The sequence below is a fragment of the Heloderma suspectum genome, chromosome 7 (genome assembly GCF_057233095.1).
Source record: "Heloderma suspectum isolate Gila_16-S chromosome 7, 16-S_ref, whole genome shotgun sequence".
In the NCBI taxonomy this organism is placed as follows: domain Eukaryota; kingdom Metazoa; phylum Chordata; class Lepidosauria; order Squamata; family Helodermatidae; genus Heloderma; species Heloderma suspectum.
Window position 1 is genome coordinate 62,434,693 of NC_139464.1, and position 1,142,983 is coordinate 63,577,675.

The 1,142,983-nt window shown below is 42.7% G+C and overlaps 3 protein-coding genes and 1 non-coding gene across 11 annotated transcripts; 3 read left to right on the forward strand and 1 right to left on the reverse strand.

The window, feature by feature from the left end:
• The first annotated feature begins 16,426 nt into the window (after positions 1-16,426).
• Positions 16,427-164,020, forward strand: PPP1R12A (protein phosphatase 1 regulatory subunit 12A). Of its 6 annotated transcripts, none has more exons than XM_084810408.1 (25): positions 16,427-16,793; positions 54,190-54,320; positions 93,942-94,060; positions 106,977-107,136; positions 107,998-108,142; positions 113,180-113,254; positions 117,032-117,120; positions 117,284-117,441; positions 122,926-123,044; positions 127,547-127,663; positions 129,212-129,424; positions 130,801-131,018; positions 131,856-132,023; positions 132,439-132,615; positions 137,183-137,273; positions 139,559-139,756; positions 139,910-140,063; positions 141,560-141,678; positions 141,871-141,936; positions 142,925-142,941; positions 148,323-148,449; positions 149,904-150,008; positions 153,318-153,365; positions 155,151-155,201; positions 161,629-163,781. In XM_084810408.1, exons 1-25 carry the CDS (start codon positions 16,557-16,559, stop codon positions 161,713-161,715), a joined length of 3,189 nt encoding a protein of 1,062 aa, XP_084666534.1. In that variant the 5' UTR covers positions 16,427-16,556; the 3' UTR covers positions 161,716-163,781. The 6 variants fall into 6 exon arrangements, with proteins under 6 accessions (XP_084666534.1, XP_084666529.1, XP_084666528.1 ...); XM_084810403.1 differs by lacking the exon at positions 127,547-127,663 and adding an exon at positions 158,651-158,743; XM_084810402.1 differs by lacking the exon at positions 127,547-127,663 and having other exon boundaries at positions 161,629-164,020.
• Positions 164,021-186,623: 22,603 nt separating this feature from the next.
• On the forward strand, positions 186,624-270,892 carry PAWR (pro-apoptotic WT1 regulator). 2 transcript variants are annotated; one of them, XM_084810410.1, is made up of 7 exons: positions 186,624-186,829; positions 187,461-188,129; positions 239,278-239,406; positions 250,917-250,951; positions 263,303-263,453; positions 264,545-264,649; positions 269,333-270,892. In XM_084810410.1, the coding sequence occupies exons 2-7, from the start codon at positions 187,629-187,631 to the stop codon at positions 269,417-269,419; spliced, it is 1,008 nt and encodes a 335-aa protein (XP_084666536.1). In that variant the 5' UTR covers positions 186,624-186,829; positions 187,461-187,628; the 3' UTR covers positions 269,420-270,892. The 2 variants fall into 2 exon arrangements, with proteins under 2 accessions (XP_084666536.1, XP_084666535.1); XM_084810409.1 differs by lacking the exon at positions 186,624-186,829 and adding an exon at positions 186,959-187,128.
• Positions 270,893-348,515: 77,623 nt separating this feature from the next.
• On the reverse strand, positions 348,516-885,052 carry SYT1 (synaptotagmin 1). Of its 2 annotated transcripts, XM_084811795.1 has the most exons (11): positions 884,664-885,052; positions 756,423-756,523; positions 669,504-669,559; positions 551,347-551,544; positions 498,682-498,866; positions 485,117-485,239; positions 480,898-481,065; positions 475,093-475,260; positions 440,298-440,415; positions 353,816-353,949; positions 348,516-348,722 (listed from the first exon to the last, which is right to left on the reverse strand). In XM_084811795.1, exons 4-11 carry the CDS (start codon positions 551,525-551,527, stop codon positions 348,516-348,518), a joined length of 1,284 nt encoding a protein of 427 aa, XP_084667921.1. In that variant the 5' UTR covers positions 551,528-551,544; positions 669,504-669,559; positions 756,423-756,523; positions 884,664-885,052. The 2 variants fall into 2 exon arrangements, with proteins under 2 accessions (XP_084667921.1, XP_084667922.1); XM_084811796.1 differs by lacking the exon at positions 669,504-669,559 and having other exon boundaries at positions 884,664-885,037.
• On the forward strand, positions 783,961-784,032 carry TRNAG-UCC (transfer RNA glycine (anticodon UCC)). Its single transcript has one exon. It is a non-coding gene; the product is annotated as a tRNA-Gly (tRNA).
• Positions 885,053-1,142,983: the final 257,931 nt, after the last annotated feature.

Sequence of the window (1,142,983 nt, forward strand, 5' to 3'; positions counted from 1 at the left end):
CATGCTAATGCATAGCTGGAGCTGACCTTTCATAAAGATGGCTAACAAAACAGCATTCAGATCTCTGTACAGGTAGAGAGTCTATTTTATGTCCACATTACATAACGAAGAGTGCAGTTCTGGTAACTGAGAGCATATCCTGGAAGACACCTGCCCGCAGTGTCATCTCCTGAAACTCCATTCAGCCCATTTGCAGTAGATTAATATTTTAGCATTTTAAAAATCCTTTGGTTTCAGACAGGGGTGGGGAACCTGTGGCTATCCAGATATAGTTGGACTCCAACTCCCATTGGTCCCTGCCAACATAGGCAATGGTGAAGGATGATGGGAGTTGTCAAAAAAAAATCTGGAGGACACCAAGGTGGGGGAAGGCTGCCTTAAAGAAAGGACCATAGAGTAAGGCCTTATTAGAGTATCTTAAAGCCTTAGGTGGGATGGGCCTCATACAGGAGAAAGTGCTCCCTAAGATACTTGGCGCCCAAACCATATTTCCTTTTTATTAGGCAAATTGCTTCATTAAATCAGCCCCAGTGAACATGGCCAATGGTAAACATCTGGAGGGCCATAGGTTTCACATCTCTGGTTTAAGAGAAGAGTTAAGACACCTATAAATTCACCAATGCACCCAAAAGCATAGCGCATGGGTCCCCAAAGTTTTTGGGCCCATGGGCACATTTGGGAATTAGAGAAACTGCTGTGGGCACCACCACAAAATAGCTTCCATGGAGGACGTGGCTAGTCACATAATGGCTGCTGTGAGGCCTGGCTTGTCAAAAGAGGTTTGAGTGGAAAAATAGCGAGGCTAGAGGCTTGGAGGGAGGGTTAAATAGCAAGGGAGAAGGGAGAAAAAGAGCGGGGATAGGAGGGGGAGAAACAGTGAGGTAAAGAGGTGGAAGGGAGAGAAATAGGTAGGCTAGATGCAGGGAGTGGAGAGAAACAGCAAGATAAAGGGGTGAGTAGAAGAGAAAGAACAAGGCTGGGGCTAGGAGCACAGAGAAAGGAGAAGGCTGGGAAAGGGAAGGGAGAGAAATAGTGAGGAAACGGGGTTGGGTAGAGAGAAATAGCAAGGCTAGAGGCTGTGAGTGGGGAGAGAGAGAAAGAGCAAATAGAAAAGGTCTGCAGAGACAGAAGAAGATTGTGTGTGGCCAGGAAGCAATGCTTTCCTTCTGTTCCTGCCTGCTGAACAGCTGATCAGCAGAAGCTTCAGGAACAGGAAGGAACCTGGCACCCTAACGTTTTTCAAGTTTTTTTATAAGAATAATTTTTTGAAGGGGACAGGCTGGAGAGCCTCATGGGCACTATTGGAGGTCCCCACAGGCACCATGGCGCCCGTGGGCACTGCATTGGGGACACTTGGCATACAGATAGTAAGGGAAGGTGCCTGCCATGTATGCAATAAAGGTGTTCAATAGCCTCACATATTGTGCTTGCTTACAGCTTAGCTTCTGTGCACCCACATGCCTTCCCTTGGTCTTTTGGCCCCATTCCTCTTTATCTGAAGATTGGGGAAAAACTGAGGCTCAGGATGCTATCGGGATAGTAACCACCTGACCATAAACTGACCCCCTGCTTTCCCTATATGTTTCATTTAAATTAGGGGAAAATAGGCTTGGTAGAGCGAGAGTGTAGACATGGGTGGGGACCATGTTGCTCTCTTTTAACCTACAACTCCCATCAGCCCTAGACAGCATAGCCAATGGTGTGTGATGATGGGAGTTCCAGTTGAACAACATCTGGAGGGCCACATATTTCTCACTCCTGATGTAGAGACATGAAACTTGAGACAACCAGGCTGTGAAGGTTTGAGGCCTACAGAGGCAAAGGGAAAGTCAGGATTAGAGGTCTGGAGTTTTCTGCTGGGAGGGGGTAACCCCAAGAGGAGTAGTTTCATTTCTCCACTGAAGTTTAATTTCTTCAGATTTGAAGCAGTATTTTTGGTTTTGAGAAAGGAGGATCTATAAAGAGAGCAAGAGTGCCAGTAAGAGCAGAGACAGCCAGAGCCTGAAGTGAGAGCAGAGTCTGAAGAATGAGCAGGAAAAAGCAGCCTAGAAAAGTCTTAAGGACATCTAGGGTAAAGGAACTTGCGTTTTGCAACTTTTCTTTTAATGCCTTTTGTATCACTGAGCTCTGTTGTGTAAATATGTTTACTTGTAATTTGTTTGCTTTAAATCTATTAGTAAACTGTTGTGGCTAAACCCTGTGTCAGTCACCCCAAGTCTACAGCCTAAACCCATGTTACTGGGAAGGGGAAGTTTAAAAGAAGGAAGGTGGGACTCTTAAAGAGGCAAGAGATCTTTAAGGAGTTGCTCAGGGGGTCCAGGTTATAAGGGGAACTTTGACACAGGCATTTGGGCAAGTGTCTCTTCCACTGCGAGGTGACACACAAGTCAGCAAAAGAGGTGAGTAAGCTCTGCATTAATGAGTAACAGCTTAGCTCTGCATTGATTGCAGCTTTAGAATTTACAAGTCACTGTCTTGAGTTCTCAATATCTTTGGGCACTAATGCACAGTTGAGTCTTCCTCCTATTCAGATCTAAAACAAAACTGCCTTGACTTTAAGGTAGGAACTGAAGCAATGATCCTTACCTTAACATTTTTTGCAAGACATTTGTGCCAACACTGTGGCAACAGTCCTTCAATTAGTTACCTCAGGAGGACTACTCAGGAATCAATGGTTTGACAAATCTGAGTAGGGCTTGTTGGTAGTCTGATTCAAAGCTAGATAATTTATGAAACTGTTGCTATGATACGAGTTACAGTTTTGATGACTCATTTTTATGCAGCATCTACAAGGTGACTCCCACCTCAAGCAGCATGCTACAGTAGAAATATCTCAGTATCTCTAAAGCAGCCTTCCCCAACCTGGTGCCCTTTAGATGTGTTGGACCACAACTTCCATCATCCCCAGCCAACACGGTAATGCATCCCTGGCAAAGGAGACGTAGAGCAGACATGGGGAACATGTGGCCCTCCAGATGTTGTCTACCTTTAACTCTCGTCCCTCACCATTGGGCATGCTGGCTAGGGCTGATGGCAGTTGCAACCCAACAGCCTCTGGAGGACCACACATTCCTCACCCCTGATGTGGTCATGTTAGCTGGGTGTGATGGTAGTCGTAGTCCAACACTGCTGGAGGACCCCAGGTTGGGGAAAGATGCTCTAGAGTCAAGTTTACAGATTCATGGCTGCATTTTTTCAAAGTAAAAAATCAGTGAGACCACCAAGCCCATGACTGTTTTCTGGATTTGTATTTGAGGCAACCAAATGACAGAGCATAGATCCCTTGCTATTTTTCCGGAATGGGCAAATACAGTTAAATATATGCACTTTAGTTCTAATTAGGATTTGCTGAGCTGAAAGTCCCCATAAATATTTCATGCTATCTCTTGATTTAAAGAATCTTTCTCTTATCAGTAATTTGTCCTCCAGTTAAAGGTACATAGAACTGTAATGAAATAAACTTGATCTGTGATGGTGAGACTAACGTAACGGAGGAATGATAGTTTTTGAGAGTGATGGGTGGTAACAGGGGCTACACTGGGGGATGGCAGAGTTGCATATGACTTGTGGGCTATGTGTTGACCACCCCTGATGTATAAGATTGCAGTCAAAGGTTTTATCCAGAAAGGGGGAGGAGCAGGATAAACATATGCACAATAGAAGTTGAATCACAATGCCTATACACTGATTTGCAAGGCAAGATTACAGTATATCAGATTGCTAACTAGATGACCTGATAGAAGTAGCCATCCTAGGAAGATTGGTGAAGAAAACTTGCTTGTGCTTTTCTTCCAAGGGTACACCCTTTCTCCTCTCATGCTTCTAAGTGGTTGGGAAACATATTCCCTAAGAGCTGCTTCCTAATTGCTTGCATTCCCCCACTGTTAGACAGTCCAAAGTTGAAGCCGAAACTAAAGATGATCACAGGAGTGGGGGCAGCCAGCCCATGATGATGACTTGGTAATTTATTTATTATTTATTTATTATTAAATTTATTAATCGCCCATCTGGCTGGTCACCCAGCCACTCTGGGCGATGTACAACATACAATAAAACAGCTCAAAACAACAAAATTCTACCATAAAAACATTTTCTAAAATACCCTAACCCACCCCAAATGCCTGCCTGAACAACCACGTTTTTAATGCATGACGGAAGCTCATTAAAGAGGGGGCATGACGGAGTTCCCTAAGGAGGGAGTTCCACAGAGTGGGGGCCACCACAGAAAAGGCCCTCTCCCTCGTCCCCACCAGTCTAGCTGTCCTGGCTGATGGGACAGAGAGAAGGCCATCCGAGGCTGATCTTGTTAAGCGGCCTGTCTGGTGCTGCTGGAGGTGCTCCTTAAGATAGGCTGGGCCGGAACCATATAGGGTTTTAAAGGTCAAAATCAACACCTTGAATTTGGCCCGGAAAACAACTGGTAACCAGTGCAACTCCTTCAGCACTGGAGTGATGTGATCTCGCCGGCGGCTGCCTTTAATCAGGCGAGCCGCCGCGTTCTGTACCAGCTGCAGTTTCCGAACCGTCTTCAAGGGTAACCCCACGTAGAGCGCATTACAGTAGTCTAAACGAGAGGAGACCAGGGCATGTACTACCGATGGGAGCAGATGGTCGGGAAGGTAGGGGCGCAGCCGCCGTATCAGATGGAGTTGATACAGCGCTGTCCGGCTCACAGCTGACATCTGAGCCTCCATGGACAGCTGGGAGTCCAAAATGACCCCTAGGCTGTGGACCTGGTCTTTCAAGGGTAGCCGTACCCCATTCAACACCAGGCCAACATCCCCTAGCCTCCTCTTGTCTCCCACCAAAAGTACCTCGGTCTTGTCAGGGTTCAGCTTCAGCTTATTCCTCCCCATCCAGCCACTCACCGTAGCAAGACATTTGGACAGGGATTCTATGGCCAACCTTGGTGAAGATTTGAATGAGAGGTAGAGCTGTGTGTCATCCGCATATTGATGACACTGCACCCCAAACCTCCTGATGATAGCCCCCAGCAGCTTCACATAGATGTTAAATAGCATCGGGGAGAGGATGGAACCCTGTGGCACCCCACAAGTAAGTGGCCACGGGTCCGAAACCTCCTCTCCCAGTGCTACCCTCTGGTACCTGCCGGAGAGGAAGGACCGGAACCACCGCAATATGGTGTCTCCAATGCCCAGCCCCTCCAGGCGGTCCAGGAGGATACTGTGGTCAACGGTATCAAAAGCCGCTGAGAGGTCGAGGAGAACAAGGAAGGAGCATTCACCCCTTTCCAGAGCCCTCCTCATATCATCTACCAAGGCGACCAAGGCCGTTTCTGTCCCATGCCCAAGCCTGAAGCCCGACTGAAATGGGTCTAGATAATCAGTTTCTTCCAAGTGTGCCTTCAACTGCACCGCCACCACCCGCTCAATCACCTTGCCCCAAAATGGCAGATTTGAGACTGGGCGAAAGTTGTTCAGAATTTGAGGATCCAAGGAGGGCTTCTTTAAGAGCGGTCTTATCACTGCCTCCTTGAGGGCTGATGGCATCACTCCCTCCTCAAGGGAGGCGTTCACCACCGCCCTGATCCTCTCACCCAGTCTCTCTCTGCAGCCCATAATGAGCCAAGATGGGCAAGGATCAAGTAAGCACGTGGTTGGCCATACAGATGAAAGCACCTTGTCCACTTCATCAGGAGGAAGCTGGAACCGATCCCACAAAAGCGGTTTGCCACAGGCCGCCTCTTGCTCACTAACTGTATCCACAGCGTGCAGAGTAACACACCTAATCTGATCAATTTTATCTGCAAAGTGCCTTGCCAAGGCCTCACAGGAGGCCTTAGAATGCTCCAGTGGTTCCGGAGCCACAGGACTGACCAGGCTCCGGCCAACTTGTAACAGCCTCCTGGGACAGCACTCTGCAGATGAGATAAAGGCAGCATAATATTCCTTTTTTGCTGCCTTCACCCCCACGTGATAGGCTGAAGATACAGCTCTAGCCCGTGTCTGATCATCTTTGGAGCGAGACTTCCGTCACCGGCGCTCTAGCCGTCTCACCTTCTGTTTCAGAGCTCGTAACCGCGGATTGAACCATGGTGCAGTCCGAGCCCTGTTCAGGAGGAGAGGGCGTTTCGGAGCCACCTGATCTAAAATGCCCCAGTGATTGCGGCATTCCAGCCACCCACCAGGGTCTCGACCGAGTGGCGGTTGGCGTGCCTGAGAATCCCCAAGCGCGTTCAGGAATCCATTTGGATCCATAAGATGCCTGGGGCGGACCATAACTCTGCCAGGCTGCCACCTGGAACAAATCTTTCATTTGTCCAATTGATGAGCCAATTGTAATGCAAGGGGAAAGCAGAGAGGTGAGCAGAAAGTATGATGGTGGCAGTCATTAATGGCTATTTAAGTGTGGAAAGATGTGAATGCACAAAAAAGGAGAATGAAAAGGATATGTTTGTGATGTGGAAATCTGTATGATAGTGGTAAAGCAGAGGATGGTTATCAACCTCAAAGGGATAAAACAGGTTCCAAGTGAGTAGTCAGATCAATTGTTGTTGAAAATACAGATTTTAAATAGAGTTTTCATACATGTTTTCATAGTATAGGATAGCGAATGACTTTAGTGATGGGATGGGCAACTTGTGGCTCTCCAGATGTTTTGGCTGACAACCCCCATCATCTCTCACCACTGGCTGTTCTGGCTAGAGCTGATGGGAGTTGTAGGCCAACACATTTGGAGGGCCACAAGTTGCCTATTCCTGTTCTAGTATATACAGCCATCTAGCAAACAGGATAGCACTGCTTTTGGAGATTGTTGGTGTATCACCCAACAAGCACCCTGTTACTTAACAGTCTCTACCCTGACTGAGCTCACAAAAGTGTTCTTGAGATTGGTGTTGGAACCCTCCCCTCCCCCAGCTTTTGGACATGAGGGATTTCAACTTGCCAGGTCCAGCTCATGATAACCATAGGACTGACCCAGTGTGTGTCTGACTGTATACATTCAGATGTTCATATGGTTTTGATTTGGTGAGCTGGCTTGGGGAAAAGGTTATATGTGGGTGGAGAAGCCTTCTTTGTCATGGACAAATCATTATCTGGTGAGTGTGGTTGTAAGAGCTACTCAGAATCTCTCTAAAGGGGAAGCATAGGAACCCAGGAAGAGCCTTATATCATCTCAGACTATTTGTTCATGTAACCCAGTCCAGCAGCTCAGGAAGAGAATTTTTTCATCACCTGTTTTTTGATCCTTTTAAGTGCCAGGGATTGGATCTCAGACCTTCTGCATACTCTACCACTGAGCTATGGTCCCTTTGCCCAAAAGGTCCACCCTTGGAGACTGCTGATTCCAATTGATTTCCAGCTTTTGCTCAGGGAGGTTCTGGCTGACCTGGCAGGATCTCTGGTTAAGACTGATTTTTGGAATTCTCAGTCGGCCAGAGCTGCTGACATGATTGTTCCCAAGCATCCTCTCCTGCCGATTAGATCCAAGCAAGCTCCCTGGTTGTCTATGCAGCTGATGGAAATGAATACACAAAGAAAGACAACACATAGTTCAATCATACAGACAAATAGTTCAATCATACAAATGTCAGTGGTCTTTATTGAGCAACATAAGGATGGATGTGATCTCCGTATGGAAAAATCACCCACGTGTGAATGGTTGTCAACCCCTCCCCATTGTTCCTTGGACAACGGCCAGGCAGGCAGCAGGGTGGCAGGTGTAGAATACCTCTGTGGGGCTGGAGTGTGACATCGATTACCACACCTGTGACATAACTGTTTGGTGCTCTCTGCAGTTATGGAGAGAAAAAATGCTGTTAGCAGATTGCAATTCAGCAGCAGCAGTATGGACATACACATGACAGCATAGGATTGTGCCCTAAAATATGCCATTAAAATATGCCAGGTAAAGTCAGACCTGTTCATTTGTTCTCTGCCACTAGTATTGTTTCTAATGGCTGCCACAGGTGCAGTCTTTTGCTACTCCTGTTATAATTGTCCAATTGTATATAATTGTAATTTTTTGTTTAACAGCTGTTTTTATTATGTTGTATTGATATGCTGTTAATTACCCTGAATCCCATTTGGGGACAAAGGCCACACTTGGAATGAATGAATACCTTAACATGACAATTGTTCACAGCATTGGGATTTGTGCTATCTGCTTTTAAATGTGTGGGGACAGGATGACAAATGAAACCGAAAATGTAAGTCTCTATCAACAGATGTTTCCTAAATAATGGGCTCATTGAATTTGTTAAAACTAATTAAGCACACACTCCTTTACTAAGTGGTGGAGGAGGCTTGCGCAGTCAACCAAAACTGTTTAGTCCAAGCCCCTTTAGGCTATAGAAACATTCCTCTAAGCTCTTCAGGGCAAGGATTGCCTTTATTTGCATCCTGAACAGTACCAAGTATATTATTGGTTCTTAACACCCAGCTCTATCTCTCCTTTTCATCAAATCCAGGTGAGGCAGTGGCTGATCTGAATCAGTACCTGGGCATGGTAATGGACTGGATGAGGGCCAATAAACTGAGACTCAATCCAGACAAGATGGAGGTACTGTTAGTGGGTGGTTCATCTGCCTAAGTGATGTTCAATCTGTTCTGGGGGGGAGCTTGCACTCCACCTGAAGGATCTACCAACTGCATCCTTATCTGGACAGAGATAGACTAGCTACAGTTATCCATGCTCTGATAACCTCTTGTCTGGATTACTGCAATGCATTATACATGGGGCTGCCTTCAAAAATGGTCTGGAAACCTCAGCTGGTCCAAAACAGGGCACTGAGACTGTTAATGGGGACTGGCCAACATGATCATATTATGCCAGTACTTTTCCATCTGCACTGGCTGCCAGTCCATTTCCAAACCCATTTCAAAGTGCTGGCATTAACATTCAAAGCTCTAAAGGCTTGGGGCCAAGTTATCTGAAGAATTGTCCCCTCCCATATGTACCTGCCTGGACCCTAAGATCATCTTCTCCAGGAGCCCCTGCCAAAGGAAGTGAGGCAAGTGGCTACCAAGAACAGGGCCTTTTCTGCTGTGCCACCCCAGTTGTGGAATGAGCTTCTCAGAGAGGCCCACCTGGTGCCTATGTTGTGCTCTTTCTGGAACAAGATGAAGACTTTTTTATTTTCCCAGACATTTTAGTCTTCTAGCTGGGCTGTTTTAAATTTGTTACTGTATTTTAAATCTCTGCATTACTGCTAGGTTTTATTTTGGGTTGTACTTTCATACTGTAGTTTTACATTTTATATTGTGTTTTCTTGATGTATTTTGTGGTTTTAATTGTTGTGAACCACCCAGAGAACCTCAGCTATTGGCCAGTATAGAAATGTAATAAATAAAATAAAATTAACAAATAATAGAATCAGTATATGGCTTGAGTACACCAGCATATATTCTTCCCATGCAAAACAAATAAATAACAGAGTAAAACGACCCAATTATCACTGTTCAGAACAGTAGAATCTTTTTTAAAAGTAATACAGTTCAATGCAGTAATGCTGCTCTTTGCAACAGGTATAGTATTATTCTCATATTAATTACACAGTAATTTTCAGTCCCAAGATAAATCATGTGTTAAAACAGGATTAGGGGTAGTGAAGTCTTGTTCATCAAGGGAAAAGCAGACTAAACAGTTATAATTAATATTAAATACAGCTTCTAAAATTAGTATAATAATAGTTCAGAGCTCTCCAGCTTCTGAATTCTCATGCATTTTTAACTAACACATAGTGCAATCCTAACTGAAGGATTTGCTGGCTGGAGGGGATTAGGATAAACTGCCCCCATCGAGTAGAAAAAGCCATCTTCCAGGCTACACAAGGGCCCCCCAGGAGATCTCCTTCCACAGAGCAACCCAGCACTCAGATGGGCAATCTACTCCACTAGGGAGGATCTGCCAGTGGAGGGCCCAAAAGGGGGGCATGGCATAGGTGGAGAACACTTGCACCTCATCCAAGCCTCTTCCATTCCAAGGACAGGCCCACTTTGAAGATGAAATGGAACACCAGGTCAAGGGCTAGTATAATTAAACTCCATCCCATTGAGTTCAATGAGAAGGGGAAAAGAAACTCAGAAAAGATGCACCCCATCACTACCATTACCAGCTGTCACACCCACACAGGAGTGACTGAGCTCAGGATGTGGTGTGACTCAGTAATCACAGCTCACCACCAGTATATAAACCCAACATAGAGTGACCATAACTCAGATGACAGGTCACATGGCATGAGGCTATATCTCTCCGACCTCATTTCACATGCACTCAGCGCTCACAATGTAATAATACATTAATAAAATAAAAATAAAAGGGGAAATTCTGGTGATGGCAACCTATGGAGAAAGGACACTTCACACAACACAAGAAGCACTCCACACTCAACATCCAGGACTAGCCCCAAGAAACCCTCCACTCCCACTTCACTGCATAAGTAACATTGCCATAACACACTTTCTCCCACCCACAGTCAAGAGTAGCAGCAACACATGCACACGCACACACAGGTAAACACATTGTTGGGGGCCGGGACAGAGCATCCTTCCCAAATAAGGGGATTGGGGAGCACATGCTGGTCATGGCTGACTGCCGAAAACATTACTCTTTCCCCCTTTCATGTGTGTGTCCACAATGATGCTGTTGAACTGATGCTTCATTGTCCAAGGCACAGTGGTTTGACGACCATTCACATGTGGGTTTCCCCCCTTGTACAGAGATCACATCTATCCTTATGTCACTACCTCCCCACAGGGAGATAAGCAGTTCATAGCTCTGGGGTTCCCCTACCCACGGTTACAGCGAAAGGGTGGCAGCAATCTACTGATCTGATAGAAGTGTGCACAACTGGCCTGCAGTTTTGACAAGGCAAATCATAATGTCTACTGAGACGCCCCACTGAATTCAGTGAGGCTTACTCCCAAGGAGGTGTGCGTTTACTTATCCTATGTAAAGAAAATGAAGGATGAAACCCTCCTACATTTCAGAAAATTGTCACCAAAATTTTATTTATTACATTTCTATACCATCCAATTGCTAAAGCTCTCTGGGTGGTTCACAACAATTAAAACCATAAAATACTACATAACATACCTTATAAAAGTTTAAAACTATAGTATAAAAGTACATAGTATAAAATAATTCCTATCTATCTATCTATCTATCTATCTATCTATCTATCTAATCTATAGAGACAGGCTCTGCTATCAGGTTCCCAAACTAAAAACATACACAAGGGAAGAGGAGTGGAAGGAAAAGGTAGAGGAGGGAGAAAAGTACTTCAAGGGCAGACAAATAGCGTTTTGTAAGCAGGCATTTATATCTGGTTCACATCAGGCTGATTTTCCCTTGTGGGTGTTCTTGCATTGAATAGAAATTAGCGTATCTTATTCCTTTGGCTAATGGATGGGGTCAGAGTACTCTTTTCCTTTGCTTCTGCAGTTCTAGGGCTACAAGCAGTTGGAGCAGAGTGTTCTTTCTGACAGGGAGGGGAGAAGCAAGCTCCTTGCAGCTGCTCTTTCTTTGGCTGATGGGTAGGCCAGGTGGTCTCCCTGCTTTATTTGATGTTATTCCTGGGAAACAGCAGTGGCCCTAGGTCCCCTAGGACCTAGAAGTAGAGTGCACTTTTCTTTTGTTCCCATCACAGGGCCATACAACTGCACATACAACTTATTGTACCCTGCATATATGGTATTTTTTCTTTGCCCCAAACTACATGCTAAAAATGCAGCCTAGCAATTTAAAAAGGCTATATAGCTTCCTGTAATGAAGAATAACACAATTCTCTCACATTTTCATCCTCTGTTTCACAATAGTATTTTAAGGCAATTATTGACAGTGGAGTTATGGCTACAACTGATTAGATAAACCAACCCATGGCATGAAAGGAAACTCGATTTTATCACATAAAATCATGGCCACGTTACATTTCGTTATTACATATATCTAATATATGTTTGTATTATTAGTGTTTGGCTTATTTCAAACAAAATGAAATAAAGAATCCTCTTCTAAAGAATTGAATAAGTATATACCTCACTTGTTTGAGTTTGCTGAATATTGGCAGAGAGGAAAGGGGATGATTAATTGGACTCTTGGCTCTGCTCTGGCTAGGGATGGCGGAGAATTTCTCCACAAACCTCCGGGAGGCCGAATGCCAACGCATTCGGCCCCCTGAAATTGTTGGTGAAATTCTCTGCCGCCCCCCCCCCCTCGGGATGGGACTTACCTCATGCGAATGTCCCTCTCGGCGGCGGGTCCCGGTGGCGTTTCGGCGGGGGCAGCGGCCGGTCTTCTGACCGGCTGCTGCCATTGCAAAATAAAAAAGGGAAGTAAAAAAAAAACTAAACACAACCGTGATAGGCTATGTAACAATTTACGTAGCCTATCACGGCTAGATTTCCAAAGTCAGCCGTGATAGGCTACGTAAATCGTCACGTAGCCTATCACGGGTGACTTTGAAGAAAAAAAAAGCGCGTACGCAAATGGCGGCGCCCATGGGGCGCCGCCATTTGCGTTCCTTAGTTTGGCACGTCTAGTCTACGTAAAGATTTACGTAGACTACGGCGAAGTAAGGGCAACGCAAATAGCGTTCCCTTATTTTCGCCGTAGTCTACGTAAATCTTTACGTAGACTAGACATGCCAAACTAAGGAACGCAAATGGCGGCGCCCCATGGGCGCCGCCATTTGCGTACGTGCTTTTTTTTTCCTTCAAAGTCACCCGTGATAGGCTACGTAAATCGTCACGTAGCCTATCACGGCTGACTTTGGAAATCTAGCCGTGATAGGCTACGTAAATCGTTACGTAGCCTATCACGGGTGTGGTTTTTTTTTTTACTTTACTTTTTTTTTTCGCGGCCAGGTAGATGGGGCACTCCTCTCTGGCCTGAATTTCAGCGGCGAGGGATGGGGCGCCTCCCCCCCCCCGGCCTGAATTTCGGCCGGGCGAGGCAGGGCACCTCCCCCCCCTCGCCTGAACTTTGGGGGGAGAACCGAAGCGCCTCCCCCCCCACCGCGAAGCAAGCTGCGGGACCAGGTAAGTCCCTTTCGTCCATTCCTAGCTCTGGCCTGATTCAATTGATTTTAAGGATGCGAGAGTGACATTTAATCCCATAATTAGGGAGAAGCTCTGGTGTTGTATGCCAGTAGCTAGACCAAACCAAGGTACACAGCATTGTTTGTTTATATCATGTTTCTATCTCCACCCCCACTTTCTACAAAATGTTTCTATATGATGGTTAAAAAAGGTAAAGGTGTCCCCAACCAGTCGTGTCCGACTCTAGGGTGTGGTGCTCATCTCCATTTCTAAGCCGAAGAGCCAGCGCTGTCTGAAGACGCTTCCGTGGTCATGTGGCCAGCATGACTGAACACCGAGGTACACGGAACGCTGTTACCTTTCCCGCCGAAGCGGTACCTATTTAGCTACTTGCAATTTCTTGCTTTCGAACTGCTAGGTTGGCAGAAGCTGGGACTGAAGACGGGAGCTCACTCCGTCACGCAGCACTCGGGTCTCGAACTGCTGTCCTGCCAACCTTCCAGTCTGCAGTTCAGCGTCTTAACCACTAAACCACCGCGGCCCAAAATGATGGTTACCTAGGGTTATTTTTTTTTATCTTCATAGCGTAGGTTAGGCTGAGAGGCAGTGCTTTGTCTAAGGCCAAAATAAGCTTATGGCTGAGCAAGGACATGCATCTGGGTTGTTTTTGAAAGTACCACATCTGCTTTCAAAAACAAGACCTCCTATATTGTCCAGGAAGTGAATCTAGGCTTGATGTATCAGGCAAGAATTCTACCACTGAGCAATCAATGTGGCATCTGCGAAGATCAAACCTGTTCCTACAGAAAATTCAAATCTTGAAATTATTAATAGCAATTTGATACTCAATCTCCATGGGAACATACTTTTGTGATAAAACAGTATTTTTCCAAGGTATTTGCAGTGGTAGAACCCTCACTATGCAATTCCCTTGCCAGACAGGTGCTAGAATCTGTTTGTGAGTTCTTAGATGAGTATTTTTTTATTATTCCAATGAGAATTTCAAGTGGTCAGTTGAGAGCTTTTAACAGTTGAGGATTTTATTGGGGATCTCTATGGTTTACCACAGGGGTGGGGAACCTCACACCTGGGGTACTACTCTAGCCCTCTGGGGTTCCCCAGATGGCTACACTTCCTTCCCCTGCCCTCAGCCTTTGATCTTTTGGTAACTGACTTTTGTGCAGCCCCCCCTTCCTAAAAAAGTTCAAATGCCTGTCCTAGACTTAGTTACTGGCAGTAAGAGCTTTAAAGTACAAGATGTTATTATTTTTTGTATTCTTGGCTTCACCTCTTTTGCCTTCAGCCCCGTCCACCACTGGAATGCCCCCCCCCAGCTTCTCCAACAAGAGGTTCCCTGCTCCTGTTTACCACATTAAAAAGGTGAAAACATGTCAGATGTTTTCACACATTGTACCAACAAACCAATCTGGTCTTTATTTCCTCTGAAGTAAGTGCTCCTTGCTTTTAATTTGGTTTGCAGTCAGAACTGTCACTCAGTTAAGTAAATCTTAATTAAGGGTGCAATCCTATGCCTGTTCGGCAGAAATACGTCCTACAACTCCCAGCATCCCCCAGCCAGCCATGCTGGGTCAACTGATCATATAAGTTTCAGTTGATTAAATCTGTATAAATATGCATACATTTAAAAGAATTAAAGCTACTGCCTGCTTAATCAGAGTAATCTTGTTAGATTTGAACATTTTAATCAACTATCTATTCAAATCTATGTGAATATTTAATCATTGCAACTGTATTCTGAAAAAGTGCTGAAATGATAGTAGCCTTCCTCCTTGGAAGTAAAACCCAATGAACACTGAGATTCCAAAGTAAATGTGCAAGTTTTTGGACCCTCTCTCTGTGTAGGTGTGAATATTGGCAGTTTAGGACAGGGGTAAGCAGACTTCAGCCTTGGAGTTCCAGTAAAAAACAGTAGATCTCTCAAGATCAACCAACCGTAATCTGGTGCAAAATACATACAATTAGACTGAAAGAATCCTGAGCCAGGAAATTTGTTTTGAGTACCAGAACTGAAGGGAGTTCATAGTTCTTCCCCTCAAAATTCAGTTCCCAGTTATCCCAAGCTTTATTCATTTCAACAATATAATATAGGGTTGGTGGGAGTCATTTTGTTGGTGCTGTAAACAACTGGGAGTCAGAAATCCTTTCTGACATACTGCAAATCACCCAGATTATTTGGATCTACCTTCTGCCTACCCCTCACGTATGTCAGAAACCAGAAGTTTTTAAAGCTGCGGTGATACGCACATTTACATGGGAATATAAGCCGCATTAAACATAGCAAGGGTTCTGAGTAAACATTCAGCGTCTGACTGCATACTTCATGTTATATCCATGACCTAGTGCAGCCCAATCTTATGTACGTTCTATTGTGGTTGGTGAAGCGTACACCCAGGTACGTGCAAATAGGATTGCAGCTCAACCTTTGGCACAGATGGTCATAGTTATATATTTGTGTCTCAGAACAGGACATGGCCTGTTTGCTGATCAGTTGTTTTCTTCTGTTATGTTACCATTGTATGTTGTTTAAAAACTCGGTTACAATTTTATTATTATTATTATGGGCACATACAAGAGGGTCTTGTGGCACCTTAAAAGATTGATTTACTGCGGCAGTAAGGGATTTATTGCCCCTGCTGGGTTTTTAAGGCACCTCAAGACGGCCCTTTTGTTTTCGCCGCAGACGGCTATTCTTCGGGAATTTGTCACACAGGAAACAGCGAAACAAATGGAAGCAGCGTTGGCGAAGAGAGCCCGGGAGGTAAGCTAGTAGCAGCAGCGGCTCCATTTCGCCCTCTTCCATTTTCGGTGCTTCCTGCCTCTGCTCCTCCTCACGCCCGGCGGCCGGATTGGGCCCTCGCGGCGAACGGTCTAGGCTGAGAGAAAGAACCAGACGTACAGGGAAAGCCTTTCCGCGTTTACTCAGGAGTAAGACTCGCTCAAGTCGACGGAGCTTACTTCCGAGTGGGCGCGCGGAAGGTCTGCAGCCGCGCCTTGCCACCATACCCGTGCTTTACTCGGAAGGGAAGTCCCGCTCATTTCAGTGGGGCTTCCTCGCGGGTAAAGGCGCCCAGGATTCCAGCCGCGGTGTGCGCCACTGAGGAGCCAGTCGGCCGTCCTTCCATCGCCCAGCCCGTTCAGGGAGGCCCGCTGTCCGCGCGCCCTCTTCTTCCCGCGGCTAAGCCGACAAGCCGCCGCCGCACCGCCTCGCCAGTCCTCGCTCACAAGTAAACTTCGCTCGCCGCCGCCGCCGCCTCTCTCTTCAGAGCTCTCGCGAGAGTTCTGTCAAGGAAGCCGGGTTCTTCACTTTTCCCTCGCTTTTCCAGCGCCGGAGAGGCGCGCGGGGCTTCTAGGGCGGCGCTCTGGCCAGGAGGGGGCGGAGCGCGCGTTCGGCCGCGCGGTGTTCTGTGGGACGCAGGCGGTGCTCTGCTTCGCCGCCGCCGCCGCGCCGCCGCCGCCGCCGCCTCCTCCTGGGCGCGGAACGCCGCCGCTGAGGCGAGGGAGCGAGCGAGAGAAGCGACGAGAGCCGAGCAGGGCATGAAGATGGCGGACGCCAAGCAGAAACGGAACGAGCAGCTGAAGCGCTGGATCGGCTCCGAGACCGACCAGGAGCCGCCCGTGGTCAAGCGCAAGAAGACGAAGGTGAAGTTCGACGACGGCGCCGTCTTCCTGGCCGCTTGCTCGAGCGGCGACACTGAGGAGGTGCTGCGGCTGCTGGAGCGCGGCGCCGACATCAACTACGCCAATGTGGACGGACTCACCGCGCTGCACCAGGTCTGTGTCTGCCTGCGCGGCCGCCCGGGGCTGGGCCTACTTTGGCTTGGGCTGGGAAGGAGCCTCCGCCGCCCGAGGACGAGGCCGAGGCCTGCGGCCCCCTCCCCCCCGATAGCTGGAGGGGGAGGCCCCGGACCGAGCGCAAAACCTCTTTCCTCCGGGCACAACGACGAGGGCTGTGGCCCTCGGCAGTCGGGGACCCGTTTTGCCGCCTCGCTCCTCCCGGCCTTGAGAGGGCAACCAGGCCAGCTGCGCACATCCTCGTTTTTGCCGTAGGAATGTTGCGTTTCGCTGAAGAGGGTGCCCGCCCGCCCGCCAGCCAGCCAGCCAGCCAAGCTGGGCGTTTAGGCTGGGCCTTGCTTTGCCTTTTTCGCGGCAGGCGGTGGCAGTTGTGGGTCTCCTTTCCCTTCCCACTCTGGATTTGGCAGGGCTGAGATTCGAGGCTGGGGGGGGGGGCGGTTCTCTGGGAAGGGGGAACTTGAGAGAAGGCTCGTCTCCAGTTTATGGCCAGAATGGCGAGAGTAGGTTCCTCCGCTTCACGAAAGGGGTAATCTCGGGCAGTGATGGGGTAATAGTCCCAGGTTTAGGAAGTATTGGTTAATGAATACCTGCCGTTTCCTGTCCCCACGTTTCCCAAATATGTAGAAGTGTGAACGCTGTTGCCCCCTTTCCAAGCAACTCAAATCCCTCTCCTGTCGTCCCCATCCCCAATACTGTTCTTATGTTCTTAGTTGGTGTTTAGCGCTTTCTTGATGTCTGCTCTGAAATGTGGAATACCACCAAAGTTTATGCCATATTTTTGTTAGTCTTTAAGGTGCCACAAGACCTTTTGTTGGTTGCACTGGAACCCAGTACTTCTGTCCAGTATGTATGCTTCTTCTCTCAAATGTGGAAAGTTGTTGTAAAATTATTAGTGCAAATTACACTGCTTTTGTTTGCAAACTTTAGATGTATTCAACCTGGTTTTAGGGAACATAGAAGGTAAAGTGGTTGTGAAGTTTTCTCAAAATGGATGCTTTATGCATGTTAAAGTTTTATAGGAGTCTGATTGGAATCTCAAAATGTTAGCCAAATAAGGAAAGACTGTGGCAATCCAAAGATAATGTGGGTTTGCTAGGTTCTATTAAAAGGCTAGAAGCAATAACAACATTAAGCTCACTGAATATCAGAAAAGCAAGTATAATCACTTTGACAGCTTGATTTTTGTTTTGAACTGCAGATGTCCTGGTAGTTCCATAAAGAAATAGTAATTAAGATCTCTTGTTGCATGGGTAGAAATTCTCTTTGCAGTTATACGTACTAGTTAAGCATGTAGAACTTTACTAATCTATGAGATATAGATTTTAATTTAGTATATAAAAATTCCTGATGATGAAATAAATATGAGGAAAGCTTCTCTGTGTTGCTTCAAAATAGCTGAAGATGGCTTACACATTATGCATATTTTGCTTTTATTGTTGTGCAAGGTGTATAATCAGTCCTGTCTCTTGAATGAAACCTGTCATTCTTCTGTTGACATGGCATAGTCAGTTTAGAGAATACATAGATGTCCTGTTTACAAAATTAGTTATACTAAGAGAAGCCTTAAATATGCAGTCTTATGCATACTTTCTTGGGAATAATTCCCATTAAACACAGCGGGACTTTAGACTGAGTAGAAATGCACAGGTTTGTGTAAAGGTGGTATTATGTTCAAATGTGGCACCACACATTTCTGTAAAGACTTACTTGCTAACCTCAACTATGTTTCATCATTCTGGAGAAATGGTTTTATTGCTGGGATCAGTTTTTATTAGGTTGGATGTTAATCTGTTCACAAGTTCCAGAAGATCCAAAATTTATAGAACTTAAAAAGGTGATTCTGTCTTGCTAACTGTTGTTACAAGATCATGGGGGAAGATGCCTCTCTGGTCAGCATTGTCCGGGCATCTATGGCAGCAAAATTCAGCCATGTTAGATTGGTCATTGTTAAACCTCCCTTTCGGGATGACGCCTGTTAGTACGTTAGCATAAAATGTGTTGGTCTGTGATACCACTAAACATCTTGGTGACTCTTCTGCCAACATGTTGGTGGCTGGAAAGGAAGTTGGGTGGCGTATATTGCTTTTAAACAAGTTTATTTGAGAACCTTTGATTTTAGTGGAACTTTACAAGTATTCGTAAGACTTTAGCCTTTGGCTCGAAGTTATCATTTTTAAAACTCTGGAGTAGTTACATTGTAAGACCATCAAAGAATAGAGAGCTTGTTAGATAGGATTTGCTACACTATCTTTTGTGTGTATTTTTTGAGGTGTAATAGTGGACCATGAGAACTTCACACATAAGACTTTACTAAAACAGGCTGCAATCCTATACACAACACCTGGGAGAACGTACCATTGAATTCTGTGGAACTTACTTTGGGGTAGATATGCCTAGAGTTGCTCTGTGAGGTTTTCTTGCCCAAGGTAGGATTTTACTGTGGGAAAACTCAGGGTCCAGCTTTCAGTCCGGCAACTTCAGTACTGTATAAAATTACTGAAAATATTATCAATACGTGGTTTTCCCAGCTGCACATACATTATATCTACACAATATTTTTAAAGTCTGCAATCCTATGGTCCTTGGGAGGGTGTCCCAGGGGACATAGGATGTTTTGGATCTTCCCTTCCAAGGGCAAACCCCATCCCATCTGCTGTGGTAGAGGCAAAAAGGGAGAATTACCTGAGGGTGTCAGGGTAGTTGGGGAGAAGGCTTGGATCTGTAGGACCCAGAGCCTTCCCATTTTCTCAACATGCCCCAGAATTGGTGGAAATGTGCACCAGCCCTGAAGCCCTTCTAACTTGTGGGAGAAAAGTCATAAAATGCCATGTTTCTTTCTGTTCTGCCCTGGTGACCGGGGGGGGGGGGCATCTTTGGGTAGGATGGTTTGCCTGCTTTCGGCTCTCACCCCCATCCATTGGTAGGATTGCTGTATAGATTTTGAATACCGTGGGCTACGTAGAGCACACACTTGGTACACACTTAAAAATGTCAGTCAAATGCTGCTAAAAACTTCAGTGCTCTTAACAAAACCTGAAATGTTGTTGCTGCCACAGCTGGGTAAAACATGAATGGTGGCTTGACCAATTTCTATTGGTGCATATGTATGATCTGTCAAGATTGAGTTTTGCATTCACATCCTCAGCAACAGAAATTGGTACAATATTTTTCTTCCTCTGTGACAGCAAAGAGCTATAATTCCAAACAATTTTAAGCTTAAGTATGTGGCTTAGTGCTTTGAGTAAGAACAGCAGCACTGGTTTAATGAGGAATGATTTATCATTTATGGATTACTTCTTGGTTTTATTCTCTGTGGTGAAATCGAATGGCATACGACTGGATTTTCTCCTCACCCCCCTATGCCCTCCAAATCTCGTCCATAGGGTCCCTTAGCCCTCTAGAGCAGATTCTGTGGCTGTGCAAGTTCTGTTCTGCTGTGATCAAAGCAGTTATTCCACTGGGATAACCTGATTAGATTACTTATACTGATAACATGGTCTTGGTTAAAAGAGATACTTATGATTTGTATGCTTATGCAGAAAGTCAGAAGAAACTTTCCAGTGCTGCTGTCCCCTAGCTGATGCAAAAAGTGATCGGAGATAATTCCAGGTAGTTGTCAGTTAATGACAGTTACTCATATTTGTGAACACTGATGACTTTTGAAGTAGGAGGTTCTCCTGCATGAGCCATACTTGCATCTACTTGCCAGTCTTTCCTTGTCAGATAAAACAACTGGAAGATTGCTAATTGCTGTGGCACTTGTTTTGGGATACACTAGTAGTAAGGGTGCAATCCTATGGGTTGCGCTCTCGATGATTGTAAGCCCCGAACTCAGGGATTTAGAATCATCCTATGCAGAGCAAGAGGAGCGGCAGAGGTGATCTTTGCCTCCCTGTCCTCCTGCCCTGCATTTGTTGCTAGACAGGCTTTTTTGCCTGTCTAGCTGAGGCACTTCAGAGTGGGAGGAGAGGAGGCTGAAGAGACCTCAGGATAACTCGTATCCTGGCCTCTCCAGTCTCCTTCCCTTCCCACCCACTGAAGCGCCCCCTTCTCCAAGGTTGAGTTCCCACCCTTGGAGAGCAGCTGGTGTGGTTCTTTCTGTGCCAGCTGTGAGGGGGAAGGGGTTAGAGCTCCGATTCCCCGCTTCGGGGTCGGAGTGCAGTCTCTGTGGGAAATCTGAAATATTCTATGGCCCCTCCTCAGACATTGTCTTGCTCCCTAAGTAACTTTGTCTTTCTGCACAAGAAAGATATTTTTTTTCTTGATATCTCTTTGGAGGTACATACTGGAGACCCCCAAATCTGTATTTTAAAGTTCATCCCCATATGGATTTGAGGCACCAATATTGATTTTGATAGCATTTTATATTAATTTCACTTTCCATTTAACAACTATTTTAATGCATGTTAATGCATTTGTGTCTACAATGACACATAGGCTTAAAGCTGCAATTTTGTGCTCTCTATTTAGTCATAACACTGCATTTCTGGGGATCTCAAAACAGCTTACAAATATGAAAGTACAATTAAATTGAGAGCCGGTGTAGTGTAGTGGTGACAGTGATGAACTGGGAGCCGGGAGATCCGAGTTCTAGTCCCCACTTGGCCATGGAAGCTCACTGGGTGACTTTGGGCTAGTCACAGACTCTCAGCCCAACCTGCCTCACAGGGTTGTTGTTGTGAGAATAAAACGGAGAGGAGGAAGATAATGTAAGCCACCTTGGGTTCCTTGCAAGAGGAAAAAAGGTGGGATATAAATGCAATAAAACAAATAAATTAGAAATGCAAACTAATGCATCAAAATGACCAATACAACAACAACTGAGTACAGCAGAGAAATCAGCCAAACACAAGTAAAACAAGTTCTACATCCGTTGTGAAAGGTATAGAGAAGAGTACTGTCTCAGCTCAATGGTCAAAGTGTTCCAGGGCCTAGGGGCTTCAGGGGTAAAGTCCCTACTGCTTGCTGAATGCCATTTTAATCTGGTACAGAGAGCGTATATTGAGTAAGGCATGAATACCTGACTGCAACTGGAACATGGGCAAATATTCGGAGAGGTGGTATATGCGTTTTAGGGCTTTATATGTTAAAATGAATGCATTGGATTGTGCCTGGAAGCACAAAGGTAGCTGGTGCGGTTTGTGCAGTTCAGCTTATTAGTGGATATACCTTGCCCATCAAACAGCAATCAGCCACATTTTTGCACCAGCTGAAATTTCCAAGACATCTTCAAGGGCAACCCTTTGCAGTAGTCAGTAAGCTGGAAACTACAAAAGCATATCTCAGTGTGGTATGGTTAGCCTTGGCCAGGAAGGGTTGGCGCTTCTGCAGCAAGTGCAGCTGGCTGGTAAAAACACTTTACCAGTTGTCACTTGTTTCTCAAAAAGGCCTGTGTCCAGAAGCACCCCTAAGCTCGTAGATAAGTATGAAAATGGTTATGCATTCTATCACAACTTGAAAAAAACTCAACCAAATAATTTCCCTTTTTACACTACTGTGTCCTGCATGCTGCAAACAACGCACGAATTTGCTTTGTAAATATTATGTGGATATAATGTATTCATTGACAGTTCTATTTGCACAAGTTCTTCCTAATATAAAAGTGAATTTAAAATGATATAGAGGGTGTTAATTAGTTAGCAGACCAATTTTTTTCACAATAGTTTAGAAGGTAGGTAAGTGGTGATTTTTGAAGTGCAGAGATACCAATGCTTTATTCAACTGACCAGAGTACCTCATCAAGTAAAGCAAAATAATCCTGCTTTCAAGTGGTATTGATTTTAACCAATGGTCATAATTGTAAGTGTGGTGTGCTGTGTTGGGCTATAAGCATATATTTTCTTCCTTTACAAGAAATTCAACTTTTGCTATTGAGGCTTCATAAAACTCATAATGAAGCTTAAAAGCTTTGATGCTAAATGCAGCTAAGTATTAAGTATAAGCATTTTGTAGGTACCCTGTACATAAGTCAGCAAAGGATATACTGATATGCTATAGAATAAATTGATGATTCCAGTGACACACTGAGCTACCATTAGATTGGGATTTGTTTTTTTAGACAGTTGTTGTGTTGATCCAAGAGACTGAGATAGTTTATTGTGATAGCCTCTGGTGTAAAACATACGAAAACTGTGATGTGGGCAGAACTCATTAGGAATGTAGTCTAGAAAGGTAACCAGAGGACCGAATGAGGTTTGGCGATTGCTAAAAGTGTATGCTGTGTGCTTAATTTTTCACAACACATTGCCTCTCATTGTTCCATGATAAAACATAGCTTTTTAGTCCAAAGATAGGTAGTTACTGTCTTCAGTAGATCATGTTCTTTTTACAGGCCTGGGTACTGTGTAAGTCTTAGAATATAGACTGGATACATGTAAGAAGACCATTGAACTTAAGTATAATCTGAGTGGCTAGTGGAGATACAGCATAGATATACCTATATAATTAATTTATGACTTTAATACTTGCATACTTTACTCTTAACGTAGTAGTTGCACCATAAAAAGTCTAGGGAGAGATGAAGGGAGAGCCTTTCCATTAGCTTCCAAAATGTTCTGGTTCCCTTGAATTAATGCAAGTCACCAAAACATTTATTAGAACCTGTGGGCTGCATTAAATGTTGGTTATCCCCAAGTTTCAACAATTCCACTAGCCGTGGCAGGTGTGCTGCTGTTCTCTGGCAAGCATGATGAGCAACCAGCCTTGTATCCACTTTGAGGCTGCAAAGGAGTGATCCCTGCCCCCCTCCCTTGCTGCCTTTCATGCTCTTGAGTGTGTGTGTCATCTTTGAGCATCACTGCTTGACTGTACTCAGGGAGTATTCTAGCACCAGCCTCCAAGTCAGTTCACTCCCTGGCTTGCTGGCCTTTCCTGAGGGGGAGGAGAATGTGCACGCAGAGTGAACAGCAGGAGGGGTGGGGCTGGCAACTACATTTTCTTTTAGGGATTGTAGATTATCACTTATCCCTGTTGTCTTAAAATGCAAGTTGTATAGTGGGGTGGGTGGGGGGAAGAATAGGCCCAGGTATGTATGGTGATTTCTTGAAGGGTTGAATCTGCTGAAAAAGATATAAGTGTCAAGTGTTAAAAGAAAAAAGTACCCCAATAATTAAAAAGTGATGCCTGGTGATGTTTCTGACATGGAGATAGATGGGGTGGCTAGATGATAGGTATCTAGATGTTAGGGACTTCAACTCCCAGAAGCCTCTGTCAGGAATTTGTTGTTCAGTCGTTAAGTCGTGTCCAGCTCTTCGTGACCCCATGGACCATAGCACGCCAGGCCTTCCTGTCCTCCGCTCTCTCCTGGAGCGTGCTCAAGTTCATATTAATTGCATCGGTGATGCTATCTAACCATCTCATCCTCTGCCGTCCCCTTCTCCTTTTGCCTTCAATCTTCCCGGCATCAGGGTCTTTTCCAGGGAGTTTTCTCTTGGCATTAGGTGGCCAAAATATTTGAGCTTCAGCTTCAGTATCTGTCTTTCCAATGAGCAGTCAGGGTTGATTTCCTTTAGGATTGACTGATTTGACCTCCTTGCAGTCTAGGGGACTCATAAGAGTCTTCTCCAGCACCACAGTTCGAAAGCATCGATTCTTCGGCACTCAGCCTTCCTTATAGTCCAGCTCTCACAGCCATTCGTTACTACTGGGAAAACCATAGCTTTGATTATACGTCCCTTGTCGGCAAGGTGATGTCTCTGCTTCTTACTATGCTGTCTAGGTTTGCCATAGCTTTCCTCCCAAGGAGCAAGCGTCTTTTAATTTCATGGCTACAGTCACCGTCTGCGGTGATCTTGGAGCCCAAGAAAGTAAAATCTGTCACTGCTTCCATTTCTTCCCCTTCTATATGCCAGGAAGTGATGGGGCCAGATGCCATGATCTTCGTTTTTTTGAATGTTGAGTTTCAAACCAGCTTTTGCACTCTCCCCTTTCACCCTCAACAAGAGGCTCTTTAGATCCTCTTCACTTTCTGCCATTAGGGTGGTATCGTCTGCATATCTGAGGTTGTTGATAATTCTCCCGGCACTCTTAATTCCGATCTGTGATTCATCCAACCCAGCGTTTCTCATGATGTACTCTGCATATAAGTTAAATAAGCAGGGCGACAATATGCAGCCTTGTCGTACTCCTTTCCCAATTTTGAACCAATCGGTTGTTCCATGTCTGGTTCTTACTGTTGCTTCTTGACCCTCGTACAGGTTTCTCAGGAGACAGGTAAAGTGGTCTGGTACTCCCATCTCTTTAAGAACCTGAATTAAATTCGCTCATGCTTGTCCATTTTAGTTCACTGAGTTCCAAGATGTCGATGTTCAATCCCTGTCAGGAATGCTGGGAGTCAAAGTCCAAAACATCTGGAGATATCCTTTCAGGCCACCCCGGATCTAGATGATGAATGACCTAACTAGCATTCTACACACAGAACCGTGGAATGCTTTCCAGCAAGCTCTGGTTTAGACCAAGTTTGGAGAGGTACAAAGCAATGGAGAGGGAGACCTAAAATGCCTGTCAGAAGTTTCTTACCTGTGTTGGAAGTAAAAAGGCCAAGTCATGGAAGTTGGGAAATCAAAGAGGGCCAGAATTGGAAGAGTATATAGGATGTTCAGTAAAGAGTTAGGCAGTTGGATGTAGTAGTGTGAAATAGGGAATATGTATAGAACTGTGGATTGGGATAAGAGGCAAGGGGGTCTTTGTTACAATGTGAGACGTATTCAGCATTTTCTCGGCTATTCATTGCACTTTGCAATGTTTGTATATTCGGGGCAAGCAACTATTTTTGCTTTGTACTTTCGAAAACATTTCAACCTGTCAGTACCAGATCTTTAAAAATAATATTTGAACCAACAGTTTTCAGTTGACTTGGTTGTGCGTGCTGGAGGTTAACTGCATGTGTATGTTGCTATAACTCTACTGCTGGGTATCTTAAGAAAGCAATCCTATGGTCCCTGGGAGAGGGTCCCAGGGAACATAGGATTGTTCAGAGATGCTGCCATAGACACTGCTACGGCCTGGGGAGGGGGACTCTTGAGTTCTGATCCCCTTCTCCCACCCCCTTGCAGCTGCTGCAGCAAGAACCACACTGGCTGCTTCCCAAGGTCAGAAATGTGGCCTTGCGGGGAGGGAGAAGGGAGTGTTCTGGTGGGAGAAGAGAGGAGAGGCCGGGATACAATAAATCCTATGGCCTCTCTAGCCCCAGCCCAGTCTCCAGCAGCATGCCTTCTCTAGATGGGCTCAAAGGCCTGTCTAGAGAAAAAATGTATAAAAGGAGGATGGAGAGGTGAAAATAATCTCTATCGCTTCTCCCACTTTACTGGCAGCAGCCAGGCAAGGCATTGGATACTTGGGAGCCTCTGAGATTGGAGGCTTCCTTCTAAGGGGTGGTGTAATGACAACTTGAATGGAAGCATAGCATGGATAAATCCACAATTGGGTATATGTATTTTAAAATGTTAACATTTAAAACATAGGAACTTAACATATATACATCTTGTTTTAATTAGCATCTCTAACATTACAACATACCTTTCATTCTGATTTCTTGGTTGCTTTGGTAAGAAACCCAAAGCAGACTCCAACCAAAATGTGAGTCCAATAGATTTTAGTAGGTGATTTAAGAATCTGCTGAACTCTCCAGTTGAAGTCAGTGGACTTCTTAAGAACTGCAGTTCGACTGTGCCTAGTCAAGCTTCACGTTTTGCAGGTTGACAGTAGTATTTATGCCCATTATACTGGGCATAATATAATTGTTCTAGGGCTAGTTAAAGTTCTTGCTTGATAATTTTAAATTGCAGAACCCTAACCACCCTCATTATGATCTTGCTGGTCAGTCTCATCTTGGGCTAAGTGGCAGCTTATGGGGGTGTCTGCATAGTAAGCCAGAACATACTGGAAAAGAAAATAAGGAGAAAGTACAATTGAGAGAGAGAATGCAAGAATTTTGTATTCTAGGAAAGGCTTTAGAATGTAAATGCCTATCGCTTTGCATAGAAATTAGTAGATCCAGTATTATGGATTCATTCATGCTTAATTAATACTAACTAATAAAACAATTTAGTTTACCAACTAAACAGAATACATGGTTACTACACATATGGAGCTGTGTAAGAATGTTTTATGAAATGTAAAGTTTCAGACTGATGAGTACTAATTTAAAAGTTCACAATTCTCTTTGCATTGTTTACATAAAATGCCACGTCATTGCATGCAAATGCCTGAAATCCTTATTAGCATAGCTCTATTTATCTTTTCCTTTGTTGATCTTGCTTAACCATAAAAAGGCAAACTCTAGTAGAGCTGCAAAGCAGTATGGCTCCTAAGCAGACCATGTTCTGATGCTATCTGGTGGGTGGGGACATTCCAAGTTGTCATGTATTGCTAGATACATTCCTGAAATGACAGTCAGTGGAAACTGTGGCATAGAATAGAGGCTTTCCTCAGCTGTCACCTTCTTAATACTGTTAGTGTATTGTTAGAGCAATAAGGAAATATTTGTATCAAAATGTTACTTGTGAGTATCAAGAATGTGCTTATTGTACAATAATTTGATCACAGTAATATAGCTGTTCTGAGTATTGCCAGCAAATGTACTTTCTTGAGCTTTAAAAATTACACTGGGAAATATTGTGCATAAAATTCAAAGTTTTAGAATGTAAGCCTGTGTGAGAGAAGGGAAATAATAAGGCACAAGCGATACTGTCACATTTCATTAGGAAAAAATGTATTGATAAAAGGTTCACTACATTGGAAAACATCTTTTGTCCACGGTGTAGCACTTTGTCCTCCCACAGAGTGAGCATTTGCACTGCAGCACTGGCATATAATGGCATCCAACAGTGCAATCCTCTACATGTTACTCAGAAGTAAGTCTCATTGCGTTCAATGGGTCTTAGCCCAAGAAAATGTGTATAGGATTGCAGCCTATATCTACTAAGCAAGTACAAATGAACTTAGAGTACCCAAGGTGGCATTATGCACAAAGTAAATATAGTGCTGTACAGTTTTCCTGTATCTGTTTGCCCAAATGGTTGAAGTTGCTTGTATGAATGCTTTTAGATGGTTCTAATTATAGACGTTCAGTTAGCTATTCACCTGGGGCAAGTAACATTGCTTCTTGGTAAGTAGTTTACCAGATCCATTGCCACTGATACATAAATAAGTATGTATTGGTGGAAATGCTGTTTTTGGAATGGTACTGATCTAAGAGTATTCTAATACTTAATGAGGCTTTCAAAAAAACAGTAACCTTTAAATAGAAATAATCTCATTGCTACATCTTGTGCTGTACAATAATGTTTTGTGGTATGTTCTGAACAAATAGGAGAGAGTAGGATTAAAACAGTTTACAATGTCAGCCTGCAAAGGATGTGAGAGAAGGGAAGCAAGACACAAACTCACTTAACTGCCATATTTCATCTGAAACACTTGCAACAATATATGTTCACTAATTTCTATTATCATTCTCCATAGCATAGAACTATGCACTCTTCACAGTTTACCTATTTTGTCTAATCCTGTTGGTGTAGTGACTTGGCTTCTGTAAGAAGGACTCAAAATACTAAGTTAACTGACAATTTAAAGATAGAATTTTGAAGTTGGATTACTACTTGGAAGGAATTAGTGTGTTGTTTTGGCAGTTACTAGTGTCAGTAGTTCAGATACAAGAATGCAAATGACATTCTATCTGGGAATTGATAGGATGGGCTGCCATAGGAGTTGATAGTAAAGAAATGTTTTCATATTGCTATTTAGAACATATTATATAGAATTATAATTTGGTTAACATTTTTAGAATTGTTTGTCTTCCCAAGTCCATCTGAAAATACTTGAGATGTAAAGTTGAGGCAAACTCATATAGAATCTTTCTTGTTACAATAAAAAGCATTGTCATGTAAGTACATAGGTTATAGCAAACAATCCCTTTGAATATGAAAGTTTTGCTTTTTAGACCATACACGGTCTTCCCTTTAATTGGAAATATTAGTTGGGGCTATGTGGTCTCCATCCCTGAAGTCCCAGTATTAACTTGTGCATTTTTTATATACTGCTAATATACTAGGGCTGCAATCCTATATACACCTACCTGGGAGTAAGTCCCATTGAACTCATTGGGGTTTCCTTCTGAGTAGACATATGTATGATTCCTCTGGTCATTCTCCGGGCACTGTACTATTACTTTAATCAAGATTGAAAAGTGGAGCATTTATATTTTGTATCATCTGTATAGTAAGATTTTAATTCGGTTTAAATTAGGATTGCAATTAATTAATTGTTTCACGAGGGCTATTAGTTTTATGAGTTTAAATCTTGTGAAATGGTAAAATTAAGAGTTTGTATTTTTTAACAAAGGATGCTTGCATCAGCACACTTTTGTATGCAGTTCCTCTTCTAAACTGTCTAGCCAGAAACTTAAAACGCATCTTTAAATAGCCAAAGTGTATATGGAAAACTGGGAATTAATGCTAGACTGTATTGATACTTTTAGCAACAAGTATTTTGAGAATATTTTTTCAGGTTGAAATCCTGTACTTACTTTACCTGGGAGTAAGCCCCACTGAAATCAGTTGTACTTCTTCCTGAGTAGACATGTATAGGATTGCACTGTCAGTCTATCAGAAGATTTCTGTATGATAGGGTCTGTACTGTTCAGCTACGTGTAGCATGAGTTGTTAGCTCCAATCCTTAATATTTGAGTTGTTAATATTGGCTAGCCAAACAAGGTTGTTCTGAGCTTCTTGTTTTTGTTCTTTACCAGTAGTTGAGCAACCAGCACAATGTGGTTCAGTTAGCAGTTAAAATGTAACCGGAAATACTTGCCTCATTTTTGCTCTATAACATGTTAACTTCTATTCCTGTTCTCCTTTTTCTTAAGTATGTATGTTCCTAAATAGATCAGGATTGCATTGCCCCTCCTGTCACTAAAGATCAGAATTACAGAAGCTTTGTTCTAAACTTTGAAACTACTGTAGGTTCCTGGCAACCAAATTGAACATAAACAAATGAAATACCCCTTGAAAACAAAGAAGCCATGGACTTAAGTCTTTATAAAACACGATATATGGAATGCAAATGGACTCAGCATCTGCTGAGACTATTCAGGTGGCTTTGTGGGAGTGTGTTGAGCATAAGGAACTATAGTGGGGAAGGGGTTATTACATCGTAGCTCCCTGTCTTTAAGAGCAGGGATACAGGCTAAGATGCTGCAGTTATTGTGTGTTTCTTCCATCCAAACTCTGAGAATCATAAAATAGTAGGTTTGGAAGGGGCCTACAAGGCCATCGAGTCCAACCCCCTGCTCAGTGCAGGAATCCAAGTCAAAGCATCCCTGACAGATGGCTGTCCAGCCTCATCTTGACTGTCTCCAGTGTGGGAGAGCCCACTACCTTTCTAGGTAATTGGTTCCATTGTTGTATTGCTCTAACAGTCAGGAAGTTTTTCCTGATGTTCAGCCGGAATCTGGCTTCCTGTCACTTGAGCCCATTATTCCGTGTCCTGCACTCTGGGATGATCAAGAAGAGATCCTGGCCTTCCTTTCTGTGACAGCCTTTCAAGTACTTGAAGAGCGCTATCCTATCTCCCCTCAGTCTTCTCTTCTCAAAGCTAAACATGCCCAGTTCTTTCAGTATCTCCTCATAGGGTTTTGTTTCCAGTCCCTTCCTTGCCTTCCTCTGAACCCTCTCCAGTTTCTCTGCATCCTTCTTAAAGTGTGGTGCCCAGAACTGGACACAGTACTCCAGATGAGGCCTAACCAGTGCCGAGTAGAGGGGAACTAGTACTTCACATGATTTGGAAGCTATATTTCTATTAACGCAGCCGAAAAGAGCATTTGCCTTTTTTGCAGCCACATAACATTGTGGCTCATATTCAGCTTGTGATCTACAACAATTCCAAGATCCTTCTCGCTTGCAGTGTGGTTGAGCCACGTATCGCCCATCTTGTAACTGTGCATTTGGTTTCTTTTTCCTTGGTGCAGAACTTGGCATTTATCCCTATTAAATTTCATTTTGTTGTTTTCTGCCCAGCACTCCAGCCTATCGAAATCACTTTGAATTCTTTTTCTGTCTTCCAGGGTATTAGTGTCATCTACAAATTTGATCAGCATTCCCTGCACCTCCTCCTCCAAGTCATTAATAAAAATGTTGAAGAGAAGATTGGGTTTGACACAACATAATATTGAGACTAATTATCTCCCTAAAGTTATTGTTGTTGCCAGATGAGTAGCATACTCTTCATTTGAATATTGAATGCGGCTGCCATGTTCTTTGATCTTTGTTCTGTACAGTTACATGTCTTCTTTAAAACAATTAATACATTATTAGCTCCTGGAGGCTAATGGATTCTTATGGCTTCTAGAGGGATCTAGGGGAGTTTCCAGAAGTGTAGCTCCTGTCAAAGCCCTAATCACTGCCAAGGGGAAGAGAGCCCAAGTGGCCTCTCCCCCATGGCAGAGGAAAATTCGATCTTGGAAAATTGGTATACCTTAGAGCTGAGGGCCGTGAAGCAAGTGGGACAATGTCTAGAATGCAAGTGGAGAAAGATTTGTGTTGAATGTCAGTGAACACAGGTTAGAAATCATTATCAAGCCTATTCTGTGGCAGTGAGGATGCCACAGTGAGGATGAATCCTTTTCCATCTCCATTGCGTTTTCTTACTGTCGTCCAACAGCTGTTTCTAGTGATAAAAGGTTTATTACAATTTGTCCTTGAAAGGGAATTGGTCACACCCTTGATGACTTGCTGTGATAAAGTAGCAAGACAGTTCAAAGGTAAAATTGCCTGCATCCAACATGACTTGGACTCCATGGTTAGTGCAGTTCCATTAATGAAGGTAATCCAAAGCACCTAAGGAGGGGATAGCTGGTTGGGCCCAGGAGGTTATACATTCCTACTTGAGACAGGGAGCAGCTCCAGTCCTTTTGAAAGAAGCGGTTATCAGGCTGCTCCTGAAGAAACCTAACCTGGATCCAGAAGTAGAGGACAACTATATATAGGCTGATTGCTAACATCCTCTTTTTCAGCTCGAGTGATTGGTTGTTGATCAACTCCAGGCATTCTTGGAAGAAGTTCGTTTTCTAGATCCATTTGAATCTGGCTTTAGGCCTAGTTTTGAGACAAACTGTATTGGTCACCCTGTGGGAAGACCTTCACCAAGAGAGTCAGTGGAGTGCAACCCTGTTGGTTCTCTTGGATCTTTCAGCAGCTTTCAATACCATCAACCATGGTGTCCTTCTGGATTGGCTGTTGGAGTTGGCACTATTTTGCACTGGTTCCGTTCCTACTTGGATGTCCATTTCCAGAAGGTGGTGCTGGGGGATTACTGCTCTGTTCTGTGGCAATTATGTCATGGCTTCTGACATCAATTTTATCTCCTATGCTATTTAACATCTACATGAAATTGCTGTGGAGGTTATCCAGAGATGTGGACTTGTGTCATCTCCTTTTCATCTAATCCAAGTGAAGCAATGGATGTCCTGAATCAGTGCCTGAATGGGTAATGGATTGGATGATGTACTGATGGATGTACTGGTAGTGGGTGGTTCATGTGCCCAATTGAATGGTGTTCAATCTGTTTTGGAGAGGTTGTACCCCCTTGAAGGATCAGGTGTACAGTTTGGGGTTGTTCCTGAATCCGTCATTGTCACTTGATGCACAAATGGCCTCAGTGGCTGGGAGCTTTGTCAGCTGCACTGGCTTCCAGTCCCATTTACAGGCCCAATTCAAGGTTTTGACCTTTAAAGCCCTGAATGTCTTAGATCTAGAGTATCTAAAGGAACGTGTCCTCCCATATGTACCTGCTTGAAGCGTTAGGTCATCTTCAGAGATGATGAAGGTGCATCCATTGAAGGAAATTAGGTGGATGGCTATAAGAGAGACAGAGACTTCTCCATTGTGGCACTTGTTTATGGAATGCCTTTCCTAAGGAGGCTCACCCAGCACCTACACTGTTATCTTCTCAGTGTCAGATGAACTTTTTTTTTTTAACCATTTTAATGGAAGATGTTTCAGTTAAAAGTGTAAACTATATGCTATATTATGAATGACATTAGACTGCTCAGCCAACCAGTGCCATAGGCTTTGTAATTGCCACCACTATAAGCATTATAATATAGATGTTGGGTGGCCGTGTCTTACTCTTGAACTGAATTTAACTGAATTTAAGGGAGAAGGTATATAGCCCCCAAAGAAACACCTTTAAAATGACATTTGTTTCTGTTTGTCTTCAGGGATTGTTCATGCAATCTCATTTCCCAAGATTAAAGTCTCTTAACTTATAAATCATATGATTTGTATACATAATCAAATGATAAATCTAAGATCAAAACAAGTAGAAAGCCACAATTACTAATTGATTAATTTTTTATGTAGTCTTTTTGTGGTGGTGGATGTTGTGCAGCTGATTTCAGACAATGTTATGTTTATTTTCCAAGTTCTTGGAAGGTGTATATGATCACTGTCTTGCCAGTAGAGAGACTGTGCATGCTGTCCACCACGATGTGTAGGAAATGACTGTAATCTAAGCCAGAGAAGAGAGAGCCTCCTTCTCCTTTGACTTTTGAGCTGGAGACTGAAATGCAGTAGGAGTTCTTTTTGTAGGGAGTTCACATATCTAAGTAAGTTGAGGTCTGCTTGTATGTGAATTGTCTGAACACTTGAAATTAATTGTATTTATTATGAGGGATTATGTTTAGAAAGCCAAATAGCAATGACTAATGGAACACATTGACCCAGTTTTCACGATGAAGCAACTATGGGGACATGCAGTGACAGCCATAACTCTTTGGTGTATATCTACCATATGGTTACAAGTATGTTCTTCGGTCTCGCTTCACATTTCATGATGAGAAATGCTACCGTACCTGTGAAAAATGTATGTGCCAAATAAATGCTGAATCAGCCTTTGATTGTATGTAAATTTGAGACTAAAGCAAATTGGCCAAACCAGGGTTACAATTGATGCCTTAAATGCATTTCCTGTACTATAAAATAGTCAAGGAAAGAATCATAAACGGTTACAGATTGCGTGACAAAATAATGCTGAGTCTGTTACTTTTGTTACTGTAGTATAATTTACTAGGGAGCATGTAAAAGAGAACAAGTTGAATTTAGAAATGTCAAAGAAAAAAAGAGTAGACTGTCCAAAGAAATATTTTACAAATATCTGTTGGAATAGCTGTTAGACCAGAACCACTCATTACTTCTGCAGATATTGACACTGCCTATTGCATTTGTTCATCGATGTGGAAGCCTGAGAAAAAGTCCATACTTTCACATTTTTTTCTTCCAGGGATTTCCAGGTCTTTCTTGAGCCTTAGCAGCTCTGATAGTTGCAAGAATAGATTATGTCTAAATAGTGTGGAAGTAAAATGTGAATCAGTCAATCAGATTTTCCAAACATGAGTACAGCCATGTTTTACTTACATGTTTTGCATATTGTAGGAAAAAAAATGATTTCCCATAGCAGTTGCAACATGTACTGCTGTGTGTGTAACAGCTTTGAACATGACAGTACATATTATATTGTATTGTAAAGCTGTAGTTTGAATGGTGTTTATACATGTCATAAGAGGTGGAGGAAGCAATCCTATTGGGATAGCTGGCCACCTCTGAACTCGGAAGTGACCACTTATCCAATGCAGGGCGGTGGAGTGCGGAGGGGATCTTTTCCTCTGTTCTCTGGCTGCCTTCCACTTGTGACTAGATGGCCGATTTCGGTTGTCTAGCTGCAGGACTTCAGAGTGCGGACAACTTATAGGAAGTGTTGTACTGGTACTTCTGCCCCTCCCTGCCCCTGAGAATGCCCCCTTTGCCCCCCTCCACACTGCTATTCTGAGCGGGGAGCCTGGGGGTGATCTGCGCTGCCTACGAGGTGGCAGGGGGTGGGGGCGGGGAAGTGGTTTTCTGGGAACTGACCAATCCTATGGCTGTCTAGCCACTGTCTAGCGGCCATAGGATTGCACCCTTAGGTTTTTAATATTTGAAAGGTCAAACTAGGATGTATAACATAATTCAGCTGGGATCCAATCCATTATTTGAACAGGTTAGTCATGTCAATGGGATTTAAGTTCAACTGTCTTAGTCTTGATCCAATCCACTACTGTCAAATGTTCTCTTCTATATTGTGTATATTAAGATTTCTGCAGTTTTTCTTATTTGCACACTTATAGAAACTTTCACTTCTATCTTTCATGCAGTCACAGTATGGGCATGCAATTAAAATTGAAGTATAATCTACTGCAATATGATGCGTCTTGACATAAGTTTTTTAAAAAAAGAAATGGGGTGTTTTAAAGTTAGATCAACTCATTTTTATAGGTGGCAAAAAGTAAACAGTTCTGCTTTGTCCTCTTGTTACTTCAGCCCTGCAGCTTCGTTCAGAGTGCTATATGATGAAGGAGAAAATGTGAATTCAACTCCTGCTCCTAGAAGATTTTTTCCCTTCTCTTTTGCTTTAAGACTTGCCTAGTCAGTATTTTCCAACATTATTCACAACAGACTATTTTATGCTGATCTTTTACATTATTGGACTAATGGCTTCTTGAACACCATCATTGAAGGAAGACACTAAGAATAAATTCAAAGCAGCCAAACATTATTCTAATGTGCTAGTTAGCAAATTGAAGGTAGGTATCCTTGTAAATGTCCTTTTCTTTAGCCCCAATCCTGTCTGTCATTGATTTATCCTACATAATTTAAAAATATTATTTTAAATGAAAAAATGGAGTTGGAAAAACTTGCAACAGTGAGTGAAATTTGAACCCAAGCTCATAAAGCAACTCTCTGATTGCTGACTCAGTATTCATATATTTTTAATTTAAAAGATAATTTTATGAGCTGCCATTTAGAATAAGCTTCCAGGGCAGCATGCTATTTTTTTTTAAAGCAATACAATACAAAAATTCAATAACACAGGACCACCCGCAGCACCCATCAAGTAAAGCAGACAGAACCATAAAACAGCAATTAAAATCAAATACCCAGTATGCTGAAATGCTTGGGAAAATAGTCTTTGCCTGGTGTCAGAAAGACATTGGAGCTGGAGCCAGGCTAGATTTTCCAAATGTGAGGTACCACAACAAAGAAAGCCCTGTCTCTGGTCTCCACCTGCCTCCTTTGTGGCAGTGCGACCAAGAAGAGAGTCTCTGAGGATTGCATGTTTCAGGTAGGGTCATCTAATCCTGATAGGCAGTCCTACGTAATCAGGTCTGACAAGGCAGTCCCATGTAATCAGGTCCTATGCTGTTTAGGGCTTTATAGATGAACCTCCTACCCATCCATTTTATCTGTATTGAGCTTCAGATTATGGATCCTCATCCAATTCACTGCTTACCCTGAACACTGATCTAGCATCTCCTCCACCTCATCTAACTGATGAAAAGGAGTAGAGATGTGTATCATTGGCATACTGATGGCACTTCGCTCTGACTCTTAAATTACCTCACTCACTAGTTTCATGTGGACAGCAGAGGGGACTCTATAGCACAACAACCATGGGCTCAAGCAGAAATCCCTCCGCACCACTTGGAATCGGCCATTTAAGTAGGACAACTATAATATAACCCAACCAGAAGTTGTAACCAGAACCCAATCCAGAAGGATATGTTCTAGATTCTAGAACAGGGCTTTCTACTCTCAGGGCCCACTCGAGAAGGCTGTAAATCACTGAGACCCACCAGTCACAAAATGGCAGTGAGTGCAGGCAAAGCCAAAGTACAGAACAATGACAAGTGAAAGCAACATTAAATCTGATTAAGGAAAACCTGAGCATATTAAATGTATTCTTGAAAATAATATTGTTAGAAATTCATGATTTTAAAAGAAGGTTGCTGTACTAGTCTCACACTCTTCATGGTGTCCTCAAACTCAATGTGACACGCATAAAAAAATTAAAACCTTGGGACTTCAGTTTCTTGAATTGGTTGATTTTCTGTGGTTTCTAAGATTTAATTTTTCACTGAAGAGCGCAGAGCTACATCAAGAAGAGACAGGACTTCCTAGGATCCCGTTTACTATAGCCTGGGCAGAGGATGCCAGTGATTCCCAAATTGTTTCCTTTGCTGTAGTGTTCCTAGCACTGGCCCTAGTGAAGGACGCAGGAGAGGGATTGATTGAGCACTGAAGTCAACATGTTTTTTACTCTTAGGTTTGTGACTTGCAGTGCAATCCTATAAGTGTCAACTCAAAAGTAAATACCATTGAGTTCAATGGGAGTTATTCCCAGATAAGTGAATATAATAAGATTGTAGCCAAAATGTGTATAGAATATCTCTGACCACATGAATGTTTATTCACATCAGTGATATGCAAAAAAGCAAATTAGAGTGGGGAATTCTACATGGACTGCCCAAAGTCATGCAGATTACATGAATGTAATGTGATGTGCTCAGGCTGTTTTAGAGTATTTCTAGTTGTAAATCATGAAAATACCATCCGGTCTGGATATAATGTACTTAAATGCAAGGAAGAGCAGATAGCCTGTGCCAGCATCATTCACTGATTGATTCTTTTCCTGCACACTGCCTGATTTTTCTCCCAGGGCTCCTCAAGGCTCTGCTCTCTGGAACCCCAGGAGCCATGTTCTCAGGAGAGCAGTCCATGGAAGAAGATTAAGGGGGTGGCAATAAAAAAATCCACCTTCTCCTTGCAAGGAGTAGTGGTTGTTTCAGTAGGTGCTGCCTTGTACCTCATGCCCAGGCTAGGCTTGCTATAGAGGAGGACTAAAGGGTGTGGGGGAGGGACAAAATACTTTCCCTCCCCACCCTAGGACACAGCAAGAAGTGGCAGCGGTTGTACCTCATGCCTGTGTGTGTTCAGGGACCTCAGATAGGTTTTCCTTCCTCTCCTTATCCCATACTCCCCCATACTCCCCCTTACTCTTTGAGACCACTGCCACCGCTGAGTGGACATGCTACTTCCACTTCAATTCCCACACCACCTTTCTTATGCACACACATACTGCCCAGGTCTCTCCCCAACCACTGATGACTCAGCGCTCTGGAATACTAGGAGGGAAGGAACAGTTCCAAAGTGTCTGTGCTTCTCCACTGTTGGCTGGCTACCACTATTTCTGCCATTCTTGCCCCTCCAGAGTAATGTAGATGCTGGCTTCCCCATGCCTTTCCGTTTTGACTCTTCAACAACTTTCTGTGCTGCTTCAGCCTAGCTTTCACCTCACCATTTTCTGCTCCGGGGGTGGGGTTACATGTATAAGACAGCGGGGTGGGGAGGGGGCCCTGAGACTGGGCTGGAATGATACTGTGGGTTGTGACCCACACTTTGGGAAATGCTGCTGTAGGACGATGCCTGCCAGAGCATTCATAGCAATACTTCTTTTAGTCTGTTTTGTCCCTGGCCCATAACATACAGGTATTGGTAGGATTATTGTGATGCACGGCTTGGTCCAGAAGCTGTGGCTGGTGCAGAATACTGTGGTGAGGCTACTAACTGGGACCTCTTGAAGGTGTTGCTAACATATAAAGCCCTAAACAAATAGGCACCAGGTTACCTAGGGAGCCCCTCACCCTTTATGTCCTTGCCTGATCTCTGTGAGCATCAGAGGGAGCACTTCAGGAGATGCCACATGCTCCTGACATTCTCCTCAGAAGCACTTGCAGTATTTATTTATAGTTTATTTACAATATTTATATCATTGTAAATCAAAGACCACATCAAAGATTTTGGAGCAGTGAACAACAAGATAAAAGAATAAAAACCCCCAATGAAAAAAAAAACAAAAAAAAACAGATTCTGAACTTAATAAACCTCAGGTGGTCACTCAGGGAAGGCCTCTTGAAATAACTATGTCTTCAGGAGGCTCCGAAAGCAACACAAGTTGGCACCTGCCTGACCTCCAAAGGAAGGGAGTTCCACAGGAAGGGGGCCACCACGCCGAAGGCTTTTTTCCTGGTGGACTTCAACTAGGCCATAGGTCCATGTGGAACCACTAGGAGCAAGAAGTAGAGCATTTAATGTTGCAGCACCCAGAATACTTTACCAGTTGATATTAGACAATTGATATTAGTTCAGATATCTTCTTAAAACTCATCTTTTCACGCAGGCTTTCCCTGAAGTGTAACCCAGCCAGCTGTGGTTTGTAGCACACAGTCCAGTGTACAGTTTTATTGCTGATTAATTTGTATTGTGTTGTTTTTATTATTTTTATATAGATATAGTTGTTGTTGTTGTTTTGATGCCGTTGTTTTATGGCACTGCTTTGATACTTCTGTGGAAAGCGGTATATCAATTTGAGTAATAAAGAAGTCCTATATAAATGGTGTTTTTTTAATGCGGTCATGCTTTTCATGATTGTTATGTGTATAGCCAATTTGTAAGGGAGTGGAGCCTGTTCTCATTGTGTACCTATTGTTTCTCTTTGATTCCCAGTTTTACCTGTACGTAAAACCCCCATACCAGTTTATAAGTCTTGTTCCCTTCTTTTGATTGTCTGTTTGGGGAGGTTTTTTTTATCATGCTAGTGCTTGTCTGGCCTTTGACTATGTGGCTTTTGTCCTATGGTTTGTGTAGCATTGTCTTTTATTATTAACTTCTTTGTCTGCAGCCTTGCATGGTGCAAGGTCTAGCCCTGATGCATCCTACATTGTTGCCTCCTTATCCACCACCTTGTGAGCTGTTTAGTGCGTTGTGCAGCGCAGCCACCTTGCAGCTGCATGGCTCAAGCGTTTTGTGCTGTTGTGTAGTTGTGCTGGAGGAAGAAGCTGACCAATTGTGTTGTGTTAATGCAAGAGCATTTGGATGCTGTCCTCTTCTTTTTGTGGGGCCAGAGGATAAGCTGTTAAATGCTGAGCTGGCTGATACTGGACAATTCTGCAGTTATCAGCTTAGAAGTCTAGGCATTGTTAATAGTGGCCATGTTCCCTTTGATCATATGGGGGCATTACTTTAAGATCTGTTGAAACATACTGAATCTTTTAATTTTTTCTGAATATATTTTCTTATGAATCTCTGTTTGAGAACTCCTGCACAGTCACATTGGGGGGTGGGGGGCTGCATGTTCAGAGCATTCAGTCCATTGAGGCACTTCCTTTTCCTTCTTATATACAGTATGTATGTAAACAGAAAAATATATAGCACAAAGTGTAAGCCAGAGGTGCTGAACCTCAGGCCTGAGGCCCAAACCTGGCCCTCCAGGGATCCCCAAATGGCCATGTCCCCTCCCCCCTCCCCTGATTGTTGGGTGATTTCATGGCTTTTATGCAATTTCCCCCCCTATTCTTAAAGGTTGAAATGCTTCTCCTAGTTACTGGTAGAGGAGCTGTAAGCTAAAATATGCTGGCATTTTTTTTTTTCATATTTCTGGAATTTGGGGCCACACCACCTTATCCTTTTGACCTTGTATATCACTGGAATGTGGCCCCATTTGGCCCTTGGATTGAAAGAGCTTCTGCATCCCTGGTATAAGCACTGAACCTCTATTTTGAGGTCTAAGGATTAATTTGGATGTGGCATAATTGTGGGTCATTTAACGTACTGTGTTCTCTCCTGGGAACTAATATGAGAATCTGTATTGAGTTTGATTTCAGAACTGTGTCATTACCCTCAAATATCCAAAGGTTTTTGTGTTGACCTTTCTTTATCTTATAATTGAATTGGCTGCATATGCTTATATTCTACTCTGGAGATTGTTTAATGTCCACTTGACCTCCTTTTCCCCTCCTTGAAATGTACTGAGATGTTAAGGCATAGTTCTACTATATTATACATTGAGAGTAGAACATTGAAGACTTGTTGGTAAACAAGACACATTCGAAGTTGAATTGTAGGGTGGGAGTCTATCTCAGTGCTGACAGACATTAATTGACAACTGAGTCAAACGTGAATAAGCATGTTTTTCACGTTCAGCCAGGACAAAGTATTTAGCCAGCTCAGGAACTGTGCTTTCTACCTGGTTAATAGTGTCTTTCAGCATTAGCCAGCTTTATGTGCTAGCTTTGTTTTATACACCTGAAGAGTAGTTTCCAACTGTCTCCTATTTCTGAAGTGAGCAAAGTAAGAAGAACTGTTGTAAGTAGATCCATTTGGAGGGAGTTCTAAAGTACTCTTGTATTTATTTACAAAATGTATATACTGCTCTATATCTAACAAGAATTCTAACAAGATTCTCCCAATAAAGGAATGAAAAGCCAAGAAAAATCAGAATAAAAATATCTAAAATCAAATTATGCCAGTAAACCATAGCTAGTCAGTGAGTGAGTGAATGGTTGTCAGGAAGCATTTCTCTGTTCGTACATTAAAAAGCAGTATACAAGCTTTAACAATCAAGTCTGAATGGCAGAAATAATTCTAAACCTGACATCTAGGAAAAGAAATGGTTGACTTCTTGTTTGATATGGTGAGCACACAATTTACTTCTGTTCGTTACATTTTGTGTCCCATCCAACCTTCCTATCAGTGGCATTGTAGCATCATAACATCTGATTGATGTTAAATTATGTGAGGTGACTATCCATTGATCTTCATGCTATGTGAGAATTTGAACTAAGTTTCTGTGTGTTAGCTTAGTGCTCTAGCTACAAGAGTATACTGGCTCCCACAAATGACATTTATATAAGTTCACTTAAGACCTTTGGATCCAGCTGGCATATCCTTTCCAAGGCTCCTTATTCCCCACATATTACCATTTATGTATTTCTCTGTCTTGGTATTGCTGATTATTACCTACCATATAATTAGGTACCTTTAAAAGGTTTGGAACTTGCTAAACCTCAGACATAAGAACATTTGTCTTGGGATCTTATGTAATCATTTGTAATGAGTTCAGTGATGTCTGCTCTTGAGTTAATATGGATAGAATTTCAAACTTAATATTAACTGTGAAAAGGACTATAGCCATTATGTCTTACCAAAATGTAACAGATCTGAACCTTTGTTCTTGTAAAATATGCATGTTCTAATCATCAAATGTACCCAGTAACAACCAACCCATCCAAGGTAATGGGTGGTGGGAGGAATGGTCACATGCCATTTTGAGTAAAATGTAAGAGTGGTAAACTCTAATGTACAACTTTGGGCAGTATCCAGTTGAGGCCAGCCCCACCAATCTTTGTCCACAAGCAGCCCCTACTGCTTGCATGACGTGATACAGAGCTTCTGGGAGCAAGCTCCAAAATGAGCAGAAATGCTTGTTTCTGGAAAAAGGGGGTCACCAGAGCCCTGCCTCTTCCATAAACAAACATTTTTGCTCGTTTCAGGACTTGTCCCTGGAAGCACTGTGTCGCGTTGCACAAGCAGTAGGGTCACTTGTGGACCAGGATTAGCGGGGCTAACCATACATGGATCAGAGCTGGTGGGGCTTGCCATGTGCAGAAGGCCCCAATTGGATACTGTCCTTTATCTTTAACGTAGTTAATGTAATTTAGTGTTTTTGTTCTTGTACATACAGACGGATGAATTTTCTCCTTCCACTTCATTGCTGTGCTTAAATAAGCATTAGAAAATTCATAAAGTGCTGGCTGAACTCATGCTTGTCAGATGCCAAATTTTATTTATTTTTATTTATTTCTTGACTACTTTTCAGGGCAGGAGCCCTCACAAGGCGATGTACAACGGTAAAACTTACATAATAAAACAGCAACAAACTATTCTTTATCTGGAGGAGCAAGTTATCGCCGAAGATTTTTATTTAGTGCTTGCAATCTAAATAAATTCCTCAATGGAACTAAAAGCGTTTTTTTTCCCCCCAAAGTACATTTGCTAGTTCTACCTTGTGATGTAATCACGTAACTGTTTGCTATCTGTATGAGCTCTCCCTCAGCACCTGGCTACTCACATAGTTCTCATAAATCATCGATTGGTCCAGAACTACCAGTTGGCAGGTCAAATTCTAAAAGTATAAAACAAAATAGTTTTATACTTGCCTAAGAGTAATTTGCAAGTTTCATTTGCTGAGAGGGAGAAGGAATGTCTGATAAAGAGAAGAGGTTTAATGGAAAAATTACACACAGACAGGTTAATTGAATAGGGAGAGCATGAGCAGGTGCATAGTCCAGGATTTAAACAACCTTGTGCATGTGTGGATGTTGCTAAACCCCACATGAATCCTCCTGTGCTACATTTCACACAGCTGCAAAGAGTCCTCTAACTGTCAGGAGAAGCTTTGGGGACTGCAGAAGAAAGATACATGTGTGCAGAAACTCCCTGCTGCATGTGCAGTGTTCCACATGTGGCCAGTTGTATTCTAGTCAAGAGAGCCTGTGATTGGGTTTGCATGATCACCATAGCCGACCATGGCTTTTTTAAGCCATGGTGGGTTGCGGTGTGTGCCAGTGGCCATTTTGAATATTCCAGTCTTCTGGGGTCTTTTCACTGCTTGGTAGTATTTAGTATTTTTACTAAAACAATAAATTTGGGATAATTTCTACAAAAATTAGAACTGCAGTTCTTGAAATTCTAAGACAACAGATTCCGATTCCACATTATGTTGGGCAGTCGTGGAAAATGAAATGAAAAACATTTCAGTGCAAGTTTCACAGCGTAAAACTTTTTGACTAACTCCATTGGGGTTACATTACTGCCACTTTGCTGCTTGATCCACAAAATGGCAATGTAAACAGTTGCCTAGGAGTAACCAACCCATCATTTCTAGTGATAGGTAGTTGATTTATAGTCTGTCCTTCCCCCAGACAGAACTCTTAATAGTTGCTTAAGCCAATGGTGAGAGGGGGTACATAATGGACTACAGCCAGAGCTAGACTTAATAAATATATTGATTGTTTTGTTGGAACATGCTTGATAGCATAAGCGTTGTTATAATTATGTATAGTTAAACAGCTTTCTAAAGTTCAAGGGAACCATTGATACGTTAAGAATATATAGCATTATTTTGCTTAATTCCCTTTGTTTGGCAACTTTGTAAACACTCATATACATACCTATGTGCTGCTGACCAGAATTTCTTTACAAGTAGATCCTTAAAACATCCTGATTTAATGCAAGAGTACTCTCTTAATTTGCATCTGCTGGGATTGTACACTTAAGGATACTGGTCCAGTAAATGGATTAGCTCTGTTCTCTTTGCTCTGTGAGCCACCATGTATTGTATAATCAAGAGCTATGCTATATGTAGGTTCAGAGTTTGCACCATCCCCAACAATCAGATGTTGGGGGAGGGAGGGTTCTGTTAGAGATTGGGGGTGAAAGGCACAGTTACCTTGATTATGGCTGTCTTTCTTAACTACTTTACTGAATGATAGCAGTTAATTGCTCTTGTGTACCCAAAAGTCTGTCTCTGTTTACACAGAAACTTTACAATGGGTTGGTTCCAATAATGTCATTCCGTTCATGGAAAGAGAGTTGTAGTTATAGAAAGGGTACTTCTGTGAGTAAAGTAACAGCGTTGGATCCAACCCTCTGAGGGTTGGATTAATACATGAAATGCTCCTCTTTCATGGTATAATTCACACCTCCCAATCTAGATTGTAATCCTTCCCCCTCCCCCCGCAATGAATTGTCTTTGTTGTGGTCTATACTATGTTTGGCACACTGTGACCTCTACATAAATTATTACTCTGTTCATGTTTAAACTTTTACCAAGATGTTGATGCAGAAAAAGCCATACTAATTTTGGTGAGCCTCTGTAAAAGCTAGTGCTAATGCTTCCAGTGTAACTATTTGAGATTGACTGTAAGAAAGAGATTTCCTTTCCCAGGTGAAATGTCTGAAGGAAGGGAAGCCCTTTAAGCTGCAATCATGTCAAGGGATGAACCAGGTGAGAGAGGGAGGGGCTTGGAAGTATTATTAATCATAGAGAAGAAAGCCATCCTTCCTCCCTTCTAGGCAACATATGTCATCAGCCGCTTTGCAGTGGAAGAGTCACTCCCATCCCTCAGGCATTTGTCTACAGTTATTTTCCTTTTTGGTAACCTACCAAAACAAGTTTATAAAAGTGACTGTCAATTATCATGGGGAACATCTAAATCAGATTTTCATTAGAGGATGTGTTCTTCAGAAAAAAGCAATTTATTTCAACAAGCAGGTTTCTATGGTGAATTTTGCATTTTAGTATCTTCCTATGAAAAAAGGTCAGAATTTCTATAGCTTCCTTTTCTGTAAAGAAGGCGATGCAACCTCTTTTGGTTACACCCCAGACCAAGTTACACCCCAGACCAAGCCTGGCGGGCCGGATGTTATCTAGAGGGTGGGTCTCTAGATAACACTTCCAAGTCCCTCCCGTGATGCCATCGACAGTGTCCCCACCCACTTTTCTTCCTTGCTGTGTGCTTCTCTCTACATGGAAAATGACTTGACCGGCTCCTGCAGGCATTGGTCGAGTTGAGCGACTCCTTTCCACTCCACTTGCTCACCAAATGGTGTGCGAGCAGCATGGGAAGGGACTTGGCTGGGATTTGCAGGAGCTGGCTGTAAGCAGGCTGCAAACTTTCAAGTCCCAGCAAGTAGTTCAGGGAATCCCCAGCTTATCTCCAATCTCTGATTGGAGATGACATGGGAATTCCTCTTCCCCCCAGGGGGTGAGGCTTGGGGAGGGGAAGGGGCTTGGGGATGGCAGGGAGTGCTGCCTGTGGAGGGTGCTCAACCCTTCACTGACCAGATTAGGCCCGTGCGGTAGAGGTTGCCCCCTGCTTCTGTAAAGGCAGGGAAGTGGATAAAGAGTTCATTAGGGTGAGAAATACTCCTGAGTAACTTGAAAGTAAGCCGGTAGGCTTCCATTCTCATCTCACAGAGAAAGTTTTCCTCGAGTAGGATGTAAAATTAATTACAATTATAACAGCCCTTCTAGTCCAAAGGTCTGTCTGGTCTGTCTAGTCTATTATGCTTTTGCAGGAACATAGGAAGCTCCCTTCCTAGACCATTGGTTCATCTAGCCCTGTAATGTTGACTGCTTGGCAGTGGCTCTCCAGGGTTTCAGGCAGGAGTTTTTCCTGCCCTACCTCTAGATGCCAGGGATTGAAACTGGGACTTTCTGCATGCAAGGCATGTGCTCCACTACTGAGCTGCTGATTCTCCCCTAAGGAGAGTGCAGCCAGAAGCTTCCAGGAAACCCACAAGCAGGGTGTGAAAGCCAATGGTATTGAGACATACTGTCACTGAATCTGGAGGTTCCTTTTAGCTAATGTGACTAATAGCCACTGGCAGACCTATCCTTCATAGTTAGTAGAGCATCCCTTACTGCAGAGAAAGGGAGCACATTGCATTTAAATTAGTGTATCTGATAAAAGTGAAGTAGAAGTTATGACAGAAATGGCTAGTGCTCACTGGAAGCTGGCACCTTCCCTAGTTCTGAACCTAAGAAGTGTACTCTTTTCCATCCAACTGGAAATCCTCTAAATCCTTCTACGAATTACTTTTTAAAGTGGAGAAAGTCTAAATTGCTGTTATTATCTTTGAAAGGGAAAAATTCCTGTTCTACTAATACGTGGATACTTCAGGCTCATTTTTAGAAGCTTGTTTGGTTTTAGCATACATATAGTTAATGTATTTGAGCATTTTGCATGGGAATCCCAGAGCCTTATATGGTCAACTTACTTTGTGCTGCAGTGAACTGAAGGCACCCATCCAAAGGAAAAAAGAATCCAATTGTCTTTAACTGTCTAATGCCCTTTCCTTGGCCTCCTGCAGTAGCTCAGTAGGTAACATACTGAAATTTAAAATGCAGGCATATATACATAGCTTGTGGAAATTCCTTTGATAGCAGTTGACAACTTGATGTATACAAGGATCATAATATTACTTTAGTAAGGGATCATAACAGGTTATGGCTGCTTAATGTAAAGATCTGAAAAGTAGCCCCTAAATCACTTTGCATGGTGATCTGTAATATAATTCTGTAATATTGAACTTGATGGTCCTGTGCCTATCTGTTTAGCAGGGAAAGGGTTTCTACATATCTGGAGAACCCCCAGGGAAAGGGTTTCTACATATCTGGGGAACCCCCAGGGAAAGGGTTTCTACATATCTGGGGAACCCCCAGGTAGACAGAAATGTATTAGTTTGTACATTGAAAAAACAACTCCCAAAAAGTATGACACAGACTGAGCATGCTCATTGGCATCCAGGAGCCACAGAATATTCATGTCAGTTTTAAAGAAAAGAAAGAAATGGGTGAAGCAAGGAAATTGGCCTTTTTGAACTGCTAGCTGGTTATAGTATGCTGAAAGCGGGGAGCGGTTGCAGAGATACGCCAGTGTGTTAAACACCTTCCCTGAGCTATATGGGGAGGACTCAGGAGGGAGAAAAAGGGAGTATACTTTCTTTACCCCTCTGCAGAAACTGTCCCCTCCCCCTGCTATATAACACAAAGCACTTTAGCATGGCTGGCTGGGGAATGCTGGGAGTTGTAGGACTTTTTTCTGTCTAAACACGCATAGGATTGCACCCATAGTTCAGGGCAGGGTATGTGACAGCTAGTCTGGAATATGACTCTTTTATGTTAAATAGTGCACTGAGGGAAGGTTTCAATAAGGTGAGAAAGGGGAAATCATTTTTCCTTTTCCCCATCCTGAAACCTTCATGCAACGACAAGCTGTTGTTCCAGCTAGCTGGAGTCCTAAACAAGACCACTCTTGTTAATAGTGCACTGCAACATTTTGTTGGAGGTCCCCACTTTGAGTAAAAATACCAAACTGGTGTCTGCAAGGAGATAGCTGTGCTTAGTATAGTTTGTGACTAGGTAAGCCTGGGTTGTTTAGGACTGCTACTGACAGGTAGCCTACTGACTACCTGTCAGTAGGCTACCTGGCTCCTCTTGGGACAGATAGTTGTTATTTGTGTGTGCACACACTCGAGAAGTTAGTCTTTGTTATGTGTAAAATGTATCCAGTTTAAATTCATGAAGAATGTGATTCAGCTATAGAACTTTGGAAAACAGTGATTTTGGAGTGGTTATGTTTCTCTAGTGAAACCCATTCAGGGTTAATTTCATGGGTAAAATCAGCTCTGGATGTTGTGGTGGCAATACATTTGCTTCCTGGTTTTATCAGGAAATGGAGGGTGTGAGTGAAAGTTAAACATAAAATTATATATCTTCATAGCAATACTAGTACAGTCAGTTTCCAATTAGATCAGTAAGGATGGGATAATTTTTTCAGAGCTTTGAAACATCTGTTCAGAACTGGGAAATGGGTTGGTCCTTCCAACAACATCAAAATTTCCCGTGCTATTTTCTGAATCTCAACATTCTAAATAATCTCATGAGTACTTAATGCTTCATGACTACAACTTTGTGGTACTGCTGTTGGCTGATAACAAAAATCAACCCTAACACAGCATCTTAACTGTTTTAGGGCAGAGGGGGGGGGGGAGAAATGACAAATTAAAAATTAGGGCTAATACAAAAAGGTGTGTAGTGCAAATCATCAGAATTGAGAGACAATTTCTTGGGGACAGGGGTTGTTGCAAAATGATGTTTAATTGTTTGTGATCACCTCATCCAGATGAGCAATACAGGCAGTATTATCCTGACTATAAATGTGCTTAATTTGCCCATAGTGATGACAGCAGATAGCCAAATCTAGCTATTTACTATCATGGCATAATTTGGATTACTGCAATGCGTTATATGTGAGATTGCCATTGAAAATGGTCTGGAAACTTCAGCTGGGCCAAAACAGGGCAGCAAGATTATTAACAAGGATTGGCTGATGTGATCATATTACGCCAGTGCTTTGTGATCTTCACTGGCTTTCAGTCTTTTTCCAGGTTCAATTCAAAGTCCTGGTTTTAACATTTATACCTCGAGGAGAGCAGTCCTGTGGCCACTAGACAGCACCCGGGGGGCATAGGATTTTTTGTATTCCTGGATCTGAGGCTGGAGACAGCGCTCCCTGCCACTCCCACTCGCAGCAGTCCGAGCTCCCCTCCTTTCAACTGGCGCAGAGAGAACTGCATCAGCTGCCTCTATGAGCTCGCGCTCTATACAGAGGAGGGAAAAGGGGTGGTTCTGTTGGTGGGGAAGGGAGGAGGCCAGGGTGGCTGGCCTACGAAGAATCCTCCTGCCGCCTTGTCTTCCTTCCCTCCTACTCCGCAGAGCCCCAGCTACACAGGCGAAAACTCCTGTCTAGCTAAAACGCAGAGCAAGGGGAGCATGGAGGCAAAGACTGCTTCTGCCGTCCTCTCTATCAGCATAGGATTCCCATCAGCCTCTGAAATCAGAGGCTGACAGGAATCCTGATAAATGTGCCCTAAGTGGCTTGGGGCCAGTTTACCTGACGTCTGTTTTAGTCTGTTTCCACATATACCTGGCTGGAGCCTAAGATCCTCTTCAGAGGCTTTTCTCTGGATGCCCAACCAAATAAAGTGGGGTGGGTGGCTACTAAAGTGGGGCTCACCAGTTGCCTAAATTGTGGTCTTTATGGTGGCAGGTGAAGACCTTTTCATTCTCCCAGGCTTTTTAAATCCTTCAGTTTTTAAGAACTATTAAGGGCAGGCGGGGAGGAGATCTTTGCACCGTTGTTGTCCTCTACTGTTGGACATACTTTGGTTTTATTCTGTAGTTGTAAATATTTAAAGGTTTCTGTGTTATATTCTGTTACGTTTTTATATTATGTTTTTAATCTCTGTTCTTTGAACTGCTCAGAGAGCTTTGGATATTGGGCAGTATAGAAATGTAATAAATACATTTCCAGTACATCGTTGTGACTGGGATCATATGAGGAATGAAGTAAACAAAAAAAGGGTTGCCGTTTACTCCCCAGGCTGCCACTTTGCCTTCAACATCTAGTCACCAGTGTCTCACTAATACAGACATGATTCACTGAGGAGTTATATCCTGAAAATTGGAGCCAAGCCATTGGTTGCAACCAGTCCTCCATATCCACCATCACCACCACCATCACCACCCATCACCATTCCCAGAAATCATCATACCAGCGGCTTGTGTGAGTTGCTCCAAACAGCAAGAAACTTGGAGACAAGTTATTGTATGGCAGCGAGTTGCCTCTTAACACTCTTCTGTTACCCCTCAGTACCCCTGCACAAGGATGTGGAAGTAAGGCACATTATTCATTACAACAGCAATTCTGCTCCATGTTGCAGAAATGGCCAGTTGCTCTTTCCCTGCACCCTAGTGTGTGATACCCTTGTTCTCACAGGAAGTCACACTCTTTGCATCAGCTTCTGTTAGAATAAGTTTGCCAGCACCATTGTGTGAGAGAAGCACTAATTGTTTCATCACTGCTTCTCATGATCTGTGTCACAAAATAATCTAAAAACCAGACACTGAGAATTCTATCCTTGTCAGCCAATTTCTTAGAGCAGATTTTGGGGCTGCGGAGTAGGAGCTGACAGAAAATATAATAGGAAGAACTCAGGGCAAAAACTTTTCCTTTCTTGGGAGTAATCGTACTGAAGTATGCAGTTTATATATATCAGGGGTGCAAATGGTGCACCTTCAAGCCTTGTTTGGCAGCTCTAGACGCCCTGCATTTCCCACCAATAAAAAAAAGGGGGGGCGAACCACTCTAGGATCAGGCTCTATGATTCCTGCCATAGAAGCCTCTTTCTTAAGAGTGTCTGTGGAGCATCCTAGGAAGCAGTGCTTGAAGTTCATGTCAACTCCCTAGGACACTGGGAACACTCTAGGGATGAAATTTCTATGGCAGGAATGATAGAGCCCATTCTTAGCATGTTTTTTTCCCTCTCTTTTTTGGCAGGTTGGGGTGGCTGGGGAGGGGAGGGGGCTTCAACACCTTCCTGAAAGACCAAGATCTGTTGCTGCTGGTGTGAGGATGAATGCATGTGTGTACATACTTACGTATTGCCTCCACCATCCCAGCAAACATCTGATGTGCCCTCAGGGCTGAAAAGGTTGTATACTTCTAGTGAATATGATCTCTGGGTAAAGAACTTTGATCATAGTTCCATTTTTGATAGAATAACATCCCAGTCTCTCATTTTCTATGTCTTCTTGGCGGGGATGGGAACTAGATTTGGTTTTGTACCACAAAAAGTAAAAAGATTTAGTGGCAGCAGATCATTTGGAAAGGTTCTGAATATACGAAACTTGTCTGTGTGGGGTGGTTGGCAGCTGAAGCTTGACATTGCTTTGCAGCTCATACTGAAATTCTTCATCTAACCTCACTCACCTTGTGTCTTCATTGCAAAAAAAAACAGTGGAATGTTGACTGTCACTTTTTCCTAGTTGAACTATGCTGTTCTGTCAGTGAAGTTCACTTGAATGAAAAATGTCTATAAACACTCTAGCAAGATAGTCTGTACAGCTGCATAAATTCTGTATGTGCTATAAATTTGAAAGCTGGATACAGTTCTGCAATTTTAATCAGTATTACAAAAGAAAGAGTGTTTAAAGCACAGTCATTTGCTAAGTGTTTCATCATGTACAAATTCTAATTCATGGTGCCCAAAAAGATTGGCTGTGCCTTTGAAGACTGTATATAAATCTCACTTAATCTAAAATGAAATGGCTGTGTTTGCATGTAACACTAAACCACTGTTTAGTGCTACGTGGTAAACCTCTAAATCATCTGCGTCTTGCAGTCCCCCTACTCTGTCCTCCTGTGTGGTCAGCCGGAGGACTTCTGTCAAGTTTAGTTCCACTTTCAAAGCATCTCTTGGCTTAACATTACATTCAAACAAGTAATCCTTGTTAAAGCAGTGATTAGTTAAATGAGCTTTTGAACCCATGGTTTGAAGTTGGCCTGTTTAGAAATTGACTAAGGTTTGTTTCAAACCAGGATCCCAGGTTTGAATGTAATGCTAAGCTGAGATTCTTTAAAGGTAAACATTAACTTGGCAGAAGTCCTCTCTGCCACACAAGGGAGGGGAGAGCACGTTAACCCGATGCTTAACTCAGGCTTTTGAGACTCAGAGACATAATGCTAAATCATAGTTTAGTGCAGGGATAGGCAACCTGGTGCCCAGCCTACCAAGCTATAAATGACTATCTACTCCAATGGAGAAGGGAAATACTAGGTAACTTACATTTGGTGCTGGTCACATTCTCATGTTCTTAGTTTCTGTAAAACTTGAATAGAAACCAATATGCTTTTGTCCTACCAGCTCTACAAGCTCCATAATGTAGAATGGACTTTTCAACACTTGCGCCTTTTTATTCTTTCAGGAGTTCTTCCACATAATATTGCCACATAAACTGCAGTGACATTATTTTGATGGCGGGAATAAATGCCAGACTTACCACTGATAATCCTTGCTTGCTTTTTTGTTATAGTAACAAAATACTTACTACTTTAAAAAGCTGTTTTAAACCTTTGGTAATTCTGTTCCTATTGGTGCAATCTGTTGGTCAGTGATGGTGGCCTGATTTTCTACTTTGCTATAGTCTAAGATTTAGAAACATGTTAGATAGTTCTAATTACTATTGTAGATATTCAAAGGATGTTGCATCTAAAATTAAAAATCTTATAGTAGGAATCCTACAGAATATAAAGCTGTATCTGTTTTGTTTACTGATTTCTTTCTTTTTTAAACAATGATGCCCTAAAGAAATTAATATTAAGAGCCCATCAGTTGGGTGTATGAAATCAGTTTAAAATGCTAAGACATTCTAGTAGGAGAAAAAGTGGGTACATATTGAAAGAAAATGATGGATGAACATTTGGATTCCTTTTTGCCCCTGTTCTTTCCATATATGGCACAATAAACTGATCAAGTTCGGCCAAATATTTTTAGCCAGTTAGTCATATGTCTTATTGTACTGTACATATAATTTCTTGTTTATCTTAGCAACATTTTAAGTGTATGTTGCCAATATTTCTTATGTATACATTTTAAATTGCATTCAGGACTGTTGCACTGACATCTAGTTTCAGTTTGGATATTATGTGAAACTGCTTATGGTCCGGTGTGATGTCTGAATTGACAAATCATTGTTCCAGATTCTGATTTGCTAGTCAGTGACAAACAATGGTTTTCAAATGGGTTTGTATACTCTATAGTTTGTGCTGTGATTTGGCTTGACATGTGAATTGACAAACCATGGTTTGCCATAACTCCACTTTCAGAGGCTGTTACTGCACAGAGAAGGGAGTGAATTTACAAATGTATGAAGCTGAACAAATGAAAAATGAAAGCAGACAAGCAGTTCTGACTCATGATTTGCCTATAGTATATTTGGAAACTCAAAGCATGGCTTCAGTTCTATACTGTGGTTACTGCAAACTGTAGTTTGGCATAGTGTCCGAGCTGAGGCCTGTGGTTACACACAACGAGCCTGTGACTTAGCAGTGCTTTCTTAATTAAAAATCAATATAACTGCTAAAAAGTTCACCCTACTAGTAGCTTCAGTTCTGTTACTTTTAATTACTGGGATGTTTCTTAGTCAGAAGTTGAGACCATGTTTGCATGCAATGTGTTCTGTTCTGATGTGTCATGGCCTTTGAGTCAAGTGCCTGATTGGAATTCTGAAGGTGATTATGATCAGAGGGTAACAATTGTACACATAGAATTGTAGGATGCGTGTTTTACTTTTCACAAAAACAAGCATTCACGGCTGAAAGGATAAAAACAGTGTAATCCAGCTATATGCCCTGAGTGAAGGCATTGGATTTTGATAATCTAATGTTTTTAGTTCTGTGTTGGAGGAGGATGTTAAAAGCTTGCCTGTGTGACGTCTGTGGGTAAATATACCCCCATTCCACCCCTGAAACAATGTACAACATAAAACAAAACACCGAAAACCATCTACTAGATACACATATAATAAGAAACTACCAACTTGAAAAAGTATACTTGCAGGGTTTGCCGAATGTATCAGGATACCTGCATAAATGTGAGTTTTCAGAGATGGAATCTTGGTACTTTTAAGCAAGAATACCACAACTGATGTTAATTTCCAAGGACACAATTCAAATTAACCAGGTTTTCATGCTTACATAAGAAGAGCCATGCTGGGTCAGGCTCCATCTAGTCCAGCATTCTGTTTATACAGTGGCCAACCAGCCGCCCACAAGAAACCCAGAGGCAGGACATGAGTGCAACAGCATCCTCCCGACCATGTTCCCCAGCATATAGCCTTGAGGAATAGTAGCCACTGATAACTTGATCCTCCATGAATTTGTCCAATCCCCTTTTAAAGCTATCCAAAGTAGTGGCCATCACTACACCTTGTCCTTCCAAGGTTGGCAATGATCTGGCATAGAAACCACCAAACAACCATATGGAAGAAGAATATATGGAAGAAGAATTTCTTATAAATGGAGGACCAAAGGGCAAGTGACTAAATGGAACTGGAAATGGCAATTTTTATATTTATGTAGAACAAATAAAAGGGAACTATGGGCTAATTCATTCATCATCAGTAACGGTGAACGAGAACAGTACATGGCAGAGTCTGCTTATTGCTGTCTGTCTGTAGAATGTGTCTGTTTTGGTCTATTGTCATTGAGTTGCATTTAGCAAATTGGCTGCATAACTTTAACCCTTCTTTCTTCTGTTTATAGGCTTGCATAGATGATAACATAGATATGGTGAAATTTCTGGTGGAAAATGGAGCCAGTATTAATCAACCTGATAATGAAGGCTGGATACCTCTACATGCGGCTTCTTCCTGTGGATATCTTGATATAGCAGAGTAAGGATATTTTCCTATATTTACCATAACCTTTCTTAATATTCATAGATGTGTAATGCAGAAGGTACTAACAGGCAGTTGTTTAACACCAGGAGTACCTTCAGCAATTTCTTCTATTTTACAAATTATGAAAACTTGGCTTCTCTACAAGAGTAATGGAAATGCAACCTTCCTTTTCTTCCCTCAAACATAAAAAATATGTTGAAAGGTGTATTTGAAATTTGTGTCAGTCCACATTTGCAGAGATTAATAAACTTGTAAAATATTCTTGTATCAAGTTGATGTGTATAGTAGAAATGAGCTTTGGATCCTTTATTTTGAGCCATGTGGGTTTCATTCCTCTGTCAAATACTAGAACCTTTGTAGAGAGAAGCTAATTGCAATGAGAGTGAAAGAACAAGCACTTACTAGCTGAAGTTTGTGTCTTTATCTTGGGATGTTGATATACATTCTCTGAGAAGTTTACAAGTAGGGTGGCTGTGGTTTTTGAAGACAGCTTCCTGCAATCTTTAACGTTCCTATTTGATGATCTGGGTGCCCATACTAGGAGGAATTGTGGGTTTGAGAAGCCTAAATCTGACCAAGGCATATATTGACACCTCTTACATTGCATACAATAACCTAGGATCCTGTTTGCCCTTAAAAGGAAGCAATACTAGCAGTATTCCTTTTTGACTCTGCAGTATGTGTCAGAATACAGGTTGAGCCAGCATATCAGCTAGAATGACATTTTAGCAGTTGGAAATTTCAGTATTTTTTTCCTATGGCAGCTGGAACTGCGTCTTTTATAGGGGTACATGCATATATTTATTCTAAATTCTTTTCCTATCCCAATTGTTCTCCCTGTCATGTAGGTCAGTAATATTTATTGTCATCACAGTAGTAAGGGGCTAAGGCTGTAACAGTAACTTGCCTATGGCTTACATACTGTCCATCATGGTAGAATAAAAGTATATTGTATATAAGAAGTGCTGAAGCTGAATGTGTACTTCTTAGAATGTTTTTTAACACATTTGACTCCCTTGTTGGGAGTTGAAGTTGTTCACTGCTTTAACACTGCATTTGAGATGATATACACAACTATTGCTGTAATTGTGTGAAAGTATACTATTTTGTTACAACTTCGCTTATTTTTGTTGTGAATAGACTGCATAAGATTATTCTCTATATAAACTATAAGGGAAATTCCTTCTTGAGTCATGCATTCTGATTCAGTAGAAGACTTTTCTGCCCTTCTCTCCCAAAGGTTTCCTTTGAAGAATGGTGCTTGCTTGACACAATTTTAACAGGCCATACTTGAGAAGACCAGCAGAGTCTGAAAATAATATACATTTTTTAAATTGTGTGACCAGGAAATAATCGTCTACTCTTTTACCCCAGACATATGTATGCCATAAAATACACTTTTAGGTTTAAATGCAGAAAGCAGTTGTATGTCCGAAGGTCGGTAGCACCTCTTTGTGCCATTTTCCAAGAGTGAAGGTAATAGACCTTTCATCCAAACGCCTCCAAACGCCCTGGACCTTGCATATGTGAGTGGAGATTCACAACCCAACAACAAATCATGGGTTCTCTTCCTGGCTCATTTATGGTTAACAACCCATAGTTAAACCATAGTGCAGTGTTCACAGGTAAGAACAACCTATGATTCAACCCATACTATCGGTTGTTGTTACATGTGAGTGCAAGGCAAACTTGCTATGCAGACTCAATCTTCATGTCTGCAGAGTGGCATCCAAACATGTCTTAGTACAAGTACGTAAGCCAAATAGCCACCTCTTTTTGAGGCAATGTCAGATGCTCATAATTTGAGGATAAACTTGGATATTGATGGTAGAATAGATGTGGAAAAGCCTTGGGTTAAATCCTAATTTTGGAAGATAAGTTTATAGTTATACCTAATGCAGTAGGAAATTTCAGATTTCTGCTCAAACTAAATTCAAGGAAAGTGTTAATGCAGGCTTGCATATTGTAGTGTGAGACAGTAATCCTCATTTATATCATTTATCTTTCTGATAATAAACACGAAAGAACTCTCTCAAACACTCTTTAGGAGATTATGAACTTCATAAGAGTGCAACACATAGCCAGAGATATTATTTTTTTCCTTTAAGTAAAGTGCTAATTGTTTTCCATCTGGATTATTCAAAGGTCGTTTTTGTATGCACTTTATATAAAGCAGAAGCACATTTTGCTTGTTGCTTCAATTTGCTGAATTTTTATTCTTGATTCAGAGCCTCTTATTTCAAATTGTATTATATGCAAACAAAGCAGATTTCCCCCTATTTATTTAATCCTGCTGCCTTTTTAAACATGGGCATTTCTTCCTAATCATTCCTAATGCGTTTCTGGCTTTTATTTTAGTGCTTTGAGGGTTTTATGTTAGTGCTTTGTAGGGAGTTCTTTTGATTCTGAGCTTCTTTGATTTTATAATAATTCAGAACTTGTAATGCTGTTTTCCTAATATATATTGCACTTTTATCAGTAATTTTCTCCTTTGATTTTGTTTCCCCTGTTTCAATATTGTTGATTGGCAGTAGGTTGAGGACAAACAGAAGAAACACATAATTATTTTATTTAACTCACTGCCATAAGATGTGGTAATGCTCATTGGCTAGAAGGCTCTTAAACAATTAAACAAATACAGAAGGTAGCTATTTGTTTATTTAATTTATATATCTGCCTTTCCACCAAGAATGGCACTCAAGGTGGCTAACAATAGTAAATATGGATTAAAAACAAATCTTAATTAAAACATAAGAACAGACCCATTAAAACGTCAACTTACCTGCTGACTTGCCTGTTTCCCATGATAGCTACATTGCACCTTAGAGGCGATATGTTTCTGAATTCCAACAATTGGGAACAAACAGGGGAGGACTGTTGCTTCAGTGCCCTGCTTACCAAAGGTATCTGGATGGATCCCAGCATGCTAGACAAGATATATTCATGGAGTGAGTTCAAACAATCACAGGGGGAAAAGAAGCCATCATGGGCTCCCTGACTATTTTTAAGAAGTTCAGTTGTGAGACAAGTTTACAAAGGCCGTCACTTCTAATTAATACTTAGGTCACACCTAATGTTTCATTTCCTCTGTATTATCTAGTTCTCTCAAAATGAATAGTTTGTCACACCTTTGCTCTGGCTCACATAGTCCAAAATTAAATTAAATAAAAATTATGGTCTCTTAGCTCCAGCCTCCTGTAGTCACTGTGACACCCAAGGTTTCATTTGGACTATGTGGGTGGCCCTTCCCCATCCTAAAGCTGCTTTCTTATTTAAGATGGGTCTGGGGTTATCTGGGGAGAAGTCCGTTGCTTGCCCTGGTGGCAGTATTGTTCTCTTCTTTGTTGTGACTCACGTATATGTTTGGAGAATGGAGTTGGAGGGAAGGGCTTGCTTTCTGGATCCTCCAAGCTAGAGCCCAACTTGGAAATGGACTGTTGACTGCAAAAGAGCCTGGTAATACAAGCAACTGTTAGGCATAAATTAGGCTGTTAGCACACTGGGAGACAAAGAATCTTTGCAACCCCCATATGCAATGGGACAGGAGGAGAGAGAGGCTGTACCAGAAAATGTGAATGGCGTATAATATTTTAGCTTTCAATAAAAATATTTGCCAGGGTGGGGAAGATGAGACTTAAAATTTATAGAGAAAAAAATCCCCCAAAAGCTGTTAAATCACAAATTAAGGCTGCAATCCTAATCCAATTTACTAGAAGGTAAGCCCCATTTAATTTAGTGTACATTGTATTATGGACAACTATGTTTATCCATCTAGCCTGGTATTGTCTCTATCAGCCTTCTCCAATCTGGTACCGTCCAGTTGTGAAATCCTAAAACAGACCATGGGTTCTGGGTCGCTTGTTAACTACCCCAACCACCCACCCTAGTTGGGTTCGCAAACTATGCTCCCCTCTTCCCTCCACGGCTTGAATTTTCAAAACAGTGGCTGGTGCAGTGACTAGAAGCACTGTGAGGAAATTCGCCCATGGTGGCTTCTTGTTACGTGCGAACCAGGTCTATTTGTGAATAAGTCTTTATGCAGTATTAGCTTTTAGTTTGACTATGGATTATATATGTGTAAATCACTTTTCATAATTTTTAGCTCTGTAGTTTTAATTAGGTAGTTTCTTTTTTTAGATATAAGCAAAGTAACATTAAACCAGTGCACTGTGTTTGTATATATCTGTATTTTTATATTTTTGTGTGTGCTTGGCTCTGTAGACTGAAATAAACTGATTGATGGATATTAGTATTTTTCATTTTTCACCCTTTCAGATGTTTAGCTACCTTTTCCCAGTGTTTGCTTGTTGCTGTGGAAGCTCTTGATTGGGAAATTGCAGGGAAAGGGGCTGGGGGTAATACTCCTGAAAGTGGTCTTTTTATCTTCTAAAAGTCTGCCTCCTATCTTGAAGTTGGGAATACAGCTCAGTACAGTGCAGTGGCACTACAGATAAAGGCAGATCACAGGCAAGAACCCATTTGGCTGTTCTGGTTAAAATAGGCGCAGATAGTTTTGTACTGTTTAGTAGGTAAAATTTCTCAACTTCTAGATAGGTTTTTCTCTGGTTTTGGTATAACTACCTCCTTTGGTCTAGTTCCATCTTTATGGGGTGGTTCTCTGCTGTAGACCAAATAAAGGAAGTAAATGGTTTAGGGATCATGCTCTGTTTGAAATTTGTATACAATTCTGAAATGCATCCATCAGGGTCTGGCCAGATCAGGCATCTCTAGGAATGGGCGCAGTTGGCACACTAGCCTCAGCTATGCAAACTGAGGACAGGAGTACACCCAAACTGCAAGCCTGAGACTTCAGAGGGAGTATAACCTCCTCCAACACTTACTGAATCCCTATTCTCTGATCTTCCTTTTGACTGACCAAAAGCAGCTCTGTTTTGTCTGTATTAAGTTTCAATTTGTTCACCCTCTTCCAATCCATTACTGAGATCAGACACTGATTTAAAACCAGAACAGCTTCTTTGGATTTAGATGGAAAGGAGAGATACAGTTGGGTGTCATCAGCGTACTGGTGGCACTGAACCCCGTAACTCCGGACAATCTCTCCTAGTGGTTTCATGTATATGTTAAATAGCATGGGGATAAGAGATAAGATGGAATTCTGAGGGACACCACTGTCCAACAGCCATGGTATGGAACAGGAATCCCCCAGCACCATCTTCTGAGATCGCCTCTCCAATGAGCAGAGCCACAGCATTACAGTGCCTCTGGGTCCCATCTCAAACAGACGATTCAGAAGGATACCGTGCTTGTTCATATCAAAAACCACTGAGAGGTCCAGCAGAACCAACAGGGACATACTCTGCCCAGTTCCCATCATAGATAATCCACCAAGGCTAACCAAAACAGGCTCTCAGTGTCTTCCAGTCCTACCTCAGAAAGATACCATGGTCGATTGTATCAAAAGCCACCAAAAGTTCCAGCAGAACCAACATGGGTACATGTCTCCCCTGTCCAGTTCCTAGTGTAGATCGTCCGCCAACCTGACCAAAGCAGTCTCTGTCCCATAACCAGGCCTGAATCCAGATTGAAATGGATCTAGATAATTTGTCTCATCCAGAAATCCCTGGAGCTGAGAAGCCACCATACACTCCAGCACCTTCCCAAAAATGGGATATTGGAGACCGGCCAGAAATTATCCAATACAGTGGGCTTCTGTGATTTTTTTTCTTAAACAAAGGTCTTACCACCACTTCCTTTAGGCAAGACGGAATCACACCTTGCTGTAAAGAAGACATTCACAACTACCCTTACCCACTCAGATAGTTCCCATCTCCCCCCCTCCAGCTGCTTTTATAAGCCAGGAAGGGCAAGGGTCCAGCACACAAGTGATAAGCCTCACCTCCCTTTGACAGACTAGAAAAAGTAATAGTTGTTTGTCCTACTGTTGTGAACTTTGAATGATGTAAGATACTGAAATCTTCATCTGAGTTTACTGGAGTATAACTCAAGTATTATATAATTCAAGTAGTATAATATAATTCAAATACTATTCTCTCTGGCTAATGTATAAAAGTTAATCTGACCTTTTGACTAGGCTGGTCAGAACCTTGGTAAGAGTAGTTTAATAGGCATACGTCTAGGTTTGTTTAAAAAAAATCAAGCTATTGAAGTTGGGGAACATGGTGTAAGGTTAATTTAACTTCATTTGGATTTGTCCTCTGTTGAAAGAATACTTTATTATTCATTTCATACATCTTGCTTTGATTAATTAAATCCAGTTGTTCAATTTATTTTTCTTCTCTGAGAGAAAAAAATACTGTAACATAGCCTAAGATTTTACTTCTATCCCCTAAATGCTTCTAAGTTTTTTCCTTATCACTGTATGTACACGAACCTATGTTACAGATTAAATGGGCTTGGAACTTGAAGAAAGTTCCATCTAGATTGATCTCAGTGGAACCACAGGATTTTTTTAATTTTTTTTTTTTTTTACAAAGTACGCCACCAGTGGTACCTTACACTGCAGGGTATATCTTTAATATATAAAAATTATATATTTGTGTTCCGCTTCACCTGCTGACTTTTTCATATTATTTTTTCCTGCCCAGTTATTCAGTTTTTGAAGAAATTACAAGCTGTTTTTTACCGGTAGATCCTAAGGTGTTCTTATTATGTTAACTAAAGGACATGGTGCTGTAGTCTGATTTAGAATTGGTAATTAACTTATTGACAATAGCCAGCATATGTCAGTATAGCAAGCTACTGGAACATAAAAAATGCCCCTTTATTATTGATTTGCATTAGGAAATATTTCCTGAGGAATCACAGGGAAGTCAAAACTGAGGGTGTTACGAGCAAATGGATTTTATTTGTGACGCTTTGAAACAACCAATTCCAAGATGCTATACAAACATTTGTAATTATTTTTCCATTGTGAATTGTTATGATGAATGAATGGTTAATTTTGTATGAATTGTATTTTGTATGTTTGTACAGGGGTCTGTGCATTATGTCCTAGGCTTAGTAGCCAAAATGTTTTTCTACTAGCCAGCAAGAATACAGTGGAAGTGCCTCTGCACTCATGCAGTGTGCTTTTTGCTTTCCAACCAACATTTGGAAAGGGGCAGCCTGCCCCTCCCACAGAATTATAGAAGGGCTCATAGTGCAGATGGCATTGTTCTCCATGAGCTTGAGTCCCTTGCAGATCTTTCTTAAAATTAAACGTGGTCACCACTTCCCTAACAATCCCCAGCACAGAAGGCAACTGTTTTCAAAGACAGGGCTAAAAAGGCTAGGAGGCACTCTTCCTTTTCTTCCGAAGAAATGCACTATAGATTTTTCTTCCTTCCCTGCAGCAGCTCCCCCTCACAGCCCTGTTGTTGATGATGCTGATGATGATGACCAACCTCCAGAGGACAAAACAAAAGGAGCTGGCCTTTTTAATTCTCTTGTATACAAAGGGGGAATGAGAGCTGAGGCCTGGGGAATGGAGAGAGGCTGAGGGAAGTAGAAGTTAGATTTGTAATTGCTCTCTGCCTTCTCTCATCCAGTCAGTCTACAAAGCAAACCTTCCTTGTTTTTAGAAAATCTACCTGCATTTGGATTGAAGCTATGCAGGAGCTTGTTGACCAGAGAGGTATTTGGAAGAAATATATTTGCAATGGAAGCTGGGGTTTCAAAAGATGTTTAGTTGCTGCTGCAGAGTTCTAGGGGGAGGATAGTGCTGGGACAGGGGAGCAAAGGTGACAATGTGGGGGTAAGCAACTTTGCTTGTGGAGAGGCAGAAAACAAGCTGGGCAACACCGGAGATCAATTGAAAATGGTATGGCAATGTGCCCACTACCCCACATATCCTCATATCTTCTCCTACTTACTTTAAATATTTGTATGAAATAAGGCAGCTGTATCTTGTGGAGTCTGGTGATGACAGGTCTTCATCATACATTAGTATATTATTTAATAGTCACTTCCTTTTCTTGTACCTTCCCCTTAATGCTGTAGCAGCATGGTGTGGTCATTCACTTCTGTGTCTGAAAAGTTGCTTTATTATTTTAAGCATTTTTTATCCTGCTCTTCATCTGACAAGGTTTCCAGAATGGCTTACATAAAATTCATAAGAACAATATGTCAATAAATATCTAGACCCATTTCAGTGCGGTGTCCGGTCTGGTTTTGGCACCAAAAGTGCCTTTGCTTGCCTTGGCCTGCCTTGGCCTGTGCTGAAAAAGTTATGAAGAGAATGGCCCTTGTGACTCCAGTGACTCTCAATACCATCTCATTGATTTTTGATATCATGACCTCTCAGTGGCTTTTGATACTGTCAGCCATGGTAGTCTTCTAGACAAGCTGTCTTAGTTGGGAATTGGAGGCACCGTGTTACAGTAGCTCCACTCCTGCTTTGTATGCATGATTCCAGAAGATGGTGCTGGATGATTACTGCTTGAATCCATGGCATTAATGCTTCGGTGTCCTGCAAGGTTGCTTCTTGTTTTCCATGGTTTTTGACATCTACATTAACCTCTAAATGAGGTTATCAATATGTTCCCCATTTTTATCTGATTCAGGTGAGGGACTATTGAATCAGTGCTTGGATGCAGCAATGGATCTGACAAGAGCCAGTAAACTGATGCTCAGTCCTATGAAGATGGAGGTGCTACTGGTGGGTGGTTTGTCTGTCTGGCTTAGCAGTGTTCAACATGTTATGGATGGGGCTGCAGTCCACTAAAGGAACAGGTTTGTCATCTGGAATCACTGGTGGTATAGATTGGGGACCCCTTGTAAAATAAATAATAAATAAGGAAGATCCGTAAGGATTCATGCCTTGGATCCATGTTTTATGTTTTGGCGACTGGCAAGCATTGTATATGTGATTTTTGATGGTGCTGAGACACCAGCGTAAGGTTAAACTTGGTGGCTTGCTGGGGCAGGCGGGAATCTGTGTTAATATAAAGCATGGAAATTCAAGAGGATTTATTTTAATTCTACTCTGGATCTGACTTTTACCCAGACTGTATGCCATAGAAGAAAAAAAGTGTGTGTGTCTCCCCCCCCCCCCCAACACTTTGTTTTCCCTCCTAGCTGATTACCTAATTGGGCATCAGCACTTCTTTTGCCAGGCAGCTCCCATACAGGCGCTACTGCTGCCAGCTCCGGTGAAGATGTTTGGGATGGGGATGAAGATGGGAGAGCAGCAAGAGCCAAGTGGGTGCTGGACCATTGTTTTGTGGGCACTAGGGCAAGGTCTTGTACTAGTTATTCATCAGCTTCATTGACTCCTGGCTACTGGGGAAAGGACAGCTTGCTAGTGGTGGCTTGACTGTGGAACATTTTCCCCAGGAATGCTTGATTGGTGACTTTGATGTCACTTCAGCGCAAGCCAAAGTCCTTATTTTCCTAGGTATTTTAATTTAATCTGTTCTATCTCTGCTAATTTTATGCTGCACATATGTTTAAAATGTTTTTGTTGTACTTTTGATTTCTGTTTTGTAGGTCACCCTTGGAATTATTTGAAGGGTAGGGCAGAAATTCATTAAATAAGAGATAGAAAACACATCTAAAACACTATATAAAGGTGCTTTATGATGGTCATGATTCAGTTTTTAAAGATTATAAGCACAGGCTATAGGCGTTAAAATGTTAGTATTTAGATTTTATTTTAAACCACTTCTTTTTTTTTTTTAAGTAAGGCATTTAATAGAGCTGAAACTTTTAAAAGAATAATTGTTTGAAATTTCCTCACAGTAGAGTAGATAGATGTCATCACACGTATTTATGTTTGCTGTGAAAGGAGCAATCACTTCTTTCACTTACTTTTGAAAAATGGGTGAGGGGTCTAACCAGAAATGGGCTTTTGAGTTTTCTAAACCAATCTTGGGAAAGAGTGTAAGATGCTTGTCAACCCCTCCTCCCACCCCACCCCCAATTTGGCTAGAATGTCTGTAGGAAAGGGAGGGAACAGGCTAATGTATACTTTATACATACATCCTTTCAAGTGCTCCATCTCAATCAGTTTTATGACTTTTCTGTTTGTAACATATTAATTAGGAAGAATTTTAGGAGTAATGGGATTCCAGAGTCTTCTGCTATGGTGGCTTCTAATATGCTTAAAAACAAAAAGGCTTTATATTAAACCAGTTCTGCTTCTAGGCTAAAGTTGTGGCACTTGCCACAAAAGAAGATTGTGCAATTCAGCCTTGTATTTAAGTACTAGCTTGGTAGCCGTAGGCAATTAGGAACTGCATGTAAGTGAGTGTATGGAATTCCATGCAAGTTAGTGGGCTGATGGAGGAGGGATAGAGGACTCTGTCCATCTTCTGTACCCAGCTTAGAAACTGTGACCTACAAGAGAAGGAAAGCTACCTCCTCTGTAACCAGTAAGGAAATGCAGCTTTATGTCCCTCCTCTGCCAACAGGCCATTAACTTTCCTTTCTGTTTTTTTCAAGGCTAGTAACTTTTGTGAGTTCACTTTTATTTACAAGGCTGGTGTAGTTTCTTTATTTGTTTACCCACTTTGCCCCAGTAGCAGCTGATATTCTCTGGTCCTGATTTTGTCTGTTTAATACAATCAGTGGCTCATCCTAGGACACAGAATATTCATGACATGGCGTGCCTGCTTCCCTTCTTGTTCTGGGGCAAATATTAGTGTGTTTGCGTTTTGCTAACCAGGTGCTTCCTGGAAGCTCAAAAGCAGTGCATTAGAAGTAGTCAACCCCATTTCTTTGTTTTTTATCACTAGGATCTGTTACGCAGTGGTATATTGGCTCTGAACATAGCTATACATCGCTGTTACAACTACCAAGCCACTGACAGACTTTATCCTTCATGTGTCTATTTGTCTAAACTCTTTTTAAAGGTTGTCTCAAGATCCTGAGGCAATGGGCTAGTTTGCATGATTGAACAGCCCACCATGGCTTATTTAAGCCACGTTGGGCTGCAGTGCGTGTGCTGGCAGCCATTTTGAATATTGAATGCTCAGCTGCAGCTTGTTGTGTTGTGTGCACCCAGGGACCGTGGGGTATGCAAGTGTTAAACAACCTTCACATAACCCATGGTCTGTTGTTGGATTGTAAGAGGGTTGTTTAACCCTCACACAACCCACGGTCCCCAAGCTTGCATGACACAGCAAGTGGTGGCTGGGCATGAGCTGCAGCCCACTGTGGCTTAAACAACCCACATGGGCTGTTTGATCATGCAAACCAGGTCAGTGACCCAGTTCATACAGTTTGTGGCATGGTTAACAAGCCACAGTGGCTTGCTAACCCCGCTGCGTCTGCTGGTCTCATGCCAGCTGGATTTCCCAAATTACTCTAGCTAGTGCAGCATGCCATGTCATCTGAATCTGGGCAACATGGCTTGATTGAGGGGGAAGAAACCCCAAATAATCCATGTGCTGTTGTTGGATTATTTTCAGGTTGCTCCCCCTGCCACCGCCCCCAAACAAGCCATGCCACCCAACGCCAACAAGCCACACCAGTGAGGGTAGTTAGGAAAACCAGCCTGCACAAGACCAGCATGCACGGCAGGGGAAATAAGCCACGGTGTCTTATTTTCCTCACTGCTATCATGTGAATGGGCCACTGTCTCTGAAAAGTCTTAGTATCATATATAACAGAAACGTTTATTCTCAGTGTGATAGATTATTTATTGTCCCCACTTTGGGTATCTTTGAGAAAAACAACATAATACATAATTGTAGTCTTGTATTTGACCTGAACAAGTTGCTTATTTTTTTCTTTGGATGAACTCAACCTCTAGGGTGTTGAGAGAGGATTCCTTAATGGTAGAATCCCTGGGTTGTAAACACTCAGTGTATTAAAATCAGTCATTGATCATGCTTTGTTAAAAAATGAGTGTAGTTTCCACCATGTTCATAATTTATTTCCCTTATAGGTACCTTTTTCTGTAAATGGAAAGCCCCAATTTAAGATTGTCCGCTCCATATAATTTTCGTTGCCTTTCTCTGTGCTTTCTCCAGTTCTGATATTTGTTTGGAGGTATAGCAACCAGAACTGCACATACTATTCCAAATGTGGGTGCACCAATTTATACAATGCCAGCCATGTAAATAACCACTTGCCTAGATGCCTGTGGTAAGAATGGATTGTCAGCAGGTAGGTACACTTTACAACAATTGTTTCTGTTTTCTTTGATACGTGTAGACACTCAGTGTTTAAAAACCAAACCTCTTGTGGGCTTAGAATGCATTATGGTGAGAGTGGCTCAAGACCTAAACCATGGGTCTGCCCCAATTAGTATCTGGCCCTGATCATTTGGCATGGCACACTTTGGATCTGGTTTTCTGCGTAGGGAGGGATGACAGTGATCTGGGCGTACTGCTGGGACTCAGAGCCTCTACAGAGGTGGGCGGGGGGCGGGCAATTAAGATGGTCTACCCCAGGAGACTGATTGATCTGAATGATTTCTTTATGGCTCTTGAGGACTGTCACCTTGACAGGCAATTCTGTTGAAGCCCTGGTTGATCTCTGGAATGGAGAAATGGCCTGGGAGGTTGATGTGATTGCATATGACTATCCTCTATCCCATGGAGTGGAGCCAAATGAATTCCAGGGTACTGTGGGTTATGAAGTGGGTGGGTGGGGTGTTGACTAGAACAATGTTGGTGGAAAATTCAGAATGAGTCCAATGGAACAGGGGCTAGAGCTTATTTGAAAGCCTACTCTGTGGCAGTGAGGATGATGAAGAAATTGTACTTCCCTGCCACAATTATGTCTGCACAATGTCATCCAATTTTTAAGGTGGTCAAAGGCCTATTATGCTCTGGCCTGCAAGAAATGCCTGTTGTGACAATTTTGTGCAACACTTTGCAGATAAAATTGATCATATCCATGCCAACTTGGATGCCATACTTGATACATGTACAGTGGATGTTAACTTTGGCCCCTGCTTGTCTGGTTATAATGGATACATTCAAGTTGTACAATCCAAGGATGTGGAGACAATCCTTGGAGAGGTGAGCCCTATTGCTTGTGAACTGGGCCCTTGCCCTTCCTGGCTTTTTTTTTTTTTTTTTAAGGCTTCCTGGTTTATAATAGCAGGGTGACTGGCTGAGTGGGTATTGTGGTAAATGCCTCTTCATGGCAAGGTGATTCTGTCTTGCCTAAAAGAGGTGGTGGTAGGACCTTTGTTTTAAAAAAGAAACCTCTCTGGACCCCACTGTATTGGATAATTTTCATCCAGTCTTCTGTATTCCATTCTTCTCAGCTTCAGAGATTTCTGGATGAGGTGGATTATCTAGATCCATTTCAATCTGGCCTTAGACCTGGTTTTGGAAGAGAGACTGCTTTGGTTGCCTTGGTGGATTATCCATGCTGGGAACTGGACCGAGTATGTCCCTGTTGGTTTTGCGGGACCTCTCGGTGGTTTTTGGTATGAATAACCATGGTATCCTTCTGGATCATCTGTTTGACTAGGAGGCACTGTAATGCTGTGGCACTGTGCCTACTTGGAGGTACGATTTGAGAAGGTGGTGCAGGGGAATTCCTATTTGACAGCATGGCTGTTGGCCTGTGATGTCCTTCATAGTTCTAGCTTATTCTCCATACTATTTAACATTTACAAAAGCAGTGCCTAATAGAAGTAGCCAACCTATTTTGTTGTCTGGAGTTTTGGGGTTCAGTGCCATCAGTTTGCTGATGACACCCAACTGTATCTTTCCTTTCCACCTAAATCCAAGGAAGCTGTTCAAGTTTTGAATCAGTGTCTGATGTTGATAATAGATTGGATGAGAGCGAACAAGTTGAAGCTTAATTCAGACAAAAGAGAGATGCTCCTGGTTCGTTGAAAGGCACTTCAGAGAATAGGGACTCAACAAGTGTTGGATGCGGTTATACTTTCTCTCAAATCCCAGGCTTGTAATGTGGGTGTACTATTGGACTCGTCCCTGAACTGTGATGCCCAGGTTTCAGCAGTGGCCAGGAGTACATTTGTGCAGCTGGGTTGTCTGTTTGCATCAACTGCACACGTTCCTAGAGATGTCTGATCTGTCCATCGTCACGCATGGCTTAGTTACGTCCCGTTTGGATTATTATAACTTGTTCTGTGCTGGGTTGCCTTTGAAAACTATTTGGAAACTTCAGTGTGTGATTTCCTTGTTAGAACACTTTCACTGGCTACCATTCTGTTGCTGGGTACAATTCAGAGTTCTGGTTATGAGCTATAAACCCCTATATGTCTTGGAACTGGGTACCTGAAAGACTACCTTCTCCCATACAGGTCTGCCTGGATTTTAAGATCTTCAGGAGAGGCCCTTCTTTTGGTACTGCTGCTTCAGAGGAGCATTTGGTGGTGACATGAGAGAGGGCTTCTCAGGGGCCATCTTCATGGTCGATTTAGTGTGGAGTGGGAGCACTTTGAGGTTGTTCACGTCACATGACATCATCTCCAATCCATAGCCATCCAGCAGCTTCCATCTTGAAAAGCTGCATTTTCAGAAACTCTTTTTACTCTAGTTTTTTTTTTTTAAGTTAAAGTGGCTCCCAGGTGGTCCCGCTGCTGTGTGCCCTGTCCCCCTGCATGAAATCCTGGACATGCTGCTGTAACATGGTCTGGGGTGGGGCCACTTTCCCCCCATTCCCTCCCCCGCCCTTCACAGTAGGGGCTTTTATAGGCTTTATCCCACTTCCTGCTGTAGCCTCATCATCCATTCACAACAAGCAGCTTGCCTTTCTGGGGTAATCTGCAAGCCAGGGAGGGAAGGAGGGAGCAAGCAAGAGGCAGCAGGGATGGCGGGGTCAGAGAGCAAAATAGCAGCTCCACTCTCTGCTGTTTCTCATTCATAAATCGGGTGGGGAAGGAGGAAACTGCCTCCTCTCCCTCCTCCTACAGGGCGGCAAGTCCCATTAAAGTAATTTGCCATTCTGATGGGGAGGAATAGCGCTGTTGCGTTTTTATGCATTAGCAAGGCAGCCTAGTTAGTCCCATTGAGGTAAATTGCCATTCTGACTGGGAGGAATAGCGCTGTGGTGCTTTTATGCATGAGCAAGGTAGGCTAGTTAGTCCCATTGAAGACAATCGCCATTCTTATGGGGAGGCAGAACTTGCTCTCTGATTCATAAGAGCTGGGCAAGCTAGGGGTGGGCAACAAGCCTCCCTCCTTTGCTGAATGGCACTTCCTGGATTGTTGACATCCGGCTCTCCTCCAAGACTCTGCCCACCCAACCCCAAAGTTTCAAGCCCTGTATGACTGGAAAAGTGGTTCTTGGGTGCTGGATATTCTGATTTTCTTGCTTCGTGCATCCCTGATGGACCAAAGTTGATTTCATGAAAACCCAGTTAATACCCCAACGCACTTCTCATTTTGTTGTCATGTAGATCTGGTCTCGGTGGCTACTCCCAGGCTGTGGAACTCTGCGGAGGGAAGCTAGATTGGTTTCCTCTCGGCTGTCTTTCTGCCAGCAGGGAAACATTTTTTATTCAAGCAGGCCTCCGGCATGTAAGCAGGTCTGTTGGGTTGGGTGCTGTGTTTATTCTGTGATGGTTAGGTTTTTAATTGTGCGGGGAAGTGCTATGTTTTGGGGCTGGATTTAGGGCGCTTGTGAGTTTAGCTGTATATAGTTCATGCACAAATTCATATTAGATTTAATAAAAAATCACAGATAAACTTACCTTGGATTCTTTTATAGGACAGGATATATATGTTAGGAGGAGCATATATGTTTAGGCTTTGATATTCATTTGTCTATATAACATGAGATGAAATATTTAGCTCACATACACAAACATAAACAACAAGCAAGGACTCCTTTGCATTAATCCTCTTAATCATTACACATTCCATCAGTCCATCCATCTATCACTGGTGTGTGTCAAATAAATGAAAGACCCATACTTTGAGAAAAGCGTGAGAGGCGACACACATATTGTTGCCTCCCCTCAGGGCCCTACCTTAGAGGTAGGGAGTGCCAACAAGTTTTAAACAGCCCTTAGAAACACATGCTGCTCTCTCCCTTTTAGGAGAGTTTCAGGAGGAAGTACTCTGTCAGGCATTCTTAATTTCCTCCATTATGTCTCCCCCACCAAGTACTGGGCTGGTGGGGGTGGAGGATGCATTTCCAATACTGCTTTCTCTGTTCCATCCCATAACCTCCACCCCATACTAATCAGAACTGGGGAAAGGAGGCAGTGTGGTCCATTACACCAGCAGAATGGTGCAGGGCAGGATGAGTGTATAAAAGCAGACCTAGCCCCATTGATTGTTGTTGTTCAGTCGTTCAGTCGTGTCCGACTCTTCGTGACCCCATGGACCATAGCACGCCAGGCCTTCCTGTCCTGCGCTCTCTCCCGGAGCGTGCTCAAGTTCATATTCATTGCATCCGTGATGCTATCTAGCCATCTCATCCTCTGCCGTCCCCTTCTCCTTTTGCCTTCAGTCTTTCCAAGCATCAGGGTCTTTTTCAGGGAGTTTTCTCTTTGCATTAGGTGGCCAAAATATTGGAGCTTCAGCTTCATTATCTGTCCTTCCAATGAGCACTCAGGGTTGATTTCCTTTAGGATGGACTGATTTGACCTCCTTGCAGTCCAGGGGACTCGTAAGAGTCTTCTCCAGCACCACAGTTCGAAAGCATCAATTCTTCGGCGCTCAGCCTTCCTTATAGTCCAGCTCTCACAGCCATACATTACTACTGGGAAAACCATAGCTTTGATTAGACGGACCTTTGTCGGCAAGGTGATGTCTCTGCTTCTTACTATGCTGTCTAGGTTTGCCATAGCTTTCCTCCCAAGGAGCAAGCGTCTTTTAATTTCATGGCTACAGTCACCGTCTGCGGTGATCTTGGAGCCCAAGCAAGTAAAATCTGTCACTGCTTCCATTTCTTCCCCTTCTATATGCCAGGAAGTGATGGGGCCAGATGCCATGATCTTAGTTTTTTGAATGTTGAGTTTCAAACCAGCTTTTGCACTCTCCTCTTTCACCCTCAACAAGAGGCTCTTGAGATCCTCTTCACTTTCTGCCATTAGGGTGGTATCGTCTGCATATCGGAGGTTGTTGATAATTCTCCCAGCAATCTTAATTCCGACCTCTGATTCATCCAACCCGGCATTTCTCATGATGTACTCTGCATATAAGTTAAATAAGCAGGGTGACAATATGCAGCCTTGTCGTACTCCTTTCCCAATTTTGAACCAATCGGTTGTTCCATGTCTGGTTCTTACTGTTGCTTCTTGACCCTCGTACAGGTTTCTCAGGAGACAGGTAAGGTGGTCTGGTACTCCCATCTCTTTCAGAATTTGCCACAGTTTGTTGTGATCCACACAATCAAAGGCTTTAGCGTAGTCAATGAAGCAGAAATAGACGTTTTTCTGGAATTCTCTTGCTTTCTCCATGATGCAGCGAATGTTGGCGATTTGATCTCTAGTTCCTCTGCCTCTTCGAAACCCAGCTTGTACTTCCGGTAGTTCTCGGTTCGCATACTGCTGAAGCCTAGCTTGTAGGATTTTGAGCATCACCTTGCTGGCATGTGAAATGAGCGCAATTGTGCGGTAGTTTGAACACTCTTTGGCATTGCCCTTCTTTGGAATTGGAATGTAAACTGACCTTTTCCAGTCTTGTGGCCACTGCTGAGTGTTCCAGATTTGTTGGCATATTGAATGCAGCACTTTAACAGCATCATCTTTTAGGATTTTAAATAGCTCGGCTGGAATACTGTCATCTCCGCTAGCTTTGTTGTTAGTAATGCTTCCTAAGGCCCACTTGACTTCACTCTCTAGGATGTCCGGCTCAAGTTCAGTGACCGCACTATCATGGCTATCAGGGACATTCAGATCTTTCCTGTATAGTTCTTCTGTGTATTCTTGCCACCTCTTCTTAATCTCATCTGCTTCTGTTAGGTCCCTGCCTTCTTTGTCCTTTATCATGCCCGTCTTTGCACAAAACATTCCCTTGAGATCTCCAATTTTCTTGAAGAGATCTCTAGTCTTTCCCATTCTGTTGTTTTCCTCGATTTCTTTGCATTGTTCATTTAAGAAGGCCTTCTTGTCTCTCCTTGCTATTCTCTGGAACTCTGCATTCAGTTGGGTATATCTTCCCCTTTCTCCCTTGCTTTTCGCTTCCCTTCTTTCGTGAGCTACTTGTAAAGCCTCATCAGACAGCCACTTGGCTTTCTTGCATTTCTTTTTCTTTGGGATGGATTTCGTTGCTGCCTCCTGAACAATGTTACGGACCTCCGTCCATAGTTCCTCAGGCACTCTGTCTATCAGGTCTAATCCCTGAAATCTATTCCTCACCTCCACTGTATATTCATCAGGGATATGATTTAGGTCATACCTGAACGGTTTAGTTGTTTTCCCGACGTTCTTCAATTTAAGCTGAAATTTTGCAAGAAGCAGCTCATGATCTGAGCCACAGTCAGCTCCAGGTCTTGTTTTTACTGACTGTATGGAGCTTCTCCATCTTTGGCTGCAAAGGACATAATCAATCTGATTTCGATATTGACCATCTGGTGATGTCCATGTGTAGAGTCGCCTCTTGTGCTGTTGGAAAAGAGTGTTTGCTATGATCAGCATGTTCTCTTGGCAAAACTCTATTAGCTTTTGTCCTGCTTCATTTTGTACACCAAGGCCATGCCTGCCTGTTATCCCGGTGATTTCTTGACTTCCTACTTTAGCATTCCAATCCCCTATGATGAAGAGGACTTCTTTTTTTGGTGTTAGTTCTAGAAGGTGTTGTAGGTCTTCATAGAACCGATCAACCTCAGCTTCTTCGGCCTCAGTGGTTGGGGCATAGACTTGAATTACTGTGATGTTGAATGGTTTGCCTTGGATTCGTACTGAGATCATTCTATCATTTTTAAGATTGTACCCCAGTACTGCTTTTCCCACCCTTTTGTTGACTATGAGCGCTACTCCATTTCTTCTAAGGGATTCTTGCCCACAATAGTAGATATGATGGTCACCTGAATTAAATTCGCCCATGCCTGTCCATTTGAGTTCGCTGATTCCCAAGATGTCGATGTTCAATCTTGCCATCTCATGTTTGACCACCTCCAGCTTACCTTGATTCATTGATCTGACATTCCAGGTTCCTAAACAATATTGTTCTTTACAGCATCGGATTTTCTTTTCACCACCAGACACATCCACAGCTGAGTGTCCTTTCGGCTTTGGCCCAGCCGCTTCACTCTTTCTGGCGCTACTTGGAAATAACCTCTGCTCTTCCCCAGTAGCATATTGGACACCTTCCGACCTGAGGGGCTCATCTTCCGGCGTCATCTCTTTTAGCCTTGTGATACGTTCCATGGGGTTTTCTTGGCAGGAATACTGGAGTGGGTTGCCATTTCCTTCTCCAGTGGACCACATTTTGTCAGAACTCTCTGCCATGACCTGTCCGTCTTGGGTGGCCCTGCACGGCATAGCTTATGGCTTCACTGAGTTACGCAAGCCCCTTCGCCACAACAAGGCAGTGATCCATGAAGGGGTAGCCCCATTGATTGCTCAACCTATAACCAGCAGCCTCAGTGACTGATAATGTGGGAGAGGGGATTTGCGGGAGGAGATCCCCCACCCTCTCAACAAGCCTAGATATTGATCTATTGTCATTGGTGAAAACTGTTTCTCCAGTCTTGGCCCAGCCTTATAACAGGTGTGGGCAGACCTTAGGCTTGGTGGGAGAGTGGGGGGGACGGGACTACTTCATTTTTTTTGTTTTTGTTTACCTAGACCCCTGAGGTCCAGATGCAAAATGGTGACTTGAGGCAGAGCCAGTTGCCTATTGCATCCCAGCCATACACAGAGCCATACGCTGGGAAGACCTGCATATATAAATACAAATCAGATATACATCTGAATTACTACAGAGATCAAGGTCACTAATGGCCTAATTTAATGGCCTAGGCATTAAAGCTGTTCTGTTGTTTAACTTGTTATAAACTGCCATGTGCATTATGTTTACATTGGAAGAATGTGGTAAAATAAATTTTTAAAATGGTTGCCGCTGTTAAACAGTTGGAGGTCATAAGAAGAGCCCTGCTGGATTAGACCAAAGGCCTATCTAGTTCAGCATCCTGTTTCCCATAGTGAACAATCAGATGCCTCTTCGAAGCTTACAGGCAGGATGTGAGGGCGAAAGCGTTCTCCTTTTGTAGCTCCCCAGCAACTCATACTCAGAGGCATGTTGCCTCTGATTCAGGATACTATGTAGCCATCATGATTAGTAACCATCAATAGTTTTATCCTCCATGAATTTGTCTAATCCCCCTTTAAAGCTGTCTGAGTTGGTTGCTATCCTCACATCTTATTTTAGCAAATTCCATAGTTCAACTGTGTGCTGTGTGAAGAAATATTTCCTTTTAATCTGTCCTGATTCTCCCGCTGTTCAGTGTCATTAGATGGCCCTGGGTTCTAGTATTATGAGAGAGGGTGAAAAATATCTCCCTATCAACTTTCTCTACACTATGTATAATTTTGTACACCAGTATCATGTCTCCCCATACTCGTCTTTTTTCTAAGTTAAACAGTCCCAGATGTTGTAACCTTTCCTCATAGGGAAGTCGCTCCTGCCCCTTGATCATTTTATACACCTTTTCCAACTCAGCAATATTGTTCTGAGGTGCAGTGACCAGAACTGTACACAGAATTCCAAGTGTGGTTCCACCATAGACTTTTAATCACACTTGATCTTTTAATCACACTTTTAATCACGCAGATCATCCAGAGATTTATCAGTAGATCCCAGTCTACCATCTTCCACCCTACATATACTCACTACAATGGAAACGGGTAGTGAATAGAAAATGGGGAGAAATTATGGTGGATTAGAGACTGAGGTAAAGTAGGTGATGAAATAGCAGGGAAGGTTAATGGGAGAGAGAATGTTGGAGCTCTTCCCCAATCTCCAAATCTACCCAGTTTGTGAAATTCATGACTTCACTTTAACCAGTAACACATTAGTGTTGGCTGTTGACAACAGTAGTATGTAAATAGATTTGTACAGCCACTCAGAAAGCAGGCACTACTGTTTGTTTCTTTATATTTAGAATTTAGCATTGCTGTTCAGTTTGGCTCCAAGGGACATCTTTGAAAGTTATTATACCACTTTTCTTTTTAGAAGTCTTACTTGTTGTCATCTATAGTACAAGAAGCTCCATGTCAGGCTGGAGCTCTGGCTTCTGCTGCTGCAGGATCCAGCCACCAACCAACTTTTCAGATTTGCTGTGCTGTAAAAGATGGAGTTCTGGTCACTACAAAAGTTGGAGAAGGGCTAAAGGCAACTAGATGTGCAGATCTTCTCTCTAGCACACGGTAGTGAGTTTATAGGTGAGTTTATACCCCTGTCACTTTTAGGAGTTGCTCCTCCAGAAGATATGAAATGGCCACAAGGTGAAAGGCTGTGTATTTACATAATTTGGTATAATGTTCTATTTTAATTAGTTTGTATTGCACCTCTCCAAAATGTTTGAGTGTGCTTACAATAAAATAGCATAAAACTAAAGAAACAATAAGATAACTAAAAATAGCTGAACTTTTCCATTGAAACAACTGACTGAAATTCTGCAATCATATGGCCAACATTGAAAGCTTGTCCTTATTCAGCAAAAACATAACCCTACAATTTCATATTGGGAAATCAGAATTACAGTGTAACAATTCCAAAACTTGTGAGGAGCAAATTATGCAAATTTTGGCATCTTGTACTTTTACATTCCAACTACATAGGATTCTTTTGCAGAATATGGATACTTTATTCTGCTTTCCTTTAATCTCAGAAAGGCATATGGAATTAATTGGAACTTGTAGATGAGGAACGTTAGGTGTATGGGGATGGGACCCAGGATTGAGGGACCCAGGGGAGATATAGGAAATCATCCACCTTGAACCACAGTCTAATCACGCTATAGCAGATCTTACTTTTAAATCTTACAAAGATTTTTCCTTCATACTGACTTCTGAAATAAAATAACAATTCTTGGTGTTCCTAGGAAGACTATAAAATTTGTGTCAGCTGTACAGTTTTTTCAGTAGCTGTATAAAACATTCCACCCAAATTTTGTGAATATATAATTCAGCGTGGTGATTTCTAAATAGCTCACTGTAGCAAATATTTACACTGTAAATGTTCTTGAACTTGGAGTTCACATGAATGATTTTTAGATCATACCGATTTCATTCAATATTTAAGTGTTGTTTCAGTCTGTTTCCCGCCTCCCAGCTGAGCAGAGCAGAGCAGAGCAAGCTGCTCCAGCTGGTCCAGGGACTACAGAAGCAGGCAAGCTCCCAGAGAGCGAGCGAACAGAGCGAGCGAACAGGGGGAGCAAACAGGAGTTGGCCAGGGGAGTTGCAGTGGTTGAAGAGACAAAGGAGACAAAGGAGACAGAGGCTAAGAGGTAAGTGGGTTGCAGGAAGCCCAGGGCGCTGCCCTTTATCCTTCTGACTGGCTGTGAGCTCACCAGGAGCTTCTGAGAGCTCCAACTGAATTGGAGGGGTGTGGCCTGAGTACTCCCAGCAGCTGACTGGGCGGGAAGCTTCAGTCTGTTTCCCGCCTCCCAGCTGAGCAGAGCAGAGCAGAGCAAGCTGCTCCAGCTGGTCCAGGGACTACAGAAGCAGGCAAGCTCCCAGAGAGCGAGCGAACAGAGCGAGCGAACAGGGGGAGCAAACAGGAGTTGGCCAGGGGAGTTGCAGTGGTTGAAGAGACAAAGGAGACAAAGGAGACAGAGGCTAAGAGGTAAGTGGGTTGCAGGAAGCCCAGGGCGCTGCCCTTTATCCTTCTGACTGGCTGTGAGCTCACCAGGAGCTTCTGAGAGCTCCAACTGAATTGGAGGGGTGTGGCCTGAGTACTCCCAGCAGCTGACTGGGCGGGAAGCTTCAGTCTGTTTCCCGCCTCCCAGCTGAGCAGAGCAGAGCAGAGCAAGCTGCTCCAGCTGGTCCAGGGACTACAGAAGCAGGCAAGCTCCCAGAGAGCGAGCGAACAGAGCGAGCGAACAGGGGGAGCAAACAGGAGTTGGCCAGGGGAGTTGCAGTGGTTGAAGAGACAAAGGAGACAAAGGAGACAGAGGCTAAGAGGTAAGTGGGTTGCAGGAAGCCCAGGGCGCTGCCCTTTATCCTTCTGACTGGCTGTGAGCTCACCAGGAGCTTCTGAGAGCTCCAACTGAATTGGAGGGGTGTGGCCTGAGTACTCCCAGCAGCTGACTGGGCGGGAAGCTTCAGTCTGTTTCCCGCCTCCCAGCTGAGCAGAGCAGAGCAGAGCAAGCTGCTCCAGCTGGTCCAGGGACTACAGAAGCAGGCAAGCTCCCAGAGAGCGAGCGAACAGAGCGAGCGAACAGGGGGAGCAAACAGGAGTTGGCCAGGGGAGTTGCAGTGGTTGAAGAGACAAAGGAGACAAAGGAGACAGAGGCTAAGAGGTAAGTGGGTTGCAGGAAGCCCAGGGCGCTGCCCTTTATCCTTCTGACTGGCTGTGAGCTCACCAGGAGCTTCTGAGAGCTCCAACTGAATTGGAGGGGTGTGGCCTGAGTACTCCCAGCAGCTGACTGGGCGGGAAGCTTCAGTCTGTTTCCCGCCTCCCAGCTGAGCAGAGCAGAGCAGAGCAAGCTGCTCCAGCTGGTCCAGGGACTACAGAAGCAGGCAAGCTCCCAGAGAGCGAGCGAACAGAGCGAGCGAACAGGGGGAGCAAACAGGAGTTGGCCAGGGGAGTTGCAGTGGTTGAAGAGACAAAGGAGACAAAGGAGACAGAGGCTAAGAGGTAAGTGGGTTGCAGGAAGCCCAGGGCGCTGCCCTTTATCCTTCTGACTGGCTGTGAGCTCACCAGGAGCTTCTGAGAGCTCCAACTGAATTGGAGGGGTGTGGCCTGAGTACTCCCAGCAGCTGACTGGGCGGGAAGCTTCAGTCTGTTTCCCGCCTCCCAGCTGAGCAGAGCAGAGCAGAGCAAGCTGCTCCAGCTGGTCAAGGGACTACAGAAGCAGGCAAGCTCCCAGAGAGCGAGCGAACAGAGCGAGCGAACAGGGGGAGCAAACAGGAGTTGGCCAGGGGAGTTGCAGTGGTTGAAGAGACAAAGGAGACAAAGGAGACAGAGGCTAAGAGGTAAGTGGGTTGCAGGAAGCCCAGGGCGCTGCCCTTTATCCTTCTGACTGGCTGTGAGCTCACCAGGAGCTTCTGAGAGCTCCAACTGAATTGGAGGGGTGTGGCCTGAGTACTCCCAGCAGCTGACTGGGCGGGAAGCTTCAGTCTGTTTCCCGCCTCCCAGCTGAGCAGAGCAGAGCAGAGCAAGCTGCTCCAGCTGGTCCAGGGACTACAGAAGCAGGCAAGCTCCCAGAGAGCGAGCGAACAGAGCGAGCGAACAGGGGGAGCAAACAGGAGTTGGCCAGGGGAGTTCGGCAGGGGAGGTCAAGGGGGAGGCCCCTAACATTTTTTTTTATTTTTTTTTTACTAACTTTTTTTCATTTATTTGTCTTGTAACACACACTTCCACACCAGTGGGACTCTGCTTTTAACCTCTACTGAGTAGAGGAGCAGGCACAGGCTAGTCTAGAACAATCACAAAGCTAGACACAAAAAGGGAAAAGAGGCTATGGAAGGACAAGACTCTCCAGTGGTGGTGACCTGCAAGGTGTGTGCAATGTTTGTTTTCTTGCCTGAGAACAACATGGCCTACACCTGCAACAAGTGCAAGTTGATCACGCTGCTGGAGGAAAAAGTAAGTGGACTGGAGCGGCGACTGTCAACCCTCCGGGGAATAAGAGAACACGAAGAGTTCTTGGACAGAATGGGGGAACTACAGCAGCAAAGGGCAGACCAGAAGCTTGAAGAGCAACAGCAAGATGAGGCAGTGGGAAATGCTGAGGTGAAGAAAAATGGAGTAGAGGATACTCCTTGGAAAACGGTGACAGTTAGGAGAAGAAGAACTAGACGCCACTCTGCACCAGTGGAAGCGGTGGAGCTGTGGAACCGATTCCAGGTACTTGCAGATGAGACTGGAGGACAGCCTGCAGAGGAAGAATCACAGGGGAACCTGCATGAGAGTGAGCAAGAGGCTAAAGGTCAGTCAAACAGAGGCGATGAAACCCAGGCCTACAAGAAGAAGAAGAGAAGAGTGGTAGTAGTGGGAGACTCCTTGCTGCGTGGGATCGAGACCCAAGTATGTCGCGAAGACCCGTGGACTCGCCAGGTATGTTGTCTCCCGGGAGGACAGATTAGAGACGTGACTGAAAGGTTGCCTGCACTCATAAAGCCCACTGACAGGTATCCCTTTCTTCTCATCCATGTGGGAACAAATGATACCGCCAAGCGGAGCTACGAAGAGATCACGTCAGACTTTGAAGCTTTGGGAAGGAAACTCAAGAACTTTGGGGCCCAGATAGTTTTCTCATCCATCCTTCCAGTAGTTAGAAGAGGGATAGAAAGGGAACGAAAAATACTCCGGGTGAATGACTGGCTACGAAGGTGGTGCCGACGAGAGATATTTGGATTCTGGGACCACGGGCTATACTTCCTGGAAGATGGGCTGTTGGCTAGGGATGGGTTGCACCTCACAAAGGCTGGGAAGAATGTGTTTGGCCACAGCATGAAGAACTTCATCAGGAGGGCTTTAAACTGAATCCTACGGGGAAGGGAGATGTAATGTTGGGGGTAACAATGGACGTAGGCGCATGCACTGCAATGGAGAGAACAGCGCTGATAGCGCCCAATAATAGTCTTCAGACACATGTAGGAAGAAAGCCAGACTATGAAGCACATGGTCTTCGATGTCTATATACTAATGCCCAGAGTATGGGAAACAAACAGAACGAACTTGAACTCTTAATACAGGAGGGAAATTATGACTTGATAGGTATAACTGAGACTTGGTGGGATGACTCTCATGACTGGAATACAGCAGTTGAAGGATATAACTTGTTCAAAAAGAACAGGAGGAACAGAAAGGGAGGCGGGGTTGCACTGTATGTGAAAAATACATATCTCTGCACAGAAATACAGGAGGAGGAGCTTGGTAGCCCCATCGAGAGCATCTGGGTTGAAATAAATGGAGCAAAGAATAAAAGGAACCTGGTGGTCGGAGTCTATTACCGGCCACCCAATCAAGGAGAAGCCAAGGATGAAACTTTTGAAAAGCAAATAGCCAATGTTTTAAGGAAGCATGATGTAGTAGTAATGGGGGACTTCAATTTCCCCGATATTTGTTGGGAGACAAATTCTGCAAAACATGGCCCCTCCAGGAAATTCCTGACTTGTGTGGTGGATAACTTCCTCCTACAGAAAGTAGAGGAAGGAACTAGAGGATCGGCTATCCTTGACTTGATCCTAACCAACAGAGATGACTTAGTGGATAAAGTAGCAGTTACAGGAACTCTGGGGGAAAGCGACCATGTTGTACTTGAGTTCTTGGTTCTAAGGGAAGCAAAAGCCGAGTGTACTCAAACGCGTACCCTGGATTTTAGGAAAGCTGATTTTAATAAACTCAGAACAATGATCAGTAAGGTCCCATGGCAAGCAATGCTAGCGAGAAAAGGAGTCCAAGATGGGTGGGAACTTTTAAAAAAGGAAATTCTCAAGGCACAATCACAAACAATTCCAACAAGAAGAAAAGGTGGAAGACAACAGAAGAAGCCAATGTGGCTTCACAAAAAGCTTAGGGATGACCTGAAAACAAAAAAGGACACATATAGGAAGTGGAAAGAAGGCCAAGTAACAAAGGAAGAGTACAGGCAGGTAGCACAGAATTGCAGGGATGGCGTCAGGAAGGCTAAAGCGGAGAACGAGGTGAGGTTAGCGAGGGATGCTAAAAACAACAAAAAGGCTTTCTTCAGCTACGTGCATAGTAAAAGGCAGAGGAAAGAAATGGTTGTTCAGCTATTAAATAAGGATGGCAAAATGATAACAGAGGACAAAGAAAAGGCAGAGGTGCTCAATTCCTACTTTGGCTCAGTCTTCTCCCAAAAGAGGGTCTATGACCCCCCTGGCAAAGGCGAAGTACAGGCTGAAGGGGCAGGATTGCAGCTTGAGATCGACAGGCATATGGTCAAGGAACACCTCATTACTTTGAATGAGTTCAAATCTCCAGGGCCAGATGAACTGCATCCTAGAGTCATAAAGGAACTGGCAGAAGAGCTCTCAGAACCGCTGTCTATTCTCTTTGAGAAATCATGGAGGACCGGGGAAGTGCCAGATGACTGGAGGAGGGCTAACGTTGTCCCTATCTTCAAAAAGGGTAAAAAGGAGGAACCTGGGAACTACAGACCAGTCAGTCTGACATCAATCCCTGGGAAAATTCTGGAGCAGATCATAAAGCAATCCATCTGGAAGCACCTTGACAACAATGCAGTGATTACTCGAAGCCAACATGGATTTGTCAAAAACAAGTCCTGCCAGACAAATCTGATCTCATTTTTTGATCAAGTCACCTCCCTTGTAGACCGTGGGAATGCTGTAGACATCATATACCTCGACTTCAGCAAAGCTTTCGACAAAGTGCCCCATGATATCCTGATGAGCAAACTAGCTCGAAGTGGGCTAGATGAAACAACGATCCAGTGGATCCACAGTTGGCTACAGAATCGGACTCAAAGAGTGCTTATCAATGGGACCTTCTCAAGCTGGGGAGAGGTAACGAGTGGGGTACCGCAGGGCTCAGTCCTGGGCCCAGTGCTCTTCAATATTTTTATTAATGACTTGGAGGAGGAGGTGCAGGGAATGCTGATCAAATTTGCAGATGACACAAAATTGGGAGGGATAGCTAATACTTTGGAAGACAGAAACAAAATTCAAAGTGATCTGGATAGACTGGAGTGCTGGGCAGAAAACAACAGAATGGCATTTAATAGGGACAAATGCCAAGTTCTGCACCTAGGAAAAAGAAACCAAATGCACAGTTACAAGATGGGGGATACGTGGCTCAACCACACTACGAGCGAGAAGGATCTTGGAATTGTCGTCGATCACAAGCTGAATATGAGCCAACAATGTGATGTGGCTGCAAAAAAGGCAAATGCTATTTTGGGCTGCATTCATAGAAGCATCGCTTCCAAATCCCGGGAAGTACTAGTTCCCCTCTACTCAGCACTGGTTAGGCCTCATCTGGAGTACTGTGTCCAGTTCTGGGCACCACACTTTAAGAAGGATGCAGACAAGCTGGAGAGGGTTCAAAGGAGGGCAACAAAGATGATCAGGGGACTGGAAACAAAGCCCTATGAAGAGAGACTGAAAGAACTGGGCATGTTTAGCCTTGAGAAGAGAAGACTGAGGGGAGATATGATAGCGCTCTTCAAGTACTTGAAGGGTTGTCACAGAGAAGAAGGCCAGGATCTCTTCTTGATCATCCCAGAGTGCAGGACACGGAATAATGGGCTCAAGTTACAGGAAGCCAGATTCCGACTGAACATCAGGAAAAACTTCCTGAGTGTCAGAGCAATACGGCAATGGAACCAATTACCTGGGGAGGTGGTGGGCTCTCCCACACTGGAGGCCTTCAAGACGAGGCTGGACAGCCATTTGTCAGGGATGCTCTGACTTGGATTCCTGCATTGAGCAGGGGGTTGGACTCGATGGCCTTGTAGGCCCCTTCCAACCCTACTATTCTATGATTCTATTCTATGATTCCAAGTTTATAGAAACTAAATGTATACTAATAGCTGGCTTCTGTTGAAACTTGAAAGATGTCCACCCAGTTTGGTTTTTCACTCTGTTGTGGTTTTGCACTTGCCTCTGCTTAGTGGGAAATCAAGCAAGCATCATTGTGAGTGGTGTTGAGCCACTGAAAGCAAGTTTAAGGGCTCAGAATATCATTTAAATTTTAAAAAACGCACAGGAAAAGGATCCAGATCTTGCAAGCCACAGCCTTCCCAAATCACCTACCCTTTGTTTGCTGTCCTCTCCAAGGACCTTTTGAATAGAAGATCTCCCCCCAATAGGTCTCCCATTCACTATTGTTAAGAGTCCTCCTTCCTGAATAGGAATAAACATTCCCTGGGGGACCAACTGACCTACATTCCCAGTGACTGAAAGCCAGTGCTCATCAGGAATTCATACACAGCCTCCCTTGCTTTTCAAACGAGGCGCCCCATTCAGATTCACTGCAGCAGCAGTTGGGCCTATCTATATAAGGTGGAATGCTTCTGAGGGAGCCAGCTCTAGGAGTTTGAGGAGCCTTAGTGACGAAGAATCTCAGCCCCAGGGACAAAGCGTCAGCAAACAAGCGAGTTAAGCAACTGTGCGAGTTTAGCAACAGGGTGAGGAAGCCAGGGCGGTGAACTCTCCCCTCCTTACTCCGTACTTACAGAAAGTAACGGTAAATAAATAACTATAAATAATTTCCCCACCTTATAGACACATAGAATAGTAGGGTTGGAAGGGGCCTATAAGATCATTGAGTCCAACCCCCTGCTCAATATAGGACTATATTGGCTGTCCAGCCTTGTCTTGAATGCCTCCAGTGTGGGAGAGCCCATTACCTCCCTAGGGAATTGGTTCCATTGTCGTATTGCTCTAACAGTCAGGAAGTTTTTCCGGATGTTCAGCCGGAATCTGGCTTCCTGTAACCTGAGCCCATTATTCCGTGTCCTGCATTCTGGGATGATCAAGAAGAGATCCTGGCCTGTCTCTCTGTGACAGCCTTTCAAGTACTTGAAGAGCACTATCCTATCTCCCCTCAGTCTTCTCATCTCAGAGCTAAACATGCCCAGTTCTTTCAGTCTCTCCTCATAGGGCTTTGTTTCCAGTCCCCTGATCATCTTTGTTGCCCTCCTCTGAACCCTCTCCAGCTTGTCTGCATCCTTCTTAAAGTGCGGTGCCCAGAACTGGACACAGTACTCCAGATGAGGCCTAACTAGTGCTGAGTAGAGGGAAACTAGTACTTCCCAGGATTTTTTGCAGTCACATCCCATTGTTGGCTCATATTCAGCTTACAATCTACAACAATTCCAAGATCCTTCTCGCTTGTGGTGTTGTTGAACCATGTATCCCCCATCTTGTAACTGTGCATTTGGTTTCTTTTTCCTAAGTGCAGAACTTGGCATTTATCCCTATTAAATTGCATTCTGTTGTTTTCTGCCCAGCGCTCCAGCCTATCAAGATCACTTTGAATTTTGTTTCTGTCTTCCAGAGTATTAGCTATCCTGCCCAATTTGGTGTCATCTGCAAATTTGTAAGTGTTCCCTGCACCTCCTCCTCCAAGTCATTCATAAAAATGTTGAAGAGCACTGGGCCCAGGACTGAGCCCTGTGGTGCCCTGCTCGTTACCTCTCCCCAGTTAGAGAAGATCCCATTGATAAGCACTCCTTAAGTCTGATTCTGTAGCCAACTGTGGATCCACCTGATAGTTGTTTCATCTAGCCCACTTTGAGCTAGTTTGCTCATCAGGATATCATGGGGCACTTTGTCGAAAACTTTGCTGAAGTTGAGGTATATTATGTCCACAGCATTCCCAAAGTCCACAAGGGAGGTTACCTGATTTAAAAAAAAAATGAGATCAGATTTGTCTGGCAGGATTTGTTCTTGACAAATCTATGTTGGCTTTGAGTAATCACTGCATTGTTTTCAAGGTCCTTACAGATGGATTGCTATATAATCTGCTCCAAAATTTTCCCTGGGATTGATGTCAGACTGACTGGTCTGTAGTTCTCAGGTTCCTCCTTTTTGCCCTTTTTGAAGATAGGGACAACATTAGCCCTCCTCCAGTCATCTGGTACTTCACCCTTCCTCCAAGATTTCTCAAAGATAATGGACAGTAGTTCTGAGAGTTCTTCTGCCAGTTCCTTTATTACTCTAGGATGCAGTTCATCTGGCCCTGGAGATTTGAACTCATTCCAAGTAATTAGGTGTTCCTTGACCATATGCCTATCGATCTCAAGCTGCAATCCTGCCCCTTCAGCCTGTACTTTGCCTTTGCCAGGGGGCTCATAGACCCTCTTTTGGGAGAAGACTGAGCCAAAGTAGGAATTGAGCACTTCTGCCTTTTCTTTGTCATCTGTTATCATTTTGCCATCCTCATTTAATAGTTGAACCACCATTTCTTTCCTCTGTCTTTTACTTTGCATGTATCTGAAGAAAGCCTTTTTGTTGCTTTTAGCATCCCTCGTTAACCTCAGCTCGTTCTCAGCTTTAGCCTTCCTGGCGCCATCCCTGCAATTCTGTGCTACCTGCCTGTACTCTTCCTTTGTTACTTGGCCTTCCTTCCACTTCCTGTATGTGTGCTTTTTAGTTTTCAGGTCATCTCTAAGCTTTTTGTGAAGCCACATTGGCTTCTTCTGTTCCGCCTTTTTTTCTTGTTGGAATTGTTTGTAATTGTGCCTTGAGAATTTCCTTTTTTAAAAACTGCCACATATCTTGGACTCCTTTTCTCATTAGAGTTGCTTGCCATGGGACCTTACTGATCATTGTTCTGAGTTTTTTCAAATTACCTTTCCTAAAATCCAAGGTACGGGTTTGGCTACACTCAGCTTTTGCTTCCTTTAGAACCAAAAACTCAAGTGTAACATGGTCACTTTCCCCCAAGGGTTCCTGTAACTGCTACTTTATCCACTAAGTCATCTCTGTTGGTTAGGATCAAGTCAAGGATAGCCACTCCTCTAGTTCCTTCCTCTACTTTCGGTAGGAGGAAGTTATCTGCCACACAAGTCAGGAATTTCCTGGAGGGGCCATGTTTTGCAGAATTTGTCTCCCAACAAATATTTGGGAAATTGAAGTCCGCCATTACTACTACATCATGCTTCCTTGAGACACTGACAATTTGTTTTTCAAAATTTTCATCCTCATCTTCTCCGTGAATGGGTAGCTAGTAGTAGACCGCGACCACCATGTTCATTTTATTCTTTGCTGCATTTATTTTAACCCAGATGCTCTTGATGGGGCGACCAAGCTCATCCTCCTGTATTTCTGTGCAGAGATATGTATTTTTAACATATAGTGCATCCCCACCTCCCTTTCTGTTCCTCCTGTTCTTTTTGAACAAGTTATATCCTTCAATTGCTGTATTCCAGTCATGAGAGTCATCCCACCAAGTCTCAGTTATACCTATCAAGTCATAATTTCCCTCCTGTATTAAGAATTCAAGTTCGTTCTGTTTGTTTCCCATACTCTGGGCATTAGTATATAGATATCGAAGACAATGTGCTTTATAGTCTGGCTTTCTTCCTACATGTTTCTGAAGACTATTATTGGGTGCTATTATTGCTGTTCTCCCCATTGTGGTACATGAGCCTTAGTCTGTTGTTACCCCCAGCTTTATGCCTCCTTCCCCTGCAGGATTCAGTTTAAAGTCCTCCTGAAAAAGTTGTTCATTCTATGGCCAAACACATTCTTCCAAGTCTTTGTGAGATGCAGCCCATCCCTTGCCAACAGTCCATCTTCCAGGAAGTATAGCCCACAGTCCCAGAATCCAAATCTCTTACATTTGACTGCACCTTCATAGCCAGTCATTTACCCAGAGTATTTTTCTTTCCCTTTCTACCCCTCTTCTAACTACTGGAAGGATGGATGAGAAAACTATCTGGCCCCAAAGTTCTTGAGTTTACTTCCCAATGCTTCAAAGTTTGACGTGATTTCTTTGTAGCTCTGCTTGGCAGTATCAGGTGTTCCCACATGGATGAGAACTACTACTACCTTCTCTTAGTAAACAACTAAGTTTCCAGGGAAACCCCCCTCCAACAGTTATGAATGTAGAAAGCCAACAGTAGGGAGGGGGCTATATGGTGTATTGCACTGAGTGCCACATGTACGACTATCTACCTGCTGGACGGAAGTTGTGGGTGTGTGCTCGGTGTAATGAGCTCCTGGCTGTCAGGGAACAAGTACGTTTCCTTGAGGCCACGGTTGCTGACCTGGAGAAGCTAAGAGAGGCAGAGAGGGTTGGTGGATGAGACCTTCAGGGACCTATTAGGTGTGTCCCATTCCCAGGGTGACAGCTCCTCTGCTGTTATGGAGAATGCGGGTCTCGGGGAAGGAGAGCGTCATTCTGAGGAAGAGGGAAATGATCTTTTAAAAGGGACCCATTCCTCAGAAGATGAACAAATATCCTCTCACACTGAGGATGTTCCTCCGGGGGGGGGGGGGCTTGTGGTAGTGGGAGATTTGTTCATTAGACACATAGACAGCTGGGTTTGTGGTGGGCATGTAGACAGCATGGTGAATTGCCTGCCTGGTGCAAAGGTTGCGGATATCACGGGCCGACTAGATAGCCTAGTAGATAGTGCTCTGGTGGAGTCGGAGGTCATGGTCTATGTTGGTACCAACGATGTGGGGAAATGTTGTGAGGTCCTGAAAGCCAAATTTAGGTTGCCAGGTAGGAGGTTGAAATCAAGGACCACCGAGGTGGCTTTCTCGGAAATGCTACCTGTTCCATATGCAGAGCCAGCTAGACAGGTGAAGCTGAGGAGTCTGAATGTGTGGATGAGACGGTGGTGCTGGGAGGAGGGGTTCAGATTTATTAGGCACTGGGGAACGTTTTGGGACAAGCCGGCCCTGTAGAAGGGGGATGGGCTCCACTTTAACCAAAATGGAACCAGGCTGCTAGTGCTACACACAAAAAGGGTGGCACAGCAGCTTTTAAACTAAACCCTGGGGAAAAGCTGACAGGAGCTGGGAAGCATCCAGTTTGGGTTAAATCATCCCAAAGGGATGAAGATGAAAATGTTTTTGGATTGCCCAAATGTAGACGGGGAGGAAATAGGCCAGGAGCACATGGGAGAACATAATAGCCAATCAAAGGGGCCAACGTCCCATAGCAAAAGATGCACACGCCAGAGGCATCTGGGGAAGAATACCGTGTATAGGTGTTTCTGTGCAAATGCTAGAAGCCTCTGAGCCAAAATGGGAGAGTTGGAGTGCTTGATTTTAAAGGAAAACCTGGATATAGTGGGCATTACAGAAACCTGGTGGAGCGAAGAGAACCAGTGGGATATGGTTATCTCTGGATATAAACTCTATAGGAAGGACCGGTAAGGGCATACTGGGGGAGGTGTTGCCTTTTACATCAAAGAGGGCATAGTGTCGAGCAGACTAGAACACTAAAAGGGATAGGCTCTTCAACAGAAGCTGTGCGGGTGACAATACCAGGCTCCAAAATATTTTAGTGTTAGCAACATGCTATCATCTCCCAGGTCAGAATGCTCAGAGTGAGCTTGAGTTGGAAAACGAAATCAGGGAGGCCTCCAAACAAGGAAGTGTTGTAATAATGGTCGACTTGAATTACCCCCAGATTGATTAGATAAATGCTTGTTGCAGCCACAAGAAAGAGGTTAAATTTCTAGATGCCCTAAGTGATTGTGCCCTAGTACAGGTGGTCATGGAACCGACCAGAGGGGAGGCGACCTTGGATTTAATCCTAAATGGTGTCACCCAGGACCAAGTTTGAGATGTAAATGTTGTTGAACCATTTGGAAACAGTGATCACAGTGCTATCAGATTTAATATATATTTGAGTGTAAAATTTCCCAGGAAGTCCAACACAGTCACATTTGACTTCAAAAGAGGAAACTTCTCTAAAATGAGGGAACTAGTGAAAAGGAAGTTAAACGGGGGAGTCAAGGGGATTAAATCCTTTCAGAATGCTTGGAGATTACTCAAAACCACAATAATAGAAGCCCAGCTAAAATGTATACCAAGGTTAGGAAAGGTAGCTCCAAGTCCAAGAGGTCATTGGCATGGTTAATGAGGAGTGTTAAGAGAGCTATTAGAGAAAAGAGAGCTTCTTTCAGAAAATGGAAGTCTTGCCCAAGTGAGGAAAACAAAAGGGAGCACAAGCTTGCACAAAGATGATGGAAGCAGACACTAAGAGATGCAAAAACGCATTTTGAAGAGCACATCGCTAGCAACATCAAGGCCAAAAATAAAGAATTCTTTAAATATAGCAGAAGCAGAAAACCAGCTAGGGAGGCAGTTGGGCCATTGGATGATAATGGAGTTAAACGAGCACTGAAGGAGGGCAAGGAGATTGCAGAGAAGCTGAATGAATTCTTTTCCTCCGTCTTTACTGCAGAAGATATAGGACAGATACCTGTGCCTGAACTGAGGTTTTCAGGAAGGGAGTCTGAGGAACTGAGGCAAATAGTGGTGCCTTTGAACTGCCTTTGAACTCAGCCTTTGAACTGAGGCAGAAAGGAAGTTCTCAACCTTATTGCTAAATTGAAAGCAAGTAAACAGTTCTCAAAGAACTCAAATATGAAATGGCTGTAACCAAAATATGCAACATGTCCCTGAGATCAGCCTCTATACCAGAGGACTGGAAGATGTCCAGTGCAACACCAATTTTCAAAAAGGGATCCTGGGGGATCTGGGAAATTACAGGCTGGTTAGCTTAACATCTGTTCTGGGTAAATCGGTTGAAGGCATTATTAAAGATAAAATTAATAAACATATAGAAGGACAAGCCCTGCTGAAAAAGAATCAACATGGCTTCCGCAAAGGGAAGTCCCTGTCTCACTAACCTTTTAGAGTTCTTTGAGAGTGTCAATAAACATGTAGACAAGGGTGATCCAGTAGACATTGTTTACTTGGACTTCCAAAAGGCTTTTGACATAGTCCCTCCCCAAAGACTCCTGAAAAAACTTGGCAGTCATGGAATAAGAGGACAGGTCCTCTTATGGATCAGTAACTGGTTAAAGAACAAAAAGCAGAGAATAGGAATAAATGGTAAAATTTTCCAATGTAGGGTAGTAAATAATGAGGTCCCACAAGGATCTGTATTAGGACCATTGCTTTTCAACCTGTTCATAAATGATCTGGAATTAGGAGTGAGCAGTGAAGTGGCCAAGTTTGCGGATGACACCAAATTATTTAGGGTGGTTAAAACAAAAAGTGATTGTGAAGAGCTCCAAAAGGATCTCTCCAAACTGGGAGAATGGGCATCTAAATGGCAAACGTGGTTCAGTGTAACCAAGTGTAAAGTGATGCAAATTGGGGCAAAAAATCCCAACTCCAAGTATAGCCTGATGGGATCTGAGCTAGCAGTGACTGACCAGGAAAGAGATTTTGGGGTTGTGGTGGACAGCTCAGTGAAGATGTCACCGCGGTGTGCAGCTGCTGCAAAAAAAGGCCAACTCCATGTTAGGCATAATGCGAAAAGGGATTGAGAATAAAACTGCCAATATTTTTACTGCCCCTGTACAAATCCATGGTGCAACTACATTTGGAATACTGTGTACACCACACCTAAAAAAAAGATATTGTAGAGCTGGAAAAAGTGCAGAAAAGGGCAACTAAAATGATCAAGGGGCTGGAGCATCTCCCCTATTGGAGAAGGTTACAACAACTGGGATTGTTTAACTTGGAAAAAAGGAGCGTGATGGGAGACATGATAGAGGTGTACAGAGTTATGCATGGAGTGGAGAATGTGGATAGGGAGACATTATTCTCCCTCTCACAAAATACTAGACCCCGGGGTCATCCTATATAGCTGATTGGTGAGAGATTCAGGACAGATAAAAAGAAGGACTTCTTCACACAGTGCATAGTTAAACTATGGAATTTGCTACCACAGGAAGTAGTGATGGCTACCAATTTGGATGGCTTTAAAAGGGGGTTAGACAAATTCCTGGAGGAAAAGGCTATCAATGGCTACTAGTCTTGATGGATATGTGCTACCTTTAGTACCAGAGGTTATGAGCCTATGTACACCAGTTGCTGTGGAACATGGGTGGGAGGGTGCTGTTGCACTCATGCCCTGCTTGTGGGTTCCTGGCCAACAGCTGGTTGGCCACTGTGTGAACAGAATGCTGGACGAGATGGACCCTTGGTCTGATCCAGCATGCCTGTTCTTATGTGAGGAGAGGCTTATCCAACCTTGGTGGTTGGTTGAGGCATATATACTCCATTGCTGTAGCGAAGAAGTGTTAAATCCTAAGTATCTTCCCAGGTACGTAGCAATTTGTACTAGGATGTGTGTGTCTTTGGTTCTTTTATAGTTAGTTATAGTTTGTAACAAAGTTCTGATAAGACTTGGAGACACTGCTTTACAATTTTTCAATAAAGAGCTGGTCCCTATCTTAGAAGAATTCTATATTTAATTCACCTGTATTTTATTTATTTTGAAGGTTTATATCCCACCTTTCAATCAAACTTTGCAGATTGTAATAAAACAAGCACATGCACACACTACCCAGTGGCTTTTGGGGTATAATGAGCAAATACCTTGTTCTGTCATCGAACAGTTCCTATTCCATTGACCTTGTTCACACAACGCGACAGCGCACCATGGCTTAATTTACCCATGGGGCTGTCGTGTTGTGCCAGGCACCCATGGGTGCCATTTTTGCATGGCACCCACAAGTGTGTGGCTTGTTGTGTTATCCAAACCCAGGCAGTGGGGGTTGTTTGGGGGTTAGACAGCCTCAAATCACCCATGACTTATTTTAGGGTTATTGGAGAGTTGTCTAGCCCCTGCCACCTAGGTTCCCATGACACTACAAGCCACGGCAACCTGGGCACCCAGCGTGATGCAACAGCCCATGTAAATTAAGCCATGGTGGGCTATCATGTCATGTGAACCAAGTCACTTATCTTTTATTAGGGAGGTGTCCTTGGTTCATAGCTGTATCATCATATTAGGTCCTTAATTGCTCATCCACAAAATTCCAGCAGTGCTCTTGGAACTGTGTCTTATAACGCCAATACATGTTGTGTGCTGCTTACTCAATTTAGGCTTATTTCCCTCTTCAGGCTAGGCTTACAGTAAGATCTTCAAATTAAGTAATGCTTTGGTTTATTATAACACTCGATGCAAAATAAACCAGTTTAATCTGGTCAGGTCTAATAAATGGTTCAATCTATTGAATTTATATGCAACTCCTGTCTGGGTGTTGTAGCCCTACCCACTTCTGTTGTGTTAAAAGTTCCCACATAGTCAATGTGCTAATGTCTCCAGGACAGTTGGGAAGCCTTATGTCACATGTGTGTAGTTCTTCAAAACTGGTCTGCTCCTGGACAGGGAAGAGTGATTTGAAATACAGAATTGCTCAGGTTATCTTCTATTGCATGGATTATCGTCTATTACATGTGTTATTCAACAAGTAGGTCCCTCAAACAAAATGTTCCAGCCCGTAACAGGAGTGCTCTCATTCAGGGCTTCATCTAGCCATGTACAGAAACCTTGTAGCATCAGTTGGGTCTTTGAGTCATAGTGATATATAAGAATTGGGGTTGGCTGTCAGCCCCGACTCAGAACACTCAGAATGCTAAATAACATGGGATGGGATGTTTTTTAACCTCATAATATTCATCCTCTTTCTGATGCTTACCTACAAGATAATATAAGCTGTTAGGAGCTCAAGCAGGTCAGTCTCCTACATCCTTCCCTCTCTTCCTTGTTCTTTTTTTACTTGACGCAATCAATGTTCTGTGGTACAGCTGTCTTTAACTGTTTATGCAATTTCTGGGCACTCAGTCACCCAAGTTTTCTATTAAACGGAACAAGTGGGACCTGGAACAAAATGCTGCTGTTTTTAGTTACATACAAAAAATGGATTGTATTGGGAAAGACTGCTTGTATATATAGGGAGAAATGTGTACAAAACGAGAAGCTGGGATAGGGAGAAATGTGTACAAAATGAGAAGCTGGGAGAAACCAAAATTGACAACTTCATCCTTCCTAAATTGTTACCTTGTTGGTTTGTTCAATATAAATATGTCCAAATGATAGTCTGAGAGATTAATAGAAAAGTATTCCCAGGGTGCTCTACAGGATATGTTATCATATGGATGTAGCAGACTGGCAAGTATCTAGAGTACTTCATTCACTGTGACAGAAGTGAAATACCCTGTGATTGGGGTCATATGGTAGCAGAGTAACTACTATTTGGTTTTGGGCATCATGTAACAAGGTCTACAAGACGTTTTCAACCCTGCCCACATATAACTTTTAAAATCCTAACAAACCTCCATTGATAAGATAAAGATTCTGGAAGTAGATATCCAAAAGGTCTTTTGTTGTTCCTAAAGCTTGAATCTATAGCAGGCTGTCAGACTTGGTTTGTACATGTCTTCTGCTATTATGTTGCTCACTAGGAGAAATAAGCAATCTGTTACTTCCTTGTCATTCTGACTGAACTCCTCCTGCCCTCAGCCAGTCTTATTTTCAGTTACTTTCTTGATCAAAGGAAAAAGGGGGAAGCATTATGAAAATCTTATACTTTGTAGTATCAAAAGACATCATCTTCGTATTAACCAAGAATAGTAGAGGATGATGAATGCTGCATCCGTAGACTTAAGAGGCGAGATGCTGGTGGGGAGGGGGGGCAATTGGTAGGATATAAAGCGAAACTAGGCAAAACCTTTCCTTTTGTTAAAGGCTTCAGTTTTTTTATTGCATTTGTACAAGTAATCTGCATGGCAAATAATTTGTACAGTGATCAATCTTTGTGTCAACGTTGTCAGCATTGTAAAAGGACTTCGTTGATTTCATTGCTGTCTGGGTGTTGTATCTGTTTTGGTATTTACTAGTATCAAACTTAACATGTTCTACTGAAGTGATACAAAAAGTGATTCAAAACCTGATGTTGGGCAATTTACTTATTTTTAAACTTAATATGTATGGATGACAGTAGATAAGGAAAAGTGTTTTTTTCCAGCAGAGAATGTCTTTGAGTTGGAGCTGTCAAGACCATCCCTTTCATGTTAGAATGTGTGCACACCTTTAGTTTATATTAACATGATGTCTTCACTGAAATATATTCAGTACTTGTATCAAATGTGTGGTGCCTTATTAATCCTAATATTTCTTCTCTGAACAGATATTTAATTAGTCAAGGAGCACATGTAGGAGCAGTAAATAGTGAAGGAGACACTCCATTAGATATTGCTGAGGAAGAGGCAATGGAAGAATTACTTCAAAATGAAGTCAATCGACAAGGTAATTTTCAACATTTAATGCATCAAAATGGAGTGCATAAAAATAATCAATTTGTATTAAATCTAAAATGTTGCTATCACCTTAAGAAACTCTGAAAAATTCTATGCAACTACCACTAATTCTGTACCCAAATTTAAGAAACCCTGTTTGTGCAAGAAAATTTACAATACAAACAGTTATGTACAGGGAGATTTATATATCTGGAAAACTGAAAGGTATTTTTACCAACGTATGTGTTGACTCGGTGTATTTATAAGGCTTGTCACTTATTTAAGTATGCTCATTAATCTCGAGTTTACATCTTAAAAATAGCTGAATCATGTGAAAATGTGTTTATAGTTTTCAAATGAGAATGTTCTTAAAAATGAGCATGTTGCAAAGTATGAGCTCAACAAAATAAGGATATTGTTAATAACATCCTTTTTTTACAGAGACTTCAAAGAAAGTCATGCTTTTGTTTATTTGTTTAAAATATTTTTAACCCAACTTTAGGGTGTGCTGACCTCATAAGGCATCTTCACAATATTACAAAAAGATGAACATACAAATTTCAGTTAAGCACATGCACACAGCCCAGTAGCAGCAGCAGCTAATGATTTTTAAGCCAAATGCAGGCTGGAATAAATGTGTCTTTTTTTTTTAAAGGAGTTTTTTAAAGCCAGCAGTGATGCAGCCATACATATCACCTTGGGGAGGGAGTTCCAAAGGTGCGGGGCCATGTGACAAACTGATATGTCCACATCTCCACCCTATGAGGTAGGACAGGTAGCAAGACACCTCTTTGTCTCTTTCATCAGAGGTAGCGCCGCCACCACTCCCATGTCCTTTTAATATCTGCCACTGGAGAAGACGGCTTATGGAGCTTATATATGGAGGAGGACAGGCCCCCTTTCCAGAGCTTCCTTTAAACTCCTTAATAACCTGGTTAGCATGTTTGCCAAGCATGGGTAGGCCAGCTTCCAAGCCAGGCAAGACAACAAATCAACTCTGGTTTCCAACTCAATATATGTATTACTGAACAAAGCAGAGAGAGATTGAGAAATAGTCAGTTGCTTTAGAAAATAAAATACAACATCAAACTAACCCACTAAACCTAACTTATGAAGACCCTAAGAGTAACTCACCAAAGCAGTTTATAGTGAAGATGGGGTATTCCCTGGGGCCTCCAGAGTTCGGAATAATTTTTCCTTGACTCTTTGCTCACCAGCTCAAAATACAAAGAGAGATTCCACAGTGCAGATATGGGGCTGGGCAGCTCCCAGAGAGGGAAAATTCAAACTGACCAATCATTAGTCTGGGGGAACCTGATCATGCATCCTCCAGGTGATCTCTGCAGTGCATCATTAACATAAGCTGAGTCATGAAAGAATGTTTAGACATGTAAATTGTGGGGTCTATCACACTCTGGCCAGGTTTTTGTTCAGGGGCCTCTCCAGGGAGAATTAAGTGTGTGTGTGGGGGGGGGTTGGTTCCTCACAGGCCATTACTGAGAAAGGTCTTTCCCTGTCTACACCAGCCTAATGACTCTTGCTGGGCCAGAGAGTAGGTCCTCTGATGTTGATCTTAATGTTTGGGCAGGCTCACACAGATGTAGGCAATCCTTCAGATAATGTGGTCCCAAACCATTTAGGGGTTTAAAGTCCAAAACTAGCACTTTGAATTGGGCCCGGAAACTAACAGGCAGCCAGTGTAAACTATACAGAATAGGAGTAATATGAACTGAATGCCTAGCTCCCCAAGTATTCCAGCTGCTGCATTCTGTACCAGTTGCAATTTCTGAATTGTTTCAAGGGCAGCCCCACATAGAATGCATTACTATCAAAAATGGATGTAACGAAGGCATGCATCACTATGACTAGGTCAACTGCCCTTAGCCAGGACTGCAGCTACCAAACCAGCCTAGCTGGTAAAAAGCATTCCTTGCAGCTGACCTCAACTGCACTTCCATAGACAGTGCTAAGTTCAGGAACACTTCCAGATGGAGTACTTGGCCCTTCAGGAAGAGTGTGACCCCATCCAGAGTCAGATATAAATCCCCATCCAGATTAGCGGATTTAATATTTTGCGTGCAAGGAACCTTTGGGTCATAATGTAAGTGACCACACTGAGGCCAGTGAAGATTACTTGGTTTACATTTATCTCAGTTTTACCAAATATGTATGCCTGAGTGAACAGCATTCCCATGGCAAACTGTCCCTGCCAGAGCAATAGAACAGTGTGCACAGCTGCACTGTTGCTGTGTTCAGTTTGTCACCTACAGTCATGTGAAAAAGAAAGTACACCCTCTTTGAATTCTACGGTTTTATGTATCAGGACATAATAAAAACCATCTGGTCCTTAGCAGGTCTTAAAATTAGGTAATACAACATCAGATGAACAACAACACATGACATATTACACCGTGTCAGTATTTATTTTACAGAAATAAAGCCAAAATGGAGAAGCCATGTGTGAAAAACTTAAGTACACCTTATGATTCATTAGCTTGTAGAACCACCTTTAGCAGCAATAACTTGAAGTAATCGTTTTCTGTATGACTTTATCAGTCTCTCACATCGTTGTGGCGGAATTTTGGCCCACTCTTTACAACATTGCTTCAGTTCATTGAGGTTTGCGGGCATCTGTTTATGCACAGCTCTCTTAAGGTCCCGCCACAGCATTTCAATCGGGTTGAGGACTTTGACTGGGCCATTGCAACACTTGATTCTTTTCTTTTTCAGCCATTCTGTTGTAGATTTGCTGGTGTGTTTGGGATCATTGTCCTGTTGCATGACCCAGTTTCGGCCAAGCTTTAGCTGTTGGACAGATGGGCTCACATTTGACTCTAGAATACTTTGGTATACATAGGAGGTCATGGTTGACTCAATGACTGCAAGGTGCCCAGGTCCTGTCGCTGCCGAACAAGCCCAAATCATCACCCCTCCACCACTGTGCTTGACAGTGGGTATGAGATGTTTGTGCTGATATGCTATGTTTGGTTTTCGCCAAACGTGGTGCTGTGCATTATGGCCAAACATCTCCACTTGGGTCTCGTCTGTCCAAAGGACATTGTTCTAGACGCCTTGTGATTTGTTCAGATGCAACTTTGCAAACCTAAGCCATGCTGCCATGTTCTTTTTAGAGAGAAGAGGCTTTCTCTTGGCAACCCTTCCAAACAAACCATACATGTTCAATCTTTTTCTAATTGTACTGTCATTAACTTTAACATTTAACTTGCTAACTGAGGCCTGTACAGTCTGAGATGTAACTCTTGGATGTGTTGCAATTTCTCTGAGCATTGCATGGCCTGTCCGTGGGGTGAATTTGCTGGGACATCCACTCCTGGGAAGATTGGCAACTGTCTTGAATGTTTTGCACTTGTGAATAATCTTCCTCACTGTAGAATGATGGACTTTAAATTGTTTGGAAATGGCCTTATAACCCTTCCCAGATTGATGGGCAGCAACAATTGCTTCTCTAAGATCATTGCTGATGTCTTTACTCTTTGGCATTGTGTTAACACACACCTGAATGCTCGAGACCAGCAAACTCTCCTGAGACTTTGGCTTTTATAGAGGTGGTCACACTTGCTGATGATCAATTAATCAAGGGCATTTGATTAGCAGCACCTGGCTGCTACTTAGCTTCTTCATACCTATGGAATCAGTGAGGGTATACTTAGTTTTTCACACATGGCTTCTCCATTTTGGCTTTATTTCTGTAAAATAAATAATGACACGGTGTAATATGTCATGTGTTGTTCATCTGAGGTTGTATTTACCTAATTTTAAGACCTGCTAAGGACCAGATGATTTTTATTATGTCCTGATAACGTAAAATCATAGAACTCAAAGAGGGTGTACTTTCTTTATCACATGACTGTATATCATGTGCTAAATGTGCATATCTTTGATTCAGTATGATCAAGCACTGCAGCAGTCTTCAGAGTAGTTAAAACCACTAGTAAGATGTATAGGAAAACATTTCATTTATTAAATATCATTGCTATAAAGAAATAGCATTATCAGTGTCTTTAAGATGCAAGTAACAAACTGGAAGTGGTATGAATTGTGATTGTATAGTTGCTAGAATCTTAAGCAAAAACAGTGCTAATCTTCATATGAACATGGAAGGGATTCTTAGTCTTTATCCTTTTGTGAACAAAACATTTGTACATGTGTTACGTATGCAGCACTTTCCAGATTATAATACTATAGGATTTATATTATAACTTTTGCCTATGTAGATTTTTTCCCCTTTCTAAGGTCATAACAGTTATGGACTTGTATGATTTTAACTCAACAGGAGGAATAAAATTAATGAAGGAGGGTAATGTAAGGATTTAGGGCAATGGTTTTGATAAGGCCTAGGTTGTTGGCCATTTGCATTTAAATGGAGAAAGAGCTATTAACCCAGTTTACATGTCATAACAACCCATAGGCCTGGTTGCATGATTACTGCGGCTCAAACAAGCCACAGTGCTTGTTTAAACCACGGCATGTGCCGGGCACCATTTGCCTAATTACCCGCCCAGGCATGGCTTGTCATGTTGTCTGAACCTGGGCAGCATGGCTTGTTTGAGGGGAGAAATAACCCTCACATAATCCATAGCCTGTTGTTTGGTTATTTGAGGGTTGGTTCCCCCTCAAACAAGCCATGCTGCTGCCCAGGTTTGGATGACACAACAACCCACGCCTGGGCAGGTAATTAGGCAAAAGTCACCTGGCATGCACTGGCATGCGTCATGGCTAAAACAAGCCACAGTGTTTGCACAAACTGGGCCATAGTTAACAAACCTTGGGTTGTTGAGAAGGCTAGGAGGAGCGAGCGTGTGTACTAGTGCCTGCTTACTCCCACTGGGCTAAACAACCCAGAGATGCTGTGTCCATGGATTGTTTATCATGATGCCCAACCTGGAACTTGGGGAACAAACAACCCAGGGTTTGAACCAATGTGGGATGAGTCTAGAGACATTCTGTTTTTCAACCAAATGTGTGTTTGTGGGAGGGGGTAAGGACTGTAACCAGTGGCAGAGCACTTTGCATGCAGAAGGTCCCATGTTCAGTTTGTGCTGTCTCCAGGTAGGGCTGGGAAGAGACCCCTATCTGAGATCCTGGAGAACTGTTGCCAGTCAGTGACCAGGTACAGACGACACGCTGCAGCTTCTCATGAGTTATTTAACTCACAACAAGCTGCATTGCCCACAGGCGCCATGCTGAATATAAAACAGACTATGGGTTATAACCCACGGTGGGCTGTTGTGTTGTGTGAACAGCCAGATAGTGAAGTAGACAATGCTTAGCTAGAACATGCCTGAGAGGAGTAGCGCTGCCATTTGAAAGTTCTGGCACGGTGCCATTGTAAAGCTGTGATAGTGCAATGTCTCATTGTTCACCTCCATTCTAATTATATCTATTGCTAAAGGTTTTATTTGCTCATTTTCATGGCATCATGGAAAGAATTCATTGGTGGGTTGCTCTCTACTCTCAGTTCTGAAGCTAGCATTACTTGTGCTCTTACTTCTTATCCAAATCAAGTTTATTAGGCAACTAATTACAGATTATAGTAACAACAACAAAATTACAACCAAGCAGATCAAACATTTATAATACATCAGTCATAAATAAGAGGCAAAGTCCTTAAGGCAAAAGATTAGCCTCATAGGCTTGCCTGAATTGAGAGGGTTTTGCAGCAAACCTGCCTGTGTTAAACACAGACTTCATGGTGCTAGACAACATATATTTACAGTCAGGGCCAGAAATATTGGAATAAAGATAACTGTTTTGGCAGTTGGCCTCTGTACACCACCACATTGAAGTTGAAAGGAAACACACCCAGATGGGAGTGAAGTCAGGACTTTCAGCTGTAATGCAAGGGGTGTGACAAAAGTGGGGCACTAACCATTCAGGAAGTACAGCCCGTGGCATACACACACACCCATCGTTGGTGGCTCATAAGTAAGGGAACAAACTAACATCATTTCAAATTTAAGGATCGCCTTTAATACCTGGATGAAATCCTTTGCAGTCAATGACTGCCTGAAGTCTGGAACCCATGGACATGACCAAATGCTGAGTTTCCTCCCTCGAGATGCTTTGCCAGGCCTTCACTGCAGCTGTCTTCAGCTGCTGCTTGTTTGTGGGTCTTTCTGCCTTCAGTCTTGTCTTCAGGAAGTGAAAAGCATGCTCTATTGGGTTGAGATCAGGTGACTGACTTGGCCATTGAAGAACATCCCACTTCTTTGCCTGGAGAAACTCTTGGGTAGCTTTTGCTGTATGTTTTGGGTCATTATCCATCTGCAATATGAAGCGGCGTCCTATCAGTTTGGCAGCATTCGGCTGAATCTGAGCAGAAAGTATAGCCCTCTACACTTCAGAATTCATCCTGCTGCTTTGATCAGCAGTCAGGTCATCAATAAACACCAGTGACCTGGTTCCATTGGCAGCCATACATGCCCATGCCATAACACTGCCTCCACCATGTTTGACAGATGATGTGGTATGCTTTGGATCATGAGCTATTTCTTTCCTTCTTCATACTTTTCTCTTCCCATCATTCTGGCACAAGTTAATCTTGGTTTCATCAGCCCAAAGAATCTTATTCCAGAACTGGGCAGGCTTTTTTGGGTGTTTGCTGGCAAAGGCTAATCTGGCCTTTTGGTTCTTGAGCGTTACCAGTGGTTTGCACCTTGTTGTGAAGCCTCTGTATTTACATTCATAAAGCCATCTCTTGACTGTAGATATTGACAATGACATACCTACCTCCACAAGAGCATTCTTGACCTCGCTAGATGTTGCGAAAGGGTTCCTCTTCACCATGAGCAGAATTCTGCGGTCATCCACTTTAGTTATCTTCCATGGTCTTCCAGGCCTTTTGCTGCTGCTGAGCTTGCCAGTTAATTCCTTCTTTTTCAGGATGTTCCAAACTGTTGTATTGGCCATTCCCAATGTTTTTGCTATCTCTCTGATGGGTTTATTTTGTTTCCTCAGCCTAATGATGGCCTCCTTCACTCGCATGGACACCTCTTTGGACCTCATGTTGGGGGTTCCAGTGAACAGCTACCAAATGCAAATGTAACACTCAGAACCACCTCCAGGCCTTTTATCTGCTTGATTGGTCATGGGGTACCCAGGAAACAGGCCACACCTGGCCATGCATCTGCTTGTCAGCCATTCATTCCATTACTTATGAGCCACCAACGATGGGTGTGTGTGTATGCCACTAACTGTCCTTCCTGAATGGTTAGTTCCCCACTTTTGTCAACCCCCTTGAATTACAGCTGAGAGTCCTGACTTTGCTCCCATCTGGGTGTGTTTCCTTTCAACTTCAATGTGGTGGTGTACAGAGGTCAACTGCCAAAACAGTTATCCTTGTTCCAATATTTCTGGCCCTGACTGTAATTTTATCCATGTCAGTATAAGTGGCTATCGACTCTAAGCTTTTCTTCCAATGCTTTCCTCTTGGAATTCCATATAACTTACAGTATAACATATAATGTATAGTATCCTCAACTATCTGGCATCTACAGATACAAAAGCATTGTTCTCTGGAAATTTTCTTGTACCTCCCTTCCAAAAAAATCATTGTCTGAGAGTGCAAGGCTATAAAAGCCTTGCAGAAGAAAGGTGAAGTTAGCTCAGACAAATATTTCTCTTCCCCATGCTGGATTTTTAGAAAAGGAAAGCTGTTAGAAAATCTAGATGCCCCAATTGCTTCATTATCCAGTCTAGCAAATAATTCATGTAACTGTGCTTTAATGATTACCCAGCTAGACCATTTATCAGCAACAGTAATTGCTGCGGGATCAAAACCAAATTTTCTCAGAATTAATTTGCAGCTGTTCATCGAAGTGTTTTGGGGAACTACACTTATCTGTTCCGCTATGCAATATTTGACCAGTATGTGTACTGAATACTTCAATTTTTAAAAAGATAGTCCTTAAAACAATGTATAAAATGGACTTTATGCCCTCTTGTACTTCATATGTCTTTATCCGGGGTACAGGAAATTCCCCGAGGAGCTTCTTTTGCTGTTGAATTTATGTGTCCCAAATTGGTTTTCCAGGTTTGGATGCAATTTACCACTGCCGACACTGCATTCTCCCTGCCGCCCCCCCAACGTTTGACTGTTATCCACCATATGATAAATCTTTTCTCTTGTCATGAACCATTTCTCTCATCTGGTCCAGGAAAACATTCCTGTGATCTGGTGTGATATGAAGTCACAGCAACTGATCTGAGGTGGAATCTTGGGGTCTAGGTTAGGGATGGGCAACTTCTGGCCCTCTGGATGTTTTGACCTACAACTGCTATTAGCTCTCCCGAGCATAGCCAGTGGTGAGGGATGATGGGAGTTGTAGGCCAAAACATCTGGAGGTCCACAAGTTGCCTATCCCTGCTCTAGACTTTTATTTTTGGGAAGGGGGCCTAATTCAGTGGTGGAGCAATTGATTTTCATGGAGGGGCCCCCAGATTCAATTTCTAGTGTGTCCAGTGAAAAGGACCTCAGGCAGCAAGGACTGGGAAAAACGTCTACCTGAGACTTTGGAGAGCCATTGTCAATCAGAGTAGGTAATGCTGTGCTAGATGTACTAATGACATGATTTGATATAAAGTGGTTCCATTTTTATATTTATTGATGGGGGGATATGTTTGGGATGGGGGAGGAATATGTTTTGTTCGCATTTTAATGCGACCTATCTAATTTGCACTTTCTGAACTAACACATGCTGAAATGCAGCTTTTGGGGGGCATTTGCACCTCTCTGAATTTTGCAATGTAGTTCTCCAGTAAAACACGCATACAAAAAATTGTTAGGGAAAGGTATGTAGAAAAAATGCATATATAAGTGAAAATAACATGCACAAAGCATTATATTAGGGAAGGTGGCTTGCAAAAATGGGTGTATTAGGAAAAATAGATGCAAAAATGTACCTGAATTTTTGTGGAGGCTAAAGAAGACCCCTGATTCTGTATAAGGCAGCTTCATATGAATGTTAGGAGTCAGGCCTAAATGTAGTTTGTCAGTACAGAAAATGAACTGTTGGTGTATCTAATCTATGACATGTGGAAGAGGAGTATTTTTTTAAGATGCTAACAGCTGAGTCCTATGCATATTTAGCTGGAAGTGAGTTGCACTATGTCCAGTTGGGCTTACTGCTAAAAAGGTGTGCATAGGATTGCAGACTAAGTGTTTGTGCAGGTTCTATTTAAAGGCATTTTATAGTCAGAATTTGAACCACTGTTTTATAAATGCCGGTGTGCTTTTGTATCCTTATAGAACTTCTGCCCAATTTGATTCGGACTGGTAACAAAAGCATTCTTTACCACTTCCTCAGAGATTAGGCACAGTGTTTTGATTTTGGGGGAATGGGGGTTTGGCCAGATTTGGAAAACGAGACGCTTTATCTGATGCAGTGACCTCAGTGACACACTAGATATGACACCGTTCACACAATTAGCAATTGCACAAATGGCTTTTAAAAAGTAATTTGCAAGTGCAAGGACCTTGCTCTTGGTGAAGGAGGCTTTAATCCTTTGCCTCCTGCTGTAGTTCCAGTCTGGATCACGGCCTCTGTGCCCATTATGTTCATGGGGGGGGGGGGCGGTGGAGGGGCACCTATGCGAACTTTTCCACCCCATGTGAGCTTTTCCATCCCATGCAAATTTCAGGTGCAGGGTCCCTGATTTAAATGGGGACAACATCAGGGGCAAAGGGTTAAAGCCCTCTTTATCCCCCTTGGGAGGGTCCCAATCCAAATCTCTACACCCTGCAATTGCAATTTACTTTAAAGAAGCCATTCACACAATTGCTAATTTTGCGAGTGGTGTCACATCTAATTTGGCCTTCAGTGAAGGGGTGGGAACTGGGACAGGAGGGGTAGAGATGGGCTTGTGGAAAGAACTACAACTCTCCATCCTTCCCCAGAGTGTCAAATATGATGGGAATTCAGTTAGTATGTAATAACTTAAGTAATAATGTGATAAAGCATGCCAGCTACATACAAATTGGGTTTGTTAATGGTGTAAATATTACTAGTTTTACCAGTAAGTATTTTATACTTTAATATGACATCCTTAGAGCCATGTCACTCTTTTGGGGGCTCATTCATTCATTCTAAGATGCCATGTATAATAGAATTATATAGAGAGAATGTCATGGTGGGAATAGGGGAAAATTTTGAATTAAAGTCTTCGAGATCATAAGTGATAGGTGGTGAGACTAAAGATTTACATGTAAGTTAAATGTCACTGTGAATGTCTATTGTATATTGGTGTCAGGGTGGACACTGAGCCCATAGAATCCCAGAGTAGTTCTGATTCGGAGGAAGAGCAGTCGCTCCTGGGAGAGGAGCGCGCCCCTTTTTCCCAGGGCCCGCAGCTGGCAGAGATTCCTCCCACCAACATTCCTAGATTAGAAAGCAGTCCAGGGAGTGACCCAGCAGAGATAGCAGACTGGGTGGATGCACGGCGCAGACGCAGAGAGCGGCGCCAAATGGAGGGCGCGGAAAGGAGGCGTAGCACCCGGTTGGCGTTCAAAGAACGGTTGCGCCCAGAGGATCCAAGGGAAAAGGGGAGGGATTCTCCCTAGTCCTTATATTCAGGGGTCTGCCAGTAATTGCCTTTCAGACGGGGACCAACTGTTCCAACTTAGTGCATAGGGATGCTGCTGCTACCTGTAGAGTTGTTAAGTTGTAAAAGAAGAATAAAGCTTTGAAAAGAATCCCTTTGTCTGTGTCTGGACTTGGCTACTGGATTAGACTGAGAGAGCCCTCCAAGGAGCCCTTGACAATTGGCACTTTAAAAGGCCAGTGACCACACGTCTTAAGATTTTGCTCTTCCAAACCCCCTCCCCCCAAGGGGGACTCTGTCTTCCAATCCCTCCTCCCCTTCTCCGCTCCCTTATAGCCACTGCAGAAAGAACCACAGTGGCTGCTTCCTGAGGTTGCAAATGCAACTTCAGGGAAAGGAAAAAGTGGGTGTTCTAGTGGGAGGGGAGAGAAGAGGCCTGTCTAGAGAAAAGAAGCCCATATAGAGAAAAAAAGTCACAACAAGGAGGACAGAGAGGCAAAAATCTCCTCTGTTGTTCTTTCTGCTCTGCTGGGTGTCTGCCTGCAGAGCATAGGAAATTTGGAGCACTCTGACATTGGAGTGCTGCTTCAGAAAGCATAGGGTTACTCTGCCCATTTGCTCAGTGCCCAGTGCAAGCCTTGTGACACAAGTATAAATGTTGGTAGGCCAACAAATTCTGAGAATTAGAATTTTAAATTGCTTGCTGAGTATAATGCTTTAGAGTTAACTAAATCTTTTCTACTGATTAATTTGTGAAGAAGGTAGCCAGTTAGGCTTATATGTGTTCTTCGAAGAACTGCCTCAGTATAAAATAAAAACATTTGTTATGGTACCTGGGAGAGAGATTAAAAGGCTTTTTGGAAGGAGTAATATAAACATTGAACTAAAGATACAATGTTGCCATCTGTGGACCATTTGTAGAAAGTACTTCCTGTATTAAAAGTTTTGTTCTTAAACTTATTTTTTAAAAGAGAATTCTCAGCAATGTTCAATGGATTGATTTTACTTTTGGAGTTAACTTACATCAGTATCTGTGGCATTAAGACCATAAGAGGAACTGTGCTGCATCAGTCCAAAGGCCTATCTAGTCTGCTGTCTAGGGGAAGCCCATGAACAGGACATGCACACTAGCACCCTCCTACATGAATTCCCTTGCAACTGGTATTGAGAGGCATATTGCATTTGTTACTGGAGGTAATATATAGCCATTGTGACTATTAAGCCTTGATAGCCTTGTTTAATTTTGGGTTTGGCATTCATTTTAGGGTATAGCTTGGAATTTGCTTTACCTTTTTAACCTACCTTTCCTTTGTATCCTAAGACTGCCTACTGCCCTGTTTTAAGTTAGCTTGGCCGTGGTATTTTTTCTCTACAGCGAAGGTTGGGCAATAGGCAGTTTTGAACATAAATGGCATGTTGACCTTCCATTAGCTATATTACAGTTGGAGTATGTAGGAACATAGGAAGCTGCCTTATACTGAGTCAGACCATTGGTCTATCTAGCCCAGTATTGTTGACACTGACTGGCAGCAGCTCTCAAGGGTTTCAGGCAGGATTCTTTCGTTGCCCTACCTGGAGAAGCCGGGGATCAAATCTGGGGCCTTCTGCATGCCAAGCATGTGCTGTATCACACTGAGCCCTTCCCAAATATAGTCCATTAATATAGTTAATGGACACCACACCGCCACCCGCCTGCCCACTCACTGTAGGTGAAAGCAGCTAATTCAGGGCTTGATACTAATTTTGTATGCCAGAGGTTTGATGAAAAGTAGATTTGGAAAAGAAAATGCTCTGTGGTAGGGGGAAGGCTGCCAGTACTAGGATATCAACACTTCACTTCAGAAGCAAAGAATTCAGAATGGCTGCTGAAACCATGGGGACTGGAGAACAGAGAAATACATACGTTGGTCTTCTAAGACTTTATGATGGGGCAGGGAAGTGTGGTGTCTGGAAACCAGATCCATAGAAACTGGTATCAAAACTATTCCTGCTTTACTTCTGGCTCTGCAAGTCCTACTCTGGTTGCTAGCCCGCACCAGCCTTGCTACCTGCTTCTCTCTTCATCTGACTGCCTTTGGAGAACGTGACCTCAGGTTGTGTCTTTGACCTGAAGCGTTGCCTTGCCCTTCAGTCATATGTCTTGGCCCAACCATCTTGTTGGACATGACCCAATCCTACAGGATCTTCTTTCTCTATTGAGATGCCGTGTCCCTAGGAGAATGCTGCCTGTCCAGTGCATGGCACAGGCTGGCGTTGCCCTTAGCCTGCCACCTCATATACATTTCGCTTACATGTTAACGAACTTCATGCATATTGAATAATAAATTATCTAAACATTTTAAAATGAGATATATCTTTTCCTTTAGGGGTCGATGTAGAGGCAGCTAGGAAAGAAGAAGAACGGATAATGCTTAGAGATGCAAGACAGTGGCTTAACAGTGGTCATATAAATGATGTTCGGCATGCAAAATCTGGTGGTACAGCACTTCATGTAGCTGCTGCTAAAGGGTATACAGAAGTCTTAAAGTAAGTTTAGTTTCTGATGCAGATTTAAAATGTGCTGTTAGAGCTTTCTGTAGTCTACAGCTCTTTGACTTAAATATTTAACTGTGGGAGTTTGTCTGTGTGAGGCTATCTTAAAAGTTTATAACCTTTTAGTCAATATAGAAATGTTAAGGACATATTGAATCAGTGCTAAAAAAGAACAAATGTATGTTCATTCCAAAAGTCTCAAACTGTTAGTGCAATCTGCTGAAAGTCAGGCACTGTGTATTCAGAGGTGAAATGAATTCATATAAATGCTTATAGTGTGTCTCACTCCTCCATCTCATAGCCAGAAGCTCTGCTACCTTTCTATATGCTTGTTGACAGTCTGGAACCTTATTTGAAAGTACATAGTAAATTCTTCATCATTTTTTATAATATTCAACAATGTAAATGCCATAATCCATGTGAGAAAATATGCCCTTAACATGCTTATTTCTGTGCAAGGCTCAAGGAATGTGGGCAAAACATTCATTCATTCATTCATTTATTACATTTCTATACCGCCCCATAGCTCTCTGGGCAGTTTACAAAAGTTAAAACATTAAAATACAATATACAAAGTTTAAAAACCATTTACATAAAAACATGGACAGTATATACAAACAACATATAATTAAAAACAACTTTGAACTAAAAACAATTTTTTTAAAAAAATTCAACAATAAAACACAGCTTAAAACATGACTGCTTAAAAACAGTATACAAAAGTCAGCAAAAGGAACAGGAGCATTAAAAAGGGAAGGCCTGCCGGAATAATAGCGTCTTTAATGCTTTTCAGTTTAATAGCACTTTATTTTTAATTTGCTTTTACTGTTCTTAATCTAACATCATTTTTTCCAGACTTTTAATACAGGCTGGCTACGATGTAAATATTAAAGATTATGATGGCTGGACACCGCTTCATGCAGCTGCTCATTGGGGTAAAGAAGAAGCATGTCGAATATTAGTGGAAAACTTGTGTGATATGGAAGCTGTCAACAAAGTGGTAGGACATCTGTGTAATTCTTGTCAAAATTCAAACTTCTATGTGTATTGACTAGAAGAAGTAGGATAAGAAATGTATTACATTTGCCACTGCTACATAGGCACTTTCTGTAAATCGTATCAGAACCAACATGTATATATGCTTAGATATAAGTAAAGCAGGACTCAAATAATCCCCTTCCCCAACTTGGTGTCCTCCAGATGTTTTGGACTACATCTCCCAGCATTTCTGATGATTGGCCATGCTTGCTAAGGCTGATGTGACATGAAGGCCAAAACATCTGGGCACCAGGTTGGGGAAGGCTGTTGTAGCACATGTCATTTGAGTGGAGAGTCTGCTTAGCCCTTCTTTCTCAATCAGCCTTTCTTACTACGTTGGTTGCAAATTTCCCCATGTAACTTGGTTTTGCACCTTTCCACCTCCCTGTATGTTTCTGGAGAAGCTATAGCAGCTTTCTACTGCATTTGGGAATTGGAGGCACTGCACTGCTCTGGTTCCTCTCCTACTTGAATGGCCGATTCCAGAATGTGGTGCTGGAGGATTATTGCCCTATGCCTTGGCAAGTATGCCATGGGGCTCACAGGGCTCTGTTTTGTCCCCTATGCTGTTCAACATCTACATGAACCTGCTGGGGGAGGTTATCTGGAGGTGTAGGCTGAGCTGCCATCAATATGCAGATGACACCCAGCTCTACCTCTTTTTCATCAAACCCAGGTGAGGCAGTGGCTGTTCTGAATCAGTGCCTGGGCACAGTAATGGACTGGATGAGGGCCAGTAAACTGAAACTAAATCCAGACAAGACAGGTACTGTTAGTGGGTGGTTTGTCTGCCCAGCTAGGTGATGTTCAACCTGTTCTGGAGTGGGTTGCCTTCCCCCTAAAGGATCAGATTCGTAGTTTAGGGGTGCTGTTGGACCTAGAACTGTCACTTGAGGCACAGGTGAACTCAGTGGCACAGAGCATTTTTTTATCTGCTTAGGCTGTTATACCAACTACTCCTTTATCTGGACACCCTAGCCACAGTTATCCGTGCTCTGATAACCGTTCGTCTGGATTACTCCAATGCGTTATACGTGGGGCTGCCTTGAAAACGGTCCAGAAACTACAGCTAGTCCAAAATAAGGCAGCAAGATTGTTAACAGGGACTGGCCAACGAGATCACATTATGCCAGTACTTTTCCAGCTGCACTGGCTGCCAGTCCATTTCCTAGCCTGATTCAGGGTCCTGGTATTAACCTTCAAAGCCCTTAATGGCTCGGGGCCAGGTTATCTGAAGGATTGCCTCCTCCCATATGTGTCAACCCGGACCCTAAGATCATCCTCAGCAGTCTTTCTCTGTGAGCCCCTGCCAAAGGAAGTGAGGCAGGTGGCTACAAGGAAGAGGGCCTTTTCTGCTGTGGCCCCCCGGCAGTGGAATAAGCTCCCTGGAGGGGTTCACCTGCCACCTATGTTGCCTTCCAGCACCAGGTGAAGACCTTTTTATTCTCCCAGGCATTTTAGAATTTTAGCTTCCTAGTCTTTTAGCTTTGGTGTTTTAAATCTCTATTTTAAATATCTGCATTGCTGCTAGGTTTTATTCTGGTTGTACTTTTATATTGTAGTTTTAAGCTTTGATATTTTATATTGTTTTATGCTGCATTTTGAGGTTTAATTTTTGTGAACCGCCCAGAGAGCTTCGACTATTGGGCGGTATAGAAATGAAAAAATAAATAAAATAAATATACACACTGACCGGGTTTGGATGACACGCTGTGGCTCGCATAACCCTAAAACAGTCCTGCATGGTGGGCTGTTGTGTCGTGCGAACAGCCCCACTGCATGTGAAGTAGCTCTTAGTATTCCTGCATAATAGCTGATTGTATTATATCGTGAGAACATAGTGTGATTGAAAACAGTCAGTTGACTGTCTCTTGACCATAGCATTTGATTATGGCCAGATTTCTCAGATATTTCAAACAAGCCACAAACCAGCCTTCCCCAACCTGGTGCCCTCCATATGTGTTGGACTGTAGCTCCCATCATTCCTAGCCAGCATGGCCAATGGCTGAGAATGATGGAAATTTCAGTCCAACACATATTGAGGGCACCATATTTGAGAAGCCTGCGATATCCCTAGCATCTCTTCCAATTAATAGCTTGCCTCTTCAGATGATTTGATAGTGACCTGGTTTTCACAATTCAAACAGCCCACCATGGGTTGTTTAAGCCACAGTGGGCTATGGCACATGGTGGCATGTGCAGGATGAGATTTGTATATTCAGCGCCTGACTGTGGCGGGGAACATGGGTTATGTGAGGATTAAACAACCCTTGTATAACCCAGCAACAGACCATGGGTTATATGAGGATTGTTTAACCCTCATAACCCATGGTCCCCAGGTTTGCACAGCACAAAAAGCCACAGCAGGTGTTGAATATTCAGAATAGCCACCCGGATGTGCCATAGCCCCATTGTGCAAACTGGCCCATTGTCTACTTACAAGGGAAGGCCAGTGTGAGTACACATAATTACATTTTAAAAATTCCCTAATAAAAGGCAAGTAATCAGTTTATTAAACACAGCTACTAAAGCATAGAAACACAAGGCATGGTTCATGGTTCTCAGAACACAACAGCTCATGGGCTAAACAGCCTATAGGCTGTCGAGCATGAGCAGGAGAGGCAGCACACCTGCCATTTCTGTGTTCCCTTAGCAACCCATGATCAGCTCCGGCATAGGCTGCTTAGTGTGTTATCCAAACCCAGAGCAATGGATTATTTAGGGGCTTAACAACCCAGTGATTATCCCAACAGGAAGCCATGGGGTTTATTCAGCACTTGGTAATTCAACCAAATGCATATCATTTAATTATTTTTGTTTGAGTTGATATCAGCAAAGTTCTCTTCACACACATAATCTAATGATACAGCCAGAGATTAACATGTATTTGTAAATTGCGTTCTAACTGACAAGACCAAATACAAATAAAGACCATATAATAATACGTATGAGATAAAACATTCGAGATGAAAGACATAGGGCTAGTTTTAACAAACATGCCTAATGAAAAATGGGAAGTTGTAAAAATGGTCCAGTATAAGAGCTTGTGTAAACATTTCTACTAATGGTAGTGAAAGATACAATATCGCTGGAGATGTATCGGTAATTTATCTGTAAATTTGGCAGATGTTAGTAAATTGTACAGTATTAAAATAAAACCTTAGGCATAGTAACGTGATGTACAAAGGGGGGAGAACAATATCTTACTCCCCAAGAGTTAGAGTGGGGTGGGATGGACAAAGGAAGTGTGTACCATCTAGCTAATACACTTAGAGCTATTTCCAGTACAAAACATGCTGTTTAATATTTGTGTCTTAAAGATGCATGCAAATTCAAAAATGCACACTACAGTATTTTCTCTTCAGGCTCACAATATGAGAAACAAGCAGTAGCCAGATATAGGTATCACTGAGAAAAGGTACAGCAGGAAAAACTTCAAAAGTCAGCAAGCCAACATGCATCTCAGCAATGAATCATACACTTACAAAACATCTTCCCTTCCTCACAATATTAAATATAAACTGAACTTGGAGGATAAACAGTGCAGATTTTGCTTGACTTGCAGTGTGTAAGTATTAGAGAATATCTTTCTAAGAAAAGTAGCGGATGTTCTGAAGAACCTTTCTAGCATGAATATGAAGTTACCCAAGAAAACTCTTAGTGCAGTATTCAATGATGTCATTGTGTTAATGCAAATTACATTGCACTAGCGTGAGGGACCTCTAGCACTATGCCAACAGCATTAGCTTGTGCAATGGGATTCCCTGGAAAATTGGTTGTGCCCTCATCCCTCATGCTAGCACAACGTAATTTGCATTAGCACAATTACATTGTTGGATACTGCCCATAATATGTTTGACGTCTTTCTTTTCTCATTTGGATCTTTTCTACAAATCTAAATGTGAACACAATGTTTTTAAAAGCATTGTGTTCCTCTGTTTTAACTTCCTGAGTGTGTACCAGAATATCCATAGACACACATGTAGGGTGAGCTTTCCTGTCTCCAGCAAAATCATAAATATGTTTCATATATGTGTTGTATTACACTTGTCCAAATGTTAACATGGAATAACTAATTTATCAAGTATATGGAAGCAGGTGCTTTCATTTTTGTTTCTCCCCAACTGCAGTACAGAAGGATCCACACCCAACCAGACAATGTTAAGGACTCCATAGAATCATAGAGTTGGAGTGGCCCTTGTAGGTCATCAAATTTAACCCCATACTAGATGCAGGAAATCCAGAGCTAGAGCTTTCCCAACAGATGGCTCTGCAGTCTTTGCTTGAAAATCTCCAGTGACGGAAAGGCCTCCACCCTGTAGTAGTTGGTTCCATTGTCAAACTTCTATTACTGTCAAGACGTTTCTTCTAATGTTCAGCTAAAATCTACCCTTCTGTAACTTAAGCCCATTAGAGGTAGTTCTGCCCTCTGTGGCAGCAGTGAACAAATATTTGCCCTCTTCTATATGACAGTCCTTCGGGTGACTGAAGAGTGCTATCATGTCACCTGTCAGCCTTCTCTCTTCCAAGGTACCATACTCTGTTCCATAACCTAACCTCATATCACTGACCATCTTGTTGCTCTCCTCTGAACCCATATCAGTTTGTTTACATCCTTAAAATGCAGTGCCTAGGACTGGACAGAGTATTGCAGATGAGGTCTGAATGGTGCAAAATAAAGTGAAACTATTATTTCCCATGACATGGAAACTGGTCAGCTACAGGACCACTATAAAAGGAAGTGTTTTGATTCTTGCTGAAAGTATGATGACCTTGAAACTGACTGTATTTGGTGGCCTTTAGGAACTGTACTCCAGTTAACATTATTTAGTAATTTCAGAAGAATAAAATCGCTGAGTAGTGGGACCACTGATGATCTAAATGCCTGCAGAGTGCTTCTGCCTGTTAAATAGGATCCTTGATGGTATAATACCCTGTATGGTTTGTATGACGAGTTTAATTGCATCATAATTTGATGTGTTGCTTATTTGTCCTGCAGGGTCAGACAGCATTTGATGTAGCAGATGAAGATATTTTAGGGTATTTAGAAGAGCTACAAAAGAAACAAAATATGGTAAGCTTTTTCAATATTGCAAGAACAAAAAAAATATTGGTGGTTAACGGTGATGCTCCTTTAAACTAAGTCATACTATTAGTCCATCTAGCCCAGTATTGTCTGCTTCAACTGCAAATAGCTATCCAGGGTTTCAGGCTGAGGTTCTTTAATGAGAGATGTCAGGATTGAATACAGGATCTTTTGCATGCAAAGCATGTGTTCCACCAGTAAGCCTGCTCTTTATTTTATGCACACTTACCTTTTGGAATAAGTACTTGGTTGTTGGTGTTTTTAGCTGAACAGCGCCCCAGTAAGGGCTCCTTTCCTCCTTACCCAATACATCTCCACCACCCCTTTCATGTAAAGTAGTAACCAATGTCCTGCGCATAAGGGCTCTAATGACTTGCATAAATACAAAAAAATTAAATAAACTGTAAGGATCTCTAATATCAAAATTCAAGAGCTGGCTTACTTCAGAAGGAAAGTCCTGCAGAAGCTCTTAATTACATTATGCTTGAATGGGCACCTCTAATATGAATGTGCTCTAGTGAGTGGATATTGAGTGAGTGGAAGGTTGGATCAGGATGTGCTTGGGCACAGGAGCACCACTTTTACTCTGACTATGGACAAAGGAAGTTATGGCATGGGGACGGAGGCAGAAGAGGATTGGTAATTGGAAAAGGAGGGTTTATGGATACTTGCATATCACACCTTCTTCTCAGATACCTGGTTGCTCATCTACCACGTCTTCCTGTCTGGTGGTACCGTTGATGCCAGGTTGATTCATAATAAGGTTGAATTAATCCATGATCTGATCACAGATGAGCGGGCTGACCTGGTGTGTATTACTGAGACCTGGGTGGGTGAGCTGAATGGGGTTGATCTGACTCAGTTTGGGTATTCAGAGCAGCACCAACCTGGACTGGATGGCTGAGGTGAAGGAGTTGCTGTGGGCTATAGAAGTTTCATCTTGCTCTCCAGGAAACCTCTTCACTTTGGGACAGCTGAGGGCCCGCACCTGGTGTTGGGCCAGAGACACAGATAGGATTTCTGTTGGTGTCCTCTCCATACTGCTGCACAACAGCAATCCTGCCTGAGCTGCCTGAGGTGGTTTCAGGTGTGGTGTTGGTGACCCACCCTCCTAGACCATTGTTCTGTGGGATTTCAGTATCCATACTGGAGCTGACTTAAGCAGTCTGGTTCAGGACTTGATGGCCTTACCACACAGAATGGTGTATCCTTGATTCAGTATTTTCCCCTGAATGTGAGAGGGTTGATTTGATGGTAGTGGGTTTTAAAATAGCCCCATTGTCATGGTCAGACTGTTTCCTGGTGTAGTTTGGTCTTGTGGCATCAGTCCCCCTCTGCAGAGGTGGAGGACCTATGAAAATGGTCCACCCCCAGAGATGTATGGAATTTGGGGATTCCTGAATGCTCTGCAGGAGTCTCTGATAGCTAGAGCTGAGTATCCTGTCGAGGTCCTGGTCTCGCTATGGAATAGCGAGGTAAGGTGGGCCATTAACATGATCACTTCTAGGCGCCCTCTCTGTTGTGGAGACTAAGTGGCTCCATGGTTTTCTGCAGAGCTTCAGGTGATGAGACAGGTTGGAAGAAGGCTAGAACATTTTTGGTGTAGGACTTGCTGAGAAGCACATAATGCCTACTACATGGCAGTGAAGTCTTAGCTACCATTTCTGGACAGGGATAATTTGGCCACAGCGATCCATGCATTGGTAACCTCAGGATTGGACTACTGTAGTGTGCTTTATGTGGGGTTGCCCTTGAGATTGGTTTGGAAGCTGCAACTAGTGCAGAATGTTGTAGCTAGATTGCTCAGTAGAGCTTCCTACCATGAATGTATCACACCAGTGCTCAAAGCTCTGCACTGGCTGCCAATTAGCAACGTGAGCTGTGTTAAAATGTTATTGGTTTATAAGGCTGTAAGCAGCGCAGGACCAGATTATCTGAGAGACCATATTCTCCTGTATAGGCTGCTGCAGTCTTTATGTTCAGAGAGGGAGGCCTTGCTTACCATACCACAGCCTACTGATGCTCACTTGGTAGTGTCCTGCATATGGAATGATCTTCCCACTGAGATCAGGCAGGCTGCTGGTGTGGAGTGCTTCCTGCAAGAACTAAAAACATAGCTCTTTGCCTGGGCATTTTCCTGACCATGCCAGCTACCCTGTCATAGCCTTCCCTGGGGATTGCTCCTTGTCAGATGAAGAGTCCCCAGGGAATGACATACCCTGGTTATTTTAATGTGATATTTATTGTTTGTTACTGTTTTGCTGTTTTATTTTTTTTGTTTTATTGCATTTTTATCATGATTTTTTAAAAAATAAACTACTTCGGGTTCTTAAAATAAATGAAAAGCAGTATAGAAATACTCTGAAATGAACAAATGAATACATAAATCAATTTGCTTCTGAACAGTAAGGCTAATGGTGATTCATTGTGCACCAGCATCCCTCATGGGGACTGAAAGTGCCATTGACTACTAGCTATGGCTGAAACATGGGTTTCTGGTCTACCTAGGCTCCCATTCATGAAAATGATGAGTGCCTCTGAATGTTCTTGCAGATTTTTTTTTTTTTAATATAGAATCAGTGAATGTTCACAGGCCATGTCCTGGAAACCTTTTATGCCAATCCATATTCTCTCAAAAGCATTAATTACGTGAGGATGTTTTATATGTTCTCCATTCCTTTGCAATGTGTTTGTCTTTGTATTAATTTAATGTTGATGGCAAATATAAAACAGTAAATTGGAAATCTTGTTAAAAAGGAATTTTATGCAATGCGTTTAGCTTCCTACAATATCAAATGATCTAGGTGTTTTTATATTGGTGTTACAATTAGAAGGGTAATCAGCAGGTGTCTCTCCATTGACTATAACAGGGAAATCAACAAACACCTATATCCATTTTATTTTTTGGCAGAATTGGATGAATTTACAGACATAGTGCTCTTCAGAGGGGAATGAAACATGCTGAAAACAGACAAATGGGTGCAGGGGTGTTTTTTTAAGTTTTGGGGGGCCAAGGAGCCTTTAAAACAGGGTGGGGAAAATGTGGTCCTCCAGATGTTGTTAAACTCCAACTCCCATTAGCCCTAACCAGCATAGCCAGCAAGATCTCATGGGCCATATTTCCCATCCCTGCTTTAAAGATCGAGGTTTTTTAAAAAAGGAATGCCCTATACCCACTCTGTGATTTTGTGAGCAATTTGTTACATTTTTGGTGTGTGTGTGTGACTGTATAAGATCTTTATTTACGTGTGTTTGTGAGAAAGTTGTACTTGGTGCATCCTTCCCAAAAGCATGGTGATTGGAGAGCCCTGGTAAAGCCATTCCCTAATTAGAAGCTAGAGCTGTCAATCATAAAACTACATCTATTCCTCTCCCTCCCTCTACTGGCATTTTCCATTTAACTTCAGTTTTGTATGAGGTTAAAAAATCAAATTGGAGCTTTTGAGTCTTGTTAATTTAGAATTGTTCAAAAATGGAAACACCTTCTAATTGATCATCTTTAAAAATAATTAAGTTGAAAATTTAAAGGAACTTGTTCATTACATAGTCATGTAATATTTGGACAACTTTTCAGTAGCAAGGGTCCTAATCTTATTTATTTATTTCATTTATTTCATTTCTATACCACCAAATAGCCAAAGCTGTCGGGGCCGTTCACATCTTTGAATGTTTTGTAATGATATTCTAACTTCTGGTGATTTAAAAGATGTGTGTGTTAGTACCTGCCATCATAGAAATCTAATTGGGTCTTCTTATGTCTTAAAGCTGCATAGTGAAAAAAAGGAAAAGAAATCGCCCTTAATTGAATCTACAGCTAATATGGACAATAATCAGTCTCAAAAACCATTTAAAAAGTAAGTAGATGAGTTAAAATGGAATGTATGTGGGGAAAAATTTGAAGATGGTAAAGAGTTGAATTGGAAGGTGCTTAGGTAGGAGTGTTGTTGTTGTTTCCAGGTTGTTGCTAAAGTTAGTAATGAATTAAATATTTCTCATTTCAAAACAATGTTGTTCCAGTAAAGAGACTTTGATCATTGAGCAAGACAAGAATGCATCAAACATAGAGTCTCTAGAACAAGAAAAAGCTGATGAAGAGGAGGAAGGAAAGAAAGATGAGTCCAGTTGCTCTAGTGAAGAAGATGAGGAAGAAGACTCAGAATCTGAAGCAGAAACAGGTAATGCGGAACAAGCATTTTGCTTTACAGTTGCATTTGAATTCACCTTATTTTAATTAACTATTAGATTTAACTGTCATTTCTTCCTCATTTGCTTATACTTTGTCAGTAGATAATACTTCATAGTTGTGAATTTGTGGGCATGTGGGAAACTGTGTTTGTATTAGCAACCATTTAAATACACTAGTTGAATTAGTCAACAGCGTAACGGACTATAATAGTAAGCTGGCTTGGGGACTCCACACACAAAAGCAGTAGTGGTTATTGACCATTGACTAACAGGTGCCGGTTATTCTTTAGAGAGAGATAGTGCCGCATCTCATCAACGGTTGTTTCTCCCCGCAAATGCAGTCCATATCCTCTGGACAAATACAAAGAGCAATTGTGCTGGATGTGCCTGATCTCATCTGAACTTGGAAGCTAAGCAGGGTCAGCCCTGGTTAGTACTTGGATGGGAGACTGTGTGGGAATCAGGCTTCCTGCATTGAGCAGGGGGTTGGACTCAATGGTCTTGTAGGCCCCTTCCAACCCTATGATTCTATGGATTTTGTTAACCAAAATGGTAGCAGAGTTAGTCCCTGACAGTAATAGATCCAAAGTAGGTAAGGTGATACCTGCTGGTGAGAAAAACAAGGTGTTGTATTATTACACAGAATTGTCCGGAAGAATGAGAAAGCAGCAAATCTGAATTATAGCAAGAGTCAAATTATTTATGAGTAAAGGTGCATGTTGTTCAGTTGTGTCCGACTCTTCGTGACCCCATGGACCATAGCACGCCAGGCCTTCCTGTCCTGCGCTCTCTCCCGGAGTGTGCTCAAGTTCATATTCATTGCATCGGTGATGCTATCTAGCCATCTCATCCTCTGCCGTCCCCTTCTCCTTTTGCCTTCAATCCTTCCCAGCATCAGGGTCTTTTCCAGTGACTTTTCTCTTTGCATTAGGTGGCCAAAATATTTGAGCTTCAGTATCTGTCCTTCCAATGAGCACTCAGGGTTGATTTCCTTTAGGATGGACTGATTTGACCTCCTTGCAGTCCAGGGGACTTGTAAGAGTCTTCTCCAGCACCACAGTTCGAAAGCATCAATTCTTCGGCGCTCAGCCTTCCTTATAGTCCAGCTCTCACAGCCATACGTTACTACTGGGCAAACCATAGCTTTGATTAGACGGACCTTTGTCAGCAAGGTGATGTCTCTGCTTCTTACTATGCTGTCTAGGTTTGCCATAGCTTTCCTCCCAAGGAGCAAGCGTCTTTTAATTTCATGGCTACAGTCACCGTCTGTGGTGATCTTGGAGCCCAAGCAAGTAAAATCTGTCACTGCTTCCATTTTTCCCCTTCTATATGCCAGGAAGTGATGGGGCCAGATGCCATGATCTTTGTTTTTTGAATGTTGAGTTTCAAACCAGCTTTTGCACTCTCCTCTTTCACCCTCAACAAGAGGCTCTTCAGATCCTCTTCGCTTTCTGCCATTAGGGTGGTATCGTTTGCATATTGAAGGTTGTTGATAATTCTCCCGGCAATCTTAATTCCGACCTGTGATTCATCCAACCCAGCGTTTCTCATGATGTACTCTGCATATAAGTTAAATAAGCAGGGTGACAATATGCAGCCTTGTCGTACTCCTTTCCCAATTTTGAACCAATCAGTTGTTCCATGTCTGGTTCTTACTGTTGCTTCTTGACCCTTGTACAGGTTTCTCAGGAGACAGGTAAGGTGGACTGGTACTCCCATCACTTTAAGAATTTGCCACAGTTTGTTGTGATCCACACAATCAAAGGCTTTAGCGTAGTCAAAGGTGCATACATTATCCTAAACAGGCTTTTTTGGTGGCAGGTTGCATCAGGTTTGGAGAAATATGTTGCCAAAGTTTGCTTAGAATTGCAACCATAATCACTTAAGGGCAAAGGTAGTGTGAAGGGTAAATTAATAGTGAGCTGTGGTGGTGTGGCTGAGAAGCTCTTCTTGCTAGCAGTACTGAGCAAGTTGATGGGGGACAGTGAAAGTGTGCTTGGAAGTGCCCTCTAGTTTCTGCCAGCTAAAGTCGTCAGTGGAAAAGAGTTAGCTCCCTTCTTTTGGAGGTTAATACAACTGGAGAGGATTACTTGTTTTCTTTCGTTAGGAGGACAGAATTATCATGTTCATGAATGCAGAAAATGCAGGACATAGCATCTTAAAAGGAACTGTACACAAACCATATGCATTAAACTCACTAGAAGATGTACATAATACATTCATACATGGTGCATCTATTAGAATCCATATATAATACATCTGTATGTGTGAATCAGCTCTAAAAGCCTTCATATTCTTCACTGCACTACAACAGTGCAATTACAACCTTGCAGACTTCTAGAAACCTCTCTCTTCCTTCCCTCTCTCCCATAGTCTTACAGACTTAAGGTTAATTTTAAAATAATGAATCAGAAGGATCTACCCTTATCTCACATAATAGCATACTCTACGCTTGGAGGGTCACATTTTAATATCTCTACATGTCTTCCATTAGCAGCTTAAAGTTTCAGACTCCTCACTCCAGCATTTCTTATTTGACTCTCATTACTGTGTTTTCTTTGTTGCTACTATGCAGTCTTGTGCCAGGAAAATATGACTGTGACACAAGAATTAATTTATGTAAACTTGGAGGTTTTTAAATATCAACAAGGCTTTCATCATACTTTATTTGGCATGCTAGAGAACTTAGGCTTTTCCCTGGAGCTGAATCTCTGTGTTCCAAATTTGTACTTCCCCCTTTTTTCCCATTATTCATTTTAAGGTGGATTTACAATTAAATGTTTTGGTACTTGAAAGATTCTAGCTGAATTAGATCCCTGTTTTGATGTATCTTTTGTGTTGTATGCATTTACATTTCAAATTTAAAGGTTTGAGAAATGTTGGGCTTCTAAAAGAGCTTACATTTCTTCTCTTTATACACGTGAAGTAATGCTAAGAACTAAAACAAATCACTGTTCAGTTCCTTTGTCGGTGCCGTTATAAAAACTAAAAATATTTGTAATAAAATTAGTATGGAGAACAGAGAGGGATTTCCCTGCCCTGATCCAATGTGTGTGAAGTAGCGCACATGTGTTGATGTGTGCAGATGGCAGGCTAGATTGTGTCTATAATACTTAAAATTATTACAACTATAGCATCTCACCTATATTTACCTACCTGGACCCTAAGAGCATCATCGGAAGCCTTCCCCTGCGTGCTTCTGCGAAATAAGGCAGGGCAGTTCTCTACAAGATGGGCCTTTTCAGTGTTGGTGCTCCATCTGTGGAATGCCCTTCCCAGAGAGGCTCACCTGGCATCTATATTATGGTCTCTTTGGAGCCAGGTGAAGATCTTTTTTATTTTCCCAAGCATTTTAGGAACTGTTTTTGTGCTTTTAGATCTTTTCACTGTTTTACTCTTGCTGCTGGCTTTATTTTTGGCTTTATTATGTGTTTCAGTGACCTGATTCATATGACACACCAGGCTCACTGTGGGTTATACAATCCATGATGAGCTGCAGTGTGTGCAGCCGCCATTATGAACATGCAATCCCCAATGGGGTTGCAGAGTGTCATCTGAACCTGGACACCGTGGGTTATTTGAGGGTTAAACAACCCATGTTTAATCCTTAGTTAGTAGTAGGGTTATTTGAGGGTTGTTTAACTGTCAAATAACCCATGGTGGCCGGGTTCAGATGACATGCCGCAACCCCATGAAGGTTTGCATATTCATAATGGCGGTTGCACATGCCCAGCATGCATTGCAGCTCGTGTATTAAGTAAGCCATGGTGAATCTAGTGTATTGTGAGAACCAGCTGGTATTTATCCCTATTGCTGGTTTTATCTTAGTTTTATCATGTGCTGTTTCATCATCATTGTTTTATTATCTTGTATTTTTTAAATTTTATCTGTACACTGCCTAGAGAACTTAGATTATTAGGCAGTCTGAAAATAAAATAAATATTTTTTTTCATTGCTGCATCTTTAATATGGTAGCCCCTTAAATGATGCTAATGAAAGTATTGCTGGGTTCAGACATAATGGGAAATCATGGTTCCTCACTCTGAGAACAAGTCATGGGGAGTCTTGGGCTCTTGTGCACCCCCTCTTGTTTTGTCCCTGCAAGGAGGAGATTGAAAGTTTCTGCTTTCAGTGTTAAACTAACCACAGCTCACTGTCACATCTGAACTTGGAGAACTGTGTAGATAGCACATGACACTTTCAGACTGCATGCTTTCTTCAGTTGAACTTTTATTTTATATTTTTGGTGATCTTCTTAGCGCTGTGTGCAAAGTATGATTCATGCCTTCACAAACTAAGTCTTTCAGCTGGCTAAAATTTTTAAGAATCTTTTTATTGCTAGCAGTGTTCAACACTTTCGTGTCAACCCATTACATCAAGGATAGGGAACTTGTAAGTTGAGGCCGGCATTCCCTTGTGTAAAAGTGTCAGGGGCTGCATACTGGTGGTAGATGTGGCTGGAGCTGGTTGTAGGCAGGGCTTGTAGCCAGCAGTGGGCAAGGACAAATCCAAAAGTAGGAAGGGACATCCCTTTTCTGTCCCTCCTACTCTCTTTTCTTTCTCCCCCCCCCTCTGAAATATACCCTCATTCACACACATCCATCCACAACCTCATCAGGATTGTGGGGGGATCTCTACCTCCCTCAGTGTGGCTCAGCTGATTATAAGGGGAGCAGCTGAGCACTGGTGAAGAGGGAGCTGCAGAGTCACGCCGCAGGACTCCGTAGCTACCCCCTTACCTGCTGATCCAAGTGTTCTCTGACTGTCAGCTAAGCAGAGCCAGGAGGGGAGATTACAGGGGAGGAGAGTCATAAACTTTCCCTGTTCCCCATAGGTTACAGCTGAGCAGTACAAAGAGAAAAAGAGGGATAGGGCTGAGGAGAGGGGGTAGGGCCTGGGAAGAGAGGCTGGCTGGCTGGTGAGGCCCCGCAGGCTGCCAGAAGCCCATCCCTTGTTCTTTTAAGTCCATTAGGATATGCTATTATCATGTTCTCACAACTTTGTCTGCAACCATAATAACTAGAAACTTAAAATAACATTGGAGCTGAGGATCTGGGTATTCAAGTAAGTGCCTTTTGATACTTTTTTATGGAATTCCTTCTTAAAATAGAACACCATTTCCTAAAATGTTGTGCTGTACATTAAATGTACATAGATCCACACCTGTACCCTATTCTGTAATGCATACTACTAGTGCTCTATAAATATGCTGTCATATAGTATGGAATAGAATCTTTATTTGCTTGCTGCATCTTCTAGGCATAATTTAAATGCAATAAAACACTCTGAAAATATAGCAGGGATGTGGTACTGGGCGCTTACTTCACAATTGAACAAACACACCTTTTGGGTGCTTTATGATACAATCTGTGCCTGTAAATCCTATTGTGTAAAATGGGCCTCTCTGTAATCTAGAAAGTGTTAGCTGACTTTTAGTTGTGAATTCCTTTAAACTCTAAATGTTTCATTTACAGAAAAGAACAAGTCTGCAGCAAATAATTCAAATACCACCAATGTGCAAACTGCCCCCATAGCTGTGACAACACCATCAGTTACTACTGGTCAAGTGACACCTACATCCCCTATTAAGAAGGTAAAGCAGAGTTTGATTCAGTTTTTAGTAGTTAAATGCATGCGTGTTAATTGTACATACTTTGTAATATATTAAAAACAATGCCTTGATTAGTCAAGGTAAATTTTGTGCCTGAAATTATTTTAGAATCTTTTGAATTCTTTTTGAACTGGTTAAATGATTCTATAGTGCATTTGTAGAAGGCCTTGAATTCTCTTGAGAGGGAAGTTGCTCTGATCAGAGTTTTGGTTGTAATATGCCAAATATTATTGGGTCAGCCAGCATTTCAGTCTGGAACATATGGATTTAAGTCTTTTAGAGAGCAATCCTATGCCCCCTAGACAGCATCTGGGACAGCATAGGAGTGTTCAGTTTCTGGGATCCAAGGTCAGAAATAGGGCTGGGATCCCAGACCCCCCCCCCCCCAGTCATTGTGGTTCTGGCTATGTCTCCAGAGCACAGAGATGTGAAGAGAGAACAGGGAGGGGAGGAGACTGGGAAAGCAGTGTTACCCAGCTTCCTATGCTTGCCCTAGCCTCCTTCCCTCCTGCTCAGAAGTGCCGTGGTTAGATGGGTGAAATCGCCCATCTAGCAAAAATGCAGGGCAGCCAGAGCATGGAGGCAAGGATCGCCTCTGTGCTGCAGCTGCCCTGCATTGGATACTCAACAGCCTCCGACTTTGGCTGCTGACTATCTCCATGGGATTGCGCCCTTACTGTGTCAAGTCACTATTTCAGTCTGGTTTCCCATCTGTAAAATAAGAATACAGTGTATGTATTCTAAAATAGAACCAAGATGTAAGAATGTGCAGATGCCAGGTTGAAACGTGTTGTTTTGGGGTGTCTGAGGATGAACTCTGTGCGAAACGTGTTGGTCTTAGGAACAACATTTTGTTGTGCACCTGAAAGTTTCCTCCCTTCCTTTTCCTGTGATTGGTGCCTTCTCATTTTTCTTTCCTGTGTTCTAAATGTGGCTGTTAAGAAAACTGATGTCTTTGTTTTCAGTTGTACAAAATAATGTTGCATCTATTAGGCTTAGTAGGGAAAATGTTTAATAGCAAGCATACTGTTCATGTAGGATAATCAGAATTGGTCACTCTTTTCCAAATAACATAAGGTAGAAATTTACTGAAGAACAAGCAAATTCAGATACAATCTTGTGGCTGCTAGACAGCGGCTAGATGGCCATAGGATTGGTCGGTTTCTGGGAACCGGCCTTGGAGCTCATGCTCCGAGATCGGTTCCCAGAGAATCATCCCCCCACCACCTCATAGGCAGCATGGATCGTTCCTGGGCTCTTTGCTCGTAAGAGCAGCATGGAGTGGGGCAAAAGGGGGTATTCCCAGTGGCGGGGAGTGCAGAAGTGCCGGTATGATGCTTCCACCCTGCACTCCGATGACCTGTGGTTAGACAGCTGAAATCGGCCGTCTAGTCATGAATGCACAACGGCTGGAGCATGGAGCAGAGGATCCCCTCCATGCTTCTCCCACCCTGCATTGGATAGGCAGTCACCTCTGAGTTTGGAGGTGGCCACCTCTCCACATAGGATTTCTCCCTCCATCACTTAGTTCCTAATGTGTACTAAGGCAGAGAGTTATCATGTCAATGTTGCAGCACTGCTCACTTTGTTTAATTTGACAAACTGCCAGTAAGTACCAGTACTTGTTATGCCATCCTGACAGAAGTATTCTATTATTTTGGTAGTAGTATGTAATGTTTGTGGGCATTTAAATGGCATTTTAAATTTTTGGAGCCCTTTACAATTTCTGTTGTGCATTGCCCACAGTTTTCACTACTCATTAATGGTCGCTAGGGAAATGACTATTTCACTAGAAAACATAGTTAGTTTGTAGTTGTCCTTTATCCAAACCCTGCAGTACTTCTCTCCTAAACGTATCCTTCAGAACAAATACTAGAAGCTGATATAAATTAATGCCCAAAATACCAAAATGTATTGTTGGGAAACTGCAAATATGGATTTGAGCTTTTTTTTTTTTTTTAAATTCATGAAATGAATGTCTATATAAACTATCTTGGTCATTGCCTTAATACAGAGAGATGGTAAACCCAATCTCTAAAATGGTATCTTCCAAAAGAGCCTTGTAATCTGACACTTGCCTGCTTGCCTTTGTCAAGGAAAGTTTGCAGCCAGGCACATCCCTTCAGCTGCAAGGATAGATCTGTGTGTGCAGCCATCATACGCATAGTACCCTCCTTTGTTATTAATGGAAGTATTCTTAAGATGTAATGTAGAGCTGACATTCTGCTGCTTCTGAGACTAGAAAAGGAAGATGAGTACTCTGTGAACACCCTTTATAACATAAAGGAGTGTTTGAGCTGGTTCGCATGACGTATCAGCCCACTGTGTCTTAATTTACCCTTGGGGACTGTTGCATTGTGCTGGGTGCCCACAGGTGCCATTTTTGCATGGTGCCCACAGGTGTCCAGCTTGTCATGGCTTGTTGTGTTGTGAAAACCCAAGCAGCAGGGGTTGTTTGAGGGTTGTCTAACCTTCAAACAACCCCTGCTGCTTGGATTCACATGAAATGGCAAGCCGAGGGCCCACAGGCACCATGCAAAAATGGTGCTCACAGGCGTCTGCTATGATGTGACAGCCCCTGCTGGTAAATTATGCCATGGTAGGCTGTCATGTCATACAAGCCAGGTCTCTGTTTCTCTTTCCCCAGAGTGAGCCATACAGTTGGTTGTTGGCAGCAATCGGTGGGTGGGGGAGCAGTGATGATTGGGGGGATGTGGTGACAGGGGGCAGGATGTTTTTTTCACCCACCTCAGATAGGCAGAGAGTTTGTGCCACCACTGTATGAGCCCATTGAAGGGAAGGGAAGTAACATCTAGCCTCGGCTTGATCTGTTTTCTCACTCCCTTTTATTTCAGTTTCATTATTCCTTATTTGTGTTTTAGTCCATCAGCATTAGGGGGGAAACATTTTCAATTCTAACATTTCTCAGACACACACACACACACACACACACACACACACACGGGTGGGGGGGGGGAGAGAGAGAATGAGAATCTAGGTCCACTGTTTACCCCAGCCTTGTTTTTAGTCTGGGTTCTCTGCTTGCTCTTATTGATTAGCGTAACTGAACTAACATTCTCCTACATAGTGGCTCTGCTTCTTTTTGAATTTGAGCTAATCTGTCACAAACAATAGTAAAACTTTAAAGCAGGGGTCCCCAACACAGCACCCATGGGGACCTACAGCAGCACCCCTGAAACTCTCCAGTTACTGACCCCTTCAAACATTTATTTTTAATAAAATCTTGAAAAACATTAGGGCGCCAGGTTTTCCATCCTATTCTTGAACCTGCTGCTGATCAGCTGTTTGATGGGCAGGAAGAAAAGGAAAGAGTTGCTTCCTGGGCCTGCCCAGTCTTCTGCCCACACAGACCTTTCCCCTTTGCTCTGTCCCCTCTCCCAGCCTCTAGCCTCGCTATTTCTCTCTTTTTCCCATCTTTAGCTGCCTTCTTTCTCTCCCTTCCTAGCCTCTAGCCTTTGTTCTTTCTCCCCCTGTTTACCTCACTGTTTTCTCCCGCCTCCTAGCCTCTAGCTTTGCTCTCCCTCCCCAGCCCCTTCTTTCATTCTTCACACAAACACACACACACACACACACACACACACACACAGAGCACCTTCCCAAGTGTAAAGCCTCATTAGCAGATCATTCTCTTATTGGCATGAGAGTGAATATAAATGTGATTTATGACAGAGGTTATTGCCATTTGCAGAAAACTATTATTTAGTCTTGAGGACCTAGCCACAACTTTTTTTAGAAGCCTCAAAGGAAATCACATAGGAACATGTGAACACAGTTGTGAGATGCGCAGCTGATTCTGCCTCTTGTCTTACAAAGTACCCATTTGGAGAGAGGTAACAAGATAGGCAGACTCTGAACAGAGTGGTGTCATCCTATTAAAACACAAGTACTAATGTTCATGTTTGTTAAACTACAAGCTATGAGTCAGGCTGTGGCCTCCCATTGTTTCCATATTCAGTTTAGGCAATGGTCCATGCTCCTGTAGACTTGGTAAACTCAGGTTCTGATGCCTGACATATGTGTGAAAGAGAAACTGAGTGCCAATCTGTCAGACTCTTCCCCCCACCTTTTCTTTCTGCTTTCCCATTCCTCCACATGCTCTTTTTCCCTCCTGTGTCTCCCCCCCTCCTTTGTTTCCTGCCTCCTGTGTGTGGCTGTGTTGCCCCGTGGGGGGTGGGAGAGAGAGCTGAGCTGAACTTCCTGCTCCTTCTCCCAAAGACATGACCCTCACCCCACCCCACCCCACCCAGATAACACTCCTCTAAATGTTCAGATCTCCACTTATATATGTTTATAATTCTGTGAATATTTGCTTTTTGTGGAATAAACATAAGACTGAAACAGAGCCTGTTGCTTTTACTATGAAAAGTAAATAGGGATTCAAATATGTAGACCCCCCCCCCCGACCACCACATTTCTTTAAATCTTTATATTTCTTTTATATGTCTTGTCCCAATTGGCTTTAGTATGACTTTCTTCCTACTATCATGCCTGTGGCGGACTCTGTAGATCCTGCATCATGGAGGCAGGGCTTACGTAAAACTGGCATTGTTCTTGTGCCCAGTAAAGGTGAAAAGTCTCTGGTGAGGGCTTTGTGTGCATTTTTCCAGGTTGCTAAATAACAAGTGTTAATTCCAGAGTTGACACTACAATTGCATGATTTTAAACAGTGTGTCGTCTTTGCATCCCATTAGTGTGTAGTTTATAGTGCAACATTTAAAGCTAACCTTTGAGAAGTTGGGTTTTTTTTTTACCAGTTTTTTTTTAATGAGATTGTTAACTTGCTCAGGAAATCGTGTGAGATTTTACTTCCTACTCCGCAGTCATGCAAAGTATATGTACAGGAAATTAATTTTAAAATATCTCATGAAGCATGGAATTAAAAATGCTGAGAGTCAGAATGTGTCTTACGTATAGTCCCACATTCTGCTGTGAGCAAGCACAATGTGGAAATTCTTGCGCTTTGACAGTGATTGCTTGCGCCCATCCTCTTGGCAGCCTTGTTTGCCCCTCTATGTGCATGACCTGAGGTTGGATGAATGTCTTTGCCATGAAGTGCAACAGCAAGCTTTGTGCTACCTCAGATGCCTTGACAGTATACTACAGTATTACCCCATAATTTTGGTCCAAAGAAAACCACAGCTATCTGGGTTGGGTTATCCATATATTTTATTTCTAGTAACTTTTTCATTGCCTATGATCTGCTGGGGAGAAACACTGCCCTTTCTGTGTTCAGTCTGGAGGTAGAGTGTGTATACTTTTAAGTATACCTTTGTAGGGATAATATCCATTCCATTAATAGAAACACTGTTTCATGTTTTCCCCTTTGGGGAAGGCTGTAGCAAGGGCATTGGCATGGTTTAACAGGGATTTGTTAAGGAAGCTTGCCAGAATTGAGATTCTTGGGTCAGAGTATAACTCTGAAAAAGAGCATTAGCCACTGCTGAACAGGCCATATGGCAGCTAAGCAGGAAAACTGGAGGTGACTTATTGCAGTAGCTGTGTGAATTTTCAAGTGATCTGTGTGGAAGCAAAATTCATGTAGCTTTGAAACATGCTTCACAAGCGATGAGCAAGCTGTGCTGGCTCTGAAGTTAAATCAAGTAAGAAGAGGTCACATCTGATGACTGGCAGTGAAAACACCAAAGGTGGCTTTATATCTGGGGCGACAGAAGGGATGGCACAGTGCAAAGACCCATTGCTGTTTGAATCTAGAGTTCATGATGGATAAATCAATATTAGACAAAGTAGTTTACAAGCCTTTCATATGTGGGACTTCACAAAGACCACGAAGGAGAAAACAGGGTTGCTTATCTGTAACTGCTGTTCTCCAAGTGTCCTCTGTGCAGTTGCACATCCTGCCCTCCTGCCCTAACACATACATTCACCATGTCCTAATAATTATTTGATTTGCCACCAGTGGTGGTCATAAGGGAACTGAGCAGGAAGACAGTTGTTCTGGTCCCCTGGTTTATGCGTACATCTCGTTGAGAAGGGCATAGGCATACTCCATGTCCTGTCGAGGTTCTAGAATTTCTCGTATTGTGGCCTGTGCATGTGCACTCCCAAATGACTGCACAGAGGACACTTGGAGAACAAGACTTACAGAAAAGCAACCATATGTTTTACAGTTCCCTACTTCAACTAAGGTTTCTCCCAAAGAAGAAGAGAGAAAAGATGAGTCTCCTGCTTCTTGGAGATTAGGTCTTCGAAAGACTGGCAGTTATGGGGCACTGGCAGAGATTACAGCTAGCAAAGAAACTCAGAAAGAAAAGGATTCAACAGGAGTTATGCGTTCAGCTTCAAGCCCTAGATTGTCCTCTTCATTAGACAACAAAGACAAGGTAACCTTTTTTTTTTTTCAAAACACACAACATAATTAACCAATGGCTCATGGTGGGTTCAGAACAGGGCTGTGTGCATTTTTTAAAAAAGAAAGACCAGAGTCTGAAGATGCAGAACTCCTTAACAAATTCTCGGTTCCACAGATCATGGAATAAAATCTCTATACATGAAAGCTGTGAAAGATGAAAATATGTGCCTAATGCCTGGTGAGGTCTCAGAGGCCCAAGTGGTTGGTAGATAGAGCATTGTGAGAGGTTTCCAGAAGTCAAGGCTTCAGTGCTCTCCATGTGTGTATTTCTATCTAGTGCCTTGAGACAGTTTCTTGGGGAAAGACTGCTTTCAAGAATGGTTCAGTATTTTTTCCATTCTTCAAATAGGAGAATCTTACCTGTCTGGTTGCTAGATATACAAGCCTTTTGCTACTTTCTTGCATAGTAGTAAAGCAGTGTCTTTCACTTTCAATAAACTTCAGTGATGGGGAAGATACAGCACATGCTTATTTCCCTAACACCTTGCGTAGGAAGCATAATTCTGTATGATTACCAGGCATGTTCATCAGTCTCTGTAATTTAGTTCAGGTTTGGTAACTAATTATTTGTTTTCTCGAATACCAGCATTGTTGTTTGCATTTCTTTGCAGTGAAATCTGCAGAGCATCGGCGACGAACAGACTTCAAAAGCTTTATCCCTGGATGATGCTATTTTTAAACATTAACTAGAAAGTCTAAAATGGGTGCTATTGCATTCATGTCCTGCCTGTGGGCTTCCCATAAACATCTGGCTATTGTGGGAACAGAATGCTGGACTAGGTGGAGCTGTGGTCTGATCCAGGATGACTCTCGTTATGTGTGGGCAACCTGCGGTCCTAGGGACACAGACTAATTTCATGCATCCTTCAGCCTGATTTTAAAAACCCTCTGCAAACTATCAGTTCAGATCTTTGGCAACAAGAATCTGATCCTTTTCTGGCAGCCTGGTTGACAGAGAGGAAGAGGAGAAAGCAAAGGTGTGGCAGAAAGAGAGAAAGGGTGTCCTTGCCCACTTTTGACTCTGGCCCCACCTACTGCCAGCATGCACCCCCTAATAGGTTATCCCCAAGGGAATGTGGCCCTCGACAAAAAACATTGCCTACTCCTAGTTTAAAACAAAAGCAAAAAGGCCGAAAAACATTAAAATTGCTCAGTTTCAGCAATGTACTTGTTCTAATACTGTTCTTTTAAATTCATTAAAGCAAATTGTAAGATTTAACATGGAATATATCTATCTGGATTAGAATCGGGATCATGTATGGCACTTAGGTAGAATTAGTTTTTTTAAATGTACTGTTATATTCACCGTGCTAAAATCCAACCTGAAAAAAATGCTTTCTTTTGCAGGAGAAAGATACAAAAGCAACCAGACTTGCATATGTTGCACCTACAATACCAAGACGGCTGGCCAGTACATCTGATATTGAAGAGAAAGAAAACAGGGATACATCTGCTAGTTTAATACGTGGTAGTGGTTCTTATACAAGAAGAAAATGGGAAGAAGATGCAAAGAAAAATATTTCAAATGAAGGATCTTCCCCACTAAACACAAGCTATCAGAGAAGGTAAATAAATGAACCTGTGATTTGAGAACAGTGTATGTCAGAGGTCCCTAACTTTTTCAGGCTGGTGGGTACATATGGAATTTTGAGAGGGGATCATGTGTTATTTCACAAAATGGCACACACACAAAACACATGCCACACATAAAAAACTCCAGGTAAAACACACACATGACGTGCACATGCACAACCCAGGCAAAACACACCACACCAAACCGAAACACAGGCAAAACACACACTACACATGCAACAAACCCAGGGAAGAACAGACATATACCAAAATAAACAAAATAAGATAACCTACATCCCACAGTGGCAAAACACACACACAGCGCAGGCACCCTTTTAGTTCTCCCATAACACTTGCTACCACCTTTTAGCATGCTTACCTTTTCTTGCTTCTGTGTGGCTAAGCACACTTCAAAATGAAACGCTGGGCTACAGCCACTCCACATTTTTATTTTTTAAGAATACTTCTGAAGCCCAGACACATTCTTTATTCTTGGAAATAAAGATGACACTGGAGCCAGTACTTCACTTTGCAGCATGCCTGCCTCCCAGTGAAACAATTTTAGAAATTAAATGAAAAAATAATCAGGAGGGGCAGGGAGCCTAGTGTATAGCTCACACGCACACACAACACACACCTGTTGTCTGAGCATCAGGTTTTAAGGCTTTATAGTTATTTGTGGAAAGGCAAAACTAAAGATTCAGTTGCTGTAGTGATGGTAGTTTTTCTATGTAATATCTGAAGTGGATGAAAATTGAGAAATAGCCACCATTCCTTTAATTACTTCACAAATATGGTGTTTCTTTTTATAAATTCACATGACTTTTCAGTGGTTCCTTTGGTAGAAGACAAGATGACTTGATTAGTTCTAGTATGCCAAGTATTACATCAGTAGCAACAGTTACCTCCCCAGCTGGTCTTCAGAAAAGCCTGCTTTCTAGCACAAGCACTGCCGCAAAGGTTACAACAGGTTCAGCAACAGCAGGCGTTCAAAGCAGGTAAGAGCATCACTGTGCTTTGTCTTAAGTTCATTGTGTGCTTTATGTCTGTGCATGCATTTTTGTGTAGAAGTTCCTGGGCTCTGGATTTTTTTCATTTTTCCTATTACATATGGTCAATATGCAACTCGCCTCAAAATGAAGATGACTTGCATTATAAAGTAACAGCTGTGCATGGCAGTAAAACCAGTACTTGGGAACAGAGTGAAAATACAGTCTAAGCTTGGTAAGCTGATAACTTCTAATAAAGCTCACCTGGAGCCATTTTGATACTTCCATAATAAAGACCTTCTCAAATTTGTGTATTTTTAAAAAAAGAAAAAATCCATCCCTTTGTATCACACCGTTTTAGTAAAGTGCTTTCATTGTTAGCTGTTTCCTTTTCTCTTTTTGTGTTGCTGCTATGATGCTATAGTACCTCAAATCGTTTATGGGCTGAGGATAGTACTGAGAGAGACAAAGACAATGTTCCCACAGCAGTGACCGTTCCTGTTGCACCATCAGTTGTAAATACTGCGACTACTACCACAGCCTTGACTACAACTACTTCTGGCACTGTGTCCTCAACTTCAGAGGTCAGGGAGAGACGCAGGTGTGTAAAAATTCTGAGAATAATACTTCTCTTGTGCAGAGCGATCCATTAGTGTAAGATGAACAAATGCCTACTCAGTAAATATGCATCGATACAACTGTAAACATATTAAAGCTTTTCTCACCTACAATATATGTGATGGGAAACTTGTAGGATCATGTGAAATGCCATTTTCCCACATTAGGTCCTTTCTATACACTGGTTCCCATGATTCCTCCCATTTTTAAAATTAAGGTAATGGGTGGTGTACATGTTTAGTATTTCCACATTCATAGGCTCTTCATTATCTGCCTATCATTGAGGAGAGTTCTTCATTTTCATGAATTGTGAGAAGAATTTATTTGCTTTTTAGAGTGGAAGAAATGTTTCCAAACAGATAGGCTTCTGGTAATCATGGAAACATGATATAACTTTAAAATTAAAACAAACCCAACAAACATAAAGGTGATAAGTTATGCAGTAAATATTTGAGAGCACCTTTTCTTCTACCTTGCTGTATATGTTCTGTTTTCCTGTGGGACCTTGTTGTTTGGACCACAATTCCTTTTTGTGTTCTTTCGTCCCAAGTGACTTTGTGTGTTAAGCAAAATGCCATGGTTTGAACTTGCTATGTCTCTCACCTCTCAATTAGAAATATAAACATCATTGTTTTTAAAGATTCAGATGGTCAAATAGCCACTTTCTGTATGCCTATTAAAATACCAGGCTTTGTTTATGTGATTTGTTTCAAAGGTTTTTTAGTTCATTGATAAAGCCATGAAAAGTGTAGCACAAGTAAATAGGCATCTAAAACTTTAAGACAAAGACTGTGAAGATACATTTAAAACTTACATCTAATGAAATATCAGGTAGATGGAGAAAGTGATGTGAGCTCATAATAACCCATTAGCAAATAGACTTCCAAACAGAGAGTAAAGAATTCTATTTAGGGGAATAGTCACAGCAAGCCAAGGACCCTACCATTTTTAGGGACTGCTTAGGCTTGCCAAAAGATGCATCCCTGGCTGCTTACCTCACCCCCAAAAGATCCTAGGGAGAGAAGGGGACATGTGGTTTTGATGGGAAGAAGAGGAGTAGCAAGATTCTGAATTTAAAATAAATCTATCTGTGAATTTTCACAGGCTTCCAGTTAGGTATTTTGCATACACATATAAATCACCTTTTCTTACTTTTTCATCCATCTGAAGTTGTAGGTTGTTGACTCTGTAAGGTCATGCCTCAAACCTGTTTTTATGATGTGACAGGACTGTGTGTATGTGCGTGTGTACACTGGAACGGCCTTAAATGCTCTGAGACTAGGGTATTAATTCCATTTTAAACATCAGTTTATTGTGGAATGTACTACATCAGTGTTCCACAATATGGATAGCATGCTTTGCTTATGCCTTGAAATATAGGAAGTAAGGTAGGATATAATGCAATAAGAATTCTTTGAAAGGCCTTTTCAATACAACTTAGTCTGCAAGGCAATACAACAATAACTTTCATTCAGGAAATAGTAGTTGAAACTGGGGCATTATATAATATATATAAGTGTATCAAATGACTCAATTTTATTATAAGCTTTGTATTTAAAAAAATATGCTTGAAAAGCCTGAGAGGAGCTGAAAAAGCAAGTACGTTCAAAATTCAGGCATCTGGCTTGTTCAGTCTCACCAGCTGTCAAGGTGTTGCATGTATGTTGCACAGGTTGAAATAATGTGTTTAGATTTATGTTCATGGTTTAAATTACCTTCATTTTTAAATTGTGTTGTCTGAAATGTGTCTCATAAGACTGATTACTTGATAGAACATTCATATAGAATGGCACCATCTGATTCTATAGTCATTTAGTTTCCATGTGTGCATTAAGAGTTCAGTGTGTGATCACATGAATTCGTTAGCTGCCTAGACATAACATACAGTGACTGCCTGCTACTAAAATATTTTAAGATATCCGCTAATTGAAGCATGGCTGACAATGAATTAGGGTAGCTGGTCATAGGAAAGCTCCCAGAAATTCACATGCCACAAGCTTTTCTGAATGAAAGGAATACTGGCTGTATTAGAATGATCAAATCCTGGCTTAATCTTGTGTATACCTGAGTGCCATGCACCTGCACGCAGCCTTTTTGCTGCCATTTTGGTATTTCCTTTGTTCAGTGAAATAAACCAAGAAGACGCAGCATAGCTGGTCGTGACTGTAAATTGGTAACTAACAGTTTCCAAAAAATCCAGGATACAGAAACCCAGCTTTAAACCATGGCTTAAAATTGGTTTCGGAATCCTGGCTTGTTTGGAAATCATTAACCATAGTTCCCAGTTTGCATGTAATGGAAAGCTGCGGTTGAACTCCAACTTACTGGCTGCTTTACTCAATTATTTGAAGGGGCTTCATGCGGGTGCATGTAGCTCATGCATATCCTGACTTATTAACCAGGATTTGCTTGTCTGAAGTGGGCCACTGTATTCATATCCACCAAGGGGTTTTCTCCTTAAACTAGAGATGAATTTGAGAGTGGTTTCTTTGAGTAATTGGAGAAATGTTTGTGTGTGTGCGTGCGCGCGCACACACACACACAAGTCTCTTCTTAGTGATCTGACAGACTTTAAAACATCATCGTTGTATGGTGCAGTGTCATTTAGCTCTGTTCATAAACCCAGAATTCTATCAATCTACTGTGCAAAATATTCTTTGGGCCTTGGATTTTAGCCACAAAGCTCCCACAATGGTGCTGTACATGGGAAATGGTTCATGTCTGCCTGGTGTTATAACACAGGTAGCTGCTGTTGTGCCAGTTCTTGAGCTGGAGCTCATCTCCCCAATCGTATGAGCTGCTGCATTAGCAAAGCACCTCAAGGCTCATATCCCAAAGTTGTTGTTTAAATGTCCATTGTAGTATATGGATGTTTGTTGAATTTTTGGACTAATTTGATCCTGGGCTACTGAAAAATAAATCAGTTTGATTCAGAATAGACTGAAATAAAAAACAGTGAAATATTGACTGAGTTCAGATGCCACACCACAGCTCGTCGTGGGTTATTTAACTTACAATGAGCTACAACACCTGCATCTGCCAGGTTGAATATGCAATGCCTGCTTGGGGGATGTCATGTTGTGTGAACCCGGCGAGCATGAGTTATGTGAGGGTTAAATAATCCTCACATAAACAGACCATGGGTTATGTGAGGGTTGTTTAACTCTCACATAACCTACGCTCACCAGGTTTGCACAACACAACCACTTCTGAGTGGGGCTTGCATATTCAAAATGATGGCCACACTTGCCACAGCCTCACCATGGGTTAAATAACCCATGGTGGACTGTTCTGTCATGCGAACAGCCCCAATGTATTTTTATTTTTATTTATTTATATACATATATGTATGTATGTATGTATGTGTGTATATTCATGCCCAATATTTAACTGATAATACTAGTTTTCCTATCAAAGTGAGTACAATAGCTCACTTTGGGGCATATTTTATGGTGTTGTATTGATCATACCAATTGTCTGCTTTTTTAATAGCTGTGTTTTTCTTATATGGTACGTTTGTCCAAAGAGGTCATACATTAACCCAGTTCAGATGCAACAGGAAACATGGCTTCCCATTACAAAAATCCATGGCAGCGAGGCTCAGGCTCTCATACTCTTCCTCTGTCCCTTTCCTCCTTCAAATATGAGGATAAGAGATTTGAAATTTCAGTTTTGAATAAACCAGTTTTCCATTAGTTAGTTCAAACAACTTGGAACCTAAAACCACAGTTTGATCCATGTTTGTTAACTAAACATCATTTCCTGAGTTCAAACTACAACCTTTTAAAAACTGAACGTGGAAGTTTTCAAAACCTTCTTCTCACATGCAAAGGATGGAAAAGGTGCATGCCAGCCTGGCTTAAAGCTTTCTGTGGCACATTCTTGTAATGGGAAACCATGCTTTCCCATTATATCTGAACCCAGCCATTGCATTGGAAGTCATGGCTGATTGAGTGTTGACAAATTTGATAGAACTAAATCATTTTTAAAACATTAGTTTTGCAAATCAGTAGCACTTCACGTTTGCTAGTAAGGAATGGTTGTCCTCATCAGCAACTAGTTTATGTGGTGTACCACTTTGAGGAAATGATAAGAGTTCCAGGTCAGAACTTTTTTTCCTTTCTTCGCCCCACCCCATTGCCAGTCATCACAAACTCCATAAACACCGTCTTGTCTCTGAGTTAGAAACCCTTGTGGGACCCCAGAGTGGGATGGGTTTGATTCTGGTGTTGCCGTTGCTGATTCCTAAGTTAGAGTGTTGAGTTGACAGTATTGTATTATTAGACATGATGAGCCTGCATATGCTCAGTACTGCCTTATAGCAAAACGTGGGCATTGGCCTTATTGCCATATAGGAATTACATCATTGGTGTAAAAAGAACTGTCATAGCTTTTCCTGTCATGAACCTGTTTTGAAACTTTGGTCAGTTGCTTCCTCATGTATTTGTGACTTAGCTGGAAGGCTTCACTTGCTGCTGCTTCTGTTGCTTTATTCTCCAAAAGTTCAATTACTTTACAGTTATTACTAGCTAGGAAATCTTTAACCGTAGGTCATACCTCACTCCAGTTCGGGATGAAGAATCTGAATCCCAAAGAAAAGCTAGATCAAGGCAAGCAAGACAGTCCAGAAGATCTACACAGGTACAGTGGTCTTATATGCTACATTTAGGGAGCGTATTGTAATCCAGCTGGTTGTATGATACATATGAATTCACTAGTTTTCATAGAGCAAAAGCGATGCTTCATACTTTGATAAATAAAAGTATACAAGCATATATTCTAAATATATGGAACAAGTGACAGGTCTCCACCAATGTGCTATTTAATGTACCACTGGTAAGTGCATTTTTTATTTTGGTGAGGTTTTCCCACCCTTCTCCTGAGCCATGTTAATTTTATTGGCCACTTCTGAACATCTCACTAAGCCACCCTTTCCATGGGGGTGGAGATTTGAAGGCCATATTTCCTTGGAGGTAATATGCTGGGGACGGTGTTCTCCTTTTTATGTCCATGTTGGTTTCCGCCAAATCTTCTCTTCCTCTGGCTACCCCCATTCTCCCCCCCCATGAAATTAGGTAAAGGGCTACATGCAAAGAAAATGAGCCACAGCAATCATTGGGCTCACATACTTTCTTCCTCCTCCTCTCCTCCTGCACAGCTGAGAGGAGGCGCTCAGAAGCCTTTCTTTTGCTCTTATTTAAGCACATTTTCCCATGTAGTCTGGATTTGAAACTCTCACATAACATTGCCATGGTTAATTTCAAAACAGCTTCAGAAACCATGGTTTGAAGTTGGATTTGTGAAACTGACCATAGGTAATGTTAATCACATTTGTTGCTCAACACAGCATGACAAACAACTGTTAACCAAAAGAAAAAGCTTATGAAATCCTCCTCTTGCACACACATAAGCTCAAGGCTTGCCGCTGCTTGTTCCTGCTCTTGCATGTCATACTAAACTGTGGTTTAGCATGATGTGCAGGCGCAGTCATTGTGTCTCAAAAGTTTATAGTTTCTTGTGGGGGCAGGTTGGCTTTACTTTAAGGACTTTCAGGGTAACCACAGTTTGATCCACTGATACGTACTTCACCAGTGTTGTCCCCAGAGAGCACTTGAACAGCAGTCTAAACTCAAAACTTTTAAAAACAGTATGCAGACTGAGTTCCTATGGCTTACAGTTATTTCTTGAATTAACTTTGCTGCTGCAGGGTTTCGTTATAGTTTCTGCCCTTCCATCTTCATTAGATTTTAATTTAAGCCAGTTCATGTATATACTTGTATGATTTGGAATACAACCACAATCTTAGTTTCTAAGCACACGAATCACAATCTTAGCGGATCACTACCCCCAAGATAGGATATTCTATACGTGGGTGGGCAACTTCTGGAGGTACAGGAGCCATTTTCGATCCCTGGTACAGGTTGTAGTCTGGGGAGTGCCCCCCCCACTCACACACAGAGAGACACGAAGTTGCCGGTTTGCTGCCAGAATTTGGCAGGAAACTGCTTTGTAGTGCTACAGAGCATTACAATGGTTGAAGCTTGTTTGTAATCAAAATTTAACCTTTCAGTGCTCCATTGCAGCTGCAGAGCGCCCTAAGGGCCAAATTTAACTTGTAAACAAGCTAAATTTGGCTGGTTGGGTACTACAGACACCATCCCCCCCCCCAGATTTTTAAAAAAAGTTTGGGGTGGGGGCAGTGAGGAGAGGGCAGGAGACACATGCAGCCCATGGGCCAAGTGTTGCCCACTCCTACCGCGTACCTAAAGAATCCCTACCTCCTGGCCAGTCTTTCTCTTGAAACCTCTACTTTCCTCTGGCTTAAATACACTGTGCATTATCTTGTTCTTGGTGGACAAGATAAATTGTCCTGCTAAAAGAACATTTTCCTGAGGGGCACAGTGGCCAAACTTCACCTAAAATTAATCATGAAGCCCTATGGAAATCAGTGCATTAATCATGACTAATTCAAGTCTCGTTGCTTTCAATAACACTAGGACACAGCTACGTTAAGCTTCATTGAAGTCCTCTTGTGTTGTACTGAAGTTTAAATACCTGTGTACAAAATGTATTAACAGCGCGAAATTGAGAAGGAATGGCATACATGTAATAATTTTATATCATGTTAAATACACAAATAAGGGTATAATCCATTCCCAGTTGCCATAAATGAGATACAGCTATTTTTACCTATGTGCATTCTTAACTGGTGTACTTCATAGATAACTTTTGAACTCACATATCTGTACCTGAATGCAGAACAGTATGCAGAGCTTCCTGGACTGCTGTTAAGTATTAGCTAAACCTATTTAAACCCCTTTAAAGACTGTAGGTTTAATGCATATTGTTTGAATAACAACAGATGTCAAATTGGATAATGGAGGCTTGATAAATCATCTGTTTTGGTGGGTGGGTTTCTTCTACAGGGTGTAACACTGACTGATCTTCAAGAAGCTGAAAAAACTATTGGTAGAAGTCGCGCTACACGAACCAGAGAACAAGAGAATGAAGAAAAAGAAAAGGAGGAAAAAGAAAAACAAGACAAAGAAAAACAGGAGGAAAAGAAGGAATCTGAAACTAAAGATGATGATTATAGGCAAAGATATGCACGAACAATAGAAGAGGTATTTCATGTTTTTGTTTTATGGCATAGGTGTAAATATGTGTTGTGTTGGTTCTGAAATTGTAGGAGATGGCTTCCTTGATTAAAATGATTGAAAATATATTTATGCTTACCAATATTTCAAGATTGATAAGGACTTTTCCTTGTTGACTAGCCGTATCATCGCTATAGAACTACATCTTCAACTACTTCATCAACTTCTTCAGTTGCCACCTCTTCTAATTCTTCAGGCCAACTAAACAGACCAAACAACATTATAGGTATAACCTCTGCTTACTCCAGAAGTGGAGCAAAGGAAAATGAGAGAGGTAAGGTTTGTTTGATTCCTTTCTCTTTCTTTGCTTTCATTGCCAATGAACAATTGCCCCTTCACGGAATGTGATAGATCTTATGAGTAACTGGTAAAACCATTAGAAATCCTCTTGCAGCATCACCACCTAGGATTAATATTTTGTCATTTCTTTAAGGATTGTCTTCTTTAGGGCGCAATCCTAAATAGATAGGCGGCCGCCTCCAACCTTGGAGGCAACTGCCTATCCAAAGCAAGGCAGGAGAGGCACAGGGGGATCGTTCTGTCTGTGCCTCTCCTGCCTTGCTCTTTTTTGCTAGACAGCCGTTTTCGGCTGTCTAGCAGCGGGGGCGCTGGCCAGGAGAGGAAACTGCTGTACGACACATAGGATGTATTGTACGTGCAGCTCTGCTCTCCTCACCCTGGAATGCCCCGAGCCCCACCCCCTTTCAGTCACTCCATGCTCGTCTTCCAGGCGTGGAGGACAGGGCTTCTCCGCGCTGCCTCAGAGGCAGCGCTGATGAGGGGGAAGGTCGGATTTCCGGGAACTGACTTCAGAGCGTGGGATCCGAGGTCGGTTCCTGGAATAGAGCATATCCTATGGCCCACTAGACAGTGTCTAGCGGCCATAAGATTGCTCTCTTAATTACCTTACTTGATCATGGGTTTCCACAGAACCATAGGCACTAAATTTTAGTTTTAAATTGTGACGGGATCCAAAAATTGTTTTAAAGTGTGACTGAGTATTGTCACCTAAACATAGATTCATTTTTTAGCCCTGAAGATATTGCAGCACTGAAATAAACAAGTACCTGGATGTTTGTAATTTCTTATGTTAATTCAAGGATACACACACTGATAAAGTGCATGATAGCAAAGGAATATCATATGCTTGTGCAGCCCTGCTTAATAATTCTTGTACATGTTAATAAAACATTTTAGAGCTGAACAAACAATTTGAAAGTTAAGATTTGATCTTACCGACATGTTACATTAAATATAATTTTACAGAAATGGATCCTTACCATGGTTTTAAAATTGTGTTATTTAATTCAATGCATTGCCATACAAAGAAAAAATAACTAGTTTAAATACAAATCCCTCTCCAAAAGGGCCTTTTGCACGTTGAATTCTTGATGCTTCTGGCTAAACAAATACTTATCTAAAATAAGTGTGTTCTGTATGCTTTGATGAATATGTATTTGTAAATGTTGTAATGTATGCAGATTTGTTAGGCTTTGATTCTTAAGGCTAAAGTCCATGTAGTACTATATCGAAATATTCTAGTTTGACTGATGTAGAGCTAGAAATGATGAAATGATGTAGAAAGAGAATGATGGCACTGTAGAATTAAATCGTATTCTCAAAGAATTATTCTGTATTCTCAAAGTACTTTAGGATTCTGTTCCATAAAATTGGATGCTGAGTATCTTGCTTCAGGAACCAGTAGAAAAGGTTGTGTGTTATATATCAGAATTCTTTCTAAACTTTATTAAAACATTACTACTTAAATAGAAACAGGGAAGAAAGAAGAAGAAAAGGAAGAAGATAAATCACAGACAAAATCAATAAGGGAAAGACGACGGCCAAGAGAAAAACGAAGATCTACAGGAGTTTCTTTTTGGACACAAGATGTAAGTGAGAACCTGTTAAAACAGTCCATAGATGTGTATTTAGAAACACTTGAGGGAGGATTTAGTCAACCAGTGTGTTCTAGTGAGTAATGCTTAAGCAACGCTATTAATTGGACAAGTTGTGAATCTGCTTGTAGTTTTCATATTGCAATATATAAATGCAAACTAATTTTAAATGGGTTTTCCCCTCAGAGTGATGAAAACGAACAGGAACACCTGTCCGATTCAGAAGAGGGAACAAATAAAAAGGAAGCACAGGTAATAGTTCAGTTCTGGTTTTGTTACACGAAATGCATTATGCTATGCATTTACTTAAGCTTCTGTGAAGGAAAATTGTGTCCTCTGGTGTACAGGCTTGGAGTAAAAATGTTCTTATGAGCAGAGAGTGGATGACATTATTTGACCTTCCTATAATTATACACAATTTCATCAATCTGCCCCATTCGATCCTATCTCATTGCACAGAGTGTTGTTCCATGTACCTTCACTGTTTTTCTTAAATTCTCTTGTTTCTCGCTTGTTGAATAAGAAGAAAGCTTGCATTACATATAGAACAATAAGTATTTATTTAGTTAAATGATAACTTTGGAATTCGAGTGCATATTTTACAAAAGGCAAGCTTCTACTGATCCATATTGCAGGTACTAACTGCATCCTGTTTATCTTTTTATCATCACTCTGTTATTGATAGTGCATTCACTGCAGTCAACTGTATTTTGTTGTGGTAATGTCACCATGAAGCTATTCCTATCATGTCTGTTTCATGTGAACATTTCATTTGGATCAGCTGTCATTTGTCATAAGACATGTATTTGCCATGTCTTATGAATACTTTGCAAATCGTGGCTGGATACAAAGAATAGAGCAGCTAATTCTAGGTGCCCGAGGAGGCTTTCGGCTTGTGTGTGTCAAGCAGCAGCCGCCAACCACAAGCTACTCTTGAAATGGAAGGACCTTTAAAAGGGACTTTGGCTTGCAGGCAAGTATCTGCTGTTCAGAGAGACAAGTTAAAAGTCCTTCTAGGCATCCCTAAGCCCTTGGTGTATACTTAAATTAGCTGTTTAGATCCTGGACTATGCTTTGATCGGGTATATTCTATTATACATTTTGTTCTTACTATTAAATAGTGTATGTTGATTAGATCCTATAAGATGCTTTTCAACCACTCTCATTCTTTGCATTGTGAATAATTTCCTTGATGAATAAGACAATCTTCTAAAATTGCTCTATTTTTTTTATCTTTCAGAGTGATAGCCTTTCAAGGTATGTGTACTCCTTATGTTTATATCTCATTATGATGTGCAATATAAAATCTTTGTGTAATATACCTAATGATGTGAAAGATTAAGTATACTTTTAGGGGAGAAATACATTTTGCAAATGATGCCGTATGGCAAAAACCTCACCCTGAACTCAGTTCTTCGTAGATATTGCAACTGTAGAATATTACATGTAATTTAAACAAGAGAGTGGCAGTGCTATTATGCTGTCATGGACCATCTTCATTTTAGCATCACAGTTTCCTGGTGATTATAAAATGAATGTTCCATTAGTACCAAACAATATTGTTTACTGATTACACATGTGATGGCCATTGTGTTGTTCATCCCACCCAAATCGAGGAGAGTTCAGTTTTTGAGTTTCCTAATGGAAGGGAATTCTCCAATTGCCTGATATTGGGAGTAATTGGTCTGAGGCTATATATCCCTAATTCACATTTAAATATCTTCAAACTGGAGAGAAGTAGAAGAATTAAAAAAAATTATATTTGCTCTGTGTCAATATAGCTAAACTGTTAATATAAACATAGTGACTTCATTTAGATGTCATGGACCATATACTATGGTGGGACGTGGGAGAGGGCCTTCTCTGCTGTGGCACCCTGGTTGTGGAATGCCCTCCCCTTGGAGGCCCGAGTGGCACATACATTGGTACGTTGATCTGGGTGTCTGCAACTGATTGTTCCATCGTTGGGGCATCCTTGCTCTGGAGCTGTTTGCGTCAGAGAGGAAAATGGTGTGCCGCAGCTTCTGCAGCCGATCAGGCAGGGGTGTGCGGTCTCTGGGAGATGCCTGGGATTGGGACGGATGCTTCCTCTATGTGTTCCCACCATATCGTCTTCTCAACCGAGTGATAGCGAAGATAGAGAATGATGGCATGGAGGGCATCTTGATTGCACCGTGGTGGCCCAGGCAGCCTTGGTTTGCCAAGCTTCTGCACCGGTCCAGAGGGGACTGTCTTCGCCTTCCATTCACACCAACGCTGTTGTCCAGGAATGGAAGCATGGTGAGGCAGCCAGATCTACCCATGTCTCACAGTGTGGAGGATCTGACGGTAGATCCAATGAACTTATCTAATTCACTCTGAGATGTTCTTGAGACAGCGAGGAAGCCTGCAACCAGAAATTTGTATCCTAGCAAGTGGACACGCTTTACAGCTTTTGCTAGGGACAATGGATTCAACCTGGTCCATTGCTCTATTTGGGATGTTTTACAGTTTTTGTTGTCACTTCATCAACAAGGACTTAAGTGTTCTTCCCCTCGAGTTTACATAGCAGCCATTTTGGCTTCCTGTCCTGGTTCTGACGGATCTTCAATTTTCTCACATCCTCTTGTCTGTCAGTTTTTAAGAGGAGTTAAGAATCTGGCCCCTCTGGTGAAACCTCTAGTGCCGGCATGGAGTGCACTTACCAGAAAACCATTTGAGCCCCTTGCTGTAGTGGATTTTCGTCTTCTCTCTCTGAAAGTAGTGTTCTTAGTGGCCATTACTTTGGCACGATGCTCTGGAGAGTTATGTGCCCTTCGAGTGGATACTTCCTACTTATGCTTTCATAGGCACAAAGTAGTACTTTGTCCTGATACTGCTTTCTTGCTTATGGTTGTTTCTAGTTTTCATTTGGGTCAGGATATAGTTCTTCCTGCCTTTTTCGCCTTATCCTTGGCTCCAATTGAGAAGACGCTACACACCTTGGATGTTTGCAGGACTTTGGCATTCTACAAAGTGAGAACGGAGTCATTTTGTCGATCCCAGCATTTGTTTGTCTGTTGTGGAAGATCTAAGAAAGGAGTCCCCATCTCCTGCTAGCGCTTAGCATCTTGAGTAGGTCAAGCAATTCAACTGGCTTATGAATTGGAGTCTTTGGACTTGCCTGGACCGATCACAGTGCGCTCAACTAGAGCGGTAGCAGCATTAGTGGCACTTGACAGAGAGGTGTCAATACCAGACATCTGTCAGGCTGCAACCTGGTCTACCCTTTCCACGTTTATCAAGCATTGCCATCTCCACATTCAAGCTCACAGAGACTGCTCTTTTAGAAACATGGTGCTGTCAGAGGTTCTTCGATGAGGAGACCGACTGACCTCCTGGTACGTAAGCTTGTTATTTGCCCATATGTGTGACGCACAGAGACCACAAAGAAGGAAGTCAGGTTGCTTACCTGTAACTGGAGTTTTTTGAATGGTCATCTGTGCATTCACAGAACCCATCCACCATCCCTGCTTCAGTGTCAGTGTCATGTTGGTGCTGATACCAGAGTTCCTTGGTGCTAGAGGGCCACAATTGGTGGTCTCCCTTGGAAAAGAGGGATTGAGCGGGAACCCATTGGAGTATGTGCAATTGGATGGTGGCGGAAGTGTTCCTGCCAACTGGGTTCTTGCTCAGCTATAGAAGTTTCCCAAATCGAGGCTCCATGCAGGCACAGAGCCCATATGTGTCAATGCACAGATGACCACTAGTTCCTCTGCCTCTTCGAAACCCCGCTTGTACTTCCAGTAGTTCTCGGTTCACATACTGCTGAAGCCTAGCTTGTAGGATTTTGAGCATAACCTTGCTGGCATGTGAAATGAGCGCAATTGTACGGTAGTTTGAACACTCTTTGGCTTTGCCCTTCTTTGGGATTGGAATGTAAACTGACCTTTTCCAGTCTTGTGGCCACTGCTGAGTGTTCCAAATTTGTTGGCATATTGAGTGCAGCACTTTAACAGCATCATATTTTAGGATTTTAAAAAGCTCAGCTGGAATACTGTCATCTCTGCTAGCTTTGTTGTTAGTAATGCTTCCTAAGGCCCACTTGACTTCACTCTCTAGGATGTCTGGCTCAAGTTCAGTGACCGCACTATCATGGCTATCAGGGACATTCAGATCTTTCCTGTATAGTTCTTCTGTGTATTCTTTCCACCTCTTCTTAATCTCATCTGCTTCTGTTAGGTCCCTGCCTTCTTTGTCCTTTATCATGCCCGTCTTTGCACAAAATGTTCCCTTGAGATCTCCGATTTTCTTGAAAAGATCTCTAGTCTTTCCCATTCTTTTGTTTTCCTCGATTTCTTTGCATTGTTCATTTAAGAAGGCCTCGTCTCTCCTTGCTATTCTCTGGAACTCTGCATTCAGTTGGATGTATCTTCCCCTTTCTCCCTTGCTTTTTGCTTCCCTTCTTTCGTCAGCTACTTGTAAAGTCTTTCTTGCATTTCTTTTTCTTTGGGATGGATTTAGTTGCTGCCTGAACAATGTTACAATATGATTTAGGTCATACCCGTATGGTTTAGTGGTTTTCCCTATGTTCTTCAATTTAAGCCAAAATGTTGCAGCAAGAAGCTCATGATCTGAGCCACAGTCAGCTCCAGGTCTTGTTTTTACTGACTGTATAGAGCTTCTCCATCTTTGGCTGCAAAGTACATAATCAGTCTGATTTTGATATTAACCATCTGCTGATGTCCATGTGCAGAGCCGCCTCTTGTGCTGTTGGAAAAGAGTGTTTGCTATGATCAGCGTGTTCTCTTGGCAAAACTCTATTAGCCTTTGTCCTGCTTCATTTTGTACACCAAGACCATGCTTGCCTGTTATCCCTATGATTTCTTGACTTCCTACTTTAGCATTCCAATCCCCTATGATGAAAAGGACATCTTTTTTTGGTGTTAGTTTTAGAAGGTGTTGTAGGTCTTCATAGAACTGATCAACCTCAGCTTCTTCAGCCTCAGTGGTTGGGGCATAGACTTGAATTATTGTGATGTTGAATGGTTTGCCTTGGATTCGTACTGAGATCATTCTATCGTTTTTGAGATTGTACCCCAGTACTGCTTTTCCCACCCTTTCATTGACTATGGGCGCTACTCCATTTCTTCTAAGGGATTCTTGCCCACAGTAGTAGATATAATGGTCACCTGAATGAAATTCGCCCATGCCTGTCCATTTTAGTTCGCTGATTCCCAAGATGTCGATGTTCAATCTTGCCATCTCATGTTTGACCACCTCCAGCTTACCTTGATTCATTGATCTGACATTCCAGGTTCCTAAACGATATTGTTCTTTACAGCATCGGGTTTTCTTTTCACCACCAGACACATCCACAGCTGAGTGTCCTTTTGGCTTTGGCTCAGCCGCTTCACTCTTTCTGGCGCTACTTGGAATACCCTCTGCTCTTCCCCAGTAGTATATTGGACACCTTCTGACCTGAGGGGCTCATCTTCCGGCGTCATCTCTTTTAGCCTTGTGATACGTTCCATGGGGTTTTCTTGGCAAGAATACTGGAGTGGGTTGCCATTTCCTTCTCCAGTGGACCACATTTTGTCAGAACTCTCTGCCATGACCTGTCCGTCTTGGGTGGCCCTGCACGGCTTCGCTTATGGCTTCACTGAGTTACGCAAGCCCCTTCGCCACAACAAGGCAGTGACCTATGAAGGGGAGTACTTATATAACAGTTAGTATAATAAAATCTCTAAGTGGTTCACATACACTCTTCTGCCACGCACATGAGATGTGTGCACATGAGACTTAGGTGTGAAACCCAACTGCGGAACACTTATGGATCGTAGGATTGGAAACCTTATTAAGATGTGAGTCTTGAGGGATTTTAGTTGAAGTTGATGGCGGCTGGGGTGTAGTGGGTGCAAAGGCCATGGAAAAGAGCAGGATGGTGTGGGAAAATAGTAATGAAACATCACTGTTTATGAAATCATGCTTCACACACATTTTTAGGACTGAAAGAAAAATGGATTTTCTTTTTCAGGCAAAGTAGCTGTAAGTGTTTTCAGGAGGTGGGAGTAAAAGAAAGAACATTTGAAACATTTCCTTCTTGGGCATTTGCTGGTCAAAATACCCCCCACCCCCGCTTTTTCTCTCTGAGAGATATGGGACTTTTGGTATTGGTGGGAACAGTACATTGGGATGTGAGTGGCAGTTTTGAGTGGAGAAAGCTGGGAAGGAAAGGGTTAAATAAGCTCTCTCTCTCCCCTTCCAAGTCCTGCACAACTTGAAGTTCCTTCTGCTATTTTACCTGGAAAAAGTGAGGTGAAAGATGTGAGGAAAAGGGGGACACTTCTCAACAGAATGTTGGTAGAGGAAGATGTTCTGCACGATCAAGAGCAATCTAAAGCGATCTAAATCTTACGCTGCGCTGCCTTATTAGGATTGCCATCTGATGGCAACAGGGTAGCATGCCGTGTGTTGATTTGCTTGCAGTAGAACAAGGCAAAGTAGTTTAGGATATCATTTCAGTAGTGAGACAAGTGAGAAAAAACAGTGTAAACTATGATTTGCATGTGTGTTTGGAAAAACATAGTTTAGGTCTAAATTAGTAACCTCAAACCATGGTTTGGTTTGATGTCTGAATTGAACTGTGAAAACTTTGAACGTTTCCTTTTGTGTTAAAGGTATGACACGGGATCATCAGGAGATCGTTATGATTCAGTAATGGGACGGACTGGATACAGTTATTTGGAAGATCGCAAATCATATTCCAGCAAGCTAGAAAAAGAAGATACAACAGATTTTAAAAAGGTGTCTGACCTTAGTAGTGCATTGACAAGAGAACTTATATACATAAAATAATTCTGTATGGCTGTCTTAATTCAGTTTCACTTGACACACATAGTACTCTCCCAGAGTTATAAAGTAATTTGTGCAACATAGTGGGCAAGTTTGGAGGAAGTTTTCTGCTCTTGTCTTTGGCCCCTCCTCAGATATATATTCTGTAGATCCAGTCCAAGCTCTGTCCTTAATGGCTGATCCTGGTCCCTTCATGGAACTTACAGGGTTAGACACAAACACCTCCTATCTTTCTTCCATGAGCCAGGTATATTTTGCTCATGGTGTCTCCCAGCCCTGTGGCATTCTCTTAGCTAGGGTCCAGCTTTGCTGCTTCCTGCAACTGCCCTCCCATACTCACATGTGGACTGTCCTGTCATGTGCCATCCTCATACCTTAAATCTAAAATGCAAGTACTGTCCCTCTGTTTCACTAACGTCTCCTGTTGGTATGACCTCCCACAACAGCACACATCTGTTCTTGTCCTTACACCTTCTATTAGGTTTCCCTTTATCCCTTCTTTTCCTTAACTCTGCATTGACCCGGTCTGCACATCATGGCAACAATTCCTGGGTTGTTTAACCCAGGAATTGCGGGAACGAGCAGAGGATGCAAGCTGTTTCCACTTTTAATTACCTACCCAGGAACAAACCATGGGCAATTGTTGGGTTAACTCTGGATACCCATAGAACAACCCCATTTCCAGGTTCGCATGTCATGAAACAGCCCAGAAACGAGGTGTTCCTGGATTGTAGATGTAAAAGCAGAAACAGTGAGTATGTGGCTCACAAGCTCCACTCGTCCCAGGAATTCCTAGGTTAAACAACCCAGGAATTTCCAGCATGACATGTGATCTGGGTCATTGTCTCTTTCCAAGCCTTTCCCTCAGCTTCTTCACTGTGCATTTCTACTTCCCTCTCACAAGTGAGGATGCCATGTTATGGCAAGGTTCAGTGGGCTTTGTCCTTTACAGGAACTTATCATATACTATCATAATTCTCCATACCAAGTAGACTTTTGTCTCTGAATCAGTCCTTGCAAGCTGGTGTCCTTTGAATTGCCATTACTCTGAACTCCCTTGGTTACATCACCCTGCGCCACTGGCTTAGGTGGATTTAAAAGGGAAGATAGGTCTATCAGTGGCTATTAGTTATGATGGGTATGTGGAATCACCATGGTCAGAGACAATATGCCACTGAACAATAAGTTGCTGGGGAGCAAAAGGAGAAGATGGCTAATGCCTTCATACCCTGCTTCTGGAGACAGCTGGCTGGCCTTTTTGGGAGGCAGCATGCTTGACTAGATGGACCTTTGGTTTAGAGAGCTGCCCACATATTCTTCAATTACAGTTATCCCCTTTGTAAATATAATCACGATGCAAGTGTGAAGAAATGCATGATCATAAAAATGTATTGCATGTGTTTTAGCTTTATGAACAGATTGTAGCTGAAAATGAAAAACTGAAAGCACAGTTACATGATACCAACATGGAACTGACGGACCTTAAGCTACAGCTGGAAAAGGCAACTCAGGTTTGTATTTCCATAAGATGGACATCACCAAGGATCCAAGGATCAGTTTGGCATTTTCTTAGTGTGCATTCAAAATGGCACCTTTTAATTTAATATTTTAAACCTGTTTGTTATAAAGCTGGCATAAAAGTATTAGAAATATAAATCAATATTTGGCATGACAAATATTAGAAGGGTTCCAGTGAGCTTTACCACTGCTCTTAGAGCTGTAAGGAATCACACACCCACAATGTGGTGGCAAACTAGAAAAACGAAATGTGAAGTGTGGGATTTTTTCAATGAATAAACCATAGTTAGGATCCTAGTTCATTAGGAAAGGAAGAGAAAATAAAACTGCTAATATCATAATGCCCTTATACAAATCTATGCTGCAAGCACACCTGGAATACTATGTACACTTCTGGCCACTGCTCCTCAAAAAGGACATGTAGAGCTTGGAAAACGTGCAGAAAAGGGCAATGAAAATTATCAAGGGGCTGAAGCAATTCCCCTATGAGGAAAGCTTACAGTGTTTGAGGTTCTTAGCTTAGAAAAAGGGTGAGTGAAGGGGCGGGGGGACATGATGGAGTATAAAAATGCATAGTGTGGAGAAAAATATTATTGCTCATAACACTAGCACTCGGGGTTATCCAGTTACTCTGCATGGTGGGAAATCAGATAAAAGGGAGTATTTCTTCACACAGCACATAGTTAAACTGTGGAATTTGCCACCACGAGATGTAGCAACAGCCAAAACCCTGGATGGCTTTAAAAGGAGATCAGGGAGGATAAGGCTCTCAGTGGCTACCCATTACCTTAATTATCAGAGGCAGTAGGCTTGTGCATACAGTTGCTAGGAAACACAAACAAGGAGGGTGGTGTTGCCCTCCTGTCCTCCTTGTGGACTTCTCACGGGCATCTGGTTAACCACTGTGAGAGCAGAATGCTGGACTAGATAGGCGTTTGGTCTGATCTGGCACAACGCTTCTTATGATCTTATGACTAACCATTACAATGAACTGTGGTTAGTTAAAAAGGGAAGTGAACACTTCCAGTCTTCTTGCAACAGTGCTAGAAAAGAAGTGAGGGTGGAGCTGACAAGCCTCAGTTTGTTTACATAACTAACACTAAACCATTGTTTAGCATTATGTCCAAAAGAGGCCTTGAGGTTTCATATTTGTTTTGTTTAATTACTCCTTAAACAGACTACAAAATTATTATGATGGGAAGAGAGTGCCCATATATTGTAGAGATGCATTGGTGGCCTCTGCCTCCACCCCCATAGGGTGGAAACCATAGGGTCTTTCTCAGTGAACTCCAGGACATCTAATGATAGGGGCCATATTTTTGTTCCTACTAGTGTCCTGCAGTACAGCACTAATAAGATTGAGTGGCAGTCATTCACTTACATGAGAATGTAAGTCAGGTTGTATATTCAGGGACAAAAACATACTCGCTTTTGGTGGTGAATGTAAGAGAATTGCTGCTTGATAGGGGCTGATTCTCAGCTTGTGCAGCACAGCCGTGTGCTTTCTCTTCAGCAGCTGTGGCTGACATATGGTGGATGTGTGGCTGCAGCATCTAGTGAACTCACTATCTTGCAGACAAGTTTCAGAAGCAAGACGGTAAATGCTCAAAGTGGGTGTTCAGCTGCTGCTGACTCTACTAGCTGCTAATACAGGTGGGAGCAGCTTGAAAGCGCATATTCCCTATTAAGGGTATTAAGCCTGTTTTTAATATGTACTCTGAAATTCCAGGTACAATCTCAGATCTTTGATCTGATTGGTTAGAAGAACCACATGTTATGCTATAGAGTTCTTTGAAATTAATTATAAATATCCAAACGGTGGAGGCTAGTTAGGGAAGAAGACAATAACTTACACCAATACTTAAACAGATTGCCCTGGATTACTGTGTTTACTCATGAGAAACGCCGGGTTGGATGAATCACAGGTCGGAATTAAGATTGCCGGGAGAATTATCAACAACCTCCGATATGCAGACGATACCACCCTAATGGCAGAAGGCGAAGAGGATCTCAAGAGCCTCTTGTTGAGGGTGAAATTGGAGAGTGCAAAAGCTGGTTTGAAACTCAACATTAAAAAAACGAAGATCATGGCATCTGGCCCCATCACTTCCTGGCATGTAGAAGGGGAAGAAATGGAAGCAGTGACAGATTTTACTTGCTTGGGCTCCAAGATCACCGCAGACGGTGACTGTAGCCATGAAATTAAAAGACGCTTGCTCCTTGGGAGGAAAGCTATGGCAAACCTAGACAGCATAGTAAGAAGCAGAGACATCACCTTGCCGACAAAGGTCCGTCTAATCAAAGTTATGGTTTTCCCAGTAGTAACGTATGGCTGTGAGAGCTGGACTATAAGGAAGGCTGAGCGCCGAAGAATTGATGCTTTCGAACTGTGGTGCTGGAGAAGACTCTTACGAGTCCCCTGGACTGCAAGGAGGTCAAATCAGTCCATCCTAAAGGAAATCAACCCTGAGTGCTCATTGGAAGGACAGATACTGAAGCTGAAGCTCCAATATTTTGGCCACCTAATGCGACGAGAAAACTCTCTGGAACAGACCCTGATGCTGGGAAAGACTGAAGGCAAAAGGAGAAGGGGACGGCAGAGGATGAGATGGCTAGATAGCATCACGGATGCAATGAATATGAACTTGAGCACACTCCGGGAGAGAGCGCAGGACAGGAAGGCCTGGCGTGCTATGGTCCATGGGGTCACGAAGAGTCGGACACGACTGAACGACTGAACAACAACAACAACTGTGTTTACTGCAGATTTGTTTTGCTTACTGAGTTTTTGGACTTGTAGCTGTATTTTGACCTTGTAGCTATAGTTCATTGCTCTCTATTGTAAGAAATTCTGTTTAGTCTGAGTAAAGACCAGCAGCAATCATATAAGAAATGATGGCTTGTAATGAAGAGTAGCATTAACTAAGTTTCTGGCATCCACTACATAATTTTGTTATCTTTTACCTTTTTCCAAATAGAGCTTGTAGTCACCTATTGAGGTTGTACTCTTCATGCTTCTCAATCTGATAGGAAAGTGCCCATCAGCTTCAGTGGTTCAGAAGTCCTTTGGAATTCTTGCATGTTACAGGGGGGGAAATTATATTGGGTTGTACCAAATGCTAGTCCTACAGAGAGCAGACCCATTCAAATGGATGGGACTTCAATTAGACTAACATTGGGTACAACTCATTATTGGTAAGATTTTGGTAATACAGCAAAGCTTTTCTTATCTGCATCACTTTTTCCCCATTTCTTTATTTTTGTTGTGCATGACCCTGCATGTTATCACTTTTCTGTTTCAGAGGCAGGAAAGATTTGCTGACAGGTCTCTGCTAGAAATGGAAAAAAGGGTAAGTTTCTCCCTATGATGTTGATCATCTGATGCAGATATAATTTAGAGTCTTGTAAAATACTTTCAACTGGAAAACAGTATGGAAATAAGAGTATTAAGCAACCAAATATCTGAATGGGATGTCATACATGTCCTTGTGGTTTCACTTTAATGAGATTCATTCATTATTGACTAAGTCTAATATTTTTCTCATATTTCAGAATTCTAAAGTTTAAGATTTTGTGGATTAATTTGTGAAAAATACTTTGTGTCCCAAAAGTATCTCTTTACATTGCTATAGAATTATAAAGATCTTGAACATCTCTTGGCTTAGGAGTTGAAGTCTGCAAGAATTGTCAAGTATGTTTATACTGTACAGGTTGTGTAGGCAGCTGCTTATATTAGACAGAACTCAGTAGCCAGCTCAGTAGCGCTGTGGATGACAGTGACTAAGGGCCAGTTTTCGCACCCTGTAGACCCTATATAATCATTGCCAGGAGTATGCAGAACTACTGCCAAGCTCATAACTAGGAAGCACTCATGTGATATCTCAGTTGTTGTCTCAGTCAGCTGACAATGTGGCGACCGTGATTTATGCAATCGCAGTGGGTTGAATAAGAACAATACAACCTGTGCAAGTTACTCTTTGAACATTTCAAAGATGTATACCAGCCAAATGTGCAAGTGACAGTACAGCTCGTTGGCAGTTGCTTTTTTGCATATGAAACTAGTCTGGAGACTGCTTTTATGCTCTTATACTGTGCCTTTATGACATACCCAGCATAAGGGATGCAATGTGTATGTATCAATACAATAGTTACCATAATAAGTCTTGCCCCCAACATTTACCACTCTAAATTTGGTCTTTCAGCGTTTTTTTAGGGCCTATATCAGTTAACTCACTGTCGCTTAACGGAGCACTGCTACATGTGAATGTATTTTTTAAGAAATTCAAGTTCTTACCTGAGAGAAATAAATTGGAACCTAACCTTAGCAAATTATTACTGTACTAAATTGTTGAAGTTAATTGCTAAAAATGGGGAAAATATGCCTAGGAACTATGATTAAACTAAATTTAAATGGTTTGTATCTGAAAGGTGACCGACAAGAGTCAGTATCTACGGGGCGGTATGATCTAACCAGAGTTTTACACACCTCAGCTGATGCTGCTTGTTTTGCATAACACCATTGAATGCAGATGTTAATGTACACTTTGCAGTAATCTGCTTTTGTCTTTCACACTAAGAATACTTGAATGTCAAATTGCTGGATACAGCAGCTGCTTTTTAATGAAACTCACTGCATTGTCTTAACATCTAGCAAAACCCAAGCTGTAAAACCTTTGTATGATGACAGAATATGCAATGGGATACATGTGCAGTATTGGTATGTCTTCGGTGTAGTACAGAGTACAAACTAACATTTGCTTGTCTTATGATAGCTCATGCTTTGTGCTTCCTTTTTCTTAAGGCAAAATTTGTATCTTACCTGCATCTCATGTATGTTATGTTAAACTACCACAAAAACTAGTAAAGGAGTAATAGCCAGCTGATGTTACAAAAACTATTGCCTGTTCAGCTTTGTATAAAGAATGGATTGAATTGGTAGAATTTGACCCAAATTTAGTTCTGTTGTCTTGGTGTTTAAACGCAAAGATTTTCTTTACACATCACTGGCCCCGCAAGTTTTTTGTCCTCACTTGGTTGTTTTAATCTTGAAAATCTGAAATTGCACTACATTCACTATGATTAAAAGATACACCCAAATTGTACTACTTGTCATTAATGCAAATGCTTTTCTGTAGGAAAGAAGAGCTCTAGAAAGGCGAATATCTGAAATGGAAGAGGAACTCAAAGTAAGTGTGCATCAACTATACTGAACTTAAAACAGTGATATTGCTTATAGACTACAGTGTGCAAATAATTATATTTAAGTATTGGTTAGAAGTTCATCGAATTATTAAATACACTCTTCTGATGTATGAAGGCCTTTTTGGTTGGTCAGACATATAGTCACAGCTGACACCAATGTGGTCTAAAGGAATGTTGCTTTTGTTAAGGGCAGTAGTAGATTGTACCACACAGATTCATTTACAGTAGTGTGATTTGAAACTTTTTTGAGATTGACTCTTGCCCCAGGGCAGGGCTGGGCAGACCTTGAGTTTGTGGGATCCACTTTGTTTTTTACTAGAACCCCAAGGTCCACTAATGAGAGCCGGGTACAAAATGTGGTGGGGGGCACAGTGGAATCAATTATCTGTTACACCCCATGAGCCATGCTCATTCAAACACACACCTTCATTCGAGTTAGTAGAGATCAAGGATTCTATTCCTGAATTAAATGGCCAGTAGAGCGTCACAAAGACATGGTCAAAAGCAACCAAAGTAATAGTATTTTACAGGTAAGGAACACTGAGGCCAAAATATAAGCAATTAGTACAAGGCTAACCATAGCAGCTTTCAGTTTTACTTACTGTTAAATTGTTGGGAGTTGGAAACCCTTGCTGATCTCCTGCAGAACACTCAGATCCTGATCTACCTTCTGCCTGCCCATTCCCTAAGCCATTAGGTTGTTCCAGATGCTTTTGAGCCGTATAATTCTATCAGAAAAAAGTTCACCTTATATCTCTTGAATATAACTAGACCACCTTATCTAAATTAGTATATTTTCTAAAGTATAAAACATTCTTGTAGTTTAATAACAAATAAGTAATGATGTAATGTAAAAATACAGACTCTTCCACTAGGGAGAGAAAGTAATCATAATTGGGATAGCACTTCATTTGGGCTACAGTCAGGATGAAGTTGCTTGGATACCAAGGGGCAGAGCTACCCAACTTTCCAGACCAACTTTGGCTGGCTAGCAGCCAACTGGTTTTGTTGGAGCTTGTAGTCAAGATCACAAAAATAAAAAAATACCATTAGCTATTATGCCCTTGCCTGTTTCTTAGTTCCAAGAGGCCTACGGAAGAAATTTCTCAGGAAAAGGCAGCTGAGGGTGCAATCCTATTGAGCTAGGTGACCGCCTATCCTAAGCAGAGCAGGAGAAGCACAGAGGGGATCATGCCCTCCATGCTTCCCCTGCCCTGCTTTTTTGGCTAGACTCGGAGGCAGTGTGGAAGTGGGGGGAGGTCAGTTTTCCAGGAACTGACCTCGGAGTGTGGGCTCCAAGGTTGGTTCCCGGAAAATGGCACATTCTGTGGCCGTCTAGCCGCTGTCTAGCAGCCATAGGATTGCTCCCTGAATGTCCTGTATGTCATTATTCCTTCTCTATCTCTACCCTCTCTGCTGGCTGGGGAGCAAACTAGTCTGTCTGTCTGTCTGTCTGTCTCTCTCTCTCCCCCCCCCCCCCCCAGCAGCTGGGCAAGATGTTCTCTTCCTCTGTTTCTCTCACACACACCACATGTTGGGGAACAAAGTAGTCTTTGTCCTTGGCAGGGGAAGAGTATGCTGAAAAAGCAGCTAGTTGGACCAGTTTCTGTATCAATTCAGCAGCCATAAAATGACATCTTAGCAGCAATTTGAGCCCGTAGTGCCCAGACAGCAGTGAAGGTGTAATTCCCAAAAGGGTTCTGTGGGGTCTATTTTCTGCCTTTTTTTTTTAACTCAGCACTGTTATGTGCAATGTGGATTTTCCTGCTTGCTTTTTGCCTTCAATCCCTATCCCTCACAGAGACAGAGTAGGCAGTTTGTAGAAGGATGGCAGTTCTGTCTCTGAGAGCAAATCCCTCTTCTCCATGTGAGGTGCAGGGTTGGAGTCTGACAAGAAACAAATGGAAGCACTGAGGTCCAGCAGTTCAGGTATGGACTGCTTCCTCCTCTCTGAGCAAGCTGCCCCATCCTCCGTGATACAAGCGGTAGCAATGCTGCCCAGGGGCTGAGGCACACGTTGGAAACAGTCCCAACAGCTTCAGGGACGTTACTTCAATCATTCATTTGCAAGGGTTTCTGTCCAAGCTCAAGGGTAGTTCTGTCTCATTTCATTTCTTCACAAACATCCTTAATCCCTGAGATATGTTATTGCAGGGATGGGGAACCTCCTGAAGGCTAATAGAGAGTGGAATCCCCAATGGCGAAGCTGCCCCTGACCAAGGCACTGGCTGACAGAGCTCCAGCCAGTGCTTTGACCAGGGACCAGATGATGTCAGGGGATATGGCCCAGCTCTCTGATGTCATCCAGCCTATGCCCAATTCCAGTTCCCCTCCCCCATTATTGAAACATGGAAAAAGAAAAAAGCCCTTCATGTGTGTGTTTACTGTTCATGATTAATAATTGTTATCTCCAGGACAGTAGACAGAATGCCTCTGAATTCCAGTAGCTGGTGAACAGCAGCAGGAGAGGATTATTGCCTTCATAACCTGTTGAAGGGCTTCCCATAGGCTGCTGATTAACCCACTATGGGAAACAGGATTCTGGCGTATTTTTCCTATCTACTCCTATGCTCTTTTTTTAGCCATGTTAGCCTCAACTCACTAAAAAGCTGCTACTGTTGAACTCCCATACCTCTTTATGTGCCCCATCCATTCTTCTCATTTTATTTCTGCCACTGAATTTCTTCCTTTAAACTGAACATTCTTATTCCCACATCACTGTTGACATCTGAGGTACTTGGAGCAGAGGGCCCTCTGAGATCTTCACATGCAGAAAAGTGCATATCAGAGCGGGCATTTGGGCCCAGATTGTTTAGGAGTTTAAAGGCACGCCACCATTTTGAGTTGTATCTAGAAACTAACTAGATAGTAATGCAGCTCTTACGGAATTGGTATAATATATTTTATTTGTTTTTTGTGCTTGTTAATTATAAAGCAGCCGTGACCTGAGTCACCTGAAATTTCAAAATGGTTTTCCAAGACTGCTCCACATTCAGTACAGTAATATAATTAAGATGTTTTAGGGCATGTATGGCCAAGCCCTTTACCAAGAGGGTGCACAGCTGGTGCACTTCTGACAGTGGGTGTTACATGAGCATCAAGAAGCACCCTGGCACAGGGGAGTGTGAACCTGTTTCCAAATTAGGTAATTTCGAGTTGAAGTGCCAGGAGGAAAGACGTCCTTCCCCAGTTATACAGTACCATGAACATGAGATGTTAACATCTGTCTTCTTTGCTTTTATGTTAGGAACATAATTGTATGACCTATTACAGGAGTAACCCAGTTCGTTGTTGCATTAAAATTCTTTGGAAAGCTGTGTGCAGTCATTAGCTGCCCTTACATTATACTTTTGAATACATTGCCTACTTTCACACAGAATTACCTGCTGCTAAGAAAAGGATTATCTTTACATCTTTTTCTTTTTCCTTTTAGTTATCCTCACCTGTGATACCTTTTCAACATGCCACAATTGCATTTCTCTCATGTTGGTTCCTGTTTCTTTGATTCCTGCAGAAACCATACCAAGTAAAGCATGTTCAGACTTTGAGGCTTTTAAATGAGCAACTGCTGACTGAGAATAGGGCCTTGACCTGAGTGGTTACCAAGCTGTCAGGTGCTTGCAGGCATCTACATTATGTAAACTTGTAATTTTCCTTTTTTTCCTCTTCTGTAGCCAGGCAGGTGTTACAGTGTTATGGCCTGCATCTCTTACTATTAATGCTTGTGTGTCTGAAAACTGGCTTATTGCATGAAATATAGAAGTTTGGCTTATACACATAGTATTGAATATTCCTACCATATTGAAAACACTTTGATAGTTTGATAAAAACTTATTTTCTGAGTTGATTAGACTACAGCCAATATATCCCATGTTGGCAGATTACTTTCATGTTAAATCTGTGGATATCCACCGCCTACTGGTGCTAGGAATGACAACTTTAAAATGGTGTCTACCTCAAACCAGTAATGCTATTTTCCTTGGATATACATAAAATAAGAAATTCTAAAACTAAACACTTAGGTGAACAGTGTGCTTTGAATTGTCACTTCACTGCAAGCTTAAGTATTACATCTGAATGTAAACTTACTGATAAACATAAGACACATCTGTGCAAAGTAGGAACCTCTGGCACCAGCATTCAGTTTAAAGTAGGGAAAGGTCAGCAGTGTGTTAACTTTCTTGCAGATTACCATATCAAACTGTCAAAACAAAATGTTAACTACGTTGTGGCCCAGTATGAAGCAGTCCAAGCCAAAGCCCCAGTGAGTGGTTGGAAGTATGTCAAGTTGCACTTTTTAAAAGAAGAGCAATAATGGGAAATGCTTCAGTTCCTAAATTTTGCATTAACTGTATCTAAGGCCGTTTTCTGCAAATAGCAGAATTAATGTTTTTACTTGAGTCTAGATTTTTGCCAAACATGTAAGAAACACGTGCCTGATTAGAATTAAAATGACTTCTAGGGGACAGATTGTTTCAATACCAGAGACCTTTCATCCTTTGCATCAGTTATTTTACATATTTTTTCCAGGTTTTGATACTTGAATAATCTAGGGAAAGAGGTAAAGAATGCTAGTATGCAAAAGCAATAGCATTTCCATGTAGACAGTGGTGGAATGAACAGGCAGAGAGCAGCAATTGCATCTTAGTCCTAGTGACCAGGAAAGTAGCAAAATGTATAGCTGTCTTTGATAGTACTTGATTTTATTAGAGGTGGCGGGAATATCTGGCTGACAGCCTGGCAGTTACTAGTTGCATGAGTTGAAGGTGCTTAGTTAGGCAAAGACAGCTTTCAACCTTTGGGTGATTCTGGGCAGACACTGTTTGTTCATAGCCTGTACTCGCTGTTAGACCTGTCCTATTCTGTCAGGTCCAGGCATCTGCATCACCTTTTTCCAACCTTGTGCCCTTTTTGGTTCAGTAAAATTCTTTGGATAACTGTGGAGCAGAGAGGAATATAGTATTAGAGCTGCTGTATTTTTGTCTCCCTGTTTAAAACCCTGGCTTTGTTGCCTGTGAGCATTCATCCATCTTTGTTCTTTCCAAGAGTTGTTGACAAAGTATTTGGCTAACTTATAAAAACTATATTTAAAGTATTGTCTTAAAAAGGTTGCTAGAACTACTGTATAAGGAGGGTATCAATGAGATGTTGAAAAAAAATTGTGGTTCTTTTTATTCTGCATAATTACAACTGTACCTACCTCATTAGGAATTGGATATGATATTGAGATTCTCCCAGTCCATTGAGTTCAATAAGAGGCAGCAATGTCATTCGTTGGTGTTCTGAGTGCCTCTTGCTTCATTTTAAATACAGCGGGTTAGTACTTTTCAAAGAAACATGGCAGATTGCACAGAAAGACATTTTCTAAATTTTTCTAGTTTCTAAGGGGATTTTTTTTTGTTTTTCAGCTGCACAGTACGGTAAAAAGACCAGTGAAATGTTCAATAAGAATATTTTTTTAAAAAACTAGAAAATGGAATGTTTACCTGCTTCTGAGTAGATGTGTATTGGGACTTCATAAATCTATAGGAGGCAATGTGAGAGTTAAACCTATAGGAGGCAATGTGGTTATACCCCTTGGAACAAAGTAATGGCTATATAATTGGAAGAGACATATTTATTTTGTCAGTTAAGTGAACATTCAAGATCTGTTTATTTCAAACATCAGTAACAGGCATATCTTGTAACTTGTCTTATCTATATTTATGACGCTTTCTGTTTCGTGTGTGTTTGCTGGGTTTTGAAATGGAAAACACATCCGTTTTATTTCTAAGTTGAGGTGCCTAGAGCTCAAACCTGCCTGGAAACAAAGCCTGGTGCTTTATGAGTCTCCTCTCTTCCCCCACCCCTAGCTAGATGTTAGGAAGCTGGTGTAGTTCGTCGGTTGTGGGGAAATTATCTTCTACACATTTTCTGAGGCACTCTTTGTTATTACAACTTCATATATTGCAGGCTGAATCTTGACATTCAAAACTAGTTCCAGTGCCTCTGCGTGTACCCTACACTAAAAAATAATATTCTCCAAAAAAAAAGCTAAATCCTGCAAATTGAGGAAATATGCATGTTTATTTTGCATAAATAAGCAGCTATCAACCCCCTGAAACTCTTCCTCCTCCCACTAGCCCATGTGAGTGGCTTACTGTGTGTTTCAGTGGGACTGACTAAATCTGTTGGGAGTTTTATTTCATGCCCTATTCTTCAGTGTTGATTATTGGTATATGTTTATTATGAAAAAAATAATTAACTAGTGCAGATGGGCCTCAAGTTTTTAACTGTTAATCAGATATTCTTCTTACCAGATCATGTACTACTTTTAGGAAATGTGGGCTTTTTGTCTTTGAAGAGGATTTGTCTATAGTATTTTGTTCTTTGTCAAACATCACATACCTGTACTTTCTTTTTCTTCGATAGATGCTACCAGATCTGAAGGCAGATAACCAGAGGCTAAAAGATGAAAATGGGGCCTTGATCAGAGTTATCAGCAAGCTTTCCAAATAAAATCGTTTACTCCAGCTGCAAATCATGGGAGTGCACATAATTAGTAACTCCAGTGGACCATAGCATGGAAGTCACTGGGAAACCTGGGAAGATTTCTTGGGGACTGTCATTTTCAGATATTCTGCCAAATGCCCTCTTACCTGGGTGTGTGTTTTTTTTAAACCGAGATCATTGTTTCATGTGTTAAAGCAGCTGCTGAGAAGACATAATGACTGAGAAATCTTGTTTACAGCTACCACATATAAGGAAAGTGTTCAAGGCCAGATAAGCCTCAGATATTTAACCAGTAAGCCTTAGTTGTACATAAACACATGCATCAAAAAAGCTTTCTGCTATCACAGACAGTAACTTTATTTTGTTGTTGTGTCACAGTTCCTTTTTTTCTATTCCGCCATTTTTTTCTTTTCCATCTGAGTTTGGATTTGTGTGTTCCCTTCTAATTATTCATGTACCAGATTATTTCCTTGTACAGTATTTTCACAGCTTTACATTTACAGAGACCACACATCCTTTAAAAATACAACATGTAGCTAACTAAGCCTGTATTTTCCAGCCAGCCACCCCAAAACAGAGAGGTTTTGTGAAACCTTTGCTTTCACTGTTGTGCAATATGCATTTATTTCCTATAAAAGATGCTTTAAAAGTCAGTTGAAAGTAGATTATTTTAAAAGTCCTGTCTTCTGCCTTTATTGGTCACTTTTTAAAAGAAAAGAAAAAGGGTTGTAGTGCAAGATATAAGATCCTGTAACCTTCACATTCATTTTAGCAGGTACTGAGTGATGCTGTATATATTAATGTATATTGTTTGGATTTTTCAGACCCACATGACATGCTTGAATATATTTCCCTATTGCAATGTGTGTTACAGCAAATTAGGCTGCTCCAAAATAGTGTTTAACAAAGTCCATTAATTTTTATGGTTTAAATTTAGAAATTGTACTTTGTATGGAGCCACTCTTTACAAAAATGTCTAAACTATTAAAAAAAAACTTATTCTTTCCCTTCCATTTTTCATTTGAGTAGTGTTCACCCATAATAAAACTTAAGTATAACTTCTTCACTACATTTCACATAACTGTATTTGAGTGCTATCCAAAACTGTTGTGCTAGCCAAAGTAATCTTTAAGTCATTTGAAAGCCCTAACCTAACCTGTTACTCATATACATGCACTGCTATTGCCATGTGAAGAGGCATTTCAGTTGATACGACCATTATGTCAGACCATTTTATACATTTCAGTGGCCTTTTAAAAAGTACTTCAGTGAAGATAGCTTTTGTTAGAAAACAAACAGCTTTTATATTTTCACTAAAACCTACTAAATACAACCATCTTACTGGTCTACAGACTATTGCCTAAAAACCACTGAACAATTCAGCCATTAAAATAAATTGTACATTGTAAAGCTTGTAGTAGCTATTGTATTATTGATTATACTGTATACTATATTAAATGTGAATTTGTACCCCTTCATTTTAAAAGGTCATTCTGTTCTACTGCCTACTTCTTGGGGGTGGGATTCGCTTCATTTTGGGGTGGGGGAAGGAGAAGGATTAGTTGGGGGAAGGAGAAAATGAGTCTCCTTTGTGGGGTGGGGTAATAGATGGGGGAGGTTTTTTTGAAGATCTAAGGTTTTGCTCTTACTACCAAGCTCAGGATTCTTGATTCTAAAGGTACAAGGATAGTTCTGGGATATCTTGTTACAGTAGGTCTGTATGAGTCATACGTCTGAAGATGGACATCTTTCATGCTCTTAAGCTAATACAAACCAAGCAGAGAATTGATCCATCTGAGTGATTGCAACACACTGAGTAGTGTTGTGGAATGGTTAGGCATACTGTGGATTATATTTGGTAAAGTTTTGGATGCCTGTGAATGATAAAATGTGTATCTAATATTTTAGTGTTTTATATATAGGTTATTTATTCTTTAAAAACTGGCTACTGTGTTGCGTTGATTTTATTGGTAGTATTGAGCAGACCTTGCATCTGCATGAAACTACTTGCAAAACCCACTATTTTGCAAAAAAATGTATTTTGACATATACAAATAAAATGAATAAAACTATTTTAAATGTGTGAATTTTACTGAAAAGACATTTTAAACGTACGTTTGGTATTTAAATTCTCTGTGGGCATTTTTTTTCCATTGCTTCACTTGGATGCAAAGTACTTTTCAGAGATTGTAATCAAAATGTGTTTGTTTGCACATCTGTAAATGCAACAGAAAAAATGCCATATTTATGCAATCTGTAACAAATTGAAAAATGTTTATATATTTTACATAAACCTGTCTGCATGAAGAAACTACATGGGAACCAGTTTTTTATGTGTTGTCTTGCCATGGTAAAAATGTGTAAACTCAGATTATTGCTTAATTCCCTAGAATATTTTGTAGTTGAACATTCCAGCAGTTTTTATATAAATTCCTTTAACTACACTACAACCCTCCCACACCACAGCAGAATTATCGGTGTTTAATACAGATTTCCATCAAGTTCTCCACTGGAAACAAGCTTTTGTTCTCTTTGGATGCCGGAATATGAATGAACACTTAACTAGTTTTATGTCTGATTTAAATAAGAGGAACATAATTTGTGTATGGTGTCAGTTTATCCCAGGGTGGAGGACAGTTATCTTTTCCTGGAATTCAACAAAAATGAACATAAAAATAGCTGGGATGTTAGCCCAGAAGGACAAATACACATTACAATAATGGCAACATCCCAATATGATTGAGGCAGAATGGCTTGAAGGTCAAATTGCATTTCATAATCTGTGTTAAACTAGGTAGTGGGTTGGTAACCATAATTTCCCTGCAGTTGGGAAGAGAGGTTAGTTTTCTTACCATACCAACTGAAAGTGATACAGTATTCCAGTGGAGCAGAAGTGGATAAGAAGTCTCTCTCACACTGTGTGATGTGGGAATGTTGTGCTGGGCAGTATGCCTGCTGATTAAATGTAATGCTCAGAACATAAGGTCATAAACTTCACTTTTGAGGGAAGCTATTGCCCTTATGTAGAAAAAAACCCCCAGTTCATAGATGTGAGTACTGTGTAATTTAAAACCAATCTAGCAACACTTGTGTGGTATCCAATAAACAAATTATGCTTCTAAAACCAGCACACTAGAGCTACAGAAAAAGCCTTGTGTTTTCTCATTCCTAAGTAAAGCTTTTTACTGTCATTTTTCTCCTTTTAAAAATGATCTTTTAGTAAGGAAAAGTAAACCTTAAGTTTTCTCAACATATTGCTCTGTCATGAAGTAGTGAGCAAAACTCATTTTGTGGCTTTAGTACTCTTGAACTGTTTTTTCTGTGAAAATGTGAGGGGGGTGTATGTGTGTGTGTGTGTGTGTTTATCAGCCCTGCTGAGCTGAGACGAACAGGAGCATTAGGATAAAAAAGCATTAGATAAACTCCACAAGCAAAATATAAAGAGTGTGTAATGCTCACGGATTTAAAGGAATCCAAGTTACTTCAGTGACTGTTGAAAACTGAGTTGCTGCTAAACCTTTTAAATCAACTAATCTTAGTTGTGTCATCATCCCTGCATTTTAAGCTAGCGTTGATTAGATATAGAAGGCATGTATCCTTTAGAAAAATCAGGAACTTGGTACTTCTGCTTGCCACCTGTTGGATGGGTTTTCATGCTTCTGTTGTGTAGATAATTATAGGGGGAGAACGTTCTTACATTCCAGACCTTTTAAGCTGACATTCTTGTCTCCCAGTCTTGTTTATAAGGAATAGTTAACCAGGAAATGCTATCTATTGTACACAGCATTATATTCCTGCAACCCATAAACAAGGCTAGCGCAAATTTCCTTTTGCTTAAAGTCTAAAGACAGCTGAAGAAGCAGGGTAGGGAAAGCAGAAATAGAAAAGCTCCTTATAAGAAGCATTTCTTTTTTCAAAGTTCTTAATATAGCAACAGTCTATACGTCTCCCCCTCATTAATGTTCAAAATGTAAAAAATAGAAATATCTTGAAACCAGAACATCAAATTTTCCTGCGTAACTAATTATTTTTAATTGCTGACAATATAGTTATTCATAGTACCTTCCAATATCTTAAGTTTTTTTTTTAATACAGCAGATCACCTAATATAAATAGCATTTCCAATTAGCAGTGGTATTTTGAGATGGGTAATACTGCTTCTTGTACCCTTAAGCCTAAAATGGCACAAAATAGTTGAGGGATCATTATCAATTCAACTGTATCTGCCAAGATAATAATAAACAGTGATGCATGGCTTGCCAGTGACCAGTTAAGAGTATAGTTAGTCATAATCGTATTGTGCCTAATGTGTAACTTTGGGTGTAGCAACTCCTAGGGTTTTAAGAACTTAAGAGCCATGTTGGATCAGACCGTCCATCTAGTCCAACATTCTGTTCACACAGTGGCCAACCAGCTGTCGACCAGGAACCCACAAGCAGGACATGAGCACAACAGCACCCTCCTGCCCATGTTCCCCACCAACAGGTGTACATAGGCTCACAGCTTCTGATACTGGAGCCTGTGTACACCAGTTGCTGGGGAACATGGATGGGAGGGTGCTGTTGTGCTCATGTCCTGCTTGTGGGTTTTCCTTACCATTTACTCCGTGGCCATTCAAACTCATCCTGGGATTGCACCTACGCTCATATCCTGGGAAGAGTGATGAAGTAATGCTTCTGCCATGCCCCATAGGTAGTGAGTACAAACAGTGGGCTTCCTATTGGTCTAAGTCTTCAAGTAGCAGCTATGAGGCAAAGGATTGTGATTCCATCTTCTGCTATCCAACTTAAGCTACACTGAAATCAATTTGGAAAGAAATGGGCTTAGTCTAGTTTGAGGTTTGAACTGGATCAAGAATTAAGTTATGCCTATCTCAACTAAATGGTTCTATAAGCTCCCTTTACCCAAGGAAGACAGGGGACTCCTAGCCTGTATTCTAGCCACTCAAGAGCTAACAATATTGTCTGCTGTTCCATCTTCGTAGGAGGGCCAAGTGCTGCTTTTGTCCCATTCTGTGATATATTCTACAGAAGAGTTTAAGAACCTGGCTTTACTCTAGCCTTTTGCTATACTTCCTGTTTAAAAGAAATCAGCCCTTGGGTGACGCATTCCTTCAAGGTCAGGCTCTCCTTTTTCTTTTTAAAGAGATCATTCAAATTCTCATTCTCCCCACCCCCAAGCTCTTCCAAGTCTACATTTCTAAAATGTGGGCTATGCGGCATTCTGCCAAGTCACATGGCACTGGGTACCTTCTCTGTTCCAGCTGCTCAATCACATAAGAAAAAGCTGATGAATGCTTTTCTAAGCAAACAACTGCTGTGGTTGCGGCAGGAATGTTGTTTAGTTCTGAAAAAGAGTTGTTTACCATTAACTCTCTGGATTAACATTTTGCATGCTATGGATGAGTTTGATAACCCTGCCATTCATTACCTTTGTCTTCTGGTATACATCCTCTTCCTGTGTATTTTAAAAAGTAAATGAAATCTTAACTGCTGCTGGTAGTTCTTAAAAAGTGAATGTCCTCACCTTCAAATTGTAGCAGGGTTGAAACATTCATGTTACAAGAAATATTCTCAAAAGGCCTAGCATTAATTCCACTAAACTTGGGAAGTGATTCTAAATTCAGACAGCAGGTGGCATCCATGAGCTTTTTCTGGTCAAATAGTTTTGTATCATGAGCGCAAGGGCCTTTGTAAGTAAAACTTGGAAGCAAATACGTTTTCATATTGAAATATTTTATCTCGGGAACAGCTTGTCATTTTTATAGTACTTCAGGCTAAACTATTTTTAATTTAATTTATCCTTAACAGGTTATTAGGCTTTCAAATTAATTAAAATAATATGTAACAATAAATTATCATTGCCAAACATCAGATAGAAAAAGAATATTGTGCCACTACCCAATCCCCTCCTGTTCCTCCTCTGAAATTTGAAGTCTCAGTGCAAAGTTACTTGATTTATCCTGCAGTATTTCAGCCTACATATACATCCCACCTCAGTCCACCATATGTACGATGAAGCAGTCTGTTGCCTAGAGAGACTTGTGCCACAGAAAGCCAGTTACTTTGAACCATCAGGGCACTTTTTGCTATTATGGAATAATACAGCTACTTCGTACCCCATCTCCATTCATCTTAGGGCATAATTCCCTCTAACAAAAGCCCAGAAACTGTTTTTCCCTATCAATGGAAAATCAGTTTTATAGGCAGGCGAGCTAGCAGGCCTGAAGCTGACACACAGCAGGGGGAAGGGCCTGCTTGATTCTTTTCCTGTCCTTCTCCACTCTACATGGTCCCTAAGCCACTTCTCTCCCAGGACATGCATTTGGAACTGGAGGCTAAAGTGGGTAGAAAGCAGCTTCAGAAAATTTGGAGACATGTGTGAGAGAGGAATGGATTAACCACTCCCTCCCTCCTTCCTTTACTACTGCTTCTCAACTCTACATTCTCCTTCTGCAGCTTATTTTTCCCATGCATGCAAATTTTAGGTTCTGCCATTATTGTTGCTTTTCTCTCATTACAAATGGCTCCAGTTGGTCATGTCGATATACTACAGCTGCTTTCTGCCCCATCTCCATTCCCTGTCTCATCTAGGTTAATGTTTATGAACATAAGAAGAGCTGTGTTGGGCCCATGTAGTCCAGCATTCTGTTCACAAAGTGGCCAACCAGCTGCCCACAGGAAACCCCCAAAGCAGGACAGTAGCTCTGTCCCACCCATGTTTCCCCGCAACTGGTGTACATGGGTATAACTGCCTCTGATATTGGAGGTAGCATATAGCCATCAGGACTGGTAGCCATTGCTATCCTTTATTCCACCTGTTACTGGTGCCTCTCTGCAGTGTCTTTTCTCGACTTTTGTCATAACTGTTCATCTTCTTTTCCAGCTTATTTTTTGTATTACTTGACTGACTTGCCTCTCTCCCCATAATTAAATCTTGCCTTTGTTGCTTTGGCTTCTTTGCAATGATTTATGCCTTTCAACTCAAAAATCCTACACTGCTGTGGTGGCTTCACAGGTACTAGTTAATCTATTCCATGTCTCTCTTACCAACAAAGGGACCTATACCATGAACCATTATGCCAGCAAATAAGTATAATTTATTTATTTATTTATTTATTGCATTTATACCCCGCCTTTCTCCCTCTCGCAAGGAACTCAAGGCGGCTTACATTATCCTCCTCCTCACCGTTGTATCCTCACAACAACAACCCTGTGAGGTAGGTTGGGCTGAGAGTCTGTGACTGGCCCAAAGTCATCCAGTGAGCTTCCATGGCCAAGTGGGGACTAGAACCCGGATCTCCCGGCTCCCAGTCCGTCACTCTCACCACTACACCACACTGGCTCTCCAGTGTATAAAATCACATCCAAGGATTATTTATTTATTACATTTCTATCCCACCTTTCTTCCATCGGGAAACTCAAGGTGGCTACACGTGGTTCCCAGATGATGTCCCCTCCGAGCATTGGCCAGACACAAACCTGCTTAGTTTCAGCAAGTTGGCTGCCTCATGTGCCTTCAGACTATGCCCTGGGACCCAGATTTAAAACATTTGTATCCTGCCCTATATCATTAAGATCTCAATGGTGCAATGTTACATCAAGTGCTAAAGTGGAATAGAAATTATATCCAAGATTAGTAGACTTAAAAGCCTTTCAACTACCAGCGTTCATTTCAGCACAATCCTGCACAATATATTTATTTTTCATTTCTATACTGCCCAATAGCGGAAGCTCTCTGGGCAGTTCACAAAAATTATTTCAGTAAGCTGTTAAAGAGATTATGCATGCAGCAAAGCAAAATGGACCCTATTTACATAGGATGCTGCTGTAGCTGCTTCACCAGCAGTCATTCTGTTCACCTTTATAACTATTGGTATTTATAATATCAAAACATTGATCTCTTAAGATTTTCCTTTACCTAACAGCAGCTGATCAAAATTTTCCCCTTTATACATGCCATGCTGCTTTAGAGATTTACCATAATTGAACTTGGGCCAAGCTAGCCGATTAGGGAATTGCTTCCCTCTGTAGATATGGTAGGGACTGAACCTGGGACCTTCTACATGCAGAGCCTATATAGTGTATATTTGAGGTAACAGCAGATAAGTCCTGTTAAGAGATTCCGAACACATCCTTTGAAGAAACATTTCCCAGCTTGATTAAAACAATTTCCTTGGCAAAGCAATAATTAACCACATTAAACTACATTCCAAGATTGTTTTTTTTTTTTTAAATAATAACAACCAAGCAATGATATAGAAGTGTGAAAGGTGACATCACAACCAATCAGATGGGTAATTTGTTCACTAGAGAATGTTGCACATTACGCATGGAGACAGTTAATCATGATAATCAAGGAATTGCCGGCTATAAAAAAAGGAATGTTATGTCTTAATGCTTCCCCTCAAAAGGTTAAGTGAATCATTAATAAGAGGTAGCAATTTATTTAAATAAAATCCCAACAAAATGTATTCAAAAATGGATTGATCAGGCTGTGAGCATAACCTCTAAAAAATACCACACACACCCCACTTTTTTTAAGTCCATGATTTTATTAAAATGATTAATTTAAAATGACACCTGGATTCTTGGGAGTCTATCATTCTCCAAAATAAGTGTAGGAGTAAAAATGTAGGAATATGCACACCCACCTCTGTCCTGCTGGCACAGTTCCATGTTTGCTATTCTCTCCAGAGTTGAAAGCTCTGCCTATGTGCTGGCTTAACCTGTGAGCACCAAGGTGTAGTTTCCAGGGGTGGGGGGCTGAGATGGATATGCACTAGGTCAGCCTCCCCCAACCTGGTGTCCTCCAGATCTTTTAGACTACAACTCCCAGTATTCCTGGCCACTGGCCGAGCTGATGGGAATTGAAGTCCAACATGTGGAGGACACCAAGTTGGGGAAGGATGAGCTAGGTATTGCCTGTAGTTGAAAATAAACAACCACTGCCTTGTGGCCACTACTTTCAAAGTCCTGCTGGGGAAACCAGTCCTCTGTAAACTCCAGCTACACAGTAAACCAAATGTTGCATTTCCCACCTCACCAAAATTGCAGAAACTAAGTAATGTTTGGCTCATTGTGTGAACTGGAGTCTACAGAACACAGCTCCTTGTCTGATTAAAATGCCACAAGGGCCTTTTTAAGAAAATAAAGGGGGGAAATGAGCATGATCAGTGGACTTCGCCATAATGGGATATTTCTAAAGTATTCTGTACACAAAATCCTTTAGAACATAACTGCTAAAATTAAGGGTGTGTTTTTTTAAGTTTGACCCAAACTGGTTTCATTGTTAGCCAGTTCTTGCTTGAGTTGCCAGGTATTTCAAACATTACAAAATCTGGTTGAAACTAGATCTTAGGTTTGCTTGTAAATAATAGCTGAGTTCAAATGAACTCTTATTTTCCTGCTTGTAACACAATGCAAAAACAGGGTCTCGGCAACCCTACCAACTGATTAATACAAAAACAACCAAGTATGAAAACATCCAGAACAGCTGGATTGGGGGGAAAGAGGTAGAAGAATTAGTGTCTAGTAACTAGTAAAAACATGACTCAAATTGAAACTGACAATGAGCCAATAAATGTTAGATTGGATATTAATATCATGGGTATTTTTCCCTTTGAAGCTATAAGGTGGCAACAGCTGGAATGCTGGTGTCTAAGGCTGAGCCAACTAAACAAGTTAGAACACAGATAAATAATGGCTCACATGTTTGGTACAGATGCAAATGAATTCTTCTTGAAGGCACTGTCTTAAAAGAATGTTAAACTCTACAGCTGTTCAGTTCGAATGGCAGCTTGTTGGACTATACTAAGAATGATTGAGCAATAAGGAAGGCCATTAGATTCTGACATGCAACCCGATAAAAGCAATTAAGGCATCTGCATTCTATAACCCAAAACAAAATAGTAATCCTCTGCCAGATTAGAAATACATAGCCTTTACCATTTCATATGTGAAGTTCATGAATCTTTCCTAGTTGTTAAAAAAAAAAGTATTAATCTTACATTGTTTCCATTAACTTTGTACCAACAAACCATTGGCTTATCCTTTCTTGTTTATATATTTTGCATTTGGTCCTCCCTGTTTTATTTCTGTTATATCAGGCACCAGGAAGAGGCATGAGGCTTGACAAAGAGGAGAGTGAGAGAGCAGAGGGTGACTTTATAGTAAAAAAAAAAAAAAGATCTCCCCACCCCCGCCAGCAAGTCCTATACACACTTACCTGGAAGTAACTCAGTTACCCCATTGAGGACAGTGGGATTTACTTCTGAGTAAACATGCATAAGATTGTGCTGTAAGGTCTGCCTCCACCCCCACCCAAATGTCCCTAAATGAACAGTGATTGAAGATACATCTCCAAAATGCTATTGGGGAAATGCGAAATGTCCCAGCACATTATGAGGAATATCAGTAAATCAATGGGCTCTGCAAAGCAGCTCTAGAGGGCCACATGCAATCTCTATGTGCAAAGGCAGCTTGCCACTGAACAGCAGTGGCTAGGGAGCAACAGCAAGTGTGGGGGCTATTGCCTTCCTGCTTGCTTGTGGGCTTCCCAGAGGTATCTGGGTGGCCACTGTGAAAAACAAGGCGCGGTACAAGATGGACCTTTTGCAGCAGAGCTCTTATGTCAGCCTTGTCCAACCTGGCACCCTCCAGACTGCAACTCCCATGATTCCAATTCCCATGGGCCATGCTGGCTGGGAATGATGGGTGTTGCAGTCCAACACATCTGAAGGGTGGCAGGTTGGGGAAGGCTGTCTTATGTTCTTAAGGCTTTTCACCTGTCTTAACATGTTTGGATTGGACACGTTTTGAATTCCTTACAGTCATCACAATGCAGAAAAATTAGCATTTTTTCTGGATTCCCAGGGATTTGGAATTTCCATTTTGCTTTATTTATATTACATCTTATAAGTCACTTGTCTGCCCCAGAAAGGCCCTCAAGGCAGCAAATAACAAATACAAAAGAAAACGCACAAAGGTTTCCCTGTGCCTTGTTCTGTCTGAGGAATTTCTGCTCTTCAAACTACGACCACCACATTCCAAATCTCTCTTGTGGCAGATGGTTTAATAGATTTTTCCATTATATAGTTCTAGCCAGTCTTACCCCCAAGCAAGGTGTATGGCTTTTACACAGGGCGGGGGACAGGGAGGGGATAAGAAGAAAGACTTGGTGGATCAAGTTTTTTTGTCTGTGCAGAATTATAAGAAGCTCTGTACAAAGTTATCAGGGGGAACAAAATCATCACGGCACATAGCACAGAGTAAGCAGAGTCTAGAGGCCATTAGAAAGTTGATGCTGAAGCCAAGTTATTTGAAAATATATTCAGTCCTGTGCAGGGCTGTTGCCTAAAAGTGTGATTCTTTGAAGTTGCATGGCAAGCTGCTTGAAGGTGTTCTTTTAAAAAAAATCTTATAATTTGTTTTAATATACTTCTACATACTTAGCGAGTCCTTCAAGTAAGCAGAAGCCATTACCTTCTTTTTGGGTAAGCTCATTTCACCTCTAAACTGATCAGCACAGGAGCATCCAAGTTTGGGATTAGGGGGAATATTGCCTATTGTAATTAAAACCTTTAAAATCAATTATGAGGGGCCGCCTCCAAGGTTAACATTTCCAGCACAAAGGCTACAATAGTGTGGACAACAATCTATGAAGCGTGACATGAGTGTGTTTTGCATTACTGAATACACAGATCAGGCAGCTGCTGCACATACAGACCAACAGCGATATCTCCAAAAGCCATCTGCGTTGAAATTATGATAAAATGCAAATGTATAAAAGTGAAACAGATTGCTTACTTGGTTAAAAGGCAGATATTAAATCACCTAAACATCTTTTCATCAGTTAGCCGCACTATGTAAATTAATCAAGCTTGCAGGATTTAATTGGCTTTTAGAGAGACAGAGTGTTATGAAGAGCAGTGTCCCTAATGACTGCACAGTCCACTCTGCCCCTCCTTCCATCTGTGAGATTTCACCAGGCATTGCATGATACTTCAAGACGACAGTTCCAGTCTGAAGGGCTAGAAACTTGCTTTAAAAGAAAACAGGAAAATGAAACACCAACTGTGCAGTCCTACAGATGGCAGCTCCTCCAGCCCCCTGAAAATGCTACGCTGAGGGTGGGGTGACTTACTCAGAAGTAAGTCCAACTGAATTCAATAGGGTCCACCCCACCACCCCTACAAGGAGAATGTGTATAGAATTACAGCCTGAGTGGCCAATATTGATTTTGTGCTTGTGTGCAAGACTGCAGAATTACAAAATGCAATTCTCATAACCAACTCCTTTTTAAAGACTAAGAGACCCCCACTACCACCTTTCCTTCTCACTGCACCCTGGGTCAACATCATTTTTTTCCTCAGTTGGGAACTATTCAGATTTAAGCGAGTGCAACTGGGTTGGCCAAAGTGGACTTCTCCATCCCCTCCTCCGCACAGCAGCCCCTTCAGTTCCCTGAAAATGCTACAGAGAGGGTCAGGGGCCCCTGCTGAATGGGACAGGCTGTGATGGGGGAAGGGGGAAGGAGAGGGCTCCTCTAAAACTGGGTGAAGCACCTTCTGACTTGGGGGCATCCCTCTTCCCTGCTACACCACAGCCTGCCCCATTCAGCAAAGTCACCTCACCCTCAGTGTAGCATTTTCAGGGGGCTGGAGGAGCTGCCATGGGAAGGAGGGGCAGGGAAGTCGGCATCCAGTTGTATGCGCCTAAATCTGGATCCAACCCAGTAACTAGATATGCATGTAACTACTTTAAACACACCTATATTTGGCAGCAAAATTGGCTAAGGCCATTCCAAAAGTTGAAAGACAAAACATACTATAGGGTTCACTTGCAAAGTACAACACTCCCTCTGCATATGGGGTCCTTTTCCCATGCTTTTTCAATTTTATTTATTTATTTATTTATTTATTTAAAACATTTCTTGGCCGCCTTTCAGAGCAGGACCCTTCCCAAGGCAGCTTATAGCAATACAATATATAAAAACAGTCAAAATATTTAAAATGATAATACATAAACACAATAAAATAGCAATAAAAATAACAATCAAACCAGCAATAACACCAGTCATATCAAGAGAAGGCCATGGTAAAATACATTTTCAAGACCTTCTTAAAAGCCTGCAGTGATGGAGCATGGTGGACCTCCAATGGCAACTTGTTCCAAAGGTGTGGGGCCACTGCAGAGAAGGCCCTCTCACATGTGTTCACCTACCTAACTGCTCTGTGGGCAAATGAGAAGGGCTTCCCTTTCTCATCTTAAAGTGCGGGCAGGCTGATATGAAGCAGTCCTTCAAGTAACTTGATCCCAAACTGTTTAAGGCTTTAAAGGTCAAAACCAGAACTTTAAATAGGGCTTGGAAACACACTTGTAACCAGTGCAGCTGGTGCAGTATAGGGTTTATGTGATCAAATCACCTCACCTCCACCAATATTCGGGCGGCCACATAACTAAACATAAACATCAAACACAAGGTTAAAGTCTGCAGCTGAGCCAATATATCTATCCTGTTGCTATTGGCTATTCCATCGCCCCACTCTCCAGCCAGGCTATCCACAAGCTATTGATCTGCCTCCGAATGTGGATGAGAGGAAGAGGAGGCTATGTGTTGATTTCACTTGCAAGACAAACAAGAGTAGATCCCGCCACTGAAGTCAATGGTGCAAAGGGAGGTCAGGAAAAGCCCAGCCAACTGAAATGGGATTGCATTTCAACTTACCAGTTTTCTGCCTTGGAAGGAAATGGATATTATTTCAAACACTGAAACATACTACTATTTGTCAGTGTTGATGTGGGCCCTCCAGTGTGTGACACCTGGAGCAGTTCTCCCCCACCTGCCCACAAGGCCTTATACTGCCCCACAAAAAGAGAACAGTAGTTAACAAGAAGTATTTCAGCAATGATAAATCCCTTGCAGGGGAAATCAGTTGCCTAAATCTTCTACTAAAGTTAAGTCACACTTTTTCCAATAGGGCTTCCTTCCAGGTAAGCATCCAAAGGACTGCCACCACAGATTCTCTTTCCTAACTGCAGAAAAACAGAATGTTTCCAAGAGGAATTATAAATTAGGGGCTTTCGCTGCTGCTAGCTCAGCATTCAGACACAAATATGGGAAACAGAAATGGAACAAATGAGGTACCATATTGCACAGAGTTTTGTGTAATGTTCCCCTGTATGGGCTGTGCCTACAAATCCCCACATCTGCTGTGCCAGTCGGTATGAATCAGTAAATCTGAACCCATGGCCAAATGCCCTTGTGGACAGGCACTTGGATGCAACAAGTCTTAATTTGGGGGACAGGCTCTGTTTGTTATTCCAGTTTCAAATATATGACTTCACATGTAACATTTCTTACATTAAGAACTCCCACCCAAGGGGGAAAAAAACTGTGTCCACCATCATGTTTGAAAATATGGGCACTAACCAACAGTGTCATTCCACAAACTCAAATAGCACTAGTGGAGTTTTGCCAAATCTTTCCGTTGTGCGAGTGGTTATGCATTATGCTCGCACTACCAGTTGTGCCAATGTAATGAGCAATCGGTTGCACAACTGGTTGTGCAAGCATAATGCATAACCAGTTGTGCAAGTGTAATGTGCAACTGCGCTTGTGCAAACATAATTTTAGTTGGATTCTCCTCTGCGTCCCACAAGTGCGAGACATACACTACAGTGGGATGTGGGAGAGGCGTTTTTCTGCTGTGGCACCCCGGCTGTGGAATGCCCTCCTCTTGGAGGCCCGATTAGCACAGACATTGGTTTTATTTCAGTGCCAAGTTAAAACATGGGCTTTTTATCAAAGCCTTTGAGGGCTAAATGCACTCCCTAAGGTAGCACATTGTTTTAACTGTTTTATTGTTTTAGATTGTAAATTGGTATTAGCTTGCTTAATGGCCTTAGCTGTTTAAATTATTGTTTTATACTGTCTAAATTGATTTTTATCTGTATGCCGCCCTGAGATCCTGGTGATACAGGGCAGGATATAAATGTCTTAAATTAATAAATAATTAATTAAATAGTTCAGAACCTAGCTTCCGTGAGCACATCGTCATTTGCACTAGTGGAAATGACACAGTTGGATACTATGCAGAATGTTTATTTTGCCATCATTATTCATAATGACTTTCAAAACATGCCACTGGGGCAAAACAAGTATATTTCGGACATGACTTTTTCGTCCTGCACAAAGATCCTCTCTGTGCAGGAAAGTTGTCAACTGTGAACAAGCCATAAGTTAAGGAAACAGAAGTGCACTGGAAGCTCAAAGAAAAACCAATTGCTTACATATTTACAGAAATGAAACAAGGAAGGCTGATGGAAAAAGAATTCCAGTCTGTTCCAAGATGAGGGTGAACAAAACATGCAAACTGATACTTACATTTATTTAGGACTTTATCCCTGAAAGCTCCCAATAAGAGATACTACTATTAAGATGCAAACGTCTTAAGTCAGCATTTTTGCATTCAGCACTTAACCAGCCTCACCACAACATAACTTGAGTTAATCAATAACAGCCCATGAGGTCACTGAACAGTTTTGGAATTTAAAATATAGCTTCTAAAGGGTTGGGACATCTCTATGAACGATGATGAATGAAGCTATAGTTCAAAAGCAGTAGAAAAATCATGCAATCTGATCTTATGCCTATATACTGGTAAGAAAACATAACTGAATTGGCGAGATCCCAAGCAAGCGTGCACAGGATTGCAATCTTAAATGCATTATACTTAAAATTACTAAACTTCTGATGCCTTTGTAGAATCTTGTTTTGTGGTGATGGTTTTCTTTGGACTGAAGTGGGAGGAAGCAAGAGTCAGAGGAGTAACGCCAAGGTAAATTAAAATCTATGATTTATGTAAAAATGAAATGATTATTTGTGGGGTTTTAAAAAAAAACACCTTCCATTATGTCTTTTAAAAAGAAAAAGAACCTGGTTTAAACTGAGATCTGACTAATTCAAACCAACATTTTGAAGTCTATACTTAACCTTTTAAAAGTGAATGCATAACCTTCTTTCAAATACTTGAGTGAAAGGCTGCTTTTTTATATAAAAGAAAGAATATACTGGTAAATGGGGAAAACATTCACTTTTGAAGTTACACATTTAAAATATGTCACAATTTGTGAGATTGTGCTAAACTAAGAATATTTATGACTGTCAGCTAAACAGCATTCACATTAAGGGCACAATTAAGCAAAATTAAGTCCCACAACTTTCAAAGGGAGAGAGGCCTTGTTTCAAAGTTGGTGAAATACACCTTATAGAATCAGACACTCCGCTTTATAAACAAACTTTTAAGTTTTATTTAAACAAGAGGCTTTTCTACAGAGCTCTCTCAGGCTGTGGCTTCATTCTCCCCAGGCCAGGAGTAGTGGGTGTTACCCTTAACTACCTCCTGGTTCCTCTGAAGAAGTCTAATCTGTTCAGACCAAACCCAGTAGTTCCTTCATACTGTTACAGGCCTCTACTTTACGTTCCACTAAACATCAGTGGAAATTAAAATGCTTAATTGTGGCTGGATTTGGCCCTTACTTTCCAACACATGCACAAACACTACTCTGCCCAGTAATTACCAGTCCCTGTTTCTGGAAAATTTAATTATTGCCTAAGGTGACAATCCTATGGCCCCTGGGAGAGCGTCCCAGGTGCCATAGCGAAACATAGGATCTCACTCTCTGAGGATGGAGAGAGAGCTCCAACCTTAAGAAGGAGACCTGACCACAGATTCCCCTTCCTGCAGCACTCACTTGCCTGATGTTGGAAGAGGTGAAAAGGCAGTGGATCAGGGTTGATTGGGGATTGGGTTGCAATCCAAAAGGTGTGGGTTGATTGGGGATTGGCTTGGATCCACATGGACCAAAGCGCTCACAGTTCCTGAACACACTTCCAACACAGGGGCAAATGTATGCCAGCCTCAGGGTTGGCAACAATAATTAGGAAATTATTGTTTCTTTAATTGACAGAAGGGAGAAGAAAGCTACTCTTCCCTCACTTTCAACCTGCTGGCCACAGCCTGGCAGGACTTTAGATTTGTTTGTTTGTTTATTTATAATATTTCTATCTCGCCCTATATCATTAAGATCTCAGGGCGGCATGCAAATTAAATCAATGTAAACAATATAAAACAATAAATAATGTAAACACCTAAAAACATATTAAACTATTAAACAAGGTTAAACCAGTTAAAATATAAAACAATAAAACAGTTAAAGCAATGTGCAAGGGAATGCATTTAGCCCTCAAAAGCTTTGGTAAAAAGCCACGTTTTTACTTGGTGCCGAAATGAGAATAATATATGCGCCAATCGGGCTTCCAAGGGGCCTCCAATCGGGCATTCCACAACCAGGGTGCCACAGCAGAGAAGGCCCTTTCCCACATCCCACCATAATGTATGTCTCGTACTGGTGGGATGCAGAGGAGGGCCCCTCCAACAGGTCTCAGTTCTTGGTCAGGCATATATAGGGAGAGGCGCTCCCGCAAATATCGGGGTCCCAAGCCACTTAGGGCTTTAAATGTCACCACCAAAACCTTGAATTCTAACAGGAAGCATATTTGTAGCTAGTGCAATTCCTTTAAAACTGGTGTTATATGTTTTTTATGAGGTGTTCCAGTCAGCAGTCTAGCTGCTGCATTTTGCACTAGCTGCAACTTCTGAGTCGTCTTCAAGGGCAGCCCCACATAAAGTGCATTGCAGTAGTCTAATCGGGAAGTTTCCAGTGCATGTACTATTGTGGCTAGGTTATCCCTGTCTAGGATAGGCCATAGCTGGTGGATCAGCCAAAGTTGGCCCCAAGTACTCTGGGCCACAGAGTCCACTTGAGGCTCCAGTGACAGGGATGGATCTAGGTGTACTCCCAAGCTATGCACCTGCTCCTTCAGGGGGAGTGCAACCCCATCCAGGACAGGTCACTTACCCAATTCCCAGACTTGGGAACCACCAATCCACAAAGCTTCCATCTTGTCAGGATTCAGCTTCAGTTTATTGGCCCTCATCCAGCCCATTATAGCCTCCAGGCACTGGTCCAGCACCTTCACTACCTCAGCCAACTCCAACGACAAGGAGAAATAGAGCAGAGTATCACCAGTGTACTGGTGACACCCCAGCCCAAAACTCCTGATGACCTCTCCCAATGGCTTCATATAGATGTTGAACAGCATGGGGGATAGAATAGAACCCTGTGGCACTCCACAGCTTAAAAGCCATGGGGTAGAACAGGAATCCCCCAATACCACTCTCTGGAATCCTCCCTGCAGGTAGGAGCAGAACCACTGTAGCACAGTGCCCCCAACTCCCATCCTGCAGAGCCTATCCAGTAAGACACCATGAACAACGGTGTCAAAAGCTGCTGAGAGATCAAGGGAGATCAACAGGGTATCACTCCCCTGTCTTTCACCTGGAGTAGGTCGTCAGTCAGAGCAACCAAGGCCATTTCAGTGCTGTACCCTGGCCTGAAACCAGACTGAAATGGGTCCAGCTAATGCGGATAGATATGTCAGACGCTTCGCCCTCATAGTGTTCCATATCAGGAGGTAAGCTTGCCCTGTCTTGCACTCTGAATATAGGTACATATAGAGCCAAACAGAAATTCAATAATTTTACAATTATCTGTCGCCTCCAAGTAGGAAAGTTCTGTAGTGCAAAAGGTATGTGAATTAGATGTCCAAAGCTTTTGGATTATTCTCTTAGGCTTATAAAGCCTTTTTAGTAGCAAACCAATATGTTTTAATTATTATAGCAGCCATTTAATGTGCATGCTTGCTTAGGAATTATATTTTTTTTCTTGTTGATTTAAATCAATCCACCCTATTTTCCGCAGTGGGAATATCTAGCTAATCCTGAAATGGGGGCTACGTCTAAGCACATATGTGGTCATACCAATGCCATCCTCTAAAATTAGCTCACAAAAAAGGCTTCTGAAAATAAATGGACTCTGAAGAGCTAGCAAAACCCACAGGCTAATCATAAATCTGTCTCAAATTATGACACTAACATATAGTATATCGCTGTTATGTTTATCTTTCCATTTGATTTCCTTAGGAGAGTACTGTAAGTTTCCTCTCTAGAGAGCATGCAAAATCCCTGTGTGGAGTCAGTCAAATTCTTCTTCTTTAGCCAGTCTAATAGCACATTGTCGCACTGATATTAGACTATCCTCTATGCAGTAACCTTTGGGGACATTATTAAAATCAAGTAAGGCTCCTTCTTCACCTTGATTTCCACCTTGATTACTAGCTGACTGATTAAATTCAATGGAGAGTGCTGATCCATGCACACAAAGGAACGTACATGTAGATAAATACCTTCAGTTGAAATGTATGAGAAATTCATTCCAAGCAGCAAAGCTGTGTGATAGAGGTATACAAAATTATGCATGGTGTGGAGAATGTGGATAGGGAGACATTTTTCTCCCTCTCACATAATACTAGAACCTGGGGTCATCCCTTTAAGCTGATAGGTGGGAGTTTCAAGGCAGATAAAAGAAAGTATTTCTTCACACAGCACATAGTCAAACTATGATTTTGCTACCACAAGACGTAGTGATAGCCACCAATTTAGATGGCTTTAAAAGGGGGTTAGACAAATTCCTGGAGGAGAGGGCTATCAATGGCTACTAGTCCTGATGGCTGTATGCTACCTCCAGTATCAGAGGCAGTATGATATGTACACCAGTTGCTGGGGAACACGGGCAGGAGGGTGCTGTTGCACTGCTTCTGGGTTTCCATGGGCAGCTGGCTGGTCTCTGTGTGAACAGAATGCTGGACTAGATAGACCCTTGGTCTGATCCAGCATGGCTGTTCTTAAGTTCTTAACAGATCACCCTATCCGCTATCTATTTTCATGAACATGTCATAACTTATGCAGCTTATGTTACTTTCACATAAAAGAGAATTTGTACTTAGGTCTGCCCTACATATTACTATATATTTAACAGTGTATCAACCAATTAATGAATTGTACAGTTGATTAATCACCTGTCTTTTAACTAATGGACTACTTAATCGATTAAATTGAAATAAAATGTTCACACCATCAATTCCTCAATATAAGTGTATTCTGAGTAAGAAAGCTGACTATTAAACAAACCCTACAATCCATTAGAAGGAAACATACACACAACATTTTCAGTAGCACACTCCCACCCACCACCCACCCCCGATCAAGTATGCCCATCACTTACAAGCCCCAGTAATTAAAATATCCTCCCAAATGAATCTACTAAAGATTTACTTTAATGAACAGTTGTGATCTTGATATTCAGATGGTGGCCCTCAGTGGTAAGCAACAAGTCATCTTTGCAGTGTCCAAATTCCTGCACTCTGGATTCTGGAAAGAAACCAAGGTATTTCAGGAGTCTCTTTATTTATGAATAAAAGCCCAGCCATGGGGACCAAGCACTCACCAAAGACCCATTCAAATTCAGTGGAAGAATTGTAAATCTGAGCACAGGTCCCTGAAGTATCTCAACAAATATTAAAACCAAAATCTTTCATGCTTCTTTCACCCGTCTCCATTTCAGGTAAATGCCAGTGACTGGAATCCCAATTATCTCTGATGAACAGATGTCTGGCTGTTTTTCTGAAGTTCCAACTTGCCCACAGGCACAATCAAGGGGAAGGGCATGTAATTTGTCAATGTTATTCCCTGCCCTCAAACTCTTTGCTGCTCTTAATTTCAACTGTTTCACTTAACTGCAGTATGAAATCAATGTACTTTGGAAAAGAATAATTGAAGTTCTGTTGAAGGCTACAGGAACTGTTCCTGAATAAGGGATTCAAGAAAACCAGCCTCGGTAATATTTTACAGAAAGAACAAATAAGATTGTATCCAGACAAGTAATGCATACAGGAGACCAGACCAGAGATGGAGAACCACAGGCAGAGGGGCCAAATCCGACCCTCTGGGGTTCCCCAGATGGCCACATGCCCTGTCCTCTGACCACCCCCCTTGCCCACAGTCATTAATAATTTGGTGTTCCTGGCTTTTGTGCCCCTTTCCTTCCATTCTAAAAGGTTGTAATGCCTCTCCTAAAACTTAGTCTAGTGGCGATAGGATTGCTCTCTAAGGCTCTCTTCAAACCTGGCATTTTATCCCACTACAAACTGGTCCTTTTGATTTTGGATCCTTTCCAGGATTTAGGCTGGTCCTGTATAAATATCTCTCTTATAGTACTTCCCTCCACTGTATACCTTTTCATGGCTGGGTGGAGCTGCATGGAAAAATCAAGACAGAAGAGGGCTGCTGGCCCCTTGCCCCCTCCCCTCCTCTGATCATTGGTTCCTGTAACATTGATGGCTCCACCCTGTCCCTCCACTCCTCCACAGCAGGAGGGAAGCCCTTCTAGTGACTGGGATAGTGGGCTATGGGAGTTGGTCCCCTGCCCTGCTCCTTCCTCCCACTTTGTGGTGAGGGAGAGAGAGTCTTCTCCGTGGCTTACCCCAAAGTTGCTGGTGCTGCTGGTCCTTCTCTGCTAAATATGTCTCTGTGTGATGGAATTATATGCAGTACATTGCTTGCACTACTGAGTTTGAAGGGTATACCGATTTCCGGGTTCCCAACTACAGAAGTAAGAAATCCACAAATGGACTTGAATACAGTCAATGCACCAAGCCATCCCTAGCAGCCCCCACCCCTCAGGTGACTGCTTCACGGGGACACCTGCATTAGACCCTAGGGAGGGGCCATAGCTCAATGTGATGGAGCACCTGCTTTGCATGCAGAAGGTCCCAGGTGCGATCCAGGTGGGGTGAGGAAAGACTCCTTCCCGAAATGCTGGAAAGCGGCTGCCAGTCAGTCTCGGCAGTACTGGGCTAGATGGGCCAATGGTCAGACTCAATACAAGGCAGCTTCCTATGTTCCCATGACCTGGCTGGCTTCCCCTCTGCCCCCCGCTGTTGTTGCTCTCCCCCCTTATTCTGGCTTTTCAGTGACCCTGTAAGGTGGGCTAGGAGAAGAGATAGTGGCTGGCTCCCCCCCCCCGCCCCATGCAGTTGTTGCTCTCCCCCCTTATTCTGGCTTTCCAACAACCCTGTAAGATGGAATAGGAGAAGAGATAGTGGCTGGCTTTCTCCTCCCCACTCCCCCATCCCTGTGCTGTTGTTGCTGTTCCCCCTTATTCTGGCTTCCCAATGGCCCTGCAAGATGGGCTAGGAGAAGAGATAGTGGCTGGCTGGCTTCCCAATCACACAGATGTTTTCACAGGCATGAGTGCAAGTCCATTCAATGGCTGTATGAAAAAAGCCCATCAAACTGGTGAGCAAAAGGGAGAAGCAATCAGTGCAGTCAGTGGGAGGGGGAAGTTCCAAGTAAATGTATTGAAGGGGATGGGAGATCTTAAGATTGCTATTCTAAGAAGACTTACAATGCACTCCTATGCATGCCTACTCAGAAGCAAGCCGCACAAATTTCAATGGCACTCCCAGGAAAGGAAAGCCTTACAGCCAATGATGTAAGCACTGCTGTGTTCAGGGGGATCTGGGAGAAGCATTTGGGATGGTTAACCACTTTACAGTTTAAGTGCCTGCTCATAGTGGAATGGGAGAGAGGCAGAAACAGTCACTAGAAGCATGGTCAGTGACCTGCCCCCCCCCCAATTTGTTGTCATGACAATGTTATTCAACACCACCCAGCAACACCCTCTAGCACACACACCCCCAAAGAGGGACAAAGTGCTAAAGGGGAAATACGCAGGGGGGAAATGGCGATTTCAGTCACAAGCACAGAAAATGCCAGGTTCTCCCCGTTCTCAGATAACACAGGAGGAGGGAGGGGAAGTTGTGAGATAGAAGCAGGAAAGCAGCCATGTCATTTAAAGCTCTGGCGAAAACCAGTGATCAAAGAAGAATGATCCTGCTAAAAAACCAATGTGTGAAGGTGGCCTAAATGTGTTTTGCCTCAGGAAACAAAATGTCTTGGGCTGATCCTGTATGTGTATGTAAGTATTTATATTGTTATAGGTTCGGGGTTGGTCTAAATGACCTTTCAGGAATTCCTTACAGCCCAGTGCCTATAATTGCAAAGAGATTCAAGATCCCTTCTAACTATATAATCATCGGGTAAAATCCAACTAAGTCCTACTTAGAGTAGACCAGGGCTGCAGAACATCTGGCCCATGGAGCACCCCAATCTGGCCCATGCCACCTCTTGGGGTTCCTCTGCTGGGGGGGGGGGGAGAGGGCCGAAGGAATTCCCTTGGAGGAATCTCCAATCTGAGATGGCAACGGGATGCTGGGTGGCCTGGGCCTGACCTGCCCATGCCAGGGAGAATGACTGCTTTTCCCCACTCTCCCTGGCATGGGCAGGTCCCAGCACCCCACATTCATGTTGCTATCTCTGATCTGAGATTGGAGATCTCAGTGGGGATGTAGGGCAGCTTCGGGTTTCTCTGTGCTGGGAGGAGGCACAGTTGCACGACTCCTTCCAGTGCAAAAAAAGGGGGGTGACAGGATGGGGGCCATACCTTCTGGTGTCATCTGCCCTGTGCAGTGCAGGGATCAATTTGCCTCCACCCCAAAACAGTTCTGCACCTCCAGAGTAGATCCATTGAAATGAATGGGATTTCAGTTAGTCATTATTAGGTCCTATTAATTTCATTGGCCCTACTCTAAGTAGGACACGTGTTGGATTTTACTCCTTGACTATAAGATTTCTGTATGTAGAGCTTTCAGTCTAGGTGCCTTGGGGCAATACCTCTTAAGAGACTTGTTGATAGATGGCAACATTCTGGTGATTTGTTTCAATGGGAGCTAGGATCGCCCAAGAAGGCATGGATGATGGGTGAAGATGACCTTTCTTTCCCGCACTAGACAAGGGGAGGGGGCAAGTGAGGAGTGTGTGTAATAGAAAGTCAGTCTGTGGTGGAACTGGGTCTGAAAAGGAGGAAGAAAGGTGACGTTGCTCTTTGCGGGAAATCCTATAACACTGTGGGGTGCAGAAATCCATTGGATGCTCTGAACCCTCATCTTATTTATGTGTAAGCCTGTATATATGTGTAGATAAGCCATCTCTGAGGTATAAGGTTTAAGTTTCCAGTGATCTCCTTCAAAGGAAACTGGAACATAGGAAGCGACCTTATACTTATACCAGTCAAGCCACTGTTCCATCGACTGTCGACGCTGAATGACAGTGACTCTCCAGGGTTTCAGGCAGGCATTTTTTGAACCCTGCCTGGAGAAACCAGGGATTGAACCTGGGATCTTCTGCATGCAAAGCGCGTGCTCTTCCATCGAGCTATGGTCCCTCTGAATCTTGGGGGAAGCGCTAAAACTCCCGAAGCTTCTCACCGCTCAGAAGTGAGGTGCACATACCTAATAACATGATACGTCAACATTCTGATGATCATCCCTTATCCTTGATCTACTTTTAATGCTGATTGGAAGCCCTCTGGATAGGTATTATGTTACTTCAGTCTTTTGCAGCTCTTGTTCAAGCAAGCTTATGGGATAATGAATGTGTTGGTTCTTTAAGAGCCGTAGGATGAGGCTCTTTTTCATGTGTCACCTGTCACACGCCATAGGTGATTTGCTTAGCAAATGTTAAAACTGCGGCTGTATGGCGAGGCAGACGGTGCCAATTTCTTAGAACTGGGCTTTGCACCTGTATAAATATATTATTCTTTAACCCCGGCAACCAGAGTTGAATCAACCTCTGCTGGCAACAGTAGTGTTTGTACGCCTGCTGTATACTGCCGCTGGACTGGTTGCTTCAGGCCAAAGGAATTAGCCTGTTGTGCAGAAGACCAGGTAGGAGCGAGCTTCCTGTCACCTGGGCGGCCCCAGGAGACAACAGAGGAACGGTGGGAAGAACAAGCAGGCGCTGCCGCGATCAGGTTACGCCAGGGAACTCCGATGAGCTCCTTCCCCAGGCCCCCAGGGTTAGGGAGGATCCTCCACGCCCCTTCACCCATTGTACGGGCACCTCGGCAGTTTCCGCTCCCGCTTCGGCTCTTTTCGTCCGGTTACCCTCCGCCCTGTGGGAGAAAGTCGGAACGCTTCTGGAGCGCCGCCGATTCTTCCGGGAATCGCTCGGAGAGTTCCGCGCAGCGGCCCCGCCGCTCACCTGGAGAAGCCGCCACCTCCACCGGTCAGCTTCTCCCTCGGAAGCAAGGGGCAGGTAAGATCCGCGGGGCCGAGCGAGCGAGCGAGCGAGCTTCCATCGGAGGCAGAAACGCTTCCATTTTCTGGCAGCGCCCGTGGTTGAAGCAAATGCTGAGCTTCGTCCGGGCTTGCCGTGCAGACCGGGGAGGGGAGGGAAGGCGGCGGGGGGGGGGGGCGTTGAGAGAGAAGCGGCCGACTCGGTAGGGATAATTTGCGGCTCGTAGGAAGACAAACGACGTGCGGGAGGAGGGGACGGTTAGATCCAGACAGAGGCAATAAATGCCCTCCCGATTCCTTCGTGCCCTCGCAATCGGGGTGAGAAAGTGGGCAGCGAGGTAGACCTCCGGTCTGGTGGTGGCCACCCTCGATCCGGGCGAAAGGGAGCGTGCGTTTCTAGGCGAAGCGAAGTGTTTGCAAGATATGCGGCAGGGGGAGGGAGGGAGGATTGCAGTTATGCGAAGCTGGCTAGACCTTTAGAAGTGGCTCGAAAGCGGATCGGCTCCCGAATTGCGTGTAAGCGGGGCGGGGGACGGGGAGAGGCGAAGCTCAGCGGGGCGCTCGCCAGGAGGGACACGCCGGGGTTAGAAGAGAGCAGCTCCCTGGAGACGGGGATGCCTCCTCACGCGCTCCCCTTTTGTCTCCTGCAGGCTGCGGTGCGTCGCCCCTGCCCCCACCCCGGCGGCGCCTCTCCTTGGCCGGCCACTCGAGAGTGCCAGCCCGCCCGGTCCTTCAGCTTGGCCAGGCCCGCCGCCGCCCCGTCAGAAGCTGGTTGCAGGGTGCGACGTTCTCAGGCGCTCCCTCGCCTCGCTGGGAACATGGCCACCGGGGGCTACCGGGGCAGTGGCGCCAGCGCCGCCGCCGCCACCACCGACTTCTTGGAGGAGTGGAAAGCCAAGCGGGAGAAGATGCGGGCGAAGCAGGCACCGCCGGCGGGGGCGCTGGCGACGGCTCCAGGAGATTGCAAGCCCCCCGGGGCCGCCCCGGCCGCCGCCACTGGTACCGGCTGCAGCAGCAGCGGCACCTCCGAGCTTAACAACAACAACAACGGCGGCGGCGGCATGAATTGCATCCCCCTGGCCAGAAGCGCCCCAAAGGAGCCCCAGGCTCCGTGCCCCGCCGGAGCCAGAGCGGGAGGCGCGGAGCCCTCGGCGGGCAAACCCGGCGGCGCGCCGGCTCCCCCTGAGGAGGAGAAAGTGGCAGCCAAGGGCAAAGGCTCCTCCGGCCCCAGCGCCCGGAAAGGGAAAGGGCAGATCGAGAAGAGGAAGCTGAGGGAGAAGAGGCGCTCGACAGGTGTGGTGAACATCCCCGCCACCGAGGTGAGAGGACGCTGCGCGCGGGAAGGCCCGGCCCGGCCCGCGACCGGCGCTTGTGGGCTCTCCACGCCCCCTTCTCCTAGCTGCACCTGAGGCTCCGGCTGTGGCTCCGCCCCCCACGGTTGCTGGCTGCACAGCTCCGCCATTGGTGGCTTCGGCAGTTCAAACCGGGCGGCTGCTTCACCTGCAGATCGCTCCTCCGGGAAGGGGAAGGGAGGAGGGTGCCTGAGGCCGCGAGGCCACAAAGCCCGCTCTGTGCCACGGTAATTGGGCTGAGGGCTGTTGTGCTGCTCGGGAGCCAGTGGCGTGTGGACTGCAGCCTACGCCGTGTAAACAGATCGATGTGGCTTCAAATGTGTGTGGCCAGCAGAAGGCCGTGTGGGTTTCTTCTGGAAAACAAGCCTCCTTTGGAAGCATAGGAAGCTCATGACAGTTCAAAAGTAGAATATGGCATTCCTTTATAGTTTATATAAAGTGTACATTATGGAGTTGCAAGTAGGGTGGTAGCACTTATGCAGGTGTTTGTAGGAAGATGACTGTGATCCTAACCCTAACCAGTCTTAGGTCAGCAGTCGAGCACCGATCTCATCTGTTCTCAGAAGCTGAGTAGGGTCAGTTCTGGATAGTACTTGAATGGGAGACCGCCTGGGAATCAGGCTTCCTGCATTGAGCAGGGGGTTGGACTCGATGGTCGTGTAGGCCCCTTCCAACCCTGTGATTCTGTGACTTCAATGATTCTAGTTTCAGAAGCCTACGGATATAAGGACTGTAAAGTTTGGTAAGTAAAAATCATGGTAGTCTCTTTTACAGAATGGATTTATCTGTCCTTACGTATAGAATTAAGTTCCAGTGAAATTAAAGGGGCTTTAATTTCTGAGTAAGCATGAATGGGTTGGATCCAGTAGTAGTGTGAGCGGACGTCTACTCATGCAATGTGACTTCTGCTGCTGCAATGGGGTTTCCCCATCCTATCCTCCCTCTGAGCATTCCTCAGATCTGCTCTGAAGGGTCCTCCAACCCTTTGGAGCAATTTTGGGGGATGGCAGGGGGGAGGGGAAATCCATTGCGCTAGATGGCCAGCATTAGATCCAACCCATTGTAATTGTAGCCTGTCTCGTATGTTTGTTTCTTTTTTCTATATGACTTGTCCAAAATGAGAATACGAAGACAGGCCTAAGAAAAAATCCATGCAGTGAAAACACTATTAAACATAACTTCTCTACATTAAAGTAGTAATTAAGTAATACTTGCAAAGCAAGAAGTAAAAATATATGAATATTAGAGTGGATCTTAAAAAGGGAGAAGGGTTCCACTTCATTTCCTACTTGTGTGTCAGAGACTTTTCCCCTAACCATAAAAAAATACAGTCCAAAACTGTGAGGAAAGGAGACTAAGGTATTAGTTCAGGTGTAAATGTAATGTAATTCTAAAGTCAAAGCATTTTCTTTCACTTGAAAAAACACAGTGGGCTGAAGAAGGGAGAAAAGGATATTTTTGTTAGCCAATACAGCTGTCTTCTGTGGTTTTCTGCTAGCATAAAAATCTGGCATTAATTTAAAATGCTCTTAAAGGAATGCAAAAGCATGATAATAATATCTTCAGCCTTTTCAAGCTGGGTGGAGGAAGATTTAGAAAAATCTAGTACAGGTCTTCACAAGTCTTTTTCCTTCAGCATCCTAATAAAGGAAAACAATAAATACCACTAAGCTTAGCATGTGCTACCTCCAGTATCAGAGGCAGTATAGCTATGTACACCAGTTGCTGGGGAACATGGGTGGGAGGGTGATGTTGAACTCATGTCCTGCTTGTGTGTTTCCTGTGGGCAGCTGGTTGGCCAGTGCGTGAGCAGAATGCTGGACTAGAGGGGCCCTTGGTCTGATCCAATATGGTTCTTCTTACATTCATTTTATTTTCTTCTGGAGTATGAGGGATTTAAACACTCTTCCTCACCTGAAGTTGCCAGATACTTCCTTTTGTGGCTGCATGAGCATTTCACAGCTACCATTCTGCAATGTCAGGAAAATGTTCAGCCAAAGAACCTAGGAAGATGCCATATACTGTTTATCCATCTAGCCCAGTATTGTTTACTCCAGTCCTCCCACCCTGGTGCCCTCCAGATATTTTGGATTTCAACACCCATCAGCCCCAGCCAGCATGGCCAGTGGTCAGGAGGGCACCAGGTTGGGGAAGGCTGGGCTACTCTAACTGGCAGCTGCTCTCCAGGTTCTTGGATGAAGGTCATCCACATCACCTCCTGCTTGATAATTTTAACTGGGGTGAACCTTGTACCGTGTGCGTGCAAAAATAAAAAGTGCTCTACCACTGACTACGCTCTCTTCCTAAGTAGTTGCATGGAGGAACAGCAGCAGGAGTAGGTTCTTATTCCCTGTTGTAGATGCTGCTCCTGTCATCTTCAGAGCTTCCTGATCTAAGGTTTGCCTGTGCTAGCTGGAGTGTCTGGCAAGTCAGTGGGACTAGATTGCTTTGCATCCTGTAACATGCAGATATAGCTATCATGGGGATGAGCCCCAACCCTAAAGGTTCCACTCATTTTTTGGGTTGTTCTTGCACTTTTATGCTTGAGGCTTCTGCAAGAGACCTCAGGGGACACATAATTACATTGCCACATTGTTTGGCATATGTTTGGACTGACCTGAAACTCCTTAAATGTGTCTCCCCCCACCCCCCCTGTTTATTTTACCTTCTAGGCACCTCCTCCATTTGTTTGGAGCCTGAATGTGTACAGTGCCCTGTATGCACCAACATGCATTGTGCTGCTGCATGCAAAATACGTGGATCAGGACAAGTTGTTATCAAGGATGGTTTTAGCAGGAGGGCGACCTGCTTTCCCTTATCCCTGTCACCTCCGCTCTTGCCTGGCAGCAAGGCCTGCTTACCTGCTTTAGGTATTGTCCCTGGAGCAAAAGCTGCTCCTTCCTTCACCTGCTGCTTGCAGAGTTTCTACTCAGAGTATCAGGGCCAAAACAGACAGTACTTCAAATCTGTATCTAGTGGCTATCCCTTTAAAAGATTTTTACTCTATACTGCAGGTGTGGGCAATATGTGCTGAAATTTATGGTGGCAATAATAATAATAGTTTTCAAATTTTTGTATTCAAAAATTGAAAACATGCTAAATTTGTCCATTTTAACCCTCTGCGACAGGTTGCTGCCTTTTTTTTCTGCCTCCAAATTTAGTAGTGGGTTTGGGGGGTCAGAAGTGGCCTCTGGACCCTCCAGATCTGTCCACCCCTGCTATAGTAACTGCAGGGCCCCTGATCCGGATCTTAAAAGCCCCACTACACCTTCCCCCCCATTAGGATCCCAATCAGAATCAGGCCCTTACTTTAGAGTAAAAATGGGGGGAAAAGAGGTAACTGCTAGATATGGATTTAGGGAGCAATCTTATGGCCACTAGACAGCAGCTAGATGGCCATAAGATATGCCGTTTTCTGGGAACTTACCTCAGAGCCCGTGCTCCGAGGTTGGTTCCTGGAGAACTGACCTCCCCCCACTTCCTCGCTGCCTCAGAGGCAGTGCGGAACAGCCCCATCCTCCGCGCTCACAAGAGGAACATGGAGCGGCTGGAAAGGGGCGTGGCTGGGGGTGTTCTGGGGTGGGGAGAGCGTAGCTGCCTGTACGACACATCCAATGTGCCTCTCTCCGTGCTCCCATGGCTAGACAGCCGCAATCGGCTGTCTAGCAGAAAAAGCAGGGCAGGAGAAGCACGGAGGGAATTATCCCCTCCATGCTTCTCCTGCCCTGCTTTGCATAGGCGGTTGCCTCTGAGTTTGGAGGCGGCCGCCTATCTCGATAGGATTGTGTCCTTAAAGTACTGTCTGTTTTGGCCCTCAGATTCACAGAGAGGACCCCAACCTCTGCTCCCACCCCAGGATAAACAACAAGGGTCACTTTGGATGTAATGATCCTGGCTTAATAAAACATTTATGAAGTAGGGAATGAGTGTTGGGTTCATATCTGGGTTACTAAACCAACATTAAGTCTCAATTTTCAAGTCTTTGCATGTAATAGGTAATTGTAACCATGATCAAAGTGCCAAAGCTGGTGTGGAAAGGGTGGGCAAGGGATGAATATGTGGGCCCTCATTCCTGTCTTCATAAACCATGGTTTATAAAACTGAGATTGTTGCTTGAGGGAAGATTTCATAATGCGCCCAGGCCATGTCAGCTATGTCTGTGTGGCTGCAAGACAGTAGAAGATCGAATTCACCTTCTGTTAGAGTGTGCTAAATACGATGACTTGAGACTCAGATATATTTTTCCACTCCTGAAGAAGAAAAGGTTGGAAACATCAAGGGATAAGGTGCTTATGTTATTGATGGATCGGATTATTATGCTGCTTTTAGGATGGTTAAATATATTAATTCCGCTCTGAAAGTGAGACAACTGACTTTGAATTCAAACTCCCAAATAGTTCAATGTAAGACAAGCCAAGATGGTTTGGTCTTACGTTTTAAATATTAAATGTTAAGGGTTGTTGTTTTTCTGGATGTATCCAGTGGCTGTATTTTAGTCAGTTATGTTTTAGCTTTATGGACTGGTTCACTGTTTTGCAAATGACTGGTTGTCAACGCAGTAAAATTGAACTGAATGGATATAATGCAGTGGCCTAGAGTGACTAGGGAGGGGCAAAGTTGGATACAATTTTAAAAATTCTGCCCAGTTCTCAGATCTTCCAGCTGCTGGAACCCTGGCCTGGAAAGGACTGCTGAAGCAGCCAGAAGGGCCAGAGAGGCCCTTCTTTCAAGAGCACTATCTTCAGAGGTGTGTTTGGTGGCGACTTGAGAGAGGGCCTTTTCAGTGACAGCTCCCAGGCTGTGGAATGGCCTCCCAAGGGAGGCTTGTTCTCTCCCTCTCTGCTGTCCTTCCTCCGGCAAGACAAGACTGCTTTATTCAAGAAGCTGGAGGTGGATCTGTTGGATTAGGTGATTAATTTTTTTTTAATTCTGTAATTGTTATGTTTTTATTATATTTTAATGTATTGTTTATTGTTTTAGTAAGTTTTAATCATGCCTGTAAGCCACCCTGAGTGCCAGTTTTTGGTAGAAAGGTGGGATTCAAATCAGTCAATCAATAAAATGTTTGTTGTCGTTCAGTCGTGTCCGACTCTTCGTGACCCATGGACCATAGCATGCCAGGCCTTCCTGTCCTGCGCTCTCTCCCGGAGTGTGCTCAAGTCCATATTCATTGCATCGGTGATGCTATCTAGCCATCTCATCCTCTGCCATCCCCTTCTCCTTTTGCCTTCAATCTTTCCCAGCATCAGGGTCTTTTCCAGTGACTTTAGTCCCTCACAAAATGTGGCTTCCTCACTCAGCCTGCTGCTGCTGTGTCTTGTAGCTTCTGACTCCTGGTCTTAGATGCATAAGAATGAAGAAAAGCCATGCTGAATCCCATCAAGATCCATCTAGTCCAGAATTCTGTTTACACAGGGGCCAGCCAGCTGCATATGGGAAGAAGCCCACAATTAGGACATGAGTGCAATAGCACCCTCCCCTCATGCTCTTCATCAACTGGTATTCAGAGGCATACTGCCTCCAATATATCCAATACAATATATAGCCACCATGACTAGTAGCAATTGATAGCCTTTTCGTCCATGAATTTGTTTAATTCATGGAGGACAAGAAGGACTAGGGCAGCAAAGGTGTTTACAAGTCATCCCCATCCTCTGATGGTTTAATGGGGTGGGGATGCTACTCCTTGAGATTCACCAGCAGTGCCTGTTCTAGTGGTGGAGGGACAGTGTTGAGTACAACTCAGTAGAAGTATCATTCTATAAAGATGTAGCCAGTATAGAAATGGGAAGAAGCAGGGAGCAGCGACACATGGATGAAATATGCATTGAAAACTCCCTTGATTGATGATGGAGACCATGAAGTCTCGGGCTGCTAAGGGTTTCAGAAAGAAGATGGATTTGAAAGAGGAATTTGAAGGGAACAAGCTGTCACCAGGAAGGTATTCTAAGAGTGCAATCCTATGCATGTTTAGACAGAAAAAAGTCCTACAACTCCCAGCATCTCCCAGGCAGCGTATCTGGCTGGGGGATGCTGGGGAGTTGTAGGACTTATTTCTACCTAAATAGGATTGCAGCTTAAAAGGCAGTTCGAGATGGAGGGACCAGAAGTGAGAAATGGGCAGTCTTTTAAAAAAGGGCTGGAGACTTTAAGGTAGCTGGGCAGTGATGTGGGGATCCTGGGAAATGTTGAACTGGAAAATATTGCTATGTAAATCATTTGTATTGGAAAATTTTTGGATACCCTAGGGAGTCATCTAATTTGGCATGTTTATTTTACTTGTATTTAGTAAACAACAAAGCCAAAAAAGTACTCCATGTTAATTTTTTGTCCAATACACCACAAGTATTTGACCTGAAATATTTGAGAGGAAAAATTAAAGCACACCGAGGGATCAATCCTATGGCTGCTAGACAGCGGCTAGATGGCCATTGGATATGCCGTTTTCTGGGAACCGACCCTGGTGCCTGTGCTCTGAGGTCTGTTCCCAGAAAACTGACCTCCTCCCACTTCTGCGCTGCCTCGGAGGCAGCGCAGAACATCCCCATCCTCCACACTCGCAAGAGGAACATGGAGGGGCTGAAAAGGGGTGTTCACTCTTCCAGTGAGGTTGTTGGGGGACCTTCGGTTTCGCTGTCACTGCTTATGAGTCTCATTATTAGAGCATTGGCTATTGGGCAGTATATAGGGGTGTTGCTAGGCCTGGAGCCATTGGTGCCCAGTCCCAAATATATTTCCCAGAGCCCCAAGTGTCCACTGCTGTCTGTGGAAGATCCCCCCCCCCACCCCCTTAGCTTAATGCAGGGGACAATTTTCAAGAGGAATTGCAGCTGGGGAGGGAAGGGTTAACTTTCTCCTTCCATGTGCTACACTCCCCCCTCCCCAAGTATTTTCCCCGCATGGCAATTAAGAATAGAAAAAAGTTTTTTCCATTGGTTTGGGATGCTCTGTGTCAGCGTGCAAATTAACTGAAGAATTTATTAGAGATGATTTAGATGAGAAAGTTTAGATGGCTCGCTTTGCCTCCTGTGAAATTTAAATAAATTCTAGTAACTATTTCTATATTTGCATATGTAGATATAAATTAGCATATGCAGATTTGATGCAGATTTGTTTCCTATGGGCCTAGCCCCCAAATCTTTTAGGAGCCTAGCAACACCTCTGGTAATAAATAAATAAATCACACTGAGACATATATGTACTTCAGTGACGTATGTATTCTCTCATATATTTGCCTAGGGATAATCGCCTAAAAAACATTAACATTGAAATTGTCAAACCTGCCTAATATTAATTGTGACCTGCCCAGAGAGCCTTGGGCAGTATTAAAATGTAATACATACATACATACATACAATTGTATTTGAAATTACTATCCATCCATTGTTACTAATGAACTTGTGAAATGGAAAAATTTCCATGGGAAAATAAAGCCTGGAGAATTTTCCACCCCTATGTAACTGTAGCTGAGGATGGATAACTTGAATGCCTCTTGGGCATTTGGATACGGAAAACAAAGTTTAGAAAGGAAGTATAGGGCAAGGCTGAGGAGTTCTTTACAGTAAGGATATGGAGTTTGTGTTTCAGAAGAACATGAGAAGATAGCGGAGGGATTTGAGGAGAGTATCTTGTAGTCTGCATGATGAAGAGATGAATGATTTTGGCAGCACGTTCTGGAAAGATAAGGGGTGATGAGCTTGCTGGTCTACTTCAAAGGAAGAAGAGATGATAGCAGCAAGTTGCTGTTCTGTCTGCTGATGCCATCCTGTCAATTGAAGATTCTATATTTCTTAGTTGTATATGGTTGAATATGTGCTCTTTTTCAAATGGCATTAATACAAATTACAATATTTTCCATATCAAGTGAGTTTATCTGTGTTGTTGGATTTGTATCCTGTCCTTCCTCCAGGAAACTTATTGTCTCCCAACAATAAAGTGATTTAAATTAAGCTGAAAGTCTGTGAGTTGCCCGAGGGCAGCCAGGCAATATCTTTCACAGCTGAGTAAGGATTCCGAGCAGACTTCCCAGGCCATAACATAAGCACTGTTGCTTCTATTTCACCACATCACTTTTAGTTCTATACTAACTCATGCATATGCTTAAGAGATTTAACTAATTACCTCTGAGTACAGAGAGGATTTAAAAATGGATCTTGCAATTAATCTGTGTTTACCACTTGAATATTCATTCACAAGTAAACTAGATCAAGTGTGGTTTGGTGGACAGTGCTGGAACATGCAAAATCTAGTTTCAGATATCAGTAGGGGAAAGTATGCAACAGTGTGATTCTGCAAACTGAAATAGCACTAGTGGAGCTCTGCTGAATGTTTCTGTTGTGCATTACTCTTGTTCAATCTGTTGTGCAGCAGTTTGCAGAATGGCTTCCACAAGCCTTTGTGCATAATGTGCAACTGGTTGCACATTGGGGTGCGCAACCATAATGTGCAGCTGGTTGCACAAAAGGTTGTGCAAGCATAGTGTGCAACCATTTGCACAATGGGTTGTGCAACCGCGAGTGCAACCACACACAACAATAACTTTGGTTGGATTCTCCTCTTGCACATAGTTTGGAACCTAGTTTACACTAGTGCAACATCATTTATGCTTGCAGAATGACACAGTTGGATACTGCCCAGTGTCTGGTAATTTTTTCCGTCTATAGTATATAAGCAGTCACATCTTCTATCGGTAGAAGTATATAATATCTTTTCATATGAGCTCCTTTTCGACAATATTCACAGTCTTATAGCAATCATGGTATTGCGTTCTGCATGACCGTCACTGGTATTTCTAAGAGTAGGCTTGTAAATGAGAGCTAAACTCAGTTCAGCAGTTGATACTGGAAAACGTAATGAAATTAGTGTTTGATTTTAATTTTTAAAAGTTGGAATTAAGCCTTACACTGTAGTCTTACACATATTTACACATATTTACACAAGCCTTACACATATTTACCCAGAAGTAAGCTCCACTGTGTTCCATGGGGCTAACTCCCAGGTAAGTGTGCATAGGATTGAGTCCCAAACTTCTTGTGGGGTGGGGGGAATCTAGATTTTGTTCCACTTTAAAATGTGCTTGCTACTAACGGTATATCCAGTAGTTGCCTTTGGGATGCCATTTGTAACAAATTAATATTGTGGTATACATTTTTAATATTGATAGAAATTTTGCCCAGCTTCTAAGAAGTGGTTTATCCTAATTTTAGACAGGGAGCAGTATGCTGATTTAAGAAGTAGAGTTGCAAAGTAAGGAAAGTTTCTTGGTTACTTATTGTTATCCGCAGGTGTTTGTAATGAGGATTTCTTAATTATTTATGTTAAATTAATCTTTAGATAGATTAGAACTATCTTAATCAGATGTTCAAGTGGTTTCTTTGGAATTCTCTTGGACAATCCCTGTGCACATATATTTTCAGGAACCAAACCCCTAGGAACATAGGAAGCTAGTTTATACCGGGCCAGAATATTTGTCTTTGCCAGTGCTGTTTACTTGACTATTAGTGGCTTTCCAAGGTCTCAGACAAAAGTTTTTCACATCACCTGCTATCTGATCCTTTTTACTGGAGATGCCAGGGATTGAACCTGGGACCTTCTGCATGCAAAGCAGGTGCACTTACCTGTGGATTGTCCTGTCTAGGGGGATCGTGTTCAGTGAACTGAAATGAGTGATAAAAGGAATCTGTTATAGAAGGAATCTGAGCTATATGCAACTACAATTGCTAGAGGTTGGAGCATTTCTCCTATGAAAAAAGAGAAAAAAGAATTAATTTTAAATCTTAAATCAATGTGTTTTGCAACATGGTGGAATGTGTATCTATGCAAAGAGGGATACACAGTGGCCACAAAGAAAATCTTAAACCTAGTTTGCATGTAACACCAATTCATGGGTTGTTTAACTGGAGCGAGCGAGCAAGCAAGCGTACTGCTTCCCGCACACTTGCCATTTCCACTTTCATAAACAACCCAGGAACACCCCATTACTGGGTTGTTGGATGAGACATGCGAACCCAGAACTCTGGGTTATTGAGGGACAAACAACTCGAGGGTTTTAACTCAGCAGCAAACCATAGGTTACTACTGTGGTTTGTCACTCAACAACCCAGAATTCTGGGTTCAGATTCGCATCAAACAACCCAGGGATGTGGCATTCCTCGGTTGTTTATGAAAGCTGATGCAAAGCGGAAGTGGTGAGCCGGCAGGAGGCAGCTCACTCGCATACTGCCATGTGGCCCTGACTAACTATGGGTTGTTTAACCTGTAGTTAGTCATTATGTGTGAGCCAGCTTTACATTCTTGGGACTGGGTACAAAGTAGTTTGAAAAAAGCTTCTAAGCATGAACCTGAGCCCTGGGCTCATAAGAATTCATAAAAGAAATTACCAAGAGGTTTGCTTGATGGATCTCCATTCTGTTTGCTGCAAGGTTGGTCACTGGTCCACTTCGCATGCGACAACAAGCCAGGTATTTTTTAAACCCTGGGTCGTTTTGAAACAGTGAGCACGCTGGTGCACTCCTTGATAGCTCCTGCTGCAAGCAGGAATGGCTAAACAACTCAGGGATACCCTGTTCCAGAAGAATATATTTTGCTTATAAATGAACCAGAATTTCTCTTTTCATTTGAATATGGGAAAACTTTGATCAGTTTAAAATATGGCCTGGTTCACACAAAATGCTACGCCATGGTGTGGTTTGTTGCAATCTGGCTTGTCGTTGTGTGTGAACCCATCTCCGCAAACAAATCATGATTTGTTAATCAGCTACAAACCACAAATAGAAGTCATGGTTTGTTGTTGGCATATGAACTCTGGCTTGTTTAAACCATGGTTTGTCGTAATGTCTGAACCCAGAACTGTGGCTTATCCCTGTTTGTGTGCTATCTGCCCTGAAACAGAAACACCCACCAAGAGATGCCTGAAAATGAAACTGCTCTGAAGGCTACCAAAATGAGCAGGAGAGAAACAAACCAGAAATAGGGAAAACAGGCTGTATTTGTTCATCCACGAGACAATTCATGACTACAGCAATAAACCATGGTTAACTTAAACCATGGCTTAGCATTATGTATGAATGTAGCCTATATGTTTTATGCAAACAAGCCAGGGTCAAACTGTGATTACCCAATCTTAGTTTAAACAAACTAAATCCCCCGCCCCCCAGAAGTTCAGTTAAAATTCTGGTTACTTGAAGAGTGCACTTCTGATCCTTGTGGCTGCACTGGAACAGAGAGTGTATAAGCCTGAGGTTTGCTGCCGCTTGTGGACATAGCAAATCATGGTTTAGCATTACACCTAGGAATGGACAGACCCACCTCTGTCCACGCTTGCCCGTGCTCACCGCTGGATGGCCCGACGAATGCTGCAGGGCCACCCATCCCCTTAGCAAGCTGCCATTTCGCGTAAAAACAGCAGCTCGAGGTTTTCCAGAAATGTAATGTTGCATAAATGGCCCCTTTATGTGGTCTTGTAGTCTTGCGTAAATGACCGCCATTTTACGTAAGATTACATTTCCAGAAAACCCCGAGCTGCCATTTTAATGCAAAATTGCAGCTCGCTAAGGGGACAGGCAGCCACCAGCTGCTTGTGGACCATGTGGCTTTGGCGAACAGGTCCAGTAAGTGCTCAGCGGCTTGGCAAGTGGGGTCTGGGAGGCCAACTGGGGGGGGGGGTCCGTTGGACTCCACCCCCTCTCAGACTCCCGCAATATACCTAATTACACCCTTATGTTAGGGAAAGTGGTTAAGGAAAGCAGCAAATACTTTTATTGGAGGACTTTCCTTTCTGAATTCTTAAGTGAAATCGTAGCTTTTGGAGTCTGTATCTTCTTCATGCAGTATTGGTCCAGGGATCAGTGCTGTTATCAGAGGAATAATTCTTGTGGTAAACTAGATAAGTTGCATATGTAACTATTACTGTGTGGCTGATGGTGAAATCCTTGTTCTTTGCATCTCCATTATGGTTTTTAACCAGAGTTAATATCAGCTGTAGAACTGAGCCACATACACGCTCTCGGCAAAATAGAATGCCACTGGCATGCCAAGCCCATTCTGTCTGCTTTATGGTTGAGAATAGCAGTTGATGTTTGAGAAAGATGGTCCTTACTTTTGGTAAGGACCATCTTTTACTACCATCTTAACTCAGAGCGGGGGGGGAGGCCAGATGGCACATAGGAAGTGTCTTAATGGTGCTTCCGCCATCCCCTCCCCACCCTCAGGAACACCACCTTTTTAGCCACTCCACACTGCTCTTATGAGTGTGGAGCCAGGGAAGAACCATGCCGCCTACAAGATGGCAGGGAAGGAGAGTCGGGTTTCTGGGAGCTGACGTCGGAGTGCCGGCTCCAAGCTCGGTTCCCAGAAAACGAAAAATCCTATGGCCATCTAGACGCTGTCTAGCGGCCATAGGATTGTGCCCTAAAACATAAAAATCAGGAATAAAACCATATTAAAACATGCAAAAGCATGCAACCAAATAAAGGAAGGAGAAGACATCTGTGAACCTCTGTGGCAAAAAAATAGATTTTTAAAAAATTAAATCAGTTTGTAGGTGGTTACTGCTTTATAACCTTTACCATTAATGGGTAACATTTAGAATATAGGAAACCAATATGATTTACAGCACAATCCTATCTTTACTGAGGAGTAATCCCCCTGATTCTAATTAGACTTTATTCCGTAGTAAGTGTGCATAGGATTGCAGACCTAATCATTTATACTAAACAAAAGCAAGTTCTCATGTTAGAATGTAATGCTTTGTCAGTTGCAATTTTACGTTTCATGTATTCTTACATTTCATGTATTCTTACAGCTAAGCCGATTCTGAATGTTATCTATTAGCTACTAGCTTTTATTTATTACAATATTTTTACCCCACCTTTCTGTCCATGCAGATGCGCCAAGGTGACTAACAAAGTGGTTTGTATCCAAAGTTCATCGTACTTAAGGTTAGGCATGCTTAGTATAAATATTGTTCACACAGTTATTTGAAATTAAACTTATTTCCCATTTAAAAGCTTAACAGGCTATTTACAGTCAGGGCCAGAAATATTGGAACAAGGGTAACTGTTTTGGCAGTTGGCCCCTGTACACCACCACATTGAAGTTGAACGGAAACACATCCAGATGGGAGCGAAGTCAGGACTTTTAGCTGTAATTCAAGGGGTTTGACAAAAATGGGGCACTAACCATTCAGGAAGGACAGCCAGTGGCATACACACACCCCCATCGTTGGTGGCTCATAAGTAATGGAACGAATGGCTGACAAGCAGCTGCATGTCCAGGTGTGACCTGTTTCCTGGGTACCCCATGACCAATCAAGCAGATAAAAGGCCTGGAGGTGGTTCTGAGTGTTACATTTGCATTTGGTAGGTGTTCACTGGGACTCCCAACATGAGGTCCACAGAGGTGTCCATGCGAGTGAAGGAGGCCATCATTAGGCTGAGGAAACAAAATAAACCCATCAGAGAGACAGCAAAAACATTGGGAATGGCCAACACAACAGTTTGGAACATCCTGAAAAAGAAGGAATTAATTGGCAAGCTCAGCAACAGCAAAAGGCCTGGAAGACCACAGAAGACAACTAAAGTGGATGACTGCAGAATTCTGCTCATGGTGAAAAGGAACCTGTTCACAACATCTAGCCAGGTCAAGAACGCTCTTGAGGAGGTAGGCATGTCACTGTCAACATCTACAGTCAAGGGACGGCTTTATGAATGTAAATACAGAGGCTTCACAACAAGGTGCAAACCACTGGGAACGCTCAAGAACAGAAAGGCCAGATTAGCCTTCACCAGCAAACACCTAAAAAAGGCTGCCCAGTTCTGGAATAAGATTCTTTGGGCTGATGAAACCAAGATTAACTTGTACCAGAATGATGGGAAGAGAAAAGTATGGAGAAGGAAAGGAACAGCTCATGATCCAAAGCATACCACATCATCTGTCAAACATGGTGGAGGCAGTATTATGGCATGGGCATGTATGGCTGCCAATGGAACCAGGTCACTGGTGTTTATTGATGACCTGACTGCTAAAAAAAAGCAGCAAAAAATAAAAAAGCAGCAGGATGAATTCTGAAGTGTATAGGGCTATACTTTCTGCTCAGATTCAGCCAAATGCTGCCAAACCGATAGGACGCCGCTTCATATTGCAGTTGGATAATGACCTAAAACATATAGCTAAAGCTACCCCAGAGTTTCTCCAGGCAAAGAAGTGGGATGTTCTTCAATGGCCAAGTCAGTCACCTGATCTCAACCCAATAGAGCATGCTTTTCACTTACTGAAGACAAGACTGAAGGCAGAAAGACCCACAAACAAGGCCTGGCAAAGCATCTCGAGGGAGGAAACTCAGCATTTGGTCATGTCCATGGGTTCCAGACTTCAGGCTGTCATTGGCTGCAAAGGATTCTCATCCAGGTATTAAAGGTGATCCTTAAGTTTGAAATGATGTTGGTTTGTTCCATTACTTATGAGCCACCAATGATGGGGGGGGGGTATGCCACTGGCTGTCCTTCCTGAATGGTTAGTGCCCCGCTTTTGTCAACCCCCTTGAATTACAGCTGAAAGTCCTGACTTCGCTCCCATCTGGGTGTTTCCTTTCAACTTCAATGTGGTGGTGTACAGAGGCCAACTGCCAAAACAGTTATCCTTGTTCCAATATTTCTGGCCCTGACTGTATAGTGATAGGTAGCCTGGTCTGTCATTAACATGTTGATTTTCATTAGTGACTAAAATTTTATGCAGGTGATCAGACGGTGATCTAATTTGCAACATATTCCCAGCACGAGACTAGCCCTTTAATAATAATGCTTTTAAAACCCATTGAACATATTCAGGAACAAGCAAGTACTTTGGTGCCATAAGTGATTTGCCAAGACTTCAATTGTTTGTATCTTTGTTGCACTCATCAACATCCAAGAAACACTAATTAGCTAGAGCTAATACATTCCAAAAGGTCCTCTAGTCACCCACCACACAGCAGATGGCAGGGGATTCTGGAGAAGGTCCTCCAAAGATGACTGAGCGAGTGTTCAGATGCAAAAAGGTGGTCCCAAAGATATTCTGGCTCCAGACCGTTTTGGTCTTTAAAGGTCAAAACCAGCTCTTTGAACTGGGCCCAGAAACCAGTTGGGAACCAATGAAGCTGATACAAAATCAGATAGTCTCTAAGCCAGCCTTCCCCAGCTTGGTGCCTCCAGATGTGTTGGACTACAACTCCCATCAGCCCTTGGCCAGCATCTAGAGCGCCCCAGGTTGGGGAACGCTGCTTTAAGCATGAGTAAAGTTCATTTTTGGCCACCATGTAACTATAAGCAGATTTGCATAGCTCTCAGACTCCATATAAAAACAGTGGGCTGTCTAGCTCTGGCACCTTGGAGTGTGGAAAACAGTGGCCGAACAACACATAGGATGTATCATACTGGCATTTCCTATCTCCCCACCCCGGCCCACCGTCAGGAACACCCCGTTTTCACTGCCCCGTGCTGCTCTTACAAGTGTGGGGCTGATCTGTGCTGCCTACAAGGCAGCGCGGGTCGGTTCTCAGAGCACGGGCTCCGAGGTCAGTTCCTGGGAACCGACCTATCCTATGGCCGTCAAGCTGCTGACTAGCGGCCATAGGATTGTGCCCTAAATGTTTCTTCCAAAAGGAAGGCCTTCACCCTCTCCATAACCTAGTAGGACTGGGCATCTGTGAGCATCACTGAGAAGGAGCTATGATGACGTACAGCCAATGCTAGGATTGTAGGAGTTCAGCATCAACTTCCAGCTAGAAGACAGACAGCTTTGATTAAACAGGATTTCAAATAACGTTTCAGGCTTTGCTTCTGATGTGTGTGCATGCACATGTGGTTGGATGGTGGAGGAGTGGTTTGGTCTGTTTTTAGGCTCCGGTTCTCATCTCTGCAGACACATCTCAAATGCTCTAGTATTACCCATATGATCTGAGGAAAAAAATACAACATCCCCTTATTTGTTCACCCAGGCTTTTTATATATGCTAAGTGCTCCTTTATTTGGACTCTGATCTCTACTATTTTTATTTTAATTTGATGGGTGGTGGTTTAAAATTTTATTGTAGTTTGTTTAACAGTGCTATAAGTAACCCTGAAATCAATTGATGAAGCATGGCATGGACTTTTGAAATAAACAGTCAATCTCTAATACCTTGTTCTAATGTATTCCAGATTGACTTTTTAAGTCATCCCCTGAATGTGTACACATTGAGAAACTGAAGGTGTTGTCCAGGCAATTATTCTAAGACCAATCCAATGTAAAAGAAAGAAAAAGTTAATGTTCTTACTTTTATTATAAAACTGCCTTTTACAAAAGGCAGAATAGTGAGCTATAAATTTTCCATGGATTAGCCATTTCCATGTAACTTAAGTTAAGAACTTTTCTTCTTAATGAGGAAATAGATGTTGATTCTAATGCAAAAGCGTTTTTTTTCTTTAAAGAAACATATAGGTTGGAAAGAAAATTGAATGAATGAAATGGAATTTTATATCCATGACAAAGAGCTTCTCACCAAAGTTGACTCTTGCTTTTTAAATAAACACTGCTTATTTAAATAGCATATACTGCAACCTATATTTTAAAGTAAACTTGAAATTTGGAGTGTAGCAGTGAAGTGGCTTTCTATTTTGATGTATTTATCTTTCAAGCATGAAACCAAATAATGCTTTAAAAGAGTACTTAGAAGTTATTATTACAGTTGGGTCTGTTTATTTTAAACAAAAGCGTGTTCTAGCTGTAGTCACTTGTAAAGAATTTTGTTGTTCAGTCGTTAAGTCGTGTCCAACTCTTCGTGACCCCATGGACCATAGCACGCCAGGCCTTCCTGTCCTCTGCTCTCTCCCGGAGTGTGCTCAAGTTCATATTCATTGTATCGGTGATGCTGTCTAGCCATCTCATCCTCTGCCGTCCCCTTCTCTTTTTGCCTTCAATCTTTCCCAGCATCAGGGTCTTTTCCAGGGAGTTTTCTCTTCGCATTAGGTGGCCAAAATATTTGAGCTTAAGTTTCAGTATCTGTCCTTCCAATGAGCACTCAGGGTTGATTTCCTTTAGGATTGACTGATTTGACCTCCTTGCAGCCCAGGGGACTCCAGCACCACAGTTCGAAAGCATCACTTCTTCAGCGCTCATCCTTCCTTATAATCCAGCTCTCACAGCCATACGTTACTACTGGGAAATAGCTTTGATTATACGAATCTTTGTCGGCAAGGTGATGTCAGTGCTTCTTACTATGCTGTCTAGGTTTGCCATAGCTTTCCTCCCAAGGAGCAAGCGTCTTTTAATTTCATGGCTACAGTCACCGTCTGCGGTGATCTTGGAGCCCAAGAAAATAAAATCTGTCACTGCTTCCATTTCTTCCCCTTCTATATGCCAGGAAGTGATGGGGCCAGATGCCATGATTTTAGTTTTTTTAATGTTGAGTTTCAAACCAGCTTTTGCACTTTCCTCTTTCACCCTCAACAAGAGGCTCTTTAGATCCTCTTCGTTTTCTGCCATTAGGGTGGTATCATCTGCGTATCTTAGGTTATGGATAATTCTCCCGGCAATCTTAATTCCGACCTGTGATTCATCCAGCCTGGCGTTTCTCATGATGTACTCTGCATATAAGTTAAATAAGCAGGGCGACAATATGCAGCCTTGTCATACTCCTTTCCCAGTTTTGAACCAATCGGTTGTTCCATGTCTGGTTCTTACTGTTGCTTCTTGACCCTTGTACAGGTTTCTCAGGAGACAGGTAAGGTGGTCTGATACTCCCATCTCTTTAAGGATTTGCCAGAGTTTGTTGTGATCCACACAATCAAAGGCTTTAGCGTAGTCAATGAAGCAGAAATAGATATTTTTCTGGAATTCTCTTGCTTTCTCCATGATCCAGCGAATGTTGGCGATTTGATCCCTAGTTCCTCTGCCTCTTCGAAACCCAGCTTGTACTTCTGGTAGTTCTCAGTTCACATACTGCTGAAGACTAGCTTGTAGGATATTGAACATAACCTTGCTGACAACAAAGGTCCACATAGTTCAAGCAACGGTATTCCCCGTAGTAACGTATGGCTGCGAGAGCTGGACCATAAGGAAGGCTGAGCGAAGGAAGATAGATGCTTTTGAACTGTGGTGCTGGAGGAAAATTCTGAGAGTGCCTTGGACTGCAAGAAGATCAAACCAGTCCATACTCCAGGAAATAAAGCCAGACTGCTCACTTGAGGGAAGAATATTAAAGGCAAAACTGAAGTACTTTGGCCACATAATGAGAAGACAGGATACCCTGGAGAAGATGCTGATGCTAGGGAAAGTGGAAGGCAAAAGGAAGAGGGGCCGACCAAGGGCAAGGAGGATGGATGATATTCTGGAGGTGACGGACTCGACCTTGGGGGAGCTGGGGGCGACGACGGCCGACAGGAAGCTCTGGCGTGGGCTGGTCCATGAAGTCACGAAGAGTTGGAAGCGACTGACTGAATAAACAACAACAACTTGCTGGCATGTGAAATGAGCGCAATTGTACGGTAGTTGGAACACTCTTTGGCATTGCCCTTCTTTGGAACTGGAATGTAAACTGACCTTTTCCAGTCTTGTGGCCACTGTTGAGTGTTCCAAATTTGTTGGCATATTGAGTGCAGCACTTTAACAGCATCATCTTTTAGGATTTTACATAGCTCAGCTGGAATAGTGTCATCTCCGCTAGCTTTGTTGTTAGTAATGCTTCCTAAGGCCCACTTGACTTCACTCTAGGATGTCCGGCTCAAGTTCAGTGAGCACACTATCATGGCTATCAGGGACATTCAGATCTTTCCTGTATAGTTCTTCTGTGTATTCTTGCCACCTCTTCTTAATCTCATCTGCTTCTGTTAGGTCCCTGCCTTTTTTGTCCTTTATCATGCCCGTCTTTGCACAAAAGGTTCCCTTGATATCTCCGATTTTCTTGAAAAGATCTCTAGTCTTTCCCATTCTATTATTTTCCTCAATTTCTTTGCATTGTTCATTTAAGAAGGCCTTCTTGTCTCTCCTTGCTATTCTCTGGAACTTTGCATTCAGTTGGATATATCTTCCCCTTTCTCCCTTGCTTTTCGCTACCCTTCTTTCCTCAGGTACTTGTAAAGCCTCATCAGACAGCCATTTTGCTTTCTTGCATTCCTTTTTCTTTGGGATGGATTGAGTTGCTGCCTCCTGAACAATGTTACAGACCTCCGTCCATAGTTCCTCAGGCACTCTGTCTATCAGGTCTAATCCCTTAAATCTATTCCTCACCTCCATGGTATATTCATAAGGGATATAATTTAGGTCATACCTGAATGGTTTAGTGGTTTTCCCTACATTCTTCAGTTTAAGCTGAAATTTTGCAAGAAGCAGCTCATGATCTGAGCCACAGTCAGCTCCAGGTCTTGTTTTTACTGACTGTATAGAGCTTCTCCATCTTTGACTGCAAAGTACATAATTAATCTGATTTTGATATTGACCATCTGGTGATGTCCATGTGCAGAGTTGCCTCTTGTGCTGTTGGAAAAGCGTGTTCGCTATGATCAGCGTGTTCTCTTGGCAAAACTCTATTAGCCTTTGTCTTGCTTCATTTTGTACACCAAGGCCATGCTTGCCTGTTGTTCCGGTTATTTCTTGACTTCCTACTTTAGCATTCCAATCCTCTATGATGAAAAGGATATCTTTTTTTGGTGTTAGTTCTAGAAGGTGTTGTAGGTCTTCATAGAACCGATCAACCTCAGCTTCTTCGGCATCAGTGGTTGGGACATAGACTTGAATTACTGTGATGTTGAATGGTTTGCCTTGGATTCGTACTGAGATCATTCTATCGTTTTTGAGATTGTACCCCAGTACTGCTTTTCTCACCCTTTTATTGACTATGAGTGCTGCTCCATTTCTTCTAAGGGATTCTTGCCCACAGTAGTAGATATAATGGTCACCTGAATTAAATTCACCCATGCTTGTCCATTTTAGTTTGCTGATTCCCAAGATGTTGATGTTCCATCTTGCCATCTCATGTTTGACCACCTCCAGCTTACCTTGATTCATTGATCTTACATTCCAGGTTCCTAAACAATATTGTTCTTTACAGCATCGGATTTTCTTTTCACCACCAGACACATCCACAGCTGAGTGTCCTTTCGGCTTTGGCCCAGCCGCTTCACTCTTTCTGGCGCTACTTGGAAATACCCTCTGCTCTTCCCCAGTAGTATATTGGACACCTTCCGACCTGAGGGTCTCATATTCCAGCGTCATCTCTTTTAGCCTTGTGATACGTTCCATGGGGTTTTCTTGGCAAGAATAGTCCCTTCGCCACAACAAGGCAGTGACCAAATTACTTCGTCTGATGACTTTCTACACAGACTCCATGTAATGACGTTCTGTGGCCGGCATGTTCAACTTCCTGAAAGACAGCCTCATCTTTCTCACATTCTACAGAATACTATGACAATGGAAGAATTAATCAAGCCAACATCAACTGTACTAAATAGTAAACATTAAAGTGAAACGCAGGCAGGCTTCATATGTTTCCCTTTCTTTATTTCAAGTTGGGTTGTGCTGTACGAATGCTGCAGTGGACAACTTAATTGAGGTTCCTAACTTCCTCTCTAGATTTCTGGATCTTCAAGTACCAATTTTACTCTGTCCCGAAGACATGGTGTTTGCTGCGCAAGCAGTCATGGAATTAATATTAAGAAACTTGGCTTTTCTGTCCTGGCACTGGGGGCTTTAAGGTAGAATCTTTAAGAATAGAATTCAAGATGTAATTGAGCAATAGGATCCACCAGTGATTAGTGTAGGACTACATCTGGAAAGACCCAGGTCCAAACCCCCACACAGCCATGAAACTCACAGATTGACCTTGTGTCACCTCACATGATTTTAGGATAATATGGGATGAGGACCTGAGCTCTTTGGAGGAAGAAAGGTGGGATAAAGCTGTAGTTACAATAATAATATCATCATCAGCATCATCCTGTTCTAAATTTTAAAATATTTTTGAACTTAATTGTAATAAGTTGCTAAGGTATTTAAGATGCGTGTGTTCAAACCATGAAGAGAGAGTACCCAATGCAATAGCAAACAAGGAATGGCTGCTTTAAAAAGAGAGCCACTGAGGAGTGTGTGTGTGGGTGCAGGGCACTGGCCTTTTCTCCTCTCTGAGAATGAAAGATAAAACAACGTTACACCACTCCTTGCTCCTTAGCCCCCTTCCACGTCAGTGCCTATTCTAATCACTAGTAGAAGTAAGCCTACTCCCTCCCTCTAAATGGGCAGAGGACTCCCTCCATCTACAGGTTCCCTCATTAACCTAACGCTAGAGAGAGGTTTGGACAAATACTCTTCCCCACACACACACATTCCAGGAACACACAAGGAGGGCTGCAGGATTGTGCAGGCTAGCCATCAATCAACCCCCCCCCCCCATACATGTGGAGCCCTTTCTCATGTTTACACACACCAGTATATGTGGAGCCCTTTCTCATATACATAGACTAACTCTAGCACTGGTAGAGTTAGTCCACATGTCCCCAGAACCTCTCTCGGAAGCAAAATTTACAGGTTAAAAGCCTGTTGAATCAAAGAAGCTTTCGGTTAATATCTAAAAGACAGCAAAGAGGGAGCCTGATGAATCTCTATCAGTGCTACAGGGCCACTACAGAGAAGACCCTGTCTCTTGTGCTTACTTGCAAAACAGACCAGATAGATTGCCCAGAAAGTGCCTTCAAGGCAGATCTTAAAGTCCAGGTAGATTTGTATGGAAGCAGTCAATCCCTGAGGCAATCAATTCCAGGTCCATTTGGGGTATTGAAGGTTCAGACCAGCACTTTTTAAATTAAGACTAGAAAGAGGCAGGGAGCCAATGCAGCTGGTACAATACTGGATTGCGTTTCAACTTGTTCATCCCCATCTATTCTTGAATTGTTCATCAGATGCTAGTTCATCACTTCGGCTGCCTCTCTGGGATCACATCACCCTATCTATGCAATCTGCAGAAGCTCTCCTTTCGATGCACCCACTGTCTTGAGATAAGATGTGTGGTGTCCTGGCCGAGGCATTACTTGTTGGTGATGCCTCACTTATGGGGCTCCCTCTTGAAGGAGTCTCACCTGGCTCCTACTTGTATAATTTGTTCTGCACCAGATAATTTTTTTTACCTGCTTTCGTTTCCTGAGCTTTAAAAATATTTTAAGTTTTAGGTTGAAATGAACAGGTCTTAATTGCTGGTTTTTATGGTGGAGATTTATTGTACTGATTTTATTGTATTTATATTTTGTTTGCAAACTTCCCTGAGAACCATTTCAGTTGATGGACAGTGCAGAAATTTTATTTCCAAATAAAATAAAAGTAATTGTATTGTAATAAATGTTAATTAGGAGACAGACTCTTCATAAGGACTTAAGTAAAGTTCGTTTTTATGAACCACCCAGAGGGCTTCGGCTATAGGGTAGTATAGAAATATAATAAATTAAATTAAATAAATGAAGTGAGTTCTGATATGAGACTCATTGACTTGTTGAGCAAGTAGCCAATCACTTTTTCTCTTCTAATTTTAGCTTCTGACATATAGCTCTTTTACTGGAAAGCAGTTTACTGTCATGTATGCCTAAGGGTCCAGCCTTGAGCATAGCAAGTTGAAAAAATGCACAGCAGATTTCAGAATCTTAACAGAGGCCTAACACTGATACTGACTTCTTCTTTTTTTGAGATGGTCATCTAGTTAAAAACAAAAACAAAACTTGATCAATCTGCTAAGACTTTGACCAGTCTTGGAGTAAAATGTTGAGTCTAATTCAGTATAAATATGGAGTATGCTGACCTCAATGGAATGCAGCAGTTCCAGTTGGAATGTAATTTTTGCTGAAATACATAACTGCGTGTTGTAACAAACAACTGACCTCTGACTTGAATAAAAGCCACCACAATTCTTACACTTACACATCACAAGTCAGGCTAGTGATTTTGTTTCGTTTGTTTTTTCTTTACAGAGGATGGCACATTTTTTCTTGCTTTTGCCATCAGGAGGACTTGTCTTACTAAACCCTTTTATTTTCTTACAGACATCTCAGGCAAGGATGCACTTTACTCCTTTCTGTTGGTAGTATCTTATAATTGGATTTTTTTTAAAAAATGAACATTTATATATTGCCTTATGTGTTAAAATGCCATCAATAGTCTGTTAGGAACATCTGGTTTAGGGCTCTAAAATAAGTTAACATTTTATAAACATGTTTAAAAAATAGATAAATTAGGAGCACTCTGGAATTCAGGTGTCTGAAATTCCTATAGGATATCTTAACAGGGACAAGCGTGCATCATTCCTTGCATAGGAACACTCCACCTAATCAAAGTAGTACGGAGGGAATAAAATTGGGAAGGAGCTGATATCTCCCATAACTGCAGGTGGGAGGCCCACCTACATGGTGAGAATCCTGGTGAAAGGGGGTATAGTATATCCTATAATACAGCTGTATTACAGTATTTTTGCAGTATTAAAATATGCATCCATTCTTGTAAGCTGATGATATAGCACTTTTTCACTCATCATGGCTGTTAATGTGGAAAAATGCTTTCAGTCTCTTTTATTTTTAAAGATTTTTTTTTAAATGAGCTTTCTCTCATCAGTTTTACTATGATTGCAGCATATGCACTCTCTGAAACGTTGCACTGCACTAATGCAAATGAAGGCTAGAGGTTTTAAACAGAGAGGGTTCTCTTACCTGATAAAGTTTTGGCTTTAGTTTCAGCTTCTGGCTCAAATAACCTCTACTGTACCACAATGATTCTTGTGGAAGTATTCCTTTATTACATAATAATTTTAAATGCTGGATGATTTTTAGCTTATTTCAATCAAATTGAGCATTTCACCATGTCTCTTTTTAACTGCAGTCATCTGCTTCTAGGCTCAGACCTCTAGGCCAGGGACAGCTCTAGGCTCAGACCTCTAGGCCAACTACAATTCCCATCAGGCCCAGTTGGTATAGCTAGTGGTCAGGGAAGTTGTAGTCTGGCAGCATCGGGGGGAGGGTGCAGATTCTCCACCCCAGCTTTAGGCTAAGGACTGGTCCTCATAACTGCAGGCAATTCAGCATCTGTATGTGCCATCAGCCCGCACATTACCATTTGTGAGCCCCACCAGTGGTTAGATGGCAGTGCCAGCATCAGCTGCTATGCCCCACTTGAAGGACTGAATTTCCCTGTACTGACCAACCTGATCAGCCGGGGAGGCTTTGCTTGTTTTACCCTTGAGGAATGTGGCCTGTGGGGCTGCCACATGAAGAAGAGCCTTTTTGGTATGGACTATGGTATGAATTTCCAGTAGAGTTTCAACTGTTCCCCTAGGCTGATATAATACAAATATGCAATAAATTACAATAAAACCATCACATCAGCACCAGAAAATAGATAAAACACTTGCCTATACCCCCAAAGCTTGTACAAATAAGTATTTAGCTGGTGCCTGACTGACAACAGCATGGGGACAGCTGAGTCTCTACAGGAAGGGAATTGTTTTTCATGGCTCTGTAATTTATTTATTTATTTACAATTTCACCTCCTCAAGCAGTAGTGCTTCCCTTTTTGAAGGGTTGGAGTCTGTCTCTTATGAAATAAGAAAAACGTTGGGCTTTGAGGGAATTTATTGCAGTTTGCAAAAGGATATATATGCTCCCAGGGTTAGCAACGTTTTGTGACTCTGGAAATCCATTTTGGGTTGCAAGGGAATTGCTACCTTAGTCACAAGAAGAGGCAGCCTTTTTGTCATGCAAAGGGGGAAGAAAGGAAAGAGCAACAGGTTTGATCTTCCTGTGCAAGGGTATTGGCAGGGTCCAGGCAAAAGGGAATAAGTAAGCGTTACAAGGCTAAAGAATATGCAAAGATCAGTAAGCATTACAAGGCTGAAGAACATGGAAAGCTCAAATGTGTAAGGTCTAGTACGAAGTGGGAGTGGGGTGAGGACAGGAAGACTGGAGAATAGGAATACTTTGGCTGGAGCAGACTAAAAAAAGGGAGGAGGAATGGAAGATTCACTAATAGATGAGTACTGAATGAAACATATTCTTTGAGAGCTAAAGGTGATAGATGTGGACTGGTTTTATAAACTGAGCAGAACAAGCTGAGTGGTGATGGTAGTGGCATCACTTCCCCAACCTGGTGCCTTCCTGATGTTTTGGATGGCAACTCCCATCATTCCTGATCATTGGTCATGGCTGGGGCTGGTGGGAGTTGTAGTCCAAAATATTGTGAGGGCACCAGGCTGGGGAAGGCTTAGGATTAAGGATGTAGTAGAATTGCAGAACTTGAGCCATCAACTCACAAGTTCTGAGTTTAAGGCTGGTAGATTATAACATGGAGGATAAGGCCATCAATAGCTACTAGCCATGACGGCTATATGCGATCTACAGTATCAGAGGCAGTACGCCTATGTAAACCAGCTGCTGGGGAAGATGAGCGGGTAGGTGTTACTGCAGTCATGTCCTACTTGTGGGCTTCCCACAGGCCACTGGCTGGCCACTGGCTGGCCATTGTGTGAACAGAATGCTGGACTAGATGAACCCTTGGTCTGATCCAGAGTGGCTCTTCTTATTTTCTTAACATCTTTAACTCCCCCTTTTTACATTACAGGGAAAAATTTGACTCTTGAGATGATGAATTTAGTGTACACACCTCTGTTGTCCCTTATGCAGCGTGATGGAAAAATATTGAGCAAAAGGGGATTTAACATCAGTTGTCCTGGTTTTATTGATCTGAGATATTAAGAGGGGAAATCAATCATGTGGTCTTCTCAGTGTTGTTGAACTATAGCTCCCATTATCCCTGACCATGCCCATGGTGGCTGGGGCTGATCGGAGCTGAAGTTCAACAACACTGGGAGGGCCACAGGTTACCCACCTCTGTTTTAAACTGATGGTACACTGCTATTGAGTAACTATTCTCAGAGATATGAAGGCATGGGAGATGTGTGTGTGTACACTCCCTTTTTCCCCTAGCCCAACACATTGCTAAATAATCTTGAAGATATGTATCATTGGTTTTCAAAGCAAGGTACCTCATCATATAGTTAAGTTGAGTTATTGCAACTTGAAGCCAATGAACTGTGGATTGCAATTGAGCCCCTGATTTGTACATCTTTGTGTGGGGAGGAGGACGAGGTTAGGAACCATTAATGCCTGTAGGCATATTTTCTTTACACAGGCATGCAGTGCCAAGAACAATGAAGTGTAAAGCTTTCAAATGTCAGTTCTGTTTCTGGCAATGAGCATAGGTAGTATGTTTAACTTGACTAAGCAAGTAAACCTTGAGGACCACATCTCCTGAACTTGATTTATTTTTTTAAATGGTATTTGCTATGAATAGTGCTGAAAATGTCCTCATTTGTTCCCCCCAAAATCAAAACTTTAATTTCCATCACATCTAGACACTGCCTTACAGAATTAACAACATTCCTAATTTTTACCACTCCAGTACACAATTCTTATTATTTTAATACAGTGTTTCATTTTAATTCTAAGGAGAAGGGCTGTTGTCAGTATAGCTTGGTTTTTTGTTTTGTTTTTTAAATGTATTTATAAATTAACATGTTCCTGCAACAAAGAGGCCAAAGGCTACAATATTGTGATATAATTGCTATTTGCGTTTCATCCAATATTTTTTATTGTTGGGTTGCAGTGTTCTTTTTAAGCATGGCATTGAATCTCCTAGTATTTTTCCACGTGTTTTGCGACACTGGTTGCCCATCCCGGCTTTATCCAGACGCCATTAAACTGCTTCCCCACCTTTTTCTGCCTCTTCCCTCACCCTTCTAAATTTGGAAGCCCTGAAATCCTGTGGGAAAGTTCTGGTGTAGCTATAAAATTCCCAGTCTTTTAACTACAGTGAGGCAACTGAGAGCAAGCACTGGACAAATTCCCTCTCCCCTTCCATGGCTTGCTTTGACTGGTGTAACATGATGTCTGCATCAGTCTTAGCCAGGATTTCCCTTGTAATCAGAGTTGCAAATTAGATTGTTATAAGGCAGTGGTGGACAACTCATGGCACTCCAGATGTTTTGGCCTACAACTGCCATCAGCCATAGCCAGTATAGCCAACTCCCATCAGCTTTTGCCATTATAGCCAGCACACAGGGGAATCCCCTTGTTATCTCCAATCACAGATTGGCGATAACAAGCAGATTAGGGAAACGGCAGTGCTGTGTGCCCTGCATCCTCTGTGCAGTGGAAGAAGGTGTGGAGCAGGCAAAGCTCCAAAGCAAAGGGCCAGGAGAGATGGCTGTGAATAAATAGGCCAGAAAGCATTTCAGTCATTTTGCAGCACTGCATCCCTCCTTCATATTTTTGCTTTTGTCGGAGGCATGGAGGAGCTGGGAGCTAGGACAGATGAACTAGCATGGGGCGAGCAGCTGGGTTTTAAGAGCTCATTAGCAAGTTTCTTCATAGTGAGAAATATTGTGATCATTTTATCCAGCGTTATACACTTTATTGCACAACATGACATTTTATTATAGCTCTACCAAAACTGAGTGTTCAACACCAGTCTAGATAAGTAGCTCAGGATTATAGCAAGTGCCATAAGTGAATCTGTATGTTAACAACAAGCTGATGCAGAGAGCACGGTTTTCTACACAGTTTTACTTTCTTTCACACCTTACAAAAGCTTTCCAAGGCCCTGCCTACATCTTTCTCCTATTTGTTTTCAAGGAAGTAGTCTCTAACGTAATGCCAAAAAGAAAAATAAGAAATAATGTAGGCAGACCTTGTGTTCTCTGGAATCATGTTTTTGAAAAGTCCAGCTATCTGCACTTTTACTAAAGATTTCCCAACTGAATGCATTTGAAACAAAGCAGGCAGCAGTAAGCTGTCATGCTGAAATAAGCCAGTAATAAAGATCTAGAGAAGACCAAAAAAAAAAAGTGGGCAATGCACAGTAGTCGATGTGTAATACTGTATTTTGTAAACTTGTATGTTAACTGTAACCATCTGTTAAGTCTGCATTTCACTGAAAAATGGATCTTGGGGCATTTGCTCAGTTGACTTAAAGTTAAGACAAATGTTTATAACCTTTGTTTTTGCTTGGTTTATAGTTATATTTGAAGTATCCTATATTGAAAAAAACACTGGACAAACAGAGAAGTTGGTTGTTCCCATTGAATTACTGATTGATTTTTTTTTAACCAAGGAGATATCCCAGGACTGTATCTATTTCATGCAACTGGTGAGCTACTGGTGGCCTTGGAATTAACATAGAATGTGGCAATTTGAAAATGTAGGCTTTTGAATAAACTTGGGTGGGTAAGTGTATTTTCAAGAGCCTCTTAAATCAAAAGGGATGAGTGTGGGCAAGGTTTCCAGTGGTTAGGGAGTAAGGTTTTTGTGCTCCAACTACCTCTTCTTCCCCTCCCCATTCTCTATGTAGACCTGTTCCAAATGTAATAGAAAACCATATGCCACCACTATGTGAATGAGCCTGCATGAGTTTTGTGCTTATAGCCTTGTTCCCCATTTGCAACTGTGAGGACAAGACACTGGAAGCTTTTACTTCTGGTTTTAAACAAACCACAGTTCCTCGAGTTTGACCATCAGAGGGAACTGTATTTTGTTTAAAACCAGAAGGGGAAAGCCTCCGATTTCCTGTTCATGACAGCAAAAAAGGAGAAGGATGGATCATGGAAGCCCAAGCCTCGTGCAAGTTCAATTGCAGGAAGCCATGATTTCCCATTACATCTGAACTGGGCCTTACTCTTTTTCCTCCCTACTTTTACCAATTGCTTTCTTCTTTGCTGTTTTAGTCCTTTTAGAAAAGGTAGACCATGTGACATACACAATACAAGTAATCACATGTGTGCTGTGTTCACAAGGAATAACCTTCAATGACAATGTACACATACCTTTGCAGTTGTATCTAATTAAATTTTCAGCATTACAATGTTAGGAAGGTGGTTTTTTGGAAAAGAAAGGTATGGCAGCAATTTTCTGAGTATGGTTTAGCACAGAAAACTGATCTTCCAGATGTCTGCTTCATAGAGAAATCATGTACTTCAATTAGTCCTGTGCTATCTTAAAAAAAAAAAAAAAATTGTACAGTACAGTATCTCCAGTGATGCATATATCTTTTAAGAAATAGTTTAAAAATCTAGGAAGCTGTTTTATTGACACCATCTATCTGAACTTGGAATATTTCCCTCAACATATCCTTGTAATATGGCAGAATGCAGTTCAGATTGACAGCCTACACTGTTTGATCACTTCCTGTTAAATTTTGCTCATTTGTTTTTCATACAATTTCACTAATGGAATCACACTTGGATTCTTCAGATCTACATTTCCAGGATTTTTTGTTTGTTAAAAAGTGTTGGATTTCTACCCAGAGTTTACCCAGATAAAATATTGCTACGGACAAATGCTTTTAAACCACCATCTCTGGCTATTTGCCTGTCAGCCTATCTTGAATTTATCCAGTGCCTGATTTACGTTAGCAAACGTAAATATCTACTCGGTATTGAAATAAAGTAACTGCTGACATTTCATAACTGTTGGTGGGGAATACTTTAAAAAAAGACTGTAGTTAAGAATTACACAAATGTTAGACAAAATAAAACATTTCCTTTAGCTGTAGTCCCTACTTTAAAATGAGTTCTCAAAATTGCATGTTTAGTCTTACCCTAATTATATGAAAAAATACAAGTACAAGTTAGAAGGGAACTACCAGTAGAAAAAAAAGCGTGCAAACCACTGAACCTTTGTGTTCATGCCTTGTCTCTTCAAATGCCACTTTCCCTTTCCCCTCAAATATCTGGCAATGCGTGATAGTGGAAGAATCCTTTGTGCACATAATAAAGAAAGACTAAAAGGGCTTAATGTCCTGATAAGGTCATTTAAGGTAATGATACATGATATTCAGCTCCCATTGAAATACAAGAGACTTAATGTATAATAAATCTTGTTCCTCAAGTAAAACACAAAGGATGAGCCATCTAGGAGGAAAACAGTTGAGTTGCAATTGCAACACACAAACCATCTCTGTTTCTGGCTGTTGAATTATTCCCCTTCTAAATTCAGACTATGCACTGAGGAAACTACAGACATGGATACAACCTAAATAATTGTTAACGGATGATGTTTAAAGGCATACACAGTTCTTGGTTATAGTACTCATTCCCTCAATTCATTTGTCAGTTTAGACTACATTTGACAGGGGGATGACCTATGAAATCTTGTTGTATTTCAGGTGTTTTTGAACAAATCCCAGAAGATAATTTGTAGCTTGGGTTCACTTGTAATGCTAAACTGCAGTTAGTTAAAAATGGAAGCGCTGGAGGTTGTGTTGGAGGAGGGAATGGGGCAGAAGGGGGAAGCGCATGAGCCGGTGGTGTTCAGAAAACACTAAACCAGCTTTCCTCAACCTGGTGCTCTCCTGGTACTTTTGGACTTCAACTTCCATCTGCCCCAGCCAGCATGGCCAATGGCCAGGAATTCTTGGAGTTGTAGTCCAAAACATCCGGAGAGCACTAGGTTTATTATTTATTACATTTCTATAGCTAAGCAGAGTAAGCCCTGGTTAGTATCTGGATGGGAGACCGCCCGGGAATCAGGCTTCCCTGCACTGAGCAGGGGTTTGGACTCGATGGTCTTGTACGCCCCTTCCAACCCTGTGATTCTATGACTTCTGTGACTTCTACACTGCCCAACGAAGCTCTCTTTGGTTGGGACCATAGTTTAGCGTTGCATCAGGGTGTAGCTACTGAAGGCCTTCCCCCTTTTTAGAAGGCTGCGTCTACACCAATGCTCTTTGGTCCTCCGTACTTTCCTGTGTGACTTCTTATATCCCTGGTCATAGAACCATCTATCTCAGGGCCACTGTGATTGTTGTTTCTCTGTCACTCCTAACAGCAGGAAAACATCAGTCTCGGAAGCCAGGGAATAGCAGTTTTGCTCCTGCAGCCCAGTTTGTTGGCACTCTTCTTAGTCTGAGTGCAGGTTGACCTAGTTGCAGCAAGGGCTCCAAACAGGCTCCAAAAGTCAGTCTTCATAGTTTTGTTGCTGGGATATAACTGAGGTTAAGGCCCGTGGAGTTGATCAAACAGGCAAGCCAGGTAAGAAACGCTTAATCCAGCCATGTCTGTGCTGCTGTCCTCCAGGTGTGCTGGACTGCAGCTCCAATCATCCCAGCTAGCACAGCCAGGTTGGAGGAGGCTGAGGAGGCCAAAGCCCACTCTCAGCTTCCTTGTTGCTTTTAGCATCGCAGAAGCAGTAATGCTGACTGTTTCTGGGATGCCGGGGAAGGAGGTTTTAGCCTCTCGTGGTGACTCTGGCAGGCATCATTGCTTCTTTGCAGCTAATGGCAGCATGGAAGCGGCAATACCGGCTGCTTCTGGGTCACTGCAGGGAGGAGGAGGCTTTGGCTTCCCAGTGACCTGATGAGCATCACTGCTTCTGCAGTGCTAATGGCGGCATGGAAGCAGCAATATCGTCTGCTGTGGGCTTGTGGGTGGGGAGGGGGCGTTAGCCACCCTGCTCCCAGTGACCTCAATCAATATTGCTGCAGCTAAAGCCTCTTCCTCCAACTGGTAACCCCAGCCAGCTGGGCTGCTTCCACATCACTATTAGCAATGCGAAAAGCAGCAATACCAATCCCTGTTGCAGGATGAATTTGGCAGTGACAGCATGGGTAGGGCACAACACTTGTCTGGGAGCCATATGTGGTCCAGGAGCCATGCACCCCCGATTCAAAGTGTGATCATTTTTCTTGAGGGCTCATGAAAAGTCATGAATACCAGCAAGCCTCTTCCCTCACTCGCCATGCCATACCATTTCTTACCATCTTTGTTTTTTAATGCATTTGAAGAGTCTATGTTTCCTCCACCTAACACCTGAGTGCATATCTCCTGCAGTGTTCTTGTTTTTTAAATCAACGTAAAATGCTTTTTCTTTTCTTCCTTCCTTTTACTGTCCCGCCTAATGATGTTTGGACTTGGATATCTTTCTACAATCCCTGGACCTGAGCTAGCGTTAGTAGAACAAGGGGTCCATGATTTGTTATTTTTGTTGTACAGTGGCAAAGTGAAATTCATCACGCAGCTGTGAGATCAGCAGGAGGGTGGTCTCCTTGCACATCTTCAAACTTCTACATGACTTTCAGGACACTCCATTCCACCCACACCAGTCACTCAGCATTCCATGGTCACTGAACATGTTTGGTCCTCATTGGACTGTTTTTGGTTCCCTCCCTCCGCCACCCCTTTAGGGTTTTTCCCCTTAGGGTGCAATCCTATACATATTTATAGACACAAAAGAAGCCCTACAATTCCCAGCATCCCCCAGTCACCTTGGCTGGCTGGGGGATGCTGGAAGTTGTAGGACTTTTTTTCTGTCTAAGCATGCATAGGACTCTGCCGTTAAGGGTGCAATCCTATGCATGTTTAGATGGAAAAAGCCCTACAGTTTCCATTTTCCATCTAAACATGCATAGGATTGTGCCCTTAAAGTATTTTTTTATACTTTTAAAAAACCAGTGGATTCCCCAAGCCTGCTGTTACTTTCCTCCTGGACACAGATGGTGCTGTTCTGGCTACATACAGATCCACTCTCAGAGAAGGGATTTGCTATTGGTATACAGGAGAACTATGGAGCTGAAAACAATTGTCTAACATTCTGGCTGCGAGCATTTCATGCGTTGCTACCCCTGTCCCAGATACAGATGAGGAAAAGGTCAAATACTATCCTTATTCTCAAGTTACATAAGCAGATAACGAAGACATGAATGTCAGGAATTTGCAGCCTTTGATTTAATGAGGGCCAGTGATGTCAAACTGTGTGGTGAAAGTGTGAGGGGCAATGAGGCTTTTGGCAGCTGATGAACAGGGGATCTGAAAAATATATGTCTGTGTAGGCCTTCTCCACCTGGTGCCCTCCAGATGTATTGGAATACAACTCCCATAATTCCCAGCCGGCATGGGAATGGCCATCTGGAGGGCATCAGATTGGGGAAGGCTAGTCTATATCGATAACCTAAATGTCAGGTTATTATTGGGAGTTGCGCTGAGCCTGAACACATAATCTCTGGATATTTCTGGCTGCAGATTAAAGGTGCCAACCTTGGCACAGCTTATCAGTTTAGCTTCCATCGATCATAAAAGTGAACAAAAACTTTCCCAAATGGGTATTATCCACTAATCCAAAGAGGGCACACTTGGTGGAATTTCGGGGGGGGGGAGGGCACTTAGAAATATAACTCATGAAATAATGATTTAAAAATATTTCTACTGCTGTAGAGATTCCAAACCTTCTCCAAAATTGGACAGCAATGTACAGACATTTAAAAATATGTCCAACAGAGTCAACTATAAAATGATAATACAGTGTAAACAAAAGACAGGCAATAATTAAACAGCAGCTGTAAAAATCCAACATGGGAATCCAGCACATAGAAAAGGGCAGTGGACAATCAACAGTTCTTGAAGTCTCCCTGCAAAAGAAAGGCTTTTATACATCTTCTGAAAGATAGCAGGGAGGAGGCTGTATGGGTCTCTCTCGGAAGAGAGTTCCAGAACATCAGTGCTGCTACCGTAATGGTCCTGTTCTGCATGAGGGTAAAACTAAATGTTACTTAAGGTGCAATCCTATGCATGTTTAGACAGAAAAAAGTCCTACAATTCCCAGCATGCCCCAGCCAGCTCTGCTGGAGTTGTAGGACTTTTTTCTGTCCAAGCATGTGTAGAATTGCATCCTTAACAGCTACGTCTTTTTTTCCATTACTTAAAAGTAAGCCCAATCCAGATTGGGAGCTAAATGTGGTGGGTATGGGGGCTTTAACCATTTGCCCAGTCCCAGTCTATATGAGGTCCCCAATACTTACTTTTGAACAAGGAAAGAAAAGATACTGCTGTCAGCCTCATCTTTAAAGTAACATTTAGTTTGATCCTTGGATGGAATCTATACCAAGGTCTCATCAGAAGATGTGGGTGTCCTCATACAGCAGGAGGTGTCCCTGGAGCTTTTGAGAGCTTTACTAGTAAGAACCATCATTTTGAATTGCCCCCAGAAACAAATAAGCAGCTAATGCAGATGATGCCCTAAAGTAGGTGATACATGAAAATGTCAGTCCATACCTGTTAAGAGGCGGGCCCCAATATTCTACACTAACTGAAGTTTCCAAACCTTCTCCAAAGGCAATACCATTAATCTGGGGGTCACCAAAGTGTAGATGAGAGTGGCCAGGTTTCTCCATTCCAACAGTGGGTCCAGCCAGCATATCAGTCAAAACTGCAATAAAAGGTGAACAGACCACAGCCATAAGCAGGGAGTCCAGGTACCATACTACATCCAGCAGTTCACCTGAGCTATGAACCTGGTCCTCATTGTGGAGTGTGACCTTGTTCTGAACAGGCAAATCCCCAGTTAATTGAGGCTCCTGTCATCAAAACTTTCATCTAGATTGAGCATAAGTTTCTTCACCCTCATGCAGCCCATTACGGACTGCAGGCATGAATCAAAGACGTTACCATTTCACCTGGATTTGATGTTGAGCTGGATGCTGTTAACATACAGATGACGCCAAACACTATACCTTTTGATGACCTCCTCTAGTGCTTGTATGTAGATAATGGAACAGTATGGGAGGACAATATTAAGCCCTGAGGAACCTCACAGGATAAGCCCTTCAAGGTGACTGGAATATGCCCTTCTGACAAAGATGCATTAATTACTATGCTGGTGATGTTGGCCATTGTTTCCTGACTGGCCTTCATGAGCCAGGATGGGGAAGGGTCAAGAGGTTGAGATATGGCTGGGACTTCTCTAGGTAACTTTTCTCCATCCTCAGCCAAAATCAACTGAAACTCATCCAAGCGACTATGATGTGTGAGTAGTAAGGGGGTTTCCTTTATAGATGCTGTAACAAAAGAGGAAATAACTTGGCTATTAAACAAAGATTCTAAATATTTTATACTGCAAGATAAAGGTTAAGCTGTTTCAAGAGCCCCGTTGTGCAGAGAATATGGGGGTATAAATACTGACTGAGAAAACATTTAATTTTTAAGAATATTAATCTTACATGTATCCTCCCACATGGGTCTCCCAGTGGTTTCCCATTCAGATTCCTGAACAGGTCCACACCTGCTCAACAAGCCATAAGCATGTGATGTTCTTGGACCACTCACTGCATTTATTTTATAATGTAAATCTTTATGGATGAGGTTGTTAACTAAGCTCCTTTGTGTGTGTTAAATCTGGAAATGTTTGAAGCTGTCAGATATCTTGCTTGTGCAGCAGCATCCTATCCATGTTTACTCAGAAGTAAGTTCCACCTTGTTCAATGGAGCTTACTCAGTAGTATGTGTGTTTAGAACTGAAGCTTAAATGTGCATCCCTCACCTTACAGGGATTTATAAACTAAATGTAATAGAAGAAACTGTAAGCCTGTCATTACATCACAATTCTTCACTTCAAACAGTTCAACTTTAATTCTCTTTTCAGGAGTTATAAATTGCAGTGTATCCAAGGCACTCTTGTCTCCATTTTAGGAAAACTGTGAAGCTGAAGATAGCATTAAGGTGTAGTCATCTTTCTGGAACACCCAAGTTGCATCTCTGTTAGCTTTGCAAGCATGACAAACTCATGTTAATGTGGGGAGCAGTAACCATTGCTCCTTGACCACCTGCAGCCCCATTTTATACTTTGAACTGATCTCTGTTTTGTAAGGTACCCTTCTCAACTATTGTGCAAATTAAATGGTGAGAAAACTGATGATAACCTTCCCTAGCAGGCAAAAATAAACAGGATTTCACTTTATTACTAACTTGCATTGCATAATTCAACTAGGTGTCCAGCTGGAAGGCAGAAGGAATCTGTCTCCTGGTTCAATCATTTTCTTCCAGTTTGGATAGTGAGTGTTTTGATCTAAATCTTTTGTGGTAACAGCTGTTCTCCAGCTGCTATCAGAAGTAAACTCATATACCAATTTATTTTTAAACTTTGTTTACTAAATGAATGGTTCCTCCATGTACTTCACCACCACCCTAAAATACCTTCTGACATTCCTGAATATGAACTTTGCCCATGAATTATGTGAATTTTGTCTGGTCTCACTTTCACTTAACTTTTGAAATTCTATATACGAAAACGGATTCAAGAATAAAGGAAAAAATAAAGGAATGGAAAGTTATGTTGCCTACAAAGACGTTGCTACAGTTTTACATGCTTGGCAAGAATGCAGTGAACAGGAGGAAGGAAGAAATGGAGGGGTAGGATGTGGGGCAAATGGAATGTTACTAAAGGTCCACCAAGTAACTGAGAATGGGGGTGTAAGAAGAATGCAGGCCAGGTCTGTAAGTTTGGTAACTGATTCCATTCTATTTGCTATACGAGGTGTTATGTACCTTTTGTAGAAAATATAATTTTTGAATTTTTAGTATTTTGCTTTCTGTCCCCACTCCTGCCCTGAGATAAAACTGATGGAAGGAAGTAAATCTGTAGCATCTGTTATTTCTGTGGAAAGCCTAAGAGAGATTGCATCCTTTACTGTATGGCTAGTGCAGACTTCTAAGAAAAGGAAGTTGCCAAGGGAAGAGAAATAATGAGAGGATAGCAAAGATAAGTTTCCTTGATGAATTATTACCTCCATTTAATAATGTATAATTGCACTAGCTGCATGCATTACACTGTCTACAAATTTGGTTGTAATAAATGCAAATTGTGGGTTCCAAAATACATGTTTTGATGTTGGGAGACAGTATCAGGGCATTTTTTAAAAAATGAGAGGGCTTTAATTTTAGACTTTGCCCCCTCTTCCTTTCCATATAATATTTTGGGGTGTCATTGCAAACCATCTTATAGACTTCTGCATTAACAGCACTTGGTTATGCCTTTCCATTTATACCTACTTTCTCTCCCCTATATGACTATAGTATATTAAGTATTCCCTCTGATATGAAACTTCTTGACCCTTAAGATCATCTACTGAGGCTCTATTTTATGTGCTCCTGCTGTTAGAGATTTAGCAAGTAGGAATGAGGGACACAGCCTTTTCCATGCTGGTGCAAACACAATTGGCCTAGTTCACACGTAACACTAAGCCACCGTATGGTTTGTTGAAAGCTGGCTTGTTGTTGTATGTGAACCCATTCCTGGTTTGTTAATCAAGTTTGTTAATCAGCTACAAACCATGGTTTGTTAATCAGCTACAAACCACAAATATAAGGCATGGTTTGTTGTTGGCTTATGAAGTCTGGCTTGTTTAAACTATGGCTTGTTGTGATGTCTGAACCCAGAACTATGGTTTATCCCTGGATTGTTTGCATTGCTGTCAATCCTGAAACAGGTGCCCAGCAAGAGGAGCCTGAAAATGAAACTGCTCTGAAGACTGGCAAAATGGGTGGGAGAGAAACCAGAAATAGTGAAAACAAGCAGCAGTTTGTTTGCTCATCTGCAAGACAATTCATGGCTAAAGCAACAAACCATGGTTAACATAAACCATGGCGTAGCATTATGTGTGAACACAGCCGTTGGAACACCATAGCCATTGGAATGCCAAACAGATGTTTGCCTGGCCCCATCTCTGCTCACCTTTTGGTGGGTGCCTAACGCTTCTTTCAGTGTAAGGTGTGTATGAATATACATAAATGTTTTTGGAGTGTAGTTTCTTAAATTATGGCTGAAGCTTTTATCTGGTAATTGTTTGGGTGTGAATGTTGTGCTTTTTGTTAGATTTGTAAATTGTTAACTTTAGATATACACTGCAGTTCTGTTGCTTGAAAATGAGTTCTATATAAAGGGGATGCAGGACTTGAAGGAACGCTGGCCAAATTGTGAGGCAAATAGAGCATAACCTGTTACATCAACCTGTTTGTAAGCATTGAAACTTAATTGATGGCTGTCATACAACTGTGGAATGCTAGATGACTCTTATTTAATATTAGATGTTTTAAAAACCATTTACAGCTCAATCCCATACATGTCTAATCAGGAGACTTAGTTATACCCACTTACCCAATACATATAGGTTGGCAAGTGTTTTCTATTCAGTGGTTTCTAGAACTGCATAGGTCTAGTAGTTTATTCTCCTAATCTAAACTGAAAAGGTCAATTATCTGCATAAGGTATATTTAATATTTCAATGCATTTGAAAAGCAGTAAATGTTTTCACAATAACAGTTCATAATTTAAACCAATTAAGCAAAATTACGGGAAATTAGTATTAAATTAGCAAAGAATTTGCTTCCTGTATGCTTCTATACTGTGCAGCTTTATAGTGACTAGTTTTTTAAAAATCAGTTCCATTTTTCATTTAATGAAAATTGCTTTGATGAACTTTAAGTTGACGTATTGAATATCTGAAGGGATGAATGACAATGAAATCTTAATGTTCAGGAATGCGGTTCATAAAGCAGTGTTAACAACTCTTTACTTACGGTATGTTAATAAGTATTCAGATGCTCTAGTTTTCAAGCAAAGGTAGTACCAGCAAAGGTAATGATAACATACAGTGAAAGGAATGCTAACAAAATTGAATGCACAGTTGGTGTAATTTTTTTATGTCACAAGCCATGACTTCTAATTGCCATCTTTCTTGTTCTTTTAGCCTTTAATTAGTGACTTGTACCATGACAAGATTTCTGGGTCACTGCACGTTTTTCTCCTCCCCACCAATTTTAGAAGAAGCTTCCTCAATGGAATGTAGAGAATGAAGTCATGCTTTTCTTTTCTTATTGTACCAATCATTAACTCTTGCTGGGAGAACATTGTCCTTGTAAACAACTGTTCCACCACAGGAAGAAAAGGCTGGAGGTGGGGCAGCAGGGGAAGAATGAATAAATACTCACTGGTTCCAAATACATTATAGTAGTGATGTCTGGATTTTACAAATTGATGCCTTGTCTTCAGTATCTCTGCACCTCTGGCCTAGTAGTTAGCCATGTCCAGTGGCTCTCAAAGTGAGAACTCCAAAGTGGAAACTGTTTTTCAGCATTTCCAGTTCATGTGAAATGGGAAAAACATTGCAATGGAATGCCTTATTTCCACCGTCAACGTGGTCCACGCAATGATTTGCTTACCATGCCAAGATTAATTCAATAAATGAAAAGAATCCACCAGCAAGTGTGTGATGTTGAAAACGTAGCAATTTTAGCCATAATTCTAGGCCCTAGAACAGGGGTAGGGGACCCCTCTCAGCCCAAGGGCCGAATTAGGTTTTGAAGCAGCTCTCAGGGGCTGCATCCCAGTGGTGGGCAGGGCCAAAGATAAAGGGTACAGGCTGAAAAAATACAAAATATACCAGCATATTGTAGCTTAAAGCTCTTACTTCTAATAACTAAGCCTTAGGAGAGGAATTTCAACCTTTTAGAATGGGAGAAAACCTGCACAAAAGTCAGGAAACCACCAAACAATCGGTGATTGGGGAAAAGGGGGTGTGGGCAGGGGAAGGGAGCAGCACCATCTGGAGAATCTTGGGCGGGCTGGATTTGGGCCCCAGGCCTGAGGTTTCCCACCCCTCCCCTAGAAGGTCTTGAATCAAACTATTAGTAAGAATTTGGATGCAGTCCCTAAATGTTTTGGTACCAGGTTAGTGAAGGAGCACCTGCCCCTGTATCAACCTGCTTGCACTGTGAGATCATCTTCAGAGCATTTGCTTGTGTGCCCGTTAGTGAGATCAGTTAGCTTGGTGGACATGAGGAGAGGCCCTTCTCAGTGGAACTCTGTTCCAACTGAAGTTACAAGCCATCAAATGCACTTTCCAAGTCACTTTTCTTCAAAGTATATTATACTGCTGCTTCATCAGAAGCTGAATCGTTTTATTTGTTTGACTGATATGCTCTGCTGAATGTGGCTATTGCTATTTTGCTACTGCTTTTTGCTCTCGATTCCCACTACTGCCTTCTATGAAGTTTTATGGCAATTAGGTTTTTATCAATTTTATAAATTTTGAGTGTTTATGTGATATACACACAGCGTGTACATAAAGGGGCCACGGTGGCTTAGTGGTTAAGATGCTGAACTGCAGACCGGAAGGTCGGCAGGACAGCAGATCGAGACCCGAGTGCTGCGTGACGGAGTGAGGTCCCATCTTCAGTCCCAGCTTCTGCCAACCTAGCAGTTCGAAAGCAAGAAATTGCAAGTAGATAAATAGGTACCGCTTCGGCGGGAAAGGTAACAGCGTTCCATGCACCTCGGTGTTCAGTCATGCCGGCCACATGACCACGGAAGCGTCTTCGGACTGCGCTGGCTCTTCGGCTTAGAAATGGAGATGAGCACCACACCCTAGAGTCGGACACGACTGACACCTTTACCTTTACCTTTTACACCACAGCGTAAGGGCTCATCTCTAAAATGTGGCCTAACGATACCTTAAATAAAATAATATGCCAGAAGTTTAGCATTGCAAGAATGAGGTTAGTCTCCCACACACTCCCCCTTTCTCCTAAATGTGGTTAATCTTAAACAAGCCAGCTTCAAATTGTAGTTTATAAGGCTGGCTTGTTTTCACTGATGAAAGTTAAGATTAACTACTGTTTTAAGTTTTGGACAGCATACTAAACTGCAGTTGCAGTTAATCTAAAACAGAACCAAAAACTTCTGATTTCTTTGCAGCCACACCAGAGGAGGTGTTGAAGAGCAGGGATGGATCGGTTTGTTCTTTTAACACTAACCAATGGTCCACATGCAGCCTAAATCTAGAATGTACAAACACAGGCAGCTCTTCACGTCTCAAGTCCCTTCAGTTAATACTCTCATACATTCTAGTGTACATCTCACACACGCTAAATAAATAATAAAAGGCAATGGATCGTTTCCAGTGGTAACCTCCACTGACAAAAGGCTCTTTGATCCAGTGGAGGTGTCCATCAACAGAATGGGGAAGGAAACCATTTTTGCTGATTCTTCCTTCCCCCTGCATCCTCTGCCACTCCCATGCTATTCTGAAGGGGTCCCCTATGCTCTGGAGCAGACGGGGGGAGAGGGATACTCGATGTAACTGCAGCATACGCCTTCAGACCATTTTTTGAGGTATCAGAATTGTTATTTATAGCTTTTGCTAAACTTAAAAGATATTGAAAAGGATACTAAAAAAAATAAAATAGTCCGTAAATATTTCACACCACACAATTAAATGAGAAGAGCCAACCATTTGTGTATTCATGTCTTTATTTATTTAGGAAATGCATATGCTACCGTTCATCAAAAAGGATCTTAGGGTGGTTTACATAAAAAATATCATTAAAAGTATAAAATCAAATCAGCATAAGACTATATCTAAATAATTCTCTGTTTTCACAAACTAGTTTTGAAAGATGGTCGTCTTAGAATATGGGTGTTTGTGTTTTTATCCTATCTGAATATCTTTAACGAATTTTAAAATGCATCTGGATCTTGTTGGGAAACAAAACAAAATTATATCGGCTTTACCTTCTTTAAATTTTCAGGTGTCTCTGAGAAAACACCATAATGTTCCTAATCTGTACAAATAAAAGTTTGATCCCAGTTTGGTTATTTTTTGTTCTTTGTGATGTTCTTATATACACAGAGGGAAAAGCTGTTTTTTTATGCCATCCTTTTATAAAAATCAAACATGACATGGAGGATTTCAAGAAAATAATGAAAAATGAATTTAAAAGCAATAATCTGTGATGAAGTGTTCAGCTTTTGTGTCTTCTAGGAGAAGGTGTTGCAAAGGTTAATAGCTGTTCTGCTGCATCTATTGTAGCAAAAGACATTTTAGGTAAATCAGTGTTAGCTTCCATTTAAGGAAGAATGCCTGCTACAACCATTGGTATTTACTAACTGTGCCTGTGAAAACATTCCTTTTCACCCTCAGATGCTCGTTCAGCTGTCTGTTGTCTAAGGGACATTATTACAGGCTTTACCATGCAGTTGGAAAAATTAACTGCACATTTTAATATTGGGGACAGCAGCATCTGACTCCCACCCCAGGGAATTTGATTATTGCACTGCTGTTGTACTGATGGTTCTAAAAGCTTTTTGCATAAACCACACATTTTTGCAGATGTGTGGGTGCCGCAAACCCTTGACAAAACAAACCAGTGTTCATGTTGAACCAGACTCAACAGTTCAATTCATCCTGACTTCTGTATAGTATACTCAAATGTAGAAGTAGATTAACCCCTTAAAATTCAGCATTGTATATGTAGACAACAAACTTAGTTTTAAGATGTAGAGCAGATGGTTACCTTTTAGTAATATTAAATTTCATATTTGTAATCAGCTTATTTTAAAACTTTTGTCTTGGAGATTAGCCAGAAATATATTATGTGAGATCTACATGGAAAAGCAAAAAGTTACTGGTCAAAAACTGTACCCAAGAGCAAGCAGTGTGGGTTTAAGTCTAGTGACATATGCTTTCTACTATCACCATCTTGCTATCCTCTTCTGCCAAAACGGAGTCAACTGCCTTCAAGCCAGGAAGACTGTATGGCAATGCTTTCCATAATTTTGGCTACCTGTAACCAGTAGGGTGACACCAAAATGTGATGCCTCGCATAGTGTGAACCAAACAATAATTCAGAGACGTTGCAGTCAAGAAAGCAAACACAGGCATATGGGTTTAGGAATACCAAGAAGCTAGTTCCTAGGTTCTATCTCTTCATAATAACCTGGTGTGAACAAAAAACTCGAGCGTAGTGTTTCTTACTATTCCTGTTGACTGCTCCAAAGAAAACTAAACAGGCTGCTATCTGGGACACAGGGCAGAATCCAGTGCTGATGGTACACCAGTGCTAAAGATGCGCTAGCTCACTGGGAAGCTAGCATAAAACAAGCTCCCGTTCCAGAAGCAGTCGTTTCAGGTAGTTTCTGGTTCTGCTTCCTGTTGTGCTAGCAGTTGTTCCTGCTGGTGCAGCAGCATTGGATACTGCCCTTTGATGAGAGGGAAGGCAGAAACTTGCCACAGCCACCAACCCAAGAGGTGGGTTTAGTCCCAGGTGCATCTCTGTATTTGCTACCAAAAGTGAATGATGACCATTTCACTTCTGTGGGAAACACTACTGAACAGCACTTTGGAGACACCACGGCAGTCAGGGGAACACTCATCTCCCACTCCACTCAGCCTAGTCTGCTCCTCTTGATCATCACTGTCATAACGAAGGGTATATACACAGTGCCCTGCATCTATCTGTGGCTTTTAAAAACAACAGCGCTTACAACAGGATAGGACCAGCCTTTCCATAACGATGGCCGCTTAAAATCCTTTGTGAATTATTCTTGATCTTTTATAAATATATTTTTTGCTTTTCTTTCAGTTCCATCTTCTTATAAAGACTTTCCAATGTTACCTACATTGTGGTTTGTAATGTCTCCTTTGCATATTTGTCTTGCAATAACAATAAATCATTAAGAAAAATGCGCTGGCTCAAATAATATTTATAATTGTTTCACTCAACATTGTTGGCAAGATTATTATTTTTTGTAGCGACAAAGCTATCTTTGTTGGCTTGTATTTCAAATAAAGAAATAAACATACATCACAGTGGTATGCTGGAGACAAGCAATGATGTACAAATGCGCAGCAATACAAAGCCTAAGTCAACTTGAATGGCAACATTCAATGGCCTGGTTCAGATATAATATTCCCAGTCTAACAAACCCTGGTATTTTGGAATGGAGACAAGCTTGAGTGTTTCTCTCCTCCTCCCATTCCCATTCCCTCCTCAGAGAAGAATTTCTAGTTTATTTAAACCACAGTTCCCCTCTGATGTCCAAATTATGGAAGTGTGATTTAGGATGCAGTCCTATCAATTGCCTGGCCCCATCACTTCCTGGCATATGGAAGGGGAAGAAATGGAAGCAGTGACAGATTTTATTTTCTTGGGCACCAAGATCACCGCAGATGGTGACTGTAGCGTAGCCATGAAATTAAAAGACGCTTGCTCCTTGGGAGGAAAGCTATGGCAAACCTAGACAGCATAGTAAGAAGCAGAGACATCACCTTGCCGACAAAGATTCGTATAATCAAAGCTATGGTTTTCCCAGTAGCAAGGTATGGCTGTGAGAGCTGGACTATAAGGAAGGCTGAACACCAAAGAATCGATGCTTTCGAACTGTGGTGCTGGAGAGGACTCTTACGAGTCCCCTGGACTGCAAGGAGGTCAAATCAGTCAATCCTAAAGGAAACCAACCCTCACTGCTCCTTGGAAGGACAGATACTGAAGCAGAAGCTCAAATATTTTGGCCACCTAATGCGAAGAGAAAACTCCCTGGAAAAGACCCTGATGCTGGGAAAGATTGAAGGCAAAAGGAGAAGGGGACGACAGAGGATGAGATGGCTAGATAGCATCACTGATGCAATGAATATGGACTTAAGCACGCTCCGGGAGAGAGCGGAGGACAGGAAGGCCTGGCGTGCCATGGTCCATGGGGTCACGAAGAGTTGGACACGACTGAACAACAACAACAACTTATCAATTGCACCCTTGATGATCAGAAGCCCCCAAACCTGAAGGCGTCCAATCATCTAATGCAGGGTAGGAGGGTGGCGGAGGTGATCTTTGTCTTTCAATCCTCCCGCCCTGCAGATTTTGCCAGATGAGCTTTCCAGCCTGTATGGCAAGGGCACTTCAGAGGGGGAGGGAAGGAGGCTGGAAGAGGCTCAGGTTAAGTCATATCCTGGCCTCTCCAGTCTCCTCCCCTCCCCACCCCCTCCCCTTTTCTACTTCTGTGGGGTCAAGTTTCTGAACTTGGAGAGGCAGCCGGTGGAGTTCTCTCTGTGTTGCCTGCGAGGGGGAGGGGGTCAGTTCTCTGACTCTACAAACAATCCTGTGGTCCCTGAAATGCCCCCCGCCAGACCATAGGATTGCTCTCCCCCATGCTTCCTGCAGACCATGGTTTGCAATCCTAGTTTGTAGGGAGCACTTAAACAACAGTTTCTTGTTTTGTCATGAGGAAACAAGGAAGTTTACTCTGCATGCAAGAGGAGAGAGACAGCAGGCATGGTTTTTTGGACTGGGAATGCTATCTCTGAGTTTGCTTGGTTTAGTAGTTTAAGGGCGCAGTCTTGTAGTCACTAGACACTTAGAGGGCCAAAGGATATTTCGGTTTCTTGGACCTCGGAGCCCAGAAACTGGGCTCCCCACCCCCTCCCCCTCACAGCTGGTGTGGTTCTCTTTGTGCTACATATATATCGATGCTTGGAAACGGAGTGTGGAGATGGGGAAAGGGGACGGTCCTGGGCGTGGGGAGGGGACCGTGGAAGCTGCATTATGCAGCTTCCTATGTGCAGTGCAGTCCTTCCCCTCTCCTGCTCCAAAACTCCCCAGCTAGACAGGGGAAATCACCCATCTAGCAAAAAATGCAGGGTGGCTGGAATGCTCCAGGGTGCACTGGATAGCTGTCAGCCTCTGAGTTTTAAAAACATGCTTTTTAAAAAACTGTTCTTGGAAAGAAGCTTCTCTTTCCCCTCATTTTACAACCATTTTTACTAGCATTTTTGGTTTGGAATTGGACCAAGTGTAATGGTTCTTGTGTCATAGTATCAGAAAATCAAGTCTATGTGAGTTTCTTAAATGTTTCATGTGCATGCAGTGTTTACAAATACATGTCCAAATAATGAAATGAATCTACAAAATGAGTGCTCTATATACAGTGAAGTGCAGGAATACTTTAGTAGAAAACATTTGCCTTTTCTGAGATTAGAAAGACTTGAAACAGTGGAAGATTAAAATAAATATTAATTCAAACATAGAAGGTTCCCAGTAGACCAAGAATCTTCTAGCCTGAGATATTTAGGTTCCCCTTTCTTCCTCTGAAATGAGACAACTCCATTATCTCTCAGACACTTTTACCAGGTAGAACACATTATCCACTGTTTACTGTCCACTTTACTTTTTTTGTTTTTTTGCCACCATGGATTTGGATGGTGGAAGCTGCTCCAGAGGCTGCATATTTTCCACCCCTGCTCTAAAGTAAAAATGAAAAAAGATGTAGCAGCTAGAAACAGAGTTAAAGTCAAGTCTATTTTGGCACTTAGTTCAGCTCCATGAGTGGCCTTTTAAGGTTGCTAACACCAGTGCTATTTCTGACTAGAGAACAGTGCCATAGAAAGTCCACTATGTTGCTTCTTTTCAGCTGGCTGGGGTGGGGTGTGGGCCTGCATTGATAATTTTTAAATGAAGAAGGAACGGTGTGGGGGAATGGCCAATGGGAAAATGGTGAAAGGGGAGCAGATGGGGGAGAGCTAAGTAGGGAAATGGGCAGTCAGCCACTAATTGCAAGCCTGCACTGGTATTTTGGAAGTCAAATGGCTGTTGAGGAATGTTAGTAATGTGAGGAATGCTCACATTAGGAAAATGGCTAATTATCCTTTGAAAGGTTGTGAGATTTTTTTTTTTTTAACATCTTGCTCTTCGAAGTCGCTGTACTGCCATTGTTTGGCTTGTTAGTTTTACCACCCTATGGCAAAGCATCTAATAAGCTGGAATAAAAGGACCCCATAAACCTATAGTGATTAGACTGTTCGGACATGAGTAAGTCTCATGATGGTAGTTTATGAACGGAATAAAATTCATCATAGAAGGGTTTTGGTAAGAGAAGAATGAAGCAGAATATGGTTGAGACTCGAACATCTTTTCCAATAGTAATTGAAGCAGGTGAATTTTGGAAAATTGTCGCTGTTTGTCAGCTGAGGAGGTATTAATGATAACGCATCTGAAAGGATTGCATAATAGATACTACATTGGAAAGCATTTTTATTAATAAAAGGCATTCTACTCTTGTAGTCTGCTGAATGTTGTTAATAGTCAGTTTGTCTTATTTTTAACAGTCAGCTTCTAGTGGGAGCAGCACAATTGCGGCTCCTCCCACTCTGCCTCCTGATGCACGTGCATCAGTCCGCGTCATGGTAGGGCCAACCTTGAATTTGAACTTTCTCACCTACCTCATTATTTCTTGTTTCAAGAGAGGATGTTACCAGTGATTTTGTTTATTTAATGAATATATTCCTTTTTAAAAAAATGTGATTGGTATGACATAACTTCTCAGAAACATAGATTTGAATTTAGTTATCAATTTTGTGTCCTTAGTGGCAGTGTAGAAGAAACAAGAATTGTCTTACAAAATAAGGCCAGCACCGTGATCTTAAAAGATTTGCTGTTACGGGTTAGAACACTAGGGTTTGTAACAGTGCAGGCTGTTTGTTAAACATCCCTTTGATGTTTAACAAACTTTAACAAACTTTAACAAGCTCTGAGATAGTGTTTAACAAACAGTCCCCTTCATTTAAGGTACCCGGCCCCTTGAAAGAAATTACTTGCATGTTATATGTGTGTTATGTGTAAGAGAGCTTCGGCTATTGGGCGGTATAGAAATAAATAAATAAATAAATAAATACATTCATACATGCATACATACATGCATACTTACATGCATACATACATACATACATACATACACCATTGGGAAGAACCATGTGAACAAAGGTCTTTACAAGTATTTGGGTTGGAGTGAAAGCAACCACAAAGGTAGCAACAACAGATAGATTCCTTTAACTGTCCCTGTTGATCAGGTATAGGTTCTTAACGTTTTTGGTACTTGGCCCTAGTCCATCACTATACCTACTTTATGCCTCTTGGTGAGATTTTGGGGGTTGCCATTTAAAAAAAAAAATCTATTTGTGTACACCAGAGTTCGCTAACTTCCCCCCCCCCTACACATGTGTTCTCTAACGCTCTCAGGTAGTTATTAGGAGCATGTGGTAACTAGGCTAGTAAAGATAATGTGTAAAAGAGCTGCTTATTTGACAACATGGCTGTTCTTACGAATGCCCTCACATGTTCAGCAATTGCATTGGCGGGGATCAGGATTAAGCCTGCTGGCTTTGCCCGTGAAGGCTGTGCATTCAGCATTAGTGTGAAAGAGGGCCTTCGCTAGTATGGGTCCTCCATGGCTCTGTGCAGTCAGGCTTCCTGAGTAATCCTATGACTGTACAGCTGTACTCACATAAGCCCCAGGCCATTTCACACTAATGCCAAATTAGTGGCCCTGGGGTGCGTGATCCTTGGGTGCGTCAATGTCAGGGTACATGGCTAGTGGGAATTATCTGACTCCCCCCTCATGCATTAATTGAATGTGTGTATGTAATGGTGTGTGTGTCTGAACAGTCCTAATGCCTGCCCAAACCTCGGCTTCCCAGTATAAAAGTGGTGCTGGCACAAAGAGAACACGTGACCTGGTAGTTCTGGATTGAAACCTCATGTCAATACATTCTGACCTGTAAAGTGACATTCTTGTTTATAAGGACGCTTTTCTCACTTCATCATAATTGCAATTGCACTTATCTGTATCTGCTCTATAGGTTGCTGTATACATACCGCAGTTGAAGAATTTCTCAGAATGCACTGTGAAATAATCAGCAGCTAACTAGCAAGCCACTTTCTGCCTTATTGTTTTTACCTTATCAGCTGTTTATACAAAATGAAATTGCAGGCGTCTTCAGTGCCAAAGTTATTTAAAACAGTTTATGGTTAATGTATGCAACATTAACAATGGGAGCAATTGTAAGACATCTGAACGCAGGGAATGGGGTGTCAATCACATAAGGGGGGTCCAGGTGGCCACAAAAACCTCTCTCTCTCTCTCTCTCTCTCACACACACACACACACACACTCACACACACACACTGGAAGAATGCTAACCTCACCTGCTGATTCACCCTGCAGCCACACCTGTGTATTCTAAGCATGTAGAGTTCCTCCACACGAGGAGGTACTCAGATTGGCCCAGGTTCTTCCCTCCCATAGAGGAGCTTTATGCATGTACATAAATGAAGGGGTATGTGCATAGAGCCCCTTCACATACTGGCCAGCACACAGGTTGGGGGTGGGGGTGTTGCCACCAGGTGTATTGCAGCCCCAAGACCCCCTTCACACGTTCTTTCAGCGTGTGGAGGGGGGCAATAATCTCAGCCTCCCTGTAGTGAACTCCCTACTGGTACTACCCTGGAATTCCTGCATCAACAGTCTGATGTTGTAGTCTCCACACCACAACTGATACACACCTCCCTTGACCTATGCAGATTTCTGAACTCTGTTGGCTGGCTGTTCTCTCTGTCTCTGTCTCTGTCGCTGTCTCTTTCTCTCAAAGATTCAGGCAAGTTGCTGATGAAATAATCACCTTGTATTTGCAATAACATTAGAGCGTGATGCAGTATAGCCTAGCTGCTGCTGTGCCATAAATCTCAATATAGCTGCTTACTTACCTCCCCTGACCCCTTTCATTAAAAAAAAAAAGCTTGATTCCTACAAAGGCCAAGTTTATTTGGCATGACAGTAAATCTTAGACCTATTGAGTTTCTAAGACCTTGGTGCATGTTTTTTTCTGGATAAGGTAGCTTTATCTCAGACTGTTCCACAGTCTGAAAATTTTTTTCTTGTGAAACTTTCTAGGGTTCTCACTTTCTGTGATTATTTTAAACCCTGAAGACAAAATCAACCTCAATGTTTTCATTTTTCCAGCAAATTAACATGCATTCCCTGTATAATCTTTCTTTACTTTAGAAGCCTTATATGAGGTCAATAGTTCTTGTTGCAGAAATCTGATTTTCTAAGATCTGCAGATCAGATCTACATTTTGAATGGCATTCCTAACTCTGGAATGGTTCTCTCTGTCTATTGAGCTTCTGGACATCACAGAAACTCAGTCAGTGCCTAGAACTAAAATTGTAGACTTCCAGCTAATAGCTAGCCTGTGATTTACATGTAGCTTTCTTCTTCTTTTCAATTACCTTGACCTAATTTTAGAAAATTTGGAAAACAACTATATTCTCACGTTTCTTAAACTGTGCAACTGTGCATAAATGCAACCAGCATCAGAACTCCACAGAGAATAGGAAATAATAGGGAAATATCTCTGTTGGATTAACTGCTGTAGTTCCAGAAGCTGTGGGTAGATTCGCTTTGTTTTAGAAGGATAGGAGTGACATCACTTGCTCGATTGTAAGTGGAGTGAGTGTGTGGGGTGACAGTGGAAGGGGAATGAGTGTGGGAACAAGTGTTGCAATTCTGCTTTTCTTTCCTCAAAACATCTTGGTGTATGCGCACCCCTACGCCCATCACTCTTCTCTCCAGTTATCTGTAGAGGTAGTTGCTTCTTTGCCAACCCATCTTTTCTTCCAATTATGTCTCATTCCATATATTGTGGGAGGAAGAACTGTTTTCAGCCGGATTGTGAGTCAATGAGCGGGGAGCTTAGACCTCCACTCCTGTATTAAGGTCTCTAGATCTCTATTGGGATAGCCCCCATCCAGTGTACTCCTGTCACTACAGGTGTGTGTGTGTGTGTGTGTGTGTGTAAGTAAGTAAAATAATAAAAGAAACCTAAATAATTTCAGGCAGTTTTATTGATCTCTGCTTGTGAAAGTGTACTACCTTTCCTGACTGAAACATTTGGACAAAATAATCTGGGTGTTTCTGGTAGTTTCTTTTTCATTGCAAGGAACGTCAACAAATGCTCGCCTCCCAAAATTATTTCCCCTCTTGCTTTCCTTGCTCTCCAACTGTAGGGCTTGCCCTCTGATTATTTACTTTGCCCTTTCTTTGCATATTAGATTTTTTTAGTACCACTAAAATTTAGTGGCCCACTGTTTCACCTTCCGTCTTCTAGTAACTAGTATATCAAACTGTAGCATATCATGATGTAAATGCTGAAGGCCATTTGAAATACTAGTTACTAGAAGGAGGAAAGTGAAATAGTGGGCCACTAAATTTTAGTGGTACTAAAAAAATGATGCCTATCATTTCTGTACACCCAAAGTTTCAGTAGGAAGACTTCAGTATCAGTCTGAGCTTTCAGCTATACAGTACCTTGACATTTTCCATCTGTTTTCTTTCCCTTTACAGTTGCAGACATTTTTAAAATGCTATTGAAAAATGTGACCGTTCTGATAGCAAAGTCCTGTGGTCTCCTCAATTGCTTTTTGCTTCTAAACGGTATCCTATGCTGATCCTATGAAGCTGCCCAACAGCGAGTCCAGGGCATTGGTCTGTCTAGCACAAATGTAATATTCTGCTGTGTCCTCAAAATGTAATCTTCCATTTAACTAAACAAATATTTGACAAGGCAGACACGTGCATCAGATGTAGCACTTTGAACTTGGCATGCGTGTGGCAAAAAAACAAACCAACCTAAACCATTTATGTGTTTTCTTTTAGAGCTTGGATGAATATGATGATGATGAAGCAGGACAAAAGGAGCGTAAAAGGGAAGATGCAATCACACAACAGAATACTATGCAGAATGAATCGGCCAGTGCAGACCCAAGTGCCTCATACATATTACAGGTGAGCAGGTTTAACATTCCCCCACCAATTTAGTCTTGTATTGGCATGTTCTAGTGAGTCTGAGCTTCAAGAAATTCAACAGATTCTGCAAAACGTAGTTTTGCACATAGCCAATACTTCACTAGCGCCAGCAGCTTAGTTTATTTTAATGCTCATTCATAATAATACTTATTATGAAACACGTGGCTTTCTATCTATATGATAGGCTCTTACTGCCAGATGATGATTGGCAACTAGTGGCCCTCCAGAGGTTTTGTCCTCCAACTCCCATCAGTCCTAGCCAGCATATCCAATGGTGAGGGCTGCTGGGAGTTGTAAGCCAAAACATCTGAGGGCACAAGTTGTTGACCCCTGTATTATTAGGACTTCAAGCTTTAATAGGTAGATTGATCAAGTAAAGGTTTACTTTCTCAGACCCAGTTCTAATCAGCAAGGGCAAATTTTAAAAGGTGGCACTGAGAGTTAAGGACATGGTTGTTGGTGTTTGTTTGGTTGGGGTTTTTTGGATGCGCTGGTGTGCCACTGTAATATGCAGTGATTAAAGAAATATCAAAGATGGCCTTTCCTTCAAACAATGAGGGGGAATATTTCTTAAAACCAATGTGTTTCTGGGCCCAAGTTAAAGTGCTGATATTAAACAGTTTGAAGTGAGGTTATTTAAAGTCCCACAAATATGATGCTTCCCATATGTTAAGCTCAGCTCCAGAGGCTCTGTTTACATGCTCATCAGTAAAATCAGTTAGGTTGGTGGGCATGAAAGACATGGCCTTCTTGGTGATAGCCACATGGTTATGGTCATCCCTTCCAACTGAGCTGTGCCTGGACCCCCACAGTGCAGGCCTTCAGATGGTCTTAGGAATGTCTGTTCCAGCCTGCCTGTCAGGGTTCCCTTGACTCCCTCCTTCCTCAAGCACTCGCAGACACACAAAAATAGAGGCTTCGGTCTCATGCCTTTAATTCATTATTCACAGGTTCATTACAGATGCAAATCCTCAAAGACTCTCTGGCTACCAAGGAATGCCTCCAGGGGATTCAAATGGGAATAAATGAAAGTTGCCCACAGTTTGAAAGGGCGGCTGTCTGATGAGAGGGAGGTTCTGTCCCTCTCCTGCTGCTTCCCTGCATAGCCTCTCACGCATTGCTAACTGGTTCAAACGTCTAAGCTCTGCCCCTGACGTTTCCCTCTTAGCTCTGTGTCTCCACCTGGCATCCCTTAGGTCACAGACCGCAAGCTCCTCCTCCTCCTGCTCACTGCTTCTCATGGAGGGGGGTAAGGATGAGGTTTCATGCTTGGCCATCTGGGAGCTGGTAACCTGAGAAGCACACCTATCCATATCTTAACTGGCCTGTGAAAAAACCTCCCCCAGTTCTGGCTGCTCCTCTTCTGAATCTGAGCTGCTAACAATCTCCCTGCGCGCAGAATCAATCCTGACACTGCCTTTCTCCAAGAGTGTTTTTGTGCTGCTGGTTTTTGAGATGCTGGGATGATTTAATGTGTTTTGTGGAATTAAGTTTACATTTGGATTAAGTTTACATTTTTTTAAATTAATCTGTTAAAACAGATGATTGAACCATGCAGGATGGGAGGGGGATTGAATTGCCCCAGATCAAGCCTGCCCAATTTTGGTGGATTTCCCCTGTTCTAGTACCCTCTCTCAGATTGTTCAAGACCCCGCCCCCGAAATGTTTGGAGAGGCTTTTGAGGGGGGTGCAGGCAGCTGCAGGTGGCAGAAGGGATGGAAAACTTTCCTTCCATGAACTTGCATCTGTTCATTTATCTTAGGATCCCAGCCAGAGTATGGAAAAATGTCAACTATCTGAAGATTTTTTTTTGACCAGTCATCTATCTTAACTGATTAAATTCAAAAATGCATATTATATACACATAACAGTGGCCAAGTCACGCTTCACCAGATGACATTTATCCTAGGATCCAAGGCTACACAACACTAGGTTTAGCTGTGTGTTTTTTAATTATGCTAAATAGTTCTGCATTTTGTAATTGTTCAGTTTTCAGCAGCATTTCAAAATACATGCCAAAAGCATTTTAATTTAATGAAAATATTGAAAGTACACACTGTGTTTTTCTCTTGCATCCCCAGCCCCCACTGCTAATAGTATTTTTTTTTAAAATAAAATATAGGATTAGCTGCACTTTCAAATATCACATATGAAGCCATTTTCCACTTTGGGTTTTCTTGATAGCTTTAGCATATGGCCTTTTAAAAACAGGTGCATAGTTGTGCTAACTGCATTCCTAAATCATTTCCTGTGGGTGGTAGTACTTTCAGCCAATAGCCACACACAAAAACACAGAAGAGGACATCACTGAAGTTTGTAGGTTTATATATAGTTTGTTCTAATGGTCCACTTCTGTTTGTATCATGGTCGTTGTAGTGGATTCTGGACTTGGATGCTTCATTTACTTGAGCACTCTTGGTCTGAGAGGCTTTAGTGGAACGTTTGACATGGGATACAAATGGTGAGGCATATCCATTCAGAACACCTGGGACATTACTAGCACGAGAGGCACCTGGCCTGGCATATCTCTCCCCCCACTCCACTCCCTGTAACTTGGGGTGGGGGCATGGAGAGACCTGGCCTCTAAATGAGACTGGCAGTACATGGACCAATCAAACCTTTTGGAATTTGCCATCCCTAGTCCACAGTCCCGCCAGCACCGGTGGGCACCAGCCACCAGTGCAAGCACAGACTTTCATGTAACAATTCTGCTTGTATCAGAATGAACTTCAGAATAAATTGAAGCCCCCCCAGATATGGTCGTGCATTAATTCCGTCTGATAAATTATGAATATAAAGTTCGTGTTTGGGAGGAGAATTATGTATTTTGGGTTTGTCTGGGACTCTGTGCTCTGTCATCTTTGAGGTCTGGAAAGCAGCAGGCAAATTGGAGGTCTCCTTTAAGATGGCTGTCAGCTTCACAGTGGATCAACAATATCTGAGGGGGATATATCTTTTCCCCGAATTATTCAGTAGCTGGCTAAGAGTTAATAAAACTCAGACCAGGTCCCCAAATTTTCATCAGAATAATTCTTTAAAAGTTTTAACATTCTTTTAAAAGAGAAACTTGAGCTGGCCTGGCAGATGTGTCTGGACAGACAATTGCGTAACATGGAGAAGACCCCATCCCTCATCCATCCAAATGCCAAAGAAGGAAAACAGAACAAATCCTCCTCTGCCAATTTTAAAACACAGGAAGGCTCATACAAAAGAAGAGTTTCCCCAAAGTATCCTCAACCTAAATTTCTTAGGGCTTCATTGAGCACTTCAGATTGTGCTTGCAGACAAACTGGGACTCAGTGCAGTTCTTTTAGTACAGGTGTAATGTGCTTCCTTCAGCCCACAGTCGCTAATTGGGCAGTTGGCTGGATTCTGAACTCGTTTCTGAACACTTTTGAATGCAAAAGTGAATTCACTTTTGAAGGTGAAGTGTAATCCTGCCCAGAACAGGAAAACCACCAGCTCCTAGGTTAATCAGAATCTGCACCATAAACATCTCCATCTTGCCTGGATTGTGTTTAAGTTTACTCTCCCTCTTCCAGCCCATCACTTGTTTATGAGTTCAGTGTTGCTCTTGGCTACAACATGATAAGGATTTCAGATGTTTGGTTGCAGTTAAACCTACTAAAACAAGACATTAAGGTGGGGATATGCTCAGGAAGCCAACGCATTTACATTTTCTTGTTTGGATTCCATTGTGCCTAAAGTTGTTCTGGTTTGGTTCTTATCCATGTGGAAAAGTGTAATTATGATGCAAACTTATGATTAAGATGTGATTAAGAGATTAATAACATTATGATAATAATAATTGGCTGCACATACTAGACAGAATGGGTACAATATGTACAGGAAGCTGGTAGGGAAATATGGAACACACAGAAATGATATGTTGATTTTGCATCATTACTTGACTTCAAAAGATACAGTATGATAGAAAACATATAGGGTTGGATCCAGAGTTAGTCATGCTTACAGCAGACCCATTGAATTCAGTAGGACTCAAGTTGTTCATTGATTTCAGTGAGTCTACTCTAGGTATGACCAAGTCTGGATTCAACTCATAACTTCTTCTTTTTTTTTAAAGCGTCCATTCTCTTTCTCACTCACCCATACTGCCTGATGCCTTCTTCATAGTCTCTGGCAACTACCGGTCTCGGAGCTTGGATATTGAGCTTGGCACTACCTGGGATTCTTAGCCACCACAGATGTAGCAAATTCTGTACAGTAATCTGTTGTGCTTGAAAACAACAAGGGTATCTTCCCTGTCTTTCCTCTTCTGCCCTCCAGTTTCTATTCTCAGTTGCATTCTGTTTGGGAGGCAGTGACTGAAAAGTCGCAGGGCAGTGTGACTTTGTCATTAGGCTCGTGCACAGCCTCTTTTCATGAGGCACCAGACAGGGTTTCTTTCTGTTGGTGTTGTCTTTATTCCACAGTCCAGCCATTGCTTTCAGATCTTTTTGCCATGAGTGGATTACCCACAACATGGACGCTGGGTCCCCGGTAGGCAGAGCAGCTTGCACCTTCAGCTGGCATTTTATGAACTATTTCATAGCCACAAAATCTGTCTACTGTTACTGCTCTCTGCTTGATTTATAGCAACATTATGTCTGTAGAAGCACAGAGAACTATTTCTTTTTATTTATTTGTGTTAAGTATTTATATACCATCTCTGGCTGATGGTACACCATCAGGATCTCCCAGGTACAGACATTCAAAATTGGCTAACTGTTGTACAGGGCATCTGACCAAGAAGGTGGCATCCTTATAGACCAAGGCCTCTCTGCCTCCTCAGCCCCTCAAGCTGACCTTGTTGCTGCACCTAATAACTGCCCTGTTCTGTGGTTACTTGAGTCAGATCAAGGCAGGTGAAGTTCCATCCAGTAAAGCTTAGACAAGGTCAGGTTAAATAGATTTGGGGCACAATCCTATGCTTGTTTAGACAGAATAAAGGCCAACAACTCCCCACATGCCCCAGCCAGTCATGTTGGCTGGGGCATGCTGGAAGTTGTAGGTCGTTTTTCTGCCTAAACAGGCATAGGATTACACTTTTAGTCTGGTAAAAGTAGACAGGTCAAGGCAAGATCAAGACAGAATTAAACAGGACCTTGGATCTTGTGGGTCTTGCTGGCTTGAACTACTAAGACAAAAATAGGAAGCTTTCCCAGCAAGGACTGAAAACCAACTGTAGCCGTATGTAGACTGACAAGACCTATGATGTGGTCAGCTCCACTATTCCTGGAGGAGCTAACTGGACTGTTAAAGTGCCCACCAGATTTTGTAGCCTGAGACTTCTGTGAGGCTGGGAGATGGAGGTGCTGCTGAGGGATGCATCCTACCTTGTAGTCTGTGCCTCATCCTCATTAGAATCATATGCTGCACACTGGAAGGTCATGATCCTCATGATCCTGGAGTGTCAGGATCATGACAATAACCCAGTGGAAACATCTCAGAAACATTTACAACTCCCACTTCACTTAACTGAATTTCAGTTATACATGCCATGTAGGCATGTTCTTTCTGGATTAGGTCACAGATGGTCATCACCTTTCCATTGGCCAAATTGATATTCACCAACAGCATTTTAAGGCCTGAGAGTACAGAGATATCAAGGGTCGGAGTAGGGATGTCAGAGAAATCTACAATGGAACCAAATGAGTTCAGTATTTTTATGAATCTGACCCACAGATTCTGCAGCGGACTCGCTTTTCCTCTTTTGGTTGGATTCCACAGACTTGGTTCTAAGGGAAGCAAAAGCCGAGTATACTCAAACGCGTACCCTGGATTTTAGGAAAGCTGATTTTAATAAACTCAGAACAATGATCAGTAAGGTCCCATGGCAAACAATGCTAGCGAGAAAAGGAGTCCAAGATGGGTGGGAACTTTTAAAAAAGGAAATTCTCAAGGCACAATCACAAACAATTCCAACAAGAAGAAAAGGTGGAAGACAACAGAAGAAGCCAATGTGGCTTCACAAAAAGCTTAGGGATGACCTGAAAACAAAAAAGGACACATATAGGAAGTGGAAAGAAGGCCAAGTAACAAAGGAAGAGTACAGGCAGGTAGCACAGAATTGCAGGGATGGCGTCAGGAAGGCTAAAGCGGAAAACGAGGTGAGGTTAGCGAGGGATGCTAAAAACAACAAAAAGGCTTTCTTCAGCTACGTGCATAGTAAAAGGCAGAGGAAAGAAATGGTTGTTCAGCTATTAAATAAGGATGGCAAAATGATAACAGATGACAAAGAAAAGGCAGAGGTGCTCAATTCCTACTTTGGCTCAGTCTTCTCCCAAAAGAGGCTCTATGACCCCCCTGGCAAAGGCGAAGTACAGGCTGAAGGGGCAGGATTGCAGCTTGAGATCGACAGGCATATGGTCAAGGAACACCTCATTACTTTGAATGAGTTCAAATCTCCAGGGCCAGATGAACTGCATCCTAGAGTAATAAAGGAACTGGCAGAAGAACTCTCAGAACCGCTGTCTATTCTCTTTGAGAAATCATGGAGGACCGGGGAAGTGCCAGATGACTGGAGGAGGGCTAACGTTGTCCCTATCTTCAAAAAGGGTAAAAAGGAGGAACCTGGGAACTACAGACCAGTCAGTCTGACATCAATCCCTGGGAAAATTCTGGAGCAGATCATAAAGCAATCCATCTGGAAGCACCTTGACATCAATGCCGTGATTACTCGAAGCCAACATGGATTTGTCAAAAACAAGTCCTGCCAGACAAATCTGATCTCATTTTTTGATCAAGTCACCTCCCTTGTAGACCGTGGGAATGCTGTAGACATCATATACCTCGACTTCAGCAAAGCTTTCGACAAAGTGCCCCATGATATCCTGATGAGCAAACTAGCTCGAAGTGGGCTAGATGAAACAACGATCCGGTGGATCCACAGTTGGCTACAGAATCGGACTCAAAGAGTGCTTCTCAATGGGACCTTCTCAAGCTGGGGAGAGGTAACGAGTGGGGTACCGCAGGGCTCAGTCCTGGGCCCAGTGCTCTTCAACATTTTTATGAATGACTTGGAGGAGGAGGTGCAGGGAATGCTGATCAAATTTGCAGATGACACAAAATTGGGAGGGATAGCTAATACTTTGGAAGACAGAAACAAAATTCAAAGTGATCTGGATAGACTGGAGTGCTGGGCAGAAAACAACAGAATGGCATTTAATAGGGACAAATGCCAAGTTCTGCACCTAGGAAAAAGAAACCAAATGCACAGTTACAAGATGGGGGATACGTGGCTCAACCACACTACGAGCGAGAAGGATCTTGGAATTGTCGTCGATCACAAGCTGAATATGAGCCAACAATGTGATGTGGCTGCAAAAAAGGCAAATGCTATTTTGGGCTGCATTAATAGAAGCATCGCTTCCAAATCCCGGGAAGTACTAGTTCCCCTCTACTCAGCACTGGTTAGGCCTCATCTGGAGTACTGTGTCCAGTTCTGGGCACCACACTTTAAGAAGGATGCAGACAAGCTGGAGAGGGTTCAAAGGAGGGCAACAAAGATGATCAGGGGACTGGAAACAAAGCCCTATGAAGAGAGACTGAAAGAACTGGGCATGTTTAGCCTTGAGAAGAGAAGACTGAGGGGAGATCTGATAGCACTCTTCAAGTACTTGAAAGGTTGTCACAGAGAAGAAGGCCAGGATCTCTTCTTGATCATCCCAGAGTGCAGGACACGGAATAATGGGCTCAAGTTACAGGAAGCCAGATTCCGGCTGAACATCAGGAAAAACTTCCTGAGTGTCAGAGCAATACGGCAATGGAACCAATTACCTGGGGAGGTGGTGGGCTCTCCCACACTGGAGGCCTTTAAGACGAGGCTGGACAGCCATTTGTCAGGGATGCTCTGACTTGGATTCCTGCATTGAGCAGGGGGTTGGACTCGATGGCCTTGTAGGCCCCTTCCAACCCTACTATTCTATGATTCTATGATTCTATGACTTGCAGACTGTTTTTCTAACCTTTGAGAATTTTGCACAAATTTTGTCGTAGAAAAATATGGAAAAAATTTAAAAGCCCCCAAATGTGCATTTCTCTTATAGGTTAAAGCATGGAAATGAGCATTTGGGGTGAATGTGTGCATTTTTGCACATGTGAATTTGTGCCAATTTGTGCACATTTGTGCACATTCGGAAACTTTAAAAAATCTAATTCTGTCAGTGGGTGGATGATGGAATGGAAGGTGCCTGACAATCCAAGAAACACAGACAGAATGGATTTCCCACCTAGGGGTGTACAGACTGTGGGACAGGTGGGAAATAGGCTAGAATAGAGATGATGCATAAATATCTGATTTGCCTTCTCTCTGCTCAGTGTCTCCACCTTCCAAATGACCCAGCACAAAAAATCATAGCTGGTGTAACTAGGAAATCAAATAGCCAAGTATGGCCATCTCTCCCTGTGTTGATCCCATGTAGAAGTCAAAGCAATGTTAATAGCTATTGATTTCTCTTAAGTCCCTCATCCTTGACAATGGATCCTATTTTAATTACAGGCCTAGCCAGCCTGTTTTTCTCTTCTTTCCTTTAATTCCACATTAGGTGAGGGGTTTTTTTTAGTATTCCAAATCTTTCATCTCCAATATATATTTTTATCTTGGAAGAGTTTGAGATTAATATTATCCCTGAAGGGTTTGGATAATTAACTAGTATTTTTCTTTTCATAAAGGATGGCAAACAGATGTTGGAGTTCCTCCATCGTTAGGATTGACTTTCCATTAAAAGGCTAATTCTGGTCTTGCTTCTAGAAAGAAGTAATTTTCATTTCAAACTTGTAACATGACATATAGATGAAACGGCTTTCATCTCTTCTGCTGTGTTGCCTTTTTTGCATTTGTTAAAGTTTGAATAACGCTGCTTTCACTATATTTCAACATTGTGAGAAAGGACTCTTAAACAATTTTAAGGTGTTAGAAAAGTTCCATGGGTTTCTATGGGCTTAACACAGATACCAGAAAACAATTTCTAGAATTAATATCCAAGGCCATAATCCCTAAAATAACCACAGAGAGATTTTCTTCCTGAATTCAAACTAAAGCTTCAGGCATTTTTTATTTAAAGGGTTTTAAAGAGCATTTGATAGGAATAAATTGCATATTACGTTTAAAGTAACAGCAGAGTTCATATAGAGGAAAATGTGCTTGTGATTTTTAAAATGTTGTGCCATTCACCGGAAGCAATAATATTAACAGCAAAGTTGCAGCTGAAATTCTGCTGTTCCAGCTGAATAAGAAAAAATGCATGTCACTCATGTGTGTCACACCCTTAGCTGAAACTGTAGCAGTGCATCCTAAACACGTCTGCTCAGAAATATATCCCATTGAGTTTGATGGGGCTTTCCCCCAGTGAAGTGGGGATTGCAACCTTAGATACTACCATCTGAAAAATAGGGGGAGAAGGTGAAAATGAAATCCACAAAATTTATGGTAAGCAAAAGAAAGTATATTATTTAGACAATAAACAGTCACAATTTTTATGGACTAGCAGCATATTTGAGTATCAAGTAAAACTTTATAACAACCTTGCAAATATTGAATTCTACAGTATAGACAGGAATTATCCATCTCTAATGGTGTAGATTGTCTTACATAAAAATCTTCATCCTACACATTTTGAGTGAATAAAACCTTATCTTAATTTTTAAAAAACTCATTCCAAAATATAAAATATTTTATAAGAGTTTCCCCACCATCAGTATTCCTCCAAAAGTCCTTGAGAGGATCAGGAAAAATCTCTTTCTCCCCCCACCCATTTTACTGTTTTTTCCAGGCCTTCATATCTCTACTGCTGCCTACTAAACTTACAGTTTAGTCTCATTGTTCCACATTTAGCTTTAGAATTCTGTTAAAATACAAAGAAACAAAGCATGGTTTAGTTCTGATGGAAACTTTCATTTAAGTGTGTGTGTGTGTTTGGAAGCTGCTGTGTGCTGCTAGTAATAAAACATTCAATAGAAATACTATTCCAGCAATGTGAAAGGCAGTATGTAAAACTAATTTAGTATCTAAAAGCCTCCAGTGACTATTTAATTGTGTGGGAATGCTGAGATGTTGATGTATTACTATGAGTTCCCATTAGGAGAAACAGTTGAAAGCCTGCCTGACACCAGTTTCCCTAGAGCTTTGTAGTCGCATGCTAATTGCCAAAAGTTTCTTCCAAATAAGCTGCAACAAATTGCATGGCCTTCTACTTAATAAAAGACCAAAGACGGAAAAAGTATTCCTTTATTTTCACATGGCTCATTTTGTTTTGTTTCAAGTAGTAAAAAAGACCCCAGTTACTGATAACAAAAGGGTATTTAAGGGTTGTTGTTTTTACCTACCATAGTATTGGCTTAGCTACAGTGGCTGATAATGCTTGTGCTTCATGATCTCATCATGCTGTAAAGTTTAGCAGGACTAAAATTTGGCAGCCGTGGTCGTCTCTATTATTGGACGCATCTCTCCATCCCTCCCGACCCCCCCACCCCAAAAGATTTTGCCACTTGTAAGGTGGTGACAGACATTCCACAATCTGTCTTTTCTTTTTATACCTTAATTCTAGCCAGCACTACACGGTCTCTTCTAGTTCCTAATTCTGTGTGCTCCTCTGGATTCTTGTTCCCTGGTCATGAATATGCTAGTCCTGTGCATTACTACCAGGATTTCTCTTTCTTCCCCCTTCCACACAAGTTGTGTTTCTTACAGGTCCAAGTAAAATATTTTTAAAGTACCATTTTTAATATTAATTAAAATATTTAATTTTAAGTTATTTAAATATAATAACTTTTGTTCTTTTAACTCCTGCACATTCATTTATCCATTCTCCCCTTTTATTTAATGTTCATAAGCTGCTTTGATTTTAGTTCAAAGTAGAGGTGGGATATAAGTTTTAAAAGATCTTACTTCCCTGCTTGCTTTTTAAAATGGGAAGCCATTTCTTATTAAGAAACCATTTGGAAGCTACTGCTAAGGCACACAGATTTAAATACTTTTATTTGCTTAAAGCCAACCTGTAAGTCTCCTAATGGCTCATTCCTGGGCCCTTTTTTCTGTTCCCCCCAAATTCCACCAGGCAAACTCCTCCCCTCTCTGTAGGTGCAAAGGGGATGTGCAGGCTTGTAGATATAGATGTCTGCAGTGCCCAAGAATTAGCACTGGAGAACACAGACTCCATTATGGGTAAAATCTGTTTAATCTTTAGAATCACAAACATAAACTGCAACCATTTTTTCTAACCCTCATGATTGCCCAACAACACCAACAAAACAACACACACCATAGAAACAGGTCATCTCTGCTGGAGAAATAGAAATGGGAAGAAGTTAAGTAAGGCATATACTTATTGAAGAAGGGCATTTCAAATCAAAGATGTATGTGTCACTTTGGGTTAGCCTGTGCTGTATTCTGATTTAATTTACCTCTTCTTCTGAGAAGGCAATGCTTTAAATTGGCTGTTGTGTATATTAAATTGGAAAATAACATTTTTTTTACATATTTTTAATAGGACACCTCTAGGACAATTTCAAACAGATATAAAAGGTAAGAGACTACTCATTATATCGGTGAATTATATATTTTGAAGTGAAATACATACACCACACTTTATATATCCAGAAAGCAAACATCTCTGCTTCTTTAACTACTACTGTTCACCTAAATCAGTTTTCTCAAACATGGTGTGCCCTCCAGCTGTTTTGGACTACAACTCTCATCAGTGCCAGCCAGGATGATCATGGACAATGGGAGTTGTAGTCTGAAACATCTAGATCAGCCTTCTCCAGTTTTAACAACCTTCAGATGTTTTGAACTATATCCCTCATCATCCCCAGCCAGCACAGCCATTACCTTGTTGGCTGGAGATGATGGGAGATGTAGTTCAAAACATCTGAAGGTTGCCAGGTTGGGGAAAGCTGAGCTAAACCATATATTTTTCAGCTCTTATTGTGGTCTGTATAACTTTTGTAGAGCAGCAGCCAATTATTTACTATTTTCCTCTGGATATTGGGTTGGCCTCTTCCATAGCTGATCACTCTTTCATAGAAGCTGGATGGACTGTGCTAGCGTTAAGTGCTTGTTCTTTCCTTTAGAAATTCCTTTAGGAGTCAATCCACATAGTTCTGCAATAAGTGGACAAGTGAGTGAGATCAACATTTGGTTTCCCCCCTTTTAAAATGTATGATTCCTGCAGCACTGTTGTTTCGTAGGCAGGTTAATGGGGGAACAAGGCAAAATCTGGAGTTCATTTACTATTAAGACCACATAAATAGTTTTAAAGATTAGAAGATGCAGGGAATCATTCTTGGGCATGCTTCTCCAAGGAGACTAGCCAGTAAGGACAGAGAAAGGCCAGACTTAGATGTAACTGTGGCAGCCACTTAAAAACAAATATGTTGTGGGACTTTCTCTGTTCATGTGTAGAGCGAACAAGCAAGTGAGAGTGTGTATGTCTGCCTTTTATATCAAAGGTGAGGGAACCCAACACCATCCCTCTTATCTTCTCCCCTTTGTCCCCCAACACTTGCTATCCCAGGCATTTTCCCCCAGTGTGTCTTGACACTTGAAATGAGCCTGGCTAGGTAAAACTGACAATACCTTTTTAATGTAACTCCCATGCTGGATATGTGAACAGTACAGAAAAAATATGGCTGCTGCTGCCCTATTTAGTTCAACCCTGAAGGAGCAGTTCTTCACTGTAAGGGATACCCTAATTAAAAACACACACACGTATATATTTATTGATTGTCATATAGAACGTAAAACAACGTCAAACAAGAATTGAAAACGATGCCCTAATTTTTCACAGGCAGAAGGTACCAAATCTTTTTCCTTCTGAGCTTGCAATGGAGAGTAGGGATCCAGCTAAGAATCAGAAGACAGAAGGGGGTGGGCGGGAAGGCACATGGCTCTATGACATCAGTATTATCTTCCCCAAAGCCTAAAATGTGCCTCAAGAGGTCTGATAAAGGTGTCTGCTAGGCTTAAAAAAGAATATAACTAGCAGCACAAGTTGTTTCATGATCTACATCGTTACGTGACTTGATGGATATCCTGCTGTCGCCAGTTGCCAAAAGTGGTTCAGGGTTTTTTCAGCCATAATTACAGGCTTCTGCAGGATGAGGCTTCATGCACATTGTCAGTTAATTAGTTATTGAAAGTTGTGGATGTTGTAGCAATACAGATAACATTTTATTCTCTCTTTCAGCGTCTAGGGAGTTTAAGATGAAATTAAACCCAACCTACACATTATTCCATCTTCTGCTGTTTTTATTTTCACTTAAAAGTACCCACAGAGGGCTGGGGAAACTAGATCAAAGCCGTACTTCTAGGGAAGGGGGAAAATATTTAATACTTTCCTGTGGCATCCCTTTTCTTAAAGCCTCCCCGCACCCAAGCTGCCATTTGCTCCCTTTGCATTTTTAGGGTTAGAATTAAATTGGTTAACAAGTATAGCGTGAAAAGGGTTTAACAACTCTCCAAGCACAGTTGCTCCAATCCAATGCACCACCACCACCACCACCACGAATGTGCAGGTGCTTTTAAGTGAAAATTAATGTCAAAAAAGGCCTGATGATAAAATGTGTCTCATTAAAAAAAAGTACCAGGCACGATGGCCAAGCTTCCACATTACATAGCAACCTACCTGTTGTGTTTTAAGCATTTTCCATGCACACAGCCTGGAATCCCCCCTCCAATGGTTCTGTTGAGTAGGAGTAGTTTGGGAATCTCTCCCAGTATTCAACTTTTACTTCCATCTTACTGGGTTGTTGAAAGGTGCCAGTGGTACATCTCTTTCTTTGTTCCTATTGGACATGCCATGCCCCAAGTGTCAAAACTCTGCCCCCAGAGGTGTCTGAAGTCTGCATAGACACACCTGATTGGAGGATCCAACTCCCACATCAAGCCCATCCTCTGATTCTACACTGTTAAAAAGTTGGGATTATTCCCTATGAAAATGTGTCATCTATTGAAGGTGATGGGTGATCCTTGCTCCTTGCAAATAAGTCTGAGATTCTTCTTTGATTGGCTGGCTCAGGTTACTTGGAAAGTTAATGGTGTTGTTTCTTTCTTATGCTACCTATCTGTCCCTCTCCCTCAGTCCCTAATAGCTCCATCCCTAATCTCAATAAAGTTTCTTAATTTGGAACCTGGAGTTTGATTCAGGGGTGTTTGGCAAAGAGGAGATATGGGGAAAACAGACTGAACTCCCTCAGCAGTGTCTGCAGAGTTAGTTGATATTATGTATTTATTGCTATACCTCCCAATAGCCGAAGCAATTGGTAATTGCTCCCTCTGAGATTGAAAATTAATCTGCAGCTCTTGGACTTCCTATCATAGAATCATAGAATAGTAGGGTTGGAAGGGGCCTATGAGACCATCGAGTCCAACCCCGTCATAGAATAGGGTTGGAAGGAGCCTAAGTCACAGTCAAGCCCTCTTCACTTGTTCTTCTCAACATGTGAGGATTGAAACTGGGACTGGACCGCACCCTCAGCATCCCTGTGTACATCCCCCCACCCACCCCCCCAGTTTCCCAACATTGCCAGGTTGAATGGCAAAGTCTGCAATGGAGTTCACTTGAACATGAGTAGAACTGTGAGTGTGATCAGGAATCCTTGATAACACAGGGTTTCTGATGAGTTCTACTCATGTGCAAGTGAATGTGAGTAGAACTTTGCCATTTAACACAGTTAGATCAGGGAATTGAGTGGGTGGGCTAGCACATAGGGGAACATTGGGGGCAGGGCCAGCATGTGTAGCCCCATCCCCAATGTAAGCTCTCATTCGTTCAGAAGAATGTGTGAAGAGGGCTTCAGATTAAATTGAGTCATGGCTGTAGACATAAGTTGGGATATTGCAGGCTTGCCATGGCCTCAAGGCAGCTGGGGATCTCCACAGTCAGAATGGCAGGAGGTGAATCTCCTTCATAATAGCTTGGCCCTACATCTCATCCCTTGAAATTATGACTGTACTGCACTAGGAAGTAGTATGGCAAAACACACCATACCTGTTCTTCTGGATTCTCTTGAATTAATCCTTGCAGCTGGGAAGTACGAGGTAGATGGTCACTGGGAATGTATTACTTGTGTATGTGTGAGAGCAAGTGAGGAGAGAAAGGAGAGCAATTTTATAGCCTTCACTTATTACCATTTTATGCTAAATATTACCATTGGTGTCTCTTTAGTTATCTATAAAAATACGTTTCACTCTTCATTCAGTTTAATAGAATACAGTGAAGCAAACATTATCATTATTGGTCACTTCTAATGTTCCAGTATGTTTCAATCTTAGAATTTATCTTTTGGGACAAAAAGTATCCAGCAGACCTTCTGGCTTACTCAAAATGAGTTGTATAGTAATAGCAACTTTAAAGTTATTTTAAGGAATAAATAGGCCAAATAGACATACATAATTGTGTCTTAGTCAATTAAGAACACATTTTACCTGTTAAGTGGATTGAAGATGTTGTTTGAGTTTGGAATAGTCAAAGCAAATACTTAAGTTGCAATCTTATTTTTTATTATAAGCCAGCTGTTTCTTGAATTCTTACAGATGCTATTCTGTATTATCCTTTTCTCTCCATGTTTTTCAATATAATGCATTTCATAGAAGTCTGATTTCAATGAACACCCTATCACTGAAAAAAAATCCTGAATTAATAAAACAAAAGTGCACTGATTTTAACTAAATATAGTTAAACTATATGTATACTCTATTGAGCATGGTAACTTGTTTTAAAGGCATTTTTTTAATTCTGGAATTTTCTAGGCTGTCTGAGCATAGATGGGAAAGGCCAAAGAAAGAAGTATTCAGGAAAAAAATTGCCCATCGGGGTTTAAAATAACGGAAGGATTTTGCATGGATCAGACATGATTGGCTGGCTCAATTTACAGTAAATCAGATTAGAATTTCTTAGTGGGCATGTTTTTTCTGTGCTTGTAACTTTTTCTGGAAAGAAATCCAGTACTTTTTTTTTTTTTTTTAAGAACTAAATAGCTTTGAATGATAATTATACCAATCCCAAGCAGAAAAATCCTCCTTATTTCACAAAAATGTGTGTGTGTACAAATACAACATTTTTTCTGAACTGAAATTCTAACTAAATATGGTTATAGTCCTGGAACCAGTTGCTGGGGAACATGGGCTAAAAGATATGACGCCAGAAGATTTGCTCCTCAGGTCGGAAGGTGTCCAATATACTACTGGGGAAGAGCAGAGGGTATTTCCAAGTAGCGCCAGAAAGAGTGAAGCGGCTGGGCCAAAGCCAAAAGGACACTCAGCTGTGGATGTGTCTGGTGGTGAAAAGAAAATCCGATGCTGTAAAGAACAATACTGTTTAGAGACCTGGAATGTAAGATCAGTGAATCAAGGTAAGCTGGAGGTGGTCAAACATGAGATGGCAAGATTGAACATCAACATCTTGGGAATCAGCAAACTAAAATGGACAGGCATGGGCGAATTTAATTCAGGTGACCATTATATCTACTACTGTGGGCAAGACTCCCTTAGAGGCAATGGAGTAGCACTCATAGTCAATAAAAGGGTGGGAAAAGCAGTACTGGGGTACAATCTCAAAGACGATAGAATGATCTCAGTACGAATCCAAGGCAAACCATTCAACATCACAGTAATTCAAGTCTATGCCCCAACCACTGATGCCGAAGAAGCTGAGGTTGATCGGTTCTATGAAGACCTACAACACCTTCTAGAACTAACACCAAAAAAAGATGTCCTTTTCATCATAGGGGATTGGAATGCCAAAGTAGGAAGTCAAGAAATCACCGGGATAACAGGCAAGCATGGCCTTGGTGTACAAAATGAAGCAGGACAAAGGCTAATAGAGTTTTGCCAAGAGAACACGCTGATCATAGCAAACACTCTTTTCCAACAGCACAAGAGGCGACTCTACACATGGACATCACCGGATGGTCAATATCGAAATCAGTGCTTTGCAGCCAAAGATGGAGAAGCTCTATACAGTCAGTAAAAACAAGACCTGAAGCAGACTGTGGCTCAGATCATGAGCTTCTTGTTGTAAAATTTCGGCTTAAATTGAAGAACATAGGGGTATTACCTAAATCATATCCCTTATGAATATACAGTGGAGGTGACAAATAGATTTAAGAGATTAGACCTGATAGACAGAATGCCTGAGGAACTATGCACAGAGGTCCGTAACGTTGTTCAGGAGGCAGCAACTCAATCCATCCCAAAGAAAAAGAAATGCAAGAAAGCAAAGTGGCTATCTGATGAGGCTTTACAAGTAGCTGAGGAAAGAAGGGAAGCGAAAAGGAAAGGAGAAAGGGGAAGATATATCCAACTGAATGCAGAGTTCCAGAGAATAGCAAGGAGAGACAAGAAGGCCTTCTTAAATGAACAATGCAAAGAAATCGAGGAAAACAATAGAATGGGAAAGACTAGAAATCTTTTCAAGAAAATCAGAGCTATCAAGGGAATGTTTTGTGCAAAGACGGGCATGATAAAGGACAAAGGAGGCAGGGACCTAACAGAAGCAGATGAGATTAAGAAGAGGTGGCAAGAATACACAGAAGAACTATACAAGAAAGATCTTAATGTCCCTGATAGCCATGATAGTGCGGTCACTGAACTTGAGCCGAACATCCTAGAGAGTGAAGTCAAGTGGGCCTTAGGAAGCATTACTAACAACAAAGCTAGCGGAGATGACAGTATTCCCACTGAGCTATTTAAAATCCTAAAAGACGATGCTGTTGAAGTGCTGCACTCAATATGCCAACAAATTTGGAATGCTCAACTGTGGCCACAAGACTGGAAAAGGTCAGTTTACATTCCAATTCCAAAGAAGGGCAATGCCAAAAAGTGTTCAAACTACCGTACAATTGCACTCATTTCACATGCCAGCAAGGTTATGCTCAAAATCCTACAAGCTAGGCTTCAGCAGCATGTGAACTGAGAACTATCGGAAGTACAAGCAGGGTTTCGAAGAGGCAGAGGAACTAGAGAGCAAATCGCCAATGTTCGCTGGATCATGGAGAAAGCAAGAGAATTCCAGAAAAACGTCTATTTCTGCTTCATTGACTACGCTAAAGCCTTTGATTGTGTGGATCACAACAAACTGTGGCAAATTCTTAAAGAGATGGGAGTACCAGACCACCTTACCTGTCTCCTGAGAAACCTGTACGAGGGTCAAGAAGCAACAGTAAGAACCAGACATGGAACAACCGATTGGTTCAAAATTGGGAAAGGAGTAAGACAAGGCTGCATATTGTCGCCCTGCTTATTTAACTTATATGCAGAGTACATCATGAGAAACACCGGGCTGGATGAATCACAGGTCAGAATTAAGATTGCTGGGAGAATTATCAACAACCTCAGATACGCAGACAATACCACCCTAATAGCACAAAGCGAAGAGGATCTAAAGAGCCTCTTGTTGAGGGTGAAAGAGGAGAGTGCAAAAGCTGGTTTGAAACTCAACATTCAAAAAACTAAAATCATGGCATCTGGCCCTATCACTTCCTGGCATATAGAAGGGGAAGAAATGGCAGCAGTGACAGATTTTATTTTCTTGGGCTCCAAGATCACCACGGATGGTGACTGTAGCCATGAAATTAAAAGATGCTTGCTCCTTGGGAGGAAAGCTATGGCAAACCTAGACAGCATAGTAAGAAGCAGAGACATCACCTTGCCGACAAAGGTCTGTCTAATCAAAGCTATGGTTTTCCAAGTAGTAATGTATGGCTGTGAGAGCTGGACTATAAGGAAGGCTGAGCGCCGAAGAATCGATGCTTTCGAACTGTGGTGCTGGAGAAGACTCTTACAAGTCCCCTGGACTGCAAGGAGGTCAAATCAATCAGTCCTAAAGGAAATCAACCCTGAGTGCTCATTGGAAGGACAGATACTGAAGCTGAAGCTCAAATATTTTGGCCACCTAATGCAAAGAGAAAACTCACTGGAAAAGACCCTGATGCTGGGAAAGATTGAAGGCAAAAGGAGAAGGGGATGGCAGAGGATGAGATGGCTAGATAGCATCACCAATGCAATGAATATGAACTTGAGCACGCTTCGGGAGAAAGCGGAGGACAGGAAGGCCTGGCGTGCTATGGTCCATGGGGTCACGAAGAGTCGGACACGACTTAACGACTTAATGACTGAACAACAACAACAATAGGCAGGAGGATGCTGTTACACTCATGTCCTGCTTGTGGGTTTCCTGTGGGCAGCTGCTTGGCTTCTGTGTGAACATAATGTTGGACTAGATGGACCCTTGATCTGATCCAGCATGGCTCTTCTAAGGCTCTTATGATCAGCCATAGACCCCCTGATCTCTGCGGGGCTAGAGGAGTAATTGGCAAAACTCACCTCCTCTGTCTTTCGCCAATGGGAGTCTCTGCTGGATCAAAGGAAGTAGGCCTCTAGGATCTATCAAGGTATCTTGAAGTTGTATTTTGATGCTAGAGCATGGGAGAGCAAGAAAAGGTTGAGTCTCAAGAGGTGCTGCTTCTAGAACAGGCATTGATATTGATGCTTATTTTAACCAAAACCAGATATAATACTTATCCTGAAAAACCCATGATCAAAGTCAGTAAATTTATGTATCTTCATTGTACCAAAATAAATTAGTGAAATACTTCCTTTAAGTATAGGTTTCTACATAGTAGATAACTTAATAATTTCCAGCCTATATGAATTTATTCAGCATTTTCTCTCAACCTTTAATTTTCATGGTTATCAACCAACAGTGAGAGAGTCATAAACAACAGCTTTGATCAACTACTACCTTTTGAGAAGCAATCCTAGCAAATAGGAAAGTTTTAGACAACCTTTTAGAGCCTTCTTTATTTTCTTTATTTATTTTTAGTAGCAGTTCCATGATTCAATTTAGCCTATTTGAAAGATCACACTACCGTTTATTTAATCCCAGGTACATAACCACCAGCGCTGACAAGGCCAAATCTCCCACAATTCCAAGTCTGAACTTCAGCTGATAAATGTATATCAGCTAATAATTCTGACATCCTTGTTTTATTTTGTAAACAGAAATTGGAAAGTATACACCAGTTGAATTCCATAGATGTATTACTATATTGACTACATATTATCATTTGCACATAGAGATTTTAACTTTTCCTATCGGGATCCCTTTAATATACTAACAGCAATAGCTAATTGTTCTAAAGCCAAAGCAAAGAGCAAAGTGATGGGGACAGATCTACCTCATCCCACAAAACAATAAAATAGGGTGAGCCACCTCTGCATTAACAAGCGCTTATTATGCTATCAGACCAGATGTTTTGTTTGTTGAAATAGCAGTTAATATTTTTGTATCATTAGGTGCTTCAGTGAAGGGTGAGTCATCTGAAGTGAATTGCTCAGAATATGCTTCCCTTCCCTTCTGACTTTGTCTGGGGTGTTGGTCTGGGTACAGCATATATGGGAGGCACTGTGATTAATACACCCTTCTAGTAGGCACAGCAAGGTTTTACTGCACACTTTCTGCATTGGACACCTTAATAAATGAAGGGTTCTGGGTCTGGTTGCAGGTGGCAAACCTAGCCATGTTTTTTAGGCCTAAAATGCATGTCTTGAGAATCATAACCTCTGGTACAGATACTGATTTATTTATTTTTTAAGATAATAAAAAATATTATCATGATTCAGCTCTTACTTTGGATTTGATTTTTCAATTTTGTCAATACACTCTGAATACTCTGCCATTGAACTAGCAAATACCCAACTGAAAATAGTACTGTATTTTTCTGTAATAATTAGATGAAGCACCAAATTATTACACTTTTCTATTCTTGTTTGAATGCTGTCAGGTTCTCATCTAATGTCAGGATATCTTCTGCTTCACCGTGTCTGGGTTTTTTTGTTAAGTTTGAATATGCTTTCTTTTCCTTGGCCAAATAAAGGAATTATTTACTTGGAGAGTCAAGCAGAGATTGACTCTTTACTATTTGCTAAACACATACATGTAAGATTCTTGCCTTAAAAAAACACCCCCCCCCAATATCCCTTTTCTTAGGTTTGCTAGCCCCTTTCAGTTCAGTTTGTTTACCATCCTTTCCAGTTTTATACAAGAACACAAGCCAATTGGGTTATTGCTTGTGAGATGAAAACGCAAAATATACCTGCTTTGTGCCTGAATACTTTGGCAGTGAGAAATGCATGTAATAGTTTTATGGAACTTTTACACAGTATGAAAGGACCAGGTTTTAGAGAGTTAAATTGCAATTTTTATGTTAGTATTGCAACACGCATATCCTGTTTTTAGATAGATTGTTTTTAAAGTCAGGCTAGATCAAGCAGTGCCAAATATGGTAATAGTATTAAGCTGCAGAATTCCTTACAATTGTGTCATTATGCCTTGAAAGAATCTCTTTTATACTGCAGCCAGTGGAATGTTACGTCCATGAAGCAAGCTTATTGTGCCAGGTTAGGTATTGTCCTTAGCTTTCTTTCATTATAAAACAGATTTTCTGTATAACACCTGCAGAAATGGTTTCAGCTGAAAATCTAACAAGTCCCCCTTCCCATGACATTCTGTGGCAGGACCCATAACCCACCCACCCAAACGTATGGTATGTGTTAAATTAGATCTGCACTGTGCAGTCTACATGATCTTGTTGCAACTCCTGATCATTCATTTTTTTCACTGGACATGCTACTCGATGGAGTATCACCCACTTGATGGTCTACTTTGAAAATGCAAGGCTGATGGACAGAGTGGGAAGGGCTGGAATTGCCAGCCTTAGCTTAGCAGACATTGGCCCTGAAAGTGGATGGCAAGAACATGCTTTCTGAAGCCACAGATTGGATTGCGATAACCTGAAGGAGCCTGACATGCACAAGCTTCAATGAAATGTGTTTCACACATCACATCTGAAGAACTCTTTGTATTCTTGATACTTCCATTTTGCAACACATGCTTTTGTTATTTCAGTAACGGGTCTGGATATTCTAGCTGCTGTTGGGAGTAGGAGGAAGAAAATGTTTGTTGTTTGATGTGTTTGTTTTTAGGGCTTCTACCCTGAAAAGCAGGCTATAAATCTGTTAAAGAATACTAATATTAAATCATAGTTGATACTGGCTATAGTTTGGAAATGGGGTGTACACTAAAGCTTATCCCTTTCCCTGCTGAGTCTCAAGAATGCAGGCATTTGCTGGTACAGGACAGGCCCAGAAGAGAAAATGACAGGACAGGACACCACTTTTTAGCTGCATCTCCCAGCTAAACCATTCCAACATGTCAATAATCTGCTGCCCGTCCTTGACAATGATACTTCATTCTCACAGACTTTGGGTGGTGGGCCTTACTTCATTTATAGATAACCCCCCTAATCAACTACTGAGCAAAAATAACAGACCATTTAATAGAGGCATGAATCCAGAGGCTGGGCCCTAAAACAAACTCAGATACCAACAATGTCCCCATATTTACTCAGATAGCACTATTATGAGACCCAAGAATATGAGTCATACGCTCAGGGGTCTTCTTAACCTGTGGGAGGCCATGTCAGTCTCCTAAGACAATCTGCTGCTGACCTCAAAGTCAACAAAAACAACAAAGTCTTGATGTTCATTTAAAAGCAACCACATACACACATCCTCAATTGGATCAGAGTGGCAGTGCTGGGGGAAAGGAAGGTGTTTACCTCTCTGCTCATGATATTTTCCTGACCTAAATCTCCTTCCCCACTCACTGGCAGAAACAGGCATGTTTATAGATTGGTTTTAGTCTACAAAAGCCTATGCTTCAATAAATCTGCTGGCCTATAAGATGCCAAAAACCTTTTGCCGTTTTTAATAAATAAATAAATAAATCCAAACACGGTATCTATTTGGCATACTTCAGCAAAATGACCTCAGTGGGAGATTCCAGTGTGAAACTGCTAAACTACTATCTATCAGCAGATTCTAAATCTAGTCAACTCAGACCTAATTGGGACTTCCCACTGCAGGTGTTAAATTATTATAGCATGGCTAGAGAGATGGTATTTATCACCAGTGACTGCTGTTGAGAATGAGTCATGCTGTTCTTATCTTTGACCCTGCATTGAAATGTCACAGACCTACTGCCATCCCATGCATTGTGTGGCCTTTTGGCCCCACTGTTTACATTTCCCACCCCACACCCCCACCGATACCCATGTGCGTGTATGCCAACTGAGGTTAGCACTTCATGCTACTAACAAAGTAGGCTGTTGTGCATGAAAGCTCATTCTTAGTCTTCATGGTGCCACAGTCCTCTTTCCTTTTGCTGAAACAAAGTGCTGGAATTTAGAGCTCATTAATATATGCAGATTTACTTTTTGTAAAGTAAATTATCTATTTACTTTACAGAAGTGCTTCAGAGCCTGACAGTCATAACTCCTAAATTGTTTGTACTGATATGGCTGTAGTGGGCGATGGTAGCCAGATTTACCAAGTCACTATGGCCCTGAAAAATAGATGGGCAGTATCCTATTTTGCCTATGCACCATTGGGAGTAACTGCTTGCCTCATTGAATATAATGGGACTTACTGCTGAGTAAATACACATAAAACTACGCTGTAAGACAGCCTTTCCCAACCTAGTGCCCTCCAGTTCTTTTGGACTATAACTCCCATCACCCTGAGCCAGCATGGCCAATGGTTAGGGGTGCTGGAAATTGTAGTCCAGAACATATGGTGAGTACCAGGAAGGCTGCTTTAAGACATGGTTTCTAATATGTGTGCAGTTCATATGTGGACCACAAGACAATATGTACATAATTAATCAAATTATTGATTAAAAGTCAGTGTTTTAATCAATACTTCACTGTAAATACTGCACACTATTGAAAAAATTATGAGGGATGTGGAAAATGCTTTTGATTTTTTGCTGTCATATGTCAAGTATGTTAAATTCTAAGTTGTATTTTTACACAGCACAACAAACACACCAGACGATGATGTTTCTGGTAGATATTCACGAGCAGCAGACAGGACAGGATATAATAGATACAGCAGGGATGCAAATTCTTCTGGGAACATCGTACCAAGTAATTCTTTGGAAAAGAAAATTGAAGATCTTGAAAAGGTAAAAATCACTATATAATAATGGGCCAATGGTTAGGGATTATGGAGAGTTGTAGTACAAAATTTCTGGAGAACACCAGGTTGCCTACCCTTAATCAGTCAACTGGAGAACACCAGGTTGCCTACCCTTAATCAGTCAATACTAAATATATAAAATAGTATGCAAAACTAGTAAAAACAATAAAAAAAATTTGAATAGTAGCAAATCCTGTCAATCGATCAGTTTACAGTGAACTCCAGTATTTTTATTTGGCACCTAAAACTCATCAGAATGAATGTACGTGGACAGGGAATTTCATAAACAAGGCACCACCACTGAGAAGGCCGCTAGCTGTCTGACAAGAGAGGAAGTGGAGTCAGCCATAGCTGGGCCTCCAACAAAGATCTTAACAATTGGGCAGGTTCATATAGAAGCAGGTAGTCCTTGAGGAACCCCAGTTCCAGACTGTTTAGAGTTTTATAGAGCTAAATCAGCTGAAGTTTCTAAACAGTCTTCCTAGGCAGCGCCAGATATTATGCACTGCAGTAATCTAACCTGGGTGTTTTCAGAAGGGATATCAGAGAAATCTGCAACAGAATCAAATGAGTTCGGATTTCTGTGAATCTGACCTGTGGATTCTGCAGCAGACTGTTTTTTCCTGAGTCATGTGGATTCCACAGACTTGCAGACCAGTTTTTTTACTTTCCAAAATTTTATGCAAATTTAGTTGTAGAAGAATAAGTAAAATAAAAAAACAGCTGAAAATGCATATTTTCCCCATAGGCTAAAGCATGACAATTCCCATTTGGGGACGGGGGAATTTGTCCGGGGGGGGGGGGGCGTGTGCATTTCATCAAGTGAGAATTTATACAAATTTGGGAAATTGGAAATTCTGGCAATGAGCAGACGATGGAACAAAAGGCACCCGATAATCCACAAAACGCAGCCAGAACAGAGTCTACAAAAGCCATACATCCCTAGTTATTGGGGCATACGTATCCGGGAGAAAGTCCCATTGAATGTACTACTGTGTAAATATGATTAAGATTGCATTGTAGGCCTACTGTTTTAATTGTTTTTAAATGACATATCATAAATTGTGTGCTTTGAAGGAGCTAGCAAAGGAGAGACAAGAAAACCTAAGGCTTGTGAGGATAGCGCAAGACAAAGAGGAGTTGATTGGGAAACTGAAGGAGGAAATTGATTTATTAAACAGGGTAAGTACTTGTTTATTGTCATGACATGAAATGTGAACTTATTCCATAGGATATATTCCATAGGATTGGAAGATGCTTGAAATTTGACATAAGTTTTTAGTTGAAAGTCGAGTCCTAAGTGAAATATAATGTGCTTCTGTCTAAGAACAAGAAAAGATGTTAGGTGAATTGATTCCAACTCTTCCAAAATTTCTAGAAAAGGAAATACATTAAAAAGGATTGTCAGCAGTCTCCATAGTAGTTAAATGCACATTTTGAAAATAATTAGGGAGCAATCATATGGCCGCAAGACACTGTCTAGAGGGCCATAGGATTTTTCAGTTTCTGGGAACCCAGAAACCGTGCTCCCACCCCATCGTAGCTGGCACAGTTCTCTTTGCATGGGCTATGTCTCCATGCATGGAGACAGGGAAAAGGGGATGGTCCCAGGGGTGGGGAGGGGAGGAGACTGCAGAAGTCGCATTACGCAGCTTCCTATGTGCTGCGTGGCCACCCCACCCCACTCCAAAGCTCCCTGGCTAGACAGGCGAAATCGCCTGTCTAGCCAAAAATGCAGGGCAGCTGGAGCATAGAGGCAAGGATCACCTCCGTGCTCTGTCTGCCCTGCACTGGATAGTTTTCAGCCTCCGAGTTCAGAGGATTGCACCCTTAATATATTATTAACAAAAACAAGATGGCTTAACAACTGGGACCTGTTAATAGCTGTCTTAGGGCACAGTCCTATGCATGTTTAGACAGAAAAAAGTCCTACAGCTCCCAGCATTCCCCAGCCAGCATGGATGGCTGGGAAGTGCCGGGAGTTGTAGGACTTTTTTCTGTCTAAACATGCATAGGATTGTGCAGTTAGACTGTTCGACATTATACTGGAAATATTGTTCCAGAAGGTCCAGGCTGCAGTGGCGTTTTCAGGACTAATCTGAGAACTGCAACATTGGGTTCTCCTAATTAGTTGGGAACCATCGCACTAGGTGACTGACACTTGTTCATTTGAATGTGGAATGCATATTACACTGTTATTCCTTTGAAGAATCAACATTAATTCCTACATTAGGTATGCAGTTTTGAAAAGGAATCTTTGTTTAGTGGGAAACATATCCTATATATGACTGACTACTTTGCTTCCTTTTGATTTGTCTGAGTATTTAAATTCCAAGCTGTTGTTTTGGTTGGACCATGTCCAAGTAGCTCATACTTTTAGTCATTTTTGGAATGTTATTTCTGCTACATAAACATTCCACACAGTCTTTACATATAATTTTTGGAGAAAATCTCAAGAATTTCTGTCCATGTGCCTTAAAGTCACTGTTGAGAGCTTGTATCTGTGCCACCCATCCGGATATTGTATGTTTGGTACAAGTTTGCAAGACAAAAGCAAAATTAAATTTTGCTATAATGAAAAGTCCGTTGCTTTCCTTTTCGTTCCTAATGTAAAACTAAAAAGAAAAGGATTTCATGAGCGTGGTGCCTGCTTTAACCAAACATCAGATGAAGATAGTTGCTGACCTCAACGTTCCATCCTGGCAAAAGTGCTGTGTTTTTGAAATGCAAAACGTTCACATTGTTTAAATAATCAAACAATATTATGATAGCAAGTCCCATGTTGCTCAAGAGAAGGCAGTGCTGTTGAATGTGATTTCCTCAGATGAGAGTTACTTCACCCTGTTTTGATTAGGTTTTATTTGTGTAGTGCTTAAAACCCTACAAAGCTACCTACTCCAAAATGCAGGTAGCTGGGATAACAGTGCCCAAAGAAATGGATGGTGCTCCCTTTTGTTTTTCTTTGATTTTATGTCATTTGTGATCTTAAACTTTTCATTAGATTTTACTCGTTTTTGTTTTTATGGGGCAGTAACCTTTTTGAGTCAGACTTCCCTCCCCCCTTTCTCTTCTAACTTAATGGATATTATCCAGAAGCCATTGAATGGATGTAAGGGAGGAATGTGCACAGCTGGGTTTTTTTTGTTTTTATTTTTTAGCACAACCACTGCTACAGCTCCCACAGCTGATGAGACATGCAGTTTTTAAAGCTGAAAAAAGAGCCAGCCTCATCAGCTGTGGCAGACATAGTAGTGAAAACTTCTAAGAAATTTCCTGTTGCATGCACAGGGTTTCCGTTATTTCATAACTCTCCCGCCTTTTACAGATGAAAATAAAGACATGTCAATTCTAAGACCAACCCCAAACCACAACCCTGAATTACATATTGCTGAGGGCTCTATTCTGTCTGCTGTGTCCCCTTTCTCTGCAACAGCCCACCCTGCATTGTTTTGAAAAGCCAGAGGATGTTTGTTCTTTAAAGACATACTAAAAATAATGGAATTGTCCTACAATCTGTTATCAGCAATTCAAAACGAGCTTCACTAGCATGGGAAATGCAGGTTAATGTACTCCATGGCACTTTTGTGTCTAGCTGTGCTTGCATGGATGTTCGTCAGAGACAAGATGTAGCCACCTTCCCAATCCCATTCAGGGGGGCATTCTGAAAATACATACATAGCATGCAACTACATATCCAGTTTCACTTAAGTTAATTACAAGTGGCCAGGGGTGGGGTGGGGGCAATCCTTATTAGATGCGTAAGGCGAGGAGGTTTATGTCTTTATTCCTCAGTGCGAACAGGGTCTAAATACACATGCAGGGCTAAAACACAGACAGTGGGGAAATTCCATTAATGGCCATAGGAGTTTTTTCTAGCCACATATAGTGGGGCGAGGGGGACAGGCGATTTAGATTCTAATTGTGCTGGACAGTAAAGGCATAAACCTTCCTTCACACCCTGTTTCTGATAGGGATCACTTCCTCCCTCCAGCTCATGCCTGTAACTTTGGTTTGACCAAAGCAAAACCAGATACGTAACTATGTAGTTAGTAGTTAAGTAGCTAGATTTACAACTCTAGCAACTCTCATTAGCAGAGTTTGTAGCAAGGCATTCCCAAAAGGCAAAAAGACAGTGACTTTCAGAAATTAAGGTCCTGGGAAAGAGGGACGATTTGGAGCGTATGTTCTGTATGCATAACTGGCTCCTTTGCGTTGTAGCCAATGATTACAAGTTTTAACAGTCTTTTATTGAAAAAGCAGCCAAGGCAATGCCGGAAGGATTCCCCAACCTTCCTAACCTGACTTCCATAGAAATCCCCTCTTTTTCTCACTTTTTATCTTGCTTTTTCATCGTCTCTTCTGTGGCACTTGGCCTAAAATAAAATTTAGGTTGAAAAGCAGTTTGAGAAACTTTTTTTCTGTGCCATGCTCTGTCCCCAGCTACTAATTTGGAAAGAACTAGTGGTAACCATTTATTTAAAGTGTAGTTAAAAATACTGTTGCCAAGAGAAAAAAAGTCTCTATATTTAAAAGTACACATTCTACTGAGTGGGACTCTGGACTTCTCCCCCAAAGTCTTGCCCTGACAGCATCACTGCTGTAACTCTTTGTTACCTGTTGCAATCCCATACCAGATAGGTCCTTCTGTGGCTGCTACATGCATTGGGGGGAATACCAGCACCTTAAACCTAGCTCAGTAGCAGACTGGCAGGGTACTGTTCTTGCTGTCCATTGCAGTTTTTTCTCTGTTCTTGAACTGACACTGCATCAAAGCAGGTGAATTCATCTCTAAATGCCAATGAAGACTTCATTTAATTTTTGTGAACTGCCCAGAGAGCTTCAGCTATGGGGAGGTATTGAAATGAAAGCTTCCATTGGCACTAATATGAGCATTTCTCCTGATGGCAAGTAGCAGCTGTGGAGGCCCCAATGAGAATTTTAGTGGGGGCAAAGGGTTTGTTTGTTTGTTTATTTAAAACATTTCCTGGCCGCCTTTCAGGGCAGAAGCCCTCCCAAGGCGGCTTACAGCAATAAAATACAGAAAAACAGTCAAAATATTAAAATCGATGAAAGATACAAACAATAAAACCAGCTGCAGCAACAATGGCAGTAACAGCAACAACAGCAGTCATATCAAGAGAAGGCCATGGTAAAGTAATATGTTTTCAAAGCCTTCTTAAAAGCCTGCAGTGATGGAGCATGGCGGACTTCAGATGACAACTTGTTCCAAAGGTGTGGGGCCACTGCATAGAAGGCCCTCAGAGTCCTAGTTCAGATCAGACTTCTGTGTGCCTGTTTACTTTTTAAACAAACACACACACACACAATTGTGAAGTGTGTGACTGGTGTCATCTTTAGTTCAGTGCTGAACTCTGCAGTGGTTACAGGCACAAAAGTGACACAAGCAACATCATTTAATACCAAACGTTTTAACAAAAAAAACCAAAACCCTTTACTTAAAGGTTTGTTCAGTTACAAAACAGCAATATAGTCACCAGCATTGTTCACAGTCTCATTTCAGGCAAAACCACAAAAGTTTTATTTACAAAAACTCATTATTAGAGAACAAATTCATCCAAAGTACAGAGCAGAACATCTTACAAATTTAGCACATCTTACAAATTTACTTTCACAATTTGGATTACACTGTATATGTCTGAAAGTAAAAAGGAATTCACATGGTAACTATAAATAGGTAATAATTTTATGGAATGTAAATTGAAGATCTGCCTCAACCCTGTTTTTCAGCCTTCTGATTCTGCTGTCTACCATTTTTGGCTTGTATACATTAATGTGCTATAATCCAACTCTTTAAGAAAAGAATTGTATTAATAACTGTACCCCTTGCTGTGTTTTCTCTCAAAGGACCTAGATGATATAGAAGATGAAAATGAGCAATTAAAGCAGGAAAATAAGACACTCTTAAAAGTTGTTGGACAGCTGACAAGGTAGAAGATGGAAACCTCAATGAGGAATGAAATATGAAAACTACTGATTGAATGTTTAAAGATCAAGGCTAGAATATTTCCTTTGTTGCAATATGTCAAAACAACTGTCTTTATATTTATTGTAAAGGAGGGGGGAAGAATGAATGTTTTACCTAATGCTGTTTCTTCCTTCAATTAAATAGAAGCAAGTTCTGTGAGTAGTTTTAAACTCATTCTCTTGTATTTCCCAAGATAATACATTCAGATATTGGCATCCTTCAAAAATCATGTTCTTGAATGTTTTTTTGGTCTTTAGATTATATATGTATGTCCCAGTAACAGTTTTTAAAACATATCTGATAATCAAGTTAACATTTTAGTCTATATTGACATTACTTCTTTTGGCTCTTCCCCCCCACCCCCCTGGCAATAAATGAAAGGAAGTAATAGGAGTAAACTTCGTTTACACAGATTTAAAATATATATTTTGGGAGATAATTGCTATTTGTTCAAACATTTGTAAATTGCAGATGCCTTACTACAGTACTGATGTGAAACATTTTACAGATGGGTTACTTATTTGACAAAGAATCTTGTATTTTGTGATTTTGTTTTATACTGTATCTGAAATACTGACCGTGGTAGATAGTATTTTTCCTGTGTAGCTGCTCTATGACAGAAAACTGTTTTATAACACATCAATAAATCACCAATCATTATCAACATTAGCAAAGTAGTTTTTAGGAATATTCCTATTTTGTTTGCTATAGGTTAATCACAATGCTTGTGTGTCCACCAGAAAACTGGGTCCTTTTGTACCAGGGGAAATCCAGAGAGTGCCACTCTCTTCGTATGGCCTTGTTAGATGTAATGACCATAATTTGTTGGCCTGAGAACGAATGGTCTTCCTGGTTTTGTAGCCAAAACTTAAGCTACAGTTTCCTGATGCAGGAGCAGTGGAAACTATGGCTTAAACCCCGGAAGCTTTGCATCACAGTGCAACGAAGAAGCGGAAGAGCAAGAGTGTAGGCACAATGCTTGTCCTTGGTCCAATAAATCATGGTTTATTGGACCAAGGTTGTTTCGTCTGAACAGAGCCTATGAGAGTGCCATGTCATGATTTTCACCCAAGATTTTTTATCATGCTAGCATTAAAATATAGTAAATCAAGGATGGCGCATTCATTTTGCAACAATATGAGCATTTGTATAAAGTGGACATATCAGGATTTTGCATTTCATAAAGGTTTTTGAAGCTGTGATATAAAATGCGTTAATGAATATAGTTTACAAAAAGGGAAGGTCATGATTTTGGGACCCTCTAAAAGTTTTATAGAGAACCATCTATTCTAGAACAACACTAATTTTTGTTAAAATAAAGTTATGCTGCATGTTCTGTTACACACAAATGTCAGTTGTCTGTGTCACTATTTTGTGTTATGACCAGTGAAATCTTCTTTATAAACTACCAAAAGAAGTAAAGTTTTTCCAAAACCCCAAGCCTTTTCTGATCTGAAGTGAGCTCTGTGATCTTTAAGAATATAACATATAAAGAAGCGTACTGATGGAACTGCTTAGCATTGTATATTGCCAGAGCTAGTGTTCCTCTTGTGCTATGGCACTTATAAATGTAAGTAGATCCCATTTTAGTGGCACATTAGTGCAGGGATGTCTGCCATGAGAATGCCTTGAAAAATTAAGTTACTGTGCTGGTTGCATCCACTACTTTATGTCCTTCGCAGCAGGAAAGGCCTGTGAAAGATTAATCATGCACACACTCCACCACCCCTTCCAATATATGGTCAGTGCCATTATCCCAACAGAGGGACTAAAGATATACTAGGATTCCATGATGCAGCCTATGCTGCTGCCGAGTGTGTTCGGGAACCCTGAAATTATCACCAGTACCCCAAAAGCACTGATTTAGCCCTGAGCCTTCATTGACTGGCCAGAAAGTAGGGCAAGACCCCAAGAAGCAACATTTTCTAGTTCAGACTTCCCCAACCTGGTGCTCCCTACATGTGTTGGACTACAGTTCCCATCACACCCCAGCCAGCTTTCCCATCACACACATCCCATTGGTTGTGCTGGCTGAGGATGATCAGATTTGTAGCCCAACATATCTGGAGGGCACCAGGCTGGGGAAGGTTGTACCAGGCCAGCCTCGATCTGCAAGGACAATGCCGGCCCATTTGCCTGGGAACTGATTCCAGTCTTTGAGTGCAAAGGTGAAGTATGCTTTCCATTTTAATTCACCCTGCCCTGGCTTTCAAAGTTGGGGGTAAATGTATTGAAACATGAAGTATATAATTATATGCAGATACTTAATTCTGAAATACTGCATGCAAGAATAACATTTCACTCAAGGGTTTATCATTTGATTCTCTAGCAGAGTAGTTAAGGCTGCAAACTACACATGCTTACCTGGGCATAACCCCTGCTGAACTCAATGGGGCTTACTTCTAAGTAGACACGTATAGGATTGCACTGTGAATCTAGCAATAGGTTTGTTTGAGAGAGGGCTGCACTTCAACGGTTACAGCATATTGTTCAAAGCATGAATTACTAAATTAAATAATAAGAGCTTGTCCCTGTGAATATCTACATAAATGCAAATGAGCAGTTCTCACTTTTGTCATGAAGACAACATTCATCTTTCCCTTTTAAAACTGCTAAGTCTCTTTGTCTCTTGTAGGACCTTGGGGGCATAAGAGAATCTTGCTGGGACAGGGAACGTAAAGTGCCTCCTTGCACTGAAAAGAAAGATCCTAGAACTTTCCTTATGAATCTGGGAGCTGCTTTGAAGCAGCCTTCCCCAAACTGTCACCCTCCGGTTGTGTTGGACTGCAACGCTCATCAATCCCAGCAAGCCAGCCCGGTGACCATGCTGGTTGTGGATGATCAGAGTTGTAATCCAATTAGAGATGTGAAGGCTTTGAAAAAACATGGAAAAATTCAGGAAAGAAATGTTCTTTCCCCGTTTCCAAGGTCTGGTCCCATGCCCCCTGAAAAATTTGAAAAATGGGCCAGTTTTGGATTATGAAATATTTTCTTTTAGAATGATGAATAACATATTTAAGACAAGGTGTTAATATATTGTTACTCAGCCTTTACTCCCCCCAAATGATTTTTAAAACTATGTAGTAAGAAGACTTTTATAGAAAGACTTCAGATATAAAATTTCTAGAAAATAATGAATGCTATAGGGGACAATGTTTTTTAAATCTTTTCTGTAAGATAATACTGTGAACCGCTGAGAGATTTTATTATATTCAGCAGTATATAAATGACATAAATAAATAAGGTTTCCACTATAGGAAACAATGTTTTTTAAATCTTTTCTGTAAGATTTCCAGCTAAATATTTCTTCCATCCCTTATTAGAATTACTAATCTAGTGTATCTTTAACTGAGAGACATTTAGGGATGCTCCAAGTCATGCTCAGTTTCCCAACATATGAATAGAGTCACCATATCATAATACAGAAGAAAGTATGCATTCCTGACAGTTTGGGTTTTGTTCTACAGAGACTTGTGTTTCTGGGCTTGTTCTGGTTAGATACTGTAGCACTTAATTAATGCAGTTCTAATCTAAAATCCACCTGTGAAAGTAACGCTGCAGGTTATCGCATCGCTGCTACCAGATGAGATGGAACAGCATGTGGGTTATCCCATCTTGGTTTCTTTTTAAAAATTAACTTTGAGGCTTGGCCCTATAAAACTCACTACAACCATTTTTAATAAAGTTCTCAATTAGGTCTCACCACATGGGAATGCTGCCTTACCTTTTAACTGCTACAACTAGAATAAACACTCCCTACCTAAAAGAATCAGTAGCCTGGTTCCTATGGCATAGGCACTGAGATTGACACCATCGCTAGAGACAACCTTTCAAAATAAATGAAAATTAAGATGGTCATTAATGGAAATTAATTATGGAAGTGAATAGAATGTCATTTCCCAGCTGAATAAAATCTCAGTAGCTTTTCCTTCAGAGATTTCCTTGAACTCCATCCCACAAACAGGAACAGATGCTGTACACCAGCCTTCCTCTGCGTCCAGTTCCTCCTGCTTCTTCTGGCTTCTGGGAAGATTCAGATGTTTCAGGGAGAACTTGCTGATGGTCAGACATAAAATAGGAACCTAAAATGTACTATGTATAAGCTCATAAAATTTTCATGTTTGGTATATTAAATTTAAAAGTATAGCTTATTCAGACAATAATTACAAATTTACTGAGTTTACTTTTTAATGTTTTTAATAATAATTTTATGAGCAAACCAAGCTATACATAATACCTTTTAAGTTCCAAAAGCAGCCTTCCCCAACCTTGTGCCCTCCAGATGCTTTGGATTACAACATCCAGCATTCCAGACCATTGGCTATGCAGCCTGTGGCTCCTGGAGGCTAAAGTTCAAAACATGTGGAGAGCAGTAGGTTGGAGAAGGCTGTCAAAAAGCAATGAAGTGACTTTAGATCTGTAAAGAGCACTTTAAAAAGTATTACTTAATTTTCAATTTCCCCCAAATTTCTGTTTTTCCATGGAAAAAGGTGTTTTCCATGGCTTCAAAATTTTGAGTATTTTTACATTTCCAAATCCTACATACCTGGAGTGCACCAGGTTAGGAAAGGCTGTGTTACAGCATTGGTTCATGAATATTCTAACCAGTAATACAGAGGTGCAGAACTTCAGGCCCAGGGGCCAAATCTGGCCTGCCTGGGGTCCCAGTCTTGCTCTCTGAGGTTCCTCAGATGGCCCCACACTTTACAGTGGACCCACCCTCTTTTCCTTGACCACCAATCGTTTGTGCAGTTTTATCCCCATTATATAAGGTTGAAATGCCTCCCCTAACTCTTTTTACTGGCAGCAAGCACTTTAAGCTAAAATGTGCTAGTATCTTTTGGGCCTGCTCCTTTTGCCATCACTGGAATGTGGCCCCTGAGAACTTCTCTGAAATGGCATTCAGCCGTCAGGGTGAAAGAGATTAAACACCTCTGTAATAATGGCTCTCCTAGGCCTCAGGCAACGGTATTGTCCTACCCTGTTACATGAGAATTGAACCAGGGACCTTATGCATACAAAGCATTATGTGATAAAATTGCTATTTGTTGTTGTTGTTCAGTCGTTCAGTCATGTCCGACTCTTCATGACCCCATGGACCATAGCACGCCAGGCCATCCTGTCCTGCGCTCTCTCCTGGAGCGTGCTCAAGTTCATATTCATTGCATCGGTGATGCTATCTAGCCTTCTCATCCTCTGCCGTCCCCTTCTCCTTTTGCCTTCAATCTTTCCCAGCATCGGTCTTTTCCAGAGAGTTTTCTCTTCGCATTAGGTAGCCAAAATATTTGAGCTTCAGCTTCAGTATCTGTCCTTCCAATGAGCACTCAGGGTTGATTTCCTTTAGGATTGACTGATTTGACCTCCTTGCAGTCCAGGGCACTCGTAAGAGTCTTCTCCAGCACCAAAGTTCAAAGGCATCGATTCTTCGGCGCTCAGCCTTTCTTATAGTCCAGCTCTCACAGCCATACATTACTACTGGGAAAACCATAGCTTTGATTAGACGGACCTTTGTCGGCAAGGTGATGTCTCTGCTTCTTACTATGCTGTCTAGGTTTGCCATAGCTTTCCTTCCAAGGAGCAAGCGTCTTTTAATTTCATGGCTACAGTCACCGTCTGTGGTGATCTTGGAGCCCAAGAAAGTAAAATCTGTCACTGCTTCCATTTCTTCCCCTTCTATATGCCAGGAAGTGATAGGGCCAGATGCCATGATCTTAGTTTTTTTTAATGTTGAGTTTCAAACCAGCTTTTGCACTCTCCTCTTTCACCCTCAACAAGAGGCTCTTTAGATCCTCTTCGCTTTCTGCCATTAGGGTAGTATCATCTGCATATCGGAGGTTGTTGATAATTCTCCCAGCAATCTTAATTCCGACCTCTGATTTATCCAACCCGGCGTTTCTCATGATGTACTCTGCATATAAGTTAAATAAGCAGGGTGACAATATGCAGCCTTGTCGTACTCCTTTCCCAATTTTGAACCACTCAGTTGTTCCATGTCTGGTTCTTACTGTTGCTTCTTGACCCTCGTACAGGTTTCTCAGGAGACAGGTAAGGTGGTCTGGTACTCCCATCACTTTAAGAATTTGCCACAGTTTGTTGTGATCAACCCAATCAAAGGCTTTAGCGTAGTCAATGAAGCAGAAATAGACGTTTTTCTGGAATTCTCTTGCTTTCTCCATGATGCAGCGAATGTTGGTGATTTGCTCTCTAGTTCCTCTGCTTCTTCGAAACCCAGCTTGTACTTCCGGTAGTTCTTGGTTTGCATACTGCTGAAGCCTAGCTCGTAGGATTTTGAGCATCACCTTGCTGGCATGTGAAATGAGCGCAATTGTGTGGTAGTTTGAACACTCTTTGGCGTTGCCCTTCTTTGGAATTGGAATGTAAACTGACCTTTTCCAGTCTTGTGGCCATTGTTGAGCGTTCCAAATTTGTTGGTATATTGAATGCAGCACTTTAACAGCATCATCTTTTAGGATTTTAAATAGCTCAGCTGGAATATTGTCATCTCCGCTAGCTTTGTAGTTACTAATGCTTCCTAAGGCCCACTTGACTTCACTCTCTAGGATGTCCGGCTCAAGTTCAGTGACCGCACTATCATGGCTATCAGGGACATTAAGATCTTTCCTGTATAGTTCTTCTGTGTATTCTTTCCACCTCTTCTTAATCTCATCTGCTTCTGTTAGGTCCCTGCCTTCTTTGTCCTTGATCATGCCCGTCTTTGCACAAAACGTTCCCTTGAGATCTCCAATTTTCTTGAAGAGATCTCTAGTCTTTCCCATTCTGTTGTTTTCCTCGATTTCCTTGCATTGTTCATTTAAGAAGGCCTTCTTGTCTCTCCTTGCTATTCTCTGGAACTCTGCATTCAGTTGGATATATCTTTCCCTTTCTCCCTTGCTTTTCGCTTCCCTTCTTTCCTCAGCTACTTGTAAAGCCTCATCAGACAGCCACTTTGCTTTCTTGCATTTCTTTTTCTTTGGGATGGGTTTAGTTGCTGCCTCCTGAACAATGTTACGGACCTCTGTCCATAGTTCCTCAGGCACTCTGTCTATCAGGTCTAATCCCAGAAATCTATTCCTCACCTCCACTGTATATTCATAACGGATATGATTTAGGTCATACCTGAATGGTTTAGTGGTTTTCCCTACGTTCTTTAGTTTAAGCCGAAATTTTGCAACAAGAAGCTCATGATCTGAGCCACAGTCAGCTCCAGGTCTTGTTTTGACTGACTGTATAGAGCTTCTCCATCTTTGGCTGCAAAGAACATAATCAATCTGATTTCAATATTGACCATCTGGTGATGTCCATGTGTAGAGTCGTCTCTTGTGCTGTTGAAAAAGAGTGTTTGCTATGATCAGCGTGTTCTCTTGGCAAAACTCTATTAGCCTTTGTCCTGCTTCATTTTGTACACCAAGGCCATGCCTGCCTGTTATCCCAGTGATTTCTTGACTTCCTACTTTAGCATTTCAATGATATGATGAAGAGGACATCTTTTTTTGGTGTTAGTTCTAGAAGGTGTTGTAGGTCTTCATAGAACCGATCAACCTCAGCTTCTTCGGCATCAGTGGCTGGGGCATAGACTTGAATTACTGTGATGTTGAATGGTTTGCCTTGGATTCGTACTGAGATCATTCTATCGTTTTTGAGATTGTACCCCAGTACTGCTTTTCCCACCCTTTTGTTGACTATGAGTGCTACTCCATTTCTTCTGTGGGATTCTTGCCCACAATAGTAGATATGATGGTCACCTGAATTAAATTCGCCCATGCCTGTCCATTTTAGTTCGCTGATTCCCAAGATGTCGATGTTCAGTCTTGCCATCTCATGTTTGACCACCTCCAGCTTACCTTGATTCATTGATCTGACATTCCAGGTTCCTAAACAATATTGTTCTTTACAGCATTGGATTTTCTTTTCACCACCAGACACATCCACAGCTGAGTGTCCTTTCAGCTTTGGCCCAGCCGCTTCACTCTTTCTGGTGTTACTTGGAAATACCCTCTGCTCTTCCCCAGTAGTATATTGGACACCTTCCGACCTGAGGGGCTCATCTTCCGGTGTCATATCTTTTAGCCTTGTGATACGTTCCATGGGGTTTTCTTGGCAAGAATACTGGAGTGGGTTGCCATTTCCTTCTCCAGTGGACCACATTTTGTCAGAACTCTCTGCCATGACCTGTCCGTCTTGCATGGCCCTGCACGGCATAGCTTATGGCTTCACTGAGTTACGCAAGCCCCTTCGCTACAACAAGGCAGTGATCCATGAAGGGAAAATTGCTATTAAATACTTACTTATGTAGGCATTACCTCTTAAGTAACTTCTTGACAACAAGAAATTGGTGAAATGTTACAAAAACAACACGAATTTAATAAACCCTTCCCTGTTTATAGTCTCTCAAGCTGCCTTCTGTGGAACAGCTTTGAATTTAGGTTAATGATGATGAATTACGAAGTACTGATGGAACTTAAATTTCACCTTATTTGTGGGAGGGCTGTGTGTTTCATAGATGGTATTGATTTTTATAGTTTGTCCAAGTCAGTTCCTCGGACAAATATGCATGATTTCTGGAAATATTCGCAAATAGCACAGACATAACATTTTTCACATAAATTGCTAGATCAATTATTTGGATAACTTTAATAAAAACATGCCTGTAGTGTATATCGACACATTATTTTCATAATTAATATATTCCTTATATTACCTTCCTTACTTACATTACTGTTTCTGTTCATACCATATGGATATTCTCCAGTACTTCTATGACAGCCAAGTGCTGTTGTTTTAAGAGGTAAATACTATGGGTAAAATCCATTGTAAGTCCTACTTAGAGTAGATCCACTGAAATGACTAACTTAAGTCCCATTCATTTCAATGAATCTACACTAAGTAGGAAACCCCAAATCCAAATGTGTGAGGCATATAATGCAGTTAAGGGAGCAATCCTAGCGGGATAGGCGGCCACCTCCAAATTCAGAGGTGACCGCCTATCCAATGCAGGACGGGTGGAGTGCAGAGGGGATCTTCTCCATGCTCCAGCTGCCCTGCATTCATGGCTAGATAGCCGATTTTGGTTGTCTAGCCGCGGGACTTCGGAGCAAGGGTGGGGGAGGCTGGATGACGCATAGGAAGTGGCGTACTGGCACTTCCGCACTCCCCGCCCCTCCCCGTCCCTGAGTACGCCCCGTTTTGCCCCACTCCACACTGCTCTTCTGAGCGTGGAGTCCAGGGACAATCCACGCTTCTAGGAGAGGGTGGGGGCAGGGAGGCGGTTTTCCGGGAACCAACCTTGGAGTGCAGGCTCTGAGGTAGGATCCCGGAAACCGAACAATCCTATGGCCATCCAGTCACTGCCTAGCAACCACAGGATTGCGCCGTAAAACAGTTTAGAACTGAAGGCCTACATGACCTTCATGTAGGCCTTCAGTTTTTTGGGCTAACATTTTTCTTTTTTACCAAGATACACAACTATGAATACATAGCTCATCATTTCGATAAACAGAACTGCCTAGTTGTCATTAAATGTTAAGCTGCCCTTATTTGAGTACAGTTGATTAGTTGGCGTGCAGATATCCTAGAGCTGACTTGTTGAGCACTGGAAATATTTTCCATTATATATTCACTGTAAAATTTCAACAAAAGAAAAGAAAGAAAAAAGAACAAAATGTGGCTGCATCAATTTTAATGTCTCAATTTCAGTGCATACATACAGATTTCTAAGAATGATGTGTTGTTGTTTATTCGTTCAGTCGCTTCCGACTCTTCGTGACTTCATGGACCAGCCCACGCCAAAGCTTCCTGTCGGCCGTCGCCACCCCCAGCTCCCCCAAGGTCGAGTCCGTCACCTCCAGAATATCATCCATCCATCTTGCCCTTGGTCAGTCCCTCTTCCTTTTGCCTTCCACTTTCCCTAGCATCAGCATCTTCTCCAGGGTATCCTATCTTCTCATTATGTGGCCAAAGTACTTCAGTTTTGCCTTTAATATCCTTCCCTCAAGTGAGCAGTCTGGCTTTATTTCCTGGAGTATGGACTGGTTTGATCTTCTTGCAGTCCAAGGCACTCTCAGAATTTTCCTCCAGCACCACAGTTCAAAAGCATCTATCTTCCTTCACTCAGCCTTCCTTATGGTCCAGCTCTCACAGCCATAGATTACTACGGGGAATACCATTGCTTGAACTATGCGGACCTTTGTTGTCAGTGTGATGTCTCCGCTCTTAACTATTTTATCAAGATTTGTCATTGCTGTCCTCCCAAGAAGTAAACGTCTTCTGATTTCCTGGCTGCAGTCAGCGTCTGCAGTAATCTTTGTGCCTAGAAAGACAAAATCTGTCACTGCCTCCACGTTTTCTCCCTCTATTTGCCAGTTATCAATCAAGCTGGTTGCCATAATCTTGGTTTTTTTTGAGGTTGAACTGCAACCCAGCTTTTGCACTTTCTTCTTTCACCTTCGTCAGAAGGTTCCTCAGCTCCTCCTCACTTTCAGCCATCAAAGTGGTATCATCTGCATATCTGAGATTGTTAATGTTTCTTCCAGCGATTTTAACTCCAGCCTTGGCTTCATCAAGCCCAGCACATCGCATGATGTGTTCTATGTACAGGTTGAATAGGTAAGGTGAGAGTATACAACCCTGCCGTACTCCTTTCCCAATCTTAAACCACTCCATTGATCCGTGGTCTGTTCTTACCATTGCTACTTGGTCGTTATACAGATTCCTCAGGAGGCAGACAAGATGACTTGGTATCCCCATACCACCAAGAACTTGCCACAATTTGTGATGATCCACACAGTCAAAGGTTTTAGAATAGTCAATAAAACAGAAATAGATGTTTTTCTGAAACTCCCTGGCTTTCTCTACTATCCAGCAGATATTGGCAATTTGGTCTCTAGTTCCTCTGCCTTTTCTAAACCCAGCTTGTACATCTGGCAATTCTCGTTCCATGAATTGCTGGAGTCTACCTTGCAAGATCTTGAGCATCACCTTACTGGCATGTGAAATAAGTGCCACTGTTCGATAGTTTGAACATTCTTTGATGCTTCCCTTTTTTGGTATGGGGATATAAGTTGATCTTTTCCAATCTGTTGGCCATTCTTGTGTTTTCCAAATTTGCTGGCATATGGCATGCATCACCTTGACAGCATCATCTTGCAAGATTTTAAACAGTTCAGCTGGGATACCGTCATCTCCTGCTGCCTTGTTATTAGCCATGCTTCTTAAGGCCCATTCAACCTCACTCTTCAGGATGTCTGGCTCTAGCTCACTGACCACACCGTCAAATCTATCCCCGATATTATTATCCTTCCTATACAGATCTTCCGTATATTCTTGCCACCTTTTCTTGATCTCTTCTGCTTCTCTTAGGTCCTTGCCATCTTTGTTTTTGATCATACCCATTTTTGCCTGGAATTTACCTCCGATGTTTCTAATTTTCTGGAAGAGGTCTCTTGTCCTTCCTATTCTATTATCTTCTTCCGCTTCCGCGCATTGCTTGTTTAAAAATAATTCCTTATCTCTTCCGGCTAACCTCTGGAATTTTGCATTTAATTGGGCATATCTCCCCCTATCACTGTTGCTTTTTGCTTTCCTTCTTTCTTGGGCTGCTTCCAGTGTCTCAGCAGACAGCCATCTTGCCTTCTTGGTTTTCTTTTTCTTTGGGACGTTTTTTGTTGCCGCCTCCTGAACAATGTTGCGAACTTCTGCCCATAGTTCTTCCGGGACCCTATCTACTAAATCTAGTCCTTTAAATCTATTCTTCACCTCCACTGCATATTCATTAGGAATATTAGTGAGCTCATATCTAACTGATCTGTGCGTCTTCCCTATTCTCTTTAGTCTGATTCTAAATTGTGCAATAAGAAGTTCGTGATCTGAACTACAATCAGCTCCAGGTCTTGTTTTTACCAACTGCATAGATGTCCGCCACCTTTGGCTACAAAGGATGTAGTCAATCTGATTTCGGTGTCAACTGTCTGGTGAAGTCCATGTATAAAGTCGTCCCTTAGGTTATTGGAAGAGAGTGTTTGTTATGTACAGTGAGTTGTCTTGGCAAAATTCTATCAGCCTATGTCCTGTTTCATTTTGTTCTCCCAGACCATGCTTTCCTGTAATTCCAGGTGTCGTTTGACTACCCACCTTAGCATTCCAGTCTCCTATAATGAAAATAACATCTTTGTTTGGTGTACTATCCAGTAGGTGCTGCAGATTCTCATAGAACTGATCTACTTCTGCTTTTTCAGCATCTGTGGTTGGGGCGTATATTTGGATCACTGTGATGTTAAATGGCTTACCCTGAATTCGAATGGAGATCATTCTGTCATTTTTTGGATTGTATCCAAGCACTGCTTTAGCCACTTTATTATTAATTATGAAGGCTACTCCATTTCTTCTGTGGTCCCCTTGTCCACAGTAGTAGATCTGGTGGTCATTTGATGTGAAGTGGCCCATTCCAGTCCATTTCAGTTCACTGACACCCAAAACGTCTATATTTAATCTTGACATCTCCCCAATAACCACATCCAATTTGCCCTGGCTCATAGATCTTACATTCCAGGTTCCTATGGTGTGTTGATCTTTAGAACATCGGATTCGTCGTTCACCACCAGCACCATTGGCTGCTAGCCGTCCTTTCGGCTTGGAGCTAGCTGCGTCATCACATCTGGGGCTAGTTGAACTTATCCTCTGTTCCTCCCCAGTAGCATTTTGACCATCTTCCGACCTGGGAGTCCCATCTTCCGATGGTATACCGACATATCTCTGGTTGTACTGATCCATTTAGTTTTCATGGCAAGAATACTGGGGTGGGTTGCCGTTTCCTTCCCCAGGGATCGTATTTAGTCTGACCTCTCTGCCATGACCTTCCTGTCTTGGGTGTCCCTTCACGGTTTAGCTCATGATGTCATTGAGGTGCTCAAGCTCCAGCACCACGACAAGGTAACGATCTCCTTTACTGAAGTCTAAGAATGATACATAAACTTAAATGAAAGCAGACCAAATATCCAAATAAGTATCTATTCCCAGGTGGTGTTTATAGCCCACCTGTTCAAATGTTGGAAACACTGTAAGGTCTTCAATCCATTGCATTGTAGGAGGTGAGCATTTATCCTCCCAATGTTGTAATATCAGTCTTTTAGCTGTCAGAAGGGCATGGAGCATCCATTTGCGCTGATCATGTGTTAACTTCCAGGAAGCAGGTAAATCATTTAAGTGGACATGTACATCAGTAAATATTAAGGACTGTTCCAATACAAAGTTTATCCATATAATGACCTCCTCCCCCAAAGGGGCAACTACTGGGCATTGTCAAAACATATGCTAAAAAGAAGCATTAGCTGTGCTATTGTTGAAGTAATTACCTCCAACAATTAGCCAACTTAGACAAACTCTTATTAAAGAGATATTGTGGTGTCCAACAGACATGAAACAAAAAGTTCTTGCTGAATGAGACGCCACCTGAGATCCAGATCCAGACGCCAAAGTGGCGATCCGTTGATTAGGCAAAATGGGACAATTCAGTTCCTTATTCCATTCCTGCTTAAGGCCCTGTATATCATATTTATTCACTGATAAAAAGTATTTATAGGTTTTCCAGCCATATTTTTAAGAGATGGTGTTCCCCCCCAGCTTTCTTTCAAAAAATGGTGGTGCTTTGTTCTTGAAGCAGAACCCTCCCAATAATTGCTGATTTGCAAAGAGAGAAGCATAGTCTGCTTTCCCCACCCCCTTTTCCTGAAGAAGGTGACATTCCAAAAATATTAAATGCACATTCCCTAATTAATGAATAGTTGATAGTTCTAAATATTTGAGTTGGGGGAAAAAATTGAGAAAAATGATAGGCAAGTAGTGTTTTCTTACCTGCTTTTATTTTAGACTACCTGGTGTGTGGTGACTCGTTGGTGGAATTGTTACATAGACAGCATTTTGTGGAGCCTCACATGACTATCATAATCTGCTCCAAGATGCCTTCAGCTTGCTTGGTATCATGGTGAGGCAAAAGCACACAGTGTGAAAGGGAAAGATAGTCCATTTGTATTGCCACCAAAACAATTGACTTTGGTCTGGCATAAGGGCGAAGTTACCCTCTCCAGCTAGGGGAAAAATAATTGGTAATATGATCATTAGAGAAATACCATGTTTCAAGGAGACACTTGGAGCATGTTTTATTAGAAATGTTGGATTTATTCTATTGTTTCAGAGTTGTAGTGGGTGTTTTGAACTTTCAGAGAGGGTATTGGCCAGGGGAAGTAGCGATGGGCGAGTTTCCCCTCTGTCCATTTCCTTTTGGACACCTTCTTCCCCTAAGCACATCCTCCTGTGGATAAGTATCGCTCCCATTCTCAGTCTTCATCATAACCCAGATTGGCTCCAGCAGTATAGTATTCCACTCCCAATTACCTGCATGGCTGAAGCTTTTCAGAATTCTTTTAGTAAGTTCAAGATTCATTATTTGTGAAAGAGAAGGCACAAAAGTACATGCCCATTTTCCCAATACCCTCCACAACACTTTCTAATGTCAAAACTGTTGGTATTATGCCCAAGATGTTACTCATAGAATAGAATCGTAGAATAGTCGGGTTAGAAGGGGCCTATAAGACCGTCGAGTCCAACCCCCTGCTCAATGCAAGAATCCAAGTCAAAGCATCCCTGACAAATGGCTGTCCAGCTTCATCTTGAATGCCTCCAGTGTGGGAGAGCCCACTACCTCCCTAGGGAATTGGTTCCATTGTTGCATTGCTCTAACAGTCAGGAAGTTTTTCCTGATGTTCAGCCGGAATCTGGCTTCCTGTAACTTGAGCCCATTGTTCCATGTCCTGCACTCTGGGATGATCAAGAAGAGATCCTGGCCTTCCTCTCTGTGACAGCCTTTCAAGTACTTGAAGAGCGCTATCCTATCTCCCCTCAGTCTTCTCTTCTCAAGGCTAAACATGCCCAGTTCTTTCAGTCTCTCTTCAGAGGACTTTGTTTCTAGTCCCCTGATCATCTTTGTTGCCCTCCTCTGAACCCTCTCCAGCTTGTCTGCATCCTTCTTAAAGTGTGGTGCCCAGAACTGGACACACTACTCCAGATGAGGCCTAACCAGTGCTGAAGAGAGGGGAACTAGTACTTCCCAGGATCTGGAAGCTATGCTTCTATTAATGCAGCCCAAAATAGGATTTGCCTTTTTTGCAGCCACATTGCATTGTTGGCTCATATTCAGCTTGTGATCGACAACATTTCCAAGATCCTTCTCGCTTGTAGTATTCCCCATCTTGTAACTGTGCATTTGGTTTCTTTTTCCTATGTGCAGAACTTGGCATTTATTCCTATTAAATGTCATTCTGTTGTTTTCTGCCCAGCACTCCAGCCTATCAAGATCACTTTGAATTTTGTTTCTGTCTTCCAAGGTATTAGCTATCCCACCCAATTTTGTGTCAGGATTCAAGTCTCTTTGGCTGTGATGGTGAGGCATAGGACTTCACTAGCATAAAGATGTTGGGCTGGATCCAGATTTAAGCTGGATCAACTCCACTGGCAGAACCAGAATTCCTCTCACACATACCCTCCTACCCGTGGCAGCCCCTCCGGCCCCCCTGAAAATACTACACAGAGATTCAGGAAACCCTGCTGAATGGAGTGAGCTGTGATGTGGGGTGGAAGGGGAGATCCCCCCAAATTGGGTGGAAGGACCTTCTGTGAGCAGAGTCCTTCCTCTTGTGGAACCCAGATTCTGGATCCAACCCCTTATGTATAGACAGGCTTGCAGAATCAAAAGGAAACTGGATAAATACGTTGCTGAAATGTGCAAATCATTATTGAACTTTTCTTTAAAATGAATATGAAATTGAGCACACTCCGGGAGAGAGCGGAGGACAGGAAGGCCTGGCGTGCTATGGTCTATGGGGTCACGAAGAGTCGGACACAACGACTGAACAACAACATGTGTTATTCCCAGTCAACTTTATTATTGTGTTCATACATATCATATGCAAAGCGATGAAGTATGCAGTAATTGCTTACGATAATTAAATGTGCAACTGATGTACCAAGCCACGTATCTGTACAATCATGTAAGGATGTCTTATCTCATTGAAACAGCTGCCCATTCATCTGTTGTTTATATTCTGTCCTGTTTTTGGAATGTTCTTTGTTTCCAGTGCTTTCTGCAGTATTTTAGCTGCTGCCACTTCTTTAATTTATAAAAAGTGATCTTCTGTAGATGCAACCTAGAGTCATAAAACTTATGTGAATAATTAAGGGTTGCTTTTAAAAAATTAGGCATTGAACCTGCACTTAGCAATAAAGAAATATATACACACACTTAATTTTCCTAGTAAGAGTTAATTATTGGTTTGTGTTGAGAGATTTACTGTGACTTATTAATGTGTGCATGCTTTTTTGCTTACTTACCCAACAGCATTATTTTTAAAATACTGGAGAGAGCCAGTTTCATAGGAATGCAAATATCCTGTTGGGTATCCTGCCTCCCTTATTGGCCCAATTAAATTTAAATTGGTATCCATGATTAACCATACAAGATGTTTGTTTCTATGGTCTATGGGGTCCAGCCAGCCAGCAACACCCCCACCCCATGTAAATGGCTGTGTGGACCCTAGCCTAAATAATAATTCTGAAATGCAGACATTGAAGACTGTTTCCACTATATGGAATGTGTTCCCATGAGAGCAGTCCATTCTTCTGAAGCTCCTTCTCTTCCCAGGTTAACCTTGGAAAGACCTTGAAGCAGGAATGCACAACCTAACCCACTCTGAGGTCCACTTTTACATTTTTATTAACTCAGAACAGCAGCGCTACTATAAGAGTTGCACATGAAACATTGAGCATTGTTGCTCAAATTTATAACCAAATGCTTTCTCTCTTAATCGACTATGCCCCCTCCTTTTATTTCTCTACCCCATGGGTCTCTCTGCACCCACTATGGATCTCTTTCCAACTTTTTTAATCCTCCCTCCTTTTTCTCTCTCTCCAGTGTTGCACACACCATCTAGTCATAGCCAGACTGAACATGGTACAGGTGAGAGAGGAGATGCTGAAAGAGAAAAAAAGCAACAGAAAAAGGGGTACCGATAGGCCTGTAGGGTAGAGAAACAGGGCTTCATAGAAATGAGGTAAAGCCATTGGGTTGGATCCAGTCTTAGTCATAGCTAGAGTAGACCCATTGAAATCAATGGGACTTAATATTCACTTCAGTCCCACTGATTTTAGTAGGGCTAATACTTAGAGTAGATTAAGTCTGGATCAAGCTCCATGGTAGTGCACAAGGGCAGCCTGGTATGAGTGGAAAGAAGAGGAAAACGATTTCATGCCAAACTGGACAAATCAAATCCCTTGGCAGTTTTTCATATTTAAACCAGTGGCAAGCAGCTCTAAATTAGATTGGGGCCAAGGCGCTATGGGTGTTTTTAAAAAACCCATCCCCCCTATCATTTCCCTGAATCCCCCTCCCCACATGCTAGTAGCTGCAGTAAGGAAAAAAAGACAGGTAACCATATTGTGCCTGTTTCTCCCTCACCCCAATACCTAATAGCAGCTTGGAGGGGATTTAAACCAAGGAAACAGCACAAGGAGAAAGGGTTAAAATGCTCCCTGTCCCTCCTCTCTACCCTGGTTCGGCTGTTCACTTGAACGCATGAAGGCTTAAAATGGGTAGAGGGTCAGGGCCATGTACGTCGGCCTTGCTCACTATGTCTCCAGGCACGTTGGCCTTGCTCCCCTCCGTTCAGGTCTTGCTGATTCAGCACGGCAAGGGAGTTCTACTGCTGTTCGCAGGCCCTTCCTTATCAGGGTTCCTGATAGTGCAGATAGCTCTACTCATATTCAGGTGAATGCATGAACTGGGCTACTGTCTCTGCTGCATCCTGTAATCTCTGATTGCAGATTTCCCATGACATATGTGGTTTGGTACTCAACTGCACCCCTCCCCCCATACATATTTTTTCACTTTCCCTTCCATCTCTTCTCTCTGCATCACCATAGATCTCTGTATCCCCATCTCTAGTCCCCTGTTTCTCTACCCTACAGGTCTCTCTGCAGCCTTACCTCTCCAGTCTGTCTCTGATTTTGCCTCTCCTCGTCCACCGCCTCATCTGTATAGCTTCTTGGTGAACTCTGTGGTAACAGCTTTCACTCTCTCTGCAATTCACACACGGAAGGAATCTCGGACATAGCTGGATTGTGCAACAGGCTGAAAAACTAGCATGAACCTCAGAAACAGGGAGAGGAAGAGTGATATTTTCATTTCTCCACTGTTGATGGCCTGTGCGGACTGCAGATAGACTCAGAAGGAAGTGGCAATCGGACACAAACTATAGGTATTTGTAATTCCACAGGAGGCCTCAAAAACAGAGGACAGCATACCTGGGCTGCAGCTTCTCACACGCCCAATTTCATTTCTGAGAATTTGAATTCTGAGAGGGCATTTTCCTAGGGCATCCCCATATGCCACAGGAAGAATATCATTTGGACTGCACAAACTGTTCTCAATTAGTTTCCACTAATGATGCTGCCAAATTTTGCAATTACTCAGCTGTTGGTCAAAACTTGCCTGTATGTAATGCTCATCTTGTACTGAGCAAATTTGCTATTATGTTTAGGATTGATTGTGAGCTTCAGAGCATGAGCAGTAAGTAGTACACAGATTTCTCCCCCCTGCTAAATTTTCAGTTATCCCACCACCTAGACCTCCCCAAAAAACTTACTTGAAGCACTCTCATTAGCTGTTTCCCTTGTTGTTGTCACCACTGCTGCTACAGCTCTGGTTCTGAGGAGGAGGACTCAGCGGGTCCAACTCTTCATACTGGCGATTCGTGAAAGCGAGTAAATATTACAGGACATCATCATGCAGGTAGGCCACATGAAACAACCAATCAGAAAGGGGCCACATAATGTGGTGACACATGACATCATGCTGCACTACGCAGTTCCAAACTACAGCACCCAAGATACACCTTGATATTGTGCTGTGCAAAAACTCAGATACGTGGAATGAGATTTCGTATTAAATGAGAACTCTCGTCTGAGCTCACATGCATGAATTCGTTACTTTTCAAGTAAATAATGAATTCACTCAGGGGAAGTTCACCCATCACTAGTCCACCAGTGCTGGCTGAAACAGTCTGCCCATATGGACTGTGGTAATCGAATACACTGAAGACTGGTTGGTCCTCATAAAAGCTAGTATTATTCTGACTCCTAATTCTATCTTAATGGACAAAAGTGACAACTTGGTTGTTAAAGAACAAAACATGTCAAGGCATATTGCAAAAAGAATCTGAGACTTATTTGTATGGCAAGCTTTCAAAAAATAAATGATTTGTACTTTATATATGAAACTTCTTTAGTGTGGCTAAGCCATTGCAAACTGTCAAGACAAAATAGTATCTAAGGATCTAAATATTTACAGAGCTAAACGTTGTCCTAACATTTTATCCAAATGTGTTCTCATTCTTCTCCTAGATTCTTTGTGGCAGAGTCCAATCATGAATGCCAGTTCAGTCATATGCAAAGGCCCTAACCGTGCCCTGCTTTTGTTAAAATGCAGTAATGTTTTGTTAAGTATTTTATTATAAGTATCCAAACAAAAAACAAAAAAACCCAACCCCAAACCCTCAACACCCTAGCTTTTCAGAGCCATGTAGCACAATCCTGTGCATATTTGCACTATATTTCATGGGGCTTATTCCCACACAAATTCTTATTTTTATTTAACATATTTATATACCGCCCTTCATTACAAAATCACAGGGTGGCATACAGAAATCATTATAACAACAATATAAATGCAAGTCACAATGAAAACAAAAAAGTTTACACAGTGAAGTATTAAAAAGCAGCAAATGCCTGGTTGAACAAGGACGTTTTTAACTGGTGCTGATACACCATCAGGGTTGGTGCCTGTCACACTGCAGTGGGGAGAGAATTACAACAGAAAAGGCCCTCCCTCTGGTTGTCATCAGATGTACCTGTACAGGCCATGGAATAAGAATGAGACTCTGACTGGTAGATCTCAATGAACAAGCAGGTTGATACAGGAAAAGGCATCCCTCAGGTCCCAAGTTGTTTAGGGACTTATATGTTAACAACATCACCTTGAACCTAGCTTGGTAACATATTGGCAGCCAATCCCACATAAGATTGTGATATTATACCTGCACTTGCCTGAGATCAGAAAAAATGTGGTGTAGTGGTTAGAGTGTGGGCCTGGAACTGGGGAGTCCAGGGTTCAAGTCCCCACTCAGCCATGAAGCTCATTGGGTGACTTTGGGCCAGTCACTGACTCTCAGCCTAACCTACCTCACAGGGTTGTTGTGAGGATAAAAATGGAGAGGAGGGAGATGGTGTATGCCGCCTTGGGTTCCTTGGAGGAAAAGGTGGGATATAACAAATACATGAAGAGATTAAACAATGCAAAAAGACTGATACAGATTTCCACAATATTATGCTTTCCAATATGATTTCTAACCTAATTTGATGAGGGCAAGTTCACTACCCATTATGGTCTTGAACATTTGGGATTTCTAGTGGTTTGCTCTCCTTTTAACTTGCTAACAGGTTCAAACCTAAGGAGGTTTGTTGTGTTTGCCCATTTAACTATAAAATTGTAAGTGGTCAGGGATGTTGTTTATTACCAATGTCCTTTTACAAATTTCCTAAAAATTATATGGTTCTTGATCACACTTGCCATTATGGTAGGCTTCTTGTGCCCAAATTCTATCATTTGGACACATAGTAATAAGACAATGTTGACTCTATTCTTTCTTTAGATTCCTGTTATACTAAACAAAATGCTTTTTATTAATAAAGGGATTTTCATCCCTTTCATAAGAGATCGCATTTTTTAAAAAGACATTGCTTGACTATCGGCTATTTGACACAGCCCATTATTATCCCCAGTTGGACAGATTCTGTAGACCAAAAGTCTGTTGAATAACACTGGGGTTTTTTTCTGTAAGAAGGATGTTAATATTTGCTTTTGCCTGAAGGCTCTTGGTAACAATTATGCTTTTTCAAATTCAATTGCCTCCGCCTATTAAATGTCAAGTAGGTATATTCAATATCCTTCTGAGGTGAAATGTAGGCAGTATACTGGAGATTAATTTCAAATTCTCTTAAGGCACAATCCTATTCATGTTTAGACAGAAAAAAGTCCTACAACTCTGTGCATCCCTTCAGCTAGCCATGCTGGCTGGGAACTGTAGGACTTCTTTCTGTCCTACAGTTGTAGGACATGCATAGGATTGCACCCTTAAAATGCCAGGATAACTTTTTAGATTTATTTAAGAAGTCCTGTCTGAAGTAATTAAAAAGGCAATGATAATTAGATTTTCTATCACCTCATTTCCCAGCTATGCATCTACTACTGTACTCTGCTGAGAATGACAGATCTGCAAACCTGCAAGTTTTGAGATATGCCTATTGTCAATCTGATATTCAAGGGACAATTCACAAACAAATCTGAGAATTACATGAGTGCAGTATTTGATGTTTAGATCACAAATGACTGTAACCAATTAGGAAGGAATTTAATCTACAGCTTGGGACCAAACTACCTGAAACACCACCTTCTCCCATATGACCCTTCCAGAGTTTTAAGAGAATCATGGGATGCTCTTCTCTCGGTGCTGCCACCATCAGAGGTACATTAGGTGGAGACCCAAGACAGGGCCTTCTCAGTGGCAGCTCTCAGGCTTTGGAACTCCTTGCTGAGGGAGCCTAGGTTGGCTCCTTCTCTGCTGTCCTTCCACTGACAGGCAAATATGCTTTTATTCAAGCAAGCCTTTGGCATGTAAGGCCTTTGGTTTGGGTGCTATTTTTATTATTTTATTGTTGTGTTTTTTTGTTCTTAATATATTTGTTTATGATTGTTTTTTATTATGTTTTTTTAAATGTTGGCTTTTATTCTTGTTAGCTGCCTTGAGCACCATTTCTGGTAGAAAGATGGGAATTATTTAATTAAATGTTATTGGGGAGATTGCCAGTGTTAACATATTAATGGGTGAGGGCAGAGACAGATAGGGGGAGGTATTCAGTTTGAAATGACCACAGGGGAAGGAAAGGAGGCCCAGTGTTCTCCTTTCCTGTGTTCAGAGGAGCTGCTGCCCCCGCCAGCTGCTTGTCCTGGCACCCAAGTTAGTCTTTTCCTCCCTTGGGGACAGCATACTGGGTAGTGGAGGAAACTGGACTCCTTTGAACATTCTTTTGAAAACTTGAAACTTCCCTTAAAGGGACCAATTTTATTTTGGAGCAAGCAGCTTTGTGCTCACCCATCCTTAAGTGTAAAGTAATGCACACTGCAGGGCAGGGGGAGCACCCCTAACTCAATATATGTATGTAACTCAAGTCTGAACTAACAATGATTAACCAGGAAAGAGGATTTGGGATTGTGATTGATGGCTCAATGAAGATATACATCTGCTGAGCACTGACTGGGAAAATGACAAATTCCATGTCAGTGAGTATTAAGGAGTGAAAATAAAACTGACTTTTAAGTATCAACTAGGTATATTCAAAATGCCTTTCTAGGTATATTATAAAGCAATGGTTTCAGCTGCATTTCGGATACTGTAAAGAGTTCTCATCATCATCATATCTCAAAAGGATATTGGAGAGCCGTTGTTGTTCAGTCGTTAAGTCGTGTCTGACTCTTCGTGACCCCATGGACCATAGAACGCCAGGCCTTCCTGTCCTTCACTGTCTCCTGGAGTGTGTTCAAGTTCATATTCATTGCATCGGTGATGCTATCTAGCCATCTCATCCTCTGCCATCCCCTTCTCCTTTTGCCTTCAATCTTTCCCAGCATCAGGGTCTTTTCCAGGGAGTTTTCTCTTCGCATTAGGTGGCCAAAATATTTGAGCTTCAGCTTCAGTATCTGTCCTTCCAATGAGCACTCAGGGTTGATTTCCTCTAGGACTGACTGATCTGACCTCCTTGCAGTCCAGGGGACTTGTAAGAGTCTTCTCCAGCACCACAGTTCGAAAGCATCAATTCTTTGGCGCTCATCCTTCCTTATAGTCCAGCTCTCACAGCCATACATTGCTACTGGGAAAACCATAGCTTTGATTATACGAACAAGGTGATGTCTCTGCTTCTTACTATGCTGTCTAGGTTTGCCATAGCTTTCTTCCCAAGGAGCAAGCATCTTTTAATTTCATGGCTACAGTCACCATCTGTGATGGATCTTGGAGCCCAAGAAAGTAAAATCTGTCACTGCTTCCATTTCTTCCCCTTCTATATGCCAGGAAGTGATGGGGCCAGATGCCATGATCTGAGTTTTTTTAATGTTGAGTTTCAAACCAGCTTTTGCACTCTCCTCTTTCATCCTCAACAAGAGGCTCTTTGGATCCTCTTCGCTTTCTGCCATTAGGGTGGTATCGTCTGCATATCTGAGGTTGTTGATAAATCTATTGGAGAGCCGTAAAGGGGGCCAAAAGGTAAAAGCATGAGCACCTTATCTAGGAAGGCGGGTAGGAATGTTTGGGACTTCTTTAGCATAGAGAAGAGTATGGCCATGGCAGAATTTTACAAAATTATGCATGGTGAGCAGAAAGTGGATTATTTTCCTCTCTCTCATATAATTCTAGTGCCCATCCAGTGAATTTGATGGGCAGTAGATTCAGGACAGACAAACTTAATGCATAATTGCATAATTGATATACGGGATTTATTACCACAAGGTATGGATTTGACCATGGGCTTTCTTGGCTTAGAAAGGGTATTAAACAAATTCATGGAGAACAGGTGTAGCAATGGCTATTAGCTATGACAGTTGAAATGGGGTCTCCGGGTTCAGAGACAGTATTTAATTTATTGACTTAATAAAAATATGATATCCAGCTAGCCCTTCAGTTTAAATAATTCCTGGGGCAGGTTACAATTAGAAGATAAAACAGCAAAAAAGCATCATGTGGGGATGTTGGAGAAATCCTCAACAGATTCCAATGACTGCGCATTTCTATGAATCTGACCTGCAAATTCTGTGGCAGACTGACTTTTACTGAGTCATGTGGATTCCACGGACTTTCAGACTGGTTTTATTTGTACACAAATTAGTCATACAAAAATATGAAAAATGCACCCTTTTTTAACCCGGCCCAAAATGTGCTCTCACACACCGACCGCATAGGCTAACGTGTGAAAATGTGGATTTGGGGTAGATTTGCACATTTGTGCAAATGCACATGTTCTGAAGTGCTCATTTGTGTGAGTGCTCACTTTCCAACCCAAATGCTCAAGTTCAGGAAACTGAGAAAAAGCCAGTTCCATCAATGAGTGGATGATGGAATAAAAGTTGCCTGACAATCTGTGAAACATAGATGGAACAGATTGAACAAAATCCATACATCCCTAGCATCTCATTACAGTAACCAGAATAGCAAGAGACTAAAAAGGAGGTGATCAGCAGCATTCACCCCAAGAGCCTAAAAATTAACCCCTAAAAAGTGAATATCGCTGGGTAATTAAAGCCCTTGCCTATCACTTGAAAGAACAACAGATGCGGCAATAAGTTTGCCTCTTTGGGGAGAGAGTTCCACAGGTGGGGTGCTACCACTGAAAAGGCACTTTCTGCAGTCTCCACCTGCCTCACTGAAGAAGGGCGTCTGAAGATCATCTCACTACTTGGGCGGTCCTATGTAGGGTGGACAAAGGGCAGAGCAAGATCTCCTGGTAGCTCTCTGTGGGTGATTTGAAGCAGACCTCCATGGGTTTCTGTCACCCAATACTTTAACAAGTGTAAGCAATTGCAAGGAAACAAATTTCTGCCATGATTAGCCTTATACTAATTGCTTATCTCTAGTTGCTTCCTCATCTGTAAAATATTAATACTAATTGCTTGCAAATGACCAGGTCTTTGTTCAGGCTTGCTGGCCAGTTTTAGAGCAAGGCGTTAGAATCCCTGTTCTGTAGGACTCGCATGTATATATTTCCTAGAGCATGGAGTGCAGTAGGTAACCGACTCCGCTCCCTAAACCGCCATTTTGTGTTTGGCTGTGCCATTCTCTTATCAGAGAACTTTTCCCCCTCTCTAAACATTGTCTGCCCATTTGTCTGTCTATCTATCTAGGTCTTTTTTTTACCACTTTCCGTCCCCAACATGGGAACCCCAAACAGAACAAAACATAACATGAAATAATAACATTGCCTTCAGAGGATTTCACCTTTAAAGGCAGCCTAAAAATAATTGTAAATAAACAATGCAATAAAATTTAAATAAAATATAAATAAGACTCAAGCCTTAAAATCAAAAGTACTCACAACCTTCAGTCATATATTAAAAGCCAAGTAGAATAAAAATGTTTTCACTGCCCACCTAAATGCCCTTAGGGGTGGGACTAGATTTACCTCCTTTGGGTGGCAATTCCATAAACAGGGTACTGCTGCCAAACAAAAGGCCCTGTCTCACCAGCTGAACCTCTTTTAGTGATGGGTCTTATAACAGGACCTCCGAAGATGTTCTCAGCCTACAAGCAGGTTCATATGGGAAGAGGTGGTCTTTCAGATATCCTGACCTTTAGCTGTTTACTGATACATTGGGCGGGGGGAATCACATGTGAACTGACCGTGGCTAGCAGAGCAAGGGCTTGTTGGCATGTACTGCTCATTTCTCATCTACTCATCCATCACTGATTGTGCAGGCCTCTGAAATTTTGCACCTCAGTTATCTTTGATGTCCATTTTGTTGAACTCCATGTAGATCTCTATGGACTGGTTATGTTCTTCATTACTTCTTTCTAACCATTTTTGATTGCTTATGTACTGCCTAAAAAGAAGCACATTAGGGATGCCAGATTTTCAGCCCTACATGGAGCACCATTCCTCACAGTCATTGGCAAGCGCAACTGAGCTTGCCGGAGAGGTAACAAATCTTAAGCAGGGTGCAAGAGGCATCATCAGTATTAGGACCATCTCCAATCTGAATGAGTTAGTCATTCCTCTAAAAATGTGACCTTTCACCACATTCAGTACTATTACAAACTTCCAGGTTTGTAGAGTTCTACTAATACCCCAAATGGCTATGTATCACATACACTCAATGCCTGCTCTGGATGAATAAGTCAAACAAGAGAGCATGGCAGAGTTACATCTGACTCTGTAACACATTCCTGTACAGAAAGTGCTTCCAAAATGAACCAAGTAAACAAGGAAAATGTTCTCTCGCTGCACGGAATCCCTCCCCCTCTTACACTCTTTTGAATGTTTATGTCACTTTAGACAAGAAATGTCACAAAATATAAAGTAGAACAATGGGGGGGGGTGAGGAGAAGACAGCCCTGTGAATGACTAAGATGAAGAATGACTCAAACGTAGAGATGTTAAGGTCATGGCACTAGCCTGGCCTACATAGTTTCTAATCCTAGTTAGCATTTCCTGTACGACATGGCTGTGTGACAAGAACAAAGCCAGTCCAATCATTTTTGTTAGTTTAAGGAAACAACTATGCTTGTTCTATCTCCAAAAGGAATGTTTAAATAATAAACTTCTAGAAGAATCAAATACTTTGGGGCTGTTTGAGACGTAACATTATGAGCTTGAAAACCAATATGCTTCTATTTGCTTGTCAGATTGCATTACACAGTAAGATGCAATTAGGGTACATTCCTCTTACACCAGGAGCAGCATTTGTTCTGGTCCTGGTCCTCTTACACCAGGAGCAGCATATGTAAGAACCATAAACTATTAGTGCAAGAGAAGTGTTACATTATTAAGTGTGGTTAGGGAAACCTAATTCCAAGGTTTACCTTTACTAATGGATTGAGCAGGGGTGGGTGACCTCAGTCAGTCTGGTGGCCAGTTTCTCTTCTGAACCCCTCTTGGGTCACACACACTCCTGCAGCGGTGACATTATAAACAAACAAACAAACAAACAATCAAACAAACACAGTGGTTTGCTGCCAAAACTCAACAGCAAACTCCTGTGGAGGATTACTAAAGACAAATTATCTTGTTTTTAAGCTAATGTTGTCCTTAATAAGCCTTTGTAGCAACTATGGAGGCTTACTGAGGACAAATCTAGCTTGAAAACAAACTAAATTTGTCCTTAAGTGTAAAACAAGTGTAAAGTGATGCACACTGGGGCAAAAAATCCCAGCTTTAAGTAGAAGCTGAGGGATCTGAGCTAGTGGTGACTAACTAAGAAAGAGATCTTGGCGCTGTGGTGGACAGCTTGATGAAAATATCAACCCAGTGTGCGGCTGCTGTGAAAAAGGCAAATTCCATGCTAGGCCGAATTAGGAAAGGACCTGAAAATAAAACTGCCGTTTTCATACTCCCGTATACAAATCTATGGTGCGACCACACTTAGAATCCAGTGTACAGTTCTGGTCACTACACCTAAAAAAGGATATTGTAGAGTTGGAAAAAGTGCAGCGAAGGGCAACTAAAATAATCAAGGGGCTGAAGCAACTCTCCTACGAGGAAAGGTTACAGCATCTGGGATTGTTTAGCTTAGAAAAAGGGTGAGTAAGGGGAGACATGATAGAGGTGTATAAAATTATGCAAGGTGTGGACAAAGTGGATAAGGAGACATTTTTTACCCTCTCTCAAAATGCTCATAATACTTGGGTCATCCCAAGCTGATTGGTGGGAGTTTCAGGACAGATAAAAGGAAGTACTTCACACAGCGCATAGTTAAACCATGGAATTAACTTCACGAGATGTAGTGATGGCCACCAATTTGGATAGCTTTAAAAGGGTATTGGACAAATGTATTGTGGATAAGGCTATCAATGGCTACTAGTCCTGATGGCTATATGCTACCTCCAGTATCAGAGACAGTATGTCTATGTACACCAGTTGCTGGGGAACACGGGCATGACGGCGCTCATGCTTGTCGGTTTTCTGTAGCAGCTGGTTGGCCACTGTGTGAACAAAATGCTGAACTAGATGGACCCTGATCCAGCATGGTTTTTCTTATGTTCTTAATAAGCCTCCATAGCATACCATGTACTTTTTAATCCCCCCCCCAACTTTTGTGGAGTAGTGGTCCCTCTGAGCTACAGCCACTCCCACTTCCCTTGATGGGTAAGCCATAGTCATATTGCGACGGGACATAGAATGATGATGGGCTCTATAGAGCCCACGGGACAGAAATCATGCTTTGGGAGGATCTACATGATGGTGTGCTTATCTGAACAGATAGTGCAAACAATACAGGTTAGGAAAGTGAAGACCTGCACTGTGTGGAAAAATAAACTCCAGATTGCACTATCTTTCTGTTTTCTTTCTTAGAGTTGCTTCAGATGAGACATTTCTCCAAATTATTTTTTTGGGGGGAAATAATAGAAAATACATTTAGGTCTTCTCAAGTGATAATGACCAACACATTTTTCTTCCTGTTAAGTGACAATTGGCTTTTGTTTTTCACTGTATGTACACTGTTTGCACATGTAGCAAAAGAACACAATCATGTGCAATCATGCATGATAAGCTACATAAGTTATGCACACAGAAGTCAATTGCATCCAATTTGGGGTAATTCCTTCCTCTGCACCACTGCCCACCCCTTTCAGGAGGGTCCCCCAATTCTCAGGAGAGGCTTTGATTGGGGAACATGGGGGCTACATGAGCGAGGAGGAGATGGGAAAGTGCCCTTCACCCAACCCTGTTATGTGAGTGCTTTTTAGGATCCAAGCCTGCATATATAAAACTGCTGATGCATATTTGGGTTTTGACCCCATATTTGTAGTTTACTCATCTTGCTTCTCAGGAGACAACTGTGAAGAATTTGATTACTGAGTAGGCCAGTTCACCAAAGCAAAAAACCAAACCCAGAAGTTTATTTAGAATTTGGTTTCCTCTGGACTGCTGTGGCTAGGAATCTCTCACACCTTCAGACTGTGTTTTGCCTTAGCCTTAAAGGCAACTATGAAGTAAAAATTGGATTATATAAGAGATTAACATCTCTAAAAATTTGGATTACTTTACAGCGATTACATGTGATGCTCTCAGTTTCACAGCAAGATTGGACCGGATTCAGTTTACACTCCCATTTAAACCAACAAAATACAACATGAACTTTGGAATAACTTTATAATTGGCAAATACAAAAGAACAGAGTTAAATATTTATAAATGGAAGGCAAACAAAAACAACCCATACATACAATTAACAAATAAAGACACGCAAAATATAGGAACACTCACAGAGAAGGAAGTGGTAACAGTAACCATGATGGAAAAATAAATCCATAAATGAAAAATCAACAAACAAAGGATTATCAGATTATGGTAATCAACAAGGCTACTGAAATCAACCAAACCTCCAGCCTACCCCCTTGGGCCTATCTGCAGCCTCTCTTGTTCCTCCCACAACATCAACTTCAGCCAGCTTCCCCAACTATCACTCCACAATTTCACGCTCACATTTCCTCTCTCACTCAGATAGAGTGTTCACGGGCAGACCTTACAGGTGATGAACTCTCTATGATGAACTCTCCAGCTATTTTAAAAAGTTGAATAGTAGCCAATCAGAACCCATGATGCTGAGAAGGAAGCACTTAAGCCCTTTCCTTGACAAAAAGCACCCCTTTCTGAAGATGCTCTTTTCCTGCAGTGGTACATAAACATACATATTTACTCATTCCTTTATGCATACATGCATGCATTCATACCATGAATATGCAGCCTTATCACAAAAACATTATCTGGACTTTCAACAAATGTTCTTTGGCTTACAACATAAACACATGGCTCCTGGAGGGTCAGATGTCTGCTGTGGCCACGAGTGCCTTTTCCCAGGTTTGGCCGGTGTGTCCGTTGTGCCCCTTCCTGGAGAAAGCAGATCTGGCCATAGTGATTTAATCATCTCTCATTTAGATGACTGCAACATGTTCTACATGGGCCTGCCCTTGAAGAGTGTTTGGAAACCACAGCTGGTGCAAAATATGGCAGCCAGACTTTTGACGGATTTCCACTTAGATCACTGGTAGTTTTATACCAACTACACCTGCATCTGATTTGTTTCCAAGCCCAATTCAAGGTGCTGGTTCTTACTTAAAAATCCTAAACCATTTGAGATCAAGGTATTGGAAGGACTGCCATCTCTTGTATGAGCTTACCTGAAATTTATTATTGTTATTAGAGGCCCTGCCATATGTCCCACTACCAAGAGGGGCTAGGTTAGTGAGCACACAGGACAGGGCCTTTTCTGTAGCAGCACCCCATTTGTGGAACTCCCTCCTTAGCAAGGTTGGATTGACTCCATCTTTGCCCAATTTGGGCAGGCCATAAATTGTTTCATTCTGCCTGACTTCTGATGTTTTAAAAATGCCACTCTCAGACTTTTCCCCTTCTTCTTAAAATTGTTTTGTTCTGCTTTTAATTGGTTATTTTGAGATGCATTGTTGTTTTTAAGTGTGTTTATTGCCTTGGAGGATGAAAGGCAATTTATAAATATTTTAATATATAAATAAAATAAAGAGATTAAAAATAGAAATGTAAATACTGTAGAACAGGGGAGGGCAGATTTCAGGGTTGTGGGATCTACTTTTTTTTTTACTACGAACCCCAACAGCTAGATGCAAATGACAAAGAATTAAAGAACTCTGAGCCTAGGAATTTGTTTTAAGTAGAATACCAGAACCAAATGAAGCTCACTGTCTTTCCACACAACAATCCATCTCTGGTTATCCTACTTTTTTTCATCGCAGCAGTATAATTTAGGGTCCTGTTGTGGAATCACTGTGCTGTTGCAATTGTTTAAACAATGGGAATCAAAAACCCTTGCTGATCTACTTCACATCTCCCAGAGATCTACCAATAGATCCCAATTTACCTTCTGCCTACCCCTGCTGTAAAAGATTAAAACATAGTGTACATTTCTCCCCATGGTGCAAATTGCCCTTTTGGGGGCAATTTGCAGGAGAGAAATGGTATAGGAGATTTTTTAAACTCTCTCTCCCCCACCCCCCAGTGCCCTGCAGTTCCTGTTAAATATTTTAAAACAGCGGGAGATCTGATCCCATGTTTCCTGATGTCATGTCTGGTTTGACTTTCAGGGTTCCCATCTTATAGGCCCATGGGTTGTTTTCGATTGACGGTATCTTTGCTGCTGCAGTGTTGACTCTTCGCACTGTAGGTAATAATATAGTCTGCCTTCCAGGGATTAAAGTGAAAGTAACTGAGGTAATGCATGGAGAGCGCCACGAGCCCTTAGGACAGTGCTTTTATTATTTAATCTGGCTATTCATGCAGATTCTTAGATGGGTACTTTCAGTGGAGGAAAAAGAAAATCCTAGCAAAGCCAAATTTTGTCTCTTAGATTTTCATCCCTGAATACATTGTGCTGTCTTATTGTTGAAGCAGTGACCAGACTTCTAAACCAACACATTACAGGAACCCTGTTGCTGTTAAGGGAAACCAAGCAGACTGAAGCAAATGTTCTGAAGGTTGGCAGAAAGCCACTTCCTTGCTCTATCATTTTGTTTTTGTTGTAATTATCTTCCTTCAGATGAGAGCATGTCAAAACTAATGAGTATCAAGTTTCAAATATTTTGTCTGATCACTTTTTGTGTGTATCCCATGAAGCTGTGAGCCTAGTGGTACATTTTCTTAAAAACTGGCACCAAAAAAATTTATTTCCTCCTGTCCACGATATGGCTCAAAGCCAGGCACTGCTCTCCAAGAGGCTAGAACAACACATATTTCTAAACTTGAGGGGAAATAACATTGTTTATGTGAGCAAGGAAGAAAAACACTAGTTTATGTTTACCTATTCATCTTGGCCATACATCTGTTCATAAGCGGCCTAGTTTGGTGTTGCTGACAGAAAAGTTGAACTTGTTTCATTCTAGAATATTTATCCATCTTTGCTTTTGTAAGCATTTTTTTGCAAGTTCAAGAAAGAATATAGCAGTATTTCTCACACATGACCATACATGCAAGAGATAGCTTGAATTATTCTCCAGTACAAAGCATTCTACAAAGTGAAGGTATGTGCTGTGGAGAAAGGCAAACTTTGCATCAGCTCCCTGGATTTTGATGGGACATTTTGTACAGAGACGTGACTCAGTACAAACATCTAAAAGTCGGGTTACACACAATAATGAGTCTCGTTGTGTTTGAGATGTCATTGCTGAAAAAATCATAGAAACATAGAATCATAGAACAGTAGGGTTGGAAGGGGCCTACAAGACCACTGAGTCCAACCCACTGCTCAATGCAGGAAGAAATCCACAATGGATTCAAATAAGTTTGGATTTCTGTAAATCTGACCTTCAGAGTTCACAGCAGACTGTCTTTTTCCAAGTTGTGTGGATTCCATGGACAGTTTTTTTTTTTACTTGGCGGGGTGGGACGGGACTAATGCACTTAATTAATTAATTAATTAATTTCTATCCCACCTTTCTTCCATTGTGGAACTCAAGGTGGCTACATGTGGTTCCCAGATGGTCTCCCCTCCAAGCACTGATCAGACCCAGACCTGCTTAGCTTCAGCAAGGTGGCTGCCCCATGTGCCTTCAGACCATGCCCTGGAAGCTTTAGTGCTAATGTGCACTTGCACCAGTGAAATGAAATTCTCATACATCCCTAAGAAATCGTACATCGTACATCTGTTTCTGTCAATGAGTGGACGATGCAATGAAAAATGCCTGACTATCCACAAAACACAGATGGAACTAATATAATCAAATCCAAATATCCCTGCCTGAGAGTAAGTTGCTTCAATATCTTAAATAAAGAAATATTACTGTTTCACAACTAGTGTTATTACCTACTGCCTTACTTCTGAATGTATGTGCTGCAGAGAAGGGGAAACGTTGTACCAGTGATTTTGAGGGGAACGTTTGTACAGAGAAGTGACCAGAAATTTAGATTTTTATCTCGAGTGGCAAAATATAACACACAGAGAATTTCTACACCAGGCTAAAATTCTGCATATTTACTGGGGCTTTCTGCTTCCATTTTAAACGTAGCATCATGACGGGCTCCCTTTACATGAGCTTCCCTTCCCCCCTTATCTGCTTGTTCTATATGTTTCATTATATAGCCACTAGATGGCACAGTGGTCTAGTTCTTATTGCACAACATCCTCTTTTCACAAGGAAACTCAAGGATCTGAAATTTGATAGCTCATTATCTCCAATCTTTTAAAAAATGGGATAAAGGTCATTTAGCGCAGGAGACTCCCTGGAGGTTGACAACGTCATCTAAAGGACCCACAAACTTCCATGAGTAACCAATCTGAATCACAGGATAAAAACTGTGTGCGGAGAAGCCCACAGACCCCCATTCCATTGCCTTCCACTATACACAACACTAGAATATTATTGTTGTGAGGTGCCTCGAGACTTTTTAGTGAAAGACAGGATATAAATCTCATAGAAAGGTAGGTCAATAGATATAAACAATTAAGAAAATATATCACCCTTTCTACCAGTAACATATAAATGAAGACTAACAGGGGCTTTGCTGATATTCACATTCCTTCATGCTGCCAGCCACAGAGAGTGACAAACAGGTGTGGAGATTAAACAACTGTCGCTGGTTTTCCTTAATAACAGAGATAGAAGGTATAAGGCTTAGAACTTCTAAGCTGCAAATTGGTTGGAGCCTTTGGAATCAAATTAAATGTCAGAATGTCAAGGAAAATGCTTACTGGATTACTTATGCTCATTTAATAGTGCCTCTGCCATTGCTCTTAAGAGTGTTTATTGCAGCTCTAATCCAGACAGTCCCTTTTTGTTTGGGGCATTCCGAGGTGTGTCAATAGGAAACGAGTGCATACTCTAATCGAGGGCAAACTGTACAAAAGGGAGGAGAGAGTGAAAGACAGTAAATGAATGGGCAGGAAGCATAATTAATCTTGGGATAAGTGGTGCCTGTCTGATGGGGCAGGGAGGGAACTAGATTCCCAGTCTGGGAGTGGCAGGTACAGGCTTGGGAGAAAGATTTTAAGGCTAACACACTTGAAGAGCCTTCCTAAGGAAATCTGCCTCAGGTGTGAGCAAGTCAGAAAAAAGCTTGGAGAATTCAATCCTTACCTTCCTAGCTTGCTGTGGTGTCATTTTAGGAGGGCAAGGAAGCTATAAGATTCCCTCTCAAATATCCAATCAGCTTAGTCCAGTAACATGTAAACATGTTAAGTCCTCTAACCTTCATTTTTCTTATAATTTCACTCAATATATCCTATATATTGTTTGGAGATGTGTCCATTTGGTAATGAACATAATTTAGACTCTTAAGATTTGATCTTGAGAAGTGATATTGTTAGAGAAGTAGTTAATAAGGTGGGGACATTAGACCACCTTTGTTCTAATATTTCCTGAGAAGGGATAAATGTATGTACTTGGTTTCATAGACAAACCCTCATCTGTGATAAAACAGATTTTGAGTTTCTGTGAGGATCATCCAGACCTCTGCATCCATTCCTATGTGTTCAGCCGTTCTGCTCATAGAAGTCCCCTCTGGTCAGTCCTCCATCCACAGCCTTCCCAGCTACTGGAGATACCAGCTTGCACATTTGTTTGTGACATATGAGTTGGCATAATAATAAAGGTATTCCTCTAATATGGATTTGGGAATGTTTCTTACAGCCAACAACATGGCTAACTTTGCTTTTTATAAATAAGTGGTGTGAGGTTTATTACGAGTAATGGCTATGGGTTTGTTTGTTCGTTAACCTCATTTACACTCATCCCATTATAAACTACTCTTTTCTCTTCCCTGAAGGGTTCCTCTTCTCCTGCCAGGGCTGGTAACTTCCTAGCCATGGAAATTGCTTCACAAACGCTCTTGAAACATGTGCCTTCTGCTTGTTGTGCTTTCTGACTCGGAGGCCTCTACCTGCCCCAGCGTAACCCTTTCCTACCTTGCTATCTGTAGGGCTCCTTGCTCAGTTGCATGCACACCCATCGTCTCCCATAAATGAATTTCAAGTGAGGAATGGAAGGAATGCAAGCACTAAATCCCAAACTAAGGAAAACTTGACACGTTTGGTTATTGATCCCCGTCTCAGAAATTATTAGTGGACTTGTATTTCTGCTTACATTTCCTGCTTGTGGAACATATGCATAGTTCAGACTTCTTTATATTGCTCAATAGCAACAGCTTTTTATTTTAAAAAGGATTACATTTGTTTTAGCTGAATCAATTGGGTTCCTTGCAAGAGGAAAAAAGGTGGGATATAAATGCAATAAATAAATAAATAAATTTTAAAAATGGGAAGTTTTCAACTGACTAATGAACTAAATAGGAATGTTGTCTTCTTGACTGAGGAAAGCTTCTATGCCTTTTGTGGTCATGTAGCAGAAGGAAATTCAGCAGGTTTGGCTTCTTTGGTCTGTTCAACCCTCTATGACTTGGGCTGTTTCTGCATGAGGCATTTATCGTGCACTCGTGATTGGTCACTCATGGAAGTTCACAGGTCTTATAGATGATGTCATCATCCTCCAGGGCACCTCCCACTCTTTTCAACCTTTATCACCTTTTTTTTTCATGACAATGAAACGCCAGCATTTTCCCTCCTCCCACGCCCAGTGGTAAATCTATGGTGTACTGATGAAATGGCGCTTTATCACAGCAACATCACAGCACCATCTAGTGGCTTTAGAATGAAAGAAACAGAACTTGCCCAGAAAAAAAGGAAAACACCACATGGAAAGGAGCCAATCGTCACCCCGCAAGGAATCTGGAAGCAGAAACCCAGTAAAGTTGCAGGATTTTAGCTTCCTGTAGAGAAGCCCTTGATGACTAGACTGCCATTTGTGTTAAAAGTAAACTGTTAAATGCAAGGTAAAGTCTTTTGGATCATGAGTTGAAAAACACTGGGGGTCTTTCCAGACAGAAAGCTATGAGGACTTCCAATGAAAAGACATTGTGCAGCTATTCTTTCTCCATAACTGTTTTTTTGTGGAAATAAAACAAAACATGGAAGCAGCAGCAAAAGGTACTGTAATACCTTTTTTAGGCCAACCAAAAGATCACAAAAAATGTGCAAGCTTTCAAGATCTCCAGATCTCTTCATCAGTAAGACCAGTGCTAGCTCCAGGTTTTGGAGGGCCCTTGGACGAAACACCCTCCATTGGCCCCCTCCCTCAGTGAGTCCGCTTTCTCACCGTCATTGTTGTCAGCTGCTCTTGCTCCTCCTCTTTCTCATTACTGCCACCACTTGCTTGCTTGACAGGCAGCGAGCCAGTGAGCAATCAGGCAGTGGCATCTACTGCTCCTCTTTCCTTCACATCACCACTGCTGTCTGGGCCAGAGTAAGTGGCAGGTGAACAAGCAGGTTGCAATGACAAAGACGAGGAACACTTTCAGGTGCTTTTGTTAATGGGCCCCTGCTGAGGTGTGGGCCCTTGGCAGGTGCCCAACCACGCCTACTCTTGACGCCTGTGCTGAGTGAGACTCTGGGGAGAGAGGGACCCTTTCGATCTCACATGTCCCAGTCTCCAAATTTTCTTTCGTGAATATAATACATGCATGGGGGGGGGGGTGTCATGCAACAACTGGAGAGAGGGGCTGCCTCCAACTCCTGGCATTGTGCGGCTGGGTTAGGCCTGCCAACTGATGTCCGTGCTCGCATATAGGGACCCTACATGATTGGGACACCTGTGCAATTAGGGGTCCTGATCACGTGGAGCCCTTACAAATGAACAGCTATTCACAGGCAGTGTCTCAGCTTCACTCAGCATGTAGATATTGGGAGAGGTCATTAGGAGTTTTGCGGTGAGGTGTCACCAGTACGCTGATGATACTCAGCTCTATTTCTCCTTGTCGGAGTCGGCTGAGGCGGTGAAGGTGCTGGACCAGTGCCTGGAGGCTATAATGGGCTGGATGAGGGCCAATAAACTGAAGCTGAATCCTGACAAGACGGAAGCTCTGTGGATTGGTGGTTCCCGAGTCTAGGAACTGGGTAAGCGACCTGTCCTGGATGGGGCTGCACTCCCCCTGAAGGAGTAGGTGCGTAGCTTGGGAGTACACCTAGATCCATCCCTGTCACTGGAGCCCCAAGTGGTGTCTGTGGCCAGGACTACTTGGGGCCAGCTTCAGCTGATCCACCAGCTACGGCCTTTCCTGGACAGGGATAACCTAGCCACAGTAGTACATGAGCTGGTAACTTCCCGATTAGACTACTGCAATGCACTTTACATGGGGCTGCCCTTGAAGACAACTCGGAAGTTGCAACTAGTGCAAAATGCAGCAGCTAGACTGCTGACCAGAACATCCTATAAAAACCATATAACACCAGTTTTAAAGGAATTGCACTGGCTGCCAATATGCTTCCGGTCGGAATTCAAGGTTTCGGTGATGACATTCAAAGCCCTAAGCCTCAATATTTGAGGGAGCACCTCTCCCTATACATGCCTGCCCGAGGACTGAGATCTGTTGGAGGGGGCCTCCTCTGCGTCCCACCAGTTCGAGACATACACTATGGTGGGATGTGGGAGAGGGCCTTCTCTGCTGTGGCACCCCAGTTGTGGAATGCCCTCCCCTTGGAGGCCCGATTGGCGCAGACATTGGTCTTGTTTCGGTGCCAAGTAAAAATGTGGCTTTCTACCAAAGCCTTTGAGGGCTAAATGCATTCCCTAGCACAATGTTTTAACTGTTTTAGATTTTAACTGGCTTTAGCTTGTTTAATAGTTTAATATGTTTTTAGGTGTTTCAATTATTTACTGTTTTATACTGTTTACATTGATGTTATCTGTATGCTGCCCTGAGATCTTAATGATATAGGGCGGGATAGAAATGTTTTAAATAAATACATAAATAAATATTGGGGGGCAGATCCAGCAGTGCAGCCCCACTTCCTGGTCATCACACAGATTCCCTTCACGCATTATATGGGTGAAAGGGACCCCAAGCAGGAAGCCATGAACATATATGGGTGAAAGGGACCCCAAGCAGGAAGCCATGAACTTTTCCTCCCTCTTCCCTGTGACATATAGATTGCCCCCACATATACACTGTCCTATAACCATAGTTCTTCCAGATGGGAGCAAACTACATTTAGCACTAGCCAGAACCCCCTTCACACATTGGTCAAGTCAAAAGGAGTTGAAATGCCATGCCTGTAACCCACCCCTGATGCTGCATGGCTTCTCTGGTCCCTGCCCCCACCCTCCCCATCCATGTGAAAGCGTGGATGTCTGAGGAAGAGAAGCCTTTGCATGTAGACCTCTATGTGTTGGACTTCCCCAGATCCTGGAACCCTATGTGAATAAGGTTCCATGAGCCAAGGAAGCCTCTGTACATAGAGGTCTATCATGTGCAAAGGCTTACCACCTCAGAATGCATGGATGATCACAGTGGGCTTGGGAGGAGCTGCACAACATCAGGGGTGGGACTAAAAGCATGACCCAACATCCCCTTTCAACATATTTTCCCTTCATCCAACTAATGCATGAAGGGGCTCAGGATTACCCACAAGACCACCGTTGACCATATCATTTCAAAAGGTATTTTTGACTACCATCCAACCACAAGGATTTCCTGTGTCCTTCCTCCCACTCATGCATCAGAGCTGAGGCATGGGCAGCTGACTGGAATAAATTGGGAGCCAGGACCAAAGATCAGGATCAGAGGGCAAACCAAAAGGTCAAACAGGTTAGGAGCCAGGGCCAAAGAGCTATCAGGATCAGAGGGCAAACTAGAAGGCTGAAAAAGCCAGGACCAAAGACCTATCGGGATCAGAAGGCAAATCGGAAGGCAAGACTGGAAAACAAGCCAGGGCTGAGGAACAATCAGGATCACAAGGGCAAATTAGAAAACAGGACCAAAGCATAATCAGAATCAGGGGGCAAATCAGAAGGCAGGACAGAAGAGCAAGACCAGAAACACACCACATGCCAGAGCTCTGGTAGACTTGTTGCTCAAGCAAACTTCCACTGAGAAAGGAAGCTGTCTTCTACTCCATTCTGCCCAGGCCGAGTCAATGGCCAGCCTGGGTAGAGTCAATCTGGACGGTTCTTCACTGAGAAACTTCAGTGACACACCTCACCACATGGGGCAGTGGTCAGCTCAGCAGCTGCGGATAGCATGGCGGTGGGATCAGTACTGTGCCCATTGGCCTCAACCTCCACATGTGAGTGAGGCCACTGAGCACTCCTACATATGTTTACTATACCCATTGTGTGTGTAAGGAGATATCCACACAGGACTATTTTCTCTGATGTGGACATAACTGCATACTATTGTTATCGAATACCAGGGAAAGAAGGGAAGAAATCTGGTGAGAGGGGAGAGGAAGCAGCGTGTCAGGCCAGGGCACAATGCCAGTTCTAAACTTGTTTGAAGATCAGGAAACATGACATCTGAATTGATCCAAAATGTGCTTTATTCCAAGGCACTCACTAAAGACATTTAGAGTGCAAGGCTATACATGCTTAGACAGAAAAAAGTCCTACAGCTCCCAGCATTCCCCAGCCAGCCGTGCTTACTGGAGAATGCTGGGAGTTTCAGGACTTTTTTCTGTCTAAACATGCATAACGTTGCACCCTTAGTGTTTTATAAACTTGAACAAGAATGTTCAACTTTATAAATCTACTATATAGCTGACAAAGGAAAACTACTTTTCATAGACTAACTTCTTTTTAGATACGCACTGATGTTTTAATAGCTTCCAAAAGAGCATGTCTGCCTAGTTTCCATTCACTCTCTCATGTTTCATTTCCCAAATGTATAATTTTCTTGGTTCACTTTTATTAACAGTGTTCCCAACTTGGTTTGTTTATACCCTTCTTCCACTTTGAACATTTCCAAGTTCTTAATCCTGTCCTCAACCCCCCATCCCCCTGTCTCTCATGCAACACCTTCCCCTCGAAACTCACTAGGGGTGAAGTAAGAGCTGATTCAAATTTTAAATAGGGCACATGATAAAGTCCTTATGAGCTTGTGCCATCTTCAGAATCCAGACATTTAGTCTAGACACCTTCTTGAGATAGTAGCCTTATATATACCGAGATATTTTGATATGGAGGATGCTTCAAAATGACAGTGGTGGGATTTCTGCAAAGACTTGTTCTATTTATACAAAACTCCAGTGATTAGGGGGGTCTTATAGGCCCCTTCCAACCTTAATAGTCTATGATTCTATGACTATGGTCTTTATCTCCGACCCCTACTTTTTAAGTAATCATTCCCTGAGCTTTGGGGAATATAGCATGCCATCGGTTTAAAAAACAGAAAGAAAGAAGTGTGAGTTTCAGCAGCAGCGGTAGTAAATTCCACCCACCAGTCCTTTCATGGGCAATGATCATAGCTCGGTGGTACAGCACAGAGTCTAGGTTTCAATGTCTGGCATCTCCAGCGAGGGCTAGGCCTCTCATTACGTATAATGAGGTGGCTATGCTCAGGCAGTGGATGCTGGGGCAGGAGGCAGGGAATAGTGGTAAGGTGATGCTGCAGTGTATGCTCTGTGCCTACTATGCTAGTCCCTCAGGTATGATGGGAGGGGTCATAGCTCAAGAGCAGAGCACATACTTCACATGCAGAAGGTCCCAGATCGAATTCCCAGCATCTGCAGGTAGGGCTGGAAAACCTCCTGTCTGAAACTCTGGGGAGTCACTGCTAGGCATGTCTGTCACTGGGAAATCCAGTTCTTTTTTGGCTTGATGGAGTTCCGCAGCATGTACGACTCGCTTTGTGTCTGCAAAGCGAGCTGAAGGCTGTTCCCCAAACTCTAGGAACTTTTTTGCACAATTTGTTGGGGAGAAGGTTCTTCAAATTACAGCCAAATTTGCGCACATTGCGCAAATTCAGCCATGGTTTGCAGAAAGCACTCAGGAATTTGTGCAAATTGCAGAACCTTCCAGGGAAAATTTCTGGAAAACCTGCAAACTGGCCTGACTTGCTGGAGATTGAGTTGGGCTCTGCAGCAGGAACCAAAACAAAGTCTGGGAGGCCGAGCCTAGGAAAACCCATCAAACTTTACCCCCCCCCCCCCAAAAAGGATTTCTCTGACATCATTAGTCACTGCCAATCAATGATGACAATACTGGGCTAGATGGATCAGTCTGATTCAGCAGAAGGCAACTTGGTTTGTTCCTATGATACTGTGGTATGGAGGATGCTATAAGATTCAACTGCAGTCTGGCTGGCTTTCAGTACGTCGAATGGGTGGGGCACCATCTCGTCCTTTGCGTTGCCTCAGGCAGCAAAATGCTTTCTGCTTGCCCTGTTTCTAGTTTTTTGGGTTTTTTTTGAAAGGATCGAGTAGCATGTGATGGGAAAGACCCTGCCCAAGAACCCAAAGAGCCACTGCTGGACTCTGCGGACAATACTGGGCTAGACGGGCCAGTGGCCTGACTCAAGATAAGGCAGCTTCTCCGCAGTTTTCAGACAGAAGGGCTCTTCTGCAAGAACAACCTTTTGAAAAAACACAAACAGAATTTTCAGTATGCTTAACTCACCGTAAGGTACTTGGTGCTATTATACACATACCAAATCATAAATTAATACTGTTGAGCATTTCAGTTGTATATTCAGTCATAGCAGCGGCTCTTTAATGCATGAAACTATAATGTGAGAACAGGTTCTCGCTGTCAGGGAGAAATCACTTCCTTTTTCCACTTGACCCTACAAATTCTTCAGTGGTGCATTCTTCGCCTGCTAATCCAATTTCCCAAGGTCCTTTCAGGTATGTGATGACCTTTGTCAGGGCTCTCCTTTTGTGACAGATTCTGCTTCGTCTTCTTTTATGCCCCTGATTTTTCTTTTGGGAATCGACCTCTCTCCCAGCATCCTGTTCGAGTTCGATCCGCCGCTTCCAACCCTTGCCCTGGTAGGCCATGCGAAAGCAGCTGCATATTCCTTAGAGAAGCAACTTCATCTTGGTTTCTATGGGTCTTTGTTAGGGCTATTAATATCAAGAATTAAAGAAAGGGTGACTTCTGAGTAGACTTGCATAGGACTGCACCGTTAGTGAAGGATCCTTTTAAAACCAAGTGACTGTTGGCAGTTGGGTAGAAATAATTACTTCAGGTTCATGAAGCAGGCAAAACCTCAGAAGTTACGTCACCTGCACTTAAAGCATTAATTATGAAAAGAACTGTTAGCATGCTATGAGAAAACACATGAATGACAAAATGGAAGGCTCCAAAGGTCTGCCCACAAAGGAGAATGCATCTCTGCACAGGCGTTTGCTTGGCCCTGTCAATTTCCAATCACCCTCTCCTCACAGGCAGGTAATTCTGCCCTGTCTCTGCCAGGGTGGTGGTGGTGATCAGGATCCCAAGTAGTTGTTGTTCAGTCGTTCAGTCGTGTCCGACTCTTCGTGACCCCATGGACCATAGCACGCCAGGTCTTCCTGTCCTGTGCACTCTCCCGGAGCATGCTCAAGTTCATATTCATTGCATCGGTGTTCCCAAGTTCAGGAGGAAGCAAATCATCAACCAGAAGCAAGCATAGTCTCAAGCAAAGGTGGGCAGACTTTGGGCTGATAGGATCTCCTGCTGCTGCTTCTTCACGAGAACCCTGATACAGGTGCAAAGTAGTGGCACAGGGGCAGACATACAGTTAGAATTAAGGAGCAAGGTGTCTCAGAGTATATTGGCAGCCCAGGAATGTTTCAGCCCTAGATCTGAACTGGCAATCCTTTCACAAGAAAAATAATCCAGTCCTGGTTTCACGCTAAGCTTTCTTCATTTCAGCAGCCTAATTTACATGGTAATCCTAGCCTGTGTACTCAGAAGTAAGTTCCACTATGTTCAGTGGTGTTTACTCCCAGAAAAGTGTTCAGAGAATTGCAAAGGGTGAGGAGGGTGGGAGAGAAAGGCCTTTATGTTGTTGCTACAGAACAGCTGGGGGCTCAGATACCTTTGAGGACCTTACTGCAGATCAATCACCCAGAGACCTACCAGTAGATCCAGATCTACCAGTTCTGAGGCAGGCAAAGATCAGGAGCAGCCAGCAAGAGCTGGTAAGCCAGAAATTTGTCTTGCAGGAATTTGTCTTGCAGGGCCTGCCTCAAGCTAAAGAGCAGGCCCTGAAGCTAATTTATAAGATCAGTATGTTATTAATGTTAATGTTTTTTAACATTGCAGGAAAATGTATAATTCCTGTGCCTACTCAACAAAAGATGTGCATGTGAACTGATCCACGCATGCAAATATACATGTCAGGAATAAGTCTTGCATTCAAGTCATACATGAACATCATGAAATGTGTTACAAATTCAACACAAAATAAGGCATTCAAAAGCTGAACAAACAGCAGGAGATGCTGAAGATTCTACAGCTTGGTGCACCATGTGATTTAGGACTTTACCCAGTTTGCCATTAGTACTTCTTAAAATAACTCTCTGACAAATATATTTAAATAAACTATATACTGATGTCTATGGTGGCCACTTGTCGATCACCAGAAAAGAGGACATGCATCACCAAAAAAGAGGACACCTATTTGCATATGCTAATTTATATGTAGGGATGCAAATTTAGAAATAATGATGATAATTTACATAGAAATACAGTACATCTCACCACAGTGTGGAAGATGGTGACCTGCGTGCCTTGCTCAATCCGCTATCCAGGTGCTGTTGGTGGCCAACTTCAAGGCCCAGCAATTCCTTCTGATGGTTTTTTATATTTAAATTAGACGTGGACCCCATCAAATAGAGGACATCTCCAGCAAATAGAGGAAGTTTAGAGAGGATAGTCCTCTGGCAGCCCTTCAAATAGAGGACTATCCTCTCTAAAAGAGGACACCTGAGAGCTGCTCAGCCATGAGTTTAATTTTGTCTTGGGCCTTTGGATACCCATGGGGTAGCTTTAGCCTGCTTCCCTCTGCTCTTGAATATGGAATTTCTAACACTCAGTAAAAATGTAAGAAGAGCTCTGCTGGATCAGACTAAAGGCCAGCGAGATGACTATGGTAAACCCACAACAGGACATGGATACAATAGTGCCCTCCAGTTAGTGTTCCCCAGTAAATGGCATTCATGCTGTCTCTGATACTGGAGGAAATATATAGCTTTCATGACTAGTAGCCATTGATCGCCTTATCCTCCATGATTATGTCTAATCCCCTTTTAAAGCTGCCCAAGTTGGTGGCCATCACTACATCTTGCGGTAGTAAATTCTGTGCACTGCTATGTGAAGAAGTACTTCCTTCTGTTTATCCCAAATCTCCCACCATTAACTTGAAAACTACTCCTGGCAAGAGTTAATAACAGGTGGCATGCCAGCCGTGGAATGACTATGGCAGAATAGCCATCAGCTTTTAATGTTAATATAGATCACTTAATATAGACCAGTTATAGAAATTTTCTTAGGCAGTGTATTAAATCTCCTACCCGCATTTGCCATGCCATTTCTTTCCTCTTCTTTCCCCTGTCAGAATTTGTTAGCCTTTCATCCAGCATACCTTGCCCTTTGCACACAACACTGATGGTGATCTTTGCCATGCCATTTCTTTTCTGTTTCAGACATTTTCAGAAAAAATGGAAAGAGAGCCGGATGGTGTGTTTTTTTATTGACTCACTGAGACAATAACATTCTAGGGCTGGATTTGATTAGGATGATAGGAACACTGGCAGTCACTTTAAGTGGTATCTTGTGCTAGTCTGTCTCTCTCTCTCTCTCCCTCTTCTTCTCTCCCTCCAGTGATACTGAAAAGCTTAAGTTTAGAACTTACCTATGTTTCAACGGGCATCTTTCCCTTTGGTTTTTTTTGCCTCTAAAGGAATCAATCGTGAAATGAGTAACAGGTGGGTTACAGGCCATTTAAACTCCACCAGGATAGCCTGCTGACCACAGAGACCCAAAGCTGAGCTTGGATAGAAGTGACAGCCATATGGAAAGGTTTCTACCCTGGACTAACAAGGTAGCTCATCAGAAATTCATTCGGGGTGGGGAGGATATTATTTATTTCTACAAGTATTAGTCACCCTAAATATTACCTAATAGCTCTTTACAATAAAACACACACACCAATAAAATCCACAGAAGTCTAATGAAAATATAATAAAACAATGAAAAACAACAAATTATTACTACCTGATCATATAAAGCAGTTCAAAGGTTGGATGTCTGAGTTCCCAACACCAGCCCAGCCATAAGTAAAGTAGTGCTCTTGGTATCAGCGCTGACATCCAAATGCAGATCTGGTAGAGCAAAGGTCACCATCAGCTTTGCTGTGCAAAGGGCAGGGAATGCTGGATGAAAGGCTAACAAATTCTGACAGGGGCGAGAAGAGGCAAGGTTGGCAGTGGACCCATAATGCAACATTGTACAGAGTACTGTAGGATCCTTGCATGCATTGCATCATCAAAATGCTGGGCATTATTTTACATAATAAGACTATAAGGCAGGAGTTAGCAGCTTGTGACCCTCCAGATGTTTTGGTCTACAACTCCCATTAGCCCTAGCCAGCATAACCAATGGTGAGAGATGATGGGAGTTGTAGGCCAAAACATCTGGAGGGACACAAGACCCCCCCCCCGACGGCTATAAGGATGGGGTGCTGCTTTAGTGCAAATTGCTGTCTAACAATTTAGAGCAGTGACCCCTTTATAAAAGATGTTATCAAGGTTAACAATGGCACACAACTATTTAGTTATATCTGAACAAATGTTTGGATACCATCTCATAGATTATTATTTTACATAGATCGTTTTAGTTTTGCACAAACTTTTCCCTTTAATCTTTTTGGTGAAATAATTCTCCCTAAAAAAAACAAACAAACCCCAACCCAAAAGCCTGCCCCTCAAATTCATAGAACAGCCACTGTTTGTGAGAAGAGGACTATCAACAAACAGTATTGATGGTGGCAAAGGGAAGACTTGTCTGTATGATGCTAAAACCAAAACCGATGTATTTGCTTATGCTAGGAGGCCCAGAAGTAGGGATGACTCTAAGAGGTAGCAAGGGATATGAGGTGCTCACTCAAAATATTTCCTGCGAGCTCATTAGCTTGCCCAGCTCTCAGCCATAGTAAATTTGTTGTTGTTCAGTCGTGTCCGACTCTTTGTGACCCCATGGTCTGCTGTAATACACTGGCTAGGGACTTCCAGGATAAAATATCTTACATCTGTCAGGACTTCGACTCCAGTGTTACAGCAGGTGAATTGGGTGAGGTGTCCAGAACACAGTCTTGTCCATTTTTCTTGGATGAGTTTCAGTTGGAACAGCTCAAGGTAGTTGACAAGGTGCTTGGACAGGTTTGTGTGACCACTTCCATATTGGATCCTTGCCCCTCTTGGCTTATAAAAGCCAGTAAGGAGGGAACAGCCAGCTGGGCCAGAGAGGTACTTAATGCCTCCTTGCAAGAGGGAGCGATCCTGGCCTGCTTGAAAGAGTTGGTCATGAGACCACTCCTGAAGAAATCCTCTCTGGACCTGGAAGATCTAAACAACTTTAGGCGGGTGGCAAATGTTCCTTTTCTGGGCAAGGTCCTTGAGCGGGTGGTGGCCAACCAGCCCCAGGTGCTCTTGGATGAGACCAGTTATCTGGATCCCTTTCAGTCAGGGTTCAGGCTGGGTTTTGCCATGGAAACAACCTTAGTCGCCCTGTATGATGACCTATGTCGTGAGAGAGACAAGGGGGAGTGTGATCCTGTTGATACTCCTCAATCTCTCGGTAGCTTTCTCTACCATCAACCTTGTTATCCTTCTGGGATGACTGTCTGAGCTGGGAGGAGGAGATACTGCATTGCGGTGGTTCCACTCCTGCTTGAATGGGCAGCTCCAGAAGGTGGTGTTTGGGGAATATTGCTTGGCCCCATGCATTGTCCAACATGGGGTTCCTCAGGGGTCGGTTTTGTCCCCCATGCTATTAAACATCTACATGAAAATGCTGAGTGGGGTCATCTGGAATTTTGGAGTGCTCTGTCATCAGTATGCTGATGACATGCAGCTCTGTTTCTCCTTTTCATCCTCACCAGGTGAGGCTGTGGATGTGTTAAATCAGTGCATGGCTGCAACAATGGACTGGATGAGGGTTAATAAACTGAAGCTCAACTCAGACAAGGCTGAGATGCTGTTAGAGGGTGGTTCTTCTGACTGGATGGAGGGTACTCAACCTGTTCTGGATGGGGTTTCACTCCCCTTGAAGGAGCAGTTTCGTAGCTTGGGGGTTCTCCTGGAGCCATTGTTGTCACTAGGGATGGTTTTAGTGGCATGGAGTGCCTTCTACCAGCTTTGGCTGGTGGCCATTGGCTGGACTCTATTTGGACAGGGATAATCTGGTTTTGGTAATTTATATTCTGGTAATCTCCAAGTTAGATTACTGCAATGTACTCTATGTGGGGCTGCCTTTGAAGACTGTTCAGAAACTGCTGCTTGTATAAAATGTGGTAGCCAGATTAATAACTGGGACCAGAAGGTCTGAGCATATGAGACCAATTCTGGCCTTCTTGTATTTGCTGCCTATATGTTTTCCGAGCCCGATTCAAGGTGCTGGTTTTAACCTATAACACCTTACGCGGCTTGGACCACAATACTTGATGGAACGCCTCTCCTGAGATGAATATACCCAGACACTATGATCAACATCTGAGGCCTTCCTCTGAGTGCCACCTCCAAGAGAGGCTCAGAAGGTAGCAACAAGGGAGAGGGCCTTCTCAGTGGTGGCCCCCCCGATGCCTGGCGCTGACACTGTCATCTTTCTAGTGCCAGGTTAAGACTGTCCTCTACTCTCAGGCATTTAATGGTATATGATGGGGCATCTTTGTCTACTGTTTTGAACAAGTCTATTATGGAAACATTGTTGACTGAAATTGTTTTTAGCTGTTTTAAATGTTGTATGTTTACATTTTTTTAGCCTGTTTTTATCATAATGTCACATTTTGTATTTTTTATGAATTGTTGTAAACTGTCTAGCGACCTTCAACTATGAGGCAGTATTGAAATAAAACAAACAAACAAATAAATAATAAGTCCTTGCTCCCCTCATCCCCTTTCTCTTCCAAATTAGCTTTTCCAGAATTGGCCCTGGACTAGAGTTCATAGGATGAATGTTAAAGAAATACTGAACTGACTAAACATTTCAAATATGTAGGCATTTCCTGAGAAACATACCTGGGCAGGCTATTTGGCAACAGCACTGAAAACAATGAAAGTTGTTCTAAACTTTGTATAGTCAAAAGCCTGGCTCATCCAATCCTTTTGTTGTTGTTGCTGAAAGGAAGGTGGTTCTTGAACTATAGGTTGGTGGAAAGTTGGAAACCAGCAAATTGCAGGTGATGCAAAACTCTTTGGAGTTGGAGAAGGCACTCCTACAAGTCTCACATTCCACAGCTACAGCTCTGCTAAGAACTGAGACTACTAGAAGCACTGTTAAAAGTTGACTGCGGTAAACAGTGTGAATGGCAGTGTGCGATTGCCAACAAAATGTTATCTAGACCAAATATCTAAAGGTATTAAAACCAGCTCGGCCAAGAAATGAAATGTGATTATGTCAAAATATGGCTTTAATCCGGATGAATTTAAAGCTGCTCCTCCTGTAGATTTGGCAAAGATAAGAAGAAAAACAGGATTAAAGATATGAATGTACAGGTTGGCATGGATTATTTGCATAATATGCAGTTTCCTTCATAGTACAGACTTATAAAAACAAACCATTCTTTTGAACCATATTGGGCCAAGTTGACATTTTGTACCTTGTGGAAAGCTTTACTACCCTCTAATTTCAGACAACTGGTGTATTTAGATGGGAAATATGCCAAGATTTCTATCAGTGCAAGACTGTCTGTGTATTTGTGGTCTTCAGTCAACAGAAGATGTTACCCATTAGATATTGTACCATCTTTTGTATCCAGAGCCTAGTGAGATTTTTTTTCTCTGACATCCTAGCTGGCTCATTTTGACAAGAGCTGTTTTTTGTTAGTAGGTAAAGTACCTAACACATGAGGCTGTGTTGTATGTGTTTGTGACCCAGAAATGTTGACAATTTGTACAGCAACACTTGGTGTTGTGCTCTGGAGATCATATTACATAGGCCATTCACATTCGTTTTGATTGGTTTAGACTTGAGTTTAAAGTGACACTATGACATTTTATCAGTCAATTTAACGCTGCTGGTGTAGCAGGATTTTTTTTTAACTTCATGATAACTTATGGTTAAGAGCAAATAAATCAATGTAGATCACAATCCTAGGTGTATTTACTAGGGAGTAACTCCACTGAAGTCAATAAGTCTTACTTCTGAGTAGACATGCATAGGATTGCTCTGTTATACATTTATTCATCATACTAATTCATCATGCATGACACAGAACGCCATGTTAAGAACTCCTCTCTCTCTCTCTCTTTTTGTAAATGTACCTTAATTTGTTTCTGCACTTCTGCAGATCCAAGGATTGGTTCTATATTAAATGTACAGCTAAACGGTGTAATCTTCGCCATGCCAAGTGTTGAGTACATAATTGAATGTGATCAATGCAGTCCACACAATAGATAGATGTGATTATGAATGTGATTGCTGTGTTAGTGCCTGCACAGTATCCCCCATGGCTGGCTGGGGAATGCTGGGAGTTGTAGGACTTTTTTCTGTCTAAACATGTGTAGGATTGCGCCCTTAGTCTCTGCAGCCCTATAGGTGAAGTATACTATATTGCGGTGAATATATTACCTATTTTTCTTGTGGAGGTGGTATATATAAGCTGCTCTTATTACTGACATCCAATGGAACAGGAATTAGACAAATGTGTCTATTTAAGGCTTGTACCAACAAGTCAGTTTAAGAACCATCCCTAAAGTCAGATGGAAGCATATCACACTTGTTGAGGTTTTTGTCTCAGAAGACGAAGATTTTCTGCCAACAATGTAATAAAGTGTAGGTTTTAAATTGTACTATTTTTAATATCCACAGTAGAACTGGATTATTCAGTGGTATGGGAAAGTGTTCCCTATCTTTCTGAGTGTAAACTCTTATCCTTTTAAACTCTACATGAAACAGGAGTTTGGACAGAATGATGTTGTTGGGCAAATCTGTTTACTGTCTTTTTCTTTCAACATTTTCCCTGACTTGCAGTGTTATTGTATGACCCCTATTTATACATTCCAGGGATGCAGGTCACTAGATTGCTGGTGCTCACGGATTTAAGCAGTTCAAGCTGATTTGGCAGGGAACAGATAGGGTGTGTGGTTTGGATTAGAATCAAATTGGGTTTAGTTAATCCTGATTTGGCTGAGGTTGATGTGAAACAAAATAACGAGGGGAGAAATCCTAGTGTAATGGTAATCAGCTTCTAGGAGGCTTGGACAATAGTGCCAGAGTGTAGGATGATAAGCAATGAACAGATTAATTCAGCTTGAGAATTTAAATGCATGGGAAGTGACCAGTATTCGACCTGAGAATGTCCCCCTGCCCCTCCAGAGATTCTGAATTATCCAAGTAAAGTTGAAACCTAGAGACAGTAGTGGTTGAATAATAAATATTCAACATCCTACAAGGATGTTGAAAAGGCTACAGTGAACTAATTATTGTGAATACAGCTTTTACTTCTCTTTTGAATTACAGATTTTAATATTTGGGTCTTGACTTGACGTATAACACCAAAAAACACCTTTCTCTCTCTCTCTCTCTCTTTCTTTCTTTCTTTCTTTCTTCTCCCCTTTCTTTTGTCTCCCTCTGTACCCCCTTTCCAAGTTGAACATTTGGCAGCCAAAGTTTTTCTCTCTGGGTATCTGGAAAAGGTCTTTGGCTCTTAAACTGAAATTCAGAGTGTTTTGTCCCAGTGTTCTGTATGCCTGTGGGAGCCTCAACAACATAGCTTGCCAATTTCAGCCTTGTGGTGTGCATCTCTGTAGCCGTCAAATCCCATCCTTAGGAGTGCTCTGACTTCCAACTTGCTTTAAGCGGAGCTGTTTTCATGGTAACTATGGGCTTGTTGGGGTTAGACAAGATAGCGCTTCTTGGAAATGTGTTTGTCGCAGTGTGGGGAGACACGATTGCACAGAATGTCCTGACACAGGCCCAAGATGGGTGAACTTTGCTACTCAGGACTGGATGCTCAGAGTCTAGTTCCTGAACCTTTATGTTCATGCCACCAGCATAGCACCAAGGATTACTGACGGGGTTTTTAATTGCTTGGCACAACCTCTGAAAACATGCAGGCATGACAATATTAAAAGTGCTGGTTCTTGTTACAGAGAGTTCTTGCTACTCTTTTTCGCTAGAAGAAATTACTGTTCCAACTGGAATGCGGGGAGAAAAAAAAGATTTCAGGAAAAATATCCTCAAATGGAATCTTACGTGCTGCTTTAAAACTGAAGCCCATTAATTTGTGTGTGCATTCATTCTTAAAGCGCAAGCTGTCCTAGCAAAATTATTTGCATGCATCTTCAAGGGGCCATAATGGGAAGGAGGAGATCAGATCCACACGCACTGAACACCTGAGCTCGATAGCCCACACTGTGTACATTTTGGGCCTGTGCTGATCTCTCAGCTGCCTGAATTGATCATGGGGCCATTGCAGTCTCACCTAAGTGAAAGAGCAAATTCAGCATCTTCAGCAATTCCTTTCTGTGCTTGACTCCTGATTAAGGGCTTCACCACACCAGGTTTTTATCCTGCAACTTACTAGGGCTTCTGTTTCCAGATTCTTGGTGGGATTAAGATTTGCTCCTTGCACAGGCTGACATGTCTTTTCTTTCCAAGACTTCCTTTATCTGCAAGTTCGACATGTTTCATTATACAGACACTAGATGGCACTGTGATTTCACAGAACTGCGCAATTTCACACGGCCTTTAAAGTGGAATGGCAGTTATTACCGCATTATCCCTGATCTTTTAAAAACTGGGATAAAGTCAGAAAGTGTGGGAGATGCCCTGGAGGTTGACCATATCATGTAAAGGACCAACAAACTTCAGTAAGTGACCAGTCATGAGTGTTCAATAAAAGCCTCATGTAGAAATGCTCTTAGCACTAAAGAGTTGAAATGGAAGTATGGGAATCTTCCTTGCAGATGCTATCTGCAAACAGGTTCCAAACATTCTCTGAATTTTCTCATGCGTGTTTAGTACGTTCAGTAATGTACTTTTGTTGCAAAGGATCTTGTCTGCTTATGTTGTACACTGAAGCTGCAGTCTCAAACCATGCTTGCTTGGAAGTATAAGCCATTGAAATCAAACTGACTGGTATCATATATGAGCAGTGATGCAGTTAGAGCAGGACTTTGAGGCACATGTCCAGGGCACCACACAGTGGATCAAGCAGGGTGGGCCCCAAACACAGCAGGGCTGACTTACCACATTATGAAGGAACAGCCCCTTCCCCCACCAATTAAGCCGAGTATGATCGCAAAAAGACATTCAAAAATTGTAATTATCATTTTAATGTATCAAGAACTTTAGCCATTCTCATCTTCTTTTATCTCATCAAAACCTTTGGGTGAGGCTGCATTTTTTTTGTCTGTCTGCCTGTTTTGTAGATAGGGAACTTATTTATTTTATGCTGTTCCTGAGCCCCCCAAAAGGCTCCCAGAGCAGCTTACAATCAATCAGTTAAAAAAAGACATGACACAAGGAAAAGGGTGGGGGGAAGGATTCCCCCCCCCCAAGCAGGGCTGATGGCATAGCCTCTATCTCCTGGGGGGGGGGGGTGATAAGCAGACCCTGATGTTCCCTTGGAAACAGGCCCTGATGTTCTCTTGGAACTGAGGCTCAGAGATAGTAAGTTGCTCGAAGTTACATAATGGCCGCACAATCCGAGACAGAATTAGGTGTGCTCAAGCCCATTGACTTCAATCAGCTCATGCATGCTTCTTTTTACGTTGGATTGTGTCCAATGAGTGCGGTATAATTTTAAAGATATCCAACACATTGTACTTGGGCAACATTCTAGCTTGAGGAATACTCTGGCGCTTAGGTTTTCAGCTCTTTTAAAAAAAATCAGTTTATTAATCTCTGCCTTTCTGATTCATTGTTCTGTTTCTTCTGTTACCATAAGTATGGCAAATTTTAAAAATGTGCATTCTTCTCTCCAACTCCTGTAGGTGTGGTGTGCCATCTTTTCAGTTCATGTAAAATAATAGCAGTGTTGCATTCACAGGCTTTCTCTGCCATCTTGTGACAAATATGGCCCACTGCAATGTACAGCTCACCCCTAGCGTTCTATTTAATTACAAAATGGACATCAGCATAGTCCTCAGAGGATAGTCACACCAGATAAAATGGGCAGCGCAAATTAAAATTAATTATAATTAGCAGTTGTGGAAGTAGTAGGTTGAATGAAAAATACTGGAATGTTCATTATTTATTTGTACGTTTATATCCCGCCTTTAAGGAGCCCAAGCTGGCATACATGATCCTCCTCCTCACCATTTTATCAGTTAGGCTGAGAGTCAGTGACTGGCCCAAAGTCGTCCAGTTAGCTTCATGGCCAAGTGGGACTAGAACCCGTGTCTCCTGAGTCCCAGCCCAGCAGTCTAACCATGACACCACACTGGCTCTCCACTGTTAGAACTGAAACTAAGGGCAGCCCCATACATGGGAAAAAGATTCGTCTACATTTGAATGCACTTTAATGCACCTACCTAATTTGCACTTCCTGACACAATATGCAATTCCTTCAGAATTTGCACTCCTCTAAATGTTACTGATGCCATTCTCTCTCCAAAAAATGCATACATAAAGTGTGCACAAAAATTGTCATTGTGAAAACAAAATGGCTGGGGATGGGGGTGGGGAAGAACAGGGAAGAAGTATGTACACCACCTTGATCCTCTTGGAAGAAAGTGGGATATAAGTGTAGTAAATAAATAAAATAAACTGTGTGGCAATGCCAGGGACCAGCATGGGCTGAGCCGTGGTTCATCTGCACATTGTATCTGGTACCCAAAGTCAGAGCCTTGTACTAGTTTTGTTTTGTTTTTTGTTTTAATCATATGGCATTTGGAAAACCATATGCCCTTAACTGGGCAGAGCCAAGGCACAATCCTGGCTGGGCATGCTGGAAGTTGTAGACCTTTTTTCTGACTAAACAAGCATAGGATTGTACCTTCACTGTCTTTCTTAAGGGCAAAGGTTAACCAGTGTTTATGCAACGTCCAAAGCGCTGAAATTAAAGAATAATTTTAAAAATCACAATGATTCCAAATTTTCTTACAAAAGTATGCAAGAAAGCTTCCATTTTATATACTTGCCTGATCAGGTGCTTGCCTTCTTCTTCTTCTTCTTCTTCTTGAACTCAAGGCAACATTCTTTTTCAAAAAGTAGGCTGGGAAAAATGTGCTAAATCTTCACAATTCTGCATAGCTTTTAAATTAGCTCTCTGGAGCTTATTTGCAGCTCTGGGCCTCTCACTGGTGACAGATAAGCTCACCGTGACACAGGCTTTAGAATCTCATAAAGTTCATTTCCTTAAGTAAAGCTTAAAGCGGGTCTCCCAGCACCTGCTTTTATGACTGGGCCTCGTTCATTCCTTTAACCTGAAGCAGTGGTCCATGCATTGTGGGTGGATAGGTATGTTTTTAATTTGAAGGAGTGTCCCTGTTTTGCTTATATGAATTGCTCTTTATTTCTCACATCTTCATTCCACTCGGCATTCCAGTCATTCAGAGACTAAAACTGTTTACATGGTCTGATGCCTTGCGGTTAGGCTGTACTGTAAAAATGGGAGATATTTTGTTTCGGCTAAAATGAGCCATCCTGGGGAATTCCCCTACCTGGACTAATGAGCCTCTGTGGGCACCTGAGAAGAATTTAAAACTCTTCTTGTTAGGGCTGGTAGAACATGCTGAGGACTGTGTGGAATAGACTGGTATGACAGCTCCAACAGACAATAGCGTATATAGCTTCTGTGGGGTTCAGCCCCTCTTTATCACTGTAGTCCAGGGGTGGACAACAAGCGAGCATTTTTGTGGCCCTTGCTGTGTTTTCCTGCTGTTGCCATTGCTGAGTTTGCTGAGGTGGCAGCAAAAAACTCAGTGATTTGGCAGGAAAATAAGGCACATGGGGCATGTGCCTTGTTTGCAAGTACAGTTCTTCCTGGAAATGAGGCACACGCTTCCCACACACCTTGTTCCTTCACAAAATCGCTGCATTTTTTTTCTGTCATGGCAAGGGAACAACACGGCAGCAAATTTGGCAGGGGAGAAGTGCAGCCACCCATGGTTTGTGGGGGGGCAATGCACATCCCCCAACCCCCAGAAGTTGTCCATCCCTACTGTAGTCCAACATCACCAGTTATCTCCTTCACTCTCATCATCACAGATACTGCTCTGGGATACAGTGACATTTGCTTTTGAAAGGCGTCTCTACACGAGCGATTTATTGCACGGTTATGATTGGCCAATCATGGAAGTTTGAGGGTCCTTTACATGATGTTGTCAACCTCCGGGATGTCTCCCACGCTTTCCCTTGTTTATTCCGCTTTCAGAAAGATCAGAGATAAGCTGGAATTTTAAAAAGTAGGATGTTGCCAGTGTGTGATGCCAGCATAGCGCTATAATTTGGCCACTAGATGGTGCCGTTTCATTCAAAATATAGAAAACCCTGGTAAAGCTGCCGAGGAAGGGCATTTTCAATTCCACATCAAGTGTTCATCATCTAAAGGAGCTCATCCTAATCGCGCCACAGAAACGGAAGCAGAAAGCCCTGTCAAGGCTATGGGATTTTTCCATAATGTAGAATGATTTTACCATAATGTAGGCCCATAGTGTCTCATTGCCTTTCTCAGCAGTGCTGCTTTACAGGAGAGAGGCAAATTTCAGACAGAGCAGTCTCCATAGGCATGGTTGAGCAAATGCTGGCTCTCACAGGCCCTGGAGTGTGCATTGTGGCGGATACCAGCAACCCTTGATTTCAAATGATGAAATTCATTCTAGCCAGGGCCCAGAACTGAGAAGTACCAGACAAAGCTGCTACAGCCACCAACTTGTCTACACTATGTCAGGGCCGAGAGCCATTGGGACTCTTGATGACGGTGGTGCCTGCAGATGCCTCACCCAGTACTTCTCAGCATTGGGCAGAAGGGGTACCAGGCAGCTGTTGCTCCTTGTAGTGCAGTTGCCTGGTTCTATTGCTGCGTATCTTTGCCAGCCATCCCATCTGTCACCCCTGCCCACCCTGCCATCCCCTTGTGTGTTCATTTTGGGGGGCCACCAGGCTTGCAGGGTGGTCAGAGGGCAGCAGGCCCAACTCCCCCTCAAATCTGGTGCTGATTCGGACTGTTACAAGTTTTGTAAAACTTGGAACCTCTGTGTGTTGTGTCTGCACTTTCAAGACTGCCACTTCCAGAGGTGTGTTTGGTGGTGACATGAGAGAGGGCTTTCTCGGTGGCTGCTCCCTGGCTGTGGAACTCCCTGCTGAGGGAGGCTAGCTTCGCTCTCCCTCTGCTGTCCTTCCACTGGCAGGCAAAGCCTGCTCTATTCAAGTGGGTCTTTGGTGTGTAAGCGAGTCTGTCGGGCTGAGGGATGTTTTTACTCTGTTATTGTTGTGTTTTTAATTGTGTTTGATGTATTTGCTTCATTATTGTTTTTATTGAGTTTTATTACTGCTCATAAGCCACGTTGAGTGCCATTTCTGGTTGAAAGGAGAAGTACAAGTCAAATAAATGTGCGTATTTGTGTATATAATTATTTCAGAGATTTTCAACCCGACTTTCAGGTTACCTACGCACACGCACACACACACTTATCAATTCCAGGCATCAGTTTTTTGCTCAGTGAAAGGACTATAAGCAGAGCCCAAGGCCTAGTTGAAGGGAAGAAAACCCCATGTACAACAGAGGCATGTAGATGCGACATGTGGGGCTGGAGGTTGGATCATGCTTGCTGGCCCAACCTCTCACCTCCACACATTGAACCATGTCATCTGTACCCTGCCAAAATGAAGGGTGCAGAATAGATCACACATGCAATTTTATGCGCATATGTCCATATGGAAATGGCCAAGTCATAGCCTGCTGGACCACCTTGTGCAAATCCAGCACATGATAAAGGATACAATCCTATGCATGTTTAGACAGAAAAGCCATGGCTGGCTTGGGTGGGCTGGGAGCTGTAGGTCTTTTTCTGTCTAAACATGCATAGGATTGTGCCCTAAGATAATTTTCAAAGACAATTTTTTTGGAGTAAGGTACAAAGTCTTCATTATATTTTGCCACTATATTACGCATCCTTGGCATGCGATGTGCGAACCTTGTGACTAGTGGCGGCAAACCAAGACCCAGGGATCCCTTGTGTTAAAAATCTGGAACCCAAGGGGGAAAACATAAAATCCACAGTTAGGCAATACCTTTATAAGAACCAACCAAGATGCCACAAAATATTGTGCAAGCTTTCGAGTTCTCCAGAACTCTACATCAGGCTACATGATATAAGAGGCAGAGGATGGGCTAAAATGCACTTTAAAAAGAAGGGAATGAGAAGAGGAAGGAGTGGTCAAAGGGTACTTTACATTGGGCTGCATGGGTAGCGGTTGAAGAAGTCGGCAAAGGATATTCTTTAAAGGGAAGGCAGAAGCTGACAACTAGATTATTCATTATAAAATGAACAAACTGGAAGAATGCACTTAGGGATATTTATTATTTATTATTTTATTTTTATTTATTATTTTACTTATTTATTATAATTTTATTTATTACTTATATTTGTTATTTACTATACTTCTATATCGCCCAGTACCTAAAGCTCTCTGGGTAGTTCACAACCCCCAAAATATAACATGATAAAATATAAAATCTTTACATGGTTAAAACTGAATAAAACCAAGGTAAAAACCAGCATCAGTATAAAGATCTAAAAATACAAGAACACATTTAAAAACAAAGCTGAAGGAGTAAAAAGCCTGGGAAAATAAAATGGTCTTCACCTGGTGCCCAAAAGACCATAATGTAATACATTCTGATGCTCGGTAAGTTGATTCTCTAAAATTCACCCAGGCATGCAAAGCCATAAAATAGACAAGGGGAGTTTACATTGTCCTGTTAATTCAGATCACATCTCAGTAGAAAACAGAGAGGCTTCTCTTTGGGAACAATGGGTGCTTTCAAATTCAGGCTTCTATTCTTGTGCCCCTTTTCCATATATGGCAAAATGGGCTGTATGCTCCCAGTTCTCAGATGTGAGGGAAATTCCAGACAGGTTGCAAATCCAAGAACTTAGTCTCTTTTCTCTTCCGTATTTCTTGACTGTTGACAAAAGATGGATAGTCTTGCTGCCATTGACAGAGGACTGAAACAAATGAGGCAATTCCAGTTTAATGTTTCTGTTCATTTGACCTCCTCCTTATGACACTATGGAGTCTCCAACACTTCTGGGATGCTTCCCTGAGATTTCTTTCTCCAATTTTGATATGGGCCAAAGATCTATCTCCTGAGAGCCATTTGGTTTGGGCTAAAATAATTTAATGATAGAAAAGAAAAAAAAGAGAGGCAAAGACTCAGGATGTTGAGAGAGGGGGCGGGGGGGGGGAGAGAGAGAGAGATTCAACATCCTGAGACTTTGTCTTTTTTCTATTGAGTTATTTTGGATGTTCTCTGAAAATGAGGTTCTGACTTTGCCCCAGTGGGCAAGAGAGTGTAATAAGAGCTGACTTAAGGTTATTTAAAAGTTCAATATGTTTGAAAAAATATTTTAAAACTTAAGCAGGAAAACAGTGAATACTTTTTTAAGTTGTTAAATATAAACATGCTACACAAAAAGTCTTAAGATATGAATAGTTTATAGAAAAAAGTAATCCAAAAGAACATAACATACAGCACTAGAATGTGAAACATGCAGTGATTACCAAGAAAATAATTTGTACCATGGATTACGTGCACAGATTACACTATGAACAATAAACTATAGTTTAAGTCTTGCTGAGACCTATTAGAAAACAATGGCAGGAGAACTCTATTAGAGTATCAAATGGAATAGCTATGACATATAAAGATTATAGTAGGCCAAACTAGCAGCAGTTTAACATGTTACTTAGCTCCACTTAAACTTCCACCAGTCTAAACTAGTTAAATGCAATGTTTGAAACTTTCAACTACACAGCAATATGGTACAGACGTTTAGAGAAGAGGGAGGGAGGGAGGGAGGGAGGAAGGAAGGAAGGAAGGAAGGAAGGAAGGAAGGGGGGTATTAAAAAGAAGGTATAGCTGCCTATCCCAAGCAGAGATTGGAAGAACAGGCTTTTGTGAACCCAGAGGAAGGTTGAAAAAGACCTCTCCCAGAGTCCAAGGGGTAGGACTCAGCAAAGCCCAGATAGGAAAATTAATCCAAGTAGAAAGTGAAGAAAATGTTTTAAAATGAAAGGTGTGATGGAGCCCAAGCCTCACTAGTGAGCAAAATAAAATAGGAGGAAAACTGAATCAAGCTTCTCAGGAGCTGGGAATCCAGCCCCAAAAGCTAGTTCAGAAACAACGTCTAGCTTCAGCCTTAAAACGGAAGAAGGGATACAGCTACTCTTGAAAGACCAGGTCTGGTCATTTTAGACTCCCAGCTGTCCATGGAGGCTCAGGTGTCAGCTGTGAGCGAGACAGTGTTGTACCAACTCCATCTGATATGGCGGCTGCACCCCTACCTTCCCGACCATCTGTTCCCATTGGTAGTACATGCCCTGGTCTCCTATCGTCTAGACTACTGTAATGCGCTCTACGTGGGGCTACCCTTGAACATGGTTCGGAAGCTGCAGCTTCTGTACAACGCGGCGGCTCACCTGATTAAAGGCAGCCACCGGCGTGATCACATCACTCCGGTACTGAAGGAGTTGCACTGATTACCTGTTGTTTTCTAAGCCAAATTCAAGGTGTTGGTTTTGACCTTTAAAACCCTATGCGGTTCCGGCCCAGCCTATCTCAAGGAGCACCTCCAGCAACACCAGACAGGCTGCTTAACAAGATCAGCCTCAGATGGCCTTCTCTCTGTCCCATCAGCCAGGACAGCTAGGCTGGTGAGGGTGAGGGAGAGTGCCTTCTCTGTGGTGGCCCCCACTCTGTGGAACTCCCTCCCTAGGGACCTCCGCCATGCCCCCTCTTTAATGAGCTTCCGTCACGCACTGAAAACTTGGTTATTCAGGCAGGCATTTGGGGTGGGTTAGGGTATTTTTAAATAATGTTTTAATGTATAATTTTACTGTTTTAAATTGAACCATTGTACATCGCCCAGAGTGGCCGGGTGACCAGCCCGATGGGTGATTAAGAAAATAAATAGACAGACAGACAGACATGGTCAAAGTAAGAATTTATTTGTTCTCTCAAAAAGAAGGCAAACATGCAAACTATGGCCCCCAAAGCCCCCAAACTAGGAAAAATATGTTAGCAAAAGCTAGAGCTGTGCAAAATAGAGCAAACAACAAAAAAAACTGAATGAAGTCCTTTTCCAGGGTTTCAGTCACTTTTTGATTCACTGATTTCCCTAAACTTTCTTGCCTTCTGATTGGCCTTTTTCCTTCTTTTTAGTTGTCAATTAGAAATTTGGTTCTGAATTGGTGAAAGACACCTTGGATGGGCAGAAACCTGCAAAAACAGTCTTTTTTTAAAATAGTTTTAGGCAGCTGATGTTACTGTACGCCTTATCAGGGTATTCGGGAACATTCCGGACTCATGGAGCTACTAGCTGTGAGGAGTAACAAACATTGCAACTTCTCATACTGGTCCATTGTTCTACGGCTTGACCACTGCTTTGTCAGCATGACTATCTGCATCTCTGACTCCAGGCCGCAAAGCTTTCTGCCCTCAAGGAAAGACAGGCCTGCTTATGAACCCAAGTTTCACTCCTATTCCATTCTATGGCTTCCTTCTAAGCCCTCTGTTCCCAGCACTTGAACCCCACAAGGGACCTGAATAACATTCTCCAGTTTTGTCTGACCCTAAAATAATTTCAGCAATGGTCTAGTGTCTTGTGAACCCTGAACTCAAGGAACTGTAAGATCTGAATCACAGTTCCCAAGTTTGGTCATCATAGGGAACTGTAGTTAGTTTAACCCTGAAAGTGGATGCTTCCGATCTCCTCTGGTGTGCAAAAGAGGAGAAGGGAGGGAGACCACACGAGTCTGAAGCTTGCTGCGGCTTGAAAACATGGTTTCCCATTGTATCTGAGCTGGGCCAATTAGGGGTTTTCCATTCCTCCATCCTTACTCTTTATAACAGCATAAAGAGTATAGCATAACAAGCAGAATAAACAAATTTGAACAACAACAACAACACATAAACCCACAGATGCTTTTCTTTAAAAACTATAACATTATACTTTGCTTACATTAAAAGGTAAAGGATAATTAAAGGAAACTATATTCCTATTTCACAAACTTTAAGCAACGATGGGAAAAAACACTTCTCTCATTTTTCATTATACATGCACCATAGGTATTAACATTTAAAGCAGGCCTCTTTGCCTTGTGTTACAGAAAAGATCCTTCTTTAGATCATTTCCTGGAGTGAAGTTTGGGGCGTCTTGTCAGCCAGCTCCATGTCTTTGGCCTGGTTTTTCCTGCAAGTCTCTATTTGTGTTCCCTTCTTTCCCCCTGCTGTTTAACTCTGTTTTCTTTTCTTTCATGAAGTTGTATTTTATTTTGAAATAAAGTTTAAAAAATGCAGCCAACAAAAAGAACATACATAATAATATAATCAGATCATGAAGGAAACAAACGAATTTATTACTTGTAATTCTTAATCTATCAACTACATCAAAATAGCTTATGTAGGAGTTCACTATGTAATGAAAGCATGAGAATGCAAGTTATAGAGCATGTATAAAGAGTGTGTGCAAGTGTGTTATTCCATGTGTGTATTAGTTAGAAAAAATATAGGCATCTGCAATCAATATTGTTGGAAGGGGTGTGGTCAGGTTGGTTCATACTTTCATCCTTGGTGGGAATGTTAAATAATGCAAGACTTTTGGAACATGGTTGCTGATTACTGTCAAGAATTTCTCCATGTTAGACCTCTGGTAACTCCTATAGCTATGCTTCTTCATCCTTTTGAACCTAATGACCCTAGTTTTCTTTTCTTCACTCCAGCTATCTTCTACTAGAAGATTCTAACAGTTTGCCTCCCCAGAAGGTTCTAGATTGAAGTCCACTATCAATTTCCTGCCCTCATGTACGCTCCTGGGAATGACAGAAGCCGGCCATGTACATATGAAGAGTCTTTCTGTTTGTGCTCCTGACCGAGATGATGTCCCCTTAACTTGGAAGCTGGTAGAGTGTATAGTACCTCCAGAGCTTAATTTTGCAAATAACTTTAGGAACATAGATCATAGAATAGTAGGGTTGAAAAGGGCCTGCAAGACCATCGAGTCCAACCCCTACTTAATGCAGGAAGCCCAGGTAGTCTCCCATCCAAGTACATTTCCCCCCAATGACCTGTGGGGTGGAATGTATTTTGCACACTATATAAAAGATATAACCTTTTATGCAAGACTTCCAATTTCTCCTTATAAAAAGAGAATAGGCCAACACGTGGGGCTCTGTCACTCATGAACTCTGGTCTGGAAAGGAAGGAGCCGAGTGACACTTGGTCCCAACAACAACACCAAAGGTAGGCAGAAGCCTTGAGACTCTTGAAGGTCTGAGCATCTCATCCTTGGCTTCTGAGGCTTCATACTTGTCATTTCTTTGTTGTCCTGCTCTCTAGAAAGGTATCCCCTCTAGCCTTCAGCATTGCTATGTGTTCCCCTTGGACAGTTGTGGAACCCAGTAGGCTTAAGTGTTATCCTCAAATGCACTGTACAAATCACTCTGGATTTCATGTTTCATTGCTATAAAGCTTTCCCTTGCTGCAGAGTGCAAGGTAGGGCCTTGAAGCCCCCCTTCCACTGAATTTGCCACCGTGGCAGTCCAAAACCCGGTGGTTTGCTGCTGAATGTGATAGCCTCGGCAGCAAAAAATGTTCAATTTTACTGTAAAACAAGCGCTTTTGCAGGGGAACAAGGTATGTGGGGAGCAGAGGCCTTGTTTCCAGGCAGAATTTCACTCCCAGAAGCCTCCCAGGAGCGCAACTTGGTTAAAACACACCTCACACACCTTGTTTAAAAGGAAAATTGCCCCTTTTTTTGCTGCCCACACACCACCAAATGTCAGCGGGAAAATCCGTGGTGGTGCAGTGGCGGCAATTCTGGGGAGGGGTCTATCCCCCAGATGAAGAGAAGTTGCCCACCCCTTTATAATTCCTTACATTTAGGTCCTCCATGTATGAAACGCCTACACAAGCAGTCTTTTCTCAGCCGATTACATGCCTCTGGAAGGGAAAACATTAGCTAGCTTTTAGTAAGGTGTCTTGAACCAAACTGCCTGCTTTCATAGCCGTTGTGAGAAGAAAGGGGGCCAAACTCCCTCCATGTTTGCCCTGTGTCTCCCCTCCTCGTGTTCTGCTGGGAAAGCTACATGCCAAAGAACAGCCCCCTCAGCAGTTTGATCCAGAAGCAGGCCGTTCCGGCCTCTGAGTTATCACAATAGAATGTGGATAGGCACCTGGCCAGAGGGGTCTTCCTGCCTACATCACCTACGTGACCTAGTAGTTTGCTGCCCAGCAGCGGTATTTTTCCATTGTAAAACCTGTTTGGCAGCATAGTATAAAAGTGTCTACCACCCTTTGTTCGCTGCTGATTTCTCTTTGAGGCTTCTGCCTTGCTTAAGCAATAAACACGAGTCTGTTCCAGAGCTTACCCATGACTAGTTGATTTTTACTGGACCCTCAGCTAGACAACGAACATGTGAGCGTGTTCTGCTCTTACCACAATTGCAATGTAGGTGGTATAGAAGAAGCGGATAAGGCTATCAATGGCTACAAGTCATGATAGCTATACGATACTAATTTCTGCAGTAGAATAATGGAAGAGGGTTATTGTCCTTATGTCCTGCTTTTGGGCTTCCCAGAGGCCCGTGGTTGCTCACTGTGGGAAACAGGATGCTGGACCAGATAGATGATTGCTCTGATTCAGGGGGGCATTCCTTAATTAGATGCGTTATGAATCACATTCAGCTGTGGGTGGCTAGATCATCTTTGGTTCACTGACATGTAATTTTTTTTAAGGGTTTCAACAAATGGCTCAGTTAAAAACATCTGTCTTTAGTTAGGAGAAGCTTGTTAATGATACCAGTATCTTCTCTACTGCATATCTTTTCTGTTGGGTGAAAATGACATATTACTTATTAATTAATGTATGATCTGTTGATCACAATTATTTATATCCCATCTGTCAGGATACAAATCCCGCCAAGGTAGCTTACACGTAATATAAAGTTACATTAATAAAACTGCAACAACCAATATTAAAATATGAGAACTCATAAGAGTCTTTCCCACAGGGCAGGTGATGGTACAAGGCCCTGTGGGGGGAAGAGGGGCAGGATCTGCAGTGGTTTTTGTCTCCCTCCCTCTCTGTTGGGGTGGGGGAGGGGCAATTTTTGGGTTCGTCTTTAGGTGTAAAGATGGAAAACGTTGCCCCCAAAAGACAGTAATTTGTGATTCTATTATGTAAATCACAGATAAATAGGGTGTTTAAACAAAATGTGAATGTTTCCCCATTAGTCTTGGCAAGTGTGATTTGTCACACCTAAATCAGGTTCTGTGACAGCATCTTTCCTTATTTAGAAGGGTAGAAAACAAATTTCTGGTGCCTTCACTACAGCAAGAAGAGATAAACTCAGACTGCCTGCATCAAGCTGTAGCATTTGGCATGTTAAATATGGGGAGTAATTTAGATGTTACTTTTGGTTCTTCATGTTTACAGCGTGCTCTAATATAATCAAATTAAAGGGCAATGTAGTTTAATAAGTACTCTGTGTCCCACATTCATACCTAATGAAAGGTGATGCCTTTTATACATTCTCAGTGCACAAACATTCTGAATGTGGCTTTTCAGGTAGCACACCTTGATCTGGTATTGGATTCTCTTCTTTTCCACTAAGTGGAGCTGCAGATACAAAGATGTCTGTGTGAGTAAATGATTAAGGTGACAATATAGTCTGAATCAGCCAACGATTCTGCTTTTCAGCTGAACGTGAAGGAGGAACAGCTATTCAGTCTCCCTTTATGACACTTGAGGTACAGATTTCTGATATTAATTCAACATGAGTAAGCAACAGAATTCATATAAATGCTTATTCATGAGTCACATTTTTAATCTAGGCTGAAACTCTTATCCTTCAGCAGTCCAAACAATATCTCTCAGTAAATTAACAATTCTTAGTTCTTCCATTTAGTACATTAACTGATGGTCATTAGGTGGAGTTCTGTTTCCAAAGCAGATTAGCATGTAGAGCAGATTTCTTTTTCGCAACAATGACTGATCTCATCACGTAAATGCATAACATTTCTTTTTCATACAAGTAGCATTAAACCTCTTCTAAGAGCTTGCTCTTCAGTTTTGTTATTGACTTCCTGTTCTTCAGAGAGAACCTAAATGCATCTACAAGCTTGAGTGCTTTCAGTGCCCTGAAGACACGACTCTGTGCCTGACAGACACACAGACACACACAGACTCCATTTTAGGAAGATTTGTTTTATAGCTTCTGTAATATGCTATTTTTCATTTCCTTGTGGATCTCAGAAGGAAGACACAAGATACAGATCAATTTGGAAAACCAGGGTCCACAAAGTTTTATATGGATTTGACATTCATAATCCAGAGAACACTCACACTGATCTGCATAACACTTCAATAGGGCTATCCATGACTGATGAACTTGATTACATGACTTCTACTGTATGGCTTGGGGCCACAGTATCTAAACTACTACCTCTTCTAATATGTTCCTGCCTGTGCCCAGAGATCATCATCTGAGGCCCTACTCTGAGTGCCCCAATATACTGAGATTCAGTAGGTGGCTACTTGTGAGTGGGCCTGTTCTGTGGTGGACCCAAACTGTGGAATGGTCCACTTGGCACCTACTTTGTCGACTTTTCAGCATCAGGCAAAGTCCCAGGCCATTTAAAAGAATTTCTAACTGCTGCTTATTTTATTTTTAGTGATATGTGTAGTACTGTGTTTTAATAGTCTTTTCCTATATTTTAGCTGCTTGGATATTTATATTCTCTTTTAAAATTATTTTAAATTATTGTTGCTGCTTTAAAAAATATTTTGATGTGTTTCATCATCAGTTTTGTTGCATTTGTTTCTATTATGTATAATAAGGAGACCCCTGAGAGCTTTGGCTACAGGGCATAAATGGAATAAAAAAATTTTTATATTTATAAATGAATAAATAAAATAAAGAAATGTAGTGCAGGTTCATTAAAAACAATGTCCATTTTAGTATGAGTTTCAGTGGGAGTATACCTTTTTAAATTAGCTAATTCCTTTTTTGTAGCCAGGGGATTTCTGCTGACATTTGTTGCGCCAAACTGAAATGGCAGGTGGAACTATAATAAAAGTGAAATGACACAGAGAACTATAAACACTTGTTGTCTTGAACATTACCATATTCAAGCAGAGTGCATTACACTTCATAGTAAGACATTGACTCTAGGGTTTTTTAAAGTCATATCATTGAGTTTCCTTTTTAAAAGTAAGGCTCTGATCTGACATCTTAGAATGTGAATGCAAATATAAATTAGCCAACCAGCAGGTATTAAAAAATATAATGTCTTTTCCCCTGTTTTGCATAAATTAAAAGCAATTAGTGAATCTTGATGCGAAAGGCGATTTGAAAAATACAGTTCCTTTTAGCTTGCTAAGTGAAGTTGTCAGTTGGGAAGAACATTTTCTGTGGTAGTTGATTAGGGGTTAAATGAGCTGAATAAAATGGGGTAATTTTTGCTACTTTCTCTGCTTAGCGTAACAGCAATTATTTTAAGCATTTTTCCTTATGACAGCTGTAAAGCCTAAATGATTATCCACAGCAAGAAAGCATGTTTTGAATATCATCAAGCCATGCTTTAACATTTTAAATATTTTTCATATTTTGAGGGTGCATGGAAATATACTCTGAAATATTCTGAAAATGTCCCGGTAGAGGTATATTTCTTCACCACTGCATATCCATTTGCAGAGGGTGGTGGTGGTTCTGAGTTAGAAGATGCTGATTCTACCCAGGATAGAGCCACAGGACTCTCTTAACCCCAGGGTTCAGCACTTTGGATAGCTGCTTTAGAGTTCTGACTGGTTCTGACTTAAATCCAGTGTGGATTCACTGCCCCACTGACATTGGAGCCACCAGCCTCCCCTGCTTTCTTGGAAGTATAAACCACTGAAATCAATCTGACTGGAATTGTGTATGAGTAGGGGTGCCCTTAGAGAAAGACTTTGGGGCAGGCATCCAGGGTACCTCTGAATATGCAGGAGGGACCCCATCGTGTTTCCACTAGTGGCCAGCCAGATACTTCCAGGAAACTTAGAAGCAAAGCAAGAAGGCAGTAGCTCTCCTCCATTCTTTGCCCCAAACAACTGGTATTCAGAATAGCCAATAGCCACAGATAGATTCCTCTTCCATGAATGTGTATAAACCCCTTTTAGAGCCATCTAAGCCAATGACCAGTGACTTGGTTTTGCCAGTGTGTATAAGATTGCATCCATATGACTTTGCGGCAAGAAGAACCTCCTTACATATCACATCTCTTCTTTGACTAATAATGTTCATTGCTAGGTGGCCTTTAATTTGAAAGTAGCTTTTTGTGAGGCCCAGAGCACCTCAAATGTCCACAGCATGTAAACCAGCCTTCCTCAAGCCGGTGCCTTCCAGAAAGTCTGGACCACAATTTCCAGGATTCCTGGCCATAGTTCATGCTGGCTGGGGTTGATGGGAGCTGAAGTACCCAACATCTGGAGAGCACCCATTTGGGGAAGGCTGGTATAAACTATGCATTGCCACAGATCAGCCAGCATATGAGATGTCTTGTCTAACACAGTATGTATGTATGCATGTATTTCTATACCACCCAATAGCCGAAGCTCTCTGGGTGGTTCACAAAAATTAAAACCACAAAGCACAGCATAAAATGATATAGAAGATGAAAGCTTAAAGCCCCAAAATAACAGTACAACCAGAATAAAACCTAGCATCAATGCAGGGATGTAAAATACAGATGTAAAACACCAGAGCTAAAAGACTAGGGGCACAATCCTATGGCCACTAGTCAGCAGCTAGACGGCCATAGGATAGGTCGGTTTCCAGGAACCGACCTCGGAGCCCATGCTCCAAGGTTGCTTCCTGGAGAACCAACCCCCACCCCCCTCCCACGCTGCCTCGTAGGCAGCGTGGATCAGCCCCGCGCTCTGCACTCGTAAGAGCAGCACAGAGCAGCACAGAGCAGCGAAAATGGGGCGTTCCCGGGGCTGGGCCACAGTGGGGAGATCAGAAATGCTGGTATGACACATCCTATATGTCTTCTGGCTGCCGCTTCCCACGCTCCAAGGTCCCGCAGCTAGACAGCTGAAATTGGCTGTCTAGCTGAGAAAGCAGGGTGGGGAAAACGAGAGGTGATCCGCTCCTCACCACTCCTCCTGCCCTGCACTGGATAGGCAGTCACCCCTGGGCTCAGAGGCGACCGTCGATCCAGATAGGATTGCTCTCTGGGAAGCTAAAATGTTAAAATAGTGGGAGAATAAAAAGGTCTTCACTTGGCGCTGGAAGGAGTACAATGTAGATCTGTGTTTCCTCATTTCTTCTGTTACTTACTTTTGTTTCACCATGACCCAACATATCTTCATGTATCTTCATGCCTATGTGACTAGGTACCAAGAGTCTTTTCATCTACTTACATAGGGACACATATTCTCTGTTATTATCATCTGACTCTGGGAAAATCTACTCCCATTGGGTCCTTCTGTCTTGGAGTAGAAAACAACCAGTGTCTGCCTCCTAGGAACTGACAGGACAAGCTTCTTTCGTTCACTAAATGAAAAACTGGCAGCTTTCCCCCTTTCAATTCTCAGACATTTTACTTGGAAAGACGCACTGTGCATTATGTATCCATAAGCTAAGGACCTGTGTAGATTTTTAAGGGTATTGGTAAGACTGTTGTTGTTCAGTCGTTAAGACGTGTCCGACTCTTCGTGACCCCATGGACCACAGCACGCCAGGCCCTCCTGTCCTCTGCTCTCTCCTGCAGTGTGCTCAGGTTCATATTCATTGCATTGGTGATGCTATCTAGCCATCTCATCTTCTGCCGTCCCCTTCTCCTTTTGCCTTCAATCTTTCCTAGCATCAGGGTCTTTTCCAGTGAGTTTTCTCTTCGCATTAGGTGGCCAAAATATTTGAGCTTCAGCTTCAGTATCAGTCCTTCCAATGAGCAGTCAGGGTTGATTTCATACAGGTTTCTCAGGAGACAGGTAAGGTGGTCTGGTACTCCCATCTCTTTAAGAATTTGCCAGAGTTTGTTGTGATCCACACAATCAAAGGCTTTAGTGTAGTCATGAAGCAGAAATAGACGTTTTTCTGGAATTCTCTTGCTTTCTCCATGATCCAGCGAACGTTGGCGATTTGATCTCTAGTTCCTCTGCCTCTTCGAAATCCAGCTTGCACTTCCAGTAGTTTTTGGTTCACATACTGCTGAAGCCTAGCTTGTAGGATTTTGAGCATAACCTTGCTGGCATGTGAAATGAGCGCAATTGTACGGTAGTTTGAACACTCTTTGGCGTTGCCCTTCTTTGGAATTGGAATGTAAACTGACCTTTTCCAGTCTTGTGGCCATTGTTGAGTGTTCCAAATTTGTTGCAGCACTTTAACAGCATCATCTTTTAGGATCTTAAATAGCTCAGCTGGAATACTGTCATCTCCGCTAGCTTTGTTGTTAGTAATGCTTCCTAAGGCCCACTTGACTTCACTCTCTAGGATGTCCGGCTCAAGTTCAGTGACTGCACTGTCATGGCTATCAGGGACATTAAGATCTTTCCTGTATAGTTCTTCTGTGTATTCTTTCCACCTCTTCTTAATCTCATCTGCTTCTGTTAGGTCCTTGCCTTTTTTGTCCTTGATCATGCCCGTCTTTGCACAAAACGTTCCCTTGAGATCTCCAATTTTCTTGAAGAGATCTCTAGTCTTTCCCATTCTGTTGTTTTCCTCGATTTCTTTGCATTGTTCATTTAAGAAGGCCTCCTTGTCTCTCCTTGCTATTCTCTGGAACTCTGCATTCAGTTGGATATATCTTCCCCTTTCTCCCTTGCTGTTCGCTTCCCTTCTTTCCTCAGCTACTTGTAAAGCCTCCTCAGACAGCCACTTTGCTTTCTTGCATTTCTTTTTCTTTGGGATGGATTGAGTTGCTGCCTCCTGAACAATGCTATGGACCTCCGTCCATAGTTCCTCAGGCACTCTGTCTATCAGGTCTAATCCCGGAAATCTATTCCTCACCTCCACTGTATATTCATAAGGGATATGATTTAGATCATACCTGAATGGTTTAGTGGTTTTCCCTACATTCTTCAATTTAAGCTGAAATTTTGCAAGAAGCAGCTCATAATCTGAGCCACAGTCAGCTCCAGGTCTTGTTTTTACTGACTGTATAGAGCTTCTCCATCTTTGGCTGCAAAGTACATAATCAATCTGATTTCGATATTGACCGTCTGGTGATGTCCATGTGTAGAGTCACCTCTTGTGCTGTTGGAAAAGAGTGTTTGCTATGATCAACGTGTTCTCTTGGCAAAACGCTGTTAGCCTTTGTCCTGCTTCATTTTGTACACCAAGGCCATGCTTGCCTGTTATCCCGGTTATTTCCTGACTTCCTACTTTAGCATTCCAATCCCCTATGATGAAAAGGACATCTTTTTTTGGTGTTAGTTCTAGAAGGTGTTGTAGGTCTTCATAGAACTGATCAACCTCAGCTTCTTCGGCCTCAGTGGTTGGGGCATAGACTTGAATTACTGTGATGTTGAACGGTTTGCCTTGGATTTGTACTGAGATCATTCTATTGTTTTTTAGATTGTACCCCAGTACTGCTTTTCCCACCCTTTTATTGACTATGAGTGCTACTCCATTTCTTCTAAGGGATTCTTGCCCACAGTAGTAGATATAATGGTCACCTGAATTAAATTCTCCCATGCCTGTCCATTTTAGTTCGCTGATTCCCAAGATGTCGATGTTCAATCTTGCCATCTCATGTTTGACCACCTCCAGCTTACCTTGATTCATTGACCTTACATTCCAGGTTCCTAAACAATATGGTTCTTTACAGCATCAGATTTTCTTTTTACCACCAGACACATCCACAGCTGAGTGTTCTTTCGGCTTTGGCCCAGCCACTTCACTTTTTCTGGCGCTACTTGGAAATTCCCTCTGCTCTTCCCCAGTAGTATATTGGACACTTTCTGACCTGAGGGGCTCATCTTCCGGCGTCATATCTTTTAGCCTTGTGATAGGTTCCATGGGGTTTTCTTGGCAAGAATACTGGAGTGGGTTGCCATTTCCTTCTCCAGTGGACCACATTTTGTCAGAACTCTCCGCCATGACCTGTCCATCTTGGGTGGCCCTGCACGGCATAGCTTATGGCTTCACTGAGTTACGCAAGCCCCTTCGCCACAACAAGGCAGTGATCCATGAAGGGGATTGGTAAGATAGTATAAACCTTTTGTTTTTCTTTTAAACCACCTGCTTTTTTAAAACTCTTCTCCCTTGAGTCTGTGTCCAGAATAAACCACTAATTGGAACTATTATTCTGACTTGAAAACTTCAAACCCAGGAATTCCCAAGTGTACCTGACCATTATTTCATGTTTTTAGGGTTCAGGGAGAAAAGTTGAGAAGTAAAAAAAAGGGTTGCCCAGAGAAGACTGGAGAGACCTATTGCCCCTCTCAAAGATATATCCTCCAAACAAAGGCACTGGATGGGGTTGCACTTCCCCTGAATGACCAGGTTTGTAGCTTAGGGGTCGGGGCCTTCTGGACTTGTTGCAAGGCACAGGTGACTAGCAGTAGCTAGGAGTGCCTTTTACTAACTTCAGTTGGCATGAAAGAAGACCTGGCCTCAGTTATGTATGCCCTAGTTACATTCAGACTGAACTACTATAATGCACTTTGTGTGGGTGCACTTTGTGTATAATGCACTTTGTGTTTTTCTATCATTACAGGTGATGACTCCAACTGATACAGAATGTGGCTGCTTGTGTCCTTGTCAGGGCTAGACCAGGGTTGCAGAACGTCTTTCAGCCCAAATTCCATTTCAGAAAAACTTTTGGGACCTGCCTCCTGGTGGTGGGTGTGGCCAAAGGCACAAAAGGGCAGGGCCAAAAGCAAAAGGGTGGGATCAAAATACAAAAGAATATCACTATATTTTAGCTTAATTCTCTTACTGTCAGTAACTAAGTCTCAGGACAGGCATTTCAGCCTTTTTAGAATGGGGAAAAATACTTCACAAAAGCTGGAAAACCAAATGGTTAGTGGGTGGGGGAAAGGGTGTGTGGCCATCTGGGGGACCCTGGAGGGTTGGGTTGAGATCCCAGAAAGGCTGAATTTGGCCCCCAAACCTGAAGGTCTGCACCCCTGGTCCTTTCACATCAAACCAATTCTGCACCAGCTGCACTGGTGGCCAGGGCATTTCTGGTCCCAATTCAAAGTGCTTGTGTTGACCATGGAGGGAGCAACCCTATGGCCACTAGACAGCGGCTAGACGGCCATAAGATATCTTGTTTTCTGGGAACTGACCTCCCTTCACTTCTGCGCTGCTTCGGAGGCAGCGTGGAACAGCCCCGTCCTCCACACTCACAAGAGGAACTCGGAGCGGCTGAAAAGGGGCATGTCTGGGGGCATTCTGGCGGGGAGGGTGGAAATGCCTGAACAACACATCCAATGTGCCCTACAGCAGCCTCCTCCTCTGCTCAGCCCTCCTGCGGCTAGACAGCCGAAATCGGCTGTCCAGCCAAAAATGCGGGGCAGGAGAAGCGTGGAGGGAATGATCCCCTCCATGCTTCTCCTGCCCTGCATTGGATAGGCGATCACCTCCAAATTCAGAGGCGGCTGCCTATCTGGATAGGATTGCGCCCTTAAAGCCCTAAACAGTTTAGGTTCAGGTTATTTGAAGGACTGCCTTGGTTTAAAGATAATGCTTGGAGGCCCTACTCACTGGCCTGTGACAAAGGTCAGTAAGTTTGGCAGTCACGCCAGAGAGGGCCTTGTGGCCCCTGCCCTATGGAATTCCCTTTCAAGAGATATATAGCTGGTTCCCTCTGTTGCTGCTTTTAAGAGGACTTTAAAACATACTGTTTTTTCCCCCCTGTTTTTGAATTGAGGGTGTTTATTGTATTTGCTACTGCTACATTTTGGAACTGTATTGTATTTTCAGTTATATCATACTGCTTATGGGGTTGGATTCATGTATAAAAATGAGTCCAGTGTAAAACTGGAGACCTGGGGAACAGAGCCTCCAGTTAAAATGAACAAAATGCTGTATCTGCAAGCCTATGCTTCAGTATATAGTTGTATGAATGAATCAGTATTGCCATCTAATATGCCAATTTGTTTAGTTCCAAAAATAAGAACAGGACTGTAATATCCAGGATGTACGTATATGCCAACACTTTTTTAAAATTATCAACAACCTCAGATACGCAGACGATACCACCCTAATGGCAGAAAGCGAAGAGGATCTAAAGAGCCTCTTGTTGAGGGTGAAAGTGGAGAGTGCAAAAGCTGGTTTGAAACTCAACATTAAAAAAATGAAGATCATGGCATCTGGCCCCATCACTTCCTGGCATATAGAAGGGGAAGAAATGGAAACAGTGACAGATTTTATTTTCTTGAGCTCCAAGATCACTGCAGACGGTGACTGTAGCCATGAAATTAAAAGATGCTTGCTCCTTGGGAGGAAAGCTATGGCAAACCTAGACAGCATAGTAAGAAGCAGTGACATCACCTTGCCGACAAAGGCCTGCATAATCAAAGCTATGGTTTTCCCAGTAGTAATGTATGGCTGTGAGAGATGGACTATAAGGAAGGCTGAGTGCCGAATAATTGATACTTTCGAACTGTGGTGCTGGAGAAGACTCTTACGAGTCCCCTGGACTGCAAGGAGGTCAAATCAGTCAATCCTAAAGGAAATCAACCCTGACTACTCATTGGAAGGACAGATACTGAAGCTGAAGCTCAAATATTTTGGCCACCAAATGCAAAGAGAAAAGTCACTGGAAAAAAACCTGATGCTGGGAAAGATTGAAGGCAAAAGGAGAAGGGGATGGCAGAGGATGAGATGGCTAGATAGCATCACCAATGCAATGAATAGGAGAGAGCGGAGGACAGGAAGGCCTGGCGTGCTATGGTCCATGGGGTCACGAAGAGTTGGACATGACTTAACGACTGAACAATTGTTGCCACTAATTCTCATAGCGGGACACCCCCTGGTCCTTTTTTGTTTCTGAGTTAAAGCAAAGCCTTCTGTTGTATATGCCACTAAAAGACCAATCCTTACGTTTAACTCAAAGAGCTCTGACATTAGAGTCTCTGAAATATCCAAAGTCCTGCTGGGCTAATGCTGGCAGTGTGGAAGTAGCAGCATTTCTGCCCCATTTTCCCATCCCCAGGCATGTTGTTTTTTTAAAAAAATATTTGAAATGAATAGGAGGCTTTAAAGAAAGGTTTTATTTATTTGAAACCAGGGGAGGGAATTAATCTATGCCAGCTCCACAGGTGGTATAGATTACCTGCCATTTTATGGGCATGCCTGGGAGGGCCATGGTTGCTGTGGATCCTGCAGAGCAATTCTAGTTTGTCCTAGACTGCCTCCTCTCTCTCTGTCTCTGTCTCTGTCTCTCTCTCTCTCACACACACACACACACACCCCACAGCAGAAGTTTCCACAAGGACTAGGAAGGAGGATCCAAGGTTTGCTCTCTCCTTCTGAGGGAACACCCACTCCACTCACAGACCTGTGCAGTGACCCTTGGGACTCCCTCCCAGGATCCATAGGATCGCAGTAAGCATCATGAATTAAAATACTTAAACCTTTTTGCATACTTCTCTCTATGCCAAGAATGTATCAGAAAAATGCTTTGATGATGAGGGAGCTACCATTGAAAGGATACAAATGGAAATTGCTGGGAATACTCTCTGTTAATATGACTATCTAACCACCCAATCTCTAACACACTGTGACTAGAAATGATTACTGGCCAGGGAGAAATATTTCCCTAGGCAAAAATAAATACATAAATATTTCCCCCTTCCATTGTAGTGTATATAGCCTGGCTAACTTGCATGAGCCATTGCCCCAGCTTATTTCTCTGTTTGTTACATTTTTGCATAGCCCGCCTTTCTTTCCCCAAGCTGAGACCTCCAGTGTGGCTATCATGTCAATGTAATTGCTAAATACAATAATGATATGCTTTCATCATGTTGCAGTGTGGTGTAGATTGATCTATAGTGGTGATTGGACTAGATCCTTTGTTTCCTTCCCCTTCCCCTTCCATGATTTAATTCTAAAATTCCCATTGCACTAATAAATAAGTATATATGATGCTTCCATTGCATGAGTTCGATGCCAAGACTTCTTGCATTGCCATTCATACCAGGGTCAATAATTTTAAAGGCATAGTAGAAAATGTAGAGTAATATACGTGAGCACATGCCATAGGCATGGTTAGCAGTGTGGAAGGGGTTAATACAGTATAGTAGGACTTGTCCTGTTTTTGTCACCTAACATGCTGCACAGATAACAGCATACATACCATTGCATGTGCTCTCTGTGTGACAGAATTAGAATGTACAATATCAGCTTCCCAGAAAAAGAGTGGAGTGGAGGGATTGTGAACTGGAAAAGATGGTAGTATAAAAACCTTAAGTAAACAGACGGGCTGTTCAATGTCAGGAATACTCTGTTATCCATGTCCAGCTACACGTGGATCAACAGCCAGGGCTCCATGTGTTTAGTCCCAGTGAGTTACTTGGCAAAAGCATTGATCAACTGTTTGGTGGCCAAGAGAGCAAAGAGAGAGATTAAATACAGTCTCTCTTCCTCTTTAGAAACAGCTGATCAGCCCTATCATTAAGTGTCTGACTGGAGTTGTGCATGTGTGCAAAGTGATGGATCATGCTGGAGAATGTGCCTATTTGCAAATAATAGCTAGGATGTGCCAAAATGTGCTTCCATGCGCAAAATGTGCTTACTTGGAACAGCATGAGAATGGGCATCCCCAGTGCACACATGGCACATCCTCAACAATGTGGCAGCCTCTTGGTGCCGTGTCTGTGTACTGGCCATGAGTATGCCCTGGAGGTGCTGAAATGGGGTGAAGGCATCTTGAATTGCATATAACTTTTACTGACAGACTGATGAAAGTTGAATTACAGATGGCAGATTCCTGTGTCTGTGATGATGAGTTGCTAAATCGAGAAACAAAACTGAACACACTCGAGGCATCAACAGGAAATAAAACATTTTTATTGAATATCTATGTACTATGTATGATTTTATTTTAACGACACTTGGAAAACTCTACCGTGGGATCCACTACACAAAAGTGAAACAAAATATAAACCACCTCATCAAAACTGAATGTAAAATACGGCTAAACTTGTTAGCTCGCGGGCCACGAGCAATATGGCAGGATAGAACACCCCAAACGTTTCTACAAGTTACAGAGAAAAAACCCACACATAGAAACACTCAAGCAGGCAGTAAATATACACAAAGGCAACTAGGATCTTTCTACAGCATCAGATTCTAATACTTTACACAGCTTTGTCAGAAAGGTACATGTGGCTTCTTAGAGGATGAAAATGTCATCTTGGTCAAATAGCAGGTCTGCTGTCTGCTGAGAACCATAGTACATTACTAACCAATTCTGTGGTGTCATTCCATCTGGCAGTGTAGGAAGAGAATGCATTAAGAATACCTTAACACAATGAATCAGTTCTGGCAGCTTGAGCCTGTAAGTTTCAAGATGCTTTTTTGTGTGTGTGTCCCTGCTACAGTGATCAACCAAAAGGAGTTACAGTGGCGCTGTAACTCTCACCTCGTTGGCTGCAAGCCTGTGTTTAGCTCTTCTCTTTGGTGGGATTTGGTCCTTTTAAAAATGTAACATTATAAAAGTATTCCTCTTGGACATTTCCCCTATATACATCTCATCTTATCTGACTCAACTATGCCTTTTCTGTTTTGTATAGAAAATAGAAAGACCTCTAGAGTGATAGATGTTGCTGTTCTTGTCTTTTGGGAAGCTACGTAGAAAGCAGATTATGTTGCCACAAATTCCATTTGTGGCTTGTGAGTTAAATTCTCTGCTTCTTAGGCGTAAGGTGCGGACCCACAGCTCTGAGAAAGGGGAATTCAACACCAAGTTGTTGACAATGCCTTTAGGGTTTCAAAAAACAAAACAAAACCCTGCATCATCAACTTATTTCTAGGGAAATGCCCCTCTTTCTACCAAGGGGAGATTTCTTGAGTGAGGTGGGGAAACCTTCCTGTATTTTTGGTGCTGGGTGATACTGAAAACAGAATCAGTACTTCAACACATTATAATATATTCACAGTCTCTTAAGTAAGTAAGTACGTAAGTAAGTAAGTAAATAAATAAATAAATAAAGGAAAGCCATCTCCAAGGCTCGAGCTGAAATAGTAATGCCCACACATGACACAATAAAATGATAATAAACTAAAATGACAGGCTGTCTTATCTGTAGTACAACCCTCCATTGTGAAAACAGGGGGAGATGTGAAATATTGCACAGTGTCGACAAAATGCTGTGTGGTCAATCTGTTCTATATGATGCCCTTGTCCTATGCATAGCTCTTCAGTTCTGAATTGGTCCATAGGTAAGAGAACTGTTTGCGCTATGCACTCCTTCGGCAGTGCAGTAGAAGGGAATGGCAGTATTTTTACAATATCACTACGGAATAAATTGATTGCTATCCACTGAGAAAACTACAGTTTCTAAGCACACACGGCAGTCACAGTGATACACAGAGCAGTCTTTTAAGACGCTTATGGAATGACTAATAGCTTCATAATAGTGCCATTTACTACATAGTAACATTGAAAACATTTAAAAACTCCTCCTGAAACGAGCATCTAGTGTACATAAGAGGTTGCTTCAGTTTGCTAGAACTTGTTCTTTGTTTTGTTTCACTTTTTTTAAAGGACAAATTAAAACTTATTAAGTATAAATAGTATATAAAAGGTCACTAGCTGTTATCTTTTGGCTTGCTTTGAAGTGCATTCAGAAATATGGCTAAATTTTTTTGTCCTCTTTTGATGGGATTTTACAATACTGTCTCGTCACCATGAAACTACTTTTGTATAATAAACACACACGGCGGTGATTTTTTTTGTTTGTTTTAAAAAATATTCTGCATTCCTTCTCATCTGGCTTAGTATAATAAAATATTTTGTTACAAAGTCTAATGTGCAAACTCATTAGAATTAGAGGATGTGAGATCACAAATGGGATTCACAGTATGCAAATTTTGTATAAAGGTGATAACGGAGAGCTACTGGGTTTCAGCAATGTGTTTGCCATGGTTAGTTGCAAGGGCTTGCTATTTTTGCATCCCCACCCCTGTAATTACCTCCCCCTCCCCACCATTTTATACGTTTGCTATGTTTAATAATTCATGCTCCTTCCCACCACAAGGAATTGTACCTTCAATTTCTAAATGTAAAGCCATGATTTCAGTTTGTTTTATATATATATACATACACAGGAAAAGAAAATGATATACTGGCTTCTGGCTACGCTTCCTTGAGGTCAGCTATGCAGCTGCTCAGATCATGCTAAGTTGCCCACAAGAAAAGACTACCAATGGGATTTACCCCACCAAGGAGCGCCGTGTGAGCATATCTTGGTATTTTAATGGTTCAGTTGAAAGCTCAGATTTAAGTTGTCCTTTAAGATGTCAGTGTAACACTACTAGTGCCTTACAAGTTGGAATTTTTGCTGGAATGCAGACGATACGATAGTTAGTTACCCTATAATATATTATCAGCTCTCCTATATCTCAGTCAATTTACATAATTTAAAATATAACATCTTATTAAAAACATCTAGATATACACAGATTAGGAAACGCTTACAACATACAAATAAACGGACTAGAAATAATTTTTTTAGCATACTGGTATGTACAACTGTGTGATACAATAAATAATTTCTGTCATGCTCTATCTACACATATTGCTTAAAAGAAGAGTAGATCTGAGGGCAGTGGTGAGATGGAGGGCCTTATAGGGCTTTCTACATTTTAAGTTGTGCAAATTAAAACAAGTTTTGAAGTACCACTGGTCTGTGTTAGGGATGCATGGCTGGAAATAAAAGGACCCATATTACTGAGGTATTTACAGGTACTGGCTAAAGAGCACTATATGGGCAAATGCAGAAAGGCTTCTTTTCTCATTTCAATTTTCATTCTTTTTACTTCTTGACCGCGAGCATGGCGTCTACCTCTTCCTCTGGCTGTAAGGTGTGCCACTGTGCAATGGGTCGCCTTGGGTTGGCCAGCATGTCTGACCAATGTCGCAGCTCTGCGCCAGTGCTGTTGTAGCCCACAAACACTTTGCCAATGGCATCGTTCTTGCCGATCTTGTCATAGTCCAAAACAGTTACAACAACTTGCACTTTCTGAAACAGGAGGAGAAAGAGCAGAGTGAGAAGTGAGAAAGGCAAACTTCACAACAAAACATAGGGTGGGATCCATATTTAGGTGTGTGCAGCTGGGCTGCTTGAAGCGGACTTCCCTGCTCCCTCACCCCAATGACAGCCCTTCCAACAGCAACCCCCCCCCCAATTCTACACAGAGGGCTCTGCTCCACTTATAGAAGGTGCCTCTGCCTGATTTATGGAGATCCCCCATTCATGCCAAACTGCAGCTTTCCCTGTTCAGCAGGGTCCTCTGTGTTGCATTGTCAGGGGACTGGGGGGGGGGGAGGCTACCATGGGGGCGGAGGAGGAAGTTCACTTCCACTAGCCCAGTTTCATGGGCCTAAATCTGGATCCAAACCATAGCCATGGTCACTGGAATTATCAAGGTCAGTGGCAAATATGGGTGTCAAAATATGGAAAGTTGAGTAGATAATTGACATTAAAAACAAGCTTTAAAAATCCAAGTCCAATTAAAGAGACTGCTCTTTAATTCTTAAAATGTCTCATCTTTTCTAAAGCCACGCCATGCTCAGGTTGCAGAATGCCAGGGTGGACTTCCTGCTCTCTAGATTCTGATGTGTTTGCAAGGGCATGGGATCTCAGCAAGGGGAAACTCAGGCCTAGGTTCTATCAAGTGCCATGGCCACTATTATCACACGTTCTCATGCAAGACTTACACTTTCATAGAATCATAGAATCACAGAATAGTAGGGTTGGAAGGGGCCTACAAGACCGTCAAATCAACCCCCCCCCCAATGCAGGAATCCAAGTCAGAGCATCCCCGACAGATAGCTGTCCAGCCTCATCTTGAATGCCTCCAGTGTGGGAGAGCCCACCACCTCCCTAGGTCATTGGTTCCATTGTCGTATTGCTCTAACAGTCAGGAAGTTTTTCCTGACGTTCAGCTGGAATCTGGCTTCCTGGAACTTGAGCCCGTTATTCCGTGTCCTGCACTCTGGGATGATTGAGAAGAGATCCTGGCCTTCCTCTCTGTGACAGCCTTTCAAGTACTTGAAGAGCGCTATCATATCTTCCCTCAGTCTTCTCTTCTCAAGGCTAAACATGCCCAGTTCTTTCAGTTTCTCTTCAGAGGACTTTGTTTCCATTCCCCTGATCATCTTTGTTGCCCTCCTCTGAACTCTCTCCAGCTTGTCTGCATCCTTCTTAAAGTGTGGTGCCCCGAACTGGACACAGTACTCCAGATGAGGCCTAACCAGTGCTGAGTAGAGGGGAACTAGTACTTCCCAGGATTTGGAAGCTATGCTTCTATTAATGCAGCCCAAAAGACCATTTGCTTTTTTTGCAGCCACATCACATTGTTGGCTCATATTCAGCTTGTGATCTACAACAATTCCAAGATCCTTCTTGCTTGTAGTGTTGTTGAGCCACGTACCCCCATCCTGTAACTGTGCATTTGGTTTCTTTTTCCTAGGTGCAGAACTTGGTATTTATCCCTATTAAATGTCATTCTGTTGTTTTCTGCCCAGCACTCCAGCCTATCCAGATCACTTTGAATTTTGTCTCTGTCTTCCAAGGTATTAGCTATCCTGCCCAATTTTGTGTCAGGATTCAAGTCTCTTTGGATGTGATGGTGAGGCATAGGACTTCACCAGCATAAAGATGTTGGGCTGGATCCAGATTTAAGCTGGATCAACTCTACTGGCAGAACCAGAATTCCTCACGCACTCTCCTACCTGTGGCAGCCCCTCCAGCCCCCTGAAAATACTACACAGAGAGTCAGGAAACCCTGCTGAATGGAGTGAGCTGTGATGTGGGGTGGAAGGGGAGATCCCCCCAAAATTGGGTGGAAGGACCGTCTGTGAGCAGAGTCCTTCCTCTTGCGGAAGCCAGATTCTGGATCCAACCCCTTATGTATAGACAGGCTTGCAGAATCAAAGGGAAATTGTATAAATACGTTGCTGAAATGTGCAAATCATTATTGAATTTTTCTTTAAAATGTCCATATGTGTGGTTCCCTGTCAACTGTATTATTGTGTTCATACATATCATATGCAAAGTGATGATGTATGCAGTAATTGCTTACGATAATTAAATGTGCAATTGATATACCAAGCCACGTATCTGTACAATCATGTAAGGATTTCTTATCTCATTGAAACAGTTGCCCATTCGTCTGTTGTTTATATTCTGTTCTGTTTTTGGAATGTTCTTTGTTTCCATTGCTTTCCGCAGTATTTTAGCTGCTTGCCCTGGAGATTTGAACTCATTCAAAGTAATTAGCTGTTCCTTGACCATAAGCCTATCAGTCTCAAGCTGCAATCCTTCCCCTTCAGCCTGTACTTCACATTTGCCAGGGGGCTCATAGACCCTCTTTTGGGAGAAGACTGAGCCAAAGTAGGAATAGAGCACTTCTGCCTTTGTCATCTGTTATCATTTTGCCATCCTTATTTAATAGCTGAACCACAATTTCTTTCCTCTGTCTTTTACTATGCATGTAGCTGAAGAAAGCTTTTTTGTTGCTTTTAGCCTCCCTCACTAACCTCAGCTCGTTCTCAGCTTTAGCCTTCCTGACGCCATCCCGGCAATTCTGTGCTACCTGCCTGTACTCTAGGGATGTCAGAGAATTCCGCAACGGATCTCGGTGAGGCCGAATGCCAGTGCATTCGGCCCCCCAAAATCCATCGCGGAACGGCCTGCCACCCCCCACCCCACGCGGATCCCCCCCAGGATGAGACTTACCTGGGGTGGATGTTCCGGATGGCGGCAGCTCCAGCGGCAGCTTCGGCGGCGGCGGCTGGTCTTCTGAACGGCTGCCGCCACCGCCATTTGCAGTCTGTGTCTTCCCCCCCCATAGACGTGATAGGCTACGTAAAGACTTACGTAGCTTATCACGTCTGGGTTTAAAAAAAAAAAAAAGTACGCAAATGGCGGCGGCTATGGCCACCGCCATTTGCGTTCCTTATTTTTTGCCATCTTAGTCTACGTCAATATTTACGTAGACTAAGACGAAGTAAAGAAAGGGGAATGCAAACAGCACCCACTACGTTATTTGCGTTCCCCTTTCTTTCCTTTGTCTTAGTCTACGTCAATATTGACGTAGACTAAGACGCCAAAAAATAAGGAACGCAAATAGTGGCGGCTGTAGCCGCCGCCATTTGCGTACGCATTTTTTTTTTTTTTTTACCTAGAGCCCTCCGCAGCTGGAAATCCGGCTGCGGACGGCCCTGGCCTGGGCCTGGCTGGCTGCTCCGCAGAGCTGCCGTGGAGCACAGCCGGCCATCGAGGATTCCAGGGGGGAGGACCGGATCGCCTCCCCCCCATCGAGGATTCCGGGGGGAGGGACGGAACGCCTCCCCCACACCATGAACAGAATCCGTGAAAAGGAAACTCACTTTTGTACATCCCTGCTGTACTCTTCCTTTGTTGCTTGGCCTTCTCTCCACTTCCTATATGTGTTCTTTTTTGTTTTCAGGTAATCCTTAAGCTTTTTGTGAAGCCACATTGGATTCCTTTGCTGTCTTCCACCTTTTTTTTCTTGTTGGAATTATTTGTAATTGTGCCTTGAGAGTTTCCTTTTTAAAAAACTGCCACCCATCTTGGACTCCTTTTCTCATTAGAGTTGCTTGCCATGGGACCTTACTGATCATTGTTCTGAGTTTATTAAAATCAGCTTTCCTAAAATCCAGGGTACGGGTTTGGCTACACTCGGCTTCTGCTTACTTCAGAACCATGAACTCAAGTATAACATGGTCCCTTTCCCCCAGAGTTCCTGTAACTGCTACTTTACCTACTAAGTCATCTTTGTTGGTTAGGATCAAGTCAAGGATAGCCGATCCTCTAGTTCCTTCCTCTACTTTCGGTAGGAGGAAGTTATCTGCCACACAAGTCAGGAATTTCCTGGAGGGGCCATGTTTTGCAGAATTTGTCTCCCAACAAATATTGGGGAAATTGAAGTCCCCCATCACTACTACGTCATGCTTCCTTGAAACATTGGCTATTTGCTTATCAAAAGTTTCATCTTCATCTTCTCCTTGATTGGGTAAACTCCGACCACCATGTTCCTTTTATTCTTTGCTCCATTTATTTTAATCCAGATGCTCTCGATGGGGCTACCAAGCTTAATCATTATGCCAAACTGTCTTTTTTGAAGACTAATCATTATAGTGGTCTTCATGGCCATAATTGCACTATGAACTGCTGAATTTGGCACCCTATGCAGACTCCATCACGTTTATTGGCATTTCAGCTTTAAGTTAAGTGGGAAAATGATGCATGCTTCTGGCCCTCAAAAACTATAGTGATAAAAGCACTGACTGTACCAGTGAAGAGCTGGAGAGTCTGTTGATATCTTTCTGTGCTTCTCCATAAAGCACAATTACAACTCCCCTTTAGCACCCTGTGTGTTATATTCCATAAGTTTCTCCAGGAAGCCAGGAATCTTATCACTGGCAGTTCTTAAACTCGCAAAATTGAGTCTCCTCCATTCAAACTTCTCAATAAACTGAGTACTGATTTATGTATTTTTTTGGTGTGGTTGGTATCGTATCAGTGTTGCAATAATGTCATGGTAATGTCATGTCATAGTGCTTAGATATTTATGTCCTGGTGTCACACATCTTAGGGTTGGGCTCTTAGGTGCATATCTCTGAATCCATGATTCGTGTTTGTATAAACAGATGTACTAAATATGAGCTGGGGTATCTGCTTGTAGTGCTGCTGTGACATTCCTTCAAAGACATTGTTTTGCAAAGTGGTGCTGAAGCTGGTGATACACCTCATCCTTACATTTATGTGCTAAAACTCAAATTTTAGGCTACAGTCCTTCCATACCAATCTTCTATCTACTCCCATATTTGTATAACTTATAAGACTGCTGAATACTACAAAATGTCCATTATCTGTTTTTTGTGGATGAGTCGACACTTCCTAAAATACTGTATATTTTATTGTTCCCCTCTTGAAGCAGTCACACTCAGTTGCCATGCAGAATTGGTGCATAGGTGCTAATGAAGGCAGGCACACTCAATAATTAGCAAAGTTCCTCTTAAATATGCATAAGGGCTAAGGAACAGAATTCCAAGGCAGGGCAGGAAACTGATGTTTGACATTACCTGGATTTGCTCAAATGGTACTTCAAAGCTGAAAGACTCGTTGTAGTAAGGATTCAGAGTGTTCTTCTTAATTGTTGTCTTCTTCTTCTTCAGCCGTTTCCCATTCTGCATCAGATGAATTTTCACATAGGGATCTGAGGAATGATCAGAAAAACAAAGTTGTTAGGAGATGGCATGTTGGCTAATGCAGTGTGTCTTCTAATGAGGATAATCCTTGAGACAAAAGAGCCAGGAGGCACATGAGCTGTTTCTCAGAACAAGCTAAGCATGCGTTGTTAACAAAATCCATTTTTACACCCCATAAAGATCAGATAAAGTTGTTAGGTACCTGTTCAGAGAATGCAGCTTTGCCAAATGATGACACACAGCAAATTCACTATTATGGAAACAGCCAGAGGAGGCCTTATGGTTAATTTGCCTCTACCCTGAAATGTTTGCCTGTACATAGATTGTTTGAACGGTCTCTGCATGATAGGAAAACTGCTGGGGCAAAAACTACTTTCTTTATGTTGCTTCTTCCCTTGCAAGGCTCCAGGAAAGAGTCACCTCAGAAGTTGAAAGGGTGACCCTACACTTCTCGTCTCTTCTGTTCCTACTACTAGTGTCTATTGCCAACACCAGAGCACACAGTTGGTACAAATGAACACATCTCCCTCTGTCCTTCAGCTGTGTTACAAGAACATGGAGTAGCAAGACAGACCTGCCCTGCTTGCCATAAGAGGTGGTGATGGCCAATATCTTAAATTATTAGTTAGATTCATGGAGGGCAGCCATTAATCATGATAGCTAAAATGGCTACAAATGGAACTTCCTTTTGGGGTGGTGGTGGTGGTATTCTGATTAGCAGAGGCAAGGTGAAAGTCACAGAGGAACAGCTATCTTCATCATGCCCTGCTAGTACAATTCCTACAGCTGTCAGTCTAGCCATGTTAGGAGGCAAGAGTGCTGGGCCAGCAACACCTTCCCTCTTGTCCAGCAAGGCAATTCCTCTATGATTACTTTCTGATTATTATGCATTATTGCAGCCAAGAGTCTTCCTTGGCTTTAAGCAGCTAGGCGAGGATGAATCTGCTTAAGACTTTCTCTGGGGATCATGTCCATCCAATAGCTGAGCATTGTTGTTTATAGGCTCCTGGATCTTCAGTGCATTGTTCTTCCTACAAGTGTCGAATGTTGGTACAATCCATGGTTCTATGTCAGCATGGAGGTGTCTCATGTCATATCACATAGGGAAAGAGGCCATAACTCAGTGGTAGAGCACATGCTTTTCATGCAGAAGGTCCCAGGTTCAATCCCCAGCTGGGATTGAAATTCCTGCCTGAAACCCTGGAGAGCTGCTGCCAGTCAATGTCAACAATACTGGGCTAGATGGACCAATGGTTTGACCCGGTATAAGGCAGCTTCCTATGTTCCATCATTTTCAGTGGACTCTTCTTCCATATCCAGTTTTGCTCTGGACTAGAAGACATAGTGAGAGTTCCTGTGCAGATGTGCCCTTACATATTACACCACAGGTCTTATGAATTAGTAGCTCCTGAGTAACCACCTGAGTGCTGTCCAACACAGAACAATTTTGAGAGGGGAGGAAACACTACAGGTAGAAGAGAAACCATCTGAATGCCTTCTACTCTCAGTTCCTTATCTTTCCTGTGAGCATTCAATATACCAGAGAATAAATTCATCAGGTTATAATTAGGAGGTAGAGTGTGTAGAGTGTGAAGATGTCAAAACTCACCTAGCCTTTTCTCAGCCGAGGAGTTAGCTTTTTTTTTTTTCCCTTTAATTCAGCACCACTGCTTTGAATCACTGATTTAGAAAGGCTGAAGGTGTAATGCATTTAAATGTGTTCAGCTCAAACCGGAGAAGCCAGGGGCTGTACTCTTTCCTTCCCTGACTCGCCAACAGGAGTGTATCATGGCTATTTGTACTAAAAAGAGCTCCCAACAGCCAAGAAGAAAACAAGCCAGCAAAAAAAGGTGGTGACTTAAAGATTATTGGTCTGAGATTGTTTATTTAATTTATTTTCAAGATTAATTCATGCAGTGGTTTCCCCCAAAATGCTGTGCTTATTTTTCTTCTTCAGAGCACATGTGATCAGTTGTGGAATTCAGGTCCAACATGTTTGGGAGTCATGGTGGAGTAGTGGTTAGAGTGATGCACTAGAGTGATGGGCCAAGGAAGACTTGGATTCAATTCACTATGAAGCTCACTGGGAGACCTTAGGATCTAACCTACCTCACAGGATTGTTGTGGGAACAAAATGGGGTAACCTCCATGTATACTACCCTGGGTTCCCAGGAGGAAAGGTGGAATACGAATACATGTAGCTTAGGCTGGTCATGTGTCCTCTTATACAGAGGACAAAACTCTCTTTGAAGGGCCACCAGAGAACTGTCCTCTCTTTGAAGGTATCCTCTGTTTGAAGGATTGCCCTCTCCAATTCCAGTTTAAAGATAAAGCACCATAAGAACTGTTACCCATCAACACTTAGCACCTGGGCAGCAGACTGAACAGACAGGCACACAGGTCACCTGTACACAGTCTTCTACACTATTGTGAGCTGTACTATATTTCTATTTAAATGATAATTATGTTTATATTTTCATTTATACATATAAATTAGCATATGCAAATTTTATGCAAATCGCTGTCCTCTTTTGGACTCTTTTCTGGAATTGCATTTCTTCTTTTTTGGCAATTCATAAGTCACCACCCTATTAGCTCCTCAGTCACCCAGCAAAGATCCTTCATGCTCTCTTTCTGGTTTACAGCCCATGTGGTCATATGTTAGCCTTTTATAAGACCAAACAAACAATCTACCATGATGTTCAGGTTCTCTTGCACAAGCCCCAGTGAAATGAATGAAGGTTGTGCTAGAGCTCTCATTTATTTTCAATAGGGCTTGTGCTGAGAACCTGAACTTGAAGTTCAACATGGACCTCACCAGGGTGACAGCATTCATCAGTGACAAAAAGATGCCAGGAGAAATATCCCATATCGACAAAGGTGTTGACACACATGGCTTATATTTATATAGCACTGTTTCTGTATTAGCAACCTGTGCTGTGCAAATCAAATTGATATCTATAGAGGTGTGAGCACCTTCCGATTCTCATTTAGGCTCATGTGGTCTTGTGGTCTGGGATCAAGCATAGTTTCACACTCCAAACCATTAAGGGTAGGGCTCAGAGATTTTAGTTTTATCACCCACTCAAATCACTCATGCAACAGAGGCATTCTAAGCTACTGTGATGTTTCTTTTTATGTCTGCTTATCTGCAGCTGCGCCTTGTCCAATTATGCAAAAAGCAAAGCAAACCCTATGAAACAGTTGTTCTCTCCAACTGTGTTAAAACAAAAATAGTTTCTAGTATATAAACTGCTGTTTTCAGAATACTACTCCCTGCCCTTTTATTCCCAGCCATCCAGGAGTCTAATGTTGCTATTTTTGTTAAGAGCCTAGCACTCTAATTATTTCAGCTTAAGCAAAGTTTGTAAATGGTAGTCTTTATATGATAAAGTAGAATCAGGGAGCATGGAAGGCCCAATTTCTGAAAACAGATCTGCAAGCAGGAATTGCTGGAAAAGAGGAATACACCACCAAAAAATAGGGCAAAACAGGCCTCAGGTCTGCATAACATGTAATTATGCTAATTTATACCTATAGATGTATGTTTAGAAGTAATCACTGTAATTTAAACAGAAATACAATGCATCTCATCATAGAGGGGAAGACTGTGACCAAGTAACCAGTGTGGCAGCTCAGTCTGCTGCTCAGGCGCTAACTGTTGATGGGCAACTTCAAGGCCCAGCTCTTCCTTCTGATGGTTCATGTCTTTAAACTGGACTTGGACTGGTAAGCCCTTCAAACAGAGGACACCGTACTCAGACAGCCCTTCAAATTGCTGCTGTCTGTAAAATAGGACATATGGCCACCCAAGCGGAAAGCCTCATGTAAACTGAACTGGGAAGAATAGATTTGAAGTCTGGCATGGTGTGAAAGTTCATGAGCCCAACCTTCAGATCCGTTTTGGAGGAAAATGGCCTGTGTAGGTGACCGATGATTGCATACAAGGACCTCCATGCATGTACCTGATATTCAGATGATCTGTGTTGTTAGCCTGGATTCAGCCTCTCCCTGCCCCAACAATGGATCAGCACTGTCAAAGCTAATGTTACCAACCATTCGTTAGAGGATGCAAGTACAGACAGAATCCTACAAGGATCACCACTAATCCAACTTGTTTTTTTTTTCATTCTCATAGCATCCATTTGCACATACAGCTCATTTTTGCTGGATCAGGACACCTGACTTGAAAGAAATTAACTTAATCTAGCAAGGGAGACATGCAGATGGAGTCATGCACTGGCACCCAACGCAGATGCAAATAATCCCTCATAATGTGTATCCACATTGCACTGAAAAGGCTGGCTGTATGTTCTTATATGGATGGAGGTGCACATTACCATCTTGGGCAGCTAGTTGTTCAGTGCAGATAGTTGCTGGATTTGGGGTCTACCCTCTCTGTGAAATAGCAAAATCCATTATTTTTAATAGATTCTGTTTAGATGCTTATCACTTTTGGTAATGACAACTAATACATTTAAAATTCTACATTATGTATTCACAATACATAATAAGATAATAAGGTGGGGAAAAAAACCCATTCAATTATTTCTATATAGTTGATTTAGAGGCTCAAGTGGCCTTGATGGCTTGGAGCACCTTTTACCAGCTCCAACTGGTTCACTAGCTATGGCTTTTCCGGGACTGTGATAGCTTGGTAACGTCAAGACTGGATTATTATAATGCACTGTAATATACCTTTGGACCTGGTCCAGAACTGCAGCTGGTGCAGAATGCAGCAGTGAGGCTACTAATGGGCCTCTTTTCAACAGTGTGTTACACCTCTGCTGAAAGAACTGCTCTGGCTGCCAATAAGCTACCAGGCCATGTTTAAGGTGTTGTTGTTAACATATAAAACCCTAAACAACTTGCAACCAGGTTTTCTTAGGGAATGCCTCACCCTTTATGTCCCTGTCTGATCTTGTGAGATCATCAGAGCAGAGTACTTGCAGTAGAGTTCTTAGTGGTGCAGCGCTCACCCTCTGGAGCACTTTACCAACTCCCATTAGACAGCCCCCCACAATTCTGCCATTTAGACGTGCTCTTAAAACTCATCTCTTCAGACAGGCTTTTTCTGAAGTGTGACTCAGCCAGCTATGGTCTGTAGCACATGGCTGATGAACATTTTTATCACTGTGTCATTTCATTGTTATATTTTATTGTTCTTTTGATGATATTGCATTTTATGTTTACTGCTTTGATACCTCTGTGAAAAGCAGTATATAAATTCAAGTGATGATGATGACGATCAAGGCCGACAGAGGCTTCAAGTCCCAACTTCATACAAATCAGTCAGGATAGGCAACTCTAAAGATGGCGGTGGCTGTCGGCCTCTCTGCATTAGCGTCATTCTCTTACTGAAGGATGAGTGTGGATGTTACACTAATCCCTTTGGTAATCCCTTGTCACAAGGTATGGCCCCTCTGCCAAGGGGAACTAGTCCCTTTGTCCTATTTTCATCCCAAATGATCACAGTGACCATGATCATGGTGACCAAATGCAGCAATTATAGACTTTATTAATCCCTGTTACAGCACAGGATCATTCCAATCAGTAGCTGCAGGATCAGGATTCCTTCTTGGGAACTGTAGTAAGTAGTTCCAGGATAAGGCCCAGAGCATCTGGCTCAATAACAGTTAATAGCTGGGGGCCCTAGAGTGAAGTACATAGCTGCAGGACCAGGATGAATGCTCACTGGGCAAAAAGGGCAAGTATCAGCAGCATCAGGTTGAAGGCCACAGTGCAGATAAGTAGCTTACTGTGGGATTAAAGCAAGTCTTTTCTTGCCCACTTGTTCTTTTGGGGTTCTGACTGCTGCTGACTCCACAGGTAAGTCTCTCCTGTATTTCCTAGCAGCCACTCCTTTGCTTCAGGTCACTGGCCTTCTAAGAAGGCCCTTCCTCCTAGCCCCTTCTTTACTTTCCATTCTTTGTTCCTTCCAGTCACTCATCCCGAGCCTCTTTCCTCCTCCCCCAAAATTTTAGCTTCAGGCTTCTGCCCCACCTGTGCTTCTGCCCCACATCCTCCTTTCCCCCCCTCAGCATCCTGGATCCATTTAAAGAGCCCCTGCTCTGATTCCCTTTTCTTCTGTTTAACCAGCCCTAACTGTGGCTAGCTACTGTTGCTAGGCAACAAGGAATAACTAGGGGATTGTACAGTGACCCTCAATGGCTTGAGAAACAGATGCCCTGCTTCTCTCATTCACTCAACTTTCCAGGAGCGTTCAGCAGTCACCCAGGCATTACTGTTAACATTCATACTGCAGAGTGGATTGATCTGGTATCTGGTCTTTCAGCGAAGCAAAGTGTACAAGTATGAAACCGTACATTCTTATACATAGACGTGAGTTATGGGTTCATTGACCAGTGAGTTTGGCTGTCCCATGACCAGTGACTATATATGAATAAGAACGGGATTTCAGGTGCTTTTCTTCCAGTGATTGCATTTGGGGGAATGTAGGAGTGTGTTTCAGGGGTTAAGAACACTAGAAGAGCCATGCTAGATAGGCCAAAGTCCTGTCTAGTCCAACATTCTTTTCACACAGCAATCAACAGGATGCCCATGGGAAGCCCACAAGCAGGGCATGAGCACAACAGCACTCTCCCGCACATGTTCCTCAGCAATTGGGATACAGAGGCTTACCCCTTCTGATACCAGAGGTATATACAGCCATCATGACTAGTAGCCAGTCGAATCCCCATTTAAAAGAGAAACAAAGATATTTTTTTCTGCAATCTTCCATAGAAATCTTTTTCAAAAAAGCCCATTTTCCCAAACTCTGTCTCCTTTGATCCCCCCAAGAGGACAGTGTATTTAGCTCTGCATCCTAGCACTGTCTTTCGATAGAGAGAGCTAAGAGAAAGCTGTTGCTTCTTTAGTTGCTCTGATTAATATTCCATGCATGGAAACTCAGAAGCTGAAAAATTCACAACAATTTGTGTTGTGCATTATTGATTTTACAAGAACATTAAAGGGGGTCTAATAAAGAAGCTTTTAAAAGCAGAAGGATACTCAAGTGACATGCTTTGTTTTACTGAAGTTTAGAGGCAAAGATGTCAGCTCATTATTTAGCGGCAAACAAGAGATTTGCGTCTTATTCGAAATGAAAGTTAAGGTAATGTCAAACTGGCAATAAATACAGTGATCTTGATCTTGGAAAGAGTGCTGCTCATCTTCAAAGAACGCTCCAATATCCACAGCAAGAGGCTTGTGGATAAGGAATGTTTAATCTAGTAGATTAAAACAAATTGTACATATGACGTACAAGAGAAAAATCACGTGTCTTCTAGACAACAGCATAGTTAAATGAACCACATATAACAGAAGCATCAGGTGTACAAGATGGATTTTGTGGAGCGCAACAAGATGAGAATAAAATTTTCCTTCAAACAAAACCTGGAGTGACAGAGCCACTGATTTTCAGTGGTTTAAAGGTGAACATTAAGTTGTAGGTATTTAATCCTTTTCAGAAAGGGCAAAATTTAGAACTCATGAATATTCACTTGGACAGAATGCCTACAGAAATACAGTGATAAAGGATGGCTAGGCTGAAACAGAATTACAAGCTGAATATATGCTGAACACAAAGCTACCAATTTTTAATAAATGTCTGCAAGTCCCCTGGAGGTATTTAGTAAAAGTATGATACTTAAGCACAAAGTCTAGTCCAGCTCCAGTTGTGTGTGTGTGTGTGAAGGCAGGGAGTTTATCTTCAGCAATTAATGGGTCCACATAATTATGAAAATAATTGCTTTGGTGGTCAGTGCAATGTAGCGGTGGATCCAGGATCTGCCTTCCATTGACAGAAGCTGCCTCTGTCCAATTTTCAGGGATCCTACCACACCACAGCTCACCTGGTTAAGCAGGGTCTGCCAACCTTCTGTATAGCATTTTCAGGGGGCTGGAGGGCTTGCTGTGGGAGGAGGTGGTGGGGAAGTCCACTTCTACCAACCCAGTTCTATGCACCTAAATCTGGATCCAACCCCTAGTAAATAAATATTGGGCAAGACAGCTCAGTAGAAGAAATGCCTATTACCATATGTCTTGCTCCACTGCCCAATTGGTAAAAAGTTTTGGATATTAGGGCTGAACTGTCCATGACCTTCACTGTGTTGTTCTGCCCTTGAGTGCAGTCTCCCCCCACCCCCAGTTTCCAGAGTAGGTTCCCTGATCCAGATTGGGAAGCTAGTGGGGTGGTGGTGGTAGGAGGCCTTTAACCATTTTCACTCTACTATGGTCATGATTCAGATCAGGGCCCCCAAGCCTGGAATTTGTATTTCAATAAAAGGTTCCATTTGTTTCAGTGCAACCTTTTTTAGCCATGCAAATTAGAAGCATGGGGAGCCCAATCTGGGTCAGGACCACAGAGGAAGGCAAAGGATCCTTGTCTGGATAAACTTCACTGCATGCAGTAACAAATTGTGAAAAAGAAACACGCCTGCGCTCAAGGGTAGAATTACACACGATCATGTGTAGTTTGGCCCTTATAGTCTAATCCTATGCATACATAGTTGTGATGATACTCAATGCCTTAATTATCTAGCTCACAATACAAATTTGGAATGCCTATAAGTCTGCCCATATTCTGAATTGGGCATCATCCCCTCCTCCCCAGTCCACTCTCAGTCACATTACAACAGCTTTTAGAGAAACATATAGGAGAAAAGGACAAGTCCCTATTCTGAGGACTTTACATTTTGACAGTGAGACAACAAAGGGATCACTTAATCGGGACATACAGTATATCTTGGGAAAAACTGGTATTAGATCACTTCCTCAGCTGCACCAACAGAGGAAAATGTATATAGTTTATAAAGGGGGTATGAAAATCAGGGCTGGTGTCAAGGGTAGGCATGGTTGGCACCTGCTTGGGGGCCCACACTGCAGCAGGGGCTCTCTGACAGTAGCCCCCCTGGACTTGCTTCTCCTTTTCATCATTGCAAACTGCTTGTTCAGCTGCCTCCCACTCTGGCCCAATGATAGTGGTGAGAAGGTGAAGCAGTAGATGCCACTGCTTAATTGCTCACTGCCTCTCTGCCCGTCAAACAAACAAGCAAGTGGTAGCAATGATGAGAAACAGGATAAGGAGCAAGAGCAGCAAGTGACAATAGTGGTGAGAAGTTAAGACTCACTGAGGGAGGGGGCCCATTGAGGGTGTTTTGCCCAAGGGCTCTCCAAACCCTGGAGCTGATGAGAATGTCTGCCATCCCCTACCACATGACTGTGCAGCCAGTCTTTATGGAGAATGGACAGCCAACAAATGATCATGTCCACCAAATGGGAAAGCCATCATGTCTTGTGTTGGGACATTTCCAGCCACAGTGTGATACTGACAGTTTATGCACCACATTCTCCTTTAATGCAGGTTGCCAAGCATTGGACAGAGATGTGGTTGTGGAATCGCTGGCATCATGGCTCCCCACAGGGCAGTCAAGTGGAAATGGGCCCTCCATAGTTACTGCCTTCAGATCTGCCTGAGGTCTTTTCTCCCCACGGATCTCAAGCCAGACTTATTTCAAGGCCAGTAAACCTCTCCCTTGTGAGAGGATGACTCAGAATGCTGCTTGTGGCTTTCAAGCCAGGGATAATTTGCCTAAACATTTCTCCTCCTGTGTGTTTGTGTGTGGGAAGGGATAATTAAGGCCTCAGAAATAACCTCTAATGAGTTTAGAGTGATCACATGCATGGGTTGTCTAAATCAATATTCGTTATGCAAAAGGAAAGCCTCGGTATGGGAAGGAAAGCCGGGGGGTGGAGAGGGACTGGACTCTCTGGGGAAGCAGTGACAGATGGCACAATTTCTGAGAAACTGTGCAGGAGCCGGAGTGCCTTCTAGTTTACATAAATGTTATGGTTCACTCTCATTAAATCACAGTGTTGTGCCTTTGCCTTCTGTGACAAAATGAGCAGGCGGAAGGCAGAGCGTTACACGTGTCATGGCTGATGATGTCTCAAGGATAAATCTGACCAGCATTCTGGCTAGAAATTAGTTTCTTGGCATAAGGTATTTTTCTGTATTTTGGGAGCCAGTCTGGTAATTTTTGATCTGGTCTTATGGGGGTCCCCTTCTTTAGATGGTAATGTACGTTATTTCACTTGCTTCACTTGAGCCGGTCCTGCTGCTTTTGCAGGCCCTCCTGTGGAGCCGTGGACTGCTCCTGCCTGATGGCACCACTGTTGGGAACAACATTATGATAAAAGGGAGACTTAGGGGGCATACAATTTCCATAATAAAGAATGGACTGTCCACTTCTAATTTGGATGTCACCTGCAAAGCTCTTATCCTTGACTTGTTTCCTTTTCTTAGAGCAGCTTTGGAAATTATGTGATGTGAGAGGACAGAAAGTGCTTTGGACCTTATGTAATTCACTGGAAGAGCGGAAGTGCAATTATCTCCACTCATGTCTCCTGTGTAATGTCTGAGGTGGACAGAAAGCACTTCTCTTCTGTAGTGAGATGCATAAGCTCCCCCCCCCCACACACACATCTATGAGGCACACACATCTATTATACATATCTCAGTGAGGGTGATGCACTACGCTACACTGGAAGCACAGCACCTCCAGTGCATTAGCATAACATCCAATATGTGCCTTAGATTCCCACCCATTTTAAAATTCCATTCTCTGTACCTGAGAAAAATCTGTCTTTCTGACTTAAGTGAACTGGGAGCTGGATGTGCCTTTCCCCCTCTGACCAAAATTCGTTGGCATATGTGGGACTGCACTCAGAAGGGCAAACACTTCTGGACCATGAAACACTGTTAGGGAAGGCAGTGAGTGCTATAAAACTGATAAAGAGCCAATGATCTACTCATTGGAAAATTTCAGTCTGGGATTGTTAACTGCATAGAGCAAAAACAGAATGGTTCATAATATTCCTTATTCTAATAGTTACATCTTCAGAAGTTCACCACTTATAATATATTGGAACACAAGCAGAATAGTACAACAAAAATAATCCAAAAAAGGGGTTAAAAGGAAAGCAGTAGAAAATCTCCTCTTGTCTGTCTCCTCTCCTCAAACATATTACAAAATAAAGTATGGTCAGTCGTTGGACTCATGTGAATCCTGGCAGCCCAATGCAAACTATCCATGCTTAGCAAAATAAATTTAATATAAAATAGTCAGTTTGTGATAAACCCAGAAGCAATTGAAACCTTCATGCTTTAATCCTGAGCCAACACTTCAAAGTCCTCCAAGAGCAAAAGGAAAGCAGCCCAATTGCTATGAAAATGTAGTTATAATAAAATTCTAAACTGTTAAGGCAATAAACCTGTCTCCACTCATCAACCAGGGACCAGCTTCCTTTGTGCAAAATTGACATGGTTGCTTGTCAAATATGCCGTGAAAGTAGATAGGCAGGGAGAAAAGTTAGGAGTGGGCGAGAATTATTTCACTTCCCAATCTCTAGCATGTATGTGAAGCTAAAGTGTGGATTTCTGCACAACCACTACTTTAATTATAGGGGATTAATGAGGGGAAAGTGGATTAATAATGTTTCAAACAGTCATACAAAAATAAATGTCTTACATGTAGCTAAAGGCGATGGCTTGGATTCTAACTTACCTGAGAATGGAACAGAGTCCATGTTCATGGAAGGAGGCTGTCACACCTCCCCCTACACTCTGCAGTCCTAGGGGCTGAGGGACCCTTGTGAATGGTGTGGGATATGGTGCAGGGGGCTGCAGATGGAGGGGGAATAGTGGAAACTGACCCCCCCCCCTTACATGAATGGAGGAACAACTTAAGTCCCAAGCCAGTATGGATACCTGGGGTTGGGGAATACAGTAGCCAGATAAATTGACTCTTTCTTGAACATTTCAAATTAAAGTTAGAATTCTGCCAGTACTGAAACTTTAACTTAAAGGTGAGCATCAATATATTAATAAATGCTTTTGTACAATCTACAGGTTACACTCATTGCACTGGAGACTGAAAAATGCCCTCAGTGATGACAGAATCCCTTAGTGCCCTGATGCTGCATTTATATCCAGTCGTTGGTATGGGTGTTATTTGAGCATAGGAAGAAAAGCCCTGCAGGGGTTTAGAAAACCGCTATACTTTCCTACATACACTTGCATTGGTACTAGTATAGGGAATTGCTATAGCTAGCCATGGGCCTGGTGGTGAGTTAGGAGAGGAGGCTGGGTAGGATTCAGGGCTGACTGATACAATAGCCTTAGTGCTATTCCCCAAGGAATCTGGGTGAGAACCTGAACAAGGCCCGTATATAGCTACAATTCAGAGCTGTAAGCCAGTCTGGCTGCTTCTAGCACAGATTCTCTGATGAGAAATTGGGGCTGTGAATATGCTACTGCTCTGGCTACTGCTGATGAAGGGGATACATGTGCTCAGTGGTACAGCTAAGTACTTTTAGACCCTGGTAAGTGATGGTGTTATGCGCGTCCCCTATTAGATGGCCATGTGTATTACTTCATCTGTGAAACACACAATGAATATTTCCTTTCTCTCCCACGCCCCACCATTCCATAATTTACAGTGCTTGTACATTCCTGATAAGTTTAAGCAAGCAAGCAAACAAAAAGGTTTGCCAACTCTTATTTTTTTTAAAAAATATTCAGAACGTGTGCAGTTTTGCATGCTAAACTCACTTAAATCAAAGCACCATCATGACTACAGGAATAACATGGAATTTGCTTCTGCTGCCCTGATGCTAAACACATTTCCTTGTGAATAAACACCATTTTTTTGTAGAAAGGGATAATATATTTTAAAAGGGAACTTAATAAAATGAGCGTCTGTAACTATGTACATGTTTGGCATGCCAGCCCTGACTGTAAAATGTTTTTTAAAAGAAGAAAGATTGCTGTGGTGAGCAGTGCTGGTTCTGGTGGTTCCTGGCATGCACATGCTGGGCCAGATGCTGAGGTTGGGCCTATTTGCTACTGCCCTCATTGTTAGACAAAGAGACTCCATAACCGGTTGGCGCCTCAGTTACGTAGAAGCCCGAGTGGCGGGAAAAATGTAGGCGGAGCAAGAAGGGAACCATACTGACGCACTCATGACTAACGGCTTGGTAAGCTGGTGTACTGGCTGTTTATTGGCTGTTGGCTTGGTAAGCTGATGTGCTGACTGTTTCATTGGTTACTGGCGAGAACAATAGAAGTAATAAGGTATAAAAGGTTTTTGCACACGTGCTTCGGGGTCCAGACTGCTCTGCACCCGTTTTGCAAAACGATCAATAAAATAGTGTTGGATCCACTGCTGCCTGCCTGGCATCCTTTCTTTCTTTCAACCAGAAGCAAGAACTTTTTATCTAACAATTTGGTGCCGTGACTCGGATCCTGCTTCGGGGCACGTCCCCTTCGTGCTGAGCCGAGGGGCCGCGGAGGAGGAGTGGCCACAGGCGGTTGTTTTACACTGCTTTCTCCTCACGTCGGCGGTGGCGGAGGCGCTTGGGGACCAACGCCAGAGGGAGAGGGAGACGTGATCACCCCTTTTTGGCACCGGCAGTGGATTAATAGGCAGCTGGACGCGGCTGTGGGCAGGACAGAGGAGGCCTTGGGGTAAGTGAAACAACTTACTTTAGGGGACACACGCGGGACGGTGGTTCGTTTGTGATTGTGTGCGACGCCTACGGGCAAAGCGAATGAGGAGCCCCGATCTGCATTTCCTTGTCTCGGCGACGGGCTGGGTCAGAGGAGGGCGAAGTGCGAGATTTGTTGAGTGAAATCCCACCATCATGGGCGGGTCCCAATCCAGGCCCTCGGAAGAGTCCCATACGCCCTTGGAGTGTTGTTTGCGCAACTGGTCACATTTCAAACAAGATTATGGAACTAAAATGACAAAGGATCGCCTTGTCTTTCTTTGTGCCCGGGAATGCCCGGTATTAGAACCCAAACGGCCACCCGATGGGTCTTTTGACCCAACCCTGGTATCTGCTGTGCGTACAGTAGTAACACAGAGGGGAAGTTGGGACCAGTTTCCCTATATTGATTCATGGGCAACTTGCGTGCCCCTCGGCGGCAGGCCCGCCCCGTGGGTAGTTAAATGTATGTCCTTGGCCCTCCCTGTGATAACTGGAAAAAAATTGACGAGGAAAGGGACACCTAAGGTGGTAGTTACGGCCCCCGAGGATCCATTACTTCCTCCTCCCTATGGGACGGCTGTCGCGGGGGGACCACGCCTGCCCCAGCCTCCATTTCCTCCAAGGGAGCCTGCCCAAGAGTTGCAACCATTAAAAATTCCCGAGATGGACCCCCCCCCCCCGTGAGCCAAGGTCCAGCCCTGGTCTATGACTGAGTTCGAGGACATTCTCCAAGATCGTTTGGACGCCCTCGAGAAAAATTTCAAAGAGATGAGGGGTGCTTGGGGGCCTCGAACTCAGGAAGAGGTGCCTGATAAAGAGGGGGAAACCAAAGGAGGGCCTAATTATCATTTACGAAAGGACCCTCAGCCACCAGTAAAATTAACTTTCCCTATTAGAGAGGTCCCCGATCCTACCGCCCAACACCCTCAGGGGACAAGGTTTGTTTACATCCCCTTTACAATCTGATCTGTACAATTGGAAACAGTTCAATCCTCCCTTTGAGGAGGACCCTGGCCCATTATTGTCCTTAATGAAAAATGTGAGGCTCACACACAGTCCTACCTGGGACGACACACAGATGTTGTTGAACACTTGTTTCCTTAGTCAGAAACCGACTATTCTTGTGGGGGCGTGAACTAGATTTAGAGAGGAGAACCCCCAGGCAACTGAAGAGCAGGTGGCAGAGGTTTTGCCCATTGGGAGGCCTGACTGGGGAGTGGCCACGGCAGCGCAAAGGCAATTACATGCCGAATACTTTCAGCTTGTCTTGGCAGGCATGAAACAGGCCGCTCGAAGGGCCCCCAATCTGCAAAAGGTTTTGACGTTAAAACAGGACAAAAGTGAACCCCCCGCCGTTTTCCTCCAAAGGCTGAGAGAAGCCTTTGCTAAATATACTGACATCAACCTGAACGACCCAAATAACCTACGAATTCTCACAACACAGTTTGTAGGAAATAGCTGCCAAGATATTAGAAAGAAGTTATAAAAAGTCAAAGGAGGACTGGCGGCTGATTTGGGAGTCCTGGTTGAGGTAGCCCAGAAAGTTTATGAAAGACGAGAGAAGGAGGAGGAGAAAGAAAAAGATAAGAGGCAAGCAAAACTACTTGCTGCCATTCTCAGACCAGAAAAAGGAGGGATTAAGAAGGGTGGTGGAAAGGGGAACAGAAAAGGGCCTCCCTTAGGAAAAGATCAGTGCGCTTTTTGTAGAAAGATTGGACACTGGAAGCAAGACTGTGAAGCCCTAAAACAGAAAGAGAAAGAAAGCAAGGGGGAAGAACAAAGAGTGTTGTATGAACAAGAAAGAGATTAGGACAGACCGGGGCCCGGCCCCCTTTTGGCCGTCTCTGAGGCAAGACGGGCCCCATGGTCAAAATTGAAGTTGGGGGCCGCTCCTACGATGCCCTTGTAGACACAGGGGCTGCCTTGTCCATACTCCCCTTGAACAAGCCACCAACGGGAAGTGGGGGAACTACCACCATAATGGGGGTCGAGAGAAGGGCAACGCGAGTGCCCCTCTCTCATCCTTTGTTTACTAAAGTTGGAGAAACACACCTAGAGCACACGTTTGTCTGTACCCCCTCCTGTCCGGTGGCATTGTTAGGGAGGGACTTATTGACTAAACTCCAAATTGAGATCACTTTCACTCCTGATGGAAGAATGGAAGTACGGCTCCCCAAGCAACAGAGCAGCAACTATCCAATGGCCCTTCTTAGGGCCATAGAGGAACCCACCTCAGAGGCAAATGAAGACTGGTGCTTAATAGAAAACAGAGTCAATCCACTGGTTTGGGCCGGGGTTGGAGGGGCCTCTTGTGCCAAATCGGCAGCACTGTACAAAATTCCTCTCAAGGAGGGGGCGAAACCAGTCCATGTGAAACAATATCCCCTTTCCCATCAAGGGAAGCTGGGTCTACAACCAGTAATAACGAAGCTCCGAGAGGAAGGTCGACTCATCGAGATAATGTCCCCCTACAACACGCCCATTCTCGCTGTGTCAACAAGGGGGGGCAAGGGTTTTCGCCTTGTGCAAGACCTCCGCCTCATTAACCAGCAAATCGAGGCCCCCCACCCTGTGGTCCCTAACCCACACACCCTTCTCATAAGAATTCCAGGAGATCATGCATGGTTCACTGTCATAGACCTAAAAGACGCTTTCTTTAGCATCCCACTCCACCCTGATTCAAGGCCTTTGTTCGCCTTTGAGTGGGAGAGCCCAGAGAGTGAGTCGAAGGTTCAACTAACCTGGACAGTGATCCCTCAGGGGCTAAATCTTTCACCAGTGGTTTTTGGCCAGCAACTTCAAAGGGACCTCGAGCCTTGGGTCCATCAACACCTTGAGGTGCACCTCCTCCAGTACTGTGACAACCTCCTGATTTCAGCCAAGGCTAAGGACATGTGCCTAAATGGGACAATTTCCCTCCTTAATCATCTAGCAGAGGGGGGCTATAAGGTGTCAAGGAAGAAGGTGCAGTTAGTTCAACCAACTGTAAAATTCCTAGGTTACCACCTAGCCAAGGGGACCCGAAGCTTGGGATCAGAAAGAGTTGAAGTCATTTGTGACACACCTGTCCCTACGTCCCCCCGCGAGCTAAGGGCCTACCTGGGATTAACCGGATTCTGTCGGCTATGGATAGCTGACTATGGGGAAATAGCACGGCCATTATATGAGGCACTGCAAAAAGACAAATTAGACAAATGGAAATGGACTAAAGAAATGAATAAGTCTTTCCTCAGCCTTAAAGCTGCCCTTGTGTCACCACCGGCCCTCGCCATGCCAAATCCCAGTCGACCGTTTAGACTCTACGTGCATGAGAATAAGGGCGTAGCCTTGGGAGTACTCTGCCAACGGACGGGCCCTTCCTGGAGGCCAGTGGGCTACTACTCCAAAGTCCTTGATGTTGTTGCACGAGGATGGCTAAGTTGCTTGAGAGCAGTAGCAGCGACGGCCTTAATCTGTACTGAAGCTGAAAAGATGACAATGGGAGGGACCATCGAAGTCTGGGTGCCACATGGGGTGCCACAAATCCTAGGGTCAGGGGGAGGAAGCAAATTCCTTAACCCGGCTCGGCATTCGCAATATGAAATAGGCTTGCTAATGAACGAAAGCCTCACTTTCAAGGCCTGCTCTAGCTTCAATATCGCCACCCTGTTACCAGCAATACAGGCCACACGTGGGCCGGGGCTCCCAGATCATGATTGTCTTGAAGTGCTGGATTTAGATACCAAGGGTCGGCCAGATCTTGAAGATGAACCACTAGAGGGAGCCGAAGATTTGTTTGTAGATGGGTCCAGTTATATGCTAGACGGAAAGCGTTACACAGGGGCGGCTGTCGTCACCCAAAGCGAGAGTGTCCATGAAGAACGACTGCCTCCTCATTTCTCCTCCCAATCCGCTGAACTGGTGGCCCTGATAAGAGCTTTGCAGGCAGGCAAAGGAAAGCGGGTAAATATTTACACTGACAGTAAGAATGCTTTTGCTGTTGTACACGCTCACGGGCAGTTATGGAAAGAGAGGGGATTCCTCACAGCAAATGGATCCCCAGTTGCCAATGGCGGCTTAATTGTGGACCTCTTAGATGCCCTTCAGTTACCCTTACAAGTGGCTGTTATCCACGTACGAGCCCATGGAAGGGAAAAGAAGGAAAAGTGGAAGCAAGGAAATCAAAGAGCTGATAAGGCCGCGAAGAGAGCAGCCAGGGAAGGAATCCAAGGAACATTCCTTGTCCTACCCAGAAGGGAAGAGCGCCCCATATACTCCCCCTCTGAGTTGCAAATGGCACAAGAACACAAAGTGAGTCCCCGTGACGATGGATGGATCCAAATGATGGATGGAAGACTGCTACTCCCGCAGACCCTGCAGGGAGCTATCCTGGAACAAGTGCATCATTCTCTTGGACACCCTGGGGCATCAGCCATGATTGACTATTGCAAGAGGCTATTTGTCTCTCCTGGCCTAACTGTACGCGCCCATCGACTAGCCACAACCTGCGAGGTCTGTCAGAAAACTAACTCCCCCAGGGCACCCCCTCCACCAAAAGGAGGGTGACCATGGGCATACTATCCCTTCCAGAGGGTACAGATTGATTTTGCTAAAATGCCACCGTGTAGGGGTTACAGGTATTTGCTTGTAATAGTGTGTCAAATGACGGGGTGGGTAGAAGCGTTCCCATGCAGAAACTGTCAGGCAAAAACTGTAGTTGCTAAGTTGTTACAGGAGGTGGTGCCCCGGTTCTCCTTGCCTGAAGTGATAGAATCCGACCAGGGCTCACATTTCACCTCAGCTGTTACGCAAGGGTTGGCTCGAGCCCTGGGGGTAGAGTGGCACCTACACTGCCCCTGGAGTCCCCAGGCGAGTGGGCAAGTTGAAAGAACCAATCGGAGTCTCAAGGAGACTCTAACCAAGCTCCAGCAAGGGGTAAGACTCACTTGGGTTGAGGCTCTGCCATTAGCTTTGACAAAGCTTCGAAAAATGCCAAGAAAAGACTTAAAGCTGTCCCCCTTCGAGCTAATGTTTGGATTCCTGCCTCGGGTACACTGTGGAAGGAGGGAGGAGGTCAAATGGGAAATGGGAGATCAAATGTTAAGGGGCCAGTTAACTTCTCTACAGTCTGTTCTTTCACAGCTACGAGCCTACTCTGTCCCATTCCAGAGATTGCCGCTAGATGCTCCCATCCATCTTTTCCAACCGGGAGATGAAGTATTGCTGAAAAAGTGGAATAAAGAAACTTTAAAGGAGGGGTGGGAAGGACCCTACCTAGTGGGACCGATCAGTCATTCATGTGTAAAACTTGCAGGTTCTAGCAAATGGACACATTGCAGTCGGTTGAAGCCATTCAGACGACCCCCGCTTCCTCCTGTCACCTGGAAAGAACAGGAGGACACGGGCAACGGTCCTCTGCTCCCTGACACCTCCCCGGAAGCTGCCAGGGACACAGGCGAAGAAGCCACCCAGGAGCCACAATCGCCTGTAATATATAAGTCACAACATCTGGGAAAAGCTCGGGTTCGAATTACAAAAAACCTGTAATATGAAGCAAGTATTGTGGGTGGTGTTGATAATGCTAGTCAAAGAAATATTAACATGGGTGGTGATGCCTCAAGGGTTTAGGCTTGACAGCTTAAAAATAAAACCCCAAAACGCCACACCTGCACCTCCCAAACCACCTCTAGTGCAAATTCCCAAACCACCTTTGGTGCAAATCCCCGAGGGAGAGAAGTGTCCCTGGAAAGCCAGGTTAGGAATCCCAGTAACAGAGGAAATTGACAATGTGTGGTTAGAATGGGTAAAGTATACTGCCAAATCCTTAAATAAGTCCGACTGTTTTGTTTGTACCGCAGGAAGATCGGTAGCGAAAGTGATGCCTTTTCCTCTAGGATGGGACACTCCCTCCCTCCTCACCTGTATGATCCACTTGTTCCAACACCCTGACGCATGGGGGGAAGAGGAGTGCCAGACTCTCAATAAGCTATACCCTCCTCTCTAATTAAAGAACCGTGTTAGACCTTCCATAGTTTTTTTGCAACAAAGAAACCATACTGGATGCATACACCGGGACCTTACAGGGATGGGGGAGCAATTGGGGAACTTGACAAGCAAAATAAAATGTGTTAATTCCACCCGCTTTAGGAATAATTCCCTTCCAATCCCACGGGCTGATCTCTGGTGGTACTGTGGAGGTCTAGAGTTATATGAAGTGTTGCCCTCTAATTGGTCCGGAACTTGTGGATTAGTCCAATTGGCAGTCCCCTTTTCAATTGCATATCATCCAGCAGAAAGAACTAGCCAACCCTGACGGAAGCGGTTGGTAACCCCTTTTGATGATCAAATATACATTGACTCTATAGGGGTGCCACGGGGAGTACCAGATGAATTCAAAGGGAGGAATCAAATCGCTGCAGGATTTGAGTCTACCTTGTTTTGGTGGGTGACAATTAACAAAAATGTAGATTGGATCCATTGCATTTATTATAATCAACAAAGATTTATAAACTACACCCGTGATGCTGTAAAGGGATTGGCTGAGCAGCTAGATGCCACTAGCCAAATGGCATGGGAAAATCGGCGTGTTCTTGATATGATGTTAGCAGAAAAAGGAGGGGTTTGTATTATGCTAGGTGGGCGATGTTGCACCTTCATCCCTAACAACACTGCTCCAGACGGCACAGTAACGAGGGCCTTACGGGGCCTCACTGCCTTATCCGCGGAATTAGCCGAGAATTCAGGAATTAACAACCCTGTGACTGCCTGGTTGGAAAGATGGTTTGGAAAATGGAAACACCTAGTGGCCTCGATCCTTATCTCGCTTGCAGTAACGGCTGGAGTCTTAGTACTATTTGGTTGCTGCATTATCCCCTGTGTCAGAGGCTTATCCCAGCGATTAATTGAAACCGCTCTGTCAAAACAGATGCTCTTGCTTTATTGTACCAATAAAGAGGCTCCGTTTTATGACGCTTTAAGACGTGAGTAAAGACTTAAAGGAGGGAATTGTTAGACAGAGAGACTCCATAACCGGTTGGCGCCTCAGTTACGTAGAAGCCCGAGTGGCGGGAAAAATGTAGGCGGAGCAAGAAGGGAACCATACTGACGCGCTCATGACTAACGGCTTGGTAAGCTGGTGTACTGGCTGTTTATTGGCTATCGGCTTGGTAAGCTGATGTGCTGACTGTTTCATTGGTTACTGGCGAGATAAGAATTACAATAGAAGTAATAAGGTATAAAAGGTTTTTGCACACGTGCTTCGGGGTCCAGACTGCTCTGCACCCGTTTTGCAAAACGATCAATAAAATAGTGTTGGATCCACTGCTGCCTGCCTGGCGTCCTTTCTTTCTTTCAACTAGAAGCAAGAACTTTTTATCTAACATCATCACCTGCCACTCTCTGGGTGGTCATTCATTGGGAGCCCTGGGCTGTGGGACCCTGGATTTGGGCCCCAGCATTCAACTCTAGCTGCACTACTGCCTGTGCTGCAAATCTCTGGTTGAACGGGAGAGGGAAAGAGGTTGTTCTTTAGGAGGAAAGGACATAAAATATTTGTACAGACAAGTGCTTCTATTACTAGCTTCAGACAAAAACAGCAAAAGGATCTCGTTGCACCTGAAAGACTAACAAATGTCCTATGCTATAAGCTTTTGTGGACTATACAGGACTACTCAAACTAAACCTTTTACACTTTCCCCCCTGTACGCTGCCAGCTGAGGATAACACTTCATAAATCTAATGAGGGGTACTCTAGTCCATGAAATGCCACAATACATTTGTTAAGTCTTTAAAGTGCCACAAGACTCTTTCCTGTTTTTCCTGCAGCAGACTAACATGACTACCCCTCTGGAAATTGTTCCAGACAGTAAGAGGTAGAAAGCAGAGGTGATACTTTCGTTGGATCATGTTCTGTTGAGACAGGGGCATGCAAGTTTTGAGAATTATGTACATACAATATACATCTCCAAAATTCAGGTGGGGTATTAAATATTCTATGTATGTGATTTCAAAATGATACAGATCCCAATTACAAAGGATAAACCTTCTGCAGTATTGTTTAAATGTCCACAGGAATTCTTGTATTGACAAGGATATTGTTTTATTGACACGGTTTTTAAGCTTCGCTAAACATGTAGCTCTTTGAACTCTGACAATGTGGAAGAGGCATGTTTTATGATTCAATTGATTAAGCCAAAAGCATCAAATCAATAACACAGAAAGCCAAAAGCATCAAATCAAAGCCAATTCTCCACAAAAAGAATATAAAATACAGTCACCGCATTTCTTCCTGAAGCTTCCCTGGCTACAAAATCATCAAAGAAACTTGTTCAGAGTTTCACCCAGCTCAGAGACAGACCATTTTTTCTTGCGTATTTTAAGCAAACAAATGCTATATTTCATGTTAAGAGCATGACACAGTTTACATTGTTTCATTTGTTTGATTCATGTAGAAGCTCATGGACTAACATGTATCTCCTCAACCTTAAATTTTTGATACCTTTCCCACCTTCAAAATGCACACTATTTTCATTGAGGTCTGGGCTATTTTGTTCCCTTGAGATTTGCATTTTCTGATGAGAGTAAGAGCCTGAAGAAGTTCACTGCTCTTTAAGTAAACCTTAATTATTTCCATGCTGTAATCACCTATCTAGCATTTCAGAATGGACGATTATATTGTAGCATATTTGTCAAAGCTCTCTAAATGGAAGATTTGGGAGTCCTGAAGTCTTAGGCTGAATAAGCCATAATACATAGCAGTTATAGCATTATCATACCATTATCATAACTATTGGTGCCCATTGGTGTCATGTGTACCAATAGTTATGATAACGGTATGACAATGGTATAACTGCTATTGTAGATTCAGCCTTATTATTTGAACTAGAGGTCAAAGAGAATAGTAACGGGCTGAAGAGGTGTGGTTGTTTTATAAGGCAGTATGGTTTGCTGCTATAATTGCTAACGTTGTGCCAAATTCTTGGCTAAATAATGGACTAACGTTGTGCCAAATTCTTGGCTAAAAATTAACTCAGATAATATAATATATACCAAGATATAGTACAAAGCCAAAATATAAGGTAGTTCTCCAACAGTGTCAATTCACAAACTCAAAAATTGCTAGCAAAGCTCTGACTAATCTTGTGGACATCTTTGCACACTACACTTGTGTGAGCAGTTACACAATCATAACGCACAACCAGCAACACAACTGGTTGTGCAAGTGTAATGCACAACAATTGTGCAAGTGTAATACACAACTGCTTGTGTAGCCGTGCTTGCACAAACATAACTGTACTTGGATTCTCCTCTTGTGCATAGTTTGGAACCTAGCTGCTACTAGTGCAACATTATTTGCCCTAGCAGAATGATACAGTTGGATACTGCCCTTGGTATTTTCTCTCCTGGTTTAGAAAATTATCTCCATGTCTTAACATTTTTCCTTTCATGTAGGGCAGAGTTGAGCAACTTCTGACCTTCCAGATATTTTGGCCTACAACTCCTATCAGCCCTAGTCAGCATAGCCAATGGTGAGGGATGATGGTAGTTGCAGTCCAACAACATCTGGAGGGGCACAAGCTGCCCACCTCTGCTGTAGGGCTTTTACTGTCCTTTGGTTTTAGACAATAGTCCTTTTAAGGCATTCCACCTTACACAGTTAATTTCCCTCCTAGTGGGAGGGAAATGGAAACAACAACAACCATTTGGTGGGGAACAGAAAATGGAAGCGCCATCCCCACCTCCTGGTGCTATGCTTGCAGTGGCTTTGCCACAGATCCCCTACCCCCCTCCATAGGATTGCTCTGTTAAGGATCTAACATAGATACATTCTGTCATTTAATAATCAGAAGAAATATATTATTAACAAGATGGTTCTTTTTGTCGTAACGGCACTGAAGCTTAAGATGAACTTTTGTTCAACAAATGTTGTGAAATATAGCAGGGATCTGTGATCTAAATAGCAGTGATCTAAATACGTTTTTAGGACATTTCTGTGGGCTACTGCACCTCCCCTCTTTTCAAGGAGTAGGCTGCAACTGCCTATAAAAGAGGGAGAATTCAATTTTCAAGACTTGTCAACATACCACAAGGCATATTTATTGCCCCATATTCAGCTCTGGCAAGACCCATGTTCCACTATTGCTCTATCATGGGCTTACTTAGAATCCTATGTTGGCCTTGACATACATTAAGGTATCTGGGGACTACCTTCCCACAGTTCAAGCTGCTAAGGAAACCTCTGCTGCAATCGAGAATAGTGCAATTTCAGAATGTCTAAATTCCCTTCAGAGCTTTTCACTCTGAACATTTTTGGCTACTCAGAATATGTATGCATTTTTATTTCTTTTTTCTTCCAATGCAAATTAATTGAGTCTAGGACTAGTATGCCAAGAGACAGCATGATGGGGACCGAAACCCTGTGTGCAATACAACTAACTTCAGTTGCTCACGCAGGCCACTAATGCATTTACAGCTTCCTAACATAGAATATTTTTTTAAAAGAAGCAGCTCCTTTTTCTGTTTGAAAAGCAAGAGCTTGTTAAAAGCCATACAATTCTTTGAACAGGACAGGGCTTATTGATGACCACAAAAAGGTACAAACAGCTCTTGACATTTGCTAGGAAGCAGGACACCTAAGAATCCATTATTCCACAGCATTCAGTGTGCTTAGTAATGCACAGACAAGTGCAAAACAAATTTCATGCCTTACACACAGTTTTACCACCAAATGTGTATCTATAGACTAGTATTCAGGGCAGGATAGAAGGAAAGCACACAGGCCCAACAAAAAGAGTTGTACAATGGCTTCAATGGCTTAGGCTACAATCTTATACCCGCTTACCTGGAAGTAAGCTCCACTGAACTCAATGGGACTTTCTTCGGAGTAATGTATGGGATTGCACCGTGAGCCATATTTTTCATGTGGCAAGAGAAAAAAAATGCCTCCGAAGTCAGAAAGGCAGAAATGTTGTGTGATAATGTGGCCAGCTGCTTACGCCCTTATGAATTTTAGGATGTCTCAAATTCTTCCAGGCATACAGTGATACAAATGGATAGGGGATTGGCACATAACAATTTTGCCACTTGCTGTATATCACTTTCACAGAGGAGGCATTGAAACGTGACACAAGGCATCAGAAACATGAAGGTACATGATAGTTTTCAGCTCAGGTACTTGCTACAATTTGAACAGCAGATAACCAATTCGGTGCAAGGGTGGGTGAGCAGGCAGATCTCGTGGTTCACTGACTGCCTTGATTAAATTTGAAGAGTTCAGCATATTTCTGTTTGCTACTCAGTTGAGACAAGATCTTGTCATAGTCTAGTCTAGGAGCCATCTGCTATGAAATATAAAAAAGGTGAAACAGATTCAAAAGGTGAACAGATTCAAAGATCCATTGCATGGATTCAAACATCCTTTGTATGTCATAGTTGTGAAAGCAAAGAGGCTGAAAAAAGCTGGGCAAATTTAAAAATCAAGGGAACCTTAATTCATAAAGTAAGCTGATAGGGGGATTTGTAGCCAAGTCAGTCAATGTATTTGAAGGAGATTACGTATGATGTCACAGTATGCTGAATAGCAGAATCATGCAACCATAAACTGTAGTAGTTTTCCTTGCTTTGTAACCAAGGGGCCATCTACAGGGCACCGCTTTCAACCTTCACTCCATCGTAACTGCGCAGCATTGCAGCTGCGAATTCGCTTCTGCTGTGGTACAGGTACACACGCGTTTTACTGTGGACTTCTCCAACGGGAAAATCTGCTGTGCCCTGTCACATAGCTGTTGAAGCAAAGTAAACTGCGGCAGTTGTGCTGCCCTTTTTTTTTACCATTATATTTAAATGCGCAGCTGTGCAGGCACGTGAGGATGGGGGTGCAACACTTTGGGTTTTAGTGGCTGTTTTGTATTTTAAGGGTTCTTTTGTGTCTGTCCGTTCCTCATTTGGCAGTTCTCCAGCCTGAGACTTTCATGATGATTTGCCAAGGCATGTGCCCTTGAGAGGTACATGCCTACCCATCATTCTAAAATGGTGGCTGCAGCAAAGTTGGTCCTGGACCTTCTGCTCCCCCAAGACCCCCTGGCCCTTGGCCGTTGACTCCAAAGCAGTCATTGTGAAGGTACGAAGCTGCGAAGGTGCGTGAAAGTGTGGTTGAAGAAATGAGCATGCTTCCCTGTGCCTCTGTAACTGCGCAGCCATGGAAGAATGGGGAGGAGTGAAGGGCCATCACAGAGTGACACAAGCACTAGGCACGCCTACCACATGCCCACCATAAATGCAAAGTCAGTTCGCAGAAGGGACAGACAGCTTGCAACTGCGGGAAACCCGCAGTAAACCAAAAAATTGCAGCAGAACAAGTCTTTGGAAAGCCGCATTTTCTGGGTGAAAACCATGGTTAGGCTGCAAAGTGGCAATTGCATCATATCTCCCGAAGGACCTTGAATTGCAACGGCCCTGGAGTAAATGGCTTGGTGGTGCCCAACAGAACAATTGCAAAGTAAAAATTCAGCCTCTAGATACTAATCAGAAAATCAAAATGCCACACTGGCAGGAAACTAAAAGGGAAAAAGCTTATCACTGGCTAAAAGGCAAGTGTGTTGGATATGGTTAATATGGGAAAAGAATAATTGCTCTTCTAAGAAATATGCCCTATATTTTATTTGGTTGTAGAATGGTCTTCTACCATTCTACAACCAAATCAAAAGAAAATAACTAATAGTCCTTAAGTCAGGGTCCCCAACCTTTTTTGATCAGTGGGAACATTTGGAATTTTGAGAGTGTCATGTGTGCTCTCACAAAATGGCTGCCATTGGGGTTTGACCATTCATAAAATGTCTGCAATGGTTGGCATGGCTGGTCACAAAACACTTATTTCCCAGAAGGCAAACCAGTGAAACTAAACGATAAGTAACTAAGAGAAAAGAACCTAAGTACAAAGAGAGGTGGGGTCTGAGCTTCAAAATGCAAAACTATTCTCTTTGCATTTATTGAACCCAAATAAAGATGGTGCTGGAGGGCAGCCCTTCACTTTGCAACATACTAGCCTCCCAGTAAAAAAGCACACAATATATATATTTTTAAAAATACTTTTTTAAAAAAATCAGGAGAGGCAGGGAGCCTGGTGCGTGCCAAGAGAGGTGTCCGCAGGCACCTTGATGCCCACGAGTACCACACTGGCAACCCCAGCTTTAAGTCAATCAGTATTAGATCTCTCCTGGTTTTGCATGAAATTAACCTCAATGCAGTTAGCAATATGGACTGCTATACTTATTTATGGCTGTTAACTCTTTATGCCTTGACACAGTGGTTCTTCAGGAAAAGGCAGCTTCTGCATGCAGGTGAGGGCATGTTGGTAATGTGGTGGGAAATGGCATAATGGATAGAGTATGAGCAGCAGTGGCTACTGGCAAACTTTGTTTGGGATTTCCCAGGAGTAATCTATGGCTACCTGGCTGGTGCTAGGTCTCAGAAGGAGCCTACTTATCATTAGATAGCCGTAGCAGTTTCATGCTGGAAAAGTTTCATTTTCATCATATTTGTCACACGGATGAAAGCTCTTTTGGGTTGGATCCAAATTTAGGCATGTGCAATTGGGCTAGCAGAAGCAGGTCTCCACCCCTCTCCTCCCCACTGCAGCCCCTCTGGCCCCCTAAAAATGCTGACAGAGGGTCAGGATACCTTGCTGAATGGGGTGACCAGTGGAAAGGGGGGTACACGAAAATCATGCAGAAGCACCTTCCATGAGCTGAGCTCTTCTGTCAATGGAAAGCAGATCCTGGATCCAACCCATCATGTCCATGCAGGTTACATGGAAGGCCTGAATCTCTATTTCTTCTATGAGATCCCAACTCTTACTTAAGAAACTAGGGACAAGGCCTAGGATCACAAAGAGATTACCAAGCACTCTCTGACTGGAGCTGTGAAGCTGACAAAGTGAAAGGAATCTTTGCCTCTTTCTCAGGAGCCTCTTGCTTGGGTGAATAGAGTGGTTATACCAAAGGAGTTCCTGTTCTGGCTCAATCATTGGAGTGGAGTGGGGACCATGCAATCCTAAAATTAATCTGAAGAAGAGCTCATCACCTTGCTTAAATAACATTTTCCACCTTGCTTAAATCTCAATTTGTGTGACATTTTTTTCTAATCTCATCTGCATTTCCTCTTTTTAATGGGAATGTTGAGACAAAACTTCAAAAGTGACTTTGATGCACAGGAAGTGGATAATAGACAAATTGTTTCATCTTGTCCTGTAAGCAGGTACAAATGTTGTAAACCGATAGATAGATAGATAGATAGATAGATAGATAGATAGATAGATAGATAGATGTGTGTGTGTGTGTGTGTGTGTGTGAAGTTTGTAACTTTATATTTCTTCCTTTCTTCAGTAAGTAACTTCAAGTGCACAGCCAGGGTAAAAAAAGAAACCTACATTTCTAGACAACTAATTTTTTAAAATGTTCCAGAATGTCTGTTTAACACAATAAAAGAATAAGTGAAAACATCTCATGCCTTGATAGAGAAATTTAAGGATGAAGCGGTGAATGTAAAAATAGCAAAGGTTAAAAATTTGAGGTTTATGGTATCCTTTTCCAGTTCTTTATTAGTGTAAAAGTAGACATCTTTTGTCACTGCTGGACTGCTTCCCCTCTCCTCATTTCTTTTCATGGCATTCCACAAGTTCTCTGGAACTGAGACAAAATCCTCTCCTGCTACCATAATAGGAATGAAACTACATCAGTATTCCATAGCTGAGCAGATATAATAAAGAGGGAATGTATTTGCCTTCCAGTCAAATGAATAACGCAGTTACTGATATATACATACACACACACATATACATACATATCCTGAAGCACAAGACTTTCAAATTCTATTTAATCACTTTCCAATTCAGCAAAAGAGCTACTTTTATCAATGCACTTAATCATTCCTAGATCTGTGATGGATTGTGGCTCAAATATTTAAGGCTGCATTCATACGGGCATTCTTTAAATGAAACACACCTTTGAGCATACCTTCTTATTCATAGCAAAGATTTTTTAATTATGTTGAGCTTACCTTGACCTGTAACATAGGTGGGCCACATTCAGCCCTTGGGGGTCTTCAGTGTGACCCATGTAAATGTCCATGACCCTGCTGAATTCACCCCCAATTTCTGTCACAAATTGCACACCCATATGCATGCCACTCAGGTTTTTCATGGGCTGGAGGGGTGTGTGTGTGAATGTGATGGGAGGGGAGATGGCATCTCCGTGTGCCAACTCCTTCCCCAAGAAAACTGTCCTCCCTGCTCACCACACAGCTTTTTGGTGATCTTTGGGGAGCACAGTTGTGATGGGGATGGTTTACAGGGAGGATTAAACCTCCCCTTCCCATGTGCCAGTCTTCTCCATTAATCTGTATGTGGAATGTGTGTGTGTGAATGGGGGAAAGCTGCATGTGTGTGTGTGATTGTGTGTGTGTGTGTGTGTGTGTGATTGTGTGTGTGTGTGTGTGTGTGAGAGAGAGAGAGAGAGAGAGAGGCAGGAGGGACACTTGTCCTACCATGTGCAAGGCAAGTCCAGGCTCTGCCTACCACCTGCTCTGGCCACGACCACCAGCACGTAGCCGCTGGACCCCCTTCCACTGCCACATGTGACCCTTTGGGAAAAAATGTTGCCCACCCTGGCTTATAACTCAACCCATCAGAATACTTCCACAGAGACCTCAATTCAAATATATAAACAATAACGAAAAAACCCTTTGTAAGTGAAGAAAAAACCATTTGTGCAAATCCACCTTTAGAAAGCTATGGATTTTGTAGTAACTCAAGAGAATCCTTTATCTTGCATTTAATTTTGTGTGGTGTATTATTATTATTTTCAACACTAACAGCACAAGCCTTCTTCTATGTAGAAGTAAACCCCACTGAGTTTCATGTGATGTAATCCAAACTAAGTCTACATAAGACTGCAGACAGGCTGCAATCTTATACATACTTACCTGGGAGTAAGCTCAATTGAATACAGCGTGACTTACATCTGACTGAACATGCATAGGATTGCACTGTTCATCAAATACATTGATGTATGCACCACACTGAACAATGTTCTTGTCTTTAATATTAAAATATATTTTCTGAACTGGTAAACTCCTTGTTTTTTTCATAGACAGCCAGGTAGCTTTATACCTCATAAAAATATAATTTAAGATACATATTTTGAAATGATCCTTGCCCTTGGATATGAGCTATACCAGATAATATTGAACATCAGCACATAAACGCGAATGCATTTTGCAACATCTCTGATAAATGAAATGCTGCTAGCTATTTATCTCATTGTGTCATTCCTGGAAGGACGGAAGGAAACACAAGGGGAAAATGATTAAAATGTATAGATTCTGTGTGCGCTTGAATTGTAGATACGCTTTCAGTCCCATAGCACAGGGGGTTCTGTTCTCTTCACAGGGGAACTGTGCTAGCAGAACTCATTGGTGACCAAGAGGGATGGATCTTAAATGGTCTTATGGGTTTGGGCTGTTTACTATGAATGAGCAACTGCTGAGTGGCCGGGCACTGTATTTGTTTATTTAATAGATTTCTATCCTGCCTTTTAGGTTATTCACCCAAGATGGCTGACAAATCAATTGGTGAAACAATTATAAAATAAAATTACAAGCCATTAAAACAAACAACAACAAAACAATATAACAATATCAGGTAACATTTAAAATAACAGCAGCAGATAAAACCACAATTAAAACACAGTGCAATAAAATCACTGAAACCCAGACTGGAATAATAAAAGATTTTGAGGAGTCTTCTAAAAGCCATAAAAGAGAAGGACATGTATAACTTCCTGAGGAGGGTAAACCACAGATGGAGTGATGGGGACATGACTGAGAAGGGCCTGGCCCTGGTACTTAGCAACCTAAAAGCTCTCACCAGTGGAACAGAGAGCAGGGCTTCTGATGCCAGTCTTAAAGCTTAGGCAGGTACATATGGGTACAGGTGATCCTTCAGAGTAGGCTTTAAATGCTAATAACTTAAACTGACAGCTCAGTATAACCCAGTTAATGCATTTATTATTTATTTCAAGCATTTATACCTTGCCCTTTAACCAAAAAGGTTCCCAGAACAGCTTATAAAGACAAATAGCAAGACAGTCCCTCCACTTAGGCTTAGATTCTGATTATTCATAGATTCATAGAATAGTAGGGTTGGAAGGGGCCTACAAGGCCATCGAGTCCAACCCCCTGCTCAATGCAGGAATCCAAGTCAGAGCATCCCTGACAAATGGCTGTCCAGCCTCGTCTTGAAGGCCTCCAGTGTGGGAGAGCCCACCACCTCCCCAGGTAATTGGTTCCATTGTCGTACTGCTCTTACAGTCAGGAAGTTTTTCCTGATGTTCAGCCGGAATCTGGCTTCCTGTAACTTGAGCCCATTATTCCGTGTCCTGCACTCTGGGATGATCAAGAAGAGATCCTGGCCTTCTTCTCTGTGACATCCTTTCAAGTACTTGAAGAGTGCTATCATATCTCCCCTCAGTCTTCTCTTCTCAAGGCTAAACATGCCCAGTTCTTCTTTCAGTCTCTCTTCATGGGGCTTTGTTTCCAGTCCCCTGATCATCTTTGTTGCCCTCCTCTGAACCCTCTCCAGTTTGTCTGCATCCTTCTTAAAGTGTGGTGCCCAGATTATATTATATTATATTTCTATTCTATTCTATTCTATTCTATTCTATTCTATACATTTATAGTAATGTCCCTGGATAGCTGGCATTTCTTTCCAATGTTGGGATATAATGAGAGGGAAGGCAATACATCCCAGCTAATGGAGGAGAGAAAGGCCAGATCTACATGGAAATTAATGCAGAAGCATTTTCAGCTTTTATTGAGATTACCATGAAATCGACTTTAGTCTGTCAGCGGCACACGAAGCAGGAAAAGCAGAGTGTACACCACCTAACGACCTGCTTTCACAAGTCACACAAGAGCACTTTAAACTGCCTTACTTTGGGGTTGGGCAGAGTCCCACCAGTTGAAGTGAATGTCATCAAACGCAGAGATGCTCCTCAGTGAATGGAAGAGGCTTGTCCCCACCCTGCCCATGCTTCTTCTACTGGCCACCCACTCTCCTTCCCCTCTGTATTGTAAGTGTATCGCAGTAATGCAACACTTAGCTGTAAGTTAGTTGTAAGTGTGTCACAGTAACACAACTGTGAAATACCACGGCTGCAGGCTCCTACTACTTGCTGCTCACTGTCCTTCCCCTCTGTGTATTCTTTATTGTGCACTACATAAAAGCTGGCTATTCCACTATTATGAATGAAACTTTGCTATTGTGAATAGGAAAAAGAGGCTAGATAGCCAGTGCGCTACTGTGAAGGCTTGAAACAGCTCCGATTTTCTCAATGGGGAAAAAGACAATACAGATTCTCAACAGGGGTAAAGCAGCAAGTACACTATCTTGAATGCTTGCAATAGCACTGCTGCAAGATTCTGAACGGGAAAAAGATGCTACAGATTCTCAATGGGTAAATGCTTGTAAATGGGAAGTAGTGGTGAGTGGGAAGAAGCCTGTGTCCAAAAAGAGGGAATGGGGGAAAAAGGGGCAGCCCCACCCCTTGACCACGTCACTGCCAGATCACAGAAATAGGCATGTCCAGGATTTAATGCAGAGGGACAGGGCACACTGCAGTGGAACTGCTCCGGAGCTACATTAAGAAAAATGACACACTAAAACGACTTTCTGAAAATGCACCTTTTCCAGAGGGAAGCTACAGAATGGATGCGGACTGGCGACTGCATCATCTGTTGCGAATGACCCTGATGTGCTGTCCTTCCATGTTAATTTGACTGTGAAGACTGGCTCAAAGACTTGGTGCCAGTTTTCAATTCGAATTTGGAGAGGGGCAGGTAGAGGATTTTAGCTGGAGTTAGCTAACACTGGGGTGTAGCATTGGAGGCGGCTGAAACGATTCACTGGGAATCTGATAACAGGATCAGAGGTTTTGCTGCCTGTTTTGTTTCAGTTTCTTTGTGTGTGTGCACGCGTGTGTGCGTTATATTTCTAAATCAAATATTGCAGAGACACCAAAAGTCTCCAGTTCTCTCTCATCCACAGGAAGCTAACTGCTGTAGCAATACTCCTGGACATGTTACTGCTATATCTATAGATACATCTAAAACATGATCCTAGGGTATTTCAAGTGGATAATTATATGTTCAGAGCCATAGAATGTGAAAGGATCTGAAATTATTTAGTTCAATGGTTTATTCTTTGTATTAATCCTGCCTCCAAGTTCTCCTTACATCTACTTTTATTTATTGACTATAACATGTTGAATATTACATGTTCATGGGAGGGGCTGTAGCTCAAGAGAGGGGCCCTAGCACAGTGGTAGAAGCACATGCATTGCATGCACAAGGTCCCAGGTTCAATCCCAGGCTTCTCCAGCTATGGCTAGGAAAGGATCTTGCCTGAAACCCTGGAGAGCTGCTGCCATTCAGTGTCAATACTGGGCTAGATGGTTTTACTCGGTATAAGTCAGCTTACTGTGTTCCTGATCTACAGGCATGAAATCCAATGTCTATATACTCAGACAGTTAATAGTGCATGTTAGTGACTGCATGGCTATCATACATGCAGGATAGCCTTTACACAAGGAGGTCTGTGTTGATATCAGACTTCTGAAGACTGGAAAAGGCGTATTTGACAGATGGGGAGCAATCCCCCAGCATCTATAGAGTCTACATACTTTCAGACTGTCTGAGGACATGTCTCCACACTATCGGCTTCACTTTGTTTGCAAATTTGTTGCGATGTTTCCCCAATCGCATCTTCTCCATTTCCTGTTTCCACAGCCCTTAAAGATCCGGCTTATCATCGCTGTAGCCTGGGGCTCTGCGCTGTTTCCACTGAGCTATAATCGAATTATTTTCTTGATGGCTGGGTGGAGTCTGAGTGGAGTCTGGGTTGGGTCTGATTACCTCATCAGTGTTTCCGCCTTCTCGGCCGTGTTCCCAGGACAACAGAAGGAGAAGTTAATGGAGAAGTACCAGATTTTTAAAAAGGAATCAGCTTTGCTATGAAGAGAGGCTTCCCCCCTCTCCCCCCACTTTCTCCTTTCCCCTGAAAGTCCAGATGCACCTGCATTTCAGGAGCAAGCCTCATTGAGCACAATGGGAGTTACGTTTGAGTAGACACAAATATGCTTGTGCTGGGAAAAGTGGGAGGGAGAACACAAAGAGGGAAACCAGCCCCCATTTTAACCCAGAGGACCTTATTGACCACAATGGGAGTTACTTCTGACGAGACACTAATGGGTGTGTTGTGGGAAAGGGAGTAGTAAACACAAAGACGGAAACCAGCCCCCATTGTAATCCACAGGATTTTTATAACTAAGCTGTGAAGTACTTTCTTCCTAAGGCAATTCATCAGAGTCTTGTAATCCTGCTTGATCGCTTAATTGCACTTAAGGAATTGGGCTTAAGTATGCTATTTCAATTGAGGGGGAATCCCTGTAAGTTCTGATGTGGGCATTCAAACGCTAGCCTCATTGATTGCAATGGTAGTTACTTCTGAGGAGACACTAATGGGTTTCTTGTGGGAAACAGATGGAAACCAGCCCCCACTGTAATGCACAAGATCTGTATATGGAAGCTATGAAGGAGTTATGTCCTAAGGCAATGGACTGGAGCCTTGACATCGCACTTAATCGTATTTAAGGAATTGAAGGCTTTGATATGAGCCATGTGAATTGAGGGGCTTTTCTTATTTCTGTGGTCATTGAGAAGGCAAGTCTCATTCAGCACAATGGCAGAAAACACCCCTTGACTGGGGTCATGGGCTGTGTTCTGGTGCTTATTTTCAATGATGTTTTAAAAGTTGGTCCCTCGGCATCCTGCTCCAAAACAGCAATGAAACTTCTGGAAAACAGGGAGGGAAAAGGTTGGGTCACTTTGGTCAAAGCGACCCACAAAGGCTGGACTACACACCCCATGGGCAGGACTATGATACTGCACACAGTGCGGTTGTGGAATCAGGTCAGTAATGGAGCTGAAGTACACTGGAAAAGTCAGACTATAACCAGTCTCAGAAGAAGCGTTTTTTCCATGTTGAAATGTGGGGCTGGTGCTGAATGGCCACGATGTCATGGAAACACAGAGACCTCACCGCACAGCCAGGTTGGAGTAAATCGCTGGGGGAAACACAGCGTGACTCACCCCTAGTTTTGGTAGTTTGGGATTCCCCAGACAAAGGGGAGGGAAGAAACTTGTGCTGGCTGCTAAGAGCCATGACTGAAGCATCAGAGTTGGAATCAAGAGATATTTGGGGCAAATTTGCCCAACTCTTATTACAATGATTGTGGAGGAACCATTGCAGGGTAGCTCCTTCCCATGTTGCCAGGGTAATGGGAGAAGTCGCGTGCTATGTGGGAGGAGCCCATGATGTGGTTTCCCGCTTTTGCCAGAGGGACAAGGCTGTTGGGAACATGAGACACAGTGTAAGATCCCTACATGTGGTACAGAGCACCTCTTATTATAATGGTAGCACAAAAAAGAGCTGCACTGAGGCACCTGCCAAGCCACCAATGAAACATCAAGAAGGGATGCTCTGATTAGAAGAAAGTGAGATTCTTTGCCTTGAGGAATGAAGCTAGATGATCTAAGAACAGCAGCTTTCTAATAAATGTTGCTTTGTTTAATACTCACTATTGTACCTCAGATGGAGAATACAACTATTGACATCACCATATTTCTTTCAAGATCAAGATCACCATAATATTGTTATATCACGCACTACAAAATCCATGTGAACACAACTTAAGACAACTGTAATTTTCCACAGTCAGAAAACCATAATGAAGGTGGATGATTCAGAAGAAGACGAAAAAGAACAGGAGTGATATATTGCTAAGCAACAGAAAATACCTCTGACTTCTAAAGAGGAGTGGTGTCTGCAGTGAGCAATCTTGTCTGAGAGTTGGAGGTGTAAAGATAAGTTATCGCTATGCAACTCCCTGGCCAACTCTTTGTCTACCAAACAGGTACTTGATTTTGTGCACAATTACCTTGTGCATCTTTTCTCTACATAGATAACAGGCTGGTATTTTATGCTTTCTTCATTGGAAGACTGGCAGGAGCATCCCAGAAGCATCCTAGGATGGCATCTTAGACAACATTAGAGATGCCTTGCAAGTGCTTAAATCCATGCCTAGAGCACTCTCAGGACTAGAAAAAAAGAAAGAAAGGGATATAAAATGAATTTGGTGAGATGGTATTATTCTATTAAAATGGCTTTGGGTTTGCCTCAAATCAATTAAAAAAAAAAAATGAAACATGGTGCAGACACCAGGAGGAAATGCTCTGTGGAACCCGTTTTCCTTCCTTTTGCTTTTTGGCTGGCCCTTGGTCATGTGTGCATAAGGGTGTACATCCCACAGCATACAAGCCACTACTTTAACTGCAGACCTACGTGAATTTTGCATATACACATCCAACCATCCCTCTACCCATCACCCCTCCCCTCCAAACTGCCCCAGTTCATAAGTTACTCATGCTCAAAATTACTAAATACAGTCACTTCTTCCCCACAACGGATTACTACTATTAGCACTAACTACACCGACTTTCTGATTGGTAGACAGGTGCCAAGCATATGATTACTGCTGTTTGAAATGGCTCTGTGGATGTGAGACAAAAGCATGATGAACACAAAAGCCAATAGTTTGGATCCTTACACATGCGAGCAGAAAGAGGTTCACACAAAGGGACTTTCCTGGTGAAGGTACCTTTTGTGAGCTTGGCTTGGCTCATGGAAGGTGCCTCTGCCTGATTTGGAGCAATCCTCCTTCCTCTGGCAGCCACCCTCACATCCCATCTTTGTTCAGAAGGGGCCCTGGCCCTCCAGAGGGACATTCTGGGGGCACAGACATTTTGAGGGGATGGTAAAGCCCCCTTGTGCAAGCTTCTTTGCACTCATTAGCTAGGCTCCAAGTCAAGGGAAGTATCATGACATACAACTCAAATTTAATTAATTCAACTGTTTGATTCCCCCTTGCCCTGGTAATTCTTTAGGCATACTTCCAAGAAATAGCCCTCTCCATGGTCATGGTACCTAAACAGCTGACATTTATTTATCACTAGCAAACAGACCCAGCTTTGCACAGGTTGGTATAGACCTTAGTTTGATACAGCAAAACCTTCAAGCAAACTTACATAGCTGTCAGAGTGGGACACCTTGTGCCCACCCTGTTGAGTGAAGCCATGCCCGCAGGCCCCGTAGGCAAGGCCCCTACATTGATGCACCCCAATAGCCCCCTGAGGGAAGGGTCTGTCTATGCCATTCCTCTGATGGGAGGGGCCTGCCCCACAGCAGGGGAGAACAGGGGTAGGGGGCAGGTGTATAAATCTCTTGGTCTACTCATCTCCCCTGGCTTCAAACTGTGTGGACTGCAAAGCTATGTGCTGGTTAGGGAAGTCTGCCCCTAGTGGCTGAAGGTGTTACTGCAGGCTTCAACCACATGGACACATTTAAATTAATTTAAATTAATTAATGCATTAAAAAAAATAACAACCCCAAGTTGCACATTTTAGTATGCATGGCAAGCTTCACAGTCTTGGCACTATGGTGCTGACAGACAGACACACATCTATTTTATTATTATAGATACCCTTCATAATAACTGTACAAACCATCAAATGTCCCAAATGCAGAGATGGATAGCTAACAGGTGACTTGGTGGAAAGGCACCTAGGAAGCCTGTGGAGGAACCAATTACTGAACATTTGCCTGTTTGGTCTCATGATAAAATCTTCAAACAGAATTACCCTTTCCTGCTCCTTTGAGCTTTAGGACTGTTGGCCCTGGAACTGACCTAAAGACAGTTTGTGCCTGTGCTTTTGCGTTGACTGCTTCACCATGGAATGGTGTTTGAGTTTAGACATTTTCATTCAGTTCAGCGAAGCATTACAACTGATTATACTCACTGTTCACATTGGAAGTTGTAGTGTAAGGAAAGAAAGGTCCGCTCCCTCTCTAGTTCTATAGTTACAGTCATTTGCAAATGCAGCTGTGATGCTCAAAGGCTTTCCAGGCAGAACTAGCTATTTCAGCCTCCCCCAACCTGGTACCCTCCAGATGTTTTGGACTACAGTATTCCTGACCATTGGCCATGCTGGTTGGGGCTGCTGGGAGTAGAGGTCCAAAACATCTGGGAGATACCAGGTTGGGGAAGTCCAAATTAGTGTTTCATCAGATGAGAAGTCCTAGTTCCACGTGTGCCACAATAAGAGGAATGTGGGGCATGGGAAGCAATTATAGGCTGAGTCTTTTGATGGGAGGAAAGAGAGCGTAAGGCTGCAATCCTATACACAGTTACTGGACGTTCATTGGGGTTTATTTCTGAGTAGACATTCACAGTATTGTGCTATAAACCCTTCTGTGCCTGCCACTTATAGAATCATAGAATAGTAGGGTTGGAAGGGGCCTATAAGACCATCAAGTCCAACCCCCTGCTCAATGCAGGAATCCAAGTCAAAGCATCTCTGACAGATGGCTGTATCAGATGGTTCCAGATTAGTTAGATTAAATAAATGCAGGACTGTTTCTGAAGAAAGCAAAGGATTTTTACTTCAATATTCAAAGAAATAAAAACTATATAAGAAAAGCAAGTTGAAATAAGCAACAACATTACTTAACTAGAATCCAAATTGATATATGTTGGGTGGGACATGGGAGATGGCCTTCTCCTCTATTTTTCCCAGCGCTGGGTTCAGTTCTGATTTTGGAGCTCTGCCACTTTGCAACATTAATGTTACAGGGAAATATTGGATTGGGGGACCCTCTGTTTCTTTTGTCACATGTAGTTCTGCCATGAGCCTGTATAGAGCATTAGATATATAAGAAATGCTTAACTACACATTTAGTGGAGGGCAGGAAGCATTTTAACTTCAGAATGTTTATTTCTGCTCAGCAATCTTATATATTAGTGGGGGAATTATTGGGCTATTAACCTCCCCCCCCCCAATACTGCTGGAACAGTAAGGCTTGGTACACACATAACAGGAAACTATTTTCCTACTATGAGCCATGGTGAGCCTCAGGTTCATGCACTCTCCCTTCTCTCTCCTCTCTAGAGAAGGATAACAAAAGCTTTCAATTTCAATATTAAACTAACCACACTTCCCTATGATATCTGAACTCAGGGGATTGTGATTTATATAATGGTGAGTGAGAACAAGTCAGGATCAAACCACTGTTTCAGATCCTGGCTTATTCTCAAACCAGTTCGTTTAAACAAACCATAGATCCTTGAGTTTAGTTATCATAGGGGACTATGGTTAGTTTTTTAAAAATTTAACTTCTCTTCCCATGTGCAAAAGAGGAGAGGAAAGACTACATGAGCCTGAGGTCACTGTTGTTCATTATCATAGTGGGAACCACAGGATTATATCCAGTGGTGTCCCTCCAGTAACAGAAGTCTCATTAATCCAGCAGACACTTCCATGAGCGGAAAAAGGGGAACTGATTTCTGTGAATTCCTTCTTCCTCCTGCAGGTTTGTGCATCACTTCCGACACAGTTCCAAAGAGTTCCCCAACCTTCTGGAGCAGATTTTGTGGGGGAGAGTTGTAGGAAGATGCAGAGGGGAAGGGGAATCAGTAAAAATCACCTCCTCCCATTTCCATTCATGGAAGCCTCTGCTGGATCAAAGAGTGTTCTCTCAACTGGATCAAAGAGCCTTCTGCCATTGAATACAACCCATCATTTCCCATTATTTATGAGCAGAGTTTAATAATGAGAGCTAACAGCTATTAGAGTAACTTGTAGTTACCTTATAATGTCAAGGACCTCTAGCAAATTTGTTAGTGGGTTCTCTTGTTCTACCTGGTTGTCTTTTTCTCGTCTTACAATAATAAGACAATACACACAATCCTCACAAGACAGGAAATCACTGTGGAACGTTAAAATTTAAACCTGCCACAGCTTGATACTGATCAACTTGTTTTACCACTACAGGAATTATTTCAAAACTTTCTTGTGTGACATAAGTTGCTATTAAAATGTCACATTTGTTTTAAGGATGTCTGTGCTCCTGTTTGAATTCTGAAAGATGCCACGTTTTCTATTCTAGTGTGATTAAAGCAGGATTTTCATTAATCTATTGCAGCCTTCCCCAATCTGGTGCCCTCCAGATGATTTGGATTACAACTCCCAGCATTCCTGACTATTGGTCATATTAGCTAGGGTTGATGGGAGCTGAAGTCCAAAACATGGAGGGCACTGTATGGGTTCTCAGAATTTGTTCAGCTCTGGCTAAAGCAATACAACATGGCTGGCTATTTTTTTCCAATTAATTAAAAAAAAAACTTTCAAGAAGAGAGAAGATTTTGTGGGGGAAAGTGTTAAAATCTACACCTCTTTAAGGCCTGCCATTGGTGATTTTATGAAATATATCAAAACAAGATTTCAAGCTCCAGATGAGTTTCTCAGTGTAATTGGCAGGGTGTAGCGACCTATTCCAATGGAGATCTTAATGTCAATAAAAACTAGTTTATTAACTTTAGATATGTCTTGTAAGAACAGCAGGAGTTCTCAAGATATTCTTTGCACCATAATTCCATGATAGAAGTAATTTTTCTTATCATCTAACAAAAAGGTGCCCTTGACACAGCCCTAGCATTTATCAGATTCCATCAAGAAATTCTTGTCAGTTTTTCTGGCATCATTCTTCACTGAAAATAACAATGCAAGTTCTTCCTGTTAACAAGACTGACAGTGAGAAGTTGGGTGTAATGTAGTCTATATTATTTGTGCATAGATTTCAGTAAAACTGGGAACTGTTGAAAGGGTGCTCTGAATATATGTTTCTTAATAGCTAAACTATCAGGTTCTTATTAGTGCTCCTTTCATGTTATTTTCCACATATTTTCCCTGCAACAATGACTTCCTCCATAGTGGAATGGCAGATGAAATAGGAATAGTAAAATGAATTGTAATGCAGGTAAATTTGAATGATACATTTGTGTATTCTTCTTAACGAAAGAGGCAGATCAAATGTAAAACATCTATATAAACCAAACCAACAGGGTTTTGGTTGGTTGGTTGGTTTGAAGGCATGATAATTTTGCACGTAGGTTCACTTGGCTTGGGTTCCACTACTATCTGTGGGCAAAAGCACTGAAAATTTACCTTGGGCAAAGTAGAACAATAAATATAGATCCAGTTAGGGGGCAATCCTATGGCAGCCCCTCCCCCCCTGACAGCATCAGGGGCGGGGGGCATAGGATAGTTCAGTTTCCTGGCTCTGAGATCAGAGACAGGGCTCCAAGTTTGGAGCAAGGAAAGCACCCTCCCTGCCCCCTCCCCCTCATAGCTGACACAGAGAAAAGCATGCTGGCTACCTCTCTGCACTCAGAAAATGGAGTGGAGACAGCCAAAAGGGGGCATTCCTGGGGGCGGGGAGGGAAAGAGACTGCGCCAGCTGTGTTACACCATTTCCTATGGCCAGCCCAGCCTCCTTCCCTCCGCCTCTGAGGTGCTGCTGCTAGACAGGTGAAATTACCTGTCTAGCAGACGATCACCTCTGCACTGCTCCCACTCTGCATAGGATTCCCAACAGCCTCTGAGTTCAGAGGCTGATGGGAATTGTGATAGGATGGTGTCTTAATGTCTTTCCTAATGGGTTGGATCCAGATTTAGTTAGTGCAGATCCACTGAAATCTACAGAATTTCAGTTAGGATTTAATCCTAAATGGTACTGCCCAGGACCTAGTACGAGATGTAAGTATTGTCTAACAAACTGGAAACAGTGATCACAGTGCTATCAGACTTAATATAAATTTAGGTGGAAAATTGCCAAGGAAATCCAACACAGTCACATTTGACTTCAGAAGAGGAAACTTCTCTAAAATGAGTGAACTGGTAAAAAGGAAGTTGAAAATGGGAATGAAGTGTGTTAATTCCCTTCAAAATGTTCGGAGGTACTCAAAACCACAATAATGAAAGCTCAGCTAGAATGTCTACCACAACTTAAGAAAGGCAGCACCAAGCCTAAGAGGTCCCCAGCATGACCAGTGCATGAGCAGTGTCAAAGAAGCTATTAGAGAAAAGAAGGTGTCCTTCAGAAAATGGAAGTCTTGCCCAAATGAGGAGAACAAAAGGAAGCACAAACCTGCACAAAGGAGATGCAAGTAGACAATAAAAGATGCAAAACAGCATTTTGAGGAGCATATTGCTAACAACATCAAGGCCAACTATAACAAATTCTTTGAAAATATGAGAAACCAGAAACCAGCTAGGGAGGTAGTTGGACCACTGAATGACAGTGGAGTTAAAGGAGTACTAAAGGAAGATAAGGAGATTGCAGATAAGCTAAATGAATTCTTTTCATCTGTCTCCGCTGTAGTTAATGTAGGACAGATCTGTGCTTGAACTGATGTTTTCAGGAAGGGAGTCTGAAGGACTGATGCAAATAATGGTGACAAAAGAAGTTCTTAACTGTATTGACAAATTGAAAATTAATAAATCACCAGGCATAGATGTTACCCATCTTAAAGAACTCAAATGCGAAATTCTTGATCTTCTAACAAAAATGTCTAACATGTCCCTAAGATCAGCTTCAGTACCACAGGACTGGAAGATGGCCAATGTAACACCAATTTTTAAAAAAGGAATACAGGCGGGATTTGGGAAATTACTTAATGGGTTAGCTTAATGTCTACCCTGGATAAATTGGTTGAAAGCATTATTAAAGATACAGATTGTAAGCATATAGAAGGACAAGCCCTGCTGAAAAAGAATCAACATGGCTTCCACATGTCCTGTCCTGTCCTGTCTCACTGACTTTTAGAGTTCTATGAGAGTGCCAATAGACATGGGCACAGGGGTGATCCAGTAGACATTGTTTACTTGGACTTCCAATAGGCTTTTGACAAAGTCCCTCACCAAAGACTTCTGAGCAAACTTAGCAGTCATAGAACATCCTCTTATGGATCAGTAACTGGTTGAAGAACAGAAAGCAGAGAGTAGGAATAAAGTGCCCTAACCCCGACGCCAGCTTGTCTGGCTGAAAGGGGGGGCCATTGCGGGCGGGTGGGGTGACAAGACGTAGGGGCCTTTGATTGGTGCACCCCAGTGGCACTACCATGCAAGGAGGGGCAGGCTGAGTTGCCTAAAACTCAGCCCCCCTCCCAATCTCAGCTCTCTGGCTCAACGCAGCTAGAGAGGGCTTCAGCTCCGCCTGGAAACCACGAAGAACACCTGCCTGCCTGTTCTTTGCCGTCTTCCCAGCCACCTGGACTCGGCATGCAATCTGTGTGCCCAAAGCCTCGCTGACGCTTGCGGCGGGGCACGCGTGCTCTGGCGCGGCTCCATCGTGGCTGGTGCCTGCCCTGCTGGAGGAGGCACCGGTGTTGGTGGCAGCGCGCACTAGGGCTCTGCGCCTGCGGGCCTCGGTGCTTGAGGCGGCGGTGCGCCCGCCCCCCTTCTCCTCGCTTCTTGCTCCTGCCGCGGCTCCGGGTTTGCCGGCGCTCGTGGTGGGGGCGCACGGGCGCGGGTGCTGCCCCCTCGGCCGGCGCTTGCCACCCCGGCAGGAGTGCCGGGGGCTGTGCCGGCGCGCACTTGGGTGTGGCACCTGTTGTTCCCTCCCTGTTGGGGGCGCCGGCGCTCATGGAGGCCGAGTGCCCGCCCCTCCCTCCTTCTCCCCTCAGCCGGCACGCACCTGGGTGCGGTGCTTGTTGCCCCGCTCCCCTGTGGAGGTGCCGGAGCTCGCGGCGGCCGGGTGCCCACCCCCCCTTGCCGTGGCCCTGGGGTCCCTGGCGCTTGCGGCGGGGCATGTGTCTTCATGAGCCGCCCCTCCTGGCCGTAGCTGGCTGGGCCGGTGCGAGTGCCGGCGTTTGTGTGGCGACGCGTGCTCATGTGCGGTGCCAGTGGCTGCTGGCGCTTACCGGCCTCGGGGGGTGCCGGCGCTTACGGCGGCGGCGTGCCCGCCCCATTTCTTTACTCGCCGGCACTCGGGCGCCCGCCCCGAAAAGGGGAAAAAACAAACAAAAACCTGCGTCCCCCCACCAAAAACAAACAAACAAGGAAAACAAAAACAAAAACCAACAGCCACTGCTCCCTGTTGTGCGCCCACCACGGCTCCTGGGTCGCGGGCGCTTTTGGCAGGGGGCGCCTGCGCTCAGGTGTGGCTTCTGTGGCTGTCGGCCCTGGCCACGCCTCTTGAGCGCCGGGCTTGCAGCGGGCAGTAACCCTTCAGGGCCACTGGTCTAGTGGCTGCAGTGTTGAACTGGGACTTGAGAGATCCAGGTTCTAGTCTCCTTTCCGGGGGCATAGTTCAGTCCTAGTGCCCCTGCTGGGCTTGCAGAAGGTGCCAGGTCCAGTTCCTGGCATCTCCAGGTAGGGCTAGAAAAAACCCCTACCTGAACCCCTGTCAGAAGCATTGGGGGGCCACAGATTCTCCACTCCTGCCCTATAAACAAATGAGGTTAATGGCTAGACACACGGTGTCTTAAATGTGAACACACAGAGCCATACAGAATGAGGATCAATGTTTTGCGCTCACCTCTCTAACCGCTGCCGGACGTGGAGGGTGCCCCTCCTGTCTAGCAGTAACGGCGGCACTGCTGCCTGTTGCCCTGGGTGCCCAGCGATTAGCCCACTGGAACCTCCTGCGGTGTGCTCCGAGCCCTGCCGCTTTTACTTCTAGGGGTGGTGGTTGGAGTGTTGGACTGGGTCCAGGGACCCGGGCCCTTCCTTCTTCTTGCCAATATCGTGCCAAGCTTATCTCATTTTCTACAGCATGCCCCCCAAGAATGGCCAAGGTTGAAAGAATGGGAAGGGTAGGGCCCCGCCTCCCCTCCCCAACAGATCGCTGCCTAGGCCTGAGTCCGATTCTGATGATGAAGCAGACCTGGTACTGGGGTCAATTCTTCTTGTCTGGAAGCTGCTGAGTGTTCTTCAGGGATCCCTTCCCCCTCCCCCGGCCAGGCCTAAGAAACCCTCGGTGGTCCAGCTTAAGCAAACGCGACAGCCGACCCAACGCTCGCTGCCTCTTTCTATTTCAGCTCGCCTGGACGCTGTTGAAGCATCCACCTCCTCTTCCTCGGCTCCCTTTTCCTCGGCTCTTCCGGATGGCTCACCGCCTACAGCGGAGCTCTTCCCTTCTTCTGCCTCCTCTTCCCCGAGTGCACAAGCAACATCCGTTTTCCAGTCGGGGATCAGAGCACGGCCACACTGTGTTCAGTGCACCTGGATGCCATTGAGGCCTCCACCTCGCCTTTGCAGGCTCACCTTGGCAGCATACCACCGCTGCAGGCAGTCCACCCTCTTACGGCATCTCCGTCAGCAGTTATCCAAGCAACATCTTCCTCCTTGTGGTTTCACCCAGGCGGCACACCACAGCTGGAGGCGTTCCGCCCTCCTGGGGCATCTCCATCAGGAGCACTGCAAGCGGCATCATCTCCCTTGCTCCCGGGGACCCAGACACAGCCGCCCTGGATTTGGGTGAGATGACTGCACCTCACCTCATTTGTCCAGACGGGCAACCTTCAGGGCCTTGGGGTTGCCGCCTTAGCTTACCTCCCTGGGGCAGCTGTCCCTCCCAATGTCATGTCCCTATATGACGCCCTGGCCACCTGCAACTCCGTCAGACACTCCCCACAGTAGCCCCAGCCGCTTAACTCAGCGTCTTACAGGGTTCTGCTGGATTAATTCAGGATCCCTCGCCCTGCCCCCGCCTGCTCGGGCATCCACGTAAGTGGCATATCAGATCCCTACGCTAATCTGGCGAGTTGCAAGGCCACCGGGGCTACTCCTTGTAACGGCTTTCACCTGAGGAGGAGTGTGGCTGGCTTATGTCGAGGCCTTCCACAGGAGGGCCGCCATTGACCCTTCTCTGCGCAGGGACCTGATGGACCAGGACCTTTCGCTCCAATTTTGACTCCTTCCTGGCCGTGTTTCGGCGACAGATCTGGCAGTGGCCACATTCCCCAGGCTGTCTCCTGCACTGGCCCTCGGCCTATGGCAGGTCCGCTTCTTCAGCACCGCTGTCTGTAGTAGGAATACAGCCCCAAGGGCACATACTCCCAGAACCTGTGCCTTTCGGTCGTGAGTGCTGCCTTGTAGCAGTCAGCACTTGTGCACCTTTTGTCCAATGCCTGGGGATGGTAGGGTCCCCCTTGGAAAGGCCGAGGCAGTAGGAAGCCCGGGGGCAGGCTACAGCTCCCTCCGGTGGGCCCAGGCCTGGTTACGTTGGCGCCGTTACTCCAGCTTTAAGATGCTACCCCAACAGGGGGAACGCGTTTTAACTTGGAACATGATTTCATGCTAGGTTCTAGGGCCCCTCCCCCTTTTTCTAGGTCAACATAGGCCATCCTTACCTCTTAAGCAACATTTCTCCTTGCCAGGCGTCGACATGTTCGTGAGAGGTTTAACAAGGCAGTACTGACAGAAGGGTTATAGCCCCCCCTTTTTTCCACACCCCGATATCTATGCTAGGGATTTCCCTTCTCGAAACAGTGCCCAGGAAATCCTCTAGGGGGTTTATCCTGATTCGTAACCTATCTTCCCTGAGGGCCAGTCTGTTAATCACAAGATCCCTGATCATCTGTGCTCAGTGTGATATACCTCGTCGATGTGGCAGTTGTCTTGATTTGGGATCCCGGCCACGGGTCCCTGTTGGGCATATGCTACATGGAGTCCAAAGATGGTGGTCAATGTTCTGACCTAACGCAAGTATTGCTTCCCTTTCCTTTTACCTCGGTGTCCCTTAGCTCACAAAAGGCTGAGGGCCCGTCTCCCACATCAACATTCGGTGATGCCAATCTGATACCCTTAGGCATTATTCTCGCCTCCCTCAGGACAACTTTCAGGTCCTTTGGGCACAGCTCCAAGCAGTTATACATCTTCCTAGGGTTTCCCTTGGGGGGCCATGAAAGATATTGTTGGGCATCTTCTTTTCACTGCGGCTGCCACACCATCAACTCAGCGTCCCTCCTGCTGTGCGCACGTATCCATGGGCATGGCTTCAACTTAGTAGGGCTTTAATGGCACCTCCTTCCAGAGGCGTGAGCCGCTCCTCAAAGCCAGTCTGCGGATTCACGGGGTTCCGCTGCTACCCTGGGGGGGGGGGGTTCAGACTCATAGGGCAGGTCCGATCGTGCTGTGGGTATTGGCCTGTAGAGTGGAGGCTGCCGCTGCCAAGCACATTTTGGATGACCTCTTAGCCAAGTCAGTAACCCCCCCCCCTTCGGTATGACAACATGACCACGTTATTCCTTCTCCGTCCTCCTGAAATCGGAGGGTCATGTCATGTGTCAGTGTGTTCACGCTCCGGAGTCGGTGTTACAACATCTGGTTCTGGGTCTGCCATGTGCCGGGTTAGGCAAACCCAATTGTCGATGCTTTGTCAAGAAATTAGGTCAACGACTTCCGAGCCTTAGCCCCACTGGTGCGTCCATTCCCAGATCCCATCCTTACAGTACTATGGGAGACTGGGAGACTGAAGCCAGGCATGCCATCCTGCATTCCATAGCTCTCAGTACAGGAGCTGCCTGCGACAAAGCAGGTAGGGTGGGCCGTGCAATAAGCAAAGCTTCAGTGATAGGAATCATGGCTCTTGCCTATAGATCATTGGCCACAATTTCACACCTCTTTAAGGAACAACAGACTATCTGGGACCATAAGTCACAAGCTGGCCATTTAGCCTTCCGGCCCACAATGCTGGGATTCACTGACTCCATGTCAGATTTTAGGGTTCGGTGTGCAATATAGGGTTGGGCACAGATGTCACCTGTTTTAGTAAATTTAGCCACCCTCTCTCCCCGGATACCCCCTTTGGGCTCCGAGGGTAATGGCCCTCCATTTGTGCTTTTTAGTAAGATGTTTCCCTGTTCCACGCAGCAACCTTAACGGCCTTCTGCAAGCCCCCCCTTGGGAATTCAGGGTTGGCCTGGGCTCCCAAGTCTGACTTGTTCTGGAGGGCCTTGATATACTTCAAGGTACAGGTCTGGCCCAATGTAACCCACTTATGTATTTGGTGGTCAAACTGATCGGTATGGCAAGGGCATGGCAGGGGCCCATGGCCAAACGCAAGTCAATGGGTTATGCCCCATTGGGACCTTATGGGTTTTATGGAATGCCGTGTGTCTGAGGAGGGGCCTCCGTTTTATCACTTCAACAGCTTACTGTTGACATAAGGGCAATTTGGGCAGTTTTTACATTAGCTCTACCCTGCTAGGCCTAGGTAATTTGCAGCTCTGAACCCACTGTTGTTACATTGAAGCGGTCTCCATGGTAGCCACTGGAGGTTTCTCTCACAGGCACGTTATGGCAGTTTGAAAATGGGGCTTCACAGTGTTCCGGCCTGCGTTTGCAAGTTGTCTGCTTCTTCCTGACACAATTCTCGCTTTGCTTGCCCTAATGTGCTTACTCCTTAGACCAGCAGACTCGTCGTACGCCGGAACGGGTGCTCTTACATGGGCATGTTATGATGTCTTGAGCTGCTTGAAGGGCTTGTATGTCGTCTTCAGACTTCAGCTGCTGTCACCCCATCACATTAAGATCCAGTGGCTTCACAGACGAGGCATATGGTGGGAGTCCCCTCCTCACTCTGTTCCACCAAAGTTTGTCAGTCTTCCTCCGCAGGTCCAGGTACTGCACGTTGAGAGGAATGACTTCGGCTGTAAGCCAGGCAAGGACCTGATCGAACAGGCCTTGGTTGAGATGCAGGTGGTCCAGCATACCTGGCCGGAAGTAGCCTATTGCAGTCCTCACCGCTCCCATGGATCAATGGGAAGGCATGGAATGACATTGCCAGTGGCAGGGCACGTCTGAAAACGCACAGAGAAATGGCTTATGGCCTATGCAAATGAGGCGATGGATGCACCATCTGCCAGGAAATTCTGTGGACATGGAGGGAGCGTCACAGGTAGGACGGTGTCTACCTGTCTCATGTAGTGAATAACATATTTCTGTCTGATCTGCAAAGGAGCCTGCGGGAAGTTCTTCTGCGCAGGTGGGGGGAGTTTCACAAGCTCTAAGCTTGTGACTCCTGTGGCGGCTAGGACGGGCAAAACAGGAAAGTAGGGATGGTGTGCATGCAGAGGCACCTTATGGTGACAGGTGATGCCTGAGGCCCCCCGAACGGGTTGTGCGGCTCGGTGGGGGGATAAGGGTTGCCTGAGAGACCAACCCTACTCACTCACCCAGGTGTTGTGCGGCACCGGGTTGGGGGTGACACCGGAAGGTCTACCTCCCCCAAAAGGGGCAGTCCGGAGGGGCGGCGAGATGGACGCCACCCCTCAGGCTGGGTGTGCTTTCGCCCGAGAAGTGCCAGCTAGCCGCTGTCACAGTTAGATGCCCGTCCTAGTTACCCCTTTGCAGGTATTTCAATAAATGTGGCCCAGTTTTCAACCCAAGCTTGTTGTCTGCATCTTCTTTAACCCATCTCTGCTCGTGATGGAAAATTCTCCCAATGGAGGGGAGTAAATAGTGGGGTCCCACAGGGATCTGTACTATGACCAATACTTTTCAAATTGTTCATCAATGATCTGGAACTGGGAGTAAGCGGTGAGGTGGCCAAGCTTGTTGATGACACCAAATTATTTAAGGTGGTTAAAACAAAAGTGATTGTGAGGAGCTCCAAAAGGATCTCTCCAAACTGGGAGAATGGGCATCGAAATGGCAAATGCGGTTCATTGTAAGCAAGTGTAAAGAGATGCACATTGGGGCAAAAAAATCCCAACTTCATGTATATGTTGATGGAAACTGAGCTAGCAATGACTGACCGAGAAAGAGATCTTGGGCTTGTGGTGGACAGCTTGATGAAAATGTGTTCCCAGTGTGCAGCTGCTGTGAAAAAGGCAAATTCCATGTTAGGCTTAATTAGAAAAGGAATCGAAAATAAAACTGCCATGTTCATACTGCCCTTATATAAATCTATGGTGTGACCACACTTGGAATACTGTGTACAGTTCTGGTTACCGCACCTAAAAAAGGATATTGTAGAGTTGGAAAAAGTACAGAAAAGAGCAACTAAAATGATCAAGGGGCTGGAGCATCTCCCCTATGAGGAAAGGTTACAACGTCTTGGACTTAGAAGGCAAGTGAGGGGAGACATGATAGAAGTGTACAAAATTATGTACAATATGAAGAAAGTGGATAGGGAGGCATTTTTCTCCTTCTCTCATAATACTAGAATCTGTTGTTATTCCATGAAGCTGATTGATGGAAGATTCAGGACAGATAAAAGGAAGGACTTCTTCACACAGTGCATAGTTAAACTATGGAATTCACCGCTACAAAACGTAGCAGTTAGATGACTTTTAGATGACTGGTCACCAGTTAGATGACTTTAAAAGGGGTTTGGACAAATTCATGGAGGATAAGGCTATAGTCCTGATGGCTATATGCTACCTCCAGTATCAGAGGCAGTATGCCTATGTACACCAGTTGCTGGGGATCATGGGCAGAAGGGTGCTGTTGCATTCATGTCCTGGTGTGGGTTTCCCACAGACAGCTAGTTGGCCAATGTGTGAACAGAGTGCTGGACTAGATGGACCTTGGTCTGATCCAACATGACTCTTCTTTTGTTCATTTGTTTCTAGTCATGACTATTTGAAGTCCTGTTGATGTTGATTGCTCTACTATGAGTATGGCTAAATTGGAATAAATTTAATGGTGTGAAGTGCTCTATTTGAATAACAGATACATCATGACAAAAAGGGTGGGGTGATGGCACAAAACCAATATTTATTGGAAAACCCTAACAAGTTTCAGGCTCATAGCTCTTTCTCAGGGGAGTAACATTTAACAAATCTAGAAGAGAGCCTCTCACAAAGCTTCTAACAGAGCTTTATTTTCAAAAGTCACTTTCCTGAGAAACAGCTTCAACATGTGAAATGCCTTGAGCCTTTGGGGATAGTCCAATACATATCAGTTGTTCCCATTTGTGGTTTCCCCCTTTCCCCCTGTTTTGCTGGCTCTATTTCATCATATCCCCATGCCCTTAAGTACATCATATCCCCTTTTGGGCATTTTTACTCAATACACTTACTCTGTGGTTGAGAGAGTGCAGCCTCAACTTGGTAAGTAATATACGTTAGAACATGTTAAGTGCAATAGACAGTTCACTCTTTTTCTCAAAGGGAGATTCATTTGGAGCCAGACAGTTTCACCTTTTACATAGAGTGCAATGGGATCTCTTCGCCTCTAATACTGATGGTCTGTACTGCCTTTCAGTCAAATGTGCCCAATGCAAATATAGCAAAGACTGTGTACACCCATACAAAACAGAATCTGATGGGACCTGACCATTAAACGAGGAAGTTACGTTCAGAAAAAATAACATTTTAAACCCTCCCCATACACTAAACAAATAAGAACAACAGAACAGAATTCTTAAATTATTGAATAATTATGATAGCCTGTAAATTCCTCCCAGTAATTGTATTAGATGTGTGGTGTGTACAGAAGAATATATCAAGAGCCCTGCTGGATTAGACAGAAGACCGATGTAGTCCAGCATTCTGTTGCTAAAGTGGTGAATCAGATGCTTATGGGAAGCCTATGGGCGTAGGACATGAGCACAATAGCACCATCCCGCATCCCCAACTCCAGACCATTTATGAACAAGATAAAAAGCACTGACCCCAATACAGATCCTTGGGGGACCCTACTGTTTACATTCTTCCACTATGAGAACTTCTTACTGGGCCAGTTTGCATGATTGAAACAAGTCAAAACAAGCTTGTTATGAGTTGTGGTGCATGCCAAACACAATTTGCATAATCAGTGCCTGGCCATGGCTTATTGTATTGTCTGAACCCAGGCATCATGGCTTGTTGTACGGTTAAACAACCTTCAAGTAACCCTACAACCACCCATCTGAGGTTGTTTAACACTCCAACAAGCTATGTCACCTGGGTTCAGATGGCATGATAAGCTGCCAGGCAGTGATAATACAATTCGTGCCTGGCATGGGCTGTGGCTCACAACAAGCCACCATGGTGGCTTGTTTTGATCATGTGAATCGGGTCAATCTTTGCTTCCTGTTCTTTAACTGGTTACCGATTCATAAGAGGACCTTTTGAAATACATTGCAACTGTTAGCTCCAGAGGTCAATATGAAGCCACAAACCATCACACTGGTGAGATGAACATTTTGATTTGCAACTTGAAACATTGTTTATAAGGGCAGTGTCCAGGAAAAGATAGCTGTAAGTGTAATGGAAATCAATAGAAGGGGAGCTGCAATACTATCCTATACATGTATACTCAGAAGTAAGTCCTACTACGTTCAATAGGACTTACTCCCAGGTAAGTCTGTATAGGATTTCAGTCTTAGGGCTTCTTCATATGGGCTTTTATCCTGCTATTGAGATTGGTTACTCATGGAAGTTTGCAGGTCCTCTGGATGACTCTGTCAACCTCCAGGGTGTCTCCTGCACTAAATGTCCTTTATTCCATTTTTTTAAAGTTTGGAGATAATCAGCTATCAAATTACTGTGCTTGAGTTCCCTCATGAAAAGAGGAAAACCCATAATAAGAGGAGCTAGACCAATGAAACATATGGAAGACTCAGATAAGGGGGAAGCAGGGGGGAGGGGAGAAGGAAGCACATGTAAAGGGAGTCTGTCGTGATCCTGCATTTAAAATGGAAGCAGAAAGCCCTATTTTAAATGCAGGATTTTAGGCTGGTGTATAGCTGCTCTTAGTCACAAATTGCCTTTTTTTCTTTTTGCTGGATGTGCCTGTTGATTTTTTAAAACAATTTCTGTGCCTTTTTAAGCTTGTGTGATCATAATTCTTCATAATAAGCTTCTTTCTGCTTATTCATGAGAACTAAAAACATTTTTTTTAAAGATAAATGAAAGCTGTTGCCATGATCTGTACAAATACAATGAGCCTTGCACTCTTGGGTAAAAAATGGCTTCTGATTTCAGAGTTTTTAGTTTGGAATTTTCTATAAGATATATATATATATACATAATTACTGTTCAGTCAAGATATTGTAATATTTTTATTTTTATTCTTATTTTCATTTTAATTAACTCAAAGGGTTGAAGCAATCCTAACCTCATTTGTGTATGTCACAAAATATGACAGTAGCATGTATGGTTTGTAAGAATTCACTGTATTTCACAAGAGTGTTATTCATTATACTCTGTGTGTGCTAACTTAAGTGCCAAGTGATTAGTTCTATATATGCTATGAGCTAGCTTTAAGTACAAGAATGTGTTCTCAAAACTGGGGTGAGGGAGATTGCTGCAGGTGGGTTGGTTAGTTTTTGGAAGTAAAAGCTTTTTATCTCATGAGGGGATGGATCTTCATGAGGGTGCTTCTGAAGTTAGCATAAACCTGGCTGCATTAGGGAGAGGTCCTACTGAGATTATACGTAGGAGCTATGACTGGGTCTGAAGGTCCCATTGAGGTCAAACTGCATAGATGTGTGTTTAAGGAAAAAGGACCTAAGCTAATGTTAGATACAATGCTATAAATAATAAGATTTTGACATGGTTGAGCAGAAAGATCCTGGGAAAATGAGAAGTCTACTGAACAAGATTATCTAAGCTTTGCCAACTAAGCTTTGCTTGCTATATGGGTAAATATAACATCTCAACAATGATTATTTTGTTGGTTGGTTTTAATTTTATTAAGAATATGCTAACCACTATTTCTATTATGCTTTTAATCACTCTAATTGTATTGTATGTAGGAATGTGTCTTGCTTGTTTCATCATTGCAAAGTTTTGTTATTCTCCAATACTGTTTCAGCAATATATATATTGTGGTACCAGTTTGTGGTATCTGGCTAGAAGTGTGTTTCAGAGACCACAACTCACATAAATTAATTCTTGAAGCCCAGAACACTCAACTGGGATTTATAAATCTGAATGAGGTCTATCCATACAGCCGCAGACACTCCTGTTCTGGTAAAGGAAACAAGCTAGTCAGGTGGTCTGGGAATGATCCGCCCATCTCAAGCAGAGACAGTATTTGCAAAAATCTAAAATCATCAGTGATTGTGGTCTCTCTTTCTGTTCCATGTTCTGCTAAAAGGAAATCAAGATTTACAATCACTTGACAGGGTTAGCCAAAGCAACAGCTTCTCAATTTGTTTTTTGATGGGGAATTCTTGACACCTCATTGAATTACCATTTTGAATAGGAAACACAATCATTTTGTTCAAAGGTTAAGGCTCATTGTGGGTTCAAGCTTGTCATCTTGCATGGGAGATACATATTTTGCACTCCCAGGTGTTTCTGAATCTCTTCTGCTTCAACAAGCAAAGCAGCTTGAACAGAAAACCTAATTTATTTCCCATTCTCACTCTCCTTACTGATATAATTGTGTGCAATTCATGCTGTTTATGTGACTTTCGGAGGATCAGCTAAGGTAAGGACTCACTTGTTTTTACAGAAAAAAACCTCCATCTGTTCTTTTTGGCAATCTTACCTGTAGCTATAAAAAAAGAAAAGAAACTCTTGATAATCTCTCTGATACATTTTTGAGCTAATAAGCTAAAAATAATATCTTTTTCAATGATGGAAAATGATGGTTTGCCCCTCTATTTATTTTATTTTTAAAAAATCTGTGCGTTCTATCAAACACAAGCCAAGTTTACATTGTTCATCATCTGGTTCATCATCTTATTTAGAAATATGTGTGAGTGATCATTGATAATATATAATATATTCTTCAGATCAATAGAATTCTTCCAGTAAATTATACTGCTACCTTTCCTGTTTTTGATATTCAAACACCAAATTATGCCATATGTAAATTCAATTTACAAATATAGCATATTGAAATCTGAGCAGTATCCAGCTGCAATTTACTAGGTAGACACTAGGGAACATGGAACCTTTCTGCAATAGTGAAGAAAGCACAAGTAAAATACTATGCTGATATTCAAAGTGTCTCAGACACTAGAGTGTGGGCTGCATGTTGTCAAATGTTGAACTTGAACAGAAACCATCACTGATGCTCACCTCACTCAGTTGCTTATACTGAAGAAAGAATACTAACCATTTCCAAAAGTTGGCAACATTATAGCAAGCAAGTCTAGGCTGTAGGTGGGCTGTAAACTGAGTGAAGATTATGGTTTACAATGCAAGTCTAATAGCTTGCACATAATTCTGAAAATATCAGAAACTGGACACTAACCAGGCTATAGCCCCATTGAAATAAAAACATTTTCAGGCAGCATCTAATCAATGCAGACTAAGATCTCCTAGGGCAGGTGTTCCACAACCTGGCTGCTACCACAGAGAATGCCCTCTTCCATATGACCGTGAACAGAGGAGTGCTGCGCTGAAAACTTCTCCCACATTTTTTTCAACCATTCTCATTCAATTTGATAGAAAAGAAATTGCTTTCGAAAAGGAATTCAAAGGAGAAGAAATTTCGGAGAAATTCTCATGGGCTGGGTTTGGGGTTCGTGAGAAGTGTGCACGAGTATCCTATGTGTCATTGTACAGTAATCTCTGTGGCAGCCTGTAGCCTCCTCGGCTTCCTGCACTTCTGTGAAAGCCATCATGAGGAAGACATCGTGGGGCCATTCCTCCCATGGGGGGGTTTCAGTTCAGGAAGTGCAGGTGGCCTGGGAGATGGAAGAGCAGTGGAAAGATGTGTAATATATAGAGAAAACACACACAACATTCTTGGCCACCTCACAGTGATTAGGTAAGTTCAAAATACCACCAAAAGAAATTCAGGATTCTGCCTCAGAAAAGTGGATGCCTCAACACAGTTGATGTTGCTGCCACTTACAGAAGCAGTGTAATAAACCAAGCCCCCTTAGGAAAACAGAAAGAAGCTGTCCTACAACCCCTGCCGGTAGTGAGCCCTATCTGTGAAAAAGTGTTGGAAAATTTCTCCTCCCCAAGGAGAAATTAGATGAAATTGTCCCCCCAATTCCTTTGCCCACAAATAGGTTGGAGAATTTTGAGAGGCCCTTTGTGCACAGCTCTAGAAGAGAGCCTCTGATGGTGGCAAGATGAGGAAAAAGGCCTCTCCTAATGATTTAAGGCAGGGGTGGGCTACTTTGGGGGCCCTGAGGGCCACTTCCCCCCAGACCTCCCCTGCCTGCAGGTTGCAATCCTGGTGCTGCTGCTACACTGCTGAAATTTGGTGGCATGGCGGCAGTAAAAACACACACAAAACACTGGTGCTTTGCCTCCAAATTCTGGCAGCAAACCGCTATACAGGGAGTAGAAATGACAAAATTACCTCAGAAACAACCACCTGTGTGTGTGTGTTTTTTTTCCCTTTGGCGGTGCAGCAGTGGGAGCTGCAGGAGCCACACCAGAAGCTGGGGGCTGGGGTGCACGTGGCCCATGGGCCACATGTTGCCCACCCTGACCTAAGGGGAGGCACAGGTTCATTTGGGAGCAGGCAATCCTTTACATATCCAGGTAAGCCATGCAGGATTTTAAAAGTAATTACCAGCACTATCAACCTGGCCCAGAAATGGATCAGAAGCCAGTGTAGCTACAATAATCCTTATTAGATGTGATTCGGGCATTCATAACTTCAGGACCTGAATTAGCCCAGGATGTCTACAGATCAGGAGGTAAGACTTCTTCACTCAGTGCAATTCCCATTCCCTACCTATTTCCTCTAGTATCTGTCGCTTGCTTTACATTTTCCATTGCCTAGAGTAATTCATGAATGTGGAAAGCAGGCATTACGGGTCAAGAACTACAGAGTCTTCATATCACATGACAAAAATGCACTTGTGGAGGCACTTCACATTCAGCTGCAAGTCACTGAGCACTGAGACAACACATTATGTGTGAATACTTCCTAACCTTGTAGTAAGAGGTCAAGGACACCTTGAGAATACAATTCATGAACGGGTTGGCCAAGACACCATTGATGAATAGATTATCCATTAACTTGTCTAAATATTTCTAAGCCCATATTCATTATGGGTTTAGAAAATCCATTATGGCCTTTATACCTTCATGCAATAGTAAATCTTACATATAGTGAGAGGGAAAAGGACTTACATGTGTTAAACTTGCTGACTGTCAATTGAAGATCTTTCTTAGTCTTACAAAACAGTAAATTGGAATTGCCTGTTTTCTTTGTCCACAACAATAAAATATTTTAGCAAGATTGAACATCGACATCTTGGGAATCAGCGAACTAAAATGGACAGGCATGGGCGAATTTAATTCAGGTGACCATCATATCTACTATTGTGGGCAAGAATCCCTTAGAAGAAATGGAGTAGCACTCATAGTCAACAAAAGGGTGGGAAAAGCAGTACTGGGGTACAATCTTAAAAATGATAGAATGATCTCAGTACGAATCCAAGGCAAACCATTCAACATCACAGTAATTCAAGTCTATGCCCCAACCACGGAGGCCGAAGAAGCTGAGGTTGATCGGTTCTATGAAGACCTACAACACCTTCTAGAACTAACACCAAAAAAAGATGTCCTCTTCATCATAGGGGATTGGAATGCTAAAGTAGGAAGTCAAGAAATCACCGGGATAACAGGCAGGCATGGCCTTGGTGTACAAAATGAAGCAGGACAAAAGCTAATAGAGTTTTGCCAAGAGAACATGCTGATCATAGCAAACACTCTTTTCCAACAGCACAAGAGGCGACTCTACACATGGACGTCACCAGATGGTCAATATCGAAATCGGATTGATTATGTCCTTTGCAGCCAAAGATGGAGAAGCTCCATACAGTCAGTAAAAACAAGACCTGGAGCTGACTGTGGCTCAGATCATGAGCTGCTTCTTGCAAAATTTCGGCTTAAATTGAAGAACGTCGGGAAAACCACTAAACCGTTCAGGTATGACCTCAGTCATATCCCTTCTGAATATACAGTGGAGGTGAGGAATAGATTTCAGGGATTAGACCTGACAGACAGAGTGCCTGAGGAACTATGGACGGAGGTCCGTAACATTGTTCAGGAGGCAGCAACAAAATCCGTCCCAAAGAAAAAGAAATGCAAGAAAGCCAAGTGGCTGTCTGATGAGGCTTTACAAGTAGCTCACGAAAGAAGGGAAGCGAAAAGCAAGGGAGAAAGGGGAAGATATACCCAACTGAATGCAGAGTTCCAGAGAATAGCAAGGAGAGACAAGAAGGTCTTCTTAAATGAACAATGCAAAGAAATCGAGGAAAACAACAGAATGGGAAAGACTAGAGATCTCTTCAAGAAAACTGGAGATCTCAAGGGAACGTTTTGTGCAAAGACGGGCATGATAAAGGACAAAGAAGGCAGGGACCTAACAGAAGCAGATGAGATTAAGAAGAGGTGGCAAGAATACACAGAAGAACTATACAGGAAAGATCTGAATGTCCCTGATAGCCATGATAGTGCGGTCACTGAACTTGAGCCGGACATCCTAGAGAGTGAAGTCAAGTGGGCCTTAGGAAGCATTAGTAACAACAAAGCTAGCGGAGATGACAGTATTCCAGCCGAGCTATTTAAAATCCTAAAAGATGATGCTGTTAAAGTGCTGCATTCAATATGCCAACAAATCTGGAACACTCAACAGTGGCCACAAGACTGGAAAAGGTCAGTTTACATTCCAATTCCAAAGAAGGGCAACGCCAAAGAGTGTTCAAACTACCGCACAATTGCGCTCATTTCACATGCCAGCAAGGTGATGCTCAAAATCCTACAAGCTAGGCTTCAGCAGTATGCGAACCGAGAACTACCGGAAGTACAAGCTGGGTTTCGAAGAGGCAGAGGAACTAGAGATCAAATCGCCAACATTCGCTGCATCATGGAGAAAGCAAGAGAATTCCAGAAAAACGTCTATTTCTGCTTCATTGACTACGCTAAAGCCTTTGATTGTGTGGATCACAACAAACTGTGGCAAATTCTGAAAGTGATGGGAGTACCAGACCACCTTACCCGTCTCCTGAGAAACCTGTACGAGGGTCAAGAAGCAACAGTAAGAACCAGACATGGAACAACCGATTGGTTCAAAATTGGGAAAGGAGTACGACAAGGCTGCATATTGTCACCCTGCTTATTTAACTTATATGCAGAGTACATCATGAGAAATGCCGGGTTGGATGAATCAGAGGTCGGAATTAAGATTGCCGGGAGAATTATCAACAACCTCCGATATGCAGACGATACCACCCTAATGGCAGAAAGCGAAGAGGATCTCAAGAGCCTCTTGTTGAGGGTGAAAGAGGAGAGTGCAAAAGCTGGTTTGAAACTCAACATTAAAAAAACTAAGATCATGTCATCTGGCCCTATCACTTCCTGGCATATAGAAGGGGAAGAAATGGAAGCCGTGACAGATTTTACTTTCTTGGGCTCCAAGATCACCGCAGATGGTGACTGTAGCCATGAAATTAAAAGACGCTTGCTCCTTGGGAGGAAAGCTATGGCCAACCTAGACAGCATAGTAAGAAGCAGAGACATCACCTTGCCGACAAAGGTCCGTCTAATCAAAGCTATGGTTTTCCCAGTAGTAATGTATGGCTGTGAGAGCTGGACTATAAGGAAGGCTGAGCGCCGAAGAATTGATGCTTTCGAACTGTGGTGCTGGAGAAGACTCTTACGAGTGCCCTGGACTGCAAGGAGGTCAAATCAGTCCATCCTAAAGGAAATCAACCCTGAGTGCTCATTGGAAGGACAGATAATGAAGCTGAAGCTCCAATATTTTGGCCACCTAATGCGAAGAGAAAACTCCCTGGAAAAGACCCTGATGCTGGGAAAGACTGAAGGCAAAAGGAGAAGGGGACGGCAGAGGATGAGATGGCTAGATAGCATCACTGATGCAATGAATATGAACTTGAGCACGCTCCAGGAGAGAGCGCAGGACAGGAAGGCCTGGCGTGCTATGGTCCATGGGGTCACGAAGAGTCGGACACGACTGAACGACTGAACAACAAAATGTTTCTATTAGCCATCACCTTGCTAATGTGAAGTGTCCTAGTCACTGTGCACTCTGAGTCAAAATGTCTGTACTGATGCATCTGTGAACAATGCTGGCATAACATCTTTGCCGTATCAGTGTTATTAAAAATCACATTTCATGACCACCTCCTAAGATTGCATTTTCCAGAGCCTCATCAAATAGAAGCCCTGCAACAGTCTCATAACTAGTTGTGTATCATTTGCAGTTTTTTTGTGTTCACTGCAGCCTTCTCTATTATTTAAATAACCAATTAATATATTATGTAGAATATTTTAAAAAAATAGAAACTGGATTTATTTTAATTTGTTCAGGCTTTTTAATGCACTTTTCAGAAAATGCAAATGAATTTGCACTGAAAACAAATTTTGACAGCCTTAATGGTGATAAAGAATCAATATAATAACCTATTCTGATCTTTAGTGTATGATACATTTTCTGTGTCATCCCATCCCTGCCTCCCCCGGCCACAAAATGCTTTTGTTTCTCACTGATTAGGAGTATATCTTTAAGAAAGACATGCCATAAAGGTGTCAAGGGGTGGGCTACAAGGATCATGAGGTCCCAAATTACTATGCAATCTGATAACCCTTTAACCATGTAATGCTAGAATTCCTAGCATTTTGATACATTCAGAACACTCCGAAATTCATTCTCTCTGGAATCATTGTTTTACTATAATGGTACAAAAGGATTTTTACCAACTCTCCTTCTTTGAATAATGTATTATATAATTTGTTATTTTAAAAAAGAGTTATGACAAAAAGTAGAGATTTGAGTTACTATACCATTTAGCATGATATCCATTTGTTTATCTCTAGATTTGCAGTAAGCTTCACAGTTTTTATCAGGGTCTTCCAATTTTTCTTGCCATTTATTTTATTTCTCTTTTCAGTGCTTTGATTAATTCTATCCCCTGAATTTTCCACCTCTTTAGACATACATTCCTTTAATGATTCTGGCAAGGAAGAAGAGTATGCTACTTCTTCATCCTCCTTCCCCTCTGGCTCTCTGCACTGAACATTTTCAGTAACGTATATGCCAAACAATTTGGGGCACCATGTCTTCCATCTTCCAATAAAGGTGCCTATGTGTCTATAGAACCCATTAATGTTGTAATTCACAGTACATGTTGATCACTGTAGATGTTGGTCAGGTTCTTTTGAATCCCTGAATATACACTAAAATGAATAGTACCTGCTAGAGTGAAGAGCTTTGAAAGATTTGGGCCCTGGGGGTTTTATAGCTGAAGAGTGGGTTTCCCCCCCTGTAGATTAGCCATTAACTTTAATGAAAGCTAAGCAGTTGAAAGGCCACATACTACTTTGACAGAATATGGGCTGGAGATTGATTTGATTAATCTACTTATTTTTAAACATATTTGGACATTGCCATAGCACTTCAGTTTAAGGCACACCATTAAATTAACAATATTGCCTGGAAAGTGCTGTCAGGCCCCATTATGTTGTGAGATGTGACCTCTATTAGGACTGAATGGAAAAGTTGCCTGAACTTCAATACAAGCAGCAGGGCTCATATCAGCACTCTTTGCTACAGCAGTTCAACCTGGTAGCTTTGATAAACTACTAACATAAAAGACCGCCCCAACAACTGATGTGTAAGGTTGAACTAGTTATTACACTAAAACTGTACAATTAACACTAAAGTTAATAGTTAGATGGCCCCACTGAAGCCCAATATTACTGCAGTGGCTACAGAAAGCTAGTCTTATCAAATAAGATTGTGTTGTGTTATTGCCTTGCATGTATTCTGCACAATAACATTCCCTCTGTGGTGATGAAACACTTTGCATTCCTGCTTCTTAAGAAAAGCAGAAGTAGATTAACATCTGTACACACCCATGCAAAAGGATTCTCAATGCTTGGAAATGACAGGCTACTTTGTGACCAACTTTCTCTGCCTCCAGTTTAATGAGGTTGTGAGTTTTTACTTCAGCTTTAGTTAAATTGGTAGGCATTGCAGAATATTTTTTTTAAATGACATTTCCCATTCCCAGCCTCTTCTCTTGGGAAACAACAAGTATGTATCTTGTGTACATTATCCTAAATTCAAAGTTGGCATCATGCTAATATAACTTCCCTATATTTTAGGAAGTAATATTGCTCTATTGAATCCATATTGAAAGAAATAATAAACATATGAATAAACTGAGCAAAGTAATGCTACTCCAACGAGGAAGGTGGAGAATAAAAAGAAAAAAAAATGCATTCAGAAAATATTTTAAAGCCTATTCCCTTTCATCAACATATCCAGATGAATGGACTTTCACAGCTAAAAATTCATTATGCTTTCCACAAAGGTGCATTTTTTTTGTAATCACTGGTGCAGATCTTGATAACTGATTGACAAAAATATTGAATAATACACAAGCCCTATTATGAAGAAAAACAGCATCATAGAAGCAATTTCTACACCGATTACAAAGCCCTTGGAAAGGGAGCTCACAAATCATTATAACACTCTATAATTAGTTTATGATTTTATCAGTGTGTATGCCATCAGAAGCAAAGAAGAAACCACTCTTTGGTGAGACAATTCTACTGCAAGGCTTAAGAAGATATTAATGCAAGAGCGTCTCATTGTCTGAGAATCCTTTACCATGGCAACTTAAAAATTCAGAAGCTTCCAAGTGATTTTAAGCTTAACCATCCTTCCTAACCCCTGAGCTGCAGAGTACATATTTCAACCAAAGGTATTAAATCTTTCTAAAAGGTGTATGTATTATCTCCATGAATGCCCATATGATGAGCTGTTTTCAGTTACCCTACAGGAACAAGCAATCATCTCAGGTCTCATCTGGGGCAGACATCACTGTATCAGAATTCTCTATTCAAATCCTTCACAACTTTCTGCCACATAATGCCTAGATGGGTGAGATACACAGATGTTTCTTGCATTACAATGAGCCTGCTTTGAATGAGACCAGAATTTTGTGCTGAACAAACCTCTTATCAACAGGACTATCTGATAAAAATTATCTGATTCAATGGCAACCTGAAACAGTTTCAGCTACAGAGGTTCCAAAGAGTTTATAAAAATACAAGCACAAAGTTACCTCTCAAATGTGAAGACATTTTTCAGTTCATTCAGCTAAAGTCTGTCTTGTACCAGGTTGATTTGTGGATTTGCTTTCCCAGCCATACTGTCTAAGTTAGGACTAATGTTCAGACCTAGCTTTCTTTCTACTTACCTAGCATCCAATGGAATGTAGACTATATGGGAGGTGTTCAGAAGCATCTAAATAAACCATTCTTAAACTGATTACTCTAGAGTACTCCCTTTTACTTCCGTAGGCTTACTCTGGAGTTGTACAACTAAAAGTCAATGTGTAAGGCTATAACTAGACCAAACACAGTAGATGTATTCATGCAGTCCATTTATGTGTACTATTCTGCCTCTAGCAGTGACCTTTGACAGACACTTCAGGGAAGGACATATAATGCACACTTAGGGAGAGGTACAAAATGTACTGCAGAATGCAATACTATGAAAGAGCTTTTATGCCCTGAAACAGATAAACTAAAAACATAGATAAAAATATATCCTTAACAATGTAATACTATGTGCTGTGCTCAATTCTTAGGTACCTCATGTCTGTAATGGGTGCAGATGTAAGTAATATTAAACAGTCTTTCTCATATTGTAGAGTGGAACTGATCCTATTGCCCTTGTATTAACCGAGAGAAGTTTCAAGGCTACATCTAATTATTACTGAGCTTTTCTGGATCTTCAGCAAGCTGATAATAGTCCCTGTACAGAGACTTACCTCCCACTGTGTCCTCTTGTGGGAGAAGGTTGAATGTAGATCTTTTATGACATCTCTATAATGTTTAGGAAGATCAGTTGAATGGGGTTACTGTTGGAATGGTTTAAAATAACTGCTGGGAGTTGCATGGTATTTAACAACACTGTCCTTTCTTTCTTTCTTTCTTTCTTAATTTATTAATTAATTACATTTCTATCTCACCTTTCTTCCATCATGGAACTCAAGGTGGCTACAAGTGGTTCCCAGGTGGTCTCCCCTCCAAGCACTGACCAGACCCAATCCTGCTTAGCTTCAGCAAAGTGGCTGCCTCATGTACCTTCAGACTATGCCCTGGGACATAGGGCATATATATATGGGTTTGATCAGAACTGTACTGTAGTCTTTAATTGGAGGCCCCATATGCTGATGGCTATTAAGTTATTGAATAGAATGTTAGCCTTTGATGTTGTATTAGAAAGGTTAATTATAAATTGTGCCTCCCCCTTGTCTCTTAGAATTCTTTGCATTTCAGATTAACAGAACATCCTCACTTTCTTGTGTTCAAGTAAAAAGTAGAATACTTTTGGCTTACATATAATTGAATATGTAATTGAACAAAAACTAAAACCTATCACCAGACAAACAAAAATTCCTTCAAGTTCAAACAGAAGCCTTTTCCTTGCATATAAAACAATGCTATGCAAAATTGATTACCACACTAAATAAACACTTAATTTATTAACAAACTGGACACAATAGTTTTCTCCAGTTCTAACCAAAGATGCAATGAAAAAGCACCTGTGATGCCAACAATCCTGAAACTTATGTGTATATGAAATGTACATTAAAAAGAGAATGTCACTAGGCTATGCAAAACACAAGAAAACTTTATTATACAGTACGTAATGTTTTTGGATAACGTCTCCACTTTCAGGTACCGTGACTTCATGGTGATATCCATCTAGCCCCTCTCAGACTCCTTTGGCATGCCAGCCTTAGAACCAGTTCACATGATTAGCTGATGTTGTAGTTATTAATAAGGGTGTCACTCAATTTTTCTTGACTGCATTAATATAGTAAGAATAAGAGGCTATCTCCTGACAATGCAGTAATCACATGATAATCAAGGTCAAATAAAGCACATCTTAATGTCTACTTACAGCATATACAACATTGGTCCCAGCTGCTTTACAATAAAATTTAGCTTTTATTGTGGTGTATCACTATAGGCTAGGCTTACTTCCAGTGAAGTATTCTTTCTTGTGTACTCCCCTGTGATCTTTCTTCCCTTCAGTAGAGCTTGAGAGACAATTTCCACTCTGTTCTTTTTATGTGCATGATAGTTATGTTAAATGCACTATTCAGTTTGCTCTCATTTTCTACTTTTGCTCATGAATAAAAACATGTGTTTGAAAACATGAAACATGGACAGTGGCTCATTTCAGACACTTACCCAAGTGGTGATCTATTTGTGTGATGAAGGAACAGCAATGCGCTCTCCCCCTGACACTCCCCCATACATCTTACTGTGGCATATGGTTAGCATTCACTCCATGCAGAAACCTGTGTACATGGCAGTCCATATGGACCATTCTTCTGTCTCTCTCAAAAAAGGGAGGTATACCTGGTCTTCCATTACTTAAACAGACTGCCTAGTGCCACCTTCCCCAAGCTGGTTTCATCTTGATATTTGGACTACAACCCCCATCACCCTGTTACCTGTGTCCACACTGGCTGGGGCTGATGGGACTTATAGTCCAAAACATATGGAGAGCACTAGGTCTAGTGGGTAAGGTATCCAGACAAAGCCAATAGTGACATGTGATATGGTTTTATCATTGCTGCCATGAGTGATATAAGTGAAAACAATGCAGGCAAGAGGTGTATGGGGCACTATGTTGGGGAACAGTTCGATTTAAAAGTAGCCATTCCATCAGTTATTAAATAATCAACACTGAACTTGTGAAGTGGTAACTTTTTCACATTTTGTAATACATGATTTCTTTCATAAGAAATGACATTAGGGTGTTTACATGTTACGCTGAACATGTAATCACACTGTCAGTACACTAGTTCAGATTGTTGTGACAATCTAACCCTATTCAGGTGTTCCATATCTGAATAGGGCACATGTGCAATGAGAGGGATTGTGCAAGCACCGCCCCTCTCCTTCATCACATCCATCGCTCTCTACTTGTGGGGGGTGACAGTCTGAAAAGGAGTCTCCTGTATCCATGGGGGCTCTCCACACAAATCAGAATGCTGGTGAAAGAGTGTTTTGGCTCGCATGGAGAGCCTGCACAGATACTGGAGGCTTTCCTCCTTAGACAGGCACTCTTTGAGAGCTAAGGGTGAGAAATATGACAGTGAAGACGGGTGGAGCTGGGGCGTTCGTTCTCCTCACATGTTTGCTCTATTAAGAATGCCTGAATTGGACTTCTGTCTACGTGCATTCATACCTGCTTGTACCCAGGTACTAGAATCCTATATAATCCAGGGTACAGCTGTACCTGGTTTGAATGAACCCATATGTTTGTGTAAATTGATGAACACATGCTCAATTTATGAAACCATGTAAAGTGTAGCCCTCTGCAGGATGCCTGAAGTGCAACCATTTTGGTCCATGATGAACTGCCATAGGAGTTTCTGAGAAGTTTTTTGTGAGACAATTCTGAGGGAGAGTGGACAATCTGAGAGAGGAAAGCGACTGGAGAGACTACAGGGGGGAGTGCGTGAGTGAGTGAATAAAAAGCACCAGCAAGAGAAAACACTGGAGGAGATAAGTGCAGCCAAAACCCAGCCTTCAGCCAGCAACAGCTTTGAGGACAGAGACTGACAGACTGAGACCTACAGCTGCATCCCAATCTAGGGCTGTGTAGCAGCAGACAGGACTGAGAAGAAAAAACCTAAGTACGCTCTAGTATCAGATAAGTGATTTATTGGACTCCATCCCTTCCTAATTTTGTGTGTGTCCTAGTTTAGACAGTTTACTTACCTTAAACTGTATAGTTATCTGATTTGTTCCTCCCTTCCCTCTTTTTATTCTCTTATTAAAGTTATAGTAGTTTTTGGTGGGTCGATAATAAAAAAAACTGCACACAACTGGGCTACCTATATTCATATTGGTTTATGTAAAACTAGTACAGAGAACACAATTCTATGCAAGCACCACTTAATGCACTTTTATGAGCAATTGCTTGATTTTTTTAAAAAAAGTAATCCATTTACTCAGGCCACAAAATTCCTTATTTCGACTGTTTCTTAATCAATAAAGTTGAATACAGCAGCAATGTGAGTGTCACAGTCTTCTGGCACATATTCTTCCAGAAATGCCTATTGATGGGCAAAAGGATACTGGGCTATCACCCAGAAAACACTGTATGAACACACGTACACTCCATTACATGTGCATAACTGTATGAGTGTACACAGCAGTACCTGTACACATCAGCAACAGTACAGTGTGCATAGATTGTACACTTGTTGAACATTACATGTGAATTACTGTATGAGTGTACAGATCAATAATATATGTACACAGACTGTACATATGTTGAATGTAATGTGTGAACACCCCTAGGGTTTCTGCTCCCACAAGAGTGAAGTGGCTAGAGATTGGTTGGACTGATTAGCTTTCAGTCACCCAGAGTTTTGTGATGCTTGGGCACTGGCAGACATGTAGCTCAAGATGTGCATTTGTAAATAAACTAAAGTATTACAAAATGCTATAAGTCTCCAGTGACCAAACTTGGGTAAGCACTGTTCCCTTGGAACTTCTCAGCACTTGGAGAAGATTTCCCCAACCTGGTGCGCTCCAGATGTATTGGACTACAACTCCCATAAGATATGGGCGATGAGAATAGTAGTCCAGCATATCTAAAGGGCATCAAGTTGGGGAAGGCTGGACTAGACTGATGGTAAAGTCTTCCTTCTTTCAGTGGTGCTATGTGTATTGCCTTTAGATGGCAGCAGTAGACACATTTTCCCCTTTAGCTAGATGGGCTCTCCTTTGCCAAGTTGTTACATTGCACTATTGGAAATAAATGGCTTCAACAAGCATATGATACACACACTTACATGGTGTGTGCCACCATCCTATTTGGAATGCCTGATTGCTGCAATTTAGGAAAAAACAATTCCCTTGGGCTTTTCACATTTAGAAGCAGATTTCATGGAAATTTAACTCAATTTCAGAAGTATAATTGAACTAACAATCTGTTCTCTCAGACAGGATGTCCCCTGCCTGATATCATGCAGGGCTGGACAGATGCCAAAACAGATTTAAATTTACCTCAAAGAATGCCTGGCTTTTTCTAAAAGCTAGGTAGGTGTGTGTGCGTGTGCGTGAGTGCGCATGTATTAGGCTAGGCTAGGTGGCAGCATTTAGAATGATAACAGGCTTCCTTCCCATCTCTTATCAGCACTCAATGTGCTAGAACTGTAAACAAGTAGAGGAAATAGCAAACAGAATGTAAACAAGCCAAGTATGTGCATGTGTAAGCTTGTGTGTGGTTGGATTGCCTCTATGTAAGCGAATCTTTATGCTTTTGCTTAATCAAGCACATTCCATGGAGTGGCTTGACAGTAAGCCTAGGTGTTTTTAAACCTCAGGTCTCTTACAGGATTTTGTATCTGACAGGCTGCTGTGGAGCTGGGAAACTCATTATAAATTATATGTGAGTTTTGCTGTGACAAAAATACTTGACAGATATGCGAACTGGGGGATGGAAGCCACTCTCTGACCTATAATTGCAAAAAAAAAGCCAGTGTGGCATAGTAGAAACAGTGTTGGGCTTGGGAGTCATGGGTTCAAATCTCTGCAAGCTAAATCCATTGTTTCTCAGTGTTGCATGTGAGAGGCGATAACCACTGTTTTATAGACTGGGGGAGGCCCACAATGAAAATGTGTGCTATTAACACTAAATGCAACCAAGAGTCCAATGTTATTTAACTTTGTTTTGTGAACTGCCCAGAGAGCTTCAACTGATGGGCAGTATAGAAATGTAATAAGTAAGTCCTGATTTATCATCAACACCCCTCCCAATAGTGATGATGAGGGAAATGCAATGAACGTGAATGTAAATGTAAACATCCACATTAAGGCTTAGGGAGGGGCAACACTGAGGATTTGGCTATTCATCCTGACCCCAATAAAGTTAAAGATTACCATAAGGGTGCAATCCTATGCATGTTTAGACAGAAAAAAGTCCAACTCTCAGCTGTCTTAACATGTTCTGTCTAAACATGCATAGAATTGCACCTAAGAGGCTTTAGCAATGAATTTTAAACAAGAACCAGGATATTTTGCCCGCTTGAACTTTTGTGAAAACCAGGTATTAGTGCTGGTCACGCTATTGTTTTGTTAAGTTTACTGGAAAAAAAAGCAAACATATTAAATCAAAGGATTCCAGGTCAGTTTTGATATTGGCTGTGAATGCAAGCAAGAGTCTAAAATTATTTAACTTGAATCATCGAACTGGGTCAGGTAGAAGTTTTCAGTTCTACAGGGTGAATAAAAGAGCCAGGTTGCTGCTGCTATGCACACTGGGAAGACTTTGCATGGACTGTGCTTGACTTGGGGCTTTGCCTAATATGAGTTATGTAATCTAAAATGGGTTCAGCAAATCGTATTAAATATAGCAGTATATCACTAAATGCTTTTCCCCATAAATATTTTGATTTGAGGAGCATAGGAGTTGTGGCTCTTTGTAAATCACAAGGCTGCTCAGCGGAATGAAATTCCTGCAGAGAACCTTGAATAGCATATTCATCATACCACAGAAGAAAGACATCATAATAAACACAAATAGAAGAAATACTTATCTCTCTACAAAAGGCAAAATTATTAGAAAGGCAATGTATCAAAACAAGGCTCTTCCTCTCCATTCAGCACTGACTGGGGAAAAGAAATGTTTACCTTACAAAACAAGATAATTTTTGTGTGCTTGTTTTTGATAAGTGCCTGGGCAATTCTTGATGAATCATAGCTTGGTCATAAAGGTAACTTGGGTGGAGCTAAAGCTGGACTTGAGTGGGGGCAGGCAGAGCCTCTGCCCCTGCTTGGAAAACCAACATTCCCAAGACCTTATTGCAGACAAAGGTCATCACAGAAAGAGCCTTATTTGATCCTACCGGTTTTTCAGACAACAGTAGCCCTATTCAGGCATTATTGCTTCAATGTGTGTGTGTGTGTGTGTGTGTGTGTGTATGGAATTTTTTTAAAAGGCAAAGGAAGCCGAAATCCCAGAAGGAGTCTACAAAGAAATTAAAATAATCCAAAAATTACCCCCAAACATTCATAAACCTATGTCTCATCTGGATTCAATAAACTGGCCTCCTTCTCTCTCACACACACAATTCACATACACTAAATATTAATTCACACACTCTCTGCTGCTGCAACCAACTGTGTAGAAATAAAGAGACTGAGAGGCTACGGCACTCTCCACTGGTTCTGTCGCTGCAAAATCAATTTTGCTCTGCTCATCAGGAGGAAGGAGATGAACAATATAATAGCCAGCCAGCCATTTCCACCCTCTGCACATGCACAAGAACCTTCCCCAAAAGAAATTGCTTCTCTGATTGGTTGGGGGCATTCTTCTTCAGGCCCATTTCCCCTGCTGAATCCTTTGCCTCTGTGTTGTTGGGTAGGAGGGTGGGTATGCCCATATATGGCATCCAGGCAGGCTAACCCAACAGACTGCCTGGAATGCTGGGGATCATGGTTGGAGTAGAGGAAGAGAAAGGAGCATGCACAGATGTCTGCTGCTTTTGCACATGCACAAATTTGCTTTGGAACACAATAGAACTAGGTTGGAGTGAAAGAGGAGAGAGGGGAAATGTGGAAGCCGGTGGGAATGTGCTGTGCTGCAATATACAAACATAGTTAAGTTGGACTGAGTCATGACTGTGAGCAACCCAGGGGGTTGCCCCTCACCCCCACCCATATAATGAAACTTATTGACTGGGAAGAACCATTAGTAAATCTTAGAGAATGTAAAAAATCTACACCTACTGAAGATGACCTAGAAAAGGTAGAGAATACTGTTCACTCACATAAAGAGCAGCTCAGGTTCTCCCTGCCCTTACCATAAATCGGCCTGTGTTTTACATTGTCTGTTAAGCCAAACTTTTTGAACTATGGTAATTATAGAGGCACTGTAGTGGCCCTATGTCAAGGGTGAGTTGGCTGAGTCACATTCCACCATTATAACTAGAAATGGGGGTGGGGGGAGGAGTAGGTTCTATGGCTTATACTAAGAACAGGGCACTGTGGGCGTGAGGATGGCCTGTTCCGATTTTGAGGTAAGAAAAGTCTGGTGTTTTTTTCATAGATTTACACGGGGTTTATTTTGTAGTAACATTTCTCCATTTGCACTGTGTCTTTTGGAAAACAGCTTGTCACCTTAGGTAAAGGATGTTGCATGTGCTGTGTTGCATGTGCTGTGCCCAGAAGTAGCATAAGGTATTTGTAGGTTTTGAAAAAGTGCCATTTTTCATTCCATTTTAGCTTATGGAGCTAATAAGCTCATATTCACAGGATGGGAGAGGGAATAGAATGGAGTGCGAATGCAGCCCTCTGGTGCACTCAACCCTTTTTGAGCCTGATGAGACGCTGTGAGGAGATTCTGAGGGGACAGTGTAAAAGCAGAGAGACTGTGAGAAGAGATTGTGAGGAAAGATTGTGAGGTACACAGATTGTGAGGTACACAGTTAGTTCTGTGTCCTTCACTGCACAGCTATGGACAGCTTTTAAGAAATAACCTACTTTTATGGAATATATAACCATTTTATTGTTTAGAGACTTAGGGTGCAATCCTAACTAGATAGGGGGCTGTCTCCAAACTCAGAGGCAACTGCCTATCCAAAGCAAGGCAGGAGATGCACGGGGGGGATCGTTCCCTCCGTGCCTCTCCTGCCCTGCTTTGTCTGCTAGACAGCTGTTTTTGGCTGTCTAGCCGGGGGGGCGGGGCTGAGCAGGAGAGGAGGCTGCTGTACGACACATAGGATATGTTGTACATGCAGATCCACTCTCCCTGCCCTAGAACACCCCGCCCCGCCCCTTTTCAGCCACTCCGCACTCCTCTTCTGAACATGGAGGCTAGGGCCTCTCTGCGCTGCCTCCGAGGCAGTGTGGATGTGGGAGGAGGTAGACCGTGGGCTCCGAGGTAGGTTCCCGGAAAACAGCGTATCCTATGGCTGTCTAGCGGTCATAGGATTGCTCCCTTACTTTGTTTTTTCATTTTGACACTTTGTTTCCTCCCTTTCCTAGTAAATGAATCCTCTTTTTTGTTTTATAACTTGCTCACTGGTTTTCCCCCACCTGCTTTCAGGGAACAGGGCTCCTGGTGGGATGGAGGCACCATACACTAATTTGGGGCCAGCATCTTTCTTCCTCATCCATGATGGTATGTATGAACCCAGGTCCCAGTGATGCCTTTAAATGTAACCCCACTTTTCCTACCAGCAACTTGGGGGTAGGGGGTGGGGGTGGAACCAATGGAGCACCGACAAGAAGAGAAAAATGTGTGGAATACTCATTCATCAGAACACCAGAGTTAGTAATATGTCCTTTGGGGTGCAATCCTATGGCCGCTAGTCAGCAGCTAGACGTCCATAGGATAGGTCGGTTCCTGGGAACTGACCTTGGAGCCCAAGCTTCGAGGCCAGTGCCCAGAGAACCAACCCCCACCCTCTCCCATGCTGCCTATGAGGCAGCGCGGAAAAGCCCTGCACTCCACGCTCGTAAGAGCAGCGCGGAGTGGCAAAAACGGGGCATTCCTGGGGGTGGGGAAGTCGGAAATCTGGTACGACACATCCTACGTGTCATCTGGCCGCTGCTTCTCACACTCCAAGGTCCCATGGCCAGACAGCCGAAATCAGCTGTCTAGCTGCAAAAGCTGAGCAGGGGGAGGAAGGAGGAGATCTGCTCCTCACCACTCCTCCCACCCTGCACTGGATAGGCGGTCACCCCCGGGCTCAGAGGCGACCATCGATCCAGATAGGATTGTTCCCTTACTTTTCTTTAAAAAGTAATGCAGCTTGCCACAGAGCTTCAGGTGTGAATTTGTTTTTAAAATACTTGCACTGCTGTAAAAAACCACCACAGGCACCTTGAAAGTCTCTCTCTCTCTTGACCTAGTTTTTGCCACAGCACCTTTACTTTCAAAGCAGCTGTTCCAGTCTTTGGGTGGTCCTTCTCAGTATTTTAGTTTTTATGTGTTATCTCCCTCCACCCAACTATTGTTTCCAAAACAAGAAATAAACACATTTTTCAGTCAGTATCTCAAGTGCAGCAGCTTTCTACATTATTAAAAATAAATTAAATCTGCTGATGAGCTTACGTGCTGCTCTGACAGATTGCCCCAAGTGTGGCAAACACTGGCTGCTGTAATTGGGAGCCTGCAGTATTTTATGAATTTGTTTCATGGCTGCTATCATGATGGCAATTTATTATTTATCATCTGACGTGAAAAGTTCTAGCATCCTTATCTTAACCTGTGTTCTTGTAAGATAGCTCATTATTATTTGCATTTTACAGATACCAGGAACCAAGGCTGAGAAATACTTCAGTGCATTGCTACAATCTCAGAATTACAGCCACAGCTGCAATTGCAGGATTGACAGTTTAGTTCTTTGCACTGAAGCACCAGGGCATGATATTTGGCCCCAAGCAGGGTGGATTGATTTAAATCAAGGCACTCTAAATTGTCAATATAAAAGAATCTAAACTATAGATTTTAAATCAGCTTTCCCATTTTGAAATTCTTATATTTCATGAACAAGCATGCATACTGCTGTTTGCCATAACAATAGTGATTTGCAATTAAATAGTCTTAATACAATCTGAGGGTATAATCCAAAAAAAAAACCTTTGATCAAGCAGTCTATATGTCATTTGGACTGCAGCAATACATCAAGAGCCACTGTGGTGTAGTGGTTAGAGTGCTGGACTGGCACACTGTTTCCATGGCAAAAGAAGGAGAAGGGAGGAGTCGCTCACCCACATTTTTGTAGGAGCTGCTTTTGGTCCGGGCGGGGCTCCACGAGGGTGTACATCCCACCATTCTAAGTTGCTTCACATAACTTACTTCTGGGTGGGGTGTGGGGTGTGTGGAGCAAACATCATCTGAGTGGCAGGGGCTGCTCATCCAATAAGAGAGGTTTCCCCCATCTCCAGGCTCCATAAGGAAGGTGCAATGTAGTTACTTCCCGTTGTGCGCATTTGTAAGACAAGCCTCCCAGCAAGCCCCAAGCCGCATTGAACACAATGATTGTTACTTCTGAGTAGACACACATATACTTGTCCTGGGAAAGGGGGAGGGGAAGAACACAGGGATGGGAAACCTGCCCGCTTTCTAACCAAACCGATACTGTGCAGGATCTCTATAACAAAGCTGGGATGGCTAGATGGCATCACCAATGCAATGAATATGAACTTGAGCACACTCCGGGAGAGAGCTCAGGACAGGAAGGCCTGGCGCGCTGTGGTCCATGGGGTCACGAAGAGTCGGACACGACTGAACGACTGAACAACAACAAACGGCAAGAAAGCAAACAATGGAGAATCGGAGCCTCAAGATCATGCTTAACCGCACTTAGGGCATTGGGCTTTAAACTAAACCATTTCAATTGAGGGGGATCTCTGTAAGGACTGATGAGGGCATTCAGAGGGCAAGCCTCATTCAGCACAATGGGAATTCCTTCTGAGGAGACACTAATGGGTTTGTTGTGTGAAAGAGAGCAGTAAACACAAAGATGGAAACCAGCCCCCATTTTAACCCACAGGATCTCTATAATGAAGGCTTGAAGTAGTTACTTCCTAAGGCAATAAAGCAAACAATGTAGAATTGGAGCCTCGAGATTGCGCTTTACAGCACTTAGGGAACTGGTCCTTAAACTGTGCCATTTCAATTGAGAGGGATCTCTGTAAGTACTGATGCGGGCATTCAGAGGGCAAGCCTCATTGACCACAATGGGAGTTACTCCTGAGGAGACACTAATTGGTTTGTGCAGGGATGGGAAACACACAGGAAACACCTCTTGACCAGGGTCATGGTGAAAGGCACACCCCTGGGCAGGGCTAGCATACCCGAGGCCAATGTGATGGTTGGGGCACACAGCAACTATACCGGGGGGAAGCTGACTTGAGGAAAAGAATTGGACTTCAAGCAGTCTCAGGAAAACTGGTGGCTGCTGGATGGCCACGCTGTCATGTATCCCTAATGACCTCAACATGCAGCCAGATTGGAGAAAATTGCTGGTTGAACCACCCCCTGGGACACAGGAGATTTGATTCTACTCCCCATTCAGCCATGAAGCTCACTGGGTGACTTTGGGTCAGTCAGACTCTTGGCCTAACCTACCTCACAGTGTTGTTGTGAAGATAAAATGGAGAGGAGGACCATATAAGTACTTCCTTTTATCTGTCCTGAATCTCTCAAAGTTCAGCTTCAATGGATGACCTCAAATTTTAGTATTATGAAAGAAGGGAAAAAAGCATCCCCCTATCCATTTTCTCCACACCATGCACACTTTTATTCACCTGCTACTCACTTATGTTTATAAGTTAAAGAGCCCCAAACATTGCAACCTTTCCTCACAGGGGACTTGCTTGAGCCCCTTCATCATTTTGGTTAACCTTTTCTGCACCTTTTCCAGATCTACAATATCCTTTTGGAGGTGTGGTGACCAGAACTGTACACAGTTTTCCAAGTATGGTCACACATAGATTTGTATAAGGGCATTATGAAATTAGCAGCTTTATTTTCAGTTTCTTTTCTAATGATTTCCAACATGGAATATTTTTTCTTCAGAGCAGGTACACACACTGGCTTGACATTTTCATGGAGCTATGCACCACCATTCCAAGATTAAATATTCTGCAAAAGGAACTAATAGGCAGGAGTGATTGGAGGAAAGGTGGTCCTTTGAACTTGCTAAACCCTCAGAGTGGTCTGTAGAAGATGGCCCCTTTTCAGTTACTTATGGGGAAAGAAATTCAGACTATTGCTGAGGTAGGGATTAAAACTGTTCTGTGAATGATAAGAGTGAATATCAGGACACTATTGTCCAGTAAGGAATGGTTGGCCTATCAGTATTTGGAACCACATGAATTAGGTGAGAAGTCTCATGAAATGGACTCACCTATTAGTAAAGGAAAAGAAAAGAGGATGGAAATAGTTGAGTATAACGAGACTTGACCTAGTCCTTTAACCTCTGTCTATCAGTATGTTGGGGAGATATTCATGACAGCATAATCACTTGTCAGACCTTATGACAAACAAAAGCTCAAAATAAGGAGACACTGTACTTGATCTCATGGAACACTGCCATGATAAACCACACTATGGTTTATCGTGTCATCTGTGAACCGTTTTCACCAACAATGGTGGCTTACTAAGCCAAAATAAGCCACCCTGATAAGCTATGGTCTGCAGTGAGGTTTATTTAAATCATCATGGCTTATCGTGTCTGGTGCTCCACAGTGGCTTAAACAGTGGTTTAATGATTGCCTACAGAGTTGTTGGTGCCGCTCTGCTCCAGGCCAGCTGGCAGATCTTTGTTTCTGAGATCTGCCTAGCAAAAGATTGCACTCTGGGAAGGGAAGGGTGGGGAGTGAAAGGAATGAAAGGGTAGCAAGCAGTTGGTTTCTGGTCACTTTTCCGTGAAAAAGGAAAGTTGCACAGTTATCTAGCACAGCATTTGGAGGCTCCCCCATGAGGAATCCCCACGTTTCCATGAGGAATCCCCATTTCACCCCATTCCAGCAAACTGTCAAGGAGTTAGAGCCCCTACCCCCTTTTGGTGCATATGGGTGGGGGATAAGGGAACAGCTTTGAAAACCGCTGGGGAGCAGGCAGTGGCAGTGGGAGGAGGGAGCAGGAAAGAACAATTGGCAACAAGTCAATAATGGCGGCGATTCAGCAGAGACAAGAGACAGAAGAACACGCCCCTAGTACGAAACAGGCCAACTGGTAAAATGCAAGTGACATAACAGCAGCACAAAGGAACCGGGATTTGGTTTCCAACTCAAAGGAAGCTGGGATGTCATCCTGGCTGAGCAGGACCACAGAGGGAGGAGGGGCAAGGGCAGGGGAAATAAGCTACGCACAGTAGCTTATTTGTCCAATTGTGTGTGGGATACAGTAGCTTATAATCCACTTAGCTTATAAACCATCATGGCTTAAAGTGACGTGTGAACCCAGCCCAACTCTCCTATCTTGGCTTGGAAGTTTCTAGCATGATCATAGGAACACCTATACATGGTGTCCCTCTCCAAATGTTTCTGGCATGTGCATTTCCTGCTATGGCCCCTCAGCCATAGCAGGAATGACTGTATGCTTTACTGTATGCTTGTGGCACTATCACCCTCATGCCTGGGGATGATTCATCTTGAACCAGATGCTTCCCAGCTCCAGTCAGCTTGTCCCAGGATTCAGTTTAAAAGCTACTCTGCCATCTTTAAACTGTAAAGCATCAGCAGTCTGGTTCTATTCTCTCTCAAGCAGAGCCTGTCCATTTTGTAAAGGCCAAACTCGCTCCAAAACATTCCTCGGTATTGGACAAATCTAAACCCCTCTTTCCTACACCACCATCTCATCCATGCATTGAGACTCCGCAGCTCTGCCTGTCTAGCTAGCCCTGGACATGGAAACATGTCACATTTTGGAGAAAGCTACTTTGGAGGTCCTGGCTTTCAAACTTTTATCTAGCAACCTAAATTTGGCTTCCAGGACCTCATGACTACATTACTCCATGTTATTGATGCCAACATACATCACAATTACTGACTCCAGTCCAGCATTATCCACCAGGTTAAATAAACAATATGTGGTATCTACAACCTTCACACCAGGCAGGCAATTCACTATGTGGTCTACATGCCTGTCACAAACCCAGCTGTCTATGTCTCTAATGATCGGATCTCCCACTACCATGAGTACCTTGCCCGCCAGAGGCATAGCCTCAATATGAGAGGATATATGTTCATCCCCCAAGGAATGATCCTGTCTAAAGGATCATTTCCCTCTCCCTCTTCATTGGAGTGATGTCCTCCATCACCAAGACCCTCATTTTCTGTGATAGCAGAGGAGCTGTCACCTCCGGAGTGGGACACTGCTATCACATCTCCAAAGGTCTGGTCTACAGACCTCATTGCTTTAATAAACTGCCCAGAAAGCTTTGGCTATTGGGCAATACAGAAATAATAATAATAATAACAATAATATTCTCCAGGTCAGCAACCTTGATCTCAAGGGATTAAACTTGTTCTCTGAGAACCAGGTGCTCTGTGCACCAAGAACACACCCATGACTTCTGTCCAGCAGGCAGACTGTGTCATACATCTAACACTCTGTATAATACATTGGACAGTGCCCCCCACTCCCAAACCTGTCTCCTCCTCCTCCTCCTCCTTTTACTATCGGGTTAGTTTATCTGTAAAACTAAACGTTCTTTACTAGGAGAAGGAAGGGAAGGGTTGACTGGCCACCTTGTCCTGTTGCCAAACTTACTTAACTAATTTGTGTGCTTTTTACCTTGACACTGTCACTGGGCCTCCTTCTTATGCTCACAATATAGATTCTTTTCAATATTTAATTGTTGGGAAAATACCATAAATATTTGGGCAGTGTATAGGTCCATCACTGAGGTATAAATATTGTTTATCTATGGGGCTACTCTTAATACATCTGATTGTAGACTTGTTGACTAACAGTGCAATCCTATACATGTCTACTCAGAAGTCCCATTGAACTCAGTGAGGCTTACTTCTGAGGAGACATGTAGAACACTGCAGTGTAAGTTGATAATTTTCAGAAAAAAACTTGAAATGTTTGGTAGAATTACTGATGTTTCATTTTCAGTGTTTGAAATTAGTTCAGTTGAATATATGTAGCCACCAGTGTGATGCTGTTTGCTTATTATTCATTTAATTCTTTAATAAAACTCAAGCTTTGCTCATAATGTTTATTGGGATTTTCTTTCAGCAAGGTTGTTGGTGAGGTCAGGCCACTTGTAGCATACTTCTGTTATATTACATTCATGACGGCTGCCTTTTTAGTTTTTCTGTGTTTTAATCAAGTATTAAAATAGAAGGCCTGTCTTGTATAATCATAAGCCTTCACCATCGCTTTAAAAATTCTGATTCTAAACATTACTTCTTCTTCTTCTTGTCTTTTTTTGGAATGTGGATAGTATGTTTAAAATAGATTTCTAATTGCAGAAAACTGTAGCGTCATTTCAAATGCAATATAATTTGATTACTTGGGAAAGCTTTATTCGCTATGCAGATGTAACCCCACTTTCCCTTCCAGCAATCCTGCGATGGGTGAAGGTGAAAAGTGCTGAATTCAAACTAGTGTATGGTGACTCCAGGTACTAACTATTGAAGAGGAACTGCAAGGCCCCCAGCTCTCTGCTTCTGTTTTTTAAAAAATATTTAAACCAGACTTGGACTAGACATCCCTTCAAAGAGAGGACACCTTCAAAGAGAGGACTGTCCTCTGTAAAGTAGGGCACATGGACACCCTAGCACTGTAATGGAGCACCTCCAGATGAATTTGTCAGAGTGGAGAGCTGAGAAGATCCAGTAGTTGTATAAAGAACAGTGGAAGACTACTGGAGTCTGTCTGATAGGTCATCAGTTGCAGTTCCCAGTTTCCTCAATGCAGCTTCTGGCTGGGCTGAAGTAATGGCAGTTCCTTTCTCTGACCAGCTATCTTGGGGGGCAGACAGAACTGATGGTTGTTTCCCAGAGGTCATGGTTTGAAACCCTATGGCAACTGGTTGGCACTGCATTTCATAAAATAACACGAGGCAATAGACTCAGGGCCCAGCCCTATGAAATCTTAATACCAAGTTACATATAAATCTTTAGAACAAACATGCGCAGGTTGCTACACTCTATCGTGCACTGGCCTGCTGTAGTAAATTGCTTCATCCTTCACATCAGACATAATTCACGTTAACTGTTGGATTGCATTAACTTAACAGAGTCCAGATGCTTTGGCTAATTAAAGATTAAACAGGTGATAATTTAAAATATTTGTTTTCAAAGGGACACTTTTTCTTGTAGAGGTCATTTCAACACTAATAGAAAATAGCTGTTTTCGTGACTCAAGGAGCTAGGGTTTATCAGTTTTAGCCTTTAATACAAACTTATTTGGGCTTCCACCTGATGTTATAATTAAATGTGAGATGTGAAGGTCTACTGCTAAAATTGGTCAATCTGGACCAATTGCAAGGAGTCTGATGAGAAGGACTGGAACACATTTTACACATAATGTAAGTGCCATGCAATATTAAATTATTATAGTTTGCATTTAGTCGGCTATTTAGAAGGTGGCACATAATGGCTGTGTTGGCACATCATATTTAATATGACGTGAATGAGCAGGAATGAGCTTCAGGCTTGCGTGCCCCCCCCCCATGTGGTTAGGAGAGTTCAGATGCTTTGCTTCCTCTTTTGATTAAACACAGGTTGCCACATCATCCAGAGCTGGAAAACATCTGGGAGTTCCTCAGGATGAATTTCAGACTGTAAGAAAGACAGTATTCATGGATCCTCTACCATGCATGCGCCTTTAGGTGGTCCTCTGTTCTGTTATCAGGTTTCTATTAACTTCCCTGTTCCTGTGCACTGTCTGTGGAGGAAAGGAGAGAATGGAATTTCCACAGTTCCTGGTGACTGGATTGAGCCAAAAGGAATGGGAATACAATACCCATCATGTGATGAACCCATTGGCAATGCAGTTCTAGGAACCCTCCTTGCCCTCCCCACTCTGCAGTATGCTGAGAATAATTTCAACCATAACTAACCTACTGATCAGAGTATTGGACTGGGAGTTGGGAGATCTGGGTTCTAGTCCACACTCAGCCATGGAAACTCACTGGGTGACTTTGGGCCAGTCACAGACTCAGCCCAACCTACCTCACAGGGTTGTTGTGAGGATAAAATGGAGAGGAGGAGGACCATATCAGCTGCCTTGGATTCCTTGAGGAGGAAAAAAGGTGGGATACAAATGTAATAAATAAAAATAATAAAGAAATAATGATGCTGAATGGTATTTTTTGCTTTCACATAAAATTTACACTGTCTAGAATAAGTATGTGATTTCCCTCCTGTGGTATATCTCACACTAACAACATTTGCACACGGCACAAAGAGCACAAAAGAGAATCAAAGGTGCTTTTAGTGTTACAAACATGTGAAAATGATTGAAAAAACTCTTGTCCCTCGGCATACATTCAGAATACTGTCTTTATGATGGTGTAAGAATGTATTAGCTTCCTGATATTAAGTCAAACTGTTGGTATATCTAGCTCAGCCTTTCCCAACCTGGTGCCCTCCAGATGTGTTGGGCTACAACTCCCATCACCCTCAGCCATTGGGAGTTGTAGTCCAATGGCCTAAATACAATTAGTGGAAGAAATTGCTATGCTTGTGGATTTTCACAGCTTTTTCCTGTTGTGCAAGCTGTTGTGCAAGCACCAGCAGATCACTATGTAAACCTAAGATCTGCACATGGTTGTGCAAACAGTTGTACAAGCGGAACCAATTTTAAATATGGTAAGTGGTATATAAATCTATGAAATAAGTAAAACTTTAGTTGGATTCTTTCCTTGCACATAGTTCAGAACGTGGGTTTCCACTGATGCAAGCAACGTCATTTGCGCCAGTGGAATGGCACCGCTGGATACAACCCCAGCTTGCAAAAGGCTATGCTAGCTTCATATGTAGTTCTTTCCAGGTCTCAGGCAGAGTTCTTTCTTTTCTAACCCGGGCACTGAATATGGTTTTAATGAAAATTTTCAGGAATGGAGCTTAGTGCTATGTACTTGTTAAGCATGTACTTCCTGGCACAAGTCTCTTTTCCAGCGATCGGAACAGAAAAATATTAAAATGTGTATTATCTAGAACTGCCTCTCAGCCAGGTCAACAAAAATAGATTATTTCTTGACAGATATGGATGAAATTCATAGAATCATAGAATAGTAGGGTTGGAAGGGGCTTATAAGACTATTGAGTCCAACCCCTGCTCAATGCAGGAATCCAAGTCAGAGCATCCCTGACAGATGGCTGTCCAGCCTCGTCTTGAATGCCTCCAGTGTGGGAGAGCCCACCACCTCCCTAGGTAATTGGTTCCATTGTTGCATTGCTCTAACAGTCAGGACGTTTTTCCTGATGTTCAGCCAGAATCTGGCTTCCTGTAACTTGAGCCCATTATTCCGTGTCCTGCACTCTGGGATGGCAGAGAAGACATCCTGGCCTTCCCCTCTGTAACAACCTTTCTAGTGATTATTGCATATGGTTTCTTAGTTACTGTAGCAGCAGCTAAGTAAGGTACACGTGGAGTATATAAAAATAAGACTGATGTGTCTCGCTATGTACTATGACGATGTCTTGGTAATTGTATGTATTTTTATTAACTACATATTGTTAGTGTGTTACACAAACACAAAATAAACTTTGGTTTTGAACAATAAGCAAGTCATGATCATAATAATATATGCAAAATATATTGTATTAAGATTGCTATTTTATAGATCTCACACATGGAGAGATCTTTTACATATCTTTTATTTTTACATTTTATTTTAGTCGTTGTCAGTATTTTGTCATTGTTGTTTATTTCCAGATTTCAATATTTTAAGTGTACTGGTTTAACTGCTTTTTTGGTATTGCAGGCAGTCTATGAAAAGCCAGGCTACAAATCTGACTGACCAACATCATCAACAAATGCTGGTCCAAATGCATGTTATATTATCTGAATCGGTGGAATGAAAACATGAGAATAAGTACAGCGTGTGCTCAAGTCAAACCGACTACAATAACCATCTTCATTTTCAGGATGTGTTTTAGATGCTGTTCTACTTAATGTTTAGCAGTCACAGAGCCAATGGTGAATAACACATCACAAACAAAGGCTTTCTACAGGGATGCAGCCAAAATGCCTAGGGTTTTTTTGTGCACACCTGCTGTGCACACAATACTGAAAAACAGGAGGCCAAAATGTCTGTTTGATGAGGTAGGTGGATGTAGGGATGTGCCATTCCTGTCTTCAGGCACATTATGGATAATAAGTTCCTCTGATAAGGCAGGATATATAATGTTATGCTGTGTTTCCAACCAAACTTTCACAACCCTTTCACATTTTTCTGCTGTTCCCCCTCTTTTGCAACTGTTGAAAAAGAGCAGCTTGCTTTTACATCCATATTCTCTCCCTCCCTCTGTCTCCCTTCCTCCCTCTCTCCTGCATGTGTGTGCGTGCGTGTGCGCACGTGCGTGCGCGCGCGCGCACACACACACACACACACACACACACACTTCTATATTATTTTCCTCTCCTGATGATGGGTTCTTCTGGTGACAGCAAATGCTGCCAATTGTGTGGGTAACATTCAGTTTAAGTTCCCACCGAATCCCCCATTTCCACTGTGATGTACAACTTTTCTGTTGCAAAAACTGAAAGGCAATTTTGGTTTCTATGGGAAAATAAAAATAAATAGCTGTGAAAGAAAAACTAGTGGCTGACAAATTCTGCCATTCTTACTCCCTGTAACATTTCAGAGCTTGCAGTTTACTTACGACTTTACTACTGGGAGAGGAGGTAGATATGAAGTTGTGGTGTAATGTCCAGATTCACGCATTTACCATACAATGACATATGTTCGCTCAAGCCTCAGGGGAGCTGTGCAAATTCCTACTTCAGATGGCACATCAGAAGCATGAAAATGCTTCCTTTCTCCTCTTCTCCTGTACAGAACCTGAAAGTGCCCTTAGTCATTCTGGAGACTGCAAGTTTAGGGACTGCACCTCTTCACTTCCTAATACTATCCCGATCACTTTCTGTTGCTGCTTTGGAATAACAGAAGGCTAAGGGTGCAATCCTATGCATGTTTAGACAGAGAAAAGGCCCGCAACTCCCAGCATGCCCCAGCCAGCCTGCTGGCTGGGGCATGCTGGGTGTTGTAGGCCTTTTCTCTGTCTAAACATGCATAGGATTGCACCCTTAATGTTATAAAGGAGGCAAGCAAGAGTTGAACTGGCTGTATGAAGTTGTTGGTAACATGTCCAATAGACTCAAAGCCAGATGCGTTTCTAGAATCTCACTAAAATATGCTTCTGAAAATTGTTTTTTCACCACATATATATTCTTACACCAGTACATAGGACTCAGACCATTGATCCATCTAGCACAGTATTATCAACTTTGACTGGCAGCAGCTCTCCAGAGTTTCAGACAGGAGTCTTTCCCGGTGCTACTTAGGGATTCCAGGAACTGGACCTGAGGCTTTCTGCATGCAAAGCATGTGCTCCGTCACACTGAGCTATGGTCCTTACTAAAGACCGAATCTAGAATGCCTCAGCAAGCAACTAGGGATTAGAAATCCCCCGCCACCCCAATCAAGCAATCAGGACTTCATTAAAAGCTTTTGTAACATTAGCAATCACATAGTTCCAGAAAGCACAGTTTCATGGCAATCAGTGGGCTAAATCCAATGCTAGTCCTACTTAGCGTAGTCCTACTGAAATGAATGAGACCTAAGTTAGTCATGAGTAATGTCAGATTTAACCCCATATCCACATAGCTACTGTATATTTCAGGGTCAGCAGAACTAGCAAACTGACAAAGTCAGTGAAAGGGAGGTGGATGGAGAAAACAAAAACACTCAAAGAATTCACTGTACATGTGAGATCACGTCATACCCCCCAATAGTCTGCTACCATCATATCCAGCATCCACCATCAGTGCATACTTTTCAAAAAGTCTTCCACCAATACTAAATATAAAAAGTAGTGCAGGTCAACAGGGAGAACAAGATACAGTGTGATGACTTAAACCTGAGGACCATCTCAGAAAGAGAGGGCTGAGAGGAAAAGGAAGTAGATACACCTGAAGCCTTCAAAGTTGCTCTCATGTATCTATTTGAGGGAATACATACCCCTAGACCAGCCTTCCTTAGCCCAGGTCCCTCCAAAAGTTTAGAACTACAACTCCCATCAGCCCCAGCCAGCATAGCCAGTGGGGGTTGTAGGCCAAACCATCTGGAGGGATTCAAGTCAGGGAAGGTTGCCCTAGATGTACAGGCGGAAACATTATCCAGAGTCCAACAAATGACGGGGCAACATTACCATTTTTCTCTGATAATGTAGTTTTTCAAATGCACTCAGCTACCACTGAGAGTGGTTTCAAATGTTAACAAGATACCAGCTACAGGAAGCACAAGTGATTTCCACTTCCCTAATGGTCATATCACTGATATCCAAAGAGGGATCCATTAGGGATCTTTGTGATCCTGATGCAGATTCAGTGCACACATCTCACCACCACCATCCAGGAGATATGCACATTACTTCTTTCCATATTAATTCTAACTGAATTATGCTGTATTTGCACATGAGATGATAATCTTAGCCAGCCTATGAGTACATAGTAGCTGAAACATCACGGAAAATTGACCTTCAATTTTGGTTTTTGGAATAACAGAGATTCAGCTTCGGATTGGAAAAGCTTATCTTCTGTACCCTTTCAGCAAAAATAAAGTGGTGCAATAGAAGTGATAACTGTGCTTTTCCTCCCATTTCATAGATCTGGGGTTACCACAGCAATGGCTCTCTCTACCACATAAGAATTTATTCACATTATTTGTAATAAATCATCTTTACATACATTCAAAATCAAAGCATTTAAAGTTGTAGGCCAGAGGTCTCTAACCTTTTTATGCCCATGGGCCCATTTGGAATTTTGAAAAAGTGCCCTGGGCACCATCACAAATTAGCTGGTGTAGTGGGCCAATCACAAAAATGTTGGGAACACACCCCTTATCTGTGTTCGTGTGTGCACATGAATGTGACCCTATATGTGTGTGCTTCTCACTCTGGCTTCTCTCTTTCTCTGGATCCCTCCCCCCTTTCTTTCTCTGGCTCATCTTTCTGTCTGTCCATCCATCCATCTCTGTCTGTCTCTCTGGCTCTTCTTTTTTTCCTTCCAACTCTCTGGCTTCCCCTTCCTTCCTTCCTTCCTTCCTTCCTTCCTTCCTTCCTTCCATCCGCCTCTCGGCTTTTCTTTCCTTCTTTCTTTTTCTCTCCTGATCCTTATGCAAGCTATTTGTCCATTCATTTGCATGGGGTGAGAAAAAGCTGCCCTGCCCAAAATTGACTGGCAGGGGCAAAGGACACCCCCTGCCAAGGACTCTGTTGCCTCAAGTGTCCTTGGGGGAGGGGTGGACTTTGCCCCTCCCCGCCACTTTTGGCAAGGAGGATTCCCCCTCTGCCTGCAAGTGGATGGAGGAATCACTCCATTTACTTGCAGAGAAGGGAAATAGATTGGAGAGTGCCGTGATGCCTGTGGTCACCGCATCAGAAGCCCTCTGTTGTAGGGTCACCTGGCTGTTGAATTTATCAAATCTTTCTCTTTATTTTGGATACTCCATACTGCAACTGGTTTGAAACCTCAGGAACAACAGTCAACCAGTCAAGATTGGTACAGCAGTTCCCCACCTTCTTGATTCAGTTCTTGTGTGGTAAACTGGAAATGCAGAGATTGGACATAGAAGGTACCATGTACTGTCTGCTCTAGCTAGGCCTGATTTCTGTGCTGCCTGTGACAGGGTCAGATGAGTAGTTAGGGAAAACATGTAAGCTGTATGGGCTGGATATACAGCCACCCTTTTTCAAAACCAGTGTAAGTGGCAGCCTACAGTCTTACTGAGGGCCAAACTAAATATTCTGCTAATGATACACAGAAAACTCTGCGTGATAGTTTTCCTTACCCTTGTATAGGCATGTGGGGTCTCAATTTGGATTGAGACCATGGTGCTCTGAGAGGGGGTTTAACCTTCTACCCCACCTGTTTCCCCCCAAATAGACTCCAATTGAGGCTTCCCCCCCCTTTTTACCCCCCCCCCCGGGAGGTAGAATTTAAGGGGTGGGGAACGGGTGGGAGAAGGTTTAAATCCCCCTCCCGGAGTACCATGGTCCTGATCTGAATCAGGGCTGCATGTGCTTACACAAGAGTAAGGAAAACTAGCAGCATGGTTAGTCTGGCCCTCAATGTAAGTTGAATTCCTGCATATGAGCAACAAGTTTCATTCCTGAATGGTGAGAATCTGTCATTGAGAAGCAAGGCTAGCAGAGTCACTGCTATATGCTTACTGCCATCAACTTACCTGATAAGCCTCCCACGTCCATCTTCTTCAGATTCTTTGCTTCTAGGATGACAACAGTCAGCTTGCCAGCAGTAGGCACGTAGCGGAGAGAGAAGCAGATGTCACCCAGCTTCTCTTGCTGCAACAAGAAGCAAAGGTAGCTGTTATTTAACTATATATATGTCTAAAATGGGTACAAGTACATTGTTTGACAGTATAGATTTTAAATTTATTTCAAACACTTTTTGCAAAAGAATATAATAGCCAGAGAAATGACCCCCCCCCCCAATTATTCAAGTAAGGGAGAAAAGAAACCACAAACTACATGAATCCCAACACAGCAATTCCTTTGTTGTAAGTCTTCGGCATGAAGAAATGACAATAGAAAAATCCTGCTCTTGGCATTATCAGCACCCTTGACATTTTACATGGTAATAAAACAGTACAGGGCCACATTACATTTTTCAGGATTTTGCACACTACAGCCTGTCCTGCATCTGTATTAACGAGAAAGGATAGTATACAGCATCCAAGAAATATCACATTTTAGAAGACTTTTATGAATCGTGGATCTGTTGGTAGGTGTAACTGTTGTAACAAGCTTCCCACCTTAGTTGTTGCATGCCTACAGAGAAATGGAGAGACTCTCACATATAAAAAAAGACCTCAAAACTCAATAAAATCTAGTATGTGAAATGCCCCTGGAAACAAAGTTCTGAGCCAAAATATGACATCCAGCATTTCAAAGTTATATTTTGACTCACTTAACACTATGCCTCAACCCTATTAATATATGGAATCAAAGTGTTTAACTGTAAACTGGATCCCATTAATTTCAATTGTACATAGGCATGCCTAATTTGTTTGGACTGTGTACAGTTTTTTCATTTAACCCAATAACATAATACAGAAAAACGGACCAAAAAAATCAACAATGATGCATTACAGCTTGACCTTTCTAACCAGTTTTACTTCTTCCACCTCTCAATAATTTCAATCAGTTAGGCTCCTTTAGAGTTGCAAACATGTTAAGCATACTAATTCCATGACATTTTCTTGCAGAAAAATATAGTCATGATCTGTCAAAATCGCAGCAGATGTACTGCTCATTTCAAATTGGTATTTTTCTGCATCCCAATATGTGTTAGTTGTTAGCTCACAGTTTGTCACTGAAAATTATTAGCAAACCTTTAATCACGAATATTGGATTAGTTGTGAGAATAATCAGCACATCATTAATTTTGTTGTCAGAAAAACAGTGAACCATGCTCATTCTTGTCATGATTTGTAATAAACAGACTGCCTTTAAGATGCATTTTGTTTCTCATATATATGTGGCAGCCAAAACAAGTGATTTCTAAATAGACAGAATGGTATCTACCAGATGTCATTAATGGTTGCTAGTGCTTAGTTTTGTTCAGAGCTCAACAATATATCAGAGATACCCCTATAGCTACAACAAATTGTGCTGCACTACTACAAGCCTTTAGCACACACAAAGGTTGAACTGCAGTCACAAATTACAGAAGCTTTGTATTAAATGCAAAGATGAATATATTCAAGCTTGAAGATACAAAAAGGATGTAAGTAGAAGATCTCATGCTGCTCAGTAATGATCATTAGGAATATTAGGCCAGCTGTCTTCTTAGATCCCCCCTTCATGGATCATTGCCTTGTTGTGGCAAAGGGGCTTGTGTAACTCAGTGAAACCATAAGCTATGCTGTGCAGGGCCACCCAAGATGGACAGGTCATGGTGGAGGGTTCTGACAAAATGTGGTCCACTGGAGAAGGAAATGGCAACCCACTCCGGTATTCTTGCCAAGAAAACCCCATAGAACGTATCACAAGGCTAAAAGGTATGACTCTGGAAGATGAGCTCCTCAGGTTGGAAGGTGTCCAATATACTACTGGGGAAGAGCAGAGGGAATTTCCAAGTAGCGCCAGAAAGAGTGAAGCAGCTGGGCCAAAGCCAAAAGGACATTCAGCTGTGGATGTGTCTGGTGGTGAAAAGAAAGTCCAATGCTGTAAAGAACAATAATGTTTAGGAATCTGGAATGTAAGATCAATGAATCAAGGTAAGCTGGAGGTGGTCAAACATGAGATGGCAAGATTGAACATCAACATCTTGGGAATCAGCGAACTAAAATGGACAAGCATGGGCAAATTTAATTCAGGTGACCATTATATCTACTACTGTGGGCAAGAATCCCTTAGAAGAAATGGAGTAGTACTCATAGTCAATAAAAGGGTGGGAAAAGCAGTACTGGGGTACAATCTCAAAAACGATAGAATGATCTCAGTACGAATCCAAGGCAAACCATTCAACATCACAGTAATTCAAGTCTATGCCCCAACCACTGAGGCTGAAGAAGCTGAGGTTGATCGGTTCTATGAAGACCTACAACACCTTTTAGAACTAACACCAAAAAAAGATGTCCTTTTCATCATAGGGGATTGGAATGCTAAAGTAGGAAGTCAAGAAATCACCGGGACAACGGGCAAGCATGGCCTTGGTGTACAAAATGAAGCAGGACAAAGGCTAATAGAGTTTTGCCAAGAGAACACGCTGATCATAGCAAACACTCTTTTCCAACAGCACAAGAGGCGACTCTACACATGGGCATCACCAGATGGTCAATATTGAAATAAGATTGATTATGTCCTTTGCAGCCAAAGATGGAGAAGCTCTATACAGTCAGTAAAAACAAGACCTGGAGCTGACTGTGGCTCAGATTATGAGCTGTTTCTTGCAAAATTTCGGCTTAAATTGAAGAACGTAGGGAAAACTACTAAACCATTCAGGTAAGACTTAAATCATATCCCTTATGAATATACAGTGGAGGTGAGGAATAGATTTACGGGATTAGACCTGATAGACAGAGTGCCTGGGGAACTATGGACAGAGGTCCGTAACATTGTTCAGGAGGCAGCAACGAAATCCATCCCAAAGAAAAAGAAAGGCAAGAAAGCAAAGTGGCTGTCTGAGGAGGCTTTACAGGTAGCTGAGGAAAGAAGGGAAGCGAAAAGGAAGGGAGAAAGGGGAAGATACATCCAACTGAATGCAGATTTCCAGGGAATAGCAAGGAGAGACAAGAAGGCCTTCTTAAATGAACAATGCAAGGAAATCGAGGAAAACAATAGAATGGGAAAGACTAGAGATCTTTTCAAGAAAATCAGAGCTATCAAGGGAATGTTTTGTGCAAAGACGGGCATGATAAAGGACAAAAAAGGCAGGGACCTAACAGAAGCAGATGAGATGAAGAAGAGGTGGAAAGAATACACAGAAGAACTAAACAGGAAAGATCTGAATGTCCCTGATAGCCATGATAGTGCAGTCACTGAACTTGAGCCAGACATCCTAGAGAGTGAAGTCAAGTGGGCCTTAGGAAGCATTACTAACAACAGAGCTAGCAGAGATGACAGTATTCCAGCTGAGCTATTTAAAATCCTAAAAGACGATGCTGTTAAAGTGCTGCACTCAATATGCCAACAAATTTGGAACACTCAACAGTGGCCACAAGACTGGAAAAGGTCAGTTTACATTCCAATTCCAAAGAAGGGCAATGCCAAAGAGTGTTCAAACTACCATACAATTGTGCTCATTTCACATGCCTGTCTGTAGGTACTTTAGCCGAGCGGTCTACAACGCTGGATTAAGGCTCCAGCCGCTCCGGGGTACCGGTTCGAATCCCACCGCTGCCAGAGTTTTCTAAGTAAATGTTAAGAAGAGCCAGTGTGGCGTAGTGGCTAGAGTGTTGGACTGGGAGCCCAGAGATCCGGGTTCTAGTCCCCACTCGGCCATGGAAGCTCACTGGGTGACTTTGGGCCAGTCACAGACTCTCAGCCCACCCTACCTCACAGGGTTGTTGTTGTGAGGATAAAAGGGAGAGGAGGAGGATCATGTAAGCCGCCTTGGGTTCCTTTCAAGAGAAAAAAAGGCGGGATATAAATGCAAGCAATAAATAAATAAATAAATAAATAAATGCATGCATGCATGCATGCCAGCAAGGTTATGCTCAAAATCCTACAAGCAGTAGGATTGTATGTGAACATACTTCAGCAGTATGTGAACCGAGATCTACTGGAAGTACAAGCTGGGTTTCTAAGAGGCAGAGGAACTAGAGATCAAATCACCAATATTTGCTGGATCATGGAGAAAGCAAGAGAATTCCAGGAAAACGTCTATTTCTGCTTCATTGACTATGCTTAAGCCTTTGATTGTGTGGATCACAACAAACTGTGGCAAATTCTTAAAGAGATGGGAGTACCAGACCACCTTACCTGTCTCCTGAGAAACCTGTACGAGGGTCAAGAAGCAACAGTAAGAACTGGACATGGAACAACCGATTGGTTCAAAATTGGGAAAGGAGTATGACAAGGCTGTATATTGTCGCCCTACTTATTTAACTTATATGCAGAGTACATCATGAGAAACGCCGGGTTGGATGAATCACAGGTCGGAATTAAGATTGCTGGGAGAATTATCAACAACCTCAGATACGCAGATGATACCACCCTAATGGCAGAAAGTGAAGAGGATCTAAACAGGCTCTTCTTGAGGGTGAAAGTGGAGAGTGCAAAAGCTGGTTTGCAACATTAAAAAACCTCAGATAATAGCATCTGGCCCCATCACTTCCTGGCATATAGAAGGGGAAGAAATGGAAGCAGTGACAGATTTTATTTTCTTGGGCTCCAAGACCACCGCAGGCGGTGGCTTGCTCCTTGGGAGGAAAGCCATGGCAAACCTAGACAGCCTAGTAAGAAGCAGAGACATCACCTTGACCCTGAAGATTGAAGGCAAAAGGAGAAAGGGATGGCAGAGGATGAGATGGCTAGATAGCATCACCGATGCAATGAATATGAACTTGAGCACACTCCAAGAGAGAGCGGAGGACAGGAAGGCCTGGCGTGCTATGGTCTATGGGGTCATGAAGAGTCGGACATGACTTGACGACTGAACAACAACAATTTCTTAGATCCATACAGAATGCTACCCCTGGGGAGGCAATGATATTGCTTTCAAAAACTGCAAAATCAGGTTATACTAAACACTCTAATTGGGCATTTCAGGCCATCCTGGTCGGTTTTTTTGACAGGCAGCTCTTCTTATGGTATCAAGTTTAATTCCACAATTACTTTTGGGGAGTATGATAATCAATAAACTTATAATAAACTTTGAATAAACTTTGAAGACAGCCCATTGTATGCTAGGAAGACTATCAAAGATCAAGGATAGTTAACATCTATGTAAACATAATCACAAGCAACTGCAGAATCATTTACAGCGTCCTACAGCACCTCCCCTGTCCTGTGTAATATTCCCCACTGGTCTTAGTTATAGCTAAGTCTTACATTGACCCTGCCTTTAAGCACAGGTAATAATACTAGCCAGAGTGGGTTATTAAACACCATTGAAACCAAGGTTTGAAGCAGGTTTTAAAATCCTGGTTATTAGCCAACCCTGGTTAGCATCAACAATGCTTAAGATCAGTTCCAATGTAAGCTTCATATTACATCACCAAATATGTTTCCAAGTCTATGACATTTAAGTTAGATGGGTTAGTTCCAGACTAAATTGAATTTAGGTCCCACTAAAATCAATGGGACAAGTTAGTAATGCCTAGTGATGCTGCTGAATTTCATAATTAGTTGGCTTGCTGGTCACACTTCACCCGTTCGTAACAGTCACCTTTTTAATGAGCCTGGAAAAGTGTTTGACGAATTCAACATTAAGTTCAGAATTGATTGCAAAGTTCTGAGCTTGCACTGTCTCTATTTAAACAACACTGCTTTCATGCATGCGATGAGTTGTTTGGATTAACCCTTTTCTTGTTTACAGTAAACTGTGATGATGTCACATCTGTCTCTTGCTCTTGTCGGATCAGATTTGGGTCATCATTGTTCCTACAGTACTTTTTAAATTTTGTTCAGTAAGTGAGGGATGTACTTTACTTACTGCAGCTGGTGGGTGGAGTGTTTCTGTGAGAGGCCATGTGAAAACAACCAGTGAGGAAAGGGGTACATAACATGGTGATGCATGACATCATGATGCACTACACATGATCCAAACTACAGCTCCCAAAATGCACTTTGATACTGTGCATGTGCAAAAGCTTGTTTATGTGGAATAATAGTTAGTTTTAAGGGAGAATTCTCATCTGGGCTTTGTAAGGGAAAAACTTCCCTTACAGATTAATGATCCCGCATGGGTGAGTTTGTTATTATTTGAGGAAATAATGAATTAATCTGGGATAAGTCATTAGTCATGACTTAATTCCCTTTGATTTCAACAGAACTAGGTGTAACTAACAACTTAATCTGAATCTCATCCATAATCTTTATAGCCCCAATATACAAACTTATCTTCTTACATGTACAAATAATCACTTTAACAATTACAAAAATTAAGGGCAGGATCCAATGGGGACCTTGCGCACATGGCTGGCCCTGCCAGCCCCGGTGTGCATGTGGCCTCTACCACTGGTGGCCACAGTGTAGCATTTCTGGGGGCAAGCCCTAAAACAAGTGGAAATGCTCCTTTCTGGAAGGGGTGTGGCCTTCCCCCATCAAGTGTTTTGGGGATTGCCCCCGGGCTATGTTGGGCTATGTTGCAGCTGCCAATGGTAGGGGCTGCATGTGCACTGGGACTGGTGGTGCTAGCCGTGTGTAGAAGGCCCCTGTTGGATCCTGCCCTAAGATGATTATAAACATGCAGAATATATGACAAGAAAAGACATTGTAAAGACAAGGGGTTGCAATTCTTCACAGGTACATAAATATATATTTAGTTGTTACAATTAGAGCAGAGCAGAGCACGCGCATGCATGCGTGTGTGTGTGTGTATGTGATTTTCCTGAACTGATTCCTTAGCAGCATCAAAGGCACATCCCCGTTCAGTGATTTTTCAGGGATCACTGCAAAAGACTAGCAAGTGATCATCTATTAGGAGTTATTGCTTTGTTCACCTTCACATTCCTCAATGGTGAGGATTACCTGTGTGACCAGTACAGGCACACTGTCCTTCTCTAAATTAGGTTTGTTAACTTTTAGTCTGAAAACATTTCACTCCAGTCCTACTCACTGCTGGCATGCAGCCCCTGACAGGTTACCCCCTGACAAATGTGGCCCTCAGGGGGAAAATGGTTCATCATCTTTGTTTTAGGGACATCAGCACATAGCTAGATTTGATAGGCTACACACCACTATGCTGTCATAATGGTTCCCATGTGATCCCTGATTGGCTGTGATCACTCTATCAGTTAGAAAGAACCTCTAATCAAGAGAAAAAACGTGCTGAAGAAGAAAATCAGGGGAACAATGTCAATGAAAAGATATGGAAAAAAGATGAATATGCTCACTATAGGATTTTGGGGAGGAAGGGGGAGGTCTGGATTTGGGTTTCCTGAAAGCACTACATTGAACAGAAAATTGGAATGGGTAACCATTTGGCATAGTCATAATTACAATGTATATTGTTTAGTGCCGAATGTTATTTCTTTCTGCCTTCCATAATTATACTAAGCCTAAGAATTTAGAGATGGTGTTCAAATATCCATCATCAGCTGGACAACCACTTTACTACCTTGCAAACACTGTCCTTTTGGGAACAATCCCAACCTAGCATTTAGAGCACATTTCAGGCTTTTTTACTGTATTTGATCAGTTGCATTCAAAACAGTTCCAAGTTCACACTGCCAGCCCCGCTCTATCAAGAGCCAATAAGCTACTTGTGGCTCACCTCCTATCTATCTATCTATCTATCTATCTATCTATCTATCTATCTATCAGAAATGTGTTCCATAGACATACCCAGAATTTCAAAGGAATGCCTTGGGATAAATTACACCTTCCAATTTGAGTCCTACAGTTTGTGATACTGTTTAAAAAAAAAAAAACTTTAAAAATGTTTGGCAGCCAATATATGACAATTGCCAGAGCTGTCATTTTGTAAGATAATTGCAAATCCCTACCGGGCTAAGAGGTGCCCCTGTGGAGATGATTATCTCACAGAGGTGCCTTATTGTCATTAGGCTTTGCTTTCAGCTTTATGTATAAATAATTTATTTTAGCCAATTGCTCTGATCAACTGGATGGAAACCTTCAGCTGGCATTAGAACCATCCAACTGTGAGGTTCACTGAGGTTAACGTCTTCCCTTCAAATGTTCAATTGCCAATCAGAAGGCTCCTTCTGCTTAAGCAGCTTGATAATTTCCTTAAACATAAAGCTGCTGCCACTGAACAGAAATGAATGGAAATCTTTAATAGACAGCACCATGATCGTCTTTACAATAGAAGACCATTTAAAGCCCCACTGAGCCAGAAACTGTCCTGTTAGCAGAAGGCTCCAAGTGGCTTAATGGGGGAGCAGGAGGGGGAGATTTGCCCCATTTCTATTCATCCCAATAAAACATATTGAGAACAGTAAACCCAATAAAAACAGATTAATCTCATTCAGTATGCAACTATCTCTAGGGAAAGTACACTTGCATATAGCTTACAATTATTTTATATACTTTTATGAAATGAAGCAAAAGGAGGTTCTGTTGGTGTTATTGTTATTGTTGTTGTTGTTATTATTATTATTATTATTATTATTATTATTACCTATTTAAGACAAGAGGATAGATTAGGACCTCTATCCTAATCTACCTAATAGTTTCATACTCCTTGAATGAAAATGTCAGAAAGGAAATTTTAGGGAAATTTTAGAGTATCTGTCTGGTCTAACAAGCATAATATTGAGCTGTTACTAAATGACAACAATCCATCTAACATGAAAAACATGGCATTATATTCTGTGGTTGAAGCCAAATTGGACTGAATATTTATATAAAAAAAGCATAAAACAAGAACTTATAGCTTTGGACCTAAACATTCTATTTCTACAAATTTGAAAGAAAGTAATTATATAAACTAATGTACAAATGAACTTTGGCTCCAGTAAGATTTTAAAAACATGGGCAGTCAAACACTGCTGGTGAGATCGGTTCTAAGTTCTAGAAACAACTAACAAAGATAACTGAAAGAGTTTTAGGATGCCCATTCCCTATGGACCCCATTAGTGTCCATAGATACTTCTTGGATATCTGGAAAAATCTGTCAGGAAAATAGGTATGGAAACGGTTTCTAATTTAAATGCGGTAACAAAAATAGAAGGTTTAAATGCTCCATCCACAGAAGATTGGGAAAAGGTAGATGGGAAATGATTTTAATTGGCTACAGTTACAAATATAGTAAGACTCAGGGAAGGAAGACAAACAAATCATTTACTTCTGAAATCTAACATATGCATATAATGCTGATATGGACATTGTATCTAATTATGACTCCTGCTGAAGCCAGGACTTCTAATTACATTCCTAGTATATAGACCACTGGACTACAGCTAAATCATGATTAACATGACTATTAGTATTCTTCATATATAGGTGAATCATGTACATATATAGAAATGGGGGAAAAAAACTTTAAAAAAATGATATAATCCAGTGATGACTTATTCATGTGCCACCCTACTGAATTTAACAGGAATGTGGTCAGTGGATCACAGGGTCAGCATCAGGGGTCTGCATCAGTGAGTACCTGTAGAGACTCACAGCCTTGTAGAAAGCCCACTATCAGTCCCTAGAGTCTTCTGGCCCTGTGTCCCTCCCTCCTGTCACTGCCTGTTCATTTGCCCTCTCCGAGCATGCAGGACCTGACAAGAATGAGGAAATAGGGTAGTTTCCTTCACTTGCCTTGCACTGGGTGTACAGATTGGGTCCAGAGGGAGAGGGCATGTGAATGGGCAGTGGAGACAGAAGTGGAAGGGCGTTCATGGAGGGTATATTTTCCAAGGCCCCCACCCAAAACCTGGAGCCGGCAGGGGTGGATCATGACCTGTTTTACAACAGAGGATACCATTTTTTTTCCTCAAGAAAATCTGTATTCCTTTCCATGATAAACTGGTTATTCATTCCTATCTAACCACATTAGTATCAATGTTATAAAAAACCACTATTGGGCTTGCAAAGTTGCTGAAACCACAGCCAGTGAGGGTCTAGGCAGTTGGCATTTGTTCCTGGAGCAGTCTGTATTCACATGAGTTGTGCCAATTAACCTCCTGCAGAGAGCAGATTCATCATTCTGACCATAATACTGTCTGTGAGTCATCCTCTACCAGCGTTCTCCTCCTAGCATTCATAATTATTTTTAACCATTTCTAGGAAGTGCTCCTATTAAAGACAAAACAAAACAAAACAAGGTTAATGGGGGGGGGATAAATACCATCATTATTGGCTGAAAATGCCACTTCACTGTCATCAGTTTCAAAGCGATTACAATCAGCTGCCTCTTGCAGAAGTTCTGGCTAAACGTACTTGAGATGAAAGCTTAACACAAATGTACACTTTCATCTGAAAACTGGTCGTGATTTAGAAATTAAATTTCATTTCACTTGAATTAGGAGCTAAATATCTTTATCTCCTAAACCAAGCAAAGGGGAATCTAATTTCTAAAAAGAAAAGAAAAGAAAAGGAGAGAATAAAGAACCAATTGCACTAACCCACCAAAAGAATGACAGAATGGTATTTTCTAATCCTTCCTCCCCCTCCCCCTCTCCCATACACATATTCTTATAACCAGTGGCTAGTCATGCTTTCATGATTGCATCTCATTGCATTCTGCTACTTGGCTTCTCCTTGGCTCCTGCCTGATCACATTTCTAAATGCCACTCACATTTATGAAAGCCACTGTGCAAAACAAAATTAATTTAACTCAAAATGGCACATTAATATTATTACTTTTGACAGCATGGAAAACTTATTAATGATAACATGTTGCAAGGCTCCTCTCTGCAAGAACAGTTTTAAGTGCAACTCTGAAAGGAAATGTAATACATTCACAGGATGTTCTTTTTGGATTACCAGGCATTATAAAAAGTCAAACACCAAAGCCTTCCCATAATTATGGTACAATTATATAGCTATTGTAGCTAGTGTGAAGATAATCTTTGTCCTATTGTATCAGGGCAAGGCAAGCAATAATAGGTTGCCCTTGCCTGATCTTTAAAAACCCTCTTGGAGTAGAGCTATATACGCATTTAGTTTAGTTAAACCATTTCACATTATCAAGAGATTGTCTTGGAATCTAAAAGCGATTGTAACTTCAGATTAGAAACTATACAACAGATCTGACAATGCACAGGCTAAAATCACAGAAGCAAGGTAATAAATCTTTTATAGCTGAATCAGTTTGAACAAATCTTTCCTACTAATCTATATAATGCAGAGCAAAGTAAGCAATGGGCCCCTTATTCTGAAGCCCTTACCCAATTTCCGTTACACAGCTAGATGACGGTATACAGGATTTCAGCTGGCAGAGCTGGCCTATTGCATTGTGAGAAGAACAATCTGAGACATTCCTGTGATTAACTAGGAACTATTTAATTACTAAAATTATCTGCAAGGAAGCAGGGGAAAACCGCTATCAAAAACAAACATGCGTATGACATGTTCCAGACTCCTGTGCTTATGACAAAGTGATGGAGGAACCACCTCCTCCCAAAAGCAGTATGATACATACACAATCTGCAAAACCACAGTAAACTGGTGGAATTCAGTAATGCTGGAATTAGTCATTCTGACATAATGCATTACTGTTGAAGACAGCTGTAGGATACTACACATCTGTGCATAAAGTAGGGCTTCTCTGCTGGTTGATGCATAGGAAATAACACTGGCCCACTTGGGATGTAACACTAAACTTTGGTCTTAAGCTTGTGTGGTCCCCCCTCCCTGTCCTCCAATGAAATTAGCATTACAAACAAACCTTAAACCATGGTTAAATTTAATAGTGGTTTAGGCAAACAAGCTGACTTCATAAACAACAGTTTGAAATTGGTTTGTTTCCCTAAACCATAGTTAAGACTAACCATAGTTTGCCCGAGTTCAGACATAACGCTAAAGTGCAGTTAGAGCCAAACTACACATTATGCTAATTGTGTAGTGTGTAGATGAGGCTAGCTTTTCCTTTACTCCAGTGTGAAACATGCATAGCCCCAATTTGGATTGGGACCACCATGCACTGAGAGGGGAGGATTAAATCTTCCTTCTCATGTGTTTCCTGAAAACCCACCTCCTGGTGGGGTGGGGGGCAGCTTTAATCCTTCCCACTATCGTACAGTGGTCCCAGTCCTAAAATAAAGGAAAAGCTAATCAGTTCGTGAGCAAGAGGCAGCCTGTGGCAAACCAGTTTTGTGGGATCGGTTCCAGCTTCTTCCTTCTGATGAGGTGGACAAGGTGCTTTCATCTGTACGGCTGACCACCTGCTTACTTGATCCTTGCCCATCTTGGCTCATTATGAGCTGCAGAGAAAGGCTGGGTGAGGGGATCAGGGCAGTGGTGAACGCCTCCCTTGAGGAGGGAGTGATGCCATTAGCCCTCAAGGGGGCATGATAAGACCACTCTTAAGGAGGCCCTCCTTGGATCCCCAAGTTCTGAACAACTTTCGCCCAGTCTCGAATCTGCCATTTTTGGGCAAGGTGATTGAGCGGGTGGTGGCGATGCAGTTGAAGGCACACTTGGAAGAAACCGATTATCTAGACCCATTTCAGTCAGGCTTCAGGCTTGGGCATGGGACAGAAACGGCCTTGGTCGCCTTGGTGGATGGTATGAGGAGGGCTCTGGATAGGGGTGAATGCTCCTTCCTTGTTCTCCTCGACCTCTCAGCGGCTTTTGATACCATTGACCACGGTATCCTCCTGGACCGCCTGGAGGGGTTGGGCATTGGAGACACCGTATTGTGGTGGTTCCGGTCCTTCCTCTCCAGCAGGTACCAGAGGGTAGCACTGGGAGAGGAGGTTTCAGACCCGTGGCCACTCACTTGTGGGGTGCCATAGGGTTCCATCCTCTCCCCGATGCTATTTAACATCTATGTGAAGCCGCTGGAGGCTATCATCAGGAGGTTTGGGGTGCAGTGTCATCTATATGCGGATGACATGCAGCTCTACCTCTCGTTTAAATCTTCACCAAGGTTGGCCGTAGAATCCCTGTCCAAATGTCTGGAGATGGTGAGTGGCTGGATGGGGAGGAATAAGCTGAAGCTGAACCCTGCCAAGACCGAGGTACTTTTGGTGGGAGACAAGAGGAGGCTGGGGGATGTTGACCTGGTGTTGAATGGGGTACGGCTACCCTTGAAAGACCAGGTCCGCAGCCTGGGGATCATTTTGGACTCCCAGCTGTCCATGGAGGCTTAGGTGTCAGCTGTGAGCCGGACAGCGCTGTATCAACTCCATCCGATACAGCGGCTGCGCCCCTACCTTCCCGACCATCTGCTCCCATCGGTAGTACATGCCCTGGTCTCCTCTTGTTTAGACTACTGTAATGCGCTTTACGTGGGATTACCCTTAAAGATGGTTCGGAAGCTGCAGCTGGTACAGAACGCGGCGGCTTGCCTGATTAAAGGCAGCTGCTGGCGAGATCACATCACTCCAGTGCTGAAGGAGTTGCACTGGTTACCAGTTGTTTTCCGGGCCAAATTCATGGTGTTGGTTTTGACCTTTAAAACCCTACATGGTTCTGGCCCAGCCTATCTTAAGGAGCGCCTCCAGCAACACCAGACAGACCACTTAACAAGCTCAGCCTCGGATGGCCTTCTCTCTGTCCCATCAGCCAGGACAGCTAGACTGGTGGAGACGAGGGAGAGGGCCTTCTCTGTGGTGGCCCCCACTCTGTGGAACTCCCTCCCTAGGGAACTCCGCCATGCCCCGTCTTTAATGAGCTTCCGCCATGCATTAAAAACGTGGTTGTTCAGGCAGGCATTTGGGGTGGGTTAGGGTATTTTGGAAAATGTTTTTACTGTAGAATTTTATTGTTTTAAACTGTTTTATTATATACTTGTACATCGCCCAGAGTGGCTGGGTGACCAGCCAGATGGGCGATTAATAAAATAAATAAATAAATAAATAATCCTCAGCTACGTGATTAGTGTAATGTATATCTTGAATCATAGTTAAAATCAGAACTGCAAACCATGCTGAAGGAAGACAGGGGAGGGGTAGCTGATGAGACTGAGGCTTGTTCAGGTCACTAAATCATAAGCTCCCATAAACCCAAAAGACTGTTACTATGATAAAGCGATTAAGTGGAGAAGGGACTTTACATAACAATGGAGAAAAATGTCTAGAGAACATCAAAGAAGCACAACATCGCAGTAACTATTTAAGAGAGCAGTGGAGAAGCAAAAGAGCACTTTAGGGCGAGTTACTAAAGTTAGCCTTTAACCCTTTCACTCTCAGGGAACAAGATTTATTTCTTCCTTCTGAATCAACATGTTCAGAAGGGGGGATCTGTTAAAGATTAAAAGCAGGCTACCTAAGGTGAATGAGTGTTCCCCAGTACTGCAGTAATGTGAGGGGTCACTGCTGCGCTCCTGGGTATTTTCTCAATGGGAATGGGAAAAACTACTTCTGTTGGGGAAACCAGAGGGAATGGGGCATCCCACCCCCTTGGCCATGTCACTGCCAGGTCACAGAGGCATGCCCAGGATTTAATGGGGGGGGGGAGATGGCGCACTGTGGTAAAACCACTGGGAGCCGCTTTCAGTAAAAAAGTCAGATCTACTCTGATCATTACAGTAGTTTCAGAAAATGTGGTTTTTCAAGAGGGAAGTGACTGGTTGGCAGCAGATTGGTGATGACATAATCTGTCATGAAGGAATTCAAACTGCTCTAACTTCACACTAAATTGCCTGTAAAGACAGCCCCCAGGGGCCTCTTGGGGATGGTATAGTGAAGAAGCACTGTGTGCTTGATTAGATAAAGAATATATCTCTTATTGAGCCAACATCTATTGGTAAGAGAAGGGAAGAACAATGATGAATCCCCCAAACTTTCACTTTCTTACCAATAACAGTAACATGCCTTTCCAAAGGTAATGCCTTACCTATTTTGGGTCTTATATCACAAATTACACTCTTAAATAACAAGAGAGCTGGGGGAGAAAACCTGCCAATATATGGTAATGGGGAAAAGGAAGAATAGGTAGCAGTAATGCAGTTATTCACAAATGCTAATAAGCTTTCTCAATCTTCTCTCACAGCTCAAGATCTCTTTATGCTCATTTCTCTCAGGATTAAAGAACCTGTCAAGTTTAGTTTCCGTTTCAATTTCAAAGAGATGTGTGTATGTGATCATCTAATAAGGATGCTCTCACAGCTTTGAATAACACCCAAATTGTATTGACCCGTAACCTTAAACTGAACTTGTTTGCAATGCAAGTTTCATGTTAAAGAGATGAACTCTTCCATGTCACTGTAGCTACTGCTGTCCCACTCCCAACCTCTTCCTGCCTCTTGGGCAGCCATCTTGAAACTGTCCCTTCCCTTAAAACATGTTGATATACATTCATGCATGCTATAACCAAAAACAATGGCAGTGGTGAGGTGCAGTAATATGCCCTCTTATTTTGTTGTCCCTATATCTCAAGAGTTTTGATGCCTACTTAATTTATATTTAATTAAAAAATGTATAATTTTGTAAAGGGAGAAAATCAGATCCACAATTATCTTTTTTGGAAATCGTTCAGTTAGTAGATTTTTGGGAGGGAAAATGGTACTTTGGATTTGAAGGCATGGGCATTCTAAAAGTTTATATCAAAAACTAGGTAATTGTGGTACAGGATAGATCTCTTAGGTATGATAATCTAGACAGGTCATACAAGGAGTTTGACTGGAGGCAGATATTAACAAGACAGCGATGTTTGTTGAATAAACACACAAATTTATTTATACAGATAACACAAGGGCCTTTAGACACTATTTTTCTCAAGTAATAATTGAGCAGCTGTGCATGTAATCCTGTCTTCTTTCTTCAAACTTGCTGTGAGAAACAAAGGAAAAAACCCATTTCCCTGGCACTTAAAGCATGCCATTTGCTCACTGGGAAGGTGAGAACTCCCCCCCGCCCAACCAGGGCATAGTTGCCACAGAGTGCTATGTGAAAGAGCCTTCTCCAATCTGGTGCCCTCCAGATGTTTTGGACTACAATTTACAGGATTTTTAACCATTGGCTAATGGGATTTGAAGCCCAAACCATCCAGAGGGCAACAGGTTGTGAAGGCTAATGTGGAATGCGAGTAGGATGTGGAAGTGTCACAGACATGCAGAATTTTATTATATATTGCTAGAATAACCTGGGGCTGAGGGCCAAAGCAGACATTACTTTAAATCTGTATCTAGTGGCTACATCTCCCCCTGCTCCATTTTTATTCTAGAGTAGGTGCAGGAGACCAGTCCAGATCTTAAAAGCTCTCCCAACCCCATGCTAGGGTCCTGATCTGGACTGGGCCCCTCGTTCCTACTCTAGAGTGAAAATGAAAAAGGTATAGCTGCTAGATATGGATTTAAAGTCTGTCTTGGCCCTGAGAGTCAATATTCTACCATCCACAATACCATTTAAATCTACACACACTCAAAAGTAAACACTGACCGGGCTACTCCTTCTGCAGCAGTCATGCCATTTTGTCTCCATTTAAATGTCTCCAGTTGTTTTTTTTTTAATGTTCTTAGAAGGTTGTGCACTCTCCCTCTCCACTGGACATCTTCTCTAGAGGTGTATGTGTGTGGGGAGAGGAATCCAAGAGCATGAGTTTTCTGCATGAGTTATCATGCACAGCAAGTCTATGGCTATTCCTCTGAAGCAAAGTTACCCCCCTCCTTCATCCATAATATGGGAATGATACTACAAAGAGCTAGCATGGGTGTCACATCAAGTGGGAAATCTTTTGATGTGCTTTTTTGAAACGATGTTTGGAAAGGTCCTCTGCCTCCTGTGCATTCTTCTGCAAAGGAAACCAAAACTGTAAAGACTGCCCTGAACTTCACAAAACTCAGGGGAAGGGAACACAAAACAATAAACCTCTCTCTCTCTTTATGCAGTAGTGAAGATGCTTTGTTCCAGTTATCAAGACGTTCTCTCACTAAGCCACAGTAAGGACAGCAGACAGAGTGTGGTTGCTGTCTGAACTGTTGTGTGCATTACATGAACAATGTAGAATGCATTAACTATTACTAAGGTTTTTACATCTGAGGAATGGGTATGTAAGAATCAATTTAAACATTTTGCCAAACAAAATGGTAAAGTTTGATTTTATACTATCAAATGCTTCAAGCAGCAAACCTTTTGCTCAGTTGCACTTTCCAAAAGATCAGAGATAAACTAGCAATAAAAGTTAATGGCACCATATCAGCAATATGAAATGCCGGCTTAGCACCATGAACTTCCTGAGGAAGGACTTCCTTGATTCAAACCATGTGATCACAGATCAGAGGGAGAAGACAGTAAAATGCCTCCCTGCAACAAAGGGAAACAGATTTGATCCCCCATCCACCAAGCTCAGAATCAATGTCCTCTGTTGATTCAGAACACCCCATTAAGTTCTGGGGGCTTACTCCCAAGCAAGTATGCCGAGGGTGCAGACTTACAGCGTGATCTTATGTCTACTCAGAAGTAAGTCCCATTGACTTCAATGGGGCTTACTTCCAAGTAAGTGTGCCTAGGGCTGTGAGGAAATAGTACAGCACAAGTTAAGTGACAAACACAAGACTCCCCCTGCCCCCCTCACTCCTTTGCACACATGCCAGGGAGGGAGGGAGGCACTTCCTCTATGCAAACCATGTGTCTGCTGTGTAAAGAAATCCATCCTAATCCCACAAAGAAAGCAAAAGCAGAAAGCCCCAGAAATGATGTGTTTTTCTTTGCTTAATGCAGAGACACTCCTGGAAGAATGTTAAACATTTCTTTCAGCTGAGCAAATTTACATCAAGCTTTCTTTCCGCTCGGTCCTCCTGAGCACATTTTGGGAAAGTTACACTATTGTCTTTAGGTGGGGTATGGTAAATAGCATAAAAGTATATCCCCAGCTTCCCAGCCCACCATGCTGCTAACTTGTAAAGTGACTCTCTCAATAAGTAGCTTATTGGTGAAAAAGCAGGACAGCTGCTCATAAGAATGAAAGAGCCTCCTGGGGTGACCAAAGGCCCATCTAGTCTGTTCCCACAGTGGCCAACCAGACGCCGATGGGGAGATGACAAGTGGGACATGAACACGATAGCACCCTCCCACTTGTGTTCCTAGCAACTGGTATTGAGAGGCCTACTTCTTTTGATGCTGGAAGAAATATATAGCCATCATGACTAATAGCTTTATCCTCCATAGTTTAACAATGTACTGTATTTCCTGAATCTCCCATCATTCACCTTCATGGTATGATCCCAGTTCCACTAATATGAGAGAGGGAGAAAAACTTCTCTGTATCTACTTTCTCTATACCAGGCTTCCTGAACTTGGTGCCTGCCAGATGAGTTGGACTACAACTCCCAGCAGCCCTCAACCAGCCATAGGGGATTTGCTCCAGCCCATTGATAATTTTTCTTGCCCTTCTCTGCACCTTCTAAAACCAAGCAGAGCCTTGACTTTAGAAGAACGTTTTATATCTGTGAAAGTCTTATGACTGTGTGTGCTCTGTTAAAGGCATACATGAGTAACAAAGTAGGGATGTATGACAAATTTGTTTCAGTTCATTTTTTATCAGGATTTACCCATCACACCTTCCGGATCAAACGTACACTCAGACACAATTTGCAGCTGACGTCCTTACATTTGAAAAACGTGCATGAAAAAATGCATACTTTTGAAAAATGTGCACAAATATACTTTAATGAATAGGAGAAGAATGCATACATTTCAAAGATGTGCACAACTGATGCATACATTTGGAAAAATACATACGAAGATACGCACAGATTTTCATGTAAAAAACAAACAAACAAAGCTTGCAATCTGATATGGACTCGAGTTATTGTATGTTGTACATCGCCCAGAGTGGCTGGGTGACCAGCCAGTTGGGCGATTAATAAATTTAATAATAAATAAATAAATAAAAATTCGGAGAACTTTGGTAAGCTCGAGTTTTGCTGATATGCACGTCTCTACAACAGAGGGGGGAAAATGAAGAAAAACTATTTCCTTACCACCATTAGTAGAATTTGGTCATATAAATGGGGACTGTAGAGTACAGGGTTTGGATAAACTATTGCTAACCAGGTTACAGATGGTAACCTGGTAGAAATTCACAAAGAGAAAAGGAAGAAGACAAACTCAAATATCAGTAAAAACTCATTCACCCCAAAGGAGTGGGTGGTCAGTGGTTTTAGTACTACAACAAAGAAACAGGCAACAGTGTGCTAGTTTGATTTTCAGAGACTGGCTTGGTTCTGACAGCCAGATTACACTAGGTGCCAGGATGACACAAATCATGTATTGAATTCTAATTTCTAAGTCGCCCTCAGCAACTTTTCTAGATAGCGGCACTTGTTATCCTACTTTTACATTCTATTAATTTTCTTCTTTTTAAATCAAATGTTGGGTGCTGATGTGCAACTGAGAATAATAATGATAGTCTGAATGTATTATTTGGTTTGAGTAGTAATATTGAAGCCTAGTCAGTCCTTCAGCAGGGATTTTATAATTGGTGCACAGGAGTTTGTAAAGGCATCTTATGCACGATCTTAGAACATAGCGAGTTCAATATCTCATTAGTGACAAAGGTAGATAAGTTAGATCTACATGATGCCATTGTTGATGCTATGCAACAGGGGTAGGGAAACTTTTTGGGGTGTTGGCACATTTGTCAATTTCAGAAAATGTCATGGGCATGACCACAAAATGGCTGCCAGAGGAGCCATAGCAAAGAACAAGTAACCTGCCCAAAAGACTGAATACAAGGCAGGAGTGGGAACTCCAACACACTAAACAACTCCTTTGGACCCACACTTTTCAGCACCAAAAGAAAACTATTTCACAGAAATCCTAGTTGCCGGTAAGTTTATTGAAAGAAAAGTGTGGGGGTGGGTGGTAGGAAACCTTGGAGAGCACACTTGGGGTGCATTGATGCCCACAGGCACAATGCCAACCCTGCTATGTGACAAAATAGAGCAGAAGGCCCTTTTTACAGGCTTACAATCTAATGAGACAAGAAGAAAAGGGAAAAGCAGTAAGACAGAAAAAGGAGATATTCAGATACCCCAAAGCCCCAGTTCCTTAACAGAGCAATCCTATGCATGTTTACTCAAGGGTAGGTAAGTCCCACTGTGTTCAATGGAAGTTACTCCCAGGTAAATGTTACGGATTGTTAAGGATTGCAGCCTCAACAAATTTGGTGTCAAACTTCCCTGACTTTAAAAGTAATCAAGATACCTGACCCCTTAAGCTTTGTCTGTCTCTCTCCTTCTTAGTCCCTCTCTCCATTTTATTTGTGCCCATTCTCTTTCTTTCCTGTAATTGGCATATTTAACTTAATACTGGCAGATGCATGTGATATGCTGGGTAGCGCAACTGATATGACAATTGACTATGCTGGGGTAGTTGGGTGAAAATAGAGCAGAAAGGGAAAGGAAATGAATATGTAAAAACTGTGAAAAGTCTACATCTTCAATGGGCCTATATATTGTAATAGAAACATAAAAGGAGAGGCTTTTGCATAGTGTAATGCTTGCATCTGCAAGGAGGTCAAATCAGTCAATCCTAAAGGAAATCAACCCTGAGTGCTCATTGGAAGGACAGATACTGAAGCTGAAGCTGAAATATTTTGGCCACCTAATGCGAAGAGAAAACTCACTGGAGAAGACCCTGATGCTGGGAAAGACTGAAGGCAAAAGGAGAAGAAGACGGCAGAGGATGAGATGGCTAGATAGCATCACTGATACAATGAATATGAACTTGAGCACACTCTGGGAGAGAGCGGAGGACAGGAAGGCCTGGCGTGCTATGGTCCATGGGGTCACGAAGAGTCGGACACAACTTAATGACTGGACAATGCTTGCATAGCTTAATGTTTACAGGCGATATATGGGTGGAACCTGAAGGGAACATAGCCATCAAATTAGAAACGCAGATGGCTGGCAAGAAGGACCTTGGGGGTAGCTCCAAGCATATGCTGCCATTGTTTTGGGAGGACAATGCTGCTTTGAAGGCTATCATGGTCTGTGGGCTTGCCTGGCCCATCATGTTCAGCTTATATATTTGTAAACAGAATATTACAAAAATGCAAACGTCCCCAGTATTTTCTCCTGAGAAAGAAAAGGAGCCATGAAAACCCTACAACTTCCATCTGCTTGGAAAAGTGGGAAGAGTGAAAAATAGGTATTGCCTGGTGGTAGTGCTTCCTTCTTTTAATTTTTGCACAAATGGATAGCAATTCCCTTCCAGAAAATGTACTCTGTGTTTAGACTGTGGCTGTCATCACCAACATACACTGAAGTGACATTTCATTATGTATAATACTTTTTAAAAACCCATTTTACTCTGATCTCTCTACTTCCCTCTACCACTCTTTCCCTCTTCTTCCAGCCCTCTCCCCTCCTATACCATCCTCAACCTTTTCCTCCTTCCCCTCCCATCTCACCTGATTAAGTTATCCACATCTAACTGCACCGCATGCCCCCTTGATCCTATACTTCCTATATATGTCCCATCCTATATATGTCCCAACTTCTGGTTGCCACATCCCCCTGACATGATCCCTTCTCTCTGTAATCAACCTTTTCTCTGGCACTTTCTCTGCTACATACAAAAACACACCACCATTTCTCCCTTTCTCACTTGACCTATCCTGCCCCTCCGATTACCGTCTGATTTCTCTTCTGTGTTTTGCTGCCAAAATCCACCCTGGAGCATGCTGCTTAATCCTGTTGACTTCACTTTCTTTCCTGATTCTCTTGATCCCCTACAATCTGGACTCAAATGAAGCAGCCACCACCAAAATCACTGACAGAACCCTCACTGCCAAATGCAAAGGTCTCCACATTGTCCTCATCCTCCTTGACCCCTTTGCTGCCTTTGATACAGTTGATAATGCTCTCCTGCTTGCCTGTGACTGTCCTCATCTGATATTAGAGATGGATGACTCAGACAACTTCCAGCCTATGTCAGTTTTGCATGTGTTCGATCATAAATCTGTTCCATCCTGTTTACCACTTATACATCTATGAATCCCAGAATGTATCCCCTCCATTTGATCACACATCTCCATGTGTCTATCTAATGTTTCTTTGGGATGTTTTTCAACACTGTCTCAAACTTAGTTGGTCCAGGACCAAACTCCCAACCTTTCCTCTCTTTGTATTCTCTCCAAGTCTATTTACAAAGACACCAACCATTCTGTTGATCAGGCATGAAGACTTTACTTTGTCTTTGACTCCCATCTCTTCCTATACTTTCCATATTCATCCTATGGCTGCCATGCTGATTCTCCTTGTACAACATTCCAAAAACATGGGACTTCCTCTGTGTTCTCTTTGTGCAAACTCTAATTCAGTCTCTCTGGTCATCTCCCACTACTGCAAATCTCCACTTGGCCTTCCATTGTCACACATCAGCCCTTTCACCTCTATCCAGAACTCTGCCATTAGAATCATCAAGCTCTCTCACTACTCAGAACATGTGATGCTCCTCATTAAATCCTTACATTGGCTTCCTTTTCACTCCTAGATCCAGCAAAAGCTCCTGTCCTGTCCTGTTTACTGTATCTTTCTGGTTTAATGTCCTGTTACATCCCTGCCTGTGATCTTCAATCCTCCAGACCCACTACCGTTAGCCCTTTCTCTCTTGATGATCCTTATGCCTGGAACTGCCTCCCAGAACATAGTGCCTTCCCTCTCTTTGTTGAAATCCCCAAAGCCCACCAACCCCATAAAGTTTTTGGTTTAAAAGCACACACTATTGCAACTATTATTCATTTTATTTGTTTAGAGCACTTATAGCCTGCCCTTTAATGAAAAAGGCTCCCAGAGTGGCTTACAACTAAGGGCCAAAATAGACATTATTTTAAATCTGTATTTAGCACCTATGTCTCTCCTCCCACCCAATTTTTATTCTTGAGTAGGTGCAGGGGGACCAATCCAGATCTTAAAAGCCCCCATAACCTCCATGCTATAGTCCAATCTGGATCAGGCCACCTGCACCTACTCTAGAGTAAAAATGAGAAAAGAAGATCTAGCTGCCAGATACAGGTTTAAACTTTAAAGTACTGTCTATTTTGGCCCTAAGCTTAATGTCAGAGTTCAGGATTTGGAAAAAGTTTAAAATTCTGAAAGCGTGGAAACAGTGGATATGGTGATTCCCCCCGTCCCCCGCTCTCCCTCTCATGATATTAGAACTTGGTGTCACTCAAATGAAGCTGAAATTCACATCCAGAAAATGTGGAAAAGGCTACTAGGTATTTTTTCAAAAGACTGGACAAATTCATGGAGGATACATCTAACAAAGGCTATTAGCTATTACAGTTATAAGAAAGCTTCATGGGCAGAGGCAGCATACCTCAGAATACAATATTAAAGGGCAAACCATAGGGGAATCTATCTCCTTCACATTCTGTTTATGAGATTCCAAAGGCATCTGGTTGTCCACCATTGGAAACAGAATACTGGACTAAATTTACTTTGGTTTGATCTGGAAAAGCCATTCTTATGAAGTTAAATGCATTTTCATTTGTTACTACAATAACCTTCCTAGATAAATCATGACTGAAGACTTGTCTTTCATTCTGGAATGTGCATTCTCAATAAAGCCAATGTTGAATGCTCAACATCAAGTATTTCCTTATACTACACAGCCTGTCTAAGACCATCACAGCAATTTACTATGAGAATCCAATTACTACTTTTTTCGTTATTGTGCTTTGTGAAAGACATTTATTTCCTTTTAATAAATACATTCTGTCTATCATAGCTACAGTACAAAGTGCTTTAAATGTCAGTTCAGCAAGCAGTTAAACTAAAGCGAAAATACAACAAGATCTGAAAAGAGGCTAAATGGTTACTATGGTAATCTCTGACATGGTCTAAATTGGCATTTAAAAATTGGCAGGAGGAATGTGAAGAAAATTACTAAGCTTTCTCTTTCTCAGACTGCTCCTCCCAGCTCTTTGTATTTAACCTTTTCAGAAATTCATTTTTGTATTGCTTTTTGTCATGATCCAGAGGGAAATTCTCTTGCACAAGCCCCAATGAAATAAACTTCTTGTTGGATTATTCACTTTGCATCTTAAATTTCCACAACAGATACAGAGCTTGTGCTATTTTTAATTTTTGTATAGCACCTAGCAATCTTATGATGATGATGATGATAATAATAATAATTTAAAAATGTAAGAGCAATACACTTCAAAGTTATTTGTAATGGACTACTTTTACTGCTACAATTTCCTACTGAAAAAAACCCTATATACTAATCACAAACTCATCCTTAGGTAGACAAAACAGTACCATTCACACATAAAAGAGAGGTCTCAGCAAGTTTTGGAATCCCAAAGTTTGAAGAAATACTAGTGAGCAAAGTCAGTGGCCACAGAACACCAAGAGTCTGTTGGGGGAAAATACAATAATACTGTAAGAACGAGCTTCTTTCTATCAATTACCAAACCCCCAAAACTATGATATTTGGTAAATCCAAGCAAACTCTTAATTGGTTACTCAGTGGGAATAAATTGGAGCAACTGTTCTCTTTTAAGTATCTTGGTGTGGTGCATGGTCTTCGCAGGTTCAGTCAAGCACCTTACTAGCTGGTAGAACATTAAGTGGATTATTATGGCTTCATCATAGAATAGTAGGGTTGGAAGGGGCCTATAAGACCCCTTCCAACCCTACTATTTGATCGTACAAAAGGGAGCAATCTGGTTCAACCCACCCTAGAATTGTATAAGACTAGGGTTCTACCAGAATTACGATATGGAGCTCCACTATGGGCTATGGCCAATTTAGATTCATTAGAAAGAGCTCAAAATAAATTTCTGTGTAGACGTCTGGCAGTTCCCATTTCTACAAAAGTAGAATTGGTTCATGCAGAACTGTGCGGAATGACTATCAAAGATAGTGTTTTTTGGTTAAAAATAATATTTAAGCGGCTATCAGAATTTATTCTGATGGTATTGGAAGAGATGGGCTCAGACTCTTGGAAGCAAAAAATACAACTTGCTGTCATGAGTTTGGGATTCTCTACCTCCTTTCTCTTAATCCAAGGATATGATAGAGCTGAAGTAATACTGCTCCAAAGGCTTAAGGACACTGAGATGCAATCTCAGGTGGCTGGGATTCAGGCTTGTCAAACTAACAACTTTTATGCCTCCTTTACTCCTCCATACCTATTGTTCCCAAAATACTTGGTAGCTCTGCCAAATGTTAAAATGAGGGAAGCCTTTATTTGGGCAAGATTAAATGTTCTTCCTTTGGCAGATTGGGGGGATCGGCATAAAGGGCTTCCTAAGAAGGACAGAGTCTGTGGTTGCAATTCTGTATCACTTCTGTATATTATTCATGTACTTCTAGAATGCTCTATCTATAATGATCTTAGAGCCAAATATATTCATCCATTGCTAAAATCATTGAAGGGAAGGTCATCTCTTGTAAAGGTTTGCTTTCTATTGTCTAATGCTGACAAATATGTATCCTTCAGAACATCTACATTTCTTGTCAATATTTTACAGATGTGTGTTACAAAACTTAATGGCTGTCAGGAAAATCACTCTATTTTTGAGGGTCTATTAGTAAAGTTTTAAATCGTATAATTATCCTCCCCCCCCAACTGTGTATAATGGCAGATTGCTAAGATACAATAAACTCTTTTGATATTTGGTTTCTTTCATCTTTTTTCTTACCAGAAGAAATCTGATAAGGAAAAAAAGACAGAATAGATGCATGATGCCTTTTGATTCTTAGCACTAGGAGCCCTCCAACTGGAAGCACCTCCAAGTGACAAAATATCACACTGTGAATGAGATTTTCCAACAACAGAATTCCCGTTACATGAAAATAACAAAGTCCATACATAATAGATGGTGGGGAGTTTAGACTGAATGTTCACTCTCACCCCACCCCATCAAACCCTGGGTTTGCTCCAGAGCCTTGTGTGGTGCAGAGTGGTAGGCGGCAGTGTTGCAACCGAAACTCTCCCCATGACCTGAGTTCGATCCCAGCGGAAGCTGGGTCTCGGGTAGCCGGCTCAGGTCAACTCAGCCCTCCATCCTTCCGAGGTCAGTAAAATGAGTACTCAGCTTGCTGGGGGAAAGGTAGTCACGACTGGGGAAGGCAATGGCAAAACATCCCGCTATAGTCTGCCATGAAAACGCCAGCGAAAGTGGCGTCCCTCTAGGGGTTAGTAATGACCCGGTGCTTGCACAGGAGGAACCTTTCCTTTTTTCCTTGTTCCAGAACATGAGGAATGAACTGCAAAGCCCCAAAACTAAAGTTCCATAAAATGGTAGTGTGTGGCTTTAGTACAGGTGTGTTGATTGTCTTTCAGTCCAAGGTCTGAATTCATAACTGCCTCATAGCTTTCTCATTCACTCCCACGGTTTAAACTACTGTCCACTAGGCAACTGTTGGCTTTCTCCTGCTCCATTTCCATCAATTCTTTGCCGAGAGATTCTCCCCAAAGCTATGTGACAATTACATACAATTACATATACCATTAACAAGGCTAAATGGCCTAAAGTAAAATGGAGTCATGATCTGAAGCTCATGTGTAGTGACCTGATCAATATCCACCAGTCTTTCCACAGACTAGAACAATTCCTGAAAATTCTCAATGAGCATAGCAAATACTTACACAGAACTTCTTACCTTTAACATGTTTTACCAAGATTAAGTTATTAATCATTCTTTTTATAGGGAAATGGGGAAAACCATGAAGCTGGTTTTTCGTTTTTAAAATTGTTTGAATCATTATGAGATACAGAAGGAAGCCTCTCATGTCTCATTAAATACCCCATCTGTTTTTATTCCTGACCCTTTTAGGAAGAGGGCTGTGAAACGGACAGGATTTTAGTTAGTGACAAAGAAAACCACAGCTTGTCAGATGTTCTTTCTCCACTGAAGTTGCATTGCTCATTAAAAATATGCTTTATTATGTACAACAACTGGATTCTGTGTAAAGATCAGTGAGAGAAGGACTAACAGAGGAGGTGCACTAAGGTCAGTTTAGGTTATTATTTGAATAGTCCTGACAACTGTCACTAATGGAGGATGAAATGCTTCTTCTCTCTGGGTCACAACCGAGCTATTTCAACTATTCATTTCACATCATTAATTGCCAGTTTTAGTATAATCCCTCTTATAACTGGGGAAAAAGTGAAAATTCTTCATAACAATGTGTATTATAACTGAACAGTCTGTCTGTAAATTTGGCTGTCTGTGACAAATGTAACATTCTTCAATTAATAAAAAAGTGAAGTCTGTTATGAAATGTCTTAGCAGTAATTGAACATAATTACATTTGTTATACAATTTTGGATGGGATCCAGTTGCTTAGGGTTTTAAGTCGATTTTAATTATGCTTTTGCTGTAATTAGTGGGCCAGGTTGTGGTACCATGCTGATGAGAACTAACAAGACAAACACGTGCCCATCGATGCACATCTGGCCTCAGCAATTGCTGCTTGAGGTTTTTCTGTGTTTTATTTGGTAGCTCTGTGACATTTTATTCTGTAAACATAACAAGCCTGGCTTGTTGTCTACCTGCGCAAGCCATGAACCAAAGGCAATTTAGCACAGAACTGAATAATCACAGTAGAACTCCTCAACCTCAAATACAGATGAAATACGCCATAGACCAGGGGTCCATAATGCGGTGCCCACAAAGTTCTCCACTCCGTGCCACTTTCAATTAAAAGAACACCTTGGAAAATGTTAGGGCAGTCTTCTTTCACGCCCTTTCTAGTCTCACTATTTCTTCCCCCCTCCCTTTAGCTGTTTCCCCCCTGCTTAGCCTCTAGCCTTGGTCTTTCTCTAACCCTTTGCCTTCCTGTTTCCCCCTCCCTCCCAGCTTCTAACTTCGCTGTTTCTCTCCCCACCTTTTTACCTTGCTGTTTCTCCTCCCCTCACTGCCTCTAGCCTTACTCTGTCTCCCCTCTACCTTTTTGCCTTGCTATTTCCCTCCCTCCCAGCCTCTAGTCTCACTATTTCTCTCCCCCATCTCTTTAGTTCACTTTTGCCTATGTCAGCCATCATGAGACTAGCCACATCCTCTGTGGGAGCCATTTTGTGGTGGTGCCAACAGCAGTTTCTCTAATTCCCAAATGTGCCCAAGGATCCAGAGAGGTTGGGGACCCCTGCCATGGACTCCTCGAGGGATATCCATTACAACTAGAGCTGTGTGCAAATGGCCTCTTGAAATTCTTCTTCCTATTTGCGGGCAGAGTAATTGGGGAGACAATTTCACCAATTTTTTTCCAGGGGGAGCAGAAACTCTCCAACAATTTTTGACAAGCAAGACTCACCATTGAAACCTGGATTTTCTATTTTTCCCCTAAGGTTTTTTGGGGGGTAGGGGTGGGGGGAGGTTGCATGGCCAAGTGGCAACAGCATCAACTGTGTTGGCAGCCTAGTGCCCATTTTGCATCCTCCACAATATCCCATACCTGGTATCATTCCAGGGCATTGTGGAGGGTGGGCATAAGGGAATGCAGCCACCACAAAAAATAATGCTGAAGAAAATTTGGAGAAAATTCTGCAAAGTGGCCTTTTTCAGGGGTGGGGGTAAGAAAACTCAGAACTTTTCTGAGAAAAATGTCTTCTGGATTTTTTTTGCTCAACTCTAGTTGTCATTCTTCAGGGTTCAGCACCTTCCTCAGGGTCTTCCAAATGTTAAATTTTTGAGGGATGATTGTGGATTCATCATGTCTCAAATGGAGGTGGTGATAATACTGCTCCTTCCCTGGAAACCCTGTACTGGGTGTGAGGGGGGCAGTTTTGCCTCGAGCGCCAGGAAAGAGGTGGTGCTAGTGCTGTGCCAAAATCTGAAGTCCAATTGCCTGAAAGTTTTCTTCCCCCATGAAAGTGGCTTCCATTTTCCTGTCCCATTCTCAGGGCATTTTATAATTTCCTTTTAATTATTTTGTTGGAAATTTTGACCTTACCTTATCACTGTGAGGTGGCCGAGGGTACTGTGTGTGTGCTTTCCTGTCCATTACACAGCTCTCCATTGTTCTTCAGCCTCCCAGGCTGCCTGCACTTCTGATTTGAAAAAACCCTATGGGAGGATTTACTTCATTATGTCTTCCCCAGACAGGAAATACTGGTAGCCAAGGAGGCTATGGATTGCCAGAGAGATGATTGTACAGTGAAAGGCAGGACACTTGTGTGCACTCCTCAGCCTCCTCATAAGAAAGCACAAGAACCTTGAACCAAACCCATGATAATTTCTCTGAAATTTCTCCTCCTTTGAATTTCTTTTTGAAAGCAATTTCTTTTCCATCAAATTGAATCAAAATAGTCAAATATATGTGCACAGCACTAATTACAATGGCCTTCCCCAACCTGATGCTCTCCAGATGTGTTGAATGAAGGCTCTAGATGTGTTGGACCTAGGGATGTACGGATTTTGCAAAATTCATTCTGTCTGTGTTTCACGGATTGTCAGGTGCCTTTCATTCTGCAGTCTGCCCATCAATAGAATTGGGTTGTTTTTTTTTAGTTCCTGAATTTGCGCAAATGTACAATTTTCCCTCAAATACACAAAATCCCCACAAATGTGCATTTTCACACTTTCGCCTATGGAGAAATGCGCCTTTTTTGCCAGTTTTTTTAAAGCATATTTTTTATGATGAAATTTGTGCAAAGTCAGGAAAGTTAGAAAACTGGTCCAAAAGTCAGCAGAATCTGTCCAACAGGGGAAAAGCCAGTCTGCGGCAGAATCCGATGGCTGGATTCATCAAAATCCGAACTCATTTGGTTCTGTTGCAGATTTTTCTGACATCCCTAGTTGGATCCATAACTCCCAGCCAGAAGGTGTAGTTCAACACATCTTGAGGGGACCAGGTTGGGGAAGGCTGTTTTACCATAAACTACTCTTAGGTAGGATTCTACACATATCAACCAAAAGTTGCCCCACATATTAACCTGACAGATTAATCCATATCACTGCAGTGTGCCCTAAGAAAGTCAGCATTTCCAGTGCTGTCTTAGACTGTCCACTGTCCCTCAGCCTAACTGATGCTTCATTGGTTCCAGTGGAGGCTGGTAGGTCCAATTTCAGTGGGTGGTGATTCCATTCCGGGTTTCTGTCAGGACTAGCCTGAAGGAGCTCTCCAAGGAGCTGAACCCATTTTGGGAGGAGAGTTCAGAACATTGGATAGATCCTTTAGAGTTCTGGCTGGTTCTGACTGAAATCCAGAATGGAATCACAGCCCTACCAAAATCAGAGCCACCAGCCTCTACTAATTGGTTCCTTGGTCTGTCTTCTGTTTTGAATGGGAAGACATAGGGCTTGGTACAAGGATGTCATACCCCCGTGGACTAATACTCCTCTGAGGAGGAGCTAGAGCTCCCAGAGATAGCCAACACCAAAGAGACCCTGGGAAGGCTGGGCCCTCAGATGAGATTATCATGGTTCTGTCCCCACAGGAGAAGGACACTTCTGCCTCTGAGGCAGAGGTGGGTGACCACCTAGCCCCAGAGAGCATTGTTGCCTCAAGAGGCAGGCCAGTAGGGTTCCTTTGAGAAGGAATGCTCAAATAGAAAGAAGGACTCCCCAAGAGGAAAAGGCTCCTTGTGATCAAGGCCTGTAATGAACTGCAGCTGAGCCCTGGGTGGGGCTCAGGAAGTGCTGGCAATATAAGACTGTAGTATCAGTCTAGCTATTGCTGGAAACAAAGTCTTCTACCAGTGCCTTATACCTCTGACTGTATTGCTATTGAACTTTTGTGCTACTGACCTTGGAATCCTGCTTGGGTCTTGGACTGCGTCTTGTATCTGATTGCTGATCTGTGTTTGGACCTTGGTTGCTCTTCAGTCCTCTCTTTTGGAACTGTCCTTCTTGCCTGGTAAAACTGTGCCTTTGACAATTGCCTGTTTATTGACTTGCTTTTGGATTGCCCCTTAGTTATCTTAATTCTGAGCCTGATCCACCCATAGCAGGACAAATGACTAGTTTCATAATTGAAATATAGCTCAAACAACTGATTCAAGCACTGGGAGAAATACTTGCCAATTTCAACCATATGCTTGAAGCAAAAAAGTGGATAAATAGAAATATTGGCTAGTTCCAAAAACAGTGAGTGTGTGTGTGTGTGTGTGTGTGTGTATGTATGTGTATATATATATATATATATATATATATATATATGAATGTCATGTTTCTTTCTTAATGGCAGAGCCTGTTCAGGCACAGTGCTTACAGGATTCCAAGCAAGCACTAAGCTGGGACAATGGCAGACTAGGAGGGGCAATTCCTGAATAAGAGGAGTTGGTGGAACTTCTCTCTTGGGGTGGAAAGCAGTGGAGGCTGGTGGCTCTGATGTCAGTGGATCCACAGCCCTACTCTGGGTTTCAGTCAGAACTCAGAAGGAGCTATCCAAGGTGCTGAACCATATCCCCAAAATGGGTTCAGCACCTTGAATAGCCCCTTTAGAGTTCTGACTGAAACCTAGGGTGGATTCACAGCTCCACTGATATCAGAGCCACCAGCCTCCCCTGATGGAAAGGCCTGGGGCAGGGAAAGAGCAATATAAGGGGGCAATACCAATAGTCAGCGGTCTTCCCCCCACATAGCCTGGGTCAGAGGTGGCCAACATCTGCCTTGGGTGGTGAGAAACACTCCTTTTCCCAGTGTGTACTTTGCTGATACCTATGGGAGGGCCAACTAGCAGTTCATAAGTCAAATCCAACCTTTTAAAAATTGGCCTAATAGCCATTAACAAACCTGAATTAATAATAAAGTCTGTGCCCATAAATGATGACTTGACTAGCAGTCTGGTGTGGTTCTGCTTAAGCCTGATGGGAAGGACCCAAAAGTTGGTTACTGGTGAATTTTCATCATCCACTTCTGGGCGTATTGGCCCCAGAAGCGTAACCAATCCACCTGTAGTGTTAGAGGGGCCTAGAGGTCCACAATGCTTGCTAAGTTCATTATTGGTGCAATTCTCTTGCTAGTAGGCCCCTGAGCATGTGAAGATGAGTCAAAGGGCTGATAGCATGGCCTATACATTCTATACTAATGAGTGAATCAAGCACTCTGCCTGGGAAGCGAAGTTTGTTTGTCTTAAAGCTGCAGGTGGCTGTGCTGAGATCCAAGTGCTATAATTCCCAGTTAGTCTATGCTGGGAATGAATGCTAGGGGGAGCTTGCTGCTGTTTTGCTGCCTCATTGCTAACATGTATGGTATAAAACCCATTGTACCCCATGGCTCTGGGTTCAGAGAAGCTCTTGGATCAGAGAAGCTGTCTGATCCAACCATTGGGTACACCTGTGTGCTGTAAGTTACTCAATAAAGTACTCCTTGTAAGTAAATCTGGGTCTGATTTATCACTATTCTTGGCACCTCTAAATTAAGAGGTCAAAGCCCAAGGCTGGGGCAATACACTGGGTCCTTTCAAAACATCTTACGGTCACTGAGTTGCCTATCTCTGCTGCAGGGGCTTAGCTCTTATTCACCTAAAATAGAATGTGCGGGAATATATAGGCAGTCTCTGAATTATGGGAAATGAACTATGCAGACTGGAAATAATGTATAGTAGTGACCGCACAAGTTTTATATCCACCATGAAGATCATCACAGAATGCATAAGATAAGGTTTGCAAAACCACAACACTGAATCACATGCCCCATATACTGCCACATCATTTCAAATTTACAAACAGAACCTCCAAGCCAAAACTATGATGCTTCTGTTATTTTTAAAGAAAGTGTCCAGTAAGAAGTTAAAAATGCAAAATCATTCTAAGATTGTGCAGTTTCAAGAAAAATAAACCCCATCTAACTTTCTAGTTAATCTAAACAATGGCAATTTCCCGCATTTACTGGCTTCTCACTTGAACATAACCAGAAATATGCTAAATAAATAACTTGAAGACTGGCTTCATTTATCATGGCAATAGATGTCCTGCATGAATACAATAATCCAACAGACACATCATTTTCTGACACATTTCTAAACATAATAGAAGTCAAGCTATACTTCTACGCTGACTGCACTATTCCCATGACAGGATTATTATTATTTGTAGGGGAAACCCTCCCCTTTTTATTGCTGGAATGAAGCTATGACTCATAAGTCTACAGTGTATGTGACTTAAACTTTAATGCACAGGTGTTCATTGGTATGGCAGGCAGATATACCAAAGTACATGACTAGGAGCAGAACAAAACAACCAAGCGTCCTGTGCCTTATGACATCAAATGAACATGGCAGTTAATAAAAAAGATGAACAAATATACTGTGGCATTAGCTTTCTGAGCTACTATTGTAGTGTAGTAGCTAGAGGCTGAGCTATGTCAAGAAGTCATTTGTTCAAATCTTGCCTCTGTGTGATGCAATTCAAGGATAGTAATACCGACCTGCCTTACATTAAGGATTACTTTGAACACACAGAAATGCTATATAAACAGTACATATTATTACTTCTGATGAAGAAGACTGAAGCCTATTTCATAACATAGTCATTTTTTAAAAAAATCTTCATATGGTGCAATGTTTATTTGACACAATAAGGTACTGATGTGATCCTAGTCATTTATACTCATCTGTGCCCCAGGTCTCCTGGTTAGTGTTGCCCTTACGAACTAACAAGGCAACCTTTCTAGTATAATAAATACGCTATCAATGCAGGGAAAAACCACCTAGAGCAGGGGTAAGCAACCTGATATTTGCCAGACGATCTGGACTGCAACTCCCATAAGTGCCAGCCAGCACGGCCATTGGGCAGGAATCATGGGAGCTGCAGTCCAAAACAGCTGGAGGGCACCAGATTGTCTACCCTTGTTCCAGAACATTGTAGAATCTGCTAATCAAATCTGAGTAAGTTGCAACAAGTGGACATACACAACAACAGAAAAGAAGTGGGGAAAGATAATATTGTTGTAAGTGTGTGTGTGTGTGTGTGGTCAGTCTAAATGACCTTTCAAGAACCCCGTTTGAATCGGTGGTTGTGAAAAGAGATACAAGAATGGGCTAAACCAGTTGGGTAAGTTTAGCCTGGCAGATTCTGTACTGCTTTGGGGATTACCTGAGCGGTGGTTGTCCTCAGAGATGGCCATAGATAGACTGTTCTGGAAGGGGGGTTACCTTTCTCTCCCCCTCCTTAAGGAATGTGCTAATTCAGAGGTCTGTGAGAACAATAGATGCAAGCTAAGTCTGTCGTTTGGGCAGTCTGTGCTGCAACTGAGACTAAAAGGAGGCAGAGAGCACTTTGTTCTCTACAGGAAATCCTATGGCACTATGGGTTCCCTTCAAAATCTGATGGGAAGCTGGAATCTGTTGACATGCTAATGCTGTGGACCCTCATTTGATGCTCAGCCTGTATTTATGTCACAGAAACATCATAAGTCTCCAGTGACCCCTTTAAAGGAAACTGAACCCGGGGGAAACACTGGAGCTCCTGAAACTTCTCACCACTTGGAAGTGGGGTGCACGTATGTAACAATATTATTTCATTTTGTTGTTGTTGTTGATTCCTTGGGAACAGAAAGCTGCAGAAAACAACCAACCAAAATACACTTCCCCCCCCATGCATGCTAGCCTTTCTCTATTATTTTGTCACCTCTGTAGTGCAATTTTAATGCAATGAATAGGCAAGACTTATTTGGAGGTAAAATAAGTAAAACCAGGAGACCTAATAGATCTAGCTGCTTAAAAAAACAAAAAACTCTTCCAGTAGAATATTTTGAAAATGTTTATGAGATAGTCTATTCCCTGAGATTAACATGAGACACGACACATTTTTGACCCAACCCACAAGGAGATTGTTTTAATGCTGAATAAATGCCGCCAGCAGATGTATTTTCTTACCTCTTCTTTTTCAGCACTTTGCAAATCCCGCCACTCCTCAGTCACATGACCGAAATCCACAGTGTTCATGGCTACCTTGTACTCTCCAATTATATCATGTTTGGAGAAGCGATCGAAGTCATATACCGCCATCACTAAGGTTTTTCCTCCCAGTTCCGAATAGGGCACCTATATAAAGAGAGAGAGAGAGAGATGGCAAGTTATGAAACTTAAACAGTAAGTACAGTTTCCTTGTTTTATCAGCTGTCATTCCAGCTAAAATTGAACCTGAAAAAAAATATGAGGCACATTTTCTTGGAGAGCCATCTGATTTACTGCTTTGTAAGGGCAGAATATAGCATTCTACAGAACATTGTGGAAGCTCACTCATCACTGCACAGCTTTTGCCCTGAGTTCTTAAAGTTAGACTCCACCATGAAACTAAAGACCAGTTATTTGCCCCACAGATACATGAGCTTTCAATACTGCAGGATGTTTCCCTCTATAAATCATGCTGTCACTTAAAAAAAGAAAAGAAAAAAAGGTAGCCTACAGACTGATAGAAAAGCATAGAACTAGCTTTCTGTTTCTGACACAGAGTAATTAGATACTAGTTTTCTTACAGCACAATCTTCTGCATGTCTACTCAAAAGTAAGTCCAGTGGAGTTCAATGGAGCTTACTCCCATTGAAGTGGGTATAGTATTGTGGGTATATTATTGAGAGCTTCGGCTATTGGGTGGTATAGAAATGAAATAAATAAATAAAAACATTGAAGCCTAAAAGTGGCTTTATTCTGTTAATTTTTTCTTCAGAATTCTAGTTTTTATCACATGGATGCTGAAGCACGATATATTGCTATAAATTTTGGCAGCAGAAGGCCAGGTTCTGGCTAATTTCTGGCTAATCTCTCAGCTGTTCTGATGTGTTAAGCACAGATGCTTTGGGTTAGGAAGGTGGCCATTAATCATATTTTTAATACTCAGGGGAATTGATGCAGTTGATTCATCACTTCTGTAACTGGCTGCAAAAACCTGCTCAAAAACTGTTTGGATGTGGGTTGGAGTCATGGCTTTTAATAAATGTTCTATTATTTCCCCCAAATATGAACAGTTCCCCATGCTTCTGTTAATTTCTCTCAACATAACGCAGGTTCCTAAAAGGGCTGAATAAAAATGAAGTGAAACAACTGAACTTTTCAGTCTGCCTTGCTCTGGTTCTTTGAAAACATTTAGGGCAGAATCCAATGGGGGTTTATGCCTCCGCCAGTGCTCTCATGCCCTGCCAATTCCCATCTGCAAGCGGCTCCCACCGCTTGCGGAACTAAGATTTATTGCTTCCAGGGCAACTGGGAACAAGTGAAAATGCTTGTTTCTGGAAAGGAGCAGGTCGGTAAAGTTCAGATAAGGGAGCTCTACCGACATGTCCCAATGAAAAATAACCATTTCTGCTTCTTTCAGGGCTTCCTTTGGGAAGTGCTACATCTCTGTTGTGCAAGCGGTGGGTCCTGCTTGTGCAATGCAATCGGCGAGACCCACTGCTTGTGCAACAGAATCTGCAGGATGCACGAGAATCACTGGGGCTGTAAGCACCCCATTGGATTCTGCCCTTAGCTTTCATTGCTTTTCAAAAGGGCTGCTGGAATATGTGTTGAATAGCTTTCTTCTCATAGAGTTTGTTATTTAAAAGGTATGAAGAGATCTTCAGGTTAAAAGCCATGATCATATTCCATTAAGGTTAATAGGAAACATGACTGCACCTTAGCACGCATATTTATTGACATTATAGAATTGCAGCAGCAGAATGCTTCTTCAGTTATTTTTACTGTTTATTTTATTATATTTATATCCCACCTTTTTCCCTCTTGCAAGGAACCCAAGGTGGCTTATGTGGTCCTCTTCCTCTCCATTTTATCCTCACAACAACTCTGTGAGGTAGGTTAGGCTGAGAGTTAGTGACTGGCCCAAAGTTTCCCAGTGAGCTTCATGGCCAAATGAGGACTAGAACCCAGATCTCCTGAGTCCCAGTCCAACACTGTAACCACTACACCATACTGGCTCTCAGTTATGTCATGTTCCCTGCTTTAGCTATCTGCTGATGCATGACTGTAAAGATGTGGAAATGGTTTCTCATTTCACTGATCATTATCAAGAATATTATTTTTTTAGCATCTGAAAACAATATTAATACAATATCCCTGAAGGCAGGTTTGTACTAACTAATCCTTCCCTTTTATATGCCAAGGTGCCATATAGTGTGTATATATGATGCTAACTTTGGAGATCTGATAACACATATCACTTTACATTTTTCACTGCCAGCTACTTCAGTGCATTTGTTCACAATAGTCAGACTAAAGCAGGTTTAAGGGAGGTTGGCAACAGTAGGGTCAACTGACAGGCCTACAAAATTATCATGCTAGGCATACATTCTGACTGCAGCATAGGAATATGTGTTTTTAGCTGTAACATCATCTGCTCTTCTATCGAGTGACTCAGCTGGATGCTTATAAAGTCCATATGTGAGTTTGACACAAAGCACATAATTAACATAGGCACAGACATCTTGCAGCTGAGTTTTCACTTTGACAACCTATGGCAGCAGCTCAGAAATCACAGAGGCTTCAGACATAAAAATCTTCAGCCTCCTGTGGCATCGCAGAACTATTTGAAGGTTCTCTCCTGGGTGAACACTTTGTTCCAAATAGCACTTTACTTTCAGATGCTAATGGTTCAAAAAGATTCACATTCTCATGGCATTCCAATCAAGATATAAGCCCAGGGGTGGAATTTCTTTTTAATATTTCAACTTTTAATATGTATGATCACAAATTTGCTAATTAAAAGCAATTCAATCTCCTGAGAAACTGATATCTCATGGACCCTTTAAAAAATCCTTTAAGGAGACAAGAGCAAAATGAATTATTTCTGTCAAACTGCTCAAAAGAAATATCTGTGGTCAAATGGACCACATGATTACTGCAGTCACAATTAATGTACAGAAGACTAAAGAAGCTGGACACTGAACACAGTGAAAATTCTCATAATTGTTTGCCTGAAGATGACTACAGGGTACATTTCATGGTGTGCCTCCCCTGAATTCATTTGCCATGACATGTTAAGTGACAAATATTAATAGATTCTTCTACATAATAAAATATGGATGATAAAGATGTGTGGGCATGATCTAAAGCTCTACAGACAGAGTTCCAATAAACACAGGGGTTGTTTAGTATAAATGGGAATGGTCCATGTGTGTTGTGCATTCCCTGCCTGAAAGAAAAGAAAGGGCTTCCCTGTTGTTCACTGGAGTTTCCATATCTGCGTGCACAGACACACAATGATATAATCCATCAAGGCCCATATCTGCACAGACTCTATTAATTTCAATGGGGTTACTGTAAAAACACAGCATTACTTGGTGGACCCTGGTCATTATGTGACAATAAGTGGGTGCCTTGATTATTATTCAGCATATCTATCAATCTTAAACACTGGAGACACACTAGCTGTGTCTTCTTTCTTGCACAATACACCTGATTCTTAACATTCATTGTTCTGCTTCATTTTAAATAAGGAAAACTCAGTCCAGAGCTCTTACTCCTCCCCCCTCTGCGAAAATAAAATATTATTTTTATGAACATCTTCAAGAGAAAACAGCTTATGTCTGCAGTAGTGGTGGGGGTCTCTAGGGATATCTTTCTTGTTGAATGATTACATAGCCTGAATCTCTTATTGTCTCTGCTTTCAAACTGGAGCTGTCATTATAAGACTAAGTATACAGAGGGAAAGGCCTGTAGCGATTGAAGCGCTGTGAACATTTCAGACTAAAACCCTTCAAAGTATTTCAGCTGTACTGCTGTTATATTGCTCAAAATTGGGCTCTGAGTTTGGGAGACATTAACTGCATTTCTTAAATTTTGAAACAGCAGAGCATCCTAATACATGTCTTAATTTCCTCTCCCCACACCCACTCAAGTGTTGTTTTAGGACTGTCTGCTAAAGGACCAGGGGAAAGGGAGCACTGATCTTCTTCCCTCATCTCACCCCAAAGAAATGGAATGCATTCCAGATTCTTCTTACTTCCTAAATTTTCCATTTTAAAAATAAAAATCTGCAATCTTAACACAGTGGGGCCTATTTCTGAAGAAATGCACATATGATTAGGGTGACTGCTCAAGCATCACCAAAAACATGAGGACAAAAAGAGGACACATATTTGCATAAAATGTGCATATGATAATTTATACATACAGATGCACATTTGGGAAAAAATACTATAACTTAAAAAGAATACATCTCACCATAGTGGAGAAGGCTGTGGCCAGATAACCTGCGTGCCTTGCTCAGTCTGCTATCCATGTACTAACTGTTGGTGGGCAACTTCAAGGTCTCAGATCTTCCTTCTTGTGTTCTTTATCTTTAAACTGGACTTGGATTGGACAGTCTTTCTTAAAGAGAGGACACTTTCGAACAGAGGACTGTCCTCTGTAAAGAAGAAGAAATGGCCACCCTCTATAGGTTTGCACTATATACTGCTGGAAATGTTATGCTTCTAAGTATTCATGTTGCTCAACTTCTTTCCCCACTTATATCAATGTCCTAGCTACAGATTTACCCAGTAAATGCCCAGTTCAAAGCTGGGCAGGCACAGAAGATTTCCCATTATCTTCTGTGAAAATGAGTGTAGGGTCTAAGAGACTATGTTACTAGCCAAGTAAGTCCCTGGTTTGAATTTCGCTTCAGCCATGAACTCACTAGATGGCCTTAGGCAACAGGGGGAGCAATCTTATGGCTGCTAGACAGATGCTAGGCAGCCATAGGATATCTGATTTTCTGGGAACTGACCTCCCCCACTTCCGCGCTGCCTCAGAGGCAGTGCAGAATAATCCCAAGCTCCACACTCACAAGAGGAGCATGGAGTGGCCGAAAAGGGGCTTTCCTGGAGGGCATTCCAGGGGAGGGAGGGTGGAAATGCCTGTACGACACATCCAGTGTGTCATACAGCAGCCTCCTCCACCGTTCAGCCCTCCCGCGGCTAGACAGCTGCAATCAGCTGTCTAGCCAAAAATGCAGGGCAGGAGAAGTGTAGTGGGAATGATCTCCTCCATGCTTCTCCTGCCCTGCACTGGATAGGCGGTCACCTCCGAGTTCGGAGGCGGCTGCCTATCTGAATAGGATTGTGCCCTTACTGCAAGATGGGGGATAATAACACTGACTTACCTTACAGGGTTGTTGTAAGGATTACCACTAGATAGTGCACGTGAAGTGCTTTGAATACATAAAAGCATTACTATTCAATGTTATGTTTTGCATTATTTTATATCGGAGGGAAAAGAAAAAGGCAGGCTAAATTTTGGTTGAGGTCTCCTGGGAGTGAATAATAAAAGGCCTCCTAATGCCTTTAACAAGTGGACATGCATTTCACTTGTATATAGAAGTCCATAACAGAACCCAGACCTATTCAAGATAGATCTAAAAACAGGCCAGGGAAGGAGTCCAAATACTTGTCCATGCTGTAGCATCACAGTGCATTGTGTCATTTCATATAAGGGCTTCCAACCAGATTCAAGGCCAGATTCATAAAAGATGCAAAGCAGCAGAGCTCTGTGACTACAATTGAATTATTCTACTGGTAATAATCCTTCGTCCTTAACGACATTTTTCATTACAGGGCAATCTCTGAAATGTCTCCAAATGAAAAATCCATTATGCTGCAGGTCACCAATTAACTAGGACATATGCAATTCTGTGACTGAGCATGAGATTAACCTTTAGTGTATATAGCAAACAAAGAAAACAGTGTCATACAATTATCAAAAGAATACCTTGAAAGTAAATTGCTCATTGAAGACAGGGTTAAGGGTCTTCCTGTGAACTTTTGTTTCATATTTCTTCTTCTTATCGGGGAGAAGGAAAACTTTCACATAGGGATCAGATGTACCACCCATATCTAAAGCAGGAAGCTCAGCAGCCTGGATAATCCCTACCAAAAGCTGAAAGAGGAGAGAGGGAAAGAATCAGCAGAGCAGAATGTTAAACAGGCATGTAGGAGAGCTTGGAAGTGCTGTGTTTCCTGAAATCTCTATGTATAAATACACGTACACAAAAACATAGCTGCATACACATGCACACGCACGCACACACAGTTGCAGTTCTACTTATAAAACCTTGGAAATATCCTAGGAACCGAAGAACTGAAAAATGATGCATGGCTCTAAAAACAAAACACTGTCCAATTTTGCAGATGCAGATTTCAAGAAGCTATTTTTAAGCAGACAAGAAGAACGAAAATGCTGCTGATTACAGCTATATATGGATTTTGATATTTTCTTTAATGATGCCACAGTCAAATAGCTTCTTAACAGATTCTTTTTCATTGTTTTTAAAGGGTTCTACAATTTAAAACATATTTCTAAATAATCATGGATTACTGAAATATGTATTTATGCAGTCACTTGTACAGAGAGATTCTTTTGCAATTCATTAACAATGTATCTTAGAGTTACACTGTCCTCCATAATCACAAAAACAGAGCTAGATAAATAGTTAAATCAACAAAGAGAAAGAAATATTTTCATAGAAAAATCCTTCCCACAGTTTTCTTCCACCTATATGTAAATCTAAATCAGGGGTGGGGCACCTGTGGCCTGCCAGGCACTGCTGCTCCCATGGTCCCTGATCATTGGCCATGCTAGCTGGAGCTGAATTGAATTGGAGTCCAACAACATCTGGAAGACCATAGCTCCACCTCTCCTGATATAAAGGGACTAATGGGAAACTCACAAGGACTTCTTAGATTAGCATTTTAATCATGGCATTGGCTTTCCCCCACCTGCCTCTACTTCACTGCCACAAAAAGACAAACTTCCACAGACTATACAGAAAGAAATGCAAGTTTGCCACCATTCTTCTATGAAAACATTACTCATGTCTGTTGATTTCGCCGCCTGTATGTTGAACAGGGAGCCACAGACAATATCAGTTCTCGGACAAGTTTATCACTGTGATACATATTTTCATACATTGTTGTTTTTTCTTTCATGCTTTACATTTTTAGATGAACTTTACAAAAACACACACAACACCCTTCTTTAGGAGTGCACCTAAAAACAAACCCTAAATCTGTGTTTTATAACAGCATCTAGTAGGGATGTATGGACTTTTAAAAATCTGGTCTGTCTCTGTTTCATGGATTGCCAGACATCTTTCAGTCCATCATCTGCTCATTGATGGAACTGGAATTTTTAAAATCAGAATTTCATTCTACGTGTGTTAATTCACATCAGCACATTTGCACAAGTGTGCATTAGTGCTAATGTGCATCTGTGCTAATGCAAATGAGTGCAACTCTTCCCCAAAAGTGAAAAACCAGACCACAAGTCTGTGGAACCTGTGTGACTCAGAAAAAGCTGGTCTGCTACAGAATCCGCGGATCAGATTCATAGAAATTCAAACTCATTTGAATCCATTGTGGATTTTTCAACATCTCTAGTGTCCAGACCAAAATCAGGGCTCGCCTATCCTGGACACTGAACATAACCACATAATCTGAAAAACAAAGAACTCAATATAGCAATGTATGTGTTTTTAAAGAGTGGCATAAGTAAAATTGATTGATTCTACTTTAAAAAGAAAAGAAAACATAAGCAAATGTACGTATAGGATACTTAATTATCACTGTTTCCTCACATATCTGTGCAGCCAATGAATTCACATGGTTTTCAGCCTGCAGTCCCAAAGCATAGTTCAGCCTTTCCAAAGTACTGGCTCACCCCTTAACCACCGTTATATCCCTTTTCATATGCAGGTGCCTTGGTCCGTTTTGCTCAGTATTGTCTACTGTAACTGGAGAAGTGGCAGAACCTCTCCAGAAATCTCAGGCGGAGTGGTCGAGGGAGCTATAGAAAATATGTTCTGCAACATACAGGCACCAGCAGAGCTTGTGCTGAGGCTGGCAACCACCTAGGTGCCACAGGATCAATTTGTCCACCTGTGACTTTTAGCTAACAGAATGGGAATGTACTTCAATTTCCTTTCAAAATCATTATCTCTAGAATGGAGTCACTGTGCTCTAGGAGATTATTTTGGTCATCTTGTTCAAATTTCCAACTTCATAATATAACGTGGTAATTGGGATTCTTGGTTATGGCTATAGGTGTTCTTTCTTTTTCAACACACCATTCTAAGTGAGTTCTAAAAACTCAACAGGGAAATACAGGGCCAATTCTCATGATCACTGTGGGTTAAACAAGCTGAAACATTTGTTTAATCAACTGCCCAGGCACAAATAACCGATGATATGTTGTTGGGTTATTTACGTGTTGTTTCCCCATCCAACACGCCTGGGTTCGGATGACATGACAAGCAGCGCCCAGGCAGATGATTAGGCTAATGGCGCCTGACATGCACTATGGCTTAAACAAGCCACCATGGCTTGTTTAACCCACGGTGATCATGCGAACTGGGTCATAATATCTGAACTATGGCAGCACAAGAAAATATAAATCTAAAATAAATTATAGTTATTTCCTTAATTAAACATGGAACACTACCAATATCTCATAGCGAAAATAAGCACTAACAAAAATAGTTTGCAAAGCCAGCATGACATTTCTTTTTATAAAATTCATAACCATTTTTGTTCATCTTCTGAGGATGGTTAAATTTATTTGTCACAAAAGATTTACAGCTTTTCTTTCCCCCACCCCTTCAGTTTATCCTCTGCTCTTTGAAGATTTAAAAGTTTCCCACTGATTTCAAGCAATCTTAGTGATGTAGAGAGGCCCACTAAAAACCTAAAATATTTTCCCATATGTGTTTGCTTTGGGAACTGAGGGGGAAAAAAGCTTCTTTATCTTTAGGCCTGTGAATTCTTTTATGTCTTCTTTGAAAGTAGAATAGAAGGTGGGAGTTGGCTGAAAAGATTTGCAGAATATGGTGTACAAACTTACTGTTGCAGCATAAAGATGAAGGACACTTCTTGATATGTGGGTAGTACCTCTCAGGGAATTCTTAAGCTAGTGCAAGAGCTGACCGGTCACCTCTCTTGGTGTTACAGGCTCAGTCAGAGATCACTATTGACTTTACATTAAGTTACGACTTGGTAAATGGTCATCTGTATTTATCCAACATCTTAGAGGAATAGATTTTGAATGTGCCTTACAAACCATTGTTGTGTAATCATGAACAACTATAAAAACACTTGGAGTTTAAAGATTCCCTATAGGTCCCCCCTTGCTATCAGAACAGTTCCCAATGTACTTTCCTTCAGTGACAATATATAGGTTTGAACAATGCCAATTTCAAACTTATATTTTTGTAATTTCACATGGAAGAATCCAAAGTTCAACGTGAGTTTTTAAAGAACATTTATGAGTATTGACCTCACAAACATGACAGTTTAAAATGCCTATGGAAATAAATGTTCTGTAACATTTCCACAATATCATTTATGGCACAATCCTACTGAATTGGTGCCCACTAGATGGAAGCCTCTGAGATTGGGGTATCCACTGCCCTGCCAGCCTCTTGCCAGCAGGGTGGGAGGAAAAATGGAAGCTATTTTTGCCTTTCTATCCTCCTTACCTGCATTTCACATTGAGCCAGTCTAGCTGCGTAGTGCTGCTGGGGGCAGAGATGGGAGCTGAGAAGTTTGTGGATCTGGTGGATCCATGGCCTCTCCTCCCTTGTCCCTGCCCCACCCATGGCCATGCCCCTTTTTCTCCCTCCCTATCACAACACCAACTTTGGAAGAGGGGATTTCCCCCCCTCAAGGTTGTAGCTCTGTCTATGGTCTTGGGGTGGTGGTGATGGCGGCGGAAAATCCACCATATCCTACGGTCCCTTGGACAGCCACCTAAAGACCGTAGGACTGCTCTAGTAAAAGCTGCAATAATTGTGAAGTTTTTTTTATTAGCCCTAGTCACTTATTTCAGTGGTTTCAGAAGTACATGCTGCATGTATACATATAGATGTAGATATAGGTACAGAGACGAAGATTTCTTTTCATTCATACAACACTATCTGATCACACATGTTTCAAACCTGATTATTCTGAAAGTCATAATCCAAAGAATACTGGATTTTTCCTAATTTTTCCTCTTCTTTGGCTTCTTCTTTATCTTCTGCATCAGTCAACCCAGTTTCAGCATCATCATCCTTAAGCGCCTGCAAAGAACAGGGGCAAAAACAACAGTAATGAATATGACTACCTACCAGGCAAAGCCCTGAAAAGCAGGCACACGTGCTCAACCCTATAATGAAGCCATAAAAAGCAAGCATGATGGCACAAAATCATATATGTTGTTGACATATATATTCAGAGTAGTCTGGGTGCAGAAGAGAAATATCATAATCAGCAAGCAGCAAGGAAGCAATGAAAGAAGGAAAAAGCGCCTCTTGGGGGTATCACAAGCAACAATTGTTTCAAAGCCCAAAACACATAGAAAAAGTCAATGTGATATTTATTTGTTAAAATCTGATTGAATCAAATTGCCTTGTCTGAAGACAAGTGTGTATAAAACATGCTATTAAATAGGCAAGGTTGCACAGTCATTCAATTTAAAACAGTTGTGCATGCTGTGAATTATTTACACTAAAGCAAAGTGTTTCTGCAAGATCACTCCTAGTGTGAGTGTTTGTGTGTGTGTGTGACTTCATAAAATGAGATGCCAAACATTTTTAATGTTTTATTTTCATTTATGATGAACATGGAAGCAAAGGTATCACTATGCCATTAGCAAATGCACGTTCACAGAAAAGACCCCTTCCGTTCTCGTTTTCTTTTCAATTGTTCTCAGTTTAAAGCCAGGCTGAACCAAATTGATTGAAAGATACATTAATTTTTAGCACAATTATGGTCGAATAACGCTTGCAAATCTGACTGTTAGATAAAGCAGCAGTCATTCTGAAATGGCACAGACAGCCATTACCAACACAGATTTTATAAAAGAGAAAACAACCACCTGAAAGCATAAATTTGTGCAGTATTAGAAAGCCCAAGTTTGTATCATATGTGATTTCGGGTGTTAAACATGCAATTCTGTGCATGTCACTCAGAAGTAATTCCCACTGAGTTCAATGGCACTAAGCCCCAAATGTGTGCGTATGGAACTCAATGGGACTTACTCCCAAGTAGACACATATAGAATTGTGCTGTAATACTACTTTTGACTAAAGCAATGGGACTTGTTAGCCACTGCTAACTTCTTCCATTGGTTTCAAGGAGATGAAATGACAGCTAACTTTAGCTGGAATAAACAACAAAGAGTCTTGTGTGGCATGTTAAGAACAAACAAATTTATTTTGGAACGAGATTTCAAGGACTATGGTCCATTTCATCAGACACATGGAGTATTATGGAGAGTTTCAGGATTTTATATACGTAGTACACATGGTGGTGATGGGATTTGGGGGGTAGGAATTGCTTGATCAATTGCATGATTATATTGAACAAACCCACTTGTTTCCTTTGCCAATGTGAAAATAACTTGCAGTGCATGGGGACAAAGAATTAACATCAGCTATTTACCTGTACTGCAATTTGTAAACTGCACCTCATCGCAGATTTATACCCTTGCCTTTCCCTTTTAGAATATGAAATTCAAGTTTCTCTCTCTCTTTCTCTCTCTTTCTGTGTTTGGCAACTGGCACTGATAGCAGTTTGGTCAATGGGGATATAAATTATCCTATTCCTATAAAAATAAATGAGACCCTACTCTATTTGTTTTCACAGATAATAGGATTAAGATCATATACCACATATTCCCCCCAGTGGTTTAATAAACTATATTTTAAATGGATTATTTAATGTTGGCTGCTTTAAGAATTTGAATGCACAAAATTGTTTATCACTAAGGACGCAATCCTATTCGGATAGGCGGCTGCCTCCGAACTCGAAGGCGATTGTCTATCCAATGCAGGGCAGGAGAAGCACAGAGGGGATCGTTCCCTCCATGCTTCTCCTGCCCTGCATTTTGGGCTAGACAGCTGATTGAGGCTGTCTAGCTGCGGGAGGGCAGAGCGGGGGAGGAGGCTGCTGTATGAAACACTGGATGTGTCGTACAGGCATTTCTGCCCTCCCTGCCCTGGAACGCCCTCTGGGAATGCCCCTTTTCAGCCTCTCCACACTCCCCTTGCAAGCATGGGGCTGTTCCGTGCTGCCTCTGAGGCAGCGCACAAGTGGGGGCAGGTCGGTTCCTGGAAAACCAGATATCCTATGGCTGTCTAGCCACTGTCTCGCTGCCATAGGATTGCTCTCTTATAGTATTAGAGTACTGGCTTCTATTGCAGTGCTAATTCTATTGATAATTTTGCACTGTTATATATACTGATACTCAGCTGTCTTGAGAAATTTGCACTTCTCTGAATTTCGCAATGGAGTTCTCCAGTTCAAGCATACATACAAAAATGGGCATATCAGGGAAAAGTGCATGCAAAAATGTGTATAATAGTGAAAATAATGGTCAACTTAATATTAAGAAAGTTGTTTGCAAAAATATGTATATTAGGCAGAAATGTGTACAAAAATGCATGTATTAGGAGAAATGCACACAAAAATCTGTATGAATTTTAATAATTTTAAAAAAAATGTTAACATTCAAGACAAAACAAGCCTACGAAGAATGAGACACTGAGAGAAACCCAAACTGATAGTTTCGTCCATCTGTAGTCTCACATTTTTAACCTTCCCAAACAGAACCATCTGCTTTTCCCACATTAATGTTCCGATTCTAAACCCATCGGGCATTATCTAACATTGCCCACGCACCTCTGATTATGATGTGCCAGTGGGACCACAGTGCAGATGCAAAAGGAAGGTAAGACTTCTTAGAGCAACCCTGGAAACAAACCTGAATGTTTGTTTCTCGAATGGGACAGGTAAATGGAGCTCCCTTCTGCAAGGTCTGCTGACCTGTTCCATCCTGGAAATAAGTGTTTTGGCTTGTTTTCAGTTGCTTTAGGAAGCACTAGCTTCCCATTGTACTGGTGGTAGGTCCCACTGGTGCATGGGCAGCATTGGATACTGCCCATTTACTCAGAAGTAAGTAACTGTAATTTCAAATTTGTTTTCAGTAGGTATTTCGAGAGGGATGATTTGATTCCTAGAACTACCAATCAAAAGGTTTTGTGCAGCTATTCCATGTTTTCCTTCTTAATTGTTTTTTTTGGGAAAAGAAAAAAGATGGAAAAAACAGTGGAGAAACATGTAAGGGTTACAAGTGGATGATAACATCATCTGGATGTCTGTCCCCCCCTAAAATTTTGTGAACGAGGCAGGGAAATTGCACAGTAAAAAGGAAACAAAAAACTCATCTGGAAGTACCCAGTGATTTCAAGTTCACAAGCAGTATGCCACTGAATTACGAGTTGCTGAGGGATAAGATTAGTGTGAGAGGGCTATTTCCTTCATGTCCTGCCTGTGTGCTTCCCAGAGGCATCTGATTGGAGGGAACTAGATGCTAGGCTAGATAGACCTTCAGTCTCATCCAACAGGGCTCTTCTTATGAATCTTATTTTGTTCTGTGCATTTGTAATTTTTCCTTCCCCCTGAAAGTTTGTAATAAATAACTCACATAGATGTGACTAAGAATAAAAGTGATTTCATTCCATTTTTGACATTCTGGGTTTATCATTATGTTTTTCACACATTACATCACTAGCATTTGTTAAAGAGAATGTCGTGTCATATTTTTAAACAGCTACAGGTTTTTTGTAAATGTCCACATCCCAATAGATTTTTGAGGGGTTTGTTTTTGTTTCCCACAACATAGCCATTCAAGACAGCATCTTAAGAAACAGAATGATCATCCATAACCCAGTTAATGCAAGGTACTTGAATTTAAACCAGTGTGGTCTCACTTAAGTCGGCTACTGTATTTCCACTCAAGGTGTCCATCCAACTGAATAATCAGTGGAGCCCTATGTCTAAATGATGGCAGTCCACTTGGATAGCACCCTAAGAATAGGATGTCTATAACACTACGCCACTAAAAATCAGCGAAGGGTGGTGAAACCTCACTGCATAGAGGGATCCATGGGCTGTATTCAATAGTGTTGTTCCACTAGCACAAATTGTGCTGTGTTTGCAGAGATCAAGTTCTGAACTATGTGTAAGGGGAGAATCCAACTAAAGTTCCAATTGTGCAACTGGCTGTACAACTGTTTATACGTGTTAGGTTTACAAAGTGGTCCACTAGTGCTTGTGCAATGTGAAAAGGCAGCAGAGTTCTACTAGTGCAGCAGTATCTTCTGCTAATTGTACGTTGGATTTAGGCCCATTCAGAGGAAATGAAACTGAATCTGCAAAAATGCCTTAAAACTAAGCACACCATCATGCACTGACTGTGGTCTTATAGCCCAATTATAAGACTTAGTGCACCAAACAAAAGGACAGGGCAATTACTTTAGCACACCATGTTAGAAAATACAACATTGTGCTGCTGTTATATTAACATCACAGATATTTATACCATTGCATGCTCACAAGTTTGGAGCCATATCCTTGGAAATAGCTATGCAGTGGGCAAATATTTTCTTCTCTGGCAGGTAAAAGGGGGAAAGAATGAGGCTCAGTGACAAACTATCACACTTACAGTGCAATCCTATTCATGTCTACTTGGAAGTAAGTCCCAGTGCATTCAATGGGATTTGTTCCCAGGTTGCTGTCTATAGGATTGCAATCTTAGTAGCATAAACAGTGCCAAGTCCCAATGTCTTGATCTAATCAAGAGGTGTACTTTCTGTAAAATCAAAGTATCTAACAAGTGAGAACATTTCAGCCTGATGTAATTTAAATGGCTGAGATATTACATCTCCCTCTCCTCTAACAAATTGTGCCCTAATAACAGAGAGCCACCATTGCTGCAATTATTCTTCAAGAAATGGGGCTAAATTTTTTGATAATTTCTCAGTGCCACTGTTCATCACTGATACGATTAAGTCAACTCCTTTCCCAAAGGCTGAGGTTAAGCGAGGAATTTGCTGTACCAATACATTAAATTCAGAGTCATTAAATCAGAACCTATTAAGTTTCTCTAGAGCTGAATGTTCCCCCCACCCCCTCTTCCAACAAGGAAAAAAAAGGCAGCAGAAAATTATAGGAGACATAGGAGGATTGCTGCAGACTGAAAAACTACAGCAGTGGAAGTTGTGATAGGAAGATACTTCAAAAAATAATGGTCCGAATATTTTCCCAGTTACACCAAGTTATTTCCTGAAGTCAGTTTAGTGCAGTCCAGGGTTGCGGAGACAGCTGAAAGTGTAAAGGCCATATAAACAGCATGAGACACAGAGCATGCAGTCACTGAATGAGATTCTGATCTTTTTAGGGCCAAGAGGGAAAGACCTTTGCTTCTTCCTTTGAATGCTTTGGTAACTTTGATATGTATGCAAAAAGGAAACAAAACCCAGTACATTATTTCCTGAGCATTAGCAAAACTTGGAGCTTTCTAATACCTTCAGGCTTAATATATGTTTGGTATAGAGAAAAGGGGGGAGGAATCCTTTAATCCTGCAAAAGAAAGAGATCAATTTAGTTCAGCCTCTTGATGTGTGTCAAAGCCATGTATAAATCTCAGCTGAGGCGCCACAGCTGTCAGGAGGCTAAATATATCAGAGCTTTAGACTAGGTGCATCCAAAGAGCAAAATAAACCTACCGCAAGTGACAATCCAGAACAGTCATGAGACACAACATAGATAAGGAGGACATAGAAGGAAGAAATAAAAATTAAAACATCCACACACAAACATTAGTAAAACCATGGAGAAATGACCATTTACATACGTTGTACATTTTCTGCTTGAACCCTTTGCCCAGTTAAGGATGCAATCCTGTACAACCTTACTTGGCAGTAAGTTCCACTGAACTCAATAGGACTTACTTCTGAGTAGGCATGTATAAGATTGTGCTGCAAAACTTGTAAACTTTGACCTCTACTTAACCATTTGCCGTAGAAACTGATAGCCCTTTCTACATGCATAAAGATTTAGGCTGTAATCCTAAGCACACCTACCTAGGAGTAAACCCTACTGAATGCAGTAGAACTTACTTCCAAGTAAGTTCTACTCACTTACTCTCTATATGATCCAACTTACTTTCCATACGATCACACTGTCATGTTACAATCCTATGCACACTTACATAAGGGGAAGATGGCCAAATACAAAAGAGGAGAGGGTCCCTGCACCTTTAATAGCTGTGTAGAAGAGGGGATCAAGGAGGTATAGCTTGTCATGCAAGCGACACTGCTGAGATCCCTTTTCTGCACAGCTATTAAAAATGTAGGAGCCCTGCCCTCTTTTGTATTTTGCCACTCTACCTAGGAGTAGGCCCTGTTAAACACAATGGGACTTACTTCTGAATAAACATGTATAGGCTTATTCTTTTAGAGACTAGTAGTTGCAAACCACTTAAACCAGAATGCACGCAAGTACGGCATCTTGACCCTAAATGCATTTACTTTGGCTTCACACTTGTCAAGTACCCATGATTTTGATCTGGAAACCTCATGTTCTGAGGCTACAACTGCCAGGGAATTACATTGCAGCAAGGGAAGAGGGCTTCTTGCTTGTGTGTTCACCACATTTTTGAAAGGCCTGTATTTATTACTAGAGAGTCAGGACAATGGTGAACCGAGAGAACATGGGTGATAATGTAACAGCCGAGAAGGTGTGTGGATTAGGCCAAGGTTAACTGGCTCCATGTGAATCTATAGGAATAGGAATGACTTTCTGGAAGAAGAGATTTGGTGGGAAAGAACTCCGTTCATGGCTCAAGAGGGAAAGGCTGAGCTAGAAATAGGAAGTGGCATGAAAAGAAGATGGCAGAAAAAGAAAAAATGTGTAAGACCGGTCAGCTAGCATGAATTAGTGTACACTAAGGGGAAATAAGGGAAGGGAATACTCAGATTCAGAATGATGGATGGCTGCAAACACGAGGACTTGGACCTTGTGGCCAATGTAGAAAGAGAGGGGGGATTTTGAAACATGGCCTCTTGAATGAAGGTATCATCATAGCTCAGCCTTCTCCAACCTGCTGCCCTCCAGATGTGTTGGACTGCAACTCCTATAATTCCCAATGGCCACGCTGGCTGAGAATTATGGGAGTTGTGGTCCAGCACATCTGGAGGGCACCAGATTGGGGAAGGCTGTCAGAGCCCTTTCTGGTGTGCCAGCTGCTGCTTGCACTGTGTGTGGCTTGGCTGCTGCACACAAAAGTGCTCAAGTTGGACCAAAAACCGCACACACAGCACTATGCAGTTTGGCATTCTCCATGCTGCTGTGAGCTCTGGAAAAATTACTCTTTGTCTGCAATCGTATAACACTTTCCTGGGAGTAAGCCCCATTGAACACAATGGGACTTACCTCTGAGTAAATACACATACGATTGCACTGCTGCTGTGGTGTGTAAAAAGCTGATCTGTGCACTGCTCTATTGGATGCTTGTTAGGTCTCACATGAGCACCTCAGTGTGTGGCAGCTGGGGAGGTCAGTACCTCATGGTAGCTGCTCTTCAAGAGAGGAATATGAAAAAGGTCTGAAGATACATCAACAATCCAGCAGAATCTAGCTATCTGCATCCATCTGTTTCTTTTCTGGGGTCTTGCAGCCCCTCTAGCTTATTTTGATTATGAACTTTCAGAATGGAAAACTGTCTTTTTCTATTTCTGCAATTTTCTTGCTGTGATTCTGAAGCTTTGGATAATGAACGCTGCAAGTCTGAATATATACATCAAATGAAGAACATGCAATTATTTTTGTTAGTAATATATCCATACCACTGAATTAAGCATACAGATCCATGTTTTATTTATGTTTTCATTTTAATAGTTTTTATTGTTTTATATTGTATTTAATATACAACATTACATTGTGAGCTGCCCAGAGAACTTGTGTAATGGGTTATGTGTAATTTGCACATAACACTAATCCCTGGTTTATTTAACCCATAGGTTGTTGAATTCTGGGTTATTGTGATGTGCAAACCCATGGTTTGTTAATTAAGAACAGGCCAGAAAGGGAAGCCATAGGTTGTTGTTGGGTTGTGAAATCTGGTTGTTTAAATCATGGGCTGTCATTACATGTGAACTCAGAACTGTAGGTTGTTCATGGGTTGTTTGGTCAGGCTACAGAGGCAGTAGGCAGAAGTGAAAAAAAATCTAGCCACTCTACATGCCAGTATTACAGTGCTATGAAGGCATTTGGGAGACAGGGAGGGAGTGGGAGAAGGAGAAGGGAAACAAACAACCCAGAGCTTGAGGAAAACAAACCACTAACACACCATGGGTTAGTGTTATGTGAGAACCAGGTCAGTCAGTAAGTAAATGAACAGATAAATAAACTTGTATGCACAGGATACAGCTGTTACATCACAGAAGTAGACCTGGGATGCAATTCAATATCCACTTACCTGGGATACTGAATTCCATTGAATTCAATGGGGACTTACTTTTGAACTAACATGGATAGGATTTCGCAATAAGCTTATGGGTATTATTGAATGGGAAATTACAATTATTTTACAGGAGCAATTAATGTTGTCTGGAATTTTGTTTATTGGGCAAGTTATTGGGCAATAAGAGGTGTTGAGCAATTGTTGTCCTTGAAATTGGCGGGAGCCGAATGACTTATTCAGCTGACTTTTAGACAGAATCAGAACTAACTTCAGCTAGGGATGGCGGAGAATTTCTCCCCGAAACTTTGGGGGGCCGAGCGCCAACGTGTTCGGCCCCCGAACAAGTTTCGGGGAGAAATCCTCCGGACCCCCCCGCCTGCCACACCCCCCCCGGGACGGGACTTACCTTGGCCGAATGTCCCTCCCGGCGGCGGGTCCGGCCGGCGGTTCGGCGGGTGTTCGAGCGGGGCGGGAGCGGCAGCTGGTCTTTCGACCGGCTGCTGCCACCGCCATTCCAATAAAAGAAAAAAAAAACCCCGCCCCCATGATAGGCTACGTGACGATTAACGTAGCCTATCATGGCTAGATTTGCAAAGTCAGCCGTGATAGGCTACGTTAATCGTCACATAGCCTATCACGGGGGCGTTTTTTTTTTTTTTTAAACAATGGAGTTCGCGGCTGGGCGAGGCGGGAAGCCTCCCCCCCGGCCTGAACTTCGCGGGGGGAGCAGCGAAGCGCCTCCCCCCCACCGCGAACAAGCTTCGATGAAAGGTAAGTGCCTTTCGTCCACCCCTAACTTCAGCAGGATTAAATGACTGATGGTCATACTCTAGCAGTATCAGTGTATGTTGCAAATTTAATGGCTGCATTATAGTGCATAAAAGCAGAGCAGTTTTTTCCCCTTTCATATAAACATTTGGTTGCTCTTTAAAATGTGTTCGTCTGATGTTCAGGAGGCATTCAAGCTTCCCATTTTTAACTAAATGCTGCTAAAAATGAAATCAATGCATCTGCTACTTGAAATATCTTACACTTAGGATATCTTACACTTCACTACCCCTCAGCTTGAACTGTTAAAATTTCTGGTATTTATTCAGAGGCAAACCATTAGCTTTGCCCCAAAATATACAGCCTATATATATAGTTCATCTATCAATTGAAAGTAATGAGATCTTGGGAGGCTTCTAAATAATGGGGCCACTAATTTTACGTGTCTGAAGGTGCAATACTAAGGATATTAGTAATATGAATGTGGGGAACTTTTTTTCTTTTTCTTTTTGTAATCAAAGTTAACTCAAACAAACCAGAATCAAACATGGTTTCAAATCCTGGTTTGTTAACTAACATTGCCCCAAGTTCATATGTAACACAGAACTGAGGTTTATTCTAAATTGAATATCGAAGGCTCACCGCGTTTCACATGTGAAGAAAAAGGAGAGAACAGTGTATAGGCCAGAAGCTCACTCTTGCTTGTTCCCTATCATATAATTATGGTTTAGATGATTGTCTGAACCAGGCCAATGAGTGGATTCTGAACAATTACCATTATTTAAGTAGGACATGTTTAGGGCCTCAGCAGATCTCATTGCAATTCATGGATGTTCCATGTAAGGATTGGTGGATTGTGCCCTGTATGTACATGAAGAAATCAGTGATGTTTTAGAAAGCATAATTTTGTGTATATACAAAAATGTGTGGACATGAGAGATAATTCTAAACATAATGTCTAGGCACATTCTATACTTATATATTCTCTAAAGGGTAGTGTGTCTACATGAATTTTTTTAAAAAAGATCCTTCAAATTAGTGATGGTTTCCATTGTGTGAAATAATTGAAAGCAAGTTCCTACATCCTCTAAGATTTGCTTATCTCTTGCAAGCTACAAGGAATTAGCAACAGACTTCAGATTTCTGGATTCATTGGAAAAGAGGTTTCTACTGAATCCTGTATGAATACTAAAACATGCAGCTATATCTGAAAATGTTTACAATTCTATTATCATGATTTGGTCATTTATCCAGGTCAGAACAAATATAATGAAGAACATTTAATAATATATAATAGAATTACAAGAAAAATGTTACATAATAATACAGAACAAACTTCACCAAAAAAGGAGAGGTATCAACAAAATACACACAATTTGTCCTACCACGAAATGACAGATTTTTACCATTAGTATATTATCACTGCACAAAGTGATGTTTCTGCAATCTCATAGGAGAGCAGTTTCATTTTTTTCCTCTATCTTCAAGTGGAAAAGTTTGATTTGATCACAATTGCCATAGTCAACTCAGCAATTAAGAAGCAGCAAATCACAACTAGCATGTAAATGAAAAGCAAAATACTTTGCTTAAGTGGAATTAAGATATCTGCTAAATTATGCTTTCGGATTTTATTTCATTGATCAAAATTAGTTTGGAATTTTATCTCTTTCAGTGCTATGCCCAGGCAGTTTTGCAGTTATCCTTTTAGATGCAAACATGGTGGCAACCATGTGGCTTAGTGAGGAATAAGATGATACAAGAAATATGGAACTGACATCACTCCATGTGACTTTCTCTTCTTTTCCTGGTAACATCTAGTATAACACAACATGTGAGTGTTGGCCAAAACATATCATGCAATGATATCATTGGCTCAGTTTGCACGGACAACAATCCATTTGTTTTTTTGTTTTGTTTTTTAACCCTGGGTTGTTGTGTGCGAGCAAGCATGCTAGTGCATGCTGCCCAATTGCTCTTGCTGTGAGTGGGAGCAGCTAAACCAAGAACCAGGAACTCTGGCTTGTCTCAACCCTGACAAGCCAGAGAAATAACTCAACAACAAACCATGGGTTATTTCTCCTGTTTGTTTGGGGGAGAGACAAGCCAGACTTTCTTGTTCACACATCATGACAAACAACTCAGGAATGGAGTGATCATGGGTTGTTTAGCCACTCCTGCTTGCATCAGGATGCATGAGCATGCTTGCTTGTTCACAACAGTCCAGGGTTTTAAAAAATCATGGGGTGTTGTTGTGTGAATGGAGCCATTGTGTTATACAATATCAGAGTAGGAGAGACTGACATATGGACTGGTGATGGCTCTATACCTCTTGTAACGGCCTTAGGGCCCAGTCCAAAAATTTGATAAACCAGAACATTAGAAAAGGGAGTATCAGCAACAAGATTGATCAAAAGCACAATGTTCCGATATAGGTAGATATAAGTTCAGGCTAAAAAAAAGAAAAAAAAGAACAGCATGCTAGAACTATTTGCATAAGTGCATATGTCTTAGCTTTACTCAAACCTGTACTTTTGCAGAAGATTTTTAAAATCTTAGGTACATAAGATGTTGAGTTATATTGATTCAGACCATTGGTCCACCTAACTCTGTATTGTTTACACTGACTGGCAGAAGCCCCCTAGAGTTTTAGACAGGATTCCCCCCCCCCCCAGTCCAACCTGGAATTGCTGGGGATTAAACCTGGGATCTTTTGCATGCTGAACCACAAAATTATCTCGGTCTTTTGAAATAATAAGGTAAATCAGGGCTGGCCTTACCATTAGGCAGAGTGAGACAGCTGCCTCAAGCAGATGATTTTGGGTGTCATGAAAGGGCAGCAAATTATTTTATTTATGATTATTGAATTTTCACTACCAGGAAGAGGTACTTGTGATATTTTCCTGCCCCCAGTGGCAAAATAACTGAACTAGGGCAAGTCAAGTTACTTGGGATGGGGGAGTGCCATTTGCTACTCTGCCTCAGGAAGCAAAATGTCTTGGGCTGGTCTTGAGGTAAATAATTTCCTTATTCAGGCTTATTCTCAGACTGCCCAGGAAGTTTCATACCCCATTTAATTTAATTTATTATATTGCTATACTGCCCCATAGCTGAAGCTCTCTGGGCGGTTCATAAACCAACCATTGCTTTTACCATAGGCTTGATCAATAAAGTACTAAACTCTTCAGGTCACTATCAATGAACGATAATCTTGTACAGGAATCAAAACCAAAGGGACTTGCAAAACACCATAAATTTGTTCTGTGACTTATGGCTACACTGGAATAGAAAAAGGAAGCTGTAACCCTCATTTATTTGCCAAATAGATCACCTCTCCTGCGGGTTTTGTCTGAACCGAGGAATTTCAGCCCTACTGAAATAGGTTGCACTCAGCACACCAGCAAGCTGAAACTGTTGGAAGTGAGCTCTTAGGTAAAACTGTGTTGTCACCTTTAATCTTTCTTCTTCTCCACATATACTGTTCTCAATTCATCATGCTGGCCAACTCTCCTTTCTTTAATTTCTATTCCCCTGTTTTTTGCTTTCCCCCTGCCATAACTCTCAGAATACTTTGTAGGTACATTTCTGTTTTGTGGGGTATGATTGAGGGCTGTGGGCTGTTCCCCAAACTTTGAGAATGTTTCTGCAGGTTTTTTGGAAGGTTCTGCAATTTGTGTAAATTTCTGAACAATTTGCAAAAATCACAGCCAAATTTGTACAAATTACAGCCAAATGTGTGCAAATGATGTGAATTTGGCCATAATTTGTGCACATTTGGCTGTAAATTGTGCAAATTGTTCAGAAATTTATGCAAATCACAGAACCTTAAAAAAGTGCAACACTCCCAGAAAATCCACGAACTGGCCTGACTTACTGCAGATCAAATTGGGCACTGCAGTTGGAACACAAATGAAGCCTGTGGCGCCAGACCTAGGAAAACACATTGAACGCCACCCCCAAAACGTATTTCTCTGACATCCCTATAATAAACAGACCTGAAGAGTCAGTAAAGAGTGCCAAATGGGGGCCAGTGGTGTAATTCTAATGCATATTCACCAGGCCATAAGATCCACTTAACACAATGGCTCTTACTCCTGAGTAAACATGCACTGCATTGGGCTGTAGAAGAATAATCTTGTTTTAGTTAGTAATGCGAATGCACATTCATTCATACCCTACTCCAGATGTACTGGAGCTGAACTAGATAGCATTGAAAACATTCTGGAGATGCATCTTGGAGAGCCCAAACTCAAATTAAGGATGTGGTCCTAAACACACTCACTAGGGAGGAAGTCCCATTGAAATCAGTGGAACGTCCTTCAGAACAAGAATAGATAGGATTATGCTACGTGATTTGAGAGTTATATTATCCAGTTTTTCTCCCTCTCTCTTTCAGCAGGTTTAAGGTTTTAAATGAAACACCACCCAAGAATAAGATATATACTTTACCTGATCTTTCAAGTTCTTGCCTAAATCTTTTACATCTTTCATGTTAATCGCATTCTTTCCTCCCTTTTCCTTGCCCTTCTTCTTGTTTTTCTTTTTGAACAAGCATTTCTTACACAGACAGAAACAGCAGGTAAGGACTAATAGGATTGCAACTATGGCTATGGCTATTAAGGCCCAAGGTGGCACTGTGAAGAGAAAAAAACACAGACGCACAACAGGCACAGAACAACATTGCATATTGTTAGTCTCAGAATATTTTTTTTAAAAACAGAACCTGCAATTTGAGCAATATGTCTATAAATCATTTGCATCTCCTAAGCAAGAGAACTCCAAATTTCACACAATTTTGTTTTATATTTCCCTTCATGAGAAAGAAGAAAACATATGCAATGCAAATATGAATTATCTACATAAACCAGTAGAAGACTGCAGTGCATAAACAACTGCATTTCTATAGAAAGAATAGTTTGCTTAGTCTCATGGGCTTCTTAACTGTGCTTCTTGTATTGGGGAAGTATTAATTTCTAGATTTATAACTACCTTCTTAACCCATCTTGCATTATGACCTGGAAAACCTAGCTTCAAGTCAGCAGGAGCTAGCTCGGGTTGTATCTCATCCAGAGCTTAGGAAAACAAGTGCTTTTGAGTCAAAATAGTCAGATATAATGAGCAGCATTTCTCCACTTGCTGCTGTCTTTTCTTGACAGTGACTCCGATGCAGGTCAAGGTCATTGCTGAACACTAGCCAAGAGCAATGATTGCCCAGATCAAAAATATCCATGTTGTTATCCTTCATAAATTCCCGATACTGTCCATGTTTTAGTAGTAAACAAATGGATGGAGGGATGCGTACTTCAAAATCATAAGCATTCTGTTGATGCATTCAAATTGGATGCCTAGGCAGCATTACTACAATACAAAGCAGTATTCATAGCAACCATGATACAAAATGTCTTTGATTTCAGAGAGGATCAGAATTTAAAACCAATGAAGATCATGTGATGAAAAAGTCAATTATATAACTGAAGTTCAGTGTGATCACCCTAATATGAAGATTAGAATGTCATTAAAATCTTGTAAAACTGGATTTAAAGAAAGCCGTCATGTTTGCTTCTGGAGGTGTACCCAGCGTATCAAACCCACAAGATATTCTGTCAAGCAACTTAAACAGAAGTCTCTACAATTATGCTTCACAAAATGGAAGAGTGAATGGAATTTGACAGATGGCACCAGTGAATTGTGAAAGGAAAATGGACAGTGAAAATGCAGGAAAATTAACTGCTTAAAGTAATGAAGATAAACTGAGTGCATGATAGCAAGAAGTTGTATTAAATGGAAATTGTTGGTGCAGGTATTTGCTCACATTCACTAATTTCTAACATAATGGGTGCTAGGGTACAGGCCTCCCTGGACATAATCCCTACAGATAGGCAAGCACTTTTTCCTAGGCCCAGTCTATAGACATTGGTTGAAGTTACTCTGTCATGAGGGGAAAACTCTCCCTTCTTTGCTTTAAGGGATCCAAGGCTGAATCATCTAATTCAGGGGTGCGGAACCTCTTTCATCCCAACGGCTAACTTCCATTTCAGAGAAGCTCTCAGGGGAGGCTAGGTGAGGCTGAAGGCAAAAGGGGTGGGGCCAAAAACAAAAGGGTCAAGGTGAAAAATATAAAAAAATTCCAGCATATTGTAGCTTAAGGGCACAATCCTATGCATGTTTAGGCAGAAAAAAGTCCTCTAACTCCCAGCATTCCCTGGCCAGCCATTCTGGCTGGGGAATACTGGACATTGTAGGACCTTTTCCTGTCTAAACATGCATAGCATTGCACCTTAAAGCTTCTACTGCCAGCAACTAAGCCTTAAAGAGAAATTTCATCCTTTTAGAATAGGGAAAAACTGCAAAAAAGCTGGAAAAACACCAAATGATCAGTAGTTGGAGGAACGGGGAGGAGCCAGGGGAAGGGGGTACAACCATCTGGGGAACCCTAGAGGGCTGGACTTCAGACAGGCCAGATTTGTTCCCTAGGCCTGAGTTTTTACACCCTGGTCTAAATGAAAACAGGTTGTGGGGCTAAATCCAGTGAGCTTTGGATCAGATTAAATCTAGTACTTGATACAGCGTGTTTGTAAGCATTGTTTTGTTTCTTGATGAATCCAGCCTTCCATCATCCGGCTACAGAGGGTTATATCCAATACTGTGCTAGAGGAAAAGCTACAAGAGTTGGCATTGTTCTGCTAGCAGCTGCACAAGCACTAGCAGAATAACTAGCACAGAGGTGGCCAACTTTGGAGGGTCCAGGGGCCAATCTTTGCTGCACACATCCAGGCTGCCAAAATTGCTGCTGCTGCGCCACCAAATTGCCATCGAATTTTAGTGGCACGGTAAAAAAATGTTTCGTGGCAGCTGAATTTTAGTGGCAGTGGGGGGAAAAAGCCACATTTCCACTTTAAGACAAACTGCATGGTAAGAACATGCTTTGTTTTAAAGGCAAATCACACTCCCGGAAGCTCCAGAAAAACACAATTTGCCATTAAAATGCCTTGAGCTCTTTGGAGGAAGGATGGGATATTAATTCCTTTTTTATTGTCCCTATTATTGTGAGTCTGCAGGCAGGGACTCTCTTTATCATTTAGTCTCTGTACAGTGCTTAGAATGTTAGGCACATTACCATATTCAAGTTAGTCAACAACAACAACAATAATAACAGATACGCAAAATTACAGCAAGCTCCATTACAGCAAGGCTTTAAAGTACAAAGGGTTGGATCTAGAACAAGTTAATCACACTTAGGTCCCACTGAAATCAATGCGTATCAATGAGAAGTCACAGTGATTTCAGTGGGATCGAAGTGCAACTAACTTGTTATAGATCCAACACAAAATGTTTAATATATAGGCTAATCATACCTAATTTCTTTAGCTTTTTTCATCTCATGAGATTGTCTTATATACCTTTTATTAACTTCATAACTATCTTCTGAATTCTATCTAAACTTTTCCACATACTTTTTGAACTGTGGTACCCAGAACTGAACACCTTTGTCCTGTCCCAATGCTTTCTTCTACAACTTTTGGAAAGTGCCCTACATTGTTGCATCGTGCTGGTGGAGGAGGTTTACACATAATTGTACAGCACTAGACCATAAAGAGGAAACTCCAAGCGTGCTTGTTTGGAAATAACTCCTGCTAAGATCAATGGAGTTACTTCCACATAAACATGTAGATGTTTTGGGCATTTGAGATATCCTTTCTGACGTTTGAAAACTGCATGAACAACTCCATATGAATGTGCCACAGAAAGTAGGAAAACTGGAAGCTATCGGGGCAAGAGATTAATGTCATGGCAGCATACCTTTCTTATACATAAAGCAGTCTGAGATAAAAATGTACAAATTGTGTGGGCTTTGTACATTTTGCAATTGCCACTGCCTACATGATCTGTTCCGCATGAAACAGCAATATCAGCTAAGCTTGAATGAATCTCATACCAACTGCCAGCAGGTGAACTTACTTTAATTCAAATGCAGAGCAGCATGCAATACATTAAAGGACTAAAAATCCATACTTGATAACCCCATTCTTAAAAGCAAAAAGTCATGTTTACCTTAATTGGATCCCAATAATCATGTCTGACTAGTCAAATTGTTGAAAAGTTGCATTGTGGTTGTTGTTGTTGTTTTGTCATGACTTTTATTTTTGGAGAAAGGAGTTGTTGGTCTTGCACCACAGCCCTTAAAGCCTGACATGTACTGGCCCATCTCCATATGTACCTCCATGTGGTTTGTTTCACATTCTTATCATATGTTTTACTGAACAGTTCCACTGAAAGAACCTGGCTGGATGACACTTTACAAGCTGAAAGTGAATCCAGACAAGAGAGAAGTGATACTGGCTGGTAGGCAGCCTGGACGTTCTGTGGGTCCAACATCTACCAGCTATCAATAAATGTATGTGCTGTTCAATCACAGCAAGTACAAAGCTTGTGCATCCTCCTGGATGTGGCTGCTGTTGAATAAGTAGATGGAAGCAATGGCCAAGAGTGCCCTTCCTAAGTTACATCTGATATGCTAGCTGTGCGCAAATGGCCTCTTGAAATTCTTCACCTTACTTGTGGGCAGATAAATTTGGGAGACAATTTCACCAAATTTCTCCAGGGGGAGGAGAAATTCTCAACAGTTTCTCCCAGGTAGGGCTCTCCATTGGCAGGGCTTGCAGCACAGAGTCTTTCTTTTTGGTAAGAGTTTTGGGGGTCTTCGTGCTGCAGCAGCGTCAACTATCTTGGCAGGCTGGCTCCCAGTTTGGATCCACTGCAATGCAAGTGGGGGCAGTGTTGTGTCCAGCTCCAGGGATGAGGTGGAGCGAGCGCTCTGCCAAAATCTGCCCTCCAATTTCCTGAACGTTTTCTCCCCCCTCCGCCCCCGAAAGAGGCTGTCAGGTTGGAAACTGAGCCCATAGAGCCCCAGAGCAGTTCTGATTCTGAGGAAGAACAGCAATCCATGGGAGAGGAGCTCGCTCATCTCTCACAGGCACAGCAGCTGGCAGAGATTCCTCCTGCCAGCATTCCTGGGATAGATAGTGACCCTGGCAGTGAGAGAGCACTGGAGGAGGGCTTGCTGGATGCTCAGCGCAGACGCAGAGAGCGATGACAGATGGAGGGCGCCGAACGGAGGCGCTCTGCTCGTTTGGCGCTCAAACAACGGTCGCGTCCTGAGGACCCAAGGGAAAGAGGGATGATCTCTCCATAGCCCATAAGTTCAGAGTCTTCCTGTGGTTCTCCTTCAAACAGGGACCAACTGCCTTACCTGGAGCTTAGGCTACTCTGCTATCTTTCCCCGGTGCTGTTCCTTGCTTAGTCACTAGTGATTAGTAACTGAAAGAGTCATAAAGTAATAAAGGAATAAAGCCTTGGAAAGAATCCTTGTCATCTGTGTCCTGAGTTGGCAATTGGAGGGGACTGCAAGAGGCAGCTAGGGCGCTCCTGACAGAAGCTTCGATTGTTCTGCCTCATCCAGGATTTTTTATAGTGTATTTTTGTGGTGCTTTTGAGCTTATCTAATCACAGCTAGCCTCCCAGGCTGCCTGCACATCCTGATCTGAAAAAGCCCTGTGGGAGGAATTACTTCATGGTGCCTTAAACTGGGCTTGAACTGAAGTCCAGGAAGCTGAGGAGGCTACAGGCTGCCAGACAGAAAGAAACCCAAACCCAACCCATGAGAATTTGTACGAATTTCTTCACCATTTAATTTCTTTTCGAAAGCAATTTCTCTTCTGTCAGATTGAATGAGAATAGTTGAAAAATTTGGGAGAAATTTTTGACACAGCACTAACCTGATATGCCAGCTGTTTCCCTTTGCAGAGAACCAAGACAATTATCAAAACAATTATCCATGCTTTGGCAACCTCAAGGATTCACTACTGTAAGGGTGGAGAATCTGTGACCTTACATATGTTGTTGGACTCCATATCCCATCAGGCCTAACCACCCTGGCCAATGATGAGGAATGATGGGACTAGCAGTTCATCAGCATCTGGTGAGCCACAGGTTTCCCAGTTCTGGTCTACTTTAATGTTACCACCTGTTGATGGATGTTTACAGACAGGAATATATCCAAACAGTTCTATGTCAACTGCCAGTGAGATTCCAGGCCACAATTTAAGGAGCCAATTCTTACTTTAAAGTATTCAGAGCGCTTCTCCTTGTGTCAGCCCTTTTAAGGTAACTGGAAACCCTATTTCAAGGACCTTCTTTTAGGGAGGTTAAACTGTCAACAGGAAGGATCAGGATTTTTATAGTGGCTGCCCAGGTTTTGTACCATCATGTTCCCCAGGAAGTTCATCACAGTTCCTCCCTCCTGATTTTTAGACTAATTTGTCAGGCCCATCTATTTCAGAAGACTTTTGGTTAGGTAAGCCTTACCCAACCTGGTGCCCTGCAGATGTATCAGACTCCAACTCCCATCATCCCCAGCAAGCTGTTGGGAATGCTGTTGCTGTTTTAGGCATTAATGTTCATTATTTCAATGTTTCGTTTATTTAGTTTGTTCTATTGTATGGAACTGTGTACGCTTTTTTAACTAATATGGTGAACTGTCTCAACCGACTGTCTTAAGACGAAAAGGCAGGGGGCAAGCATTTTAAAGAAATAAAGGGTTGCCTTCATCTGATGGAAGGACCATTCATAAATGGAAATAGTTCCTCTGTAGTGGGAAGAATCCAACCCGTATGATCTCTGGTACAGTGAATTAATATCCAGTAAGTGGAGGATTAGTTCAATAATTAAGAATTCAGTAACAGAAACAATATTATAATGACACAAAATACACTGGGAGTATCTGGGAGTAGGTCCCACTGAACCCAGTGAGGCATACTTCTGAACAGACATGCATGGGATTTCATTGTTAGCTCTGCATTTCTCCTAAATGTGTAGAGCTGGGGGCTGTCTTCATGAGTGATTTAGTGTGAAGTCAGAGCAGTTTAAGTTCCTTCATGACAGATGATGTCATCATGAATCTGCTGCCAACCAGCTGCTTCCCTCTTGAAAAGCCACATTTTCTGAAACTCCTTCTACTTCGACTTTTTTTTACTGAAAGCGGCTCCCTGGCAGTTTTATCACAGTGTGCCATGTCCCCCTCCCCACATTAATTACTGGGTGGGCCTCTGTGACCTGGCAGTGATGTGGTCAAGGGGGTGAGTTGCCCCTTTTCCTCTTGTTTCCCCAATAGAAGTAGTTTTCCCATTGAGAAAATCCCCAGGAACGCTGGAGTGAACACTCGCATTACCGCACTACTGGGGACACTCATTCACCGTAGGTAGCCTGCTTTTAATCTTTAACATACCCCCCTTCTGTGCATGTTTACTCAAAAGTAAGCAATAAATCTCACTCCCCTGCAGTGAAAGGCTTAAAGGCTAACTTTAGTAACTTGTCCTAAAGCACCCTTTCGCTTCTCCATTTCTCTCTTAAATCGCTATTGTGATGTTGTTCTTGACGTCTTGTAGTTTCTCTGATGTAAAGTTGCTTCTCCATTATTATGTGAAGTCCCTTCTTCACTTCATCACTTCATCGCAGTAATGATCGTTCGGGTTTACAGGAGCTTCTCATTGTGAGCAGGGAGAAGGAGACAGGGAGAAGAGGGTGGGCTGGAAGTAGGGATGGTGGAGAATTTCTCCCCGAAACTTCTGGGGGCCGAGCGCCAACGTGTTCGGCCCCCCGAACAAGTTTCAGGGAGAAATCCTCCGCCCCCCCCCCGGGATGGGACTTACCTTCCCTGAATGTCCCTCCCGGCGGCGGGTCCGGCTGGCGGTTCGTCCGGTGTTCGAGCGGGGCGGGAGCGGCAGCCGGTCTTTCGACCAGCTGCCGCCCCCGCCATTGCAATGAAAGAAAAAAAAAAAAAGTCCCCTGATAGGCTACGTGACGATTCACGTAGCCTATCACGGCTGACTTTCCAGATCTAGCCGTGATAGGCTACGTGAATCGTCACGTAGCCTATCAGGGGACTTTTTTTTTTTTTTACTTTCGTGTTCGCGGCCGGGCGAGGCGGGAAGCCTCCTCCCCGGCCTGAATTTCAGCCGGGCGAGGCGGGAAGCCTCCCCCCCGGCCTGAATTTCGGCCGGGCGAGGCGGGAAGCCTCCCCCCCCGGCCTGCACTTCGCGGGGGGAGCAGCGAAGCGCTCCCCCCCACCGTGAACAAGCTGCGAGAAAAGGTAAGTGACTTTCGTCCACCCCTAGCTGGAAGCAAGAGGCAAAAGTGCACACATGGGGAAAATAGGATGGGAGCAATAACTCTATGGAAGATTGCTGGAATGTGGCAAAATTGGGGTGGGGGGAAGCTCTCAGGGGGTGCCTTCAGAAGCTGCACTGGAGAACTGGGGATGTTGGCTTCTTCCGGGAAATCTGCACACATTGGGAAAATTAGTTACTCTCCATTCATAGTAATGTAGTAGCAGGGAGCCTGGACAGGGGTGGGAAACAAGCCTCTCTCATTGGTTGAGCAGCCCCTGCCAGTTTGATGATGTTCAGTTCTACTCCCTTTCAAGCACTGTGTTATCCTGAAAACCAGATTTTAAAGGTACACTACACTTGGCTTATCTTGCTTCGTGTATCCCTGATGGACCAAAGTCGATTCCATGAAAATCTGGGTAATACTCCAATGCGCTTCTCATTCCACTGTCATGAAGATCCCCCCCCCCCAGATATTTCTCATAGCCAGCAGCTATTGAAGCCATCTGCTTTCCCACTTGCATGGCCTCAGTATTCTCATGAGGAGTTTAACACCGGGTTGTATCAATGTTAGTTCTACTTAAAAATGAACAGGACTTACGTTAGACTAATGTTGGATACACCCCTATATCAGGTGTCTATGTAATATTTCTTAATATACATTTCTGAGAATACTGTCAGTAAGAATAGTGTACCGCAACCAGGTCTTTCCTGGCATTCTCCAAGTCACACCAGTGAAGCCATTAGCCAGTATTTATTTACTATATGTGAACTATGCAGACTTAGGCTCTATCCATTTGTTGCAACATTATTCTCTCTCTCTCTCTCTCTCTCTCTCTCTCTCTCTCTATATATATATATATATATATGACATTTTGTTATCACCAAGATGTACTCATGTATATGACTGTAACAAAAAAGCCAAATCTCTCTACAGGAGGATTTTACACATCTTGCAAACCAGGTCACTATGAAGGATGAAAGTCACCAGGTTGGCAAAGCAGAAGAATGACAAAAGACTCAGATGTCTTGCACTGAACAGTGCTACTTCCCCAATCGCCTTACTATTGTTGAGTGCCTTTGTATGCTTTATAGCAAAGAGTGAGTTATAACCGAGGCTCTGATTTGAGTATGTCTCTGGACCGAAAATGGTAGCTATGAAATACTTAACACAGCTGAGACAAGGGAGAAATTCTGTTAGATGAGTCCTGGTCTGCACAAAAATCAGATGTCTGATGTATGAAACCTGTGCTATTATTCTTTGGGGAAATAAATTATATATCTGTAACCATCTAATCTCTCCATTCATCCATCTATCCCTGTCCTATACTCACAATAAAGCACATAAGTGTGAATTTCTCCCTTGCCTAGTGTTTTCAGCTATTTCATGCTGCAAAGAACTCTGTCCTCCTAGGCTGTAACCATGATACCAGGGGTGCGCTGCACACAAAGAAACCCATTTCCAAGAAGCATTTGAAGTTAATAGCCAAGTTGCTTTCCTTTCCTTTCTAGAGGCCCATTTAACAGCATTATGATGATGAGGATGATGAGGATTGATTGCTGGGTTCAGCTTTTCTGCACAAAAAGCATGATTTCTGATCGGCTTGGTAGTAGCACAGTAATGGTCATTAACTTCGTTGCAGGAACCACTGCCAAGGTGATAAATAGATTTGGTTTGCATTAGCTTCTGGAGACCAAAGGCATCATTTGATCTCATTAATGGAATCTAATCAAATCCAAAGTTACATCACCCTTAGAGCTAAACAACAATTTTCATAGACTAACAACTGCTTGTTTGCTTTCTTTTCTTTTAGAAAAAGACATTCTTTTCTTTTATAAAAATGCAAAATACTAGAAAAAGTAACAAATATCATTGAGCTAGGATGCTAAGCTGTTCCCTCTTCTTTCCTTTGTTTCTTTGTTTTTAGATAAAATTGATTTTCTTTTATTTTCATATCACCTAATTCATCCAAGCTCTATTTGCCTTATCCCAAGCAAGGGGGACATTAACCTAGTTAATCAGTAATTATTTTTTGGGAATGTATTACAAAAGCATTGTAGAATGGTGGTGAAAGTAATATTAAGCAGAAGAAATTGACTCTCTCTGACTATGACAAGCTGTATGCAGGCTAAAGTTAGGCTGCAATCTTTTACACACCTACCTGTGAGTAAGTCCCATTGAACTGAAGAGAACTTACTTCTGAGTAGACATAAATAGGATTGCACTATACAATGCCACTGATATCTTTATTTTTATTTCACATGTTTTCCTCTGTCAGATATGTGTTAATATATGGGTGGCAATGCAGAGCCATCCACTTATCTATTTGCATATGTGCATAACACAAAAAAGCAGCACCCTGGGCAGTATCCAACAGGGCACTGTGCCCCCATTGATTCTTTTATGCCTGCCCCCCACTGCCAATTCAGTTCTGCAAGTTGTCCCTCCCGCCAAGTCCATTGTACACAGCTCGCACAATGGAGATTTAATGTTTCCTACAGGAAGCTCCAAAATGATCAGAAGTGCTCATTTCTTGATTAGTAGAGGTTGGTAGAGCTCCCTTATATGAGCTCCGCTTACCTGCCCCATTCCATAAACAAGCATGTCTGCTGGTTTCCGGTTGCTCCTGGAAGTGCTAAATCTCCATTGCACAAGTGGTGGGCACTGTTTGCAGAATGGAATTGACAGGGTGCAACAGAATCAGCAGGGGCCCAGCACTGGCTGGATACTGCCCACTGTAGTTCTTGCTCTCTTTGGGGTCTTGTTTGAAAGAAGACATAAGGCCGCAGGAAAGTGACGTTGCGATTTGTGACCATCAACAGAACAGCTCAAAATTATTCATGTTTTTTGGTTATGTTGGTCTCTCCCTCTCAGAAACTTACTAATGTGGAGGCAGAAGTTGCAAGCATCTCCAGAACTTACTGACTTTTAAAAAGAAGATTAAGAAAAAAGTTCTGCCTACACAGTACATCACAGAGATATTGGGCCACTTATCAGTCAGTGCGAAAGTACAATCCATTTCAAAGAGCTGTTAAAGGCTATACCATTTAGCTTCTGCTCTTACACTATGCTGTCTCTGCCTTTTCCTAATGTCACATTCACCATCACATTCACATATAATTTTATAGACACTATTTCCTATTTTGTAGTTCAGCATTACATTTTGTTACTTGAGTTCAAGTGATAGTATCAATATTACCGATAGCTGAATCTGTTAGATTTTCTGTATAATATGAACTAATTTATTGCACCTATACCTCTGGAATAAAGAGATAAGATGTATAGTTTTACGGGTTTGAATAAGCAACAACTGTCTTTAACCGTAAGCAATCCCTCTGTAGGGTGGCCAGTTATATATCGCCAAAAGAGGGCATGCACCAGTGCAGAAGAGGACAAAAGAGAATGCCAATTTGCATAAAACTTGCATATACTAATGTTTATTTTCACATTTGAAGAAGATAATTACTAAATTTGAACTTCACACAAGACAAATCATTTCACCATCCAAATCAACCCCTCCCCCATTCTTAAATTAATTTGCAGCCCACCTCAGGTCACCCAAATCAGTTCTATTATTGAATAAGACTTATTCAATTAATTTACTCCAAAATGATCCAGATCCTTCTCCAAAATCAATTTCTCTTCAATAAATTACCTTCATTCAATTCAATCATTCACATCATTATCCTCCCTAAACCAAATTAAATTCATGAGTAAAATAACCAGGACAAGCCTCAGCATGTCTGCTCAGAAGTAAGCAAGACTGAATCACTTAGCACTTTTAAATAGCATCCCAAATACCAGGCCTCTCCATTTCTACTCAGATATTTCTACTCGGATATAAGCCTCTGCATGCCTGCTCTGCATGTCTACTTATAAGGAGGACTGAATCACTCAGGAGCACTCTTCTCTTCGATCAGCAACCCGAATCAGGGAGAAATACTTGTGGGATTTTCTGCCAGAGGAAGATCAGCTCTGTTCTGCTGCTGACCTGCCTTTCACTGGCTTAAATATATTAAAATAAAAAGGGAAGAGCACCCCCTCACATCCCTTTTGTCCAGCACCAGACAAAGAATGGACACTTCTCAGCAGCGAATAAAAAATTGTGCCGTCCAGCAGAAAACAGCCACACTAACCTTGGTGACACTAAACCTCCAATGTGGGTGCCCGAACGGACCGAGGTAGAGGAACGTTCCTCCTTCTACCTCATCCTTTTCTGAATGTGCTCCCCTGGCTCAAGGTCAATGGCTAGTCTGGACCTACCCAGAGCCCACTGTAGCCCTCACACTAATGTGCTAGGAGGATCTGCCTGCATCACCACCCTCTGGGCCTTGCGGCTTTGTGTGGGTGAGTCAGGCAAACCCCAAATGAAGGTCTTGTCTCTGTCCCCACTAGCCTCGCCACCTTGAAAAGGGACAGTCTGAGAAAGTTTCTCTCCACCTTCATCCCAGAGTGCTCACTGAATTGTTAGTGTTCCTATTTCTTCCCTTGAACCTGCACTACGAGAAGAACCTGCCACAAGAAGGGACTAATCTCTGCTTAGTTTCCCTATCCTTGCCAAACAGCAGCACACTCCATTAAACTCCACTGCAGATCCTCCAGGAAAATGTCATTCCTCTCATCTGAAACATGTACTCCAATATCCAGAAATCACGGAGGCACCCAATGAACAATCTCTGAGTATGCAACAAACCTCTCTCCTACTGACAGCAGAAACGCTGTTCACATACTTGTTCATCTTTCTCCTGGCCCCATCCATTTGCTTTGGGTTATCAGACCAAGACAACTGAACCCAAGGACGTCAGCTCTTAATGTGCACGAACTCTTCTTCAGCCTGCTTGTAAATGCATTTGCCTTTTCTCATACCCAGGTCATTTTACACCAAGATGGATAACTAACACATAAGGAGGGGGAGGACCATGCAGCTGGCATAGCAGGACTGGCAGAAGGAAGTTGCAAAACATGCCATGCCTTCCGCACCATTTGATCCTTGTAACTGAAGCAATGCCAAGCTGCAAGCTCATCGCTGATCCTCAAGCCCTGTGCAACGTCCAAAACACAATTCTGTGGCTGCAGAATCTGTTAGATTTTGTGCATGAGAGGGAATCATTTATCATCCAGACTCATTAGTCATTGTCCCAGATTCAATGCCATTCTATCATAACAACAAAACCCAACCATCTCCCATTCCACTGTTTACCATCTGCAACATCCATTTCCAATTAGTGAATTCTATGAATTAGCTGCTGAGGGGAAATAACTTCATTTGGAGGAATACTTTAACCAACAATTGCATTGACACAATGAAGATATACCTGTCTGTAGCAAAGTGTAAAAAAACAAACAAAAAACACACACCTAGTGCCTCCCTCTTTCACTCTGAAATATAATTGCTTGTTTCTTTGTGGATAGGTTTGCTGTATTTTAATTATTTTAGGGTGCAATCCTATGCATGTCCAAAAGTCCTACAACTCCAGCATGGCTGGCTGGGGCATGCTGGGAGTTGTAGGACTTTTTTTTCTGTCTAAACATGCACTGGATTGCACCCTTAATTAATTATATTTGTATGCTAACTTGGAAAGTGGGAATATAAAATAAATAACAGTCAAACTAAGATTCCTCAAAGTCCACAAAATCCAAGTACTGTATGACGAGATGAGTTATTGACAACCACTTCATTTCTAAAAAAAAGAACAGAGTATGTAGGAGGGTGTATGCTAGACAACATACACTTGAGATCTGTCAGATTATCATATTGCTTTTTCTGCAAAGGTTTTATTTTTCTCACAGCATTACAAAGCAATCCTGGATCTTGCTTTGAGCAAAAAGGATCAGAAAGTAGTTGATGCTACATTGAACAAAAATACGAGCTTTGAAGAATTAGTAGGGGTTTGCAAACTTTCTTCCTTTTTTTCAGTGATCTCCCAAAGATGCATGGTTACTAGTTGTAGATTCATGCTAATTATTGTTCAGTTTTAAGGGGGAAAACATATTGACAGCTGTGTAGGTAAAACTAGTGGTTTTATACTCACAGTACAGATTACCTTTAACATTTAATAGAAGTGATACGTTTTAGAAATGTTTTTTAACACATAAGATGCCTGTTGTGTCTATCACTGTTGATTTTTATAGTGTTTTTCAATGTATTACGCAATCAATTTATCCTCATAGTAACTTGGTAAAGTAGGCAAGGCTAAGAGAGAAAAAGAAAGAGATCTGCCAAAGTTCATCCTTGGGTCTGCTTCATGGAATATGAAGCTGCAGTGATATGAAGCTGTGTAGCAATTAGCAAAACTCAACACACATCACCGGATCCAGAGCAATTTGTTCACAAAGAAGTTCATCTGCATGAATTAACTTCCTCATTCATTTCAAAAGAATGCACAGGCAGATCTATCAAGTCCATTTAAGCAATGTTGAGACATCTCTGTGATGTACTAGAGACATCTAGTTGTGGTCTATATTGCTATAAGCTGTTTTGGGTGCCTTTGAATGGAAAAGCAGCCTATTAATTCAACATAAATCAATATCAAATGGATTGGGGCAACTATGTGCAGCATCACACTAGACCCCTTGAAATACCAGTGATTTAAAGATACTTATGTGGTATTCCTATAAGAGAGACAGGTTAAAAATATAAACAAAACCAGAAAGGCTAGATTTTTGGTCCAAGTGCAAAAGACACACTTTCAAATCTCCACCGAGGGCACAATCTTATGCATGTTTAGATAGAAATATGTCCTACACCTCCAGGCATCCCCCAGAGCTTAAATAATTTGCAGTGGAAATTTATTGTGAGAATAAATGAGAGGGGAACTGTGAATGGATTTGGACAATGAAAAGTGCTATAGATATGGCAATATCTGACTGCTTTTCTAAATGTAATGCTCTTGAATTAATCATTAAAAGTCTTGAACTAAGTAACTTGTAATAAAATACCAAGAAAAAATGCATTGTTGATATATGATGCAAATAACTTTAGATTCAGATGGGTGTTTTCAAACTTTTAAACTAAGTTTGATGAAATTAAAGGATTTAAACATCACTTACCCTTTCAAGCTATCTACAAAATAAAGTTACCTTGGGAGCTTGAAAATCTTACAGATTATCACATGCTGTAATATGTCCCTCCGGACTGCCCCTTCTGGGGGAGGTAGACCTTCCGGTGTCACCCCCAACCCGGTGCCGCGAAACACCTGGGTGAGTGAGTAGGGTTGGTCTCCCAGGCAACCCTTATCCCCCCGCCGAGCCGCACAACCCGTTCGGGGGGCCCTCAGGCATCACCTGTCACCATAAGGTGCCTCTGCATGCACACCATCTACTTTCCTGTTTTGCCCGTCCTAGCCGCCACAGGAGTCACAAGCCTAGAGCTTGTGAAACTCCCCCACCTGCGCAGAAGAACTTCCCGCAGGCCCCTTTGCAGATCAGACAGACATATGTTATTCACTAAATGAGACAGGCGGACACCATCCTACCTGTAACGCTCCCTCCATGTCCACAGAATTCCCTGGCGGGTGGTGCATCCATCACCTCATTCACCTGGCAATAAGCCATTTCTCTGTGCACTTTCCAACGTGCCCTGCCACTGGCAACGTCATTCTATTCCTTCCCATTGATCCATGGGAGCAGTGAGGGCTGCAATAGGCTACATCCGGCCAGGTATGCCGGACCACCTGTATCTCAACCAAGGCCTGTTCCATCAGGTCCTCGCCTGGCTTACAGCCAAAGTCATTCCCTCCAATGTGCAGCACCTGGACCTGTGGAGGACGACTGACAAACTTGGTGGGACAGAGTGAGGAGGGGACTCCCACCGTATGCCACGTCTATGGAGCCACTAGATCTTAATGTGACAGGGTGACAGAAGCTGAATTCTGAAGAAGACATACAAGCTCTTCATGAAGCTCCAGGCATCAAAACGTGCCCCTGTAAGAGCACCCGTACCGGCGTACAATGAGTCTGCTGGTCTAAGGAAAAAGCACATTAAGGGAAACTACACAATTGCCCTTAAGTCAACAGCAAACCATTGAAGTGATAAAAACGGAGGCCCCTCCTCAGACCCGTGGCATGCCATAAAACCCGTAAGGTGCTGCCAGAGCATAATCCGTTGACTTGTGTTTGGCTGTGGGCCACTGCTGTTCCCTTGCCATGCTGATCAATTTGATCACCAAATATGTAAATGGATTACTTTGGGCCAGACCTGTACCTTGCAGCAAATCAAGGCCCTCCGGGACAAGTCGACCTTGTGAGCCCAGACCAACCCTGCATTCCGTTAGGGCTGCTACTTGGAACAGGGAAACGTCTTATTGGAAAGCTCAAATGGAGGGCCATTACCCCCGGAGCCCAAAAGGGGTATCCAGAGAGAGAAGGTGGTTAATTTACTAATGCAGGCAAACATCTGTGCCCAACACTATCTTGCACGCTGAAACCTAAATTCTGACATGGAGTCAGTGAAACCCACCTTTGTGGGCTGGAAGGCTAAATGGCCAGCTTGCGACTTATGGTCCCAAATAGTCTGTTGTTCCTTATGGAGGCGTGAAATTGTGGCCAATGATCTATAGATAAGGGCCATGAATCCTATCGCTGAGGTTTTGCCTAATGAGCGGCACACACACCCTGCTCTGTCGCAGGCGGCTCCTGTACGGAGAGCCATGGAATGCAGGCTGGCATGCCTGGCTTCAGTATCCCGATCTCCCATAGTACTGCAAGGATGGGATCTGGGAATGGAGCACCCACGGGGCTAAGGCCCGGAAGATGTTGACCTAATTTAATGACAAGGCATCGACAATTGGGTTTGCCTAACCCAGCACATGGTGGACCCAGAACCAGATGTTGACTCTGACTCTGACATACTGACTCTGGAGCGCGAACACACTGACACATGACATGACCCTCCAATTTCGGGAGGACGGAGAATGAATAACGTGGTCATGTTGTCATAGTGAAGGGGGGGGTTACTGACTTGGCTATAAGGTTATCCCTCAATGTGCTTGGCGGGGGCGGCAGCCTCCACTCTACAGCCTTTACCCACTGCATGATTGGACCTGCCCTAAGAATCTGAAACCCCTTGGGGTAGAGGCGGAACCATGTGAGTCCACAGTCCAGCTTTGAGGAGAGGCTCACGCTTCTGAAAGGAGGTGCCATTAAAGCCCTACTAAGTTGAAGCCATGCCTGATGTATAACTAATTGGAGCTGTGCCTAACGGACCTGAAAATTGTCCTGAGGGAGGTGAGAATAACACCTAAGGGTATCGGATTGGCTACCGCTTCACCGAATGTTGCTGTGGGAGACAGGCCCTCAGCCTTTGTGAGCTAAGGGGCACCGAAGTAACAGAAAAGGGGAAGCAATACTTGCATTAGGTCAGAACAATGACCACCATCTTTGGACTCCATGTAGCACATGTCCATCAGGGACCTGTGGCCGGGATCCCAGACAAAGACAGCTGCCTCATCGAAGAGGTGTGACACCCTGAGCAGAGATGATCAGGGATCTCGTGATAATTGACTGGCTCTCAGGAAAGAGAGGTTACGAATCAGGATAAACTCCCTAGAGGATTTCCTGGGCACCATTTCGAGAAGGGAGATCCCTAGAATAGCTAACGGGGTGTGGAAAAAAGGGGGGGGGCTAAAACCCTTCTGCCAGTACTGCATTGTTAACCTCTCCTGAACCTGTCGACGCCTAGCGAGGAGAAATATAGACGAGGTAGGGATGGTCTATGTTGACCTAAAGAAAAAATGCTAGGGGGCCCTAGAACCTAGCATAAACCGTGTTCCAAGTTAAGATGCGTTCCCCCAGTTGGGTAGTGTCTTAAAGCCGGAGTATCAGCGCCAACCTTACTAGGCATTGGCCATCCAGAGCTTCCTACTGCCTCGGCTTTTCCAAGGGGACCCAACCCTCCTCGAGCATTGAACAAGAGGTGCAAGAGTGCTGACTGCTACAAGGGAGCATTCACGATGAAAACTGCACGTGTCCTGGGAGCATGTGCCCATTGGGGCTTTACTCCCAGCACAGATAGCAGTGCTGCAGCAGCGGACCCGCCATAGGCCGAGGGCCAGTGCGGGAGACCACCTGGTGAATGTGGCCACTGCCAGATCTGTTGCAGACCGCAGCTGGGAAGGAGTCAAAATTGGAGTGAAAGGTCCTGGTCAAACAGGTCCTTACGCACAGAAGGGCAATGGTGGCCCTCCTGCGAGAGGCCTCAACAAGCCATTCGCACACCTCCTCGGGCGAAAGACATTACGAGAAGGAGTAGCCCTGGTGACAATACAACTCGCCAGATTAGCGTAAGGATCTGATATGCCCCTTACATGGATGTCCAAAACGGGCGGGGGCAGGCGAGGGATCCTAATTAATCCAGGAAAAAACCCTGTAAGATGATGCATTAAGCGGCTGGGGTTACTGGGGTGTGACTGACGGAGCTGCAGGCGGCCCGAGCGTCATATAGGGAGATGACATTGGGAGGGACAGCCGCCCCCAGGTAGGTAAGCTAAGCCAGCAACCCCACAGCCCTAAGGGTCACCCGTCTGAACAACTGGGGTGAGGTGCAGTCATCTCACCCATATCCAGGGCAGCCGTGTCTGGGTCCCCGGGAGCAAGGGAGGCGATACCACTTGCATTGCTCCTGATGGAGATGCCCCATGAGGGTGGACCGCCTTTAGGTGTGCTGTGTCACCTGGGCGAAACCCCAAGGAGGAGGATGTTGCTTGGATCTCTGCTGACGGAGATGCCACAGGAAGGTGGACTGCCTACAGCGGTGGGGTGCTGCCATGGTGAACCTGCGAAGGCGAGATGGAGGCCTCAATGGCATCCGGGTGCCCTGAACCCAGAGACGAGCTGTACCAATCGTGGGCACACTCTGATCCCCAGCTGGAAAAAACCGAGGTTGTTGCTTGTGCACCCAGGGAAGATGAGGCAGCTGAAGGGAGGAGCTCTGCTGAAGGCAGTGAGCCTTCTGGAAGAGCCAATGAAGAGGAGGTGGATGCCTCAATAGCGTCCAGGCGATCTGAAATAGAAAGGAGCAACGAGCGTTGGGTCTGCTGTCGTGTTCGCTTGTGCTGGACCACTGAGGATTTTTTGTGCCTGGCCAGGGGAGGAGGAGGGATCCCCGAGGAACACTCAGCAGCTTCCAAACGAGAAAAAATTGATGCCAGTACCGGGTCTGCGTCCACATCAGAGTCAGAATCGGGCCTTGGCAGCGGACTTTGGGGAGGGGGGAGGGGGGGCGGGGCCCTCCCATTCCCTTACTTACCACCTTGGCCCTTCTTAGGAGGCATGATGCAGGAGGTGAATTAAGCAAGCAATCTGTCAGGGTGGACACTGAGCCCATAGAATCCCAGAGTAGTTCTAATGCTGAGGAAGAGCAGTCGCTCCTGGGAAAGGAGCGCGCTCCTCTTTCCCAGGACCAACAGCTGACGGAGTTTCCTCCCCACCACATTCCTAGTTTTAGTTAGCAGTCAAGGGAGTGACCGAGCACAGATAGCGGACTTAGTGAAGGCGCGCACTCAACGGCTGCGCCCCGAGGATCCAAGGGGAAAGGGGAGGGATTCTCCCTACTCCTTATATTCAGGGGTCTGCCAGTAATTGCTTTTCAAACGGGGACCAACTGTTCCAACTTAGGGCATAGGGATGCTGCTGCTCAGATCTAGCTAATACCTGTAGAGTTGTTAAGTTGCAAAGGAAGAATAAATCTTTGAAAAGAATCCCTTTGTCTATGTCTGTACTTGGCTACTGGATTAGACTGAGAGAGCCCTCTAAGGAACTCTTGACACCATCAAAGAGTTAATAAAGCCGCTGGGCACCCCAGACAATAGGCAGCCACCCCACAGTCTTAAGATCTGTGGGTGTGAGTTCCAGACCAAGACACAGAGGCCTGGGGATGAAGATGGGAGCGCTGCACTACCGTTTAGATAGAAAATCAGATTTTCAAGAGGCACAGCCAGGGGCCAAAGGTGATGGAGCTGCGTTTGAGCGTGGGCGCCCACAGCCGAAAGCACCCTGTCACGGGAGGCGCCAAACAGGCAGTTGCCGCTGTTACGCAATTTTATTAATTAAATATTTAATAATCGTAATTTAATGAATTTTTATTTTTATTATTATTATTAATTTAATTAAAGCTTTCTTTTCATACAAACATAGGAAGCTGCCTTATACTGAGTCAGACCCTGGGTCCATCTAGCACAGAATTGTTGACACAGACTGGCAGCAGCAGATCTCCAAAGTTTCAGGCAGAATTCTTTCGTAGCCCTACCTGGAGGCGCTGGGGATTAAACCTGGGGCCTTCCGCATGCCAAGCATGTGCTCTACCACTGAGCCGCAGCTCTTCCTATTATTTATTTATTTTTTGGGTGGGAGGGGGAGACGTCCCAAGCCCGTGGGAGGCGACCAATCGGGCAGTGATATACACGCCCCGACTCGGCTCAGCAGCCAGGCGCCCCTCCAACAGGCAGGCTCGGCTGACCAGTGGGGGGGGGGCAGTCAGACCGTCACTTAGAGAGCTGCCGCCTGCAAACTCCGGCGCCGCGCTCACCCGCCCGCCAACGCCTCCCGCCGGGAGGAACACCTCAGGGAGGCAGGCAAGGCGAGGAGGAAGAGGCCGGCAAGGCCGGCGGCCGGGTAGACAGGCCGGCAGGCGGGCGGTGACCAGGCCCAGCGGCCGGCAGGCCCGTCAGGCAAGCGGGCAGGCGTGCGGGCAGGGTGAGTGAGCGAGCGAGCGGGCGGGCGGGTTGAGCGAGCGCGTGGGCGTCCTTGCGTGCGGGCAGGGCGAGCGAGCGGGCAGGAGAGCGACTACACGAGGAGACCGAGCGGACGGGCGGGCGAGAGGAAAGGAGCCGGCGAAGGAGGGAGGGAGGCGAATAATATCACCAAGCGAAGGTTTTGGCGTGCAGAAGCACGTGGGTCCAGGCGGCTGGAACGAGGACGAAGCCGTTCTCCAGCAGGCCAAAGTCCCTCGGCGTGACCGAGGAGAAAGGAAGGGGCGGGCGCACTGCAGCCTCAAGAGCCGGGGCCCTCAGCGTGCGCGACGACACCGGTCTCGGTCTCCAGCAGGCCGGCATCCTTCCTTGTTTCTGGCGGAGCTGTAGTTCTCTCTAGCTGCGTTGAGCCAGAGAGCTGAGTTTGAGAAGGGGGCTGAGTTTAAGGCAACTCAGCCTGCCCCTCCTTGCATGGTGGTGCCACTGGGGTGCACCAATCAAAGGCCCCTGCGTCATGTCACCCCACCCGCCCGCAATGGCCCCCCCCCTTTTAGCCAGACAAGCTGGCGCCGGGTGAGGGCATTTCTGGAAATTAAACAGAAAAAAACAGGTGGGGCAAAAATTTACCGTCTGCTTTCACAAAAAGAATGGAACTTAAAAGTCCTTGAAGTAGGTAACATTTCAACATCACTCCGTTACCTGAAACAAAAATACTATGAATTTTGGAATAGAAGCTCTACATTGCTAGCCTATGAGCTGAAACGCCGCAACTTAAGAAATATTATTTGCTCAGTTAAATACAATCAAAATTCATTTCTTTGGGGGACTAGACAGATCAGTAATCAATTTGTGCAATTGTATTTAGAACTGCATTCTAACCCAGATCCTGATGTTACTAAGACAGACAAATATTTAGAAGACTAACAACTTAAAACACTTACAGAACAACACAGAGAATCTTTGAACTCCCCAATAACATCAGATGAAATAGAAGCTGTTCTTTAAAAAGCTAAGAATTGTAAAGCTTCTGGTGTCGATGGGTTTGTTGCAGAATTTTATAAAAAATATAAAGAACTTCTAATAACAAAATTAGTGGTACTGTTCAATGATGTGCTTAAAGGGGGTCAAATACTAGAGACCTGGAAGTTGTCTCGGATTATTGTGCTTCTCAAAATGGGTAAAGATCATCTTGATGTTGAGTCACATAGACCCATTTCATAAATTAATTTCGATTCTAAATTATTGACATCCATCATGGCTTCTAGACTGAATAATTTTATTACTCATTATATTCACTCAAACCAATCTGGATTTATTCCATCTAGGCAATTAACTAATCCTATTCATAGAGTTTTGAACATTATTCACCATTATAAAAATTGTAAGAAACCTCTAGCTATTCTTTCCCTAGATGCTCATAAGGCTTTTGATAATTTAAATTGGCCCTTTCTATATAAGGTGTTGGAAAAAATGAACGTGGGTAAGCTCTTTATACAACTGATTCAAAGATTGTACAAAAATTCTCAAGTTTTGCTCAGAATCAATGGATTTGATTCAGAAAAAAATAGAATTAATAAAGTTACAAAGATGCCCACTATCTCCAGTTTCATTTGTCTTTGCATTAGAACCCTTCACTGATAATTTACATAATTATGTAATTTATGTAACCCTTCACGTAATAATTTAACTATTAGTGGTGCTATAATCCAGGATGCAAATCATAAAATCAGTTTGTTTGCAGATGACATTGCCTTATTTATAACTAAACCATCAACAGAGGCCTCAGAAATCATGAAAGAATTAAGCTCATATGGCACAATCACTGGATTAAAAATTAATTTTAGTAAATCTGAGGCACTCTGTATAGGCATGTCTAAATAAGAGGAAGAACAATTACATAATGCCATGGGCCTAAAGACACAAACTGAGATACTCAAATATTTGGGAACCTTTATTCCTAAAGATTAAAACAAACTTAAAACATTGAATTACAAACCAATCTGCTTTGTATTGGTTGGGAGTGATTGCTGGATGCGTGGAGTGTATGTCTTGAATGGTTGATTGTATATTTGAATGGTGGGTGGCTGTTGAGAGTGTGTGGGTATATTTATGGCGGTAAGGATGTGCCTAGGAGACTCTGATACAAGGACCCATGAAGGGGGCACCACTATTCTAGTGACTTGGGGCAGAAGGAGATATGGCAGGAGGAGGTGATTGGGACGTCAAAGTAGAATGGGCCCCAGGTGTTTATACGCTGTTCCCCTTCTACCCCTTCCTCTAGCTCTCATGTAGCTGGTAGCTCTTCCACTGTGCCCTCCTGTCTTGTGGTGCTGCTATTTAATGCCGGATCGGTCTGCAATAAGACCGCACTCATTCACAATTTGATCGTGGATGAGAGGGCCGACATGGTGTGTATTACTGAGACTTGGGTGGGTGAGCTGGGTGGTGCCAACCTGACTCAGCTCTGCCCACCTGGGTACTCAGTGCAGCATCAACATAGGTTGGAGGGTTGGGGTGGGGGGAGTTGCTGTAGTTCACAGAACTTCCATCTCTATCACCAGGAGACCACTCCACCTTGGAGCGGGCTTTGAGGGGTTGTACCTGGTGCTGGGCCATAGAGACAAATTGGGAGTGTTGCTGGTGTACCACCCACCCTGCTGCCCAGCATCCTCCCTGACTGAGCTGGCAGAGGCAGTCGCAAGTGTGGTGTTGGAGGAACCCAGGACAGTGGTTCTGGGTGACTTCAACTTCCATGCTGAGGCTGTCTCCGGAGTTCCAGCTCAGAACTTCATGGCCTCCATGACAACCATGGGGCTTTCTCAGTATGTCATTGGGAAGCAGAGCACACCCTTGATTTGGTTTTTGCTCCAGTTTGTGAGATGGGTAGTCTGAAGATTGAGGGGTTCCAAGTAACCCCACTGTCATGGTCAGACCCATTTCCTGGTGAGATTTGAACTTAGAGCGTTACTCTCTTCCCACGGGGTGTGGGGGACCTATTCGGATGGTTTGCTCCAGGAGACTGATGGAATCCAATGGATTTCTGAATGCTCTTGGGGACTTTCCAGTGGAGAGAGCTGGTGATCCAGCCGAGGCCCTAGCCTCACTGTGGAACTGTGAAATGCGGAGGACCATCGACTTGATTGCACATGAGTGCCCTCTCCGGCACTGTGGTGCCTGTTCTGCTCCCTGGTATACTGGTAACTGCAGTCAATGAAACAGGCTGGATGTTGGCTAGAGCGCAAATGATGCAAATGATGAAGTCAACAGAGCACATTCTAGAGTGCATAATCGTGCCTACTGTGTGGCAGTGCGGGCAGCAAAGAAGGTTTATTTTAAACCTACTACCTCAAGTAGCTGTCCAGCAGAGCTCTTCCAGGTGATCCAGCAGTTGTTAACATCTTCCCCACTAAATGGGGCTCTGACCCCGTCGAGGACCCACTGTGACCTTTTTGCATCGCACTTTGAGGACAAGATCGCTTGTCTCCGCAGTGACCTTGATGCTGTTGTTAGTGCAGTACCAGTCGAGCTGTCTGATGCCACCATCTGCCTGATTTTGTGAGATCAGTTCCAGTTGTTACAGCCTGATGATATGGACAAGATGCTTGCAATAATGCACTTCCGGTTGGAACCAATGTCGCCCTCGCAGCATCCCGCGAAGTCTCTGCGGGACGCTATCTCAGACAGCTTTTTAAAAGGTTGAAAAAACTTTTCATCTCCCCCCTGGAATTAAAAGGGGGGGGGCAAGGCAGCATTCTGGATAACATCTTGGAGAAAAGTACTCCTCATGAGGTGGGGGGGGAGCTGGATTCTAGGATTATCTTCCCAGAGCTTAACCACTGCAAAAAGCTGTGCTGAAACTCCTATTTAATAGGAGAAAACAGGGCTGACACGTTCCATTGTAATATATGGATTACGAAATATCAACAACACCTGAGTGATGGTTTAAGAATATCAACAATATTTGAGAATATTTGAGGACCTGCAAGATTTGTTTGAAGAGAAACATGGCTACACCGAGGAGAAGAAAGGGGGTTGCATCGCCGCCCACTCCTCCCATACCACCTTTGTCAAAAGCTCTGAGAACAGAAGATATAGGGGAATTATTTACTTTGATAAAAACTTTATCTTTGAAATTTGCGGAGCAAGCCAAGAGGATGGATTTAATCCAAAATTCCATCACCACCCTGCAAGGAGCTGTGGATTTAATTAATGCCTCCTGGCAAAAATTGGAGATGAAAGTTAATGAGCTATTAGATAGGCTCACAATGAATGAAATTATGACACAAGCTCTTTTCAAAAATATCTCTGCCAGAATTTCTCAACTGGAGGCCTTCATGCGCAGATCCGATGTACGTATTATTGGGATTAAAAATCTGCCTACTGATGTAAATTTGCCTAGCTTTGTGGACAAGCTTTTGCATGAGATCACTGTGCCATCTGATTATTTACTTGATATTGAGCAGGCATTTTGTGTGCCAAATGCTAAAGGGACTGACCATATGATTATAGTTCAATTTGCAAGAGTCTCCACAAAGAATTATATCCTGTGTTTGGCAAGAGAGGGTGGAAATCTTTTTTGGAAACAAGATAAAGTTGTCTTGTTTCCAGATTACATCAAAGAGGTGGTGAATAAAAGAAAGCAATTCATCAAGGCGAAGAATATAGCAAAACAAATGAACATACAATATCATTTAAAATATCTTGCTATATTTTGCATTGTTTCTGAAGGTCAAACGAAGAAGTTCCTAAACCATGAAATGGTGGAGACATGGCTGAACGTAAAAATGCGTGAGATTTCTGTTCCAGCCCCATGAACTGAAATTTTTAAATAAGCTTTGTTACTGTTTATGTTTAGTCTATATGATTCAGGCTAGGCCAGAAGATATCTTATTATACATATAGTCATTTACTTTCTTTCATTTTCCCCCCTCTTTTTTCTTTTTCTTTAAATTTTCTTTTTCCAAAATAGATATGATATGCTATATTTAAATATATTGTTTGAGGGTGTATTGAACACACACATTTATATATTCAGTATAAAATATATCACTGATTGTTGTAAGGTTGCTTTCAAACTTTATTATTATATAATATTATAATTTCATCTCTTCTTTTTTTTAATCATCATCATCATCATTATTACTACTACTATAAGATTACTAAGATTTTTGGTTGGTTGAATTGTTAAGCTTTATTATTACTATTATATTTTAACTTAAGGGCAATATATGGTAACTGGGAATGAATTGTAGGCCTGCTTTCTTTATATAAGATTGATGATATGATATTGAAATGTAAGGTTGATTATTAAATTGTAATATTGCTTAGTGATATAGGTATAGTTTTTAAAATAGAATGGCATCTGAAGCCCGTGGGTATTGGAGTTTAAATTTAACCCTTTGAAAGAGGAGAGGGGAGAGGAAAGAGGAAGATTGCTTTTTTCTTTTCCTCTTTTCTTCTTTTATTTTCCTTTCCTTTCCTTTCTTTTCCTTTTCATTACTGTTGTGTCCTCATAAGAATATTGCATTGTTGGGAAAATGTAGTTATTGATCAGGTTGTTGGTATAGTTTATTTCGTTTATAAAGAATAAATAAATAAAAATTATTTTTAAAAAAGACGCTTGCAATAATGGGACCGACCACGTGCCCTCTTGATTCCTGTCCCTCCTGGCTAATAAAAGCTAGCCATGAGGGTATGACTGGGTGGGTCCAGGGAGTGGTAAATGCTTCCCTATGGGAAAGGGTGGTCCCTGCTGTCCTTAAGGAGGCAGTAGTGCAGCCACTCCTGAAGAAGCCCACTCTGGACCCAATGGTATTAGACAACTACTGCCCAGGCGCAAATACCCCTTTCCTAGGGAAGGTACTTGAGAGGGTCATGGCAGACCAACTGCAGGCACTCTTGGAGCATACTGATTATCTAGACCCATTTCAATCTGGGTTTCGTCCTGGTTACGGCACTAAATCAGCCTTGGTCGCCCTGACCTTTATCGAGAGAGGGACAGGGGGAGTGCAACCCTGTTAATTCTGCTCGATCTCTCATCAGCTTTTGATACCATCGACCATGGTATCCTCCTGGATCGATTCCGTGGGATGGGTATTGGAGGCACTACAGTGGTTCCAGTCCTACCTATGGGGCTGATTTCAGGCAGTAACATTGGGTGACTATTCTTTGGCCCTTTGGCAATTGAGCTATGGGGTGCCGCAGGGTACCATCTTGTCCCCAATGTTGTTTAACATCTACATGAAGCCACTGGGAGTGGTCATTAGGGGATTTGGAACTAAATGCCATCAGTATGCTGATGACATGCAGCTCTATCTCCCTGTGACATCTGAATCAGGAGAGGCTGTGCAAGTCCTGAATCAGTGCCTAGACTCAGTAATGGGCTGGATGAGGGCCAATAAACTGAAGCTGAATCCTGGCAAGACGGAAGCCCTGTGGGTGACTGGTTCCCGGGTCCGGGAGATAGGCTCATTGCCTGTTCTGGATGGGGTTGCACTCCCTCTGAAAGACCAGGTCCGTAGTCTGGGGGTACTCCTAGATCCATCATTGTTGCTGGAGGCCCAAGTGGTCGTGGTGGCTTGGAGTGCCTTTTACCAGCTTTGGCTGGTTCACCAGCTATGGCCTCTCCTGGACAGGGATAGCTTGACCACAGTGTCAGGGTAGAAACTGAGCCGATAGAACCCCAGAGCAGTTCTGATTCTGAGGAGGATCAGCAATCCATGGGAGAGGAGCCAGCACATCCCTCACAGGCACAGCAGCTGGCAGAGATTCCTCCTGCCGGTATTCCTGAGATAGATAGTGACCCGGGCAGTGAGAGAGTGCGGGAGGGGGGCTTGCTAGATGCTCGACGCAGACGCAGGGAGTGACGAGCGATGGAGGGTGCGGAAAGGAGGCGTAGCGCCCGTTTGGCGCTCAAGCAGCGGCCACGTCCTGTGGACCTAAGGGAAAGAGGGAGGATTTCTCCCTAGCCCATAAGTTCAGGGTCTTCAAGTGATTCTCCTTCAAACAGGGACCAACTGCCTACCTGGAGCATAGGCTATTCCACTGTTCATTGCTTAGTCGCTGGTGATTAGCATCTGAAAGAGTCATTAAGTTGTAAAAGGATTAAAGCCTTAAAAAGAATCCTTTCATCTGTGTCTTGAGTTGGCTATTGGAGTGTACTGAAAGAGGCCACTAGGGCGCTCCTGACACACGGTGATACAGGCATTAGTAACCTCAAGACTGGATTACTGCAATGCGCTCTATGTGGGGCTGCGCTTAAGGCTGGTCTGGAAGCTGGAACTAATGCAGAATGCAGCAGCTCAGCTGTAGTTGGGAGCTGCCCCTTTTCAGTGTGTGACTCCTTTGCTGAGGGAACTGCACTGGCTGCCTATTTGCTACGGGGCCAGGTTTAAGATATTAGTACTAGTGTACAAAGCCCTAAACAACTTGGGACCAGGATACCTGAGAGAGTGCCTTCTTCCTTACCAACCTGCCCGGTCACTGAGGTCATCAGAGGGCATGTTCCTGGTGGTTCCACAATGACCCATGTCCCGTGGAGTCCACCAGGAAAAGAGCCTTCAGTGTGGTGGCCCCCTTCCTGTGGATTTCCCTGCTTTTAGAGGTCAGGCAGGTGCCAACATTGTGTTCCTTCCAGCGCCTCCTGGAGACGTTATTATTCCAAGAGGCCTTCCTTGCATGACCATCCATGGTTTGTTAAATTCCACTTTGTTGGGGTTTCTCTTTTTTAAAATACGTTTTAACTCTTTTAACCTGTTGTTTTATTATTTTATCATGTTGTTCACTGCTCCGAAATCTTCTGATGTGGAGCGGTATATAAATATTGTAAATAAAATAAATAAATAAATAAATAAAGAAGCTATATATAAAGCAAGACAAGATTTGCGACAGTGATCTAAACTTTGCTTGTCTTGGCGAGGGAGAATAGCTGCCATTAAAATGACAGCCCTCCCTAAAATAGCTTTTTTCCAATTTCAAACGTTACCGATCAAATTACCACAGCAATATCTCCTTAAATGGCGAAAAATGCTTAATCCATATATCTTCAAAGGAACAAATCCAAGAGTTGCCAAAAGTATCATATATCAACAGCCTGCCTGAGCTGGTCTTGGCGTTCCTGATATTATTAAATATTATGATGCATTTCAGTTCATTCAAAACCCCTGCTAATTGCACTGGGAAAGAATAGCTTGCCTACCAATACCAATAGCAGCATTGTGTGTATGTGCGTGTGTGTTTATTGGGCATATAGCATGGGCATAAAGAGTTTAAAAACCCTGCCATCTCAGCATGATTAACCACAGGGCTAAAGGGGCTTGATATCCCAGCCCAGTGTCTCAGAAGGACTCACTCCCACCCACCCAGTGGTCTTTTGTATTCCAGCAGTGCCACTTTCTTCTCTGGTCAATGGTGTGGTAATACATTTTGAAGTGAAGATGTTCATCATGATAGTTCCCATAGCCATGCCCCCAAGGGGAAGCCAAAGATGCAGGCAGCTGAATTGATTCATATCAAGAAACCAATTTTCATCTCCATCAGGAGCAGGGCTTTTTTTGGTAAAGCTAATGGTATTAATTGGCCATTCAAGATCAAGCCACCCCAAAATGCATTACAACAGGGAACAATATATTGTTGCTGGGAAATGTCATTTCCCCCAAGCTACCGTGAGGACTGTAGCTAAGCTCAGCAGGAGCAAGGAAGTCTGTGGGTGGGTAGGGAAGTGGAAGATGACATCAGCGTATTAATATGAAAATCCAGTATGCTGTTTGTAATATTTGGACCCTTTGAAAACTTAGTGAAATTAAGATGGATTTGTGGCATGCGGACAATATTTTACAAAAATAACAGCACAATCTTAGTCCGTGGTTAGAATAGACCTGTGGTTCTCGCGTGAATACTCGGCAGGTGAGTAACATCTTGTAAATGTTTATGGTCATTTGATACATACACAGCTTGAATCTTGATATTGTTTCATAGAAAAACTTCCTTAAGAGAGTTTAAAAAACACCTCTTCAAGTTTAAAGCGGAAAGCATATTGTCTCCTTCTTAAATAAATTAGCACTTATCTACATTTCTGGAAGGACATTCATTTTCTGAGACAGTCTTTGCAAGCCTTGGAGTTTATTGATTGCTATTTTCCCCTTCTGTTCACTTTCTCCTGAAAGTTATGTTCTCTTTGTTTTTATTTCTTCATGCTTCATAAACTCCATTTTCTATTGCTCAGTCTCTATTTCTCCTCTTGGAAATAGAGCATACTGGGTACTGAAGAGATACAGAATTAATTGCTCATTACTGCTGATGCTACAGGTTTCAAAGAATTGTTGATTACCTCTAACAAAGTTTCTATTAGTGCATAGGAGAGAGCGCAGCTGCCTCTTTAGTTAATGTCAGTATGCTTGCCAGAGAAAATGATGACCTGAGTTCTTGTTCCAAGACTAATTATGTTTATGCCTAGTCTTATCAGAAATTTAATAATTTTGATTTAATTTTTTTTAAATGGCACCTGCTGATCGAATAGGGCTACCAGAAAATTAACTTTCTTTTCTGTCACTGGGTACAAAAAAACTAAACTATAAGTCACTCCTTAAGTCCTTGGAGATCCGGTTTCAAGATGAGCTGCTGGTCGGGGCTCATTGTTTTGGACTAGATCAGCCTTCCCTAACCTGGCATCCCCCAGATATTTTGTACTACAACTCCCATCTGCCCCAGCCAACATGATGATTCCTCCCCCCTTGTTACTTCACTCAGTTGCTGTTACAATTTTAGTATCAGTCTATATTAATATAGAATAGTTTTGAATTTGTAGATTGTGTGTATGCATGTTGTGTTGTTTTTGCACAAATACAAAAGGAATATAGACAAAAATAAAAGACAAATGCCCAAGTAGAAGATGGATGATAACAAGCTATGCCGTAGCCCTTCTGGGAAAAGATATAGATGTTATATTGGATAACTAACTTGAGTCAATAATGTGATATGGCTTTAAAAGTCAATACTATTTTAGTTTCAACAAAATGTCAACAAAAGCACCATTTCTAACAAAAAGTTACAGCATTTCTCAGCTCATAAGTTATGGGTGCCATAATTCCAAAATTACATTGACAAGTTGGAAATCACTCTATGGAGGGCTACAAAGATGATAAAGAATCTAGCAGGAAAATTCTATGAAGGCAGGCTGAAGGAACTGACTATATTTAACCAAGAGCATTTGACTTCAGCTGGTGGGTGGTACACACTCCTAAGTCAAAGCTTTAGGAGTGAGTACCACCATACAAATATATGGTAAAACCTAAGATGTGGATCCCAATTTATTGGCCCCGGAGCGTCTAAAAACGTTAAGAATACAAAATAGAGGTTCTGGGATGCCCAAGACTGAGGTGAAATACTTTTCCCCATTTGCCTGTCAATTAGAGGGTTGTACCAGATGAGTTGTATCCAATGTCAGTCTAATTTAAGTCCCATTCATATAATTTTTTTTTGGGGGGGGGGATTTGGCAGTTCTCCTCCTCCTCCTTTCTTTAATGCAGTTTTGCTACTGCCCAAGCAGCAATTGGGCTCCTATTGGTGGTCCTGCAGCTGTCATTCTCCCCTCCCTCCATACTCTCTTTGGAACAACAATACATCATGATGTGGCTTTGTTCCAGGAGCATTGCAGGCTAGGAAAATTTTCTCATCCACAAGGCCCCTGGAATGATGCTACATCGCTGGTAGAACGTCTACTCTTGCTTACAGTGGAAAAACTATGTTTAAGAAAAGAAGAAGGTACCAGTGCTACCACTTTCACTAGTAAGCCGTTACCCCAGAAAATGGTTATATTTTCTCTCCTTCACAAAACTGCAAGCAAGATGTGCCTCTCACTTTTTGTCAATCACTAACTCCTTAATTTATGCAACAACAAAAAGGTTCTATTGAGGACTTCTGGCTCAGTGCTACTCAAGATTGCCGATGGCTGTGCCCAGGGCCTGTTTGCCCCTTAGGCTGTTGGACTCTTCCTGGGCCTTGTTAGATACTCATGCACAGGAATGTCTTATTTTTTCATCTGTGAAATGATGGAGGGTATGCCCAGACCAGAACAACCTCGAGCGGGGAAGAATGCAAAAGCTACTTGAGTACAAAAGTGGGACCCTGATTGGTCTGTTTAGGGACTTGGCCAAGTCCCAGGCAAAGCAATTGCACCCTTCCTGTCTAAATTCCTCCTGCTGCTTCCAATGGGAAAACTTTAAGCAGCCCACAAAATAATTAAGTCATAAAAGAAAAATGGTGAATGTAACAACTTGCTTGACTGTCTCTTTGGTACCAAAATGTTGTGATAATGAGAGCTTTGGCTATTGGGCAGTATAGAAATGTGATAAATATATAAGTAAATAAAAAATGAGGCCTGGTATCAGGTGGAAATCCAGCTATATTGGACTGGAGAACTGGCAGCCTGCAAGCTGCGACTGGCTTGCAAAGCTTTCAGTCCAACTTGCCATCCTCTCCTACTCAGCACCACACCTCTTCTTGGCCCCGTGTGCATGCAGTAGCAGCATGTGTGTGCATAGGAAATACCATGAACACCAAGATTAATTCTCTGAGTCTAACTGATCCAGTCTCATGGGCTAAGATTTGGTAAGCCAGGTTTTTCTATCAGTTTGTGGCATTGTTAGGTATTTCTGGGATTTTGCCAGGGAAGCAAGGGGAGGTCTCAGGGAGGAAGGAAAGGGGACATGGAGTTATGTCCTGGTATTTTGCCTCCTCCTGGTTGTGTTTAAGTTGCTAGTCTGATCCTCTGCCTTAATTTTCTGGCAGCTGCAAGGTAAAGCTGTTGGATGGATGGTGTGGGTATGGGGTGTGGATGGATGGATGGGGAGAAGTGTGGGTGGGTGGGAGAAGTTCTGTGGCCTGGGTTTATTGACTGAGGTTGTTTTCAATTAGATTGCAGACCCAAGCTATAAGTTAATACACCAGAGTTCCCTAGTACGGGTGTGCTTAAGGGGAAAAAAATCACTTCAGTCCCCACTTTGGTGCTGCGGTTATAGGGCTGCTTCATTTTGGAGCACTTCAGACAAGATCCACTTTGCCTTTGATGCAAATCAGAGCCTCACTTCAGGTTGTCCAAAGCATCAGATGTCTCCCTGTTGACTACAATGGGGAAATCAACAAATTGCAGAAATGGGGAGGTCTGCAGGCATAGTAGCTCTTTATCTGAACAGGAATGCCAGGCAGCATTGCCATCTGTAGGGAGTTGTTAAAACAATGCATCCTAAGATGCCTAGGATAAATGAAATGCACTGTATAAACTGCCAAGTCTCACAAACATTTTAATGTGGAATAACATCTTAAAGGATGAATTCACAGAAGCCATTTGCGAAAAAGCTCTGCCGCCATCATTAGGATGCTGTAAAATAAGGTTCAGCAATTTCAAATTTACTTATTAATTTAGTAATAGAAAAAGACTTTCAATTTTTCCTAGTTTGACTGTCTCTTCCTCCATGCAGGTCATTTTATATGCTGGAAGGTGATGGTGCTAAATAGTTTCATACACACAATCATTGTTGAATATTCGCATGGCTGGCTCACAATTGCTATCAGTCAAGTCACTTTTGACTGTTTCCCCCTTCCAAGCCTTTTTGTGTAATTCCAGATGCCATGCTTGAGTTAAAAATACTTTAGACATTTTCTTTCATCTACTAAGCTTTCTTCTAAACCTATTTTTCTGTGAACCAGGACACCAAACCCAATCTTAGGACTTAAAACCTATCAACAAATGTTTCACAAGACAAGACAGTTTAGAAATTGGCATTCTGGAATGGTTTCATGTGAAGTGATTACCATCACAGACATATAATCTAAAAAGGATATGCCAGACTGGAAGTTATGAATAGTAAACCTCACACTGTCACATGTTTTGCTGTCCTCCCAAGCTTCAAGTCAATCAGTACCTGTGTCATATTGGAAATAAAGAGCAGGTTCCTGAACTGAGGCCTGGAAGAAAAGATTGCTGAAAGCTTGCACAGAGCAAGGAAAACATACTGGGGAAAGGAGGACATTTCTAACCGGTAAACTAGACACATTGCAAATGTCACAATGATATCAAATCTCATAACACATTGTTACAGAGGAGCTTCAGATGTGCAGGCTCTCTGACAGGTGTATGGATTGAAATTGGCATTACCATGACACTTTGATCCTTGGCTCAAGAATCCATTTTGTTCCAGAAGATACAGCCTGAAAGCAGCCAAAAATGCTGTTAAAGCTATGGAACTGCTGCAAAGGCACAGGGGCCATAAAATAGACTTGCTCCCTCCTTGATTAAAGAAGGTTGTTCCCTGCAACCAGGAGAAACATGCAAATGTCTGTGTGACTGCCATGCCACCACCAGCAGACTAACTCATAAGGGCACCTTTGACTTGGCCATCAAAAGCCCTGGTCGGGAAAATGGTCCAGTTCTGAAGAGTCCCCACCTCCCAGCCAGGTACTAACTGAGTATCCTTAATGACACCGTTTGTTTTGAATATTGTGCTATATCACTCTGCATTACCAGACAGATGAAAAAATAATCAATGGGCAGAGAACCTCATTGCGCTTTCCATTCATTGCCAGAACTACTATATATTCCCTTTATTTTAAGCCATTCTGTTTCCAGCCCCTGAGCCATCAAGCTCTTTGTTCCGTTTGTTCTGAACCTTATAACTGCCTTGGAATTTGGGAGGTCTGTGTTCATTCTTTCTGCTTGGGCATCCCTTGCATTGGTGTGTTACAAATCTGAGAAAAACCCAGTGGCTGATTGACTTTTAATATAGTTCCTTGTGACTCTTCCTAACACAATTCCATGCTCTACTCTGCTGCCTACCCTAAATTTATAAGGCCAGAGTGCCCCACGCTGTTTGTTCCAGAAAGATCCATTTGCCTCATATACTCAAGGAGAGGAAGTGTTACCCCTGGTAAAGCACCCCATAGAGCCCAAAGCCAGGTTCCATGCATATTGCAGCATGACCTGGAAGCTCTGTACAACTACTTCAGTCCCTGATAGGGGACCACAACCTATGTGTGATTCGTTGGTTCAAATGTGTAATTCATCCTACAAGGAGCATACAGCACTGGAAAACAGCTACCAAAAAGTCTTGGGCTGAATGCACAATTTCTGAATTTTATTAGAAACTGTAAGAAGAAGCCCCATTGGCAAAGTTCTCTATCTAAAACTGTCTTTAACCAAAATTGCGGTGGCTTCGGGACCTCAAATAACGACTTGGCCTCCATTAGGGCTCCCCATTGTTACCAGAAGCACTAAATTATCAAAGCTATTCTTTTGTCTGTTTCTTGATAATTTGGTATGCAACAAGGCTGAAGCAGTGTGAGGCTATTGCCCCTCTATGTGGGGCTATGACCTCAATGTGAAATTTTAATTGGTCCAAAATGTGGTGGCCTGACTTTTCTCAGTGGTCACAGGTCAGCATATAACTCTGAATTTATGTCAACTTCATTGGCTTCCTATGTGTTTCTGGACTCAGTCATAGTGCTGCTTCTAGACTTTAAAGCCCTCAATGGTTTAAGAGCAGGTTTCCTTAGTGATAGCTTACTCTCTTACAGGCCTCCATGGGAATTAAGATCAATGTCAGAGGCTTCACTCTGAGTGCCATCCCAAGAGATTTGGTGAGTGTGCACAAGGGTGTGTGTGTGTTGTGTTAGTGCTGCAACCCTGGGACGTTATTCCAATCAAAAATGGTCAGGCTCTTTGTGTTTCTTTTGCCAGAAACTGAAAACACTTATATTTTGATAGCGTTCTTTTACACTTGCCACTGTTATGTTTCTGGTTGTTGCTTTTTAAAGTGTTAGTTGTATTATGTTCTTTGCTTTTAGAAATTCACTGTTGTATTTGTAGTTTCACTGCTCTGGGTGTTTTTAGAAAGAGTGGGATATACATCCTCCTCCTTTTCCTATGGCTACATCTGGACATCACAAGCTGGCTTATTTCAAACAAACCATAGTTAATATTAACTATTGTTTGTCAGTTTGGATGACACAACAAGCTGTGATTTAAGCAAAAATGGAAGCTAAAGCTTCTGAATTCCTCCTTGCAACTTCACTGGAGGAAGAGAGAGGAGTGGGAGTGGGGGAATGTGCAAGCCTGAGGCTCGCCTAGGGTTGTTCATGTCATACTAAACTAGGGTTTAGCGTGACATCTGAATGCAGCCTTTATCTCTGTCCTCATACTTTTGAAGAGACTAAGAACGTTAGTTATCACTAATGCTGGCTGAATATCGTCCTCTAGCTAATATACTACTACTACTACTACTACTGAGCATTTACTTAGTATGCTAGCCACTGTTCATTCGCCCCAATACTTATGCATCATTTTCATGACAATATAGTACTTGAAAAAACTAAACAAAAGGCAGAGGCAAAGATGATGACAAATAATTTGCTTGTTAAAAGGCCAGAACTAGAAGAGTTCAGGCCTGAGAGGTTCAGTAATGAGAACAAGGAAAGCATCGACCTGTACATCTTCCTGCCCTTTGGAGCAGGTCCCAGGAACTGCACTGGGATGCGCTTTGCTCTCCTGGTCATGAAAGTGGCTGTGGTGGACTTGCTGCACAAATTTTCCTTCCAAGTCTGCAGAGAGACACTGATCCCCATGGAACTGGACACCAAGGGCTTCCTGCAACCCAAAAAGCCCATCCAGCTGAAGTTGGTCTCCAGAGCCATTGCTGGTCCTGAGGAATAAAGAAAGAGGAAACAGAGGCTGCTGCTGCTTCCCTCCCTCCACACTATATCATATGGGACTAGCAGCTTGAGTGAACAGAACTGAAGACGGGAATGTTCCTGTGCTCATCCCATAGCACTATTGACTTCAGCAAACAGAAGTGAATGGAGGAAGTTGTAGCTTTGATCAGAAGAACTTCACAGTTATCATCGGTCCCGGATGTGTCTTTAGTTATATGACTGACTGTTCAAAGTTGTTTTTAGGTATGTGTTGTTTGTGTATATTGTCTGTGTGCTTTTATGTAAATGGCTTTTAAACTTTGTATATTGTATTTTAATGTTTAACTTTTGTAAACCACCCAGAGAGCTTTGGCTATGGGGTGGTATAGAAATATAATAAATAATAATAATAATAAGTGACGCTGTCAGGCCTATTACTGGATGTGGATAGGATGTAAATAACTCCTAAATTCAATTTATTACCCACTGTAACTGTAGAACAACCATTCCAAGTGCACTTTTTTCTTTGGAAGTACTTAAAATGAAATGTTCCATAATGCATTATGCACATAAGGAGATGTTTTTAAAAGACTTTTCTCTGAATGTAATTCACAGGAAAGGGAAAACGAATAAGAAGTTGCATTCATATCAATGATATTTTAAGCACACATTTGTACTCCATGCCTCCAGGACATTTGTAGATAACTGTGTGACTTATGCAACCCCAGTACTTGCAGGATCACAGCCTTACTGTCTGGTTCTATTAATATTTTAAAGATCAAAATCCCAACCCCAGCCTTGAAATAAACTAATGAAGTACATTGTCACAGTTTCCCAGCTGCAAATTTAATTCTCTACTCCATTTAATAAGAACTAGCACAATTCGACATATTCATAATGCAGCAAAATACCAGCACAGTCACTTTCATAGTTTTCCAGTAATAAGCACAGTGGTGCTAGAGAGAGTCTTGAGGGCCTCAGGGGACCCTTATTAAAATCCTGTCACAGAGTTCACTGCCTGGGTTGGTATTACTGCCTACATTTTCCCTCTAAAATGCTTCAAAAGAAATAGACAACAATTACTGAGATTGTGCAGTACTCTGATAATTGAAATGTTCTATTTAAATACTTAATTTTTCATTTTCATTATCTTTTTTAGATATTCTTGCTCCAGGTGACATCTGTTGTGTTTAGACCTATGGCTTGATGATAGCACTAGAATTATACAATATTCTTCCAGGGCAGTCCATCAAGGGCCATCTTTGTATAGTTTTTATTGATAGGTAAAATGTTTATATTTTACCTATCAATAAAAGTGGTTAAGACGCTGAACTGCAGACTGGAAGGTCGGCAGGTCAGCTGTTCGAGACCCGAGTGCTGCGTGACGGAGTGAGCTCCCGTCTTCAGTCCCAGCTTCTGCCAACCTAGCAGTTTGAAAGCAAGAAATTGCAAGTAGATAAATAGGTATCTTCTCGGCGGGAAAGGTAACAGCGTTCCGTGCACCTCGGTGTTCAGTCGTGCCGGCCACATGACCACGGAAGCGTCTTTGGACAGCGCTGGCTCTTCGGCTTAGAAATGGGGATGAGCACCGCACCCTAGAGTCGGACATGACTGGTTGGGGACACCTTTACCTTTTAAAAATGTTTATAAACTCATTTTGTCTCCAGCTTGGCTCTGAATCTTGAAGTAAGCCAAGCTGAGAGAAAAATGTCTGGGGCAAAAAGTCACAGGAGAAATAAGGAAAGTGAAGGGTCTGGTTTCAGCAATCCTTTAGGCACATCCATTTCATACATTAGCCAGGAATCACCTGAACAAACGTTAACCTAAAGAATTATAAAAGGAATAGAATGTTTACATCTCTTCAGTCTGTTGTTGTTGTTCAGTCGTTCAGTCATGTCTGACTCTTCGTGACCCCATGGACCATAGCATGCCAGGCCTTCCTGTCCTCCGCTCTCTCCCGGAGTGTGCTCAAGTTTATATTCATTGCATCGGTAATGCTATCTAGCCATCTCATCCTCTGCCGTCCCCTTCTCCTTTTGCCTTCAATCTTTCCCAGTATCAGGGTCTTTTCCAGTGACTTTTCTCTTCGCATTAAGTGGCCAAAATATTTGAGCTTCAGCTTCAGTATCTGTCCTTCCAATGAGCAGTCAGGGTTGATGTCCTTTAGGATGGACTGATTTGACATCCTTGCAGTCCAGGGGACTCGTAAGAGTCTTCTCCAGCACCACAGTTCGAAAGCATCAATTCTTCGGTGCTCAGCCTTCCTTATAGTCCAGCTCTCACAACCAGACGTTGCTACTGGAAAAACCATAGCTTTGATTATACGAACCTTTGTCGGCAAGGTGATGTCTCTGCTTCTTACTATGCTGTCTAGGTTTGTCATAGCTTTCCTCCCAAGGAGCAAGCGTCTTTTAATTTCATGGCTACAGTCATCATCTGCAGTGATCTTGGAGCCCAAGAAAATAAAATCTCTCACTGCTTCCATTTCTTCCCCTTCTATATGCCAGGAAGTGATGGGGCCAGATGTCTTCTCTTTCAGAATTTGCCAGAGTTTGTTGTGATCCACACAATCAAAGGCTTTAGTGTAGTCAGTGAAGCAGAAATAAACGTTTTTCTGGAATTCTCTTGCTTTCTCCATGATCCAGCGAATATTGGTGATTTGATCTCTAGTTCCTCTGCCTCTTCGAAACCCAGCTTGTACTTCCGGTAGTTCTTGGTTCACATACTGCTGCTGAAGCCTAGCTTGTAGGATTTTGAGCATAACCTTGCTGGCATGTGAAATGAGCACAATTGTACGGTAGTTCAAACACTCTTTGTTGTTGCCCTTCTTTGGAATTGGAATGTAAACTAACCTTTGTAAACAGTCTTGTGGCCACTGTTGAGTGTTCCAAATTTGTTCTCTTCAGTCTTGACTCATGTTAATGATAGTAAGTATGGAGTGTTGATAATAGTAAGTATAGACAAGGTTGGGAAACTTGTGGCCATCCAGATGTTTTGGCCTACAACTCCCATCAGCCCTACCCAGCATAGCAAATGGTCAGGGGTCATGGGAGCTGCAGACCAAAACATCTGGAGGGTCACAAGTTTCCAGTATGGAATAAATACTGTGGTACTAATTCTAGCACCCTCATGGATCACTGCGTTGTTCTGGTGAAGGGGCTTGCATAACTCAGTGAAGCCATAAGCTATGCCGTGCAGGGCCACCCAAGTCGGGCAGGTTATGGCGGAAAGTTCTGACAAAATGTGGTTCACTGGAGAAGGAAATGGCAACCCAGTCCAGTATCCTTGCCAAGAAAACCCCATGGAACGTATCACAAGGCTAAAAGAGATGACGCAGGAAGATGAGACCCTCAGGTCGGAAGGTGTCCAGTATACTACTGGGGAAGAGCAGAGGGAATTTCCAAGTAGCGCCAGAAAGAGTGAAGCAGCTGGGCCAAAGCCAAAAGGACACTCAGCTGTGGATGTGTCTGGTGGTGAAAAGAAAGTCCGATGCTGTAAAGAACAATATTGTTTAGGAACCTGGAATGTAAGATCAATTAATCAAGGTAAGCTGGAGGTGGGCAAACATGAGATGGCAAGATTGAACATCGACATCTTGGGAATCAGCGAACTAAAATGGACAAGCATGGGTGAATTTAATTCAGGTGACCATTATATCTACTACTGTGGGCAAGAATCCCTTAGAAGAAATGGAGTAGCACTCATAGTCATTAAAAGGGTGGGAAAAGCAGTACAGGGGTACAATCTCAAAAACGATAGAATGATCTCAGTATGAATCCAAGGCAAACCATTCAACATCACAGTAATTCAAGTCTATGCCCCAACCACTGAGGCCGAAGAAGCTGAGGTTGATCGGTTCTATGAAGACCTACAACACCTTCTAGAACTAACACCAAAAAAAGATGTCCTCTTCATCATAGGGGATTGGAATGCTAAAGTAGGTAGTCAAGAAATCACCAGGATAACAGGCAAGCATGGCCTTGGTGTACAAAATGAAGCAGGACAAAGGCTAATCGAGTTTTGCCAAGAGAACACGCTGATCATAACAAACACTCTGTTCCAACAGCACAAGAGGCAACTCTACACATGGACATCACCAGATGGTCAATATCGAAATCAGGTTGATTATGCCCTTTGCAGCCAAAGATGGAGAAGCTCTATACAGTCAGTAAAAACAAGACCTGGAACTGACTGTGGCTCAGATCATGAGCTTCTTACTGCAATATTTTGGCTTAAATTGAAGAACGTAGGGAAAACTACTAAACCATTCAGGTAAGACCTAAATCATATCCCTTATGAATATACAGTGGAGGTGAGGAATAGATTTATAGAATAGCAGGTACCAGAGGGTAGCACTGGGAGAGGAGGTTTCAGACCCGTGGCCACTTACTTGTGGGGTGCCACAGGGTTCCATCCTCTCCCCGATGCTATTTAACATCTATGTGAAGCCACTGCGGGCTATCATCAGGAGGTTTGGGGTACAGTGTCATCAATATGAGGATGACACGCAGCTCTACCTCTCATTCAAATCTTCACCAAGGTTGGCCGTAGAATCCCTGTCCAAATGTCTGGAGATGGTGAGTGGCTGGATGGGGAGGAATAAGCTGAAGCTGAACCCTGACAAGACCGAGGTACTTTTGGTGGGAGACAAGAGGAGGCTGGGGGATGTTGACCTGGTGTTGAATGGGGTACGGCTACCCTTGAAAGACCAGGTCCACAGCCTGGGGGTCATTTTGGACTCCCAGCTGTCCATGGAGGCTCAGGTGTCAGCCGTGAGCCGGACAGCGCTGTATCAACTCCATCTGATACGGCGGCTGCGCCCCTACCTTCCCGACCATCTGCTCCCATCGGTAGTACATGCCCTGGTCTCCTCTCGTTTAGACTACTGTAATGCGCTCTACGTGGGGTTACCCTTGAAGATGGTTCGGAAGCTTCAGCTGGTACAGAACGCGGCAGCTCGCCTGATTAAAGGCAGCCGCCGGCGAGATCACATCACTCCAGTGCTGAAGGAGTTGCACTGGTTACCAGTTGTTTTCCGGGCCAAATTCAAGGTGTTGGTTTTGACCTTTAAAACCCTATATGGGTTTTAAAACAGAAATTTGCTGTAACATCACAAAAATACAAAGTCAAATAAGAAATAAATTCTTTCTAAAACAAACCCAAACATATCATTTCATATTAACGAAAAAAAGAGAAAACAGGTAATATTATCTTGGAATTTATTATTCCAGAATGCAACAAATGTTACTCTATATGGTTCCAGCCCAGCCTGTCTTAAGGAGCGCCTCCAGCAACACCAGACAGGCCGCTTAACAAGATCAGCCTCGGATGGCCTTCTCTCTGTCCTATCAGCCAGGACAGCTAGACTGGTAGGGACGAGGGAGAGGGCCTTTTCTGTGGTGGCCCCCACTCTGTGGAACTCCCTCCCTAGGGAACTCCGTCATGCCCCCTCTTTAATGAGCTTCCGCCATGCATTAAAAACGTGGTTGTTCAGGCAGGCATTTGGGGTGGGTTAGGGTATTTTTTAAAAAAAATGTTTATGGTAAAATTTTATTGTTTTAAGTTGTTTTATGGTGGGTTGTACATCACCCAGAGTGGCTGGGTGACCAGTCAGATGGGCGATTAATAAATTTAATAAATAAAATAAAAATAAAATAAAATTTAAGGGATTAGACCTGATAGACAGAGTGCCTGAGGAACTATGGACGGAGGTCCGTAACATTGTTCAGGAGGCAGCAACTCAATCCATCCCAAAGAAAAAGAAATGCAAGAAAGCAAAGTGGCTGTCTGATGATGCTTTACAAGTAGCTGAGGAAAGAAGGGAAGTGAAAAGCAAGGGAGAAAGGGGAAGATATATCCAACTGAATGCAGAGTTCCAGAGAATAGCAAGGAAAGACAAGAAGGCCTTCTTAAATGAACAATGCAGAGAAATCGAGGAAAACAATAGAATGGGAAAGACTAGAGAACTTTTCAAGAAAATCAGAGATATCAAGGGAATGTTTTTGTGCAAAGACGGGCATGATAAGAAGGCAGGGACCTAACAGAAGCAGATGAGATTAAGAAGAGGTGGAAAGAATACACAGAAGAACTATACAGGAAAGATCTGAATGTCCCTAATAGCCATGCTAGTGTGCTCACTGAACTTGAGCTGGACATCCTAGAGAGTGAAGTCAAGTGGACCTTAGGAAGCATGACTAACAACAAAGCTAGTGGAGATGACAGTATTCCAGCTGAGCTATTTAAAATCCTAAAAGATGATGCTGTTAAAGTGCTGCACTCAATACGCCAACAAATTTGGAACACTCAACAGTGGCCACAAGACTGGAAAAGGTTAGTTTACATTCCAATTCCAAAGAAGGGCAATGCCAAAGAGTGTTCAAACTACCGTACAATTGTGCTCATTTCACATGCCAGCAAGGTTATGCTCAAAATCCTACAAGCTAGGCTTCAGCATTATGTGAACCCAGAACTAGCAGAAGTACAAACTGGGTTTCGAAGAGGCAGAGGAACTAGAGATCAAATCACCAACATTCTCTGGATCATGGAGAAAGCAAGAGAATTCCAGAAAAACGTTTATTTCTGCTTCATTGACTACACTAAAGCCTTTGATTGTGGGGATCACAACAAACTGGCAAATTCTTAAAGAGAATGGGGGTCCATGGGGTCACAAAGAGTCGGACACAACTTAACAACTGAAGAACAACAACAACATCACTGTAGATGGTACTTTAGATGGTAAAGCAAGCAACAACAGAGCCCTGTATCCCTGTACCAAAGAATTCACAAGCTAAGGTTTCTCTCAAGCAGGAAGACATGATCAAAGGAGGGAAGTGAGGAATAGCTATAAAGCTAACAAGGACTGGGTGAGGAAATGTGGTTGCATGGACTTAGATTTCAGTACAATTGAGGATTAGCACCAGAGTTAAGCAAGGACTTCACAGAAAAAGGGAGTTTGGGGAGGATTCTTGCCATTTTGGAGGAGAAGGGGCTGACTATCAGAGTATCTTTCTCAATGCCACAGAATGAATCCACAGCTGAAGTGAGGTTTAGGCTACAACTGTATACACTCCTACCTGGGAGTCAGTCCCATTAAACTCAGAGGAGCTTAGTTCTGAGCAGACATGCTCAGAACTACTGTACAATTGTGCTCATTTCACATGCCAGCAAGGTTATGCTCAAAATCCTACAAGCTAGGCTTCAGCAGCAGTATGTGAACCAAGAAGTACCGGAAGTACAAGCTGGGTTTCGAAGAGGCAGAGGAACTAGAGATCAAATCACCAATATTCGCTGGATCATGGAGAAAGCAAGAGAATTCCAGAAAAACATCTATTTCTGCTTCATTAACTACACTAAAGCCTTTGATTGTGTGGATCACAACAAGCTGTGGCAAATTCTTAAAGAGATGGGAGTACCAGACCACCTTACCTGTCTCCTGAGAAACCTGTACAAGGGTCAAGAAGCAACAGTAAGAATCGGACATGGAACAACCAATTGGTTCAAAATTGGGAAAGGAGTACAAGGCTGTATATTGTCGCCCTGCTTATTTAACTTATATGCATCATGAGAAATGCCAGGTTGGATGAATCACAGGTCAGAATTAAGATTGCTGGGAGAATTATCAACAACCTCAGATACGCAGACGATACCACTCTAATGGCAGAAAGCGAAGAGGCTCTAAAGAGCCTCTTGTTGAGAGTGAAAGTGGAGAGTGCAAAAGCTGGTTTGAAACTCAACATTAACAAAACGAAGATCATGGCATCTGGCCCCATCACTTCCTGGCATATAGAAGGGGAAGAAATGGAAGCAGTGACAGATTTTATTTTCTTGGGCTCCAAGATCACCGCAGACAGTGACTGTAGCCATGAAATTAAAAGACGCTTGCTCCTTGGGAGGAAAGCTATGGCAAACCTAGACAGCATAGTAAGAAGCAGAGACATCACCTTGCCGACAAAGGTTTGTATAATCAAAGCTATGGTTTTCCCAGTAGTAACATATGACTGTGAGAGCTGGACTATAAGGAAGGCTGAGTGCTGAAGAATTGATGCTTTCGAACTGTGGTGCTGGAGAAGACTCTTATGAGTCTCCTGGACTGCAAGGATGTCAAATCAGTCCATCCTAAAGGAAATCAATCCTGAGTGCTCATTGGAAGGACAGATACTGAAGCTGAAGCTCAAATATTTTGGCCACCTAATGCAAAGAGAAAAGTCACTGGAAAAGACCCTGATGCTGGGAAAGATTGAAGGCAATAGGAGAAGGGGACGGCAGAGGATGAGATGGCTAGATAGCATCACTGATGCAATGAATATGAACTTGAGCACACTCCGGGAGACAGCGGAGGACAGGAAGGCCTGGCGTGCTATGGTCCATGGGGTCACGAAGAGTCGGACACGACTTAACGACTGAACAGCAACAACAACTAATTCTAGAGTAAAAAGGAGTGATTTTGCCCTCGTCTTCTGAGCCTGTAATAAGCAACTATGGCTGCTGAGAGTAAATAATGTCAGATCTGGATTTATTGATCCTATTGACCCCATCTGTGGCTACCCACTCTCAATCACTAATACTGGCTAGAGTACAACTCTGATTGGAGAAAAGCTGCTTTTTAAAGCCAGTTATTTAATCATTTCATATATGCACCCCAAGGGTATTGTAAGACTTTCAATCTACTATTACAGACTTTTTCCGCTGAGATTAGGCTGCTAATATTTATACATTTGTAGCTGATTGGTAAGCAATGCCCTGTGCCTGAGTGAATTTTCAGTCTGTTTGGGACACCTACTATTTGGAATAGGCAATGAATATGAACTTGAGCACGCTCCGGGAGAGAGCACAGGACAGGAAGGCCTGGCGTGCTATGGTCCATGGGGTCACGAAGAGTCGGACACGACTGAACGACTGAACAACAACAACAACAACTATTTGGAATCGATTTAAAAACAAGCTAAAGGCTTCTTTGGATGTATGCTTCTCCTTAATTTTACATCTTTTATCTTTTTTACCTGCTCTCTTCATCATACCCTTATCAATTATTAACTATGCTTATAGTTTTCCTCACTAAAGGATGTTGTCCTCCTGGTATAACTATATTTGCTCAGCGATAAGGACCTAAAACAATAATAAAAACATACACAATCATTTTGTGTGTTATCGGAGCATCTTCTGAGTTAGATCAAAATTATAGATTTTTTCCATTTAAAAAAAAGGCCAAGAAAAGGCATTTGTTGCTGCTAAACAGCTTGAAAATCCCCATATTCCAGCGGGAAGGAAATACTGGAGTGTAAGGATTTTAGTAGCCAATCAAGCTTGAGAGTTACATGGTCACAGTTAGACACTAATCAGACACTTACAACCAGAGTGTAAGAATTTGCATAACTAAGGAGAAAACTGTACCATTACACTTCATTTACCTTATAGCATCCCAACACTTTAATTGTATGAGTCACTGTAACAAAATGACTCCGGTCATTTTATTCACAGTACAAAGAACAATGTGACAATCTATCCTGAACATTTCACTTGTCAGCAACAAATGCCTAAACTATCTACTCCCCAAACTGGAAGAAAGCTAGCAATAGCATTATGGGCAGATAAATGGTCATGATTTGAACATGCATTAGTAAGAATTCTAATTCTTCCATTATGCTAATTCTCTTTATTACAAAGACCTTGGATGTAATGATTTTATGGGATGGGGATGGGGCAGCTTTAGATGGTCATGTGTATTACTTCAATTGTGAAGCACAGAACTAAGGTTTCTCTTCTCCACTGTCCCCCCACCATTGCATGCTTTACAATTGCTTCTAAATTCCTGCTATGTTAGAGCAAAACAATCCAAAAAACAAAACTGATACAAAAAGAAATACTCTGAACATGAGCAGTTTCACATTTTAAGCTCATATAATAGCACCATCATGCCTATGGAATAAAATGAAGTCTGTTTCTGCAACCCTGATATTAAATACATTTACTACGGAATAAGCATCTTAAAAAAATTGTTTTTTACTGTGGCTAAAAAAAAAAATGTGGTTTGTACTTTTATACTATGGTTTTAAGCTTTTACATTTTATATGGTATCTGACAATGCATTTTTTAGTTTTAATTGTTGTAAACCGCCCAGAGAGCTACAGCTATTGGGTGGTATAGAAATTTAATACATACATACATACATACATACATACAATTTTGTTGTAGACAAGGATAACATCTTTTTAAAGTAAAAAAAAAACAATAACCTAGCATCTGGAGCCATGTGCATGCTCAGCCAGGTGTCTGCAACAATAACACATTTTTAAGAACAGTAAAAGGTGCTGGGCCTCTTTGCAGCTGCCCCCATCACCTATGTGTACACTTCTCAAACAAAGGCACAATTTCAGGCATGAAAATCACCATGAATGTCATATCCTTTTAGAAGCAAAGAGGCACATACTGAATTGTTTAAACTAAGTCCCTTTGGGGCTTAAAACAATTATTACAGGCATCCATTCATTGTCAGACATAGTCTTCCTTTAAAACAACAGCAGCTATGTCAGTTACATATTCCTCTAAGACTTAACACAAATGTAAAGAACTAACTATCCTGAGATTATCAGTATGAAGACCCATGTCACTTTCACTAGACATTTAATCATAAACGTAGGAATTATTTTATTCCATCTTTCCATCAAGCAGCTTCAGTGTCAATTCTGTGTTCTCTAATACGTTACCTGCAATTCACTGAGCGCACCAAGTTTTATTTTTTAAAAAAGAAGAGATTTGGTCATTGTTGTTGTTGTTATGGTATTACACAGCCAAAGAAATAATCCACACAGCTGTTTGCAGTTCAAAAATCAAAACTGAAAAAGGGCATTTTACATAATCCTAACGTGTGTGTGTGTGTGTGTGTAAATTAAAAATTGATCTTCACATGTTCTTAAAAAAAAATTAAGCTAGCAATTATCACACAAGAAAGGGAAGCACTACACACGTTATAAGGCAAACACAGGTTTGGGAATTATGTTTACCTTATAATGCTGATGGTGATGTGGGAAATTTTGCAGAGGAGAACTGATGGTCAGGAGAAGGGTGTGTAACACTTTTTTCTCCCATCAATTTCCCCCTCCTATCAATGTATTCTTCCCATCAATTTTCACCTGCAGTCCTCCTCTACCCCCACCCTGCCATCTGAGACAAACTGAGCTGAGGGGAGCACCCTCTTCCAACTGCCAATTCTGTCCACCCCTGCATTACCATTAACTGAAAATCGCATTTTTAAAATGTATTCACTGAGGTAACATGTAGTTCCATTTAAGAGGCACACAGTATTAATCAGGTAATTCTGTAGGAATATTGTCTAAGAAATACAGGCATTGTGCCATTTTAACACTTATATTTTTGAAAGCAGAAATCTTGACTGACAGCCCCAAAGCTTGTTTTTATCAGTTTTGCAAAAACCATAGCTGCCAAATTGTCATGATTCATTTCAAACAAACAAACAAACAAACAAACAAACAAACATTACTTTTTCAAATTTGCTACCTGTTATTACTGTTCTCAGTACATACCAATATGATACTCATTATGAAAAATATAATAAAATCTGCCACTGGTCCAAATTTGTCCCATTAGTTGTTTAGGAGCCCTTTCCTAAACACCTGGAACACAAATTGTCAAATAGTCCACATGCTGTTGGCTTTAGCCCAACCAGGACCAGCAAATTGGGGATAAGTTCCTTATGAGTCCAATCCAGGAATAATTTTGTTTTAAATACTACAGCCTGGAAAGTAGAGTTTGAAGTCAGTCTGAAACTCTGGTTATGATGAAGCTCTAGTTAGCATTAACTACAGGTAAGGTCTGTGCTACTGTAACCCTGGTGAGGGATTGTGGGAACCGTAGGCCAAACTATCTGAGGGCCACAAGTTGCTCACCCCTGTCCTAAACTATAGCTTAAGTCCAATGAGGAAAGGGTGAAGGAAATTTAAGAGATGAGGTACTAAGGTGAAGGAGCACACGGTTCTGTGCCATGTCCCTGATCCTATCATTGTGGTTCATTTATTCATTCATACATTCATTCATTATATTTCTATACTGCTCCATAGCCAAAGCTTTCTGGGAGATTCACAAAAATTAAAAACCATTCAAATACATTATATAAAGTATAAAAACCGTTTATGTAAGGACATAAAAACAGATAGCACACTCAACAGACAACATATATTTAAAAACAATTTAAAATAATCAGCCAAAGTCAATCCACATCCTGATTAAAAACTTGTTATATGTTGCCAAATGCCTGAGAGAAGAGGCAGTTTTAACTTGGCACTGAAAAGATAACAATGTTGGTGCCAGGCAGGCCTTGTCAGGTACATAATTCCATTATTGGGAGGCCACAACCAAGTAGGGATGTACGAAAATCCCCTTACCTGGCTCCGCCGGGTTCCGCTGGGGGGGGGAGGCGCTCCGTCCCTCCCCCCGGAATCCTCGCCGGCTGGCTCCACTCCGCGGGGATTCCGCAGAGCCACCGGCCAGCTCCGCCAGCAGCCGGACATCCATCCGCTAGCTAGCAGGAACACAAATAGCGGCGGCTGTAGCCGCCGCCATTTGCGTCCCTGTAGTCAGCCGTGATAGGCTACATAAAGACTTACATAGCCTATCACGTCTGGCTTAAAAAAACACACACGCGCGTACACAAATGGCAGCGGCTACAGCCGCCGCCATTTGTGTTCCTTATTTTTGGACGTCTTAGTCTACGTAAATATTTACGTAGACTAAGACGGTGAAAATAAGGGGGAGCGCAAATAGCGTCCGCTATGCTATTTGCGTTCCCCTTATTTTTGCTGTCTTAGTCTACGTAAATATTTACGTAGACTAAGATGGCCAAAAATAAGGAACACAAATGGCGGTGGCTGTAGCCGCCGCCATTTGTGTACGCGTTTTTTTTTTTAAAGCCAGACGTGATTGGCTATGTAAGTCTTTATGTAGCCTATCATGTCTTGTAAAAAAACAAAAACAAAAAACAAAACCTGACAAGACTGCAAATGGCGGCGGTGGCGGCGGCCGGTCGGAAGACCAGCTGCCGCCGCCACCGCCACCTCCGGAGCTGCTGCCGCCCGGAAGATCTGCCCCAGGTAAGTCTCATCCCGGGGGGGATCCGCGGGGGGGGGGTGGCAGGCCGTTCCGCCACAGATTTCGGGGGGCCAAATGCACTGGCATTCGGCCTCACCGAGATCCATGGCGGAATTCTCTGCCATCCCTACAACCAAGAAGGCCCTCTCCCTTGTTGCTGCCCTCCAAGCCTCCCTCAGAGGAGGCACCCAGAGGAGGGCCTTGGATGCAAAGTGTAGTGTACAGGTTGGTTCATGCTGGGAGAGGCATTCCATCAGGTATTGTGGTCCCAAGCCACGTAATGCTCTATAGGTCAGAACCAGCACCTTGAATTGGGCTCAGAAACATACAGGCAGCCAGTGCAAGCGAGCCATAATCAGTGTTAAATGGTGGGAACGTCTTGTCCCTGTTATCAGTCTGGCAGCCACATTTTGCACAAGCTGCAGCTTCTGAACCATCTTCAAAGGCAGCCCCACATGGAATGTATTGCAGTAATCTAACATGTGGGTTACCAGAACATGGACAAATGAAGCCAGGTTATCCTTGTCCAGATAGGGGTGTAGCTGGCCCATCAGCCAAAGCTGGTAGAATGCACTCCATGCCACTGAGGCTATTTGAGACTCAAGTGACAAAGATGGCTTCAGGACGGCCCCCAGGCTACAAACCCCCTACTTCATGGGGAGTGCAACCCCACCCAGAACAGGTTGAGCACCCTCCATCTAGTCAGGAGAACCATCTACTAACAGCATCTCAGTCTTATCTCAACTGAGTTTCAGTTTATTAGCCCTCATCCAGTCCATTGTTGCAGCTAGGCACTAATTTAGTACATCCACAGCCTCACCTGATGTAGATGAAAAGGAGAGGTAGAGCAGCATGCCATCAGCATATGGATGACAACGCACTCCAAAACCGCAGATTACTGCACTCAGCAGTTCCGTGTAGATGTTGAATAACATGGGGGACAAACCCGACCCCTGTGGAAACCCATGCTGGAGAATCCATGAGGCTGAACAATGTTCCCCAAGCATCACCTTCTGAGGTCAACCATCCAAGTAGAACCAAAACCACTGCAGTGAAGTGTCTTCCACTCCTAACTCAGACAATGGTCCCAGAAGGATATCATAGTCGATGGTATCAAAAATCACTGAGAGATCAAGGAGAATCAACAAGGTCACATTCTCTTTGTCTCTCTCCCAACATAGGTCATCATATGGGACAGCCAACACTGTTTCCATACCAAAGCCTGGCCTGAAATGGATCTAGATAACCAAGGGATAAGTTGTGTTAAGGGTTATACCTGCATCACTGCAAATTTGGTAGCAAGCAACAGGATAGTAATTGTGGCCTTTTAAAGTCCCATTACACCTATTTGCTTCTGAAGGGATGAGGAATATTTAAGTCTATAAGAATTGCATCTGCTTTCTAATTTTCCTTCACTGTGGAGCAGTGGCATAGTCATATATTTGGAAGCTTAGCAGTTCACCAAGACAGCCTCCATAGCCATTCCCCGAAGGACATTCCATAGCCACACCCCCATATCCTGCTTTTCTATTATTTATGCTCAAAGGAGCGAACGCTCTGGTTAAAAACTTCACCATAAAACACAGGCATCCCAAGCACAAACAAAAAAAGACCTCTCTAATAAAACCTCACAATTAAATTTACAGGGCATGAATGCAGTCCTATGCAGCTTGGAATAAGTGTCATTAACTCAGTGGTGCTTACTTTTTTTTAGGTCACACTGAGCTTTAACAAAAGATCTTTGTTATGCAGAGTGGGAGGAGTGGCAGAGGTGATCTTCACATCTGCACTTCCCCGCTCTGCATTTTAGCTAGATGGGTGTTTTTGCCCATCTAGCTGAGGTGTCAGGGAGAGGGAGGGAAGGAGGCTGGGAAAGGCTGGGGATAGCTCATATCCCCACTTCCCCAGAACCATCCCCTCCCTGCCCACAGGAACGCCCACTTTCCATCCTCCTCAAGGTCACCAGAGTGTTCCTCTCAGTGCTGGCTGCGAGGGGAAGGATGAGGGGCCAAGGAGCTCTGACACCTGGGTCCAAGGTCAGGGTGCTGTCTCTGACCTCGGATCCAGGAATCCGAAATATCCTATGCCTCCCCCCCCCCAACTCTGTCTCTGAATAATTCACATTGGACATAATAGGACTGATTTCTGAGTAGTCATTTATAGGATTGCACGGTTAGTTCCATATTTATACATCACCTTCCTCTTAAAATTGTTAGAGCTCAAGTGCTGTAGGAGATATTGAATAGTGATGGTCAGAATGTGGACCTGAGTCATCAAATTTTATCCCATTAATTCATTAATTCAGTTTGTAGTCTGCTCCATCCCAAAGTCCCAAGGTGGGGACCAACAAATTGTAAACACTAAATCAGAACTAAATCTTCATACCACTCTATTCCTGGTGAGCCCTGATTGTATCAACATGTTAAGTACTCCCTTTCTTTTAACTGTGCTTATGGGTTATGTCTGCACCAACTTCTGAATTTGCCCCTTCTTATTTTCAAATAAAACTCTTGCAGTGCCATTCTGTGCAAGTTTACTCAGATGTAAATCCCACTGTATTCACCGGAGCTTATTCCCTAGAAAACGTGCACAGGATTGCAGCTGTAGTCTCTTGGATGAATTACAGGTAGAATTTGACCCCATTAAAATTAACAGCATCACATCAGCAATTTATTTCTGAACACAATGTGTCCCCATGTTTTTTAAACAGAAATTTGCTGTAACATCACAAAAATACAAAGTCAAATAAGAAATAAATTCTTTCTAAAACAAACCCAAACATATCATTTCATATTAACGAAAAAAAGAGAAAACAGGTAATATTATCTTGGAATTTATTATTCCAGAATGCAACAAATGTTACTCTATATGGTTCCAGCCCAGCCTGTCTTAAGGAGCACCTCCAGCAACACCACACAGGCCGCTTAACAAGATCAGTCTCGGGGGGCCTTCTCTCCGTCCCATCAGCCAGGACAGCTAGGCTGGTGAGGACGAGGGAGAGGGCCTTCTCTGTGGTGGCTCCCACTCTGTGGAACTCCCTCCCTAGGGAACTCTGCCATGCCCCCTCTTTAATGAGCTTCCGCCACGCATTAAAAATGTGGTTGTTCAAGCAGACATTTGGGGTGGGTTAGGGTATTTTTAGAAATACGATGTTTTAATGTGGAATTTTATTGTTTTCAAACTGTTTGTATTGCTGTACATCGCCCAGAGTGGTCAGGTGACCGGCCAGATGGATGATTAAGAAATTTAGTAAATATCAAATTCTAAAAAAACACAATCTGATGGGGTGTGTGTGCAATATTTTTTTTAAGAATTGGAACATGCATATGTATTTCTTTGGGGAGGGTTGTTATAGAAAAAAGTTAATTAATACACAGCATTCCTTAAACATCAGCCGGATTTAAAGAAGGAACACACATGCATTTTATTTTAAGTAGTAGGAAACTACTGGAAATTTCTACCAAACTTAAATTTTACTTACGTGGAATTTTGTTCAGTTCATTCATAAATTTCTCCTTTAACTTTGAAAATGTATCTTCTTTTGCCCCCCCTTTCCCTCCTCCTCCAGGAATTGCTGGCTCTGTGGCATTATTTGCTATTGCAGGTGGAACAGTGGTGCCTAGTGGTGCTGCTAGGGCCTGATGTTGACTTTCTTTTGCCATTTTAGTCCCAAGGGAAGCTAAGAATGAAAACAAAACAGAGAAAAAAATGTTCAAAAGGTTAAAATGCATCTTAGCTGAACAACAAACTAGAGCGCCATAACCTCAATTGGTGCACCTGCTTCCCGGGTAAATATCACATCATTACCATATTGCTTCATGTTGGTTCATACAATATTTATTAGACTACAGGGAAAAGGAGTTTTCCAGAAGGTAACGGCTGCTGCTTTTTTCATATGGCTCTACTCCTTTTCAACATACCGAGCCTCAAACAGTTATTTCTGTTGGATACTTCAATATGGCTCAGCATCTGTTGTTTAAACTTTGGATTCTGCCCTTTCATTTTGAAAGTATAAGTAAACTAACCGACAGCAGCTCCATATATACAAACATTTCACTGCATTTGCATAATTATTTGTATATGTATCTTGGATCAAAAAGTTTCAGAGCACCACTAGTAACTAACATTGGAAGTAATTATACCAGTATAATTAAAACATTTCCAGGCTTTCCTAAACTCATAACCAGCAGTGCACCCCACTCAACCAGAACTGTACATTATTCAGAAAATTAGTTCCATTTTACTCTTGAGCAACATTCATTGAAAGCAATTCTCCTTCCACTGGCATTTACTTCAGACAATATTCTGTTAAATTATTTACCTTTCTTGTTGATATGCGGATAAAACCACTGCATCTGTGGGTCATTTAGCTGCATCCAGTTGAAACACCCACAGTGTTGAAATAAATACACTCTTACATTAACATACTTTTAACTTAATGGTTGTTTCATGGGCTTTTATAATACCTTTACTTAGTCTGTAGCATAAAGCAAAATGCTTTTATAGAGATTGTACTAGAACAACATGAACAATCCGAAAAGAGTTAGCTCAAATGTTTGCTTTCGTTTGCTGAACAGACTGTTCTGATGTTTTGCTATGCCCTAAATAACACTGAATTGAATATTTATTTTTTAATTTCAAAAAACCATAGAGAAAAGGGATTTAAGAGATAACAATCATTCATTATTGCTCTCAGTGTGCAATTGTTTGCACTCTCCGAGAAAGAACTAAGCCTGTAGCTTCCCACTGGGAAATTATTAAAAACCACACACAACTAAAACCAGAATGAATAAAGTAAGACTCAAGCGGTACAAGACACATCTAATTCTCTCTGTCTCTGTCTCTCTCTCACAATCTGTGTGTGTGTGTGTGTATATATATATATATATATATATATAGATAGATATAGATATATAAAATATACACAAATTCTGCCACATCTAACTGCCTTGGATCCAATTCTTTTGGATGCCATTGGAGCTATTCAAATGGATAACTGAATCAAATTATAAATGCCTTCTTTATTTTCCCAAGTGCAGTTACTACTCAAAGTGTGTTATCAGTAATTCCAAAAATGGAGATGACTGGCTCAACATTTGCAGTGTTTACATCTAATGTATTTGAGATTCAAATAGTGGAAGTGAAAAAGGCAAATAAGTAACCAGTACAATAGGTTTACAGGGGAAAATGCTAGTGAGGATGTTTTAGTGATCAATGCCGGAGGCGACAGCATAAGCTTTTATTTTTCAAGCTTCTTGCTTCCAGTTCTCTGGTATCTTAAGGCATGCTCTGGTTCCAGGAAGCTCTACTCTTTTCTTTTTCCTTTGATCTGCTTATCGCAAAGAAAGCAACACAAGAATAATAATTTAGTGTTTCTAAATAATGTATGCATATATTACTTGTGTTCAAAGTGTCTCTTATAACCCCTACAACACCCCTGTAAGAAACATCAATTTTATATGGCAAATGGAGGGACTGAAGAGCTAACCTAGTAAAACATGGTAATCTTGACCCTTTTGGTGCTCCATAGTGCTACGGATGCCATTTTAAAAAGTGTAGTATTTTGGGAGGAGGTGCAGCCCATAGGGGGCTGGAGGGGGCAAAAATGGCCCCCAGATCTCCCACAATTGCCCACCTCTGTAGTAGATGAATCGTAGAAACAAGATTTGAAACCAGGGACTTCTTGATTTGTAACTTGGTATCTTAGCCACAATATTAAACCACTATGCTATATGTACCATCCCTATTTACTTCAATTTAATTACACTTTGAGGGATTGAGAAGAGTAAAACAATATAGATTGGATCCAAACATTTTGCGAGCAGAAGGCTGCTTGTACAAGGTTCTTTTCTGTTTCTTCTTCTCTTCCATCTGCCCTGCAGCCATCCCAATCCAAAAGCATCGCAGGAGGGTTAGAGTACCCTCTTGAAAATTGTGGAACTTCCCCCCCCCCAAAGTGTCTCCTCCCAATTTTATATGATTCCACTCTCCCACTATATCCATGCACCACAGCCCCACACTAGGTTCCCTAACCATCGGAATATGCTTTTTGGGGACCATAGAAGGCTCCCGAGTCAGGGAAAGAGAAATGGATGGAAAGATCTTTGCATGAGTGGCTTGCTTCTTGAACAACCTTTGGATCAAATCATACCATCTTTGTTTTAGCTTACTGAGCTTCATTAAAATTAAAGCTGAGAACCTTGGGTCATATTCCAGCATGTTTCAAGATGGCAGCAAGTATTAACTCTGTAGGTATGTTTAACAACCATCTTTTTGACAAGTTTGGTTTCCCTGTACTTGTAGATAGAAAAGAGCCATCCAAGAAAGCCTATCCACACTGTGTGCGTGTGTGCGTGCATGTGCATTTATTTCCAATGGCGTAATCCACAAACTGGCTGCCGTGTTACACTGCACTGTGCTTTCATGCCCAGACCTCTCAGCTGTGGCAAAATCACAGATATATCTGCAGATGCCTGGAGATGGAGGGAAATCAGCTGCCTGTTCGGACAGAGGGAAGAATCAACACAGCATGGCTTTTTGCGGGTTATCCTGTTGTGAGATGGGTGTCCGATTACTGTAGGTGGGACTATCACTGTGGATTTTCCTTAACTCTGATCATGGTCCAGGATTTGACAAAAGAATGTGAGGATTCCTTAATAGTCTAGGATTGCCAGTGTATGTCTTTTTATGGGAACTCATGGTTCAAAGATAGTTTCTTGATACAGAGATCTCTCTGGAATGTTTGGAATTGGACAGCCATCAGAATGTGGAGATAGGGGCATATCTGATACCCCCAAGCTAAGCAGAGGGGGTATGTGTGAAGGACGTAAAGAGATAGTTTTTGGAACAGAGGGTGCTTTTAGATGAGGCAATTGGGCAATTACCCTGCTTCATTTGCAGAATTTTATAAGGGGTCCAGATGATGTTGTCTTCCACTTTTAACTTTTCTGTGTTTTCCCACCACTTATTCTGTATTTTTTCTTTCCATAGAAAATCCATTAAGGCTGGAAAGATGGAATAGCTGCACAATGCCTTTGGATTGGCAATGTCAGGTGCCCTCCATCTGAGGGCACTCAGAGACAGAGAAGGATGATCTGAAGGCACCCTATGGATACAGGTACCTCTCTGGGGATCTGATGTGAGGGCAGAGAACTTCTGCTATGTAGGAGCGCACCTGCTGCTTGCTTCCACTTATGCTCTACTTGTATAGTTGTAAATAAACCAAATAATGCAAAAACACTGCAAAACTCCAGTTTTCTCTGCTCCAAAGGAAAAGTAACAATTCGGGGAAGCAGGGAGCAGGTAACTGGTGTGCAAGGAGCAGCACGAGAGATTGAAGCATGATGCATGAGGATCCCACTGTGGTCCAGTGTACAGAGAGAGTTAATTTTGGATTTGGGAGACTAAATGCAATCCATTGCATGTCTGCTCAGAACTAAGCTCCTCTGAGTTTAATGGGACTGACTCCCAGGTAGGAGTGTATACAGTTGTAGCCTAAACCTCACTTCAGCTGTGGATTCATTCTGTGGCATTGAGAAAGATACTCTGATAGTCAGCCCCTTCTCCTCCAAAATGGCAAGAATCCTCCCCAAACTCTCTTTTTCTGTGAAGTCCTTGCTTAACTCTGGTGCTAATCCTCAATTGTACTGAAATCTAAGTCCATGCAACCACATTTCCTCACCCAGTCCTTGTTAGCTTTATAGCTATTCCTCACTTCCCTCCTTTGATCATGTCTTCCTGCTTGAGAGAAACCTTAGCTTGTGAATTCTTTGGTACAGGGATACAGGGCTCTGTTGTTGCTTGCTTTACCATCTAAAGTACCATCTACAGTGATGTTGTTGTTGTTGTTCTTCAGTTGTTAAGTTGTGTCCGACTCTTTGTGACCCCATGGACCCCCATTCTCTTTAAGAATTTGCCACAGTTTGTTGTGATCCACACAATCAAAGGCTTTAGTGTAGTCAATGAAGCAGAAATAAACGTTTTTCTGGAATTCTCTTGCTTTCTCCATGATCCAGAGAATGTTGGTGATTTGATCTCTAGTTCCTCTGCCTCTTCGAAACCCAGTTTGTACTTCCGTTAGTTCTCGGTTCACATAATGCTGAAGCCTAGCTTGTAGGATTTTGAGCATAACCTTGCTGGCATGTGAAATGAGCACAATTGTACGGTAGTTTGAACACTCTTTGGCATTGCCCTTCTTTGGAATTGGAATGTAAACTGACCTTTTCCAGTCTTGTGGCCACTGTTGAGTGTTCCAAATTTGTTGGCATATTGAGTGCAGCACTTTAACAGCATCATCTTGTAGGATTTTAAATAGCTCAGCTGGAATACTGTCATCTCCACTAGCTTTGTTGTTAGTCATGCTTCCTAAGGTCCACTTGACTTCACTCTCTAGGATGTCCAGCTCAAGTTCAGTGAGCACACTAGCATGGCTATCAGGGACATTCAGATCTTTCCTGTATAGTTCTTCTGTGTATTCTTCTTAATCTCATCTGCTTCAGTTAGGTCCCTGCCTTTTTTGTCCTTTATCATGCCCGTCTTTGCACAAAATGTTCCCTTGAGATCTCCAATTTTCTTGAAGAGATCTCTAGTTTTTCCCATTCTGTTGTTTTCCTTGATTTCTTTGCATTGTTCATTTAAGAAGGCCTTCTTATCTCTCCTTGCTATTCTCTGGAACTCTGCATTCAGTTGGATATATCTTCCCCTTTCTCCCTTGCTTTTCACTTCCCTTCTTTCCTCAGCTACTTGTAAAGCATCATCAGACAGCCACTTTGCTTTCTTGCCTTTCTTTTTCTTTGGGATGGATTTCGTTGCTGCCTCCTGAACAATGTTATGGACTTCCGTCCATAGTTCCTCAGGCACTCTGTCTATCAGGTCTAATCCCTTAAATCTATTCATCACCTCCACTGTATATTCATCAGGGATATGATTTAGGTCATACCTGAATGATTTAGTGGTTTTCCCTACATTCTTCAATTTAAGCCGAAATTTTGCAACAAGCAGCTCATGACCTGAGCCACAGTCAGCTCCAGGTCTTGTTTTTACTAACTGTATAGAGCTTCTCCATCTTTGGCTGCAAAGGACATAATCAATCTGATTTCGATATTGACCATCTGGTGATGTCCATGTGTAGAGTCGCCTCTTGTGCTGTTGGAAAAGAGTGTTTGCTACGATCAGCGTGTTCTCTTGGCAAAACTCGATTAGCCTTTGTCCTGCTTCATTTTGTACACCAAGGCCATGCTTGCCTGTGATCCAGGTGATTTCTTGACTTCCTGCTTTAGCATTCCAATCCCCTATGATGAAGAGGACATCTTTTTTTGGTGTTAGTTCTAGAAGGTGTTGTAGGTCTTCATAGAACCGATCAACCTCAGCTTCTTTGGCCTCAGTGGTTGGGGCATAGACTTGAATTACTGTGATGTTGAATAGTTTGCCTTGGATTCGTACTGAGATCATTCTATCATTTTTGAGATTGTACCCCAGTACTGCTTTTCCCACCCTTTTATTGACTATGAGTGCTACTCCATTTCTTCTAAGGGATTCTTGCCCACAGTAGTAGATATAACGGTCACCTGAATTAAATTTGCCCATGCCTGTCCATTTTAGTTCACTGATTCCCAAGATGTCAATGTTCAATCTTGCCAACTCATGTTTGACCACCTCCAGCTTACCTTGATTCATTGATCTTACATTCCAGGTTTCTAAACAAAATTGTTCTTTACAGCATTGGACTTTCTTTTCATCACCAGACACATCCACAGCTGAGCGTCCTTTCGGCTTTGGCCCAGCCGCTTCACTCTTTCTGGCGCTACTTGGAAATTCCCTCTGCTCTTCCCCAGTAGTATATTGGACACCTTCCAACCTGAGGGTCTCATCTTCCAGCGTCATCTCTTTTAGCCTTGTGATACGTTCCATGGGGTTTTCTTGGCAAGAATACTGGAGTGGGTTGCCATTTCCTTCTCCAGTGGACCACATTTTGTCAGAACTTTCTGCCATGACCTGTACGTCTTGGGTGGCCCTGCATGGCATAGCTTATGGCTTCACTGAGTTACACAAGCCCCTTCGCCACAACAAGGCAGTGATCCATGAAGGGGATCTACAGTGATAGTGCTGTATAAATAATAATAATGACAGTTGTGTACTTCACAGGGTGTCCCAGCTAGGGATAAGAAAATGAGTGAGGCTGAAGCCAATCAACATTCCCTGAATTCCACCTCAAAGCTTGGTTCGCCTTGTTCCCATTCCTGATTGTGAGCTTTTGTGTGTGTTTAGGTGCACATTTTTCTGAAATACGTGAACATGATTGCAAGCTTGGGGAAATGCAAGCTTTCCCCATAAAATGCACTCATGTTTACATTTGGGGGTATGAACAGGAGAAGTTCTACTCTTAAGCAAATGCAAATGAAATAGTCATACCTCCCTAGCCCCAGCACAGTTAGCATGGTAAAGAACTATGCACAAGTTCAAAGCTTTGTATAATCAAAGTCTGTGTCACTCTGAATCCCATGGAGAAAAGATGTCTATAGTTCAGGCATGGGGAATCTCTGACCCCTTGGGCCCAACATGGCCCATGAGGAGGAGACCATCTGTCCCATCAGCTTGCCCCCTTGTCTCCTCCCCCTCTTCCCATCCCTATCCCATGCCATGTCCCCTTTGCTCCCAAGGCCAAAATCTCTTATCACAGATTTTCACAGTTATCTATAGTATAGATTCCAAAAACTTTGGATCATGTGTCATCTACTAAACTCACCACCAAAAAGTTAGACTGGCAGTCCAATCATCTGCATGTTTATTTGGAAGTAAATCTTACTGACTTCAATGGGATGGACTCCCAAGGAAGGGGGCATGGGATTGCAACCTCATCAACTAATATTTATGCTGCACAGTTTACATGTTGCAGGCTGGCACCATCTCTGTGCATTTTGGTGACTGCCACATACACTGAAACAAAGCATGAAAAGTCGGCTGCATATTGGAGTGTTATTGGATATTATAGCATTTTCTCAATGAATGTCAGCTAAATCAGAAACAGTTGTATGATATATCATAATTAAATTAAAATTACATTTCTTAATTATAATATATTGCTTAATTATTTCAGGTCTGGCAGTTGAGAATTCTGGCTTGTAATGGAAGACACAATTTGCAATGATGACTTTCAGTTAATTAAAAATTAAGTCAAATATTGTAATTTATTTGTTTCCAATTTTGGCATCACATTTGGAAATCGTATTAGGAGTGCCAATCTCTCTTTTTCTTCCTCACTTTGTTCTTTTTTGTAAGAAGGGAAAAATAATGAAATAAGTAGAGTCTTCTGATCTCCAGGAACAATCCTCAGTGGACAAACAGCACAGTTAGAGGTCACTACATTTAACGGGGCATGCACAAATGCTCTGAGATTTACTATGAAGCCTCTAACCACTATATGCCAAAGACAGTTAATAGGTAGCGAGCTAACTAAAAGTAAAATCTTGATTGGAAGAAAGTTCAGTGCAATAGCCCAAGAACTGCAACAGTACATACACTAGCAGCCTTACAGAGATGGCACAGAACCCCTGAACTATTACGGTAATCCACATTCACAATATAGCCCTAGGGCATTCAGCCTGTTCCCATTAGGGCTAAAACTAAGGAAAGGACTTGGGTGTGCATGACCAAAGCATCCCTACTCCCACCCACCAAATCCCTGAATTTTCTGCGTTGAGGAGTAAGGTCTGAAGGGGGCTTCTACTCACATTCGCTTGATTGGGAACCCTTTTAAATAGCTTATCTCACAGGGATATTGTGAGGACAAAATAGCTATGTATGCTAGCTTGAACTCCTTGGGAAGACTGGGATAAAATGTTAATAATCACAGCCATTTGCAAAATATGAGGCACAGTTTCTCAGAAAGCTGCTGGTACTTCTTAGCCTAGCTGATGGTATCCTTATCTGGGGTTTTTCATCTATTATGCATATTTTTCCCTTTGATTGTTATACTGATCACATCCTCTGTCCAACATTCTAGCTGGAGCTTCCTTAGCCTTACAATGTTGTAAAGCCACTAAAGCATCTTTACAGGTTCATTCTTCAGCATATCTTTGGAGGGGCAAATCTGCAGGTATGTAGGTTATATAGGTGATTAAAAGGAGAATTTATATGGATTCCTCGAACCAGGTTAATCCATGCTAAAATACTGGAATTGGAAGGCAAAACCAAGATAATTGTTTATTTATTTAGTTGATTTGTACCCTGCCTTTCTACCAAAAAATGGCACTCAAGGCATCGCATCTCCATCATCCATCAAAAATTCCACATTTGAGGGATTTGACTAGATGCCATGGTGGTAGAAAGCTCCACTGCCAACTAGGGAGGACTTCTGTGGGCAGGCCTCATTCTCCACCCACATAGAAGCATGTTTGCAATGTTCTATGCCTCCTGGGATGTCCTCCCAGGAGCCCTAGGATTGCACCCTAAGGTCCTTGCTATTAACTAAATTTATGAATATGCAAATTCCTCCCACATGATCACTTTGTCATTTTTCACACTTACATCTTGTTTCCTGAACTTTCCCCAATATGTATTTTCAACAAGAGATTTCCTTTATACTGTAGCAGAAGACAAAGAACTCGTATACAAATTAGTGTTCAAATGCATTTAGACATGAAATTCTAATATCATCCACTGAGATTCCTTGCTGTTCCAAAACAATTTTACTGTGTAATTCTGCAAATCATGAGGCAGTTTCCATAATTAAAATCCTTGCTGCATATGCTGCATAGGTAACCATTTATTTTCATATGTCTGACTACTATCAGTTCAATACCTTTAATAAAGCTTAGAGAAGTTATACAAATCCAGAAAGATTGGTTGTGAAGTAGTTAGTTCATAAGGATGAATTTCAATGAAATGAAAACATTTAAAGAAGAGCGGGAAAGATGTTTGCTTCAGTGCCTCAGCATTAGAGTATGAGTACACGTTCCCTTCAGAATGATTCTGCAATTGATTAGTTTTCCAGAATTTTGTGGCAGGGTAACCATGGGATTAATAAAATAAATGTGAACATGCAAGATGAAGGCTGCATTTGGAATGAGCCTAGCCCTTCCTGGGGTTTTCATGCCTCACCCCTCCACTCCCTTCTCTAGTGCAAGTATGAGGATGAGTTCAGAAGCTTGTCATGTCACAGGGCTGCAGCAGTATTGTCCAAACCTGACAAACAAAGGTTAAGCTTAACTGTGGTTTGTTTGAAGCAAGCCAAATTCAAGGCTACGAAGCTGGCTTGTTTCAACAAGCTATAGTTAAGATTAACCACAGTTTAGGGTTTGGATGACATGCTAAACTGTGGCTAACCTAAAACAAGAGTAGAAGCATCAAATCTCCTTGTGGCTGTGTCAGAGGACAAGAGGGAAGGGGAAGCATGCTATCATATTGGAGGATAGGCTCTTTCTTGTCATATGCTATTGTTTATTGTGACATCCAAATGCAACTGAAGAATGCACTGAAATTCCAAAATCTACCACCCACAAAGACATTTTCTTTTTTCTTGGCAAAACTGTTATACATTAGAATTCAATCATGAAATTATTGGTTCTATGAAGTGAAGGTCTATCCTGGATTGTATCAATATGAACAAGCATATTTTATGTTATCGCCCTCAGATCTTTTGGTTCTATTAGGTAAAATCAACATTGCTTCCTTTTTCTTCTTATTGGACTTGTGGAGAAAACAGTAGCAAGAGTGGTCTGTACTGAGTTCCTCTTGTTGATACAGTTCAGCAAATTTTCCCTGTCAGCCATTTTTGCCAGCCCAGCCCAAAATGGGGGCAGTCTGTGACTAGCTATAAACTGTGCACATGATTCAGTTATCACTATGTGTTCATCTCTTTCACACAGAAGAGTCCCATAAGGCTGAAGAGAGCCCTGTATCCAATTCCCTTCACCTTTCAGCTCCCACACACTCAGGGCATTCCAGGGATTTGGAGAGCTGTGTGCACATCCCACATCTTCATCCAGCCCAACCACTCTGGACAGCAGAAATTACTTGCACTCCAAAGTAACCTGTATTTTGTTCATGCAAACAAAGGATAACTGCATGAGTAACATAATATTCAAATAATTATAATTTTAATATAACTATGATGTGTAAAGTCGGTATTAGAAAGAGAAAAGTTGTAATACTGCTCACTTTGTAAGAGAATGGTGATGCAATAACATTTATTTGTTAAACCAAATTAAAAAAAATAAAAAGGAGTATTTACTCCACAATTGGAAGACAGTGGAATTTTCACCACCATTTCATGTATTTACATGTAAATTTTGCAACAATAACTGCCAGAACTAACATTTCTTTTTTGTAAACCACCAGTACTCTCTAAATGCAGATCATAATCACAGCTGTAAAAGAAATCTACTGCCAAAATACACCAGAGAGAGAAAGAGAGAATACAGTACCAGCTGGCTGTCTCTGAAATGGGAAAAGGTTATTTCCCTAACACTTTCCACTTATATGTAAAATATGTTCGGGGGATGGCAACTTTGGTATCACCCAGGTTTTGAACTTCTTAGAACTTTTCACTTAAGGAAACATCTTCAGTGAAAGCACCAAAAGCATTTTGGAATACAAAACAGTATTTCGTGCCTCCCTGCAACATTTGCCTAATGTGTTGTGACAGTTAACAAAATGAGCAGAATATAACTTTGCTCTTCCTAGCGATCTTTGGTCTCAGTAAAGTCAACCCCTTTCCCTTCGACCACAAAAAGCATCCCCTGCTATTGCTTGTGGCTTGAAAACCTGATTAATGCTTGGCAATCACCTGACTAATTACTTGTTTATCCTACATACAATCCCATGAGTCCACAATCATTAGGGGATTCTTAGGGAAGACAAGTTGAAAGGGTTTCATCCCCAATTTTTCTTTAAAAATTGCAAACAAAATGGCATCCACAACTGCTGCAAAGTGCCAAAAGCTTTGAAGCTAAGCTAATCTTGACCTTTTGGCATCCCGTAGCAGCTACAGGTGCCACTTTGTTAATTTCCCCCCTGGTTTTGGCACCTGTTGCAGGGTGATGCTGGTGCAACTTGTGGGAAAGGGTCCGAGGGGGGAAAATTGGCCCCCAGGCCCCCTGAAGCTGCCCACCCATATAACACAATAGTGAGATGGATGATCTATCATTTCCAGCCTGTCCCATTTTTAATGATGAGTTCTTTCTGCATTTCCCATAAGAGGCAATTTGGCAGATGCAGCTAGTCTTGCTGCTGCAGCCCTGTGAATGACAAGTTGAATCTACAAAAATGTGCCCTTCTACACAACCATTAAAGGTGCGGGGATATCCTCTGGATCACACTGCATTTAGTTAGGGGCTGGATATAAATATAATAAATAAATAAATAAATAAAACAATTCACTTCATACTTTTCACTCTGCTTGTGTGTTATTTGTTACTGCTTCATTCTTAAAATCTAAGTACTACAGTATAAATGAGGAAAATTGCTGGCTAGGATTTACACCCAATCTTACTTACTTCAGATAATCACCATGGTTCAGATGTTTGGGAATGAGGCCTGGTAGGCCCCTGCTCCCTGTCATGGCCTTGGTCTGAGAACCCTCATAGCCTGAGTTTTCCTTCTCACCCCCCCTGTGCTAAATTCCAGGGATATATTGCTGCTTTCTGGCTCCAAGGAGTGAACCCCGGACTCCTGCAGTGAGCAGGAAGGCCCTGGGGAGCATTTCCCAGCCAGGTCCCCTCCTCTGATTCTCACCCCCCAGAAGAAGCCAGAAACCCCAGAAAAAGGCACTAGCCCTTTAAGAAAGCCAGATGAGCACTTGAGAGGGTAAAGCTCCCAGAAAGACTCACTTGATCAGGCTAAAAAACCTTGGCAGTTGTGCTATGCGCTGGTCTTACCTTAGTTGCAGGGTTGCTAGCCATGGTCCTGAATCTAAGGCAATACTGTCTGGCCTAGTACTTGTAGTACTATCCAAGGTCCTGAACCTGAATTACTCCAAATCTGCACCCGTCGTCTGCCACTTTGCCCTGTGCCCTCTCGCCTGAGCCGTTGTCTCACTGGGATGCTGGAATCCCTGCTGGAGCAGGACACCCCCTTTCTTCCTCCTTCATGTGCAAAAGGAGGCAAATTAAAGCTTCTACTTTTAATTTTGACTAAATCACACTTTACTGTTACATACTAACTCAGGGAAGTCTGGGTGAGCTCTATGTATTCAATGAACATGCACAGGGCAAGGGCAGTGTAATGGCACCAGAGGCACTATCCCTTGCCCTGCACACATTCTGATGCATACTGCAGTGTTCCCATGTGCATAAAATTGATCATGCATAGGCCAGGTCCATGACTGGGGAGCTTGCAATTGCATAGTTTCTGATCACAGGAAAAGGTGCATATTCATAGAGACACTTTGCAGATGTATCTAAATGCTTGTGGGGAGATGGATCCTGCCAGTGCAGTAATGTCCCCATATCCCACTGTGTTTCTGGCAGGGGTAAAGGGTTAGAAATCTTTTCCTGTGGTCTGTCCTGGCATGACTGGGTCAGTTGCACTGATCGTCTGGGAATGAGAGCTGCCTTGCCCTTATCATTATTACTTCCCATCATGCCCCTCACTCTAAAAAGTTCATCAAAACATTATAAGAGGTCATGTTGGTCTTATTTGAAGGAAATCAACCAAGGAAATGTTTTCAAGCTTTCCATTACATGAAAACGTTGGGAAAAACTTATGACAAAGAATCATTGCCCTGAAAGTTTGCTCCCTGTGCCTTCAGATAAGTACTGTATTATCTTCTTCTTGTGAACATTGTGTTTACTTTTTAAATCATTTGCAGCCTTGCCTCCTCCTGGACTCCTTCCTAGCTTCTTTTATTGCTTGAGAGGGTTTGTTTTTGTGCTACAAGCCAGAAGGCAATGATAAGTAATTGGACCATGGGAAAGTCATGATATTGGAATGAGATGGATGGATGGATGGATACACATATTTTTATTTAAGTTACTTATTGCTGTAGGGCTTCTTCCCCCTTTCAAATGCCAACACTAATGCATCTTTTAATATAATTAAAATATTTAAATAATTACATCTATTTAAAGGTGCAGCAGAAAAAGGCAATCAAAAGATGGGAGCAAATTAAAGATTTTTACTTATAGCTTTTGGTGAGATAAGATCACTCAGTCCATAATTCTGCATCCAAAGAAGAAACTAATTTCACATTTCTTAATTCTCATATGAATTCTATGAGAACCAACTGAATAGTAAGATGCATAATCCATCAACATGGCCTTAAATGATCAATCGCAAGCAGGTGAGCTGATTGTATGAAATTAGGATAATGGGTTCATTATATAATACAGAACACCTGCAGCGCAAATTTTGCTTCCCACTCCTTTTACAGTTCTCAGCACATTTCCTCTGGATGAAGTCAAACTGCAGTATCACCCACTGGTGAGAAATAAAGCCTACCTAAGATAATGGTGATATGGATCAGGTTACAGCATTCAATTAAGTTGAACAGTCATTAGATTTTAATGCTTTTAGACCCCTTCATGCACCTCACAAATTCAGTGGTAAAAAGTAAAGCCAAACTTTATTTAACAACAAAGGCTCGCATTCCCTGTCCATTCTAATCTGCACTGAGCACTAGCACTGCCCACAATATTCTCTAAATGGGATACTCACTTTGAAAGTAGCACAAAGAACATCAGCAATGAAACACCATCAAAGTGTTTGCAAAGAGTGCTAAAAATTGCTCAGAATGGGAGGTGCTTTTTCAACACTCATGAAAATGAACATGAAATGTGGTAAGTAGGTTCAGCTCAACCTTACTCTTCACACAAATATTAGTAAATATATGCACACATAAATTGATGTGCCCTAATTTCTTTTCCGCAAGTCACAGGAGTGAATATGTATGATGCAGAGTTAGGGTGGCTTTCTTGTTCTGGCTACATGCTCCAGATTTCACTTCAAAGACCACATAGAAAAAGGACAGGTGCCTGAGACATTGGGAAGGAGAACAGAAAACTGGTGAATGGGGGTACTATTGGATGAATATAGACATGGGCAAAGATAGGAAAACAAGTTGCTGAAAAAGAGAGTAGTTGTTTGTAATGATATATCTTAATAAGCATAGCAGCAGGAGAGAAGAATAATACTGAGTAAAGATACTCAGTAAAGATACTGAGAAAGTGAGCAGGATAATACTAGAATGGTCAAGCAAGGAGGAGCAAAATCCAATGAAAGAGAAGGCAATATTGGTTTATAATGTTAATGGTTTAGATCCAGACTTAATCATATTTCGAGTAGCCACTGAAATCAATGGGACTTAAGTTAGTCATGACTAACTTTAAGTCCTATTGATTTCAATGGGGCTACCTGAAGTATGCCTAAGTCTGGATCCAATCCTACTCTCAATTTACTCTTAGTAGAAAATAAGAGCACATAAGAAGTCAAGAGGAAAGGAAAGAAAGAGGAGAATAATATGATGGCCAGAATGATACAATATTGTCAGACAATTGTTTTTGTAATGTACCTTTAATCAAACAACACCATATTAGCTTTAAATCAGTGGAAAACAAAGTATTGCAAGAGTAAACTAATACAGCATGCAGTGGATGGAGTAGACCTTTAGCAATGTGCAGTGGTGAGGTTTCAGCATGTATATCTTGGTATGAAAATATGGCTGTTACAAATTTATCCTCTGTTTTCAATTGTGAAATGTGTTATGTCCAGACATAGGCCTCATAGACTGTCCTTCCTCTCTCCTGAATGGTTCAGAGTCTAAAAGAGTCTTTTTGCTCTTTAATCCGCAGGAACTACTTAGGGCCACAAGTCTTGCTCCAACTTTATTCAGCTCTAATCATTACCTCAATTGGCACAACATAAACTAGTTCACACTGTACGCTCCACTGGTTATTTAAGAGACAAAATGGTCTGCAAAGCAACTGAAGTGATTCTTATCTATGTTTTATTTATGCTACAACTGCTTTAATGAAGGCTACCTGCATAATTTTCAACTTTCATAGCTAGCTACTGTCCTTTAATATCACATTTTTGCTTTGCTAGGGCTAATATGCCAGCTCATCTAAAGTCAGCCCACAGAATTCCCCTTCTTTTATGTTATGCATGTTTTCTATCATATTTGTTTAAACACCACTAGATGCAGCCAAGGGTGGTGTTAGAGAGCTTTCCACATGCTGCATGAATAGCTGCCATGGGATCTTCTCAATAATTACTGCTTCGTGCCTTCAGTAAATAAAAAAGCTTTGCTTTCAGAAGAAAGAGGCTGCATGTGAAGGCCAAGTAGATTAAATCCCACTATATTACCATTCTTAACTATTAAATAAAATGAGGACAATAAAATAGAGAGTCCTAACCAGACCAGCCACTGGATGGCATTGCAGATCCATTCAAATACATCACAAAGACGGTCAGAAGTCTTGACTCTAAAAAGGGTGTGTTTGTGTGTGTGTTTGTAAAATGGTTAAAAGTCACAGCCTGCAACTGTAAGATTTTTTTCTGAGCACCTCTGACTTACTTATAACTTCAGTATAAATGAAAGGCCCTATACAATGTCAGTGATGAGAGAGCTGTCCAGTTCCCAATAAGATAGTCTTAAAATCCTCCAGAATGTCAGTGTAAACTACATTCACTCTTCAGGTCATATATCCTGGCAAATAAGATGAAAGTGTACCTGAATGGCAGCTGACAACATGAAAGCTTAAAACATTCTATCACAGTTCCACAGGAACTATGCTTCTAGGTCTGTTCAAGATTATATACCCCACCCACTCTGTAATGTGTAGTGAGACAGAGAATGCATCTTGGGCTCACATGCTTTATTCCCCAACTCCCCTCCCAACCTGTCACTGGGCATAGCATGTATTTAGAGATCCTGTCACAGTATGCAGATGACATACAGCAGTATTCTTCACATCTCAGTCCAGCTTCCTCCCATACTATCCTGCTAATGCACTAAGATCTTCAGAGAAGGTCCTTCTCCAAACACCTTCGGTGGGAGGAATACATTATGTACCTACAAAGGAGAGGGCCTTGTCTGTGCTGGTGCTCTGACTCCAAAATGCCCTTCCAACTGTTGCCAACTTTGATTTCCTTTCATTGCCAACTGAAAAATATTTATTTTCACCCAGGGATTTAAACATTTGAATATTTTAGAATCAATCTCTCTCTCTCTCTGTTCCTTTTAAATTGAATTGACTGCTGTTTGGTTTGCTGGTTGAAGAGTAGTATTGTTCAATTTGCTTTCAGTGTGTAGTTTTATGGGTTAAAAATGGGTCTTGTTGGCTTTTAATGTTGTGCACACTGCCCTGGGATCCTGTGCATGAAGGGGGGATTTTAACAAATAGATATGCTGTGGGCGTTCTCATCTGTTGTCTGGAATTGGTAATGAACTAAATGTAAGCTAATAAATTGAAACTCACTACAGATAAGACAGATGTGCTCTTAGTCAGTAGGACCACTGATCCAGTGATAGGTGTTCACTCTAGTTTAGAAAGGATAGTAATCCCTTTGAAAAATATGGTTCACAATCTGGGGGTTCTCCAGGGTCCAGCCTCACTCTGTGATTTCCAGATGGTGGCTAAAGACACCTGAGGAATTTGATCTTTGTAAATTCTGATCTGATCTGCACCATCCAGACTAATATACAGATTGGAATGCAATTATCCTTTGGATTTTGCACTTCTCCAGATTTTGTGATGCAGTTCTTGGCTTTTAAAAAAATTACCAAAATGTGTGTTAAAATGCATAGCTTAATATAAAAGAAATTTAGAAATGTGCACATTCAAATACAGTTATAAAAGTGTATGTGTGAGAAAATACATTCAAAATCTTTTATGCAAAATTTTGTGTGGATATTTTATTTAAACTCATAGATTAATGCCAAAGTGGGATGGAATGGATTTATGAATGAACACATGCAAAATTCATGTGGACTAGAAATAGATCCATCCATCTATCCTGAGTGGTGGCTAGGGATGTCAAAGAAATCTGCAATGGAACCAAATGAGTTTGGATTGTGATGAATCCAAATGGTGGATTCCATAGCAGACCAGCGTTGAGCAGATTCTGCCGACTTGTGGACCATTTTTCTAACTTTCCTGATTTTGCACAAATTTCATTGTTGAAAAATACACAATTAAAATCCTGTCCAAAATGCACATTTCCCCATAGGCTAAAGTGTGAAAGTGCACATTTTGGGGGATTTTGCACATTTGGGGAAATTGTGCAAATGCTCATTTGCGCAAATTTGGGAACGAAAAAATCCAATTCTGTAGATGGGTGGACTGCAAAATGAAAGACACCTGACAATCTGCGAAACACAGATGGAATGGATTTTGCAAAATGTGGTGGCTATAGCCAGGAGTGTGTTTGTCCAGCTTAGGATGATGCACCAGCTGCACCTATTTCTGGAAAGGGGGATTTGATTTCAGTTGCACATGCCTGAATTTAATCAAGACTAGATTCCTGTAATACACTCTACATGGATCTGTCCTCAAAGAGCATTCAGAACCTTCAAATGGTTCAACATGCAGCAGTAAGACTCTTCACTGGAGCCACTTTTCAGAGCATGTGACTCCTCAACTCAACTAACTGTCAATCCATTCCAGGTGCAATTCAAAGTGTCCCATTTTGAAGCCCTAAATAGCTTCAGACCAGGATACCTGTAGGACCATAGCCTCCTACAAAACATCACCCATCCATTGAGGTTAACAGGAGTATGCTTGGGGAAAATGAGGGAAATTGCCTTCTTTGTTACAGCGTCCAGCTTGTGGAACTTACTGCCCTAGGAGATCTGTGTGGTCCCCTTGCCAGCAAGCTACCACTGTCTCCGAAATGCACTTTTATTTCATTAGGCCTTTGTGTTATTCTGTCTCCCCCTGGAATTTTATTGTGTCAATAATGTTTTAAATCAATATCTCATGCATACAGAACATGGGATCTACTTATCCCTCATGATCTATATAGACTGCTTCAATTATTTGCCATTTATTTTTTTTTTATAGGTGAACTGAGGGAAATCCTATTTTTTCTGGTACTTTTACATGCTCTGTAGTTTAATTTGACACCTCATTTAACATTTCATTCACACCTCTATGATCACAGCAAGTACTCCAAAATTGTGTCTACACATAAATCTTGAGTTTAGAAGTAAGATCGAGCAAGTAGAAGTCCAGAAAAAACTGCAGAACAGTCTACTCTAAATTCAGCCTATTTGTATCCATACCTCACCCACAACAAGAGCACATACACTCTGTTCCCAACAGAGCTCTAATTTATTTTTCTCTAATGATGCTTGCCAGTAGAAGACATACTGAGCCTATTCACATGAACACAGACAGGAAAATAAGCCACAGTGGCTTATTTCCCCTGCTGTGCATGTAGTGGAGACTGTGCGTGTACTGGGGGATTTGCATAATTACCCTTGCTGGCACGGCTTGCCATCTCATGCAAACCTGGCAAGGGTGGCTTGGTGCAATGGTTAGAAAGCCACCACAAAACCCTAAACAGTCTATGGATCCTGGGTGGCTTGTTAACCATGGGAACAAGCCACCCTTGCCTGGTTTGCATGACACGGCAAGCCGTGCTGACAAGGGTAATTATGCAAATCCCCCTGGCACATGTGGCAGGGGAAATAAGGATAATAATAAATAATGGATTATTTCCCCCTCTCTAATTGTGCAAACCAGGTCAATGCCAACAAGGAAATAAAGGCCATACATGAAATTCAGGTCTCCTTGGCTCTCCACATCTCTTCCCACCAGCAGCATACAATCCCTCCTGTTCTTAGAATCTGTGAGACCTCTCTCCCAACCCTGAAATGACATTCTGGAACATCTTATCTTGCCAGACAATTGGGGAGTGGTGGTGGGACATTTTCCTTCAGCTTCTATTCTCCTGGTTTTCCCACTTCCTTCAGCATTCTGTTTCCTCCACCTAAACTTCCCTTGGCTCCCTGATACCCATTGAAGAAGAACTGTAGCTCAGTGGTAGAGGGCATAATTTGCATGCCAAGAGTCCCAAATACAACCCCTGGCATTTCCAGAAGAGCTGGGGAGGACTCCTGTCTGGAACCTTGGGGATCTGCTGCCAGTCTCTGTATATAATTCTGTGCTAAGTTTGACTTGGTGAGGGTGCTATGGATCTCACTTGCAAGGGCATTCCATGGGGCAGGCGGGAGATGACACAACTGAAAGGCCCTGCTCCTTGTAGCCACCTGTCTTGCCACTGATGGCCAAGGAATCTGGGCTAGGGCCTCAGATGTTGACTGGAGCATGTGGAAGGACACACAGAAGAAGATAGTCATTACATCCAGATCCAAAACTATTTAGGGCTTTATAAGTAAAAAAAGCAGAACCTTGAATAGGGCCGGGAAACATGCTGACAACCAATGTAGCTCAAACAAAATTGATGTAGGATGTTCAAAGTGTGTTATGCCAATCAATAATCTGGCAGCAGTAGCCCTCACCAGTGATGCCACCTGCACATCTAAGAGAAGTGCCTGGTCAAGGATCAGTCACAAACAATGAATTTGCTCTTTTAGGGGGAATGCAGACCCATCCAAGACAAGTTGAACACCCAATCCCAGCAGATGGTCCACCCAACGACAGTACTTCTGTCTGGTCAGGACTAAATTTCTGCTTGTTTTGCCCCATCCAGTCCTTCACAGGTGACAAACAGCTCCACCAACTCCCTAGGATCAGATGAAAGTGAGAAACAGAGCTGGGTATCATCTTCATATTGTTTACTCCACAGTCCAAACCTCTGGATGACATCACCCAGAGATTTCACGTAGGCATTGAGCAGCACAGGGAACAAGACAGAACCCTGCCACAGGCCACATGAAAGAGCAGTGGTCCTCCACCAACACCTTCTGGGGCTTTCCTCCCAGAAATGAGCAAAACCAACTCAACACAGGGACCCCTAGGCCCATTCCTATGAAGCAATCCAGAAAGATACCATCGTCAATGGTATCAAATGCCACTGAGAGGTCCAGGAGATGCACCAGGATCACACTCCCCACACCAGGATCACATTCCCCACATCCATCTCCCAGTGAAAGTAATCTATTAGGATGACCAAGGCAGTTTCTATCCCAAAACTAGGCTGAAAGCCTGACTGAAAATGATTGAGATAATAATGCCAGTAACAATCATGCATTCATATTTCTTAAAAGAGCGAAATCACATGATAATTATTATTGTTGCTTATGCCACAGATCAATCTTTATGGAGCCTTACATAGGAAGTTGCCTTATACTTAATCAGACAATTGGTCCATCTACTCAGTATTGTCTGCACTGACTGGCAGTGGCTCTCTGGGGTTTCAGGCAAGGGTCTTTCCCAAACCTACATGGGAGATGCCAGGAATTGAATCTGAGACCTTCTGCATGCAAGGCTCTACCCAGGTAGGTATCAGGACCTGGCATGGTGAGTCAAATGCTGGGGCTAGCATTTTGTTGTTATTCAGAGTTCAAAGAGAAATGCAAAGTGAAATGGTTGCAGTAGTCACTACCATGCTTATTACCCCAGAATGCCTCTGAGCTCCAATGGAGCATCGGTAGGCCCAAGTTTGGGATAATAAAGATGTCAGCTTTCTTTGCTGCTTCTCTGCTGAGTGCCAGGCTGAATGCTGTCATCTATCCCCACTTGGCCTGGTAAACTCGAGGGGGTCAGGCTGCAGATGGGATAGTGTGGATAGGTGGTGATGCTTAGCCTGGCACTCAGCAGAAAAGCATCTGCCAAAACAGCTGCAGCATCAGTATCTTCCTTTTCCTGGGGATGGCATGGGGTGGGGTGGGGAGTGGGCAGAGGTCAGCTTGCTCAGGGTCCTCTCAAACGTGACACAAGTCCTGGATCTACCAGGGCTCCTCTCCAAACTAATTCCAGTTCTCCCTGACTCTCACATCACATCAATTTTCTCACATCAATGACATTCTCCAGTACTTCATTTCTAAAATGAGAGGTGCTAGAACTGAAGGCATACTGGACATTCACACCCTTTAGCCAGTAAAAGAATTCTTATACTCTGCACTGAGGGGAAATTATTATCTATATTTATTGCATGTGCATGCCAAAAATTTAATTTTCTGCAAATTTATAAGAAGTAATTTGTTTTTTGTTTTTTACATGCTTCTATGCTGCTTTCCAAACAGTTTAAATCTGCTTTCAAACAACACTGGAATCAAGTGGATTAATTACAGCTTCATGTGAGTTTCAAAATGGCATCTGTACAAGGCAGGATATAAGGTACAGACTTATATAAAAAAGAGCTGAGCACATTGCTTTGCGTTCCCTGTGAAAGAAAGTAATTGTTCATTATTAGACAGACTGAACCTCCACAGTACTAATCCAAGTTGCTGAATAAGAGGTTTTCACTCAAGCGCTTGGCTTCCCTTGCAAGCATGCCACCACCTTTAACTGATTAAAATAAGATGAGGTCTTTCACACAGTCTGAGGTCATGTACAATGAATACCTGGGGAGTGGGGAGGAGTGCAATCATACCTGCTTTTCCTGTCCCTAAGCTCCATGCATTCATTGGGTCTGTGAACACAAATTCTACATGCATACAAGTTGTACACACATAGGCTATCACTGCTTTATTTGTTTGTTTGTTTATTTCTTTAAAACATTTATACCCTGCCCTATATCATTACAATCTCGGGGCGGCATACAAATAAAAGCTCTTGGGGGGCACATTCCAGGAGTTGTTGGGGCCAAAAGCAAAAGGGATGAGGCCAAAATACCCTAAATAACAGTCAGGAAGGCTAAAGTTCAGAATGAGTTGAGGTTGGCAAGGAATGCCAAGAAGCTCTTCTTCAGACATGTTAAAAGTAAAAGGAGGACAAAAGTAATGGCAGATGAGCCACACAGTGAAGATGGCAAAATGCTGACAGATGACAAAGAAAAGGTGGAACTGCTCAACTATTTTGGCTCAGTCTTCTCTCAGGGAGGATCTGTGTTCCATGTGGCATATGTGACAAACAGGCTGAAGGGGTAGGAGTGCAGTTTGAGGTTGACAGGAAGATGGTCAGGGACTATCTAAGCACCTTACATGAGTTCAAATCCCCAGGTCCAGATAAACTGTATCATGAAGGAGCTAGCAGATGGACTCTTTGAATTTCTTTCTATTATCCTTGAGAAATCCTGGACAACGGGTGAAGTACCAGAGGACTGGAGGAGGGTAAATGTTGTACCTCTCTAAACATGGCAAAAAGGAAAATCCAGGGAATTATAGATCAGTCAGTTAATACGTGGGAAGACTCTGGAGCAGGGTTGTCTCACAGAAGAGGGCCACAACCTGTTCTCTATCATTCAAGACCATTGGACATGAAATAACGGCCTTAAGTTATGGGAAGGCAGATTTTGGTTAAACATCAGAAAAAACTTCCTTATGGTCAGAGCAGTCAGACAATAGAACCAACTGTCCATGGAGGTGGTGGACTCTCAGTCACTGGAGGTATTCAAGCAGAGACTGGACAACCACCTGTCAGGGATGCTTTAAGCTGGATTCCTGCACTGAGCAAGGAGTTGGACTCAATGGCCTAAATGGCCCCTTCCAACTCTATGATTCTATATTTTGTCTTAAAGCACTGATTCTTGGTAGCTAAGCCTTGGGAGAGTCATTCAACCTTTTAGAATGGCAGAAAACCTGTACAAAAATTGGGAAACTTCCAAATGATTAGCAGTCAGGGGAAAGGGGGCATGGCCAATTGAAGAACCATGGAGGGCTGGACGGGGCCCCCAGGTGGGTGAGGTTTGCCCTCAAGCCTGAGATTCAGCACCCCTGATATAGGCACTGTACAACCAGAGCCTATAAACACATTGAGTTAGGGGGCAGGGATCCTTCTCCTCCTTCACGTGTTCATTATAAACTGTTTCAGGTCATATGAAAAGAGCTTTGAAGACTTAACAAAATTGGTCATCATAATGTGAATATTTTGTGAATATTTTAAAAAACACAGGGCAGATAAACCATATAAGCCATCAGTTCTTTCAGTGCCTGGTGATTTATGAAAAACAACATTCATCAGCTACGCTGAGGGTTTATTGATCAACAGAATAGGGAGTATATAAAAAGGGCACTGATATTTATTTTTTATAAACTATCACATGTAGGACTAGAGAGTCACACAGATTAATGTACCTGAAGGTCATGAATGTCAGGGTGGACACTGAGCCCATAGAATCACAGAGTAGTTCTGATTCTGAGGAATAGGAGCCGCTCCTGGGAGAGGAGCGCGCTCATCCTTCCTAGGGCCAACAGCTGACAGAGATTCCTCCCACCGGCATTCCTAGCATAGATAGCAGTCCCAGGAGTGACAGAGAGCGGGAAGCAGACTTGCTGGATGCGCGATGCCGACGCAGGGAGCGGCGCCAAATGGAGGGCGCGGAAAGGAGGCGTAGTGCCCGGTTGGCGCGCAAACAACGGTTGCACCCAGAGGATCCAAGGGAAAAGGGACTCTCCCTAGCCCTTAAGTTCACGGTCTGCCAGTGATTCCCTTTCAAACGGGGACCGACTGTTCCAACTTAGGGCATAGGTACTCTGCTGCTCATATCTAGTTGCTAACGGTAGAGTTGTTAAGTTGTAAAAGAGGAAAAGAATCCCTTTGTCTGTGTCTGGACTTGGCTACTGGATTAGACTGAGAGAGGCCTCCAAGGAGCCCCTAACAATGAGTCCAGCTCCTGCTCTGGGAAAAGATTCTTACAAGCTTAGTAGACAATTACAAGTAGTACACATTACAACTGCAGTCCTGTATGAATACCTTATACTACCCTATTTAACATCAACATAAGTTAAATACTACCTTATTTAACATCAACAATTTGGTAGGTGCTTACAGAATTAAGATGTGACCTGGTCCCTGGACATGATGCCATGAACTACAGAATCAAGATCCATGAACACAAGATCTTGTTATTAAATCTGGAATAACTACTTTTCCTTGAATCCATATTCACAAATGGTAATGTAGATTAGTCTATGCACTTTACTAACATTAACGTCTAGAAAGAATTGAAACATTTACCCTCCCTACACTTTTTAACTTGAGTGTGAGCACAACATAGAGGTTAAGTGATTCTGAGTACACACCTAAGTCAGGGTAGTTTTAGATCTCTCATGGGGGCCTGTCAGCTGAATGCAGATGTGGCTGGCACATATGGCTGGCAGTGCTTTTTTTGTAATGGCCAAGGCAGATCTTGCATTAGGGACATGTACCTCCATCTGCAGTCTGAAGAGGTACAGTGTAGGAAGGGCTGTACCAATTAACCAATTACCAATTAATTAGTCTTGTTGTTAAACACAGAGATGGGCAGGACAAAGGCAGAATGACAGGGAAGTGCTTGATAAAGGAGAGGTAAGAATGTTTACCAGTAAACGATTAACTGGTAGGTATCTGATAGCAAAAAGAACAGAAAATGTGAATCTATGGTGTTTCCAGGAGAGTTGACGGAATCAAGAGAAGCAGGTATACATAACTGTAAGCATGGCCTGTTCCAGACTTTAAGAGAAGCATATGGAAAAAGGCAAGATTAGGAGAGGGAAACAAAGGGGGACAAAAGTGAGAAGGAAAACAAGGGGAGCTGAAATGTGACAATCATTAGGGGTAAAGAGGAGACGCCTGGAATTGCAGTGAAGACAAACCAGTGCAGAGACTCAATAAGAACCACCATATAATCATAGCATGGGACCTGAGAAAGATCATTGTCCTACAAGGTCCTGTTTATGGGGTGCAACAATAAAGAGCAGGAGTAAGCAGATACGCCATGCCAAAAAGTGAGGAATATATTTAATGAAACTTGACCAGATGGCTCCAGTAGTCAGCCTGTGCCACACGCTAAAGAGCCATAAATCCCATTAAAGTCAAGGAGTGCTTATAACGCTGGTTTGGCAATGAGCAATTAGGAATGGTGTCACATGAAGGCACTTCTAACAGTAGTTTTATAAAAGGTATCGTTCCTGATGCTCTCAGCTGCTGAACACTCCACTAAACACAGCTGTTAATTTAAAAATAGAAGCAATAAATAATAACTTCCCCTGCACCTGGCTCAATTTGTCACACTCATTTTATATTTCTTTACAACTCAAAGAGTTAATTAATAACTGCTCTTGGCAGGGCTACCCCAATGGCCCTCTCCCTACAACTGTCTATCAGCTTGACATTACGGTTACTTTAGTCAGTAGGTGGCATCATATGCCACAATGTCATTATTGATACAGACTTTAAAGGAAAACAAATGTAAGGAATTATAGTTCATTCATTGAGTGGGTGAATCTTTCCAGAATTCTAGAATGTTCAAAACAAGCTTTGAGATATTTGTTTTGCATCATTTTACTGATTACGTTATTTGGCAACAGAAGAATATTTCAAGAGTAGGCACAGATCCTCTTCTCTGTCGTTGTGAGGCCACCATAGATATTCCTCTCTGGAGCTCAAAAGCATGTAGCAGAATCAGGGTAAACACATTGTGACATGTATTGCAGTGGTGGTCTGGCATTCATGCAAGATGGTCACTGATGGCTGTGAGACATTCAATTGCAGGGCCATTCTAACATCCTTGTTGAGCACAATAAACTTGTGATTCTGACTCATTTCCTGTGCCGGATCCAGCTCTCTGCTCTGAAAATATTGCATGTCTTCTGAGAATATCACATTCTCAGCATTCAAGTAGCACATCCATTTTCTTCTAATTGTCATGTGGAATGCGATTGCATGTGTGTGTCGCAAGTACAACTCAATAATACCCATGACATCACTGGAGATGAATGACACAACTTCCCCCACCAAATGCCTTCACCATGCCTGGATCCTCATGCTGAGCAGCAGCACTGTCAGTTTTGACAGTTCTGCTGGTCTGAACATTGAAGGCATGCTTGGGATCAATCCTGCCACATAAAACCAGCCAATCAATGTGATCAGCACTGACAGCGTCACCTGTTTGGCAATGCATGCACATGCACATGATGCCAATCCAGCTAGGAGCATCATGTGCTTGGCCCCAGTGCTTAATGAGAGTGCTATTCAGTTCTTGTTTGTTCTTCTGTGCAACACTATTTTGCTGAAAGGACTTCGTTAATAGAAGCCTGTTTGTTCATGCATTTGGAGCAAATCAGTAACATTCAGTTAAACACACCCACCCATTTCAAGTGAGCTGAAATGCGTAGAGCTTGGCTGTATTCAGACATCGTGATAAACAATGCTTCACCATGATGGGAATAAGCCTCAGCTTGCCCTGAGCTCACACACTCCCTCCTCTTCTCTCCTTCTCTGGTGTGGCCATGAGGAAAAGATTGGAGGCTTCCACTTCTGTTTTAATTCATTGCACTTTAGCATGGTGTCCAAACTTTAATCTGTGGTTAATCTTAACTACGATTAGTGGAAACAGGCTAGCTTTGTAAACTACCATTTGGAAGTTTGTTTCAAATAAACCATAACCACAGCTTGTTGGGTTCAGATGACATAATAAGCCGCAATTAACCAGAAACAGAAGTGAACACTTCTGAACTCTTCCTTTACAGCTGTGTTGGTGGAGGAGAGTGGGGGGGGGGGAAGCACATGAATCTGCAGGTAGGCTAGACTCATTCCCATAATGAAAAGCTATGTGTTACAGTGATGGTCAAACTCAGCCTGAGTGGCATGGGACAAATGTTACCTACACATAGGAACAGTCTCAATGTAGTATCAGGGCAGGTGTGCTGTGCTTTATTCTCCCAGACCCAGATGCTATGGGAGGATCACTTACTTTATACAGTAATTTGTCCTACTTATTTTATTACAATTTAAATCCTATGCTTACTCCATGGAGTTCAGGGCCTGTACATGGTTCTCCCTTTCCACATTTTACCCTCCCAACAACCCTGTGAAGTAAATTAGGCTGAAAGATATTGACTGTCCCAAAGTCATCTAGTGAGGGCCAAAACAGACATTATTTTAAATGTGTGTCTAGTAGCTATGTCTTTTTTATTCTAGAGTAGGCATAGGGCCCTGATCTGGATCAGGACCCTAGCATGGGTCATGGGGGCTTTTAAAATTTGGACTGGGAACCCCATGCCTACTATAGAGTAAAAATGAAAAAGAAGACATAGCTGCTAGACACTTATTTAAAGTAATGTCTGTTTTGGCAATGAACTTCACAGCTGAGTAGAGATTTTAACCTGATCCTAGTCCAACACTCTATCCACTATACCATTTTGGCTCTGTGTACAAGATATGAAGCCATCCTTCATGTTGAGCAAATATAGTAAATATAGGACTGGTGGGACAATTAGGGTCTTTCCCAGCCTTTCTGCACCTGGTTAAACTGAAACATTTTGAAGCAACATTTTGCTCTCTCGGCAGCATCTTTGGCTTCTGTTGTCCAGATTAGAACAACAAATATTGACTTGTATTCAACATTTCAGTAACACTCAGCATAGTGTGTATGGAACAGTTCCTTGCTCATGTAACCTTCAGCTGCAAATAATGCAAGAGAGAACATAGAATATCTAAACAGGACATTGTGCAGTCATTCTTTCCTGCTCTTATCAAGGGCTTAGACATTTGTTGACCAAGTTTTCTTCTTACTTTAAGCATAATTATATAAAGATCAATTATAAGAAATCAACAATCCTAGTAGTCAAGAGCCAGCTATTCAGCATAGCTGTCTTCAGGATGATTAAATTATGAAACAGGTTAAAAGTTTCCAATACCTGGGGTCTATGTTCCAGCTTTCCATCTTTTGGTCTACACATAGATCCTTCACTTCCCAGAAAGGTTTATTTAGTCGGTATGTTACGGACAGTAAGAGCATTAAAATTAGGTCTGTGCACCGCTTTGATCCGAAGCCCAAATAACAAGGCAAGGCGGGCTGATTTGGAGGTGCCTTGTCATGATCAGAAGCAGATCAGAATAGCAACGAGGTGCCCTGAAGCAAACAAGGTGGTAGAGAGGAGGAGGAGGAGGGAGGTGGGAAGGGGAGAGGAGGTAGAGGCACCAAGTATATCATTTTGAGGGAGATCCAGCCACCAGGAGGGGCAGAAGTCGAGGGGGGAGAGGGGAGGAGGAGAAGAAGGGGGAGGAGGAGGAGGAGGAGGAGGGGAAGGGAGTGAGCTTTGCTGTGAGTCAGCCTCTGTTTGCTCATTGTGAAAGAAGTGGTGTTACTGGAGAGGAGAGGACTAGAAGCTAGAGCAGTGGTTTCCAAAGTAGGGTGCACGCATCCCAGGGGGTACACAAGATGATCCATTGGGGTGTGATAACTGAGCAGCCTCCCACTGCCCTGATGAGCTGCCATTGTGTTAAATGATGGTGGTGGTGGCGGCAGGATGGGACAGGAGCTGAGCGGGAACCTCCATGGCATTTCTCTCTTGGCTCCAGTCCTGTCCTATTGGCTCCAGTCCTATCCTACCTCTGCTGTGGCCACCGAGAGCAACTGTGCCAGTCTCTGCCAGGCATGGCAGAGGAAGCCGTGGCACCAGAGCAGCTGGCATCCTGCTGAAGGAGAGTGGGAAGGAGATAAACCCTTCCCACTCTCCTTTGGCAGAATGAAGCCAAGAAGGAAGCACATGCTATGACAGCTATGATATCTTTTCCCTAAAAAAATAGTAATTAAAACCCCCTTTCTCTTCTGTTAGAATAGTAGTTAGTCCCGCCCCCCCCCTTTGCTTGTAGTTTAGTGTTTGCTTTTCTTTTGCTCGTGTGTGTACGTGCGCGTGCGTGTGCTTGTGCTGTGTGGACACAGCGTGTGGCAAAGGAGTTCACACAGTCCACATTTCCAAAAACAGTGGGCAAAGCACTACACAGATTAACAGCTATTATTTAAATAATATAATACTACACTGTGTGTTGCAAAGCAAGCCCAATATGAGGCATCCTCAGGGTCTTGGCAGGGGCAGAGGTGAGCGAGGTGCTGCTGTGCTTTCCTGGCAGGGTTGCTGTGTCGATTCCTGTCTCTGTCAGTCCAGAAAAAAACTGTTGTTGCTCTTCATTCAAGTCACTGTGCCCACCTGGCAGGGTTGCTTTGTTCGCTTCCTGCCTACCAGTCAGTGCTTTCCCAGGCAATTCAGCCAAAGAGACCCTGAGGTTATTGACTGTGAATAGGAAAGTAGTACTAGGAGAAAGGGGTTATTTGCACTTCAAAGAAACCTACAGCAGAGTTTAGGGATAGTGACCTCCTCAACGCTTCAACACCTAACTTGATTATCCCTTTTGAGTTTCTGAGAACAGCACAATCTACCTGCACCTTGCACAAAAACTAGTGGGCCAAACTGTCTGAGATTTGGCAGGTGAAATGCCCTCCAGGGGGGCTGTGCCTCCCCCAACTTTCATGCACTTCTATACAAACAGTGAAAAGTTATAGCTCTTTGCTTTGAGAGATTTCCTTGAAAGTATCAAATTTCACCTGCACCTTGCACAAAAACTACCAAGCCCAGTTGCCTGAAATGTGGCAGGTGGACACCCCTCCAGCAGGGCTGAAAGCTTCCCAGATTTCATGTACGTATCATGAAAACTGAAAAAGTGATGGCTGTTTGTATTTTCCCATGCAAGTCAATGGGAAAATGCCACAAATGAGTGGTTTGGATGTCCTAATCTCGCTTTAGATTTGGATCCGAGTAAAAGCGGATGGGGTCTGAATCAGTCTGAAGTGAATTGGGGCCACTTAAAAAGGTCTGAAGTGGTATCCAAAGCAAAGCAGGGGTCCATGCACAGCCCTAATTAAAATCCTTTGGGTAATATATGTTGATATTCCTCTGTCCTTGCAGGTTTGTCCCTGTGACAACCAGGAGGTGGAATCTATGGAACATGTTTTTCTGTTCTGTAATTGTTATGTAAGAGTGCATCAGCAAATGATTGCCCCTTTACTGGCCACACTATCAGGAAGGTCAGCTCAGTTTAATGCTAAATACTTGCTGACAGACAAAATTCCATGAGTGTCATTAGCTGTGGCCAAATTCTTATCAGTGGCAATGAAAACAAGGAGGCAATTAACTATCTGACACTGGAAGGATAATTTTGGATGGACTACCTAAGGTCATTTGCTGTTTTACATATATGTATATCTGATATCTGAGCTGATGGTATGTATGTCATTATGCTTTGCATTGTATTTAAGATTATTGTGTCTTGTTTGGTTTTATTTTTGGTCTGTTGGGCATAATAAATAAATGGAATGAAAATAGGACACTCCAATAAATACTGTTTCCCATAGGTCTCTTGTCCAGTTAGGTTCACTATCTAATAATATGCTATAGGATCACTACCTAATAATATGCTACAGATACTTTTAAAAAATCTCAATAAACTGTCAGTATCTAGAACACAGTTTACACTAAAGTAATGTTATATAATCACACTTCTCACACATTGAAATACTGTACTAGCACCATCCAGATGTAAGACCCACTGAGTTTAGTAGGGCATAGTCCCAAGTAAGTATATATAGGCTTGTAGCCCAAGGGTTGAACATGAATTGATTAAAACTGGGATTTGCAAGAAAATGTTGCAGCATGGGGTGCTCCTGTTTAGGATTCTAGTTGGGTTGAGGGCCTCAAGAAGGTAAGCATAGAGGGAGAGGTGAAGATCAATAAGTTTAAGAAACACTAAGCTCAAACCATGGGTCTATGATAGCTAATTCACATATGCAGTTATGTGTATAATCATCATGATGCTGAAGTCAACAACTGATGAATACACATGTGTGAACTGGTCGTAGCACAACCCACAATTGAAGCAATCAAAAATCACAGTGGCTGGGTCGCACACCACGCTAACCCACACTCAATGGTTGAGTGTACGTTGTTGTTGAACCATGGGTTGTTTGTTGGACCGTGAGTTAGTGGCTGGGTTCAGACGATCAGCAGGGGGAACAACATGGCTTCAGTTGTTTCTCCCATGCATTTTGGTTGCGCGACCAGGATTACCCTAATTACCTGTGCCGTGTTGCGGGTTGCTGTGTTGTCTGAACCTGATGCACAGCATGGGCATAGTGACTTTTCACCTACCCTACAACCCATGCCTTGCAGAATGGGTGTAGAGTAGGCAAGAAGTCATGTATTTCTACCTCATGCGTGTGACAGCAGCAAGATCATTTTCATCCACAACAAAAGGGCTTTTGTAAATATATAAAACACATATTTTGAAACTCTGTAAATCTAGAAAATTCCTACTTTTTAAAAAGGTATTTACAAATAATAAACACTAAGGTAGCCATATAAATTAAGTGTTCATTTCCCACTGACAGCTTGTATTGGCTGTCAGTGACCATGATTGTTGTGCTCTACCTGCAGACCTGAAATAAAATGTTACTTTAAAGGAAATTTTGTGTGTGTTCAGAATTACTATGAAGCTTGACCTGGGATGGAGTATCATTTGCTGCTCCACCTCAGCCAGCAAAATGTCTCGGCCTGGCCCTGTAATTGACTCTTGTCTTGCATTGACTCTTCTGTAATTGACTTTGCGTGTGTGCGTGTGTGTGTGTGTGTGTGCGCATTGACATGGGTTCAGGAACACTGACATACATACTATGGCTCTTTTTACTTTTACAGCAACCTCACACACCGAATGCTCCTACTGTATGAGCACACAGAGCAATGGGGAAAAAGGAGTTATAGGTTGAACTGGAGCATTCGAAGTTGCCACAATACAGTTCTCAACAGGTTGCTGTCGAGATTTCATTGATGACTGTAACCTACATACATTTTCTTCAGTCTAGGTTTTGAGACTTCTCTTTTGACCTTGGTGCATTATGATGTTCAAGTGGTGAATTAAATTAGGAAGAGTACATAATGCAGAAACTAGAACACCCAAACAGGATGACGCAACTTAAGATATGCATTAAAAAAATTAAAACATGTCCTACATTGAGTATTCCCCCCGCCCCCAATCACTTATACTCCTATAAAATGACAGGTCTACATTGGGACGGGCAACCTGCCCTTGTAATTTCATGTTGCCCTCAGCCTAATTTTAGAAGCCTTCTGCAAGCGATCAGTTCAGACACTCACAAGAGAAATCTGCCCCTTCCCTAGCAGCCTGTTGGGCGGGGAGGAAGAGAGATAAGGGAGAGTCAGAGACTGTGTTCGCACAATCGCGGGGGTAAAAGAAACCCCATGGGGGTAAAAGAAACCCCGATGTTTTATGTAAACGGCTGTTTACATAATTGCCCATGCTGCAGCAGGTTTGGCATGCTGTTGTACCCACCCTACAACCCACGTTGTGCAGTAGGGGTTTTAAGGTCTGAACCTGAACATGCCAGGTTCAGATGACACACCAACGCATGCTGCAGTGCAGCTAATTATGTAAACAAAGGGTGCGCATGCAGCACATGTAGAGGTGGGGGAGAAGCCACCATGGCTTTTTTTACCCCCAAGATCATGCAAACCTGGCCATAGTGAGAGCGAGCAAGCGAGCGAGCTGGGGAGTGGAGAGAAGAAGTGGCCCCACTCACTTTTGGCTCTAGCGCCGACCATTGCTGGTTTCTGCTGCACCCACCACGGGTATGTGGCCTCCAACAGTTTATGTTTGAAGGAATGTGGCCCCCTCACAAGAAAATAAAAAACTGTTACCCATCCCTGGTCTATAGCCTTCCACTATGATATATTTGTCTTGCTTATTTAAGAGAAGTTGCATAGAACTGCATAAAAAGCATTACCTCACTTAAGGAAGAAAAGAAGCTGAAATGTAATATATTAACTCTTTCCAAATCATGAGGTAACTTGCCTGACCTTGTGAATTTGCAGTCTCTTAATAAAGTAGTTTTTCAGTGCTTTGACAAAACAATGTACAACTTAAGGGATTTCATTACCATTCTAATTTGCTGACTGTGTTTTGACAGAGGCAAATTTAGAGTAATGTGATACAACTTAATACAGCAATCTTGTTTGCATTTTGTGTGTGTGTTGTGATTTCTTTTTCCACATTTAATATGGGGGCAAGTTATGAAGCCTAAAATACTTCTCCATTTAAAAGATGATACCTATTTAAAATAGATAAATGAGAGCTATTTAGATTTCAAGTAATAATTTATGGGTTAAATTGTTTCAGAATTTAATAGCTTTTGTTACCCATGCATTAAGAGATGACGAACTGCAGAATTAATATCAGATACACAATGAAATGCTAGCAGTCTATTCAATCAGGTCTCAACTGGATGACAAAGAACTGAGAAACTGTAGTTTCTTTTTCTGGATGTGAGCAAGTAAACAATTGAAATGTGGCAAAATAATGGGAAAGTTAGAAAAGAAAGTTTTGCTCTGTATCAATAGCATCAATGTAAGTGCCATCACATAACACACTTTACTTTTGCTCCTACATTTTCCCAATAAAACACTATTCATAGCAGAATGTATGCACAGCTCCACGAGTTCTGTCCCAGAATATCACAACTTCTACACAAAAATAATAGAACATGGTTATCAATTTTTGTTATGAATAATGCATCTTTATATTTATTTTCAGGGGCACTTTCTTTAATACAAACTCTCCAGAGAATTTAGGCCCAGTTATGGGTTAAAACTCTGAAGGAGGTGAGACTGTCATCCCATAGGATTAATGCATTCTTTCAAGCTGGTAGTCCCTGTTTATGGAACTCCCTTCCAAGGAGAACCCACCAGGGCAAAATCCATGGTTCCTTTAAAAGAGCAGTAAAAATATTTTTATTCTGCCCAGCCTTTCAAGCTTTTGTAATGTAGGCCCCCCCACCTTTTTACTGTGCTTATTTTATGTTATCTTCTGACAGTTTTATCCATTTCATTTGTTACTGTTTTAAGCGCCGCTTTGGGAACTGCAAAGCTGAAAAAAGTTCTATAGCTCAAAGTACAAACATACGGGGTTGGATCCAGACTTAATCATACTTTGAGTTGACCCATTGAAATCAATGGGAAGTTAGTCGAACTAATCTAAGTCCATAGATTTCAATGGTTCTACTCTAAGCATGACTAAGTCTGGATCCAACCCCCTATGTTTTAATTACTTCAAGCTATAGACTAGTCTGGATCTAACCCACAAATTTCTATAAGGGCTACACTTAACTAGAGCTATTTTTAAAATGTATGAACTTTATGTCAAAGTAATCATGAAGATATCATTAGTTTTCTACAGTAAATGTTTGTATCCAGTGTCCTGCATGGGATTCTTGGATATACAATATAACAGTTTCAGACTAGCAGCTCATGTGGTTCTAGATTTTACATTTTAATGCATATCCTAGATGTTAATTCTTAATGCAAATCACTTGTTCTCCATTGTGTTATACCCTCCAATATTTCACAGCTAAAAATAGAGACACAGCTGCATATCCCTATTTTCCTATTAATACCGCTGTGTGAGCTCCTCTACACTGTCCAACACAAAGATAAAATAGAATTTGACAGTTGGTGCCATACTTTTGTGAATTTACCACAGGCCATGATTTTATTGACATATCCTTCCTTTTAAAAGCTTTGCCTATTGTCATGGGACATTAGGCTTAAAAACTCCAGTGGTATTATTATTTTTACAAAAACAGAAGCATCGAGAAAGTCATCATTATGTTGATCCATTGTCTGAACATTTTATTGACCATTACATCATTTCTAATTAATTGGGATGGAGAATTTCAGACCTCATACAGGTCTACTATAACAACAAAGCTGTACTCAGGCAGCACTTTCACACTTCAGATATGAATGATGGTGATGAACTTCAGTTGGAGTATTTTTTTGCTTGGATACAGACTGGAGAATCCACAGTAGTGTCTGACCACACAAATGGCACCAAGCAACCAGATCAGTTCTGCATACTTCATTACCCCAAATAAAAGAAGAGAAGAGGAAAGCTTAAGGGGGGGGGGATGAGAGGGGGGAAGGAGTGTCTGTGTGTCTCCATCCATGTCTCTCTGTGTGAGATGTGTTATGTATGAAAGGGCGGCTACTCAACCTTCAAGTTAACAACTTCATGTTCAGTGTTATTTACTTACAAAAACCCAACCCCCAAACCCGTAGCATTCTATCATCAAAATAACTAACACAGGTCAGAACCCTTATATCATCCTTTAAGGTTATTTTTATGAAGGTAAAGTTGAACTTGTAGCTTTAGCTGCCCTTCGAGCAACTTTCCATGCCCTTGTGGGAGCACTCAGTTACACCAAGTTACGGTTTGCTATGTAAGCAAATGAATGCCAATCTCTGAACATGCGAATGCTATGCCAGTCTTTCATGGAGTTACTCTGGACTATAGATTTACAATCTTGTGAACACATAATTCCTGAGCAATTTGCCAGTTACATGAATGGGACTGTTGACAAGCAAGTGGATTCAGGAGGGCATCCCAGTTGAAGTGTGTATAACGGATGCTACCAGATGAGTTGCTATAGGAAGGTACAGTACTTAAAAGAAGTTGTTTTAAGGAACCCTATTAATTACTTAACACAGGGATGGGAAACTTCTTCAGACCAAGGGTTGAATTCCAATCAAGGAAAAATCTCAGGCCTGCATTCCAGTGATGGGTGGCGGCAAAGGCAAACGGGTAGGGTCAAGATGTGATTATAATTACACTTCAAAGCAGCACCAATATGTTCCCATCATGAAATCACAAGTCACAGGCACTCAGAAAAATGGCACTCTGAAAAGCACAGCAAATCTTATGTATGTCTATTCAGAAATAAGTCAGTAGCAGAGTTGCAGTTTCAGACATCTACAGCCCCACCCCAAGGCCCCAATGCAGAAATCACCCACCATTCAGGAACAGCATTCCAAATTCCATGACAAAGCATCTCAAAACCCAAGCCAAAAATGAACTTTCAGTTTCAGATATCCACAGCTGCCACAGAAAGTCACCCACAATTCAGAAATCACCTATGCATGTGTACTCAGCCAGTTTAACAAACAAGCTTTCCAACATTTTCTGAAACACCTGGACTGCCTCCCTAGGAGTTCATGAATAGTTCCCAAAAGCTAAGAAAAAAAGGCAAGCTCTAACTTGTAATCCCGACACCCCCAAAATAAATTACTGATTTATCTCCTTCATCATTTAACTGTCATTAAACTTTACCAAGGTCTGGTCATGGCCAAGTGAAAGCACAAGTAGGGATGCCTTGTGCCATGAGCCAGTGGGAGAAAGTGGAGCAGTAGTCTGGAAAATACTGGAAACCCAATACTTCTGCAGAAAGCAATGAAGAGGTCCAGAAACTGAAACTAATGAATGCTGCTGAACATTAGAACTGCTCTAGAAATGTGGAGCAAGGACTGGAAGGTGAACAAGAGCCATGAAGAAGTTGGAACACATGTGAGCAGCACAAACTGCATTCTGGCAACTAGGAGGCAACAGAAAAATTACAAAGGATAAAAGGCAAGGGTGGCCCTCCCATGAGGCTGGATGAATCCCCTGCTTAGGTGGCAGATCTGGGGGGGGGGTGGATTCCCCCAACCTGGTGGGAGGGATCCTGTGGGCACTGCCGCTGCTGCACCACCAGCCCTGCTCACTTGCTGTGGCGAATGCCACCAACAGCAAGTAGGGCTCCTGGGAGGAGCAGCCCCACCCATTTCTCATTCTGGGCACTCTCCAAGAGCAAGAGTTCAGTTGGGTGGGCTCCCTGGAGAGACTTCCTGCCTGATCTCTCTGTTTGGGAGAGGGCTCAGAGTGAGAGACCAGGTGAGTGGGCTCTTAGGAGCAGAGAGCTTGCTCACCCAGTCTCTTGCTTTGGAAGAGTCCCCTGGATGAGAGATCAGATGGCCTCCCTGAAGAGCCACCCAGGGCCGAATGCCGTGCTTTGAGTGGTCGTTCCTCAAAGTACAGCATTGTGAGGAGGCCATGGCTCACAGGAGCCCTCAAAGCATTCAGGCCTGGGTGGCTTTCTGGAGAGGGTGCCTGCCTGATCTCTCAACCAGGGGGTTGGGGAGGAGATGTGGTGGTGGCAGTGATGGTGGCATCAGCAGCAATGGCAGTACACCTCCTCCTGCTGCAAGTGGTGGGACATCTTGCACTGCTGCTGATCACAGCCAAGGAAGCATGCTGACAGAAAGGGGGTGTGGCCAACTCAAATAACTGCAGGCTGGACTGGGGATCCTCGTGAGCCAGATTATTCCTGCAGGCCAGAGGTTATGCATCCCTGATATAATGTATCAGCACCACTGGAGAGAAGGAAAAGTAGATGTGAACATTTCCATACAATTTTCATTTGGTTATATGTGTCTTTACTTATTAGCATATTTAAAGCATCTATATCCCACTCTTCAGCCGGGAAGGCTCCTAGAGCAGCTTATATATCACTGAAAATGAGGGATTCCTCCCCCCTTCAGGTTTACATTTGACAAAGACATGACACAAAAGGGAAAAAGGGGAAGGGCAGGTATGGGAAAACAAGAGAACTCCAGCCCTGCTTCCTGTTTCTCCCTCTTCTACAGCCTGGGGTGAGTGGCTGTTTCATAACAACTGGGGGAGAGACAAAGCCTGATGAAGCTGCCTTTTCTGGAGGGCCTTCTTTCCTTCTCTGTCTCTGCTGCAGCCTTATGAAAGGACGTTTATAGTGCATAGCTGTTGGCTACACATGCCATCTCAGAAGTAAGTCCCACTGAGTTCAATGGGGCTTACTCCTAGGTAAGTGAGTATAGGATTGCAGCCTTAAACCCTCCCCCCCTCTGCGCTTACACACACACACACACACACATTTTCTCCTTTGGCAAGGAATGGGAGATAAGGGAATTTTGGAGAAAACATTTCTAAAGTCCTTTCATTCCAGACCAATCAGTTTGCAAATCTATTGAAAAAGCTCCAGAGCTTTGCTCTAAAGAGCAAGGAGAAAACTGGAAACAAATAAAATAAAATGAGAAGCAAGATATAATGATTCTTATTACTGTAATGCTACCTAGTGTTTATTAAAAAGAATGGAGGCTCCATTATTAGTTATTTTGAGGGGCAGAGGACTGGGCCACTGCCAGCTTTTCTGCATATTGGTGGCCTTTGGGAGCATTCGTTATAATGAAACACACTGTGGAAATTGCTGGTTTGCTTTATGACATCTCAATTTACAAATTTCATTTATATGAAAATGACTTCCTGAAGGAGTACTGAGAGTCAGTTAAAATGTGAGAAATATCCCGTTATAAACTATCTTTCAAAATCCTTCCACATTTTACTGAATAGCTGGAATAAAAAGCTATTTCTCTAAAGAAAACGTAATGGGAAGCTTTGGTTTACGTTGCTACCATATTGACAGGCTGAAGGAACGAAGGAAGCAATTAGTCAGAGCTAAACCCACAGGGATCCTCTCCTTCCTGTTGCCAGCCCCTTTGCAAAAACATGGAAGGTACTTCCCCAATACCTAGGAGACCTTTACAGCAGGGGTGTTAAACTACAGGCATGTGGGCCAAAACCTGGCCCACTTAGGGTCCCAATCTGGCCCTCCAGGATTCCCCAGAAGGCCCCTGGCCCTATCCCCTTCCCTCTACCATCAATCGTTTGGTTGTTTCCCAGCTTTTGGAGTTTTCTCCCCATTCTAAAAGGTTAAAATACCTCTCCTAAGGTGTAGTTACGGGTAGTAAGACCTTTAAGCTAAAATAGGCTGGTGTTTTGACCAATGGGTTCCCTTTTGCCTATGGACACACCTACCACTGCCCTCTGAGAGTTTTCTCTGAATCCGAATCTGGCTTTCAGGCTTAAAGAGTTTTGACACCCTTCCTTTGCTGCCTAGGAAAATACTCCAACCTGTAGCCTTAGCACATGGGGGCAGCTGTCCCTGAAGCAATGGATTCCCAGTTCTAATGCCAGCAGCCCTTGACACCCAGATAAAAAAATGACAATGCTGAGACATGCCACCAACGGGAAAGCAACGCAATGCTTTGGCAGTTATTTTGATCATCCTTTTACCTTTTAGACACAGGCTTATGCTGTAGCACTCTGTGATTAACACATGGTTTCCAAATGTATTAATCAGAGGCCACAATCTTAAAACACATAGAATACAGCGGTCTTAAGTCTGAATAAACGTGCATTGGATTGTGCACTGAGAAGCACAGCCAACAGATGCTTTAAAAACTTTTGCAAAGGGAAAGCACTTGCTAGCAATTAGGGTAGCCACTTATGCACTAACAAAAAAGAGGAAATACATCAGCTAAAAAAAAATGACCAAAAATGTGCATATGCTAATGTATATAAACAGACACAGATTTACAAATCACTACTGTAATTTAAATAGAACGACAAGACATCTCACCATAGTGGGGAAGACTGTGACCTGTGTGGCTGCTCAGTCTGCTGTCAAGGTGCGAAATATTGGTGGGCAAATTCAGGGCCCTGCTCTGCCTTTTGACAATTCTTTAAACTGGACTTGGACCAGACAGCCCTTCAAACAGAGGATACCTCCAAACAAAGGACTGTTCTCTGAGAGCCCTCTGTAACATAAGACACACGGCCATCCTACTAATAATGGGAAACTGAAAAAGTCTTTAGTGATAGTTCTAAAGAGCTCTGAGGTTTAACATTATGGGCTGGATGGAGTAGCGTTAGGCTTTGTGGACCAATGTGCACCATAACCACAATGATGCTGAAACAATGATTTAATTCTCTCTCTTTTTAAATGCAGGTGCTTTTTTTTTTTAGGTGTGAAGGAGGATGGAGAAAGAAGAGACAGAGACTTTATTTAAACTACAAGCTCATGACTGTAAAATACATTCTGCATATGGAACTAGCAAAGGCAGCAAACTGGCAAACCTTGTGCTATACTGATGAGGACCATTTCAGTTTCTTTACAGTTCAGTAGCTCGGTATATTTAAAAAACCCCCAACCATATAATTTAAATCTTAATTCAAAGCTTTGCTTTCAGCTTTTCCTTTCAGGACTTGGGAATTTACATGCTTTTAGTCCACAGGTGGGGGCAGTGTTGTGTCTAGCTCCAGGGATGAGGTGGAGTTAGTGCTCTTCCAAAATCTGCCCTCCAATTTCCTGAGAGTTTTTTCCCTCCATGAAAGCGGCTTCCATTGTTCTGCCTCATTCAGGATGTTTTATGATGTATGTTTGTGGTGTTTTTGAGCTTATCTAATCACAGCTAGCCTCCCAGGTTGCCTGCACGTCCTGATCTGAAAAAGCCCTATGGGAGGAATTACTTCATGGTGCCTTAAACTGGGCTTTAACTGAACTCAACTGAAGGAAGCTGAGAAGGCCACAGGCAGCCAGAGAGATAAGTGTGCAATGAAATACAGGATAAGTAAGGGAAGCCCGAGAAACCGAAACCCAGCCGTTGAGAATTTATCTGAAATTTCTTCACCACTGAATTTCTCTTCTATCAAATTGAATGAGAATGGTCAAAAAAATGTGGGAGAAATTTTCGGCACAGCACTAAAAATTACCTTCGTTGGAATGCCATAACTGCCAGCCAGAAAGGCCATTGGCAGAGCTGCAGTCCAACACATCTGGAGAGCGCCAGGTTGGGGAAGGCTATTCTAGAGCATATGGCATATATAAAGCAAAGTCAAATGCAGTAACAGTTTCCCTAACCTCGAGCTCCAGACATTGAAACTGCAAGCCTAGCTGCCTGCAGTTGTATTGGCCAAAGTATAATGAATATTGTAGGGGTCAAGGAAGTTGGCTGAAGAGTTCTAAAGTTGCTATGAAGAAGGCATCCTATATGGTGCACCTCCATGTAGCCTGCATACATAAGACAGTACACCCAGCTACTGGCTTCGCTCTGTGGACTGAAAGAGGGTTATGTGGGGGAGGGGAGAAGCTGAGGAGATGGGAAGAAGAAAAAGACAGTTTTCATTGGATATCCTTACATTCTGTTCTCAGGTGCTTTCAATCAGAGACTAAATTGATAGATTCAGTCACTCTGCTAGCTCAGTATAATGGATCACATGTTTTGCATGCAGAAGGGTCCCAGGTTTGATCTCCAGGTACAGCAGGAAACCCTGGAGAGCTGCTCTCATTCAGTGTCAACAATACTGGGCTAGATAGACCAATAGTCTGACGCAGTATAAAGCAGCTGTCTACGATACTATGTTTGTAAGTGTGTAAGCCAGCTTTCCCCCAACCTATTTGCCCCCAGATGTTTTGGACTACAGCTCCCAGGATTCCTGACCACTAGTGCTGATGGGAGTTGAAGTCCAAAACGTCTGGAAGGCACCAAATTGGAGAAGTCTGAGGTAAGCTCAGAGGTCCTTGCTGAACCATTTGGGGTGTATATGTTAACATCTCCTTCCCTTTTTTTAAAAAATCAATTTTTATTGTGAATTTTAACCAAACAAAACAAAACAATGAAAAAACATTAAAAAACAAAAAAATTAAAAATATAAGATATTCTAAAATCCTCAGTTTCAAATATTACAATATTCCAAGAAGAAAAAAAATAGGAAAAAATAAGTTATACATAAACTTCAGTAAAAGTAGACCAGATATCCAAATATAAGTCCATTTGCAAGTTACGCCTATATACCACTCTTTCAGATGTTGCTAGCATTAAGTCTTCAATCCATTGCATTATAGGCGGTGAGTTTTATCTTTCCGGTATTGTAATATCAGTCTTTTAGGAACCACAAGGGCGCGAAAGATCCATTTAAGCTAACCATGTGTCACATTCCAAACACAGGTAATTTAAGACAATGTTTACATCAGTAAATATAAAAGAGCTTTCCAATACAAAATTTATCTGTATAATACTTTCTCCCAAACAGAGGCAACCATTGGGCCAAAACATATAAATATGAGAAGCATTCACTGCATTACACCTCCAACAATTAGCCGAATTTAACAAGCTTTTATTAAAGAGACGTTGTGGCGTCCAATAGACCCAAAGCAAAAGTTTTTGCTGAATAAGGCGTAACCAAAGATCCATAGAGATATCTGATACAGACATCAAAACAGCAGTCCATCGATTAAACAAAAGAGGACATTCCAACTCCCTATTTCATTCCTGGTGTAAGCCACATGTATCAAATTTGTTCATTGATAATAAGTATTTATAAACATGAATCGTAGGTCGATATATCTGGTCAGCTTCAATAAGTATTTCCAGTAATGAAGGAGACTCTGAAGCAGTAAAAGCAGCAGGACTGAATCTAGGACTGAATCTAGGACTGAATCTAGTAAAAGCAGCAGGACTGAATCAACAAATGTTTCAGCTGCAAATACTGCCATTCTGCTGTAGCAGGCAAACCAAATTTATCTTGCAAAGTTTTAAATAGCAAAAACTCATCATCAACACCCACTAATTGATCCAGGGTAAAGATCCTTTTATCTGTCCAGGTCCACCATAAAAACATTTTCTTTCCAATTCTTAAATCTGGATTTCCTCAACATCTCCTTTTCTTTTAATTCACAAATTTATGTACTTCTGTGTACTTGTGAGTCCCCTTAGTTTGTAGGAACAACTACTTATTTTGGAATGGTCCTATTTTGCCTCTAAATTGATAGGCACTCAATCACCTAAGTTCACTATTTGAGGAAATTATATACACTATATTAGAGGGAGTGATACACATTTCTTTCCAGCTACAGTGTAAGCAAGAAAAAAAGCAATGCAGGTTCCAGCGTTATGAACACTTTATTTATTTTATTTCATTTCTATACCGCCCAATAGCCGAAGCTCTCTGGGCGGTTCCCAAAAATTGAAACCAAGGAGCACACAATAAAACAATATAAAATATATAAAACATTAAAACCACAGTATAACAATACAACCAGACTAAAACCAGAATAAAACCTAGCAGCAGTGCATTAATTTAAAATACAGATTTAAAACAGCAAGGCTAAAAGTCTAGAAAGCTAAAATGCCTGGGAAAATAAAAAGGTCTTCACCTGGCGCCGGAAAGAATACAACATAGGTGCCAGGTGAACCTCACTAGGAGCTCATTCCCTAGGGAGCTGGTCCACCACTTAAAGCAGTGCTCTTCGCTATTTTTAAGCAAGAGCCGCTTTGGCTTTAGGCATCACTGCTAAGGCCGCTCCCTGCATATTTCCCTTCCACCTCCACCAGCTGCACGGCCCGTTACTGCAGCTAGTCAAGCACATCACTGTTTGGCCCCTCCCCAACCACAGCTAATTGGTTCCTGGTTTCTCCCCCGCCCCCCGCACCACCTTACAGCTGACAAGTGGCAGGTCTCCTGCCTCCCCAGCCCTGAAGCCTCCTCTGGTAGTCCAGATCACAGCAGCTGGTCCACCACTAAAGCAAAGGACAAGACAAAGCTAGAGAGCCCCTACTGAGAGCGCGTAGCTATTGCAAACAGAGTGAGAATGAGTAAAAGAGAGGCAGAGGGCTACACTTTTGGTGTGCGGGAGTTGCCAGCGGCCCTCGGGCCTCGCAGTGAAAAACACTGACTTAAACATTATCTCTCATATCACATTTCCTCAAGCAATGGGGATTTTGCAAACGTTTTCATAAGTTATGAGAAGTGCTCCCTTTTGATGTTTTTTCAGAGGTCTGTAAACAAAAGTGACCATGTGTTGCCCATACAGAATAAGGGCAATGCTTCCTGTCTTTCTTTGGAGTTGGCTTTGTGCCATCATCACTAGCAAAGTCTCACTGGCTACATGGTGTCATGAAGTCATCATACCAACTACATGATCTCCAATAAGCTTGAATAATATAAGCATCCTGAAGAGGCCCCCGGTGTGGGGTTTTTCTAATGGTGACAAACAGCTGCTGATTGCACCACGTGTGCACAGAGGTGAGTAGGGATTATTTCAAAGGCTTTTTCCCCATCAAAAATGTCCACGTGCATCCCTATCTACCACAGTGTTACAATTATCTACATAATTGGATTATGAACTTTTTATATAGCAACTTTTTGTGTGGAACATTTCACGTTTTGCGTGTGTGAACGGTTCTCTAGTTTAAAAGGTCAAACAGAAAATGTTAATAAAAACAGTATCCCGTCAAGTCAAATAAAATAAGAAAATAAACAGGTTTTGCTTCAGGCAGCCTAAACCTGATTTAAAGAACACTCTCATAACATTCCAGCTGTTGTTTACTGAAATGTAAAATAATGTGCTTGTTCTTCTCCTGTGACTGCTATTGTGCTCCGTGAAAACAGGATGTAAAATCTTTCCTTCCAACCCCCAAATCTTCTTCATGTACAGTAACTAGTTTGAACAATTACCTGAAATCTAATTATTCAGACTTTTCAAAATGGGTCAGCTAGCCCTGTGCATTTTGAATGCATTAATTACAGACTAATAAAAGAGCACTGAATAATACACCTATACATTAATCTATTACAACAGAATTGTGCATATTTTAAAACCAATTGAGCCAACCTATGATCATTATTGTTTTATAGCCTCAGATTTTAATCTAATTTTAGAGAATGAAGAGCAGGGCTCCCCTCCCTTTTTTTTTTTTTTTACAGAGTACAGAATATAACTCAGGGTAACTTCTCCTACCCTACCTGGTTCAGATTAATGCAGTTACTGTTTATTCCAAATTAATTTGAGATGAGAAGTTTGGAACTGTTCTTGTTTATAAAGACAATGGAAACAAAATGTCTTTCCACACATAATTTTTGCTTTGTACACTTTATCAAAATAAACCTAGCAACCAGCCAAAGAGGCCACTCAGGCTATGTGCTTAGGGGTTGGGTGGGGGATATTTGTTGCCAGAGGTATGGCAGGCTGATGATGGGATGAGGACATCCCTTTGTGCACTGATTGTGCAATCCTGAACTCCCTGTTATTCACTTAGACTTTCTACTGGTCTTATCTCAAAAAAGCAAGGCACGGAACAGATTGAAATGATAGACGTTGGGTTGGATCCAGAGTTGTGTGGAGCAGAACTCTGCAGACTGAATACTTCTGTGGGTAGAAGGGATGGAAGGGGGGAGAATTCCCCCTCCCCTTGCACCCCTATATCCTCTAGAAAATTTTATCTGGAAGATTGGGGGACCCTCAAAACAACATGGGAAGAGAGGCTGGGGCATGGAAGGAGTAATTGGTGAAAATCAGTACCAGCCATGGGAGTGTCCTATTTGCAGATAGACAGTTCTGCTGGCTGCAACTCACATCTGTGAATGAAAGCAGTCCTTCCATTTCTGGAACAATGGGTCTGGGTCCACCCCAATGACATTTAAAAAGGCACTTAAAAAACCCTTTTGGCCTTCCTCCAAATTCAAGCCAATAGAACAGGGATGGGTTCCAGGGCCTACTTTTGCCCCCCTCTTCTGCCACCATGCCACTGAATCCAGAAGTGGTGGTAAAAATGGCAGTTTGCCACTAAATTTTGGCAGCAAACTGCTATGGAGGGGTAAACAGGACAAATTTAGCTTGTTTTATTCATGTATTTATCTGACTTGTACCCTGCCTTTCTACCAAAAATGGCACTCAAGGTTGCTTACAATCACTAATGAAACGCGATAAAAACAATAATAAAACAAATACATTAAACCCAATTAAAAACCATTAAAAACACAACAGTAACAAAGTAAAAACAGCCTCCAGCACAACAGATCCACTTAGACACCAAAGACCTGCTTGAATAACGTGGTTGTTGCCAGCCGGTGGTAGGATAGCAAAGATGGAGTGAACCAAGGCTCCCTCGGCAGGGAATTCCATGGTCGGGGAGCAGCCACGAAGAAGGCCCCCTTTCATGTCACCACCAAATGTGCCTGTGAAGGCAGTGGTCTCAAAATCAAGCTAAGTTTGGCCTGTTTACCATTCTGTAGCAGTTTGCTGCTGAAATTTGGTGGCAAACAGCTGATCTCTGGGAATTTTGGCAGTATGGCAGCAGCTGCACCTGAGGGCAGCATGCTGCCCATCCCCACAATAGAGAGAGAACTGGAAAGGGCTCTGGTTTTGGCACTGCTAACTGCAGGAAATTATATAGCTCTGGGACAGCCACTGAATCTCTATTTGTCATTGCCTGCAGATTGCATTGTTAATTATCCTAATCATTTCAATAGGGCCTAAGGTATATAATACCTAAGCAGCTTGGGGTCTTATAGGACAAAACTCATATCATGTATTGTATTCAGAAGGCTATACAGGAAGTTGGTGCTGACGGTGGAGTAATGAAGCAGAATGTAGTTAGCATGTAGGTCAGTGATACAATGGAAAAGATTATGTCCCCCTGTACCAAAACCATTTTACATTGCAGGCAATTATATACTGTTTCTAAAAGCTAGCAAAGGTCAGTATAGAGATAGCCTTCTAAAGTCTGCACTTAAAGATTTATTTCTGTCTTGCGGTCTCCAGGCTCTCACACGTACTTTAAAGAGGAAAGTGAAAAGTATTTGCTACCCACTCATGATGATGCCTCATAAAAGGTTCTTCAAAAACACATCAAAGGCTGTAATTTCCATCCCATTTTTCAACAATTTTCTTTTTCTTCCCAATGTTTTCATTTTTAAAAAATTGCTATGATTGCAGTCCAATTTTGCCCACGCAGCACTGCAGGCCTAAATGAACAATTTATTGTATAACTTTTTGTTTCCTTGATACTTGCAGTTTTATTTGCTTGGGCAATCATCAATAATTTTTGCCACTCAGGCTGTGTTGCAATTACCTCTGGTAATTATATGTACAAGCAGTTTATATTAGTCTGTATTTCAGATGTAGCAATGGAACATATAGCTCAAAATGAACACACTGTAACAGGAATGCTAATTTTTAATTTTACCACTTGGGGGCAGGGGAGGAATGGTTCCCATCCCTGTGCATTTCTATCTGAGGAGGTCTTTATTTGGTTTGACTTTGCCATGACAGTAACAACAGAGAGAAAATCTTGGTTACATTTCATATTGCTGTCACCAGAGATAGTGACACAGGTTACACAGAGATAAAGGAGATCAACTTCCTGCCTATTACCAAATGAACACACTCATACCACTACCAGGTAAAGATGGCCATGCAGAGTGAAGGCTTGATTCTTGAATTTTAATGTCTTTTTTCATTAATATTTTTACTGATTTAACTGCCTACCTTTAGGGTGGCCACTTGATTATTGAATAAAAGAAGGAAAAAAGAAGGAAGCATGCCACCACAAAATAAGACCAAAAATGACATTGATTTGCATAAAATTTGTACATGCATAAATGCACATTTGGAAATAAGTACTATAATTTAAATAGAAATGCAATACATCTCACCATAGTTGGAAAGACTGTGACCAAGTGACCTGTGTGCCTGCTCAGTCTGCTGGAAAGGTGGAAACTGCTTGATGGGCAACTTCAAGGCCCCAGCTCACTCTTCCTTCTGACAGCTCTTTATCTTTAAACCAGACATGAGCTGGACAGCCCTCCAAACTGAGAAAATTTTCAAACAGAGGACTGTCCTCTGTAAAGTAGGCTACATGGTCACCCTACCTACAATCCCAGTCCAGTGTCCCTGTAATTTGCTTCATGCTTGTTCCAGTGGCAGATTGTCCCTGAATATTTAAAGTCCTCAACCCATTTAACAGTAAAGTCTATGAACATTTACCTGCAAAAGAATGGGACTTATTTCTGAGTAGACATCTGTAAGATTGCACTGTTAGTTACAACTTTAGCTGGATTGGACTAGGGTTTGCAGGCAAACATTATCTTTCATAGATCTCCGTCCTCTTCTTGTCACTTACCTTCTTTTCACAGAGGAAACTCAAATGGAACACAACAGAGTAATTTGATAACTCATTATCCTCAATCTATTTAACAACGGAACAAACGGCATTTAGTTCAGGAGACGCCTTGAAGGTTCACAGTGTCATGTAAAGAACTCGCAAACTTCTGTGAGGGAGCAATCTCAATCACAGAAAAAAAGCTCCATGTGAAGAAGCCCCTGAGCATTTTGAAGTCCTGTTCTTTTTGATGGGAGAAAGAAGAATGTGCTTACACATTTCTTATTGAAAACTGTGGGTCTTAAGACTACAACCTACTCATGGGTTAAGACTCATGGGTTAAGAATTTAAGACTGCAATCTGATATACACTTACCTGAGAGTAAGGCCCATTGAACTCAGTGGGACTTACTTCTGAGTAGAGACATATAGGACTGCACTGCAAATTTGGCTGGATTGTGCCCAATAGCTATGTAATGCTCTTTCGACTCCTTTTTAAACTACGACAAAGGATTGGGAACATGGTAACTTCCAAGTCTATGGTACTTCATAATTCCAGTTCCATTTAGATCTATCCACAATGTGATTACAAAATCCAAACCAAAGTAACCCAGATTGGCTAAAGAAGTAATCACAGTTTGGTAGACAAATTAGTCACTTGAATCCATCCTTAGAAATGCTTTATCATCTGCTGGCATATGCTGATATGTCAAAAGTCTACTGAAAACTGCCAAGTCTATTTTCTCAGCTGCTTTATTCAAAGTACTCCTTCCACTGTTCTGTGGCTAATAATAAGCACCATAGAGAGAGGTATTAAAAGACTGTATGTTTTATAGGCATGAAGAGATGATGAGGAAAGTACAAAAAAACAGTTGAAGAGGTAGATCTATACACATTTAATATGAAATGTATACCTAACAATGTAAGGATATAAGACTAAAATCCTAAATTATCATGTGTTAAATGAATTATTGTTAACAGTACAGTTATGCAGTATGCTCCTAGGATTAAGTATTTCCCCTCCTATTTTACTAATGCCTCTGAGCTTTTGATTGATTGCAGTTTCTCCATTTCTACACCTTGTTCCAAATGGAGAAACATTTTGTTCCATCCATCTCTTCTTTAGTGAGACAATGTTCCTTGGCATGTGGCATTAATATAGAATCATATTGCCTGTCTCTGTTTGCTGCTTATATTAAGGTTGATTTCCCCCCTCCCAACCTGTCCAGAGGAATTTAATGTTGAGTGAGATTTTTATTTTTATTATTATTATTTATTGCATTTATACCCCGCCTTTTTCCCTCTTGCAAGGAACCCAAGGTGGCTTACATTATCCTCCTCCTCTCCATTTTATCCTCACAACAACAACCCTGTGAGGTGGGTTGACCTGAGAGTCTGTGACTGGCCCAAAGTCACCCAGTGAGCTTCCATGGCCAAGTGGGGACTAGAACCCGGATCTCCCAGCTCCTAGTCCAACACTCTTGCCACTACACCACGCTGGCTCTCACACATGTGCACAAACCCACATACACACCATGTTTCTGTTTAGGCTGCACTCTTACTCAGAAGTAAATCTCACTGAAATAAATGGGACTTACTTCTGAGTCAACATGGTTAAGATTATGCAGTTAGCATATTTAGGAGCAAATGGACATATTAGCCTTCCTCTTTTTGTTTATGATGAGGAAGTTTTGTAAGTGGTAGTTTCCTCTAATGGAAAGAGTTTCTTCTGACAGAAGGAATTTCTTTGTGATAGAAGAAGGCTTCCTTCATCAGAGGAAGGCCAGGGAATCTTTGGATCCAGACCAATGATTCTAATATTTCTGGACAGTTTTCCTGAGTTATAAAAGTAGGCCTAGCCAAACAAGGTTCATAAACAATGCTGCCAGCAGATTTCGATTTCAACATTCTTTGTAAAAGACTTTTCACATTTTTTCCAAGACAGCTATTCATGTATATTCCCTAAAAAGTAATGTGCTATGTTTGGATCTCAAGCTGTTGCATGGGAGGCCAGGTCCTGCAACACCTTGGAGTATCCTTAGGGGAACATTCTGAGCCAATGAAAGACTGCTTATCCCATTGTAGTGGCCCTAGGAGCGTAACCAAGTCACCTGCAGTGTTAGATCTCTCCTTTTCTCCATGCAAAAGAGATGGTTTTGTTGTTTTTAATGTGTTTGAAATAGCTCAGATTTAGACTTCCAACTAGACCCATTGAAAGCTCAGAAGCACTGGCAATGTCTTTGCAAGCTCCCTAGTTTAGACAGGGGCTTCCCCTCAGCAATCTCTGAGCTGAGGGAGATTGCTGAGATTGAGGGAGATCCATCCCTGGGGTGGATGTTCCGGACGGCGGCAGTGGCGGCTGGTCTTTTGACCGGCTGCTGCAGCCGCCATTGCCATCTGACCCTTGCCGTGATAGACTACGTGAGTATTTACGTAGCCTATCATGGCAAGCCAAGAAAAAACAACAACAAAAACCTGCGTACGCAAATGGCGGCGGCTATGGCGGCCGCCTTTTGCGTTCCCTTTTTTTTGCAGTTTTAGCTTACGTAAATATTTACGTAAGCTATTACAGCGAAAAAAAGGGCAACGTAAATAGCGTAGTGGGCGCTATTTGCATTCCTTCCCCCCCCCCGCCGTAATAACTTACGTAAATATTTACGTAGGCTAAAACGGCGGGGAAAAAAGGAACGCAAATGGTGGCTGCCGTAGCTGCCGCCATTTGCATATGCGGGTTGGTTTTTTTCTTCCAGAAGGAAGGCTGCTCAGCGGCCGCATTTCCAGGTGCGGGCGGCCCCGGCCAGCGGCTCCACGGAATCTCCACGGAGCGGAGCCGGCCAGAAAAGGATTTCAGGGGGAGGAGCGGAGTGCCTTCCCCCCACCGCGAATTGCCTCGTCAAAAAGGTAAGTGACTTTCATACATCCCTATATGAGAGCAAAAATAATATCAAGGCCCAGTATCAGTAATGCAGTGAGGCCTTGTGAGTTATAGCCATGATTTGATTAGAAATAGCCTAGAAGAGTTTAGGCCTATTCAGTTTTTAAAATGTCAGAGTCTATGTGAGCTCATCTCTGTCAGTGCTCAGAGCAGAGCCAGGGGGAGTCACCTGACTCCCTGTCTGCTGCTGGTTTAGCCTTGGCAGGCAGGGAGGCTGGAAGATGTCTGTGAAAACCTGACAGAAGTAGAGTGAGATTTGCAGAAAGGTTGCCTAAAATGAAGCATCATGGCTGGAGAGCTGAGCCGTGCCGCTCTGTTTAGGCAGAAGCCTTGCTAAAAGGCTAAAGGCCCTTGTCTGTCGAGAGATCTGGAAGGGGTGTACAGTCACACCTTCCCCTTTGAGCTGATGCAGAGGCAGAAAGCCTTTGCTGGAAACATCTCGTCTTCATTGCCCAAAGCCTTTTCTATTTGAATCCATCATCGTTTGGACTTTTTAGAGACACTCTGCACGTGGACTGGAATGTTGGACTGTTGGAGACTTGCCTTGGAAAGTACCATGAGGCTTTTCATGGACTTGAACTTTCATTGTTGTAGACTGTGTGTCTGTGTTTGTAGTCAGCTCAGTGTATGGCAGGCTGAGTTTGATCTATGACTTTTAGACTTCCCTCTGCCAGAACTCATGGAGCGTGGAGTTGCCAATGCAAAAGTGGTGGCCTATAACTCTTTGTGTGTGTGATGCTCTTCCCTCAATCTTGATGGGCCTGACCAAGTAGCCTGGGGGAGTAGTATGATTGCTGGATCTGCTCCATCACGCCTCACCATGCAAGAAATGTTTTCCAGTCATAGTGTTAGATTTCAATGAAAGTTTGTTGTGTGTACTTCATGATTTTTTAAATGTTATGTGGTATTTGCAAACATTTTTACTGTCAGTTGCAACTCCAAATGACACTGATTGTGGTTCCCAATGGTTCATGTTAGTGCCACCCGGGACAGAGCCTTCAGAGTTAACACACAGAAGGCAAACAAATCCATGGAAAAAAGAGAAAGATTGAGACAGGGACAAAGACAGAAGTAAAGATAAGGAAAGTGTGAAGAGAGACAGAGAAAGTGGTAGACAGACAGAGACGGGGGGAAAGGCAAAGAGGGGGAGCAGGAGAAGGGAAAAAGAGAGGGGGAAGGAGAACGAAAAAGGCAAAGAGAAAGATGAACAGGTGAAGGGAAAAGAATAGGACCAGGGGCATTGCTAGGGTCTTAAAAGATCTGGGGCACAGGCCAATAACACAAATTTGCATATATAAATATATATAATATATGTATATATACACACACACACACGAGCGCACATCTAATATGTGTGTGTGTGGTGCATGCATGCAGTGTGCTTGTGTGTGTGTATAGATTACGTACATACATAAGAAGTGTGCACTGACCCCCCATCCCACTTCAACTCAGACCCTGATTCAGCATTTTGGAAAACATCCCACTTCTGCTTGGGCCAATTTGTAGTCAGACCACTTCAGCTCAGCACCAAAAGTAAGAAACCAGCAAAGTTTCAGAAGGATAGGTGCAGCAGTTCATGTGGAAGGGGAGTTCTCCAGTTTGGGGGAGGGAGTGATTTGCTTTCCCTTCCATTCACCCCTTCCCCAATAGATTTTGCGTAAATTTGTATAAAAATGCATAGGTCATTAGAGGTGTCCCCCAGGCAAAAAATCTGCAAAGTTTCTGAAGGATATACATGCATTCTAATTTAGAATTACTAGAATTTATTTACATTTCACCAACGTTAGCAGCAGGGGAACATGGATGGGAAGGTGCTATTGCACTCATGTCCTGCTTGTGGGTTTCCAATGGGCATCTGGTTGGCCACTGTGTGAACAGAATGCTGGACTAGATGGACCTTGGTCTGATGCAGCAAGGCTCTTCTTATGTTCTTAAATAGAGATTGCCTCTGAGCATGTGCAGAATGTTCTTCTTTCACCACTGAGCACTTACATTCTCCCCCTACCAATTCTATTCCCCTCCATGCAACCATCCCTCCCCATCCTACCATCCTCCAGCAGCAGACGTCTTGTTTTGTGCAACTTCTCTCTATGCACAAGCTCTCATTGTATCTTCTTCTCCATCACTTCATTTGTGCCAAGACTTCACCAGGATTCAGCAATGAGTCTGTTTTCAAAACTAGAGCTCAGTTATGGAGAAACTCTGAGCATGCACTATGTGCCTTTCCCTCACCACTGAAGCTAGAGATCATGCAAAAAAACAAAAACAAAAACAAACAAACCCAAACCCACAAATAACAAAACATGCATAGGACTGAGCTGAAAGGGTAGTCAATTCATTAGAGAGAATTGGGTAGGCACTGTATTAAGCCTGCAGTACCAGGCTCACAACTCAGGATTTCTCAGTAAACATGCAAAACATTAAGGTGCAAAGCTCCCTGCAAAAGTAACTTGTGCTGGAATCCTATGCACACTTTCTTGAGAGTAAACCTCATTAAACATAATGGGACTTCTCAGTAGGCATACATAGGATTGCATAAAGTCCCCTCCACTTAAAAAACAAACCCCAAACTCCTATTTTTATTAAAGCTTTCTGTTCAGAGGAACAGAACTGGCTCACATTGAGTGTGTATACCTCAGCCTCAAGACAAGGGACAGATTGGGGATTCTGTTAGTGTACCGACCACCCCGCTATGTAACAGAGTCCCTAACTGAGCTCACAGAGCTGTCTCGGAGCTGGTGTTGGAGTCGCCCAGGCTTTTAGTCCTGGGTGACTTCAACATCCTCGTCAGGTCCAGCTTGCCAGGTACACCTCATGAGTTCATGGCAACCACGATAATCACAGGCCTGTCCCAGGTGGTCAAGGGGCTGACACATGAAGCTGGTCACATGCTCAATTTGATCTTTTGTTCCAATCAGGAGAATGATCCATGGGTGGAGGTTTTATCTGTCTCCATGTTGTCATGGATGGATCACTGTCTGGTCAGGGCTGGTATCATGGCTACACCCACCTTGGCAGGGGTGGAGGACCAATTAAGATGGTCTGCTCTGAAGGCTGATGGATCCACCATGATTCCAAAATGCCTTGGGAGGGGGGATTCTTGGCTGGTGCCACCACCGACCCTGTTGAATCTCTGTGTGGAATGAATATTTGACCAGAGTTATTGACACGGTCGCTCCTACACATCCTCTCCTACCCACTTCCAAACAAGCTCCATGGTTCACAGAAGAACTGAGGGAGCTGAAGCGGCAAGGATGATGACTAGAGCACTGATGGCAGAAAACTTGACTTGAATCCAACAAGACACGCCATAGGGATCACTTGAAGACCTACAGGGTGGCAATATGTGCAGTAAAAAGAGCTTTCTACTCTATATGTATCGTGTCCCCAAACTCACACCCAGCTGAGCTGTTCAGGGTGGTTAGGGAGCTGAGTCAGCCCCCCCCCGCCCCCGAATCTGATTTTAGAATCTTCGGTAGCTCACTGTGATGCCTTTAATCAGTTTTTTTGTGGATAAATCTCTTGGATACAAGCTCCCTTGGATGCTGTCACGGGGACAGAAATCAACAGTGGGGTGTCCAGCAACTCTGCTTGCATGAGTAAACGAGATCATTTTCAGCTTGTGACTATGATGTGGACAAGCTGCTTGGTTTGGTCAAAAAGACAACTTGCCCTCTTGATCCTTGCCCATCCTGGCTTGTAGTCCAGGGAGGGGAGATGGTAAAGCAACTTTTGCTGAATATTATTAATGCCTCCCTAAGGGAAGATAATTTTCCATAGTGTCTGAAAGAAGCAATTGTTAGACTGCTTGTGAAGAATCCTTCCCTTGATTGCCTAGACCTCAATAATTATAGGCCAGAAGGTAATTTACCATTTTTGAGCAAGGTCACTGAGAAGGTTATTAAACTAAACCATTCAGGTATGACCTAAATCATATCCCTTATGAATATATAGTGGAGGTGAGGAATAGATTTAAGGGATTAGACCTGATAGACAGAGTGCCTGAGGAACTATGGACGGAGGTCCATAACATTGTTCAGGAGGCAGCAACGAAATCCATCCCAAAGAAAAAGAAATGCAAGAAAGCCAAGTGGCTGTCTGAGGAGGCTTTACAAGTAGCTGAGGAAAGAAGGGAAGCGAAAAGCAAGGGAGAAAGGGGAAGATATATCCAACTGAATGCAGAGTTCCAGAGAATAGCAAGGAGAGACAAGAAGGCCTCCTTAAATGAACAATGCAAAGAAATTGAGGAAAACAATAGAATGGGAAAGACTAGAGATCTTTTCAAGAAAATTGGAGATATCAAGGGAACATTTTGTGCAATGACGGGCATGATAAAGGACAAAGAAGGCAGGGACCTAACAGAAGCAGATGAGATTAAGAAGAGGTGGCAAGAATACACAGAAGAACTATACAGGAAAGATCTTAATGACCCTGATAGCCATGATAGTGCGGTCACTGAACTTGAGCCGGACATCCTCGAGAGTGAAGTCAAGTGGGCCTTAGGAAGCATGACTAACAACAAAGCTAGCAGAGATGACAGTATTCCAGCTGAGCTATTTAAAATCCTAAAAGATGGTGCTGTTAAAGTGCTGCACTCAATATGCCAACAAATTTGGAACACTCAGCAGTGGCCACAAGATTGGAAAAGGTCAGTTTACATTCCAATTCCAAAGAAGGGCAATGCCAAAGAGTGTTCAAACTACCATACAATTGTGCTCATTTCACATGCCAGCAAGGTTATGCTCAAAATCCTACAAGCTAGGCTTCAGCAGTATGTGAACCGAGAACTACCGGAAGTACAAGTGGGGTTTCAAAGAGGCAGAGGAACTAGAGATCAAATCACCAACATCTGCTGGATCATGGAGAAAGCAAGAGAATTCCAGAAAAACATTTATTTCTGCTTCATTGACTACACTAAAGCCTTTGATTGTGTGGATCACAACAAACTGTGGCAAATTCTTAAAGGGATGGGGGTACCAGACCACCTTACCTGTCTCCTGAGAAACCTGTAAGAGGGTCAAGAAGCAACAGTAAGAACCAGACATGGAACAACCAATTGGTCAGAATTAAGATTGCTGGGAGAATTATCAACAACCTCAGATATGCATACGATACCACCCTAATGGCAGAAAGCGAAAAGGATCTAAAGAGCCTCTTGTTGAGGGTGAAAGAGGAGAGTGAATATGAACTTGAGCACGCTCCAGGAGAGAGCGGAAGACAGGAAGGCCTGGAGTGCTATGGTCCATGGGGTCACGAAGAGTCAGACACGATTTATCGAGTGAACAACAACAAACTGAGAAGGTGGTGTCCATTCAACTCCAAGCAGTCTTGGATGAAACTGATTACCCGGACCCATTTCAAACCAGCTTCAGAGAGGGATATGGAGTTGAGGCTGCCATAGTTGCCCTGGTGGATGAGCTTCACCTGGGAATCGATAGGGAGAGTGCATCCCTGTTGATTTTTTGGGGTCTCTCAGTGGCATTCGGTACCATTGACCATGGTATCCTTCTGGATTGCCTGAGGGAGCTGGGGGAACTGCTCTGCAGTGGTTCTGCTCCTTTCTCTCAGGATGGTTCCAGATGGTGTCACTTGGGGATAGTTGTTCCCCCCCAAAGGAACTATTATATGGAGTCCCCCAGGGCTCCATTCTATCCCTGATGCTGTTTAATATCTACATGAAATCTCTGGGAGAGATCATCAGAAGGTTAGGGGCCGGGTGTTATCAGTATGCTGACGACACTCAAATCTATTTCTCCTTAAAATCTTTATCCAAGGAAGGTGTGACTCCTCTGAATGATTGCCTGAAGTCAGCAATGGGATGGATGAGGGAGAACAAGCTGAAGATGAATCCAGGCAAGACAGAGGTGCTCATCGTGACGGGTCCTAATTCAGGTATTGAGGTATGTCAACCAGCTCTGGTTGGGGCTGCACTTCCCCTGGAGGAGCAGGTTCGTAGTTTGGGGGTGCTTCTTGACCCAACCCTTCTCCTGGCATCCCAGGTGGAAGCAGCAATGCCTGTTATCAACTGTGGCTGATATGCCAGCTACACCCATTTCTGGAACATGTGGAGCTGGTAATGGTGGTGCATGCGCTGGTAGCTTCTGGGCTTGGTTTCTGCAATGCGCTGTACTTGGGGCTGCCTGTATATTTAGTTCAGAAACTTCAACTGATACAAAATATGGCAGCCAGGTTGGTCTCTGGGACATCCCATGGAGACCATATTACACCAGTTTTAAAAACTTTAAAACCGCCAATTTGTTTCTGAGCAAAATACAATGTGCTGGTTCTCACCTTTAAAGCCTTCCATGGTCTAGGCCCAAGGTACCTTAGGGAGCGCCTTCTCCCCTACATCCCAGTCCACCACCTGAGGTCCTCTGAGGGCTCTCTGTTGCGGCTGCCTGATGTGAGACTGGCAGCCACATGCAAGAGGACCTTCTCCTTTGCCGCCCCGCAGTTGTGGAATGACCTGCCAGTTGAAGCATGCCTGCTGACCTCTTTGAAGGTTTTAAAGCAGGCATTAAAGACTCTATTATTCTGGCAGGCCTTCCCTTTTTAGAACTCTTGTTCCTTTTGCTGACTTTTGTATGCTGTTTTTAAGCTGTGTTGTTTTACTGTTGGGATTTTTATTTTTTGTTTTTTGTTAAATTGTTTTTAGTTCAAAATTGTTTTTAGTTATATGTTGTTTGTATATATTGTCCATATGCTTTTACGTAAATGGTTTTTAAACTTTGCATATTGTATTTTCACGGTTTATCTTTTGTAAACTGCCCAGAGAGCTTTGGCTATGGCGCAGTATAGAAATATAATAAAATAAACAAATAAAAATACTATGATTGCAGAGCATGGCAGGTGCAATGGGATGGGCCAGGGAAGTGAACAGAAAGCAGCTGTGGAAGGGAAAAAGCAGCAAGGAATCAGGCAAATAGCCAGAAAGTATACCATGTATTTTCCCTCACCAACAAGTTGTCCAGCAAACCTTGGTGCTATATTGTAGCCTGTGGTGGAGGGTTTGCTCTCCTAGCTCTCAGAATCAGGAAGTTTCTGGTCAATGGTGTTAGCACCTAGTCTGTTTGTACCTTGCCTGTGGCTCTGGATCAGGGAAATTACTGTCTCATCCCCAAGACTGCAATTTGTTACCCTTGGCACCTGCAACAGAGACTCCACTTGGTTGTGCCTCAGAAGGTAGTGTATTTGGCTAGGGGTTTTGTATTCCCTGCTGCTTGTAGTCTGCTTTGAAAATCATTTCCTTGAAAGGTGGGCTATAAACCTTCAAAACAAATAAATATTAATCAAGTAAAGTCCTTTTTGCAACTACTGTCTATGTTTGTTTTGGGTCATACATGGCAATAGCAATGGTATAAAACTTTTGTAACTATATCAATTATGTAGGACAGGCATAGGCAACCTGGTGCACTCCAGATGTTTTGGACTACAACTCCCATAATTCCTGACCACTGGCCATGCTGGCTGTGGCTTATGGAAGCTGAAGTCCAAAACCTCTGGAGAGCATTGGTTTGCCTACCCCTGATGTTGGTGGTCCCATGTCTTTTATGTATGTTTTAGTATTACAATTGTTTAAAGGCTTTGCAATATTTTAATATCAAAATGAAAGTATCATTTGGTTGTTCCCCTATATAGTTTGTTTTCACTGCCATTAAAATCAATTATAGAAGTGATATTTTTGAGTTATGTTTTATTATGGTGATTCATATAATTCATAACATGGTTTTATATGCTTTTTAAAATGCAACCCCTAAAGAAGAATTCATATTTGAAATATGTTGGATTCAGTAAAACATACTGGGTTGGATCTGCCTTCTGTGAACAGAACGAGTCCACTCATGGAAGGTGCGTCTGCTTGAGTTTTGGCAATCCCCGCCCCCCCACCGCATCACAGCTCACCTCATTCATCAGGGTCATCCAACCCTCTGTGTAGCATTTTTGGATGTGTGTGTGGACTGTTTGCCATGGGGAGGTGGCGGTTGGGGTGTCAACTTCTGACAAAATAGTTTGACATGCCTAAATATGATTTCAACCCACCCTGTGTGCTGCGCTGGATGATTTTTCCTTCCCTTGCCTGATATTCTGGGCACTGTTTCTTGGTTTTATACCCAATGTCAAAATACCTACAGTCCAAACTTTTATTTGAATGGTTGGAAGACAGTCAACTAACCAGGTGTTTAGGTAAAGAATAGTGCAAGTCCGCAAAGGACAGTTTTGATTGCTTGTAGTCCAAAAATAACTGCATGATCATTTTGGATAAAATAGTTAGAATCAATAATTGTACCACTCCAATTCTGGAGGCTTGTTGTCACTTACACTGATCTTTTCAGCACCAGTATTTTCCTAAGCCTTTTAATCTAAGTTGTTTGATCACCACAAATTTCTTTTTGGGCTGTTTTTTTAATTTTGGATGCTGCTGCTTTTACTCTATAATGTTTTTATTACATTTATGTATGTATGTACTTATTATACTTCTATACCATTTACTGTAATAAAATCTCTAAGAAGTTCACACTAAAATGCATATATAATGCAATACAAAACAATATAAATTAAAAATTACAAACATTATAGCACAGGCAAGAATAAAATAGAGCAGTGTCATGTTCCACTACAGCTCAGAAAAAGCCCGTGTAAACAAGTATGTTTTCAAGAGGCGTTTGAAGCTTGCCACAGTTTCTGCCTCTCAAACCATGCATGGGAGCATGTTCCAGGGGGTGCTTGCTCCAACTGAGAATGCCAACTTATGTGCTATGGCTAGGGATGGGCGAATGAGCAATGTTCGAGTTCACTAGGATTCTCCGAACTTTGTCTTGCTACTTGTCTCATGGAACTTCATCTCGCCACTCGTCTCATGCCTGATTCATGTTCATGTTTGCCGCTCGCTCTGTGTGAATGGGAAACTTGCGCAAATCGAGCAGCAATGGAATAGGAGATTTGTGCAAATCTCCTAATTTGTGAAAATTTCTTCCACAGACTAAAGCAAGTCTGATTTAGTCTACTGAGGAAATTTGCCCAAATTAGGAAATTTGTGCAGATCAAACTGGGACTTGGGAAAGAAATGAATGTGAGCACATGTCTGACAATTTGTGAATATTTTGGGTGGACACATGCTTGCACTTGTGTTTGAGGCTTCGAATGGGGCATGCTCACGTTTTGTGAGCAGGAACTAAATTCTCATACATCCCTAGCTATAACCTAGTGACATTCTATTGGTTGGAAACTGACCAATAAGCCCCCCTCTGAAGATCTCAGTGTTCCACTGGATGTATATAGAAGGTGGTCAGCTAGACATCCTAGTCTTGAGTTATTTGATATCTCAACAACAGAACCTTGAACATGGCTTGGGAGGTAGTAGGCAGCCAGAGCAGTTCTTTTAAGATAGGTGTAATATGTGAATAGCTAGGTGCTTCATTAAGCATGCTACCTGCTATATTCTATACTAGCTGCAGTTTCCAAACCAGGCACAAGGGCAGCCCCACACAGAGCAAGTTACAGTAGTCTAATTATCTGGCTACCAGTGCATGGATCACAATGGTCAGGCTATCTCTATCCAGGAACAGGAGTAGTTGGCACACCAAAGTTGGTAATGGGCACTGAGTTTGCCTGGGCCTTCAGTGATATAATTGATCCAGGAGCACGTGCAAACTACGTACCTGTCCCTTCAGAGGAAGTGCAACTCCAATGTTGTATTGTAAGGTGCTTTGGGAATGGCGGGATATAAATTCCTATAATACATACATACATTCTCCTACTTGTTGTTTAAGGCTTCAGACAGTGGGAATTGCTGTGTGGGTGCAGTCTACCATACAAGTATCTGGGTAATGCAGGATCAGTTAACAAAGGTATCATTATTTGTCATGTATATACCAACTTCAAGTCTTTCGTTTTGCCTCTTGTTCATACAGTCTTACCTTTCAGTCTCCCAACAACTGAATTATGTCATTCTTGTTCCAATTTTCAGAGATGGAAAGATAAGTCCAAGATTTATTAACACCCCTCCCATAGACATTAATAAAACAGTTAATAGCAGGACATAGTACAACTGTTACCTGCTAAACTATACTGGTTTTCTTACTGATGTGTTGCCTGTCTCTTTTTAAAATGAACTATTTGTAGATAAACTTTATATCCCATATGATACTCTAGGAATAACCACTTTGAGTTGACATACAACTTCTAGGATAGTTTATTGCATTTTTGTATGATTCAGTATTAAATGACCGAGTGTCATTATTCCAGAGCAAACAGATAACAATACATAGTTGGTCTCAGTGCACTCTAAAGCATCTATAAAATCTGAGTGCAGATATACAATAAAAGCTTTAATATGGTTCCAAAATGTTTTGGATAATCATTTCTTAACAACTGTTTCTTCAGAAAATCATCAGTTTGGGTGACATTTTTATTTCTGCTCTGTTTATTTCCTATACTTGGCTTTATTTCTAGGAACAGATCAGCTGTTACCACTTTACCACTACAAGGCTTTAAAGCCAAGGAAGGGTACAGGATATAAATCTGAAATAAATAAAATCTAATAAATCAGTCACAATCGTTCATGATGATGAACAGCTATGACCACCTTAACAGAGCAAGTATCTATTTCCAGGTAATCCAGTTTTCTGTAAATGTAGGTAATTGATAATAATGTGCCTTTGTAATGGGTAATTGAGTGCAACTGTATGAATGCATGCAAACCCAAGTATCAGGCATGAGTTACTATCTGCTTAATAATAATAATAATAATAATAATAATAATAATAATAATAATAATAATAATAAAAAAGCTGGAGTGTCCAGATTTAACTGAGCTGCTCCCATTCATTTCAACATAAGCAAGTCAGAGAAGTCTGTGGATCATACTAGATACCATGTTAAAGATGAAATCCTATACATGTTTAGACAGAAAAGATTTCTACAACTCCCAGCATTCCCTAGCTAGCCATGGCTGTTATAGGATTCCCTTCTGTCTAACCATGCATAGGATTTCATCCTAAATGTGTCTTTGCATTTAACATGTAGGTTATTATTTTAAAAATGCGAATAGCATCTGCTGGCAACAGGGTGGAACGGGGTGGTGGGGGGAGCTCATCATGAACAGGATCAGGCAGAGAGAGGGAATTTAACTCTTCCCTCCCCTGCTGCAGCCCTGAAGAAAATCCTTCCTCCAAAGCTGGCATTTACATTGGGAGGAAATTCCCCCAGTGGTGCCAATGGGGGATTTCCCCCCCCCCCTAAAAGCATACCAGCTTCAGAGGAGGGATTTTCCTCAGGATCCCTCGCCTGCATTTTTAAAAACTTGTACATTAAATAAAAAAAATGTCACCTCTGGTTTGGCATCTGCGTTGAGATTGACAGTGCTATCCTAAATAGATTTACTTATACATGACCTACATGCTCAGCATATTTACAGAATATGCGGGGCTGAACTACTACATACTGTAGGATGTAGATCAAATGTCTGAGTGCTCCCCTACATACAAAAAAACCTCTTGCACATACTAAATTACCATGGCAGGGAGGAGGTATGCTAGTTATTCAGTTTGTTCATTGTCCCAGGTGGTAATTTTGATGGAAAGGTGATTGAGAATTTAAAATAACAACAACAGCATGGTACATTTGGCAGTGTCACACCACAAGAGCTCATCAAAAGGTACATATTAGGCATGCTTACTCTCATACTATTAATATTGCCCAATGGTGCTCCCTAGCATGGTGTGGCCCAGAACTATGGTCAGGTGGAACAGATTGCTTACTTCTGAGCCCTGGTGATTTCCCCCCTGCCTTTTAATACAGAAATAAAATAAAAAAGTTATTAATAATCAAGTTTGCCCACCAGGTGGGTGCTCTCAGTTTCTAATAAGAAGGCTTACATTTCAATTCAAAATAGGCTCAAACCTTCTAATTGCCTTGGTACATTAATATGATATTACCTGTAATTAAAAAACACTTTCTTATTAAATCCAAGGAGTGAAAAGAATCTTTTGGAGACTCTCCTGAATATTTTCTCATTAGCACATTTTATCTTCCACTATGTTTTCAAGTTCATTATTGGCATTAAAAGACAAGTTCTCACCTAGCATTGAAGCTATAAAAGCCAAACTGTGCTTATTTATGAACACATTGATACCTTATACTGATGGCAGTCTGTAGTTGGAAGGTTTTTAATGCTTGTTGTTATTTTATTGCTGGCCCTGAATACTTTGTTTGTTAATATTGTTAATGTGTGCAATTTTGTAAAACACACCTGAAAGTGGGCAGAGGAATCTTGCATCAATTACATAAGGTTGCCGATTTTGGCAATGCCTTCTTCTCATTGCAGACCTGTAAGACACAGCTCACAATATACAGTCGGTTCTCCCTACCCTCTGGATAGGTTTGGGGGTGGGGGTGGTACAGACGCTATAGAGGAAGAAGTGTAAAGAAAGATTCATCGTATAAATTTGCCTTCTGCTTGCAGAATGTTGGTGATCAGACCTCAAGTTTTGAAAAGGTGGTTAATTTCTCAATACTTATTTAGTTGTAATATGCCAAACATTTTGATTCTTCAATTTTTGGCATGGGGGGGAGGGAATGAAAACTCGAGCAAAAGAGGCTGGGAGAGGTGAGAATTTTGAATAACTTTCTGCTTGGAGAGGATAGGATTTGAGCTTACTGTTTTAGGTGTAGGTGGTGACTGAAGGGTCCTCTTTCTATTTTTTTTTTTTAAAACATCCCCTGCACTTGCAGGAACCCAGGACTCTTATCCAGCCCAGCAGCTGTTTCTCAACTCCCAGAAGTCCATGTGACCACCAATGGACATTCAGGAAATGCTTTGGGGCTGCAGAAGCTTCTTTTCAAAGCACGAGCAATTGGGAATTATAGAGCTTTAGAAGAATTCTGCTCTTCCTTGCAGTAAAACAGAGCAAGCAAGATAAGCATTTTTCTAAAGCTTCCAAAGTCCCATTTGTTCTTTGCAAAAGAGCTTTTTGTAAAGAAGCTTCTGCAACCTGGGAGTTCTTCCTGAATTCCTATTGGAGAGGGTGGTCTCATGGAAAAGCCTCTTGTGCTGGGGGTGTTTTTCAAGTAAAAAAAAATAAAATAGAATGATCCTTCAGCCACCTCCCAAACTTAAAAAGGTATGTGGAAAGCCTGTCCCAAGGAGAAAATTCTCCTAATTTCTCCTCCTCCTCCCTGCAAAAGAGGCATAAAGAACAATGCCTCTTTCGCAGGGAGAGAAAAAAAATCCTGAAAATAGGGGGAAGGATTTGGCACAGCACTATTATTTAGGATACAATCCTAACCACACTTCCTGTGAAGTAAAACCCAGTGAACATGGGGTTGAACATACATAGGAGTGCACTGCCACTGTTCAGCTGTAGCTGGAAAAGGGGACAAAACAAATAAATGGAAAATCAATCTAAAATGACAGCTTTACTAATGAGCAAACACAAGCATTACTGGGAGGCTTGGCCTGTTCTTCTTCCCTAGATTTACAGTTCTACATGGTTTGATTATGGGATACCTGAAAGAGTGTATTCTCCCATATGTACCTCCCTGATCATCAAATCCAGCACTTTTCCCTGCTACAATTTCTGCCTCCTTCTGGGACTAGATTCTCTTTGAAAATCCATAGAGCATTCTCTGGCCAAACATTTATGGAATTAATTTTCACTTGAGATTTGTCAGATTCAAAAACTTGGTCCAAATGAGGGGGCTATTAAGATTTTTATGTTTTAGAAGGCAGTTACTGACAAGTGAACTGCCCAGAGAGCTTTGGCTATTGGGCAGTATAGAAATAAATACATAAATTTAAAAAATAAATAAGTGAGATAGAATATTTACTCTGGCTTGTAGTTTGGCTCTCTGCTGCTAAGATAAAGTTGCTGATATATTTTGTATTTTTTCTTTGACGTTCTCAGGTTTTCGGGGTTTTTTCCACATTCTTCGCCACCTTGAGAATTGATTTGAGTTGAAAAGCAGATTATAAATCTTCACATAAATAAATATAAATTAAATACAACATGTGAAGCAGTAGTTTATGACAATTTGTAATGGACAGACAGTTAAATGTATTCTGTACAGATGAAATTGATGCTTCCCAGTGCAACACTGAGACGATTAAAGGAGAAATTTCAAACTAGTCAAGGCATTATGCTATCAGAAGCTGGTATTTTTGGCACAGTGGCAAATAATCCAAATCATTTGACATCTCAGACATGTGTCTAGGTCACAGGATGCCATCACCCTGTTCATATACACTGGTGATGTTCCACAGAGCTTACCACCACCACTCCATCCTGGTGCATTCATTGAATTCATGGAGCACTCCTGCAATGTATGAGAAGGGTCACCTTCTGGTTCAAACCCATAATTCAAAGGTTTTCCAGCTTTGTTTAGGCCTCAGGGATTCCCACAAACAGTGAACAAGTGGGAAAAAAAATTACCTGGTGGCTTCAGCCTACACTTTGAAATCTTTGAATATCTGATTCACATTTTCATTGTTCCTTTTTCTAGCATACTTGTTTCCACTTTTCGAAATTCACAAACCCACTGTAGTTCCCCCCTCCCCGCGTCATAATAGGAACTACCTATTGGTACAAAAAGAATCAGATATCCAACAAAAAATACTTACTACATTAAATAACAAAACCAGGTTGAGAACGGAACATGAGAGCCAGAAAAACAGATTTCATATAACCAACAGGGCGAAGATTGGATGGAACCAACAGGTTTGGGTGGAACCAACAGGTGGGAGTCTCTGAATAGAAGGTTTTAGAACCATGATTTTAAAACCTAAAACTTCTCTGAATGCTTCAGAGACTTTGTTTTATTAAGCACTGTAGATATTATTCACTAACATCTTTAACGCACCTTGTAAATGTACTAATTTGCTATGTATAAACAGTAGAAAGGTAAATAATAATAATGTGGTTTCAAAGTACCATTGCATTATTCCTCATACTGTAGATGGGGGTGAGGGACTGAGGCTTTCAAAGTATCATTACCTCCCATATTTCAGATGGGAAGACTGAGGCTTGCCTGAGTTCACAGCAAAGGTGAGAGTTGAACCTGATTCATAGCTCAGTCTCTTAGCCACTACACCATGCTAGCATTTTCTATTTTTCTGTCTTCTAAAACAAGGGTTGTAAGCTCTACAGCCATGACATTTCTAGCCTTTCTGGTTGTAAAGATAACCTTTGTGAAACTCTATCAACCTGCCAAACCGGGAACCTTACAGACTGAAATAACAATGTGAAGAAATATGCAACCTTCCTCCATTACTCTGCTTGTGGCTTTGCTCAAGAGCTCATATTGTGAATTCTTTAAAGTTAAATGCCAAAGGATGGTTTCTGAACATCTGATGTTTCCAATGGCATCTCCATAGAGCTGGTAAGCGCTGATATTCCATTCACTGAAAACATGTGAGACAGGAAACTGTTACCAAAATGCTAGCACATTTAAAGGAACACATTATAAAGGAAATGGGGACAGCTGGGTGGACTTTTGTTTTTGACTCACAGGACTATGTGAAAAACAAAAACAAATATCACTGCAAGACAGAAGCACTCAAAAAGATCATTACGTGCCATTTTTACTTTTTAAAGCCAAAATAAAACAGTAGAGCACCATCATGGCTATAAAGGTGCTATCATAATTTTTCTTTTTATATACAGCACATTAGAAAATCAGAAGATGCATGGGTTATTGATCTCCCCTACAAAATCTTGAAAGGAGGTTGAATAAAAGAGATGTTTTTAAAGGAAGTATTATGTTCTACTTTATTGTGCTGTAGTTTACTGAAAAGGAAACCATTCAAGACAGAGTTGGGCCTATGCAGTGCAATTGTGAAGAGAGCATAACAGGATGATGACACAATGGGAGGCTAGCTCAAAAATATGGTATTGTGCCATTTGTTTGTGAGAAGCTCAAGAGCAAAGTGCTTAAGTAGGAATACTGGGGAGATTCAAAGATACCATGTGTTGGGAGGTGCTGAAATTAAATGCATTATTTATTTATTTATTTACAACGTTTATATACTTCTCCGCATCTAAACAGATTTTGGAGCAGTGAACAATAAAAGCTAAAAGGAATAAAACACAATACTAACAGTTATTTTAAAGACAATAAGGGAGCAATCCTATGGCTGCTAGACAGTGGCTAGATGGCCATACGATATCTGGTTTTCTGGGAACCGACCTTGGACCCTGAGCTCTGGGGTTGGTTCCCAGAGAACTGACCTCCCCCCACTTCCATGCTGCCTTGGAAGCAGCACAGAACAGCCCCATCATCCACATTTGCAAGAGGAGCGCGGAGTGTCCGAAAAGAGGCATTCTGGGGTGGGGAAGGTGGAAATACCTGTATGACCCATCCAATGTGTCATAAAGCAGCCTCCTCCCCTGCTCAGCCCTCCTGTGGCTAGACAACTGCAATTGACTGTCTAGCTGAAAATGCAGGGCAGGAGAAGTGCGGAAGGAATGATCCCCTCCGTGCTTCTCCTGCCCTGCATTGGATAGGTGGTTGCCTATCTGAATAGGATTGCACCCTAAAACAGTACCAATGAAAACTGTGGGTGGTCAATCAGGGAAGGTCTGTTGAAATAAAAATATCTTCAGCAGGCACCAAAAGAAAACAATGTTGGTGCCTGCCTGACATCCAGAGGCAGGGACTTCCATAGGTATTGGTTTTCCGTGTATGAGCAGGCGTATAGGTACAGATGCCAGTTTTTCGCTGGCAAGGATTCTAGTCCTTTAATAAGAGCTGTGTAATTATCTGACTTACAGCAAGTGAAGTTTTCCCCAGAATGGCAATAAATTGATGGGAGGGGCTTCAGCTGTAAAATTTCTGCTTGCCACACAGCTATTCAAGGCAGCGCTCAAATTATGGGAGAAAGGATAAGGCGGGCCGTTAATGAAATCCACATGCCTCACTCCAAGACTCACTCTTATTTTAGTCAAATCATGCCCCTCTCTATAGTCTTCTAAAAACAGTAGCTAAGGGAGTCATTGAAAAAGGTAAGGGGGCAGGCACAAGAGCCTTTTTGGGAAAAACAACAACTGGAAGCGATAGAGGATGCATGCAGTTATATGGGATCTGAGAAATGAAGTCATAACATGATTTATTTAAGCTACTAAGGGCGCAATCCTATGCATGTTTAGACAAAAAAAATAGTCCTACAATTCCCAGCATGCTCCAGGCAGCCATGCTGACTTGGGAATGCTGGGAGTTGTAGGACTTTCTCTCTGTGTAAACATGTATAGGATTGCACCTTAAGTCTGCAATCCTCAGGGTTGGTGTCAAGGGTAGACATGGTTGGGCACCTACTGAGGGCCCATAACCCAGCAGGGCCCCACTGACTAGAGCCCCCTGAACGTGCTCTTCTTCTTCAGTCTTGCTTGTTCACCTGCCTCTCACCCTGGCCCAGACACTGGTGGTGGCGAGGAGGGGTGCTGTAGGTGCTACTGTGTATTTGCTCACTGACTCTCTGCCTATTAAGCAAGCAAGTGGCAGCGGGATGAGGAAGAGGATTAGGAGCAATAGCAGCTCATGACAATGGTGGTGAGAATGTAGATTCCAGGTAGGACTGGAAAAAATCCTTCTTGAAACCTTGGAATGCTGCTGCCAGCCAGTGTCAACAATACAGGGCTAGATGAACCAATGGCCTGACTTAACATAAAGCAGCTTCGTATGGGTCACAGGACTGGGGAACCTTGTTTTGGTCCAAGTTCACATTCCTTCAGGGGTAATCCATTGGAGACCACATGCCAGCAGTGAGTAAGGAGCCAAAAGTGGGTGGGGCCACTCTTTAAATCTCATTCTGCCAACCGCTTCCCCCAACCATGCATTCTCTCCCTCTCTCTCTGCCTCTGCCACTCCTTTGTATTTCTTTTTCCTTCCTGTTCAACAGACCTCACTAGAGGTCTGAATTAATAACTTTCAGGGGACTTCCCCAACACTTCCATCACTCTATTTTTAGCTTTTGTCCCCCACTTTTTTTTTTGTTCTTCTTTGCCAGAGTTCTGAACATGCAAGAGGTCTGAGGGCTTCTCCCACTTCTTCCATTACTCCATCCATTTTGGCTCCCACTCCCCATTTTCCCTCTTCTGCCCTCCTTGTCTTACTCTCGATTTCCCACACCTGCATGAACTTAGGCTGACAGCTGCAGGTTGCCCACTCCTGCTCTAAATAAACATATTCGCTAACAACAAGAACTCACTATGTAGCTGGTATGGAATATAACATGAGAATTTTTGTTTTGTGTATTTACGCATCTAATTCATCAGTAAGATTAGTCACCCAGTAAAGACTTCTAGAAAATTTGCCAAAACTCCAATGCTCACACTTGCAGTCAGTAGTATGCGTTACGTAACTTGTTGAGTTTATCGTCTTGGCCCATTGACTGTCAGGTCAGGTACCAGCTCCACTGCAGTATGTGCTGCTCATTCTTCAGTATGCTTATTTTGTGTTCAGATCTATTTTTAAAACCATCTTGGTATCACTATGATGATTCAGGTGCATTTGCAATAGCAAACAGCTATCTGGCTGAATATCTGAGACTAATAAAGTTGATAATATGGACAACATTAATTTGTATATTCTTTTTTAAAGGTACCATAGATGGAATCTGTCCAGGGAATAAAATGCCAGACCAGTTAAAATAATGTTTTTCATATGAAATCTCTCTGTCTCAAAGACAGTTCCTGTCATGCCCTACCTGGAGCAGGATTCATCTGAGGAAGAACAGGAGGGGGACAGCCAGCACAATGGGCCCCAGCCAGAACTAAATAGGGAACAGGAGGCCTTGGTTGACAGTCCTCCCCTGGAAACATTACAGGAGCAGCCTGGCCCCTCTCGAGCAGTTCCCGAATTTCCCCAAATGATGGGAGCAGAACCTGAGTTGACCCATCCCTCTGAACAGTGTAGAATCAGACACGAGGAGCAAAAGAACAAAAGGAAGCCACAGCGTGGGGCCTCCCTTAAAAGCAAAACACTGTCCTAATTAGCCAGCTGTTCTGATTAATGACCAGCTATAAATTCAGCCCCATAGATGCCAACTCTCTGCTACAAAGAGTCCTGTTTCAACACAGGCAAAGGCCTTGGGTAAGGCACAGATAGTCCCAGGAGCAGCAGCGAGAGAGCAACCAGTTCAGTCCAGAGTCACACATAGATGTTCTGAGATTCTGTAGGCAGAGGCGAGGTCAAAGCAGTCCAAAGGTCAGTTCACCAGCATCTGTTTTATCAAGTGTCAAGGCCAGTCGGGGGGGGGGGGGTCTGAAAGCACTGTCCAGATGGGCAGCTGAAAGTCCAGGAGCCTGTCAGATCTGGTATCTTGGAATGCCAGCAGAGAGTTGGAGTCTACAGGGCTGAATTTATAGCTGGTTGTTAATCAGCACAGCTGGCTAACTAGGTCAGCGTGCTGCTTTTAAGGGAGGCCCCATGCTGTGGCTTCCTTTTGTTCTTTTGCTGTTTGTGTCTGATACTACGTTCAGAGGGATGGATCAACTCAGGTTCTGCTTCCAGCATTTAGGGAAATTCAGGAACTGCTCGAGAGGGGCCAGGTTGCTCCTGTAATGTTTCCAGGGGAGGACTGTCAGCTAAGGCCTCCTGTTCCATGCTTAGCTCTGGCTGGGGCCCATTGTGCTGGCTCTCCCCCTCCTCTTCTTCCTCAGAAGAATCCTCCTCTAGGTAGGGCATAACGGTTCCCAACATTCTGTCACACCATCATGTGACTAAGAAACAGAATGTGAAATACAGCTCAGGGCTCCTTGCAACATACAAAACGCTTCCTTGGCGCACACCACATATGACATAATGACAGCATTTTGCTAGTTTGTAATACCAAAGATATACACGCGTGTGTACTTCCTTATCATAAATTAATAATAACTATGTGTGTAATTATAATAATATATCTTGCCTTTTTTCAACTACATACAAGGTGTCTTACATAAAATAAAAGTTAACCTAAACACATTTTTCTTTGCTGTCTACCTAAAAGCAGGCAGGGAGCAGGCCAGGTGTACTTCCAACTGGAGGCTATTCCATACTCTGAAAACCAAAACTGAGAAGGGCCACTCCTTCCTACCTTATCTCAGCTAAAAGAGAGACACAAAGTAGGACCTCTGTAGTAGAAGAAATGTCCCAGGGAAGTTCATATGGTGGTGCAGCGGGGCAGGTGAGGGATGTGATTCCTGAAACATTCTTTTTCCTCCCTACTTGAGCTGGTATACATAACAAAACAATTACAATTTAAAAACCCTAAGAAACAATAATTAAATGCAAACAGGGGAAAGGATAAAAGACACAAAATAGAGGTATCAACTGCCATAAACCAGATTTATTTATTATTTGCTATGTATTTTGTAAAATCTTACTTGGATTGAAATTTAATCCATTCAGGAGGTTATATGTTTTTCCCAGGAAAGCAATCACAATTTTATTTTTCTTCCAACAGATTTTCATTTGCAAATCAAGTAGGCAGTAGTTTTTCATTTCAGGAAAGGAATCACAATGGTAGCATTCATATGGAATGCTGAACTATCTTTTAGAGCTATATACACAAGCAAAAACGAGCCAGTGCAAAGTGCTGGGCTTGCACCCTCCCCTATTGACTGGAAGCAAAGATAAACCAGAATTCAGTTTTGTTTTAGCAGATTCCTGGCTTGGTGATATGTGTGAACCAGAAATTGTGGTTTAATTGTAATTATTTGTTTGTGTTTCCTATACTTTTAAACTACCTGTAGCAGAGCTGAGAATTATTTGAGCCTCTTATGCAGCAACCCCTCCCCTTCCAGAACCCAGAACATGGTAGTATTTCTGAGTGATTAGGCTTCATGGGGAGGGAAAACCCTCTTCCTGGGGTCTTGGTCAGAAATCTCAATCACACACTTCCCATCCAAATCGGAAGAAAAATACATTTTTTTTTTTTTAGAAAAGATTTTTCAGAGACAAAACAAGAACAGAGGATACATAGAACAGAAAAATAAACCTAACCTCAAAATATCTAACCCAGGGGGCCCCCAACACAGCACCCATGGGAACATCCATTGGTACCCACAAAGCTCTCCACTCCCTGCCCCCTCCAAAAACATTTTTTAAAATAAAACCCTTGGAAAATTTAGGGAAGTCTTCTTCTCTCTGCTTCTAGCCTTGCTCTTTTTCTGTCCCTTGGCCTTGCTGTTGTCTTGTCTCACCCAGCCTCTAGCTTCACTATTTCTCTCCCCCATCCTCTTTAGCTCACTTTTGACTAGCCAGGCCCGCACAGCAACCATTATGGAACTAGCCACATCCTCCATGGGAGCCATTTTGTGGTGGTGCCAACAGCAGTTTCTCAAATTCCCAAATGAGTCCATGGATCCAAAAAGATTGGGGAGCCTTCATCTAACCTGCACAGACTCTAAACTTACTCCCACATGACAGTCACCAAGAACTTACTCCCACATGACAGTCACCTTGCTTGGAAGGGAGCCAAGGTTCAGACATCCAGCTACCAACAGACCCCCAGTCTCAAAGCAACAGGAATTCCACATCCTTTTATCAGGACTAGCCAGAGGAAGAGGGGAAAGGAGCCACACGCATCCTCCTGATTAGGCAGGAACAAGAAAGGGGCCAGCTGTTTATAAAGGGAACAATACGTGGCTCAGTTCCAACAAGCCAACTATTTCAAAAGAGACTTGGTAGAAGAAACCAGGCATAGGAAGACAGCTGCACACCACCCTGCTCAATACCCAAAATTCTCTGGGCAGTCTACAATACATTAAAAACATAAAATGCAAACCTTAAAACAAAGCAAAAAAACAGCCCCAAATAAAACCAAGACAAAACCAGCAGCAAAGAATAAAACCATCTCAGCACATAAAAACAAATTAAAACCAGCTGGAGAATAAAATACTGAAAGTACTAAAAACAGTTCTTAAAATGCCTGAGAGAGTAAAAAGATCTTCACTTGGCTCTGAAAAAAAACATAATGTAGGCACCAGGCAAGGCTTTCCGAGAGAGTATTCCATAAACAGGGTGCTACCACAGTAAAGGCCCTCTCTCTTCTAGCTTGCTACCTTGCCTTATTTGGTGGGGGCACCAGGAGGAGGGCCTCAGATTATGATCTTAACATCTGGGTAGGTAATTATGGGATGTTCCTTCAGGAAACCTGGCTCCAAGCTGTTTAGAACTTTAAAGGCTAAAATGAGTACTTTGAATTGGGCCTGGAAACAGACTGGCAGCCAATGCAAATGGAAAGGTACTGGCATAATATGATCACATCGGCCATTCCCAGTTAGGAGTCTAGCCACCCAGTTGTGGACTAACCAAAGTTTCTGGACTGTTTTCAAAGGCAGTCCCACATATAATGCATTTAAAATAAACTCTAGTTTGTTAAAGAAGCCTGGAAAACAACCCAGGTTTCATTGATGGCTTGTGATGTTTGTGGCTCAGAGGGGTATTTGGGACTGGCCAAAAGCGGGGGAGTGACACTGGAGTATTGGTTGGATGAACATCTACCAGGGCCTCCTGTGCAACTTCTAAATAAACTTGTAACTGAATTCATAACCTAGGAAAAATGGAGATGAGAAAGAGAGTACAAAGAGAAAAACCCAGAAGGAAAGAAAAAGTTTGGCAAAGAAAAATAAAATCAGAAGAAAGTCTCTCATTTGGTAGGAGCTGAATTAATTCTTGTGGGTACAAAAAGAAACAAACCCTAAGCCTACCTTATAGGGTAATCTATTTGCAAACCCCACAATCCAGAACATCATTTGAAGGTTAATTTTAAACAATACCAAGTATATAGAAACCTATGCATATTGATAAGTCTCTCGCTATACATTGCTTTCCAGTTAGTCATAGAACAGATCTTATCACAAAGTGATCAAGGCTGCAATCCTATGCAAACTTACCTGAGATTAAGCCCCATTGAGCTCAGTGGGACTTACTTCTGAGTTCTGACATAGATAGGATTGGAGAGTAAACTACTAGTGATCCTACCTGCATGTAGCAATGTGAGATATTCACAACTGCACATCAAATAACACAGCCTTTTCAATTATCACCTATGGCAGAATGATCTATAGTATGAAAGACACCAGTTCCAGCATGTCCAGACAGGAAGCACCTTTTGCTCTTGGAAACCCCCCATGACTAGCATATCTCATGTGGATTGCACTGCTCATACTGATCTAGCAACCTTTCCTGAGAGCTATGCTAACTGAGAGAGATTAGTACAGGCTGAAATATCCCACGCACTGGAACGGAATCTGAATTCACACATCACTCAATAATGGCAAAATCTGTTGTTTTGATTTGCTTCCACCCATCATCATAATAAGATCTTCATAAAACATCACTCCCCCCTCCCCCTCCCCCTCATCTACACAAGTTTTGGATGCTACTTATACTTTTTGCAAATTTCTAGGAAACTTCAAATTGTAATATACTGGACTTAAAAGTACAGTTTGAAAATGAACAGGTAATATGGAAACTAGCTTGCAAACATGCTACAGGGTTAAATCTGAATATAGCACATTGCAGTAAGACTTTTCATTGTCTACTGTTCCAGTATCCAAGCAGACACTATCCTTTCTGTGTTTCCGGCATTTGGGGAGGTAACTCAGTCATATTTTAATAACAACCAATTGTATATGGGAATTGTAGATTTCCCACTGTAAATGAAGAAAAACAAGGAGTGAAATTGCTCCTTAAAAACTGGGCCAACAAAAGGTTTATACACCAATTAAACCTTTCATGATGAATCCTGCACATTAGAAGTTGTAGATGGGCCTTTCCATTAGACTAACCTTCCCCAACCTGAAACCCTGCAGATGTGTTGGACTGCAACTACCATTATCCCCCAGCAATGGCCATGCTGACCAGGGATGATGAAAGTTGTAGTCCAATACTTCTGTCAGGTTGGGGAAGTATATTGAGGTTGGGGAAGTATACATTTGAGTATATTGGAACGTTATAACATAAATGAGACCAAGCTTAATGCTTACAGTTAATACAAATGTCAGATTATTCCGAAACAGTTGCCTGGTTGACTTTCCCACTGCCCTAATAAGTCTTCAGCATAGCAAATTCAGGCACAGTTCAGACATTCAGTGGTCCCCACACTGTTGCTTTAAGGAATGTGTGGTACTGCCAGTGAACCTATGACCTGGGTCACATGGAGGCATTAACTGTATAAACTGACAATCTCACATGGAGACTATGGCTTGGATCCTGAGTTGCCCTTCCACTAACACAGCCTCCCACTGGCAGATGGGAGGAAAGGTGATTTTTGCCAATCCCACCTTCACAGGCACACCCCAGCACCACTTTCAACGCTACTCTGGAGGGTCTGCAGAGCAGATTTTGGGGAGGGCACAAGGGGCTTCATGGTTATTTGCCTCCCACTACCACCAGGTAGGAGCATGCTCTGAACTGAGTTACTCTCATAATCAACACTGTCCAAAAACAGCACCACTTTTGGTATCTGTGTTGAAATGCAGGAAACTGTTCACTGGGACTTAGGTTTCAAGTAGAGTGCTATTAATTCTGACCTACTATTTGAACCTCTTTATCTAGGGATGAATATTTCACGACACTCTGTGGCCTTTTGATAAAGTCCATGGAACAGTGAGACTCGTTCTCTTACACAACCGTTTGTCCTTGAAATTATTATTAATGGCCTGGAATTTTAAATGTTTCCCTAAATGAAAGGACATGGTAATCGGTGCATAGTATTTTGAAGTAGGTCATATTACTACAAGCTTTTTGTAAAATGCCACCCTTGTATTTTGATTCATTGCCTTAAAAAAGGCCAAAATGCCTTTTCCTTGTGATATTTTACCCCACTAAAATATATCCAGGAAGACATGAGGGAGTTATTCATTCAGTTCTTTTCTATCCATCTGTGCTTCTTCTGGGGCTTTAGAATGAGTCTAAAGAAACTCTTTTATTTGTCTAATTTATATGCCCTTCCTATGCCTGCACGCTGCCAGCTTAGATATGTCACCTGTAATAAATATGAAAAATTGCAGTCTAGTGCACGTTCTATTCCGCCCCCCTATCTGCCTTAGAAGCTGACTCCAACTACCAAGGGCAGTTCAGTGGTGAGTCCTACCAAATCTAATTTAATCCTACTGAGTCAAAAATCCCTGGTCCTAATAGTCATTTTGAACAGCTGGTAAAAACTCATCAACGGGAAGACTCTTATGTGTAGTCCATCTCTTTTTTGGGAGAAAAAAAATGTAGTGAATCTATTTCTTAAGGATGACACAAAGCCATTCTGTAATACAATCAATAATGGCATAAAATGAGTCTCTTAGGGCCTTTTATATTGTCTAAATGTACATTTTGTTATTCTTAAAAGAACAGAGCAAAGATAAGGCACCTTAGGAAAAATTATATTGGGAGTTATATAGGAACAGTAAAAAATAATAATGAGGGGGAGGAATTAATATTTCATAGAGTAGAGTAGTTATTCGAAGTGCATAAGTGACTGGAAAGGTTGAACCAGATTTATATGTTTGTTCTTTTTTTTATTGCATGGGATGGAAGACCATTTCATCCGCACAATAATTGAAATAACACCTAATAATAGAAATGAGTGGAAGAGATAAGCATAAGAATGATTTGTTCAAGCATTTCTGATGGAGAGAGAAAAGTCACCATGAGATATAGAGATTTTTTCCCTCCCTCTCTTATAATACTAGAGGAGTCATCCAATGAAATTCATTGGATGCAGATTTAGGACATAAAAAAATGAAGTGCTTCTGAATGCTCACACAACGCATCATGAATGTATAGAATTCACAGCCACAGGATGTCATAATGACCACCGGCTTAGATGGCTTTAAATTAAGAATGGGCAACTTGGGTGGTCTGGCGGTCACTTCACCCCCAAACCTCCTCGGGGAATGTACTCCTGTTGCACTGTTGAAATTTGGCAGTGCAGCATAAGAACATAAGATGAACCATGCTAGATCAGACCAAGTGTCCATCTAGTCCAGCATTCTGTTCACACCGTGGCCAACCAGCTGTTGATTGGTTACCCACAAGCAGGGCATGAGTGTAACAGCACCCTCCCAACCATGTTCCCCAGCAGCTGGTGTACATAGAATCACTGCCTCTGGTTCTGGAGGTAGCACAAAGCCATCAGGACTAGTAGCCATTGATAGCCTTCTCCTCCATGAATTTGTCCAACCCCCTTTTAAAGCCATCCAAATTGGTGGCCATCACTACATCCTGTGGTAGCAAATTCCACAGTTTAACTATGCGCTGTGTGAAGAAGCATCTGTCCTTTTATCTGTCCTGAATCTCCCACCAATCAGCTTCATAGGATGACCCCTTGCAGAAACCCCCCTACAAAAACAGGCCATTTGCCAATAAATTTCAGTGGCAAACTGCCAATTTTGGGGGTGGGTTGTGGATTTGTTTTGCTGTAGCATCAAACTTCAGCATTGCTGCAGGGGCCACACCAGAAACCGGGATCCACATAGGTCACCCACCCCTACTTTAAATGGAGATTAGACAAATTCCAAATGATGCCATTGAAAACCAGTTTCTGGGGGACAACCATGAGAATGGGCTGTTGCCGTCAAAGCTTACTTGTGGGCTTCCTGAAGGCATCTGGTTGGTCACTGTGGGATGCATGATACTGCATCACGTGGACCTTTCATCTTATCCAGCTGGTCTCTTCTTATGTTCTTACGATATCTGTTCCTCTCACCATCAAAAAGTAAAGCATTTGGCTGAAATCCTATGCATAGTTACTATGGGGAGCCAATCCTATGGGATGTGAGAAGGAGAATCCATGGTGGAGGAAACCCCAAATCCAAAATCACTCCAGCTTGAACTGGCAGGTGAAAGATGGTGATACATTTTTCCTGTTTTTTCTTCTTTTTTCCCTGCTATTTTCTCCCAGAGTTTCCTCCCATTTGTCCCCAAAGGAAGAGAACTAAGTATGTCAGCTCCAGGGCTGCCATACTTTTCTCCCTGTTCTGAGGGAATGCTGAGGGAACCAAAGGGTTTTGGGTCCAGCAGATCCAAAGCCTCCCCAATCCAACCCTGGCACAACACACTTTTGCCTTTACCACTTTTGCCTTTACCACAGAGCACTGATGGTGGAGTGGGAAGGGCAGCAGAGGTTTCTGCACTTGCAATGGGGAGGCTTGTGAGGGTGGGCCTCATTTTCTCTCCAGTGCATGGAGAGGGAGATCCACTCTACTCTGTAGTCCCCCAATCAATCTTACAGGGACCATATAACTGCAATCCTAAACCAACAGAAAAGGGTAAAACAGCACAGCACATAAAACCAAAGTAAAACGAGTACATACACAATATGTGGTACGGCTAATGAAACTAAAATGTGAAGGATACAGAGTCCATTAAAGTAGCTGCTGGACAAGGTTTTTTTCTAGATTAACAGCAGACAGCCCTCAGTCTATTGATCAGTGGAGGGTTCTTGGCTGGCTGCAGTGCAGGCCTCCAGTCTGCTTGTATGGTGGTTGGGATAGTAGCCTACAAGTTTCTGTCACTGAGCACTGGTGGTGAATGTGTGAGGAACTAGTGTCCTAACTGGAGGGTGTCAAGAGGCAATAGCAGAAACATTAGACCTGCTAGTCCAGTACCATGCAGCTGCATGGTTGAAGTCTGTGGTTCCTTGAGACTTGCAATGGAAGCTGGTAGCATCTGATGGCAGTCTCATCAAGGCAGGAAGAAAACAGGACCTTGGACTAGACCTATGCACAAATGGCCTCTCAAAATTCTCCAGCCTATTTGTGGGCAGAAAAACTGGGGGGACAATTTCACCGAATTTCTCCTAGGGGAGGAGAAATTCTCCAGCACTTTCTCACAGATAGGGCTCACTATTGGCAGGGGTTATAGCACAGCTTCTTTCTTTCTTTCTTTCTTTCTTTCTTTCTTTCTTTCTTTCTTTCTTTCTTTCCTTCTTTCTTCCTAAGGGTTTTTAGTTTATTACACTGCTTCTGTAGGTGGCAACAGCATCAACTGTGTTGAGGCTTCCACTTTTCTGAGGCAGAATTTTGAATTTCTTTTGGTGGTATTTTTGAGCTTACCTAATCACTGTGAGATGGCCAAGGATGCTAAGTGTGTTTTCTCTCCCAATTATATATCTTTCCATTGCTCTGCAGCCTCCCAGGTCACCTGCACTTTCTGAACTGAAAAAGCCCCATGGGAGGAATTCCCTCATGATGTCTTCTTCCTGATGGCTTTAACTGAAGTGTGGGAAGCTGAGGAGACTACAGGCTGTCACAGAGATTATTGTATGATGACAGACAGGACACTCATGCACACTCCTCAGCCATCTCACAAATAAGGTAAGCACAAGAACCCCAAACCCAACCCATGAGAATTTCTCTGAAATTTATCCTCCTTTGAATTTCTTTTAAAAAGCAATTTCTTTCCTATCAAATTGAATGAGAATGCCCAATAAATAAATAAATAAATAAATAAATCTATCTATCTGTGGGAGACATTTTTGGTGCAGCACTACCTTGGACAGCTCCAAGTGGATCCTGCTGGCTGAAACTAGGAGGATGTCTCAGTAGCAAGCTAAAGCCCACTGAAGCCTTATGTAGGCTGACAAGATCTGTTCTGCAGTCAGCTCCACCCCTCTTGGAGGAGCAGACTAGACTGTCAAAGGGCCCTTGCCTGATTTTGTAGCCTGAGATTTCTGTGGGGCTGTGGAGATGGATGTTCAGCCAGAGACTCATCCTCTGAGCCAGAGGACATGGCAGGGCTGTGTCTTCCAGCTGGGCCTTGACTAAGGCACTGACTGTCCTATCTGTGCATTATCCTCATTAGAATCCTCTGCTGCACAGTAGATGGTCTGAGGGCTGGCTAGACATCTTCATGGTGCTGAAGTATCAGCCCCAGTGTCTCTTGTTGCCATCTTGGGATGCGTTCCATTAAAGGCACTAGATCCCCTATCCAGCTCAATGGCAAAAGGTGGTACTCCACCAGCACACGATTGCATGAGCCTCCACTACCAGTCTGCTGGCTAGTTGTAGTGATTCTGCTGCAGGTTGTGGGCTGGATGAAGATGAGTCAGACCTGGACTATGGATGCATGTTCTTATTCACAGCTCCTCCCTGGATGAGTATCTTTCACTTCCTTCATAGGTTTTGTTTGTTTTTTCTAAAAAATCACCTCAAACTCTCATTGCCTCAGAGTATCTCAACTCCTGCTGGGCCTCCTCATTCAAGAACCAAAAGCCAAGATTGGCTTCAGGTTTGAGTGGACTCAAGGCATCTCTGGTGGGCCTCTCCTATCTCAGTGGTGGGCTGCAACAACACTCTTTGTCAGTGCTGGCCACCATTTTAACCTCCCAAAATTCCTGGGCCCCAATGAAGCATGGCTCCAGGGAATTGTGGGAAGTTAATATGGTGGCTCCAAGCAATTAACATGGGGCCAGAGCAAGTGTCAGAGTGGCAGTCGGCCCTGGCAGGGCCCTGGCACCCCAACAGCTGCCCCAGAATGCTAGAATAACCCCTGTAACTAAGGTTATAATTCTGTTTTCTTCCTAAGAATAGTTAAGCTTTAATTATTTTGACTCTTTCCCCCCTAGTTATAATGTATCATGTATTAATGTATACAAAATAATATAAATAATAAAACGAAGCAGAAGCAGATTTCATTTACCACAATATATGGTTCTACTACTTGTGACTCTTCCACAGCCTTTGTTCACTGAAGTCCTTAGTTAGATCACTGTACAGTACAGAACAGATTACACAAAACACAAGTAGGAGAAAAGATTTTCAGTGTATATTAACTGGTTCCTTAGTTCCTATACAGACAGGACACATTTGAATCTCCTTAATCTAGCCTAGTTTCTCATTACAAGGACTCTGCCCAAAGCTCAAGGCGACATACCGCTTTCATCTACCGGCAATGAGCACAATTCGTCCTGTTCTTCTCCCCAGCTGTGTTGTCTGACCATTTTCCCACATCATCGCTTTGTCCCCAGTGTGAACTCTACTGAAGAGAAATTTCCCTAGCTAGTAAAGTTTCATCAGAGCCTAGCTATTGAGACTATCTTTCCTTTCAGTTTTATATCACCACAATCCCCAGCTCTACTGTCAAAAAAGAAGAAAAAGAGTACTTAGCAAACATTAGTCTTATTATCCAATCCTGCTTACAGACCACAATGGAATTCATTCCCCAAAGTGCATTCTGAACATAGTAGACCCAGGGTGGGCAACTTGTGGCCCCTAGATGCTTTGGCCAAAAACTCCCATGATCCCTCATCATTGACACTGCTGGCTAGGGCTGAAGGGAGTTTTAGGCCAAAACATCTATAATGTTTAATGTTCTATATATTTTAAATTGTTTTATTGTGTGTTGTCTGGTTTTAATTTTTGTGAACCGCCCAGAGAGCTTCGGCTATTGGGCGGTATAGAAATAAATAAATAAATAAATAAAGCTGTAATTTGTGCACCCCTGTAGTAGACCAAGTAAACTACTTTGTAAGCTCATGGAAGCAAACATTTATATATTTATTTCAAATGTAGAGACATGAAGGCCTAGAAAAAATGGGGGGGGGGGTTCTGAAGGTTTTTGAAAAAATAATTTCCAGGGGGGAAATTGTGAATTTATGGAGGAATATGTTATGTAATATTTTATCATTTCGAATAATTACTGAAATACTGCTCGAAGCAATGTTTTAAAAGAATAGTTACAGCCAACTCATGTATCTGCCAAGTTCTTAGTTCCAAGATTCAAACAGAGAAATATTAGCAATGCAGCTTTACTATTGTGTTTATCTGGATTATTAAACAAGCATCAGGTCTTGATGTATTCAGACATTTTAGAATATTTGTGAATTTGGTCCATGCTGGAAATCTGCCAAGTATATTGTCCCTGCAAAATGATCCCCTGGCCTTTGTATGATACACCTTACAACTTCTTTTGGTTTTCACTTGTGTCAGCTTCTTCTAAGTTCTGCGTCATTCTGATGAATTTTTGAAAACACACACAATGTGGAACAAGGAATGAACTAATCGCCATAAACTCAGCAGCTTCTTTCACGGCATGCAAATCTTCTTTTCGAAGAAGCTCAAAGTTCAAAATTAGAAGCTATGGATCTCTCAGATACTGATTAGAGAAATAAATTTACACTAGTATTTTCAAGAAGATATGAGATAGAAGGGAATATAAATAAATACGCATTCAGGATTAGTAGTTTTCTCTACAGTTACTATTATACTATTGTATAATAGCTACTAGTTACTTACTATAGTTACTAGTAACTATAATAGTTACTATTACATGTCGAAGTAGAAGGTATACTGTTAGAAAGATTAATGTTCTTATAAAGTTCACCTGAATATCCAGAGTCCATCTCCTTCCTGTCCAGAACAAAAAGCAAAGTCCAGAGTATGTCCTGCTACATGAGTCAAAGCTGATATTATTTGGGACAGGCCCAAAGTTATCATGAAAGATGTTGGAAGCTGCCCAGTACCATCAACCTGGGAGACTCTAACACCACAGCTGAAATTATCCTGGTTATCTCATTTAGGGAGATTGTTGGGCAGCAAAATGGGTGGTCCATCAACAGAACCTCCACTCCACAGTATAGGAATGCTTCTTCTCTAAAAACTCTTTCTGCATGAAAATTCTGATATCTACAAACTGTTTCTATGCTCAGATAATAAAACCATCCTTCTATGCAGCAGCGTAGAAAGCTGCCAGGAACAATAAGGGCCTGGACAGGTGCTCCAGGGCCAGACTGATTGTGTATATGCTTCCTCCATTAATTACACTAAAGGGAGGGGCTCCCATAAAACTACAGAAATGTGCAAATGCCCACCTGATTGTCAAGTTACAACCAAGCAAGCAGTGCCACTAGAATACCTTTAGTTGGCAAATCCAGAGCCTTGGCAGGAAATATGGCCTGAAGCATCCCCAGCCTCTTGACAGGTCAACAGGTTTAGACATCACCTGGGCAACTGTCATGATACCTTTTCTTTTGGATACTGTACTGCTCCCTCTGTGTATAGCCAGGCAGGTTGAACTCAATCAAGCGGCAAGCAAACATCCGGAGCTTTATTTTCATTCCCAAAAGACAAACTATTGTTGCCTTCATATTCTCTAAGATTAACCTAGGATTTGTTTGTTACTTGTGATGCTTTCCCATGATCCTCTACTCAACTCTGGCACCTATCCCAGAGTCCCCAGATTCTTGTTTCTACCCACCTTGTTGCCTCATTTCATTTGCCAAAAGAGACCTGTCTTTGTGTATCAAGAAAGAAAGCTGTTCTCCCCAGTAAAGTCCCTGTGGAGTCCAAAGCCAAGTCCTAATGGGTGGGGCCAAACACCTACACAACCACACTCACCATACTGTAGTTTAATGCACTTACTGCCAGTAACTAAACTTTAAAGGGGAGGCATTTCAGCCTTTTAAAATGGGGGGAAATTGCACAAAAGCTGAGGAACTGCCAAAGGAAGTGAGGCAGGTGGTTACCAAGGAGAGGGCCTTTTCTGCTGTGGCACCCCAGTTGTGGAATGAGCTTCCCAGAGAGGCTCACCTGGTGCCTATGTTGTGCTCTTTCTGGTACCAGGTGAAGACCTTTTTATTTTTCCAGGATATTAGTCTTTTAGCTCTGCTGTTTTTAATTTGTTATTGTATTTTAAATCTCTGCATTGCTGCTAGGTTTTATTTTGGTTTGTACTTTTATACTGTAGTTTTAAACTTTTACATTTTATATTGTATTCCATGGTTTAGTTGTTGTGAACCACCCAGAGAGCTTAAACTATTGGGCGGTATAGAAATGTAATGAAATAACTAACTAAATAGCCAGTGAGGCCACACAGGAATCTTGCAACCCACATATGAGTTGCTGTCATTGAGTCCAATGGTTACGTCCAATGGTCAAGTCCAATGGTTAAATCCAATGATCCAACTGGGAAGCTACTACCAAGGCTTTCGAATCAAGTGTAACCATTTTTAACCACCCTTTTAAAAACCTTCCTAGGAAGAAATCCCATTTTGAGGTTCTACTTTCCAAGTTGTATATTTCAACCAGATTGTGGTGGTTTCATGGTCCCTAATAACGGCTAAACCTCCATTCAGTCTTTGTATTATCACAAGGACTAAAAGATCAAGAGTCCAATTCTGTTTGAATATATCAGTCATTGACTGTCTTTTGATAATTTAGTCCTCAATACTGCTTAAGCAGCTTGAGGCTTTTACCCCATTTTTAAAATCTGGAATGAAAGCTTGGAAACCTGAGGGTAGCCTGTGCCCACAGAAATGTTCCAACTATTTGCAGCCAACAGAGAAGTGATGTCTTTTGGCTTCCTGTTATTCTGAAGCCAGGTAACAACTTTAACTGCTTATGCCCTATTTCTCATCCTTTCCTCCTAAATCCATCAGTTTCTGACCCCACGGCTCATCATTGTCATCAGCTGTCAAGCTCATCTGGTTACATGGCATCCCCATTCCCTGCCTTGCCATTTCCACAGCACCTCCTTCCACTCCTCATTCGGCAAACACTACCTTCCCCATTCTTCAATATTCTTTTCCTGTTTATTAGGCCTACTGGCACTAGTATACTGGTCCATGTGCTAGACCCTAGGGGTTTGGTATACTAACCATGCCATTTTCTCTTTTGTAATGTGTGTGCATGTGAAGCACAACATCTGTAAAAAGAAAGTCTATATTGCTAGATGTTAAAGGCTGTTTGTGCCAATTTCCCCACTTCAGAAGGGGTTATTCCCCACTTTGTTGAAACACAGCGTATAAATCTGCGGTGTACATGCCACCAACACCTCCGCTAAAGGTGCCCTTAATCCCACTTTCATCATTATATGTGTATACATGACAGTTCATGAGAGCATGTGAATGAGAGCATGCAGCCACAAAATAAAACATAGAGGACTTCCGGTTGGAACAAATGTCGCTCTGGTAGCATCCCACGGGCTCTCCGTGGGAGCTTTCTCAAACAGCTTTTTAAAAGGTTTAAAAACCTTTTCATTCCACCCTGGAATTAAAAGGGGGGCAAGGCAACATCTGGATAATGTCTTGGAGAAAAGTACCCCCCCTCAAGATAGTGGCGGAGGGGCTGGATTCCAGGATTATCTCTCCAGGGCTTTACCAATGCAAAAAACTGTACTGAGACTCCTATTTCATAGGAGAAAACAGGGCTCACATGTTCCATAATAATATATGCTTTAAGAAACATCAACAACTTCTCAGGGATGATTTAAGAAATGTTAACAATATTTGAGAACATCTGAGGACCTGCAAGATAAGTTTGAGAGAAACATGACTGCGCCGAGGAGAAGAAAGGATCCAGCATCAATTCCCCGCACCTCCTGTGTCAAAAGTTTCGAGAACAGAAGATATAGGGGAATTATTGATAAAGACTTTATCTTCGCAATTTACAGAGCAAGCCAAAAGGTTGGATTTAACCCAAATTCCATCACCACCTCGCAAGGAGCTGTAGACTTAATTAATGCATCATGGCAAAAAATGGAGATGAAAATTAATGAGCTAGAAGACCAACTGGCAGGAAATGAAACTATGACATAAATTTGTTTTAAAAATGCCTCTGATAGAATTTCTCAACTGGAGGCCTTCACGAGGAGATCCAATGTACATATTATTGGGATTAAAAATCTGTTTAATTATGTAAAATTGCCTATTTTTGTGGATAAACTTTTGCATGGGATACTCCCTATCCCATCTGATTATTTACTTGATATTGAGCAGGCATTTCATGTGTCAGATGCTAAAGAGACAGACTACACGATCATATCCAATTTGCAAAAGTCTCCACAAAGAATTATATCCTGCGTTTGGCAAGAGAGGATGGAAGCCTTTCCTGGAAACAAGATAAAGTTATGTTATTTCCAGACTACATCAAAGAGGTGGTGAATAAAAGAAGGCAATTTATCTAAGCAAAAAATATGGCAAAACAAATGAACTTACAATATTACTTAAAATATCCTGCTACACTTTGTATTGCGTCTGAAGGTCAGATGAAGAAGTTTCTAAATCATGAAATGGCGGAGGAATGGCTGAACATAAAAATGCGTGAGATTTCTGTTACAACCCCATGAACTGGAATCTTTAAACAAGCTTTGTTAACTGTTTGTGTTTCGTCTACATGATCCAGGCTAGTTCAGAAGATAAATGATTATACATATATTCATTTATTCTCTTTCATCTTTTGTTTTTTCTTGCTTTTCTTTATATTTTTTATTTCAAAATAGATAATATATCTAGTATAAAATATATTACTGACTGTTGAAGGTTTATATTAAGTTTTATTATTATATAACATATATATATATATATATATATATATGTAAAATATAGGCTTCTTGGAATGAATTGTAGACTTGTTACTTTGATATAAGATTAATGATATGATATTGAAATGAAGGTTGTTTATTAAACTGTAAGATTGTTAAGGTTATAGATATAGTTTTTAAAAGAGAATGGCATCAGAGGCTGGGGGTATTGGAGTTTAAACTTAATTCTTTAAAGGGGGGGGAGGGAGGGAGGGAGGGAGGGAGGGAGGGAGGGGGAAAGAATCTTCTTTTTTCTTCACTTCCTTTCCTCCTCCCTTTTCCTTTTTTTCCTTTTTCCTTCTGTTTTTGTTATTGTGGTGTCCTCATCAGAATGTTGTATTGTTGGGAAATTGTAGCATTGATCAGGTTGTTGGTAATTTTGGTATTGCTTATTTAATTTATAAAGATAAAATAAATAAAATATATTAAAAATATACAAAACATATACCAAAATATACCAAAGTTATAGATGCCATGTTTCAGATTCTCAAAGTAAGTATTGCGTATACTTCAATTTTATCCAATATTTCTATTTTTCCCTTATCTTCTAGATTTCCCAGTATCTCTGTTCAAATGATTCAGAGTTGGCATAGGTTTGCTTTGGTCCTTTAATGTTAGTAAAAATCAGTGGAAAAACAAATTAGTCATCCTTTTCAAACCTTTTCACTTATTTTCCTCATATGTTACTAATCCATAGCCTGAAAGATTAGTTTAACATATTCCTTGGGACTACTTGGCAACTAGCAGCCTCTGGCCCAGTCTGGTACTTCCCTGAAGCTAGCCAGAGTGTCCCTGAGTGACAGAACAGAGAGTCTGAGGTAGCCTTGATAAAGTTGTCCCACAAATTATTTTGAATTATTGTGATTTAGGACAGTCATCATGTCAGGTGAAATGCATACTTAACCCATCATCAAAGATTTGATTGGCTGTGTAAATACATTTCTGATAATAGAATAATCTTGTATAACTGTCTGACAAAGTCTATAATTTATGATTGGCTGGCACAGAGAAGCATAAAATGTGCTTTATAACTGGTTAATGTGGAAAATTATGCAAGATGCTTTCCTAGAAAACAACATTAAATTTACAAGGATTTCTAAGTCATGTCATGACCCCACAGTTGATATTACTGATCCCTTACAGTGTAAACAAAGGTCAAGTGGCTTTACTCACAACTGGGGTTTGTTGACTTATCTGTCCAAGACAGAAACACAGATTTGGGTGACAAAGAAATTAAACACTGTGGCCATTTCAACGTCATTCATCTTTCTAAAAACAGTGCTATGTCTGAAAGCTCAAATGAAACCAGCAAAATAGGAAATTAATCAGCACAGAGAAGCAAAAATATAACTCACTTACATGAATCCTGTCCATGCCTACTCAGAAGTAAGACTCATTGAATTCAATTGGATTTATTCCAAGAAAAGTGTGTATTGGACTGCAGCATTAAGACCACAACCAAGGAACTGCTATACTAAATATCTGATGCAAATTCTTAACATGCAGGTGAGTGAAGGCTTATTTTAGGCTCTATATTGTTTAAAAAAGAGAGAGAGAGTTCCATCAAAACATGCCTAGCCATCCTAAATTTTTTATTTTTATTGCTATATGAGGGATATTGATTAACAATATATCTGTTTACTGCACATTATGTTGCTTTAAAGGGCTTTTTTAATAGGAGGCATTTATCGTGCGCTCATCAGTGCCTACTCACAGTTGTTTATGGGTTCTTTAGATTATGTTGTGACCCCCTAGTTTTACTCCTGTGTCTAACGAGCACATTTGGTAAGTTTTTTAAAGCAGGGGAAATGCAGCATTTCATTGTGAAAGTGGAAGAAACCACTTTTTCACTTGTGTATTTGCACTATTCCACTATACCACAGTGCCACCTACGTAATGGTTATATAGTGCTAAAGCAGGCAAGGAAACGTTCTTTGCGTAGTGCTCAGATCGCAATTCTTCAATGAATCCGAAAGTAGTAGATAGATTGACAGCCTCATGTAGAAAAGCTCAAAAAGGATATTTTAGATAAATAAGTAATAACCACCAGAAAAGAACATTTTTTTTGGCCTTTGATTATTCTTTTGGTGGGAGGGGGGCTGTTTGGGAGTGTTTGAAAGTTTGCTTAATAAAGTTTTTGAATTGCTGATGTATAACTATATTTGAAAACAACAACAATGACGAATTTTGGGGCACCCTAAAGACTAACACATGTATTCTGTCTAAACTTTCGTGGATGCAGCCCACTTCATCAGATGCAAGTGGACCGTGTCCATCAAAGCTTATGCCAGACTAAAGTTTGTTAGTCTTTAGGGTGCCCCAAGATGCTTTCTTGCTTTTGCTGCAACAGACTAACACTGCTGCTCCCCTGGAAATTGTATTTCTAAGAGTACTTTAACCATTTATGTTATGGAGATTGTGCCTTGCCATGCTGCGCAATATTATATTCACTCAGAATCCGACTCACAGGATTCAGTGCAGCCTACTCCCATGAAATGGTGCATAGGACTGCAGGCTTAGTCATCTGGAGCCATTGGCTTTGCTGACACTTGTCAGTAAAACTGCTGCCTTCTAATCATGGCACAATGAGATCAGGACAATGAAAGCAAGGCAGAGGAGATGGTGCGTGTATGATCCTATGTTTCAGCAGAGATAGATCACACTTTTGGTATCTGTAGGGTGAAAGAAAGAGTGTTCAGTTGACATGTTATAATGGAGACATGAACTGCCCTTCCTTTCTTTAATTTGTGGGTGCACAACCCCTTTTAGCCTGAGTGCTGAATTCCATCTCAGAGAAGCTCTTGGGGGCTCGATTCCAGGGGCTGATGGAGCTGAAGGCAACAGAAGTGGGGCCAGAATACAAAAAATACCAGCGTATTTTAGCTTAAAATGTTTACTGCCAGTAACTAAGCCTTAAGAGGGGCAGTTCAACCTTTTATAATGGGGAAAAACTGCACAAAAGCCTGGAGACCACTAAATGATCGATGGGTGGGTGAAAGGGACATGGCCCCCTGGAGAACCCCAGAGAGCTGGATTGGGATTTGGTCCTTGGTCTGAGCTCCTCCATCCCTCATTTATTTCCATGACCACTTCCTGACCCAGAGGGCCTGTTCACCGAACACACCAACCCACAATCAGTAGTTGAGTGTGGGTTGTTTTGAACCGTGGGCTGTTTGTTGAACCATGAGTTATCGTGTTGTCTGAATGCCATCAGGATGACTTGTTAACCATGTAGTCTGGCTTATTTTCTTGAACAAACCATCTTGAGAACCCATGGGTTGTTGTTGGGTTTTTCAGGGTGGTTAACAAGTCACACTGCATGGTTCAAAACAACCCACACTCAACCACCGAGTGTGGCCACGTTAGCATGTTGTGTGAACAACCTTAGAGAGAACCAGGAAAGGTCAGAATAATTTGATAATTCCTCAATATTCGCTTATACATGGGATCCTAGCAAGCCAAAACACAGTGGCAACAAAGTCATCCTATCTATCTATCTATCTATCTATCTATCTATCTATCTATCTATCTATCGTCTATCTCACATAATTTCTGGGTCTACAAATTCTACAAAGTCACAACACACCAAAATACCACAAAATGGATTTTCATCTCATCCCTTTCTTTTCATTATTATTATGTGCCTTTCCCTAGCAATAGTGCTGAGAAGTCAAGAAACAAGAATGCACAGAAAGTTCCTTCTCATTTAGTTGTGGCTCATAATGTAGAATATTGGCACTGGGTTGTGCTTCCAGCCGTTATTCCCTGATTTATACTGTACCTGTGGTAAAGCTCTAAAGGACAAAAATCAATACTCATATGGTGGGCTAATTCAGGTTACGCTTCAAACAACCAATTCAGTGTGCTACTCACAGGTTCTGAAAGAACATGCGGTGAGGCAACAATCCTAGGATCATGAAAGTCATGCTCTTCTTAAATCGGATCTGTCTTAGAAGATACCTATTCTAAATGGAACTCAGTAAATCAACAGATCACAGATGGTGTGACCTCTGACAAGTAGCTATCTTGCTCAGACCACTTCACTGATGCAGTAAGCAAAACTTCCAAAGAGATCAGAGATACTACATGCCTCAGTTTTCAGGAAATTGTGAAAACAGCTTGCAATCATGTGGCTTTCACAAAGTGAAACCTCAGTATTTCCTACAAATGTTTCTTGGGAAGGGACCATAGCTCAGTGGTACAGCTCATATATTGTCAGAACAAAGCCAAGTTGGTGGACAGGCTTTCACACTGGGGGGAAGAGAGGGCTGCCTGAAAATCAGGTGACTCCCTCCTGTAATGGAATAGTTAGCAGTCTGCACTTTTTCAGGTTACTTGTTAAGTCCTTTATTCTCAACAGCAGTGATTTCTTGGTAAATCAGAAACATAATATTTGATGGTGCACTGGCAAAATAAGGAAGTGTTGTTTTTAAGGTTCTAAAAACACTTTAAATCAGTGGGAGGAAAGTGGTCTTTGCAATGGTATCCAGCCCTTCTAAACCTTCAGGGTGCTTGAAAGGAGCTGGTAAGGAAAGGAGAAGGAAAAAGACGGAAAAACTGATTTGTGAGAGACTGGCAAAGATCCAGATGGCACATTTCTGAAAGATGAGAAAGAAAAGAAAGGAACTGTCAGTTTGGGGGGAGGTTGGAAAGGGCCCAGATGGCACACATCTGAACCCCAAAACTTTGGAAGTAGCTTCTGGTTTCAGATATGAGAGCTGAAAATGAGATGTCATAAGACATCTGTAGAACAAACGTTCAGAGAGGAGCTGGGGCTGTAGCGTTTTCAAAAAGGATGCTGTTAATTTAAAAAATATATCACAGTCTGAATCCTTCTCACTTAGTATCATTACCACTGACACCTTAATTTTTATAAAAGTGAAAGGGAGAAAATCAAGAAATGGATTTTTAAAATTGTATTCTCTTGTAGACCTTGTAGTACCTTTGACAGTTTGCTGTACTTGCCTGTTTACTCAAATATTGCCTGTTTACCCAATATTTACACTATTTGTATGCTACCTAATAACAGTGTTCTCTGGGTGTTTTACGACAGTAAAACATTAAAATACAATAGCCTGGTTTGCACATAACGCTAAGCCTAAGCCATGGCGTGGTTTTTTGAAATCTTGCTTGTTGATGTGTCTGAACCCATCCCTGCAAACAAATCATTGTTTGTTAGCCAGCTACAAACCACAAATAGAAATCATGGTTTGCTGTTGGCTTTTGAAATCTGGCTTGTTTAAACCATGGCTTATCATGATATCTGAATTCAGAACCTTGGCTTATCCCTGTCTTGTTTGTGTTGCTGTCTGCCCTGAAACAGAGCCGTCTAGTAAGAGCAGCCTGAAACTGAAACTGGTCTGAAGTCTGGCAAAATGGGCGGGTGAGAAACAAACCAGTAATAGGGAAAACAAGCCATGGGTTGTTCACTTGTCTACAAGACAAATTCATGGCTAAAGCAAGAAACCATGGTCAATAATCATGGTTTAGTGTTCTGTGTAAACACAGCCAATAACAAATCAGCAATGAATAAAACAGTAAAAAGCAACATAAAAATGTCAGCAGCTGCAAATACAACAGCATAATAAGGTGTGCATCACTAAAAGTACACAGATCTAAAATTCAGTGGATAAAAAATGCAGAGATCTAAAAAAAACCTTGGGGAAATAAAAGGTCTTCACTTGGTTCCAAAAAGAATATAACAAAGGCATCAGGCAACATTCACAGGACAAAATGGGTTGTTTATTATTTTTTAAAATCCTGAACATTGCAGTCATAAATCTACATCTTGGTAGACACTTAAAGGCTAGGACCTTAAACTTGGCACTGTTTTTTTAATGTACGATTTCAAACCAAGAGTTACTCTCTGTCCAAATATTAATATATGTTGTTTATGTACTATGGGGTGGAGATAGATTTCTAAACTGAATCTGATTCTGAGTCTGAAGCATTAAAATTTTTCCTTAAGGCTGTGAAACCATCCCCCCCCCCCCACACACACTTTTAATTGAAACCTAGAATAATTGTCCCTATGCTTGCAGAGAAGACTTTGGGAGAAATTGATTCTTAGAGATAAGGAGGATGTTCCACAAAATGTAGCAGGGGAGAGTGCTCCTGCTCAATTATTCCAGCCAGTCAGCCAGCCATGCCCTCTTCCAGGATATTCCATTCCATTCCACCACCACCACCCCACTGGTTTTCCATTCCTCACCTCTCCAACAGTCAGCCACTATTTTGTGGTCACTGAGCATATTCAGTTCTCATTGGGCTATTTTTAACCCACCCTCCCATTTGGTTCTTTGCACTTCTGCTCACCTTGGGGTTCCTCCAAGCCTGCTGATATCTCCCTCTTGTGTGGATGGTGCTGTTTTGGCTACATAAGAATTCACACTGGAAATATTGAGTTTGCTATGCAAAAAAAGCACTTCAACCAAACCAAGTTTATTTTTGTACAACTTAGATTTTAAGCAACATTTTTGGCTGTCTGACTATTTTAAAAAACCCCAAAACATCTTGAGTTAATCTGTTCCTGGAAGACTCTTCAATATTTTTAATTATTTTCTCCAAACATTTTCTTTTTACCACCTACATACCATAAAATAATTTACTGTGAGATGTTTTAAAATTCCAATTTGATGGTGCATTTTTCTAAAAAATAACCTATGATTATCTGATTCCAAAATTAATGCTTTGATTTGCCCTGTCAAGATAAGGCAGAATGCATGAGCTTTAATAGGACTGTACTTCAAACATTTCAAAGGATTTAATAGGATAACTTGAAAATGATAAGGAAAACTGTATTTCTGTTCAAACAAGAAAATGATACTGTGCCTAAAAATATATCTGCAGCTACCAGCAGGCAGGAAGTACAGTGAATAAAACCTTACTGAAAAGGCAAGCCCAGAGCAAAGTTACATCTAGATTTTGTCCATTTGTCCTTCACTATAGGAAGTCTTCCCACATGAGACTAAACAGTGATATCATTTTCACCCCAAAGTTGTTGCACAGTCATTACTGGCACAGTCCCTGCAGGTGGGAATCAATGGAACACAAATGCCAGAGTATGGATTGGCAAGTGTCTGTAATCTCAGCCTTGAATGAATTGGGGTGCAGAAAAATAAGGCATCACAGGGAAGGGAAAGTCCACCAGTATTATTTCTATGACCACAAATGTACAGTGATAGAAAGGTCTGAATAGAACTTCCAAACCCAGCAACCTCTAGTATTGCCAGCTGGCAACAGCATTCATTGGGATATTAAAGGATCTCGTTTAAAATGAAAGCACTGTTTATAATATAATATAGCACAGGCTTTAAAGGAATAAAAATATCATTACATAAGCAGGGCTGACCCTATGCTTAGGCAGAGTGAGGCAGTTGCCTCAAGCAGCTGATTTTGGGTGTCATGAAAGGGCACCAAATTGTTAGTAACTATTGTCTTTTGACTGTTAAGAGAGGGGGAGAGGTGCATATAGGTTTTTATGCCTCAGGTACCAAAATAATTTGGCTTGCTTTGGGTTATATGCAGGTTGACATTGGGGAATAGGCACCATTTGCTGCTCCGCCTCAGGCAGTAAAGTATCTTGGGCTGGCCCTGTACATAAATTTCATGTAAACTTGATTCTTTAAAACTACGTAACCACTTGATTTCTATCAAGGCATTTCAGATTCTTTAGCCATCCAAACCACAGCCTTGTTTAAAAACAGTGGTATTTCAGCATCCCTCTGACTTGGCTGCTCATATTACATAATCCTCTTATTTTCTGTTTACAACCACACCAGAGAGACAAGGAGGAACAGACTAGTCATGTTATCTCATAAGTGTCGCTAATAAAAACAAGAGTTAGAAGTTAATAAAAAAGAAAATATTTACAACTCCAAAGAGCACCAAGCTAAAGAATAACCAGAAGGGAAAGCAACAACAACCCACTAGCCATCATTAACAGCTGTTAAATCAACCCTGCTGCCTGTTTACTACTTTTCTTTCAAACCTTCTTTATGACTGTTGTGTGTATTAATCCTCGCTCAGTGGCATGAATCATGATACTATTTTGGGGGATGGCGTCCTGATTAAAAAATGATGGAGAAAACGAGATTAGTAGTGGTGAGGATAGAGAATATTACAAATTCATGCAAAGCAGCCAGAGGATTTATAAGCAGGGCTGCTTCCTATGTCTCTATATGGCTGATTTAAATTAGGGGCTGCTGAACACAGCAAGCTATGGCCTTGGGGGAGAAGAACCATGTCAAATGCCATTTGATGCTGCTCAGCCAGGCACGTATAACAGCACATTGCACCAATAATATCTGACAACATTGGCTGTGCTTTTTCTGCTTCACTGACCAGCTTGCTGAAATTCCAGGCAAAGCAACACACAGATAGTTTACAAGTAGCTACACTGTCATTATCTTCCTCTCCAAAGCTTCAACTGCAGCGGCTTCCTAACAAACACATCTCTGTACAGAGAAACACCCAGTCAAGAGAGGTCCTGCACTCCAAATGCCCAAAGTTTGCCGGTAGTAAATTTACAGTGATCCTGACATTCAACTGTGATGCACAACAGAAGCAACAATGTCTTCTCTGTTCTTCCTCCGTCAGCTATTTGGGCAAACCCTACTCTACCTCGAACACTAACTGAGCATAAATATAGAATGATCTGACAATTGGACAGAGGGCTTTGCGTTTAATTTCTTTTTGTGATTTGAGTGTGTGTGGTGGAGATGATGACTTTTTCTGGCAGGTAAGAATAAAAAAAGCATGGGAAAGGAGATTTTAAACATGAAATTCTCTAGGAGAATTAATGGGACATCAAAAGCATGGCCTTTGCTAAAGCTGAAAGCTGTATCCTCTAGCAAGGCATGTAAAGCACCTGATTCATATGCAGAAGATGATCTCTATTAATATTTCAGCCTTGAGGCTAGGAGCAGAAGCAGTCACTAGTTGCAACTATTTGGGCTGTCACATACCACATGATCTTCCCTCCTGCCCCAGCCTCTTTAACTTTTATGGGGAGTTTTTCATGTCCTCCACGGGGACAGGGGGAGGATGTCTAAGTAAGTAACTTGTCAGAAGCACGAGTCAGTAGGTTCACCACTGGTATCCTAAAAGCCCAAAATTTAGTCTGTGTGAGATTCCTATCACATGTACTGGAAAGAGGATGCTTTCTTTCCCTTTAGAAATTTCAAGATACTGTACACATAAATGCAAAACCAGGCTCCTGGGCTGAACACTGATATAATCCACAAGTGAGACCTGCAACAAAATGTTGCAGTGTGGAGTGTTTCTATTCTGGTTTCCAGCTGCTCTGTTCCATTCCTCTTCCTCCCTGGTTTCCCATTCCTCCCACAATGGTCAGTCAACATCTGTGCCCACCAAGCATGCTCAGTCCTCATTGGGCTGTTTTGGGGGTTCTTCAATTTTTGAAAGGTGTTTGTTAAAAAAAAAAAAGTTCTTCAAACTTTTGGGTTTCCCTAAGACTGCTGATACTTCCCTCTTGTGCATAGGTGGTGCCATTTTGGCTACATAAGCAACAGCACTCATCTCTGAATATTGGAAATAGACAGAATGGTTATCCTGTACAGAAAAAGCCCTAGCTGTGAGGTTAAATGACAAGAATTCCGCACAAAATACATGTTAAACAACTGTATCAGCTCTCTGCATGGTGTATGGATTCTACATACATGCTCCACAGACCAGTAGCTCCTCACAATTTGTTTCTTCTTCCCAATGGTCTGGGTCAATGTTTTAGTTTGGCCCAGTCCACCCATATTGGGGGATCCACTGAACTCTGATGTTTCAGTTACTGCTAGGTCCCATTTCCTGCTTCTAGGAGAAGGAGGAAGGAAGCATCTAAACATGCCTGGGAGCACCCAGTTTCTACAAGGGATACATTTATGTTTCAACAAGTGATTAAACTGTAGTTGTCCGGCAAGTGATATCAAGTTCCATGGGAACTGGCTAACATGTGTATTAGGTGATTATTAGATGCACCCTGTTTTCTTCTTCCCTGATTCTCTCACCATCTGCAACAAAAGAATCTTAATTGATTGAACCTGGAAGCTACCATACAGTAGTCCCTAACACCATGTTTCTTGGTAACGGTAAGCAGACACCTTTGGAACACATCTGTAGAAAAATATTCTGTTGAAACACTCTATTACTGATCTGGTATCTCATACTATTTGTCTTTGTGGGGGTTAGGGAAAGGAATCTTCAAACCTAAACCACCAAGCCCTGCTAACTTTATAGTGCTCACTGTCGTAATGTACAGTATTTAGCCTCTATGGTCTAATAGCTGATAATTAAAAACTATTTGCATTAAAGCTGCTGAGCTATTTCCTGTCAAATTGCTCGTGACAATTTAATATTAATTACTGTTATTTACTGATTAACAAAATGGCATCAGATGTTTAAGATTATTATAAAATCAATGGAATGCAACAGTCAAATGCTCACATCATTTCAGGCAAGTGATGGCTTCATCTCAACTTTAAGTACATCATACACACAAAATGAAGGTTTAAAAATGTATCTCTTGCATTTTTAAGGTGTATTCCTGGCACATGGAGAAAACCCACTATTCTTTACAGTTGAATATAGGCTTCCCAGATGCAAAGCAGGATAAGGCTCCTATACTTTTGATAATGATGTAAAAGAAGTGCAATTTAGATGAGAAAGGCTACACCTATTGGAATTCTCTCCTTTGTGAAACTATAAAAAAATACAAGGGGCAACACCACTGGAATGGTATGGCAGTTGATTCTCACTTATCCACTCCACATAGGGATGTTTACTGCAGGGATAAGGCAGCTCCAAACGTCCATTAGGGAAGTCCTTTTATATTATTAAAATATACAAAATTTATATTTTAATTTTAAAAATTAAAACCATAAAATACAAGATAAGATACAATATAAAAGTTTAAAAGTTTAAAACTACAGTATAAAATAAAAATAAAAACCAAAATAAAACCTAGCAGCAATGCAAAGATTTAAAATATAGTAACAGATTTAAAACAATAGAAACTGAAAGATGGAGGGATCAATCCTATGGCTGCTAGACACTGTCTAGAGGGCAATAGGATTTTTTGGTTCCAAGAAACCACGCTCCCTGCCCGTCCCCCTTGTAGCTGGCACAGTTCTTCCCCATCTCTGTGCTTGGGAACAGAGTGTGGAGAGGGTGGAAAGGGGGCAGTCCTGGGGGAAGGGCAGGTAGAGATTGCATAAGCCTCTTTACAAGGCTTCCTATGTGTCATGCAGCCTCCCAAACTCTCACTCTAAAGTCCCTGGATAGATGCATGAAATCATGCATCTATCTGAAAATGCTGGGCAGCTGGTACACAGAAGAGAGGATCACCTCTGTGCTCCAGCTGCCCTGCATATGATAGTCACCATCCTCTAAATTCAGAGGCTGACGTTTATCTCCATAGGATTGTGGCCTAAAATGCCAGGGAGAATAAGTAGGTCTTCACCTGGCACTGAAAAGAGAATAACACTGGCACCAGGTGAGCATCTTTGGGAAGCTCATTCCAAAGCTGGGGTGCCACAGCAGAAAAAGCCCTCTTCTTAGTGGATAGCCACCTCACTTCCTTTGTTGAGGGCTCCTGGAGAAGGACTGCTGAGGTTCTCACCAAACCTGGCACATGATGGGAGATGAGGAAGGGAGGAATGAGGGAGCAGTGCATGACCACTGTGGTTTTCCATGACTTCATGAGCCATGGCTGATGAAGCCTTGGATAATCTTCTGAACATGGTTTATAAGTGATTATTATTGGTGTACCTGGATGACCTATTCAAATTGATTTCATTTGATTTGTTTTCCACTTTGGGACTAGAGTCCCCAAAGCAGCTCACAATATTCATAAAACAAAACAGTTCTATTAAAAATTACACTTAAAAAAAATGAAACAAATGGAACTAGGGAGAAGTAATGGAACAGATCGAAAAACAGCTTTTTAAAATAATGAATTCAAAAACAAACAACAACAAAACTCCCATCTCTGGAGAATGTTGAACTCTTTTATGCATGTGGGAGGGGAGAATAGAAGAGGCAACTCCAGGAGCAGGCATGTTATGGTGTCTTCACATCCCTCCTTCCGCGGTCCTCTCACACAAAATATATAATAATTTTCTTGGTTGGTATTTGAAGCTGCCCTGGGCAATGCAAAAGACTTTATTTATTTATTTATTTATTTATTTATTTATTTATAATATTTATATACCACTACACATCAAAAGATTTTGGAGCAGTGAACACCAAAGATAAAATAATAAAACACCTCATTAAAACAATTAAAACATGTTAAAAGAAGCAGATTCTGAACTTAATAAACCGCAGCTGGTCACTCAAGGAAGGCCTCTCAAAATAATAATGTCTTCAGGAGGTGCTGAAAGCAACACAATGATGGTGCCTGCCTGACCTCTAAAGGCAGGAGTTCCACAGGAAGGAGGCCACCACACTGAAGGCTCTTTTCCTGGTGGATTCCAGATGGGACAAGGGTCCATGTGGAACCACCAGGGACATGCCCTCTGATGACCTTAGTGACCAGACAGGTTAGTAAAGAAGAAGGCGCTCTTTCAAGTATCCTGGTCTCAAGTTGTTTAGGGCTTTGCACACTAGTAGTAATACCTTTAACCTGGCCCGAAGGTGAATAGGCAGCCAGTGCAGTTCCCTCAGCAAAGGAGTTGCATGCTGAAAAGGGGCAGTTCATGATAACAGCCAAGCTGTTCTGTTCTGCACTAGCTCCAGTTTCTGGACCAGCCTTAAGGCAGCCCCACATACAGTGCGTTGCAGCAATCCAGTCTTGAGTTTACTAATGCCTGTACCACCATGGTCAAGCTATCCCTATCCAGAACGGGCCATAGCTGGTGAACCAGCCAAAGCTGGTAAAAGACCCTCTGAGCCACTGTGACCACTTGGGCCTCCAGTGACAGTGATGGATCTAGAAGTACCCCCAGACTATGAACTTGATCTTTCAGAGGGAGTGCAACCCCATCCAGAACAGGCAATGAGCCTGTCTCCTGGACTGGGGAACCACTCTCACACATGGCTTCCATCTTGCCAGGATTCAGCTTCAGTTTATTGGCCTTCATCCAGCCCATTACTGAGTGTAGGCACTGATCCAGGACTTGCACAGTCTCACCTGATTCAAATGTCACAGGGAGATAAAGCTGTGTGTCATCAGCACAGACTTAACAGTCTGCGCTGTAAAGGACAACCACTATTGCCACTGGCATGCTGCCCCCACCTCCAGTTGCTGTAAGTGGCCCTTGGGGGCAAGAAAGTTCCTCACTCCTGCTCTAAAGGCTCAGAGGTCCTCTTTTAATATTGCAAGACTCAGTCTCAGCAGAAATTAAGTCCAGGGAAATAAAGAGAGAGCTTGCCTATAACAAGACAAGGGGAAGGGATGAAAAAAATACTTGTTTTTTAAAGAGTTGCTGGCAGGAAAGTGAGGGGGAAAACGAGGAATAGATTATTGTAGGGACAGGGACAGAATGTATGTGCTCTTTAATAGTATTTTTACCAACAGAGGCAAGGCCAGTTATTAATCTCTAAAGAGAAAAGTTTAAATCTGTGTGAAAGATATGCCATCTTCTGTAAAGTTGACTTCTTAATTCTACCTGGGTGGGGAAGAGAGAAACTGCTGGTAAAAATAGCTGTGCAGACCCAGGTACAAATCCTTGGTGAGGTGCAAAGCACTCACTACCCTTGCCATTCGGAGCCATCTTCATGCAAGTAGTTTTACTTCCCACCTTCTGTCTGTGGTACTTTTGAATATGGATTCTATTGGCCCCTTCTGTTGTCCGCTAGACCATGTCACTTGGTGGCTGCACTTTACCACTAGCCAACCTACTCATGCGCAGAACGGTCTTTTTTTTCTATCTGCGAAATGTTGGAGGGTATGTCATGGGCTTGTTTATGCTGAGCAAACTGGGATCACAGAAGAACGTCTATCAACTTGGCGAGGGAGTGTGTACATCTGTGAGCACACAGACATAATTTGAAACCAGAGGAACTTTGATCAACATTGTACTATGGGAATGGTTCAAAATCAACCTAACAGGCCAGAATCCAAGCCAGTATTTCTTGGATGTATTCACCCCTCATATGCTTACACTTGCTCATGTCAATTTAGGCATAAATTAATTCGATACTTGGCAAAAGAACACTTCTCTCATGAACAATCTCCTCCTACTAATTAATGACTAATTAATGCTATAGTATGTTGTCAAGCCTGTATTTCATTACAATAGTTTCCATGACAACCTTATTTTTTCCTCAGAAATATTTTCTAACTAAGGATAGCTCAAGCACAAAGAACACAGGTGGTGCAAGAAAATCTGTATTCAAATAAAAAATGTATGCCATGTTGCCCTTTGAGGAGGTCCCTGAGAATGGCATTGCCAACTACAAAACAGGTGCTACTTGAAGGGAAACAACAAGTGACAGTCATGAGTACAGGAAATTAGTGATGGACCATCTTCTACAGATTTCTGAAGAAGCCATACTTCACCCCTGTCTCTATGGCCTATTGCTGCTGAATATTGGAAGATGTTTGGATCTGGAGTCACTCTCAGTCATCTCACCATGTTTGCAGTTTATCAAAGCCAATCACATTTTGGAAAACTATTCTTCATGTTTTTCCAAATTACATGATACAAAAGACCTTTTTTTGGTATAGAAGTTCCTTTGACTACCTTGGGGGTTGTTACCAGAAATCCCAAGTTGGACAATGGCTATATATTTGTGGCAACCAAGAAAGATTGTTTGCTATTATGTTCTTTGTACCATCTCTACACCAAACTAAGGGATAAATGATATACAAAGAACCTGACTGTGGATTGAGCTAGCTCTGATTATTTTTTTAAGACTGTGTATTTTTTTTGTTAAACTAGGAAAAATTTGTCTCTTGGGACATGGAAAAATTGCTCATAAATAAACTGAGAATAAACTTCGTTGAAATGTAGTAGGCCGTAAACACATATAATTGGTTAGACTTCCCCCTTTGTTGTAATTGTTTATCCATGCTGTTTTATTTTTCTTATATTGTAACAAACCTTTTGGTTAAACAATAAACTGATTGTCTTGCTAATATATTGTGTATTAATTGGTATGAATACTCCCAGCAAGCTGTGCTCCCACATGTGTAAAGCCTTCACCTACTGAGAGAACTATATACTGTATGCAAATATTTGTCTACCAAATGTACACAGTAGCACGGTGTTTCTGAAGAAGTTCATTATGCAAATCTTGTTTATGAGGTTATTACATATCCAGTTTATATGTTTAATTCACAAGCTGCAGAACTGTGGCTGTCTTGACATGGCTCAGATGGGATAAAAAGTTTTGTTTTACATTACAAAGCTTACTTTACAAAGTCATTACGGAACAGAAAACATGTGACTGATCTAGTTTCTAGAGAGCTCATTTGTAGGGGTAAATGTTGGGAGAATTTACCCTTGGTGATAAAGTATTCAGGGACACCATAAATACAAATAAATAAAAATGTGGAGGCTGTTTGAAACTACTTTTGTATAGCACTTGCTCTACGCAGAGGACTGGAGACTAGCCACACAGTGAGAGCAGCGCTATATGGTGACCCAATGCACACACATGGCTGTCTGCTTGGAACACGTACAGTCATTAACACAGGCTCTACATAGCACTAGTATGTACAGTGGCTCTCAGTTTAGCTTTTGCTCACCCCAAACGGAGGGCAAAAGAACATCTCTTATCTACTGATGCCACATGCAGGAGATAACACTATCTAAAATATTTAAAATATGTGCACCCTCATGGCATGTGGCATGTGTACCACTATGGATGACAGGTACTAAGTATGCTGGGCTAAGTCCAATGTTACACAAGCAGACTTTCACACACACAATGGGAGTTTTCCTTCCCTCCAGAGCAGATTTTGGGAGGGTCTTTTGCGGAAAGTTGATCTGGAAGTGGCGTCCGTTCTGCTGGCAGAAGGATACCATTGAATACAACCAGCTGTAAAGACCTTTTTAAACAACATGCTCCATGTATATAGCATTGGCATGAATAAAGGCCTTCCAGCAGCCTGCCCGAGTGGTGAGCGAAAGCTGAAACAACCCTGGGCCCTGGCCTCAGCAGTGCCAGCCTCTGGAGGAATCAAATGTCTGAATGATTATGGTGGTTGAGGAAAATGCCTAAGACCTCCTGTCATACAGTGAATTTGTACAAATGCTCCTAAGAGGGTTTTCCTGATAGGTACCAAGTGCTCTTTGTTTGGAAACAAAATTAATGAGAAGGATGGGTGGGAATGAGATGAAACAATTGTTGTTATTCAGTTGTTCAGTCGTGTCCGACTCTTCGTGACCCCATGGACCATAGCACACCAGGCCTTCCTGTCCTCCGCTCTCTCACGGAGTGTGCTCAAGTTCATATTCATTGCATCGGTGATGCTATCCAGCCATCTCATCCTCTGCCGTCCCCTTCTCCTTTTGCCTTCAATCTTTCCCAGCATCAGGGTCTTTTCCAGGGAGTTTTCTCTTCCCATTAGGTGGCCAAAATATTTGAGCTTCAGCTTCAGTATCTGTCCTTCCAATAAGCAGTCAGGGTTGATTTCCTGACTATATTGAGATGAAACAATATAGGTACTCAAAGTTATCTAGATAATCAGCAGGCCAAGTAATACAGAATGGGAATGAAGTAAAATAAATTGTATGATGTATGCACTGTTTAGGAAAGTAATAACACAAAGCATGGTGCAACAAGCTTCATATTATGTACATAACATTCCACTAAGGGAAAACCAAAGTAAGGAGAAAAAAATGGGATTCAGTGACCTACTTTTATACTTCTGTGATAAAGTTTCTGTCTCTTACTCCTTGGGAGGGAAACTCCTATCAGCCTGTACCAGCAACAACATGGACAACGTTGCTTTCTCAACTGGCATTCCCACCCCCACACCTTATCTTTTGTTTTCTATGCTGCTGGCTTAGCTATAGCTCTGATGAGGCCCCACAGCAAAGTGAAAGGTGGTGAAGCCAGGATGCATTTCCTTATAAGGATTCCTAGGCCATGAACTATGAAAGGATAAAATTCAGGCCTAGAAGCAGAGAACTATTGTTATCTCGGAAGATGGGGAAACTACATCTACAGGTTGGTAATAAGCATATACTTGCCAAATGTATTTGTTATTTGCTTGACTACCTTTTACCAAGTATTCTTATTGTTGTTTGTTGTTTATTCACTCAGTCACTTCCGACTGTTCATGACTTCATGGACCAGCCCACGCCAGAGCTTCCTGTCGGCCATCGCCACCCCCAGCTCCCCCAAGGTTGAGTCCGTTACCTCCAGAATATCATCCATCCATCTTGCCCTTGGTCAGCCCCTCTTCCTTTTGCCTTCCACTTTCCCTAGCATCAGCATCTTCTCCAGGGTATCCTGTCTTCTCATTATGTGGCCAAAGTACTTCAGTTTTGCCTTTAATATCATCCCCTCAAGTGAGCAGTCTGGCTTTATATCCTGGAGTATGGACTGGTTTGATCTTCTTGCAGTCCAAGGCACTGTCAGAATCTTCCTCCAACACCACAGTTCAAAAGCATCTATCTTCCTTCGCTCAGCTTTCCATATGGTCCAGCTCTCGCAGCCATAGGTTACTATGGGGAATACCATTGCTTTAACTATGCAGACCTTTGTTGTCAGTGTGATGTCTCTACTAAGATGATGATGATAATTTTTTAAAATCCCTTTACTAAATCAGAATCAATCAGCCTTTAGCCCAAGAACTGTAAATAGCTGTCCTTCTATATGCCTCTTTCTTCAGTAAAGTAATCATTATCCCTACAGGCCTAGTTCTTTCTGCAAGTCTCAAGTAACCCCATGTTGCGACAGTACAGTCTTATATTTATGACTGAAGTTTTGCAATTCAAATATCATTGATCCACATGTTCTGTTGATGGAAGTGGATGGGGTACCAGAATGCTCCTGAAGGCCACTTCAACACTACGTCTGAAGTCAGGGTTGGGGAACCTGTGGCGCTCCAGATCTTGTTGGACTGCAACATGTATCAGCCCCAATAAACCCTCTCCTGAACATGCCCAAGTTCTTCTCAGCATTGCTAGTGAAGTGTATTGGGAACAAAGAATCCTATGCTTATCACAATATGGCAGTGGGATAAATAATTTTGCATTGGATATATTTGGATAAGCACAAGTGTACTTGTTAATTAAAGTAAGTTAATTAAAGCTATGCAATATCCCAGCCTTTAATTCGGCCTTTAAATTACATAGTTACTGTTAAAAGAGAATCAGAGCATATGTTAGTATCTTGTGTACACAAATACTATAACTGGAACTATAGTAGTTCCAGCTGTAACAGTTTTCTACCACTATATATTCCCAGGGGGTAAACAGTTGAAAAGTGAGGGAACCAATCCTATGCATGCTTAGACAGAAAAAAAATCCTACAAGCCCCAGCATGCCCCAGACATTTATTTATTTAGTACATTTATATCCCACCTTTCTTTCCTCATGGAATTCAAGGCAACATATACAAGTTTCTAAATAGTCTCCCATCCAGGTACTTACTAGACCCAGACCTGTTTAGCTTTAGCATTTAGCATCCATGCTTTTCTGGCTGGATTTTTAAAAGTCCAGGCAGAAAAAAGCACAGAAAGAGTCATAATGGCATTATAAGGACTGGTTATAATAAGCACATTATGGCTGTGTGTGTTTCTTTATAGTACAAAACTGTGGTATGTTTTTTTAAACAAAATAGCTGTAATGTACATCTTTGGTGAACACACAGAACTTGATATGTGCAAGGACTTCTTCATTCTTCCCTACAAACGGGAGAATTCTGCACTCATACAACAGGGAAACCCGGAACACACAGAATACTCCACTCTAGAGGAAAGCAAGAAACTTCCAATTATGAAGGATTGGATTGTGGTCTGTCTGATCACCATCTCCTTAAGATGTATGCCACAGATACACATGATACACCTTTCTCAGTCAAGAGTAGAGATTCAATTATCTCAGAAAAAGCAAGTCATAGCGACTGATGCCTAATAGAAAACTTCAAAGAATGCTCTGTTTTACAGCCCTTTTGATGGCAGGTGGTATCCTGTATATTCTACTTTGGCCTTCTTCTACTAATGACATCTGCATTAAAAGAGAAATTGTATTTCTCCAGGCTTTGTCTGTGCTTTCTGTTTGTTCATGGGAGAGCAGTCCTTGCAGTGCATTATCTCAAAAAATCCTCTCTTGTGTTGGTTAATTATCAATAGCTCACTCACAGAGAGTTTTTAATAACGTTAATGTAAGGGCAATTTTATACAAGAATGCATGCAACAGAGCACAGGAAAGGATGTTTGAGCTCATTTTGTCGTGTCCGTATCCATCTTAAAGCCATCAGTGACAACCGGTGGAAGGAATCTCTCAACAAATGTGAAGATTATCTCTATAAAAAGCCACAGCAGCCATGCTAAATGGTAAACAAAGGAAAGGGGATGGGAAGGGAATAAACTATCTGATATTGAAGCCATGGAGTCTGCATTTAATAATACTCTCAGATTGTGGAAGGAGCTAGAAGACACTCAAATCAGGTCCTACTATGTGCTATTCAGATTTGTGGTTTCCCTAGACAGGCCCTTAGGAGGCATCTATAGTATATGGAGCTATACCAGAGAGGACCAAGTCTCTGTAATTTACTCAAAAGAGAAAATAAGTTGAATTCCTTATCTGCATATATATGGGTTCCTAATAAAGGCTAATGAGTCTGGGTCAACAGCATGAGGTATAACAAGCCTCATCATGAGATGATGATGATTAAACTTATTAATCGCCCATCCGGCCGGTCACCCAGCCACTCTGGGCGATGTACAGTGTACAATAAAACAGTTTAAAACAATAAAATTCTACAATAAAAACATTTTCTAAAATACCCTAACCCACCCCAAATGCCTGCCTGAACAACCACGTTTTTAATGCACGACGGAAGCTCATTAAAGAGGGGATATAGATGTAAGTCAGAAATGGCTTAATAGTTTTCATTATCTGCAAACTGCAAGACCAGAGCTGGCCCTACGATTAGACAAAGTGAGGTGGCGCACCTCATATTGAAGATTTGGAGGTATGATTTAGCACTTTAGGTGGGCACTATTTAGTTTTTCTGGTACAGGCAGGCTCTGTGCAGGCAATATACAGGAACTATTATGGAATGTGTTTAATTAGTAATAAGTCTAAGTGTAATGTGACAGGGAAGGGGTAATGTTGAAATGTTAAAGCTTGAAGGGAAAGGAGGAAGAAATAACTCTGGCTCATCTCTGTTTCAGGACACACAAGATGTTTGACAAAGTACTGTAATTTCTTTTGGAAAAGTGAGAGTTGTGGAGTAAATGGTCTGTGAAAGAGAAGTCCCAAGAAAGACTTCTTTCTTCATAAGGCGCTACAGGTGTTCTGCACATTCAAAGTTATCCATCCAGCACACCCATTTGTTAATTTACAAAAGTCAAACATTTGCAAAGTGGACTTTGAATGCACAGGTTTTACGATAAATGCTAGAATCAGACTATTATTTTCATTAAGTTAGTTTTATTAACAAAAGTACTGTTTGTTTCAGCACTGTCTGCTATCCAACATGTGCTTGTGCCATAAAAAACATTCTAAGCAAATTGCTAATAGTACATAGTCAGATGTTTCATTAACCTTGAAAATGCTAAGGAGAGATTTCTTTTCTAGTACAATGTCTATTCTTACATTGAAAACTGAGGAAAAATGTGATAGGAGCAGGAGGAAACTTTCAGAGGCATTTTAGCCAAATCATTTCCTGATTATGTCTACTTATTGAGTTGAGTATGTCATATATTCATGCCCACTTGAAATATTCAGGAATGATGCATCAAGTAGCTAACGCAAATCTGTAACTAATACTGTCATCTCATTTCAAACAATATATTAGCTCAACATACTGATTTGCTAGACAGAGAATGATTATTAATCTTATATTTATACACTACTGCAGCGGTGGGCAGGATGTAGGATCTACTTTATTTGTAAAGGATCTACTTTAGCGGTGGGCAGGATGTAGGATCTACTTTATTTGTAGGATCTACTTTATTTTTTTAAACTAGAACCCCAAGATCCACTAAGTGCACAACAGTGGGGGGCAATGGAGTCAAGTACTAACTGCACCTCATGAGCCATACACTCTATAGTCAAATACAAATCTACATCTGATTTACTATAGATCAGGGATTCTAGCACAAAATCCTTCAGTGCACCTGCACAAAGACTTAGTAAAAGCAAGCAATTAATACTCATATTTTACAGGTGACAAACATGAAGGCTAAGAGATAAGCAAATCGAGATTTTTTTAACATGCTATTTTACTTGCCATTGAAATGTGAAACCCTTGTTGATCTACCGCAGATCACCCAGAGATTTACCAGTAGATCCCAATCTACCTTCTGCCCACCCTTGCACTACTGCACAGTTATTTGTGGTTTAGTGACAGTACATAGGTAAGGAAGATTATGGTGATCAATGAACCTACATGTATTTCCAGGTCTGGCCCCATGGTCAAACAAGTTAAGTCACATTGTCAGGCTCCAAATAATGGGGACAGAGCTACTCTCTGAGCTGTAGCAACTCACTGTCCCTGGGGAAAATCCCATTTTTCCTCTTTCTGTTCAAGAGCCTGGCTGGAGAAAGCAGGTGGGGGAGGGGGGAGGCTTGCACACCCGAACAAATAGTCTTTGCATGAGGGCTTCTCTACCTCATTGGACTGGGAAGAGAGAGTGGAACTCTTTCTTCAAATTAGCTTTTAGGGAGCCATCTTTCAGGCAGGCATAAAGTTTATTGTTTAATTCTATTAGGTGTGAAATGCTAATGGTTGACCCTGCTGAGGCTGTTAAAATGCATTTGAACTTTTCGAAGTGATACAATTAATACAATCATCTAGTCGAGCAGAAAAAGCACCACATAGGGTCTAGTATCAGCTGATCTCTCTTAGTTTTATTCTTTTTTAATTTTGTTTCAGAACACAAGTACACAAAATTGGGTGGTAGATAGAGACAGCTTTGCAGGCAACTGCATGCTTCGTTGATACACATGTATGCTCCGAAAATACACAGGCATGAACTTTCATGCCAGACTAAAGGGAAGGGCCATAATGGCTGGCAGGGCAGAAGATCAGAGCCAATTGCTATTCCCCACCAACCACTGTTACTCATTCGCAACTGGATCCTATTCATGTTTACTGAAAAGTAATTCCACAGATTTCAAGGGAACTTACTCTGTACGCGTGGACAGGAATGCTGCCTTGAAGAGACAATATTATCTGGGGACAGGGGAGGTTTGACTAATCAGTGGCCTCTGGAGTCCCACTTCCTATTTGCAAGCCTTTCTTCACCACCACCCCACCCTGCCCAACCACTTGTAACAGCCTTCAACCAACACACCCACCCACAGAACAATGTTATTTCTTTTGATGTATTATTTTCATCGGTTGATTTAGACAGAGATTTACATAAGGCACATCTGAAACCATGGTGTCATAATATCTTTCTTAAAGTTAGGAGATTTGTTTGCTGCACATGCTGAGTACGTTTATACATAGTCATAGCCTCCCAAATTTTATCATCCCCACTGCTCTTTAGCTGGTTGCTTTGGAGACTTCTAATTATATGCTATACATTGCTTGATCAGTTCTGTTTCTAATATTCACTCATTTTTGTGTCAATGGGGGTTTCAGTGCTTTCCTCAGCTACCTGTGGGGGGGGGGGCAGGGATTTCAACCCCTTGTGATGATAAAATGAATTTGTCATCATTCAGCCAGTCATGATAAAAAAACTGTTTTATAGGTTTTAGTAGCTCAACTTGTGTAACAATATTTTTTCTACTTAAAAATATATTAAAAAAATCATCCCTGAAATGAGTGCTTTGTAGATGACAGGTGTCACCTTGGAAGAGGCATTTCCCCCTTTCCTCTCACACAGGCAGGTATGTCTCTTCTGAGATGGAGCCTGCTGAAACACATGAGGGAATGACCAAAAAAAATGCCATGTTTTTAAATTCTCAGTTATTGTATAGAAGTGGGGCCTGCAGTAAAATATTGTGTGTATTCTCCCCCACTAACAGGGATGCTCCAGTTCAGAGTTCCAGCCAGACAGCTCCAGGATACTATAATTTATTAAATTTATATACTGCCCAACTGGAAGATACCACCCAACAGGAATGCTCCAATTCAGGTTCCCAGCCAGACAACTCTATCCCACTCCACGATACTATAATTTATTAAATTTATATACTGCCCAACTGGAAGATACTGCCAAAAGCAATAAATGCAACAACGAAAATATTAAAATACTGAAACATTAAAAATATTAAGGAGTCAGCAGTTAATTTAATAATTAGAGCAACAAATTAAAGATAAATGCCTGCTAAGGAATCCAAACAGGCAAATTTACTGCCCCCTCCCCCAGCCAGTGTTCTTTTCCAGCTGAAACGCAACATTCCTGGAGGCCACCAAGCATGCTTCATTTTCGCTGGGGTATCCCCTTAAAAAAGAAGGAAGTTTTTGCAAATGTCAAGGTTCACCTGAGCATGCCAGTACCCCTCCCCCTCTTGTTTCTCAGTGACTCCTTTTCAGCTCCAATCCAATAGTTGGATTCACTATTAGAGGAATTATTCCTACTTGAACTAACACTGAGCTAACAAGTTCTTTGATCAGGCAGTAGCCCTAATCATGTGGACACTATGAAACAGAGTATCACTGCTGTCAAACCTGTGTGTTTGAGAGGTAGAGCAGATTTCCCCTTCCTAACGCCCCCCACCCCCCCGATCAACATCATCAGAACTGACAGCAATATCATCTGTTCAATATGCAGCAGTGGACATGCTGCCTAAGAGAGTCTCTAGAGCCAGGGATTTAGTCTTCAGAAATGCACTCTCCTAGTTCTTCCAAATACGAAAAATGAGTCATTTGCTATTGCTTCTTTCAGTTGAGCATTTAAGCTTTAGTTTGTAATGGGTGTTTGACAACTGAAGACATAATGTTCCAGAAGAAAAGAAAGAAACACAATACACGGGGTTTTATGGCACTCTCATTAGAGTGCCTAATCAGCTGCACACAGAAACTCTTCAAACAGATCTGAGGTAATGTGTGCTATAGCCAGATAATTTAGACAAAGTTCAACTCTCTAGTACTCGCAATTAGATTGCCACCATTAAGGTGGGGCGGGGGGCGGGGAGACCCAAATGTGCTGTTTCTGCATTTAAATAATGCTTCATTTGGATAATATTGGGCTGGTGCTTTCTGTGCAAAACAGAGCATGGAGCAAAGGATCAAGTAGCCGTAGTGAACCACTAGGTAGCATTGTTTTTTGGGGTGGGTGGGTGGGTGGAGACATATCTAAAATGTTCCTATTTAAATAATAAATTCCAATTTTAACTTTCAAGAGTAGCAAAGGTGCAGCCTCACCAGCATGTCTGCCTCCTCAGTGTCCATATGTATAATCCTAAATGTCAGCAGGGATTTAATATATTTGCCTACCATTTTTGTTTACGGTCCCTAACGATGCCATTTTTAAAAAAATAAAACAAACATGTAATTAGATACATGGTGGTGGTGAATGTCTAGGAAGTCTGAAGTGGGGAGTCATAGGGCAAAAACCAAAATATGATTTAACAATTAATGTTCCTTTGAAGATGATAGTATTTTCAACCAAAAGAGAGCTACATGAGGCAATATTTATGGTATGTGTGTGTTGGGGGGAGGGAAGAATTGCAATAATAGCTGGGGAAATACTAAAATTTTAAAAATAAATCATTACAGAATACAAATATATCAATTACTTAACCTAATAAGCAGTACTAGGACTTCTTTAGCCATAATTCAATTGTCTGAGTGTTTTATCTGTCTTTAGAAAATCAACCCTGACTGCTCATTGGAAGGACAGATACTGAAGCTGAAGCTCAAATATTTTGGCCACCTAATGCAAAGAGAAAACTCACTGGAGAAGACCCTGATGCTGGGAAAGATTGAAGGCAAAAGAAGGGGATGGCAGAGGATGAGATGGCTAGATAGCATCATCAATGCAGTGAATATGAATTTGAGCACACTCCAGGAGACAGCGGAGGACAGGAAGGCCTGGAGAGTTGGACATGACTTAACGACTGAACAACAACAACAACAGAATTCAATGAATTTTCAAAGCTCGCTCTCTCTCTCTCTCTCTCTCTCTCTCATACACACACTTCATAAATAGAGGGGGGAGGGAGGAGTGGGGAGAGACAATTTTAGCAAATTCCTCCTTACCCATGAAGATCCCTGGGGGGCTTCCCAGGCTGTTCTGGATGCTACCCCAAACCCTCTACAGCAGATTTTTACAGGTCGCCAAGACCCAAGAGCACCCTGTTCCACAGGGGACCTCTGCCCATAGAATTCTGAATATAACCCAATGAAAATAATAGTAAACAATAAGCAGTAGGTAAAATTACTAACAAAATGTCAACAAACAACTGCATCAGATAAAAAAACCTAAATGGCCCAAACAAATAAAAAAGTCTTGGACCCATTAAAAGTTGTCAGATATGGAATAAGTTAGTTTTCTTGGGTATTCCAAAAATAGGACATCAAATAGGGCTGGGCAATCTTTGCCCAGCTTTGCATTTCATGTGAAGTTGCGGGGTGTGTGTGTGTCGATTTTACCCCAAACACAGAACTGGGCCACAGACTGGGATTCTGGAAGTATTTAAGTGTTTCAAGGGTGGAGCTCTTCAAAATTTGACACAGCTGCTTGAAAATTCTCATTTGCTTTTAATAACTTAACTTGGGACATTACTTCAAGGCAGACTTGCTGCTACCTACGGGGAACACATAGATTTCCCCCTGGTATAGCAACCAAGGGATGTATCACAAGTAGTGATGGCCACCAACTTGGATGGCTTTAAAAGGATATTAGACAAATTCATGGGGGATAAGATTCTTACTAGTCATAATGAATATATATTATCTTCAGTATCGGAGGCAATATACCTCTCATTAGCTGTTGTTGGAGAACAGGACGGTGCTATTGCACTAATGTCCTGCTTGTGGGCTTTCTATAGGTATCATCTGCAGTGATCCATGCCCTGGTAACCTCCCAGTTAGATTTCTGCAATGCACTGTTTGTGCTCTGAAGGTGGTCCGCAACATCAGTTGGTACAAAATATGCCAGCTAGGGTACTGGCAGGAACTGAACGTTATGACCAAATTATACCAGTGTTGTACCATCTTCACTAGCTCCCAGTTCATTTCCAGGCCCAATTCAATAACTTGGTGTAAACCTATAAAGACCTTCATGGCTTGGGGCCAAAGTATCTGAAGGACTGCCTCTTCCCATATGTTCTTGCCCATGCCCTGAGATCATAATATGAGGCCCTGCTGTCAAGGGCTCCTTGGAGGCCTCTCTCAGTCTAATCCAGTAGCCAAGTTCAGACACAGACAAAGGGATTCCTTTCAAAGCTTTATTCTTCTTTTACAACTTAACAACTCTACAGGTAGCAACTAGATCTGAGCAGCAGAGTACCTATGCCCTAAGTTGGAACAGTCAGTCCCTGTTTGAAAGGGAATTACTGGCAGACCCCTGAACTTAAGGACTAGGGAGAGTCCCTCCCCTTTTCCCTTGGATCCTCGGGGCGCAGCCGTTGTTTGTGCGCCAATCGGGCACTGCACCTCCTTTCCGCGCCCTCCATCTGGCGCTGCTCTCTGCATCTGCGTCGCGCATCCACCAAGTCTGCTATCTCTGCTCGGTCACTCCCTGGACTGCTTTCTAATCTAGGAATGCTGGTGGGAGGAATCTCCGTCAGCTGTGGGCCCTGGGAAAGAGGAGCGTGCTCCTCTCCCAGGAGCGACTGCTCTTCCTCAGAATCAGAACTACTCTGGGATTCTATGGGCTTAGTGTCCACCCTGACACCTGCTCTGAGTGCCCCCCCCATACTGAGATTAAATGGTTGGCTACTCATGAGCGGCCTTTTCTCTGGTGGCCCCCAGTTTGTGGAATTGCTTCCCTAAAAGCATATGCCTGGCACCTGTGCATCGCCCAGAGTGGCTGGGTGACCAGCCAGATGGGCGATTAATAAATTTAATTAAAAAAAAAAATACACCTGCTTTGGTGAATTTTCAGTGCCAGGCAAAGACACTTTTATTCTCCCATGCCTCAAAATTTCTTTGCTGCTTCTTTTGTTTTTAATTATATAATTAAAGCTTTTTCATGTTTTGGCTGCGTTGATATTTATTTCTCCTTTTAAAATTAGTTTAAATTATTGTTGATGCTTTTAAATTATTTTAAATACATTTTCTTATGTGTTTTATCATTGGTACTTGTTTTTATTATGTATATCACCCTGACAGCTTTGGCTATAGGGTGCCTTATAAATTTAATAAAAACAATAAATAATCAATCAGTCAGGTTGGGCACTGTGGGAACAGAATACTAGACTAAATAGACCTTTGGTCTGATCCAGCACAGCTCTTCTTATGTTCTCAGGGATAAACATCTTTCCTACTTGATTTTATTCTACATACTTTCAGTGTTCGGCACAAGCACAAAAATCTCATATCTTGCTACTTGTGCGCAGTTTCTGGGATTGGGAAACACTCTGTACTTCTGTTAGATACAAGCTATGCTGTGCTGCTGCTTTTGCATGAACAGATGAAAGTGAATAATGTGTAGAAACCTTATTCTGTATGCAGACCATTCATTGTTGGATCAGGGCCATAGCCTTCACATATGAAATTATTACTCAAGACAGAATATTACCAACCATTCAGAAAAAGATTATCCAACTTCTGGGACATTGGGAATGTGCTGCATTTGTTTGTTAACTAAAGAAAAAGCTAGGAAGAATCGGAAGATAAATTAAATAATAGTGAGTAATCAATCAAGGTGCTAAAATGATAGATGGCAACTAAAGTCTCTAGGGAAGCCTGCAGACAGAACCATTTTGCAAAATTATGTTGAATAACTAGTACATGTCAAAGAACTGCAGAATGTAAATCCATGTCTTCGGTTTCCTATCTGAAAATGTACTGCTGCCATGTCTGCAATATCAAATAAATAAATTGAAAAACCAGAGCTGAGACCCTAAAGTGCATAAGAACTGTAACCAAACATGGCTTAGAAAAACATCTAGTATCTATCCACACTAATAGTGTGATGGAAGAACTTCTTTGTGGTTATATTTTTAGATAAATTAAAAATTGACCTCAAGATTTCCATGAGGTCAGGCTGGTGAATATTATTCCAGGAAATTGCAGAACTTCAAGAACTATCACAATACACCTCCTTTGAGAAGGATATACCAAGTCAGCTGGTAATCTTAAATAACATGATATTTATTTCATTCTTAGACATTTCTACGTGGTGTTATGGGCTATTTAATCTATTTGATATCAAATCATTCTTAGATGTTTATATGTGGTGTTATGCTGGGTATTTTTGTTGAGTAACTAATATAACTGAATATGTATATTGATTGTGTTATATAATGATACGTTGTATACCGTTTCATGTATTAATAAAAGAATTAAAAAAAAACAGAAAAAAGAACTTGACCTGGAAATTCTGCAGTAAAATTTTGGCCTGCCCTATTTGCCTTTAATATAATTAGCGTGCTTCTGGGAAGACCACCTTCAAAGCTAACATTCCCACTGGCTATCTCTCTAATTTACAACTGATATTAAGCCCCAGTCCCTATGTCTCATTCACCAAGAATCCTAAAGCAAAGGTCCAACTTCCTTTTGAAAAAGAAAGGCTTTCCCCCAAAAGGGCATGGTTATATCCTCCCAGGTGAGTCAGTGTGTGACAAATATGTCCTATCCATTAAGAAACATTTCATAATTTCAGATAATTTATGGGAAATTAATTTTGGGCAGAGCTCCATGAGATATTAGGATGAATATTTTAGATAATATCACCTTGTACACATGCGTCTTGATAAACTTTGCAAGATCTTGGCAGGATAGGGAGTGAATTGATGCTGGGTTTAGGCTTTAAATAATTTACAGAGCAATCCTGGGACACTTTCCTAGGGACCATAGGATGTGGCAGATTCCACCCCCCGCCCCCTGCCCAAGGCTGTAGACTCTGCCACGACCTCAGGAGGTGAATGTGAGATGGGACTGTTCCCCCTCCCTCTTGCCCTCCCTTTCACAGCCTCTGTGGAAATCACCACAGTGGCTGCTCTTCCAAGGTCACAAGAGCAGCCTTGAAAGAGCTCAGGGAGAAGGAGAAGCAAGAAGGATGGTGGGTGGGGAGAGGAGGGAGGGGAGGGGAGGGGAGGGGAGGGGAGGGAGGAGGAGAGTCCATCTGCAGGATCCTAAGGCCTGTGCTGCCCAAAAAAAGGTTAGTAAATGGAAAGAAAAGGAGGAATGGGAGGTGGTTTTGCCTCTGGCCTCCACCTGCCTTGCTTCATTCCTTCTGGAGCCCTTTGTCTACGGAGAAGCAATCCCTTTACACCCTTATCCTATTTTACTAGAACATAACATTCAGAAATCACTAACTTTGCTTTATCCAAAGCAGAAATTAGAATTTCGAAAAAATAAAAACAGACTAAAATATGTTAATTAGGACATTTCCATCTCAGCCACTACATATGCACATGAATATCTTCATAGCGCTGTAGTTTTCCAAAGAAAAAATGTGAATAAACCTACCGTAATTCTAGGCATTTGCAAGGTAAAGAAGAAAAAGAGAAAAGAATTCAATTACTGCAGAACTAATGGAGTGAAACTGCCCATATTCCTATTATTTTCAACTGGTCGGAAGGAGACTTATTTCATTGTAGTAGTCCATTATTACAGCTGCATCTTCATGAGGTGATTGCTGATCTGAACAATAACCTGATTTGTTAAATTACATGAATTTATCTTTATAATACGTGAATAAGGGGAAAAAACTTTCATTAACCAGACAGCCATTGTGAACCATCATAGCTCTCAATGGTATGATAACCCAAAATAACTGTTGTGGCAGGTAAAATTTGATAGCAGTTATAACTGAATGAGGATGATGAGCAGAACTCTTCTAGAAGACATATTGCAATAGTTTTTCCTCCTCCACAGCCACAGGATTCTGGTCTCTGGAAATATCAGAACCAAATCACAGAAGCTTCTGAATGTTAAATGATGAGGATAAAATAAAAGCCCATCACATTTTTGCTCATGATGCTGGTGAGAAACAGGTAGACCTCTGCCTTCTTTTGTACACACATTTTTTTTATTGTTGTGCTTGGTGGGTTTAAAGAAGTCAAAATAACTAGCCTGTTAGTTCTAATATGCTCACTTGCTCTCATTAAGTAAACATTTGCAAAGGAGATCTGGGTCCTCTTCATTTATTTGATAGCGGAAATTCAGAATATAAATTCAAAACACCAGACAATGCGGTGTGTGTGTCATATCTGAGGGTGTAAGGGTGTACACAGAAGTGACTTCATATAAAAGGAAGGCTGTTTGCATTAAAACAATGGTGACCATGGTCAGCACAGGGTGGTGGAGCTGGAGTCAGAGGTCTGCTGTTCTGGGGTACCCGAACTCAAGGGGCCTCAGCATTTATATTCATTGAAAATTAGTGGTAGCCTCAATTTATTTGGTAGAGACAGTAAACCAAACAGTCCTGTTCTGTGAAGCAAACTGACTGTTGCTAGTAGAGTATCCCCAAACTTTTTAAATAGTTGTTATCATTTGAAAATGAATACAAGAGTAATTCATTTCATTTCCAAGAATGGAGTCCAAATGGTGTGCTAAATAAATTATGTATTACACGTGTTAAATGGCCACTGCACAGTTCCATTTCTGTAATTATATATTCATGGTTAGAACATTTGTATTCTATAATCATAATGACATGACTGATAAATTAACTGATGGATGCTATGAATAGGTTTCATCATTATATTCTGCCTGAAGGAGGAAGGTTGATTGTATTCATGGGAGCACCAACAAAGGTTGATTAATTTCTTCTTCATGTACATAAATACATTCATATTCTGTTAGAATGGCTTTAATATGAGTTCAGTGTATTCATGCCAGCTGACAGAGGAAGCTAAATCGCAGGGATTTTTGATATGAGTAGATAAGAGAGAAAAAAACTCAAACATAGGCATACAGCCAACCACCTACCCATTTTACTGATCATGCACACACTATTTCCATAATGCAGAACTGGGAATTTGCTGAAAGCTATGCATGCCTCGGCATGAAGTCTGTTTCTAAAAGCTATGATCCTGAAGTAATATAAAAAGCTAGCCATTTGGAGGTCAAACTTTGAATCTTCACTGTGAAGGTTCCCCCCCCCCTCCGTATTATAGCTTTCAAGCCTACACAACTCTCTTGCTACACAGCAGTCTCTGAAGCTGACCATATGCAATCAGGAAGTGAGGCCTGGATACATCTCTGCCTTTGCTGCAGCTCAACTGTACCACTGTGAGAAAGGCAGCATCCTAGGCAGCATCCTATGCACCTTTCTGACTCACAGGAGTCATGGAAACCAACAGCAAGCACAAGCCAAACATTGAACCAATGGAGGGGATTTGGGGATTTCTGGTCCACTTGCCAGGAGCACACAAAGCCTGCAAAACATCAAACACACAGCCACCCATGATGCATAAAATGCATGAAAATATGAGGATTAACCATTTCCTTTTCTTTTGTGGCTTCCTACCACTGGTACTGCACCAAAACATCCTCGTCAAGAATACAGTAATACCAATATTTCCCTATGTGGTGTTGCACAGATACACTGCATGGATTATCTTGGTCTCTTATCTAAGAGGATTACAGGATAAATGAATAAAAAATCCATTCCAATGAAATGAAATCGAGTTTGAAGACTGGATAGAAATTGCTTACCACACTAATTTCTTACATTAGTAAAAGAAAGAACAGGCTGGTCAAAACATAGAAGTAAATGTCAAACAGTGTTGAATTTTAGAATGCATTCAGAACCAACTTACTGCTCACAATGTAGATTCTGTTATCTTGTCTTTATTTCTGAGGAAAGTCCACGTTTCTGTAAGGACACAACCCATATGAATGGTGATGTTAAACAATAAATAAAACCACACTGTTCCATAATAGCAGCTACAGGGTGCCATTTTTGACACAGTAAAGCCATAAGGTGAATTTTCATCAGGACCTATGGGAAGATTGGCCTGGACTATGGAGAAACAAGAGCCTCATGTGGCGCAGAGTGGTAGGCGGCAGTATTGCAACCGAAACTCTCTCCACAACCTGAGTTTGATCCCAGCGGAAGCCGGGTCTCGGGTAGCTGGCTCAGGTCGACTCAGCCCTCCATCCTTCCGAGGTCGGTAAAATGAGTACCCAGCTTGCTGGGGGAAAGGTGGTCATGACTGGGGAAGGCAATGGCAAACCACCCCGCTACAGTCTGCCATGAAAACGCCAGCTCAAGCGGCGTCCCTCTAGGGGTCAGTAATGACCCGGTGCTTGCACAGGAGGAACCCTTCCTTTCCCATGGAGAAACAGGAGGAGTTAGCTATAGGGGAAGACAGAAGAGGGAGTGGCTGTGGCTCCATAGTAGAGTACATGCTTTGCCTGCAGAAGGTCCCTGGTCCTATCCCCAATATGTCCAGGTAGGGCTGGAAAAATTCCTGCCTGAAACACCAGAGAGCTGCAGCCACTCAGTGCTGATAATTTCATTCATTCATTCATTCATTCATTCATTACATTTCTATACTGCCCGATAGCCAAAGCTCTGTTGACTGGGCAAGGGCTGACTCCCAGGGTCCCAGTGTTTATACCAAGCCTGATCAAAGCAGTCGAAAAGCTTCACTTGCCCACCAGTCATGGAGGCCGATGTTGCATACTTATATTCCCTTTTGTTCCTCAAATGGTCTCCAAGGGTTGGGCATGCACAGTTCAAGGTAGATAGCCTCAGAAGACTTGGATGTTCTCAATTCCATGCCTGGAAAATTTTATTTGACTTGGGGCATTATCTAATTGGATACTGGAGTGGACATATATTACATTCTACCAGTGTAGGTGACCTCTAGCACAATGCAAATAGTGTTACCTGGCGTGATGGGTTTTCCATGGCACCAGCTAATGCTATTGGCATTGCACTAGAGGTCCCTCCTGCTAACGCAATGTAATTTATGTCAACGCTAATGTCTGATTGGATGCCACTCATGGACATATAGTAATGTTTGTTCAATACTAGCCCCATATACTAAATGCAGAAATTATCATGCTATGAGAATTGCTAATTATTCCCCAAAATCACAGGATGTGAGAATTACAGGTAAATTTGCCATCTCCATGCTGATTGTGAAAATTAGTCATTAAAACTATAGCAGGAAAGAGGCCAGAAATGCTGTGTCATCTTCCAAACCGCCAGGTTCACTGTGGCGTGAACATTTGTAAGAAAACAGCCAGCTTCCTCAGATATACAGACTAGGACTGAGAAGGAGAGGTTTCAGATTTTGGATGACAGGCCAACATCTTTGTAAACAATATGCATACACTCTAATATATGAGGGACACATTTCCAGCACAATAATAAACCACAAATGATTCTAAAGAATTTGTCACTGGAGGGGTCTGTCAAACCATCAAAGGAGGTAAAATCTTCTCATTTTTCTTTCTTTTTGGTATTTCTGATTTTATTTGTATTGTTACTGTAATTGGAATTGTTTTAATAGTGTATTTTAAATGTGATTATTATTGTTACTGTACTTGGAATTGCTTTTAATAGAATATAAGTATTAATAAATAATAAATAAATAAAGCATGTATTGCCACGACAATCACATAGACGTTTTTCAAAAATATCAAAACCTCATTAGTTGGAGTTGTAAAACCTATTTGTGATTATTTATTGTATTCATTTCCCCCCAATTTATATCCTGCCTTTCAGTTCTCTAGAGTCTCTGAAGCAGTCGTATAGTCAGTCTTGTATATTGCGTTTGCTTACAATTTAGGCTCCATGCAACCCTTTTCTGGGTGTTTGAAAGTAGCTGGGGGTTGGAAAACCACCTCTGCTTAGGCAAAGTAATCACATGGATTGTTTTATCTGTCACTCTCACACACAAAACACAGTTTATAAATTAACCTCTAGGTGGTGAAAGCTGGCTGATACCACACCAGACCAGATGGAAAGTATGTCAGGTTCCTTTACTTAGCCACCTTGAATATCTGTCAGGAAGTCAGGGTAGAATAATGTTTCCTGCAACTGACTTTTCCATGACAAATATCAATTGCCACCATGTATGCATTGTATAATTTATCATTAATTTTAAAGCAACTGACCTTACAGTAACGATGTTTGAGAGTAAGATGGAAAGAATGGGGAAGGAAGAGGGAAGGAAGGGGGGTGGGGAATGTTTATCCGCATAAAATGTAAGAACACTTCTCAATAAAAATGTTAATAACAAAAAACAAGGCAGAATAGAAATGCTGAAAATAATAAATGTGAGTATCTAGACATAACTCTGCCTATTCTTCTTCCCAGTCACTCTGAGGATTTCCCGTATATAAAGAAAACAGACAAGGGAAAGGAGAAATAGAAATACTTTCAACAAGGAAAATGAAATATTATTTTGCAGAAATAACACCAATTTGCTTTCTATTTCTTCTTATTAAATAGATAATATTTTATATAATGTACTGGAACATTAATTCAGTCAACCATGGCTCTCCTGTGGGTCTTTTGTAATGACAACCGTTTCCTGAGCTGATATTGTAGCTTTCAACAACAAGTCTTGCAAGATCTGGTTTTCATTCAGTATTGTTTCAGAGGAGACAGGGCTTAAACAAAAACACCCCCCCCCCCAATCATTAGAAATGCCACTAGAATAAAATGATTTTAGCTGTGCTTGGTTGCATTTCGCAACATCGTTTTGGAATAAATTCTGTGAATTTTTAGAAATGGTGTGGTGTCTGGAAAAGATTCCACTGAGATGCTGAAGCACTCATGTAAATTAAGTGTATCCTATTTAATTTACTCTTAAGAACCGATAAGGCATAGAGCGGGGGAGGAATTCATTGAGATTTGATTTTGGTGATGCCTGACATACACAAACATTATTCAAAACAGCTAAGCAACAGCTGAGAGAAAAAGTCTATGACTGTTGTATATAATATGTATTGTATTGGTCTTATTGTATGTGTACTTTATATAAATACATAAATTAGAAAATGTAAAGTATATATACAGAGAGAGAAAGACTAGGCATTGAAGGCACAAATATTACTGATAGAATATATTTGTAAGTGAAAACGAAGGACAGAATGTATTAGGAGACATATTTAGGATTTTGCAGAGTTTACCTCAGCATGCTTATCATCTGCCCACAGTGCTATATGTCAGGAATAGGCTGGGCTTATCCAGCTTACAGATACCCAGAGGGAAGTTGTTACCAAAACTAAGGATAAGATGTTTAAAAAATATATACTCACAAGCTATGAAACTACACATTTGCAACAAAAGGGTGCAAGACTGGAAGTAATAACTGACCCCATACTTACTGCAGTGGGCACTCTGTCACCACTACTCACTCACACATAACTATCAAGCAAGTAAGCAGCCTTGTTGGAATGTGTCCAAGAACATGAGGTGAAAATATTTAAAGACTGCTATAGACCATGTTTTTTTCCTCAAGAAAAATGGGGCCTGTGTAGTAATTAATATTATCTGTGTACTTTTGGTCTGTATGTTCTGTATGTGTGCTGCCACCACAACTAAACGAAAGTCTGCCTTCTGTATAGAGACAACAAGTATTTCCTCCTTCACTTGATGGCTGGAATACATTCCCTCTTTGTTTGGCTTTGGAATGTCATTCTGTTTTAGGTTGAGTTGCTTGGATGGCATGATTCTATTGACTATTTGGCTCATAAGACCCTGACAGGGCCTTTGGTATGGAAACAGCAACCTGTGGGTTTATCAATGAACTGTCAATCTGTCCTTAATTGCCATACTGTATAAGCACCAATGCACAGCACTTGTATGCTGTGAAAGGAATAGCAAGGCAACTATCCGGGCAGAAGAACTGATGCTTCCTGCTACTGAATGGGGTGTGTGTGTGTGTGTGTGTGTGTGTGTAGAAAAGGCCTAAGCATCCAAAATGCTCAGAAAAGTAGAATACTTGAAGTAAACATATTGTTTACTGAAGGAAAGCATATGTCTATGTAGACAATGCAGGTGATTTGCCATGGTATTCAATTATAATAAACAATGAAATTCCAAAGTTATACATAGCTCCATGTAACAGCTCATTCCTAACAAGAGGGGGGTTTACTTGAGCACTGACATGCATTGAAAGAATGTGGGAGGGTATCATGGGTCACACTGCATATCCCTGCCCTCCGCCCCACAGTGTCTGACAGGTTATCCCACCATCTTCAGGAAAGGGAGGTGGGAGGATGTGGGCTTCAGCTGATGCTGGGTGGCACTTAGCACTGTCGGCCTTTCTTGCAGGAGAGACAGGCAGCAGGATGCTCCTTCAGCTGCTCAGTTGCAGACGGGGCAGGACTGAAAATCAGCTGAAGCCAACCTGCTCTTGTCTCTCTTTCTGCAGGAAGGGAAAATGGGGAGGGGAAGACTTCTTCAGCTGTTGCTCAGCTGAGGGGCTTTGAGCCTATTTGCCAAGTATTGGCTGAAGTCAGAATGGTCCTTGCCTGCCTTTCCTTTTTGGGGGGGAGGGGGGTACACTTGACACCATTAAACCAATAAGCGGTAGAAACTTGGTATGGACAAATCTGTCAATTTCAGTTTCTCTCAGCTTCTCATTTTTCCATTCTTAAATTTGTTTTATCTAAATCTTTGAGAATTATTCCAGCCTCACGTTCAGCTTATCCCAAATTCAGAGATTTTTCTTTTTAAAATCTGAATGTAAATCATTAGCATTTTTGTGCACATTTCTCATAATACATGCATTCTGGTATGCACTTCTGCATAATATACACATTTTTGCAAGCACTTTTCCTAATATAATGCACTTTTAACATTCCCTAACATACATATTTGTATGCATTTTTGATTGGAGGACTGCATTGCAAAAAATGGAAAAGTGTGAATTTCAAAGAATAACTGAATGTTGCTTCACACGGTGATTAGAAAGTACCCAATTAGGTACAATTAAAAGGATCTGGTGACCACAACTCTTGGCTTGCCTAGCAAGTCCACTGTAGACCCCTGCGCCCAGATGTATCTGCATATATTACTCCTCTATGTGAGACATGATCCAGATTGGCCCAGGATCCCCCTCACATGAAGGAGCACTGCACTCTTACTTGTAGATGAGTGCCAGGAGGGGGCACTCATAGCAGCAGCACTGGACAGGACTTCTATTCTTCCAGTGTGGTCAGGATCTTGGTATAACCCCCCCCCCCCCCCGCACACACACACACACACACAGTATAGCCATCCATTCTGCATTTCCATAAGGGGCAGAACTCCACAGTATAGATTACTTGTGAGACCTATAGTAACTTTTGTAAAACCCAGGATCAGACCTGCCATGCAAGAGAGTGAAACTTCCAGTGGACCATGAGAACAGGCAGAGAGGTCCATTGCTGTGAAATCCAGCCCTTTGGGGGCTCAGCAGACTCCTGCTGAGCACCTGACTCAGCTTGCATTTGCGGGCAAAGCCAGGCAGTTTCCCCATAAATCCTGAAGTTCTTCAGTTTTCAGAAGCTACGACCAGCTAGGTAAGGTCATGGTTGGTCAGGAGCTAGCGCCTTGGTCAGTGTTCTGCAGGAGCCGCTAGGCTGGGGTAGCTCCTTATGAAAAGGAGCTGTTGTTCCAACAAGGGACTAACAGCAGCTGAGTCCTTCAGTAGGCTAGTCAGTTCAGGTGTCTCAGAAGCTCCAGCTCCCACTGGGTACTGACTGCAACCTTAAAGGGCCCACACTAATTTCTGCAGTCTTAAGCTCCTATGTGGCTGAGGGATCTGAGAGGATTTGGAAGAGACATTCTTGGAGGCTGATGGGTGGGCTGAGTTCTTGGGTCTAGGGGATGCATCAGGGTTCCTGAGGGACCCCTGTAGAGTGGGTGGCCAGTGTCTCACTGGGCTTAGAGTCCTCTTTGGGGTGACATCAAGCCTCCAGATCCGGAGTTGTTAGATTGGCTGGCCACAGCAATATGTGCTAACGTGTTGAATGTAGCGGAGCAGAAAGGCACACAGACCAACGATGTTAATATGCAGAGCAGCTTCAGTTCCCACAAAAACAAGCAGCATCCACTTATAGCATCTACATTCCATCTTCCAGACGCCTAAAAAAGTCAGATTTTTTCCCCTTGCAACTGTTCGCTCATTTTGCAACTGCTTCTCTTTTTGCTGCCATTGCCCCAAAATGTTAAATTCTATACCCATCCTGACTGGTAGGTGGTTTCTGGCCAGTAGTAGCTCTAAACCTTGATGGAGCATTTGAGAAACACCTTCCAAATATTTATGCCCACTGAGGAAACATAAACTGATCATTATACAGTAAAATATAAAAGATGGTCACTTGACAAAATTTACAACATATTATATACATTCGATTGGTGATGGAAATTGTGACCTAATGTATGATATTAGCTGTAGCACAGCTAAGTTACTTGTTTTAATACAAAGTTATTTATTACCTAAAATCCAAAGCAGTCTGAAGCTGCAATCAAAAGCACACATATCAGCAAATGAAGTTGAACTTAGTTCTAAGTAAACCTGCATAGCGTTGTCTTGCACAAGACAAGATATATTCAATTAATAAGAAAATCCTGCCAGTTTAAGACCAGAGTTAAGGCTTATCTCATGCTGGCTCAAGCTCCACAAAGACAGGAATTTGGAAATTTAGGATGATGCCTTAACAGATATGCCCTGTGACATGTTGTGCAATGTCACACATTTTGCTTGCTTCCAACTTACCCTCCATGTACTCACGCTTTTTCCTAGTCTTTCAAGCCCAAATCCAGATAGGGAGGATGGAGTGCCTGGGATGAGCAAAGATGTCCCACACTGGTCTGGTCCTGTATGGCTTTATGAAGCACCTGAACTTACTGTGTTGCTAGAGAAATCTTCCTGAGTTGACCCATGCCTGTTTGCTGCTTGTAAGCAAGCACAATTTGTGACATTGCAGAACATCATTACTGATCATGGGGCACATCTACTAGCTTCCAAATTCCTGGTTTTGTGGAGATTGCACCAACACGAGACAGCTTTAACTCCGGTCTTAAACTGGCAGGTGTTTTGATAACTGAATTTCCCTAATTTTTCAAAAGGAAATTTATTATTACAGTATCTTGAAAAACAAACCACAAACTAAAAAACAAAACATGAACAAGTCATTAACTCAGTAGATGTATACAAATAAATAGATATAACCCTGTAAGTTCAGAATAGCTTACTTTTGAGTAAGCCTGCACAGGATCGCAGCATAGCTTTTTCCTTCTCCTCCCTCCCTTTATCAGTGAGAGAGATTCTCTTAGCCTTCAAAATCACCTCACACTTATCTCAGTTGACAGTTCCCTCTACCCCTCCCTCACTTTCAGAATGCTGACAGGAACAGAGGAATTCAAAACACTGGCATACTGGCAGCATTCTAGCTTCAGAGTGAAACTAAGCATGGCCGACATAACTTTGTGAGCAGTTATTGCCATAGGTTTCATGGGCAGGAAATCCTTGATAATTTTTGAACTGCTGTTAAGAATTTCACCAAACCAATGAAAAGCACAACTGCTTAGCAAGACTGAATAAAGTACATCAGCAGTTTTCCCCAGAATTTAAAAGAATTATATGATATGCTGAGCAGGAGCTTGAATAAAAAGTACAAATGTGTCAGTTTCATCACCTTTAACTTGGTCTATCTGTGGCAATTTGTACTGGAACTATTTGAAATTTTGCACAATTGTAGACGTCATGGATAGAGGTAGGTTATGGATGCCCTGGAGATAGATTATGGATGGAGGTAGATTATGGATGCCAAGTTTCAATTTGTTAGCTCTACAGTTGTCATTTTTATGAGCAGTAGAATTTGAGGCTTATAACAGTGGAAGCTTTTTGTGTGTGACTCAGCTTAATTATAGGGGCACTCCTGTGCCCTTATAATACCTTACCATCGTTTCTGCTTTTCTTTTTTTCAGCAAAACTCAATTTTGATACTAAGTTGCATTCATTAGTTAGCAACGTCACACTGTCAACCTTAAAAACAACAACAATTTTGCAGCTTTGTTACTTTTAACATCCTTAACACTATATTCAAATAGGTGTAAGGTGCCTTGTAACTGTAAATAACAGTGATTTTACCAGAATATCAAACACATTGTAGCATGGATCTGTGGACTGGTTTAGTACATAGGATTTAAAGCCCACACTGTAAATCCCTACACAACTACCACTTAAAACACTATCCATTCAGGCCCAGATAGATTGCTATGGCAACAGAATCCCAAATACTAGGTTTGTAAAGAAAAAAAATGTAAATTATTGATGGACTCAAGAGTTGTCTGTCTTGGACACTCTCCTACTGAGAAACTAAACCTTATGCTTACTAGTACATAGAGAAGGTTGATAATGCAATTTCCTCAACACAGTGAGCACTTAATCCTGTGGGATTTCATTAAATCTTTTGGCTTAAATTTTTATTCTTGGAGCAGCAGTCAGCAAGCAGAGATTACAGTAGAAATGCCACCATTCAGGTCACTGCTCTCTGAACTCAAGGATCTGCTGCAACATGTCAGAAACTAAATTTTAAAAGCACTTGAGGGGTCTAAATAACCTTCATTTTGAACTTTGATGACAATATTAACTACAATACCCAGTAGTGGTCAGCAGTATACAGAATGGAAGTAAAATCATACCAAATATACAATACTTTATAGCCAAGTTAAAAAGATAAAAGAAAATGAGAAGGGGGATTAGCAAGCCCACAAAGAATTTTACCAGCTCACCTGGTAAATCTGCCTCCATCCATAATCTACCTCCAGATGGATGTGGCTACACCTATATGCAAGAAAATAAAGTGGGTGGTCACAAATGTGGCTGACAGCAATCGCTCCATGACCACAGAGGCACTTTTCCCAGCCATTGCACTTGTGGGTGTTTCTACTAGTTATATTTGTCCAATTCACACATTATGCTGCCCACATGAAGGCATGCACAAGGGCAATGGAGACCGCTTGGGTGTTGAAGAAAAGATCATGCAAGAACTGTCATACCCTACATCAGGCAGAGAAGCTATAGGAACACAAATGCCAGAGAGAGCTCCAGTAGCTTGCTTTTTGCAAGAAGGGCTGCCAAGAGAGCCACTATTTATAACTTTTTAGAATTATAGAGTCAGAAAGAGCCTTGGAGGCCATCTAGTCCAACCCCTTCCTCAATGCAGGATCTACCAGGATGCAACATCGGTATCCCTGACAGATGGACAACCAGCCTCTGCTTAAATACTTCTAGCAAAGGACAGCCTACCACTTAACAGAGGCAGTATGTTCCACCGCCAAACAGCTTTCACCATTAGGACTTTTCTCCTAAAATGTAGCCAAAATGTGGATCCCTGCAATTTCTACCCATTGGTTCTAGTCCTGCCTTCAGGAGCAGCAGACTGTATAACTGTATGAATTCAGATATTTCAAGGACTGTCCCCCTTTAATCTATCATGTTTCTCTTGAATCTTTTCTTCTCCAGGCTAAACATACCATTCATCACAGGACTTGTTTTCCAGAGTTTTAAAGAAAATATTATTCCTAGTCATGACTAGAACTAATGGGAGAAGAGGAGATGTGAAAAGAGGAAGCTCTCTGACTTTTTAAAAGAGTAGGTGAATGCCATTACCAATTCTGGGTATAGGTCATTTGGGAGGAGTGAAAAAACCCAATCAGGCAAAGGATAGACAGACAGAGAAACAGTAGCAGCACTTACAATCTTAGAAGAAAGAGAAAAGACAAACTAGTGAGTGTGTAAGTTTCCAGTGTGTAAACTAATCTAGGTACCCCATCTCACTTTTGTCGTAACTTTTCTATCCCTTGCCCCTTTGCTGTGTGGCATATATGAAGGTCAAAAGGCCTGTAGGTGCTTTCTGTGGTGATTAACTATATTAATCACCTCAGAAAACTGTTGCTATACTTCTAATAACCTGGGAGAATAAAATATCTTCACCTGATAACAGAAGTATAACAACACTGGTACCAGGTGGGTTTCCCTGGGGAATAAATCCCCAAAACAGGGTGCCACCATTGAGAAGCCCTTTCCTCTGGTTGCAAGTCAATACATGGACAGATAGGTGTAGGAGCAGGCATTTCTAAGCCATATTGGGCTTTAAAGCAGGAATGTTGAACCCCTTTCAGTCTGAGGGCTGAATTCCATTTCAGAGAGGTTGGGGGGGGCACATTCCAGTGATGGGCAGGACTAGGAAAAGGGGCTGGGGCCAAAACACCAGCATATTTTAGCATAAAGCTCTTGCGGCCAGTAATGTAGCCATAGGAGAGGCATTTCAATATTTTAGAATGGGGAATAAACTGCACAAAATCTGGGAAACCACCACATGTTCAGTTGTTAGAGGAAAGGGGTGGGGCCATGGGAAGGGAACATGGCTTCTGGCAAACCCCTGAGGGCCTGACTGAAACCTCCCATGGAATGGATTTGGCCCCTGGTCCTGAGGTTCTGCACCCCTACTTTAAAGATATTAGAAGAAATACACGTATAATATAAGCAGAAGAAGTACATGAAAGTATGGATGAAGTAAAACAGTGGAGGAACATGCAGTCAGTATGGCATGACTATGAAATTAATCTGCACATCTCATAGGCTGATGTGGTGTGTATGCACATATTATATACATATTTGCTTGTGGTGGTTCCACATGGACCTATGCCCCGATTGGAATCCACCAGGAGAAGAGCCTTCAGTGTGGCGGCTCCCTTTCTTTGGAATTTCCTTCCCCTGGAGGTCAGGCAGGCACCAACACTACGTTGTTTCAGGCGCTTCCTGAAAACAGCACTGTTCCAGGAGGCATTCCTTAATTGACCAGTCATGGTTTCCATTGGCACTGTGTTTTTAAACAACTATAATTTTAATGTGGTGTTTTAATCTTTTTATTCTTTTACTGTTTTATTTCTTGTGTTCACCGCTCCAAAATCTGTTCTAGATATGGAGTGGTATATAAATATTGTAAATAAATAAATGAATGTTTGCATGTGCAAAACAGAGCTACCTACTTACCTGTTGGAAGGGCCCCTTGAAGAGGAAGGGGTCTGCCAAAACCTGCAACCAGAACTAATAATTTTATATTCCATTTTTTAAAACCTCTCACTATGTACTCTGGACAAGATGAGACGGATAAACCTCTGGGAGCAGGATTCTTATCCAGAGTGCATAAGAAAAGAGGCTTGTATATTGTCTTCTCAGGGTTTTTCTCTCTCTCATTCTGACATCTTTGGAATGTTATTTCCTATCTTGTTGGTATCATTCCACTATTGCTACTGAATTTTAAATTGTTTTATATCTTGTTGTGAGGTATCCCAAGAACTATAAATACTGTAAGTACTGAAGCCTTTTCATACTGTTAATAAATGCAAACATATTTTAATGTGTTTTAAAATTAAAAAACACTATTCTTTGTGGCACTATTCTTTGTCTTCTTTTCTCTTTACCTGCTGCATACCACCTCTGTACAATTCCTGTTATTTCTGAATCAACCACACCAAGTAAGATCAAATCCCTTTCTGTTTTGGCCACATTTGCCACTTAATTAGATGCTAACCTTATTTTAACAACAACAAGGTGCTAACATTCTGCTCTGTATGTATTACAGAGATTTAAATCTTAGTCACCTTATCAAACAGCACACACATAACATTGTCAAGGACAAGAATTGTGGGAAACTTCTAGCTCCCCTTGGCTCAGGTTGATAGATTTACAGCCCTCTACAATTTCTGCTTCATTCTCAGTTTGATCCCATGTCAAAAGAGCACATCATTTGACAACATACTACTCTGATAATTGAACCATGACAACGCTTGACTCAGTATCATAACTCCTTGATCAATAAACAATCACAGGAATCAGTGGGCATCACAAGGCTCTTTTTTCAGTAGAGAAAACTGTTAATTACTTCACTGTGACACTTTTATTTACCCACAAAATCATTCTCTCTTGCAGCACTTCAGCTGAAGCCAAATATATTGCACAGACAACACGTACACCATAGTATCACAAAACCCATCCTGTGAATGAGGAATCAAGTGTCTCTACATGTTGTGGGTTCTTAAAGGAGAGGCAAAGATGGGCAGAGATGAATTCTTGGTGGGGCAATCTAATCCATGTTAGGCATGGAGACCAGGTCCAAAGTGGCTGTCCAGGTAGGAATACACCCACAAAGAGGAACAGGACAGCCAGGGGATATAGGCTGACAATTAGTCTGAATAGATGAAGGGAGGGGAAGGCTAAGGTGGAGGTGTCCAATTATTTCTATCTGGAAATCCATACTTAAATCCAAGTGATTTTATGTTATTCTATCCATTGGAGCAGGGGTGCAGACACTCAGGTCCAGGAGCCAAATCTGGCACTCCAGGATTCCCCAGATGCCACATATCCTTTCCATGGCTCCACCCCCTTTTTCCCAACCACCAATCATTTGGTGTTTTCCCAGCTTTTGGTGCAGTTTTTCCCCCATCCTAAAAGGTTGAAATGCTTTTCATAAGGCTTAGTAGCTGGCAGTGAGAGCTTTATTTATTTTTATTTGTTACATTTATATCTCACCTTTTTTCCTCTTGCAAGGAACCCAAGGTGGCTTACATGGTCCCTCTTCCTCTCCATTTTATCCTCACAACGACCCTGTGAGGTAGGTTAGGCTGAGATTCAGTGACTAGCCCAAACTCACCCAGTGAGCTTCATGGCCGACTGGGGACTAGAACCCAGATCTCCTGAGTTCCAGTCCAACACTCTAGCCACTACGCCACACTAAGTGAACATATAGTGGTATTTTTGGTATTTTGGCTGCACCCCTTTTGCCTTAAGCCTTGCTCACCACTGGAATGCAGTCCCTGAAAGCTTATCCAAAATGGAAGTTGGTCCTCGGCCTGAAAGAGGTTCTGCACTCCCGCATTAGACCCGATTGTTTTGTAATTTGGCAATGTAAAGGGTCTGATTGAAGTTCCAGGTTTAGAATGCTTTGGGCATTCTGTCCATGTAATTACAATCGCACGGAGAGGGAGAACAAGGCTGTAACTGCTGGTCTCATCCCTGTGGCCATTTGTGAGAGCAGAAATGCCTGCAAAGTGGTCTTCCCCAAATGTTTTGGACTACAACTCCCAGTGTTCCTGACCATTGGCCATGCTGGCTCGAACTGGTGGGATTTGAAATCTGAACTGCCTGGAAGGCACCAGCTTGGGGAAGGCTGCTATAGAGAGGAGCTTGCTATATATGCATATATGTGCAGAGAAGAGCCTGCTATATGTGCATAGGCCTCCTCCCCATGACTGGGATCCCTGATCACAGGGGAAATGTATGCACAAAGAACAGTTGTCCTTTTACAAATGTTTCCAGCCAACAGCTGGATGGAGGGGGAAGAAGGAACACAGCGGGGAAAAAGTGCTTTCCCCGCAGCTTTATTGAGTACTGACTCTTAATGGGGAAAATATCTTCTCTTAACTTGTCTGGATTTTAGGATTTGGGACAAGTTTATGGAACCAATAAATGACATCAAGGTAAGGCAAGGATAACAGAGTAAGACAGTTTTGTGGAGAAATCATCCAAAAGGACATTGGAAAAAATATTATTTATTTGTTAGATTTATATATTGCCTTTCCTCCAAGGAAAGCCCAAGATGGTGCATATGATCCGCCTCCTCTCAATTTTACTCTCACAACAACCCTGTGAAGTAGGTTAGGCTGAGAGTCAGTGACTGGCACAAAGTTACCCAGGGTACCTCATGACTGAGTGGGGACTAGAACTTGGGTCTCCTGAGTTCCAATCCAACACTCGAAACACTAGCCCATACTGGCAATCAATAATATTATTAACCCACTTTTTAAAACTTTCATTAATTGTATGTATTATTTCACAGATATAATATAGTTGTTTTAAGACACAGCCCTAGGCTAAGACAATCTCCAGGCAAGGAAGTGTATAGTTGTTAGTGGGCCTAGAAGACTAAATTCTCCATGTAATGTACATAAAACCTGTTGCCATACCTGGATTTGATTAGGTGGGAAATGGTTTGTACAAGATTGTAAAGTTGGCATTTTAAATTACTGTCTTAAACAAAAAAAGCACCAGTTTACACAAGAACTGAGGTGACTTCATTTTGAGCTCAGTGAATTAAATTAGTAGCTACACCACTTAAATGTCATTATATCTTCTATAGTCACAAATTAATCCAAAATTTTGCTGACAAGTTGTAAACCTTTGCTGCCATCCTTCTAATCAATTCATTATATGTAACAATATAATATTTAAATATTTCCCCTTCACTCTGCTTAAACATAATGCAGTAGAAGTATATATTACGTAAACCAGCTGAGTTAGAATGAGAAGAGGACTGGAGTCATAACTACTCAGATACTTTTTGGAAAAGACTTTATTTTTTAAAACACAATTGTTTAGCCCAATGTTATTCAAGAAAATACAAAAAAACCCCCACCCCATCCTAATCCATCTTCCCCACTATTCCTAGGAATAAAAACTAGATCTTTTAACTTGTACAGGTAGTCTGTGTTAAGCCGGCTGCAATCCTATCCCCATTGCAAGATATATCTGAGAAAACTAAACATGAGTAGGATTGTAATATGATCACTTATTCAGGGGCAGGGAAGCTGTGACCTTCCAGATGTTGTTGTACTCTAACTCCCATCAGCTCCAACCAGCATGGATAATGGTCAGGGCTGATGGAAACTGTAGTCCAACAACATCCGGAGGGCCACAGGTTTCCCTCTCCTGACATATAGAGACCTTCTGTACTCATTTGGACATCATATACTGTGAAAAAATTCACTATCTAATTGCTTTTATCAGAGAACAAACAACACACTAACGTCACAACTGAAGGAAAATATTAGGTTTTTCAAATGCGGCTAAACTTTTTGGCAGGGAAAATTTGATCTTTAAAGCAAACAAAAAATTAACAGCACAATGCTATACATGTCTACTTAGAAGTAAGTCCCAACTAAGTTCAGTGGGACTCACTCCTAAGTAAGTGGGTATATAGGATTTCAGCCTAAATGTTTTAGGATACAATCCTATGGGGATAGTCAGCTGCCTCCAAACTTGGAGGTGACAGACTATCCAATGCAGGGCAGGCAGAGGGGATGTTCTCTGGGCTCCAGGGGCCCCGCATTTGTGGGTAGATGGCCAATTTTGGCTGTTTAGCCAAAGTGCCTTGAAGTGGGGGTGTGGGAGGCCAGACAGCACATAGGAAGAGTCATAATGGTGTTTCTGCCATCCCCTCCCCGAGGAACACCCCCTTTTTGACCACTCCACACTGCTCTTACGAGCAGAGAGCTGGGGACAAACTGAGCTGCCTACTGTCAAGGGCTCCTTGGAGGCCTCTCTCAGTCTAATCCAGTAGCCAAGTCCAGACACAGACAAATGGATTCTTTTCAAAGCTTTATTCCTCTTTTACAACTTAACAACTCTACCGTTAGCAACTAGATATGAGCAGCAGAGTACCTATGCCCTAAGTTGGAACAGTTGGTCCCCGTTTGAAAGGTAATTACTGGCAGACCCCTGAACTTAAGGACTAGGGAGAGTCCCTCCCCTTTTCCCTTGGATCCTCTGGGCGCAGCCGTTGTTTGAGCGCCAACCGGGCACTGCGCCTCCTTTCTGCACCCTCCATTTGGCGCCGCTCTCTGCTTCGGCGTTGCGCGTCCATCAAGTCTGCTTCTCGCGCTCTGTCACTCTCTGGACTGCTGTCTAAGCTAGGAATGCTGGTGGGAGGAATCTCCGTCAGCTGTTGGCCCTGGGAAAGAGGAGCACGCTCCTCTCCCAGGAGCGACTGCTCTTCCTCAGAATCAGAACTACTCTGGGATTCTATGGGCTCAGTGTCCACCCTGACACCTACAAGGTGATGGGGGAGAGAATCAGTTTTCTGGGAACCAACCTCGGAGCACTGGCTCTGAGCTCAGTTCCTAGAAAACAAAAAATCCAATGGCTGCCTAGACACTGTTTAGTGGCCGTAGGATTGCGCCCTCAATCATTTTTAACAACACATTAATGTAGGGCCAACGATTCGCCCATGAAATGCTGTAATGAGTAGTACCTCAGCAGATCAAGCAATGTAATCTTATGGCTGACTTGTTTTCATAGCTCTGTTATCCTACACCAAGGACAACACTGGCTTCTTTAATCTTGACTAGCCATCTAGCTGCATCATTCAAAGAAAGCTATTAAGAGTGAGGGGAAAGAAGCTAAGCAGCTTACAGCAAAACGCAACCATTAAAACTAGTTTACAGGGAGCACTTGTGGAATTGTGGCTAAACAACTTTATATCAGAACACACACACACACACACACACACCAAAGGTAAATGATTTCACAACACTGTAGAGCCTCAATTGGTTCCAGATAGTTAGGCTATGCTGCCTTGTGCAGAGAGCTGACTGTCTTTGGAGTAGACCGTGATCAGAAGTGAGTGACCTTTTAACAACTGTGCAGCCTATGTTTATGGGGAGCCTGGTGCTAAATCATTGTTGTTCAGTCGTGCAGTCGTGTCCGACTCTTCGTGACCCCATGGACCACAGCACGCCAGGCCTTCCTGTTCTCCGCTCTCTCCCGGGGTGTGCTCAAGTTCATATTCATTGCATCGGTGATGCTATCTAGCCATCTCATCCTCTACCGTCCCCTTCTCCTTTTGCCTTCAGTCTTTCCCAGCATCAGGGTCTTTTCCAGGGAGTTTTCTCTTCGCATTAGGTGGCCAAAATATTTGAGCTTCTGCTTCAGTATCTGTCCTTCCAATGAGCACTCAGGGTTGATTTCCTTTAGGACTGACTGATTTGGCCTCCTTGCAGTCCAGGAAGTCTTCTCCAGCACCACAGTTCGAAAACTTCAATTCTTCAGCACTCGGCCTTCCTTATAGTCCAGCTCTCACAGCCATATGTTGCTACTGGAAAAACCATAGCTTTGACTATACGAACCTTTGTCGACAAGGTGATGTCTCTGCTTCTTACTATGCTGTCTAGGTTTGCCATAGCTTTCCTCCCAAGGAGCAAGCATTTTTTAATTTCATGGCTACAGTCACCGTCTGCGGTGGCTAAATCATTACAGACAACCTAATCCTGGCTCATTGCTCTCACCACAGTCTGTTGATACAGCACTAGTTTACCAGAACAAGTGATGGTGACAGTTCATATTCCTCCCCTTTGAGCTATTGGTGTTTAAGTATTTGTGATGTAGTTGCTTGTCAACTACAAAATGGTAAAAATTGACAGTCAAATCAATTTGTAAATTTTTTTTATCTGGGGTCTCAGGGTAAGCAGCAGCGAACTGCCAGTGTATAGCTACCAACTTGAATAGAAAACTACTATTTCAGGTAGTTTTATTTTTATGCTGATTGTACTGTTTTTATTTTTTGAAACAGTGGGCCATCTTGAATTGTCCTGAAGAACGGGATAGAAATTACCAACATACATACATCACTAGCAATAGAATTAACCACTGTTATGCATATCAGCAGCCATTGCACTGAACATGAAGCAGATCTTCATTTGTATATACACAGGAATTTTGTGTATCTGACAGAACAATCACGATACATATCTTCTCAGGAGTCCAGTGAGTTTAGTGGGGCTTGTTCCAAAGTAAGTAGTTGTATAGTTATTGTTGTAACCACAGGTCATAACACAGCAAAGCAAAACATGCGCATAAAGATAATACAACATATATACATCATACATAAAAGCAACAGCAGTTAATTACTAAAATGCAAGAAAAAAACATGAAATCCTGAAAGTCTAACTGTGGTTACAACTACAATGGAAACAAACCTAGTATTAGAACTAATCCTAAACTACAGTTTAGCAGAGTGCCTCACAAAATTAATAGATACAGTTCTCTTCCTAATTTTAAGAGTCAGTGAGGTAAAAATGGCCACTTGGTAACTAACATAGGGAATCGCATCTGCCAGTAGATAGTAAACACATTCTGCTTCAGAGCCCATAAATTCAGAAGATTGAATTTAGCAACAATCTGACCCAGCATTTTGCCTCTTACTACTTCATATAGTGGACAGTGTAGGACATAGTGATCCCAGATAAGTGGATGTCAGATTGCAGTCTGAATTTTAGATTTCCATAAGATTTGGAAAACTCATTGAGTGCATCTAATATTATGACCCTCCCCCCCCAAGTATTTCTATCCCACTCAGCCACTGGCTACAACTCACTTCCCTCTTAGCGTGATACTTGTCTGTTCAAAGTAGTTTGGCTCCAACTGTGTAGTATTTCTATAGCTGTTCCATACCTTAGAGTAAAAAAAGAACAGAAATACAACTCCTCTTTCATACCCCTTTTCCTCCTACAGAGCTATCTAGAAAACACAAATTGGCTGTATTCAAGTTGTGTCTTGTGGAAGCAAATATGAGCCAAGCTGAACAAAAGAGATGACCCCCAGCTGGATTTCCAATTTCTGACACAGAACCGTTACAGGAATTCCATCCTAAGATCTACCACACCACAAAATAAACCAACTGAATAGCATATCAACTGCTGTGCCAATGCAACCTCACAATCACAACAGCTGTTGCCATTAAAGAAAAAGAAATCTATCACTAATAAATAAATAAATAAATCCAAGAAACCAAAAAAAGGTAGTAGTACTCCCCTGCCCAGCCCCAATAGCCTGGCTCTTGGTGGATGCCCTTGTAGAAGTCTGCCATACTTCATTTCAGCAGTGGCGCCCAGAGCAATGCGTCAGCTGTAAAACGAAGTGTGCAGGGTGACACATAAGGCACAGAAGGCAATTCTTAAGGGTTCTCCAGCTTGAATAGAAGACTCCATTTTGTTTAAGATTAAGCATGCAAGCTTCTCTCTCATAGGCAATCCAGTCCTATTGAGTTCAAGGGGACTTCCCAAATCAGCATGCATAGGATTTCAGCCTAACAGTGGAATCCTGTACATGTCTCCTCAGAAGTACGTCCCAATTAGTTTTATGAGGCTTACCCCCAGTTAACTGTTACTGCACTTTCTGTTGACTACTTTGTATGAAAGCATTAGCATATTGGGCCTTGTAGGATATCTAATAATATACTTTTTCACAGGAATTCCAACTCTGGGAGAAATTTATTTGAAACTCTGTCATACCATAACATACATATGTGGCAATTTCACAGAAACTAGGAAAAAAGAATGAAAGGAGGAGACATTTTCAAGTTGGGTTTAATATAAAATCCTTATAATCAACTGGGCATTAGCTGAGGGCATCTAACAAGACGTTTTCTAAAATGCTAATTAGCAGTCTCAGCCAGATTCTATGCAGGCATGTCCCACGTTAACAAAATTCATACAAAGCCCCCTAGAAATATTAATATACATATGGCAAATATTTTGATGGTACTGGTTCCACAAATGAATTAAAAATATTCAGAAGCATTTCTGAATCATTGTGGGCTGTTTAACTTAACATCATTTAATCTAATATTTCTGGCCATCCTGGGGAACCTTCTTTTAAAACATATTATAACCTTTATTATACAGCATAATTATTTATACATAATTTTAGCCACTTTAATGATTTGCACCCAAGTGGCACACCAAAGCATTCTGAAGGTGGTGTGGGGAGAAACCATTTCTACTGTCTCTAGTGATGTATGAAGTAATTTTCTGAGTTTTCTTCATTGCAATTTGAAAACACATTAACACAAGCTATAAAAGCACAAGCAATCTGCACTACCCATAACCCAAAAAGCAGGGGAAAGAAACTTACTAAACATAACTGATTTCTGTATTATCCAGAGGCTGGAATATACTACCTTAGCAAAGAGAATCTGTTTTACAGGGGTTTCATTGCTCTTTTTACTGGACAAAATAAGGTTTTACAAACCCAACTCCATGTATCTGTCGGTTCCAGGAAATAGATTTTCAACTGGCCTGTGACTCTCTTTCAATTTACCTACATACTTCTACATCATACAGACACATGCAGAATCTTGAGCCCTTCCTGTGCTGATGTTATTTTGTATCTTATTTTGTACTGTATTTTATTATTTTAACTATTTGTATTGTATGTTCTTCTTTTAACTGTTTGTAATCTGCCCAGAAAATGCTTGGGTGGATTTAAAGTATAATAAATAAATAAATAAATAAATAAATAAATTTCCAGTTGTAGAAAGGCAAGCCTGGAACCAACCCATAACACACACATATCAGCATGTATAGACACACACAAACACACATACAATTTTCACTCCACGTGTATGAAGCCTTGCAGGTCTTACAAATCCTCCAAGCAGTACATGCAATCAGTCTGTTTATCCTTGTCTCCGCTTATTATCTAGTGTTTTAGACATCTTCATTCATCTTTGCCTCCGGCATTAAGAAGAGTCTCTCCCCTGATTTTCCTTCTTTCCTTCTCTGTCCCTTTGCTTCCTTTATTCTACTGAACTCCAGCTTGGCATTTATGATCCTGCACATTCAGGCACTAGTCTCTCCATGGAGCGATGGGACTTCCTGACTGATTGTACATGTACATATGCCAGAGAATCCCCTCCCAATCTCCACAGTGCCGGCTACTTGCATTCTTCCTTCCTGTTCATTAGGGCCCTCTAGAGACAAGTTTATCCTGTCACGTATCTGTGAGCTCCTTAATAGTACTGGGACCCTGCTCAGAATGATCACATGCTTTAGGTAATACTGCTGCACATGTTGTATTAATAAGCTACCTTGATTCCATTTAATTATAAGAGCCTTAATCTGGAATGCTACCTAGTATCTCTTGTACTACTAGGTGATTCAGCAATCTCCAGTCAGCTACCATTACAGAGTAATCACAGTACAAGCACATTTTACAGTGTGAGCTTATGCATCTCTGCTCAGAGGTAAGACCAACTGAATTCAAAAGGTCTTACTCTTAAGTAAGAGTAGTACAGGATTACAGGCTCAGTTAAGTCTCACAGTTAGCTCTTCGACTACATCCCAAAAGATTGTGATTCGCCCAGAGAGCTTCGGCTATTGGGCGGTATAGAAATGAAATGAAATGAATGAATGAATAAATAAATAAATAAATGTAATAAAGGCTTTCACCTTTGTGTTCCACATTTGGTTGGGTTAGGATGTTGTTCTCCTCAATTTGAAGAAAGAACAACCTGATATTGGTAGAAAACAAACCAGAAAGGACATTAAACATCCATTTGGCAAGATGCATCGAGTGTTATCTAAAATCTACAGGCCAAGAAACACAAAGAGGTCCATATATATTTGTGACTGTCTCAAGGAGCATGAGAGTATTTACTTCTGTCTGGGGCTTCACATAGCACATCTGCCATTTCAGCACCATTTTAGTGCTTTTCAAATGTGTGTTGGGTAATATGCATGCATCTAAAAATTACATTTCAGCATCTGGCAAAGGGAGAAACATCTGATAAGGGCGGTCTGAAGAGTGAAGGCCCTTCATTTTAATTTCTGTAAAAAGGAAATTTAAAGTTGTGCATCAATAAATCAGCAAGTGCACTTTCTAAAGCTGTTTGTCATATTTGGCGTTTATATTGCTGCTGTAAATATTTTAACACACAAGCACAATCAACCATTTTAATCAATTTCTCCTATCATCCTTGGATAGGCAGACTTTCCCCCCCCCCCTCTAATCTCAACTTTCCAGCAACAGTGTACAAAGATAGTCAGCAAACTCTGGCACTGCCTCATTTTGGCGTTTTGTCCTTCTGACCAAACTAGGATCCTTCCCTTCAGAATATAAGACAATGGTTCCTAGCAACGTGTTTTGTGGCCTCAATTTGCACCATGGACCAACAAACAAAAATCTCTATATATCCACCCTTCCATTAATATATGAAGATTTATTTATTTAGGCTGCAATCCTCTGACTGGCTGCAGAATGCTGCTCCGCTGGTGGGACAGCACTGGTGCATATGATGCCAGCAGTGTTTCACCAGTGGGGAAGGGCAGTCAGGAGGTGTGTCAGGGCTGATCAGGGGAGGCCTCGATGGAGAAAACCCACACCAGGCCTGGAGCAAGCATAGGGATTTTTCCTCCCAGTGCTGGCTTCAGGTGTTTGACATCTCTTGGGCAAGACCCTTCCCTCCGTGAGTCTACCTTCTCACAGCCACTATTGCTCCCTGTCCCATCATTGCTACCACTTGCTTGCTTGACAGGCAGAGAGCCAGGAAGCAAGTAGGCAGTGGCACCTCCTCCTCCTCCTCCTCCTCCTCACCACCACCACGGACAAGTTTGCACATCACGCTAAGCCACCCTGAAGATAAAACAAGGCGGGCTGATTTTTTGCTGGATAACCCATGTTACTCCCAACAGCCACACTCTGGCTTGCCATGGGTTGTTTTCCTCTCAGTCCATCCACCTGCTCCCAGCATGTATGCCAAGCACCTTTGCAGCAAAAACTCCTTGTTCACTATGACAACACCCTTTGTGTAATTGGTCCCGAGGTTGCCAGCTCATGAAGGAAACTCACACACACACACACACACACACACATCAGATCACAAAGAGGAAATAATTTTCTGAACCTTTATGAATAAGGTAACATGTTTGCAAACTTTTTTAAAAGGGGGGAGGCTTGTGCAGGAGTGCAAGATTGCCTGTCAGCTATTTACCTCAGCATACCAATATCCCCCTCTTGTCAATGTCCTTGCTGATTTCATGCTCCACTTCAGTGCTTGCCTTGCTCGTGAACACCTTGTGTTTTAAAGGCTGCTTCACATACCACTGAAGTAATTATACCTGCCCCAAAAGCTCTTTCTCCTGCAGCCACCTGCCACTATCAGTGCCTCACACCTTGGTACTTGCCACTTCCCTCCACTGGTCTCCATTGTTAGCTGTCAGATATACATATGCGTTACAGAGCAGTGACAGGGATCAGTAAAGATACACAAGTTTCAAGGCAGAGGAGTAAAGCAGAGGGGGAAATTACTCAGATTTCATAGCAGTGGACTTTCAAATGTGCACACTTGTGCAAGACCGAAAAAAATAATTAAAAAAAAAGGTTGTGAATGCATTCAGGGCACTTTATAGTTATAGTTCCTTCTTCTAAATTTTAAAGAGCACAAGGAAGACACTGACAGGGGATGAAGGACAATGGCGGTGGCACTAACAAGGTTGCAAGGAACAGCAGGGTTTTCATTGTTCTTGCCAGGTAGTTCTCTAGATGTTCCCAACAACCCACGATGAAGTCGCCCTACCAGGTTTGGATGTCACAACAAGCCACCCTGACCAACCCAACAACAAGCCATGGATTCCTAGGGTGGCTTGTTCCTAGAAAACAACCCATGATGAAAAAAATGCTCTGGGTTTAGATGTCAGGACAAGCTACCCTGAAACAACCCATGCTGAAAACCCACCATGGTTTATCGTGTCATGCAAACCAGATCATTGTCTGGGCCAGAGTGAGAGGCAGAAGTGGCTGTAGTGATGAAGAGCAGCAGCAACTCCAGAGGGCTCTTGTCAGTGGGTCCCTGCAGGGGTGTGGGCCCTTAGTAAGTGCCCAACCATTCCTACCCTTGACACCAGCTCTGTTTTCTCCCTCTGGTGTCAATGGAAGGGCAGGAAAGGTGGAATAGCAGACAAGCAAGGAAAACACTGCTCCACACACACACTGGTGTGAGCCTGCAGAGCCTAGGAAGTAGTGATTCCTCTGCCACAGATGGTCTCCACTAGGGATGTATGGATTTTATGTAATCCATTCTGTGGATGTAGGTGGATGTATGGATTTTATGTAATCCACCTCAGGTGTCTTTCAGTCCACTGTCCACTTGTTGACAGATTTGTATTTTTTTTCCCCTTCAGAAAAGTAGGCTAAAGAAGTCCACACAATTTTCAGAACTTTTGCGGGCACATAACGTTTTGCATATTCTTCTTAGTTCAGTGTACAATCAATGAGCAAAGCACATGCAAAGCACATGTGCATACACACACACACAGATTGTTACACAGCTGAGGCTGAAGAGAGATCCGGATGTATAAAACATGCTTAAATATATATATATATATATATTAGCATATTTTCCAGCAACTTTCATATTTTTGCATGACAAAATTTGTATAAAATTCTAGGAAGTAAAAGAAGGGCCAAAAGTCTGCTGAATCCGTGCAACTCAGAAAAAGCCGATCCGTGGGTGGAATTCTCAGAGATCTGAAATCATTTGAATCCATTGCAAATTTCTCTGACATCCATACTTCCTCCCTGCCACCACCACAACACACACACAGACACACATGCACACTTACGATTGCTCTGTTAGAAATCTGAGCATCCTCCTTTTTAATACCCAAGGGACTCAAAGAGTGGCTCACAAAGAAAATTTCAAATACAATGAATACTAAACTCCAATAAAATAATAAAATAGGAATAAAAGCCACAAAGCAGCAGTACTTAGAATTAAAATGGAAATTAAAATGACAGATCAAAAAATTTTCAGCACCGCTCAAGGATTGAAAAATGGCCTGATTAGTGTGTCACTAGCACTAAATGAATTTTAAGTACAGTTTATGTATTATTTGAAACATTTATACTCCCCCTTGTAGTTCTGAAGGTGTTCACAGCACATTTTCAAAACAACATTATCATAAAAGCAATCAAACACTAAAAATACAACAAAATCACAGTGGTAATCAGAGTAAGACAGCAGCAGGATGAAGGTGTTGTGTGTGTTTTGAACAATTACGTGGAAATAAGATAGTAGTCACTGAATGCAGAGTTCCAGAGGATAGCAAGGAAAGACAAGAAGGCCTTCTTAAATGAACAATGCAAAGTAATCGAGGAAAACAATAGAATGGGAAAGACTAGAGATCTTTTCAAAAAAATCAGACATCTCAAGGGAACGTTTTGTGCAAAGACGGGCATGATAAAGGACAAAGAAGGCAGGGACCTAACAGAAGCAGATGAGATTAAGAAGAGGTGGAAAGAATACACAGAAGAACTATACAGGAAAGATCTGAATGTCCCTGATAGCCATGATAGTGAGGTCACCGAACTTGAGCCAGACATCCTTGAGAGTGAAGTCAAGTGGGCCTTAGGAAGCATTACTAACAACAAAGCTAGCGGAGATGACAGTATTCCAGCTGAGCTATTTAAAATCCTAAAAGACGATTCTGTTAAAGTGCTGCACTCAATATGCCAACAAATTTGGAACACTCAACAGTGGCCACAAGACTGGAAAAGCTCAGTTTACATTCCAATTCCAAAGAAGAGCAATGCCAAAGAGTGTTCAAACTACTGCACAATTGTGCTCATTTCACATGCCAGCAAGGTTATGCTCAAAATCCTACAAGCTAGGCTTCAGCAGTATGTGAACCGAGAACTACTATAAGTACAAGCTGGGTTTCTAAGAGGCAGAGGAACTAGAGATCAAATCACCAACATTCGCTGGATCATGGGGAAAGCAAGAGAATTCCAGAAAAACATCTATTTCTGCTTCATTGACTACGCTAAAGCCTTTGATTGTGTGGATCACAACAAACTCTGGCAAATTCTTAAAGAAATGGGAGTACCAGACCACCTTACCTCTCTTCTGAGAAACCTGTACGAGGGTCAAGAGGCAACAGTAAGAACCAGACATGGAACAACCGTTTGGTTCAAAATTGGGAAAGGAGTACGACAAGGCTGCATATTGTCACCCTGCTTATTTAACTTATATGCAGAGTACATCATGAGAAACGCTGGGTTGGATGAATCACAGGTCAGAATTAAGATTGCTGGGAGAATTATCAACAACCTCAGATATGCAGATGATACCACCCTAATGGCAGAAAGTGAAGAGGCTCTAAAGAGCCTCTTGTTGAAGGTGAAAGTGGAGAGTGCAAGAGCTGGTTTGCAACTCAACATTAAAAAACCTCAGATCATGGCATCTGGCCCCATCACTTCCTGGCATATAGAAGAGGAAGAAATGGAAGCAGTGACAGATTTTACTTTCTTGGGCTCCAAGATCACCACAGACAGTGACTGTAGCCATGAAATCACCAATGCAATCAATATGAACCTGAGCGCACTCCGAGAGAGAGCGGAGGACAGGAAGGCCTGGCGTGCTATGGTCCATGGGGTCATGAAGAGTCGGAGATGACTTAACGACTGAACAACAACACTGAAGTTAATTAAGCATTGATGAGATATGCTCACGTCTCTTGGTTCCAGTTAACAGCTTTGCAGCTGTGTTCTGAACCAGCTGACATTTCTGAACAGTCTTCACAGGCAGTCCCATGTAGAGTGCATTATAGTAATCTAATCTGGGTGTTACCAGGATGTGAAAAACTATGGCCAGATAACAAAAGGGCTGCAGCTGGCATATCAACTGATCTTGGTTAAGGACTCTCCAAGCTGTGGACTACACTTGAATGCATACCAATGGGGATGAATTTAATAGCCCCCATCAAGTTGTGGACTTGATGTCTCAGGAGTTGTGCAATACATCCAGAACAAGCTGAAACCCAATTCCTTGGACAACTATATCACCAACCACCAGAACCTCACTCTTATCTAGATTTACTAGCCATAAAAAACTAAGAATAAGTATTAAGAATAAAGAAAGGCTTTTTTTAAAGCCACCACTATATAATGCTACGCTATCAACATGATTAAAATGTCTCAAATAAAGCAATAGGCTTGGGAATTTGTTCAGAATCGGAACACAACCAATTTGAATAAGCAGTTGTCCCTGTTATGTGGTTCTACATTGGCTGTCTAGCTCCCAAACTGCGCACAGCCTGTGCGCCATTAGAATACAAACAAACAATCTTAAAATAAAAATATCACTGTCTGTTGTATTTCTCTACTAGTCCCACAAGAGGCATCTTTCTTCTGTCAGTTGCACAGCAAGGAGACAAGGTATTATCCACCCAGCAATAAATACTGCCATGCAGGGCTATTCATACAGCCTGCCAAGAAATTCCAACTCCATGCCAAGGGAACTTAAGCTATGTGCCAAAAGAAGAAGCTCAAATCCTACATACAAAATAAATTAATGAAGCCAATTTATGCAAATTTGCTCATTATGAATATACATGCTCACCATGAATGCCTCACGGGCTACCTAATATGTGAGTTTTTGTAGAATTTGAGAGATATTTGGTCAAAGGGAAGTGAGGGCAAAAGTAATGCTATATGTAAGTGTGTGTCAGGGTTGGATCGGAGCCCATAGAGCCCCAAAGCAATTCTGATTCTGAGGAAGAGATAGAAACTGTGGGAGAGGAGCCTGCACGTTGTTCAGAGGTGATGCTGGAAGGAGAGTCCCTCCCTGCTCACATTGATGAGAGTGGTAGGGGTGAACGAAAGTCACTTACCTTTTCTCGCAGGTTTTTTGTGGTGGGGGGGAGCGCTTCGCTGCTCCCCCCGCGAAGTTCAGGCCGGGGGGGGAGGCTTCCCGCCTCGCCCGGCCGAAATTCAGGTCGGGGGGGGAGGCTTCCCGCCTCGCCCGGCCGAAATTCAGGCCGGGGAGGAGGCTTCCCGCCTCGCCCGGCCGCGAACGCGAAAGTTAAAAAAAAAAACAAAAACGCCCCCTGATAGGCTACGTGACGATTCACGTAGCCTATCACGGCTAGATCTGCAAAGTCAGCCGTGATAGGCTACGTGAATCGTCACGTAGCCTATCACGGGTGACTTTAAAAAAAAAAAAGCGCGTACGCGAATGGCGGCCCCCATAGCGAGCCGCCATTCGCGTTCCTTATTTAGTTGCTGTAGTCTACGTCAATGTTTACGTAGACTACGGCGAAAATAAGGGCAACGCAAATAGCGTTGCCCTTATTTTCGCCGTAGTCTATGTAAACATTGACGTAGACTACAGCGACCAAATAAGGAACGCGAATGGCGGCTCCCTATGGGGGCCGCCATTATCCGTACACACTTTTTTTTTTTTTTTAAAGTCACCCGTGATAGGCTACGTGACGATTCACGTAGCCTATCACGGCTGACTTTGCAAATCTTGCCGTGATAGGCTACGTGAATCGTCACGTAGCCTATCAGGGGACGTTTTTTTTTTTTCTTTCATTGCAATGGCGGGGGCGGCAGCCGGTCGAAAGACCGGCTGCCGCTCCCGCCCCGCTCGAACACCGGACGAACCGCCAGCCGGACCCGCCGCCGGGAGGGACATTCAGGGAAGGTAAGTCCCGTCCCGGGGGGGGGGCGGGGGGGTGGAGGATTTCTCCCCGAAACTTGTTCGGGGGGCTGAACACGTTGGCGCTCGGCCCCCCGAAGTTTCGGGGAGAAATTCTCCGCCATCCCTAGAGAGTGGTGGCGACCCTGGCAGGCAGGGGAAGGGACAATTGGAGCTTCAGGATGCTAGGCACTGGTGAAGAGACAAGCGGGAGAAGGAGGGCACTGAGAGGAGGCGCTCAGCCCGCTTGGAGCAATGTCAACAGCTGCGCCCCGATGCCCTATGGGAAAGGGGTGGACTTTCGCCTCCTAGCCCTTAAATCCAGAGGTTTCCCGCCTCTGTCCTCCAAACAGAGATCAACTGATTTCACTCAGGCTAGCAACCTCTGGTAGGCAGCTCTCTAAAGTTTCCCTCATTAGGCTCATGCAATTAGCATCTGTAAGCGTCATTAGGTTGAATGGAAATAAAGCCTTGGAAAAGAGCCCTATCGTCTGTGTCTTGATTCTGGCTACTTGAGGATTTCAGAAGGCAGCAAGGGTGCTCCTGACAGTGTGGGACAAAGCACATTATAGGTAAGCCAGGACAGGAGATGACTGGGGAGGAAAAAGAGCCATGCAGAGCAAAGATTCTCTGTTTCCCAAATCCTGGATGCTTTTAAAGACACTTTTTGCAGGTTTCCATAAGTATTCATGGTTTATGAAGTCTAGATACTTTCTGTGGCATCAGTAGGAATAGGTCCCATACCTAATGCTAACTGACTGGATCATAAATTCATCAATGCTCTCCATTTATTAGTCCTCACAGTCTCCAACAGAATTGGCACATGTCTCATTTTTATTGTACTTTGGCTTCCTGTCAGCTCTTGAATCCAGCACTGACTCAGATCTTATCACGAAAGCTCTCCATGCTCTCCCCCCCTTATAGTTCTACCTACATACATTCCTGCCCGTGAACCTCACTCCTCCAGCTCTACCACCCTTAGCCATCTGAAGCCAGAGTGGGGTGAGAATTCAAAGCAGGGATGCTTGGCTATTGTTGGCCCAGGTTGCTGTGAGCAGGCTACTGGCCTTGATTCTACTCACACCCTGGAGCACCTACTATCACCTCCACCTATACTTACCATTTCCCCACAGCAAAACATATTCCTTGGGGTAAAGGGCGACATTGGAAGTGGCAATGGGTTATCTCACAGATGTGCAGGGTGCCATCTTTTCTGATTCAGGAAAAAGCCCATCCCTTTGGCAGCAGATGACAAGAAGAGAGGAGGGGCACACTGCTGGGCATTTTCAAGTGTACCAGTCAGACACTCAAAAAGCCCTCAGGGCAAACTGTCCATGCCTAATATGAAGGTATTTGCTCCCTTAAATAAAGGATCCCACATTTTCTCCATTATGCCTTGAACTTCCCTCCTAAACACATTTGTTTAAGGAGACCCTTCTTTCCTGTGGAGAGGCCCTTCTTTTGGGACCACCACCTTCAGAGGTGCGTTTGATGGTGACCTGAGAAAGGGTCTTATTGGTGGCCACTCCCAGGCTATGGAACTCCCTTCCAAGGGAGACTAAGGCTGGATCTATATTTACTGCCTTTTTTTTGCTTCCAATGAGGTTTCACCACCTGCCTTTCACACTACGCAGTAGCCGCCTCGAATTGGAACCGGAATTTCCCACTTCCGTGCTCCTGCTTTCAATACCTTAATATCCCGGTATTTCCACTTAATGTGCTCTGATTTTCCACCTTCGCTTCCGTATCCGGTCGTAGTCCCCTCACTCGCCTGTCCATATACAGCAGTGTCTGCATTTCCCTCCTGTCCAAGCACAGCTCTCGATGGCCCCCATGTCTTCTTCTGGCTACTGATCGCATAGCTTGCTCAGCAGCCCCCATTTCCTCAGCAACAAGCAAAGGGCTGGATGTGCGTGTGCTTGTCTGATCTTGGAAGCTAAGCGAGGTCGGCCCCGGTCAGTGGTTGGATGGGCGACTGCCTGGGAATCAGGCTTCCTGCACTGAGCAGGGCATTGTTCTATCCCTTCAAATGAGACTAAGTTTTACCCCCTCCTATCCCCCGCTCTGGATGTTGTTGTTTTTTTAATTAGGGAGTTATCCTTGAAGAATCAGGGCTTCTCTGCGATGTTTTTTTTTTCCTAATTCAGGCATGATCTTCAAAGATTCAGAACTTCAAATCTTCGAAGATCATGCCTGAATTAGAAAAAAAACATCGCGGAGAAGCCCCGATTCTTCGAGGATAACGCCTTAATTAAAAAACACACAACTGGAGTGGGGGATAGGAGTGGGTAAAACTTAGTCTCATTTGAAGGGATAGAACAACCCCCTGCTCAGTGCAGGAAGCCTGATTCCCAGGCAGTTGCCCATCCAACTACTGACCGGGGCCAACCTTGCTTAGCATCCGCGATCAGACAAGCACGTGCAGGAAAACAGCAGGAAAACAGCACAGCGCTGAAGTGTGAACCAAGCTCATGCATTCGATGAAACACTGCAACGGGGAAAATGGGTGAGTATGAATAATTACGTTTTAATGCGAGAGCGTTTAACCCAACGGGACACCGAATTCATTGTGATGGCGGGAGCAATGTAGATCGGTGGTTTGGGTGCTGTTTTTAATAATATTTTTTTTCTGTAATTGTTATGTTTTGTGTAATTGTTATGCTATGGATTAAAACAATACATTTTAATGTATTAATACATTTTAATTGGTTCTGTAAGCTGCCTTGAGTGCTATTTTTTGGTAGAAAGGTGGGGTACAAATAAAACAAACAAATAAATTTGTCGTCCTGCTCCACTCTTCCTTCAAATCTTTTCTGAAAACTCATCTTTTCAATGAAACTTTTGGCATAACACCTTCGTCTGACTAAAACAAAGCCTATATGCATCTGAACTGAACACATATTCTTTGCTCCCCATTATCACTTCGCAGGGCAGGGATCTCTCATCTTGTTACTCTGTAAAAGTGCCATACAACTGTTGATGCAATAATACTAATAGTAACAATATTTATTATATTTATGTATTATTATATGTTTACTATTACTGTTATTATAGTATAATAGTATAATATTATACTATTACTATTACTGTTATTATGCCAAGCCACACTGCCCAGAACCTTTTCTTCAGTCCTACCCATATATTTATCAGCTTCCAGACCACATCATGAATTGGACAAATCAAATCTCATACCACGATAAATGTTCATCTTTAAGACGATGCATCACAGGAGTCTTTGTGTGTTTAGTAAGAGCAAACAGTGTTAACACTGAGATCCTCGGTAAACAACAAACACACTATTTCTCACAACCAAGGAACACGACATACAAAATACAAGCAGCCTTCTTTATATGTAGTAACAGTGGACAAGGAACATAAACCAATGCAAAGTGCTAAAACCTAATTGCATTAGGCACTAGAAGGATCTGCAGACACTGAGGTCAATAAATAAAGGCTTAAAAGAGAGCCAGTGTTTCTCATACTGATAGGTAAGCCCTGCTAAACTGTGGAGAAATTGCATCCAATTTTGTGTATTTGTATTACAAATAAACTTACAGACCAGAGGTGGGCAACACATGGCCTGTAGGCAACACGTGGCCTGTGGGCTACATTTGGCTCCCTGGCCACTAGTGCGCCCCCCTTGCCCCTGCCAGCCCCACTGCTGTTGTGCTGCTGAAATTTGCCAGTGGCAAAAAATAAAAAATGACAGTTTGGCAGTAAACTACAATGAACACTTAAAAGGAACAAATTTAGCTCAAAAACAAGCAAAATCTGTCCCTTTTAAGCCTCTGTTGCGATTTGCCACTGAAATTCAGCAGTAAACCACTTTCCCCTCCACCATTTATTTATTAACTTACTTACTTAATTGCCCATCTGGCCGGTCACCCGGCCACTTTGGGCGATGTACAGCAATACAATTTTAAAACAATAGAATTCTACTTTAAAACATCATATTTCTAAAAATGCCCTAACCCACCCCAAATGCCTGCCTGAACAACCACATTTTTAATGCATGGTGGAAGCTCATTAAAGAGGGGGCATGGCGGAGTTCCCTAGGGAGAGAGTTCCACAGAGAAGGCCCTCTCCCTCATCCTCACCAGTCTAGCTGTCCTGGCCATCTGAGGCTGATCTTGTTGAAGCCTGTCTGGTGTTGCTGGGGGTGCTCTTTGAGATAGACTGGGCCGGAACCATATAGGGTTTTAAAGGTCAAAACCAACACCTTGACTTTGGCCTGGAAAACAACTGGTAACCAGTGCAGCTCCTTCAGCACCGGAGTAACGTGATCATGCTGGCGGCTGCCTTTAATCAGGCGAGCCGCTGTGTTCTGCACCAGCTGCAGCTTCCGAACCATCTTCAAGGGTAACCCCACATAGGGTGCATTACAATAGTCTATGCAAGAGGAGACCACGGCATGTACTACTGATGGGAGCAGATGGTCGGGAAGGTAGGGCCGCAGCTGCAGTATCAGATGGAGTTTGTACAGTGCTGTTTGGCTCACAGCTGACACCTGAGCCTCCATGGACAGCTGGGAGTCCAAAGTGACCCCCAGGCTGCGGACCTGGTCTTTCAAGGGTAGCCGTACCCCATTCAACACCAGGTCAACATCCCCCAGCCTCCTCTTGTCTCCCACCAAAAGTACCTCGGTCTTGTCAGGGTTCAGCTTCAGCTTATTCCTCCCCATCCAGCCACTCACCATCTCCAGACATTTGGACAGGGATTCCATGGCCAACCCTGGTGAAGATTTGAACGAGAGGTAGAGCTGCCTCTCATCCGCATATTGATGACACTGCACCCCAAACCTCATGATGATACCCCCAGCAGCTTCACATAGATGTTAATAGCATCGGGGAGAGGATGGAACCCTGTGGCACCCCACAAGTGAGTGGCCACAGGTCCAAAACCTCCTCTCCCAGGGCTACCCTGGAGTACTTGCTGGAGAGGTAGGACCGGAACCACCGTAATACGGTGTCTCCAATGCCCGGCCCCTCCAGGTGGTCCAGGAGGATACCATGGTCAATGGTATCAAAAGCCACTGAGAGGTCGAGGAGAACAAGGAAAGAGCATTCACCCCTATCCAAAGCACTCTTCATATCATCCACCAAGGTGATCAAGGCCGTTTCTGTCCCATGCCCAGGCCTGAAGCCTGATTGAAATGGATCTAGATAATCAGCTTCTTCCAAGTGTGCCTTCAACTGCATCACCACCACCCGCTCAATCACCTTGCCCCAAAATGGCAGATTTGAAACTGGGTGAAAATTGTTCAGAACTTGGGGATCCAAGGAGGGCTTTTTAAAGAGCGGTCTTATCACTGCCTCCTTGACAGCTGATGGCATAATTCCTTCCTCAAGGGAGGTGTTCACCACCACCCTGATCCCCAGACCCAGCCTCTCTCTGCAGCTCATACTGAGCCAAGATGGGCAAGGATCAAGTAAGCTGGTGGTTGGCTTTACCGATGAAAGCACCTTGTCCACCTCATCAGAAGGAAGAAGTTGGAACCGATCCCACAAAACCAGTTTGCTAAAGGCCGCCTCTCGCTTGCTAACTGTATCCACGGCGCACGGCATAACACTCCTGATCTGATCAATTTTATCCGCAAAGTGCCTTGCCAAGGCCTCACAGGAGGCCTTAGAATGCTCCAGCGGTTCCAGAGCAACTGGACTGACCAGGCTCCAGACCACTTGGAACAGCCTCCTGGGACAGCACTCTGCAGACGTGATAGAGGCAGCATAATATTCCTTTTTTGCTGCCTTCACAGCCACATGATAGGCTGAAGATAGAGCTCTAGCCTGTGTCCAATCGTCTTTGGAGCGAGACTTCTGCCACCGGCGCTCTAGCCGTCTTACCTCCTGTTTCAGGGCTCGTAACCACAGATTGAACCATGGTGCAGTTCAAACCCAGTTCAGGGGGAGAGGGCATTTCAGAGCCACCCGATCTAATGTCCCAGTGATTGCGGCATTCCAGCCACCCACCAGGGTCTCGACTGAGTGGCTGTTTGTGTGCTCCAGAGAATCCCAAGTGCGTTCAGGAATCCATTTGGATCCATAAGACGCCTGGGGCGGACCATTTTAATGGGTCCTCCATCCCTGCAGAGGGGTTGTGAAACCAAGAAGTCCAACGTCACCAGATAGTGATCTGCCCATGACAAGGGGGTGGTGGATATACCCCCAACTTCCAGATCACTCCCCGCTTCTCCAGAAACAAACACAAGGTCTAGTGCATGACCAGCTACACGGGTGGGCCCAGTTAGAATAGGGTACAGCTCTCAGGAAGCCATGGTCTCCATGAAGTCCAGAGGTGGCCCTTTGAGGATGGCCTCTGAATGTACACTGAAGTCCCCCAACACCAATAAGTTAGGGGACTGCAGATGCACATCAGAGACCACCTCAAACACCTCGATCAGGGAGTCAGTCGTGCAGCAAGGTGGGCGGTATACGAGCAGAATCCCCAGACTGCCCTTCGGGCCCAACCTCCAGTACATGCACTCAGCAACCTTGGTCTCCCAGAGAGGGGGTCTGGTGAAGACCAAGGACTCCTGGTAGATAACAGCCACTTCCCCTCCTTGATCACCAGCCCTCGGCTGCTGTACATACAAAAATCCGGCTGGGCACATGGCTGCCAGAGTTGGAGCAGCGGCCTCAGCCAGCCAGGTCTCCATAATACATGCCAGGTCCGTACCCTCATCCAGGATCATGTCGTGGATGAGGGATGTTTTCTGGGTAACAGACCTGGCATTGCAGAGCAGCAAACGAAGGCCAGAAGATGGGGTCACACCTCCCCCAACCATCCTTTGGCTCTGGGCAGGCCCGGAACAGGGGACAGGTATTACACATCTCTCCCTTGTTCCCCTTACCTGGCATGGCCTGCCCCTAGTGCTCCGCCAGCGCCTGCCACCCAGTCTCTGTATAGTCTGGCCCCCAATGCTCCCCCCACTGCCTCCGTCAGGTGGACACATGCCCCCTCGCTCCCGCCTATCAGGCAGGCTACCCACTCCTAAAAACACAACAGAATCCCCCCAAACCCACCCCCACCAACAATTAAACAAAATTCAACAAAATACATCCTCTTTACAAATACTGCCAAGCAGAAGTCCACAGAGAGAGCAGTGGTGATGGTGGCGGCGGCGGCAGCGGTGGCGGCAGCGGCAGGAGGAGGAGCTTCCTCTTCCCTGGGTGGCGGCTTCTCTTGCAGATACTGGCTCTCGCAGGCCACCTCAGCCAGCCAGCTTATATAGCCCTGCCCTTCCAAGAAGGGACAGGTGGAGATAGTCAGCACAGCTGGCTCAGTACCTGGGGGCCTGGACCTGCAGGGAATGGTGGTCTGCCAGGCAGATGTCCACAGTGAGAGCAGTGGTGGTGGTGGCACCACCAGCAGCAGCAAGCAGCAGCAGCAGCAACAGCAGCAGCAGGCACTCCCTCTTCCCTGGGTGGTGGCTTCTCCTGCAGATACTGGCTCTACTGGCCATATGCTATCGAATTTTGGTTGCTTGACTGCAGCAGGAGTGAGCGGGCCCAAAGGGGGGGTCCAGGAGATGGAAAGTGGCCCCAGGCCCCCTGAATTTGCTGACGCCCACTATAAACATTCCCAGTTTCAGGGTTGCATAAATTTCTAATGCTACGTCTTCCCATGATTACTGTGAATGTCTGAATGTAATCCCACAAATTTATTCCTGTGGGAGAGATGCATCTACTCCAAATGCAATGGTAGCCCACAGCACAGTGAGATCTTTCAGGGCAGTTCACCAAAATTGGCATTTTATGCATGCTCATTCCTTTGAATATGAATTTTCAGGATTTATGTTTGAAAACTTCCAAGCATTAAAACCCTTAAGGAAGCTCACTGCTCACTTGAATCACCTTTCTTCCATCTAGTAAACGATGTCTACCCAATGATCTACACATTAGCAAGTATGAAAATAATAAAAGTAATTGAATCCTGAACATTACACCATCCACTATTCAAAGGGATTGTGTGTGCATGTGTGTGTATGCAGGCTCAATCGTCTCTTCCAAATTCCTTGAAAGTAAGGCTTACCTAACTTTAAAATCTATTTAATAAAGGACTGGATATCAAAAAACTTTTCAAAAACAAATAATACCTTTTTATGATATCACACTGCTTATTCCCAGATATGGATTTATTGATTTCCACTGCAAAATTAATAAAACTGCTCTGGGTCTTGTTACACTGATAATGGCTGTAATAAAAAACCGTTGATTTAATCATTCCTTTTATAGCAAAGATCCTATCAAATTAAATGTTGACTTTCATTTTAGTGAACCTGGATTTTGACCTATCAGAACAAGCATAAATTTTGCAGTTGGATACGTTTGGTGACCGACTGTGACTTTATATTTGCACAGAGCACAGACACCTCCTGCGCGGGTTTAGCAACTTCATATTAATAAAGCAGTGTGACGAAACAATGTGCTAGCCCACCTATGTTCCCTTTTCAAAACTCTGCGGATTGGATCTATAGAACTCCCTGCCACAGTGTTTAATAACGTTTTCAGAAAGACCTCACAATTGGGGAATATTGCTTTTAACTACAAAACCTTTAAGTGCTGCCGCCAGAATAAGTTGTCTCTGTGTTATAGAAATTCAGTAGCTTGGTTCCTATTGCTCAGGCATGGGATTGACACCACCACTGGTGATAACTTGATAAAATGAACAAGTTATTTGCATAAGGGAATGAAGAGTTGCTTTTCAAATGACAGGATGGGACTGTGTAACACTTTTCTTCAGGGTCTCTAAAGGGATTCATAGCAAAGGCCTTGTACAGGGACAATTAACACATATCATTGGAGGGAGCAATCCTATGGCCGCTAGTCAGCAGCTAGATGGCCATAGGATATCTTGTTTTCCGGGAACCGACCTTCCCCCCTTCCGCGCTCCCTCACAGGCGGTGTGGAACAGCCCCATGCTTGCAAGAGGTGCGTGGAGCATCTGAAATGGGGCATTCCAGGGGGCAGGGAGGGCAGAAATGCCAGTACGACACATCCAATGTGTCGTCCAGCAGCCTCCTCCCCCACTCCGCCATCCTGTGGCTAGATAGCTGAAAGCGGCTGTCTAGCCAAAAATGCAGGGCAGGAGGAGCACAGAGGTACTTCTCCTGCCTTGCATTGGATAGGCGGTCACCTCAGAGTTCGGAGGCGGACGCCTATCTGCATGGGATTGCACCCTTAATTTCTTAATTAAAAACAATAATAATGCTTATGTAATAATTTTACATGCATAACAATTCACTTATCACCAAAACAATAAAACAGAGCACAGCCCTCCCAAAGTTCTGTCTTTCAGCTTGAGTCCGCAACAAAAATATAAATGAATCTACTCTCTGAAGCTTGATTTTTCTGCTGGCCGAAGAAAGAAAACAGTCTCTACTCAGTTCACTCCAGCTCCGCAGCAATCTTCTCAAAATGGAGCAGGATCCAGCCACACTGGAACAACTTCTTAAACAGTCTTTGTACAATATAAAAGAACATAAACAAACAAGGAACTCATTGTGTTTGTAAAAAAAAAATCATGACTCTTAAAAAAATTCAAAAGGAAACCTCCCTAACTAACCTGTCTCAAGGGTTCAGGGTCTTACAGAGAGGAGCAAGCAAGCTTCTTCCACACAGCATTTTGGTAACTGCAAAAAATGGTGGCCACCACTCCCTATCTCACTCTCTTACTGAGCATGTGCAAGAATATTTTGACTCAGAATTCTTAAAGAAAAATATACCAATGGGTTACAATTGCTTAAATGTACAGTTCATAGGTTAAATATGTGTAACGTCCTAATACATATGGCAGTTCTTCCCAAACTATATAAGCTCTCTATACTTTTTCCGCTTGCTCCTTGGGAGGAAAGCTATGGTACACCTAGACAGCATAGTAAGAAGCAGAGACATCACCTTGCCGACAAAGATTCATATAATCAAAGCTATGGTTTTCCCATTAGCAATGTATGGCTGTGAGAGCTGGACTATAAGGAAGGCTGAGTGCCGAAGAATTGATGCCTTCGAACTGTGGCGCTGGAGAAGACTCTTACTAGTCCCCTGGACTGCAAGGAGGTCAAATCAGTTAATCCTAAAGGAAATCAACCCTGAGTGCTCAGTGGAAGGACAGATACTGAAGCTGAAGCTCAAATATTTTGGCCACCTAATACGAAGAGAAAACTCCCTGGAAAAGACCCTGATGCTGGGAAAGATTGAAGGCAGAAGGAGAAAGGGATGGCAGAGGATGAGATGGCTAGATCGCATCACTGATGCAATGAATATGGACTTGAGCACACTCCAGGAGAGAGCAGAGGACAGGAAGGCCTGGCGTGCTATGGTCCTTGGGGTCACGAAGAGTCGGACACGACTGAACAACTGAACAACAACAACAATAGTTTTTCCCTATGACCAGATTTCCCTAATCTTCACCCCAGTGAATCAGTCACATCCAGAGACAGATGCAGTCTTCCTCTACATTTCAAGGACTACTTGCTGAACTTCCCTCTGGTCAGACTTCTGCTTGAAGCCTTCTGATGCTGGGCTTTGCTGCCCAGCATCAGAAGCTTCATTACAACCTCACAGCCCAGCTTCCTGCTCTCCTCAGTCACCAGATCCCATCATTATGTCTTCTCCCAGCAGGATGTTCTCAGACTGCAAGGCTTACTCCTTTCTGAGCTCTGCTTCCTATAACCACCAACCAACCTTTGACAAATCTCTGTCAGCTTGAAGTTGTACAACTGTCTTATGCTCGACACTCAATAGAAAAGCCAAGCTTCTGGTCAGGGCCAGCCCTAACGTTAGGCAGAATGAGGCGGTTGCCTGAGGCAGGAGATGCTGGGACATGGCTGCAAGGTGTTGGAGGAGAGAGCTGTGTGTCACACAGCCTGCCCTATGCCCCTAAGCTCGCCTGCTGCCTTCAGGTGTGGTGCAGGATGCTGTCCCATTGCCAGTCCAGCTGGCTTTTCTAGATGGAAGGGGGCTCCATTTTTGTTCTTTGCCTCAGGCAGCGCAGTATCTTGGTCCTGTCCTGCTTCTGGGTGACTTGGCTACATTACAACAGCCGTCCCCAACCTGGTGTCCTCCAGATGTTTTGGACTTCAACTTCCAGCATTCCTGACCATTGGCTTTGCTGCTTGGGGCTGATGGGAGTTGAAGTCCAAAACATCTGGAGGGCACCAGGTTGGGGAAGGGTGCATTATAACTTCACTCAGAGGTTACTCATAGAATATAAATATTACAAAACCTAAATGAACAGATAGAAATGCTAGATTTCTTAACAAGCAGAATCCACCATTTCATGGTTTGAAAAATAGATATGTGACCAGAAATATCTGCAAGCAGAAGGATTATCATAATCATTAACAATGATGGGCATTTGGGCTGCAGTTCTATACACTCTTTCCTGGGAGTAAGTCCCACTGAACTTAATGGGACTTACTTCTGACTAGACATGCATGGGATAGCACTGTAGGATTCAGTGGGTAATTCATAGAGAACAGAAATGTCTATGCTAATGTCTGATACTGAATGAGTAAGATACTGTTCCAAAACTATCTAGGAAGTCTGGAAAGGTGAGAGTGGGGTAGGAGTGGTAGGTGAGTGAATGGGTGAATTAGGAAGGAAGAAAAAAAGTTGCTGGGCTTCTTATTCTGACCCATGATTTAGAAACATCAGCAACATCACTAAGCAAAATGAAGAGTCTGCTGTCTTTGTACTCCCAAGTCATTCAATACTGTAATGCACATATATGGCACTATCTTGTAGCTCCTTTGGAAGCATCTACCATTGTACACTATACAATCAGTCTGTCAACCACAGTAGTAAGGATAAAAAGAGGAGGGGAGGCACGTGAACAGTAAAAAACAATGGAGAAAAGAAAATGGAGAAATCCCAGGAGCCTATAGAAAAAGGTTTATTGTAGTTCTTTTATATTGGCCTGATGTGTTTTGGAAATATTGATTTCCTTCTTCAGGGGCTACAATAAAAATATATACATACATGATGGAGTAACATGAAATAACTGAGATGATGTATGTATATATTTTTATTGTAGCCCATAAAGAAGAAAATCAGTATTTCTGAAACACGTCAGACCACAGTAGAAAGGACACATGAGTACAATTCTCTGTTGATGTCAAGGGCTCCTTGGAGGCCTCTCTCAGTCTAATCCAGTAACCAAGTCCAGACACAGACAAAGGGATTCCTTTCAAAGCTTTATTCTTCTTTTACAACTTAACAACTCTACATGTAGCAACTAGATCTGAGCAGCAGAGTACCTATGCCCTAAGTTGAAACAGTTGGTCCCCGTTTGAAAGGGAATTACTGGTAGACCCCTGAACTTAAGGACTAGGGAGAGTCCCTCCCCTTTTCCCTTGGATCCTCGGGGTGCAGCTGGTGTTTGCGTGCCAACTGGGCACTGTGCCTCCTTTCTGCGCCCTCCATTTGGCGCCGCTCTCTGCGTCTGCGTCGCGCATCCACCAAGTCTGCTATCTCTGCTTGGTCACTCCCTGGATTGCTTTCTAATCTAGGAATGCTGGTGGGAGGAATCTCCGTCAGCTGTGGGCCCTGGGAAAGAGGAGCGCGCTCCTCTCCCAGGAGCGACTGCTCTTCCTCAGAATCAGAACTACTCTGGGATTCTATGGGCTCAGTGTCCACCCTGACAGTTGACAGCACTGGTTCCGTTAGCCCCAAGGCCAAAATCAAGGCACTCATTTTGAACTTTTAATGCTTTTGTCCCACTCCTCCTCCAATGAGCTCAATTTTATCCTTACTACAACCCTATGAGGTAGGATAGGCTTTATGACCTGGACCCGATTTTATTTATTTATTTATTTATTTATTTATTGAATTTCTAAATCGCTCATCTGGCCGGTCACCCGGCCACTTTGGGCGATGTACAGCAATACAATTTTAAAACAATAGAATTCTACTTTAAAACGTCATATTTCTAAAAATGCCCTAACCTACCCCAAACGCCTGCCTGAACAACCATGTTTTTAATGCGTGGCGGAAGCTCATTAAAGAGGGGGCATGGCAGAGTTCCCTAGGGAGGGAGTTCCAGAGTGGGGGCCACCACAAAGAAGGCCCTCTCCCTCATCCTCACCAGCCTAGCTGTCCTGGCTGATGGGGCAGAGAGAAGGCCATCCAAGGGTGATCATGTTAAGCGGCCTGTCTGGTGTTGCTGGAGGCGCTCCTTAAGATAGGCTGGGCCAGAACCATATAGAGTTATAAAGGTCAAAACCAACACCTTGAATTTGGCCCGGAAAACAACTGGTAACCAGTGCAACTCCTTCAGCACTGGAGTTATTTGATCACGCTGGGGGCTGCCTTTAATCAGGTGAGCCCCCGTGTTTTGTACCAGCTGCAGCTTCCGAAGCATCTTCAAGGGTAACCCCACGTACAGCATATTACAGTAGTCTAGACGAGAGGAGACCAGGGCATGTACTACCAGTGGGAGCAGATGGTCAGGAAGATAGGGGTGCAGCTGCCATATCAGATGGAGTTGGTATAGCGCTGTCCGGCTCACAGCTGACACCTGAGCCTCCATGGACAGCTGGGAGTTTAAAATGACCCCCAGTCTGTGGACCTAGTCTTTCAAGGGTAGCCACACCCCATTCAACACCAGGTCAACATCCCCCAACCTCCTCTTGTCTCCCACCAAAAGTACCTCAGTCTTGTCAGGGTTCAGCTTCAGCTTATTCCTCCGCATCCAGGCACTTGATGTCAGGGTGGAAACTGAGTCCATAGAGCCCCAGAGCAGTTCTGGTTCTGAGGAGGAACAGCAATCTGTGGGAGAGGAGCTCACTCATCTCTCACAAGCACAGCAGCTGGCAGAGATTCCTCCTGCCAGCATGTCTGGGATAGATAGTGACCCTGGCAGTGAGAGAGCGCTGGAGGGGGGCTTGCTGGACGCTCGGCGCAGACGCAGGGAGCGACGACAGATGGAGGGCGCCGAAAGGAGGCGTTGCGCTCATTTGGCGCTCAAACAACGGTTGCGTCCTGAGGACCCAAGGGAAAGAGGGAGGCTCTCTCCATAGCCCATAAGTTCAGAGTCCTCCCGTGGTTCCCCTTCAAATGGGGACCAACTGCCTTACCTGGAGCTTAGGCTACTCTGCTATCTTTCCTCAGTGCTGTTCCTTGCTTAGTCGCTAGTGATTAGTATCTGAAAGACTCATAAAGTAATAAAGGAATAAAGCCTTGGAAAGAATCCTCGTCGTCTGAGTCCTGAGTTGGCTATTGGAGGGGACTGCAAGAGGCAGCTAGGGCACTCCTCACATTCATCGTCTCCAGACAGTTGGACAGGGATTTTATGGCCAACCTTGGTGAAGATTTAAACAAGAGGTAGAGCTGCCTGTCATCCACATATGGATGACACCACACCCCAAACCCCCTGATGAGAGCCTCCAGTAGCTTCACATACAGTCAGGGCCAGAAATACTGGAACAAGGATAACTGTTTTGGCAGTTGGCCTCTGTACACCACCACATTGAAGTTGAAAGGAAACACACCCAGATGGGAGCGAAGTCAGGACTTTCAGCTCTAATTCAAGGGGTTTGACAAAAGTGGGGCACTAACCATTCAGGAAGTACAGCCAGTGGCATACACCCCCCCCCATCATTGGTGGCTCATAAGTAATGGAATGAATGGCTGACAAGCAGCTGCATGGCCAGGTGTGGCCTGTTTCCTGAGTACCCCATGACCAATCAAGCAGACAAAAGGCATGGAAAAACACTCCTAATGATACACCTGTAGGGATCAACTCTCCCCAAGAGGCTTCTGCTTTATCAATGTTAGCCTTCGAGGTTCTTGTTTAAGCCAAATAATTCTAACAAAGACCATAAAACAAAATGAACCACATTTTCTTGTTCCTGATTAAAGTGATTTAGGTAGAAGGAAATTGGTGTCTGAAAATAAACTGGAGTCCACAGATACATAAATTAAAAAGCTGCTCATTTGTCTTAGTAGACAATGTTCCTAATTACACGACTAATTTATATTACATGGAAAGAAGTATTATTAATACCTTTTTAGTTTAAAACCAGACCATGTATGAGTTCAGAATGTAGTAAGCCAACTCTTGCCATATGAAGTGAAATTACACTTTATTTCTCAAACTGAAGCTGTACAATAGCTCACAGCCGATCTGTCACTACATGGTTCTGTGTGCCACTCAACAGTGGAATCATCATATTAAAGATTCACATTTTGTTCTTAATGTGAAAGTACCTCATGGCAAAATGAAACATAAAGACAACATTTTATGCAAATCAGAATAACAGCCTTGTCTTTCTCTCAATGTCCTTTGTAGTCAAGGCTGAAAAATCAATACCAGAGCTGGTTACAATTTACCATGAACTGGTTCAATACAGACACAGTTCCTCTGTCAGTAAACACACTTTGATTTTGCATCTATTCATATTAATAAGCTAGAGCAGGCTTTTCCAACCTGGTGCCTTCCAGATGTTTTGGACATCGACTTCCATAAGCCCCGGCAAGCATGATCAATGGTCAAAATGCTGGGAGTTGTAATACAAAACATCTGGAGGACACCATGTTGGGGAAGGTTGAATTAGAGTGTTGTATGCTAACACTTTGTTGTTCAGTCGTTCAGTCGTGTCCGACTCTTCGTGACCCCATGGACCATAGCACGCCAGGCCTTCCTGTCCTGTGCTCTCTCCCGGAGCGTGCTCAAGTTCATATTCATTGCATCCGTGATGCTATCTAGCCATCTCATCCTCTGCCGTCCCCTTCTCCTTTTGCCTTCAGTCTTTCCCAGCATCAGGGTCTTTTCCAGGGAGTTTTCTCTTCGCATTAGGTGGCCAAAATATTGGAGCTTCAGCTTCATTATCTGTCCTTCCAATGAGCAGTCAGGGTTGATTTCCTTTAGGATGGACTGATTTGACCTCCTTGCAGTCCAGGGGACTCGTAAGAGTCTTCTCCAGCACCACAGTTCGAAAGCATCAATTTTTCGGCGCTCAGCCTTCCTTATAGTCCAGCTCTCACAGCCATACATTACTACTGGGAAAACCATAGCTTTGATTAGACGGACCTTTGTCGGCAAGATGATGTCTCTGCTTCTTACTATGCTGTCTAGGTTTGCCATAGCTTTCCTCCCAAGGAGCAAGCGTCTTTTAATTTCATGGCTACAGTCACCGTCTGTGGTGATCTTGGAGCCCAAGAAAGTAAAATCTGTCACTGCTTCAATTTCTTCCCCTTCTATATGCCAGGAAGTGATAGGGCCAGATGACATGATCTTAGTTTTTTTAATGTTGAGTTTCAAACCAGCTTTTGCACTCTCCTCTTTCACCCTCAACAAGAGGCTCTTGAGATCCTCTTCGCTTTCTGCTATTAGGGTGGTATCGTCTGCATATCGGAGGTTGTTGATAATTCTCCCGGCAATCTTAATTCCGACCTCTGATTCATCCAACCTGGCATTTCTCATGATGTACTCTGCATATAAGTTAAATAAGCAGGGTGACAATATGCAGCCTTGTCGTACTCCTTTCCCAATTTTGAACCACTCGGTTGTTCCATCTCTGGTTCTTACTGTTGCTTCTTGACCCTCGTACAGGTTTCTCAGGAGACAGGTAAGGTGGTCTGGTACTCCCATCACTTTCAGAATTTGCCACAGTTTGTTGTGATCCACACAATCAAAGGCTTTAGTGTAGTCAATGAAGCAGAAATAGACGTTTTTCTGGAATTCTCTTGCTTTCTCCATGATGCAGCGAATGTTGGCGATTTGATCTCTAGTTCCTCTGCCTCTTCGAAACCCAGCTTGTACTTCCGGTAGTTCTCGGTTCACATACTGCTGAAGCCTAGCTTGTAGGATTTTGAGCATCACCTTGCTGGCATGTGAAATGAGCGCAATTGTGTGGTAGTTTGAACACTCTTTGGCGTTGCCCTTCTTTGGAATTGGAATGTAAACTGACCTTTTCCAGTCTTGTGGCCACTGTTGAGTGTTCCAGGTTTGTTGGCATATTGAATGCAGCACTTTAACAGCATCACCTTTTAGGATTTTAAATAGCTCGGCTGGAATACTGTCATCTCCGCTAGCTTTGTTGTTACTAATGCTTCCTAAGGCCCACTTGATTTCACTCTCTAGGATGTCCGGCTCAAGTTCAGTGACCACACTATCATGGCTATCAGGGACATTCAGATCTTTCCTGTATAGTTCTTCTGTGTATTCTTGCCACCTCTTCTTAATCTCATCTGCTTCTGTTAGGTCCCTGCCTTCTTTGTCCTTTATCATGCCCGTCTTTGCACAAAACGTTCCCTTGAGATCTCCAATTTTCTTGAAGAGATCTCTAGTCTTTCCCATTCTGTTGTTTTCCTCGATTTCTTTGCATTGTTCATTTAAGAAGGCCTTCTTGTCTCTCCTTGCTATTCTCTGGAACTCTGCATTCAGTTGGGTATATCTTCCCCTTTCTCCTTTGCTTTTCGCTTCCCTTCTTTCGTGAGCTACTTGTAAAGCCTCATCAGACAGCCACTTGGCTTTCTTGCATTTCTTTTTCTTTGGGATGGATTTCGTTGCTGCCTCCTGAACAATGTTACGGACCTCCGTCCATAGTTCCTCAGGCACTCTGTCTATCAGGTCTAATCCCTGAAATCTATTCCTCACCTCCACTGTATATTCAGAAGGGATATGATTTAGGTCATACCTAAACGGTTTAGTGGTTTTCCCGACGTTCTTCAATTTAAGCCGAAATTTTGCAAGAAGCAGCTCATGATCTGAGCCACAGTCAGCTCCAGGTCTTGTTTTTACTGACTGTATGGAGCTTCTCCATCTTTGGCTGCAAAGGACATAATCAATCTGATTTCGATATTGACCATCTGGTGACGTCCATGTGTAGAGTCGCCTCTTGTGCTGTTGGAAAAGAGTGTTTGCTATGATCAGCATGTTCTCTTGGCAAAACTCTATTAGCTTTTGTCCTGCTTCATTTTGTACACCAAGGCCATGCCTGCCTGTTATCCCGGTGATTTCTTGACTTCCTACTTTAGCATTCCAATCCCCTATGATGAAGAGGACATCTTTTTTTGGTGTTAGTTCTAGAAGGTGTTTTAGGTCTTCATAGAACCCATCAACCTCAGCTTCTTCGGCCTCAGTGGTTGGGGCATAGACTTGAATTACTGTGATGTTGAATGGTTTGCCTTGGATTCGTACTGAGATCATTCTATCATTTTTAAGATTGTACCCCAGTACTGCTTTTCCCACCCTTTTGTTGACTATGAGTGCTACTCCATTTCTTCTAAGGGATTCTTGCCCACAATAGTAGATATGATGGTCACCTGAATTAAATTCGCCCATGCCTGTCCATTTTAGTTTGCTGATTCCCAAGATGTCGATGTTCAATCTTGCCATCTCATGTTTGACCACCTCCAGCTTACCTTGATTCATTGATCTGACATTCCAGGTTCCTAAACAATATTGTTCTTTACAGCATCGGATTTTCTTTTCACCGCCAGACACATCCACAGCTGAGTGTCCTTTCGGGTTTGGCCCAGCCGCTTCACTCTTTCTGGCGCTACTTGGAAATACCCTCTGCTCTTCCCCAGTAGCATATTGGACACCTTCCGACCTGAGGGGCTCATCTTCCGGCGTCATCTCTTTTAGCCTTGTGATACGTTCCATGGGGTTTTCTTGGCAAGAATACTGGAGTGGGTTGCCATTTCCTTCTCCAGTGGACCACATTTTGTCAGAACTCTCTGCCATGACCTGTCCGTCTTGGGTGGCCCTGCACGGCATAGCTTATGGCTTCACTGAGTTACGCAAGCCCCTTCGCCACAACAAGGCAGTGATCCATGAAGGGGATGCTAACACTTGCTCTCATATAAATAATGAACTATTGGGCACAGGTCAACTGCTTTCAATTGCCATTGTTTACAAGCATCAAGAAGGTAAATATTTACTAGAAAATTTCTAGACATTTTTTTAAAAAGTACATTACATATAGAAGCTATCTCAATTCATTATATTAGAGAATGAATCAACAGGGATGTCTTCTTGACCATTCAGCTGAGGACACTCACAAATATGAGTGACTTGATCAAATTCTTGAGAGCAGACTGGGGGTGAACACAGCCCTGCTTGCAGAACTGTGCTCAACTCGATCCTGTGAGCCATCTATGCCCCCTCCCCCTCCCCTTTCCTAAGGCTCTCCAGCAACTTACCTTGGGACAGTGGGAAGGAATAGGTGGTGAAAGTAGCAGAAGCACTCCCAGTCTCCAAGAGAGTGCAATTCCCACTGAAGAAAAGGTTTTAAATGCCCACAAAGGTTTGATCCCTTTTAGCCGAGCAGAGAAATGCTTACACATCCCTGCTACCTATGTTCAAATGAAAAATGTATTTGCAAGGGGCACATCTTGTATTATCTTATCGCCACCCAACAATCCAGCATTATGACAAGTAAAATGAGCACACAGAGGGAGTGTAGGGATGTAAGAGAATTTCATTCCTGCTCGCAAAACAGGTGAGCCTACCCTGTTTGCAACCCCATATGCGAGCGCGAGAATGGGTCCACCAAAAATGTTCACAAATGATTGAACATGTGCTCACATTTGATTTGCACAACTTTCCCCATTCAATTTGCACAAATTTCCAAGTATTTCTAAGTCAGCTCTGCTTTAGACTATAGAGGAAATTTGTGCAAATTTGGGGGGCTGTGCAACTTTCACATTCTATTGTTCATTTTGCACAATTTTCCCATTCGTGTAAAACAAACATGAGCAGCAAACATGAATGTAAATCGGGTGCGAGCCAACATTCAGAAATTCTTGGCAAGCTTGAACATTGCTCATTCGCCCATCCCTAAGGGAGATGGCTTTCCCCCTTCCATCCCTGCACCTTCAGCCTGCAATCCAGGCTGTTCTCCATTCCCCTTCAGCAGGATGGAGAGCTCACTGGCTTTTGGCTTCTGAGAAGGAGTGAAGCATCCACCAGGGAAAGAGCCATACTCGGTGTTCCTTAAACAGCTTCCTGTCTACACCAATGATTCTGCTTCCAAGTTGCAGTCACTATCAGGAAAAGGGGTGGGAAAAGGAAGAGGCCCCTATGTCCACCTCTCGCCCACTCAGTTACAGAGAGTTCAGCTTGGCTGCCATCAGAATGGCCTGCAGCAAAGCATCTGTCATTGCTTACATCAGCCTTCCCCAACCTGGTGCCTTCCAGATGTTTTGGATGACAACTTCCAGTATTCCAGACCATTGGCCATGCCAGCTTAGGCTGGTGGGAGTTGAAGTCCAAAACATCTAGAGGACACCAGGCTGCAAATAGCTGTCTTACAGCACGCTTGTCAGGAGCACTGCTGCCAAAATTGAGCAAGCAGAGAGTGATGTCCCCACTCCACTTGTTCAGTCAACGAAGTGACAGTAGTAGCATCTTGTTGTGCCCCACATCTATAATTACAGAAAGCAACATCCTCATTTGGTCATGGAAGTTGTGAGCAAGGCTCAAACGGAAATTTATAGAACCTACTAAAACCACCGATCTGTGCCTGTGGGTTTTACTACCTTTGCTACACTCAGGCCATAAGAAGAGATATGCTCTCTTTGATACTGTCAAGGGCTCCTTGGAGGGCTCTCTCAGTCTAATCCAGTAGCCAAGTCCAGACACAGACAAAGGGATTCTTTTCAAAGCTTTATTCTTCTTTTACAACTTAATAACTCTACAGGTAGCAACTAGATTTGAGCAGCAGCATCCCTATGCCCTAAGTTGGAACAGTTGGTCCCCGTTTGAAAGGGAATTACTGGCAGACCCCTGAATATAAGGACTAGGGAGAATCCCTCCCCTTTTCCCTTGGATTCTCTGGGCGCAACCGTTCTTTGAGCGCCAACCGGGCGCTACGCCTCCTTTCCGCGCTCTCCATTTGGCGCTGCTCTCTGCGTCTGCGCCGCGCATCCAACCAGTCTGCTATCGGTGCTGGGTCACTCCCTGGACTGCTTTCTAATCTAGGAATGTTGGTGGGAGGAATCTCTGTCAGCTGCGGGCCCTGGGAAAAAGGGGTGCACTCCTCTCCCAGGAGCGACTGCTCTTCCTCCGAATCAGAACTACTCTGGGATTCTATGGGCTCAGTGTCCACCCTGACAGATACCTCCTCTGTCTCCTCTGCTACAGAATTCTTGTCCTTGATGGTTTGTCTGCTTCCTGTCAGTGCTCATAGACCTTCAATTCAGTGCATTCACTCAAATTCAAATTGTGTTCTTGTACTTCCTCAGCTTGCTTTGATTGAATGCAAGCCTCTAGCTCAGCAATATTTCTGTTAAGGATGTCAGAGAATTCTGCCACGGATCTCGGGGAGGCTGAATGCCAGCGCATTCGGCCCCCCAAAATCGGTGGCGAAACGGTCTGCCCCCCCGCCCCCCCCGGGATGGGACTTACCTTGGGCGGCGGCTTACTTCCTGGCGGCGGCGGCTCCGGTGGCGGTTCGGCGCCTGGTCTTCCGACCGGCCACCGCCGCCGCCATTTCCAGTTAAAAAAACAAACAAATAAAAAAACATAATAGGGTACGTAGATTTACCTAAGATTTACGTAGCCTATCATGGCTAGATTTTTAAAAAACACCGTGATTGGCTACGTAAATGTTTACGTAGCCTATCACGGCTGATTTAAATGAAAGAAAAAAAACGCATGTACGCAAATGGCGGCGCCCATGGGTGCCGCCATTTGCGTTCCTTATTTTAGCACGTCCTAGTCTACGTAAACATACGTAGACTAAGACGGTGAAAATGAGGGGAATGCAAATAGCGTAGACGCTACGCTATTTGCGTTCCTCTTATTTTCGCCGTCTTAGTCTACGTAAATGTTTACGTAGACTAAGACATGCCAAAATAAGGAATGCAAATGGTGGCGCCCATGGGCGCCGCCATTTGCATACGTGCGTGTTTTTTTTTCTTTTAAATCAGCCGTGATAGGCTACGTAAACATTTACGTAGCCTATCATGGCTGATTGCAGGGACGCAAACGGCGGCGGCTACGGCCGCTGCCATTTGCGTCCCTGGCCTGCTAGCCAGCGGCCAGATGTCCGGCCACTGGCGGAGGTGGCCGGCGGCTCCCTGCAGAATCCCTGCAGAGCAGAGCCGGCCGGCCAGGATTCCGGGGGGGGGGAGGAATGGAGCGCCTCCCCCCCCGGTGAGGATTCCAGGGGGAGGGACGGAACGCTTCCCCCCCAACCATTAGCATAATCCCCGAAAGGTAAGTGATTTTCGTACATCCCTAATTTCTGTCCCAAGCTTCAGACTGCTCCACACCCCCAAAGTGCTTTTTCTCTTACTGTTCTGTATTGCATTTTTCTTTCAGTTTACTAGTTAGTTGCACAATGTTCTGCTTTTGAAGCTCTAGAGCAGGAGTGGGCAACCTCTGGCCCTCGGCCTAATTTTACAAGTCCTCTGCAGCAATCAGTTCAGACCGCGAGCATAAACAATCTGTCCCTCCTCAATAGGGTGGCCACTTACGTATTGCCAAAAAAGAGGCAACGTATCACCCACAAAAGAGGATAAAAGCATGTGCCATTTTGTATAACATTTGCATATGTACATTTGTATGTATAGGTGAAAATTTAGAAATATAAAATATATATATTTCTATATAAAATATAACATTTAAACTACAATTTAAATAGAAATACAATATATGTCACCATAATTGAGAAGACTGCCCAGGTGACCCATGTGCCTGCTCCGTCTGCTGTCCAGGTGCTGTTGATAGGCAACAGCACCTGGTCTCCATCCTTATGGTTCTTTGACTCTAAAATAGAGTTGGACATACAGCCCATGAAATAGAGGGCACCTTCAAATAGAGGACTGCGAGCTATCCAGTATAGAGGACTAACCTCTGAAAAGTAAGACATCTGGCCACCCTACTCCCCCAGCTGCATGGGGGTGGCGGAAAGAGAGAAAGAGAGAGAGAGAGAGAGAAGAGGTGACCATGCCTACCTCTGGCTCTGGCCTTGCCCACCATGGGTATGCAGCCCTATGTGAATGCAGTTGAAGAATTCCAACCACTTCTCTAGAGCACCGAAAGCAACATTTTTGTTTCACTGATCCACCTAGCTATTTCTTGAAGACCTTTCCTAAATGAACCACCCTGGACTATCATAGCCACACTCCTCTGTACTACCTCCACGGAGATATCAAGAGCTTTGGCTATTGGGTGGTATACAAATGAAAATAAACAAATAAACAAACAAACAAATAAATAAAATCAAACACATGCTTAGGATTTAACAGGAACACAGATGCACATCACTTCACTCTGATAATCTGGAGACCAAATGGACCACAACCAGTTTGCATGAGAAGCGTTACTTTCCTGGTTCCCAAGCCACCACAAGATTGTCTGCTGCTCCTTATGATCCTATAAAGCTGCCTTATACAGAGTCAAATAGCACTATCTGTTCAGCTTTTAGGCAGTGGTATTTCATGTAGCTCCTCCAAATTAGATGTTGCACAGCTTTAGATGTTGCACAGTCACTGGACATATGCTTGGATTTGGCCAGGCTCAGTCGCTTGCGCTAGTGCTGCAGTACTATGTGATGCTTAGATGTGCTGTATAGGTGGGTCACATCAACATAGGGCCCTCCAGGTCACATCTCTAATCATTAACACTAAGCTTATTCAAAAGTAAATCTCACTGACTTCCATGAGATTTACTCCCTAGTGAGTGGGCTTGGGAGTTCAACCTAAGATTAAGCTCTGTTACTAGGGAGCAAGTCCCACTAAACTTGGTAGGTCTTTCTTCTCAACAAACATGATTAGGTTCATGGTGCATGGCCCACTAAAAAGTAGGTTGCACCTACTAAATTAAGTATGAATTTTATATATTTACTATGCATGTATGAATCTGCTTCGGGACCCTGGTTGCTGACACGGCTGCTGTTAGTTAAAATTTTAATTGATTCTTCTTCTACCAGATTTCTGTTTACTTTCAAAGTTCATCTCCTTTGTTAGACTTTACACTGAAAGTAGAATAGCTGCTCTAAACATCAGTGCAATTACAGCCACGACGAAAAGAACACAGCTGAAAATACAGCAGCTGTTTAAATATGAACAATTCTACAAAAGGCCAAAACTGTGTTTAAGGAAACATTTCAAACAATACTGCTGTTACGAAGCATTTATACAGTGACAACAGTGTGCTGGGTGACCTTAAATTGATGACACAAGGACGACAGGACCCTGATGATCATGGCTCTGTTTCCATTGTGGAAATATCCTTGAAACTGGGTATAACATTGCACTTTGATTATTACGTCAAATATAATCCATTTTAAAATGATCCTCTTTTTTTTCCCCATGCAGCTGAAGAAAGAGAAGAAACGTCAATTATAGACTGTCCATAGTCCAAAAACATGTACAGTATTTGATGGAGTAACCAAGTTACTAGAGAGAGGAAGGGCAGATGACTTAATTTATCTCAATTTTAGCTTAGAGTTTGATGAAGTGTCTCAGCCAAGCAAGTGACAAACGGTCAAAAATGCTGCCGTTCATACAAGACTGGAGAAATGCAGCCACAACTAGTTTCTTTTGCATGACCACATTGGTAATGGCTGCTATTAGACTGAATATGGTTAAAAAGGATCCAGTGTATCTGTTTTTATATTTATTGTTTATCAGTGAATTTTAAGAACAATGATAGCATAACTGGCAGATGACTCACTGTTATAGCAAGATAATATGTTGGATGATAGGCAGGGAATTTGCTGAATCCACTGCCTATTAATCAATCAGTATTTGATTTTTCCCTGCGATTTCTCCCATCTGTGAGCTGCATTTCTCTTAACTTTTGGGTCAAGAAATAAAGTACTTGGTTACAGTCATTAGAGCATGGAGACCACGATTTGAGGTTAAAAAGCAGTTTAGAGGTTTGGTGCAATAGGCATTAAAATGAAAGTGACAGAAAAGAATCTGGTACATATGTTATCAATAACACAAATAACACACACGCCAGTAAAGCTATGCATACCTGTCACATTACTGGATCACAACCAATGTCCCTCTGGCACATGACAGTATGTACTAACTGAAGGACAACCCCAACTGCAACTGCATTTTGGAAACTAATAGCAAAATGGTGGTCCTCACCGTATAGTAAATAATTGTTATTATCTTCTGAAAGTTTCAGTTTGCAAAAGTACTCTGAAACCGTAATGGAATTGGAGAAGGTATGTCTATCTCAGTTACAAGCTGTTGTGTTTTCTTAATAATATTGTTCCTAAAACACAATTTTTCCAGCATTTGACAAGGGAAATAGGTGCATCTGTATTCCTTGTTGTCACCAAAGGTTTATAGAGTGGGATCCAGACTTAGGGCTCAATCCTATGGCTGCTAGTCAGCATCTAGATGGCCATAGGATATGTCGGTTCCCGGGAACCGACCTTGGAGCCTGCACTCTGAGGTCAGCTCCCTGAGAACTGACCTTCACACCCTCCCATAGTTTGGAATGGCCCTGCGTGCCACGCTTGGAAGAGGGGCATGGAGCAGCAAAAACGAGGCATTCCAAGGGGCATTCTGGGGTGGGGAAATCAGAAATCCAGTACGACACATCCAACGTGTTGTCCGAGCACTGCTTCCCCCACTCTGCCTTCCCACGGCTAGACAGACGAAATTGGCTGTTAAGCCAAAAATGCAGGGTGGCTGAAGCACAGAGGGACGATCCCCTCCACGCATCTCCTGCCCTGCATTGGATAGGCGGTCACCTCCGAGTTCAGAGGCAGCCTCCTATCCCAGTAGGATTGCTCCCTTAGTCATACTTAATGATGACTAACCTAAATCCCATTGATTTCAGTGGGTCTACTCTAACTAAGTCTGGATCCAACCCACAGTTTGGTAGAAAGAACACCACTTGCATGGGGCTACTGGCATGCCTCACCAAATGATGATAGCATGAAAGAGCTGATCATATTTGATAAAGACATCAATGTAGTCAGTCACTTAATATTCACTCCTCAAATTTGTACAATTCTCAGACAAACCCCTATATTATTAAGTATAAAACCTAGATATGCTGCTGTTAAATTGTTTTAGTGCTTGACATAATTTTTTTTATACCAGTTTATACTTTAATGTATTATCATTTTTAATTTTTTTTGTATTTTGAAGTTTGATTGACAATGTTGTTACTGAATCTAATGGTCTTGAGTTAGAAAAGTAGACTTGTCAAGAAGTACTGTACTTAGCAGGATGGCATGTAAGTCTTACGGAATTTGACTTGTTAACCACGCTTATCTAGATATATGTTTTGTCCTCAAAGCAACTGGGTGGTAAAAAAATTAAGTTCACTAAGAGAACGAGTTCTATTTCAGTGAAATGTTTGTGCCTGTTGAATAATTTGTAGGACACTCACAAGCTTGCAACTTATATTTCAAGCTACAGTTGATCCAAGAAAAGATATCCCCTTTACCTATTTTGTGTCTTTTACTTTCTACTGCTATTAAAGATGTATCTAGAGCCAACAGTGCCAAATGTTGTAAATGTATAATGCTTCTAAAGGCTGGTTTTAACATATCCTTTATTAATTTAATGGACTGCAGAACACTGGTATTGTAACCATGACAATGAATCTTTACATAATGTTCCTTGACTTGGAGAACAAAACAATGCCTGACTAACACATATGAACATTGGAAAGAAAATGGCAAAATCATTAATCATTTGTTGTTAGAAGGAATGTCATTCACAAATACACTGTGTATGTGATACATAAGGATATTTTGCCAATTACAGGTCTCTCAACTACTCTGCTTTGGGTGAAATAGTCTCTGCTTGGCAGCCTGATGTCATGGCACCTAAAGTCTGGTGTTTGTCTATATTAGCCCCCACACCTTAGCAAAAAATCGAACTGCTTTCCTGATTTCTATCATCTGGCACCATTCAATTTTCTTATCATGGAATAAAAATTAATTTTGCTGCTACTTCCTTTTAGCCAATTTCAAAACAATACGTGTTTTCTCCCCTTGCTTTGTTTTGCAGAAAGACTAATTGGATGCTGATAAAATAACAGACCAGAGTTTGGAAAAAGTAGACAAGATCATTTTTTCCCTCAGCTACCATGTTGCATAATTAGAGAAGGTGTGAGCTTTAAAGTTAAGAAGCGGGTTGTCATGTACTTAGTATTCAGCAATAATATTATTGGGCTTGCTGATAAGCAGAATGTTCCTTTCAAGCAGCAGTAAATAGGCTAGGTGGATCAGTCCTTATCTTCATCATAAGTGTGTGATGTGCAAAGAGGTCTACTCATTCAAGCATATTTATTAGAAACTCAGGCATATATGGAAAGGAACTGTGACTACATTAAATTTCAAGGCTGCTGGACTCTTTATTACTGAACATTTTAAAAGAACCCTGCTTCTCAAGAGTTGATGGCTTAAAAGTATTTGTAATCTTGCTCTTGTTGTCTTTACTCAAAATGATGGGATGTCAATTTATGTGTGGGATGTAATGAAAGCATACTGCAGGTCAAACAATCTATGTCTCAGCAGGTTAAGAGAATCCAATTTCAGATTGATTTGCCCCCTCAACTTTTGCTGGAATTTCCATTCCTTTCTCCCTTTGGTTCATTTTCTCCTTCTTGCAAAGGCTCATGAGAACCACTGTAGTCTGTTTTCTATTTTCCATTCTCACCTCAAATCATCCTCATACTCTAACCATTTTCCAGAGGAAGACAGATTACTATAAGAAAAGTAACTATCAATATGTAGTGTAAACATTTCCCTCAGGCAGGCACTTCCTACTTTTCTTCCTCCCAGTTATTGACTGTGATATGTACTGCTCTCTTCGCCAGCTTTTTCCAGCTGTTCACTTTTGGCTACATCATACTATTCCTCTTGCTTGTATCAGCATCTCACTTCTTATCTCATTACAATACTATCTAGTATGTCAGTCCTAAGCACCGTTACTTGGCAATTCATTCCACTGGGATCAATAATATCTGCATCAATTCAGATCTGTTCGGCATCAGATTGAGACTATACCCTACTCTTTTTAAAGGGAGTCAAAAGGTTTCTATCCTTCACATATAAGCTTCATAATGAAGTTCATTATTTATCTCTTCTCTTACTCACTCACAGACATGGACCGGGTTCAGACGCCATGCTGTGGTTCGTCGTGGATTAACCCACGACGAGCCATAGAGCCTGTGGGGACCAAATTGCATATACAACCCATGTGTGGGGGTTGTTGTGCTGCGTGAACCCAGCAAACATGGGTTTCGTGAGGGTTGAACAACCCCCACAGAACCCTAAAACAGGCCATGGCTATGCGGAGGGTTGTTTAACCCTTGTATAACCCATGCCCGCTGGTTTTGCATGACATGACAACCTCCAAGCAAGGGTTGATATTCAAGTGGTGGTGGGTTAACTAACCCATGGTAGGCTGTTGTGTTGTGCAAACAGCCCCATTCTCTCCAGTCCTAATAGTGGCTATCTTTATTCCATGGCAATGACCAACGGTTTCTGCAATGGTGTATATTGCACACCACTTTGAGCTTTGTGACAGTGTTCTATAAACTACCAAGTCATTTTCAAGGTGGTGTTGCTGGTTATAAGGACCTAAACAGCTCAGGACTCGGAAAGACCGTCTCATCTCAGGTAGGCTGCCCTGGTTTTTACAATCTGAGTGGGAGGCCTTGCTTACTGTACCATAGCCTACTCATGTTCACTCTGTCCTGGTGCAGAGGGGTCCTCCTCCACTATGGTGCCCACCATGTGGAATTTTCTCCCCAACACAATCAGGCAGGGTCCTAATGTTGAGTGTTTCCGCCAACAATGAAAGACATATCCTTTTGCCTAGGCATTTTCCTGACTGCTAGCATTACCAACTACCCTTGGTTATTTTAATGAAAAAAACTGTTTTATTACCATTTTATTGTTTTATTGAAGTCTATTATGATTTTATTTTGTGAACCGCTTAAGAATTTTTAAAAAATGAAAAGTGGTAAAAACACACACACACCCTGAAATAATAAATATCAAACAGACAGATTTATATTTCTTCCTCATGAGTTCACAGGATTTGAACTTTGTTAATTATTTGCTTTACTTAATTAATTTATACCCTGCGATTTGACCTAGGATAAAGTTTTAATTATTATCTGGTGAAAACATCCACAGTGCTGAGCATTTGTCAAAAATGTAAATAAAGAAAGCATGATCCATCTGTGGTAAGGGAGATATGTTCTGGAAGGCCATGAGAACATTAGGCAATTACTCATAGTAAAAGCTGTTGTAGAGTAACAGAGCAGAAATATCAGGGAAATGCTGCTATGCAGCACACAAGATGTATTTTCAGGATAAAAAGGATATGAAGAAAGGGTAATATGGGTGGCCACACATGAGAACCACAGGAATTGAGCACCATGTAAAGGGTGACGTTGGCATGTAAAGTACTCACATCTTTGCTCCTACCATGTGAGCACCCATTAAATTAATTACCAAAGCAGCCATGCTGAAGTAACAACCAACCTGCCCAAATAACTTAAAAATAGGATATCAAGGATCATATTCCAAAGGCACACTCATTGACGAAATGTTGTGCAATAGATTGCATTGTTATGCTTATATAAAACTTCACAAGGGAGCAGGCAAAGGCATAGCTCCATCTCATTCATAAGGAACAGGATTAAATTAATTCAGTGGCAACAGAAGCTAACATTTGCACTGCCATCGCTTCTTGGGATCAGATCAGGCCATAATATCGAAAGAAAACAATACAGTTAATGCCATATGGGCCACTTCAGCATATTGCCAAAATGCAATCATCTAGGCTAGTGATGGATCAGGATTCAGTGTGAGAACGTGTATATTTAAAATGTGCTGCTGGAAAACAATTTAAGAAATCCTGAATATAGATAATTCAGGAATGCTTTTATTTTATTTTTTCTTGCTAAGGGCACAAAGTAGAAACAAGACTTTGTGCCACAGACTGTGGTAAAAGAAACACCATCCTCGTTAATTCTGGCTAGATTTACAAAAACACATGGGTACAACTGGAGTTAATGATTCACTTCCAAACCTTCTTCAGCATTAATCTCTCTTCTTTGCCTTTATCCCAGAGATAGAATATGATAAGAAAAACCTCATGCTGGAGGCTGTGACCAATTTAGCTGAAAAACAGTGTGAATATGAAATGAACTGATAGCTTAAATAAGGCTATACTAAATACAGAACTAAACATATCACATTTAAATCGAGGAAATCTGGAGATGGTCAGAAAACATGTAATTCAAAGTACTTCCAGACACATTTATTCCAAGACAGTTAGCCTTGGAATACTACATTTTTCATCTTTTATCTAAAAACATAGTGTTATTCTTGTCCTCCAAATTATATGCATGTTTAGACAGAAAACAGTCCTTCAGTTCCCAGCATGCATTTTGGGAGTTGTAGGACTTCTTTCTGTCTTCTTCATGCACAAGATTGCACCCTAAGTCATTCATGTAATAAATTATAAGGAAAAAACAGAAAGCATGCCAGAATGACTTCTATTACTACTAGGGATGGGTAAACCAGTGAGCCTCAATGTCATGTTCCTTCATCTTCCCCCTTCGAAATCAACACACAGGATACCAGGCTTCAGGCTCACTACTTTATTAGTTAATGACTAGCTTCCTTACAAATGCAAATTCTAGGAAACTCTCAGGCCACAAAGGAAACAGCTACTCCACACCATTATGAATATCAATAGAGGAGCTGAGTGGAAGTTAGAGAAGTTGCCAGCAGTCTGAACAAGAACTACTCGGCCAGACTAGCTTAGGAGGGACTCCTCTCCCTTAGGGTGGCTCCCTCCTATGTAGGCTTAGCCATGCATAGCCAACCTGGAGGAGCGTCTGAGCACCGCCTCTAATTTTCCCCACTTCACTCTGCAACGGACCCTAGCATCCCTCAAGTCATGACCCTCACTCTCCTCCCCCCCTGAAACCTGGGTTCTCATGGAAGATGAAAGTGGGGGGGAGGTATTCAGGTTGAGCCATCTGTGAGTCAAGGTCTTGGGAAGAAGGTCTTGCCACATCTAAGCTCGATACAGAGGGAACTCCCCCTGTTCTGGCTGTTCCCATTCTGAATCCGAGCTACTAAACATCGCCACATGCTCAGGTTCATTCCTGATGCTCAAGCTCATCAATGTTGTCAAATTTCCTCCTCAAAGCTCATTTCACCTCATTCCCATTCCTGAACATAAGCATCTTTTTTTTCTGAATGGGAAAAGTGTGCATTTTTAGAAAGCCTGCACCCAAATGCATACTTTCCCCCCTCCCATGAAATAAAGCATAAAAATGTGTGTTGCTTTTTTAAAAAAATGCACATTCTAAAGTGCATATTTTCCAAAAAGGATGCATTTTGGCGAATGCAGTTGCAAGCTTGAGATGTGTGATCTTTGCTGGGAAAATGCAACCCCGTTTAGAGTATGTTCTGCTGTTTTTCAAACTGGAATGAAATTCTTGTACATCCCTAATTACTACTCCAAACTGAACAGGAGCTGTAACTGACATATTTTGTGCTCTTATTACACTAACTGTTTTTATACACTTATTTAAAATATCTACATATTTTAAATAATCATACTATAAAATGATTTTAAAGAAGCATATTTTGTAACATAATACACATAGCACCATGCTTGAACCAAAATGATTAAGCAATTCTTTGATGTGCCTTGTGGTCCTTGATCTTCAACACTTTAATTCGTTCAGCATGCAAATCATTAACACAGAAGCAGTGCTTAAAGCAGAGTGATAAAACCCAGAAACTACCGAAAGCAAACCTTTCCATTAATCTAAGCACTCCCATTTAATCCAAGCAAATTAATCATTAAACAAGCTTTATGTATTTCAGGAGTGGGGGAGGTAAAAGGAAAAGAAAGATTTGCATGATCTATTTCACATTATAATAGTGAACACAAAGCTGTCCATTGTATTAAATGAGCAAAGGACCAATGTGTTTACATTATAGAGCACTCTCACCCTGAGGTAGTTTGTTTGTTTAAAGCATCCTGACAAGGAGGATTTTACAATACACTGCAATTGTGGGATATAATGCACCCTAAGACACACATTGACCATGTTCGCACTATCATGGAGGGGGAAATAAGCCACAGTTTTTCCTGCTGCGCATGTTGGTTGCATGCCAGAAGGATTTGTATAATTACTTTGGCACCGCAACTTGCCATGTCATGAGAACCTGGCTGGGTTGCTTGTTGCTATGGTTAACAAGCCATCCAGAACCTAAAACAGGCAGGCCCTTCCACAGTAATCCCATGCTGCCTTAACAAGGCCATCCAGAACCCTAAAACAGTAACTTGCCATGCTGCCTTAAGACAGCATAAATCTTGGCTAGAGCCAGAATTATAGCTATCACACATTGACTAGCATTGAGGCTGAGCTTTAAAAATTGTCATGTGACAATGATGACGACAACAACAACACAATAAAATGGTCAAGCCAATTTCAAGCTTACTTGGGAGCAACAGTCATTATATAATTATAAGCAGGCAGAATTTTGTTTCCATATGCGTCTGATAACTAGTCCTGGCACACCAAATATCTCACGTTATAAATCTAGCAGAACAAATTGTGTATCTGACCATTTGGGAAACATAACTTATTTCCCACCAGGAAATTACTTGTTGACTAATGGAAACATACATCTCTGCCCTAGCGTGATTGCTTATTTAACACACTGGAAGAGAGTAACGCTTTCCCTCAAAATCACCTCTTGCTGAAGTTAATGAACACTTTGTGTTGTAATGTTAACTAGACTCAGATTTATTTTCCCCACTGAGTTTATTAACTGCTGGCAAGAATTACTTTTTTTTTTTAATGGACCTTCCCTTCTAATACTGAGTGACATCTACGAGTAGCCCTACTTAAATAAATGGCTTACTTCCAGAACATTAGTCTGGATACTGTATGCCTTTGGGAAAATGATATTGAGCCTCATGTTTTCCAGTCATTTAGCTTTTGTCTTAGTCATTAATCTAACTTTTTTTTTTTTTTTTACTTCTGCTTAAGATCACAATAATTGCCTTGCTGGATCAGATCCAAACTAGCATTCTGTTTCCAGCAGTGACCAGCCAGAAGTCTCTGGGATGCTCACAAGCAGGGCATGGTCATTTATAGCCATCCCACATTGTTTGTATCCAGCATATATAATCAGACATTTTCTGCCTCTGAACGTGTAGGATGCATTTTAACCATTATGATTAAGCTGATTGACAAGTCAATCTTCCATTTATATGCCTAATCCAACTTTTTCCAACCCATGTGTTGGGACTACAACTCCCATAACCCCAGGCCAAGCTGTCTGGGAATGATGGGTACTTAGTCCAAAACATCTGGAAGGTGCCAGATTGGGGAAGGCTTTTCTAATCCATTTAAAAAGCCATCCAAATGAGCAGCCGTCTACATGGCTGATCTAGCCATCAGCAGATCTTGTGCCAAACAATTCCTACTTCCTTTTCACTGTTCTGATCTACCCATTTCACTGGATAACCCAGCATTCTAAGAAAGATTCATTTCTCTCAATGCTGTTCACATTTGTATAAAACTTGACCATGTTCCTCTTCAGAGATAATCTACACAATGAAGCAATTCACATTGTACAGCCCTGTCGAGATTGTACCATTTGTGACTGCAGCACGGGTACTGCGCGGAGAAATATTCTGTATAAAAACCTTCCTGCATTTAGAAAAGTAACACTACAGGGAGACAGGTTCTGGCCTCTCCCTGATGAGCTAGGTTTTTCACAATGGAATAATACCAGCATTATCTGAATGCCATGTAGAGGGGTGGGGATTGGGGGTGCAGACTGATTGAATATGTGCTGGAGTGGACCTTTTTTGTACAGTTTATCCCATGAAATAAAACCATGAAACATCCCTCCCCCCCAAAAAAAGGGGGTGCATTTCATGGTTAGAAAATGCTCAGCTCTGCTCTTTAGGCTCTTTTTACAGGGAGGATTGTTATCACTTTTCCAGCTCTACAATAGCCTTTTTGAGACAGGGAGCTCAGAAATGCAAACAGTAATCCAAATGTAGGTGGCTCAACAGATTTATAGGATGGCATTGTGACACTTGCTGTTTACTTTCAGTCCCATTCCCAATAATTCCTAACACTGAATTTGTCTTTTCGCTGATGCAGCTCACTGAGCTGACATTTGCAGTGTGCTTTCCACTATGAACCTTTTTTCCTGAGCAGTCACAACCAATTTAGGATGTGAAGTATTATTTTTGTTATTGTTCCAACGTCCATCACTTTACATTTACTGCATCTCATCTGCCATTTTGATGCCTAGTCATCAAGTTTGGAAACTGCCTGGGATTTTACCACTAGGAATAATGATGTGGCATCTCTAAGCATGGTTATTTGTTAGCTCCTAATGGCATAACTGAAACAGTAGGAAAATGTCACAAATAAATACTTTGGCAAAACATTTTATTTAGGACAGTGTGCAATGATGCCAACCCTGGACTCAGGCAAAAGTTTAGTTTGCCCTAGGCAGAATTTACCTGCCTAAGGTTTACCCTAGGCCAGGCATGCAGAAGCTCAGGCCTGGGGGCCAAATTTGACCATCCTCAGATCCCAATCTGTCCCTCCAGGATTCTCCAGATGGTCACACAGCCTTCCTGGGCCCATGCCCTTTCACCAAACCACCAATCATCTAATGTTTTCCCAGCTTTCTGCAGTTTCCCCCATTCTAAAAGGATGGAATGCCTCTCTGAAGGTTTAGTTATTGCCAGTAAGAGCTTTAAGCAAAAATAGGCTGGTATTTTGTGTGTGTGTGTGGTGGGGGAGTTGGCCCTACCCATTTTGTCTTTGGCCCTGCAGCTCCCAAGGGCATTTCTAAACTGAATTTGGCCCTTGGGCTGAAAGAGATTCTGCACCCCTGTCCTAGGCAGAGATGCTGTTAGGGACAGGATGCTATAGCATCTCGAAGGTTGTAAATCACACTGGCAACTAACAGAAGCCCTATTGGTGGGAGTGACCCCCCTCCATGTGATTATAGTCATGTGTAGAGGGGGACCAGGCCTCAGCCACCTTTACATTCGCACTATTAACATGCTGGCAGAGAACATCTGCAAAGGGCAGGCTGCTGTATGCATGAAGGATCTTCCTATGACTGGTTCTTATGCAGTCAGGCTTCCCAGTCATGCACATACAGTTGGCTTCCTTTTTACAAATATCCTTCCCAATCAGTGGACACTGGGTGGGGGGAACCGGACTGGTGGGAAAGCAACAGCAGAGGCAGGGCCACCAGGCGTGGCCCCACTCTTCACTCCTATGTGATTAGAAATACGGAGGGGAACTCCTAAACAGAGCTAAAACAAGCTAACATTCTTTTTGAACTCGTTTGGGATATTACCAGTTTATAACAGCAGCAATAATGCACATACAGCGAGGAATGGGAGATGAATTCTTTCATTTCACATTTTAATGAGAACTTAACTAATTTTGCACTTTCAACCTAATATGCAAACCAAAAGCCAGTTATCCTTCAAAAATGCACACTTCTCTGAACTTCGCAATGGAAAATGCATACAAAAATGTTTCCATTAGGGAAAATAGCATTCAATAATCTATTATATTAGGAAAATGACTTGCAACAAATATGTATATTAGGCAACATTGCATAAAACATGCATGGAATACGAAAAATACACACAAAAATGCATAGATAGTCTCAGGTGAACTTTTTAAAAAATTCTCAAAGTTTGGGATGAACCAAACTTAATATTGGGACTATTCTCAGAGTTTGGGATGAACCAAACCTGACTGGAAAATTGAAAAAAACAAGAGAAGCTGAAAGTGACAGATCCATCCCTACATATAGCACCTTAGATGGAAAATAAAACGTTTGGTTCATTGCCCCCCCACCGCACATGATTAAAACATTCAAGAAAGCAAAGCTGCAATCTTTAACACTCTTATAAGGCCCTGTTTTAATTATGTTAATGCAGAAATACCAGCAGAGAGATATTATAGCCAATGCTAAATCTGGTCCCAAAGCTGGCAGAATACTGCAACATCATATCAGGTCTTCAAGCAGAGCTTGTTAAATCTAGCAGTCACCACTTAACTGCCATTGAGGGGTTGTTGTTGGTCACATCCATGTAATTGATTAACATCTTCATTGTCCTGCTTGAGTGGACACTTGTTAGAATGAATGCAAGGGGAACACAGCTAGAATTTGGATGAAGGTAAACCCAATGGGGCAGAACAAAAGAAACTGTGGTTATTAAAAACTGAAAGAGAAAATGCCTACTGTACATGTAGGATGGCAAAAGAGGGAAAAGGAGTCTACAAGGGAGAAAGCCGCATTAAAGTCTTGCACCTTTCCAACTCCCCACACCATCCTTTTCAGGATTATTCTGTTGACTGAGCAGCAGTTGTTCAGATGAACACACAAATGATAAGTGACATAAGGGGGGAAAAAACCCTAATTAAACTGTCAATCACCATTAATAAGTTGCATTATCTTTTGTGAGAATTAACCATTTAAAGGTGATACTGCCAGAGTATGAATGACTTAGGAGTGCCATTCTGTTTAAAAAATGTTGACAGCAGGTGGTGATTGTGAGCCCTGAGCATTTGTTGTTGTTGGCACATCTCTTTCCTTCCCCATAATTTGCAGACTGGGGGGGGGGGATACCTCACCAACCTATGCAACCGAGCTTTGTCAACAATGGCAATGCAGTAACAAAAGGGGAAATCACATTTTAAGGCAGAGGAAGCCAAATTAAGATGTCTCCCTCCCCCATCCTGAACTAACTAGGGTTTTCCAATTTAAGGGCAAGGTAGCCGTAGCTTGTGCACCTGGGAGAGTGTTCCATATGTCATTTGCCCAGCTAAGGTAACACGATTGGTTAGCAGAGCCAGCTTAACCCTTACAAATACATGAAGATGTTTCAGAATGATACATCTCTTCTCAGGATCCAAGTGAACAATGAGGTCTTGTTGCTTAGATGCAGAAGTGTAATAGCAGGAGACAAGATGGGTACATGGACTGGAGCGACCAAGCAGGAGCCAAAGCAGTGAGCTACGGGCACAGACAGAGGGTGGGGCAATGGCAAAGTGAAGTTGTATCTAGAAAGCATAATTCAACATCACTTTTTGAAATAGTACAGGGTGGAAGAAGGAAGTAGTATATTTACAGTGGGCTGGTCAACCAAGCACTCATGGGTGGAAGAAAAGGCAATAGATCAAGGAAGATTCATAGTCTGACTAGGAAGGCATTGGTCTGACAACATGGAGATCTGATCTAAACCCTAGCCTAAGCCCTGGCCACCTCTCCTGACTTTTTGTGTTCATCACACAGTGAGATTTAGGGAGCAATCCTATGACTGCTAGTCAGCAGCTAGATGGCCACAGGATATGGTGTTTTCCAGGAACCAACCTCCCCCCACTTCCACGCTGCCTCAGAGGCAGCACGGAATAGCCCCATCCTCTGCATTCACAAGAGGAGCATGGAGCAGCCAAAAAGGGGTGTGGCTGGGGGCATTCTGGGGTGGGGAGGGCGGAAATGCCTGTGTGACACATCCAATGTGTCATACAGCAGCCTCCTCCCCTGCTCTGTGCTCTTGTGGCTACACAGCTGCAATCGGCTGTCTAGCCGAAAAAGCAGGGCAGGAGGATTGCGGAGGGAACAATCCTCTCCATGCTTCTCGTGCCCTGCTTGGGATAGGCAGGCACCTCCAAGTTCGGAGGCGGCTGCCTATCTCAATAGGATTTCTCCCTTAGAGTGCCAACAATACATTCTACCTCCAGCTGTTATAGGATGCTGCTATATGCTGGATGAACAGCTGGTTCCTGCCCTACAGCTTTATATAGGCCTTACTGATATCACTCCACACTGGGAACACTGGATGGAGCTTGCTACTCCCTTACCATGTCAGTGGTCAGCTCACTTTGAGAACTACCAATGTAAAGAAACCCCTCTTCAGTCTTCTTGCACTCTGCAAACTATTCTCAGTGGTATGCGAGTTGTATATATTTCAGAACAATATATTCAAAAACTAGTTGACTGAGGGTCAAACTGCATGATACTTTAAATAGTGTGCAACTGACCCTCTCTTTGCTTTCTGTTCCCAAGTATGTGCACAGGGGCCCAGTCTAGATCAGGAATACCATGCATGGGAAGAGAAGGTTTTAACCTCCCCCACCCACCCCAAACACTTGTTTTCTGAATTTCCCACCATGCAGAAGGGAAATTCTGGAAAACAATTGGAGGGGGAGGTTTAAACCTCCCTGCTCACAGATGGTTTTCCTGATCTAGACTGGGGGCTCTGCACATTCTTCTGAGTACAAAAGTAAGAGGGGGTCAGCTGCACACTACATATTTAAAGTATTATATAGTCTGACCCTGAGTTAGCTCCAGAGTCCTCTGTGCAAGGGCCAGCAAACGTATTCACAAAACAGAGTGAAAAAGGTCATGAAACAGACAATAGAAAACATACTGTTTGATTATTAGCTGCTTTCTCTCGTAACTACAGCAGATGAATATAGGTAGATTAAAATGTCTAGGGCTTTTGTCTATGTGCACCTTTCTTCTGTTAAAGGGGGGAAAATACAATGGAGTGTATCATTTTGTATCATAAAAGCCTACCAACCTGCATCTATGAGAGACAGAGACAAAGAGACAGAAGGAGAGTGTGTGTATGTGTACACACATTCTGTTGCTTGTACAGTGTCATCCTTTCCCCCAGTATTGTATATTTTTTTGTTCAGAAAGCTACATTACATTTAGGCTATTTTCAAAGAGACAGACACAGACATTTTAGAACCTAGAACCAAAATGGTAAGATAGCAGCAGTTCCAAGGTAAAGAATAATATGTCATTTTGTAAAATTGCACATGATTTGTTTTTGTAAAAAAATTAACAACCATTTTGTTGCTGGCGGGTGAAAAAAGTGCAGAATAGATGAAAGTGAAGATGCCAGAATTCACTTGTATAATGATTCTGAGCTTAGGATAAAGAAAGAAAGAAAGAAAGAAAGAAAGAAAGAAAGAAAGAAAGAAAGAGTCCAGGCCCTGCCATGTACACAAATCTGACACAATTTCCCCAGACTTGAATGCCATTTCTTATATAGCATGGTTCATTCACAGCAAATTTGCCCCATTAGCCCATTATATTTACCTGCAATACATATGGAGTTTAAATGATGTGAATGTGAATTATGCTGTCAGATATACATGGTAAGAAGCCATGCAGTTCTTCTGCCAGAAACTCATATTCAAAGGTGTCAATGTATTTCTTTAACCTGCTCCCCTGCTCTTGAAATGTCAGTCTCTCTTCTTGTGACTTATAAGTTTGTACCTAGGGATCAATTATGTCCCATCTACAGTGGTGGACTAATGTCCTCTCAAAATTCTCAAAATTCTCCACCCTACTAGTGTGCAGAGATTTGGGGGAATCGCTTCACTGAAATTCTCAAGGAAGAGGAGAAATTCTCCAGCTGTTTCTTGTATGTGGGGCAAGGGCTCTTGGAGAAATCTGAAATGGATTCAAATGACTAGACTTCTATGAATCCAGCCTGCACATTCTGCAGTGGAATGGCATTTTCCAAATCATGTGGATTCCACAGACTCACAGACTGATTTTTTACTTTCTGGAATTTTACATAAATTCAGTCATATGCAAATATGAAAGCTGCTGGAAAATCTGCTCATATAGATGCCATTAAAACACACACAGAAAACAGTTTTATACATACCTGATCTCTCTTTAGCCTCTGTTGTGTAACCACGTTTTTTTGTGCGCGCTGCTCATTGATTGTATGCTGGGTGACCAGCATCCACCCAGAGTGGCTGGGTGACCAGCCAGATGGGCAATTAATAAATTTAATTAATAAATAAATATGCTGAGCTAAGAAAAATATGCAAAATGTTATGGGCCAGTGAAATTGTGGCAGACTGTTTTGCTTACTTTTCTGAAGGGGGTGGGGGGAATCCAATTCCGTCAACAAGCGGGTGACAGAGTAAAGATGCCTGACAATCTGTGAAATATACAGAGAATGGATTAAACAAAACCTGTACGTCCCTAAGTGGGGCTCATCAGCAGCAGGGGCGGTAGCCCAGCTCCTTCCCTTTTTCCTAAGGATATTTCTGCCTAGTCACTATTTTGTATGCTCCACAATGGGCTGGACCTGACATTGTCAAGAGGGAGGAGCAAGGGCAGATATCATGAAAATAAAAGTGGATTTATACTGCAAAGTGGCCTTTTCCAAGGAGCATGAGAAAAGGAAACAATGTCAGAAATATTCTCAGGAAAAGTATTTTGAGAGGTTTTGGCTCAGCCAAACACAGAAGCCACTGCTGACTCCTGGTTTTGGATAGCCCTTGGGCAAGACACCCTCGGTAGGCCCCCTCCCTCAATGACTCTACTTTCTTACCACCATTGTCAGCAGCAGCTATTGCTCCTTATCCTCTTTCTCACCACTGCTATCAGTTGCTTGCTTGACAGGCAGAGATCCAGGAAGCAAGTAGGCAGTGGCGCCTACACCTCCTTCTCAGCAGCACCATTCAGGGGGCTAGAGCAAAAGAGAGGTGAACAAGGAGATCGCAACGGTGAAGAGGAAGAGCAAGTCCAGGGAGGCTCTTGCCACTGGAACCTAGCAGGGGTGTGGTCCCTCGGCAGGCACCCAGTCATGTCTTCCTTTGATGCTGGCCCTGACAAAAAGGGCCTTCCTTTATTACAGCCTTCTGATCCTTGAGCTGAAATACCTTGAGTTTGGTTAAATTAAGGAAACACAGCATCCTGCCCCCAACTGTTCATTTCTTTTTTCACTGTGAGATAACAGTGGATTTTTAAAAAAATCGCTCACAAAGCTAACAGGCCAGATGTACTTCATGGTCCCACCTGCTGTCCAGCATAGACCAAAGTAATAAATAAAGCCTTATTAGAGACCATTGTCAACATCAGTGCACATACAGAATACTGTTTTCCTCCAGCACACATACACCCTGCCAACTCCTTTGCCCAGCAACACTGGCCTAAATTAGGGACAGTGTGGAAATGTATCAGAAAGCCTCTCCCCATTGTATTTTCTGTATGTCTGCCTTCCTTCATATCTTTAATGTGTCCATTTTCAATGTAAACAGAAAATCAAATGCACACCTATTGAAAGAGGTCTAAGCATCAGCTTGCCACCTGTGCACAATTTTATTATGGAGTGATTGCAAAGCTTCCTCCCTGCCCACGCCCAATAATTTCAGTTTGACTGAGAAACCATTCTGATTAGCCCCACTGAACTGCATGATTAACAATGGCTTTTTGTTTAGGAAATGAATTCAAACATAAAAGTGCATGGAAGAGGCACAGTGTAGATAAATGTGATAATTAACAATATATTCCGAAAACTAGCTAGGAAATGTAACAGGGAACCCCCATGAGAACCATTTTCATTTCCTTCTTGTTTGGCCGATGATTTGTTTTGTTGGCATGCTGAAACAGTGCCTGTGATCTGCACTGCCATGAGATATCAGAGTATGAAAAACAAAAACCTTAAGCTACAACAAGCATATTCTATTTTCCCCCAGTATTAAGCCTGAATTTGATGCACTGCTTTGATGGTTTCCTACCTAACCACAGCATGTAGCTGTTACTTTGTATTTTACTGTTTTATTACATTTTCTGAATTAAAAAAGGAGATAAGCATCAACACAAGCAACTGTTATCAATATCAAGGAGACACACACAAAAGATATTTGAACAAAATGAAATTTCCCATGTCAGTAGCAGACAGGCTGCAGCTGGAAAGTGCTAGATAATTAAATCCAGGAAAGTATCACAACTTTTGGACCTCTTGTAGGGATGTGGTATGTCTCACACAGATAAGAATTTGCACTTTAAAAACACACACCAAGATTTAATATCACATTTTTAAAGGATACAACATTAGAGATAATTCTTTCTAATTTTGACATTTTGTAACAAGACATGAATGATGGTTGTGGTCTGTCTTCCTTATAACAAAGTCTGAAAGATACTGTATTCATCATTATCAACCACTGCATATTGCTCCATTTTTACTGAAAGAAGAAGAGAGGTTTATAGATCGCTAACAGTGCAATCCTATATATTCAGTTCAGAAGTAAGTCTGACTGAGTCCACTGGTGCTTACTCCTAGGTCACTATGTGTTCTTCTACACAGCCTAACAAAGCAATCCTACTTGCTGTGTTAAGGAGAGCCTTGGGCGGTCAAACTGCCATATCATGCCGGTAGAGCAGAAGTGAATAACATGATAGTAGGGTAGAGTCATGACTAACTTAACTCCCATTGATTACAATGTGTATACTCTAAATATGACTAAATCTGGATCCAAGCAGATCCAAATGTCAGCTTGGAGTTCTCCCAGGATGCTTTGCATCTGCATTTCCTACAAACATTTTCCATATTTCCAGTTTAGTGCTGTAGCATGGAAATCTCCCATCAGTTGTACCCCATGGTATAAATATCACCTCACAGCATAAAAATCCATGCAATATGTTGAATATCTCACAATATTAGGTGTACTGCTGTATATTTGAGGGTACTGTATATTTTGAGATTTGCTGCTTTGGGATTTGTGACAAAATCAGCCCTTTTGTCCTTTAGCCCACTTCACTTCATTCCAGAGACCCAACAGATAAGGTGCAACCACCTAAGCAGCTCCATAAAATATTCCATTTCTGTGCAGGGTATGATCTTTATCTGACAAGACTGATAAGGAACTATTGCAATTGTTTAACCCTGTTTTGTTTCATTGGGGGCAAATATTGCCTAAGACAGGGGTGTTGAACTTCTTTCAGCCCAAATTCCATTTCACAGAAGCTCTCAGGAGCCACATTCCGGTGGTGGGTGGGCCAAAGGCAAAAGAGGCAAGGCTAAAAACACCAGCCTATTTTACCCTAAAAATAAGATAAAATGCCAGTAACTAAGGCTTAAGAGAGACCTTTCAACCTTTAGAATGGGGAAAAGTACTGCACAAAGGCTGGGAAACCACCAAATGATTGGTGGTCAGAGGAAAAAGGGTAGGGTCCCCAGATTTGAGCCCCAGGCCTGAGGTTCTGCACCCCTGGTCTCTGATGACAAATGCTGCCACTCATTAAAATATCCCAGACTCTAACCCAGAGAGGTACCACCACAAAATGGACATGACGCAGATTAAAGCATCAGCATGCAGCTACCTGCCTCTTCATTTCCTAAGAATATCCCGAGCCCCACATGTGGCCAAGAGACATTCATGGGAAAATAAGATGGGAGTAGCTAGGGCCCCCACTTTGTTTTGAAGCAATCCCAGCTGCCAGCAATTTTTGTGTGTGTTATTTTTATGAAAATAAGAAATGGAAGGGGGAGGGCCCCTCACTGGGTGCCAGGAAAGGTATCCAAGGCCACACTAGTGCTTGCAGATGCCACATTGCCTATCGGTGCTGTAATCCATATGTATAGGGTCATCCAGGTAAATCCCAACACTGGTCTACAGCTGCCCCCTTTTCCTCCACAAATGGGTGTAGGATCATCATAATCAGATCAGTACCAGCAATTCACATACTCCTCTGCTTTAGACTGGAGCTCGTTTTCTAAACAGTTATACAGAGACAGAAGCTGGAGGCAAGAAAATGGCACTGCTTTGGAATCCGTGTCCTGCTGCGGCTGAATCAGACTCAGTGTTACAGCAAATTATGGGGCAATCCAAAAGGCAAGGCAGCAAAGCAGGCAAATAGTCATGCACAAAGTTCTAGTCCAGTATGGAATCAGGAAAAGGTAAGAGTGGTCCAGATACAAGCAAGGTCAAAGCACAGTTAAGCAGCAAGCTACAATCCAGAAGAAGAGCCACATGAGAGTCCAAGGATCAGTAGCACAGAAGGTGAATCACAAGGCAACATCCAGAAAGCAGGACACGGGAACTTACAAACAATGCTGTCGAGCACTGGCTAGGCTAAAACTGAAGGCTTAGATAGACAGAGCTTCCTGAGCCCCACCCAGGGCTCAGCTGCAGCACATTACAGGCCTACATGCAGCACATTACAGGCATTACATGCAGCGCATTACAGGAAAAAGTCCTACTTGGGAGGAGGGCCTTGTTCCAAGGAGTCTTCTGTTGCAATTTAACACTCCTTCTCAGAGGAACCCTATTGGCCTGCCTCTTGAGGTGGCGACACTCTTGGGGTTTAGGTGGTTGCCCAGCCTCTGCCTCAGAGGTGAAACTCCCCTCTTCCTACAAGGATGAACTAGTGGTGATCTCCTCTGAGGGCTCAGGCTCCCCCAGATCTCCAAACATGGGTGGCTCCTTGGCATTGTCTGTCTCTGGGAGCTCTCCCTCCTTCTCCTCCTCCTCCTCAGAGGAGGGGCATGAAAATATGTCACTTGAAGCACTGTTTCAAGTCACTCCATGGAAAGGTTGTCCTCCATTAGATTCCCACAACAATCTTTTTGCAAATGCACCTTGGGAACCCAGTGGGACAAATGAGCTATTCCTTGAAGCCATGCTACAAGGAGAAACCATTGCCCAGCAGAAAGATTAGCTCTGGAACCCTCACTCAGGAGTTATATCTTTGTGCCCTTGCCTTTGCTGGACCAATCATAGCTTTAATTTCACTTTGCCACAACTGCTTTGTGAGGCAGGCAGTTGTGCATTCTTCTATCTCATTGGTAGGTTGCTACCACCACCCTTTCCTTTCTAACCCTGAGTAAGAGGACCCCAAAGCTATGAACTAGTTATGTGCCTGGGCTGGAGTAGTGATGAACTGAGAGATCCTAACACCATGGGCAGGGAGCCTGCTTTCCTTTTACTTCCCGTTAGGTGCAATAGGTAGACACAGGTAGATGGGCCTGAATGGCAAGGCAGGTAGGGAGAGAAACTGCTTTCTTGGGATTGCCAGAAACTCACACTCAAATCTCCAGGCCCAAATTGAAAGTTGATATTTGTTTAAAAGGATATAATAAGAGACACAAAAAAAGGAAACAAGAGTTGGTACCTGAAAATAAACAAAGAATAGAAGTTGCTAACCTATGCTAAACTCTTTGAGGTAAAATACAATACTGAAATGTAGGTATTGTTGCTTAATTTATAAAACTGAGTTGCAGAATTTGACGCCCATCTAGGGACCATAGGATTGCTCTGCCCAACCCACTATTACCTTCTTATTCCTTGCAACCCCTTCTCCAAAAGACAAAACAAACAATCAAGATTCAAACCAAACAAATAAAAAACATTTTCTTCTATAGAAACCAACCACCTCAAAATTGCAATTCAATTTTATAAAATAAGCAGTAACGCCTATAGTCCAGCACATCTTTCTGGTAATCTATTTATCTCTATACCATCTTTCTGAAATACTTCTAGCCTTATGTTTGTTTGGACTTTATTTTTGCTTTTCACTTCATCTTCTTATAGCTTAAGGGTATATGTGAATAATCTGCTTAGTAGCACTTTGCCTGAGGATTTGAAACACAATTAAGTGTGCATGCAGTTTTTCATGCTATCTTTCATAAGGGGGACTTTATGTTCAGCTCCCAAAACATTTGCTCATGGGTATATAAATGAGGAAGGGTTATCTGCAGGACCAGATAAAAACAGTGGTGACTTATTTAGCTCCCTGTCACATCCTTAAAATATGTCCCAGAAGAAGCTAAAAGGAACACAGGTGACTGCCAAATGGGAATGGCAATTAATGTTCATTATCTCCATGATCACATCACACACCTTCTGCAATCAACCTTTATTTTCAGTGGGTGGGGATGCTGAACCAGTGGTAAAAGAAAACATTCAGCTTTTCTCAAATATTCAGGAGAGGTGTGCAGAATTCTGAACTTGGAACTAAACAACATTCCGCCAAGGAAGAGAGTATACCAGGGTTAAATATTTTATTGAATGTTAGTGACTTGAGTGAGGTCTCTCATTAAGGACAATGGTAGACAAAGGTTGGAATATGCCACTGAGGATATGATTTATTCAGAAATATAACTGCCACTCAGTTCACAGCTATGGATGCTGGCATCCCAATTCTACAAAGCATTTCATTTCATTTATTACGTTTCGATACTGCCCAATAGCCAAAACTCTCTGGGCAGTTTACAAAGACTAAAAACCATTAAAATTCATTATAGATAGTATAAAACCCATTTAAAAGGTAAAAAGGTGTCCCCAACCAGTTGTGTCCGACTCTAGGGTGTGGTGCTCATCTCCATTTCTAAGACGAAGAGCCAGCACTGTCCGAAGACGCTTCCGTGGTCATGTGGCCGGCATGACTGAACACCGAGGTGCACGGAATGCTGTTACCTTTCCCGCCGAAGCGGTACCTATTAATCTACTTGCAATTTCTTGCTTTCGAACTGCTAGGTTGGCAGGAGCTGGGACTGAAGATAGGAGCTCACTCTTTCACGTGGCACTCGGGTCTCGAACTGCTGTCCTGCCAACCTTCCAGTCTGCAGTCCAGCATCTTAACCACTAAGCCACCGCGGCCCCACTAAGCCACCGCGGCCCCCAAATAAAACTCATTTACATACAAACAAATAACATACAAGACACACAATTTTTAATCAATCAGTAAGAAAAACCCTGGACCTGATTAAAAACTCACCACATGCTGCCAAATGCCTGAGAGAAGAGGATGGTCGTAACCTGGCGCCAAAAAGATAACAATGTTGGCACCAGGTATGACTCTATGAAAATGCCTTTAACAGTTCTCCATCAGGATGACTCACCCTTGAGGACCTCCAGAATCAGTCATGCTACAATAGGGTACCTAGAATTTGAATTGATTCACTACTAAATGTTATTGTACTTGTACAGCCAGGATTGGGAACCCGGTGCTTTGCAGATGTCATTGGACTCAAACTCTCACCAGCCACAGCCAGCCTGGCCAAGGGTCAGGAATGATGGGAGTTGCAGTCTAGCACTATCTGGAGGTCCACCCGTGTTCCACAGCTTTCTACTCCTAGTTATTCTACCGCCATAGAAGTGGGAGGTAGTGACATATAAGCAGAATGTGTATGTTCTAAACTAGGCTTAGGCAACTTGGGGCCCACTGGATGTTTTGGACTACAACTCCTGTAACCTCTCACCATTGGTAATGATGGCTGGGTCTTATGGGAATTATAGTCCAAAACAATTTAGAGGGCAGTTGCCTGTTCTGAATCAAATGAAGACCTATGGCAACAGATCTAGGGAGAACTGAAAAGAAAAAAGGAAGCCTCTGTGAAGTACAAATTATGAGTTTAATGAATTAGTTCCTAGACAAAGTTTTCCCACAGTAGTTTCACTTTGTTTCTAGCTTGATTTTGAGTATCAATAAACATGAGTCAACTAAAATAACGCTCTTTCGCCGCCTCATGTATTTGTTCACAGGCCTGATTCACATGCTTTCTTTTAACACACTGAAAACAGAGTATTTAAAGATTTTGTGTGTGTGCATGCATGCGTGTTTGGGTGGTGATTCTGTATGAGAAAGCCTGTTCATGTATGTTTTGGTGGTGATTCGTTTCTATGAATGGAGAAATTTTTGTGCAGTTTGGGGTCAAATATGGAGGAGAAGAATATTTCTTATTAATACAGTAGCACGTGGTGATGGCCGGTGAGAGAATGCATTAGTTCTTGAACCTTGGTCAGCAATAAGAAATATTCCTCTGAGGTAGTCATGTGATAGGGCAGCTTTCCCAAACCTGTTGCTATCCAGATGTTTTGGACTACATCTCTCAGCATTCCTAATCATTGGGAATGTTAACTGAGGCTAGTGGGAATGAAAGGCCAAAACGTTTGGGGAGCAATAAGTTGGAGAAGGCTGTGATAGATATTCTTTCAAGAAAACAAAAACCTTAACCTCGAAAGGGTCAAAAAATGATCAACACAATCTCAATAGACCGCTGTCCCCAACTCAGCACTGTAATCAAATCTGGTTTTGACTGGTCTGCATGTGCATCACTTCATAAAATTACTTCTTAAAGTTAAATATTATTCTAAACATTTATAAATGCAAGCAACATGAAATAATACAAGGAGTATGACAGTAAAATAATTTGGCACAAATGGTGTTTACTGATAACTAAAACAACTGTTCTTCTGGAGAGAAATTCAAATTTGATTTTTTTAAACCACAGATTAAATGTTTACCCAAGTAGAAACCAGATAGACAATATTAACAGAGTTTGAGAAATAACTAATGACTAGTGCTGGGGAATGCAGTATTTGACTTGTAGGATGGAAGTCTGTGCAGTGTGCACTGGTGTTCTACTTGCCATTACCTAACCTAGCCTTCCCCAACCTGGCATAAGAAGCACAAAAGGTAGAGCTTATTTAAGGCAGAAGACAGCAGAGTTATCAAAGATATCTTTGATCTTTGCTTCTGTAGTCCCTGTAGTCCAGGGACTACAGAAGCAAGCAAGCTCCCAGAGAGCGAGCGACCAGAGTGAGCGACCAGGGGGAGCAAACAGGAGTTGGCCAGGGGAGTTGCAGCAGTAGAAGAGACAAAGCAGACAGAGGCTAAGAGGTAAGTGGGCTGCAGGAAGCCCAGGGGGCTGCCCTTTATCCTTCTGAGTGGCTGTGAGCTCACCAGGTGCTTCTGAGAGCAACTGGGAGTGTGTGGCCTGAGTACTCCCAGCAGCTGAGTGGGCGGGAAGCTTCAGTCTGTTTCCCGCCTCCCAGCTGAGCAGAGCAAAGCAGAGCAGAGCAGAGCAGAGCAAGCTGCTCCAGCTGGTCCAGGGACTACAGAAGCAAGCAAGCTCCCAGAGAGCAAGCGACCAGAGTGAGTGAACAGGGGGAGCAAACAGGAGTTGGCCAGGGGAGTTTGGCAGGGGAGGTCAAGGGGGAGGCCCCTAACGTTTTTTTTTTCATTTTTTATTTTATTTTATCTTTAACTAATGTTTTTCCATTTATTTGTCTTGTAACACACACTTTCACACAAGTGGGACTCTGATTTTAACCTCTACTGAGTACAGGAACAGGCACAGGCTAGTCTAGAACAATCACAAAGCTAGACACAAAAAGGGAAAAGAGGCTATGGAAGGACAAGACTCTCCAGTGGTGGTGACCTGCAAGGTGTGTGCAATGTTTGTTTTCTTGCCTGAGAACAACATGGCCTACATCTGCAATAAGTGCAAGTTGATCACGCTGCTGAAAGAAAAAGTAAGTGGACTGGAGCGGCGATTGTCGACCCTCTGGGGAATAAGAGAACACAAAGAGTTCTTGGACAGAATGGGGGAACTACAGCAGCAAAGGGAAGACCAGAAGCTTGAAGAGCAACAGCAAGATGAGGCAGTGGGAAATGCTGAGGTGAAGAAAAATGGAGTAGAGGATACTCCTTGGAAAAGGGTGACAGTTAGGAGAAGAAGAACTAGACGCCACTCTGCACTAGTGGAAGCAGTGGAGCTGTGGAACCAATTCCAGGTACTTGCGGATGAGACTGGAGGACAGCCTGCAGAGGAAGAATCACAGGGGAACCTACATGAGAGTGAGCAAGAGGCTGAAGGTCAGTCAAACGGAGGTGATGAAACCCAGGCCTACAACCACAAGAAGAGAAGAGTGGTAGTAGTGGGAGACTCCTTGCTGCATGGGATTGAGACCCAAGTATGTCGCGAAGACCCGTGGACTCGCCAGGTATGTTGTCTCCCGGGAGGACAGATTAGAGACGTGACTGAAAGGTTGCCTGCACTCATAAAGCCCACTGACAGGTATCCCTTTCTTCTCATCCATGTGGGAACAAATGATACCGCCAAGCGGAGCTACGAAGAAATCACGTCAGACTTTGAAGCTCTGGGAAGGAAACTCAAGAACTTTGGGGCCCAGATAGTTTTCTCATCCATCCTTCCAGTAGTTAGAAGAGGGATAGAAAGGGAAAGAAAAATACTCTGGGTACGAAGGTGGTGCCGACGAGAGAGATTTGGATTCTGGGACCACGGGCTATACTTCCTGGAAGATGGGCTGTTGGCAAGGGATGGGTTGCACCTCACAAAGGATGGGAAGAATGTGTTTGGCCACAGCATGAAGAACTTCATCAGGAGGGCTTTAAACTGAATCCTACGGGGAAGGGAGATGTAATGTTGGGGGTAACAATGGATGTAGGCGCATGCACTGCAATGGAGAGAACAGCTCTGATAGCGCCCAATAATAGTCTTCAGATACATGTAGGAAGAAAGCCAGACTATGAAGCACATGGTCTTCGATGTCTATATACTAATGCCCAGAGTATGGGAAACAAACAGAACGAACTTGAACTCTTGATACAGGAGGGAAATTATGACTTGATAGGTATAACTGAGACTTGGTGGGATGACTCTCATGACTGGAATACAGCAATTGAAGGATATAACTTGTTCAAAAAGAACAGGAATGGAAAAGAACAGGAGGAACGGAAAGGGAGGTGGGGTTGCACTGTATGTGAAAAATACATATCTCTGCACAGAAATACAGGAGGAGGAGCTTGGTAGCCCCATCGAGAGCATCTGGATCCAAATAAATGGAGCAAAGAATAAAAGGAACCTGGTGGTCAGAGTCTACTACCGGCCACCCAACCAAGGAGAAGACGAGGATGAAACTTTTGAAAAGCAAATAGCCAATGTTTTAAGGAAGCATGATGTAGTAGTAATGGGGGACTTCAATTTCCCCGATATTTGTTGGGAGACAAATTCTGCAAAACATGGCCCCTCTAGGAAATTCCTGACTTGTGTGGCAGATAACTTCCTCCTACAGAAAGTAGAGGAAGGAACTAGAGGATCGGCTATCCTTGACTTGATCCGAACCAACAGAGATGACTTAGTGGATAAAGTAGCAGTGACAGGAACTCTGGGGGAAAGCGACCATGTTGCACTTGAGTTCTTGGTTCTAAGGGAAGCAAAAGCCAAGTGTAGTCAAACGCATACCCTGGATTTTAGGAAAGCTGATTTTAATAAACTCAGAACAATGATCAGTAAGGTCCCATGGCAAGCGACGCTAACGAGAAAAGGAGTCCAAGATGGGTGGGAGCTTTTAAAAAAGGAAATTCTCAAGGCACAGTCACAAACAATTCCAACAAGAAGAAATGGTGGAAGACAACAGAAGAAGCCAATGTGGCTTCACAAAAAGCTTAGGGATGACCTGAAAACAAAAAAGGACACATATAGGAAGTGGAAAGAGGGCCAAGCAACAAAGGAAGAGTACAGGCAGGTAGCACAGAATTGCAGGGATGGCGTCAGGAAGGCTAAAGCTGAGAACAAGCTGAGGCTAGCAAGGGATGCTAAAAACAACAAAAAGGCTTTCTTCAGCTACGTGCATAGTAAAAGACAGAGGAAAGAAATGATGGTTCAGCTATTAAATAAGGATGGCAAAACGATAACAGATGACAAAGAAAAGGAAGAGGTGCTCAATTCCTACTTTGGCTCAGTCGTCTCCCAAAAGAAGGTCTATGACCCCGCTGGCAAAGGTGAAGTGCAGGCTGAAGGGGCAGGATTGCAGCTTGAGATCGATAGGCATACAGTCAAGGAACACCTAATTACTTTGAATGAGTTCAAATCTCCAGGACCAGATGAACTGCATCCTAGAGTAATAAAGGAACTGGCAGAACAACTCTCAGAACCGCTGTCTATTCTCTTTGAGAAATCAAGGAGGACGGGGGAAGCGCCAGATGACTGGAGGAGGGCTAATGTTGTCCCTATCTTCAAAAAGGGTAAAAAGGAGGAACCTAGGAATTACAGACCAGTCAGTCTGACATCAATCCCAGGGAAAATTCTGGAGCAGATGATAAAGCAATCCATTTGTAAGCACCTTGAAAACAATGCCGTGATTACTCAAAGCCAACATGGATTTGTCAAGAACAAGTCCTGCCAGACAAATCTGATCTCATTTGTTGATCAAGTAACCTCCCTTGTAGACCGTGGGAATGCTGTAGACATCATATACCTTGACTTCAGCAAAGCTGTCGACAAAGTGCCCCATGATATCCTGATGAGCAAACTAGCTCAAAGTGGGCTAGATGAAACAACGATCCGGTGGATCCACAGTTGGCTACAGAATCAGACTCAAAGAGTGCTTATCAATGGGACCTTCTCAAACTGGGGAGAGGTAATGAGTGGGGTACCACAGGGCTCAGTCCTGGGCCCGGTACTCTTCCACATTTTTATTAATGACTTGGAGGAGAAGGTGCAGGGAATGCTGATCAAATTTGCAGATGACACCAAATTGGGTGGGATAGCTAATACTTTGGAAGACAGAAACAAAATTCAAAGTGATCTGGACAGACTGGAGCGCTGGGCAGAAAACAACAGAATGACATTTAATAGGGATAAATGCCAAGTTCTGCGCCTAGGAAAAAGAAACCAAATACATAGTTACAAGATGGGGGATACGTGGCTCAACAACACTACAAGCGAGAAAGATCTTGGAATTGTTGTCGATCACAAGCTGGATGTCAGGGTGGACACTGAGCCCATAGAATCCAGAGTAGTTCTGATTCTGAGGAAGAGCAGTCGCTCCTGGGAGAGGAGCGCGCTCCTCTTTCCCAGGACCAACAGCTGATAGAGATTCCTCCCACCAGCATTCCTAGCTTAGATGGCTGTCCAGGGAGTGACAGAGCGCGGGAAGCAGACTTGATGGACGCGTGACACCGACGCAGAGAGCGGCGCCAAATGGAGGGCGCAGAAAGGAGGTGTAGTGTCCGGTTGGCGCGCAAACAACGGCTGCACCCAGAGGATCCAAGGGAAAAGGGGAGGGACTCTCCCTAGTCGTTAAGTTCAGGGGTCTGCCAGTAATTACCTTTCAAACGGGGACCAACTGTTCCAACTTAGGGCATAGGTACTCTGCTGCTCATAACTAGTTGCTAACGGTAGAGTTGTTAAGCTGTAAAAGAGGAATAAAGCTTTGAAAAGAATCCATTTGTCTGTGTCTGGATTGGCTACTGGATTAGACTGAGAGAGGCCTCCAAGGAGCCCTTGACACTGAATATGAGCCAACAATGTGATGTGGCTGCAAAAAAGGCAAATGCTATTTTGGGCTGCATTCATAGAAGCATAGCTTCCAAATCCCGGGAAGTACTAGTTCCCCTCTACTCAGCACTGGTTAGGTCTCATCTGGAGTATTGTGTCCAGTGCTGGGCACCTCACTTTAAGAAGGATGCAGACAAGCTGGAGAGGGTCCAAAGGTCCAAAGGAAGGCAACAAGGATGATCAGGGGACTGGAAACAAAGCCCTATTAAGAGAGACTGAAAGAACTGGGCAGGTTTAGCCTTGAGAAGGGAAGACTGAGGGGAGATATGATAGCACTCTTCAAGTACTTGAAAGGTTGTCACAGAGAAGAAGGCCAGGATCTCTTCTTGATCATCCCAGAGTGCAGGACACGGAATAATGGGCTCAAGTTACAGGAAGCCAGATTCCGGCTGAACATCAGGAAAAACGTCCTGACTGTTAGAGCAATACGACAATGGAACCAATGACCTGGGGAGGTGGTGGGCTCTCCCACACTGGAGGCGTTTAAGATGAGGCTGGACAGCCATCTGTCAGGGATGCTCTGACTTGGATTCCTGCATTGAGCAGGGGGTTGGACTCGATGGCCTTGTAGGCCCCTTCCAACCCTACTATTCTATGATTCTATGATAGGTATAGGAGGGATAGCTAAATTGGTTCTGTAGACCTGATAGATTGGTTCTGTGGGCTTAGTTTGAGCTAGAGAGAATTTTGGGAAATGCTTGTTTGGATAGCAGTGTCATTTCAACTTTAAAAAAGAGAGAAGTTTAAGAGAAAAGTTAGTGGTTGATGTACCTTTTTAGATATGTTACCAACTTCAGGATATACAGGCAGAATGCTTAAACAGAAGTTGGGGGGTTTCAAGTTTCTCTGGATTTAACAAAGACATTGACAATGATGTTAGTAAATGGAAGGCACTTAGATTTAGAATACGGGGCTTAACAGGAGCTAGACCACCTTCTAATAACCAGTCAGCAAGCTTAATACATAATTGTTACCAAGTCTGGAAATTGGTATAGTACAAGAGTATAAAACAGAGCCTCACCCCCGATGCCATGTTCCACCTTCATTCAAGATTCCTAGGGCTTTTTTCAACCCCAAACAAAGGGTCTTCGAAGTAAGACAGATTCTTCACTACAGAATATAGTAAGCTACTTCTATTCTTTTCCTATTTCTGTATTAAATATGGAAGGTATGCATGCAAGTTAGTTTTCAAAATAACAGCACTTCTGTTAGAAGCTGGTGTCTGTGTGAGTGGAAGTTAGTGGATCTCAGCATCAAGGTAGCCATTTCTCTTAGCCTGCACTGAATTTTGGTAGACAGGAAATGGTGTAAATGCCATGATTGTAAATAGGTGATTTAAAGTAAAATCATAACTAAATTGCCAGTAAATACTAATTTCCCAACACTGGAGCCCTCCACATGTTTTGGACTACAATACGCATCAACATGAATAATCATGGTCGGTGGTTGTGGATTATGGGAGTTGTAGTCCAACACCTCTGAAAGTTGCCAGATTGAAGACGGCTAACCTCATCAAATATACTGCAACGTCTAATTAAAAAAAAAAAATCACTAGTTGTCTGTAACTACTTGAATCACTCTAGGGAAAATAAGATTCAATTAGTTAAACATGATTCTGAGTGTCTGGACATAATTAACTTGCATTAATATAATCATTATTAATATTATAAAATGTCAGCATTGTAGAATTCATTTACTGTTTCTGAATATTTAAAGATGTGAGAACCCAAATTAAAAGACTACAGTTTGTAATTCTATTATAGCTAACTTGAATGGACTGTAGAAATAGCTTCCTAAATTCACAGTATTCCCACTGACATCAGTTGAATTAGTCAGGAAGAAATGGTTTCCAGAACTGCATTAACCAACAATATTTGAACTCCTTAAGGACATTTCAGACCATTCAAAATATCCTCCGCATGGTGTGCACTGTTCCCAGGAACTCAGTGAAATGGCAAATGCATCATATTACCCTAGGGTATCCACAGATTCAGGATTACCATGATCACAATAGCTAAAAAATGTGCTGCTGCATTCTCAGAAATTAATCCCAGGAAGCAGCAGCAACTGTAGACATGGATGTCTTAGATCACACATTGTGTTCTCTACATGACTTCATCTTTTGGGGCTGCTGGTGTGCACTTTTAATGTCTGAACCAGTCCATACCTTGAACTTGTGCTGAACTCAATAGAAGCACACTGATTTGTGCAATACAGCTTTTGGCCATAGGCATTGTTGCTGTGTGAATTCAAATGGTCAATGTCTACATTTAACAACAAGCAGTTGTGAAACAACATGGATGAAGGAACAACATGATTAGCCAATGCAAATTCAGTGATATATGGTGTGTAAAAGAATACCTTCTGGACACAGGATATTGCAAGGCAGTGTAAAAATCTGGCAAATAAAATACATCTCTAGCTAAAACACATTGGGTTATATCCAATGCTACACTAATGAAAAATTATAAGAGTTGGCATTGATTTGTTCCTGTAGTGGTTATGCAATTCCTAGCAAAACAACTGGCACAACTAGTGCAAACAACACCTAGCAATAATGAGTTGTGGAAGGCCTTGTGCAACGCCTTGCGTAAGCAGAATCAAACACTGGATTCAACACATGAGCATGGATGAAAACAGGTTTTCCACAAATGATGGAAGCTTTGCACTAGTGGAATGACACCTTTGGATTTGCTGTTCAGTCGTTAAGTCATGTCCGACTCTTCGTGACCCCATGGACCATAGCACGCCAGGCCTTCCTGTCCTCCGCTCTCTCCCGGAGCATGCTCAAGTTCATATTCATTGCATCGGTGATGCTATCTAGCCATCTCATCCTCTGTCGTCCCCTTCTCCTTTTGCCTTCAGTCTTTCCCAGCATCAGGGTCTTTTCCAGTGACTTTTCTCTTCGCATTAGGTGGCCAAAATATTTGAGCTTCAGCTTCAGTATCTGTCCTTCCAATGAGCAGTCAGGGTTGATTTCCTTTAGGATTGACTGATTTGACCTCCTTGCAGTCCAGGGGACTCGTAAGAGGCTTCTCCAGCACCACAGTTCGAAGGCATCAATTCTTCGGCACTCAGCCTTCCTTATAGTCCAGCTCTCACAGCCATACGTTGCTACTGGGAAAACCATAGCTTTGATTATACAAATCTTTATCGGCAAGGTGATGTCTCTGCTTCTTACTATGCTGTCTAGGTTTGCCATAGCTTTCCTCCCAAGGAGCAAGTGTCTCTTAATTTCATGGTTACAGTCACCATCTGCCGTGATCTTGGAGCCCAAGAAAATAAAATCTGTCACTGCTTCCATTTCTTCCCCTTCTATATGCCAGGAAGTGATGGGGCCAGATGCCATGATCTTAAGTTTTTTTAATGTTGAGTTTCAAACCAGCTTTTGCACTCTCCACTTTCACCCTCAACAAGAGGCTCTTTTGAGCCTCTTCGCTTTCTGCCATTAGGGTGGTATCGTCTGCATATCTGAGGTTGTTGATAATTCTCCCGGCAATCTTAATTCCGACCTGTGATTCATCCAACCTGGTGTTTCTCATGATGTACTCTGCATATAAATTAAATAAGCAGGGCGACAATATACAGCCTTGTCGTACTCCTTTCTCAATTTTGAACCAATCGGTTGTTCCATGTCCGGTTCTTACTGTTGCTTCTTGTCCCTCGTACAGGTTTCTAAGGAGACAGGTAAGGTGGTCTGGTACTCCCATCTCTTTAAGAATTTGCCACAGTTTGTTGTGATCCACACAATCAAAGGCTTTATCATAGTCAATGAAGCAGAAATAGATGTTTTTCTGGAATTCTCTTGCTTTCTCCATGATCCAGCAAATGTTGGCGATTTGATCTCTAGTTCCTCTGCCTCTTCGAAACCCCGCTTGTACTTCCGCTAGTTCTCGGTTCACATACTGCTGAAGCCTAGCTTGTAGGATTTTGAGCATAACCTTGCTGGCATGTGAAATGAGCACAATTGTACGGTAGTTTGAACACTCTTTGGCATTGCCTTTCTTTGGAATTGGAATGTAAACTAACCTTTTCCAGTCTTGTGGCCACTGCTGAGTGTTCCAAATTTGTTGGCATATTGAGTGCAGCACTTTAACAGCATCGTCTTTTAGGATTTTAAATAGCTCAGCTGGCATATCACTGTCATCTCTGCTAGCTTTGTTGTTAGTAATGCTTTCTAAGGCCCACTTGATTTCACTCTCTAGGATGTCCGGCTCAAGTTCAGTGACCGCACTATCATGGTTATCACGGACATTAAGATCTTTCCTGTATAGTTCTTCTGTGTATTCTTTCCACCTCTTCTTGATCTCATCTGCTTCTGTTAGGTCCCTGCCTTCTTTGTCCTTTATCATGCCCATCTTTGCTCAAAATGTTCCCTTGACATCTCCGATTTTCTTGAAGAGATCTCTAGTCTTTCACCATTGGATAACAGACCCCAATAACAGAACCACTTAGGGTGCAATCCTACTGGGGTAGGTGGCCGCCTCTGAACTCAGAGATGACCACCTATGCAATGCAGGGCAGGAGAAGCACGGAGGGGATCATCCCCTCTGCACTTCAGCTGCCCTGCGTTTGCATCTAGACAGCCGATTTCAGCTGTCTAGCCACGGGAAGGCAGAGCGGGGGAAGCAGCTGCTGGACGACACACTGGACGACACACACTAGCATTTCCACCTTCCCTGCCCCGGAATGCCCCTCGGAACGCCCTGTTTTTACTGCTCCATGCTCCTCTTCTAAGGCAGCGTGGGAGGGGAGGAAAGTCAGTTTCGCCGTAGTCTACGTAAACATTTACGTAGACTACAGCAACTAAATAAGGAACGTGAATGGCGGTTCCCTATGGGGGCCGCCATTCGCGTACGCGCTTTTTTTTTTTTTAAAGTCACCTGTATTAGGCTACGTGACGATTCACGTAGCCTATCACGGCTGACTTTGCAGATCTAGCCGTGATAGGCTACGTGAATCGTCACGTAGCCTATCAGGGGGCATTTTTTTTTTTTTTTTAAACTTTCGCGTTCGCGGCCGGGCGAGGCGGGAAGCCTCCCCCCCGGCCTGAATTTCAGCCGGGCGAGGCGGGAAGCCTCCCCCCCCGGCCTGAACTTCGCGGGGGGAGCAGCGAAGCGCTTCCCCCCACCGCGAACAAGCTGAGAGAAAAGGTAAGTGACTTTCGTCCACCCCTACCAGAAACCGATGTATCCTATGGCCGTCTAGCTGCTGACTAGCAGCCATAGAATTGCTCCCTTAGTCATGAGAGAAAAAAGGCAAGCAGTAATACATGATTCTTGAATGCTAAGATTCACATGTGCAACCACAATGCTTTGGTATATATCACAAAAGAATGTTTTTTGCTGCTTCTGGGATAGCCCTTGTATGTTATTGTTTTACTCCCTGTGCATGTACGTGAGAAGTAGAATGCAAATGAAACCAAACAATGGCAAGCTTGCTTTCAAGTGATTCACATGTTTTGGGTATCAAAAGACAAAGACAGATGCCACAACGTTTTGTTTTGTTTTTTTAGATACAAGACAACTGAAGTTCATCTATGAAACAATGAACCATGAAAACATGAAAACATTGAGTTTGATGAAGTACACGCTGATCGCTAAAGTTGTGGGAGGGGGTAGAGTGAGGAAGCAATGGTCTCCAAACACCGTTAATTTCTCACATTGCCTTGGAACAGTAATAATAATAGCAAAGTGTTGTTCCATTCATTAAAAAAAATAGATCTAGTATATTTATAAATAAACATGGTGACCATTTCACATGCAAGAATGATACGAAAACGACTTAAGATACCTTATATGAATGGCATCAATACTGTTTCCCATTCACAAGGAAACCTCAACTGGTGGCTGAAAAGTCTGGGTCTAGATTCCTTGATGCTCAGGTTCTTTTTCCTGTTTAAAAAAAGGGGGGGTGGAAGAGTTACTCAGATCCTTCATATTTGCTCATATTAACCACCTGGACCTCAAAGCAGACCCACTGTCATCATGCTTAAAATAGTTATACTTGGAGTAAACCCATGAAAGTCATGACTAACTTAATTTTCATTGAATTAAATGGGTCTACTTTAAGTATGACTAAATTTGGATCCAACCCACAGTACTTTACAGCCAGTATAAATCTGACTGTAAAATTTCATTTTATGATCCTCAAGATAAAGACTTCGCCATTTACAGAGTAATAAATGCAAAAAGAAAAAGAAAACAGGTACACTGAGGGTCCTTCCAGACAAGGCTTTTATTGTGCCATTGTATTGCCTCTTTCAGGAAATCACCAAATGAGTGGCGGTTGGGGGAAGGGGGTAGGGCCAGGGGAAAGGATTGTGGTCATATGGGAAACCACAGAGGACTGGACTGGAACTTCAGGTAGTTCAGATTTTGCCCCTGGGCATGAGGTTCCACACCCTGATCTAGCCTGGGGGAAGCAGTTCCCTTACTTCTCTAGGAAGAGTACTGCAGCTCAGTGGTACAACACAGGCTTTGCATGCAGATGGTCCAAGATTCAATCCTTGACTTGTCTAATGCAAGGATGTCAGGTAACAGGTCTGTAGACAGACCTTTGCTCAAGAGCTTGGAGAGTCACTTCTAATGAGAGTGGTCAGTATTGGCTAGATGACTGAATGATCTGACTCATTGGCCTGGTTCAGGTTTGTGTGTGTGTGTGTGTGTGTGTATGTTTTGACAATGACATAAACACTTTTTTAAAAAAGTGATCCCATAATTTTGTTTGTATTATTTGTATGTATCAAGTACGGATGTATGGATTAGGTTAACTCTGTTCCATCTGTTCAAGGTTACCTTTGGGGTAACAGAAAAACTGCATGGATCTAATAATAAGCTACTCCTCAGAAGATAAATATTTTGGATTTTTTAAGATTGGTAGTGTTTCTCCTATAGGACTGAATGAAGATGTTGATTATTTACCATTGTTGTAAACGGGATAATAATTCTTTAAGTTTTTTCAGAATCAGGAAAGGAGAGAGGAGTTTTTTTTTTCCTTATGTAGCATCAATGTTTCGGTCAGTGTAGCCAATTCAGGGCATTTTATCTAAATGATTTAAGCTAGCCCATGGGGCCCTTTCTGCTAATACAAACGGATGAGGTTTGTCTGTCTTAGTACATGGATTACAAGATAAGGTGAGTTTGTGGGCGTTAAGTAAATAACTTCCTGGGGAGACTATGGCTCGTACAAGATTACAATGTTTTTGGGTGAGTCTAGGATCTGTTTATATTTGGCACAAAAAGCAAGGGAGTAAAGTGTAGTTAGGTTCTATATCAAACAATTTTTTTAGTATGGACATTCCTAACCTCTCTTCCCTTCTCTATTTGTCTTCCTGGTCATTCAAATAAAGTTTCTTAGGGCTCAATCCTATGGGGATAGGCAACCGCCTCCAAACTGGGAGGCGACCACCTATCCAATGTAGGGCAGGAGAAGCATGGAGGGGATCATTCCCTCCGTGCTTCTCCTGCCCTGCATTTGCAGCTAGACAGCCAATTTCGGCTGTCTAGCCACAGGAAGGCAGACGGGGGGGGGGGGGGGCTGCCAGACAACACATAGGATGTATCGTACCGGCATTTCCGCCTTCCCCACCCCGAAATGCCCTGTTTTGGCTGCTCCATGCTCCTCTTGCGAGCATGGAGGACGGGGCTGTTCTGCGCTGCCTCTGAGACAGCGTGGAAGGGGGGGAAGGTCAGTTGCTGGAAAACCACTTATCCTATGGCATCTAGGCACTGTCTAGCGACCATAGGGTTGCTCCGTCCACCATCTAAGACAATTTTAAAGAATAACAGATTCTTACAGGTGAACAAATGCCTGTTGTTAAATTAATTTTTTAAAACTCTGTACAATAAGATGTGAGGACTTTAATTTATCCGATTATCTTACTAAATGGTGGCATAATATAAGGGAATTGGAATTTAGGTTTTTTCCATGGCAAATCCTCTCTTTTAAGAGAATGCCTTAGGGATGCCATTTTTCAGAGCTATTGACAAATGGTTCATATTCATTATTAAAAATTTACTTCATGAAGCCCACCCTGTTATAAAGGTAGTTCAACACAATCTATATAAATTGTTGGTAATATGTTTATACAAAAGGTGCTGGGCATTTTCAAGTGTGCAATGTAAGGCAGACAAGCCATTGGTCTGTTTCTATGTGAAGAAGGTTTCTTAATATTATAAACCAGTATTGATGTTTTATTTTTTAATGTGATAATTATTGTGGTTAAAGTAATCCTGATGTTCTCACTTGAATTTTTTATATATATACAGACAATAACAAATCTTTGCACTTTGTCATTCTCATTCTTTGCCTTGTTGGTTTCAATAAGTGTAAAAGTAATGATTTCATGATTTTCATATGAATATGGGAAGTATTAATTGTGTATAGGTTAAGATTGGTAGTGAAATTTATATAATTTTTATAGCAATTTTTTATTTTAGGAGTGTTTGAGATGTTTTTATATTTTCTGGAGTAACATGAAATAACCAAGATGATGTATGTATATATTTTTATTGTAGCCCCTGAAGAAGGAAATTACTATTTCCGAAACATATAGGGCCAGTATAAAAGATCTACAATAAACCTTTTTCTATAGGCACCTGGGATTTCTCCATTTTCTTCTCTCTGTGTTTTTTCCTTTGACAATGACATAAACACATTTTTTTTAATTAAACAAGTGATCCCATAATGTTGTTTGTATTATTTGTATGTGTCAAGTACGGATGTATGGATTAGGTTAACTCTGTTCCATCTCTGTTCTGAAGATTATCAGATGTCTTTCGATCCATCATCCGTTCATTGATAGAATCATATTTTTTTTACCAGAAAAAATAATGAAATCATTACTTCGTTCTGCTTGCACTAATTCACATTATCATTAATGCACACTTGCACAAATGCACCAATCCACATTAGTTAATGCAAATTAGCAAAAATTCCCTGCAAAAGTGAAAAACCAGTCCACAAGTCCACAGAATCCATGTGACTTGGATGAGGCTGGTCCTCTATGGAATCTGCAGGTCAGATTCATAGAAATCTGAACTGATTTGAACCCACTGTGAATTTCTCTGACATCCCTAATGTCAAGTGATAAGGTCTTGGTAGTTCCTAGATTCAATGCATTTTACTGCTCTATCATTTGTTCATCTTTTTGCTCATGGAGAAAATTGAGATTTTACGCCCATCCTTTGACTGATATGAGCTTTTGGAATCTTCTCTGATCCCCAAGACTCCACAGGTGTTTATCTAAAGTCTCTCTGAAGAAGGAGATATCAGTCAGTAGTGCCAAAAGACAGAATTGCTAATCACATGCAAATTGACTGAGGCAATCTTTACTCTGGGCCACATCTTACATCAAAGCTGATGTACTCACTGTAGGCAGTTAACTTAAATGGTTACCTTCTATGGATGCTGTACTGCAGCTTTTCATGTGAATTGCAATCTGTGGTGCTAAGAGTCAGCTATAATCAATGGCTAATTCTAAAGAGGCTCAGCAGTAGACATGTTCACACACCAGGCCTCCCCATTTTATTGAGACCACAGCGCCTTATACTGTATTGCACCAGAGAGCTCTCCTAAAGATCTCCCAATGTTCAGGTTTTCAGGCCTGAAAGGAAAACTTAGATTCCCCTTTTGTCTACATAGAGGGGCTGATCCAAGCTCATAATATTTATTCTATTTAATATTGCAATGTATTTCTTTTGCCATCTTTCAAGATCATGGTCATCCCAAGGCAGCTTACAATATAAAAGCAATACAATTCAGTGTCAAAAAATGATAAAAATACATTAAACTTAAAAAACAGTTTGAAAATAAGTCAGTTACAATACAATTTAAAATATTCAGCAATAGCAAATACCATAAAACTCTTTCAGTTAAAAGCCAAAGAAAATAGATATGTTTTTAACGCCCTCTTAGAAGTGGCCACAGATAGACGCAGTTACATATCTCTCGGGAGGGAATTCTATAGGGTAAGGGCCATCACTGAGAAGGCATGATTTCTAGTGCCTGTCAACATTACTGATCTTAGCGGTAGACCAACAAGTAGGGCCCCTGAAGGTGATCTTAAGCATACAGGTTTAGGGAGTCCTTCAAATAATCTAGTCCTCAATCATTTAGGGCTTTGAAGGTCAAAACCAGCACTTTGAGCTGGGCCCAGAAATGCACTTGCAATCAATGCAGATGGTACAGAATTGGTGTAATATGATCTGACTGTCTAGCCCCTCAAGGAGTTGTGTGTCTGTGTTTTGTATCAGCTGAAGCTTCCAAGTCATCTTCAAAGGCAACCCAACAAAGGGCACATTACAGTAGTCTAGTTTTGACTATTTATGTATTTATGTATGTATTTATTTATTAAACCTTTATATAACCCTTATCCATTAAGAAGTTATCAAGGCAATGTTCAACAACCTACAATACAATCTTATACCAAGAACTTTGAAACAGTAAAACATATTTTAAAAGACTGAAGTGAAAATATGCATTTTCCCACCCTTTCTAAAGGCCAAGAGTGTGGTGTTCTTATAGTTCTTGAGGAAACGCATTCCATAGTTTGGGGGAAACATAGGAGAAAGCCCTGTCACACTGATAAATACCCAACAAATGAGTCTCTGTGGTGAATGGTGCCCTCAAAAGGTCCTTTCCTGCAGATCTTAATACCCCAGCAGGTTTACTACAGGACAGCAGTCCCTCAGACAGCCAGACCTAGGGCTTTAAAGATTAAAACCAGCACCTTGAATTGCACCCACAGGTCTTTTAAGACAGGTGCAATATGGTCTTGGTTTTGTGCACCAGTTAGCAGCCTAGTGGTTGCATTTTGCACTAATGGAAGCTTCTGGACACTCTAAACGTGATGTAACCATGGCATGGATAACTATTGCCAACTCAGATTGATTCAGGAAGCGTTGCAGCTGGTGCACCAAGCATAATGGTGAAAATGCACTCCTTGCCACTGCCACCATGTGAAGATTCAGGAATGGCATAGGATCAACCCATCTAACACAGATTGAATCTTGTCAGGGTGGAAACTGAGCCAATAGAACCCCAGAGCAGTTCTGATTCTGAGGAGGATCAGCAATCCATGGGAGAGGAGCCAGCTCCTCCCTCGCAGGCACAGCAGCTGGCAGAGATTCCTCCTGCCGGCATTCCTGAGATAGATAGTGACTCTGGCAGTGAGAGAGTGTGGGAGGGGGGCTTGCTAGACACTCGATGCAGATGCAGGGAGCGACGAGCGATGGAGGGCACGGAAAGGAAGCGTAGCACCCGTTTGGTGCGCAAGCAACGGCCGCGTCCCGTGGACCCAAGGGAAAGAGGGAGGAACTCTCCCTAGCCCATAAGTTCAGGGTCTTCAAGTAATTCTCCTTCAAACGGGGACCAACTGCCTACCCGGAGCATAAGCTACTCTGCTGTTCATTGCTTAGTCACTGGTGATTAGCATCTGAAAGAGTCATTAAGTTGTAAAAGGATTAAAGCCTTGAAAAGAATCCTTTCATCTGTGTCTTGAGTTGGCGATTGGAGTGTACTGAAAGAGGCTGCTAGGGTGCTCCTGACAAATCCCAATCCCCAAGTCAGGCTTTCTGCTGATCAACAACACCTCCATCCTGTCTGAGTTTACCCAGTACATACTTAACTAAAGCTAGGTCCACTTTTCCTAGATAGGGTCACATCCGACATACGAACCAAAGTTGGTAAAAGGCACTCCTAGCTACTACCTCCACCTATGCTTCTACAATCAGCAATGAGTCCTGGAGGACCCCCAAGCTACAGACTTGGTCCTTCAGGGGGAGTGCAACCCTGTCCAATAACAACCGAATTCCTCTATCCAGATTATTAGATTTCCCCATCCAAAGTACTTCCATCTTATCTTATTAAATTTCAACTTCTTCACCCTCATCCACTCCAAAACCACTTCTAGTCACCTATTCAGGAATTCCACAGCCTCTCTGGGATTAGTTAGCAGAAAACAAGGGTAGAACTGCATCTCATCTGTGTACTGGTGACACTACAGCCCAAACTTTCAAATGATTTCCCCCAGCAATTTCATGTAGATGTTAAATAGTATGGTGGACAAGATGGAACCTTGCAAGATGGAACCTTGCCACGGGGCAGAGCAGAATGCACCAATGCACCAGGTAGGACTGGAGCCATTGTAATACTGTGCCCACCAAGCCCAATCCAGGCAGGCCATTCTCTTGTTACAAGATGAGCACTCAGATCCAATCCAGTAATGAATATCATGCTCAAAGATCTGGGTGCTGGGAGTTTTGCCCAATATAGTACCCTTTGGCATGCAAACCCTTCATCCAATGAGATCCACACATGGAACCCTCCCACACCTTTAGATCTCCGTTATTAGAGCAGAGGAAATAAATCGTACAATCTGTAATATCAATTTAACAACACTGATACAAATTTTTGTGAAATGTAATCTATGTTTTCACAAGTTTTTCCAGGTGTTCTTCTAGATCTGAAACATTTCTATACAAACCCCTTGGGTTATAGAATGAACTTATCTTACTTATTGGATGAACAATGCATAATTCTGGGTAATGAAATAAAGAAGACTGAAATATGTGCAAATGTAGCTAATGAGACCAAATGCAGCAGGCAAACCAGCCAGATTTTCCTAGTTACACTATAAAAATCAGCACCTTGGGAAGATTAAGATTATTTCGTTTACACTTTTTAGGATGAAAAGTGGTTTACAGTTCTTTTCTTTTTTTAAAAAAAATACTGTATACAATTGCAGTTTTACTCTCAGGCTCACACTCTGTGTTACTCTGAGTTGGATATTACTTATCTCCATTAAAAAAAAACAGCCTGGAAAGGTTACAACAGAGCAAAGGTGAGTGGGGAACAGCTATTTTTTCTCTTCCCCCTCCAAGCTTTATTCAGGTCAAAATCATCCTCCCCGTCTACTTTTTGTTTCTTTCTTTCTTTGTCTGTTTTTCCATGGAATTTGTGTTAAATATAAAGGCCACAAAAAGACACACACATAATACAACAAGATCACTAAGGCTACAGTCCACTTACCTGGGAGTAAAACCCATTAAACTCATTGGCACTTACTTCTGAGTAGACATTTTAGGATTGCCATTCTTTGTATAGAGAGCTCCAATATTGGAACCCTCCACCCACCCAAAACCCTGCAGGCAGGGGTGGTAAAATGACAGAAGCAAAAATACCTCCTGTCCCACTTAAAAAAAACACATACTTGGCAGCAACCCAAAGTAGGACTTAAAGGTAAAAGGTAAAGGTGTCCCCAACCAGCCGTGTCCGACTCTAGGGTGTGGTGCTCATCTCCATTTCTAAGCCGAAGAGCCAGCGCTGTCCAAAGACGCTTCTGTGGTCATGTGGCCGGCATGACTGAACACCAAGGTGCATGGAATGCTGTTACCTTTCCTGCCAAAGCGGTACCTATTTATCTACTTGCAATTTCTTGCTTTCGAACTGCTAGGTTGGCAGGAGCTGGGACTGAAGACGGGAGCTCACTCCGTCACGCGGCACTCGGGTCTCAAACTGCTCTCCTGCCGACCTTCCAGTCTGCAGTTCAGCGTCTTAACCACTAAGCCACTGTTTTAAATGCACAGCATTGCTCTGTTAGACTTATTTTTCTAATAAGGAATTGTCCAATCCTATGGGAGAGGCTCACAGGATCTATTCTGTTTTGTACTAGAGTCACAGGTCCACCAACCCGCCAAGTAAAAAACAGTGGCTCAGCAGGGTAAATTTACACTGAGAATTGAGGAATAAGGTAGTTCTGAGCATATGCTCAGCCCAGCCATTTGTTTTCAGAACTGAACTCACAGTCCTTTCACAAGTTCTCCCACCCCACCCCAAACTTTTTTTCTATTTCATCAGTATAGTTGTTTTTCGGGGGTTGGCTTTTTGTTGTTGCTATTATTAAACAATTGAAAGTCAAAAACTGTTGCCAGTCTACTGAAAAATTACGCAGAGATGTGACAGTAGACCCTGATCTATCTTCTGTCCACCGTGGAGCTGACTGTGGCTCAGATCATGAGCTTCTTGTTGCAAAATTGCAGCTTAAATTGAAGAATGTAGGGAAAACCACTAAACCATTCAGGTATGACCTAAATCATATCCCTTATGAATATACAGTGGAGGTGAGGAATAGATTTAAGGGATTAGACCTGATAGACAGAGTGCCTGAGGAACTATGGATGGAGGTCCGTAACATTGTTCAGGAGGCAGCAACTCAATCCATCCCAAAGAAAAAGAAATGCAAGAAAGCAAAGTGGCTGTCTGATGAGGCTTTACAAGTAGCTGAGGAAAGAAAGGAAGCGAAAACGAAGGGAGAAAGGGGAAGATATATCCAACTGAATGCTGAGTTCCAGAGAATAGCAAGGAGAGACAAGAAGGCCTTCTTAAATGAACCATGCAAAGAAATCGAGGAAAACAATACAATGGGAAAGACTAGAGATCTTTTCAAGAAAATCGGAGATCTCAAGGGAACGTTTTGTTCAAAGATGGGCATGATAAAGGACAAAGAAGGCAGGGACCTAACAGAAGCAGATGAGATCAAGAAGAGGTGGAAAGAATACACAGAAGAACTATACAGGAAAGATCTTAATGTCCCTGATAGCCATGATAGTGCGGTCACTGAACTTGAACCGGACATCCTAGACAGTGAAGTCAAGTGGGCCGTAGGAAGCATTACTAACAACAAAGCCAGCGGAGATGACAGTATTCCAGCTGAGCTATTTAAAAGACGATGCTGTTAAAGTGCTGCACTTAATATGCCAACAAATTTGGAACACTTAACAGTGGCCACAAGACTGGAAAAGGTTAGTTTACATTCCAATTCCAAAGAAAGGCAATGCCAAAGAGTGTTCAAACTATCATACAATTGCACTCATTTCACATGCCAGCAAGGTTATGCTCAAAATCCTACAAGCTAGGCTTCAGCAGCATGTGAACCGAGAACTAGCGGAAGTACAAGCGGGGTTTTGAAGAGGCAGAGGAACTAGAGATCAAATCGCCAACATTTGCTGGATCATGGAGAAAGCAAGAGAATTCCAGAAAATTTCTCCTTCATGACTACGCTAAAGCCTTTGATTGTGTGGATCACAACAAACTGTGGCAAATTCTTAAAGAGATGGGAGTACCAGACCACCTTACCTGTCTCCTGAGAAACCTGTACGAGGGTCAAGAAGCAACAGTAAGAACCAGACATGGAACAACCGATTGGTTCAAAATTGGGAAAGGAGTACGACAAGGCTGTATATTGTCGCCCTGCTTATTTAACTTATATGCAGACTACATCATGAGAAATGCCGGGTTGGATGAATCACAGGTCGGAATTAAGATTGCTGGGAGAATTATCAACAACCTCAGACACGCAGACGATACCACCGTAATGGCAGAAAGCGAAGAGGATCTAAAGAGCCTCTTGTTGAGGGTGAAAGAGGAGAGTGCAAAAGCTGGTTTGAAACTCAACATTAAAAAAACGAAGATCATGGCATCTGGCCCCATCACTTCCTGGCATATAGAAGGAGAAGAAATGGAAGCAGTGACAGATTTTATTTTCTTGGGCTCCAAGATCACCGCAGACGGTGACTGTAGCCATGAAATTAAAAGACGCTTGCTCCTTGGAGGAAAGCTATGGCAAAGCTAGACAGCATAGTAAGAAGCAGAGACATCGCCAACAAAGGTCCGTCTAATCAAAGCTATGGTTTTCCCAGTAGCAACGTATGGCTGTGAGAGCTGGACTATAAGGAAGGCTGAGCGCCGAAGAATTGATGCTTTCAAACTGTGGTGCTGGAGAAGACTCTTACAAGTCCCCTGGACTGCAAGGAGGTCAGATCAGTCAATCCTAAAGGAAATCAACCCTGACTGTCATTGGAAGGACAGATACTGAAACTGAAGCTCAAATATTTTGGCCACCTAATGCAAAGAGAAAAGTCACTGGAAAAGACCCTGATGATGGGAAAGACTGAAGGCAAAAGGAGAAGGGGACAACAGATGGCTAGATAGCATCACCGATGCAATGAATATGAACTTGAGCATGCTCCGGGAGAGAGCGGAGAACAGGAAGGCCTGGCGTGCTATGGTCCATGGGGTCACGAAGAGTCGGACACGACTTAACGACTGAACAACAACCCCAGAACAGAATACATTGATGTTGACTTTCTTTCTAGCAAGAGATGCCAAAGTACTGTAAAAGAATGTTGTGAAAGAACATTCAGAGTCGAGTTAGGATTAGGCTGACCATACGTACTATTTTAAATGGGACAGTACCTTTTTTTTTTTCATATTTCCCGACCGTCCTGTCGTTTTAATATAAATGTCAATTTTGTCCCGTTTTTAATTTTTTTGTAAAAAATTGAATGCATTTATCATAAGTAGGCTGACTATACGTACCGTTTTAAACAGGACAGTACCATTTTTTCATATCTCCAGACCATCCCGTCATTTTAATATAAATGTCAATTTTGTCCCGTTTTAATTTTTTTGTAAAAAAACTGAATGCGTTTATCATAAGGCTCTATGCTAATCAATGCGTGAGGTAAAACTACTTGTGTGACGAAAGAGGAAGTTCCATTTACTTTATCCAGTCAGGGCCAGGCTTCTTGAGCTAGCGACGATCAGACGCCACCCCCTTGCTTGTCTGCAGTGGCGGGGAATTCAAGAGGCGGTCACTAAGCCCCATTCAGTGTGTGGGAGCCAGGAGGGTGAGTCTTACTGTTATTTCTACCATCATTCTGCCCATAGAGAGTCTTTCTGCCCTACATTCAGTTTGATTTTGACTTTTCAGACTCGTATTTCGGTTCAACAGGCTGTTAACTATTTTTTTTTATTACAGCAGAACTCTCCGGTGGGGCATTAGCATGTACCAGCTTGTAATAGCAGTCAGGGTGTTCATTCCTTTTTTTTTTTCTTTTTTGTGTATGTTTATGATATTTTGCAGTCTGGCCACCGCAGTCCTGCATTAGAGTGTTCAGTTTGGTATACCATACAGATTTGTATTTTATGTATATTTATGAGTGGGGTTTTTTGTGTGTATATGCAATAAATTAGTGTTATTCATTTGCACCCCTTTCCATGTTCTTTTGCAGTGAGTTTAGGTTGTTTTTTAGGTCTCTTATAGCCTGAGAGACCACAAAGGGTGCTGCAGTAATTTTGTTATATTGTGGTTTTATAATGTTCATGTAATAAAACTTTTGTTATCGTCTTACTTTTTCATGAATATGGAATATTACATAACCCCGTCCCGTTTTTGTCATCCCAATATCCCATTTTTGTCTCAAGGAAATATGGTCAGCCTAGTTAGGATAGGAGTCTCTGCCTACTGAATCAAGTTGGCAATATATGTCATCAAGTGAGGTTAGTACTGTGGTTTTGAGAATAGTTCCCAAGAGTTTTGTTTTAAGGGTCAATGCTTCTGTCCCTCCTGCCTACCTACATTTCCCAAGCTGGCAGTGCATGGGTCAAACATGGGATCTCAGACAGGAAAATCCTTTTACTCTACCACAGATCTATGGCCTTGGGCATCTCCCTGGAAAACCGGTGTGGTGTATTGGTTAGAGTGTTGGACTGGGACTCAGGCGATCTGAGTTCTAGTCCCCACTCAGCTATGAAGCTCACTGGGTGACTTTGGGCCAGTCACCTACCCTCAGCCTAACCTACCTCACAGGGTTGTTGTGAGAACAAAATGGAGGGAGGATGATCATGTATGCTGCCTTGGGTTCCTTGCAAGAGGAAAATGCAGGATATAAAGGTAAAAATAAATAAATAAATGGTAAATTTGTAAAGATAGAAAAGTAAAAAGAAACAAAAGATTTATGGGACGTTTCAGTGGAAGAGGAGGGAAATTAAAGGAAAGTTAAAGGGCATGAAGTTGTAAGCCAAAAGGGCAAGCACTAATGCAAAAGTGTTACAAAGCTTAAGAAAAAGGTTAAAAAACACAATAAAACATCTATTTCAGCTTAGAAAATGTCTCTTGTTTAAATAGCTGAAGAGGCATTCCCTCTCAAGGCCCTCAAGAAGCAGAAAGCACTGCATTGTTCCTTAACTGGATATGCAGTATATGCATCACTAGATGTGGTTCAAAATATACTTGGGCACAATCCAGTTATAGGTAACTGCTTAACAGTGCAATCTTATACATGTCTATGTGGAAGAAGGTCCTACTGAGTTCAATGGGTAGGCATGTATAGGATTGCAGTCAAAGTCCCATAGATGAGAGTTAAACATGTGATAGTGTGCAGTATGATTTTTCAGTAGTCTTGGGTTAAGTTCCCAGGTGGTTATATATCCAGATTATCACATTATCTTTGCTTATTAGTATAGAAGTGGTTGTCATTCTCAATGAAGACCACAGAATACGTATTGTATCCTATATTTTGATGATGATGATGACTTCCACTCAATATGTGCTTCATATCATAGAATCATACAATAGTAGGGTTGGAAGGGGCCTACAAGGCCATCGAGTCCAACCGCCTGCTCAGTGCAGGAATCCAAGTCAGAGCATCCCCGACAGATGGCTGCCCAGCCTCGTCTTGAAGGCCTCCAGTGTGAGAGAGCCCACCACCTCCTTAGGTCATTGGTTCCATTGTCGTATTGCTCTAACAGTCAGGACGTTTTTCCTGATGTTCAGCCGGAATCTGGCTTCCTGTCACTTGAGCCCATTATTCCGTGTCCTGCATTCTGGGATGATCGAGAAGAGATCCTGGCCTTCCTCTCTGTGACAACCTTTCAAGTACTTGAAGAGCGCTTTCATATCTCCCCTCAGTCTTCTCTTCTCAGGGCTAAACATGCCCAGTTCTTTCAGTCTCTCTTAATAGGGCTTTGTTTCCAGTCCCCTGATCATCCTTGTTGCCTTCCTTTGGACCTTTGGACCCTCTCCAGCTTGTCTGCATCCTTCTTAAAGTGAGGTGCCCAGCACTGGACACAATACTCCAGATGAGGCCTAACCAGTGCTGAGTAGAGGGGAACTAGTACTTCCCGGGATTTGGAAGCTATGCTTCTATTAATGCAGCCCAAAATAGCATTTGCCTTTTTTGCAGCCACATCACATTGTTGGCTCATATTCAGCTTGTGTTCTACAACAATTCCAAGATCCTTCTTGCTTGTAGTGTTGTGGAGCCACGAATCCCCCATCTTGTAACTATGCATTTGGTTTCTTTTTCCTAGGTGCAGAACTTGGCATTTATCCCTATTAAATTTCATTCTCTTATTTTCTGCCCAGAGTTCCAGTCTGTCAAGATCACTTTGAATTTTGTTTCTGTCTTCCATAAAGTATTAGCTATCCCACCCAATTTTTTGTCATCACTCTTGTGCTTCTCATTTTTCTAACCCAGATTTCTGACATAGTATTGAAATAAGCTCAGGTGTTCAGAAAATAAGCGTTTTGTTCTGTCAGGCTTGTTGAACACATTTTCTGGAACTGTAGTGCTGCAAATTATGTTGTAGAATGTTAATGGAGACAACACTTGATGCTTTTAGCTAATAAACAGAATTCAGAGGAAAAGCATTTCACTTTTTTGTCAGCAGCTAGATAGTTTCATATTTATAAAAGATCATCAAGTCCTCATGAAGTGTTGTTGTTGGTTGGCTCTCCCACACTGCAGGCATCCAAGACGAGGCTGGACAGGATGCTCTGACTTGGATTCCTGCAACGAGCAGGGGGTTGGACTCGATGGCCTTGTAGGCCCCTTCCAACCCTACTATTCTATGATTCATAATGTAGATGTCAAATGGCAAATCTCTGGTCTCAGCATTGTTAACTAAATATTTGGGGGGATTGTATGCCAGCACAAGCTTATATTTCTTAAAAGAATTTTCCAAGATAATGAGGATATTTTATTTATATGGAAAAAGCTAGCACACACAGATATTATATTTATTTTTACTTATTTATTATTATTTAGATATGACTTATTCTTACAAAATATTTTATAGAAGCAAGAAAGCAAGCCTTGACATATACAGGGATAATGCCCTGTGCGTCTGGACCATTAGCTGTTTTATTCCTTTGAAATGATAATTACTGATAATTCTTTAAAGGTAGAAATATCCCATTTGGGCAGCTTAGTATTTCACCAATTAGACATAGCATAACAGCTCAGTTCACATGTCACAGCAACCCCAGGTTTTATATAACTCAGGGTTGTTGTGAATTTCACAAGAATGAGCATGGTTGCTGGCTCCCACTGCGTGATTGCTCCTGCTGCAAGTGGGAGGGACTAAACAAACCAGAGACACTCCTGACACTCCTAAACTCCCTGTTTCAGGGTTTAACTCTGGTTTCCAACTCTGGGTTGTCCCTCCTCCAACAACCCATAGTTCCTGGTTCACACACAATGCTAAACAACCCAGGGATAGAGTCTCCTGGAGTTGTTTAATCCTTCTCGCTTGCAGTGGAAGCAATCGAATGGTAGCAGCCAGTACATTAACTCGTTCTCACTTGTTCATGACAACCCAGGGTCTTTTAAACTTCTTGTTGTGACTTGCGAACAAGGTCAACAACTATGCAATTTGTTATAACACTTGCTAACAACCTAGATGTCTTTTCTGGAATTTTCTTTCAGAGATCGGACGGCCATTTTATTATTGAGGGCATCAAAGGGCCGGTTTGCACAATTGCATGAAGTGGCCACTGGCACACATTGCAACCCACCATGGCTTACTTAAGCCATGGTGGGTTGTGGCATGTGCCAGTGGCCATTTTGAATATTCAAGTCATAAAGGGCAGTCACCACAGCTTATAGTGATGTCAAAACCTGGTGCAGGGTGGGTTGTTGGCATGCTTAAAAAACCTCTCACAACCCTAAAACAGGTCCATGGATTGTGGGTGGTTTGTTAACCATGCCAAGAACTCACTCTGCCTGGGTTTGGACATTATGATAAGCTGCAACAACCTCCCCCCTCCCCCCCCGCCGTGGCTTGAATATTCACAGTGGCCGCTGGCACATGCCACAACCCCTCCGTGGATTAAATAAGCCATGGTGGACTGCAATAACCATGTGAACTGGGTCATTCAGTTTTTCTGTAGTAAGAAGTTGTAATCCTTCAGAAAATTACTCATCACAACTGCTGGAAGCTGCCAATATCTTCCTATCATCTTACCAATTTTTACCAAGTAAATAAATATGCATGGAATATTAGGTGGCGCTGGGTAGCCTACAGGAAAGGATGCTGATTGTTTTCTTTGGATATGTGCATGGAGGAGGAAGGCTTAAATCAGTTAAAGATAGACTAGAAAATAAACTTGAATGCTACTGAGATCATCATCAGGACTGGGAATATGTCATTTATTCCAATGGAATGCCATTTCTTATGTAACTCAAGTGAGATATTTTGCCATAGTAATAATGAATAAGGTAATATGAATAAGGAATGCTAGTCAAAAGATGGAACCCTGAATCCACAACTTCCTGCTATTGTCTCCATGATCAAAACAACTGACAAAATAAAGCCCTGGTCAGTGACAAGGCTTGACAAAAGCTCATATTAAGAAGGAGGTGGAAGTTGGCAAACCAAGGCCACCTACTTGCCAAGACAGAAAAGAAAGAGGAGTGTAGGTGGCCGCATAGCAATTACTGATATCACAGCTGTCATTCCTCCCACATTCACTGTTTGGAGGTCCAACTGGGTAGCAAGTAGCACCCTTCAGGGGAAGGGAAAAGAGAAGAAAAGGGTGCTCAAACAACCAGTTTGTTAGATTAACCTTAAAACAGGCTTGGAAAGATCATGGTGTACCATGAGATCTGTTTCGTCTCATTTAAAGTTTCTAATATTTTTATTATTATTTTCTTACAAAATACATAAAATAATTGTTCAGGCATTTCCATCATCCATACAGTTGCTCCTCTTCATATGCAATATCTTAATGATAGAAACCTGTAGTGAGGGCACCAGTTTGTGGATGCCACAGAATGCAAATGAAATGGGGAGTGTGTGTGTGTGTGTGTGTCGGGGGGTAGGTTTACAAAAGTGATGAGTGCATCGTGATGGTCACTCAAGGGGACGGCAGAGCCAAAACCTCCAAGTGCAAAAGAAAAATGTTTTTTAATTGATCCCAACAGGGTTTGAACAGACACTGATCCCAGCACACTCGTCAACAACCAATTTCAACTTGGGATCGACATGCTGTTTTGAAGAATGTCTCTGACTGTTCAAAATAGGTTGGGATCAATTAAAAAAAACACACTTTTTCTTGTGTATCTGGAAGCATCCTTCCTTAGTTGTGTAGCTCAGTGGACCAAGTTGAAAGCCCCACAGCCCAAGGACCCCCAAATGACCACTCAGGGAGAGGTAGGTGATCAGGGGAGTGGTGAACAGGCCCCTGTCAGCACCTGGGCCTGCCTGGGCAACCCAGAGCCTGCCAGGGCAGACACTGGTCACAGCAGCATCCTTTCTTATTTTAAAAACATTTTACAGTGAGGGGAGGGGGGTGACAACCAGGCATGTACATGCTTGCAGATGCTCATTTTATTTTGTTTATGTTATTTCTTAAAAATATACTGTGCTCATTCCCAACTAAATGTGTTTTGCATCAGGGCAACAGAAGCAAACTCCATTTTATTCCCATAGTCACAATGGCGCTATGATTTAGGTAAATTTAAAATGCAAAACTGCACATGCTCTGAGTAGTTATTTTTTGTCACGGTTGACAAACGGATTGTTTTGTTTTGTTGTTTGCTCTAACATATCAGAAATGAAGAAGCAGTTATAAAGCTTGGAGTGGTGGAGAACAGGGGAGGGAAGAGAAAATATCATTATGTGCTTCACAACTGAAGTAATACACATGAATTCTAATGCCTCCCCTGCCCCCAATAAAACCATTAAGTCCAGGGTTTAAAATTACCTAGATGCACTGCTGTTCTCCCTTCATTTTGCTCTGCTGACCTGCCCATGTTCAAAGTTCTGTTGTACTCTGCACAAAACGTATAAAAAGACCATTTCCAAAAGATGGCATTGCAATATTGTCTGGAAATGGCAAGGTGTAGGCGACCTGATGCCACCAATATTGGGGGTTTGAAGCCAAGCCTTTGATCTTGCCATTCCAACAAGCCATTCTGGACCATTTTGACTAATGGATGAACAGATGAATTGCTTCTGAAAATATCCGTGGCTTTTTGTCTCTCAATTGTTGTTGTTTTTAAAGCTCATGTTGCATATATAATTTGTGCACTTTAAAATGCCACTTACTTCCATTAGTTGTATGTTGTTTTCATTATTCCTAAAATGCTTCAATCTAGCTTTTGGTTAGAAAACCAAAATACATTCATTAATGTCTCAGTACATCCAGTTATATAAACCACTCCTGTTTACTATTGCCAGGGTGAAACACAGGCGTTCTTGCTTGCTTCTTACAAGTCTTCCTGTAGACTTTATCAGAATGTGCACATGCTGGAGTACATAAACCCACAAGTCAATATACAGTGGGCCTATCCATTTCATGCTATTTCTGATATCCCAGAAAATCCTACCACAGATAAGCATGCCCCCTGCCCTTTCTCAGCAAGACTTTCCATCCAGATCAACTCATTTACTGGCTGCTAAAACACACATTTCAGGTTTAATCTGTAGCTGTGACCTTCAGCATCTAAGAAACATTTAAAAAACTGGACAAATCTGCTGCCCCATAGTGCTGTTAGAAACAAAACCTTACACTCTTCTTACTGGGCAATACAACACAGACAAACAAGCTGCCATTTTAAAAGGCACATTTTGATGCTTCCCGCTTTTCCATTCGTGGGGAAATGAATGAAGAAATACTTAGAAAATACGAAAATGAACAGTTGTGACCAGCTGACAAACAAAAATGCCAGAGAACAGAGAAGTTTATGCCTTTTGCAGATGTCCTACCGATGGAGAGTATGCACTACAATATAGCACAAATGTAGAATCTTTTTTCAGCAGATAAAATAGATTCCGCCGCCCCCCAAAGCTCTTACTGATCTTGCCAGTACCATGATACTACACTAAGCAAAGTGCAGTGCCCTATGCCAGAAAGTGTTTAAATCAACAGCTAATTAGCTACAAATTAGAACAAACATTTCTCCCAACCAGCAGCTAGCCCTGTAGTGAAATAAATACTTTTTTACACACACACACACACACATGTACGTTTTCTTTTCAAGTACCTTTTGCAGCCTCTATCTCAAGAGGCCAATTCTTCTGACAAGTATTTATACAATGATAATTTTTAAGGTCTTCCAATAACGGAAAACTTGAGTTCACACAATCAAATAAATAAATCACCGAGACCATGAACTTATCATGTGTATCCAGATGAGGCAGAGATTTCTCACAGCTCAAGATCAGATAAAGAATTTAATTAGCTCCTCTGGAAATGATTCACACTAATAAATGGGATGGGGGGGGGAAGGAAGTTATACCACCAATATTTATAGCTTGTTAGCAAATAGAGTGAAATTTACAGACACACACACACGGATGAATATGAGATTTTCTCATTTATTATAATAATTCAATTCTGTTACACATCAGTTGCTTCCAATAAACTTTACTGGGTCTTCTAAAGTAGTATGTATGAGTTAAGAAAACACACTGGATTAGATCCAAGGGCCTTTTCCTGTAGGTGAGAGGGGTGATGGCCAGTATTTTCTGTCAACTCCCCCCTCAACCTGCATTCTCCCGCACCACAACCCAAGCCTTTTGCAAGGTTCCAAGAGAGCCAGGAGCAGTTTTGGTTGCCAAATGGCAGCTACAAAAGGGAGTTGGTGGGAGTGGGAAAGTTTCATTCCACAAGCAGAACTCTGCATGTGGTGGTATCCACATACTAGTCTGAACAGATTTTTATTATTTCTTACTTATATAGCCTGCAGCCTATTTCAGCCTTCCCTAACCTGTTGCCCTTCAGATGTTTTGGACTACAACTCTCATCATCCCAGACCATTGACCATACTGACTGAGCCTGATGGGAATATGCCTAGCCTAGGAATTTGTTTTTAGAACTGAGCTCACAGTCCCTTCACTGGTCCCCCCTCCCCGCCCCAAACACACACTTTTTTAAAAAAAACTTTGTTTTACATCTCAGCCCTCTAATTTTTGGGTTGTTGTTGTTGTTGTTGTTGTTGTTGCTGCTGCTGCTATTATTATTATTAAACAACTAAGAGTCAAAAATCCTTGCCAGTCTACCGAAGCATTACTCAGAGATGTGCCAGTAAATTCTAATCTACTTTCTGCCCACCCTTGAATTAATCAATAAAGGTAAAGGTAAAGGTGTCCCCAACCAGTCGTGTCCGACTCTAGGGTGCGGTGCTCATCCCCGTTTCTAAGCCGAAGAGCCAGCGCTGTCCAAAGACGCTTCCGTGGTCATGTGGCCGGCATGACTGAACACCGAGGTGCACGGAACGCTGTTACCTTTCCCGCCAAGGCGGTACCCATTTATCTACTTGCAATTTCTTGCTTTCAAACTGCTAGGTTGGCAGAAGCTGGGACTGAAGACGGGAGCTCACTCCATCACACGGCACTCAGGTCTTGAACTGCTGACCTGCCGACCTTCCAGTCTGCAGTTCAGCGTCTTAACCACTAAGCCACCGCGGTCCCTATAGAATTAATCAATACAACCCCAGAAAAGAAGACACTGATGCTGAGTATCTTTTTCAGCAAGAGATGCCAAAGTGCTACCAGAAATGGTGAAATTCAGGTTTAGGATTGGAGTCTCCACCCAGAAGCAAGAAAGCCATGTCTACCTCAACATCTAGTCCAAGCTGGAGTCCAAAACATCTGGAAGGCACCAGGTCTAGGAAGGCTGCTCTATTGCATCTTTCAGGCACAACACAATGAACTGGTTACTGACCTGACTTGTAAATCAACACATGGCATGGGTCCAACCATCTCAGGAGACCACCTCCTACTCAACACTCACCATCACTAACAGCTACTGTGACCATGACCACTACAATTCCTGAACCAAGTTAGTACAGCCAGGACATGTAGAGAGCACCCTTGATTAAGCAATTCCCTTCCCCTTAATGTGCTTAATGTTGAATCTTCTTTGAAAGCTTTGCACGACTTTTTACTTTTCTGGTCTTGTCTTTAGGCCACCTTTTGAAACAAGAGTTCAATTGTTAGATCTTTAAGATGCCAGAAACTGCTAAGCTCTAGCTGTTACTACTACAACCGATTCTGATCTTTCAGAAAAGTCAATAAATAGTGGTATTTGGAAATAAATAAATGTGTGTAGAAAAGGCAAATAGCATTCAGTAAAGATAATGAAACCAGTGTGTTGGGAATTTTGACAACATCTGATGAAATAGACTCTAGTCCATGAAAGTGTATGCTACTATCAGGCTACAATCCTATCTGCACTTCCGTGGGAGGGACTTACACAAGTGGGACTTACTTCTGAGTAAACATGCCTAGGATTGTGCTGTGAATCTTTAAGGAAAACGAAATGAGGACAACATTTGCAAATCAAAGCAACCAACAAATGCTAAAGAGCACGACTGCTATAATTAAACCACTGAACTCTAATATGCATACAAAACCCATAATTTTTTACAAAGTGTATATGTATGTACCATACATGAAATAAGATCCAAACATACAATGCCTAAACGCTAATGAACAATAAACCCCACCCAATGAGCCAAGAACTAAAATGCACACATGTGACATTGGAATGAAGGGCACACAGTTCTAAAGTCCTGAATAGGCCCACATGACTGTTTATTGTTGTTTTTACTATGGCTGAACAACAACATTTACTATGGCTGAACAACAACATTTTACTATGGCTGAACAACAACATTGCTACCTCTCTAGTAGCCTACACTGGAATGGAGATGTCAGTTCAAATTTCTACATATGTCATATACAAACTGCTCTATAGCTAGAAATGGAGGAATTCAAATCTCACCTCTGTCCTAGATATACTGGGTTGCTGTGGTGGTGGTAGTGGGGAATCACTGTACCAGCCTCCATGTACAATCTATGAAATAATTGGAAGAACTGTAATCTACCTGGCAGGATTTGCTGAACAGCGAATAAGACATAGCACTTCGCCTATTTAGCAGTGTTATAGAAATAATAAATAACAATTCTCTCCCTGCTGCCAAAAGTTTCCATTTGCCAAAGTTGTTGGGTAATTTCCAGTTCCCATTAAGTGCTGCACAGCACAGGCCACCTCAGTGTGGGTGGAGGTGGGATGCACTTTTGCATATCTAACTATACATTTAACTAGACGAAAGATGTCTAACTGTAGAGTAGTGTCTTTATTTTGTCAAGGCCTCTACCTGGAAAGTTTAGGAAATAAGCAGGTACAATCTTAGCAGATGATTGTGGGCAGTAAAGGTAAGCCCTTATTCTAAAATGAAAAGTTAAGCTGGAGGTTAACATATCTGGATCAGCCCCCCACCCCCACAAACCAATCACCCTGTGATAAAAATAATATAGATGTTATGGATGTTCAAACTACCAACTATGCCTTTATTTATGTTTCATACAATATTTTCCTTCTCTCTCTCTCTCTCTCTCTCACACACACACACACACACACACACTTTCTCTCAATCTTATGAGTGGCTCCTTAGGATAAAAAAAACCCTTTCCTCTGCCATCACATCTAGCAAACTTACACAACAGCACCCCACCGTATTAAGAAAAAGTGTGTTCCTGCCTCTACATTTTAGTTTTCTTGTCATTGTGTCTTCTGATGGCTCCTCTAAGGCTGGAATCCTTTATGCACTTACCTGGGAGTATCACTGAATTCAGTGGGACTTACTTCTGAGTACACATGTATAGGATTGTACTGTTCAAATCCCTGCTCAGTCAAGAGTTGGCCCAGTCCTACCGTAAAGCGGTGTAAGGCAGTGATGGAACAAGCTCTCCCACTGCCTGAGGCAGGACAAGGCATGTGCCACTGCCGCCACCTCCCCCACTCCTTTCACCGCTGCCGCTGCCTCCCCTCCCCTCCCCTCCCCCTTATCACTGCCACTGCCTCCCCCCACCCTTCATCATTGCCCCTGCCTGCCTTATGGCATACTCTGAGGATCCCCTTAGAATGAGCCAGGTGGTAGGCTGGCCCTGCTGGAGAGCCATGCCAGCTGAGGAAATGGGTGGCCTGGCTGTCCAGACAGCCTATCAAGCCCAAATGCCTGGCTCTAAGAGCTTCCTTCCTCAGAGCCAGGCATTATAGAAGGTGTGTCCCGGAAGATTGCCTGCACCATGGGTGATCATCCTGGACACCCTTCCTATACTGCCTGGCTCTGAGGAAGGACATTTGGGACTGTCAAGCTCTCTGAACAGCCATGTCGGCTGCTTTCTCCAGCTGACACAATTCTCCAGAGTACCCACCTGCCCTTTGCCTCACTCAGAGAGGATCTTTCTAAGAGTGAGCCAGAGGGCAGGCAGCTCACCTGCCTGCCCTCTGTCTCTCTGTGAAAGATCCTACGAGAGTGGTTGGAGCACAGACCTGTGTGTATCGTTTGGCTTGCCGTGCACCCCCTAAGCTAGCCTGCTGCCCTCAGGTGGTCCCGTCACTAGTGTTGAAATAAGATTCAATTGCAAATCTGGTTGGTTTTAATAGATAGAATGGTGTGTGTGCGCACACGCACACACACATGCACACTATCTTGTCCTTTGCCTCAGGCAGAAAAACACCTTGAGCAAGCTGTGGTCGAGAGACTTACTTGGTGACCTTGGACAAACTGGATACCTAGATTACTTGACGTTCAAACGCCCATTCTCAAAATGCAACATCAAATGCATTGGGTGCTGAGTGTCTGAAACCGTAATACATTGTTAAATTATGAGTCATGTGAAATTAATCTGAGCAACAGGTGATATTTACAGAGAGATAATTTGCAAACAATTTGGCATGCCAGTCAAGAATAAAATTAAGCCAGGGGTGGGGGGAGAGATAAAGAAAACTAATCTTAAATTGATTAAATATATAGATTATTTTTTTCACCCCCAAGATGTAAGTCATCTATGCTTATTCCAATAATACCAAGACGTTACTGGTGACAAAACGTGACTTTCAGTATAGCCTCTAAACAGCATCAATCAAAATAGAAGGATGAGTCACTGCAATCTATACCGAATCAGAAATGAATAAGAAACAGTAATTTACAGTACAATAGCATTCACAGCAGCAGCACATGGTGTCCAGGCTCTTTAAATATTCTATAAATAATAGCTCAGAAAGGCACAACTGACACAGAGAAAGGACTCGATGATGAATCATCAGGTAGTTTAAGTAAAATTTTGCCTGATTAAATGCTTTGTTTTTAAACCACCTGCACATCACTGTCTGATGTACTAGGACAGATCGAATTGTTCTGAGCCTTTCTGAAAATCAGACAAGCTTGCAAAATGATAAGTTTTATTATATTATGAAATTGATGCCAAATTGAAGTGCTACATATTGCAAGATTCTAATTATCTCTCTTATGTTACTGCCAAGGCTTTAATCCCAGCTACTGTTAAAGATGCATCTAATTCAGATTTATCAAGCTTCTAAATGTCTTCATGTCTCACACGTGCAGTATTATGCTTTGTCTTCCTGTCTCAGAAAAACATTTTCTTTTTCTTTTTCTCTCCATCTCTGCTAATAAAAGGATTTTTTACCCATGCTATCTGGCAACCAGACAGGCTAGACTTCATTCTGGACCAACACAGTTTACAAAGTGGTGCAGTTAGATTGCTCTCAGTTTCAGGGTGCATGCTTCCACATCCGCAACAGTCTTTGTTGCTAGAGAAAGGGTTCAAGACTCTGCTCTCTCCTTGCTCCAGCAGTGAGATGCAATCTCAGCTTTCCTCTACGTGAACAATACTTGTCTTCCTTTGCTCTCCACAAGTTTGAATGTCTTTTGTTTTATATGTAGTTTTCTTTCCTCAAAGAGAGGCAGGATGCTTTTGTTCTTTTTTGGATGTGTCAGAGAATGATAGAACTAGGAAGTGTGTAGAGCATTCCTACATATCCCATCAAAAAGTGCTCACCATACTGTGCTTGAGAACCTTTTAATGTATCTATCTTGTCTCTATGTATCACCATATACCCATTTTGTGGCCTTCAAATGTGGTGGGAAGTCAATGTAAATATCTAAACAAAGCCATCAAGTTGAGTCAAAGCATGGGCAAATCATAGCTCAGCTCCTTACAAATGAGATAAAGATCCATCATACTACTGCTGGTCTCAGGTTTACTGCTATTTCTGATTAACTTGATTTCAATCATGGTTTCAATCGAGCTTCCCACTGAAACTTTTCCATGCATTTCCTGAACAATGGTGAAAGCCTGACCACTAAGGCATGAAATTTATAACTAGAGAGAATATTATTTACACTGCTTCATTCTTACAAGCAGGCTTTACACTGCTTCGCATATATTTTGCATGCTTTCCTTTTAATCTATAGAGGGAATGTCTTTAAAATATTCCCATATAGGATCTTTCTTATGTCCAGCCACACATGACAGTATGATTTAACCGAACAATCCCATACATGTCTCCCCAGAAATAAGTTCCACTGAGTTCAACGGGACTTGCTCCTAAGCATGCGGGTAGAGGACTGCAGCCTTAGTATGGGAATACAGGAAGATGCAAACTGGAAAACTTCATCTTCTCTTTTTCTTTCCAGTGTTGTTTCATTCTTCTTTACTCTGTCTTGGCCTAACCTTGCCCTCACAAAAAACATAGTTACTGGGCTGAAAAAATATCCAATTTAATTTTTTTTCAATCTGATATTTTTTTAAGCACCAAGTTTTAGCCATCCTGCTATATTATCTTTCCATATTAACTAACTCCTCTGCCTTGCTTGGCCCAGCTCTGCCACAACATAAGCACAGAACAACAATCCTATCTAGCCTGTGTCTTTGTATCTTTAGTCAGGGAAATTGAAAGCCCAAAATTTTCAAGAAGCAAGAGCGGATAGGTTGGACAGAGACATTTTCATGAGATGAAAAACTAAAATGAATGCCCATTTAATTGGTAGGTATCATTTTTATGAGACGGTAAGTGCAGCTTTAGCATTTTTGTGGTGAGATTTAATTGTAAGTATGTTTTTTTTTAAGTACGAGAGAAATCCGGTATTTTGTTTATTTAAAAAAAAATAAAAATTGATTTAAATAAAAAATCTGATTTAAATTGTAAACATCTTTTTTAAAAATCCACTGATTTTTATCCACCCTGCCTTGCACCTACTCTAGAGTAAAAATGAAAACAGACATAGCTGATAGACACAGATTTAAAGTAATGTCTGCTTTGGCCCGTGTATTACCACAACCTGAGGGCCAAACCAGGCATGATACTTTTACTGTGGTTTGGCCATGAAGTTTTAAAACACAAACAGCTGGGTGATCTGAATTGGGACCATGACGTGGTGAGAAAGGGACCTTTAAACCATAGCCCCCACTGACCTCTCAACCGGAATTGCCTTCTTGTACCTGCTGCTCACAGTGACCTTTCCCCCTATGGCGAATATCAGGTACATGAGGGATGAGCAATTCTGATCAGGACCTCAGTGCAGGTGTTAGGTCCAACTAGGCATTGTGTTATTTGTCATATCGCCCCCTTAGAACTGCTTTAATTTGCTCTGTATAGATCTGTCAGCAACTTACCAGCCTTATTATTCCCTACCATACATTTGATTGGTTGTTCCTAGGGAGAACTTTTAGTCCTGTTCGAACCAGTTTATTTTTCATTAGGAATGGCCTTCCTCTGGTCTGGTTCTCTGCTGCCGTTCTTTTCACCACATCCATCCCATTTCTTTTATTTCATCTTCCATTCATCCTCCTTTTACAGTTAAGTATTGATCCTCTGCATTTATTAGTTGCTTGTTGTTCAAGTTGTGTTTTCAGTAATGTTGAAGATCTGTGGAAGTGTGGATTGGATTCTAGCTGCCTGAAAAGATACACAGCCCAACATGTGTTGAGACCAGAATAGCGGGGAAAGGATTAAGGCCCCCCGCCCACCATGCCATGGTACCAATACAGTACATGCATGCTGTCTATTCTTTCTCTTTTTTTAATCAACTACACAAGATCAAACCATGTGACTAGCATCACGTCTAGTTTGGCCCTGAGGGAAAATAAGATGACATATTCCTTACCCATAGTGCACGGGAGACCAAGGACACAAGACAGTCATAGCTTAGCACCTTTAAATCCAATTAATTTCAAAGGATGAGTTAATCACACACTTAAATCTCACAGAAATCAGGGATTTAGAAGTGCTCAACTTTGGCTGGATTGTGCCTGGGTAGAGCTATACTGAGTGAGAGATGTACATTCTCTTGTTCTCAGGCACAGATTTGATACTTACATTCTAGTCACTGGTAAAATGGGGATTCCTTCCCACCACTGATCTTTCAGGGCAGAGACATGCAATAGTTCGGGACTGGGCTGAATGATTTCTTCCAGGGGATACCCAGAATGGAGGTATCCACTGAAGTCTTCTGAATGTTATGACTCTAGGTTAAATATCCAGGGAGGCCCCTGGTCTGAAGGCAAAACAACATGTTCCTGAAGTTCCACGATTATCCCCCCCCCCCCCCAGGCTTTCATTTATAGTACAAAACCATTGTGGTTGGCTGCGGATTAAGCAGAAGACTGGCAGGAAGGGAAGGTACTGTTGACCTCTTTCCTTGACTATATAACTGATCACCAAGATGCTTCCACCCCCCAATGGGCATGGGCCCCTGTATCTTCTTCCCCCTCCAAGTAGGAAAGCATCCGGACGGGCGGAATTTGGAACAGATGAATGGCTGGCACAGAAAGAGTTAAAGAGACCCATGGCCTCCTGCCCATCCTCTGCCATACAAAGGTGCTTTATACTGTAAAAGAAAGACTTCAAGCCACAAGGCCTCAGATCATTCACTGGATCAGATAAAACTGCAATTAGCGCTGGCACTGGACTTCTTAACCCAGCACTTGGTTCATCCTGCAGTGCCAAGGTGGGCCACTCGGTGGCTTCCATTCTATGCCCAGCTCCATGCCTGTGAACTTAGCTTCTTACTTATTCACAGTGGGACCTGAAGGGAAAATGATGCAATGTACCATCATGCCCCAACAGGAGTGCTCCTGTGCAGGGGACCCAGCCAGTCATGTCATCCCCCAGGGTAGTATAAACTGTAAAGAGCCTAAACAGGTAATTCAGTCTCTATTTCTCCCCACCCCCATTTCCATTTTTTCCTTTTGAACTGACATTCAGCATCCCATAGCTATTGACCATACAAATTTCTCATGGGGTTACTTTTGATGGCAGGGGTGGTTGTCCCCCAAATATGCCAATACCCCCCTCTTGTTTCTTAGTGGCCCCGTCAGCACTTACTACCCATGTTCACCACTGTAGAGAGAAATTGCTTGGTCCCAAGACCTTTCATGAAAAGCCAAAGGGGCTGTAGCTCAGTGGTAGAGCCCCTGCTTTCCATGCAGAAGGTCCTAGGTTCAATTCCCAGCATCTCCAGGTAGGGGAGGGAAAACCCCTGCCTGAAACCCTGGAGTGCCGCTGCCAGTCAGTGTTGACAATACTGGACTAGATGGACCAATGGTTTGACTCAGTATAAGGCAGCTTCCTATGTTCTCTCGAGAGGAGTAATCACCGAACTAAACATTTATTTATTTTATTTATTATTAAATTTATTAATCGCCCATCTGGCTGGTCACCCAGCCACTCTGGGCGATGTACAACACACCATAAAACAATTTAAAACAATAAAATTCTACCATAATTTTTTTAAAAAAATACCCTAACCCACCCCAAATGCCTGCCTGAAAAACCACGTTTTTAATGCACGACGGAAGCTCATTAAAGAGGGGGCATGGTGGAGTTCCTTAGGGAGGTAGTTCCACAGAGTGGGGGCCACCACAGAAAAGGCCCTCTCCCTCGTCCCCACCAGTCTAGCTGTCCTGGCTGATGGGACAGAGAGAAGGCCATCCGAGGCTGATCTTGTTAAGCGGCCTGTCTGGTGCTGCTGGAGGCGCTCCTTAAGATAGGCTGGGCCGGAACCATATAGGGTTTTAAAGGTCAAAACCAACACCTTGAATTTGGCCCGGAAAACAACTGGTAACCAGTGCAACTCCTTCAGCACTGGAGTGATGTGATCTTGCCGGCGGCTGCCTTTAATCAGGCGAGCCGCCGCGTTCTGTACCAGCTGCAGCTTCCGAACCGTCTTCAAGGGTAACCCCACGTAGAGCACATTACAGTAGTCTAAACGAGAGGAGACCAGGGCATGTACTACCGATGTGAGCAGATGGTCGGGAAGGAAGGGGCGCAGCCGCCGTATCAGATGGAGTTGATACAGCGCTGTCCGGCTCACAGCTGACACCTGAGCCTCCATGGACAGCTGGGAGTCCAAAATGACCCCCAGGCTGCGGACCTGGTCTTTCAAGGGTAGCCATACCCCATTCAACACCAGGTCAACATCCCCCAGCCTCCTCTTGTCTCCCACCAAAAGTACCTCGGTCTTGTCAGGGTTCAGCTTATTCCTCCCCATCCAGCCACTCACCGTCTCCAGACATTTGGACAGGGATTCTACGGCCAACCTTGGTGAAGATTTGAATGAGAGGTAGAGCTGCGTGTCATCCGCATATTGATGACACTGCACCCCAAACCTCCTGATGATAGCCCCCAGCGGCTTCACATAGATGTTAAATAGCATCAGGGAGAGGATGGAACCCTGTGGCACCCCACAAGTAAGTGGCCACGGGTCCGAAACCTCCTCTCCTAGTGCTACCCTCTGGTACCTGCTGGAGAGGAAGGACCGGAACCACCGCAATACAGTGTCTCCAATGCCCAACCCCTCCAGGCGGTCCAGGAGGATACCGTGGTCAACGGTATCAAAAGCCGCTAAGAGGTCGAGGAGAACAAGGAAGGAGCATTCACCCCTATCCAGAGCCCTCCTCATATCATCCACCAAGGCGACCAAGGCCGTTTCTGTCCCATGCCCAGGCCTGAAGCCCGACTGAAATGGGTCTAGATAATCAGTTTCTTCCAAGTGTGCCTTCAATTGCACCGCCACCACCCGCTCAATCACCTTGCCCAAAAATGGCAGATTTGAGACTGGGCGAAAGTTCATGACATGTAGTTCATTCCCAAACTGACCCAGCGGTATGCAGAAACTAAATGAAGGCCTGAGTTGGGAAACCTGGTAACATACAAGCCTCAAACTGAAGGCCACAACTAGGCTGATGCAGTGAAGAATAATTCACAATTAAAACTGGAAATTGTGTCTTCATAGGACTGAGATGTTCTGGGGCTGTTCAGTCAAAGAGTACTTGAAGACCATGAGAAGGAATGATCAGGCTGCCTGGGGAAAATATCTGATGGTTTCAGGGAAAACCCAAACAATTTTTTTGTTTAACCATGAGTACACAGTTTGGACAGCAGACATGGGTTGCCCTGTCCATGAACTTACAGTGGGAAAAATCACTTCAAACGTTACATCATAAATGCTTTTTCCCATGTGGAAGCTTATCTCCAATTGAAATTAAAAATGTAGCATATGAAGCAGCCCTAAGAACAATGTCACAATCAGACTGAACTGACAAGAATGGCATATGCTAAAGCTGGGCATTGGTCCAGACAGGTTGGACACAATGTGTGCTGTCTGGTGGGACTCATCCACTGACTACTTTTGGCTGAAGAAATTGTTTTTTCCAGATGTGTGATCAGTATAAAGACACTCTAGAGAAGTCCCCAGTTGATATGGTTTGAGAAACAGAGAGAGAGAGCGAGAGAGAGAGAGAGATGGATGCTCTTTACTCCACATTTTCAAAAAGCAGGAGTGACTATGGGTGCAAAGAAAAATCTAGTGTGGATTATGAAGACAGATGAAGGGACAGATCAAGGGAAAGTGGATGAGCCCAACCCTACTGAATCACCACACAACCCAGCTAAAAGTAGCCAGTTAGAAGCTGACAATCCCTTATCTATTCCAAGTTCCTGTCCCAAGACAGATGAAAACAAATCCTCATTTTATGTATTTATTTATTACATTTTTATACCACCCAATAGCTGAAGCTCTCGGAGTGGTTCACAACGATTAAAACCTTAAAATACCAGACAATAAAATACAGATGTTAAAATACAATATAAAAGTTTAAAACTACAATACAAAAATAATTTTTTACCAGTGAATAGCACCTGGGTGTCTAATATCTTGATCTGTGTGAGAATCGGGTAATTAGTCATCTATATATGCCATAATTTACATCCTCTGTTCAATACCAATGTTGTGTAACAGTCTTGTACATTTGGTCCTCTGTGCAAAATATCCAGGTGGTTTCAGGTCAGCTATCTAGATGGGGGAAGGGTCAGAACTCAGTAGTAGAGGCTGCTTTGCAGGCAAAAGGTTCCAGGTTCAATCCCTGGCATCTCTGTGTAGGGCTGGGAAAGACCCCTGTCTGAAACCTTGCAGAGTCGTTGCCAGTCAGTGCAAACCAGAGGTAGGGAACCTCTTGCAGGCTGAGGGCCAAATTCAAATGCAGAGAAGCTCTCAGAGGCCACATTCCAGCAGTAGGTTGGGCCAAAATAACAACAATACCAGCATATTGTAGCTTAAAGCTCTTACTGACAGTGCCTAAGCCTTAGGAGAGGCATTTCAACTTTTTTTAGAGTGGGAAAACATGCAAAAGGTGGAAAAACACCAAATGATCAGCAGTTGGGAAAGGGGTTGTAGCCAGAAAAGGGGACATGGTTATCCTGAGATCTCTAGAAGGGTCTGAGATTCCCCACCCTTGATGTAGATGATACTGAGCTAGATGGACCAATGGCCTGATGTAGTATAAGGAAGCTTCCTACATTCCCATAGACAATAGAACTGTGTGAAAGGAGAGAGTGATCCAAGTAGATCTTGACTGGGCGATCAGAGGGTACAGAAATATGGGACAGTATTTTTCCATACACAAACTAGCATGATGGGAGAAAAGAATCAAAAGATGGGACTGAACCTGTGAAGAAGAACTTGTGAAACAGAGTTTGTAAACTGGTGCTCTAATTTCAAATAGAATTCCACAGTTAAATTGGAGTGAATCTGATTTTTGCTAGAATCAGCTCACCTACAGCTACCAGTCCCTCCTGCTCAGAAGGAATAACAATGCAGAGCTACAAACCCAACTGTTAGCATATAAGTATGCATCCACTCATTATGCAGACATGATTAGAAACTGCAGTAAGTGTTCACATTCAGTGACTGACAGTGACAAGTCAGAACTAAAACAAAATAATGGAGAGTAATTAAAAATGACTTAATTATTTCTTGGAAGACGGCTGTTAATTTGCAGATGAAATAATATCGTTGCTGCTAACTGCATATTGATTAAGGGAGAAGACAGCAAAACAACTGTAGCTGGAAATTAAATGATATAGTAGTGCAAAGAATAGATGGCTAATCTTCTTGCAACGTCTTCATGCAGAAGGCATTTTTTAAAATAAAGTATGCCTTTGAATTTTGTATTGTTTATGGTCTTTCCCATTCCCCCAAATTAAATGGCCAAAATAATAAGAGAATAATCTATTGTGTTATACTACTTAATACCTCAAAAGTGATAAATGTGTAGACTAAATGTTACACAAGAACAACATATTAACACTGAATTGTGGGTGGGAGGAAAGTATAAGATAGTAGAATCATGCAGTGTTTAGAATATGATTCTCAATATACGTTGATGGGAAACAAACCCTTCTATGAAATTGCCCCAAATCTTAAATGGGAGTAAGTCAAATTGTTGTGAATAAATTTACTCCTGATTAGGTTGCCTTCATACCTTGATTTCCTGCAAATCAGAATCTTACAAGCTGAGTGGAAGGGGGAAATATATGCAATAGTTTATACAAAATGGTGGTTCCTTCCCTGTCACCCCACTCTAGAAGACAGTAATGGGCACATAGTTCCAAGAAGTTTACTACTGTATTAATAAATGTACACTTACAGATGTAGAAAATAGACTACAAACTGAAAATGGACTTTAGAGGATCTTTATCCCTTCAGCCTCTATAAAATATTACTCATGATTTAATCAGGAGATGTTTCCTTCAACACATGGAGTATATATACCTGCCACCTCTTTAGTCGATTTCATGCAGGTTGTCGATGGTGAAATCTCATGACAACAGTTTCCCTCAAAAATAGGTAGGTGTTTTTTTAGTTCTTTTATTTAAATGTAAGTGGACAAGCCTTCCAGAATGGCTTACATGAAATCAATATAATTTTAAAAAAACCAATAACAATCAATAAAAGCAATTCAGGGTGTAATCCTATGCATGTTTAGACAGAAAAAAGTCCAACCACTCCCATCGTTACCTGGAAAATGCTGGGAGTTGTAGGACTTTTTTTCTGTCTAAACATGCATAGGATTACGCCCTAGAAAGCAGAGGAAATAGTTACAATAAACAGAAGCATTATAGCCCAGACTGAAAAGACTTCCAAATATAGCGTAAAATACATACAGCATTAGAAGACCTTGGCAAATAAACAGGTTTTCACTAGGGTTGAAGGGGAATAGAATTCCTTGACCAGGATTCTACAACTGAAAAGGCTGTATCAGATTAGTAAATGCTGCTTTGTCACATTGCCTAGATCTGATGAAGGCAGATATCAAAGAGGTTTTACATCCTTGTGCAACATGTCGTAACTGTTTCAAAAACTACACCCTAATTTGATTCATTTCTCCTTGTGTTAAATTTCAGAATTGGTGCTTTTAAAGCGAAAAGCATGTACAACAAATTACTGGCACAATGTGACTTTCTAAACAGAAAATCCCAACAGGAACAAGAAGAAACCCTGACAAAAAGTCCATTCATGATATCCCCCATTGCAGTATCTGGATAATATTTGTTAAATTCATACGAACACAGGAAGTTCCATTATCCTGAGTAAGATCATCAGTTTGACTTCTTCACACAGCACACAGTTAAACTATAGAATTTGCTACCACGGGTTGTGATGATGGCCTTGGAAATCAACTGAGATGGTTTTAAAAGGGGATTAGGCCAGGGGTGAGCAACATGTGCTCCTCCAGATGCTGTTGGGCTGCAACTCCCATCAGCCAGCATAGTCAATGGTCAGGGGTGATGGAAGTTTTAATGCAACATCTGGAGAGCCACAGGTTGCCCACCCCTGGATGAGACAGATTCATGGAGGATAAGGCTATCAATGGCTACTAGTCATGATGGCTATATGCTACCTCCAGGACCAGAGGCAGAATGCTTCTGAATAGCAGATGCTGGGGAACAACAACGTGAAGGGCTGTTGTCTTCATGCCTAGCTTGTCATGGGAATCTGACTGGCTACTGTGGGAAAAAGGATTCTGGACTAGATAGGCCTTTTGTCTCTTCTTGGGTTCTCAAAAGAAGGACCAGAAACCTTTCTAAATATGTTTTTATTTTTGTCCAATAGCTGTCAAATAAAAAGGCCTAGAAGCTTTCAAAGAAAACTTGCAGATTATAGCTTATTTGAGCAGTGCACAAAATAGATTTTGTGGACTGCTCCAAAAATTTTTTGAGTAATGTGAGGAAATTTTGGAAACTGGTTATGTTCTCTTACTGTTAAGGTCACCAAAGCTGTTTTGGCAAGGCCCAGCTTCAAAGGAAAGAGGTACAAGCGTATTGCCATCTTAAAAACAAACAGACTTTTTAATATTTTCAGGGAAACAATTTAATGTACTGAGACAGGTTTCATGCGTTTCAATAAATCCAGGTAGTTATTAAGCAATATATTGGAACTAGATTTCTTTTTCATATAGCCCAAACTGGCTAAACCTTGATCAAAAGGAGCTAGAATAAAAGTGGTAGGGCCACTTGGTGGAAGTTCTCTCCATGAACCATTTACACAGAAGCTGGGAGGATAGGATAAGTGAATAGGCAAAATGGTCTCATGGGAAAAACATCAGTAGAAGAATGATTTTTTAGGTCATGACTTTAATACAACAATCCATAGTTGGTAACTGGGCTGAATCACAACCAGCAATATCTAGCTAAATTTTCCATGACTTTGCACTCTGATTTATATTTTCTCTTTAATTTCATTCATTGGTATTTCTCAGTATCACATTGTGGAGTGATTCTTTAGTTGCTGGTTTGCTTATTCCTTATTTTTCCTTACTAAAATTTGTAGGGTAGGATTATTATCAGATACAGTGCTCCATTTGTGGGAAACCCGCCCCACAGAGGTGCAAATGGCACTGATCTTGCAGTCATTTTGGTGCCAGATCAAAACTTATCTGTTTGCTCAGGCATTTTAAGCTGGACAGTCTGTCCTACTGTATTTTTACTACCTTGGTATGCTATTTTATTATTGTATTTTATTATATTTATTGTATTTTATGGTTTTATGACAACATTTTATATTGATTGTTCACCACGCTGATAGCTTTTGATAAAGGATGGTTTATACATATTCTAATAATAAATACATTCATAAATGTACCTTTTCAAAATTAGTTTTTGATCTATGCTATCAGCTTGCTTTAGGCATCTGGAATTATATTATACTGCAGGCCACTTACTGTAGTGTACCTATCGCCTGCCTATGGCACAGTGTGGTTGAACTGTGGAGTCTGGTAGGCTGAGAGTCACCCATCACAGTAGAGAGTTGAATTAAAAAGGCTCCTGGCATCTTCCAACTTGATGGATTGAATTCAGATCCCGAGATCTGTGAGTGGAGTTCTGCTCGCAGGAAGGGCCATTTTTGGTTCTCAACTCTCCTTTCTCCTACAGCCCATTGCATCCCCCAAACATCTACTCTAGAGGGTTGGAGGACCCTCCAGAATGGCATAGAAGGTGTTGCAGAGGGAATTTAAACAAAATCACCTCCCCCAACACTTCCATTTGCAGAAACTCCACTGAATCCAGATTTCTTCTGTGAACAGAAGGGTTGCTTCCATGAATGAAAAGGCACCTTTGGAAGCAACCCAATCATTTTATGAAGAAAATCTAGGTAAAGTCAAGGTATTATTCATATACAAGTTTTGACAAATAAAATGGGTTTATTCCCTCAATGTTTTAATTATTTGTGCTACCAAAATAATGCAGTTTTTGATGATGACTGTGATCTGGACAGGCTCCAAGTGCTGCATTATGCCTGGCATTATAGCCTCTTGGGAAAACAAGACCCAGATCCTAGTCTGGGTTGGAGGCTTGGAGCAGGCTAGTTGAGCTACAAAAAATGTAGAATGATGTCTTGTTTTCTTACTAATGGTTTAATACCAGCAGAATACCAAAGTGATAGAAATGTTGAAAACCAGAGTGTTTGTGTTTTCTAGAACTCTTCATCAGGCCAGATTATAATGTAAAAGAGGTGGTGAGCAGGGAGAAAGAAATCTGGCTAATGCTGAAGCATCTGACTTGGAAGCGCCTGAACATTTATTATAGACATGGGGAAAGCTCTATGAACTATTTTTTGGCAAGGGGAAAGCTCTATGAACTATTTTTCGGCAGGTTTGTTTATATTAAGTTTGCTGTGAAAGTAACGCTGAAGGCAAATTCAGATCACTAATCACCTTGATCATTTGGTTTGCAACTTTGATATGTGGCTTTGATCCTGCAAAATACTGAACTATAAAAAAAAAGGCACCCTAACTGCTTTGATAACTCAACGCCAAATTTACATTTAGATGAGATCCCCTTTGAGAAATAACCATCTCATTCTACTCTAAAACTATTAAAATGTTCAGATTTGGAGCTCACTTTGCTTTGTTTATCCTTTGAATGTTAGCTTTGATCAATGTTCTGCTTTTCTGGTTTAAAACACATATTTCAACATGTGTTTGAGATACTAGTTGTGGAAATTTTATTTTGGGGGCAATTATGACCCTAACAATAATATGCTGTTCAGCAATTTCCCCTGAAATCTTTGCATCAACATTTCTTCAGCATCTCAGCTGTAGAAAGGTACTTCTGTGTATGTGTCGCTACTCATATGTTCTGTCTTATTTCTAATCAGCTAATTGGTTTTACTCTCGTTAGGATCTGCAACAACAACCTATCGAATGATCTGCACAAAGAGAGCAGCTGTTTCACTAATGTGATTGTACATGGCTGCACTTCCTGGAGAGAAAAGATTTATGCCTCTGGAGCAATCTGTCCTCTTGGTTTGAAGGTTTGTTTATTCAGGAAACATGTAAATCACACCTACAGAGAATACTCTCTAGTGAATATAGGCATAATGTTACAGATTCTCTACACACTCGTGTTGAATAATTTGGCTGTGTTGGTTTTGAGCAGGAAAGGCAGGGTTGAACAGGGAAGAAGGAAAAGTTGTTCATTTATTTCCTTCCCTAGTTGGAATAGAATGATGCTCTGCTGAAAGTTAAAACCATGACAGAGTCTCAATAATATAATGAAACACTCCGCAAAGAAAGCCGGTACACTGCCACTAATTCAAACTTCATGGTTGATTTTCTTATCAGAAAAACCACATTTCCCAATTTCTCTTTTCAACACTTCTTTATCCATATTAAGCCTAGAAGAACAAGCAGTCTTTCAGACATGGTTTACTGAGCATGATTAGCACTTAGTCCCTGATGTTCACGTGAAGTAAATTGTTCCATCAGTGTAAAACATTTGCACAAAAAGCTAGTTTCCCACATAGAAGGCGATGAATAATAAAAAGGAAGGTTTTATGGGGAGCAACTCTTTTTTGAAGAGCAGGTACTCGTATCCATAAGATCTCTAGTTTACTCTGTCATCTGTGGTTAAATGATCTCTGGAAATTTATGATTCTAATTTGTGGATTGACAATGTAGGTAGTATTTTAAAAGTCACATTTTGCCCTATTTCCTTTGTCATGATTTCAGGTGAAAGCCTCAGATCTTCCCTTCCCTATACATTCATCCATATCTTTAATCAGATCTGAAATCAGATTAAATCTGATTGACAGATGCACAGCTTCATTTATATATTTGAGGTACTCCTTTGCCACCTTTCTTAAACCCACCAAAATGGTAAACACTTAAAAAAATAAAAATAAAACTATAGTCATATAAAAACATTATAAAACAATAAAGCAGCATTAAAAACCATTAACCAGATGTGTCTTGACCCCCTTCCTGAATGGACAGAGAGTGGGACCAGTTGCAACCACAGATGGAGTGCGTTCCAGCGTTTGGAAGAGACATGGGAGAATGCCTTTTCCCATGTACCTGGCAAGTGGGCCTCTGAAAGTGGGTGTCTTCAAAAGAAATTATTTCCTATCTTCCAGAAGTAGCTAGGAAATAAATTAATGTTAGTATTTCATCTGTTGGAAAAGTTATACAATTGCTGAATGAAATTACACTGCAGGACTTGCACCTAAATCAAGGAGGGTTTAAACAAACATACACTCTCACACACACAACCCTAGCAGGATTCAGTGGAGAAAAGACAGAACTTGGTAACAAAATTTAAAGATCGAAAAGGAATAGCAAATTACAATTGTCTGAAAATACAGTTCCTATCCACCTAATACTGACCATAAAACAATACACAATTCACACAGTTAGAATTGGAGGATAATTTTACTTGTGCGAAAATAACGCAATATTCTTGACGTATTAAAGCTTTACATACACATTTGTGGAATTACAACAGTGAAAAGGAATTAACATTCCAGTAATTCTGAGGATTTGATTTTGAATGCTTATTCAGTCTCAAGGTTCATTCGTGAATGAACAATTCCTGGTTTGATATACATTTCATGAAAAAAAAAAATGTAATGAGAAAAGGCTCTGTCCCCAAACCAATTGGCACTACATCTGTGTATTAGCTCAGAGAAATCAAAGGTGGACACATTTCAAAAGGAAGATAGTTCACCAGCAATTATGAAATCCAAGCACCTTTACGGGAACCTGAAAGCATCCACATTTAGTGGCTCACAGTCAAAATTAGAGAATATGTTTTCTTCCAACCTTTTGTGCTAAACAGTCCCATCCATGGATGGCTCATCCTACAATGATGTGAAAGTAAGGAATTATGCTTGGGGATCAAAGCCTAAATATATTCTGTCTTCATGAATAATGATGCCACCTTTCTGCTTTGTGTTATTCGGGATTTTTGTCTGAGTTTCAAATCTGTCAATTGTTAGAGCACATTAGCACACAAAGAGTGCAGCTGTTCCCCTGAAGCTCCAGAAACATATGAAGGCTCCTTTTGCAAATTCCATTCCAAGAGTTAACTAAGGGTGGCTAGTAAATCAGAGCTAAGCCAGTTTTCCTAATATCTCTGCACTCACTGGTTTAAATTATTCATCTCTCTGAACCTCTTACTGTCACATGCTAAGGATAAGAATTTTAATATAATTTTTACATTATCTTTTCAAATCAAAGTATGTTTTTAAATAAATACCCAAAACAGACATTGCTTCATGTATATTATCACTGTATAGAATAAAATTATTGTCCACATTTTTGGAGAATGGGAGATTATTTTTCTTTGTTTGAACCAGAGCCTCTCAGATCTAGATACAGAATACTGATAAAAATGGGTGGAAAGAAGACCAGAGAAATGACATTTGTGCTACTGAGCTAACAATGTTTCTTAAGATTTGTCTTCAAACTAATCACATCTAATCACAGATCTAATCACATAAACCCTATTCAGGCACTCTTCCTCTGCCACAGCATGGTTACTATCACACAAGGGGGAGAGTGGGTTCTTTTCCATCTGGCACATCCTTGTTGCTATTCCTGCAGCCCCCCTATGCAGTGGTGTAGTGCAGCCAGGGTCACAGGATCAAAGCTCCAAGACTTTTTAATTAGCAGGGATGATGGCATAATCTGCCACAATACCCCTGCCCCCAGTTTTTCCTGTTTTCTTTGAGCTTAGCTGCAATGCTCACAGTTGGGTTAGGTGAGGGGGACGATGAATTTTCCCTGCAACAATATATTGTTGTGAACTATCCCCATTGTGGCTTGGTATTGAATGACTTGGGGAATTAAGACCCATTAGCTTTGCAAAATCCTCCTCCTGGTGGAGATGAAAACTGCTAAAACAGGTTTGTTGATATGGATCCACCCAGCTGCCTGTATTTTGGACTCTGCTTGAGGGCCCGGCTATGAGGACTATCATAATGAGCACATGCACTTCAAAATTTACCACTACCTCACTGCCCCTATGTGTTGGGAGTGAACTTCCGCCGTAGGGAGCTGACTGTACTCCAGTTGACTCCCTGATTTAGCATTCTGGAAGGTCAGAGTACTAAATTGTGTGGTGAGCCTACTGGAACAGAGCTGGCTCCACATTGCAGAGGTTCAGTCTTGAGCAGTTGGAAGACTGTAGAAATGGCAACAGGAACACCAGAATAGGGCTATCAGTTCTCCTGTATGTGAGAAAACATGGCTGCGTGGAAAAACTAGGATGTATGCAGACACTAGACTAGGGATGGTGGAGAATTTCTCCCCGAAACTTTGGGGGGCCGAGCGACAACGTGTTCGGCCCCCCGAACAAGTTTCGGGGAGAAATCCTCTGAACCCCCCCCCGCCCCCCGCCCCCCCCCGGGGCGGGACTTACCTTCACCGAATGTCCCTCCCGGTGGCGGGTCTGGCCGGCGGTTCGGCGGGTGTTCGAGCGGGGCGGGAGCGGCAGTCGGTCTTTCGACCGGCTGCCGCCGCCGCCATTGCAATCAAAGAAAAAAACAAAAACGCCCCCTGATAGGCTACGTGACGATTCACGTAGCCTATCACGGCTAGATTTGCAAAGTCAGCCGTGATAGGCTACGTGAATCGTCACGTAGCCTATCAGGGGGCGTTTTCTTTTTTTAAAAAAAAACTTTCGCGTTCGCGGCCGGGCGAGGCAGGAAGCCTCCTCCCCGGCCTGAATTTCGGCCGGGGCGAGGCGGGAAGCCTCCCCCCCGGCCTGAACTTCACGGGGGGAGCAGCGAAGCGCCTCCCCCCCACCGCGAACGTCCTTCGACGACAGGTAAGGGACTTTCGTCCACCCCTACACTAGACAGGCATTTCTGTTACAGCTGTAATTTTTGAGCCTACACTATCATAAGATGTATTGGAATATAACTTAGTTCACATTAATATTTTCCAATATAAACATGGCCTCTGGCTGCTTATGTGTAAAGGAACTGATTCTGTGAAATAGCCCCCAGAGTCTACTGATTGAGGTTCAAGATACATTAACAAATGATGCTAGAGGGTTTGGGTGACACAATCTGTTTGCCTTTCTTTTCTGGATGCTAATGAATGCATATTGTTCCATAACCAATTCAGTGCTGGAAATATGAAACACACCTACGGGAAGTTTAATTAAAATTAAAAAAGGTTTATAATACAACCAATATAATCAGTAGAGTTAAATAACATTAATGAGGTTGGCACTCTACAAGGTCAGTACCCAAAGCATAACACCCCATGGGATTATGTGTGCTGTTGCATTTCAGTTTTAAAATATCCTACTACATATATTTCCCAGATCTGATCCTGGTTTCATACCCTGGTTTCAAACCATATGTTCCCAGTTCAGATGACATGGGGAAACTGGTTTAAGAAACTAAGACCACTTCACTGAAGCCAAGCATGTAAAGAAAGGAGGGACTGGGAGGAGCTAGGATGGCATGTAACTTATTCCCAGTCCAATACACCATAGCTCAGTGGACCAGATTCATAACACCTGAACTGGAACACTGTTTTGTAAAAACACAATAGTTAACATGGAACAGAGATGGAATACAGAGATAAAATAAAATGAAGATTTTGTGAAGTAAGAAGTATATAATGTATTTATTTTATTTATATAATGTATATCCTCCCTTTCTTTATCAAAACATAAAACCTATATCACAAGCCTTTAAAATACAATATAATAAAATAACAAAACAAAACAGTGTAATAAAACAGAAATGTTTTAAAAGCAGTGGTTAATTTAAGAATGCACTAAGAACTAGAAATTAAAAATGCCCACTGAAATAAAATTGTTTTCAAAGTTTGCCTTAAAAGTGCACAATGAAGGGGCTATGTGTATTCCTGTCATGAGGTCATTCTACAAACCAGGTGCCACCAACAAAAAGGCCCCGTCTCTCATACCAACTCATTGCACATCTGCCAGTGGGGTGCAGGGGAGCAAGAAGATCCTCAGCTGTAGAGCAAGGATCAGATTCATATATGGACAGGTGTGAATACAATTCGAAGGAACCGCTGGGCTAAAGTGGCCCAATCTTTTAAAAATGTGCTTTTTTGTGTTTATATTGTAATGGCCATTGGCTATAAACAATAAAATTTGAATGAACCTAGAGGGACAGGTAGTTCCTAAGATACTTTTGTTCCACACCATTGAGGACTTTAAAGGTGAAAGCCAGCACTGAGCCCAAAAACAAATTGGCAATCAGTGGTATTGGCCCCCCAAATGGCATTATAGGAACTTTGAAACCTGCCTTATACTGAGTCAGACACCACAGGTCATTCTAGCCTGGAATTGTCAACATTGACTGGCTGTGGCTCTCTTTCCAGCCCTACCTGGGGATGCCAGGGATTGATCCTGGGACCTTCCACATACAACGCATGTGCTCTTCCAGTGACTCACAGTCCCTACCCATAATAGGAGCCATAATATGATACCCTTAGCATCATCAGATAAGCCTGGGAAAGACTCCTGTATGAAGCCCTGGAAAGCCACTGCCAATTAGTACAGACAAAACTGAACTAGAAGAACCAATGGTCTATAAGCCATGATCACAGCCTCATTCAGACCAAGCGAAGTTTCCAAACTGCTTTCAAGGGCAGCCCCACATAAGGAGCATTACAATAAACTGTCAGGGTCAGTGCAACCCCGTAAAGAGCAGGCTGTCACCTCTTCTTGGATCATCAGTTCCCCCCAAATGCCTCCATTTTGTCTGGACTAAGCTCAGACAATTTTTCATCCACTTCAAAACTGTCCCTGGAAGCTAGTTCAGAGCTTCCATTATCTCCCAGAATCAGATAATGGAAATGAGAGATACAGCTCTCTGATACTGATGGCACCCATGTTAAACTTTCTGGAGGATCTCAGCCAATTGTTTCATGTAAATTGTTTCTTTAAAAAACACAGGAGACATGATGGGACCCTGAGGTACTCCACAAACCAAAGGTCACAGGTTAGAACAGTGGATCCCCCAACACCATCTTCTGAGACCTACCCCCAAATATTGGAATCACCACAAAATGGTTCTCCCGTGGCACGGTGGCCCAGAAGGATACTATGGTAATAGTATCTAACACTGCTGAGAAGTCCAGGAGAATCAAGAAGGTTGCTCTCCCTTGTCCATCTCTAATTTATTTGATACAGTTTTATTTTGTTTTTCCTTAACCATCCCATGTCTTTATGCTAAAGGAAGCACAATATATTGCATACTGATGCTTTGTGTAAAAGAAAATGTAATGTTTTCTGCAACATTAGAATAGTAAACAAGTTGGAAGCTAAATTATGCCTACTGGGCATTATTATGCAAATCAACAGTTGAAACAAAATGCAGGACCATTCCAAAAACAAGGAAATTTCTAACTTAGTATCTTACTTTAATTACTTTAGATATGTATCATCTTTAAATTTAACCTATCAGAACAAATGAGTTTTCGCCATAGACATGTAGAGGGCTTGTACTTTTCGTTTCTTATATCCATATCAACCTAAATTCAAATGGATTTCATTAAAAAAAACCATAATAACCATAATATTAAAACACACACACACACCTGAAGTTTCTAATTAATGAATTACCATTATTAGAAATAAAGCCAGGTGCATTTTCTATTTTTTTTAAAGAAGCTGACTGTACCTAGGGATGTATGAGAAATTAATTTCAGTTCGTTTTTGATCAGGATTTACCCAGTTTGCAGTTTCTGGACCAAATGCAGACTCAGACATACTCTGAGGTTAAATCCATACATTTCTAAGGTTGCAATGTGATTTGCTGACCAAAAAAATGCATTCAACAGCATGCATACATTTGAAAAATGTGTATTAAAAATGTGTTCTTTCGAAAAATATGCACAAATATGCTTTAATCAATGGGAGAAGAATGCACACATTTCAAAGATGCAGTCCACCAATGTGTACATTTGGAAAAACACGCATGAAAATATGGATGGAAAAGAAAAAAGAAAGAACCAACGTTCTTGTGAAAAGAAAAAAACCAAAGTTTGCAGTCTGATATGGAGTTGGAATGAGCTTTGAGATGGAATTCGGAGAACTTCGGCGAGGTTAGGTTTTACTGACTCGTACATCCCTAATTGTACCTAAAACTAGCAGTTAATTTATGTTCAGCCAACTTGCTATACTGAAGAAACTTAGAGTTATCACCTTTTGAGAAAGATTTACTCAGTATATAAGTGTTCCAACATATCTTTCACATGTTAATCAATTAAGAAAATTGCTAGTATCCTGTATGGTTAGTTTCATGTAACAAACCTGTACTTAAGTATCTATTTATAGAGTAATTACTTTGGTGAGAACAGTGTAATTGGAAGTACTTAATATGAAGTGGTCAGATGTCACTGATGTTAATCTCTTCCTGAATTTGTCTTATATAATCACAATCATGCAACGGAGCAATGCAGATCAAGGCTTCAGGCCATATTCCCCACCCCACTGAAAACAGTTACCCTGCATGATATAGTGAATAATTATTACTGTAATTCACACACACAAATGTATCACCTTTGAAGAGTAGTTGAGTCTATACTGCTTTCAAAATACAAAAAAAATATATATCTAAAACTACATTACTTGGAATCTTGCAAATAATGTATTGGTTACCCACTATAAACCTTAATTGTCATGAACAAGTATAAGTGCAACAGTATAAATACCATTAGACAGTGGACCAGTTCGCATGATCAACGCAGTTCGCATGATCCGCCCAGGAGGCATAGCATGTCTGAGGGGGAAACAATGCCCAAATAACCCTAAAACAGCCTGTGGGTTATTGGAGGGTTCCCTACCCCTCAAATAAGCCATGCTGCCCACATTTGGACAACACAAGTCATGCTCGGGCGGGTAATTAGGGAAATGGTGCCCAACATGTGCAAGCACATGCCAGGTATTAAAACAAACCATTGTGGCTTATTTAGCCCACAATGGCTTGTTTTGATCATGTAAACCAGGTCAGTGTGAGGCAGCTGCCTTAGGGGACAGAAGCTAAGAGGTGGGAAGTGGCAGTGAGGAGCTGGAGAACAGACAGTGGCCTGGTTTGTACAACACAGCATGGCTCATCGTGGGTTATTTAACCCATGATGAGCCACAGTGCCGGCAGGTGCCACTTTATACATCCAACCACTTTCGGGGGTTGTTGCGTCATGCAAACCTGGCGAGCATGGGTGATGCAAGGGTTAAAAAACCTTCCCATAACCCTTGGTCTGTTGTTTAACCCCCACATGACACACACTTGCTGGTTCATATGACACATCAGCACCTAAACCTTTAGCCTAAACCTCTGAAAAGGGTTGGATATACAAAATGGCAGCCACAAATACCCCACCTGTGCCACAACCTCACCATGGATTTAGTAACTCATGGTGGGCTGTTATGCCATGTGAACCAGCCCAGTGTGTGCCAGAAATCTTGCCCTGCATCCTCTGAGCTAGCCAGCTGCCCTCAGAAGCAGTGGCAGAAGTGCTGTAGTAGTATTCAACTGCCAGCCCAATTTTATAAATGAAATGGGGTGTGGAGGAGGCTTCAGCTTCACAATGCAACACAGGGTAATTTCTTGAGCCATCACATGCTATGGGCTGGAAAGGCCTTCAGGTACAGCAAAAGTGATGGTTCAACCTCTCCTCACAACCACCACTTACGTTCAAGGAATGCCATTTATTTATTTATTTATTTATTTTATTATTTATAGGTCACCTTTCAGAGCTACATCTTCCATGGAGGTTCATAGCACATTAAAACACAAAATATAAAACTATAAAGTCATAACATAAAATGCAGTACATCTAAAATATAAATAGCAACAGCAGCTAAAAACAATAATATCAGAACAAAGAGTCCTAGGACTATTTTCAAAATAAATAGTTCTGTAAATAATTACAGAATAAATAGTCCTAGGACAATCATTCAAAAGCTGACTGGAGTAAAGAAGTCTTTAGGGTTTCTCTAAAAACCAAGAGAGAGGGGTGCCATATGTATCTCTCTGGGAAGGAGTTCCAAAGACACAGGACCACTAGAAAAAAGTTCCTGTCCCTGCTACTCACCAGGCCAATAATTCTTGCTGAAGGACCAACAAGCAGGGCCTCAGAAGCTGATTGTAAGACTCAGGCAGGTTGATATGAAGAAGCAGGCACTCCTTCAGATAAGTTGGTCCCAAACTGCTTAGGACTTTATAGGCTAACCAGCACGCAATTGGGCCCAGAAATTAATAGGCAGCCAATGAAGCTGGCACAGGATAGGTTTTAATAGGATTAAAACGCATAGCTCCTACAAGCATTCTTGCTGCTACATTCTGTGCCAATTGAAGTTCTGGAGCATCTTTAAGGGCAACCTCATGTAGAGCAGTCTAACATGGAGGTAACAAGGGCATGTGTTACAGAAGCAAAGTCCACTTTCTCTAGATAAGGCCACAGTTAGAAAACTCTGCATTTCCATAGAAAGCACTGAGTCCAGGAGTACTCCCAAAGTGCATACCTGGCCTTTCAGTGGAAATACAGCCCCATCCAGAACCAGTTGTATACCACCATCCAGATTAGTGGGTTTCCTAACCCACATTTCTAACTTCTGAAAATTAAGGTTCAGCTTGTTTGTCCTCATCCACCCCAACATTACTCCCAGACACCTACTTAGGGTTTCCACCACCTCCTCTAGATTAGAAGATGGAAAAGAGAAGTAGAGCTATGTGTCATCCACATACTGATGACACTTTAGCCTAAACCTCTGAAGGACTTCACTCACCCATTTCTTGTAGATCAGCCTTCCCCAATCTGGTGCCCTCCCAGTGTTGTGGACTTCAACTGCCACCTGCTCCAGGGCTAGCATACCTGAGGTAAATGCGGGAGTTGGGAGACACAGCAACTATACCAAGGAGAACCTGACTTAAGGAAAACAACTGGACTTTCATCAGTCTCAGGAAATCTGGTTTTTCCCTGATAAGCACCAGGATGGCTGCTGGATGGCCACACTGTCATGTATCCCTAACGACCTCAACACACAGCCGGCTCAGAGTAAATTGCTGGTGGAAACACCCCCCAGGGTGCTTTCCATCCCATACCTAGGCTAGAAGCCTGATTGGAAAAGATTTAAATAGTCAATGTCCTCCAAGACTTGACAAGAAGAAATGCATCACAATTCCCTGCAACATCAGAGCAGGAGGAAGGGAAAGTACAGACACAGCTTTATAGTGCAACCCTACATATGACTACTCAGAAGCAAAGCTCACTGAGCTCAATGGGACCTAATCCCATGTAGGTATGTATACTGGGTTGCAGTCTATGTCAATCATTTTTCTGGAACATGTGTTCCTGTATGGCACAGCTTTTTTTCTTGAGCTGTAGTAACTGTGAAGTTTGACATTCCTGCTCTACGTTTCAAGTCTTTTGCTGTCCTGAGCATTTGCTCTTTATGGTCTTAAAATTCTTTGCATTTCATTGCATTTCCTTTACATTGGCTGACCACAGCTTAACTGTTTTGATTCAGAATTACACTACTAATTTTCAGTTTTAGTAGTATATTTGTCTAGAAACATGGGATTCACTTTAAATCCCAAATAGTGACATGAAGCCCACTTACAATTTTTCAGTATATATTTCATCACTCTTTTTTTGTTCTGGATGTAAGGACATTCTGGAGAAAACAAAATCCCTGTTTGGATCAGAAGGTAAGAAGTTGAAGTTGACATTTACCTCAAGATAGGAAGCTCCCCAGTCTCAGCTGACTCAGCTAGGAAGTACTAGGAGTGGGCAGTGCTTCCTGTTTGACCATATCATCTTTAGTATTTTTTTTTAATGTTAGTAAAGAAATGTTATCAGAATCTCTTTGGTCCTCCTCAGGAATCTTGTTTTTATATTTCCTACTTCCAAAATGTTCTTCTGTCCATATTCAGAAATCCAACCCTTTCTCATTCCAATCCAATTTCAATTTCAAAATTTCAAAATTTCAATTTCAAAAAAATTAAATCCAATTCTGACTTGGATTCCTGCATTGAGCAGGGGGCTGGACTCGATGGCCTTGTAGGTCCCTTCCAACCCTACTATTCTATGATATGATTCTATGATTCATTCTGGCATTTATTATTAAGTTATTAAATGTATTTATATCCTGTCTTTCTACCCAAAAATTGTGCTCAAAGCAGCTAATAATAAAATACAGAGTAAACACAAAATCCTAATTGCTATGAATTCCTCCTCAGGCTTCTTCCTCTTGATCCTAGTGTGGTATGGTGGTTAGAGTGTTGGACTGGGACTCAAGAGATCCAGGTTCTAGTCCCCATTCTTCCATGAAGCTCACTAGGTGACCTTGGGCCAGTCACTGACTTTCAGTCTAACCTACCTCACAGGGTTGTTGTGAGGATAAAATGGAAAGGAGGGAGATCATGCAAGCTGCCTTGGATTACTTGGGGAAAAGGTATGATGTAAATGCAATAATAAAGTAAATAAATTGTTCTACTTGTACTCTTTTCCTGTGAACGTTCTGTATTCTGAGGTTCAATCTAAACATTACTATGAAGACACTTTTTTCTTACTCAGAGTCAGTATGGGGGATCCAATCTGGATCAGAACACTACCGGTGGTGGTAAGGGAGCTTTAACCCTTCCCCCACCCCATTGTGGTCCCGGTATGGATTGGGTTCAGTGCCTGCAATTTGCATTGCCAAATAAGATCCATTGCCCTTTCAGACTAAGGGTAAAGAGCTCTCTACATCAGGGATCCCCAGTATGGCGGCCATGGGTGCCATGGCAAGGGCACCTCCAATGGTGCCTGCAAAGGGGTCCCTAATGTGGTGCCTGCAGGTGCCCAAATCTTTTATTTTATATCCATTTTTTAATATATGAACATTAATTTGTATGAAATGCATACCATTTTCTAGCATACATGGGCTTCAACAAAAGCAGACCAAATATCCAAATAACTATTCATTTGAAGGTGGCGTCCATGCCATGCATTCAAATACTGAAAGCATTTAAGGTCCTCAATTCATTGTATTGTAGGAGGTGAGTATTTATCCTTCCAATGTTGTAATATCAGTCTTTAGCTGGCAAAACGGCACAGAGAATCCATTTACACTGTCTACTTGTTAATTTCCATGAAGCAGGTAAATAATTTAAAAGAGCATGTACATCAGCAAATATTAAAGATTGCTCCAGTACAAGACGTATCTTTGTAATAAACCGCCCTCCTCTCCACATACACACAAAAAGAAGCAACTACTGGACGTTACCGAAACATGTTTAAAAGAAGTATTAGCTGTACTGCACTGCCAGCAATTAGCTGAATTAGACAATCTCTTATTAAAGAGATGTTGCAGTGTCCAATAGACACAAAACAAAAGTTTTTGCTAAATAAGATGCAGCCTAAGATTCACAGATGTGACAGGAAGACAACAAAGTGGCAATCCACTGATTAGGCATTTTGTGGTGGTGCCCATGGCAGTTTCTCAAATTCCCAAATGTGCCCACAGGTCCAAAAATGTTGGGGACCCCTGCTCTACATCATGCAAAGATCAACATCAATGTTCTACCTCCTGACCCCCAAAGAGGATATTTTCCACTTCTAGAATGTCCTTCTTCCTATACATAGAAAAGAAATGGTAAGAACCTCCTTTTCTTTCTGTAGAGTGAGCAGATTCGAAGGAGGACAAGGCTCCTGTGCCTTTAATAGTTGTACAGAAGAAGGAATTTTACAACGTGCAGCTTCCATGCAAAGATAAGGAAAGCTGCACCAGATGAAATTAGTCTTATCTGGGGGTAAGCCTGATTGAAGTCAATAGGTCTTACTTCTAAGTAGACATGTATGGGATTGTGCTGTTAGTCTCCTGCACAGTTCTTAAAGGTAAATACATTCTATCTTCCATTGCATCATGTTGTCTTCTCTTTCTCTCTATTTTCCCTCCTTGTCTCTCTTTTGATTTCTCCACGACAGAAAGAAAAAAGCTGGTGGTGTAACTGGTTCACCCAAGTTACATGTGATCTGTCAGTTCTTCCTATACATCAGTTCAAAATCAATGGTCTACGACCATAAATCATATCAAAGATGACTCTCTCTCTCTCTGCAATTATAATCCTATAAAACTACCTGAACAGTAAATGAACTGCCTTATATTCAAAACTATGTCCTGCAACCTTTGCTAACCACCCTACCATCATGCAAACTGGGCTTCTGACTAGATAACCACACAACACAACTCACACTTGGGTTGTCAGCCTTGTTTGTTTCAGGATCCTTTTCGTGATGTCAGAACCCAGTGTGGTTTCCTCAGCCTCCCTGAGAACCCACGACTTGTTGCTGGGTTGTTCAGGATGGCTTGTTTTCAGAATGGCTTGTCATGATGTATGAACCCACCACCATGACTTGTGCATGGCTTGTTGGAAAGGGCTGCAGAGCCACCTGGCAGTGGCAAGAGCAGTGAAAACCTGGTTGTTCCTTGCAATGTCGATAGCAACATCCCTTCTCTATTATGTCTTGAAATGACACTAGACAATTTATTCCTCCACTTCATCACCTCCCTAGACAGTGACACCTCCTGTAATTTTTGTATATAATTGCATGTAATTCCAAAACAAAACAAAAAAGTGATTTTTTTTCACCTTCCGGGGGATTTGAGCAAATCTAACTTTTAAAAAAACTTTCAGGGAGATTTGCACAAATTCACTAAAGTACACTATCGACTGCAAATGAACAGCAGACACACTGCCTTATATTCAAAACCATGTCCTGCAACCTTCACCTTCAGGACTCTTTGTGTCATCCACTCTTTTGGGATCAAGCCATTGTGTGTTCAGTTAGTCACCAATTGTGCTTTTGTGGTGCTCTTCAGTGTGAACAACGGCCCATATCTGTCTTTGCTTTAACCTGGCCACAAATATTTTTTCCACATTCAAGTGGTGTTAGGGTGTGATTTTAAAAATGATGCCCAAACAATAACATAGAACTCATTGTCTTCAGTACAACTCTCTTGTTTCTTCAGTACAAAATTCAGGAAACACACTGGCTGAGCTCTCCAGGAGCTTATAAAGCTTTTCCAAATAGGATCAAAGCTGGGTGCTACAAGCAATGATGATCAGCCTCTTACACTACTAAGCAACAGTGGGTCAAGTGGCCACCCAATACTTGGGCGGCCACAGAAACATTTTTATCTTAGTACATCCCAACAGCAGTCAAGTGAAATAAAAGTTTTATTAAGTATTTTAAAAGTTCAAAACATTTAAAGAACATTAATGATTGTTTAACTTGGGTAAAGTCTAATTTTGGACGATTATTTTTGCATCTCCTTGAGAATGTACAAAAAAAATGTATCACCTTCAACTATGTTGGGAACACATATGTTTATCACTGCATAATTTTGAGTAATTCGGATTTTTTTAGAAGGCTGCAAAAAACTAACACAATGTATAGTTTTAAACAAGCTTCCTTCATGTTCATGCATCCGCTACTGTATGGCCTATAGCCAATGTACCGTTCGCAGAAGAAATTGTTGCACTAATAGAACTCTGTTCCCTTTCCCTTTGCACAAGTGCTAGCGGCCACCTTGTAAACCTGCGATCTGCAAGGGGTAGTGCAAGTGGTTGTGCAAGTGGAGCTTTAGTTGGATACTCCCTTGGGCATACTTCGGAACATGGTTTCCACTAGCGCAGTGTCATTTGTGCTAGTGGAATGACATCATTGGATACAACCCAATGTTTATTTGTGAAGACTTTACTAGATTAGGACCCAGACTACCCTTCTGGATGGTTCAGACAAGCATGGTGGCTATGTATCTGTCCCCTGGGGCAGGACCAGCAAGGGACCATGTAAGCCCCCCCCCCTTCCATAGGTTCCAAAATAATACCAGTTGTGACATATTAACATGAATACGCTTTACTTCAGTTTTTATTTTTAAGGGTATATAGGATGCCAAAAGAACTCATAAAGGTAAGTGTCGTAAAGATCGTAAAGATCAGTGGTCCCACTGTTGACTCACCACTATTGATGCTGCTGTGGCTTCACTGGCAAAAAAAGGGGACTGGGTAGGTTCTGGGAGTGCTCCTCTTTTGCCTGGTCCCCTAACCATACTATTTGCTGTTGGACTACTTCATGCTCTTCCTCCCTAGGAAGGAGCCACTTGGGAGGCTCTCCATCTGACCCAGCTATGCTTGACACCACCTCCCTACTACTGTCCTCCTCAACTGCCCTGCCTACTTGTGCCTCAGTCTCCCCAGCTTCTTGGTTTTTACTCTCTCTTCCTTTCCTGTACCTTCTTTTCACCACCCTTCCATTCCTTGCCTCACTTTTTCTTTTGCTGCCCATCTGGTTTTCTTTCCCTTGTCGCTTTCCTCTACTCTGCTCCTGCCTTCAAATTGCTCCAGCTGATGTTTAAGAGGGCCTTTTCTTGCTAGTTCCAGCCCTCCTTGTTGACTCCGTGATCTGGGGGTCTCCCCAGGACACTTTTGAGTGAGACAGCAGCTTTCCAGCAAGCTGCATTTACATTCGAGGACTGTGAGCACTGACACCAGTCTACAGGTGGCTTGTCCTCACAGCAAGGATGTGCAGTGCGCGCCCTGGAGAGCCAACTTGCCAGTGACAGTATCCCGCCACATGATAGTTGCATTCATTTGTAAAAACCAGTCACCTGCAACGTCAAGCCATGTGGTCAAGTGGACTTGCTACCACTTCTATGGGTGGTAAAGTTGCAGTATGATCTGTTTCACTACTTGGCTCATCATAGCAGACATCCAGTTCCCCATATGGATGCAACTGGCAACTCTTTCTGCACAGCTATTAAATGGATAAGAACATTGTTTCCCTTGGCATCTGGTCACTCTAACAAGAACTACAAAACAGTTACCATACTAGGCTGCTTTGAATCCCAAAATCGAGAAATAGTTTAGCTCTTTTCTCTTTGCTTTCATTAACCTGATGTCTCCTGAGCTTCCAAGGGGAACTGTGGATTAGTAGTAGAGTGTTGAATGTGGGGGAACCCAATGCCCTAATCCTCCATGAAGACTACTCTGTGGCTAAGTCACTACACTACCTCCCAGCCTAACCTACCTCTCCAGGATGTCGTGATGCTAACGTGTTGCTCTGGGCATCTTAGAGAAACAGCAGGATGCAAATGTAGCAAATAAACACTTCCTCTGTTGGTGTGAAAAGGGCTTTCTACTAAACACAGAGAAAAACCATAGGAATTGGCGTCAATTTCTGGATCCTGACGGGACTTTTTGTATTGTCACTAGGGCTGCAATAATAGGTAACTAATGTCTCAGGTTTTTGCCATCCAGCAAACTGCAGAGCTTTTATGTTGCTGCTGTTGTTGTTTCTAGCAGTGATATTGAGGACAACAGTGTTTATTAGTAAGTCTTTGGCTTCTAAATCAGACGGAAGATAGCTCCATAGAGGAGTTTTCCTTGGAGAAAAGTGAAAGAAAAACAGAAGACAGAGGGAGTTGGCAGGAGCACACGTTGAAATAATGCAGTGTTCATGGGGTTTTTATTATGAAAAAACAACAACCAAGCAACAGCTTGGCAAATTGGCTCTTTTTGGTATACAATTTTATAGATGTTATCATCATTCAAAGACTATCCAAGAAAGATGACGATGGGGAGATGAAAGAGTACAGCTGCTTGTGTGTGTGTGTGTGTGTGTGTGTGTTCAGAAGTAGACTGCAGCCTAAGAAAGTTCATGCCACAACCATTGTTGTCTCTCCAGTGCTGCTTTAAGGAATCTTCACATTTTTGCCCAGATACAGTTTTCAGCCAAATATAGGTGTGGAAGCAGTAGGTATCCAAAAACAATTTCCAAGACACCATATTTGTTATGTTATTGGCCACTTGAATAGAGTTGGTAAAAGAGGTCAGCTGGTGAGAAGACAATATAATGCCAATGTGTTATCTCTTATAAAGGATGGCCTGAGAAACTGCATGTGTAGATCCTGAAGTCAGCAGTGGGGTTGGGAATCCTCCAAATCTTAAGGCACGCTTTAAAAACAAACCAACAGCTGCCACCAATTACCACTTAAACCAGAGGAGGGCAACCTCTGCCCAAGCTGGAGTCCAATCCGACCCACGGAAGGATGAGCAGCCTCTGCAGGCTCCTCCCCCTGCCCTCCCCAAGCCCCATCCCAGGGGGAGAGGAATCCCCATCAGAGGACAAGCAGCACAAAGGAGAATCCCTTTTTAAAAATCTCTGATCAGAGATTGGAGATAAGCTGGGCCCCCACCACTCAGGAGTTGGCTTCTGCAAGTGCCAACCGAGTCCCTGTGTTGCCCCAGCCGTAGGCTCTGAACTCGTAATTTAGAGATGCCAAGATAGTGATAAATCAGATCCATAGGTTTACTTACAAGGAGTACTTTATTGGGTAGCTTACAGCACACAGGCGTACCCAATGGTTGGATCAGACAGCTTCTCTGAACCACAAGCCATGGGGTCAAATGGGTTTTATACCATACATGTCAGCAGTGAGGCAGCACAACACTAGCAAGTGCCCCTAGTGTCCATTCCCAGCATGGACTAGCAGCACTTGGTTCTCAGCACAGCCACCTGCAGCTCAGCATAAACACATAGCTTCCCTTCCCAGGCACGGCCTGATAAGGCCTTCTGCTCATTAGTAAGGAATGCACTGAGAAGGCTGTTATCGGCCTTTTGACTCATCTGCATATGCTCAGAGGCTTACTAGAAAGGGGATTGCAACAATAATGAACTTAAGCAAGCATTACAGATCTCTAGGCCCCTCTAACACTATAAATGACTTGGCTACGCTCCTGGGGCCAATACAGTCCCTTCCTGCACTGCTCACATCCCGATTGGGACTCGAGCAGTGCAGGAAGCAGGAGCTCGACAAGAAACCATGGGTTAAGCACTGGGTTGTTTAGCTCCTAAACAACCCTGTGGTCTGGGTTCAGACAACATGCTAAGCAACCTATGACTGTGATGCTCACGGGTTGCTGAGTAAAAGCAGAAGCGGTGGGCACACTGCAGGCAGCACATCCACTCTTTCCTGTTTATGCCCAACAGCCCATGGAATTGTTTAACTCACTGGCTATCATGTTGTGCAAAACAGGTCATACTGTCTGGGCAACGAAGGAAAGGAGGGAACTATCTCAGAGTACTTCTCACCACTTAACACATAGAGGAGACAGGATCTGGACAGGATTTGGAAATTTCAGATTACATAGGAGAAAGCTATGTGACTTTTTACACATGCACTGGCCTGAGGAGCAGGCTGCTTGAACATAAGGCTTTAACAGTGCAGCTGTATACAGGAGTATACATATATACCCAGAAGTAAGTCTGATTGAGTTAAATCAGGCTTACCCCCAGATAAATCGGTGCAGCATTGCAGCCTAAACCTTCAAAAACAGAGTCTCTTGACCAAGTTTTAGAGTACAGCTTTGGGTGACTGCATTAGATGCAGAAAGTCTGTATGGTATTTTATTGTAAATATTCCAGAAGGGCAGCACCTGCTCATTTTCCAATGTGATATATGTCATCATTTTCCAGCAATGCTCTGCCACATTCTGCATAAGACAAACAGGCCAGTTGCTATGCAAAATAATACATGGACATAAGTCTGACATCAGGAATGGAAATCTTCAGAAACAAACAGTTCAGCTTCCCAGAACACTCTGCCAATGACCTTAAGACGACAATTCTTGAACAAGAGAATTTCAAAGGTAAGATACCAAAGTGAAATTGTTGAAGTACAATTCATCAAGAGATTCAACTCTATTTCCTGTGGTTTTAATAAGGACAAAGGTGTTGTTTTATCATACTACTTACGTCTATTGGCTCGCCATTACAATGTTTGTGTGATCACCCAAAAAAACTTTTGTGAAAGGCAGCTCTTCAGGTAATAATCACTGTCTGTATTTCTTTGCATTTCTGTTCCCTCTGACAACTCAGTTTACATCTCTGCCCCACCGCCACAAGTATGTGTATATAAATCTGCCAATTTGAGGTTGACACTTCATGCATCTGATGAAACGGACAGTGTCCACGAAAGCTTATGCCACAATAAACTTGTTGGTCTGTAAAGTGTTGTTGTATACATACTAGCCTTTTGGCAGCAAGCTTTGGATGTCGTTTGTTTGTTTGTTTGTTTATTACATTTGCATCCCTATTGCAAGGGACCCATGATGGCTTACATGGTCCTCCTTTTCTTCATTTTATCCTCACAACAACCCTGTGAGGTAGGTTAGGCTGAGAGTCCGTGATTGGCCCAAAGTCACCCAGTGAGCTTCATGGCTGAGTGGGGACTAGAATCCGGTTCTCCCAAGTCCCATTCCAACACTTTAACCACTATACCATACTGCTTTCTTTATGTTTGGGTATTCAGACCATTTTCTTTTAAAAAAATACTGAATGTATAATCTGGCTCTCTAATGAAGCTTTTCCAGAGACCCATAAATTGCAATAGTGGCAGGACAGCTGTCGGAAAGCAGAGTTGCTTTCAAACATCAAGCTCATGTTGACAGCTCAACTGGTTGTGTGGAACAGCTTTCCATACGGCTGCAGTGCATGAAATGAAAGGAGGAGAGCCACATCCCACAATGATGGCAGCCTTGTCAGCACAGCCCCGGTTACTTTCTGGTGGTTGCCAATGCAGCAGAAGGAGCCGCAGTCAGAAAATGAAATGATGAGTGGATTACAGTACTGGGGGTAGGCATGGGGCTATCTGGATCATGGCTGTGCCTGGCAATACGGATGTACACATTATGAACAAACGTGGCCAACTGGTTTCCTGCACTCTGAGATTAAGGAACATTACTAACAGTCTTATTCTGAAAGATTACAAATATGTTAGCATTTGGGAAGCAGTTTGCAGAAGCAGACCTGTGGAGAACACCGTCATGTGCTTAGCTATTGTTTAGCCTTGCACATATTAGCCTCCTGAAAAAAAAACCCAAAATATTTTTAGGAAATATAGGCCCAAAGGCATATAGGTCCTCCACGGTCCTACAGACCCTACATAAGATCTGCTTCACATTAAAAATTCAGCAATCTGGAAGTACTGAATGGTAAAATTCTGCACTGAGATAGATATGCCATTGAAAACATGGACTAAAGGTGTGCTCCTATGCATGTTTTGCCAGAAAAAAGCCTACAATCCCCACCATGCCCCAGCCAGCATGCTGGGAACTGAAGGTCTTTTTCTGTTGAAACATGCATAGGATGGCGGCCTAACATTGCCATTCCATGACATCGAATATGCTCTGTACTAATCATGTTTTATGTACTACATTACATAAAACAGCCCTTTAGTTTGCTGAACCATTGGTCTAAATTCCACAGCAAGAAATATTATTGTAATTCTAGACATCCCCTGAAGTTAAGGAAGCAGTTGGAGAAACCAGACATTCATCTCTGCTTTAATGAAATTATACTCTCATATGTATCACTACCATTGTATGTAAAACAACAGTCAAAACAGGTGCCATTAAGGAAAGGATAAATTACATATATTGAACTAATAGGTATGAGAAAAGGGGTGTTCTAGGGCAGGGCTGGGACTTGGATGGCAGCACTGTTGTGATTAGACCAGCTCTGGCTGCTTATTGGCAAAGGAACTCGTATGTGCTACTGTGTTGATGTAGGTCCCTGCAGGAGCTATTTCTAAAAATACAGGGAGTCACCATTTTAAAAATGGCTCGCCTTCCCCCTGAACAACAAGATGGCTGCTGGCACACATCCAGAGGGCCCAGGAGTTGTCAGCAGTGGTGACAATGGCTCCCCTGGCAGTAGCAGAGCAGCGGCTCCCCCCACCACAAGATGGCTGGCAGCATGTGTCCAAGGGCCCAGGTGAGGAGCTGGGGGCTGGGCAGCACATCGGGAGGGGGCCAATGCAGGTTGGGGACTCCCTGAATCAGCCCAAAGCAAATTGGACCTGCCTTGGAAGCCCTGAAGTGGCCTCCAAGGTGGATCAGGGAGCCCATGCACATCCCTACTGCTTATGTTATAATGTATGATCTCTGAGTAGCCTCTCTCCAGAAATATATTAATATTAATAAAAACAGCTTCCTTTTTATGGATTTGAGTTAGATGTATGTTGCCTTTAAAATGTCTTAAGGTCTTCATAATATTTTTGTTACTCATAGAGGAATGGTGTTGAAGTTTTACTTAGTCTGTTAATATTTAAATGCTAAACTGTACATGGCAGTTTCCTAAGCACTTTAGACATTTCAATGTGGCACACGGTTTAGGCTTCTTAGGATGGCTAGACTCAACTGCCTCCTACGTGATTTATCCCTTCTAGAATAAGACAAGGACTTTTCCACTTTCAAACATAAAATGCAAAAATGATAAAAGGAGGCACCATGTCTCTGGTGTAGCATTTTGGATCTATTAGTCAAAGTGCTGAATTCTTTAAGTATACATCAGAGGATAGATGTGCATATAAAATACCATATGTCAGTTTTGCAATCATAATTTACGAAGTTATTTAAACTTATGCAAATCAAGGCATTAAAGCAGAGGCTTAGCTACTACTTCATCCTTAGCAATCCACAGGTAACTAGGTAGATCAAAACATATGGTAGGAAAGCTTTCCCAGTGTTCTTGGAGCTGTTGGTGTCTGGATATACTTTGGAAATAGCCTTATGTTAATTGCTTTGTTTCTAATATTCATAAAATAAAACAGTTCTCATTGCCTAAAGAGCTTGAGCTCAAGGTACGTAGAAGGCCACCTCCTTGCCTATAACTAATGGTTCTTTCAGACATCCAGGAAAAGTGCCCTTGCAACCAGCTGATGCAGAAGCAACATGGAGGAGCAGGCAGCCAAAAGCTTCAATAGGCAAATACAGTGCCCCGGTCCACACATCATCATCATCTTACGTTTTTATACCACCCAATAGCTGAAGCTCTCTGGGCTGTTCACAAGCTTAGTCAAATGAACTAAGGGATTTTTTTGTACTGGAAAGAAGCTGTGTGCCGATGTGCTTCCACCTTGCCCGTCTTTCTCCTTCTCCTCATGTGCCTATATTTGGCAAAGGTATCTTCATTTCCCATGTTCTCTGAACCAGGAAACTGTGGTTTAAGGGCTCCTTCCAAACCAGGATATCAAATCAGGATCAGCAAAGCAGTTGATGGCAGCAATGGGTAGCACATGCTTCATGGTTTATCAGACCAAGATTGTTATGATTGAATCAGGCCGATCAGAGAATCCCATGTTAACATACACCTACCAGTACATCAGGTCAGGTTTCAACACACATTATTAGGCCACAGATCATAAAGGGCCTTTGGTAGATGGCAGCTCAAGAATACCCTCTTTAATACATGATTTCAAATTACAACTCCATACAACAAGTGAAGTGAAGAGGCACCACTGTACATGAGGGCCAATTCACACATTGTGATAGTAAATGTGTGTAAGCCTGCTTCTACAGCCAATATTAACATACACCTAGAGCTCAAAAAGAGCTGCAGGGGGAACTACTAGGAATGGAACAAGGCTGGAAGGAAAGGGCTATGTGCACAACCCACTGTTCCTGTATTCAAAATCATGCCATCCTAAGCTACTGGTCAATTACAAACATGACTGCCAAGGCTTCCATACCCACATCTGTGTGCAACATGTAGTTTTCCCCTTAATGCCAATCGACACTTTATATGGCAAATGTATTTGCCATTGGTGTGCCACAGTTGTCCTTGTGGAAACCTTGTGGAGAAGTGTGAAGAGAAGTCACATGCTTTTAAATACATGTGCGCACAGGATGGGTTGGCTCCCTGGAAAGTGTCCACTACAGGTTTCCTATCACCACTTTACACACTTCACCAGGGTAGACAGAGGTGAACATATTGCATGTACATCTGCCACATTAACAGTGAATCTGTGAATTAAGAAGTCTAATGAATTCCCAATCACTCAAGAAATATTTTATTTATTTATTTATTACATTTCTATTCTGCCCAATAGCCAAAGCTCTCTTATTTCTTATAGTAGTTGTGGAGGACTTGGACTAGTTCAGATATTGTTTTCCATACCAACCTAACTTAGTCAAATAATGACTCATGCCAGACAAGCATTTCATGGTGATTATGCCTGGAAAGTTGTACTAGTCAACATAGCAGGGCTATCAAGATCTTGATAATTCAGCCAATAACAAATAGGGCATGTGTGCACAAACATTCAAGTATTTAAAAATTCAGCCCTGCTGACCAAACATTTATACTTTAATATACTTTAGGCTTTTCAGTAGTCTTGTAAGATAATTAAGAGCCTACCTGTGAGTTGAAGATTTATTTATTTGGTTAAGTATCTCATGGGATATCTGATTTTCATTTTAAACATTTAGTAGAATTTTCTGAATGGATGATTGGGCCTTGGTGAATTCCTTACTCTCCTTTATTAGGGCAATATTGATTTTTTAAGGGCGCAATCCTATAGCTGCTAGAAAGTGGCTAGATGGCCAAGGATTTTTTGTTTTCTGGGAACCAAGTTTGGAGTCAGTGCTCCAAGGTCAGTTCCCAGAACACCACCTCCCCACCCCCGCCACATCATAGGCGGTACGGTTTGTCCCCGACTCCATGCTCAGAAGAGCAGCATGGAGCAGGGGAAAAGGGAGCGCTCCTAGGGGCGGGGAGGGAAGGAGACAGCAGAAGGGCCGGCACGATGCTTCTTATGTTCATCCTTCCCCCCCTGCTCCAAGCTTCCCTGGCTATGCAGCCAAAATCAGCCATCTAGCCACAAATGCCGGGTGACCAGAGTTCTGCCAGGATTGTAATAAAAACTGCTCTAAAAAAAGACAGGTTTCAACTTTCATAACACAGAATTGATACAGGTTAATTTTATGCACTCTAAAGCTTTTACATGATTGCTCTGAAGACAGGTTCTAGACGCTAAAGTAAGTCGTTACTTCAACGGAAATAATGGCCTACAGATGCAGTAAGTCATGGTAATGTACAATATATCTGTCACTAGATCTTGTGAAAGGAATGAAATGGACTTATTTTACCAGTATGCTTTGTTTCAGCAGAGCTTACTCAAGCTACACGCTGCTGCTATATATAGCATATTGATATTTTATGTTGGTCTGGAATGTCACACATAATAATTGGAGGTTATTCCAATGTCATAGTGCATGGCAAATGGAGAGTATTTTTGAATAATGCATATCATACCTACATTGTAAAACTCAAAAGATTGTATTCGGTGGGAAATAAATTTTCTTGCCAATATTTTATTTTATTTAAAGGTTTTTTTTCCTTTTCTTTTCAAGAAACACTTTAAATTGTCTGCAGGAGTTAAATTATTTTAAGAATGGAAAAATCTCAAAGTAACATCATCTCTTTTAAAGAGGTGCTGACAGGCTAATTTTTAATAACTATGAAGATGTTTGGAATATGTTAACCATCTTCTCCCCCTTGTGAAAAGATATCAAGTTCTCTCTCCTTGGTAACAGGCAGAAGTAGGTGATAAGCAAAATAATGTTATACTGGTGGATCATCCCATGTCAGTTAAAATCATGTCATGTTGGCTGATCATCCTATCTTGGTGAAAATAAAATGTGGGAGGTTCTTACAGAGAAGGATAATTTGGAGAATGGTGCAGCCAGGGAAGAATCACTCTAAGTGGGTATTAAACAAATACACCAATCACAATTCGGCTCGTCTTTCTTCAGAGAGCAAGAGGGGCTGACAATAGCAGAATGGAGCCTTAAACAGCACAATCTCCATTCTGCATATGAAAGGCAAATTTCATTCCAGTCTTACCTTTGATGGGTGACAGGCTTAGAAAGTTAGAGTGGGATATGACATTGTGATTGCAGAACAATGAGCCAACAGCAGGGAGAACAGGAGAGACACAAAGGGGCAGGTGAAAACAGGCCACAACTTTGTTAACAGCCTCCACGTTTGGGTGCAAAAACAGCAGGGATAAGGCAGATGTTGACATCCTGGCTGCTGACAAAATAAACCACCCAGCCTTTCCACTGTATAATGCAGGGAGGGTCATGTGATCACAGTCAACGTAGGTCAAACCGGTAGGCTAAGCTGTTTCAACATGGATTATTACGACTGACAACCAGTCCTTGTAATGTAATATATTGGCTGGAACCCAAAGCCCAAGCTCCTTAAAGGGGACATAATGGAGAATTATGGGGAGCCCATCCGTGCCTTCCCCCATGCCATAGTCCCTGTCCTGTGCCAAAGCTCCAGTTGTCACAGTGAAACCATCTACAGCAAAAAACTGTCCCAAACTCTCCATAGCCAGTTCAGGCACATGGTAAAATTCTTTCCCAGGTGTAGGAATTAGCAATTGATCTAAAGTTCATAGCAAAGTTCAGGGAAATGCATAGTACTGAAAAGCACATTCAGTAAAGTAGCAAGATGTTAGGGGGGATGAACAGGTAAAGAACCAATGGAGATACTTCCTGAAGCCTTTCCCTTAGGTTTGCAAGGGGGAAACCAGAGAGAAGCTTCCTACTCTTACCCCCTGAAAGTGTGGCCCTCAGCCAGTTGGACCCACAACTGCCCAGACCAAATACAAGGTAAAACAAGAGGTGGCACAGGTAATGGTGAGACCCCCTACAGTGATCTGCTACTGGACACATTCTCCCCCACCCCAGAGGATCCTGGTTCCCTTCTCCACACCAGGCACAAATCTAACAACAATCCAAATACGCGGCCTTCTGCTTTTATCTCAGGTGTGCAAAATCTGTCACTTGCCAAACCAAATACAGCCCACCAGATGCTTAATTTAAATGTGTTTTTGCTGCCTACCTGGGACTGGAAAAACAGGGAAGCCATAAAGTGCCTGGAAGGCCACAATACTTAGATAGTGGGTTATATTCTGTCTTGCGGGTCACAAAGTGAACTGCGATATTATAGGTGAAGAAGCTATACATTCAGTCCTTACTTTCCGGACTACCTCCAGTGTTTTGGTTAACTCTGGGATCATGGTAGGAGGCACACAGTGGTTTCTACAATACTAATGCAGCACTGGGAACCCGTCATTTCTCAGATACTTTATTTTCCCTTCTCAGGCACTTTAAATATTGAAAGATATACAGCACAATCCTAAACTTATTTAGGATGGAATCCGATACATGTTTAGACAGGAAAAAAAAATCCTATAACTCCCAGCATGCCCTGCCAGTATGGCTGACTGGGGCACACTGGGAATTGTAGGATTTCTTCCTGTCTAAACATACATAGGATTGTGCCCTTACTCAGAAGTAAATTCCACTAAGATCAGTGGGACTTGTCATAGTAAGTGTGCATAGGATTGCACATATAATGCCTTATATATATTAGATATATTTACTTACGGAAGTTAATGGAAGGAACATTTTCCATCTCCCTCCTTCCCCCTGCAACCTCAGAAACGCTCTCTGGAGTGCACTCCTGAACCATATGCAATGGGGGGTGGGGTGATGGGGGGGAAGAAGGGACAGGATCCCCCCACCGAACATCCTAAAGTTAATTTATCTTAGGATCCAATCCCAATTTGGGGCAATTCTTTTCTTCTCCAGCAGCCTCCCAAATCCCATCCCATATTGATGGAACCAACCATCCAGAGAGGTGTTTGGGGGATACAGGTGACAACAGGGCGGGGGGAGTGGAGTGGACGGGAAACATTCCTCCTATTAACTTCCTTCATGGTGCAATCCTATGCATGTTTAGACATAAAAAGTCCTACAGCTCCCAACCTTCCCATGCCAGCTGGCTAGGGAATGCTGAGGGTTGTAGGCCTTTTTTCAGTCTAAACATGCATAGGATTGCGCCCTAAATTAATTTACATCAGGACCCAAGCCAATGTGTTTAAGGCTGCAGTCTTTTACATTTTTTTTTTATTTTACTCATGTGGGAGTAAGCCCCACTGAGCTCAAAAGGACTTACTTTTGAACAGACATGTTTAGGATTGTATTTACAGCACGTACCATATGGAATAAACTTTAGTCTGCAGTCCAAATGAAATTAGGGAAAGATTTTCTTCGACGAGGCTGTGAATAATAGCCTATAGGCACTGTAAACTAAACATTATTTGCCTCCTGTGACTTTTCTTCACTTATTGTGTCTGCAGTTAGGAAGAATGGCATAAAATGCACAAATAGGAATCAGTTGTGTTGCCCAAGTTTTTAGATATTACTTTGTTTCTATGGCAATTGATGGAATGGGGAAATGGACAATTTGGTGCTATTGAATTAATCACAGCTATAATCCACCACCACCCAATAAGGGTAGCAAAGTAACAAAGTCTCCATGATATTATTTCTTCTCCTTTGTTGTTATAAAGAGGAGCCACTTCTCCTTCATCTAATTTAGATGCACGAAAACAATAACACTGGAATAAACTAACCTCACCCAAAGGCTTGGGATCTCTCAGGAGGCCAGTTAGCTTGCTCAGGGTATTATTTACGCTTCACTATCCAAGAAAGTGTCGCATGTATGGAATGGATTCATTTAGTTAGATGACGATACCTAGACAATAAAAGCTAATTATACCTTTACTCAGGGATGCTTACAAACGGCCCAGTTTTAAAAGCTGTGTTCTCCTCTCTACCCACCCCCACATAATTCCAGAAAAATTCAGAAGAATCTCTTTGCCACACCAACTCCTTGCAAACAGGAATGAGTAAGATGTGTTAAGCCTTCACCTGACAAGACATTTCACAGCAAAGAATAAAAGAAATCATGGGGAACACAGCGGGTTTAAAGAGCAGGAAGCAAGTCTGGTTGGCAGACATCACAGCGTTTTTCAACACAGAGTAGTTTACCTATCTGTTCTGCTCCTTCTGTCTTTTGTTATTATCATGGCTCTCAGACATTTAAATAGCTCTGTAGAAAGTGTTGTTAAGTGTGAGCTTATGGAAAGCTCAATACACAATGCCTGACAATATTTCAGGGCCAGACCAGACTTTACGTAGCAAACTAGTTCTGTTATGCGTAATTGTTACCTGATGTTCTTTTCTTTTTTGAATGAAGAGTGTCTGCAGAAAGGTTCAAGTTTGACTTGAAGAATGGCAGATGGAGAGGGGAGAAGCAGCTTAACCCTTTTCCCTTTGGAATAATTTTTCACTCCAAAACTCTCCCCTCAGTTTTCCTCCATGGGTATTTTTCTATCCATGGAGGAAAATATATGGAAAAGCAGTTGAAGGAAGCCATTTTGAGCTGGAAAATGTCTAGGAAAGAAAGGGTTATGGGTCCCCAACCTTTGGGGGTTGGTGGGCACATATGGCATTTTGAGAGAGTATTATGATAGCTCTCACAAAATGGCTGCCATAGGGGGCATGGCTGGTCACAAAACACGCATTTCCCAGAAGACAAACTGGTGAGACTAAAAGAAAAGTAACTTCCCCAAGAAGCTAAGTACAAGACAGAGGTGGGGTCTGATCTCCAAAACACAAAACTACTCTTTTGAAACCCAGTGAAGATGGCACTTTGCTTTACAGTATGCAACTTAAGAAATAAAATAAAAATCAAGAGAGGCAGGTAGACTGGTGGCACCAAGAAAGGTGTCAGTGGGCACACTGGTGGCCATGGGCACCATGTTGGAGACATTAACCCCAGGGTTAAGCAATGCTCCACCCTCCCTCACTTGCCCATTATTATTTATTTGTGAATTTATTACATTTCTAATATGCCCATTAACTAATGTTCTCTGGGTCAATTACAAACAGTTAAAAAACTAAAATGCCATAGAACAGTTTAAAATGTAAAATACAGTACAAATATTTAAAAGAATAAAATACAATTTAATGCAAACAAATAAACAGGATAGGAATTGATAAAACAGTCATAAAAATCTAGAACTAGGTCTCTAAAATGCCTGGGAGAAAAGAAAGAACTTTGCCTCGGGCTGAAAAGATAACAACATAGGTGCCATGCAAAACTTTTTGTGGAGTTTATTCCATAAGTGGGGTGTCACCGCTGAGAAGAACCTCTGTCTTGTAGCCACCCATCTGGCTTCCTTTGGTAGGGTCTGCCCGAGGAGGTAAAATGTGTAAGTTCCTCCTGCTGGTTTTTATTTAAAGAAGCCAGGAGACATTATTTTTTTCTGCTGTGTGTGGCCCTCACACACACAAAACCTACAATCTTGAAATAACTTGGCTCAGTTTCATGACTCATTTTCATAATGCACATCTGCCATGCTGGTTATTCAGTGCTAAAGAACTCCTACAATATTTGATATCTTCCAACATGCAATATCCCTTTGGTGGAGAGAATACAGTGTTGGACCACCATGGGGGTAGATAAAGGTTATTTCATAGAAACAGGTCCAACTGACTCCACTGAATCTGCCCTACACAAATATTTGAAAGACACCCTGATTTCATAGATCATGGTTTTGGCTCTCATTTTCAGCTAGGGATGGCGGAGAATTCCACCATGGACTCCAATGAGGCCGGATTCTAAGAATCTGCCCCCCTTGAGTCTGCAGCGGAATGAAAGACTCACCTTCCCCACCCGGGGGAATCCACACTGGCCGTATCCTACCCGCCTCTGGCCATCTGCTGCCGTCTGCTGCCGTCCGCGGCTGCCTGTCTTCAGACGCAAATGGCGTCCAGCATAGCGGACGCCATTTGCGTCCCTGCCTTTTGCTGTGATAGGCTATGTAAAGATTTACGTAGCCTATCAGGGCAAAGAGCAGGGACACAAATAGTGTCCACTATGCCATTTGCGTCCCTGCTCTTTGCTGTGATAGGCTATGTAAAGATTTATGTAGCCTATCACGGCAAAGAGCAGGGATGCAAATAGCGTCCGCTACGCTGGACGCCATTTGCGTGGCAGCGGCTGGAAGACCGGCTGCGGATGGGCCTGGCCGGTGGCTCTGTGGACTCGCTGTGGAGCAGAGCCAGTCGGGGAAGATTCCGTGGGGAGGACCAGATCGCCTCACCCCTTGCAGACCCTGCAGCGGACGAGGGTGAGTACAATCCATACACCACTACTTTCAGCTTCCCTTAAATCTTCAGCATAGCAATAATTTACTCTGAGAATCTTTACAGTTACAGTTTAGTATGGGGATCCTGCATGTGCACATTTTGGCAGCTAGCAAGATAAAATTTCCTTTATTTCTATTTATTTCTCTATTTCCTTTATTTTATGTGCACAATTTACAGGCACCTTAATATGATTGCAGACAGTCAGTTCAAAGTTGTGTCCAATTTTCTGATCATAATCTCCAAGGTTATTGTTTCTTGCCTTGCCTGTGCTCCCCATTTTATTTCAAAGCTATTTATGTATGTTGGTAGTACTTAAACTGACTCTGTTCAACAGGAGACCTCCCTAAGCCCCTCTGAATTGCTTCTAATTTGTACAGTAGTCTGGAAAAGATTCAGTCAGTTTAGTGACCATCAGACAAATAAAGAGCATGGCCTACACTGCAATCCTATCCAAATTTACTTGGAAGCAAGTCCCAGTATGTTCAACTGGAATGCCGATAGCTCAATGATAGAGCACATGCTTTACATGCAGAAGATCCCAAGTTAAATCCCTAGCATATCCAGATAGGGCTGGAAAAACGCCTTTCTGGAGAGCCACTGCCAATGTTGACAATACTGGGTTGGATAGACCAATGGACCGATTCGGTATATGGTAGGGATGTTGGAAAAATCCACAACAGAATCAAACAATTTCAGACTTCTATGAATCCATCCTGCGGAATCCACAGCAGACCAGCTTTTCCTGAGTTGCAGAGATTCCAGAGTTGTGGATCAGTTTTTTTACTTTCTGGAATTGTATGCAAATTTAGTCATAGAAAAATACGCAAAGTAAAAAAAACACCAGCTGAAAATGCACATTTCCCCCATGGGCTAAAGCATGACAATGCAAATTTTGGGGGGATTTGCACATTTGGGGGGATTTGTGCATTTTTGCAAGTGCAAATTTGCACACATGCAAATTTCTGCAAATTCAGGATTTTTGGGAAAATCCAATTCCATCAATGAGCAGACAACAGACTTGCCAATCCACAAAATGCAGATGGAATGCATTTCACAAATACATACATCCCTAGTACACGGCAGCTTCTCATATTCCTAATACGGCTTACTCCTAGATAAGGGGTTGCAGTCTAATTGCAGTTTGCAGGATTTCAGCTTTGCAGTCTAATCCTATGCTTGATTTTTTCAGAAATAAGCCCTATTGAGTTCAATAAGATATACTCTCTTCCAAGTATGTGTATATAAGATAACAGGCTTGGGCTCCATTTATAAATGACCTGGAGTGGTGGAACTGTTCCCACTATCTCTCTGCTTGCCTCCATGCTACTCAGGGCAATATAAACACCTTGCACTCATGTAGCTGAGCAGGTCACAAAGTTATATACTATACTGGTGGTATACCCCCTAGTCAAGAAGCTGTTACTAGCATAGTACATAAGAGTACTCTTACATAGTACTCTTTTCTTCAGTCCTGATCCTGCTCAACAAACCTTCTCTTGTGCTTCTTCTCAGCCCATTGTCTCCTTTTCTTCAGCCATCCTCAGTCCCTTCGAATTTTCCTTCAAGATCTAGATCAATCTCTAATGTAAGTCTGTTCTTTACCTTCTTTCAGCCCTCCTTTAAAATATATTATTTATCAAACTTCTGGGTTCCTAAGGGCGCAATTCTGTGCATGTTTACACAGAAAAATGTCCCTCAACTCTCAGCATTCCCCAGCCATGTTGGCTGGGGAATGCTGGGAGTTGTAGGACGTTTTCTGTCTAAACATGCATAGGATTGCACTCTAAAAGTTTCGTATTGCTTATAAATTGCTTCCTAAAAGCGTGACAAATAACAGTTATTTCACATGCTCAGTTTTCAAACGCCTTCCTGCTTGAGGGACTCAACACTTAGTAAGAAGGCATCCCTGTGGCAATTTTGCAGAGAAAAAGTAAGCATTCTATTCTCAAAAATAGATGGTGTAAATGAAGTATTTAAATTGTATCTCCAGCATGAAGATATATTCCTAAGTACACAGGGTACAGGCAATATTAGCACAACACAAGATATAGATATTATCTACCAGTAGTCAGACAAAGTCAGTGCATGGGGAAAACATTAATCTTTCATGCATTAATATGATAATATGAATTATCAATGTGACCTAAACCAATACTTCGCTGTTCAAATGGTGTAAACACTTTCATATGGCTAGCCTTATTTCATTATGTGCAAGTTGAATTGATAGGTAGTTCCTGATTATGCAAGAAGTTGGGAAACCATAATACCAAATGTTGGTTTTTACCCTGTTTTATTCCATCACATCAGGGCATTAACTTCATGTTCCTGCTGAAGGAAATTTTCATTTTTCAACCTGTCCATAGGAAAGAGTACTAGTACAAGAGCTAAACTGTTTTTCCGATCCAAATAAAATTGAACCATGTTCAGGGTGTCAGGGTGGAAACTGAGCCCATAGAGTCCCAGAGCAGTTCTGGTTCTGAGGAAGAGCAACAACCCGTGGGAGACGAGCTCGCTCATTTCTCACAGGCACAGCAGCAGGGAAAGATTCCTCCTGCCTGCATTCCTGAGAGAGATAGTGACCCTGGCAGCGAGAGAGCAGGGGATGGGGCCTTTCTGGATGCTCGGCGCAGATGCAGGGAGTGGCACCAGATGGAGGGTGCCGAAAGGAGGCGCTCTGCTCACTTGGCGCTAAAACAACGGTCACATCCCAAGGACCCAAGGGTAAGAGGGAGGACCTCTACGTAGCCCATACGTAGTTCAGAGTCTTCCTGCCCTCCTCCTTCAAATGGGGACCAACTGCCTTACCTGGAGCTTAGGCTACTCTGCTAACTACCCCAGTGCAGTTCCTTGCTTAGTCGCTGGTGATTAGCATCTGAAAGAGTCATTAAGTTGTAAATGGAATAAAGCCTTGGAAAGAATCCTTTTCGTCTGTGTCTTGAGTTGGCTATTGGAGGGGACTGTAAGAGGCAGCTAGGGCGCTCCCGACACAGGATCCAGCCATGTGAGAAGGGTAAAGGGAACACTTTACTGGGACGTGGAGATGCAGGGAGGCCCTGCCCACACTGCAACCCCATTGTCATGAAGAAAAAAACAGAGGCTAAATTGTAGATCATGGAAATTTATTTCCTTATATCCATATAACTGTTGTCCAGATCTTGTGAGATTTGCTGAAGCCAAAAAGAAGCAGTGTTAAATCAGAACAAGCAGGTTTCTGAACATGGATGGCCCAGGCCCTAGAGTGAATGTGTTGTGTAGCTCTGAGGACTAGTAATTTGAGAAACAGATTTATACTTCCATACGAGACATGCTCTCTCAAGAACAAACCCATTCACTGAGCCCTACAGTCACTGTGCATGCAAAACTCAGGTTCAAATGCCACCTGGACCACGGGGTCCTGGGTAGGTTTGAGCAAGCCACAGTATGACTTGTCTGTGGCAACTGCCATAGGAAGGGAAGACTGAGACCCATGGAGGATATTTTTTCCAGCCCCCAGAGGTTGTATCAATGGCTGTGAAGAGAGTTAAAGAGGACAGGGGAACAGAGAGGAAAGAGAAGTGGATTACAGAGATGGATAAGGGGATTTTTTCCTTTCAGCCTTTTCTCTGGCTTGTCTGGCTTCCCACTTGTAGACAGAATAAAAGTATCCTACTACATATAACAATGACACAAGAATACTGATGTTTTGCTGTTCATCCTGAAAGTAATTTCTTCGGGTGCTTTTGGCAAGTTACTGTAGGTTTCAGTTTATGAGCACATTGTTGCAGCAGTTCCTAGTTCCTAGTTCTGCCCCATTTGCTCTGCCAGGACACATATATAGCATAAACATAAGAACCCTCTGCTTCCATTTCAATATGGAGGATTTATCCCTTTTATCTGTCCTGAATCTCCCACCAATCAGCTTCATAGGATGACCCCAGGTTCTAGTATTTTGAGAGAGGGAGAAAAATGTCTCCCTATCGACTTATCCCTTTTGCTAGGTGCAGGATGTGGCTTCAGCTATGTGAAGAAATAGCTCAGTGGTAGAGCACATCCTTTGCATACAGCAGGTCCCAGGTTCAGCCCCTGGCAATCTCCAGGTAACACAGGGGAGAACTTCTGTCTGAGAACTCAGGAGAGCTGCTGCCAGTCACTGCCAGTAGGACAGTCAATACTGAGCTAAATGGATGAAGAATGATCTAATTCAGCATAAGGCTGCATCTGATGTTCCAAGTAACCTTGTCTACTAGTGTGATTAGTAGAACTCTAAGAGACCACCTTTTCCCATATAGAGCCCAAGCCTGTATTCCACCGTTTCCCATATAGAGCTTCCATTCCCTGGTCTTTAATCACCATACCATGACCTACTGATGTTCATGGGTCATGGTGTGGTATAGGGCCTTCTTCATTGTGGTGCCTACCATGTGGAGTGATCTCTCCATCAAGATCAGGGGGACTCCTAGTGTGGAGTGCTTCCACTGACAACATGGGTATTTTGAATGATATACTTTACTGTTTCATGATTTCTTGATTAGTTTTATTGAATGTTGTTATGATTTTATTTTGTGGGCCACTTTGGGATTTAAAAAATAAAATAAAAGTGGTATATAATTTTCCTAAAGTAAATAAGCAAACAAACGGCTCTGTGGGACTGGGCTAACACACCCTCTTTTAAACCTGCAGTTGGTATATTACCTTATTTGGAGTAAGAAATATTTTACTGATGTTTACTAAGGTCCAAGTTAGACACCATCTGCAGCCATAAATATCTATTCCTAGTTAATTTTTTTTTTAACCATAAGCCTCAAAAAGCTGTGAGTGGAGGAATGAAAGGGAAGAGGCTGCTTAATCCTTTCCCTTCTAGCTGTTTTCCTGCTCAAATTCACCCCCCACCTCCGCTCTCCAGCCAAATTAAGAAAAGCAGGGAAAAGATTATGCAGTCTCTTCCTCTGTCACTCCTCCATTCAGGACGTTTCTACATGAGGCTGTTAATCCGCTGTATATGCTTTCAGTTTCATCACAGAACTGAGATTTGAGCACTACATGTGGAGTGTTTCTTTTCCTGATTTTCTGCTACATAAGCTCTAGGTAGCACTGTGGTATAATGGAATAGCGCAAATATACAAGTGGAAAAAGCATTTTCTTCCACTTCCATAAATAATACTGCATTTTTCCTGCTCTAAAAAAAACTTACCAAAGTGCTCTAAAAAAGAGAGTGAAACTAGAGGGCCATAACCATGTGTTGGGAATTACGAACACACAGTAAATGCTGTGTGTAGAAAAGCAGTCTCCTGATGCTGCTTTTGGTTAAATTAAAACAAAAGAAAAAGAAAGAAAGCTGTGTATTGTATCTAGTTGATTAATGCCTTGGGCCACTTCAGTATGCCAGCACAACGTCACAAGTCATGATATTTTGCTGGCATAACTATACTTGGGCCACATCTAATTTGCCAGCAATGAAGTAGGCAGCTCATAGGATCAGAGCTGTACAGTCACAGATGGGCAGGCAAGTCTCCAGAGTGGCTGAACAGCTCAAAATGAGTTTCTAGTGAAGAATTAGTGGAGTTTGCAGTGATCTGAAAAATGGTTGCACATACTGACCTACAATTGCATAACAGCAGTAGTGACAGTCTACTTTTCAGAACACATTTCAAATATGTTTTGTAACTTCAGCTGAGGCCCGGGAGCAAACATCATTTACTAATGTCGCATTTGTTTATAGGTCCCCCCCCCACAATAATTTATAAACATTTATAGCCTTGAGCATTGTAAATATGTATATGTGAAAAGACTTGGAATGTAGTTGTTTGTTTTTTTACTTCTCTGTGGTATAGGTTAGAGTATTTATACATATGAAAGGCGCCATCATTTGTTACTGAGAAGCACAGCCATGATGGCTTCTACACGTGTATTTTTAGTTTTGCTGGTATCGTCCTAGTACTGTCAGGGTGGACACTGAGCCCATAGAATCCCAGAGTAGTTCTGATTCTGAGGAAGAGCAGTCGCTCCTGGGAGAGGAGCGCGCTCCTCTTTCCCAGGGCCAACAGCTGACGGAGATTCCTCCCACCAGCATTCCTAGCTTAGATAGCAGTCCAGGGAGTGACAGAGCGCGGGAAGCAGACTTGATGGACGTGCGACGCCGACGCAGGGAGCGGCGCCAAATGGAGGGTGCAGAAAGGAGGCGTAGAGCCCGGTTGGCGCGCAAACAACGGCTGCACCCAGAGGATCCAAGGGAAAAGGGGAGGGACTCTCCCTAGTCCTTGAGTTCAGGGGTCTGCCAGTAATTCCCTTTCAAACGGGGACCAACTGTTCCAACTTAAGGCATAGGTACTCTGCTGCTCAGATCTAGTTGCTACCGGTAGAGTTGTTAAGTTGTAAAAGAAGAATAAAGCTTTGAAAGGAATCCCTTTGTCTGTGTCTGGACTTGGCTACTGGATTAGACTGAGAGAGGCCTCCAAGGAGCCCTTGACAAGTACCTTGTCAAAAGTGTTTTATTGTTCTGGAAGGCTGTACAGGGGAGCTAGGAGCAAAAGAGTCCTACAGTAGGTGCAAGCTGAAAACACCTGACCCACTTAATATTATATGGTACTATCCTAGGCCACCTGCCTTTACTGTAAGTGAAGTTCACAACCTGTATGTCCTCTACCCTAACTGAGTTAAGTAGCTGTCCTTCTGAGGTATGCAAAGCTTGGGAACTCCGGATACACGAAAATGCCTTCCTGGATACGGTCACCACCCTGGTCAAACAATCTATAAGGCCACCTTTAAATTGGCTAATCTTGGCAGGCTCGATGAAAATGTCAACCCAGTGTGCAGCCGCTGTAAAAAAAAAAAAAAGGCCAACTCCATGTTAGTCATAATGAGAAAAGGAACTGAGAATAAAACTGCCAATATTATAGGGATGGGGGAGAATTCTGCCACGGACTCCAATGAAGCTGGATTCTAAAGAATCCAGCCCCCAGAATCCGGCCCCCTGGAGTCTGTGGTGGAACGGAAGACTTACCCCCGCCTCCAGCAGAAATCCTGTTTGGCCAGATCCTCCGGCTCTGGATTGCCAGCAATACAGCCACCATGCCATATTGCTGGTTGAAGGGAAGTGACTGTGAATGCAAATGGCGTCCAGGACGCCATTTGCGGCCGTAAAGGCCTTAGTTTAAGGTAAATGCAACCATAAATGGCTGCATTTACCTTAAACTAAGGCCTGTATGGCCGCAAATGGTGTCCTGGACGCCTTTTGCGTCCACAGTCAGTTCCCTCCCTTCAACCAGCGATACGGCATGACGGCCGTATCACTGGCACTTCGGAGCCGGCCGGTGGCTCCGTGGAATCGCCGTGGAGCACAGCCAGCCGAAGAGGATTCCAGGGGGGGAGTAACGGATCGCCTCCCACCCCCTGCGGACCCCCCCCCGAACGGCAGGTAAGCGTTCCACCAATTGCCTCCCCAGAGCCCACATTGCCATTTCCATAGTGCCTTCTGTCTTTTCTTCCTCTTTCATTGCTATTAGGAATAGTCTACTAGCCCAGTGTTAAAGGTTGGTATACTTAGGGAGCGCCTTCTCCCCTATGTCCCAGTCCGCCACCTAAGGTCCTCTGAGGGGTATCTACTGCAGCTGCCTAACGTGAGATTGGCAGCCACATGCAAGAGGACCTTTTCCTTTGCTGCCCCTCAGTTGTGGAATGACCTGCTGGTTGAAATGAGCCTCCTGATGTCACTGAAGGTTTTTAAGCAGGCATTAAAGATGCTGTTATTCTGGCAGGCCTTCCCTTTTTAGGACTCTTGCTCCTTTTGCTGACTTTTGTATATTATTTTTAAGCAGTGTTATTTTAAGCTGTGTTTTATTGTTGGATTTTTAAAACAAAATAGTTTTTAGTTCAAAGTTGGTTTTAGTTATTTGTTGTTTGTTATATGTCGTATGCTTTATGTAAATGGTTTTTAAACTTTGTATATTGTATTTTAATGTTTTAACTTTTGTAAACTGCCCAGAGAGCTTCGGCTATGGGGCGGTATAGAAACATAATGAATGAATGAGTGAGTGAGTGAATGAATGAATAAATAAATAAATAATCAATCATTCTTCTCTTCTATAAAAATGTGTAGTCAAATAAAACTTGCATTGCTCACTCTTAGGAAAGTATCGACTAGTGTCATTCCACAAATTCAAATAGCACTAGTGGAGCTTCACTGAATCTTTCTGTTGAGCAAACAGTTGCCCATTGTTGTTGTTCAGTCGTTCAGTCATGTCCAACTCTTCGTGACCCCATGGACCATAGCACGCCAGGCCTTCCTGTCCTGCGCTCTCTCCTGGAGTGTGCTCAGGTTCATATTCATTGCATCGGTGATGCTATCTAGCCATCTCATCCTCTGCCGTCCCCTTCTCCTTTTGCCTTCAGTCTTTCCCAGCATCAGGGTCTTTTCCAGAGAGTTTTGTCTTCGCATTAGGTGGCCAAAATATTTGAGCTTCAGCTTCAGTATCTGTCCTTCCAATGAGCACTCAGGGTTGATTTCCTTTAGTATGGAGTGATTTGACTAGGGGTGGATGAAAGTCACTTACCTGTTGTCGAAGACCGTTCGCAGTGGGGGGGAGGCGCTTCGCTGCTCCCCCCGCGAAGTTCAGGCCGGGGGGGAGGCTTCCCGCCTCGCCCGGCCGAAATTCAGGCCGGGGAGGAGGCGCCTCGCCTCGCCCGGCCGCGAACGCGAAAGTAAAAAAAACAACAAAAAAAACACCCCCTGGTAGGCTACGTGACGATTCCCGTAGCCTATCACGGCTAGATCTGCAAAGTCAGCCGTGATAGGCTACGTGAATCGTCATGTAGCCTATCACGGGTGACTTAAAAAAAAAAAAAAAAAGCGCGTACGCAAATGGCGGCCCCCATAGGGAGCCGCCATTCGCGTTCCTTATTTAGTCGCTGTAGTCTACGTAAATGTTTACGTAGACTACGGCGAAAATAAGGGCAATGCAAATAGCGTTGCCCTTATTTTCGGCGTAGTCTACGTAAACATTTACGTAGACTACAGCGACCAAATAAGGAACGGGAATGGCGGCTCCCTATGGGGGCCGCCATTATCCGTACACTCTTTTTTTTTTTTTTTTAAAGTCACCCGTGATAGGCTACATGACGATTCACGTAGCCTATCACGGCTGACTTTGCAGATCTAGCCGTGATAGGCTACGTGAATCGTCACGTAGCCTATCAGGGGGCGTTTTTTTTTTTCTTTCATTGTAATGGCGGCGGCGGCAGCCGGTCGAAAGACCGGCTGCCGCTCCCACCTCGCTCAAACACCCGCCGAACCGCCAGCCGGACCAGCCACCGGGAGGGACATTCGGTGAAGGTAAATCCCGTCCCGGGGGGTGTGCGGGGGGCGGGGGGGTGCGGAGGATTTCTCCCCGAAACTTGTTCGGGGGGCCGAACACGTTGGCGCTCGGCCCCCCGAAGTTTCGGGGAGAAATTCTCCGCCAACCCTAGATTTGACCTTCTTGCAGTCCAGGGGACTCGTAAGAGTCTTCTCCAGCACCACAGTTCGAAAGCATCAATTCTTCGGCGCTCAGCCTTCCTTATAGTCCAACTCTCACAGCCATACATTACTACTGGAAAAACCATAGCTTTGATTAGACGGACCTTTGTCGGCAAGGTGATGTCTCTGCTTCTTACTATGCTGTCTAGGTTGGCCATAGCTTTCCTCCCAAGGAGCAAGCGTCTTTTAATTTCATGGCTACAGTCACCGTCTGCGGTGATCTTGGAGCCCAAGAAAGTAAAATCTGTCACTGCTTCCATTTCTTCCCCTTCTATATGCCAGGAAGTGATGGGGCCAGATGCCATGATCTTCGTTTTTTTAATGTTGAGTTTCAAACCAGCTTTTGCACTCTCCTCTTTCACCCTCAACAAGAGGCTCTTGAGATCCTCTTCGCTTTCTGCCATTAGGGTGGTATCGTCTGCATATCGGAGGATGTTGATAATTCTCCCAGCAATCTTAATTCCGACCTCTGATTCATCCAACCTGGCATTTGTCATGATGTACTCTGCATATAAGTTAAATAAGCAGGGTGACAATATGCAGCCTTGTCGTACTCCTTTCCCAATTTTGAACCACTCGGTTGTTCCATGTCTGGTTCTTACTGTTGCTTCTTGACCCTCGTACAGGTTTCTCAGGAGACAGGTAAGGTGGTCTGGTACTCCCATCATTTTAAGAATTTGCCACAGTTCGTTGTGATCCACACAATCAAAGGCTTTAGCGTAGTCAATGAAGCAGAAATAGATGTTTTTCTGGAATTCTCTTGCTTTCTCCATGATCCAGCGAATGTTGGCGATTTGATCTCTAGTTCCTCTGCCTCTTCGAAACCCAGCTTGTACTTCCGCTAGTTCTCGGTTCGCATACTGCTGAAGCCTAGCTTGTAGGATTTGGAGCATCACCTTGCCGGCATGTGAAATGAGCGCAATTGTGCAGTAGTTTGAACAATCTTTGGCGTTGCCCTTCTTTGGAATTGGAATGTAAACTGACCTTTTCCAGTCTTGCGGCCATTGTTGAGTGTTCCAAATTTGTTGGCATATTGAATGCAGCACTTTCACAGCATCATCTTTTAGGATTTTAAATAGCTCAGCTGGAATAGTGTCATCTCCGCTAGCTTTGTTGTCAGTAATGCTTCCTAAGGCCCATTTGACTTCACTTTCTAGGACGTCCAGCTCAAGTTCAGTGACTGCACTATCATGGCTATCAGGGACATTAATATCTTTCCTGTATAGTTCTTCTGTGTATTCTTTCCACCTCTTCTTAATCTCATCTGCTTCTGTTAGGTCCCTGCCTTCTTTGTCCTTTATCATGCCAGTCTTTGCACAAAACGTTCCCTTGAGATCTCCGATTTTCTTGAAGAGATCTCTAGTCTTTCCCATTCTGTTGTTTTCCTCCATTTCTTTGCATTGTTCATTTAAGAAGGCCTTCTTGTCTCTCCTTGCTATTCTCTGGAACTCTGCATTCAGTTGGATATATCTTCCCCTTTCTCCCTTGCTTTTCACTTCCCTTCTTTCCTCAGCTACTTGTAAAGCATCATCAGACAGCCACTTTGCTTTCTTGCATTTCTTTTTCTTTGGGATGCATTTCGTTGCTGCCTCCTGAACAATGTTACGGACCTCCGTCCATAGTTCCTCAGGCACTCTGTCTATCAGGTCTAATCCCTGAAATCTATTCCTCACCTCCACTGTGTATTCATAAGGGATATGATTTAGGTCATACCTGAATGGTTTAGTGGTTTTCCCTACGTTCTTCAATTTAAGCCGAAATTTTACAACAAGAAGCTCATGATCTGAGCCACAGTCAGCTCCAGGTCTTGTTTTTACTGACTGTATAGAGCTTCTCCATCTTTGGCTGCAAAGGACATAATCAATCTGATTTCGATATTGACCATCTGGTGATGTCCATGTGTAGAGTCGTCTCTAGTGCTGTTGGAAAAGAGTGTTTGCCATGATCAGCGTGTTCTCTTGGCATAACTCGATTAGCCTTTGTCCTTCTTCATTTTGTACACCAAGGCCATGCTTGCCTGTTATCCCGGTGATTTCTTGACTTCCTGCTTTAGCATTCCAATCCCCTATGATGAAGAGGACATCTTTTTTTGGTGTTAGTTCTAGAAGGTGTTGTAGGTTTTCATAGAACCCATCAACCTCAGCTTCTTTGGCCTCAGTGGTTGGGGCATAGACTTGAATTTCTGTGATGTTGAATGGTTTGCCTTGGATTCGTACTGAGATCATTCTATCATTTTTAAGATTGTACCCCAGTACTGTTTTTCCCACCCTTTTGTTGACTATGAGTGCTACTCCATTTCTTCTGTGGGATTCTTGCCCACAATAGTACATATGATGGTCACCTGAATTAAATTCGCCCATGCCTGTCCATTTTAGTTCGCTGATTCCCAAGATGTCGATGTTCAATTTTGCCATCTCATGTTTGACCACCTCCAACTTACCTTGATTCATTGATCTGACATTCCAGGTTCCTAAACAATATTGTTCTTTACAGCATCGGATTTTCTTTTCACCACCAGACACATCCACAGCTGAGTGTCCTTTCAGCTTTGGCCCAGCCGCTTCACTCTTTCTGGAGCTACTTGTAAATACCCTCTGCTCTTCCCCAGTAGTATATTGGACACCTTCCGACCTGAGGGGCTCATCTTCCAGTGTCATCTCTTTTAGCCTTGTGATACGTTCCATGGGGTTTTCTTGGCAAGAATACTGGAGTGGGTTGCCATTTCCTTCTCCAGTGGACCACATTTTGTCAGAACTCTCCGCCATGACCTGTCCGTCTTGGGTGGCCCTGCACAACATAGCTTATGGCTTCACTGAGTTACGCAAGCCCCTTCGCCACAACAAGGCAGTGATCCATGAAGGGGAGTTGCCCATTACATTTGTGCAATTGTTGTGCAAGCAGCTGTGAAACTGTTTGCACAACAGGCTGTGCAAGTGGAATGTGCAAGCAGTTGCACAAGTGCAATGCATAACCACTTCCACAACTGTGCTTGTGCAAAAGTAACTTTAGTTGGATTCTCCTCTTGCACATAGTTCAGAATCTAGTTCCCACTAGCACAACAATATTTGTGCTAATGGCATTATACAGTTGGATACTGCCCTTAATCTTTGTCAGGGAGCTAATTTCTTCACACTGTACCATGTGCTCCCCCCACCTCTGCAAAAGATCCCAACATTTCTGGGTTCATGCACACATGCAAACAAGAACATTCAGCAACAGACTGTATACTGTGACAGTGGCCATTACCATTACTACTGCACCTGCCACAGCACCAAGTAACTGTATAGGATCAGCTAGGAAAACTGCAAGCACAAAGTCACAACAACATATGAAGTTGCCCTAGTAGCTCATACTGGCTCCAAAGGTTGAAATGCTAGAATGCATTACAGATGTGCCATTCTATTCTTCAGTCTTGGAGTGAGCTATGTAAGGACTGTCCAGGGTGAAAATTGTAATTGTAATTTTACTGGCAGCATAGCTGAAGAAGCTTATCCTGAATGCTGATATAGCTATGTCACCATATATCACTCTGTGATGGTGCTCCAATGCATGCCCATCTAACAACTAGTGCAACTAGTCCGGAAAGTGGCCTTTAAAAAAGTTAAACTTGTGAAGAATAAATTATCATTATTTTAATATCGCTTTCACCCTGCCACCAAGTTTGACTTGTACAATTCCAACTGCCAAGACTGGTTGGTCAGATTACTGCTTATTAATAAAAAAACCTGCTAGCTTAAGGGTGCAATCCTACGGCTGCTAGACAGTGGCTAGATGGCCATAGGATGGTTTGGTTTCTGGGAATCAACCTTGAAGCCCACATTTCAAGGTGGGTTCATGGAAAACCGCCTCCCCTCCCCCTCCCCGCTGCCTTGTAGGTGATGCGGATCATCCCTGGTCTCTGCACTCGTAAGAGCAGCACAGAGCAGGGCAAAAGGGGGCATTCTCAGGGGCTGGGAGGGGAGGAGAATGCGGAAGTGTCAGTACGATACTTCCTATATGTCATCCAGCCTCCTCTCCGCCCCTCCACTCCGAAATCCTACAGCTAGACAGCCAAAATCGGCCATCTAGCCTCAGATGCAGGGTGGCCGGAACACAGAGGAGAAGATCCCCTCCATGCTCTGCCCACCCTGCATTGGATAGGCGGTCACCTCCAAGTTTGGAGGCGACCACTCATCCTGATAGGATTGCTCCCTAAATGGCTAGGGGGTATTATTAATGTTAAGAGGTCCCGATGAAAAAAAGAAAGGTAAGCTTTTAAGAATATCTGTCAGCCTTCCCCTACTTACCCTTATACTCTATCCTGATCATTAGTATTCTGAGCCATGGAGCAAAAATGGCTACCAGAATTATCTCTGGTTTAATGTTTTCTCTGGCTGGATAATTCTGTTATGATTTTCAGAGGGTATATTTCATCTTTATAACAGTTAGATATTACTTGAGGTTATTGATGTTGAAATCAGAACAAGTGGAACTAATCTAGAATCCTGTGTTGCTTAATCTTTTGTATTGTGGATTTTAATTATTCTGGTATTTTATTACACTTTCAGAGAGAAAATCAGCCTTTGGCAGGAAGATTATAAAAAAAATGCTTATATCTCATAATACATTTTGGGTTTCACAGCAGGGAGTGTGTGTCAAAAGCATTATTTCTTCTGAATTAGCTTTGTGTTGCCTTCCTTACTTCTCCACGTTGACAGATAATCCAAAAAAAAATTAATGACATGCTGATCTTTGCAAATTTCAGGTATTACATTGTTTATTTCACCTGTCGCAGCTCCCATTGCAAAACTTTCCAGAAGTGAATTATCTGTTCAGGCATTATAACTACTATGAACTTTCCCGATTTTTTTCTTTGGTGAAAATTGAATTTTCAATGTCAAAATTTATGGTAGAGAAATGCAAACAAAAATGCACTTAGAAAGAATTCAGTATATAAATTTAGGCTGAAGTCCTAAATTAAAGCTGCATCCTAAAGCTAAATTAAAGCTTTGAATCCAGCTGAGAGTGTCTCTACTCCGCCGAAATTAACATGACTGTGAAAAAATCATGCTGTAGCTTTTATTCCCAAACATGCATTTATATATAACATAGTAGAACAGACTCCAATTAAAAACTAATTCACAAGCCATTATTTCTGATGCTGGAAGAAGATCCCAGAAGTCATTCCCATAAGCAAATTCATGTGAAAATACATGGTGTAAATGGTTCATACATATTTTTTTGCTGCGGCAATCCCATTAAGTGTTCCTACTACATTCTGATTTCTGTCATCAGATTCCTAATGAGATATTTGCAATGCAATCTTATGCATGCTTACCCAGAAGAAAGTCTCACTTTGTTTAATGGGGTTTATGCACAATCCTATATATGTCCACTCAGAAGTAAATCCCATTAAGTTCAGTGGTGCATATTCCTGGGTAAGTGGGTATAGAATTGCAGCCTAACAGTGCAATCTTATGCATGTCTACTCAGAAGTAAGTCCCACCGTTTCAATGGCACTTACTCCCAGGAAAGTTTGTATAGAATTGCAGCCTAGATAGCTTAAATAGGAAGATTGCTTCATTTTAACTTCTCTAGTATGGTTCAAAAATATAAACAGGTAACAAATAGAGTTTGACTGACTGCAAGGTTTTTTGTGTGTGTTTTACTACTTTTCTATATGGCTGTTTATCACAAATGTTCCTAACATGGTTTATATACATTAAGGGTGTAATCCTATGCATGTTTAGACAGAAGAAAGTCCTACAACTCCCAGCATTCCCCAGCCAGCCATGCTAGGAGTTGTAAGACTTTTTTCTGTCTGAACCTGTAGAGGATTGTGTCCTAAATCAGTTTTTAAATGCTAAATGTAATTATAACAAATTTTAATAATACAGTTCAAAACTAAAGCAGAAATAAAAGTGGACTTCTAGTTAAGTCCCGAATGCCTGGCAGAATTTTTTTTCATTTGTCTGTTCTCAAGGAAGAATGCTCTCAAATGAATGGATTCACAATGCTGGAGCTGCAATTGCAGAAAAAGTTCCAGTCGGGCAGCTCTTTATAATTTGTTTAAAGGTTGGTCTCCAAGAAAAATTGAATTTTACCTCCAGGAAAGATGGCACTTGGAGAAGATCCCTTTGCTGGATTTTAAAACTTAGGTGTGTATGGGTAGGGGGGAATCCTGTGGGAAGTGACATTTACTGACAGTCAGGGCATAGACCATGCAGAGTGTCAAGTTCAAAGCCAGCACTTTCAATTAGACTGAGAAACAAACTAATAACTGATGCTGATGTCTGAGACGTAATATGTTTTTGGCAGTTCATACCTATTAAGTCAGGGATGCAGAACCTCAGACCCAGGGGCCCAATCCAGCCCCCTGGGGTCCCCAATCCAGCCCTCCAGGGTTCACCAGAGGACCATGCCCCCTTTCCCATGACCACCAATCATTTGGTGGTTTCCCAGCTTTTGTGCAGTTTTTTCCCCTCAATTCTAAAAGATTGAAATTAGAGCTGTGCACAAATGACCTCTTGAAATTCTCCACCCTATTTGTGGGCAGAGAAATTGGGGAACAATTTCACTGAATTTTTCCAGTGGAAGGAGAAATTCTCTAACAATTTCTCACAGGTAGGGCATAGCATTTTTTTTGCAAACTGGCTTTTTTTCCCCCTAGGGGGCTAAGAAAACTTTTCTAAGGAAAATGTCTTCTGAGAAATTTCGACTGAGCTCTAGATGATGTTCTTTAGGGTTCAGTGCCTTCCCCAGGATCTTCCAAATGTGAGGACAAATTCCAGATACATCTTGTCTCTAAGGTGTGGAGATATGATTGTACAATGAAAGGTAGGACACTCGTGCACACTCCTTGGCCATCTCATATGCAAAGTAAGCACAAGAACCCTGAACCCAACCCATGAGAAATTCTCCAAAATGTCTTCTTTTCAATTTCTTTCGAAAGCAATTTCTTTTCTATCAAATTGAATAAGACTGGTTGAAAACAATGTGGGAGACATTTTTGGCACAACATGAGTTGAAATACCTCTCTTAATACTGGTAGTAGGAGCTGTAAGGTAAAATATACTGGTAGTTTTGGTATTTTTGGCCTCATCCCTTTTGCCTTTGACCCTGGCCACCACTGGAACGCACCCCCCCCCCCGATCTCATCTGAAATGAAATTTGGTCCTCAGGCTGAAAGAGATTCCACACCTCTGTGTTAAGCAGTGGGAGCCAGTTCATGATTCTAAATCTGATGCTTCATAGGGTATCCCTCTACTTTTTTTTCATTTGGGGCCACAGGTTAGAGTTCCTTATCACTTTCAGGCCTCACAACAACTCAGTATCCACAACAACGCAGTATCACAATAGAGTCATCTTTCAGTAACCTGTGTTCTACCTTTCCTCTCACAGCCGGCCCAAGACATTGGCTACCTGAAGTGGAATAGCAAATGGCACTCCCTTCGCCAAGTCAAGGTGCATAGTGCCCAAGGCTGGCCAAGTTATTTTAGCACTTGAGGCTTTTAAGTCCCACAGACATCATTCTCCAGGAGTAAACATACAAAAACAGTTAATATTATTTTAAAAATAGTACAAAAGTTTAAACACCATTTAAATAACTAACAATGTATTGCCTTTTTATAACACCCAGCAGTCCTACCATATTTTAAAGCCCAGTCATAATTATGAAAGAACTGAAAAAGTATCCATCATTTATCCCAGTTAGGTTTGAAGTTGGCTGTATTTTCTGTTAGGAACCAATCAGCTTTCTTGACACTTGGTGGGTGAATTTCACAAGGTCTTCAAAGTTCTTTTGATCATGTTCAGTGAATTTGTCATGCAGCCCTTGTAGTTATTCCTTACATACTGAGCTAGCCATAAATTGCAGCTCCTTTTCAATACTGGAAGTCAGTATGTGTAAACATATACTGTCCATTAATCATACTTAGTGAAGCAGTACATGCTGAAGTTCTAATCCTCCTTTATGGCTTAGCTACCCAAAGACACTGAAAAGCCTTCTTTATCTCAAGATTCACCTTGTAGAAGGAAAAGCTACATAGCCACTTTGTATACCATCTACTTTAGCTTTACGTCTACCCACAGGTTTAGGAGAGTGGCCAGATTATCACTGCATGTTAATGTTTTCATGCAACCAAAACAAGTCTTGAGGCTAACAGAAGCACAATATCCATATAGGGCCATACATAAGTGTCCTTAGATGTAGCAGGCAAGGTAAGCTCCAAGATCACAATTATAAACATTTGTGTACAGCAATCCCAACTGTTTGGCTGAACTCTACACAACTTTTAACCTAGAATTAATGGCCTTTGTTTTAAAAACAATTTCTTAATCCTTTTATCATTCTTTGTTATGGGCTCTTCTAGAGGAAATAATTAGAAGGGGAACACAAATTTATTATTTGTTTTGCCTTTCAGCTGTTACTTAGGTCTCCCTTAGAAGATTTCTACTAATAATTATAGTGCCTGTTAATATGAAGTAATTTCTAAAAAGAATTGTGGAGGAGCAAAATATGCAAGTATGTTTGTTTTTTAAAAAAAGCTCTTGAAAAGCCTTTCAAGAAAGAACTGACTGCCAATCAAGGTGGCACCTTTTCCCCATCTTCTTCTCCCTACAGCGTAATCATCCAATATAGTAAAAGAGAACTTATTTTCTGGAGTATAGATTCTGATGTAGCGAAAATGGCATCATCCATGCAAAAGAGGAAGATATCAGCAGGCTTCAGGAAACTGCAGGTTTTGTAGAACAACCTCCCTTCCCAAATCTGGATTGGCCCCCTGGAACTTCCTTTAGAGTAAGAAAGACTTCACTGCTAGCTGCATCTTCAAAAGTATGTTTAGCTTGGCCCTCTGTGTTGCATTGTAACAGCCAAGCACTTTACAAAAATGCTTTTTTGTCATTTAGTATTATACATTTTAAGTGCCAAAGTGAGTGTGCTAAACTGACCCAACGAACAGGATGTGGTATTTCAGTTTTCAGTAAGATGGGCAATAAATTTTAGGAGAAGGCAAGATTCAACGTGGTAAAAAATCCACTCAAGGCTGAATTAAGAAACATACTTTTTAAAGAACATTTAGAATAATAAAGTTTTATCTTTTTTAAAAAATCTGCACAATATATCAATGGTATCAGCACAGGACACCAGCCTATCCCTTCCTTTTTGGAAGCCAACTGATTGTGTTGTTCTCATGTATTTTTACTACGAAGGGGCATTTCAATTTATAACAGTAGCCAACAGTGTAGAAACTGTGAGTTGACCAGAGATACAGATTCTCCTGAATAACACTTCAAAGCTCACAAGTGTTAAATGAACGCCAACTGCACGATCCTAGGCACGTTTAGACAGAAAAAAAAATCCTACATAGCTGGCTGGGGAACGTTGGGAGGTGTGGGACTTTTTTCTGTCTAAACATGCATAGGATTGTATCCTAAGTGTTCTTTTTAGGAAGGGGACCATTTTATTTACTTATCTTTTGAAAAACAAATCGTATCTTTAGAGAGAATTGGTTTAAATTGCCATCACTCAAACTAGCATCATTCAAACTGGCAGCATTTCATGTTCTAATTCACACATTTATTTCCAAAATCACTCAACATAGTGCGATAATGGCAAGTTTATTTCCGTGGGTTCATATGGTGCTACAGGAATATACGGAAAGGGTTTTCATTGCATTTGTGTGTAAGCTTATCTAAAGCAGAAACTCCCAAGAATCTCCCCCCCCCCCACACACACACACACACACACATACACACAGCCTTAGATAGAACTCTGTTTTTAATATAGCTGAAGAAAAGGAAGGTTAGTTTTGGAACCTGAAGAAACATACTCTAATGAAGAGAATGCTCTCACTTTATTTATTCAGGATAAACTTAGGGTTGTCCTCCCCACCACTCCCACATCTTTATCCATTTGGCTGGATGGATATTTAAAGTCCACTTCAATGCTAGGCAGGGGGCAACTGCTTATTATTTCCTACTTACCTGCTTAAACTGGTCAGTAACTAGCAGCGCAATCCTATATATATCTACTCAGCAGTAAGTCCCACTGAGTTCAATGGGCCTTGCCCCCAGGTAAGTGGGTATATTATTGCAGCCATTATGTACATTAAATTAAAGGATATCCTGCTCTAAGCAATTAGGCAGTTTTAATAGGACATCACAAAACATACATTGCTCTATGTCCACAGGTTATCCATGGATTTCCAGTGATGTCTAGGTTGAACTACTGTAATGTGCTCTATATGGGGCTGCAGTTTTTAAAGCAATTTCAGCTGGGACAGAATGCAGCCAATTGAGTGCTGATGGGACTTAGGAAGTCGATTCATGCGACACCTATACTGCACCAGCTGCACTGGTTATGGGCACATTTCCCAGCCTTATTTAAGGTGCTGGTTTTAACCCAAGCTTGAAGCAGTTTGGGGCCAAGTTACTTGAAGGACCCCTTCACCCCTACCATTTCTTCTTCTGTTCTGCCATATGGAGATATACCACCACCACCAGCAGCACGCCCTCCCCCCCCCCCCCGCACCAGCTCTAGCTGTGCTTCTCCAATATTTCATGGGCTCAGCCCACTCAATGGCCCAGCTGCAATCAGGATACCTGGCTTCCTTGTTTTCTACAGGAAAGCACAGTGAAGCCCCACAGCTTTCCCAATTTAAACTGGAGGCACATTTCATTCTTCTAGCCCCAGCTTTTATTTTTAGAGTAAAAAATGCTTCACAAATAGCTCTGTGTTTTTGCATGTGTCTCTGCATGGGGCAGCCTCCTGGGTATGCCGCTGCATGGGGCAGCTTCCTCAGAGAAGAGTTGAATGATCCAATCACACCTGATGCAAAAAAATCAAAATCAAAACGTTAACCCTCATCAGCAGAGGAGCCTGTGTGGGAAAAAGGTCCACTGCAGTTGATCAAACAGACACAGTAACTGCTTCTGTTTGGGTGGATGAAGCTGGATTTAAAGGAGCAGCATTTAATTATTTAATTAAATTGATTTATTGTGGGACACTAGGAGTTCTCCTGTGCTATGGCATACTAATACATCCTGGCCCTAGAGATGGTCAGACCTGTCTGTTTTGCTTCCTGCACCTTTCAAACTTTTCAAAGCACAAGTTTATTCCTGCTTCCACATCAGGTTGAGGCTTTTTGTACTCAGGTTGTACTCAGTTTTACCTAGTGTACACATTTTTTGGTTGCATTTTTGATAGGCGAACTGCAACAAAAAATTTAGAGAAGTGCAAAAACCGAAAGATAATTCTGTTGTAGTTGGTCTGTTCGTTCAGGAACTGCAGATTAGGTTACTTGATATTAAAATGTGAAGCAAATGAATTTCTCCCTGATCCCTACCTGGTCCATAGTTTGGTAATTAACTGCCATGCAGCACAATCCTATGCATATTTATTCAGAAGTAAGTCCCACTGTGTTCAATGGGGCTTACTTTACTCCCAGGTAAGTGTGCAAAAGGTATATATCTTAGACAGATGTACTTCTCCTGCTTTTACCTCAAATCCTTTTGCAAATGTATTCTGCAATATTTCCTTACCATTGAATGTGTGTCATGCTCTTCTGTACTTCCTATTACTTCTGCTTATTATGCTTCCATTAGATCAGCAAGTCTGAATTAACAAGATGGCACATCAGACTAATGGAAACCTAGAGTGCTGAAAGAGCAAAATGGTGTTGTAACTTTGTTTTACCCACTGTGAGACGTTCATAAATTTGCCCACTGAGTCAAAATCAAGCTGTGACATAATTCCAGTCATGATCAGGAATTTCAAAGTCAAAACTACTCTCCTAACAGTACTGTTTTGCTTGTAGTAATTATTCCAGTATATTATTAATTGAACAACTAGTAATAAAGCTATAACATGAAAAAATAATTCTATTAAAGACAATGGGAAAAACTTGTTGGTTTCAATAACGCAAGCATTATAGCCAGTACTGAACGTCTAACAGAAGAACCAGTTCTTTTAAAAGTGCTTCTAAAGATCTCTCTCTCTCTCTATCTTGTATTCTGAGACAGTGTAAACCCAGGTTAATATTTACACCCATTTCTGTTGGTTCAAGCATTCTATATTTGACACTGGGCTAATTTTACAAGATCGGCACACATAGTTCATCTCTCTACACTGTCCTTTGAATTGCTCAGCTCTGGTATGTGTGATTTTCCTTGATGAAAATGTTAACCCCACAAGCTGTAACTGTATGCTTTTCTTTAGCTTTGCAAAGATAAAGCAGGATTTAAAGACCATTTTCAACTAACCTTCTAATACTATAAAAGGTCACTTGCTTGTTCTACTAATTCTAACTTTAAAGCGATTGGCTTATTTTTAAAGGCCCAATTCTTGAATCTGATTTCTTTCAAAGAACAAAGAACTAAACAGATTTTGTAATAAATCCCATGAAAGAGACTGGAAATTTTCAAACTGATGTCCATTTTCAGTTCACTGGTAGCACAATCCTAGCTATAACTTGGATCCTGAGACTCTGTGACCAGAACTCCACCCACAGGACAGTCCTGATGGTGGAATGGGGGGGGTGGGGTGGCGGCAGGGGCTAAAGCAATTTCTGCTGATTTCTTCTCACCCGTGCAGCCACCTCCTAAAAATCTGTTCTAGAGAGGTTGATGGACCCTGTGGAACAGTGTGGGAAGTGGTGGAGGGTTGTAGGGGGATTTGGCAAAAATTGCCTCCCCACTTCTGCCAGTGGGAGTCTCCACTGGATAAAAGGCCCTTTTGCAAATGGAACCAGGCCTTCCATTTGGAGAAGGTCAACTCAGAATCCAAGCCTCTCTTTGTCAAAACAAAGCCTATTGATTTAGTGTGGACTTACTCCCTAGTAAGTGTACATGTGTAACCAAAAAGTCTGACCACTGCAAGCTATTTGACAAATTGACAAACATGAAAATAACTTGTGACAATTCAGCTCTCAGGTTTCATGTGACAATACAAGAGAGTTCTTCAACATACAGAAAACCATACTAAATCCAGAAGCACGTACACCAATTCAGGGTGCCACTCCACATGGATGAAATTATGTATATAGGGAAAAACCAGTAAATTAGTATAGATCAGGAACATGGATCACTCTGCTCTACTGCAGCCAATTACAAATGGCTGTTTTGTCCTTAATCTCAATGAAAATTGAGATTAAGGACCAAATATGCATTTGCAATTGGCAGCAATTTACTGTTTTTTCCTAAATATATAATTTAATTCATGCGCATGTAAATTACACATGGTACGTACTAGTGATATGCCATTTCGTGTACAGTTAACTCTGGATTGGGCTCAATTATACGGATTTAATTTCTATTTTTCTGTATTATTTGTTTTAAAATTCAGGGATTATTCTTATATCAAAAGGAGTGGTTAATGTTTAAAAATGTATTTTAATATTCTTTTTCTTTTCTTCTAAAATTGCTGCTGTTGTAGAAAGTGATTATCTGCTCTTATAACCTCAGTCATATAAACAGCAACCACCATGCATAGTAGCATGCATTTCAAGATATTCCCTGAAGGTTGAGCAAAAGGCCTATTGTTCCATTAATTAACTTCAGCTCTCCTGCCTTTCACCTGTTAGTTAAAGATAAGCAAGCACTTTTTATTAATTGTTAGCAATTACTTAATGGAATATTTGGCTACAGGAGAGAGAGCAAAAGGGGGGGTTGGATTATTTGTTTCAGGTTGTGAGAGAGCTAAAACATCAAGTGCTCTAATAAAACACAAAGAATACTATTTAATAAATCTGACAGAATACATTGGTGCTCCAAGTAAATTAGATTAAAAGATATATCAAGAAAACAGAAAAACAGGCCTGACATGTTTAAGGTCTTTAAATATGACATATTTAAGGTCTTTAAGGTCTGTGTTTGGCTGTAGCTGAGTACTGAATATAAGCAAACTAAATAAAATACAAGTAAGATCCCTAGGTCCAGAAGGAAAATTAAGATTTATTAAAAGAGATGGTCCTTTTCTCATTACTCCAGTTCAGCTGTTGAGATGGTCTTGGAAAAGTGTGGTTGCTGCAACAGAAATGAAGAATGCTTTCCATCAGCTCAATACAATGAAAAGCCAGTGATCTTCTCACCCATATCATGTATCCTTTTGTAGCCTCAACTACAGGCTCCATCAGGAAGTTAGTGATCACATTCTATATCAGTTCTATCTTCTGACCAATCTAATCAACACAGGTAGCTGCCTTATATCCCAGAACCGGTGATTGTTCTCTGGCATTCATAGGCAGAGGTCTTTCACATCACTAGCTACGTAATCCTTTTAACTGGAGATGTCAGGAATTGAACCTGGGACATTCTGCATGCATAAGGCAGTCTCCACCAGCAACCCTACATGCATCAATTTACAGTAGCCTGTACTGTAACTTGCTATCTGTGAGACAGCCCTTTGGGGGGGTGGGTGGGAAAGAATTCAAAAGGTACAACTGGTAAAGAGTGTTGACACAACATCTGGTTGGCTTTTGGTCACTACGAGCACATTTATAGTGGTTGGTTCAGCATCTGTACTGGTATCCTGCACTCTTGCACACAATTCCAAGTATGTTTCAACCTAAATCCTAAAAAGGCCTATGCTTTACCTGTTTTAGAGATCAGTTTTCCCTATGCTTTCTTAAGAGAATCCAAGTGTTGCCACTGCCAGCTGGGTCCAATGCCTCACTCTGAGGAAGGACCCTTCAGAGCAATGCAACAAGGTGGGCACTCCAGACACTGGTTGTTTGCCTGCTGCAGCAGCAAAATTGCTGGCGGGGTTCTCCAGAGTGGCTGGAGCCAGCAGAGCAGGTGGGTGCTTCAGAGAGCCCCACCAACTATTTTCTTGCTGTAGTAAATGCTACAGTAGGAGCGTGGCCGGTATGGTGTTCCAGAGAGTCCGCCAGACCAGAATGACTCTCAGAGGAGGACCTTCTTCAGAGCAAGGCATTGTGGATGAGGAAATGCATGGGTGGCTCTGTGGCCACCGTGCCCACAATGTCTCACTCTGAGGAAGGACCCCTCAGAGTGACGCACAGAAGTAGGGGAGGGTGGAGGCAGCAGAGGTGGCAGCAGCACATCCTCCCACCTCTGGTGACAGGGCATCATGTGCTGTTGCTACATGTCAGACTGAGTCAGTATCCTAGGATGTAATACAAATGTCACTAAAGACTGTCAGCATGGGATTCAGGATATGAGGACACATGAAATCCATCTAAACATTTATGCAGTTTTATATTTTAGGTTTTATCATTAGACTATACTAATTGGTAGAGTAAAATATGCCTCAAGTATTCTATAAATTACATTTTAACATACTATTTAAAGCGTTGCTGTGAATCATAAATGCCAAGCTTTCTTCAGCAGTACATTTTTATTCATTTATTTTATTATTTATGAACAGACGCTGCTAATCCTTTGCCCTGTCATTTTTTCAAATGTGTGTGTGTGTGTATGTATGTATATGTATATATACAGTACTGTGCAAAAGTCTTAGGCCACCACCAGCTTTGCTGTTTTAGCAAAGTTTTAATGATCATCCATAATTATTTTTCAGTCTCTGTATTAAGATACAAACAGAAAATACAGGAAATATGTACAGGCAAAAGTCAGTATTTAGTGTGACCTCCCTTGGCTCTAAGCACATCTTGAACTCTTTTGGGGAGACTGTCCTGAAGTTTTCTGAAGTAATATTCTGGTATATTATACCAGGCTTCTTTCAGCACTTCCCAGAGTTCTTCTTTAGATGTAGGTTGTCTTTTATTTATTTCTCTGTCCTGGTGATCCCATACTGCCTCTATAATATTCAGGTCTGGACTCTGTGGAGGCCAGTCCATGACTGTCAGTGTTTTATCAGCTGTTTTCCTCGCTAAATATGATTTCACTGCATTAGCAGTGTGCTTGGGATCACTATCATGCTGAAAAGTGAAACCATTCCCAATCAGGTGCTTTCCAGAAGGAATGGCATGATGAATTAAAACCTGTCTGTACTTTTCAGCATTCATGATCCCATCAATACGGACAAGATCGCCAACACCACTGGCAGAAATGCAGCCCCAAACCAGGACAGACCCTCCATCATGTTTCACTGAAGGCTGCAAGCACTCATTCGTCCATCTCTCTCCAACTCTTCTTCTCACATATTGTCGACGATCGGACCTCAAAATTTCAACCTTGGATTCATCACTCCATAATACTCTTTTCCACTGATCCTCATTCCAATCTTTGTGAGCTTTAGCGTATCTTAGCCTTTTCACCCTGTTCCCCTTCCGCAAAAGTGGTTTCTTGGCTGCTACCCTTCCACGAAGACCATTTCTGGCCAGGCGCCTGCTGTTACTCTAGTGTAAGGGGAGGTCACACTAAGTACTTGCCACTTTAGCCTATGGAAGCTGTTTTTTCTGATTTTTTTTCTATTGTTGAATACTGCATACAAATTTCCTGTATTTTCTGGTTGTCTTCTAATGAAGAGACTGAGAAATAATTATATATGGTCATTATACCATTGCTAAAACAACAAATCTCATGGTGGCCTAAGACATTTGCACAGTACTGTATGTGTGTGTGTGTGTGTATGTATGTATGTATATATATGAGCATGTAGAGAATCTTTGCCTCACTTTCAACTTTCACTGACAGACGGAATACCTGGCAACACTGAAGATGTGGGTAGAAAGCATTCCAAAGTGCAATGTTTTCCCCCATACATGCCTATTAATTACACTGTGAGGCTTCATTAAAAAGACCTGCAAGCAAAGCACTGGATCTCAAATATTCTGGAAGCAACGCCTGAGCTTCTCCTTATGATTAATATTTGTAATCTACCTATTAAATAGTGCATAATGTAAAGCTTGCTGTCAGCCTTTCAGATAGGTCAACATTACTAGAGGCAACAGCTGTTTAGTCAGAACAAATATGTGCACTGAAAATGGGTGCTGGTGAGCTTTTCTATGGCTTTCACTGTACAACAATGATCATACCATCACTATTATTGTTCTGTGACCATCAAGGACTGGTTCTTTCATGTATAAGAAACCAGACTCTCCTGTTTATCAAGCTGTTCTTTTCAGAGAAAGATATGGCTGGGCAAGAGGCTTGGTGAGTTTGAAGGAAAAAGAAGCAAAGAGGAAAAGTAACTAAGGGCACAATCCTACGCAAGTTTAGACAGAAAAAAGTCCTACAACTCCCAGAATGCAATTCCAAAGAGTGCATTCCTACAGGATTGATGCTTGATAGATAGAAGGCTCTGATCTTAGAGCCCTCTGTCTATTCTGAGCCCTGCCAGCAAGAGCCGAGCCAGTAAAGGTGCAAAGAATAACAAAGTTTTTTTCACCTTCTGTATGTCCTTTGTGCTATGTTGAATTAAGCTGACCTCTGAGCCCATCTAGCTTGCTTACCTTGCTGGGGGCAGGAATGGGAAAAGAGAGGGTTGTGGGTCCAGTTGACCCACAACCTCTCCTCTCCCCTCCTCTCCTACTGACACACACCCTTTCCTCCCTCCCCATCCTCTTCCAAGGTTGCAACAGTGGGGATTCTCCCTGCCCCACTGAGGTTGTAGCTCTGTCTATAGCCTGGGGGGAGAGGGAGGATTCCACCATATCCTATGGCCTCTCAAACAATGTCTAGGAGCCACAGGATTGTTCTCTAACTCCTTTATTCTAAGGGAAATGGCTAGAAGTCAATGGTAGAATACATGCTAGACTTGCAAAAGGTTGGAGGATCAATCTCTGGCATTACCAGGTACAGCTTGTAAAGACTCCAGTCTGAAACCCTGGAGAGCCACTGCCTGCCAGTATAGGCTAGATGGGTCAATGGTCTGACTCAGCAGAAGACAGTGTCCTATCATCCTAAAGAAGGCAACTGATGTCAGTGAGAAGTACCATGTCGGAGAGTGAAAGCCAAATGTTTTAGCACCATAGGCCGCAATCCCATGCACGCTTACCTGAGAGTATGTCCCACTGAACACAGTGGGTCTGACTTCTAAGTAAACATGCACGGGACTGGGCTGTTAATAAATGCTTTGCCATTATGTTCAGCAACAAGAATAGGCCCTGTGTAGTCTTAATTTGCATATTTATTAAAAACAAATTCATCTGAAATTTCAATTAGATTGTACAAAGTCATTCCGTGAAGAAGACTTTGCATTTATCCAAGTGTAACTACATTATTTAATTGTTGTTGTTGTTCAGTCGTTCAGTCGTGTCTGACTCTTCGTGACCCCATGGACCAGAGCACGCCAGGCCTTCCTGTCCTGCGCTCTCTCCCGGAGCGTGCTCAAGTTCATATTCATTGCATCGGTGATGCTATCTAGCCATCTCATCCTCTGCCGTCCCCTTCTCCTTTTGCCTTCAGTCTTTCCCAGCATCAGGGTCTCATTAGTAAAATAATGGGTATATATGCCTAAATTTTGTTCTCAGTGCAGTCATGCTGATGTAACCTTGCTGTCATGACCATGGATAGGTCTTTGTGATACTTGAAATTGCCATGTAGTGTTCATCTTAAGTAGTAATTGCTATTACTAATGAAGAGAGGTTTTAGAAAACATTATTATTTACATGTCATTATTATGGATTCTTACATTACTATTCCTATGTATAAAATTTTAAAAGCTCAGATAACAAAACTTTTAATTTACCCTGGTAAATTAATGGCTACTGTGCATCCATCACTGCCCAATTAGAAATTCATATAACGTCTATTGTAGATTTTAAAAGAATGAAAGATAGGCCTCATAGAAGTCTATCTATGTAATGGAAGGGGCAGGAATTTGGAACATGACATGAACTGTAGCATTCCCCAGTTATGGACCTGGTACAGTCTCAAGGCTTTCTATTTGAAAAGGTTTACATAGGAAAGCCCAGTATAACACTGTTTTTCTATTGTTTTAATCAAAAACTGATCAGGAGAGGTAAAGGGCTTCAAGTTTCTGATGCATAGCTTTATTCTCAGCTACTTCTTAAAGGAAATAATAAGAACCTCTGAAAACATATTGCTTAGCAGTTAATTTAAAACATTATTTCAGTGATAAGCAAGCAAGCAAGCAAGCAAAAGTTTATTGTAATTAGCAGCCAGCCATTATACAACTTCACATAGATTTATTACATCCATCCCCTTACCCTTTGCATGCAAGTGCAAGGCCAGTACAAGAAATTTAGCAGTTCTAAAAGTTACATATTTGTTAAAACCATTTAATAAAAAACATAGCTTTTCAATAGGTGACCATCCTTTCATCCAAGCCAACAAGGGAAGGATATATATTTTCCTAATATCAGAATAGGCATCACATTCTAAAATAAAATATGTTCCAAAATTAAAGGATTACAAGAGCAAACTCTGCCTTCCTTGGGGATACCCTGAAGGTGCCCCATACAATCTGCAATTGGAAGTACAGTTAGCCTTGTCCAGGAAAAGACTGATCTCATCTTACTAGTCAGCAAAATAATTCAGACATTTAAGAAAAGAAGGACTAAATTCACATATACCTTCTTTGATAAACAGCTTGAAATTTTGGCCAGTTGGGGCCACATCTCGATATCTTTAAGATGTTGCAGTACTACTGACTTTGCTGTATCATAATCCAGTGTCGGTAAGGGTATAGAAAAATCCATATTTGCAATAATGAAGGGAATCTTTTGTCTCCAAGAAATGGAGCCCATTTCCTCAACTGCAGTCAATACAACGTCAGACGTCTGCTTAAATAACACCTTTCGCCAAAAAAACAAGGCTAATTTAAGGGCTTCAACTTTTATTGACATCAGTCCCAATTCAGAAGGGATTGTTACCAATTTAGTAGAAAGGAGTCTGCATAGAAATTTATTTTAGGCTTTTTCAATTGGATCTATTGGCTCCACTTCTTTTTAATCTTTTTTAAAATGATGTTGTAGAGTTTTTATAGGGGGATTGTTATTTTCCAGGGTATAACATTTAATTTAGCCGCTGCCCACAATGGGGCCCCATTTAGTATTTGTGGCAGGACTCTGATCTCATAAAGTTCTAGTGCCAAATGCACAAGTTTACCTCCTTTAGTACAAGGGAAGCGCAACACCCCATTAAGAATCTTATCAGCCAGCATAGTGTTGGTTTGCACCTGGAGGGACCAAAACCGTGATTGCTGGAATATGACCCCAAGATCCATAAAAGAGGGGACTTGTTCTAAACTGTTCCCATCCATTTTCCAATTGTAAACATGCCTTGATTTACCAAACAGCATTATCTTAGTTTTATTGTAATTAATAGAAAGCTGTTCATTTCAACAATAATGACTAAACTGCCTTAGCAGTCTACACAATCCTACCTGAGCATAAGATATAAGGATGGCATCATCCGCATAAAGAAGTATAGAAATCTTGTTGTGATCAACTTTAACTGGAAAATAACAATCCCCCTATAAAACCTCTACAACATCATTTTAAAAAAGATTAAAAAGAAGTGGAGCCAGTAAACATCCTTGTCTAACTCCTTCTGTAACAGACACCATATTAGATAGTTGACCCTATTCTACTCTTAATTTTAAGAGAAGTCTCCGAGTATAGACCCATGATACAATTTAGTAGTTGTGCATCAATTCCTAAGGATTGTAACTTAATCCACAGACATTTCCATGAAATGGAATCAAAAGCAGCTTTTAAGTCGACGAAGGCAACTAAAATCTGTTTGGTGAAAGCCAACAAATGAGGCAATGATCAAATGTTGATCGCCCTATACAGAATCCAGCCTGCTCTGGAGTGAGCAAAGCCTTTTCCTCAACCCAATCCTTCAGTTTCTCTAAAAGTTGTCTGGCATAAATTTTCCCTGCCACATCAAGAAGACTGATGGGTCTATAGTTTGCTGGGTTATCCTTAGGACCCTTTTTTATAGATGGGCACCACCACAGCTGAAAGCTACCTGGGAGGGGGGGTGGGATACCAGATCGATCTATAAGGGAGAACAGAGTTGCAAGTATAGGTGCCCAACAATCTGGAAAAGAGGTAAATAATTCTGGGGGGAGGCCATTTTCACCAGGAGCCTTCCCATTCCATAGATTTAAAATCAATGCTTTGGCTTCATATATTGTAACACAATCCCAATGAGGGGCCCAGTTAGAGTCAAAGGCAACTTTTGAACCCATTACTTGAGCAGTCAGATCATTAAACACCTCCCTAAAATGACTTTCCCATTTGGGGATGGAGATATAGCCATCAAAAACTGAGACTGACCTCCCTTACATCTTAGACACTAAGGCCCAAAACCTTCTAGGATTTTTTTCTGAAAAAGGGCCAGACCCATTTCTCTCCATTGTTCATTATGGTAATTTGTCTTCTTTTGTTTAATTAATTTCTTATAAGATCTCCATAGCTCATAGAAAGGGAGGACTGATGATGAGTTCCTATTCCAACAGCATCTGAGTGCTTTTAACATCTGACTTTTCAATCTTTTACAGTCTTTCTTCAACCAACCAATTATTTCCCCAATTAAAATGGTACTTCTTGCAGACAGAAACCTTTTTGAAAAAAAGAAGTTTCAATGAATCCAGCAGTTGTAGGAAAAGCAATATTGCTATATTTATATCAACAGCATTCATTACACCATGCCTTAACTTCATAAAATCCCCTGAATATAATTCTGATCCCAAATCGGAATGTAACACAGAATTCCATTTAATCTGCCTATCTGTGGACAATACCATTTGCTCGAGTTCATCTGGAAATAAGAATTGGATGGAGGGAGATCGAACCACTGAAGCACAAACTTAAGTGGTTGGTGATCACTACCTACTACACAATTTACCATAACAGATATATTGCAGGGTAAGAAAAATGGGAGATCATAACATAATCGACAACACTTGCCCCTAAGCAGCTGATATAAGTAAATTCACCCTATGAGCTATCCATTTCGGATCCATTAATAATGACATGATTCTGTCTAGCTGCCATGGCAATGAGATACAAGCCAGATCTATTAATCTTTACATTCTTAGATCACCTAGGTTCCATATTTTGCTATAAATCCCCATAAAGCCCGGCTGCCTCTGCAACAGCACCATTATGGGATCTGATATGTGCATTAAAGTCACCAGCAACCATCAAAGAGGCAGCAGGGTACTTTTATTTGAGATCAGACAAACAATTTTCCAGCCAAGTCAAACTATCCTTTGTAATAAATACCAATTGCCAAAATGATGCTATAATAGGAAAAGAGGAGGTGGCACTTGGACCAGAAGACACCTTTGCTCTAGGACAGCAGTAGGCAACTTGTGGCCCTGCAGATGTTTTCCCCTACAACCCCCATCTTCCCTCACCATTGGCTATGCTGGGTAGAGCTGATGGAAGTTCTAGGACAAACCATCTGGAGGGCCACAAATGGCCAAGTGCTGTTCTAGGACATGTAGAAAGCATGTACTTGAATGCTGGACAATGATGTCAGAAAAGTAATTAAAAATTACTTAGAGCACAATCCTATGGCGTCTAGTCAGCAGCTAGATGGCTATAGGATAGGTTGGTTCCCTGAGAACTGACATTCACCCCCTGCCATGCTGCCTCGTAGGCAGCATGGAATGGCCCTGTGTTCCGTGCTCAGAAGAGGAGCGCGGAGAGGTGAAAACGAGGCGTTCCTGGGGGTGTGCCAGGGCGGGGAAGTTGGAAATCTGGTACAACACATCCAATGTGTCGTCCGGCCACTGCTTCCCCCACTCTGACTTCCTGCGGCTAGACAGCCAAAATCGGCTGTCTAGCCACAAATGCAGAGCAGCTGAAGCACAGAGGAGATGATCCCCTCTGTGCTTCTCCTGCCCTGCATTGGATAGGCGGTCGCCTCTGAGTTCGGAAGCAGCCACCTATGTCAGTAGGATTGCTCCCTCCAAGATTTTATTATGAACCGCTTCGAGATTTTATTATATTAAGCTGTGTTATTATTTGTATGCTAATTAAAATGGTGTTGGTAGGCTAGGGAGAGAACTGTAATGCTCATGGAACTGATGCTATGGTCTTCAATAGACAGTTGCAACACTTTTTTTCTCTTTCTTTTTTACTATTATTATTACTTTCATTATTATGAGACTTTGATTAGTAATATCTTTGGCTGGCTAAATTTTTAAGCTCTATTATTATATATTACCTGAAGGGCAATATGTGGTTAGTGGAAATGAATTGTATGCTTACTTCCTTGTTATAAGACTGATGATATGATACCGAAATCTAAGGTTGATTACCTATGGTGTACTGAAGTGTAATATTGGCAATGATATAGGTATAATTTTTAAATAGAATGATATTTGAAGTTTGTGTGTAATGCAGTTTAAATTTAATCCCTTGAAGTAACTTTTTTATATTTTTTCTTTTCCCCTTCTGCTTCCTTCTTCCTTTTCTTTCTTCTGATTTTTTCCTTTCTCTTTTTTTTTTCTCCTTCTCTCGTTATTGCTGTGTCCTCTTAAGAATACTGTATTGTTGGAAACTGTAGATAATGACTGGGTTGTTGCTATTGTTTATTTCATTTAAAAAGATAAAAAAATAAAAAAGTATTTTGAATAGATAGTTGCAACACTAGCAGAACTTTTCCACACAGAATAAATGTATTGATACTATCTGGATAGATATCAAGGTCAAATTAGCTAGGGAAAGGACAGTGTTTGAAAGATCTGATTTGAGCTACATCAGCCTTCCCCAACCTGGTGCCCTCCATATGTCTTGGACTACAACTCTCAGCACTCCTGACCATTGGCTAATGGGAGCTGAAATCCAAAACATCCAGGCCCCATCTACATGAGCCATTTGCCCCGGTGCCACTTTGAAGGGGAGATCTTTGTGACCGATGCTCACTTTGCAGCCCAATTGTGGTTTTCACAGAGAAATCCAGGTTTTCTCAGAGTCCATTTGCTGTAAAGTTTTCACTTGCTTCGGGTTCACTGGGGGGGGGGGGTTGAGCTGTCTGTCCCTTCCTGGGATTGAAATCGCCACATCGTCAGTGATGCCCCTCCTCCTTCGCAGCTCCGCAGTTACAGAGGCATGAAGAAGCGGGCTGGTGGAAGCCGCCCTGATCGGTGGAACGGAAAGCAGCCTGGGGTGGGGGTGGGAGAGAGCAGAGGGGCAAACAGGTCTACCGGGAAGTAACTCATTGCCTTCAGTTCCATGTCGCTGCCTCTCACTTTAAGCAGTCGAGCTTGAGACTGGAGACTTGCAGCTACAAAGGAACACAGCTGAGGAACGGTGGATGCCTGTGGATTCAAAGCTGTGAAGTTGAGAAAGGGTGGGTGCCAGGGCAGATGGTTGTCATAAACATGTACTCAGAAGCACTTCATGCCCTCAGCACCAGCTCAATCTCCGGAGTCAGCAGCTGCCTCCTTGCCTGCCCGCTTCAGAAATGTGTATGCGGGGTTTGTTATGAACATCTACTCGCAAGCAAGTCCTACGTGCTAGTTTCACACCCTCCTCCCCAGCAATGTGCTCTCTGTTCTTCCCAGCTTGGGAAGCCCGCTTTAACCCTCCCATCTACCACCCCAGTTATTAATTCACAGTGCTAATACTGCACAGCTCCTACCAAGCAAACAATGAAATTGGTGCCATGTAGATGTGGCCTCGGAGAGTGCCAGGTTAGAGAAAGCTGAACAATATTGTAACCAAAATTTATTTTCCATTTCAACAGTATCTGTAACCCCCTTTCCTTTCTAGAATCTTCATGACTCAATATTTAATTATTTTCTAGTTTATCAGCTATTAAAAATGACTTTATTTTCCGACCTATTATTTTTCAGGTTCTGCCATTAGTTCTAATTGTGTATCCTTAATTTCTTTTCTTCCTAGCTGACTAAATTGAATGCTCCCTGTTAGCCTTGCGCAAAGTAGCATTATAATATTTGTTAGGAAGCTGTTGGTGGCTATTTGACATTTGCTACGGTCAAACAGAATCACTGTAAATTACACATTAGTCCTAGCTATTTTTCTTAATCCTTAAATGGCTGGCACCTATTTATTTGCTGGGTACTTATATGATTAAGATCCAAATATAAGCATCCAATTCATTTACTGACTGAATGGAACATTTTTTAGAATGTCGGGAAGATGAGTTTTGCTTCTCAGAAATCCCTCTCTCAGGAAGCCTACTAAATGTCAAATCCCCTAGTCTTATGCTGAAGATGAGAATGATCTCTGGCCCCAAAGTTTTCTCTGCTTTGTATGAGTTTATCCTTGGGCAGACTTTATATGAGAGGCTTATTTATGGAAATTAGAAGACCTTCTGAATATAACTGTTCACTGTTGTTCTGAAAGCCCTCTTCTCCCTCTTCTTCCTGTACCCTCCTTTCCTTAGATTGGGGTGGACAACACACAGCCCTCAGTTGCATGCTGGCCTTAAGTACAGCCCCTGCCATGCCCTGCCAGCCCCCCTGGCCTTAAGTATAGCCCCTGCCATGCCCTGCTGGCCAGAATTTGTTGCTGATGTAGCAGCAAAACAATTAGAGCTTTGCCACTGAAATCTGGTGTCAAACTGTGACAGTGTCCTAAAAAGGCCAAGTTTGGCTTTACACTGTGGTTTTGTTACCGAAATTTGGCAGCACATGGCGGTGGTGTGGCCCCCGAGGGACTCCAGGTGGTTGAAATTGGCCCCTGGGACCCTTGATGTTTCATGGACCTTTGCCTTAGTCCATGTATTTCTTTCTAATAATGATAATGTATATTCTTCTCTTCTCCTAAAAGTATACAGAGCAGTACTTCTAGTAAATCCCGTCATACTTTCTGGGGGGTTGCTGAAATCTTAAATACTAGCAAGAGTACTGAAATGACTGGTTACCCATTTCAACTTGCTTAGATTCATTTTGTTAGCACAGAAATCTAAAGATATCTTCTAAAAAACCCACTAATCATTGAACCATTATTCTCCATTCAGATGGAAAAAAGTCTTCGCATAAAAATATTTAGTGAAAGCAAAATGGCAAAACAGGCAGTTAATACATAAATACACCTTCCAAGGCTGAACCAAGACATTTTTCCAGCTAGCGTATAGGATACGCTAGCTGAACTTTGCCTAAAAGTAGAAGAAAAATATATCTGCTTGCCTTTCATTTCTAATTAAGTACATTATTGTAAACAGCTCCCCACCCATAATGATTAAAGAAGGATGCATCCAAATCCTATTGGTCAGAAGCAATAGCGGGATAAGCAGTGCCTTCCATTCCTGAAGACCAAACATACTCAACAAGAGCAGACAAATTCTATCTGCCTTATCAGAAACAGCCTTTCCCCTTTCTTAATATGAAATGGCAGTTTGGGGCCTGCTTAGTTTAGCAAATAAACATGACGGAGGAAGCAGGCAAGACTAAAGTGTATACAATTAAGAACAGCACAGAGAATGGCTAGAGGCTTAGAGGTGAAATCCTATGCATGTTCATACAGAACAAAGTCCTACAACTCCCGGCATTCCCCACCCATGCATGCTGGCTGGGGAATGCTGGGAGTTGTATGACTTTTTCTGGTCTAAACATACATTGGAAAAAGCCAAGATGGCTTTTTCAAAGGCACAGACACATTAATGGAGGAGAGGCCCTATCGACATCTTTTAGCCATGATAGTTAAAACAAACCTTCATGTTCAGAGACAGAATACCCTTAAATAACAAATTTTGGTGAGGAGGCAAGGAACAACAGGAAAGGGCTTTTGCCTTTGTTCTCTGCTTGCAAATTCCCAGAGGCATCTGACAGGCCACAGCTGGAAATTGAAGCCGCATGATGACTGACAATTTTTTGGCTAATGATTGTATAAACTAGTCTTGAAGTACCATCTCAATTGCCAAGTAAACATTTCTCTAATTGATTAATACCTGTATCATCCAGATATTTTGGAGTCTCCTCCACAGAAATCAGTGGACTCTCTATAAAATAAGCATTCAGATCTCTACTTATCCTACAGGAAACACAAGAAGGAAATTAGTTCATCCAAGGCTACAATCCTATGCACACATTCCTGGGAGTAAACCCCACAGAGCACCATCAGACCTACTTCTAAGTAAACAAGCATAGGATTGCAGTGTATGACTCTTAAATTATGCGCTGAACAACTCTTACTGTACTAAATACTATGGCTGCTTTATAATGAACACAATATTTATTCAGTTCTCACTGTTGTTGTTATAAAAAAATGAGCAATCAAAGCCTCAAAAGATATCACCTAATTCCCTCTCTGAAACAGAACGGGAATAGTCCTTGTAGCACATTACCGACACCCTGAGTTAGGGATGAAGATTTAAGATTATCCAGTTCAATACAAACTGAATATAATTGTTTGCTTCTCTTTCTTGTGCTGTAGTGGAATCCTAAATACAACACACATGCATAGATAAATGCGTGTGTGCACGCACACATGTACCCCACCCCACAAAACATTAATTTTGGCTGAAGTCAAAGGGTAATTTGAATCTAGTCACTAAGTGTGTGTGTTTTCCCTTTCTACTACAATGACTTTAATTCTCTCATGTTTCTTATAAACACAAGTCATTAAGTGAACAGACAATGTAATTGTGAAAGCTTGAATTCTCTAGGCCCTTTAATATCAAACACTGGAACATGACCAGCCATTCACTTTCTCATCATAGCGGTGATAGGCTACGTAAATAATTACATAGCCTATCACAGCTAACGCAGGGATGCCATTTGCGTCCCTGCGGAGGCCATGATAGGCTACATAAATACTTACGTAGCCTATCACCGCTATGATGAGGAAGCAACTGGTGGCCGCAGCGCGGGCGCCATTCGCAAGTCAGTGCAGATGGCAGCAGGTAAGTGCTCCGTTTCGTGCGCCTTTCGTGGGGTGGGGTGGCGGGGGCTTTGTTCCACCACGGATTTCGTTCCACCACGGATTTACGTAGCCTATCACGGCAAACTAAAAAAACAACAATAGCGTACGCAAATGGCGGCGGGTACAGTGGCCGCCATTTGCGTTCCCTTTTTTTCACAGTTTTAGCCTACATAAATATTTACGTAAGCTATTATTGCGAAAAAAGGGGAATGCAAATAGCGAAGTGGGCGCTATTTGCGTTCCTTTTTTCCTGCCGTAATAGCTTACGTAAATATTTACGTAGGCTAAAATGGTGGTGGGGGGGAAGGAACGCAAATAGTGCCTACTATGCTATTTGCGTTCCCCTTTTTTTTCGCCATAATAGCTTACATAAATATTTACGTAGGCTAAAACAGCGAAAAAAAGGGACCGCAAATGGCGGCCGCTGTAGCTGCCACCATTTGTGTATGCTGTTTTTTTTTCTTTTCCTGCAGGCTGCCCAGGGGCTGGATGTCCGGCTGCGGGTGGCCCCAGCCGGCGGCTCCGCGGAATCTCTGCGGAGCGAAGCTGGCCGGATTAGGATTTGGAGGGGAGGTGCAGAGCGCCTCCCTCCCACCACGAATCACCCCGTCGAAAAGGTAAGTGACTTTTGTACATCCCTAGTTTGATTTGGTGTTTGAAGATCAGTGGCGGCAAAGGGAATCCTGACCGTAGACGAGTTTCAGGGAAGATACGTTACAGATAAAGAGTGTAGAGAGTGGGAAAAACAGATGAGTCTCAAGTATTCCACTTTTCAATATAATCTTATCTTTGTAAAAATATTTACTGGGTTTTGTTTTCATTTTTAAGAACGTTATTTAAATAGGGACTTGATCAACAGGGTCCAAAAATTCTATTGCTTATGAATGCAGCTCAGTTCTAACAAAGAGGTACAGAGATTGATAAACCAAGAATGGTTCAGATGGTTCAGCCAAACTATGGTTTAACTGCTGTGGATGGGCTTTGGGTTGATATGGTCCCCCTTCCCCTCCTCTTCCCCTTGCTTTCACTCTCACCCTTGCCCCTATATCCTCCCATCATGCATTCCAATTCTTTTTCTCAGTTCCTGGTTTGAGCAAGTCATAGTTTATTATATCATCAAAACTGGCCCAACAATGGTTTGTATAGACCATAGTTTTCCTCATTTGGATGTCACAGCCATGACTAAGAAGATACATAAGGAGATCCCATGTAAAGCAGTATTTCTCATTATCTTGTGGTTAGGGTGATAGGGGATGGGTGAAAGGTTTTGCGCATCAGTAGTTGTGCAATAGAGGATTTTATAACAGATAACATTTTAGGATACATTAGGTGCATACTCTGGGCAGTATCCAGTAAGACACAAGCACTAATGTAAATTACATTGCACTAGTCTAGGGGACCTCTAGTATAATGACAATAGTGTTAGCTGGTGCGATGGGATTCCCTTTTGAACCAACTATTATTGGCATTGCTCTAGAGGTTCCTTACACAAGTGCAACATAATTTACATTAGCACCCAGGTCTTATTGGATACTGCCTTCTGTCTGTAGTTTCAAACATTTAGTTTTCAGACTACTGACTTGCGTACTGAATCTGTTCCTACATACAGACTACTTTATAGATTACAGGGAATAAAGAAGACATTTCCATTTGTAACCATCTGTATGTTCATTGTGGGAATTCACTATTAACAAAGGGGAGAAAACTCTAATTCTTAAACAGGCAAGTAGCTACCTGATTAAGGGTCCAATACTATGGGGATAGTCAGCCGCCTCCGAACTCAGAAGCCGCCGACTATCCAATGCAGGGTGGGTGGAGCGGGAGAGGATCTTATCCTCCACACTCTGGTTGCCTTGCATTCCTAGCTAGACAGCAAATTCTGGCTGTCTAACCAGGGCGCCTTGGAGCGGGCGAAGGAGACTGGACAGTTTCCGCAGTCCCCCCCTCCCTGCCCCCAAGAACTCTCCCTTTTCGGCCGCTCCACACTGCTTTTCCAAGAGCAGAGCTGGGAATGACCTGCGCCTCCTACAAGGCAGTGGGAGAGGGGTCAGGGAGTCAGCTTTCTGGAAACTGAAAAGTCCTATGACTGTCTAGACGCTGTCTAGCAGCCATAGGATTGCGCCCTAAACCAGTGAATCACCATAATGAACACATAAGGTCAACAGTGTTGTATGTTATCAACTTGTCTACTGTATTAATTCATCTTTCTTTTGATAATGAACACGACATATTTTAGCCTTTCATCATGTTGACATTTACTATTTACTGGAATCATAACGTATTATTTATTGCATTTGTACTTGGTTCTCTCTTCCCCCTGCCCATCCCTAGTCAAACGTTTTGAGTGGAAAAGCAATCTAGCCAGGTATAACATAGCCAAGAGTGAACAAAGCAGAAAAGCAGATATGTGCTACTTCCTAGCTTTTTTCGGCCTTGAGAGAGAAGAAGGGAGAGAGAAAGAACAATGAAGGCTGCCAGGGCATTCTGGATCTTTCAAGGAAATGTATGTTTCCTCATTGGTGGGAAATACGAGAACATCTCAAAGAGCAAGGTGGTCTAATCTTTGTAAAGCTTGTGAATGGAACATGGACACTATGGCTAATATCCAGCACTGCCACTCTGGTTACACAACTGATGTAGTGTTAGAGTAAGTGACTTCTAGTTCTACGCCAATAGCGTAAGCTGGCATGACGGGTTTTCTGTGGAAATCCATTATGGCAGCTTAAACTGTTGACATAGCAGTAGAGGTCACTTACGCTAGCACTACATCAGTTGCGCAAATGGAGTGGCAGTGCTGGATACTGCCCTAGGCGGCACAGGTATATGCTTGGGATGGTGAACGATATCCAGACATATACATATGCCTGAAGTTCTGCCTTAAAATATATCTGAAATGAAGATTGTGTATTTTGTTTCCAGCTACAGAGTAATCATTTCAAGGTGAAGGGTGTGGAATTATTGTTTTAGAGCACATCTTCAAACACTGTTGAGGCCACACACCCAAATTCATAGCCATTTAAAATCATTCCTTATATTTTCTACAGTCGCGGGAATTTAAAAGTGTTTGCAGCTGCCACACAATAAGAAGAAATTGGCCACAATTTCAAATAAAGCATGGAGTCACAATCCTGCGCTGGCATGAGCACGTTTGCAAATGGTAATGAAGTCATTCTCTATGGGAATGTGTCAGGCTTCTCTGAATTTGTACATTCCTTATTGGCTGACCCTTGGAACAGTATTATTGCCGACTTTGAACAGAAGCTACTGCAAAGCCTTTTTAGCTGGGAATAAAAGCACCATAATGAGCAGATTTGCTAAGGGATGGGCTATTGAACCACAGTGAAAAGGCTAGCATCACTAGCACCCAAAGATGCCTTTCAGGAGGAAGCCTGCAGCTGAACAGATTGAGCTGTGTATCCCTGTCCTTGCATACACAGGAGCCATCTGGAGGGAAACATCTTGTTCTTGAAAGAGCAAATGATGAAAAGGAAAAAATTAGAAATGCGGGCTCCCTGATCAAATATGAAACGATAGGTGCTTATTTCATTATTGCTCTTGTCTTAAGCTTTGCTAATGTGTATCTCACCTTCACACTCCAAAGTTTGGTTTTCCTAACTGGCTACCTTAAGAGCACCATATTTTGAAATGATGTTGGGTTGTCCAAATGCCAACACTGATTCTATACACTGGGAGCCACAATAATGGAACATATGGTTTATCCAGATCAAGGATAGGCTTAATTTTTCAGGGGTTGATAATTTCCCAAAATTATCACATATATAGCCTCTGGATGGCAGAGGGAGGGGGGCTTGCACTGAAAGAAACCTGAAGGTTTCCTACTTCTACCCTTGAAAGAATTAATTGCACCTTAAACTATATAGATTAATATACATCATACAGTCAATACATGCCATAGCGAAGGGGAGGGATGAGCCACCTATGGGAGATAAGAAAAACGATTTTAAGCTTTGCTATGCACCACAGGAGAACAGGGGGAAACCTCTAGGGTCACAAGAAAATCTAGGAGAAAAAATCCCACCTGACCACAAAAATGGCAGTTCAGACCAGCTCAGTATTCACCAGGGACTGTTTTAATCAGGTCATAGTCTAGATTTTTAGTGCCTTGGTAAAAACAAGTTTTCTGCATCCCAGGAAAAACTACTCAGACACAGCAAAACGCATTAGAATTAGCTGTATTAAATATTTGTTTAATAGATGTATACCAGCTTTCAGTGGATTGAACATAATTAAAGTTTGAGTTAAATATTCAAGTAGTGTTTACCTGAACCAAGAGATCCAGATAATTATTTATAAGTGCACCCCTCCAAAAGGTAATTTAAACAGGTAACAGTAATTAATATACAAAATGGGGATCTGCAACAAAAACTTGTAGTGTATCTATCACCAACCAATAACAGGAATAATGTCCTTTGGATGTGTTTCACATGCTGTCCAGGCAACGTGCAATGGACTCAGGTACCTACACAACAGGGCTTCTTTATTACTACCTTACATAAGAAAACACACAACCTCTGAAGAGCCACATGGCAGCTCACTGCCTCAGCTCCAATGCCTGCACCAACAGGCAGGCAGGCAGGCAGGCACATGCAGAGAGAGAGAGAGAGAGAGAGAGAGAGAGAGGGGAGAGAGCACTGAGCCTTCCAGGAGGAAAGCAAATCTAAAACTTTCAGGCAGTCACAACCCTATATACACAATCCAAGTATTCATACATTACAACAGGAGTGCTATATGGTGGGTGGGGTGGGGAGTCTCTGGACAACAGGAAAGGAAAGATGTCTTGTTTCCTTCCCCTCTCAAACTCCTCATACATAGTGTGTGAAGAAGAATTTGGCTAATTTTACCCCAAAGTAATTTGGCTAATTTTACCCTAAAAGACAGCCTATAAATACCGTTTTTTAAAATAAATAAATAAATAAACTAAATTAAAAATTCCTCTCCTCTTCCATTTATTTTTCCAAATGACACCCACATTCTATGACTCAACTATCCTCAATATTCCATAGGTGAAGGAAGCCTGGGACAACAGGTCCCTTTTCAAGCTGCTTGGTATTTCCTTTTTAAACTCCTTTTCTTTTAAAATACAGAATAATACATTTCTCCATACCCAAGGAGTTCCAAGTATGCAGAAGCCACTATGTTATTCTGATGTGGTACCATTTTGCTTCTAAACTAATAGGCATAGGACTACTCAGGTTTGGTGCTGAAGGTAATAGCAATAATATTTTTGCACTTACCTACTGATTATGCATATGATGTCTTGATAGTTTACTATTTTCTTAAGGAAAATGTGTTGTTATAAGATAGTCCACCATTACTTAACAGCACCTATGAGCATTCAAGTCACATACATTATCTTGTTTTAATACTTACAACAAACCTGTAAACTAGACCACTATCATTACCCCATTTTGCAAATGCAGAACTGAGGCTAAGAGGGATGTGGCTTGCCTAAGGCTATCTAGTGAGGTCATGGCTGAAGTAATGTTAAAACTTGGGGGCATTTTAGTTTATAGCTCAGTATCTTAGCAACTATGACAGGGGTAGAGAACTTCTTTTCTCAGGGGCTGCATTCCAGTGATGGGCGGAGCCAAAGGCAAAAGAGGCAGGGCAACCCCCCCCAGCATATTTTACCTCAAAGCTCTTTCTGCCAGTAACTTAGACTTTGGAGAGGCATTTCAACCTTTTCAAATGTGGGAGGGGAGTGCACTAAGATCTACTGACTGGTGGTTGGGAGAAAGGGGCTGGAGGCAGGGGAAGGGGAGGTGGCCTTCTGGGGAACTCCAGAGGACCAAATTGAAACCTCCTAAGGGTCAAGTTTGGCCCCAGGGCTTGAGGTTCTGCACCCTTACACTATGCTATCCCTTCTCTATGAAAACAGATTTGCCATATCTGTGATTTTTTATTCTAGCTCCCTTGGAAGCTCCAAAGGGAAGTGGTGTTGGAGGATGCAATCTCTAACAAGCTCAGTCAGCCAGCAGAATGGCTGCCTGGCCTAGAACAAGGATGGGGAAGCTATGGCCCAAGGGCCACAGGTCTTTGGCCTCATTTTACATGGCCCACAGAGAGGGCTGGCACAAAGAGAGCAAGAGCGAGAGAGAGCGCTATATAATTTTGCAATGTTGCAAAGTCCACCCACTTTTGGCCCTGACCCTGTCACCACTGGCATACTGTTGCACTCATGCACTGCTTGTGGGTCTCCCATGTCAGCTGGTTGGCCACTGTGTGAATAGAATGCTGGACTAGATGGACCCTTGGTCTGATCCAGCATGGCTCTTCTTATGTTCTTATGCTGCAAGCAAAGGATCACCTTTGAGAGAATGTGGCCCTCACAAGAAAAAAGAAAAAAATGGTTTCCCAACCCTGCCCTAGAACATGACGCAGAATCCTTTGCCACACCCCAGTGCCCCTCAGCAGACCAAATCCATGTATAAAGATTTCCCTGAATATATAAAGTTTGAGACACATTCGAATATATGCATCAAAATCAGATATTATGCCCTTTAAAATCAACAACTATCAAGACAACAAGTAGAGTCCTAGATCTCAAGCATTCAGTGCTGTAGACTAGGCTGCAATCTGTTTTTTTCTTTTCTTTTACTGAACACTTTACTCTTGCACCAACATATCTATCCTGACAATCTTGATCACCCTCAGAGTACCTTCACAAGCACAACAACCAGTCAGGGATTTGGGCTGGTGCAAGCCTCACTCCTTGCAAGGGGAAGAGTTTCTGGGGAAACATTCTGACAAATATTCTAACTAATTTGAATCTATAAAATCCATTGTATTCCAAACTACCTCCTTTCCCATGCCCTATCACCATTTCTAAGATTGGTTGAAAATTTGTTTCTTGAACAACTAGAATTTATGTTAGAAAATGCTTAGGCTTTGGTGAGTCTCCAGGCAAATAATTTATAAAGACATCATTGAATGGGCCCATGTCTGAGACCACGGCTAAAAATTGAAGAAAAAGTCAGACTGATTTGGATTATGTTGAAGAAAGGCAAAACCACAGAAATGGGGGGGGGGGAATCTCACTCAGGAAAGAGGAAGAGGAGTGTCTGCCATTGTGAATAAGGAAATAGCCATCCAGGAGCTGGAGGACCGTTGACAGAGTGGGAAGGGATGCCAAAGAAGCAGTGGGAATGGGACTGATTTTTTCCACACATTGATTTGAACTAACCAGTCAAGTCTCTATCCCAGCAGTAAGCAACCTAGTTTCCTCCAGATGTTTTGGATTACAACTCCCAACAGCCTGAGCTAGCAGACCAATGATCAGGGATTATGGGAGTTGTAGTCCAAAACATATATTTATTATTATTTATTATTAACATTTATGTACAATCTTATCTGTTAAAAGCCATCAATGCAGTATAAATGATTTAAAATAATAAAACCCTGCAACAATAAAAACAAGAACATTAAAAACAGTAAAAACATTAAGCATACAATCCTGTGCATGTTTAGACAGAAAAAAGTCCTACAACTCCCAGCATTCCTCAGGCAGCATGCTGACTGAAGAATGCTGGGAGTTGTAGGACTTTTTTTCTGTCTAAACTTGCATAGGATGGAGCCCTAAAACATTAATAGTGGGCACCAGGTTACCTACCTCTGTTCTAGCCCTATCTAAGAGGTAGGGGAGTACATTTGTAGCTGCATAGACCCCCTTCAGACTGATGCCAATCATGTGTCACCTGGGGCAGTGGCACTAGCCCATGCATTCTCTCGATAGCGCCTTCACATATTTGGTACCCAGAGATACAGAACACCTGAATAGGGCTTCTGACTGCAGGATTGTGTTATACAAATTAATATTTTTGAAAGCATCTTCTGTATTTTTTGTACAATAATTAAAGTTCAATAAGTCTCTGTCAAATGCTCACATCTTGAAAAAATACCCAGCATGGATGAGGGATTGAGACAGTGAAAGAAGCTGGAATAATGAGAATTGCTATGACAGCCTGACAGATTTTAAGACTCCCTACTCTTCATTTATATACAGCTGATTTCTGGCTTATGAAAGATTTACTTAACTACCAAGACATCACATTAGTTTGAACGAGGCTGGAAATGAGTGAGAAATTTTAGAAGCAGAAGCTATCAGCAAGGATAACCATTTTGCTGTGATGCTTTTTCATAAGCTATAGTGAGATTTTCCTCTTAGCCTGTTCTAATTTAACACTTGGATTTAGGCCAGTGAGAAATATACAGTCCTATGAAACAACTCTCAGTATCAAGTTTAAGAAGAGAAATATTATAAGCTCCAAATATACTTTGTACCTTATTCTTCATGTAACCAGCTTTCATGCTTTATATTTATAAACTCTTTTTTCCTTGCATTTTTCTCCCCAGCACTACATTTAAATGTACTTCACACCCTCAGGCTTTCAACTTCACAGTCTGTTGCCATTTAAAGAACAGAGGTGCCATGAATATGAGGGGGTCATGTGTTACCAAACTATGACGTCTTATTAGTGTTTCAGTTCTGTCCATGAAAGGGATTGACTCTCCAGTCCTGGATCACCTCTGGGGCACAGTGTCTTTTCCTTGGCCTGAAAATGTCATGTACATTCTTTCTCAGACCAGTAATCCTGGTAGCACAGAGAGGAGAGAACTTTGACCGGCAGGGCCTCTTGCTTCAGGTCTGTGGCATCTGAGAACATTGTATCTGCAGAAAAAGTGGTTAATTAAGGCTGCAATCCTATAGCCACTAACCTTGGAGTAAGCCCTACTGAACTCAATGGGACTTGCTTCTGAATAGACATGTACAGGATTGCACCTGTGAGTGAATATTGGGGGGGGGGGTCCACAGGTATCCTTCTGCCAACTTATCTGCCCCACATTTGTCAATGGGCAACTGTTTTCATACGTGACAAAAACAGTTTAGAGAGCTGGTATACTGGCTTACTTTGGAGCAGATTCATGATAATGTATGCCCAGAACCATTTGGTGGATATTTTTAAGACAGGGTAATATATTTTTTAAAGGACCACATTGTAATTGGATCAGCTCCAACTTTCTGACTTCCTAATGAGCTCATAGTAAAAGTTTTAATTACCATTCAAAAACCCAATTCAAGAATCTGGTCTGCTCACTTTTGACAGCTCTGCAGGGATTTTTTCCCGAAGAGAAACATCATTTCCTTTATAATAAGGAAAATCTGTGCATGAACTCCAGCTCTGAATAATGTGGTTTATTTTTAACTAGCTAGGCCCTTCCACCTTGGATACTTTAGAATGATACCAGCAACCAGTTCCAGCCTGGATAAATAAAGTAACAGATCACAGGGTGCCACAGGGACTCATACTACTGCCATTCACATACTACTGGGCTGAATGGAGAGAGTGCTGGGTTTAGGACTGGGTCCAAAGCCAGCCTTTTTCCTGAAATTCAAAGACTGGCTTTAGACAGTTATCTGTCAGACTAATCTACCTCACCTGGTTGTTATGAGAATAAAATGTGATGGCCCCATTTTAACTGCCCTGACTGCTTTGGACAAAAGGGTGAGATAAAAATAGTAAGATAAGAACATGCAGCAAGGCAGGCTGGATGTTGAAGCACCTAGGAGAGCTCCTAGTGAGGAACTTGCTTGGACAAGATCTGAGACCAGCCTGACACCTTTTATGCAGCCTTTTATCCACCCTAGCCAGTATAGCCAATGGACGGGAGTGCTCTGCCATGCCCTCCCTGAAGGAATTGTCTTTTGAGGATGAGCTGCAGCCTCCTGAGCTGGATGTCCCTGAGAAACAAGCCCCTTCAGGAGACCCTGGGCCTGCTCAAGAAGGTCCTGGGCCCTCGGGAAAGAGGGCTTCAGATCTTTCTCCTCAAAAGGTGGAAAGCTCTGCACCTAAGTCAAGGGGGAGGCTGAGCAACCACCTAGACCCCGAGCACACTGTCATCTCAAGAAGCAGGCCAGTAGGATTCCTATGAGAAGGAGTGCTCAGTTGCAAAGGAGAGCGCCTCAAGAGTAAAGTCCTCTTCATGAGTAGGACATTTGCCAGTGGGCCTGTGATGAACTGCAGCTGAGCCCTGGGTGGGGCTCTGGGAGCTAAGGCTATATAAGCTTTCAGTAAGAGCTTGCTAGCTGCTGGAACAATAACTTACCTCAGCTTTTAGTGCAGCAAACCCTTGTTTTTCTGACTTTTGAGTTAGGCTTGGGGCTTCTATATTTGGTCCAGGCTTGAGGAGCTTTGTCTTGGGGGTAACTGGCAATTTGGGCTCATGGTTCCCTGGTTCTGCACTGGTGCTCAGGCCTGGTGCTTCTTCTGTTGGCACTACTGGTTCCTCAGCCTCTGAGTCTGTATCTAGATAACTGCTGGACTCCAGGGTCATGACACCAAAGTGGAAAAGGAGAGGCAGGATAAGAAAAGCCCTGCTTGATGAGCTTGAAATTTCATCTAATCCAACATTCTGTTTTTAATGGTGGCTAGCCAGGAAACCCACCAGCCCATAAAAACAAACCTCCAGCAGCTAATGTCCATTTCCATACTGCCTCTGACATGAAGATTCCATATTTAATTATTATGGCTAATAGCTAGAAGATACTTACTTTGATAATAAACAGGTTATAGCACTCCTCAGGAAATACCTTTGGATTAAGTCAGTGGGTTGTCTTATTTGATGTGATGCCTTCCAATAGTATGTTAATATTAGAACACATAACCTTAAAAAAAATCTATGTGCATAAAAACTGCTTTGTTCAATCAGCCTAAGGTCCACCTAGCCCATCATTGTTCCAAAGAGTGACCAGCCATACGTTCTTGGACATTCACAAGCAGAACATGATGATTATTCCCCATTAGCATCATTTAGCTATCATAACTAATAGCCATCAATAGACCTGTCTTCCATACATTTGCCAATTCCTTTTTAAAGCATTCTAAAATAGTGCCCAGTACCACAACTTAGTGTTGAATTATAGTGTCAACTCAATCAATTAGCCTTGTACAATATTTGGAAATCAGATCACATGTATTTTCTAGTGTATACTGAATTCTAAAATGTTACCCTTTCAGGAACAAGTTGGCAATATAATGTACACATTTATGACACTGTATTATCACCTTGTTCCTAAAATAGTACATTGCATTGCCACTCCTAGCATGATGTGATGTTCTAAAATGGTGTGGGAAGTGTATAGGTATGCACCTGGGAGATCCCTGTTAATGGGTCTCTTGGTGAATGGGCTGCATCTTAGGCCTGGTGTGGTTGGGACTAACTCTTCTGTGACCCTTTGATGTTAGTCCTTCTGATCTGGTTGGTTCTGCCTCATCTATGCCAGAGTCCAAGCTGGTGTTCAGGGTTGGGGTGGTGGGGTAATGACAAATGGAACTTAAGTATGCATCACTGTGCACAGACTTGTGGCCATAAATGGAGAGCTGCTCTCAACCAAATGTGGATAGCAGGTCACTCATATATAGTCTGAATAGGGCTCTCTGCAATGACTGAAACAAGCAAGAAGAATCTGTGTAATGTAAAAACTAGTACCCTGGATTTATATGGCTGGACTATCATCCAGCATATTTGTATAAATGATAATACTGGAACCCTGATGATGGATAAAAGAATTGGAAATGGACTTAGAAAAACTGAATTGTTCTGGCTTATAAAGCTGATAATGGAGGTATTTGTACTGGAAAACAGATATAATGGGATCTTCATATAATTGTATTTCAATGGTAATGCAAATGATAGTAACCTTATTTTGTTAATAAAGGGTTCCCATTATAGCCTTGGTATTATATCCGTGCTAGCAGGTCTAATGAAAATGTGACATGATGAAGCATTTACAAATATCTCTGCAGAACAAAAGGTTAAAGCAGCCTTCTCTAATCTGGTATCCTCCAAATGTGTTGGACTACAATTTCTATCATCCCTGGCCAGCATGACCATTCTGGCTGGGGGTGATGGGAGTTGGCACCAGGTTGGGGAAGGCTGGGGAAGAGCATTGACTGGAGTGTTGCTGACTAGCTGATCCCATAGAATAGGAAACAAGATACCCACTTTTGCTCAGAAAGTATGCAAATGTATAGAGTTTCCTATACATTTGGAGGGGGTCTGACTGACAAAAAATACATTAGCATGAGTATATAGCAGAATTTCCCTCATTCATTTGGCCCTTTCTCCCAGTAACCTCAGACTCAAGTTTGGTTCCATTTTTTTCAGGCCACTGACAACAGACCCAACTTTATGCCCTAGTCCAGTTACCTCTGGCTCACTCATTCCCTGAACACTCCCTGGCACATAGCCAGCTATCTCCCAAACTATATTCCTTGACTGATCTCTGCCAGATTTCTTACTGTTCCATTACTCAAAGTGCCAACCCAGCATTTGGCTCCATCTGTACCATTAACTAGCAGTGGGAGGAGTTTGTTTCTGGTCAAGCCCTATGAGTCTGAAATTCTAGTCCGACTTCCTCAACTCATCAGCATTGTAGCTCCTGCCAATAGAAATGCTTATTTTATTTGAGACATCTCTTTTAATTTCCTTCACTTCAGCTTCCTCCTTCACTTCAACTTCTGTGTCCTTTTTGTCTTGCTCTTGCCATTGCTGCCGCCATATGTGGGCTTGCACAGTCTCAGCAGGGGCATCCACGTGCAATCAGATCATGTGCCAATTGAACAAGGAAGTAGAGAAGTAGCAACGCAGTAGCAGGCAACCCTTTCTGACCAGCCCAGAGAATGCCTCTCACAAACCTATGGGCCACAAACGTTTGTTCATGCTTCTCACCCCCAAGAACCAGTCATGCTTGCAGAAAGGCATAAGAACTGCTAGGCTGCCTAGCATAAATTCTAAGCAAAGCAAGCCTTGTGCTATTTGCAAATGATCTAGTCTACAGGCTTCCTGAAATTACCACAATGCCCATTTTCATGGCAACTTGTGGGATACTCCATTACTACAATTTTATCCCCAGTGTGGTTTTGGTGCCAAAACTGAGCATTAGAGTAATCACTGAATTATTGAGTAAGCATTGAGTAAGCATTGAGTTATATTAGAGTAATCAAAATTGTGATTACTCTAATATATGCCAGGGATCGTAAAATATGTTTTCAGGCTAACCTTAGTTGCTTACAGACCCCTCAAAACCACAAGTTGAATGGTATCTAAAGAAAAATCATACCTAGTCAAGGCATTTAACTCTGCACTGTCTACATGTTTGATAACATAAACCATTATTTCTGCACCTTTGTGCACTATTCAGTGTAACTCAGTCAAAAGTATTCTGAAATCTAAAGCAATCTATACAGGTCAGATATATTTAAATGTGCGCACTGTAAGACTCACTTCCAGAACTATGTTTCTAAAGGACAGAGTGAAAATGTTAGGATTTCAGTACCTAATGCCACATCGAATTGTGCCAGTCCACACACAGAAACACTTTGCTCATGATCAAAACCGACACCTATGTGCAAATACCCAGCCATAGAAATGGTTGATTCATGTGAGCAGTATAACATCAGGTGGGCATAACCACAGATCAAAGAGGCTACTTCTATAAGTAGGTGATGCACTGCAAATCAGAAAGTCCTCTCACAAAAATAGCTCATGCAATTTTCTGTCTGCACCTCTGTGAGTTACACAGGAACACCACTCACATGATAAGCTGTTTCTGCATATCAGTGGATACAGATAACAGGAACCAGAACTGTGTGAGAAAGCAGCAGCTTGAGTGAGGAACATGGGTAATGTGAAGCTGCTATATAGTAGATTGACTTGTCCATCTAGGCCAGACTTCCCCAACTGGTGCCCTCCAGATGTTTTGGAGTACAACTTCCAGCATTCCTGACCATTGACCAGGATGATGGGAGCTGATGTCCAAAACATCTTCAGGTTGGGCAAAGCTGCTCTAGTCAAATAACCACTCTGACTGACAACAGGTCCCCAGAGTCCTAGGCAGAGAGGTCTTGTGCATCACCAGCTGGCTGATCCTTTTAACTGGAGATGCCATGGATTAAAATTGGAACCCTTTGCATGCAAAGCATGTGCTCTCCCACAGAGCATTGGCCCTGCCTTCCTTTGGCAGCCATATCCAAGCTGGGATGATTTCTTCTGAGACCTGTCACGGCCAAAAGATTCAGCACAGAGTTCCAGATGCAACTGGAAAGAGAGCTAGGAAAAATTATATATATTGGGGAAGGGCTGTAGCTCAGTGGTAGAGCATATGCTTTTCATGCAGAAGGTACCAGGTTCAGTTCCCAGCATCTCAAGGTAGGTTGAGGAAAATCTCCTGTCTGGAACCCTGGAGAGTTGCTGCCAGTCAGTGTTGACAATACTGGGCTGGATGGACCAAGGATCTGACTCAGTATCCTATGTTCCTTTGTTTTCCACCCGAACCTCTGGCCCCCCAGTACCTCTTGTATCTGCCTGCAGGAAGCTGGTGAGACATCAGCAGCAAGCCCAGTGGGGGACTCAAACATCCTGATATTTTATGGTACTTTAACTATATTGCAAAGAGCCTACAGAACTTTGGTTAGGAGACAGGGTACAAATATTTCAAATAAATAAATAAATGCCAAGTACAGAACAGGATAGCCTAAACAACCAGTTCTTCAGTAGGAACACTCCTATCACTGCATATGTGCCTATTAGACTGGGAGAAACCAGAGTCTGTTTTTCCCCAAGAGCAGTTCACTCCTGCTGGCTCTGGAAGTTTCAAGTGACACTGTCCTTCTGTCGGGAGCCTGGTTGTCAGCACTAAGTGAGAATGAGCAAGTTCTCACACTTTGTTATCTTAAATAAGCATGAGTTTGAAGTGCTTATATAGCTGTATTATCCTAACAGCAAATCTGAGGTATTGACAACGCAGTTCTATTCATGTTTACTTGGAAATAAGTCTCACTGTCTTCAGTGGTACTTAGAGCCAAAGATGTTACGCTAATTGAGTAGCATGTAGCTCAGGATGGCTTTACTGTTAACTCTCGTGTAAACACATGCCCCTGATTTGGATTGAAACCATGCTTTTCCAGAAGGGAAAGGTTAAACCTTCTCCACCACCAGTTTTTTCACAAAAGCCCCCCCCCCTCCAGGGGGGGGGAGAGGAAAAAAGCCTCCACTGACTCCAGTTGAGACTTTTTTGTTTTTTTTTTAACCTCTGGGGGCAAGGGGATTTCAGGGGGGGAAATGAGGGGAGAGGTTTAAAGTAAGGCAGGTCTCAGCTACATGTTAACGGTTAGTAAAACATGTAGTTTGGCCCTTACTCCCTAGTAAATGTGTTTAAAACTGCAAGCTAAAATATTTTTTATGCATCATCCTGCAAAAAGGAAACGGCCACCTTAGCACCCTTTTCATGAACATTAAAGGAAAACCTGTAAGATCACGCTGAAGCAAATATTTTACATGTGTAGGCATTGTACAACAAACAAAGCATCCCTAGCTACATTTTCCTTTGCACCCTTGAAAACGTGTAACCTTAATGCATTTCTGTCTTTATATCAGAATGCTTTAATAGGCTTGGTTCAAGTTCAGAGAAGTCCATGCATGGCTCCATAACAGCAAATGCTGGAGTGCTGGGGGTGGGGGCACCCTAGGGGAAAAAAGGAAATGATGAGCTACACAGATTCATCAGTGTACATTTATCTGTTTGTCAGTGAAATCTGAAAATAGGTATTATTCAATGCATCCTTAAATGAGAATGGTTAATAAAATTGCCCTAAGTGATGCAAAGATTCAGCCTAATGCAAATTAAACTGGATTTGCTATCAAACCCTCAAAATTAATGCTTATCTATAATAATAAAAGAGGATGGGTACTGTCTGTCCATCTGTCCTTCAGTGCCATCATGCCAAGACTGTGGCACCTAGAAACCTGAAACTTGGCATGCATTCTAAGGGGACACTAGGGGTGTGCACCTCAGGGTTATTTTGGTTTCAAAACACATTAATTTTAATTAATTTTAATGTGTCCGTGAGGTTGAAGCCTGCAGTAACACCTTTAGGGGCAAACTTCCCTAACCAGCACATAGCTTTGCAGTCCATACAGGTTGAAGCCACAGGAGATACACAGGCCTGCCCACCACCACCACCACCACCCCTGCTCTGGGGCAGCCATCCCTCAGGGGAATGGAGTGGACAGATCCCTCCTTTAGGAGGCTATATGGGTGCACAATGGCAAGAATGCCGTTGTGACAGGGCAGGCATAATATGTCCAACTCTGACACATGTGTCCAAATACGCATAAGTTTGCTTGAAGGCTTTGCTGTATCAAACTAAGGGCTATTCCAACCTGTGTAAAACAAGCTCCACTCACTACTGTTAAAAATAAGAATGAAAGCATACCCTTGACTGTTGAGTAACATTATGCTAGAAATTATTGTTCACTTTTGTATTTATATGTATTTGTATTTATATGTACTTGTGAAATGAAGTAGTTGCAGATGAAAGACCAAAAAGCTAGACACAAGAGTACAAATATACTTCAGCCTTATGAATGTATTTCAAAGAGCCCCAGTTATGTCTTTAGAACTTTGTTCTTTAGTCTTCTTCTAGCTAGTTGGCATCATTTGGGTGAACAACATCCAGTCTCAGGTTCCAATGTGTAATGGTGTTCTTATATTAAGCCAGCCTTCCCCAACCTGGTGCCCTCCAGATGTCTTGCACTACAGTGCCCATCACCCTCATGGCATTCCCCTTGACCATGCTGGCTGGGGATTGTGGGACTTCTGGTTCAACACATCTGGAAGGCACCAGGTTGGAGAAGCCTGCATTAAACTACCATATTTTGTCACCCTAGATTTTTATAAATAGACTACAGCCTTCTTTTTCTAATCTCAAGAATGTTTGTCAATAAACAATGTGTGTTGATGTGCACATGGTTCACACTGCATTATCTTAGCTAGTTTAAACAATCAAGGCCATTTTTTCCAGTAATTCTACACTCAGTAAAAAAAAAAAAAAATAGACAGAAGTGAGAAGTCTGGGAAGTAGCAATCAAGTCAGACAGATTACGTGCCTTAAAGCTTTCCTTCTCATCTAAATGGTTTTCATGGAGCACTTTCCTTTTCGCACTTAATTGGGAAACTATCAAAAAAGACTTCTTGATATGTTCCTATAGAAAACAACATTCCAATTCCACTTTGTATACCATTATGAAAATGAACTAAGATGTAATATTAGATCTGCTGAAAGCCAGAAGCAGTTTACAGAGTACCATGAAGATTTATTTGACCTCTATTGAGGCCCCCTTGTATCTCTGCTCTTTCCACTAGATACGTTGAGAGTTCAAGTGAAGTCATGGTATTTTTTGGTTTACTACTATTATTCATGGACCAGTCATACCATCCTTGCAAACAGAAGTTTGGGGAACGGTCACCAGTTCCCTGCTCCACCACCTCAGTCCCTCACCTACACACACACACTCTTCCCTTCCAATTAAACAGGGCTGTACTCTGGAGCATGTGTATCACAATGAGTCTCCCATTTAGCCTTCAACTTAGTAGCTCTCAAGGTTGGGAGGAGAATGCAGTGGCATCCATTTGCCTGAAGACATTGTTACTCACCACAGATGACCAGACACCAGGCAGTGCGATTTTATGCATACTTAGTGAAATTTACTTTCAAGTAAACATGCTTAGGATTCTGCTGCACACCATATTGTAGTCCAGCTTATCAGATTTCATAGATCTGCCCCTCTGGGAACTATTCCAAATCAGACCCAGAACCCTTCCAGTCGGATCTGAAATGTATATGTTTTAGCCTGCCCACACTCCTCACTGCCAAATCTCTTCCCTTTGCCACGCTTACCAAAGTGAGACAAACCATGGGGAGGGCTTCTGGACTCCATCACTGTAGTAGGCCTCAGTCTTCTGGCCTTAGACATTGGTATAAGCATGTGCAATAGCATCCAGGAACATTGGGAACCATAGGAACTACATTTCCCATTATTTCCCTGGACACTGCCACACATGCTTGTAACCATGCCTATGACCTAAAGCCTACTACAAGAAGAGAGCCCTCTCCACTGTCTGGTAAATGTGGGAAACGAAGGAGGGAGGGCTCTAGGCTGATTTGGAATTGGTTGGATTTAAAATTAGACTCGTTGTAAACATCCACTAACATCTAAATTATTTGTATTTATCTAGACTGATTCAAATCTGACTGCAGATTCTCACATCATGAATTAAGCCACCCCCCCAAAAAAAAACAAAGGGGCAATCTGCACATTCCTGTTGAGGCCATACATCTGGATCATTCACATGCAGAATAACAACTTCATTATTGCTTAGACAGTCATCAAAACATTGACGTCAGCTAACAATTCCAGAAACTTCAACATACAGAACAGGTGTGGCCAGAGTTCCTGGATTGTATCCAACGGGGGCTTTGCACAAGGAGAAAGCACTTCTGCTCATGCAAGGCAGGCAACCCAACTTTTGCCAATCTTCCCTATCCATGTCAGCCACTCCCTCCCCCACCCCGAAAAGCTTTTCCTGAGGATTAAAGGAACCTTTCAAAACACTATAGGATATGATACAGAGGTTACAGTAGGTGGTGGTGACAGATCAGTGAAAATGGGATGCCCTGGTCTGTGCAAGTGTAAGTATCTTCCAGTAGCACAAAACCATCATTGGATTCAACTCCCTAAGAAATCTGCAATCTGTCTATAACTAAGAACCCCTGCATCACTATAGTGAGGGCTGTCCTCATTCTGACTTGCCACCAGGTGGGGGAGACTTGGATGGAAGCTTTCTTGACCCAGAGAGTCATGACATTGACATTTGTGCTATATCGGGTAGCTTCTTATAGTTACTCATAAGGTATCAGGGATGGGGGCAGTATGAGCATACTGATGAGAAGGGCAAGATTGATCAATAATGCAGCTGCACATCTATCCGATACTCCTATAAACATGGCTCAAAAGTATCAGCAGATAGCAAGTATCAGCAAAACATAAAGAGCATGAAATAAAGTGCATCCTGTATCTAATATCTTCATCTCAGCAGCGAAGGATTGGGGAACATTAGCATTTCAGAAGGCCCTCCACACAAAAATCAAGTAGTCCAATCTCTTAGAAGTGTTCATCAGACTTGTTCTCCGTCATAAAAATAATTTAACCAATTCCTGCATGAAGAGCACACCACATAGTGGTCACCCTCAGGAAAATTGTCTTTTCTATAAGAAAAAGACATACAGAAGTATCTAACATAATAAAAAAAGTAAGAAGCTTGTCCCACTCAAGAGTGCTAAATCACAACTCCAAGGAAAGTACATTCTGCTTGGCTCTAATTTGGGATTTGCAGATTATGATTTATTCTGAATTCCTTTGCATTACATAAGAAAGTGTTGGGATATATGGCCTCAAGACTGCACCAAAGTAATCACCCAATCACATTTGTCTGAATCACCAAATCACACAAGCTAACTGTGTATCCTATTTAGCTATACTTCTCGGTATCACTTGTGTAAACATTACTACTGCTTATCCAAATGTTTTGCCGCATGGCATCTGACAGATTTATCGTAATTAGAATTTTATGGCAGGTAAAAAAACAAACAGCATATCACATATCACACACAGACAAAAATTGTACATCTAGCCCTATGTCTCGATGAATTCTTTATGGCCAACGGGGACTGCCTTTCAACATTATGTTCTGTGTGCCAGGTGAGGAGATTTGAAACATGCAAATAGGCATTTTTGGGGCTCCCCTTACAATCCACTGGACACTTAACAAAATCCTGAGTACAGTGCTGGAAGCCAACTTTCTTAGTTGGATTGGCATTTAAAAGAAAGAATATAGCTGTTCCAAGACAGGGTTTTATTATTTATTGTGCTTATATCAAATTTACTGAATTCAGTTGGCTGCTTGATGTATGTATTAATATATTGGTACCTACTGTTGCTTCTGTAATTGAAAGGGCAAACAGTGAATAAAACAAAACAAAACAATAAAACAAGGACTTTGTGATGTTCCTAAAAGTTATATATGGCCTATGTACCTTTACAAATTGTGTATATTCTCATTTTACGCTAACGATATGCAAAAGCTGTCAGCTGAACAGCTTTTATCATTTCATTCATAATAATACAATTGCCTTGTTGCATGTTAAATACTTTTCCCAGTTTCACACTGCATAAAATAACATTAGTTCATGTTGCCTTTCCCTAGCATGGCTATTTCCAAAGTACCAGACAGTATTAGCTATTACATTATTTATCAGTTAAATTCTGTTATGCTTTCAAATAAAAACCGTATTGTTACATCATATTGTTTTATTATGATGATATTTTCATCTCTCTACTGATAACTGGTAACTGTGGCTGAATGAGAAATGGACTACAAGATTCTCAAGTATCTGCACATTCAAGAAGTGAGCGGCACAGCTCCCTCTAGAAGAGAAAAGAAGAAATTCCCAGTGGATGTAGCTTAAAGGCAACTGGTGAAAACAAAAAATGACAGACAAGAAAACACTGGAATCCCACAGCGATTTTAAACCAAACTGAAACTACTTAAAACTGCTTTTGTTGTAGGAGTTCAGGCTACAATCCTCAAATTGCTTTTTCTAGAGTTACCTTACCAAGATCAGTGGAATGACTTCAAAGGGAAGTTACTTGAGAAGTAAAGCTGAACTACCTTTAGAATTGCAGGGCATGTTACTATGAAAAAAACAAGCCCAAAGATAGCCTTTTCAAACTGTGAAAACGGAGCAAAGTATCAGAAAGATCATTCTGTCACAGCTAATTTAATACATACTCATAAAGCCTTCCATGTGTAAAGGTCCTGTTTCTGTTATGAACTCCATGACAGATTTCAGATTGTCTAAGAGGGAAACTTTTTGGGGGAACATTGCTTATACAAATGACTTCTCTTCAAATCCACCTAAATCCTGAGCTAAAGGAACACTTTAGATGGACAGCACATTAGTGCTGCCTCTGTCTGTTAGCTCTGCATACAAAGAATCATTAAAAGTACTCTACAGATGCTGTCTTCAGTATTCATCTGAATGCCATATATCTAAATGTGTTATGTTTCTGTACAAGAGGAGATATTATCTGAAGCTTTTCAAATCTCCTCCAGTTGACTGGTGCATAGCATGGAGGAAAAAAGACCCCATCTAGTACAGTACAGATTACTTTTCTACATGAAAATCTCTCAAATATTTGTTTACATAATACTGTATTTATTCACTTAAGCATATTTAAGGTGAAGTATTCTTGGTAAATCCCCTGGGTACATACGAGTCAAAAAGTTTTCCATGTGTATATTCCTAATTGAGCTGTTTCAGTTACAGAATAATGCTAAAAACAAACATTCTAGAGGACCAACAAAAGCCAAATTAGTCAGATATTTTTTATTATACATTAAGGTCACTGAATTCACAGCTCTGAGAGGGAAAAATATTATCATCCTGGAAAAAATGGTGCCATTAGAATACTAGAGATAGTGCCCTGATCTGTAAAATTTCTTCTGTCATATATCCAACATTGGGTACACACAGAACTCAACCTTTATAGGAACCATTAGGGATAATATTCTGAATGTTAGCATTCACCTGTTTCTCAAGGTTTTTTTAATACATTGATCTCAGAATATTAAATGTAGTTGAGTTTGCTGTGTCTGAACCTCTTTTCTCATTGTATAAACAAAATGCAACCACAACAACATAAATAAATGCTCAATTAACTTTGCACTTTTTAGAGGTTGTGCTTTAAAAGTGTAATATTGTAATACACCAACTATAAACCAATCAAATTACCATTACCATTTATTTTATCCTTATTGTCTTGTTATACTACCTGGACATATATGGAAATTCCTCTGTCAGATGTCTAGCAAAGTGTCCCTTTCTGCTTCTGTATCTCCCCCCCAAGCTCTGCTACTAACTCTATGCAAGATTCTTATATTTGGTTTTGTGGTTATTGCATGAACAATCATCATCCAATGTTGCTCCATTCCAGTGTTTCTTCACCTCCTACTCTTTTTAGTTTTGTACTCCCTATGTACAACTGACACATAAGTTAAACGTGACATATTTTGTAATTGTTAAGTAAGAAGACTTAATAAAATCCCTTAAAACAGAGCTAGCATGTTGGCATCAATCATTAAGAAGGGGCACTTATGCATTCTTTTAATGTGCAGGAAATTAGGTTGGTATGAAATGGCTACAGAGAAGCATTTCATGCTTTTACAAGTGCAACAGAGTCACAATTTCCTACCGAATGCCATTATCCTATGTCCTATGGGTCTTTTTCAAAATGCTTTCTCTTCCCAGGATCTGCCTGTTGTACTGATTTTTACTACATGCAAATTAGATTCACAGTCCACTCACACTGTCACACAGACTCGTTGACTTCAGTGGAAATAACACCAGTACGGATGACTGTTGTGAGTAACTGCCAGTATACTTCTCAATTTTCAGGTAATATATATTTCAGATGTTCCAACATAGCAGAACACAGTAATATACTACCTTTGTACATATCTCTCCCTAGGCATTACCAACAGACTACAACTAAACAACACCAACTCTGAGAAACAAATGCACTACCTCCAGTATCAGAGGCAACTGGTGTACCTATGTACACCACTTGCTGGGGAACATGGGTGGGAGGGTGCTATTACACTCATGTCCTGCTTGTGGGTGGCCACTGTGTGAACAGTATGCTGGACTGGATGGAACCTTGGTATGATCCAGCACAGCTCTTTGCATGTTTTTAAATGTCTCCTAAGAATAAAACTAGGTCAGGTTTAAATAACAAAGAGTCTTGTGGCACTTTAAACACTTCTTGTAATAAATATGTTAGTCTTCAAGGTGCCACAAGACTCTTCATTATTTTTTCTGCAACATATTAACACAGCTACCCCTCTGGAATAGGTCAGGGTTGCTTATTCATAAGAGACAAGAGACCTTCAAGAGACCTGAACCCTCTTCAAGGTTTTGCTTTGTCTGTCCATTTCAACATAATGGATGCATGTAAATCACACATGTATCTAGGGGAAATCATTCATCATCAATATAGCGAGAAGATATATCTATAAAACATCAAGTTTCAGGTACTTTGGTTTTAAATGAAGGTTTTAAAATTAACCCTCTGAGGCTTTTGTTGACTCAACCAATCATCTATCCTGGTACTTATAATCTACTTGTTATATCCGATTTAGAATTAAAAATAACTCTCCATTAACAATGCTAAAGAACACGCAGAGAATGTGTACAAAAGTAGGACAGCTGTTCATAGGCTCAAAATGTGATTGCAGAAATGGTCACATCATGGGTTACAACATCTTGGTAATTCAAATGAATGCACTCTGAATGGAACCCAGAGCATGTTAAAATGGGAAAACTGCTGCGAAAATATGACATTTTATGCTAAAATGTACAAGGTCAGCACCACCAAACCACAAAGATCCTCTCTCCAGTCACAAGCAGACATTAAGAAAACAAAACTTGGCATCTCTCATGCTGATCGGAGGCTAATATCAGTCTATAGATTGTGGCCAAGTATTTTTCTCTGCTCATTTAGAACTGCACTTAGAAAGCTTTCCAGTTACATTTACCTAGAGGCTTCTTTCTACCACTTCCCATCTGACAGAAATCATTCAGCTAGGTCTGATGAATAATGGTAAAAAGCAGCTCGTACCAATGATGACTGAATTACAGATTGTGGAAACTGCCATAAAGACTCATTCCAATGACTGTGTTTATGTACAATACTTTAGTAACTGGCTTGATATCTTTATAAGAAAACAAGAGGTATGATATTCTTCGGGTTGGAGGGGAACAGAATGACAACCATTTTCATAACTTTTTCACTTCTGCTTCTTTAACTTTTTGCTAACAATGTAGCTAAGCCTACACAAATTTCATTTTTAACCATGCTGCTAACATTGTATTACCATATGGCAAACACACATTATCAATAGGCCATTATAAATTACTCCTAGACATACAAAGAGATCTTTGAAGGAAAAATAAAGGACATGTTTTTATGAAGTTAAACATTACAAATCTGCCATTATTGGGAAAGGGAGATGGAAGATCCATGACAATCGTTATTTTCAAATCTCAGAACCATCACTTTCGCCACGTACCATCACAACCACAACAACAAAAACCTTGCACATCCTTTAGGGAATACTACTGGAGAACAACATCTATATCTGCATCTAACCTTCAATGCTATAAATCCGGTGCACCTAATCATACTGGGGGAGGGAGGGGGGTGTTAATACCTGATGTTGGAAATTGTTGATGCTGAACCTCTCTTTCCTTACCGAACAGTCACTCGTAGGAGAAGAACTGTGAAGTCGGAAGGTTGCTAGTTAAAACTGAACTGCATTAAACTTAAATCTCCCCCTTTCTCCCTGCCACCACTTGGGAAAAGAACAAAAACCAGTGGCAGGCAGCTCCTTTCAGAAACTGATTCTCCTATCTGTCAGCAGGAGCTTGAGGATTTGCTTACTGTCTTATACGCAGTTTCATTGCTTTGGACACTGTTTTTAGCCCGTTTCTGTCACTGGATAGCAGGCAGGATTCATCCTCCCCCACGCCTCCCCCCCCTTCTCTCCCCCCCCTTTCCATTTCACCCCATGTCACCCACCAGCTGACTTCTCCAGAAGAGAAACACTAGATGGGTGGAGGGCTTTTCGGAGCAGAGTGGGTGGAGACTGCCAGACACATCCACCCAGCCCAGCTTTTTCAAGTCAGCAGAAGGCACTGGACAAACCGCTTCCCCAGTTACCTGTGGAGAAGAAGCATGTGCTCCCGTCAGCGTCCTTTCAAGAGGCCCCCGAGAGATCTCCTCCCCTAGCGCGGAGCACTTCTCAATTCGTGCGTGCGTGCGCGCGCGCGCGCGCGCGTGTGTGTGTGTGTGTGGCAGATAGACGGAGATAGACGCGCACGCACGCGGATTACAGAAACCGTCAGGCGAAGAAACAGCGATCCAGCCCGGCGCCACGCTGCCTTACCTGGCCACCAAGAAGCGGGAAGAGCCTGTCCGCCCGTGCTCTCGCCTCGGTGGCTAGTAGACTCTCCCCCCACTTCTCCCCGCGCGCGCGCCCGCGCGCGCTTTCCTGGGATGGGAGACTTCAATAACAAACACGCACGCACGCAAAAGTGTACGGGTGCGAGTAGCCTCCGCCGCACAGGCAGGTCTGGGCGCCCCCCCTCCCCTCAGTGCGCGGGCTTGGTGCTGTGGGGGAGTTTCAGCCGCCGCCGGCGAGCTGGCTAAGAGGAGGGGGAGGAGAGGCGCGGGGCGGGGCGGGGCGGGGGGGGGGGAGAACCGAGCCTAGAGCATCGAAGCTCTCTGCAGCTGCTCCAGGAATCCCTCCACGGAGAGGCAGCCCATCCTCGCCCCGCCGCGGCCCTCCGATTGGCTGAGGGGCGGGGACTGGGTCCCCGGCAGCCAATCAGCCGCCAGGAGTCATAGGTGGGACTTGCTTAGGCAGCATCGCCCATGCCATGGCTACGTTCGCTTCTCCCTTTCTCTCTCTCTCTCTTTCTTTCTTTCTTTCTCTCTCTCTCTCTCTCTCCCCCCCCCCCGGCCATCCACTGCTCCTACAGTGGGGAAAGGGGGGCCAGGGAAGGGAGTTCCCTACGAATGACAATCAAGGGCATCAAATCAATCTTTCGAATTGATAAAGTGATTGTGTTTCTGCCCCCCCCCCTCCACTCTAAACTCTGCAATGGAAAAGCCAGTCGCCCGGGTGACCTGATTCTCTCCATGTCCCCCCACACACCCACCCACCCACCCACCCATCCCTGCCTCCTCCTCCTCCTCCTCTTCCCCCCCCCGCCTTGAAATCTCAGGCAATTTACAGTATGGCATTTTCAGAGCAACAAAAGAGAGACATAGAAAGAGAGAAGCTGGAGGTGGGGAGGGGAGGGAGCGACTAACACAAGCAGCAATAAAAAATGAAATGAAACTCTCTACCCAAACAGCAACCCAAGGTGTTGTCTTCTTCCTCAATTCACTGAACCTGCTCACCTTTCTGGGTCCTCTGTCATCTTTTTAAGAACATTTTCTCCTTCCCCTTTGTAATTCTACAGGGATTTGCCTGAGGTAAAGAGGGGTGGGGAAGGATACCCTCAACACCGTCTCTCTCTCCCTCTCTCCCTCTCCCTCTGTCTTTTTCCCTTCTTCTTCTATTCCCTTCCTCCCCAATCCGGACATCTTTTTATTCCCCGCTCCCGTATGCTTTCTGTGGCAGCAAGTGAAATTAATCTCAATATGAATTTTATGGACTTTATGGCATTCAGTGTTTAAGCAAAACAGAAAGAGCCGTTTTCAGAGGTTCTTTATGACTTTGGTTCATTATGAATTGATCTTATAATTGCTCTGTAAAAGGTAATTCACAACACATACAGTTAGGCACGTTTCTTCAGCTGTTGGTTACAAATGTCCAATCAGACTGTGAACTAGAGATATCCAGAAGGAGATATAAAAATATCCCATAAAACTGACTATTTTACAAGAGAGCTGCATAAAGGGGGGAGGGGGAAGCAGCTTAATATTTTATACTTACAGTTTTGCCACATGCCAATCACAGTGCGACAAGATTTCTTGAGGACTCTAGCCCAAGTCCTAGCCTCATTTTCTTCAACACATAGCCCTTTCCTGGTCAGCTACAACTATCTATCAGCATCAGAAGTTGCATATGTCTGGGTTTGTGTATGTGTGAATGTGAGTGTTCTCCTACTTAACTTCAGTCACAAAGTTCTAATCTAATATTAAGAATGACAAATGTACTTTCTAAAAATCATGACTAATCAAATGTTACATTCCAGATGTAAGGTTATATTCCACAGCTCACCAATTCAGTACTGATCAGTTTTAAGTCACGCTGTATTATGACCACTCCAGTTCTGTGAGACAATTTGCACCATGTGGATTGAGGTGTGCCGTGCACTAAGAAACTGAACTCTTTGGTCACCTTTGTGCAAAACCTGCCATCCACAAAAAGTGATAAGGAGCTGTCCTAAGAATCAAACTAATGATCCATCTAGCCCAGTACTATAATCCCTGATAGACAGCAGCCTTCCAAGGAATTTTTAGGAAGATATTTTTCCAAGCCCTGCTGGCTGCAAATACCAAGGCTTGAGCTGAAGTCCAAGAAGCAGAGCTGTGCATGACAGGAGAGGACACTTTAGTTTGAGTCCTCAAGGAACCATGGCACCCCATGACTGACAGCTCTCATGGGAATGCTGCCAGGGCACAAAGGAAGCAATAAGCAGGAAAGCCTCATGAGCAGAGCAGTGGCCTCCTAAACTAGCCTGCTGGTTCAGCTGTGATGGACGGACTCTATCCTCCCAGTGTTGGTAAGATTCAACTGCTAATCCAGCCAGCTTCTGTATGTGGAATGTCCTTTGCCTCTGACAGCAAAATATCTTGAGCCAGGCCTGCATTAAATGTAAATCTCCCAAACAGTAATCTTGAGTCCATAGCTGTGCAAATGGGTATGCATGCCTTTTCTGGAGCAATCCTAGCTAACATGTTAGAGCCGTCCAAGGTGTTTTCAAGATACATATGGTTTTGGAATGAATTTGTGCCCCAAGAGAAGGCATGGGTGATGCTGGTGTAACTGAACTGCCTCACTGAGAAGCATCTGACTCTTGGAACAGTACTAAGTTGGCACACAAAGCCAGCACATCAGCTGGATCCACTGTTCTTGCAGAGAGGACCTGTTTGCAGCAGCAGTATGGTTGCTGTCAAACACTGCTTCCACTTAGGGAGGGTTTCAAACAGCTCCCATCACATATGTAAATGGCTAAGTGCATTGGCACTGTCAAGTGGAAGGAACATATCTACACTAATTGCACCAAACTGGAGGATGTACTGTTGCTGTGGATACATTGCACACTATATTGCTGCCAATCCATGGCACCTATTTGCATGACTGAGGGCAATTGCATGGAGCTCCATTCATATGGAATGGAAGCATTTTTCAATGGCAACCACATAGTCTCCATGAGAATATCACAGTAGACATTAACTTGTACTAAAAAGAGGTTCCACCACCGTGCAGAACCTGATCATGTGGCCATGTGTATAGTTAAAGTATAAAAGGAGTGCTCATCTATGATATTAAAGTATTTGAATATGCACTCTGGGTAACTTCACAAGTTTCAGGAAAATCCAGGAGAGTATTCATGAGTAACTCACTACTTTTCTTTTCACACTTCAGTATAATTTACAAAACAGTTACTTCTGTATCTTCCATGTGCTGAGATATATGAGCTTCCCAAGCATGTACAAGCTGCATATGCCACCATGATGAAGATGTACAAATCACGGCTTCACACATTACACTAGAAGCAAAAATAACTTGCGCATCCTTTACTGATGCTTCTTCCCTCTAATGTGCAAAGCCACATTCTGTACTCTTTTGATTACATGACCTGTCATTGTCCCTGTCCCCCCGTTCAAATATTGTGCTGCTACATTTCCCCCCCCCAAATCCTTTGTTTTGAGATTAATTTAAAGGTTGTTGGGCATATATGCTGTAACATATTGACTACATTTTGCAGGAAATTTCCAGTATAAGCAAGGCAAAATCACCACTGGACATCTGCTGTTAGCCTTTCATGCTTTCACTTATATTACAAAATAAAGTACTACTTCAGACAGCACCATGTTACCAGATCTTACTGCTTTTGATAGGAAGTACTACTGTCACTGTGTGTGGGGGGGGGAGGGGTTCTCTCCCGTGCTACTAATTTCTGATACCAGCTGCAGTGCTGATATTGCAGTACTAGTATTTAATATTTGTTCATGACAGCTCCCACATTTCAAATATTGAAGGATTCTGTATAGAAGCAAATGCACAGTATGAGGATGAATGGCAAGCCACAGAATAAGCAATCCAAAAAGTCAATCCATAAAACACAAAGCATTATAAATTAATTATATATGTATATAGTTCTGGAAAATAATATGTATAGACAAAAATGCTTTGTCAACTTTATGGTGCCTCCACATGTATTTCTACCCTGCTTGGTAGTAATATTATAATAACAATCAAGATCTTTGGTGCTGCTTCCCATCAGGGCTTTCAGATATAGAATATCTGTTGTACCACTGAGAAGACCAACCCTGTGGCCTAATTTTCAGAAGTGCTTATCCCTCACACATCAAAGTCAGTGGGTGGATGTTTCAAGTATTCAATATTTCAGACTAGCTTCAAAAGTAAATGGATTACTCTAATTTCTTAAGAGAAAAGCATTCAGAGTGAATATTTCACAATGGATGCATCTTGATGATGAGAAAAGTTCAAAGTGCTGCTACATTGATTTCCATGAAACTTCCCTTGATAACTGCCTGCAGTCTTGTAGCTGGGCTAACACTGTTTAATGCTTGTTTGCTTTCTTCTTCCTTTTCACATCAACCATATCCATCATTATTCATTTTTCTGTCTTTATGTTTTATGGAGCAATCCTATGATCTCGCAACACTGGCAGTTGCTAATGCTAGCATTACATTGGCATAATGTAGTTGCAATCTTATGCACTCCTTGCAGCAAAGTAGAAAAAAGCAATTAATTCAGCAATGCCAGTAGTCAATTCCGTAGCATCCATAGCAGCAACAACAGAATCAACATCCACCAATGACAGTGTTGCACACTGATGACATTACCACATTATCTATGCACAGAAAGCACCAATTAAGGAATAGAAATGGTGGAACACCCTCATGGCATCACCCTACTCCATACATATTCTCTGTCCACACACACAGAATCACTGTGTATTGCAAAACAGACACCACAGTTCCTTTGTGCCCTGCAGAAGCCCCATGGTGCATTGGACAGAAGGACAGCAACCAATACCTGGAGCTCTTGGCCTCCCTACAGACAAGCTTTCCAGTTCCTTTATCATGCCCCAATCTTGGAGACCCAGCAGCACCCTTAGGAGGACTCAGAGTCCAATGAGCCACCCACTTCTGGGAGAACCCTCAGCACCCTCTCATATATCTTCCAGGCCTGAGGACATAGCCCTCCCCTCAAGTTCAGATTCTGAGGATAACTTCCTCTCCCCTCTTATCTTTCAGCCATCTAGGAGCAGGAAGCTACAGAAATAATCATGGGCCCTTTAAGAACTACTGTTAGCATCCAGCTGGGGCAGAGCCTCTGAAAGTTCTGGGCCAGTCAGCCTACTTAATGCCTCAGTTACTTGCAGTCCCTAGCTGGGGCAACAGCTTTCCCTGTGAAGAAACACTCCAATCAGCAGCCCTTACAGTCAGGAGTGGGCAGAACGTAGCTCTCCAGATATTTGGGACTTCATCTCCCAGAAGTCCCTGCAAGCATAGTCAATGGTGAGGAACGCTGGGAGTTGAAGTCCAAAATAAGCAGTAAAATACAGTACAGTACAGTAAATATGTATTCTGTGACTCCTGTGTGGTGGTAGACTGTGGGAGACACTACTACTACCTGTGGAGGAAGAGAGGACTGTTTAGCCACCACACCATTTCCCAGTTTTTCAGGATGGTGTAATGATCTCAACTTCCAGCTGTGACCTGGACACAGACATAAAGTGTGAGGGGTTAGTTGCAGAAATTGAGGAGACACCAGGCCCAAGCCGATACACAGCCCTCTGGCTGCCCCTGTTTATCAGCCCTGACACTGCGCCTGAGCTCAATAACTAGGATTCTCCCCTGAACCTAAGATCCCTGAGCCCAACACCTTTGAGCCAGAGTCCACTAAGAGGCTGGCATCCTTGTCCCCAAGAGCCTAGCATTCCATTGAGCCTGCTTGCCAGTGCAGTGCCAGAGAGGAGACAGAGTGCTAGGCTCCCCCTGTAGCAGGGCTTCCTCTGTAAGGATCTACACTCCTCTGCAAGGGAGCAGAGGCTGAAAGAGCAAGTCAGGCTCAGGAAGAATAAAAGGGCTCGGCTGAGACTGAGGTCTGGTAGGAGTAAGTCGCCAGCTCTGTCCAAGGTCCTGAAAGGCCTGTCTCTGACTACCTTTGTTTATCAGATTCGGCTGGTATGTCAGCCATAAACACTCCAGGAAAAATGTGACTTGAACACAGTTAACCATGCCCTGTAGAGAGCGAGGGTCTACATGGAAATGGAATGAGAAGTGCTTCTGGTATTAGTGGGATTTTCATGAAATCAGTTTTGGTCTGTCCCAGGCACACAAAGCAAAAAATATACTGAGTAAACACTACCTTAAAACCCGCTTTTCATGGGTCAAACTGCACTTTAATCTACCTTAAAATGGTTGGATGGGCAGAGTCCTGCTAGTAGATGTGAACATCACCAACCCCATAGATGCTGGTGAGCCAGAGAGAGAGGCTTGCTCCCACCCCTCTCCATGCTCCATTGTTCAGGGAAGTTTAATGGAAGAGATGAGTAATGTCAGATAGTTTACCCTACACCTCTCCCCACTGCATCCACCAGCAATACTGAAGCCTGGGGACAGACTGATGGGTGGACAGACAGGAAGTGCTTAGGTCCTGCATAGAAGGAAAGGGCTGGAATTGCCTCCTTCTGCTAGCATTCTGGAGTCAGCAGTGGTGGCTGCTGCTGCTGCTGCCACCACCTGCCCTTCCCCAACCTGAACTAAGCCTCCTTCCCCTCCCCACAACACCCAGGAAAATCATACACACAGGGGACTATTTTGAAGGGCGAGACATGAATGAATCAGCGGCTGCTATCTGTAAATGGAAAAAGCAAACTGCTGTGTTACTCTGAAGGGGCGACCCAGCGTAATTCCATCACTGGGAGGCTTGTTCCCATCCCTGGCCATGCTCCCTTGCTGTACTGACCACCCTTTCTCCTTTCCTTCTGGGTATTCCTTAGTTGTAGGTGTATTGCACCACTGCAAAGTTGTGGGTGTATCACAATAACACGACTGCAAAATACCGTGGCTGCAGGTTCCTGCTACTGGCTGCCCTTTCTCCTTCAGCTCTGTATATTCTTTATTGTGTACTACATATAAATGGGCTACTCCACAGCTGTGAATGAAACAGTGCTACAGCTATTATGAGTGGGAAAAGGAGGCTACTTATTGTGAAAATAGCCCTACTGCAAATGGAGAAAAAGAGGGAATGGGGGGGAGGCCCCACCCCTTGACCACATCACTTACAGGTCACAGCCAAGTCACAGAGACATGGCCAGGATTTAATGTGGGGAGACAAAGCACACTGCCACAGAACCGCTCCAGAGCCACATTTAAGAAAAGCAATGGCATTAAAGGACTTTCTGAAAAATGCACATTCTCAGAACAGTTGCTGCAGGATAGCAGTGGATTAGCAATAATGTCATCTGTTGGAAACAACCCCAGTGTGCTCTACCACCACATTAAATTGACCATGTAGATTGGCCCCTGATAACACCCAGACTACACTACTGCAAAGCATACTATATAAAGTATGCCTTTGAAGACTATGCAGAAACTAGTACTGGTGCAAAATGTAGTAGCTAGATGGCTCACTGGCTCAAGCATTAGGGAACACATCTTGCCAGTTCTTAAGCAATTACATGGGCTGCCTTTCTTTTTTTTTTACTGGGCACAATTCAGAGTGGTAATTTTAACCTTTTAAACCCTAGATGGCTTGGGATTAGGGGATTAGACTACCAATATATAGGCAGGTTTGTGTCAAGGGAGACAAGCCTGAAGTTATTCTGGATCACACCTTTCAGACCTCAAGGCATACAGCACTGTACTTTGTTATTATTTATGTATTTATGTATTTAAGTATTTAATCTGCTCTTCAATGAAACCAGGATTCTGAGAGCAGCTCACAGAAAAAATTAAAAATCCATAGCAATATAACCATATTATTATTATTATTATTATTATTATTATTATTATTATTATTTAGTGATACAACAGATACACTTACCAACAGACAGACTTAAAAGTGTCAGATCTAAAAGCCATGATAGGGGGCTGATTAAGATTAGGACAGCATTGTATCAGGAGGGCTTTAACTCCTTCCCTCTGTGTCGCCATCTATCACCCCACCCTCAAAGCTGCTATTCGCCCCAGAAGGGCAGCTATCATTGGCACCAACAAATTATGATGTTTTGCCTTCAACCCCAATTTCAGGCCTCTTTTTCTCATGTTTGTGTTTAGCTTTATTTCAGGGCTTGTGTATTTGAAAATGGAAAGGTCTGCTTATCACATAACAGCAGTGCAATGAGCTTTCAGCTCAGGAAGAAAAATTGCAGCGGAGATAGTGCTTTTTTCCCTTGAGTTTAGACAAATTTATATTTACTCATGGAATTAAAAGGCAGCATTCCACCTCCCCCACCCACCCCCATTAATGAAAATGTGCATGCCAGTTAGTTTTCCTCAGGGCTATCTCCAAAAAGATCTCTTTGCCAAATAAGCATGGAATAAAACTCTAGGAGACAAATAGCAAAAACAAATCACATGCTGAAGTGATAACCTAAGGAAGGATGGCTATTTGTCAACTTGCTAGCACTGATCCGATCTCAGCTGTGCTTCCAATCCATACTTAAATGCCATAACACACTCCTGTGTTGCCATTCTTAGCTCTGGAAACTGGGATCTTTTTTTCTGGATAGAGTTCAAGAGATATCAAGAGTATTGGGCCAGCATCAAGGGGTGGCAAATCTGGGCAATAGCTGAGGGCCGACACCCCAGCATAGAGCCCACTGACAAGATTCCCGAGACCTGCTTCTCCTCTTCACCTCACCACTGTAACTTGCTTGTTCACCCATCTCTCACTCTGGCCCAGAGAACAGTGGTGGTGTGAAGGAACCATTGGATGCCATCGCGTGCATGCTCATTGGCGATCTACCTGGCAAGCAAGCAGGTGTTAGCAATGATGAGGAAGAGGAGGAGCAGCAGGTGACAATGCTGGTGAGAAGGCAGACTCACTGAAGGAGCGGGGCCCATTGAGGGTGTCCTGTCCAAGGGCCCTCCAAAATGTGGAGTATTTTAAGTATGCTACCTACAGTTCATAGGTGGTAAACCTTGCTAAATGTAATATTAGGACATTTCTTATCCTAATATTAGGACATTTTTTGTCCTAATATTAAGATTAGGATAGGAAGTGGAATGCATGGCTCTCATTCAAGCCTCATATGAAAACTGAAGTTTGCACTATACTAAGAAAGGAACCTGTGGAGATGTATTGTTTCTGTGAGTATGTCCATATTACCTCTGGACTACCTAAGTATTCCACATGTATGTCAAATTTTACTATCCTCCAAGAATCTTGCTGATAAAGGATGAGGGTAAAATTACCATATGCTGTTCCTGAGATGAGATGGACATAAGCCCACCATGTGTTATACACATGAAAGGGCTCCATGTTTTAATTCTATGGATCACAGTTCACAGAACCATTTACAAGCTGTATGGATGATATATCCAGAAAATTTTCACACATCTGTGGTCAAGGGAAGAATTCATCTTGTAGCACTAAATTGATGTGCAAGAACTAGCCTTCTTTCAAAGAAATGAGTTTGTAATGTTCTCATTATTTTTATTTCTACCACTTCCTGCAAAATCATATTTCAGTGCTGGGACCTTTTCTCCTATGAACATTTTCATTGTACAGCCTTGAATTATATAAGCCTTTTGGTACCATTTAACTTCTTATTTACATCTGATTTCTATCTTCTGAAGGAGATCACACAATGATCACTAAGGCCTGAGAGACAGAGACTTTCCATTCCAAGTCCATTATGAGGTGAGCCTTATGTCTGGGAATGAATCTAAACATGTATCTACTTCTTCTAAAGTCTATCAAATGCTTCTACACTGACCCAATATGAAACTAACTCCATGACCCATAGATCTGCTTTAAATTGTGATTTTTTTCTTACCCTAGTGCAGCCTCCCCTAACCTGATGTCCTCCAGATGTGTTGGACCCATCATCCCCAGTCAGTGTACCCAATGGCCAAACTGGTTGAGAATTATGAGAATTGTAGTTCAACACATCTGGGGGAGGCCCAGGTTGGGGAAAGCTGCCCTAGTGCGCAGTAAATCTAAGGGGTATGCAACATAGCTGAATCTGTTTGACACAACATCTCCATTTCATAATGTAGTATAAAGATTGCTTTCATGTCTGTTTGAATCCCGTTGCATTCTGGGAACTCTTCAGATCTAGGATTATTTAAAAGCATTTCCTCTTGTTGAGAAAAAAAATCCTCCAGGCATGTTCTTTCTACAAATAATTTGCTACAGAACATTGCAGGACTCACACAGTAGACTATTATGAAGAGGAGTGGGGGGAAAGTACTTCACATTAAAATGGAGCATTTCAGGTGCATTATACCAGGGCTGTGCATGGACCACCCCCACCACCACTTCATTTTGGATGCTGCTTCAGACCTTCTGAAGCAGCCCTGCTTTGCTTCAGATGATTCAGACCCCATCTGAATTTGCTTTGCTTTGGAATGATTCAGACCCCATCCACTTCAACTCAGATCTGAATCCGAAGTGAGATTCAGATATCTGAATCATTCTGCTATGATGACATTTTCCCATTGACTTCCATTGAAAAATAGAAATGGCAATAACTTTTTAACTTTTCATGATAAATACATGACATTTGGGAACTGTTAGCACCCATGGAGGAAATCCCAAATTTCAGAGAGTTTGTTCCAGGAATTTTTGTGCTAGGCGCAGGTGAAATTTAATTTTTTCAACAAAAACTCTCAAGGCAAAGAGCTATAACTTTACACTGTTTCCACAGAGGTGCATGACATTTGGGGAACTGTCAGTCCCTATGGAGGGGATCCCATCTGCCATATTTCAGACAGTTTTGCCTAGTAATTTTTGTACTAGGCACAGGTAAAATGTGCTGTTCTGAGAAACTCAAACCAAAATCAGAAGGAATAATGATCAGAAGTTAGGTGTTGAAGCAGAGGAGGTTGCTAGCCCTAATCTCTGCTGTAGGTTTCTTTGAAGTGCAAACAACCCCTTTCCCCTAGTCCTTTCCTATTCAGAATCACAGTGGATGACCTCAGCCTCTCAATTGTCTTGTCTGACAGAGTCAGCAAGACCCAGCAAGCAACCCTGCCAGGAGGGCACATCAAGTTGAACTATGGAAACCTTGTGGACCCATACTTCCCCCACCCCATCTCCTCCATGGTGGCCTGCCTAAGCCTCTCGGGGGTGAGAGACGGCGAGCTTGCAGGAGTTCTGGTACTACCAGCCTTCTGCTTGCCCCTGCTGCCTGCCTGCTGGGTCATGGGGGCCTCTTCCCCAAGCAAGACTGATTGTTGCTGCCTCCTTGAATGCAGGAGCAGGCTGCTGATGGTGTAGTGGCCTGGCTGTTTCCTCCTGCTCAGAGACACCTTGCAGTGGCGGCAGACAGCAGTGCTAGGATCCACTCCCACCTCCTCTTGGATTCAGTGGCGGCAGAGGACAGTGCTGGGATCCACCACCTGGGGGAATAATGGAAGAGGAGTCAGGTGCTGGAGCCTCTGCCTGGTGCTTGCGCTCCCCCACAACCTGGAGGATCTCCTCGTCTTGACCCTCCACCACACAGAGGGCATCAGACACCTCTGACGTAACGTCCATCAGCGGGTCCCCTCTTCCACTACAGAGGGAGATGCTGCTCCTTTGGCAACAGTGCTGCTGCTGCTGCCTGCACCAGCCTCCTCGAACAGTGGCCTCCAGGCACTGCGACTTGCCTCCACACTCCACTGACCTGCTGCCCCAGGACACACTGTCCGGACTGGGTGAGAGCCAGCTTGCCTACCAGTGCTGCTAGTCCCCTTGCCCACCTTTGCCAACAAGACCATGAAGATGCCTCATATTGGGCTTGTTTGCTTTGCCCCACAGTGTAGTATTATATTATTTAAATAATAGCTGTTAATGTGTGTGTAGTGCTTTGCCCACTGTTTTTTGAAATGTGGACTGCTTTGCCACACCCTGTTTGCTTGTCTACACAGCACAAGCAGACACAGCCAAGCAAAAGAAAAGCAAACACTGAACTACCTACAAGCAAAGGGGTGGGGATTAACTATAATCCTAACAGAAGTAAAAAGAGTTTTTAATTATTATTATTATTATTATTATTATTATTATTTTAGGGAAAAGAGATCAATGAGAAGGGAAGAAATACAGGAATTGAGAAGGGGGTGGAGGGGAGCGAAGAACAAGGACAAGAAAGTTCATTCTCTCTCTCTCTCTCTCTCTCTCTCTAAGTAAGGACAAACAAATGGTTGAGAGAGAATTGAGAAGGTCAGGGGAGGGGGTGAAGCTGAAGAACAAGGCAAAGCAACTAAAGTGAGATTTTCTCTCTTTTTCTCTTTTTTAAATGAACAAACAAGAAGAATGAAAGGTAAAACCTATTACAGAAGGGTGGGGTGCGGAGAGACACTAAGTACAAGGGAGGAAACTCAAACTAACTACTAAATGTTTGGTTTTTTAAATGAAGAATCTACAAAAGAAAGAAAGAGAATAGTTAAATTAATAAAGAAGAAACAGAAAGGTGCACACACTCACCAGATCTCTCTCTAACAACAAACAAAACCAACCACCACCTAACCAACTCTCTCTCTCTCTCACACACACACACACACACACACTGAACAAATGTATTGATTTCCCCACTCCAGTATTCCCTACCCTTCTTCCACCTCTGTCACTTATTGGAGACTCCTGGGTTCAATTCAGCCCTAATTTGGGAACTAGAGTTGCCATTTGCCAAAGCTCCCCCCCCTCCCCTCCCCTCCCCTCCCCCTCCCCTTCTCCCCCTCCCAGATCTCTGTCAAGTTGGTACATTTGGACCCAGCCTGTATGGGCTGCTCAGAAGAGCTACAAATCTCTGAGGCAGATCAAGGTGTCTCATCAATGAGCCACTTCATTTCAGGGTGCCTCAGTGCCATTCTGATCCACCTCATAGCACGCCAAGGCACCTCTGAATCAGCCTGCTTCACCTCACTATTCAGGATTTGGACTGAACCAGTGCACAGCCCTTTTGTTTTGTTGTTTATTCGGTCAATCGCTTCTGACCCTTCGTGACTTCATGGACCAGGCCACACCAGAGCTTCTTGTCGGCCGTCGCCACCCCCAGCTCCCCCAAGGTCGAGTCCATCACCTCCAGAATATCATCCAGCCACCTTGCCCTTGGTCGGCCCCTCTTCCTTTTGCCTTCCACTTTCCCTAGCATCAGCATCTTCTCCAGGGTAGATGGAGCATCTACCTAGCATCTTCCTTTGCTGAAGCACAGCCCTACATTATACTTAATATTTATATCATAATATTGTATTTCTTTTATGCATGATACCATTTTGACTAATGGTATCTAAAACATCCTGCATGAGTGCCTAATTACTAACGAGTATTGCTTTTTGTCAGATTGCACACTTATATGATAATATTATATTTAGTGGGTTGGATCCAGACTAAGGCTACAGTTGTATGCCCACTTGTCTTAATGTAAGCCTCACTGAACTTATTGGTACGTACTTTTGAGTAGACGGTCATGCTGTAGTTCCATTAAAATCAATGGGACAACTTAGTCATAACTACCAATGCAACCTTATAAATGTCTACTCAGAAGTAAGTCCCATTGAGTTTAGTGGAGGTTAATCCCAAGTAAGTGGGTATAGCATTGTTGTTGTTGTTTATTCATTCAGTCACTTCTGACTCTTCGTGACTTCATGGACCAGCCCACGCCAGAGCTTCCTGTCAGCCGTCACCAACCCCAGCAGCCCCAAGGTTGAGTCTGTCACCTCCAGAATATCATCCATTCATCTTGCCCTTGGTCGGCCCCTCTTCCTTTTGCCTTCCATTTTCCCTAGCATCAGCATCTTCTCCAGAGTATCCTGTATTCTCATTATGTGGCCAAAGTACTTCAGTTTTGCCTTTAATATCCTTCTCTTAAGTGAGCAGTCTGGCTTTATTTCCTGGAGTATGGACAGGTTTGATCTACTCGCAGTCCAAGTCACTCTCAGAATTTTCCTCCAGCACCACAGTTCAAAAGCATCTATCTTCCTTCGCTCAGCCTTCCTTACGGTCCAGCTCTCGCAGCCATAGGTTACTACGGGGAATACCATTGCTTTAACTATGCGGACCTTTGTTGTCAGTCTGATGTCTCTGCTGTTAACTCTTTTATCAAGATTTGTCATTGCTGTCCTCCCAAGAAGTAAACGTCTTCTGATTTCCTGGCTGCAGTACTGCGTCTGCAGTAATCTTTGCACCTAGAAAGACAAAGTCTGTCACTGCCTCTACATTTTCTCCCTCTATTTGCCAGTTATCAATCTAGCTGGTTGCCATAATCTTGGTTTTTTTGAGGTTGAACTGCAACCCAGCTTTTGCACTTGCTTCTTTCACCTTCGTCAGGAGGTTCCTCAGCTCCTCCTCACTTTCAGCCATCAAAGTGGTATCATCTGCATATCGGAGATAGTTAATGTTTCTTCCAGCGATTTTAACTCCAGCCTGGGATTCATCAAGCCCAGCATGTTGCATGATGTGTTCTGCATACAGGTTGAATAGGTAGGGTGAGAGTATACAACCCTGCCATACTCCTTTCCCAATCTTAAACCACTCCGTTGATCCGTGGTCTGTTCTTACCATTGCTACTTGGTTGTTATACAGATTCCTCAGGAGGCAGACAAGATGACTTGGTATCCCCATACCACCAAGAACTTGCCACAATTTGTTATGATCCACACAGTCAAAGGCTTTAGAATAGTCAATAAAACAGAAATAGATGTTTTTCTGACACTCCCTGGCTTTCTCCATTATCCAGCAGATATTGGCAATTTGGTCTCTAGTTCCTCTGCCTTTTCTAAACCCAGCTTGTACATTTGGCAATTCTCGTTCCATGAATTGCTGGAGTCTACCTTGCAAGATCTTGAGCATTACCTTACTGGCATGTGAAATAAGTGCCACTGTTCGATAGTTTGAACATTCTTTGGTGATTCCCTTTTTTGGTATGGGGATATAAGTTGATTTTTTCCAATCTGTTGGCCATTCTTGTGTTTTCCAAATTTGCTGGGATATGGCATGCATCACCTTGACAGCATCATCTTGCAAGATTTTAAACAGTTCAGCTGGGATACAGTCATCTCCTGCTGCCTTGTTATTAGCAATGCTTCTTAAGGCCCATTCAACCTCACGCTTCAGGATGTCTGGCTCTAGCTCACTGACCACGCCGTCAAATCTATCCCTGATATTATTATCCTTCCTATACAGATCTTCCGTATATTCTTGCCACCTTTTCTTGATCTCTTCTGCTTCTCTTAGGTCCTTGCCATCTTTGTTTTTGATCATACCCATTTTTGCCTGGAATTTACCACCAATGTTTCCAATTTTCTGGAAGAGGTCTCTTGTCCTTCCTATTCTATTATCTTCCACTTCCGTGCATTGCTTGTTTAAAAATAATTCCTGATCTCTTCTGGCTAACCTCTGGAATTTTGCATTTAATTGGGCATATCTCCCCCTATCACTGTTGCCTTTTGCTTTCCTTCTTTCTTCTGTCCATAGTTCTTCCAGGATCCTATCTACTAAATCTAGTCCCTTAAATCTATTCTTCACCTCCACTGCATATTCATGAGGAATATTAGTGAGCTCATATCTAACGGATCTGTGGGTCTTCCCTATTCTCTTTAGTCTGATTCTAAATTGTGCAATAAGAAGTTCGTGATCTGAACTACAATCAGCTCCAGGTCTTGTTTTTACCAACTGCATAGATGTCCGCCACCTTTGGCTACAAAGGTTGTAGTCAATCTGATTTCGGTGTCAACCGTCTGGTGAAGTCCATGTATAAAGTCGTCTCTTAGATTGTTGGAGGAGAGTGTTTGTTATGCACAGTGAGTTGTCTTGGCAAAATTCTATCAGCCTATGTCCTGCTTCATTTTGTTCTCCCAGACCATGCTTGCCTGTAATTCCAGGTGTCGTTTGACTACCCACCTTAGCATTCCAGTCTGCTATAATGAAAATAACATATTTTTTTTGGCGTACTATCCAGTAGGTGCTGCAGATCCTCATAGAACTGATCTACTTCTGCTTCTTCAGCATCTGTGGTTGGGGCATGTATTTGGATCACTGCGATGTTAAATGGCTTACCCTGAATTTGAATTGAGATCATTCTGTCATTTTTTGGATTGTATCCAAGCACTGCTTTAGCCACTTTATTATTAAATATGAAGGCTACTCCATTTCTTCTGTGGTCCTCTTGTCCACAGTAGTAGATCTGGTGGTCATTTGATGTGAAATGGCCCATTCCAGTCCTTTTCAGTTCACTGACACCCAAAATGTCTATATTTTATCTTGACATCTCCCCAGTAATCACATCCAATTTGCCCTGGCTCATGGATCTTACATTCCAGGTTCCTATGGTGTGTTGATCTTTAGAACATCGGATTCGTCGTTCACCACCAGCACCATCAGCTGCTAGCCGTCCTTTCAGCTTTGAGCTAGCTGCGTCATCACATCTGGGGCTAGTTGAACTTATCCTCTGTTCCTCCCCAGTAGCATTTTGACCATGGGTATAGCATTGCAGCCTAATTTAACTCCAATTGACTTCAGTGGGACTAAAGTGTGACTAACTTAGTCTGGAAAGATTCAACCGAATGTCTCATGCATATACGTATTCTGTACCACAAAAACCTGGAGGACTTCTGAGTATGAGAATATAACACAGTGCTAAGCTCTTATTTGGAATTCAAGAATACTATGACATATATGCATGGGCAGCATTTTATACTATTTTTTGCTAGAGAACCTGCTGTGCTGATTGGTGCAATGAGAATATCAGTGAAAGAGGCTATGAGACTGGGAGCATATTGAGGACTAACCCCCGCCCCCCCCAAGTCAATGCCTGAAACCCATTGGATGCTGTTGTTGTTCAGTCATTCAGTCGTGTCCGACTCTTCGTGACCCCATGGACCATAGCACGCCAGGCCTTCCTGTCCTGCGCTCTCTCCCGGAGCGTGCTCAAGTTCATATTCATTGCATCGGTGGTGCTATCTAGCCATCTCATCCTCTGCCGTCCCCTTCTCCTTTTGCCTTCAGTCTTTCCCAGCATCAGGGTCTTTTCCAGGGAGTTTTCTCTTCGCATTAGGTGGCCAAAATATTGGAGCTTCAGCTTCATTATCTGTCCTTCCAATGAGCACTCAGGGTTGATTTCCTTTAGGATGGACTGATTTGACCTCCTTGCAGTCCAGGGGTCTCGTAAGAGTCTTCTCCAGCACCACAGTTCGAAAGCATCAGTTCTTCGGCGCTCAGCCTTCCTTATAGTCCAGCTCTCACAGCCATACATTACTACTGGGAAAACCATAGCTTTGATTAGACGGACCTTTGTCGGCAAGGTGATGTCTCTGCTTCTTACTATGCTGTCTAGGTTTGCCATAGCTATTGGAGGCTGACAAGCAACTAATTGTGATTATCAGTATCACATTCACTTGTAACATCTAAAACTTGAAAAACAGATGGGATGCTTCCCAACAGAGGGTTCCTAGCACTACTAATCAAAAGGCATCATTTTTCCATCTTTTCTTCTTTAACAGATTTCTTTTTCATAGGAAAAAGGGTGGAAGAAGCAGTGAGAAACACCTAGGAGGGCTAGAAGTGGAAGACGATGATGTCTGAACCCTTCATAAAAGTCCATCAATGAGGCAGTGTGACTGCACAATAAAAGCCTCATCTGGAAGCACCAATATATTGTTGGGCTTTCAAAAAATGTTGCAAAGCTGGGATCTTCTTAACCTGAATTTATGCAATACTTCAAATCCCCATCTCCAAGGGAGCCCTGGATAATCTTTCATATTCCCTCCAGTTCTGATTTCTGCTAAACCCTCTCAGTGTCTGATACCAGACACTGCATTTCCTATTTCACAATCATAGGCAGTGTGCGGAGTCAGAGAGCTTCCATCCCGAAGGAACACCAGTATTTCTTCAAGATAAACTCCTTCAAGGCTGACTTCAGCAAGTAATCTAAGATATCAAACACATCAAGTGTAGAAAATCTCTGTACTAGCCAGAGTGAGCAGGTATCTCTGATACTGAGCAATCATCATCATCTGTTTAAAAACAAACAAACAATTTTATCATTGCTAGAACTAAAACCACTACTATCATTGGTGCTAGAATTGTACCCGATTACTTTGCTAAAACTACCACCAGTTTAAATATATACCAGTTGTGAAATATTTTTTTTCTTTGAAGGCCATTTAAAGTCCCCCCCCCCGCCCCACTTGGTGTCACTGAATTATGTGCATCTAGTTATTTCCTCAAGTTCAAAATCAATGGCTTCATATAACATTACAGCAGCCAGTCAAAACTCATTGAGTCAGATTTTAATTTTACAATATTCTAGTTAATAATGTCTATTAAAACATCCATTAAAAGTCCATCATGTTAATTTAACTGCGAAAATCTAATAGAATGTCAATGGAATGCCTCCATTAAATTAATGTTAGGGCCTTCTAACTGATCTCTTAAATAGATGTTGTTGTTATTAAGAAGAGTAATGTAGTTTTAATTAAAAGAGGGCAAGGGTTGTACTGATGAGCAAAAATTGTATTATGTAAAATACTGTGAACAATTCAATGATAACCCATACCAGAATACTTCTCTTGGTTGGCAATAGTCTCAGTATCATCTGAAAATCTCCTTGTTTTAGAAAATATTTTGTATCATGTCATTTAATGAAAAGTTCATACCACATACATGTTATAAGAATAGGTATTCATCTTTAGTTATCTTCATTATAAAAACAAAATTTGCTAAAAGACTATTTAATTTGGAAATTATTTGTCATGAAGGTGGGAAACACAGAGAACAGAATATTTGGGAGATTTATAATCTAGACTCATGTAACAGGGGTTATATTGTGTAATGAAATCCCTTTCACATAGAGATTTTTCTGTAACTCTACTGGTAATGATATGGTTGTGGTCCAGATCAGACACTGGGCAGTATCCAATACTGCTGCTGTGCTCCTGCTGTTTCTGTTGTGCCACCAAGGCCCACTACGAGAGCAATAATAAGCTAAGATTTCCTAAAGCAACCCCAGAAATGAGTGGAAATGCTTGTTTCTGGAAGAGGACAGGTCAGCAGAGCTCCCTTCCACTGACCTGCCCCATTCTGGAAATGAGGATTCCCTTTACTACCTTCCCATTGAGCAAGCAGTAGGTCCCAGCCCACTAGCAATCAGAAAATGTTGGATACTTCTAGAGATGTCAGAGAAATCTGCAACAGAGATTGGATTTCTGTGAATTCAACTTCTGGATTCCATGGTGGATCCACTTTTTCCAAATCATGTGGGTTTGCGGACTAGTTTTTTACTTGACGAGTGATGGGGGTGTGGGATGGTATTTGTGCAAGTACACATTTGCAAATGAGTGAAATTCTCATACAAAAGTGTCTGATTCTGTCAATGAGTGGACGACACAACAAAAGATGCCTGAAAATCCGTGAAACACTGATGGATTTAACAAAATCTGTACATCTCTAGATATTGCCCAACATTTCTGACCCAATGTGGGCCACTCCATGGAGCAGAGGAAGGACATGCTCCCTCCTTGAGCAACATCCCTGCACATCCATGCAGGAACAACATGTCTGAGGTTGCCATCTGTTCATAATATATCTAACATGCTTAGGCATAGCTTATACAGTGAATTTTCCGGAGAATCAACCACATGATTGAGGTCTATATGCGTTGAATGTTTTGCACATCAGCTGACTTTGGATACGCTGTCTGCATGTGGATGGTGGATGGTGGAGGGAGAAGAGGAGATGTGCACCCTTACCCCACTCCATGAAATGCTCCAAAACTATCATCCAAACTGACCCCCGTGTGTACCATATAGCGGTACTAAACAAAATAAGTGTTGGATATCTATATATGGACTGGTGCCCAACATCCCATCACACTAAGAAACAGGACTCAGGTTAGGGTTATGAATATAGCAAGCTTGATTCTCATTGGCTGAGGTTCACCAGGGGAAAAGAGCAGGTTTAGCTCCACACCAGTGGTATCATAATATACTGTCTCTTATATATGTGAGTGCTTGTCATTAATCCCTATGGGAAAAAGTAAAGCACTGTTGGGGGTATTGTAGCAAAGCTGTAAAGTAGCAAAGACAAAAGCTGTCTGTCCTGGTCCCTGATAAGGATCCCACAAGTGGCGGGTGGGAATACAATGTGTCTTTGTGGGCAAAGCAAGCAGTGATGTACACACACACACACACGCATGCACGCACACACATCCTAGATGTTTGCAATATACCCCTACCATGTATATCCCTCCCATCATAATGACTGGTTAGTATATGTACTATGCTTATAAGGACAAATAAACTGAGACTTAATCCAAACAAAACAAAGGTGCCATCATTAGGGAAATTGACCAATCTTGATATCGGTCTTAGATGGGGTTGCATTCCCCCTAAAGGACTAAGTGTGCAGTTTGGGAGCACTTCTGCACTCGGCATTAACTGGGGAAACTCAGGTGGTGGTGGCGCCCAGGGGTACTTTTTACCAGGGTAGCCCAGTATGTCTGCTGCAACCTTATCTGAAGAAGGCTGACCTTGCTTCAGTGATTCATCCAGGATGGACTACTATAATGCATTATATGTGGGGCTGCCCTCAAAGACAGTTTGGAGACTTCAGCTGGCACAGAATATGGCCACTCAAATATTGGTAGGGGCTGGGCAGTCAGCTCATGTGACACCAAAACTGCACCAGCTGCACTGGCTGCCAGTGTGTTGCTGAGCCTAATTTAAAGTGCTGGTTTCAACCTTTAAAGACTTCAATGGTTTGGGGCCTTAAATGGTACTGGGCCTTCACCAGTACCAGCCTGCCCATACTCTGAGGTCATCAACGGAAGACCTTCTCACTTGCCCACTCATAGTGGTTAGATTGGTGAGTACAAAGAGAGGACCTTTTTTTCATGGTGGTCCTGCACCTTTGGAATGAACCTCCATCAGGGCTTGCCAGTTCCCTTCTTTGCAGGCCATCAGGAAAACTCCAGAAACCCACTTATTTTAGATGGCTTTTTCTTGAATTGTTGTTGTTGTTTTTGACGGCAGGACTCCTGGTTTTACTTGCAATTGCTGATTTTTAAAACTGTTTTCTTGTATTAGTTTCATCTGTAACAAGTGCACTCATGAAGCACTGCCCATTCAGAAGCTTTCTCTAATGTCAAGGAAATCTCTGCAGGTACATTCTTTTGAAGTAAGCCCTTCACATGCAAATATCTGCACCTGCGCCCCTGTTATTGTACGGGAGCCCCTGGATCAGTTAGACACCACCCAGCCAAAGTTAAGCACTTTTATGCCCCGCTGATTTCAGTGTGAGAATTAAATGTTTGCTTAAATATCCCCTATTGCAATCAATGGGTCTCTCAAGTGCTTAATTTTGTCTGGACTGTGCCTTTTCTAAAACTAATTATACAGCTATTTAGCAGAGAATGCTAATTCGAGGTGGGAGAGCATGCTTACAAAGGGTTTGCTAAACACACACACACACACACAACCCCAACCAAATTGTATATTCTGTGATTCATTTTAATAGACTTATCCATAGCATGAGAGCACAATATGAAAAACAAATTGAACCCAGTTTCAATGATTTATTAAAACATTTTCCTTTACAATGAATTGTAAGGCAGAACAGTCTTTCCAAATGCTGAATAGGTAAGCGGGAATCTCACTCTTAATTTAAAAAATTGCCATTCACTGTCACTATGGAACTGGAATAAACTGCAGAGTGAAACATGGGACTGAAATGAATGTTCCTAGTTACTTCTTTAGCAGAGAACAAGTCTTATATCACCTTATAGGCTCCTATTTCCTGATATTTGTCCTATCGTGTTATGATCAAAGAGCTGAAATAGTGTTTGGGAAAATACTACAGGAAGAATTGGGTTTGACGATTATGTGAACTTCCCAGGAGAGACAACTTCCATTATGCATCCTGGCTTAGAGGTTGCATATTTCTAAATATAACAGGTTCTCATCTGGCAACCCCCTGGAGCTTTCTGCATGTTCCAGTCAGTGCACAGCAGTGTGTGTAGTGGCAAACTCTTGAAAAGGAACCAACTGCTAAACTAACAACATCCACATGTAATACATTCTCCAATGCCAGCCAGCCATTTTCTCTCAAGCTGGCAAGCAAGAGAAGTCTGACATGCACACACAGCACTGAACAGAGACATGCTACATGACTTCAAAATGTGGCAGCATTGTTGATATAACCAGGAACACACTGTGGGATTTCCGCTGCTGAAACCGTTCATGGTGAAGCAATGTTTAGAATGTAAGAGATACCATTGTAGTCTGCTGGTGGATCTAAAGTGACTTCCCCCAACCTGACACCCTCCAGATCCATTCAGTTGCAACTCCCACCATACCCCAGCCAGCATGACTGGCTGGGGCATGCTGGTAGTGCACCATCTGGAGGGAGCCCCGTTGGGGAAGTCTGATCTAAAGGCAACGGTCGGAAAGCCAAAGACTGGCTAGCTCTTTAAAACAATGCATAATTGGATACCCGTGGACCTCAGCAATAAAATCCTGCTCTTATCCCTTGGATTGAAGAAGATATCACTTCACTTACTGGCCTGCAGGTCACATTACTGCAATGTAAGACACATGTAGTAAGAAGCCTGCATTCCAATGATTCTGCAGCAAAAAGAAAGTCAACATTAAAAGATCCAAAATCTAACTTGAGATGGCCAGTCCTAAATCCATGCTCCAAAGAGAATTTTTCTATATAAATGGGTTTATTTGAAAACTAATGCATGAGGTCTCAGCAAATGAAATTGAAGAGAGAAGTCTGAGAAAAGTGCTAAAAAGGAACACCCACAACTAAAAAAAAAGTCTCTTTTCTTAGAGGGAGCACTGTACTTCTCTCCCCCTTTCAAATTTTGAAAATCTTACCCGGAATCACAGGGTACCACTGTAAGCCTTGATCTGTCATTTAAGAATCACACTGAAACGAAACCTCAAATATAAATCCCTTGAGAATGTTATGTAACCCAGATGCTCTGAGACGTAGGAGCAGACTGGGGCAGGTTCAAAATTAAGAATTAATGTATGGCTCAGGCCCCCAGTCTGAAGGGCTTTAGAAGAAAAATGGAATTATGGAAGACTCACTTAGATTGGAATCATCTTAATAAAATAGCATGGACTCTGTTTAACAACACAGAACATACTAAAAAGTTATTCCCTGACAAATTATTCAAATACTGTTAACATATATCAACATGAATATAAAGGAAATAAACTCAAAACAAGCTGTAAAAGACAGGTTTAAGCATTAGGTTAAAGGTGGAACAATCCACCAAGAAAGAATTTACATTTGTTTCATCTCTCGGCCTGAGTTGGTAACAATGTTAACAGCATTGTTACAGTGAGATTCAGGCAACAGTAGGTTACACTGAGGCAGTTAAAAACTTCCCAGCCAGTCTTCAGCTTTTTATTGAGAACTTTTGGGTGTGCAGAGACAGCCTAGAACTCCAGTTATGGTACCAACACTCTTTGCTTACTTGAAAAATCTTTTTACTACACCATACAGGTTGTGAGTATCCAGTAGTTTTTCCCTCAAGGGAAAAAGCAAGACTCCATGGTCATCCCAACGTGTACATCCTACCCTATTCAGATGTTCTATATCTCAGTACACTAAACATGGAGAGAGAGAGAGAGAGAGAGAGAGAGAGAGAGAGAGAGAGAAATCCTCATGCATTTCCATCGCCCTCTACTCGTAGAGGGCTATCTTCAGAAGCAGAGCACCTCCTGTATCCATGGAGTCTCTCCATGTGATTCAGAACACTAATTTTTCACACACCTGATGTCATTTGGTTCCTGGCTAATGCGCCAAGCAGCCAGTACATTGCCCAGGACCCTTCTTTGCTGCACACCGGTTTCCCCAATGGACAAGGTGCCATGCAGGCAAAACATGCCTGGCATTCCTCCAGCCACCATCAGGAGACTTTGTTCCTGAAGAATAATTTTTACGCCCAAAACTTTGTGGGCTTATATCTTATATCTCTTTAGGCCAAGCCAGTAGTAGGTGAGGAAGACTCATTTTGAGGAGTGACTAAGACAAATTGTACTTCCACTTGGCTGCTGACATAATGAAAGTTGCTGGACCTTCTCAACTGCATTAAAGGTTGGGAGGAAGTTTACACCAGCACAGAAGATCTAGCTCTGTTCTGACATTTATATTTTGTAAGGGCTACAGGAAGTAATCGTGGATATTGTTGTACTAGTACAGGAGTAAAGTCCCAGCATCATCAACAGAATGGTATGGGCTGTTTCCTTCCAATGGAATTTGTGATTAATGCATAAATCTCAGAGTTCTGTGTGAGCACAGCATTGAACCATATCATAATCCCCAAACATCATCTGAACATGCATGGATGCTACTGTTTGACAGCTACCCATCCTTAACCTTTCATTTTAGTTTCCATTCCACAACCAATGAGTTGACATAGAATTTCACAACCAATAATGTGTTTTCTAGCTGTATGCAGCAAGCATTCTGCATATTCACTTAACAGTTGGCTTATTTGCAGATGCTCTAGAATCTGAAAAACACCCACAGAGCAGACCTATGAATGCTTAGTGAGGAGTAATTTCCAGTGTGTCCAGTGGGTCTTTCTCCCTAATAAATGTGTTTAGGATGGCAACTTTATTCTGAATTTGACTTGGTTCAAGAATTACATTTTGAGAGCCAGTAATCCACCCCATTTATATATACTCTAAGACATGAATGTGGCATCCAAACAGATTGGTCATTCATGAATATTTGTTGGCCCAATGATATGCTATTCACAGAAACATATGCACTCCTGCCATTTTAAGCAGGAAAAGGGTGAAACAGTAAGTTGGATATAGATTTAGATACATGCAGCTGGACTGAGGAAAGCAGATTTCCCCCCTCCCTGGCCACAACAGCCCCTCCACACACAGTCTTGAAAATGCTGGACAGAGGGTCAGAGGATCCCCTAAATGAAGCAAACTGTGGAGGAGGAAGGGGGAATAATTGAAAATCTGCTCATGGAAAGTGTCTCACTGGATTTAGGGGGATACCCCTTCCCCAGCACCACAGCCTACCCCATTTAACCCTCTATGTAGCATTTAGGCATGGGTGGGGGGTTTGGATGGGTTACCATGGGAAGGAGAGATCTGGAAGTTGGTTCCATGTGGCTAAACCTGAATCCAACATAGTGTTTTTAGTATGGCAAGGAAACACTGTCTGGTATGGAGTGAAGATCAGGGCAGACTTAGGGTATATCCATACCTGAAATTGTGAAGCCACCCACAGCTACAGAAGAGCCAGCCAGTGGCTATGTACCCTTAACTATCTTCACTGCCACTTCTCACTCCCGCTGAAATGACCTGGCAGCTGTCACTACTTTTGAAAGTTCCAAATCTCTGGCTGTCATTCATTATGGGAAGCAATTTCACTGATTTCAGAATCTGTAGAACTGAGATGGATACTGAAGACCAGTGTAATAATTGTTTTTTTTAATAACTACTTTGTGAGATTATCCCCTATATTTTATATTGGACCAGTTTTGTGAAGTACAAAATTGGCAGTTCCTCAGGTTTTGCCCCTGTCATATTGCAAAATTATATTTCAGTAGGGTTTCCAACTTCTTTTCCAGCAGGGATTCGGTGTCTTTAACAGTTGCAAGACAGATACAAATAGAGCTTGTGAATTTTTCCCTCCCTAAAATGGAGGTGAAATGGTGGAGAAATCCTTGCCTCTTACATTTCTGCTTATCCCATAGCTTTAAAGGCACAGACAACCTGCCAGCCACAAGAAAAGAAAAGAAAAGAAAAGAAAAGAAAAGAAGGCATTGCTTTATTTCAGCACTTTCATTGTAACTCCCACAAGTTTTATTTCTGCCACTTGTGTATACTTCTATCTATTTATCTACCTATCCTCTATCTCCTTCTCACATTGCTATTCTGGATTATGCATGCATACATAACACCTAAGTGAGGATATAGATGCCTGGCTGAATATAGTGTCCTACAACTTAGTCTGCTCCATGCAAATCACATTGATTCAATGAGGACTGACCCAGATCACTGCATGAACCATCATCTGTGCTTGACTGTAAGTGAGAGCTGCTATTCTTTTAGAGCTGTACCCTGGGAATAAAATGTTTACAGCATGTTGCAGCAAGTCAGCAGGTCTTGGGGCAGGTGACTTCACATCATGGGAACAGCCTTGGGTTTTTTTTAAAAAGCCATTCCTGTTATTCATTCAGCAGGGCAGGCTTTCTAGAATATGTATTTATGCATGTATTACAATTATTTATATCCCACCTTTCAGGATGAAAGCCTACCAAGATGGCAAACAAGGAAAAAAAGAGTACATTATTTAAAAGGACATTATAAAACAATATTAAAATAACTCATAATGAATTAACGATCCTTCCTACAGAGCGGTTGATGTTAGAAAGCCCTGTGGGAGAACGGTGGGACAATACAGGGAGCACAGCCTGAGGTGATCTTTGTCTGCTTGCCTCCCTTTTTCTTTTGGGAATATAGCAGAACTTTTAAAGTTTAAATTTGAATATATATATATATATATATATATACACACACACACACACACACACATACATATATACATTGAATATATATATATATATATATATACAGAGAGAGAGAGAGAGAGAGAGTCACTTAAATAGTAGCCTATTCTCTTCTATTTCTGGCAGAGCTTTCTTCTTTCTCACAAGGATCTAAACATTGCTACCCCGGCTTACATCTTGTCTCTCTTACACTTCCTCTTAGTGCATAATGTTCAGCCAAATCTTCCCACCTCTTGAAACCCTGCATTGCTCATCTCCCACTGAACACTATCCTGTTTTGTTGTTCCTATGGATTTCGATCGCTCTCTTACAACAATAAGCCAGGCTGTTTCTTGTCACCGTTTGCCTAGCTCTCTATAATAAATCTCTGTTTAGCTTTACATTTTTGTTCTATCTGTCTGTCTGTCTGTCTGTCTGTCTATCTATCTATCTATCTATCTATCGGTAAACATCACAAACTGAAAAACACACACAAAATATATCAAACCTTTCAATATTCCAGTTACATTGGTTCAGTATTATTTTCCTTCCCCCCCCCCCATCCATTTGACTGATGGGTGGCACTGAAAGCCAATGCAATTCCCATCAGATGTAAACGTTTCTACAAATATGATCTCAGCCAATAACGCAGACTAGCTTTCCCAAGGCAAGAGCAGATTTGCAGCACCTAGCCCTGTAGACCCTGTGCAGAACTGGGCTCAAAGAGGATACTGATAGAATTGATGCATTAGGCAATAGCAAGATCAGAGGCACTGAGATCATAGTGTTGAGATCAACCCAAATCACAGCAGTTGTTCAGAAGAAATCACTAGCGACAGCATCTAGCAAAGCAATGAAGCCACAACATCTATTTAAGATGGAGGAGTAGAAAAAAAGAGGATCAAATAATTAGTGGATCTGCAATGAGGCATTAATGGGGCAGAAATGTCTAGGGGAGCACTGCTTAATTGTGGAACAGGAGAATAAGGTTCTAAGATTCAACCAGTCTCAGGTGATATGCCATCATCATCTTCCTGTTTATTCTAGAGGTGAATTCACACATGCATTTGCATTACTGAGTGACTACAACAGGGGTAGGCAGCTTTTATGGTCCTGAGGACACATTTTGCAATTTGAGAAATTGTGCTGAGTACCACCACAAAATGGCTGCCATGGGAGATTTGGCAAAGGCCAAGTAACCTGCCTAAAAGACTGAATACAAGGCAAAAGTGGGGTCTGAGTCCTGACACACTGAACAAGTCCTTTGAACTCAGAGTTTTCAGTCCCAACAAAAACCTATTTCACTGAAGGCAAACTCTTTTTCTCCCCCATCCCCTCCTCTGCCAACTAACTCATTCCCCCTTATCTCTTTTTCTGTCACACTCTGAATCACCACTCATATACTCTCTCTCTCTCTCTCTCTCTCTCTCTCTCTGTCTCGCATGCACGCACACACTCTGTGTATCCATCATGCAAGTGTGAGGGGTAGGGCACCTTTGCGTGCACCAAGTCAGATGTCCAGGGGAACATTCATGCCCACATGCACAACTTTGCCTACCCCTGGATTTCAGTGCCTAACGATGATCTGCAGATATACATTAGCCAACACAGATAAGTTGTTGAGTAATGGTACATCAAGTGATGGTCCATTCATCTGTGAATCATCTCTTGATAGTTGCTAGGTGGCTGGAGCTAACTAAAAAAAGGCTTGGAATAAGTTGGCTGAATGAAGATAAGCACAGTAAAGACAAATTAATGAATGAACTCTGACAGGTTGAACTGCCCAGATCAAATACTGGTTTGAGAGAAAATGTTTGCTTCTCTCTTACTGATTAGTAGCATATCAACAACATCTCCAGTTTTTACAATCATATTTGAGATGATAATTCTCACATGATAACATTTGTTTGTGAAATTATCATCACATGGTAAAATACAAGTTCGGTGATTTTCAAGAGACAATAATTTGTGGATTGGTTCTATGTAATGGGCACAGTGACAGAAATGATGAGCAAAGATAATCAAAAGGTGACAATTGGTTGAAAGAAATAGGCCTACAATTTTATGCAATTGTACTTATTTTATCTACAGGGGAATTGAATTCATAGAGTTTTCATCCTTGTAATTCCAGGACACATCATAGGAAGATTCTTTTAAAAGTAGGTCACTCTCTAGCTCTCTATTAGAGAATGAAGCATCTATTGTCTTTTTGCACACAGTAAATGGTTTCAAGATAGAAGCAGAGTTTGATAGCTTAAAAAAAACTGGCTAGCTTGGGTAAAAATAAGAATAAAAAGATTGACAAGAGCAGCAACATATTCAGCAAAGTATTTCTTTCTTAAAATATCTACCCCGGTGCTTTTAAAACAAGCCCCTTCTCACTGCCATGATGCTATTGCTAGTCTAGTTATTGTTATGCAAATTACATTGGCAACATATTTCTATACAAAGAGAAATTGTATATGTCACCAATTGTACATTGGCAACATACAGTCAGGGCCAGAAATATTGGAACAAGGATAACTGTTTTGGCAGTTGGCCTCTGTACACCACCACATTGAAGTTGAAAGGAAACACACCCAGATGGGAGCGAAGTCAGGACTTTCAGCTGTAATGCAAGGAGTTTGACAAAAGTGGGGCACTAACCATTCAGGAAGGACAGCCAGTGGCATACACACACACACATCATTGGTGGCTCATAAGTAATGGAACAAATGGCTGACAAGCAGCTGCATGTCCAGGTGTGGCCTGTTTCCTGGGTACCCCATGACCAATCAAGCAGATAAAAGGCCTGGAGGTGGTTCTGAGCGTTACATTTGCATTTGGTAGCTGTTCACTGGAACTCCCAACATGAGGTCCAAAGAGGTGTCCATGCGAGTGAAGGAGGCCATCATTAGGCTGAGGAAACAAAATAAACCCATCAGAGAGATAGCAAAAACATTGGGAGTGGCCAACACAACAGTTTGGAACATCCTGAAAAAGAAGGAATTAACTGGCAAGCTCAGCAACAGCAAAAGGCCTGGAAGACCACAGAAGACAACTAAAGTAGATGACCGCAGAATTCTGCTCATGGTGAAGAGGAACCCTTTCACAACATCTAGCCAGGTCAAGAATGCTCTTGAGGAAGTAGACATGTCATTGTCAACATCTATAGTCAAGAGACGGCTTTATGAATGTAAATACAGAGGCTTCACAACAAGGTGCAAACCACTGGTAATGCTCAAGAACAGACAGGCCAGATTAGCCTTCCCAGCAAACACCTAAAAAAGGCTGCCCAGTTCTGGAATAAGATTCTTTGGGCTGATGAAACCAAGATTAACTTGTACCAGAATGATGGGAAGAGAAAAGCATGGAGAAGGAAAGCCTAACCTGGACCCAGAGGATGTTAACAATTATAGGCCAGTGGCCAACATCCCCTTCCTGGGCAAGGTGCTTGAGCGGGTGGTTGTAGGACAGCTCCAGGCACTGTTGAATGAAACGGATTATCTAGATCCATTTCAATCGGGCTTCAGGCCTGGTTTTGGAATGGAAACTGCCTTGGTCGCCCTGTGGGATGACCTCTGCCGGGAGAGGGACAGGAGGAGTGCAACCCTGTTGATTCTCCTGGACCTCTCAGCGGCTTTCGATACCATCGACCATGGTATCCTTCTGGATAGGTTGTCTGGGTTGGGAGTTGGAGGCACTGCACTACAGTGGTTCCGCTCCTACTTGGATGGCCGATTCCAGAAGGTGGTGCTGGGGGATTATTGTTCTGTGCCATGGCAATTGTGCCATGGGGTTCCACAGGGCTCTATTTTATCCCCCATGCTGTTTAACATCTACATGAAACCGCTGGGGGAGGTTATCCGGAGGTGTGGGCTGAGGTGCCATCAATATGCGGATGACACCCAGCTCTACCTCTCTTTCTCATCAAAACCAGGTGAGGCAGTGGCTGTTCTGAACCAGTGCCTGGGCACGGTAATGGACTGGATGAGGGCTAATAAACTGAAACTCAATCCAGACAAGACGGAGGTACTGTTAGTGGGTGGTTCGTCTGCCCGGCTAGGTGATATTCAACCTGTTCTGGAGGGGGTTGCACTCCCCCTAAAGGATCAGGTTCGTAGTTTGGGGGTGCTCTTGGATCCAGAACTGTCACTTGAGGCACAGGTGAACTCAGTGGCACGGAGCACTTTTTATCAGCTTAGGCTGGTATACCAACTACGCCCTTATCTGGACAGAGATAGCCTAGCTACAGTTATCCATGCTCTGATAACTTCTCGTCTGGATTACTGCAATGCGTTTATACGTGGGGCTGCCTTTGAAAACGGTCCGGAAACTTCAGCTGGTCCAAAATAGGGCAGCAAGATTGTTAACAGGGACTGGCCTGCGAGCTCATATTACGCCAGTACTTTTCCAGCTGCACTGGCTGCCAGTCCATTTCCGGGCCCGATTCAAAGTGCTGGTGTTAACATTCAAAGCCCTTAACGGCTTGGGGCCAGGTTACCTGAAGGATCGCCTCCTCCCATATGTGCCTGCCCGGACCTTAAGATCATCATCAGCGGCCCTTCTCCGTGAGCCACTGCCGAAGGAAGTAAGGCGGGTGGCTACTAGGAGGAGGGCTTTTTCTGTTGTGGCACCCCGGCTCTGGAATGAGCTCCCTAGTGAGGTTCGCCTGGCGCCTACATTGTACTCCTTTCGGCGCCAGGTGAAGACCTTTTTATTTTCCCAGGCATTTTAGCTTTCTAAATTTTTATCTTTGCTGTTTTAAATCTGTATTTTAAACTCCTGTACTGCTGCTAGGTTTTATTGTGGTTGTATTGTTATATTGTGGTTTTAATGTTCTATATATTTTAAATTGTTTTATTGTGTGTTGTTTGGTTTTAGTTTTTGTGAACCGCCCAGAGAGCTTCGGCTATTGGGCGGTATAGAAATGAAATAAATAAATAAAATAAATAAATAAGGAAAGGAACAGCTCATGATCCAAAGCATACCACATCATCTGTCAAACATGGTGGAGGCAGTGTTATGGCATGGGCATGTATGGCTGCCAGTGGAACCGGGTCACTGGTGTTTATTGATGACCTGACTGCTGATAAAAGCAGCAGGATGAATTCTGAAGTGTATAGGGCTATACTTCCTGCTCAGATTCAGCTGAATGCTGCCAAACTGATAGGACGCCGCCTCATATTGCAGATGACCCAAAACATACAGCAAAAGCTACCCAAGAGTTTCTCCAGGCAAAGAAGTGGGATGTTCTGCAATGGCCAAGACAGCCACCTGATCTCAATCCAATAGAGCATGCTTTTCACTTCCTGAAGACCAGACTGAAGGCAGAAAGACCCACAAACAAGCAGCAGCTGAAGACAGCTGCAGTAAAGGCCTGGCAAAGCATCTCGAGGGAGGAAACGCCGCATTTGGTCATGTCCATGGATTCCAGACTTCAGGCAGTCATTGACTGCAAAGGATTTTCATCCAGGTATTAAGAGCGATCCTTAAGTTTGAAATGATGTTGGTTTGTTCCATTACTTATGAGCCAGCAACAGTGGGGGGGGGTGTATGCCACTGGCTGTCCTTCCTGAATGGTTAGTGCCCCACTTTTGTTGAACCCCTTGAATTACAGCTGAAAGTCCTATCTTCGCTCCCATCTGGGTGTGTTTCCTTTCAACTTCAATGTGGTGGTATACAGAGGCCAACTGCCAAAACAGTTATCCTTGTTCCAATATTTCTGGCCCTGACTGTATTTCTATACAAAGGGAAATTCATTTTCATCTCTGGGGTGAGCCTGGAGGGGAGGGGATGAGAGTTTCACTGTAAGCCATGATGTTACTTAAGAGGTGGAAATAGGCGTGGGGGTAACAGATGGTTGGAAGTACAAATCTGCCTCACTAATAAGCTAGGGAATGTCAGCCAGATGGTGAAAAGCCAATAGTCATCTCCCTTCCTATAAGCTCTTTTAGGATGCCATGGAATGGACCCACCTATCTCTCAAGGAACATCATATGGCATTTTCACATGAAGCAGATTCCACTTTTCAGATGTAGCCACAGAAAACCACAGCAGCCATCACCTGGATCAAGCTGTATTGATGGATACAGCCCAATACAATTTGAGCTAGTCAATACAAGTGAACCAAAGTTCAGTAGCAGAGCACATGCTTTGCAGGCAGAAGGTCCTAGGTTCAATCCCCAGCATCTCCAGGGAAAACCCTGTGCTTGAGGTCCTGGATAGCCACTGCCACTCAGAATCAGCAGTGTAGTGCTACATGTTGAAGTGCAGGCACTCATCATGGCAGTTCCCATAGCCACACCCCCAAGGAAAGTCCAACGCTGGAGGCAGCTATGTGGATCCATAGCAACAAACCATTTCTCATCCCCACCAGCCCTTTTTGCTCCTAATTGCCTATTCAAACTAGACCATCCCAAACTTCTTTACATTACAACAAGGAACAATGTATTGTTCCTCTGAAAATTAGTTTCCCTCCAATGACTATGGATAATACTGAGCTAGGTAGATAAATAATCTGAGCCAGTAGAAGGCAGCATCATAGTCTCTATATCTGTGGATGGTCCAAACAATCCATAGGTTAGTTGAAGTATTTACAATAGTATTTGGGTTAGAACACACCTTAGATTTCTGTTCTTGGCTTCTTACTACAGAAACAAAAAGAGAGCTCTTAGCCATTAGTAACATCTAATAATGGTAACAGGGTTTAGTCCTTGATCATGCTGAATCTATGCAGACAAGGCCCAGTGAATTAGGCACAAGAAGACAGGCTGACCTTTATCTAAGCATATTAAACATTTGAAATGGAACAAGAACTGCAAGTGGGAAGCTGAGAACATGCCAACATGCAGCTCCATGTGAAATAGCTACAATTGCAGGGCATATTTGTATATACAAATATTTATTCTATGTATGGAATAAATATTTCCTTTCTTCATTCCAAATGCTGTTTTAAACTTCTCTCATTGCTCAGACCTTTCTTGGCAGATTCCTTCTGCTTTTTTGTGCCTTTTCTCTCTCTTCTGAACTGGATGGTTGTTAATTAGCAATCTGCATGATCTCCATAGATCAGGGCTCTATTATATGTGGGTGGGGTGAGAAAAGCATATTTTGCAAACATTTTTGTTCCCTACAAAATATATCCCCCAGGCCCACTCCAGGTTGGTGATTTTTAACACCTTTGCTAAAGGGTGCAAAATTGTTTTCAAGGGGATAGGTATCCGTGAAAAGAGTAAAAGTATGTCATATATCCGTACTGCGCTACTTTAATTGGGATGTGTATTCCCATCCACATTCTGCTTTAGCTAGTCAAGTATGAGTACATGTGATCTGAGCATAAATATATGGACTGGAGTGAAGCAGCGCGGAATCCATGGGCACTGAAACTACCAAGGCAGCAAGTCAGAAAGTCTTGTGTATTTGCTGGGAAAACAGGGACATATCTTCCCTAAGTAATAGAAGTGAACTCTACAAATCCCTGCTCCTCATGGCTCACAGTACTAATCAGAGTGTTTGGTCAATTGACAGATCCTACCACAAGGGTCAAAATGCAGAATAAAATGTCTCCAGTGACTGATTTGCTTTGTCCTTGGTTCAGTGCTGTAGTATATTACTGGAAGCATGATAAGTGCCCCATCAGGAGGTAGATATCTCTTACAACACTACCATAGTAAGTCTAAGAAGCAAGGTGGACAAATTGTTGCTAGACCTGTGCTGGTCCTCTAAATTTCATCTACAATCAGTGACCAGCACGCTGTATATGTGAAATGTGGAGAAATGCTAATTGCTCATAGGCCCCAGATATACAGCTATTAAATTAGCCATTTTATGAAGCACAGGTGATTGGTACCCCCAGTTATTACAAGGTGAAAAAGTACTCTTTACATCTGTGCAATTTGCTTAACATTTCAGTACCTTTCTGTTCTTCTTGCAAAAGGAAGCAAATAAGGAACTTTCTCCTGGGTGAAATTAATTCATTAGTATCTGCAAAGAGAGCAGTTCAGAAATGCAAGTGTGTGTGTGTGTGTGTGATATATATATATATATATATATATATATGCATGCAGAGAAAGAGAGAGAGGGAGAGAATATGCACTTCTGTCAGCTATAAATACATATTAGCAGAATGACACAATGCTCAGGGATCAGCTAAACACAGTGGGTGAATTTGTTGAAAAGCAGCAAATCTATATGCGTAAAACTACACCAGCTTGATAAAAGCAGAACCTTGTAAGCACTTGTATGATTTCTCCCTGGAAAAGCAGGTTACTTTTATAAATATATTTGTGCCATGATGTAATAATAGCAGGATTCCTTTTGTTCCTATTAGAGCAATTAAACTCTATTCAGTTTTAGAATCAAAGTAGCACATGAAAGGAAGAGGAAAATACGCCACCTAAATATTGCAAATATGGTACATATCTTCAGTTTTCTTCCCTCCTCTTTGCCTTGGCTGGATAGAGTTGATGGTTCAGGTGTAAGGAAGAAAAGTGAATAGATAATTCTAACTCACCAGGGAGCCAGGTCTTATCTTCCACAAATAAGCATGCTGTGGCTGTCTACTACATCCTCCTAGGTCTGGTGTCAGCACCTGGCATTGTGGGGCAATATGCGCCAGGGGCCCACTGGGGCTGACACTGTGTCAGCACCCTTTCATGATTTTTTTTTTTAATCATCCGGTGCTCTGGTGGGAAGCACTGAACAAGTGGCTGTGACCACCATCTTTATTACACCAAAATGCCTCTTGACCACAATTAATGTACATTGCATCCTGGGGTAATAAAGATGGTGGCAGCTGCTGCACCAGCTTTGCTGAGTGCTTCTCGGTTTTGCTGGGTGCTGGACTGTGCATCACTGTCCATCCCTGCCTGGCCTGAGAAGCAAACAGAGGGGGCAGGCTGCAGGTGGTGAGCAAGGGCAGCGGAACTCAGCTCCATCATTAAAGCATTCCCACTGCCTTTCATCAGTATTCCCCCAAATTCCACATAACAATGCCCTTGTTAGCAACTAGTGCCCTCTAGGCCAAATGGTTTTACTGACTTGTATAGATGCATACACACGTGGTGCCATCTAGCTGAGGTTGGGAATATGGTTAACTCTCCCACATTTACAGCTGACACTATTTAAATGTGTTTAAATTAGATTATGCCCCATTCTCACCAGTATGAATGACTGTGAACCATGTAAACTCACAGCATGTACATGCATCAACAACTTAGCAATAACTTATGAACGTAAGAACACAAGGAGAGTTGTGCTGGATATATGAATTTGTCTAACCCTCTTTTAAAGCTGCCCAAGTTGGTGGCCATCACTACATCCCATGGTAGTGAACTCCATACTTTGACCATGTGCTGTGTCAAGTCCTTCCTTTGATATGTCCTGAATCTTCCACCACTCACCTTCATGGGATGACCCCAGGTTCTAGTAGGGATGTTGGAGAATTCCATCGTGGACTCAATTGAGGACGGATTCTTTGGAATCTGGCCTCTGGAATCCGTGGCTCAATGGATCATTTACCTCCCCTCCAGGAGGATTGCAGGTGGAATGGTACACCGGCTCTGGAGCACTGGCGATACAGTAATGGCAGCTGCCATTACTGTATCACCAGCAGTACGGAGCTTGTGTGCAGCTCCGTGGAATCCTCCCAGAGCAGAGCCGCTCTGGAGGATTCCGGGGGGAGGAGGAATGGATCGCCTGCCCCCTGGGCAGATTCCCCCCCGGATTGGAAGGTGGGGAATCTGTACATTCCTAGGATCTAGTAATATGAAAGAGAGAGAAAAGTTTCTCCCTACCCATTTTCTTCACAACATGCTTACTTTTATACACCTCTATCATGTTTTCCCATACTCGCCATTTTTCAAAACTAAAAAGCCCCAAATGTTGTAACCTTTCCTCATAGCTCCAGCCCCCTGATCATTTTTCACTTTTTCCAACTCTAAAATATCTATTCTGAGATGACCGGATCTGTACACAGCAGTTCAAATATAGACTTGTGTATTTGTGAGCAGGTCTGCTGAAGATGATAAAAGTACTCATAAGAAAGGGGTATCAATATTGTTACCATAAAAAGGTAAAAGTGTCCCCAACCAGTCGTGTCTGACTCTAGGGTGCGGTGCTCATCCCCATTTCTAAGCCAAAGAGCCAGCGCTGTCCGAAGACACTTTCGTGGTCATGTGGCCGGCATGACTGAACACCGAGGTGCACGGAACGCTGTTACCTTTCCCACCGAGGCGGTACCTATTTATCTACTTACAATTTCTTGCTTTCGAACTGCTAGGTTGGCAGAAGCTGGGACTGAAGACGGGAGCTCACTCCGTCACGTAACACTCGGGTCTCGAACTGCTGACCTGCCGACCTTCCAGTCTGCAGTTCAGCGTCTTAACCACTAAGCCACCGCGGTTCTCCATTGTTACCATACTGACAAGTTTATACCTGCCTTGAAGTAAATTGTTGAGCATTAATAATCAATACTAAATAATTTACCACTTCTAGATGATTTGGTCTCTCTCTCTCTCTCTCCCCCCCCGCCCCCCTTCAGAAATTCATGAACTGGTTATTGAATTTCAATAAGAAGTCCATGAATCACTTAGATGTAGGGCTGATTATAAAATAACAAGACTATTTCCATAGAAATTGGCTCATTATTATGCTTTCAGGTAGCAGTTGTATGTGAAAGGGAGGAGGGGAAACTACCTTTATTGGAAGAAGGACCCTTTGTAGGGTAAGCTTCCCACAATTTTGAACAAATGCATTTAGGAAAGGGTCACCTACACATACAGTATATAACTTATGGTTCCCTTTTCCACACGGTCACATGCACAACACAGGCTACTCCCACTGCAAACATGAGTTGTCAGCCCTGGGCAGGATATATATGGAAGGTGTATATGGGCTTCCACTTGCAGGTAACGGTGACAGTGTTGTGGTGCACCTATGCTTATCCACCCCAAACCAGCAGAGACGTGGCATGAGAGAAAATGTATACACACTGATGATGGGTTATGGCTGATTGCTGTGGATTATGTGCCACATTTTAGGATGTTTAGCATTTCCTCTATAAAATCATGTTGGTTGGATTTGGCCGGTTGTCTAACCATCATGTTAAGGGCCACGGTGGCTTAGTGGTTAAGACACTGAACTGCAGACCGGAAGGTTGGCAGGACAGCAGTTCGAGACCTGAGTGCCACGTGACGGAGTGAGCTCCCGTCTTCAGTCCCAGCTCCTGCCAACCTAGCAGTTCAAAAGCAAGAAATTGCAAGTAGATAAATAGGCACCGCCTCGGCGGGAAAGGTAACAGCGTTCCGTGCACCTCAGTGTTCAGTCACGCCGGCCACATGACCACAGAAGCATCTTCGGACAACGCTGGCTCTTCGGCTTAGAAATGGGGATGAGCACCGCACCCTAGAGTCGGACACGACTGGTTGGGCACACCTTTACCTTTACCTTTTACCTAACCATCATGTTAGCAAACCATACATTTCAAGTCTTCACATGGAAGGAAAACAGTAAATCTTTATTCACTTTCTTGTATCACTGTCTTTTGTTATTGACTATATATATAATCAACAAGGTTGAGGCTAATTTTGGTTTCTTTTCAGTATTCTCATTCAAACTACTGAATACTTTTCATAGAACCACTTTTCAGCCTTACCATTTTGAAAACTGTTTTGCTGAAACACTAACATTTATGAAACACTGTGCTTCATTGTCTAAAGCTTACCATCAGGCTTTGGCTAGGTATTGATTTTTCAGAAAAGTATACATGGAAACACATCCTGCCAACAGAGTGAAACTGAAAACATGTAAGAGGATTCTTATCCTTTGGGGGACATGCCTGTAACACATCAACAATGCTGCCAAAGTATCATCTGGTAAACTCTAGAGATGTCATTTATGGTTGATGTAAGCCCAGAACCAAATTAATCTATTAAACTGGTTGACAACAATGCAATGGCAGGGCCAAAACCCATGCCATGAACTTTAATTAGCCAAGGCACAGGCAGGCAAACAAAAGAATTAAAATGTGTTAATTCTAAGAATCACTGTGAAAATAATAAATGTTCTCCCTGACTGAATAGTACATAATACAGAAGTGCTTAACATAATACAGAAGTGTTTAATATGTTCAGGCAGGGAATAAATGACATTTATACCTTGCTATAAATAATAATATTAATAATAATAATAATAATAATAATGATAATAATAATATAATAAATCTCTGACACTGGTTATTAGTGCTGAGCTGTAGGCCAAGACCTGGCAACTACATGGAACCTGGAGCCATATGGAATCAAGACCTGGTGGCAAACCGATACAGGGGCTGGGATCCCTTTGCTTTCTAGACAGATGCTCCAAACTGAAGCCCTGGTGGCTCATCCTATGGGGGCAGCTATGCACAGAGCTGTGTATTTCTAGTTCTAGCCCTGGGAGCTCCAGACACTTGTGCTCTAGCAGTAGCAGCAATGGTACTCATCATTTGTATTCCACTGAAGATGGTAACTTGAATAAGACCAAGTACTTCAACTTAGCTGGAACATAGGTTAGGTTGGGGCTCCAATGTGGATTTATAAGAGACTACAGAATCTTTGTGGTTGGGTTATATTTTCACTGTGCTTTCTCAGTTAAGCTAGAAATCTGATCCCAAGACTTGTTGTGACAGTGCCTAAATGCCAACAGATCACCAGCACAACATCAATAAAACATGCCATTTTATTGCAGGGGAAAGAATTGGAAGCATACAAAAACCAGAGGATTAGGATAGTCCCAGATGCCAGAAGTAATTGTGTGTTTTAGCATGTCCGATGCCTAAAATGCATGATGAGACTTCTCTGGTCCCCATGCTGGTACTCCAGATGAATGAGCAAGATCAGCATAAGTGGCACAGTCCTAATCAGAAACTTTTATGCAGTAGCCCTTAGCTAGCTGGTGATTCTTCCCAGTGTTACTTGCTCCCTACTTTCAGGTTAGTGCTACATTTGCTCAGGGAAACTGCTCTCATGACATAATCACAGCAGCAGCCAGCATCCCATTCCCACCAGTACTGGAGCTGCAAGGATTAAGCACCCCATCCACTGGCAAGGCAGGGGAGCTGTCCAACCTGTTAGCTAGGATGAGTAGTCTCAAGAGAAGAAGCTGGTCTGAAGACATGTTACGCCAGACACAAGAAGGTGATTTCATAGATTGGGGCCCAGCAAATCCTTAGGTAGGAAGGAGGAGGGAGAGAAAGCCTTATATTGCCAAATGTTCCTTTTGGACTGGGCTTCAGCTAGGACTCACTACTATCTCTGATTCCAGGATGACTGCTGTAGAGGAGCTGGAGTTGGAGTGTGGGATCAGGTGGAATGCGCTGGGTTTTCTGATTCTGCAAGAACCTTAGGTGTGGGAACTCTTAGTTCTGAGATTCAGAATGAATCAACATCGTTGCCCCTGCAGGTACTGGAGCCTCTGGCTGGCTCCTCTTCCATAGCTGAGATAGTTGGCTCCATGCTTGGGTTCAAGGGTTCTGTTGACTCAGCATCCTCTTTCAAGAATTCTTCTTCTAGGTCAGGTTCTGATTAGTGAGACATGGGAAGCATCTACTTTAGTCCCATAAAACATGGCTCAGAGAACAAGTGAAAAAGATACTTTTTAGTGGACCCATTGGCCTCCGAAATATTAAAGTATATGTTTGAACTACACATAATTAGGGCTGGACTGAATGTTCAATAGTGGACATTATCAAGATGAAAGAGGGCTTCTAGGGAGCACCAAATGTATGTATGTATTTATTACTAATACTAATTATATAGCTTAATATAATAAAATATCTAAGCAGTTTACATCTAAATATTAAAAATCACATTTATAGTACAGTAACAATAAAAGCAATCCCAGGAACTCTAAGATAGAGCAGCATCTGATTGATTACAATTAATTAATTATACTACAGAGAAAGCCTGTGTGAACAAGTGTATTTTCAGGATGTTTTATATATATATATATATTTCGGCCCCCCAAACTGCACAAATCCCAAAATGTCCCTTGAAACTTCCCAAATCCCAGTCTCTCACATCTTTTCTCTAACTGACCCAATGTGTTGCTGCTTCGATGCCATTTCTGCCCTGAAATTGGTCTTCTCTTCTTGAGATGACATCACTGAGGGCTAATAGGGAACAAGTGAATTGCCCTCACTCTGAATTAGCTTTGTTTTCCTTTAGTGATGTCATTACATAACCAAATCTCATTGAATACATGATGGCCTTGCTGTTATTAGGAAAGAAAGATCAATAAGCCACAAAAGCATCAGCCTTTGGGGGCTGTGAGTAAACTCTTTCTGAGGGAACTACTACCTGAGAAAGTTGGATTGCTACCAACCAAATAGTACAAGGGAAGGGTCACTGTCATCCCAGTGCATGTCAGGGGAAGTGTAGCTGCCTGAATATGTTTGGGGAGTGTGAACATCTTTGTCCCCTTTTTAGGTCCTTCAAAGAATTGATGAAAAGCAGGTGTTCATTTTTGCCAGAAATGCACAGTCCTGTTCCAACTCAGCCCTATGGCCATAATTCTTCCTTAGACTTAGGAGTTCTGGACAAAAATAGAAATGGATGTTGCACGGCCAGGCTGGAGGCTGCTGTTGTTTACCAAACTGAGTCTACTGATTTTTAGGATAAAGAAACAGGAGGCTAGAGCAGACATTGTGTTAATTAGATTACAAATAGTTAAGAAGACTGGAGTTTCAAAGGGCCTCCAGGGACAAAACAGCAAATGTTTGCTGCCTTTGGGAATGGAATAACAAAAGGACATTTTTATGACAATGTTTTAAGTTTGGTGGGTCAGGGTATGAGGGTTTTGCCAGACACCACAGTATATGAATACCAACTGACAATTAATACCTATGAAATCCCATTAAAGGGTACTCCTCCCTTCCCCTTTGTTTAAATGTATAAGAGAAAGATTTTAACTTTTATTTCTGTGAAGGTAACTGCAATGTTATCACATTCAGTTCAGCAAACCTGTTCAGACTATTGTGGTTCTAAATGCATTAGTCCAGTAATGGCTGAAGTTTCTCCCATGAACATGGTCCGATATTCACCTTCTAGAGCTGATCCCCATGCAGAGATTATTGCCATGATTTCATTGGGCAAACGATGTTTCTGTTGTTTATCTATATCTAGAGAGAGAGAGAGAGAGAGAGAGAGAGAGAGATTGAGATTGATTTTGTGATGGGTTGGTTGCCTTCCGAAGTTGTCAATAGCTGCCCTGACTTTGCACACTTTCTTTTGCACTAAGCAGAACGTGCAGCCAACAGAACTGCCAGTGGATAGCTGCCTATTGGAAACTTTCTGAAGTCAAGAAGGAAGAGGAGGAGGTAGTGATGGTGGTCAGATAATTTCTGAAACAACAAAACCACAAAGATACACTGTGCATCGGGGGATGGCTATGAAGGCTTTGAGTACCAATTTATAGTGGAAATATTTTACTTACAGTATGAATATATTATAATATGTTGTAAAGATGCTCGGGATCTATATTCTACTTTTTCTGGAACTTCGTACTATAACTGAATCATCCAGGCACTGTGCCTAGTGTTCACATTTATCATCCCAGTTTACATACAACAGTCTTAATGCAGACTTCTTGTGGTCCACTATCAGCTGTTACCTGACAGTTCCTGCAGTGCCTAGGAAATCACAATATATGCTTATAGCAATGGAATCTTTCTATGTCTACATGTATGTAAAACATTTTAGCATCAGATGAATTCTGCTACTTTTAACTTGTGTAAGCAGCCTTTTTTTAAAAAGGCAGTAATTAAATAAATATATCTAGAAATAAAATGGAAAGTATTCCACCAGCAGGTACCACTTGCTTTATTTGACTGGATGATTTCTTGTTGATTGGATCTATTTATGGTAAATGTGCAAGCAGTAAAGTTAAGGTAGGATCTACTATAAAATAAACTGTGTTAAAAGCAGGGATGTCAGAGAATTTCTCCACGAATCTCGGGGAGGCCGAATGCCAGTGCATTTGGCCCCCCGAAATTGGTGGAGAAACGGTCTGCCCCCCCCCGGGACGGGACTTACCTCGTGCGAATGTCCCTGGCAGCAGCGGCTGCGGCGGCGGTTTGGTGGTGGCGGCTGCGGCGGCAGTTCGGTGGTGGCGGCTGCGGCGGCAGTTCGGTGGTGGCGGCTGCGGCGGCCGGTCTTCCAACCGGCTGCCGCCGCTGCCATTTCCAAGTTAAAAAAAAACAACACATGATAGGCTACATAAAGATTTACGTAGCCTATCACGGCTAGATTTTTAAAAAACACCATGATAGGTTATGTAAATGTTTACATAGCCTATCACAGCTGAGTGAAAACAAAAAACGCGCGTACGCAAATGGCGGCGCCCATGGGCGCCGCCATTTGCATTCCTTATTTTGGCACGTGTAGTGTATGTAAACATTTACGTAGACTACGGTGAAAATAAGGGGAATGCAAATAGCGTTCCCCTTATTTTCACCGTAGGCTATGTAAATCTTTACGTAGACTACATGTGCCAAAATGAGGAACGCAAATGGCGGCGCCCATGGGCACCGCCATTTGTGTATGCACGGTTTTTGTTTTTTGTTTTTCACTCAGCCGTGATAGGCTATGTAAACATTTATGTAGCCTATCACGGCTGACTGCAGGGACGCAAATTTGCGTCCCAGCAGGACAGGATTCGTGGCAGGAGGGATGGGGCGCCTCCCCCCCGGCCAGAATTTCGGGGGGAGGGACAGAGCGCCTCCCCCCCACCGCAAATCAACTTTCGGGTTCAGGTAAGTGACTTTCGTACATCCCTAGTTAAAAGAAATCTTGGGAATTTTAATAATGCATGCCTTTCTAATAACAATAATGCTTTGTCATTCAGTAGTAGAGAACAGGTGACAAAAGGAAAAGGCAAAATTAGTCAAGAAGACTTTATTAAGATTAAGCATCTAAACTGGTGACAACATGTAATTTTCTTCTTTGTAGCCCCCTTTAAAATTTCCTTCATTTATGCTACACAAAAGGGGCGAGCAGCATTTTTCCATGCTCTTGGCAGCAGGTTCAAAGAAACAGACTGTTTGCCAGGTATTAAACATTGTCAACAGCAAATAAAGTCTGAAAGGTTAAACTTCCATCAGGATCTTTCTTGTGACCTGCAGAGGAAAACTTTAGCAGTCACACGAAGTAGGGAAAAACACCTTCCAATGCTTATCTAATGCCTTTCTCGATAGATGACTGATAAGGAAACATGTTCAAGATGAGGAAGAGCTTTTTTTCCCTTTTTTAAAAACATCATCAAATAGCCACCATACCAGGATGAATTTTGTGTAAACTTCACAAAAGACATTAGAGCATCAACATAAGATATATTTATTTAAACGTGTATTTATTCAGCTTGCTCCATTCTAAAGGTGAGTTTAGGTAATAACAGTGAAAAGTAAACATACATAAGGTGGAGCACATGCAACAGAATCCCATGCATGATGAATTAGAAGAATCCCCACTGTGTCCAATGGGAACATAGAAAGCTAATTTATACAAGACTGGACTCTTTGTCTATCTAGCCCACTATTGTCTACCTGCAGTGGGTCTCCAAGCTGTCAAGCAAAGGTCTTTCATATCACCTGTTTTCTAATGGTTTTTCCCGGTGATGCCATGAATGGAACCTGGCAATTTTTGCATGCCAAGCCTGTGCTCGAACCCTGAGTCTCTCCCCTCAGCTACAGCATGTCTTTAGGACCATAGCCAAAATCAGCAGAGAGCTAATACTTAGACTGATAAGCAATATAGCTGACATTAGTGTTTAGGAACATAGGAAGCTGCCTCCTACCAGATCTGCCTATCTGTTCATCTAGTCCCGTATTGTCTGTTCCAGACTTCCGCAACTTGGTGCCCTCCAAATGTGTTGGACTGCAACTCCCATCATCCCCTGCCAGCATGCAGACTAGGAATGGTGGGAGCTGCAGACAACATATCTGGAGGGCACCAGGTTGGGGAGTGCTGATCTCCACTGATCAGCAGCAGGTTTCCTTAGTTTCAAGCAGAGGTCTTTCCCATCACCTGCTGATACTGGAGACTCTGCATATCAACCCCTTCTGCATGTCAATCATGTACTTTACCACTGAGATAGAGTCCCTCCACTGAAGAATATCCTTTTCCTAACCCATAAAGACAAACAGTATTAGATAGTTATGTTCTATTTCAGCCAGGACTGCCACATTTTTCACATCTCTGACCTGGTAGACTCCCCCTCCCCCTGACATCCCATTTTTCAGAAATTTCCCTATCCCTCCATTCTCTCTTTCTCTTTCTCTTTCTCTTTCTCTTTCTCTTTCTCTTTCCCTCCCTCCCTTCCTTCCTTCCTTCCTTCCTTCCTTCCTTGCTCAGGTACTAAATGCCAGTACAAATAATTATGTTCTGCTTCTAGAGATGCTGAGTTTTGATGTCCTCTCAGAAGAAGGGTTTTCTAGAGCTAAACAACAATTATCAAAAAGGAGAGCCTCTGAACATGCTGCTGCTCTTGGACACAGACACAAAAGACTCCATCAAGCAGTCACAAAAATGGACTGAAAAAGTCATGATGAACAAAAGGGGAGGTCTCTATATCAGGAGGTTGTACATCTCTAGAAAGAGGGAGTTGCAGAAATTCTCTTTTGGATAAGACAGAGAAGTATAGAGACTGAAAGCACTTCCTCTTCCTGCTCTCCCCTCCATATCTGAAGGGACTTCCTGGTTCCTGATTCTTGAAGCAGCCTTCTCATTCAAGAATCTGCTCTGATATCTGCAGCTCTGCTTCCAAGAGACCTTTAAGCAGGGCCTACTCCAGCCTTGGCACAGTGCCCTTTGGCAGGCTCCTCTCGTGCACCACTGCCCCTGCCAATGGGGTTTCCCAGCTATGGCACACCTCTAATCAAAGTTGGGCAGCTGCCATTTAAAATTTCTTACAGTGCCTCAGAGCAATGCTACATCTCTGACACTCGAGGGAACTGTGTGAAATTTAAAATGATAGCTCATAAACATTAGACCCAGAGGACCCAGGGCAGGTGTTATTGCCAGTGGGCTTGAGGCCAAAGGATGACCCAGTGTGCTCACTGGCCCTGTTTGTAGAAGCCTGTTCCCTGTCTCCTAGCAGAGCAGAGCAGAGCAGAGCAGAGGCAGCTGCTCCAGCTGATCTAGGGCTATAAAAGGAACCAAGCTCCCAGCCTCACAGAGAGTGAGCGATCAGAGCGAGCAAACAGGAGTTGGCCAGGGGAGTTGCAGTGGAGGAGGAGACAAAGGCAAAGTGGTGAGTGGGCTGGACTAAGCCCAGGGGGCTGTCCTTTCCATTCTGAGTCATCTTGTGCTCACCATGTGCTTCTGAGAGCTCCAATTGAATTGAGGGGGTGTGGCCTGAGTTATCCCAGCAGCTGTGTGGGCAGGAACTTTCAGTCTGTTTCCTGCATCCTAGCTGAGCAGAGCAGAGGATGCTGCTCCAGCTGGTCTAGGGGCTATACAAGGAAGCAAGCTCCCAGAGAGCGAGCAAACAGGGTGGGCAAACAGGAGTTGGCCAGGGGAGTTTGGCAGGGGAGGTCAAGGGGGAAGCCCCTTTTTTTAAAAAAAATTCTTTTTCTTGTAACGCACACTTCCATACCAGTGGGACTCTGTTTTTAACCCCCGGTGAATAGAGGACAAAGCACAGGCTATTCCAGTACAATCAGAAAGCTAGAAACAAAAAGGGAATAGAGACTATGGAAGGAAAAGACTCTCCAGTGGTGGTAACCTGCAAGGTCTGTGCCATGTTTGTTTTCCTGCCTGAGATCAACATGACCTACATGTGCAACAGGTGCAAGTTGATCATGCTGTTGGAAGAAAAAGCAAGATGACTGGAGCAGCAAGTGTCAACCCTCCAGGGAGTAAGAGAACATGAAGAGTTCTTGGACAGAAAGGTGGAACTACAGCAGCAAAGTGAAGAACAGAAGCTAGAAGAGCAACAGCAAGCTGAGGCAGAAGAGGAAACTGCTGAGGTGATGAAAAATGAAGTAGACAATACCTCTTGGAAAAGGGTGACAGTTAGGAGCAGAAGAATTAGAAGCCACTCTACACCAATGGAACTATGGAACAGTTTCCAGGTACTTGAGGATGAGACTGGAGGGCAGCCTGCAGAGGAAGAATTACAGGGGAACCTGCATGAGAGCAAGCAAGAGGCTGAAGGTCAGTCAAGCAGAGGCAATGAAACCCAGGCCTACAACAACAAGAAGAAAAGAGTAGTAGTTGTGGGAGACTCCTTGCTGCATGGGATCAAAACCCAAGTATGTTGCGAAGACCCATGGACTCTCCAGGTATGCTGTCTCCCAGGAGGATGGATTAGAGACATGAGTAAAGGGCTGTCTACACCCATAAAGCCCACTGACAGGTATCCCTTTCTTCTTATCCATGTGGGAACAAATGATACTGCCAAGCGGAGCTACGACAAAATCACATCAGACTTTGAAGCTTTGGGAAGGAAACTCAAGAACTTTGGGGCCCAGATAGTTTTCTCATCCATCCTTCCAATAGTTAGAAGAGGGATAGAAAAGGAAAGGAAAATACTCCGGGTGAATGACTGGCTACGAAGGTGCTGCCGGCGTGAGAGATTTGGATTCTGGGACCACAGGCTATATTTCCTGGAAGACGGACTGTTGGCAAGGGATGGGTTGCACCTCACAAGGGCTGGGAAGAATGTGTTTGGCCACAGCATGAAGAACTTCATCAGGAGGGCTTTAAACTAAATCCTATGGGGAAGGGAGACATAAAGTTGGGGGTAACAATGGACAAAGGCTCATGCATCACAGTGGAGAGAACAACTCTAATAGTGCCCAATAATAGTTTTCAGAAACATGTAAGAAAGCCAGACTATAAACCACATGGTCTTTAATGTCTATACTAATGCCCATAGTATGGGAAACAAACAGAACGAACTTGAACTCTTAATACAGGAGGGAAATTATGATTTGATAGGTGTAACTGAGACTTGGTGGGATGACTCCCATGGCTGGAATACAACAATTGAAGGATATAACTTGTTCAAAAAGAACAAGAGGAACAGAAAGGGAGGTGGGGTTGCACTGTATGTGAAAAATACGTATCTCTGCACAGAAATACAGGAGGATGGGGATGGGCTTGGTAGCCCCATCGAGAGCATCTGGGTTAAAATAAATGAAGCAAAGAATAAAAGGAACATGGTGGTTGGAGTCTACTACTGGCCACCCAATCAAGGAGAAGACGAGGATGAAACTTTTGAAAAGCAAGTTGCCAATGCTTCAAGGAAGCATGATGTATTAGTAATGAGGGACTTCAATTTCCCCGATATTTGTTGGGAGACAAATTCTACAAAACATGGCCCCTTCAAGAAATTCCTGACTTCTGCTGTGGACAACTTCCTCCTACAGAAAGTAGAGGAAGGAACTAGAGGATCAGCTATCTGTGACTTGATCCTAACCAACAGAGATGACTTAGTGGGTAAAGTAGCAGTTACAGGATCTCTGGGGGAAAGCAACCATGTTATACTTGAGTTCTTGGTTCTAAGGGAAGCAAAAGCCGAGTGTAGCCAAACGTGTATCCTGGATTTTAGGAAAGCCAATTTTAATAAACTCAGAACCATGATAAGTAAGGTCCCATGGCGAGCGGCTTTAATGAGAAAAGGAATCCAAGATGGGTGGGAGTTTTTAAAAAAGGAAATTCTCAAGGCACAATTACAAACAATTCCAACAAGAATAAAAGGTGGAAGACAACAGAAGAAGTCAATGCAGCTTCACAAAACGCTTAGAGATCACCTGAAAACAAAAAAAGGACACATTTAGGAAGTGGAAGGAAGGCCAAGTGACAAAGGAAGAGTGCAGGCTGGTAGCACAGAATTGCAGGGATGGCGTCAGGAAGGCTAAAGCTGAGAATGAGCTGAGGTTAGCGAGGGAGGCTAAAAGTAACAAAAAGGCTTTCTTCAGATACATGCATAGTAAAAGACAGAGGAAAGAAATGGTGGTTCAACTATTAAATAAAGATGGCAAAATGAAATGACAAAGAAAAGGCAGAAGTGCTCAATTCCTACTTTGGCTCAGTCTTCTCCTGAAAGAGGGTCTATGAGCCCCCTGGCAAAGGTGAAGTACAGGCTGAAGGGGCAGGATTTCAGCTTGAGATCAATAGGCATATGGTCAAGAAACGCCTAATTACTTGGAATGAGTTCAAATCTCCAGGGCCAGATGAACTGCATCCTAGAGTAATAAAGGAACTGGAAGAAAAACTCACAGAACCACTGTCTATTGTCTTTGAAAAATAATGGAGGACAGGTGAAGTGCCAGATGACTGGAGGAGGGCTAATGTTGTCCCTATCTTCAAAAAGGGCAAAAAGGAGGAACCTGGGAACTACAGACCAGTCAGTCTGACATCAATCCCTGGGAAAATTCTGGAGCAGATTATAAAACGATCAATCTGTAAGCACCTTGAAAACAATGCAGTGATTACTCAAAGCCAACATGGATTTGTCAAAAACAAGTCCTGCGAGACGAATCTGATCTCATTTTTTCATCAAGTAACCTCCCTTGTGGACTGTGGGAATGCTGTAGACATAATATACCTCAACTTGAGCAAAGCTTTCGACAAAGTGCCCTATAATATCCTGATTAGCAAACTAGCTAAAAGTGGGCTAGCTGAAACAACAATCAGTTGGCTACAGAATAGGACTCAAAGAATGCTTATCAATGGGATCTTCTCAAACTGGGGAGAGATAACAAGTGGGGTACCACAGGGCTCAGTGCTGGGCCTAGTGCTCTTCAACATTTTTATTAATGACTTGGATGAGGAGGTGCAGGGAATGCTTACAAATTTGCAGATGACACAAAATTGGGTGGGATAGCTAATACCCTGGAAGACAGAAACAGAATTCAAAGTGATCTGGATAGACTGGAGCGCTGGGCAGAAAACAACAGAATGACATTTAATAGGGATAAATGCCAAGTTCTGCACCTAGGAAAAAGAAACCAAATGCACAATTACAAGATGGACAATACTTGGCTCAACAATACTACAAGCTAGAAAGATCTTGGAATTGTTGTAGAGCACAAGCTGAATATGAGCCAACAATATGATGTTGCTGCAAAAAAGGGAAATGCTATTTTGGGATGTATTAATAGAAGTATAGTTTCCAAATCCCGTGAAGTACTAGTTCCCCTCTACTCAGCACTGGTTAGGCCTCATCTGGAGTACTACGTCCAGTTCTGGGCACCACACTTTAAGAAGGATGCAGACAAACTGGAGAGGGTCCAGAGGAGGGCAACAAAGATGATCAGGGGACTGGAACCAAAGCCCTTTGAGGAGAGATGGAAAGAACTGGGCATGTTTAGCCTTGAGTAGAGAAGACTGAGGGGAGATATGATAGTGCTCTTCAAGTACTTGAAAGGCTGTCACAGAGAGGAAGGCCAGGATCTCTACTCAATTATCCCAGAGTACAACAATGGAACCAATTAGCTAGGGAGGTAGTGGGCTCTCCCATACTGGAGGCATTCAAGATGAAGCTGGACAGCCACTTGTCAAGGATGCTTTGACTAGGATTCCTGCATTGAGCAGGGGGTTGTATTCGATGGTCTTGTAGGCCCCTTCCGACCCTACTTTTCTATGATTCTATGATTCTATGAAGCGAGGAGGACCAAGTTTCTTAGACGCTAGAGTATAGCTTTGAGCAACTGCAGAGGCTGACAAGTCAAGGTCCTTCGAAGAAACAGATTAGAGTCATGGTTCCTTCTGTTAGCTTCTAGCTGCTAGACCTGGGCTGTTCCCCCAACTCCACTTGCCTATCATCGTCCTTTTCTCTATTTTGTGGTCTGAGGGGGATGAAGTTGGAGAGACTATAGCCCTATCAAATACTCCTGAAAATCTACTTTGCCATGTTCTTCCCTTCCTAATGAACTGCTTGGGCTCTTCCTTCTACCCTGAAGAAAGACAGCTTGAGAAATCCTTCCTTGTTCTTTCAGACTATAGTTAATGTTCTACCTTTGGATTAGGGGAACCACTTACAAATTGCCAAAAATGGAAGAAATGCATCACCAAAAAAGAGGACATTTATTCGCATACAAGTTGCATATCTAATTTATATGTAAATCTGCAAATTTAGAAATTACTATAATTTAAATAGAAATACAGTACATCTCACCATAGAGTGGAAGACTGTGACCAGGTGACCTGTAAGCCTTGCTCATTCCGCTGTCCAGGTGAAGTTGGTGGCCAACCTCAAGGCCCAATAGTTCTTTATCTTTAAACCAGACTTGGACTGGACAGCCCTTCAAATAGAGGACACCTTCAAAATAGAGGACAGTCCTCTGGCAGCCCTTCAAATAAAGTACTCTGTGCTGTAAAAGAGTACATGGCCACTGTACTTAAAAACACACACAAAAAACCTTCCTACCAAACATCATGACTATAATGTGGCAGTTTCAGGGACATGAGCCTGCCACTGAAGGTGTACAGCTGGCCTGGTTTTAATACTGTAGGGTGATTTTCATCCTGCGCTTCCATTATGCCTAAGTTTGAGAAACTGTTTTGAGTCAATTGATTTCATGGGCAAGGAGTAAGCTCACAATTGGTTAAATCTTCTTTCTCCATTTAAATGCATTCTGAAGCGAGACAGCTCAGAACTGCATGAAATTGATATCCACCCAAAAGCTGCGAGAGGCCTTGGCAGGGATTAGCTCATTTGGAATTATTAAAATGTTTTCCGAAAACATTTAGAGATGTTGCAGGGGGAAGGAAAGAAAGAGACACCAATAGATGGGCTTAAGAAGGATGTTACTTTCTCAAACAAAGATGGCAATTACATGCTAGTTATTAAGATCAAAGCAAAGTCAAGAGTTATAATCCTTCCATGCCCAAGGAGATCCAGCCAAAATGTCCCCTTAGAACAATTCAGCTCTCCCAGGATCTGCACCTGACAATGTGTCTGTTCCCCTTGTGGGCAGAGGCAGTTCCAGTGAGCTTCACTATCAAAAACAGCAGTCTCATCAAATCATAGTGTTGAAAGGGTCATCTAATACATTTCCCTGCTGGTGCAGGAAATCCAACACTACAACATTTCAGATAGTTGGCTGTCATGTCGTCATCTATGGACCTCTAAAAAAAACATGAGTAGGGAATGACGAGAGCACAATAATGTTCATGTAGAAAGGCCCTAAATTTACCCCATGAAGGGGGTACCACTTGTAACTAGCCCTCAAATGAAGCAGCAGCCATCCAATCAGCTCCAAAGAGATGGGGGGAAATCTGTGTGAAGGAGTCAATTGCCATTTGCACCAGTATCAGCCTTTACCTCATTTACCACCGGTGGGCCACAGCCCAAATCAGTGAAACAAACCAAAATGACCAAAATGTTTGATAGCACTCAGCAAGGTCTCATAGCACCAAAGGAGAGAGAAAGGAAATAACTGCCACTCCACTCCTAATGGATGTACTACTGAAATTGGCATTATACTTGCATTTCATTCTTGCAAGACTTCAGGTGATATCCAAGGACAAACTTTGGGTCTGCTGAAACCATGAAACTTCAGGTGATGATGGTCCAAGTCCTTGTGAAGTGAGAGCCGACATCCATGCCACATTTTTAAACCCCAGCCTGTCTTTTCATCACAGGCTCAGCTGTGTGAACAGTGGGCCCTTATCTTCAAATTCCAAGAGATCAGTGGTGCATCCTGTATCCACCCCCCACCACACACACCCTTGGAGTCTTCAGGACAGTGGAGTTCATACCTTAAGTACAAACCATTCAAACATCATTGCCCCTAAATACATAAACTCAGTCCTAAATGCTGCCCAATATGTGCTCCCTATTTTCTAATTATCTCAGTCCCGCCATATCCCACTACCTATGTGAAACCATTCCCAAGTCAAGGGTTGTTATGCCAGGGCTGTGCACGTCAAGAATAGTTCTTAACAGGTATGATCTTTTAATGTTGTTTTTGTTAGCATGCAAAGAATGCTACACAGGTTGTTCTTGTGCTCAATTATGCTTTTATTAAAATAAATTAATGATGATTCTTGAAATGTATGAGGGATTTTCACTTGCCATGGTCAATCTTTGTGGAAGAAAATAACAAGGGATATTTGCAAATTCTGCTCTAAAACATGCCATTAATAAGATCCCCCAAAAAAGCTTTAAGGGAATTATGAGACTAGAATTCTTAAAATGGTTTACAACAAGATTGATTAGGAAGCCACAACTGTACTGTCAGAAAGGAAGAGAAACCAGTGAATGTGAGCAAAATATAATTTCTTACAGCTGTTGATATCTTTTAAAAAGGAGCAACGATTCACAATAGTATAAATGTGCCGTTCTCAGATCGTAAGAATTGTTTCCTCTCATGTCAGCCTTTGAAAATAAATAGCTCTGTAGAATACTCAAGTAAAGAAAAAAAAATCTGTTTATTTTTCTAAAAAGAAGCCTCTCAAATACTACATAATTAAACTGGGCAGATGATTTGGGATCGATCGATCGACAAAAGAAAAAAAGAGCTCGCTAGAAACAGAGCAACAGGCAAACCTTTGCCCATGGGTGCCTCAACAGATGTCCCCTGTTGTATTCTGATGTCCATGGTGAAAGGAGCCACTGGGCCCTGCATGTAGCCCTGCCCCCAGGGTCGTACAACTCCTTTCACCCCTGCCATTGCTGTCGCCAACTTCATGATCATGTCTGCAGCAGGTAGCCCCCTGTATTCTTGGAGGCTCCACCCCTTGTGGGATTTAGAACCCTGATTATGCAGGGTTCTTCGAGCTAAATGGCACGCTACGAAATTCACATAACATGTAGCTCAGGGTTAATTTTTTTTTATTTAAAAGTTATTTTTTTATTTATGTGCACACACTTGCTAAAGCTGGGGCTCCTGTACTAGTGGAAGCTCCCGTATGGTTTAGAGCCAAACTACATTCTAATCACATAACGTGTACTCAGGATTATCTTTTTATTTATTTTACTGCAGTTGCATGTGGCCCCAATTCAGACTGGGACCACTGCACTCTGGGAGAAGAGGATTAAACCTTCTGCCCCCACTGATTTCTGCCAAATCCCCTCCCCCCTTTGTGGGGGTGTTAACAAAAGGAAAGAAAGCATCCATTGGTGTCGATGGAGGCTTTCCTCCCCCTTTGAGGGGGAGATTTTGTGTGTGGGGGGAATAGAGGTGCTGGGGAAAGGTTTGCTCCTCCTCTCCCAGAGCATGGGGGTTCCAATGTGGCATTTACTGTAAGAGATACATAAATGACCCAATTTGACTCAATCCGTCAAGCAGGCAAGACACTGAGCATCTCTACACCACCCTAAAACCTTTCATTTAAAATTGGGCTTTCTGTTCCCACTTTAAATGCAGGATCATGACAGACTCCTTTTCTATGTGCTTCCTTTCCCCATCCCCTAACCTGTCCCCTTCTCCCCCTTATCAGAGTCTTCCATATGTTTCATTGATCTAGCTCCTCTTCTTGTGGCTTTTCCTTTTTCATGGAGGAACTCAAGCAGAACACAAGTGGGGTAATTTGATACCTCATTATCTCCGGTTAACGGCATCATCTAAAGGGCCTGCCTGAAAACTTCTGTGAGTGAGCAATCTCAATAGCAGGATAAAAGCTGCATGTGAAGAAGCCCTCTGAAGTATTTTTTCCCTTAGGAAGAAATGATGAATTGGAACGTCAGCTACTGTCACAAAAATGGTCGCTTAGTTCAATTCTAGTTTCACAGCACAACAAACTCTTCAGTTACCAAGAATGCATCCATTGTAGATGATTCTAAGAAAGCATTAAGATTTATGAAAGATGTTTTCGGGGGGTGGGAATTAAGAGTGTGAATTATTTGGTTTTCATGGATTAATTTTACTTTAACTAACAGTTGTGGCACTAAACATTTGTAGGTTAGAGCAATGGTGGGCAGAAGATAGATCGGGATGTACTGGTACTTGGTGATTTGCAGTAAATCTTCAAGAGTTTCCAATTTCCAGTCCATTAATGAGAGCAAGTAAAATTACAAGGAATAAAACCTCTGTCATCATCATCAGAAAAACAGGAATACTAATTGGTTGTTTTTGACACGGACTTTGTTCAGGTCTGCTAGCCAGTGGGGCTATTCTCATGACACAAGAGCCCAATCATGGCTTATTTAACCCATGGTGAGGCCGCAGCACATGCAGGGTATATGCAGCTACCATTCTGAATATGAAACCCTTCTCAGAGGTTATCATATCAGCCTTCTTTATCCAAGTGAAACCAGGAAACAAGCACAAGCTAAGCAGGGTCAGCCCTGGTTAGTACTTGATGGGAGACGGTCTGGGAATCAGGTTTCCTGCATTTACCAGGGGGTTGGACTCGATGGTCCAGTAGGCCCCTTCCAACCCTATGGTTCTATGACTTCTATGTCATGTGAATCCAGTGAGCCTGGGTTATGCAAGGGATAAACAACCCTCACATAAGCCATGGTTTATTTTAGGGTTATGAGAGTGTTGTTTAACATTCACATAACCCACACTCACTGGATTCACATGACACAACAACCCCTAAGCTGGGATTGGGTTTGCAATTTGGCACCTGTGGGTACCGTGGCTTGTCATGGGTTAAATAACCCTACAAGCTGTGGTGTGTCATCTGAACCTGGTCAGTGTTAGAATCCCTGATTTTTGGTAACTCACATAGATTTTTATATATCCTAGTAGCTAGCTCATGGGCTCAAGTAGATAATAGACTCTGCTCCCCGAGCCACCATTTTGTGTCTGGCTCTGGTCAGTAGACCTCAGAGCTCTAGGGATGAATCTTCCTTTTTCTGTTTTGTTTCTAATTAAAAAAGATAGTATACGACCTGCACCCTTCTGGGTTAACTAGAATTAAAAACAATGGTCCACAAAGTAATTATTTCAGATGTCATTTAGGAAGGATTAATCCATATCAAAGGTCAAATGAGAATGCATAAGGTAGCTTTAGGATGACTTTCATAATCCAAACAATAAGACTTCACATCTTCACCAAGACTACAGGCTGGTGAACCTGATGTGCTAATTTATAAGCATTGCTAAAGTGTTGCAACACACTGGATTGCAACGCGGGTACTGTGACGTCGTTTTGTTCAAAGAGAAACTAGGAAGAAAAATCTAGCATTTTGGTCTTTCATTCAGAAAGTAGTTAATCAGTTGAGCCATAGAGGTGATTTCTACTTACTAGCATTGGAAAAACTTGAGCTGTAAAAATCTGCCATGTAACTAGGCTCTGGCTCTTGAAAGGCTTGCATTATGAACATATTGGCATACCAAAAATCAGTGGTGTAAAAATCAGTGATAAGACTTGGGCTACAAATTTAACACTGTAATCCTATATACACTTACCTGAGAGTAAGCCCCACTGCACTTAATGGAGTCTACTTCTGAGTGCACTGCAAAATTAGTTAAGAAACTAATGCTCTCTCGCTCTCTCGCTCTCTCTCTCTCTCTCTCTGTGTGTGTGTGTGTGTGTGTAGTGTCAAAAGAATATATGAAAGAATGAATTTCACAATTTAATTTGAAACTGCACTAATGGAAAAGTTCACATTTTAAACATTCCCTCTAATAGCCAACTCAGATGGCTGAGGGCTATCAATTTGGAAGCAAAGTGAGGCTATCCAAAAATTATGGTTTGGCTTCTACATACTCAAGAGACTCCCTAGGTAATTTGTAAAATAAAAGGAGATTAAAAATGAAAACCTAAATTGACTGACAGCACCTGTGAGCTTCTGGAGGAGGTGGACGGGGAGGAGAAGGGAAGAGAAAACTGATGAGGAGATACAGCCATAACAGCTTAGAGTTACAACAAGGGGATTAAGGTTGGGAGGATGTGTGTACTACAGAGGAATATTTCAGGAGAAGGGAAAGAAAAAAAGATACTTCCCCCTGCCCTAACTCTTCAACCCTCCCTCCAATACGGCTATAAAATATGGAAGGAAGATAGGAAACTGCTAATACCAAGACAGACTGTCCATCAGGGCTGGCCCTACCATTAGGCAGAATGAGGGAGTTGCCTCAGGTGGCAAATTCTAGAAAGTGGCAGCATGGTGTTGAGGGAGAGAGTTGTTGAAGAAAGATTCAAGTACCAACCTAGCTGGCTTTGTACATGAAATGAAAAGGGGCTCCATTCTGTGCTTCACCTCAGGCAGCAAAATATCTTGGGCTGGCCCTGTTGTCCATTAAGCCTAGTTTTGTCTACTGATCTTATTGGCAGCATCTCTTCATGTGATCCTTTTAGCACAGGAGGGAAGGCCTCCTCCCCAGAGTAGAGCCTGAACTCTTGTTCCAGAATCCTGCTCCAGGTTGGCTGGAGACCTGAATAGGAAAACTCCTCTTAAGGCTTAGGGATATACCACAGCATTTGGTTGTGGGACTCACTGCTTCATGTTAGTATTTGTTTATTTATGTCCAGGCTTTTCCTCCAAGGAGCCCAAGGCACCATACATGATCCTCCTCCTCTTCATTTTATCCTCACAACAACCCTGTATTAAGGTATATCCACATTTATTTTGTAAGTCAGACTAAGTGTGCAGTTTTTCTGTCTCTGTATCCAGGGGCTGGGGCACTTTACTTTCTATGTGATGTGATAATTTTGTGACAAGAATAAATATCCAGTTTTAAATTTTGATGGTTTGCCTGCCTTCCTTCCTTCCTTCCTTCCTTCCTTCCTTCCTTCCCTCCCTTCTTATCACTAAAATTATTTCAACCATTGCGGCAGGATGCAACACTCTTGCATGAGTCCAGGTTAATAATGGTAGAACCACAGCTCTCTGGCTCAGAAATGCTCAGTTATTTGGGCATGCCTTCGGTAAAGGAACACAGCTTGCTTCAGGCAGAAACTCAAACAAATCTGTCTTGATTTGATTGGCAATTGATTGTGATTAAGAATCCTGGCTAGAATTGGCTACTCCAAATACAAGTTCTTTGGGATGATAAGTTAGATGTTCCCCTCAGTGTTGCTGTTCAGGCTTCTTGGGGGTAAAGATAGAAAAGACATTTATAGAATCATCATTCTATGTGGTCTGGTGGGGAAATGCTCTCCCCATGTTTAGTTCACAGGTACCGTTCCCTCTCCAATGTACAGAGAGCTGTAGATAGCATTGATTGGCTGAAGTAATTACAAACCTGGCACAGTTTCACACAAGGGTCCACAATGAAGCTGTCTAAAAGAGTATATAGTGACACTTCTGGTTCCCAAATAAAGGTGGCCATGTGTGGATCAGAAACTTTACAAGGAATGGGGCTTAAACCTTGCCTGTTCTGTAAATTTCAAAGCTGGGTTCATAATGGAAAGTGATGAACAACCAGCTATTACGTCTGCTTTGATGTTATGGCTGTCTTTGACCTCTAGTTTTCTTGTGCCCTTTTCTGACCCATATTTCTGTTGTCTTCCAGTGCCCTGCCCTTTTTTTGGTTCCTGCCATCGCATCTACTTACTCTTCCCAGTGTGCCTGCCCTCCTAAGAGCCCCTGAACTCATGTGCTTCTGCCTTGATGATCATAAGAACCTGCCTTATACCAGCTCAAGCCTAGTCTTGTCGAGTCTGATTGGCAGTGGCTCTCCAGGGACTCGGGCAGAGAGGTCTTGCCCATTGCTTCCTATGCCATGGCCTGAACCTGGGACCATCTTTATGCAAAGCATGCCATCTACCATTGAGCTATTGTCCCATCTCTTTCCTGAAGGCCTGCTTACCCTGATTTACAGCCTGGTATATGTCTCATTATTCTACTAGCGGCACTCTCATTGACCGTAGTCTACTGATGATCTGCTTTGGACCTCAGATTTGGCAATGGTCTTATGGGAAGGGATCTAGCTGAGTCATTTCTTCCCATGCTTGTTTCAGGAAACTCTGTCATGCTTTCTATTACCATGGGGCTCCTTTTACTTTTTAAAACCTTGTTCTGCCATTCCATGAAATAAGCCATTTACAGAAGAGGCCTTTCCGCTGTTTAGCAATGATTACTTCAGCAAATGTTTTAGAGCCAAATTAAAAGTTCTGCTAGTGATGCATAACAGTGTGGGGGGGGGGGCAGGGGGGTGTTAAAAAAAAGGAAAAAATGTCTCCAATGGAATCCAATGGAGACTTTTTTTTCTTTTTATCCCCCCCCCAGGGGGGGATTTCAGGCCAAAACTGAATGGGGGAAGTTTAAATCCCCCGTCCCGAATCACCATGGTCCCAACCCAAATCAGACCTGTGCATGATTACTCTAAAGTGAGTAAGCCAATACCACATAGCAGAGCAGTTTAGTTTGGCCCTTACATTCCATTTAGCTGGGCTTTGCATCATTTGCGTTTACAAGACAAAGATTTAATGTGTACTTCAGGTCTGGGCAACTTGAAATCAATAGCAAAAGTATTATTGTGCCTCTGGGTCTGGATAGTGTCCCTTAGGGATGTTGCTAGGTTCTTAAAAGATCCGGGGCACAGGCCCATAACACAAATTTGCATGTGTCTCTCTGTCTGTCTGTCTTTGTGTGTGTGTGTGTATGTCACAGTCTAAGTGCACCTCATATGTATGTGTGTGTGTGTGTGGTGTGTGCTTGCATGTGTGTATGTGTGCGTATAAATTACATACCTACATAAGAAGTGTGCACTGACCCCCCCCCCCTGCTTCAACTCAGACCCCTGTTCAGAATTTTGGAAAACATCCCATTTCTGCTCAAGCTAATTTGTAGTTGCTGGTCCACTTCAGCTCAGCACCAAACCTGAGTCAAGGTTTGGAAAAATGAGTCTTTATGCTTCCTCTTGACTACCATGGGAAATTACAAAAAAAAATGTAAATTAGAAAAAAAGTCACTTTTTTCTCTTAGTCAGAACTGGATGATAATTTCAGGCATAGTAACCCCCTGGGGGGGGATTACACTGCCCAATGTCAGAAAAATAGGTGCAGGGTTTATATTCTGATTTTCTTTTAAAGGGAACTGCAATAACATTTTTATTCCTTGGAAGAATTTGATAAAAATTTCAAGATTCATTGCCCCATCAGAGTAGATCATGTCTGCAAAATTTCAAAATGGTAGCTACAGGGGTTTTTGTGCAAGAGTAGCCTTGACATTTTGAAGTCTCCAAAAGAGGACATACTTCTCTCCCTATGTTCCTTGTGGACCATTGTTCTGAAAATTACAGACAGTCTAGAGGAGTCCCTAAGAAAGAAACCAGCAAAGTTTCAGAAGGATAGGTGCAGCAGTTCATGTGCATGCCAGACATGTGCTCTGCCACTGAGTGGCAGCCCTTCCTATTACTGGATAATGGCAACTGACAAACAAAACAGCCCTAGATTTGTTTCTCTGCAACCATGTGAACCCACTTTTCCTCAAAGACTTAAGTGAGGAGAAGGAGAAAAACAAACCCTCTTGCATGTTTGTATAAAGTCAAATACAGCTCAGAACTTCTCTTGCCCACTGAACAGAATTCTCTTTAAGAATTCCCCAAGATATGCTTTCAGTGGAATAAAGAAGAGAAAGAAAGAACAGGACAGGAGAGGGGAGGAGAGGAGAGGGGAGGGAAGAAGAAAAGAAGAATTATGATTGGAAATGTGGGCAGGTGGGGTGGGGTCGAGAGAATTCCCCAAGCGAAGTGGCTCCTTTCAGAGAGGTAGTACTTCAGAGGAATTTAGGAGGCTGTGGAGGGTTTGTAAGGATTGCACATACTTTCATTAACTTTATGAGTTGACGTGGCTCAGGGCTTTTTTTGGCTTTTTTTAAAACTGTAGAATCTATTTAAAAGTCCCAGCAGTTCCTCAGTCATGACACCACACAGTCTTAACCCTCCTTTTAGAATAATTTGAGTCCTACAGCTATTTAGGAGAAACTAAAGTGGACAGGAAGAAAGAAGTTTGTGGAGGCTGATTGGATCCTTTGCTGTACTGAAGCTACTAAACTTCTGCGGAAGTCACAGGTTCCAGTTTGGGGCAGTAAAATCAGATGATGTGTGAAATACCAGTATTTCACATGGAGCTCTTTCTTCCCTTCCTTCTCCCTCTTAAAAATTTCATTGCAAGCAAGTTCCCAACAGTGGGCATGTAAGAGCAGAAAAGTACCAGGAAAGAGGAAAAAAAATTAGTAGACTGTGGAAGGAAAGGTGGCAGTCTCCCCTCTAGTTTAAAAGGGTGGTGCATTCACACTAGAGTCCCTATTTCTCTGCCAAGGGAGCGAGTCCTAATGCCTCTTTGCCCTCATCTACACAAGGCATTTGCCCTAGTGCCACTTTGAAGGGAAGATCTTTGTGACAGATGACACAGTCCTTGCTTCGCAGCCCAGTCGTGGTTTTAACGGAGAAATTCATGTTTTCTCAGAGTCCATTTGCTGCGAAGTTTTCACTTGCTTCGTGTTCACTGTGGGGGTTGAGCTGTCGGTCCCTTCCTGGGATTGAAATTGTCGCATCGTCAGTGATGCCCCTCCTCCTTGGCAGCTCCACAGTTCCAGAGGCATGAAGAAGCTGGCTGGTGGAAGCCGTCCTGATCAGTGGAACGGAAAGCAGCCTGGGGTGGGGGTGGGAGAGAGCAGAGGGGCAAACAGGTCTACCGGGAAGTAACTCATTGCCTTCAGTTCCACGTCGCTGCCTCTCACTTTAAGCAGTCAAGCTTGAGACTGGAGACTTGCAGCTACAAAGGAACACAGCTGGGGAACGGTGGATGCCTGTGGATTCGAAGCTGTGCAGTTGAGAAAGGGTGGGTGCCAGGGCAGATGGTTGTCATAAACATGTACTCAGAAGCACTTCAGGACCTCAGTGCCAGCTCAATCTCCGGATTCAGCAGCTGCCTGCTTGCCTGCCCGCCTCAGAAATGTGTATGCAGGGTTTGTTATGAACATCTACTCGCAAGCAAGTCCTACGTACTAGTCGTGCACCCTCCTCCCCAGCTCTGTGCACTCTGCTCTTCCCAGCTTGGGAAGCCTGCTTTAACCCTCCCATCTACCACCCCAGTTGTTAATTTGTAGTGCTAATACTGCGCAGCTCCTGCCGAGCAAACAATGAAATCGGTGCCATGTAGATGCGGTCCTATTAACAGCAAGGCTACTGAGCTCAGAGGGAAGAAGCAGGCTTGTAGGGCTGTGCACTGCTTCGGATCCAGACCCGAATTCTGAACCAAAGCAGGATGATTTGAACCAAACTGGTTCAGATCCGAAGCAGGTCCAGATTGGTCTGAAGTGGGCTGGATTGTTCCGAATCGCTTCAGATCACTTCGAAGAATTCTGAAGCCCAGGCAGCCTGTCTGGGAAATGTAACACTTTCCTTAAGATTAGGGTAAGGGAGAGGAAGAGTTGGGAGGGGGGAACCAAGCCTTGGTAAGGGCCATCTAGCTTCCAATAGGGCTGAACTTTTAACCCAGCAGTCTCCAATCACAGTGGAGTGACTGAGAGTGGGGTGGAAATTTAGGGATGGATGAAAGGGACTTACCTCGTCCCGCAGCTTGCTTCGCGGTGGGGGGGAGGCGCTTCCCTTCTCCCCCCGAAGTTCAGGCGAGGGGGGGAGGCACCCAGCCTCGCCCGGCCGAAATTCAGGCCGGGGGGTGGCGCCCCATCCCTCGCCGCCGAAATTCAGGCCGGGTAGGAGCGCCCCGTCTACCCGGCCGCGAAAGAAAAGTAAAAACACACACACACACCCGTGATAGCCTACGTAACGATTTACGTAGCCTATCACGGCTAGATTTCCAAAGACAGCAGTGATAGGCTATGTAAATCGTCACATAGCCTATCACGGGTGACTTTGAAAAAAAAAAAAAAGCATGTACGCAAATGGCGGCTCCCATGGGGACCGCCATTTGCGTGCCTTATTTTGGCACCTCTAGTCTACGTAAAGATTTACGTAGACTACGGCGAAAATAAGGGCAACGCAAATAGCGTGCCCTTATTTTCGCCGTAGTCTATGTAAATCTTTATGTAGACTAGACATGCCAAACTAAGGAAAGCAAATGGCGGTCCCCATGGGAGCCGTCATTTTCGTACGCACTTTTTTTTTTTTTCAAAGTCACCCGTGATAGGCTACGTGACGATTTACGTAGCCTATTACGGCTGACTTTGGAAATCTAGCCGTGATAGGCTACGTAAATCATTACGTAGCCTATCACGGCTGTGTGTGTGTGTTTTTTACTTTACTTTACTTTTTTGCAATGGTGGCGGCGGCAGCCGGTCGGGAGACCGGCCGCCGCCCCCCCCCAAAACGCCGCCAAAACGCCGCCGGGACCCGCCGCCGAGAGGGACATTTGCCGAAGATAAGTCCCATCCCGGGGGGGGCGGGGGGCCGGCGGAGAATTTCCCCAACACTTTCGGGGGGCCGAATGCGTCGGCACTCAGCCTCCTGAAGATTCATGGAGAAATTCTCCGCCAACCCTAGGTGCAATCTATAAGGAAAGGCTTCAATGTTTGGGCTATTTGTTTTAGAAGAAAGGCAAATAAGGGGGAAGTTTATACAATTATATGGAGTAGTGAAATTGGATTGGTGCAATATATAAGCCGAGTTCAGTGTGACTTTTTCCCAGGCAATGTGTATTGCAGCTAGGGATGTACAAAAGTGACTTACCTTTCTGAGGATTATGTTGATGGTGGGGGGGAGGCGTTCCGTCCCTCCCTCCGGAATCCTGGCCAGGGAGGGGAGGCGCTGTGTTCCTCCCCCCCCCCCGGAATCCTGGCCAGCCAGCTGTGCTCCACAGCAATTCTGTGGAGCCGCCAGCCGGCTCCGCCAGCAGCCGGACATCCGGCCGCTGGCTAGCAGGGACGCAAATGCTAAAAAAAAACGTTTGCGTCCCTGCAGTCAGCCATGATAGGCTACGTAAATGTTTACGTAGCCTATCACGGCTGATTTAAAACAAGAACAACAACAACGCGCGTACGGAAATGGCGGCGGCCATGGCCGCCGCCATTTGCGTTCTTTATTTTGGCATAAACATTTACGTAGACTAAGACGGCGAAAATAAGGGGAACACAAATAGCGTAGTGTCTATGCTATTTGTGTTCCCCTTATTTTCGCTGTCTTAGTCTACGTAAATGTTTACGTAGACTAAGACGTGCCAAAATAAGGAACGCAAATGGCGTCGGCCATGGCCGCCACCATTTGCGTACACGCGTTGTTGTTGTTGCTGTTTTTTAAGTCAGCCGTGATAGGCTACGTAAACATTTACATAGCCCATCATGGTGTTTTTTAGAAATCTAGCCGTGATAGGCTATGTAAATCTTTACGTAGCCTATCACGTTTTTTGTTTGTTTGTTTTAACTGAAAATGGCGGCGGCGGCGGCCGGTCGGAGGACCGGCCGCCGGAGCCGCTGCCGCTGAACCGGTCCTGGAGCCGCTGCTGCCGCTGCCACCAGGAAGATCCACCCAAGGTAAGTCCAGTCCCGGGGGGGCGGGGGGCAGACCGTTCCGCCACCGATTTCAGGGGGCCGAATGCGCTGGCATTCGGCCTCCCCAAGATCCGTGGCGGAACTTTTGTACATCCCTAATTGCAGACAAAGAGATGTTTTAACATTTTTTCTTCCCTTAAGAAAAAGTACAAAAGCCACTGGACCTAACTGTCTGAAATTTGGCAGGTTCAGCCAACTCCATAGAGGCTGACAGGTCCCCAAGTTCCATGCATCTATGTGGAAGCACACAAACAAATATAGCTCTTTGACAGATTTTCTTTTTAAAAAAGTAAAATGTACCTATGGCTAGCACAAACGCCCCTGGACCTAACTGTCTGAAATTTAGCAGGTTATGTCAGCTCTATACTGGCTTTCAGGTCCCCAAATTCCATGCACTTTTGTGGAAGCAAAAAAAAATTATAGCTCTTTGCTTTGACAAATTTTCTTGAAAAAGGCAAATGTTACCTGTGACTGGCACAAAGGCCACTGGACCTAACTGCCTGAAATTTGGCAGGTTCATGTACCTTCATAGGGGCTACAAGGTCTGCAAATTCCATGAATTTATCATGCAAACTAAAAACGTTATGGCAGTTTCTATTTCCCAATGCAAGTCAATGGGAAATGTTAAAAATGGCAGTTAGGATAGCTCAAAAGATCCAGGGCACAGGTCAGAAGACCCAGGCCCATTCCCAGGTGGTCCATCATGTCCCCTCCCCCCCTAAAAACTTTGGGCTCTGGGTCACACATTATCTTGTATGAGTAGGGCGGCGGGATGTGCCCAATCCCAATGCTCCAGCATATGTACATTATATTCACCTACCAATATGAACCATCCTTCAGTAAGATCCCAAGGCTCAGGCGAGGGCTGGCTTTACCATTAGGCAGAATGAGGCAGCTGTAGGATGGCCACTTATGAATCATCAAAAAAGAGGAAATGCATCACCAGAAAAGAGGAAAAAAGTGGGTACTGATTTGCATAAAAGTTGTTATGCTAATTTATATGTATAGCTCCAAATTTAGACATTATTATGATAATTTAAATAGAAGTACAGTACAACTCACTATAGTGTGGAAGATGGTGACCAGGTGACCTGTGCGACTTGCTCCATCTGGTATCCATGTGCTGCTGGTGGGCAACTTCAAGGCCAAGCTTGTCCCCCTGATGGTTCTTTAAACCAAACTTGGATTGGACAGCCCTTCAAATAGAGGACACCTTCAAAATAGGAGACAGTCTCCTGGCAGCCCTTCAAATAGAGGACCGTCCTCTGTAAAAGAGGGCACATGGTTACCCAAGGTATCCACTTCAGGCAACAGATTTGGGGTGTCATGACAGGGCAGCAAATTGTTATTAAATTTGCTATTATTATATTTTTACTGCCAGGGATTGAAAGAGGTTCCTGTGGGATTTTCTGCCTCAAGTGCCAAAATAACCTGCCTAGCTTTGGGGACTATGCACCTTGACTTGGATGGTTGAGGGGCAACATCTGCTGCTCTGACTCAGGCAGGAAAATATATTTGGCTGGCTCTGTGGGGAATCCTAGTTTTGCATCCTGCGACACAAATACCGAAGCTTGGGAAGTCAGCAGGGAATGTTATGGATTCTATAATCATAGCACTAATGCTGGAGAAGGTTAGAGGCAACTCCTGTGTAAACATTCCAAAATGTCATGATAGAAAATGCAATAAAGCAAAGTTATGTCAATGCGAGTTCACACTGAATGCAATACAAGCACACTTCCTTCTTTGCATATTCTCAACAATAACTCTATGGCTGTCCCTAGGCAGAGGTGGCTGCTGCTAGTAATTTTCCATATATGTCAAAAGCACATCTAGTTCCAAGAACCTGGATAAGCACAAGAATTAAAAATACGGAGAACAAAACCCGTGGTTGCTTTAATTTACCCTTCAGTTAAACCTGCCTTTTCTTGAACTCCCTGCTAAGTAAGTGCAGTGTACATTTTTCGCTAACCAGGCCCTTTTTGGTGATTACGACTCAGGGCTCATAGAAATAGTCAGATTAACTATAATTACACCTTCTGTGTACAAGTTGAACACCCACTCTATACAGGTGCAGCTGCTGGTGTATAAAGCATTTAAAATAGAGCTGTATCAGATGCAGAAGACGCCCTTGCAGTATGAGACTCGCCCACACACTGAAACTGTGTTCACACAAACAAAAGCAAATTGTATTCCTTTCCTGAAGTTAGCAGCTCACTGTTCCCAAACATAGGAGCATGCATTCATACAAAAAAGAACCAAACATACTGTGTGGACCCTTATTTTTCCTCCACTTATGTAAAGAGAGGTGGAGATAGTCATCATGTCAAGATCTACAGTATGTACAGCAGTCTTCTCCAATGTGGTACATTTCAGATGTTTTGGACTTCGGCTCCCATCCACCTCAGCCAACATGGCCAGTGGTCAGGAATGCTGGGAGTTGTCGTTCAAAATGTCTGGAAGGCTCCAAGTTGGGAAAGGATGCTGGACAGGAACAGTTCACAGAAGCACAGCCAGGATCCTAAATCTTAAAATATGTGCTGCCATATCTGGCTGTACTTCTGGAATAAACATCCAGTGTCTGTAAAGGGGAGCCTACCTATGTACAACTTTGCCTTTCTCCTACCATCTCTCCTTAAGCATTGTGGGAATCCTGGCTCTGAGGATAAGCCTGCAGAAACTCTCAAAGACAAATTTCTGAAGACAAACAGGCCAATGAACTGCAACTTGAGAATACCGTACTCCAGTCCATACTAAACATCTAATGGCTAAGGCTCACTTCTACACCTTATGCAATGACATTGTGAATAAATGGGCCCTGGGACAGCACAGCAATGAACATACCCTGGCTAAGCATTTATCTTCTCTCTAAAGTGGGAGGTTTTTGGCATAAGACACACTTTCTGTGGGTCCACACTGTTGAACCAGTGATTTCCCATGTGACAATGGAGGTGCTGCAATCATGTAAAAGAATAGAACCACCTTTGACTGAATGTTTTTACTGGCCCTTAGGATCTGGCCAAATGAGGGCTAAAAGTAATCTGCCCAAGGTTGCAAACCTCTCAGTGCCTTTCCTCTCCATATCTGGTTTATATTCACTTTGCTTTCATTTAGCTGCTGAAATGAATCACCTGCCTTGATATAGATATGGATATTTAAATGTGTTAAGCTTCCAGGCACACAGCAAAACCCATCTCTTTCCCACATGGATAAATGTATGTAGGATATTTCATGATTAGTTTTAATCTATTGCATCAGCAGTAGCCCACTGAGTTTTTTCCTTCTGTTAAGACCAGAGTTTTTCCATCTTTCATCAGAGATAGCCATGAGTTGAAAAAAGATACTGGATAAAGCTGACTTGTGCTTTAAAAAAGCAGGTATTTAAAGAGCCATGGTGTTTCATTCTTTTACTCCAGGCTCCTCTAACTAATAGCTGTGTTTGTTTGGGGTCATGCATGACTTTCCCCCAAGCCAGTGGCTCAGTTCACCTGTAATGATGACAGCCCCTGAGATGAATAACCCACAGACCACTGGGGATAAGTCCGTGCTGCCTGCAATGTGGCAACCACTTCCGCTTTTACTCAGGAACCCATAAGTGGCTCCTTTGTAGACTGCTGAGCGTGATGCGCGAACCCGGGTCGCTGGGTGGTTTAGGGGCTAAACAATCCAACAGTCAACCCAACAACAAGCCATTGGTTCTCTTGTCACACTGAGTAATCTACAGAGGAGCCTCTCATGGGCTGTTGACTAAAAGCGGAAGTGGCAGGCAGGCATGCTGCAAGCAGTGCACTCACTCTCTCTCGCTCATGCATGACAGCCCATGGGTTGTTTAACCCATGGGCTGTCATTACATGTGAACTAGGTCAGTATCACTGTAGGGGGTTGCTGGAGGAGTCACTTGGATAGCTTTGCATGTATATATTAAAGTATTAGAAGGGCCAGACCTACCACTAGGCAAAGTGATGCGGTGGCCTCAGGTGGCAGATACTAGGAGACCATAGAACAAGCAAAGGGCTGGATGTTGTGCCTGATCTCATCTCATCTCGGAAGCTAAGCAGGGCCAGCCCTGGTTAGTACTTGGATGGGAGTCTGCCTGGGAATCAGGCTTCCTGCCCTGAGCAGGGGGTTAGACTTGATGGTCTTGTAGGCCCCTTCCAACCCTATGGTTCTATAATTCTAGGTCTGATATAAACAGCAAGGTGTTGGAGGAGAGAGCTGTATGTCATATGGCCTGGCTTGATGTCTTCAGGTGTGGTGGAGGACACTGTCTAATCACCAACGTGGAAGAAAGATTCAACTACTAGTCCAATTGACTTTTGTACATCGAATGGGAGGGGGCACCATCTTACTCATTTGCTCTGGCTGTTCCCTGATTATATTTTACCAGACTTTTTGGCTTGTAGGTGAAGTTGCGTTATATAACTTACATGTTTTTAGTACTATGTAGGCCAGATTTTTTATGCTGGTGTTTGTTGTTTTTATGAAAATTTTCTGTTTTATTACTGCATCAGGTTTTATTAATTTTATTGGAAGCCCCTTAGGAGGGCTCCTCCCTGGAAAGGCAGCATAGAAATATTTTAAATCATTCAATCAATCAATCAATCAATCAATCAGTCAATCATGTTCTTTGCCTCAGGCAGCATAGCAACCTTCATGCACTTCCTTCCTATATCACATTATAAACTGGAAGTTGCAAACAAATCTATTAGGATATGGAAGATACTGTCCTGTTGTTGTTGTTGTTCAGTCGTTAAGTCATGTCCGACTCTTCGTGACCTCATGGACCATAACATGCCAGGCCTTCCTGTCCTCCGCTCTCTCCTGGAGTGTGCTCAAGTTCATATTCATTGCATTGGTGATGTTATCTAGCCATCTCATCCTCTGCTGTCCCCTTCTCCTTTTGCCTTCAATCTTTCCCAGCATCAGAGTCTTTTCCAGTGACTTTTCTCTTCGCATTAGGTGGCCAAAATATTTGAGCTTCAGCTTCAGTATCTGTCCTTCCAATGAGCAGTCAGGGTTGATTTCCTTTAGGACTGACTGATTTGACTTCCTTGCAGTCCAGGGGACTCGTAAGAGTCTTCTCCAGCACCACAATTCGAAAGCAACAATTCTTCGGCACTCAGCCTTCCTTATAGTCCAGCTCTCACAGCCATACATTACTAGTGGGAAAACCATAGGTTTGATTAGACGGACCTTTGTCGGCAAGGTGATGTCTCTGCTTCTAACTATGCTGTCTAGGTTGGCCATAGCTTTCCTCCCAAGGAGCAAGCGACTTTTAATTTAATGGCTACAGTCACCGTCTGCGGTGATCTTGGAGCCCAAGAAAATAAAATCTGTCACTGCTTCCATTTCTTCCCCTTCTATATGCCAGGAAGTGATGGGGCCAGATGCCATGATCTTCGTTTTTTTAATGTTGAATTTCAGACCAGCTTTTGCACTCTCCACTTTCACCCTCAACAAGAGGCTCTTTAGATCCTCTTCGCTTTCTGCCATTAGGGTGGTATCGTCTGCGTATCTGAGGTTGTTGATAATTCTCCCGGCAATCTTAACTCTGACCTGTGATTCATCCAACCCAGCGTTTCTCATGATGTACTCTGCATATAAGTTAAATAAGCAGGGCGACAATATACAGCCTTGTTGTACTCCTTTCTCAATTTTGAACCAATCAGTTGTTCCATGTCCGGTTCTTACTGTTGCTTCTTGACCCTCGTACAGGTTTCTCAGGAGACAGGTAAGGTGGTCTGGTACTCCCATCTCTTTAAGAATTTGCCACAGTTTGTTGTGATCCACACAATCAAAGGCTTTAGCGTAGTCAATGAAGCAGAAATAGATGTTTTTCTGGAATTCTCTTGCTTTCTCCATGATCCAGCGAATGTTGGCGATTTGATCTCTAGTTCCTCTGCCTCTTCAAAACCCAGCTTGTACTTCCAGTAGTTCTCGGTTCACATACTGCTGAAGCCTAGCTTGTAGGATTTTGAGCATAACCTTGCTGGCATGTGAAATGAGCGCAATTGTGCGGTAGTCTGAACAATCTTTGGCATTGCCCTTCTTTGGAATTGGAATGTAAACTGACCTTTTCCAGTCTTGTGGCCACTGTTGAGTGTTCCGCATTTGTTGGCATATTGAGTGCAGCACTTTAACAGCATCATCTTGTAGGATTTTAAATAGCTCAGCTGGAATACTGTCATCTCCACTAGCTTTGTTGTTACTAATGCTTCCTAAGGCCCACTTGACTTCACTCTCTAGGATGTCCGGCTCAAGTTCAGTGACCACACTATCATGGCTATCAGGGACATTCAGATCTTTCCTGTATAGTTCTTCTGTGTATTCTTGCCACCTCTTCTTCATCTTATCTGCTTCTGTTAGGTCCCTGCCTTCTTTGTCCTTTATCATGCCCATCTTTGCACAAAACGTTCCCTTGAGATCTCCGATTTTCTTGAAGAGATCTCTAGTCTTTCCCATTCTATTGTTTTCCTCGATTTCTTTGCATTGTTCATTTAAGAAGGCCTTCTTGTCTCTCCTTGCTATTCTCTGGAACTTTGCATTCAGTTGTATATATCTTCCCCTTTCTCCCTTGCTTTTCACTTCCCTTCTTTCCTCAGCTACTTGTAAAGCCTCCTCAGACAGCCACTTTGCTTTCTTGCATTTCTTTTTCTTTGGGATGGATTGGGTTGCTGCCTCCTGAACAATGTTACGGACCTCCGTCCATAGTTCCTCAGGCACTCTATCAGGTCTAATCCTGTAAATCTATTTGTCACCTCCACTGTATATTCATCAGGGATATGATTTAGGTCATACCTGAATGGTTTAGTGGTTTTCCCTACGTTCTTCAATTTAAGCCGAAATTTTGCAATAAGAAGCTCATGATCTGAGCCACAGTCAGCTCCAGATCTTGTTTTTACTGACTGTATAGAGCTTCTCCATCTTTGGCTACAAAGTACATAATCAATATGATTTCGATATTGACCATGTGGTGATGTCCATGTGTAGAGTCGCCTCCTGTGCTGTTGGAAAAGAGTGTTTGCTATGATCAGCATGTTCTCTTGGCAAAACTCTATTAGCTTTTGTCCTGCTTCATTTTGTACACCAAGGCCATTCTTGTCTGTTATCCCGGTGATTTCTTGACTTCCTACCTTAGCATTCCAATCCCCTATGATGAAAAGGACATCTTTTTTTAGTGTTAGTTCTAGAAGGTGTTGTAGGTCTTCATAGAACCGATCAACCTCAGCTTCTTCGACCTCAGTGGTTGGGGCATAGACTTGAATTACTGTGATGTTGAATGGCTTGCCTTGGATTCATACTGAGATCATTCTATCGTTTTTGAGATTGTACCCCAGTACTGCTTTTCCCACCCTTTTATTGACTATGAGTGCTACTCCATTTCTTCTAAGGGATTCTTGCCCACAGTAGGAGATATAATGGTCACCTGAATTAAATTCGCCCATGACTTTCCATTTTAGTTCGCTGATTCCCAAGATGTCGATGTTCAATCTTGCCATCTCATGTTTGACCACCTCCAGCTTACCTTGATTCATTGACCTTACATTCCAGGTTCCTAAACAATATTGTTCTTTACAACATCGGACATTCTTTTCACCACCAGACATATCCACATCTGAGTGTCCTTTCAGCTTTGGCCCAGCTGCTTCACTCTTTCTGGCGCTACTTGGAAATTCCCTCTGCTCTTCCCCAGTAGTATATTTAGGGATGGTGGAGAATTCTGCCACAGATTCCAGTGAGGCCGTATTCTAAGGAATCCGTGGCGGAATGGCCTCCTGCCCCCCGCCCCCCCCCCGCAGAATCCCCTGGGACGGAACTTACCTGGGGCGGATGTGGCGGATTCGGCGGTGGCTCTGGCAGCAGTGGCTCTGGCAGCTGGTTGTCAGGTGGACACTGAGCCCATTGAATCCCAGAGTAGTTCTGATTCTGAGGTGGAGCAGCCGCTCCTGGGAGAGGAGCGCGCTCATCCTTCCCAGGGCCAACAGCTGGCTGAGATTCCTCCCACTGGTATTCCTGACATAGATAGCAGTCCCAGGAGTGAGAGAGCGCGGGAAAAGGACTTGCTGGATGCGCGACGCTGACGCAGGGAGCGGCGCCAAATGGAAGGCGCGGAAAGGAGGCGTAGTGCCTGGTTGGCACGCAAACAACGGTTGCGCCCAGAGGATCCAAGGGAAAAGGGGAGGGACTCTCCCTAGCCCATAAGTCCAGGGTCTGCCAGTGATTCTCCTTCAAACGGGGACCAACTGTTCCAACTTAGGGCATAGGTACTCTGCTGCTCATAGCTAGTTGCTAACAGTAGAGTTGTTAAGTTGTAAAAAAGGAATAAAGCTTTGAAAAGAATCCCTTTGCCTGTGTCTGGACTTGGCTCCTGGATTAGACTGAAAGAGGCCACCAAGGAGCCTTTGACACTGGTCTTCTGGCCGGCCGCAGCCAGGCTGCTGCAGCCGCCATTGGCGTCCTTGCAGCTGTGGTAGGCTATGTAAGAATTTATGTAGCCTATCACAGCTAACCCCCCCCAAACCAGCATACGCAAATGGAGGCGGCTGTGGCGGCCGCCATTTGCGTTCCCTATTTTTCACTGTTCTAGCCTACGTAAATATTTACGTAGGCTATTACGGCGAAAAAAAGGGGAATGCAAATAGCACCCACTACACTAATTGTGTTCCCCTTTTTTTCGCCGTAATAGCCTACGTAAATATTTACGTAAGCTAGAACGGTGAAAAATAGGGAACACAAATGGCAGCTGCCGCAGCCGCCACCATTTGCATACGCTGGGGTTTTTTTTGGGGGGGGGTGCGGAACTCCGGCTGCAGACGGCCCTGGCCAGCTGCTCCGCGGAGCTGGCCAAGCAGGATTCCGGGGGGAGGACTGAATCGCCTCCCTGCCCGTCGAGGATTCCGGGGGGAGGGACGGAGTGCTTCCCCCCCCCACGAATTACATCCGCGAATAGGTAAGTGAGTTTCATACATTCCTAAGTATATTGGACACCTTCCGAAGATGAGGGGCTCATCTTCCGGTGTCATATCTTTTAGCCTTGTGATACGTTCCATGGGGTTTTCTTGGCAAGGATACTGGAGTGGGTTGCCATTTCCTTCTCCAGTGGACCACATTTTGTCAGAACTTTCCACCATGACCTGTCTGTCTTGGGTGGCCCTGCATGGCATAGCTTATGGTTTCACTGAGTTATGCAAGCCCCTTCGCCACAACAAGGCAGTGATCCATGAAGGGGAATATACTATCTAGGGATGTGTAAAATGCCTGGAAGTATAAAATGGTTACCTTAGCCGCAGACCATGGAATTGCACAGAATTCCTTTAGATTCCTGCTGCTTCAGTCTGTGTTGCTGCCAGTCAGCTGCTCATCTCCTCTGCCACCATATTTCTGATATTTAACATTATTCAGGCCAATTCAGTTAGAGTAGACCTAAGCACGAGACCTACACTAGTGTGCATGTTATACAGCAGCTATATAGACTACAGTCCATGTAGTACACCTCCACTGTGTGAAGAGCTGGAATAATGTTAAATAAATAAATACAGGAAATATTGTGCAAAGGGGATCAGCTGCAATCTGTGGGAACAACGCAGATGCTGGTAAATTTGGGATACTAGTCTAGCTTAGCGGAACCTCCCACATTTGACACAAATTCTGCTTGAGGTAAAGGTTGGCAGCAAACAGTATGCTCCAAAACGCAAGGTTTTGAACTTGAAGTAGTTAGTTTTCCATAATTAGCCTGCTATATTTTTATTATGAGCTACTCATAATAATGAGTATAATAATATAATATTATACTCATATAATAATTAGTATAATAACAGATTTTCTGCAGTAAGAAAGGAGACAGAAGAAATGGTGGGAAAACATGGGAGGGTTATGAGTGGAAGATGACGTGTGAGTCGCCCACCACAATAAAATTCCATGAATGACGCAGGGCAATGGCAGCGGGGGCGGGGGAGCCTTGTTTGGAAACACCCCCTGATACCAATTTTGAACCAGGTTATGTGCAGATAAATCACAAGAAAAGTGGTAGGATTAGAATACATGTAATTTGGTAGAGGGCTGCCACTCTTGCGCTTTGGTAAGAAATTGGATGAAAGTGGTTATGATTTTCTTTTAATTTCATGAATGTATATAAGAATGAATAAACTTTGAGGTGTGCTTAATACAGAGAAAACACAACCTAATTCATGTCAGCTAAATATCCCTACATTAAGCTAAATCAAGCCAAGGAAAACAGACTTAAAAGGAACTCTTTCAACCTTTGTGAGAGGAATTACAGTACAACTGATTTCCAAATGGGGTCTATTCTTGATTGCTTCCTTGGTTAAAAATGCCTGGCTGTTCCCAGCTAAGAAAAATAACCTTTATAGGTAATCTGAGACTACACACACACACACACACACACACACACACACATCTGATTATCAATAAAGTATTGCATACCACTTCATGTAATTCTTGCTACTGCAGCTGAGCTATTGCTAGGCAACGGAGAATAGATTAATCATGGAATCTAAATGTATAGCCAGAGTCTTATGCTAGTTTTTTTTCTTTGGAGGGGCATAAAAATATTCCCAGTATTTACTGATCAGCATTCTATGCATCTTCAGAATGCAGCCAGAAGAGTCTATACAATTGTTTCCATAATTCACAACTAAAATGACAAATACCACATTTGATCATGAATATGAAAAATGTAGCGTCCTTTCCTGTGGACACTCTCTGTTTAAGCTGCAGAGTAATTTGCTCATATGTGCTTAAGGGGCAATTGTTATAGAAAATGTAACAGTACCATACAAGCTGTGCATCCCTTAGGCAAAGGAATCATCAATTGCAAGTAATCAGCATTTTAAGACTGGTCTGGTTTTGCTGTTAGGTTTACTGCCCTGGCCTGAGAGCTTTTAGGCAGCAGTGCAAAATGGAAGTTGTTTTGAGAGCTCAGGGCACAATGCAGCCAGAATTCCTTAAGTCCTGTTGTTTCAATTGTATAGATAAGTGCATGTTTAACTTTCTCCCATTAGATGCAATGGGACTTAAAAGTGTTTAACTTTGGCTGGATTGTATGCCAAAAGGACCTTAGTCTGACCTGGTTCACATGATCACAGGGTGGTTAATAAGCCACGGTGGCTTGTTAACCACCCTGCGTGTGCCGCTTGTGTGCTGGACAGATTTACATAGTTTCCTTTGCTGGCGCAGCTTGTTGTGATGTCCGAACCCAGGGGGGTGGTTGGGTGGGGTAGTTAACAAATATACTTCCTAAGATTATAAAGCCACTGTGGTGTAGTGGTTAGAGTCTTGGACTGGGACTCGGGAGACACAGATCCCAGTCCCCACTAGGCCATTAAGCTCACTGGGTGACTTTGGACCAGTCACTGATTCTCAGCCTGACCTACCTCACAGGGTTGTTGTGAGAATAAAAATAGAGAGAAGGATCATGTACACTACCTTGGGCTCCTTGCAGGAAAGGCAGAATATAAATGTAACAAATAAGATAAAGAAAGAAAACCTCCTAAAGTTTATGGCTGGAGGGGCTTAGGCTGTGTCTGGCCCCTGGCTCCTGCCAGCAGAGAGGTGTGGCACGGGGCGGGGGGGGTCTACCATGGTGGGGGCCCACCATGGTGGGGGCCCTTGCTGTGTCCTGGTGTGTGGAAAGCTGCCACTTGTGGTTCTCCCTTCCAGCAGAAAACCTTGAAACGGGGAATTCTGGGGTTGGGACAGGGAGGAACTGGCTTTAGATCCGCTGGATGTTCTAAAGCTGCTGCATTCCCCCAGCTGGGCCCATTCTAGGCCAGTTGCTATGCCAGCCCTGGAAATGGATAGCTAATTCCTTCGTATTGCTGTCAATTGGGATTGGGGCAGAATTGATCCAGTGCAACCATAACCGGACAGACACACCTTCTGCTCTGGCTGATCTGAGGCAGCAGGACATGGGATGTGCTGGGAGATCCACCCCACCGCTCTGCTCATCCCCTGCCAAATTCGGATTGTTCTGTTACTCCTGAGTAAACTCGCATAAGATTGTGCTGCACTGCATACCAAGCATCTCCTGCAATTTCACCTATGCTCTCAGTACTTCAGTGATTTCAGCAAAACTTTTAGTTCAGCAATGTAACTATATTGTAGCTGTAGATCAACCAAGCTCTGTGAGCATTAGAAGTGATTGATAAGTCACACATTTCCGTTGCCTGCTGATTCTCTAATTTTTTTTAAAAAAAACCACACACCCAGTCCCTTGATAATTAGCTCCTTTTGTCAAAGCTTCAGTTAGTTTGAGAGAAAAATATTCCTAAATGTCAAGAACCATGCAGTCTGATAAATATGGATGACATTTAAAAGCAGGGTAGGTATTTTCTACAAAATCACAAGAGACAAGAAGGAACAGAATGTGATTTTTATTTTTATTTTTTAAAAACACAGGCCGCTGCCCAAGTTTTGGAATTCTTATATATCCAGGCAGTCTGGGGCTCCCCCACCCCCCACTCTTTGCCCACATTTACTATTAAACATTTATGTGCCATCAACAGTGTGCTAAGTGATGTACAGAAGTAGAGTTCCTGTATTTTTCTTTAACAAAGACTCTGTGCCTTTAACTTCTTCATGGCAGGCAGAAATTCAACAGGGACAGCATTTCCTGGCAAAATTTGGGAAAGCTGCTTCAGTTGAATGTATGCCTGAAGACAAACATGTGACAGGCATATATATTAGGGAGGCATATACTAAATATTCCCCAGTTTCAATTTATAGTTATAACTAGTGACTTCAGTGGGTAGAAATTCTTCTGCCAATCACTTATACTTACATATTCACTTTTCCCAGTTTTTGTTCAGTACTGTTGGCTTTAAGATCATCCAGGTAGGCTCATCTCCATGTACCATTGGTACATTATGTGACAACAAAGGAGACACATACACACAGGGCATTGTGGAATCCCCTCCCCACAGAAGTGTAACTGGTGCCACTATGATATTCTTTTTGGTGCCAGGTCAAACCTATTTGTTTGCTCAGGCTTATTAAGCTGGTTGGTGTGAGCTGTCCATTTTATGTATTTCCTGCCTTTTATTGCTGTAATTGATTTTGTTTCATTGCTTTTATTGTATATCATAGCAGGATTTTTATTACATTCTGTATAATGCTCTGGTATTGTAAGATGAACGGCAGTATAAAAATATGTTTATACAAGTAGATCATAATAAAATACTGGTGCTTTGGAGAAATTATTCCCCATGGCTTCTGCTGCTGCTCCTTCCTCCTTATTCCTTGATTCCTTAATCTTGCTAGGGTGGCCAGATGCAAAAAATGACAGGGCTCCTGCACCTTTAATACTTGTTGTGAAGAAGGTGTTGCAAAAGGTGTAGCTTGTCATGCAAGCTATACCTGCTAAAATTCCCTCTTTTGCACAAGTGTTAAAGGTGCAAGAGCCCTGTCCTCTTTTGCATTTGGTCACCCTAATTCTTGCCCAACCACAGAAGATCAAGAGATGATGTCATGATGCTACTGCTGCATGATTAAGGCAACTGCAGGGACTGCGAGCAATTCAAGTGACTAAATAAATGTTTTCACAAGGAGTGCTGAAAAAATGATTAAAACAGGAGTTGAAAATGTCTGATGACAAAAGAGATTATTTTGGGGTCCGGCATAAAAATACAGATTTTTTTTCCATTTTCATAAATTGCTTTATTATGTGATTCATATCTGTCGTGGTGCTCTCTGATCACTTCAACTATTCTCTCTCTCCAAAACAGGCTCCAGTAGGTTCTTGACATTTTCTGTTAATAATCAACAGCAGGTTTGCACAGACTAGATGTTTAAAATTCAGATTTTGCATCTTCATGGAAAGAAGTCATGAAACAGTGACTGACTGTGCTCTCTTTTAGAGTATGGTGTGCGATGGAACATCCAGATGGAGATGCTTATTTTACACCACCAGTTAAGAATGCAGTAGGAAGATGAAATCATAAATGATAACTTTATACACAGTTAAGGAGAGCCCTAATAGCTAAGAAAAATAGTTGTACAGAACAACCGTAGCACACACATGGCTTCCTTTGAACTGCTTCCTGATTAGGTTAATTGAAAATGCTATGGATTCTATGATATCATAAGAAATAAAATATTTTATTTCTTGCTTGTTCTAAGAAAATGAGGGGTACATTCAGGGCAGGCCTGGCTCAAAACATTTTGCTGCCTGAGGTGAAGGACAAAATAGCCCCCAGCCCCATTCAATCCACAGATGCCAACTGAACTGGCTGTTGAATCTTACTTCAATACATGGGACAGCATTCTCTACCTCACCTGAGGGCTGCAGCTGACGGGGTGCAGGGCAGGTTTCCTGGAACACACAGCTCTGTCCTCCCGGAGATGGGCACAGCCAGGTGGCTGCCATCATACTTCACATCACTGAGCTTCTGCTGCCTGAGGCAACCATCTCACTTTACCTAATGGTAGGACCTGCCCTGATTCAGGTATTATGTTACCTTGTAGCATCAAAAATGTTAAAGCAACCCCACAGATTTGTAGTGCAGTAAATTCTATGTCACCATTCCTGTTTCAAAGCAATAATGTCCTTAGTTGAAAGCCACACAATATTTCCACCAGGGTAAAAGAATATATGAATGTTCTCTGTGCAAAACAGGGATGGCCTTTTCTCTTCACCCTGGAAGTTTAGATCTTGTGCTAGATTAAAAACACCTATGCAAGCTATGAATGTCAGCCTCCAGGTAGGGAGATGGCAGCAACACATTTACCTTCCTTAGGTTACTATCAACTATCAAGACAACAACAATGACATTGGAAAAGGAAGAGTAAAAGAAACTGCCACAGACAGCTATAAACTTTTATAACTGCGGCACTGACAGTGATGCAGGATATTGATGTTGAAATGAGAACTCACAAGAGTACTACAGTCTACTTTTTCATTCACTGTTCCAACCCACTAAGCATCAGGGTCTTTGAAATGTAATCCTGTCTTATCCTTTAGGGCAGGGATTCATCCTCCATCAGATATATCATACAAAAAGCCAGCCCATAGTGACCCACACCTCCTGCCCAAATCCAGATTATTCCTCTAGCTCTCTGTAGGATGGAGGGAGAGAGAGAGAGAGAGAGAGAGAGAGAGAGAGAGAGAATTTATATCTGCTTCCTCAATTTAGGGATTTCTGCAAAGAATGATCCTGATATTTCAGATAATGGGTGAATCACTGGGCCAATTCTGATATTTCTTGGCTTCCACCTGATTGCCCACAGGAGTGTGCAGGGCCACCAGCAAGCTCTCAAGCCAGCTGAGAGTACATGGGGTCGCTGGAAAGGTGGCACCCACATGATCACACCAGCACTTTACTGAAATGCCATGATCACAGCAGGAAGGATACAAGTGTGATCGATAATTTCGGCTTTTTTAGAGTACATCTTGAAGCATCTCAAAAATGGTAAAACCTGTTTGACAAGAGTCCCTGGGAGGACACAAAAGAGGAGCATGTGTACTGTGGGCAATGAGAGTCACAAGTCTTCGAAAAGCTATTTGCTGTTGTACATACACAGCTGAAGAAAACTGAAACAGTTGTAGAAGACTTGGAAACTAAATAAAGAGTGGGGATGGTAAAACTCTGTGTTAAATTATATGTACAATACAAAGACATTTTAAAATAAGGAAAGGGGTGGCTTACATTATGATTAGCTGAATGTTGATTTTTAAAAGTTTTGCATCTGTACTAACCCACTTTTGTGGCACTGGATCACAAAGATGTATACAGGATGTGAAGGAAACCAGTTTGAATTAGATGCTATCTCAAAGCTAGCAAAGGGCAAACATTCTGTGAGTTTACAAAAATGTGATCTTATTAATCTCTGGGTGCATGGAGTTCAGGTTCATGTAATATGACAAAATTGTAATATAGCAATTCCTTCCATCATAATTGTATTCTCTTTTACTAGACATTGTCCATTTGTTAGTGGCTGAGGTCCAAATCTCAGGTGCCGTTAGTGGTGTGGCTACTGCTTGAACTATGGTCATTTCAACTGTGTGTCAGGATTGATTCTGAGCACAGGGAGGTAGTTAGCAGCTCAGATTCAGAAGAGGAGCTGCCAGAACTGGGGGAGGTTTTTTCACAGGCCAGTTCAGATATGGATAGGCGTGCTTCTCAGGTTACCAGCTCCCAGATGGCTGGGCATGAAGCTTCATCCTTACCCCCCCCCCCCCGTGAGAAGCAGCGAGCAGGAGGAGGAGGCGCTTGAGGTCTGTGACCTAAGGGATGCCAGGTGGAGACACAGAGCTAAGAGGGAAACATCAGGGGCAGAGCTTAGACGTTTGAACCAGTTAGCAATGCGTGAGAGGCTACGCAGGGGAGCAGCAGGGGAGCGGCGGGATCTCCTTCCCTAAGTTAGCCTAGTCAGACAGACGCCCTTTCAAACTGCGGGAAACTTTCGTTTATCCCATTTGAATCCCCTGCAGGCATTCCTTTGTAGCCAGAGAGTCTTCGAGGATTTGCATCTGTAATAAACCTGTGAATAATGAATTAAAGGCATGAGACTGAAGCCTCTCTTTTTGTGTGTTTGTGAGTGCTTGAGGAAGGAGGGAGTCAAGGGAATCTTGACACTGTGCTGCCATAATTGCCCTGCTAAAGGAGTTGAAATAATCAGAATATAATAATCAACCACTTCATATAAACAGTGGGCGCTCATGGGGTGTATGTCTCTGTGTGTGCATGTGACATTTCAACTAGCAACCAAATTGCTAAATGCATGTATAAGTAGGACATAATATCTGAACGTTCAGAGAAAAATTACTCTTTAACTCTTCCAGTCTACATACTATGACATGGAAATTGGTTAGGAAATGACTCTACTGAAAGATTGAACCCTGTATTGGTCCTGCAGCTGCTATAGTCCGTTTCACTTGGCATCAGAGTTGTCTTGCTTACTACAGTAGGAAAAGGAATGACCTTTTTATGTTCAATAAACATTATATAGTACTTTGAACAATCAGGGGGACTTTGTATGGATTTCTACACTGGCATTCCATAGAGCAAGGGTGACCAAGGGTGAAATCTGGTCCACCCGGGGTCCCAATCTGGCCCTCTGAGGTTCCCCAGATGACCAGGCTTCCTTCCCCATATCACCAGGTGGCTCCTGATCACACCCCTCCTCTCTGCCAACTGGCTATCATTTGGTGTTTTCTTGGCTTTTGCATGTCTTTCCCCACATTCTAAAAGGTTGAAATGCCTCTTCTAAGGGCCAAACTACACAGAGCTAAGCATGATTGGCTTATTTACCTAAGTGTAAGCACACATGGCCTTAATTCATATTGTGACCATGGTGCTCTGGGAGGGGGGATTTAACCTTTCCTTCCTGGTTTGCTCCCAAATTCCACCCCCACAGGGGTGGGGTGGGTGGGGGGAAAAAAAAACTCCATTGATTCCAATAAATACTTTTTTCTTATTTTAACCCCCCGCCCCATGATGGGTGGGTGGAAATTTCAGGATGAAAACAGGGGGAGGAAGCTTAAATTCCTTGCTCCCAGAGCGCCATTGTCCAATCTGAACTGGGTAAATAAGCCAATTTGAAGAACTTGTTGTTTGGCCCTAAGAAGAGTAAAAGCTTTTAAGTGAAAATGTGTTTCAAAACTGAATTTGGCCCTTGGGCTGAAAGAGGTTTGACACCCCTGTCCTAAGGCCCACATTATTTCTCTGTTCTTCTGCTGAAAACTCATAGTCCATACATATGCCCTTTGGAAGAGCTGATTTGAATCATGCCACCTGGTTTCCAGCACATTTGATTTTGACATGAAATATCGCCTTATTGACCCAGACTTAGTATTTGGGTGGGATGCTGCTTCGGGTGAGCTTTTCTTGGATGCTGATTTCATTTCCCGAGTGAGCTTGGTTTGTCTGTCCAGACTGCTTGCTGTGCATAGCATGGTGCTACCTTTATCTAAGGGTGGTAACTTTCAAAGCAAAAACATAAAATATGACTAGTTTTCCATTCTCTCTGGGAATGGTTCGTGTTGATTTTTCTTTTAACCAAACACTTTTCATAAGGCAACTTCCAAACTGGGCTTTCACTTCAAACAGCGAAACAAGTAGTCTGCAGATTAGATTTAAAATGTATAATACTGTACTTTGAGTCCTTAAAAAGACAAAATGCAGAATTATTCTATTAGACAAACAAACCAAAATCAGATAAAATTACTTGCTACACGGTAATGGGGAAAAATATAAACCAGTAGATTATTTTAAAGTGAAAACAAGCTAATTTTTTTGAAACATTGTAACATTCTTACATTAAATATTTTTCTTCCGCAAAATGCCACTTCTGCATAAATCTTGATTGAATCCCAAACCTCAGGCTTCATGTTCTTCCTAGATTAGCTGAGTGCATTCCATCTATTTAACCATTAGCTTTTACTGAAGATCAGATGAATATCTATCCCCAGAGAATAGTGAATTAGCTACCTTCTTATTGCAAAGTGTTCTCCCTTTTTTACTCTACAATGGGACTACTATAAGCCCATCTTCTATACCAATGTCCAAGTAGTATGGTACAATCTTAATAAATATATGGACATTTAATGTAATTTTAAAAATTGAGGTGCACTAGTCCTTGTTTTCATTCATGCAAAAATAGAAAGGAATGTTAAGAGATGACAATGGGGGCTCCTTACATAAATGCTTATTTAAAATCATGGTGTAAAATCATATGTATGTGGGTTATTAAATTCCATACACTACCCTGAAATTGATCAGCCTTTGGACACATGATGGCAATTTACTACAGTCCCACTCAGGTGAGGCTGATATACGTAGGTGATGATTGGGAGACTCAGGGTGCAATCCTATTCAGATAGGCGGCCGCCTCCGAACTCAGAGGTGACTGCCTATCCAGTGCAGGACAGGAGAAGCACGGAGGGGATCATCCCCTCCGCACTTCTCCTGCCCTGCATTTTCGGCTAGACAGCTGATTGTGGCTGTCTAGCTGCGGGAGAGCTGAGCGGGGGAGGAGGCTGCTGCATGACACATTGGATGTGTTGTACAGGCATTTCCGCCCTCCCCGCTCTGGAACGCCCCCTGGAATGCCCCTTTTCAGCTGCTCTGCACTCCTCTTGCAAGCGCAGAGCGTGGGGCAGTGGAAGGAGCGCTTATTATTATTTACATTTCTATATTGCCCAATAACTAAAGCTCTGTGGGCAGTTTACAAGATTAAAAACATTAAAAATACAGTATACAGAGGTTTAAAGCCATTTACATAAAAAACACACGAACAGACAATATACACAAGACAACATATATCTAAAACAACTTCAAGCAAGCAATCTCAAGCAATCAGCCATAACCATAAGACAATCCAGGATCAACTAAAACTCATCATATCCTGCCAAATGCTTGGGGGAAGAGAAGGGTCTTAATCTGGTGCCAAAAATATAACAAAGTTGCTGTCAGGCAGGCCTCATCGGGGAGATAATTCCATAATTGGGGGGGCCACCACTGAGAAGGCACTCTCCCTTGTTGCTGTCTTCAGAGCTTCCCTCGGAATAGGCAGCCAGAGGAGGACCTTAGATGTTGAGTGTAGTGTATGAGTAGATTCATGTTGGGAGAGGCGCTCTATCAGGTATTGTAGTCCCGAGTCCTGTAAGGCTTTATAGGTGAAATCCAGCACCTTGAATCGGGCTTAGAAAAATACAGGCAGCCAGTGCAAGCAGGCCAGAGTTGGTCTTATATGTTCAGACCTTCTAGTCCCTGTTATCAATCTGGCCACCACATTTTCCACAAGCTGCAGCTTCTGAACCATCTTCAAAGACAGACGCACGTAGAGAGAATTTCAGTCTCTAACTTGGAAATTACCAGACCATAGACAACTGAAGCCAGGTTATCCATGTCCAGATAGGGGCATAGCTGGGCCACCAACTGAAATTGGTAGAAGGCACTCCATGCCACTGAGGTCACCTGAGCCTCAAGTGACAAAGATGGCTCAAGGAGAACCCCCAAGCTACAAACCTGCTCCTTCAGGGAGAGGGCAATCCCATCCAGAACAGGTTGAACACCCTCCATCCAGTCAGAAGAACCACCTACCAACAGCATCTCAGTCTTGTCTGGATTGAGTTTCAGTGTATTAGCCCTCATCCAGCTAATATTGCAGCCAGGCACTGATTTAGCACATCCACAGCCTCACCTGAAGAAGATGAAAAGGAAAAATCAAGCTGCATGTCATCAGCATACTGATGACAACACACTCCAAAACTCCAGATGACCACATTCAATTGCTTCATGTAGATCTTAAATAGCGTGGGGGACAAAACTGACCCCTGCAGAACCCCCTACTGGAGAATCCACAGGGCCAAGCAATATTCCCCAAGTACCACCTTCTGGAGCCAATCATCCAAGTAGGAGCGAAACCATTGCAGTGAAGTGCTTCCACTCCCAGCTCAGACAATCAACTCAGAAGGATACCATGGTCGATAGTATCGAAAGCTGCCAAGAGATCAAGAAGAATCAACAAGGTCATGCTCCCCCTATCTCTCTCTTGACATAGGCCATCATACAGGGCAGCCAAGGCTGTTTCCATGCCAAAACCTGGCCTGAACCCCAACTGAAATGGTTCTAGATAATCGGTCTCATCCAAGAGTGTCTGTACCTGGCTTGCAACCACCTACTTAAGAATCTTGCCCAGGAAAGGAACATTTGCCACTGGCCTAGAATTATTAAGGTTTTCCAGGTCCAGGGAGGGTTTTTTTAGAAGTGGTCTCACAACCGCCTCTTTGAGGTGGCCCAGGACTACTCCCTCTTGCAAGGAGGCATTAATCATCTCCCTGGCTCAGCCATCTGTTCCTTCCCTGCCAGTTTTTATAAGCCAAGTGGGGCAAGGATCCAGTACAGAAGTGGTTGCATGAACCTGTTAAAGCATCTTGTCAACATCCTCGAGTTCTCATATTGTGTATACTGCAGAAGGACAATTCCTCTTAATTCAATTAGGATAGAAGTCACCTAGGTCATGAACTTCAATTACAATAAGAGTGGGTGGCATAGTATAAATAGGATCCTTTTGTTTCTAGCTGCCATGAGTCCCTTGCTCATACTGCCTTTCTCAGAATGAAAAATGTATTAGACAAGGTGCTAGGGTGATGCCAACATCATCAACAACAAAAAATTACAAACTACATATGTACAAGCCATCATGGCCAAGCTTCTCAGTAACAGGTTCAAGAAGCTTCTAGAAGGGTATGGAAGATTGACCTTCTTTAGCAGATGCCAACAAAAATATATTATATCACAATTTTATTCACAGCTAATATGAGTATTGTTGGCATAATTTTCCTCATGTGTGACATCATCACCTTGACCCTGAATGACAGTAACACATAGTAATTCAATAGTTTCTGTCAACAATTATTGTATAGCCCAGGGAGAAGCAAGTATAGTAAATGTTGTTGAACCAGTTGGAAACAGTGATCACAGTGCTATCGGATTTAATATATATTTAAGTGGAAAATTGCCCAGGAAGTCCAACACAATCACATTTGACTTCAAAAGAGGAAACTTCTCTAAAATGAGGGAACTGGTGAAATGGAAGCTAAAAGGGTGCATCAAAAGGATTAAATTCCTTCAAAATCCTTGGAGATTACTCAAAACCACAATAATACAAGCCCAACTAAAATGTATATCACAGGTTAGGAAAGGTAGCACCAAGTCCAAGAGGTCACCAGCATGGTTAGCGAGCAGGGTTAAGAGAACTATAAGAGAGCTTCTTTCAGAAAATGGAAGTCTTGCCCAAGTGAGGAAAACAAAAAGGAGCACAAGCTTGCACAAAGACGATGCAAGCAGACAATAAGAGAAGCAAAAAAAAAAGCATTTTGAAGAGTATATCACTAACAACATCAAGGCTAACAATAAAGAATTCTTTAAATATATCAGAAGCAGAAAATGAGCTAGGGAGGCAGTTGGACCATTGGATGCCAATGAAATTAAAGGAGTACTGAAGGAGGACAAGGAGACTGCAGAGAAGCTGAATGAATTCTTTTCATCCATCTTCACTGCAGAAGATATAGGACAGATACCTGTGCGTGAACTGATGTTTTCAGGAAGAGAGTCTGAGGAACTGAGGCAAACAGTGATGACAAACGATGAAGTTCTCAACCTTATTGATAAATTGAAAGCAAATAAATCACTAGGTCCTGATGGTATCCATCCTAGAGTTCTCAAAGAACTCAAATATGAGATTGCTGATCTTCTAACCAAAATATGCAACATGTCTCTAAGGTCAGCCTCTATACCAGAGGACTGGAAAATGGCCAATGTAACACCAATTTTCAAAAAGGGATCCAGGGGGGATCTGGGAATTACAGGCCCGTTAGTTTAACTTCTGTTCCAGGTAAACTGGTTGAAGGCATTATTAAAGATAAAATTAGTAAGCATATAGAAGGACAAGGCCTGCTGAAAAAGAATCAACACGGCTTCCGCAAAGGTAAGTCGTGTCTCACTAACCTTTTAGAGTTCTTTGAGAGTGTCAATAAACATGTAGACAGGGGTGAACTGGAAGACACTGTTTACTTGGACTTCCAAATAGGGCTGTACAAACCCCCCTTACCTGGACTGCGCGGGGGTCCACAGTGGGGAGAGGCGAGTCCGCGGAGCCACCGGCCGGCTCTGAAGTGCCAGAGATATGGCCGCCATTGCCATATCGCTGGTGGGCCAGATTGACTGTGTCCTTGCTTTTACGTGACAGGCTATGCAGATATTTGCGTAGCCTATCGCATTAATTAAAAGCAGGGACGCAAATGGCGTTCCAGATGCCATTTGCGGCCGCAGTCAATCTGGCCCACCAGTGATACGGCAATGGCGGCTGTATCTCTGGCGCTTCAGAACCGGCCAGCAGGGAGGATCTGGCCAACGAGGATTCCCCATGGAGGCAGAGGTAAGTCTTCCAATCCTCCACAGGTTCCAGGGGGCCGGATTCTTTTGAATCCGGCCTCACTGGGGTCTGTGGAAGATTTCTCCCCCATCCCTACTTCCAAAAGGCTTTTGACAAAGTCCTCACCAAAGACTCCTGAGAAAATTTAGCAGTCATGGAATAAGAGGACAGGTCCTCTTATGGATCAGTAACTGTTTAAAGAACAGAAAGCAGGGAGTAGGAATAAATGGTAAATTCTCCCAATGGATGGAAGTAAATAGAGGGGTCCCACAGGGATCTGTATTAGGACCAGTGCTTTTCAACCGGTTCATAAATGATCTGGATTTAGGACTGAGCAGTGAAGTGGCCAAGTTTGCAGATGACACCAAATGATTTAGGGTGGTTAAAACAAAAAGGGATTGTGAAGAGCTCCAAAAGGATATCTCCAAACTGGGAGAATAGGTATCTAAATGGCAAATGCAGTTCAGTGTAAGCAAGTGTCAAGTGATGCACATTGGGGCAAAAAATCCCAACTTCAAGTATAGCCTGATGGGGTCTGAGCTAGCGGTGACCGACCAGGAAAGAGATCTTGGGGTTGTGGTGGACAGCTCCATGAAGATGTCAACCCAGTGTGCAGCCACTGTAAAAAAGGCAAACTCCATGTTAGGCATAATTAGAAAAGGGATTGATAATAAAACTGCCAACATCATACTGCCCCTATACAAATCTATGGTGCGACTACATTTGGAATACTGTCTACAGTTCTGGTTACCACACCTAAAAAAGATATTGTAGAGCTGGAAAAGGTGCAGAAAAGGGCAACTAAAATGATCAAGGGGCTGGAGTATCTCCCCTATGAGAGAAGGTTACAACAGCTGGGATTGTTTAGCTTGGGAAAAAAGGAGGGTAAGGGGAAACATGATAGAGGTGTACAAAATTATGCATGGTGTGGAGAATATGGATAGGGAGACTTTTTTCTCCCTCTCTCAAAATACTAGAACCTGGGGTCATCCTATGAAGCTGATTGGTGGGAGATTCAGGACAGATAAAAGGAAGGACTTCTTCACACAGCGCATAGTTAAACTATGGGATTGGCTACCACAGGATGTAGTGATGTTTGGATGGCTTTAAAAGGTGGTTAGACAAATTCCTGGAAGAAAAGGCTATCAATGGCTACTAGTCTTGAAGGCTATGTGCTACCTCCAGTACCAGAGGCAATGAGCCTATGTACACCAGTTGCTGGGGAACATGGGTGGGAGGGTGCTGTTGTGCTCATACCCTGCTTGTGGGTTCCTGGTCGACAGCTGGTTGGCCACTGTACGAACACAATGCTGGACTAGATGGACCCTTGATCTGATCCAGCATGGCTCTTCTTATGTTCTTATAGTACATTATATACATGAATTTTGAAAGAAACAAATGTGGATATACATTTTAAAAAATTGTGCAAGACATCACTTACCTCGGTTGGATTCAGAGATGCACTTAGGTGGCCACCTTTATTATGAAAAAGGGAGATATAAAGAACAGAGTAGAGTTTAAAAAGGGGGAGAGGTAGTAAATATGAAGCAACCCTGAAAAACTTTCCTGTCACTTAAAGGCAGCAGAGCTACAGAGGACATCACAAATGCATTGCTTCAAAACCTGATAGGCAGAGCACTACTACAGACTGGTAACAGATGTTGTAATGTTAGTAACAGAAGCCAGTTCTGCAACAATAGGCAACTTCTTTTCCTTTTACATCTCACTAAATACCAAAACCACTGAACATAAATCCTGTCTTTTCTGATACCAAGGACTCCACAAAGTTATTAATCCTACTGTTAATATTTAAAAGTTGCTGTCTAATCCCATGTGCATTCTAACTGTTACAGCATCCCAAAATATTGTATTATTAATTATTGTACTATTAAGGAGGAATGAGAAAATGTTGGCGGATCACTTGATTACATAAATACAGGTACAGTGAAAGTACTGTACAGTTTCCATACTTGAGATGTTGATAATTTCATGTGTTTAGATTGAGCATGTCAGGTATGTCTGTGGTTACCACTAGCTTCAGATGGCAACCGCCATATGACAAAAATAGTTTTCCCCATCATTGTTAAGGTATTACTTGATAATTGTAGGAGTTACTGTCAATAAACCATTTCCCATGCAAGGTAAATCACTAGAACCATATTTGAAACTCCAACTACTGTCTGGGGTAGTTGATTTGTGATGGCTTATTTCGCACATGCCATCATGATTCATAGATGGTGCAGTCCTCGAACAAGGTACATGTATGTGTAAATCAGCCCATAGCTACCTGCCCTAGCTTTCTCCCGAGGAAAGTAGGCAGCTGTGCCAGGTACCAGTGGAACAAAGTAGTTCACAGAAAAAAAAAATACTGCAGTAATAATTGATGCAATATAGATAAAACCATTTTTATGTTTGTAAGAAGCTAAAGTGAAATGGAAGCAAAGTATGTTGTCATGTCTTCTCTCTCTCTCTCTCTCTCTCTCTCTCTTTTAAAAAAGGCAGTTAAAGAACTGCAAAGCAAAGAAACAACACAAATATTCCAACTGACATCTGGCTATTTGGCAAACTCCCCTGGCAGACAGGTTGCCAGTTATGAAATTATCTCGATGTCTGTCAACATAGTTAGCTTGTGGAGAGGCTGTCAGATACTCCAGGCTACCTTGTAAAAAGTGAGAATTTGGAATGTGTGGAATCATGTCATTTCTTTGCCTGCTGTTAGCCATGAATCTAGACATAGTGAATGTTATGGATGCGAATGGCATGTCCAAAAGCTAGGCAAATTCTGTGCATTGTGTGTGTGTGTGTGTGTGTGTGTGCACGCGCTTTAAACCATGGCTCAAATAAGCCTTGACATAGAATGTCAGCGTGACAGATAGCTACCATGGTAACAGTATAGTTTGCAAAGACCAAAACCTTCATGTAGATTCCAAGTGATGACATAAAGCCATTTCTTCAAAACTATCCATCCAAAAAGTTGCTTCAATAAGCAAATCCATAAGTTTATTTCCAGATTCACACTCCAAACTCAAAGTTAGTTTGAAAGCTGGTTGATGGTGATATGGGGGGGGGGGGTGTGGAGAGAGAGAGAGAGAGAGAGAGAGTTTCTGTCACAGAAAAAAAATCGAAATCTATAAAGACTGTGGAAGGTCTGAAATAAATACTTATGGTTATTGGGGAACTTCTGACTTTACACAAACATTATGAGCTTGCAAACCCTTTTCATCTGCTTTTGATTTTAATCTCTAGATTCTGATCTGTGACCTCCTCTCTCTGAGCTGATAATAGTCACAAGTCTGTGTGAAGTTTTCTAACTTTTTCCAGACATAAAATATAAATAGGGGTAGAACAGGAGCAATTTCTTGTCTAGTATGAGAAAATGGGAGTTACCTGCCATTTGAAGAGGGAGGTGGTCTCACTAGCCTAACTTAAGGTGGGGAGGTCCCTCTCTTGTTGTGAGGCCTCTAAGCGCAGCTTTTCACACAAGGCCAATTGGGTAGACCATCTAAGTTCCACCCCTGCCTTCTCCCTTTTTGCTCTGCGCCTGCATCTATTAGGTCAACATCCTGTTCGCTGGCTCTCATGGGGGGGGAGGTGAGGAGGGACCCTCAAGCTCAGCCATCTGGACATTTCTAACCTGAGAAGCAGGCCTACTCATATCTGGACTAACCTGGGAACACACCTCCCCCATGTCTGATGGTTCTCCTTCAGAATCTGAACTGCTATCCCACTCCCTGTGCTCAGAAACACCCCTGACACTCAAAGGGAATTGTAGCAGTCTGGCCAAAGCTGTTGGAAAACTAGAGACCTTGTGCAGATGACAACTCTTCACTCATCAACAGCTGCGCTGTTTGCTCTTGAGGTCAAATTGGAAAAGATGTGAAATGTGTGGTTGTATTTCATGTAACCGTTCGTTTGTTCTTAACTGCAGCTTCAGGGGATCCTAAAAATGATATTGTATAGCTGAAAAAGATGCAGAAAAGAGCAACCTAGTGATCAAGGGGCTGAGCAACTCCTCTGTGAGGAAAGGATACAATGTCTGGGTCTGCTTAGCTTAGAAAAAAAGGTAGATAAAAAAAATAATAATAATAGCGGTTGTACAGAACTATGCATGGTGTGGAGAAAGTGGATAGGGAGATGTTTTTCTCCCACTCCTATAATAGTAGAAAGTGGAATCATCCCATGAAGCTGAATGATGAGAGGTTCAGCACAGATAAAAGGAAATGCTTCTTCACGCAGTGCGTAGTTCAACTACGCAATTTGCTACCACGAGATGCAGTAATGGCCACCACCTTGGGTGGCTTTAAACAAGGATTAGACAAATTCATGGAGGATAAGACTATCAGCGGCTGCCAGTCCTGATAGCTATATGACAAGATATTACCTGCAGAATCAGAGGCAATACCAGTTGTTGGGGAGCATGGATGGGAGGGCGTGCTTGCACTCATATCCTGCCTGTGGGCGTCCCACAAGCATCTGGTTGGCCACTGTGTGAACAGAATGCTGGATTAGATAGACCTTTGGTCTGATTCAGCATTGCTCTTCTTACGTTTTTATACCCTTTCTGTCCATGATGCTGCGTTACTGAGTATCCCTGAAGCTGCTATCTCACTCCACAGGGTTAGAGAATGAGTGGCACTGTCAGCATTTTTCCACTGCTCATGGTATGGCTGTACTGGGGATTTCCTCTCCCCAGCACTGCCACCACCTATGGGGAACTGCTGCTTCACTGGGCAGTTTCTTATTTCCAGCAAATCTGCCACTATAACTCAGGGTTCCCCAAGCCGACCCTTTTCCGCTGCCACCAATTCACTTAGAATACTGTAAAATCTCCTAGTAGCTGTTATAAGCTATAACTTGGGCACAAGATGGGCACCAACTCTAGAAACAAAATGAACTATTAAATAAGTAATGTTGAATGGGTTATTTTCTACATAAGGGGTTACTAATATTCACTTTGGGGGTTTTCAAAAGACTGCTTAGTGACAATTCTTTAGGACTCAAGAGACACTGTTGCTATTACAAACCTCGGAGAAAGCAATCCTATGGCTGCGAGACACTGTCTAGCAGGCCATAGGATATGCTCATTTCCTGGAAGCACTCCGAGGTTGGTTCTTAGAAAACTGACTGCCCTGCTTGTCCATGCTGCCTCTCAGGCAGTGCAGAGAAGCCCTGTCCTCCATGCTTGGAAGAGGAGTGTGGAGCGACTGAAAAGGGGCAGGGCTGGGGGGCGTTCTGGGGTGGGGAATGTGGAGCTGCGCATACGACACATCCAATGTGTCGTACAGCATCTTCCTGTCCCGGTCGCCCCCCCCCCCCCCCCGCTGCTAGACAGCCAAAAATGGCTGTCTAGAGAAAAAGAGCAAGGCAGGAGAGGCACGGAGGGAACGATCTCCCCGTGCCTCTCCTGCCTTGCTTTGGATAGGCGGTCACCTCAGAGGTGGCTGCCTATCTAGTTAGAATTGCACCCTTAATGACTTCTTTTATTTCAGGCCAAATTCCCTAAATCTCCATCCCAGCCAAATACACTTAACAACCAGTTCCAGCTCTTGGGTACAGTTTTGCTCTGACTCCCAAAGCTCCTCCTGTTGTATTTCTGGCTGCTTGGACAGTTTACCTGGGTTTTTACTGCCTTCTTGTGTACCCTTTTTCTGGCAATATCTTAGGGGCTGCGTCCTGGTGTAACACAGCCACTTGCTCCCTACTCCTGATCTTCACCGTCCATGTAAGGTTATCCCAAAGACAAGGAATAGCTTAACATTCAGGCTTTAGCTTTTCGCTTTCTCCTTCATCCTTCCAAAACACTACACACCAACCTGCAGACCTTCTCCCTCCCTGACTACTACAGACTGACTCCCTAACCATCACTCCTTAACTGTCATTTCCCATCTGCTCTTTTCCACCTAGCTAGAATCCCCAGCCAATCAGAATTGAATTTATCTGATCCAGGTCCCATCTAACAATATTCAAAGCAATTGTCTCTCTCTCCCCTTGAGAACATCACTAAGCAACTACTACATAGGACTTTGAGGCCTCAGGCCTAGTTAGATACATTATTGCCTCTCAGAGGCCACACAAAGTAAGCATTACATAATAACAAAAGTTATATACTGGCATTTCTTCCCAGGCTGTCTGCTCCCCTGTTACCTTCTTTTTAGGAAGTGACCTCACACATGGATGCTGGTACTATCATTTCACATACAGCCCAGCTGTGTGCACTTTCAACAGTGCAAGTTGTGAGAGAGTGGCACAAACCAGTACCCTATTACAGAGGTCCAGACAATACACTTGCTAAACAGTTTCAAATAACTGGAGTAAACAGGAACTCTTTTGTCAGTGGGCACACCTTCCCATGTTCTCTGCAGAATACTAGATTCTGGATTAAGGTTGTTATCAGAGTATGGTGACCATATCCCCAGAGGGGAAAGGTTTATGTTTCTTTAAGAGCTGTGCCAAAGACACAAGTACTAGGGGGCAGATTCTCAGTTGTGCAGTATCAGGAGAAACATTGCCAATTTAATATTGTCCTGTTTTTAAGAACTTAAAAGGGATAAAAGACTAGAAGCCTTCTTTGTCATCCAATTAGAATGGGTGTAGCCTATGAGGATTACTTGGCACTGTGGCAAAGCATTAGATTAGATGGACTTTAGTCCCTTATCAATCTGTGCATTCACAAACTATTTAAGACAACATAATTCTCATCAATGGGACTAAGCTGTCTTAAGTGGTTTGTGGGCAGTAGTGTATGATTTTTGAAGTACAGGACTCAGGAGCATTTGCAATCATCATCTCTGATCTGTTTCTGCTTATTCTATTTCTTTCTTGATTGCCTTCTCATTGATTCATGCATGCTGTTGGGTTGGAATGACCAGGATAATCAAAGTACGGAACCTTAAAAAGGTCACATTTAGTTCAGTTCATCATCATAATTTCCCGGACCTTCAGCTCCTCATGCACAGTTTAGTAAAAACAGATTAACAGGAAATGAAATTTATAGATTGGGCCTCCACACTCTTGATTAGGGCTGCAATAGGCTGGCAAGTAATATAAAAAAGCCCACAATATAAAAATCCTATATACCAGAACAACATTACATTTGTAAAGGTAAGTAATCAAACTTCAAGATAAAGTTAGAATTCCCTCAGCAATAATCTTGATGCCTAATGTAAGCAGATGCAGTCTGAGAAGGGACTGAGGGAAGCTTGTCAACCAGGCAAGGTATAGGGTGCCAGCTTCCTCCCCCATTACTGGTCCCAACACTAGCCTTTCACTATGAATTTGAGCTGAGACTGGTAAACAATAATCATAGTAATTTCTTATACATGTTGGAATCAATTCATTGCTTGTTCCAATAACCCACAGGCACAAGCCTTAAAAGCCTTTGCAATCAACCTGAGAATTTATAACAGCTGAGAATTACCTGTCTTTCCTTTCTGCCCAGTGAGAAATTATATGAGATTTGCATTCTGTTTTCACCCACAGAAGTTGGATGATAGTGATGCTACATTTAACCTGTACATGTCTTCTAGGTGACAAATCTTTTGAACATAGCAAATACTCTTTATAAAGCTAAAAGCATTTGGTTCATGGAAAAGCTATAAAGAATTTGGACTACATGATACTGCAGTGGCAGCAATGAAAGATGTGAAGCTCATGAAATGTTGTCTGCAGGGGAAAGTTTTGTTTTGTGCTTGCATGAGTAGCACACATGCCCCACATTGTGTCATAACAGGGACTTTCTTTGCACAAATGAAATGGCTCACCAATCTATTATGCTTTTAGGCACAGATGGAAAAGAATCAGAAATGGAATCCCTCAGCAGTGCTGTAGCAACTTGAAACATTTTTTGTTTGTAATGATCTATCAGTTTTCAGTTGCCTCTTCGTCTCATCTTCCTGGTGGAACAATTGCCTTTGGAAAATTTATGCACATAAAGAGAGGCAAATTTTGACTCAATTTTTAAAGAATATATTTGACACCTGGCCATGAGAATTGGATCCATGAACCCTCAGTCTAAAGACAGATCAGGAGCTAAAAGAGAAAAGAATAAATTCAAATCGCTGTAATGTAATGAATATAGACTACAGATAGTAAACATTTTCTGTATATATGCCATTTTCAATTGTGGCTGAGAATGCTTAACAGCCTAAATATTTGGATATAGGCCCAGGGTCCTTTTAAATATGCAACCAACCATGTGCAGTTAAAAACACACACAGTTGTGCGTGTTTAAAAAATTCAAGTTATGTAAAAGTTGCATTATGTTAGCTGATAAAAAAATGACTTATATAACAATATGAAAAGTAAAGGGGGTAGTCCAATCTCTAAAATGCTAACCTTGATCAAGCATACCCATTTCTTCTTCCTCTGCCCCAAACGCTCCCCTCAGATTCTCCACTGCTGCTCTCCACTTGGAGGAATGGACTAATCTGTCAGTTTTGCTTTCTCCCAAGTTTGAATTTTAAAATCTCATGTTCTTTCTGTCTTGTTTATGAAGAAATTTGCAATTTTTTTCAGCTCTTATCAAACAGTGAACTGAACAAAATTCTCACCCATGTTCTCTGGCCGAATTCAATAGGTACAGCTATTCCCAGAACAAAGAGGGCCATGTAGTATATGCCTGCTATGTTCTTGTTAAAGATGAGGAGCCTGTCAGAAAAAAAGAGGTGGCCATCCTAATTAAGCATGACAAAAATGGCTGAACACACAAGGATTCAATCCCAGACTTTTAAGAGCTAAGTACTCAAAGCCCTCTGCCTAGTTGGACAAATCTTTCCAAGTTGGTCATTTTCTCCCATATTCACATTTTTTAAACCTCAAATTCTTCCTGTCCCATTTATGGATAAATATACACATTTTGGGAAGTTCTTATTTTAAAAATGACCAGATGGTATTCTCACCCATCCCTACTCTACACACAGTGTTCACCAATGTTTTAAAGATGAAGGAAATCATTGTAGAACATTGAGACCCCTTTCTTGACATGTGAAGCTGGCAATGCTACAGTTATGATAAAGGCAGTGATGCCAGAAACTATCCAATATGACATTCTTGACATGGACTTTATGGGGGCAAAGCTGCATAAAACATTTGCATCGGAAAGTATCAGCACAGCACAGCAGCAAGGCTGTATGAAGCTTGAATGCTGAATGCTGTCAAATTCCCAATTCTGAGGACCTTCTCAGACTCTGTGTAGGCTTCTAATTGTCATGGGATGTGACTCTAAGAAGGGAAGCATGTGTCCGCCCCACACACACACATTTTCAGAATGAAAATGCACCTGTGTGTTGTAGCAGTGCTACAGTGAGCAACAGATTCTTCATTTCAAAATATGGAATGCAAAATTATCCAAACATCTATGAATAGAAGAGGATGCCTTGTAATGAATCACACCATTGGTCCATTTAGCTCTGTATTGTCTGCTGTCTAGGATAGTGCTGCCATATTGCCTGGTTGGCACCAAGTAGGGGGAAGGCTGCTCTAGCTACTCCTGATATAGGCTGAAGCCCTGTCATCTGCTTCCCCCATTGCCATTGTGCCAAACGTGTATGGCTGAATCCTATGTGGTGCTTCATGTTTAGGAAAATATCTGAAAGCTATTTCCCCTAATTCCTGATATATGGGGATTCTCTGTAGGTGAGGGAAATGTACCCTCACTCAGGGGGACTTTTGTATGTTTTAAATTGGTCTGTTTTGTTCTGGCACCCAGAACAAAAATGTCTGGAGTTGAGCTCTGGTGAGCCCTGGCACACATTAATCCCTGAACATAGGAGTAATGGCTTCTCCATTTATTTCAGTGTCCAAGACAGCATTAAGAATATAGACCCTTCCCTAATACAGAAGTGAATGGAGATGGCCATTTTTATTTTTACACGTGAACAACAAATGTACACCAGAGTTTTCACAGGCCCAAGAAACTATTGGTTTGGAACCAGTGCTGTGTGAATTTAAAAGTGTCCCCCCCCCGCTTCTTAATGATGCATTTCACAGGACTGCTTGACATCTGACATGACAGTTTTGTTAGCCACTGCTACCCCAATCAGTGTTCACTGTGATAAACATGTAAATGCACTTAGGACTGCATTCACTGACTGGCTTTCTTGTCCCTTTAGCAGCTTTCTCCTGGGTTTATTTGTTTTCCTTTCTGCACCTCAGCATTTTCACTTCCCCCCCCTTCATTTTCTTCCATTTGTAAGCCTGAAAGAAGATTTTTCTTCTTGTTGTTGTTTTTTCTTTTTACAAATATATTATATATGTCCTAGTAATTTTAAGCATTTAATAAATAATGCATGAAAATCAGACATGGATCCCTAAACATGCAGTGGACATACACCAGGGATTTGTGGGCAATCAGGGTTCCCTTGTTTGTGTCCCCCAGTGTTGTGCCCCCCCCCCCAGATATGAGTCTGCTGTTCATATTTCAGGTGTCTACTGCACCTCTACACCAGGGTCACACCAGTATTTACTTGCAGTCGATAGGATGGCTGCATAAAGTGTGAAGTGTCCTAGGTTCTAAATTATTTGGTATCTTAGTTTCAAGTGAAAACATTCTCCAGGGGCACCAAGTGAAATACCAGACCTACCACTTATTTGTTTTTTTAATCCCTCCCAGTTGCCCCTTGAAATAAGATCCTAAATATCAGCCAGACAAAAATGTAATCCTTTTCCATTTTAATGTCAAAGAATTTAAAATGGTCAGATGTAACTGCTGTGATGCACAATAAGATGCTTATCCTTTGACCTCTTCCACTTTCCATTTTGTGGTAACATCCTCATCCTTTGCATTCAGTTCATCTTTTGTAATACCTCTGCTGCTTTGGAATCTGTATCCTCTTCCCATTTATTACCCCCGTCAGAGAAAGCAGCAATGGACAGAGAAAAAAGCAAACCTATCAGTAGCTAAGTCCCTCTCAGCTGCCAAAACCATGAAAAATGACATAGTTGAGCAAACTTCAGTTCCATTCTGGATTCACAGCACAGATGCAGAGTTAATGTACGGAGTCAGTACCTGGCTGGCACTATTTAGATAAATGTGCAAAAGGTATAATACAAATCCATTACAGGGTATAATCCAAGCTGCTACCCATACCTTTTCAATATGAACCACATTTCAGTTCTCTAGCTGCTACTACATTTTCATGTGGAAGCTTTTCCCTTTGTCTTTAATTTAATAATAATCTGAAACGTACTCAAAATGCTAAGGACAAAATCTACCAAAGTTAAGCACTTCAAAAAAATTGGGAGAGTTAACTATATTCTTACCTCCTTCCTACTGAAATCCGTGCATCTGTAAAATACTTAGCTTTGGTGGATTATACAGCTCTGAAAATATGCACAAGAGTTTCTCAGTAAGAGCAGCACAAGGGGAGGTAGTTGGTACAATGGAAACACTGTGGAGCTATCGTTCCAAAGGCAGCCATCTAAACTTAAAGCAAAGTTGTTACAATCTAACAACTACACAGTTGCTTGGCTCCCAGTGGAAATTTAGCAACTAGCAACATAAACTTCCCTCTATGGATGGAATTTCTAGACATTTTCTGTAGACTGTCTCAGAATGGCAACACAGTTAAACACCTATAAAAATAGAATTGCCACACATTTTGAAACTCAGGAACTAATTAGCTACAATAACACACTGTTGTATGTGCTCTATCAATACAGACAAGTCCATATTCATCACTGATATCCAGATTTAAATAGCTGTCCTGAAAATGACACTTTTTAAAATTCCAAAACCATAAAATAACACCACCCTTATCAGTGCATTGTTCATGGAGTATGCTAAACATAATACCAGAACAAATTAATATAAAACGTTGTGCAAATATTACTATTTTAAGCATTTGCATACTGCTCAGGGTCATTTTTGGTGCATGATCTTGGAATAATTTTGAAAGAATGTATTCATCTTTTTTTTAAAGTATCATTTATTAATTTTCAATATAATACATTCCCATTACTAAAATGGGAACCTCAGGGCCATTTTTAACATAATGGCTTGCAAACGAGCATCAACCCATGGCTTGCAATCTTGGCTTCTAGTCGGAGCTTAAGTCAGTTTTTCAGTTAAGATGTAATGGGTAACTGGTTTATGAAACCCCAGAAAAATTTAATTAAGATATGAAAGAGAAAGAGGTGGAAGTAAGGGAATGGATGAGCAGGCAGGACTCTCATTCTTGATCTGATAAACCATGTTTTACCAGCCCAAGATCATTACATTTAAACCAATCCTATGCAGAGGCAATCCTAGATTTGCAACAGAGTGCACATTCAACCAGGCGCTTAAACCAACCATGGCTTCTTGATGACTATAAATGAATGATATATGTGCTTGCAGCTTTATATTTTCAGGTGTATAATAAAACACCTTTATGGTGCAATTCTATCTGGATAGTTGCCAGCCTCTGAAATCGGAGACTGACAACTATCCTATGCAGGGTGGATGCAGCACGGAGGGGATCCTCTCCTTTGTGCTCTGGCCACCCTGCATTTTCAGTAGATGGGTGATTTTGCCCATCAAGCCATGGCTTCAGGCAAAGGGAAGGACCCTGGAGACCCAATAGGAAGCTGCATAAAGCAACTTCTGAAGTCTCCTCCCTTCCCTGCCCCTTTTCACTGTTTCCACACTCCATTTCCAAGAGTGGAGACATAGCCAGCATGGAGAAAACTGCGCTGGCTACAAGGGGGCAGGGGAGGGTGGGAGAGCATCGTTTCTGGGCTCCAAGGTTGGAGCCCTGGTTCTGACCTTGGATCCCAGAAACTGAAAAATTCTATAATCTCCCAGATGCTGTCTGGCAGGCATAGGATAGCTCTGTCCGTGTACAACTAAAAATGTGTGGAGTGACCCTGGGAAATTAAACGTTCTGACTAACATATTAAGGGTGCAATCCTATGCATGTTTAGATAGAAGAAAGCCCTACAATTCCCAGCATTCCCCATCCAGCTATGCTGACTGGGGAATGACAGCTGCTGTAGGACATTTTTCCATCTCCACCTTAAGCCTGTGTCTAGATGGTGTCTGAGAGGCCATAGGATGCTGGGGATTTCCCCCTCTGGGGCTGTAAAAAATGCTCTGACCTCGGAGGAGGAAACTTCCCCTATCCACTCACACCTGCCCCTCCCAGCCACCGCAGGAAGCTCTGCAGTAGCTTTCCCTCTGGAGAGCTGAACTCTGACTGCAGGAAGGAGAGGGAGAGATGGGGGCATGCTGGTTGGTAGGGCAGGGAGAGGCCATGGCTCAAAGGCCCCCCAGCCACCATCCCTGTCTGTGTGGCAGGCCAGTCTAGTGAAAAACACAGCAAAAGAGGATGGAGAGGCAACTCCCCACCCCATCATTCCTCTTGCTCTGCCAGAAAAAGCCTGGCAGGACATTGGATGTTTGGAAGCCTCTGATCTCAGATACTTGGAAGCCTCCAATCTTGGATACTCAGAAAGCCTCTGATCTCGGATACTCCTGTCCTTCAGGTGCCAACCATAGGATTGCACCCTAATTCCATTTAAAGAAGGTTCATAACTTGGAGGGATGCGGAATAAAATACTGTTAGATACTGCATTCACTGTGCTGCCCAATGAATCCTTTATGGTTTAATATGCAGACTGAAACCAGCCAGCTACCAACTCCAGCTGTTTATGTGTCTGCTGGTTTTCCACAAGAAGAGCCACTGGAGCCAGTGCTGGCAATAACCAGAGCCACCTCGTAGCTGTCACATAGCAGGAAGCCAACAGGCTTGAGCAACAGACAGCTGGTGTAGCCTAATATAAGCTATCCATACTCCTGACTATCAACACACAAAGTAGCAGCTTGCAAGGAAACATCAATTCTGCAGCTGATTTGGTTTTGCATACCAAATATGTGCCACATATTACCCTAAATCTTGTTAATTAATCCTGATGAAATCATAATGAAAAGTACATTGACAGTAATAGAAGTGGATGAGATGAAATTTGAGACCCTCCTGACATTTCTGACATAACTACACATGCCAGATTCCAGATCTAGCTTTCCTAGAAATGAATAGCAACCATAAGCACCATAATAAACTGTTCATTATTAGTAGAGTTCAACATAATTGGTTTCTAAGAATTCACTTTGCTTGACTGTGTCATTTGCTAAGAAGCTCCTCTACAGCTGCTAGCATCTTTAAAAAAAAAAAAAAAATCTTAGAAGGTGACATAATGTCTTTCTCAGAAGGAATATAAACAAATTAAAACTGGCTCGGACAGGGTCTTGCTAGCCACTACTTTGCCCATCTCTATTTCCCCATCACTTGCTCCGCTAGCACCATACTCTCCACTTCTGCCAGTTGCCACATCATCTCTTCTACAATGGGAAGAGCCATAGCTGAGCGGTGTATAACATGTTTTGCACATAGAAGGTCCCAGGTTCAGTTTCTAGTGTCTCTAATTAAAGGTCTCAAAAAGCAGGGCTGGGAAAAACCTTTGCCTCCAATCTGAAGAATTACTGCCAGTCAATAGACAATACTGTTTCAGGTGGGATGGTTCAATGGTCTGATCCAGTATAAGGCAGTTTCATATATCTCCTGTACCCAACTGTATCATCTCTGCTACCTTTCTCCCATCCCATCTGCTACAGCAGGGGTAGGAACCTAGTGCCCTCTGGATATTTTTGACTACAGCCCCCACCCCAACATGGCCAATGATCAGAGGGGTTATGAGAGTTGTAGTTTAAAACATCTGGAGGCCACCAGGATGCCTACCCATGTGCTATTGTCTCCAAAATCTGATCATCTAACTTATTTTTTCAGGGGTGGATCCTGAGACAAAATGATCTATACAATGGGTGGAATGACCAACTGCATATTTAATAGGTATTAACATCGACTGGCCTTCCTGCATCCATCAAACTATTTTTCTTGGACAGGGTGAATATGAGCTGTGCCTTAGCAAATAGCCCCCAAAGAATTTACTAACAGACTGCTAAATGTTGTAACAGTTATGCTATTGGAAAAAGAAAGCCTGAATAGTTGCAGGAGCCTTATAAAAGTCAAATTTGCAGCAGCAGCCACAATAACAACAAAGGCTGTTCTGTAGTCAAACTGACTTTAGTGCCCATGGGATCTCCACCCAAACTGTGTTCTTCACCTTTGACCATAATCTTTAAGGATTAGGGTCAAACTACATGTGACAATATCGACATGGTTTGATCTTGAGTGCAAGATTTTTATTTCACAAATGCCCTTTCCTTGATGGGGATTGGGACCATGGCATGGGGAAGGGGATTTAATCATTTGCTGGCTGCTCTGGTCTCAATCTTGATCAGGCCCTGGATAGGGCGTTGGCTATTTGTGAAAGAAAAATCTTGTGCTCAAGGGCAAACTACATCAATAACATCACATGACATTTGGCCCTTAATATCTTCTCTTTCTCTTTTGATGAGCAACATCAACCTTCAGTGTTAACAGCAAGAATTTGGGCATTATCTGTTATCCTCCCCACTTTTTTTTGGCTCACATCACTATTTTAGTTAAAGTTTGTCACCTCTCTCTCTAATATTTCTAAAGTAGCTCCTTTTTATGCAATAGTATTAACTGACATTATGGGTTGCCCAGGAATCCTGGCACCAGCTAACACAATTGCCATTGTACTAGGATCCCTTACTCCTGCACAATGTAATTTCTACTTTAGTTATTGTCCAATTGGATACTGCCCTCTGTGCTTAAAGCTATTGTTTCTGCTCTGAACTACTCTGCATGTTTAATCTTATTTTCTTTCCATTTTAATCATATTCCATCTCTATATGTTTCCCTTCACTGACTTCCTCTAGTGCATGGGTAGGCAATGTGGTGTTTGTGGGAACCAATGTGTCCCCGGACATAGTTCTTGCCCCCCATCAAGAATATTAATTAATACATTTTCTTACCAGCAGGTGGGATTGCTGAGAAATAGGTTTCTGTTGGTGTTGAAAACTGTGGATTCAAAGGAGTTGTTTAGTGTCTTGGGGTTCAGACTACACCTCTGCCTTGTACTTGGTCATTTGGGCAGGTTACTTACCCTTTGCCATGCCTCCCATAGCAGCCATTTTGTGCTGGTGCCCAGGGCAGTTTCTCAAATTGCTGGATGTGTCCTCAGCCCCCAAAGGTTGCCTACTCCTGCTGTAGTGTTTCATATTAATTTTAAACTTCTTTTTAACTTTTAAGTTTCTTCATCTCATCCTTTCTTATTTATCCTCATTGCTTCCTCTCTATTGTGTTTGTTGATCCCTCTATTAATCAAACAGTAATTTTCTTATGTAACCTCCATTTCCTTGTGCTGTTTCTCACCACTCTGCCTTTTCTCCTGGAGCCCATATGCATGCAAGAACTCTCTCCCTCTAATATTTATCTGGCCTCTGCTTTGCCTGACATTAAAACATTATTACAACTCATAGTTTCATCTTCATCTTTTGCATAATGTGTTTAATTATTTCCTAGTCCTACATTGCTGTTGTATTCTTTCATTCTTTGTCCCAGATCAGGCAAAAGTTTTCCCTTTTCCTACAATACCTTTCTCCTTTTGTTTCACTGTTTTTTGTGAGTTTGTGAAAAAAGGGGAGTATTTCTATTTCTTGAGTATTATTAGTGCATATTATTAAGTGCTTTATAAATAATAAATGATAAATTATAATTATTATGATGAAGAAGACACCAATATTGTATTCAGGTCACAGCATCCTGATGCAAGAGGCTCATCCATGTGTATTAAATCATTATAAAAGTATTTTCTTGGGTGGTATCCTCAGTGTAGCATAATTAGTTTTCTGAATCTTTTCTTGAAGGATAGCATGATATTTTAAACATAATTCTTTCATCTTTGGTTATTTCCACATGAATAAATATTTCCATTTAAAAAGATAACTCTGGAGTGAATCTTGATCTTTTCTTATCCACCAGCTTGATGTTAGAATAGCTCTCGGTGGATGGGTAAAATGACTTGATCACCAGAACAAATCCATAGCGAGAACCGTAAAGGATGCCTGATTCAGTTTAAGCATTTAAAAGCATTGCATTTCTTATTTTAGGCAGGCCTGCAGTTTGATAGTGAGTGGAGAAAATGTGGCAATGAATATACAATCTGGGAAAATAAACTTGTCTGTGACTCTGCTGAAGGATGGCCCCATGTGATCATCTTAAGAAGCCATGAAAAGGTCTCCAAGATGTACTTGGCTGAAGTTTACAAAGACAAGGGACTTGTTTCACAATTTATCTTTCATTTTTTATATATATTTGTACTTACAAAAGCTCTCAGATGACTGTGCATGATACCCACGGTCTCTGTTTATATCCATCTGTCACAGGCATTAAGGCCAGCTGCATTTTAAATTACTTCATCATACTGCTTTGACAATGACTCAGACAGTCAGACCATACACGCCCGTCCACCCTAGGAGGGAGAAAATAATTCCATATTCAGCCAACTTTCCCTTAGAGCATCTCCTCAGCAGGAAGATGGTCAGTCATGTACACTGCTTCACACTACTTCTATGATCTATCTACTGGAGACTGACTACCAGCAAGAGCATCACTTAAAAAACATTGATAGGTTTTGTTACAGGGGAAATGTATCTTAGAAAATCTCTAATACATCAAAGGCAGCTTTACCTCTCTGTTGGTTAGTTTAAGCTAAATTGCACGTATTAGCTCTAATGTGTTCAAGGTTGACAGACTGAACACTCTAGCCTTTAGCTCTGTTCCGCGTGCAGTCTAATGTGGTAGCATGTGATTAAACAGATTCCAGGCCTCCTGAAATAATGGGTAGGTTTGAATATTTATTGAATACTCTTCCTCTCTTTCCTTCTAGCTAAGCCAAAGTAGCTCCAACTTTTGTTATGAGTCCTGATTAATATAGTAAATGGTTTACATATTAAGGTGGGAGGAGAACAAACATTTTGTACTCACACACGCTAGTTGTAAATAACATAAGTGGACAGCAATGCTATCACACCAGAGCTTTGGAACTGAGCTGAAGAAGTAGATTTGCATTATGAAAACTTCAGAATGAAGCACAGAAGCTTTAAATTCCAGGAACTCACTCTGTAAACACAGTTCTGTCACTCAGGGTGATACACACTTTTTTTTGGGGGGGGGGGTTAATCTCCAATTGGAGAAGAAGAAAGTTGGCATGTGAAAACCAAAACCAAGGCATTGTAGGTGTGTGTAGGAATGTCTGCCAACTGGCCCAATGGAAAGAAACAGAGAACTCTAAGCTGCTCCAGTTCATCAGGTCAGAACTGCTGTAAAACTGCCCCTTTATTTCTGTCCGCCTCACACTTTGGCATCACACAGACACTTATCCACAAAACTGGTCATGCCATTTTAGCATTGTGGTTCTGGATCACTGTATGCACAACTATCTTTATTGCTCATTACTTTGTGCAAGCTATTACCACCTTTGTCACAGTTATGATTATAATATCCACGCATTCCACTGGCATACCTGCTACAGTGAATATACAATTTTCACACTGGGAGTGAATATAGGATTTTCACACTGGGAGCAGAAAATCACAGACATTTGTGACTCCCATACTGTTACTGACCATCCTTCTCTTATGAGACAGCTTCTTTATGTATGTTCTCCAAACTCCTGACTTACACTGGATCCTCTAAGGACAAGGCATCCTAATAAGTGACAAATGAGTTAATGCCAGTTCAGAACACGAGGCTTCTTAGTCCATTTAATTTTAATACATTCTCAGCCACAGGCCAAAGAAATGCAGAAATACACAAAGAAACCAGGCAGATAGCCAGAAAGCCATTTTCTATCAATACTAATCTGGAATCCCTGGTAGGAGGGCACTTTTTATCCCCAGTCTCTCAAACAGTCAGCAAATCCTACAAATTCAGCAAAGCAAGTACAGGAAGGTGTAGACGGCTGATTCCTTATGTAAGCAAGAAAAATGATCAGGAGTGAGAAGATAGCAGCCCTTACATAAGCTCCCAGTGTACTGTACCCACACTGCAATTCTACCAAGAAGCACATGTCTAACAGCCACATTTTTTTCTCTCTGCCCAGAGAAAAGAAATACAAATGAAATCAACACAATTTAAGCACACTATTTAATACTTCGTTTTAGACAAGAATTTATTTATTTATTTATAAAAGTATTTGTAACCCATTTTTCGGCCCTTAAAAGGGTCCCAAAGCAGCTCACAATAACATCACTTATACAAAAAAACAAAAACAAAAAACACACACACAACAACCCAGGGCTGACTCCAGTTTTGAGGAAGCCCTTGGCAAAGTGCCCTCTGTGGACTCCCTCCTATGCTGGTGGCCATACCTTGCCATGGTGGCAGGCAGTGATCGTTCCCACAGTGTCCTGCAATGATGCTACACTGAATGCTCTGGGTCATTCTGGGAAATGTAAAGTGATGGATCGTAGCTGCCCACCACCTAGCAGGAGACCTAGAGCAGGCATCAGTGCCTGTGGGCCCTGAAAGGATACTGGGACCCTGAGAGTTGCCTGACTGTGTTGGGTACTGATGCTGGTCTGGTGGAAGGTTGGTGACTTCATTCCCTTTCATACAAAAATATTCCCTGCACAAGAAAGCTATATGTCAAAGAGAAGGGTTCCATGGCAATCTCTTCCTTTCATGCAAGTTTTCTATGTGGAATAATATTGATTGATTGATTGATTGATTGATTGATTGCATTTATATCCCCCCTCCCTCCCTCCAAATAACCCAAAGCAGTGTACATAATTCTAATCTCCATTTTGTCCTCACAACAACAACAACCCTGTGAGGTAGGTTGGGACCCTGAGAGTCTGTGATTGGCCCAAAGTCATCCAGTGATCTTCCATGGCCAAGTAGGGACTAGAACCCACAGGTCTCCCAAGTTCCAGTCCACTGCTCAAACCACTGCACCACACTTAATACTTACCCAGTTGAAACTCCTTTACTCAGGCAAGCCCTCAGGACCCTACACACAGGTCAGTGACAATTAGGCCGGTGCCTTATGTGCCTATGGTCATTATTTTATTTTATATGTGTGAAGCTGAAAAGCAGCATGTACAAATCTTCTTCTACCCCCCCCCCCTTATTTATTATTAGAACTCACTGGGGAATCCCAGGGCAGAAAAAGTTAGACTGGAGCAGAAGAAACAAGTGCAACAACTGAAAATTACACCTAGTTACTGGTCCACATAGGCCCAGGATTGTTCTGCCCCCTGAGGACATTACACAGGTCCAGTCACTTCTGCTGCAAAGGAGAACCTGTTCCTTCCACTGAACTCACATGGCCTGTTTGTGTTGAGGGCTTCGCAGCTGCGTCTTAAGGAGGCAGTTCACAGCAGGGTTTAGACTGCTATGTTTATTCCTTAAGTCAAAAAGCACACAACAATGTTCTTATAACCCTATAAAGGTGGGGAGATGTTTTAATCTACCATAAATGCACATGACATAAGGTGAGAAATACAACTTGGGAGTATAACCATAGGCCTATTTCATGAGCAATTTCCAACATTATTACATCAATTTGAATTGGATCTGTGAGTCCACAGTGAAGCCATTGCCCTGTTGTGTTATGCAGGGCAAGGAGGTAGAGGACATTATTATCATTTAAAAGATGTCAGAAGTACACTGTGATGGTAGATATGCCAAAGATCCACTTGGCATATTTTGCTAGCATTTAGCTCAGAGGAAGACAGCCTATCCTATTAGTAGTTGCCAGTTAGTGACATCAATTTTTCTGCACTGAAACCAGTGCCAATATTGCATGACAAAGCTATCTTTTAAATATGGCTCCAATTCTCCTTTAATGCTGTCAAGAAATGTGGGACACAAATGTCATACATTTGTATCCCACTTCAATAAACAGCATGAATCCATAGAAAGAGTTGCAGGAATTCACCAGTGGCGAGTTGAGGCCTGCAACTCAACTGAGAGTAATGAACAGCTCAGGAAACTATATACAGCTCAAGGTTGGCCAAAGACATGTTGGTACGTGGGGGAGAAAAGGAAATGGTGCTGCTCTTCTCTAGGCAAGGCACATAGTTATCAAGGCTGGCTGAGTTATTTTGGCACCTGAGACGGAAAATTTTTCAAGTGCCTCTCTCTGGCAGTAAAAATACAATAATAATACATAAAATCACTGACAATTTCATCACAACCCAAATCAGCTGCTTGAAGTGGCAGATGTCTAATGGTAGGGCTGGCCATGATACAGCATCTTACGAAGCAAGTGGTTGTCTATTAAGAGCCATAAGAGATATTTATGAAGTTCCACAATGACCTGTTCCCACAATCACTGTGGTTTAAATAAGGCATGGTGGGTTGTGGCATGTGCTGGCACATGCCAGGTGGCTTTTGAATATTTAAGCTGTGACTGCGGTGTGTCATGTCATCCAAATCCAGCAGCAGTGGGTTGTGCAAGGTTTAAGTAACCCTCACATTACCCTAAAATCATCCATGGGTTGTTTAGCCCTCGCACAATCCACCCCTTCCAGGTTCAGATGACATGACTAGCTGTGGTCTTGGCTTGAATATTCAAAATGGCTGCCTGGATGTGTCACAGCCCACCATGGTTTATTTAATGGCTGTTTGATTGTCCAGACCAGCCCTATATGTTGGAGGGTCATTGTATTTAAACACTGGGAGAAATAACAGAGCTGAGTGTCGATATTGAAAGTATTTATCTTATGAACTTCTTGCCTACAACAGTTTTGTCTTAACTGTCTCATTAAAAGCTGACAAAATAATATCAGTTGCTACAGTAGCTCTACAATCTAGCATTGTGTGCTGCTGTGTGATGATATAAATGCATTTGTTCTATGTACTTAATTTGCAAGGGAAATAATTGAGACAATTGAAGAAGATTGAATACATAATTGTATGTTTGGATAATGATTCTGAGCTTGGGTTGCTTTATGTACTTTGATTTGCCATGGTAACCAGGAATTGGATCTGTGATCATCTGCATTTTACTTTAAATGGAACTGATCAAGTCAACAATTCTAAATTTTGAGTTTGATTTGATGGCTTCCAGTTGGGTTTATTACACTGCACATCTTTTCCCAGTAAGAATAATTAGGAATTACGTCTTGGCTGAGATAGAGGTAAAAAATAATTTCCCTGGACTTTTTATATTGTTTTACACTCTTTTTGTTTTTAGTTCAATCTAAATTGGCTTGTGGAGCTTCTTGCTACTGTAAGCATTTATAGTTCTTCTTAACAAAAGGAATGGAGACATTATTATTATTATTATTATTATTATTATAAAGAGGTACAGGCTGGGGAATGCTGGGAGTTGTGGGACTTTTTTGGTTAAAACATGAATAGGATTGCACCCTTAAAAACCGGGGGTTGTTCCTTAGAAAAGGGGGATCCCACCTTTTCACTTTAAAGCTTTCAAAGCAGTAGATAATTTTTAAAATACAGAATATAAAAATACAGCAACAAAATAAAATCATCATCAGCAAGTTCTTAGAAAAAGCATAGAATAATAAATACAGCAATAAGCAGCCATTAACAATAATTAACAGATAAAAGCAAACAGTAGACTGCATAAAAATCAAGCATTAAGCACATCTTTCTGTACAACTGTTTGTTAAAGTATTATCTGAAATGCTCACTATAATGCCAAGATATTTGGCTGATAAATTTTTTTGCCCTCACTGCTGAGTTTTTAGGTGCATGTCTCTAGGGAGAACATTCCATAGAACAGGGCTTCATATGGCTACCATCATGTTTATAAACAGTGAAGCAGGGTGACCACATGTCCTCTTTAACAGAGGACAGTCCTCTATTTGAAAGGCTGCCAGAGGACTGTCTTCTCTCTTTAAGGCATCCTCAATTTGAAGGACTGTCCAGTCCAAGTCCATTTAAAGATAAAGAACCATCAGATGGAAGAGCTGGGCCCTGAAGTTGCCTGGGCCAGATCTACATCTCGTGTAATATCCATATGATCCCATCATGGTAATGTTATATCCCTCTTGCACATTTATATCTCGTAGCACACACAATGACATCTGTTGTGCTATTTTGGCTAATACAGAATAACGTGGGAAATAACGCTAGAAAAGCAGTATATGGGATGTGTAATGTGTCCCAACAGTTAATAGTGTACTTCAATACTGTTAAAAGGTAATAGTGTAGCTTTAGCCCTGGACAGCAGACTGAGCAGGCACACAGGTCACCTGGTCACAGTCTTCCCCACTATGGTGAGATGTACTGAATTGCTATTTAAATTATCATCATAGTATCGTATCGTAATATTGCACAGGAATATATAAATTTTATGAAAAACTGTGACCTCTGTTGTCCTCTTTTTTGGTGATGCATTTCCTCATTTTTTGTCAATTCACAAGTGGCCACCCTATGGAAGAGTGCGGTTTGGTGCTACCATGTAGAATGCCCCACAGGCTTTACCCTTCCAGGGACTGCTGTCATTGGCTTGGAGGCATTCCACACAATAAAATTGCTGAGCAAACATAGGATCAAGGACAGGATAGGGTGACCATATATCCTTAATCAGGATGTGGTGGGATTGTGGCTATTCTGTATTTCAGGCTAAAATGGACACCTTCTCAAAGACACTGTCTTTTTCCCTTATATGTTCCAGGACTGAATACAGGCATTAAAAATCAATTCCATTATTAAATCTTGGCTCAAACTAAGCCTTGAACATCTCCCATTCGGTTGTAATCATAACAACACTCATTAAGTACATTCCGTTGGTGAATGTCCATAAGGGCTATTTTCAGCAACGGACAAAAAAATTACACTGTGTATTGTTTTGTATATGTGCTTGTGTAAGTCTTAATTGGCTTCCACATCTAACTAAATGAATGTTCTTATTCCTACTACAGTTTCCAAGGGAATGATAGAAGCATATGAGCAAGTAATTTAAAAGCAAAACTTTCATAAGCATTTCATTATTGCTTGCAATCTCTCTCTACATAGCATTTTAGGCGTTTCAGCGCACATGTCAATATTCTGCTTAATCTCAATCATTAAATGATAGTCATTTCATGGCATGATTAATTATTTTTCTACTGGCACATTTCAAGACCTTAATGAAGCAATTTTGTCTTTGAATGTAATTATGATGCACACTCCTCTGTTCTGCCTCCTTTGTGCAGCTGGGAAAAAACTGATGGGTGAAGTCAGGTATGCCTTTGGAACATTCCAAATCAATGTGCTGTGATTTTGGTTGATTTACTGGAGATATAAGGAGAACATGAACAAACGCTACTATTGTTTTTCAAACAAGTGACGAAAACTCCAGAGTTTCTTGAAATGGACAGCTGAATACTGCTGTGATTCTATGGATCTCTTTTTGAGTGCCCCCATTTGACAGAAGATAATATTGGTTAACTACATCAGAATCTAAACATATAGCTTTGTACAGCAATACAAATCTCAGTGAACAATAGACAATTAGGTTGGTTTGGTCAATGCATGCTGGTGTTATGGTGTTGCATAAGACAATGTAAGATAATTATGATTACTTAATATTATAATATAATGCCATACAATTTAAAGTGTGGCAGAGGAAAATCAACAGAGGGAGATAAAAGGTAATTATTTATTTAATATTTATTTAACATATTAACATAATTTTTGTCCAGGTGCACTCCAGAGTGGTACAGAAAGGCATCAATAAAATTATAGAAAGGCATGAATAAAATTAATCATATCAATATGAATATAATTCAATATACCATCATTAATGATTAGAACAAACAAGAGGCAGATCAAACTTTAAAAACTACAGAGCTGACTGAGGGAACCTTACAATGCCTTGACAAATTAAAAACAACAACAACAACCTTAACCTGGCACAAAAAAGATTGTGATGTTGGGGGGACATCCTTTTGGGAGGATGTTCCAAAGTCATGGCACCAGCACAGAAAAAGCCATGTCCTTTGTAGATCCATAATGTACCTCCCATAAGGAAGGCACTTAGAGAAGGGGCTCTGTAGATGGTCTTAAGGCACAGGCAAGCAGGCACAGGAAAAGGCGCTCCTTTGGGTATTTTGATGCCAAGCCATTTAAGGCTTTAAAGGTAAGTACCTGTCCTGTCCAATTCCAATTTAAAGATAATGAGTCATAAGAACTGTTGCCCAGGAATCGTTAGCACCTGGACAGTAGACTGAATAGGTAGGCATCACCTGGTCACAGTCTTCCACACTGTGGTGAGATCTACCATACTTCTATTTCAATTATAATAATTATTTCTAAATTTGCATCTATACCTAGAAATCAGCATATGCAAATTTTATGAAAATCATCACTTGTCTTTTGTACTCTTTTTGGTGATGCATTTCCTCTTTTATGCCAGTTCATAAGTGGCCACCATATAAGTACAAGAACCTTGAACTGGGCCCTGCACCAAATACACAGCCAGTGCAGTTCTTTTAAAACTGGTGTGATATGAACAAACTTGGCTTACAAGTTTGAATTCTGATGGCTGAGTTCTGCACAAAGTGTAAGATTAGCAAGTGTGCGGGTGAAGATTCAAGGTTTAAGAAAGGTCTTCATGGAATGAATGTTCATGAAATGAGCTGGAATGCAGACAGAAGGTTGTAGCTTTCCCTCAATAGCAGGCCAATAATATTTGTTGTTGTTGTTCAGTGGTTAAGTCATGTCCAACTCTTCGTGACCCCATGGACCATAGCACGCCAGGCCTTCCTGTCCTCCGCTCTCTCTTGGAGTGTGCTCAAGTTCATATTCATTGCATCGGTGATGCTATCTAGTCATCTCATCCTCTTCCGTCCCCTTCTCCTTTTGCCTTCAATCTTTCCCAGGATCAGGGTCTTTTCCAGAGAGTTTTCTCTTCGCATTAGGTGGTCAAAATATTTGAGCTTCAGCGTCAGTATCTATGCCAAAGAGGAGAAGCAAAGGCATTCTCTCACCCCACCCCCACTTTTTATTGGTTTGGGTCAGGCTTGTATGTTCTCCCAAAATGGGACAAAGGAGCACAAACAATATTTGTCTTTGGAATTCACCTAAGGGGCTGCACAGACTTGGTACAAGCTGGAATTGGAGTCAAGCAAAGCTAGAGAACATCCAAAATAACTCAGGGGAATGAAGCAACAAAGTCTCAGGATGTTGAAAAATAAATAAATACTTGTATTCTTTGAAGTAGCTCAACACGTTTTGGCCCTGTATCATATAACTGGGCCTTCTTCAGGCTAGGGGTCAATTATTCTAAAAAAAAAAAAAAAATGCCTGCAGAGATCTCTGAAAGGTTTGTATCCAAGATGACCAGTCGCAGGTGTAACAACAGGATTCGTTTTGGAGACAAACCTCTCAGAGATCTCTGCAGGCTTTTATTTTAAAGAAAAAGTGACCCCTGAAGTAGACCTAATTATATGATAGAGGGCTGAAATGCACTGGGCTACTTCAAACAATAAAACTATATATTTTTTCAACATCCTGACAATTGTCTCTTTGTCTCTTGGGAAGATGCATTTGGCCCACTGGCATCATGCAGGCCTGGTGAAATATGAAAAACAACCCAGAAGTGTGTTATCTTAAGCTATCAAAAACACAAAACATTTTGCTACAGAGTTTTTTTTAACCTAAAAATATTTCCTTCTGTTAAGCATAGGCCTGCTTGTAAGAGTCCAGAAACATAAGAAATAGAGATGATATCAGAACTAAGAAACTGAGGGTGTCAGAGAACTCAGAATACATATTTTCACTTGATTAAGGTATCTGTATATGCAAATGTATATATGAGATGCACACAGTGTCATGTTTGGGCACCAGCCCGCTCACCAGTAGTGGTATCTATACTGGGTCTGCAACCTGCCATTTAAATTTTGCACAACACCTCAGAACGACTCTATATCAGGGGCATTGTGGGAAATTTAAATGGCTACCCATCATCAGCTGGGCCCATGTTTGAGGACCACCAACATACGAAAGGGTTTACTAGAGGGTACTCTGCCATGTCCCCCCCTCAGACATATACTGGTCCTGGTAAGAGGGGTTATTTAGTGTAGGGTGAGAGGAAAGAAACATTAAGGGTATGGAAAAGTCTTCAGGGCTCTTTTGCCAGTAGCAATTTTGGCTTCCAGCTTGCAATCACAACAACAGCTCCTGCTATGCTGTTTTCATAGCCAGAATGATGATGGGACTGTCATGTTGATGCATATTATTTTTGTTTTGTTGTTGCTGTTAAGGCCAGGCTAGCTAATAGTTAAACTGTGCTCAACAAAAAATAAAGGAGAACAAGGGCCAGCTGTGTCCAGAATTGTGCACCTGTCTTTATGAAATAACAGCCAGATACAAAATGGGTCAATTAGTAAGTAGCATATTTTTCCCCTGATAGCAGCTAGGTGGGTTGGCAAGATTTTTATTTTCAGTAGCAAGTTTTCTAGAGCGGCAGGAGACAGCTGTGTTCAAAATTGTACATCTACAGAATTTAAAAAGAAATATAACAAGAGAGTAAAATATTGTTCTTCTTCCGCCAAATCTTTGTTGGAAAGTGTTTTAATTTCTGAAATGAGTAATAAAAAACATCAAAACCATGCTGAGCAGTGTATAAGTGCTTATTAAATAGAGTTATCAGCCCTGTAAGCAGTTTGGTGACTGCACTTTTACCAGTAGAATTATTTTCAGACACTATAAATAGAAAATATAGGCCCAGGTTCAGAAATGTGCATGCTTAATGGGTGTGGTGTTGTTGTTTTTTCACGCATTGCAAGAGGCCTCAAACTCCCAAACTGGGAGGCTGAATTCAAGACTCCAAGGTTCTGTGCAAGGCACCCTCAGTGTAACAGGAAGAGATTAAAAAAAACAAGAATTCTATCTCACTGCCTCTCACCTGTGCAATGTGAAAGGGATGGCACCCCAGGGATGTTGGGTCAGTCTTGGCCCGTAACCTAAGATGCTTCCAAATGAAGCTTTTATTGCGCTACTGCCCTGCCCCATTCACAGAATTTTACAGGGGACTAGGCAACATTGTCTTCCACTCATAACTCTCCAGTGTTTTCCCGCCACTACATCAGTCCTTTTTCCTTACTGGAGAAAATTTGTTAAGGAGAATAAAATGGAACTGCTGCATAATGTCTTTTGAGTGGCAGCACTAGGAGACCGCCATCTGGAAGCACCTCTAATCTCACCATCCTCTGGCTCTGAAGGAGTTCTGGGTTGGGAAACAGGGAAAACATGATTGGCCAGGATCCAGAAGAAACTGCTCTTTCTGTGGTGCTGAGGTGGCCTTCTGTTTCTCCGAAATTATTGCACACACACAAATTCTTTTCATCTTCACCATTGTATGTGTGTAATCCCTATGTATTTGCATATTAACAGGACTTTATTTATTTATTTATTGCATTTATATCCCGCCTTTTTTCCTCCAAGGAACCCAAGGTGGCATACATAGCCCTCCTCCTCCTCCTCTCCACTTTATCCTCACAACAACAACCCTGTGAGGTAGGTTGGGCTGAGAGTCTGTGACTGGCCCAAAGTCATCCAGTGAGCTTCCATGGCCGAGTGGGGACTAGAAGAACCCCAGTCCAGCACTCCAGCCACTACACCGCACTGGCTGTCAGTGATTGAAACCTTTATGGCTAAACTTATCCACACCTTCCATTTTGCAGAATTTACCCTTTGTAAGTCACTTTGTTCCTATCTGTCCCTACCTTATGCTACACGCAGCTTGCTGTTATTTGCAGATCTTCCTACTACCTCTACTGAATTACCTCTTGCCCTATTGCTTAGAAGTGGCACAGCAGCTTTTCTTACAAAATATACCATATCAGTAACATTAAATAGCAGTGCCTGTAATAGAACAACATCTAAAGCCATATGATGTTTGTAATTCAAACATTTCAAAACACAAGTTGGGATATTACTCAAATCTGCAAACTTGTCATGAAATCTGCAAACTTGTCATGATATCATTTTAACTTTTCTTAATCTCAGTTGAGCTACAGTATAAGTGGTGCCTACTAATTTATCTTTCTAAGGTTTTCCTTATTGAATACAGCTTATTTGTAAATGCAACAGCATTTCCTGTAGAATTATTCCTGTTGTTGTGACCTGCACTAGATAATTGCCACCAAATGAAGTTGAATGCAGTGGTATCATGAACAGCACAAAGAAGAAAAAGCACTGTAGATTATACGGAAATAAACAAGACTGTGTATTTGTTAATCTTCACATCTAGCTGGAATAGTTCCTTGCAAGCAGTCACTTTATACAGGATCCAGTTAGCACATCTCTCCATTAAACAGGAAACCACTGCTGTGATGATCAGCGCAATGTGCAATTTTTGTGTGGTTCCATTTGTAGTGCAAATGTTGCCATTGCAAAATGGGAGAAACGTAAGAATAATGCTATTGGGCCTTCTAGTCCAACATCCTCTTTCCCACAGTGGCCAAACTCATGCCTCCAGGACAGGGATGTATGAAAAATTCCCCCCCCCCCCGCAAAACATGCAAGCATGCCATGTTTGAAGCTCCAAATGTGAGCGTGAGTGCGTGTCCACCCAAAAATATTAATAGATTGTCAAATACGTGCTTGCATTTGCCCCGTTTCCAATTCCCAGTTCAATTTGCACAAATCTCCTCCATAGACTGAATCAGCCCTACTTTAGTCTACGGAAGAATTTTGAGCAAATTTTGGGACACTTGTGCAAACCTCCCATTCAACTGCTGCTTGATTTGCGCAAGTTTCCCTTTCACACAGAGCAAACAGGGATTGCAAACGCGAATAGGAATTGGGCAGAAGACCAGGTGAGACGTGAGACGTCGGGTGAGACGTTTGGAGAATCCTAGCTATCTCGAGTATTGCTTGTTCACCCATCCCTACTCCAGAAAGCCCACAAGCAGGACTGGAAGGCAAAAGGCCTCTCCCATTGTTGTTCTCCAGCAGTATTCAGTAGCATAGGGTCTGTGAAAATGGAGGTTCTGTTTGGCTATCAAGACTCCTAGCTTCATAGACATCCTTCATGAAGGAGGAAAGGGTCCATTTAAAAAACAAACTACTTTCCACTCTTCTACATCATTTTGTGACTTTTTGCAGCCATTGTTTTCCCAGTCTACTGCTAAATTAGTGCCACTGGTGCACTAATTTAGTGCCACTTTTAGTGCCACTTTTTTAATTGAAAGGGCTTTTTCACTGTTTGATCCCAGCTAATTTGGTTTGACTATTTGAAGACACCATTAAAGGCAAATGAAGCTGTGTCACTGTCTTCATTCTGAATGAGGGACGTATCCCTGTGCCCCAGCCAACTCGATAATGCTGCATTTCTTGCCACACTTTGCTGACTTTACTGATCCATCTCTACTCATGCATAATTATGCATAATGACTAGCTGGGGGAGAGTGTGAGCATATGTGTGCTCTCCACACATACATCTGTACCCGCGGAGAACTCATGCTCATGAAAGCCCATTGGACATTTGTCAGGGGAGTGGGGAGGTAGGACACTGTTTCAGTTGTGGGCAGGGCTTGCCCTTGCACTCACCTGTTCTTTCAATGCAGGGAGGGGTTTTGTGTATCCCCTTCTATTTCCCCAAGACGTGTTCCTGTTTGGAGAGTTTGGGATCCAAAACAAAGTCCTTGCAAAGGACAGTCCTTGCAAAGGACTGTAAAAAATCACCAAACTTGGCGTGATTTATGGGAGCAAAAATGTTTGTGAAAGGCATGCTCTTCCCCAGTTCATTCTAGCACTGAAAGCCTATGGGTAATGATTAAAATTCAAAGTGGAAGGCAGTAGAACTGCTATCGCCACCTCAAGCGCAGCCAGCCCTGGGTCGACAGTTGATCCTTCTTAGCATCATTACCTTAGTGAAGTTTAGTGCAGGCTAATTAGGTGATGAAGGATTATTTATCTGCAAATGGGATTTTCTAGCTTCCCCAGACACATGCCCTTGCCCTTTATTCCCTCTACATAGGCACGGGAGGTGGTAGTTTTGGAAAGCATCTGTCTCTTTTAGAATTATTCATTACAAGCATTTTTGTAATAGAACTGATGGGGCTTTATCATTCTTAATGATATACTAAACAAGCTACTGTGAAGAAGAGCTGGGAAGCAAAGGGTTAAAAGTTAGGAATTTTGAAATCTATTCTGATCTTTAGAACACTGGAGTCTAATCTGGACTCCGATGTTCCTTCCTGTCTCCCCTTGTTCCTTCCTTTCTTCCTGGGTGGGCAACCTTTGTTTTACCACTACCCAACATCCTGAAGGTGATTAGGCCACCGCGTTAATTTCACAGGCAAAGTTTTATAAATGCTTAACCAAGTCCTGTGCTGGGGGTCTCAGTTAGCTGGTGAGGTTCCATCAAGTCCAACCTGTTCATCTGCCAGGAGGATAGAAAAAGAGATTCACCTATTCTAAGTGAAAAGGTGGTTCTAGATTCACTTATTGAGGCCAAACGGGGGTCATCTGCAACACAAAAGAGAAGCTACCTTCCTATTTTAGCAACTAGAGCAAGTTAAGAAAAAATATTTCCTGTTTGTTTAAATTGACTGCTATACCATGTTCCACATATTTCGTTAATAAATCCAATAGTTTGATTAAAGTACAGCTGGTGTGGTTTAATCCAAGACCGTGGTTTGATTGCCAAGTTACTGCAAAAGTGGGTGCTGAGACTCTAGGGAGGTTGGGTGGCAAGAGACTGGGAACTGGCACAGAGTGGTGACTGTGTACATCAGCCAAATTCCTCTCACCTCAGCCCCCACTGTCCCATAATATAGGTAGGCCCCTACTGCTCAGATGTCAGTAGGTGACAGTATCCATTGGGCTATTATACTGTAAGTTTAATTGAGATAAAGATGGAACCTAGAGTACAGAAATGAGCAAGAGCTCTATGAAGGAACCCAGAGTATGTCATGTACACAATCTGTCATGACCTTTGAGTAGTATCTCCTGCTTAATGTAGACCACATATAGGCAACAAATGTTCTGCAGAGCTTGTGTGATTTCTGCATCTCTACCTCAAGGTTTTAATGGACTATTTCACAGGTTTTCAGATTAGAGATAAATATTCACTATAAGAATATTATATGGAATATCCTCCTAGATGTAATCTGGCACCCATTGTAGCATGCATTATGTCAGTTATGTGCTATCAAAATACACAATTTAGATGCAACTCACTGGCTTATCATACATTGTCAGTGAAGCCCTCAATACTGAATCTGTCCTGTTCTGTCTCTTTCTTGGCAAGGCCTTAGCATCACTGGGCACAGGTAAGGCCTAGGCTCTCGGGATCAGGTCTTTCCCAGGGTTTAGGGCAAGTCAGGTTTCCCAAGGAGGCAGAAATGGGAATAGGACAACACCACAGAGAGCTCCAAGTGGTTCTCTGGATGGTAGCCAGACAAACTTGTCTGCATGTCAAGCAAGCAGCAGATTGTGCCTCGGCTGGGCCTGAAGTAGGAGCTTGGCTTCCTTTAGGCTGGTTCGCCCCGCCTCCTCACAATGAAGGCCTTTTCTCTTAAAGGGATCTGGCCTGCTTTAGCAGCCTCAGGTGCAGCTGGCTGTGGCATGCTGGTGTCCTCAGAGTCCTTCATGGCTGGAGTCCTCAGAGTTTGAGGATGGCAATTTGGCCTCCTCTGAGTGTAGGAGAGCAGGAACCTGAGGTTTTCCTTGAGAACTGGGTCCTGAGAAGGTGGAAGCCTCATGCCTCCTTTCTATAACTTTCTATATTACTTTGAATGAGTTCAGATCTCCAGGGCCAGATGAACTGCATCCTAGAGTAATAAAGGAACTGGCAGAAGAGCTCTCAGAACCACTGTCTATTATCTTTGAGAAATCTTGGAGGACGGGGGAAGTGCCAGATGACTGGAGGAGGGCTAATGTTGTCCCTATCTTCAAAAAGGGTAAAAAGGAGGAACCTGGGAACTACAGACCAGTCAGTCTGACATCATTCCCTGGGAAAATTCTGGAGCAGATTCTAAAGCAATCCATCTGTAAGCACCTTGAAAACAATGCAGTGATTACTCGAAGCCAACGTGGATTTGTTAAGAACGAATCCTGCCAGATGAATCTGATCTCATTTTTTGATCAAGTAACCTCCCTTGTGGGAATTCTGTGGACGTAATATACCTTGACTTCAGCAAAGCTTTTGACAAAGCTTTTGACAAAGCTTTTGCCCCATGATATCCTGATGAGCAAACTAGCTCAAAGTAGGCTAGATGAAACAACAAGCCAGTGGATCCACAGTTTGCTACAGAATTGGACTCAGAGTGCTTATCAATGGGATCTTCTCAAACTGCGGAGAGGTAACAAGCAGTGTACTGCAGGGCTCAGTCCTGGGCCCAGTGCTCTTCAACATTTTTATTAATGACTTGAAGGATGAGGTGCAGGGAATGCTCATCAGATTTGCAGATGACACAGAATTGGGCGGGATAGCTAATACTTTGGAAGACAGAAACAAAATTCAAAGTGATCTTGATAGCCTGGAGTGCTGGGCAGAAAACAACAGAATGACATTTAAAAGGGATAAATGCCAAGTTCTTCACCTAGGAAAAAGAAACCGAATGCACAGTTACAAGATGGGGGATACACCGCGGCTCAACAACACTACAAGCGAGAAGGATCTTGGAATTGTTGTCGATCACAAGCTGAATATGAGCCAACAATGTGATGTGGCTGAAAAAAAGGCAAATGCTATTTTGGGCTGCATTAATAAAAGCATAGCTTCCAAATCCCAGGAAGTACTAGTTCTCCTCTACTCAGCATTGGTTAGGCCTCATCTGGAGTACTGTGTCCAGTTCTGGGCACCGCATTTTAAGAAGGATGCAGACAAGCTGGAGAGGGTTCAGAGGAGGGCAACAAAGATGATCAGGGAACTCGAAACAAAGCCCTGTGAAGAGAAAGAACTGGGCATGTTTAGCCTTGAGAAGAGAAGACTGAGGGGAGATATGATAGCACTCTTCAAGTACTTGAAAGGTTGTCACAGTAGGGATGTACGAAAGTGACTTACCTGTTCGCGGATTATGTTTAACGGATTATGTTCGACGGGGGGGGGAGGCGCTCCGTTCCTCCCCCCGGAATCCTCGAACAGCCGGCTGTGCTCTGCGGCAGCTCCGCAGAGCAGCCAGCCAGGCCCAGCCAGGCCAGAGCCGTCCGCAGCAGGATTTCCAGCCGCGGAGGGCTCTGGGTAAAACAAAAAAACAAAAAAATGTGTACGCAAATGGCAGCGGCTACAGCCGCCACCATTTGCGTTCCTTCTTTTTGGCCATCTTAATCTACGTAAATATTTACGTAGACTATGACGGCGAAAAAAAAGGGGAACACAAATAGCGTAGCGGGCGCTATTTGCATCCCTTTTTGAGTCCCCGTTTTAGCCTACGTAAATCTTTACGTAGGCTAAAATGGCGAATCAAAAGGGGACGCAAAAGAAGGAACGCAAATGCCGGTGGCTGTAGCCGCCGCCATTTGCGTACGCAGTTTTGTTTTGTTTTTTTAAACCCACCCAGCCATGATAGGCTACATAAAGATTTATGTAGCCTATCACGTCTTTTTTTTTTTTTTTTAAACCCACCCAGCCATGATAGGCTACGTAAATCTTTACGTAGCCTATCACATCTTTTTTTTTTTTTACCAAGACTGGAAATGGCGGCGGTGGCGGCAGCCGATCGGAAGACCAGCCGCCGCAGCCACCGCCACCCGGAAGATCCGCCTCAGGTAAGTCTCGTCCCGGGGGGGATCCGTGGGGGGCAGGCCATTCCGCCACAGATTTCGGGGCCCCGAATGCACTGGCATTCGGCCTCACCGAGATCCATGGCGGAATTCTCTGCCATCCCTTTGTCACAGAGAGGAAGGCCAGGATCAATTCTCGATCATCCCAGAGTGCAGGACACAGAATAATGGGCTCAGGTTACAGGAAGCCAGAGTCTGGCTGATCACCAGTAAAAACTTCCTGACTGTTAGAGCAATACGACAATGGAACAAATGACCTAGGGAGGTAACGGGCTCTCCCACACTGGAAACATTCAAGACGAGGCTGGACAGCCATCTGTCAGGGATGCTCTGACCTGGATTCCTGCACTGAGCAGGGGGTTGGACTCGATGGCCTTGTAGGCCCCTTCCAGCCCTACTATTCTATGATTCTATGATAACCGAGTCCTCTCCCTGAACCATTAACTCAGGAACCTCTTCTTCTGAGAATAAGTCACTTGGATCCTCTGAGGATGAAGGTTCAGGGTCCTGGTCCATGACAGAATCCTAGTAAAGATTACAGAATACTACAAAATACACTTTGTTGCTGGGTAATTTGGTAAGAATGTTGTAGTTCTTAATCTTTCTTTGTTCTGTCAACATTTCTGGTGAGATTTCTCATTTGTTAACAATGTGCTGGGTTCAAACCTTTAATCCTATGACAAATGGATAGTAATAAGTTGCCATTTGGGAATTGAAATGCTATATCCTGTTCGCTGAATCAGACTTCCTTAGTTCTGGTGTCACAAATCCTGGGCATGTAATCAGCCTGAATTCAGCAGTTGTTTTTCGTTTAGCCATTTGTTACACAGTCAAATAAGTATTTGGTTATTTATGCTATTAGATGTTATAATATATTCAACAAGTGAGTAGAGGGAGAGGCACAAACTATTTCATAGAAGCTTATGTTTCCTGTATAGATCCTGTCCTGGACTGCAGTATTGGAGACAACGGAATCACATGTCTACAATTAGTTTCTCCGATGTCCTCTGCATTACTGAACACCATCTGTCATGAAGGCAGCACAGTGGTAAGTCGGAATAGCAGCCCAGAATCAGTTCTGAAATATTGGCAATGACTTCACACAGCAGAGCAAATGAAAGCTTCATTGGATGACTTCCTATTAGAACTTCCTATTGTAATATCCTGAAAAAATAAATGTATCTGTGATCTTCAGGGATCATAGCATTGACAGTCTGAAAAAGAAAAGTTTTCTAGTGTGAACTTAATCGGTATACTGTATTGCTTCTCTGAAAGAATATCATGTCAGGTAATATGTAAAATCACACTCAAGCAATATGTAAAATCAGGATAAGTGGAGACTTATGAAATTTCCCAACAATATAGGGTGAAGGACACCTTCCCAGCTATTAGAAAATGTATGGAGGGCAGAAATTCCCTCGAAATATTCTTTTTATAACACTGTATGTATGGAATGTCTTCCTTTCCTGCCAGATTTCACTCTCCTCAATGTTTTCACTGGAATTAATGTAGTTTATCTTATTCCATTAGAATTGGGCATTGCACTTTAAGAAGGATATAGATAAATTGGAATGGTTCCAGAAGAAAACCATGACAATGGTCAGCAGTATGGAAAACTATGAAGAGAGATGGAAGGAACTGGTTATGTTTAGTCCAGGGAAGAGAAGCCTGGCCATGATATCACTTTTCTGACAGAAGAAGGCAGAGTGCTGTCCTAGAGGGCAGGACTACATTTAGTGAGTTTAAGGGTGCAATCCTATCTAGATAGGCGGCCGCCTCCAAACTTGGAGGTAACTGCCTATCCAAAGCAAGGCAGGAGAAGCACAGAGGGGATTGTTCCCTCCATGCTCCTCCTGCCCTGCTTTTTTCTGCTAGACAGCCGATTGCCGAGCTGCAGGAGCATAGAACGGGGAAGGAGGCTACTGCACGACACATCAAATATGTCGTACAGGCAGCTATGCTCTCCCTGCCCCAGAATGCCCCCAGCTACATCCCTTTCCAGCCGCTACACACTCCTCTTGCGAGTGCGGAAGATGGAGCTGTTCCACACTGCCTCTGAGGCACAGAAGGGGGGGGAGGTCAGTTCTCCAGGAACCGACCTTGGAGCATGTGCTCCGAGGTCGGTTCCCGGATAACAGCATATCCTATGGCCATCTAGCTGCTGACTAGCAGTCATAGGATTGCTCCCTCCATCAGAAGAGGGTAAATTCCAGTTGAACATTAGGAGAAATGTCTTAACGGTAAGAGTACTTTGACAATGGAACCAGTTACCCAGGAGGGTGGTAAGTGCTCCTTCACTGGAGTTCTTCAGGCTGAGGGTGGACAGCCATCTGTTGGGGATGCTCTCCTGTATCAAGCAGAGAACTGGACAAGAGAGCCTAGAAGGCCTATTCTATGATTCTATTTGCACTCTTTTTAACACCAATTCTGACTGAGTACTGATAGTAATTCACACTAAAGGCTCAATACATTAAGGAGGAAATCCCAAACCTGCTTAAAAATATTATGGAAGAATAAAGCTGCAAACAATTAGAGGGGCAAATGCCAGACCCATGGGTTCTGGAGGCCCCACTGGGGCTGAGACTAGTTGCAGGCCTCTTTCTTTCTTTCTTTCTTTCTTTCTTTCTTTCTTAAAACATTTTTACTAGGTGGCAGGTTCTGTGGGGCCCTGGAGGCATGCTGGGCAGAAAAAGATGGTGGGTGGCTGCAGCCACAGCCAGTGCTTTACTTTACAGCATGCTCATTGTCCTTGTAAAAAGAAAAAAGAAAAGTAAAGACAAAAGGACCTCTGCCACCTGGTAAACTTACCAGGAGGGCCACCAGGGGTGTGGGAGAAGGCCTGGAAGGCACCTTGTCTAGGGCCCCCTTAATACTCTCACCGGCCCTACAGGTGTGGGTGTGCTTTATAACACAAAAGGAACAAGGAGCTATGGCATATTGAGCATTTAGCTCACACTCTATCCTCATTTTTCCTTCCAGTGAGGCACTGTTAGTTGAAGTGATCCCTGCTGAGAGTAGGGGCAAGAGGTAGGAAAGTAAGTGGTGGATAGCAGTTAGGGTTCAAGAGTCACTGTCCATTCACCTCTTTTGAACATTAAATTGGACTCCTCTCATTTACAAGGGATTGGGACAGTGACACACTGAATGACACAGATTTGTCATGTTCTCATGTAGTTTGAGCTTGTGGCTTTTAGACTGCATCATATGTGCCAGAGAAGCACATCACTGGTTGTGACAGATTGTATGTATGTACGCAACCATTCTTTACATTAATGCAATATTTGGGTAGAAAGTCCAAACATTTTATTATTTGGGCAGTATAGCTTGCAGAAAGCTTGAGCTTCACCTCCTCCCTTCAAATAATAAATCTTTCATCCCAATTATGTTAAATTTGCCAGTTTTCCTGATTATGTATGTATGTATTATATCCTGCCTTTTGTCCAGGGAGCCCAAGGTGGCATACATGATATCTTCCTCTACATTTTATCCTTACAACAATCCTGTGAGGTAGGTTAGGCCGAGAGTCAGTGAGTGGTCCAAAGTCACCCAGTGAGCGTTATGGCTGGGTGAAAGTCACCCGAGTCCAGGTCCAGCACTTTAATCACGACACCACACTGGCTCTCATGAATTCAAACAGAGAGATGGTTTTGTGGGAAGGAAAATAACAGTTTTACCTGCTTCTCTAGGCAAAGGAATAAGAAAATAAGCTATTTATGTATTAGGAAATGGCTGGTAGGATCCCGATGCAATGTTAGACACAGTTTCTTATCTCTAAGAAACACATTATGAATTTACTGTGAGACTCTTCTTTAATCCACACAGAAAACATTGGTTATTGAGCAGATTAAAAATATAATAAATAAATCAAGTCACAAGTTTTAGAAAGTTAACGTCACAATGAAAAAAATTTAAGGTGCCATCTCCAAAGTGCATGTTGATCACCTATGTTAGAGGTGGACAACCTGCAGCACTCCAGATATTTTGCCACCAGCATAGCTAATGGTTAAGGATTATGATAGTTGTAAGCCAAAATAGCTGGGGGCAAAAAGTTGCCCAACCCTGAAGTAAGTAGAAAAAAGTTGAAGTTTCCACTGGATCTTTAGAGCCCAGTGCAATAGGCAACTGTTTGATACAGTGGCAGATAATTTGCTGAAATGCCTATCCAGTTCTTAACACAATAACAAATCTAAAAGAGGGGGGAAAGGTCAGAAAAGGGGAAAATATAGTGAGCTGTAAAGTGCTAATTTAAATAAAAAGGCTTTACAGTGAGTCAGACATTGCTATAAATGTAGAATCTGCAAAAGTGTTCATTAGTGATACTGAGAGGCCTCCAGGCAACAATCCCATTCTAGTGAGGTGTCTGTGCTTCAGAGATCATCATATCCAATTCTTCCCATAATGGGAACAATATGTTCCTGTTTTCCATGTAACTTGAAAAGTTAGTTGTTTGTTTCAATCATAATCTGAAAAAGTGAAAATAAACCAGTTAAAAATTCCTCAAAAAGAAGAGTAAGTGAGAAAGCCAGTAGCAGTCAAAGATCACAGTCAAATGGAACGGAAGGATTAGCCATGGTAGCTCTTGCCATAGTTTCAGTTTAGGCAGCTGTGCTGGCATGCTACCTTAGGTCCATTTTCATTGCAGCAGCAGCAGCCCTCACATCCAGTCCTTCACACTATTATGCTGGTAAGTAGATTATACATTCTGACAGTTTGTTTATGTACATGCACACTTTCTTGACAGTAATACAATATTTAGGCATGATCCAGTCGGTGCTAAGGACTTTAAAGCCCCATGGAATTCAGTAGGAGGGGTAAACATGTGCTTACCTCCCACTGAAACCATGAGCAGCCAAGAATTACATTGACAGCTCAAATTATGCACATTTACTTAGAAGTAAATCCCAAGGCATTCAGTGGAGCTTCCTTCCAAAAAAGTGTGTAGGGTGGTTGCTTCTCACAGAGATAGGCAACCCAATCCCCTTGAGATTATTTTGGACTATATCTCCCAATGGCCAGCAATGATGGGATATGTAGTACAAAACTCCTGCTTTAGAGCATTAAGAAAAACCCCACTAGGAATTGGTCCATACTGCACGATGTGTGTATACTCGTGAACACTGTAAGGGGTCAACTCACACCTCACTGTGAAGAATGATTGTTGTACACCGCCATGATGTACATATGTGAGTATGTCCCAGCCCCACCCATGCAATTCAAGTACTTCTTTTTCATGTGGAGGACAATTTCATAGGCAGGAGAGACTCCTGTATAAATGTATATCCATGGGTCATTCCAAGTGTTCTATGCATTGTTCCCCACCATGACAGAGCCTACATCTTAGGGCACAGTATAAACTGGCCATTAATTTGACAAACCAGCTCCATTGGTTTCCATGCTTATTTTGAAAAATGAAAAGTTTATGAGTCCTGCAGAGATTAAAATAATCCAGCAATATGCTCCTCCCACCCCCGCCCATTCTGAAACTAAGATTTCATTAATTTTCAGAGGCAGATGAGAACATATTGAAAGCTACGTTTATGCAGAGACTGGCATATTCCACATTTCATTAATGATGTTTTTAAAGACATGTTTCTTTGCTCTAGCAGAGCATATAATTTCACGAGAGACTGCAGCACTCAAGCATTTTTAATTATGAAGCATTATGTTCCTATTCATATCTCACGATCTTCACTCTTGCCCTAAAGTATAAATAATTTTTTTCCCTTTAAACAATGCTTTTGGTGAAATAAACTTAGGAGACATGCATACACGTATCTCTGTCAAAGTATAATTGCAACTGTGGAGAGCATTTTGAAACATGGTAGAAGCACAGTTGCGTAGGAAAAGGTTGTATGCACCATGGATACTGACTGTTTAAAAACAGCAGCTACAATTAGACTTCATCTAGATAGAAATTTTATTTGTTTGTTTGTTTGTTTATTTATTTCTATCCCACCCAATAGCAGAAGCTCTCTGGGCAGTTCACAAAAACTAAAACCACAAAGTACAACATAAAACAATCTAAAATACGAAAGCTTAAAACCACAATATAACAGTGCAACCAGAATAAAACCTAGTAGCAATGCAGAAATTTAAAATACAGATTTAAAACACTAGAGCTAAAAGATTAGGAAGCTAAAATGCTAAAATACTGGGAGAATAAAAAGATCTTCACCTGGCACCAGAAGGAGTACAATGTAGGTGCCAGGCGAACCTCTCTAGGGAGTTCATTCCACAGCCGGGGTGCCACAGCAAAAAAGACCCTCTTCCTGGTAGCCACCCACCTCACTTCCTTTGGCAGGAGCTCACGGAGAAAGACTGCTGAGGATGATGGTAATGCAAACATAAAAATGTTAAGGCGAACATCACCAAAAACAGCTATGAATGTTTTAAGTCATGGTAATGTTGCTTGTGACCCTTCAATACAATGGTCCTTGGGACAACATCCCAGCAGCCATAGGATAGGTTGGAAATCCCAAGGTCAGAGACAGAGCTCTGATCTTGGAGGAGGAGACCTGACATTGGATTACCCCATCCCCACCCGTTCAGAATGATCCAGGCCCTGATGTTGGAGAGGAGAAGGGTGAGAATCAGAGCGAGGATCAGAGCTATGGTGTGAGTGGAGCAGGGGAGGCTCTGCCTCCAAAGGAGCCAAAGCCCTCCCAGTCCCCAACTATGCCCACCAGTGTGGGAAAAAATTTAGACCAGCCCTAGAGCTGGTCTAAACGATTTCTGTCCTGTTGCTCACAATGAGAATTGCTTGCTATGGAAGAAGGGCAATGGTAACACACACACACATACACACACACACACACACACATACACACACACACACACCAGTCCTCCCTCACTTCTGTCCTACCACAGAAGCTCAGCAGGGCTCTGGAAATGTCAGAGTACTCTGACAAGTTTAACCATAGATGGGAGAAAGTTACAAGCCTGATTGTTTCACCTGGCCTTTCTTAGTGCAGTGTACCCATTTTAAGGACACTTTCAGACAGAAGATTTTGCAGAGGCTAGTCAGATTAATCCAGTGTACTTGACACCTGCTAAAACCCTCTATTTCCCACCCATGGTGTCCTTCAGATGTGTTGGACTGCAACTCCCATCATTACCAGCACATAGTGTGCTGGAGAAGGCCACACTATGTGAAGCTTGTCCATGTTGAACCCAAGCAGCTGTCTGAACACTAGCCAGAGCACACAAGTGGCACTGTCCAGAACAGCAGCTGTGAAAAGAAGTTGCAGGTACTAGATTTGTTTGTGTGCATAATTTCTTTATATATTTTATTTTATTTTATTATTAAATTTATTAATCACCCATCTGGCTGGTCACCCAGCCACTCTGGGCGATGTACAGCATACAATAAAACAGTTTAAAACAATAAAATTCTACAATAAAAACATTTTCTAAAATACCCTAACCCACCCCAAATGCCTGCCTGAACAACCACGTTTTTAATGCATGACGGAAGCTCATTCCGTCACGCCAGGGGGCATGGCGGAGTTCCCTAGGGAGGGAGTTCCACAGAGTGGGGGCCACCACAGAAAAGGCCCTCTCCCTCGTCCCCACCAGTCTAGCTGTCCTGGCTGATGAGACAGAGGGAAGGCCATCCGAGGCTGATCTTGTTAAGCGGCCTGTCTGGTGCTGCTGGAGGCGCTCCTTAAGATAGGCTGGGCCGGAACCATATAGGGTTTTAAAGGTCAAAACCAACACCTTGAATTTGGCCCGGAAAACAACTGGTAACCAGTGCAACTCCTTCAGCACTGGAGTGATGTGATCTCGCCGGCGGCTGCCTTTAATCAGGCGAGCCGCCGCGTTCTGTACCAGCTGCAGCTTCCGAACCGTCTTCAAGGGTAACCCCACGTAGAGCACATTACAGTAGTCTAAACGAGAGGAGACCAGGGCATGTACTACCAATGGGAGCAGATGGTCCGGAAGGAAGGGGCCCTCTCCCCTCACCACCACCCCACCCAACAAAATTAGTCCCTGGATTTTGGAGCCTTTCACAATGTTTCTTTCCATACTTCTGGTTTAGAGTTCCAGCATAACATTAGCCATAGGGGAAAGCTGTCATCTGTACAAGCCCAAAGGTGAATCTGTTCATTCTTTATTATGAATATAAAATTGCCCTATCCCAGCTTTTAAATGTGCATTTCTTAGGTGGTCACCATTTTGTTTAGCTAGGTGTATGTGCTGTGAACTGAGTCCTGAGGATATTTGTTTAAATAAAGGACAACAGCATGTTCCAGTCTAAGATAATACTTTTCCTTTAATACCATGTATCTCCTGGAAGTATAACTGTAGTGCACACTTCTATAATTAGTATAGAAAAAACACACAGAAAAATTGACTGGTAAAAAGCTCCATTAAGTGCAAAGGTTGTGACAATTTAAATATCCCAAAGCAGGCAAATGCCATACTGAGTAATTCCTGCTCTTGGTAATCAATACAGTAGCCTTAACTTTAAGATAAAATGACTCAGTAGAAAACCTCATCTTTAGCACTGAATAAAATATGTCTTCATATTTCAATGGAAAGGTGCTTCTCATTTTGGGAAGTTTTCAGAAAACTCAAATCCCGGAAAGGCTGTAAAGACCCATACATTATATTTCTCATGTATTTGGTTCCTCAATTATAAATATTGGCACTAGCGTAGTTGCCAGGGACTGAACCTTATGCTGGTGTAATAGTTGGCACATACCATTTCATCAATTTGTTTCCTAGTGCAACAAGAGCTGCATTCACATCATTCTGGTAGATCATCTCAGTCATTTCTCTTCTCATTGGGTCTGCAGTGCTTTGAGAATGAGATTCTCAGCATGAAAGAAATACAATGCTTTGGTACAGTAGTCCTATTCAAGTATTCCTTATCCGTGTAGGCTAAACATGAAAGGGGAGAGAGTGTGCTAGCCCTGCCCCCTCCTCACACATTTCCATCGCTCTCTACATATGGAGGGCGACATTCTGAAAAGAAGAGCCTCCTCAGTCCAGGGAGGCTCGCCACATGATCTGGAATGCTGGAAAATCACAGTTTAAAATCATATGGAGAGCGTCCAAGGAGATAGGAGTGTTTCAGAATGTTGCCCTCCATGTATATATGGTGACAGAAACACAGAGAAAGGGGTGGAGCTAGTGTGCTCTCCCTCCTCATGTGTTTAGCTGATACACCTGAATAGGAACACCTGAATAGGGCTAGTAAAATAACAACAGCACAAGAACACATTTCATGCACCTGGAACAGAGAGAAGTTTCTGAACATTTAAATCAGTCTTCCACAGCTTGGTGCCCTCCAGATGATTTATACTCCAACTTCCATCAGCCCCAGCCAGCATGGTCAATGGTTAGGAATGCTGGAAGTTGTAGTCCAAAACATATGGAGGGCATCAAGTTGGGGAAGCAGTCTTTCAAAGAGTACAGATCAGAGTAACTATCGAAACATCTGTAGAAATGGAGGAAAGTTAAACAAATGCCAATAAAATTGGCAAAATGTCAAGGCAACAGTTCTCTGCTGTGGGGATAGCACACATTTTCATTTTTGTCTCTGCTACTAATAAAGCAGAGGCCTACAAGAAAGATGGACATTATAGCTGCGTTCAACCCAGGCCAGCACAACATCTTAAAGCAAGCACAGCCTATCAAGCCCCTTCTAAATGGCAGTGGCAACAGCTGAGTGGAAGAGCATATGATCTGCATGAATCCCTCCCAGGATGAATCCCTTCCACCTCCTTTTAAAAGGATAAGGTGATGTGTAAGACCTCTGCCAAAAACCCTAGAAAGCTGGTGCCAGGGATCCCCAAGTTCTTCTGATGCCTTCTGAGCAGCCCAGACAGGCTGGATCCTAATGTATCAATTTAAGAGAGATCCGGGAGGAGGAGAAGAAGAGGAGGGAGGGGGAAGGGGAGGGAAGAAGGAGAGGAGGAGGAGGGAGGGAGCTTTGGTGAATGGCAGCTCTAGTTGCCAAATTAGAGCTGAAGAGAGCCCAGCAGTCTCCAATCAGTGACAGAGGTGGAGGAAGGGTAGGGAATACTGGAGTCAGTGCATTTGTTCATTGGAGAGAGGGGCGCACTGGTTAGGTGGTGGTTAGTTTGGTTTGTTATTAGAGAGATCTGGTGAATGTGTGCAGCTTTCTGTTTCTTCTTTATTAATTCAACTATTCTCTTTCTTTCTTTTGTAAATTCTTCATTTTAAAAACAAAACATTTAGTACTTAGTTTGAGTTTCCTCCCTCGTATTTAGTCTCTCTCCCCACCCCACCCTTCTGTAATAGGTTTTACCTTTCATTCTTCTTGTTTGTTCATTTAAACAAAAACAGAAAATTTCGCTTTAGTTGCTTTGCCTCATTCTTTAGCTTCCCTCCCGCCCCACACACACCTTCTCAGTTCTCTCTCAACCATTAGTTTGCCCTTACTTCCATTCTGTCTAGATTTTTATTTTTTATCTCTGTCTGTCTGTCTGTCTTGTCCTTGGCTCCCCTCCACCGCCCCCTTCTCAATTCCTGTCTTCCGTCCCTTCTCATTGATCTCTTTTCCCTAAAAAAAATTAAAAATCCTTTTCTCTTCTGTTAGGATTATAGTTAGTTCCCCGCCCCGCCCCTTGCTTGTAGGTAGTTCAGCGTTTGCTTTTCTTTTGCTCTTGTGTGCCTGTGCGCACGTGCTCGTGCTGTGTGGACAAGCAAACAGTGTGTGGCCACGCACTACACAGTCCACATTTCAAAAAACAGCGGGCAAAGCACTACACACACATTAACAGCTATTATTTAAATAATACAATACTACGCTGTGGCAAAGCAAGCAAGCCCAATATGAGGCATCTTCAGGGTCTTGTTGGCAGGGGCAGGGGCAGAAGTGGGCGAGGCGCCGCTGGGACTAGCAGCACTGGTAGGCAAGCTGGCTCTCCCCCAGTCCGGATAGTGTGTCCTGGGGTAGGAGGGCAGCGGAGTGTGGAGGCAAGTCGCAGTGCCCAGAGGCCACTGTTTGAGGAGGCTGGTGCAAGCAGCAGCAGCAGCACTGTTGCCAAAGGAACAGCATCTCCCTCTGTAGTGGAAGAGGGGACCCACTGATGGACGTTATGAGGTGTCTGATGTCCTCTGTGTGGTGGAGGGTCAGCAGGAGGAGATCCTCCAGGGTGTGGGGGGAGGGCGAGCAGCAGGCAGAGGCTCCAGCACCCGACCCCTCTTCCCTTGTTCAACTTGCTCGTGTGGTGACCCCTGAGACTCAAGGCAGGCAGTCTCTGTCTCCACAGAAACATCAGGGCAGCATTGTGTGGGACCACTCTGAGGCGGGAGTGGATCCCAGCACTTCAGTCTGCCACCATTGCAAGACATCTCCCAGCAGGGAGAATCGGCCAGGCCACTACACCACCAGCAGCCTGCTCCTGCACTCAAGGAGGCAGCACCAATTGATCTTTCTCAGGGAAGAGGCCCCGACATCTCAGCAGGCAGGCAGCAGGGGCTAGCAGAAGGCTGGTAGTGCCGGGACTCCTGCAAGCTCTCTGTCTCTCACCCCAAGAGGCTTAGGCAGGCCACCATGGAGGAGAAGTATGGGTGGGGGAAGTATGGGTCCACAAGGTAGAGGTTTCCAGCACTTGACCAGATCACCAGCTGTATATATAAAGATAAACTGGATAATGATGTGCACTTTGCTACACTCTCGATTGCTTCGGTTCACTTGTATCATTTTTTTAAATTAAAAACTATCTGAAATTTGGCAGGTGTGATGTGGCTAATTTTTAAATTAAAATGTAAAATAAATTTAAAATATTTATTTTGTGTGTGTGTGCTAAAAAGAAAAGAAAAGCACATTAGCACAAAAACTACTCCAGCCTGTTTTCCAAGTTCAGCCAAAGAGAGCCTGAGGTCATGGGGAAGGGGAAAAGTGTTATTTTTCACTTCAAAGAAACCTACAGCAGAGATTAAGGATAGTGACCTCCTCATAATCACAGCTTAAACACCTAACTTCTCTGATTATCCCTTTCTGATCTTTGGTTTGTGTTTCTGAGAACAGCACATTCTACCTGTTCATAGCACACAAACAATTGGGCCAAACTCTCTGAAATTTGGCAGACGGGGTCACCTTCATGGGGGCTGACGGATCTCTACATTTCATCTATTTATCTTGAAAACTGAAAAAGTTATGGTTGTTTCTATTTTCCAGTGCAAGTCAATGGGAAAATGTCATATCAGAATGATTCGGATATCCAGATCTCACTTCAGATCTGAATCCGAAGTGAAGCGGAAGGAGCCTGAATTGGTCCGAAGTGAAGCAGGACTGCTTTGGAAGGTCTGAAGCAGCATCTGAAGCAAAATTTGGGGGGTGGGGTGTCCGTGCATAGCCCTACCCAAGATACTAATTAGAAGGACAGGTAGGGTCTGAATCCCAAAGGCCAAATCACATATTTGCCCACACAACGCACAACAAAATACCCATTTCACAGAAGGCAAACTGATGGTGCTCAGAGAAACCCATAAACACACACAGGCAAAACACCCATCCACCCCAAAACAATCAAACAAATGAGCTAATACTGTGTATACACACACACACACACACACACACCACTCAAACACATGCAGAGAGCACAGGCAAAACACACTGTCCCCCTCTAGCCACCAAGGACACTTCCTATCAGCCCCAGGGTATCTTCTTCTTTTTTCTGGACAGCTGGGTGTGCTTCAAAATGAAAGACTGGGTTGCAGAAACTTGCCATTTTTATTTTTTAAGACTGCCTCGGGGGGCCATGTAGGGCCCAGGGGCATTCTTGGAAATAAAGATGGCACCAGAGGCTAGTCCTTTAGTTTGCATCACACAAGCCTGCCCAAACATTAAAAAGGAATAAATCGGGGAGGTCAGTGAATGTGGTGGGCATCACTGGAGGTGTCTGCAGGCAGAATGGTTCCATGGGCACCATGTAGGGGACCCCAGAAGTAGCCCATACTGGACTAGATAGACAAATAGTCTGACCTTGTATAAGGCAGCTTCTTATGCTCCTAAAGCCATGGACCCATCATGGATGGGTCTGCCAGGTGCTGGAGAATCTACCTTTTCTTTTGGTCAATTTGGTAGTAAAACCAAAAGAGGCAGCAGCAGGAACAGAACATTGATTAAATCACCAGTAAGCCACTATCATACAAGGCTGGTGGGCTGTACAGTCCTGCACATTTTGTGCAGACTTGGTTTTAACCTATCCCCTGTGAATCGGTTTCTCAGTCTGCTGGATCCACAAACAACACTGCAATAATATTAGAGTAGATTTTTCCCCCTTAGGAGAAACAAAACCAAAGCAGCAGATTTAGTTGAAATGAATGAAAGCTTTGTACCTTCCTGTCCCATTTCTAATCTTTGTATGTTTATTATTAGCCAACAGTTCCTCAATTCAGAATAGTGTACAAAGGCATTTTATCTGTTCTTAACAGAGAATTTATATTCCTGCACATCTGACACCCATGCACTCTTCAATAAATCTGATCCAGTTTGACTAAAAGGCATGTCAGGATGGGAGAGATGTAGCCCAGGTTTAGTTTCTGCTAAAGACGTTACTTAAAAACACACACACCTTAGACTCTCTGCTTTTTCTTCAAAGCGCCCAAGGTGATATACAACATAAAAATATAAAATGTGGCAGTTGAGCTATGGGGTTCTGCAGGACCATCTTGTCTCCGTTGCTATTTAACATCTATACGAAGCCACTGGGACCAGTCATTAGGGGATTTGGAGCCAAGTGCCATCAGTATGCTGATGATACACAGCTCTATCTCCCTGTGACATCTTGATCAGGAGAGGCTGTGCAAGTACTGGACCTGTGCCTGAACTCAGTAATGGGCTGGATGAGGGCCAATAAACTGAATCCTGGCAAGATGGAAGCCCTGTGGGTAAGTGGTTCCCAAGTCCAGGAGATAGGCTCATTGCCTGCTCTGGATGGGGTTGCACTCCCTCTGAAAAATCTAGTCTGTAGTTTGGGGGTACTCCTAGATCCATCATTGTTGCTGAAAGCCCAAGTGGCTGTGGTGGCTCAAAGTGCCATTTACCAACTTTGGCTGGTTCGCCAACTACAGCCTCTCCTGGACAGGAATAGCTTGGCCACAGTGGTACAGGTGCTAGTAACCTCAAGACCTGATTACTGCAATGTGCTTTATGTGGGGCTGCCCTTAAGGCTGCTCCAGAAGCTGGAGCTAGTGCAGAATGTAGGTGCTTGGCTGTTGTTGGGAGCTGCCCCTTTCCATCATGTAACTTCTTTGCTGAGGGAACTGCACTGGCTGCAGTATTATAAATAAATAATACTAATAATAAAATATATATTTAAAAAACATTTAAAACCAAATAATAATAATAATAATAATAATAATAATAATAATAATAATAATACAAGAAAACTTGGTAGATTGAAAGAAAATATTGTTGCACAAAATGCAATCAAATATCCAAGCCAAAATCCTACTGAAATAATGGTAACTAAACACCATCAAGGAGGGAGATGGGCTAATCTAGAGGGAATCACTCCCCTTGGGTATTGCTTTTTAAAATGTCCTCCTGCACACTGCAGCCAGCCTCACCTCTGAAGCTGGAAGGATGTGCAGTGGAGCATCCCCCTGAGCAGTTGGGCAGCTTCTTGTATCAGGAGCTGTCTTTCAAGGAGACTGGGATGAAGCCAGCAGTTGGAATTGAGCCCAGAAATGGGTTGGAAACCAGTGAAGCTGATACAACGATGAAGATACATACGCTAAAATGTGAGTCCAGGCACAACCTGGCTGCAGCATTTTGAACAAGCTGCTGTTTCTGAATACTTTTCAAAAGCAACTCCAGACAGAGCACATTACAGTATCCCAATCTAGATATGTGACTGTATCCTGTACCCAGAAACTGTTGGAGCTATTTAAACTGTGTACCATCACTCCTTGCCTGCTGATTCCTGGCGAAATTATCACCTGAATATCCATGAGCAAAGCTGGGTCTGCGAGCACATGGAAACTGTGCAGATGATCCTTCGAGGAGTTTGCAACCCATCTGGAAAGCTTGTGTTCTTATTTCTGGATCAGCCATTCTACTGACTGGACACACTTGCATCTTGTCTGAATTAAGCTTCAGTTTGTTTGCCCACATCAAGTCCTTTACTGACTTCAGTACCCAAGTCCCATACATGTTAGGCAGTCCAGAAGGATACCATGTTTGCTGGTATTGAAAGCCACTGAGAGGTCCAGCAGAACTACCAGAGGTGCACTCCCCTTGTCTAGCTCCCAGCAAAGATCACCAATGTGACCAAAATAATTTCAATCCTCAGATCAGGTTGAAGTTAGCAGCGTCCTTAATAAGGGCTCTAGGTGATGAATTTAAGCTTTTGCATAAAAAAAAAAAAAAAACCCTGCAGGCAACAGTGGTAGTTTATGCAAAGACCATCAGAAAACCTACATGGGAATAGAGCTTCCAAACAATGTTTTGAAACAGACTTGTAACAATCAGTTCAGTATTATTTTCAAAAATATTTATATTTATCTGATGGACACTGACAAATCTCCATTAAACTCAGTAAGACTTGCTTAGACCTATGATAATTGAAGATGCATCTCTATACATTCTGGGGGCATTTTCTTGTTTTCATCAGAGCTGCAAACTTTCTAAACTTTTCATTAGCAGGATCAAAAAAATATTTTGTGGATGTGTCACATCACAAATCAGGATTAGCTGCTCCCAAGCAATGTGTGAATGATTAAAATTGGCTGAATTACTTTTGTAATTATTTTAAGCAACTTCTAATCAGGATTTAAGAACCATATCCATACTCTCATTTTTAATTACAGGCTGATGCTTGAAGGGCTTTAGCTTGGCACAAGTGCTACAGATGAATTCTCCTCACGAAATAATATATGCTGAATGGTCCACCCATGATAACAAGGTGTCATAGTAATTAGTATTTCTGGTTCCAGGGGAAGCACTTTCTACTTTGTGAGTCTGTTTCGCTGAATGAAATGAATGAATCTTAAACAATAGATTTGGCCCTTAAGTTAAGAACAGGAGGTACACTGTTCTCAAGAAAATGCTAGAAAACACATTTATTCAAATTCTAAAGAAAAACAGCAGGAAAGACTACTGAATAACAGAAGGCTGCTATTCAGTCTTCTCCTGGGAGAAAAAAAAAAGCTCTCCTAGGCCTCTTGTCTTTTCATACAAGGAAGGACTTGTGAAAATGTTATGGGTGAAGGATGCAGGGAATTGGCCTCAGAGGAAATGTGCCCTCCAAGGCCAATTCTACCATACCCTGTGCTCCTTAAACTGCAGTGGAGCAATCGCTCTCACAACTTTTAGGATCCTTGGGAAGTAAACTGGGACTGAGGATATGCATTGCAGGGCAAAAAATGCCAGTACCAGGTTTTGGAGGACCTTTGGGTAAGACATCCTCTGCGGGAGGGGGGGGGGCTCCCTCAGTGAGTCTGCCTTCCCACTGCCATTGTCACCAGCTGCTGCTTCTCCTCCTCCCACCACCTCCTTGCTTGCCAGGCAGAGAGCCAATTAACAAATAGGCAGTGGCATCTCCTGCTTCTCTGTTACCTGGGCCATCACAGCACCACTGTTGCCTAGGCCTATATGAGAGGAGGCTACACAAGCTGGTTGCAGTGGTGAAGACGAGAACCAGGCATGGGGACTCCTGTCAGTAGCCCCCCCCCACCCATTTGAGTGTGGACCCTCAGCAGATACCTCACCATGCCAACCCTTGCTGGCAGACCTGAGGGCAAGCATCCTCTGAATCCAATCACTCAGGGATCATTTTGGTAGCAAGGATGTTCCCCTTAACCACTGAAGGGATCCTTGGGCTTGGAGAGAATTCAGTCTGCAGGGCACATGTCCTCTGGCCCAAATGCATTCTGTTTAGACTTCTGCTGTTCTGATCAACAGCCCTAATCCCGCCTGAGGACTTGTGCCAGCAGCCAGAGTTCAGGGCCGGTCTAAGTCAATTTGTTGCCAGAGGTGAAGGACAAGATGGCATCCCCTTGCACATTGCATGCATGACTGGACTGGTTGCTGAATCTTTCTTCAGTACTGGCAATGGGACACCAACCTCCACCACACCTGAAGGCACCAGGGTAGCTGAGGGGCACAGAGCAGGCCATGTGGCCCACAACTCTCTCCTCCAACACCTTGATGCCACCTCCCAGCATCTGCCACCTGAGATGCTGAACTGCCTCACTCTACCTACTGGCAGGGCTGGCCCTGCCAGAGTTTGTGCATGCCCAGCTCTTGGTCTTGCAGGGTTTGTGTTTATGGATAAGTTGGGTGTTGATTTGATCTCCCAGTATTTGTATGAAAAGCTAGACACCCTTTCATACCTGGATGTACTGTATTTTGACTCCAAGCACATCCATATATGGCAGACCCACTTAGTAATACAGTGAATGAAAGGGTGAGCATTTTTATGATTTGCCATAATGTCATGGAAGCAATAGTATCATCCCCTTGCATAGTGTTCTGTGGAGGTGCAGACATCTTTCATTCACATCAGCAGTCTTTGGCTGCCACTGTCTTAATTTTTTAACTTGACTTCCAGAGCTCGGAATATACCTTTTTTCTTGACAGGCTTCCACTGATTCTGCAGCAATAGTCACAACAGCCTCTGCAGCATACATTAATGTGGCTACCTAGTTTTTATCACACTCTACAATCACCAGCAGCTAGAACAAGCACTGAACTCTTTTTGCACAATGTTTGCATGCAATTGCTGTTTTCCCAAACAATGACAACCTCTGCCCCCTTTGTTTAGCTTACTTTCTTTGCCTGTTAGAGCAAAGAGATTGGAACTCCATTCCCCACCCTGTGAAGCCTCTGGCTGCCTCATGTGACCTCCTGGACTATACCAAAAATATCTCTGGCTTGCTAATTAGCTTTCATCAAAATAGATTGTGCTCCAAGGGGAAATGTTCCTTAGGACAGGGACTATGGTTTCCAAGGCTTCTTCTGTTCCCTGTGACACTAGACATAAGGCTGCTTCATACACAACTTTTCTTTTTTAAAAAACCTGTTTAATCACAGCAACACAGACAGCAGTAGATTGTCACTCATATCAGTGAACATGGGTGTATATTGATTTTGTTTTTCCCCTGAGTAGGAGGCTGACTCGTGTGGGGAAAATGTAATGTGTGAATCACCGCTTAGGTTCAAGCCACATAATACTGTGGTTGTGCTAAAGCATAAAATAATTTCACCGAGGCACATAGAAGACTGAGATGCAGCACATTAGATGCAGTGTTTTATTTATTAAAATGTTTTATTGATTAGAAAAAAATTCTCATTCTGGAATCGGAGCTCTAAAATAGGTCAGACAGGAGAAATTACGTTTTTCCAACAGAAACTCAGCCTCTACATAAAATGCATTTGATAGATTTTTGCTGCTGCTGTTTGATGATTAAGCAAGAAATTTGTGGGCAAAGGTAGAAAATGGATCCTTCAGTGATGATAGCCTCACCCTCTGCAGCAACACCAGGAAATGTCAGTCTCTGTTGGGTACATTAAGGCAGTGTGCATTTTTAGCTCACAGATGTGTGCAGTCAGTGGGCGGGCAGCAAAAGAACACATCCATGCCTGAGGAGAAGTGTCACTGCTTCACTGCTCCCTCTCCCTTCATGCAACACCCTGCAGCTCAGACGTCTTTCTATTTATTCCCTTATAGGAAGATACAATTTCCCCAGTAGCTGCCTATGGTTGATGCCCAAGCAGGCAGGGATGTACAGACTAAAAAGCAAAACCAGCTTTTTAAAGACATGAGTCCCTTATACAGAGAGAGGGCACATGCACTGTCCCTTGGAAACTCAGGATTGTACTCCGTGTAGTAAAATCACAGCCTTGACTTTGGCACAGCAACAGCATCAGTCCTTTTTCACTGGCTGTGATCTCCCTGGACCTAAATGGCTATGCTTATATCAGAGCCAGCCCTCTATCACTGTCCTACAGGAGAGGAAGAAGAAGCCAGTGGGATAGACTGTCACCATCACTTTGTCCATCTGCTGCTGCTTCATCAAGCTGAGACTAGGCCCTCCCTCCCCTCAGAGAGGCCATTTTAACAACTGCTCTGTGAGGAGGAGAGGAGTACGTAAACTGTCACCATCACCATATATACAAATAGGCTTTTAAAAACAAACAACTCCCTCACAATTTTTAATTATATATGTATATCCTCCCTTCCTCCCTATCTCTTATTCCTTGTGTGTCATGTGTGTTACCTGAAGAATCATCTCCACCCACATATACCTGTCTGGACCCTAAGATCATTCTCAGAGGCCCTCCTCTGGGTGCCCTCACCAAATGAGGTGAGGTGGGTGGCTACTAAGGAGAGGGCCTTTTCAGTAGTCACACCCTGGTTGTGGAATGCCCTATCCAGAGACACCCGCCTAGTCACTGTGGTCTTTTAGGTGCCTGGTGAAGACCTTTTTAATTGACCAGATGTTTTAGTCTTTCAGTTTTGTTTTTAAATGTTATTGTGTTTGCAAATGCAAGCTGAGTCAGGGGCACAGAGGAAATCTGACGAGCCCAAAAAGAGCTGAATCTCCCGGTAACAGACATCCCTACCTGAAACAAGGCAGCTTGAAATCTTGGGTAGTTACTAAGAAATGGAAGCAAAACTTTGCATCCATTGTGGAGAAGAGGGAATGGAGAATAATGAGAGTCTGAGGTCACTGTAGCTCATTACCATAACAATAAACCATAGTTTATCATTACATCCACATACAGCCAATATGGCTTTCACAGTGCTGTTTCTAAAGTGATAGGTGTACTGTACTGTATTGCTGGTTTTGTCCATTGGATGTGCCATCTTCGAGTTTAATATATGTTGGAGGAGGAATAATGAGCATAATCAGTGTTGTTATATTTACAGAGTTGATATCCAGATGGCTGGTAGAAGTATGGGAAGGTACTATCCTACTGAAATCAAATGATGTAGCTAAATAGTCCAAAATGCAGATGCCCACAGTGCATCTGCAAGTGTATTTGTTATCTAAACCAATAAGAATTCTTAAAATATGTCTTTTCTCCCTACTGTCATGCTCCCTCTGAAGGATCATCTCCTCCCACATGGAGGATGACCCCCTGAGACAAACATTACAGAAGAGCTGCCTATGTCTGAATCTTAGGGTGAATCAAGAGGATCCTGGGTCCTTAGGGGAGACAGCTAGCAACCCTCACCATCACCACATAAGGCATTTCTACACGAGGCTTTTATCCCCCCACTTTACTGAGGCTTCTGTTTCCAGATTCTTTGTGGGATTATGATCAGCTCCTCGCTTTTTTCTGGGGGTTTCTTTCTCTTCCTTTCTAAATGTTTCATTATACAACCACTAGATGGCTCTGTGGCATAAAGGAACTGCACAATTACAAGACACTCTCATTCCACCATTTCTAAATAATACCAGACTTTCCTTGTTAGGAAAAAACACCAGTGGTCCTTGGGCCTTGCAGTGAAGAACACTGCACTAGATGCTGGAATAATGACCATCGGCTCCTAGACCTTGCAGCCTAGTTTTCCTGACCTGGCTTCTTCTCTTGACTGATCTTCTGTGCTTCTGAGTCCTAGACTTCTGCTTAGGTTCTGTTCCTTGGATTGTGCTTGTATTGGACTGCTTGCCTGTGCTTGATCTTTTCTCTGCTCCGGACCCTGCTTTCGGATTGCTCTCTGCTTGACTGGTAAACTGTGATTCTGACCTCTGCCCGACCCTTAAGATGGATTTGCCCCAGACTGTTGCCCCCAGAACTAATCCTGAACCTGTCACAGCAGGACATGTACATGTATTTTCAAAAGTTGTCATAGACCTATATGTCGCAAAACCGAAGTGATCTGACTACAGATCTCCAGGACCTTTACACATTTTTCCAGATCCAAGGTGACAAGTTGGTACAGATCCAAAGCTTCATTTCTATAGTTCTGAACTTTCTGCAGCCCTTATACTTCAAATGAACATCATTAATTGTACTTTTTCTGAGCCTATAGTGCCTAATTATTAATCCAGGAAGAATTTTAATATTGAATTTAGGGTCTAAACACCATTAATCAGTTTAATTGACTGAGTTCATTATGAAAATCATAACAACTCTGTGTGGTTTTTTTCAATTAGCAGAACAAACAGATCTAAAAACAAAGCTGTTTTCAGGCGACTCCAAAATAAATGGCTGAATAATAGTCTGCACAATGCTGTTCCCAAGGTAGAGCTGATATGCTCAGTCTGTAACTTATTTCTAGTTAGCTGGAAAGCCAAAGGTACATTTAATTTTTGTGAACCGCCCAGAGAGCTTCGGCGATTGGGCGGTATAGAAATTAAATAAATAAATAAATAAATAAGGGTGCAATCCTATGCATGTTCGGACAGAAGAAAGGTCCTACAACTCCCAGCATCCCCCAGGAATCATGGCTGGCTGGGGAATGCTGGGAATTACAGGCCGTTTTCCTGTCTAAACATGCATATGTTTGTGCCATACATCTGTACTTTCTCCTGTATCTGTTTATCTGATTCTTTGTGTTCTACACTGAGCATACAAAGCAAACAAACATCTCAAGTGAGCATCCTACAAATGATGAATCAATGCTTAATCCACTCTGGCAAAGAATTGTTTTGGGGGCTAGGCACCCACCATATGTTTCTTTCCCATTCCTGCCACTGGTGCTGTGATGGTGAACTGCGGCTCTGCTTTTCTTTCAACATTTCAGAATAAAAGGGAGAGGGAGATAGCACTGCATGTGGGCGTAGATGCAGTTGACGCTTGGCTTTCCTGTGGAAATTGCTATTCACTGCAAGTGAACAGCAAATTACAAGGCTGATGTTAATTCTTTGAGCTGTTTTTTTTTTAAGGGCCAGAAGAGCACTTACTCTACTCAGGAATACTTCAGGTGTATAGTATGCTTCCAGAGGACGGGGTGGGGCAGGGTGGAGCAAGGTGGTTCGGGAGTACTTGCTAACTCAAGGCTCAAATGGGTCATCAGGTTTAAAAAATGTATTTTGACTCTTAATAAACAGGCATCATTTATTTTATTGACCAGTCATTCTGCATTTCTATAGAAGGTATTTTGTCCTGGCAAGGACCTTCAAGCAGATAGTTGTGAAGTTGTGTTTGTTTTCAAAATTGCATGAAATAGGCCTAAACCAACAGTGTTTTCTACAGAGGAAGCCAATGTGAGTATTGTCTACTATTTGGACCAAACTAGATGTGACATTAAATGCATCTTTGTATAACATGCATATTTTTGAAATTCCAAATTACATCCAATGGGATCATTACTGGGACTGCAGTACATGGGGAGGGACAACTTAACCCTTCCCCCCCCCACACACACACACCCTGCTGCAATCCTGAGGGAAATCCCTCCTTTAAAGCTACTAATTACTCTAGGAGAAAATCCACCCTGGGGGATTGCCACCAATGGGAGACTTCATCCCAGTGCAAATAGCAGATTCAGAGGAAGGATTTTTTCTCCGCAGGGCTGCAGTAGGGAGAAAAAGGGTTAAATTTCCCCTCCCCACTTTGCTGCTATTCCATTAATTATCAGCCCTCCAACAGATGCTATTTGCATTTTTTTAAAGAGGCATTTAATATCACATCAAGTTTAGCCCCTTTCGAATCAACTATGTAGGTTGGAAATAGCCCTCATCAGTTTTCAAAATCAGCACTGTCCCGTGTCCTGGAAGCCACTAGAAGCCAAGTCACACAACCTATAAAATGTCTACCTGACCACCCCCTTGGTTCCTTACTTGCCTAACATGCAATGTGAACATCATATATCTGGATAATTAAACCCACAAAATATCACAAGAATCCAGAATCTTTTGTACTTAAGGATTGGATCCAACTGTCGCATGAGCAGAAGTCCACTTGTGCAATGGGGCTTCCCTGTCCTCTCCTCCCCTTGCAGACCTGATGTGTTTCCTGCTTCAGGGGGTCCCCAACCCTCCGGAACAGATTTTGGGGTCAAGGGGGAGGCAAGGGGGAAGGCAAATCCATTGGATCCAACCCATGGTTACCAATGCTGCCAAGGCGCAATCCTATGTACATTTAGACAAGCATAAGTCCTACAGCTCCCAGCATTCCCCAGCCAGCATGGCTGGCTAGGGGATGCTGGGAATTGTAGGACTTATTCCTGTCCAAACATGCATAGGATTGTACCCTAAGCCTCTTCAAAACTTCAGAAAGGCTTAATCCTGTATACTTCATTTTCATTTACACAAATGATGAAGCATTTATATTTCATCTAGGATTTTTCAAGTCCTAGTTAATGTTAACTGAGCTTTAATGTAAAAATCCTTACTATTTGACATGTTAAATTAATATTAAAAAATAAGAAGAAAACATTTTGTTCACTTCTTGGTAAGCATCCTGTGGCCCTGAAATTAAAAGCCAATATATGAGTATTGTGATATGCTGAACTTTCACTATCAGACATTTCTTACAAGCCAGCGTAGTTGGATTCATAGAGTTATCTTGCATTATCATCATCTGAGAATTTAGTCCTCGAGCAAATAAAAATCGAAATACTATATAAGCAGAAAAATTCAGGACTTGCAGCAGAAAAATATGAAGTGAAAAATAGTTGTTAAGAGTCAGTTCATTCCCTGTGTAGTGTCAGGACTACAAAGTCTTTGAGATGTCAAAAAACAACAACCCATTCCTCATGAGTTTATTCCAAAATCCCAGAGATGGAACCTCAAGAGCTGTTGTTTCCTCTGATATGTTTATTTTTTTAAAAAAAAAATCAGTAAAAGAAAAACTATTTAGCCTTTTAAAAAATGCTCTCTAAAGCCTCTCATAATTCCAGGTCTACTCTAATGACAGGAACTGCAAGGCGTTAACTTTGGGGGAAAAAACAGGTGTCAGAACAAAGCATAGTCATAATGTTACTATCCTCCATGTAGTTATTTGGTTATTAGAGGAAAATAACAGTATGCTTTCTAGCAAGAGGGCCACATTTACTAGCTATAATTATTCTAAAAAGTTGGTACATTTTTGCCAATTTTATGAGTGCCAGAAACACAGTGGGATGTGTGTGTTGGGGGCGAGGAAACAGCTACAGTAGTGTTTTCATATTTTGTAATGCATGCTTTGGTATATATGCCGACCCATAATATCTTGGAGAACCAATATCTGATCTCAGACACAATAGTGCACAATAATGCAAAGCTTCTGAGATCACCACCACCATACAATTGCATGTTGCTGCACCCATCTTTGCTGGTCCATAGGCTAATGTTCTGATCCCTGGTCACATTGTGGTGATTTTTTCTCTCAGCATCTCTACACCAGCCTAAAATCCTGCATTTAAAATGGGGCTTTCTCCTTCCGCTTTAAATGCAAGATCACGACGGACTCCCTTTACACACACTTCCTCCTCCCCCCTTTCCCCCCTCCTTTTCTCCCTTATCTGAAAGGGTGTCTCCACAAGTGACCTGCTCTGAGCTGGCTGTGTTTGGATGTTGCTAGGGATACGTGATGGTGTGGCCAATCTCGCAGCCACTCCGGAGTTCCATGCTGAAAAACTGGTTCTTCTGAGCCTACTTCTAGTCCAATTGTTTTCCTTAATTTGGCTTGTCTGCGCGTCTCTCGTGGTGTGCACCACCCTCTGCATTTACTTCGGCATGATAGCCTTGCCCAGGGGTGTGTCTTTCACCACACTGACCACAGTCAAGGGGTGTTTCCGCCATTTCAAGGCTGGCTGTCAGAGTTCCGCGCTACCTCATGGCATTTAGTTCACTTTGCCTACCACTAAACTCTGGTGGCCATCCCTGCAAAGTATAGGTGTGCTCTGGGCAGTCTCTATTTCTTTTTTAAAAATTAAAGGGTTAAACCAAAATAGGGCTTTTGTTGGCAGTACCTATACCTCCCCCACATCTCGCTATCTCAGTATGTCCCTATCTCACATTTGTCCAGCAATACGTATGTCCCCTATCCCACTACCTCACTATGCCACTATTTGGGGGCATAGCTATTGCTGGACAAATGTGTGATAGTGACCTAGTGACATCGAAAACCCCTTTGTAGGTGTGATTTTTTTTACTTCTTCTTTCTGGATGGGTGATTTCTTTCATGTCTCTATGCCTCTATCACACATTTGTTCTATCACACAAGCGCTCTATCATGCATTAGCACTAGGGATGTACGAAAATTCCGCCACAGATCTCGGGGAGGCCGAATGCCAGCGCATTCGGCCCCCCGAAATCAGTGGCGAAACGGCCTGCCCCCCGCCCCCCCTGGGACGAGACTTACCTTGGGCAGATCTTCCTGGCGGTGGCGGCTCCAGCGGCGGCTGCGGCGGTGGTTCGGTGGCTGCGGCTGCAGCAGCCGGTCTTCTGACCGACTGCCGCCACTGCCATTTCCAGTTAAAAAAAAAACAACGTGATAGGCTACATAAATCTTTACGTAGCCTATCACGGCTGACATAAGACAACAACAACAACAACACGCGTACGCAAATGGCGATGGCATTTGCGTTCCTTATTTTGGCACGTCTTAGTCTACGTAAACATTTACGTAGACTAAGACGGCGAAAATAAGGGGAATGCAAATAGCGTAGCATCTAGGCTATTTGCGTTCCCCTTATTTTCGCCATCTTAGTCTATGTAAATGTAGGGATGTACGAAAGTGACTTACCTTTAATGAAATTTGATTCGAGGTGGGGGGGAGGCGCTCCGTCCCTCCCCCCCGGAATCCTGGCCGGCTGGGTGCACAAATGGTGGTGGCCGTAGCTGCCGCCGTTTGCGTCCCTGCAGTCAGCCGTGATAGGCTACGTAAATGTTTACGTAGCCTATCATGGCTGATTTAAAAGAAAAACAACAACAACGTGCGTACATTTACGTAGACTACAGCAAAAATAAGGGGAACGCAAATAGCGTAGTGTCTACGCTATTTGCGTTCCCCTTATTTTCGCCATCTTAGTCTACGTAAATGTTTATGTAGACTAAGACGTGTCAAAATAAGGAACGCAAATGGCGGCGCCCATGGGCGCCGCCATTTACATACGTGCGTTGTTGTTTTGCGTACGCGCATTTTTTTCCCCCTTTAAATCAGCCGTGATAGGCTACGTAAACATTTACGTAGTCTATCACGGTATTTTTTAAAAATCTAGCCGTGATAGGCTACGTAAATCTTTACGTAGCCTATCACGTGTTTTTTTTTTTACTGGAAATGGCGGCGGTGGCAGCCTGTCAGAAGACTGGCAGCTGCTGCCGCCAAACCACCGCCAAACCGCCGTCGGAGCCGCCGCCGCCAGGAGGATTCACCCAAGGTAAGTCCCGTCCCTGGGGGGGCAGACCGTTTCGCCACCAATTTCGGGGGGCCGAATGCGCTGGCATTCGGCCTCCCCGAGATTTGTGGCGAAATTCTCTGACATCCCTACGTAAATGTTTACGTAGACTAAAGGTAAAAGGTAAAGGTGTCCCCAACCAGTCGTGTCCAACTCTAGGGTGCAGTGCTCATCCCCATTTCTAAGTCGAAGAGCCAGCGCTGTCCGAAGACGCTTCCGTGGTCATGTGGCCGGCAGGACTGAACATCGAGGTGCACGGAACGCTGTTACCTTTCCGGCCAAGGCGGTACCTATTTATCTACTTGCAATTTCTTGCTTTCGAACTGCTAGGTTGGCAGAAGGTGGGACTGAAGATGGGAGCTCACTCCGTCACTCAGCACTCGGGTCTCGAACTGCTGACCTGCCGACCTTCCAGTCTGCAGTTCAGCGTCTTAACCACTAAGCCACCGCGGCCCCTATTTACATAGACTAAGACGTGCCAAAATAAGGAACGCAAATGGCGGCGGCCGTGGCCGCTGCCATTTGCATACACGCGTTGTTTTTGTTGTTTTTTAAGTCAGCTGTGATAGGCTACGTAAACATTTATGTAGCCTATCACGGCTGACTGCAGGGATGAAAATGGCGGCGGCTACAGCCGCCACCCTTTGCGTCCCTGCTAGCCAGCGGCCAGATGTCCGGCTGCTGGTGGAGCCGGCCGGCAGCTCCGCAGAATCCCTGCGGAACACAGCCAGCCAGCCAGGATTCCAGGGGGAGGGACGGAACGCCTCCCCCCCAACCATAAACATAATCCGCAAAAGGTAAGTGCCTTTCGTACATCCCTAATTAGCACTATTACACGACAGTGACAAAGTGAGATAGTGGTTTTAGAGGGGGAGAAATTAAAAATTGGCAGACTCGAGCGTAGCTTGGAGAGGGGGTCTCCTCAGAAGTAACTCCCATTGTGGTCAATGACGCTAAGCTTCCATCCATCACTTTACAGGAGTATCGGGGGAAGGAAAAAGGAGAGCTTGGACAGGAGGGGTAGGGGTAGAGAAGGCTTTCTTATTGGTTGAGCATCCCCTGCCAGTCTGATGATGTTTACTCCAGTCCCTCCACCCCATCTGAAAGTATGTTCTGTGAAGCAACTTATACTGGAGAAGTGAACTCACTTGTGGAGCCCGTTGTGAACCAAAGCACACCAAAGCCGATTCCTTGAAAAAATCTGGGTAAGCCTCCCTTTGCTTCTCCTTCCATTGTCATGGAGACAGGGTCTGAGTCTTCCATGTGTTTCATTATACAGCTGCTAGATGGCGCTGTGGTCTAGCTCCTCTTATTGCGGGGTTTCCTCTTTTCATGGAGGAAACTTAAGCGGAACTCAAGTGCTGTAATTTGATAGCTCATTATCTCTGATTTTTTTTTAAAAAATGGAATAAAGGTCATTTAGTGCAGGAGATGCCCTGGAGGTTAACAACGTTATCTAAAGGACCTGCATACTTCCATTAGTAACCAATCTCAAAAGCAGGTTAAAAGCTCCGTGTGAAGACATCCCCCCCTTCCCCGGTAACGTGCAGGGCTGGTTACAATGTGACTCTTCCATATAATGTGGAAAGTTTTCAACACCTTAGATGTGTATTTTGGTATGGGTCATGCCTTTAATATTTGTATTCAGGAGCTGGTGAGGAAACTCCCAATGTAATAGGGAGGAGTCACATGGTAACTGCCACTAGAATTCAGCAGGCAGGGGTAGTAATCATCAGCATGAGAAAGCAGCCAGGATGCAACTAATGTAACTTGTAGAGCAGGCCTTCCACTAATATATTTCAAGGTAAGATCACCCATAGAAAGTGTGTGAGATACGAATACGAATCTGTGAAATGGGTAAAGCAGGGGTGGGCAACACATCAGCTGTATGCAACCCCCAATGCTGGTTTTGCCGGGGGGGGGGCACTGTGTTTCTTTGAAACTGTAGCCACCACAGCTGCTGAATTTGCTGCAGCGTTGTCAAAAATTGCAGCAATTTTTGCAAACAAGGTGCATAGGGAGCACATGCCTTGTTTACAAGGAGAATTGTGCTCCCAGAAGCTGCCTGGAAGCATGATTCTGCTTGGAAACAAGGTGCTCTGCGCACTTTGCCTGCCTGCAAAATTGCTGAAATTTTTGTGGCGGTGCCCCCACCCAGTGATTTCTGGGTGGGGGAAATGTGGCCCCTCACCCCATGATGTTGCCCATCTCTGGGGTAAAGGAAATGTGGAATGGGGTAAAGAACAATTGTGAAGCCACTGCCTGGACCCGCACCTTTGCCCAGACTGGACTGCTGCTGTACTTTTATGGGACTTTGTTTTTAGTTCTTATAAGGCACTCTGAGTGATGCAAATGCATTTGCAGGGCTTGGGGGAAGGATATGCTTTCTAAATAAAAAATTAATATACTGCAGACAAGCATCTAAATTGAATCTACTAAGCTGATGATTCATTACTCACTCAGAAATATAATATGTTGTGTTGTGATGTAAGCTAGGCTTATGTCACAACACAGTAACAGAATTACCAGCTACAGTGCTTTATTTGACTTGGCTTCCCAGTATTGGGCTTTAGCAAATCTATTTCAGAAGCTCATGGCAGGATCTGGAATTCATCTTTCCCACAGATGGCTTGGATGAGGATCATAGGGCCACATGGACTAGCCCTGCACTGTCGTATACTGTGGCCATGCTGCCAATGCCAACATCTACAACAAGAAAGCTCTCCTGCCATCCATATGTTCGGGCAGCATGGGAAAGGGATCTCCATGTGTACTGAAGTGCATATGGATTATGGAGAGCTCCTCCACATGAGGAGGCCCTGTGATTGCAACTGAGTCCCTCCTCAAATGAAGCAGCTCTATGCACATACATCAGTACATGTGGAGATCCTTCTCCTGCAGTGTCCAAATATGTGATACCAGAGAAGCATTTCCACTGTCAAGGTTGGAGCCAGCCTGCATGGCCCCGCAGAACCCTCTTGAGTGTTCCTTTGCCATGGGCTGGGGTGGGGGCATTTGTGTGAGCCACCTTCATACCATGCATTAAAGGACCTTTGTGGGAGAGTTTAGATATATCGTGGAATGAGATTGCATGTTGAATGGTCCTCCACAAAGAGAGTACTTCAGGGAGAAGGCAAGCCTGAGCCCTCCTCCTCCCATGCTCGTGGGGGAGCCATCTTCTATCTCCACCATAAGTAGTACACCTCAAGAAAAGCTTAACCATTTAATTCTGCTGATTTGTAATACACTGACCGTAAGTATGTACACAATTGCCTTCTTTCGCTATTGGTTTAACACAAATAGACTCCAAGCATCTGGCAATTGGGGCAAGTCTAATGTGTCAGGGATAAAGGTAGAGGTTTTCTTTTCCTTACAGAACTAGAATTCAGATTTAGGGCGCAATGCCATGCATGTTTAGACAGAAAAATGTCCTACAACTCCCAGCATTCCCCAGCCAGCCATGCTGGCTGGAGGATTCTGGGAGTTGTAGGACTTTTTTTCTGTCTAAACATGCATGGCATTGTGCCCTTGTTTAATTTTTCAGAAATTAAGCACTAGACCTCATACAGATAGGTAGTGTAGTGTTTTCAAAGTATGAACTATGAGCTCTCAGTCCATGGTTCAGATCTTATCTCAGCCATATGTTCGTTGAGTGGCTTTAGGCAAGTCATTGTCTCTCTGTTCCCATATCAGTTGCATTACAGCTCACCTTCTAAGGCAGTTATAAAGATTCCTTAGATAATGTATGTGAAGCACTTCTGAAAAAGCAGCATTCTTTTTATTAAATCACTGCAAGTCATCTGTGTGATTCCCCCTTTTATGTACCTACCTCTCCTTTTACCTCATCCTCTATTTAGAACTTTATGTAGTGTAATACGTATACCAGTAGGATTACTATAATTTTGCTATATTAATTCCACACTAAGGGTGACATAACTGAAAAGGACTGACATTACAGAAGGTTTCAGAAAACTGGCTTTTGTGAATGATTCAGCAAAAGGAGCTGTCAGAGAAAAACAGTTCATGTGACACATGTACAGGTTGCACTGCTGGTCAGTGAGTTTCCAAACTAAATTTGGGCCAGGGAAGTGATTAACACCTCTCTGCAAGAGGGAGTGGTCCCAGGCCACCTGAAAGAGGTGGTAGTGAGATCACTTCCGAAAAAATCCTTCCTGGAAAATGTTAATAATTACAGGCCAGTGGCAAATGTTCCATTCCTGGGCAAGGTCCTTGAGTGGGTGGTTGTGAGCCAGCTCCAGACACTTGGATGAGACTGATTATCTAGATCTATTTCAGTCAGGGTTCAGGCCAGGTTGTGGCATGGAAACAGCCTTAGTCGCTCTGTATGACGACCTTTGTCAGGAGAAAGACATGGGGAGTGTGACCTTGTTGATTCTCCTTGATCTCTCGGTGGCTTTCAATACCATTGACCATGATATCCTTCTGGGACAACTGTCTGATCTGGGAGTGGGAGGCACTACATTGCAATGGTTTTGCTCTTAGTAGGGATGTCAGAGAATTCCGCCACGGATCTTGGTGCGGCCGAATGCCAGTGCATTCGGCCCCCCGAAATCTGTGGCAGAACGGCCTGCCACCCCGCGGATCCACCCCGGGATGAGACTTACCTGGGGCGGATGTTCCGGGTGGCGGTGGCTGCAGCAGTGGCGGAAGCAGCTGGTCTTCCAACCGGCTGCCGCCGCCGCCATTTGCAGTCTGGAAGTCTGTTTTTTTTTGGTTTTTTTTTACAGAGACGTGATAGGCTACGTAAAGATTTACGTAGCCTGTCACGGCTGGGTTAAAAAAAAAAAACGCGTACGCAAATGGCGGCGGCTATGGCCGCCGCCATTTGCATTCCTTATTTTTGGCTGTCTTAGTCTACGTAAATATTTACGTAGGCTATTATGGCGAAAATAAAGGGGAACGCAAATAGCGTAGCGGGCGCTATTTGCATTCCTCTTTATTTTTGTCGTAATAATCTACGTAAATATTTACGTAGACTAAGACGGCCAAAAATAAGGAACGCAAATGGCGGCGGCCGTAGCTGCCGCCATTTGCTTACATGTTTTTTTTTGTTTTTTGTTTACCCAGAGCTCTCTGCGGCCGGGAATCCGGCTGCGGATGGCTCTGGCCTGGGCCTGGCCGGCTACTCCGCGGAGCCGCCGCGGAGCACAGCCGGCCATCGAGGATTCCAGGGGGGAGGAACGGATCGCCTTCCCCCCCCCATAAACATAATCTGCAGAAAGGTAAGTACATTTCGTACACCCTTAGCTCTTAGTTGGATGGTCAGCTCCAGAAGGTGGTACTTGGGGAATGTTTGATCAGCCCCATGGGTTCTCCAGTATGGGGTTCTGCAGGGGTCCATTTTGTCCCCCCTGTTCAATATCTACATGAAACCGTTGAGTGTGGTCACCTGGAGATTTGGAGGGTGTTGTCATCAGTACACTGATGACATGCAGCTCTACTTCTCCTTTTCATTTTCATCAGATGAGGCTGTAGATGTGCTAAATCGGTGCCTGGCTGTGACAATGGACTGGATGAGGGCTAATAAACTGAAACTCAATCCAGACAAGACTGAGATGCTGTTAGCAGGTGATTCTTCTAACTGGATGGAGGGTGTTCAACCTGTTCTGGATGAGGTTGTACTCCCCCTGAAGGAGCAGGTTCGAAGTTTGGGGTTCTCCTAGAACCATCCTTGTCACTTGAGGCTCAGGTGGCCTCAGTGGCACGGAGCACCTTTTACCAACTTTGGTTGGTGGCCCAGCTACACCCCTATCAGGACATTGATAACCTGGTTTCAGTTGTCTTTGCTCTGGTACCCTCCACGTTAGATTACTGCAATGTGCTCTGCATGGGGCTGCTTTTGAAGATGGTTCAGAAACTGCAGCTCATACAAAATGTAGTGGCCAGATTGATAACGGGGACCAGAAAATCTGCATATATAAGACCTACTCTGCCCCACTTGCATTGGCTGCCTATATGTTTTCCGAGCCCGATTCAAGGTGCTAGTTTTAACCTATAAAGCCTTACATGGCTCAGGACCGCAATACCTGATGGAGTGCCTCTCCCAGCTCAAATATACCCATACAGTAGGCTCAACTTCTAAAGTCTTCCTCCAGGTGCCTACTCCAAGGAAGGCTTGGAAGACAGCAACGAGAGGGCCTTTTCAGTGATGGCCCACCAACTGTGGAATGTTCTCCCTGATGAGGCCTGCTTGGCACCAACATTGTTATCTTTTCGACACCAGGTCAAGACTTTTCTCTTTTCCCAGGCATATGGCAGCACGTGACAAGTTTTAATTGATCTGGCTGATTGCTCAAAGTTGTTTTTAGATATATGTTGTCTTTGTGTATACTGTCTTTGTGTGTGTTTTTATATTTTATATTTTAAATTTTGCATATTGTACTTTTAATGTTTCAACATTTGTAAACTGCTCAGAGAACTTCGGCTATGGGGCAGTATAGAAATGTAATAAAAAAATAAATAAAATTAAGGTGCAAAGTTTAACCTTTAAAGCCTTAAATGGTTTGGGCAGAAGTTATCTGAAGGACAATCGTCACCCATTCCAGCCTGCACACACTCTGAGAGGCCCTTAGGACAATTATGTTGGTGAATACAAGGGAGAGGGCCTTTTCAGTAGTGGCAACACAGCTCTGGAATGAATTTCCAACAGACGTTCTTGAGCTGGTCTCCAGGAAAGTTCTGAAGGCCCACTTGTTTTTGTTGGTCTTTTCTTAATTTGTGGGGTTGCTGGTTTTATTTGTAATCACTGTTTTTATTGGATTGTATCATTTGGTATTGTTTCTGTTACCTTGTAAGCCACCTTGGGAGGGATCTGTTCTTAAAGGCAGCCTAAAAAATAATATTAAATAAATAAATGGGTGTCAGTGATGAACCTTCCAAGCGCTGTGTCACAATGAACATGCAGAAATGCCAGATAATAATGAAGTACCCATACCATTTAGACCTGCTGCCAGGGCAGTTCCCTTTATAAAACTCTCTCTCTCTCTCTCTCTCTCTCTCACACACACACACACACACACACCCTCTACACCTACGTCCTAGAAAGAGGTAGAGTTATCTGTCTGAGTAGAAAGACACACATATGAGACACATACTTTGATGTGTTGTATAGAGCAATGGCTTTACAGAGTTAACTTAGTTTTGTTTTCAGAGACTTTCAGCTTTCTAATAAACTGGTCCAAATGAACAATCCAAGCATGCTTGCAGGTTCCTTGTCTCTATCTGGATGTGTTTCTTTTGCCATGAAACCTGAACCCTAAAGAGGCCTGGGTCAGGAGCTTCTATGGTAAAGGGAAGGCCAGCCACATATACCAAGATACATTCCTGTGCAGATTTCTGGCATGCAGAACCAACCATATTCTAGATCAAGATGCCTAAATAGCACACAGTTCACTAGGAATTTTTTCTATGCAAGCCCCAGTGAAATTTATGAGAGCTACAGTGATAGTCCCGTGCCATCAGTGCCAAATGAAGTGAATGGGGTTTATGCAGGAGAACACCCTTTTTCTCTGCTCGGAGGACTTACAATTACAGTTAGACAAGGACTGATGATAAACAATGGGGATGTTGTTCTGGAAAATCAGGGAGCAGTGGATTAGCAGACAAGTTGAGGTTAGCATATATACTTCTCCCATTGAATTTAAAGGAACAACAATAAAACAGAACAAGTGTTCCATGTTGTCCCTCTTACTCAATCTGAAGCTTGTACCAGACTCTTCCTGTTTCCTGTGTGTGTGTGTGTCTCTCTCTGTGCGTCTGAATATTCCTCCTCCAATAACTATTTCCTTTGGGGGCATGATCAAACTTCACAGAGGTCATGCTGCCTTCTAACTTCTGGAAACTCATATATAGAATAATGAATTTAAGCTGCACAGTGTAGCTCTGTTCTTCCCCCCCTCCCACCCCCCTGTCTTCGGTGAGAGATCCTAGTGCAAGCTTGATTCCATGCAACAAAACTTATATATTCTCCTCTATGTGATGGCACTTTCTAATGGAAAGCTGTGCATTCAAGATATCCTTGTTTCTGTAGAATGTACCATCATAAAAGATTGCACTTTCTTTTCAAAACTCTTTCTGGAGGCATTGGTTTACAGGGCCTACAGCCAGAACTGTATGCCTTAGAACACAAGGTAAACAATTCTTAAGAGTGTCTCAAATTCACCCATCTATTATGCCTCCTTCTGCTAGCCTTTTCTGAGTGTGTTTTATTTTAAATGTCATCCTGTTCACTCGCGACATTTTTTGACATTATTTAGTTAATGTGCTCTGTGGCAAATGCATGTTGTTTTAGATGCTGTCACCTAAATGACCCCCAAGTGACACCGTTGCTGAAGGACTGGATTGAGCCCTTGTTGAAAGTAGTACAAATTGGAATAGGTTATTCACCATTCACCCCCAAATGCCTTCCACAATCACTACAGCCTCTCTTTCATGCTGCCAGCCACCCTTTTCAACCTTGTTTGAAATACCAGACTCTTATCATCCACCCACACCCACTTAACTGCTCCACATTCTCTGCTTTTCTTCCTTCCAGACTCATCTAACATTAGTATTTTGTGCTCTCATTCCTAAGATAGGTGTAAATGTATTGATCCAGCTAGCAAAGGGCTGATTTGGACATGCACGTACAGTACTTGATGTCTTGTTGCTCAGTAACTCACAGCAGTGAAGATGGGAAGTGGCTCCACAGAAGGGGATCTGAAGTGAAGTGAGGCAAGAGCTCTGTCAGTAGTACTGGTTCTGTAATGGCTGTTTCATATATGCAGGTCATCACCTGGCATTCATTTCTTGAGCAATAAACATGGCGTGAGCAACAGGTTTGGTTCTATAGACAACCAATATCCCCTCCCCAGAAGTAGGTAAGTCCAAAGGGAGAGGTGCTTCCTCCCAGCTGATGGTTCCCATGACCTCCAGGTTGGTCCCGCTTGGCAGCAGCTAAAGAAGCTACTGGAACTGATGTTAAACTGTGTCAACAGCTGTTATTTGTCTCATGTTTTGCATTAGACAGGAATTAATGGATGTTAGCTCTAATAGCAGCTCTCAGCTATGCTAGCTAAATGGAACCTCTACATTCAGTGGCACTTTACCCCTGAATACCACATCCTGGAGATAAAACAGCAAGTGAGAACTGTTCCTTTCATGGTTTGCTTGTGAGCTTCCCAAAGAAATCTGCAGTGTATGCTGGAAACAGAATGCTGGACTAGTCAGTCCTCTACCTCCAGATTGTACAGATCAGCATCAATATTCATCCTTATTTATTGATACAGACCCTGTTAAGTGTTTCCATTTAATCAATTGCTTTGGTTAGTTTTGACACTGATTGACTCAAGCTGGAGCTACCATTAATCTTTTCTGCCTACCATGATAAAGCTCTCTTAAATCCATCCTGCTCAGACTGGTGACAGATCATTTTTCAACATCATCCAGCACTTGCTCATAGCGGAAGAAGTCTCACTTACTTGGCCAAGGGCACTGAAAGAGTGCACAGCATTTAAAAACCTCAGCAAAAGCCCACTGGCTTAAAAACACACACACACACACACACACACACACACACACAGGCCAACAAAACTTGAAGCTGCTATCAGTATTTAGCAATATATCATAATACGCACTCTAGTGGCATAATCTCCTTCCATTAAGTGCTGGATAATCTGAAATCTGTAAATACCCTTTTATCTTCAGAAACAGCAAAAAGGAGGCCCTTTTGAGACACTGTACCCATTGATTCAGCTACGTGTATGACCTGAATCCTGGCATAAATTGTACTAAGGGACAAATTTGATTTGACAGAGCAGACCAATGCACTTTATTCATGTGGTCTGTCCCATTCACACATAAAGCAGGGAGGCGTGGGGGAGGCTACTTTTTATGTGGGGAGAGGAGCAAAACCAGCCCCTGCCTGACCTTGTGGTGCTCAGTTGCTTCGAGCAATTTTCACCTCAGTCCAGATCACTTCTGGTTTCAGAGCTGGGCTGAGAGAAAAATGCTGCCAGCAGCACAGCAAGGTAAGGCAGGGGAAGGAGGATTATTTTTCTCTCCTTGTCTGTATGCTCCGTTTCATATAAAAATTAGACCCCAGTCTTCCACTTTATTTCATTTTCATTTATTTATGATGTTTTTATCCTGCTGTTCTTCCCAAGGAGCTCAGAGCCCCAGTTTCATTCACACTATAACTATATGAGGTAGGTTAGGCTGAGAGGGTGAAACTGGCTCAAGGTCACCCAATAAGCTTCATTTCTGATTGGGGATTTCCACCCAGGTCTCACTGCCCCTAGTCCTACACTCAGCCACTCAGCCATGTTACTTCATATGTGAATGGGAGTCTGGGACAGACAAATGAACACAGCTGCCCTGCCACATCTAGTTTGGCCCTAACTTACCACTCATCTGGGAGATCCTTCAAAATCTTCTCAGGAAAAGAAAAAGCACAGTGCCAGCACTGTTATATAAGATGGTTTCCTTTAGGGCCAAACTAGGATCATAGGAAGCTGCCTGATACCGAGTCAAACCATTGGTCCATCTAGCTTAGTATTGTTGACACTGACTGGCAGGGGTTCTGCAGGATTGCGGGCAGGTCTCCTTCCCAGTCCTGCCTGAAGATGCTGGGAACTGAACCTGGGACGTTCTGCATGCAAAGCAGGTGCTCTACACTGAGCTACTGCCACCCACCCAACTAGATGAATCTACAGTATACATTTGTAAGAGTAAATAGCAGGTGCATGGCCCCTGATCTTGAGCAGAACCATAGTGGGCCACAAGAGGTTAAAGCTCTGCTAGCCTTACCAGTATCCTGATCGGGGGGGGGGGGAACACCTGCTATTTACTCTAAGAAAAACAAGATCTACTTACTTACTTATCTAGCTTGCTCCCCCACCACACACAAGTATTCTATATTTTCTATAGAAAATATATCACTCACCCAAGCCAATTGAAGGTCTGCTAAAAGTTCTAGTGTGTGAGATATGTAGGCAATATCATCCCATCACTCAAGAAGGCATTCCCTATATTACATGGTTTCCATCCCACCATGCTTTCAAAGTAAGCCATTGTAAACCTGGATGTGTGTATTTTCCCTGGATTCTCCATTCCCAAAGGAGACTGCATTGGAAATGAACACAGCCTAACAGTTTCCACATTTCCAAAGTTTTTGCATTAAGAGCCTAAGAAGAGCCATTCTGGATCAAACCAAGGGTCCAACTAGTCCAGCATTCTGTTCACACAGTGGCCGATCAGCTGCCCACAGGAAACCCACAAGCAGAACTGAATGCAACAGCTCCCCCTTGCCCATGTTCCCCAGCCAGGCAGCCACTGGTGTACATAGGCATACTGCCTCTGATACTGGAGGTAGCACAGAGCCATCAGGACTAGTAGCCATTGATAGCCCTCTCCTCCAGGAATGTGTCTAGCCCCCTTTCAAAGCCATCCATATTGGTGGCTGAGATGCTTGGTCACTGGGACTGAGACGCTTCGGCACTGGGGCTCCTCGTGCTTGCAGTTGTGCCTCCTTATATATCTCTGGCTAGCTTGGGCCAACTGCTACTGCAGCCAAGGTGATTAGAGGACCTCATTTGAAAAGCAAAGGAGGCTGTGGCTGAACTACTGGTCTGTGCTAGCTTTCAGTAAGTGGGAATATAGGAGTGGAGATTTTCTAATTAGGGAGAAGGCAATAGTCAATGGGAGACCATCTATTTAGGGGAGAGGACAATAGTCAATGGGTCACTGGAAGGGACAACAGACAAAGGGTAGGTGATTTGGGAAGAGATATGGTTTACCCTTCTGGGGGGATGCAAGGGGCTGAGGGGCTGAGACTGGGCATCTGATTTAGACGGGGATATAGTTTGCAAGGGCGAGTCCTTTTTCTGTGCTTTTTAAAACTCTCAAACTTAGGAGGAGTCCTTTTTCTTGTGTTTTTAAAAACTAAATGATGTTCAACTCTCAAACTTGGGATGAATCTATCTGCGCTTTAGTTTATAAGCTGCTCTATAAGGCCTAAAACCTGAGCCTACACAGAGCACATTGTGTTCTATTTCTTGGAGGCCTCTCAGTCATTCCAAACCTCACCAGCATTGTCTGTCCTGCAGTCTAATAAAATCTCTCTTCCAAAATGAGAGTAAAATCGTGCTGCCATGATGATGGCTGGTGAAGAAAACTTGATCTGGCTCAGAAATAGCTTCCGCACACCTCTATTTTCCTCTTTGTTTATGTTTCCTGAGCATCTTGTCTGACAAAACGTTCTGTGCAAGCCCATGGTTTGCCTGTGACACTTCTAGTAGTACGGGACAGACTGTAGCTCAGTGGCAAAACACATGCTTGGCATGCAGAAGGCTCTAAATGAAATAGCTGGCATCGCCAGTTAAAAAGATTGAGCAGCCAGTGATATGGAAGACCTCTGCCGAAGACCCTGGAGAGCTGCTTCTGATCAGAGTATAAAATACTGGGCTAGGTCGACAAATATTCTTGACCTAGTATAAAGTAGCTTTTAGTTTTGACACTGATTCTGACATAGTTGAACTTAGAACAATTGTAGGAACATCGGAAGCTGCCTTATACTGAGTCAGACCATTGGTCCATCCAGCCCGGTATTGTCGACACCGACTGGCAGCATTCTGAATGGTATTCCTGACACCAGAGGCTTTCCCAGCACTACCTGGAGATGCCAAGGGTTGAACCTGGGACCTTCTGCATGCAAAGCACGTGCTCTGTCACTGAGCTTGTTGTTGTTTATTCGGTCAGTCACTTCCGACTCTTCATGACTTCATGGACCAGCCCACGCCGGAGCTTCCTGTTGGCTGTCACCACCCCCAGCTCCCCCAAGGTCGAGTCCGTCACCTCCAGAATATCATCCATCCATCTTGCCCTTGGTCGGCCCCTCTTCCTTTTGCCTTCCACTTTCCCTAGCATCAGCATCTTCTCCAGGGTATCCTGTCTTCTCATTATGTGGCCAAAATACTTCAATTTTGCCTTTAATATCATTCCCTCAAGTGAGCAGTCTGGCTTTATTTCCTGGAGTATGGACTGGTTTGATCTTCTTGCAGTCCAAGGCACTCTCAGAATTTTCCTCCAGCACCACAGTTCAAAAGCATCTATCTTCCTTCGCTCAGCCTTCCTTATGGTCCAGCTCTCGCAGCCATAGGTTACTACGGGGAATACTATTGCTTTAACTATGCGGACCTTTGTTGTCAGTGTGATGACTCTGCTCTTCACTATTTTATCAAGATTTGTCATTGCTGTCCTCCCAAGAAGTAAATGTCTTCTGATTTCCTGGCTGCAGTCAGCATCTGCAGTAATCTTTGCACTTAGAAAGACAAAGTCTGTCACTACCTCCATGTTTTCTCCCTCTATTTGCCAGTTATCAATCAAGCTAGTTGCCATAATCTTGGTTTTTTTGAGGTTGAACTGCAACCCAGCTTTTGCACTTTCTTCTTTCACCTTCGTCATGAGGTTCCTCAGCTCCTCCTTGCTTTCAGCCATCAAAGTGGTATCATCTGCATATCTGAGATTGTTAATGTTCCTTCCAGCGATTTTAACTCCAGCCTTGGGTTCATCAAGCCCAGCCAAAGCAACATGGCAAGAATCCATCACATTGCTCAAAATCATGGAAGCAGGGAGTGATCCCAAGTGAGGAATTCCTGATCCCCTCAATATACAGAACAATTTATCTGAATAATGTTTGACTAATAGAAGTGTGAGTCACAAGCAATTCTGTTTACTTAGCATTTTCCACCTAGTGATTTCTCTCTCTCTCTCTCTCTCTCCACAATCAGTTTTAGGGAAGTCACCAGTTTATGAGATCTACAGCCTTTTGTTCTCACTCCAGCTGCAATGCCACTGTGTTTGAAAGCCCTATTTCCATCTTTGCAGTTTTATAAAAGACAACCCAGCTGCCAGAGAAAGATTATAAATTAATGGCAGTTTCTTAGGAGGAAGGAAGGAAGAGCAATGCAGTAAAATCAGGTAGCTTCTGCTATTTTCTGCTTACCATTTAAGAAGGTAGAGCTTAGCACACCCATTTCAACTGTATCTCCCTATTTACAGGTAATCCTACAGGAACTGGCCCCACACTGAGAGAACTAACAGACATAAATGGAAAGCAGGGGAGAAAAAATGAATTTGAGTTCAGGTTCATATATATATCTGCATCCCTTTGAAGGGACTGATATCATTTCCATGCAGCAACGGAGCTTTCTGGCTCAGTCATGTTCAGTATCAGCTAGAGTTAACCATCTTTCTTTTAAGTGTTATTCCCAATTAAACTGGGCTAGATCTACATTAGTGATTTTTATCAGCATTGAAGTGAACTGATAACTGTTGGGCCATATGACACATTCCATATACTGCTTTTCTAGCATTATTTTCTGTTTTTTATTCCAGATTAACCAAAATACCACAACAGATGTCATTGTGTGCACTACGAGGTATAAATGTGCAATAGGGATATAGCGTCAACACGATGGGATCATATCGATATGACACAAGGTGCAGATCTGGCCCTGGTTAAGTGTTTCTGTCAATACACAAAGGCTGGGTGGTTTCATTAGCACTGATAATATTGCCACAATCCTCCACACCATCACAGCTGATGGCAGCAGAGCTGATCATCCAAACACTTCTTTCCCCCAACTAAAAAAACACATTTGCATATAAAACTACACACATGATCAGGTAAATAGTGCCAGTGTGATCTTCTTTTACACATAGAGAAGCAAGATGAGTACCTGGAATGTTCAGCCCATACATAAGTCATCATAAGTGAGAGCAGGAGACTGTAATGGAAAGTGGAGTAGGGAACCTTTTTCAGTCCAAGAGCTAGATTGGCAGCCCGGAAAGCTCCCGGGGGCCACATGCCACTGGAGGGTGTGGCCAGAGCCCAAAGTGGCTATGGTCACCCCATTCTTTCCCATTCTCACATACATGCACACACCATTCATACACACATTCACACATAGCATCCACACCATTCATACACTCACACAATATATATACCTTTCCCAACCCTCCCTCAGCAGATCCATGTAGGTGTTTCTTAGCCCTCCTCCTCTACTGATCCATTAAGATCAGCTGAGGAGTGGAGAGGTCTCAATCTTCATTGCCATTGTGGCATCCTGGATGGGGAGGTTTAAACAATCACTGGACAATCTCAAACTTTTGTGAATTGATTTCAACTCACTGGAGGCTCATAAGCTCATGAGTTAGTGTTGAGCATGTTACTACCACAACCTCAGTTCCCCAATTTGACCTAAGTTAAAGATGATGAAGAGAAGGTGAAAGAGCTTAATGCTACTCATATGTGATTACAGAAACCATGAATGGGGATATTCTACCAATTCTAAATTACTTAACTGCTCAGTCCTGTTCACATACACAATTACAAAGCTCTAGGAAATTATCTCTTGTCAGTGTTTACTGTTTATGACCACTTGCAGTTTTTAATGAGACAAAAATGAGCCCAGGAACAACTGATCTGGATTCCCAGGCAATGAATGCTTTAAAAAACCTGGCCCCCGCTGAGGGTGTTGAGTTCCTGACAAATTGATGGTTTTGGTTTTTAGATCATTTCAGTATCAATGCACAGGTATTGTTTCAAGGTCCTGATGTCTAGAGAAAAGCAAAGAATTCTAAGTTGCCAAGGTTTCTAGAACCTCTTTGGTGTTGCATAAAGTCCAACATATTTGAGTTCCCAAGGGCACCTAAACCTAATGAAATCCGTACAAATTTAAACATCCACATCAAAAACAAGAATACAGATACATTATTTTAGCACAGTGTATTTTTCTCCACAGCTTTCTGTAGGAACCAGCTGGTTTTTACAGCAATTAACTCAACTCCTACTAGAATGTATCATTTATGCAGCACCACAGATACCCATGGTGAACAAAATGCACATCAGGTATCATATGCCATTGGTATCCAGGTGAATATTTGCTGCACAGGAAAGCATTCCAGTTTTCAAATAGTGAGACATGAAGGACTGAGTGGGGAGTGAGGGGTGGGGGGGATGGGAAGATCTGCCTCCCTGAGGTGTTTTGTCTCAGTACTGCTAATTAATACATTGTTGATTAGGGCCTTGTGTTTGAGACAGCTACACTTCAGGTTGTGACAGCTTTTCCATTATAAATTCCTATTTATAAATCAAAGAATATAGCAACATTATTTCTGAAGCTACCTGTTAATGATGTCAAGGGAGAAAGATTACCAACGTACAATAAAGTGGAAGTCAGTAGTTATCTAATAATGGACGTATCTTTTCCTTCCCAGTGAATTTTTAAAAGTTAAAAATTGCTTCCACGGTCAATTATATGTGAGACAAGGAACAATTGTCAAGTAAGTTCAAACTTTTTCACTTCACTTTTTTATGTTAGTATAGTTTGGTTGGCAAAATCTTTGGACAGACAATGAGCAGGCATGAATTCCTGAGGCTTTGTCATCCTGCTCCTCAAGGCCATTTTCAACTATCTCCTTCATTTGCTCCATTTCCATCCAACAGGCAGCAAAATAAGAAACACCAGGAAGGAGGAATAAGGATAACAAGAAAAGAGAGGCAGTTTATGGTGTAGATGTGAGAATTGGTGGTGCATTGTATGAATTCTTGAGGGGAACAGCTGTATACGATTGTTCAACCTTTGAGGAGTGGGTGGTCAGGAGTGTTTTCTTTTACAGGACCCAAAATGTATCTGTAGAAGCCATTAGATGAAGAAGGCAGGGGCCTAACAAAGGAGCGAATGTGGTGAAATTAGTATTTTAGGCAGCAACATTTGAACACTTAGTTGTGAGTAGCCTCTATTGAACACTGCAGAACTTCCAAATAAATATGCACAGCATTGGACTTTAGGCATGTGAAAGAATATTGAGCTCATAACAATGAAGAGTTCCAGCTTAGCTTTGGTGATAAGAATCAGTGCACTGATGCTATCCTTCAGCATCCATCCATTTCTTAGGGTTTAATCTTACTAGAAAGCCACTGTGGAGGGTTCTCTCCCCCTCCACACACTTAAACCTTTGCAGATAATCTCTTTGTTTTGAATGTACACAACCATTCTCAAACCACAGTGCCTTAGTCAACAAAGCCAGAGGTAATTGCTTACGCATTTTCTTGAAGAAAAGGTTTGTGCTAAGCTGTTATACATCTTCTGTTTTGTGTTTAAGAGGAAAAAACAACAACAACCACTCTGTTAGAAATCCTTTTAATCCATCTAGTACTGACAGACCAGGAATTATTTTGGGAGATGTAGGCGTAACAATGCCTCAATCTTTCCAGCACATTTTATCTTAGATGAGTACATGCCCATTAGCTTAGGTGCAAATTTGACTTTGTACAGGTAAGCAAAAATGAATGTCAACAAAATGGAAGTTAGACTTTGTGAACCTTTGTGTACCCAGTTTCCATGAAAAAGAAAGACCCTTCTACAAACCCTCAGGTTTGCTCTAAAAACAGCAGTGCTTCACTTGCTGTTTTGCAAATAATAATATTTTATGAAATACACAACATGATTCAGATCTACATTACACTGCTTTAGGTCTCTGTGTTTAAAATAGATAAATGATGTAGAATTAAGCCAGTTGTGAAAGATATATGCAATAACAGATGCATAACAATCATTTGTAAATAGCAATGTGTGTATAGTTGAAATTTTGATGTTTGAAAGGTTGCATCTGCTTTTGGAGAAAAGTGCCCCAAATATGTGATTCAAGAAAGTAGATATGTCTACGGAAATATTCTGGATTTCCACATTAGCAGAAATACATAAGGATTTGCACATCTTTTCTGCTCTGCATTTTTCTCCTTGTTACTAGGGCTGTTTTCTTATCTAATGCCACATTTATCACTATTTCCATTACTGTGCTTCATTGTCCCACATGCCCTTCTAAACCAGCTTCCTAATTCTCCTTATTTTTCTTCTCTAATATGGAATTATACAGGTGAGCTCAAAATATAAGAGCACACAGAAAAACTGTCCCCCTGCCCCCTGCTCTGTTGTACTGCATGCCCATACTTATAATACCATGAAGAGAAATTTGTCTATTAAGGATGTAGTGGTTAAGCATGTGAATTATGTGATGGGAAATACTGGGTTCAAATCTTAGTTTAGAGCTTTTCTACACAAAGCTGTTAATCGAATGTTAATCCACTGTATCTATTTCCGGTTTCGTTGCAGAATTCGGATCGGAGCAATATGCAAGAGCATTTCCTTTACTGCTTTTCCATTACATAACTCTAGGTGGCACAGTGGTATAGTGGAATAGTGCAAATACACAAGTGAAAAAAGCAGATTCTTTCAGTTCGATGTCTTCTAAAGCACCTGTAAACAACCATGAGTAGGGAATGATGAGAGCACAATAAATGCCTCATTTAGAAAAGTCCTTAGTTATGTTTGTACTCACTGTGCTATATCTTGGCTTCACCCCCACCCCCACATACACATCTGCAATTTAAGGGTAATAATCCTAATCTGCTTTATTGGCTTGGTTGAAGGACTGCTGAGATAATGTATATGAAACCATTTGGACACTTAGGAAAAGTACTATAGTTTATAAGTATTATATCATATAAATATTATTATGTTTTGACTACCTGTCTCTGTACCCAGTTAAGCAAACAAATAATTGGATTTAAACTGATTTATGGCTGGATCCTTCTGGCATATAGAAGGGGAAGAAATGGAAGCAGTGACAGATTTTATTTTCTTGGGCTCCAAGATCACCACAGATGGTGACTGTAGCCATGAAATTAAAAGACGCTTGCTCTTTGGGAGGAAAGCTATGGCAAACCTAGACAGCATAGTAAGAAGCAGAGGCATCACCTTGCCAACAAAGATTCGTATAATCAAAGCTATGGTTTTCCCAGTAGCAACGTATGGCTGTGAGAGCTGGACTATAAGGAAGGCTGAGCGCCGAAGAATTGATGCTTTCAAATTGTGGTGCTGGAGAAGACTCTTACGAGTCCCCTGGACTGCAAGGAGGTCAGATCAGTCCATCCTAAAGGAAATCAACCCTGAGTGCTCATTGGAAGGACAGATACTGAAGCTGAAGCTCAAATATTTTGGCCACCTAATGCGAAGAGAAAACTCACTGGAAAAGACCCTGATGCTGGGAAAGATTGAAGGCAAAAGGAGAAGGGGATGGCAGAGGATGAGATGGCTAGATAGCATCACTGATGCAATGAATATGAACTTGAGCACACTCCGGGAGAGAGCGGAGGACAGGAAGGCCTGGCGTGCTATGGTCCATGGGATCATGAAGAGTCGGACACGACTTAACGACTGAACAACAACAACATGGCTGGATCCTAAGACCTGCTTTTTAATTTCTTCAGAATTACTGGTTCACAGTGGTGCTATTTGTGATATAACATAACAAGATATGATGCCAACATCTCAATGATGCCATGCAGTGATGACAGTGGATTGCACCATATTGGAGAATTCCATAAATTTGTTCTCATACTATAAGCCAAGTACTGAATGTGTGTGAAATATTTTTCCTAGAATTACATAATGTTTTGCCAGTATTCCATATGAAGCCATTAACTCCATTCCATCAATATATTTATGATACAGGCAAAGCAGAGGACATTATGCACTATATTTTATGGTATCTTCTCTATGCCTATCCTAGGCTCAAACTGCATGTCACGTTAATTACATAGCCTGTATCAGACCCCTCTCTTTCTTTCTGTTTTTACTCTAATGTAAGTGTGCATGATCCCTATTCAGATCAGGAACACAGCACATTGCGATGGGGGAATTAAACTTTTTCACCCCACCATTTGTGTCCCAAAGTCCACCCCCCACATTGTGGGGGGGGGGGACACGTAAAAAAAGAAAAAAGTCTCCAATGGCATCAATGGAGTTTTCCCCTCCTTTTTTAACCACCATGTGGGATGGGGAGGCTTTCAGGAAGCAAATGGCAGTGGTGGTGGAATGGTTTAATCCTGCCTACCCAGTGTGCTGTAGTCCTGATCCAAACTGGGGCTGCACATGCTTACACTGGAGTAAAAACAAAAAGGAGTCAGCTATGTGCTATGTAATTAACCTAACAGCTAGTGTGACAGCAAGATAGAGATTCTAGGGATAGTTTACAGGAATATCCCAAATAGTTGATGGTAATAACTGATGTTATACTAACCACCATAGCAATACACTGGTACAAATGTTTAGGATCTGTTTGGCAATCCTAATTAGAATTGATGGACCTAGTTTGGTTATAAATGTGTTAGTTTATCTGGGCTATGGATCAGGTTGTTAGTATCTCTCTATCCCACATCTAATAGGAATTTCATAGCAAAGATAGGGAACAGCCATAAGAAACGGTCCTTGCAAGCAATTTCTAATGACATGACAAACCATCTCCATTGGAGAAGTGGTACCTGGGGCACAGCAGCAGTAGAGTTTCATGAATTTTTATGTGACAGAGAAATCTGCTAGCAAAGCTTACCCAAGCAGATTGGTATCTTCTTAATAATATTTCCAAAAAGGATTCATTTGAAGTTAATGCTGGAATTGAACTGCAACATTCCATACTTTCTGAGCCTCTTAATGGAAGCAACTCGACATTCCATTTGTGTCAAAGAAGCAGTAGCAACCAAAAAGTAAAGGGTGTGCCACGTTGGCCAAACAATCTAACACTTTGCCTTCAGTATTATTACCAAGGCATCCCAGTTAATGGAGGAAAATGCACTGAAATATTATTGCTGGAGACCTTCTGATAATTGAGTCATCAAAGGACCTGTGTCAATTTTGCAAAACTGCCTTATGTTCTGAAAAAGGAAATGAGCCAGAGAATCAATACAATTATGAGAGTAAAATATGCAGCCGGGTTGTGGTTGTTGTGGTTGTGTGTTGTTGTTTTTAAAAGTTTAGGAGAAAATGCAGAAGATCAAAACAATACATTAGTGTTGGAAGCTTTTGGGGACCAGGTGATGATGACCTCTACTTTTTCCTGGCATCTTCACTGCTTTGCCCTAGCTTTTGGGGACCAGGTGATGATGACCTCTACTTTTTCCTGGCATCTTCACTGCTTTGCCCTAGCCCACCTGCTGAAAAATTAAACCAGGGCCACAGTACAACAGTTCCTCAGTTGTTGTTTTACAGCCTCAGGGGAGGCAAGCCAGTCTCTTTCTCAGCTCAAGTAGCTTGCATAGGTTTCTTTCATTCCTTTTAGATCCTTCTTATTTGAATACTTTGCTGGTGCAGCTTCCATCAATGGGCACCCCTGAGGGGCCTGGTCCCTCCCCTCCCTTCTCTCTGGGTCAGGGCCTAATACCTGTGAGATTCTACTTCCATCTTAACAGAACGGGTATAAATGGAACTTACAAGCTAACCGGTCCTTGTGCACCTTATGACTTTAGTTCTCCATTCAAAATCAGGCTCTGCATAGAACAAATGATGCATACAGCATAAGGTCAAGCAGTTTATGGATAGGGAGAGATGCAGCCTGGTTCTAGAAAGGAAAGAGAGATAGAAAGGTGATAAAGTTGGCCAGGGATCTGGATGGAGGAGAGGAAAGTGGCATCAGAGGCCTATAGCAAAAGGAAATGAAAATCCTAATTTCAGGGAACCAAAAGTCTACCATCACTGAATCCCATCACCGGGACTACTAAGCCTCTAGCTAAGTGTCTCATGGTCTGGAGTTCTAGGTACTAAGAAGTCCACCTGAAACTGGTAATCTTAAATTTCTGTTATTTATCATTGTCAAACACTGACCTGCTTATTCACCCAGAGTGGGGGGCCTCTTTCAGCCCAAGGGCTGAATTCCATTTTATAGATGCACTTGGGGGCCACATTCCAAAGGCAAAAAGATGGTGGCCAAAAACTCAAGACATGCCAAGAATACCAGCATATTTTAGGTTACAGCTGTCACTGCTAGTAATGAAGACTTAAGAGAGGATTTCAACCTTTTAGAATGGAGGAAAACTACGTGAAAGCCAGGAAACCACCAAATGACTGGCAGTCAGGGGAAGTGCCAAGGGAAGGGGGATGGTCATCTGAGGATCCCAAGATGGCCACGTTAGGACCCTATGAGGGCCAGATTTGGCCCAGAGGCCTGAGGTTCCCTACCCCTGGATTATCAGATGTCCAATGAATGAATGAACCAGACTTTTCTTTCAGAAAGAAAAGCAATCTTTACATTGTCAATATGAGATTTTAGGTTAAGGGACTAAAGGTGAGGCCAAACTTGCTTGAAAATTTTCCTATTTATAGCATACCTTTGCAATTACAATAAGCTTCAAAGAGCAATTCTCAGCTGAGCAAAATAAAGGTCAAAGTTAGACAGCGCTCATTCTGCTTCAATCACTTCTCATTATTTAAAGAGCTGTTACAGGAACAGTGAAATTGACAAGCTTTTAAAAATGGGGACCTTTTTATTATTTAGCTAATTTGTCTTGGCTTTTAAGAAACTGCATGCAGTATTGTGAAATCACATGATAGAGCACCTAATACACAATTTAGACACTATGCATTAGGCCAGTGGAATATTAATCTGGAAATAAAGTCAATTTCTTCCCTGTTCCTAAAAACAAAACAAAAAAAGCAATGAAATGTACTTGTTCCCTGGGCTTACTAATATACTCGAGGCAGCAAGTTGCAGTTTAATTTAGCTGATAATAAATTTTAGCAAGGACGCAGCATGTATTACTCAGAAAGGAAATTAGCATGTCACTTATTATACAAGATGGTACCCACTCTATGCACAGACATCTTCTGTATTCTTCTCATATCCTGGCTTCTTCACCTCCATTCGCAGCCTTTGAGCAATAGAGAGAACTGTGAATACTTATCCACAAAACACACCTTTCCATTTCTCATTTAGCAAGTGAATCAACAGCTTCTAACAGGTGACACAGTCAGCATTTTTTTACAATATAAGTGCCCCCAATTAACATCTTCCTGACAATATCCTTACTGTAATAGAGATTCCTTTGTGTCTCAGGTGGTCACAAAGCCTGAATAAAGGCAGGGAAGCCTTGGTTTCAGCAGCCCCTCCTCAACTAGTTTCATCTGCCCTTTCAGTGACATGGTCCAAAATTATTACCATTTAGATGACTTATTGTATGAGATAATACACCAGGAATGTAAAGAAGAAAGAGAGAAACTTCAGTTCTTTAGGTTATTGCCAGGGAACAATTAGGTCAACAAAGTTGAAAAAATTGCCTTGTGATTGTTAGCAGGTTTTTAATGCTCACTCTCTCTTTCTTTTCGGCACAAGTGTTGATCACTGTGTGGGCCTTTGGAGTTTTTTTTTTTATTGCTCAAGTCAAAGGATCAAGGATAGGAAATACTTTAATGTTTATGTTACATCAGACCTCTAGTGGTCTGGAAGATTTTCACAATGCTGTATCTGTGGACTACACTACTAAGATTCTACTAAATAGAACCAGCTTCAAAAGGAAAATAAATAAATCCTTAACCCCCCCCCCCCATGAAAGCTCTTTTAAAAGGCCTCTTGTGGTTTCATAGCCTTAAAGTCTGTGACAATCATTGACTCTGAAGGTTGAGAACTGTGGCCCACATGCCAGGGTAAAATATGCACAATTGATGAGATGGATATCATGTCACCATAGTTATAACACATTGAAGAAATCATTCTCTCCAACTTCTCCATAGTTTCCTATATATTCAGATCAGTTATATCCACCTAATTCCATAAAATATATTTAAATCAACATTGGGAGGTGAGATATAATGCCAAATGCAAATTCTCTCTCTACAGTTGCATAATAAAGGGTTCTAGAAGGATCAAAGAATCCCTTAGAAGAAATGGAGTAGCACTCATAGTCAACAAAAGGGTGGGAAAAGCAGTACTGGGGTACAATCTCAAAAACGATAGAATGATCTCAGTACGAATCCAAGGCAAATCATTCAACATCACAGTAATTCAAGTCTATGCCCCAACCACTGATGCTGAAGAAGCTGAGGTTGATCGGTTCTATGAAGACCTACAACACCTTCTAGAACTAACACCAAAAAAAGATGTCCTCTTCATCATAGGGGATTGGAATGCTAAAGTAGGAAGTCAAGAAATCACCAGGACAACAGGCAAGCATGGCCTTGGTGTACAAAATGAAGCAGGACAAAAGCTAATAGAGTTTTGCCAAGAGAACATGCTGATCATAGCAAACACTCTTTTCCAACAGCACAAGAGGCGACTCTACACATGGACATCACCAGATGGTCAATATCGAAATCAGATTGATTATGTACTTTGCAGCCAAAGATGGAGAAGCTCTATACAGTCAGTAAAAACCAAGAACTACCAGAAGTACAAGCTGCGTTTCAAAGAGGCAGAGGAACTAGAGATCAAATGGCCAATATTCGCTGGATCGTGGATAAAGCAAGAGAATTACAGAAAACGTCTATGTCTGCTTCATTGACTACGCTAAAGCCTTTGATTGTGTGGATCACAACAAACTCTGGCAAATTTTGAAAGAGATGGGGGTACCAGACCACCTTACCTGTCTCCTGAGAAACCTGTACGAGGGTCAAGAAGCAACAGTAAGAACCAGACATGGAACAACCGATTGGTTCAAAATTGGGAAAGGAGTATGACAACGCTGTATATTGTTGCCCTGCTTATTTAACTTATATGCAGAGAAACGCATATTATCATGAGAAACACCAGGTTGGATGAATCACAGGTCGGAATTAAGATTGCCGGGAGAATTATCAACAACCTCAGATATGCAGATGATACCACCCTAATGGCAGAAAGCGAAGAGGATCTAAAGAGCCTCTTGTTGAGGGTGAAAGAGGAGAGTGCAAAAGCTGGTCTGAAACTCAACATTAAAAAAACTAAGACCATGGCATCTGGCCCCATCACTTCCTGGCATATAGAAGGGGAAGAAATGGAAGCAGTGACAGATTTTATTTTCTTGGGCTCCAAGATCACCACAGATGGTGACTGTAGCCATGAAATTAAAAGACACTTGCTCCTTGGGAGAAAAGCTATGGCAAACCTAGACAGCATAGTGAGAAGCAGAGACATCACCTTGCCGACAAAGGTCCGCATAATCAAAGCTATGGTTTTCCCAGTAGTAACATATGGCTGTGAGAGCTGGACTATAAGGAAGGCTGAGCGCCGAAGAATTGATGCTTTCGAACTATGGTGCTGGAGAAGACTCTTACAAGTCCCCTGGACTGCAAGGAAGTCAAATCAGTCAATCCTAAAGGAAATGAACCCTGAGTGCTCATTGGAAGGACAGATACTGAAGCTGAAGCTCAAATATTTTGGCCACCTAATGCGAAGAGAAAACTCTCTGGAACAGACCCTGATGCTGGGAAAGACTGAAGGCAAAAGGAGAAGGGGACGGCACAGGATGGGATGGCTAGATAGCATCACTGATGCAATGAATATGTACTTGAGCACGCTCTGGGAGAGAGCGCAGGACAGGAAGGCCTGGCATGCTATGGTCCATGGGGTCACGAAGAGTCGGACATGACTGAACGACTGAACAACAACAACAAGAAGAAGGATCAAGCTAGTTGCTAGATACTACACAGTGACTGCCCAGGGCAGTACGTTTGTTGCAGAAAGCAGCCCTGAGTGAAGTGAGGAATGACTGAGGCTGCAATCCTAAACACACTTACTAGGGAGTAATCCCCATTGAACACAGTGGGACTTACATCTGAGCAAACATCCACATGGTTGCATTGAATGTCACATTTCATACCCAGGGTGGTCGTAGGTCAGGATCCACCAAGAAGTGCTGATGGTGGTGTCTAAGGGAATAAAGGGTGAGGCAGGCAGTGAGGGAAATATGGGGAGCATACCAAAAAGCACCCTCTAAGAATCTGCACAGCGAATAATATACCACAAACTATAGATTGCATGCAGACTTAGGAATGAGATGAGACACAAGATTTTTTATTAAATACGGGCCACAAAGTTATCAAACCAGAGCTCCAGTGGGATGGGATTTATTTAACTGTCCATTCCCTTGCCTCTAGTGCAGATATTACCTTGGGGTGGGGCAGTGGGTGTCTGTTGCCTCCCCTCCCCTGATTCCCAATACTTTTGAGTGATAAATATTGTTACCCAGCTTATATTTTTGCCTTCTTTTCCTCAACATTACACAATAAGACATTTTAATTTTGCATACTTTAGAAACACTTAATGTATTTTGAGAAATATTGGCTTTTTCTCTCCTTTGGAAAAAAAGTGGCAACAATGAATAATATCACCCGAAAATTGTAAAACCAATATTCTTTATATTTTAAAATCCACAGTGGTTTACAAATGGTGCTTTCATTCTACAAATTCATAACTTCCATTAAGCCTCCATACCTAAGAGCTTTTTTCCCTCTCTCTCTTCTCTTAAACAAAGCTGTTGCTATATTTATAGCATATGATGACGCATTGAAATAGAACATTAGCTCAAATGGACTCAACGTGTCACATGACACTAGCAGCTTCGTGAGGGACAAAATTTCAGTTATTTGATATCTATTAATGCTTAGATTGTCTAGAGCTGTGGTACCAGCCTTCCTCAACTGGATGCCTTCCAGACTACAACTGCCATTATCCCCAGAGACCATCCAACACATCTGGAGGGCACCAGGTTAGGGAAGACTGTGCTATATGATCTAATTCAGTACTTCACCCAAAGCCAAATTCAATGCCCAGATGCACCTATAACTTGTTATCTCCCTAGCTAGATTATCAATCTTGTTTCCAAAGTGTGGTAGTACTGGTTGAATGCCTGAAATGTTATTTTCAGCACTTTCTGTTAAGGACATATTGAGTTATGTGCTGGTCAAGCTGGCGTCCAATTTACACTGGTACAATATCAATTGAAAAGATTTGGCACTCCCAGCAAAAATGTTGGGAAGAAAATATACGTGCTCCCATTCAAAAATACAGTATTCCACCAGCCACATCACCAGCATCCATGGCAATACCTTTAACTCCCACAGTGTCAGCCAATAGGGAAAGAGCCAGGCAGGGCCGGCCCAAGACATTTTGCTTCCTGAGGCAAAGGACAAAATGGCATTCCATGCATTATGGCCAACTGGACTGACAGTTGAATCTTACCTCAACAGGGGCAACAGGACTGGGTTCTCCACCACACCAGAGGGCAGCAGGCTACTTTAAGGGGTGCAGGACAGGCTGTGTGGCACACACAGCTTTGTCCTCCAAGAGAGCGGAATGAGTGGGTGGGGCAGCTTAGGAAGAATGGCTATGGGCTGCCAGTGCTTCTCGACCCTGCATCAGCTGCCTGAAGTTTTTGCCTCACTCTGTCTAATGGTAGGCCCTACCTCTAGGAATCCGTTTATATCTCCCCTCACCACCCCTAGATACATTTCATAATCACCCTTTTGATGACACAACACAAAGGGAAGGAAAAATGGACAGTATAGTAAAGCACCCAGAAAAGTCCTCTGGGAGAAGACCCACTTAGAGAACACACCAGTGACAAATCCCCCTGCCCACAAAAACCCATCCAAGGAAACTTTTGCCAGGTAGGGAAAGAGAGGAACCATGGCAAGCAGCATGGGAAGTCACAACCACGCTGTTATAGGAGCAACCCTCATTAGTTCACTATATAGGCTACAGCCGTGGGAAAGAAAATGCCAGCATGATAGGAGAACCTTTAGCATGCCTGGCCATCCACAGTCATATAGAGGCAAAAGAGGTCAGGACACTGAATAGAGCTGGACCCTGCCCACTCAAGCACAGCAGCACACAGGAGAAGGAAACATCCTAGGGCATCTCCCAGCTGTCCACCGACTCACCGACCCACAAACCTAGCTGTATATCCCAAGACCACAGAGGTTACATATGGAGCCCTAGCCTGGTAGAACAGCATAGGTTTCTCATGTAAGAGGTCCTTGTTATGTATCGGGGGGGGGGGGGTACTGTGGCTTAGTTATTGTTTTGAACCTTGGCAGCTCCTGTAGAGCTGGGAGTAGCAACAGTGGGTGAAGCTTCTGCTAAGTGGTCACTTCTGTGTGTGCTGAGTTAAAGAACAGTTGTGTTTGAGGCCTGCTGATTCTGCAGTCATTCCTTCTACCAATACAACAGTCCTGGATTTGAGGCTTGGAGCAAGGGGATAAACACCCACTAGACTAAGCTAGGAGGACACCATACAGGTACACCTGAGAGAGTTTTGTGCCTGCACCAACAGCTCCATTTAGCTCAAGGGCGCAAAACCTCAGGCTTGGGGGCCAAATCTGGCCCTCTTAGAGTCCCAATATGGTTCTCTGAGGTTTCCCAGATGGCCACCCCCTCTTCCCCTGGCTCCACCCCCCTTTCCCCCAACCATCGATTGTTTGGTGGTTTCCCAGCTTTTGTGCACATTTTCCCCCATTCTAAAAGGTTGAAATTCCTCCCCTAAGGCTTAGCGTTGGCCTGATTCATTTGCCTTCAGTCCTGCCCTCCAATGTAATGCAGCTCCTGAGAGCTGCTCCGAAATTGATTTCTGTCCTCAGGCTGAGAGAGATTCAACACACCTAATTACCTGTCTGTTGCATAATTCAATTTACTAAAGAGAGAATAAAAGCTTTGTTCACTGAAATCCCCCCCTTCCTATATTCTTCCTTGGGGGCACATGGAAGGTGTGGGTTTTGAGGTGCCCCTTCCTCCAAACCCAGTAAGCCATGCACGCTCATTTGCTTGATGGTCTAGGTGTCAAGAGCTCTAGAGGAATGGGCTCCTCAAAACCCACACCCTCCATGTGCTCCAAGGAAGAACAGAAGAATCAAGAAATCAATTTTAGTTAAGAAAGCTTTTATTCTCTCTTAGGGCTTCTCTACAACAGGCTTTTATCCCACACTCTTACCAGGGCTTCTGCTTCTGTATTCCTTGTGGGATTAAAATCGGCTCCTCTACATGTGCTTTTTTTTTTTTTAGGATTTCCTTTGTCTGCAAGTTCTAATGTTTCATTATACAGCCACCAGATGGCACTGTGGTATAGCAGAATTGCAGAAATACACAAGTTGTTGGACCACTTCAAAGCGCCATTAAAATTAAATATTACATTTTCCCTGTTAAGAAAAAAGTTGCGATAATGCTCAGAAATCATGGAAGAAGCTCTGGTGGTTGATGACGTCATGTAAAGGACCCGCAAACTACCATGACTGACCAATCATGAGTACACAATAAAAGCCTTGTGTAGAGAAGCCCTTCATTCCTGAAACTAGAGAGGGAATCCTCTCACTGTGCTTCAAGGTTGATATAATTTTCAGAAGGGGAGCTGTGATAATCCGTCGCAGCAAAAACAACGAAGAGTCTTGTGGCATCTTAAAGACTTAACAAATTCATTCTGGCATAAGCTTTCATAGACACTGTCTACTTCATCAGATGCATGAAGTGTTTACCTCAAATAAACTTCCTGTGTCAATTTGTGGTGGTGCCAAGGACACTTTTTCAAAATGTCAAATGTGCCCTTGGGCCCAAAAAGTTGCCCAGCCCTGGTCTACACTGACTCTCAGCAGCATATTACAACTATTTTTGTTGAACTCTCTCTGCCTATGAACACTCAGGAAGTTTTGTCAAACAGCTGAGGTGAGACACGCGTGGGAACAAACAGGCTTGAGTGTGTTTTGATTTACAAGATTTTTCCAAATGTGCAAATACCGAATAGGCCTTTTGTTACCAAATTATTTCTGTAGGAGATAATACACATGGAAAAATGCATAAAAGAGAAGTTGTTAGGAGCCCAAGAGGAATTTGGAAAATCTCCTGAGGGGGGAAAATATATGTAATTGGCAATGCGATTTGCAAGACACCCTCTTCTCTTCAAACTTACGCACAACTACAAGCAATGTTAGTAATTATACATTTTGATAATGGAAAAACTACATCAGTCGGAGCTTAAATAATGGACATAATGACTGCGCTCAAGAAGTGAATAACATCTCAAATGATTCACTGCAATTTCCATAATTTAACTCTTCATCTAAATGATGTCAGTCTGCTATAGGAGACAAAAAGATACCTTTCCCCAATGATCTGCAAAGAATATTCAGGTGTCAAAACTTTTCCAAACGCACTCTGCAGACATTTTAGCAAATTATGGCACAATCCTATGCATGTTTAGACAGAAAAAAGTCCAACAATTCCCATCATCCCTCCAGTCAGGTATGCTGTCTGGGGGTATGCTAGGAGTTGTAGGACTTTTTTCTGTCTAAACATGCATAGGACTGCACCTTAATTAATTTTTTTAAAGACTTGAAACTAAAAAATAACAATATCTCATATCAAAAGAAGAGTTCTGCTAGATCAGAAGAAGGGTCTAAATTGGCCAGTATCTTCCTTTCAATAGTGAGTAGCCAGATGCTTCTGGGAAGCCACCAGTAAGGGCCAGTAAGGCAGTAGCCCCACGCATTGTTTAGATCAGGGGTGTTGAACCCAAATTCAGCCCACTTGGGATCCCAATCCAGCCCTTCAGGAGTCCCCAGATAGCCATGCCCTGTTCCTCTGGCCCCACCCCTTTCCCCCAACTGCCAATCATTTGGTGGACTTCTGGCTTTTGCACATTTTCTCCCTATTCTAAGAGGCTGAAATGCCGGGAGGGGCCATAGCTGAGTGTGATACAACACATGCTTTGCATGCAGAAGGTCCCAGGTAGGGATGGCAGAGAATTCCGCCATGGATCTCGGTGCGGCCGAATGCCAGTGCATTCGGCCCCCCGAAATCTGTGGCGGAATGGCCTGCCACCCCCCACCCCCCCCCACAGATCCCCCCCAGGACGAGACTTACCTGGGGTGGATCCTCCAGGCAGCGGTGGCTCCGGCGGCAGCTTCAACGGCTGGTCTTCCGACCGGCTGCTGCCACCGCCATTTGCAGTCTTGTCGGTTTTTTTTTTTTTTTTTTTTTACAAGACATGATAGGCTATGTAAAGACTTACGTAGCCTATGACATCTGGCTTAAAAAAAAAAAAAGTGCATATGCAAATGGCGGCGGCTATGGCCGCCGCCATTTGCGTTCCTTATATTTCCTTATTTTTGGCTGTCTTAGTCTACGTAAATATTTACGTAGACTAAGACGGCGAAAATAAGGGAAATGCAAATAGTTTAGCGGACACTATTTGCGTTCCTCCTTATTTTCTCAGTCTTAGTCTACATAAATATTTATGTAAACTAAGTTTACGGTTTTGGTTTACGTTTTGGTTTACGGCCAAAAATAAGGAACGCAAATGGCGGCCGTAGCCGCCGCCATTTGCGTACGCGCTTTTTTAAAATTTTATTTTAAGCCAGATGTGATAGGCTACGTAAGTCCTTACGTAGCCTATCACGGCTGACTACAGGGACGCAAACGGTGGTGGCTACGGCTGCCGCCATTTGCATCCCTGCTAGCCAGCGGCCAGATGTCCAGCTGCTGGCGGAGGCAGCCGGCGGCTCCACGGAATCACCATGGAGCGGAGCCGGCCGGCCAGGATTCTGGGGGGAGGGACAGAGTGCCTCCCCCCCCCCAGCGGAACCCGGCAGAGCCAGGTAAGGGGAGTTTTGTACATCCCTAGTCCCAGGTTCAATTCTCCGCTTCTCCAGGTAGGGTGAGAATCCTGCCTGAAACCCTGGAGAGCCGCTGCCGGTCAGTGTTGACAATATGATTCAGTATAAGGCAGCTTCCTATGTTCCTCTTCCTTAAGGCTTAGGGCTGATCTACATTGCTCCCGCCATCGCAATGAATTCGGTGTCCTGTCGGGTTAAATGCTCTCGCATTAAAACGTGATTAAAACGCATTCACACTCACCCATTTTCCCCACTGCAGTGCTTCATCGAATGCACAAGCTCGGTTCACACTTGAGCGCTGTGCTGTTTTCCTGCTGTTTTCCTGCGCACGCTTGTCTGATCTCGGATGCTAAGTGGGGTCGGCCCCGGTCAGTAGTTGGATGGGCAACTGCCTGGGAATCAGGCTTCCTGCACTGAGCAGGGGGTTATTCTATCCCTTCAAATGAGACTAAGTTTTACCCCCCCATCCCCCGCTCAGGATGTTTTTTTTTTAAATTAAGGCGTTATCCTCACAGAATCGGGGCTTCTCCGCAATGTTTTTTTCTAATTCAGGCATGATCTTCGGAGCTTCGAAGTTGTGAATCTTCAAAGATCATGCCTGAATTAGGAAAAAAAACCCAAAACATTGCAGAGAAGCCCCGATTCTTCGAGGATAACGCCTTAATTTAAAAAACAAACAAACATCCAGAGCAGGGGATAGGAGGGGGTAAAACTTAGTCTCATTTGAAGGGATAGAACAACCCCCTGCTCAGTGCAGGAAGCCTGATTCCCAGGCGGTCACCCATCCAACCACTGACCGGGGCCGACCCCGCTTAGCTTCTGAGATCAGACAAGCGTGCGCTCATCCAGCCCTTTGCTTGTTACTGAGGCAATGGGGGCTGCCGAGGAAGCTATGTGATCAGTAGCTGGAAAAAGACATGGGGCTGTCAAGAGCTGTGATTGGACAGGAGGGAAATACAAACACCGCCATATATGGACAGGCGGGGGAAGGGACTACGACCAGATACGGTAGCGAAGGTGGAAAATCAGAGCACATTAAGGGGAAATACCGGGATATTAGGGTATTGAAAGCGGGAGCACGGAAGTGGAAAATTCCGGTTCCAATTTGAGGTGGCTACTGCGTAGTGTGAAAGGCAGGTGGTGAAACCTCATTGGAAACAAAAAAAGGGTGGTAAGTGTAGATCCAGCCTTAGTTATTGGCAGTAAGAGCTTTAAGCTAAAATATGCCAGAATGTTTGGTCCCACCCCTTTTGCATTAGGCCACATGCCTTTGCCTGCAGCCCTGCCCACCACTGGAATGCAGCCCCTGAGAGTTTCTCCCAAAATTAAATTTGACACTTGGGCTGAAGGAAGTTCAACAATCTTGATTTAAATAGAGTTATCCTCATGAATATGTCTAATTCCCTTTTAAGGTCTAATGACCATCACCACATCTTGGAGCAGCAAATTCCACACATCAGCCACACGTTGTGTGAAGCACTACTTCCTTTGGTCTGTCTTCAGGCCCTGTCCTCCCATCAGACACAGTGAGATGGCCACCTCAGCAGCTGATCTTGAATGTCATGAAATGGAAGAAACTTATTTAATAATTTGTTATTGTATGTTTACTACCAAGGATGGGGAGAAGAGAGATTTTCTGGCTTGGGTGCCAAAAGAACTTGATTAGCCTTGGCTGCCATGCACCCTGCCTTGCTGGGGGGAGAGGGGTGGGCAGGGGTGCCATTTGCTGTTCGTGGGTAGCAAAATATCTTGGGCTGGTCCCAAATCTTATGGTAAAGGCAGACAAAAGCTTCTCTATCCACCTTCTCCACACCAATCATGAGTCTATTAATCTCTCTCACGTTCCTCCAAGAAGCTGATGGTGCCGTACAAGACTCTTCCCCTCTTTTTATCCTCGCAACAATGCTGTGACGTAGGTTTGGCTGAGAGACAGTGAGTGGCCCAGAGTCATCCAGTGAGCTTCATGGCTGAGGGGGGATTTAAACTGGGCTCTCCCCAGTCTTAGTCATATACTCTATCCCAGGGGTGGGGGGAACCTTATCCCTGCTGAGGTTTGCATGACCTCAGTCAGAAGCTGTCAGGATCCATATCCCCGCACAGTGGGAGTAGCCAAAAAGACAAGAGCAGGGCATAGTCATACACACACATCACAAAACAGCAAGCAACACTCCTCTCATCCAGCCCTTTCTGTGTCTTACCCAACACCAAAAGAAGAATGAGAAGAGAAGGCTGGCTGGCTGGCTGGCTGGCTGGGGTTCCCAACCACAGAGTGTGGGGACTGGAGTGTCTCCATGCTCAAGCTTCTGAGCTAGTGCGCCTGCCTGCCTGCCTGCCTGCCTGCCTGCCTGCCTGCCTGCCAATATTTCTTGGCACTGCAGATGAAGAGGAGACAGTCCAGGAAGCCAAGAAGCAGGACAAGCTAGGTGCATCTGCCAGTCCCAGCTACAGCACAGCTCTCCTGGCCACTGTCTTGTTAGTGGCTAGCAGGGGCATAGCCTGGGGAAGGCACAGATGAGATGACATCATGGCCTACATCTGGAACACAGTCCGGAGGTTTCCTACCCCTGCTCTAACCGCTAATGTGCCCACCAACCGAAAAAGGCCGGGGACTCATGCTCTATAATAACCAGGTTGTCCTCAACTGCATAAGATGTTTTAAACAAAATATTTATAATAAAGTAAAACCTGTTCTTCATTTCCCCATAGCTGAATAGCTTCATTCAGAGCCATGTTGCCTGGGGCTGATGGGAGTTGGAGTCTAAAACATCTGGATGGGCCCAGATAAGGGAAGGCTGACGTAGAGTCTCACAGCATTGCATGGTCCTATTGGCACGACAGAGGCTGGCATAACCCTGTGCAGATCTTGGCATGAAATAAGAGGCTGGAAGAATATTCTGTGTGGGAGAGCACTGGGATGGCTCTGCTTCCTCTCCTTGCTTTAGGATACCAAAGTCTGCAGCATAGTTGGAATCAAACAGAATTGGGGCCCAGTTGAAGCTTCCCTTTGTGTCTACGATGATAAGCCACAATGTGGGACTGAAATCTTTTTCAAATGCTTCATAGTGCAATAGGTCTATATTCAATCAAACTGATATCTTGGCTTGTTCCTATCCAGCAGTTCAGCCACCCTCTCGGTCATGACCTTCACAAACAGCATAAACATGCTCAGTGTGTTGTATTACTATATATAGTTAATGAGCTGTCACCTTCAGGTCGTGATACATAATTCTCCTTGGAGTAGAAATTGCAACAACAGGAACCATACAAGTGCCAAGATCCAGTTAACAGTTAGGTGCAGAATTGTTTCTCCAAAGACAATGAAAACAGAACCATTTAAACGTTTTCATTATGAATTAGGTATGTAAATTCATAATAATTTGACTATTAGAACATAATACTAAAAACAATTGGATCAGTTTTCCCTGTTGAACGTTATAAACAATAACTATACATAGCTTTCTGAAAATGAAGCTATAAAAAAAGCTACTTTTTAACAAGACCTGCCAGGATATTTAAAGGAAATGGGTCTTTTAGAAAAGGAATGAGTCATCCTTAATTATACACTATACTTTGTAAAGCTTGTTCTTTGTCGGGTGCACGTGTTTAATTTGCTGCAAGGATTTTAACTTTGTCAGATGGACTGGGTGGTGGTGGTGGTATACTTCAGTAATATTTTTAAACTGTTTCTTTTTTAAATCAAAATCACAACATTTGATCAACACAGATGAAATCTCATGGTATAATAGGCAAATTTGAAACGACAATCCCTTCCTTTTAATTCATTTCATCTAGTGGAACCACATAATCTGGTGTTTAACTGCAGGTCTGCGAGCCAAAACTGGCCCTTCTGGGGTCCCAGTCCAGCCCTCTGAGGTTCCCCAGATGGCCACACACCCTTCCCCTAGCCCCACCCCTGACTGTCAATCATTTTGTGGTTTCCCAGCTTTTGCACAGATATTTGCCATTTTTAAAGGTTGAAATGCCTCTCCTAAGGTTTAGGCTACAATCCTATACATGTTTAGACAGAAAAAAAGTCCTACAACTCCCATCTATGCTGGCTGGGGCATGCTGGGACTTGTAGGGCTTTTTTCTTTCTAAACATGCATAGGATTGCACCCTTAGTTACTGGCTGTAAAACCTTTAAGCTAACATATGCTAGTATTTTTGGCCCCACTCTTTGCCTTTGGCCTAGTCACCACTGGAATGCAGCCCCCAAGAGCTTTTGGGCATCTCTTCACCAGCCTAAAATCCTGCATTTAAAATGGGGCTTTCTGCTTCCATTTTAAATGCAGGATCACAACGACTCCCTTTTTCACCCGTTTCCTTTCCCCCCTCCCCTTTCCCCTTCTTTCTTCCCGTAACTGAGTCTTCCATTATCTTTTATTGATCTTGCTCCTCTTCTTGCCGCTTTTCCTCTTTTCACAGAGGGAACTCAAGCAGAACACAACAGGGTAATTTGATAGCTCATTATCTGCAATCTATTTAAAAACAGAACGAAGGGCAATTAGAGCAGGAGACGCCTTGGAGGATCACAGCATCATGTAAAGAGCCCACAAACTTCTGTGAGGGAGCAATCTTGTTAGATAAAAAGTTCTTGCTTTCGGTTTAGAAGAAAAGGATGCCAGGCAGGCAGCAGTGGATCCAACACTATTTTATTGAAACGTTTTGCAAAACGGGTGCAGAGCAGTCTGGACCCCAAGACACGTATGCAAAAGCCTTTTATACCATATCACTTCTATTGTTCTTGCCAGTAACCAATGAAACAGTCAGTACATCAGCTTACCAAGTTAATAGCCAATAAACAGTCAGTATCAGCCTACCAAGCCGTTAGTCATGAGCGCGTCATTATGGTTCTCCTTTTTGCTCCACCCACATTTTTCCCGCCACTCGGGCTCCTACATAACTGAGGCACCAACGGTTATGGAGTCTCTTTTTCTAACAATCTCAATCACAGGATAAAAGCTTCATGTGAAGAAAACCTTTCTGAATTTGGCCCTTGGGTTGAAAGAGGTTCAACAAGCCTGCCGTATTCCATTCCCCACCCCAGAGCCCCTTCTCATAAATTTTAAACTCAGATATTTTATTTCATTTATGTATGTATGTATGTATTACATTTCTCATCCACCCAGTAACTAATGTTCTCTGGGCAGATTACAAACAGTTAAAAAACTAAAATGCCATATAACAGTTAAAAATATGAAATTCAGTGCAAATATCAAAAGGCTTCAGTTCAATTTTATTCACTTTGTTTCATGCTCTCTGCTTCCCCTAACAGTAGGAAGCTCTCAGACAACTTTACAGGGTCAGGTAAGGTGCAAGGAGAGATGTATAGTGATTTCGTAATAACATTTGTAATATTGGTAAGCATAAAGATATATGAAGCATGGAGGCAGCAGTAGTCCTAAGGCAATACCCAACACTCAAGGTCTTAAAAGCTAGTTCTGCTTGCTAGAAATCTCTTAGCAACCTTTTTGTCTGTCAGCTTCGAAACTAGAATTCTCTTTCTCTGGCCGAACTCAAAACGTCCACTTTTCCAGATCTCTTGGCCCACACATTATAATCAGATTTAGCAAACCATTTTCAGCGCCACTCTTTGCCTTTGGCCTGGTCAGCACTGGAATAATGCAGCCTCGAAGAGCCTTTCTGGATTTGACCCTGAAAGAGGTTCAACAAGCCTTCCATAATCCGGTCCCCACTCCAGAGCCCCTACTCATAAATTTCAGTCTCAAATATTTTATTTATTTATTTATTTATTTATTTATTCATTTCATTTCTAATCCACCCAGTAATTAAAGTTCTCTGGGAATTACAGTCAAAGATTACAGTCAAAAAACTAAAATGTCACCTAACAGTTAAAATATGAGATACAATACAAATATCAAATATTAAAAGCCTATCAGGGACCACCTATCCCTACAGCTGAGGGGACTGATGTCTAGCACATTAAATGTCACATGGGCTGCTGCTGTAAAATGGCATCTCTGTGTTTCAGATCTCACCATTTCCTCCCTAACATGTGGGATCACTTAGCCAGTGCTGTGATGATGGCATCAAGTTGTTAGTTTTCTCTACTCCTTTTCACATCAGTGACTTCTGTTGACCAGAAAGGGCCACTTTCTCCCTTGGAGCAACACCTGTGGGGATGCACTGATTGTGGGGACCAGAGGGATGAGAGGAGAGGGAATGAAGCCCTCACTTGATGAGGTTCCTGAACCTCATTTAACCATAGGTGTTGCAAGTTCTGGGACTGGACATCTTGGGTGAGAGGCATTCATTAGAATGCCAGCAACTGCAGTATCTTAACAATAATTATTTTATTATCTACAGATTAGAGAACAGTTCTGACAAACTCATCAGTGCAGGCTTCTCTTCCTTGTGCTTCAGTCCTTCTGCCTTTAGCTTCACTTTTCCATATAAGGCATTGGCTGGGTTCAGACAACACAATAACCCACACTCATAGGTGGAGTATTGGTTGCGGGTGGGGTGTTGTTGGACCATGGGTTGTTGTTGAAACATGGGTTATCATGTTGTCTGAACCCAGACACACTAACAAACCATGGTTTGTTAAACACGAACAACACATGAAGAAAACCCATGGTTTGTTACTGGGTTGTCAACTGCGGGTTGTTTGTGGTTAACAAACCTTGGTTTGTTATCACGGATGGGTTCAGGCAACATGATAACCCACATTTCAACAACCCATGGTTCAACAACAACCCACACTCACTCAACCCATACTCAACCCTTGAGTGTGGATTATCGTATTGTGTGTCATTGTCTCTCACTCTCTCTTAATGAGTACATGGCATGGTCAGGTAAATACTCAGTACATGTCATGGTCAGGTAAATGCCAGGGCCCACCCAGGTGTTTTTGATTAAGTTTGAGCACAGGATATTTGGTTTTAAAGAAGAATACATCAATCTAGTATGTAGAACAGAAAGTCTTTGCGGATCACTGGACTTGGTCCTAGTTACCTCTTTAAACCCTATCTGTGCAGTGGATTTTCTGTGCACTCTTGTATGTAGCTTACTCAACATTGTGTTTTGCTGCATAGAAGAGCACATTTCCAGACAAGCTGGTCCATAAGAACAAGATGGAGACTCCATTTGGAGTGTCAATAAAAGGATATGCAGTGAATTTTAAAAATTAATAGGAACCCCTTTGATGGATGAAACCAGCTGTCTTATAATGTTTTGCAGTCTGACAGAATTATGTGATTTTATGCCTTCTCTGCCTTTCTCTGATGCCCTTTGGCCTAAAGACTTTCTTTTCAAAAATTATTAGTGACAAGTAGTAAGAGTTGTGGGCAGAATGGTTAACTGGATGTTGCCAGTGTAGATATACTCACTTCATTTAGTAGGTAAGAGATATTTGGGGTGATGATCAATACCTTTTATCTAACCTGCTTTTATCAGTCTTCTCAGTCAGCAAGTCTAGCCAGTATCATCAGTGACAGCATAGCATTTTTTCCCCCCCTGGGACTCTTTGAATGATCCTCTCATACAGGAAGAAAGCAGGAACGTTTGTTTCTATATACAGGATTTGAAACGCCATGCACAAGATACATTAAAAAAATGCACCAGGATAAGCCAAATTATGCAGTAAGAAAATAACGTGTATTCTGCAAAGTGCATTCATTGGGCACTATTGTTTTGCCCCAACTAGGCATTATGTTATTTTGTTATGTTGCCCCCTAGGCTTTGCATTTGCAATTGCTTCAGTTCACGCTCTATGTATCTGTTTGCAACTGATCAGGCTTTCATGCGATGCATTGATTAGTTGTCCCTAGGAAGAATGTCTACCTGGCTGCTTTGTACCATATCTACCTCAGTTGGGAAGAAACCTCAGGCTTGGTTCTCTGCTACTGCTCTGTATTGTAGCCTGAAGGCCTGGCCTTGTGTTTTTTCACCTCATCCAACCATTTCAGCTCAGCAGTCCATCTCATCTCATCTGTCCAGCTCATCCATATCATCCTTCTATTACTAAGTATTCATCCTGTTTATGTTATGTTAAATAAAGATGAATATTTGAGTTATACAGAAGTGGATTGGATGTGAGTTTGCCTGGATAAGCAGCCCAGCATGTATTGAGAAGCAGCCCAGCATGTATTGAGGGCGGCCATAACAACTATTCCACTCTGACAGTCCACCATCACCAATCACGTTGCTCTAGTGGGAATGACTGCTAGCGCAAGAGGAGGCTGGTGCTTCACAGTGCAACCCCAGAAAAGAGCTCAAGCCTGCGCTTCCAGACTGGAAGAACTCAGCCTTCTGTGAGTTCTGTTGATTTGTCCCATTCCAAAAGCACCAGTTTGAGCTAGTGCCCAGTTGTGCTATTGAGTGCTAGCTTCCGGCTGCAAGGTCAGTACTGGATGGTTTGAAAGGGGGCTGGTGTTATGGTTGAAAGAATGTTTCCCAGTTTTTGTGTTTTCAATTCAACCATAACTCACGAATCACTGTAGGTTTTGCCACTGATATCACAGGTTTTGTTAGGAAAGTTTTAAAGATATGACCTTGGTGCCCCCCTTCTGCTTCACTCCTGCCTCCCCACAAGTATTGCAGCATGGATGTAAGAGCACAAAGGGGTGTGGGGACTCTGGTGCTTATCAGCACTGGAGTTGTAAGAGAAGATTTCCCCACATTTAGAGCATTTCTATATTTTATGTGTCATCTGGAGTGTACAGTGGCTACAAAAACTGGCAGGCTAAAAGTCTGCAGGCAGGGAAGCTGGGCACATGTGGTCAGAAGAAGTCTGTGGTGGGCAAGAATGGACAGTGGCAGCTAGGTGTGAGCAGTTCACAGCTTCCCAGCCCCTTCCAGTGCCTGGCTACCAGTATGCCAGAAGTAGCAGGAGGCCACATCTGTTGTGGCTCACCCTGGAATACCTGGCACTAGCCACAGTTCAGAAGGCTGGAGAAGCTATGAAGTCTGGGAGCAGGGAAGTTGGGAACAAGTGGTGGTCAAAGAAGAATGTCTGTCACTGGCAACCAAAGACATTTCAGAAGCCTTGTCTGTGACTAGTATGTTTTCCAGTATCATCAAATTATCGTACTGATTAAAACCTACCTGGTTGCTCTTCCCATTACCTCTTCATGCAAAGCACCATGCACCAGCAGTCTATTATTTCTTAGCCAGAAACATAATGTATGCATCTTTTAAATGTGTCTGTAGTCGCTTGCATACAGATAGGTAGGTGTCATTACACACTAGACAGATCTGCTTGCTGGCACCAGGTGATATAGTGACCAGATGTGGCTGTTTGCCCAAGATGAAATATTACTGCCAGTATGGTAAACATTGTGCCCCCAATGCACAGCTTGTTGCCGTTGAAGTTGTTTATGGGACACATTCTTTCTGGCCTTGAGCACTGAAGCAACATAGCAACACAACTAAATATGGGGACAATCAGCTAGCTGTAATGTAGGGAGGACATCTCCACCACATTGTGTGCATTTATCCCCAAATGATACTGCCTGATACAACTGGCTGAATGCAATTGCAGGTACTGTGGGAAAATAGGTGAACAGGCAAGGTTGTTTTCGCAGGGTGGGCTGGTGAGCATTTGGGCAAAAGGCACATGTCTGCACCCATGCCATGTTGCATTGGATGAGTGGTTCCATATCGCAGCCTTGACTTTTCAAAGCTTCCACCAGGGCCGTGAAAAACTGGAAAGCATCCTGTTTGTTGCTCAGGCAAAGAAAACAGTTGTTGGCCTAAGCAGTTGTCCACTAGCTGCTTAAAGTTGGTTGATGACAGTACTGTGGATGCATTGTTTGCAACAGCAGTGGTCATCACCTCAAGGCTTTGCAGTAGAGGTGAAAGATAAGGAATAAGGAAAAGTTGTACCAGGTAGGGACACATCCACATTGCTTGAAGTATGGACTTACTGTAGCAGTCAACCCACCCTTCTACAGGGGTAGGGCACAGCCCCTTTAGTGGGTTTCAGGAAGATCCCAACCTGGTACTTACTGGAATACAGCAATAGTTGAGAGTTCAGACAATGCTTCCCTACACTTGTCCCTGCCTCATAAGCATGGATGCCTGGAGCAAAAGGCCTCTGGAAATGTATAGCACAGGAAGTTACTTACACTGTGTAGCCTGATGCGGTCCTCAACTTGCACCAGGTTAATGTGGTTTCTTTGGATCCTCATGGACACTGCTTCAGAGCTTGGGATGGCAATTCTGGAATCCAGAATCGATTCTTGCATCTGTTCTGGAAGTTTTCGGAATCCAGCTATGCTAAACGAATTGTAGTATTTCGAGTATGCACTAAGAAAAGAGTTCTTGAGTAAAAGTTTCCAGAAAACTTGAATCAATAGATGAAGATTATTGTCGTAGACTCTGACAATATATCCAGCTGAGATATATTCAGCAGTTTCAAATGTCAGGCAAACAATGGCTTGTTTGCTAACTAATATTATGCTGTTGTCATGGCCAGCACAAGACAGTTTGCTGCCTGAGCCGAACGATAAGATAGTGCCCCCCTTCCAGATGCAGAAGCCAGCCAGAACTGCAGTTGAATGTTGCTTCAACACTGGTGATGAGATTGAGATAGGACAGCTTCCTCCATAACACCTGAGTACAATAGGCCAGCCCAGTGGAGGCTGCATGGCACATACAACTCGGGCTTCCAACAACCTCGCTGCCACTCCCTGCCACTCCCTGCTCTCTATCATATGCCACCTGTGGTAACTGCCTCCGTTTCACAAGTAATGTTTTTCATGTTATTTCAGTAAGGTTTTATTGCTTGTTTGTATTTTTATGTAATATTTTTATTTGAATTGTTGTGCATTGCCTTGTTGACATTTGTGCAAATGCAGTTTAGAAATATTATGAACAATAATAATAATAATAATAATAATTCTGAAGTAGACTCTGCCAGTGCTTCTAAGATTCTCTTGCTAATGTGCTCGCTAATGGGGCTTCTGGTTAAAAAAATGGAATGTTGCTGATAGGTCTGAGATGTGCACGGTGAAAAATTGGGTTCTATTTTCTTCTATTTTAGTTTGCGCCAGTGAGCATATGGAGAATGATCATTAAGCCAAAACCACACCAAAAATAAAATGAATTTAAAATGTATTGAAATGACAGACAAGCTGGTGAAAAGTCATAGATACTTATAAAAACAGTGTCAACTTGGTGCAAAGTAAACAAGACATTGCATTAAAGAGTGACTAAAGCATAATTAATGAAATGAAGCTGCTGCAATGTGACTAGGAATGTCGGAGAAATACTGAATGGATTGAAATGAGTTTGGATCTCTACGAATCTGACCTGCAAATTCTGCATCAGGCCAGCTTTTTACAAGTTGCACAGATTCTGCGGACTTGCGAACTGTTTGTTTTTTAAACTGGGGGGGAGATTTGTGCAAATGCACATTAGCACAAGTGAGCACTTGCACAAAGGTATATTAGTGCAAGTGCTCATTTGCACTAATGTGCACTTACCCAAGTGCTCATTTGTGCAGATGCACATTTGTGCAAGTGTGCATTAGCACAAATGCACATTTGTAAATAGGAACAAAATCATCATACAAAAATGAATGGACAGCAGAACAAAAGACACCTGACAATCCCCAAAACACAAACGTAACAGATTTAACAAAATCAGTACAACTCAAAATGTGACTATTATAAAGGTAAAGATAAAATATAGAAACTAAGTGCATTTATTAATTAAGGCATACTAGATGGGAAATGGTATACATTAAACCTGAACTTGGTCTAACACCCTCTCCAGCCCAGCTAGCTTAAGAATTCTAGGTTCCCAGCTATAAAAGAAATACATATCAACCACCTCAGTGGAAAGTTCAGGATTCTTAGATGGTTACCAGTCAAAAGTTCCAAAAGGATTGTAAAGGATTTTCAGGCAAGAGTTCAAAAAGTTTCTAAAATATCTAAAAAATGTTCAAAAACAATTAAGTATAACCCACAAAGTTTGAGACACACACACCCCTTATAAAATAATAGTAAGGAAGCGTATTTAGAAAACTGATCTTTGGAAAACATAGCTCAAGAGAAGTAATTATAGTAAGAAAAAGAACTATCGTAAAGATGAAGAAGGAAATTCCAAAGAGAAATAGTTTCTCTTCTATGGAGATAAGCACACTCAAAGCAGTAGGGGAGTAGAGAGAGAAAGCTCTAGCTAGAAATATTCGAAGAGTGAATTTGCCTGTCTTTCCATTCTGGAAAGCCAGCAGAGATGCAGCAATAGAAGAGAAAGAGAGAGAGCACATACCAAAAATCCAGCAACCCACCCAGCAACTAACTGTCCTTTGTTTGAAGCAAATTTTATCTATCTATCTGTCTGTCTGTCTGTCTGTCTGTCTGTCTATCTATCTATCTATCTATCTTTATTTGTTCAGTCGCTTCCGACTCTTTGTGACGTCATGGACCAGCCTACGCCAGAGCTTCCTGTCAAGCCACCCCCAGCTCCTCCAAGCATGTGCTCTACCACTGAGCTTGTTGTTGTTTATTCGGTCAGTCGCTTCCGACTCTTCATGACTTCATGGACCAGCCCACGCCAGAGCTTCCTGTCAGCTGTCACCACCCCCAGCTCCCCCAAGGTCGAGTCCGTCACCTCCAGAATATCATCAATCCATCTTGCCCTTGGTCGGCCCCTCTTCCTTTTGCCTTCCACTTTCCCTAGCATCAGCATCTTCTCCAGAGTATCCTGTCTTCTCATGATGTGGCCAAAAGTACTTCAGTTTTGCCTTTAATATCATTCCCTCAAGTGAGCAGTCTGGCTTTATCTGGTTTGATCTTCTTGCAGTCCAAGGCACTCTCAAAATTTTCCTCCAACACCACAGTTCAAAAGCATCTATCTTACTTTGCTCAGCCTTCCTTATGGTCCAGCTCTCGCAACCATAGGTTACTACGGGGAATACCATTACTTTAACTATGCAGACCTTTGTTGTCAGTGTGATGTCTCTGCTCTTCACTATTTTATCAAGATTTGTCATTGCTGTCCTCCCAAGAAGTAAACGTCTTCTGATTTCCTGGCTGCAGTCAGCGTCTGCAGTAATCTTTGCACCTAGAGATACAAAGTCTGTCACTGCCTCCACGTTTTCTCCCTCTATTTGCCAGTTATCAATCAAGCTGGTTGCCATAATCTTGGGGTTTTTTTGAGGTTGAACCGCAACCCAGCTTTTGCACTTTCTTCTTTCACCTTCGTCATAAGGTTCCTCAGCTCCTCCTTACTTTCAGCCATCAAAGTGGTATCATTTGCATATCTGAGACCGTTAATGTTTCTTCCAGCAATTTTAACTCCAGCCTGGGATTCATCAAGCCCAGCACGTCGCATGATGTGTTCTGTGTACAGGTTGATAGGTAGGGTGAGAGTATACAACCCTGCCATACTCCTTTCCCAATCTTAAACCAGTTTGTTATTCCATGGTCTGTTCTTACCATTGCTACTTCGTCGTTATACAGATTCCTCAGGAGGCAGACAAGATGACTTGGTATCCCCATACCACCAAGAACTTGCCACAATATTGTTATGATCCACACAATCAAAGGCTTTAGAATAGTCAATAAAACAGAAATAGATGTTTTATAATAGTGCCACTGTTTGATAGTAATAAGTGCCACTGTTTGATAGTTTGAACATTCTTTAGTGTTTCCCTTTTTTGGTATGGGGATATAAGTTGATTTTTTCCAGTCTGATGGCCATTCTTGTGTTTTCCAAATTTGCTGGCATATGGTATGCATCACCTTGACAGCATCATCTTGCAAGATTTAAACAGTTCATCTGGGATACTGTCATCTCCTGCTGCCTTGTTATTAGCAGTGCTTCTTAAGGCCCATTCAACCTCACTCTTCGGGATGTCTAGCTCTAACTCACTGACCACACCATCAAATCTATCCTTGATATTATTATCCTTCCTATACCGATCTTCCATATATTCTTGCCACCTTTTCTTGATCTCTTCTGCTTCTGTTAGGTCTTTGCCATCTTGTTTTTGATCATACCCATCTCCAGCAAAGGAGATTGTCACCTTGTCATGGTGCTGGAGCTTGAGCACCTCAATGACGCCATGAGCTAAACCGTGAAGGGGCACCCAAGACGGGAAGGTCATAGCAGAGAGGTCAGTCTAAATACGATCCCTGGGGAAGGTAACGGCAACTAGGGATGTACGAAAGTCACTTACCTTTCCGCGGATTATGTTGATGGGGGGGAGGCATTCCATCCCTCCCATCGGAATCCTCGACGGGGGAGACGCGATCCGTTCCTCCCCCCAGGAATCCTCCACAGCCGGCTGTGCTCCACAGCAGCTCTGCGGAGCAGCCAGCCAGGCCCAGCCAGGCCAGAGCCATCCGCAGCCGGATTTCCGGCCACAGAGGCTCTGGGGAAAAAAACAACAACACCACGTATGCAAATGGCTGCGGCTATGGCCGCCGCCATTTGCGTTCCTTATTTTTGGCCGTCTTAATCTACGTAAATAAGGAACGCAAATGGTGGCGGCCGTAGCCCCTGCCATTTGCGTATGCGGTTTTTAATTTTTTTTTTAAACCCAGCCATGATAGGCTATGTAAATCTTTACATAGCCTATCACGTCATGTTGGTTTTTTTAAAACCCAGCCATGATAGGCTATGTAAATCTTTACGTAGCCTATCATGTCAGGTTTTTTTTTTTTTTTTTTTTTTTACAAGACTGCAAATGGTGGCGGTCAGAAGGTCAGAAGACCAGCCAGTGCAGCTGCCGCCACCAAAGGCGCCACCGGAGCCGCCGCCACTCGGAAGATCCGCCCCAGGTAAGTCTCATCCCAGGGGGGATCCGCAGGGGGTGGGGGGGCAGGCCGTTCCACCACGGAGTTCGGGAGGCTGAATGCACTGGCATTTGGCCTCACCGAGATCCGTGGTGGAATTCTCTGACATCCCTAATGGCAACCCACCCCAGTATTCTTGCCGTGAAAACTTAATGGATTAGTACAACCAGATTAGATAGATAGATAGATAGATAGATAGATAGATAGATAGATAGAGATAGATGATAGATAAGACAGACAGACAGACAGACAGACAGACAATCCCTTTGCTTCTGGTAACAACCCAGAACTGCTTTGTTTTCTGCTTAGTTGTGGGTTACCATTTGAATTAAGAATTCTTACTCCAATTAGAGCTGCTTGTATATTGATTAATTACAGGACCAGTCTTGCTAACTTCTTTGTTCTTTCCTTCTAATTGTGGCCTATCTTTCAGACTTTCTAATCAGAAGCTAAGGGAGCAATCCTATGGCCACTAGTCAGTGGCTAGACGGTCACAGAATATGTCAGTTTCCGGGAACCGACCTCACAGGCAGCTCAGAATGGCCCCATGCTCCGTGCTCAGAAGAGGAGCATGGAGCAGTGAAAATGGGGCATCCCGGGGTGGGGAAGGAGGAAATGCCGGTATGACACATCCAGTGTGTCGTCCGGCAGCCACTTCCCCTGCTCCGCCTTCCTGATTTCGGCTATCTAGCCGAAAATGCAGGGCAGCTGAAGCATAGAGGGGATGATCCCCTCCATGCTTCTCCTCCCCTGCATTGGATAGGCGGTTGCCTCCAATTTCGGAGATGGCCACCTACCCCAGGAGGATTGCGCCCTAAGAGTAATAAATATTTCCACCTCAAAGTTCCTCCCTGGTACCAAATGAAGAAACAGACCTCATCAGGCAACATAAATCTGTCTCCCAGCTTCTAATTAAAAAATAATGAACCTGAAAAGCCTTTAGTGCTAAAAATTGAAATTAAAATAAAATGAAAATAATTTTCTAGTGTAACACCATATTAATGAAACAAATGAAACAACCAATGCTGGTTCATAAGAATTTAAAAATAAAAGAAGTCAGAACAGAGTCAGAAAAACATTTGTTATCAAAAGCTTAGATCCTTGACAGGACTATGAGAAAACAACAATTCTATATGGATTAGGCCATAAGAACAAAAGGGAAAACCTGTCCTTGCCAGTTGCTACTAAAATCAACAATCAAAATAATATTGATGACTATTATCAAGACACAGGGCACAATCCTATGTTGATAGTTGGGAGCCTCTGAAGTTGGAGGCTGCCAAGTATCCTAACGCAGGGGGGGGCAGAGCATAGAGGCAAACCTCAACTCTGTGCTCTGGCCGCCCCGCATTTTTGCTAGACGGGCAATTTTGCCCTTCTAGCTGCAGTGCTTTGGAGTGGGAGGGAAAGAGGCTGGAGCGAGCATAGGAATCTGCATAAGGCAGCTTCCTCGGTTTCCTCCCCTACCTGCCCCCAGGACCGCCTCCTTTTCCCCTTCACTGTACTCAGGTTCCTGAGTGCAGACAGGTAGCTGGCATGGTTCTCTCCACACTGGCTATGAGGGGGAGGGGGCAGGGAGTGTGGTTTACTGGCTCTGAGGTCAGAGCCTGTCTCCGACCTTGGAGCCAGTAAACCGACAATCCTATGGCCTCCAGATTGGTCCCATAGTAAAATAAGGGCTAACTTTGAAAACTTCATAAGTGAGATATAGTTTACAGTCAAATCTAGAGATGCGAAGGCCTGGGGAAAAACCCAGAAAAATCCAGGGGAAAAGGTTTGTTTGTTTTTCCCAAGGATGGTTTTTGTCTCCCCCCCCCCCGCCCGCAAATTAGAAGAATTGAACATCTTTGGATTATGAAATATTTTCTTTTAGAATTTAAGACAAAGTATGTATATATGGTTACCCAGCCTTTATTCTCCCCTCTCACAATTATTTCTGAAAGCTATGTAATGATAACACTTTTATAGAAAGACTAGACATGTAAAAGGTCTGGAAATAAGGACGCGATGGGGGAAAGTTTTTTTTTTAATCCTCTCTGTAAGATTCCCAGCATAGCTATTTCTTTCATTCCTTATTGAATTATTGATCTAAAGTATATTTTACTGATAGACATTTATGGTCAGTTTCGCAACATGTGAGTAGTGTCACCATTGTGAATTCTTGACAATAAATGTGCATTCTTGACAACTTGGGTTTTCTTCTCTCGAGTCCTGTGTTTCTGATGCTGTAGCATTCATTTAATGCAGTTCTTATCTATTTAGACAATCATTACAAATTCACTGAGTTTACTTTTAAAAGTTTTAAAATATAATTTTATGAGCAAACTAAGTTACACAAAAAATAACTTTAGGAAGAGAAAGGCTGCTTTATGTTCCTGATGCAGCCCTCCCCAACCTGGTGCCTTCTGGATGTTTTGGACTGCAGTGTCCAGCATTCCTGACCATTGGCCATGCTGCCTGAGGCTGATGGGAGCTGAAGTCCAAAATACCTGGAGGTCACCAGGCTGGGAAAGGCTGTCTTTGTGGTTAATTAACATGTGTGTCAAGGGCTCCTTGGAGGCCTCTCTCAGTCTAATCCAGTAGCCAAGTCCAGACACAGACAAAGGGATTCCTTTCAAAGCTTTATTCTTCTTTTACAACTTAACAACTCTACAGGTAGCAACTAGATCTGAGCAGCAGAGTACCTATGCCGTAAGTTGAAACAGTTGGTCCCCGTTTGAAAGGTAATTACTGGCAGACCCCTGAACTTAAGGACTAGGGAGAGTCCCTCCCCTTTTCCCTTGGATCCTCTGGGCGCAGCCGTTGTTTGCGCGCCAACCGGGCACTATGCAAACGCTACTTGCGTTGCCCTTATTTTCGCCGTAGTCTACGTAAATCTTTACGTAGACTACAGGGACCAAATAAGGAACGCGAATGGTGGCTCCCTATGGGGGCCGCCATTAGCCGTACGCGCTTTTTTTTTTTTTTAAGTCACCTGTGATAGGCTACGTGACGATTAACGTAGCCTATCACGGCTGACTTTGCAAATCTAGCCGTGATAGGCTACGTTAATCGTTACGTAGCCTATCACAGGGGCGTGTTTGTTTTTTTTTTTACTTTTCTTGTAATGGTGGCGGTGGCAGTCCCATCCCGGGGGGGGCGGGGGGCGGAGAATTTCTCCCCGAACAACCTTCGGAGGACCGAATGCGTTGGCACTCGGCCCCTCGAAGTTTCGGAGAGAAATTCTCCCCCATCCCTACTTCTCTGGGGGGATGATGGTAGCTGAGGGACTGCCAGAAGCAGAGAAGGAGGGGGGGGAGGGTTAATGCCTGGGCCGGGACTGGCACCTCCTCCATGAGGCAATGCTCCCGGCAGTAGGGAGATGCAAACTCCACTTGCCGAAGCCCCCAAGAAATCTGAGGGTTGTGCTTAGAGAGCCAGGAAAAACCCAGCACGACTGGGTATAAGGGAACCTTGGCTAAGTGAAATTGAATCTGCTCAACGTGGGACTGGGTGCGCAGAGTGAGCGGAACTGTAATACGGGTCACCTCGCCCAAAGAGAGAGGACGCCCATCAATGGTCTGCACTGCGAAGGGGGCAGGAAAGGGCAGGGTAGGAATCCTGTGGAAGAGGGCGAAGGTCTCATCCATGAAACTAGTCGTAGCCCCCGAGTCCACTAAAGCTAGGGCCTCCACCCCACCCCGCTGTGAGGAGCGGAGGTGAACATGCAACAGCAGATGGGAGGGTGGGGGGGTTGGGGAAGGCACCCACCGGGTGGGGAGCTGACCCCCACACTGGAGGCCCCCAACAAGCTTGGGGGGCAGTCTAGTCAAGCCTGGGGACGAGGAGGAGGAGGAGGGGGAAGGAGAGGAGGAGGAGGCAGCGGAGCCGTGGATTTAACTCGGCAGGTCTTGGCGAAATGCCCCAGGTTTCCACATCGAAAACATCGGCGCTCAGCTCGCTGGCGCTCAAGTTCCTCTGGCGGCAGTGAGGCTCGGGTAGCCCCCAGCTGCATCGGGGTCTCCTCCACCCCCAGCGCCGGAGCGGGGGGTGGGGGAAGAGGCAGGAAACGTGGGGGAATGGGAGGAGGGATATCCCGGCCCCCGGTGCCCCGCCAGGTCTGCCGGCGCCCCTCCAGCCGACTATCTATCTGAAGGCAGGTCTGGATGAGCTCCTCCAAAGTAGGCGGGCTGGGCGTGCGCGCCAACTCATCTAAGATCTTGTCGTTCAAACCATCCAAAAACTGAGCCAGTAGTGTGGCATCATTCCATTGTAAATCCTGCATCAGCAAGCGAAAGTTGTCGCGTAGCTGGAAACTGAGTCCTTGCCCTGCCGGAGGCGGCGAATCTCCCGAGAAGCCATCTGCTTGCACAGTGGCTCACCGAAAAAACGTGCCATGGCTGTCATGAAACCTTGATAGTCCCCGAGCAGGGGGTCATTAGCGAGCAGGAGTCCCAAAGCCCATTTAGCTGCTATGCCTGACAGTAGGTTAATGATGAAACCCACACGAACCTGTTCCGTTTGGAAATCCTCAGGTCTAAGACGCGTATACAGCTCTGATTGGGCCCTGAAAATCTGAAAAAGTCCTTTCTCACCAGAAAACTTCTCTGGCAATGCCACCGGGCACTTGCGCCGTGGGGGAATCGGAGGGGGGGGGTTGAAACGCTGCCTGTAGATTCTGCACGGCAGCCGTCAGTTGAGCCATCTGATCACGGAGCATCTGGTTCTCTTGCGCCAGAGCTTGCACTGCTGGGTCCGCGGCACCCTCCATAAGGCAATAGGAGAAGAGAGAGAGAGAGGAGAGAAAAAAAAAAGAGGAACGGGGACCAAGCTGTCAAAGGCTCCTTGGAGGCCTCTCTCAGTCTAATCCAGTAGCCAAGTCCAGACACAGGCAAAGGGATTCCTTTCAAAGCTTTATTCTTCTTTTACAACTTAACAACTCTACAGGTAGCAACTAGATCTGAGCAGCAGAGTACCTATGCCGTAAGTTGAAACAGTTGGTCCCCATTTGAAAGGGAATTACTGGCAGACCCCTGAACTTAAGGACTAGGGAGAGTCCCTCCCCTTTTCCCTTGGATCCACTGGGCGCAGCCGTTGTTTGCGCGCCAACCGGGCACTACGCCTCCTTTCCGCACCCTCCATCTGGCACTGCTCTCTGCGTCTGCATCGTGCATCCACCAAGTCTGCTATCTGTGCTCGGTCACTCCCTGGACTGCTTTCTAATCTAGGAATGCTGGTGGGAGGAATCTCCGTCAGCTGTGGGCCCTGGGAAAGAGGAGCGCGCTCCTTTCCCAGGAGCGACTGCTCTTCCTCAGAATCAGAACTACTTTGGGATTCTATGGGCTCAGTGTCCACCCTGACAATGTGGTACTGAAAAGGGACTAAACAGAGGACCCTCATATTCTTTCATCTAGTCCTGGTTGAAATTATGTAAGAACAGGAGCCTTGACCCTTTGAAGAGCAGGAAAGTTTGGTATGTAAGAATCAAGAAAAAATCATAACATAAAGTGGGGGGAGCAAGAGACCCACAAAGAAGAAATATACTTGAGAAAGAGCAAATATGTTGCACAAGTTAGAAGTAACCTTTTGCTGAGCAATGTTCATCTTGATCTTGTGCAACAGAGCTCCATAACAGCCTTGCTGCCATTTCATGCACCCTGAAACGATACTACCAAAGTGGAGTTTTAAGTCTGAAGTCTTAGTCAGACTTCCTCATGGATGTTCTCATGGAACTACAAGGGATCCCCAAGATCCCAACCATCATCCCCACTCCTATCCCTTTTAAGGTCTTATTTCCTCTGAAAATATGGATGTACAATCCAGACTTATTTTCTGATATAAAAATCAATGGCTCTCTTTATGCTGATGTGATAGATGAGTTCTGCAGCCAGTCTCATAGGCTGAGCTCTTCTTCAAACAATATGGGTAGGCCAACTTTATTTCCCCCATAATTCATGCCTTGAGTTGTTTCACTGCATACTCCACTGCTTTTGACAATTATAAAGAAGAGTCTAAATTTTGCATGTGTTAGTTTCATGCAAGGAAGAAGATTGGTTTTCTTTGTGAGAACAGCTGTGTGAAACCATAGGATAATTTAGAAATGGCATTGGTTCTGCTTGAAATTTGTTCGGGGGGGTGGGGCTTATTTAGTTACTATCCTTGGGGGTATTGACTTACCAGTCACTGAATATTTTAAACAATAACATTTCCATTCACTCTAGAAGCCTTATCATAACAAAGAGAATGAAACATCCTTGACTAACTTATGACATACTTTCTAATAGCAGTGTTCCCTGCTGCTTATTCCTGACTCCAAATTTCATCACATGGACACTTCAGTGCCATTCAATGCATGTTTTGCCTTTGTCTCTGAATAAATATGACCCTTGCTGCAATCCATCATCTGACTAGTGAAGCTAGGAGCTCTCTGAAGTAATACATTAATGAGACTAATTAATATGTTGTGGGAGGAGGGCATATTATTTATACTTCTGTTAACATCATAGCATAACTGTAGCCAGGTTTACAGATCATATTTTTAATCCGGAAAATAAACAAAACATAGGCAGAGGAAAGAACAGGTAAATCTTGGGTTACCTCCATATCACAAAGGAAAACAAAAACGGTAGGAGTCTCAGAAATTTCATGTTAGATACCCATACATAATGCAGCCCAGTCGGCTGGAAACAGCTTGCGATAGACATGAGATATCAATCCATAACAGATTGTAACAAAATGCCCTTTTATTCTATTAAAGCTATAATGAGAGTATTATAGATGATAAAAACAAAAAGGTAAATCTCAAACAAGTAATGTCCACATTAATCAGGGGAACCAAACTCTGTTGTAGGTCTTTATCAAGAAGCTGCTACATTATTAACTGAGGGTATTAAAAGGATTAGAAATAGGATGAGCCTTGTACATGTGGAACACCTATGATAAAATGTTTCTAAAAATAATTTGCTCAAGTAATTTGCAGGAATTACTTGATTAAAGGAAGCAAAGTTATAGTTTATCAGAATTCTGATCATTTTCCTCCTGGCAACAGGCATTGTTGAAATGTTGAAAAATGCTGGAATTCTTAGCATTCTAATGCAAAAATCTAACATCTTGCTGATTGTTCTGTTTTTGGCAGAGTTATTGTACAACGAGATGTGAAAAGTTTGATGAATAGATTAGTACAATAAAATGCAAAGCAGTACGTCAGGAGAAAGAGAGCCAATTTCCAGAATCTGGTTTTGGGGGTGGGCGGGGGTTAGTGGCAAAAAAGTGGAAAAGGTTTTCCTTTGCTCTATAAAATATAGTGTATGACCATTCCTTACATTTCTTTGCATTCCTCAGGGCCAGACTAAATGTGAAACATGAGATCCATCAATAGGCTCGCCAATGGGTTTAAAAAAGAAAATTAATTGAAGCCATAGGATGGAGGGAGAGATTTTAAGTATCATGGAGCTGGGGCGGGGTGGGGGTTTAAACCTCCAAAGTGAATCTACAAAAAGCAAGGAGGAAGATCATTGTAGCCTATATGGACTCCACATTTTTGGGGAACTCAAGGGATGCTACCTATTTAAATCTTATATTTTGTCCAGAGATTGGTGTCTTCTTCTAAAGCCTGTTACAGAGTAAGTTTTGTCTGACCACACTTGAGACAGAAACAACTGCAAGCTTTAAAAAGGGCCTGCGTTCAACAATAACAGGCACCTTGTTATAACTAGAGGAGGCAAAGTAAATGGGCAAAAGTGAAACTGAAGCCAATACCTTAACTCCCTACATGAATTAACCATTTCATGGCTTTTCAACCAGTTGTTTCCCGCTCCATACAATGGGTTTTACTGATGGCTGTTACTTAAGTCAACAAAGCCAAGGTTTTTCATTCAGAGAAGTAGAACGAGAACTGGAGTATAACAATGCAGAAATAATGCAATTTAGGAGCAGCAGGGAAAAAAGAAGCATAACCATGTATGAGCCTAGACCTCTAATAGGACAGTTTCTTCTCCATTGCTCAGGTCCGAAGAAATAGTTGCTAGTTAAAGTATTTATTAAGAAATCATATGAGACAGGAGAACCATACAAGAAAACGGAGTCTATTTGTTTTGTTTTGTTTTCCATCCTGGAGGAGGCAATGATAGCAAAGGTGAAAAGGAACCCAATGATCTAGCTGTACAAGGGATGTCAATTCAAGATTTATTACATCCATTTCATTGATTTATCTTTTTTCTTTGATGAGTGAGGATGTTATACCTTATATTTCAAGTTTTGTCTCCTTCTGCTCCTTTGAGTAGATATCAAACAGCTAAGGACATTTCTACATGAGGCATTTATCGTACACTTGTGACTGGCCACGCACGGAAGTTTGTGGGTCTTTTACATGATGTCATCAACCTCCAGGATGTCTTCAATGGTTTTTCCCAGTTATCCTGCCTTTAAAAAGATTGGAGATAAGCTGGAATATTTTTTAAAAAACAACCCATTTCTGCAATGTGTAGACAGGGTGTACTGTGATAATTCCACACTAGATGTTGCTGTTTCATTGAAAAATACAGAAAGCCCTGTTAAGGCTGCTGAGAAAGGGCTTTTTCAATTCCACGTCACGCTGGTTGTCTAAGGATGCAATCCTATGCAGATAGGCGTCTTCCTCCGAACTTGGAGGTGACCCCTATCCAATGCAGGGCAGGAGAAACATGGAGGGGATCATTCCCTCCGCGCTCCTCCTGCCCTGCATTTTCGGCTAGACAGCTGATTGCAGCTGTCTAGCCGCGGGAAGGCAGAATGGGAGAGGAGGCTGCTGTGTGACACGTGGGATGTGTCGTACACGCAGATCTGCTCTCCCTGCCCCGGAACGCCCCCAGCCCCGCCTCTTTTAGGCCGCTCCATGCTTCTCTTCTGAATGCGGAGGACGGGGCTTCTCTGCGCTTCCTGCGAGGCAGAGCGGATGTGGGGGGAGGTCAGTTTTCTGGGAACCAACCTCGGAGCGCGGGCTCTGAGGTTGGTTCCTGGAAAACAGCATATCCTATGGCCGTCTAGCTGCTGTCTAGCGGCCATAGGATTCCTCCCTTATTTTATACTGTAGTTTTAAACTTTTATATTGCATTTCATCATGTTGTATTTTACTATTTTAATTGTTCTGAATCGCCCAGAGGGCTTCAGCTATTGAGCAGTTGTTGTTGTTGTTGTTCAGTCGTTCAGTCATGTCCGACTCTTCGTGACCCCATGGACCATAGCACGCCAGGCCTTCCTGTCCTGCGCTCTCTCCCGGAGCGTGCTCAAGTTCATATTCATTGCATCGGTGATGCTATCTAGCCATCTCATCCTCTGCCGTCCCCTTCTCCTTTTGCCTTCAGTCTTTCCCAGCATCAGGGTCTTTTCCAGGGAGTTTTCTCTTTGCATTAGGTGGCCAAAATATTGGAGCTTCAGCTTCATTATCTGTCCTTCCAATGAGCACTCAGGGTTGATTTCCTTTAGGATGGACTGATTTGACCTCCTTGCAGTCCAGGGCACTCGTAAGAGTCTTCTCCAGCACCACAGTTCGAAAGCATCAATTCTTCGGCGCTCAGCCTTCCTTATAGTCCAGCTCTCACAGCCATACATTACTACTGGGAAAACCATAGCTTTGATTAGACGGACCTTTGTCGGCAAGGTGATGTCTCTGCTTCTTACTATGCTGTCTAGGTTGGCCATAGCTTTCCTCCCAAGGAGCAAGCGTCTTTTAATTGCATGGCTACAGTCACCGTCTGCGGTGATCTTGGAGCCCAAGAAAGTAAAATCTGTCACTGCTTCCATTTCTTCCCCTTCTATATGCCAGGAAGTGATGGGGCCAGATGCCATGATCTTCGTTTTTTTAATGTTGAGTTTCAAACCAGCTTTTGCACTCTCCTCTTTCACCCTCAACAAGAGGCTCTTGAGATCCTCTTCGCTTTCTGCCATTAGGGTGGTATCGTCTGCATATCGGAGGTTGTTGATAATTCTCCCAGCAATCTTAATTCCGACCTCTGATTCATCCAACCCGGCATTTCTCATGATGTACTCTGCATATAAGTTAAATAAGCAGGGTGACAATATGCAGCCTTGTCGTACTCCTTTCCCAATTTTGAACCACTCGGTTGTTCCATGTCTGGTTCTTACTGTTGCTTCTTGACCCTCGTACAGGTTTCTCAGGAGACAGGTAAGGTGGTCTGGTACTCCCATCACTTTAAGAATTTGCCAGAGTTTGTTGTGATCCACACAATCAAAGGCTTTAGCGTAGTCAATGAAGCAGAAATAGACGTTTTTCTGGAATTCTCTTGCTTTCTCCATGATGCAGCGAATGTTGGCGATTTGATCTCTAGTTCCTCTGCCTCTTCTAAACCCAGCTTGTACTTCCGGTAGTTCTCGGTTCGCATACTGCTGAAGCCTAGCTTGTAGGATTTTGAGCATCACCTTGCTGGTGTGTGAAATGAGCGCAATTGTGCGGTAGTTTGAACACTCTTTGGCGTTGCCCTTCTTTGGAATTGGAATGTAAACTGACCTTTTCCAGTCTTGTGGCCACTGTTGAGTGTTCCAGATTTGTTGGCATATTGAATGCAGCACTTTAACAGCATCATCTTGTAGGATTTTAAATAGCTCGGCTGGAATACTGTCATCTCCGCTAGCAAGCCCCTTCGCCACAACAAGGCAGTGATCCATGAAGGGGATTGAGCAGTATAGAAACATAATAAATAATAATAATAATAATAATAATAATAAATATTATTTATTTATTTACAACATTTATATACCATTCCACAACCAGGCAGATTCCAGAGCAGTGAACAATACAAAAAGAATAAAAACACCACGTTAAAATAATTACTATTTTTTAAAAAGAAAAAATATTATTATTAAATAATAGCAACAGGAGCAACAATAATTCCTGCCCATGGGGTCAAGGAATCATCCCCAGATCTGATATCTGGGGATGGGGCAGAACTTCTCATCTTGAGGCTTATATTTGATCTATTGTTTGCATTCTGTGGTTCAAATATATATTCCCAGACATCTGAATGACACAGGTCCCATTTCTGAAACCAAACAACCCAAGTGCCACCACACAATGAGATCCAGTGGGTAGTTATGAGAGAGTAGGGCCTTCTCTGCAATAGCACCCTGGTTGTTGATTGCTCCCCCCCCCACCCGATACCAGGGAGGCTTGCCTGAGCTGGCACACACTTTGTATTTAGGGCCTTCATCTTTTGAGGTTTGACCTTTTTAAACTTTTAAGACGTGTCTGTGTTTATTTTTATTACTTAATCTTTTTTATGCATTTTGTACTGTATTCTATTCATTTAAGTTGTTCATCTTGTATTTCAGGAACCTTTTATGTACCTCACCCAAAGAACTTCAGGTATGGAACAGCAGAGAAATAGTGTTAAGAAATAAAATAAATAAAAAATAAATAAATAGAAACTAATGAATAAGTGGTCTCGTGATTGTCATCACTATTAATAACCTTTATGCAAAATTATGCCTGATGAGAATGTGGATACAGTGACATTTTTCTCCCTCTCTCATAATACTAGAACCCAGGGTCATCTCATGAAGCTGATTGGTGGGAGATTCAGGACAGATAAAAGGAAGGACTTCTTCACACAGCGCATAGTTGAACTACAGAATTCACTTCCACAAGATGTAGTGATGGACACCAGTTTGGATGACTTTAAAAAGGGATTGGATGTATTCCTCGAGGAGAGAGCTATCTATGACTACTAGTCCTGATGGCTCTATGCTACCTTGGGGATCAGAGGCAGCATGCCTATGTACACCAGTTGCTGTTGCACTCATGTCCTGCTTGTGGGTTTCCTGTGGGCAGCTGGTTGTCCACTGTTTAAACAGAAAGCTGGATGAGATGAACTCTTGGTCTGATCCAGCATGGCTCTTCTTATGATCTTATATTCTTATGCAGATGCTGCTTTTTTCTTCTTCTTCTTTCGCAAAATACTATGTTTTCAAACATAAAACCAACTAGATTATACACAAATCAGAACAAAACATTTTCTGGTATATTCACTTTCTTTTAGCGTCGTATTTGTTCCTAAGACATCATCTGTGCAATCTTATACATGCTTACTCAGAAGCAGGTCCCACTGAATTAAGTGCGGCTTACTCCTAGGTAAGTGAGTACAGAATTGCAGCCTGAACAGTCTCTTTGGAATGCATGGAATCTCGTGGACAATAAAGAAAAACACTGCTGGTAATTTATTTATTTATTACGTTTCTGTACTGCCCATTAGCTGAAGCTCCCTGTAGCTACACATTTTTCACTATGCAGTTGTTATTCCTAGCATATTAGTGAAATGATAGTATAATCATTTGTTTTAGCATCTAGGCAATTTTGCAACATTTCTGCAGCTCAGCCTTTTCTTACTTTTACCTGCCCTTCTAAATATATTTAATACCCACATACACACAAATGGTCCATTAATTTTAATTTTATTTCCTTGTTCCCTCCTGCAAAATAAACAGAGCAATAATGCAGTAGAATGATGAAGTTAGTACCTTAAAATCCATGAAGTCTGGAAATGGAGTTCGCAGTAGTGCTTTCAGTACTATTGATGAGAACTATTTTTAATTAGCAAAGGTGAGAATATGAGTCTCCTTGGGCCAATCCACTGTAACTACTGCTACGAAGAACAGGCTTTAAGGTGGGAGCTACAGTTGGAATTGTACTTAAAGGTACACTCTTGATTTGTCCCAAAGGGACAAATTACGGAGTTCAATGCAGGGACAATGCCTGTTTTTAAAGCTTTAGCATCCTTACTTTTTACTTACCTGTCATTTCAGACCATCTCCTAAAACATGGGATAGTAGCTTTGCATTTGTATGACACTGGGATGTGGACTAGGATTGGGTAGGGAAGAATTGGCAGCCTGGCTGATGCATAGAAAACACAAACAATAACATAGGGAACCATATAGCAAAATATATGGGGTGAATATTAGGAATATTTCACTGTTAAATTAAGGAGGAATTAACCAGGGTAAATTCGGATGAAGTCCTACACACACACACACACACACACACACACACAGAGTTATATATAGTGTAGAGGGAAACAAATGTAGAGTGTAGAGGCAATCAAATCATGTACACGAAGATTCCCCAGTCTTTTTGGACCCATGGGCACATTTGGGAATTTGAGAAACTGCTGTGGGCACCACCACAAAATGGCTCACACAGAGAATGTGGCTAGTCACGTAATGGCTGCCTTGGGGCCCTGGCTAGTCAAAAGACAAGTTAGGGCACAATCCTGTGCTGAGGGAATGCTGGGAGTTGTAGGACTTTTTTTCTGTCTAAACATGCATAGGATTGTACCTGTAGTCACCCAAGAAACTGAATACAAGCAGAGGAAGCCAATCCACATATTTGATTCCACAGAAACTCAACAAAACACCCATTTAAGCCTGCAGTCCTATACATGCTTACATTGAATGCAATGGGAACTACCGCTGAGTAGACCTACAGAGGATTGCTTTGCTCATCCCCCCACATATACACCTCACTAGCTCCAAAGGAAAAGAAAATGCCCCCAGTCCCAAAAGGAAAGAAACCTTTTTCCTTACTTCAACCCCAGGCCCAGCCACTCCATTCCCCACCTGGCGCTCCTACCTCTTTCTCTGCCATCAGAGTCCCCACCTGGGAAGATGCTCTGTGTATATGTGTGAAGAACAAGAGAAGGGGCTGGAAAGGGAGAGAAAAAGAGCAAGGCTAGGGCCTGAGAGGAGGAAGAAGTAATGAGATAAAGGGGTGAGAGAGAAAGAAAGAGCAAGGTAAGGTAAAGAGGTGGGGAAAGAGCGAGACTGGGAGAGAAGGGAAAATAGCAAGGCAAAGGGGTAGGAAGTGGAGAACTTCCTGGGCGCCATTGAAGGTCTCTGTGGGCGCCCAGCAGCACTGCATTGGGGACCCCTGACGTACACAGTAAAGTCTTGATTATTCTATTAAGTGACCATTTGTAACAGCAGTAATTGGTGAAAAACTAACCCGCCTAGAATTGATAAATTAATTAACATCTGTTCTGGGATAGGAAGCCATTATCCCAGTTCATGCCCAAACAGAAAGAATCAAAATCTCCCTTTGAAATTCCTCTGTAGGAAGGTGGCAACTTTCAGATCAGCAACAGTGTGCCTTGGGGGACAGAAATGTTCTCCTATTGGTCTCTGAGCATTGCCATTTCTGATGTCAAATGTGTCCCAGTCTGTTCTTTTGTATAGGGACTGACCTGCTTGTCCTATGTAGAATTTAGAGATGCCTTGATGGCAGATGATAGCATGCATTGGGGGATGAGCAGGAGGATGAATGCCCTCTTGATGTTGTGGCAGATGGTAATTGGTTCTCTGATGGCATTGCCAGACTAGATGTGGGTAGGGATGGCGGAGAATTCCGCCACGGATTTCAGTGAGGCCGAATGCACTGGCATTCGGCCCCCCAAAATCCGTGGTGAAACAGCCTGCCCCCCGCCCCCCCGCAGATTCCCCCCAGGACGAGGCTTACCTGGGGCGGATGTTCCGGATGGCGGTGGCTCCGGCGGCGGGTCCGGTGGCGGCTGGTCTTTCGACCGGCTGCCACGGCCGCCATTTACATCCGGGTCTTTGCTGTGATAGGCTACGTAAGTCTTTACATAGCCTATCATGGCAAGCCAAGCAAAAAAACAAACAAATGGCGTACGCAAATGGTGGCAGCTACAGCGGCCGCCATTTGCGTTCCCTATTTTTCGCCATTTTAGTCTACGTAAATATTTACATAGGCTATTATGGCGAAAAAAAGGGGAACGCAAATAGTGTAGTGGGAGCTATTTGCATTCCTTTTTCCCCTGCCGTTTTAGCTTACGTAAATATTTACGTAAATATTTACGTAGGCTAAAACGGCGAAAAAGAAAGGAACGCAAATAGCACCTACTACAGTATTTGTGTTCCCCTTTTTTTCACTGTAATAGCCTACGTAAATATTTCCGTAAGCTAAAATGGCGAAAAATTGGGAACGCAAATGGCGGCCACCATAGCCGCCACCATTTGTGTATGCTGTTGTTGTTGTTTTGCCCAGCCGTGATAGGCTACGTAAATACTTACGTTGCCTATCATGGCTGCCTGGCTGGACGCAAATGGAGGCCGCTATGGCGACCGCCATTTGCGTCCGCAGCAGCCTGTCCGCGGCCGGAACTCTGGCCGCGGACGGGCCTGTCTGGCTGCGGAGCGGAGCTGGCCGGGCAGGATTCCCGGGGGGAGGACCGGATCGCCTCCCTCCACATCGAGGATTCCGGAGGGAGGGATGGAGCGCCTCCCCCCCCACCGCGAACACAATCTGCGAAAAGGTAAGTGAGTTTCGTACATCCCTAGATGTGGGGCCAGAGTTAGCATCTGATTTTGTTCACGTGCCTGTGCCCTCTCTTTATGGCTCTGTAGGGTAGCCTCTTGTTGTTGGTATGTAGCAGGGGGTGGTCTCTCAGCAACGACAGGACTACCAGCCAAGCCACTGACAGCTAAATATAATTGTCCAGAGTGGGCTGTACATAATCTCCTCTTTATATAAATGGAAGTGTTTGTTGGTATGTCCTCAAAAACCGTACATCCGATTGTTATGAACCTTTCAGGATTTGTTGTACCTCTATCTGGGATGGGTTTAGGCATAGTGAACTTTTTGTCTGCCATCAGATACTCAGCCTATATTACCCCATAGATACAGCAGGGGCTGGGGAAAGGAGAGAGGTGCCTAGGTAATGGGAAAAGTTGATGTGGTGGGAGAGAGAGAGAAGGAAGAGCAGAGAAGAAGGGAATCATGGCTGACAGAGGGGGAAGCTCAAGACAATCTTCAGGAGATGAAGGACAAAACAGGCCCCTCCCTCAAAGGGCTATGGGGGTCACCATGGCAGGGGCTGTGCCTCAGGGCCAGAGCAGGCATAATGTGTCCAACTCTGGCAGCTGCATAACTTGGCTCGAAGCCTTCACTGTATCCAACTCTGACAGGTGTGTAAGGCTTTGTTGTATCAAACTAAGGGCTCTTCCCAACCCGGGCAAAGCCGGGTCCGTTTGCTAGTTGATGATACACTGGGATGTCAGAGAATTTCTCCACGACTCTCGGGGAGGCCGAATGCCAGCCCATTCGGCCCCCTGAAATTGGTGGGGAAACGGTCTGCTCCCCCCCCCCGGGACGGGACTTACCTTGCTCGAATGTCCCTGGCAGCGGCGGCTCCGGCTGCCACCGCCGCCATTTCCAAGTAAAACAAAAACAAAAAACAAACATGATAGGCTACGTAACAAAAACAAAAACAAACATGATAGGCTACGTAAAAATTTACGTAGCCTATCACGGCTAGATTTTAAAAAAAAACACCGTGATAGGCTACGTAAATGTTTCCGTAGCCTATCACGGCTGACTTTAGGAAAAAAAAAAAAAGCGCGTAGGCAAATGGTGGTGCCCATGGGCGCCGCCATTTACGTTCCTTATAGCGTTGCCCTTATTTTCGCCGTAGTCTGCGTAAATGTTTATGTAGCCTATCACGGCTGACTTTAGGGAAAAAAAAAAAAGCGCGTAGGCAAATGGTGGTGCCCATGGGCGCCGCCATTTACGTTCCTTATAGCGTTGCCCTTATTTTCGCCGTAGTCTGCGTAAATGTTTACGTAGCCTATCACGGCTGACTTTAGGGAAAAAAAAAAAAGCGCGTAGGCAAATGGTGGTGCCCATGGGCGCCGCCATTTACGTTCCTTATAGCGTTGCCCTTATTTTCGCCGTAGTCTGCATAAATGTTTACGTAGACTACACGTGCCAAAATAAGGAACGCAAATGTCGGCGCCCATGGGTGCCGCCATTTGTCTACGTGCTTTTTTTTTTTTTTTTAAAGTCAGCCATGATAGGCTACGGAAACATTTACGTAGCCTATCACTGCTGACTGCAGGGACGCAAACAGCGGCGGCTACGGCCGTCGCCATTTGTGTCTCGACAGACAACAAGGTTTCGCGGCCGGAGAGACGGGGCGCCTCCCCCCCGGCCAGAATTTCGGCGGGGAGGGACGGGGTGCCTCCCCCCCTGGCCAGAATTTCGGGGGGAGGGACGGAGCGCCTCCCCCCCACCGCGAAGCAAGCGTCAGGATCAGGTAAGGGACTTTCGTCCGTCCCTACACTGGAGTGGTTTTAGATGGGAGCCCTGGTAATGATAAATGGTCTTCTGTCACTTTCTCTTCTGGTATGAAAGGTGTTACGAGACATGTCGCAGCAAAAAACAACAACACGCCGCCCGATGACAATACATTATTTCAGTAATCCTTGCAACAACCCTGTAAGGAGACCAGTATTATCAGCCCCATGATAGAGGGGAGATTAAGAGAGAGAGAGAGGCTTTCCTACTCAACTGGCTTCTGGGCTTGTGGTTGGCCAAGCTTCTGATTAACGGGGAGCATAAGCCAGCTTGTCCCTTCATACAGCGCACCTGGGCCAGCCTAGAGCTTCTCTCAGGGTAAAATCCTTTGCATGTTTAGACAGAAAAAAGGCCTACAACCCTGGCTGGGGCATGCTGTGTGCTGTCGGCCTTTTTTCTGTCTAAACATGCATAGGATTGTGCCCTTAACCTCATTCCTTCACAGTTCCTTGAAGCCTGGCGAAGCCAGCTACAGTGGACCAGATAAGGCACTGGTTACCCCTGGCAATTGTCTGATGGTAAGGCTTTTCTTGACTAACTAGTCCCATTTGATTTTTCGTGCATTATGACCGCAAAAACACCTGTCAGAGCCTTTCCTCAGTAGGACATCTAATGCAAATATTAGCACTTATTTACGATGTTCTTCATACCAGGTAAAGGCAAAGCAACTGACAACAGTTGAGAAGGATGTTTCCATTCTGTGCTTCTTTTTAAAATAACTTTCATTTAGAAGCTATTTTTTTAAAAAAACTGCAAACTGCTTCTTATTTGGAAGTTACTTTTTAGAAACCAGCTCCAAAATGTTTATCAGTTTTCTGTAAGCTTATGATAAGCTTTGCTATATTTTCGATTGACAGTGCCCTGTACATTTACACTACTAAATAAAAAAATACTTGTAGTGCTGAGATTTTCAGTCATTTCTCAGAATTTGTTTTTATTTGTTAAATTTCTTAATCACCCATCTGGCTGGTCACCCAGCCACTCTGGGCGATGTACAACAGTACAATTTAAAACAGTAAAATTATACATTAAAACATTATTTAAAAATACCCTAACCAACACCAAATGCCTGCCTGAACAACCAAGTTTTCAATGCATGGCAAAAGCTCATTAAAGAGGGGGCATGGCGGAGTTCCCTAGGGAGGGAGTTCCACAGAGTGGGGGCCACCACGGAGAAGGCCCTGTCCCTCGTCCTCACCAGCCTAGCTGTCCTGGCTGATGGGACAGAGGGAAGGCCATCCGAGGCTGATCTTGTTGAGTGGCCTGTCTGGTGTTGCTGGAGCTGCTCCTTGAGATAGACTGGGCCAGAACCATAAAGGGTTTTAAAGGTCAAAACCAACACCTTGAATTTGGCCCAGAAAACAACTGGTAACCAGTGCAACTCCTTCAGCACCGGAGTGATGTGATCACGCTGGCAGCTGCCTTTAATCAGGCGAGCTGACGTGTTCTGCACCAGCTGTAGCTTCCGAACCATCTTCAAGGGTAACCCCACGTATAGTGCAATACAGTAGTCTAGATGAGAGGAGACCAGGGCATGTACTACCAATGGGAGCAGATGGTCAGAAAGATAGGGGTGCAGCCGCCGTATCAGATGGAGTTGGTACAATGCTGTCCAGCTCACAGCTGACACCTGAGCATCCATGGACAGCTGGGAGTCTAAAATGACCCCCAGGCTGCGGACCTGGTCTTTCAATGGTAGCCGTACCCAATTCAACACCAGGTCAACATCCCCCATCCTCCTTTTCTCTCCCACCAAAAGTACCTTGGTCTTGTCAGGGTTCAGCTTCAGCTCCCCATCCAGCCACTCACCATCTCCAGACATTTAGACAGGCCAACCCTGGTGAAGATTTGAATGAGAGGTACAGCTGCATGTCATCCACATATTGATGACACCGCACCCCAAACCTCCTGATGATAACCCCCAGTGGCTTCACATAGATGTTAAATAGCATCAGGGAGAGGATGGAACCCTGTGGCACCCCACAAGTGAGCGGCCACGGGTCCAACACAGTGCTACCCTCTGGTACCTGCAGGAGAAGAAGGACGGGAACCATCGTAATACGATGTCTCCAATGCCCAACCTCTCCAGGCGGTCCAGGCGGATACCATGGTCAATGGTATCAAAAGCTGCTGAGAGGTCGAGGAGAACAAAGAAGGAGCATTCACCCCTATCCAAAGCTCTCCTCATATCATCCACCAAAGCGACCAAGGCTGTTTCTGTCCCATGCCCAGGCCTGAAGACTAAGTGAAATGGATCTAGATAATCACCTTCTTCCATGTGTGTCTTCAACTGCATCGTCACCACTCGCTCAATAATCTTGCCCCAAAATGGCAGTTTTGAGACTGGGCGAAAGTTGTTCAAAACTTGGGGATCCAAGGAGGGTTTCTTTAAGAGTAGGGATGTACGAAAGATTTCCGCGGATTATGCTGATGCTGGGGGGGAGGCGTTCTGTCCCTTCTCCCGGAATCCTGGCTGGGGGGGAGGCGCTCCATTCCTCCCTCCCGGAATCCTGGCCGGCCGGCTCCAGGGATGGCCATAGCCACCGCCGTTTGCGTCCCTGCAGTCAGCCATGATAGGCTACGTAAATGTTTACGTAGCCTATCACGGCTGATTTTTTAAAAAAACAACACAACGTGCGTACGCAAATGGCGGTGCCCATGGGCACCGCCATTTGCTTTCCTTATTTTGGCACGTCTTAGTCTACGTAAACATTTACGTAGACTAAGACAGCGAAAATAAGGGGAACGCAAATAGCATAGATGCTATGCTATTTGCGTTCCCCTTATTTTCACCGTCGTAGTCTACATAAATGTTTACATAGACTAAGACGTGCCAAAATAAGGAACGCAAATGGCGGCGCCCATGGGCGCCGCCATTTGCATACGCGCGTTTTTTTTGTGTGTTTTTTAATCAGCTGTGATAGGCTACGTAAACATTTACGTAGCCTATCACGGTGTTTTTTTATAATCTAGCTGTGATAGGCTACGTAAATCTTTACGTAGCCTATCACGTTTTTTTGTTTTTTGGGTTTTTTTACCTGGAAATGGCGGCGGTGGCAGCCGGTCGGAAGACCGGCCGCCATAGCCACCAAACCGCCGCCGCCGCCGCCAGGAAGATCCGCCTAAGGTAAGTCCCATCCCGGGGGGGCGGGGGGGGCAGGGGGCTGTTCCGCCACCAATTTCGGGGGGCCGAATGCGCTGGCATTCGGCCTCCCTGAGATCCATGGCGGAACGTTCGTACATCCCTATTTAAGAGTGGTCTTATCACTGCCTCCTTGAGGGCTGATGGCATCACTCCCTCCTCAAGGGAGGCATTCACCACCACCCTGATCCCCTCACCCAGCCTCTCTCTGCAGCCCATAATGAGCCAAGATGGGCAAGGATCAAGTAAGCAGGTGGTCGACCTTACAGATGAAAGCACCTTGTCCACTTCATCAGAAGGAAGAAGCTGGAACCGATCCCACAAAACCGGTTTGTCACAGGCCGCCTCTCACTCGCTAACTGTATCCATGGAGCACGGAACAACACTCCTGATCCAATCAATTTTATCCGCAAAGTGCTTTGCCAAGGCCTCACAGGAGGCCTTAGAATGCTCCAGGACCGACCAGGCTCCGGACCACTTGGAACAGCATCCTGGGACAGCACTTTGCAGATGCGATAGAGGCAGCATAATATTCCTTTTTTGCTGCCTTCATTGCCACGTGATAGGCCGAAGATACAGCTCTAGCCCATGTCTGATCAATTTGGAGCGAGACTTCCGCCACCTGCTCTAGCCATCTCACCTCCTGTTTCAGAGCTCGTAACTGCGGATTGAACCATGGTGCAGTCCGAGCCCTGTTCAGGGGGAGAGGGCATTTCAGAGCCAGCTGATCTAATGCCCCAGTGATTGCAGCATTCCAGCCACCCACCAGGGTCTCGACCGAGTGGCCGTTTGCGTGCTCCAGAGAATCCCCAAGTGCATTCAGGAATCCGTTCGGATCTATAAGGTGCCTGGGGCGGACCATTTTAATGGGTCCTCCATCCCTGCAGAGGGGTTATGAAACCGAGAAGTCCAACGTCACCAGGTAGTGATCTGACCATGACAAGGGGGCAGTGGATATACCCGCGACTTCCAGATCACTCCCCGCTTCTCCAGAAACAAACACAAGGTCTAGTGCATGACCAGCTACATGGGTGGGCCCAGTTGCAATAGGGTACAGCTCCCAGGAAGCCATGGTCTCCATGAAGTCCTGAGGTACCCCTGTGAGGACGGCCTCTGAATGTACACTGAAGTCCCCCAACACCAATAAGTTAGGGGACTGCTCACGCACATCAGAGACCACCTCAGAATGGAAAAATATATAGGTCAACTATGCCATGGAACTATTCTCCACGTATTATCATACATTCTACATCCATGCTTTGTAGTCCAAAGGTACCAAATTCCAGGCAGGGCTGGGAAAGACTCCTGAGTGAAACACTAGGGAGGAGCTCCTAGTCAGTGTAGTACTGAACTACATGGACCAATGGTCTGGCTCAATATAAGACAGCTTTCTGTTTTCACCTATCGGCCTTAGGCTATGTTCAGCATCATGGGTCACCAGTCATACTCATGCATCTCTGCTAAAAAGCAATTCATACTTAGCTCTATAGTACAAACAGAGTATCCACAAGCAGAGAAATCTTGAACAAATATAGCAGGCCTACACATCCAGGTTGCCATCCATGAAGGAACAGATCTGTCCTTTTTTGTATTTAGCTTGGTTTTAGGATATTAAGGGTGCAATCCTATGCAAGTTTAGACAGAAAAAAAGCTCTACAACTCCCAGCATGCCCCAGCCAACTATGCTGGCTGGGGCATGCTGGAAGTTGTAGGACTTTTTTTCTGTGTAAACACGCACAGGATTGTAAGTTAAGGGGGTTAAATCCTTGTGTGCATATGCTAATCAGCTTCAGCCAAAAGTTTAGAAGTGAAAACTTTAGTTTAGTTCAGGAATTCTGGTCAGGACACCAAAATGGGCACACTATTTTTCCTGTTTTCTCTTCTGCTCATGAAACAGGGTGTTGCTGATCCATGATACCATCTATTGTAGCCTGTCAGATGCTAGACAGACAGACTATCCAGTTAAACTATGGAATTTCCCCTAGATGTAGTGATGGCCACCAACTTAGATGGCTTTAAAAGGGGATTAGACAAATTCAAGAGGGATAAGGCTATCAATGGATATTAGTGATGATATTAATATATTAGCTTCGGTATCAGAGCAGAGGCAGTATGTCTCTCAGTACCAGTTTCTGGGGAACACGAGTGGGAAGGTGCTTTTGCACTTATAACCTGCATCTGGTTTGCCACTATGGGAACAAAATGCTGGACTAGATAGGTCTTTGGTCTGATCCAGCATGGCCCTTATGTTTTGATTATGTTCAGGCAAGCAGTCCTAAGCAGGTAGCTTCTAGTGGTCTGCCATAGGTGGCTGGTGGACTGAATTCAGAGAGGTACATTGCCTGCTGCTTGAGATCACTGGTGAAGGTAACATCATCAAGGTGACACCAATGATCCAAATAAAGCAGCCTGACGTGAGGAAAAAATTGTTCCCCATACAAATAATGTGATCGCTGTGTACCCAAATGCAGCAAATTGACCCTCTCCTAGAAAAGTGGTTTCTGAGGCTTTTTGCAAAATGTTTTCTTGTGCACCTTCCATCTCCTGTATGCAATGCCTAGATGAGGACAGAGGGATAGATCCTGGCTGCAATGCACTGCTGTAGAAGATATGCTAAAAGGCAATCCTGCATGACATGTAATCCAACCCAGCTGAATGCTGCCCAGTAACCATGGGTTGGATAAGCTTTCTGTTTTTGCTGCCTAGCTGGGACTGCAAGCATGAATTGTCAAGCACCTGGCAGACCACACAATGCATGGTGGGGGGGGGGGCAGTTACAAATCACAGAAGAAGAGGAAAGGTATTACCAAAAAAGGAGGACATAAGAAGGCACAATTTGCATACATTTTGCATATATTAATGTATATGTGTAGATGCAAATTTAGAAATAATTACCATAATTTAAACAGAAGATACATCACATCATTGTGGGGAAGACTGTGACCAGGTGATGACCCATGTGCCTGCTCAGTCTGCTACCCAGGTGCTAATTCCTGCTGAGCCTCTTCAAGGCCCCTGCACTCCTTTTTGGCGTTTAAACCAGACTTGGGCTGGACAGCCCTTCAAACAGAGGACCGTTTGCTAACGGCTAAGAAATGATGTTGCACCTAGTGTAAGCTACTCTAGTGCAACACTAATAACATCTGCTGCACGTTGATTTCCCTGACATGGAAATCAGCGTGCCAGCTAATGCCATTGGCATTGCACTACAGTAGATTACATCAGTGCAACATCAGCAGTTGTGCCCCAGTTGATATTGCCCTTGGCCATCCCATGGTCGGTCTTTGTTATTTAGGCTGTGTTCAGTCTGTGTGTCATGCACTCCTGCTAAAAAGCAATCCATACTTAGCTTTATAGTATTTCTTTAGATACAATTTCATGTCATTTTGCAGTATTTGCAGCATGTGTAATGTGCAAGACTCTGAATCCACAAAAAATATATTGCCTTTGTTTTGCCCCCGCCCCCGCTGCGCCGCTTTTTGTTGTTTTTTTTAATACAATAGAACTGAGTGGGTAGCATTAAATACCAAAGCTGTTTCTTTTCGTCCTGCAGTATTCTGTAGGCAAAGAAGATCAGACATTCATGTTGCTATAATCGCCAGAAATGGGAAGCTGGAGTTGATAAGCTTGGCTTCCCATATAATCATTTCAGGTAAGCTGGTGACAGCTGAAATCAGATACCAGGGCTGAGCAGCTGTGTCTTGTAGATGGTTGAGTTCCTCCTCCTCTTTCTTTACCATACAGGAAAAATTAATTTTTCTGAAAAGAAAAAGGGAGGCAATTTAAAGATTCAATTAAGTTCTGCTCTTGAATTTTATTCACACTCAGGGATTCCTTTTTCATCTTATGCCTACAGGGACTAAAGAGTATTTGGCTAAGAAGGCAAATTGCTATACCCATAAACCCAGGGACTATTAAAACTAGAGGACAGCGCCCCTTCCCACCACATTCTGAAATGCAATTCCTATGTTTGTTTGTTTTATTAACAAGTACATTTATTCTCCATATTTCTGGATTGGAGCGATGAGTAGGTCACAGACTTGTGAGTTAGCTGGAAGGCTGAATTCTTATCAAGCAATAAGGGGGTTGGGAAGAGGCGAGTATCGCCTGTTGTGATTTGTATGCTTTTTCATAGCTGGGAGAGGAGAGAAATAGCAGGATGTGGCAGAACTAAGATTGTGTATTTTGTTTATGAATGGTCATTCATGTTAGGGAAGAGCAGCCGTAATGCATATTGAGTAGCATTGCACAAGGAAGCTGTCTTGGGGGTTATGGATCATGACCTTTCGAAATCTCAGGGATATCGGATGGAGGTGCATACAATGTAACGAAGGAATGCCAATGACACTTCCCTGCTAGAGGAGATGGTTCATAGATGAGACTGCAGGAAGGGGTGACTGATGGCAGAAACTGCTGGAAGCCCGCGTAGGCCAGCAGGTGATGTCAGCTATACAGTCAGGAGACCTAGATTCATAATTCAATTCAACAAGCTATTGCTTTGCTAGCCTTGGGCATGTCACTATCTCTCAACCTCTGTTTCCCAACCATTAAATGAGTATTATTTAATTTGTTTTGAGGATTTATACGACACCTTCCGATCAAAACATCCTTAATGTGGCTTTCAACAGATTGCAACAATACAAAGCAAAACTAACAAAAACCCAAACACACAATCCAGGATCCCTATGTGCTCTGGCCGATAGATGGGGGGGGGGGTATTGGGGCCAGGCTGTGCTTTCCCTCACCTCTGCAATCCCAGGGCAAGTAGGAGCCGAGTGTGTCTTTTAGGAGGGAGGTGGAAAATTAGTTCCTGCAGCTGCTCCTTCGCTGGCCAACATATGGGGGCAGGCTGGCCTACCCCTTGCAGTGATATTCTTCCAGGGTGTCAGGTGCTGCAGCCTCCTAGTCACTCCTAGCACTCCTAGTCCCTCAGGCCATGCTTCCACAACAATGGAAGGGTGAATCAAACAAAGAAATAGTGGATTTTTCATGGAATCGGCATGGCTCCCCACAGGGCTCCATGAAGGACCGCACTGCACCATTATAAGTCTCTGGCAGAAACATATTTCTGGGCGGGATGGGGGGATTGGAAGTGAACATCATCAGACTGGCAGGGGCTGCTCAACCAATAAGAAAGGCTCCCCCCTCCAGGCTCTAATCCTCTTTCTCCTGCCCCCCTGGTTAGGTGATGTTGCAAAGGATTGAAGCTGGAATTAATTACCCCTGAAAAGCCTTGAACCAAACAGCAGAGACATGCAGCTTTGGAAATAGTGCTTCACAGCCATTAGGGGAGTTACTATGCCTTTCACCAGATGAATACATGATGTACCCTGGGTGTACTTAGTGTTTTTGGTTTAATGGCAATCTCAGTAAGTTCGAGAACAAGACTCATTGACCACAACAGGAGTTACTTCTGAGGAGACTTACCAGACTATGCCTGATTCTGCCCATTTCCCCCCCCCTCCCTCTAAATGCCAGGCTTCCACATTAGCAGGCACCCCTGAATAAATGCATTTTTGCATGATAGTGCACTTTTGGGAACAAGCCTCAGTGACTACAACAGCAGTTAGCAGGCCCGCCTGAACTAATGTGCTATCACACAACTGTGCTATCACACGATTGTGCAAATGCGTGTTAGTGCTATTTTGCGATAGAGTGATAGCGAGTTACTGATATAGGGGGTATGCATATTGATGGAAGAAATGTGCACTAGTGTTATAATGAGATAGCGGGGGGGTAGAGGTGCTGCTGGAGAACTGGGGCTTTTTTCGCTGTCAAGTGATAGTGATACCTTCTAAATGCACAACTGAGCATTTTGCAGTAACTACCTCTAGAACTGCGATCTAGCCGGGAATTTATATATGTACACCTCACCCCACGGCTCTTTTAATAATGTAAGCCTTAGCCCCTGATAGAGTAAATGTCCAACATCAATACAGTTGGTGGCTGGTAAATGGGGAGAGCTTACTTGTGGTTTGCAAAGTAGCGCTAAAGTGCTGTTTCAGTTTAGTGCTTTACTTAAACAACAACAACTCTGGTGGCCAGAGGGGAAATGGTGGAAACATCAGGGAAACTCAGGCAAGGAAAACATTGGGGAAACTCCCCTTGACTGGGGTCATGGTGAAAGGCACACCTCTGAGAAGGGCTAACACACTGGAGTAAATGCGAAGGGTTGGTGTACACCACAACAGAAGAACAAACAAGTCAAATTAAGGAAAAGAATTGGACTATAAGCAGTCTCAGGAAATCCGGTTTTTCTGCAATAAGCTCCAGGGTGGCTGCTGGATGGCCATGACATCATGTATCCCTAACGACCTCAACACGCACCCAGATTGGAGTAAATTACTTGTGGAAACAGGCCCTCAGTTGATGGACAGAGCCACAATGCGCTTCCCACTACATTTATTTTTAGGATGCCTTTAAGAGTAACCCCCTCTCAGTTATGAACTACCTGAAGGAGTGAGCAGAAGGTAAATCTCCAGATGCTTTGGGCTTGAACTACCAGAAGTCCCTGCTAGCATGGCCAATGATCAGGAATTCTGGGCACTGAAGCCCAAAATATCTGGAGATCTACTTTCTGCCCACCTCTATCTTGCAGAATTACTCTGATAATGTACAAAATAAGGATTCTAAAGCACTTTTGCAGACTTAGGGCCAAACTGAACAGTCTTTTAAGCACACATAGTGGAGCTATGCATGCTACTTTTATTTACTTTCCTGCAAGTGCACAGGGCCCCTATTTGGAATGGAACTGTGATGCTTTGGGAGAAGAGGAGGCTAAAAACAAAAACAAAACCTTCCACAGATTCCGATGTAGGCTTTTTAAAAACCTACACGCACACAAACACACACACACACATACACACACACACCGGTGGAGGCATGGAATTTTGGAATGAAAACAGGCAGGGGGAAAGCTTAAATCCTCCTCTCCCAAAGTGCCATGGTCCAGATCTGAATCAGGGCCCTGCAAATTCGCAGGAGAGTAAATAAAAATAGTGGAGCTATGCATTTAGTTTGGCCCTGACAGAGCTAAAGCTTCTAGATGAGGCTTTTACTGTGCATTCGCCTATTTATGGGTTCATTCACTCATTCACGAGTTCTCCAGACAACATTTTCCATTTGTAGCCCTCCTGTGTTTTCCCCACCACTTCCTCCAAGTTTTTTCTTACCACAGAAAATCCACTGAGGATAAGATGGAATAGCTGCACAGTAACTTCTGAGTGGAATCCTCCATGTGGAAGCACCCTAACAGGGCTATATAGCTCATAGGAATGAAGAGCTTTAACACAGAACAGGGGAAGGACTGAAACAACGGTGAAACATTGTTCACACACAGACATTTTTTAAGGAACTAGAGCAGGATGTGCAAGTGCTTCACACATATCTTCATTGCTGTCACAACCACTAAGTGCTGGTAATTTATGCCTACATGCAAGTAGCTCTGACTGCAGAAAAGGGCAACTAAAATGATCGAGGGGCTGGAGCAACTCCCCAAAGAGGGAAGGTTACAACAGCTGGGATTGTTTAGCTTGGAAAAAAGGAGGGTAAGGGGAGACATGATTGTTGTTGTTCAGTCGTTAAGTCGTGTCCGACTCTTCGTGACCCCATGGACCATAGCACGCCAGGCCTTCCTGTCCTCCGCTCTCTCCCGGAGTGTGCTCAAGTTCATATTCATTGCATCGGTGATGCTATCTAGGCATCTCATCCTCTGCCGTCCCCTTCTCCTTTTGCCCTCAGTCTTTCCCAGCATCAGGGTCTTTTCCAGTGAGTTTTCTCTTCGCATTAGGTGGCCAAAATATTTGAGCTTCAGCTTCAGTATCTGTCCTTCCAATGAGCACTCAGGGTTGATTTCCTTTAGGATGGACTTATCTGACCTCCTTGCAGTCTAGGGGACTCGTAACAGTCTTCTCCAGCACCACAGTTCGAAGGCATCAGTTCTTCGGTGTTCAGCCTTATAGTCCAGCTTGTAGGATTTTGAGCATAACCTTACTGGCATGTGAAATGAGCGCAATTGTATGGTAGTTCGAACACTCTTTGGCATTGCCCTTCTTTGGAACTGGAATGTAAACTGACCTTTTCCAGTCTTGTGGCCACTGCTGAGTGTTCCAAATTTGTTGGCATATTGAGTGCAGCACTTTCACAGCATCATCTTTTAGGATTTTAAAAAGCTCAGCTGGAATACTGTCATCTCTGCTAGCTTTGTTGTTACTAATGCTTCCTAAGCCCCACTTGACTTCACTCTCGAGGATGTCCGGCTCAAGTTCAGTGACCGCACTATCATGGCTATCAGGGACATTCAGATCTTTCCTGTATAGTTCTTCTGTGTATTCTTTCCACCTCTTCTTAATCTCATCTGCTTCTGTTAGGTCCCTGCCTTCTTTGTCCTTTATCATGTCCCTCTTTGCATAAAACGTTCCCTTGAGATCTCCGATTTTCTTGAAGAGATCTCTAGTCTTTCCCATTCTATTGTTTTCCTCGATTTCTTTGCATTGTTCATTTAAGAAGGCCTTCTTGTCTCTCCTTGCTATTCTCTGGAACTCTGCATTCAGTTGGATATATCTTCCCCTTTCTCCCTTGCTTTTCGCTTCCCTTCTTTCCTCAGCTACTTGTAAAGCCTCATCAGACAGCCACTTTGCTTTCTTGCATTTCTTTTTCTTTGGGATGGATTGAGTTGCTTCCTCCTGAACAATGTTATGGACCTCTGTCCATAGTTCTTCAGGCATTCTGTCTATCAGGTCTAATCCCTTAAATCTATTTGTCACCTCCACTGTATATTCATAAAGGATATGATTTAGGTCATACCTGAATGGTTTAGTGGTTTTCCCTATGTTCTTCAATTTAAGCCGAAATTTTGCAGGAAGCAGCTCATGATCTGAGCCACAGTCAGCTCCAGGTCTTGTTTTGACTGACTGTATGGAGCTTCTCCATCTTTGGCTGCAAAGGACATAATCAATCTGATTTTGATATTGACCATCTGGTGATGTCCATGTGTAGAGTCGCCTCTTGTGCTGTTGGAAAAGAGTGTTTGCTATGATCAGCATGTTCTCTTGGCAAAACTCTATGAGCCTTTGTCCTGCTTCATTTTGTACACCAAGGCCATGCTTGCCTGTTATCCCGGTGATTTCTTGACTTCCTACTTTAGCATTCCAATCCCCTATGATGAAGAGGACATCTATTTTTGGTGTTAGTTCTAGAAGGTGTTGTAGGTCTTCATAGAACCGATCAACCTCAGCTTCTTCGGCCTCAGTGGTTGGGGGCTTGGGGCATAGACTTGAATTACTGTGATGTTGAATGGTTTGCCTTGGATTGTTGCCTTGGTTTTTGAGATTGTACCCCAGTACTGCTTTTCCCACCCTTTTGTTGACTATGAGTGCTACTCCATTTCTTCTAAGGGATTCTTGCCCACAGTAGTAGATATAATGGTCACCTGAATTAAATTCGCCCATGCCTTTCCATTTTAGTTCGCTGATTCCCAAGATGTCGATGTTCAGTCTTGCCATCTCATGTTTGACCACCTCCAGCTTACCTTGATTCATTGATCTTACATTCCAGGTTCCTAAACAATATTGTTCTTTACAGCATCGGATTTTCTTTTCACCACCAGACACATCCACAGCTGAGTGTCTTTTCGGATTTGGCCCAGCCACTTCACTCTTTCTGGCGCGACTTGGAAATTCCCTCTGCTCTTCCCCAGTAGTATATTGGACACCTTCTGACCTGTGGGGCTCATCTTCCGGCGTCATATCTTTTAGCCTTGTGATACGTTCCATGGGGTTTTCTTGGCAAGAATACTGGAGTGGGTTGCCATTTCCTTCTCCAGTGGACCACATTTTGTCAGAACTCTCCACCATGACCTGTCCGTCTTGGGTGGCCCTGCACGGCATAGTTTATGGTTTCACTGAGTTATGCAAGCCCCTTCGCCACAACAAGGCAGTGATCCATGAAGGGGGGAAACATGATAGAGGTTTACAAAATTATGCATGGTGCGGAGAATGTGGATAGGGAGACACTTTTCGCCCTCTCTCAAAATACTAGGACCTGGGGTCACCCCATGAAGCTGATTAGTGGGAGATTCAGGACAGATAAAATGAAGTACTTCTTCACACAGCACATAGTTAAACTGTGGAATTCACTGCCACAGGATGTAGTGATGGCCACCAATTAGATGGGTTTAAAAGGGGGTAAGGCAAATTCCTGGAGGAGAAGTCTATCAGTGGCTACTAGTCCTGATAGCTATATATTACCTCCAGTATCAGAGTCAGTATGCCTATGTACACCAGTTGCTGGGAAACATGGGCAAGATGGTGCTGTTGCACTCATGCTGGTTAGCCACTGTGTGACCAGAATGCTGGCCTAGATGAACCCGTGGTCTGATCCAGCATGGCTCTTCTTATGTTCATGTATAGCTCTGTGGAGAAATACAGTGTGATCCAGCAACACAGAGATAAGTCAGTAATAATGTCTATGAGTCTGGCAGCACTATTATTATTTTTTAGCTGCCATGATTATATTGCTGGCTCTATCCATGTGCCACTGGTTTACAGGTTGCATTTTCTACATTAGTGTGCACCTGAGAACAGTTAATATTGCTTGGCAAAAAGGTGTGTGTGTGTGTGTGTGTGTGTGTATTTTCTCCTGCCTTATCAATAAAAATTAATTCCTAATTCTAATGCCTTAGAATCTCCATAACAGTCTCCCACTACTCATTACTCAATCAAATATATTACAGGGCTTTGCTCATTTGTTCTGACTTCTGAGTCTAATGCTTTCTCCATCTTAAAGCAACTTTAAAGGAAAGTTGGGTTATTTGTATTAAGAATGTAAATTATTTTATGAGAAGGACACGCGGTGAGGGCCTGATCCGTACCATGTAGACATTAGCCTCTTCGGAGGGCTTTAGGCTCTGCTGTCTGCCAGGGCCTATAAGCCTTTAATTCAGATCACTGAAGATCAGGGATACTGGGAATTTCCATCCCAACGGAGAGAAGTCTCCAGGGAGCACTGTGAATTGCAGGCAGTCTATTTGTTGTTGTTGTTGTTGTTCAGTCGTGTCCGACTCTTCGTGACCCCATGGACCATAGCATGCCAGGCCTTCCTGTCCTGCGCTCTCTCCCGAAGTGTGCTCAAGTCCATATTCATTGCATCAGTGATGCTATCTAGCCAACTCATCCTCTGCTGTCCCCTTCTCCTTTTGCCTTCAATCTTTCCCAGCATCAGGGTCTTTTCCAGAGAGTTTTCTCTTTGCATTAGGTGGACAAAATATTTGAGCTCACAGCCATACGTTACTACTGGGAAAACCATAGCTTTGATTAGACGGACCTTAGGCAGTCTATATCTACCAAATAATTGTAACAGAAGCTTTACTCCAGATTAACAGCACAATTCTATACATGTCTACTTGGACATGAGTCTCATTGAGTTCAATGGGGCTTACTCCTAGGTAACTTGAGTCTAAGATTGCAGCCTAAATCAGATTCAAGCTTTAAGTTATTATGGACAATTGCTTTTTTCCAGTATATGCAGGGCCGCTGATCTGGATTGGGACCGTAGTGGGGGAGGGGTAAGGGGGGCTTCCTGCTATGGACCTGATCCATATTGGAGACCCTGTGCCTGCAATTTCTATTGCAAAATAGAGACCCATAAAGTAAATGGCTTGTTAGCAGAGTGTAATTGCCTGTGTTCCTCAATCCTGAAGCAGAAAGAGAGGTGATTTGGCTGATTACAGATAGAAAATGGAGCTATTAAGAAGTCAAATAAAACTTCTTAATAAAAAAAATCCTAGCATCTGATCTATTTATTATTGATGGATATGATCTTGTACAGCCCACAAAGGGAGGTAACTGCTGTATTAGCCTCGGAATGAGGGCCTTGTTCCTGAATACACAAGTCTTGTTACATGAGAATTGTACCATATTTCCTCTGAAATGAAGAAACATGGTACATAAGCTTGCCAAAGACTAGCAGGCTTCCTCTCCGAGATCCACCAAGAATTATGATGTTGGAATACAGCACTGCCATCTGGGGGATGAAAAGCCAACAGCTAAACTGCAGGAGGACAGGCACACATATTCTCTCTCTCTCTCTCTCTCTCTCTCTCTCTCTCTCTCTCACACACACACACACACACACACACACAGCTTGATGGTGCTCCTCCTCAACCATACATGAATCAACAATTTCCTCTTGGAGCATTACTTCTTCAAAGCAGCAACATTATATTCCACTTAGATACAGGAGGGTTTCCCCAACCCAGCTTCCAAAGGCGGAAGCAAAGTCTTGCCTTTTCATGGTTCTGGCATTTTGCAGTGAGCTAAGTCTGCTGTAATGAATTCCATCTCATTCCCTGAAATACTGTATTATTCCCTCTTTGCACAATTATAGCAGTAAACAAGGGCAGAGGTGATTTGCTGAACCCAGCTAAAAATGGCTCGGGCTCTAGCCCTGCAGTCTTTTGAAACTCATCACAAATAATAATGCAGAAATTACCGTAGCCTTATCTCTTGGCATCCTACTGAGCACGCTGTTACAGCCTTTACATGCTGCATTTATTTCCTGGCTCAGCTGTAGCTCTGTGTAAAGAGCTGTCTTCCTCACGCAGCAGAGAGGGGACAGCTTGGCTCACTGGCCAAGAAATTGCGAATGCTCCCTCCAAAACGTCAGTGGCTTTGCTCAGTTCCCCTGTAATTGCAGCAAGTTGGGCATTACTCGAGGGCCCCTTTACAAAATGGGCTGTGTCTTAACAGCTTTTAGGTATCAAAAAGAATTGCTCCAGTTGCTGCAGCTGTCAAAAATACACTTATACTGCTGGGTCTACGATCAGCACTTCAAAACAACCGGATTCATGCAACCCTGCTTTACATAAAGGTAATGTTTTGTTGGTCGGTCCAATTTCTTGAAGGAAGATTCTGATAAAGAGCAAATAACGCTGTGTGTGTACACTGCCTGGGTACGAGGGATCCCCATACTGTCTGTGGCTGCTAAAACATATAGGAACACAAGATAAAGCAAATATATATGAAATTATTGTTAGATACAGTGTGCCATTGGTGCATAGTGACTTTTATCTATCTATCTTACTCTATAGAAAATGTGTGTTGCTCCGATTCAGATCGTGCCACCATGATTAATCCTCCCACTACCACCATTTGCTTCCAAAATCACACACACACACACACACACACACACACTATTGCAGGGGTTTAAAAAAAGGGGGAAGGGTGTCCATGGCATTGGGGTGGTAGTTTCAGGAAGCAAATGGTGGTAGGGACAGGTTTAATCCTTTCCTCTGGGTGGGTAGTAGTCATGATTGGAATTAGGCCTGCACACATTTACTCTAGAGTAAAAAATACCTCAGCTACATGCTATGCAATTAACGTAACATGTTGCTGGACCCTTACAGAGCTACGTAGGCGGGTCTCTATTCCGAATGCGCTTATATATGTTAAATAGATAGTAGGGAAACAACGGGGGTGTGTGAGGAGAGTGGGGAGAGATAAACAAGATAGTCATCAAGTTGGAAGGTACCTCAAAGGTCATCTGCTCCAAACCCTGCCAGTGCAGGAAATCCGGTGCTATAATATCTTAGAGAGGTGGCCATCACACACCTCTGCTTGAAAACTTCTAACAAAGTAGAATCTACCACCTTCTGAAACAGTCTGCTCCACTGTCAGGCAGCTCACACTGTCAGGAATTTCTTCTTTGTGTTTAGTCAAAATACCAATGGAGACTTCTTTTCTTTCGTTAACCCCAACCCCCATGGGGGAGCAGAATTTCAGGAAGCAAAGAGGGGGGTTAATCTGATCCTCCCAAAGCATGGTGGTTCCAATCTAAATTGGAGCCACACACACTTGCACTAAAGCAAAAGAGAAGCCTCACCTACACGCTACGAGATTATAGTAACGTGTATCTTGGCTGTGTGACCCCAAGATCATAATAGCTAGGTAGACTGGGCCAACCCTTTAAAACAGGAGTGGGCAACTTGTGGCCCTCCAGATTTTTGCTCTGCAACTCCCACAATTCCTCACCATGCTGGCTAGAACTGATGGGAGTTGTAGGCCCAAACATCTAGAAGGCCACACATTCCCACCCTTGCTTTAAAATAACCAGTAGACCAGGGCCAACCTGAAGTCGACCTCTGATTTGAAGGCACCACATACATACTGAGGAGAAAGTTTCATATGGTGGGGTCAGCAAGCAATGGAGAATGGGTGGAACAATTTAAGGAAGCAGCTAGGCAGCCTTCAGTCAGATGAAGGAGAGAGAGTTGGAGAAATGGAAGTAACAGGCAGGGATATAATGAGAAAGAAGAGCTGAAAAATTGGCTGGGGCAAGGCCCATTTGCGGGTGATTATATATGCATCTTCCTTCGTTGTATACTTTTTTGAGTCTTTGAAGCCTCAATGCCGCTAAAGGGCTAATATTCATTTCCTCATATCGATAAAGTGGCCTTGGTGGCTTATCGCTTCCTGATATTAACCACACCTGTGTTTTCCCTTGGTGCTTTTCGTTTTATCTCATTGGCAGCCCAGATTCCAGCTTGTTGTTTTTATTTTTTGTTCACCCAGAAAATTGAAAAGATCACCCTGGCTGTATGTTTCAGCAACATTGTTTTGCAACAGTCGGAAACCAAAAAGTCAAGTGAGTTGTGCCACAGAGAGGCCGGTTTATGTGATTCTTTGTCAGTAAAGGGGATTGTATTTTGCCATATGAGTCTCTGTTTCGTATACATAGGTTTGATTGTTTAGTGGTTTGGTTTTTAATTTTTTTCTAATGCTATTGAGATCAATGGTGTACGTGGCTTTGTGTGTTTCACTTATTGTAATGCATTGTAGCATGTGTGTGTGTGTGTGTGTGTGTGTGTGTGTGTATATAATATCAAAAGGCTAAATATAATTTAGTTTTCCCTTACAGTAGTTCTAATTGTCTTTTATAGAAGTGATATTCTTGACTTCCTTGATATCATCTTTCATATCAATGGTTTATAATACAGGTTTGTTTATTTTGCAATGTATTGTGCCCATGATACATTTGGGTTAGGCTCAAATAAACATATCTCCATGCACCTGCTGGCTTCCTGCATTGGTGCCTCCCTGTTTTTTGTTTTCCATTCATTGGGTTGGATCCAGAATTTACCTTCCTCGAGAAGAAGGCCGCTTCTCATGGAAAGTCTCTCCATTGGACATGTGGTGGTCCACCACACCCCAGCTCACCCAATTCAGCAGGAGAACCCCTGACTCTCTGGGCTGGCTTGCATGACACGAGGGTGGTTGTTAATAAGTCACAGTGGCTCTCTAACCACTCCTGTGCATACTGGCTGATGTCAGCAGATTGTCTACTGATGGGGTGTCATGATGTCCAACCCCACCGAGGATGGGTGGATGGCTGGTGCGGTTAACAAACCACCCAGAAATCCTACAACAGAGTGTAGGTTCTGGGTGGTTTGTTAACCACCCCAGCCACCACCCTCACCAGTTTCAGACATCACAACAACACATGCCTGGCAAGGGTACTTAGGGAAATCAGCTGGGACGCAACCAGCATTCATGGGGGTGATTATCAACCATGGCTTATTAACCACCCTCATGTCATCTGAACCTGGTCACTGCGTAGCATTTTCAGGGGGTTGAAAGGTGTGCCGTAGGAAGGAGGGCTGGGGAAGTCCACTTCCACCAGTGCAGTTCATCCAGCTTAAATATGGATCCAATCCTGGTGTCCCTTATTAGTCATGAATCCTTCTGAGACCCAGGGAAATTTGCATTCTTCTAAGCCTCATTTTTCCCTGTGTAAACTAGCAACCATTTTTGCCCTTAAGGCAAAAGGGCATGTTTAGACAGAAAAATGTCATATAGTTCCTAGCATTCTGGGAGTTGTAGGACTTTTTTCTGTCTAAGCATGCATAGGATTGCACCTGAGTAGAACAATCCTATGGTCCCTGGAGAGCATCACAGGGACCATAGGATTCTTTGGAGTCCCCCATCCGAAGCTGTAGATACTGCCACAACCTCAGAAGGGGGACTCTGGAATCCAATCCCTCCCCCCTCCCGCTCTGCCTTACATGGAAAGAACTGCAGTGTGAGGACTGCATTACGAGGTTGCAAAAGCAGCCTCAGAGGACCTTGGAGAAGTCGGGGACCTCAGAGAGTGGGTGGAGTGGAGAGAGGATAGGCCAGGATACACGAAATCCTATGGCCTCTCCAGCCCCAGTTCTGCTTCCACTAATGCACCAGATAGGCTCAGACACTAGAGGGGAAAAACAATGGACGATGGAAAATTGCCTCCATTGCTCCTCATGCCCTGCCAGCAGGTGAAACAGAACAACATCATTTCTCAAATCTGCCTTCACTTTAGTATTTATCATATTTGAGAGAGATTCAGTGCATGTTTCTTATGGGAAAAGTACAGCATTAAATTTTCAACCAGGTGTGATTTGAATTATCTTTTTGATAAAATGGTGCAAATAGCATTAATTACATGTTGCTAAAACATGTAGATGCAATAAAGGTGTTGTGTTTAGTTCCTGAGTACTGACTTTTGAGAAGAATGTTTTTCTCGCTGTCCCTGGTTAAAAGTTATCACTATAACACATGGTTGCTTACAAGCAATCTTAAAAGGTGAGGCAAAAGGTTCAACACCCATGAGGGGCTGAACTGCGTTTCTGGAGGCTGGACTTCTCAGTGACCTGATGGACAAGCAAGTAGTCAATAGGTGTTGCTTTTCTCATCACTGCCTCTTGGTGGCAAATGTTGGTCCGGATAAATTTCTGCCTGTCATGCACATTTCATATAAGAAATTGTCTTGTTGGATCAGACTATGGGTCAACCTGAGTCCACAATCTGTTTCCAACAATGGCCAGCTGGATGCTCATGATAACCATGAATCTGAGAAAGAGCTCGGTAACTGGATTCGGTAAAACACATGGTGAAACAACTGAAGATTGTTCTTCTCTAATTACATTGCAAATATGGGTAGTGTTAACTTGGCAGCTCCATCATGTTTTGCTTTAGCTACTGGCATGCAAGACCTGGTCTATGCCATGACCACGAGTGTGGAATCCTGTACAAACAATGTTTATCTCTCTCCTATGCCTGCCTTCAGGGTTGGCTGTAACTCCAATAGGGAGACAAGGCAATCACCCAGAGCAACAATGTTCAGTAAGGTAGCTGCAGGCTGGGAAAAGTATCTGGTTGCCAGTTTACCTCAAGAAAAATAACTGTAGCAGGTACTCTGGCATAAACAAACACATTTGCTCCAGTAGGGAAGCTGAGATTTGGAATATGCAGAATGTTATGGGCTAGGTTTTGTTAGCAATGGGGGCTTCTGGTTTGGAGTCTGACCTTTAGACTGACTGCATTTTTAAGGAACGTTATAGTCTGTCATCACAATGGGGAAAACTTTACCTATGGAATTTATAGGCATTCCAGGTTGGGGAAGGCTGGACTATGCTGTTCCTTAATGAACAGCAACAGAGGTAAAACAATTACAGTTTTCTTGAGCAAAGGGACTGATTGGTGCCTCTGGCATACATGTCTAGCAAGTCTAACTGTTTGGAACACTGGCCACTTATTGTGTAGAACAAGTGAATGAGTTAGCCAGAAATATAAATGCTCTTGTTGAATAATTAGCCTGGAAGCCTCTTCCAGCACTCAGCCAGGGAGGCAAGGATGCCATCATGGGATGTACAGACAAGATGGAAGGGACCCTTCCCAAGAACAGGGCCCTGGAGGAGGAGGAGGCAATTTTCTCCAGCTGTTGAAGGTTTCCAATCTGCTGGAATAACAGTACCATTGAAGGACAGGATGAAATGCAGGGGAGAAACTTCCCATCCTAGAAAACCCCTGTCTTTCCAGTGCAGTCAGTCAAATTGACACATGTGGCTAGTTTCCTTAGAACCATGCCAATAGTGGCAATCTGGTAGATATTGTTTCCTTTTGACCAAAGACTTCTGAGTGAACTTACTGGTCATGGGATTAGAAGAGAAGCCCCCTGGACTGCAAGGAGGTCCAATCAGTCAATCCTAAAGGAAATCAACCCTGAGTGCTCATTGGAAGGACAGATACTGAAGCTGAAGCTCAAATATTTTGGCCACCTAATGCGAAGAGAAAACTCTCTGGAAAAGACCCTGATGCTGGGAAAGATTGAAGGCAAAAGGAGAAGGGGACGGCAGAGGATGAGATGGCTAGATAGCATCACCGATGCAATGAATATGAACTTGAGCACGCTCCGGGAGAGAGCGGAGGACAGGAAGGCCTGGCATGCTATGGTCCATGGGGTCACGAAGAGTCGGACACGACTGAACGACTGAACAACAACAACAAGCAGAGAGTAGGAATAAATGGACAATTCTTACAATGGATGGATGTTAACTGGGGTCCCCCAAGGGTCTGTATTGGGACCAGTGCTTTTTAATTTTTTCATAAATGATCTGGAGTTAGGGGTGGACAAATCTGTGGATGACACCATATTATTTGTTGTTGTTGTTTATTCGGTCAGTCGCTTCCAACTCTTCGTGACTTCATGGACCAGCCCACGCCAGAGTTTCCTGTCGGCCGTCGCCACCCTCAGCTCCCCCAACGTCGAGTCCATGACCTCCAGAATATCATCCATCCATCTTGCCCTTGGTCAGCCCCTCTTCCTTTTGCCTTCCACTTTCCCTAGCAACAGCATCTTCTCCAGGGTCTCCTGTCTTGTCATTATGTGGCCAAAGTACTTCAGTTTTGCCTTTCATATCATTCCCTCAAGTGAGCAGTCTGGCTTTATTTCCTGGAGTATGGACTGGTTTGATCTTCTTGCAGTCCAAGGCACTCTCAGAATTTTCCTCCAGCACCACAGTTCAAAAGCATCTATCTTCCTTCGCTCAGCCTTCCTTATGGTCCAGCTCTCACAGCCATAGGTTACTACGGGGAATACCATTGCTTTAACTATGTGGACCTTTGTTGTCAGTGTGATGGCTCTGCTCTTCACTATTTTATCAAGATTTGTCATTGCTCTCCTCCCAAGAAGTAAATGTCTTCTGATTTCCTGGCTGCAGTCAGCGTCTGCAGTAATCTTTGCGCCTAGAAAGACAAAGTCTGTCACTGCCTCCACATTTTCTCCCTCTATTTGCCAGTTATCAATCAAGCTGGTTGCCATAATCTTGGTTTTTTTGAGGTTGAACTGCAACCCAGCTTTTGCACTTTCTTCTTTCACCTTCGTCATAAGGTTCCTCAGCTCCTCCTCACTTTCAGCCATCAAAGTGGTATCATCTGCATATCGGAGATTGTTAATGTTTCTTCCAGCGATTTTAACTCCAGCCTTGGCTTCATCAAGCCCAGCACGTCGCAAGTTGTGTTCCGCATAGGGATGTCAGAGAATTTTGCCATGAATCTTGGGGAGGCCGAATGCGCTGGCATTCGGCCCCCCGAAATCGGTGGCGAAACAGTCTGCCCCCCGCCACCCACCACCCGGGATGGGGCTTACCTTGGGTGGATCTTCCTGATGGCAGCGGCTCCGGCGGTGGTGCGGCAGCCGGTTTTCCGACCAGCTGCCGCCGCCGCCATTTCCAGTTAAAAACAAAACAAAACAAAAAAACGTGATAGGCTACGTAAAGATTTACGTAGCCTATCATGGCTAGATTTTTAAAAAACACCGTGATAGGCTACGTAAATGTTTACATAGCCTAGCACGGCTGATTTAAAAGAAAAAACAACAACGCGCATATGCAAATGGCGGCGCCCATGGGCGCCGCCATTTGCGTTCTTTATTTTACACGTCTTAGTCTATGTAAACATTTACGTAGACTAAGATGGCGAAAATAAGGGGAACACAAACAGCGTAGCTGCTACGCTGTTTGCGTTCCCCTTATTTTCGCCATCTTAGTCTACATAAATGTTTACGTAGACTAAGACGTGCCAAAATAAGGAATGCAAATGGCGGTGCCCATGGGCGCCACCATTTGCATATGCACGTGTTTTTTTTTCTTTTAAATCAGCCATGATAGACTACGTAAACATTTACATAGCCTATCACGGCTGACTACAGGGACGCAAATGGTGGCGGCTATGGCCGCCGCCATTTGCATCCCTGCTAGCCAGCAGCCAGATGTCCGGCCACTGGTGGAGCTGGCCGGCGGCTCCACAGAATCCCTGCGGAGTGGAGCTGGCCGGCCAGAATTTTGGGGGGGAGGGACAGAGCGCCTCCCCCCCACCTCGAATCAATTTTGTTAAAAGGTAAGTGACTTTTGTACATCCCTAATTCTGCATACAGGTTGAATAGGTAGGGTGAGAGTATACAACCCTGCCATACTCCTTTCCCAATCTTAAACCAGTCCGTTGTTCCGTGGTCTGTTCTTACCATTGCTACTTGGTTGTTATACACATTCCTCAGGAGGCAGACCAGATGACTTGGCATCCCCATACCACCAAGAACTTGCCACAATTTGTTATGATCCACAAAGTCAAAGTCTTTGAATAGTCAATAAAACAGAAATAGATGTTTTTCTGAAGCTCCCTGGCTTTCTTCATTATCCAGCGGATATTGGCAATTTGGTCTCTAGTTCCTCTGCCTTTTCTAAACCCAGCTTGTACATCTGGCAATTCTCGTTCCATGAATTGCTGGAGTCTACCTTGCAAGATCTTGAGCATTACCTTACTGGCATGTGAAATAAGTGCCACTGTTCGATAGTTTGAACATTCTTTGGTGCTTCCCTTTTTTGGTATGGGGATATAAGTGGATTTTTTCCAATCTGGTGGCCATTCTTGTGTTTTCCAAATTTGCTGGCATATGGCATGCATCACCTTGACAGCATCATCTTGCAAGATTTTAAACAGTTCAGCTGGGATACCATCATCTCCTGCTGCCTTGTTATTAGCAATGCTTCTTAAGGCCCGTTCAACCTCACTCTTCAGGATGTCTGGCTCTAGCTCACTGACCACACCGTCAAATCTATCCCCGATATTATTATCCTTCCTATACAGATCTTCTGTATATTCTTGCCACCTTTTCTTGATCTCTTCTGCTTCTCTTAGGTCCTTGCCATCTTTGTTTTTGATCATACCCATTTTTGCCTGGAATTTACCTCCGTTGTTTCTAATTTTCTGGAAGAGGTCTCTTGTCCTTCCAGTTCTATTATCTTCTTCTGCTTCCGCACATTGCTTGTTTAAAAATAATTGCTTATCTCCTCTGGCTAACCTCTGGAGTTTTGCATTTAATTGGGCATATATCCCCCTATCACTGTTGCCTTTTGCTTTCCTTCTTTCTTGGGCTGCTTCCAGTGTCTCAGCAGACAGCCATCTTGCCTTCTTGGTTTTCTTTTTCTTTGGGATGTTTTTTGTTGCCGCCTCCTGAACAATGTTGCGAACTTCTGTCCATAGTTCTTCCGGGACCCTATCTACTAAATCTAGTCCCTTAAATCTATTTTTCACCTCCACTGCATATTCATTAGGAATATTAGTGAGCTCATATCTAACTGATCTGTGCGTCTTCCCTATTCTCTTTAGTCTGATTCTAAATTGTGCAGTAAGAAGTTCGTGATCTGAACTACGATCAGCTCCAGGTCTTGTTTTTACCAACTGCATAGATGTCCGCCAACTTTGGCTACAAAGGTTGTAGTCAATCTGATTTCGGTGTCGACCGTCTGGTGAAGTCCATGTATAAAGTTGTCTCTTAGGTTGTTGGAAGACAGTGTTAGTTATGCACAGTGAGTTGTCTTGGCAAAATTCTATCAGCCTATGTCCTGCTTCATTTTGTTCTCCCAGACCATGCTTGCCTGTAATTCCAGGTGTCGTTTGACTACCCACCTTAGCATTCCATTCCCCTGTAATGAAAATAACATCTTTTTTTTGATGTACTATCCAGTAGGTGCTGCAGATCCTCATAGAACTGATCTACTTCTGCTTCTTCAGCATCTGTGGTTGGGGCGTATATTTGGATCACTGTGATGTTAAATGGCTTACCCTGAATTCGAATTGAGATCATTTGTCATTTTTTAGATTGTATCCAAGCACTGCTTTAGCCACTTTATTAATTACGAAGGCTACTCCATTTCTTCTGTGGTCCTCTTGTCCACAGTAGTAGATCTGGTGGTCATTTGATGTCAAGTGGCCCATTCCAGTCCATTTCAGTTCACTGACACCCAAAATGTCTATATTTAATCTTGACATCTCCCCAGTAACCACATCCAATTTGCCCTGGCTCATAGATCTTACCTTCCAGGTTCCTATGGTGTGTTGATCTTTAGAACACCGGATTCGTCATTCACCACCAGCACCATCGGCTGCTAGCCGTCCTTTCGGCTTTGAGCTAGCTGTGTCATCACATCTGGGGCTAGTTGAACTTATCCTCTGTTCCTCCCCAGTAGCATTTTGACCATATTCCGACCTGGGAGTCCCATCTTCTTATGGTATACCGACATATCTCTGGTTGTACTGATCCATTTAGTTTTCATGGCAAGAATACTGGGGTGGGTTGCCGTTTCCTTCCCCAGGGATTGTATTTAGTCTGACCTCTCTGCCATGACCTTCCCGACTTGGGTGTCCCTTCACGGTTTAGCTCATGACGTCATTGAGGTGCTCAAGCTCCAGCACCATGACAAGGTAACGATGTTAAAACAAAAAGGGGGGGGCAATGAAAAGTTCCAAAATGATCTTGCCAAACTGGGTGAATGGGTATGAACATGGTAAATGTAGTTCAATGTAAGCAGGACTGATATCAAGAGTAGGGATAGTTGGGCACCTTCTGAGGGCCCACTGTAGTTGCTCCTCCTCTTCACCATTGCAATCTCCTTCTTAACCTGCCTCTCGCTCTGGCACAGGCAACAGTGGTAGTGAGGAGAAGGAGCAATAGATGCCATTACTAGCTCTGTGCCTGCCAAGCAAGCAAGTCATATGATGAGAAAAAGGATCAGGAGCAATAGTAGCTGATGACAATTGTGGTAGGAAGGTAGACTCAATGAAGGGAGGGGCCCATTAAATGTGTTTTTCCAAAGGGTCCTCAAAAACCTGGAGCTGGCACTGAATGTAAGCAAATGTACAATGATGCACATTGGGGCAAAAAATCTTAACTTCACCTATATGCTGATAGAAAGAGATCTTGGGTTTGTGGTGGGTAACTCTGTGAAAATGCCGACCTAGTATGCAGCTGCTATGAAAAAGGCAAATTCTATGTGGAGATCATTAGGAAGAACTGAAAATAAAAACTGCCAATATCATGATGCCTTTATAGAAATCTATGGTGTCACCAATTCTGTTTACCACACTTCATAGTGGACATTGAGAACAGGAAAAAGTACACAAATGGGCAACCAAAATCATGAACGGACTAGAGAAACTCCCCAGTGAGGAAAGGTTACAACATTTGGAACGTTTTACCTTAAAAAAAATGAGTTAGGGAGGACATGAGAGAAGTGTAAAAAATATGCATGGAGAAAGTGGATAGGGAGAAAAACCTCTCCCATAATACTAGCACCTGGGGTCATCTTATGAAGCTGAATGGCAGGATATTCAGGACAGGAAGTAATTCTTCACACACTGCATAGTTAAACTGTGGGATTCACTTTGACAAGATGGAATGATGGCCACCAACTTGGATGTCTTTAAAAGGGGGTTAGACAACTCCATGGTGGTTCAGGCGATCAATGGCTATGAGTCATGATGACTGTATATTAATTACCTCAGGTATCAGAAGCAGTATGCCTCTCAGTACCAGTTGTTGGAGAATACAAATGGGAGACTGTTATTGCACTCATATCCTGCTTGTGGGTATTCCATAGGCATCTGGTGGCCCAGAATGCTGGGCTAAATAGGACTTTGGACTGGTCAAGCAGGGCTCTTCTTATGTAAGAGAGATCTTCTTGAACAACAGACCATTAGAAAGGGAGCATGTGGGGTTACTGCTACTTCACCTAAGAAAGAGGCTGAGGAAACAGTCTTAGCTTTGCCATAGGCAATTTTTCCAGTGCTATCATTGAAGGGTTTTTTTTTTTTAAGTGATCACATGTCAGAGGCTGCCCTTTTCTAATACCTATCACTTTTTTGGACTGTAAAATGAGGAGCTTTAATTGAAAAAAATGTGTCTAGTTGAAAAAGAACAAGGGTCATGAACTCCTGCAATCATATGTGCCTGCAGGTCCAGCTTTGTTAAAAAGGCTTTTTTCTGGGAGCTCGACGAATTCTCCATAGAATTCTCCTTGATGCTCATAGCCCATGGTTCCCTCCCCTGTCACTTTCAGTGAACCAGCTCTAATATAAGTCTGATCCATCTGAAATAAATCCAAAAAGCAAGAAGCCTGCCTTATTTCTTTCTTCAGGGCAAGGCAAGGTGAAAGGCAGGGCACAAGCTCTCTGAATGGGGGAGCAGCTCTCTGTAGGTCTACGGTCAGGTCAGGTCCTGCCATCTACTTTGAGCAGGAAAGAGGCTAAAGATCCCCTAAGCTCCACTTACAGTGTATAAAGCCATCCTGGCTTATGGTGTCCTAGATATTTTTAGCCTCATGGCATTTCCCCAAAGAAATAAAGCACGCACACGCACACACATCCAACATGTAGAAGAAGCTGCAAATCACAGGCTGGAGCTTAAGCTTCATCTGTGAAGTTTCTAAAAGCCAAAGGGATATGAACATAGTCCTGTTGGCAGCATTTGTGTGAACTAGAATATTTTAAAAAACAAAACGCTGACAGAACAATCCTATGCATGTTCACTTGGAAGCAAGTCCCACTGAATTCAGTTGGACATACTCCCAGTCAGATTCTGGTGTAGCAGTAGATTCTGAAGTGTAGGACCTCATCATGACATTCCCTATAGCCACATCTCCAAGGCGAGTCCAAAAATCCAGACAGTTGTGTTGATCCATATCAAAAAACCAGTTCTAGCAGTTCTCATCTCCACCAGGAGTGGATCTTTTGTAAAGGTACAGGGCCTTAATTGCCCAGGAATGACAAAGCCACCCAAAATACTTTGCGTTACAACAGGAAAGAATGGAGCGGTTCACAAAACCATTGTGGGTTAAACACGCCATGGTGCCTTGTTTAAGCTGCAATGCAGTTTAAAGCCCATGGGTTATTTGAGGGTGGTTCCCCCTCCAACAAGCCATGTCGCCCTGGTTCGGACAACACAACAAGCTGCTCCCAGCTAGGGATGTCAGAGAATTCTGCCACGGATCTCGGTGAGGCTGAATGCCAGTGCATTCGGCCCCCCGAAATCTGTGGCAGAACAAAGCCCCCCGCCCCCCCGCAAAAGGTGCGCGAAATGGAGCACTTACCTGCTGCCGTTCGCGCTGCTTTGCGAATGGCGGCCACATATGCGGCCGCCATTCGCTTCTTCATTATAGCCGTGATAGGCTACGTAAATACTTACATAGCCTATCACGGCTAATGCAGGGCCGCCATTTGCGTCCCTGCAGAGGCCGTGATAGGCTACATAAGTATTTACGTAGCCTATCACAGCAAAAAAAAAGGGAACGCAAATGGCAGCGGCTATGTTCCCTTTTTTTTTACGCCCCTATCTTTTGCCGTAATAGGCTATGTAAAGCCGTAGGCGCCACCATTTGTGTCCCTGTGCAGGCTGCCCAATGGCCAGATGTCTGGCTGCGGGCAGCCCCAGCCAGCGGCTCTGTGGAGTCACTGCGGAGCGGAGCCGGCAGGGGAGAATTTTGGGGGGAGGGACGGAGTGCCTCCCACCCACCGCGAATGTCACCCTTCGAAAAGGTAAGTGACTTTCGTACATCCCTACTCCCAGCACTCGGTGCCCAGCCATGCCCAGCAAATGGTGCTCAGCATGCACCATGGCTTAAACAAGCCACCATGGCTTGTTCAACCCACGGTGATCATGCAAGCCAGGTCAATTTTTTGTTGATAGGAAATTCATTCCTGCCACCCCATGCTGAAACTGCAAGGACTGCTAAGCTCAGAGGGAACAGGGAAGCCTGAGGGGAGTGGCAGATGACATCATCATCCCTGCTAATCAAAAAGTGCCCACACTGTGTCCCTATGAGCCCTGGCTCCACTATGCCACCGCCCCCAGCCCCACCTTGCTAGTGACCTATCCAGTTTTGCCAGTTGCCATCTCATGCTATGCTGGCTTCTTCCTCCTTTTTGCTGATTAATTTTTTTAAAAAAACACAGCCATAAAAACATCTTTATCCCCATCCCAAATGGACATTTCTGTTTCACCCCCACAAACAAGCCCCTGGTTTTCTTCCCCAAAGAGAGATATACATGACTGGATTTTTGTTCACCTGTGTCACACAATTAGATTTTAAAAGGGGCCAGGGGAAAGCTTCAAACTGTTCTGCCTAGGAACTCTTTTTTAAAAAGAAAAAAAAAATATCCAGGCCCTTGACTGCCCATTGAAAGCTGCAATAGGATTAGTGACACCTCATTTCTCCCATCCTCTACAATCAGCTGAGGACTTTGTGGGAGAGTATAATAGCCCAGTAGTGTAAGTTGTGTGGGGTAAATTGATTCTTTTGCCCTAAACCTTCGCCGGTGGTAGAAGCTGAACAGATTTCCTCTGGTTCCCTTGGAATTTCATAACTTGTTGTTCATTGTTCCAGTATTCTGCTCCTGTCACCTCACACTGACTGGAGACAGGCCTATTTATTTTTTCTCTGACAGAAAATCCACAATGAATGCAGGGGAAGCAAGTCAGTCACTCTCCCTTTAGAAATTGGCAGAAGGGGGTGGAAAGGAGAAGGCATAAAAAGAGCTTTCCTAAAGAAATGCATTGTTCTTCTGGTGCAGAAATAACAAGGGACTCATCCTCATGAAAATTGCCCTCCTGAAAACAATATGGGCTGGATCCTGAATCTGCCTCCTACAAGTGGAAGGGCTCCTTTTGTCCACAGGGGGCTCCTGGCCCACAGGAAGCTCCTAGATAAATACTGTGGAAAGAGAGAGGAGGAGGCAACCTTCATCAATTCGCCCCTCCCTCTGCAGTCCCATACCCTCCCTCCCCCCTTTGTGAAGAGTTAAGGAACCCGCCCAAACAGTGTGGGAAGTGGCACTACGGGCTTTAGAGTAGGGGTGCGGAATTGAGACCAAATCAGGCCCTCCTGGGGTCACAGTCCAGTCCTCCAAGGTTCAACAGATAGCCCTGCTCCCTTTTTCCCAACCACCGATCATTGGATGGTTTCCAGGCTATTGTGCAGTTTTTCTTTGCAGTTTTTTGTGCAGTTTTATTGTGCAGTTTTTATTGGCTGGGGCCAATAACATGTGTCCTCACCAATTGATCATTGCAAAAATTGCATGGTAAGGATTAGCACAACTGAACTTGCCTACATAGTGGTAGCTCTTTAAATGTTTCAACAGCACTCTGGGACAAAGCCATGGAAATGCATATCCCACATCACTGCTGTAACCTATAAGGGGCATCACATTGCATATTACAAGTGGGATCCAAGCAAATTCCTAGAGAGAAAGCAATTTTGATAGTTAATATGGTGGCCGTGGGATCTCAGGGCCAACTCATCCATTATGGGCCACAAGCGCACGCACGCATACATACAACATACAGCAGAAAACAGTATATCCCCAGGCTGTGTACACATCTTTCCAAACATGCTTTTGTCTCCTTCACATATTCTGTTTTTAACATGCATGGCCCTGAGACACAGGGTGTTTCTACATTAAGCAAAAAACCTGCAAAAATCCACATCCTTTCCAGAGCTTCCTGCTGTCGGTTTCTTTGCAGGATTAGGAAGGGCTCCTTTACACAGCAGACATGTGGTTTGAACTGAGGGAGTGTCTCCCTCCCTTTCTGGCACGTGTGCAAAGCAGAGGGGGGGGGCTTTCTTCTTGTTTTCGTAGCTTAACTTCTGCTGTACTCTTTTCTTGCAGCCTCCAGGAAACTTCTGACTTCTGAGTAGACATAAAATGTAAGATTGTGCTGTAAGTCTGCAACCTTTGGCACACTTATGTGGGAGTAAACCCCACTGAACTTAATGGGGTGCTCTGAACCAACAGAGGACATTGCTTCTGAGCTTGGTGGAGTGGGGGATCAGATGTGTCTCCCTTTGTTGCAGGGAAGCATTTTACTCTCTTCTCCCTCCAACTGAGAAATATGCTCAAGCATTTACATGGCAGACACCTGGGAATAGAGGAAAGTCCTTCCTCAGCAAGACTTGACCGGAGGCAGGAGTTGCAATTGGCGGGTGATTCTTGCCCTTGCGCTTGTCAAATCTGCTCCGCATGCCCTGCTCCCATCCTCAATGCCTTCATCATCCTGACTGCGTGCGCCCCCAGCAACTGAAAACAAATGCCACAGCAGGCAGACACAGCGTTTTCTCCTGCTATTGAAGAATTTCATGGGGAGGTCATGGCACTCCTGTTCCATGAGCTGGAAAAATACCACATTTATTGTGTTTGGGGAAAACATGGGATATGTTGGGGGAAATTGCGGGAGACACCCTAGAGGGTAACAGTGTCATCTAAAGAGCCTGCAAACTTCCATGACAGAGCCATCTCAATAGCAGGATAAAAGCTCCGTGAGATGAACCCCACAGAGACCAATGGAATTGAGGTCTCTGACCATGATGGAGCAATATGTCAGCAGCTTTAACTATGGACACACCAAAATAGAAAATAAGCAACCAGCATCATTCACAAGACTTGTATGAGTAATTCCAACGTTCTCCAAAGTCTGTCTTGGAAAAAGAAGAGCCAACAGTGTCATGAGTTGTTACTTTGCAGAAACTGGCATGCTGAAGGTACAGCATGGTGCATGGGGCTATTATTTTCCATCCTGCTAGTTTAGAGTCACAGATCTGCAGGAAGACAGTGGCTTTTGTCAGCTGCAAAGACTTTGAATTGAATGTTTATCTAAAACCGATGCAGTCAAATGTTGAAATGCTGACAGTTGAAGGAGTAAAAAAACAAAAAACAAATCCAGGATCTCAGCTTAGTAAACTACTTTAATGTTTTTGATGCTGCTGTGTACTCACTTTCTTCCATTTCCTGATGTTTGCTTACCTTTCACTTCTGTCCACGTCCTAACCATTTATTTGTTGGTTCCATAACCCTGTGACATTGTTGAAGATTGGAAATTCCAGGCAATCTGATATTTACAGCCAACAAGAAAGAGGTGGACACCAGTATTGGATGATAGCACAGCCACAAATTTATTTGGAATTTACAGGCAATAACTCATCTTGAAACTAGTGATTATGGGGTCAGGGGCAGGAACACCCTCCCCCCTTTCAACATTTATCTGCCTGAGGAGCTGCCCAGGTTCTCCATGCTGCTATGGTTTCTTGGGTGGTTTGATCACACTTGAGCCATGCCACCTTCCCCAACGTGGTGGCCTCCAGATGTGTTGGATTGCAACTCCCATGATTCCCAGCTCACATGGCCAATGATAATGATGGGAATTGCAGCCTTGGAGAAGGCTGACCTATAGTGTAAACCTGTGCTTGGGTACATGGTTAGGCTATGTGCAGGTGCCATCTCCAGCAGTTGCCCAAAATCTGCTGGGTGATCCCTACCTTGCTCACCATGCTGCTAGTTACAGGCACCTCCTGAGCTCTGCAAAGACCCCCTGTCTCTTACACAGAGTGGATTGGGACAGGTGTCTAAATTCTCCTCCCTTTCACTGTCTGAACTACCATGGAATGGGGTCAGCTTCACGTGGCTCCCTTACCTGTCCTCTGCTACTGGTGGCCAACTATCTTCACAATATCATTTTATACTAAATATAGAATTCGCACCTGCAGCAGTACTTCTTCCTTCACTAGCTTCCCCAAACACCTCATGTTAGTAAGATGATCCATGTCAATGCAGGTGCCATGCCCACTGGAGAATGTGGTCAGAATCTCTCCTACCAGAAGATGATGATCCACACACTCAGAGGTGATGGGGATGGGAAAAAGTAACTAGTGAGTTCATGGCAGGGTCTGTACTTTGATTCTTATACACCCTTATTTCTCTGTCTTGCCCTGACTTCCATCAAGATCTTTGCCTTAACCACATGTCCCAGCTCTTGCATTGCCCTTAATTGTTTGCCCATCTGCATAGCCTCTCCCTTTCCTGTGAGACCTACACACCTACAATACCTTTTGCTAGATGCTAATTAAATTGGTGTTGGAGCTTTTCCCTCCCTGTGGGGTATCACCCTTCCTTCCTTGCTCATTATGCCCTAGGTAGCTCATTTGATTTCCCCAATAATATGTAATGCTGGGCTTGGACCCCTTTTAGTTCGCACATCTGTGCTCAAACTTACATTGCACTTCCCTGTGGTATTCTCCTCACAACAAATCTGGCTGCTGGTGTCCTTATCTGGTGCATGACACACACGGGTTGCTTTGGGAGCCACGATGATCAGCCCATGACTACTGTCATCCTTCTTTCCAGGTGCGGCCCAGTCTGCAGGTGATATGTTTGTCCATATCTCTGATTGTTTTCTATCCCACTGAAGGATTAGGACAAGTGCTGCTAAATTGTTCATTGTACTGAAGCTGTGCTGGCCCTAGTAATGAAGAATCATCACTTAGTAGTGCCGAGCCCATCTCCCACCTACCTCATCATCCTGCCTCCACCCAGTTCTTAGTCCAGCCACAAGGGAGCCAGAGTAGGCCACAAACCCAGAGCACGATGCTAATGCTTCAGCCTCCATCCCACCTAGCACATATGGCCCACCTGAACCGCCTGCCCAACCAAACTGAAGCCCAGCCATGTTGGATGGGATTCACACAGTTTTGTTTCCCTGTTCTTCTTGTGATGACTGGAAGCTCCCACTCATTGCAAGATTTCCTCCCAAAGCCCACATTGTCTGGGAAGCTTTCCAGGCACGACACACTGTGGCCATCTTGCAAAGGGGGTGGATGGGAGGATGGTGTGGCTGCTGTGGGTTGGGGTGGGGGGAGGCTTCCGCCCCTTTAGTAAATTTGCAAAGGCCTGGAATGTTGTCATGTAAAAATGCTTGATTTCTACAGTATGTTGCAAGCATCTCTACATACTGATTTATGTTACAAATAAGATGGTAATTATAACATTTATTTTAAATGACACCATTTGTACGCATGTAGGTTGCTTTGAAAACTGTTTTCTTCACCAGACTGCTAAGACCATTTATTAGCCAATGAATATTAATTGTGTTAATCATATTCTGATAACGGGGGGCAATATAAAAACATAAACAGTAATACACCACATGCTTGTCACTCAAGATGACCCAGAACCAACACCCAGTGTAGTTGCTGGAAAGGACACTATTGATCTTGAGGCACTTTCAATGGGGCTTCACTTGGCCAGCAGGATTAATATCATTCTAGAACTAACAAGGAGTTAATTGCCTAAAGTGAGGCTTTTGGTTTAACTCCTGGCCCATTGTACATTTGTTTGAAAGTTTTGTTTGTGACACCATGATTCGATTGAACATAGAGACATTAGAATGGAATTTAGTACAGGGCACATTTTTATATTTCAAAATATAAAGAAGGGAGGAAGATGCAAAATTTGATACAAAACTTTCTTAGTATTTTATTTATTTAGTTATTTAATTAAGCTCCTTCTATACTGCTTGACATCCCAAGATTTCCAAGCAGTTTACATTAAAAACACATACAATACCATATAAGATTTAGAGACTGGAATGAATGTTTGTGTGCATTTCAGGGAATAATTCTACAGTTCAGTTACCAGTCCAAACTTGATCCCTCCACCCATTATCAAAAGGGGCCAGGAAAGTCATAAAACACAATGCAATGTGATCTCTGCCTTGAAGACTGAGATATCCAGTTGAACATTGATGTGCATGTTCAGGCCAACCCCCTGGGACTGTTAAGTCAAGGTCAAACCTCAGCTTGACTTCTACACCAGTTTTAGCTATTTGCTGGTTTGAAAACACAATGTAATGAGTTTATTAGTGTTATTGGTTTACTCATTAAACTCTTCTTTATATCAGGTCTGGTGTCAAGGTAAGCATGGTGGGCATTTGCTGCAGGTCCATCCTCCAGCAACGGCCCACTGACAAGAGCCCCTGGACTTGCACCTCCTCTTCACCATTACAACTTGCTTGTTCACCTGCCTCTCACTCTGGCCTAGGCGACAGTGGTGGTGAGAATGAGGAGCAGTAGATACCACTGCCTACTCACACACTGGTTCTCTACCAGAAAAAGAACAGTAGGAGCTGGTGACAATGGTGGTGAGAAGATAGACTTACTGACCTGGTTTGCACGTCATGCATGGATGGGTTGCCATGATGGGTAGTTGCAGGGTGGCTTAGCATGATGTTCGAACCTGGTGCAATATTTCTATCGTGGGTTGTTTTTCACAGACAAACCACAATGAAAACCTTATAGTAAGGTTGTTTAGGGTGGCTTGTTCTCAGGGTGGCTTGTCGTGATGTCCGAACATAGCAGAGTCGCTTCAGTGTGGATTGTTTAAAACAGCAAGAGAGCTTTAAGCTAAATATGCTGATCTAAACTGCACTTTAGCAGATTTGCACAAATCTCCTCAAAAGTTAAAAATATAGTTAAATTTGTGCAAATCTTCCCAAAGTTGGGGGGGACATTCTACCCAAACCCCCTCTTCTCTGCTAATGAGCACATGTGCTGCTTAGGTTGTACTGCAAAGACCCATGAGATACATGCCAGGAGCAGGTGGGAGGACTTAGGAGGAAACAAGCCATGGCAAACCACAGAGCACCTGATTGTCAGTCAGGAGTAATGTGGGTTAGCGAATGAACATCCCACCCACCGTGGCTTATTTTCAGCGTGGCATATCATGATGTGCAAACTGGCCCACTGAGGGAAGGGGCCCAGTGAGTATGCCCTGAGGGTGTTCAAAAGCCTGGAGCCAGCACTGCCTTATATAACAATGTACCCAAAGCCTTGGCCAAGGAAGCTTTTTTTTTTCTGGAGGAGTTGGACCTGGTCTCAATTATCACTTTCAGACCAGGTAACTGTAATGTGCTTCATATGGGGCAGCCCTTGAAAACTATCTGGAAACTTCAAATTGCTCCAGAAAGCAGCTGCTGGTAGGGATGGCGGAGAAGTCCGCCACGGATTTCAGTGAGGCCGAATGCACTGGCATTTGGCCCCCTGAAATCCGTGGCGGAACTGCCTGCCACCCCCCACCCCCCAGCGGATTCCCCCCAGGATGAGACTTACCGGGACGGATGTTCCGGATGGCGGCAGCTCCAGCGGCAGCTTCAGTAGCGGTGGCTGGTCTTTCGACCGGCTGCTGCGGCTGCCATTTGCATTCTGGTCTTTGCCATGATAGGCTACGTAAGTCTTTATGTAGCCTATCATGGCTGGGCAAAAAAGAAAAGAAAAAAAAAGGCGTACACAAATGGCGGCACCTATGGCAGCCGCCATTTGCATTCCTTATTTTTCGCCGTTTTAGTCTACGTAAATATTTACGTAAGCTATTCGGGTGGAAAAAAAGGGGGAACGCAAATAGCGTAGTGGGCGCTATTTGCATTCCTCCCCCCCCCCGTTTTAGCCTACATAAATATTGATGTTTTAGCCATTTGCGTACGCCGTTGTTTTTTTTTGCCCAGCCATGATAGGCTACGTAAGTCTTTACTCTGGCTGGATGCAAATGGCAGCCGCACCAGCCAGTCTGCGGCCGGAAATCCGGCTGCGGACGGCCCTGGCCGGCTGCTCTGCGGAGCCGCCGCAGAGCAGAGCCGACCAGGCAGGATTCTGGGGGGGAGGACTAGATTGCCTTCCCCCCGTCAAGGATTCCGGGGGGAGGGACGGAGCGCCCCCCCCACTGCAAACAGAATCCGCAAACAGGTAAGTCACTTTCGTACATCCCTAGCTGCTGGGGTTTTGTCTGAGGCCAGTGTATTGGCTCGTGTTATGCTTGTCCTTTGTCAACTCCACTGGTTACCAGTTTGTTTCTGGGCTCAATTCAAGGTGCTGCTGTTGACCTTTCAACACCCTAAATCAGGGCTGGGTGACTCTCTATTCCAAAGACGATATTAGGTGTAATGACCCCTCTTTACCTTCCAGGAGACACAGGTCCTGTCATGGTTAGAGCAAGACTGAGCAAAACTTTGAAGACTGAGATATCAGAATGAAAGCTGCTGCTATACATATTCAGGAAATTTTACGGTGCAAGGGCAAAACCCAGCTCAAGGCCCACACCCATTATCCAGGAAGCTAGGAACTATGTAAAACCTAACAGAATGGGTGACATCCAAGTTGAATGTTCACTTGCACAATGGGACTTTCTCCTTCTCTTCTCTCCCCTGCAGCCCCCTGTGCTTCCTAAAAAAATCTCTTTCAAAGGGTCCCTCAGCCCTGCTTGGGAGGGAGAAGGAATTCTGTTTAAACTGATGGAGGCAGTTTAATCCGCAGAAATACTTTGTTGGATTCCACGCAATGAAAGATCTCCTCTGAACACAGAAATACCAGAATGGAAGCTGGTGTGTGTCTTCAAGACACAGTTTAATGTTTTATGTTCAAACCCAAGCTTCATCATCTGACCCATTGTCAAGAATGCCAGGAGCAAATGAAGCCTCTCAGGCACTGCACTTTAAATACTTTCCTTGCAGCTATAAGCAGCTTAGTGTTATGGAAATGCAGGATTATCAAAATTTAAGGATATGCTAAGTAAGCTTGTGATCCACCAAGCTGAATAGATCCCACCACCCAGGCATTGAGGCTTGCCAGCTGCTTGGCAACATGCCTACTTATTTCTTATGGCAGGCGGCCAACAAGGACAGGAAGTACATTACCTATGTATACATGTTCACGTGCACGAGTATCTAAGGATGGTTTGCTGTCTGTCTTGGAAGGAACTGACAAATTAGGGGGGAAAGAACAAGGGGAAAAAACCTCTACTATTGTCATCAAAAATGTCAATGCATGCAAAGAACTGAATCTTCCTCCCCATTTCCCATCTGTTGCTGAAATATCAGATTAATTTCTTCATAAAACAAATTCATGGGACATGGAAAATCTGGAGCTTAGAGACTGTTTTATAGCATAAATGATAGCAATTGGTCTTTGAAGATTGAATGCTTCATGTGGGACAAGTAGACAGCCTCAGCAAGACTCAAAAATCCTGGGGAGCTGGAAACTTCAAATTTAGGCTGGCATTTAAAAAGACAAGTTATCCCACATTTTCTTTTTTAATATTGATTAGTTAAACTGTGCAGTTTTCTTATTCATGTCGAAACAGAATTGAACAGAATCTCATTCAAAGGATAGGAAGGTGGTGGTGGTGGGAACTGGCAGGTGGTCAAGAACTGAATGTAAGTAGCTCTGAAAATGTTACAGAATAAAGTAGGACTTACATATTTGCATAACAAGGAGAAATAGTATCAGAGAGAGAGAGAGAGAGAGAGAGAGATTGATTTAGGATGCTTGGTTGTCATGAGTAATTATCAGTACATGGCTAGTTTGTATAATCAACTAGAAATTTATTTGAGGGTTTTTTTTTGTAAATCCATGTATAAAATGAAAATGAATTGTTAGATTGTAAATAACTGAGAGTGCAATCCTATGCATGTTTAGACAGAAATGTGTGTCTAGTTATGCATGGGATTGTGCCCTGAGTTATTGATTAGCCACCTTGAGTGCCATGTTTTGGTAGAAAGGTAGGGTATAAATCAAATAAATAAACAAATTTCTGTTCAAATAGGTTAAGACCTCATGGTCTTTTTAGGAAACCTGTGTGAGAGGTCAAGAAAAGTACATTAATATCATGGCAAGTAGTGTTTCTTTTTTTTTATTTAGCTAATGCTTGGTTTAGTGCAACCTGTCTATAAAGTTTCCCAAGAAAAAACTATATTTCAGTTAGTAGATGATGCCAGTTAATGGGGCTGGGGAAAAATCAGAAATCTAGAAGTCCAGAATACTTCTGAAGAAAACTGTTTTCTACCAAATTAAACCCCTTGCTTTCAGCAAAAATTGGGAAGTTTGCCATTACAGCTGTCCTACTGAAGAGTGAGGTCTTGATGATATGTGCTAGAAAACTCTATGCACAAGGATCAGACCAATGTTTCTGTAATAGAAAACATGGTGTTGTGTTTTATTCTTCCATTACTTCTGAATCCATCCAGTTAATCAATGAAAAATTCATATGATAGAGCAATGCTCTACTAATCTAGATGTCAGGGATGTTTCAGTAAGAGAAAATAAAAATAACATAAGAAGAGCCATTCAGGATCAGACCAAGGGTCCATCTAGTTCAGCATTCTGTTCACACAATGGTCAACCAGGTGCCCACGGGAAACCCACAAGCAGAACAAACCGTGATGACTGAGTAGTGTTTCTCCTATTGTTTACAAGGGCTTTTTCTGTAAGTGAGAAAACTGCTGAACTACTCAGATGAAATTGATTTCCGTACATTTGGTTACTTTGAATATAACTCATTTGATCAACTCTTACATGTCTGGGACAACAAGATGGATCCCTGAGTCATAAAGCAAGCATTCAGGTGGGACAGAGTTTGGTGAGTGATAACAACATGAGGGCTTCATGCTGGAACAATACGGGGGTTGGTCAATATCACTGATCTGGCAACAGCCACAATGGCCGGATATGATTTATGAATCTGTCTTTTAGAATCTGTTTTTCCAGCACAGAAATGGACACAGAGATGACACTGCAAAGGAGGACACAATGGGTTGGATCCAGACTAAGTCGGTTGCACTTAGTTCCACAAAAACCAGTGGAACAAGTTAGTCATGAGTTATGTTCAGCTGATTTCTATGGGACCTAAATGCAACTTAGGGACATTTGTCCTATGGGAATAGTCGGCTGCCTCTGAACTCAGAGGCGGCCGCCTATCCAATGCAGGGCAGGTGGAGCGCAGAGGGGATCTTCTATTCTGCACTCTGGCCACCCTGCATTTATGGCTAGACAGGTGATTTCAGCTGTCTAACCAGGGCATGTCAGAACGGGGGGAGGGGGACAGCCGGCGCATAGGAAGTGTTGTAATGGTGCTTCTGCCATCCCCTCCCCACCCCCGGAACGCCCCCAGGAACACCCCTTTTTTGGCCGCTCCGCACTGCTCTTCCAAGCATGGAGATGGGGATGAACTGTGCCTCCTATGAGGCAGCGGGGGAGGGGGGTTGGGTTTCTGGGAACTGAGCGCGGAGTGCTGGCTCTGAGCTTGGTTCCCAGAAACCCAAAAATCCTAGGGCTGTCTAGAAACTGTCTAGTGGCCATAGGATTGTGCCCTTAGAGTGCAGTCCTAAGAGATTGATGCTCTATAGACAGAGGGTTACGATTATCTTCTCTGAGCGTGAACAAATTTGTACAAGTGATAAAGAATCCCTATGTATAAACACTGTGTTGTCTTTCATGGAAGAGGCTGGGAACTGATGGGAACTGCATCTCATAGGCAGCATATACATGGTACTTAAAGGACTATTGTCAAGCCGTTTCATGAGGGCGACAACGTAGGAAGTATGAGAGGTCCTTGCCTGTATACCATGCAGGCAGCTACTGGAGAATAGGCCTTTTCTGTGGTGGCACCCAAATTGTGGAACTCACTCCCTATATTTGTTACTGAGTGCTTTGTTATCTTTCTGGTAATGGATGAAGTCCCTCCTGTTTACTCTGCCTTTTAATGGAATTAAGATCCCTTTATTTCCTTCATTTTATTTGGTTTTGTTTTGATTATTATTACTACTGTTTATTGTTTCATTGCTTTTATTGTGCTGCTGTCTGCTGCTTTATTATTTTATGGATATATATTGTTTTAATCTGTCTGCAAACTACCTTAAAGGTAAAAAAAGGTAAAGGTGTCCCCAAGCAGTCGTGTCCGACTCTAGGGTGTGGTGCTCATCCCCGTTTCTAAGCCGAAGAGCCAGTGCTGTCCGAAGACGCTTCCGTGGTCATGTGGCCGGCGTGACTGAACACCAAGGTGCACGGAACGCTGTTACCTTTCCCGCTGAAGCGGTACCTATTTATCTACTTGCTATTTCTTGCTTTTGAACTGCTAGGTTGGCAGGAGCTGGGACTGAAGACGGAAGCTCACTCCATCACGCAGCACTCGGGTCTTGAACTGCTGACCTGCCGACCTTCCAGTCTGCAGTTCAGCGTCTTAACCACTAAGCCACCGCAGCCCCTGCAAACTACCTTAAGGGCTCTTAAAGCAGAAAGGTGTGTGGTAAATCTCTTAAATGCATGTGTACATATTTATTATTATTGATTATTGATTTAAAGTATTTCTAGGCCGCCTTTCAGGGCAGAAATTCTCCCAAGGTGGCTTACTACATTAAAATTCTTATAATAAAAACCCAATACAATAATAAGGCAGCAAGCATCCATAAAACAACACCAGAAATAAAACATTACTAAAAACCTACAGCATAATTGCAGCTACAGAGTAAATAAGTAGGTCTTCAGGGTCTTCCAAAAAGCCTGCAGTGACAGGGCCTGACAGACCCCCAATGGCAACCCATTCCAGAGGTGTGGGGCCACTGGAAAAAAGGCCCTCTCTTGTGAACTTCATGACCTAACTACCCTCAAAGGTGGGCAAGCAAGAAAGGCCCCTGTTGCTGATCTTAAAGTGCAGGCACGCTGCTATGGATGATGGTGGTCCTTTAAGTAACTTGGTCCCAACCCGTTTCTGGCTTTAAAGGTAAAAACCCACAGGTAACCCATGCATTTGGTGCAGTATAGGAATAAAAGAATTGCACCTTTCATCTTGTTCACTGTGTTGCTTCTGAACTGAGGCCATATCAGCGCAAGGCAACCCTGTACGTTAAAACATACACATATGGTTGGACACAGAAGTAGTAATATAAACCCTTTTTAAGGATACTGTTACAAACAGAAAAGTAGGTTATTAATTTTTTAATGGGCAGATTTAAAATATGAAGGAATATTTCAAGTGGAAAACAAGGCCCTTCTTTTTTAGATCTCATTTACTGAAATGTTCTCTAATTAATTACCTGCATTTCATTGGATGCACCCCATACTGCTCTGTGTCAGCATGATCCTACCAATCAGTGCTCTTGTTTGTTCACACCAGCACTTATTCAAATGTTTTCAATCTTTACCAGCCTATTTGAATAAAATGGTTTCCCTGTATGTACGTAAGCATACATGAGTGATGAATAGACAGGAATCTGCCTAAATGCTATAGCTGGGGGTTTTGGTTTTTGTCCATGCTCCAAACCTTATCAAATTATGGATATGGAATCCAACATTTGTTTTAAAATCTAAGAGTTCCTGTTACCATGACAACAGCCCAATAGTGCATTTTGTTCGTTTCTAGGGATGCAGGACATTTGCACATTCCGGGTAAAGAGCGTCAAAAATAAGACAGAAGGAAAAATAACCATTACCCCCACCCCATCAAGACAGACAGACTGATGTGGTGTTAGACAGGAATACAATACAGGGATAGTTATGCCCGAAGGCATCGTTCATTGTGCTGCACCAGAATTCTTTAAGTCCTGCAATTTACCATTCTGATAGAAGATTGTTTTTACTGTGAAGGGTAATAGGGAATGCTTTCAAAAAGGTGATCTATTCACTTTCTTTTTGTCCATTGAGTTTTCAGCATTATAATCAATGCGCCCCTCTCTTGCACCACAGGAATTCAAGAGTTAAGCTATCAATTACACAAACAGCAGGGAAGATGATGTAGACTGTCTGAATTGCTGCTTGATATGAAAGCTCTCTAGGCAGCTGTTTAACTGAAATACAAAAACAAAAGAGGGACACAGTGCAAGGATTTCCCTGGTTTTAACCATTGCACTGTGCTATCCAACAATGTCTAAAGATCTATTTCCCCATTTGCAATTGTTTTAAAATTAACATGTAGCAATCCCATAATAAGGAATTTATGCAGGAACAGAGTAGCTCAAACCTGCCCACCATGCATTTTTCATTATGTAGATGCATTCTATCCCAGGCCAATAATAAAGGTTATGTCTTATGAGGAGCTTTTCCCATCTCCTCATACATCTCAATGTTTGGAAAGCTGGCTGGTCACTTCTAACTATGGGACAAGTCTATGTGGAATCCTGGAAAGGGATGATGAGACTTAGGATCCGATCCTTTACATACTTACCTTGGACTAAATCTCATTGAACAACAGGATTTACTTCTGAGTAGACATGCTTTTAAATGCTCATATGCTGCAGCATATAAATGGAAATTCTGTAGCAGTGCACATTTATGTGAAATGATGCTTTACATCAGATGGGCACGCCACACGCAGTTGCACAAAGAGACTGGCCTCGGGGTGTTTTTTGCCTCCCCAATACATTGATATGAACACTGGACAACAAGAAATATCGTTTTATTCTCAGTGGGGGGAGCCACATGCAGATAGTTACCTTAAGAAAAAAAAAATATCCAAACGCATTTTTCAGATTGAGGATTAAATCAGCAATGGAGGAGAATTCACCTCTTCCACTCAAAATGGAAATGTTGTTCATATTGAACAAGAGTACTCAAGAGGGAAGTATTTTATTAGCATCATTCAGATTTTAATTTTCTCTCCTGTGCAATATAGTACAGCACTGAAAAGGCTATAAATATTAAATTGACTTAGGCAAATTCAAAAAAAAAAAAATTTCTCTGTGTACTTACTTTCATCCCAGAGAGGTTTGCTGAATATAACATTGAACAAGGGCATGTTTTGTTCCTATATTACATGGTGTTGTGCAGGTTGTTTTTACAAAAATATGGATGGATGTACTGCATTAAAAACCAATGTGGAGACCACATGGCAGGATCCAGCATCTTAAAAGGAACTCAAAATAATAAGCAGACAAGAAGGAATACTAAAAATTTCATGAGATGGACTAGAATCTAGCCCCTAGGAGAGGCAACACCTGGCAACATCAGATTAGGTTGAATCAGCAAGTGTATTCCCCCAGACTCAGTTGTCAGCTTTAAAATCTTGTTATGTTTATTGCTCTATTCATTCTGAGTCCCTGCATTCTAATTTCTACCATGAGGATAAATCTGTTGCTCATTTACATGTGAAGGCACACAATGGTGCAGTAATAATCCAGCCATATGATAGACAGCAAAATTGCAACCCTCTCACAATTTTAAGTAAGATTCAGATATGTGCTTATATTTTATATGCTAGCAATTTACATTTTTAAGAGATGAGTTGCATCTCCTTTCTTTTCAACTTCAACAAAACACTTAAAGTATATATTCAGCATTGTTTATTATAACATGTAATACTCTGATCAAAGACTAACTGTACCAACATGTACGTACTTAGTCTACAGTATGTCGATAGCCACATGATCATAATATGATTAGCAAAGCCGTGTGTTTGAGAGGCCCCACTTGCTCCTGGCCATCTTGAAAATGGGCACAAAAAAAAGTGCTTCTGAGCTTCACTCAGAAGACTCAAGTAAATATTAAAGAAGTAAGATGCATACTCTACTCCAAATAATATAGGAACACCAATTAATACGCAGCTCTTCAAGGCAGATGAGACACTGCATTGTGTTTTACATCTTTCTTGGATGGCTTGAAATGAGTTTGGGATGTATCTGGGATTTTACCTGAAATACAAAATGGCCCCCCTCTTAGGAACCTTATTGATCCATATGGGATGGTGGGTGTGATGGCCTTTTTTCTTTCTTTTTCTTTTTTTTTTTGCCCCATCATCTCCACGTGATTTGGGAAGAAGGAAAGTCAAACAGAGACGCTGCTTTGTTCTAGTAATAGTTCTTGTGTGTGTTATTTAAGAGGATTAGACTGAGCCTGGGCTCCTTCACGTGGACCTTATCCTGCAATTGAGATAGCTCCTTCATGGAAGTTTGCAGGCTCTTTACATGATGCTGTAACCCTGCCGTGAGCCTCCAGGGCATCTCCTGCACTAAATGCTCTGTGTTCCGTTTTTAAATAGATCGCAGATAATGAGCTGTCAAATTACCCCATTGTGTTCCGCTTCAGCTTCCTCCATGAAAAGACTTAAAGCAGCAAGAAGAGGAACAAGATCAATGAAAGATAATGGAAGACTCAGATGTGGGGAAAGGGGAGGGGGGAAAGGGAGTCAGTTGTGATCCTGCATTTAAAACAGAAGCAGAAAGCCCTGTTTTAAATGCAGTATTTTAGGCTGGTGTAGAGATGCCCCCTGTCTAATTGCTCTTCTAACACCCTTGCTGATTATTTACTGGATTAACCCTTCCATCCAAGGTATGACCCCTCTGAAAACCACCTCACATATGAGAAAGCTTCTATTGGCACCGATTAATTTTTTAAAAACCCTAATTGCTGAATGGGAGAAATTTGGGGTATGGGGGAGGTTGTAGTATTCAGGGAGGGGTTTTGGAATGGGCCCCAGCTGTGAGTTGGGTCACAGATCTTTGGAGTCGTGGTTTTTGGAGCTGACACCACTGCAAAAATAATCTCTTTGGGGGCAATTAGGCTTTTTTTAGTAGCCTAAAACTTTTCTAAAATGTTTTAAAATTTCAGAAGTTTGATTAACTCCGCATTGCAGCCAATGTTTCAAGAAGGTACATTGCTACAAATTATGGTATCCCAGTGTTGTATGGAACTAAAAGCCTCCTACCCAAAAGACAGGATCAGTTACTTGTTATCCCATTGACCAGCCTGTATAATCTAGACTACCATTTGCCACAAGCTAAAGTTTCACCACTGAATGATACATACAGTCAAGTAAGCAAGACAACTATATACTACAGGGTTGGATAGAAGCACATGGCATCTTGAATTTAGCAGAAATTTCTCCCTGACCCAGATATGATGACCAATAAGAAAACCATCCACTGACTTCCAGAAGGAAACTTTTCCCAGAGAAACTTCTCTTTGTCTCTCTCTCTAATGTTTAGGTGGCAATCCTATGCATAGTGACCAGGGAGTAAGCCCTACTGAATATATTGGGACACCCCTCTGTCTAAGCAAGCGTCAGATTGCCTACTTACTTTAATCAGACTGGGGTCAATCCTAGTTTGTGGTTTGTGAACCTTGGGCCATCTTTCCACTGCCTTTCTTTCCCTGAAGGTTGCTTCTCTTTTAGATGTACTCTGTATGAACATCCAACCCTTGGGATCAACAGTATAACATATACCTTTCTGATACCTTTCATCAAAATCGTCAGTGCACAATCAGTTTCTGTAAAATATTGGCCCCCTCATTTGATTCTGTTTAAATGTGATCCATTGGTACTACTGTTGCTCGTGGGATCGTGTTATAGCTGCAGTGGAGACATGTTCTTATTTTGCACAATGCATTTATGGAGCATAGAGGTAGTTACACCCCATTTTACCTCTATTGAATTGCAAAGCAATTACAGCTGCAATCTTCTAAAGACTTATCTGGGAGTAAATCCCATTGAACTAAATGGGAATTATCTCTGAGTAGACATTATTTTCCAAATAGAGAATGATTACTCTGAGACTGAGATCTCCACTTATTTATGTTACAGTAGCCTGCAGGAACATAGGAACAGCACTATGAGCATTTCTACACCAGGCTAAAATCCCGCACCCTTACTGGGTCTTCTGCTTCCAGATTCCTTGCGGAATTAAGATAGGCTCCTTTTAACATGGTTTCATAGAATCATAGAATAGTAGGGTTGGAAGGGGCCTATAAGACCACTGAGCCGAACCCCCTGCTCAATGCAAGAATCCAAGTCAAAGCATCCCTGACAAGTGGCTGTGCAGCTTCATCTTGACTGTCTCCAGTGTGGGAGAGCCCACTACCTCCCTAGGTAATTGGTTCCATGGTCGTATTGCTCTAACAGTCAGGAAGTTTTTCCTGATGTTCAGCTGGAATCTGGCTTCCTGTAACTTGAGCCCATTATTCCGTGACCTGTACTCTGGGATGATCGAGAAGAGATCCTGGCCTTCCTCTCTGTGACAACCTTTCAAGTACTTAAAGAGCGCTATCATATCTCCCCTCAGTCTTCTCTTCTCAAGGCTAAACATGCCCAGTTCTGTCAGTCTCTCCTCATAGGGCTTTGTTTACAGTGATCATCTTCATTGCCCTCCTCTGAACCTTTTCCAGTTTGTCTGTATCCTTCTGCATCCTTTCATCTGTTTTTGTTTTCCCTAGGCAAGTTCCATATGTTTCATTGGACTACTGTAATGTGCTGTACATGGGGCTGCCTTTGAAGACAGTTCAGAAACTTCACCTGTTGCAGAATGCAGCCACCTGAGTATTGGTGGGGGCGAGGCAATTCTATTACATAATGCCTATACTACACCAGCTGCACTGGTTACCAGTGTGTTTCTGAGCCCAATTCAAAGTGCTGGTTTTGACCTTTAAAGCCTTAAACGATTTGGGATCAAGTTATCTGAAGGACAGTCTTCACCCATATCAGCCTGCCCACACTTTAAGATCAGAAAGAGAGGCCCTTCTCATTTG

Excerpts from the sequence above, each read along its gene's own strand:
- PPP1R12A (XM_084810408.1), top strand. The coding sequence starts at position 16,557 with ATGAAGATGGCGGACGCCAAGCAGAAACGGAACGAGCAGCTGAAGCGC. Across the intron at positions 127,664-129,211 it reads GTAAAGGTGAAAAGTCTCTG|TTCCCTACTTCAACTAAGGT; the intron begins GTGAGGGCTTTG and ends TATGTTTTACAG. Across the intron at positions 131,019-131,855 it reads AACACAAGCTATCAGAGAAG|TGGTTCCTTTGGTAGAAGAC; the intron begins GTAAATAAATGA and ends ATGACTTTTCAG.
- PAWR (XM_084810409.1), top strand. The coding sequence starts at position 187,093 with ATGCCCTCCCGATTCCTTCGTGCCCTCGCAATCGGG. Across the intron at positions 239,407-250,916 it reads GTGCCTCATACATATTACAG|GACACCTCTAGGACAATTTC; the intron begins GTGAGCAGGTTT and ends TATTTTTAATAG. Across the intron at positions 264,650-269,332 it reads AAATTGATTTATTAAACAGG|GACCTAGATGATATAGAAGA; the intron begins GTAAGTACTTGT and ends TTTCTCTCAAAG.
- SYT1 (XM_084811795.1), bottom strand. The coding sequence starts at position 551,527 with ATGGCAAAAGAAAGTCAACATCAGGCCCTAGCAGCACCACTAGGCACC. Across the intron at positions 440,416-475,092 it reads AAAGTGCTGAAAAAGAAGAG|CAAGAGAAGCTGGGTGACAT; the intron begins GTAAGAAAATAC and ends TTCTTGTTGCAG. Across the intron at positions 348,723-353,815 it reads TACCATTTGAGCAAATCCAG|AAAGTGCAAGTTGTTGTAAC; the intron begins GTAATGTCAAAC and ends CTCCTGTTTCAG.